Source organism: Melanerpes formicivorus, unplaced genomic scaffold (genome assembly GCF_026170545.1).
Source record: "Melanerpes formicivorus ecotype bairdi unplaced genomic scaffold, bMelFor1.0.p_v2 SCAF_3, whole genome shotgun sequence".
NCBI lineage: Eukaryota > Metazoa > Chordata > Aves > Piciformes > Picidae > Melanerpes > Melanerpes formicivorus.
The window spans coordinates 15844674-16980504 of NW_027142355.1; the positions used below are offsets into that span (position 1 = coordinate 15844674).

General features: G+C 39.0%; 4 protein-coding genes and 2 long non-coding RNA genes across 16 annotated transcripts; 3 read left to right on the forward strand and 3 right to left on the reverse strand.

The window, feature by feature from the left end:
* Positions 1 to 4259: 4259 nt before the first annotated feature.
* SEMA3C (semaphorin 3C) lies at positions 4260 to 132226 on the reverse strand. Of its 3 annotated transcripts, XM_068167685.1 has the most exons (19): positions 132122 to 132226; positions 131834 to 131927; positions 128596 to 128736; positions 59094 to 59254; positions 55792 to 55854; positions 53794 to 53913; positions 49451 to 49541; positions 45630 to 45749; positions 45012 to 45154; positions 42974 to 43088; positions 42388 to 42457; positions 39231 to 39375; positions 33186 to 33408; positions 22847 to 22935; positions 20052 to 20093; positions 18691 to 18848; positions 15591 to 15658; positions 11292 to 11422; positions 4260 to 8117 (listed from the first exon to the last, which is right to left on the reverse strand). In XM_068167685.1, exons 3-19 carry the CDS (start codon positions 128696 to 128698, stop codon positions 7704 to 7706), a joined length of 2256 nt encoding a protein of 751 aa, XP_068023786.1. In that variant the 5' UTR covers positions 128699 to 128736; positions 131834 to 131927; positions 132122 to 132226; the 3' UTR covers positions 4260 to 7703. The 3 variants fall into 3 exon arrangements, with proteins under 3 accessions (XP_068023786.1, XP_068023794.1, XP_068023776.1); XM_068167693.1 differs by lacking the exon at positions 131834 to 131927; XM_068167675.1 differs by having other exon boundaries at positions 131834 to 132226.
* Positions 91998 to 98164, forward strand: LOC137454315 (uncharacterized). The gene is made up of 3 exons (XR_010990583.1): positions 91998 to 92041; positions 92253 to 92345; positions 98102 to 98164. It is a non-coding gene; the product is annotated as an uncharacterized lncRNA (long non-coding RNA).
* Positions 132227 to 467554: 335328 nt separating the features above from the next.
* HGF (hepatocyte growth factor) lies at positions 467555 to 534145 on the reverse strand. Its single transcript, XM_068167782.1, is given in 19 exon segments — positions 467555 to 471613; positions 474508 to 474653; positions 476732 to 476838; positions 477568 to 477714; positions 478298 to 478372; positions 481498 to 481594; positions 482056 to 482094; positions 485536 to 485675; positions 487726 to 487828; positions 489278 to 489405; positions 491308 to 491482; positions 500615 to 500733; positions 505017 to 505137; positions 507135 to 507277; positions 512014 to 512128; positions 512724 to 512836; positions 518710 to 518735; positions 518737 to 518876; positions 533905 to 534145. Coding segments are annotated over 19 exon segments (2181 nt in total). The 5' UTR covers positions 533981 to 534145; the 3' UTR covers positions 467555 to 471442.
* Positions 533851 to 581542, forward strand: LOC137456398 (uncharacterized). 3 transcript variants are annotated; one of them, XR_010991025.1, is made up of 4 exons: positions 533851 to 534159; positions 536663 to 536717; positions 569204 to 569277; positions 580929 to 581542. It is a non-coding gene; the product is annotated as an uncharacterized lncRNA (long non-coding RNA). The 3 variants fall into 3 exon arrangements; XR_010991026.1 differs by lacking the exon at positions 569204 to 569277; XR_010991027.1 differs by lacking the exons at positions 569204 to 569277; positions 580929 to 581542 and adding an exon at positions 550513 to 551297.
* An 11511-nt stretch (positions 581543 to 593053) lies between these two features.
* Positions 593054 to 965477, reverse strand: CACNA2D1 (calcium voltage-gated channel auxiliary subunit alpha2delta 1). Of its 7 annotated transcripts, XM_068167771.1 has the most exons (41): positions 964860 to 964941; positions 915374 to 915462; positions 911251 to 911332; positions 891292 to 891408; positions 790382 to 790441; positions 776965 to 777009; positions 760009 to 760138; positions 723882 to 724013; positions 708349 to 708418; positions 707527 to 707577; positions 706340 to 706439; positions 691087 to 691245; positions 688278 to 688382; positions 657479 to 657557; positions 652942 to 652991; positions 651292 to 651381; positions 648256 to 648324; positions 646975 to 647049; positions 645763 to 645837; positions 641957 to 642013; positions 637691 to 637762; positions 636357 to 636428; positions 630998 to 631059; positions 624633 to 624709; positions 622692 to 622752; positions 620799 to 620896; positions 620228 to 620312; positions 619985 to 620047; positions 618955 to 619058; positions 617611 to 617697; positions 617109 to 617176; positions 616236 to 616274; positions 614969 to 615040; positions 613934 to 614086; positions 613794 to 613846; positions 610513 to 610568; positions 610238 to 610367; positions 608614 to 608726; positions 605552 to 605634; positions 604193 to 604281; positions 593054 to 596680 (listed from the first exon to the last, which is right to left on the reverse strand). In XM_068167771.1, exons 3-41 carry the CDS (start codon positions 911308 to 911310, stop codon positions 596644 to 596646), a joined length of 3198 nt encoding a protein of 1065 aa, XP_068023872.1. In that variant the 5' UTR covers positions 911311 to 911332; positions 915374 to 915462; positions 964860 to 964941; the 3' UTR covers positions 593054 to 596643. The 7 variants fall into 7 exon arrangements, with proteins under 7 accessions (XP_068023872.1, XP_068023835.1, XP_068023819.1 ...); XM_068167734.1 differs by lacking the exon at positions 915374 to 915462 and having other exon boundaries at positions 637691 to 637747; positions 964860 to 965477; XM_068167718.1 differs by lacking the exon at positions 915374 to 915462 and having other exon boundaries at positions 964860 to 965477.
* Positions 664516 to 666763, forward strand: LOC137456353 (uncharacterized). The gene has a single exon (XM_068167705.1). It carries the CDS (start codon positions 665279 to 665281, stop codon positions 666749 to 666751), a length of 1473 nt encoding a protein of 490 aa, XP_068023806.1. The 5' UTR covers positions 664516 to 665278; the 3' UTR covers positions 666752 to 666763.
* Positions 965478 to 1135831: the final 170354 nt, after the last annotated feature.

Sequence of the window (1135831 nt, forward strand, 5' to 3'; positions counted from 1 at the left end):
ATAATAGTCTAGAGATATAGTTTTTCCCCCTCTCCATCCTTTATCTCAGGTTTCCCAAAATAAAATCTTTAAGCTAGCATATTGTCAGGCATGAAATAAATAATAGTCCTCCAGATGAGCATATTGATGAAAAAAACCCAGAGTAAAATATTACCCAAATGTCTTTTGAAAGTGAACATTTACATTCACCTACGTGTTCTGGTTCAGTTGTTTGTTCTTAAGCCCAAAGGATGCAAACATCTTGGAGGTACTTAATTATATTTTATCTGTTAACTGACACTATGAAGCAGACTAATTTGAGGCAATAATGTGCATCAGCTTTTGACGATGATGAAAGGTAATGCATTTTAGGGTATTGAAGTGAACAGGGTTTGTGGCTAAAATAGCAAAACTAAAGTAACACCCCTAGGACTACTAGCCCTGGTTCAGCTGAGGAAGGGAATGGGAATAAAGAGTAGTCAATACAGAAAAAGAGGAATAGAACCCTAGAGGAAGATTAGAATAGAATAGAATAGAATAGAATAGAATAGAATAGAATAGAATAGAATAGAATAGAATAGAATAGAATAGAATAGAATAGACCAGGTTGGAAAAGACTTTAGAGATCATCAACTCCAACCTATCACCCAACACCATCTAATCAACTAAACCTTGGCACCAAGTGCCTCATTCAGTCTTCTCTTAAACACCTCCAGAGATGAGCTTTTGAAAGAGGAAATGGTTGATTTTTTTACCATAAAATAAGAAGGTCTTAAAAGCTCTTGGAAAGACCCAACTTAATCCTTGGTGTGAGCAGTAAAAGGACATCAGTCATGGATGGTATGGGAAAATTGGACCTCCAAGGCTGTAAGAACCATATTTTTCCATCATATAAGTCAATTTTCACAGTATACACAAAAAGGCCATGACATGCTGCATTGCTCTGTTTTATTCTGGGTTCACTTCCTCATTCTCTGTAATTTTGAATCAAGACTTAAAAATATTGTAGGTGGGGGGTCTTTCTTTTTATTTTTTTTCTTTTTCAAATCAGTTGCTGAAATGAGCTGGATGAATGGCACAGATAATACCATATGCTCAGGTTTTATTAGAGAAAAGGTCTGCAAGGATGCCTTGTACATCATGTCCTAAGATCATAGAATCACAGAATCCTAGAATGGCTTAGGATGGAAGAGACTTTAGAGATCATCTACTCCAACCTCCCCACCATGGACAGGGATGCCTCTCTCAACTAGACTTGGCTGCTCAAAGCCTCCTCCAACCTGGCCTTGCAAACATAAGGCCTATGTCTCTTGGAGACCTTTGAAAAGGTAACAGAGAGAGCAGATACCACAAAGAGCCAAGGAACAGAGCTGTGACCCTAAGGTTAAATAATTGTGTTTTTCTTGTTCCCTGTGCTACATGTTGCTGTACAAACTGCTCAGCTAGAAAGCAGTGTTTCTAATTGACTCTCATTGCCCTTGGACAACAACAAAGGCCATTTTTTAACTTGCTTTTTCTAAAATCCTTCAAAAAATGTTGAGGGCTTTTAAAAAAAGTTGGGTATTTTTAAATCCTTTGACCTAAACTGCCTTGAATATGGAGATCAGCAAACATTCGGGTTTGTTTATGAAGCTGGCATTCAAATCAGCAGTAATGAAACTGATCCAGTGCTAAGAATACATGAATGCAGTTTTCTTTGTGAGGCTATGTACAGAATCCAACAATGAGTCCTGGGATACAGGAGAGTCTATCACAGTAAAGTAATTATTTGTTGACTGCTGAGCCAGCTGTGTTGAATTTTTATCTTGGTGTGTTCAGAATGCCAAATCATCTTTAAGTCTCAGTCTTTAGTTTAAATTAGACACGTTAAATAAGAGCACATTGTGCCGGTGTCGTGATGTATAAGGAAATTCTTGTTGAGATAGTGCAGAAGGTAAATTACAAATGGGAGTGATTAGAAGAGAAAGCTTTTGTTGACCAATTACTTGTCTTTCAAAATGCTCTCAGAGATAGTAACTGCTCTAGCCATGAGCTATTGATGTTTTGGGACTGTGAGATATGATTCTGCTCATCCTAAAACAGAAAAAGGGCATACATTAATGTGAAAGGAAACTAACTGATCAGCAAATACTGATGGAAAGAAAAGCTCCTCTGTGTGCAGATAGTTGTATGTATCCATCTGGAACCCAATGGTGAGTATGTATCTGTAGTTTTACTTGTGCTTATATCACATGAAGTCACTTCTCCCTGGAACACCTTGGGGTGCAACAGAAGGGCTTAGCAAGTCAGCTGTAGTGTGAGGAATAAAGGAATATTGGTCTCCTGAGACTTAGTCTATTGATTTAGTAAAAAGCCACAGTGCCTTAACCTGCTTTTATGGTCTTCTCCTCAGAATTACAGCTGTGACTTAATTCTGGAGGCAACAATTAATTCCAGAGGCAACAGATTATCTTGTAGCACTGGCAGATTCCCTGTTGCTAGTGGTGTCTCCTGTGCAGGCAACATTTTTCAGCAGTGCCCTCTGGGCTTCTGTGGCTGTATAGAAAAGGCTGCACTTCACACTGTTCTGTCCCATAAGGGTCCTGCATGGGTGCATGTGTTGCAACAGATTGTTTGTGAAAGTTTTGCATCCTGCTTTTTCATATGAAGGGAGACCTTAAAAAGGTCCTGTAACCAGAAGAGAGAATTTCCAACAAACATTTGAAAGACAAAGGAGAAAACTCATACCTTTAGGATCATCACATCTGACATCTGGTAAAGTCCTGCAGCTTGTTTTGCCGCTGCTTGGAGCTGAGGAGTCAAAGCAATAAGTGTTGAACCATGCTGCAACTCTGCAGGAAAGGGAAAAAAAGAAGGGGAAGAGTGTCAGCAAAAGACAAAGGAGTAGGGTATAATGACAAGAGATCAGATCTAGGAAAGATTTTTCAGACTGTAAAATTCTGTGAATCCTTAGCTTTCTTGGAGACTAATTCAAACATTTCTTACAGCACGTGGGAGTGCACAAAACCTGTCTTGAGTGCTGAGCAGGTAACTATCTGGTATCAGCACATTAAGAACTAGCCAGTATGGAAATCCTGAAGTAATCTTATCCATTCACACCTCATAAAGTCCTGACGGAACCTGTCTATTTGGTAAACCAAAATCTGTGTTCAGTGATCCAGAACTGTGTTGTGAAGGTCAGCATTTGTGACAACGCATTTTTAATTATTAGCCCCAAGAACTGAGCGGGCCCCATGCACTCTTGTTAAAACCATCTGGACAAACAGACAGTAAATAGAACAGTAATAACACTGCTCAGCAGCTGTTTGAATGATAGATGCAGGAAGAAGCAGCATACTGTAGGTGTCAGGCAGGTTCTTTCACTCCAAATAGAAGCCAGGAAATGGGAGAGAGCTGAGGCTCCCCGCAATGCAGCCACAGCCCCACCAGCCCACCTCCCCTGCAGCGCCGTGTAGAGAATGCCTGAGTTCCGACTGGCAGATAAAGCTAAACCATACAGCTTGTTTCAGCAGCAGGATTTCACAGAATGCCTTGGTTTTTTTTTTCCTTTTTGTATGTTGTATTCCCCCTCCCCCCCAATGATATAAAAGCAGAAAATATCATAAATAATAGGATCATATAATCATAGACTCATAGAATCACAGAATGGCATAGGTTGGAAGTGAGATCAGAGATCAGTTTAAACCTGCTCTCCCTCAACTTCAAACCATTCCCCCTTGTCCTGTTGCTGGACACCCTGATGAAAAGTCCCTCTGCAGACTTCCTGTAATATCCCTTCAGGTATTGGAAAGCAGCTCTAAGGTCCCCTCTGAAGTCTTCTCTTCTCCAGGCTGCACAGATCTCTCAGCCTATCCTCACAGCAGAGGTGTTCCAGCCCTTGGATCATCTTTACAGCTCTCTTTGGACTCACCCCGATAGCTATGTGTCCTTATGATGGGAACACCAGAGCTGGATTCACTTTCCTTATTCAGTCTGACACTTCTGACTGATGTTATGCTTTGGATTGCAAGCAATTAGTATTTTTTGTTTGTTTGCTTTTTAGTGCATAAATGCTAATCTGCTTCTATGCAAGGTCTTCATACAGGCTAATTTCTGAAAGAATTCAGCTGTGATTATTCACGCAGTCCTGGAAATCTCTGTGCTTGAGTGTTCAGTGCAAAGCAGGGCTCAGAAGCAATCAGCTGCAATAGCTGATGCTCCAAGTATTTTTACATTTAAAAAAGAAAACAAGCTTTTTATTCTTAACACACACCTATAAAGGGGAAAACAACAAATTTCTAAGTTGTTGCAACACTTTATTTTTCAGGCAAATAGTATTTTAGATATTCAATTAAATAGACCTATGTTAAACTACATTTTGTTCTTTCTTACACACTAAATAATGCATATTCACTGTAATGACAGTTTCATCATGCTAGGAACTTTTACACAGACCTACACTTTTAAAAACAAGATTTTTTTTCTTAATAAAACACTTGTATCTACAGTAACAATTGCAAAGAAGACATAGATTAGGATTGCAGCAATCTTTACAAACTACACAAAATAAAGTAGCCAAAAAAATATAACGGGACACAGTGAAGTTCTTAACAGAGAACATATCTTTACATTTGGTGAAGTTATGCCTGTAAGTCATTTTGCTTTTGGATTTTTTTAAGGAAAAAAAAATATATATACATTATTTAGTATTTTTTAAAATAGGAAGTATTAAATAGCACAAACAATATTACAGTCTTAAGTTTTGGTGTTATCTATAGTAGAGGGGCTACTTCAAACAAAAATGGCAGTTTGTCTATTCTGTACATTTAGGGCCTAACTCTCAGCTGGTATAAACCACAGTAGCTACACGAACAGCAAGGAAATGACATTGGTTTATCCCAGCTGAGCATCTGGCTCCTGACTACTCTATACACAGGGGAAGGCTGCTAAAGCATGGAAGCCTGAACTTGTTACGCACTGACAGAAGCTCATTAGATATATGGTGAAGTTTTCATGCAGCAGGAAAAATGTTAGTTTAAGTCTAATCCCTTAAACAGTTACACCATAATAATGGTATAGGAAGCAGCTTTAAAAACATTGTTTTATAATTGTATGAAACTGTGAGCTATGCTGATTGTTTGAATGGAATCCCTTATTGCCAATATTCTATCAGAAAACAGTGTAACTGTAATGTCTGAGGCCTAACGAAGGCCTGTTAAAATATCACTGTACCTAACCACTTAAGGGGTAAATTGTACCCTTAAATACCTACTAATCACTATATTCCATCTGGAAGAAATTATGATCCTCACAATAGACATTAATACCACACAAACTCTGCTGGGGAAATAGGAAAAGCATGGCAGCTTACAGAGTATATGCACTAATGTCATTCCAGGAGGTAGTTCTATTCTGTGGCACTCCATTTTTTGGTTTGTTGCTTATGCACATAGAAGTCAGTCATCCTCAAAAGGAAAAAAAATAGTTTGCTGCACTCAAAGACATCTGGGAAGAAGAAACCAACAATCAAACCTTTCATTTTCCCTTATCTGTGTAATTTCTTATATTTTATTTTATTTTGGTTTTATTTTACTTTATTTTTATTTGTCAGCTCTTTGGCCAGACTCAAGCTCACTGAAATCAGATAGAAAGTTTCCTGATAATTTTTTCCCCCCACCTGGATCTAGGCTTTGATTAAGGAAAGCACTTAACTAGATGGCAATATATGAGCAGGTAGACATTGCCATCCCCTTTGAAGGGAACAGGAAGCACACAAATTGAATTTGAAGAGCTTCCGCCAGTGTGGGACTTAGTGTTTAAATGGCTTGATCAACCAGGACCTATTTGCCAGTTATTCTGCATCAGCTGATGACAAAGTGAGACATCTGATATCAGGTACATACCAGAACTGCCTCCATTGTACTAGATCTCAACTCACACATGCACAAAGCCAGAGGTGTTCTCCCAAGTGCAGAGCTACTCCCATAGTACTCTGATACAATTAGAGCCCCCAAAATGCTCAAAGAGTTTCAACAAAGACCCACTAAAATGCTTTAAAGGGTTTCAAAATACAGCAGTTACTGGCTGGAACTAACAACTTTTAAAAAAAATATTTTTTCTTACCTTCTCTGGGTTCAGAACTATTTTCACTTCATTTTATTCCCACAGTAATTTACCTTTTTTTTTTTTTCCCTTTTCCTTCAGTTTAGAATAGCTCACTTTTGAGCTGTTCTCAACTGAAATAGCTCTATTTTGAGCTATTCATTTTGTATACTATCATAAAATATCATGGAATAAATCACAACTTTTCTAGGATACTCATACATTATTAATCCCTGTTATGTATCTCATTTGAACACTCTCATATAGCAAAATGAGGAAGTTTGTTCCTATTTTTTGACATTAGCGTTACTCAAACTAAACAAACTGAACCAAACTAAAAATTGTTAGTTTTTCCCAGCATGGCTTGATACACTTTTACCTAGTTTTCAACTAACCACCTTTCATCAGACCTGATGGTTGCATCTTAAATAAAAATAGTTCTGTTTAAACATTCCTCTGAAGCTTGTGTTTTGACACAAACCCATTTTTAAGTTTTGGTTTTCCCTCATTCTTTTTTTCTTTTCTTTTCCTGATCTTCTTTTCGACAGAAAACTGAAAATAAGAGGAACCGTGAAAACAGCATTGAAAAGAATAAAGGGTACAAAGACTGGAAAATGGAAAAGGTTTAATTTAAAAATCTTTGCAGCTTTGAGAAACTAGTTGTAACAACAACGTTTTAAAACTTTCAAAGACAATCGTGACTTGTCGCCACACTGCAAACCAGCTTCAATTTAGCCATGAGACAGATTCAAGATAATCTCTGTTTTTCAGTGTTGAGTAAACAGCATACTGCATGCCCACATTCTGTCCTTTGAAAAAAAACAGAATTCCTTGGAAAACAGCCTAATACCTAAGCCACTTAGGTGTTTTTCAAAATCATGTCTATAACATTCTCAGGTTAGCTTTGTGCCACTTAAAGAGCTTTGTAGTCTTAATAGGACACCTTATTTTAATAATAATCAATCTGAGCAGAGACATTTTAAGTTACATTCCAGAACTCATTAATTTAATACAATTCATACTATGCACAATAGTCAGTGTTTTCTCAGATAAAGCATAATTTTGTTTTTCTCCTACTCATTCCTTCATTTGACCTCTGAATGAATGAAACATTTCTACTGCACTTTACTTTCTTCCTGTCGGCATGAATTCAACATGAGTTGAACAGTGAGTGAAAGATACTAACCCAGGATTGAGCAATAAACAAGAAGAAACTCCTTCTTAAATGCTGTGCAAGGACATCTTAGCACCATTTTGAGCATGCTTCTTAACCCAGATTCTTTCACCATCAGTCTGGTTGTTACAGTTCCAGAGTTGCAAGATGATGCACTGCTGTTGTTAAAAAATTCTGTTTAGCTCTAATTAAACTCTGAGATATTAAAGATGAATCTGGTTTAAGATGAATACTCAGTTCTGCTTCTAGGACAGAGTCCTGCTTAGTGTCAGTAAGCATCTAGGAAAGAAAATTCTCTGAATTATTTTCTTTAGTTAAGTTACACTGCATTTTATTGGGAGATGGATCTTTCTGAGGCTTCTTGGATTTTCATTTAATTCTTTTATCAGATTTGCTCAAATTTGTTCTCAATAGACAAATATAAGCCCCCTACAGTGAGGACAAAGATATCTATTACTACAAAATAAAGTTAAGATCCAGGTAATTGATTCCTTCTATTTCTACTTTTCCTGCTATTTATAAGGGCCTTTAGTTTGCTGTAGTCCCCTCTCATCTTCTGGGATTCCTCCCTCTGCTGACCTTGCAGTCTACTGTCTTTGCAGTACTGGTTAATCATCTGCATTTCTGAGTGGCTGAAAGCTCCCACAAAGTCCTTTGGGTGGAACTGCAATGCTCGCACCGAGCTGGCCCAGGTCCAAGGCGACCACTTGTCAGTCATGAAGGCCACAGTCTCTGAATCCAACACTTTAAAATTGATCTTTGCTAATGTTTGCTTGAAGTTGTTCTCTGTTGCGATGCAGTGGTAAAGCCCTCGATCAGTATCTTGGACAGAGCGAATGAGGAGTCCTTGCTCAGTAGCTATCATCCTCTCATTCAGCTTGACCTAAAGGGAAAAAAAGGCAGAAGGAATTGTTTTGGGAAAGTTATGGACAGTACTGGACCTCCTAGTAAGTCTCACTTCAAACTCCTCTTTCTTCCTTAAATGGTTTCTTAAGTTGCTATATTTTGCCCCAGAGAACACTGTTATTGCTACTTCAATGTATTACACTTTGAGGTAGGAACCGTCACTAAAGAAAATGACTTCAATATTTGTATTTGTTATGCTACAACAGATTTATCAGGACAAAAATGCAAATCTGGAGACTATATGAAAGAAGAATTTTCATAATGTTCAAATAACAGAGCTGAGGAAATGAACTTTTATTTGCCAGGGTTATATCACCAAGAATGTCTTTTCCAGCACCAGAGATTGCTGTTGAGACTTGATGGAAGAAAGGTACAAAACTGGAGGCTGATCTGACATTGAACACAAAGTGGCTTCTAGTTTAACATTTTGAATTTGAGAAGGTTCTTGGAGCTAGTTTCTGAAGAACTATACCTACACTGCAGAGTCTATAGGCTGTCTAAAAGCTTTCATTGCAGTGGCCTCTGATGGAACTTGGCTTCCAAGAAACTACAGACCAGTGAGGCCCACCTCTATCCCTGGAAAAATGATGGAGTGACTCATTCCGATGGTCATCTCTAGACACTGAAGAAAAGAAGATGATCAGGAGTAGTCAGCATGGATTTACCAAGGGGAAATCATGCTTGACTAATCTATGATGTTGTAACTGAATGGGCAGATGGAGGGAGACCAGTGGATGTAGTCTACCTTGACCTTAGGAAGGCTTTTGACACTGTCTCCCATAACATCCTTGTGACTAAGCTTAGGAATTGTGGGATAGAAAAACAGACAGTGAGATGGATTAGGAACTGGGTGCACAACAGAGTGCAAAGAGTGGTGATCAACGGTGCCAAGTCCAAATGGAGAGCTGTAATTAGTGGAGTCCCCCAGGGATCAGTGCTGGGTCCAGTCCTGTTCAACATCTTCATCAATGACATTGATGAGGGGACAGAGTGCCTGCTCAGCAAGTTTGCTGATGATACCCAACTGGGAGACTTGGCTGATACACCTGAAGGCTGTGCAGCTATTCAGTGAGACTTGGACAGACAGAAGAGCTGGGCAGAGAGGAACCTAATGAGGTTCAACAAGCATAAGTGCAGACTCCTGCATCTGGGAAACAATAATAAACTGCACCAATACAGGTTAGGAAGTGATGTGCTAGAGAGCAGCCCTGTGGAGAAGGACCTGGGAGTCGGGGTGGACAAAAAATTATCCATGGAACAGTAATGTGCCCTTATGGCCAAGAAGGCCAATGGGATCCTGGGGCGCATCAGGAGTGGTGTGTCCAGCAGATTGAGGGAGGTTCTCCCTCCTGTCTACTCTGCCTGGTGATACCTCACCTGGAATATTGTGTCCAGTTTTGGGATCCCCAGTTCAAAAGAGACAAGGATCTGCTGGGGAGTCGAATGCAGAGCTATCAGGATGATGAAGGGACTGGAGCAAGTGCCCTGTGAGGAGAGGCTGAGAGCCCTTGGGCTGCTTAGTCTGGAGAAGACTGAGAGGGGATTTAATAAATGTTTATAAATATCTGAGGGCTGGGTGTCAAGAGAGAGGGCACAGGCTCTTTTCAGTTGCAGCCTGTGACAGGACAAGGGGCAAGGATATAAACTACAGCACAGAAGGTTCCACCTCAATATGAGGAGGAACTTCTTCACTGTGAGGGTGACAGAGCACTGGAACAGGCTGCCCAAAGAGGTTGTGGAGTCTCCTTCTCTGGAGACCTTCAAGACCCATCTGGATGTGTTCCTGTGTGACCTGTGCTAGATTCTGCTCTGGTGGTCCTGCTCTGGCAGAAGGGTTGGACTTGATGATCTTCAAAGGTCCCTTCCAACCCCTAACGTCCTATGATCCTACATTTTTCTATCCTATTTCCTGTTTCTGACTTTAGACTCTGGACAGTCCCTGGAGATGGTCACACCTGCTGAAGGAAGCAAGTTACCATGACTTGTTATCCCCTGATTATAAATGACTGTGCATGTGCCCCCTTGCATGTTAGCTGTGAAGTAAAAATTGTCAAGTTTTTCCATCCAGAAATCCCAGTGCTGGCATGTTTATGAACAATTTTTCCATTTTGCCACTGCTCTTTGCATTACACTCAGTCCTCTTGGGAATTAATTTATTTATTACACTGCCCTGTTACTGTAAACTATTGTTGGCATCGTGGCGGTAAGATTTCAGGAAATCTGAGAGATTGATATGTAATTAACCCTGAGATTGATATGTAATTAACCCTTTGATTGCTACAGTTTGCTGTTATTTAAGACTGCATTGATTCTAAAAGAGTTTTGGAATTTAAGAACAAAAAAGCAAGGTGTTCTGCAAAGCAAAAGGTTAAAAGGAGACTGGGACTGTCAGGAGACATCTTGAGTCTCTGAGGAGTAAGGGAAAAAAAATCAGCATGACTTAGTGAAAGGATTGTAAGTCCTCTGTGATTTTGGAAAATGGCCTGATCTGAGAATAATGTTTTTCAGTATTTATAATCCGTCAGTAGGCACCACATCATGTAATAGTTCCTTTCAAGATACATTCCTTTTTGTTCAGATAGTAACTACCTTCAATTTCAAATGGATTTCTTCCACTTTTATATGACTTAAAGAAGGCACATTCCCCATAAGCAACCATACTGTATAATACAGCGCTGAAACTGAAAGTCTTAGAGAGCGCAGTAATGGAAAAGGTGATTGCACCGTAGTGGGGAAATGCTTTTGTTGATATGTGTTCTTAGCCCAAGCTACTTTCTTGCTAAGCAAAGCTTTCACATTTCTCCGACTTTTGCCTTCTATCTCCTCAGTAGCACAGGTGGTCTACTGCCTGATGACTTCTTCCTGAACTTTAGACAGGTTATTGCTTTTATGGCTGTTTCCTCAGATCAATAAGAAGTCATGGGTGCTACAAACCTTCAGTTTGCAATTAGTAAGACAGAGAGGAAAAATTCATTAATTAGTTCCCTGCCTTTAGGATGTGACAGGAATTGTCTGATAGCTGTTCTGGTCTAACAGAAATCTCTAGGGCTGAGGGGCAAAGTTCCAGCTACACTAAAGAGTTTGATGAAACTTAGGAGTGGGTGAGATGCTGACTGAGGTCCTTTTCAGAGCTACTACTCACACTACTTACCTCTTTCCTCCTGTCATTGTCTTTCTGTAGCAGCCATTTAATGGAAGCCTGAGGAGATTTGGGTGTACATTCAAGAAAGGTAGTGTTGTTTTTTATTCCATACTGAACTATTTCTGCAGCGTTTCTGTATGCTAGAACAGAAAAGAAAACCAGGTCAGGCTACTGGGAATGGTGATTTAATACAGAAATCAAGAAACTGCAACACAGATAAAATGATCAGATGATGCTGATACTGGCCAGTAATTTAGGGCAAAGAAATGAAATGTGAAGTACAACTAGTTCCAAATACTAGTGTTTTCAATCCAGCATGGTCTGTGGTGAGAAAGTAGGATACCTGTAGGCTGGTAAGCTCTGATGCTGGCATTGTTCCATGAAATGATCTCATTCTCTACTACTACAAAAACGCCTGTCTAGAACTATCCAAAAGAGAATGAAGCATTTAATGCATTTCTTCACGCTTCACCACTTACAACTTGGAGCAATATTGTTATTTGACTCAAATTCCAGCAGCACACCTCAAAGGAAGGCTCCATCCTAGCTACGTGCAGTATCCCAGGGAGGCGAGAGAGGGCAGACTGGGCGCCCACTCCTCTCTTGCAAAGCAAGGAAAGGACTTGGCTTTGAATCTGACGTGCAAAGAATATGTACACATGCCAGCAATAGAGAGCAGCAGAGATTTATAGCACTCCAGTAACACCTGTGCAAGTGCTGAGAATATGTCATCACTCAGACTTGTGCTCCTTTATAGTCTTGATAGATCAACAACTGGCACATACCACTAGGAAATTCTAGTTAATCATTACTTAGCACAAACGATAGTAATTGTCCTGAAAACAGCACACTTCCAGATTTAAAAGCTTGCATCATATATATAATATGATTTCTTATTTTTGCAAAGGGGCAATAGATAACAGATAACATCAGAAATGTAAATACCTAGAGGTCTACACCTCCAAAATTTGACTGATTTTGCACAGTCCTAGGACTGGTTTTCCTCAGACTCTACTTTATCTCCCATTCTTTTCAGCTTCTTTCATCAACTGATATGTGAAATTGGAATCTGTTCTAGAAATGAAGGAGACACTGCTTGGTTCTAGCACTTCAAAGCTTCTGGCACAGTTATGAAATCATACAAAAATCAGCTGTAACCCTTTAAAATGATATTGTGGAAATATTTTGCATTAAAAGTCTATAAGCCAGCAAAAGAGCTTATCTCTGTGCTGACCTACATATAGCTGTGGAGCAGTGAAAATCTGACCTGTAACACATTATTATTTTTATGCATACTGGATTTAAGTGTACGACAAAAAGGCGTTTTTGTCTAACCGATCAATAGATATCTAACTTCTTACCTACTCCATAATACTACTACTTAAATATGACAAGAAAAAGATTGAGAGAATGCAAATGCCATAAGGGCTAACAGAAGCATAACAATATTAAACAGAATGTTTGAAAAGTGATCATTTGAGACCCTTAATTCTTGATGATCTATTTACAAAATGTACTATGACAAAAACGTTGAGTTTATGCATGCTGAGAACTCTAAGGCATGCAGCCTATCATGTTTAAAGACTTTGCTTCAAGATTATGGAACCCTATGAACTTGGAAGATTCCTTGCTCTTGCCTAACTATGTTCCTTTGTCCTTAAGGCAGGTTTAATTTTTTCCTCCACAGACAGTAGTTTTGCTATAAATGGCTTTAATTATATTTTGAAAGTCTAAGCTGCTGTTTCTTTTAATCTTTTTCCTTTCATTTTCTTTTCTTTTTTTTCCCCACTGAGGAAACAACTACGCTATATCCCATTGCTGCACCAAAACACCCTTTATAAAGTTGCAAAAACACATAAACCTATAAATACATCCACATTAAAAACCAAACCAAACCAGGTTGGAAAATAAGAAACCTGTTTCACAAGATTGTCAAGGTTTAAACATCCGTTTTCTCTCATCCCAGAAAGCAGACAGTTGACATTCCCACATATTGCACATCAACAGAGGAGACACCCACCCACCCACCCTTGGGACAGAGAATTGGTGGGTGGTCACAGCACATGCCTGCAAGGTAGGACATGCAGCTCAAGTTACTGCATGTTTCAGAGCCTAAACTTTAACATGGATTTCTCAGAGATGGTGCTAACTGTAATGGTGGGGTCATCTTTCATAACTACCTGTTCAAGCTATTCAAGCTTCATACAAATGACCTAACATTGAGTCATGAGATTTGGATTGGCATCTAGAACAGGATTAGTCACATTTGGGCTGAGGGGTCTACACCCCACTGATTTGATGAAGGAAATTCTTCTGAGACCCATCAGAGACCATTTCAGTAGAATTATTATTAATAGGACATTTAATTTGTTCTTTATTATAAAAAATCAATAAAAAAATTTAAAACCAGGCCTCTCACTTGTTTCCAGATGATAAAGATGAGAATGCACTTCAAAATGAAGGCTCAGAAATGAGGGTGAAAAAGAAGCATAATTCTCCAAGAGATTCTTGGTTTGAAGTCATACATTGCCACAGCCTGGCTCAAAAATGCATGGGGTTAAAGAGAATTAAGCTTCCTTTACGCATGTGTCAAGCCTTACTATGTCTTTAGTGCTGGGGGATGATCTGTTGAGCAGCTCTGTGGAAAAGGGCCTAGGAGTCCTGGTGGACAACAGGACAACCATGAGCCAGCAATGGGTACTTGTGGCCAAGAAGGCCAATGGCATCCTGAGGTGTATTAGAAGGTCAAGAAAGGTTCTCCTCCCCCTCTACTCTGCCCTGGTGAGGCCACATCTGGAATATTGTGTCCAGTTCTGGCCACCTTGGTTCAAGAAGGACCTCAGGGAACTGCTTGAAAGAGTTCGGTGCAGAGCCACAAAGACACTAGAGGGAGTGGAAGATCTCCCTTCCGAGGCTGAGTGAGCTGCATCTCTTTGGCTTGGAGAAGAGAAGACTGAGGGGTAACCTCATGTCTGTTTATAAAGATGTGAAAGGTAGTCTAGGGAGGATGGAGCCAGGCTCTGCTCAGTAATGTCCAATAATAAGACAAGGGGCAATGTGTGCAAGCTGGAGCACAGGAGGTTCTACATGAACATAAGGGAAAACTTTTTCACTGTGAGGGTGCTGAAGCCCTGGAGCAGTCTGCCCAGAGAGGTTGTGGAGTCGCCTTCTCTGGAGACTTTCAGAACCCACCAGGATGCATTCCTGTGTGACCTGCTCTAGGTGATCCTGCTCTGTCAGGGGGGTTGGACTGGATGATCTTTTGAGGTCCCTTTCAACCATTAACATTCTGTGATTCTCTGATATTTGACTGGTGTCTATAAATTGGGAGAACATGGTAGGTGGGAAGGCAGAACGCTGGCTCCCCTGTCAGCCATACCAGGCTGACTAAACACTTGCACAGATGGAAACCAGGGTCTCCATAAAGAGATTTGAAATGGCTTGGATTTCAGTGTAAGGGGAGAAAGAAATAATTGTAACTCAAAAGACAGGTTGGGATGAAAGATGTGCTCCAAAACACAATATGGCTTGAAATACTCAGAATAATTCAGAGTTCCAAGATTTGTATAAAGAGGAATTAATAAATGGCTGAAGGGATTTAGAACAGCCCTCAAATTAACTGCATCTGTTTCCAGTAACAGTGTCAGCTTCCCATTTCATGTATGCTGGACTATGGATTTCATGGTTCACCATTCAAGCGTATATATTTTGTTTTTATACAACAAGGAGACAGGTGCTGTTATTTGAAGAGCTGTTCTAATTTCAGTTTGACCTAAACTCAAGAAGAGAGGGCTCCAGGGAGACATTACTGTGGCCTTTGAAAAGGGCCTTCAAGAAAGGCAGGAGTTTACAAGGGCTTGTTGTTACAGGATGAGAGGGAATGGACTGAAGCTTGGGGAGGGCCGGTTTAGACTGGAGATTAGGAAGAAATTCTTTACAGTGAAGGTGCTGAGATACTGCAACAGGTTGCCCAGGGAGGCTGTGGATGCCTCCTCCCTGGAAGTGTTCAAGACCAGGTTGGATGAGGCCTTGAGGAACCTGGTCAAGTGGAAGGTATCCCTGCGTGTGGTAGGGGGATTGAACTAGATGATCTTTAAGGTCCCTTCCAACACAAACCATTATATATATATATATATGTATGTCTCATGTAATTGCAAGGAAAGATGCTAAAATAAAATCAAAACACAACTGAGGCTTTGAAAACATATTTTACCAGTAAACCACACAGACAATGTGAGTTATGATGAATCACAAGAAGGAAAGCCATGTGTTCTTTATATAGCACAAGGATCTTTAAAATTATAGTACCTTTCAGGTTGAAACCTCGGCACTGAGTCAGAGGGTTTCCATGTCTCACGTCTTGCCTACGACTCCTCCTGAAATATTTAGCAAAACCAAAATGTTATTCCAAGATAGATACACAGAAAGAAACAATTTTATTTATTTTTTTCAAAGTAGATCAGCTCTTAGGGACAGTTCATGACCTACTGTGAGTATGCAAGCTTGCAAGAGTGAAGATATTATTAAAGTGAACAATCAATTTGCTGATGTTTGGAAGGTAAAGCAATCATGCAGTAGAGACATAGAGATAGGGAAGTCAGAGGTGATACATGAAATAGTCATAGATTCACTGCTGCAAGACCTAACATTCAAAGCACAGCTGGAACTCTTCATGAAGACAAGCACCTAAGAATGAGATCCATCAGAGTCACAGTGCTCATACCTAACGCACTAATATAAAACTATGATACAGGGCATGTTCCCTCCTTGATTTTGGCAGGGCATCTTGGTAGCAGGATGGTATTTGTATAGAATGATGGATAGCTAAGATTCAGTTCTGTCTTCTGTTGGAGGGTATGTGACTATTTCCAAAAGGTTCTCAAACTTGCCATGTCTCAGAAAAAATCAAAATTAACTTTGTTATATTATTTTGGTGATAGATGCAAAATTATGATTCCGTAGAAGAAGAGATAGGGATCTTACTGGGTTTGGGAATAGTGGGATTTTAGTCTTCCTTAGCTAGGAGGTCATAGCTCACAGAATTCAGTGCGTAAAAATCTGGTACCCAAACTTTTTATTATTAAGATATACTGTTTTCTGAATATTCTGTAACTTAGTTCACTATTTACCAAGTTCAACTGAATAAAAACACCCACCCTCCAAAAAAACCCCACAAACCCAAAACAACAAAAAAAAAAAGGTGATAGATGTGCTGCAAATGGATGCTGCTGGAAACAGCAATGTTCTGAACTTTATTTGCAAGATTAGAACCCTTAGAAAGCCCCTGGAGGTCCAATACCTCTGAGTGAAGGGTGATGCCTCTATGGCTACATTACATTATACCAGATGCACAAACTTGAAGAGACAGTTTATCACCTCGTGTCACCTGATCCTTCACTGCATTGTTTTAAAAAGAGACATCTGCAAGGTGATGTTTCAAAGGAGTAATTTCTGACATTCCAAGTATATTTGTGATGTTTACCACAAAAATAGTTCATCTTATGCCTTGGGATCTTAACCCTGGTAAACTATTTGAGTGAGTCAAAGGAGACAACAAGGAATTTCTGAATGAATTTCAGGATTCCTATGCTACTGTGAGCTGCTGCACACTGTCAGAAGTGGCATACTGCTTGCCTGAGGATATAAACTTACAGTTTGATATTTATTTAAAAAAGGCTGAGAAGGTGCTGTTCATAAAATAAAGATAATACTGCCAGGTGTTTTGAGGTAAATCAATGTTGGATGAGGAACTACAGTAATTCATGGGAGACCAAAGTGTCAAAAGAAGCAAGTAAGTGAATGTGTCCAGCAGATACTACTGTTGAGACTGGGATTTTGCTCTAATTATCAATGTTTTCCCCTTCATAATCTCTCTTGCTAGATAAATGGACAGCTCATTTCCTTCACATATGAAAGCCAGATTTCTTTCCATACAGCTTTAGGTGTTTATTTTGGTTTGATATAAAATTGCAGTCAAAATGTCAACATGAAAGAAAGCACCAGTGGAAATAAGCTTGGGTGTCTACAATGAAGATGGAAACAAATCCACTGGATACTGCACAGACTGGATACGTTGGCAGCTAGGTTAGTGTAGGAGTTAGATGACCTAAGACTTAGGGATTTTTCTTTTCTTTCCTCCCATCTTCTTCTGACCTTTGTTCCATGGAAGAAAACAATCAGTTTGTAGACTGGAAGCTGAATATGCTGAATGAAAATATTAAAAACCTCAGGCACTTTACCAATTGCTACATAGCCAGGATGGGTTTTACCTTTTAATCTCAAATAAGGAATGTGTCAAGAAATCTTTATGATAACAAAAGTAACTGTCTTTAGTCCCAGGAGATGACATTGTTATTGGCTGGCTGGGCCACTGCAGCAGAGCCAAACTTTACCTGTTTCTATCTACTGTCTCCTTCCACGCCCAGGAAGGTGGTGGAGTCACCATTCCTGGAGGCGACTCCACTACCTGGAGGTGTTTAAAAAACATGTAGACATGGCACCTCAAGACATGGTTTGATGGCTTTGGTGGTGTTGGGTTAGGTTAATGGTTGGACTTGATGATCTTTGGTTGTTTCCAACCGAAACAACTCTATGATTCTATGAAGGTAAAGGAGTAAAGCCCATTAACTGCACCTGGTATTCTGCATCTCAGGTGCAGATAGGGAACACAGTGGCACATAGTGCGTAAAGCCCTGATATATATCTGGAAGTTTTTTCTCCTCTGTAGTAACAGCTCATTGCATGTGATGTGAAACCTTAGTAATACGAGAGTTCTGCAGCCTCCTGCTATTAAATATTTCCCTTGGGAGGAGGAAAGAGGCTCCTGTTTTGCATAAGAATTATGAGATGGAGTTTCAACTCTGTTGTAAATTAAAGAGAAATTGCTTTTCCTGTCTACTTTAATAAATCTCAGGTCAAAACCCCCAAATCTGCAGGCATTACATGGAAATCGCATTTGCCTAAAATTTCCCTAGAAATAACTCTTCTCACTTAGCTGCAAATGAGGAACAAAAAATATAAATGACTTTATTCCTCAGACAGCCTGAGAGATACTTTGCTGTATTTAGCGCTATCATAGTTACATTCATAGTAACCGACTGAATTTAAACAAACCTAACAAATGATTCACTGATTTTATGTGCATGAGGCAGAGGGATTAATATTTATGATTATCAAGGGGGTGGTTTGTGTTTTTTTTCCAGTCCATTACTTTAAATATGAAAAGGCAAGCTCTCTGCTTACAGCAGACAGTCCTAGGTGATGAACAATGCCAAGCACAACAGAGAGTGAGGAATTATTTGTGCATGTTCCTGAAAGGAAAGACACCCCACATAACAACACCCCAGGCTACAAAACAGAACAGAAGCCTTTCCTTGTAGACTTCACTGGGATGCTTCATACTGCTCACCTTTTCCCTGTGGGGTAAAACCTGGAACAGGAGTTACCATCCCAGGCACAGTATGGATCTCGGGCCAGGCAGCAGTCAGCGCAGGCGGTCCCATAGATGTGGCAGCGATGCAAGGATACCTGAGTGACTCCTTCATCTGAGCTCACATACAACTGTTGCTGTAGAAGGAAACAGAAATATTTGTTTTAGATGTGGAAGAGCTTCACCCAAGAATCAGCTAACACACCTAAAAACCTTTCAATTAATTTTGGAATTAACTCAAGACCAAGAAGGGAGATATTAATATGTATAAAGCCAAGACAAACAGAAATCGCCCAGGTGAACAGTCCTATTATATTTCCACCTTCCTGATAGTAAACACAGAGAAACACCAGGGAATGTTAATGTTTTCTGGACATTGAGCGTCATTGTTCTGTTCTGAGGCAGACAGCCTGAGTTAATATTGCTCAGATTTGGGAACTTTGTTCTTATTCAGTGAGGATTATTGGCTCAAGCCTTTGAACTGCATATAGTCACTTTCATAAACATTAAGTAGAGTTCCTAGTTGAATTCTTCAGTGCATAGATTTCCAAGACATAAAACCTAGAGATTGCATTCAGGCTTAGGGCCAGATTCTGACGGCCTTATATACCTGGAAAAGTAAGCCAAAGGAACTTTCCTAAATAAATGATAGCTTTTGTAGAAGAAATTCAAAGTGAATAGGTCATCACCAAAATCTTGGCCAAAATTATTGTTTTACTTAGAAACAATTAATAAATTGATAAATTCTTAAAACAGGAATTAATATTGAATAAACCTATGAGACTCCCATGATCCTTTGGTCATAATACAAACACACAAAAAAATTAGACTGAATTCAATCTAGTGAATCATGTTTGCTTGTAAGTAGTTTTGTAAAATATTGTGCAATGTGTTGCTTGTAAAATAATGGAATACATAATTTTAATTTAAGTGTTTAATATTTCAGCAGAAATCCTCTTGGTCACCATGGATCCAACAGCCCTGATACTGCCTTGTTGGATTGATCAGACTTCCAAGTTGCATTTAGGACTTAGAGGAAAAAAGGGAGAGTTCAAATCTCCTCTTTTCCTACTTGTTCGTATTTAATTGTCAAACAAGCCATCAAAAATTTGACACTTTCAGTGAATTAGAAATGATACATTATGAACAGAAATTGTTTTATCTCAGAGGCTCTGGGGCATATAAGTTGCTCATGAAAATTTCAGTCAACTTCTCTATATGCATTATGGAAAATCTCCTGCTATATATAATGCACTGCACAACAGTTAGTATTTTAACCCCTTTAATTCAATTTGCTTCTCAGTTAATAAGCACAAAGTAAGCATTTCACTTTTCTTTACCTTTTTAGATGAAATCTTCATTGTTGTTATAGGAGAATTACTCTGAAAGACAAAATTCCAAACCACTTTTACATGGGCTTTCTTCTTAATACTGACCCAATATTAGAATTTAAAAATCAATAAAACTGAAGAATTATCTAAGAAAATGAACTTTTCATATTTTGGAAAGGCATCACTCATTTCTATTCATTTTTTACCTTTTTTTTTCAGAATTGAACAAAAGACGTACATACAATTAGTGTCTCACAGAATGTATTGGCTGCAGTCAACCACATTATTATTACTCTTGTGCATCTACAAGTTTCTCTACACTTCTAATTAACCTGCATCTCTGCTACCTCAGCAACAGGGAAGCAATGTGTTTTGAAGACATTACCCTTACTTTGTAATATGAAGCAACGTCTGTTACTTGATCATGATGATGAGAGAGGTGATTCTGTCACCTAGCTCTGGTAAGACTTCACCTGGAGTACTGCATCCAGCTCTAGAGCCCTCAACACAGGAAGGACAAAGAATTGATGGAGTGGGTTCACAGGAGGGCTACAATGATGACTGGGGGTCTGGAACACCTGTGCTATGAGACCAGCTGAGGGAGCTAGGGTTGTTCAGCCTGGAGACAGGAAGGCTCTGGGGAGACCTAAGCAGCCTTCCAGTACCTGAAGCTGGTCTACAAGAAGGCTGCAGAGGGACTGTTTACAAAGGGCTGTAGCAATAGGATGAAGGACAATGGTTTGAAATTAGAGAAGATGAGATTGAGATTGGATGTTAAGAACAACTTTGTTACCATGAAGATGGTGGAACACTGGAATGGGTTACCCAGGGAGGTAGATAAGGTCCCATCCCTGGAGATATTCAAGATGAGGCTGGACAAGGCTCTGAGAAACCCGCTCTAGTGGAGCATGCCCCTGCTGACTGCAGAGGGGTTGGACTAGATGAACCTTGGAGGTCCCTTCCAACCCAAACCATTCTAGGATTCTATGACAAGGAAAAGAAATCACAGACTAGATCATATATACTTGCCACATGATCTGGATAAGACTATGTGATATTACTTTACACATTGAGTGCACAGAATTTGGTTACCATCCAATTTGAGTCTAGATTATGAATGACTAGAATGCTAGAAGTGGAATGTATGTTATTAAATGTTTCTTTCCCAGAAACAGTACAGAATACTACAGTATGGCATCACTGCAGCCTATTACTGTCTGTGTCCAAACCGAACACCGAAGTGCTGGAAAAGGAATTATCACTTCCGTTGCTTTCAGCAAGTGAAGCAATTCATTACTCTCATCCAAACAAATGATAAAATTTATGGTAATAAAAATGTTCAGTATGTTTACAGATTTAGCATTTGCTCAGTCACAAAGGAAAGGCATAGTGGGGGGCTAGGATTAATTGCAGTGGATTACGTGAACAGCAGAGGAGTCAGGACTAGGAAATCTGGCTGCAGATCATGTGATCTGGCAAAGGTTTGAAAGAGTTTCAAGCTGCTGTAGCATTTCATGAACTGTCTGGAGAGTCAGGGTCAAATGCAGGGTCTAATGACACATTCTCCTTTTCTCATGTATACTCTGGAAGGAAATCAGTGTTTTGTTTACTCTTGATATTGACTAACACAGAGCTAGTGACCTCATCCCCACTCTCCTGGAGAGACTCACCCATATACTGCCATGATGCTCACACAGATTGCAATGACGGAGGATATGATATCATCATTTTTAGAGTTCAGGATTTAAAAGTTTCTGCATGGAGCCCCAGAAACTAAGTTTAGGGTGACAATTCCTCTGAATTAACCTATCATATGTCTGGACTAATGTACATTTAAGTAAATGGAGTTTGTAATACTTCACCCTTGAGTGAAGGGTACTCTTTAGATAATATTACTCACATGTATATTTTTAAAAGGGAAGTCTTCAACAAAATGCTAGGAAGACTAATTATGCCTTTATGAGGATTAGCATAGAGTGTATTCTCCTTCATAAAGAAACTGTTGATGCTGCCTGTCTAGATAAAAAAAGCTTTAATTTTCCTTTTTGCATCCTATCAGCGAAAGAAAGAAAAGTCCATGACAAAATCCTTAACTATGTTTATAGATGAATACTACCGTTTGCCACAAGACCACCTGTTTTAAAGAACAGCCCATTGTTGAGGGCTGAGGGGCAGGCCAGGCCTCAAACGGTCACACCCATTGAAAAATTTGAAAGGGATTGTTCAACGTGAGGGCAAACATTTTCTTTAGGTTATCACAAGCTGCTACATGCCAGAGTGATTGACAGAGGCTATTCCCTTATTTCTCGCTGTAGTTGTTTGTGTTTCTTTTCAGCTTATGTTGTGTTAAGCTTGTAGTTTTCCTCGACTCCAGAGGCATGTGGCTTTGAAGAACTGGAGTTAAGCAAAAATAACACCAGTTTTCTTCTATTCTGCAGCTCAGAATCAGGAAGATTATCAGACAAACAAAGAAGTAGAAAAATCTTAGATTACATCTGTAAACAGCGACAGTCTCAATACGTGATGCCATGCCAAAGGATAAAGTTGCCTTCTGGCAGCCACACATGACCTCATAAAAATGAAATTATCAAAATCCTCCAGCCAGTACAACAACATAATAACTTAAATACAGGTGAATAAAAGGACTTAAGCTACTTACAGCCTTCATAACAATGGATATTTTATATTCCTCTTTGGGTGGGTATCAAGCTGACAGCATGCACATTTACTCGATCTTTTATCGAGTCACAGTTGCCCTTGCCAAACATATACATTGGAAAATCAAAAGTAGGAGCAAGCCAAACCTGAAAAACCTCCAGTTCTTCTAAAATGAGTTCTCCACTTGCAGAGAAGTTGGTGGGTAAAACAACAACTTTTTGCACTGTTCCTTGATCTGGAAAAAACGAGAAAAAGTGAGACTGTGTGACAGACAGAAAGAAAAAATGAATCATTATCAATTATGAAAAGAAACCAAAATAGATAAAAAATAGAAATGTTCAGTAATTTATAGGGTTTGGGGTCAGGAAAAAAACATGAGATGATTCCTTATATTGGAATACTATATTTGGTATTATATATGAGCATGAAAAAGTCATGGTAGTATTTGAATTACTACCATTACTGTTACCATTCTACTCCAAAAAAGGATTAATCAAAACCAGTCTCTTCTGTACAAGTTGCTATACAGACAGAGGCAGTATCTGTCCCAACAATCTAAAAGTTGTAACACAGCAATATATAAAAGGGAGCTACAAACGGTAAACCTTCTGAAGAATTACTCTATACAAAGTAAAACAAAAGCATAAAATGAAAGTCTGAGTAGAATAAATGTATTTGTTCAGTATTGATTCTCAGGAATAAGATCACATGGTATAGATTCTCTTTGGCCCTCGGAAGTTTCATGACCAATATAGACTCGTCTGATTAGTAAAACATTAATATAGTACAATACAGGTAAGTATCTGCATGAATTTTGATTAATTTGTGACTGAGAAAAGGAAATCTCAGCTTCCTGTTTGGCAATTTATGATGTAGGCAATGTAAACTGAAAAAGAGCAATTTTGCTTCTGTTTTTAAGGTCAATGACTAAATTCCATAGCTGGAGCTGCAGGGCAAGTTAGTTAGAGTAAATAATTTACATCTTATTTCCCTGGAGGAAGCTTGCATATAACAATATATTTTATTTTAAAAAGTAAAGCCAGAATATTGATATGTAATGACCTGACCACACACAGAGAGCACATCGGAGTATTTTATCACTTGGGGGTGGGAGGGTGGGGGGGGGGGGGAGGGAAAAGAGAAATGGAAACCTGAGAAGACATAAAAATGTGTAGCTATCAACTGTACATGTTCAGGGCACGTTAGGTATGAATTTTTCATGAGAATTTTCTTTGGAGAACATTTATTCTCATTATGCAATGGCACAGTAAACCAGTTCCTTCTGAAGAAACTTTGCTGAAACTAAATCTTGTGATAGCACAGCTGTGGTCTAGACTGGGTGCCAGTTTAAGCAAAGCTATGAGAACCTGAGAAAGATTTACTAACTTCCAGGACTCAACTGAATCTTTAAACTCCTGCAGATGCATCTCTTGTTGGAGGTAAGAAGCATATGCATGTACATGTGTATTTTTGCTCTTACTAAAGGAATAATCCACTCCCCAAAACACTCAAATTAAGTCCAGTCTACTTCTGCCTCGTTGCACCTTTTATCAATGTCCTCTCTCTAATATTAAACTATACCATATAAACTACAGTGCAAGAAGGAGTTGCAGCTTTTAGTAGGTTTTTCATCTGCATGCAGTGTCAACCCTGACAAAGGGGGCACTAAGCACGTTGACAGTGACCTTGCCTACAAAGGAATGTGAGGCTGCTGAGCCTCTGAAGAACCGGTTTATTTCAATGATCCATTAGCACATGCCATATAGTTAAAATTCCTAAATTGTCTTCAGTCCTCAAGTATTGCCCCAAACTGAAATCAGAACTGGAGGGGAGATTTTATCCTGAACATTGGCACAGAAAATACTGATAAAGCCTGACGCCAAGTCCTTGTGTCCAAGTAACCTTTCCTGTTTGAAAAGTAGGTTCCTATCTACCTTTTTGTCACACCCCAGCAAAACACACAGAGTTAAGAGCTGTTTATCTTGGTTTTCATTCCCTTTGACTCAGTATATTACCACTCAGTATTGTACCACGAGGGACAGATCCTTGCAGAAAGGAATATTCCATTGTTTTAAAGAAAACAACACAATATATAAAATAAATACTCAGGCAAAGAAGGTAAAATAAGCTCTTCATTAAATAAAGTCAGTTAAAGCAAGGGGTTCTAATAGTCTGTATGTATTTTATATATATATGTATATATACATGTGTAGAGATATATATATGTATATACATGTGTGTATATATATATGTATATATATATATATATATATATATATATATGTACAGACTTCCAACAATACATGGCTTACAAGCTGTAGTTCTCCACTACTTTTAAAAATAGTTTTTCCACTCTTGCAAGGCTTTTCCTTAATAGGTGAAAAACAAGTACTTGTGCCCAAACCCACTTCTTATTCCTTTAATTACCGTACTGATTTCTCTACTGAAAGTGTTAATAGCTGACAAATCAAGTCACTTACATGTATCATATCAGAAAGCCTATGGAACATCTGAGTTTTGTTGAAACTTGTATTTGTTTATCTCCTTTAATGGCAAGGCAACAAACTAAACTCTTGGATAAGAAGGGAGGGTGAAAAAGCATGCAGCTGTTTTCTGTTGTATTTCACAACAGATTATCTTTTGTATTGTAAGCCAGGCATAAGAGATCACCAAACAAGTATAAGACAAGATGTTTCATCTTTGGGCCAACATATGAAATCTGTAAAAATCATAAAAGTGAACAGGATGGTTTCCTTTGCTCTTTACTTGTAACTTCCAGCAATCTGCTTGAAAACAGTTCCAAACTGTTGTATTTCAAATAGTCTTAAAAAAAATAATAAAAAAGCTAGTATGCTCCAGAATATCAATTCACCACTAGAATGCATGAAGAGGCAGATTTATGCTCACCACTTCCCTGACTTTTCACCAGGAGCTGTCTGCAGCCTCACATCAGCCCAGTAGTCTGTGAGTCAAGGGCAAACAGGCAAACAAGAAAGGATCTCTCTCAAGCTGATGGCAAGAGGACAAGAGTGACTCATAGTGTTTTTTTATGTCAAACTTGCTTGAGCAACTGCACATCTCCCAGCTTTAACATGGAAGACAATGTTACTGAGATCGTGTTTGCTCTCAGAGGACTGAGAAACAGGGAACAGTAAGGGAGGAAAGTACAGTATCTTGTAGTCTAAAAAATGGTGTAGAGAATATGCACAGTGGGAAATAAATGGAAGAGGAAGGCAGTCCAATAAATAGTCCAAGGAGGGAATAAGAAGAGCAAATGAATAAAAATAAGAATAAGAAAGAATAAGAGTAAGAATAAGAGTAAGATTAAGAATAGGAACAAGACTAAGAAAAAGGATAAGAAAATAATTATTCCTTGGAAAGTAGGGCATAATTCTGGGCTGGTATTAATACTGAACGAATTCCTAGTCTGCTTGACTACAGGCAATGGAAAAGGCAAATTTTAATGAACAGCAATGAAAAATACACAGATGTTTGTCTGAATCTGCAGGTCTGATGTTAAGCCTTGTTCTCTAAATTTTGACTAGCTTTTCTTTCCTCAGCTGTAAGTGAGCACTGCAGTTGCCAGTACAGTGAGCCTCAAAGAATCAGGACTACCCCTGAGCCACATCATGTGTACATGCAGAACAACAAATAAAACCCTTGACTTTCCCATATCATAAAAAAATTGACCTCAGTGGACACTGCTTCTCTGATAGGAGTTTCAGAGAGGCTTTCTGCAGTAATTCTCCTCCCTGTTTGACATTGCTAGAGAGCTCTGAAAACTTTTCTCCATGTTGTATCTGTCAGCCTAATGGCAACTTATCTGAGTGGAACAAATAACATTGGAAAGGAATACCAAAGCAAGAGTTTGCAGAATGCTTAAAATCTCTCTGTTAGAGAAAATGTTGAGGCTCAGCAGAAAACCTGGGATGGTGGCAGGTTAGCAGTCAGGGCTGACAGCCAGGTTCCCCTGTTGCTTGCTGTCCTTAGGTGTCTGTTGTCAGTCAGAGCTCCCAGCACAGCCATCTAGCATCGCTGTGCTTTAGTTCACTCATCTGTTAAATGCATGGAATTCTGCCCCCCCCCATTAATAATATTGTAGATACAAATTTCTAATGAGTTCACACTTGAGGGCAAAACTTTCACATAGCTCCATCTCAGTCAAAAAATTTGGGACACTGTGAGCTTGTTTGAACGGTAACTGAACAGGGGAACTGAAACAGGTGGAGAAACACTCCATAAGCTTACATATCTTCTTAAAAACCTGTGAAAAATTATTGAATGAGTTGGTCAATTAAAGGTTGTCAATGTCCCAGGTACAACAACTAGAGGAAGAAGGAAACTCTGCCTACCAATTGTGCAACATTATTTTTCCTAGCTCAGGGTCATGAAGTTACAGCCAGCAAATCTTGGGAGCCAGGCTTGATCTTCAGAGAATATTGTCTTTCTCTGTTAGAATCTGTAGCTCATGACATGATTTTGGCTATTGCATTACTGGAGGCTACTGTAGTCAGCAAGGGTTACTTTTCCAAAAAGGCACCCATCATGTAACACCCTGAAAATGACTATTGCAAACGTATGCTCTGAAAGCACTTCCTGCATAGGGACTTTGGAAGCAATTGTTGAATCAGAGAAGATAGTAAGGAATACCAAGTAACCTCATGCCACATCCGATACATGAGGCCCACATTAATCACCTGAATGAGCCACATTGAAGCCTGAAGAGCTTTTACACAACAGTAACTTAGATCTCTTTCCACAAAAACATACCCTGTCTTGATAGCAAGGAACCGAAAAAAAGTTCTATTGGTGCCCATGGGTCTTTAATGTAGCCAAGTCTGACCCAGACATTTGATATCTTCATAACACTGGCAATAAAATGCATGATCTTTTGTTGTGCAATCTGTGTGCAATTTGATCTAAGGCTTTTATATGTAAGCCATAGGTGGCATGCTTAAAAAATAAATATTAATCTCAGTAAAATGTTCTCATACTGTTTTACTGCTGTTCTTAAAACCCAGCTGGAAAACAATTTACCAAAGGATAAACAGCAAATATTGAAAGCTCAGCTTCTTTAGATATAACTGTGATGAGTAAATGAACTCCGGTAGAATCTAGGATGGCTCAGGAGTCCTGGCCAGTCACAGAGACAGGATAATCAAAGCCAAAATCTAACCCTAAATTCCTGAGCCAAACACATTATCACTCACTGCATAAGGAAACAGTATGTTCAGCTTTGCCTTTGTGAAATATGCAAATGAGTGATTACATTCTATCCACGTAAAATATCCCTTTAGTTTCTGTTTTGGAAGACAAGACATATAGTATTCTTGAAGCTCTGCTCTCTACTTTTAAAGACTTCTCTTTACTCTAAATCTGGTAATTTCATAGGAGGGGTGATGGATGGATTTTATAAAGTTTTTTAAGTACTTTGGGACTCTTCATGTTTAAAAGCAGAGGGAAAACATGAGATCATTACAATTTCAAAAGTGGGGGGATTGCTGCAAGAATAATGTCTGTCTCTGGGATTAATTTTATCTATGTAGATGAATGAAGGAGAATACCAACATATTAACTCTGAGCATAGACCAGTCCCTGTGAGATCAGCACTTTTGTCCGGGGATGCAAAAGAAACACTACTTTTAGTTCACATTGATGTGAAAAAATGACACTGCTGCCTATACCCTCCCATGCCATGGCTACATGATTAAAACCACTGGGGTTCTTGGAACTTTCTATTTCTGTTATTCTTCACTTGCATTCAGGAGCTGATTTATTACTGAAACTGTAGAGGAGGAAGAGAAAAAAAGCTAAACATTTTGTGTGCTCTGCATCTGGCAAGACATAAAACACTCCAATTTCAAGCATGAGACAGGTCACTGACAGTGACAGACATGGCTGGCAACATCTCAGTTCAGCAGCAGTAACTCATCATCTGAGCTGACTGTAATTGTCACCAGGTGACAAGTCACGTTGCCTCTGGCTGTGGGGCTCCAGGCTCCCAAGGAAATTATCACATGAAATTCTCCTATACAATGTGGTTTTTGCATTTGCTGGGATGAACTGACACCAAAGCAAATCCCTTCTGCATTCCTTTTGACAGTTAATATCTCTATCAAACTTTCCTGAGTCTCACAGAAAACAGAGGATAAAGAAAATAAGCTTCTCCTCTTAGTGGCTGAAACCCGATCGTTTTAGTTAAAAGGGCTGCGAAATGCAGTAACTTTGCACAAATTTATTCTGAGGAAAACCTTGGAAGCTATTAATGCCCTCTACCCTGCTCAGGAAGAGTAATGTCTCCCCTCCAACTAACCAGAAAGCAATTAATATAAAGTATCAAAAGCTGTAGTTTGTGTGTTTGATTCATAATGGATCCTCTGCTGATACACAGAAGAGGATATACAAACCTTGAGAACAAGCTGAGGTATGCTAATGTTTTTAATGAATTGCAGGTGCATGTGTGAGGCCACACCGATCACTTAAAAAGTCACAAATCAAAGTATAAAATGAAATTACCTGCATCTCTCTTTTTCAGAATTACTAAAATGCTAAATATCAATATTGGTATTTCATGCACATTTCATTGGCCAGTACATCTGTAGTATCAACTATCTCTGCTCCTTTAACAATTCTATATTTGTTGGAAACTTTTATGTGTCTTCCACTAATCTTTAGTAGAATTTTCCTCCAATTAACTTTATCTTTTACAAAGAACTCTTGTAGAGTTGTACAACAGTAGTAGGGGCAACACCTATTAACAGTTCTGCTGATTTTACAGTAATGTACAAAGACTTCCTACTTCTGTAGGAAAGGAGGAAAATAACCCTAAAAGGTCCCAAAGTCATGAAGTTTAGTTGTATTAATTAAACTAAGAAGAAAATGTGGTTACATGCTAGGGAGGAGAGGAGGTAAAAAACACCATCTCAAAAGGAAAGCCCTGTCCTAATTAGCTTAACTTGGGAGTTTCCAATGACTCTGCAAATATGATCAAAGAGATCTTCAAGAAGCCTTGAAACTAATTTTTCAACTGCCAACCAAGAAAACAAAAATACCCAGATCAAAACATGATTGCATTCCCAATGTAATTGTATTTATTATTCTATTTAAAATCATAATATTTAATGCAATTGCAGAGCTGCTTCTGCCTTGATTATGCCTTAAAGTATACTAAGCATTCCCTGTACAGTAGATGGTGACATGGTAAAGGTTTGACAGAAGAACATGAGTGAAGTGTTTCTGTTTTCTTATTTACTTTCATTGAACCACAGAAGTCTGTGGGCTGGAAGAGCCCTCTAGAAGTCATCTGGTCCAGTCCTCCACTGGACCAATGAAACCAGCTTGCTTAAGGCTGTGCTGGGCTGGATTTTAAATCCTTTGACTCTCTGAGGATGGAGAATTCACAACCTCTCTGGGCCTTTTCCCAATGTTTGATCACACTGATGGTGGAAAACCTTTTCCTTTATACTTAACTGCAATGTCCCGCACCGCAACTTGTGTCCAATACTTCTCACTCTAACTCCAAGCATCTTGAGAAGAGTCCAGATTTTTTTTTTTTTTTTCCTGTTAGGTAGTTGTACCTCCCATTAGATAGTTGTCAACTGCAGTAAGGTCCCTTCTTAGGTTTCTCTCAATAAACTCAGTTCTCTCAGACTCCTCTCATACGTTACACGATGCAATCTCTCCACTGATTCTGTTCCATTAGGTTGATGTTTTCTTGGTACTGGGAAGCAAACAACTGGGCATGGTACTTCTAACAGGAGCAGAAGACAGGGTAAGAATCCTTTTCAGCAACCCGATCACTGGAAACACATCTATTAGTACAGTACAGAGTGCAGTCTCCTTTGGCACAAGGGCACTCTTGTTTATTTTGATAGTTTGGGATGGTTTTCTACGAAGAGTGAAGAGAGTTCCTTTTAATCCTGCCTGACGCTCCTGACAGACTCTTTAGCATGACCTTCCTAAATCTATTATAACAGGATGGTTATTCCTAGTCCCATGTAGTTTGTTGGCAGACATGGTTATTCTACAAGCAGAAAACAACCAGGACCCCAATAACATGTGAACCATGAATGCAAGCCATCTCTGTAATTATTTTCTGATGTTCAGAGATGTGTTTGTTCTCCTAGAGTTCTTTCCCTTTGTTCCACTTGAAACCATCTGTACTAAAAAGATTAACCTTTGTGCCTATCAGCGTATAATGCCCTGTTAAGCCAGTGGGAGTTTCAGATGTGAATGGATCCTAGGGTCTAGCCAGAGTTACTCTCTGCTTGTCTGCTTCCATCAGAGGAGCGTGATTCCTGTGTGAATATCTTAAAAACTCAAAAACGATCAGTATGAGAATCACTTGACCTGTTCCCTGCAGACTTCAGAAGCGTAACATTGCATTCTAATTTTATGCAGCTAAAACCAAAACGTACGTTATATTAGACAGAAATTATTTTAGAATACTTGGATCAAATTCTGTGTTTCCACTACTGCTAGGATTCCAACAATTTGCTTTTCTCTGCTATTTTTTTTTTTTTCTTTTCCCCTGGTGGGGTGTTATTTCTGCCTTTGAAACATCCTGTTCAGATTGTGTTTTTCTTCAGAAGTAGCTTATGCTGCACACATTAAATAATGATGTTAGAAGTATACAATATAAGACAAAAACAGATTTTAGTATTTTTCACTTCTTAGACAGCATCAAATTGTAATGTGGAATCACGCTGCAGACTCCATTCAAGAGAAGTATTACAATGGAGATCACCCCACCTTGAATACTGAATCGTGTTCTGGTGTCCCCATCATTAGAAGGACACAGAACTGTTGGAGTAAGTCCAGACGAGAGTCATGAACATGATCCTAGGGCTGAACACCTCTGCAATGATGATAGGCTAAGGGAGCTGGGGTTGTTCGGCCTAGAGAAGATTCTGGGGGGGACCTTAGAGCTGCCTTCCAATACCTGAGGGGATCCTACAAGAAGGCTGCAGAGAGACTTTTCATAAGGGTGTCTAGCAATAGGACAAAGGGGAATGGTTTGAAGCTGAGGGAGGGTAGATTTAGACTGGATGTTAGGAAGAAGTTCTTCAGTATGATGGTTGTGAGAGGCTGGAATAACTTGCCCAGGGAGGTTGTGGATGCATCCTTCCTGGGGGTAATCTACAAAGCCATTCTGTGATTCTACAATTCTGTGAAATACAGTATCACACAGTATCACAGTATCACCAAGGTTGGAAGAGACCTCAAAGATCATCGAGTCCAACCTGTCACCACAGACCTCATAACTAGACCATGGCACCAAGTGCCATATCCAATCCCCTCTTGAACACCTCCAGGGATTGTGACTCCATCACCTCCATGGGCAGCACATTCCAATGATGAATGACTCTCTCCGTGAAGAACTTTCTCCTCACCTCGAGCCTAAACTTTCCCTGGTGCAGCATGAGACTGTGTCCCCTTGTTCTGGTGCTGGTTGCCTGGGAGAAGAGACCAACCCCTTCCTGGCTACAACCACCTTTCAGGTAGTTATAGAGAGCAATGAGATCACCCCTGAGCCTCCTCTTCTCCAGGCTAAACAATCCCAGCTCCCTCAGCCTCTCCTCATAGGGTTTGTGCTCAAGGCCTCTCCCCAGCCTCGTTGCCCTTCTCTGGACACATTCAAGTGTCTTGATGTCACTCCTAAACTGAGGGGCCCAGAACTGGACACAGTACTCAAGGTGTGGCCTAACCAGTGCAGAGTACAGGGGCACAATGACTTCCCTGCTCCTGCTGGCCACACTATTCCTAATGCAGGCCAGGATGCCACTGGCCTTCTTGGCCACCTGGGCACACTGCTGGCTCATATTTAGGCAGCTGTCAACCAGCACACCCAGGTCCCTCTCTGGCAGCTCTCCAGCCACTCCAACCCCAGCCTGTAGCTCTACATGGGGTTGCTGTGGCCAAAGTGCAGCACCCAGCACTTGGACTTGTTGAATGCCATCCCATTGGACTCTGCCCATCTGTCCAGTTGGTCGCGGTCCCTCTGCAGAGCCTTTCTACCCTCTAACTGACCAACATCTGCTCCTAACTTGGTGTCATCTGCAAATTTGCTGATGACTGTCTCAATCCCCTCATCCAGATCATCAATGAAGATATAAAAGAGGATGTGGCCCAGCACTGATCCCTGGGGCATGCCACTGGTGAGTGGCCGCCAGCTGGATGTGGCACCATTCACCATCTCTCTCTGGGCTCGGCCCTCCAGCCATTTCCTAACCCAGCACATACACTGGTGTTGATTTCTGCCTCAACATTCATATCAATACATTGTCTCTTGCACATCATTAACATGGATAGTCAACATAAAAATGCACAGAAAGGAAAAAGAAATTTATGGATTTCTATAGACATTTTTGTACATAGTGAATATGTTTAAACAAATATTTCTAAAAGGTGTAAGTTGCACAAATAGGACTTGATTACAAATTATAAAACAATAGAGGAAAATGAGTGGTGTTAGGTTTTTCTTACCTGTTCCAAGAAACAAGACGTGGTATCTCCCATCAGCAGCATTCACTCGATCCACTGCAATCTTTGTATACTTATAGTCGGCTCCTATCCGGATGATTAATGGCCTCTTGTGTATTGGGTAAATGGGATTAAACATCAAAGGGTGATTCCTGATGAAGGTCACAACATCATCTGGAAACTCTTTGGTTGTCCGCATATTAGGTGTGAAGGCTCCTCCTGGACACTGCAAGAAATATGCACAGTAATTCTTAGAAGTACTTATCTTTCAGAGTTTTCATCTCCAAGTCATTTACAAATATTGACAGAGAGTTGACAAAGTAAGTCCCCAAAAGAGCACTTCAGACTTTGACTAGAAGTTATTACATTCCAGTAAGGGGAATTAAGTGCTTGAACAGCTATGCTTTGAACTCTCATTGATTCCAATAAAGCAAACACAAACAGATTTTTTCACTTTTGAAACCTTGCTTGATGGCAAAGATCCATGCTTCTGGACCTATTTCCACTTTCTTTATGCTTCCAAACTGTCTACCAAAGAAAAAGAAATAATATATATCCAAGCAACTGGTATGGGAAGATATGAAACTTGCAGCTTGTTGGTTCTAGAATTAGTGCAAAGGTAAAAAATAAAATCTGATAATTAACTGTAATTTTATCAGTCTCTTTCTAGACATTACACTAATTATGAGATGGTGAAAGGACCTGTGACTCATCTTCATTTGAAAAAGCAACAGTATGTGGCTGATGAAGGGGTCCCATGAGAATTCAGTTGTATCTTAGCAGACTGACTAGCCACAGCATCTTGTGTATATTTCCCCCTATGCCTGAGAAATAACAGAGGTCCATGAATACTCTGGATGCTTCTTTAAATGTAATAAAGAATCATTGAAATAGTCAGCCGTCAGGCATTCTGGACCTCCTGGGGAAATAAAAGTGACCTTAGAAAAATCTAGTTGTACTGAGAGTGAAACTAATGGAAGACCTCAGAAGAAATCAAGAGCTATGTCAGTAACTGGTACAACGCTCTGTACCTATCTTATTTTAAAAGGTGCTTTTTTAGCTACTTTTAACTAATTTCTTGTTGCTGCTCCTGAGCTTTCACTTTCTCTCTTACCAGATTTCTAAGCCATGAAAGTCTTCCTGGAGTACTGGAGCTATTCAGAAATATTTCAACACATTTTTTTCCAGCTGGAAAATGTTGAATTGTCCAATATGAAGCCTTTCATGGAAACATGTTTTTTTTTAATGAGGACTGTTCTTATGTCTGGGATGGAATTTCTGATCAAAACCACAGACAAAAATATCTAGGAGCGTAGGGAGAGATTTACCTCACCTGCCTTCTACTGTCTCAAAGTCAGGTGTTTATTCTTAGTTAGCCATCTAGGTTTCCCCTGTAGCCTGTAATTTAGATGAGATGACCTGCTTTTAGTTGACTAAAATTACATCAAATGTGTCATACTCTGACAGCAGAGGGAACTTGCTGGGGACATTATGAGTCATGTGTCCAACCTACGTAATGTGAGTAAATGTTAAAATCTGGGTCTTCACCTCCCAGGGGATTCCTCTAACCACCTGGCAGGACTACCCACGCTACCCCTTCTGCTAAAAGCTGTTCCATCTTGTTCACCTAATAAAGAATTCATCAGGCAATACCAGGAATCAGCTAGAGATGGGACTGCAGTCTCATCCCAGGCTTTAGAATAATTTTCTGGTTCAATTAAAATTTAATTATTTATAGAAAGTAGAACAACTCTGGTAGAAATTCTTCAAATGAAACTACTCTGGCACCAGTTACCTTCAGGAAGAACTGGAACTGAGCTTAGATATGGGTCTTCCTCATCTGACATCCCTGACAATTGATTGTTCTAGTCTCTTATTTTTCCTGAGGGTTTTGGGTTGTCTCTCATTAGAAATGTCACTACATGCTAGCCCTCTAAGATTGTTCATAAAATTGAATTTTTATTTGCTCTGCTCCTCCTCTCTCTGGCACTTCCATCCACATCTTTCCAGGAAATGTATGGAGCTATCTAGCACATTAGCAACAAATGCTGAAAAAAAGGATCTGTGTTCATAAATGCGTGGGTTATTAGCAAGACTCTTCTACTTGGCAGAGATTTGCCAGATCCTGGGTCCTCTCCAGAGGAGTTCTGTTTCATGAACAGATCAAATCAAACCTTCTGTCCTGCACAGCTCAGTTAAAAAGAAGATTCTCTCTGGTACTTTCTGCTCTTCCTTTCTGGACTCGGAGATCATAAGACCTTTGTCTGTGACTTCCTGCAAAAATGTCTGCTCACCCCAGAATGACCAAAACCCACAGGTTATATCGCCATTCTGAGCAAAGCCTTAACAAACCTCTTTAATCGAGTAAATCTTTTGCAATTGCCCACATAAAGCAATGACAAGTAGAAGATGTTACTGAAGAATCCTGAAAGCTCTACTTTTCCTGGAGAGATTGAATGTGAATAGAATAGAAAAGAATTAACCAGGTTGGAAGAGACCTTCAAGACCATCACGTCCAACCTATCAACCAATCCAACCCACCTAAACAACTAAACCATGGCACCAAGCACCCTGTCAAGTCTCCTCCTGAACACCTTCAATGATGGTGACTCCACCACCTCCCCAGGCAGCCCATTCCAATGGGCAATCACTCTCTCTGTATAGAACTTCTTCCTAACATCCAACCTAAACCTCCCCTGGCGCAACCTAAGACTGTGTCCTCTTGTTCTGGTATTGGCTGCCTGGGAGAAGAGACCAACATCCGCCTGTCTACAACCTCCCTTCAGGTAGTTGTAGAAAGCAGTAAGGTCACCCCTGAGTCTCCTCCTCTCCAGGCTAAGCAACCCCAGCTCCCTCAGTCTCTCCTCATAGGGCTTGTGTTCCAAACCCCTCACCAACTTTGTTTCTCTTCTCTGGACTCGTTCCAGCAAGTCAACATCCTTCCTAAACTGAGGGGCCCAGAACTGCACACAGTACTCGAGGTGCAGCCTAACCAGTGCAGTGTACATGTGTAGCCTTCACACCTCATTTAAGTACTTGGCTACACAGTACTTATGTTCATAGTTGATCACCATGCAATTAGATTGCAACATATTCGCCTGCAGGTACAAAAGCTCTTTCTGCAAATTCTGAAAAATGGAATCTATCCTCAAATATCTCTGAATTTAGTAGGAAACTGCCAATTTTGTACGTTATTTTCCTGTATTTCTTTTTCATAAGTTAGTATTACTTGTGGAAAAATAAGAAACCATTGGTATTTAGTGAAAACGCTGCAGAGCTGATTATAGACAAACAAACACATTGCTTTATTTAACCCTACTGAAGCTACAGCTAAACCTTTTTATTGTTTACCCAATCTACTGTGGCACAATCAATTTATATTTCTGTCCAGTGATTTAGTATGAATATCTCTTTAGGAAACATGTTAAAAGTCATCCTATCCTAGTCCAGCCAAACAAACTTAGAAAATACACCTTTAAGTTACTGTGTTGTGGATGAATTGGAAGGAAACACAGAAAAGTCAGCAATCAGAAAACCAGCAATGTTCACCGTAAAAGTGATCACTGTGTGAGCTATGATCTAAGAATTTATCTGCAAATTTAGAGCTCAGTGGCACACCTAAAAAAATATAGGCAACTTCTGTTGTCAAGTTGTATCAAAATCTAATTTCTTTTTTCTCTTTCCATTGTGCTGCCCAATTTCTTTAGGCCCCTCTGGAATACCTTGTAAGCCTCCGAGAGGCCGACCAAGAATAACAAACCAGAGGTTGAGGAAATACATACAAATAAAATATTCTGAAGCCGCAAGAAACTCTGAAATGTGACTAATCACAGGAGCCTGAAACTGCATGATTAAAAGGGCCATTTCTTTTCATTTTTGTTAAAGTTTAAGCTTAAAGTCTCAGTGAACTCATGAGATTAGCACTGTATTAACTAACTGCATACAAAGCTTAATACTAGCATTAGAATAGAATAGAATAAACCAGGTTGGAAGAGACCTTCAAGATCATCACGTCCAACCTATCACCCAACACCACCCAATCAACTAACCCATGTAACCAAGCACCCTGTCAAGTCTCCTCCTGAACACCTCCAGTGACGGCGACTCCACCACCTCCCCGGGCAGCCCATTCCAGTGGGCAATCACTCTCTCCGTGTAAAACTTCTTCCTGACCTCCAGCCTGAACTTCCCCTGGCGCAGCCTGAGACTGTGTCCTCTTGTTCTGGTGCTGGCTGCCTGGGAGAAGAGACCAACCTCTGCCTGTTTACAACCCCCCTTCAGGTAGTTGTAGAGAGCAATAAGGTCACCCCTGAGTCTCCTCCTCTCCAGGCTAAGCAGCCCCAGCTCCCTCAGTCTCTCCTCGTAGGGCTTGTGTTCCAAGCCCCTCACTAACTTCGTTGCCCTTCTCTGGACTCGCTCCAGCAAGTCAACATCCTTCCTAAACTGAGGGGCCCAGAACTGGACACAGTACTCGAGGTGTGGCCTAACCAGTGCAGTGTACAGGGGCAGAATGACCTCCCTGCTCCTGCTGGCCACACTGTTCTTAATGCAGGCCAGGATGCCATTGGCCCTCCTGGCCGTCTGGGCACACTGCAGGCTCATGTTCATCCTACCATCAACCAGCACCCCCAGGTCCCTCTCTGCCTGGCTGCTCTCCAGCCACTCTGACCCCAGCCTGTAGCACTGCATGGGGTTGTTGTGGCCAATGTGCACAACCCGGCACTTGGATGCGTTAAATCTCATGCCGTTGGACTCTGCCCATCTGTCCAGCCTGTCGAGGTCTCTCTGCAAAGCCTCTCTACCCTCTAGCAGATCAACTCCTGTCCCCAGCTTGGTGTCATCAGCAAATTTACTGATGATAGACTCAATGCCCTCATCCAGATCATCAATAAAGATGTTAGACCTTAGTGGAATAGCAAGTATTGATTAGATAATTCTAGGGGTATGGGAACATAAAGTTCTAAATTTTATAGCCATTAAGTAACTGCACTAAAATGTCATGAAGAATTGTGTGAACAGGGAGAGCTCTTCCATGTATCTGAGCATTAATGTATGAGAGAAAAAGAGAAACACCAATGTGAATGGAATGTTTTACGGTTCTTGCAGTGAGTTGCAAAATTAAAATGAAATTTCAGTTCCTGTGATAAATGGAAAAGAAACAAAGTTTTAATCTAAAATGTAATTGTAACTGCATAATTGACAGATGATTTATGATTCTGAGCATATTTATTTAATTTTGATGTGTAAGAGATTTTAGAATGACTTCATAGGGGCCAACAAAAGTTGCTGTCTTTGTATGTTTATTTATTTTACTATCTTTTGCAACAAACCTACACACAAAATGTAAATGTACATGTAAACAAGACGAGTGTCATCTAATTAAATAATTCTTCCCGCCTTTTCAGCAGAAAGCAAGAGTCATTAAGATTTTGGTTGACTTCTAGTTCTTTCTGGATTTTCAGATACTAAGTGATTTGTATGGTAAGCTGAGAAGCAAATCACAGAATCACAGAATGGCCTAGGTTGAAACAGACCTCAGAAATCATCTATTCCAACGTCCCCACCATGGGTGGGGTTGCCTCTCAACTAGACTTGCCTGATCAAGGCCTCATCCAACCTGACCTTGAACACCCCCCAGGGAGGAGGCATCCACAACCTCGCTGGGCAGCCTATTCCAGAGCCTCATCACCTTTGTACTGAAGAAATTCTTCTTCAGACCCAGTCTAAACCTACTCTCCCTCAGCTTCAAACCATTCCCCTTTGTTCTACGCTAGACAATCTTCCTCTTCTTGCAAGTTCCTCTGCAGCCTTCCTGTAGGATCCCCTCAGGTACTGGAAGGCAGCTCTAAGGTCCCCCCCAGAGTCTTCTCTTCTCCAGGCTGAACAATCCCAGCTCCCTCAGTCTATCCTCATAGCAGAATAAAATTGTTCTAACTGTAACTAAGTGTCATGGTCACATACAGTCCTTTCTTAGCATAAATAACATTTATTTATGTACTAAACAAAGGCAAGTAATTGGCAAGCCTGCATAAACATCTTTGTACTTACAGTGCCAGGTCGTGGGTATGGAATTCTTCCCTGATATGGAATCAGCTGGTGGTTTGGGCCCTCCTTGTGAGCAAATGGCCCATTGAACACAGTCTGGATGTCAGACAGATGATACACACACACAGCTGAGCCTTTAAATATGGAGCTGGAATACAGTAGGGAAAAGTTAGTATTGCAGTCTATCAAAATTTGGTATAGCTTTTCCCTTAGTTTACATGATCCAGTGATAAAGGAGACCTGTAAAATAATATATTTTAAAACTTCCATAGCATGGATTTAACACATTTTTAAATCAGCTAATCTAGCTTCCTACCATAGTCCATTACTTCTTAAGACTTAGTATCTTTTTGAACAGTGAACTGAAACAAGAGGGTGGAAAGTTCTTATTGGTTGAATAAGAAAATTTCCTGATGCTGAATCAAAAAGAAATATAATCTGTTTCCTGTTAAATCAATGGCAAAGATATTGCTGACTTCAGTGAAGCAAGGGTTTTATAAACTTTGTACTGTGAAGCCCATCACAGGCTTCCATAACCCCCTACCAGTATATTAACCACAAGACTTCCATAAGCCTCCCAAAATACATGGCTAAAACATTAATCAAAACATCCAGTGCAATTACAGTTGGTTAGACCATTACTGCCAGCTGCCAGCTTTTCTAAGCAAAATGGAGACCAGTTGTGGCTGGAAAGGAAATACTCCTATACAGTCCTCAAATCCACCCACAAAAGAGATCTTCCAAAGACCTTTTAAAGAGGGTTGAAATTTGGTGTTTTCTGAGGGGAACTGGGGATGACCTCTGAGAAGGGCATGTTTTTTTTTGACTGCTCTGGGTTCAGCAATAGTCCCAGGTGTTTTTAAACAGCACAAACCCTCAACGGCCTCCATCACCCCATGATGATGAAGGGCACTAGGAGAATAATTTCCAGAATGATGCCAAGGCTGACTGTAGTGATTTTTTTTCTCTCATTGCATATAAGGTTTGAGATATTAATCTTAAAAAAGTGGAAAGTCTCAAATCTACCTGATGTTAACTGTAGGATGAAGATAATCAAAGTAACTATCTGTTTTCAGTTGAAGAAGAAGAAATATAATGTAGGGAAAAAAAGGCCTGAAAACATTATACACAGTGTCTAAAGAAGGAATGTGCAATCCACATTGCTCTCGGCTATATACGGACTAGTAGGAGGAATCTTTTTGATGGTTTATGGTATTTGTTGAAATCTTAGTAGGTATTAATAGGTTTTAGAGAAATGTATTTAGTCTATCCAGATGTTTTATGTTAGACCGCAGCAAAGTATGCCACTAAAATGTTTTATTTCAATATTACTTTGCTTCTCTCTGCATGGTTTAGATAAAAATACTACTAGTTATTTGCTGAGGTGTTTGTCTCTTGCTACTGTTATGAATTGGAGACGAAGATACAGGAACTGTTAAGGACTAAACATCCTTATGATTGCTGTATTTAACTAGGTAACACATTCAATCTATAGTTGAACAAGGAGAAAGAAAGCATAGATCCTGTAGTTTGTGATAACAGAAATACATGAGAGTAAAAACTTGAGAGAGATAACCCAGCTTGAGAGCCAGGAAAAAGTGGTTTTCTCTTTGTTGTCACCTTATATGGTCCTGTGATCCAAACCTCATTTCCACTGCAAGAATACCAAGAGAATTAGGTAAAAGTGTTTCCAGTTTAGGCATGTTGCATCCACAGCCTCATCACAAGTGTGGTTTTACTGCTAAACCTCAGCATTTGCTCTTTTTGTGCAATATGAATCATAAAAAGTAGACAGCATCAGATGTTTACAAGTTTAGGGATTTTTTTTTCCATTTAAATATAATAAAATCACATTTTCCTGGCTCATCCACAAATTGAGAAAGCAGATTCTTAGATCCACAGAAAAAAAACCACACAAAACAACCAAGAGAAAAGTGCATCAGGGGAAAAAAAAGGCAAGGATTTTTTTCACTAGAAACTGCCATTAAAGGAATTATTACTAGTAAGTAAGAAAACATACTATGTTGATAAAATAAATTAATTTAAAAAAAAAAGCTGAAAACCTCTTAGCAAGTAATAACAGCTAAGTAACACAGGATAGCATGGCAGGAATCAATAAATCACCACTGTGTGGTGAGGCCAAGAGAAAAAGGTGCTGGTAAGACCTCACCTGGAGTACTGCATCCAGCTCTGGAGCCCTCAACACAGGAAGGACACAGATGTGATGGAGCAGGTCCAGAGGAGGACCACAAAAATTATCAGGGAGCTGGAACACCTCTGCTACAAGTACAGGCTGTGGTAGCGAGGGTTCTTCAGCCTGGAGAAGGCTCTGGGGAGACCTAATAGCAGCCTTAAAGTACCTGAAGGGGCCTAGAAGAAGGCTGCAGAGGGACTGTTTCCAAAGGCCTGTAGTGGTATCATGAGGGGCAATGTTTTAAGATGAGAGAAAAGAAGATTTAGATTGGATGTTAAGAACAAGTTATTTACCATGAGGATGGTGAAACACTGGAAACCAAACCATTCTATAACTCTGTGGCAGAATGTGTTGGTCCAATTGTCAGTCTATCTCAGTAGACTGCATAGTAAGACATATCTCATACTTCCACTGTCCTTGGGTGCTCACTGAATGCTTTCTAAACTAGACAGTAAATGAATGCTACTGATTGATAACAGAGAGCTTAAGGCTGCAAGGGGTGATCAAATGCCAGCTTGTCTTTCATAGCCAGCTGAAGCTGACATGGGTAATTTGCCATCTGTGCAATTATCTGCCAGCTGAGAGACTGAAAATGACTTGTATGAATTCATGTAAGATTTCCCAGTTTGATCCTTCAGGGTGCTGGATGTCCTTCAGGAGGTGTTAAGCACTCTCAGATGCCACATGTGTTCACTATATTGAAGTCATTTAGTTTTTTGCTTCTGAATGGTAACAAGTGACCCTCTGCAGAAATGTTTTCCCAGTGCCAGCTGACAGTATGCAAGAGAGTAGTTTGCTCCAAGAGGCACAGCTCTAACATGGATATCAACAGGAATGTTACTGTTACTCCTGATTGCAAATGATGGCCAGAGTAAAAACATAAAAAAGCACAGAACAGCCTTGACCCAAACCATCAGTTTTAGTTTCCTACAGAAAGGTTCAGTTATTTTTCAAATTTCCATTTACCTTGATGTTGTAAAAATTCCATACACAAGCGTTGTTCTGGGGTTATCTGTCTCCAAAAGAAACACATCCTCTGTAAGAAAGAAGACAAACATTTTTATATTAATAACAACTTGATTTTCTAATTTAACTTTTTACCCTTATGAAAAGCTCCTCTCCAGCCTTCCTGTAGGATCCCCTCAGTTATTGGAAGGCAGTTCTAAGGTTCCCCTGGAGTCTTCTCTTCCCCAGGCTGAACCACCCCAGCTCCCTCAGCCTATCCTCATAGCAGAAGTGTTCCAGCCCTTGGATCATTTTTGTGGCCTTCCTCTGGATTTGCTCCAAGAGCTCTGTGCCCACTTAGCTATTCTCTTACAAATATTAATTCTTTATGTATATAATTCCTTTACATAGTCAAAATTCATTATCCAGAGGAATCTATGAAGAATTCTTTTTCCTGTGCAAGTGGAATTTTGTTATGAATTCCTACAGGACTAACATTTCATTGTCTTGACTAAGGAGCTGGATGAACATCAATAATTAAATATGCACGGGATGCAATATTTAGATGAAACTTTTCAGGGTTTTTTAAAATTTTTTTTTGACATACCTAATTCATCAAAGTATGTCTCTGTTCCATCTTCATCCATTACTGAGCACACGAGTCTGGCTTTCAAGAATGTTGTCCACTTGTTCACGAGACTACGCTGTCCACCTGTGTCATTCTGGAAAGGAATATTATTTTCAGGAAAAAAAATTACAATACAGATTAAGTTTTTTACTGCACTCTCCCACATTTTCCTCAGGTTGATTTGACTCGTTCTCTAGACAATTACAATGGTATAGACCTAAACACTGCACAGGAAAAAGAACAACTAGTTTTCTGTGCAGAATTTCTGTGCTGGGCTAGCAGACTTGGGAGGCTCAGGCTGTTGATTTTGTGCAGAAGCAGTGTGCGTGGGTATGATGCCAAAGAACTGTGCAGGTCTATATCACTCACTGGCACCTAGTGGGAAGAAGTCCATTCTATCTCTAAAAGGTATGATAGTCCTGGAGGGAGATGTTTCTTCTAGTCCTGACAGCAGTATAGCTGCATACGGCCCAGTAAACCATGCTAGCCCATGAGGTAGATGCTGTCAACTAAATTCAGAATTAATGTCTAGCTTGGGACAAGCTGATTTTGCACTGTTGAGAGTCCTGCTAGCTTAGCCCAGGGCTGGCTTGGTCACAGCTAGCTCAATGGTCTTTCCATTTCTCTCCTTTTCAAGGGGGAAATCTGTAACTGCTAAACCAGATAGCACAGCACAGAGGAGATACCTCCTGTCTCATTCTGATGAAGAACACTTTAGATAAGAGCAGTATCTTCCAAATTACATCATGTAATATCACCCAAAGAAAGGGAAAAAGGAAATGTAGAAGCTAGGCAAGTGTGATTTTGATGAAATACTGTACCAGTTTCACTGGTGCTCCTGATGGTGATCTGACCAGTGATCCATAAGGGAGCATTAGGGGAGTCTGTCTTGGCATGATTGTACTATGTTTGGCCAGTCTCAAAGGTGTTGAGGTATGGATATGATGGTGTAAAAGCCTACAAAAATGACTGACTCAGATTTATTTTCATTGGCTTTGGGACTCTGTCACAGACTTCAGTGTAAGTCTAAACAGGCCTTTCACGAATTGTATGGGCTTCATTAACACAGTAACGATAACAAACACAGCTATAACAGTGTGAAATGCCTTCTTGCAAAACACCCAAGGCAGCCTTTGGGCACCCATCATATTGCCGGAGAAGGAAATTAACAGAATACCAAACAATGCCCTCATACCCATGTACAACAACATCACAATTCCAAAGAAATGCTATCAAGGTAACAAATTAAAGATAATAAAAACAAAAATGCCCCAAATTATCTTCCTGAGCCTTTCTAGAAGAAGGAATGAAGTAACTGTGCATTGATGAATTTACTCTTATTAAAAAAAAAAATTCATTTCACCAAAGATATTAATAACTGCTTCAATCAGTTTTCATCTATAGTTGATTACAGACTTGAAAAAGGAAACAGAGACAGTGAAGAGCACTGTGATCATAAATTAATTACTGCATAGGAGTAGTCCCAAAGCCTGATTTTAATTTTACTGTGCACATTTTAAAAGTTAGGCTCACACATACATCAATGCAAGAACTCAGAAAGCACAGATAATGGAAAAAAAACAGTATCTGAAAATCAAATTCACCTGTTTAAATGTTTGGCTCTGATATTTTCAAGAAAGTGTGTTTGTGGGTGTTTGTGTGAAAGACTTCACTGTCTTATAATTCAGTTTTGCTAACCAAGGCGTGTAACTCATTATTTTCAAAGGACAGCACATTTGGCAATTCAGCACTGGTAACTTTTTGACTCAGTTGGAGAAATACAGTGAAAGACTGAGTCTCTCTAGTTATGTATCAGTATATGTATAGCCAGATAGACATCACATGTTCAGACTCTAGTTGTGTGTTAAGTAAAACCTTCTTAGTTACGAATGTGGAATCTGAAACAGGAAATTTGTTTCCAATATGAATCAAAGGTTTTTCAATCATTTAGTCTTTTAGCTTCTCATGTCACACTAGCAGCTTGTCTCAACAACCTGGCAAACAAAATAGTTCTTACTGGGCATATTCTTGCAATCATTGAATGAATTTGCTTTGTGCTGCCGCTGTTGTCTGTGAGTCTCTCTTTGAAGAAGAAGTAGATTTTGGCATCATTTGGGTCAGTACCATCTGGGATAACATGAGCATCCACAAAAATAGGCTCTGAAATGAAACAGTATACAAAAGAAATTAAAACCAAAAGATGAATCACTACAAATACTTAATGATTTGACAATTGCTGACTGCTTCAAGGAAATGCTATATAAAGCATATAGAGGTACTGCTGTGGCAGGTTAAGCTTTATGCTGATATACTCCAGATATCACGAGGTAAAGGGCTTCTTGCTGGCAGCCTGAAGTTTCCATGTCCTTGCATTTTATCCCACAGCTTATTTTCAGCAAAGTGATGCAAGTAAAGCAGTAGCATTAGGCAATGCAAAGAAGTCCAGTGGAGAAATCTATGAGACTGGCTTACACAGTGAATTATTTACAATTTGTATTTACACACATTACTTTGTGGTTCAACATCACAAATTCAGAGAAAAGGTCTTCAAAAGACAAGCTTTTCATTTAAAACAAAACAAAGAAGAATTTCTGTGAAATCCATTAGAAGTTCTGTTAAAACAAAGACATCTCACCACTCAACCACTTGGAATTGTGCTGGTCAGTTCTCACTGCATTCCTCCTGGTCAGACTCCGAAAAATGGCCGCATCTGTCCCCATGAAGTCAATATACATGCCTGAAAAAAGCTCTTCATCTGCAGAGAATTGAAATGGAGAGAGAAAACCAATTGTATGGTTATGGCTTTTGGGAAATCTCTATTTACTGATCTATTTTTACTTTAAGCTTGTCAGCTCTTTCTTCACACAGGAGTCTATACAGATTAATATTGGGTCACGGGAATGAGGTTTCCCTGTGATTTACAAAGACACAACCTAGAATGCACAAGAGTCATTAGATTTTTCTTGAACACTTCAGGGAACTGCACAATTAAAAGTAACAACAGAACAGCATATGTGGTGAACCTGTCTTTGATAAGAAGTTCAGTTGCTCAACTTTCACTGCTAAGGATCACTGAAAACTCAGCCTAGTGTTATCAAAAAGAATCACATTCCATTTTTTAAAGTACACTCTTCAAAAAGCATTTTTGTTATGGGAGTAGACAAAATGACTGGGCTGAACTTATTGCTAGTGTCGACTGGCATAACATCAATTGCAGTCAATGGAACATTGCCATTTTTTACCAGCAGTATTGTCAAGGCTGCTCCAGGCAGCCTCAAGCTGACTTCAGTATTGCAGAGACCAGACAATCATATTATTCAACTTTAACAGAGCAATATGGAGCAACAATTGCCCCCTTTTTTGTACTTGGGTCTAAGGATAGGGTCTTGGACCAAATTAGGCATGCAACTCTTACATTAACAGAACTATGGACTTCTGTGCAGGCCTGAAAACTCAGTCCATCAGCTAGGTTGTCTATATGTGTTTGTGTGAGCTTGTGCACGTGCATAAATACACACATATATAATTATAATTACACATACTATCATTTTCTACTCCATGAATAACAAGCAATTTTGACTGACTAATGACAATGAAACCCCAGAGTAGAAAACAGTAGCTAAAATAAACTCTAACTCTCAGAGTGGGAGTGGTGACCAAATACATTCCAGTACAGCTGGGCCATTTTATTGGTGTTTTTGTCTGAATTTCTGGACTACCCAGAGAGTGTGGTCAAGCTGGCAAGAGCCACAAGTTCAGAAGCACTTGAGGCTATTGTATGCTCTATGTGTGCATCAATATGGAAGAATATTGGCTCATGAGAGAATTAAAACTCTGGAGATTTTGTCCTGCTGCTATTTAGAGCTCTAAACGAAACCCTGTACAGCGGCCAGCAGCAACTCTTCTGATCTCATCAATCCCAGCAATGACAAGATTCATACACAGGAGATTTAAACAACGCTTTCACTGCATGCGTGTGAAGCATTTGCTGCCTGAGTATGCACTGACAGAATAATGTTAGGTATCTGTTGATTTATAACTGACTTTGTATATTTGCCTCATTGCCTCAATCCATCAGAGCTTTATTCATGTTATGAGATCAATTGGCTGAAGGAGATGAGGCTTATGGTTCTCACTAAACATTATGTACTGTCCTATGCATATACATATATGGACACAATATAACAATAGGACTACCAGACGTAATTTTAATCTTCTTATATATCAGTACCATTAGGTATGTTTTAAGCATTCTTAGTGTCTGCTTGCTAATCATGTATCAGATTATACCTGTCAGCTCCGGTTCCTTTTAGTTAAGATTTAAGCCCTGTACAGCACTTGATCTACATAGCACTAGTTCCCATTACTTCTCTTTTCACTGGGGGGAATTACTGAATTGATGAGGTATGTCTGCTTTTATAAGTATCTCAGAATCTTGGCAGGGAGAAACACATGCATCCTGCACATTAGTTATGTCAAGCTTCTTCAAAGTACATTTTTCATTGCTTTGATGCAAAAGTGTCTTTGTACAAAGGCAAATTGTACCAAGTTTGAACTTTTTTTTATAGCATCACTTCCCTCTGAAGCATGAATCAGTTTTCCTGCTGTATTCCAGGCTGGTGATGCCCAAAATTGTCAAGAAATTGCATCTATATTTAAAAATGCTTCCTTTGTTGTGGAAGAATTAGCCAGTCTGGAAGTATTTCCCATCTTCTGAAGTGAGGGGAAAGAATTCCTCCTGCAGAAGAATGCTCAAAGGAGAGTCCAATACATGGGCTCAGTCTTCTCATTACAACTCAAGCTTACAAAGTCATTCAAGCTTCATATTTTTTAACTGATTGGACTTTGTAGTAGCAGAGAGAAAGTAAAAACATCATGTGTGGGGCTCTTGAAAAAGAATGTGATATTTGTGGAATAATTTAAACTTTGCAGATGAATTACATCATTAATGGTCAAACACTAGGGAAAGTCTCCTTGTCACATAACTGAAATTCAGGAAGAGAACATAAAAATCTTCTAAGATGAACAAAACTGCCACAGATCTTTTCTAGAAAAAAAAATCAGCTTACTGTATGAATTTCAGAAACAATTTGCTTTACTGGTGTTTCATAAAATCCAGAAGGAACAAGGAAAAGAAATTTTATTTTTAGTGACAGTTGATTCACTTATTCATACCAGAACAGTAATGAGTAACAGTGGATTAATCCATCACTGACTCTGAAAAAACATTTTCTTTACACAGTGGGTGTCTGCAAACACTGACCATGGATCACTGATGAGATAAAGATGACAGTGCAGCCAAGGTTCAGACCAGAAGCTAGGTTCCATTTACCTATCTTCTAAAAGTGCTTTAGCATATATATCTCTGAATGAAATTGTCCTTTTGTACTAAATAGATTTGATATAAAGAATAAAATAATACTAATAAAAAAAAGCTATCTTTATTTTGGACAGGCCATGGAGGACAGACTATATGACACTCCCAATAAGCTCCATTCAAGCTTCCAGGGAAGCAAATTTATTTCAGTGGAATACAAATAGGAGAAACACCAGACATTGTTCCTCTGCAAACTCTCAGTGAAATATGCAGTACCTTCATGCACTAAGTTTTGTGTGCTAAGAAAGCATGAAAAATCTCTGCAACGGCTCTTCCGTTCATACACAAAAAATATAGCAAGGAGTAGGCACGTGTTGAAAAATCCAGGCTTTGTCACTTGAAGTGTGCACAAAGTCTGGTTACATTAAGTATATATAACACATCTCCTAGTTTTAAAATACAGTAATAAAAATGTTTTACTGATGACTTTGGTTGCACAAAGTGTATGGCCCTTTTGAGTTTTAAGTCAGTCGTGCAATAGGCATTTGAGCAATTTTTGTATGGGTTATATCCCACAGCCACCAATTCATGAGAATATTTGATGTGTGTCAGTTGTATCATTTTCTGGCCTTTCAAACTGAAGAAAACTGCAAAACTGGTTGGGTCCAAAGCCAACTGAAGAATCAAAAGCCTTCCACTGGCTGGTAAGCTCTACAGCAGAGATGACAATAAAAATGAAATTCAAAGCAACCAAAGTTTTCAGGCTTTCTTTCCCTAGATACTCTGAGATTTTACAAATGATTAAATGAGACACAAGTGCTGTCTAGGATGAACAAGGTCAGAAATTGTTCAAACATAAAATGCGAGACATAGTAATGTAAAGTTCAAACAAATCCTGGGAAAAATGTGTAAGCTGGAAAAAGGACAATCTTTTATTTTCTGTATCTCTCCCTTCTGACATCTTATGTCTGTGTTTCATTTTTACACCCATTTTTAGCTTCATGTAAACCTTGAAATGAGGATAGACCAAATCCTTGTGCTCATCAGCCTTGTAGGATGAATTCTGCATCCAGCTCATTTCAGGCTATGAGCTCAGGATATGAGTTTATAGCTAAATAACTTGAAGTATCTTTACTTACTGATCATAACAGACACGGTGTTCACGTTAGGGTTGAAAGAACAACGTCCCTTTCCTGATTCACACTTGGAGTCAATCTTGAAGACTTGTTCCTGCAACGTAGATTCATGTGTCACTTCTCAGTTCAAAACCCATCAGATGTAAAGCAATTTTTATGCTTGGCTGTTTCTACCATTAACAATGCTCAACTCTGCCGTGCGCTTTTGCTGTACTATCTGCAGCTTAACTTTATTCTTCAGAAAGTCAATGTCTTTTCAGTTGACTTTTTCATTCGTACCCAGTTATTTTCAAGATTCATGTTATGAATCCAAGACACTGAAACAAAGAGTTCTTTGCAGCTCAGATATACTTTGGAGAGGTTGACTGACCTCTGCAATAACATCTGTGGAGACTACTTTCCTGTTTTAAAGTTATTTATCATTTATTTGCTGACTACATGGTGATACACTAGTCTAAGACATTACAATAAATCTACTAGAACAAGAATACATATTAAATAAAACTCTTTTATGACAATGTCATTTGGTGATAGTATAAATTACTAGATTTTTACTGAGCTGTTAGATCTCCAAAATTCCCTAAGTCACTTCTTTTCCCCCCAGTATCATCTTTAGAATTATGTGTAGAGCTCCAATTCCATAGTGATAGATGAAATCAGTATCTCTTGCATAGCCTGACAAAAATTAAAATAAAGGTCTCTGTGGTATCTAAGCTACTCAATTAAGGACAGCAAATCTTTATAGTCCTTTTAACAATCAATATAAATCACAGGACAATGGGGATGCCACAGAGATCACTCAGCACCTGCTTGGTGGCAGGAAACTGGAGACTCCACCAACCTGAAACACTCAACTACAGCAGGAATGGTTCATATCCATTATCCCCCATTTCTTTCCTCCCTCTTCTGTTTTGCCTAATTTATCTGTTTATCTATTGTTTCAGCAAGAAGCTCTCTAAAGAAATATGAAGTTTCTAATATGATTGTCTTCAGGTTTTAAAAAGTCATTTTACTTCTAGATTAATATGCAGCTTGATGTTAATCCATATTTTCTACATTATTATACCACTACTTACCAAATCAAAATGCCCATTACTGCACTATTAAACTAGTTCCTAGAGCTACACTTGATTTTCATATATATTAAATCTACTCTTTAGTCTGTAATTAAATCACACAGTGATTACACTTCCTTCTATTTGCATTTACTTTGACATTAAAATATATTTGGGTGACTAAGAGAATCATTACTAAAGACCAAAGTATGATGTGTGCCAAGCAAGAAAATTAATTATATTTTTAACCTCTGTTTCAGGGAAAAGGGCAACATTCTGCCTCACCAGTGAAACTGACTTGGTTTTGTGAGGTTATGTGGAATTCTGGAGACAAAAGAGCAAAACAGGCCCAGTTCTTATAATTGTTGGATATGACTCTTGCTGCCAGGCTTTATAGCTTCTAGACAAAAACAGATGTGCTTTCTAAAGTTATCTATTTTGCACATACAAAAGAAGTCTTCTGTGCACAGAAAAAAAAATGTACTAAATTAAAGGTGGAATCATAAAAGCAGAGGAAAAAAACAGAATTCTCACTAGTCCCATCAGGACTGTATCATTCTTCATTCTGATCTATTAATTAGTCATGCAGTGATGTATGCAATGAGTTCAGAAGGAAATGCTTGGTTGTAGACTGTTATGCTATTGTTGGCCTGTACAGTAATGGCTTTGAGTGTGAGATGCCTATAGTCAAGGGTCTGACAGACTCCAGACGTCTGAAACAGAGTTTATTTAATCAATTGATCATAGGCATGCAGCTAGACAGACAAGCTAAGTAAAGCCAGTTCTGCTCCTCCAAAACATGTATATTTATTTTTTACTTAAGAAATTTAACATCTTGCATCATCTGGAGGTGTCATTTCCTGCCCTCCCCCTCTTCTTCCCAATATCATTTACAAAACCTCTAAAATAATGAGATTCAGAACTCTCTGGATTACAATGCTACTACTTAGGCTGATAAAAAAAAAAAAGCATTAATTAGAGACAAATTAGATCCCTTTCCTCTTTTTAAATAGTTTGTCAACAAATAAGATGATGCTGAGTAAAGCTGACCTTTGTTTCAAAAGCCATCAAAATAAGTTAATGCAGACTCCATTAACCAAAAGGATTTATTTACTTACTAGTTTCTGCTTGCTTGTACTTTTAAATGAAGGCCTATAAACCTACTTATTTACCAAAAGTCACTGAGATCATCCCATGCAAACCTACCTGGAGAAACAATGATGTATCACCTCCCTGGCAATCTTTGCAGTAGTCTTGGGTCTTGGCCAGAATTCCCATCCCACTCTCAATGAAATCAGTGATGAATTTCCCAGTGTCTTACCGAGGAGCAAGCCCAGCTTTTAAAGCTGCCCTCACATGGCAAAACTCCAGGTAGCACTCTCTGATCTTCCTTCCCAATACATCTGATTCCACATTGTACAGGAAAATATACTGCACACCCCTGTGCCTGCAGACATGAATCTGACCCAAAAGCTACAGAGGTGCTGGGGTCTTGCTTAAGTGCTTTTCCTTTTCCTTCTGGTTGCTTAATTTACTACCTATTGCATTTGCACATAAACAAACATTACACTTTCAAATCAGCAAACTTGGACAACATACTTATGAAACATCTGGTACTTTGTAGATTGGAAATATACAAATGAAACTGAATATATAAAAACTGGAGAGATATCTGGAGACAAGGTTCATACCCTGGAAGATCTCACAGTGTTGAGAAAACTTACTGACTTCATCCCAACAGACTCAAATTGTGCAGTATATGAAAGTTACCTGTACTGCAATTGCATTAAGCAGGTATTAAACGAAAGTCCAGCAAACCTTCAAGTATCTGAGTAGTATGCCCACTGAAGGCATTCTCCCAGGAATCAGTGACACATGGAAGTTATAAAATGTGGACCACATATTTTATGTTTTATCTAACTGGATATTTCCTTTCAAGTATTTCTTGGCACTTTTTTTTTTCACCAGACAACACTGAACAAAAAGTAGCCCCTCAGTTTAGGAAGGATGTTGACTTGCTGGAACGAGTCCAGAGAAGGGCAGCGAAGTTGGTGAGGGGTTGGGAACACAAGCCCTATGAGGAGAGACTGAGGGAGCTGGGGTTGCTTAGCCTGGAGAGGAGGAGACTCAGGGGTGACCTTATTGCTCTCTACAACTACCTGAAGGGAGGTTGTAGACAGGTGGATGTTGGTCTCTTCTCCCAGGCAGCCAATACCAGAACAAGAGGACACAGTCTTAGGTTGCACCAGGGGAGGTTTAGGTTGGATGTTAGGAAGAAGTTCTATACAGAGAGAGTGATTGCCCATTGGAATGGGCTGCCTGGGGAGGTGGTGGAGTCACCATCATCGAAGGTGTTCAGGAGGAAACTTGATGGGGTGCTTGGTGCCATGGTTTAGTTGTTTAGGTGGGTTGGATTGGTTGATGGGTTGGATGCGATGATCTTGAAGGTCTCTTCCAACCTGCTCTGGTCTGGTCTGGTCTGGTCTGGTCTATTCTATTCTATTCTATTCTATTCTATTCTGTTCTGTTCTGTTCTGTTCTGTTCTGTTCTGTTCTGTTCTTAGCCCAGGATCTCATACAACTGGAATTTTGGACAGTCATCATATTTGAGGCATAGCTTTTGATCATTGCTTTGCTTCTAGCTGGTAATAGAATCATGGAATCACAGAATCACAGAGTGTTAGGGGTTGGAAGGGACCTTGAAAGATCATTCAGTCCAACCCCCCTGCCAGAGAAGTATCACCTAGAGCAGGTCACACAGGAACCCATTCAGGCAGGTTCTGAAAGTCTCCAGCAAAGGAGACTCCACAACCTCTCTGGGCAGCATGTTCCAGTGCTCTGTCAGCCTCACACTGAAAAGGCTTTTCCTTCTGTTCATGTAGAACCTTGTATGCTGCACCTTGAACACATTGCCCCTTGTCCTATCATTATCCAGCATTGAGAAGAGCCTGGCTCCATTTTCCCAACACTTGCCCTTTACATCTTCATAAACATGAATGACATCACCCTTCAGACTCCTCTTCTCTAAGCTAAAGAAACCCAGATCCCTCAGCCTTTCCTCTTACGGGAGATGTTCCACTCCTTTCATCATCTCTGTGGCTTTGCACTGGACTCTTTCAGGCAGTTCCCAGAATAGGTCAGAAAACTATGGATCATTCCTTTTTCTCTATTTAACATGGGTCAAGAAACTCACAAGGATCCCCACATTTTTAATTTTCAAAATTTTGAGTTTTGCATAACACTAGGAAGATGCACCACAAAAATAAGTGGATAAAATGAAAGGAGACTTACCTCAGACCTGCGTCCTCTGTTGACATAGACGCACACAGGGCTGAAGGCACCACTGCCACAGACGTACAGATGTGTGCGATTGTATGACTGTATTACTCGCACAAAATTTCCACAGCCATGCTGCAGTGAATACAGAAAAAAAACTCATTTCACGTTGGCAAACATTATTTTAGAAGTTGGGAACTCTAGGGAATAGACATGGTTTACAATCTCAACAGTACAATGAAAGCAGCTACTGAGTTTAATAGTCTTAGGGTTTGAATAGCTGCAGACTTCTCTTTTCATTCTGTTTTGTGTAGTCTGGGATCTGGGCATGGATAGGGCACTATAGAGGAGTTATAAGGAAGTGCATGTGACATTTCTGTTTCTTCATAGCAATCTAGTTTTCATACACAGGCTCCTCTGTACCTTGTATGGGAAGAAGCAGGGCTTCTGCAGAAAATAAGAAGTAATCGTACAAAGTTTCCTTCAGGATACCTCCAAACCAGTCTCTTCTCCCCCCTAATTCGTTCATCACAGAATCACAGAATTCCTCCATTTGGAAAAGCCCTCCTTGATCAGAAAGCTCAACTGGTGATCTACCACCACCATAGCCATTAAACCATGTCCTGAAGGTGAAGATAAATCAAAAGCAAAGTAAGCCCAAACCTCAGATCTCAATATTTGCATAAGCAATATTTTTCCCAAAACTTTAAAACTCTGAACAACGCAAAGGAAGTTTGCAGCTAATTGTTTCTTCATATTGAAGATCAACAGTAACATCTTCAAATCAATATGAAAATTACACTGGAATGTTAAGAACCATACAATTTAACACCATCATATTTACATACATCTCTGCTCTCTTGCTCTTTCCCTTTTTGACTACAATCAAGTGTTAATGCATTTCAGGTTGAAAACTGATTTTTTTTTTTCTGAGTATTATTTTCTTACTGAGATGCCGGAATCACCTTCATATTCATTCATCCAAACCTTCACCAAAGAATTGCATGTATTGCATGTATTCTGTGAGCACAGGATTGGAACCTGTGTTGTCTGTCAACAGTTTAGCAGAGCGTACAGCTTATTTATATTTAAAGGCAATCACATTTTTGGTTCAGCAGGAGCTGGCACCCTGCTACAATATCTGAAAAGCATTGTAGGTATCTCAAAGTTTATAAATGGAGTTTCTTTACAAGGAAAATTGGATAGCCTAACTTATATATGCCAGAGTAGAAACTGATCTTTTCTAGAAGACTTCTAGATAAAGGATTTCATGCTGAGAAATCTCATAATGAAAGGATGAGGACAGGGAAACAATTAGCAATACTGGTACATGGCAGCTGCTACTCTGCTTCAGTATCATGCCATGCACTTTGCACAGGGTCTATGGCAAGAACAAAGGTGGTTTTAGATGAATGGCTGGTTTCTTTAGGGACAACCTTCTAAGGTAACCATCTGACACAAACTTCATGCCTATTCTCTGATGATTTCCAGACAAGACAAGCTGGCTCAATACCAGCATTCTCTGATTTTAATCCTGTCTGGCAGGAAAATAATTTTATGATCTCTGAGTCTTTGCCTATCTCCCTAAAGTTGAACTCTGTTTTTCAGATATGTAGCTGGGCGTTGTTTTGTGGGAGTAATGGAAAGAGATATTGGGGTGTCCCCATCTCAAGCAGCTGCTCAGCAGGCTCTTCAGCATCATCCCTAGGACATATCTAGAAAAGTACTATTAATGAATTTGGCCCATGACAAGAAAAAAATGCAGGGCAGTAGACAGTGCATATGTTTTTCCATCTGTCAAAGTTTGAAGGTGTATTCTGTTTACACAGGGTTTTTTTCCCCTTTTTTTTTATAATTAACAAATTCACTTTATACTTTGGCCTGCAGAACAGTTAAAAAGCAGAAAACTCACTTTTTTCATTTTGTTTTTGGCTGCACTCAAGGTACTCTCACTTTATTGCCAAATATGTAATTTGCGTGTATGTGGGGATGTGCATGTGGCTTATAACTTACTGTAGGATCTTTGCCAGCCATTTTGCACTCTTCGACCTTGTTTGCTGATGCTGGCCAGAAAATCTGCAAGAAAAGAAGTATCTTTTAAAAAACATACTTATTAGGTAATTTAAACAAAGTATTTCATTTCCTAACTTATACCAATAAGCTAATACTTTGATATCTTTTACACCTTGATTATAAGTAAAAAGTGATTTCCATTGATAAATGAAAGCAACTTTCTGTCTAAGCATGCAGTAAATGAAAGGCCCAAGTCTTTGGCTGACATGAATTATTTTTAATAAATATTTTTAAAATAAGTTAATTTATTTACACTTCTTTCTTCTAAGTGATATTGTCAACATCACTGTTCAAACTACGTACATCTTTCATTTTTAGCTTCTACCAAATTTCTAGAAATTATTCACACCAGAAACCAGCAAACCAAACTATTGAAAGAAGGGTCCTCATAAAAAAAAATAAGAAATGCTTTAATACCAACAGTTTAGACTATCTTATGATAAAGCACTTAAAATGTTAAGATTTCAAACTGGTTTCTGAATTTCTTTCTAGGATACCTTTCACCAAAGACAGCTTTCCAACAAGCACCTCAATGTCTTTTTATCTGATCTATACTCAAACTTTAAAGTTCTTGGCCTACTTCCATTCCTTATTTTGATTTTGAAATAGGAAAGACATCCATTAAAAATGTCTCCCTAGAAATTTAGTAGGTGACAGAGCCTGATAAAATTTAGCCTCAAGATAGCATAAATAATAGCATTAAAAGCACTCTGTGTATTTATACATATATATATACATATATATGTGTATATACATGCAGGGATTTAGGTATATATACACACACACATATACACACACATGTATATATATGCAGAGATTTAGGTATATATGTATACATATACAGGATTTCTATAGAGGCATAAGATTACCAAAGTGAATCTGCTATAAAAACAAAGAAAAGAACATAGGGAATTACAGAGACTAATTCTTAGCCTAATAGTGGGTGGTCCATATTTTCTGTGATCACACACAATAATGGGTGCTTTTGTTTGTTGTTGATTTTGATTAAGTCTCATTTTTCCAGGCCTAAACAGACTGTTGAAATGCCTCAGAAATTTATAATACAGAATATGTGTAATGCAATAGAGGCCTTCCTATCTAACCAAACTCTGCACAGAATTAAAGCCAACCTGCTAAGGGAATGTGTGATTGGTAAGTCTGAAGGACAGGATGACATCTAGAGGGACCTGGACAGGCTGGAGAGGTGGACTGAGGTGAATCTCATGAGATTTAATAAGGCAAAGTGTAAGGTCCTGCACCAAGGTCAGGGCAATCATATATATCAATATAGGTTGGGGGATGATGGAATTGAGAGCAACCTTGCAAAAAAGGACTTGGGGGTACTGAAAATGAGCCAATGTACTTGCAACCCAGAATGCCAATGACATCCTGAGCTGCATCTAAAGTGTGGCCTGGAGATAGAGAGAGGTGATTCTGCCACTCTGCTTTGGTGAGACCTCACCTGGAGTACTGTGTCTCGCTCTGGAGTCCTCAGTACATCAAGGACATTGACCTGATGGAGCGGGTCCAGAGGAGGGCCACAAAACTGATAAGAGGTCTGGCACACCTCTGCTACAAGGACAGGCTGAGGGAGCGAGGGTTGTTCAGCCTGGAGAAGAGGAGGCTCCGGGGAGACATAAGAGTGGCCTTCCAGTACCTAAAAGAGGCTACAAGAATGCTGCAGAAGTACTGTTTCCAAAGGCTCATAGCGATAGGATGAGGGGCAATAGTTTGAAATTAGAGAAGAATAGACTTAGGTTGGATATTAGGAGCAAGTTCTTTACCATGAGGGTGCAACACTGGACCAGGTTGCCCAAGGAGGTAGTTGAGGCCCCACCCCTGGAGATATTCAAGGTGAGGCTGGACAGGGCTTTGTGCAACCTATCTAATGGACGATGTCCCTGCTGATTGCAGGGTCATTGGACTAGATGGCATTTGGAGGTCCCTTCCAACCAAAACCATTCTATGACTATGATTGTGCCATGTTAAAGTACATCAGTTCCCAAACAAGGCTGCTCGTGAGATGGGAATTAGCAAAAAGTCACACAAGCTATTTCAGATCAAAGAAGACAGCTTCATTTCAGAGGAAGATTTCTGTATCATTAGGAGGAGGAAGGATGTGTTGACACTGTTCCATGAAAGGCATTTAATTTAAATGTGTAAGTTAGACTTAGCCTCCCTTGACTCCCTGCACAATCAATTCAGGTAGACAGGCATGTCCAGAGGGTGATTCAGAGCAAAGCCTAATTTAACTGCACTTAATCACCCTTCAGTGGAGCCTCTCTCTCCCTGACACATTAAAAGCCTTGCCTCTTAAGGAAGGCATTTAACTTTGCTGCTGCAAGCTGGATATCTCTGCCCCTTAATGCTCCTGAGGTACAGTAATAAAGCCCATAGATTAAAGGCTTGGATGAATTTGGTAGAACAAGGCCTTTATTGTATACTTTAAAGCAGTGTTATAGCTGTGATAATCTAAAGATAGGCAAGGCTAAGTCCTTAGAGGGGTAATAACAGCCTGGCTACTGGGCACTCAAGTACTCCTGTAGGCCACCTATTTTAAAAGCAGAGAAGCTGGATTTGAACTCACTCTGCAAATAAGAGAGGAATCCATGAAACTGTGTGTTTTCATATACCAGCTGCCTACTACAGTTTTGAGGAGATGGGATACCGAGTTCTTAAAACATGACATCTTTATACAGGTCATAATTTCCCCCAAAACCCCCAAATGACGTGTTTCAGCTGTCAAACTAAAAAGCAAGGACTGACACAGACATAACAAAAGATTGGAAAATAGTTTGATGATTAGATATCAGAATAGAAAACAAAAATAAATATAGTCAAAGGTTAAAGCAACTCTGTCCCTATGGGTTTTTTGCATGTGGGTGGAAAATGAAAATGAAGAATACTTCATTACAAGCTTCTTTTAAAAAGGTCTCTCTGACTTATCTTAAGTCATGGAGAGGAGCAGAGACCACCAACTTATACACATTTTCCATGTAACGTGAACACATGCTGAATGCTGCTTCAAAATGAATAAACAGACCAGTTTTTAAAGTGCTTGAGGGGCAGCCATGCTGACAGGTTGTTCATCTTGCATTACACATAAACAAGGACCAATAATTCAGTGAGGTGCAGGACTGGAATTTTGCCTGCTGCAAAATAACAAAATACATTTTTTTTTCTTAAAAAGGAAGGCATGTAGCAAAGCAACTTTGGGTTCTCAAAAAAACTCTTGAACTTACACTGAGAGGGTCTTGACTTATATTATTAATATTCAAAGACAGAATATGATCTTTGCTGCCCACATAGATCCGATCCTGATCTTCATCCATTAACAATATCCGGTAATCCAGGGGACTGTGGGATATTCTGTGATACTCAGAGGTCTTAGTTTCTTGCAGCTCTGAAACAGTAAAGACACAAAGTTAGTAAAGCAGTTCAGTTGCCTTTCACACTTCACTACTCCATTTCTTTCTAAATAAAGGCACCTTTGGTTAATGGTTGAGTTAAAACAGATTTCCCTTTCCCACTTTGAATGTAATGCTTTTGTACATTAAACAGCTAGACATATCTCATAAAAATCAAGCATTGCTGTTATTCATTCATCCAATTAATTCTTATTTTAATGGCTATGATTATTTACAGCTTTGGCTCTTAAGGAAGACTATATATTAAATTAATCAATATGTTCGATGCATTTTGAAGTTTATGACAGCAGAAAATCCACAAGATCAATACAACTACATAAAACAGTTTACTTTCTTCTCCTAATGGGGGGTCTTTACTAAGAATAGGTTTTTATCATTTTCAAGATCAATTTTTTTGTTTTTCAGTTCTTCATTATGATGCATAACTTACTAAAAAAAAGAAAAGAATGTCTTCACTGAAGGCTAAGCGTGCCCATTTTGTTTATGGGATTCGGGCCAATTTATCAGAACTGTAGAATTAGCTCTATTTTTCCATTAAAAACTTCACTGAATGAAGTGAAGTCAGAAACATCCTTTGATCTCATTAATGAAGGACGCACAAGCTTCTGCAATGTAAGTATTACTTGCTGACCTTGAGAAAGATCAGCCTTCCTGTCTTTGCTTGGCCACTATGTTTTGGCCACCACTCAGATTATTTTTCTTTTCAGTAATACCAGAAAGGGTATTTCTGAAGAGCTGAGGATGGAAAAATAAAACTTTAATAATCAATTTGTCCGTATTCAAATATTTAACATGTAATTATGCTTTCTAACCTCATGAGCATTATTATTGGTTTGTGTTCCCTGTGACTTTAAAGGGTGGAAAATACACAGTACATACGAAAATGAAGTCCTATTACAATGTTTATTCTAAAATCTAAGAACTGACTCCAGATCCCTTTTGCAAACTGCAGGCCACAGTTGCTGAAGCCTAGTTGTTGCTAAAAGTAAAGTTTTGCTCCTTAATTCCCTACAGAAAACAATAGATATTTTACCCCAAATTAGTAACCTAAATTTTATAGATTATGAGATTTACATGAGCTACTGATATTTTGGAAAACAAAACTCCCAGAAAAATAAAATATCTGGGTATGTGCTCTGCTATGTGTGCCTCAAGAATGTACTACAATATATATAGTGTAAAGCATAATTTTTTTCTCTGACAATTGCTTGGAGACCAGTTCTTGGGAAGCTGTAGACAATATGTAGGAAAACGCTGCAGTCTTGGGACTTTGACATTTCTAGCAGAGATTTAACAACTGAAAGTATGCTTATCAGGATATAATTTGCACTGATAAATACATATAATTCCACTTTTTTATCATGATTGTTGAACAGTTTCACAGATAAATTATTTTCAGTTGCTCAAAGGTATCATGTTTTGATTGATTTAGATGTGTGACTGCTTTCAGGAGCTAAGAGTTGTCTCCATGTATTTGCTTATGGCACTATTAAAAAAAAAAAAAAACCACAACAGTATTTCTATTTTGCATGTCCCTCAACAAAAGACAGATATACAGTCAAGATTTACATTCTCTGCCTAAAATCTTACACTGAAATGGTACTCATTGTTCAGCCTAGAGAAGAAAAGAGAAGATTCTGGGGGGACCTTAGAGCTGCCTTCCAATACTTGAAGGCATCCAACAGGAGGGCTGCAGAGGGACTTTTCCTAAGAGTGTCTAGCAATAGGACAAGGGGGAATGGTTTGAAGTTAAGGGAGAGTAGGTTTAGACTAGATCTTAGGAAGAAGTTCTTCAGTACAAGGGTGGTGAGACTCTGGAATAGGCTGCCCAGGGAGGTTGTGGATGCCTCCTCCCTGGTGGTGTTCGAGGCCAGGTTGGAAGAGGCCTTCAGCAACTGAGCCTAGTTGAGGGGTGTCCCTGTCCATGGCAGGGTGGTTGGAATAGATGATCCCTGAGGTCCCTTCCAGCCCAAGCTATTCTACGATTCTACAATATATGAAAATTATCCACATCACTTTCAGAAGTCTTTCTTCAGTGCTTGAAAAAAAATCTTCTCTGTAAGATTTTAACCAGACTTTTCAAAAGCATCTGGGAGACTAACCATCATAATGCCATTAAATGCAGCCCCTTTGCCTGTTCTAAATTTTTCACATTATTCTCTCAGAAGAAGCCTGAGAAGCTAGTTCTCATCCCTTTCTCTGGTGGCCTTATTAACTTTACTGTAATATTTGGCAGCTGTGAGGTGAAACTGAACCATCTCACAAATATGTATTTGATATACTAGAAATCACTTCTAAAATGGGAGATGCATCATATTCCCACACAGCACTGGATAAATGTGAGCACAACGATTGTACAATATAATGTCCCTCCTTATTACTTCAGTGACTGATGAAGATTGGCAATGAATAAACCATGATTGGCATAAAAGATGGTTGAGACTGTGATAATTGTTTTTAAGCAGGATGCAAACCTATCTACAGACATTTGATTTCCACAATTTTAATTTATTAAAATCCATCATTTTCCTGGACTTTTAACCTCTTTGCAACGGTATGATTCTTTCCAATGCACCTCAAGGGTAATCTGTCTCCATCATGCTGCTGCTGAGACGAATGACTTATGACATGTCACTAGACTACAAAAACTCAACACCATTCATAAAAGGAAGGAAAGTCTGGAAACAAATGCTCTCATACCGATTTATAATTTTTTTTTCTTTCAGTGCTGAAGCTTCCAGTTTGTTAGCATCCAAGGGCTACTCAAGAAAGTGGGGAGGGAATTATGTAAGTGATCAACTTTTCCTTTAACAAAATTTACCATACAGGCACCAAAGAAAAATTGGTTTTGAAAAGATTTAAACCTGTTGACATTTGGAAAAAATGCCCTAAACCTGCAAAGATGCTGTAAGGTCTTCCACACCCCTTCTCATCTCCAAAAGTTTTGGTAAAAAGTGATGTAAACATTTCTTGATGATGGAAATAAATAATTAAATAAATTATGCAAACGTTTACTGTCATGGTTCAACCCCAGCCAGCAATTAAGAACCACACAGACACTCCCTCCAGCAGTTTGGGAAGAGAATGAAGAAAAAAAAAAAAAAAAAAAAAAAAAAAAGAGGTAAAACTCTTAGGCTGAGATAAAGATAGTTAAACAGACAGAAAAAGAAGAGAAAAAAAAATAATAGAATACACATAACAAGTGATGCACAATACAATTGCTCACTATCTGCTGACCAGTGCCTGAACCACAGTGCCTTCCAGCTAGCTCCCCCAAGTTTATCTACTGAGCATGATGCCGTAGGGAACACCCCTTTGGCTTGTTTGGCTCAGCCGTTCTAGTTGTGTGCCCTCCCAGCTCTTTGTGCACCCCAGCCTCCTCAGTGACAGGGCAGTGCAAAGTCCTTGATTTCATACAGACACTACTTAGCAACAAGTAAAATATCTGTGTTATCAATATTATTCTCATGCTAAACCTCACACAACACTGGACCAGCTACTAGGAAGAAAATTAACTTTATTCCAGCAGAAACCAGGACAGCTTTAAAACAAATTCTATTCCATGCTTTCGGAATTTGTTAACCCTCAAGGCATTAACATTCTTTAACATTCAAGGCAGTAAACCCTGCATGAAGAATAATACTGTAGACAGTTCTCTGTGAATAGTAATAATTTTGCTTGAAAATAAAAAAAAAAGATGGGAATACATTCCATATGCAAATTACTGTCATCCTTAATGACACAAGAGAAACCTCCACCTTATTTTCACCAGTCAGCGAATTTAGGTTTGGCTTCTCTTAAGGATAAAGCCAATATCAACTTGATCCCTAGTGTTAGAAATCTGATCTTAGAGAGGACAGGTTATATGGCTCTTGTCCCTTTTAATGAAAACTGAAAGCTTCAGTAAACTCTCTCCCCAGAACTATTGCTATTATTGAAGTACACATTTTGGAGAACCTAATGCCTGGGAGTTTTGTCTGTACACTGTGAACAGCTTATTGACAGTAAAGCAGTTTAACACTTCCTCTTTAATTATCCTTCTAATACTCCACAAAAAAGTTAATGCAAGTATTATTTTTAAAAGTTGTGTTCTGGCAGACGAAATGGCAAAATATTTGTGTAGTATCTATTACTACCATCACAAAAGTCTTCGGAACACTCAAAACTCATTGTGTTAGCCAGAACAAAACAAATTACAAATATCACAGACTGGAATTTCAGGAAGGTGGAGATACTTCACACAGTCTGTTATATCCAAATCGTCCAGCCTGCTTAGGGATACATTAGCAAGATGCACTCAACAGGTAGTCCTCTGAAAGTCCTCTTCAACTACTCTGCAACAAACTTTCATCACTCCTTAATTTGAATTCCCTGTTGTCACAATGCTGAAAACACAGCCACACTTTCCTGATGTATGGAATATAATAAACCCTAACGTGTAAAATAAGGTCCTAATGTAACTAACTTCCTCAGTAGGACACCTACTAATATAGATGTTTGATACGTTACTGAAACTAACTATTTTTAGCAGGGCCTTCCTAAAATGACACTGCGACCTATTCATAGACATGCATAACCTCATTGCTAAGAAGTCTGATAGAATAAAGAGATACCTATACCTTGCAGAGTTTGGTAAGCTACAGCAATGGTATGCAAGCATCCCCAGCCCCAGTTCAAAGCACTGACTTTATCCACTGGTAAGATGTGGATAAACTATGATACATCAAAGTGTGCCTGCAGTTGCCTCTGCACTTTACATCTCTGGATTTCCAGGCTAGCAGTGCTTTTTTGAGCTCCGCCAGGCTTTTAATTTAGGATTCCCTGTGGTAGAGTGCAAGAAATAATATGTTTTCCTCTTCTTTCCTGCTGGCATAAAGATCGAGTCTCCCAAGGTTGTTTATGAGGAAGTTCAGAGCAGAAGAGATTTGGTATATGTGCCTCAAAACAAGAATCACACACGGGTTTGGAATGTCTCTAGAGAAGGAGACTCCACAGCCCCTTCAGGCAGCCTGTTCCAAGGTTCTGTCACCCTCACAGTGGAAAATTTTTTTTCTGTGCTCATTTGGAAACTCCTCTGCTCCAGCTTGCACCTGTTGCCCCTTGCCCTGTCATTGGACATCACTAAGAAGAACCTGGCTACATCGCCCCAAGCAACCTCTGCTGCCCAGCATGAATTTGATTTAATCTTAGTGATTTGGAAGTCAGGAATACAATGGTGGTTTTTTTTTATTCCCTCACAGGACATGGGGTACACAAACAAGAGGCCTTGTGTACATCTAGCAGTAGGCTTGACAGCATTAGCTTCTAGTTAGACTGTAAGACTCTCAAGCATCTGTAAACCCTCAGCATATGCCAACAAATATGCCAGCTCATGCCAAATGTGAAATTGCAATGTGAAATCTCACCTTCTAGGAACAGGAATAAACCCAGTGTTCGTTTCTTTTTTAACCCTAGAAATAAATACTTAAGTAGAATGATGTTTTTGCTTAGAGTATCAGATGGAATCTTTTGATTCATAGGTCATTTCTGAATAGGTGAAAAAAAGCAATTTGCACATATAATTTCAGAGAGAGTCTGTACAAAACTTTGCTAGCCTTGAAAAGAATGGTAACGTATTTTTGAAATGTGAGTGGACTCAGAAGTATCTGGAAAGTTAAGAAAAATAAATTGAAAAAAAAACAAAAAGAAAAAGCTACAGCCAAAAGAAAAGCTTTGGTTTATTTTAGTTAAATTATCTTGCTTTATATTTTGTATAGACAAACTTCTCTGTTTTGCACCTTATAAGTACAAAGAAGGGGTAATGTCTAGTTAAAAGACACTGGATTTGATAAAAACATTATAATCTGAACTATTGTTTTCATGGCCTTATTTCTTATTTTTTAACAGCAATGACATGGAAAACGCTGAATGTGTTATTTTTATAGTTTACACATTACCTATAGAAATAGCATGCTATTTATAACATTTGTTTTCAGCTATGTGAGGACACAATATGAATGCTTGTTTAATTTTCTGTATATTTCCTTGCAAAACTTCAGAATGAATCACCTTTGCACTGTCAATATTCCTTTTCTTTGAAGAAACTTGTATTGATTCTTTCTTCTTAAGGGGGCAAGATAAGAGAGTTGTTATTTTGCCATTTCTCATGCAGTGTTCAAACTAAAACCCAACCCTCAGCCAGCTCTCAAGTGAAGCTGATTATAAATGGGTACACAGTCATTTGGCCAAAGAGCCATAAGCTGCCAGATGTGCTACCAGCCGGTCCCTTGTGTGCCTTAACCACACGGGACACAAAATGCTCAGGTGGACCTTTGACCTTTTCTTTATCTCTTTATCTCTTCTTCATGCATCAGAAGGCTTTGCAGATTTTTTAAAATGCTGTTAGAAAGAAATCTGGGGTTTCATATAAGCAGATAATAGGTTTATAAGGACTGGAAATCACAGATGTGCACACTTCCTAGCTTCTGAATCTGTCTGAAAGGGGTTTAATTATATTTTTATTATGAGGGGGAAAAAAAAAAGTGAGAAGGGAGAAAATAGATTTACAAGTGCTCATAAAATCACAGGCTAACTAATTAACAAGATCACTTGGAGGATGGAGAGGAAGGGAGTTCAGTTCAGTGCAGGCTGAAACAGGAGCCCTCTTTGCCCAGAGCTAAAATGTCTAATTTGCTAGAAGCAAACGTAATTGCTGTATTTGAAATGAGAGTAAATAACATGGAAATGGTAACGATATCTAAATATGATCTGGTTTAAACACACACCTTTAATGCTTGTTGGGTAAATGAGTTGAAAAGGGAATTTAAACATTACTGGATTGAGATAGTGCAGTCTTTTACAAACAGAAGTAAGAGCATCAAGGTGAAGTCTTTGGAAAATCAGGTCCAGAGGTAACTCTAGCATGTTTAAAGAACAATCTGTCACCTTGAGCAAGTCAACATACACATTAGGAGCAGTAAAACACTCAATAGCTCTTTGTGAAGGGGACCGTGTGTTGATAGGACATACCAGTTACTAGCTGACCTAAAGCAGAGTGTTCACATATGTCAGTAGATCAGTCTGATTTTTTTTTTTTTTAACAATTCATAAGACACACAAGTCCTAAAATCCTGATAAATCATAGAATGAAAAAAAACAACATCACAATGGAGCATTAAGTGGCTTTTGAAAAGTTGTGCTGGAAGGGGAATCACTCATTACAGACTACCTTAGTAGAACTATAAAAAATCAGCACAGAATTTTACATCTTTGAAGAAGGAAGAGGGAGGAGCATATCCACCAAGATGTGGGCAGCTGCCAGTTTTATGCAGAAGGAAAACACATGACAAAACAAACTCACTTTCTTGTGTGTGGCAAAATGTATTAATATGGCTTTGTGGCCACCTTCATCAACCCAATGTACCCCATAAGTCTAAGCACATTTTTACTCAAGCAGACCCTACTAAAATGACTTGTTATGATGAAATCACACCACATTCCACACTAGAAAATTCACTCCAAAATAAAGAGGAAAATGTATGTCAACTTTTTCCAACGTGCAGTTGCCAAATATTCCAGTATTGAGATTCCTTCATTGAGAATTATGCAAGACCACCCACATCTTTCAGCCAGTCAGTCTCACTACACTGGAGACACTTCGAGGCAGAATTTTCTGATTGTTTCTTCCCTTACCTCTCTGTGAACCTGGAAGTCCGTACAAAGTGGGCTTTATTTTTAGCAAGTAGTGAGCTGTTACAATTTTACTAGTCATCAGTTTTGTCCTTTCATATAATTGCAGTTTGTGGGGTTGATTTCAGAAAATGTCACAAATATTGTCACTCTACAGAACTTTCTGGAAGTTCTGGAATAGTTTCCAGAATATAATAAATTTTCAATAATAATGAAGTTTCCAAGTACTACTGTGTACATTTCTGCCTGTTATTAACCTGGCCAGGCTTTATTCTCATTTTTAGTCTGAAAACCAGAGACAACTTTGGCAAGCATAGGCAGCCATAAAGACAGACCATCTGAGTTTAAAATAACTGCAGCTGAGTTAGCCACCCTACATGGGGCCAATGTTCTCCATGTCTTGTATCTATAGAGCTTGCATTGTGCAGACAGCCTTCCAAGAGTTGTAAACTGTAAACTTCAAAGTGCACACAGGTTTGTTTGTTTGTTTCAAGAGTTTACCCTTTTGTTTCTTTTCAAAAGACATGGAGAGAGTCCTCACCACGCTGCCTAAGGTGGTACAAGCTCAATCTGGCTCAGGTGCACACAGTGGCTTTGTGATTGGAACTTGAGGCCTTTTTTTGTTTTTCAGATGCAGGAAACAGAAGCTTTTGGTTGTCAAGTATGGCGCTGTTTTTGAGACAGAGCAATAAAAAAAGCCACACCCATGGAGAATTCAGACAAAATCCACATTATTTTATTTCTGGGGGCAGTGTATCTTTTACTTATTATCTCTTGTGTTTTCTGTTGTTTTTTGTTTTTTTTCCCCCCGCTAGTTGACCAGTGTGGTGGGTTGAAGTTTCCCCCCAACATTAACTTTGCCAGACCAACTCAGTTAGAAGCAAATGAAGCTGTATTTACAAGTGAAATCTATACTCTACAATGGAATGCAATGAATATGTACAAAATACACAGTATTTACAGATATTTACAATTAATAAACAGCACAGGGACCCCCCCATGGCCAAGGACCAGGGGAAGCTACTAGCTTTTCCCTCCCTGCCTCCCCCTTACTCCCTGTACAAAAGGCACATGAGAAAGGAGCAGAGAAGTTAGACTTAGCCAAGGCCAAGCAGAGCATGTTATCTCTCCCAAGCAAAGCAAAACAGACAGGGATCAGATGAGAAGTGAAAAAGGAAGAACTGTTATGGTACAACTCGTCTTATTCTAGATATTTACCCAATGAATTTGTTTAGAATAATCTTTTGTTTTCCTTTTCACAACCAATAGTGATTATTTATATTTTTTCTACTTTTCTGCTCAAAATCTGTAAATAAATTTTAAAGGCATAGCCTAAAACTACCACAACCAGCAATCACATTATTGGAGGAATGGCTGTGCTTCCTCCTCAGTCACATAGAGAAATGTTCTACACAGCTATCAGACTAACTGGCCAGATGAAGCCTTGACTGAATGTAGACATCAAAAGTCTTTATCCAGATTTAAAGAAAGATATGAAAAATTGAAGAAAGCTAATTATTGCAATAGTCTGAAAAATAAAATAAACCTGAAGACAGTGCTATTCTCCAAGTCAGAAATGGACAACAATGTGCGACTTGTGAGCTGTTCTTCCAATTCATTCATCTTCATCCCATTTGCCACTAGTGGATTGACCTCTGGGATGAGAACTGAGTAAACTTCCCATTAGTTTTGCATCATATTTAGGCTGTTATTTCTGTAATATAAGGCTCAGATTTGAGAATTTGACTATTTGACTCTCCAAAAAATATTGTCAGATGATGTCAGCTGAGACATTTTTGAATACCGGGGAGAGAAAGAGAGTGGAACAGGGAGAGTGCAAGTAAGCTTGAGTGAAAGGCAGGTTGTTTTACTGCTAGAATTTTTTGCTCTGTAAGTCTACCTTTGTGTTTCAGTGTAGAAGTGTACTTTGGTGGTTTAGTGGACTAGCCTACAGACAGTGACAATGTAATTCACCCTTTGAAAATTTACAGAGGCACCGGTTTCCCAAATGTGCCATTTGAGGGGTCAACATTTTCACTGTGTTATGATCGTTATTAATAAAAAAAAATCCCACGGAAATTATCAATAAAATCTATTTATTGGTTTGAAATATTTGGTTGTGAAACAGCTATCTCACCAGCAGGAACATGTAACAATTTAAACAATATTAACAAAAATCCAGAAACAACAAACAGCAATTTAAACTGTAAAGAAAAAAGAGAACATTGGCAACATGCTGGAGACTGCCCACAAGGCGGATTGGGGGGAACTTCAGAATTCTCTAGGGCAACAGACCTTTAACAGATGCTTATAAAAATCAGATTTTGTAATTACTCACTGATTGTGGTACCACGTGGCATGCGTGGGGATTTAAACAGAACCAAAATGGCGCTGACCACGTGAAAGCTGCAGGAACACAGTTTCACTTTCTATTGGTGTCTGCAGCTTGTTGCTGTAGCACATACAGGGTTTATCTCCGAAGACTTTGTAGAAAAGAGGTTGCTGCCGAGGCTTGCAGGGCTTGTTGGCTTTGCCTGTTTGGAGAGGTTCTTCAGCTGCACTGTTTGCAGTGGTGCTTGTTGCTTCTCCCAATAAAACAAAACTGTCCAGGGGACTCTCAGCTCCTCCTGGGGTTCATCTCTTGACCCCGCGTGATGCCTCTGTCTGCTCCTGGGTTTTACAACGCCACACAGTGAGGGGTCTTGCAGTCTGGGTAAACTGAAGCACAGCTCAGATTCCACATAAGGCTTGTGACTTCTCACAGAGTTTGGACAATTGCAAGGCAAGGCACTGGCTTTTTGGGCTGGTATTTATAGATTTCCTGAGACAATGATGGCCAGTCACAACAAAGAATAAGAGATAAAAACTTGACACTGTAACCTCTAGAATGAGTTTTCTCCACACTTGGCCAAAGGCACACACACCTGGCCCACTTGGACCCCAGGACACATTCAGACAAGCCTAGGCAATGTGGGCAATTTCCTGAAAAACCAGACCTGCTGGCTCCTGCCCCATTGTCTGGTTCAGAGCATATTTGAGGCTTTTGTCCCTTCAGGACACACTGACATGCCAACAATTGTGCCTTTGAACTGTAGTGAAGAACTATCAAATGTTGCTAAATAATCAACACCCTAAAAAATGAAAGTATGATAGTAATCTTTTATTTTCTGACCAAAAAAAGCTTTTCACATCAACTCACATTCACCACATTTGTTTTTCTCTCCAAACATATTGCCACTAGACTGCAGAATTACTCTTGTTACCAGAGCTGATAGAAAGTAATTGAGAAAACACAGCTGAAATATTTCATTATCGTTTCTGTACCAAAGTAAGAACTCACTCCACTATGGTGAAACCCTTTTCATTATCTTCCTTTCTTTCATTCAGAGGGCAATATCCCCAGAGATTCAGCCAGTCTTTTAATATCTATGATTGGCATCACTATCTTTGCTGCAGTAATCCTTGCCTTTATTGATGTTAGCAACTTTACCTGCAGTTTTAACCATCCCAATTTATCTACATTTCTCCTTAAAATATATTGATCCTGTCTTCAGCAGTCACTTCTCACCCATACTCTATAAAAAAGGCAATTTAGCACGCACAGCTACAGTTTCATTATTATTATTATAATTTTAATCAAGTTAGGATTAGCTATAAGGCAACATCAAGCATAAAAAGATCAAGCTAAATCCCAAGTGCTTAGCTTTTATTCATTCTTTGGTAAAATCGGAAGGCAGTTATTACACATTCAAAAGAGTCGCATCAATAAATTCATTTCAATGGACTATTGAGTTAAAGGGTGGTACTTTTACATTTAGACAATTCTGACTACAGAGTGATGCTCACAAAGGAAGCTAAATTGCCTACAGCAAAAAATACGGTATGTGGGATGCTGGGTATCTCACCAAACTGGGTAAACTACTGCTTCCTTTTCAAGTGTATGTCCATGTTTTGTAGTTGTATCAGTATGTGAGTATGCATATACCTGGTATCTATACATTATCTTCTATAAATCAGGTAATCATCTCTATATACTAAATCCAGAAAGCTAGTAAGTTCTGCTTTACATCTGGGAAGGATAAAAGAAACACTTATTCTTGCTCCACTACATGAGAAAACAGAGCAGCTGGAGGTCAACAAATGGCATTCCCCCTTCAGTGAACCTTCAGTGAACCCCTAGTCCAACATGATGCCAGAAGGGTCATTGTATTGGAGATAACAAACTTTACCAAAAGAGACAGCCACACTCAGATTCCACAGCTCTACCATAACTGTATTTATCCAAATGCTGTCTTGATTTTGCTATTTCTAGAACAGAAATATTAGAATAGTAAATATTTCTCCACAACATTCTTTGTTGTTCTGTACGGTTAAATTACCCCTTGTAGCCTAATTTGCTCTTTTTGATTAAATTTGATTTTGCATCCAAGAGGTCACAGAACCTTATGCATTGACAGGAAGCAAACTGCTTTCTGGGTGTGGGTGTTTGGGATGACTTCTGAACCCAAAGGAATTTTGGTTTATAAGAAAAGCAAAGTTCAAACCTATCCTTAAATGCTTTCTTGATTTCCACCCGTCCCACCCCCCTTTGAAATACATTTTTCTGGCATATTAAATGCATTCACTTCCATCAGAGAAATGGCCAAGTATGTTCATGAGATGGCACATTTAGATTTTTTAAAATTTCTTTCTTTTCCTCTCAAAGGCTGAGAATGCCACTCACTACTTGCTTCACTAGGCACAGGGTCTGGCTGTGTCCCCCAGGGGACTTCAAAAGTTGTATGCAACTGGGAATTATTGTTTTCATCATCAATGTTCACTTTTCATGTTGCTGAGCACCTAGGATTGTTATAAATACTTCCAATATTAAATTACATAATACTTAGGGTTGTTTTTCAACTTCAAAATCAAAATACTTCCAACCATATATGCAGTGAAAATTACTTCCTTTAATCTTACTTTATTTCTGTATGGGTTTGGAAGCTGGAAGGAGATCTGTCAATGGTAGGTGTCATGTATGAGATGTGTCTGTTCCTGCTGCTGGCTCAGTGGGAGTAAGAGTGCTGTGCTCCATCCCTGCTGGGAGATGTGTAGCATGCTTGCTGTTTAAACACACAGAATGTAACCGTATTTCACTCTTTTTTTCACACTACGAAGACTAACACAAAGAGTGAATTTAGGAACACATTCCAGAGCTGCATGCTACCATCAATCTTCAAGTGATCACCAGCTGGTATTTGGGTGCACAATAAAAGGCATGTTTAGTGGGCTGAGCATAGCCTGGTGGATTAGAGTCCACTCAGCTCTAAATCCTGTTCTGCTGGTATTTTGCTTTTTGACTTACAAATTTGTCACACAAATTATCTGAGTTACGTATGTAAAGTGGAGGTAACAGCTTGGTATTTATTTGACTGGGTTGTTTTGGAGTTGCACTTGGTAATGTACAGAAAAGCCTTTAAAATGAAACTAAAATAGCTGGAGGGAGTTATTTCAAGTGTGTTTCATATGGAAAAGGAGAGATTGTTTGTTTGTTTATTTGACGTCCAGACTCCTCAGACATAATAAGCTCATCAAAATTCTGGTTTGGATTTAAGAGATAACTTTTATGCTTTTCTGTTTAGATTTCCTCTGAAAGGGAAGCCATTTAAATAAATAAACCTTCTGCAGTCACTCATTCTGTGTTTAAACTAGCCGTGCCATATTTATTTGGCAGGATGACTATTTAGTTCTTGGCCATAGGAAGGAAAAAAAATAATTATGAGAATTTCCCCTCTTGCAAGCCCAGAGATATTAAAAAATGTAGATAAAACCTCCTCATTTATATTTAACTCTCAGTTATGGAACATCTCATGGTTACAAAACAATCACTTTAGATAATGTCAGGCTCTAACAGAAGTGGGATGTTTGGATGTGCTGAACATCAGCAAGAAGAAAAAGGAAGATAATCATTGCTTCCAGGTGAATGAAAAGTCAAGAGAATAGCATACTCTGACAAAGCACCTTACTGGTTCAGCATAGAAAAATCAGGTTGAAGGAGGAAGGACTCAAACAGCAACCCAAAACTGGAGGGTATTTTGATTCCTGACAGATTTAAATTGGCATACTGCAGGTATGGGATAGCAAGTGATAGTGAACAACATGGGACAGAAATCAGCTACAGCCAACCACTTATCTCTCAAGCAAACGACTAATTGCAGCATAGGATCACAGAAGTACCCTCAGTATATAACTCTCTGTCCTTAATCCTGAAACAGCATAAAAATTGCACTAACTTTAAAAGCAAAACTCCTAGTTGGGTCCTTTGTGTATGCAGTACATTAATGCTTTTGGAAGCACAAGTAAAATAGCATGGCTGTTATTTAAACCCTAATGTATAAACATCTAGAACAAAGAAGATTTGTTTCATAATCAGAACAGGGAACTCTTAAGTCAGAACTCCTGGGTACTTGCTCTCTGACCTTGAACAAATCTTTCCCCTACCTTTATGTCAGTTTAACCATCTGCTATATGTTTATAACAAAACTTACCTGTCTTTCAGAATTATGATCAAGTTCAGCTAATGTATGTTGGTGAAAAAAGTAAATGAATGGTATTTTTTTTCTATTCAAGATGTTATTTTAATTCATGCTCCTGCTAATCATTTAAGCTCTTTTCATAATACATTTAAGCTACTCATAGTACACACACTTCAGTGTTTCTGTGTCATATAAAGTAATGCTTCTTAATACACAATCTATTTCAGCTCCATTAAGTAGATAATGTCATGAATTCTATTGTAGTAGAAAGGAACTCTCTGCCAAATGGTGTGGTAGAGTAAATAGAGACAGTTCTGAATAGCTTTTAATCAGAACTGGTTTACTAAGGGCACGTTAACTTCACTAGATTTGCCCACGAGAAGGAATGCCAAAAAGTGACCTTTAGAACTCTTAACCTGAATGTAAAATATTTTTAACAGGTTTAAGTCCTTTAGTTGGTATTTATTTAGTAAGGCTTTCAATAGTAAATGACATATTTCAACCAGTTCCTTTAAATAGCCTCACCTTCACAGCATTTCATGGTATCCCTCAAGTATTTATCAATTACAAAAATACTAAAGCAACTCCCATAATTTTTAAGGTTTTAAAACTGATCTCTTATAGCTGCTCCTCATCCTTGGCTCTGTTTACTACTCAGTGTTGGGTCATAGGGTGGTTTACTTGCACTGGAAGTTCCCTGAAGCAGTGGTCTCTTGCATCAGATACATATTGAGTGTAGAATAAATTATTTCAACTTATATATTTTTTGTTGCAATCTATAGTGAAGTCTGAATTACTCACTGAAGTCACTACAATCTAGAGATGTTGCACATCTTTCTCATTTGTGCTACAAAATTTACAAAATCTGCTTTTTCTATGGGAGTATCATTAGCTTGAGAATTACACTTTACATGACCCTGGGTCTATTGATCTGATTTTCCACCACATTTCTTCAAATGTTCCACTCTCAACATCAACAAAATCAACAGAGAACCACTAGCATAAAATACTGTTAAAGCATTAGGTATCAATTTTTAGCCCTCCAAACAGGTTCTAATTTTATTAAATTTACCAGTTGGTTGAACATAAGATTTCCAAAAATCCTTGAAATATGAGTTCAGAGTGAGAAATTTCCTAGAAGTTCAGATGCTCAGGCTCTGCTCCTGGTACTAAGCTAAAGTGCAGGTAATCACTCTTAGAAATCTGATTCTCAGCTTTGCAATATCTATCAAACTTCTGCTACAGCAATGCAAAGATAGAACTGAGAACAAAAGTATATAGCTACTGTCAGTAATACATCAGGCATTACCCTTTTGCCTTTTTTTTTATGGCTACCATTTGGTGAAAGTTGCTAAAGCCATATAGCCGTGCGCCCAGGTGGCCAGGATGGCCAATAGCATCCTGGCCTGCATTAGGAATAGTGTGGCCAGCAGGAGCAGGGAAGTCATTGTGCCCCTGTACTCTGCATTGGTTAGGCCACACCTTGAGTACTGTGTCCAGTTCCGGGCCCCTCAGTTTAAGAAGGACGTTGAGACACTTGAACGTGTACAGAGAAGGGCAACAAGGCTGGTGAGAGGCCTTGAGCACAAGCCCTATGAGGAGAGGCTGAGGGAGCTGGGATTGTTTAGCCTGGAGAAGAGGAGGCTCAGGGGTGACCTCATTGCCCTCTACAACTACCTGAAAGGTGGTTGTAGCCAGGAAGAGGTTGGTCTCCTCTCCCAGGCAACCAGCACCAGAACAAGGGGACACAGTCTCAAGCTGTGCCAGGGGAAGTTTAGGCTCAAGGTGAGGAGAAAGTTCTTCATGGAGAGAGTCATTAGTCATTGGAATGGGCTGCCCATGGAGGTGGTGGAGTCACCGTCCCTGGAGGTGTTCAAGAGGATATTGGACACGGCACTTGGTGCCATGGTCTAGTCATGAGGTCTGTGGTGACAGGTTGGACTTGATGATCCTCGAGGTCTCTTCCAAACTTAGTGATACTGTGATACTACTATAGTGCTCATCCAGGAATACATGCGGAGAAATGTCTTGGTAGACATCTTCTTTGTCAACCCAGTGGAAAGAGAAGCATTTTTCTGTGCATGCACAGTAGTACAGATTTAGTTTATGAAAATTTCTGATAATGAGCTAAACTGGGTTTTCCTGAATAATAATATTCTGATCGAAGGCTCTTACTTCCAAAGGTCCTGCACCTAGATCAGGGCAGTCCTAGATAACAATACAGGCTGCGGGATGATTAGATTGAGAGCAGCCTTGCAGAAAAGGACTTGGGGGTGCTGGTGGATGAGAAGCTGGACATGAGCCAACATCTCTACTTGAAACCCAGAAGGCCAATGGCATTCGGGGCTGAATTGTAAGGGGCTGCATTCTGGGCTAGCGGGTCGAGAGAAGGAATTCTGCCAGTTTACTCTGCTCTGGTGAGACCTCGTCTGAAGTACTGCATCCAGCTGTGGAGCCCTCAACACAAGAAGGACATGGACATGATGGAGACTCGAGGAGAGGAGACTGGAGGAGACTCGAGGAGAGGAGAGGAGACTCGAGGAGAGGAGACTCGAGGAGATGAGAGGAGACTCGAGGAGACTCGAGGAGACTCGAGAGCCACAAAAATGATCAGGGGGCTGGAACACCTCTGCTACAGGGACAGGCTGAGGAAGCTGGGGTTGTTCAGCCTGCAGAAGAGTAGGGTTCTTACAATAGTGTTGTTCCAATACCTGAAGGATATCTACAAGAAGGCTGCAGAAGGACTGTTTCCAAAGGCCTGCAGTGATAGAACAAGACAGTGATTTGAAACTAGAGAAGAATATATTTAGATCGCATATTAGGAATAAGTTCTTTACCATATGGGTGCTGGAACACTGCAACAGCCTACCCATGAAGGTAATTGAGGCTCCCTCCCTGGAGATATTCAAGATCAGGCTCAACAATGCTCTGAGCAACATGCTCTAGTGGAGGATGTCCCTGCTGACTGCAGGGTGGTTGGATTAGATGGCCTTTGGAGGTCCCTTCCAACCAAAACCATTCTTTAATTCTATGAAATACCAGGACAAAAAAGCAGGCTGACACAGATTTGTCACTGCCTGTCGGATGACCTGCCCCTTTATTGTGTCAAATCAGTGTATGGTAGTCCAGAAATAGAACAACACAGAACAAATGATTAATGAATTATAACTTGCAAGATAAAGTACACAAAAATAAGTTCATCCATCAGTGTTCCTCATACCAAGAGTGAAATGGTAACAAATCCTACACTGACAGAAAATACATCAGGATTAAAATATGACAAAACAATGGGGGCAGTGTATTTGAAGGCTGAAGAAAAGGAAACCTTAACAATCAGTGACTATTTTGGGGAGAAACGTTCTCCTGAAGGAAGAAGAGATAAAGTCAGAATTTTCAAGTGTTTTGTGAAATGAAGGATGGTGACACAAGAACCTAACTAGTCCACACTGACTTAATTTTCTCTTTTGTCATTGATTTCAACTTTCTTCTGCAGGTTCTTGTTTGGGTGTTTTTTTTTTTTGTTTGTTTGTTTGTTTGTTTTGTTTAGTTTCGGTTTCTTTTTGTTTTGGTCTGGTTTTCTCTATTGATTAGAAGTGTGCATGATTAACTCAGACTAGATAGCTAATATTTAGATGGCAACATTAGAAGTAAGTGAATTTCCTTATTACAATAAAAATACAACTTTGGCTCACCTGGTACCACATCAGAGAGGTGTAACAGTGACAGTAAAATAATAAATCTGAAGCCAGTTAGCTAATGGTTTTGTTTGTTTGTTTCCATAGTTGACATTGGCCTATTGAAATAAAAGGGATCTAATTCTCTTTTAATATATTGAAGTGTAATTGCATCAAAAATCTCCAAGCAGGACAAAATCCACAGAGACAGGAGTGAAATAAAGTGACTTATTGGATTTATCACCTCAAAAAACAAGTGACACATGAGAAGAAGGAAGGGAAAGCATTAGAATATCTGCAATTTGAATAAATTTACACTAATTTCCTGATAACACTAAATGCCACCCAATATGCACCCCGTTCCTCACACACTAAGCCAATGCAAACCAAACATCCTGAAAATACTATTTATAGAAGCAATCAAAATGTGACTTTTCAGAGATGCAAAAAAAATAATTTAAAAAGTCATGTGAGTACATGTCTGCAAACTGTCAGGCTGCACGTTACTGATATTTAGTTGCCACTAGCAGAAAGCATTTTGCAGATCATATAATTAATGCAGTTTTTCTCCTCCAGTTTTGTTTTCTTTTCTCCAGCTCCTTAACAAGGCAAAGGTCTATGCTTTCAGTTGGCATGAGCATGTGTATCAACTGAGATAACAGACCATGTGAAAGTGTGAACTATGGTACACTTCCAAACATTGATTAACGTTTATTTTTGTTTCAATTACAAAATGCAGTTGCTAAAATACATTTTTTGTGCTGTGCCTTGGCCTCCAAATTACTCATAGTCTGCAAAATTCTGCTTCAAGGGGCTAATATTAAAAATCCACTGAGTTGTTTAGATATGATATTTTAAAATCTTTGACACAGCTATTTATAACCATTGTATTAATTTAATTAAAATAAGGTCTCTTAATAACATTAATTAATAGAGGTAGTGTGGGGATGTGTGCCTAACAAGCTGTTTGAACTGTTTTTTCTGCTGTGATGATACTGTTACTCAGGAGACATTAGTACTTGGCTAGATTTAATTGAACAAAGGAATCTATGTCAATAACCATGGGAGAAACATTCTAATCAGAAAGTATTAAACATGCTTGCTTCTGTACTAAAAATAAATAAATAAATATACAAGAGACATAAAGTAACTGCTGATGATTAAGTTATGAGGATATAAAAAACGTGCATTACCATTATGGAATAGCCAAAATATGAAAATATTCACAGAACCTCCTCTCTTTTGCTGCATGTCAAGGTAAAAAGCACTTAATTATTGCGGCTGTGTATGTCAGAATACCATGCTGCAATGAGGGATATGTTATTTCTGATGCCATTTCATCACACGGCAGACAATGTTCTAAAACCTTTTGTCTGACTATCAGTTCATTAAGCCGACACATTTTTGCCTACATCTTGCCTCTAAAATTATAGTGAGCAGCTGCTGACAACCAATTGACTTGGCTTTTAACTGGCATTACCCAAGCTTCTCTTACTGAAACCCCACACATTTTTGGTGACAAGGACCTATTAAATTAACTTGAGTTCTGCTACTGGCCAGCTGAAAACTGGGGTGAATCATTTCAATTTTTCTATTTCTCCATCTGGCTTTGTTCTATCTTGCTTATTTAGATTGTAAACTCCTCAAGATGGGGCCACAGACAGCTTCTGAACCTCTGTGTAGATGGGCAGGGACAGAATATTACATAATTTCAGTTTATTGCAATATCAATAAACCCAAATTTTATAGTGGCTTATAAACATTGGAAGTGGATTCATACGAATGCCCATTCGATTTTTTATTACTTTTTCAACCGTGCTTTTTGGCTGAAAGATTTTCAGCTCCTAATTTACATTTTTAACAGCTTCAGAGCAATATTTGTATTGGAAACTTTCTCTCAGGTTTCCTTCTGTCTGCTTCACTTTGTTGGGAGATCCAGGATAAATACATTATCATTGCTATTGAGTCACTCAACCACATTTAACAACTCAAACTAAAGCCAAAGCAACTGTGGCCACTAGGAGTATGAAAAAATCTAAGCATCATCTTCTGGAGCAAATAATCAGGCAGAAAACACACAGTAAAGTGATATAGAACTATTGCCTTCGAATATTAAACAAGACAGGTCAGTAGAGGGTCAAAAATACTTTGTATGGCAGCACAAACCACTCACCACTTTTGCAATCAAAGGGATTCACAAGATTGCACTGAAAGATTGGTGCCTGTATTTGCAATAGGAGGAGGCTAAAAGATTGAAATGAAACAGGAACATTTAAGGAATTCTAACAGGGTACAAGAACGAAAATATGGGGAGAATTTAATTTGCTACAGTTCTGATATGGTTTGCTCCAGTAAAATATTAAGCCCTTTGACTTTAGTGAAAACACTCAAATTCTGCTAGGACTTTTCAAGAATGCAAGCTAAGGATCTTTTGAGCTCTGTAGAAACAGTTTTTAATTTTAGGTAAAAAAGAAAGCAAAGAAAGACAATCGCATATGAGCTAAAGGAAAGAAAATAATCAAAATAAAGGAAAATATTTTGTTAGTTATTACAAATGGGAATAGTGGAATCAGTGTTTTAAAATACACAGCTGTATCTTACTGAAATATATGAAGCTAAATTTTAGCTGGAATTTGTAAATAAACACAGAGCTGCCACAATCAGTATTGATGTCCCAGCAGAGGAAATAATCAACAGGAAATTAGAGGGTAATGTGAAGAAAACAAAAAGAGGATAAAATAGTATTCTAGCAATAAGATTGCAAAGGCAATTGAAAATTGGCTTGCACACTGTTTTCTTCTTCCTGAATTTAAGAACAGCAATTTTCAAAAGTCCTTCTAGGTTAAGGAAACAAAGATGGATAATGGAAGGATACTCTTCAAACACCCAAGATGCTAATATATCTATCTGATAATTCACTGTCAGACAGAATTAATTTACTTCAGATTCAAAGCAAAATTGCAACTCTTAGTGCAACACAAGCGTAAGGCAATCTGCTAAAACCAGTTGCACTTTTGTAAATAAGTCAACCAAGAGAAATCAGAAATATAACGAATGAACGTGATCTGCCATAAGGCATTCAAGCCAGTAACTGGGAAGAGTACTTACTGTAAAGCCCACTTTTATGTCCTGTAAGATCAAGTGTGGCATCTTGGCCTCTCCTTGAGCAAAAGGAAATAGGCTATACGCTGCAGTGCCAGGATTTCTTCTCAGATCATCATTGCAGCTTGCTTCCTCTGAAGCCTTTACAATGTCCTTGGAGGGACCAAATACTCTGGCTGCATACTTGCATGGGTAGCAAATAAAGAGCACATACTTCAGGACAAATATGCAGAACCCCATACTTTAAACAGCCATTTATTGCTTAACTAAAAGTAACAATGGTTGGAAACACAATCTCTTTGTTTCTTCTCATGGGTTCAAATTAAGCTGTGCAGTGACCAGGACATTTCATGAGATTCAGTCCAAAAAGATGCAAATTTTACTGTCCTAAGAGGACAGATCAGTCCTGTCAAACCTGTCAGAAGGAAGTTGGCTTTTTTAAAGCCCACACTAATACACTTCACTCCCAGAATCCTACATTACAGAAAATTGATCTAAGACATCACTCAGCCCATCTGCCTCTCCTATCTCCTAAACATGCTCCCCTTGTGTTTTAATGGTATATATTTCACTTGGTTCACAATTACTAATAATAATATTTGAGGAGTAAGGGAAAGCTTGATGTGGGCCAAAAGAAGTATATTTTCTCTTGTAAGCTTAAAGAAGAAAACTCACCTAAACACAGATATTTCAGACAGAACTAAGCATGCAATCTAGCAACCCAGCTTTTAGGTAAGGGCAGCCTCCAAGTACAGCACATGATATGGCAAAGTCTTGTTACTTTTACGTCTTGTCACTGACATAGAAGTCCACTGACGGGCTCTTAAATTTTGTGACTTGTTTTTCATGTGATATTTGTTAGTTCTACTATACTTAATGTGCTGAATGTATATGAAGCTGTTTGTTATTTCTGTTTCCTATTAGCATTAAAATGCTATTACAACACATAAACTCATCACCACCCTGAAAACAAAAACGACAGGGGAAAATAGGAACAAAAGATAACTCTGATGAATATCCAGAAAGAAACAAAGTTCTAAAGTTTCCTAAAAAAAAGATGTATTTTGGTCATGTATGTATGTCTTGGCAAGTTGTCCCAAATATAAAATGTAAGGGCTTTGGCCCAGAAAGTAGAATAATTTTTGGAACAGCCACAGACATATCCACTAGCAGAGATGTGCTTCAAAGAAAATTCAGAGAATGAAGAAGCATGTATCTTTGCCCCAGTGTGCTCACAAGTAAGCAGCAGGATACACTGGTCTCCAGTTAACCCTGCCATCCTCTTTCACATCATCAAAGAAAGGTACAAATTTTCATTACTCTCATAAATACCACTGCCTCATGGAATATTACACAGGTCAAAAGTTCAGAGGAGTAATTTTTTTACAAACAAACACACTTGGCAGAGAAAGAGAAGGAGAAATCTGAATAGCAAGACAAATTCAATCATTTTTGCCAAACATTGGCCTACACCGATAGGAATGAGAGGAAGTGTGACTAAATCTGACTCAAGACTATTTCTGCTAAAGGAGATGAGGAGATGAAGATTTAAGGAAACAAAGTTACTGTTACTGCAAAGATCATACAGCCACCCTGGAAAAGAGCAAATTATTTTTGTTTTATAATGAAAACAAAATAGATGACTCAATCTCTGTGAAATAAAGCAGTAAAACTTTCCTTATTCCTCCAGTCACTAAGATTCAAATAAATTAGGCAACGTCTTCCTTAAAATCGTACTGTAAACATTAATTTCCACTATTCTTCTATGGTCCAAACAGAAGAGCTGAACTCACATGGGAAATGTGGTAGCACCTCTGGTTTGTTCAAAAGTGGTTTGATATTTCCTGAAGTTCTGTAATTTTCAGAGCTCATTTTCCAGAATCTTTTCTCTGACACAAACTGAAACATGATTTTAGACACAGAGTCAATTAGCAACGCTGAGTCTTAGACAGGGCTTGATCCAAGCCCATTAGAGACCTCCCAAGTTTCTGTGCCTGAACACTTCAGGCTCCACACATAGGGTCATGTGAATGGTTACATCCCCCACATCAGGGCACTTGCAGAGGACAGGCAGGCCATGCTGGCCAAGGGCTGAAGCCAAGGACTTTTGCAAGGGAGCGTGCTTTCCAGAATGTGTTCCTGAGCCCTTCCTGGTATGCAGTACCCATGTGTGTCTCTGATCCACAATTTCATTTTCCTGCAGCAGTACAGTCCTGGCAAACACATTGTTCCAGAAGCAGAAGAAAGCCATGATGGGGAAGGAACTGATGTGTGGGTTACCGTATGAATTAATCTTCTGTATAAAGCATGATTTATCAGGTATAGTATTAGTGTCAGTCAAAAAACTTTACAGATAAAATAAAAATGCAATAGAAAAATTTGTTTTCATAAATTCATAGAATGGTTTGGGTTGGAAGAGACTGTAAACACCACCTAGTTCCATTATATAATTCCTGCCATGGGCAGGGACACCTTCCCCTATACCAGGTTGCTCAAGGCCTCATCCAGCCTGGCCCTGAACACCTCGAGAGAGGGGACATTCATGACTTCCTTGGGCAACCTGTTTCAGTGTCTCACCACCCTCACTGTAGAGAATTTCTTCCTAAATTCCAGTCTAAATCTGCCCTCCTCAAGCTTCAATCCATTCCCTCTCATCCTACCATTACAAGCCTTTGTAAAAAGTCCCTCCCTGGATTTCTTGCCAAGCCTACATTTGTACTTGGGACAGCCTCAATGCAGGTGTAGAACCTATTGAAAAAGTCTGGGAGACAGCGAGTCAATGTATGCTTTGTCAAACAAGGTGACCCTAATGCTAGGCAGAAGTCTGAGAAAGGACTCAGTACAGATGGAATGTAAGTCAGCCTTCAGACTTCTTGTGTTTATCAGCAGCAAACTAAATCGGCTTTATTGAGGCTCTCCCCATTGGTTTAACTGACTAAGCAGTAAAAACAGGCCACATAATAATGAGAGTGTAGATAATGTCTCCCAGCACAAATGTTTTGAAGCTTCACTTGTTGCCTAATGCTGCATAAGGAAATCATAAATACTAGTTAGAAATATATAGGTCTTTATTGACTCGTAAGACATTTGTATCTGTTACAGGTAAGGATTAAGATGTATATAGCTAGACCTGCAGACTAAATAATAGTAGGTTTAATTAATTTGCTAAAGCCAGCTTTCTAAGTACAACAATCCTATTCATCCAAGCTGACTGAATACCAATAATTACCTAACGGTAAACCTAGCTATGAGACAAAGCAAGTATTCAGATAGCAAAAGTTACATGTAGCAATTAGTTAATACAGTAAAGCTAATAAAGTAAGTGTTTGTAGAGAAAAAAAGTGATAGAAAATGGTATCTAAAAAATAATAGGTATGATACAATTATTGCATTTCATAGTTATGGAATGGCTTAGGTTGGAAGGGATCTCAGAGATCATCTACTCCAACCACCCTGCCTTGGGCCAGGACACCTCTCAACTAGATTCAGCTGCTTGAGGCCTCATCTAACTTGGCTTTGAATACCCCCAGGGATGAGGCATCCACAACCTCCCTGGACAAGCATGTTGGCTATCAAAATGATTTCCTCCTCCTTTCAGGGAAGCACACTGCCTCACACATGGTATCCAGGAAGAGCTCTGATCCTGCTTGCTACATACATCCAGGAAAAAAGGAATGAAACTGACTTGCTTAATTTTTAGAGGTTTGCATCTTCAGAAGGAATGGCCTACTTGTCCAGACTGAAGCACCTTTCTGTGAGCAAATTAGCTGCTTCAGCATGAAATTCAGTATTCTTTCTTTTGAACTTCACTTAGAAAAAGAATAGGATATGAATTATTCATATGAATGCTCTTCATTTATGCTTAGTAGGTTACATAAGGAAATCTGATGGAAGGCAAGAAATTGGACCGTAGTCTTAAGAAAAAAAAGCTTGGTGCTAATTTCTTACATGCCATTTTGAGTATTAGATTTACAAGTTTAGTTCATGTATACAAAGTGCCTTAAAAATAATAACTAACATTTATGTTGCAGCAGGTAATAAAAGAATAACATGCAGTAACACTGCCTCAAGAATCCCAAACCACTTTTAATTAAGTCTTAAAATATAACCCAGAAAACAGCATACACAGTATAGAGAACACATCTCTACACAACCAGCTCCAGGTTATAGGGAAGAGCTGTTTCACACCATGTAGCAAAGAGCACTCAAGCTTGCGGGTAAGAATAAAAGTGAGTGCTGAAGCCAGACAAAGATGCAAGTAGTAGGTTGAACATGAAAGTCAGATGTTTATACTTTACACAGCTATATAAGGTCTCGCATTCTGAGTCTTCAGACTCTAGTAATTTGAATTCTATTTATCATCTCACCTGAAGGATAGCACCTCCAATAGCACAAAGCCATCCAAATTTATTTTGCCTTTAGGATGAATTTAGGACATGATAGCTCCTGAATCAGCAGCCAAATTCCTGCGGCAGCTGGGTGTGCCATGGTGCACATCCATCTCCAATTAACTCCACAGCCTCAAGAGCTGGCAAAATCCTTGTGAAAAGCAGATAGGTGCAAAATGTAGGTGGAACAGTGTCCCAATCTATCTGTAATGCACATTAATTTGCTAAGCATGAAAAACTACACTGTGCACTATTTACAGTTACAACCCTAACAAAGCCATGATTTGACATTGAAGACAGAGTTCGGTGGTTTTTGACTATCTGCATGGAAAGTTGTCAGTAATGCTAGTTTATACTTCATGTCATCCTTTGCCTATCCAGATCTAGATACATAAAGATACCCAGAATAGAAAACCTTGGCTAGTGCTCTCAGCAGTACTTGCCAAGGCTGAAAATAAGCATTACAGTGATAAATCTTCATAATGAACACTAATTATCTGGTGAAATATGTAGGAAAACATGTATGATACAAATAAGCAAAAGGAACTTGTTTGCTTCATTGGCTTTAATCCCCAGAAAGGAAACTACATATGAAAACAAAAATGCTTTCCATGTCATTGGATCAATTCTAACATGCTAATACTCTGGACACTCAAAATTTTCCTCATGTGTTCTTTTCTACTGCTTAGATTTGTAAGAGGTACATCTAGCCCAAAGTGTATATTTATATGCTGACAGTGCAGCAGATTATCAGTAAACACAACTTTGGGAAAAATAAATGGTAAAACCTGGACACATGGACACAGATTTCTGTCTTTGGCATGTTTTGTAACCATTAACAAATATCTGCTGCTTCTCACAGTCAAAATAAAAGTGGAATCCTCAGAAAGTCAGAGGCTTGGATATTTGAAAAGGGTTTTTATGCCTTTTAAATGTCATAGATCAATAGAAGAAAGCCCAATCATCATCCTTGATAAATGTCATGTCCTTGAAAACCTTTTCAAACCATCTTTTGGAAACAATGATGACAGAGAAGTAGCACATTTGTGAATAAAAATTCACTGCTTGAGAATTTGAACCAAAATAGCATGTTAAGCCTTCATAGCTACTAAGCACAGAGAACCCACAATAATCTTGGGAATATTTTTGTTTTCTCTGTGTCAAAAAAAAAAAAAGGAGAAAAAGAAAAAAGACAAGCAACAAACAGAAACTCCACAAACAAGCTAAGAAGTCTATTGTACACTTGACTGCACTGCGAATCTGTTCTGTATTTGTGTGCTAACTTCTTTAAAACTTAACCAACATTGAGGAATGCTGAATGATTTAATGGTCATGTGGGTTTCTTCTGTATAGAACTGGCCACAGCAGTGTTGCCTGGCATAAAATCAAGTATAATATGCTCCTATAGAAATAGGGAATGTAATCATCACCTGCCAGTCCTCACTGACAGTCACAATACTTGTTAATTAGATACATAGAAAAGGTCAAGGAAGGAGGCATTGGAAATGAGGTTCCTGTGGTGAGGTCCTACATGGAACTCGGTTTGACCAAAACAACTTACATCTGGACAAAATTATCACTTATATTGCAGATTCTTTGAACTCTGAGATAGTGACCAAAGTGGCTTGGATGCAGATATATGTATATTTGTATATATAAACACAGCCACACACGACTCAGAAAGGCTGCCAACCGAGTTTTCTGTAGGCCCAGTCCTAAGACATGTGAGAATCTGTGTCACACCTGTTAATGTTACACTTGGTACTCCAACACCAGGCAGAAAAAAACAAAGGCAGCACATAACACGATTAAGTGGAAGATGGATACGTGGAAAAAAAAAAAGAAAAGGAAAAAAGGACACTCATCTCCAAGGGCACATTAGGCGGTGAAGAGAATTGAGCTTTCAGATGTAAAACACATGGCTAAGGCTTGTAATTTACAATACAAGAGTCTAAAAATGTAAAGAATCTCATTATACCAGCCAGGTTAAACATTTAGATTCCACCATGGAAAATTATTCTGTTGCGAGCTTTCTTCAAAGCTTTGACTTCTGTTAACTCTTCTATCCTCATCTTGTCTTGGAATTGTCAGGACTGCATACATCAAGTGAAAGAAAAGATTTAAGTATATTCTCAAAGCTGTTTTCCACTATTCATTCTCCCACTGCTCCCATTTGCTAGTTGAGAAGGCCTAGAACTTCAATTAAATGCTAAATATAAAAGACTATGTCTTCAGTATAGGTGGAATAAAGCCAGAACAATGTAACATTGCTGCAAAACTGGCATCACTTCATAGTAACTCTATATAACTTTCTAAATCTAAAATTTAGGTTTGCAACCAGCAAAAGACTCACTGTTAAAATGCTTGAACACATTTGTTGCTCCCATAAAAGTGTGCAAAGGAAGGACATATGTGACATGTGCTCAGATTTCTTGTTTTTGTACCCTTTCTTCAAAATATTCTTGCAAAATATGCCACCACCAGCATGATGCCAAGTGCCTTAAGAGTCACACTGGGCTTACTTCACAGGACTACAATGATCCTATCATGGTGGCATTGACATGCAGCCATGTCCAAACAGCTGCTAAGGAGATGACAGGATACCATCTGTCAGGAAAAACCATGCCCAGCTGCTGTCTAATCTGAAGCTTACTTTGCTGACATAATGCAGATGGCCAAAAAAAAAAAAAAAAAAAAGCTTCTTTACCAGGTTAGTTAACCAAGTAACAAAATTTCAATGTTATAATAACAAAAGCCATTGTACAGCTCTAAGGAGGCCAGAAGAAAATGGTGTTCACACCATGGCACAGCAGAAGGCAGTACAACCCACCAGACAGGAGATGAAAGATAACAAGATAGTAAAAGACCTGACAGTCTTTGCTGTAAGGCTGCTAACACTCTCTGCCAGGATAATTTCTTCTGGGCAGACAAATTATATTTGTCCTCTAAGTTCACAGAATCACAGAATGCTATAGTTTGGAAGGGAAGTCCATCCCCCCTGCCAGAGAAGAATCACCGAGAGCAGGTCACACAGGAACACATCCAGGTGGGTTTTGACTGCCTCCAGTGAAGAAGACTCCACAATCTCTCTGGGCAGCCTGTTCCAATGCTCTGTCACCCTCCTCCTCTAAGGATACCCCATAACACAGCAGCATATCAAGGACCTCTGAGCAAGAAAAAAACAACAGTGGTCTCTCTATCCAGGTAGCTGTCAGCAGGCACCTCTAGTTTTGGCCCACCACATGAGAGAAAAACATCTCACACAAAAAATTAAGAGAAAACATTCCCATAGGCATTTTCATCACTCAGGTGAGCATGAAAAGGGGTTTGGGTTTCTGGAAATCATCTTTCTCCCTCTATCAAATGGAATTTAATTTTATTCATTGCATTGCCTATTAAGGAAATTGATAGCACATCTAAGGACCTCTATAAGCACAGTTAACTGACATTTGCAAGACCACTGCTTTTCTTTGCAATACTTCCAAGAAAAAAAATATGTTTGCTGTAAGTACAAAGATGCTAAAGTATCTCTTTCAAGATGTTTATGGCTTTACACTACTATGAACTTGTTTTCTTTTTGATTCACATTGCATGCCTGCTGATTGCTGCAATGTGAGAAGCGTGAGAGGAATTTCCCATCTAAAAAGGTTTAGCAATACAACTCACTTTCAGTAAAATTTGTCTCATCAGGCCATAATTGCTTCTGAGAGCCGCACCCTCTTTTATTTTCAGTAAAAAAAGATAATGTCATTCCATATTCCAAGCATATAGTGTACTACATTTCACAAATATGTACGGCCCTGTAGGCTCTGCCAAAATTCATAGAATAAAAAAGGAAGCAATACCAAATGTGGAAAAGGAACTCTGTTTTAATCGTGTACTTAGTTTACAATTAGCAAATGCAGTAATTCCATTTAAGGTTACAAACTGAAGATGCAGAACGCATAAGGAAGAGTGCAGCTAGTAAAAAAGCTGGACGAGTAATGTCTTCTTATCATGCTTTTTTCATTTTTTATAAAAAGAGGTTCAAAATGAAAAGGAATGCAAGGACAGCATCAAAATAGTTGATTAACAATAAGTAACTATGCTCTCTCTACCTGCTGTTTTGGTAGGATTATATGAAATACTAAGTAAATAAACTGCAAATTGTCCCTCTCTTCCAATACACTCTGCATAGCTATTGTGCATGAGTGTACAAAAATTTACATCATTAGTGACTCTAAAGTGAAGGTTTATGAGCTGGAATTTCCTTTAGATATTTATGTAAAGCATAATTATATACACCTTACGATGAAAGCAAACAATGGAAATGAAGTCTTGATTATGAACTCTCTGTGGACTATGCTGACTCAGAATTTGCATTACCAAATCCTTGTGGAAGTGATTTAGACTGAGTCCAAGGATATACACTAAAAATGCTGTTTTGTTCTGTCTGACATGCCTATAGTTACCATAATACCTGTCCAATCTGTGTCTTTATTGTTATAGTATATCTGTGATGTAGCATCTATACTGATCCACTGCTGGGGAATTACTTACAATACTAATGTGTAAGCTGTTACTGGAAAGTTGTTAGGCAGTAGGGAGGTGAACTTCCATCTGCAGGTGGCATTGCAGCTGCTTGTCCAACTTTCTGACAAAACATATCCAGGCAAAATTTGCAGAAAAGTACTTTTGCTTCTTTAAACACCAAAACCTTCATTGGGGTATGAAGCATTTAGAGAATAGAGATGGTGATGTATTGCACTTGTGGCTGTGTCTAAAGAGTAATAATGTAGGCTCCCTTGAACGTGGATAATTGAGATGTCTAATCTCTGCTTCAGTTTACCTATTGGATAATGTCCCCTGCAACGCTCTTGATGCTTCTTTCTCTAAAAAACATTATTAGTATGCCAATTACTGTTATTGCTGCTACCCATTCAAGATTTTGAGTCAGCAGAACAGATCAGAATATCTTATAACCAACCATTGCAATGAAATTCTTTACATACTTTGATAATATCTGCTGGCTAAATCTTTGTAATACATTGGTTCACCATTCTTTATAGAAACTAGAAAACTTTCAGCTACTAGGGAGAAAAATCTATTTTATCTTTTCCAAAACAGTGGTTTCCTTCAGAAGTTAAATACAAAAAAGTAAAATATACAATAAAATTTCCACTATGTTTTTCATAAAAGTTAGAACTATTGCTTCATTCATATAGTAAATGCATGCTGCTAGTGCTTCTAGTCTCAGTGAAGGCTCCCCTTTCTTTTCTGACACTGCTGTACTAACAAGAAAATCTCCTGTAAGTGAGAAACCACACCACCCACCCAGCATTCGGGACAGCAAAGTCCAGACAGTACTCGTTGTTGTCTCCACAATATCCCAAACACAGGAGTGAAAAGCTGCCAGTAGCCAGCTTTTTTTTTCCCTCCTTCTTTCTTCCCCCCCGCCCCCCCTGTGTTTTAGAAAGCAGCAGCAGCTCCAAGAACAACTCTCTGGCAGGGTGCTGTACATGCTAACTTGGGAACTAATGTCTGATTCTAATCCAAACCAGCAGGCTGTGAAGAAACTATAGTCTCTCAAGTGCAGCAAGCATTTCTCCTCCCACACCAATCTACTGGGACACTGCGTCATCAAAGATTTTATTGTCTCAGCAGGTGGGGGTTATGTACCTCACAGATACTAATGTTTTCAATTACAAGTCAAACATGATGCACTGTTTTGTAAAGGGATAATTTTCTGTTAAATGGTATGAGAAGCATCCTGAGTTACAGAGCTATATCAAGTCATTTAGACAGCAGAGGGGTCAGCATAGCAGAGGCACATCTACAGTCACAGGTATATGTTAGGAAGATTTCCTCCTATAGCTATAGAGCAGAACAGTTATGCACACAAGTGTTAAAAACATAACTGATACAAACCCATCATAATTAAAACAATTATGAATCCTTAAGGCCATTGCTGCCCTACTGTAAACTGGCTTCAAACACTTGCACAAACACTTGCACAACCAGAGGATCAGCTCTGTGTCAGCACATGCCTGTTGTATCATCTCCTTCCACATTCTGCATTGCTGCCAAGTAATTTTCCTTTCTAAATTTATGCTGACTTTTAAATAATATGTACACAGCACATAGTATTCATACATAGACTTTGTATATAAACTTTTGTGCATTATCTCTGCATCATAGAAGACCTCTCCTAACCTATCTCTACGAGTGCAGTATGCACAATGTCGTTACACTTTGATGCTTATGCTGGTTTTCAAAGATAACCCATCTCGAAGTGCAGGGACTGTACCCTCTTCCATTTCCAGCGCAACAACCAGTTCTGATATAACATAGGAATCTTTAATTATTGATAGAGAAACATGTTTTCCTGAAGCATAGGAGAGGAATGAGATACCTAAAATGATGCTGCTTAAACAGCTGAGCATTCTCAATAGGAAAGCTCCTGGGTTACATAGCTTCTCCCATTCCCTCCATGAGTAACTTCAGTTTAGCATCTACATTTGGAATTGCAAACCTAGATCAGAGCTTCTCTGTATTTCAGTGCTTTTTAGGAGTGACTCTCAGTTCTAGTGATGCATCCCAGAACCAAACTGCATGAAAGACTCATAACATCATCAGAACTTAGGTGTTTAGAGTAGCTATAGCAGTTTCAGACAGATAAATATGCTCCTCCTAGTCCTCTAATATTTAATCATGGAAATATTAAGTGATTTTACAGCTGGAATTCCACCAGAATGCAGATAACTGTGTACATCCAGCGCAGTAAGTATTCATCATTCCTTGTGGGAGTAGCTGATAAAAAATGGTTAGGGGCAAGTGGATTTGGCATACATGAGGGAAAGACTGACCTTCACAAAAATGTGATTGATGGGAGAAAAAAATATGCACTTGGAGCTTACGCTGGGTATGCTTCCCCTTTCTGCAGACCCAGCAGTGTTTTTAAGTCACTAATGTTTTAACCAGATATCGCATATTTGCCTTACACTTCTCTAGCCAAACCCATCTCATTATTATTAGTTCCCTGTGGCCTTTATTATTCTTTATCAGCATAATGAATCACATCAATGTAACAAGGCAAATTCACACAGCTTCCAGTTCTGCTGCACTTACCTCACATGTGGCTGCATGGAGGGGTCAGTCTTAAGTAAAACTCTTTTGTTGAACCCCAGATAGAAGTAAAACCCAACTACAAACCATCAAAAGACTGTGACCGTTTGGGGCTGTGCCTTTAAGGAGAGGGACATTGTGACTGAATGTTTTATAAACAAAGGACAGGTCTAAACTAATTTCATTGGTGGATTGGTAGAAAGCAACTTTAAACTCTGAGTTCAGCGGAGACTAGTCTCGGTCTTGCGCTTTCTTCCCCTGTTTTCGCAGCTTGCAGCTTCTGGGCTTCCGGCCAGACTGACTTTGGACAGGTAAGGCCTCTACTAACATATTCTGCTTTAATTAACGATTGTTCTTTTTCTCTCTTTCTAACCCTCTCTGGGGAAAAAGCGAAGAGAAGGGGGGTACAGGGGGGGAACCCTCCTCCAATTAGGGGGAGGGGAGTTTCGTTCCTGTGTTACTTTGCTGTATATTTCTGTGTATATATTGTAAATACTGTAAATTGTGTATATATTCTCTCAGGCATTATTTGCAGATGTGAAGAACTCACATTGAAGCAGCTGGCACATACCTGACTAAATTCTATGCCTTTTCAAGACAAATCCACTGAACCAAGTAATTACTTTTTTTGTTGTATATTCATATATTTGATGCAAATGTGTAGTCAAATTTCACAAAAGGTAAATATTACAGTTATAGCCTGTTCTAGAAACTGGTGGTGTAGTAACACTGCTTACAGTGATTACAGACTTCATGTACAAGTGTTGTAGTACAAATTAGTTATTCTCCTGGATTTCATTGTTCATGATTTGTTTTTTTCAGGACCTAGTACGTGGAGGGAAACACTTTTGTTTGTATGTATAAGACAACACCAATAGCAGAAGTTTTCTGGTTGTAATTCTAGCTAAACAGCAATTGCAATAATTAAATTTAATCTTAAAAGGGATGAGTAACACAAACTTAAGGTATTTCTCCTTGCATTTCAGAGGTGGAAAATGTGATCAATCCACTTAATTTATTAATTATTTCAGAAAAGAGCATATTCACTATGAAGTAAAATAATGTTACTTATTCATTTGGAGAATAAAGAAAATACACTAGGTAGGATTAAAAATCTGATAATCTTACTAATTTCAGGAAGGATTGTGGAATCCACAGGACATTCTGCGCTTTAGCTTAACCCAGCACACAAAAATCCCATTTTTTCCTTTAGCACACTGCTTTTCAACCTTTTAGCAGTTGGTCTTTAAATATGCTGCCCTCTCTACCTCTCTTGCCTTGTGTCACTGCATCTTTATTCATCCTCAAAGCCCAGCTGCTGCAGCTGCACAAGCCTCTGCTTTCTTCGTTCTCCCTTGGGGTGCTGTGCCTGCTGCAGTCATACTTGAAGCCTTTCCCTAATACGTCCAGAGAGGTTACAAGCCTGGACTCTGCTCCACACTATACCTCATTTTCAATACTGACGGTGGACTGGCTCCCTTTAGAACCATTTGTGCAGGAGTTCAATACTCATGCTCATTTAATATTAATGATCAAAGCCACTCAAGAAACAGAGGGCAGCTATTAAAGGTAAGCAAACACTTAAGATCAAAGAATGCTCAAATGCACAAATCAAATTACAGACCCATGAAATCAATGGAATTCCTATGGCAAAATTCATTGGTGGCAACAATGGAGCTATATTTCAATTTGTATTTTCCCTATGTGGCATATGCGGTATATTCCTGTAGCTCAAGTTGTATTTTATTTGGGTGTACTACACTGCTTTGTTTAAATTTCTGAATTACTCAGAGTTAGGGTAAGAACATGGTAAGCCCTAGAGGGATTCCAGAAATGTTAGTAAATATCTTCAGTACATGAAACTCAACTTGGTGCAGTATGATGCAGATAACAAACAAACAAGTTAAAAACAGGAGGAAAAAAAGTATCAAAGCTGAATGAAAACTGTGGGAAATACCAGGCTTATAATATTATGCACCACTACACAAATGATAGTATCACTCACACATGGCAGTCATCCCAGACCTGTACCAGGAAATACACAATTTTGCAAAAGTAACTGAAATGGGAATTTTGGAGCCATCTTTATCTCATTAAAAACTTCTGTCTTATTTTCACTGAAGCTGGTGGCAGAATATTGTCTGATTTTAATGGATGTCAAATAGTAAGTTTAGATTCCCCCTTTTTCATTTTGAAAAAATATCCATATTAAAGTCAAAGATTATGACCACTAGGACAAGGATGGGATGACATCCAGAGGGACCCAGAGAGGTGGGCTGAAGAGAATTTCATGAGGCTCAATAAGACAAAATGTAAGATGCTGCACCTAGGTCAGGGCAATCCTAGATATCAATCCAGGCTGGGGTGATGAAATTGTGAGCAGCCCTGCAGAAAAGGACTTGGGGGTGCTGGGAGATGAGAAGCTTGACACTGTGCCAACTGTGCACATCCCAGAAGGTCAATGGCATCCTGGGCTGCATCAAAAGCTGCGTGGCCAGCAAATGGGGAGAGATGATTCTGACGCTTTGCTCTGGTGAGACCTCACTTGGAACATTGGGTCCAGCTCTGGAACCCTCAGCTCAGGAAGGACATTGATGGAGTTGGGTCCAGAGGAAGACAATGAAAATAATCAAGGGGCTGGAACACCTCTGCTATGAGGACAGGCTGAGGGAGCTGGGGTTCTTCAGCCTAGAGAAGAGAAAGCTCCAGGCAGACCTAACAGCAGCCTTCCAGTACCTGAAGGAGACCTACAAGGCTGTTTCCAAAGGCTTGTAGTGATAGGATGAGGGACAATGTTTTGAAATGAGAGAAGCAGAGATTTAGATTGGATGTTAGGAGTGAGTTGTGCACCATGAGGGTGCTGGAAGAGGTTCTCCAGAGAGGTAGTTGAGGCCCTATCCCTGAAGATATTCAAGATGAAGCTCAACAAGGCTCTGAGCAACCTGACCTAGTAGAGGATGTCGCTTGTGACTGCAGGGTGGTTAGACTAGATGATCTTTATTGGTTCCTTCCACACCAAAGCATTCTATAATTCTATGACTTTTGGAGGATAAATTTTCTTTGTAGGCTTCTCACTGTAGGCTGCTCACTTCTAGGCATTTGACTTTTTAGTAAGCAGGAATATATTGGTAGTATTAATTTCTGATAGATGGAAAATATAAAGATCATCAGCATCAAACACCATGTCCTCCTACACAACTATTGGAGAAATATCAGTTTTCATTAAAAAAAATAAAGGTTATGGATTGCTGCCAATTACTTGACTAATTTATGTTTCATCAAAGACAAGAAATGCCTGTTTTATTATTAGAGCACTTACATGGAAGCTAATGCAATGTACCAAATCAAAATGGAGAAGCAGACTTGAAAAGAATCACCCTGTTCCTGTACCATCCTGCTAAGCTGAAGAAGGATCAATAAATGTAGATAGGGTTACAATGGGGTTTTTTTTCTGATAAATGTGCAGTTCTCTGTGGACCATCATGCCCATTCTTCCAAAACAGTTAACTCTGTACAGCTGTAATTTCTCCTATGAATCCCTTCTACAAATTGAGTCAGTAGCTCCCTGCCTTGTCCTCCATGGATGTGGAGAAAAACTGATAACCTCCATGGCTGTAACTATTTTGAAAACTCTTATCAAGTTGCCTTTTCACACACAAGGACTCTTCTCCTTTCTAGACTAAACAAAACCAGTTATTTCAAGATTTCCTTGCAGGTCCTATCTTTTATACCTCTTATCAGCCTTGTTTCTGTCCTCTGAATTCCCTTTACTTTCCCTACATCTTTGCTAAGTGCACTGACCAAAACTGCACTCACGAGTGTGCAGTAGAATAATTGCCTTCTGCGCCTCAAACTGACATTTCCATGAATTTATCTGACACCCTTAACGCTATTACTTTTTCTGTTTGCAAGGTTGTACACCTAACTCCAGTTCTGTGCTGCTGCTGCCCAGTTTTCTTTCATTCTTCAACTGACCATTTAATTTCTTCTCCCTAATTGAATCTACAGACTTTGCAGTTCTCATTATTAAATTTCATCATTTTTCAACCCAGTGAGGTTATTTTGAGCTCTGACCTTACCCTCCAAAAATCATGAAAATCCTCTCAGCTTGGTGTCATGTTCAAATGTGGAAATTCTATTCCACCCTCCAGGCTGCTGCTGAAAATGTGTAATAGAAATAGATTCCAGACAGATACTTCGCAATCACACTAGAGAAGTCGTTCCAGTTTGACAGCAAAATACTACTCTTAAATTATTTTCCACCCACTAAACATGTATTACTCTAACCTTTAATTTCATAGTTTACTTTAATTAATTTGAAATGGCACAATATTAAGTCAAGCTGTAAGACACACATTTTCTCACATCCATGAAGCTGACACTGTCAAAGAAGGAATTTGGTGCAGAATAAAATCCACTTTTGTCCTTATAAATCTATGGGGTTTTAATCTATTCACCTCCCCATTTTCCCAATAAATTTAACCCAACTGCTACAGACTTTGATTAATTTGGAAGACTTTTGGGTCAGCATTATTGACAGCTCTCTACTTTTTTGAACCTTTTGTTTACACCCCTGTAAAAGGTGCACCATGCTCTTATCCGCTTGGACATTACCATCTTCCAGGGACACTTGACTCACTAATGCTGCACTTCACAAGAAAGAAAAAGAGGCAATTAAAAATGAAGACACAAGTGATTGTGCTGTGATAACAGAAGCCTGGCACTGTTTGGGTTGGTGCTAGGTAGCACTTTCTCAAACAAACACTGAGATTTGGTGCAGTATGCTAGGCATGATTCCCAGCAAATACTTTGGATGCATATGCCCTGTTTTGGAGACAAAAATAATTTTTAGTGGAGACCTGGGTTGTTTCATGACCCATGGAATCAGCACCCAGGAAAGTTCCTAGAAAGCTGTATTTGCAGGAACAAACACAGCCTTAGAACTTACACTTTCTTTAAATTTGTCTAAGATAAATCTAATCAGGCTCTCACATTTGAAAATATCTTGTTTGTATAAATATCCTTTATCTTGTTCTTCTTGTATCACGAAACAGTTTTTGTTTCTTTCTCCAAGTTAAACTATTAAACTTGCAACCACACTATGTTTATTAGCTCTTTTCAGACACAGAATCATAAAATCATAGAATGGTTTAGGTTGGATAGGACCTCAGAGATTGTCTACTCCAAACTCTCTGCAGGCAGGGATGCCTCTCAACTAGATTCAGTTGCGGAACACCCCCAGGGAGTAGGCATCCACAACCTCCCTGGGCAGCCTATTCCAGAGTCTCGCCAGCCCCATACTGAAGAACTTCTTCCTAAGATTCACTCTAGACTTATTCTCCCTCATCTTCAAACCATTCCCCTTCATCCTATTGCTAGACACCCTTATGAAAAGGCCCTCTCCAGCCTTTCTGTAGGATCCCTTTGTGTATTGGAAGGCAGATCTAAGGTCCTCCTGAAGCCTTTTCTTCTCCAGGCTGAACAACCCCAGCTCCCTCAGCCTATCCTTGTAGTAGAGCACATGCTCCAGCCCTTGGATCATCTTTGTGGCCCTCCTCTTGATTCACTCCAGCAGCTGTGTCCTTCTTAGGATGGGGACAGCAATGCTGCTCAGTGTCACGTTTGAGTGACTTTAGAAACATTAACCAAACTACAATTATAACACATCTATTAACTTACAGATAGAGAATTGAATTTAGGAGCTATTGAAGTGCGCAATTACAGATACAAAGATCCATTTCTCTGCAGACTTTCACATCGCACACTATATGTCGAATTCTCAGCTGCGTATTATCAAGCCTCAACTTTAAATAGTCACTTCTGTGGTTACAGAGGACCCTCATTCCTGCTGAAAACATTTTGTGACTAGATGAAAGCACTGATTAACTTATCTAGCATTATCAGTGAAAACTGTGGACAAGAAGAGGACTCAATTCCCTCAGAAATACTGAGTTGAAAATTTTCTCTTCTACTTTGTACCTTCTGAAAATAAGTAACATATCCACAGCCAGCACTTGTATCTCAGGCCCTGATTGATTCCTAAGTTGGAGACAGCCTATGAAAAAATGGCATGATAATTTCACAATAAACGATCACAAAGCAGCTGAGTTAAATTTAGGTTGACTGTTTTCTAGTCTTTCAGTGACTGACTTGGTTCTTCAGTAATGCTTTCTTCACATGGGTGAGTTTTGTGATGAGTCTAATTCTCACTCATGCTCACTCATCAGTTCTATTTCCAGGCTGATGTGAAGGGGGAGCTCTGTGAATAGCTGACCTAGTATATGAAAAGGCTTCACATTACATAAGCTCTTATGATTCCTAATCTTCGATAACACAGTTTGTAATTATTTTTTTTTCACTTTATATCCAAGCAGGGATTGTATCGGAAAATGCCAAAAGGCTCCCTCTGAGACGAGATTCTCCACAGCAACATGTAAGTCATGGGAATCTTTTAACTGACTTCATGGGACAGTGGCTTAGATTTTAAAAAGATGCCAACAGCTGGCATTTCTCTGTATTTCACAGGGCTTCAAATTACTGTTCAGACAACAGGCAACACACTGATGTGTACACCGAATGGTGACAATATAAGCCTGCTAGGGTGACGTGTGTACCGTAAAATCATAGAATTATTAAGGCTGGAAAAGACCTTTAAGATCATTGAATTTGTCCATAACCCAACTACCATGACCACTAAACTATATCCTGAAGCACCACATCTACAGCTTTTTGAATACCACCAGGAATGGTGACTCCTCTGCCTCCCTGGGCAGCCTGTTCCAACCTCTCACCACTCTCTCACTGAATAAGTTTTTCCTAATGTCCAATCTGAACCTTCCCTGTCACAGTTTAAACTCATTTCCTCTCATCCTATTGCTAGTTACTTGGGAAAAGAGACCAACACCAGCCTCACTCTGGCCTCCTCTGTCTTAGTTGTAGAGAGCAACAAGGTCTCCCCTCAGCTTTCTCTCCTCCAGACTAAACAATCCCAGCTCTCTCAAGCATTCCTCGTATAACATCCTCCTAACCTCTCACCAGCCTTGTTCTTCTTTGGACATGCTCCAGGACGTCAATGTCTTTCCTGACACTGTATCTAGTTCTTGACCTATTCATACATTGCAAGAGAGATTCCACGGCTCAGAGCTGAGGTAACAAACCCTTTGAAGTAGGCTATAAACACACATCATGCACAAATAACCTGTTGGGTTTGTTTCTTGCTAGAGGAGATTTTCAGTGTATTTATAATGTCCTTTGATGCTCCCTGTAAATTTGCAAACATGAGGCCACAAGTCCTTTCGATGAAACTCCAGTTTTAACTATAAAGAAAACAAGCCGCTGGAAGAGTTTGAGATAAAGAGTAACACGTACATCACCAACACACTGGTCACTTAAATTTTAAAAGCTCAGTAAGGCAAGTTTGGCTCCACAAGGGAAAAAGGTTGTTTAAATAGCTCTTTTAAACTGGTTATTTAAATTAAAAACACTATGTCTGAACTGGAGATTAAGATATACACTGGTTACCTGTTTCAGCCCTTCTTAAACAAACCCCCAGAAGCCATGAACATTAGAATCATACAGACACAATTAAGAATGACATCCCGCTCTCCTGCATGCAATTTCACTCATTTCTAGAGCTGAACTCAAGCAAAATATAATGTGCAGACCTCAAGTATTCAGACATGCTATTTTATCCTAAACAATAGAAAAGGGCTGGAAAGATTCTCAAAAGTATTTTGTATTGGATGGAAGAAAGTCTAGAGAGGCATCTTATCTTGAAAAGTTATTGATGGAAATCATAGAATGGCTTAGGCTGGAAGGGATCTTACAGAATCATCTATTCCAACCTCCCTGTCATGGATAGGGACACCTCTTAACTAGACTCAGTTGCTCAAGGCTTCATCCACCTGGCCTTGAACACCCCCACGGAGGAGGCATCCACAGCCTCCCTGGGCAACCTGTTCCAGAGTCTCACCACCTTTGTACTGAAGAACCATCTTAAACTATATTCTTTTATGCCATCTGATAAGGTAATGCCAGTCTTTACTCTTACACATATGAGACCATCTTGCAGATTAAAAAGCATGGACTAGGGTGCACTGAATTTATTCCTTAGTCGCATCTCCAACATAGCAACTATGGACAGCCTGCTCATCAATGAACAAATTACCATTTTGATTAGCTTTTATAAACATTCATCTTTTGCTACCCCAAACATTTGAATGAGGCTGGGTGACCCTTTCATCTAAATGAGTTGCTGTTGCACAGTGTACCATTAGCTTATATAAACCTGCTCCTGTAAGCATCCATTACCATAGCCTGCTAGTGACATATTGATTTTCAAGCTGGAACTACTTCCCTTGAGACTAGAGAGCATATGGCTGTTTGTTAGACCTGCTGGGGTAAAACATGTTGATGGCTAAGAGGGAAAAGATGGAAGAAGTAGGTGTGAGTCTTTGTGATCTTTCTTGTTTAATTATTACAATTCTTAAAATAATAGTAATTCAGTATTAGCAACTGCCTTTTTTGTTTTAGACAAAATGAGTGTTAAAGTAGGTGTTTCACTGTGTTTATTACACAGAGAGAAATGAATAAGCACTGGGGTTACAATCGATAGTGATATCAAGTTAAAACTGTAAGATTTGGAGAGAAAACAGTCTTGAAAGGCAGCAGCAGAGAGCATTGTTATGGAGGTGACTGAGATCATAATGAAACACCTGTTGTACAGAGCCTGCCCAGATAGTCACGTAAGCTGCAAGAATTCTGTGAAATGCTTAATGGGCTTTATTTTAGAACATAACGAAAGGTCGTTTAGCTCACACTAAAGGTTTGCAGAGTGTCTACCCCAAAATAACTATAGAGGCATAAAATAATGGAAATTATTTTTCAAATGAGATGCCATTTTCCCCCCCCAAAATGCCTCCTCACATGTAACAGATCAGTATATGGTGTATCTGAAAGTCTATGTTTAGTATGACAACAAGTCAGATTTACTGAAATATTTTTAGGCGGGACACGTAAAATAAATTATATCAAGTGACAAAGTTAAACATTGCAAATAAATTTCTATTGAGGCATTCAGAAAAGCTGTGTCAAACTGTTTCAGCCTCTCAACTTCTGATTGATGAGACAATTCCTTCCCTGAACACACTTTGCTATGTGCTGAACAGTAAGTAGTGTCCTATTCATGGCAGACACCCAAAATATATAAAGAAAAACCAAACCAAACCAAAACACCAACTTAAAAGAATTCAGTAAATGCTCAGGAAACAATATTTACTAATTGCCTAAAGGCAAAGGTTTCAGCATTCAAGCTGTCAATCATGCATGGGCTCCATGGATACAACTGCAGTCTTGTCTACCTAGTGAAAACAGTGCTGACTACAGGGTTCAAAGCAACTTTAAAATCCGTACACAGAGAAAAAAGAAAACATAAAGCTATCAAACAGAAAATGTGAAGGGACTGTTCCTGTATAGTACATGTCTATGGAATAGGTTGTAGTCTGTAGTGGTTAAAGTCCCAGTTCAGCAGATCACATGACAAGAACATTACGAATTTATTAAATAATTCTAGTTTAGCAATGACTAAAGACCGTTAATCATTACTGTAAGGTGACCCCTGAAATGAATGGGAGTTTACATATGACCACTGTAGTGAAGTGTTTCTTTTTTGTCCCTCATTGTACATTTTCAGCACAGAAGATTCTCACAATGAACTGCTTTGCTTCCACACTCAACTTTTCTTCAGGAAATAGCCTAGCAGCAGCCTTGACCAATTGCAATCCAGTATGGCCCCACTAATTTTTATGCTGAAAGCCCTATTTATCCAAAGACTGCTCTAAATGTTTTTACCTATCTGTTCCAGAAAAAACACTAGCTATAAAATATAATTAGATAGATTGGATGTGCTTATGTGTGGGTGAAAAGATTACAAATCAATATTCCAAGATTTTTTTAGAAGTTCTGCTTGAGACAGAGTTCATTACAAGTGTCCAGCACTTGCAGAAGCAAAACATTGCATTATATTGCTTTAGTGATTCAATGATTTGCGAGAACCTCAAAAAAGTACTTTTGTGCCATTCCAAAAGTGGATACAGAAAAGTGAAGGCAGTGAAAGCAGTACCCAGTACTGGGTAGTGGGCACAAAGGTGGGAGGCAGTGCAGGAACAGATACAATGAAAGAGCAGCACATATTGAGCCCTTAAGAGATGCCAAAATTCATGGGAGGAGAGGTAAAAAACTGTTGTATGTTGTTCCCTACAACTCTTTTCCCCCATAAATCACTTCAAATCACACCTGTAATACCAAATCATAAGACAATTACATTTCTGCACTGTTACATGAATGCTAAATCACCTGAGAAGCAAATGGGAAATACTTAGGAGCATTACAGAAAGAAAAGCCACAGGAAATTTTTGTTTGTCTTGAATATGATTTAATGGCTATCCAGTTTTCCCTTCCTCAAAAGCCAGTAAGTGTCCCACTGATGTTAACTAAATTAGACGCTTTGGGACCAGCCAATGCTTTTCATGACTTCTTTTTCTATAAATAAATAAATAAATAGATAGATAGATAATTTCCCACTTTCTTCAGCTCAATACTTTCCTAGCAGCTCTGCTCATTCTGAAATGGAGTCTATTTCTGCCATCCTTTTGCCATCATTCCCCCTCTTCCTTTCCAGTTTCCCTCTCTTGTCCCTGCTACTGAGCAGAGCTTGCCACTAGGGCACACTCACCAGCAGTGCTAAAACTGGTTCAGCCCACATTATTCCTGGGGCCCACAGCATAAGGAGGGCATCAAACCAGAGGAGAGCCACAAAGATGATCAGAGGGCTGGAAAACTTCCCCTATGGAGACAGGCTGAGAGAGTTAGGTTTTTTCAGCCTGGAGTGGACAAGGGTCTGGGAAGACCTTAGAGCAGCCTTCCAGTACCTGAAGGGGGCTACAAGAAAGCCAGGAAGGGACTCTTTACAAGGGCTTGTAGTGATAGGATGAGAGGAAATGGATTGAAACTTGAGGAGGGCAGATTTGGACTGGAGATTAGGAAGAAATTCTTTACAGTGAGGGTGGTGAGACACTGCAACAGGTTGCTCAGGGAGGTCATGAATGTCCCCTCCCAGGAGGTATTCAAGACCAGGTTGGATGAGGCCTTGAGCAACTTGGTCTAGTGGAAGATGTCCCTGCCCATGACAAGGGTATTGGAACTAGATGATCTTTAAGGTCCCTTCCAACCTAAACTAGTCTATGAATCTATGAATCTAATATATTACAAGTTTCTAATCCCTGGGGAAAAAAAAATCTTAAAATCCTTTATTAGGAGATATTAGGCAACTGAAACAAACAAATGCGCAGCTGTAAGCTTGAGCCAATTAAATTCAGTTTAGCACTGTCAAACTAGATTTTACTAACAGTCAGACCAGCATGTTAGGAAGCAAGCACTCAAGTGCCTCCTGAACTTTTCCTAAATGCTTCTGGCGCATCTTCAGCTCTGAAGTTCAGAGAGTTCCAAAAATACACTGCATGAGACACAGCTGCCCACTAGCAATGGCATCTCCAGCCAGACTGGCTGCTCTGCACTGTGCTATGGACACGGAGGGAATGGCTGTGACCCCATGCCAGCTCGCAGGGCAGCTCTGCCATCTGGGCAAGAAGTCAAAAGAGCTCAGTCCTGGCATGGGCAGTGGCACCGCTGGGAGTCCTGCCGTGTTGCAGCAGCTGGTGGAAGTTGAGATGCTCTCATGGGGACACAGAGAGTGGGCAGGGACAGTCAGATTTACCCAGGCATTCACCTCCCCAGTAAGATCTAATTCCCTGTTCAGACCCCACTATGTACAATGTGTGAGAAGCAGGGTATCAAACCAGCCCTGGGAAGACGGATTGTTACGGTTGCTGTAGCATTATTACACAAAACTGTATTTAATTTTGAAAAGTAATAATGGAGAGAAGCAGAAGAGAAAATGACTGAAAATGTAACTGAATATTAGAAGGATTGATTTCTCCCGTCTTATTTCTAGGTCTTATGTTTAATCTACATTGTAAAGTGATATCAGAATCTTCTTGTCCTCCAAGCCTTACAGATCTTGATGCCATTTCTGTAGCTTACCAGTGGCTCTCCCACATAGTGCAGTTTTAATCAGGTCAGGAATCTCTATGTTCTCATCCAGCTTTTTGGATTTAAAAAACAAACAAACAAAAAAGTAGGTAACAAAAAACTGCTTTAAAACCTAAGGATGAATCTTAACAATTGAAAGGAAAAGATAAGCATTTTGGATCATATTTTGTACTTGTTCTAATGTTTCTTCCAAAATTTTTCATACCTTCAAGGAAATGATAAAACTAATGGGCTCAAAATTATATTAATTTACACTACTTAGAGAACAGCAGCTTCAAATTAATTACCACCATTAACTAAACACCATTTTCTATTGCATACCTAAACACTTCTGCACTTTAAAGCTTCCTGCTGCATGGCACACTTTAAACATAAAGGAAGCAAACAAACAAACCAGTAATTCTTCTTATTTTGCATATACTTTGTAACTTATTTTACAATCCTTTAAAGACTATGCAAGTTAAAACCATCTTTATGTACCTTATACACCTAAAATGGAAAAAAGAATACAAACAAATAACCAATGATGTAAGTCTAATTTATTTTGCTAATTTGATTCAACTGCATCCTATTTTGAAAGATACATTTGCTAGAAAAATAAAATATTAGGCAGTAGAGAAAAGATAAGCTTCTCCTGAACATCATGGTTAATCCTTCTTGGTTTTTATTCTTTAACAAGAGCCCATTAACTCTTCCCAAGCACTTGTTTCTCTCTACCTCTTTTAACTCCAGCTCAAGGAACTGCAGATGCAATTAACAGCACGACTGAGGTACCCAGAGCAAGTATGCAGATGATACCAAGCTGAGTGGTGAGGATAAGACTGAAAGATGGGATAGGCGCCATCCAGATGGTCTTGGATAGACTGGGGAGGCGGGCTGAGGAAAATCTCATGAGGCTCAATAAGGCAAAATGTAAGGTCCTGCACCAAGGTCAGGGCAATCCTAGATATCAATACAGGCTGGGGGATGATGGAATTGAGAGCAGCCCCACAGAAAAGGACTTGGGGCTGCTGAACATGAGCCAACAGTGTGTGATTGCAACACAGAAGGCAAATAGCATTCTGGGCTGCATCAAAAGAAGTGTGACCAGCAGATAGAGAGAGGTGATTCTGCCACTCTGCTTTGGCGAGACCTCACCTGGAGTGTTGCATCCAGTTCTGGAGCCCTCAACACAGGAAGGACATAGACCTGATGGAGAGGGTCCAGAGGAGGGCCATGAAAATGATCAGAGGGTCTAGAAAGCCTTGTAGCAACGAGGACAGGCTGAAGGAGGTGGGCTTGTTCAGCATGGAGACCTAAGCAGCCTCCTAATACCTGAAGCTGGCCTGCAAGAAGGCTGCAGAGGAGCTGTGTACAAAGGCCTGTAGTGATAGAATAAGGGCAAAGGTTTGAAATTAGAGGAGATTTAGACTGGATGTTAGGAAAAAGTTTTTCGCTATGAGGGTGGTGGACCACTGCAACAGGCTGCCCAGGGAGGTAGTTGAGGCCCCATCCCTGGAGATACTCAAAGTGAGGCTCAACAAGGCTCTGAGCAACCTGATCTATTGGAGGATGCCCCTGTTGACTGCAGGGTTGTTGGACTAGATGACCTTTGGAAGTCCCTTCCAACCCAAAGCATTCTATGATTTTCTTAAGAAATTCCTCAATGGTGCAACCTTTTTGTTTGTTTGTTTGTTTGACAGTAAACAACAGACATAAGGACGTGATTTTCATGCATACTGCACAACAGCTGTAAAGACTCTACTTGTGAACTACAGTTTCAACTTTCCATCACTATCTTTTCAGGTCACGCAGGAAGGATGAGTAAATGTAGAGGCTGTTTTTCTGTGGAATATACTTTGATGCTGTAAGAGAGGCTAAGGAAGCATTGGGTTTCTAAGTTGTGTAATAATGAGTTCTGGCACTGGTTTCAATTATCTAAGTGAAAAATACTACAGCAAGCCTGGGGCTCACACCAAACTTTAGACCTAAATATCCTTGTTCATTAAGCACAAGGCTGTTCAGAGTACAAGTCAGGTGTGGTTTAACAAGTGGAAAGACTGCTCTATTGCTCTAAAAGGGGCACAAAAATAATGCTCACACAACTGGAATGGGTAGCGATGAAAAGTTTAAATGGAAGGGCTATTCACAAACTACAATGCTGCAGTTACATAGTGGTGAGCATAGCAAAGCATATAAGATACACAGTCTAGGCTTAACACACAAGTCACTAAGCCAAAGCAGATGCACAAAACCTTCCACCAAATCAGACCAAAACCCCAATACTCCTTTTCTCCCCCTAGCTGGGGTTTTCCATAAGCCTCAGGGCTCTTTCTTCCCCCGCCATTGCTAGGCTGGTTTCAGGCTGGCCAGGCCTAAAATGCCCCCCTTTGTTTCTCTCCTGAGGTCCATCAAAGCCATACTATACACCCCATGCCTAGGCCATAACTACACAGTAAAAATACCAGAAGATAAGAGAGATGCCTCCCATGGGAGCAGAAAGAGAAGAGAGAAAATAACTTTGCAGCCAGATTTATGGGGATGCAGGATTTATGGGAAGAAATACAAAGATTACACCTTCTGGTACACCTGCTAGACAGTCTGTATCTTCTGCAGATCTGCTCTTTGTGGTCCTCTTAAAGGCACCTAGGCTCAAACAGCCACACAATCTAAAGGGCTAAGTAAAAAACCCTTCTTTTGAAGGAAGCCCTTAGCAGAATGGATGTACCCATACACAAGACATATACAGTAAAAGGGTTCAGAGTTGGCATCAAGTTGCTGTTATGAACAAATCTGATGTAATCTGGTTTCACTGCAATATTCCACCTCTGGCTACAATACTGATCAGCCATGGAATGAGAAACATGTAATTGGTTCCTACATCACAAAATCCACTGGATCTGGATCTCTCTGTTTCTTGTCTGCAGACACCAGCCACAGGAGACTGCCTTTGACACTAAAAGCAGAGTCTCTAAGTGCTGTGGGGAGAAGCAGGGAGACATACCTGAGATGAAAGTTGCCTAACACTCCACTGCTGCCTGCTCTTACAAGCAACCCAACTTAGTATGGGTTTCCCTCATTACATCTGCCAAAGTAATCCTGTCTCAGACGTCTACAAGGAAATTCCTTGAGTGACTTTCAGGTGCATGACTTCAGGTGTCATTTCCCTTTGTAGGTAAAACCTAGGATTTCCATCTCCAGCCAAACTGAATGGCAAAATCTAGGATGAATTAGTCTGAAAACCTCTAGATCAACCTAACCTCTAATTTACACTTCTGTCTTACTGCAGAGGTGGTCTTTAGAGTGCAAGAATAGACATGTGCCTGAATACATTAAAGAGCTGAGAGTGCAGCCCTAAGCATTTGTACAGCTGGTGAGTCAATGGCAAAATGATAAGCTTCAGGAAACAGTGGGCACATAAGCATGTAAATAGAGCTGTCGAAAGTCTTGGCTCCATTACTCCACTATTACAGTGTCAATGATGACAGGTTAGTGTGCCTATGGACTTGGCTCACTGGATTTTTATTATTTCAAATCTAATATCTTAAACATAATTAGGAAGATGATGCATATTCACCAGCTTCAGGAGAGTTAGCTTGGATTTGCACACATTAAATTACCATAAGAACAACCGAAGCATATGCACCTGCAAGAAATAAATTTAAAATGTATTGAATTATGCTTAGCATTACTTTGAACCCTACCTGGAGGGATCCCATACAGAACTGCCCTTTACCACTTTGAGATTATCCATGGAATAATGAACTCTCTTGCTAAGATCCGCAGTATGAATAATATGGAAAAAAACTGGCAAGAGTTTGGAACGCTGTTAGTATTCAAGAAACTGAAGAGACGAAATTATGAAGGAAGATCAAGAAAACATGAACAAAGAAACAAATCAAAGCACTTCCAGTGAGGCCAAGAAATGATTGTAAAGCCACGTAACAGTTCTGTGTGAGTGCTCTGTGCTCAGATGGGATAGGACTAAGATAGTGCACAAAAGTATAATTCACTCTTACAAAGAATTACAAAATAGAAAACAAAGGCTCAGAGTTAGAAAATAATTCTTCCTCAAGTAACGACTCAGAAAAAATATTTCCATGCTTAGGACATTCATTACCGAATAAGAGAAAACACTACAAAAATGTGCTGTAGCAAACACTTGTTCACAAAAATGCGGTGGATTAGACTTCTAATATTTATGATTTCCAAGATTTCTACATTTCTAAGACATGCCTTTTCATTGGGACTGGATTTAATTATTGATTTGGTCTATTTCTTAGAGACAGAGGATGCACAATGACATTTAGTCCTTGCATGTATATTTGAGCACGAGAAGACAAAGTGATAGAAAAGTGTGTGCACTTATTATGATAAAAGAGCTATTTAAGTACCTTTCTTACCTGAAGCAAAAATTATCTTGACTAGGTATCTATCCTGTTGCTTGAGGGAACAAGACATAAAAGCCCCGTGTAAAAAGCAAAGTTAATGAAACAGAGCCAAATTCTCTGCTGGCATAATTTCATTAGAGGTAAATGCAGCTGCCCCCACATACATAGCTGAGAAGGCTACTTGAATGATGAGGAGAAAAGAGGGAGTCAGACTAAATGTGTGGTTTCAAGTAGTGTTTTTCACTGTCAGCACAAATTGTAATTGCAACACAGAGCAATTTTGATTAATTATACACTTTGGACTTAGTTTGTAAGTATTCACTGTGCTTCATTTCCCAGTTCTTAAATGAGTATCCTCAGGATTGTTCTAATAGATGCATTGACTACACAAAGCATACCTTATAGCGAAGAATGCACTCTTGTCACCCTGATTCTTTTCCCCCTCTTTCACTTCTAATGATTTATAAAACTAACTTCATAGTCTCCATCATTTTATAGTTGCTATCACTGCTGTAATTCCCTTCAAGTCATAAAGTAAATTGTTTTTGCAAAGCACCAAACAACAATTTAATTAACCGTATCAAATTTTTAATGGAGATAGTCATCAGGGCTTAAATCCATTCCAGAACACAGGCATCTCTGTATGCCTATATCCAGCATTTGGGGATCACTAGCATTTAGAAATGACAGATTTGTTCACTCTTAACACCAAGAACTCATAACCTCCGAGCACAGAAATATTTTCTAGTAATATACACAAATTTAATTCAGTTTTGGCATTTATGAACCAGCCTAAACCCGGGTCAAAGTGTTAGCAACCTTCCAAAATAAGATGTTTCCCAAGACCCAACCTTAGAGATAGAACACAGCAACAAATAAATGAGGAGTAATCTGAGCAGAAAATAGTCAAAGAGAACACTTTGGGTGCAGGAGGCTAATATTGCACTTCAGAAGGCTACAGCTATCATTTGGTGGATGTGAAGAATGGAACAGTGGCTGGCACAGCTGTGGTCTTCCACTATTCCAATGGCTGCTTCTAAGGGACAATCTCTCTCCATGAGCTACCAGTTACTACAAAATAAAGTTGGAATTATGAGAACAAGAAACTGCAGCTAGGACACCAGATTAGATCTGTGTATTGTCTTTTATGCTTTTCAGTCCAGTTCATTCTGCATAATTGCTTGCACTTAGTGGCCAAGCTTAAAGAAAGAAGTGAAAAGTTCACTTCTTTGATTACCTTACTCTTAAGATAGTCTTCTATTTACAAAAGATATTTAAGAAATATGGGTTGTAATTGGAACTGCTGCCTCTTTGCTTCCAAATAAAGATGGGAACTAAAACATTTCTTTTTCTCTCTTTATTACACATAACACTGAAAAAAAAAAGTAATCTCTGCCCAGTTCTTTGAATATAAGCTATTCAAATATTTCTCTCCAGGCAGTGACTTACTTTTTGTGTGCACTTCAGGGTGATGGACCAAAATAAGGCAACTAAATACAAAGATTTGTGTCCTACTCCTGTCCTCAAAGATTCTCCCTTAGCTACTTCCAGGTATTGTTTAAAGAAGCATGATGGCTTTGACAGTGGATTTTTTTTGTTTGATACAGTTTCTTCAGCTCTGCATTTGAGGGGCCTAATGCTCTTATGGGCTCAAGACCAAGCACAGACACCTAACACAAGCTTTGAATTCCACTCCAGAAGACAATCACTAAATTTTTACCAGTCATTTCAGCACATTATTCCTTTGCTATATTAACCTTCACCTTGTAAAATATTGTTTGTGTGCAGTCACTACCTAGTGTGTTGTGCATTTCAGCATATGACATACAGCATTATTACCTGGTAAATTGTCTGCTGAAGCTCTAGCAATATATATTAATATACATACTACCAATATATATATACCAATATGTATTAATATATTAATAAAGGACCTTTGTACAAGACTGCAACTGTGTGTCAGCTATTATACAGTTTGCTAGTGGAGTGAAAACAATTTAAGTTCTCTAATCAGTCCATCATTTACCACAGGTATCTACCATTCAACTGCAATGATCCATCCTTTATCCTAGAGCTAGCAAAGCCAAGGAAAGAGTCTAACTGAGGATGCTTAGGTGAGAATTCAATGTTGCTAGAGAACGCTAATTCAATTTATCCAGATGTAAAATGCACTCATTCTTGTTGCTTTTTAAGCTGAGCTACTAATGCATTTACCTAAGAATACTTTGAACACATATTTTTGCTCCCATTCTTGTTTCTTGCTCTAAGGTAAATACTTTATAGGCATATTTTTATGCATTTAATGAGAGATATGTGAGCTTCCACTGGATGCTTAAGTGCATTAAAAAAGCCATGGTATGTGTCTACCACTCATATGGTATGTAAACCAGACTGTGAAAAGTGACTGTATTCCTACCCAGTGGATAAAGGCACAAAGAAGTATGGGAATCTTGGCCTAGTCTTTATTGTTTGCTTTAGTAAAACAAACCCTAATTCTTTATTTGGTAAATTATGGTATGCTACAGTTTGAGCTTTCCTTAAGCTTTACTCTCATAATGAAGTTTAATCTGCCTCTGGCTTGAAGCAAAAGAGCATTGTGTGCTTCCTGTGTAGGCAATGGGAATGCGGTTTTGCAGAAAAGGAAGTCTTCTGAATGTTGGGGACTAAAAATCAATGGAAAATGGAAGGCAGCCTACTGCCCTTGTTTTTCCAGCTGTCAAATTTTACTCTAATAAAGTAAATAGTATTTCTTTACAACCCCATTAATTTTTCCTAAACAATCTGACAATACCATTCACTGTTCTGTGAATGCAATATCCATAATTTATGCCATTCTGTAAGAAATACTCTCAACACGTGTGGAAAAAGGAGCCTTTCAGCAACATGTTCAGAGGCCCAAACATCTCTTCTACTTTATTTTACTTTTAAACTTGGACAGGGCGGCTAGACACAGAAGGGAGCAAATGTGAGTCAAACTGGAAGAGACAGTAACAGTTAAAGATTGTCAAGGCAAAGCACATTTTAGTCTGGCAAAATACTACCCAGTCTCTTAAAGAGCTTAGGAATAAGTAACAATAGATTTTATGGAACGAGAAGGACATTAAAGAGATCAGCTCTATAAAATCCTTCTATAATTATACCACTTGAAAGGCAGCCAAACTGGGCATGGGGGGAAGGGTGTAGAAAGCACAAATACCTTCTTTGCTGCATGATACAATCTATGGTTTCATAGAGGATCTTCATCTATACTACTTGTGTCTACACAGTGGATCATCAGCTTTCAGATCCATAGTTTTGTACTGTGTGAAAAAGTCTCAAATGTGTTGCATTGTTTAAGACTCATGAGGAGTCAAGGTCAGAGTAGGAAAAAAACCCTTTGCAGCTATAGAAATATGAATTTGCATTTGTAGAGAATACAGTTATCTCCCCAGTACTTATAGGCTCCTCAAAACTCAGGTATTTGCAGGTCTCAGAGCCACTAATAAATTTCATTTTACCAACACCCCTGTGAACAGAGGCAGTATGAGCACAAATGGCCACATGTATACTATCAGTATTAAAAAGCCTATAAACATCTCTAAGTATCTCATGTTTCTTAGGAAGCATTGAAATTGCTTTCATTAAAGACACTCTGTAGCTGAGCAGTTTGGGGTTTGGGTTTTTTGTTTGTTTATTTGGTTGGTTGGTTTGGTTTTACTATTTAATTTTGTTTTGTATTCTGAACAGTCTGCATTGGATTTTGACTCTACATAATCAAACTCGAACTGGTAAGGCTGGCATTTGGCTTTTTATTTTTCACTTCTAAAAATTTGAGATACTGGGAGAAAGGATCCTACTCTCAGTCTGTTTCTGAAGAATCTTATTATCATAATGGAAAAGAAGCAGCTTTAATCAGTTAAGTATGAGACATATTTAATTGACTGCAGGAGAGACTATAATGAATTACTGCTTGCCATCCACCTCCACTCCCACTGATTAACACAAGCATTACCACTCTCTGCTGAAAGAGTATTTTGCTTTTGATGCAAAATTCTCTATTAGAAAAATTAAATGTCCCCAGATATGAAAATATTAATGAACTGTATGAGACAGGACAATGATAGAAAAAGTCTCTTTCTTTAACCTTCACCCAAACTTATAAATTATTGATTTCTTTTTGTAGTAGTTGCTTGACATGTCTCATTTCAGTTGCTGCCAGTTGTCATAAGATGGCTTAGTACACAAAAATCTGAAATTCTGCTTCCACCAGACAAACCTCAACAGAAAATTTGGGTGCAGTGGCATAGGGTAGTAGCTAAAGAGAAAAGGCAAAACCAAATCTGCAAAGCAGCTCTGTCTCTATAAATAATACAAAGTAGTAATTAGTGGCAGGGGCAGTGAAGAAGGGACAGCAGCAAACATTCACCCTTTTCATCATTGCCAAGGGAGCAGCCAGGCCTGTCCTGACACGTTTAAGTGCTTCCCTGTTAATGCACCCCCACTTCCATGGGCTTTGAAACCTCTGAGCTGGATAAAATCTTCATGTTGAAGAAAAATTTGTAAAAAACACTGAAACTTACTCGATTTTTTGTTTGTTTTCATTCTAACTTTCATTAGAAAACTGAATACTGTCCTACAGTGGACCCCTTTGAAATTTAAATGTATCTGTTTGCAGTGCATGGAAACATAGATATGAATAAGGGTATTTTGTAAAAGTTGTGTGCCATAAGGCTGTGTAACACGAAGTTCTGTAACATCAACCTTACTTTAATTCCTGTGTAACATCCATAAAATTGAACTTGGAATGAAAGCTCGAAGAAACAGCTTTTCCATGCCCTTTTTCCTCCCTAAGAGCTTCCTTTGGTTTTGATATTCTGTTTCTGAGGGCTCTTTCTATGAAAAACGCCTTGGTTATTCCAGAGGCAGTTTTCAGCTGTTGTGACTCTAACTTAACAGTGCATATATATATATATTTATAACAAACACAAATCCTAATAAAAAAACACCACAATCTTCCAAGACTTATTCCTGTATTCTGCATCACTGCTGCATGTTGCTATCTAGCCAAAACTTCACACAGAGACTATGTCCTCATTCCTGTTGGGTGTGATATATACGTGGAAGGAAAAAGTCTTAATCTTGTTAAACCATTTGCATTAATTGTGGTCTACAAGCAGAGCAGCACTAAATCTGTTATTCCTTTTACCTTGCTTTCAGACTCTTTTTTTCACATACAGGAGGAGACAAGGCAGAGAAGGTGTGGCAGCTGGGCAAACAGAGGCAGCATATTTTGCTGTGAACTGTGACCCTCAAACGCTAAGCAATATTTGTGGAAAAGAAAGATTGCTTTATCCAAGAACAACCTTGTTGGTACTTTCTATCAATAAAGAAATCATCAAAGGATTTTTTCTCCTAGCCTAACTTGGAAAGAAAATAGTTTTATTTGTTCTTCAAAACCAGTCTTCATCTAGTCTAGTCTTTTTGATCACTGGCATTTATTAGAGTAGATAGCAGCTGCTGAGAGCCTTCAACCACAGAGCATTTGAAGGCTGATGGAAGTATCAAACTAGTATTTTCAGTGCCTCTGGGATCTGAACCCATGTCCTCAGGATTAAGGCAGATCAAGTGAAAATTAATACCTCCTTACAGACAAAATCCACCTATCCTTTATTATGTAGAAAACCAATTTGTCTGCACAAAGTAGAGTCTAAAGAAGTGAATTCAGATATCTTGCATTTTATTGTTTATATACAAAATATTTTGCTCCTATTTTGGTGCTACCCAAATGACAATACTTCCCCCATGACACAAATTAATGCCCAAACTGCTTATATGAATTATGAGCAGGAATCAAAAGGCATCCTCAGAAAGTTATAGAGAAACCTCTCTAAAAATGGCTGGCAGGTGAATTTCTTATGATACCATGATTCATAGATTCACAGAATGGTTTGGGTTGGAAGGGGCCTTAAAGATCATCTAGTTGCTACCCCCTGCCATGGGCAGGGACACTTTCTCCTAGACCAGGTCACTCAAGGCCACATCAAGCCCAGCTTTCAGCACCTCCAGGGAGGGAGCATTAGCAACCTCCCTGGGCAACCTGTTTCAGTGTCTCACCACTCACACTGACAAGAATTTCGTCCTAATCTCCAGTCTAAATCTACCCTCCTCAAGCTTCAGCAGAATAAAGGAGATCATGTACAGAAGACAGAGGTAGCATCATCTGATATTGCTTTCATATAATTTCAAGTAATTCTGTATATCTAGGATTTCTGCTATTCCATTATATTTTACTGTGCAGCTACAGACAGATCCATGTTTGGGGTTTGTTTCTCATTTTTCCCTTCACATCAGGTAAATCTATTGTATTAAACTGTAAGAAAACAATCTATATAACATGCAAGGTTTCAAACTTGAGAACCCACACTTTAGGCACAATAATTTGCAGTAGGCAGTTAAAAAATTCCTGGTGTTGAGTGTTTATAGCTTTCATTGTGGACACAGGCTGCCAGGTCATTCGGGTCAGATTTCTGACCTTTTTGAGAAAGGCTGACTTTCTTCTCCAGAGCTGCTTTAGTAGATAAGGTGTGCTGAAAACACTTCCAAGACAGTTATCAATGTCTTAATTCTTACACCTGCTGATTACTGAAGAAAATTGGAAGACCACAGTCACACAAGTTGGAAAGGACATCTAAAGGTTATGTTGGCCCAAATCATGTTCAAAAACAGGGCTAGGTACTGTAGTGAGATGTGTTTCCACAGGATCTCATCTAGCGGAATTCTGAATACCTGGAGTGATGGAGAGTCTACTACCTCCCTGTACAACCTGTTTCAATGTTTCTGTATGTTCATAGTGACCAAAAAAAAAAAAAAAAATTATTTTGCTAAAACTTGGGACTTTTGCCTTTTGTCCTATCACTGTGCACTTCCAAGAAGAGTCTGGCTCTGCTCTCTCCATACTCTCCTCATCAGACAGTTGAAGACAGCCATGAGATGTCCCTTAGTCTTCTCCAGGCTGATGAAACTTAGTGGTCTCAGCTTCTTTTTGCTTGCAATGTGCTCCAGAACCCATACAGCTTAGTGGCCTCTCACTGGGCTTCTTCCACCTTGCCAGCACCTCATGGTGGGAGAGCCCAAAACTAGAGACAGCAGTCTCTTTCCCTAGTTTCTCCCATCCACAAACCAAAAAAAAAAGCCACATTGGCATGACTGCAGAATATGTTAACACATAAATAATGTAGCAACCCAGAACCACGCTCAATTACTGTGTAGAAAATTAGCATTTTGCCTCCTAACTGAGGCTAAGGAGCATACACACATGTACTTTCTCCAGCATGAGAAGATCTGGTATCAAACATGAAGTCAGTTTCAAAGCAGCTGGAGAGTATACCCAGAGCAGACACTGCAGTTGAATGTTCTCATACATGTGAGCTGGGATGGAGCAACTTCATGCCAACTCTTTGTGGCTGTGAATAATGCCCACAAGAACCTTTCCCCTTTTGGTGACTGCTACATCCCTCTTTCACTCTCCACAATGGAACAGTTGATTTCTTGAAAGGCCTTTTCAGAGAAAAAAATATCCCACAATCTGCTACTTCTCCCTCACACATTTCCACATAGGACTCATACCTACGTACCTACTTTGAGCAAAAGTCCTCTTCAGCTGCTCAGCAAATAGGTTGGGGCTATCATAGGCACAGAGCAGGAAAAATAAGCAAAGAAAACTGTCAACAGTGAGTGGCCACCTTGTTTATTCAGAGTGCTGCAGTTTATTGATGTTACACAAAATCTGAAGTTAGATGTTGGATGTTTTCTTTTGCATCCAATCTGATCTGAAAGGGAGTTTTCTCCAGCTGGCTAGGGAAGCTTTCAACAGCGCTAAGCAAACCATAAACCCTTCTCAAAGCTATTGTCTCCTCAACTGTAGAAAGGGAAGAACCTTAAAGCAAAGGTTCTTCACAGTCACAATGTAGAGTGAAAAGAAAAATCTCAGCTGCTTGCCTCTTGCATACTCAGAGAAGAACTGATGCTGCCTCAAATCCAGTATTCAACACCTTCCTCCAATACCATTATTAATACCAATGCCAAAAAAACAGTATCAATGCCAACAAATACCACACGCCCTAGAAGCACAACAACAACAACAATAATAATCACTGTAATCATCATAATAGAGAGAGATCTCATCACTCTCCAGAAGTGTTGGATGTGTCTAGAGTGCTCTAGAGGGAAAGTTCTTTGGCAATGACACCCTGACAACCTGGAATTAAATGTACCTTTTTTAAAATTGCAAATGGAAGCTAAGTCATCATTTGTGGCAGATTTCTGTAGCTGCAAACAAAAGTTACTCAAGAAAGGTTGGGGGGTTTTGTTCATTTGTTTGAATAATTAATTCTATTGGATCACCACCCCCAAAACACATCTCTGTAAATCACCACAGTAGGTATGAAACGTGCATCAGTATTGATTCAGCTGGCACAAACTTCCTCTATAAAAGCCTCTTCAGAGCTCCAGCATCAGGGTGGTCTGCTCTCCCCATCTGCTGGGGAGATGCTGGATCCCTGTGCTTGCCCCTCTCGCCCAGTGCCTGCTTTCACTGAAGTGGACACAGCAGCAGCTTTAACTAGTCCAGTCATATATATATATATATATATATATATATATATATATATACAACAAATGCAGCATGACTTGAGTTCTTTCACTTCTGAAAGCACCATGCTTCTGTTTCATGAAGTGACTGCTCATTTTCAGGGTGCTGAGGCAGGAGGTAAAATTCATCATCTAAGGAAAAACAAGCAAAGATTTTCCCATCTCTAGAAGGAAAAGATGGGACCCGGTAAAATCTTGTTGTTTGTCGGACTTGGCTGGTGGGCCAAAACAGTCTTTGTAATCATAAGTCTTCTCCTCAATTTCTGAACAGTTAGTGTAGGTAGTGACCACAACTTAAAGTTTCAAATTATTTTTGCAATTTTAGGCAGTTTTGCGACTTTAGGAATGGACTTTTTCAGCTCCCTGTGTGAGGACACGTTACCTGAGATCAGGAGTTGTAACAAATGCACAATGAAATAAAAAACAAACCCAAAACAAGTCACATTTGATTCTTTTCTTACTCAACTTTTGAAAATTGTTTCAAAAAGCCTCATGTTTGCAAGTATCCTAAAACCCCCAAGGTTTCTACAGGACGAAATGAGTGCCTGACATTCTTCTCATTTTTAAAGGGACTTATCAAAGCTATAAAGATGGAAAATTTTTAAATCAGAGGTAATGGTTTTACAGGCATATTAATTTTCAGATTTTATAGCCATGTATGCACAGCTTTATTTCCCCCGGCACAAACCACAATAAAACACCTCGTGAGGGTTTTAAATGTTTTTATCTTTGCTGAAGGTTTTTCTGCTTTAGGGGAAAACAACAAAACAAAACAAAACTAAACTAAACTGATGGTGCATTACTCTCAACGGTGGCAGGAAATGGGTTTTTAGCTGAATCAGCTTAAAAAATTCCAGCTGCATTCACATTGAAGTCTAAGCCTAGGATCAACTCTCCATGCCAACTAAATCCTTTTCAGACCTTAAAAAGTAAATTTTTGAAAAGATGCCAAGACTGTCCTTGAAAATAACATCTTAATTGGTTGATATTAAAAGCCTAGAAAGTGCCATTCTCAAGATGTGAGTGCTCTCATTTTTGTACTCTAATTTGATATCACACCTCGCAAGAGTACTCGACGGAGACCCTCTCAGAACGCTGCACTGACAGGCATGCAGGTTGATTATTTCAGACAAGAAGGAATTTCTAAGAACTGCAGAAACCTATTGTGCTAGGAACTGTCCTGTGTTGTTGGAATGCACTGGGAAGGTCAAAGATATGTGTGACACTGTTTACCTCCATAAAACCAGCATGTTCTGCTTCCCATATGGCTATGGCTCAGGAGAGGATAAGGTAACTCTGCTCTTGCCTTCTAAGATCAGTGAATCTTTTCAAGGAGTTTCTGTAACAGTTTCAGGTTTATAGAATCCTAGATTGGCTTAGGTTGGAAGGGACCTTAGAGATCATCTATTCCAACCTCCCTGCCATAGGCAGGGATGCCTTTCAGCCAGACTTGGCTGAAAGGCATCATCAACTTGGCCTTGAGCAACCCCAAGGAGGAGACATCCACAACCTCCCTGGGAAGTCTATTGCAGTCTTGCCACCCTTGTACTTCTTCCTAAGATCCAGATCTAAACCTCCTCTCCCTCAGCTTCAAATGATTCCTCTTTAACTCTCTCCAGCCTTCCGGTAGGATACTTTTGGGGATTGGAAGGGAGCTCTGTGGTCCCCCTCAGAGTCTTCTCTTCTCTAGGCTGAACAACCCCAGCTCCCTCAGCCTATCCTCATAGCAGAGGTATTCCAACCTTTGACCCTTCTCTGGACTTGCTCCAATAATTCTATGTTCCTCTTATGATGGGGATCCCAGAACTTGACACAGTATTTGAGGTGGGGGCTCAGAAGAGCAGAATAAAGGGGCAGAATCACCTCTCCTGACCTGCTGGCCACACTCCTCTTGATGCAGCCTAGGGTATGACTCACACTCAGAATAACGTTTGTGATCAGGCAGAAGTTGTGGGTGCACATATAGATGTATATGATACAGTGTTTTGAATACTTGTCTTTTTGCACTAAAAATCAACTACTGTATGATTATCACAGAAATACAGAATGTTAGGGGTTGGAAGGGACCTCAAAAGATTGAGTCCAACTCCCCTGCCAGAGAAAGATCAGCTAGAGCAGGTCACACAGGAACACATCCAGGCAGATTTAGAAAGTCTCCAGAGACTTCCACAACCTTTCTGGCAGTATGTTCCTGTGCTCTGTCATCCTCACAGTGAAAAAGTTTCTCCTTATGTTCAGTATCTTTCTCTCTTTGTTTCCTGTTACACTATTGATTTTTGTGTGCATATATACCATGATATTTATCTTTTTATGCTGTTCAAATCTTTGCATTCTTGGTCTGTTACATGGGAAGGAAAGAAAATCAACCTCATCATTCCCAGCCATTGAACTGAAGGAGCAACCAGACACTTGCCTCACATATTTCCATTATCCCTGTAAATCTAACTCTGCAGCTCCTTAAAGCTGGGAGCCTGAGAGATATAGCCTGACTTGTACAAATGTTAAAAGCAGTCAAATATTTGCTCAATTTAATTGATTCCAAGCTGACAGGGACTGATTTATTCTGCATAACTCAAAGCTTCCAGAAGTAAATGTACTTTTCATTAAGAATGGTAAAGGGAAGTGGTATTAAACAAATTAAAATTCAAAGAAACAACAACAAATTATCATAAAAACAGGTGACTAAGAAAGCCTCTTAGTCTCAGGCAAGGATTTACAAGACCTTTTTATTCACTTCTATTTGCAAAGCAATGTAAGAAGTATGAAATTACAAAGGAAATACAAAAAGGAGACAGAAGTTGACAGTTGAAATAGAATTGTGTCACACATTCACCATGTAACTACAAAGAAGAGTCCTTTTCCTTCATTTCAGAATGCCAGTCTGAACCTCTTAATGGTGGAAAATTATTCCTTTAGGTAATGTGGCTTAAGTTTAATTTGGGGGGGTTGGTTGTCTTTTTTAAAAGATAAGATTAACTGCCAAGATTTCTATTTTTCTTCTTCTTTTTTTTTTTTTTTAATTATTATTAATCAACTTGGCAATCCAGGGTGACTGCAATGTGTCTTCATCTCCACTCCAGAAGCTAATTTTGTTGAGGCAATAATTTATCCCAAAACAGTGAGCAAGATTAAGCAGAATAGTTCAAAAGTCTTAGTATTCACCCCAAACTATCTCTAAATGTTGTATTTCACAATAGCTTGTTTGCATTTGAAATTGGTATTAGAAGAAAAACCTTCTCATAAAAGTAGTTGTGTCTTATATGAAGCCTTTACTTAAAGACCTAAATGGAAATAACAAACCCCAAGCCATCCTTCCTGCCCCAGGATTAGCAACACCATTAAAAATGTTGTATCACACTCCTGGGATGGTCACCCAGTTTATAATTGATTAGATTAAGAGCTCACCCCTGAAAGGTGCTCACACAGATCAGGCTTATGATGATTTGCTGGCATTCAGAGAGCAGATATGATATTTGCTTTATTTCCCTAACAGCACAGAGTTATAGAATCATAGAAAGGTTTTGGTTGGAAAGGACATTTATAGATTCACAGATTGCACTGGGTTGGAAGGGACCCTCCGAGTGGGTCTTGTCCAACACCCTTGCACACAGTAGGGACATCTCCAACTAGATCAGACTACCCAGGGCCACATCAGATCTGATCTTGAATGTCTCCAGGAATGGGGTCTCAACCACATATCTGGGAAATGTGTTCCAGTATTTCACCACTCACTATGAAAAACTTCTTCCTAATGTCCAACCTAGGTCTACCCTGCTCACCAGGGCAGAGTAGAGGTGGAGGAGAATCTCCATAGACCTCCTGGATACACCTTTCTTAAAGCACCCCAGAATACTATTGGCCCTCTTGGCCACAAGGGCACATTGTTGTCCCATGGAGAACTTGCTGTACACGACAACTCCAAGGTCTTTCTCCTTGGAGTCCCTTTCCAGCAGGAGAACCCCTAGTTGGTGCTGCTGCCTGGTATTATTATTTTTCCTGACACTCTAACTCTGCCATTGGATGAGCAGGGCAAAACACAGCCTTCTTTTAACCTAGTATCTGTTGCAGCCACTGCTGTCTGAATGGTAGATGAGATGGCACACTGTGTCCCCACAACGAAGACCTTTCATTGAGAAAGGGTGTCCAGTCTTTTTAATAAGGAGTGTTATTGAGGACACTGAAAAGTCAGCACCATAAAGGAAAAACTACATGTTGAGGAAATAGCGAGTTCAAATGATGGGTAAGGTCTTGGTCTCTGTATTTATTCCTAGCAGGACCTCAGTCAACGCACTTCAATAAAATGAGTAATTATTGTGCGTCATGTCTCTAATTACATCTGATACACAAAAAGGCTTGTGCAGCACAACATATCAAAGCACACTGTGAACTCATCCAGTATGGAAATGGCTCACAGAGGAACTCTTGTTACCGGTTCTTGAAAAGTCCCAAACAAGATAGAGTGTAAGAAATATTTCTGCCATTTTTTCTCTCATCACATTTTTTAAACATAAAAGAAGATGTGTTGTAAAATAATGGCAATTTAACTGCCTGTGTAGGGAGTACAGCATTTGCCTTGCACAGGCAACACAAGAGAGAATTGTAATGAGACAGCAGTGGAATTGGCCAAGATAAGCTGCTTTCTCCTGTGACAAGTAGAGTGCTGAGATGTGTTGAATCTATCAAAATGTTCAGAGTTTGATTTCTTCCATCTGAAAAAAAAAAAAAGAAAAGAAAACAAACCCACCACAAAAACAACCAACACAAAACATGTCCAGAAAGATCATGGAGCAGATCCTCTTGGAGGCACTGCTGGCTCAGAAGAACAGTGAAGAGGTGATTCGGAACGGTCAGCATGGCATCACCATGGGCAAATCCTGCCTGACCAACCTGGTGGCCTTCTATGAGCAGGTGACAAAATTAACAGATGAGGGGCGAGCAACTGATGTCATTTACCTGGACTTGAGCAAAGCCTTCGACACTGTCCCGCACCACATCCTGGTCTCCAAACTGGTGACACATGGGTTTGATGGGTGGACCACTAGATGGATAAAGAACTGGCTTGATGGCCTCACCCAAAGAGTGGCTGTCAATGGGTCCATGTCCCAGTGGAGGCCAGTGACAAGCGGAGTCCCTCAGGGATCAGTCCTGGGACCTGTCCTGTTCAACATCTTTGTGGGTGACATGGACAGTGGCATTGAGTGCACCCTCAGCAAGTTTGCTGATGACACCAAGCTGGGTGGTGCAGCAGACACGCTGGAGGGAAGGGAGGCCATCCAGAGGGACCTTGACAGGCTGGAGAGGTGGGCACAAGCCAACCTCATGAGGTTCAACAAAAGCAAGTGCAGGGTCCTGCATCTGGGTTGAGGCAATCCCAGGCACAAATCCAGGCTGGGCAGTGACTGGCTGGAAAGCAGCATTGAGGAGAGAGACTTGGGGGTGCTGGTGGACAAAAAGCTCAACATGAGCTCTCAGTGTGCACTTGCAGCCCGCAAAGCCAATCAGATCCTTGGCTGCATCAGGAAAAGTGTGGCCAGCAGGTCAAGGGAGGTGATTCTCCCCCTCTACTCAGCTCTGGTGAGACCCCACCTGGAGTACTGCATCCACTTCTGGAGCCCCTATTACAAGAGGGATATGGACGTGCTGGAACGTGTCCAGAGAAGGGCCACGAGGATGAGCAGAGGGCTGGAGCGCCTCTCCTGTGAGGACAGGCTGAAGGAGTTGGGGCTGTTCAGTCTGGAGAAGAGAAGACTTTGAGGTGACCTAATTGTGGCCTTCCAGTATCTGAAGGGGGCCTACAGGAAGGCTGGGGAAGGACTTCTCAGGATTTCAGGTAGTGATAGGACTAGGGGGAATGGAATGAAGCTGGAGGTGGGGAGATACAGGCTGGATGTAAGGAGGATGTTCTTCACCATGAGAGTGGTGAAGCCCTGGAATGGGTTGTCCAGGAAGGTGGTTGAGGCCCCATCCCTGGAGGTGTGTAAGACCAGGCTGGATGAGGCTCTGGGCAGCCTGATCTAGTGAGAGGTGTCCCTGCCCATGGCAGGGGGGTTGGAACTAGATGATCCTTGTGGCCCCTTCCAACCCTGACTGATACTATGATGTTCAGATATAGGTCAAACTGACTGATTTGGGGAATAGAAAGAGATTAAAAGGAGGAAGAATCTTAGATAGCAGATCTACTTCTTATCGTGCAAGAGACAACCAAAATTCCCAAGCTTCGTAAAATTTGGATGAGTTCATCCAGAAGGAGGATTAAATTTATAAGATTTTCTCCTAAATTTGAGAACTCATAATTAACTACCTTGAAGACCACGTACTTATTTGTGCTTTCCTATGGGGATAGCTCTTGTAGTAACTTCAGAGAACAAAGAACTAGACCAAACATCACCTGTGACTTCAGCTTAATTGCTTGATTGTTTTTATGACTGAAGTCACAGCACATGGCAGAATCTATCTTTAAATAGTGAAACAACTGAAGCTGTCAATATGACCAGATGCAAGAATTCTTAGTTGACAGTATTCCATAGTGAGCTTTTAGATCTCCAGCTTGAGACAACTGAAAGGGAAACATTTTCATGACTGGTGTTCAAGACTATAAATGAGTATTATTTAAGATCCCTGAATTTGTGAAAGCCACAAATCAGTTTGGAGAAAATTTTACTGAGTTTTCTGAAATTTATGCAAATATAGAAATGCTCAAGATGATGTTTGTATAAGTTATCCATATAAAGAAAAATAAACCCACAGTTTTGTTCTTAAAAAATAAAATAAGCTTTACCTCTACTTAATAGTGTAAGTAGCTTTCATTTCATGGACATCACCAAAGAACCAATCAACTATTTGAATATAAGCTATTGCCTACTAGACTGTCATCAACACAAAGGCCCCCAAATAATAAATGAACTTTTTATTAACTGTGGTAACATTAACATTACAATGAGGGATTGTTTCAAAACAACTTGTATTGCTGTGGCTCAAGAGCTCAAATAAAATGGTTCTGTCTCTTTATTTTTCCTTGAGGGTAACCACAGGGGTTGCATTAAATCTTTTCAAATATGTTGACAGTTGAATAAGTGCTGCTGTTGCTCTGGTGATATTTTATGCTTTTTAATTGTCATTAAGAAGCTGACCGATATTTTCTTAAAAGTACTTTACATGTTCTAGTAACTTTGTGACAAAAAGAACAAAACTGTCTTAAAATTAGCCTTGATCTATTTCTCATGGAATTTTAACTGGAGACTAAGGGAGAATCCATATGGGAAATTTCATGGCAACCTAAAATGTCTGGTCAAGCAGGTATGTTTCTAAGTGAGTTGCAAAACCATCACTTGGTTGTGTGTCTCCATAATAATTCAAAGCCCAAAGAAGCCTTGTTCAAGTGTATTTTAAAACATAATTACTTGACTTGTATTGACTGGTTCAGAACCTGATGCTCAAATGGTACGGCCCAACATTTTAGGGTTGTGATAAAAACCAAAATATTAGCTATGAGTTGGAATTGAAGTCCAATACTACCCTGGAGTCTAATAACTCCTTGCTTATTTTGGTAATAGTCTTGCTGGCTTAAGGAAGGTTTTGCCCCTGTGAAGACTGAAGGAAACTGCTCCTGATTATCTCTTCAAGAATGTGCAATTAGAAGAAAGAATGTATGCAGCTTGAGAAACAGCAGGCACTACCTTTGATAGTTCATAAACAGATAAGGTAAGCCTTATGCCATGGGGAGAAAAAACATGGTGCTTTAAGTTATGATAGGTGATTAAAGTAGGTTAAGGAAGATCTATTCTGAGGACAAGGAGTCAGAAGTAGTATGAAAAGGCAGAATAGTATACTAATAGTGCAGGAAGATGTATCAGGTCCCTTGTTTCCCCTCACTCTTGCATATTCTGTGGTGACACAGCAGATGATTCCCCAACACTACTGCAGCTTCTGCACCACAGACTTCACATCTTTGCCGTTTCAGAATCAGAGAAATCTGGAGCCATTTCTTTGAACTGCAGTGGCTCTGAAAACAGATGTTGTACAACTCTTGATGGTTTGAGTCAGCACAATTGACCAGAGCAGTTAGGTCATGACAAATCACTCCAAGCAAACAGGAGCTATTTCCCTAAGTATGCGCAGGCCTAATGCCATGCAAAAGCCTACCTGTGCAAAACACACAGTTCAGCTCCAGCCTGACCTTCTATTTAATCTGAGTAAATGGCTACACAAGGTGCAGAGACTGGATGGGGCACTTGGCGTCATGGTTTAGTTGATTAGATGGTGTTGGGTGATAGGTTGGACTCTATGATCTCAAAGGTCTTTTCCAACCTGGTTAATTCTATTCTAAGCAATAGAAATCAGGCCTTAGGATTCTGTATGGCACACTCAGGGTACAGACAGCTCTAAGTTCTGCACTCAGATCAGACACACATTTAGCAATCTCAGCTAACTCCTGAAGTACATTTTAATTAGACAAGGGGCCAGGCTTTTGATTTCAAAAATAGAAATAAGGGTTGCAGCCCTTTATCCATTGAAGTTAATTGCAAAATCCCTATTATCAGGCTCTTGAGGTATTACCCAGGCTTACTTTTTAATTACATTTGATTCTTAATGAAGTAGATAGAAAAAAGAAAAGCAAGCCACGATTCAAATGATTCTCATTTTTATCTTTCCCAATGAACAACAGAATAGGTCAAGGTACTTTCTGGATTTTCCCATGAGAACTGCTGCAATGTGAATAAACTAATTGACTTGATTCTGAAGGAGCAGGTTAGCTTTGAAAAGCATCACTCATTTTCTCCTTATTCTATACATTCTATCTCGAAAACATATGCAATATAATTATAGACACCAAGCCAAATCCAATTCAGAACTTGGAAAATATCATCTAAGCATCCTCAGCGTGAATAACTTGTCTTTATTGTCTAACGTCATTTAAAACATAATGAATCCCAATTATAGTTTATTTTCAAATTATGTACTTTTAAAGAGTGACAATTCTCCAGACAACTTCTCAGAGCATGGAAACAATAAGCAATGAGGCAGCTGACGCAGGAACAGTATGCTTTGATACTTGGGTAAAGAACAATACTGTGCTTCACCTTTTTATCTTACATCATTGTTCACAGAAATAAATGAAGATTCAGAGACCAGAAGTTCATACTATAGATGGCAGGCCATTACCTTTTTATACACAACAACCTGCAAACTCTTTTCACCAGGCTTAAAAATAAAATTACTGGGTTTATATTATACCCTCTCCCCCCCCCAAAATATTTTAAAAAAAGAAAAATCAGCCTTTTATTTCAGACATTATTTGTTAGATTATAAAACACAATTATTTTCTTACTTTTGTGACTTTGATAGACTAGTTAAAAAGCAAGAGTTTTAAAACGTAGGGATTTGGGGTTTTGAAATGTTAAATGTTGAGGTAAGTAGGCCACACCTTGAGTCCTGTGTCCAGTTCTGGGCCCCTCGGTTTAAGAAAGACATCGAGACACTTGAACGTGTCCAGAGAAGGGCAACAAGGCTGGGGAGAGGCCTTGAGCACAAGCCCTATGAGGAGAGGCTGAGGGAGCTGGGATTGTTTAGCCTGGAGAAGAGGAGGCTCAGGGGTGACCTCATTGCCCTCTACAACTACCTGAGGGGTGGCTGTGGCCAGGAAGGGGTTGGTCTCTTCTCCCAGGCAACCAGCACCAGAACAAGGGGACACAGTCTCAAGCTGCGCCAGGGGAAGTTTAGGCTCAAGGTGAGGAGAAAGTTCTTCACCGAGAGAGTCCTTGGTCATTGGAATGGGCTGCCCAGGGGGGTGGTAGAGTCACCATCCCTCAAGGTGTTCAAGAGGAGATTGGATGTGGCACTTGGTGCCATGGTCTAGTCATGAGGTCTGTGGTGGCAGGTTGGACTCAATGATACTCGAGGTCTCTTCCAACCTTTGCGATACTGTGAAGTATTGAAGAAACTGACATGCCCATTTTTTTCAGATAATCAGATAGCATTTCAAGCCTCTAGTGACACTTTCCCCTAACCTTCACTGAGGTTAGAGATCCACTCAAAACATTACTTTAAAAATCCAGGAGAGGAAATACGGTATGTGCCAACTGTACATGATAGTGCAGAAGTGAGCTGCAATGGAAGCATCCAAAAAGGTTACAGCCAGGAAAAGTGAAGCTGTGTCCCCAGGGCTGGTATGGGGTGGCAGAGATCTTGGGATCCAAGAACCTTATCACATGAAGGTTGTCTCTGACAAAGCTGTCAATCTTTTTAAAGGAAAGAGGGATGACTTCCTTTCAGAGAGGGACAGAAAAACAAAGGTTTAATTTCACCCAGTCATTACTTCTTCTAAATGTTTCGGTCTGGTGGTTTTTGTCCTATGCATAGCTCTGTGCTTCAAACTTGCAGGATACCCATGATGAGCCAAGGAATGAAATACATTCACAAGTCTGAATACCGCAAAATCTCAACATTTCCTACATCATGCTCATACCGGAGATCAGAGGAAGCCAAGACTACTTTCAAGGCCATCACAAACACAATGTGGAAATGTTGATCAGCCTGTTCTACATGACTGTGACAAACCTGCAGGTTTAACACTCCAAACCACAGCAAAACTTGATTCTGTGTTGAGCTGTGCTGAATCAGTACCACCTACCTTAAGCCAACATCATTTAAGCAAGGACAAGAAATTCCTACCTACTACTTCATTTACTAGCTCCATCTTGGAATGCAATTTCTCCTATTGCTTTTACTGGAATCATGCCAATTTACGCCTATTAAGTATGGCACTCATAAGTGTAGGGCCTTAGAGTCTACACCATACAATATCTTACAATTGTTCATTCCACTGGTTTCCATTTGTGGAAGGCCCAACTTGGCAGGTCTCCTTCCAGATGTCCCTCAGGCTCAAGAGTACATAGTTTGGATCATTGTGGTGTAATAGCAGTTTGAGATACTTGCTACCTATGATTATTTTTGAAGTGATTCTTTAAAGACTCTTCAGAGCACATAGAAAATTCCCACGGCAGGACACGGGTGCACTTGTGAACCATATACACCAAAAAGCAAAAGTCCCTATAATTAGTGACAGAAAATTTCTGCTCAGGTTTAACAGAAACTGTAAGCCTGAAGAACATTCTGAAGTGTTGATTAAAATCAGCATTAAGACAGGGATTAATACCAGAAGAATAAAGCTACCTTACTATTAATGCAATTTAAGCAGTAGGATATTGCACATCACTTCAGAACTAAAAGCCCCTTTCTTTTGAAAATAATAGTTTTGACTGCTTGTTTATAGAATGCAGGCATCAGTGATTGCTATATGCTATGTACACCCAACACAGTGCACAAGGAATGATTTTTGTCAAAGCACTTGGTCTTGGATAATCATCTTGTTAAATCTTCAAGCAGTCTGATTTGCAAAGTGTCTTGCTTGGGCATCAAATGAAAGATACTCTAATAATTGATAACTCCCACTGCATGTCACATGCTATCATCTTTCCCAAACAGAATTAAGGATAAAAAAAATAAAAATTATTATGACTTACTAACAAATAAAGATTTAAAAATAAAGAGAAGGTATTCATAATTATGTACCTATTGGTATAGCAGCAATGAACTTCAGGTATGAAACAAATCTAGGCTGACAGACACCTCAGCAACACAAACCAAATAACAATGGAAGCAGACCAAAAAGCAGATTTCTACTCAATTATTGACTTTAAGAAGAAGAACAAAATGTTCAATCATAACATTTACTTAAGAATGTTTATCTTTTTTCTTACCATTGAATGTCAGGAACACCCTTGCTTGAGGCTGGGAAGACCCTTTTACACTGCTAAAGTAAATAAATATCCCAATCCACACGTGCAGTGCAAGAAATGCCATCTCTTCAGATTTGCAACTTAATATCCACGATGCAAAACCTGAAAGACAGAGATATCACATTACTGTTGTTTTACAATTTTGTGGAGCAAAACCAACACTCCAGAAAGATCTGTGTTAGAAAGCTTTTCCAGATGAAGTCATAATATAATGGGAATGAGGTACAGCACTTCTATTTTCTCTTTGAACACTTGAAAATGTTTTTTCTCCACTGGTCTTCTGTGCTGGCACAGAAGGAGCTCTCTCCCTCTTAGAACGAGCCAACAGAGCCCAGGTTTTGGCTAAGGCAGACTACAGCAATAGATTCAGTTTATTTAAATAAGGACAATTCCACCTGCTGGAGAAATAATTAAACTAAATGTCAAGGCAGAGCAAAGCAAGGACAGGAGATAAAGTTTCACAAATAAAAATCTTGCTGATATTTTTAGATGTGGCTCCTTACTTTATATCATATTTAATTTCACCCTCATGCTTAGTTTGTTGGGTTTTTTGGGGTGTTGGTTTGTTTTACCTTTTTGCGGCAGGGGGAGGGGGGGCAGCAAGAAGGACTAGGGTTGTTGGTTAGTTGGTTTTTTTACTTTAAACATTTGAAATCAAAGGTGCTTAGAAATGAGCTTTAAGATTTGTTGAGTTCTCTAATAGCCCTCTAGATCTTCTTTTAAGATGAAATCCTTATTAATGTACATAGTCATTTCAAAACCATTGAAACCAAAAGTATTCCAACATGTCTGAAACTGTTAGTCAACATTAGGGTTTTGGGTTAGCTCCCTTCAAGATACTTACCTGCTCTTGTAGACTTCTGCAGAACACTAAGAATACCCACTGTTGCATAATGCACATTACACTTGGTATTTCTGCTACTCCACCTGCATTTCTGCTGAATCTATGTTCATTTTACAGAGTACAGCTGCTGAGATGACTGAGCTCCTCAGACAATCAAAAAACACCACAAAACAAGTCTGGATCTTTTCTAAGCTCAGGAAGGGATTGAGCTCAGGGAGTTAGTGGCTCTTTCCCATTAATTCCAATGGGCTTTGAATAAGACTCACAATTCAGCAGACATCAGAAGCTGTGCATTCCATACCTATAGTGCTCCTAAACTGCATCTCTCCAAAACCAGTTATGTCCAAATTCAATTTCATGTAGAAATACTTTGTTCTTCAGCTCAGCTACAAAACTGAGGATAAAACACATCCTCACTTTTTCGGCCCATTTTACTTCCCTGCTGATATTTATTCTTTTTCTTTCTGGCATCAACAGCCCTTCTACTACACATCACTTATTGGCCAGTCAGGTGATGTATTTGATTCTGCGGTAAATGGAAGCACTTTGGAGTGCTAGAACATAGCATTCAAAAATATACATTTGTTTCATGATGAGTTTTGTTGCTTGAGCAATCATCTTAAACTTCTGTAGCTCAGCTCTGCTCTATCACCACAGTCCCTCCAGTGAAAAGCCAGTATTCCTACATTCTTCTTCATTTGGTCCTTTTGAGATTCACACCTGTCCTAAAAGAACCAGGTGTAACCACCACACTGTGGCAGGAACCAGCTGTGAGGCAGGGATGACTTCAGGTCAGTACCAATTTAGGCTGGATTCACATCACTGACTTAATGGTAGAAGCCCTTTATCTCATTACTACCTCTGTCATTCCCTGTCCACTCACTGTAAATTGCTTTGAAAGACTTCTTTCTGCATGAGAACTTCATACTAAGTCAGAGGTGGGATGAAGAGCACCTGAGTAAGCACACAACTTGTAGCCCACACTCTAAACTCTCCTTCAAAACTTGCTCTAAAGTACTGATAAATACATGAAGATCAAGTAATGCTACAACACTGCTAATTGACAAAAACACCAGCTACAGATCTGGCTTACAGGAGAAATGTATCTATTCTGGCCAAGTTCCAAATTATCTCTAAGGGTCTGTTAACTAATAAAATGATAGTTCCAGACATTTTGCCAAGAATAATTTTTAAACAGGCTGTATAAACTCTAGTATTAATGGTGCTTTGTGGGCTTTAAATTTAAAACCTTGTGACCAGCCCATGGGATAGACTTTAACTTGCCCCTCTTCTGAGAGAGAGATGCTGTTAAATCCTGATAAAATGTCCCTAGCTGGCCAAAACAAATAGCAAATTATATAGAACATGTGACTTAACATATGCAGTGGGATTAATATTTTACAGTAGTAGCACTATGCTTTCTTTGCAAGAGATAAAAAGTCAGAGGAACAAGTGTGTGGCTTTCTTTCTTTAAATGATACTGAAGGAAATAATAATAATGAAACCTCTTTCTTTCCCTCCCACTCTCATGCCTCCTGCCAATTCTAGTGCAATCGGCTACAGAAGTGAAACATTGCTACATTTCATTGTTCAAGTGTAGATCTTAACTGTTAACAGAAAAGTGACAGGCAAATACAAGATTCAAATCCTGAGCTGCATGGTTCCTATCCAGCTGTTAGACACATAAATAATAAACACACGTGGTGCCAAATAGGTACCTCAGGGTGTCTGATATGCAAGTTACCTAATAGAAATAGGTTTAATCTCAGAGATCTACATACCTGGTAACTGAATAGAAACTCACTGCAGGTTTGACTCTTGGTTTGGGCTATAACCCAGTTCTCAATTTATCTCAATAAGTCATGATACTATATTCAGCATACCCAGTGCACATGATCTCTGGTGACAACTCACAGACCTAAACCCTTGCAAGTACTTTTAAAGAATCTTTTAGGACAGACAAAAGGCAAATTCTAATTACACATCTGCTCTTATACCCTATTCTAACTGTAAACAAACTGGCAAACCACTAAGAAGGTGAAATGCTGGAGTTTTTCTGCCACTACGGTTGCCTTCAGCATGCTGTATTGCTTTTAGAAAGTATTAATACAGCTTTGTTATGAAGTGCTGCACAGGTGTCATCCACCACAGGCTGCGTCCTACACTTAAATCCTGTAAGAAAAGCCATTCAGCAGAAGAAAGGAAAGAGAACGAGGAAGAAAACCCCGCCAAAGACAGACTATGCCAATCTGGAAAATATTGCTTTAAACTGTCTGCGAACAGCAGGAAAATTCAACTATCAAACACATTTCACATCTATGACAGCAAAGAAAGAGAACTTTAAATTTTGCTTACCCAGCTATCGTAGGAACCAATGATACAGATTTTTATCTGGTTTCTATCAGTTTATGGACTCCGCTTCTGCTACCAGAACAGTTTAATTCCAAATCTGACTCATTGTAGGGGAGAAAATAAAAAAAACAAAAAAAAAAAACCCAAAACAAACAAACAAAAAAAAAAAAATAAGAAAAGTGTCTCTCTTCCCAGTGGTTGCAACGTATTCCCGGCTCCTTCGAAAAATAATCCTTATAGCTGGGCTCCTAAGGCACCAGGAGCGCTTTTCCCCAGCCCTCAATTACGCACCTAGGAGTGAATGGAAAGTGGCCGGGCGGTGACGGTGCGGGCTTTGGTTTCCAGTTACAGGCGCTGCCCTGCCCTCGCCGCGCTAGCGAGGCGAGGCACCGCGGCCTCCGGTGCATCATTAGCTGAGCAAATAGGGGCTGGAGCTCATAAATAATGACGAGACCACACCCCGCTGAGCGCGCCGGCGGCCGCGCGGCTCGGCCCGGCCCGCCCCAGGCAACGTGGGGCCGCCGGCTCAGCTCGGTACCGCGGAGGCAGCGCAGGGCGCGCTTCGCGGCGCGGATTAGGTGGGCACAATGCAATCAAAGACTTTTAAGAGGAGAAGCCCTCCCCCCCGGCTTGATTCTGAAGGGACTTCAGCGGCTGGCAGTCTCCGACCCCTATCCGCGCAGTTTGCGCGCACTTGGGGCTAGCAGGAGTCGAGAGGGAAACTGTCTAGGGAAGTTTCTGCTCCTCCGTGGGGGCCGTCCCGAGGCTCTGCGTGCGCCCCGACGGCAGCACCAGGGGATGTCTGCGCGGTCTCTATGCCGGCACCACTGGCCAAGCCTGAGAGGGAGGCAGCCGTGCCGGACAGTGACTGGGGCCCCCCGGGGAAAGCAGCCGCGCAGGAAGCCGGTCTCTGGGGTGGGGGCAGGTCCGGGAAGAGCCGAGACCCCGAGGAGCAGTGGCGAGTAGAAGGGTTTCGAGGGAGGCCAGTAGATGTCACTCTGAAGAGGGGGAAAGAGAGTGTTGTGGTGGGAAGGAAATCAGGTCACAACCAGCCCCAGTCAGAGAGGATCTTCTTTCTTTTTTTCTTTTTCGTTTTCCCTCTTACCACCACACCCCACCCCCCCACCCCGCTATTCTTCCCTTTCCCACTCGGTCTCGAATTTCCTCGATTAGAAATTTTAAAAGAAAATGCGCGAAGAAGAGTAAGAAAGGCGAGTTAGAGCAACAGTTGGATTTGTAGTTTTCTGTTTGCCCCAGGGCTTTTACTAGAAACTTTCAGAAACTTCTGCAGTTAGGAGACTGAGATTTACATTTTCTCCATCTCGATTTTTTTCCCTCAAGATACTGAGGAATGGCAGTGGGACCACTGCAAAAATTTTACCCAAGATATCAAGAAGGTGCGAAGTGCAGCACAGATCTGTTAAAGTGACTGGAATTTTCCAAACAGTATTTAGGGTTTGGGTTAGGTTTTACCAAGTTGCCTTGCCAGCATACTGATGCTACTCAGACCTGCTGGGTGCAAATTCCTTTTTAATCAAGACTTCCACATTTGTTGAGAGTGGTGGTAGAGGTTGCACAGCACAGCACCATTGCAGCAGTACTCAAGGGAGCATCTCTCATGATACACTTGCAGCCATGTCTCACCGGCAGAAATATGTTAACAAGTAAACAAGTACCCACAACGAATCAGTGTACATGCTCAAGTTACAGCTTTGGTTCCAGCTATTACACACTTTGGCCATACTAACCAAAGCAGTCAATAGTACTAAGGTATTATAGCCAGAAAGCAGGGAGTAGGCTAACTACACTGCCCTCACTAAACAAACTTTGTCTGTACATGTAGATGTCTTTATGGCCTGAAAAACTTTCAAAGACAGTTTTTTCCCTATGCTATAGTGCCAGCCTAGCAAAGTTACTACTTTCTTCAAGAAAAAAAAAATAAATCTGGTTAAAATGCAGTTATGATCCCACAGAACACAAAAGCATGGGATGCTCCATTCCTCTGAAACAAAATGTCTGATCTCATTGATACCAGCTTCCAAGTAATGCCAGATAATAAATGGAACCAGAATTTCTAAAAGCTTGGCCCACTTCATATCTTCTCTTGAGGATGAATTAGCTGATGCTGTCCAATGAACTGCACTCTCCAGATCATGTACCCTTACAAATATTGATGCTCTTCCAGTATTCCCCCTTAACACAAATAAATTGCATAGAAATGTGTGAACATTTGCTGCCCTAGAGAGCTGTTAAACTAAGCCATCAGCAAGCTTGTTCTCTCTGGGCAGGCAGTGTGGCTGTGAACATGATGCTGCTCATCCTTGAAATATAGTGTGTTCAAATGCCTCAGTCCTGACAGCAACACCCTGGCAAAAGAAATCACTTGTCTGCTTTGGAAAATCCCTGCAACTAAGTGCAATCAGAGATCACCACACCAAGCAACAGAAGTGAATCAGCTAAATCAGTATTCTCCCTCTTGCTGTGGTCTGTGCAGGGTGATTCAGTGGAGAATGCACAGAAAGCCACAAAGCAAATACAAAATAACTTTTCTTTCAGAAGATTTTTAGATGTGTCATTGGTAGCAATACCACTTAAAGAAAAAGGACAATGTTATCATGAAATACCAACACTAAAAATGTAATTATTCTAACTGTTCTCAAAGATTGTTGCCTTAATAACTAACTAAAAAGGAGGAATGATGATTCTTCTTAAAATTCAGAATAATAATCTCTTAGGTAAGATCAGAAATATATGCTCCTAATATAACTTTAGAAAAAGATGACTAAAACAATATACTCAAGCATGAATCAACATCAGCATTAGACAAAGACACTTGTGTTTGTCCATGCTTTTTGTATCAATGGATGCTGGGGAGCCACCTGGCTATCTGCATTTCTTTTTCACATGTGCTAGATACATCAGAGATAAAAAGGTAAAGTGGAACACTGAGGAAAATTATGGGGCTTTCCAACACTCCCTCAAGGACTTTGGGTTTATAAAACAGTACATGAACTACAAAGAGACAAATGCGAAACTTTAATCTGTGAGATACTATCACATTCATATATCTGATAGGCAAAGCAACAGTATGCTAATTATAAAATAAAAATAAAAAACCACACACATAAACACACAAAACCCAACAAAAACCCCAACTCAACAAAAAAAAACTCAAACTGAAAAAGAGTAAGTATGCTGTATTGATTTATTTGTATTTAACATGTGCGTATGTGCAGGTCAGAGCATGATAATTAACTTTAAAAAGCAGTTTGAACTTCACAGCTGGACTGAGTGAAATAGTTAAGTTTGCTTTAGATGTTTTGTAATAGCGTGTATTAGCTTCAAGCAAAACTTGTGGAATGGAAATTACATCTCCAAACTATGAGGTGGGGTTTCAGTATTTACTGGCATGAATCAGCCCTGTGAGTGAAAAGAAAAGTATGCAAGACACTTGCTTTCCAGGCTGTGGATTTTACAGGCTAAAATGGGGATGAGGACAAATAAGTTGGACTCTACTTTGCAGCTGATTTTTAATAACTCCTCTATTACACAATGTGCACAAGGTTTTATACAATGTGCTTCCAGTTCAGATTTGGTGAGTGTGAGATACATAATGACGTGCAGTTACTCCAGGTTGTATCACTTGGGTCAGTATAGAGTCAGACCCTCACTCTCAGTTTCAGAGTCCAAGCAGTTCTGAGTCTTTCAGTGTGACTGGAGAAGGCAAAATCTCACGAACAAAACAAACAGATGCTGAATTTGTTGTATCTGTGTGTGGTGTCTGCTTTTTACCCAAACAAATCATCCTAATGGATCCTGGCCTAGCTTTAGACCTAAACAATAACTGAAACCAGGAACCAGAAAGGCAAGACTGGATTTGAATGTTTACTTAACAGTTTGGTTTGGAGGTTTTGTTTGTTTGTTTGTTTTGTTTCTCCTCACTTAGATTTTAAGCTCCTGAAAAAATGAACAGATTGTAGGAAGCAATAGGACCCAAAGGACACAGGATTAAGAGAGAGAAGGCAGAAAGAAGAAACCAAGATAGATGATGATGGCAGAGGACAAAGAAAAGCCCCCCCCCCCCCCCCCCCCCCCCATGCCTGAGACACATTTCGATGGATAAAGACAGTACTGTGGAAGAGAATTTAACTGGATTTGCAACAACTAGCCATTAAGAAGATCAACGGATTCAATATCGGTTTCTGCTATGAACAGAAGCACAGACTTACAATCTATACAGGATCAAATGCTAGCTGTTATAAAGGAAAATGTAGTAAAAACATGATAAAGTGACCATCAAATGTAATCCATTCCTTCCTTTAAAAATCAAAGGAGCTGTGTATACACTAAGTGTTCATACTTAAAATGAGAAGAGAAAATGGTATTAACTTCTCATTCCTCTGTCCTCATTTTTTAGTGTCAAATCACCCTATAGGAATGAAAGGTCATCAGGTAGTCCAATTAGTTCATCTTTGTTTATTTTCTTTCTTACAGTTACAAGACCAGTGGAAAGTGTAAAATATATCAGCAGTTTATTGTGTGAAAGCCATTATGTGTTCATTTTGAAGGTGTGCTAGTATGAATAGTAGTTTGGTGGGGTTTTTTTCCCCACAGAAACTAGTCCAAAGATTGAAGAGACAGTCAAGATAAAGCTACTGGTCATACTGTATGATCAGAGGAGGTAGCATCAGGTCCTTGAACATAGTGTGCCCTAGCTGGTAAATGAGCTTATTCAGGTGGATCATGAAGACTGAGACATTATCACCAAGGTCAAAGCCTTATAAAACTGTTGGCATGTAACTAACAGTGAGTTGTCAAACTGAATTAATAAGTTTGCTTTTTACTGCTTACAAGTTCTGTGAAAGTCCATTTGCAGAAAAGTCCATTTCTTTTCACAGCTTAAGAAAAATTAGGTGCTTAGGAACATGATCAGTATAACTTACAATAATGAAGCACTATTACCTGTCTGGGAACAGAAGAAAACATTGTGCTCTTAGTTTGTTAGAACTCCAATTGTCTCCACTCAAATAGATTCAGCTCTGAATGGTGTCCCTGGAAGTCAGTGAGCCAGTTCTTCATAGTGACCTCTGTCATTGTATGGACTGTGATTTCTGTAAGGTCATCATCAAATAAGTACTTCTGTGTCTGTACAAAGGATGTAAGCTGATTCCTGGTATGCTACCAGGCATTCATGCCTTCTCTTTTCAGTGAGGCAACCACGTCATTGCAGTGTCTAGGAGAAGACGTGTTTTGGTCAGATTTTTCACCTTTTAGCCACTATGACTAAAGGAGGTCAGTGATATAACCAGAGTCACTGTGCTTGCACAAGGCTGTGTTTGAATTTTTAATGAATTAAGTCATCAGTATTTTGCAAGTTGATTAGTAAGAATATGCATTAGGAAGACTTGAACAAAGAGGGATGGGTTGTTGATGCACCAAGGATGGCTTCAGTCCAAGAAAGCTATAAATACAAGAAAGCACAAGTGCAAAACCTGTAGAACAATGTGTAATCTGTGTGTTGGAAGTATTTGTGATGAAGATTCTGGAATCTGTTTGTGATGAAGATTCTGGAATCTGTTTGTGATGAAGGTTCTGGAATCATGGAATAATTTCAGTTGGAAAAGACTTTCAGGATCATTGAGTCCAACCATCAGGTCTTATGGTGCAAGGAGCTCTACAGTCAGTGAAGTTTAGAAAAAGAGAGGTTATTTTTTCCCTTTCATCTTATTAGGTTTGTAAAACAAGTAGAAGCCTGAAACTACCCACCTCCGATCTGATCCCAGATAATATGATAGTGTATTCCTATTTCCTACCATCCATCATCTCCAGATGAAGAGTAGTAACTGCATACCTTTTAGTCTTCTATTTATTTTGTTCTCTGTAAGTACAGACAAAGCTTTACTGATGGTATTTGTCAGCTAATTGATCACTGCATATTATTTGCATTCTGCAAGCTGTTACTTTAGAAGTGGAGCAGAAGGACCATTCTCTGGACCATTCTTTCCCATTCTGTGTATGCCTTGTTCTTACCTTCATCTTTAGATACCCTTTTGGCCACTGTTCCTATTACTTTCCCTAATTAAGTTTTTCCAGTGCAAAATTAAATAAAGATTTGTGTCTCTAGATGAAAGAAGAACAAAACTAATGAAAAATATGATAATTTAAATAATTCATGCCAAATGGAGCATTGACTGAAACAATCTGAGTAATGCCCACTGTTCCCTGGGTCTGTGTACACGGACCAGAGGACCCTAAGGAACAGAACATGCTCCAGAGGTGTCCTCTCTCCTACTCATCAAGCCTTATACTTTTGCCTTACATCCTAGCTGGGGATTTAAACTGTATCTCTCAAGTGACCCACTATGACCATTCTTACTTTTTCTTTAGGAACCTGAAGTAGCAGTGGCAATTTTAATGTAAATCTAAAGTACACTCTAATTTCCCCAAGGTGGAAAACATTGAGATGCTATAGACTTCAAGTCCTAAATCTTACCATAATATTATATCAATAGTAAGGAAGACATTTTTGCTTCCAGCAAAGTGTTCTTTCCCATTTCTTAAAGAGGCTGGTGTTGTCTGCTATGAACTGTGGTATGTCTCCGGAATCAGCATGAAACAGATGGTGGTGTACTGATGTTTTAGCTGCAGTACTGATCAGTTTAGTGCTTTGTTATAGAGCTACCACCGCATTCCTCTAAGATCCTAAAGAAGATAAAATGGAAGCTCTGGTCTTTATTGTGTTATGTTCCTGTGAACTCTTTTCTTCCTTTGTGAAAGTATTCATATGATGCCCCCAAATGCTTGTCATTCACAGGGACAGGAGCCCTATTTTTCTTTTCTCAATCTCAGTGCAACAGATATTTTAAAAGGCTCTTAAAAACACAGTATTTTAAGTTATCCTGTTTCAGTCAAAGCCCTTCTTAAAAGCCGCCCCATTGTATTCATCATGTTGCATAAAAGGCATGAGCAAACACTTGTCCTGGATAGTGAAAGCCCATGAGGTGAATGTGTTTCAGTGGGTTTTTTGGGGGGGTTGTTTTGTTTGGGGTTTTTTTGTACCTTTTGGGCCTTAGGACAATCTGGATTTGGGCTTATTTAAAATACTATTAAGTCATCAACTTAAAATTGAATTGTACTAGTTAAAAAGAAAGACTGAGAAGCAGTCATAGACTGATGTCCCTATCTATTTGCCATTATAGATTTAAAATTTGCTTTATGCTTATTATTTTAAGATTTGTCTACTCAGAATTAGCACAGGCTTCATGGAAACACCTAGTGCATGACAAATACAGCATCACATATTCTGACATTGTGAATTAAGCCTCAGTATTTTCTATCATACTGACAAGTTTGCTTCTTTAACTTGCTTCTTGGCTCCTTACTGAAAGAACCACAATTTAAAATGAGTCTGCATTGAATTTCTTCTTGAACAACATAAACATTCCATTAAATATTTATATATATTTATATATTTTTGAATCTGACTCTCTCCAGAACATCTGCTAATTGAATTTTTATTTGAATATGTTAGCAGCAGTTTGTTTTAAGCCAAAAAGGCAAATAAATTGTATAGTTTGGACAGCAGCCAGAACACAGTATCTTCTCCACAATTACACCTTTATAACTTAAAATAATTTTATTCATTGTCAATTATTTAGTCAATGAGAAGGAAGAAACGATAAAAGAAAAACACAGAATAGATACAAAATGTTCCTTGAGAACTTAGTTATTTGTTATTTTGCTATTGCTAACATTTAAAACACTTGTTCTGTTTCATACAAATTTGTCTTACTGTACTTCCAAAGTGTTGTGAAATTGGAGATAAACATTTCCAGTAGTTTCACCACAGTCCTGCCTGTTTATTCCTTATAGTTTACTTATATTACAAACACTTCCAAAAATCACTTAAATCCTTTGTTTTCAATATCAATAAATATATGCAGAATATAAGCTTGTTTTATACACACTCATTTTTAATTTGGTGATTGGCAAGGTATACTCATCACAATGTTCTAAAAATGAGTTCCTTATCCTGATTGTTTAAAAAGATATTCTAAACTGAGTTTTCTTCTCAAATATCACAAAAATGGAGAAGCGCAAAGAAATTAAAAAAGTGAGTATAGCTCATTCTGACTGAAATGCCATGCACAGCATGTTTTTCTTTCTCTTTTTTTTTATTCTAGGACAAGTTTTTCTTTTTTTTTTTTTTTCCTTTTTTTTTTTTTTTTTTTTTTCTTTTTTTCTTTTTTTCTTTTTTTCTTTTCTTTTTTTCTGAACATAAGCTCATAGATCTCAGAGATCATCTATTCCCACCTCCCTGCCATGGACAGGGACACCCCTCAGCCAGACTCGGTGGCTCAAGGCCTCATCCAACTTGGCCTTGAATACCCCAAGGGAGGAGGCATCCACAACCTCCCTGGGCAACCTATTCCAGAGTCTCACCAACCTCATACTGAAGAATTTCTTCCTAAGATTCACTCTAGACCTATTCTCACTCATCTTCAAACCATTCCACTGTATCTTATTGCTAGACGCCCTTATGAAAAGTTTCTCTCCAGCCTTCCCTTCAAGTATTGGAAAGCAGATCTAAGGTCCTACTGAAGCCTTCTCCAGGATAAAAAACCCCAACTCCCTTAGCCTATCTTAGCAGAGGTGCTCCAGCCCTTGGATCATCTTTGTGAGCCTCCTCTGGACTTGCCCCAGCACCTCTGCCTTTTTTATGATGGGCACATCAGATCTGGATGCAGTGTTCAAGTGATCTTAGACTGGATAAATTTTGAAGATTCTCTGAATTTTGCCATAAGAGGGCATTATTCATGCGCTTAGGACAGAAAATATTCTCAGCTCTTTTTTCCATTGGCATGTAATAGGAAAGCTGAGAGATATGGATAGAATTTGTTATTTGCAGAAATTTGTACTCCAGTAGCTGAATTTGATCATTTTGTCATCTGAGTAGTTTTATGAAGGATTATTAATTAGTATTAAAAGAACTCTGCAGGGTAAAGATTTATGGTATTTGAATTTTAACCCACTTCATCACTGCATGGACATTACATTAAGACTTGAAAAGCCAGTGCTGCAGGTGGCACAAAAAAAAATAATTGTGATTCTGGTGAAGCCAGTTAGTCCAGTGAATTATGAACTGACAGATGGCTTATGGTAACACCTGCATATCTTTATAACAACTAGATGCATTCCCCAAGGCAGTGATACTTCAGGTATCTGTACTGGAATCCTTTCCATGATAAATGAAAATTACATTCATTAAATTCTGCATCTGTAAGCTCAGATTTTTCACTTTCTTTCTGCTTTAGGAAGAATGCCAGGACTTTTTGCTAAATTCATCAGATAACAAATATTCAAAATTATGGACTGCAGCCAACTTAAATTAAAATGTACAGACTGGTGTCCGTATTTGGAACAGGTTGAAATCAGATAGCTCCATGGCTGGGGCCATTGGGAAGTGCTGTGTTTGCTTTACTTGTGGGTGCTGGTGGACAGCAGTATGCCCAGGTGGCCAAGAAGGCCTACTGGTACTCCTGTGTTCAGCCCTGATAAGGCCACAACTTGAGTACTGGGTTCAGTTCTGGATGCCACAGTATAGGAAATACGTTTAAGTCCTGGAGCATGTCCAGAGTAGAGCAACAAGGCTGGGGAGGGGTTAGCAGGGCATGGCATAGGAGAAGTAGGTGAGGGAGCTTGGGTTGTTTAGTCTGGTGGGGAGAAGGCTAAGGGGAGATCTTTTTGCACTCTACAGCTGCCTGAAAGGAGGTTGGAGTAAGGCTGGTGTTGGTCTCTTCTCCCAAGTAACCAGCAACAGAATGAGAGGAAATGAGTTTAAGTAGTGCCAGGGGAGGTTTAGATTGATCATTAGGAAAAACTTTTTTACTGAGGAGTGGTGAAACATTGGAACAGGCTGCCCAGGGCAGTGGTGGGGTCACCAACCCTGGAGGTGTTCAAGAAGCCATAGATGTGGTGCTTCAGGATATAGTTTAGTGGTCAAGCTATTTAGATTATGGTTGGACTTGATGATCTTAAGGGTCTTTTCCAGCCTTAGTGATTCTAAGATCTTATGATTCTATGGCTTGTGGAGCAGCTTGAATGGATTCACATATATGCCTGAACAAACTCATAAGATTTTTATTTGTCAATGATATCAGCTAATGTTCTTCCAAAACTTTTCCTTGTTTTCTGTAATTGTTTTTGGTCTTTGTTGTTACTGCTGTGATTATAATTATTACCTACATACTTGGAGAACTGAGGTAATAGATGGCAAATGGAAGCTTGCAGCTACATGTAAATAATTGGAAAATTACAGCCACTAGCAGAGAATTATAGTGATGACTGTTAGCCCTTTTAGATGCAGTGAATTCATATAGCTCCTTGAAAGGCAAGCACTTCAAGAGCATCTAACACATCCCTAAGACTTAGCTGGAGAAGGGTGTGTAATTGAGTCTGTATGTATCTGTGGGGAAGGAACCTTCTGCCAGGCAATTTTCTCCTTTAGGCTTAGGTTATCTTTTAACAATAGTAAGAATAAGGCAGTGTATTTCCTCTGTTGTTTTAGTTCCCTCATTAGCTCAAGCATTATGCATCATGGAAACACATATTAGATACACATTTCAAGATTTTCAGTACTTTTCCAGTACCTTTAAACACATAACTGCTTCATGAAATGTTATTTTAGGCAATTTGTTACAACTATTTGTAATACAGACAGGCTACTCATTGGCTTCCAAAGGCCATCAAATAAACATTCCTTTGGTCTCTTGTGGTATCTACTGAAGGAAAGCTACAGCCTTCTACATGCTTTTAGTCATGTGTCCCATTCTCCTATTTCATAGAATCATGGAATGACTTAAGTTGGAAGGGACCTCAGAGATCATCTATTCCAACCACCATGAACAGGGACACCTCTCAACTAGACTTGGCTGCTCAAGGCCTCTTCCAGCCTGGCCTTGAACAACCCCAGGGAGGAGGCATCCACAGCCTCCCTGGGCAACCTATTCCAGAGTCCCACTGCCCTCATACTGAAGAACTTCTTCCTAAGATCCAGTCTAAACCTACTCTCCCTCAGCTTCAAATCTGTGGTGGGTTGAAATTCCATACCCCACACCCCCAACATTAACTTTGTCAGACTAACTCAGTTGGAAGCAAAGGGAAGCTGTATTTACAAGCAAAACTACAATCTACAATGGAATGCAATGAATATGTACAAAATATACAGTATTTATAATATTTACAATTAACAAACAACAAAAAAATACCTCTGGTCAGAGACTAGGGAAACTGTCCCTGTGTCCCCCCACCCCCCGTCCGAAAAGGGAGAAAGAAGCAGAGAGAAAGTAGCAGTTAGAATTAACCAAAATAATGCAGCCAGAGTCAGCAAAAGCAGATTAATCTCTCCCAAGCAAAGTGAGCAGAGAAGCCCCAGAAGAAGAAAGATTGTTTTGGTACAGCCAGTCTTATAGCAGATATTTCTCCAATGAAATTGTTTAGAATTATCTTTAGTTTTCCTTTTTGCACCCAATAGTGATTTATTTATATGTTTCTACTTTTCTGCTCAAAATCTGTAACGAAATTGGACTCGATGATCCTCGAGGTCCTTTCCAACCTAAGTGATACTGTGATACTGTGAAATTTTAAAAGCGTAGCCTAAAACTACCACAAAACCATTCCCCCTTGTCCTGTTGTTAGACACCCTTAGGAAAGTCCCTCTCCAGCCTTCCTGTAGGATCCCTTCAGGTATGAGAACACAGCTTTAAGGTCCCATTGGAGTCTTCTTTTTTCTAGGCTGAACAACCCCAGCTCCCTCAGCCTATGCTCATAGCAGAGGTATTCCAGCCCTTGGATCATCTTTGTGGGCCTCCTCTGGACAATAGTTTTATTCAGGTTAGGCTTGTTCAAAAAACAAATGGGAAAGTATTTTCTGTCCAGTGATGTAGGTTTGAATTAAAAGCAAGCAAGCAAAGAAAGAAACTTACCTCCTCCCCAGCTAAAACCTGATATAAATGCAGAATTTATAACACTCTTCTGTGATCAGTGTGTGTCACAGCCTCACTTTCATTCTCATGTGCCTTGACTTTACCTCCTACAGAAAAGGAGGAGATTCCCTGGCCATATTCCTTCTCTAGCTTCTCTCTTTGAATATGAATCTTTTCATAAGGTGAAGGTTTCTTAAGGTGATCTTCACCTAATACTATATTGCTTCTAGATGAATTCTTAAAACTAATCCATTGTGACACAAAGCAAACACTGAAGAGCTACTAAGAAGCCTTCGACAAAATCCAGTAATGCTGGAATATAGCTGTGTGATGTTGCACAAATCTGCTTTGTTGGAGATAGTGGCACAGATTTGCTGTATTTATATTATATATCCTTTCAAATCCAGAGAAGGCATGAAGTTAGCAGCCTTTCTAAATTTGAGAGAAGTCACTGGAGAGAAAAGAATATTTACCAAGAGTGTTTTCTGCCATACTTCAAATTTTGAGCATTTAGAAAAAAATCTGATGTAAAAAAACCCCCAAACCCAAAATGAACCAAAACCAAAACCAAACCCAAACCAAACAACAACAACAAAATCCACAAAACAAAACAAAACAAAAAACCACACACAACAACAAAAAACCCCCACCCTACCTTTTAAAGTGCAAAATAAATTTGCAAGTCACCTCAAACAGCCTCAGGACTGACTCCTGCTTATCTTCATGTCTGGGTAATGACTGGTTAAAATACTTTTGAATAATGAGGACATTATCAAAAATCAAGTCTATTCACAAAAGGTGCATGAAAAGAAAATGGAGCTCTAGTTCTTGAATACATTTTCTATTCTGAATAGTTTGTCAGACTCTATTTACATCTGAGAGAAGACGTTGATTTCCTACTTGGTTTTAAAATACTCATTCACTTTGTAAATATTTAAAGATGCTAATTTTCTTTTCCTATCATAGAAGTTTATTTTAAAGAATTTCTTTTAAATCTTTTTAAAGTATCTTTGTTGGTGAAGGTGTATTTTGGCCCTCACTGCTGACTGGATCACACCTTGTTTGGTGGTTTACACAGGTGCAGGATGATGTAAATTGCAATCCAAAGACAATGATTTAATTTTTCATTTTATTTTTTATGTACCCTTTTCACAATTGCAGTAAGTGAGAAACAAGTGATTTCCATATAAGGGGCTAGTACATGGCACAGGAACATGGAATTTGTATAAAGAGAGAGGTGATTCTGCTCCTTTACTCTGCTCTTGTGAGAACCCACCTGAAATACTGTGTCAAGTTATGGTGTTCCCATCTTAAGAAGGACACAGAGCTGTTGGAGTGAGTCCAGAGGAGGGCCACAAAGATGATCCAGGGGCTGCAAGCCCCTCTGCTGTGAGGATAGGCTGAGGGAGCTGGGGCTGTTCAGCCTGGAGACGACCTTAGCGCTACCTGAAGGGATCCTACAGAAAGACTGCGGAGGGACTCTTCATAATGGTGTCTAGCAATAGGACAAGATTGGAATAGGATGCCCCAGGAGGTTGTGGATGCCTTCTCCCTGGGGATGTTCAAGGACAGATTAGATGAGGCCTTGAGCAGCTGAGTCTAGTTGAGAGGTATCTGTGCCCATGGTAGTCAGGTTGGAGTAGATGATCTCTGAGATCCCTTCCAACCTAAGCAGTTCTGTGATTCCATGATTCTATGATCAGGTGCTTTCAATAAGCAGATACATTGCCTGCACACAGTCTAAACAAAAGTAATTTTTATATAGTATGATGGAAACAAACAAAAACTCCTTTTCACTATTCTTTTTCACTATTAGTGAAAAATAAACTGCAAATAATAGCAAGGAATTAAGAGTAAAAAGTTCATGTTCTGTGAAAAGATCACAAGCATAACTTCTGGTTATAATTGTAAGTCATAGTATCATAGTATCTAAAGTCCTAAAGAAGTTGGAAATAAAGTATGCTTTACTAGCATTTACAGATCAAAAAAGCACATCAAGATAAAATGCCCCATAAAGCTTCTATTTTTTAATCTTTAGTATCAAAAGAAATTCAAATCCTTTAGTATTTAAAAATATACAGAGAATGTCAGGCACTAAAATATTTCATTCTATAAATACCTTTTAATGTCCCTGTTTTTTTCAGTGTACGCTTTCTTTAGGAATTTCTCTCTGAGGATGAAGGAAAGTATCTCATGCCATCAAGTCTTGTGTGGTAGGTCAGGTAACTTGTATTCTATAGCAAGTAACTGAGAGTGCTTTCTTGTTCTTTGTACATGCCTAAACTGTAGATTTTGGCAAAGCTTTATGGAAAAATTAGGCTATCATCTCTTGGGGAGGTGGAAAATGCTTAAATAAAGAAATTATACTATATATTATATAATGGTAAAATACAGAATGCATTATATGACCCTAGACATAGAGGAGTGCATGGGTTTAATTGTAAATTATATTCATGTCAGTGCAGTCTTACTCACCTGCAGTCACTGAAACCAGCTCCTGTTGACACTTTTGTCACCTGAATAACTAATTGAACTAATCCACAGAATAACTTACGTTTGCAGAGATTTCATCTCAAAGTGAGATCACACTGCTTCTTTTCCTGTCAGGTCTTAAATATCTCCAAGGACTGATGTTTTTGCCACCTATCTGGGCAGCTTGCTCCTGTTTGTAGAAACTCTTATAGTATAAGAATTTTTCCTCCAAAATGGAGTTTCTGCATGTCAGGTTTGGCCCATCTTTTTCTTGGTTGTCCTCTGTTCCTTCATGGTGATCCTACAAAGGGAATCTGTCTGTGTCTCTGTGACTCCCTTTTATGTAGCCAAGACTGCTATTTGACTCCCCTTTGTCTGTTCTGGTCTCTAGTTGTGTTTGCTTTTCCTTGCTTTTAAGCTAAGAGATGAATGTCAAACTTCAGCTATTTCTGAGCATGGGCTAGTGGCCATGAGGCAAAACTAGGGCCAAGGTGTGGGGGCTGGAGAAAACAAGGTTTTTTCTTCCATACACAAACATCAAGAGACATTATCTACATCCATGACTAAGTGGGCATGGAGGAGGAAAGTGCCATCACCGTTGCCCAGGCTGTGAACAAAAGGACAGATGCAGCAGAGTTAAACTTCCAGAGATTCAGTTTTAAATGGAAAATTTAAGAATCAGTGTTGGTTTCAAGAATCATTTGTACCGGATGAAACTGCCTCAGCACATCCTTGATCTGAGCAATGATATATATTTGAATTGATAATTGAGGGCTGTAATTTAGAGCATAGGAGTATGTATGAGTAGTCTGTGAAGGAGTTCCTCACTGGCAATCTGACCAACTTTGTGTAAGGGAAGTGACCTGATGAATATATACCATATGTTTAGATTGTGTTAGTGGAAGCAATCCTCAGTGGCTTCAGAGAAGCTGTCTTTGTTTACACCAGCTAGGAGCTAGCCTTGTGCGTATAATTTGCAGCTGAATAAATGCAGATGTTAGCATTATACAAAACTTACAGAGTTTCAGGTTACTTTTGTTAAACAAGGCATCTAGCCCACAAGCTTGGATTTGGCATCATTGCATTGCAGTGCTGTCTGAGTAGAGACATAAGTTTGGAAGTGAACGTGGCATTTTTGATCCTTTGGAAGAAGCCCCAAATGTTCATATATCCTAACTGTACAATAAGTCTTCCAAGGCAAAGAAAATAAGGAAATGACAAGGATGATAGATGAGTCTGAAACAGTGAAATAAGACAGGATAATGTGCACACCTGAAACTTCTCACCTTGCATACCTGCCCTTAAATACCCATGAATAACTGATATCTTAAGAATGCTCTGGTTTACCAAAGACAAATGCAGTTTTCTTCATAGATTCATAGAATGGTTTAGGTTGGTTGTGTTCAGTGTGTTTACACCCACTGCAGAAAAAATGGCTTCCTGCAGATGTTTACCTCATCTGATGAAAGATGCTATGATAAAATTGTGATTTGTGATGATTAACTCCAACAATCTCACTCCCAGTGGCAGGGCTCGATTAACGTAAGTACTGCCTAACAAGAAAAGAATTGTTAAGGACCAGTCTCTAGTTACTTAACAGCATTGGCAAGATTTTAAAACCCATGAGAGCATGCTAATTAGGTATGAAAGAAATAGTTTTTGCGATGATATATATTATTTCATTAGGATAATATGCAGTGTGTTAAAGTTTGCTGACCTTTTCAGCAGTGTTTGCAATCAAATCTCCTTGAATAAACAACAAATGAATTATACTGCTGACAACAATCTAACCAGGCAAATGTCTTTTTGTGCAAACTGACATGTACAAAATTTGCTATACTGTGGCACCCACGAATGGTTTTCCTATTTCCATGCAAAGGAAAGTTGGGTACTTGGCATAAAAAGCTATTGATGTATGTCTGATTGTTTGCCAGCTTGAATGACTGATAGATCAGGATCCCAAAGCTCATTGTAACTTCAGGAGAAAGCAGGTGAAGATGCACCCTGTATCTTTACTATCACATATATGCTTATCTGTATAGTATATTGGTTGAAAACTCTATGACTCATTCTCTGCTGTTTAATTACTGCTTCTCATGTCTGTTTATCAGGAATATCTGTATAAGCAATCACTTCACTCATAAAGCTCTTAAAGAATTGGAATACAGATTTGTTTCAATATATTATAGAATGAAAACTGGTCTTGGCCTTATGAGCCTGCATAAAGAGATTTCAGTTCAGAGAAATTCTAAGGCCTGTATCCTATAGAGGGTTAAAGTAACTTGGAAGGGTGAATCCTCCAGGACCTTTTTTTTTTTTATCCATGAACATACTGATCTAAAAGTTTATTGTGGAGAAAATAATTATTTGACAACACAAGAGACCTTACCATTGGTATTTTTATATGTCCAGGCAAAAAAAAAAAAATAATCTGTCTTAAACAGTCAACAGATTTTCTTGCAACATTATGTGCTTCTCTTCCCACTTTCTCCATTTCCTGTAAGGTTTGCACAACCATTTACCCACTGGAATAAATTCACTGGGTTGGCAAGATTCACTAATGAAGATAAAGACATCCAGATCTGCAAAATATTTCAGGGTTTCTTTCTCTACTTTTCCTTCTAATAGGAATTCACTTCTAGCCTGAGTTACAGGATTACAGACAGATCTGAATGCCAAGCAGGGACATGCTGTATTCATTTGTGTTTTAGGATAATTGCACTGTCTTTGACTTTGATTGCCTTGACTATAGCTTCCTGCTCTGGTAGCCAGCACACCATACAATTGCTCTAACTCACTCTCTTTGATCTTCTGCTCAAACTACACCTTATTCTGGCTTTCCATCTAAAGCTAACTATCCAGCCTGCAATCCTTGCTCTTTCTTACACTACTTTGAAAGCAGCCACCCCTAATTTAAATGCTGGCTTTAACAAGGAACATGCCAATTGCTCTTTACAGCTATTTTAGTTTTACAGTACTCTGAATATTTTCCTCCTTTGGGAAAAAAAAAGTCTATTTTGCCTCTTCACATTTCATATTCTCAGGATTATATTCTCTGTACCTGAATAAAAGTCTCTACACTATGTATTAGAATAGTTACACAATTACTTGTAAAAGTAGGAAGCATGTCACTAATATCCCTTTAAGTGGTCAGGTATCCATCCCAGGTTCTTTTAAAACCAAAGTGAATCAACAGGACCCAATGAGGAGTGATAACATTGAATACACTATGCATGGGAACAGGATTCCCTGCCAAAAGCTCTTCTTGGGGATTTGGGGGGACTATATTAAGAGGACCTAGAAGCAGAGTAATGAAATATTCTGATGGTTTAGGTCTTATCTCCATTCTCTTTTACAGCAAAAGGAAGAATTTACCCTTTCTCCTTAATTCTAATAAATATAAGAAAGAACAAGTCCAATGTTTCTTAGAAAAACAACTCATAAAATTATGCTTCCGTTATCTAAAAGAACTAACGTGGGTATGAAATGGGAGAGGCTGGCACTGTGGCTCTAGTTTGGTACAGTGAAGTGCTGAATTCAGGTGTAGTGTTTCAGTGGTGGGTTAGAAAGTTTCTGGAATAAGCACATTTTTTTAAACTAGCAAAGAAACCAAACTTTGCAGCATATAGGAAGCCAGTGACTATTAAAGTGGTTCTGCAACACCCAGAAAATTAATCATATCAAAACATGCCTTGCCTTGTTAATGCAGTAGCGTGGCTGTTTTATACAGTGTTTTGGCACAAAAGCAGTAACTTGAAATCTTGAGATCGAATTCCTAAACCTCTGTCCCAATTTTTGACTGAGCTTTTTCTTTCAACAACAACCGAAGTGCTGAGAGTGCTGCTGTTTTCCTCAGGTGTCTCAAGACAAAGGGGTAGAAATTATCTCTTGGGACTTGTAATAGAATATACAGCTAAAGCAGATGTGAATGTGGATGCCACGTAACTATACAAATGTGTCATAGAAACATGCCATTTGCCAGCTATTATTTATAGGGAAGTCTAATGCTGCCTTATTCTTTTCATAGTGCCACATCTGAATATAGTCAGGCATAATTATTCCAGTATCAGAGTTTCTCTAGCTGATAACTTTGTCAGTTGAATGTCTCTCTCTCTCATCACTGAAACATGACAGCTAAATTCAACAATGAAAGCTATAACTATATAGTCACATAGTTATTACCATAATTACTTAACACATCACTACTTTGAGCAAGCCTCACAGGTTTAGAATACACTGAACTAGTTCTATAATTCTTTTAATCTCACTGATACAATAGTTCTGTGGAAACAAAGGCTCAGATTCTGTTAGTTGGCTTGAAAACAAAGCAAGCATGAGGAATTGTTAGGAAAACAATAGAGATGCAAAACAAATCATAATTAAGCTAGTGTATGGTTACTTGTTTCATAATCTTTGTACTTCACTATCTTAAAAGAAAGAAACATGATCAATAAGGTCAAAAGAAGATATAGAGCAGCCTTCATGCAAGCCACAGCTGATTAGAATGGATCTCCTCAGCCTACGAAAGAGAAAGTTTTGGAGTATGGTAAAGGTCTGCAAAATAATGAGTGCCATAGGGAAGGTAGGTAGGCACCTATTAATGTTTTTAATGTTTTTTTTTCCCAGTTTTTTTTTTTCCATTCATCAGATAGTTCACTTCTACTATCATCTAGGAGTAGAGAATGTCAAAACAAAAAAAAGAAAAGTGATTCCTTATGCAACAGGTTTTATGATTGTGGACTTCATTGTCAAAAGATATTTTGTTTGCAAAGCATTTCTATGGGTTAACAGACAGATTTCATGTGCATAGAAATTAAACTGAAAAGTAGATGGAGCCAAACAGAATATTATGGGTGAAATATACATTCTTGCTCTTAAGCTCTTTTTCTTTCTGTGTCTGTGGGTGGACATTTTGGGAGACATTACTGAGCTAGAAGGACTCTCAAAACAGTGTGGTTGGGTTTAGATGTGATGAAAATATCACAGTATCACAGTATCGCCAAGGTTGGAAGAGACCTCGAGGATCATCGAGTCCAACCTTTCACCACAGGCCCATGACTAGATCATGGCACCAAGTGCCACATCCACTCTGCTCTTGAACACCTCCAGGGATGGTGACTCCACCACCTCCCTGGGCAGCCCATTCCAATGGGCAATCACTCTTTCTGTGAAGAACTTCTTCCTAACATCCAGCCTAAACCTCCCCTGGCACAGCTCAAGACTGTGTCCTCTTGTTCCGCTGCTAGTTGCCTGGGAGAAGAGACCAACCCCCACCTGGCTACAGCCTCCCTTCAGTTAGTTGTAGATGGCAATAAGGTCTCCCCTGAGCCTCCTCTTCTCCAGGCTAAACAATCCCAGCTCCCTCAGCCTCTCCTCATAGGCCTTTTGCTCAAAGCCTCTCACCAGCCTTGTTGCCCTTCTCTGGACACGTTCAAGTGTCTCAATGTCCTTCTTAAACTGAGGGGCCCAGAACTGGACACAGTACTCAAGGTGCAGCCTAACCAATGCAGAGTACAGGGGCACAATGACTTCCCTGCTCCTGCTGGCCACACTATTCCTAATACAGACCAGGATGCCATTGGCCTTCTTGGCCACCTGGGCACACTGCTGGCTCATGTATAGGCGGCTGTCAATCAGCACACCCAGGTCCCTCTCCGTTTGGCAGCTCTCCAGCCACTCTGACCCCAGCCTGTAGCTCTACATGGGGTTGCTGTGGCCAAAGTGCAGCACCTGGCACTTGGACTTGTTGAATGACATCCCGTTGGACTCCGCCCATCTGCCTAGTTGGTCTGTCGAGGTCCCTCTGCAGAGCCCTTCCACCCTCTAACTGACTAACATCTGCTGCTAACTTGGTGTCATCTGCAAATTTGCTGATGACTGACTCAACCCCCTCATCCAGATCATCAATGAAGACGTTAAAGAGGATGTGGCCCAGCACTGATCCCTGGGGGACACCACTGGTGACTGGCCACCAGCTGGATGTGGCACCATTCACCATCACTCTCTGGGCTCGGCCCTCCAGCCAGTTCCTAACCCAGCACAGAGTGTTGCAGTCCAAGCCACAAGCTGACAGCTTGGCCAGGAGTTTGCTGTGGGGGACGGTGTCAAAGGCCTTGCTGAAGTCCAGGTAGACCACATCCACAGACCTCCCCATGTCCACCAGACGGGTCACCTGATCACAGAAGGAGATCAGGTTGGAGAGGCAGGACCTGCCCCTCCTAAATCCATGTTGGCTGGACCTGAGCCCTTGGCCATTCTTCAGGTGCGCAGTTATTGCTGCCAGGATAATCTGCTCCATCACTTTCCCTGGCACTGAGGTCAGGCTGACAGGCCTGTAGTTTCCAGGTTCCTCCATCTGACCCTTCTTATGGATGGGGACCACACTGGCCAGTTTCCAGTCATCTGGGACCTCACCAGTGAGCCAGGACTGGAGGAAAATGATGGAGAGTGGCTTGGCCAGCTCATCTGCCAGCTCTCTCAGCACCCTAGGATGGATCCTATCCAGTCCCATGGACTTGTGAGTGTCCAAGTGGCTCAGCAGGTCCTGAACTAATTCCTCATGGATTTCCGGGGCATTACGCAAAACACGTGTTTTAGAAGTACTTACCTGCAGTGATGCTGCCATCAAAGAATGTGGATTTCCTAGCAGTCTGGAATTTAGAGAAAAAGAGAAGTCGCAAATTTGAGATAACATTTTGTGTTTAAATATATATGACTAGAAGTTTTCCATGTGAAAAGTCTGTATCAAGATCACTTTTCTTGCACTTCATTTTGTTGCCTTAAGAAGATGAACTTAATGCAGAAGTCTAACATAACATGCCTGGGGATACTGACTCATACATCTGACAGGCATACAGGAGCTCTGAAAATGAGGAATAAGAAGTAAGACTTCTTCAAGCTTGTAATTAAATTGATCTTACTCTCCACGAGTAGTTTTATGATGATCCATAAAGCAGAATGAGACATAAAGACGATCATTTGCCATTATTAAGTACCTCATAATTTATTTAAGGTCTGATATTGAGAAGTGAAAACACTCCTGCAGCATCTGCAGACTTGCAAAACTGCAGTGCTTAGCACTTACCTAAATTGGTGATTAACCAGAACAGAGATGTTAGCCCTATGGTCCTTGGCAAATTCCGACTAAGTACTGTTTATGGTGGTTTCTATATTTTCCCTCTAGTTTTATATGGATATAATATTTTTCAAGCTTCCTCCCAAAAAAGTAGTGTGCTGACTAAGTCCAAGTGATTCATGTTTCATTCCCTATATATGGATGTATTCCAATAAAGCAGAAATGCTGAGCATGATTGCAGTACTGCAGAACAGCTCTACTAGATAACTATCAAGTTGAATGTTCTGGCTTTATATAAGGGGTCCATATATAAAGTAATTTTTTTCTCATGTATCTAATATATAGACAGATAAAGAGACTCCACTGAATGGCTTAAAATCATAGCCTGTGGCAATGGATATTGTGGATTTGGAGTATAGAAAAAGTTTTTCAATACAGGCCATAAAAATTATTCATGAGCTTTTCATGAGGGAATCATACAATCATAGAATGGCTTAGGCTGGAAGGGACCTCAGAGGCCATCTACTCCAACCTCCCCACCATGGGCCAGGACACTTCTCAACTAGATTCAGCTGCTTAAGGCCTCATCCAGCCTGGCCTTGAACACCCCCAGCCTGGCCAACCCATTGCAGAGTCTCATCACCCTTGTACTTAAGGACTTCTTCCTGAGATCCAACTGAACCCACTCCCCTCAGTTTCAAACCATTCCCCCTTGTCCCATCACTAGACACCCTTACAAAAGTCCCTCTCCAGCCTACTTGTAGGACCTCTTGAGGTATTGGAAGGCAGCTCTAGGGTCCCCTCAGAGTCTTCTCTTCTCCAGGGTGAACAACCCCAGCTCTTTCAGCTTATTTTCATAGTAGAAGTGTTCCAACCATTGGATCATCTTTGTGGCCCTCTTCTGGACTATTGACACAAAGAGCACTTAGGAATGAGGAGGAATCCTCACAGTATAATAAAGGTCACTTACTGAACTTTCCTATAATTCAAGGAGAAATGACTATTTTCTTTTCCCTGTATGTATTGGCAGTGTTTTTTCTATATGCTTCTAAAAAAGACGTATAAAATTTGCTGGTATGTCTCCTATACTGGCAGCTCTCAGCACCTTGGACATAGTACAGTCAGCAAGTTTAGTAGGGTGATGTCACTTACTCCTGATGAAGTCTGGGTGTCATTTTTAGAGCCTTTGTAATCTGTCTGCACCATGGACACAGATATGTATTTTGCATGACATCTTGATCCCTTAGAAAGCTCTTCTGGATGAAACACTGACATGCTACAGTAAAACATTAAGAAATGGCTGCAGTTATTGAAAAAACAAAAAAGTACTCCTCTTCAGAAACCATCCCTGGAATCTATTGACTGCCAAAATAAGATCTAAGATCGTTCAGGCCAAAATCTCTCTGCTTGCCTAGATAGAGTTCTAATCACTGCATCAAAGACAGAGGGATGGATTTTGGCTGCTGCAGAAGAGGGCCTAGCCCATGGGGGCTGCCAGAGCAGCCCAGCAGCTCTTCCCTGGCTGACTCAGCACGTTTCCATGGTAGTTTGGGCTCTAGCTAGGGGAATGCTTGGGGGAGATCAAAAAGGAATGGTTTTACATTACCCTCTCACTGCACTTGCTGTGACTAACTGAAATTCCTCACTTCTGCCTGTTGGCAGCAAGCATTGATACAGATTTGAACTGTCAAGCTTGAAAGAGTTCTCTGTACCAGGCAGCTCTTAGGGGGAAAAAGGAAAGACTAGACTAGACTAGACTAGACTAGAATAGACTAGACTAGAATAGAATAGAAAAGAATTAACCAGGTTGGAAAAGACCTTCAAGATCATTGAGTCCAACCTATCACTCAACACTATCTAACCAACTAACCCCTGGCACCAAGCACCCCATCCAGTCTCTTCCTCCAGTGAGGGTGACTCCACCACCTCCCTGGCAGCCCATTCCAATGGGCAATCACTCTTTCTGTGAAGAACTTCCTAACATCCAGCCTAAACCTCCCCTGGCACAGCTCAAGACTGTGTCCTCTCGTTCCGCTGCTGGTTGCCTGGGAGAAGAGACCAACCCCCACCTGGCTACAACCTCCCTTCAGTTAGTTGTAGATGGCAATAAGGTCTCCCCTGAGCCTCCTCTTCTCCAGGCTAAGCAACCCCAGCCCCCTCAGCCTCCCCTCATAGGGCTTGTGCTCCAAACCCCTCACCAACTTTGTTGCCCTTCTCTGGACTCGTTCCAGCAAGTCAACATCCTTCCTAAACTGAGGGGCCCAGAACTGGACACAGTACTCAAGGTGTGGCCTAACCAGTGCTGAGTACAGGGGCAGAATGACCTCCCTGCTCCTTTTGGCCACACTGTTCCTGATGCAGACCAGGATGCCATTGGCCTTCTTGGCCACCTGGGCACACTGTTGGCTCATGTTCAGCCTACTGTCAACCAGTCCCCCTAGGTCCCTTTCTGCCTGGCTGCTCTCCAGCTACTCTGACCCCAGCCTGTAGGTCTTCATGGGCTTGTTGTGGCCAATGTGTAGAACCTGGCATTTGGATGTGTTAAATCTCATGCCTTTGGTCTCTGCCCATCTGTCCAGCCTGTCAAGGTCTCTCTGCAGAGCCTCTCTACCCTCCAGCAGATCAACACCTGCCCCTAGCTTGGTGTCGTCTGCGAATCTACTGATGATGGACTCAATCCCCTCATCCAGATCATCAATAAAGATAATGAACAGGATGGGGCCCAGCACTGATCCCTGGGGCACACCACTCGTGACTGGCTGCCAGCTGGATGTGGCACCATTCACCACTACTCTCTGGGCTTGGCCCTCCAGCCGGTTCCTTACCCAGCACAGAGTGCTGCTGTCCAAGCCATGGGCTGACAGCTTGGCCAGGAGTTTGCTGTCAAAGGCCTTGCTGAAGTCCAGGTAGACTGCATCCACAGCCTTCCCCACATCCACTAGGCGGTCACCTGATCACTGAAGGAGATCAGGTTGGTGAGGTAGGACCTGCCCTTCCTAAATCGATGTTGTCTGGGCCTGATTCCTTGGTGTGGTGGTCACTTGGCCATCCTGTAAGTGCTGTGTGATTGCACTCAAGATAACCTGTTCCATAATCTTGCCTGGCACTGAGGTCAGGCTGACAGGTCTGTAATTCCGTGGCTCATCCAAACGGCCCTTCTTGTGGATGGACATCACGTTGGCCAGCTTCCAGTCATCTGGGACCTCTTCAGTGAGTCAGGACTGGTGAAAAATGATGGAGAGCGGCTTGGCCAGCTCATCTGTCAGCTCTCTCAGCACCCTAGGATGAATCCCATCCAGTCCCATGGACTTGTGGGGATCCAAGCAGCTAAGGAGGTCTCTAACTACTTCCTACTGGATTACAGGGGAACTATACTGCTCCCTGACTCCATCTGCCATCTCAGGAGGCCAGCTGTCTGGAAGACAACCTATCTTGCCATTAAAACTTGAGGCAAAGTAGGTATACCTCTGCCTTACCTCATCTTTGTTACTATATTCCCCTCCATGTCCACTAAGGAGTGGAGGTTGGCCTTGCCCCTCCTCTTGCCATTAATATATCTGTATAAGGACTTTTTGTTGTCCTTCACAGCAGAGGCCAGTCTAAGCTCTAAATGGGCTTTTGCCTCTCTAATTTTTTTTCCTACATGACCTAGCAACATCCTTAAACATGGGTTGCCTCACCTTCCTTCCAAAGATGATACACCCCCTTTTTTTCCCTTAATTCACCCAGAAGTTCCTTGCCCATCCAAGCTGGCCATCTGCCCCGGCGGCTCATCTTCCGGCTCATTGGCACAGCCTGTCCCTGCGCCTTCCAGAGTTCTTCCTTGAAGTAGGTCCAGCCCTCCTTGACGTCTTTGTTTTTAAGGACTGTTTCCCAAGGTACCTTCTGAGTTAGTTCCTTGAGTAACCTGAAGTCTGCTCTCTGGAAGTCCAGAGTGGAGGTTTTGTTGCTGCCCCTCTTAGCTTGAGTGCATGTTAAAAACTCAATTATTTCATGGTTACTGGACCCCAGACAGCCTCCAACCACCACATCTCCCAGCAGCCCTTCTCTGTTTGTAAAAAGAAGGTTGAGCAAAGCTTTACCCCTGGTAGGCTCACACAGCAGCTGGGATAAGAAGCTAGCCTCCATACACTCTAAGAACCTTGTAGACTGCCTCCTTTCTGCTGTGTTAAGTTCCAAGAAGTTATCAGGCAGTTTAAAATCACCCATAAGAACAAGGTCTGGTGATCTTGAGACAGCCTTTAGCTGCCTATAGAATAATTCATCAATTTCTTCATCCTGGATGGGTGGTCTATAATAGACTCCAAGCAGGATGTCAGCCTTGTTGGTCATCCCTCTAATTTTCACCCGTAGGCACTCAACCTGATCATCCTTGATCTCTAGTTCCATGGCATCTAGAGTAAAAGCTATAATTTTTCATAGCCTATTCCTATCTATCTGGTAGAGAGGCATAAGACTACAAAATGTTTTATCATACGTCTGTATGTCTGAGCATGTGAATTCTCAAACACATTTGACAGCAAGCTGTGGATAGCCAAACCCCTGTTTGTGCTTGGTGGCTGTGGTTGGTTCTGTGGGGCAAATCACAATCGTACCTTGAAACATAAAAGCTATCAATAGTTCTTGTGCTTGATTTTGCTAAGGGCTTAATTTTCACTGAATCCTTTCCTGTCCCAGAAATATATTAATAACTCTAGTGAACCCTCACCTAGATAACCTGTGTTTATCTCTCATAGATGGAGAACAAAAGGTTCTCTTTTATGCTATACTTCTGAGCATTTTGTGGCTGTGAGGGTAATTTGATTGCTTTGAGTTGATATGAATAAACTGTGTAATACTTGATATTATTTTGTTGATGTTATGTTTTTTGTTGATGTTATATTTTTATGTTCTTAGGTCTTTGAGATGGTAATTTCAGTATCATTCAGGCAAGTGACTTGCATTTCTGCCTTGATATAAGTAAAATGTTTTTTTTATATCATTTGACATGGCTGTTATCCTCATTAACATTTACAGGTGTACCTGAGCACATACTGTGAAAGCATTAGGGTGTACACGTGTAAGCAAAGTAAAATTATAAAGGTAACAGAAGGAGAGAAATACTTCTGTAGAATATTTTTGAGTATTGGTAATGCACAAAAGATGAAGAGCACATAGTAAACATGCATGGCATTAGCTGAGTTTGGGGATGAGGGAGGGAGAAATAGCTGGAAACTTTAATTTGTCAACAATTAAGACCTTAATTCAAAATAAAATTGAATTTTTAAGTAAAAATTGTAATTAAAAATCAAATCAAGTATCTGAAGCATTCATACCTGCTCAAGTTAAAAAGAGTATTGATCTGTTTGCAACGTGTTCTGAATTGTATTCTCCCTGTGACAGCATATTTATTTGTAGCCAGTAATACAGTTTCCAAGGTAAAGGAGTGAGATTTTTGAACTCTCTTAGCTAGATGGTATTTTCATGAAGGTTGCTGGTTTTGTCTCCCCTCGTGTCCTAGTACAATAATTGCATTTGTTTAACCGAGACACGGAACTTCAAAAGCTCACATGTCAAACAAAGTGTGAATGGTGCCATGACCTTGTTAACCCCCTTGAGTTGATGCCTGTTATTACCAGCTCTGCTTATGCTTAAGGGAAACTGCTGCTACTTTCCCTCTGCAAATAGTTGTTACATCTTGGGTCAAGCCAGTTGTTCAAGGTCCAAATAATGAGGAAGCCTGATTTTATGGTATGAGTCACTGAGTTTATGATGTAAGTGGCGCCTCTTTGTTTGGCCTGGGAATTTTGAAGAGTAAAGGAATGTACACATAACCAAACTCTGTATCCAGTAAACACTTGGGATGCTGTCTGTGACACATATAGGAAAGACCAGTGACATCTATCCTGCAACTTTCCACTGACAATCCTAACTGGAAAAATGCCATGCTGTTCCTTCTAATAATAGTATACAGGATTACAATAGGTTTCTGTTCCTGTGTTGTACTTTGTCATGTAGCTGGGTCAGGCCAATCCCAGGCACAAATGCAGGCTGGGTGCAGTGACTTGAGGTTAGCTCTGAAGCAGGAGACTTGAGGGGGTTGATTGATGAGAAGCTCATCATGAACCAGCAGTGCACTCATGCAGCTCAGAAGGCAAATCATATGCTGTGCTGTATCAAGAGGAGTGTGGCCAGCAGGGCAAGAGGGGGATTCTGCCCCTTTACTCTGCTCTTGTGTGACCCCCCCTTAAATACTGCATCCAGTTCTTTAGTCCCCAGTATAAGGAGAAAAGAGAGCTGTTGTGAGTCCAGAGGAGGGCCACAAAGATGATCCAAGGGCTGGTACTCTTCTACTATGAGGATAAGCTGAAGGAGCTGGGGTTGATCAGACTGGAGAAGAGAAGACTTCAGGATGACCTTAAAGCTGCATTCCAGTACCTGAGGGGATCATACAGGAAGGATGGAGAAGGACTTTTCATAAGGGTGTTTAGAGATAGGACAAGGGGAAATGGTTTGAAGTTGAGAGAGAGCAGGTTTAGACTGGATCTGAGGAAGAAGTACTTCAATAAAAGGGTGATGAGACTCTGGAATAGGCTACCCAAGGAGGTCGTGGATGTCTCCCTCCTGGGGTGTTCAAAGCCAGGTTGGATGAGGCCTTGAGCAGCCAAGTCTAGTTGAGAGGTGTCCCTGCCCATGGCAGGGAGGTTGGAGTAGAGATCTCTAACATCTCTTCCAACCTAAGCCATTCTATGTTTCTAAGTTTAATATTAATAGTAATACTGATATTAATATCAATCACAAGTGCTTCAGTAAGACAATATTTCATTTTTTAAATTTTATTTTGGTTCTGGTATGTAGTACATCAGTGTGCATCTAAATCATCAATGTGAAAATCTTAGTGTCATTACAAATTTTTGAATTTCTAACATTTTTTTTTTTGTATTTATGCTGTTTCCTTTTTTTTCTGAGTGAGGTAGAAATTGTGATAAGAACTGTAATCCTTTATCAGCTGTGATGTTCTGAGTTTGGATTGATGATTTAGCTGGAAGTTAGATTTTCCAAAGCTGCGTGGACACACAGAGCTGCTACCAAGTCACTTAATGGGATTTTCAGCCATATTCAGACCTACCCTGGTTTCACTGGGAGACAGGACCCTCCTCCTAGGCATATGTAGGCTACCAAACATTGATTTGTTTCTGCATATCCCTGCCAGTATTGTGTTATAAACCTGGACTTTGATCCTTAACTACTCTAAGTATTTAATCCTATTATGTTTATACACTATTGCACAAGGAGTCTGGATCAAATCTCTTTCTTGGGAACCTATTAATTAATTTATTCTTAACATTTCTGTATTATTCTTTCATGTCCATTTTCCTGGGTCATTAGTGAATACTGAGTTGGCTAAAAGTCTAGGGCAAATCACATCTTCTTTCTGAGTCTTAATTGCCTTTTTGTCTCACCCTTTCCAGAGACGTGATAAGTGAGAGTGATAAGAGTGGTGCCCTGGGCCCTTCCCAGCAGAGGAAGACCAAAAGCTAATATACTGAGTTACCTTAACCTCATCAAGGAATAGGCAGTAGAGATCCTCAGGGCATTTTTCGGAAGACCAAATGAAAAAATGTTCTGGCATTTGAGGAATTGTACATACATCACCAGATCTGTGTAGATGACTCTCCACCTCTCTGCTCGTACACCACTCCACATACTTCACACCAGTATATCCACCTGTGAGCAGACTACAAAACACAGAATGAAAGAGAGGGATGGACTTGTCCCCACAGTTTTGATAGCTGAGGATGTACTTGGAAACTCTTTGAATGCTTCTTCTCCCACAGAGGTATGCTGTGCTTCCCAGTATCTATGACTGATTCCCAGTATCTATGGTCTGTGTAAATGCCATTCTTGTGGTAGAGGACTTCTCTTTTAATTTGCCCTTGTAGTTGTGCTCCTGCAGCCATACCAATTGCACTAATCAAAGCTAATCCCTAATCTTTGCAATTGCTGATTCATTATATGTAAATATATGCTAAGTCTACAAAGTTTGTTTGAATTACTGTGCCGCCTCCCTCATGGAAGATAATTGTAGGGTTAAGGGTATGGAAACGGTACTGGTATGGAATTCTCTTACTGTATAGCAGCTGACAAGACAACAGAGGTTATTCTGGCTCTTTTGACAGATCCAGCTGTGAGCAGCCAGTTTAGAATCACTCAGCAGTCATCTGGGCACATTTTCTTTCTCATGGCTGTATCATTGAAATCATAAGAGCTGGAATGTGGTGTTTCTGTCACACATATAGTGTGTACTAACCGTTACTAGGCTGCTTTGAGCTACTTAGTGGCACCAATGCACCACAGAAAGGAAAACTTCTGATTGAAATAAACTGTACATCATGTCATCAGTCTTTGTGTGGTATTATGCAATTGGAGGGAGGAACAGGAATAACAAAACATCACTGAAGTGTCTATAATACACACTGAGAGAAAGCATAAACCCTTATGGTTGAATACAAAAAAATATTTTTCAAGACTTTTCTTTTGGAATTGGTAGGTCTTCTTTTAATTTCATTCCTGGCTGTTTTTTGCATTTTAGCAGTAGTGTACATACTCTCCAACACTCTTCTGCTCACAGTATTTATATCAATGTGATTCATCAGAGATACGCTAATTTTCTTTAGCTTTAAGACAAAGTACAAGTTGGCCTAATTTCCAAGAAAAAGCATTAGTCGAAGCATCATTTATGTTAGCATATAAAATTGTTGTCAGAATCTGCTGTAGAGGACAGCTAATGTAAAAATACGAAAGTGTCCGAGAAAAGAATCCTGATTATGCAGAGTTCATTGTAGAAAACACAGTAGTTGTTCTCCAACTAGGCAACCTGTAACAGTTCAATGGAGGAGCTGAATCTAAATAATTCCAGACTTACTGAGTAACTTGGAATGGTGTTGTCTTTTTTTGTGTTGTTTAGAAAACTATTGCCAAGTCAGAAGTCTGGAGCTTATTATAATTGTGTGTATGATATATACAATAAAAAATAGTTGACTGAAATTTTAACCCAAAGCAAGAAGCAAAAACTGCCTTGATGATCACAGACATAACAAAAAGCAAGAGGCAACACTTCATGCAACCAGTGTCTTTCAAAATGACTTTTTAGATTTGTTGTTACCCTTTTACACAAGATTGTGAGTTGCTAATTAATTTTTCCTTAAGTAATTGTCTCTAGAAACAGATGCTGTTCTAGGAAAGAAGTCTTTCATACATGCTCTATGCCTTCAATGGTTATTTAAGCTTTTTCTTCCAGGAGTGATAAAAGAGAAATAGTGTTGATTACACAATTTATAAAGCCTAGAATGGTTTGGGTTGGAAAGGACCTCCAAAGGTCATCCAGTCAACCCAACTGCAATCAGCAGGTTCATCCTCCACTAGATCAAGTTGCTCAGAGCCTTGTTGAGACTGACCTTGAATATCTCCAGGAATGGGGCATCAGCTACCTCCATGGGAAACCTGTCCCAGTGTTCCACCACCCTCATGGTATAGAACTTATTCCTAATATCTAAGCTAAATCTCACAAAGTCACAGAAACATTTAGGTTGGAAAAGACCCTCAGGACCACCAAGTCCAACCGATAACTCTACTCTGCAAAGTTCACCCCCTAAACCATATCCCCAAGCACCACATCCAAATGACCTTTAAAGACATCCAGGGCTGGTGACTCAACCACCTTTCTGGGCAGCACATTCCAATGTCTGACCACTCTTTCTGTGAACATTTTTTCCTAATATCAAGTCTAAACTTACCTAGTCACAGCTTGCGGCCATTCCATCTTGTTCTATCACTAATTACCCGTGAGAAGAGACCAGCACTGGCCTCTCTACAATGTCCCTTCAGGTAGTTGGAGAGAGAGTTGAGGTCTTTCCTCAGCTTCCTCTTTTCAAACCAAATCTCCCCTAATTTTAAGCCACTGCCCATCATCCTATCACTACAGTTTTTTTGAAACAGTCCCTCTGCAGCCTTCTTGTCGGCCCCTTCAGGTACTGGAAGGCTGCTAGTAGGTCTCCCTGGAGACTTTTAGTGTTGTAAAATAACATATACCTAGACACCTCTGCTATGAAGACAGGCTGAGGGAGCTAGGGTTCTTCAGCCTGGAGAACAGAAGACTCTGGGGATATCTAATAGCAGCCCTCCAGTATCTAAAGGGCTCCAAGAAGGCTGCAGAGGGACATTTTCCAAAGGCCTGTAGTGATAGGATGAGGGGCAATGCTTTGCAATGTGAGAAGAGTAGATTTAGATTGGATGTTAGGAACAGGTTCTTCAGCATGAGAGTGGTGGAACACTGGCACAGGTTGCCCATGTTAGTTGAGCCCCCTTACCTGGACATATTCAAGATGAGGCTGAACAGGGTTCTGGGCAACCCGATCTAGTGGAGGATGTCCCTGCTGAGTTTCAGGGATTTGGACTAGAAGACCTTTGGATGCCCCTTCTAGCCCAATCCATTCTACGATAAGAAGTTTGTTTTAATCTTTCCAGTTACAGAAGCCATGTAAAGTAAACCTTGTTTCTCATACATATACTATGCATCTCAACTGAATCCAAGAGAGTTACTATGCCACTAGAAAAGCACGTGGTTCTTACCATGGATTTGGCTTTTTTTATTCTGGAGGGGATTACTATCTCTGTGTACTAATATTATGAAATGCTAAATATGGAATCAGAGTGAAACATTAAGATTTGCTCCTTATCATGGCTACTGTTCTAGTAGTTCTGTCTCCCTGCATAATGATTTTTGAACTGCAAAGATATATGACAAAGTTATACATGCTTTGATAAACATTAGGTTCTTCTGGTAATATTTTGTCCTTTGAAAATTGATCTTAGTAAACTTTCTATGCAAAGCTAGCGTAGCTTTTACATGATCCAAGCAAGAATGAATTAGTATATGATTCTTACAATATTTTGTTTGTCTTTCTCTTGGTGTTATCAATGTTTGTTTTGATTTTGTTTTGTTTCTTTCTTGTTTTGGTTTTGGTTTTTTGTTTAATTGTTTTCCTACTAATTTAGTTTAAATTGGATGGAAAATTAAAAGCTGAAACCAAGCAACTGACCTGAAAAAAAAATAATCTAAAATATGTTTATTATAAATTCTTCCATTACAATGAATAAAAATGAATTCACCAAGATAAGACAGACAAAGCTACATTGATATCACATTTTCCTTCCTACCTGAAAGAAATAAAGTTGTATTGTTCATGCAGGAGAAATAAATATGAACCAAATACACATGCACATTGCCTTGCTTTTCTTTTCCCCTCCTGCCAAGTATTCTCTTTTTCACAGCTGGCTGACCTAACAGAGGCTCAAAGGCTAGTGTAAGAATCGTACGCTGAAGGATTAACTGTGCCATTTAGTACTGACTCTCTGCATGGGGAAATGCAGTTCCATACCTCTCTGAAAGGCAAACTTCTTGCACAACTCTCTACATATTGTGTCATCAAACAAGCCAAGCCAGAGCTGGTTTTGGGTGTTTTGGTTTGGTTTGGCTTTTTTTCCTCCAGAATATTCAGCTTCGTTTCCTTTTTTAGGCAGTGAATGTGTAGGAAGTGGGGCAAGCTTTTAGCCTGAGCCACTCCCTTCCTCTTTTAGGCCATGCAGCTGTGTGTTTGGTTTTATGAACACGTGCAGATAGACTTGAACTTGTTTTGTCTGTACTCCAGGGTAGGTGGATGTGAGCCAGCTATCATCTGTCAGTGAGCTGGCTGTGTTAGCATAATGCTGTACCAAACCTGCTGAGCTCTGCTGATACTCTGCTGTTATCTCTGAGGTGCAATGAAACACTCATGAATCTTCATAGTTTAAGAAATTGGATGAGGGTTGGGTCTCTCCTGAAAAAAATCTCCATAGGATGTATATGGGTGTTCTTCCAATCTGTGTCTACATTTTTATCCCACTGTTGCACAAAGGAAAAAAAAAAAAGAGAAAGAAAGAAATAAAGAAATTAAGTGAAGCTTCCTATACATACTTTCCCCCCCCCCTTGCTATTTAAAAATCAAGGAGTAGGGTGTCCAGCTAGCCCTAGAATGGCTATAAAAGACATTACAGACTATTTGTGTTTCCATTTAACCAATGGAAATTTGTCCATGTTTGATTTCATTTGATATTGGTTTTGCCTTTAACTGATCATAACTTAGAACAGACAAATTTAATTAGGCTCCTTCAGCTTATTCAGAGTGTCAATAGCTGTGCTTCAGGTGGGTGTATACACTGTGTTCTCTGGTGCTGTAATCAAGCCGCCTTCTGAGATTAATAAATCTATAAAGGATCGCTGTCAGACAAAAGCACCCTGTTAGAACGGGAAACTGACTGTAGCATAATTATATCAATAGCACCTATGAGTGCCAGAGAATAGTCAGATTACATCTTCTTCAAAGACATATGAGGAGTGATATGAGGAAGAATGTGAATTTGTATAAGATTTGTGAAGTTGCATATTAATTTTGTGTTACAAAAAAGAAAAGCAGCAAAAATGTGCATCATCTATATATCATCCTAAATAAAGTTGAAAGAATGACCTGTCTTGATCCACAGTACCCAGCAAAACCAAAGTAATTCCCCCCAAAGTGATGATTTGGGGCAGGAAAATTATCTAAGTCTGTAAGGCTTTAAGTTAATTTTCCTCCTTTATTCTGAAGAGAACACATTCAAGGGCTGCTCCAGTTGCAGTTGAAAATGCACCAGATTTGGCTCCCTTTATGCTACATAGTGTTTCCATACTGTCCAGCAAGCCTCCATCCCCACATGCTTCCATCAAGACAACTCTAATGTCATTTCACAAACTGTTCACTGAAAAAACCACATGTATAGTAACTATGTATTGAGAGAACAGAAGGAACATATGGGGCCAGAAAGATGAGTGTCTCTCCAGTGCTGTATAATGTGGTTTCATCAGTGTGCTTTAAGGAAAGTATGAGCATGTTCACAAAGCAGTCTGCTTCATGTGGCTTGGGGAGTAATAGACTGCTGCCTGACAGAAGCATTTGGCACAGTTAAGTGCAGCAGTAATATACTTAAGATGGCATTGTAAATAACACATTTAATTCAGATTATTCCATTCTAGCTACCTGTATTTAGAAAGGAAACTTTAAAGTTTAGAAGAACTGAATCTCTGAAATTTCATTTGGCCCAGCCAAAAATTGATGTACTGTGAAATACAGATCTCAAGGGAAGATTTGGATCATAGGATCATGGGATGTTAGGGCTTGGAAGGGACCCTTGAAGATCATCAAGTCCAACACCCCTGCCAGAGCAGGACCATGGAATCCAGCACAGATTGCACAGAGATGCATCCAGATTGGTCCTGAAAGTCTCCAGAGGAGACTCCACAACCTCTCTGGGCAGCCTGCTCCAGTACTCTGTGACCCTCACAGTGAAGACGTTCCTCTTCATGTTGAGGTGGAACTTCCTGTGCTGTAGTTTATATCCATTATCTCTTGTCCTATCACAGGGTACAACGGAGCAGAGCCTGTCCACTCCCTCTTGACACCCAGCCTTCAGATATGTATAAACATTTATTAAATCCCCTCTCAGTCTTCTCCTCTCCACATTAAAAAGCCCCAGGGCTCTCAGCCTCTCCTCGTAGGGCATATGCTCTAGTCCCTTAATCATCCTGGTGTTGTCTTCTGGGATTCAGGGAGAAAATTTACTTTTGCAGAACTTTTGTTGTTGTTGTTTGTTTGTTTGTTAAATCTTGTTATCCTGTTCTGAAAAGCACAGATTTTCCCAACAAGCAAAATTATAATTATGGAAAGATTTCATTGTAATAGCCACCATTGTGCTTTACTATATGAAGTATTGATGCGTTTGTTCTTTTTGCACAGAGGCAAAGCAAACCATGAAATGCAGTTGTGCATTATGAAAGATTTATGGAAAATAAAGTTACTTTAAAATCCCCTTCTTTCACCACCACCACCACTTCCCCTTTCCCACCATATCTGTCCCTTTTCCACCCCATCTACTCCATTTCCCCCCTTTTTCCCCTCAAATCCCAGGGCACCTGGGCTCTGTTGGAGTCTCCTCCCACCCCAGCTGTGGCCACTTTACCATCCCCACCTGCTCCCCTTTTTAATCCCCCCCAGAAAAGGAAGAAGCTTCAAGCTGAGCCCATCTGGGCTGAGGGATCTTCCTCTCATCACTGGTGAGTCCCCATGGTGTGCACCAGGTGATGGTGGTGGTGATGACAACAAAGGCCGGGGGGCCTCGTGGCCCCCCGGTTAGGTAGGAAGAGACTTGATGGACCCTTCCATATCACCCATGGGTGCTGGCTGGGCCTTCTTATTGGGGCTGAGCTCCTATGTGTGCTCTCTTGGCTGGTGAGGGTCTTGCCCCTAGCTCTGGGTTGGCTGCAAAAGTGGTGTTGGTGGAGTAGGAGCTGTTTAATCATAGGGTTGGAAGGACCCTCAAGGATCATCTACTTCCAACCCCCCTGTGCCATAGGCAGGACCACCTCACACTAACTCAGGCTGCTCAGAGACACATCCAGCCTGGCCTTAAAAATTTCCAGGGATGAGGCTTCTACCATCTCCCTGGGCAGCCTGTGCCAGTGTCTCACCACCCTCATGGTGAAGAACTTCTTCCTCTCATCCAATCTGCATCTACCCATTTCTACTTTTTTTTCCATTTCCCGTAGTCCTATCATTACCTGACACCCTAAAAAGTCCCTCACCAGCTTTCTTGTAGGTCCCTTTATGATACTGGAAGGCCACAATTAGGTTTCCTCAGAGCCTTCTCTTCTCCAGACTGAATAGCCCCAAATCCCTCAGTCTGTCCTGAGGTGCTCCAGTCCTCTAATCATCCTCATGGCCCTTCTCTGGACATGTTCCAGCATGTTCAGACCCTTCCTGTAATAGGGGCTCCAGAACTGGATACAGTACTTTAGGTGGGGTCTCATCAGAGCAGAGTAGAGGGGGAAAATCACCTCCCTCGACCTGCTGGTTGTGCAGCTCTTGATGCAGCCTAGGATGTGATTGATTTTCTGGGCTGCAAGTGCACACTGGTGGCTTATGTTGAGCTTCTCATCCACCAGCACCCCAAGGTCCTTTTCTTCAGGGCTGCTCTCAAGCCAGTCACTGCCCAGCCTATATCGGCGCTTGCATTTGCGCTGACCCAGATGCAGGACCTTGCATTTGGTCTTGTTGAAGCTCATGAGGTTGTCACGGGCCCACCTCTCCAGCCTGTCAAGGTCTCTCTGGATGGAATCCCTTCCCTCCAGTGGGTCTGCTATACCACACAGCTTAGTGTCGTCAGCAAACTTGCATCAGATCTCAAGCATCTGCCTAAGAAGTAGCACATTTCAGCAACTGAATGTCAAACAAAAGCTGGAAACAGTATGTAGAAGTGTGAACACACATCTGTGGATCTGTAAATACTTTATTCCTTGAAAAATGTGGTTCCATTATTCCCAAAGCTATTCAGACCGCGAGTTTACTAAACTCTTTTTTCTTCTGGCAAACGCTGTGGACAGGTTTGTCAGAGGAGTGATAGAGACACTGTTCTGCATGCTCTCTCTTTTATAGTCTGGACAAGTCATTCATCTGCAACTCCTAGGTACCTCCACTTTACTAAAGAAATTTGAACAGGGATTTTCAGTCTTGCAGAACAATCCCTTATCCTTTATGCTTCTGACTTTCTTGAGGTGCTTCACTGGGCAGATTGTTCCAGGGCTCTGTCACCCTCACAGTGAAAAAGTTTTTCCTTATGTTCACTTGGAACCTCCTGAACTCCAGGTTGTACCCATTGTCCCATCACTGGACATTACTGAGTAGAGCTTGGCTCTGTCCTCCTTAAACTGCCCTTCACCTGTTTATAAACATGAATGAGATCACCCCTCAGACTCCTCCAAGCTACAGAAACCCAGCTTCCTCAGCCTTTCCTCAGAAGGGTGATGCTCCACTGCCTTCAGCATGTTTGTGACTCTGTGCTGGACTCTTTCAAGCAGTTCCTTAAGGCCCTTCTTGAACTGAGGGGGGCAGAACTGGAAAAATATTCCAGGTAAAGCCTCACCAGGGCAGAATAGAGGAGCAGGAGAACCTCTCTCAACCTACTAACCACACCCCAGCAGGCCATTGGCCTTCTTGGCCACAAGGGCACATTGCTGGCTCATGTTCATCCTGTAGTAAAGATCCAAGTGAAATATTTATTTCAGCCCAAGCTTCCCCTCCCTCCCCTCTTTTTATACAAATAATGCTGTTTCAGACTTAATTTAAAGGAGGGAGAGGACTAGCTTGTCAGTTAACTGACAGAAGAAAGCAGGAATTGCTCAATCCATTCGAAGGGAAAGATGTTATTGAGAGAGAGTGGGAGTATTAATGTTGCTCTGTTTAGATTTAAACTACCTAAAACTTGGGGTGGTTGATTTTGAAACTTGCTCACAGTCTGCTGAAACTTACTGATACTTTTTTTTTTTCTTCATAACATTTGCTAGCTATGGTTCAACTGAAATACATTAAGAAACCACACTGGAGAGCTATGGGTGATGTCCTCACTTCACTGAAATCAGTGGAATATCTTGGAGATCAAGTTTCATCTGATAAAGAAGGAATATTCAAAGTGAAGCTGATTTAAACTATACTGCTGTGCTGGAAATTGCTCTGCAGCCCAAAATATGTATAAACAATGTGGAGATTTTAGAGCTATCACTGTTAGCAGGCTCAGTCTTGCTATAGTGACACAGAAGCCAATACAGATGGTATAAGTCATGCAGGTAGTCTGAATGGGATTCACTTTAAGCTCAAGGCCCTGCATCTGGGATGGCCCAATCCCAGGCACAAATCTAGGCTAGGTGCAAAGTGGCTTGAGAGTAGCTCTGAAGAAAGAGACTTGGGGGTATTGATTACTGAGAAGCTCACCATGATCTGGCAGTGCTGTTTTCCCAGTTATTTTCTTATGGAACTTTCAATGGTGGAAAGAAAGAAAATTATCTCTTTGAAAGGAAATTGAGAACATTACAAGCTTTTATGAATTTTCATTGGTTTGGAAACAGAGAAGAAGGAATGGTGTTTGAATGGACCGTTAATTGTTTGGGTTTTCCCCAGTATCATTAGAAATGACAAAGCTGTAAATATTCATTAATTTTAACACATGGGAGATTGCAAGAAAATTATTTTATTTCTGACAACAAAAAATCAGAACTAAATGAATTTTAAAATACTCAATCTGGTGAGAGGCCTTGAGCACAAGCTCTATGAGGAGAGGCTGAGGGAGCTGGGATTGTTTAGCCTGGAGAGGAGGAGGCTCAGGGGTGACCTCATTGCCCACCTCATTGCTCTCTACAACTACCTGAAAGGTGGTTGCAGCCAGGAAGGGGTTGGTCTCTTCTCCCAGGCAACCAGCACCAGAACAAGGGGACACAGTCTCAAGCTGCGCCAGGGGAGGTTTAGACTTGAGGTGAGGAGAAAGTTCTTCACCAAGCGAGTTGTTCGTCATTGGAATGTGCTGCCCAGGGAGGTGGTGGAGTCACTGTCCCTCGAGGGGTTCAGGAGGGGATTGGACGTGGCACTTGGTGCCATGGTCTAGTCATGAGGTCTGTGTTGATAGGTTGGACTCGATGATCCTCGAGGTCATTCCAACCTTAGTTATACTGTGATACTGTGTCATTTGAGTGACCAAATAATAACTGAATATAATTTGAAGTTATTACACTTCTATTACTCTGTTCATTATGCTGTTGGATTTCCTGTGACTATTTTTCACTTTCACTTCTCTGAAGGTGTTTATTTTGTTTGAAACTTGTAAAGTAAGAACAAGTAAGCTTCCTTTGCATGGATTCCCATGCTGTTCAAGTTCAGATACAAATTTTAAATCCATACTTTATGAAGTTCTATATTAGAGGACTCTGAAATATTTTTTTTTTTTTTTTGCTTGCTATTAAAAAAATTAAAGAATATATCTGTGAGGTTGTCTCCTGAAAACCCTAACAGGTGATGAGCAATATTACAAAACTATGTAGTAGAGGGAATCCAGGCTAGGCTGTCTCTCATACTCCACTCCTGGGGCTTCCTAAATCTTTGAAGCAATTAAGGTTAGGAATACCATTTGTAGCCTGTGTATCTACAATCTGTGGGACTGTTTTGTGCTAAATGTTCAAGTGTTGGAATAAAAAAATAGAACATTGAAACCTAAGTTCCAGATTTCAGTTTCTTTGTTCTGATCCTATATCTGCTTTATTCAAAGAGTTCCAGAACCAAAACCTAACTTTCCATTCCCCCCTTAACTATAGGAATCCATTTGAATGGATAATCTAATTTCCCTGTTCTGACTAAAAGCTATAGTAGATCATTATTCTCAATTTAAATTCAAATACAGAGAAGTTTGTATGTAAAACCAAAATGAACCTGAACTCTATTTTTTTCATCTGAATCTCAATTCCAAATTCTTAGATTTTTGTCTTCCAATAAAATTAATGAAAGACATGAAAACATGTTAAAGGAGAAGAGTATTCATGCTGAGCTGAATGTGAAAGCAGTTGGGAAAACTATAGGCTCAATGCCAGATGGAAGACCTTCCAAATTCTGTCTGAGCAACTAGAATGTGAGAGAAATAAGTTGTTTCCAGACCTCAAAAGTGTGCTTATGAACTAGGGTTTAAGAAGGTGAAGAACAGTAAAAAATATCTATTGCTTCAGGAACAAAGTGATCATTTTACACTACACATTCTTTGTTCAGTGGTCCATACAATACTACAAAAGCTGCCTCTACACTTGGCAGTGAAGGGTGAGGCAAACGCAAGTTCTGCTTTTTGCTCAAAGGAAAGGAAACAATAGAGGCATTAGGAAAAAAATAATTCCTCCATATATCCAAATGCTAGGACGTGAAAAAATAAATATTGGTACAGCCCAAGAAAAGTAATAGGGTTTCCATCCTTGGCAGTTGCATATGAAAAGCCTGTTTGAAGCTCTGCTCAGTCATGACCTCAGGCTGGAGGTCCCCATCACTGGAACAGACTACAAGGGTTGAATGTTTTCAAGATTGTATGAGATGTTTCATCTAAACAGCAGCTCTCTTCTTGGTGCCTGTTGTATGGACATGGCACACATGGTTTTGCAGCCAGAGTGCCCTTTGGCAGAATAATGCAAATCCCAGCCACAGTAGATTATTGGAAACCATACCATACAGATGCATTTTTGTGATGTTTCATTTTCTACTTGAGAAAAAAAACTGGAATACCAATACAAAAGATACATTTCATGTGTTCTCCCTCTGTAGAAAAGTGTCAACATAGCATTCATAGATTCTGTGAGTGTCAGAGGAAATACTTTCCACAACAGCAGAGCTTTGAAATTCTAAGAAGTAGAAAAACATTTTGTTCACACAGCTGGAGTATGGACAATGTTGTCTTTAGCCTCCTCCTAAGGTAATGGACATGCATAGTATGTCTGTAACAACATAAGGGAGAAATAAGATGTTGCAAATATTGCTTAAATGGTTTTGTACTGTGAGGTGATTAAATTTTAAATTTTGAATGATTTGGTGGAGGTTCTGTGTCTCATTCACACTGCACATCTATAAGTACTGAGTTGGGTCAGTAGGGATAAGTTAAGCTTTGGAAAAGGGAATTTAAATAAATTTAAAAGTGAAATTACTCAGTTCTGTAGGAGTGTGCTTAGAAAACAATATTCCATCTCCAGCCTGTGGTTTGACTTGTTTGTCAAATCTTCAATGACATTCTGAATTCAAGCCACACATTGGTGTTAGTAAACAGATTAATTTGTCTGTAATGTGTGCTAAGGGAAGAAGGACAATTGCTCCAGGCCTTTGCTTTGTCCTCTGCAGAAAAGGTTCTCCTGTTCAACCACATAGTACTTATAGCTTGAATATAGGTTACATATATATACTTAGATATAGAAGTTTACAGTCAGCGTGGTGAGACACTGGAACAGGTTGCCCAGGGAAGTTGTGAATGCCCCCTCACTGGAACTGTTCAAGGCCAGGTGGATGGTGTCCCTGCCCATGTCAGGGATGTTGGAACTACATGATCTTAAAGGTCCCATCCAAACCATTCTATGGTATTGTTTTACACAACAGTATTTGCACTTTTCTGCATAAGCAAATATGTATGTATTTTAAAATAGTTTCAAATATGTGTGTGTATACCCATATATGGAATCATCAAATCTTTTCAGCTGGAAAAGGCCTTTAAGATCATCAAGTCCAACCAGTATCCAACTCTACCAAGTCTGGTGCTAAACCATGTCTTTTAGTACCACATTTATGTATCTTTAAACACCTCCAGGGGTGAGGATTGAACCACCTCCCTGGCAGTCTATTCCAGTGTTTGATAACCCTCTCAGTGAAGAATTTTCTTCTAATATGGAATCTAAACCTTCTCTGGTGCAACTCAAGGCCATTTCCTGTTGTCCTATCACTTACTACTAGAAAGAAATGACCAACACCCACTTCACTGAAACTTCTTTTCAGGCAGTTGTAGAGAGCAGTGAGATCTCCCTTCAGTCTCCTTTTCTCCAGACTAAAGAACTCCAGCTGCCTCAGCTGCTCCTTGTAAGACCTGTTCTCCAGACCCTTCACCAGCTTCACTGCCCTTCTGTGGACCACCTTCTGGTGATATATCCTACACATGGGAATGGGCTGAAATCACAGCCACTAACATCTGTGGGCTTTGTTGGCTTGGGTTGGAAAGGACTTTAAAGATCACCTAATTCCAACCCCTCTGCCATGCGCAGGGTCACAGTTACATAACTGTGCTGTCTGCATCATGGTGACTTCTTTCAGGAAAAAACAAAGACAAAGAAAATATTGCAGAAAAGGTGCTGTGCATCACTTTGTTTTAGGAGCTCATAATTCCCCAGAATGATAAGTGACATTTCTCAGCCATGGTGCAAAATGAAGCAAAACAACCCAGGCTGATATGACTATTTAAGTATCTGATTCCTTCCATTGTTTGGGGGCTTATTCAGGTGTCTCCTTTTCTTTTTTTTCCACTTGAATCCTAAGGATGGCAAAAGAAAAATGTCAGAGAAGAGCTTTTATTTCTGGGAAAGCATACTTATTTTCCCCATATCTTAATACATTCAGTTTTTTAAAAGGGACTGCAGGTGCTGCTCAACCCTGTTCTCTTCAAAGGCTGGACTTAATCCAGGTCAAAATTTTGGCTCTATGGAGTCAGAGAGAAAATTCCCACTGACCGCTGAGGTCAGGAAGGGCAACATTACATATTTGTCACTATGCTGTCTTCCCTACTGTCCAAACAAAATAAGTAAAAAATGATTCTGACTCAGATTTACAGATGTAGACTTTTCAAGCCCCAAAGTAATTGAATGATATTTGAGACATGGTCCTTAAGTGACTGCAGCATGTTTGGGATATAGTTAAGTTACAGGGTGTGTACAACAGGGAAAAACACTGCATAGATAAAGAATTGTTTACCCTGAAAATTCTAGGCAACAACCACCACTTTTACAGTTATATGTGAGTGATACAGGATATCCCAGAATTTATAAGATGAAAATAAAACAATAGCAAGATGGCATGTAAATATGTATTACAAACATGCACCTATAAATTGTAAGGATTTTTTTTTCTCATTTATTTGGATCGATTTTTTTACCCTGGATTAGATGGGGTTGTTTAGCCTGGAGAAAAGAAGGCTCTGGGGAGACCTAACAGCACCCCTCCAGTTCCTGAAAGGGGCCTACAAGAAGGCTGCAGAGGGACATTTTCCAAAGGCCTGTAGTGATAAAATGAGGGGCAATGGTTTGAAATGTGAGAAGAGTAGATTTAGATTGGATGTTAGGAACAAGTTCTTTAGCATGAGAGCGGTGGAACACCGGCAGAGGTTGCCCATGCTAGCTGAGGCCCCATACCTGGACATATTCAAGATGAGGCTGAACAAGGTTCTGATCTAGTGGAGGATGTCCCTGCTGAGTTTCGAGGGTTTGGACTAGATGACCTTTGGAGGTCCCTTCTAACCCAAACCATTCTATGATTCTGTGATTCTATGATCCACTCTGTGATTTAGCAGGCAGTTTTCTGACCAGGTGAATTTGAAATGGTCACAAAAGACAGCTGATTTGCCATTAGTTTTAGTATTTGTATTCTACTTCATGTTAGTGAGTGATGGTTTTCATCTACTTGGAATTTTGGTCACATGAGACAACAGAGTTTTGGAAAGAAACATTTCCACAACCAAAAATCTTAATCCGAGCCATTGAAAGGATAGGATTATATTAAATAGCCCTTAAGGCACTTCTGTAGAAGTTTGGAGTCAGACTATCACCTTAGAAAAAAATGCAGGTTTTTCTGCATAGACAAAATGTATAGCAGATTTCTGAAATAACAAATAAGATAGAAAAAGTAAAAATCAAACTTATTAGAGGATTTGCTACAAGAAATCTAGATGGGCATTAGACCAGAGCAATTTGTGCATGGTCATCAGAATGCAAAGCCATTATGCAACTGTAATTAAACGAAGAAGAATTTTGCCCACAGACTTGTTGTTTACCAGTCCAAACAGAGATTTAAGAAAGTATAGACTTGTCTTTATTCTAATTTGTAGTTTTGAAATAAATCAAGAAGTACTCTGTTTAGATTAGTTTTTACTGAATGCCCCTGTTTACTTGATCTAAGTGCTGCTCAAGAAATAGAAGAAGACATAGACCAGACATTCTATAATTTAAACAGTCTGATAACAGAAAATATGTTGTATGCTAAAGGGAAGTGTCTGTTGATTTTGCTGTACTTTTCATTCATTTACTAATTTAAATAGATTTTAAGCCACCTGCATAAATTTGAGCATATTTGACTAAGAATTGGCTGAAGACCAGAATAACATCACAAGCAGCTCAAGAGAGGGAAAGTTCTGTTACAGAGCTAGAATTAAGATGAACTTCAGGAGAGAAAATGAACCCACAAAGACCTGCAGATTAAGAAAAATAAAGTGCATGACACATGAGCTGTTTAGTCAGGAATTATTCAGAAGTGTCATGTTGAATTAAAGTACAAGGACAGGCTGGATGAGGCCTTGAGTCTAGCTGAGAGGTGTCCCTGCTCATGGTGGGGAGGTTGGAGTAGATGATCTTCAAAGTCCCTTCCAACCTAAGCTATTCTGGGATTCTATGATAAGGCATAGGGTGCAAATACAGGTATCTACAAGTTAGCTAGGTTGCCATCTTGAAGAGTGTTAGTGTGGCTCCCATATGAGACAAAATCCTGAATGAAACACACAGACTGGTCACTGCATGAAGAAATGAATATGGCCCAAAACTTGCATTTAGCACGAAGTTGCATCTGCATTCTTGCTTCATCTCTGGAAGATCACAGAACAAGGTTTCTCCATCTGCTCAGCACACAGGGGTGCAAGTCCTCTGACAGTTTGTATGGTAAAGAAAATGTTTAGAACAGACATCATCCTACCTGCTGAAAGTGAAAGACCAAAACAAACCCAAAGCCAGACAGCCTTCAAGAAAGTGTGACTCTCTATTTGGCATTTAAAATGCAGGACCTGATATTTTAACTTGGTACAAAATTTTCATAGTTGTAGTACTGACCTGATCATGGCTGTGATCCCAGATGTTGGGACTGCAGCTTGGAAGGAGATGTGCATTCCACCCGCACCCTGCAATAGCACAAACATTAGCAGAGGGACTGTGTTTTTCCAAGGTTAATGCCGCACCATGGGAATACAATCTGTTTCCCATCTGCCTCTCCAACCTCTTCTACCTCCACCAGAGAATCATGGAGTAGTTTCATCAGTAGGCATGTGAAGTATGATTCCTTCCCTGAATCACAGAGTTATTAGGGCATTCTATTGAGAGATCTGGGTTTGAATCCCTAGAAGCAGGCTAAAATATTATTACAGTCCTTTTTTCATCCAAGTCCTGGGGTTGAGAATGAAAAGTAACATCAAAGAAATATAATTTCCTTCCTGTACTTAGCAAAACTTCTGGTAATATGATGGGTGCACGCTGCTTATACAGCTCTTGGTTTGACCTTGTTGTCAGTGTGGAAGATATATGATCATTGTAGTAAATTTTGTTGTCTGCCACTCAAAATTATGTATTTTAAGTATGATGGGGGAGGAAGTTGTCTCTTGGGAATTACTTCTTTTCAGAATGGATTGTGTAGGAAATAGTTTTACTCAGTGTTGTTGCAGATTAGAAGACAATCCTTTCTTATTCTCCCACTACACAACACTCTCCAGTCAATTTCCACCCCACTGCCCTGACCTTTTCATTTTTTAAAGGTCTTTCTGCTTGTACTGAACTCCTTGTGTTAATACTCTCCCTGTTGCAGCACACTGGTGGAACGTACAGTCCTGTCCCAGATACAAATGTCTGGCACAGTGTTCTTAGCTTGGAATCTGCTGTTTATGACTTTCTGCAACAGCATAACAGTGCCCTGTGATTAAATACATTCAGATTTCTCTCTGTCCTGCTTTATTTTGTTGACCAAATAGATGACATTTAAATTCATCTACTTGGAACCTCACCCAAATGAAACATCACTATTTTGTTTTAAGTTGTGGCCCTGGGAAGGTGCCAATAAACTCCTAAGAAAATAAAGCTACAACGAGATAGAAATAATAGGTGAGACTCTTTCTACATGTAAAATGGAGGTGGAATCTAAGAGAAGTAAAACACTGGGCTATTGTGGGGTCTGTGTGCTGGAAAAGAACTTTCATTTTTTTACCAATAAAGTGGAACAAAATTATTCTTAAAAGTTGTGTGAAATTGGTCATCCTGAAGGTAATTTGCTGTAAAATTTGATTTAAATCAGCTTAGTGCTATCCACAGACTGGCTAATATTTCCAAATAGCTTTTTTGTAACAAAAGGAGAGAAGGAAGAAAGTGAAAGGAAGGGGAGGGAAAGGAAGAAAATTTGATTTGCAAAGTTAGACTTCAGAATGTATTCCTAAATTTGGCTGCAAGTATTTACAGAGATAATAGTTTCCATTTTCTGAGGAGTGTCTCAATTCACCAAGTCACAGAGTACAGAGCAGTGGAGTTGATAATTTTTGCCTTTTTTTTTTAATTGAATATTAAAATACTCAGCAGAACACAGAAATATGTAACATGATTTTGTTACCTGATGGTGGTTTGGATGCTGCTATAGTGCATAGGAATCTGGCTTCCTTTCTTTGGTTTAGGAAGTATGAGTGCTTGTACAAAGTATAACTGTAGCAAAGGAAAACATGTTAAATCAGTGAAAATTCTCCTGAAAAAACAAAACTGTTCCAGGAGAGGTTACTCTAGGACAATCGTGAACTGACCGTTCTTCAGCTACGTAATGCGCAGTACCACCCATAGAACGCACTGCCTCCTAAATAAGCTCCAGCTGCTATCTCTTTTACACTTACAAAAACTTTGTAAGGACAAAGTCTGACAAAATCAGGTAAAAAATCTTCTTCTGTCATTTTTGTGCTAGTTTCAGGCCAAGTTTTAGTTTATTTGGATGGAGTTCATTTGACTGGGCTCATAAGGTGAATCTTTCACCAACTGTTTGCTAAACTATTTGAGATTCAGCATAAAGAGGCAATAGCACAAGCACCATCTGTCAGAGCAAGACTGCAAACCAGGACATCTAGGCTCACTTTTTAAAGATTTATGGTTTCCAGACATTAGTCCTTAAAAATATTCCAAGGTGAGCATCCAAAAGTTTAGTTGTCATTCTTCTGAAAGACCTGTAGGGGTTTCTGGTTCCAAACTCCATCTGAATGCTGTCAATTGAAAAACCTGGTCATTTGCTAATTCTGCAATGAATATTATTGAAGTAGGCCTAGTTTATGGCATCACAGCTGCACAGAAGGCAGGGGCAGTTCAGTAGGGAAAGGACCTGTGACAGTTTCTCTCAAAGTCAATTGATTAGGGAAAGGAGAAATTACACAGACAGTAATGACAATTAGTTTTTCTTATATCCAAATAGTAAAATGTTTAGTAAAATAGAAGCAGGGAGGTAAGAGGCATGTGGGAGGAGGGATGGAAAGAGGGAAGGATGGGAGGAAGGAACTATAAATGAGAAGTATTTTTATATATAACTACTCAATTTTCTCCTTGTTTAAAATGTTTTAAAAGGCAAAGGCATTTTCAGTGAAACTATTATCTTCCACTAGGAAAACATTTAATGGCTATAACAGCTATAATGTAATACACCCTGTAGCAAGCAAAATATGCACTTGAAATGGACACTGGGCAGTAAGTGCAGCCTGACTCAGTTCAGCAGGGAATGTCTATAAGAGCTAAGGTCAAAACTCTTCCATGACTTTACAACAGGTTATCACTATCTTCAAGAGCAAGTCCACTTGCCTACTTGTGACCTGGAATAAGCTGATACAATCTGCTCTGTAAATGAAAGGATGTGAAACAGCTACATGATGGTAGCACTCTGATCTCTGGTCTGACCCAAGTCCATCAAAGCAAGGGCCAAGGAGCCACTCAAGCCAAAATCTGAGGTGAAGAGAGCATTGTGTGTGGCTGCCTCTGATTTCCTAAGCAAGGACATAGTGATATTTGGAATTAATGTTGAGGGAGTCTTTGCTGTGGCTCACATTTTTGCTTCTATGGCACCTTAATGACTGCTGTAATGCTTCTAGGCCCACCAATGCATGTTTTTTTTTTCAAAAAAAAAAACCTGCATAATATTAATTTTTTAAAAAAAAAAAAAAGGTAATAAAAACAAAGAAATTATGAAAGGTGGATTTTGGACTATAATTTTTAAATTCTTTATGTTGACTTTGTTAAAAGATGTCACAGTTTTGTCCATATAAGCATTTAAAATTCAACTATTTCATATTACTGTTTTACATTACTGGAAGTCAATGTTATTGTAAAATGAATTCTCAATGCATCAAAGCCCAAAAATTTTGGGAACAGATAGTTTCATCAGTATTCTTTTGGTTTCCTACTTCATTAATTTATTTATTTTTCTATGATCACTGCATTTTCTTGGAAGAATGAAAATGCTTAGTTAGAATTTTTTTTCAGCACTCATCAGTATGTCTCCCAGATCCCTAAGCATGCATCCCTAAGCAACCTACCTGAAGGGAGGTTGTAGACAGGCGGATGATGGTCTCTTCTCCCAGGCAGCCAGTACCAGAACAAGAGGACACAGTCTCAGGCTGCGCCAGGGGAGGTTCAGGTTGGATGTTAAGAAGAAGTTCTATACAGAAAGAGTGATTGCCCATTGGAATGGGCTGCCCAAGGAGGTGGTGGAGTCGCCGTCATTGGAGGTGTTCAGGAGGAGACTTGATGGGGTACTTGGTGCCATGGGTTAGCTGTTTGGGTGGGTTGGATTGGTTGATGGGTTGGACGCAATGATCTTGAAGGTCTCTTCCAACCTGGTTTGGTTTATTCTAAAAAAATTCTATTCATTAGAAACAGATTAGATATACAATACAACCACAGTGAATAGTAAAAGTAATGACAATTTTCATTGTTAATATTTTTGTTGTTTACTGGCTAGGAAAAAAAACATTTATTCAAATAAATGATCAAAACATAAATTAATTCCATTAGCTAGTATTGTACCCCAAACCCCGGATTGTCACTGAGGAAAAGGGATTCAAGAAAGCTCTATCTCATAGTCCTGGAAAAGAGATTTATTTGTTTCCCTGTAATGGCCATCTCAGTGGAGTGAACCAGTCTAAATGATGACAGTTTTATCACAGCATCAGTGTGGCTTTAAGGAAAAAAGTTAATAAGGAGTAGTCATTCCAGTTAACTTTGCTTGGGAAGTGGGCCAGTGCCAGCTGCATGAGGTTCAACAAGTCAAAGTATAAGGTCCTGCCTCTGGGCTGGCCAATCCCAGGCACAAATCCAGGCTGGTGCAGCGTGGGTCCAGAAGAAAGCGTGGCTCTGAAGAAAGAGACTTCGGGCTGTTGATTGAGGAGGAACTCACTGTGAACTGGTAGTGCCCTCATGCAGCCCAGAAGGCAGCTTTGTGCTGGGCTGCATCAAGTGGAATCTGGCCAGCCAGGCAAGAGAGCTGATTCTACCCCTTTGCTCTTGTGAGACTCCACCTCAAATGCTGCATCCAGTTCTGGTGTCCCCATAATAAGAACAACACAGAACTGTTGGAGTGAGCCCAGAGGAGGGCCACAAAGATTACTGAAGGGTTGGAACACCGCTGCTAAAAGGATAGGCTGAGGGAGCTGGGATTGTTCAGCCTAGTGAAGAGAGGAGTCCAGGGGGGACCTTAAAGCTGCTTTCCCATACCTGAAGGGATCCTGCAGGAAGGTTGGAGAGGGACTTTTCATAAGGATGCCTAGTGACATGACAAGGAGAAATGGTTTGAAACTGAGGGAAAGTAGGGTTAGACTGCATCTTATGAAGAAGTTCTTCAGTGTGAGGGTGGTGAGACTCCAGAATAGGTTGCCCAGGGAGGTTGTGAATTCTTCCCACTGCAGGTGTTCATGGCCAGGGTAGAGGAGGCCTTAAGAAGTGTGAGGTGTCCCTTCTCATGGCAGGGAGGTTGGAGTAGATGATCTCTGAGGTCCCTTCCCCTACAATTCTATGAAATTTTCTTAACTTCTTTCTACAGAGAAACCTTGAAGAATGATCCTGCAGTAAGATTCAAACAGACTGACCCATTTCATACTTATGAATTTAACCAACATCACGACTTTCAGTTGTAAAAATATCGTGTTCCTCTTCTCAGATCGTTATATTAGCCCATTAACACGAAATACAACAACATCAATGGCAAATAATCTTCTGAAATACTTTTATTAATCAAAATACTTTAAATTTTATTACTGCAGTTCCCCACTTTTCACAATCAGGAAAAATGGAAAGATTGTTGAAGAAATTAAATTGGATAAGTCATCCTAATGTAATGGGTTGTTTCAAAAGAACTGAGGCACCATGAAAAATATCTGGAGTGATCTTAAACATAGAATTGTTGTTTTCCTTGCCACATCAAAATATGAGCATACAAAAAAGCAAACTACTTAAGAGAGAAATAGAGCTTCCTTCTTTTTTTGCACTTGAAAATGCAAAAAAACCCAAATTATCACAGGCATTAGTGTCTTTGTTTTGTCTTCAGCTATAATTTTATTAGTTCACTGTGATTTTATTATATGTATCTTTTTTTTGCATATAGAAAGCTCTTTATCTCAGAGTTTCTTCTGGGTGTTTTGTAATTGCCTAATTTGAGAGGTCTGTGGTTAAGGTGATTGTTGATTCTTGCTCCTTGACTGGCTGAGCTCTGATTTAGTCAGAAAATAGATAAAGGCTATTATTTTTCCTCCCAATGGTGGATATCTAGTTCAATATTGATTTTTTAGAGATGAGTAAATGCCATAGAATAATATTTTTTTGCAGAGAGGATTCAAGGAGCTCTAGAAATGGTATTTAGGCGAATGATCTCTGAGTGGCATTTCCCCTGAGGTGTGGGTAGGTCCAGGAAATAATTTGCTTTCCTGATAGTAAGACTTTGGACATTTTCCCAGGTAGTGGAACTATTTCATATGATACATTTGTATGCCAATATAATCAAATTTTGATGTATTAACCTACATTGGGAAAAAAAAAATGTTTTAAAGTTCCACTCCTAAGCTTGCAGTTAAAATTAATGTCATTCTCCTTTCTGCTATGGCATAGAGAATTGTATCTGTGGGATGATATTTTTGTTGCAAAAGTATTTGAAAATATCATTTATTCTAAATTCACTAATAAGAACTAAACAGTGTAATTTCTAATTTAATCTTCTGAAAGAAACTGAAACCAAATGCATCTCTAATACAATATTTTCCTTACTTACATTGGAAGCAGCTTTAGGTGGATGAGGTTTGCCAGTGATTTATGTATGAGAAAGTGACATCTCCCTGCCTGTTATAGTAAACAATAAATACAAAGGTGGAGATTAATAAAAACTTTATAAATATACGGATGTAACAGACTCATTAGTCATTATCTACTTCTGTGTAGTCAGTTTTCCTGGAGGAGGGGAAAAATAAAGGAGAAAAAATTCATCTGCTTGCACAGAATTGATAAATACAGCATTTATTGCATAAGCACATACTCAATTACCTCCTGACCTGGGTAGACTGCTAGTCATAAATCACATATTTAGTTCCTGGTTTTGTCTTCTTCCTGAATTATAGGTTAACAAATCATGATTTTGGCCTGTGGACTGTATGCTATCTGCTTTCATTGTTGCCTCAGTCCTCTTTCTCTGAGCTGCTTAGCAGTCCATGTTTCACTCTCTCATGTTCTTTTCTTCCTCTTCTTTTTTTTTTTTTTGTTTTTCGTTCTTTTTGTTCTTCAGAATGTCTCAAAAAAAAAAGCAAATTCTCTTTTAAAAACATTTACATACATAATCTTAATGAATTTTGGATCAGCATGTGAAAAATAAAGGATGCAGCTAAATCACTTTATGTGGCTCCTTAATCTTCAGACCTTAGATAGATTGAGTGAAGAAAGGACGATAAAGACATGCAGACAATGCACTGGAAGGGACCTTGAAAGGTCATCCACTCCACCCCCCCTGCCAGGGCAGGATCACCTAGAGCAAGTTACACAGGAAAACACCTAGGAGGTTCTGAATGTCTCCAGTGAAGGAGACTCCACAAGTTCTCTGGGCAGCTTGTTCCAGGTCTCTGTCACCCTCACACTGAAAAAGTTTTTCATTATGTTCACATAGAACCTCCTCTGCTCCAGCTTACACCCATTGTCCCTTGTCCTGTCTCTGGACATCACTGAGCAGAGCCTGTCTCTGTCCTTCTGACACTGCCCTTCACATCTCTATAAACATGAATGAGGTCACCCCTCAGGGTCCGCTTCTCCAGGCTAAAGAGACCCAGCTCCCTCAGCCTTTCCTCTGTCCTCAGCATCTTTGTGGTTTGGCCGTGGCTAGAGGCAGGTTGAACTTGGAGATAGGGGAGCTTCTCAAAGCTTCTTCCAGGAGCATCACCAGTAGTCCCCTCCTCGGGCTACCAAAACCCTGCCACACACAAATCCAGCATACCTCCAGCTCTGGCAAGAAGGAAAGAGAAAAAAGCAAGCACTGAGCTTAGCCAGACACATGGGCAGCATGATCTCAGCTGCTCATTACAGAATCCAACACCTTCTCTTGATTGTTTTGTCAAGCCACAAAATTGAATGTTAATGCTATGAGGATTAAAGCAAAATCCTCTGGGATGCTAGTACCTTGTTACTGATGCTGGTGAGAAACATTGAGCCAAGACTCAGTTAAAAATTTATGTTACTTCTGTCAGTGGAAGCAATAATGAAATCATCTTTACTGGATTTTCATTGAGGGAAGTACTTGAATTTTGTTTCTTTTCCTGCAAATGCTAATGGTAACAAAATGTCACAACACAACTGCCAAGTGTGTATCTATATGAAGCCAGCAGGAAGTGAGCTCAGAATTAAACTGCAATGTTAGTTTTATGAAAGTATTCCGCCCAACTGGTGCAGAAGACAGCAAAACATTCATGTCAAGAGCTGTGTAAGACTTATAGGAAAATAAGGAAATGTTCTGGATTAATGTTTCCCCTGAATGGATAAAAAAGAAGCATTCCACTTCAGAGACCTACCCTTTTGAGATATTGAGTATATATATATGATCTTTTCTGCTATATATAAGTACAGTAAAAATAGAATGGACTCATTTGCTTTAACTTATTGGCTTTGCCTCCAGAAGACAATTAGGCAGGTTTCAAGATGATGGCTGCTCTTTGCCTGGGAAGCAAACAAGCCTTTCAATGTTTCCAATTCTGTTAGATTCATCTTTATATATTTCTTTTGTGGGTTGTTATGTCTAATTTATTTTATTTCATCCAAGATAAAAGAATAGAGATAAAGAGTTTATATTTGGAAGCAGAATTTACGGGGAGCAAATACTGCAAGGAATAAAGCCAGTAAAAATTTTAATTAGCCAACTAAAACTAAAGGGATTTCTTCTTTCTGGGTACAAAAGACCTGAGAAAAAAATCTGTTTCACTGAAACACAAGTATTAGTAATATTAAAATAGTAACAGTCAAGCATTATTACTGAATACTTGCTTATAGAGAAAAAATGGGGAGAGGAGGGGAGACTTGAGGAGAGGAGAGGAGACTCGAGGAGAGGAGACTCGAGGAGACTCGAGGAGACTCGAGGAGAGGGGAGGGGAGGGGAGGGGACTTCAGGGGGACCTTGGAGTTGTTTTTCAAGGGATCCTATAGGAAGGCTGGAGTGGGACTTTTCATAAGGGTGTCTAGCAATAGTACAAGGGAATGGTTTGAAGCTGAGGGAGTGTAGATTCAGACTGGATCTTAGGAAGAAGTTCTTCAATATGAGGGTGGTGAGACTCTGGAATAGGTTGCCCAGGGAGGTTGTGGATGCCTCTTCCCTGGGCATGCTCAAGGCCAGGTTGGATGAGGTCTTGGGCAGCCAAGTCTAGTTGAAACGCATCCCTGCCCATGGCAGGGATTTTGGAGTAGATGATCTTTGAGATCACTTTCAATCTAAGCCATTCTATGAAGGTAGAAAGAAGAGCACAGAAGTCGTCAAAGCAGCACTCAGTGAAAGAAAAGTATTGTTTGGGTTCCCCAGTGTCACAGGAAATACCCTTAAAAACTGTGAAATGGGTGTAGCTGGTCAGGGAAGTAGATATAAACTCAGTTCTGGTTGTTCTCTTTAAAAAGTAACTTTGCATTGTGCAGGTAACACAGTAGAAAGTACTCTGCCAGAAAACGATGCCTCAACCTTAATAATATTGCACAGAATTTTGCAAAGAACCTTCCTGAGAAGTGCAGGACAGAAAGTTATATTTGTTTTAACTCAGTGGAAACATTCCAGATTCATATGACAATAAGCTGGAACATAATTTTGGCCAGAGATTCTCAGAAACTCTAAGAAAGAAAATAGTCACTTTTAATGGAAATAAAGAAACAATGTTTGTGTCCTACTGTAAGTAAATAAACAGGGATGAATTAGTACCCCAAGAAGGTACCTATTAGTACCATCCCACACAGGGACCATAAGGACTGCACAGATAATTCTCCACAACCTTTTTCTATAACACCAGCTTTTCTTGGGTGAGCTAATGGAGCAGCTGTGCATGCACAAAAGGCAAAAAAATATGGATTGAAAAAAAAAAAACAACCAAGAAACCAAAACACCCTGTCAAGACTCCAACACACTTTACAGTCAACCGAGCCTGGAGAGCCATGAGATGGTGAGCCAGCACATTACAGGAGATAGGGAAGATTCAATGACAGGGAAGGAATATGAAAACTTGAAAATAGACTTGGCACTGTGTAAATAGCTGAAATTGATGACCAGATGATGGATGGGTAACATAAAGTGTCAACAAACAGAGAAAATTATTTCCCTGAGGAGCAGGCCTTTTGGAGTAAACCATGAGGATATTTGCTGTAACCTACTTTTGCATGTGATTCTGCAATTAATCTTTTCATCTAGAAGTATCTGCACAAAATTGTGAGGCCTTCTCACGCAAGTGTAGGGCATTCTATCTAGATTTTATAGAACTATCTTGGGATTTTTATTCTCCTGATGCTCACACCACATTAACACCTAAATTTTGCTTATGCAGAGGTGAACAAAGAACATCTTGCAGATATCAGCTTCTGTATCTTAGAATTTATGTATTCTTATGACTGAAACCCACAGCCTACAGATTGAAAACATCTTAAAAAAAAAAAAAGGGTTGTTGTCTTATTTCTGTGGACTGTCTAACCAGAGGAGGACAGGACAGTCTAGGCTTTGTGAATCCAAGAAGGTATTTTTCTTTAGTCTACTACTGCAGCTGGTTTTGTTGTTTTGTGGTTTGTTGGATTTTTTTTTGCAGTAAACCTTTTAGACATGCTGATCCATGGCCTTATAATTTGGGCATCATGACTTTTCTAATCTGACTGTAAAGATGCTGATGAGACACGTTTGTGAATGCAAACAGTATTAGGCTTTTCTTTGAATGAGCAGATAATTAAAACTATAATGTTCTTTCTTGTCTGCATAACAAAGCCATTATTGATCGCTTTATCTATTTCCTGTTATTATCTTTTTTTTTCCTTCAGTGTAAACAAAATAAAAAATTAAACATAATTATTGTCTACAGAGCAGATAAGGTTTGCTTGTTATGAGGAGCATTTCCAGACACCATTTCTAGATCCTACCCTAAGTGTTGAGCAATGCTTAGTTGCTGATATGAAAAAAAAAAAATAAAAATCCATGCATTAATGTAGCAGTTCTGACATATACAAACAGACATAATTTGCTGCATGAGTCTGGAAAAAAAGAATCAGATTAAGAGATATTTGGATCCCAGGTTTCCAGCTTAAACTTTTATCGCCCCTTGAGAGAGGGAGAGGTCATTACTCAGAAGCAGCGCTTGTAACATGAAGTTTTGTGCCACAGGCTTTTGCTTAATATGCAGTCATGAGGAAAAAATTCAGTTTTCCTGGCTTTCTTCAAATTACTACACAGAGCAGCAGGTGCTGCATGTAACATGCATAAAATCAATCATATGGCAGAATCCAAGCAGCAGATTGCAGACTTGAGGAACACAGTGATCAGGACCCATTACTCTCCATTTGTCAGCCACTGTAGAAGTGCATAAAGGTTTCCAGCACTGATTTTTTAACTTCAACATTTTCAACAGCCAGAACATCATGCTGTCCCTTATGATAGTTCTAATGGCCAAGGTGCTGGGTAGCAGGTTTGTGGTCTCTCTTCTTGGCTTGTGTAGTCTCAGCCATGCTGACTAAGATGCTGGTTACCAGCCTCACAGTACTATGTGCAGTGATTGAAGCTTTGGCATGATCTGTCCCCATACAGACAGCCTACCCTGCTTATTTATTTTGCAATCTATTCACTAATGGATCTTTTTCTAATCAAGATTTATGAAAAGCTTGTGGACAATGATCAACCCTTTCAAGAAAAGTGGGCTATAGATACATACTTATTCCTCGTGTTTCTACTGACTCTGATGTGGTCACTAGTATCAGTTTGAACCAAATTATTTCTCCACAAGGTTGTTGTTTTACTTTCCAAGTCTCTGGGGAAATTAAAGTTCAGAGTCTTGAAGAAGTGGGTTATTAATGTAATTCTTTAAGCAGTAAAAGGTAATTCAGAAACATGCTGGACATCACATGGACTCTATAGAAAGCATAAAGGTCAAGCTGTTGCTTACAAAAGACATCTTTTCATAATAGTCTCTCTTCATCAGCAAAGCAAGTTTTGAACAGTTCTTTATTCAGACTGAAGTTATTTTTACCTTGGATCATTTAAGTAATTCAAATTGCAGCACAGCCATGCAAACAGTTGGATTGGTTGGACCAACTGGGAGGGTGTGATATGAAAATGGGACCAAGCATGTGGAGGTGAGAGAGTGGTTTATATTGATTTTTTCTCCAAGGAAATCATGAAACTATAAGCAGAGATTATTATGTGTATCTCTGTGTATCTAAAATGAGAAAGACAAACAGACATGTTCCAGCTAAGTCCACAAGAGCTTCATCAGTTTCTTCAAAGAAAGTCCCTGGTTCCCAAACTGTAAAGCAGTTACAGTCCAGGCTTTATGGAAATTACATCCACACCAGATGATTTTGTTACAAGGCTGTCCTGCATCTCACATTTACATAATACAACTCCCACACAGAGAGGTGCTTGTTGCCTTATGATCAATACTTAGATGGACAAATATTCAGAGACAATAGTATCACAACATCACAGTATAACTAAGGTTGGAAGAGACCTCGAGGATCATCAAGTCCAATCTATCAACACAGACCTCATGACTAGACCATGGCACCAAGTGCCACGTCCAGTCTCCTCTTGAACACATCCAGGGACAGTGACTCCACTACCTCCCTGGGCAGCCCATTCCAATGACGAATGAATCGCTCGGTGAAGAACTTTCTCCTCACCTCGAGTCTAAACCTCCCCTGGTGCAGCTTGAGACTGTGTCCCCTTGTTCTGGTGCTGGTTGACTGGGAGAAGAGACCAACCCCCACCTGGCTACAACTACCTTTCAGGTAGTTGTAGAGGGCAATGATGTCACCCCGAACCTCCTCTTCTCCAGGCTAAACAATCCCAGCTCCCTCAGCCTCTCCTCATAGGGCTTGTGCTCAAGGCCTCTCACCAGCCTTGTTGCCCTTCTCTGGACACGTTCAAGCATCTCAATGTCCTTCTTAAACTGAGGGGCCCAGAACTGGACACAGGACTCAAGGTGCAGCCTAACCAATGCAGAGTACAGGGGCACAATGACCTCCCTGCTCCTGCTGGCCACACTATTCCTAATGCAGGCCAGAATGCCATTGGCCTTCTTGGCCACCTGGGCACACTGCTGGCTCATGTTCAGGTGGCTGTCGATCCGTACCCCCAGATCCCTCTCTGTTTGGGAGCTCTCCAGCCACTCTGACCCCAGCCTGTAGCTCTGCATGGGGTTGCCGTGGCCAAAGTGCAGCACCCGGCACTTGGACTTGTTAAATGCCATCCCATTGGACTCTGCCCATCTGTCCAATCGGTCGAGGTCCCTCTGCAGAGCCTTTCTACCCTCTAACTGACTAACATCTGCTCCTTACTTGGTGTCATCTGCAAATTTGCTGATGACTGTCTCAACCCCCGCATCCAGATCATCAATGAAGATGTTAAAGTGCATGTGGCCCAGCACTGATCCCTGGGGGGAATAGTAGCTAACACTGCAATAGTTTAAAATTGTGCTAAAAAATTTGACGGTGGTATTCTATGGTGTTCTTTGCACATCAGATACTCAGCAGAGTACAGACTTCTACATCATCTGCAGGTCTGTGAACCAAGTTTCCAAGAATTTTCTTGAAGAATGGAAACAATAAAAGGAAAATTGGAACAGAATACAAAAGTAGATGAGGAAATAGGAACTTGTGTGACATACACAGGAAAAAAAAGATGTGACAAAAGATATTTTTCACTTGGATGATATAAGAATCATCATAGAATCATAGAATGGTTTGGATGGGACCTCCAGAGGTCATCTAGTCCATCCTGCAGTGAGCAAGGACAACTGTTTACATGGAGACTCTGTAGCACAAGTGGGGTTCTTCCTGGATGAAGCATATTATACCACTTCAGTTCACCTGTTACTCTAACTTGTAATTTCTGCTGTGGACACAAGTCCTGTGCTTCAGAGTCATGTAAACAAATCAAGTGATTAGGGCAGAAGGCACAGAGCACTACAATGTGCCTCCCAGAACTATATCAGCTTGTCCCAAAAGAGCTGTAAAAGAATTTCAAGATAATAGACTGAAATAAGAGGGGGGGAAGCTCAATTAAGCTTTTTCACTTTGCAATGCAAAGTACTTAAACTTCTATTCAGGCCACTAAGTAATAACTACAAATTCATCTTCTACTAGCTTTAAGAATACAAGAGAACAGTAAGCAGAACCTCTGGATATCTGGCAAAGGAGATGTGAGAGAAATATAATAATAACAACAACAAAAAAAGAAACAGATCATTTTATAGTGTTAATGATGTGCAGCTATGAAATCCATGGTTGAATCACCAGAACTACAACATAATTTTCCTGCTTAACCCCTTGTGAAATATTTAAAAATGTTTTACCAATACAAATGCAAGGCAGCTCTAAGACCCCCTAGAGCCTTCTCTTCTCCAGGATTAATAACCCCAGCTCCCTCAGCCTGTCCTTATAGCAGAGGTGTTCCAGTCCTTGGATTATCTTTGTGACCCTCCTCTGACTTCCTCCAATAGCTTTGTGTTCTGCTTATGCTGGGGACACCAGAACTGGACACAGTATTTGAGGTTGAGTCTCCCAAGAGCAGAATAAAGGGGCAGAATCACCTCTCCTGACCTGCTGGCCACATTCCTCTTGATGCAGCTCAGGAAAATAACTTGGTGGCAGTGGTGGTGCAGAAGCAAAATTGATCGGAGACAATAGTGCCATGTCATTGAGCAGCCTTTTCACCATGACAATGCTTCAATCACTGATTGTGGTGCAGGACAATCCTAGTGCATTACACACACAAATGTAATCCAGAATGTGTGTAAAACAAACTAGCTAGAACTGCTTTGGCTGGCATATTGTGCTTTTAACTGGCTGTGTGAGAATAGATGCTCTTGAGTCCAGCACACAGCCCCCTGATTAATCCTTCAAAATGTTTTGAACAAATCTGAACCAGAAGAATGAGTTTATACTGGATCAGAGCTTTGTGGCGTGTGCCTGCAGAGTTCTGGATCTGATAGAAATTCTCAAAGCCACATTTTGTGTCCTGCTGAACCATAGCCCAGATAAACATGAAAATAATTTTTGTTCCATAGTATCAGATACTGCCATGATGAATGATATACAAATGGGAAATATGTGGTTTCTGTAATACAGACACATAGAATTTTCCTTTAAAATAAGGTTGAATTATTACACAAGAGAAATGGACTCTTTTTCTTATTATTTTTCTCTTTCTGTGACTGAAGAATAATGCTGACCTCATGCTTGTTATCTCACACCCTGTGCTTATGTTAATTCAGGGACTTTGTATCTCTTCTTCACAAACAAAATTCCAGAGGGCTGCAGTACTTTCTCTCCTTGTTCCTTTCCTTGACCCTGAACAATGGTCGTAGGAAAAGAAACTATTCAGAAAGCAAACCAAGTCTGAGTCCTTACTCAGCAGCAAGATGCTACTCATACTGCTCTACTAGTAGCAGACTATTAGGAACAAGTAGAAACTTCAATCCTTCCTCCAGCTCTCACTCTTCTGAGTGAAAATAAATGGAGTTTCAATCTAAACTAATTCAATCTAATAATGTATTTTTACAGTCATATTATACAACTGATAGCAGAAAACTCAACGATTTTTTTTCCCCTTTGATTTTTTTTTCCTCTTTGAGAAACACTTCACCATGATGAGGCTTGCAAGTCTTTCAAAAGGGGAACACATTGGTAAGATAAATTACGTATGAGACAAACATGGAATGACACATAATAAAAGCATTAAATCTGTTAGTTTTATGCTAAATTAATTGTGTTTTAGTGGCAACTCAGAACCTCAGTCCACCAAGATAGGTTGATGAATACTGAGAGACAAATGAAGATCTTTGTGGTAAAGAAGTAGTGGTAGTGCTTCAGTTAAACAATGTCTGGTTTCTTACCACCAGTGCAAGAAGGCACAGATTTATTCCTCAAATCTTTTCCTTTTAATGTTCAGTTAACTGGATTCAGAAATTCAGTGGGGGCCTGATCTAGTTCCACTGTAGTCAGTAGAAAAGACTCTGGCTGGGATTTGGATCAAGTCCTTATTAACATTACAGGGTGGGGTTAACAATGTAAAAAGCTATCATTTCCAGATCTGACTATCTAAGACCAGATGTGCAAGGCAGGAAACCATATGATTAGTTTCAAACAATAAATAAAAAAGGAGTTGCCCTTCTTTAGAAGCATTTTCCACTTGTGGAGATTTTATAGCCATGACAACATATTGCAGGATTCAGTATTAAGTCATTGAGTAGCTGAGCCTCTATGCAGTGAAGCCTACTGAATCTTTAGGGAATCAGGATTAGCTGAAAGAACAACTGTAAGAGATCCCTTCATGTCTAGCTAAAGTCAACAGAAGTTTTAATACTTAACTTTCTTCTGGTTTTCATTTTCTGCATTTTGAATTACTTATTTGAATTTCCTACTGCAAGATCCTTTAAAATGTTGTAGTGTGTTTTCATAGAATAAAAGTAGGCATTGTCTGGAACAAGACATTCTCTTGAAACCAGCTTTGCCTTGATTTTATTTTTCTCCTTCATTCTCTTTCTTTTCTTCCTTCCCTCTTCTTTCTCTTCGCCTCTTCCTTCTTCATCGCCCTCCTTCCCAGCCTCCCTTCTTCTGCATCTTAAATGTAAAAAAATATAACCAAAAATGCCCAAAAGACGAAAACCTTCCCTCCCCCCCCCCGCCATCTCACCATACACCAAAGCCAAGTGGTCTGCATATGATAGTCTTATATGTTGCAGCAATGGTGGATACTGAAATTACCACGTTGTGGGTCTCCTTTCTTTTACACCCTGTGTAATATGTTTCCTGTCTAAAATGGTTTGGGAATACTGTAATTCTGATTTGCAGTCTTGGTCGGTTTTGGTGTGGTGGGAGGTTTATCTTGGGTGTTTAGTTTGTTGGGTTTTTTTTTGGGGGGAGGGGGATGTGGGGGTGGTTTCAATCTCTTTTGTATTTTTTTCCACTGAGACAAGTGTTTAAAGGAACTGGAAGGCAAATCTGCAAATTTTTAACTTCATGTATGCTTCACGTGTATGGAGGGAAATGGTGACTTTGTGACTTTTGAGGTCATATACCATTGCAAAAGGTCCAATCACATGTGCAGCAGAGGGTGTTATGAGGTTGCTCATAACTTCATCAGCCCCTAGAACCTAATAAAAGACTTGGGCAGCACTTTCAGGATAAAGGGCCCTGTGCTAACACATTTTTAAGACTGAAAGTTTTCACAACTGTGAGTAATTGGATTAGTGTCTAGGAGAAGCCGTCATGGAGAAGGTGCCTAAACAGGGGCTGAAGGTAGGCATACTTAAAACTCTAAATTTGTCAGTCACTACTTTCCCATTTATTATTGCTGTAGAAGAATGTAAGGATTTATATATTAGCACAAAAGTGCCCATTGTCCTGTATTCATTTCTCTGTCAAGGAGGAAATAACCTGCCCCTGCAATGCAAACCTCCCCTGCTGCTCAAAGACCAGTTAGACAGAACAGAACAGAACACAACTGTTACAAATCCCAGAGCAGATGTTGTGAAAACTTCTCTCTCCCTTGACACTAGTATCATATTTATTACTATAATTAAAAGATCTACAGACTGTGGCAATAGTAAGTGAAGGATAAGGTTAGATGTTATTTTTTTCTCTTCAAAGAAGAACATATTATGACTTTCCAAATAAGAATATTTGCCAATTGTGACATAAGGTAAGTTTGCAAAGAAAGAGAAGTAACAACGTTCCTGAATAATGTATGGAACTAATACTGTACAGAAGACAGAAGATGGACTTCTAGCTGTGGTTTAAAACTACTACACAATCTGTATGCATGGGGGGAATTGAGTCTTTGAGTTGATGAAGGTCAGCCTGTTTCAGCTGAGGTCATTCTGATTAGTTTGGGCAGCTACCGAGCCAGCTGGTAAACAGATGCTTACTTATAAGTTGATAGTTTAGGGAATAAAAAAATTATAAAAAATATCCCAAATGCTTTGATTGTGGCTGATGCAAGAAATCTGACAAATACAGCCTTGAATTTTCTTTATTTTCCTGCCTGAAATTTGTAGGCAGCAAAAAATGTAATATTATCCTTAACACTAAGTAAGTTGACAACATACAAAAAACATGAACTGAAAATGTGCAAAAGATTTATCTGATCTATACCACCCTACCATGGCTACTGTTGTCATTTTTGTGGGTCTTTGCAAGAACCCTGTGGCAAAAGTGCCCTTTTTGGTTTATGTTGCTGAAATTCCTCAAGGCACCAAACAGGTCCTGGGAGTAACACCAGATAAACATAACACCTTCCTACCAGGTGTTATGTTTATCTGACTATGAAGTAGACACACACACAATTTTTGCAGGCAAATCACAATGCCTGCTGTAAAAGCTGCTTTTGCACTTCTGGGAAGATGGAGTCAGTCTCAACATTTAGTTCAGAAGGTGCTTAACTCCATGCAGAAAATTCTGTTTCAGGAACATGAAGAAGCTGTAAATGTCTGGATTTTCCCTAGAGAGAGATGAGCGCCAATACCTGTTCTTCCTAATTCCCTTTCCCCTTCATTTGTTTGAGGTTGAGGGGGAAGTTGAGCAGGGAGGTTGAGGAGATTGTTTTATTTTGTTCTTTTTTTCATAGATCTTATTCATGCTTGACCATAATTAGATTGTCTCAGAGAATTTACAGTTCTTAACAGTTGTGAGCCATTAGCTGTTAAGTAAACATAGCCACAGATACACTGAGCTGGATTCTCCTGTTACTTCCTGTATTCCCACTTTCTCCACTCACCTAATGGCACATTACTGATTTACACCAGCGCAAATAAGAACCATCTGTTAGCTTCACAGACACACACTGGTGGTTTCTCTTGTTAAATGATACCTTTATGAATTGTCATTTCTGTAGGCATCTGGTCCCTGAGTAATGAAAGCAGTGAGTGCAGTGGCAGGTCAGAAGATGGAGTCTGTACAAGTACCACAGGAGACCAAAATCAGTTGCTGGTAGAGGTTTCAGATCTATCCAAGTTTGCAGTGATCTGGGGTGCTGCAGTTGCTCACTTTTAAGCTTATCTGAAGATAACAAAGGTGAATATTAATGCTGTATTTCATTCATTTCAGTCACAAATGCCACCATGAAGTAGAAAATGTTGAGTTTTTTCAGCATGTTGCTGGTAAGAGATGCATCCAGTAACTTATAGATGCTGCCAGCACATATAAGCCAGTGTGCATCACAATTTTGTTTTTAATTTTGGCATGTGCATATGCCAATTAGGGAATAATAAATATAAGCATATAATGTACACTGATATATATGCCTGGGTTAAGCACAAGTTAAAAGCTAAAAGAAAAGTGAAAGCCTAATTCATATCATCACCTTTGAAACCACAATACAGAACAAAATTTAACTGCCTGTTCATCTGTCAGCAGATATTTTTATGCTGCAGATAATTTAAGGAATTTTGTCACAGAAATAGGAAGCATGTTGTAACAGGACCTAGACATTACTTCACAGCATTGCTAACCTGGATATGAGGTGGTGGGAAAACTGCAATTATCTCATAAAATATAGACACCTGTAGTAAGAGAAACTTTTCCTAAAACTTAACTTTAACAAGTACAGAGAATGGAGGAGAAGCAGTTAACAGAAATGCTATAAACTATGGAGAAATTCATTGCAACTGAGGAATGACTGGAAATTGAAAGCACTCACTTAGGCTTTAGTCAGCAGATGTCCTGCCATTTGGATCAGCAGTGTTTCATGCTCTCAGATCAAAATCACATGAGGGCTTTTGGGAAGCCGAACTTTCAGACTGTTTCCCCTTGTGATCTGTCAGAAGTTTTCCATTAAGAAATACCGCCCTGGATTGGATCTTGTTAAGATCACAATTCTGATCTCAGCCCTTCTCTCTCTCTAATAAATGATATTTCACAAGGATTTCTTCACTACTGATTGTCTGTTATTTTCTTCCTCCAGATAATTTTTTATCCTAAGTGCACTATATTTTTCTTCCTGTTTTTCCAAATCAGATTTTAAAGGTCTTCCCTAGAGAATTCACCGTTTTCCAGAAGCAGAATGAGATTTAGCTTCAAGGAAACATTTTTCCCTCCACACTCCAGCCCCAAACCTGTGGGATTTTAATTTACCAGGAGTTATGCTTCCAAATACCTGCTGTCAGCCTCTGGATATGCCCTCAGTGAGTGCTGATTTGAAGTCTCTGCACAATTTCCCCTTCAAAGCTGCAGATAATGCTTGGGACTGTGTGGACCAGGGACATGCTGACATCACTCCTAAAGCAGTGCCTCCCTGTTCAGCTGATTGTGCAATCACTAGAGAACTGATGCAGTTCTGACTGTTTTTATTACAGCTCAGGCCTGATATGTGTCTTTCACAGGTATCTACTTTCCCAGGAAAAAAACAAAAGGCCATATATTTGGCAACATTTGTAATTTGACTCTTCATGTGATGCATACAGCTGGGAACCTAACACACAGAGCAGCTGAATAGAGAACCTGACTTTGGCACAGTCTTTGCTGTAGGAACCTACATCCCCATTTTACTTCCTGACCTTGTTCATCTCATCTGTATGGCTGGGAGACAGACCAAGAACATACGTAACCCTTGAGTTTGTGAGTGACAGAAAAGAGATTAACCCAAAAGTCCCTGTGACTTGACCTGTGCGATTGGGTCCAGGTGCTCTGGATTTAGGGATTCTAACTGGTTTTTAAATACTCTTTTTCCTTGATAGTAACTGTATCCTTTTGGGTACACTCTGCTGTGCAAGGAATGGTTTCTGAGCACATCCTAAAGCAGGGGCAAAGGTTTTTTCCATTCTTCTGCATTGCTAGTCTTCTTCACACAGACCTACCACAATATGACCTACACTGTGTAATCATACATTGAGAAGACGACAAACATAACACAGCTCAGCTTTGTGGTTCACCACCTACATGGCAACACTGAATCATCATGCCAAAGCAAACCCTGGTCTCAACCCCTGGTTTAGTATGATGCATGAGTTTTATCTAAGTGGGTCTAAAATTGATGTGCTGAGATATGCAGTGCCTAAATTAAAGTATTCATTTGAAGCTTGGGATGATGTATAGTTTTAGGACAGTAAAATAACAGAGACTTGATGAGATCAAAGCAACCACCTAAACCAGTGGTGGTTAGTTTGCTTCTGTTGATGCATTTTAGAATTCTTGGTATCTGAAAGCTTTTTAGATATGCCAGAACCCTTAGCCTGAATAGGAAAATTTACCTATCTCCTCAGCTGCAATGCAATCTTGTTCTGTTTTACATTACATTTATTATTAAAAATATCTTCTGCTTTATATTATTTTCATATGCCATTTATGAAGGGTTAACAACTGATTAATATCTGTGATACAATGCAAGCAACATATTGTAAAAAGGTTAAGAGCACATCTGCAGAAGATACAGAAAGTTATATTGTAGTTATTGGTCTTCTTGATGTTGTAGCAACAAACTGTGGCATTTATTAAATTAACATAGCATGGAAAGTGGACAAAGACCATAGAAACTCGTGCAGTTTCAAGACCGGTGCTTGAACTTTCCTATCATCTCTCCTCAGTCAGTGCAGCCTGATTTAACTTTTTCAGTGGGCCTATCCCACAATTTTCTGCCTGTTTTGTAGATGTTTGCTGGGGTAATCCCTGTGCTCTAGCATGCAGGGGCTATAAAGGGAATATGTTAGGCTAAATGTCTCTTGGGTCATATTCACATATAATGCCACTGAATATGAGTGTGTTTCAGATTAAGATCAGCTGCTACATAAGGTTTCCAGAGCCTGACTTCTGTGAGACGGAGGGGGCTCAGCTGCAGGCAGTACGTGGTCCAAATACAGATGCCTGCTCAACTTCCTTTCATGTTAGAAGGACCTCAGAGATGAAAGTCCTGGAAAACAGCTTATTCATTTTTTAACTAACAGTTTAGTACCAGGTCAAAGTATGGCCCTCTCAGCATCTATGTTGAGAAGGAAAGCACAGAAATAGTTCGTTCCTTCTTCAACTATGAGCCCATTGAATGTATAAGGAAAAAGGACCTATTCATGCCCTGTAACTTGAAAGGAGATTAATTTCTTAGGGTAGAATATATCAGAAAGGAAACTAGTTAAAATGAGACCCAGATATTCCAATAAGGAAATAATTAATTGAAGATTTTAGACGAGCTGATGGTTTACAAATCTGGCCTAAATTATAACATGTGGCATATGTCAACCAATAAGAAAAAAAAAAACAACCCTCTTTCTATCATCATAGCTGATATATATTGTCCTCAATTGCCTACAAAGTACTGATATAAATCGACTGTGTACAGAAGGCGGGACATACAGGTTTTTTGCATTGTCACAGAATTTTTGTACTTTATAGACACAGTAGAGCTCTACAATGAAATGTAAATAGAGCTATAAACATCAGCATAGTCTTTGATAAGGAAAATGTGGTCCACTGAAGGCCCTGCAGCTTTCAGAACTTCCCCCAAGCCTTGCTATCCTCAGGATAAGATAAACTTTAGTCATAAATATAAAATTATAGATGCAATAGATATATAACACTTCTAATCAAAGCACAGTATTAAAAAGTCTGTTTTCAAGAAGGAAAATAGATGTACAGGAAAATGTAAGAACCCTTTTTAATAGAATCATAGAATCATTAAAGGTGGAAAAGACATCTAAGATTATTGAATCAAACCATAACCCAACTACCGTGACCACTAAAGCATATTCTGAAGCACCACATCTACAGCTTCTTGAACACCTGCAGAGATGCTACCCCACCACTTCACTGTGCAGCCTCTTCCAAGTTTTCACTACTCTCTCAGTAAAGAAGTTTTTCCTGATATCCAATCAAAACGTCCCCTGGCACAACTTAAACCTATTTCCTCTCATCCTATTGATAGTTACATGGGAGAAGAGATCATATAATATTTGTAATTCTTATTTTGCATTTGTGTGTTTTTTTCCATCAAATTCTGACTGCTTCTGAATTTTCACCTGTTAGTAAATAGTAATGAAACACTAAAAGACACAAACCAACCTTTCTGCTCAGTTGGATAGAGTCTATAGCTTTGATTCTCAAACTGTTTGGCTGTTAAGACTACATGCAATTTCTGAATGAGTAACATAATACTTCAGGACCAGCGTTCCTTGTGTATCTTTCTCTCACTGTCCCTCCCTGGTTGCAATAAGGCTTTGTAAAGAGTTGGTTCAGGCTGCCTTGGATGATCTGAGCCACTTATAAAAAGACAAGTGTTCAAGCTGTGTGGCCAAGAACAAAGGTATAACATGTAGAATATTAAGGATTATTCACTTAATTTTATGTGTGTGGTCCTGCATATTTTTTGATCTTTGTTTACATCTTAGAGAATAGTTTTTTTCCGGTTACATAGAATATGATGTATAGTGACATTTTTCTATTTAATCAAGTTTTTGCTTTCAGCCATAAAGTCTTCACTACTGAAGTTTTGGGATAGCTGAATGAGTGTTTCTAATGAAAGGACCATAGAGTTTAAAATATTTGAGGGGAATTATTTGTGGTAAACATTTGTGCATTTATATGAGGACTTGTAGCTGATGCTGATTACCCCAAGGGAAGATTTTGGTGAAGTTTCATCCAGGAAAGTCCATATGTTTCACTACTAGCAGAAGGAATAAAATGACATATTTCATCTGTTTTAGTTAAATAAGCATCCTTACATCACTTTTAATCTAAATTATTTTGTTTCATTTTACATATATAGTTTCCCATGCAAAAAGTGACTCCATAAGTTCTTCATTGAAGCATTATTCATGGGGAAGGAAAAGAACAGCGGAATTCCATCTGCCTTACTTCTATCTCTCTCTATGTGTACATGTTTCTCTCTGTCCTTATATTTTCAAGCCTTTTGCCAGATAGTTTCCACCCAAAAAGGTGGTGGTGGTATTTGGATTGGGTTACTTTTGCCTTGATTTTGTATTGAGTCAGTTCCCAATATGGCTGGCTTATTTGTGGTTGTTTCTGCTCTTCCTCCTGTGGACAAGTTGCCATTCATTTCCAGATAGGACTTGTCTACCCTTATTACCTCATTTTTTGTCACTTCGTTAATGCTATAGGGAATATAAATATATTTTGTTATAGAATAATTGTCTCATTCATAGAATCATAGAATGGTTTGGGTTGGAAGGGACTGTAAAAATCATCTAGTTCCAAATGTCCCCACCATGGGCAAGGACACCTTCCACTAGACCAGATTGTCCAATGTCAAGGTGTGCTGGGTTGCACCATCCTGGGGTTGGGTTGCAAGAGCCCTGCCTCCCCCAGGGTACAAAAGAAACCTGATCCAGGTGGCTGTGGTTTCTCCCTCCTGGGAGCAGGGGTCCCCTGGGCCTGTCCCCTTCCTGTCCAGCAAGACTATAAAGGGGAGGGTGTGGCAGCCATGTTCTCTCTTTGTTCCTGCCTCACCCGTTTGAAAGGACCAACAGCTGCTGCTGGCCTCCTGTTTCTGCCACGTGGTGGGGCCTGATCTCCCTGTCGCACCCACACTTCTCTAAAGGACTGAAATCCACGTACATTGAGGGAGAGACAAGGCCATCCAAATTTGGTTTTGCATATTCTCCTATTCATCCTTAATCCTTACCCTTGTAAATCTACCCTGTTAATGCTATATATATATTGTGTTAAAAAATTTACTTCTCCTACTTCCAAACCAACTCCAGATTATTTTTTTCTGGTAGATTAAACTCCAGTTAAGGCTAAAACCATCATAAAAGGTTTCCTTACAAAACTCTTTACACAATGTCAGGTTGTTTTCACATGTCATCTTCACTTCAGCTTAGTCTTACTCTTTCAGGGAAAGACTTCATTGTCTATATTTGTCAGATACCTCCAGTTCCCATTGAGTGGCATGTGTCCACCACCTTCACATTATCAGCTCCTAAAAGAGTCTTTAAAGGTTGCAATTTTCCTTATAGTCTTCTTTCTCAGTTGTCTACTCATATTATGTCCTGTGCCAAAAAAAATTCTTATCTGCTTCAGGTATACTCCTGGCAAGCCATAATGCTTTTCTGCACCAAACTGATTGAAAGTAAAATGTCGTGCATATGGTCTTGTAGCACACAAAACTGAGGCCAAATCTCTCAAGATGAGGAAGAGCTGCAGGGTATCCTTATTGCAGACTAGTGTAATGAACACAGAATGTTCTTATTTTGGCACCAGCCTTGCAACTACCCTGGAGATATCTGCTCCTTGCCTATGCTTTTAATGGCACCTCCCTAGGAGTCTTCTGCCTTGAAGTTCATTACAGGATCATGGCTTGCTTAAAGCCTTGTAGTGAAAGACAGACTGGGAACTTAAAGACCTTAGCAACAAGGTTCCACACTTTTTAGGACTGAAAATGCGTTTAAAACAGACCATATGTGTTCCCAAATGTAAAAATGAGTGAGAAATAATAGCTCATTTGATTCTTTACACAGTTGTTAATCTTTAATTGAGACTAGTGATTTGTTCTAATTAAGAAGCTGTAAAAATTTCAATATTTGTTAGGCCACAATGATTTTCTCTATTTGACAGGATAACTTAGAATTATTAAATAATTTCCAAATGAAATAATCACAAGAGGAAGGAAAGAGTGTTAGGTTTTGGTTTCTGTTTGTTTGTTTCTGAAAGAAAAATTGAAATGAAGTATGGCATTATCCTAACCCTATTCTAGTACAACTGTTTCATTTTTCAAACTTCCATTCTTCCTCCCACTCCTGGTTTAAAATACAGTGTGAAAGAAATAGAAATTAAAACAAAATGGGGAAGGAAATGTTGCTCTGAGTATTCTGTGCGAACATAAGAGCAAAGTGCAAGACTGTTTATCTATTTGTTTATTTCAAGCTATTTAGAAATATGTTCTGCCAAGCCCCTGAGTGCACATGCAGAAGATTTTTTTATAAATCTTGGGGGTTAAAGCCAATTCTATATTCTGCAGAGAAAATAAACCTGTTGTGAAAGACCTTACATGAACAACCACTGTGCAATATCTGTCCTCAGGTGTGTATATGGCTTCCAGGGTAATCAGCAGAGGGAACATGTGCATCCATTCTTTTATCTCACCATAGAAATTTACAAATCATCAGGATTAAAGATCAAAGTCAAAAACCTAGCAAAACCCCCTGGACACTGTCTGGGTCAAACTAGGATATTGTCTAGTTTGAGGTTTGACCCTTGAAAAGTTAATATTGCCTTCATTTGTATATAGAGGTGAATTATGTGTATATACAAGGGTGTAATGTGAAACGATATCTCTCACATCTATTTCTTGCACATACCCATCCAAAGTTATTCTTTGTCACATTTCTCTGGCCTTACAATTTCTCCTCAAGTAATGGTCATAAAAAGATGGGAAGAAAAAGAACCTCAACTACATCTCAAAAAACTCACCAACAAAATGGAGCTGTAATTTCCTGTTAACACAGTTTAGAGCAGGTATGATACAGAAAGTTTATTTCTCTAAGGCAAAATAAGCACACATGCCACCTTTAGTGCAGTGCAACATGTGCATTACTGAGTTACTGGTTTGATTGTTGTGTGCTGACCTAACTTCTTTGAACATCATTCTGAAAGACTGTGTGTCTGCTCACAGTGGCAAAAGTTTAGACTGGTAGATTTAATATATCTCTTGAGGCCATTTAATTTCTTTCTGTTTTAATCTTGAATAGTATTTTTACACGTAAATTAATATGGGTCTTTTGTAAGGCAGGTGGTTTCCTGAATAGGCCTTCTCATTTTTAAATATTGGAAAAGAAATAAAACTCTCATGGTCTCCAGACAAATGAGACTTAGAGGTTGTAATTCTTTGACTTCCAAGTTGACCTTTCATTACTGCTGAGTTGCTGTCATCCATGCAAGACTTGACAGAAGAAAAACGGGCTTAGATTTCAGAGACATTAACCACTATAGTCTGTGGTCCACACTCTTCAGTGCATTACTGAGAAGTAATCCTGGCTTGCAGCCACACATGGTATTATGTATATCCTAAAATAAAAGTCATTAAATATTTAAATGAACAAGACATAGAAGAGGAAAAAGGGGAAATAAATGAGCAGCAGCTAACAGAATCTGAACTTGGCAACTATGTCCCTTCACAAACTGCATAAATGTATGTTTCTGTCTCTTAAAAAGGGCTTTATTAGAAAACAAATATCAAAATAATGAAATGGACTGAAGAAAATTGTTGTGTACACTTAGAAAGTAAAAAAAAACCCAACCAAGCGAAGAAAAACCCAAACCAAAATCAAAATCACCAAAACATTAATCACCTGGGCTATGGTTAAACCAGAGATGTTCTGTAGAGATTTCCCATACATTAATTTCCTGTTCTTCTTGGGTGTGATCTGTCTCAGTTTTTCATGACTGTCAGATCTTAACTCCAACAGGATGTCTCATTCTTCACTGAGCACTGACTGAAATGTTTCAAAATTAAGTAAAAAGCTTATTGGGTTTCAGGTCTCAGAAGAAATTAGAATTTTCCTTTATTCTGGAAATCCCATGATATATGATTGCATCACAGGCATAGGTGTGATTCTAGGCCTCTATGTTCTCATTCTCCAGTCCTTACTGACCCAAACTCAAAGGACACACACGCACAAAAAACAAACCAAACCAACCAACAAAAACCAAACACACACCCCTACAAAAAAGAAAAAAAACAGCAGCTAAAGAGGAGAAGATTGATTTCTGGGTTTTGTTGTTGTTGTTGTGGTTTGTTTGGATTTTTTTTTGTTGGCCTAAATGCTCTACAAAGATGAAACTCAACTAAAAATCTAAATTTCACCCTAACCTTTGGGAGATCTGTGTATAGCTCTGAAAACCTTGACGTTTGAGAAATAAGGCTTAAATTTGAATTTCTTATTTTGAACATGCATCTAATCTGAAGTCTTCATATGACTTTTTCCTCAGATGTCTGGATCAAGAGTATTCATTCCCATTCAACTTCAACAATAAAATAATTTCTTTGTTCTGCATTTTTACTGAATGAAGCTCAGGATCAAAAAGTCTACTTTTCTGAAGAATTAAATAGCCTCTTAAAGAACATGGGGACAATTTTGGAGATTCTAGTTATTGATTGGAAGAGCTGAAGCCACCCACCACTGAATACAAAACTGGTGTGAGTTCATACTGCTGCTTCAAATTTGTTCAAAATATTTTGATAGGTTAATTTTGTCCTGGCAGACTCAGGATTAGATCAAGTATCATCTGTTCTCCTGCAGCTTCACAAATGTAGCCCAAGCACCATATGGTGTGCTCTGGCACAGCACATGTGCCACAACTGAAACACATGCTCACACCAAACCTGGGTCATATTTCTGTTGCTATTTAGTACATAGATCAAGTATCAGTGATGATGGAATCACTAATTATTTGCCATGGCTTTAAAAGAAATACCCCATGATTAGTACCAAGCATTGATCTCAATGCTGGGAGATGCTAGGAGTTTAGCCCTCCCATCTAATATAACCAGGCTTGTCAGCTGTGCTGCTGAGGTGTAGAGGATGCTGGGTTAGGGATGGCTTGGCTAAAGCACAGCTCAGCTGTGGTCACAACTACACATCTGCTACCATGAAAAGCATACCCATTTTCTGGGTCTTTAGTTAAGCAAAATCTTTCAGTTGCAAGGCTATTATTTGCACAGATGCATGCGAACACACAGGGGACACTGGTATTTCCTTAGACTTTCTAAGCAATGCCCATTTAATCTTTAATTACAAAAAATCTGTATTTAGAAAATGCTTTCAGTGCAAACTTTGCTCTAAAAATTTATTTTGGTCCTATGTGAGTGGAATTCATTAAATGTTAAATAAAATGCTCATAGTATTAAGATAAATGGTGTTATCAGTTCCAATTCCACATATACAAAAAAGTATATTTTTCTGGCAGCAGTTTCATTGAGTTCATGAAAGAAGAGTAAACAAGATAAACAACGTTGAGATTCCTATAATAGACTAGAATTTTTCAATACTTTATTTCTACTATGGTATTAAGAAAAAAAAAAAACTCCAACAACTAACTAACCAAATAAACCCCCAAAATCAAACACTTAGAGTTTTATTTAAAACTTTTTTTCCATGGTAAAAAAAGGATTTTTAATTTATTTTTTGTTAAATTTTTTTAACAAAGAAAAAGAGTGGGGGAAAATGAATTTAAAATGTGTTACAACATTCTGTTTCCCGAAAACCAAATGTTTTGTTTCATTTTCCAGTTTTTAGAAGCATCTTGGCTTTCTAAGAAACTAAAAGGAAATTCACAAATAGGGATGTTTCATTGGATCTGTTTTTAAAATATCAAAACATCAATTTATTTCTTAACAAGATGAATCTGTGTTTTCAAAGCAATTCTGCAATGCAGAGTGTGCATTTTTTTCCCTACAAAGGTCTAATGTATCCAACTTTAATCTGTTCACACCTGCGTAAAATGAGTGTAAGCAGATGTATAGTGCTTCTGTTATAATGTGGTATGGCTTCCACTCACAGGGGACATTCTGGCTCCAGTAATGTCAAAGAGGGTTTCTTAAATTCATTTCTTCACACCTAATTCATGTTTCATTGTTAAGAACCACTGATTTTACACTAGTGTAAATGTTGCTACTCTTACTGGCAGATTTGCCAGATCACTTACATTAAATATGCTTAGTATTGCAATGATTCAGACTTTTTACTTTATCAAGGGCCAAAATAATGGTTCATGCCCTAGATATTTCCTGTCTAGACTACTATATTGGTTCCTTGGACAGATTTCTTGCTTTTTCCATTGTTTTCAAAGTGAAGTGTGCAAAATTCTGTAGCTTGTTTCATACTTTTCGATACTCTCAAGAAAATGATGGTCCTGGTTTTTTGGCTTGTAATATTAGAAAATTATACCCTTGGTGAGAAATCAATCCTTTATATTGGAGCTGTGATTACAGGAGAAAGCAGGAACTTATTCTATGGTTTTAATCTACAACAGAATCCCCTTTAGATAAATGCAATTTTATCATTGTGGCCTCTGAAGTATCCAATTTATTGCACTATAATGAAAGATGTTAAGACCCTGCATTCAGCAACTCAATAGAGACAGTAATAGGTCAAATATTCATGTGGATTACATTAACTATTTCATTCACCATTTCATTCTGGACACATTAATATTATCTGTCCTATCTAAATTAACCATACAATCTCCACCAGCATCTTCAGGTAATTATTTATCTCAATTGTCTTAGACACCTGTCAAGTGCCTTTTTAAGATGCCTGTTTCAATGTGCTGGGGTCCCTCTGAACCTAAATAATACTGTACCAGATACTCAACTTTTGGACAGCTAAATCCAAGTAGAAGACTGCATGCTCTCTTTTCTGCTGGATACCTTGCAATTTGTCAAGGATGTATGTCTAAAAAATTGTGGTGACTGTCCATGGAATGTTAAATATGGATGTTTTTAGAGTTGCTGAACAGATTATTAATGATTCTTAATCCATTATCTGTTACTTTTCATTGTGGTTTTAGCTTTATAAAATTTATTATGACATTCAATAATTCCAGCCCAACTTTCGTTTTATCATCTTGCTCTCTAACATTTCACTGAATGGTCAGTCAGAATCAGCATAGAATCATAGAATCTCAGAATAATTTGGTTTGGAGCAGACCTCCAAAAGTCATCTAGTCCAACTCCCTTGCAGTCATCACTGACATCCTCTGTTAGATGAGATTGCCCAGAGCCTTGTCAAGCCTCATTGAGCCTCACCTTGAATTTCTCCAGGGATGAGGCCCCAACTACCTCCATGGGCAACCTATTCCAGTGTTTCCCTTGCCCCTAGTCCTATTACTGCAGGCCGTTGGAAACAGTCCCTCTGCAGCCTTCTTGTGAGCCCCCTTCAGGTACTTGAATTTTCCTTGTTTGTTTTTCCTATAACAGTGACTTATGCCATGTATGTCTTCATCATGCACAATTTTGCTGTCTTTCAACTGAATGTTCTTCAATAAATTGTGACCCAATTGTTACTCACTGACACCATGTTGTGTTTTCACTTGTACTTGGGGCATAGGCAGCTTCACTGCCTGTGTGATGCTATAACCTCAGATTTCAACTGAGTGACTTTGTTATTCTATAATCATGAATTTTGTTTTACTGAGTTTTGCATTTAACATGTTTTTGTACAGAGAATGCTATTCATGGATGTTTCCCAACCAGCACTGCAACAAAGCTCAAGTGTTCTGTTGATCTTGTTGTCAATGGTCTTTAACAAAGGTTTTTGTAAGCTTTCCAATAAAAATGCAACAGAAGCAGACAGGGAGAGGTTAGGCAAACAGTGCTGCATTATACATAGCCACATATAACACTGTGCTCAGGAAAGGCTAAAGAAATATAATTGCTCAAAGGAACATGTTATGGGGAAAATCAGTAATAAACATAAGTTAATGTTTCAGAATCACCTTGAATTTGAAGAAATTATGAGGACCAACACCATGCCTAGTCTGGAAGATTTTGTCTTGCTACAAAACTTCTCAGTTTTCAATGTTATGTGACTCAAATACTGCATAAAACACTTCAAGTTGCTTTTAACCAATCTCAGGTTTTAACTTTTAATCCTAAATATTTGCAAACAACAGAAAACACATTGGGTGGTATTTAAACTGAGGGAGAGTAGGTTTAGGCTGGATCTTAGCAAGATGTTCTTCAGTATGAGTGTGGTAGGACTCTGGAATAGGCTGTCGAGGGAAGTTGTGGATACCTCCTCCCTGAGGGTGTTCAAGGCCATGTTGGATGAGGCTTTGAGCATCTGACTCTACTTGAGAGGCAGCTCCCTACCCATGGTGGGGAGCTTGGGTTAGATGGTCATTAAGGTCCCTTGCAGCCTAAGCCAGTCTATGATTCTATAATCGAGTGAGGTGTAGGTTATGCATGTTTTATTATTCCATGTTGTTGAAAGGAAAGAATTGTGGCCATTTTATGCTATTCCAGCAGAGAATGTATAGTCATGAGGTCTTGGGTGACAGGTTGGATTTGGTGATCTTTGAAGTCTTTTCCAGCCTTATTGATTCTATGATTCTAAGACTATGTTGTCTAAAACTCAGTGTCATTTTGTGTCTTCTATTCCAATCTTCTTTCACAGAGTATTTATTTACCAAATCTGGAAATACAAGCAAAAATTCTCCATGTTCTTTTTCCTGTGAAGATATTCTAGGCAGCCAGCCAATTTCTCCTTCTCTGTATTAGGATATATGAGGATGTACATGGGCCTGTTTGTCATCTTATAAGCTGATGCATGTTTCCTTAGAGAACACAACTGGGCAGGGCTAGAGTAGCCTCCATACTATGCTAACAGAAAAGCAGATGGCCCTGAGCAGCTCCTGACTGATCCCACCCTCTTTTAGACACCTTGATGCTCAGGTTAAAAAATGAGCAAATATTTTTAATTTAGTATGAAAGAGTTGTTCGTTCTTTGTACCATTCACTAATGTACAAACATCAGATATTTCATCAGCTACTGAATTTTGCACAGGGAAAATACAAAAATGCTTCTTTCTTTTTCTTCCCCCCCCCCCCTCAGTTACATTATTTTGGGCTTTATTGTAAATCCATGAGATACTGAATCTTTTAGCATGGACACAAATGTCAATGTTACATGTGGAAGCAAGTAAGACGTTGTTTTCACTAATGCTCCTGTTCTGTTAAAGATTTTCCTTTTTCTCAAAGAGAGGCATCAAAAGTTAAAACCTGAGCTACCAGAAAATTCAGATTTTCTCCAGTGGGCTCATCACAAGCTAGTGGAATTTGAATATGTACTGGATTTGCCTCTCCGCTCTACTTTGTCTTTGAACTTGGGATGTCAGTTGGTGAAAAACTCACCATTAGCTGGCAGTGGTTGCTGGCAGCCCAGAACGCAGCCATGTGCTGGGCTGCATCAAAAAGTGAGAGCAGCAGGACAGGGAGGGGATTCTGCCCATTTACTCTGCTCTTGTGAACATCACATGGAGAACTGTGTCCAGTTCTGTGTCCCCAGCGTAAGAGAACTGAACTGCTGCAGTGGGTCCAGAGAGGCCATGAAGATGATCAGAGGCCTGAAGCACCCCTGCTATGGGGACAGGTTGCAGGAGTTGTGGCTATTCAACTCCATGTAAAAGAGGTTCTGGGGAGACCTTAAAGTGGCCTCCCAGTACCTGTAATGGGCCTACAAGGAATCTGGGAAGGGACTATTTACAAGGGCTTGTCGTGACAGGACAAGAGAGAATGGATTGAAGCTTGAGGAGGGCAGATTTATACTGGAGATTAGGAAGAAATTCTTTATAGTAAGGGTAGTGAGACAGTGGAATAAGTTGCCCAGGGAGGTCATTAATGTCTCCTCCTCCCTGGAGGTGTTCAAGGCTGGGCTGGATGAGACATTCGGTGGCCTGGTCTAGTGGAAAATGTCCCTGCTGATGGTGGGGGGTGTAGGGTGGAACTAGGTGATCTTGGAGCTCCTATCCAACCTAAACTGTGTCCAGTTCTGGGCCCCTCAGTTTAAGAAGGACATCGAAACACTTGAACATGTCCAGAGAAGGGCAACAAGGCTGGTGAGAGCCCTTGAGCACAAGCCCTATGAGGAGAGGCTGAGGGAGCTGGGATTGTTTAGCCTGGAGAAGAGGAGGCTCAGGGGTGACCTCATTGCCCTCTACAACTACCTGAAAGGTGGTTGTAGCCAGGAAGGGGTTGGCCTCTTCTCCCAGGCAACCAGCACCAGAACAAGGGGACACAGTCTCAAGCTGCACCAGGGGAGGTTTAGACTCGAGGTGAGGAGGAAGTTCTTCACCGAGCAAGTCGTTTGTCATTGGAACGGGTTGCCCGGGGAGGTGGTTGAGTCATCGTCCCTGGAGGCGTTCAAGAGGAGATTGGACGTGGCACTTGGTGCCATGGTCTAGTCATGGGGTCTGTGTTGATGGGTTGGACTCGATGATCCTCGAGGTCCTTTCCAACCTAAATTATACTGTGATACTGTGATACTGTAAACCATTCTATGAACCTATGAATCCCAGATTTGCCATAGTCATAACACCTATAAAGGGCAGTTGTTTATCAAAGATTGCTCTTCAGTTCAAGTTTTGGTTTTCCAGCACTGGCTTGCACGCATTACTAATATGTGCTATATATATATTTCCACTGTAATATAAAATTTCAAATACATTTTTATCATTCCATCCCTTCACCCTCTCTCATTATAGAAGATCCTATAGCATTGCTTCTCTCAGCTGCTCTGCTTTTTTAGCTCTCTTGCAGATCTAAATACAAGCAATTGCTACAAGTATATTGATGTGCCTAATTTTAAACATGTGAGGGAAAAATCACTAAATCTGATTCAGAAATTAATGCCTTTAGAAGTTGCAAGAGCACAATTTGCCATCAGTTAGTGGAAGTGTAATTGTACTGCCTACAAAAGAAGCTACGAGATCTTATGCTTTTGCTAAAACCATTACTGAACTTCCAAAATAAGCCACTGCAAAAGAGGAGGCTTTGGTTCTGCTGTGCAGTGTTGATTTTTTTTTCCAGTCTAGACATTGTCTAATGCAATGGAGAGATCTAAAAATTATCAACATAGTGGGTTTTAATTTCAATGCTTATGAAATGAAATGATTTCATGAAAGAATGAAAGCAGAAGTCATGCTTTCAGCAGACATATGGAAATATAAGTGTTTGTCTGTGACACACACTTATCCCTAGGCTAGCATCAGTCTTCTGTCAGAATGCTGCATGACATCAGTGTGCAGTACAAACAGAATCAGAAGGGCCTTGTGGGCTTCAGGTTCACAGCGCACACTGTGCTGGTGTTGAAGGGAAAAAAGGGTGGTCAGAAACTCTTTTAGCAACAGATGTACACATGTACTCTTCCTTTGAGATGGGAAAGGGGCAGAAGGAGGCAGAGGATATCAGAAGGATTGGGGCAATAATGGCTTTTCCTTTCCTCTTTATCTGAAATTCTGGGCAACTACCTAATTTACACAAAGACCGAACTTTAGGCATGTCCTCTTGATGTCAGTAAAATTGAATACTTTCTCTAGTGAATTTTGTTGCTGTTCCGTTTTAAGGAGTCTAACATAATCCGCAACAGGATTACATCTTGAGAAAAAGCCGATATTCTGAAAAAAACACTTTCCACAGCTAAGAAATTTGAAATGACAGCTTGTCTGATTACTTCATCCTTGTCTTCTCCCCTAAAACCTCACAAAACCCCCAGACTTTAAACTCAGTCAAGACTCTCTCCATGGTCCCCTAATTTAACATGATGTCATCACAGACTCAGAAAGGATCTCTCGACTTGACCTGATCCATTCAAATTGCTTCCCCAGGCCGAACTGAATGGTCCCTGGGTGAATGTCTGGAGGGAAGTCTCACAGTCATGTATGATTTATATGTTTTAGCTAACAAACTCCAAAAAGCCACTCTCTTGGTGGAGCTTAGGGAAGTCTGCACAAAGTGAAGCACTGGAGAAGAGAGAACAAGAAGATCTCTGAGGGCATACAAATAAGATTTACATACATACTGCATTCCTTTATTTCATATTCTATATTGATCACAATATAAATGAAAAATAAGCATGCTTATTCCACATGAAACTATGAACTCATTCAGATGTTTCAAGATCTACACAGAAAAATGCTACACGGAGTGGAAAAATGCACTTTGTAAATATGTAATTCTGCACGTTTCTGTACAATGTACATTCATTTTCTAGGCATTTCTTATTATGTAAAAATGAATTAAAATAGGTATCTTGGGAAAAAGAGACACTGAAAAGAAAGTGAATAGAAAGCAGCAGCATCAGGGAGGGGGAGCTGAAGGAGAGAGAAAAACTACTATTCTGAGCAGGACTGAAATGCATGCTCCAAGCACAAAAATATCACAAGATTCTATGGTTAAACTCTCTCTTTGTCTCAACCTCCTGGGCTTTTCATTTGTGATACTTTCTCTCCCAGTCTGGGGTGGGGTCTTGCTTTAACCGGGACATTGGATTACTTTGCTGGTAGCTATGTTTAATTCTGATTGTTTTGTTTTCTTTTGTTTTGTTTTTTAAGGTAGTCCTGCTGAGAAGACTCTGTATGACATAAACTAGATAATCAGGTTTTATCATCACATAAAATGTATTTTCAACACCCATGACCTTTTTAGCTGCAGATTTGAGCCTAAAGGTGATCAAAACAGGGACAGGACTACTGGACTAGTTGTTTTGCACCTTTCGTACAGTTGCAGTCTTACATTTAGCATGATACAGACTGCAGAATCTCTCTGTAAGTTCTGTATCAAACTCATATGTACTTTGCTGAACCGAAGTACATCTTTTGGAATACCATCCAGTCTGAAATTAATTTTTAAAATGATAAAAACAATAGGTATAGAATCATAGAATAAGAAATATAAAGGAATATGACCCTGACTCTTTGCCTCATACATGAAAATAAAGTAAGTTACACAGTTTTGTTTCAAAACGCTGTTCAGTGAGCTGATCACACGGTGTGAGTTGTAACTCATGGATGAGGCAAGGAAAGTATCAAGGTAGCTGTCTGGGAGTCCAGGTTGCTGATATTTCTTTTCTTATTCACATAATACAATGGTTTATACTCCAGAGATAATAGCTACAAGTCAGGTCCACCCCACAGCTTTCATAGCTGTTTCCTGACATTTAACATTAGCACAGTGCATCCAGTAACTACATGATCACAAAAAAAAAAAAAAAAAAACCAGACAAATATCCAGATTCTTGTAGAAGAGGTACAATTGCCATCCTTAAAAATAAAAAGCTAGCTCTCATCAGACTCTAATTTTGGGTTTAGATACAGCTTTATGTTGCCAGTTGTGACCGTTTGAGGCTGTCCCCTTAAGAAAGGGAATATGGTGGACGGATGTTTGTAAATGAAAAAGACGGATCTAAACTAATTTCATTGGTAGATTGGGAGGAAGCACCTTCTGAACTGGGAATGCAACAGAGTTTATTGGGAATTCCTGCACTTTTCCAGTCAGTCTATCTCCCCTCCTTCGGCAGCAGCAGCTCGCTGTTTCTGGGCTTTCGGCCAAGGCTTGACCTTGAAACTGATAAACTGCAAGGCCTGTATTAACTGCTTTCCAATTAACACATAACTGCTTCTAACTTTTTTCCTCTTTTCTCTCTTTTCTAACCCGCTCTGGGGAAAGGGGGAGAAAGGGGGGAGCAGAGGTGGGGAACCCCCTCAGCAGAGGGGGGAACTCTCATTTCTGTGCTACTTTGTTGTATATTTCTGTATATACTGTAAATATTGTAAACTTTGTGTATATTGCCCTGCGTTTCCCTGCTTTGTAAATATACAGCACCCATTGCTTTGCTAATTCAGCTGTGAGTTTTTTTTTCCTTTCCCTTCAATTTTCTTTCCCGTTACTTTACAGGGGAGAGGGAGGAGGCTTTTTGGCCTTACCCTTCCAACCCTACGACACCAGTATATTTATTATAAAATGTACCCAAAAAGCACATTTTATAACTGCTAAAAAGGACATTGATAGTATTGTGTCTTGTAGTGTTTTGCATCCAGAAAATTAACATAAAGTTGAAAAAGAAGAGCACAAATGTAATGGAAGAGTGCAAATGCAATGGCTTGTTAGCATCAAATTACTGAGTCTGTTTTTTCCTATATATTCCGTATACTTCTGAAGAGGTAATGTGGGGTAAGGCACCCCACACTATTTTTCATTTAAAAAAGACTTGCATGAACATATTTATCTTTCATATCTCATTCTAAAAAGCAAATATGGTAGTATTTTGAAAGAGTAAGGAACAAATTCTGGTATATAATTAATATTTGTGGTGCTTTTATTAAAATGGAATAAATGAGAAATATATTTCCAATAGATTTGAATTTTTTTTTTTCATTCCTCCTCTACTTTTCTCTTACTGTTAGAGACAGGAACAAAATGACTGCAAAATAGAATGATGCAAGCCCAAGACATTTAAATTATACTAAAAAATGATAGAGAGTTTTCAAGCAAGACCTTATATGTCCGCCCTTTTTGAACTTATCATAACACTAGTCAAGTTCTGGTGTCTGATCTGTTGTTTGCTGTCCTGTTTTTTTTATGTAATTGGACTGTCTAGATTGTTAGGAAAGGAAAATGAAGAAAGCCATCCAAGACTTTGAAACTTTATGGGGTTTGAGTCAATTAATTGCTTTTTTATGTTCCTTGCTGCTACATTGTTTGTTTATCAGAGAGCAAAAATTATAATATTGGCTAATGGATTAGAATACAATTAAACCAAAAAGCACATGACATTCATAAACAAGCAATGAATAAAGTTTATGCATGGAAAACAGACTTTGAATTTGCAATGTGAAATTTGTCATGAGTAAATACCAACGGTGACAGCTGAAGACTTTGTTTCTGTCATGTTATTAAAAGAAAGTTGTTAGAAAACTACAGAAGTCTAAAATCTTCAGTCATTCAAATGCAGACATTTCTTGGGGAGATATGAGTCTGAAACTTCCAAGGTAAAAACAACTTTCAATAGATTTTTTTGCATAAAAAAAAAAAAATATTATCATCTTCATCTTGTTTTCTTCAGTTTCCACTGGTGGTCAGGTATATATAAATTTCAACAATTATATATAAATTTCAATTAATGTAAGACAGACAGTGGTCCACCATAGAAACACAGAATAGTAGAATGGTTTAGGTTGGATGGGACCTCCAAAGGTTATCTAGACCAAACCCTCTGCAGTCAGCAAGGACATCCTCCACTAGAGCAGGTTGCTAAGAGCCTTTTCCAACCCAACCTTGAATATCTCCAGGGATGGGGCCTCAACTACATCCCTGGGCAACCTGTTCCAGTGTTCCACCACCCTCATGCTGAAGAACTTGTTCCTAATGTCCAATCTAAATCTCCTCTTCTCTAATTTCCATCTCCCCTCATCCCTCTGCAGCCTTCTTGTAGGTCCCCATTAGGTACTGGAAAAGAACTGTTGGGTCTCCCCAGAACCTTCTTTTCTCCAGGCTGAACAACCCCAGCTCCCTCAACCTGTCCTTATAGCAGAGATGGTCCAGCCCCTCATCATTTTTGTGGCCCTCCTCTGGACCCACTCCATCAGGTCCATGTCCTTCCTGTGTTGAGGGCTGCGGAGATGGATGCAGTACTTCAGGTGATGTCATACCAGAGCAAAGTAGTAGAATCGCCTCTTTCCATCTGCTGGCCATGCTGCTTTTGATGCAGCCTAGGATGTCATTTGCCATCTTATTTTTTCTTAATTTAATATTTAATTTTACATTTCCATTTACAAAGCTATATATCTGAACTCAGAGACATATTGAATATGAAATGTCTGATGAGTCTGCTACACCATATTTTGCATAATTTTCTGATCAACCAAACCCAATATATTCATAGAGCAATAATGAACATTTTCATTGGCATAAATCCACTTTATTCTGTTCAGTGACAGGTCCACCTTTTCCAGTATCTTATGTTTATCAGTTCTGCTATTATTGTTCATGGAGAGAATCAAAGTAGAGTGAAAGCATATGCTGACATTTCAGCTGGCCATGGAGCCTCTGACAGCCACTGATTTGATCACTTTCTCCTGTTTGATTTGCCTCAGAATCTTTGTTCCTTTGTGGATTTGTCTAATACCTCCCAGAATCCAGCTATATATTTGAACTTCACAATATCTCAAGGAAAATAATTCCCTGATTTGTTTATCTGTCTTGTTAAAAGTACCTTTTAAAAGGATACTGTGACCTCTGATAATTTTAATGCTATCATCTTCTGTCATGATTTCAGGAAAAGGGAATAAATTGTTCTGGGTCAATATATGGTTACTTTAATAAGCATAAAGCTGAATTCCATGTGTAAAATCCAATTAAAATGAGCTACTTTTATCATGATAAAGAGTCTGCAAGCAGGGCTTTTTTTGTTTGTTTTTAATCAACTAACAAGTATTCAACTGCCTATGATTCTATGACTTAAAGTTTAGGCAGCAGTTTGAAAGAACTTTGTCTTCAGCTGAAAAGGAAAAAAAAAGAAGTCATCTGACTGAAATAATTCTCTGTTACAGAAGAAGCTGTTGTAACCAGCTGCTAGGATCATTACAGCCCAGAGTGTATCCACCACCCATGAATATTTTAAATACACTGAAGAGTTTTCATTTTCATTTCCTTTAGTCCTTGAGGCATTTCATATATTTGAAGATGCCATAATAAATCATGATCAAATTATCTACAATTTGCTTTAAATAAATTATATAGTTGTAGTAAATTTGTAGTAAAAAGAAATCTGCAGCCCTAGGATCACATTTTTTTAATGTAAAGTTTTCTTCTTTTCCCTACACTCCTGTGTCTTAATGATAGAAGTATATCACATTTTCCCTCATAAATTCTTTGGAGCATTTACAATTTTCTGTCTTCCAATAAACAATTGCAGTTCCTCATGAAGGAAAGGACTACACTTAAAATGGGCTAAATTACCACCAAGGAAGATTTGTCTGATAAATGCAACTGTTTTACTCTGCTCATGATTTTCCCTCAAACAGTTCTTTTAAACACAATTGACACAAAGATACAAATACTGATTCCACGAAGGTTTATTTGTGAAAGTTTTATTACTTGCAGCCTGACTTAGCATCTTTTATTTTCCTTTAAGCTCCATCTGCATTTGAAAATAAAATAGTTTAGGGTTCACTCTTTGATCCTCAAGCACCAAATGTCTATATGTCCATATCAATAAACTCTTCCTCTGCTAGACAGAGCACCCTTTGACATGTAGTCTGTTGAGAGAATCCTTATTGTCAGCGCTATCTGGGAGGATAATAGTGGGCACAAGCCAAAAACATGCCACAGGGCATGCCCACAAGTACACAGCATCACCTGCCAGTGTTAGTACTTCCTAGAGTCCTGTTCCGTTTCCTTTATTAGTGTAAATAAAATGCTCAAATAATTAATGACATAAAAAGGAATTATACAATTCAGAGCTGAAGTGCCATTTTCAAATTATTTATTTCATAGAATCCTAGAACCCTAGCATGGCTTAGGTTGGGAGGGATCTTAGGGATTATCTACTCAATCCATCCTGCCATTGGCAGGGCTGACTCCCAACTAGAGTCAGTTGCTCAAAGCCTCATCCAACCGAGCCTTCAACACCCCTAGGTAGGAGGCATCCACAACCTCCTTGTGCAACCTATTCCAGGGTCCAAACACTGTTGTACTGAAGAACTTCTTCCTAAGATCCAGTCTAAATCTACTCTCCCTCATCTTCAAACCATTTCCCCTTGTCCTATTGCTAGACAACCTTATGAAAAGTCCCTCTCCAGCCTTTCTGTAAGCTCCCTTCAGGTACTGGAAGGCAGCTATAAGGACCCACTGGAGTCTCCTCTTTTCCAAACTGAACAACCACAACTCCCTCAGCCTACCCTTATAGCAGAGGTGTTCCAGCCCTTGGATCATCTTTGTGGCCCTCCTCTGGACTTGCCCCAACAGTTCTGTGTCCTTCTCTTGATGGCAACACCAGAACTGGACACAGTATTCAAGGTGGAGTCTCACAAGAGCAGAGTAAAGGGGGGCTCTGCTAGCCACGCTCCTCCTGATGCAGCCTAAGACATGATTTGTCTTCTGGGCTGTAGGAGCATGCTGCTGGCTTGTGGTGACCTTCTCATCAATCAATACACCCCAGTCTCCTTCTTCAGAGCTACTTTCAACCTAACTCTACACAGTTAATTTTGTGGCTTGACATCAGCAAAGGATTAGTCAAGCAACACTGTATTGCTTATTATCCTCCTTGACAAGCCTCTTTTTTTTTTCTCCCCTAAAAAAAAAAAGGTAGGAGTCAGTGACCTCTTCGATTCTCCCTTCGCTGAAACAGAAGCATTTCAAAATCTTTTACCTTGCCCTATTAAAATAAAAATATCTGATGTTAGTTACACATACGAATTTACCTCTTGTCACAGGAATTATAAATCTGTAATAACAACCCCAATTTTTTTTTTCCATATATTAAAAGGGAGAAAAAGCTCTTTGTGAAAAATATTCCTGAATAGTATGTGAAAGGACAAGCAACAATGATAGTTTACAGCTTCTCAAGATCTGAAGGTTTCTTGACTATATTTTAGTTTATATATCCAAATGTCACTCTTTATGCAAAGTTCAGGGTAGTATGAATCAAAATGGAAGCTCTTTAAGTTTTCTGTACATAGTTTTGCCCATTGATGCACATATTAATGTACTGAGTAGTTTTAAATAAAAATAGTTCTATCATCAGTGGAAATGCATAGCCACACATTAACCAAACTGGATGTTTTCTGTTTCCCAGAACTCTGATGTGATGCATTATTTTTTCCTATATCTGAGGGGCACCAACGTGCACAAGGCCAGAGCTAGTTTTCAGCAAGAGGGAAGCTCTTTATGTTTACCTCTAAGGAGGATCTGAAAAGGCACTTGCTGTTACTGCAGGTTCATGGTAGTACAGTGTAAGCAGGAGACAGCAGCTTTCAAGAAGAAAAGGAGCCTGTTGGGGCCTGGCTAACATCAAGTTTCATGATAACATTAATTGCGATGCAGACAAATAAGAGAAAACATCAAAGGCAAGATTCACTGTACAAAGAAAATTACCTAAATTTAAATGTCTATGTATAAATATTTGCATACTAATTAAGGCATCTCAAGTCTCATTAGAGATAGTGAGGATATCCACAGGGATGACTCAGTTGCTACCACACAGATTAATACTGCTAACAAAGATGCTACAAGCCTGTCTTCTTGTGCCTGTCCTACAGCTGCTACTTCAAAGAGGCAAGGACAGCTGTAGGGCTCCTGTGTGCACCTCCTGTACCGCTATAGTGGATGTTGAGAATGAGAAAAAATGTCACTGGCTGCCAGTGTCCAGGCCAACCAGTCAAATCTCTTGTCAGTATAGTCATTCAGATCTGCATCTGCAAGTCAGATGCAGCATTGTTTCTGGATGAAAAGATTGTTTCTCTAGCTCCCGTGTTCGGCAGACTTAGGGTCAGCTATAGCATCAAATTCACATGTAAATAAATAGACTTTAAGTGTCTGAACCTGGACCTGAACCTGATCCTGAAGATCTTTTTCATGAGTCTACACACAGATATCTTCTGGTGTTTGAAATGCCTTAGTGAGCTTGGGAAACCTTTTTGGGGACAGCAAAATTCAACTGTGATATCACAGGGCATCTTATATGTGAGCAATGACCTGAACCTCAAATTTCTGGAACTTAAGGAAGGTTTAGAAGAAGCTGTATGCTATACCAAATCTTTGGCAGGCCAGGGTATCTCTCTCTTCTTCCCGTGGCAATGTATTTTTCTCCCTGGACCCAGTGTATCCTGCCATTTCTGCAGGATTTGCAGAATTCCTCATGACCCAGACATGTCTCTCACCCTGTTTTGCCTTAGCCTCTCTCAGACCCCGAACAAGCTCCTTTAAAATGAGTTTCAGATGAATTTTCTGTATGGATATGGTACAACTTCAGCAATGGATGGTCAGCTACATTACTATAATCATATTTCAAGACTTCTTCACATCCTTGATTTACAGGGACGCATTATCCTTTACCTTTTTTATTTCAACCCTAAAGAAATATATGAAATGGCAGTATCTGCAAAGTTTAATGAGATAATACACTTCCAGACCGTGCTGAGATTTTGATATGAAATTCTGCACTGAAAATTATTGATCTATTTTCTTTAAAGAAAAGAGAAAGAAAAGGAATTAAAATGCTACACAGATTTCAGCCTTCAGTGTGAGTTTGAGAAGACAATTTTTCTAAACCACATGCTCCTCTGTTGTACAACAGTCTAAGTTTCCCCCCAAAATGTTCATAAATTAAGTTGTGTTTTGTAGAAAGTTAAGAAAGTTGGTGTTATAGACCAACTGTGTATGAGGAATGAAAACCCCCTTGTCCAAATTTAGACTAGGGGAGATTACTTAGCCTTGGCAAATGAGTACTCTAGAAATAGAAACAGGATTTCCAAATCCAAACCATGAAAGGAAGGTTTGAGATGACTACTGTAATCTATTTTTCATATGAAACCACAGTAATAAGAAGCCTTATCATGACAATAATCCTTGAATAAAATGGTAAAAAAAAAGAAAAAAAACAACAGAGAAAAAAATAAATCACCCATTGTAATTCCTCATGCTAGTGCTTGTTATAGTTTATAAAATATTCAGTGGCAGCAAATCCCTTTTATCAGGCCACTTGACCTCCTGTGTTGAATTATAAATGTTGTTAAAAGTGACTTTCTAAGAGGTGATTGAGGAAAAAGCTCTGCACTAGGAAAAATATAATATTCTGCATACTTTAAAAGGCTGTATAGCTACTATTCAAATTCAAATAAGGAAAGTAATTTCTTTTCAGAAGCAAACCTTGGACAACCTGTAAGTTTGAGAGCAATGAAAGAATTGTATGGAATATGACAGCGATTTCCAACTGCCAAATGAAAAATCATGGTATGCAGTAAAAAGCTGTATTGCAGGCATTAGCTGTATTATTAGGAAGAAACCATTGATTCAAGTTTTACCTGCCCTCTGAAACATGAATATGACTTTGCTTTCTGTTCTAATCTTTAAAAATGTCCTTTCAGAGAAGCTGCTGGTTTCTGCATTGCAATACTTTATCTAGAAATAAAGTATGAAAAAGTTTAAAATATTAAATACATGAGACACTGAAGCAAAAATCTGTTTGACTTTTAAGATCTCTTCTACATTTACAGTACAAAGAAAACATTCCAGTGAGTTAATGCTCCATTCTCCAGCTTTCTAATCTGCAGTTTTGCTGAAGCTAGATCAAATACTGTTTTGATATGGAAACTAAAATAAGTGTTAGTGAGATCTGTACTTCATGAATAACATGTTATAAATGAGTTGCAGTGCCTTTTCCAACTGGTAATTTAAAGGCAATTCACACAATGCAGTGTGTATTCTATGCTATGAAAAAAAAAAATGGATAAAGACAGATGCAACAGCTGTGGCATTTTATGCATGTCTAGATTGTTAGGATTCTTTAGAATAGTCCTCAACAAACTAGTATTGCTGCTGCCATAATCCTTACATGACAATCCCTAGTACTGAAAGCCAGGCCACATTCTTTGGTTTCTTTTTAAAGCTATTGGATAAAATCTTGGCCCCAAGAAAGTCAAGTTAAAATACAAAATTACCCTGCACTTGAAATAGGCCAAAGTTTCCCTCATGAGTGAAAAATTAGTTCAGTTTTACTTGATATCCACATTTGATTATTTGATTATTTTGATTTTTTTTATCTGCACAAATTAAAGTGTACTGTGTATTTTATCAAACTAACGCATCCATTCTCTTAGGTAATTTAGAGATTATTTGTTTTTATATAACATTGCAGGAAGAAAAAGCTTATTAATTTGTATTATTCTTTATATGTGTGCACTCACATGATGGCAGTGTTTCTTGCATTTTGTACTACTCTCATTTCATAGTGAGAGTAAAACAAACAAACAAAAAATTATTTAAAGCATAACAGAGAGAGATTTTGTAGGTAAAAAAATTCTACATTTTTGTAGATTCTGGTAAGTTTATAACCTCGCATTCGAGTTATATGCATGAGCTAATAGCTGGCACAAAACCAAAATGACTGTATCAAGTTCTAAGTATTTCTCAATACTTTAAATTACACATGGAGAAGTTAGTTAAACTGAGGACTGGATGCTTCAGATGTTTATTCATTGAGTATAAGTATTTTTTTGTGAATCATTCCAAGTTAGTAACAATGACCAAAAAGGTAATAATCCCTAATGGCTCTTTAGGAGTTCTTCAGTCCCCACTGTAGTTTACACTTTCACTTTGCAAAACTGCAATGGGTATCCAGGCAATTGCTACTAAGGCTGGTTGTGCCATCAGAAAGGTCAAGGAGGAAGCAATTATTGAAGGTGCTAAACTATAATTTACAGTTGCAAAATATTTCATGGAAGTTTGCCCTTTAAACAGCAAGAAAAATTAAAATCTTTTCTTCAGAGTGCAATTTAATTTTGAGAGGTTTTTCATTCATGTTTGGAAGCAACAACAAATATAGTAAGGATTTATCCTCTGATAACAAAATACTTCTTAGAAGAAAATTATTATTGGCTGCTGCATCTAAACATGTTCTCCCTCATTCCTCTGGGTGCTGAGCATGTACCTAATTAATTGAGCATTTTTACACATACTGAGGTTTCAGAGAATAGGCAGACACACTTAAAACAAGTGTCTTGCTCTTCTTTCACAAGTGTTTACAGGTAAGTATTTAGATTTTTTTCCCAAAGTCATCTCTGGTCACAGATGTCATAAAATAGTAGAGTGATTTGAGTTAGAAAGGACTTAGAAAGGTCATCTAGTCCAACCCCTCTGCAGTCAACAGGAACATCCTCCCCTACATCAGGTTGCTTAGAGCCTTGTCCAGCAGGTCCTTGAATATCTCCAGGGATGGGGCCTCAACTACATCCCTGGGAAACCTGTTCCAATATTCTACCACCCTCATTTCAAACTGTCGCCCCTTGTTTTATCACTACAGGCCTTCAGAAACTGTCCCTCTACATCCTTCTTTTAGGCTCTCTTCATGTACAGGAAGGCCATTACTGAACCTCCCTGGAGCCTTCTCCAGGCTGAACACCCCCAGATCCCTCAGCCTGTCCTCATAGAAGAGGTGTTCCAGGCCCCTGATAATTTTGTGTTCCATCAGGTCCATATCCTTCCTGTGTTGAGGGCTCCAGAGCTGGATGAAATACTTCAGATGAGGTCTCACCAGAGCAGAATAAAGTGACAGAATCACCTGTCTTGATCTGCTGGCCATGCTTCTTTCGATGCAGCCTAGGATGTGATTTCCCTTCTGGGCTGCAAGTGCACGTTGTTGGTTCATGTCCAGCTTCTCATCCACCAGCACCCCAAAGTAATTTTCTGCAGGGGTGCTCTCAATTTCATCATCCACTAGCCTGTACTGATATTTAGGATTGCCCTGACCTAGATGTCAGTGAGGTATTCACTGGAATGAGTCAATTTGGAGCCTAGTTTTACATTTTGTTTACCCATACTTAGGACCAAATATATTGAATGAGGAAAAATGCATCAGTGTAGAATATTTAGTGCCTTAGAGTACTTAGTGAAGCAAAATGCAAACTGCAGAGAAATGACAGGTATTCTTTCCAAGAATATTGATTTATGCTTGAAAGTCAGTTACCTATCTATGGTCTTGCTCAGTTATTAATTTCAACAGCATTTATTTACCTGGAGTAGCATTTAAAGTCCAAAATAATTTACTAAGTTCTCTCATATACATAAACTATCATAACAAATGTCTAGGTCTGACAGAAATAGCCTGATAGACTGTAACATGCTCATCTCAACTCTCATTATAGAACTGCAGAGTTGTAACATCTAAAATTTTTACCCAAATTAATTTTATATAATGTATTTAGCTATGGTAGGCAGAAAAAATATGTGCTTTTTGCCCAGAGAAAATGTGCTCAATGAACAGTACAGCCATAAATAGCATCTTGCAATTGCTCGTATAGGGGCATCTATTTTGTTGCAAAAAAAGCACAACAAAAAATGTGACTCGTGGCTAAATGAACACATTCAGGAAAAGAAAAAGCATTTAAGTGTTTGATGGTATCCTGGGTTGTTGGTTTTTTTTTCTAATTCAGTCTTTGGTCTGCCAAAAATACTAGAGATAGCAATGGAATTTGGACCACATTCTGGTTATAGCTATTGGGACAAATCTGAGCTGAATTCATTTGAGTTCACAGGATATAAATACCCCTCATTTTAGTGGGTTCTTTTCCGGCCTAATCTCCCTAGAAAATCAAGAAAGAAAAAAAAATAAGGAATTTTTTTTTTTCTTTGGTAACAAAATTCATAACCATTTAGTACAGGAGTATCACTAGTATGACTACTTGGATTGGAACTTGACTGGAAAGACTCTAATGGACAGGTCAGTGGAAAAGGAAAGAGGGCAGATGAAGAGCCATTTTTGGAAACAAAATTAGAAATTTTGAAAGATACCTACACTAGCTGAAATGAAATTTCACCACTCAAATAAATTGCTGGGGTTTTTTTCTGTTTGTTTGGTGTTTTTTTTGTTTGTTTAAATCCTTAATGCACAATCCAAACAGCAGAATGTTTCCCTCTATGAAAGGGAAAAATAATATTCCAATTTGACATCTTTCCAGTATTTGAGTTTTCTTACATTTGTTTGAGTCTCAGAAGTTGTTCTCCTGCTCTTTTTGACTCCTATGTAGAGGCACAGCAGAGTACATAGCAGTGTATGAAATGAGTGTCACAGAGAAATCCTTGGAAAAGGGCACAGGACACTGGTACATGAGTCACCAAGTAATCCATTTCAGTGCATTTAGTACCTCATTAAAATAAGGAACATGTTTAAAATTAGGGGCAGACAGCTCTGTTTCCTTATAATTCTTTCAGCTGATTTCCTGACCTGAAGGTAGAAATTCCACTGAGTTCCCTTGGAAAGAAACAGCTCTTTCCATTTCCAGGATAGAGGGAAAAATAAGCTTTGTGATTACACTGGTAAATGAGAACTGTCTGTGGTCAGGACAACTTGCATTTGAATCCATACTTAATCCAGGAGTAAATTTGCAGGAATTTTTGTTTGATTGCTTCTCATTTTTTAACTCTTTTTCAGTCTCTTCCAAGTAGCAACATCAGACTGAGTGACTGCAGAAGACAAATGCTTTCATTAGTACCTATCATTGTACTGGAGAATCACAGCTCTTCCTTACCAATAAGAAAAGCACATGAAAGAAAAAAAAAATCCTTCCTTTTAATGGCTTAAAGTTGTTCCTGATGTTTCAATGATCTTACAAATTCACTTGCCACAGAATTTTGAGTGTTGTGGTGGTAGGTAGCACTGTGAGAGCCCTGAGGTTAAGGTGGTTTAGTACAGTTTTCACTGCTGTAGTAAGTCAAAGTACATACAAATGTTTATGGACTGGCAAAATACTTAGGAATAAAACCAAGGGTGTGCAGGAGGCAGGCAGCCATACTATAAACCTAACTGTACCTTTGCGCTGTCACGTGTCACACTTTCTTCTCTTGGTATACTTGGCAAAATGCCATTTCTTTCTCACTTTCTATTGTATGTAGTGCTCTAAACATAGCAATCTATTCCAAGGCTATACTGATAAATCATATTTGCTGGCATACCACTATAACAATGTTAACAGAAAATTGGGGTTGCTCAAGCATTTTAGTGATATGGTGATGTAGTATCAAAGTTCTTGAAGACAGCTTTCTTATCTGTTGTGCTCCCAGGAATGGGGAGAGAAACATTTTTTTCAATAAGAGATTATTATGGTAGTGTGGCTGATCATGCACAATAATTGATCACTGTGAGAAGGTGGATCAAAGACATAACATTATGCTATGGAAGGGTTTCTATGCGTAGCTGAACAGAAGTTAATTATCCATTTATCACAGACCTCGTCTTACATGTGCCATATAATTTCATGCATTATTTACATCTTCTAGACTGATGATCAAACCATTGAAGCTGTTGATTTTCAATTTGTATCATTTAAAAATATGATAATAATGACTATTTCATAACTATGTGAACAAAGACTAATCTGTTTGTTTGTTTATTTGGGATTTGAAAGAAACAGAAATTTGATTGATATCATATGGTCTCAACCTTTCGCATGAGAAGGATTTGTTTTAACAAATATTCAGCTGTATTTTTTGGCTGTTGAGATACATTTGATATGCACAGAATACCAAAATAAAAGCAAATAATGTAGACTCTTACAAAACATATTCAGGGGAGTCTTCTGTGATGAAATTGCTTTAGAAAAAGAGCCACCACAAAACACAAAATTTTGTTGAATAGATTGTAAATATATATTCTGTGAATCAATACATTTTGGCACTTTGAGAAGTGTCTGAAGTTCAGAAAAAAATAAAGACCCTATATAGAAGTATACTACTGGTTCTGCATCTCTCTCTCTCTCTTTTTTTTTTTTCTCCTTTCATTTGTTCATTTCACATGCTGTGGTTGAACAAAATCCTTAAATTAAGTGCTTAGGCACTTTGAGAATCTTATGATAGGCAATTTTCTGTACAGGAAACAAGCTGTTGATGTCTTCAGTAAAGCATAAAATTATATAATATATGATTTGTTTTGTTGTTTAACCCATTTGCACTTTGTGGAACTGGAATAATTTGAGCCACTCAACACATTGTGGTTGAATTTGAAGGTGAACCAGAGTTCTGTGTTTGAATTCCTTTGGCTTTTGTAAGGTATTAGTCTCCCATCTTTAGCTAGTGTTAATGATAGAAGTAGCACATGTTTGGAAAGTGGCACAGTTCTGATCAGCCAGAGTTTTAGGAGAGGGTCTTGCTTCACTTAGGGAGGATTGCTAGATGATAATCCCAAATGGATAAAGACAGTTTTCTGAAGCCATTAATCAAGCATCATGAACATAAACAAGGTGGATTATCCAACTTCTTGTCTTCAGGCATTCCCCACTCAGAAACAAAACTACTTCAGATTTAATTTTATGGCAGCTAGTTTCCCCCACTTAGGTTCTTACCATCTTCACCAAGAACTCTGACCTGAAAGTTGGACATTGCACTGCTTACTCCTAGCTGTTGAATTTTTTCTTAAGTGTAACACCTACCACATGCAGTGTCCTTAAACTCCCAAGAATAATGGGCTACATTTCAGGCTTGATCTCATGCAGCAGTGTAATTTGTGTGGCACTGAAGCAAAGATGTGCTTATGGAACAGGGAATACAGAGTATTTTCTCCAGAACTCATCAGCCACTAGACACATTTCAACCCTAAGGAACAGTTTGTTGAGTGGGCAGCACTTGCCTGATTGCACATACCTAGCACAAAAAACATCCCCACAGATTGATACTCTCTTTTCCTTTACATATTTAATTCTTTTTAGGCCTTCTCCATTGACAGTACACCATATGGCAAGGAAAAGCATAGTCCCCAAACTGCTAAAATGCTTCTTGATATTGTCTAGACTTTCCTTTGCTCATTTTCATGAGTAATAAGAATGCAATTTGGTTTTAAACAAATGATCATGCACTACACTATGAAAAGAAAATGAGGCAGGTGAGGAGCATAAAATGCCACTTGTTCAAGATTTTGTTATATATCATTGACATTAATTGGACCCAAAAGTCAGGTAAATGTGAGGAATATATTCCATAAGTAGCCATGGTCTTGTTAATTGGTAAGGGTTCTTTTTAATTTCAGATTCATTATTATTTTTAAAATAAAGTGGTCAGAATTATGCTTCCCCCCGCCACTGAGCCAAAAATTCTTTTTCAAGCAGTGGCCATTGTTCTTGGATCACAGCTGTGAACATGATCTTATATTCTTTTAAGACTTTACCCTGAATGGAAACAAAATCAAGTTCCAGAAACTGAAACATCATGGAAAATAGTCTAGGTGATAATAACCATGAATATGAAATTATATGATTGTAATGGGTTGGGGCAGACCCCCCCTCCCCACCACGTGTAGAAATAACGACTCAGACAAATAGATTGCAAAAAGTGATGGAAAGTTTAAATAGAACAGTGAGTGCGTGCAGAGAGCTAGAAACACAGTGACAAGAGGAAACCCCAAAGCAGACCCAGAGAGATCCCATCCCCACCTGAGGGTGCACCCAAACCCCCAGGGCTCCTCCTTCCCCCCCCCCCCCACTGCTAGGCTAGTCTCAGCTGGCCAGATCTGAGACTGCCCATCCCCCTGTGGCCTTGGGCCTAACCAGGCCCATGGCCGGGAGGTCTCTCCCCCAGTTACCGGGTGGCGAGGAGGAAGGAAAGAGGAAGTGCCAGACCCTGCCGTAAAACTTATAGTGGTGCAAGGGATCATGGTAGGAAATAACCTAATTTCCTGTGTCCACCCACTGGGCTGGACTTCTGGACACAGGAAACACCCCTGTAGCAGAGGACACCCAGCCCAAACTACGACAATGATCCGGTGAACAGTTGCATCACAGTGAAGACAATGTAATTTCCACTTTCAGTATTTTTCAGTATCACTAAGGTTGGAAGAGACCTCAAAGATCATCGAGTCCAACCTGTCACCACAGACCTCGTGACTAGAGTATCTATTCTGTTTTATCATACAATCAGCTTGCTAGAACAACAATGGAAAACGGAACTTGGCTCAGTGTGTTGGTGACAAAATCACACTGTAAAGAATCTGGACAAGCTGTCTTCTTTGATCTTTTCTTCTTGGCCCACTGCATCTGGCATTCTTTTCCTTCTTCAGTTCTTCTTTCCATAACTCATATAGGGACCTTCACTCAACTCCTGCTTACTTATTTCTTGGTGACTTTGCTAACAACTAGCTTTGCCATAAAAGAGAGAGTGGCAATCTTATTTGCTCCACAACTACCTGAAGGGAGGTTGTAGCCAGGTGGGGGTTGGTCTCTTCTCCCAGGAAACAAGCACCAGAACAAGACGACCCAATCTCAAGCTGCACCAGGGGAGGTTTAGGGTGGATGTTAGGAAGAAATTCTTCATAGAAAGAGTGATTGGCCATTGGAATGCACTGCCCAGAGAGGTGGTGGAGTCACTATCACTGGAGGTGTTTAAGAAGGGACTGGATGGGGCACTTGGTGTCATGGTTTAATTGATTAGATGGTGGACTTGATGATCTTGAAGGTCTTTTCCAACCTGGTCCTATTCTATTCTATTCTATTCTATTCTATTCTATTCTATTCTATTCTATTCTATTCTATTCCATTCCATTCCATTCCATTCCATTCCATTCCATTCCATTCCATTCCATTTATCATAGACATTCCTCTTTTTAAACGGATATTTAGAAATTGGATTGTGCTTTAGTTCAAAGAATATAATGAAAAGTAACACATAGTCTCAGATCATGTTTTTATAGTATGAGACTGGGATTAAATGTTGCAGTCTGTTGGAAGAAGACCTGAGACTGAACTATACTGAGAGCTGTATCCAGATTTTGTCAAAATCATTATTCCATGATTGATTTTTATCATTATCTTTAAAAATTCGTATTTGGAGGCAAATATTTTTTCTAAAGTAAGTTATCATAAAGCAAACCTGAAATAATTTTCTTTAACTAGCTTTGATACAACTTTGAGGATAACCCTTCCTTGAAACCAAGTACTCTGCTGAGACATGCACATTTCACAGAATCACAAAATTGTCAGGGTTGGAAGGGACACCAAGGATCACCTAGTTCCAACTCCCCTGCCCTGGAAGGAGCAACTTCCACTAGATCAGGTTGCCCAGAGCCGCATCCAGCCTGGCCTTAAAAACATCCAGGGATGGGGCTTCCACCACCTCCCTGGGCAACCTGTTCCTGTGTCTCACCACCCTTATGGTTAAGAACTTCTTTCTAATGTCTTTTCTGAATCCACCCTGATCCATTCCCCCTAGTCCTATCACTACCCAACACCCTAAAAAGTCCCTTACCAGCTTTCTTGTAGGCCCCCTTCACATATTGGAAGGCCACAATAAAAATTTCCATTTAGCATCACTTCCCTTTAGTGAAATGCTGTTTCTTCAGTAGGTGACCCAGAAGACAGAGTTCACTTTCTCTAGCTAATGAAAATACTCAGACAGGGAAAATAACAGTTCATGTATGCTCACCCAGTGTTTGAAATGCGATGAAGTTGGTAACACAAACCCTCAAACTTCCATCAAACAAGGTAAGGTAATAAGTACACAACTGTGTTTACACTAAATGGCTGAAAAAACATAATTCTTTTTATAGTTCTCATGGCTTCAAATCTACCAAAAGTAAACATCAGATCTATCTTGAGTAGGTTAATTTAGCTATTTCCCTATAAAAAGGGAGCGAGTAGATCCTCCTTTAATGTTTGCAGAATTTGAGAACATATAACAGAATTCCCTCTTGTCTAACAACTAAACTCCACAATTTCTCCAGGTTCTTCAAGATTTTTTAATAGACTTTTTCTAGTCACATGTTGAATGTGCTCATTGAATTTGAAGTATTGACCTATTCACCCTTGGACATTTTAGGTGTTAGAAAAGTTCTGTAGGCCAAACTTATAAAAGGATCTGAAGTAGAATAACAGTTAAATTCTCTTGGAAACAAGACTTTGCTGAAGATATTGAGCAAGAGCTGTTGAAATTTTCCTTTCCATTGTATGTCAAAAATTGAAAGCAATAGGAAAAATAATAGAGAAATGTCTGGTTTTCATTATTTGTTTGTGGACAAGGAAGGGCTACAAAGGCTGGAGCGTTTGTCTTCCTTCTTTTCCTGTATTTGCATGAATAATTAAAAGTATCACACAGTATCACAGTATCGCTAAGGTTGGAAGAGACCTCGAGGATCTTCGAGTCCAACCTGTCACCACAGACCTCATGACTACATCATGGCACCAAGTGCCACGTCCAATCTCCTCTTTACATTATATTGATTGGCAATAAGTTAACCTAAATTTCACAAGTCAAGTCTGTTTTACTTATGACAGTTACTGGTGGGTGATTTCACTCTCTTCATTTTGACTCATAAGTTTTCTCTTGTTCGTGTTCTCTTCACCAATTCACTGAGGGGGTGGGTTGAGCAAGTGGCTGTGTGGACGCTCAGCTTCTTGCTGAGGCCAACTCACCACAGTTTTTAAGTTATTTAGTTTATTTAATAATTTGGAATCAATTTCCCATCTTAGTTTCTATCAACCAGATCATTCTATTGTATCATACAGAAGCTTTCTGACTGGGCATGAGGACCAAAAGGTTACTGCTAGATCATACCAAAACTGTTTTAAACTTTACCAGTCTTGACTTTGACCTCTGATCTTTTTTGTTTGTTTTCAGGACGTGGTTTAATATGATAAAATAAACACTTACCATTAGTTTTTATTCCTCTGTAGAAGGCTGGGGAAGGACTTCTCAAGATCTCAGGTAGTGATAGGACTAGGGGGAATGGAATGAAGCTAGAGGTGGGGAGATTCAGGCTAGATGTGAGGAGGAGGTTCTTCACCATGAGAGTGGTGAGACCCTGGAATGGGTTGTCCAGGGAGGTGGTCGAGGCCCCATCCCTGGGGTTGTTTAAGAGCAGGCTGGATGAGGCTCTGTCCAGCCTGATCTAGTGTGGGGTGTCCCTGCCCATGGCAGGGGGGTTGGAACTAGATGATCCTTGTGGTCCCTTCCAACCCTGAATGAAACTATGAAACTATGAATGTTTCACTGAACTTTCTGAACTCTCATGTATAGCATTCTTTGCTCACTCTACTGTCCTCTGGGAGATGATTCATGAAGTTCTGCCTGGAGTCCCTCCTCTCAGTTCTGTCCACCTTGCTTGCAGTGGTAACTCCAGACTGTTTGTGCATGCTTGTTTTAGAGAATTTAAAAACCTACACACTCAAATCTTTGAATATCTTTGCTCAGTTTATATACCTTACTGGCTTCCTACCTTATTACACCTTTAAATCTTAACTGATTTTGGCTTTTTAATCTTTCCTTTACATTTAAGCTTGAATTACACCTACCTTAGCAGTATGCACATGACTGCTTGTAAGCTTTCATAAGTCAAAATCAGTTTAGTTTGTACATAATGTTTGTTTTTATGCAAGCTTATGGAGAAAAATATGTAACAAGAGATTTAGTTGTTGAAATCTCAACAGCAAAATTAAGGAATAGCAAGGAATATTATAGCTGTAACAACTCATTTTATGCATTGAAGCCTCCTGTCATGTCACTTCGATGTGGTACAATAATTAACTAATAGTGAGGAACGTTTCAATAGCAGATCATATTATCAGTCAGATTACTAGACTCTCTCTCTAAAATCTACTTAAGCATTGTTATTCAAATTCAGTTATCCAAATATCCTAGCCAACTCTGTGTTGCTTTATGTGTTTTTTTGTTTGTTTGTTTTTTCATTTTTTTTTATATTTCTATCAATTTATACTCATGAAGAAGGAAATTATATAAAAAGATTGGAAAACAAGTTCAAAGTTTGGGAGGTGTATTTCCTCACTATGTGAAACAACAGTTGTAATATATATTAAAGTAAGATGGAATTGATCAACTACTCTTTCCTGATAAAGTGACAAAGTTTCACTTCTAGGCATCATTCTTTATTTTATCCAAGAAGTGATACTAGTTGGTAAAGAGCAACAAACTTTCATTTTGTTTGGTTTTATGTGACCAGTTGAACCTCAATTTTTTATGAAGATCAGATGTACCTTTCCACCCAGTTGTGGATGGTAATGAGTTTAGACAGTCTGATTTTTTTTAATATCTGCCAACAGTGTAGATTAGTGTAGTACTGAACAGCAAGCAGGATAATTGTGTCATAGTCTGTATTAAGTATATGAAGATAGATATTTATAAATATATATATAAATAAATACATATATACACACACATATATACACATGCATATATATATAAACCTACAGTAGAATTAATGAAAGATACTGAATATCTTAAACAGAATTTCTAGCCTTGTGAAAAGTATAATTTGATTAATTGATCTAAATTATCAATATTTAATGTAGGAACCATTGTCCTGCTTGCATTTTCTAATCCATTTTAAAACATCCTTGTCACATGAAAATAAGCAGTACACTACATCTGCAAAAAATAAGGTTGAATCAGCCACAGCCTGAGTATGTTCAATATGGAGCTTGGCAGTAATATATATGAAAATCCAGTGGCTGATTTTAAACAAGTATTCATTGAAATTTAACAGGTACATTTTTCTTCAAAAGTATCATCAAAATTCTGTAAAGCATACATGTCTTCAACAAACATTTGAAATGCAATTATTCTACAAGTTAGTTATCTTTAACAGCGGTTGCTGCATAGTTCATACAGATTAAAGAAAATAGCTAGTATAAGACATGGACCTGATGGAGCTGGTCCAGAGGAGAACCAGGAAAATGATCAGGGGGCTGGAACACCTCTCCTACAAGGACAGACTGAGGGAGCTGGGGTTGTTCAGCCTGGAGAAAAGAAGGCTCCAGGGAGACCTAATTGCAGCCTTCCAGTATTTGACAGGGGGCCTACAACAAGACTGCAGAGATACTGTTTCCAAAGGCCTGCAGAGATAGGACGAGGGACAATGGTTTGAAATGAAAAATGCGTAGATTTAAATTGCATGTTAGGAACAAGTTCATGCCCATGAGGGGTGATGAAACACTGGAACAGGTTGCCCAGGGAGGGCACCTCTGGAGATACTCAAGGTGAGGCTTGACAATACTCTGAGCAACCTGCTCTAGTGGAGGATGTCTCTGCTGATGTAGGGTATTGAACTAGGTAGCCTTTAGGTCCCTTCCAACCCAAAACATTCCATGATTCTGTGATTCCATAAACAGATTTGCAAGTATCAGTGGTTATGAAGTAGATATGTGTACTATATATATACGTAATACTATATATATATATAATTCCTCCATGTGTGTGTATATATATATAGAGAGAGAGACAGAGAGTATTTCCTCCATGGTTTCATGTTTTGCTATATATATGTACATATATATATAAAAGAAAGGATATGTATATATTTCCTTTCTTATACATGTATAAATTTAGACCATGGAATGTTTAAATAATTTTAAGCATATACTTTTAAGATAAAATGCCTATATTAATTTACCATTAAAATCCAGATTTAATTCACTTTTAAGGCATCATATCTTTAATAAATATTTCATATCAATATGGATATATTCGAATCACAGGGTAAAACAATTCCCTTGCAGAAGTTTATCAATAAACTATAGACATTTTAAGTTAAATGAACGAAAATACCTTCTTTTGTCCATAGTTTCAATGTTACTTGATATGAAACTTTATTGCTACAATAGCCTCACTTTTAGTGACATTGCATGTAATGAGGTGCAACCACAGTGCCTCAGAAGTCTAGATGAACTATGATGGCTGAGATAAAATTATTTCCCTGAAGTGAACCCCAATCATAAAGCCTGCAGACATACCAGTATCTTCTTACTTATCTCAAATTCTCAGCAGGACCTACACTTGGGTTTATCTGGCTCTATAGTTTCAGTCTGGCATGAAACATGCAGAGAGAACCAGAAAGAATGTAAGAGCTGAATGTGATCTGACTGGAGCAAGTTTAGAAGACAGTTATTGCCAGCACCCAGTTAAAAAAAAAAAATAAAAAGGGAGAGAGAGGGGAAAAAAAGACACTAAAAGACACTAATGACTGAAATCTCCTGTAGAGAAGGGTCTACACAAGAGATAAATCAATTCAAGAACCAGGAGAATGTTACTGAAGAACTGATGTTCAGTACCAAGACAGGAAGAAGGTCAAGGGTGAGAAAAAAACCCCAAACAAACAAAAATACTCATGCACAGGAAAAAAGAATTCTTTCCTTTACCCCACATTGAATCCAAACCTTGTTTCTTTTCATTTTAAATTCCTGCCATTGCATAATTGCATGGGAAAAATTTAGAGAAAGAAACAACTTAATATGAGACTACTTCATCCTTTTAACAACCTGGAGTTGTCTTGCTAAGAAAATGCTTATTAGACCAAGTAAGTTTGTAAGGATATAACACAGAGATCTTAAACAGCCAACCCCTCCCACAGCCTATCACATTTGCCATTAATGAGAACCTTTAAAATCACTACAAAAATACACCAGTTTAATAGGCTTTGTTCTGAGCTTTGGGTCAGGGACAACTGAATGCATTAGCTGCTCTGCAGGATCCACAGAATGCTTATACTTTAGGAGATTTATACTAAAATGGTAAAGGCATGGCTTTAAGAGGTAATCTCTTTAAATATGAACTCATGTAATACCAGTGGTGTGTTCTCTTGCTTTCAAATTGATAGCGGAACTTTACAATACAATGCTACATAGTGTAACCAGTGCTTGACTTTATAGAGAGCTGTCTGGAAATGGGAAAAGACCATCTGTACTTCATGATTCTCTAAATGTATTGTGTTTGCAAAAAAACTGTGATATTCCATAGAACCATAGAATGGTTTGGGTTGTAAAGAATCTCCAAAGGTCATCTACTCTAAGCCCCTTGTGGTCAGCTGGGACATGCTCCATTAGATCCTGCTGCTCAAAGCCTTGTTGAGCCTCATCCTAAACAACTCTAAGGATAGGGCCACAACTACCTACCTTGCCAACCTGTTCCAGTGTTCCACCACCCTCATGTCATGAACTTGTTCCTAACACCCAATCTAAGTCTCTTCTTCTTTAATTTTAAATCATTGCCCCTCATCCTATCACTGCAGGCTCTTGAAACAGTCCCTCTGTAGCCTTCTTGTAGACCCCTTTCAGGTAATTGAAAGCCTATTAGGAGTCCCTGCAGCCTTCTCTTCTCTAGGCTGAACAACCTCACACGACTCAAGACTCACAAGACTCACACGACTGGAGCGCTGCAATTGACGGTTACAAGCTCTTCAGGAGAGACAGGCGAGGAAGAAGGGGTGGAGGGGTGGCCCTTTACATCAGGAAGGCACTAGATGCCATTGAGATGGAGGCTAGGGATGATCGGGTTGAATGCTTGTGGATAAGAATTAGAGGGAAGACCAGCAGGGCAGACACCCTGGTTGGAGTCTGTTATAGACCACCCAACCAGGAGGAAGATGTTGACGAAGCATTCTATAGGCAGCTTAGGGCTGTCTCAAGATCTCTGGACCTTGTTCTCGTGGGTGACTTCAACCTGCCTGACATCTGCTGGGAACTCAACACGGCAGAGAGGAGACAGTCTAGAAGGTTTTTAGAATGCATGGAGGACAGCTTCTTATCCCAGGTGCTGCGAGAGCCTACCAGGGGCAAGGCTATGCTTGACCTCCTCTTCACCAACAGGGAAGGACTGGTGGGTGATGTGGTGGTTGGAGGGTGTTTGGGGTCCAGTGACCACGAGATAATTGAATTCTCGGTTTTTGGTCAAGCCAAGAGGGGCGGCAAGAAGACCTCCACTCTGGACTTCCGGAGGGCAGACTTTGGGTTACTCAAGGAACTAATTCAGAGGGTTCCTTGGGATAAAGTCCTTAAAAACAAAGGGGTCCAGGAGAGCTGGACCTACTTCAATGAAGAATTGTTGAAGGCTCAGGGACAGGCTGTGCCAATGTGCCAGAAGATGAGCCGCCGGGGGCAGACGGCCAGCCTGGATGGTTCATGAACTTTTAATGGAACTGAGGGAAAAAAAGAGGGTGTATCACCTTTGGAAGCGAGGGGAGGCAACCCACAGAATGTTTAAGGATGTTGCTAGGTCTTGTAGGAAGAGAATTAGGGAGGCAAAAGCACACTTGGAACTTAAACTGGCCTCTACTGTGAAGGACAACAAAAAGTCCTTCTATAAATACATTAATAGTAAGAGGAAGGGGAAGGAAAACCTCCACTCCTTGGTGGATACGGAGGGGAACATTGTAACCAAGGATAAGGAAAAGGCAGAGATACTTAACACCTTCTTTGCCTCAATTTTTACTAGAAGGGCAGAACGTCTTCCTGACAGCTGGTCTGCAGAGCTAGCAGAAGGAGCCAGGGAGCTGCACAGTTTCCCTATGTTCCATGAGGCGGTGGTTGGAACTCTCCTTAGCAGCTTGGATCCCCACAAGTCCATGGGACCAGATGGGATTCATCCTAGGGTGCTGAGAGAGCTGGCAGATGAGCTGGCCAAGCCACTCTCCATAATTTTCCAGCAGTCCTGGCTCACTGGCGAGGTCCCAGAGGACTGGAAGCTGGCCAACGTGGTGCCCATCCATAAGAAGGGCCGGTTGGATGAGCCAGGGAATTACAGGCCTGTCAGCCTGACCTCAGTGCCAGGCAAGATCATGGAACAGGTCATCCTGAGTTCAATAACACAACACTTACAGGATGGCCAAGGGATCAGGCCTAGCCAGCATGGATTTAGGAAGGGCAGGTCCTGCCTGACCAACCTGATCTCCTTCTATGATCAGGTGACCCGCCTGGTGGATGTGGGGAGGCCTGTTGATGTAGTCTACCTGGACCTCAGCAAGGCCTTTGACACCGTCCCCCATAGCAAACTGCTGGCCAAGCTGTCAGCCCATGGCTTGGACGGGAGCACACTGCGATGGGTTAGGAACTGGCTGGAGGGCTGAGCCCAGAGAGTGGTGGTGAATGGTGCCACATCCAGCTGGCAACCAGTCACTAGTGGTGTGCCCCAAGGATCAGTGCTGGGCCCTGTGCTCTTTAACATCTTTATTGATGATCTGGATGAGGGCATTGAGTCCATCATCAGTAAATTTGCTGACGACACCAAGCTGGGGGCAAGAGTTGATCTGCTGGAGGGTAGAGAGGCTCTGCAGAGAGACCTCGACAGGCTGGACAGATGGGCAGAGTCCAACGGCATGAGATTTAACATATCCAAATGCCGGGTTCTGCACATTGGCCACAACAACCCCATGCAGTGCTACAGGCTGGGGTCAGAGTGGCTAGAGAGCAGCCAGGCAGAGAGGGACCTGGGGGTGCTGGTTGATGGTAGGCTTAACATGAGCCTGCAGTGTGCCCAGGCAGCCAAGAGGGCCAATGGCATCCTGGCCTGCATCAAGAACAGTGTGGCCAGCAGGAGCAGGGAGGTCATTCTGCCCCTGTACACTGCACTGGTTAGGCCACACCTCGAGTACTGTGTCCAGTTCTGGGCCCCTCAGTTTAGGAAGGATGTTGACTTGCTGGAACGAGTCCAGAGAAGAGCAACAAAGTTGGTGAGGGGTTTGGAACACAAGCCCTATGAGGAGAGGCTGAGGGAGCTGGGGCTGCTTAGCCTGGAGAAGAGGAGACTTAGGGGTGACCTTATCACTCTCTACAACTACCTGAAGGGAGGTTGTAGACAGGCTGATGATGGTCTCTTCTCCCAGGCACCCAGTACCAGAACAAGAGGACACAGTCTCAAGCTGCGCCAGGGGAGGTTCAGGTTGGATGTTAGGAAGAAGTTCTATCCAGAAAGAGTGATTGCGCTATGGAATGGGTTGCCCGGGGAGGTGGTGGAGTCGCCGTCATTGAAGGTGTTCAGAAGGAGACTTGATGGGGTGCTTGGTGCCATGGGTTAGCTGTTTGGGTGGGTTGGATTGGTTGATGGGTTGGACACGATGATCTTGAAGGTCTCTTCCAACCTGGTTTGGTTTATTCTAATAAAGGTTATTCTAATAAAGGTTTATTCTAACCCCGGCTCCCTCAGCTTGCCCTTGTAGCAGAGGTATTCCTGCTCCATCAGGTCCACGCTGTTCCTGTGCCGAGGGCTCCAGAGCTGGGCGCAGTACTGCAGATGAGGTCTCAGCAGAGCAGAGCTAAGTGGCAGAATCACCTCTCTTGACCTGCTGGCTACAATTATTTTAATGCTGTCCAGTATTCCAGTGGCTGCGTTCTGGACTGCAAGTGCACATTGATGGCTCATGTCCACATCTTCTCGTCCACCAGCACCGTTTACTCCCTTTCTGCAGGGCTCCTGTCAATTTTGACATCCCCCAAGCTGTATTTATACCTAGAAGTCTTCCGACATAGGTTCCATATCCACTCCAGAATTGCCTCTGTGAGTTTCCTTACTATCAGCCTTTTAAATTTCTTTCAGATTAATCATGAAATTAAAGAGGTATGCCGCATACCTCTCCTAAGGAATTCTCTCAAGTCTTTCTACACAGCCAAAGTAATTGCATCTTAACGAGTTACCACTCATTAGCTATGTAGTGAGAGCTGACTGTGCAAGTTCTTCACTCATCTGAGGTTTGAAATAAGGTGTATTTAATCTAAATTATGCTCATTAGTATCTCAAGTTAATGTGTTTTAATTTGCAATTCGCAAAGCCTATAAGCATAAACAGTCAATATGTGGGATTATACTACAAAGATTCACTGTGCCCAGCATCAAAACGTTTTGTAAAAAGCCCAGAATTGCATGCACAAAAAGGCTAGAAAGGATTCCTTTATAAAGTTCATATAAATTGGTCTTTATTGAATAAGAATGCAAAATGTGACCATGGTTTATTTATCCAAGGTTCTGTAAAACTGCCTTCTACAATTTTAGTTATGTCCTTCCCAGAGAACAAAACCAATAGGACATAAAGGACATTTTATTGTGTTTCATAGTAATACATTTTCCTTGAAATGACTAAACAGTGATAAACACATCAATTTCAGTAAAATAAAATGTTTGCATGCCTGAAGTTTGGCACGATCCTTACAACAACAAAACAATAGAAAGATAGAGAAATATAGAGGCTGATAACCTCAACTTTCAAGAAGTTGTTGTTTTGATTGTGATTAAATTAATGAGGCGGGAACTATAAAATTATAGAGAAGTTAAATAAGTTTTGAATGTTGAAAGCAAGGAAATAGAAAACAAAAATCTGCAAGTTAGTCCAGAATGGAAGCTGATACATTCAGATCGTAGTCCTATGTTACCAATACAAGAGAACATTCAGTTCCAGAGAGACTGCATCCCTCAGATGGGATGAAGATGGGGCCTTGTGGCCATCAGTTTATGATCCTCTTGAACTGTGCTTTGACATACACCACCTAACTCCCTCCCTCATCTGCTCTTGGTTTGCCATATCCAGTTGTGAGTGGGCCATTCGGCCTTAGCACAGCAGAGATTGCAATAAATTGCCTAGGTAGTCTGAAATAAGTGGAGAAAATCAGTGGAGATTGACAAGAAGAGTAGCAAGAATAAGAGCTTGACTCAGGTAAAAATCAAAAGAATTGAGAATTTTTTAGACCAGAGTAGCAAATGAAACAACCATCTGTAATTCCCTATGCCTATTTTAGCAGGGTAAATAAAATCTTAATTTATATCAAGGAAGGACTGTACTGTATCTTAATTAAACCCCTTTTCTAGTAGAGAGATAGATAAGCAAAGAAGTACATTCTCTAGGGAGCTACAGAATCCCTGCAGTTTAAGAAGTTAAAACAGTGGGGATGGTCTGGATCAGACCTCAGGAAAGAGAGAGATGACTTTGCTTTACTTCTAGGAGTTTACGTCAGTGCAATTTGTTTTACTAAATTCTGTGGAAGTAGATTTTCCTGAAGCTGGCATAAATGAGAAAAATAGTTATAGGTTTGTTTATGGTTATTGAGTTGATATTTGCATAAGAATAGACGGAAGAGATCATATATATCAATATGTGCTATATTCTGTTTTCTCCCATTTCACCTTGTCAAATAATACAATCCCTTAAGAAAACAAATGAAATTTACATTTCTGACTCCAACATATGCAAAAGAATTGTTCATCATTTACATAGAAGAGTCCCTAATACAATTTTTTAAACTCTCGTAGATGATGTGTTTATCACCCAAATTCATTTTAGCTTGCATATCTATAAATTCATATGGTTTGATGTTTATATCAGAATGACAAAGTCCCTGGAAAAAAGCAAAGTGTTAGGCATTGTTTAATTCTTGTAGGGAATTGAGAGCATGATAAATTCCATTCCTATGTGTCTGTTTTAACAACTGTTAATAATGTGGATAAAAATGTAGTAACTTTGGGAATCTGGAAAAATGGAAAGGAGAAAGGAAGAAAGAAAAGCAAAACAGATATTTCTCAAAATACTATAGCAGGTGCTTTTATTCAAACATGGGAATATTTACATTCCCTTCAAAGAAATCAATCTGCTCTCAAACTGAAGCATGCGCTTTGGTCGACCCTAGGTCTGTGGTACAGTCTGTTCAACTGACTTAAAATAAAACATATTTAAAAAAGTATTATGACATGAAAGTTCTTAAACCCTAGCATTTTTCTGTATCAACATTCTTTCTTAAGCAAGATTTAGTGGCAGTAGTATGAAATCACTCTTCAGTTGCAGCAAACATATAAAGGCATCACTTCTAAGGAGAAATAATGGTTAATTCATCTTAGATCTGGGATTTTTGGTCAGACTAACTAAATCAGACTAATCTGAATATTCATAGCATAGAGATAGATAAATATTCTTGTAAAAACAGGTTCTGACACTATAAACCTGTGATTTTGTTCCACTTCAATTTGACTAGTTTACTCTGCCTTGCCACCTCAGCTATCCTATCCATCAGATATCATCAGATATAGGATCGCCTTTACTGGTAGATTCTTTGGCTCATCCCATTCCTCTGGTCACTTCAATTTTCCCCTTCCACACTTGTCCTTTCTGCTTTCCTTATCTTCTCATTTTCTTGTTCCTGGCTTTAATTCTGTGTTGTGTGATATGGAATGAAGAATATCATATTTCTTGATTCTTCAAGGCCTTGAGCGTCTGAGTGAGGCCTTGAGCAGACAAGTCTAGTTGTGAGGTGACCCTGCCTGTGGCAGGGAGGTTGGAGTAGATGATCTCTAAGGTCCCTTTCAACCTAAGCCATTCTAGAGTTCTATGCTGATCCTTTCTTATTTTTCTAGACCATAGCAGGTGCCTCAGTGCCTCCTTATTATCCTCTAGACCTCAGTGCATTCACATTATTCTCTACAACCTCATGAGCTGAGTCTGGCATCTGTTCTGTTTAGCATTACTGTGCTTACGATTATACTTGTGACAGCTCAATTGGCCTTAAAGGACACTTGGATTTTGTAGAAAATTTCACTATGGAATGATAGCACTCATAGGTCACTCAGAATGTGATGTGTTTATGATCTATAAGATGTTAATAAAAATATTTGTGATAATATTCTACTTCTTGTGTCACTAGGATTCCAGATATTTATTTTTCTTGAGGGCAGTATTTGATCTAAGAGTCTGCATATTGAAACAATCAGAAAATGTTTCTTTTAAAATTTAATATACCTGTATATAATAATTTGCAGTTGAAAATGGAAGTGACAAAAATGAGCTTTTAGTTTAAATGGCTATAGAAAAATGAATCATGTTTTGTTTCTGCTCAAGGTCATATTCTGCTCTCAGTTTTATACTTCCCTGCATAGAAAAGTTTAAACTGGAGGCAGAAATTGAAAGCTTGAATGTATTCCCAGCAGACTTAGTTTGACAGTCCTTAATACTTGTGCTAATGTATAACTCAGAAATTAAAGCAGCTCTCATGGTTTTCAGGACTGACACTAAGAAAACTTTCTCTGCAGCTCCTGAAAGACGATAAATGCTGAACCTCATAATGTAGATTTTACAGAGCTGTTTTCTGAGTAGAAACATACTGCGGGTTTGCATTTATAGCAGGGCAGGGATCGTTTTATTTGTCAGTAGTTTACTTGCCAGCAATCCAGCAAGGCAGCTAAACCATTCATGAATAGAAAACAAAATAAAACAAAACACAAGCAAACAAACAAACCAACCCCAAACCAAACTGACCAACCGAAAACCCATAAACAAAAAACTCAACCCCCAAAAATTTGGATGGACAGTCTTGTGGGTTTTTTTGTTTGGTTGGTTTGATTTGGGTTTTTTTCAATCAAGAGGGGAAAAAAAAACATTATCGTTTCTTCAATAAGAACTCTAGTTCTGTTGTATTGAAGCAATATGGCACTTAGCTATGATTCTAGAAGTGCATATTCTTTCTTTAATTTTAAGAAAGTCATAAAATTATAGAATGGCTTAGGCTGGAAGTGACCTTAAAGATTGTCTGCTCCAACATACACACCATGGGTAGGGATGCCTCTCAACTAGACTTGGCTGTTTAAGGCCTCATCCAACCTGGCCTTGAACACCCCCAGGTAGGAGGCATTCCATGAGTACATCAGAACAAGAACTATTTGCTTTAGGATTATTCTGACCATCATGTGGTCTCTCAAGCCTTTCCATGAGTAGGGACAGCAAAGAGTAAATAGAGAGAGAACAAATGGTGATGAGTGTCAATTTTGAGAAGTTATTTGCAGCATTTTCATTTGGACATTCCTGTAGTCCAGCAGTTTTGCATTGCTATTACATGCATCCATGCTTCCAGATCTCCAGATGGAGCTGCCTCTCCTCCACCTGTTGCCATGGAGTTCTGCTTGGTTTATTCTATTGTTTGCGAAAGGGAAATCAGGCCCAGGGGTTCTTAAAATCTTCAAGAGATTTCTAACACATAGGAAAGTGTTTTCTTACCTCTGTGTGGAAATAGCTCCTATTTTGAATGAAAGTAAAACACATTGCCAGCAAGTAAATATATTTTTTGGCAAGTCTGAATAAGACAGTCCAAACAAGTATTGCTCACAAACCATCTAAATTCCAAACTTGTAAGGTTCAAGTATGTTTCAAATAACAGAAGCCATTACTTCCATTATGATCCTCTATATATATATATATATGTATATATAAAATTAGAGAGAAAGAGGCAAAAATGACAAATCATATTAGTTTTCTTATGACTGAGAATCTCAGTACATCTGAGTGGTTTTTTTTCTCAACCTATAATTCAGAAGCTAAAAAAGAAGCTTCAGCTGTTTAAGATGACCATGCCCATTACATTCAGTCTCCAAAAATGATCTGCTGTTATTTCTGAAGGTATTCTTCTAGACAAGCCTGGTTCCTGATTTGGACTCTATTTTTTTCTGACTAGATTAATTTGGGGCAAGCATCCTCATCTCCTTCCAGCCTACACAACAGCCTTTTTTTCCACAACTGCTATAGACTAAGTTAATATCTTTATATTGGAAATTAGGTCTTCTATTCACTTACACTCCTGTGACCTTTACAGTATAACCTGTATGTACACTATCTTATTCACCTCTTTGCGTATGTTAGAACTTTTTTGAAATTGTGTATTTATTTTCATTTTTAAATGGGTTTTATTTTCTTCATGTTTTCTAAAATAAGTTTTCTGAGCCCAGCATGTGGGGCAGGCCAAGGCAGCAATGTAATGGTAGGAGGCCTTGTTATTTTTTCCTGTGGGATTTCTCATCTAATTTATAATGATTGCCAAAGAATGTTTATTTTACAACTGCAGACGATGAAACCATCAGGAATAAAGGTATAACATTAACCATGAAGACCTGTCAAAAATGTACCTAGGATAAAATGCTACAAATTAAATTCTAACTCCTTTTTCATGCAGTTGCAAGCATTTTTTTTCCTCAAAGGCTGGCATACTATGTCAAATGGCTACACAAACTGGAAAAACCTGTAGGCCACAGCCTGATCAAGGGGATTTGAATCAGAGTTTTCTTCTAAATATGTGACATTTGGCTTAAAGGAAGCTGTACAGCAAAAGGGAAAAAATTGTAAGTTTTGAAGCTAAGCCAGATCTGTTCAGAAAATGGTCTTTGGTACCATCAGCCAGCATTAGCAAAGGATTGTGTAGTTATGTAATAAGCCAAGTAATACCTGATGGCCAGAAACTTGAGAGGGCTGAATGCAAAGAACTAAGGAAAAGTCATAGGTGCAATTTGCCTAGAAACTGTGAGTTCAGGCATTAAAACATAGGTTAAAGAATGAGCTTTGTTTTGTTTAAATCCTGTTCAGAGAGCTGTGACACTATCATGTGCTTTCTATTTTGTCATAGAAGATGGAAACCTAGCATCCAAAACTGTATTATGCAACAAAATAAAGTATTATTCTCATTTGTTTGTTTTTGTTGTTGTTTTGTTGGGTTTTGTTTTGGTTCTTAGTTCTTTTTGGTTGGTTGGTTGGGTCTTTTGGTCTTTTTTTTTTTTTTTTGTTGCTATAGATGGTTGTTTGTTTTAATAAAGAAAAAGGGTATTTCTTGGGTTCCTCTTTATCAACTAAAAATAAGGAAACTGTTTTTAACAATGAGGTAAATTTCCCAATAATATTCCATGGTTTTGAAAGTTTTCCATCACTTTCAGATCCAGAATTAAAACTGGATGTCTTTCTAACAGATAGCTCAGACTGCACTTATACATCAAGTACAAAATTATTAGCTAGGTTTTTTACAGACTTGACCTGAAGCCACCCCCTGCCTTCAAACTCCATGAATCTTTTAAACATATCTGTATTTATATTGGGATGTAGAATGTGTATGGGTTTATGCACAGAAAAGGTAACTGGATGATGCATATGTTAGGCTTTCTCTCTAAAACTCTTCACCATGGGTATGTAAATGACAATAATTGTGGGGTTTTGGGTGTGGGTGTTTGTTAGGTGTGGGTTGGTTTTTTTTTTTGGTCTTTTTTTTTTAACTTGGAATCATAGCTGACCAGAAGGTTGTCTAATTAAAAATATAGGAACCAATTAAAGTTTTAGCTGTTTAGCACAGTAGTTTATACATAACTCTGGAGGTGGGGGGTGGTAGGGGGAAAGACATCATTGCTGGATGGAATATGTCTTAGGCATGACAGTTAGCTCCCATTTCTTGTCAAGAAAGGTGACTTCTGTCATTTACAGTCTTGTAATAGGAAGTTTCATTGCTGGTTCTGGAAAACTGAGCATTAGTAAATCTGCTGTAGCTACTAAACATAACCTTGTTCCACTAAGTTCTGTGGTCAATTACACATGTATTTAGACACAATCATTGCTCAAATGGTCAACAATGACCCCTCACCACCCAGAACACTGCAATTTGCAGTGTTTAGTTTTTGAAGGTAGGTGCAAATCTTTCATAGAATAGTTTTGGTTGGAAGGGACCTCCAAAGGTCATCTACTCCAATCCTCCTGCAATGAGCAGGGACATCCTCAACAAGACCAAGTTGCTCAGAGCCTTGTCAAGCCTCACATTGAGTATCTCCAAGGATGGGGCCTCAGGTGCCACCTTGGGCAAACTGTTGCAGTGTTCCACCACCCTCATGGTGAAGAACTTGTTCCTAACATCCAATCCAAATCTTCTCTAAATTTCAAAATATTGCCCCTCATCCTATCCATACAGGCCTTTAGAGACAGTCCCTCTGCAGCCTTCTTGTAAGCCTCCTTCAGGTACTGGAAGGCTGCTATTAGGTCTTCCCATAGCCTTCTCTTCTGCAGGTTGAAAACATATCTTCACATACATCAGTCTCCATTCAATTAGAATGGGATTCTCTTTTATCAATTAGGCAATGGTAATGTGTGGCTCTCACAAGGCCAAAATCAGAGAACCTATAAATCAGCAGCACTTCAAAATGCAAGAATATTTTGATTTGCTGGGTCTACAGTAAGACTTATAGTCTTTGCTGTCATAGACTGTAACAGGGTAATATTCAATTACATTGTATGATAGGTATATGCATGCGTAGAAACATAGACCAAAATTCAGACAGGTGTACTAGGAAATACTTCTTCACAGAGAGGGTGGTCAACCATTTGAATGGTCTGCCCAGGGCAGTGGTGGAGTCACTGTCCCTGGAGGTATTTAAGCAGCTTGTGGGCCTGGCACTTAGGCACATGGTTTCATATAACCCTCAGCGCTTGGCTGAAGATTGAACTGGATGATCTTTGATGTCCCTTCCAACTGGATGTTTTCTGCTGGTTAGTGATCACAGAGTTCAGCTCAAGTAATTGGTTTCAATCCGTTAACTTTAAAAAAGTCACTCCATAAGTAGAACTGAGGGAAAAATCTGTTTTACTGACTGCTATTTTTCAAGTCTTTGTGAGTTATATAAAATGCTGAAGTTAAGTCATGAATTCCCAACTGTAGGCCAGTCCAGAATGTGTAAAAGATTGGCACAAACTACCTGCCATGTTTTACAAATATTTCCAGTATGATGCTGAAAGTAGAGCATAAAAAGCATAACCAATGTGAGACAGTGCACATCCATCTCACATATAGATATTTTGCTGAATGTACTTACCACACTTTAAAAACATCCCTCAATAGGAACTGCAATAAAATTCTGTACATATAAATACATAAAGTATTTTAAGGCCCCACTGCATGATCTGCTTTACCTCTTTTCATTCGAAGCATATCTGTAGTAAGCATATCCTTACTGGGCTGCTGAATACAGGTAAGCCCTAATGGTCCCCTGACCATTAGGAACATGGAGAAGCAGGGCTTGCACAGCAGGTTTTTAAACGGCCAGCAACATGGTTTAGCATTGAAGATCAATAACCAGTAATCATCAAAACATGCCAGCTTTTCCCTGAGAAAGTAGGCACGTAGCTGTATTTTCAGTTATGAAGCTTATATGAGTGCATGGAATAATATCTCCATATGTTCTCCCTCATCTAGATCAGTATGAATTCCAGGAGAAATTCCAAGAAATCTGGAAACTGTATAGGGCCACTGTAAACCAAGGAGTTTAGATGCCAAGAAGCTACAATCTTGTCCAGATCCATACCACACCCCACATATGGGTTGTGTCTAAATACTACAATGTAGGCCTAAATATCCTTAAGGAGTTGCATATGTCCTTTGGAACAGACCATTCTATTATCTCCTATGAAATTATTGTACAGAGGTCTCCTTATTCTCATCTGGTATAGACTACTTCATCAAGCACTATCAAGATACCTCTGGAGGAAAGCAGTTCACAGTGGAATTGATGCAGAAAGGGCTACTAGCTTGAATTGGAGAGCTGATTCTATCAGCTAAACCTGAAATAGTTTATTCACTTTCTGAAATCAAAAGTTCAGTGAAGAAATTATTTTTGAAAGGACTAAGAGCATAAGTCAGTAAAACCTGACCAGGTTTTATAGACAGGGTCTATATGTAAGAAGAAAGCATCCAGGGAACTTTCTTGAGACAGTTAATGATAACTTAATTTGTTACTGAAGATTGATATTATTTTATACACACCATTAGATGATATTATCAATAAGATCAGTATTGAGAGCCTACATTCCCAGTTTCTATCTACTCAAATATAACCTTATACCATTGTTTCCTTTTTAAGGACCACCACAATTACTTTACATAGGCTGGCATATAATATTTTTAATCTGTCTGTTTAATTGGAGATGAATCTCACAGCTCAACTCCATCAATGTCAGCATTTTTTAAGTGATAATTCTTTCTTTCACTCTATAGAAATGTTTAGTTTGGAAAAGATCATTGAGTTCAACTATTAACATAACACTGCCAATTACACAGCTAAACCATGTCTCTCAGCACCACATCAATATGTCTTTTAAATACCTCCAGGGATGGTGACACAACCACTTCCCTGGGCAGCCTGTTCCAGTGTTTGACAGCCCTTCCAGTGAATAATTTTTTCCTAATCTCCAATCAGGAACAACTTGAGGCCATTTCCTCTTGTCCTATTGTTTTTTACTGTGGAGAAGAGATTGGCTACTACCTTGCTACCATCTCCTTTCAAGTAGCTGTAGAGAGCAGTAAGATCTCCCCTGAGTCTCCTTTTCTCCACACTAAGCAACCCAAATTCCCTCACCAATTTCTTCTAAAGCCTGCTCTCTAGATCCTCTACCAGCTTCATTGTCCTTCTTTGGATACACCCCAACACCTTCTTCGGATACACCCCAACACCTTCTTCGATCTTGTCCTGTTTCAACAGAAAGACAAATAATTGCTTGCTTTCCAACTTAAAAGAATGAAATGCTCTGTGTGACAGCAGAAGAGCTGCTGTTCTCTATTTATTAAGTGCAAAAATCTTAGGATATCTCCAGAATCTGACCATTTATATCACATTCTAAAGTGATTTTGTTGATTGCTATTTTTATATCTCAGATGTTTCCACGTGTTTCATGTCAAGTGTATCAGTGTCCCTTTTGACACTGAAAATATATACTATTAGTAAGAAAAAGCTTAAAACTGTTTATAACATCAAGATCCCAGGCTGTTGTAAATCAAAATAACTGCAATTGTTTCAGTGGAAAATCTTGTATGGCAAGATTGTTGTAGCTTGAACATTTGGGCCAGTGCCCAAATGCATGAGGTTCAACAAGTCCAAGTGCAGGGTCCTGCATCTGGGTCGAGCCAGTCCCAGGCACAAATCAAGGCTGGGTGCAAAGTGGGTTGGGAGCAGCTCTGAAGAAAGAGACTTGGGGATATTGATTGATGAGAAGCTCACCATGAGCCAACAGTGCACTCATGCAGCGCAGAAGGCAAATGGTGTGCTGGGCCGCGCCAAGACAAGTGAGCGTGGTAAGACTCTGGAAAAGGTTGCCCAGGGAAGTTGTGGATGCTTCCTCCCTCGGGGTGTTCAAGGCCAGTTTGGATGAGGCCTTGAGCAGCTGAGTCGAGTTGAGAGGCATCCCTGCCCTTGGCAGGGAGGTTGGAATAAATGATCTCTGAGGGCCCGTCCAACCTAAGAAGTTCTATGAATAGAAATTTCTTTCAGTTCTGCATCTTTATTAGTAATCTAACTAAGCTTATTTGAAACAAACAAAAATTATGGATTCAGTTTCTATAAAGATGTGGCATGCAAACAAAAAGCATGGAAGTGTTTCCATATTTTCCAAAAATGTGTTATTTCATGCAAAAACTAAAATGTCTTGGTAATTGTTTTATAGAACTGGATGATTTTATGACAAATTCATGCAACTCTTTGAACCTTTTACTTTTGATAATGTCTAAAATGTGTTTTATAGTCCATTTTATATGGAAAAAATCAATTATGGTATGTGAGCACGTAAAAGGTAGTCTAATATTTTATTTCTGACTGTAGATCTTTACTTAAAAACTGGGAAGTAATCCATTTATATTTATCTTAGTCAACAAATGGTGGAATTGCATACAAATGTTCAACTTTATAGAAAGTCACGCCTCATAAAAACTCCTGGGGCCTGTACAGTGCTGACTTATAATCCATGCAAACTCATTGGGTTCAAGTGCCCATGGACTTTTAAAAACTCTTTGCTTACCATGATGAGGCACGTACACTGAGATTGTACTGACAATGAGGTTTTAAACCTGTGTTGAATTAGGGAGAATCTAAATGTTTTGCATTACAGATCACACTTGAATCCTATTAATAGGCACTATAGAATCAGATGTATTTTTAGATTAAATCATTTTGGCACAGATTTTGTCAGAGTGAACAACTCATTTCATCTGAAATTAATTCCTAATGTAATGTGAACAAGGGTAAGGAAAAGCTGAGGCAGATTAGAATAGATGAAATGCTGCTGTGGTGTGGCTGCTTATAACTGAATAGAATGCTCTGAGTTGGAAAGGACTTCCAAAGGTCATCTAGCATGGAACTGGTAGAAAATACATTCTTTAAGCTTCCCTGACACTCATTCTGCCCAAAACTATAGGCAAATTATTTTACAACTCAACATATATAAAATAATTTTATGTAGCAAGGAATGGAAGATTTTGTGGTTAAAAAAAAAAAATCTACTTGAAGGGCTATATAATTCTTAGGGGGATACATAGAGAAATTAGATAGGATGATTATTGACAGTAATAATAATAAAAAGCAAAACACTGATGAGAATTGTAATCATAGAATCATAGGATGTTAGGGGTTGGAAGGGACTTCAGGAGATCATTGACTCCAACCTCCCTGCCAGAGCAGGACCATAGAATCTAGCACAGTTTGCACAGGAATATATCTAGATGGGTCTTGAAAGTCTCCAGAGACTTTCTCTGGGCAGCCTGTTCCAGTGCTCTGTGACCCTCACAGTGAAGATGTTCCTCCTCATGTTGAGGTGGGACCTCCTGTGCTGTAGTTTATATCCATTGCCCCTTGTCCTGTCACAGGGTGCAACGGAGAAGAGTCTGTCCCCTACATCTTGACACCCAGCCCCAGGTCTCTCAGCCTCTCCTCATAGGGCACATTCTCCAGTCTCTCAATCATCCTGGTAGCTCTCTATTGGACTCTCTCCAGCAGATCCCTGTCCTTTTTGAACTGGGGAGCCCAAAACTGGACACAATATTCACAGAATCACAGAATCACCAAGGTTGGAAGAGACCTCAAAGATCATGAAGTCCAACCTGTCACATCTCACTAGGGCAGAGCAGAGGGGGAGGAGAACTTCCCTCAATCTGCTGCACACACTTTTCTTAATTCACCCCAGGATCATTTGGTCTTCTTGGCCACAAGGGTACATTGCTGACCCATGGATAACTTGTTATGATAATCATGTGCATCATAGTGCAAATTTAAACAAAACTGGAGACAGACATAGTCAGTACTATTGCCTGTAATACTGCAAATTCCTCTGAAGTTTGTAAATATGGTACACATCCTGGCATACTTTTTTGTTCTTATCCTTTCTGTTTCTCTTGTGAGGATTGCTTTCTGCTACAGAAAAATGGGAATTACTCAGGAACAAATTTGTCAATGGAAAATAACCTATTTTGAAACAGAAATCAGGTTACATGTTAAGTAGAAATGTGCCAATCTTCAAATAATACAGAGGAAAGTCCAACAGGTGCCATGACTCCAAACCTTTTGATGTTTCTCACCCACACAAATGGTACAGACAGAGAAACCAGCTGCAAATATGTTTACTGAAACACAGTACTAGAGGGAGTACTAAATACCAGGCAGCTATCAAGGATACCAAAGAGGGATTTTGATCATCTTTGTAGAGTAATTGCAAAACACACGTTAAATCAACATATGGTTTGAACAGAGGCTGGGATTAAGAAAATACTTTAAAAGCACAGAAAAGAGAAGAAATACAACTTCAAAACTTTTTACAGAGAAAGAAAAAGAAACGTGCCAGCAAGAAGAAACAAAGAAATAAAATGTGAAATTACTGGGTCCAGAAGTAGATTGCATAGTCCTGGAAACTACAACAGTGAATGGAGAGATTTTGTTCATATTTGTTTATAAAACTTCACTGCAGATATGGGAGTAGGAAAATTTCTTCATGTGTAAAATAGAACAATGTGGAACTTTTTTATATTCGGTTATTCAGTCATTCATTTAAGGAAAATGAAAATTACCCCAAACTATGCTTTGTTATGGAAAGTTCACGTTCAGACTTTACTGCTGCTATCTGTTCAGGAGGTGGGACCTATAATAGTAAATGTAAAATTTAATCCTAAGAAAGCATTTTTATTTTCTAAATATGATTGTAATGATACCCACTTGTTGTAAATGGAATTAATTAGTGACACTGGAAAGATAGATTGAACTAAATAATAATCACAAAGTAAGCCAACTTGGAGTGCATTTCCACAGGTCAACTGGTCCCAACCCACTTCTGCCCCTCCAAGCAGTATCAGCTTTAAAGCTGGATCCATATACATCTTCAAAGTTAGATCAGGTTGCTCAGGGTCCTGTACAAATGAGTTTTGAATTATTTTATAATTACATCAATTTTCATAGCTACAACCTGTTACTCTATTTGAGCAGCCTCATTGTGACATTTTCCTAATATATAGTCAAAATTTCTCTTACTGCAGCTTGTGCCTATTTCTCCTTGTTGTCTGAAGTAAAAAATATCCAGGATACTTTTTCTCTGTCAAAACAACAACAACAAACTCCAGCCAACAACCAACCACCATCACCAAAAAAACACAAGCAAACAACAAACCAGCAACCAAAAAACTAACAAAAAAAACCCCTAGTTTGCTTTTAACTGGAGCTTTCTTTTAACTGGAACTTTTCAAACTGGTGTTTGGAGTCTGGTTAAGATTCTGTTTATAGGGAGATGAATGGCAGAAGGAATGGAGGCAAGCAATCCCAGATAGTTTTATAATTAAAAATATTCTAGTAGTAAACCACTGATCATCCTAATTAGTCAGCAGTTCAAATTTGTTAATCTTCAAAATATTCATACACTTCCAACTATTATTACAAATAATTGCCATTTACTTCAGTAGAAGAGTTCAGCTTTTCTCTGAAGAACAAAACAACAGAAAAAAAAATCATCTTCAATTATGGGGAATCCCATAGAAAATATTCCCTAACAAAAAGCTGTATTTCTACCAAGAAACAGTGCAAATCTGTTGAGTGAAGAATTTTAGCTACTCTTGTTAGCATCACTGTTATTGTACATCCTTTGACTATAGACTGGAGAGGTTGTCTGAGCAGAATCTCCCGAGGTTCAATGAGGTGAAGTGCAAGGTCCCATACATAGATTAGGGCAATCCTAGGCATCCATCCAGGATGGGGGATGATGAAATTGAGAGCAGCCCTGAAGAACAGTACTTGGGGGTGCTGGTGGATGAGAAGCTGGGCATGAGCTAAGTGTATGCTTGCAGCCCAGAAGGCCAATGGCATCCTAGGCTCCACCAAATGAAGTGTGGCCAGCAGGTTGAGAGAAGTGATTCTGCCACTCTGCTTGGCTGTAGTGAGACCTCACCTCAAGTACTGTGTCCAGCTCTGGAGCCGTCAACACAGGAAGGACATGGACCTGATGGAGAGGGTCCAGAGGAGGGACATGAAAATGATCTGAGGGCTGGAACATTTCTGCTACGAGGACAAGCTGAGAGAGCTGGTGTTGTTCAGGCTGTACAAGGGGAGGCCATGAGGAGAACAAATAGCAGCCTTCCACTACCTAAAGAGGACCTTCAAGAAGAGAGTGTTTCCAAAGGCCTGCAGTGATAGAAGGAGGAACAATAGTTTGAAATTAGAGAAAAGGAGATTTAGATTGGATGCTGGGAAGAAGTTCTTGACCATGAGGGTGGTGGGACAGTGGATCAGGTGGTTCAGGGACTTGGTTGTGGCCCCATCCTTGGAGATAATCAAGGTCAGGCTGGACAGGGCTCTGAGCAACCTGATCTAGTGGAGGATGTCCCTGCTTACTGCAGGGGGGTTGGATTAGATGACCTTTGGACGTCTCTTCCAGACCAAACCATTCTATGATTCTACATATATGTTGAACTGTACAGGAACCTAAGATCATTTCTTGCTAGCAGTTAATTCTTTTGTAATGTTACTGTGTTTAATTGCTATTACCCCTTAGTCATTCTCTTTAGATGTTTGGGGATATTGTTGTAGTATGCAGCATGTGAAATATTTTGGATCAGATATTATTTACAGTTAGAATGGTCAGAAAATCCAGATGTTCCTAAGCAACAAAAATGAATGTAGTTAGTTATCTCCTCCTTTCGCTGTTGTAATTGAGAAACGATTCAACTAATACAGATGTGTCTATGCCTTAATTCCATATGTGTCACAGACAGTAAGGCTGTGGTGGTCAATAAATTATTGCATATTAATCTCCAGAGCCTTTGATGTTAAAGTTATTCTGATACTCTGTTAAAACACACATTTGTTCTCAATCCTCAGAGTAAATGCAAAGAATTTAAATAAGTATTTTTCAAACATTCATGACTGGGGATTTTTTTTCCTCCTGTTAGTTATGCTTCTTCAGAAGTGTTGATTATAGGAAAATATTACAAAAAAATGAGATGGAGAAGCTATTAATTTTAGTCTAAAGTCATAGCAAAAGAGAGAAACAAAATTGTTATAAGACCTTGAAGATTTGAAATACAGTCTTTTTGATGCTCCTTTTTACTTGAGAATGTACAGAGATAGTCCATTGTTATTTTTATAATCTCTAATTCTAATGTCCCCAAGCATCATAGGGACCTGAACAGGCTGGAGAGGTGGACTGAGGAGAATCTCATGAGCTTCAACAAGGCAAAGTGTATGTGGTGGGTTAACACCCTTTTCTGAAAACAGCAAAACAAAGCAGGGTGGAGGGCTTACGGGTACTTTACTCTCCCTGCAGGGTGTTTTCCCCTGGGAAGCTGAGTCTGTTCCATTCCCCCCTCCCTGCCCAGCTAGGGTATAAAAAGCAGGACATCGTAGCTGTTGGCTCCCCTTTTGGCTCCTGCCTCTGCTGGATGAGAGCTACTGCAGCTGCCCTCCTGCTCCTCAGCCACATGGTCAGGCCTGATCCTTCTCCCTGCTGCCTCCACACCTCCTCAAAAAAAGACTGGTTTTGTATTATTCTTTTTTGCCCCCCTCCCATCCATCCTTCTTCCTTGCCCTTGTGAACCTTTCCTGTTATTGTTATATATATATATTGTTTAAAGGAAATTTTTCACCTCTCTACTTCCAAGCCAACTCCAGATTATTGTTTAGTGGATTTGCTCCTTACCCTTTTTTTCCCCTCTCTGTTTGGAGGGAGGGAGGGTGTGGGGGGGAGATTCTCAACCTTTCCATCTGGGCCTTTAACTCCCAGTTAAGGCTAAAACCACTACAGTGTAACATCCTTCACCTAGATCAGGGCAATCCCAGATATCAGCCCAGGATGGGGGATGATGAAATTGAGAGCAGCTCTGCAGAAAAGGACTTGGGGGTGCTGGTGGATGAGAAGTTGGACATGAGCCAACAGTGTGTGCTTGCAGCCCAGAAGATCAATGGCCAGTGGCATCCTAATTTGCAGGAAGCATTTAAGCAAGTAGGGTGAAATGCTGCAGCTCCTTACTATGCTGGTCTGCTCATTCCTCCTCCTTTCACAAGAAATCCTCTGTTTCATAGGAACTGTCCTACATTTCCCACGTGTTGAAGTTCTAACATTGCAAATTCTTTCTGATCAGGCTTCTGAAAGGTGGATAAGGTCCTTCATCTTAAGACTCCTGTCAGTAGGTTTGTCACATAACTACGGCATAAGGCTATCCAAAAACCCTGAGTGAGAATATGAAATTTGTAACTGTATCTTCCCTTGTCTCCTCTTCTGTAGCCCATGTTCAAGAGCTGTGTCCAAGTGTTGCCATTTCACCCATCAAGTAAGGCGCTAAGGAGTACAGTAAGAAGTACATAACACAGATGGTGGGAGCGTGGTCTTAATGCTTCTGACAATGCCTTAGTGGTGTACAAAGAACAAATCTGACCAGTAATAGGCTTGATTGGGAGGTCAACAGAGTTTTAACAGAGTTTTCTGATTTCCCCCCCCCGCCCCAATAAACAGTGACATAACTTTGGTCCAAAGAGCTGTCTCCTTAGATTTATGATATGACCTCAAACATGTGTTTTTCCAGTAACAAACTGTTCCAGCAGTAAATAAAATGCTATTGTAAGACAGGAACAAAAATCATTTTAGGCAGAGATGTTTATATAAAGTAACCTTCAACTGCCAGAGAAACGATCTGTGGTATACTTAGGGTACTGCAGTGTTTGATCTCTTGCTTGAGAAATAATTTCTTGTAGCACCTTGTTTGTACCAAGAAGTAAACTTTCCTAGTTTGTTGTGCTAAGAAAATGGCTTCATCTCAGTAAATTGAGCATTACCGTGTTTTGATTTTATGGCTTTAGAACAGCCTGGAAAGTCATAGAGCAAAAGGAGGCCTTCCAACTGCCCAACTTCAAATTAGACTTCTAAATCCTTCTCAGAGACTGCTGCACACCAAAATTAATTTTATAGAATACCTTGTTATAGAACCAAGAAAATCTCTAAGATATGATAATGTTAAATCATAAGGACATCAATAAACAAATGATATTCTGGCCAGAGGAAAGCAATCTTGTATTTCTACTGCTATTGTTCAGCTTTTACATCACTGCACTTCTTATTTTTTTCCTTATCTGTAAAACAGAGATAATGAGACATAATTTGTGGTCCATTAAACAAAACTAACTCTATTTCAATGTTACTGAAAGAAATCAAAGGTGCTTTTTAGCTGAGCCTTTATTCATCATATGTCTTTGCCACCCAAAGGCACATATAATCAAGAATAAAATGTTGAGGTTACTAGAATCTGATCTTAAACCCACTAATATATTTTTCTGGGCTTCCATTAACTTAAACAATGCAAAATTAATCTCTGAAGAAGATCATCAGCAAATAACACCAGTATGTTTTTATTGTGTTTTCTCTCTCGTATGATAAATACAGTAAAACAAACCAAAATCTACTTCTCTGACAAGTTGACCATCCATCCTTTTGTCCAAACATCTAGGAAATCATGCTCCATTGCCTTACTCTGGTAAGTGATGTATATGACTTACAAATAACACCAAGAATGAGGTTTTCCTTTGAGTTCTGTGCTTGATTTATCTCATGCTTTATAAGGGGAAAAAAAAAGAAAAGAAAAGAAAAAAAAAGGAATTAGATTGCCAGTGTTTGTACATTTTGATAAATGTTAGTTTCTGTGTGTAATGTTGCTATTTTAAAGGCAATAGTAGTTTTGTTTTGTTTTCCTCTCTCATTTCTTCTTTTTAAATTAGCTTTGTCATAAATCCAGAACTTTAATGGAGAGGAAGTAGTGAGGCAGAAAGAATGCACTTATTGCTTGTGATTTTGTATTCTTTATCTTCCTGAGAATATTGCCACTCTTCTAGATTTTTATGAACTACTTTCATGGTGATGGTTTTCAGAAGCATTGCCTTTTGCTGTAGTATTGTTACATTACAGCATCCATTAGGACAAGGCATAATATATTATGATACTGGGATTTTATAGCCAGCAAGATATCAAATCATAGAATGGTTTGGGTTGGAAGGTCTAGTCTGACTCCACTGCACTGAGCAGGGACATCCTTTACTACATTAGGTTGCTCAGAGCCTTGTTCATCCTGACTTTGAGTATCTTCAGGAATGGGGCTTCAAGTACCTCTCTGGGCAGGCTGTTGCAGTGTTCCATCATGTTCACACTAAAGAAATTGTTCCTAATATGATTGGTAATTTTTTTATGTTGGCACACTATGGATCAGACTTGCTCTAGTAGTATTTCCATGAGTTCATAAAAGTGAGTGGGAAATGGAAGATTTTTGAAATTTGTGCATTTGCCTTTCCCTAGGTTTCTATTCAGCCATGATTCGTTTTAAGCCTTGACTTACAACTCAAACTCAGCCTTAATTTTTGTGGAGTAACTTTAAGTAATTTTTGCTCAATTACACTTTTTTTTTAATTGAGTCCTCATTAAATGAGACATCTCTCAAACTCTGAATCAGACTACATTAGAGAGAGATGATTGAACCAGCATTATATCATAGAAAAGTACGAGACAAGCAGAATCAATATCTTGAATCATCCAAGCGTGATCTCAAACTGTAGCAAAATGGTAGGCTTCTGGGCCCTTTCTGTACTAAACACTTCAAGTAATTTCCATTAAACAAATGGATATTTATTATCAGTTTGGTTTCTTTTGCAGCTCTTGCAGCTGTAATCTTCCCTTGACAAAACAAGGATACTGAAACCATAGATCTCCCTTTGTTTACCTGCCCTGCTATAAAATACAAAGTGGCGCCATCTGATCCATTGCTTTACTTACAGCAGCTCAAATATTAAGATTTCCACAGAGATTCTAAGTGTTTATACCAAGTGTGACCCAAGTCAGCCTTGTAGAGTTGAATCTGTGTGGTCTGCAGTCTTTTAGGACAGAAAGCAGTCTTTTCCTATCTGTTCAAATGAAAAGGAATGTAACCTTTCATGTAACCATTACGATTACACACATGTCTTATTACAATAATGAAACAGAATATTATTAGAATAGAATTAGAATATGTCTTATTACAATAATGAAATAGGAGAATTGATTCCTTAAAACATTTCTATTCCTCAAAATTTAGCTTTCAATGAATTTATAAAACAATTTTCTTTGTTGTACGTAGCCTCATCAGGACATTTTCTAATACACCTTGATTTCCCATTACCCACTAAGCACAGAAGAGTTTTGTCGTAGTAATTCCTGCTCACAAAAATGTTCCTATTTTGTACAAGAAGCAGTGACTCAATTGATATGTACAGATATTACAGTATGCATTTAGGGTGTGACCTGAAAAGTTTCTGTTGATCCTTTAACAAGCCCAGAAATATAGCATATTTATTGTATTACTTTGGCTTAATTTGAGGATAAGTAAATCTGGGGTTATTAGTATCTCTGGAAGAGTCAATATCAGCCTTACAGTCATCTGACAACACCACTTGGATATGTGACTGAATTGTCAGCCTAACATATTGGTAAATTTTAGCTGCAAATGTCACTCAGAAAATTGAATACAATAAATTATCTGAACAATATTGAATATATTTTATGATCTAGGGTAAAAAAAAATCTATTATACTTGAAGGAAGGTTGATAAACATGAAAGTAAACAAAAAAAAGTTCTATATTTACCTTTTGTAAGCTGGTTTTGGTACATTGTTTTGAAATCCAAGATGGATTTATGTATTTAGTTATTTGTGTCAAGCTGCATTTTTTTGATAGAAATTAAAGTTTGGCTTCCATATTTAGTCATTAAAAAGTGTATTTAGAATAGTTTGCTTATCTTTACTCAGAAAAGATACTGGAATTAAAAAAAAAATAAAAATAAAGAGAGATGCATTCAACAAAGTGACATTCTCAAAAATTTGTATATTGCCAGGATAAACTCAGAGGTACTTGACTTGGAAGTCTAGTTCTGGTCTTTCTGTTCCATTTGCTATGTCCTCTAAGCTTATTCTGAGCCACTCTCCATCATTTTCCTCCAGTCCTGGCTCACAGGTGAGGTCCCAGATGACTGGAAACTGGCCAACGTGGTCCCCATCCACAAGAAGGGTCGGATGGAGGAACCTGGAAACTACAGGCCAGTCAGCCTGACCTCAGTGCCAGGGAAAGTGATGGAGCAGATTATCCTGGCGGCAATAACTGCGCACCTGAAGGATGGCCAAGGGCTCAGGTCCAGCCAACATGGATTCAGGAAGGGCAGATCCTGCCTCTCCAACCTGATCTCTTTCTATGATCAGGTGACCCGCCTGGTGGATGTGGGGAGGCCTGTGGATGTGGTCTACCTAGACTTCAGCAAGGCCTTTGACACCGTCCCCCACAGCAAACTGCTGACTAAGCTGTCAGCCCATGGATTGGACCATTACACTCTGTGCTGGGTTAGGAACTGGCTGGAGGGCCGGGCCCAGAGAGTGGTCGTGAACGGTGCCACATCCAGCTGGAGGCCAGTCACCAGTGGTGTCCCCCAGGGATCAGTGCTGGGCCCTGTCCTCTTCAACATATTCGTTGATGATCTGGATGAAGGGGTAGAGTCAGTCATCAGCAAGTTTGCAGATGACACAAAGTTAAGGGCAGATGTTAGTCAGTTAGAGGGTAGAAAGGCTCTGCAGAGGGACCTCGACCGACTGGTCAGATGGGCAGAGTCCAATGGGATGGCTTTCAACAAGTCCAAGTGCTGAGTGCTGCACTTTGGCTACGGCAATCCCATGCAGAGCTATAGGCTGGGGTCGGAGTGGCTGGAGAGCTCCCAAACAGAGAGGGACCTGGGTGTGCTGATTGACAGCCACCTGAATATGAGCCAGCAGTGTGCCCAGGTGGCCAGGAGGGCCAATAGCATACTGGCCTGCATTAGGAATAGTGTGGCCAGCAGGAGCAGGGAGGTCATTGTGCCCCTGTACTCTGCTTTGGTTAGGCCGCACCTTGAGTACTGTGTCCAGTTCTGGGCTCCTCAGTTTAAGAAGGACATTGAAACACTTGAGCGTGTCCAGAGAAGGGCAACAAGGCTGGTGAGAGGCCTTGAACACAAGCCCTATGAGGAGAGGCTGAGGGAGCTGGGATTGTTTAGCCTGGAGAAGAGGAGGCTTAGGGGTGACCTCATTGCCCTCTACAACTACCTGAAAGGTGGTTGTAGCCAGGAGGGGGTTGGCCTCTTCTCCCAGGCAACCAGCACCAGAACAAGGGGACACAGTCTCAAGCTGCGCAAGGGGAGGTTCAGACTCGAGGTGAGGAGGAAATTCTTCACCGAGCAAGTCATTCGGCATTGAATAAACCTTTATTAGAATAAACCTTTATTAGAATAAACCAAACCAGGTTGGAAGAGACCTTCAAGATCATCGTGTCCAACCCATCAACCAATCCAACCCACCCAAACAGCTAACCCATGGCACCAAGCACCCCATCAAGTCTCCTTCTGAACACCCTCAACGACGGTGACTCCACCACCTCCCCGGGCAACCCATTCCAATGGGCAATCACTCTTTCTGTATAGAACTTCTTCCTCACATCCAACCTGAACCTCCCCTGGCGCAGCCTGAGACTGTGTCCTCTTGTTCTGGTACTGGGTGCCTGGGAGAAGAGACCATCATCCACCTGTCTACAACCTCCCTTCAGGTAGTTGTAGAGAGTGATAAGGTCACCCCTGAGTCTCCTCTTCTCCAGGCTAAGCAGCCCCAGCTCCCTCAGCCTCTCCTCATAGGGCTTGTGTTCCAAACCCCTCACCAACTTTGTTGCTCTTCTCTGGACTCGTTCCAGCAAGTCAACATCCTTCCTAAACTGAGGGGCCCAGAACTGGACACAGTACTCGAGGTGTGGCCTAACCAGTGCAGTGTACAGGGGCAGAATGACCTCCCTGCTCCTGCTGGCCACACTGTTCTTGATGCAGGCCAGGATGCCATTGGCCTTCTTGGCTGCCTGGGCACACTGCAGGCTCATGTTAAGCCTACCATCAACCAGCACCCCCAGGTCCCTCTCTGCCTGGCTGCTCTCTAGCCACTCTGACCCCAGCCTGTAGCACTGCATGGGGTTGTTGTGGCCAATGTGCAGAACCCGGCATTTGGATGTGTTAAATCTCATGCCGTTGGATTCTGCCCATCTGTCCAGCCTGTCCAGGTCTCTCTGCAGAGCCTCTCTACCCTCCAGCAGATCAACTCTTGCCCCCAACTTGGTGTCGTCAGCAAATTTACTGATGATGGACTCAATGCCCTCATCCAGATCATCAATAAAGATTTTAAAGAGTACAGGGCCCAGCACTGATCCTTGGGGCACACCACTAGTGACTGGCTGCCAGCTGGATGTGGCACCATTCACCACCACTCTCTGGGCTCGGCCCTCCAGCCAGTTCCTAACCCATCGCAGTGTGCTCCCATCCAAGCCATGGGCTGACAGCTTGGCCAGCAGTTTGCTATGGGGGACGGTGTCAAAGGCCTTGCTGAGGTCCAGGTAGACTACATCAACAGGCCTCCCCACATCCACCAGGTGGGTCACCTGATCATAGAAGGAGATCAGGTTGGTCAGGCAGGACCTGCCCTTCCTAAATCCATGCTGGCTAGGCCTGATCCCTTGGCCATCCTGTAAGGGTTGTGTTATTGAACTCAGGATGACCTGTTCCATGATCTTGCCTGGCACTGAGGTCAGGCTGACAGGCCGGTAATTCCCTGGCTCATCCAACCGGCCCTTCTTATGGATGGGCACCACGTTGGCCAGCTTCCAGTCCTCTGGGACCTTGCCAGTGAGCCAGGACTGCTGGAAAATTATGGAGAGCAGCTTGGCCAGCACCTCTGCCAGCTCTCTCAGCACCCTAGGATGAATCCCATCTGGTCCCATGGACTTGTGGGGATCCAAGCTGCTAAGGAGAGTTCCAACCACCGCCTCATGGAACATAGGGAAACTGTGCAGCTCCCTGGCTCCTTCTGCTAGCTCTGCAGGCCAGCTGTCAGGAAGACGTTCTGCCCTTCTAGTAAAAATTGAGGCAAAGAAGGTGTTAAGTATCTCTGCCTTTTCCTTATCCTTGGTTACAATGTTCCCCTCCGTATCCACCAAGGAGTGGAGGTTTTCCTTCCCCTTCCTCTTACTATTAATGTACTTATAGAAGGACTTTTTGTTGTCCTTCACAGTAGAGGCCAGTTTAAGCTCCAAGTGTGCTTTTGCCTCCCTAATTCTCTTCCTACAAGACCTAGCAACATCCTTAAACATTCTGTGGGTTGCCTCCCCTCGCTTCCAAAGGTGATACACCCTCTTTTTTTCCCTCAGTTCCATTAAAAGTTCATGAACCATCCAGGCTGGCCGTCTGCCCCGGCGGCTCATCTTCTGGCACATTGGCACAGCCTGTCCCTGAGCCTTCAACAATTCTTCATTGAAGTAGGTCCAGCTCTCCTGGACCCCTTTGTTTTTAAGGGCTTTATCCCAAGGAACCCTCTGAATTAGTTCCTTGAGTAACCCAAAGTCTGCCCTCCGGAAGTCCAGAGTGGAGGTCTTCTTGCCACCCCTCTTGGAACCGGTTGCCCAGGGAGGTGGTTGAGTCATCGACCCTGGAGGCGTTCAAGGGAAGATTGGACGTGGCACTTGGTGCCATGGTCTAGTCATGGGGTCTGTGTTGATAGGTTGGACTCGATGATCCTCGAAGTCCTTTCCAACCTAAGTGATACTGTGATACTGTGATATTTCTCTTCATTTGCTGCAAACCAGTACATAGGAAGCAACACATGCCTTTCCCCAGCTACATAAATCCTGGTGTGACCCACGTGAGAACCATTTGTAGCTATTTGTCAGTTAGGTTGCAGAAAGGGAGTAGGAGCAGTTGTGCTGAGCTGGATGATTAATCTGAATTTTCAGATACCCTGTCACTGATTCACATGGAAATCACAACTCACAAAGCTCTGCACTAACTAGGAAGATGTAAGAATATTGTATATACAAAACCCCAAACTAAAGCAAGACAAAAACAAATCCAACAAAAGCCACAGAGAGATCTATCCAGTAATTACTATTATTATGTGTGGAAAATAATTAATTGCTGCCCTGTTGCACAAGCTATGGGTACTTTGGTTCTCTACAACTTTTAATCTTGATTTATTATTTAGCTTTCATGTTCAAGCACTTAGAGAGGGAGGACAGAGTGAAACAGATGGTTACTGAGCTTTTAATAAGCAAGATTCAAACACAGGAACCTGCTTCATAAATGGGATAATGGCAGGTGGCAAAGGAAATATAACACTGACAAATTTGAAGTAATTTCCATCAAAAGGAAGAATCATCATCATAGCTACTCAAAACAATGAACTAGAAGAAGATTCTGAGTTTCTGTTACAGAATCAGATTAATTTACTCAAAGGCAAAATTATACAAGAGAAATATTAAAAAGACATCTTACCATACATCTTCTGCTTTGTGTCATTTTATACTGATACAAAAAGTCAGTGATCTTGGTTAAACAAAACCCTGATGCATAGAAGTGAGAATGCATATTTTTTTCTGTCCTAAATCAGCATTTTAATTAGAAAAAAATAAAGAAAGGAAAAGCAAAAGTCTTTAAATTTAGGTCTTGTTTCTTCAAAGGACATTCAGGGCAAAATATTTTAATATTTTGCTAAATTCAGGTGCAGTCAAAATATAGGAACTAAAGTCTCAGAGACCACTGAAAATATTAGCCAGCTTCCCCCTCTGATCACACATTAACCTGAACAAGCAGGTATGGAATTTCTGTCAAGCTTCTGGATTATTTGCAGATGAAGCACAAGCCCGAATTCCTCAGAGGTTTCACTAAGGTCTGATACAAGGCTATGCAACACAGAAAACACTTGATTAATAATAGTTAAAAATGAAGTTATTGGTGCTCTGAATCACAGAAGAGTGTGCAAACAGGGGATATTGGAAGGTTGTCTTGGGATGCTGTTCACCTTTTACACCAAAGGCGAGGTCAAATACGGGTTTCCTAGGACCAGGGCAATACAAAGAGGAATCAAGACTTTTTCAGCTTCCTGGAAGAAGATAGGCAAAAAAGGCATCAGCCATTCTTTCTTGTGAATCACTCCAGTCCATGAGAATAGCCTAGGCGTGTGACCACAGAGTATGTGGAAAACCCTGGGGATAAAATGCCTTTTAATTTCTTTAAGAAATGGAAGAACACCCTGGGCTTTCACTCAGTCTGTGTGCAATTCTATAAGCAGTTCAGAATGGGCTGGAATGGACTTCTGACATCACCTCAGCTACAAAGATAAACTAGTACTGTCCTCCACCACCACATTATAATGGGAAAGCTGGCCTATATCTCTGAGGAAAGTTAGGAGATAATTATTTATAGTTCTTCATAGAAAGTATTATTTTATATCAAAGTCTGACTTGGTATCTTCTTTATCTTCTTCATTGCTAGTTGTTTACTTTTGATAAATTACATTTCAAATTCACATCATAAGTGGCCCTCTGGGAACAAAACAGTTACATTTATTTAAAAGAAATGCTGAATGAACTGTTCCATTGCACTGCATTTCTGTCATGGCTAGGCCATCTGATTACTCGATTCTGAACGTTATACCATAGGTACCTATCTCTAGATTCCACTCAGAGCAGCATTATAACAGTTTGTAATGGGTTGGGGCAAGCCCCCCCCTCCCCACCACGCGCAGAAATAATGACTCAAACAAACGGATTGCAAAGGTGATGGAAAGTTTAAATAGAACAGTGAGTGCGTGCAGGAAAAAAAAACTAGAAATACAGTGACGAGAGAGAGAGACCCAAAAACAGACCCAGAGAAAATCCCATCCCCACCTGGGGGTGCACCCAAACCCCCAGGGCTCCTCCTTCCCCCCCCCCACTGCTAGGCTAGTCTCAGCTGGCCAGATCTGAGACTGCCCATCCCCCCGTGGCCTTGGGCCTAACCAGGCCCATGGCCGGGAGATCTCCACCCCAGTTACCCGGTGGCGAGGAGGAAGGAAAGAGGAAGTGCCAGACCCCGCCGCGAAACTTATAGTGGTGCAAGGGATCATGGTAGGAAATAACCTAATTTCCTGTGTCCACCCACTGGGCTGGACTTCTGGACACAGGAAGCATCCCTGTAGCAGAGGGCACCCAGCCCAAACTACGACACAGTTTCAAGTTGTTTATTTTCTCACCAATGCCATCATCATCATTTTTTTGAGCAAAACAATCCTTACCTGTTAAAGGTGCTATGTGGCAAGATCCTTAGTATTCACTGAACTGTAACTGAGCAATTCCACTGCTGTGGATGCTGACTGAATTTGCTACCCTGAGAATAAAGCACTAAATTTTCACACTTGTTTTCTCCAGGTAATTTTGATCCTGTCTAGTTTGGAGGGTTTGGGTTTTTTTTTTCTCCCTTAAATTTGAAGCTTTTATACAGATTTTTTTTTTCTTCCCTATTGTCATTAAACATGCTCTTTTAAGATAGCTTAATAATTTTCTGGGTGTATAATTAACAAGTTGCATAGCAGTTATTATGCATAATCAGTAAGATGAGGTATGCATCCTGTAGGATTCTGCAGGACACCTCTGCTTGTTGCTTTAGCAAATTTTCTGGCCCCATAGCATTGCCCATCTAGAAGGTAATTTAAGAAATTGTTATGGAGAAGGTCTTGCAAGGATAACATGGTAACTAGTGCAGCAGGTGAAGTGCAGTCTAATTTATCTTGCACTAGATGTAATGATCTCATACATGCAACAACAACAAAAAGGTGATGAAATAATCTTTATCAGATGCAATAAAAGATGATATTGAAGGCACATACTTAACAATGAGCTTGAATTAGGCCAAGGGATGGAAGAGCAGTGACGACCAAAGAAGATAGCAAAGGAAGGAAACTGATGCAATAATCCCAACATTTGTTACAAGTAGAAGAACGATAAAAGCAAGAGAGAAGAAGATTAACTTTGTTGGAGACAGAAGCAATCTTCAGCAGGAAGTAGGAGTGAGTGTGCTCAGGGCCTGGAGAATAAACCTTATGAGGAGCTGGGGCTGTTTAGTTTGGAAAAGAGGAGGCTGAACTACCTGAAAGGACATTGGACAGAGATTGGTGCTGGTTTCTTCTCCCATATAATTAGTGATAGAACCAGAGGGAAAGGCCTCAAGCTACAACAGGTTGAGTTTAGACTGGACATTAGAAAAAAAAAAATTCACATTAAGAGTGGTCAGGCATTGGAATGTGCTGCCCAGGGATGTGGTTGAGTCATGAACCCTGGATGTGTTTAAAGTCATTTGGATGTAGATATGGTTTAGGGGGTGAACTTTGTAGAGTAGGGTTATTGGTTGGACTTGGTGATCCTGATGGTCTTTTCCAACCTGAATGTTTCTGTGATTCTGTGATTCTGTGATATCCAGTATTTGGAGACTGTGATAAAGGAATAATCACTCAATGCTGGGTTATATGGTGAGGAGATGTCTATCTGTAAAATGAGAATGCACTTCTCCTGTGTTGGGTGCAGCTAGCTTCCAGCTCCACTTCAGATGCCATGGCCATGTTTGCAGGGCATCATAGAGTACAGGTAATTTCTAGCTTGGCAGCATAACACAGCTTCAGTTGGGAAATACCTTCTACTCATTGGTTCATTCTCTCCTAGTCATTTTAATCTGGCTGTAGTTAATTATTATTTGTTTTCTGTAAATGATGATAAGTAAATAGAATTATTCCTTTGTCTGTCACCTATCATCTAATGAAACCAGCAATTTTATACTGCACTACTTGTATTCAGGCTGCTGATGCAAATGTAACCAAGGAAGTCAGAGCCTGATCTTAATTCTTTTTCATTTTATTGCTATGTTATTTGTCTGGGGTCATCACTGGTAAGAAATGTATATATAACACACATTCATATTGGCAGATAGGCCATCTTTAATAAAAAATGATGGCCAAACTGTATAGAATTCGTCTTCTTTTACATTCTCAGTGTCAGCATTCTTGTAAGGGCTGATTTCCAAACAATGGATGCTTAGGCTTATACTGCTATCAGGTTTCTTTTGAAATATTTCCTTACAGGAAATCAAACTGTATTCAAAATTAGTCATATACTTATAAAAATATCTATTAAGATAACACATGCATTTTGTTTTATTGCAAAAATGTGATGCATTCCTCACCCTCCCTTCCCCCCCCCCCAAAAAAAAAAAAAAAGAATCAAAAAATGACCAATTATATGGCAAAGTTCTGCACAAAATTTCACAGTTTTATTTTGTTATACCTCCTTCAAAATTGAAGGTTTATGGTAGAAATAGTGACATCCTAAAGTAGTCATAAAAAAAAATCACTGAAGATTTAATGAAATATCTCCTTTATTACACAGAATACTTTTTAATGTGATTGGAGATTATGGTGTCATCATTGTCACTTATCTAAGATTACTATTGCCTTCTTCCTTCAGTTCTTCTGAACTTGAGCTCTGCTTGCCCCACTACATTTCAGTAGAGTTTTATTTCTAATAACTTCTCTTCTGTTGAACTGCTTAAGGATATCAGTGTACTGTAGCAGCACGCTATAATGTGTTGCATAATAGGAATAGCAAAGCTGCTTGAATAAATTGCTGGAAGTTTGACATATTCAATCTCAGGCTTTTTGTAAATCCATAAAGATAAGAATCTTTTCATTAGTTCTCTAACAATCTATTCCTCTGAATTATGAATACTGAAGAATAAATCTCTGCAAGCCTAATGTACTTTATCTGAAGCATTTAAGATCGATTCCCTTTAGTTATTCAATTTTCATCATGAACTCAGATATACTCGAGAGGCCTTAATTTTTAAGAGACTAAATTGAATAATATTTAACCATTCTTAACTTCTATGACTCTGTAGAATGAATCAATATTACAAAGTACATGGCAATTACCTAACAGTTGTAGTATTTCCTAGAATTGAAAAAAAGGAAATTGGTGCTATCAATCACATTTGCAAGAGTGGAAAAATATTTTATAGGTATGTGACAATTCTCAGCATTACTGCAAAGGTAGATCAAGAACACTATGGGAAGCTCTGAGGATTGGGAAAAATTAATGCATAATGTTGAATGTTCCACTGGACTTCTGATTTTAAAGTAATTTTTGACCTGTAAAGTAATTTTTGACCTGTCTTGTTCAACATGTTTGTGGGTGATATGGACAGTGGCATTCAGTGTACCCTCAGCAAATTTGCTGATGACACCAAGCTGTGTGGTGCAGCAGACACGCTGGAGGGAAGGGAGGCCATCCAGAGGGACCTTGACAGGCTGGAGAGGTGGCCACAAGCCAACCTCACGAGGTTCAACAAGACCAAGTGAAGGGTCCTGCATCTGGGTCGAGGCAATCCCAGGCACAAATCCAGGCTGGGCAGTGACTGGCTGGAAAGCAGCCCTGAGGAGAGAGACTTGGGGGTGCTGGTGGACAAAAAGCCCAACATGAGCTCTCAGTGTGCACTTGCAGCCCGCAAAGCCAATCAGATCCTGGGCTGCATCAGGAGAAGTGTGGCCAGCAGGTCGAGGGAGGTGATTCTCCCCCTCTACTCAGCCCTGGTGAGACCCCACCTGGAGTACTGTGTCCAGTTCTGGAGCCCCTATTACAAGAGGGATGTGGAGGTGCTGGAACGTGTCCAGAGAAGGGCCACGAGGATGATCAGAGGGCTGGAGCACCTCTCCTATGAGGACAGACTGAGGGAGTTGGGGCTGTTCAGTCTGGAGAAGAGAAGGCTTCGAGGTGACCTAATTGTCGCCTTCCAGTATCTGAAGGGGGCCTACAGGAAGGCTGGGGAGGGACTTCTCAGGATCTCAGGTAGTGATAGGACTAGGGGGAATGGAATGAAGCTGGAGGTGGGGAGATTCAGGCTGGATGTGAGAAGGAAGTTCTTCATCATGAAAGTGGTGAAGCCCTGGAATGTGTTGTCCAGGGAGGTGGTCGAGGCCCCGTCCCTGGAGGTGTTTAAGACCAGGCTGGTTGAGGCTCTGGCCAGCCTGATGTACTGTGGGGTGTCCCTGCCCATGGCAGGGGGGTTGGAACTAGATGATCCTTGTGGTCCCTTCCAACCCTGACTGATACTATGATACGATACTATCATACTAATCAGAACAGAATTTTAAGTTACTCTATCACTGAATCATAGACAGTTTTCACAGGAAGGGATCCCAAGTGGTCGTCTCCTTCAAACCATCTTTTCATTATATTAAACAGTTATTTCAAAAGTTGCACTCAAGTGTTATCCTTTAGGCTGCCATGTATCTTTGATAAAATTGTGGCTGTGGCTCAGCTTAGCAATTGTGCAACAAAAAGCTGCTAGAACGTGCAAAACTATTAACAGAGAGTAATGAAGAAGCAAATCTACTGCTTCAGAAAGCTAAAAAATTATCCCTCCAGACATTTTCTCTGCTATCTTGTAAAATCTTTAAATGAACAGGCTGATTATCATGCTTTGAATTGATGTTATCAGCCTAGTTATTGTTTCCTAGCTGTCATACTGATGGGGAAAATAGTTGCTCTATTGCTGCACTTTCTGTGTTAGAATTTACACCCTGGTGATCTCCCTGAGACACAGAACTAGTGACAGGCTAATCTTTGGTAATAACTTTTGTTTTCCATTAGCAGAGCAGTTTCATGGATATCCCAAATTGTTTTAAATCTTGGTTCAGTTTATGGCAGCTGTAGATGGATTATAGATGAATTCTGCATTGTCTTTTGCAGTGGATGTCACTCCAGGACAAAAATTGCATCCAGAAAGGTTCATGGATTTCAGAGGAAACCAACATAGTTTCTTGTACTAGGTGGAGTTGTTTTTCTGGCTGAATAGAGTGTCCAAAGCACTGAGTTCTTCCATATTATTCTGACTTTAAGACTGTTGTGTCCTCTAAATGCAATTAGTTAACGTGACACATTTATCAAAGCTCTCTCAATCATAAGTTTACGCCAGAAGGATAATATTAAGAGTTTTTTGTGTTTTGTTTTTTTTTGTATGTGTCAACTTCTCTTAAACAAACAAAAATTGAATTTGATTCATGTACTATAAATCCCCACTGGGTTATGCCGTTTTCATGACTAATTTCTCTCACTAACCACAGCTTTACTGCCTGTGACCTTACAACAGCAAGCAAGCTGTAAGAAAACATGGGCTTGTGATGGTTATGCCTTTGCTCATGTTCCAGGTCCCCTGTGGCTTGCTAACCCTCTACACAAATACTACTTCAGTTGCCTCCAGGCCAACTGCTGTTGTTGAATTGCAAGTGGTCATGAAAGTAACAAGTCTCCACTGGACACTGCAGATTAAAAATAAAAGAAGAATTCATAAAAGAATTCTAATTTACATTATAGATACTTCTTGATTTCACTGTGTGAAGCAGAAATCTCTAAAGGAAAAAAAAAGTATCTTATTTTCAGTCTGTTGTAATTTCATATGCAGTCTTTACTGCAAATAATATGCCTTTGTTATTATACATATATATATATATATAATGACAAGTAATAGATGACAAGACAGACCTTATTAAAAACAACTTGTATTTCACAAGCAGTTAACACTTAATCAAATTGAAAATTTCTAAATATGTATTCACATTCAATTAGGAGTGCTTTTGCTGATGCCTCACACTGGAAATTATTAACTATATTGTCAAAACTTGTAGGCCTATCCAATCGCTCAAGTTATTTACCCTCCTTTAAAAATGTCGGGTTACCATTCAGACACAAACAATAACATATTTGATAGGGTTCTTTCTAAATGTAAGTTTGGCTTCCTTATCCTGAGTATTTACAGAAGTGCAACTCATAACTTTCTACTAAGCCAGAAGCATCTGATATGAAAGGGGCAGGTATGGGGGAATTGTTGAAGAATGAAAGAGTGCTCCTTTGAAATATCTTCTGCTGATACATATGCATACATGTGTGTACATATACATTTGTACCATACCTAATCTGTGTCCAGCTGTACTCCATAGAATGGAATAAGTATTGTGAACACATCATTTGTCATACTCATCAAGCTAAATATTTCTTAGACTGGTGTGTTTCTAGAAATATCTAAATGATGAGAAAGTAGCATGAGCAATTTAGTACTTGAAACCTTTAGGAACTGATCCTGCATCTGTGACCTACAATGGTGTTGGGGCATGACATACTATGATTCAGTTATTAACACCAAGTTGAGCATCTTTTACAATTAAAAAAAATCTCACTGTACTGATTGCAAGGAGATGTTAGACTTGGCTTATGGACAGGTTTTTAATTGGGTGATTTGTATCTGTTTGGGTAATTCAAAAGGCATAATATTCTTTGCTTTTTTTAATATATGCAGGCTCATTAAAGAAGATGTTTCTTGACTTTTCTCCTGAACTGTAATGTGTAGTATTGCTGGGAAGAACTAGAAATTTTCCTCCAAATTCCCATAATATATTAAAAGCAGACATATTTAGACTCAGTTTACAAGGAAGAACTTTGATGTCATTCAAAATCCTACTTTTACATAGTCCAGAAACTTATACATTAATTCTGTAAGGACATCCTATGAAGACAGGCTGAGGGAGCTGGGGTTGTTCAGCCTGGTGAAGACAAGGGGCCAGAGAGAATTAATAGCAGTCTTCCAGTACCTGAAGGGGACCTGATCTGGACATGTTCCAGCAAGTCGTCTTTCCTAAACTGAGCGGCCCAGAACTGGACACAGTACTCAAGGCGTGGCAAGGCTCAAGCTTGACAAGGCTCTGCAGAATCTAATCTAGTTGAGGATGTCCCTGCTGGCTGCAGCACAGTTGGACTAGGTGACCTTTGAAAGTCCTTTGATGCTTTGAAGGCAGTTTATAGTTAAAAATAAAACTCAGATTTAGGTGAACTTTTTCAGGTGTCCAGAATAATTATTTCATCTCAGCTGGGTTAATCTGGGCAAAAAAAGTATTCAGTATGGATCTGTGTTCTGTCTGCTGGCTGTAAGCATTCAAGATGCTTTTATCTCTTTTGGAATGTTTTCTGAGTTTAAAGTTCTCAGTAAGGAGATTTCAGTAGAATACTGAATCTGTTTAAGCTTGCTTAAAAAAATCCCAGCACCTCAGCCCACATGGTAACGATTCTTGATTGTCCTTTTTATAATTTTGAGTACCTGAATCAGTCCTCTATACCCTGACCTTTCCTTCATAATTCAGCTGTACTCTGAGGTCTTTTATGAAGCGTGAACAGAGGTATCTCTTTCCAGATCAGCTGAAAAGGAAGTTATCAACATTTGCATCCTGGAATTTGAAAGAATGTTTGGCATTTTGAGAAGTTGGAAAGGTACAGCTCCTGCCCATATCTCTAGGTAAATTCTGTGTTTCAAGTGTGAAAATGCCTACATCTTCTTTTCAATATTGCTAATGCTGGGCCATTGTTGAGAAGTCCATATTGTAGTGGACAAAGAACAAGCAGAGAAAAGACTAATTTTATGGCTCAGTGAAATGGGTTACCCCATTGGGAGGAAGAGACTCTAAGTCCTTTTTCCTGCTCCAAGAACCCAGTCAGTCAAAGAATTAATAATTGGAGCCACGCCTAAGACTTGTCCCACACCTAAGACTTGGTTTTCCTTCTGTCAGGGGTAAACAGAAACATGTTAAAATATTAGCCCTTAGGTACTACTTGAAGTAGAAAGTGTGCCCTTCATGTTTGTGACACTGCCATCCAGTGTAAGTCTCAACACAGATGGAAACTAGAGGTTCTGAATCTTTCTGTTTCTAATTTTCTGAGAAGTGTCAGATTTAAGTCTTTCCTCAGTCATCACAGCATATGCTACAAAAGTAATGTATGTCACACTTTACCAGTTAATGCATATGTAGGAATCCTGTTGGAATCCTGTCTACACATCCTGGATGCAAATCACCTTGTGATTGTATCATGAGCTGAGATGTGCCCCAACAAAGGATAAAGATTGCTCACCAGACTGCAGCTGCCCTGGAAACAATGGGCAGATACCACTGCTATCAATACTCTTTGGAATAGGCATAAGATAAGATCATCTCCACCCATCAGGTACCCCAACAAGGGAGGATGGTGAGACAATGGATTCACCACCTGGCCCATGATGTGTATTATGTGTGTGGGCAGGTAAATGGAGAAGGAGGAGGCAGAGGACCTCTGCTTTCTCCTGAGCCCTGTACAAACACAAAGAATACACAGGAAGATCTCCTGGGGGACAATACCTGGACACATACCTAAGGACTAAAAACTGTATAAAAAGGATCAAGCTATACTGGTAGGAGAGAAGAAAGAAGACTACGCCGCATGCTGGAAACATCACAGGGCAACACAAAAGAATTTGGACTCTGCAAACTCTTTCTCTCTCCACCTCTGACTGACAGTAATATAATCCCTTTCCTGCTCTCTCCCTCTTTTCCCATTTCTATTTTTTCCCTATATCTCTCCCTCCTTCTATTCCATCCACTTTATTCTGCTAATAAATAGCCTTGCTGTTGATAGTTTGGCCTCATTTATGTCTCTAATTTCATAACATGGGAATATTCAAAAGAACAGAGTGTCTTTCCTTCTCTGGACCGAGATAGTATATTTAAAAAAATATACATTGTTAATGAGAATCCTATAGCTTAACTTTGCATACTTATATCCAAAATGAAAGACTTACTTGTGATACGTTTGGTTGTGCAATACAAATGACTGGTGACTGAAAGGAAAGGTCAAGTTTAAATCAGGAAATATTTCTCTATTCATCAGCCCATGATGAATAAGTGAAGCAATTATTAAGATTTTTAGCTAACCAGCAAAATGTTAATTGTGTCACTCAGACACTGAGTGACTTGTTACAAGCATCTGTATTGAATTAGAGAACCATATTGAGTTTGAAAACTATGAATATTATGTGTTGCTGTCCAGGCCAATGAAATATTACACTTTTCCATTTCAAACAAACAATATTTTGTTAAATTTCACTGCAGGAAACCATTCTTTAATCACTTGTCAAGAAGGGACTTACTAATGTTTGAGTACTGATCTTAGATGCAGCTGCAGTTTTAACTTTTGTAGTCCATTTTTGTTGATGAGACAATGTACATAGTATATGTGTAATTGACAAAGCTAGTGAGATTATAAAATAGCTATGGCTAAAAGCATTGCTCTTTAATATCTTTATCAATGATCTGGATGAGAGGACTGAGTGCACCCTCAGTAAGTTTACTGATGACACCAAGCTGAGTGGCTGTGTTTATCTGCCAGAGGGCAGGGAAGCTTTACAACAGGATCTGGACAGGTTATAACATTGGGCCAAAGCAAATTGTATAAAGTTAAATAAGGCCAAAATTCCAGGTCCTCCATCTAGGTCACAAAAACCCCATGGTAAGGTACAGTATTGATTGACAGTCAAGTGAACATGAGTCAGCAGCATGCCTAGGTGGTCAAAAAATGGCATCCTGGCTTGTATAAGTAACACTGTGTCCAGAAGGAACAGGGAGGGGATCATCCCCCTGTACTTAGCACTGGAGAGGCCATACCTTCAGCATTGTGTTCAGTTTTGGGCCCATCACCCAAGATGGAGATGGGTTGTTCAGTCTGGGTTGGACTGGATGATCTTTGAGGTCTCTTCCAACTAGATGTATTGTGAGTGTGGTAATTCCCTAATTTCATTATTCTGCTAGATGTGGCACTTGCCAATATGGTTTAGTGGTGAACTGGGAAGAGTGGGGTTAGTGGATGGACCTGGTGATCTCAAGAGTCTTTTCCGACCAGAATGATTCTATGATTATCTAATACCTATACTGCTATGTCTAATAACTCTGATGTTCTAATATCTCTTTATGGCACAACATACCATACTGTCATTCAAAAGGATACAATTTTATTTCTGTAGACTCCTGCTTAATGTGAGTGATGATTAAAAAGCAAACAGAGTGTAAAGTTACTTTAGGTGGACAAAGGCCAAGACTACAGAGAGAAGTCTATTGTCTCTACATAAGATGATAGATCTATACCAACAGAAGTCATTCAGGGTCACCCACAAGAACAAATAGGGGAGACTAATTCAGAGGACAGTACAAGTATGGTCAAGTATATGGTAAACTGCTTTGAGGAATGCCATTTAATAGTCATCTTTTTAAATCCTTAAAAGCTAAGTCAAAAATATGTGAAAATGAAAGCAAATTACTGAGACAAGTACTTATGCTAATCTATAACCACAAAAATAAAACATGGTGACAAATTAAGCCAGATAACTCTTTCTGTTTATGGCAATTACAAGTGTAAATTAACATTTTGGAGTGGATTTATTCTGCTTTTTGTCTGGACTGGTAATTCTTATGCTTCATTTTTCTGAGCAATAATTAAAAATTTACAGTCATCACTTGTAGCTTCTTCTTCTGGAAGATCCAAAAATATTACATTTTGGAAATGTACTAAATTATGTGTGTTCCAGGAAATTGATTTTCAGTTTACTATAGTAGAGAAAAGCTTTTCTGATGAGTAGCAGTGTAGGATGCACTCAGATATAAAGCTGGTGTCTGGAATATCCAGAAACCTAAAAAAAAGTAATATATTCTGTTCCTAGGGAGCTAGCTTTTTCCATTTAAATCTCCTAGCTTAATGCCCACAGAGCAGCATACAATACCCAATTCTCATGCATATCTAATGCCATTTTGCAGTCTTCTTTGATGAGGCAACTGCTAAGACAGCTGGATCCTTTCCCCTTCCTATGATAATACCTCACTCACACTTTGGGGCTGTCAAATCTTTGCAGATAGGAGACCAAATTTAAGCTGCTCTGCTCCTGTTAACCAGCGCTTATCACTCTTCTCACTGCTCCTAACACCAGGGCCTGCCCTGACCAGCTATTTTAGCTTTGTTAACAGGTTTTGGTCCTTCAGTTCTTAGCAAAACTGTGTTCAACACTCTAGGACTAATGCAGTAACCTTCAACTTATGAAACTGTGCTGTTTTTATGCTGTCTTTGCTGTTCTCTATCTGCAGACATCTCTAAAACAGTTATCTGCATTCTGTATTGTTCTGAGGTTTTGTTTATTTGTTTGGTTTTGCTGTTTGTTCTTTTTTTCCATAACAATGCTAGAAACTACTGCTCAGTTTATTTTGGCCACCACCCAGGCACACTCTGCAGAGTTAGAAGATTTAAACCCCTATATTTTATTACAGTGTAAAAAAGTTCTCTATTCTGTGATGTGACCATTCTGATAACAATTCTCTCCCACAATACAACAGTATCTGTAAAATAAACATGTTGCAAGCCTCCACATTTATCCCCTTGTGTGCCTCTCAGATTTTGAATATTAGATTTATTTCAGAATTTTACTTATCTATATACATGATTACTGAGTTTCTGTCAACGCGTGTATGCATTAGGAAAATGGCACAATATCTGTGACTTGACCAAGGAAATGTTTTGAAATAATTCTTTACCATCTTATACTGCTCCAATAATTGTTATTAGTTTCACTGCTATCAACAAGAATCGGGATGAATAACCAGGTATTTCTGGCTTACAGTCCCAGAGTCAGATGTTATAAGAAAATTACGCTTATAAATATATAAAATTAAATATAGAATTGTAGAATGGTTTGGGTTTGAAGAGGCCTCCAAAGATCTTTTAGTCCAACCCTTTTGCAGTGAGCAGTGACATGCTCAACTAGATCAGGTTACTCAGAGCCTTGTTGAGCCTCACCTTGAATATCTCCAGAGATGGGGCCTCAGCTACCTCACTGGGCAACCTGTTCCAGTGTTCTACCACCTTCATTGCATGGTTTAGTTGGTTGGGTGGTGTTGGATGACAGGTTGGACATGATGATCTTGAAGGTCTCTTACAACCAGGTCTGGTCTGGTCTGGTCTGGTCTGGTCTATTCTATTCTATTCTATTCTATTCTATTCTATTCTATTCTATTCTATTCTATTCTATTCTATTCTATTCTATTCTATTCTATTCTATTCTATTCTATTCTATTCTATTCTATATTGTTCCTAACATCCAATCTAAATCTTGTCATCTCTCATTTCAAACCGTTGTCCCTCATCCTATCACTACAAACCTTTGAAAACAGTCCCTCTGCAGTCTTCTCGTGGGCTCCCTGCAGGTACTGGAGGGCTGCTGTGAGGTCTGCCCAGAGTCTTTTTTCCAAGCTGAACAACCCCAGATCCCTCATCCAGCCCCCTGATCATTATTCTGTCACCACCAGCTCCATGTCCTTTCTGTATTGAGGGCTCCAGAGCTGGAAGCATCACTCAACATGAGGTTACACCAGAGCAGGGTAATGTGGCAGAATTACCTCTCAATATATTTGTATTCACTGGGCAGTGAATATTGCATTCACATTTCTTTTAGAAACATATGTTCATTAGATCAGCATAGCTATTCTGTTTCTCCACTCTGATCTGGTTTAATTTTCACGTCCTGCTAGCCAAACTTGGAAATATAACCCCATAAAAGTTTAGAAACAAACTTCAAAGGAAAAAGAAGACTGCTCAAAGTGAGTTTTAAAATGTTACAAGCATCTGGACTTTGAGATTATGGAAACAGGTGGGTAATTTATTAGCATTTTTTCAGAATGGGCAGCACCCATAGCCTACAGGGGATAATATACCTCAGTTCCTATGGGAAATACACTGTAGCCTGTTACCATCCCCAAGATGTAAAGATAACCCTTTGTATCAAAGAAAAGGTTTGGTTTACACATTTACAAAATCCCTCTTGAAAATTGATCTAGCCACACATGGGCCTGATCCAGCATCAGTAGAAATCAATAGGAAGACTCTCACTGGTTTCTGCAAGCTCCGTACTTGAATATGCAGACATACATCTTTTCACAAGGCAAACCAGTGGTATAATGAATGGGTGGAATGTTAATAATGCACTTGAAATCACAGCATGAGGCTGAATATTAAATACTCTTTAGATACGCTGAACTACTTAATGTCACACTCCCAGCAAAATCCTGAAATGCTTCACCATAATGACTTATTTTTTCCTCTATGTTCCTTCCATTTATTTTTTTATTCATTTATTTTTTTGCAGAGAGCACTTTTTGGTTTGTGTTCAAGCACTTTCCTATTTGAAAGAGAACTATGTTAAACTACCTCATAAATAAATTGAAACGTAGGAACACCCAGTGGTATTTTGAGTCCTTGTTTGTTATTAGGGTGCTATATATTTGTAGAATTTTTTATTTTACCCAATTACAATATTGTGAGAGGCATATATGAGACATATCATGTCAGTAGGTAAGCCAGGTATAAAAGTCTAACAGTATCTTCCTGCTTATCTGGAGTAAATTACAGGACAGTAAGACTGAATACTGTACTTTATCACTCTTGAAATTTGAATCTCTGGCAGTGTATTTCATATTGTCTCCAGAGCATTTGTGGACAAATGTGAATGCAGGCTGGAATGCATGGTTTATAGATTACTCTAAGCAAGCCATTTCACATGGCAAAATGGCAAGATACAAAATGAAGCCAACAAAAATATATTCAATATTGCCATCAATGAACAAAATAAATTGTTTTAAAATGCTATGTTTAAATAAATGGAAAAGGGTAAGTGGAATAATCACGTGTCTGAGAGGCATTGACACTGAATGCACGTGGTACTGTAAGAGAAGGGGAAGAATTCAAAGCTGAGGGCACCTGGATCAATGCTGAGTAAAAACAGTTGAAGGAAATCCTCTAATTGTGTTCTCGAAAAGGAGTGAATGAGGTCCTTTTATGACCCAAAGACACAGGATCATAGGATGTTAGGGGTTGGAAGGGACCCTTTAAGGTCACCAGGTCCAACCCCCCTGCCAGAGCAGTACCTCTCACAGGAACACATCCAGATGGGTCTTGAAAGTCTCCAGAGAAGGAGACTCCACAACCTCTCTGGGGAGCCTGTTCCAGTGCTCTGTGAGCCTCATAGTGAAGAAGTTTCTCCTCATGTTGAGTTGGAACCTCCTGTGCTGTAGTTTATACTCATTACCCCTTGTCCTATCACAGGGTGCAATGGAGAAGAGCCTGTCCCTTCTCTCTTCACACCCAGCCCTCAGATATTTATAAACATTTATTAAATCCCCTCTCAATCTTCTCTTCACCAGACTAAAAAGCCCCAGGGCTCTCAGCCTCATAGGGCACATGCTCCAGTCCCTCAATCATCCTGGTATCTCTCCATTGGACTCTCTCCAGCAAATCCTTGTCCCTCTTGAACTGGGGAACCCCAAACTGGACACAATATTCCAGGTGAGGTCTCACCAGGGTGGAGTAGAGGAGGAGGAAGACATGCTCTATACAGTAACAGAATCAATATTCAGGAATGACCTTTACCTTGTTGAAGTGCAAAAAAAGTTCTTACATCTCACAGAGGCAAGTGACACTAGTTTATTTCACAGTTTATTTGATGTTTCAAATTAAGGTAATTTAAATATTGTGACTGAGTCCATTGTCAAATTTACATGAAAACAGAATGTAGGGGCTCTAATCTCTAAGTTTTAGACCAGATTATTGAATTGGATCACCAGGTCAGACCTTAATTACTGATTTTTTTTTTGCTGACTTTCACAGCAGGACTAGAGTTCATTGTTTTCTGAACAGCAAATATTTCCCCATCCATTCTTCCATGTAGCTAACTATTTTAACACAAGAGGTCCCTCTTTTTGCCTCTCTACATGGAAGGAAAAGCCTATCCACCCAGGTGTTCACTTAATGACAAGCTGAGTTCCAAGGTATATTTTTCAGAGTCACACAATGTGTATGAGGGGTCAGAAGAGAGCAGCTATGTGCTTCAGCTTGCTTCTCAGAAGGCTGTTCAGCTGTCTCCCTGCATAATGTATTCACTGAGACAGCTGAACAAAGTATTTCGGAAACATGTGGGAGCAACATATGCATAGTTACAGGTCACTTGGTTACTCACCCTCTGGAATGCCTTGTAATTCCTGCACGTGGGTTCATGTCTTGGAGACAAGTCCATAGCAGCTTGTGCCATGGGAAATCAACTGATCGGCAAGGATTCAGCTATGCCTTAATTCAATATTTAATGATTTGATAGGGAAGTGAGTAAATATGGTGGAAAAATTTATCAAAGAACTGGACACAAAGTGTAACATGAGAGGAATGAATAACTTTGGTCTCTGAGTTGTACTTCTGGAAAAGAAACTCTACATGTAAACCCTCTTTGCTTTCTTTTTTAGCACTGAAATTTTATTTGCATTGGAAATTCTTAATTGTATTTCATTCAACTGGTATTTTGGAAAACATTATAGTCACCAAAAATTGCTGCAATTCTACTTAAAAAAAATATTATCTTTCTTTTCTGGCCAAATGGCATGAGTACAGCTTTTGTTTGTTCATAGAATCATGAAATGGCTTAGGTTGGAAGAGACCTTAGAGATCATTTACTCCAACTTCTACGCCATGGACAGGGACGCCTCTCAACTAGACTGGGCTGCTGGAGACCTCATCTAACACCTTGAATCCTTGAACAACTCAGGGAGGAGGCATCCACAACCTCCCTGGACAACCTGTTCTAAAGTCTTGCCACCCTTGTACTGAAGAACTTCTTCCTAAGATTCAGTCTAAACCTGTTTTACCTTAGTTTCAAACCATTCCCCATTGTCCTATTGCTAGACAACCTTATGAAAATTCCTTCTCCAGACTTCTTTTCTTAAATCGTGCCTCTAATTTTATTTTCACAATTTATTACCCACCATATAAGAGTGATACCCTTTAATGGTGTGGTGCCCATTGTTTAACAACTATTAGCAACAGAATGAGCTGTTTAGAGTGAAATGAATACCAGATATTTTGTCTTATTCATGTACTTTATTCTGTCTTATTTCAGGAATTCTCTGAAATAGATTGAGAAATTATATGAAATAGTATTCCAATTGCACATAAAAAATGCTTGGAGGATCTGCACACTTTTTTTTTAACAATACATATGCACATTAATTATTTTATTTAATGTAATTTCAGAAATACTGAACTATGACTTTGAAAAGGAAAAGAGGATGTTAGTGTAAGAAAAATGAGACATCATAAATGAGCATAATAAGTTTAGTATAAGCTTTCTTTAACTAAGATGAAGAAAGCAAAATATTTATTATGTTATTTTCTAACAGATTTTGTATTGTATTTCCATTTATTGACACATCTTGCAGTTTTTTCCCAGACATTTTTCCCAGGGTTTGTCTGGTCTATGTCTGTACTAAGTAAGCTGCAAAATCCTTTCTCCTCAGAGAGTAGTTAATTTACAGTAATTGCTTTTGCTTGGCTTCTCATTTCATCCCTTTTTTGTTTCTTGTCTCTGACAGTTCTTTATCCTGCATTCAGCTGTGGTACAATACTGTGCCTTTCTAGCCTTTCAAGAGTTTTTCAATATATTTCTGTTAGTGTACTGTAAGATTCCTTACTAAAATTATCAGCAGCCTGTCTTAATACACAATATAGACTCAAAATTCTTCCCAGCTCTGTAACTGTTTACCCATATGTTTTCATTTATATGCGAAAGTAGTCACAATATTCTTCATAAACCAAATTAAACACATGAATACTTGAAATATTAGAACCTTGGTCAGAATTCCTGATGTCAAGCAAAGTTGGATTAAGTTTTTATCCTTGCAAAGAAGCAGGATTCCTTAACATCTAATTTGGCTGAAACAGATTAAAAAGAAAAAAATAAGACAAAGAATAATCAAAGAGGACTGAACACACTAAGGTAATATCTCCACAGAGATATTACACAGAGTGTATTTTGGGCATTATGACCTTATGCATAAGCTCATAAAATAGATATCTACAAAAGTCTAAGAGGACATGAGACCTTTTTATTTTGATGCCTGTAAATTGAGTCTCTCTCTCTTCTTCTCTGCTCTCCGACAAAGCAACAGTGCTCCCTGACCTCTCTGGTCTCTTTTTCAGTCTACTGATAATGCAAGTCCTATTGGTTGCTAATGTAATACCATAGAACACTGAGAACATTGTATTATCTAGTGACAAATAGGATGAGTGCAATAACTTTTTAATGGCTAAACACACATGCAAACAGCAGGTTCCCTGGTCTTCAGTAATTATTTTTCACAGCTAGATCCAGATCCTGACTCCTTTTTTCCAAGCTACCACCTCACAGAATGAGTGATTTTCAGTAGTTCATTCAGCCTTAGGAAATTTAGAAAACAAAGTGGGCTTGAAATTTTTCTGTAGCTGGCATTAGGCAGTTGTCAGTGATATGTTTATTTTCCCCTTTCAGAAAAAATCCTTTAAAAATAAAAAAATGTAATCTCTGATTTACAAATAGGATGGAAAAGCTAAGAGAATTAAAGGAGCAGCTAAACCAGTGTTCAAATGATGAGCTAGTTAAATTTACTTAGAACTAGGACATCTAATTGGGAACATTTTCATTAGCAACAAATCAAGGCTGGATCAGTACATTCTCCCTTTAAAGTCAGAAATTCTGTACTGTATCCAAGTTTCACATCTTTAGTGCTAATCCACTGTAGAGAATAATAAGGCCATAAACATTCTTGAAATGAGGAGTCTAATAATTGAATTTTTCTTTTTCCTTCCCATGAATTCTGGAGCATTGTCTTCACCATCTATTTAAAATGTCTACTTACATAATAGAGAAGTATTCCTGCTTCTTTTTCCTTTTCTTAATTAGCTTTTTTGGTTTTGTTGGTTTTGGGTTTGTCATTTTGCTTATCGTATACATTTAGAATCCATATCCCAAACACACACATACGTGACCTTGATTTCTGAGTGTAAATTAAGAAATCTGCAATCAATTGTAAGAACCAGCACTATTTTCTGAGACTGCTATGGCTTCCAGTCAAATGAATTCCATACCCAGTTAAAAATGCATCTTCTTTTAATATAAGTTCAAAGATGCTATCACTCTGCCAAGAGGGAAAATTCACCCAAAATAAACAAAAGCAACAAACCAGCAGCAACAAAAAGAAAAAAGAAAAATGCTAACATGAAAAAAAAGAATAAAAAGAGCTGTCTGCTCGAATGGGCTACAGAAATTGTCTCCAGTTGTACAATGATTTAACAAGAGATTGTAAAGGAGCAATGAGCTCAAATTTTATGTGACCATCAGTTTATCAATAGATGACTCATTTCTCTTCGTATCAGGCCAAATCAGAAGTCCATGAAAACAAATGGAAAACTTCCTCTAAGCTCAGTTTGCATTGGATCAGCTCCTATGCCAACATAATTAAAGAGAGAAAAGATATCTAAAACCTAACAGACAATAATTTCTTTGTTAAACTTCATTCAAGATATCCCCACAATGTATTTACCTCCTTTTTAATAAAGTTTAGGTGCCTATTTTGATGGAAAGTCATGAAATTCCTTCTAAGATAAATGTTAATTATTAGTTAGCAGAGACCTTACCTGCCAATGTCTGCACAGTAGCTGAAATATTTGCAGTATGTTTCAATTACAAGACAAGGTGGACTTTAAATTGTTCACATTATCTTTTATTTAACTTCCCTAAGCATACTAAGAAAGTTTTGTTGAATTTTTTGAGCATGTACGTCGTTACTATAAATTTCTCCCTCCAGAATTCTGAAAAATGAGTAAAGATATCTGGTGATACCACTAAAATCTGTATTGTCCTAACCCATAAATTACATGTAAGAAAGGCAGTAGAAATTAAAAGAGACATGGTGAAGTGTTAAATTCATGGCCTTGTTAGCCTTGAATCTGGGAAACATTTATTCTAATAAATGGGATTTTTATGTCTTATTTCTTGTCAGCAGTGAGCAGAGAGTGTTCCCATAAAACTCAAAAGTTATTTGGGTTTCCTGAAAACATTAAAGCATTTGAATTTAAACTTCAGTTAGCGTGTGCATGATGGATTAGTCACACAACTGTTAGAAACAATAAGTGTTGTGAATTTATTCCATTGAACGTGGTGCAGGAGCACAAATGCCCTTTGAAGATGAAATACCACATGTTTGGCTTGCTTTTTCTTTTAAAAAATCCAACATGTGGAGAGAAATGAAATAGTGAAAAACTTCAATGGATTTTGTAATATGGACAGTGGACTGCAGTGTTCCCTCCATCACCATGCTAGCTCCTAGAAGACACCAGATTCATGTACCAGATACAGTACATGACTATACAGAATCACAGAATTATTCAGGTTAGAAAAGACCCTTGAGATCATCAGGTCCAACCAAGTTCACCACTAAGCCATGACTTTTAAACACATCCAGGGATGGTGACTCCACCACCCCCCCTGGGCAGTCTGTTCCAATGCCTAACCACTCCTTCAGTGAAAAATTTTTTCCTAATTGTGGTGGTTTGAAGGGCTGATCCTTCCTTCCCTCCCACCACTGGCAGGAAATAAAAATGAGACTCAGACAAACGTATTGCAGAATTGGTGGAAAGTTTAAATAGTTAATATTTTACAGAGAACCACAAACATAGTGACAGAAGAGATCCCAAAGCATACCCAGAAGCATCTCAACACTTCCCTCTCCCCACCTGAGGGTACACCCAAAACCCCCAGGGCTCTTTCTTCCCTCCCTCCACTGTTAGGCTAATCTCAGTTGGCCAGATCTACAGTTGCCCTTCCCCCTTCTCCTCCCAGCTTTAAGCCTAGCTACGCCCAAGAGGCCTCGAGATGACTCCCCCTCCATTACCAGATCGGGACCATCTCTATAGGAGCGGTGGGGGAAGAAAGAGGAAGTGCAGGACTTTTGCAGGTGGTTTTTGTAGGAAGCAGGACATTATGGGATGAAATATGCAGCTTCCTGTGTCCATCCACTGGGTTGGGTCCTTGGGACACCAGAGGTGTGTCTTATGTGGCAGCAGCAGGGGGCCAGCCACCACACTAATGTCCAGTTTAAACTTCCACTGATGCAGCTTGAAGCTGTTCCCTCTTGTTGTATCACTAATTACCTGTGAGAAAAGACCAGCATCTACCTCTATTGTTCTTTCAGGTGACTGTAGAAGGTGATACGGTCTCCTCTCAGCCTTCTCTGCCTCAAATTAAACAGTCCCTGTTCTCTCAAGCTGCTCTTCATCAGACTGGTTCTCTAGGTCCTTCACCAGCTTAGTTGCTCTTCATTTGACAACAGATAGCCTTTTAAGTCATTATGATATTGGTGTATGCAAAGTTGTGGAGGAATAAGACCATTCTAGAGAAAATTAAGACCGCATTATTAGCTATCACACTGTGGCAGTCAAGAGCAGATAGTAGTTCTCCCTTGTAGGCACAAAGCTTAACTGCACAACCATAAAATGTATACTTGAAAGATGATCAATCTGTGTAGCTTCACGCTTAACATCTCTTGGAAGACTGAAGAGGGTGTTTTCCCTGATAATTTACCTAACTGTGGACTGTCTTATAGTAGCCCATTCTTAAACCTACATTCTTTAGTTTTGATAGAAAGCAAGATAATGAGATTCTCATACAGAATCCACAATGAGTTCTATCATCATTACCATACATATCGGCATCTTACATGTGTTTCTGGGTAAATCTAGTTCTTATAAATGAAAGAAAAGAGAAGAATTTGGTGGTGAAATGACAGGAATAGGGTTATCTCTGTCAACTAACTAATCCCAGATCTCCTTTCACCATACTCTTCTGCACTGATTTATGAGCACTGTGTAGAGCTCATGCCAAACAAAGTTACAGTAACACAGTGAACTCCCCAGAGGTAGCACTGTTGAACCCTGCAGACCTTCGCAAGAACTGTTTTCTAAGGTCTGTACAATTTGTGTCATACTGAATACATCTGGGATAGATATAGACCAAGTTTATTTCCAGCAGAGCTGTCCAACTGTTCAACACTTATTGACAATCATTCTTATCCCTGAGATAACTGTGATCTATTCATCATTTCCTAACATATAGAGATCCATGAAAGGGATTATGATTCTGTGACAATTAAGATAAAAATAAACAAAAGGAAAACCCTCAAAGTGGAGGTTGAACTGAGAATGTAAACTGGAAAACTGTTTATAAGTAACCTTTAAGGGCCGTTCCCTATTTTCCATGAGTGTAATATATTGAAAGTATCATTAACTTCAATAAAATGAAAAAGTCAGGATGACATTGATGTGTTACATTCTTTGCAAACTAAGAAGGATGAAATCTGTTTGCTGCCCTCCCTGAGAGCAGATGGCAGCACAGAAAACCACAGAAGTTCAAAGAAGAGAATCAGCTGTACTTGATATAAGGCTATATACTGTCCTTTGAATGCAGAACAATACCACAAATTCTTGCATTTTCAAGACCTTTCTTTACTCCTTCTGAAGTGTTCCTTACCTCAGACAGTGAGCAGTTTGTACAATTTAATCCATGGGGTGCAATTTCTTTATCTTGTGGTGTTTCCTTGTGTTCTTGCTTAACTTATTAACGGACAGAGAAGAAAATGAACATGGCAAACATTGTCATCACTGATGTGTACAACTAAAGCAGAAATAGATACAGTTGGTATGTGGGAAAGAATTAGAAGGAGGTGGTATATTTTCTTGTATCTCAATAACTACACACAGTATCACAGTATCACCAAGGTTGAAAGAGACCTCAAAGATCATCAAGTCCAACCTGTCACCACAGACCTCATGACTAGACCATGGCACCAAGTGCCACATCCAATCTCCTCTTGAACACCTCCAGGGAGGGTGACTCCACCACCTCCCTGGGCAGCCCACTCCAATGACAAATGACTCTCTCAGTGAAGAACTTTCTCCTCACCTCGAGCCTAAACCTCCCCTGGTGCAGCTTGAGACTGTGTCCTCTTGATCTGGTGCTGGTTGCTAGAGGGATGAGACCAACCCCTTCCTGGCTACAGCCACCCTTCAGGTAGTTGTAGAGAGCAATGAGGTCTTCCCTTAGCCTCCTCCTCTTCAGGCTAAACAATTCATCCAGCTAGTAATCCAGTCCTAAATTGATAATTCAGAGCTCTGAAACAGTTCATGTGCTTGAGTTAATGCTGACTTGGTATTTTGGTTTAAGTTGTATTGTGTTGTGATGATTTTATTTTATTTAGAAATTCTTCCACAAAAAATTCAGCCTTCAGAAAGATGTGGAAAGGTGGTATTTGAGCTTAGTAAAGTAGCATATAAAGGGAGATGTCTAAGCACTAGATATTTCAGTTCAAGTTTTGATTAAATTCAGTCCACAAGTAGAGCAACTCCCTGAGAAGGTATTGAGCGTGTGGAAAAGAGTGTTGCCTGGCATGCACTTTTCCATCTCTTTCCCTGTGGCAGGTGTGAATGTAACTAAAAATGGCTTACACTTGAAATAAACCCAGACTTCATATCTACGAATTTTCTTTCACTGTAAAAAGCAGCCTATGAGACCTCCAAGTACTTAGTGCAACTCAGCAGAAAGGAAAAACTATTAGGACATTGCTATCTAAAGAGTAATAAAAGAAAGCAATCTCACGTAGTGCAACAGCTTTAAAACGTTGACTTTGAACATGTTCTTGCTTGACTCACATTGACTGCTTTCCTTGTCTTTGGAAAAGAGTTAGTAATCCTTACATAGGACTCCTTCAAGCCTCGCCAGTCCTCTCATCTGTTTTTCTGCGTCTGCTTTTATCTGTGCCAGGGACATTTTTTTCACTTTCCAACTCAGATTACGGACAGTTTTTCACACTAATCTACCCTAATACACACAGTACTCAACTACCAGTGTCCTTTTCATCCTTCATTATTCTGCAAGTCCACAATAAAGGGAAAAGATAAATTCTGTTTTCCTCGAAAACTTGTTATCAATAGAATTATGGTGTGTGAAATTCTGTCAGCAAATGTCTGAGGTCTGTGAGCACCACTGTGTTCTGAATTGTTTTTTGATTTGAATCGTTTCATGGTGAAAAATATGAATGGGTACTGCATACTTTAAGGAGGAATAAGTAGGAAGGCTTCAGTGTTAAAACCAGTATGAAGAAGCAGCTTTTAAAAAAAGGAAGCTAGAAGTGTAAACAAAGCAACAGTGCTGGGGCACTTTTATTCACTTTTTTTTTTTTTTTGCCATAAAATATTTTCCTTCATGTAAGCTAAGAGTCAATGCTTTGCCTTCCATAAATACAAATATAGAGTAAAGGTATTTTCTGAGTCTCTCTCTCACATTTGAAGGTTGTCTTATGTTACCGAGTTAGAAAAGCTTGAGCTGTGAATCTGAGAAACAATGAAAGACTGGAGAGTATAAGATGAACAATGTCTAGAGTTAAATAATTTTGATGGGAAGTTCCTGAAAAGCTGTCAGGTTTTAATTAAAATTAAGATACATATATCAAGGCTATTTTAGAGATACCAGTGTTCATTCAGAGTTTTGTCTGTTCTTTCTGGTATTAGTACATGGTTTCAAAGGCTATTAATTTTGAGTACATCCGTTTATTTTGTCCATAAAGCTTTCAGAGACTTTTACATCATTCCAGCACAATATACATCATTTTAATACCTACTGAACATGATATTTTAATGTGTTAACATAACTATCTTCGTATCCAGAATTTGTCATAAATCTTTGATTCTTTTGTAGTCTGTAAAGCTTGTGTTAATTAATTATTAAAAGCCTTAATTTGATTTACAGAAAAGAGATGTGTGGAGCTATGAGCAGATGATTTCTAAGGGTAGTGTGGTCAGCGATAGCTCTTGCACCATGTGTTGCTCCTTTCTGCTATATTTTATTTAGTTGAATATAAAAGTGGGCTTGTCTGCTAATTTCAATCTGAAATATTGCATTTGCAGAGGGACCTTGACAGGCTGGACAGATGGGCAGAGTCCAGCAGCATGAGATCTAACACATCCAAGTGCTGGGTTCTACACGTTGGCCACAACAACCCCATGCAGTACTACAGTCTGGAGTCAGAGTGGCTGGAGAGTGGCCAGGTAGAAAGGGACCTGGGGGTGCTGGTTGACAGTAGGCTGAACATGAGCCTGCAGTGTGCCCAGGCATCCAAGAGGGCCAATGGCATCCTGGTCTGTATCAGGAACAGTGTGGCCAGCAGGAGCTGGGAAGTCATTCTCCCCCTGTACACCACACTAGCTAGGCCACACCTTGAGTACTGTGTCCAGTTCTGGGCCCCTCAGTTTAGGAAAGATGTTGACTTGCTGGAATGTGTTCAGAGAAGGGCAACAAAGCTGGGGAGGGGTTTGCAGCACAAGCCCAAGGAGAAGAGGCTGAGGGAGCTGGGACTGCTTAACCTGGAGAGGAGGAGGCTCAAGGGAGAACTTATTGCTATCTACAACTCCTGAAGGGTAGTTGGTTTCTTCTTCCAGGCAACCAGCACCAGAGCAAGAGGACACAGTCTCAAGCTGCACCAGGGGAGGTTTAGGCTGGATGTTAGGAAGAAATTCTTCAAAGAGAGAGTGATTGCCCATTGGAATGGGCTGCCCAGGGAGGTGGTGGAGTCGCCATCACTGTGGGTATTTAGGAGGAGACTGGATGGGGTGCTTGGTGCCATGGTTTAGTTGATTAGATGGTGTTGTATGATGGGTTGGACATGATGATCTCAAAGGTCTCTTCCAACCTGGTCTGGTCTAGTCTAGTCTAGTTTAGTCTAGTCTATTCTCTATTATTTCCAGCATTACATAAGGATTCACATTTTTACTTGTCAATTACACTGATTTTCCAAATGAAAAATACTACTCTGAATAGATAAGCTGTTAAATGTCTTTTGAAAATATTTTGTAACTAGAAAAAGCATTTATAAAATGAAGTATTTCCTTTTAGAACTGTTAAATTGAATGTGCATTTCTTGTGTACTTCAAACTCATATTACAAATAGAATTGTTCCTTTATATTAGTGAGATATTGAAAAATGAATCTATGCATTTTAGTGATGGAAAAAAGCCCAGAGAAATAGTTATGTTCACTTTCTTGGAAAATAGCATAGTAAATAAAACTTCATTTATGTTTTCTGCACAATATCCTTGAGATTAATTTATGTGCTGTGCAATTGCCTCAATAACAAAGAAATGAAAAGACTTTGATGTGCTGAAAGACACCTGCCTGGGCTTCCTACCCATCTGATATGAGCATGATCTGATAGACAATTGTGTTATATGAAGCTACTACAAATTCTTTAGTGGAAAGAAAAGAAAGGCAGAATAAAATAGCCCAAATTCCAGAAAATCATAGAATCATTTAGGCTGGGAAAGACCTTTAAGATCATTGAGTTCAACCACTAACCTTAGACTTCTAAGTCTACCAGTAAAACATGTCCCTAAGCTCCATGACTTTTTATTAATCTCCATGGGTGATGATTCAGCTACTTCCCTGGATAACGTGATCCAATGCTTGATAACCCTTTGTGCTGGTTTTGGCTGTAACAGAGTTAATTTTCTTCAGAGTAACTAGTATGGGCTATGCTTGGATTTGTGATGAAAAACAGAGCTGATAATTCAGGATTATTTTAGCTATTAATGAACAGTGTTTGCACAGTCAAAGCCTTTTCTGCTTCTCACACCTCTCTGCCAGGAAGGAGGCTGGGGAAGCTAGGAGGAGACACATCTGGAACAGCTGACCCCAACTGATGAAACAGGTATTCCATATCATATGATTCAAGCTCAGCAGATGAAGAAGAAAATGGGGGACATTCAGAGCTATTGCATTTGTCTTCTCAAGTAACCATTATCTGATGGAGCCCTGTGTTGTGGCTTAAACCTATCGAGAAGCCAAACACCACACTTACCTTTCCCTACCTTGGTGAACAAGGGAGGGAATTGGAGCAGTAAAGACAAGGAGCCTTGTAGGCTGAGATAAAAATAATTTAATAATTGGAATAAGATTTTTTAAAAAATATAAATTTAAAAAAAATATATATAAATACAAAGTAATGTGCAATGCAGTTTCTCAACACTCACTGTCCTGTTCCTGGCTAACAATCCCAGAACAGAAAATCTCAGAGTTTCAATTCCAGAAGAGAGAAAGCCAGCTTCCCTTTAAACCCTCATCTTTATACTGAGAATATGTTTGCAAAATATGGACTATTCCATTGGCCAGTTTGGGTCCCTTTCTCTGGCTATGCACCCTTCCAGCTTCTGCATGCTAGCAAGTTGTGGGAAGATGAAAGGTCCTTCATTTCTTAGCAACAACTAAAAACATTAGTATATAGTCAACATTCTTCCCATACTCAAGCCAAAACACAGCATTATTTGTGGTACTAAGAAGAAAATAATTATCTCTATTAGAGATGAGAATGAGTCAATAAGCTTCCCTGGAGATAGATGAACACCTGCCTATCAGTGGGGATGGATTGTTGTTTTGCTTGGCTTTTTGCTTTTCCTGTTAACTTGTCTTTACCTCAACCCATGAGTTTTCTCACTATTACTCTTTTCATTATCTCCCCCATCCCACCAATGAGGGGAAAGACAATGAAAATGCGTGGTGGGGTTAAACCAAAACACTGTTTCAGTGAAGAATTTTTTCCTAGTAAACAATCTAAACCTTCAGTGGTACAACTTCAGGCCATTTCCTCTTATCCTATCTAGAATCTCTTTTCAGGTAGTTGTAAAGAGTGACAAAGTGTCTCCTGAACTTTCTTTTCTCCAGACAAAACAATCCCACTTCTCTGTCACTCCTTGTAAGACTTGTTCTCTAAACCATTCACTGGCTCTGTTGCCCTTCTTTGGACAGACTCCAGCACATTATGTCCTTCTTGTGGTTTAATTTCAATCTTATTATGTTGTTATAGCTATTAAAAACTCAGAGGAACATGTATTAGAGATTATGTTAATATCCCTTGTGGAGAATTTCAAGCAGAACTACTTCCCGTCCATTCTTTATGTGGTAAAAATTATGATTTATGAGCCCCTAGATTTTTATTTTTCTGTTTTTAAACTCATATTCCCATGCATCCTTGAAAATCAGTATGAATTTCATTAACTACACTACTACAAAGAGACATCCTTTCAAACAGTTGTGGTGATTTAAAACTTAACAGCAAAGAAAGAACAACTCATTAGACACAGATTGAAATTAGAGAGCAAAGATGACAGAGAGTGAGAAATGAAAGCCCCTGAGCTAATACACAGCTGATAACAGTTAGTAGTTCTGGAGCTAGTAATGAAAATATGAACCCAAAAGATTTTTCCTATGTATTAAATTACAGCTGAAATCAGAAGACTTTCATTTAGTGTAGCATGATTATTTTAACCTCAAATAGAGCTCAGCTATGAGCTGCTCTTTTTAAAAAATGCAGATGGCCTGAACCTCAGGGTGGGAGCATGAGTTGTGCAGAAAGACATGGACTGGCAAGCAGGAAGAGAGACAGAAGAAATGTAATATCCAGCATTTTGACTGAGAATATTAACATCTATAATCATGGAGCTAAATTTGAACATCCTTAAGAGTAAGAGCAGGAGGATATTGATGCAGAAAAATGGGAGAAAGAATTTGCTGCCCGTTATTTTTAATCAAAGCTTTGAAATTTCGAAGTGGATATATAAATATATCCTATCTTGGGCTGATTTAGCCTGCACCTCATGGGAGTCCACTTTGTATCATGAACCAGGACCCTCAGACCTACAGATTCTGTGATTTTGGAAACCTTTTTCACAGTTATCACAAGAATCATCTGACCAAAGGTGAGCATCTTCTAAGTGTGATATCCCATATCAATTCTAGGGTGACAATTATTGCTACTGTTGACAATAATTAAGTAAATTAACCATCCCCTGAAAGTGCTGGTTTCTATTCAACATCTCTAGAAAGCCACAACTAAGGTCAATTCTTAATATTCAGTTGACATCTCAGGTAAAGTCAGAAAACGAGTATCATTTTAAATGTTATTTTAAGTTATTTCTTTCACAAAAATTAACTGCTACTGGTTTGTTAATATGAAAAATGCTATACAAGGATATATACATCATCCAAGTCATTAAATAGGAAAAAATAATGCATGTATATTTTTCTAACATGTCTTTAGACAGATTTTTTCTTAATTTCCTGAAATTATTCCCCCTCTTACCACACAAGCTTCAGGATTTTTCTGTCTTAGGTTGATTCCTTGTCCTGAAAACACTTGCAATTTACAATTTATAAGCAAGAAAAACAAACAAAAGCAATAAACTAAGAAACTACAACTACAATAAAAGAAGAGCAGGTAAGCAAATGACTACAACAACAAAAACAAAAACCAAAACCCCCAAAGAACCCAAAAAAACACTAAAAAAACAAGCAACTCAAAATGCATAGAAATTAACTCTTCTTGTTAAACACAGAAAGTAATTTCCCTGAATTAATTGAAGGTCTTGCTGCAAAAATGCAGAAATGAAGGTCTAGAAATGTGTTGGGCCACTTATTTTGTTAATCCAAAATGGCTTTCTGGAGCTGGTAGGTTCTTAGTTGTTTATCTAAGGTTCTAATATACTTGGCATGGCTACAACTTTGGCATGTCATGGGCAGATTATTGAAATCATTTTAGGTAGTCATAACACTTCAGATAGTAAAATTTGGATTCCTAGTGCCTCTCAAGCACCAAAGCAGACAAAGAACCTGTGTTGCACTGAGTATTTAAATTCTGCATAAATCTGCTGCTCAGCAACAGTCTACCCAAATACTCTGTTTGAGAATCCTAATTAGGGCACTTCCAGTCTAAAGGAGCTATCAGAAATTTCAGATCTGAATCCTGGACCACCCTATACTTAACACTTCTTCAGAGAGTATCTAAGGGAGTCTAAAGAAATCATTCCTCCTGTTGAAGCACATACTTCTAATTCAGCAAGATGGCTGGCAAGCGGATCATCACTTCATGTCTACAACTTGTTAGCATTCTCCAGATATTTGGTTCCTAGAATTGCATAAAATACAGAAACAGCATTTTGAATTGGGACAGAATCCATCCTTTCCTCTCTCAAAACCTCCAAAACCATGGATATTGAGCTAACTAACAAGAGAACTGCTGAATGTCCTTATGGTAACCATTTTTATAGCTTCTTCTCTTTGAGAAATGTCAACTTTAACTATGAATCTCCTCAAACTGAGAGTATTATGATTCTTTGTTCTCCCATTTCCTGGTTATGTGCTCCAAACTGAAGACTACTATATACGTAAACATGTCACCTCTGTCTTTGTCAAAGAACAAAGCAAGCACACTCTATTATTTGCCTCACATTTACTAAGGACATTGATAGTGTCTCCCATAACACCATCAAGCCAAGACAAGCTCGCAAAGTATCATCAGATAAGTGGACAGTTAGGTGGATCAAAAACTAGGTGAATGACTGGTTCTAGTGGATTATGATCCTTTTGTGCCCAGAAATGCAGAAAGTCCTTTTTGAGGCTGGCCTCTGAGATTAATACTGGACCAAATTGTACTGAACGTTTTCATTAATGAAAGATGGGTTTCAACTTTTCTCAGTAGTGTCCAGTGACAGGACAAGAGTCAACAGACACATATTATAATGTGTGAAATCCCATCTGAAGATGAGAAAGCACTTTCATTTTTTTAAAGGCAATCAATCACTGAAGCAGTGTGCCTAAAGTATGTGTTGATTCTCCATCCCTGGAGATACTAAAAACTCAGCTGGACATGGTCCTGGAAAAGTGGCTTTATCTGACCTTGCTTGAAAAGGGGTATTGGATTAGATTGCCTCAAGAGGTCCCTTTCAGCCTGGACCAGTCTTTAAACTGAGGTCTAATCTTTTGAATACATTAATTTACATTAATAGAAAAACTTCACATTATGGAACACATTTTATTTTCATCTCTCATAGCTACTGTATCTTAACTTTTCCCATTGACTTGAGTTGTTTAGTGACTGCAGTGAAACTTCCCGCAACTGCGGCAAACTCAAAATAAACAGGAAAATCTGAGTCCCCTGTAGGTGTATATACAAACCTATCTATGTACACACTCACAGGAAAAATAAATTGAAAACTAATTCTGAATGAAGACACCTCTAATTCAACATCAATCCATCCACCTCTGATTTTTTTTCTCAGAGTATGAGTCCTTCAGTGTTAACTCTTTCCTTCCTAAAACAGCTTGTTAACACATTTATTTAAAAATCTCCAACAAGGTGCAACCATTTTCTAGATTTTGTTTTTTTCTTTTCTTGTTATTTTTTTCCTACTTTCTGGCTGGTATAAATAGTGCTTTTCTTCAGTCATCTGCAACTCAGTTATATTTATAATCAGATAGGACTGATACTCAAAAGATATCTGGACATATTCCTGGGTAACCTAATATAAGTGACCCCCCTTGAACAAAGGGAATGATAGCTATGACCCCCAGAAGTCCCTTCAAACCTCAACTATTCTGTGATTCTGTAATTTTCAGATTCTGTGAATCTGTGTCTGACATAATTAATACTTCCTGTTCTACAGTTTACTGCCTTGTTATAATTTCCCAAATTCTGCTTGGAATGAAGGAAAAATATTCACTGTGCTACGTGAAAACAATCTAAATCTTCATGTGGTATGAATTTTCCTAATCATAATAAGGCAAATATATTATTACACCATGGAAAAGCCAATTTTAAAGAACGAACTTGACCATCCACTAATGCTGAGGAAATAAAGGAATTAAACAGTGGCTTTTACAGAAAACAAATTAAGGGTTCACCATTCTGTCAAGAAGAGAGAATGAAAAGGCGAACATGGCTATGGGAGTTGGTGAAAAGAACAGTGGTTGGCCTAAAGAACAATGAGAGTAGATATATATGTCACTGAAGAGATAAAGATGGGACAAGCATCTTGGGAGTTACAGCAGCTGGCTCTGTGAATGGTCATAAAATAAATCCTTCTGTTTCAGCTCTCTTGAAGAACACAAACTCAAACTGTCTTGAGACTTGAAATACAGTAAGATTTTCCTAATTTAGCTTTTATTATGATGGTTTACAGAGCTCTTAGTTTGGCTATTGCTTTAGTTTTACTCTATATTGTGTCACTCCTACATAAAGAAACTCCATAATAATAATAATAACATTATATATTGTCAATATCTCAGTTGAATCAAGGACTCATTTTGTGTGTAGAAATATTTGGAAAAGAAGTCAGCTTTGGGTGACTGGAGAGGGTGACTGGAACTCAGCTAATAGCAATGCTTACTGGGAGTGGAAAAAATGTTGTCAGTTTGATAGGAAATTGAGAAATGAAGGACATTTTTTCCACAGTTCTGAGCAGTGACTTTTGGTGTAATCATGACCATGTGTCTTGCATGTCCTACTTTGTCATCACCAAAGATGATTTCAGCACACCATATGGCTGCAATTAATTGGAAGCATTGTCACTGACCCCAACTAAAAGCTTCAATCCAGGGTACTAAAGATTTAGGAGGGCATGGGATATTGCAACAAGGAGTCATGCTTCTTTATAGAATTGTAGAAAGGCTCAGGTTGGAAGGGACCTCAGAGATCATCTACTCCAACCTCCCTGCCACAGGCAGAGGCACCTCTCAAGTCTGTTCAAGGCCTCATCCAACCTGGCCTTCACAGTATCACAGTATCGCTAAGGTTGGAAGAGACTTCGAGGATCATCGAGTCCAACCTGTCACCACAGACCTCATGACTAGACCATGGCACCAAGTGCCACATCCAATCTCCTCTTGAACGCCTCCAGGGATGGTGACTCCACCACCTCCCCAGGCAGCCCATTCCAATGACCAATGACTCTCTCGGTGAAGAACTTTCTCCTCACCTCGAGCCTAAACTTCCCCTGGTGCAGCTTGAGACTGTTTCCCCCCTATGTCAACACTCCCAGGGAGGAGGCATCCACAACCTTCCTGGGCAGCCTATTCCAGAGTCTCACCTCCCTTGTACTGAAGAACTTCTTCCTAAGATCCAGTCTAACTGTACTTTCTGTCCACTTAAAATGTCTAAATCAATTATCTATTATAATTGTTAGGTTATTTTTTTTTTATAATATAAAAAGTACAAAAATCTTGCACTCATTATTTATTTAATGCATGTTCACAATTGTATTTTCACCTGACTCAGAATATTTTCCCCTGTCTATCAGATTTTTGTGGGAGAGTATTAAGGCATTCATGCCATTGATTCAGTCAGAGATTCTAGACAAGCCAGGTCCATTATGAGCTTTTCATATGACCTTACTGGACATAAATCTTCCCCTAGTAATTCCTAAAGTCAAACCCCTTTCAGCCATGGCAATCAATTCACCTTAACATTTACCGCCCACTGATGTTTATAATCACGCCTGTGAAACATTTTATGGTGACTTTTGCAAAAAGAACCCTTCTTACATTCTATTTTTTTTTCAATGGTTTTAGAAAAATACCTTGCTTCCTGATAACTGTTGAAAAATATAAAATTTAAAATAAAAATTCAGCTCAGAATCTTTTGCTATGTGAAGCTGAGCATGGCATTTGCAGGAACCCTTATATATAAAAAAAGCTGTCAATAAGTGGAACAACTATTCCAATGCTGTTGCAAGTATTCGCATGAAAATAATGCTTAATTTGGTGGTGATCTTTAAAAGAGAGCACTGATCTTTGGCAGAAACTAGAGAATGTTTTGGCTCTAACATTCTCAATTGAGTGCTAAATCACCCCTGCATTAAAATAATTGTGTCCTGCTTTCACATAAAACATATTTTATAAAATTATATGAGAATGCAAACACAGATACATAATTAATCTTTTCTGGCTGTACTTTATGCCTTATAATACATTAGAGTGGTATTCTTGTAATCACCACACCTCTGGTTTTGCTTTTTGGTCCACAAAAAATGTATATGTGGAGACAGGATGTGTGAAACTGTAACAAACTGAACTTAGAAGTTTGTTCTGAGCTAATCACACTTCATCCTCTTAGAAAACTGCCCTAGGAGACTTGTCAGGTAAGAGTGCATTAGGAAAGATTAAATCTTTACATATTTTACTGAGTTCTACACGGCAGAATTCCTACAGCTTGTCTTGATTTGATAGGAAAAATCATAGGAATTACATCTGTAAAAATGGGCCTCTATAAACTAAAAGCTACTCAAGAACTATTTGACATCTAGATAATTTTGATTACCAATGCAATGCCTTAAAAGTACCTCTACTTTCAATTAGGACTGTTTTGGGGTGAATTGGACCACACTGATCCCTTTATTTACAGGATTCTGCAAAAACCCCAAAGTATGTTTTGAAAATAAACCACATAATCACAGGAATGTTAAAGTAGACCACAGAATCACAGAATGTTAGGGGTTGGAAGGGACCTCAAAAGATCATCTGGTCCAACCCACTTGTCAGAGCAGGATCACCTAGAGCAGGTCACACATGAGCACATTCAGGCAGGCTTTGAAGGTCTCCAGTGAAGGAATCCTAGATGTGGTCCTACCTGTATTTCAAGGACTATCACCAACTATACTACTGCAGGTCTGCCATGGCTTTGCATGTTCACATCTTTGAAATTTCCAATAATTCCCAGCACCCCTGGGTGACTTCTTCCCAGTGCAAAGTTCCAGATGTCCAATCTGAATCTCCCAAGTTGCAGTCTGAGAGCCTATGCTATTACTGAGAAAAAATTGGTTCCATCATATAACATACTTTTAATTGGCCACTACGTTTCTTCTTAACCAGACTAAACAAGCACATTTCCCTCAGCTTCATGTTATAGGTCATGTGCTGTTGGCTCTCAGCATCTTTGTAGTGCTACATTGGACTGCCTCCAGTTTCTCGACACCCTTCTGTATTAGGGAGGCCCTAGACTAGGCACCATACTCCTATATCTGAAACACATCTGGGAAAGACAGGCTGCTTGTGGCAGAATATTAATTATCTTCTTCCCTTTTTGGTGTGAACATGATAGGACAGTCTAAGCCAATTTGTCCATCACATGGCACTCCTCACCTCCCAAAATAAAACAAAATTTGCCATGTATTCTGTAACACTAAGTCCATTGTTAACACATAATTAAAGATAATATCTTTTTTAAGGTAACCAGGTAATATATATGCAAGAAAACACCATGAAAATTAAAAGCTTTCAAGCAAATTTGTGACATTGTAGCATGCTGAACCAATAATTCACCAAGCTTTCTCAGTGTCAGTTTGACAAATGGAATTTCTACCCTTACAGAAACAGGATTCAGTTGTAGTTTTGACTTACTAAAGTCTAGCAATAATGTGTTTTGATCTGTGTGCATGATACCTTTAAATACACTTCATGTTTCAAAAGGAGTTTAAAAGCATATCTACTCCCATGTCTTCTCCTACCAATGCCAAAGAGAAGAACCTCCTTCCATTTCACAGGACAGAGTAGAAAACGAACTTGTTTGAACCTTCCCTGTTTTTATTGTTTCCAACTTGAAAAATGCCTTAAGAGATTGAGTATATGTCATAGTCCAAACTACTATAATGGTAGACAGATGGAGATCTTTTAAATGAAAAATAGCCAGAGAAACAAGAAAAAATTCTAGGTTCCATAGTATGTGAGCAAAGAACCTCACCCATTTCTGGAGTACTGTGTCCAGTTCTGATTTCCCTAGGATAAGGAGGACATCAAACTGCTGGCGTGGGCCCAGAGGAGGGCCATGAAGATGATAAGAGGGCTGGAGAGCCTCCCCTATGGGAACAGTCTGAGAGAGTTAGTTCTGTTCAGTGTGGAGAACAGAAGGCTCTGGGAAGACCTTAGAGCAGTTTTCCAGTACCCAAAGGGGACCTGCAAGAAAGCCAGGAAGGTTGAAGAGGGTGGTCTTCAAGGTGCCTTCCGACCTAAACCATATACCCACATTTCACATATATATCCATACTTCTGTCACTTCTTAAATAACAGGTGACAAGAAAAATAAGATATCATATTTAACACATTGACACTACATGCAATTTCAGACAGTGAGATAAGATAGGATGGTGAGTAGGCCTAATTGTTGGTATTTAAGCTATTATTCATAACATCTCCTTTCTGTCATATGGGGGGAAAAGTCAACATAGTTAAGATATTTCTCATATATATGCCAGCCTACACTTCTGTACTGTAAATGAGCTATCTTCCCAATACCTGTATCTTTTAATTTTGTGGTGGATTACACTAATCAATGTCAGCTGCAAAGAGAAACATTATTTTCATTTCTTTGGAACAAACTGAAAATAAACTTTCGGCTGTGTGTCATGGAATAAATTAAAACTCTTGTACTTCAGGTTACACTGTAAATGTGATCCATCAATCATATCCTCTGTATTTTGAGGGCCTCTTTTCCATCGTATTCCTTGGTGAACTTTCCTTTTGTTCAAAAGATAATATAGCAAAGTAGCACTGTAGAGATCATTTTACATGTCTCTTTTATTTTATATTCTTACAACAGATTGCAATAAAAATATATTACAAATCTAAACCAAACAAGCCTAGTTTAAGTATGTTCAACATTACAGTTGGGTTGATTAGGCATCAGAATTTTAAGAACACAAGACACGGTTTGTATAAACCACTAATGCCAGGTACAGCAAACTTTCAGTATTCAGAGTTCACATATTTATGTCCAAGACTTATTTGGTCTGAGTGCCTTTTTAAAACATAGAATATTCATTATAACAATCACCTTACACTCTATTTTTTACCTAATTTCCAAATCCTTGGTTTCAGCAACTTATTTGGCTCATCTCCATTTTTTTCTACCAAGGCTTGTGTTCCAGTAACCTGCTTTTAAGGGAATGGAAACAAACAAACAAACACACAAAAAAGTGGTAGACAGTCTGAGGGAGCTGGGGTTGTTATGCTGGAGAAGAGAAGGCTCTGGGGAGACATAATAGAAATACTGCACTATTAATACTCTTCTTGTTTATGCATAGCGCTCAGTCATATTAATGCTACAGTTCTCAAGACAAAGTTATCTCAAAAAGTAAATTGAGGGGCTACACTTGAAAACACTCAAACCCACATACCATTCCATTTTCTTTATTGTAAGGAGGCAGTTTATAGTCTGGAAAATCCTGCCGACTTTTGTTTGTTCCTCATGCAATCAGGATGTGGACTAAGGCAGCTGCAATATGCTCTTTCTTAACATAGTTGACTTCTCCAGACCTTCCCCTAAGAAACTTTCAAAAGCAAATACAAACCTGACTTGGTTCCACATAGTGTAAACCTCAAGTCTATTGTCAAGTTATTTTTGATATTCAGTCTGGAGTTTTACTTTCTTTATTTTTACCTCATTAAATTTTATTATGTAATGGAAAGCCAAATTTCTCCTGGGCAGCTTTTTTTTTTTCCTAGGGGGAAGGCTACTGAGCCCATTCAAGATACTGATGAGAAAGAGAGTAATTTCTCCACTTAAATTCTCTTACTTGTATTTTCACAATTAACTTTCCACTTTTGGTGCTTTCCTGCTGCTCTGCAATTATATAATTTTCCTTTCTTATTCCTCCTTCAAGTTACAGAGAAAATGCATATGTACTAGTTTAAGACTTAGTTGAATAAACCCACATATATCCCCCATGACTGTGTTCTTCCTCCTAGGCCTTGTGACTAATTTGAACTCATTTGAGTCAACAGACAACTTCCAGCACTGAAAGACTGGGGTCATAAATATATTTATCAGGCAGCACACATAGCTCTTAAAAACATTTATTGTAAAGCTGAAGTGTATAAAACACTGCAGTCAATAATCTCTTAAAGTCACCCAAAAAGTTTAGTGTTTAAGTAAGAGAACACCTCTAGAGCAAATGAAACCACTGTAAGATGTTTATCAAATACCATGGGCAATAACATTTTAAAAGCCCATTGAAGTCATTATTGCCTTTAAAAACAGTTCCCTAATGGAAAGTACTTAGAAAAACCATTTCCCTGCAGAAGTCCAACTATTACTATCCTGTGCCTCAGCAATGTTGCACTTGGGATCTTGTTATGGCTAAAAGGGGACCATACCTTCTATGCGAAGCCAAGAATGTACTGTTAGACAAATTTAAAGTTTTGACTATACAACTGAAATGCAACATAGATTATTATTATTCCAGATACATTGATGCTCATACAGTCTAAACATAAAGCAAATCTCATTAACAATACATTTGGAAAGTTGTTATTCAGATAAGCATTCTACTATAAACATTTTTTTAATCTCTATTGTTAGGCTCTGCTTGTCACTGCTCTTGGAAGCCTATGATTAACAGTTCAGTTTAGGGTGAATTACAGGCATTCATAGTCTCCTTCAAGTCTTTACTAAGAAAGCATGAGGTTAATGATGGGAGTTAATTCCTCTATTTTGCACAAGGAGCACAATCATGGAATCACTGAATGGTGTATATTGGAACAGTCCTTAGAGATCATCTACTCCACCCCACCCACCATGGGCAGGGAGACCTCACAACTAGACTCAGCTGCTCAAGGCCTCATCAAACCTGGTTTTGAACATCCCCAGGGAAGAGGTATCTACGACCACCCTGGGAAATCTATTCGAGTCTTACCATACTCGTACTGAATAACATCTTCCTAAGACCCAGTCTAACCCTACTCCCTGAGCTTCAAACCATTCCCCCTTGTACCACTGCTAGACACTCTTATGAAAAGTTCCTCTCCAGCCTTACTGCAGGCTTCCTTCAGGTATTGGAAGGCAGCTCTAAGGTCCCCCTGTAGTCTTCTCCAGGCTAAACAACCCCAGCTCTTTTAGCCTATCCTCATAGCATAGCATGTTCTTCCTGTCATAGTGTTGCCATTTCTGTTTTCTAACATGCTTTTCACCCCATTCTTTTGTAAGTTTGAATACACTGGATATTTGTTGCTTGTGCTTTCCCCACCCCACTCCCAAATCCAGTTTTGTCCAGCTCCCAAGTTTACCTTTCAGTAACTGATTACTGAGGAGCTATCAATAGCCCTCAGACTTAATGGTATCATATGCTGCCCAGAACTACAAGGCCTTTGCTGCCCAAATCTGTTCTCCTTTAAGCTTCTTAGTTACACTACAGAAGTAATTAACTCTTGTATAGCATAACTCCTTGCCATTCCAATCTGTATCATTGACAATAGGCACTGCACCAGATAACTGTAAAACAAAGAAAAATTAAGTAACAATCACCCAGTCCTTAATCAGTTGCTCTTAAAGCTAAATAAACCAGACCAAATCAAGCCAATTCCAAACCCAGCATTTCTGATGGCCTCAGGCCTTAGCTTTATCTGGAGCTGGTGGCTTGTTTTGATGGCAATTAAGAACTTGCTGGCCAACAGGATTACAGCAGACAAAAGTATATACTGACTATATCAAACAAGAATTATTTTCTGGCATAGACACCACAAATCTTAATCTGCACTTAAATGTGAACAGATAAACTATCTCACTAGTTCAAAGGTCTTGGCCCATAACATTGAGCAACTGTATAACAATGTGCCAAACATTAATGCACATCACTTCCAGGTCTGCTCAACTCCTGACCATCTGGATAAGGGAGCTTGAGTAACATCCCTGAGACCCATAGATTGGCAATGGAGAGACTTTATATCATGACAAAATGCTAAATACTGGGTGTAGTCATAAAATTACATTGAAGATGAAATATAGCCTGTGGTGATACGTGATGTTATGCATTCAGGGAGGTCAGCCAATCTTGTAGGACCCCTTACAAGAAACCTTAGAGTGTTCTGTAGTCACCCAGTTTATATATTGAATTTACAGATATACTTCACTAAATAAAAAGAGGCAATCATTGAATTGCAGAATCACAGAATGTTAGGGGTTGGAAGTAACCAGAGGGATAAAAGTATTCAAGCAAGATTACTTGTAAACTGATATTTATACCAAGGTGTTGGAAGAAACCACTATTAAAACGAGTATATCAACCAGTTTCATCACGTGACACATATAAAACCTCTTGAATTACTTTATTTGCTTTTAGTGCAGATCTTTGAAGTAATTAATCCATCATAAAACAGACATGATGCATTTTACTTACTAGTGCAGAAACCACAATGTTCAGTGTGTGTGTTATTGCAGCAGAGGCATTTATGTTTATTTTCTTTTTTTCCTTTCCCTTTTGAAAAATAAAACGTAGAAAGTAAAAGGAAAACCAAAATTACACTATTTTTTTCAAGAAGAATACATAGAGTTTGCATGCATTTTTTTAACTGGAATTTCTGAGGAAAAGATTTGCAAATTGCAATGCTTATACCCATTTAAACTAAGTGTAAGGCCTAAATATAAGACTTTTACTTATAAAGAATTATTTGCTATCATGAACGTTTGTAGTTTGTGCCTTTGCAGTGGCATGAACTCTTCTAAATTTCATCCCTGAAGAAGGACTAGAAAGAAAAATTGTTTCCTTAAATAGGATTTCAACTTTGAACTGTGTGGAAGTATTCAGATGACCCAAAATCTGCAGGTACTTAAATATTGCAACATGTTGAGGATATCTCTTTAGGTGAAATAACAACTCATTTCCTAAAGGCTATGCAATAACCATCTCACAGTACTGTTTCAGAGCTGTATTTAAGGCTTCTGCTTAAAGAGAGGAAATCACAGCTTCCTCTTGGGTAGGATCCTGCTGATGTGAGGATACAGATTCAAAGTTCATGATTCAGTTCCTTCTAGCCTAGTTACTTCTTGCCTCCTCTAAAAGCATCTGGAGAATAGTATCTCATCTTCCCACTGGAGTCTGCAATCAGAGGCAGGAAAACAGACTCAGAGCCTCATTAAATTAGGCTTCTCTTATGGCACTGGAAGTTGTTGCTCTAAATTGAAATGGTCGGTTTGTCAGCTGCCAGAACTGGAAATAATCTTACCGCAGAATATATCCACTGATTTGCATGCACTATGGAGCCTACTTTCAGATTTTCTTGTCCCAAAGGTGTTTTAGCTGTTTGGGGTTTTCACAAAAAAAACAAGAGTCAAAGCCTAATTTGTGTTTCTTTTGGCTCCTGCTGGAATAATCATAATGGACTAGTGACATTTTTTGCCAAAACATATGCTACGATATCCAGTCCAAATCTTATTCTTATATAGGTGACAAAATAAGAGAGCTGCTCTTCTTAGGAGTCATGCTGATGGAGCTACTACCAGCTGCTTTGCTTGTTCTAAGATTTGTGAATGCCCTCATATAATTCATGAGAATAAAGTTAAGGTATATGAAGGGCCAGCAAAGGCATGCATTTAAGAGGTACAGGCAACTAAGAAGGCAAAATTATATCAAAGGCTAAATGCAGGTGAAAGTGAGGAGCTCACATAAGAATTATGAACTTGTACCAATATGTACATCTCTGTACAGGATATCTTGTTTGAGTGATGGCAGTGGTCTCAAAACTCTCTCTTCTGGAAGTGAATAATGACGACAAACTTCAGCTACACAATACACTTAGAATAATGATAATTTTTTTTTTCCAGGTCAGAGTTAGTTATATAAAGACTTAAAAAAAAAAGAAAAGACCACTGGTGTGTTTGTGTGTTCTCTGTTTTATATATATATGTGTGTATATATATATATATATATATATATATCTGCAGATAAATTCACACAAAACCATACAAAATAAATTTGCACTGTTCCTCTAGCCCAGTAAGGTATGAGAGAGCACAAAACCAGAGAGAGTACATACAACACTTCCCTCCAGCACTCTTTAATAAAGTGTTGGGTACCTTCTGTGCCAGAAGTGATGACTCCAAACTGGCAAAGCTTTTGAGGGATTTATCTTCCATGAATTTATGCAAATCTACCTTGAAGCTATATAATCTTCTAACATTCACAGAACTCTGCAGCAAACTCCAGTATTTAAATTTATGTCAGATGGATAAACATCTCTACGGTTAAATATCTCTCTTCTGTATATTGAACCTAAGACCCTGTTGCCCACTACACTTTGAATGCATAGTTGCACTTCTCCTATTCATGTTTAATTGTATTTTCCCCTCCCAGTTTTTTGCAGTATTTTCTGCAAATCTTCACTGTTAATTTTCACTTTAAGTGCCCCGAACATCTATAAACTTTGTCAGCTTTCCATACATCCTCCATTCCAAATCATTTTGTTGAACAGCACTGGCTTTTTAATACATCTCTGAAGAATTTCATTCATTATCTACTGTTAAGTGAAAAATGATCACTCTTTTTCTATCTTTTACCTATTTCATTACCAATGTGAAGACCTTGTGTCCTGTCTCACTAATGGGAACTAGGGGTCAAATGTATGGAAATCCTAAATTAGGAAATCCCAGTGTTTATATTTCCCATGCAATCTCAATGTGACACAGCCTTACATGCAATCACATACTTAGGTTTCTCAAAGTTGTCGCATTTTTAGTCATCACACTGAATCAATTTTTTTGGAAAATCAGTCAGAGCTCTGTTATGGTGCTGCATCCCAACTTTACTTCCTGCAGATGTGAAAGACGAGTAGTGAAGAATAGAGGTTAACTGCAGGGAAGCAAAGTCTAGCTGAACTTTGCCTGAGAACCTGGTGTCTGCATTTGTCTCACAGATATCAATGTTAGAATCCTCCTTCGGTGACATTTGTCTCAGATGTCACTGGTTGTGTATTCTTTACATATATTTTTTCTGTTTATCTTTAATTTTCTGCTATGAATATTTCAGGTGCATACAGTGTATATTGAGCAGAGAGGGGTTGTTTCCAAAGGCCTGCAGTGATAGGATGAGGGGCAATGGTTTGAAATGAGAGAAGAGGAGATTTAGATTGGCTGTTAGGAACAAGTTCATGACCATAAGGGTGCTGGAACACTGGAACAGGTTGCCTGGGGAGGTAGTTGAGGCTTTATCTCTGGAGCTCTTCAAGGTGAGGCTCAACAAGGCTCTGAGCATCCTGCTCTTGTGGACAATGTCCCTGGTAATGGCAGGGGCACGGACTAGATGACCTTTGGAAATCCCTCACAACCCAAATCATTCTATGATTCCATGATTGCATAGACACCTCAATATATTAATTCAATTTAGTGTGTTCATCAGCTTCAAGCTTTCTGACCTTCTCTCACTTCTCTCAGCCACCAACCTCAACAAGAATGTAGTGAAAATCTGAAAATAAGTGCGAAGAATTCAGATGCCATAGTGAGGAATGCCATGACAAAGCACATACTGAATGTGAAAGTTTATTGCAACTCCTACATTTTGGGCAGCATGGTAAACATTACACATTGTGTATACAATGTTTATTAACTTCTCTGTAAGTGAACACTCCCCATTCTCTGCCCAAAGAGGGGAATGGACTAAATAACACAAGATCATGTAATTAAAAATGACGTGGTAATAAATGCATGTAGGCCAAACAGAATGAAATAACAAGTCGAATTGTAATATTTCCAAATATTTGTGTTTTAAAATATAACCTTTAAAAAAATATTCACTTAACTAATTAACTAGATTAATTATAAATGATTATTAATATTTTTCATACAATTTCCTGGAGTCAACAAACACCAAGCAGCCCACGTTTGTCAATCATGTAAGCAAATTTAATTGTCAAAAGTCTCATTTAGGTATTCACACTGTTTCTTCTTGGGGATTTTCCACCAAAATAATATTGACAAAAAATACCAGTGAGTTAAATCTGACCCTTCCCAAGAAGACATAATGATGTTGAGGATATCTTTTCTCAGGAAAGTCTTCCTTGTGCCAAGAGTAATTTGTCAAAACAAATACCAGAGTGAGATAATAAAGGAAGAAGTGAAGGAGGGAGATGCTGAGGATAAGGAATTGCCAGTAATCTATTGGTGCAGTGAGTAAGGATTTAGGAAGTTTTTCTGACATCTTGCAGACCAAGGACTTGAATCATCATATGATTTGGGGCTTTTCTTGGCTGAATTTAGTATAGTTTATGTTGGTGACTACTGTCTTATTTGTCATAAATACTTTCATATTCCCAGAGGGATGGAGACAAAAGAAGCAAATATTTACTCTATGTTTATAGCTGTAGACATGTGATAGAGGTACTCAGCAGGACTGTGGAAAATGAGATTCAGGACTGAATGGGGAATCCTGATTCAATGCCATTAAAAAAAGTTGTTTTCTCTTCATTTCTCAGTGCAGGAATAAAATTGTGTGAACCCTAATCTATTGCCTGGTGGCCAGCCTATTCACCTGACTTATGGGTGCCTCATAGTCAAGTTTTTCACATATGTCCTCCAGAGTGGAGATGCAAACAATTGACTCCTGGTGTTTCTGTTTCCTCTGCCTATTCTAGTGTTCATAGGATGTTAGGGGTTGGAAGGGACCTTCGAAAATCATCCTGCCAGAGCAGGACAATGGAATCTAGCACAGGTTACACAGTGTGGTAGTTTTAGGCTCTGCCTTTAAAATTTGTTACAGATTTTGAGCAGAAAAGTAGAAAAATATAAATAAATCACTATTTGGTGTAAAAAGGAAAACTAAAGATATTTCTAAACAATTTCATTGGAGAAAATAACCTGCTTCTGGCTGAGCTTGGCTGCATTACTTTGGTTAAGTCTAACCACTGCTTTCTCTTTGCTGCTTTCTCCTTTTGGACTGGGGTTGGGGAATGGCTTGCCTGGTCTTTTTGACCAGGGAAGTTTTCCTGTTGTTTGTTAATTGCAAATATCTGTAAAATATTGTAAATGCTGTACATTTTGTACATATTCATTGCATTCCATTGTAGATTGTAGTTTTGCTTGTAAATGCAGCTTCCATTTGCTTCCAATTGAGTTAGTTTGGCAAAGTTAATGTTGGGGGGGGGGTGTGTGTGTGCGAATTTCAACCCACTACATTACACACAGGAATACATCCAGATGAGTCTTGAAAATCTTCAGAGAAGGAGACTACACAACCTCTCTGGGGAGCCTGTTCCAGTGCTCTGTGAGCCTCATAGTGAAGAAGTTCCTCCTCATGTTGAGGTGGAACCTCCTGTGCTGTAGTTTATATCCATTACCCCTTGTCCTATCACAGGGTGCAACTGAAAAGAGCCTGTTCTCTGCCTCTTGACACTCAACTCTCAGATATTTATAAACATTTATTAAACTCCCTCTCAATCCTCTCTTCTCCAGACTAAAAAGCCCCAGGGCTCTCAGCCTTTCCTCACAGGGCACATGCTTCAGTCCCTTAATCATCCTGGTAGCTCTCGATTGGACTCTCTCCAGCAGATCCTTGTCCCTCTTGAACTGGGGAACCCAACACTGGACACAATATTCCAGGTGAGGTCTCACCAGGGTGGAGTAGAGGGGGAGAAGAACCTCCTTTGATCTGCTGCATACACTCCTCTTAATGAACCCCAGGATCTCATTGGCCCTCTTGGCCACAAGGGCACATTGCTGTCCCATGGATAACTTATCCACCTGGACTCCCAGGTCCTTCTCCTCAGGACTGCTCTCCAGCAAATGATCTCCTAGCCTGTACTGCTGCAGTTTATTATTCCTTCCCAGGTGCAGGACTCTGCACTTATCCTTGTTGAATCTCATTGGTTTCCTCTCTGCCCAGCTCTCCAGTCTGTCCAAGTCTCACTGAATGGCTGCACAGTCTTCAGGTGTATCAGCCAAGCCTCCCAGTTTGGTATCATCAGCAAACTTGCTGAGCAGACAATCTGTCCCCTCATCAACGTCCTTGATGAAGACGTTGAACAGGACCAGACCCAGCATGGTTCACCAGGGGACTCCACTAATTACAGCTCTCCAGCTGGACTTGGCATCATTGATCATCTTTCTTTGTATTCTATTATGTAACCAGTTCCTAATCCATCTCACTGTCTGTTCTTATATCCCACACTTCCTGAGCTTAGTCACAAGGATGTTATGGGACACAGTGCCAAAAACCTTGCTAAGGTCAAGGTAGACTATATCCACTGGTCTCCCTGCATCTACCCATTCAGTTGCAACATCATAGAATGCTATCGGATTAGTCAAGCATGATTTCCCCTTGGTAAATCCATGATGACTGCTCCTGATCATCTTCTTTTCTTTCAAGTGCCTAGAGATGACTTCCAGAATGAGTCACTCCATCATTTTTCCAGGGATGGAGGTGGGGTTCACTGGTCTGTAGTTTCCTGGAACCTCTTGCCCTTTTTGAAAGCTGGAGTTACATTGGCTTTCCTCCAGTCCTCGGGCACCTCTTCTGTCTGACAGCATTTTGCACAAATGATGGAGAGTGGCAGAGTGACAACATCAGCTAGCTCTCTCAACACACTTGGGTACATGTCATCAAGCCCCAGGGACTTTGAATATTCAGTTTATGTAACTGATCCCTAACCCAGTCTTCAATGACTAGTGGAAGGTCCTTCCTCCTCCAGTCTTCTCCTTCATCCAGGATCTGGACTTCATTGGGGAGTTCAGTCTTAAAACCAAAGACTGAAGCAAAGAAGGCATTCAGCTACTCTGCCTTCTCTACATTCTCAGTTATCAGGACTGCCTCCTCATTCAGCAGTGGTGCCACACCTTCCCTATTCTCTCTTTTCCTACTGATATATTCAAAGAAGCCCTTCTTGTTCTCTTTTACTGCCTTTGCCAGTAATAGTTCCAAGAGGGCTTTGGTTTGCCTTGTTGTCTTCCTATATGCCCTAGCAACTACTCCATAGTTTCCCCTTCTTCCATGAACTGTAAATATCTTTCTTCCATTAGAATTCCTTCAGAAGTTCCTTGTTCATCCATGCAGGTCTCATGGCACACCTACCCCATTTTTTCCTCAAGGGAACTAGTTTTTACTTTGTAAAATTTTATAGGTTCATTTGTAAATTATGAAGGATTTGGGATTTTTTCATTTAAATTTGTGTCCAGACATATTTTCCCACCTGGTTCTTGTGGAGTCATATTTTAATATTTCACATTGTTTTACTTAATGCCCTGATTTGACAATGATATTTATGAGAGCTTGAAAAAGAGGCGGAAGGAAACCTTTTTGGTAAGAGAAATTACATGGCGTGCTTCCTTTGTATGTAACACATGGAGAAAAAAAAAACTTCCTTTTGGTCTTGTGTTAGTCTAGATAAGTCTATCCACAGAGGCTCTATCGTAGCTAGCTGTAAAATCAGATATGAAAGCATAGACTCTAGTGCAGACATCATAAACCTACCAGAGATTTTAGACATGCTCTATGTTAAGCTTGTATTGAGCTTCATGTTGTCATAGTTTCACTGTTACTATAAGCGCAAAAAATATAGTTGAGATCTTTCAAGCTACACTTACGAAAATGACCTGGAAGAGAAACTCTGGATTTGTAGAGGAAAATGTGGGGAAAAAAAAATAAATTAAAATAACAACAAAGTGTTACAAATATACTAAACTATAAGAAGAGAAAAGATAGAATGAAATAAGTGGAAAGGAGAGGTGAAAGAGAAGGAGATGATATGCAAAGATACTTGGTAAGTTATGTAGAGCTGAAGGCAGAACAGCATGAAAAGTATCTACAGGGGATCAGAACATAACTTTCCTTTAGGTTTTAATAGTAATCAATAAAATCTTCTAGGAAGGAGTAAATCTGTCAGAACTCAGGAAGAATGAAGGAGAAAGATATGGATTCTAAGGCTGGATATGTCTCTGAGACAGAGAAGATTTGGAATTACTGGAACTACCAAAGAACAGACTGAAAGTTAATATTAAATGTTTCACTATTCATAGCCATCCTAGCCTGTGCTTCACTGAATTTTCTTGTTGCTACAGTAAGCTAAAACAACTTCTATCTCTCTGACATACAAAGGTTGAAGAAGTAGAAAAGAAGAGCTGTACAGCACACCAACTTTGAACATTAGCATAACGCAGTTACAAGCCCAAAGATAAATTAATAGTTACTGTCAGGTTTCAGGGAGAATAATGATGTTTATGTACAGAAGATAAGGGAAATAAAAATGAGAATGTGAAAATGAAAACAACACTTTAGCAGCAACAAAATCTAAAGCAGTAGAATACACTCAGACTGGGAAGCCAGAATAAACTTATTCCAGAAACCTAAAACAATTGGCATATAAAATCACTGATGCACTAGCAAGGAGTGTTTAATGAAACAGTCATATCAGAAATTACAATAATATAATCATAGAATGTCTTAGGTTGGATGGGACCTTAGAGATCACCTACTCCAACCTCCCTGCCACTGCCAGGGACACCTTTCAACTAGACTTGGCTGCTCAAGGCCTCAATAATGTCTAGCAGTGAAAGAGAAAAAAAAAATTAAAAGATCAGTTTTGATGTATTTTTCAGTTGCATGCAGAATTACAATGAAGGGAATAATTAAATACATGGAACAATAGTAAATGAAGTAAACTTCTGTGCTTCCAAAAGGCAGAACTTCAGAGATCTTTGAAAAGGCAGTTTCCTTAATAAGGAAATCTATTTCCAATCCAAAGAAATGTTGCAGCTTTTGTCTCTCCATTCTTTGGTAATGTTTAACCAGTGTTTGCATGTAGCTTCATTCTTTAATGTTATATTCCTGCTTGCCACTTTTACTGAACTATTTAAGTTACAAGCAGGATATTCAAGCTGTTTCACAGTATCACACAGTATCACTTAGGTTGGAAAGGACCTCGAGGATCATCGAGTCCAACCTGACACCGCAGACCCCATGACTAGACCATGGCACCAAGTGCCACGTCCAATCTCCCCTTGAACGCCTCCAGGGTCGATGACTCAACCACCTCCCTGGGCAACCCATTCCAATGCCGAATGACTCGCTCGGTGAAGAACTTCCTCCTCACCTCGAGTCGAGTCTGTTTGCTCCTAAGGACAAGACCATTATGTGTCAGAGGCAAAATACCTTAAATAATTCTGGTGTCTCTGTTTCTAGACTTCTACAAAATACAGTACTTTCCCATTCAGATTTGTGTTCAAACTGTGTTTTGATTCTTACAGTAATCAAAACATTTCTTCTATCCGTGGTTTTGAGTGACTTTCATATATAGAGATTTGGTTTAGAATAGAATAGAATAGAATAGAATAGAATAAACCAGGTTGGAAGAGACCTTCAAGATCATCACTTCCAACCTATCACCCAACACCACCCAATCAACTAACCCATGTAACCAAGCACCCTGTCAAGTCTCCTCCTGAACACCTCCAGTGACGGCGACTCCACCACCTCCCCGGGCAGCCCATTCCGATGGGCAATCACTCTCTCCATGTAAAACTTCCTCCTGACCTCCAGCCTGAACTTCCCCTGGCGCAGCCTGAGACTGTGTCCTCTTGTTCTGGTGCTGGCTCCCTGGGAGAAGAGACCAACCTCTGCCTGTTTACAACCCCCCTTCAGGTAGTTGTAGAGAGCAATAAGGTCACCCCTGAGTCTCCTCCTCTCCAGGCTAAGCAGCCCCAGCTCCCTCAGTCTCTCCTCATAGGGCTTGTGTTCCAAGCCCCTCACTAACTTCGTTGCCCTTCTCTGGACACATTCCAGCACCTCAACATCATTCCTAAACTGAGGGGCCCAGAACTGGACACAGTACTCGAGGTGTGGCCTAACCAGTGCAGTGTACAGGGGCAGAATGACCTCCCTGCTCCTGCTGGCCACACTGTTCTTGATGCAGGCCAGGATGCCATTGGCCTTCTTGGCTGCCTGGGCACACTGCAGGCTCATGTTCATCCTACCATCAACCAGCACCCCCAGGTCCCTCTCTGCCTGGCTGCTCTCCAGCCACTCTGACCCCAGCCTGTAGCACTGCATGGGGTTGTTGTGGCCAATGTGCAGAACCCGGCACTTGGATGTGTTAAATCTCATGCCGTTGGACTCTGCCCATCTGTCCAGCCTGTCGAGGTCTCTCTGCAGTGCCTCTCAACCCTCTAGCAGATCAACTCCTGTCCCCAGCTTGGTGTCATCATTGGTTTACACCTTAGTGCTGAAAGAATGAAGTAAAGATACAGGAAGACCATGAATACTAATGTGTTTGAACTAGTATTTGGAATGATTAAAATCAGCATGAGCTTCTTCACTCTGTTTTAACATGGTCAAATTGTAAAAACAATCATGACCATAATCATGATTACAAAGTGCTGGTAGACAAGATTACATCTGTAATGATTAGCATGGACCTTCAAATAATGAGCATTGCATGATTTATCTTTTAAGCCAAGAGGGGCATTTTATACTTTCCAGGATGGCAATGTGATATATTTCAATTGTTCTCAATCTTAATGAAGCTGTAACCATAAATAATAGGTAGATGTCAGGGTGAGACACTAGATTTAATAATCCTAATTACTTTTACAAGTCCTACAAAATTACTTTAATCTTAAGAACAAAGACAATTAAAAGTTATTTATAGAGGAATGTTTATAACCACATCATCAGTAGGTGCTTTTATACATGCTAGTATAGTTTTATTATGTTGCTTCTCCCTCATTTTCATCAAAGTTTTGCTAGATTTTACTTTGAAAAGAAATAAACACGACAAACATTGCTAATAAATGTAAAATTGAGTAAAAAGCTAATAAGTCAGAAAATGAAAAGTTAATGATACATTCACAATGTAAGTTCCAATTAGCCATTGTATGCTTATAACATCTGTCAGAAAAAAATTGCCTTTGGGTACACCTGAAAAAAACAACCAACAAACAACAAAAAACCCCAACGAAGACCAGAAGTTCTTCAGTACAAGCATGGTGGGATTCTGGAATAGGTTACCCAGGTAGGTTATGGTTGTCTGCTCCCTGAGTGTGTTCAAGGCCAGGTAGGATGAGGGCTTGAGCGTCTGCATCTGATTGAGAGGTATTCCTGCCCATCATGGGGAGGTTGGAGTAGGTGATTTCAAAAGTGCCTTCTGACCTAAGCTTGTCTATGTTTCTATGATATACCTTCTCTAACTCACAGCAGTGCTTCCTATCTTCAGAATCATGACTTATGATAGAGTCATGCAGAAAATAGGACTCAATGAAACAATGTCTAGTGCCATTATGGAACATCTCTATTTGTATTATTGGTGAAGATGATGTTTTGCAAATATTCTCTGTCAAGTTCAGGTTGTGGTGAAGGATGGTGCATCCTAAAGACTAAATTATTCTAGGATGGTTGCATGGAGGATATATAATTTCACTGATGATATTTTTCTCATGTTTTTAATAGTTATATAATAATATAGTAACAGAAACAGATGTTTTTGAGTAAGAGGCGTCAAGGAAAATATATTTGCTACTATTTGGAGGAATGCTTCATAAACCATGAAGAATAAAGTGTTTCCAAATCAAAATATTGAAAAAGGAGCTTTTGTACAACCCCAAGATAATTCAAATAGTCCCAATAAAACAAGAAGGAAAGGATGGAAGAGATTTTATTTGAATTAGTGTTCTGATGGGTTAAGAAATGTAACAGAAGGTGACGTTATGAAATTCTATCAGAAAACAAAGGTTGTTAGCCAAAATGAGAGTTCATCTTGTAAAACTAAGGTCCAAAAATACCAGTGGTCAATATTGTACTGCCAGCATTTAATTTAATTTAAATACAAAGGAAAACAAATCAAAACAACATATCTAAACAGCTTAAAAATGCTTGCATTGCCACAGCCCTCAAAAATTCTGTATCTACTTGTTTTGCCATTTTATTTTACAGTGATTTTTTTTTTAATACCCACCTCTTATTTACAAACTTTTGAAAATAAAGACGTTAGGTCTACTTCTTCAATTATGAATCAGAGCTTACAGAAGTTACCAAAATGAAGCTTTAATTTTGATGGAATAACAAAATAATGTTCTCATAGTACAGACAAGATTTAGGATGATAGCAAAATCATTTATTAATATTTTTTCCTTCAAGCAAACAGAATGTTGTTCAACAGAATGTTGTTCAGCAGAAAAGTTCCAAATGGTTTTAAAGTTCAGTTGTCTGAAACAAATTTTAAAACATTCACAGGATGATCCCATTATAAATAAATTGTCTGTATGATATATATTTCTTCAGATTAAGCAATTTTCTTCTGAGTCATAAAGCAGATTATAATTTCTCTGGAGACTCTTCCCTCTTCAGGAATTGCCATAAACTCCATGACATAATTTCACTGCCTTGTTGGTCTGTGGTTATCAATCATCCACTTCATCTAGATTGGTTTTATGCATACAGATTAATAAAACATGAGCAAATACAGCCAAATACCTGCATACACTACTAAATAACTTAAGACAGCTACTCTTCTGTGTACTTTTCTTGAAAAAGAAGTTTTCAGTATGTCTAAGAGAAGTGCCTGATGTCAAAACTACACATTCCTCCTACTCAAAATGTCTGAGGTATCTGTGTCAGTGCTAGTCATAATGCACTGCTTCTGTAATCAACACACAGGAAATACAAACCTCAGAAGGTGAATCATCTGACCTGCAATGACATTCATAGGTTCAGAGAATAGTTTGGACTGGAAAGGACCTTAAAAATCACCTACTTCAACACCCCTTCTGCCATGGGCAGGGACTTCTCCCCTTAGACCAGGTACTTCTCCCATTAGACCAGGTTACTCAAGGGCTCATCCAGCCTGTCCTTGAACACCTACAGGGCGGGGGTATTCATGACCTCCATGGGCAACTTGCTCCAGCATCTCACCACCCTCACTGGAATTTCTTCCTAATATCGAGTCTAAATCTCCCTCTTGCAGCTGAAAGCCATTACCCCTCATCCTATCATTAGAAACTCTTGTAAAAAGTCCCTTCCCAGATTTCTTGTAGGCCCCCTTCAGATACTGGAAGGCCACTCTAAGGTCTCCCCACAGCCTTCGCTTCTCCAGGATACAGATGAAATGAGTAGCTTTCTGGAAGGGCACATTTTTACTGTTAACTAAAATAAAACCCAAAACACACTGCAGGAAACAGCTGAAATCCAGCAGTTGAATTAATTTGGAATATAGTGCAGATGTTTGTAGTACTGTTGTACCCTGCAGTGAAGGAAAGTTGTTCCTGACTGCAACTCTGTCTTAGATATCTTCATTCTCCTCTAAACACTTCTGCTCATACCAGTAAATTATTTATACAAGTTAAGGAATGAAAAACAAGGGGAGAACTCCTGTGCCTCTGAGGAGTTTTTCAGAAGCAGAAGTTGGTCTTCAACAATTAGAAAAGAGGGAGTGATTCTGTGATTACAGAACAGCATTGTACTGAGCCCAAAGATTTTCTGCACATCTGAACTACAATTTCATTTTAGACTGGGGAAGTCTTAGAAAACCATAGTTTTCATAGGTAAAAGGAAATATATGCCTTGAATATTGACTTCTCTGTCCTGCATAGGTGATGTAGGTCTTTGCTTAGTACGCAAATTAATTGTAGTGGAAAACTAAGTTTTTTCCCTCCCTATTTTTGTGCTTTTCTTTTTCAATTGTTATTATTTTCCTTTCCTTTTTTTTTTTTTTTTTTTTTTTTTTTAAACAGAATGTTGTCCATTTTCAAAGCTCATTGTTCTGTCTAAACTATACCCTTTTAGTAAAACACGTGACTACTCCATAAGAAAACATAAGTCCTGATTTTGTATTTTCTTTCCCTCCATATTAGGGTTGTCATAATAAGTTCATCCCTGTGAACCTGCTTAGCTATCAAGAGTTTCAATGCCAGTCTCAAATGCACTCTTTTCATAACCCACATTAATCTCAGCAGCAGTGCCAAAGTAATGCTTTTATTTGAACATTTTCACTTTCCCACCCTATCCTTACACAGTCTATATATCTCACAGCCTGCATTTGATCTGAATAAATGAAATGGAGTGCTGAGTGTTCTTACTGGGATGGGATGTCTCAGATTCATTCCACATGGTGCTGTTTGCTTTTTCGTTTTTTTCTTTTTCCCCCCCTGTTTGCTATTGCGAACCTTTTGAAGTTTACAAGCCAAGTTCTCTCATTTATACAAGTGCAATCCCCTTAACTCAAATACCTGTAAGCTAGGATAAGACTTGGACCTGTTCCTACCATTTGCTTAAAGTTGTAGTCTCTTTTCTAGATGGGTATCTTAGCTGCTGCCTTTATTATCCTGTTTCTTTTAATTTCAGCTCTGACAATCTGCAGGATAAGCATTTATCATAACATGCCATAGATTCTGGAGTTTCTTTAATAAAAGTAGCTCAGTGTGTGCCTGCCACAAAGTTGAGGGTCTGCATATTGCCTATTCAAAATAAAGCAGCCTCCTGTCCACACTTCATTTTAAGTAGAGATTGATGAATATGGAATTAAAGGCTAGCCATAGGCTTCCTACAATGGCCTGCTAAATTAAGAAAAATATCCAAACTAATTCTCCTTCTTCTTCTTTCTTCTTTGCTGTTTTTGTTTGTTTGGTTGGTTGTTTTTTTTTTTTGGGGGGGGTTCATTAGTTGGTTTGGGGGTTTTTGTTTGGTTGGGGGTTTTTTTGGTTGGTTTGGTTTTTTAAGACATTTTTTAATGTTCTTGTTCTGGATGTTCAAATGGTTGACAGGATCATATCTATTTCTACTCAGAAAAACAGCTTAATGAAAAAAACCCACAAAAACTAACCATGAGTGTTTATGATAATGAATCTAGAAAACAGATATATTCATGGTATAGGAAAAAAGGCATCCCTTCAGAAATCCCACATTTTTTCCAGCATTGTAACATGCTTGTGAATGCCCCCTCCCTGGGAGTGTTCAAGGCCAGTCTGGATAGGGTTTTGAGCAGCCTGATTTGGCAGAAAATATCCCTGCTCATGAGAGGGAGGCTGGAACTAGATGGTCTTCAAGGTCCTTTGCAACCCAAACAATTCTGTGATCCTATGATTTTTAAAGAGCAAGCTTCAGCTTAGACATTGCTTCCAAGCCATCAAGCATGGAGTTTTAAAAACTGTAAAAATGCATTTTATCACCTGTCAAATCCTTTATCTCCATGGCTCTTCATGTAATCATGAACATTTTGAATCCCTTGAAGATAGGCAATATTGCAAGTTCTCCTCAAAATTTTGTCTAACTTTGACTCAGGCCTGAACCCTGAGTTAATTAATAGCTACAACTATTTTCATGTTTGTAATCACCTCTTTGAAGAGACAAAATTCCCACAGATTTTATAAAGATAGTTGTTCATTTTTGAATCTCATTGTTTATCCTGACTTAGGAAAGCAACCTGGTTTTAATCAGAGTTGAATTAAAATTATTAGTCTCAATTGGAGGCAAATGTTCTTCATTCAATAACATTTCTTTTGAAGTATCAGCATCTGCCTGTGTAAAGGCTAAGGAAAGAATAAAAACAATATTTAATGAAGCAAGCACCACTCAGGCGATCCATAAAGTCTCCAGTTGGGAAAGCTGATGGCAAAGCTAGTACTGCCAGTTCTGTGCCTGCAGTAGACAAGGTACAGGTGCTAATATAGTCAGTAATTATTTTTGTAAATAGATATGACTGAGGAGAGGGGCATGACATTGTTGAAAAAGTGAGAAACATCTCCTTAAGTAACCACTACAATAGATAATATTTTACAATAGAGAACATAGGATCTAATAAACTTTGCATTCTGTCAATATCCTTTTTACCTCTTATCCTAACAGAAGTTGAGACTAAATCAGTGATGTTCTCCCCATCCTATATTCTTGAAGTTTGACATTATTGTCAGATCTCCCCTACTCTTCCAGCAGCTGAAAGCCTGGATTCAGTAACAAAACAACTTGGGTTTTCAGCACAGACATATCTGGAAAAAAAATCAAAAAATCAGAAGGAGCTGTAAGAAGCCAGACCTGCATAAAATGTAGAAAGTAAATTTTGGCTTTGGAAGCTTTCCTTACTTACTCTTTTGGATTTATTTATTTTTTTTTAAGTTATTTGTTTTGTTTTGTTCTTAATATATATTTACCAATTAGCCCTCGAGCTCTTTTTTCTGACAAGGAAAAGAATATTTATTTCCCTCTTCTAGATTCTTACTCTTCTGGGAAGTATCTTAAGAAAAAAAAAGAAAAATAAAAATAAAAAAGGAGAGAAGAAGAATAGTTTCTTATCTTCCCATTAACATCTCCTGGTTTTCCTACATTTTGTGATTTTCCAGCTACTAAACTTTGGTTTACAGATATCCAAGCACAGCCTACCTGTTCGATGCATGTTTGTTTTTTCAGCCAGGGTCTTTAGGAGAACGTGAGAATTGGGTTACTGGATGAAACACTCCCTCTGCTGTCAAAGGAGAGTATCAATAGCGTCAGGTTTCTTTGTAGTGCTCCAAACATCAGCAGAGATAGACGATATCCCCATCCATTAAATGTATTTCTCACTGTACTGGCTGGGCACATGGTATACAAGGACAAGGTCTCAACTCTTACCTTTAATCTGGATAAAACTCAATATCTGCATCTGAACATTTCCTCTGGAGAATTCAATTCTATTAAAAGAGATTAAAAAAAAAACCTGGCCAAGTTCTTACACCGTAAGTCCTACAAGTAATGTGTTTCAAATATCTGTAGGCCACCAGCAGCTGTCTGAGAGCCCTCTGAAGCAGGACATGTTGTGGTGGGTTTTTTTTGTTGGTTTTGTTGTTGGTGGTTTTGTTTGTTTGTTTGTTTTTTACTTTGGTGGCTTTGCACTGGACCAGCCACTTTTAATTTCTGTTATTTGTTTTCAACAAACATTCCAAACAAATCAGAGATTGTATGTCCTGAGAATAAAGTGAAAGTAAAAAATGGGATAATACCTGAACATATGAAATTACTTTTGATGGCAGGAAGCAGGAGAGTTGCCCTTCAATTTAACAGGTCTAGGATATCATCAGGGTACTCTAGAAGAATAATGATGTTCTTTTGCTTCCTGAAATTGTGCATGTCTTTGATTCTGCAGAAGTGTACTTTTGTACATTGTGCTGAAACTCAGTTAGCATTGGCTCTGTTCTGCAGAAATGTGATCAGTAATGGTCATGTACCAGATGCCACATGTATTTGCTCTGATAATGTTCAGAAATTCTTTTATTCACCTTTTGAGAGCTGTTGCATTGCAAGTATTTGTTCACGAGACTATTTCTAGTGTGTGAAAATGTAGCAAACACTCATGCAAACAGGTATGTGTGTGAATATTTGAACAGATTTTTTGGAACTCATTCTGGAGTTAAGGGTACAAATGAGAGAGAACCTTAAATAAAAAAAAAAGCTTTAATAACAAAAACCCAAAGAAGTGTAAAGTCAAAAAAGCTGTGGAGATTCCCCAACCCAATGCTTCCTTATAATGTTGCTATACTGGGAAGAACTCTAATCCCAATTTTTATTATTTCAATTCCTTCATCAAAATCACAACTTGTCATTCTGCTAACAGAAAAGGTCTTTTAAAATATTATTGACTCAAATTAGGATACTTAATCAACAGAAGAATTTATTTATTTGGTAAAACAGGACCATGAAGGAAAGAAATCACCCCAGAAGAAACCCAAACTCACTATCACGGGGCTTCAGGTAATATTTTCTCTATACTGAGTCCAGAAATTCTGATTTACATTTTTACATTTTAGACAATTCTAGGATAAAATCCATAATTAATCTTGACAGCAGAATGCTCCACTGCTTCACTCCCAGCAAGCTGTCCTAATAGACCAGACTAGACTAGACTAGAATAAGAATAGAATAAACTAGGTTGGAAGAGACCTTTGAGATCATCGTGTCCAGCCCACCATACAACACCATCTAACCCAACTAAACTGTGCAACCAAGCACCCTATCAAGTCTCCTTCTAAACACCTCCAGTGATGGCGACTCCACCACCTCCCTGGGCAGCCCATTTCAATGGGCAATCACTCTCTGTATGAAGAATTTCCTCCTAACATCGTGTGCAAAGCTCCCCTGGCACAGCTCAATACTGTGTCCTCTTCTTCTGTTGCTGGTTGCAGAGAGCAATAAGGTCTCCTCTAAGCCTCCTCTTCTCCAGGCTAAACAACCCCAGCTCCCTCAGCCTCTCCTCATAGGGCTTGTGCTCCAAACCCCTCACCAGCTTTGTTGCCCTTCTCTGGACACATTCCAGCACCTCAACATCATTCCTAAACTGAGAGGCCCAGAACTGGACACAGTACTCGAGGTGTGGCCTAACCAATGCTGAGCACAGGGGCAGAATGGCATCCCTGCACCTGCTGGCCACACTGTTCCTGATGCAGACCAGAATGCCATTGGCCTTCTTGGCCACCTGGGCACACTGCAGGCTCATGTTCAGCCTACTGTCAACCAGTACCCCCAAGTGCCTTTCTGCCTGGCTGCTCTCCAGCCACTCTGACCCCAGCCTGTAGCACTGCATGGGGTTGTTGTGGCCAATGTATAGAACCTGGCACTTAGATGTATTAAATCCCATGCCGTTGGACTCTGCACATCTGTCCAGCCTGTCAAGATCCCTCTGCAGAGGTCTCCTACCCTCTAGCAGATCAACACCTGCCCCCAGCTTGGTGTCATCTGCAAACGTACTGATGTTGGACTCAATACCCTCATCCAGATCATAAATAAAGATAATGAAAAGGATGGGGCCCAGTACCAATCCCTGGGGGACAGCACTCGTGACTGGCTGCCAGCTGAATGTGGCACCATTCACCACCACTCTCTGGGCTTGGCCCTCCAGCCACTTCCTAACCCAGCACAGAGGGTTCCATAATCTTGCCTGGCACTCAGGTCAGGCTGACAGGTCTGTAATTCCCTGTCTCATCCAACCAGCCCTTCTTGTGGATGGGCATCATGTTGGCTAGCTTCCAGTCATCTGTGACCTCTCTAGTGAGCCAGGACTGTTAAAAAATGATGGAGAGTGGCTTGGCCAACTCATCCACCTAAATTCAGACATCTTCCAGTACCTGAAGAGAGCCTACAAGAAGGCTATAGAGGAACTGTTTCCAAAGGCCTGAAGCGATAGGATGAGGGGCAATGGTTTGCAATTAGAGAAGAGATTTAGATTGGACGTTAGGAACATGTGCTTTACCATGAGGGTGCTGAAACATTGGAACAGGTTGTCCAGGGAGGTAGCTGAGGCCCCGTCCCTGGAGATATACGAGGTCAAGCTCAACAAGGCTCTGAGCATCCTGATCTAGTGGAAGATGCCCCTGCTGACTGCAGAGGGGTTGGAGTCAATGACCTTTGGAGCTCCCTTCCAACCCAAATCATTCTATGATTCTATGCTCTTAATCATTCTCTTGTTTTGTATATGTGATTTGGTGTTGGTGCAAGGCTGCAGTATCCTTTTCAATGCTTGTACTTGGTAATCTGGTGATTATAACATTTTTTCTATATGAACAAATAGTATTGAAAACTTAAGACATTTAAGATAGACTTAAATTCAGGTCTTTTAATTCTGAGGAAGTGTTCTAGCCACAAAAATGCCATCACTGCAAGCATGCAGCAGAGTCAATGAGTTATGCTCCTAATATGACTAGGAATACTGTGCTCCTATCAAGGGTTCTGTTACGGATGTGGCACTTAGGTCATTGAAGATACTATTGAATATATTCATAAACACTGCTGTAAGTTGCTGAGGAATCCCTTCTGAAATCTACGGACTTACTGATCAGTCAAAGAGATTAGATAAGTTTTCCCTAAACTGCCTTCTCATACATCAGTGTCTAAATTCACTCAGTTTCTGCTTCTCTGGAAGGTTGAATAATTCCATAAAAGGCAAGGCATAATATTGCTAGATCCTTTTAAATGCAGATAAAGCCTCATTCATCAGGCAAATCTCCCATAAAACCATAGCACTGAAGTGCTTAGTCTATTTGGCAAATATGTCTGGAAAATGGAAACAGTCTACAACCAAAATAATCAATCTAGCTGCTCTGCAGCAGGGACCAGGTATTATGAGGTCTACAGCTCCAGAGCTCATTAGTTTTCAGTATTTTTCCTTGGAACAAGGTGAGCCACACACTGCACCTGAGTTTTAGCTCCTGATCCTGCTGATGAACTCCCCTGTTACAAACAAGCCACCCCTAACTGACCTGTTGATGTCAGAGCTTTCAAATTCTGGAGAAGCCAGAGTTCCAGTGTACATAGTTGGGTTGTCCTCTTGGGAGGAGCCAGATCTCAGAAATTTTTGCTACTCTATGAGACTTGACATTTCAAGCTCCAGTGAGCCAAAGGACAATTTCACAGAGCAGCCACTCATTTCATTATTTAACTCTTATTTTTGTGAGTTTCTCCAACAGTTACTGTTCAAATATCTGCTTCAATGAACACCTTTTGGAAGAGGCTATGTGTCAGCTTTCACTTCTGGGAAATATGACAATAATCATACAGTATATTCAAGTCCTTCAAGGAGTATACTTTAGCTATTAATCACTGATACATTAAAATAATAAATCAAACAGGAGAGACTTGCATAAGTCAACAAAAGATTTGTGTCTATTAGAGTAAAGTCACAGGCCAGAAAAGCAGTGAATTAAATTGGTCAAAGAGTAAGCTGCACTTTTCATGGTTATGTGCAATTACATGCAGATTTCTTTTCTTTGAAAGAATTTGACAGGAGAAAATTTAAACTAAAAGTTTCTGGTACACCAATAAATCTTGCTTTGCATGACTCATATCTCTGTCTCTTGTCCAAAAGAGAAGCCAGATATTTTATCTATGTTTTTATATATGGATAGAATTATAAAGCCTCACTCAAAAGAAAACCAGAGGGAAAAATAGCAAATCTTATAATATTCTTTGAAGGAAAATTCTCTGTTGATATTCTGTTTCCAATGCATAAGGCATTCCAATATCATTCGTGAGAAAATTCATACACAAAGAAATTATATTGCAGTCTAACCATTAACTTTTTAGTCTATCAAGCTTTTAACTTTTAACCACACAACAATGTCTTTGTCATTTAGGAATATACACTATTGATTATAAGATCCTGACAGTATAACCAGAGGGGTTGAGAGGGAATCTTTTTGTTTGTTCCTTTGTCTGTAATACTTCTTGAATATCTCACTCTAAATATTATTCATTGTCTCTTTCTCAGGTTCCTTTCCTCACCTGAAACTGTGATGCCCTCATTTGTGTAGAGATAATTCCATAAAAACTACACAAAAATTTCACTTCTTAAAAATCATTCAGCATACAGATAAAAGGAAATGAAGAAAGGCTGAGAGACCTGAGGCTGTTTACTCTTGAGAAGGGTAAGAGGCAATCTTATCAACATCTGTAACTATTTGAGGGGTGGCTGTCAAGATGAAGGTGCCTGGCTTTTTTTGGTGGTGCCCATCCAAAAGACAAGGAACAACAGGTACAAGCTAAAACACAGAAGGTTCCACCTCAACACAAGCAGACACTTTATGGTGAGAGTGATGGAGCACTGGAACAGAATGCCAGAAGTTGTGGAGTCTCCTTCTCTGAAGACTTTCAAAACCCACCTAGACATGTTCCTGTGTAGCCTGCCCTAGGTGATCCTGCTCTAGCAGAGGGGTTGGATTAGATGTTCTCTGGAGGTCCCTTCCAACCCCTAACATTCTGTGATTCTGTGAAACAAAGCTGAGATTTGGAGCAAAAGTTGAAATCTTATTCATCAAGTAAATTTATCATGAGATAGTCATATCATACATGATTAAAAAAAAAAAAGAAAAGGAGAATAATTCATAATCTGTAGGGAATTTTAGAAATCTCTGTAGAAATTGATCATTATAGCTACTGTTGGTAATTGTATGGCTCCTAATCCAGGTTGTCTAGATTCGCCCTTAGAGGCATTTGTGTCTCTTCACTGATTACACAGACAGCGTTGGACCCTGACTTAGATATCTTCAGTTGCAAATAACTATTAGGGTAGTGGTGCACATAGAGAAGTAAAAAATATTTTTTTTAAATAACTTGAATGTAAATTTCAGGATTAAAAGTTGTTCACTATATTTGTTACAAGCAACATTTATCTATAAATTTTGTGTGGATGAAATGTCATGTGATACACCAACTGAGCTGCTAGGGACTGGATTCTTCTGTAGTGCATCTCTGGTTTTAATCTTCTCTGGAACTTAGAGCCTAGTGTTCTGGGGCTTTTGTTTGTTTTCTGGGCTTTTTTCATGTTGTTTTGTTTGTTTGTTTGGGGTGATGGTGTTTTTATTTAATTTAACCGTTTAACATAATTCCTAGCTTTAAAACATAGACCTCAACTCATTACGAAGGATGAATAGTAATCAAGTGAGAAAGCTGAAGAAAAGGTAATATACTTGTGGCTACATCAATTCTAGCAGATAATATGAGACTAAATTTTCCCAGTCTAGGTCACTTGCCTGTTCTTTGCTCCTGTTTATTTAGATAACTCTATTGTCTTTATACCTACATCATTTTAACCTACCTCCTTTTTAAAGATCATGTGCAAATCCAAAAACTTCATGAGGTCAGAGCAGTAAGAAAGCCTGTGCTCTCTCTCAGGGTTTGGCAGCTCGGCACTGCTTGCAAGGGTCTGGAGGTCCAAAACTAGATGACCACATTTTTACTGAGTCTAGAAAGTCCCAGAGAAGCTAAAGATGTGATTTTTACTTAGCCCCAGAAAGCCAGCACCTGCATCTGCTCTTTTGGACTCAAGTTTGTGTGCTGTGGAAAGATCCAGACGGAAAGCATTACTAATCTTTTGTGAGCAACATACTATCAACTACATGTACAGTTTAAAGCTAATAATGCAAGAGTAAGAAAAAAAGTAAAATGATGAGTTAATGAAGATTGAAAGTTTCTCCTCAGAGCACACAAGTCCAGGTTTACCTAGGCCATGAGCTACCTCAGTAGCTGTATAAGGCTCAGGACCATCCACCATCAGTTTTAACCTCTATCAGTGTGATGTGAGCAATGTCATCAGTGCTTCCAGGCAGGACTGTTAGATCAACAGGAGCTAGCACATGTGCAAGTTTTCAACAGGCTCCATCCCCAAGCACAGCGTTACCATTCCCCAACAATTCGGCAATTGCACTGCACAGGGGAACCCCTCAGGTGTGCTGGCTCAGCCAGAACTGAAGATCTGCAGACAGATTTCTTTCTTGCCGCTTGCAAATTTGCTTTACAGATTTACTCACTCAGGTAACTTTGAAGGCAAAGCGCTGTTTACCCCTAAGCAAACAGCACATGAGGCCAGTTATTAGATTGCATATCTTTAGTAATGGGCATGTTACACAAAAATATCTTGCTTTGAAGTTCAGTGTCCTGTCTCCCCATCTGTGTGGCATAAAGAGGGGAATCAGCATCACTGCCACCAGGAGAGCTCAGCAGTCTTTAGCTTTTCCCCCCTAACATATGTTTATTCTGTTATGAATTAATCGTTATTAGAACTGTAGAGAAATTACTGATTGGAATGTATTGATGAAAAGAAAAAATTTAAATGTAAATTTTCTATTCAGGTACTTTATTAAAACCTTAGAAAAGGTCCAGATAGGAGTGAGGAATAGCCTCTGACATCAGAAACACGGTATAGAACTCTGTGATGCAATACTACCACCTGCTTTTAATTTGTGTTAAATTGGAAAGTTTTAAACAGAAATAAGGAAACTATAAATAAATTGCTGCCTGAACTTCTACCTCATGCGCTTGACTCAAATATGTATTTTATTCTCTTTATTTTATTATAACTTCTCTAGGAATTTCATAATTTATTACATTTTTGCATGCATTTGCCATCTTTTTCTTACTAATTAAGATATTTTTTCATATTTTAAATGACAGACTCAGCAATTACAGTAGTAGATCACCATAGCTGGTTTGCTGTCTCCATATATTTTAACCTAATATTGAAGATAAAATTCAATGTATGTTGTGTTATAACTGGTCAGGTTTTAGACCCCTCAGTACAAGAAAGACATACATGTGCTGGAACACGTCCAGAGAAGGGCACCAAAGTTGGTGAGGGGTCTAGAGAATAGGTCTTATGAGAAGTGGATGAAAGAATTGGGGTTGTTTAGTTTGGAGAAGAGAAGGCTGAGGGAGACATTATTGCTCTCTATAGTTCACTGAAAGAAGGTTGGAGTGAGGTAGACGTTGGAGTGATGCAGGGGTTGGTCTCTTCTCCCTAGTATTAGGTGATAGAAGGAAAGAAAATGTCCTGAATTTGTGCTGGGGGAGGTTTAGGTTGGAAATTAGGAAAAATGTCTTTACTGAAAGAGTGTCCTAGCATTGCAACAGGTTGCCCAGGGAAGTGGTGGAGTCACCACCCCTGGAGGTGTTCAAGAAATGTGTGGACATGGCACATGGGGACATGGTTTAATGGCCATGTGGTGTTGGATTGATAGACTCATTGATCATAGACCTCTTTTCCAGCCAATACAATTCTATAATTCTGTTCCTGTGCTTGAGGAGTGACAGCAGCACACAACCCTAAGAATATTTCCAGTATTTCTGATGAATGTGTTCCTTCTGTTCTTACATAGTTCAAAATGTTTCCCACAGGCTTAATCCAGATCTCACTGAAGTCAGAAAGGGTACTTCAATAAGTTCTGGTGCAGGTAAACTCTTTCACCTTCTGGGAGAGCTAATTCAAAGCCTGTTCTGAGCCATACACATTTTAGACAATGCAATTTATTGATACCTAAAACTGTGGAGATGCTGGATGCTTGCTGGCACCTCTCTATCCATTGTATGTGAAACTTAGCAAGACCTGTCAATTCAGGGTTTCGCTAATACACACATTCCTGCACATACAGGTCTGTGTGGTGAAACAAAAGTGAATGTAAGATTATCCTGTGCTTCTATGTATGTTTTCCAAGGAGCTTTTTCATTTTGTTTTGTTTTTCTTCGTCTGAACTCTGCTTTGATGCCAGGCAATAATATCATCTAACTGAGGGCTAAAGACCAAACAATACAAGCACACTGTGCATGAAGGTAATTGTCTTTGCTTCCCAGAGATAAACCATATGAAAGAAATTACAGTTTTGCCCTATTATTCATGGGGCTCATCCAAAGTCCATTAAAATCAGTGGGGAACTTTCATATTAGTAAGTGTTTCAAAGCAGATTTTAGTAGATTTGTGAGAAAAGGTATTTTCAAAGGTATCAGAGAAGAAATTTAAGGCAAGGATTGAAAAAATAAAACAACTAAGTAACTAATGTGTGAATTAACCATCATCAGCAGAACCACAGTAGCTGATATCATGCACAGTCTTAATTTATTATTAATTCACAAGAAAATATTGCTTTAATTCTTTTTTTTAGCTATCATCCCTCAATGGCTTTGAAAAATCATTTATCACCAACACTTCATCTAGGGTTTCACCTCACCTACTCTACATTCTGAGAGACTGAAATTAAAGCTGAATTGTATTCTGTGCTACCAGGACAGGCTTTTTTCACAGTTTCTCCCATTACAGCTGCTGTACTTTGAAATGTTGCAATGTTCACTGGAAAGAGAAACTGAAGAGAATTTATGCTAAATTGACTGAAGCTCTGTCTAGCCCATTAAACCTGTGGTGGTTGTGCATAAGACAGAAATGACAGCTTCAACAAGAAGATCAAACAATGAAACAAGAGCCTAGATATATTCTGGATATTTCTGAGCATAAAGTTTTGGTATCTGACGTGTTTTGCTATCAGAAATCTCTATCAGCCTGACTTCTATATAAAAGCTTAGCAAAGTAACATTGTGAGCATTAGTTTAACCTAATTAAAGTCCTTCTTGTGAAGCTAACCCTGAATGCTTGAGGTTTAACCCACTGGGATTTGCAGGATTGCAACAGAAATGATTCAGTTCAAGAAGGACAGAGAACTGGCGAAAGAGTCCAGTGCAGAGCTGCAGAGATGTTTAAGGGAATGGAACACCTCCTTTATGAGGAAAGGCTGAGAGAGCTGAGTCTCTTTAGCTTGGAGAAGAGACTGAGGGGTGACCTTATTCATGTTTATGAAGATGTGAATGGCAGTGTCAGGAGGATGGGGCCAGGCTCTGTTCAGTGATGTCCAGTGAGTGGTGGTGAATGATGCCACATCCAGCTGGCAGCCAGTCACTAGTGGTGTACCCCAGGGATCAGTGCTGGGCCCCATCCTATTCAATATCTTTACTGATGATCTGGATGAGTGGATTGAGTCCATCATCAGTAAATTCACAGATGACAACAAGCTGGGAGCAAGTGTTGAGGGTAGGAGAGATCTGCAGGGGGATCTTGACAGGCTGGACAGATGGGAAGAGTCCAATGGCGTGAGATTTAACACATATGAGTGCACATTGTCCATAATGCAATGCTACAGGCTGGGGTGAGAGTGGCTGGAGAGCAGCCAGGCAGGAAGGGACCTAGGGTCATTGGTCAATGGTAGACTGAACAGGAGCCAGCAGTGTGCCCAGGTGGCCAAGAAGGACAATGGTATCCTGGCCTGTATCAGGAACAGTGTGGCCAACAGGAGCAGGGAAGTCATTCTGCCCCTGTACTCAGCACTGGTTAGGCCACATCTTGAGTACTGTGTCCAGTTCTGGGCCCCTCAGTTTAGGAAAGATGTTGACTTGCTGGAATGTGGCTCAGGGGAGACCTTATTGCCATCTACAACTACCTGAAGTGAGGTTGTAGCCAGGTGGGGTTGCTTTCTTCTCCCAGGCAACCAGAACAAGAGGATGCAGTCTCAAGCTTTGCCAGGGGAGGTTTAGGCTGGATGTTAGGAAGAAGTTCTTCACAGAAAGAGTGATTGGCCATTTGAATGGGCTGCCCAGGCAGGTGGTGGAGTCACCATCACTGGAGGTGTTTATGAAGAGACTGTATGGGGTGCTTGTTGCCATATTTTATTTGATTAGATGATGTTGGGTGATGGGTTGGACTTGATCTTGAAGATCTTTCCCAACCTGGTCTGTTCTATTCTATTCTAGTCTATTCTATTCTACAGGAGATGTGAGGAATGCCATGGAGTCACAGGTCAAGCTTTAATGGCTAGCAGAGCCCAGAGTGGGATTCCTGTGATTCCTCCTTTGTGATGATTTTGGCTGATAAAAATGCAGGGAGTGGGCTCACAGAGATCCTAAGAAAGGTTTTTGCAGTTACAGCTTAAATTCAGTAGAAAGAGTTTGAAATTGATGTGCACTAAACAGAGAAAGCAAGATATGGACAAATCAGAGCACAAAAAAGTCCCGCAGCATCTGTGGAAGCCTTGCATTATATACAAACAGCAACAGAGGAAACAGGTGAAAGCTAGAGCAGAGCATAGGAGGTTCCGCATGAACATAAGGTAAAACTTTTTCTCTGAGGATGACAGAGACCTGAAACAGGCTTCTCAGAGAGGCAATGTAGTCATCTTCTCTGGAGACCTTCAAAATCTTCCTGGATGTGCTCCTGTGTGACCTACTCTAGGTGATCCTGCTCTGGCTAGGGGCTTGGACTTGATGATCTTTGAAGGTCCCTTCTAGCCCCTAACATTCTGTGATTCTGTAATTGGTAATAGTGTTGATTTGTGCACTTCAATGCCAAATCAATTTTAAACAAATTACAATCTAATCATTGCTCTAAGTGCTTTTCTTCTAAAATAGCATGCTCCAATGTCCAATGTAACAGTGAAGCTGTTGCTAGTAGGATTTTGCAGCTCGGAAAGGATGCTGAGCTGAAACTTACGGTACCAAGTTGTTTGCTAGTTTCCTCTTTGTATTAGCCTTGTGTGTATGTGAAAGCAACACCATACCACAATTATTGGATGTTCCTGTTCAGAAAATAGCAGGGTCTGGGACAACAGAGGCGCTGCTATTCAGAAACTAAACATATTGGCCAGACTGAGTTGTTTGAAAATTATGCAGCACTTCATCTTGACAGTGTGCCTTGGCTTAGCCAGAAGCTACATTTTGTGATTAGTATATTCAGACATTTTCTTTTTATTGTATTCAGAATCCAACTGTTCTGCAGATCTGAAAAACAGAACAAAGAGAAAAATATGCTTTTAAAACCCATCTGACAGCTGCAATTAAATCAATCTCCCGCTCTATTGCAGATATTTGTAACATCAAGTAATTTAACAAACACCTTTCATCCATAATAGCTCAAGGCATATTTGCTTTAAAAGCACTTAAGTAGAAAATACCAGCATTCTTCCTCCACTAAGAGCCTTTTATAAAGAATGAATTTACAGCTATAGAGGCTAATAAGGCTGAATAATCACTGATTTACAATTTTAAACATGGATCATAAACTTCTCTGGGGACTATGCCTAGGTAAGGGCAAATCTCCTATTTCTTGTGGGAAATAATTTATGAATGGCAAAGAAATTATTATGGTGTGTTAAATTCCAAATAAAGGACACAGAAGTACTGGCTTCCATTTCTGTTGTGCATATTCCTATTATTTCTGTGAAATAGAAACCCATGCTTGGGTTCCATCCTTGACAAAATATCTACCCTCAAAACCCTATTCTGCCATGGAGGTCATAAAGAGCTGAAATCTAGATGGATATATTCAACAGAGAAAACTCTTCATGGGATATGGCTTTGAAATAATTTAAATTAAACAGAATCATGTTTCCTGATACAGCACTGGTTAGGCCGCACCTTGAGTACTGTGTCCAGTCCTGGGCCCCTCAGTTTAGGAAAGATTTTGACTTGCTGGAATGTGTCCAGAGAAGGGCAACAAGGCTGGGGAGAGGCCTTGAACACAAGCCCTGTGAGGAGAGGCTGAGGGAGCTGGGATTGTTTAGCCTGGAGAAGAGGAGGTTCAGGGGTGACCTCATTGCCCTCTACAACTACCTGAGGGGTGGTTGTAGCCAGGAAGGGGTTGGTCTCTTCTCCCAAGCAACCAGCACCAGAACAAGGGGACACAGTCTCAGACTGCACCAGGGGAGGTTTAGACTCGAGGTGAGGAGAAAGTTCTTCATGGAGAGAGTTGTTAGCAATTGGAATGGGCTGCCCAGGGAGGTGGTGGAGTCACCATCCCTGGAGGTGTTCAAGAGCAGAGTGGACGTGGCACTTGGTGCCATGATCTAGTCATGAGGTCTGTGGTGACAGGTTGGACTCGATGATCCTCGAGGTCTCTTCCAACCTTAGTGATACTGTGAAACTGTGATACTGTTAAGGTCTGATGATCTTGAGACAGCCTCCAGTTGCTTATAGAATATTTCATCTGCCTCCTCATCCTGGTTCGGTGGTCTATAACAGACTCCAAAGAGGATGTCAGATTTGTTAGGTCTCCCTCTGATTTTAACCCACAGACACTCAATCCTTTCATCTGTGACCTCAGGTTCTGTGATATCAAGAGATTCCCTAATATACAGGGCCACCCCTCCTCCTCTTCTCCCGTGCCTGTCTCTCCTAAAGAGCTTGTAACCCCCCAGTGCAGCACTACAATTGTGTGAATTGTCCCACCATGTTTCTGTAATGGCAATTATATCATAGTGTTCCTGGTGGACCAAGATTTGCAATTCCTCTTGTTTGTTAACCATACTGTGTGCATTGGTGTACATGCATTTCATCTGGGCTGCTGATTTCTTAATTAACCCTAATTTATGTTCCTCTCCTCTCCAGAGAGAATGCTTTCCTCACCCACCCCCTTCAGACCTAGTTCATTTGCTTTTATCTAAAGTGGCTTATAACTGAACAGACCAATGTTTGTTCTTTTTCAACAGGAAAAAAAAAGTATAAAAAGGAAGGTTGACTGAAAATGCCACTAAAAATTAGTTTAGTTTACCACTTTTATCCAAACCAAACAGCTTGAGCCTATTGTACATAAAAGCCTAGTCTTAGGCCTGCCCTTACATGAAACAGGGCGTTTCTAAATGCATTAACTTTTTTTCATGTGGGACAGGAAAGCTATTTCTATCCAGCTAAGGATGAATCAAGGGAACGTAATATAACTATTATGTGTGACAATATGATTATACAGATTGTCTGCAGATGTGAATCAGAAGAACTCTAATGAATTCAGCAGGGTTCTGCTGATGTACATTAGCTGGGGATCTCAATTTGCAATGTTTTTGGATGAAAGGTAGAAACAATTGGTCCCTTTTTTTTTTCTTTTCTTTTGAGATCCCAAAATACTTTCTGAAAACTCAAGTCCATGGGTTCTGATTAAATTTTTGTTTAGAATGTCAAACTACTTAGCCCAGGAGTAGTATCCAAAATAACTTCAGAGTAGTGTTGAAATCGTTAGAGACCAAGCCACTGATGAAGGCAATGCTAACTTTTCAGGTGATAGTATAGAATCATAGAACCATAGGATGGCTTGGTTGGAAAGGGCCTTAGATATCATCTATTCTAACCTCCCCACCATGAGCAGGGATACCTCTTAGCTAGACTCAGCTGCTCAAGGCTTCATCCAACCTGGCCTTGAACACACCCAGGGAGGAGGCATCCACAAGCTCCCTGGGCAACCTATTCCAGAGTCTCACTATCCTCATAATGTCATACTCATACTGGGGTACTGCTCGATGGTAGGATGAACATGAGCCAGCAGTGTGCCCAGGATCCAAGAGGGCCAATGGCATCCTGGCCTGCATCAAGAACAGTGTGGCCAGCAGGAGCAGGGAGGTCATTCTGCCCCTGTACACTGCACTGGTTAGGCCACACCTCGAGTACTGTGTCCAGTTCTGGGCCCCTCAGTTTAGGAAGGATGTTGACTTGCTGGAGCGAGTCCAGAGAAGGGCAACAAAGTTGGTGAGCGGTTTGGAGCACAAGCCCTATGAGGAGAGACTGAGGGAGCTGGGGTTGTTTAGCCTGGAGAGGAGGAGACTCAGGGGTGACCTTATTGCTCTCTACAACTACCTGAAGGGAAGTTGTAGACAGGCGGATGTTGGTCTCTTCTTCCAGGCAGCCAGCACCAGAACAAGAGGACACAGTCTCAGGCTGTGCCAGGGGAGGTTTAGGTTGGATTTTAGGAAGATATTCTATACAGAGAGAGTGATTGCACTATGGAATGGGCTGCCTGTGCAGGTGGTGGAGTCACCATCATTGGAGGAGTTCAGGAGGAGACTTGATGGGGTGCTTGGTGCCATGATTTAGATGTTTAGGTGGGTTGGATTGGTTGATGGGTTGGACATGATGGTCTTGAAGGTCTCTTCCGACCTGTTTTTTTTTTTTTTTTAATTATTATTATTATTATTATTATTATTATTATTATTATTATACTACAGAAGAACTTCTTCCTTATACCCAGTATAAACCTAATCTCCCTCAGCTTCAAGCCATTCCTCCTTGTGCTATTGCTAGACACCCTTATGAAAAGTCCCTATCCAGCCTTTCTGTAGGATATTTTCAGGTATTGGAAGGCAGTTCTAAGATCCCCCCAGAGCCTTATCTTCTCCAGGCTGAAAAGCCCCAGCTCCTTTGGTCTATCCTTATAGCAGAGGTGTTCCAGCCCTTGGATCATCTTTGTGGCCTTCCTCTGGAATCACTCCAACAGCTCTGTGCCCTTATGATAGGGCCACCAGAACTGGATGCAGTATTTGAGTCAGGGTCTCACCAGAGCAGTGCAACGGGGAAAACTGCATCTCAACCTGCTGTAAAAACAGACTGAAAAAAAGAGCTAGGTTGAAGCAAATCCAGTTGTTTCCATGTGAGAAGATTTCAGATCACTGTAAGTGAATCTTTTAGTGATTTACTGATAACAAATCTGTGGACATTGTCAACAACCACTTATCAGTTTCATAGATCTCAGGAATGTTTATAATACAGACTGCCATGTTTGTAAGGTTTTTGTCTTACAAAAGTGATGAAGTCATCGAATGAGAAATGAGGAATTTGACCTACCTGAGGTAGTTTTTATTGTAGAATTAGACTTTCCATTGCAATTCTTTCTAGTTAGAAAACATGCTCCACACAGTCTGAAATGTTCTGGTTGTGAGGAATCTCATCTTTACAATCACAGAATCACAGAAAACATCAAGTTGGAAGAGACCTCAAAGATCATCCAGTCCAGCCTTCAACTCAGTTTAAGGCCAATCCTAAACCATGTTCATAAATCCCAGGTCCACCCACTGCTTAAATACCTCCAGGGATGGTGTCTCCATCACTGCCCTGAGCAGACCATTCCAGTGTTTGATAATCCTCTCTGTGAGGAAATATTTCCTAGCATCCAGCCTGAACCTCCCCTGATGCAGCTTAAAAACATGTCCTCTAGTCCTATTGCTTGACACCAAAGAGAAGAGGCTGACCCCTCCTCACTCTCCACAGCTAATCTTCAGGTAGTTGTAGAGAGTGATGAGGTGTCTCTTCAGCCTCCTCTTATCCAGATTGAACAACCCCAGCTCACTCATACACTCCGTGTATGTCATGTGCTCCAGGCTCTTCACAAGCCTGGTTGCCCTTCTCTGGACATGCTCCAGAACCTCAGTGTCCTTTCTGTAGTGAGAGACCAGAACTGAACACAGTACTCAAGGTGTGGCCTCACCAGTGTTGAGTACAGTGGGATGATCACCTCCCTATTCCTGCTGGCCACTGTGTTTCTAATACAAGCCAGAATGCCATTGGCTTTCTTGGTCACTGGGGCACACTGCTGACTTATATTTCATTGACTGTCAACCAATACCCCCAGGTCCCTCTTCAAGTTGCAGCTTTCCAACATCCCCAAGTCTGTCGCTTACAATGGGGTTGTTGTGATCCAGGTGGAGAACCTGGCACTTGGCCTTGTTAAGCTTCATAGAGTTAGCTTTGACCCATAGGTCTAATCTGTCCAGGTCCTGCTGAAAAGCCTCCCTGCCTTCTAGTAGATTGACACAGTCATCCAGCTTGGTGTCATCTGCAAGTTTACTGAGAGTGCTCTCAATCCCTCATGCAGGTCATTGATAAAGATATTAAAGAGAACAGAACCCAGTAGTAAACCCTGCAGGACACCACTAGTAACTGTGCACCAGCTGGACTTAACTCCATTCATCACCACTCTTTGGGCCTGGGCATCCAGACAGTTTTTAATCAAATGTAGTTTTTAATCAAGTGCAATTATCCAAGCCTTGTGCCCTGAGTTTCTGAAGGAGAATGCTGTGGGAGACAGTGTCAAAGGGTTTACTAAAGTCTAGGTAGACAATGTCCGTGGCACTTCCCAAACTTAGCAAACATGTTTCATGTTTTCCATATTGTATCTTACGTGATACTATGAATTCAAAACCAGGCCTTTAGTTTTCATGACTGCACATTGCTTTCTGTATGTGGAGTCACTGGACATCAATTTAAATTTTGCTTCAATGAGAGGGATTTTGACATCAGTCTTTATTTAGAAGAAATAGAAGTAGATAGTGAAATTTCAAGAAGCTGTGCATCGAAAGTAGTCACAGTTCTACAGGACCTGTTATTCTGATTTCTCTAAACCTCTGAAAGAGCAAAGTGGGAGCAGCTGTTTTGGGGGAAAATATTTATCCCACTTGTACCTTCTCCTGTCATGCTAAGCAATGCTTGTGAAACTGGTATCAATTAGGGTGCATCTGTCTTCATATTGTCAAGCAGTCTCTAAAGGAGAAATATTTTCAGCCATATGAATGTGGCAGAAATATTGTCAGTAAACAATGTATAGGTACAAAGACTCTTTTCTGATTTTTCTGCCTTTTAGAGCTATGGAAAACTTTGGAGAGAGAAAAGTGATTCTCTTCACCACTAGTAAAACCTCTTAAAAACATATAAAAAATGTAACATTTCATGGAATTTCTGTCTTCTCCTAAAGATTTCTGTAGAAGTATTACTTTGGTTTTGTAACTCTGCCTGTTCTAACAAAGACCTATCTGTGTTAACTTCACCAACAAAAATATGTTATCTGCAAAACCTGCATGCCTTTATTTCCGTCACTTACACAGTTCTCTCTTTATATGATTTGTTTTGTTTTATTTTTTTTTCTTAGAAACAATGAGATCCAAATTCTGTATGGATGAAGTATTGAATCTTTCTAGAAGCAGATGCTGCATGTGTGCTGACTTTGTGAATTATTTGGTACAAGGCTCTTAAAGAGACTTGCTTCCTTGCCTGCAAACATTATGGTGCTTAATAAAATTGTTTTTATAGACCATCAGATGTGTTTGTGCTTGCCATTGGGCTGTGCTGCATTACATTTGAAAGACCTGAATAAAACAGAGAGCAAACTAGAATTGGTGTTAAATTCTTAAAGTAAGAATATCTACACTCAAGATAATGTAAATACAAAGAGGACACTGCACTACCATGTCAGAGAGCATCGGTTTACTCACTGTGATTTAGAGATTTTTAGCACTGTGAGGCCAAATTCTATGTAGAGATGAATTGATACTATGGAATTCCGAGGAGTTCCACCTGCTGTTGTCAGCACACAAGTTATTTACGCTCAGTTGGTAGCACATAAGACCCTTAATGGGAAGGTCATGAGTTCAAGCCTGCAGTGGGCAGCAGTGTCCTCCCTACTCCAGTCATGAGGTCTGTGGTGACAGGTTGGACTTGATGATCTTTGAGGTCCCTTCCAACCTTAGGAATACTGAATTTGTCTTTATACTGAATTTGTCTTTATTTCTTAATTAGAAAATACAGTATCTTAAAGAAGTACAGAAATAGAGTTTCTTATGCCTTCTACTACAAAAATATTCTGCCACAGTACCATATAGACTTCTCCATTGACAATCTCTTGTATTGAAAGTGCCTGATACCAGAAGATGACAGGAAAAAATGTTTCTTAAGGTCTGTCTAAAAACAACTTCATATTTCAATCATTCTCTCATGGCTCTGTTGCAGATTTGAAACAGATTTATTGAAAGTGGTTTTTGGTGTTTTCAGAGATGGAACAATGCACTTCAGGAAGGAGAGAAGTTATGAGTAGTGTTTCACTCGCTTAAGTGATGCTTAAGTCTAAGTTATGTATTCTGTACATGCTTTGTTTCTATGGAGAGAAAAAGAAAACATCAAAAAGGGCATCCCTCTGACCTGACATGTTTGTCTTGGGCTCTGAAATATCCATTTGTCTCTATAGAATAGAATAGAACAGAATTAATAAGGTTGGAAGAGACCTTTGAGATCATTGAGTTCAACCTATCATCCAACACCATCTAATCAACTAAACCATAGCACCAAGCACCCCATCCAGTCTCTTCCTAAACACCTCCAGTAATGGTGACTCCACCACCTGCCTGGGCAGCCCATTCCAATGGCCAATCACTCTTTCTATGAAGAACTTCATTGCTAAAATCCAGCCTATACCTCCCCTGGTGCAGCTTGGACTGTGTCCTCTTGTTCTGATGCTGGTTGCCTGAGAGGAGAGACCAACCCCCACCTAGCTACAACCTCACTTCACGTAGTTGTAGATGGCAATAAGGTCTCCCCTGAGCCTTCTCCTCTCCAGGCTAAACAACCCCAGCTCCCTCAGTCTCTCCTCATAGGGCTTGTGCTCCAAACCCCTCACCACCTTTGTTGCCCTTCTCTGGACACGTTTCAGCAAGTCAACATCCTTCCTAAACTGAGGGGCCCAGAACTGGACACAGTACTTGAGGTGTGACCTAACCAGTGCTGAGTACAGGGGCAGAATGACCTCCCTGCTCCTGCTGGCCACACTGTTCCTGATGCAGACCAGGATGTCACTGGACTTCTTGGCCACCTGGGCACACTGCAGGCTCATGTTCAGCCTACTATCAACCAGCACTGCCAGGTCCCTTTCTGCTTGGGTGCTCTCCAGCCACTCTGACCCCAGCCTGTAGCACTGCATGGGGTTGTTGTGGCCAATGTATAGAACCTGGCACTTGGATGTGTTAAATCTCATGCCATTGGACTCTGCCCATCTGTCCAGCCTGTCAAGATCCCTCTGCAGAGCTCTCCTACCATCAACACTTGCTTCCAGCTTGTTGTCATCTGCAAACTTACTGATGTTTGACTCAATACCCTCATCCAGATCAACAGTAAAGATATTGAACAGGATGGGGCCCAGCACTGATCCTTGGGGTACACCACTCATGACTGGCTGCCAGCTGGATGTGGCACCATTCACCACCACTCTCTGGGCTTGGCCCTCCAGCCAGTTCCTAACCCAGCACAGAGTGCTTCTGTTCAAGCCATGGGCTGACAGCTTGGCCAGGAGTTTGCTGTGGGGAAGGATATCAAAGGCCTTGCTGAAGTCCAGATAGACTACATCCACAGCCTTCCCCACATCCACCAGGTGGGTCACCTGATCATAGAGGGATGGTCAGGCAGGACCTGCCCTTCCTAAATCGATGTTGGCTGGGCCTGATTCCTTGGCCATCCTGTAAGTGCTGTGTGATTGCCCTCAAGATGACCTCTTTGATAATCATGCCTGACACTCAGGTCAGGATGACAGGTCTGTAATTCCCTGGCTCATCTAACCAGCCCTTCTTGTGGGTGGGCATCATGTTGGTCAGCTTTCAGTCATCTGGGACCTATCCAGTGAGCCAGGACTGTTGCAAAATGATGGAGAGCAGCTTGGCCAGCTCATCTGCCAGCTCTCTCAGCACCCTAGGATGGATCCCATCTGGTTCCATGGACTTGTGGGGATCCAAGCAGCTAAGGAGGTCAATATAGAATATGAAAGAAGCAACTTAAGCTTTGGCTTAGTTCAGCTATAGGCATTCAGAACAAGATGAGATAAGTCCCAGTTATTTAAGTTGCTGAGATGACTTGGAGCTGTTGGAGGGAGTCCAGAGGAGGGCGGCAAAGATGATCCAAGGGCTGGAACATCTCTGCTATGAAAATACGCTGAGGGAGTTGGGGTTGTTCATCCTAGAGGAGAGAAGACTCTGGAGGGACCATAGAGCTACCTTGTAATGCCTGAAGGGATCCTACAGGAAGGCTGGGAAAGGACTTCTCATAAAGGTGTCTACCAACAGGACAAGGGGGAATGGCTTGAAGCTGAGGAAGAGTAGGTTTAGACTGGATCTTGGGAAGTTGTTCCTCAGTACAAGGGTGGTGAGACCCTGGAATAGGTTGCCCAGGGAGGTTGTGGATGCCTCCTCCCTGGGTGTGTTCAAGACCAGGTTGGATGAAGCCTTGAGCAGCTGAGTCTAGCTGAGAGGTTTCCCAGTCCATGGCAGGAAGGTTGGCATAGATGATGTCTAAGGTCCCTTTCAACCTAAGCCATTCTATGTGTGTTGGATTGAATAACTTTGCCAGACTGAGTTAGCAGCAAATTAAACTGTATTTACAAGCAAAAATCTACACTCTACAATGGAATACAATGAATATGTACAAAATATACAGTATTTATAATATTATACAGATATTTACAATTAGAAAACAACTCGAAAACCCCCCTGGTCAAGAGACCAAGGAAGCCATTCTACTGCCCCCTGCCCCATCCCAAGGGAGAAAGGAGAGGAGAGAGAAGCAGTGGGTTAGACTTAGCTAAGGCCAGTCAAAGAACGCAGATTATTTCTCCCAAGCAAAGCAAAACCATCAGAGAAGAGAAGAGAAGAGAAGAGAAGAAGAAGAGAAGAGAAGAGAAGAGAAGAGAAGAGAAGAGAAGAGAAGAGAAGGAAGAGAAGAGAAGAGAAGAGAAGAGAAGAGAAGAGAAGAGAAGAGGAAGAGAAGAGAAGAGAAGAGAGAGAGAGAAGAGAAGAGAAGAGAAGAGAAGAGAAGAGAAGAGGAAGAGAGAGGAAGAGAAGAGAAGAGAAGAGAAAGAGAAGAGAAGGAAGAGAAGAGAGAAGAGAAGAGAAAGAGAGATGAAGAGAAGAAGAGAAGAGAAGAGAAGAGAAGAGAAGAAGAGAAGAAGAGAGGAGAAGAGAAAGAGAAGAGAGAAAGAGAAGACGAAGAGAAGAGAAGAGAAGAGTAAGAGAAGAGAAGAGAGAAGAGAGAAGAGAAAGAAGAGAAGGAAGAGAAGAGAAGAGAAGAGAAGAGAAGAGAAGAGAAGAGAAGAGAAGAGAAGAGAAGAGAAGAGAAGAGAAGAGAAGAGAGAGAAGAGAGAGAAGAGAAGAGGAGAATTCTTATGGTTCAGCTCCTCTTATTGTAGATGTTTACCCAATGGATTTTTCTACTTTTCTGCTCAAAATGTGTAACTAAATTTTAAAGGCATAGCCTAAAACCACCACACTATGATTCTGTGATTCTATGGAGTTATTTTTTTTACTTGCCTCTTGGTTAATAGTGATTCTTGCAGACATTAAACAAACATCTCTGATATCATTGTTCTTCTTTTATCATCTTCTTTTATCATGCAAAACTGCTTTTGAAATTGGTGCAGTTTGTTTCTAGCAGAGGTGTACAGGCACTCCAGAAGTGGCAGTGTGTCTGGTGGATCCTACAAACTGCTAGGAGGCAAATACAAGGCCCAATGTGCTCTTAGTTTTAGGGAATTCAACATGCTGATGGAGTGTAAAATTAAATTCAGTGCTTCTAAATACTTTGATATTGTCCCTTGCATGGAACTCAATAAATCACCTCCATTCTCCCATAACTGCAGTGGAGAAACAAAAATATTAGTATTGATTTTTTCAATGTATCTTTTTTTAACCTTACAAGGTTGTTTTGGCAATTTTGCTAATTCTTATGGTACACTTGAAAATGGATTATTATAGAAAAGGGTTAAATAGAACCCAAATATAAACTCGGTTATGGCTCATAATAGCTTAACTGAGAAAAGCATTTCTTACTTTTTCTTCTCTTTATCCAATTCCTGCAGTATTTCATTCTTGTACTTGGAGTTAAAGCTTTGACGAACACAACTGCCTATGATTTATTAAGATGTTTTATGATAGGCAGTTGATAAACTCTTTTTAAAAAAAAAATATTATTATTAGAAGGCCAGCTAGAGTGTTTATACTTTGAAATAGTCAAAGCCTCTGCCTTTTGAAAAAGAGTAATTATGTGCAAAGAGGTTTTAGAAAAAGGTGTGGCATGAAAAAAAAATGTTTTCATACTACTAAATTTTCCCAAGTAGAGGAGATTGATATTTTAGTTACCTCATTTCAAAGGTACTACAAGGTTTCCTGAGCAGCCTGGCATATTCCTAATAATTACTGTAAAACTTCAAGGAAATCACCCATTCCAGTTTGCTTAGGTAAAGATTTTTTGAGCTGCCTTTCAACAGTGGACTCCATTCATGGTGCGCTTCATTCTAACAGAGTTTCCACTGTCTGCTAGAGTGGGGTAGTTTGAGTAAGCTTTATGAAGCACAGCATATGGAATTACACGTGTGATTTGTAACAATCAGTGCATAAATTATACACACTTTAGCAAAGACCTTTATCCTCAGTCAGAAAATGAAATCTGTGTTTTCAACAAGGTTATATTTTCAACTGGAGCAGTTTTCTCCATATAAACAATGTTGCAAAATATTCTCTGAGGTTTGTTGTACATCTGTCTTGCAGTCCAAGAGGTTTTTATAGTATTCATGTCCAAAAATTGTAAAAATTAAGCACCCCTCTATTTACTATTATTTGCAAATCAGCTACTGTAGGTGTCTAGCAGACACACAAAAAAGTGTAAAAGAAAACAAAAAACAAACAGGGGAAAACCCACAAACAAACAAAAACCTGAACAACCAACCAACCAAAGGAAAGTGGTGCTTATGAGTTTTAACTCCTGGAAGTAAAAAAGGCTTAGTTTTCAAAAGTAATGGAAACTACATGAGAATGAAAGATTAGAATCAGAGGTGGATCAGTTAATTCATCAGATGGGAAGACTTATGTTTTGCTTTCATTAGTAACAAACAAACTCTTATTTTAAATCAAGAAATAAGATTTTTAATACAAGACATTGAGAATTATCTCACCTTTTAAGGTGAGATAGCATTCATAGTGTGCAAAGTAAACCACATAAGTACTTTAAGTCAGGTATGAATGGTACTGCGTTTTACAGAGAAAAACACTGTATAAAATATCTAAAATTTCTGGTTATTCTGTTTTTAAGAGAAAGTTATAATCAGTACATATAAATAAAAGGACATGGACTTGATGGGGCAGGTCCCAAGGAGGGCCACAAAAATGATCAGGGGGTTGGAACACTTCTGCTACAAGGACAGGCTGTTCAGTTTGGAAAAAGGGGGCTCTGAGGAGATCTAATAGAGGCCTTCCAGTACCTGAAGGCAGCTTACAAGAAGGATGTAGAGGGACTGTTTCCAAAGACCTGCATCAATGAGGTGTAATGGTTTGAAATTAGAGAAGAGGAGATTTAGGTTTGATGTTAAGAACAAATTATATACCATGAAGGTAGTGAACACTGGAACAGGCTGCCCAGGGAGGTAGTGAAGGCTCCATCCCTGGAGATGTTAATGGTCAGGCTTAGTTATTAATATTTTAATAATTAATTTAAAATTAATTTTCATAAATCATAATTAATAACATATCCATCACATTATAAGAATGAAAAGGTTGACATCCTCAAATGTATACTGCTTTTATATGTTACTTAATTTAACAAAGATTTTCCAGGGATTTCAAACTAGGCCAGCCTTACATATTTTAAAGAGCACACATGCATTGCTAAGGACACTGTTTCATGCCCTGTACTTCTAAGTGCTGTGGGAAGAGTGGCTTCTGCTAGGTTTGTAAGGTGACGATTGATGGGAAATTCCCCTTCTCAACTGTGAAATAATTCATTCTTTTCACAAAGTTTCCTGAGGTTCAGAAAACTAGGATGAGAACTAAGAATGAGTTATAAACATTAAATTTTGTTTGCTTGGTTTGCTGAAAATTCCAATTTTAATGGACTTGATGAATGCAGAAACATGCTAGAGCTTCCTAAGACTAGAAGCTGAAAACACTGAAACAAATCACCATCACCACTGGTAGTGTGTGGATACTCCATTCTTTTAATTTCCTTGTACAGTTAAGCCAGAGTTCAGCTCAAGCAGTTAATGTTACTGTAAACTGGGGATAGTTAGAACTTTAAGACATTAAAAATAAGGGCATGTGGCTTTTAGAAAAACTAGATACTTTATTGTTAATTCTCTTTAATATTTTATGAAAGATTTTAAGCTGACTCTCAGATTTAAGATTTCTTACAGATATCAGATTGCAGGCACAGTGGAAAGCAAAACAATTATTGGGTGCTATACATTAAGAAGAATTCAAATGGCAACTGTTAACAATCTGTAACACCAGAGTAGTTGTGGATTTTTCTCTGTGTTATAAAAGACCCTCAAAGTTACCATAAAGCTTCATTCACTTTCAGTGTGATAGGTTACACATGTGATGGTTTATTTTACAAGCAAAATCTGCATGTGAGCTGTGAAGTGCCTGAATGCTTGGATTACAACATGGAAAAATAAACAACTGCAATTAAGAGATCAAGCATTCCAATATTGCTCCTATTATATCATGTGACTTTATTTTACTAAAAGCACTTCAGACAAATATCCTGCCAAATGAAGAACTTTAATCTCTTCTGAGATGATTGATGAAATGAGGATATTCAAGTCCAAAAAAATGGCATTAAGATGTTGACTACAGAAAGTGTTTCCTGGGAAAACTTTCCTTAGTCTTTTGTAAGCTTTAAATAGAAGTGTAACTGTTTAAATCAACTGTCTAGTTTAATTATTTCATTTTCAAAAGGAAATAAAAAGGCTTTCATAGGCCTCTTAATCTGAATATGCATTGTATGCATGCAGTATTAGCCTGGGAGCTGTTACAGGCTAAAATAGGTCCATTTATAAAGTTTTTGTAGGTTTTGAAAGCACCTATGAAATTAGGGACTGTAGAGATAGCATTCCTCCTAAGTTTATACTTTATTGTGCAATGATTGTGAATTTTATGCAGATCTTGTTAGAGATGTTATTTTCAACACCAAAAATGTTTATTGATTACACCATGAAACAATATTGTGTAGTGGTATTGCAAAGAAGTCTACAAAAGGTGCTTCCTAATGTTTGGTTTGTAAATCTAACTCTGAATGCAGATACCAGATGACAACTTAAATGGTGAGATTCTGGAATAGGTTGCCCAGGAAGGCTGTGGATGCCTTCTCCCTGGGGGTGTTCAAGGCCAGGTTAGATAAGGCCTTGAGTAGGCAAGTCTAGTTGAGAGGCTTCCCTGCCCATGCCGGGGGGGTGGAGTAGATGATCTCTAAGGCCCATTATAACCTAAGCCATTCTACAATTCAATGATAATAAAAGTCTGCAGCAGTGGAACAACAGAAATCTATCAGTGATGTATTCAAGAATATATTTTCATCAGTTATTAACCCTTAACCTCCTTTTCTAAGAGAATTCATTTTGGCAACTCCTTTGTGAATTTTAAGTTTTGGAACATTATATTTTCATAGATGAAACAGATTATTCTACTTTGTATTGACGTGTTTAAAAAAATGATATTGCACAATTTAATATTTTTTTTTCATACAACCCAACTAGGCTCTGTAATTATTCTTCTAAGTGATTGTTGGTTTACCTCAAAAGGGCTTTATTTTATGCATTTTATTATTATTAAACAATGAATGGAACAGCAAACTTTAGTGAAAAAATAAATTTGGTATGTTGCACTAAATGCACCTCTTTGAGCAAAGCAACCCACTGAGATGTGGGAATGCATAAAAATTAGGGAGAATAAATGAGAAAGAATACTCTGTATAGAAAAGGAACAGAATTCTATGCTGTTCTTTCCCTGTTTTGCTATCTACTTGGCAAGGTGAAATTATCTGTCTTTCCCTAAAAGTTATGTTCAGAGTGACTGGATGCAGACCAACAGAGAACCTTTACTACCTCCACACCCAAAACCCCCATGCAAAAGCTTGACATTGCTTTTGAGGGAATAGTGCTGCCTACTGACCTATCTTCCACTTCTGTAGCACTTGAGAGTTACTGTAAATGCAGATTGAATGCAACCTTGTGAACTCAAAATTTGTCTTCTGCTTGATCTTTGAACATTACCCTTATGTTCCCAACCAGGACGTTTTAATTTTTTCTTATATTTTTTTTTCCCCCCCTACCAGCTCAAAAATGAAATGCTACCCTTGTCTACTAATGAGTCTGTGTACAGATGTGAGGTTCAGAGAAGTGCATGCAACTCTCCTATGAGGATAGGCTGAGGGAGCGGGAATCATTCTACCTAGAAAAGTTATAATTTGCTTCTACACTTTCCACAGTATTTTATGGATGAAGAAGGCCAGCAAGAAAAGACTCCTTCATAAGATCTGCTTTTGACAGTAATGAATGAAAATCAGAACTCAGAACAAAGTACAGTGCTCAAAACTTCTTCCTGCCTATGTATTTCTTCCTGTCATTTTGCATCTTTCCTCCAGTTTCCTTGTTAGACAGAACACCACCAAGATACTTCACTTTACCTACTAAGTTAATTTTCTTCCTGAACTCAACAGCATTAGGAAAAGGTTATGATTTTTTTAAAAGAACAGAACAGAATAGAATAGAGAAGAATAGAAAACTGCTTTTCCTCACACATAAGTTAAAACTCAGTATCACTGTTTAACTGAGTGAGGATTAAAACTTTTCTGTCAGAATTTTTAGAAAGGACAACCTAGAAAGTCTTGTCTAAGGGGAGAAAAACAGTAAAACCTGAGTGATGACAATGCTAGTAGGAGCACTGCCCATCTACCCTCACTTGACATTGGAGAAAGGAGTATATTATATGCCAAAATTAAGCAGATTTTATTACAGGCTTTACAAAAAAACCCCGACCAACCAAAACAAAACAAAACCAACACCAACACCAAACACCAACCAACCCCCCCCATCATGAATATTCATTCCCATTAGATATTGAAGACTCTAACATCAGTTTATTGACACTGGTGGCCTGGCAAGAAAACAGTACTCTCCTACAATTCATTCCCAGAAGTGTATTCTTGTGAAGTTGTCATTTTGGGATAGTTTAGATAAGCTACAGCTTATAAAATTTCTCATACTTATCAAAAGTTCTTAAAACTACAATGATAGTATTTACAGTTTGGAATTAAGAGAAAACCCATGGAAAATCTATAAAGCTTCTGGGTTTTATCATAGTGTATTTAGGCTGATTTAAGTCAGGTTTTTCCACAGCTCTAGTTGTGACCAACCATATGGGTATATGGGTAGTCTATTCAGAAGAGTCACTTTCTTCTTACTTGTACAGCAGAAAATGAAAAATAACAACCTAAATCTAGAATTTCTGAAGTTATGTTGGTGGTATTTTGTGAAACACAATACAAGTTTTGTATTGCCATTGCGATTGCATGAGTAGAAATCTGGGTTCAAATGGATACGCTTGCACGCCTTATTCAATTTCAGGTTTTGAAATGATTGTCTTGTATCATCTGTTTCTAAGCTTTTTTTTCCCCTTCTTCAAAATTTTCACATCCTCTGCAATAAGACCAAAGGAGCATTAAACAGTTGCAGGAAATTTACTGGAAATTCATAGAAGAACTAACAAAACTCTAGAAATTCAGCGCAGAAGACCTGGAAAGCTGCCATTATGTGATTCATTTATCCATCTTTACACTATACATCTTCAGCTCTACCTAGTGTAAAAAATCATGGTACCTTTAAATTGGGATTAGCTCTAGATATACTGAAGTCACAGTTGCGGCAATTTCTGTCCACTAAGAATTAGTTCAACATGAACATTTTTTCAGGGTATTAAATGAGTTATGTTTTTCAATGTGATAGCAAAGAGGAAATTTAATTGGACAGAAATTTCTTTTCTTCCGCCATGCTCTTAACTCTCACTCACAGCCAGTGTTGCTTCATGCCAGAGAAGTGTTCTTTTTCTGACATATGGCATGATCCACCTCCTACTGGAGCCTGTTGGATTCAATGGGAGTTAGGTCACATTTTTAAAATGGGGTCTGAACAAACGATGAAGAGTATGGTCAGCTCTTTATGAACAGTTTCCATTGTAGTCTGGCACTTCTGAGCTTACACCTCTCCCCCCTATCTTCTCTGAGAATTCAATGGCAAGTTGACCATCTGTCTATAAAAGAGAAAGCTTTGATATGTATCAACCACTCAGCTCTTACTCAGCTTGAAACATTCTGCACAGACACTTGAAATGCTCTTGGAAAACCTACCATGACAGTTTTATGAATGGAGTCCATTGTCATTTTAAACTTTGAAACAGAATTTATGGACTATACTTAATGTTTAAAAGAGAGTCAGCTGGTGCAGGTATCTTAGAAAATCTCTATGGTTCATGAACAGCAAGCTCCAAAGTGAGCAAAGTGAGTTAAAAAAAAAAAAAAAGAAGAAGAAACCAAGCCAATATAAACTACAAATGACACCCTTTTAAGTCATCAAAATATAAACATTCAGTTAAGACAACAACAAAACAAAACAAAAAAAATCAGAAATAATCTCATATTACTTATTTCTAGAGTTACTTTCCAAGTTTGTCCTTTGCTCACATTTTCAAGGGAGTTTAAAGAACTAGAAGTTTCTTTTTTCCTGAGTATAATTACCATGTAACAAGCATTGCCTTGTCCTGACAGTCAAAAAGAATCTGGGAATGAAGGAAGATATCTGTCTTCACAGCTGAGCTGGAAATTTGTAGACTCTGGCACAATTCGTAGGTAGGGTTTGCTTTGGATATTTAGGCTTATTAACCTCATCCACCAAAAAATGTAATTGTCCAAACAAATCTCTTTTTTTTTTTTTTTTAATTTAATGGTGTTTTGAAGCTTTTTTAAATCTTAACTATGTCTTTCTCTGCCTTTTTTAGTTATTCAGTCGGAGAGTCTTTTGACTACAGATTTTTCAATGCACACTTTCCTCACTTCACTATTCTCCTTCTGAAAATTATCAGTTTTAATATGTGAAAATGTGAGTGAATAAAGTTGAATAGCAGCCTTACCTTCAAAGTAGTGATCTATACAGAGCATTCTGGATTTTAAAATCCAAGAAGCTTGTAGAACTACCCTTCAATTGCAAAGATCAATGTTCAAATTTCAGTCTGAGGACAAGCTTTACTATTTATACCTGCTCCTTTTTTCCTATATATTTCCCATCCTAGAAAAGAGGCTTTCAGACCCATAACATGATGTTTGATCCCTGTGCAAAGTTTACCTTACTAAACTCATGGTTGGTTTGTTTGTTTGACTGTCTGTTTGTTTTTAACTCAGATCCATCTTGTGGCTTAAACAAGTGTATATCTTTCTGAAGATGCCACTGTATGGATAAAGATCATCTTTAACTCAATGACAAATAAGAAATAAGGGTGCATTTATTTTTTTTTTTCCATTTTAGAGGTTGATGTCAAAGTTTGAAAGAGAATGTGAGTACAGGTTTTGAATGTAAAGGAAGTTAAGGTAAGCTTCTCACCATGGTTAGTTAATTTATTAGCTTTTCTGTATTTATCTGGCCACTGGACAAGCTAGGGAGTGCTCAAAAGAAAACAAAATAATCTGGCTTCAGTAATTCATTCATCCTGAGATCTGAAAACAGACTCATGATTTAAGTAACAAGAAGAAACACATGAATCTTTGAAAGGTCCAGTTCAGTCAAATGTACAGTACAGTTTCTGGAGAGAACATTGTGGTTTTCGTGGCTTCTGAGCTGGTCACATCGTGAAATTGAATTGGACACAAAAGCAGAACAGTTCTTGATGAGGTAACTCGCGATTCATAAGCATTTAACTGCGGGAAAATATTCTTAAATTTCTGTGTGCTACCTTCCTATCAGATCAGTTTTACCTTCTAAGAATATTAGATGCAGCAAGGGAACAAGATCAATTAAACTTGAATAATTTTTCTTCTTAAAAAAAAATATTTGCACATGAAAATAACTTTATTATATCATTTCTAAAGTTATTCAAGCCAGGAAATAATTATCAGAAATGTAAATGATTACCCTCTTTATTTGGTTTTCTGTAATAAAATTATGCTGGCTCTTCACTACTCTTCTTTGTGGTAGAGTAACATTTTTCAACGATACTCAATAACTCTTTTAATCATCAGGAATATAATTTGACACTATAATCGCTCTGCATTAAACAACTAAAAGTGTTTGTGTATTTATTGATTGTTGTAAGTGATGAGGCCACATACAAAGTGAAAGCAGACTAAGGACAGATTATAGGAGAAAAAAAAAAAAAAGAAAGAAAAAAGAAAAATAACATCTAACCCTATCCATTATACTTGCCATGTGGTTTGGGCTGAACTATGCACAATGTGACTTTGTCTCATAAACTAAGCTTGACTTAAGCTGGCAAATTCTGTAACCCTGAATATGAATAGACTGGTGGCACCAATCCAGTTTCAAGTATTTCCATTCATATCCTTAGGCAAATGTGTGTCTGGTAATCTTAAACCTTCTTAGTACATTCCCCACAATTCCTGGTTTCAGCTAACCTGAAAACAGCCTCTAAGACTTTAACTTGGAGATGTGTTCATTAATCAGCGCAACCACCAGTAATCAGAATGCTTCAGAGAGATCAGCAACAGACACACCTGAGGTGATAATTCAAAATAAAGTTTTAAAAATGTTGAAGTACTACATTGTAGGTCAGGAATACATATCAAAATAAACCAAATATGTGCTTTCATCTTGCCACTTACCATGTGGTGACACTTCATCTTTCTATCTCCCAAAAGCCTTTTGGCTTTATTTTCCTTTCCAAGGAATGAAGATAAATTGACCATTACAGGTTTCTAAGAAATCTAAGAAACCTGCAATCATGGCTCAAGATAATGCTTCAAATAAACTATTTTTATTTCATACTGTGCTCTGAAAAAAAGAAAGAAAGAAAGAAAGAAAGAAAGAAAGAAAGAAAGAAAGAAAGAAAGAAAGAAAGAAAGAAAGAATGAAAGAAAGAAAGAGAGAGAAAGAAAGAGAAAGAAAATGTTTGTGGGGTGTGTGTGAATTTATGGGTACTTTTCAAAAGTCTAAGTAAGACCCTTATGGAAAAGGAAGGGGGTTTGGTCTGGTTTTCTTTGAGTATTTAATTGGGATTTTTAACTTCTTTGGAAATAGATGTAAACCCTGTAAGTGTTATGAAAAAATATTTATATATATATATATATATATATATATATATTTGACCTGAGTCCTTACTAACACTGGTTGAAAACAGCAAAATAAGCTTTGAATCTCTTTGTCTTTAATAGCGTTATTTATTCTGATTTTAATTTCATTAACTACTTCTTTGCTGCTTGACCTTCTGATGTTTTACTTCAAACTGTCAGGAAGGGGTCATCTCTGTATACACCCAAATTCATTAGATCTTGAATTTTTTTTTCTCAGGAGTTCTCTTACCTTAGATCAAAAAGACTCATTTCAATAAATGGACTATTGAAATCAAGCAAGAAATTTCCAACCAGTTAATAGCCTGGTGCACGTGGAGTTCTCTAAATCATCCCGTTAAAGGGAAGACCCTGAAAACTCAAGAGATAGTAATAGCTAAATTTTAAACAGATACACTGACACGAATAAATGATGGCTCTTCTGAGGCTCAAGAGAGACCAAAGCAAGTTTATTTTCCCTCCTAAGCATTTTTTCTAACCCAAAAGGCATTTTCATGATTCCCATGTTTCCCAACTGTTTAGATATATAGTTACTGAACATTTGGTACCTGATGGCTTCTATCTTATCCATACAAGGCTAAGTTCTGCTCTGTATTGCCCTCTGTAACTGTGAGAAGAATTTGGTCTATGGTATTAATCGAGTTGTTTACAATGTTACTTCAACTCTTTTTCCAGACTCTTACTTTGATTTTAGCTAGCAAGCAAGCCCATACTGATGCATACTGTACTTGAAAGAACAGGAATGAAAATATTTTCCATGATGCAGTGTACCATAGTGAAGATAAAATTCATGGGGAAGATGGTGAAAGAAATACACGGGACATAATTGGGGTGGGGTGAGGAACAGGGGCAGGGAAAGTGATATTTTTTTTTCCCTTCCAGTAGTTTCAGGTCTCAGTCTCAGACCAAAGATATAAAATTTCTGAGAAAATGACATAGTCTCTCATTGTTTGTCTCTCATAATAATCAAAGCCTGCTTCCTCAGTGAAGGACATTTATCACTGTATCAACGACTCTGTATAAAACTGTGTCTGTCTACAAAGTCTTTCTTTTAACTTGTGAAGTTTTCCATCCTTCTCTGCAATTTTGGTACTTGAAAGATAAATGAGCCACAAACCAAACAAACACACAAACAAAACAAAACAAAACAAAACACCCAGTCAAACTTTATTTTATTTTATTAAAAACAAAAGAGAGAAAAAATCATTTCAGGAGATCCAAAGATTGTAAAGGTCTTTGTAAATTTTTTTTATTTACTACATAATTAATGCTAATCCTTCTATTTTTGTGTCACATGGATACCCTGCAGCACCACTTCAAGCCAACAAAATCCTTTATACACCTCAGAAAGCATTCTGAGAAAATTTCACTCTCAAATCAATAGTTAGATTTACAGAAGTGCATGAGACAACCCATTTGAGGAATTGCATGAATTTTCCAGTCTCATAATTTACCTTGTGAAAAGAAATCTTTTCCTTTCTCTTCCTGGAGCACAGTTATACTGACTTTCACACAGTTATGGATCACAACAATTAGTTGGGTTTTTTTTTTTTTTTTTTTTTTTCTTTAATCTAAGTAAATATAGCACATGGCAGGCAGTAATTAACTGTAATTAAATCTTCTCCTTCACTAAGGCCTTGTTTTCTGACTGTTCCCAATCTTTCCTTCAATGTTTGGTTTTGGTTTACTTCTAACCATTCCAGTCTTACATTTGCTCCCCAGATTCCTCTCTGCATATATCACTGATAGAAGGGGAAAGAAAATCACCTAGTGCCTGGGAAGCCTGAGACAGTTTTTCCCTCCTCACAAAACGGTCAGAGACAATAACGTCCCCCATACAGGAGTTCTGGTAAGCAGAGGCTTATTTCTAAATTGACAATAGAATCACAGAATGGTTCGGGTTGGAAGCGACCTCTACAGGACATCTAGTCCACTCCCCTACAATCAGCAGGGATCTTCCCCACTAGATTAGGTTACTCAGAGCCTTGTTGAGTCTGACCTTGAATCTCCAGGGATGGGGCCTCAACTACCTCCTTGGGCAACCTGTACCAGAGTTCCACCACCCTCACGGTGCCCAGCTTACTCCTAACACCCAATCTAAATCTCCTCTAATTTCAAACCATTGTCCCTTGTCCTATCACTGCAGGCTTTTGTAAACAGTCCCTCTGCAGCCTTCTCATAGACCCCCCTTCAGGTACTGGAAGGCTGCTATTAGATTTCTCTGGAGCCTTCTCCTCTGAATTTTGATGTATTTCCTCCAGAATACTGGGTCTCTTTGAGCTCCTGCCTGCTAGTGCCAACACTGCAAACGTGCAGCCAAAAAGGCAATGAAATTCTTTTTGGTGCCTGGATTCACTTTATCTGTTCTAACATTAACATATACATTGTGTCTGCAGATTCAATTTTTAAAAAAATAATAATAAAAATGCTGGTCTAGTATTCATAGTATGGACAGGATGGTATTACAGATTTGAGTATTCTTTATTCTTATCTATCAGCCACTTTGAGACCATAAAGTCCCTAAAACTATGTTTGGAATAAAAACATATAAAGCTCTAAATGGAAAGATATAGAATAGAATAGAATAGAATAGAATAGAATAGAATAGAATAGAATAGAATAGAATAGAATAGAATAGAATAGACCAGGTTGGAAGAGACCTTCAAGATTGTTGTGTCCAACACATCATCCAACACCACCTAATCAACTAAACCATGCAACCAAGCCCCCTGTCAAGTCTCCTCCTAAACACCTCCAGTGATGGTGACTCCACCACCTCCCCAGGCAGCACATTCCAATGGGCAATGACACAAAATAGGGTGCTAAGAGAGGATAAGATTTTACAGTTATTTTAGGTCCCTAGAAAAATCATTTGTTGAGAGAAAATGTGGAGAAATGAGGGAGAAAGATAGTGACTCTTTCTAAACACATCACAATAAAATATTTTAGGAACTCCCTTTGATCATGCTAGGTTACAAGGTTTATCCCAGATAAGATTTTCAAAATTTATGCCTTCATCCAGAAGTCAGAGATTGTTCAAACAGAAATTATTTAAATTTTCTTCATTGAGAAAAATGCATTCATTTTAAAATGTCACATAAAATAACATCTGGAGGACATAATGATTGAAGTGAAACCTGAATGCACTTCTAAAACAATATGTGAACATAATTTTTTTGTTCAGTATATTCAATAATAGACTAATCAGGCTATACACACACATGAACTTCTATAAAAATCTATATATTTAGCCACTTATGCCATAAAACACATCTTAAATGTATATACAAGTCTCTAATGAATTTAAAAGTTAACTTCAAGCTGAATTATATCACCATAAAGCTTGAGGTCAATTGGAAATCTCCAGTACCAACTTAGCTAGGGAAATCAGTTCCTTTCCCAATCTCCTCTACGTTTCAGCAATGATCAGGAAAAATGGCATAGTATCTACAAGACTGCAGATGCAATCTAAATGAATATAAGACCCCATTCTTGAAGCAATTCCTATAACTTTTGTCACTTTTAGTAGCACTTGTTAAGCTCTCTGACTGCCAGAATATTTTAGCATTAGTACTGGCAATTACTTTGAATCTGTCAGAAATATATGTAACAGCTTACCCAAAGCTTTGTAAACATAGAGATTTCCTTAACCCTGGATTAATTTTCACCTGAAAACTCAACTGTATTCATAGGTCTCATAATTTTTACTTTATCTGTTTGATTTTACATAATCTAAAGTGCAGTTTAAAGCCAGCAAATAATAAATATATAGAAGAACTTATATTTGGTGTAAAAATTAGCATCCACGTGTTCTGCAATTACAGAGGACTGCACAAATATGATGAGAAGTACCTCCTCTGAAAATACTACAACAGTAGACTTGTAGTGATTTGAGATTCCTTGAATGTGAAGAGGACAGTGGTTAGGTGCACATCAGTCTGTTCTTGGGGAAAAAAAACAAATGAGCAACACAGCTCCAGCAGGAGAATTAAGGAAATTCAAGGAGGTGGTGTTGCTTTTAATCTCTTAATTCAGTGCTGTCCTAGAGAAATTATAGTTTGATGCTTTGTTTAAGTTTGAAACTATTTTTCAGCCCCTGTTTTCAGTACTTACTTCTGAAGTGATCTTAACAAGCAGACATGAGATGGATAAGAACGTCTCAGTAACTGAAAGTCCCAGTGCTTGGAAGTGCACTAGAAGAAGGTGGTGTTTGTCATGTTTTTTTTTTCTGTCATGTATAGATACATGGACACACACAAGAACTGTTGCTTTTGCCTAATTCTTGTTAATAAACTGATAAGGGGAAAGAAGAAAGGTGAAATGTCTCATAAACTGTCATTCAATAGTCCTTGGTGAGTGCCCCTTTTTTCATAGAAAATCTATGTGCTCCTGACAATTCAAACATCACAGACCACAGATGCATTTTGTGTCTTTCGCATTCACACAAACTACAAGATATCTTTATCCCAGATATCCCTGGGTCTACATCCAGGTGTCACTAATAGATCCTCAGTAACTTTCACTTGCAACTGTTTCCCTTCCTTTGAATACAGGCTCTGTTACTCTCCTGCTTAACAATGCAGTTATCACAAAGGACACTTGAATCAGGTTTTGGCCTACAGGAAGTTGTTTATGCCCAGAATCACATTTTATATGTTTATCCTTATTTCCTCAGACTTACTCTTTCTGAAGTTTCTCTCATTCTTGTTTATTCCTCAGGCTGAATGCATTCTGTTACGGTGATGTTACAGTGAACACCTCAGAGTGATAGATGTGGATGTAGTATGGAAATCAGTACCTTAGATGGATCCAAGAGCCTGTGTTTTGGGAGAGTCGTAGAATCATTCAGGTTGGAAAAGACCATTGAGATCATCAGGTCCAACCATTAACCCTACTCTGCCATCTTCATTGGCCCTTTTATACACAAGGACACATTGTGGTCCTGTGGACAACTTGCTGTCCACTAGACTCCAAAGTCTTTCTCCATGGAGCTTCTTTCCAGCAGGGTGACCCCTAGTTTGTACTGGTGCCTGATGCTGTTCTTCCCCAGATGCAGGACTTTGCACTTGTCCTTGTTGAACCTAATGATGTTTGCCTTTGCTCAGCTCTCCTGATAAAGAATTATCCTAGTGTTTGAGTCTTCCAAGATCATGCACACTGTTCTATGAGAGAGAAAAGTTAGATTTCACAGCTGTCACTGCTCACTCCAATTCTGCAGCACATTATTGATGCACCAAAATGTGTTTAATGTGTTAACCTGCAGGATCAGACAGGAAACACAGTTAGGGTGCGAAGTTGGGACTATTCCCTGGATGTTTTGCATACATAGTCTTTTTTTTTTTTTTCTTTCTTTCTCCATAAAGAAAGCCTAGCTAACTCTAAAGTATTTGATTTTTACATTTAGCTGCACTTGAGGCCAAAGGGAAGTTTGTAAGACAGGTTTATTGACTGTCTAGAGTACTTTATATTTCAGTTTCTCTTGTCACCTACCCAAGTAATCACATGTGTTTTCAGCTTAGTTCCATTTTTTTTCAGCTAGACCAATGTCTGGGTTTTTATTTCAGAATGTCTGGGCTCTGGCTGAGAGGATTCAGAGCTCCACAGAGCATTCCCTGTTTCCATACAGAGCACATACAGAGCACATGCTTCAGACATCTGGCAAGAGCCAGAACTGTTCTCTGTCATGCTGCACATTTGTTACTCTCCTAAAGCATAAAAGGATGTTCTAATAGCCTTCCTTATCTAAATGTCAAACTAGCTTTCTTCAAGCCACACCACTGACTTGTATTTCTGAAGATATTGTGTCAGTACCTAGATAGTGGTACCATAAGATATTATTCATTAAGTCTCCTGGTTTTAACTGCCAGTTTCCACAAAAGATGGTTCTTCCATACCAGGTTAGGTACAAGTTCAGAGACATGACACCTAGGTGTACATTCCCATGGAATGGAAGCTCAAACAGCTGCTTGAACTTTTTATATGTGCTTTTTGCTGAGGGTGTTCTTGTGGAGTTTATGATTTGTCGTAGCTTTGAAGTTATCTTCCTTTTTTGCTTTCTCATTAAGTTTTGTATTGATGCTCTACTCAGTAAATTTTGATGAGCAGGTTATTTAAGACTGTTCCGCTGAAGCCTGAAACAAGAAAATTAATGTGGGCAGGTACATAGTAGAAAAAGTAAGGAAGAAAGCTTCTTTTGGGGCCAGAACTGTGTGATGAGATATCATAGGTAAAGTTGTTTTGGAAAGACTGTATAAGTTTTAGAAATGTGGCCCTTAATGTCCGTGGAATATTTCTGGTTTGTTTTTTCTCTGGCAACCATAGTGCTGATATCATAGAACCATAGAATCATAGAATGGCCTAGGTTGGGAGGGACTTTAGAGGGCACCTTCTCCAACCTTCCTGCCGTGGGCAGGGACACCTCTCAACTAGATTTGGCTGCTCAAGGCCTCATCCAACCTGGCCATTACCACTCACAGAGAGGAGGCATACGCAACCTTGAGAACAAGTATGGTGAAAAGCAATTGTAAGAATAGTATTAGGAGAAGATAAAATATGTGGGTAAAGAGTACTCTTGTTTTTCTGATAAATCGAACTATCACTGGTTCATACTAACACAGTTGTAGCTTTTGGTCTTTCACTGTTAGTCTTGAGTTTGATACCATGACTGTGCAAAGCAATTCCTCACTTCTATGGTGGATATAAAGACACATCTGCCATAAAGATCTGGGGTTTGAGTCAGAGCATTGCTTTGTGACTAACCACTAAGAATAGAGCAATGGTCCTTTTTGAAGTTTCCTGTAGACTGCACTTCTATAACTTCTACTTCTTTTTTTTTTGCCTTTTATTTTTTTTCCTTTGAGAGAGATAAGAAAATTCTTCACAGGTTTGTGGGACCAGATTGGAGTATGTCAGACTCTAAAACTTCCTTTAGTTTGTGTTAAATATATGTTTTTTTCCTTGTTCTTACTTTGTTAGTTTTGGAAGTAAGAAGCACTCCTGTGCACTATGCCAGCTTGTTGGCAGATACTGAACTAATTAGGTCAACTACTTCTACATAGTGTTAGGATGAAAAACACCAATCTAAGCTTTCAGCTCTTTCCCTCACCCCTAAATAGAAAACAATAGTGCTTTGTAAACTCTGAAAGCTGAGAGTTAGACTGCTTCTGAAGGAGAACTGGTGGAAATGGCCAGACGACAGCTTGCCTAGCAGCAAAAAAGCCAATGCAAATAACTTCAGACCATACTGCATGGCAGAGTCAGTGATGTCTGCGAGTCTGGCAATTGAAAGTTGCTACAATAGTTTCAGGTTTCTTCCAGGTCACCAGCTAAAAGATTCTTAGAGCCACACCAGCCTGAATAAAGGAAAATAAATTGAGCAACCGTGTTGTACCCAAACTAAGAGCCAAGCTGAGCCATCCTTCCCTGCTGTACTTGGTGCAGCATAAACACAGATTGATTAGGACCATCCATATCTGTACTTTCTCAAACTTAATTTTTAAAAGTGTGTTTGGACCCATACAGAGGGAATAATGACAAATATTCACACCCAAGAGAGAGGGTGGATTATATTGCTATTTTTATAACTGTCATTATTCATGTTTACTTGAAAACAGACCCAGCCAAGGCCTCTTGCATTAAATTACCTTTTCATATACTCTCTGGGCTAAGTAGTTAGAGAGGTGAATGACTTCAAAGAACTTTGTCCCAAAACTGTATGGAAGAAAAGGCAAACAGATGTTAGAGGGCATATGCTCTGCTCTGGTAGGAACTCACCTGGAATAGCACGTCCAGCTCTGGAGTCCTCAACACAGGAAGGACAGAGCGGGTCCAGAGGAGGGCCACAAAAATGATCAGGGGGCTGGAACACTTCTGCTACTAGAACAGTCTGAGGGAGCTGGGGTTGTTCAGCCTGGAGAAGGGAAGGCTCCAGGGAGACCTAATAGCAGCCTTCCAGTACCTGAAGGGGGCCTACAAGAAGGCTGCAGAGTGACTGCTTCCAAAGGCCTACAGTGATAAGATGAGGAGCAATGGTTTGAAATTAGAGGAGAGGAGATTTAGATTGGGTGTGAGGAACAGGTTCTTTACCATGAGGGTGGTGGAACACTGGAACAGTTTGCCCAGGGAGGTGGTTGAGGCCCCATCTCTGATGATATTCAAGGTGAGTCTTGACAAGGCTCTGAGCAACCTGCTCTAGTGGAGGATGTCCCTGCTGACTGCAGGGTGGTTGGACTAGATGACCTTTGGCGGTTCCTTCCAACCCAAACCATTCTATGATTCTATGATCAAGGGAGCTTTTGATTCTGCTATCAGAAGCAGCATTAATTTAAATAGTATGTATATGTCTATGAAATTATACAAATTGTAAATAGGTATATATTTACCTATGAAAAGCAACAGAATTAGAACTCTGACACTTGGTAATAGAAAGAAATATCTAAGCTAAAATAAAGTAGATTACCTACTGTCTAATAGTAAAAGACTTCTGTTTATAGTCACCTGTAGTGGTGACAAACATTTCCCTCATTCCCTGTGATTTTACACCATAATATCTGGGCATGATCAAATGCAGAAGTGACCACTAGAGCTAAAAAGAGTCTCCAGGACCCCAGTCGTTGCTTTAAATATACCTGGGACTGCAGAATCTTAAGAGTAAAAATTGCCAGTGGATTCATATGGCTTCAGTCTACATGACGTGTTCAGATGTTTCATAATAACTCTCAAGTGATTTGAGAGCATTTTGGACGAAGAAGTTGTTCATTTCTAAAGTATGCACTACCACATCAGCTTGCCTTCATTTTAAGGCCCTGAACCACCACACTCCAGTACTGGATTCATGTATGAAATCTGCTGATAAAGAGCAACAACTTTGTTGCTGTTTCTTAGTGCCATGTCATGCAAAAAGACTTGGTCCATGAGTCAGTATTCAGTTCATAAATTAAAATATCTTTCATAGAACCATAGAATGGCTTAGGTTGGAAGGGACCTTAGAGTTCATCAGCTCCCAATTTCCCTGCCACAGAGAGGGTAACCTCTCAGCCAGACTCAGCTGTTCAAGGACTCATTTCATAGAATCGTAGAATCAATAAGGTTGGAAAAGATCTCAGAGATCATCAAGTCCAACCTATCATGAAACACCTCATGACTAACTAAACCGTGGCTTCAAGTGCCGCGTCCAATCCCTTTTTGAACACCTCCAGGCATGGTGACTCCACCACCTCCCTGGGCAGCACATTCTAATGGCAAATAACTCTTTCTGTGAAGAACTTTCTCCTCACCTTGAGCCTAAACTTCCCCTGGCACAGCTTGAGACTGTGTCCTCTTGTTCTGATGCTGGTTGCCAGGGAGTAGAGACCAATGTCCACCTGGCTACAACCTCCCTTCAGGTAGTTGTAGAGGGCAATAAGGTCTCCCCTGAGCCTCCTCTTCTCCAGGCTAAACAATCCCAGCTCCCTCAGCCTCTCCTCACAGGGCTGTGCTCAAGGACTCTCACCAGCCTCATTGCCCTTCTCTGGACATGTTCAAGTGTCTCGATGTCCTTCTTAAACTGAGGGGCCCAGAACTGGACACAGGACTCAAGGTGTGGCCTAACCAGTGCTGAGTGCAGGAGCACAATGACTTCCCTGCTCCTGATGGCCACTCTATTTCTGATGCAGACCAGACCAGGCCATTGGCCTTTTTGTCCACCTGGGCACACTGCTGGCTCATGTTAAGCATGCTGTCAACCAGTACCCCTAGGTCCCTTTCTGCCTGGCTGCTCTCCATCCACTCTGTCCCCAGCCTGTAGCGCTGCATGGGGTTGTTGTGACCAAAGTGCAGGACCCAACTTGGCCTTGAGAATCCTCTGGAAGCAGGCACCCACAACCTCCCTGGGAAACCTGTTTCAGAGTCTCAACACCCTTGCACAGAAGAACTTCTTCTCAAGATCCAGTCTAAACCTACTCTCCCTCAGCTTCAAACCATCCCCCCTTGTCCTGTTGCTCGAGACCCTTAGGAAGAGTCCCTCTGCAGCCTTCATGTAGGATCCCTTCAGGTCCCCCTTCACTTTCTTCTCTAGGCTGAACAAACCCAGCTCCCTCAGCCTGTCCTCATATCAGAGGTGTTCCAGCCCTTGGATCATCTTTGTGGCCCTGTAACTGTATTTCTAATATAGTTGTGCTGGTCACATGCTGTACTGTCCTCCTTATCTTGTTTATTGATCTAATAGCTGTGCCTCTGTGATGCTGGTAAAGACTTTGGTGCATGAGGAATGTAGCTGGATTATGTACTTCTAGATCCAAGCAGTCGTGGGTAAAATAGTTATTAACACCATTGGCCCAATTGTACAGAAAGTAATAAGACAACACTAGAAAAACTAATTGTTAGAATTTATTGTAGTAAGATCTGTAAGATTTATCTCTGTGGACTACTGCACTATGAGCATTGTGTTGTCACTGTCATCTTAATACATTTTCCTGGTGTGTCTGTAAAATACATGGTCTGTGACTCTGATATTTACATACTACTGATAGTTAGACACCTAATAAGTCAAGTGGAGATGAGATAAGCACCAAGAGACTATCAGTGGCTGTACATGGCTTAGACTTGTATTGAAGTCTATGAAACTTCTTTAGTTTACACTCACTAAGGATCTAGCAGACAGTCTGAAAAAAAAAAAACCAAGAGCTTCATGCTGGCTCCTCTACAAGTTTAGCAGTTCAGAGTCTGGCAGTGGATTAATAATGTGACTCATGGATATGACAGTCGCTGTGACCTTGTTATAGTCAGAACCAGACTGGAATGTGAGAACTGTAAATCATAAATGCTGAAAATGCTTAAAATCTTGTTAACCCAATGATAGAAAAAGCTTAATGGTGTGACATCTCCCCAGTTTCTTTTATCAGGTTTATAAGATTTAAAGGAAAAGTTCAGGATACAAGGAAACTGGTGATGAAATTAAGATTTTGGGTTTTTTTTTGTTTGTTTGGTTGGATTTTTTGCTATGTGTAGTCAATAATTTAAAGTGCACATTGTTAATAAATCTTATTCAGACCTCCATAGTTTCATATATTAAAATTCACAAGGTTTAAGAACTGTTCTACCTAGAGGGACCATAAAATACATTCTTTTTTTTTTTCACATTAAAAATTGAATAAATCTGCAAGCTGGATTTTATCCACTTCCCATCCCCCCCCCCCCCTTTTAAAATTTCCATTATATTTTATTTTTTAGAATCTCTGCATGCTTTAATTTTTATGAGAACTTACAGTCCATTGATACATGGAGTCCCCTTCCAGCAATGATGTTCTGTAAGAGGAAAATAATGTTTTATAGTGACTTCTTTTGTATGGCTAAATATCCTGTATAAATCACCCTAGCTGTGCTTGCTTCAAGCTAGATGTTTCTGCCCTGTCCAAGACCCATCTGAGAGCAGACTTACTCAGACAAACTTTCTTAAGAACAGAACTTCATCGTTTTCTTTCAGATATAGGGGGGAAGGATCATCAGTTTGCAGCAATATTTGAAACTGTTCTTTCTTCTAAACCATTAGTCAGACCAGTTAAGTCACTGTCGAGTACAACATTGTCTAAATGTTTGCTGCCTTTCTGGACATGTGGAGAACATGAACTACTAGCAGAACAAGGGCTAAGATATCCCTCAAGCAACTGCAAAAGCTCTTTAGAAATAAGATTGCTTGATTCTGTCGATAACATAAATTTATCCCTGCTTTGAAGAAATAAATCATATTTCTATTTCAACAATCAGTAAGAGGCTTGAGGAGGTGAAGGAGGAATAAAATCTTCCTGTATTTCAGGGTGAAGAGACACAAAACTGATATCTCTTGAAGATAACTGTGGAAGTAATTAGTTATCATATTTGGACATAAAAGATCTTCATGGGGAAAGAGGGCTCAAGGCACAGGTCCTCTTAGAACAAAAGATTCTGTTATTTCTGAAATTCAGTGACTTGCAAATCCTCTGGTATTTGAGCTAGATAAAAATAAGGCACATCTCAATATATTGCATGTAAAAGAATTAGAATCAGCACTAATTATTTATATGCTACATCCCAGACAAAATACCTTCAGGATTATTGGAGAAACACTGATTAGAGGATAGATACTCAGTTATCAAAATATAATTTTAGTTTTAAGCTGTAACTTAACTAAACATTTTCTTTATATTAACCTACCATTTAGAAGCACTAAGTTTAATTCATTTTGGATAAATATAGGTTTGGCTGATGAATTCTACATTTGTCTAGGCAACTCAAAACATAAAAAATATTTTTAATTCCAAAGGAAAAGAAGAGGGAGGTGGAAGGTGTATATTTGCTAGGTAATGTGTTAAAGTTTACAAAGCATCTGTCTGTAGCAGGTTTGTTTACAGCCAGTGTTACAAAGCTTCTCCAAATAAGTGAAAGTCCATCCTGAAGTTCTGCTTGGTACAGGGGAGACACAGCAGAATGTGACTGAATTTCTGTTTGACTTTCTAATCCAGAAGAAATGAATGTTTCCAAAACAGTTTATCCTCAGAAATTGCAGGTGACCAAACTAACTTTATGGTGTGGAATATCTCTTTTGTCAGTTCAGGTCAACTGTAGTGGCCATGCTCTCTCCCAGCTTCTTGTGCACCTGCTTGCTGGTAGAGCACAGCAAACTAAGAAATCCCTAACTTAGGAAAAACACTACTTAGCACCAACTAAACCAACAGTGTTTACCAACATTATTCTCACTCTAAATCCAAAACACAATAATGCACCAGCTACCAGAGGGAAAATTATCTCTATCTCAGACAAAACCAGGCCATGAACTTAAGTAAACCTGAAAACGGCAGTAGATTTTTATTTTTTAAATAATCTTTGATAGTCTAGGAACACAAGGACTTTGACAATCTTTATTCAAGTCCTTATAGACACTAACATCTAAAAGAAAGTTCCATTTACTTGAGTAAGGTGTAGGAAATTAATGCACTCTGAAATAGACCTTGATTACTTTCTTCTGTGAGAAAGAGAATCTAACCTATAGCTGATTGATACCAAGAGAGGCTGCAAGAGTTTATGGAGTTGAGTTTCATGTTTATGTTTGAAGAGTTGTGATTCTCTCACCACAGTAATCGGTCTTGCTTTAGTGTTGACAAGTAGCATCATCTTGACTGTCACCAAAGCTGTTGCACAGTTCTCAAGCCTGGGAAGAGAAAGGACTGATGTTTTAAAATATATACAGTAATCATTTCTATGGGAAGGTTAATGGTCTCTTCATTTGTTTTCACAAAGTAAATACCAAGTTTCTTCAATTTCCAGTCTGCTCACTCAATCACATTCTAGCTAAAACACTGCAAAATTAGTTGCATGTGAGTGAAGTTACCTCTAGGGGATTAAATGCTCAAAACAGATGTATAGGATCTCCCCAGCTTGACTTGCTGTTGCTGTTCTGCATCAAAATGCTGCCAAGAGCAGCTAGCTGAGGTTGCCCTTTGTACAGGACACTCAGCTTTCAACCTTCAGACCTTGTGGATGTTAGAAGAATGACAGGAGACAGACAGTCTGAGGGGAAACCCTACTGGTTTATCATCCTTCCGCAGATACCCAGCTGATCCCAGAACTGTATTGCACTGTTCAATTTTCTCAAGGCTCAAATTTTAACTCAGGCCATGCCTTCAGTGGGATTTAAGCAAATGGTCACAATTTATAAGCTAAACTACAGAGAAGGCAATGCCACAGACCTGTAACATTTGAGAATTAGGTAAAATATTTTACATCTCCTTCTTTGCCAGCCTTTGTCCTTCCCTAACCCTTCATTAGCAAACAGGGGCACACTATAAAACCTCTGTGCTATAGTCAAGTCTTTGATGAGCATTGGGAGGTGGAAGAGGGAACTGGAAAAACAGGCCTTCTTTCTTAATGTAATATTTCACTTAGTATAGAGCTGAACACAATTTTACAGCTTTTATCTCTCTTTGGAAAGAAAATTAAAAGGAAAAATCCTATTTTTTGTAAGCTTTTAAAAAAATGAATTAAAGATTCTCAAAGCCTTGTTCCATAATTTAACTGTTGTGTTCCTAGATTTATCTTTACCCATAGTAATATGCCAAATATATCAATTTGCTAGAATTATTTGGGATGCCAGAATACACTCATATAAGAACAGTTAACTGAGATTCATGCAAAGAAAGTTTAGAAGATTTCTTTTATTCATGTGTAGGTTTTTGGTTTGTTTAATTTGTTTTCTTTAATCTCAGTCTTTAATCTCTAATCTCAGCCTTTCTTCACACTGCTTGTCAATAAAAGTCCAAAGTGATTTTGAAAACATCCTAAATAGGATTGATTTGATTTCTCACCTTACCTTTAGTTTAATTAATAGTGATCATGAGTGCACTAAAGATTTAAGACCTGTCTATAAAAAACTATTTGGCTGCTACCTTAACAATTTTAAACTAATCTTCTTCAAAATAAAGCCTCAAGTTTATCCCATTAGTTTCAGCTGAATGCTTCAGTGATACAAATCTTTATATATAATTATGATTTATATTGTTCCAACCTTAACATTCTGTGATTCTTTTTATATGATTAATACTTCTGAGTTTGAATATGGCTCACTTTCAGCCAGTCAGATAGTATTCATTCAGTTCCATCACACAGGAAGAAGCAGTGTAGTGCTTAGTTGATGGTTGGAGTTAAACCATGACACAAGGACATGCAGTGTCATATGTAGTGTACGTAGTTCAACTTTATTGATATGGGAAAAGAAATAAACTTCAGAACACAGTGATAAGACAACTACCTAGTCTCATGTATTTCTTTATTTTAAAGATACTGCAAGAGAAGCATAGCAAACCAGGCCATCAAACTTTTTGGAGACTCAGGCTTTTCTGTCCAGTATGTTTTTAACTTTTCCATGTAATTCCTCTCATATAATAAAATAAAAATAGTAACAATGGTTTTAAAGAGAGTTTATACTGATGAAAGACTGCCTATTAAGGGGGTTTACTGCTCTGCGGCAGTAGTCTTTTTTCTATCTTTAGCTTCATGGAGAAAACTAACCAGATTTTTTTTTTTTTTCCAGGATAAACTGAATCCTTTTTGAATGTGCAACAGATTTTATTACAGATTTCATTCTGTTGAGGACTAGGGCTGTAGAGGAAGTTCAGCAGGCGCTAATTATACCTTGTATATTTTATTCTTAAGAAAACTATTTGATACTAAAATAAGGAGGAGTTAATATATACACATCTTGGCAATTCTGGGAGTTCATAACTAGCTAAGTTTCCTGAAAGTCTTAAGAGCAGGAAGCTCCTGTTGTTCACCCAAAAGTATATTGCATAAAACCACTGAAAATTGCAAGATGAAATTGTATGACTCAGGCTATTCAGGCATTCAGACTAGATGAGCGCACTCTTCTGTTTCTGACTTCAAATTTACACATTTGAGACAAATATGTCTTTTCACAGGCACAGATACAACTATACTCACCCTTCAAAATCTTGAAATACACCAGAGGAAAAGAACCAGTACATTTGGTACAATTTCTTCTCCATCTTTATAAGGATGGCTGTTCAATAGATGTGTTTACACAGACATGAATATTAAAGCAGGTTGTTGATGTATACTGAAAGTTTAAAATTGAAGATGTGTTCAGAGTCACGAAACTAGTTTTCAACAACAATGTGGCTGTGGAAGTGTGATGTAACACCCACACTAGTGAGCACTTCCAGTCATGAAGGAGGGACATTTTAGCTATAGTGCTAGGGCTAATCTGGGTTTTTCCCTGTTCAAGGGAAGTCCTGGATGACAGTCAATCCAGTGCCTGCTGCAGGGAGCACACACGCACTGAGAAGCATAGAGATCCCTCCACCTCTGAGGCATTTGGAATGAAAACTGTGGTTAGTTTTTACAGTGTAACAGTGACATGGAAGAAAAGTATGCTTAATCACCTGCTGGATATGATCACTAGTGCAGACATCAGTGTAACCGACAATCTTAACAGTCCATTTGTGGAAAGTGCCTGGAGAAATATCACCATGCATGTCCAAACCCTACATTATTAAGCACTGTTTTTAAGAAAGATTCTTAAGTTACCCTGGCTTAGAGGTCACATTATGACAGTAGTTGGAATTACTTAAGAGTTTGGTGAAGGAAAACACCTGCAGTGGATCTTCTGTAGAAGCTTTGAGTGTATGAAACTGTTCTTATTTGAAAAAAGAAATTATGAACAATGTAAATCTTAAGTATCATATATGCCCATAGCAAAATGTGCCATGTTCTTACCCTAAACTTTCCCTGTAAATCTTATGAATATGATAAAAGAAGTGATACAAGCTAAACTGCCCAGAAAAGGAGGAAACTCATGACAGCTGGGCTCATCCAAATGCCTTGCATCTTCTACAGGCTGCACTGAGAATCTAAGAGCCTGGAGGAGGACTTGCTAGAAAATAACTCATGACTGTGGTGAAATGACTGTTATGTGAAATTAGAGAGTAATTGGTAACTTCTGATGCATTCAACAAGGAAGTACTAAGTACAATAAGATAACATTACCTTTACCATGTATATAATTAAAAAGATTATTATTAGAATACTATGTGACATTCAAGTACTAATGTATTATAAAATATATTAATAAATCAAAAAGGATCTCTTCAAATACTATTTATGTAATTCATTGCACAGCTAATTTTCCAAACTAAACAGATTTTTTTGTTTCCTGTTCATGAATTTTCAGGCTTGTAAATGTTTCCTTTCTTTTGTTTCAAAACAAATATTACTTCTTTTTTTTTGTTCTCTCTTTATAGGATCACAGGTGTATATTGTCTCTGCATTAGCTCAGAATGCAGAAAACCCAGAATACCCAAAGTCAGGTCTCTGCAGAGGGTATGCAACCACTGAAAATGAACCAGAGAAAGTGACAAAGAGCTCTGTGTATGAGATAGAATGTTCAACATGTGTTCTTGCCAAATGTTGAAGCTACCCTGGACCAAGTTAACAGAATACACCAATGAGAATAATTGTTCATTTGTTGATTTAGAAGAACAGGAGAAAAATTCCATGGATATATTAGTCTGGGCTGTGCAAAAGGGTTCAAATCCCCCTGCATGCCATAGGCCACACTCAGCAAAGCTAGCTCCACCTTTTTCATTATATCTTTCATGTTTTCCTGTACAACTTATCCTGAAAGATATTTTAAAGATATTATATAAAAAAAAAAAAATTCTAACTTCTAACTTTATGATTTTCTACAAGCTTCCATTTTCTTGTAAAAATCTATTGAAATCCCTGCAGACCCCTACTCTCCAGTACATGAAACATAGAAGCTTTCTTGTTTTCTGTAATTAAGAAAAGTTTAAATGCAACTGTGTTAGCAGAGTGTCAGTCACAGACATCTTCTGCTCTCTGTTAAACACAGATATATTTCCCATCTTGGGAAGTAAATATACAATTGTGCCTGTTCTAATCTCAGCAGCTCACCTGCTTTGACAATTTTAGGGCACATCATGTGCAGCCACACAACTAGCAAGAATTCGGAGAAGGAGGGCAAGTGCTAGCCTCATCTTGTGAGGCAGTCTCTTGTTTCACCTTGTATGAACCTGTATTAAAAGCAAAACCAGACATAAAATCTTCTATGTTGGGGTTTTATCTCCCTCTACTTCTGTAATACAAAGGATAGATCCTGTTTGGGAAGTGGGGGAATGTGTTAATTATCATAGAATCATAGAATGGCTCAGGTTGGAAGTGACCTAAAAGATCATCTTCTCCAACCTCCTCACAGTGGGCAGACACAACTCTCAACTAGATTAGGCTGCTCAAGGTCTTATCCAACTTAGAATAGAATAAACCAGGTTGGAAGAGACCTTCAAGATCATCATATCCAACCCATTATCCAACACCACCTAATCAACTAAACCATGCAACCAAGCACCCTATCAAGCCTCCTCCTAAGCACCTCCAATGATGGTGACTCCACCACCTCCCCAGGCAGCCCATACCAATGGGCAATCACTCTCTCTATGAAGAATTTCTTCCTAACATCCAGTCAACTTGGTCTTGAACACCCCTGTGGAGGAGACATCCACAGCCTCCCTGGGCAACCTATTCCAGCATCCCACCACCCTTGTACTGAAGAACTTCTTCCTCATCTTCAAACCATTATCCTATTGCTAAACACCCTCTAGCAGTCTTCCTGTAGGAACCTTTCAGGTATTGAAAGACTGCTCTAAAGTCCCCACAGAGTTTTCTTCAGGCTGAACAACCCCAACTCCCTCAGCCTGTCCTCATAGCAGAAGTGTTCCTGCCCTTGCTCCAATAGCTCTGTGTCCCTCTTATGCAGGGGACACCAGAATTGGATGCAGTATTTGAGGCAGAGTCTCACAAGAGCAGAGTAAAGGGGCAGAATCACCTCTCTTGCCCTGCTGGCCACACTCCTCTTGATGCAGTCTAGGATATTCTAGGTAGGTCTTCATAGTGGTTTTTTATTTACTTATCTTTTGATATTCTTATCTTTTACATTTGCTTACTGCATGATTGGAACTGATTTTCTCCGGGTGGAAAATATTTCAAATAACCTACGACTCACAGCATATTTCTGAAATGAAGAGGAGGATGCAGTGACTTTTGCAGCTCTTTGGAAACAAATATATAGGGATGTGGCCTTTGAGGCTTTTTTTCCCCCAGATGTTCTATTGGTTTAGTTTGGTTTGATTTGGGATTGGTTAGTTCTAATTTTTATCTCAACATTTATTGTACCCAGCATGAGACAAACTCAATGATAAGAAAAGAGGTTACATTTTTTCTGTCTGTCCAGATAATTTACTGGACATTGTATGGTATGAAAACCTACTTTGTACACTCAGGAATTATAACACGATTTTAGTGCAGTCATAGGAAGAATCACTATTAAATTGTTTATTGCTGCTGGCTTAATATAAGATTCTAAGCAATCCCATCTGATTTCCTTGTCAACTGCATTATTTTGGCCAATTTATAAAGTTTCCATCTTATTATCTACTCACAGGAGATATTTGTAGGCCTGCTTAAAGTTCATATTGAATGGAATGTGTTCAGTGTCTTTGGGAAAAGAAAAACAAAACAAAATAAACAACCTATAAAACAAAAGCTTTAAAATTCCCAAATTGTCTCTACTGTTGAAAGGTGGTGTAATATTCTGCTGAAGGGTAGTAAAACCTGATTTCTGAAAAAAAAACCAAACCAAAACAAAAAAAAAAAAAAAAATCAACCAACCACCACAAAGAAAACAAACACCACCACCACAAAACAACAACAACAAAACAAATAAGCAAACAAACAAAACTCAGTTTTTTTTTTAGCTGAAAACTGTTCTCCTGCCTGGAGCCATCTAAGTTTTCACAAATGAATCATAATTCATGTCAGCATTTTTTTGGATTATATAAAACATGAGTTATTGAGTGGAGTTTTTGATAAACTTATTTTTTCTGTATGACTTTGGTGGGTTTGTAAGAGGAAATTTGCATTTATTTGAAGTATAGTTCTTATAAACATGAAGGATAATTATTAGACCTCCATCCACAAACATACTATGAAGACAAACCTCATGAAGTTCAATCAGGACAAGTGCAGAGTCCTGCATCTGGGGAGGAACAGCACCAGGCACCAGTACAGACTAGGGGTCATCCTGATGGAAAGCAGCTCCGTGGAGTAAGAACTTGGAGTCCTAGTGGACTGCAAGTTCTCCATGGGACAGCAATGGGCCCTTGTGGCCAGGAGAGCCAATGACATCCTGGGGTGCAGTAAGAAAAGTGTGGCCGGCAGGTTTAGGGAGGTTCTCTTGCCCCTCTGCTCTGCCCTGCTGAGACCACACATGGAATAATGTGTCTAGTTTTGGGCTTCCCAGTTCAAGAAAGACAGGGATCTTCTGCAGAGTCCAACAGAGGGCTAAGAGGATGATGAAGGGACTTGAACATCACTGCTATGAAGGACTGAGAGACATGAGGCTATTTAGTCTTGAGAAGAGAAGGCTGAGAGGGGATTTTATCAACATATATAAATATCTGAGGAGTAGGTGTCAAGATGAAAATGCCAGGCTCTTTTCAGTGGTGCCCATAGATGGGACAAAGAACAGGGGTAACCTGGAGCACAGGAAGTTTCACTTCAACATGAGGAGACACTCCTTATGGTGGGGGTGACAGGGCACTGGAACCAGAGGTTGTGGAGTCTCCTTCTCTGGAGACTTTCAAAACCTACCTGGATACATTCCTGTGTGACCTGCCCTAGGTGATCCTGCTTTTGGCAGGGCAGTTAGACAGGATAATATCTGGAGGTCCCTTCCAACCCCTAACATTCTGTGATTCTGTGACTCCGTGATTCTGTGACTCCATGATTCTGTGATCTGAAAACCTTGTCTGATCTGTTGAACCAAACTGCATCTTAAAATTTGACATCAGTAGGAATTTCTCTTGGAAGTAATGCAACTTTCTGAATATCTGGATAGTTGTTGAAAAAGGCCAATGCAGACCAGAAAGTGACCTTTACTGAACATTTACTTAAAAATAAATGGTGACTGAAAATCTTCCTTACACTCCTGACTGATCTTTCAGCACTGTAAATCCAAGTACAAGGGAAGGACCAGCACAGGAGCAGAACGTTATGGAATTAACAGTAACAAAATAAGTAATTTTCTTAGCACACTATATTTGACAGAAATAATGGAATCTACTTTCATACCTTTCTGCATTACAGTTATTATCAGGATTTCATTACTTAGTAATGAAATCATATACTGCTATAAGGTCAAAGCTCTGTACTAAAAGCCCCTCAAGTAACCTTAGAGTTAAAATATACTCAGATTCCTAGGTTTCAAGCCCAAATATGTTATACTTTCGATTTAGCAGGATGGTACAAATGAAATATGAATAGGATTAGTAATTTTCTTTTGTGATTGCAGAGTAAAATAGATTATGAATTCAAGCTAAAATTTGAGTAACACCTTGTGCCATGTATCCCGTCTAATTTTTCATCTTCTTTTTCCTTTTTAAGTAGAATCAGTTATTTCTTACAACCTTTGCGTGTCCACCTGTCTCTTTTCCTCTCTGTGACTGTTTGAGGCTGTGCCTTTAAGAAAGGGACACTATGGCTGAATGTTTTATAAACAAAAGACAGGTCTAAACGGATTTCATTGGTGGATTGGTAGAGTGCAGCTTTAAGTTTTGAGTATGACTGATACTTTCCTCCGTTCACTTTCCCTCCTCCCTTTTTGCAGCTTGTGGCTTCTAGGCTCTCTGCCAGACTGACCTTGGACTGATAAGCGTGAGACCTGCAAACCGACTAACATTTTGCTCTAACTTATAACTGCTTTTAATTAACAACTGCTCCTTTTCTCTCTTTCTAACCCTCTCTGGGGAAAAAGGGGAGAGAAGGGGGTACAGGGGGGAACCCTCCTCCAGCAGGGGGAGGGGAATTTCGTTCCTGTATTACTTTGCTGTATATTTCTGTGTATATATTGTAAATACTGTAGATTGTGTATATATACCCTGCATACCCTAAACCTGCTTGTAAATACAGCGCTCCTTTGCTCATCCAGCTGTGGTTAGCTGTGGTCAATTTTTTCCTTCACTTTGTGGGGGGAGAAGTCTGGGCCTTTATCCCAAACCCACGACAACTCTCCCTTTTTCCAGTCCTTTTTGTTCTGTTTGGATTGTCCTGTTTTCTCAAGCAAACGGATGTGCCTGTAGCACTCAGCTCCCTGTACACCTGGATTCAGGGTGGGTTGTTTGTGTGTTTGTTTTTCAAGGAAGCTCAGGATGACTGGTTGAGATGTAAATCTCTGTGCTGCTGGCATCTCTACAACAGATAAGCTCTATATGCAATGCCTCAACTCCACAGTTCTTTTTGAATGTGTGTGGCCGGTTGACGTTGCCCCCTTAAGAAAGGGAACATGGTGGACGGAAGTTGGTAAACGGAAGGAATAGTCTAAACTAATTTCATTGGACGAGTGGGAGGAAGCACCTTCTGAAGTGGGAGTGAAGTGGACATTTCCAGCACTTCTCAGTCAGTCTTGCTTCCGCCTTTCTACGGTGCGGCTGCTCTCTGTCCCTGTGCTGGGCTTTCTGCCAAGGCTCCGGCCTTGAGAGAAAAACTGATAAGGCCTGTATTAACTCCTTTCCAATTAACACAAAACTGCTTTTAACTTCTTTCTTTCGCTCTCTCTCTCTTCTAACCTAATCTGGGGAAAGGGGGGAAAGAGGGGAAAGAGGAGGTGGGGAACCCCCCTCTCTGCCGAGAGGGGTTCACTCTCATTTCTGTGTTACTCTGTTGTATATCTTTGTATATATTGTAGATATTGTAAATTTGTAAATATCTCCCTGCAAACCCTACATCGCTTTGTAAATATAGCTCCACTGCTTTGCTAATTCAGCTTGCGAGTTTTTTTTCCTTTCCCTTCAATTTTTTTTTCCCTTTTACTTTACAAAGGGGGAAGGGAGGAGGCTTCTCGGCCTTACCTTCCATCCCACCACATTTTTTTTATTGGCGTACCCAACGTGCGGCAGATAATTAGTTTAATTTATTATTTGATTGATTTAGTGTTTTCTAGCTGAATTAGCAAACATGAAGGTATTGTGGTTTGTGGAGCGATTATTCTTTTCAATTTTTGGGGCTCTGATTTACAGGTATTGTTTGGGTTTGATTTTGGATTACCTGGGTAAATATTTGGTGCGGACAATTTATATGTGGGTTATGTATAGAGTTAAACTATGGTATGGAAAATGTATTAATTTGTTATGGCCAGTGAGATACAGGAATGTTACCTCCACCACTCTCCCAATTGAGATAAAGGGTTTTAAGATTCCGCCTGAGGAGACAGTAACTTTAGGTGATGCCTGGGATCCAAAGGTGATTTATCTCATGTCTATAATTCTGCTGCTGGTGATAATTATCGTGTATCTCCTGATTTCTTTACGGCGAGAAAGAAAGGTGTCCAGAGCTTGTTTTGTTATTAAAACTAGATCAAAAAGAAAACGCCGTGGCTCTAGGTCAGTCCCAGAGTCATCTAGTGACGAGGACTGTGGAGAACCCATGTCAGTCAAAAAGAAGGCTAAAAAGTTAATTGGTAAGGCAGCTCTAAATGACTTTGCTGATTCTGGCAAGCAGCCAAGGGCATCGGCTGGTATCAACATGGCACCTACTCCTTCTCCCACTCCTTCTCCTTCTTCTTCTTCTCCGTCGGCCAGTAATGGAGCAACGTCACTTCCACCCACTCCCTCGGTGGGACCGGAAGTCACTGCCCCAGCAGCTGATTTATCTCAGGACCTGTCAGCTTCCATTAAGGTGGCTGTAAATTCAAACACAGCTCCAGTTAAGGTGGCTCCTTTAAAGACTAGAGCTGGAAAGGCCAAAGATGGAGAAGAAGAGGAGGAGACTGATCCTGGTGAGGGGCCCTCTACTCTAAAGGGGGAAGGGAGGAGGCTTCTCGGCCTTACCTTCCATCCCACCACAATGTGTGTGGCCTTAATCCTGACCTTAAACACTTAAAGGGCTAAAACAAATCTTCAGAAAGCAGAAAGCTACATTGAGTCAAATAAAGGGCAGGTGTTCCTTCATTGATAAAAAATCCTATCTTCCACTCTGCTTATGTAAACCCAGTTCCTATTAATAAAAGAAATATGTAAAACGTGTTTGGACCGTGTATCATGCTTCCATGTCAGACTCTCAGAGAGCAGAAACCAGTGTACCTTCTGTGGATCTCTAATGTTTTATAGAGGTTAAAGATATGGTTTGCTGCTTTAACACCAAAAAAACAGATAATTTTATATAAACAAATTTACATAATAGGATGCGACTTTGTATATTTGATCTGAAGCAACTTAACAAGCTGACCAAAGAAAATAATTTCAAATACCATGACTTGCAAATCTCAGTTGTTGGGGCTATTTAAAGAAAAAAATAAGATAGATGATGTGTTAGATTAAGCTGAGCTAAGAAAATAGACTCATAGCCAAAATTACAGACAAAGACTAATATCTGTGCAAGGAAACATACTGAAAACAAACCAACATTGACCTCTGGTAATGCGGCAGCTGGGCTATACATGAGTGCAACTTCAGAACTGTTCATTTTAGGATTTTTTTGGTGTATTTTCTTTTAGAGCCTGTTTTTTTTTGAACCCTTCCTGATAAATCAAGACTTGGGTGAGTTTTCTGCTATTTTCTTTTCTTTCTCTAAGGAAATGTTTCAGACCAATCTACTGAGAAATAAAAAGAAAGTTGCTATATAAATTTTCAAAATAAATTTATGCTATGGACCAAAATGCTGAAATCGTGAATTGGCACATTTCTCTGGATTCCTGTCTCACATTGTGTCCAACCTGACACTCCGGAATACCAGAGCGGAGGTTTTTTCGCTGCCCCTCTTAGCTTGACTATATATTGAAAACTCAATTATTTCATGGTCACAGGACCCCAGGCAGCCTCCAACCACCACATCACTAAATGATTTCTGCCTTTATTCAGTAAGCATTTAGTTGTTCACCACATGGTTTTAAGTCTTACTTGATATTTGTCATGCAAGTTTTTATCAGGATGTGTTTCATTGATCAATGGCAACCATGTTTTTTCAGACTGTCAAAGACTCACTCATAAGTATGCACACAGCTGTTCCATAACACTGGCCCATCTCAAGAGATTGCAGTCAATACCTCTTTGAGATATTAAAAAGAAAACAAATTTTAAAAATCCCAAATATAGTATTATATTCTTAAAGAAAGAATTTGTTATGTGGTTAAAGCATCTCACCTGAGCAGTGAAGATATGAAGAAAGTCATTAGAGTGTTTTGGAGACTATTCCACTTCAGTAATTAATACTTTACACAGAATTACGACATAGCAGCCAGAAAGAATCCTGAATTATCAGACTTTAAAAATCTTAGATGCGCAGCACTGAGCCAACACTACGTACTCTGCACTTAGCCAGAGTGCATGAGGAACTGCTGGGTGTATAATCATGCTCTAGATGATAATTACCATTTGCACAAGTTATGTTTAACCATCTTCTACATTTTGTTAACTTCTTCAGTGTGGTGATAAAATTCACCCTTTTTTGGTTACAGCTCTTACAGCTAGTATAAAACAACAGCAACAACAAAATCTTGCTAGCTCACTTGAAAGAGTTTTAGAGAGGCCTAAGCTCTGCAGCATCCTGTTCATGCTGAGCAAATGCATTGTCTTGCTGTCAACAGTTTCATAACTTGATTTTAAAATAGTTCTGTTAAAACATTTTAAATGTCATTTTGCCTTTTCTCTCTCCTTTATTCTTCAACTTCATAGATTATAAAGCATCTATTAGCTGAGATCATGGGCTTTAATTACCTGTCTCACCTATCTGTGTGAGCTTTGAGATACTGACTCCTTAATCACCTGTTCCATGATAGCTCTTACATTTTGTTTTATTGCCTGAAGTGGGTGTCTGAACATATTACAGACTGACATAAACAAGCATATTTTCCTAGGCATAGGCTTAAATACAAAATACTCTACTTCACATTCTTCCTATTTGTACAGGAAATTTGGAAACTGATGTCTGAAATGCATTTACTCAGTTATGAACTTGCAAAGCCATGAATGGTACTTACTGTTTTAAATGTGCCCTTTTTACATTCAGAGATTTATAATTTTTAATTATAGTTTTATATTGACATTGTATTAGAATAGAAATGTGGGTTTATTCAGCCTGGAGAAGAGAAGGCTCTAAGGAGACTTCCAGTACCTAAAGGTTACCCAGGGAGGTAGTTGATGTCTCATCCCTGGAGATATTCAAGGTGAGGCTCTATAAGGCTCTGAGCAACCTGATCTCATGGAGGATGTCCCTGCTGAATGCAGCAGGGTTGGACCAGATGACCTTTGGAGGTCCCTTCCAATCCAAACCGCTCTATTATTTTACAAGGCTGTTAAAATCTTGTTCATTTTCTCCTACTTTTCATCCCACTCTCAGAAATGAGTCAAATAAAACCTAATTTAATAGGAAATAACCCTTAAGGCTCTCATTCTCAGAAACTCCCACTCCATTTCATACTCAAATAATTTTTCAAATGATGTTTGTTTGTAGGGCTTTTTATAGTGATCTGCAGGTCTTTTATACGCCAAATGTTTAAAAAAGTATGTCTTAGACATAACACTGAGAATCCCATTATTTTCAAATTTTTAATCAAATGCATTGAATCGTCATCTCATTTCATTAGTTACACTATGTATATTGCAACAAAATCAGCAGATGTGGCTAGACTTCTAACTCTCAATTTCTCCTCTGAGAAATTAAAATTCTAAAAGCTGGTTAATTTTTCACATTCCTGAAATCCCTCATTTGACATAGAGCATGTGTATTTATCTGAATATATGGAAAATCAGACTTTGGATTACCTTTGTGGCCCTCTCCTCTGGAATCACTCCAGCAGCTCTGTGTCCTATGGCAGGGAGGCTGGAACTAGATGATCTTGAAGGTACCTTCCAACACAAACCATCCTATGAATCCATGAATTGAAGCTCTTTAGTGCCCCCAATTCTACTATAAAAATCAGGACAACTTTGTAAAATATACATTGAAGTTATGTTATGACATTCATGTCTAGTAAAGGGAGTTTGATCAATTAATACGAAAACTACTAGAGTAGCTCCATTAATCAGATTTTGTTTCTTCTACAGATCTGAATCTAAGCAGTTGAGCAAGTGCAAGTTTGTGAAATGTTTATTATGTTATCCTTTTAACCTTGTGAACTGTATATCTTATGCAGAATTGCATCAATTACTCTTTTCCAGGCAACACTTAGTGCAGATACTTTTCATTCCTGAGAAATTTCTTGAACAAAAATAAAGTGAGATAAAATCATTGATATGTGGGGAAAAAAATCTACACAAAAGGATTTTTACTAATTTTTCTGTTTCCTTGGGGATGTTAACTTAGTACCATCCTGTAGCAGGGTCAGGTAGCCTACCTCAGCACAGCACCTAAGTTTTCTTTTGATACCCCAAGATCAGAGGACAGTGCAGCTCCACATTTCAGCCTAGCTCAACAGTACTTGCAGAGTGGGTTAGAAGGCAATTACAACTACAGGCAGAGCAACACTGAGCTAGATCAAACATTTGTATTATAGCTAGCTGTAGACACATGACCTGGACACCTGGTACCTGGAGTAGATTGTCATTAATGTCCCTTCCAACTTAAGCCATTTTATGATTCTGTGATTAACCATTCATCATACTGCAAAAAAGATTAAGAAATTCAGAAGATTTTTACAACATGTACAAGTAACAGAATTATGAACAATGCTTTCTTTTCTTAAATGTGTATACTTTGTTGTATTCCTTTTTCTTTTCTGGTAGTCCCAAACACCCCAGTTGTCCCAATGAGCCTTATCATAGAATCATTTTAAGATTCTTGAGTTCAACTGTTAAACTAGCACAGCCACATCCACCACTAAACCATGCCACAAAGCACAACATCTACACCTCTCGTAAGTATCTCCAGGGATGGTGACATAATCATTTCCCTGGGAAATGTCCTCCAATGCTTAAGAACCCTTTGGGTGAACAAATTTTCCTCAGATTTACTTTAACCTCCCCTGATGTAACGCAAGGCAAATTCCTCTTGTGCTCTCACTTATTACCTGGGAGAGTAGACCAACACCCACCTTGCCACAGTCTCTTTTTGGGTAACGATAGAGAGCAATAAGATCTCACTGGAGGCTCCTTTTCTTTAAACTAAACAGTCCCTGTTCCCTTGGCTGTGCCTGATAAGACCTGTTCTCTAGACCCGTTACCAGCTTTGTTGCTCTACTTTGGGCATGCTCCAGTACCTCAATAGAATAGAATAGAATAAACCAGGTTGGAAGAGACCTTCAAGATCATCACGTCCAACCTATCACCCAACACCACCCAATCAACTAACCCATGTAACCAAGCACCCTGTCAAGTCTCCTCCTGAACACCTCCAGTGACGGCAACTCCACCACCTCCCCAGGCAGCCCATTCCAATGGGCAATCACTCTCTCCATGTAAAACTTCCTCCTGACCTCCAGCCTGAACTTCCCCTGGCGCAGCCTGAGACTGTGTCCTCTTGTTCTGGTGCTGGCTGCCTGGGAGAAGAGACCAACCTCTGCCTGTTTACAACCTCCCTTCAGGTAGTTGTAGAGAGCAATAAGGTCACCCCTGAGTCTCCTCCTCTCCAGGCTAAGCAGCCCCAGCTCCCTCAGTCTCTCCTCATAGGGCTTGTGTTCCAAGCCCCTCACTAACTTCGTTGCCCTTCTCTGGACTCGTTCCAGCAAGTCAACATCCTTCCTAAACTGAGGGGCCCAGAACTGGACACAGTACTCAAGGTGTGGCCTAACCAGTGCAGTGTACAGGGGCAGAATGACCTCCCTGCTCCTGCTGGCCACACTGTTCTTAATGCAGGCAAGGATGCCATTGGCCCTCTTGGCTGCCTGGGCACACTGCAGGCTCATGTTCATCCTACCATCAACCAGCAACCCCAGGTCCCTCTCTGCCTGGCTGCTCTCCAGCCACTCTGACCCCAGCCTGTAGCACTGCATGGGGTTGTTGTGGCCAATGTGCAGAACCTGGCACTTGGATGTGTTAAATCTCATGCCGTTGGACTCTGCCCATCTGTCCAGCCTGTCGAGGTCTCTCTGCAAAGCCTCTCCAACCCTCTAGCAGATCAACTCCTGTCCCCAGCTTGGTGTCATCAGCAAATTTACTGATGATAGACTCAATGCCCTCATCCAGATCATCAATAAAGATGTTAAAGAGGATGGGGCCCAGCACTGATCCCTGGGGGACTCCGCTACTGACTGGCTGCCAGCTGGATGTGACACCATTCACCACCACTCTCTGGGTTCGGCCATCCAGCCAGTTCCTAACCCAGCCCAGAGTGCTGCTGTCCAAGCCATGGGCTGACAGCTTGGCCAGGAGTTTGCTATGGGGGATGGTGTCAAAGGCCTTGCTGAGGTCCAGGTAAACTACATCCACAGGCCTCCCCACATCCACCAGGCGGGTCACCTGATCATAGAAGGAGATCAGGTTGGTCAGGCAGGACCTGCCCTTCCTAAATCCATGTTGGCTGAGCCTGATCCCTTGGCCATCCTCTAAGTGTTGTGTTATTGCACTCAGGATGACCTGTTCCATGATCTTGCCTGGCACTGAGGTCAGGCTGACAGGCCTGTAATTCCCTGGCTCATCCAACCGGCCCTTCTTATGGATGGGCACCATGTTGGCCAGCTTCCAGTCCTCTGGGACCTCGCCAGTGAGCCAGGACTGCTGAAAAATGATGGAGAGCGGCTTGGCCAGCTCCTCTGACAGCTCCCTCAGCACCCTAGGATGGATCCCATCTGGTCCCATGGACTTGTGGGGATCCAGGCGGCTGAGCAGATCACCAACTACCCCATTTTGGAACAGTGGAAAACTATGCTGCTCCCTGGCTCCTTCTGCCAGCTCTGCAGGCCAGCTGTCTGGAAGACATTCTGTCCTGCTAGTAAAAATTGAGGCAAAGAAGGTGTTAAGTATCTCTGCCTTTTCCTCATCCCTTATCACAACGTTCCCCTCCGTGTCCACCAAGGAGTGGAGGTTGTCTCTGCCCTTCCTCTTACTATTAATGTATTTATAGAAGGACTTTTTGTTGTCCTTCACAGCAGAGGCCAGACTAAGCTCCAAATGCGCTTTTGCCTCCCTAATTTTCTTCCTGCAAGACCTAGCAACATCCTTAAATTTTTCACGGGTTGCCTCCCCTTTCTTCCAAAGGTGATACACCCTCTTTTTTTCCCTTAGTTCCATTAAAAGTTCTTTAACCATCCAGGCTGGCCGTCTGCCCCGGCGGCTCATCTTCCGGCACATTGGCACAGCCTGTCCCTGAGCCTTCAACAGTTCTTCCTTGAAGTAGGACCAGCTCTCCTGGACCCCTTTGTTTTTAAGGGCTTTATCCCAAGGAACCCTCTGAATTAGTTCCTTGAGTAGCCTGAAGTCCGCCCTCCGGAAGTCCAGAGTGGAGGTCTTCTTGCTACCCTTCTTAGCTTGACCAAATAATGAGAATTCAATTATCTCGTGGTCACTGGCCCCTAAGCACCCTCCAACCACCACATCACCCACCAGTCCTTCCCTGTTGGTGAAGAGGAGGTCAAGCATAGCCTTGCCCCTGGTAGGCTCTCGCAGCACCTGGGATAAGAAGCTGTCCTCCATGCATTCTAAGAACCTCCTAGATTGCCACTTCTCTGCTATGTTAAGATCCCAGCAGATATCAGGCAAGTTGAAGTCACCCATGAGAACAAGGTCAGGCGATCTTGAGACAGCCTTAAGCTGCCTATAGAATGACTCATCAACATCCTCCTCCTGGTTGGGTGGTCTATAACAGGCTCCAACCAGGATGTCAGCCCTGTTGGCCTTCCCTCTAATTCTTATCCACAGGCACTCAACCCGATCGTCCCTAATCTCCGTCTCAATGGCACCTAGTGCCTCCCTGACGTACAGGGCCATCCCTCCACCCCTTCTTCCTTGCCTGTCTCTCCTGAAGAGCCTGTAGCCATCAATTGCAGCACTCCAGTCATGTGAGTCATCCCACCACGTCTCTGTGATGGCAACTACATCATAACTTTCCTGCTGCAGCAAGGCTTCCAGCTCCTCTTGTTTGTTGCCCATGCTTCGTGCATTAGTGTACATGCACTTCAGCTGGGCTGTTGGTTTCACCTCTGGCTCTGGCTTATCACCCCCAGACCCCAGCCTGGGGGGACTGGTTTCAACCCCTTCCCCCTTCGAAACTAGTTTAAAGCCCTGTCTATGAGACCTGCCAATTCCCTCCCCAGAATCTTTTTCCCTTTGAGGGATAGGCCATTCTCATACACTCTGATCTTACCCCTCCTCTGGGACAGATGTGCTCCATCTGTTGCCAGCTGGCCTGGTGCAGCAGAAAGTTTTTCAAGATCAAAAAACCCAAAATTCTTTTGCCTGCACCAGCCTCTAAGCCACTTGTTGACTTCAGCTGCTGACCTGTTCCTTATGGTATTCCCACCTGCAACTAAGGGTATAGACGAAAAAATTATTTGTGCCCCTGATCCCTCAACCAGATCTCCCAGGGCCCTGAAGTCATCTTTGATAGCCCTGGGAGTTCTGGTTGCAACATCATCATTCCCTAACTGCATAACTATCAAGGGATAATAGTCAGAGGGCTGCACCATACCAGGCAGTCTTCTGGTAACATCTCCAACCATGGCTCCTGGTAGGGAACAAACCTCCCTGTGAGTAGGGTCTGGCCGACATATGGGGCCCTCTGTTCCCCTCAGGAGGGAATCACCAATAACAATTACCCTCCTCTTTTTTTTAAGGGAGCAAGTCCTGATGCCGGGGGAAGGCTGTTTAAGCCTAGGCTGTTTCACCTTAGGTCGTTTCACCTTAGGCTGTTTTGCCACAGGGAAAACCCCAGATGGCGTGCCCTCTGATATCAGAATCACCTCTCCCTCAACCTCCAATGCCCCGTACTTGTTTTCCAAGGGCAGTGGGGGGGGGGGTGAGGGGGGGCAAGGAGGTTTAACCTTGCATCTTTTGATAGGAACCTGCATCCATTCCCCTCTTCTTTTTGGATAACTGGCCTCTGCTGGGGGGGCCTGCAGAGCCTGGTTACTCAGGTTCGTCACCCTTCTGCAATTGCATACATCTCTAAATCTAGCAACCTTATCCTTCAGTCCAGCCACCAGGCTAAGCAGACAGTCAATCTGCTCACACCTAAAGCAGGAGCCGTCCCCTCTACCCTGCATCTCAAGTGCCAGGTTCCAGCATTGTCTGCAGCTAGATGCCTGGACACCTACCTCTTTCCTGCCATGAGGGGCCCAAAACTGAACACAATATTCAAGTTGTGGCCTCACCAGTGCGGCCTCACCAGCAGTGTGATATCTCAACCTGGTCTCTGTAACTTGGTTTGTGGAAATAGGGTGCCATAAACAAAGTAACAGGGAATGGTCAGAAAATACACAATTTTCCAAGCAACAACAGCAAAAAGTCTTTGAAAACAAGTTTAGAAAAGCTGACGCTTTCTCCTTTTCCTGCCTTTGCAAGCCCAGTGCCTCTCCACCTTGAACAGCTCTGTCATCCTGACTGTTGTGGTGTACAAAGGAATGACTGCTTTGTGGTGCAATATGGGGAACAGCCTGACTCAGACACATGATGTAAGGCACTGGAGGGCATTTACCGATCTTTTTGGTTTGTCTTGTTTTCAGGCAAAGGCTTTTCAACTGTCAGGTGTTCTGTCTTTCCAACAAAAATAAACGAAGGCACTTTAAAAAAAAATGTCATAAAGAAAAGCCAATATCCTGTTGGAAAATAGCTGTACTGGAAAATAACCAGCAAGAACCTTGTGCAGTTTTATTCCAAGGCTAGTTGTTTCCCTTCAAACACAATCCACTTTTAGAGAGCCACAATCTGCAGTTGTTCAATGTAAGTGAAGGGGAGAACTTGCTTGCTACAACTACCTGAAAGGAGGTTGTAGTGATGTGGATTTTGGCCTCTTCTCTCTGGTATCATGTGATAGAATGAGAAGAAATGGCCTCAAGCTTCTCCATGGGAGTTTTAGGGCGGGTGTTAGGAAAAATGATTTTACTGACAAAGTCATTGGAGAGGCTGCCCAGGGAGGTGATGGAGTCACTGTCCCTGGAGATCTTCAAAAACCCTGTAGACATGGCACTTCAGGACATGGTTTAATGGCCACAGTGGTGTTAGATCAACATTTCAACTCATGATCCTAGAGGTCTTTGATTCTGTGATACTCTTTTTAGGGTTTTGTGATAAAGTTTAATTTTAAGATATAGAGATGTGAAAAGTGAGATACTTTTGGTGTTGGATTTATTCAATACAGAATATTCTTTAGTGATCAATATGTTGGATAATACACCATCTGTATCCCAATAGTTTTATCATTAGGGGTGTGCTACATAGATATTTTTAAAATAAAAACTAAACAGTAATATAATGGCTGAAATATTTGTAACTTCAAAAATTCATGTATTTATAGAATGGTTTGTGCTAGAAGGGACCTTTAAGATCATCTAGTCTGCCTGCCATAGGAAACAGAACTACTGGAGTGATTCCAGAGGAGAGGGCCACAAAGATGATCCAAGGACTGGAGCACCACTGCTATGAGGATAGGCTGAGGGTCCTGGGGGTTGTTTAGTCCAGAGAAGAGAAGACTTGGGGGAGGGACCTTAGAGCTGCCTTTCAATGCCTGAAAGGATTCCACAAGAAGGCTGGAGAAAGAATTTTCATAAGAGTGTCAAGCAATAGGACAAGGGCAACCCCATGCAGAGCTACAGGCTGGGGTCAGAGGGGCTGGAGAGCTCCCAAACAGAGAGGGACCTGGAGGTGCTGACTGACAGCCACCTAAACATGAGCCAGCAGTGTGCCCAGGTGGCCAAGAGGGCCAATGGCATCCTGGCCTGCATTAGGAATAGTGTGGCCAGCAGGAGCAGGGAAGTCATTCTGCCCCTGTATTGGCTAGGCCACACCTTGAGTACTGTATCCAGTTCTGGGCCCTTCAGCTTAGGAAGGACATTGAGACACTTAAATGTGTCCAGAGAAGGGCAACAAGGCTGGAGAGAGGCCTTGAGCACAAGCCCTGTGAGGAGAGGCTGAGGGAGCTGGGATTGTTTAGCCTGGAGAAGAGGAGGCTCAGGGGTGACCTCATTGCCCTCTACAACTACCTGAAGGGTGGTTGTAGCCAGGAAATGGTTGGTCTCTTCTCTCTAGCAACCAGCACCAGAACAAGAGGACACAGTGTGAAGCTGCACCAGGGGAAGTTTAGACTCGAGGTGAGGAGAAAGTTCTTCACTGAGAGAGTAATTTGTCATTAGAATGGGCTGCCCAGGGAGGTGGTAGAATCACCATCCCTGGAGGTGTTCAAGAGGAGATTGGACATGGCACTTGGTGCCATGGTCTAGTCATGAGGTCTGTGGTGACAGGTTGGACTCGATGATCTTTGAGGTCTCTTCCAACCTTGGTGATACGGTGATACTGTGATACTGTGAAGGGGGAATGGTTTGAAGCTGAGGGAGAGTAGATTTAGACTGGATCTTAGGAAGAAGTTCTTCAGTATGAGGGTGGTGAGATCTGGAACACGCTGCTCAGGGATGCTGTGAATGCTGCTTCCCTGGAGGTGGTGAAAGCCAAGTTGAAAGAGGCCTTGAGCATCTGAGTCTAGTTGAGGGGTGTCCCTGCCCACAGTGGGGAGCTGACTAAGTCTCTTCCAATCTAAGGCATTCTGTGAGACACATATGCCCATAATATGCACACTCAGTGGTGGTGTTGATATTTTTACATCTGCGTTTTTGAATTTCAGAGTGTCTGAAACTGAATTTATTTGTCCCCTTCACAAAATTAACTTCTAGGCTATGTAAAAAATCTGCATCACATGTGCAGTTTCTTCCTGCAGCTTCTTGAGATAAAAAAGAGGAGAGAGATTAATTGATTCCTAGTTCACTGGTGTCATCTGGTGGCCACATGGAAAACCAGCTTTTTCGTGATTTTTTTTGTGTGCACCTTGAGCTGGTTGACAGAGGCCTGCTGGCTTACATGGCCTGAGCAATTCACAGCTTGTTTTGCCCTGCTCTTTGTGTTGTTTCTCTCCATTCGTGCTGATTATTCACCTCTTCAGTTTCCCCCCCAAAAGCACAGAAGTCTAGAGGAGTCTGGGATTCACTTGCTGCAATTTGTGAGCTCCCATGGGTAAGGGGGGGACTTGTTTTGAGGTCTGTGGGACTCATCCCACAATCAAGATGTCCTTTGCTTGTCTCCGAGCTTCACTTAAGGATGATGCAAGAAAACTAAAACCACTGGGAACAACTGAGATTTAAGCTACAGATTTCAAATATGGTCTAGATATAACTTTTGACATCTTCACTGTTTATTCTTTCCCCATAATCACTCCTACTGCTTGACTGCTCTTTGTTGTCTCCTGTGAATGGGTAAGTTCAGAAATGAACATTATTAAGATATAAAGATAGCTGAAAGCTAGAACATGCCTCTGACATATGCTCTTACTGGAGGAAGTGGAGGCACTGATGGATAAAAGTCAAGCTCCTCTTTCACTCTATTCTTGAGAGAGCCAAGAATAATGGGTCATTCTTATTCATGGGAATGCAAGATACAAAGTAAAGTAGAGCCAGCCAGCAGCCTGGGAGGCTGTCTAGGCTCATAAACTGTATAAAGAGTTAGAGATGTTCAGTGGGTTACTCAAGTGTGTTTAACATAACAGATCATATCTTGAATTTCTGAATTTCAGTGACACTGATGAAGATGGTAAAATTCATAAAGTACATCATATTCATCATAAATTATTGAAGGCTGTAAAAAAAATGACAGCTATTCCTATTTTTTTTTTCCACATAGAGAAAAGTAACACCCAGAGTGGACACCCATTGCTATTTTCCCCACACAAATTGTGTTTGGTGGATAATAACCAGACTTTTATAACCTTCTAAGAATTGCATTCCATCCTTCAGGGAATACCAGTGCCATTAATATGTGCTTGTAAATCTTTTCCCTTTTGTCAGTTAAATGATGTGCTAATAGATATCTGCACTGTAAAGATTCAAAATGCATCTGGAACATGATTTAACAAATTGTAAGCCTTTATTGTTTAATGCTTCTTTAAAGGAAGAGATGTGTAATACCTTCATCAAACATACTAACTGTGAAACCCTAGAAGTTCAGAAGTTTATTTTGTCCCAGACAAGATGAGAAGACAAAATCCTAGGATTTTTCATAAACATTAGTATTTTAAAATGTTTCATTTTCTATGATAAGTGAAATAAGGGCATCAAAAGGGATCATTTAATTGTCATTAGAACACTTAGATGAATCCATAAAGGACACTGATATCACAGTTACTAATTTTACTGAGCCAACATTCAGAGTGCTGATTCTTTATAAAAGTTATGTCAAGCCTTTAAGAATTATTATTGAACACCTGTGTACTAGATGCTCCGTCTTCAGCAGTAAGTGTGCAATGCTATTAATATTTGATAATGTAACAATTTGATGCAAACATTTTAAAACAAATGAAAAACTGTCTTTTTTACCTTTTCTCTCTGTACCTGTTCAATGTCTGCTCATTGCATCACTTAGAAAGAACAATGCCTGACTCCCTTCAGAGACCCATCTCACTGAAGAGCTCCTCTAGCCTATATAACCACAACATCTTAGAAAGAAAACATGAAATCCTTAAGACTTGCAATACACCTGCAAAGTGGGATTATTATTGTTGCTATTTTATACATGGGCAACTAAAGCAGAGGTGATCTGACATTCCCAAAGCAGGGACTAACCCAAAACATTCCCTAGCTAACACCTCAACCACTGACATATACTGAAAATTTAATAAATAAATCCCCCACTGGTACTAAAGTGATCCAGGCTGAGCTGTATGATTTTTGAAGGCAAAGGGAGTGCTGGCACAGATCATGTTCACATGTGGGTGAATGATGTCGTGGTCTAATACATCACCAGACCTTGAAGATCATCTAGTTCAAATTCCCCAACCATGGACAGGGACACCTTTCACTAGACCAGGTTTCTCAAGGCCTCATCCAACCTGGCCTTGAACATCTCCAAGGAGGGGGCATCCATGATCTCCCTCAGTAACCAGTTCCAGTGTCTTACCACCCTTGCTGTAAAGACTTTCTTCCTAATCTCCCATGTAAATCTGCCTTTCTCAAGCTTCAATCCATTCCCTCTCATCCTACCACTACAAACCCTTGTACAAAGTCCCTTCCTGGCTTTCTTCCAGGCCCCCCGTCAGGTACTGAGAGGCTGCTCTAAGGTCTTCTCAGAGCCTTCTTTTCTCCAGGCTGAGCAGCCCCAACTGTCTCAGACTGTCCCCATAGGGGAGATTCCCCAGCCCTCTGATCATCTTTGTGGCCCTCCTCTAGACCCACAGCAGCAGCTGCTCCCCTCTTATGTTGGGGGCACTACAACTGGATGCAGTACTCCAGGTAGGGTCTCACAAGAGCACAGCAGAGGGGCAGAATCACCTCTGTCATCCTGCTGGTCACTTCTTTTGATGCACCTTTTGGGCTGCAAGTGCACATTGCCAGCTCATGCTGAGTTTTTCATCAACTGACATCCCCAAGTTGATCTCCTAATGAGGGTTTTGTTTTCATAACTGGTGTGACAATTGTAAGAATGAAGGTACATTAATACAAGCATGTTCTAGATAATCATCTTACCGTAGATCATGCAGCAGTTGTCATAATATGATCATGGAAAATCCCTTTTTGGTGTTTTTGAAAAACTAGTTTTGTTAAGCCAAGTGTCCTGGACAAATGCCACATCTGGGGCTGTAATAAGAGAATACTTCTGTTGATGCTAAACAAGCGATTCCAAGTATGAATTTTCATTTCATTATGTTCATAAACATTGCATGTTCAATTAATCCAAATGTCAAGTAGTAGAGCTTCTTCTTAATTAGATTCAGCATCTTAGAAATCATCTTAAGTTTATAATGAACAAAATTTACAGAATTTCTGTTCTAGAACATATGTTCCCCTTATATGTTCCAGGACAAATTCTGTCTTGCTGAAAAGATAGAATGCGACATGATTTAGAGAGTTAAACCATACAAAATAACAACAGTAGAAATTATGCACTGCAAAATGAAAAACTAAATGAACAAATCTCAGTGAAATGACAATTCAAGCTTTTGAAAAGAGATTAAAAAAACAAAAAGTTGATTGAACTTGCCTTTCTTAGGAAACTGTGCAGCTCATCTGCTGAAAATATTCAACCTGCTTCTAATTCTCCATTTTGCTCAAATTAAATAAATGGTATTCTTTCTATTTGATCCAAAATGTATTTCAGCTGCTGAAATGAGGGTCCTTTACAGCAAAGCTGTCTTAACCTGGAAAGATTTCATGCTACACAAGTAAATTATAAATGAGCCTTAAAATGTAAAGAATTGTAATCTGAAGCACAGTTTAAAGGGTGTAAAGAAAAACTGCCTTCTGAAGGAGAGATGTTTTCTGACATAAAAGCTTAAATCTTAATATTTTGGTGTTTTGCTGTTCAGAAAAACAAACTGTAATGGGCTTTGAAAGTAGGAGCACATAGTCTATAAATGGTGAAGAAATGTAGGAAAAAAAAAAGTGTTTGGATCTTAAATACTTCAAACTCTATTTCCTTCTCTTTCCAGAAGATGGTAGTGTAGCATGCTGTTAAAGACTCTTTCAGAACCTATCCAGTATTCCAGTGTGCAAGTGCTAAAACTAGAAAGATATTGAGAAGAAAACAATTGAAAAAGTTGACCTTTGAGTGTTTAAAATGTAGGGGGGGTCATTTTAGTCCACTCTTTTAATGTTTCAATGTAGATGTCATATTCATTAACATGAAAATATTATTGAATTGGTGGATTACTGAAATATTTAATAATATTTAATATTTCATCAGGAACTGAAATCATAGAATGGCTCAGTTTGGAAGGGATCTCAGAGATCATCTACTCCAACCTCCCCACCATGGGCAGGGATGCCTCTCAACTAGACTTAGCTCCTCAAGGCCTCCTCCAACCTGGCCTTGAACACTCGAAGGGAGGAGGCATCCACAGCCTCCCTGGGCAACATGTTCCAGAGTCTCACCACCATTGAACTGAAGAACTCCTTCCTAAAATTGAGTCTAAACCTACTCTCGTTGAGCTTGAAACTGTTCCCCCTTTTCCCGCTGCTAGACGCCTTTATGAAAACTGCCTCTGGAGCCTTCCTGTGGGATCCCTTCAAGTATTAGAAGACAGACGTAAGGCTCCCCACAGACACTTCTCTAGGATGAACAACCTCAGCTGCCTCAGCCTATCCTCATATCAGGAGTGTTCCAGCCCTTTCATTATTTTGTAAAAGGTAGTAGAATATGCTTTTTATTCTGAAGATTATTTTTATGTTCTCAAAAATACATTTGAGTAACTATGTAATCCTTTGTCGTGCAGAAAGAAAGCACAAGAGGTCTACAGGTTTCAGAACCTGCCACATGAATACTAGTCCTATTCTGAAAAGCATTAGTATAGTGTAAAGCAGAGAAAAGGTCGGCAATTACTATTTAAATAAACAAATAGGATATAAAATCAATGTTGTTATGTCAAATGTATTATGAATACAGAATTAAATTTGTGGCCATATAATCAGAGAATCATAGATTAGGTTGGAAGGCACCTCTGGAGACTGAGTCTAACCCTCCAGCTAAAGCACAATCACCTAGGGCAGGCAATAATGTCAGTGTCAGAAGCTGTAATATTCTTCATAAAGAAATATTTGATTGATTTACTGAACTTAAATTCTAAAGTATCTTCATTGTAAATTTTATCCCATTTCTTGCCCAGAGGAATTTAGACTTGTTTTGGGAAAAGTACTAAACAACCCCCCCACAAAAATCCTACCAGAATAGCTTCTGATATTAATTCCAAATAGCACTCTTTCAGTATCTGTAAATTTGATTGAACTATCCATCTACTGAATCAAGTGAGTCAAATTTAATTAAAATATATCAACTAGAATATCATGTAGTGTGACAGAGAAATGGAGGTTTTTTTGATTCCTCTATAGTTTTCACCCATAGCTCATCATTCAACGTTGAACTATCTAGACTATAAATAAAAACCAAGGAGTTGTGTTTTCAATTTCTAAATGTATGGGTTTATCTTAACTTTCTACATTATAAAGAGAGTCAAATAATGTTCATTAATTTTTTCCTTGAAGATGTGCAAGCACTCTAATTAAGTCTACTTTCTGTAATGGTCACATTAAGTGATCTCTTCCTGGAAAATTCATCTCTCTTAAATGATTTTCTCAGCCACAGGAATAATTTTATTTTTCTATATTTTTGTTTATGTTCTATAAGCCTTTAAAAAAGATGAACATGAAAACATAGAAGTTGCACTCCTGCAACGTATACAGAAATAAAACACTTCTCTCTTCACTCCTGTTGATTATTCCTCCTTAAATAAATTCAGAAATGGATCATCTTTTACGTAGCAGTCATCTGCATTACAGTGATTTTGTTCTTTCCTCCCTGGTACTTCCTTAAAGAGACAAGGATACAGTAACAGTTGGTATCAGACACTTTATTTTTAGGTGTGGAGCTTTGTATCTAGCAGTTTGCAAGGCATTTTGTTGAATGGATGTTGCCAAGAAAGCTGCATCCCTGGATACAGCTATTCCATCTTCTGTTTCCCACCATTCTGCCAATTTCATGTCATCTGTGAACTTTTATTAATTACATATAATTTCAGAAAATTTGTGAGAGTGTGGAATAGTTGTCCAACTGTCTTTCCATCTGAAACTCCATTAGAAATTTATGTTTCTGTAGGTGGCAGCACTTTGACAACTTCTCTCTGTACTCTGACAAATAGTTCATAAATCATTTTGTGTGCTTTTATGCAATCTTTCTGCAAATGTTTTGACAACAATGCTATAAATACACACATAAAACAGTTGCAAGGGTTATAATCTTATTAAATCTTAGTCTCCAAACCCAAAAAGAATGATATCCAGTCCTGGAAAAGGGTCCACAAAATATTGATCCACAGACCTTGGCATACTAAGCCACTTGAGTCAGAATAATGAAATCATAGAATTGCAGAATCACAGAATCTATCAGGTTGGAAAAGACCTCAGAAATCATCAATTCCAACCTATTAGCTAACACCTAACACCACCTGACAACTAAACCGTGGCTCCAAGTGTCATATCCAATCTTTTTTTGACTCCACCACCTCCCTGGGCAGCACATTCTAACGGCCAATTACTCTTTCTGTGAAGAACTTTCTCCTCACCTTGAGCCTAAACTTCCCCTGGTGCAGCTTGAGACTGTGTCCTCTTGTTCCAGTGCTGGTTGCCTGGGAGAAGAGACCAACCCCCACCTGGCTACAACCTCTTTTCAGGTAGTTGTAGAGAGCAATAGCGTCTCCCCTGAGCCTCCTCTTCTCCAGGCTGAAAAACCCCAGCTCCCTCAACCTCTCCTCATAGGGCTTGTGGTCAAGGCCTCTCACCAGCCTTGTTGCCCTTCTCTGGACTCATTCAAGTATCTCTATGTCCTTCTTAAACTGAGGAGCCCAGAACTAGGCACAGAACTCAAAGTGTGGCCTAACCAGTGCTGAGTATAGGGGAAGAGTGACTTCCCTAGTCCTGCTGGCCGCACTATTCCTGATACAGGCCAGGATGCCATTGGCCTTTTTGTCCACCTGGGCACACTGCTGGCTCATGTTCAGACTACTGTCAACCAGTACCCTGAGGTTCCTTTCTGCCTGGCTGCTCTCCAACCACTCCAACCCCAGCCTGCAGTGCTGCATGGGGTTGTTGTCGCCAAAGTGCAATACCCAGCACTTAGACATGTTAAATACCATCATGTTGGACTCCACCCATCTGTCCAGCCTGTCAAGGTCCCTCTGCAGAGCCCTTGTACCCTCTAACAGATCAACTCCTGCTCCCAACTTGGTGTCATCTGCAAACTTACTAATGGTAGACTCTATCTCTTCATCAAGATCATCAATAAAGATATTGAACAGGAAGGGGCCCAACCCCTCAGGTGGCTCAGTTGGTAGCTCATCAGACCCTTAATGGGAAGGTCGTGAGTTCAAGCCTGCAGTGGGCAGTAGTGTCCTCCCTACTCTAGTCATGAGGTCTGTGGTGACAGGTTGGACTCAATGATCTTTGAGGTCTCTTCCAACCTTAGGAATACTGAAATCTTCAAGGTCCCTTCCAACCTAAACCAGTGTGTACTGAAATCTACTGAACACTGATCCCTGGTATTAGGTTGGAAGGGACCTCAGAGATAATCTACTCCAACCTCCCTGCCATGGGCAGGTACACCTCTTAACCAGACTTGGCTGCTCAAGGTCTCATCCAGCCTGGACTTGAACATCCACAGGGAGGAGGCATCCACAGCCTTCCTGGGCAACCTATTCTTTAGTCCCACTATCCTTTCAGCTGCCTATATTAACAAAGCATTAGAAGTAGATTAAAAAATTGCAGTTATGATTCTCTTCAAAAAAGAAAAAAATCTCACATTTAGGCTTGTCAGTTTTTGCCAATAATTATAGAATGGTTTGGATTAGAAAGGACCTTTAAAGTCCATCTAGTCCAACCTGCCTGCAGTGAGCAGGGACATCTTCAATTAGATCAGGTTTCTGAGAGACCCATCCAACCTTATCTGGAATGTTCCCAGGGACAGGGCTTTTACCACCTGTCTGGGCAACCTGTGCCAGTGTTTCATCACCCTCATTGTAGAAGCTTGCCACACTGCACAAGCTAAGGAGGAATCTTTCTCCTTCCATTCAAAACCCATAAAAAAAGAACCCATCCATCTCTCTAACCAAAGCTTCTTCATTGCAACATGCAAACATGCAGCAATGTTTGTTTAGAGTGACCCTGTGCATCAGCACAATTTGATTATCAGCATTTTTTCAGCTATGTCTTAACTTTTACGTTATTTCTAATGTAAAGTCCCCCAACTAAATTGCCTCTGGATGTTGCAAAATATATATGCAAATTAATCCTGGCCACTAACAGATCTTCTACATCCTTAGTGGAGACAGTGAAGGCTTTAATCCCTTCTTTTTAAAATGTTTTCTCCCTTTAAATGTGGTTTATCTGGAAAGCACTACATTTGCCTATTATGTACATCACCCTACTTTACAAATACTCAACAGAAATAGTTATAGAAGATAAGTATGATCACTGTCATCTTCATTCAGTAGAAGACCATGGTTAAACTTCTATTTGAAATCCTTTAAAAATCATTTTCATTTGATATGTACCTGATCTTTCTTTCTTTCTCTTTCTCTCTCTCTCTCTTTCTTTCTTTCTTTCTTTCTTTCTTTCTTTCTTTCTTTCTTTCTTTCTTTCTTTCTTTCTTTCTTTCTTTCTTTCTTTCTTTCTTTCTTTCTTTCTTTCTTTCTTTCTTTCTTTCTTTCTTTCTTTCTTTCTTTCTTTCTTTCTTTCTTTCTTTCTTTCTTTCTTTCTTTCTTTCTTTCTTTCTTTCTTTCTTTCTTTCTTTCTTTCTTTCTTTCTTTCTTTCTTTCTTTCTTTCTTTCTTTCTTTCTTTCTTTCTTTCTTTCTTTCTTTCTTTCTTTCTTTCTTTCTTTCTTTCTTTCTTTCTTTCTTTCTCTCTTTCTTTCTTTCTTTCTTTTTCTTCCTTCCTTCCTCCCTCCTTCTCCCTTTCTTCCTTTCTTTCTCTCTCTTTTTCACAGCATCAGAGAATCACAAGTCCAGCCTATGACCTAATACCATGACATTAACTAAGCCATGGCACCAAGTGCCACAGCCAATCTTTTCTTAAAGACCTCCAGTGATGGTGACTCCACTACCTCCCATGGCAGTCCATTCCAGTGCCTTTCTCTCTCTTTCTCTTTCTCTCCCTCTTTCTTAATTTAATCAGAAATTAGTAATGTATCCGTGGATTAGAGATGAATGAAGGAATGAATTAGCAATGTCTTAAACACATACTGGGAATGTCTGTAACTCTATAGTATGTGTGAGAAAGACAGATTTATTTCAATACTGTGTCTCTGAACAATGAAACTAAAGGATTTAGATAGTTGTCATCTATTGTGTCTTGTCTGCAAGTGTCCTGACACTCCAAGTTCCTTATGGCTGTGGCTTCTTAATTTGATTTCCTGGCTTAGCATCTTAATTACTTAACTGGCTATCACATTTGGGGTTATATTATTTTTAGAAATTTGGACAGGTCATAACAAAGTTGAATGCACCTTGGGAATAACCAGACATAGATACTATGCAATAAAGGAGAAACTTTAGAATCCTGTTTATAAGGAATTTGGCCTGATCCAGTTCTGCTGGAAATGTCACTGTACAAAAAAATCACTCAGGTAGACTTGAAAGAAATCATGCACACGCAGCTATTAATCACTAAACCTTGATGGTGCCCAAACTTTGCACCAGCTGATTTCCAGATTTTCTAGGCACCAGTATCTCCTTTTATGGGGATTGCTTTGGGATGAACTGTTAATGGACAAGCTGGAAAAATTATCATCAAAAGTCCTCAAGTGAGCAGGTCCAACAGTCAGAGCAGGTAAAAATGAAGGGGACAGAATTCCCTAATTTTTTCCATAATTTCCTAAGATATTAGCAGTCCTTCAAAACTCCTCAAAACTCCCCGAGCATCAGAATATTAATCTTCTTTCTTATTAGAATATTTGAAAAACAAAAGATGTTAAGAAAATGTGTAGATGTGGCACTTAGGGACATGGTCTAGTGATCATGGAGATACTGGGTAGAAGGTTGGACTTGATAATCTTAAAGGGCTTTTCCAACCTTAGTGATTCTATGATTTAAGAAAGCATAGTCAAACTATTGTGAGGTCAGAGACAGACTATGATGTGCAATATGTGCTCACAAGATTAAATCCAAATTAGTATATTTCACTTTCTGATCTCTTCTCAAATCTTGAACAGAATGGGTTGGGCACTCACAAAAGAGGTACTAAGCACACCTTATTTTGAATCCATTTTCATATAGTCACTGAACAATATGGGAGAAGTCTGAATACAATTCAGAGGAAAATCGTGCACTGAATGTAGCACCTAGAGCAGCAACAGGGATGTTGGTGATAATAGCAGACTTCTTGGAATCAAATGCAGTAGTTCTTGGAATCAAATGTACTAACACAGTTTTCCTTGCACAATAGTTTTGTTTCCACCTAATTCAGCAGTCACTTCAATCAGTGTCTATATGTGTAATATAATGCTGAGAGAATCCTCTCTTGAACGTGTAAATCACCTAGTGAGGCAATGATTTTATTAAGAACTGAGAATTGTCTCAGCAAAGATAAGATCAATGTGAATGATGCCCCAGATGTGTCAGCTCTGCCCTGAGACAGCACACCTGGCAGTCACATATGCATTGTAATATGACTAGGGTGTGGGCCAGGTGGAACTGCAATGAATGAACCAGGAACAGTATAAAAGTCCTGAGCTATACCAGCTTATGGGGATGGGACAGGGATGACATCACTAGACTGGAGGCAGCAGCACAGGACATACCACCACCACCAAAGAAGGACCATGGGGTGGTAACTATCTTTCCTGCTCTCTCTCCATTCTCTTTCTCTGTTTGGTTTGCTCCATTCTCTCTTTTTGTAATAAATAGTCTCGTCTTGATATATGACCTTGTTTGTGTCTTAATTTCCCTTACAGGAATGTTCAAAAAGACCGCATCTCCTTCCCCATCTTCGTTTTGAGACACACGCTTTCTTCAAAATGCATCCTGCTAGAAAGCCTGGTTTGTTGCCAGACAAGGAGTGTGAAACAGTTATTTGTGTTGTCTGGAAACAATGAGGTTGTAGACTAAGGGGAAAACCCCAGAAGATTAAATGCCAAGTTTTTCAGTTTAATCATGCTTAGTGTCTAAGCTTATGGGATTTACTGCACACATAGTATCTTAACATTCAAATTTTGGTTTTCTCTTTAAAATTTTCCAGAGTAATAGAGACCTGCTTTATCAGTAATGAATGTGTTGCTATTCTTTCTCATAATAGAATAAGTGAAGTGATTATGAAAACCTTTACCCAAACATTGAAAATGAAGAAAATAGCTCTAATTTGTGCAACATGCATTATTTTGTATGTCAGACTACAAACAGGAGGCTCATAACTCACATCTTATTAAAAACAAAACAAGCAAATAAAAAGACCCACACCAACAAAGCTAGCACTAGTACAAGCTCAACTAGATTTTCTTCCTCCACCTTTCCAGTATCCACTTAATTCCTTGGATAAACAAATACCTACAAAACTCACAAACATGCATGATTACACAAGTCATTATCAGCCTACTATCGTTTGACATGACAAGTGAATAATAATCTATTGTTACTATATAATTAGAATTCCACTCACAAAAGAAAGCAGATACATATGGATCAGGTTAGATAGACTTTCATACATGTAATGATAGATTTCTAATCTCAATGATTTCACACAGGAAAAAAAAAAAAAAAACAGAGGTCAGTATGAACAAATGCATCTGTCTGAAGATGGACTTCTGATATCAGAAAACTTGTTGAGTAATGCCCACGAATAGATATTGATAAATTGAGGGGGTTTTATAACATGAGGGGCAATGGCTTGAAACTGGCGAAGAGGAGATTTAGATGGGATATTAAGAAAAAGTTCTTTACCATGAGGGTGGTGGAACACTGGTACAGCTTGCCCAGGGAGGTGATTGAGGTCCCATCCTTGTTGGTCTTCAAGGTGAGGCTGGACAAGGCTCTGAGCAACCTCATCTAGTGGAGGATGTCCCTGCTCAGTGCTTGGACAGTGGAGTAGATGACCTCTGGAGGTCCCTTTCTACCCAAACAATTCTATGATTCTATACATGATTGCATGAATAACACTTTGCTAGTCATGTTCTCCATTTGAGTTGGGAAAACTCAAATGCAACATGCTCCATCATTCTCATGGTACCTATGAGAAGCATGACAGAGATCTTTTCTTTAGTTGTACTTTCTTGAAATTCATCTCACAACTTCTTTGCTTTTATGCCCTCTCTATCCTTATTTCATGTACAGTTTCACAGACAAGTAGCTGAACTAAAATAAAAATTAAATCTTTTCAAACTTTACTTTGGGAAAGTGGCTATGAGACCTTCAGTATCACTGCTTGGGACTCACTGCAGAAGTAGCTATAACTAAATTTGTGTTTTGATATTTACCACCAAAGTTCTCCTTTATACGTCTGCTCCTAGACATGTTACTTATAAATTCCTACAGCTCAGATCCTTGCTTATTTGGGAGGTTTTTAAAAAATTGGCTATCTCTACACAATTTAAGTACTCTTCTATCAATGATAATCAGTCATGTGAAGCATAAACAATTTTCCACTTTAGGTTAACCTGGTGTCAGCATGTTGCATTGGCTGGAACATTACTTATGTTTGCCTTCCCTAATGTTAAATAACCAGTACTTCCAACAGGTTGTGGGATAATCTGTACAGACACCCACACACTCACCTCTTCTGTTTTGCTCATGATCAACATTCCAGAGAGCATTTCATTGGTAAGTGGAAAGCTTTTTTTTTGTCTTTCCCTATTTTAAAATAAAAAATGCACGTTCCTTCTTGGAAGGCTGCAACATTTCACTTGTCTCAATGGACTCCTGGCAGACTGCTTCAATGTCATTTTTGTGTTTAACGTGATTTCATGTGCATGATTGGGATGAGACTTTAAATAATTAGAGACTAAAGAATCTCTCAGTAATGGGGGGGGGTATATTATGTAGTTCTCTTTTACAGCAATTATGTTTTCATATCTTAGTCTGCATTAAAAAAATGCTTCCATCATCAAGATACCTGTTGAGTTTTGAGTCTTCTGTGTGGCAAGTTGATTGAATAAATCATAGAAGTGAACTACACTTATAAGAAGGCTTTCCCTACTGTAAGTTCATAAGTTGTCTACAAGCTTGATAACCAACATGGAAACTCTTAATGATACTATAGAGACATGGGGTTCAATTGCATTTTTATTGCACCACTACAGATAGTCATGGATAGACCTATGAAGCCAAACAATGATATTTACTCAAACACATTAAAATGTAGCCTTAGTTTGTTAAAGCAAGCCATTATTTCTGAGATAAACTTGACTGAAAATCAGACTAAAATGGAAAAAGAAAAAAACAAAAAAAGAAAAAGCTACATTTATTTCTAGTACTGACCTGTACTTGGTTAATTTTCAGCCACTGAGCTTTATTTGCATGTACATTTATAGTACTTTACCTACTTCAAGCCTGGTAATGGCACTGCTATACTATAGAAGTTTATAAAACGGCTTTAGTGTTAACAAATATTCATCTCAAATTCTTAAATCATGTCCATTAAATTAAATCAAATAAGAAACTGAGAAATGAAAACTTTATTAAAAACATGCATGTCTCCTAAACATGAAAAGCCTAATGGAATCTGTGTAGCTACTCAAAACCGTAATAACACTATTGGAAGATGAAAATGCAAACCTTGTTTGAAAGGTAGTTATTGACTAAAAGATGTTATAAAAATCTGAGGCCTTAAGCAGAAAGAGAGGACAAAATAAATTATGATTCCACATGCCTCAGTTAAATATTGTTAACAAAAGTTCAGTGTGTGCATTGAAATGGTGCTCTGCTATGAAATTTCAAGTTGAAATTTAAAATCATGTTAAACTTCTGCTGTAAAGTTTTTGCTGAAGAGTAAAGAGCTGACCACTCAATGTAGAGATTGCAAACATAGCTGTTATGTCTTGTAGACAACCAGAAGCCCAGCAGTAGGAAGTGCAACAGATTGTTTTACTGACATCTAGGACTTGACAGAATTTGGTTTAAATTTTATTAGTTGTTTATGAATTCAGCTTTGTTATAAGCAGCAACCAAGTAACCCTATTCACAGATCACAAAATCTTTATTTCACAAATTTCATTTTGCTGTGCACATGAGAGGGAAGTAAACATCTGGAATTCCCCAAACTAAAGTAAGCATTTATGATAATCAACCATAACTCATCAAGTAAAGAAGAGTATGAAATAAATTCTAGTCTTCATTCTGCCCTCTCTGCTATTTTTAAAGAGTATACTTTTACTTGGACTAGGCAGATCAGAGACTTCTAGCAAGAGATGCAAGTTCGGAATACATAAATATCTTGAGATAGAGGACCTTACTAGTCCCATTAGCAGCTCCACTGACAGACACTTAAATCATTCTTAATGATTTCTATAAATACACATGGGCACTGCTATACAGTCACATAGGCAGCCGCATGTTTTGCTCCACTGCACCTTTTTTGGAGTTGTTTGTTTGTTTTTTTTTACTGGCAAGCTGCAAATATCATTGTGCAACCATAAGGTTATTGTTATTAATATTTTTATCTTTTTTTAATGTGACAAGAGAGAGGAGAGGTTCAGAGAGGAGAGGTTTGGAGAGGAGGGGAGGGGCTGGAGAGCTCCCAAACAGAGAGGGACCTGGGTGTGCTGATCGACAGCCACCTGAATATGAGCCAGCAGTGTGCCCAGGTGGCCAGGAGGGCCAATAGCATCCTGGCCTGCATTAGGAATAGTGTGGCCAGCAGGAGCAGGGAGGTCATTGTGCCCCTGTACTCTGCTCTGGTTAGGCCGCACCTTGAGTACGGTGTCCAGTTCTGGGCCCCTCAGTTTAAGAAGGACATCGAAACGCTTGAGTGTGTCCAGAGAAGGGCAACAAGGCTGGTGAGAGGCCTTGAACACAAGCCCTATGAGGAGAGGCTGAGGGAGCTGGGATTGTTTAGCCTGGAGAAGAGGAGGCTCAGGGGTGACCTCATTGCCCTCTACAACTACCTGAAAGGTGGTTGTAGCCAGGAGGGGGTTGGCCTCTTCTCCCAGGCAACCAGCACCAGAACAAGGGGACACAGTCTCAAGCTGCGCCAGGGGAGGTTCAGACTTGAGGTGAGGAGGAAGTTCAGGAGGAAGTTCTTCACCGAGCGAGTCATTCGGCATTGGAACAGGTTGCCCAGGGAGGTGGTTGAGTCATCGACCCTGGAGGCGTTCAAGGGGAGATTGGACGTGGCACTTGGTGCCATGGTCTAGTCATGGGGTCTGTGTTGATAGGTTGGACTCGATGATCCCCGAGGTCCTTTCCAACCTAAGTGATACTGTGATACTGTGAATCAATTAAAAGATTGTAATTGACAGGAATTCTTTGGGTAGTCAGCGTGCCTTTGATGAGATTGTTTATAATGGCTTTGATGATGTCAGGCCAACAGTTGTACTTGATGAACTTGGAGGCCTTTTACAACTGAAACAGTTCTGTGATTCTATAGAACCCACGCTCTGAATATTAAACTTGAGCATAAAAGCTATAGAAAACATTTAATACTTGGCATTTACCATGCCCTTTTACTTTCTGTTCTCAGATTTGGCAGGGAGGTCACACCAAGATGGCTTATCTTCTTTCTAAGTAACTTAAGATAACTCCTGTGTCCAACTTGTTTTCTGCTTCTAGGCAGTTTCATGTTCAGAACTTCACTTGGTTTTGGACAATCTCAGAAATACATTGTTCTTGGTAGTTTTTCATTCCAGGGGCAGGGGTTTTACGTAACTTAAGCCTCTCAGTATAGATCTCTAAAGAAATTTGTCTCTATCAATCTGTGAACTCTCTCTCCTTTGAAGTTTAGGTTGACAGCAGGTTCAAAGCATTCTCAGAGTGTTAGGATGGGTGGTTTAAGTCCATAGCTTGATGATTTATTAAATATGGATCTGGAGAGGAGACAGAGAACAGAGGAGCTAGGAATAGCCATGAGCTTCTTTTTCTGGCAGCAAAATTATTAAAAGATTTCATTCTTATTGTATCATTGCTCACTTTAGGCAAATGGGAAATGGGACAGAAAAGGAAGGAGATGTACTGACAGATTAAATGTTTGTATGAGCAAAGAGTTGCTTTCTGGCCTAAATTGTTAAAGCACCTCAGTACTTACAGGATAGAAGTCTCAGAGCCTCCACATGGAGCCAGTAATTACCAACGCATTTTATATACTGGTTTTGTTGGAACTAATCTAGATACAAGGCAGACAAGCACCCAAAAACAAACACTGAACAAACATGTTTGCTTTAAAATATTAAAAAAAAAAAAATAATACAGAATGTGCTTGGACATTTTATATAAAAAAGTATTCTCAATTTATATTAAATATAAACATTATATAAAGGTGCAGCAGAAAAAATTCACTTCAAAACTCAGTATATGGCCAAAAAGGTTTTCTTTTATAGAATTAAACCAAAAAGAAAAAGTTAAAAGTCTTGACTATTTAAGCACAATGTATAGTTTAATTTATTGCACATAAAATAAATTGGCATTTTCATCTGATCCTATGGGGTCATGTTTTAATTTATAAGCCATAGTTACAATTATTTGTATTAAAACAACAACAAACCAACCAACCAAACAAACAATAACAACAAAACCCAGAACAATTGTACATGACCAGTACTGAATCGTATGAAATCAGAAAAAAAAAAAATTAGGGCTGGAAGGGATGCCTGTTTCTTATTTAGTCCAGGCCACACCTCGCTATTCAGAGTAGGACTAATTTCTGAATTGTACAACCTGTCACAGTGTGACCATTTGAGGCTGTGCCTTTAAGAAAGGGCCAGTGCTGGGACACTCTGGCTGAATATTTTGTAAACAAAGACAGGTCTAAACGAATTTCATTGGTAGATTGGTAGAACGCAGCTTTAAGTTCTAGTGCAGTTGGAATTTTTCTCAGTTCCTCTCTGTTCCGCCTTTCCAGCTTGCCTGCTTCTGGGCAACTTGCCGGAGTTCTGACCTTGGATAAAATAAGCATTAATCCTGCACGTGCTTGGAGGCCTACTAAAACCTTTCTCCCTTAATAACTGCCTTTTCTCTCTCTAACCCTTTTTGGGAAAAAAGGGAGGTAGGGGGAGAGAAGAGGGGTACAGGGGGGGAACCCTCCTCTGTCCGGAGGAGGGAATTTTGTTCCTGTATTTTTCTTTGCTGTATATTTCTGTATATATATTGTAAATACTGTATATATTGTGTATATATAACCTGCATTTTCACATTGCTTGTAAATATAACATCCCTTTTGCCTTTCTGACTGAGTTAGCTGTGGTTTGCTTTCCTCTTTGTGGGGGAGAGAGCTGTGTACTTTGGTTGGGTTGGGTTAGGATTTTTTGGTTGTTGGTTGGTTGTTTTTTTGTTTTAGTTGGGATTAAGTGTAGTCTGAGCAGCCAATAATTTCCTGCACTCCCTTGCTTGTCTTTCTGACCCTAAACATTGCATTTTCTTTTTCTGAGACTGTAATTTTTGAAATCAAGTCATCTACATCATTGAGCTATGAGCCCATATGGTTCTCTCCTTGCAGCTGATGCTAAGATATTCTGTTGGCTCTAATATCCTTCACCAGTTCAAAATCAAGCAATAGCAAGGTTTGGTCTTCCCAAACCCACCCCTGTGTGCCTGTGTGATTCTTCTACATTCCTTCTAGGCAGATGCTTGCTGTTTCTGTCCTGTCTGCATATTCTTTTTGTATTTCCTCAGCTAAGATGGCACTGACCCCTGAGAGACTCCACTAGATACAAGCCTCGAACCAGACTCCGTCCTATTGATCTCTGACCTTCTTCGACCAGTTCCCATCCACCTCACTATGCAGTCATCCAGATTAAACTGCCTCACTGTCAAATGCTTTACTGAAATCAAGATAAATCACATCCACCACTCTACCATCGTCTATCCACCCTGTTATGTCCTCATAAAAGGCTACCAGGTTGGTCAAACATGACTTCCCCTTGGTAAAACCATGTTGACTACTCCTAATGACGCTCTTGTCCATGATATGCCTAAAGACAACCATTGCCTTTCTGGGGGTGGAGGTGAGGCTGACAAGTCTGTAGTTACCTGGTTCCTCCTTCTTACCCATTTTGAAGATCGGAGTGATGTTTGCCTTCTTCCAGTCCCCAGGGACCTCTCCGGTCCATCATGACTTACCAAAGATGGTGCAGAGTGGTCTGGCAATGACCTGACATGTTCTGCACAATAAATGTTTTGGTCTACAGTATAATCTCATATCACTGCAGCCGTGGTTTTCACACACAGTCCTTCATTTCAACAAAATAATAATGGCTTGCAGAAATTTTCACTTATAAATGTAAGAATCAGATTGTATGTGATCCACCTTCATACATGAGAAAAAATTCCATTGGCTTTCCCTGTTATGTTGCTCTCTCTGTAGATATAAATTTGGGGTTGTTCCTTGTACAAACATGGAAATATAGAACCTGAAGGGATCATATTTATACTTATCAGGTCTAACTGCAATTTTACATGACACTAATTTTGCTTCTGTAGTTTTAGTATTATTTTCCACCTAATAATTTACTCCAGAATGTTGATTGTGATGACAGCAAAAGCAACCTTCTGTCTAATGGGATCAGGTTTAATATCAATACTCAGATCTGCTTCTTTAGCTGTAAAACAATACTGAGGTTTAGTTTCGCTGTTCAGTGCAATTGAAATCTTCATAAAAATTAAGAAATAACCAACTATATATTTTTTACTGAGTCAGCTTGTGAATAAATTACAAAGCAGTATAAAAAAACTCTAACTTAACTAACAACTTCAAAATATAACTTTAAATAACTTAGTTTCACAGATTTTTAAACCATAATTTATTATTATAATTAGATACATGATGGAAAGAAACAAATTTTTTTCCATTTATTATTTATTTCAGTTCACCTTATCAAGTTAAACTGTACAGATTGTTAAGGATGGATACAGTCTGTATCTGGCTTTTGTATAAAATGCAAGGTTGTTTCCTAAACAGCCCCCAGAAGTAGTGTACTTCAGCTTACTGACCTGACCAGTACTGGTGTCCAAATGTCACCCTCCAACACAGAGAATCTTTGCAGCTATCCTCAAAAAGATGTTTGTATAAGCACTGTGTCTCAGGTTGAGGCAGATCCTCCCTTGCATCCCACTGGGGCAGAAAAATGAGACTCAGACAAATGGACTGCATAAGTGATGGAAAGTTTAAATGGAAAAGCAGTGAATGTTTTATGGAGAGCTACAAGCACAGTGACAAAAGAGATCCCAAAGTATACAGAGTCCCTTATAGCATACCTAGAAAACTTCCCAGCACTTCCCTTCTCCCTACCTGAGGGTACATCCAAAACCCGCAGGGCTCTTTCTTTCCCCCCTCCATGGTTAGGCTAATCTCAGCTGGCCAGATCTGAGATTGCCCTTCCTCCTTCTTCTCCTGGCATTAGGCCTAGCCAGGCTCAAGAGACCTTGAGGTAACTGCCCTTCCATTACCAGACAGGGAGCATCTCCCACAGGAGCAGCAAGGAAAGAAAGAGGAAATGTAAGACCTTGCTGATAGATTTATAGGGAGCAGGACATTATGAGAATTAAATACGCTGCTTCTTGTGTCCACCCACCAGGCTGGACACCTGGGGCACCAAAGGTGCACCCCGTGTGGCAGCAGCACAGACACCCAGCCCAAAGTGCCACAGCACTGGTAGTCTGTTCATTAGTACAGATCTCTTCCACACTAACTGTACCAGTGGAAAAACATGTCAATTTGTTATTATCATCATGCTTGTACATATTGGGAGACAACACAATCCGAAAACCAAAGAAGCCAGACAAGCATAGGTATCTGGGTGATTAAATATCTAAATTAGCCTTTACAACTTCTCAGCGGTCATGAAAAGAGAGCAGTTATCTATCTCCTGCCTGGTTTGCTCTCAGGTATACCTTTATATATTTCTCTGAACATAACACATCTCCTGCGCTGACAGTGGCAAAGAGAACTACCCTGTGCAGCATGAACCTGTGGCACTCCCCAGGGAGAAATCCTGCATGACGGCTGGGGAGCCTGTTCAGCCTCAGCCCAATGCTAAGAGCAGCAGTGCTTTCTCTGACACACTATTTGAAGGAGACTGATGTTCTTAGAGATTTGGCAGTTCAACCTTAACACTTTAACCTCTCAGTCTGCATTCCTCATCAAAAAGGACCCTGAAGTGCCCTATATTCTCCAATAATTGCATGGTGTCCTGATCTGTTTAGCTGGTTTGAATCAAAGCAATCCCCACATGGAAATACTGTATGTTACACTAATGGATTATTTTCTTGCAATTATACATACAAGTATATGCCCAGCATTAATAATCTGTAAATATATCAGCAATTTACATGTGTACTAGCAGGCAATTAGTGTTGGGATATTGCAAAAATACATAAATAATTTTATTGATTCCTGATGTTTAGCTTTTATATTATTATTTCAAGTGTTTGTCTTTTATATTACTATTTACAGTGATTGCCTCAATTCTTGAGAACTGTCTTCTTTTAGAGCTTAGGGGAGTGTGTGTATGCAAATAATCCTTTTATACCTAAGATATTTTTATGAGCTAGAAGGGCTCACAGTGTACTATTCCTGGACATATGCCTACGCAAAAGTCTAAAAGATGATGAACTAGTGACTTGATCCAAAGACTATTGAGTCAAAGAAGGTGATTGCACAAATGTAACATTGTTTTAGATTGTATACAAGAATATTATGCTTAATTATTGAGCTATCCTTTCATCCTGCTTTCCTACCAACACAAAGACTTTGGGATTTCTGAAGCTCTAAGTCAACTACTGTCACTGATGAATTTTGTAAAATAAGTGAATCTAGTTCACTAGTATAATTGAAATCACTCCACTTGGCTTCAGCAGTATTTGCAGTTTCAGCTAAGCTGCACAATCAGTTTTCCCCCTTAAATTAACTGAGTTAAAGATATTTATGATAACTAAAAACTTTTCCTTGCTATCAGTAGGTACAGGTCCTCTGTGAATAGATTGTATGTACCTATATAGGAGGAAATGAATTTTCTACTTTACTAACAGGCTTTAAGAAAAAAATGTTTGGTCAAGTTAACCAAGAGGATCTGGCATAAAATATCAAGTCTCAGGCTGCACCAGGGGAGGTTTAGGCTGGAGGTTAGGAGGAAGTTTTACACAGAGAGAGTGATTGCCCATTGGAATGGGCTGCCCGAGAAGGTAGTGGAGTCACCATCACTGGAGGTGTTCAGGAGGACACTTGATGGGGTGCTTGGTTGCATGGTTTAGTTGGTTGGGTGGTGTTGGATGATAGGTTGGACACGATGGTCTTGAAGGTCTCTTCCAACCTGGTCTGGTCTATTCTATTCTATTCTATTCTATTCTATTCTATTCTATTCTATTCTATTCTATTCTATCAAAGGTTTTGGGTTATTTTTATTTTTGGAGGAGGACTGGGATTTTGTTTTGGTTTTGTACGAAGTGTTATTTTCTGCAGTAAGAAACCTGAACTATTTTGCTAATCATTTTGAGCATGTATATTACTCATCTATAAGGTAGCACAGTTTATACCTTCTAATTATTTCCAGTGTTTATCAATGACATCTTTGTGATAGGAACCTTCCATCAATTATATCAATCATCAGTGTGTAATAAAACTTGTCTATATAAAAATGTCAGGATTATAATTTAAATATTTAGACTCTATCTTTACTGAAAATGTTTATTCAAACATACTTTTGTATGTGTGTTCAGTCTGGAGGAGAGAAGGCTTGGAGACCTAACAGAGGCCGGAGAGTACCTAAAGAGGGCCTATAAAAAGGCTTCAGAGGAACTGCTTCCAAAGGCCTGCAGTGATAGGGTGAGGGGCAATGGTTTGAAAATAGAGAAGAGATTTAGATTGGATGTTAAGAACAAGTGTTTTGGCAGGAGGATGCTCGAACACTGGAACAGATTGCCCAGTGAGGCCCCATCCCTGGTCAAGGTCAGGCTCACTAAGGCTTTGCACAACCTGATCTAGTGGAGAGTATCCCTGCTGACTGCAAGGCAGTTGGACTAGATGACCTTTGGAGGTCCATTCCAACCCAAACCATTCTATGATTTCAGATCTGCAGTGAAGAGCATGCCCTCGCTCGCTCATATTTGCAGACCAGAGCTAACCAGTAAATACACAGCCAAACACTAGTGCAATGAAAACATAGAAGCAAAACAACTGAAACATGGTTATTTACACTGTCTCACACTGTCTTATTTTTGTTTTACATGCTTTGCACCTTCTAGATGTGTTTCTTTATGAACACAGGAAAAAAAAAAACAACAGAAAAAAAATGACAAAAATGGTTGAAAGTTCTGGAAGTGGATGTGCCTCTCAAAAAGAATCCTCATGGAATAATTTTAAATCAGCTGTTCTTGGTACTTTACAAAGCTCTTAAAGAAGCACATCCAAATCCATTCTATGACTCTATGACTCTATATTGATATCCATAATTATTATTATTATATAGAACAGGTTAATAAAAAAATCTGCAAGATTAGTACTATTTTATTCCCTCTCTACCACAGTTGCAGAAATACATTTGGTATTAATACTAATACATTTCATTTAATGCATAATTTGGAGTCAGTGAAGAAGTTATGGACATTTAGGAAGTGATCACTTTGTAATTCCATATGTTTAATATTAAAATAAAGTGCCTCACACTGGTAGTCTGGTAGATGTCACTTCACAGTGAATTAAAATTGCTTTAGACCTCAAGAATCAAAGAGGAATTCAAAATTATTCTGCTCTATCGTCACTCTCACGGATATAATTAAGGGTCTGTCAGCACTTTCATTATATAAAGGCATTTTAAAGAAGTTTATTAGTTACTATGGCATTTTGCTTAAAGCTGGAAATGGGCTGTGAGTTTCCTTCCTGGGAATGAATTTTTGTTTCTTATGAATGTAATTGTAATCATTTTATTTTCCCGTTTCCCATCCATGAGAAATGAGTTAAAGAACATTGTCTAGTTTTTATGTTCTTCCCACACAAACAAAATATTTTTTTGTACTTTAATTCAGCACCTTGCAGATAATTAAGCTCCATCAGGGTATAAGAAAACAAAACAGATGCAGGGCACAGGGTAGATCACCAGCCTACAGGTGTGTATCGCTTAATACACATCCCTGATATGTTTTTTGTCCACCTGAACCAGAGCTTTCTCAATATTCAGAGGCCCTTTGGGGAATACCATGAGCTAAGAGCATGTAGTTGTGCAGTTTTGGAGATGTGAAGGATCTAAATAGATGGAAGTAGATGAATCTGTTTTATTTGTCAGTATAGACCAAGGCTTAGAATACTTTGCAGACACAGACTGTACTAAGACTGTTCCCAATCCAGAATTGTGCTCATCATATTAGCTGGTACACAGTGGTCTAAGACCATTTTGAGATACCAATTTTGTTTAAACTTAATTCTGCATTTAAAAAATAATATCCATGAGGAGTTCAAATAGCAGAATAAAATTCTCAGCTATTAATACCAGTATTTATCAAAAATTCATTATTATTTAGGCAGAGCTTCAAGAAAATCAAAGGATGACATTATGACAGAATTATTTAAAGAAGGACAGTTCACAGATATGCTGCTTAATTGACTGTTTTGAGCTTTCGAGGTCGGAGGCAAGATGAATGTATGCGCAGTCACTGCCAAGGAATTCCTTGAAAGGAAAGTGGTTGTTCATTCCCAAGAGAAATCATGAGATTGCTGAAGAGGTTAAAGGAGCTCAGCATGTCCCTCAACCTTTCAGACAAATCTTTTCCAGGATATGGAGTATTTCCAGCACTTCTCTCATCACCTTGAACAGCATCCCAAGTGGAGTCACAAGTTGTTCTTCACAAATGAAAGATAAGCAGTACAGACTTCATTTATGTATGAGCAAGTGTCATCATAAATCAGGATATATGACTGAAACACTTTGATTTCCTTAGCACTCAGAGTAATTTTTTAATTATAAATCTCACAAAGAATTACATCTCTGGTGAGAAGAATACTGTAGCCTGATCCAACTTTACCCTGCATAAGAAGGTAAATAGGAATTCTTTAAGATGAACTGGTCTGGGAATGTCAACACCATATGTTTAAAAAGGCATCCAGAAAGCTATTAATAGTAGGAGATTGGTCTGACTTACAATCATTTCAGCAGCAGTGTGATACAATTTCTGGAGACTCTGCTTGGAAATTAATAATTAAAAATAATATATTGCAGCCAGTTTACCTAAGACAGAAGAATAGTATCTGCCTGCACTGAGAATGAATATCTGTAAATAAATTCAATGGCTGTAGAAAGAAGAGGCTCAGTCATAGAAGTATCATTGTTGTTACCTGAAAAAAATAAGGACAATGATTGGGCCATGCCCCTTCTGGGGGATAGACACTTGCTTATAAAATTGGGGGCAACATAACAAAAACACCCACAAACAAACAAAAATGCAAGCAAAGAAAACACGTGACTAAGGATGACTTGAAACAGAGCCCTTTCCATAGATTCTTTACACTTAAGGCATATTGCGGGTATGAAATCTGAGAACAGATCAATAAGAGTCAGACTGACAGCAAGGTAGGATTACCTTTCAGAAAGATCATGGCAAGCTGGATCTTTCAGCTTGATGACCTGGAGAAGCAAACATCAGCACTCAGAAGGGAAATTCTCCTCACAAATTGCTCTTGATGTTTTTGACTCCACTCTTTGGAAGATAAAAGTGTTGAGGGTTGTAGCATAAGAGAAGAGGATGCTCAGGGGAGACCTTATTGCTCTCTACAACTACCTGAAAGGAGGTTGTAGGCAGGTGGGGTTTGGTCTCTTCTCCCAGGCAACCAGCAACGGAACAAGAGGACACAGTCTCAAGCTGCACTAGGGAAAGTTAGGCTCAAGGTGAGGAGGGAGTTCTTCACAGAGAGAGTAATTGGAATGTGCTGCCCAGGGAGGTGGTGGAGTCACCATCCCTGGAGGTATTCAGAAAAGGATTGGATGTGGCACTTGAAGCCATGTTTTAGTTAGTCATGAGGCATTAGGTAATAAGTTGGACTAGATGATCTCTGAGGTCTTTTCCAACTTTATTGATTCTATGATTCTATAAAATCCCAGCCAGCTTATATTGTGATCAATAAAGTGAAGCTTACTGACTAATGAATCATATATATATAACCACTGAGTTTATTATGAATCTACTGGTTTCATGATGGGCTTTTAGGAAATATTGAAGGTACTATAGGGTGCCATAAGTCCACTGCAACTGTACCAGAAAAGCAGTAGACACATTAAAATGTTATTCTGATTCTCACAAAAGTTGTTGTGAATCTCAGAAAGGTTGTTCTGAATCTTACTTTTTATTACTTTGCCAGTTCTGCTGTTCTAAGAATGTTAAACAGTACTTCAATAATTAATTTTATAATGCAGCTTAGAGATAATAAACTTTCATGTTCCTGGAAAGATGTAACATATAAAAGATCTCAGTAAAATGACAAGGCATGTTTTGACTCACAATTCCCCTGTGATGCAGAGACTGGACAGTGTTTTCCTTTTAAGTCTATATAAACTGATCCTAGGTATGGTAGTATGAATACTACTATCTTAAATAAAATGAAACTTCAGCTTAAGTTTCAGAATGCTGTATTCCAAAATTAATGATCTGTAGTGCATATTCTTTCTTTAAATAAACACATCAAACTATTTTAAAAGTAATATCCCTTTATAGCTGTTAATAATCAATGAGCATCTTCTCCAGTCCTTATCCAGTGTAATGCTGTTTTCTTATTTTCAGGCCAATGGGCTGATTGGCAAGCAAACCTCACAGCTGCAAGGCCTGCTGACTTCAGCTTAAACTCTGAGTCTTCAGCTCTCCTAAAAAATCAGGTCAGACAGCTGAGGTCAGAGTCTGGACTGCTATCAGTTCCCTACCTTCCTAGTCTGGCCTGTGTTAAAGGAAAAAACTCAGACCAGCTGACTGAAGAAATCTGACTTTAAAGCCTATAGATTTTTTTAAAATTATGTTTGTTGTGTTTTTTTAAAAAATAACAAACCCAAAACCCAAAACAAATGCAAGGACTCAGCTTATTATTTTTTCAAGGTGTATGCAAGCATAAATACAAACAACATTTGGCCTTAATATGCTGATTGACATTCTCTAGGTTCCCGTAAATGATATTGATGCAAGAGGTCATACTGAGGTTGTTATTATCAAGCACAACTGGTCAGAATTGTTTTGCCAAAAGACCTTTGAGTTAAGGAAGATTTTTTTCATTTGTGCTGAAAACTTTTAATTGTCATGAAATTTTCTGTGGATTTTTTTCTTCTGAAAAATGAAAAAAGTGATTTCACTTGGAAAATGGAAAATTTAGTGTTCTTTTTTCCATTTCTTATATTAGCTCATTTGACTAGTCAGACACGAGTACAGGGACAACAATTTTTTAAAAGTGTAAACATGAGAAATTTCTCATAATTTGTAGATGCATCCAAAAGCAAACCCTTTGGATTCTTTACTGAAGAAGTTTTCAGGGAGGAAATCTAATCTTTTTTTCAGGAAATGTAAACTTTCTGAGAAGTAGAATTTATAAATTTCAGCTGTTCTGCTCAGGGTTCAAAACTCTTCCCAGCTCATGGGATAAATGGTAAAATCAGTAACCATGCAGTCTTCTGCCACTGCCTGATTTCTTGGTTCTGTTTATCCCTGCTTTCATCCAACACACAGTATCACTGCAGTATTTTATTAGTTTTAGTAGTTTGAAACACACCCCTTTAAAATCAGATACAATCTTACATCATGAAACAAAGGAGATGCTTGTTGAGGGCAAAGTATTATGTTGAAAAGAGTGGATTTAAAGTGATCAATGAAAACAACGTTGAGATTATTTTTCTGTTAGGCACTAGGAAACCAGGCTTTCTCATTTTATTTCCACTCTTAAACTCCACAAGCATGATTAAGATCTAAAATGTCACCTTTAATATTCTTTTACTTTGTTATTAGTGATTAATTGTGAATAAGTATTCAATATTCCTGGCCTATGAAGAAGTGATAGATTGGACTTGATTGAATTGTTTCCTGTCGATTCGATCTTGTTGCCTGTCCCATGCCTGCCCATCTGACCTGTTTTATTTACTCCAGAGGTTAGTCATATTACGGTTTGCAGCAGTGCTATGTATATCACTGGCCAGCACATTTGAATTAATTATGCTTTCCTGAAGAAGAAATGGAACAAGAAATTAGGCCAGTTATTCACTGTTAACCAACTGAAACACATTTACACTAGGGGTCCCAAATGTTCCCTGGGCCTCTGTTTAAAATTAATCCATCAGAAAATCACATGAAGGAAGCTCAAGACCCCCCTCCAATTATATAAAATCATGTCATTAAATGAGACAAATGCTGGCACTGCAACTCACCAGGCGATAATTCAACCCATATGCTTTGGGACTGTTCCTACATCCTTTTGTCCTAGCCAGAATTTATGCAAGATTTTTTGTTTCCTATAAAATAAAATTGTATTATAAGATAATAATACAATTTTAAGTCTGACTGATTCTAAATAGAAGCTGTGTATATATATATATATAAACTTTAGCTCAGCTGAACATATAATGACTTCCTGGAGACTAATATACAAATGGAGATCCAAAAATCGTATGAATGAAGCACAAGCATGGAAGTTCAGCCACCATGGAATTAGTGTGAAATATTGTTTCATAACAAAAACATCAAGATAGATTCCAAGAAATACACGACATTATTCTGAAAATACACTATTAAAAACTTTCAATGTATGCCTTCATCCTATTCTCATAACCAACTTTCTTGTATATCTGCACTTCTCTCTTCCATTTCTCCATGCTACCTCGTCATTATTTCCTGCTTTTTAATCATCTTCCCATATTTCTCCTCTGTTTTGTCATCTCAGATTGTTTCCCTTTTTTTTTTGTTTTGCCAAGTTCTGCATATCTTCCTTTGAAGTCTCTGTGTGAAAGAAAAGGATAAACCAAGTTAAGACTTAATATCAATTGGATTTTTCTAAAATGATGTTGCTATGCACAATGCAGACTGCAAAAAATCTGTATAGCAGCTTTTCACACTCTGGCCCATTCCAAAAAGAGTATTGATTGCATTAATAGGTTGATTTGTATATGACTTAATGAAACTGTGTTATTTTGGTATGTGGAATAAAAATACAAAAAGAAAGGACTAAAGTTTGGGGGTTATTTGAACACTAATGGAAATAAAAAAGAAAAAAAAATATTCTTGAGTGCAGTCATGGCCACTGACATTATTCCATTGGCCATTTACTATGTGGTTAAACAAACTTCAATGCAGTAATCCCAAAAGAATAAGGCAGGAAGTATTCACCTACACCAGGGGAAAAAAATAAAAATCATTATTTACAGGTTTGATTTGTGTTGTGATTGTGCCAGAGAACATGATTTTAAAAGTTTATATGGGGATCTTTTTGGTTATTGTTTTGTCTGTAACAGCAACTTCCCATCTGGAAATGCTAAAAGAGCCTAAAAGATACAGGATTTATATGCAGAAACAATAAGCCCCTCTTCAAACTTTCTTCTGTCTGAGCTATGCTTTTGTATGCAAGCTGCTCTTCTCAACTGTCGTTTGGTTTTAATTTTTTTAATTAGTCATCACCATGAGACTCAATTATTTAATTCTGTGAACACTTCTGTGCATTAATGAGTGTTTCAATTGATTAAAGCATAGGCCTCCTTACAGGAAATTCAGACTGAGATACTTTGCTTCATTTTTCTGAGCAGACTGGGAATTTTAAAGAACTCTGATTTAAGAAAAATTAAAATATGGCACTACCAAAGCAAGTTTCTGTCTTAGGCTATTCAGCTTTTCTAGGAGTATGACTTTCTTATCAATGTTGTACAACCAAGAATGACAACAGACTTGATAAAAGCTTGGTTCCAAAATATGATGCATTAGTCCAGAAGCTTGTTGCCTAAAGGGAGAAGTTTCCTCATTTATTGATTTGGATCTCATCTCAAGATACTCAGTCCTTCATTTGCTGACAGTTTCCAAGTGTTTTCATCCTTCTTGCCAGCAAATTTCTTGAAGCTGTACCCAGAACAGGCTTTCTCTGCTGCCTTTACAAAGCATTAAGTGATGGTTAGTCTCCTCTATCTCTGATCAATTACTTCCTTCCTGGTTGACATACATGTATAAAAGTCAGTGACAGAGGAGACAGAAACTGGAATCAAAGTAAGTAATTGATACATATTCATAGTAACTTCCACAGGAAAACCCCAAAAGTACACTGACTGAACTAAGAGTATGAAAAGCAAGGGCTGGAGACTTTACAGAAGTGGCAAGAGAAGTGGAGGAGAAAGTTTATACTAGTGGATGTTTGGAGGATGAAAGGGTACAGACTGTCTAAATGATGGTTTGCTGACTAATAGATGCATTTGCAGAGTGCCCAGAAATCATCAGACAGAACAGAGAACACCTTTAACTGGAGATTTGCAGGAATTAATTTTGATTATTTTTTTACCCCTCCCCACACTATGACTCATATCCAAGAGAAAAGGTTGGGTCTGAATTTTGCAGGGTATTGGCTCTACAACAAATGTTCCTGATCTTGGTTATCAAAGTGTGTTATGACAGAGTTTTCTATGCATGCATGCTGGGATTAAAATTGCCCATTAGCTGGTGCTGCTATGATAACTTGTAAGTTACCAATTGCTTTAAAGAGAATAAACTGATGACCCAAATACACCAGATCTCAGTCAGAAAAAAAAAACCAAACCACACCTTAGCCCCTATCAGATGACCACCTTCCTTCACACAGTTTCAGGTAAGGTGTATGTTATTAACAAGTTAAGAAAATCCCCTGTATAGCTGTTTTCCCCAGGTAGATCACTAAAGGAAAAAACAGCTGAATACTTAAGTTGTGTTAGTTAAACTACTATTGAAATATGTGGTTACCAGGGCAATTGATGTGTTAGAGGAACTCACACAAAGTAGAATAGCAAAGTCATATGATAAATTATATATCTTTTCTGTAAATATTTACAGTTTTCCGCTGTCCTCTAAGCAGCTGTAAAGCACTCGGGGAAAGCATTCTCAGCTGTGCCTCAGGCGACACATGACAAGACATACTCAGGTGATGATCATACCTACAGGAAGATGAATATCAATTAGCTAGTCAGCAAAAGCTCCCTTAATGGTTAATTAGAAGAATTAAAGTAACGAAATTATTGAATAGAATAATCAAAAACTGTTATACACCTCAGAGTTGCCTATTTCACTTTCTTGAGTATAAATAAGGCTTATTTAGCTCAAAACTAAACACTGAAACATTTAAAATACAATTGAATGTTTCCTTACATTTTCTTCTCTGTGTCTATCTTTTTGCAGGATCTAAGAGTACTGCATTCCACATAATATTTTGGGTAATTTCATATTTGCAACAGTGAGGAGCTTCTAATATACAATAAATAATCACCCCGGTGTACTTCAGTTTTTGACAGAATCCATTCAAAGGTAGGATTAAATGTCTCATGACCCTAAACCTCAGTGAAATCAAGTGAAAGTCTCCTAAGTTTGTGCATGAGAATTGTGTTTAATTTTTTTTCCCTAGGCTGCAATTTTCCAAAGAATCTCTCCTCAATTTCAGTTTTAAGGAATTTGTAATGAAAATACATGATAGTGTATAGTTTTGTACTGAGAACATGCCTGTATAAATATCAAGTTCAATTACATGTTAACAGCTTAGCTACAAGGTAAATTTCATACATGAAAATGGGCTGTGGAAATTATTAGAGAAAAATCTTTCTGAAGACTTACCACTGCTATTGTTGAATTCTCTTCCCTTCTCCAAAGGACTTTTATTACACAATATATCTTAAACCAAAATTTGTCTTTAAAATCAATAATAAGAAGTATGAAGAGTTTAACAAAGAAAGCATCTTTTTGGAATAAACATTGTTTACAGATAATTTTCTTGTCTTTATGGTCAGTTTCATAATCCAGAACTGGTTCAGAGTTTTATAAATCATTCACTATCTGGATCCGCTAAAAAGAATACAGTTGTTTTAGCTAAAGAATGCAACAGAGAAAAATTAAAAACAAAATAATAAAACAGACAACATGATTTTTTTCTCCTTACGCCTTTTTAACAAGTTCTCTTGAAAATAACATACTGTGAGCTAATGCTGATCATATGAGGACAGATCACGTAAACAAAGCCTATCTAGTGATCTAGTTCCAAACTTAAGGAGGACAGAGAATCCCATTAAATTTTCTTTTTTATGCTCCCAAATCATTTTTATAATGTAACATTTATTTTTGGTAATGCTCAGAACTATAAATCATTTTACTTTACAACCCTTGAGTCTTAGGATTTATGAATACAGAAGAAAATCTGTTTCCTATTTGTATGCTCTACTGTTTGGAATTAGATGCTAGAAGAAGAAAATCTTTCATTACACAAATGTGATGGAGAAAAATATATGAAAGTGTCCTTGCTTAGGTATGACCAGTCAGCCTCATTGAGCAGATCTGGTGTGTTATGTTACTTGCAATGTAACAATAAATAAAGTTCTTGGCTCACAAGAACAGGAATTCTATTACAATATATATGGGCCATATACTTCTTTCTGTTTCTGGTTTGTGACCATATTTCACTGTAAGACTTAAAGGTTGTGAGGATCAAGTGCTCCCAATTTAACATAAATTTATACCACCTTTATTCCCAGGGAGTTCCTAGTCTGGGTACTACTTGCCTTAGGGTGTAAATTCCTTTCTTTGACTCAGATCAAAATTCTATTATGCACCTAAGTTACTGTTTTCCAATAAAAAATACTCTGCATTTGTCAAAGATTTCTCTTCTTTAGCAGAAGTAATAGAAAAATATTATTAACAGAAAAAATTCTCAACTTCTTATAGTTGAATGTGAAGGACCCTGTTGCTTTTTAAACACAGCAGAGACACATATTAAATATACATGGCTTTTTTGCATCAGTACACAAAAAATAAGCTCAAATAATATTTTTTTTTTTATTATTTTCTTCCTAATACACTTTTAAAAAAAAAGAAAAAAAAAGAAGAAAATGTGTCTAATTTATACAGACTGACAGAAATAGGATTCTGTAGTGTTATTGAAAATCAATATGCTTCTACAATCACTGTACTTATTTATATATATATGATCTTTCACATGGGGAAGATTTACACTTGTGAAAAAGAAGGATGCCAAACAATATCAAAAGTCTAATAGGTAACTGTTTAACATAGTACTGTGAAAAAAAAGTCTCTGAAGGCAGTGACACATGCAAGAAAATGTGTTGCTTTATTTTACAGTCTCTTTTTCTGTGGGAATTAATAGAAAAAAATCAAATGTGGTTTCTTGAGATTACTTTCAATAATGTTTTAAAAGTATGCTTTTAGAATCATAGAATCAATAAGGTTGGAAAAGACCTCAAAGATCATCAAGTCCAACCTGTCACCCAGGACCTCATGACTAACTAAACCATGGCACTAAATGTCACATCCAATCCCCTCTTGAACACCTCCAGGGACGGTGACTCCACCACCTCCCTGGACAGCCCATTCCAATGGCTAACAATTCTTTCTGGGAAGAACTTTCTTCTGATCTCGAACCTAAATTTCCCCTGGCACAGCTTGAGGCTGTGCTGGTTACCTGGGAGAAGAGACCAACCTTCTTCTGGCTACAACTGCCCTTCAGGTAGTTTTAGACAGTTGTAGACATAGACATTGAATCATAGAATGGTTTGGATTGGAAGGGACCTCCAATGGTCATCTAGTCCAACTGCCCTGCAGTCAGCAGGGACATCCTCCACTAGATCAGGTTGCTCAGAGCCTTGGCAAGACTGACATTGAATGTCTCTAGGCATGGGGCTTCAACTACCTGTCTGGGCAACCTGTTGCAGTGTTCCACCACCCTCATGGAAAAGAACTTGCTCCTAACATCCAATTGAAATCTTCTCTAATTTCAAATCATTGTCTCTCATCCAATCACTGAAGGCCTTTGTAAACAGTCCCTCTGCAGCCTTCTTGTACTTCAGGTACTGGAAGGCCACATTAGGTCTCCCTAGAACCTTCTCTTCTCCAGGCTGAACAATCCCAGGTCCCTCAGCCTGTCCTCATAACAGAGGTGTTCCAGCCCCCTGATAATTTTTGTGGCCCTCCTCTGAACCCATTCTGTCAGGTCCATATTCTTGTGTTGAGGGCTCCAGAGATGGATGCGGTACTTCAGGTGAACTCTTACCACAACATCTCAACCATTTTGCTGCAATGAGCCAAGGCAATTTCACAAGAGCACTGTGAGCTTCACAACTCAGCCCTGGATTGCCTAGGTTAGGAGGAGAAACATTAGGAACATATTGCACCAAAAAAGAAAAATCTCCTGTATCAGCAGCATTTTCCTCACTTTAAGGTTTAAAGAGGCCTAATACCAGCTAGGAATGCTAGCAGGATTTCCAAGGTCTGAATCCTACAATGACTTTTGTACAGAGTCTCACATACCTAGAGAAGTCCTAATGAAATCAGGCTTGCATTCAATCAGTCCAGTTACCACTAAATTCCAATTGCAGTATCTTAGCAGAAAAGACTAATTAAAATAATTGACATTTTTCAGTCATCCACATACATAATTAGCCAAAAATCCATTCTCACTTTAGCTCCAGCAACATATGTGCGTCATTGTGTTCCATGCTGAGTGAATACCCTGGTACTTACATCTAAATGAAATGTCTGCTCAATAATCCATCTGTTCAAATGGCTCTCAAGTTCAGTTTGACAGACCTAACCAGCTACATCCCTTCTCTGTATTCCACAAGGATTTAGAAGGACTTCTGTTTATCTTTGGCTTTTCTCAGGGAAAAGGCTGAAAAAGGGCATGTTTAGACTGCATAATGTGCACTACCCAGAAGTCTTGACATCCAGAAGTCTTTTCTGGAGAATGCTCATATCACATCTGGTAAGCAATTTTCAGATAGGAGTCTCCATCTAATTATTCTCAATGAGAAATCAGGACAAAATATGCAGCTCTGTTGATTACGTAGGACAATATTTTTTCTTCACCATGTTTTATAATCTATTTCAACAGCTTCTTCAGGATATGGATCTCTTGCAAGAACTGTATAGACAACTACTGAAATAGCATACATTTCAGAAATCAATAGTGACATGCTTAGGCCATAAAATAAAAAAAAAAATTATCGTGGCTGAACAAATTTTGCCTAATTTTGTAAAAGGTCTAATTTTATTTACGCATAAATATGTATTGCATTGAAGTTGTCAGCACCGGCTATCTATAGTTCTTAGGCAAAAGTTAGCACACTAGTTGATTTCATTGACATTAATTAAAGAAAAAACACACTGAACTGAATTAACTCTGAGAATAATTAACAAAATTAGACACAAAATCCTAGTTAAATATCATTGTCTAACAAAGGCTACATGTGATTTGAAAGTGGCAGTTAAAAGTTAGTGTTGTACTGATTTGTATTTGCTCTTGATATGAAGCCTTTCATTGGAGTAATTTTTCCTTTATGCTTCTCAGAACACAAAATCAAGAGCAGAAGACAAGTCGAGAGCTAATATGGATCTCCTAAATGCCTGTTGTAAATTTAGAAATGGTTCTTTGCTTACCCTCTTTGGGGTAGATTAAAGTGCATTCACTCTGAACAACTATTCAAGACTCATCCCATGCCTAATATTAATCATACTTCTCCATTAGCTAAAAATTGATATGGAAAATTTTCCTGTTGCCTACCATGATGAACAACTCTGTTCTAGAGTTTCTCTGTGAGTTACCATGTCTCAGTAACCTTTTTTGTTGTCCTAGACTACATTCTGTAGCTCAGAGGTTACTGTGTGCCTAGACACTTGCCAGGCTATGTTTTTGGGCTACTGGGTCAGATGCTACTTAATGTAAGGCATTTATTCTTTTAGTTCTAGTAAATAAACTTTCTGACTGCCTAGATAAATAGATAAATATATTCACAGTAGTGCAAAACTTAGCTGAAGGTGTACATAAGTGTTATATTTACCAAAGAGCTTTTTTATTGTGCAACAGAAACAGAAAGAGGCTATTGTAAGGGTTTGCATAGCATACTTTCTTTTTTTTTTTTTTTGCACCCTAGAAAGATTCTCCAAGCCAAATCTAAATTGGCTGCTACAGAAGGTTGGCTTAATACCTAAAAAGAGAGGCCAAGGCACTTGTTCAAACAGATCCAGTATCCCTGGCTCTTAGCATATCTAGCACAAAGGAGATACAACCAGGCCATGTTTTGAAAAGCATCTGTGAAGTGAGGAGTTATGCAAAAGGCATGTATTCTGACTCTCATTTTGGCAGGGGTGATTTCCAGATCCCCAATTCTTTTAAACTCCACCTAAATAGATTCAAGCTACTTGAAAATTGTGTGTCTAGACCTAATTTTTCTCAGGAATCTAGCTGAACGCTCATGATGAAACACAGGAGTAGTCATAGTAATATTACCTGTCTTGTAAATGCTCTAGGGTCTGCTTTCTGCTTGCCATACTAATACACAGTCTTATACTGGCTCTGTCATTTCAACTTTACTGTCTGCAACGCAAGATTTATGATAGGCAATGTTTTATAACTTTTATCTTCCTCAAACACACTTGTAGTTGTGTCACACCATTCTTCTACCAAATAAACTTTGAAGTTCAGTGCTAACTTGCCTGCTTGCATAGAAAAAAACTGGTTTTCATTCACATTGTTGAGAAATATGATTAGTGGGTAGAAGGTAATAGAGAAATTTCCAATGTCTCTTAATTCTGGAGGCATGGGATAGTGTTGGGGCTTCTCAGGACTGCCAAACAGGCTGAAGAAATGTAATCTTACTTGTACAGGTGGTTTTGGGGTGTGGATTAGTTTCTCTGTTTTCTTGTTTGTTTTGTATTTTGCTCACTTTTTCAAGAAAAGAACATGAACGTGATGTCTTTGAAATATGCAACTGATGCTACTATGATGGCAGCAGTGTTAACCTTTTGAGATGTGTGAGAATGACAACGTATTTTTTATATATATACATATATATATATAAATAAAAGTAAAATATCTGTTTAGTTTGGCTTATGGAAAAATTAGTTTCAGAATATGGCTTGTAAAAAGAACATGTGAAATGTAGAAATCAAAGAATTAGCAGCAATAGCCTAGTTTAAATCCACCAGAACTGCTGAGACTAAAAATAAAATTTATCAATAATGCTTGTATGGAAAGAGACAGTTCAAGCCTTGATAATGAAGATAGCAGGTCCTTGTGTTGCACAGCCCAGTGTGACAATTAAGGTTCCTTCACAGTAGAGGCATTTCCAGGTAGTCTAGAATCTGCATAGCTAATTTATATAATTTCCAGGCTCAAAGATGAATGTTCATCGAAGGTTCTAGTTAGGGAGTGTTTTGTGCTGGGAATAGCCAGAGGATATCTTCCATTAACATATTTTTGCAAATATTTGTGAGCATGAAGTACAAACATCCTCACATTATTGCTGCCAATGTTCTTTCTAGTTAAATCGTTGTTAGCAGTAGCAGTAAAGTATTAAAACAGGTGAGGAGCTAAAACCAGTATTATTATTCTTGCTATGATATCCAAATTATTTTGGTACTGATATCCTAAGCTGAAATTTACTGTATCAAAGTATTGAAGAATTCTTAGAATTAAAGAAATCCCACATTTAAAGTTAAGAATGTGCTGATAAAATAGTAATTTCATCCTTTAACCAATATCAAGAACATATTTAATCAAAGCATCTAAAAACTGAAGTATTAGAGAAGCTGGAAAAAAACAAGCATCATTTATTTTGAAAATAGAAAGACACTGAAGTAAAATAATATCTTAGCTGGCAGTTTTCAGAACAAAGTGAATATGTGAGAGATGATGTAAGAAGCCCGAGTAGCTGGACTTAAAAAAATATAGAATAAAGAGAAGCTTATAACAATGCTTTAGAAACAGGAAAAGACATCTGGGCTTCAAAGAATCATGCTGAAGAAAGAAGACAAATTTCAAATCTGTTCAAAAGTGGTGACATTTCAACAAGTTTCTAGGGTGGTTCCTCAGCTGTAGCTCCTCCTCATATTGTCTTAGTTTTGCTTATTTTCAACCGCAATAAACACCTGCCAAAATCAAACTGGAATCTATTTTGGACACAAAATATACGTCTATCAACTGAGTTAGAAGAACAAAACACACAGAAGATGCTTTTAAATTTTCAAGAACCGTGGTACTTTGGATTCTGGCCATATGAAATACTGCTCTTTTTCAAATGCATGAGAGCATTTACTGGTATTAAAGAGCTCTGGGAATTGTCACTGTCACAGAGGAGATTAGTGTCTTGGGTTCTTCTCATGGTATTTTCAACTTCTGAACCAGCCTGTGACTAAATTTTTATAATGAAAAACGTTTGCAGTACTAATGCTGACCTCATTTGTCTCTTAAATTCTAACTGAACTTTAACCTTATTAATCTAAAAGTTCTACCATAGAAACAAAAATTTGATCATTTATATATAGAAATGGAAAATATTGGACTTGCTAGTGTCCAAGTAAAACATTCTCTGTGGAACAGAAAATGAACAGGTGATAACACTACTTGCATCCCTCTCTTTTCCTTTTAATTGTGATAGATTCATTGCAGCAGATTACTTTTCACTTGCATTCACAGAATGCAAAGGAGCAGTCTCCCAGAAACAAGTCTTATAAGAAGAGGCTGAGGGACCTGTGGTGGTTTGGTTTGTAATAAGGAGGCAGAGGGGAGAACTAAATGCTCTCTATAACTACCTGAAAGGAGATTGTGATGAGGTGGGGGTCAGTGCCTTCCCCCGAGTAACTAGCATTGGGATGTGAGTAAATGACCTCAAATTTCACCAGGGGCGGATTAGATTGGATGTTGGAAAAAATTCTTTCCTGAAAGAATGGTCGGGCATTGGAACAAGCTGCCAGAGAGCTGGTGGAGTCACCATCTCTCCTGAAGGGACAAAAGCCTCAAAAATGCTCTGAACCAGACAGTGGGGCAGGATCCTGGAGGTCTGGTTTTTCAGGAGATTGCCCACCTTGCCCAGGCTTGTCTGAACATGCCCTGGGGTCCAAGTGGGCCAGGTGTGTGTGCTTTTGACCATGTTTGGAGAAATCTGATTCTGTAGCTTAAGGTATCAGGTTTTTAATCTCTTAATCTTTGTTGGAATTGGCCATCATTGTTTTGTGAAATCTATAAATACTAGCCCAAAGAGTGAGTACCTTGCCTTGCCTCCAAGGTCTGAGAGAAGCCAAGTCTTCCTTGCCTTGCAGTTTGGAATGTGAGTTTACTCAGAAAGACTGCAAGACCCCTCGCTGTGAACGTTGTAAAGCCCAGGAGCAGACAGATGTGTTCTGCCAGGCCATGAGACAAACCCCAGGAGGAGTTGAGACCCCAGGACAGTTTTGTTTTATTGGAAGAAGCAACAAGAACCACCGTGAAGACTGCAGCTGAAGAACCCCTCCAAAACAGGCAAAGCTATAAAGCTGACAAGTCCTGCAAGCCTCAGCAGCAACCTCTTTCTACAAAGCTTTCAGCTATAAAGCTTTTGGAGATAAACCCTGTCTGTGATACAGCAACAAGCTGCAGAAGCCAACAGAAAGTGAAACTGTGCTCCTGCAGCTTTCACGTGGTCAGCGCCATTTTGGTTCTGTTTCAATCCCCACACGTGCCGCGTGGTACCATGATCTGTGGATTATAAACGTTGCAAGTGAACATACTGGACTAAAGTGATTTGCAGTGAGTAACCTATGAAAATTGATTTTTATAAGTATCTGTTAAAAGGTCTGTTGCCCTAGAGAATTCTAGAGTTGGGTTGCCCCCCGCCTTGTGGGCAAAGCCGGCATGTTGCCAATGTTCTTCTCTTTTTTTCTTTACAGCTTAAATTACTGTTTGCTGCTTCTGGATTTGCATTCATATTGTTTAAATTGTAACATTTTCCTGCTGGTGAGGTTCCACAACCAAATATTTTGAACCAGTAAATAGGTTTTATTAATATTATCTATGGGATTTTTAAGATTAATAATGTTATTAATATTTTTATTAATAATTCCCACCTTTTTAATATTAATAACCACTATACAATCATAACACCATCCCAGGAAGTGTTAAATAAAACCTTGTAGACACAGCATTTCAGGACACAGTGTAGTGGGCATGGTGGTATTGGCTTATGGTTTGGACTCAATGATCTTGGAGGTCATTTCCATCCTTAACAATTTTATGATATTTAAGAAATTTTTATTTATTCTAAAGAAATAGATTACTGTGACCATCTGTAAAATGAGGTGGGATTGAATATTAAATAATTCCCTATTCTGCATGCTTTCAATATCTTAGTCATCATTTTCAACAAGTGATTCTGAGTATATCACATGTTCATTCTGCAGTACAATATCTGAAGGGGACCTGCAGGAAGGCTGGGGAAGGACTATTTAGAAGGGCTTCTAATGATAGGATGAGAAGCCATGGTTTGAAACTGGAGCAGAATAGATTTAGTTTGGATGCAAGGAAGAAGTTCTTTACAATGAGAGTGGTGAAATACTGGAACAAGTTGTCCAGGGATGTGGTTGAGATCCCATGCCTGGAGTTATTCCAGATCAAGCTTGATGTGGCCGTGAGTCTCTCTGATCTAGGCGGAGGTGTCCCTGCTGACTGCAGGAGGGTTGAAGAGGATGACCTTTGGGAGTTTCTTCCAACCTAATGCAATCTGTGACTGTGAATCTGCAAAACTCCAATTTGCCCTCTATTTCTATAATGCTTCAAAAAGAGTGGGTAACTAATACTTTCCACAGAGCAATTCTTTTTCAACCGTAACACAAGATGGAAAGAAAAATTACTCCCTAATATAATTTATCTGTCATAATCTTCTGTATCATCTTCTGTAGTGAAAACTCTTTAGATTGAGTGAAAAACTGAACAATTCTGATTAACATCTAAACTGAAACCTGATTTGATTTGGTTTGGTTTTCAAATATTTTTCATATATACTGCAGTAAAATACACTGACACAGCTGTGTCTGTCTCTAGCTTCAAGTTCCTCTAAAGCTTTGTTTTGAAAAATGGTGCAGAAGTTCAGTCCAAAAGCAAAGTATTTTTTAAAATTGTAGTGTTTATTATAAACTTCTGCAATGAAAATTAATCAATATATTTGGAAAACTGATTAAGACTAAACTCTAAGATTTTCCTATTTTTTTCAAAATGACAATTTTAATTATTGCTTTAGTATCTGACAAATTTTGATTAATATTAATCAATCTCAATATATGTTTATTTTAAATTAAATTAGTATTTAAGGCAATCCAGATTTTCCCTCATTGTCTTTACTGTAAATGGACAGAAGTCTTAATTTCCATTCAGTTTAGCTGTAATTGATGTTCATTGATCAGATTCTGTCCCAAACAGTTTTAATAAAAAAATTATAATACTTATAATGATAATAATGATGATGATGACAAAACAACAACAACAAAATAATAATAATAATAATAATAATAATAATAATAATAATAATAATAATAATAATAATAATAATAAAAAAATTATATGGATTTTCCATTTACACATGGAAAATCATATGGATTAATTCACTCTATACACTAATATGAACAATTCAAAGCTGCCTTAAATTAAATCAGTATGTCAGAAAAATAATGAATCCATCTCAATTTCTTAGAGATCTGTTCCAATTCTGTTGTCAGTGCATGAATGTATATTTCACTATAACATGTGCCAGTAAATTGACAGCCTCTTCTGAGCATTCTCCAAGGCAAGACAAAATCTGGTTGCTCATAAAGTCTGATTTTTCTCCTGTATGGGGAATAGGTCTCCCTCGATTAAGATTGAGATGCATTAGCAAAAAATGAGTGAGATATTTTAAGACTTCAGTGGTGCATTACTGCTTCATTAAGGTTAGAGACATTGCAGAATTGCCCCGATACCAAAACTAACAACCAGATTTTCACTTCTATATCTGACTTCAGCAGCACTCTCTTGCCCAATATTTGTACTCCAGGGGAAAGCTAAGTATACTAGCTCCTAAATGTTAGTATGATATTGTCCTGTGACTGACTGACTTAAAGCGTGCCAGGTGGGATGCTCAGCTAAGAACATTCCCAGAGTCCTGTCCTAGGAGAGTCCCTGAGTAATTTCTTGAATGACCACGATGCATGTCTCTGACATCAGGCAGGCAGAATTTTTTTTCTCTCAGAAAGCTCTTGTCATTCATATTTCACCGGTTACAGAGAAAAGGGTTTTAAGGGAAAAAAAATACATCAGCATTCACATGATCCTTCAGTAAATTTAGGATCAGTTACTTGGTGGATTTTCAGTAAACCAGAAAATGTGTATTGTGAAATGCTTTCTTTTCCCATGGAGAAAACACCTTTTCTTTCGAATTCTTAGTTCATAACTTTTTACAGAATCAAAGAAACATTCAGGTTGGAAAAGACCCTCAGGATCACTAAGTCCAACCAATAACCCTACTCTACAAAGTTCTCCCCCTAAACCATATCCCCAAGAACCACATGCAAATGACCCTTAAACACATCCAGGGTTGGTGACTCAACCACCTCCCTGGGCAGCATGTTCCAATGCCTGACCACTCTTTTTGTGAAAAATTTTTTTCATAATGTTCAGTCTAAACCTATCCTGTTGTAGCTTGAGGCCATTCCCGCTGGTTCTGTCACTAATTACCTGGGAGCAGAGACCAGCACCAGCCTCTCCACAATGTCCTTTCTGGTAGTTGTAGAGGGCAATGAGGTCTCTCCCCTCAGCCTTCTCTTTTCCAAACTAAACAGCCCCAGCTCCTTCAGTTGCTCTTCATAAGATTTATTTGCCAGGCCCTTCACCAGCTTTGTTGCCCTCCTCTGCACTCGCTCCAGTACCTCCATATCTCTCTTATATTGAGATGCCCAACACTGGTGAGGTGTGGCCTCACCAGAGCTGAGTACAAGGGTACCTTCACTTCCCTACTCCTGATGAGCACAGCATTTCTAATACAGTCCAGGATGCCATTGTATTGCCTCATCATTCTCAATCTGCATAACCAACAGTGGGTCTGATAACCACACCAGATTGGAGAGTCACTTAGAAATGTCCCTAAACCATGCCCCAGGCAGGCATCAGTTTCACAACTGAATATCTTATTTGTAATTATAGAATCATAAAATGCTAGAGGTTGGAAGGGAGCTCCAGAGATTGAGTCCAACTCCTCTGCAAAGCTAATAATGGCACTAGCACCTGAAAATAAAAATTAAAAAATTAAAATAAACAAACTTAGATAATTTGCATGCTTTCTTTGAGCTCTGAAACATGTTTTCACATGCATGCCAGATACCTTGGAGGTTCATGTTTATAAACCAAAATTAAACAAAATAAGGCAGAAGTCCACTGCATTAAGCACCAGAATAATTTTGAGGCACAGATGGGAGGTAAATGGTCCCTTTTATCTCACTGAAAGATTTATGTCTTTGTTTTTTGAACTGAACATGAACAGCAGTCTATCTTAATTATTTCAGATAAAATTTTAATTATAAAATGCCACGTTAAGTCTATCCTGGAACTCCACATTTTAAGAAAGTAAAAGTTCAGGAAGTATGTTGGGACTTGTAGGACTATGGCTTGTTGGAAGGACTTTTGTCTATTTTTGTTGTCAATTCTGTACAAACTTCTAGAAAGTTTCTTTTATTGAACTACATTGTATTGGAATAGGAGCATGCTCTATTTTATCATGCCTGTGGAATGCCTTTTGTGAAAAGGAAATATTTTGGAAGCTACAGCTATGGAATGAACACAGATTCCAAATCTGACTCTATCCAGTGGAGATGCTAATCAAAAATGTAATTAAATGATTGAGTAGAAACAAATCGGGAACCCACTCAAGTCAGTGCTGAATTCTTGCAAGCTGCCAGCAGTTTGGTAAGAATTTTCTTGACAATAGCAACAGGAGCACAAGTTCAGTAGTTCTGTGACAATAGGTTTGGTCTTGATGAGATTCAGAGAGTCAGTGGCACATACAAGATCAGCTGTAATCTTTAAAACCAAGATGAAAAAAAGAGACTGGATCAAGTGAGAACCCTTCTAAAGGCAGAGGAAGATAACAACCCCCTTGTAGCAAAACAACTGAATTATTCTTCACTGTTAGATGTCCTTCCATCTAGCACTGAGTCTCCTAGCTGAACATCTTAGGCACTGACTCCTATTCAACAGACCAAACAGCTGCATCAGTTTAAGGCATAAACCCTTCATCTTTCTGCTTTGTTTTCCTTCCAGAAGTTATGCAATGGGACTGGAATAATTGAAGAAACTATTTGTGCCTCATTACAGATTAACTAGAGCAACTTCACCTCTTCTAGCTTCAGAGGTGCAAACACATTTATTCTGTGACCTGTTTTCAGGTTGTCCAGTAAAGTGGTACGGTAAAAACTATCTTCAACCAACACAGCCAGATCACCATTTTAGTCCTGTTCTTTTTAGTGAGTCTTATTGTTAATCCATTTTTTTTTTTAACATTCCATTTTTCTGTCCTGTTTCTCTTGGTACATAAGATGTCAGTCTTGATTACAATTTTCACCAGAAAGATTCTGACAGCACAACTCATGAGACAGGAAATTTCCAATACAGTTTATGAAGAGCTATTAATTCTGATGCAACAATCACAAAATTCATGAAGACTCACTTAGTCTGTATATCCTGGCAAAATCATTAGGCACTTTGTGACAACCAGGGACAAATTTATGATGCTCATATCCTCTATTTTTGACTCTCATTCGGCTACCAAGATGTTAACTTCCAAAAGTGAATGACTGCTTAACCAATCTCAATAGTGAAGAGATACACCAGGAATTTGCAGAGGAGAAAGGAAAAGAAGGAAAAAAGAAAAACCCGAGGCTGGCAAGCTGTTGTCTCTAAGTATTAAGTTGTTTTTTTTCATTCTCAGGATATCTATACTTTCATAAACAATGTTAATGGTATAGTCAGAGCCCTAGATCTAAAACACTCAGACAAAATGAAACCCATTGAGCCAGGTCCTAACCAATGTTTCAGCAGCTTATGCTGGCTCAAGATGTAATATATCCTTCAGAAGTTTTTAAGCATAATTTAGATTTTTTTTGTTTAAACATGTATAGATTTTCTACATTCAAAGTGAAGCTAAACTAGCCTACTAATACCAGAAGAGCAGGGAAAACAAACCCAAAAAACACAACAAAAAACAAGTGTTACAAACCTGCTCCAGTGTGAGACACTCAGAACAACCAAATGTGAATTTACATGTTCTGCTGCTTCCTTTGTATGAAATTGCTTAGAAACAGAACACAGTTGAGACAAATACTTCAGTAAACTCCATGAAATGACCCAAAGCCAAACACTTTTTTTTTTTTTTTTTCCCTTTTTTGCAAAGGGGCTGCAAATACTTAGGTCATGTTACAGCTGATAGCAGTTTGTTTTGTTTGCCTTCCATAGCTGCAGATGACAGAGATCCAAAACCCATTGACTTGAATAGCCTTTGGATTGACTGTGGGGAAAGGATTTCCACTGTAGATAGGAATGCTAGAAACATAATCATTTAAGGGTCTAGTTTCAGAAGAAAATATTCCAGCCTCTCTCTGTCCTGCACATGCACATATTTGTTTAGGATCAAATTCTCTCTCCTTTGTTCATGTTAGAAAAGTATAAAATCCCTGAAGCCATTCAAAGAGCAGGGTGCAATCCAATGTGAATAAACTTTGAAATACTTGCCTAAAGGTGGGAGTTTTGACTTCAGGCCTTGTTGAAAAGCTGTCAGGCACACCCTCAAATGAGGCCAGCAGATTTCAATGTGTTTTTATGTGCAACATTGTCATTTGAAAACTCACTTGTATTAAAATTATGTGAAGTTGCAAAGTCAGGTAGTACATGCCCAGTGGGTGGCAAAAGTGGAATTGCCCTTTATTCTCCAGCTCCAAACAGTCTAGCCCCAGGCTGGCTGTGCTTTTCCAGGACTATAATTCACAGATGCAGAGTGACTGGTCCAGACAGCACTCACCAACACATGCGTGTCTCAGACTTCCTTGGAACAACTGAAAACAGGAACAATTCAGTTACCAAGGGAAGACAACTGAGAAAGAGCAGCCAAGTAGCTCACTGCTATCAATCATTTAATTTCAACTTTCAAAAGAGAAGAAATAATTTAAGAAAGTCACAGGTGCATGAGAGGAGAGGAGAGGAGGAGAATCACAAGAGGGGAAAGAAGAAGAAAGAAAAAGGAAAGGGAGTTCTGATGGAATCAGTGAATCTCTTATTTTTTTCCCTGTGAACAAAAGTTCAGACATATCATGAACAACTGAAGATCTGAACAGATAACTAAAGTATCCCAAGAAGACAAACAAGGACTTTCAGTTTCTTTATTTTTTCCCTCCTGTGATAATCAAAGCATGTAATAGTTATGAGATTCATTCAATTCACACATTTCTTTGTTAACCAGATAGTAATGTATCCAGATAGTACACAAATTCACCTGGAGCAAGAAAAAGGAAAGAAATTCAGTGTTTTTTACAAACACAAAAATGCGATTTCAATCTGGACAACACAAATGCAGTTTCTAGAGTTACCTTAGGTAACTGAAGACACTGAAAGTGACTAAATTCCTTACAAGGTGACCTGGTACACCCATTAGGACTTGCTGAAGATTCTAGAGATTTAGCAGGTATTGACTGTCACTGACCCACTGGATTAATATTGACTAGCCACATCTATTTCTGACAGCTTATTGATGCCCTTTTGATTCACTTAAGGATTGATGGAAGACAAATATTATATGTGCTATGTTTCACTCAATGCTTTAAAATATCTGTTCCCTAAAAGAGCTGCAGATATAAAGAATGTTGATTTAATGTACATGAGCTGAGTTATTAGTGTATGTGATACATGACAGTCACTAGTGCAGATAGGCAGAGGAAACAAGAGGCTGAAATTCACTTCAGAAACACACCTAGATTTAAATGTTAACATGAGGTGAGACAAAGATTTACTCATTGGAATCTGGATATCTATGTGAGATGAGATCCATGCATTTCACAGGGAAGCAGTGCCTTTGGATATATTCTGGGATAGACCACCTTGCCTCCAGCTGCCAGGAGGATGGGTATGTCCCAGTCACATCTGCCAGCTCTATGCATCTAAATGAGTTACAGCATTAGGTGTCCATATTTAGTCAATAGAACCTTGCCCCAAATAGCTGTTTACTTTGAACATATTTCTTTCAGAATGAACTGAATAGTAGTCTCTGACTACATTGTATAAGAACTCTACTCTCCATTCAGTTACCCTTATGTTGTGGTGTTTAGTGCCATTTGAGACACCTTCAGGCATCATATGTGGACTCCAGGCGGGGGAATGGTATTAAGATGAGGGAGAGTAGATTCAGACCAGAATTTAGGAAGAAGCTCTTCAGTACAAGAGGGGTGAGACTCTGGAACAGGTTGCTCAGCGACATTGTGGATGCCTCCTCCCGGGGGGTGTTCAAGGCCAGGTCGGATGAGGCCTTGGGAAGACATCTCTGCCCATGGCAGGGAGGTTGGAATAGATGATCTCTGAGGGTCCTTTCAACCTAAGCCATTCTATGATTTAAGATGATTTTTAAAATCCCCTTGTATTCTCATTCTACATGTCATTTTGCAAAATAGAACACTCTTTGAAACCAAAGTTTCCTGATTAAAAGCCAAAGTATCTGTTGCATCCTGCTGATATTTTATATTGCAAAGATACATGTTTTCAGTGCTATAAGCTACATGTGAATTAGACATCTGCCTAGTATTATAACATCAGGATAAAAACCTATTAGAGCATCATTTTGTGAAGTTGCGAGACTCATCCTGTCTCTGAGGATTTTCACATATTAGACTGATGCAATACGTGTTCTTAACCAAGTATAAATATGTATATTCATTGTTTATAGACTGTGTACACTAAGAAAGGCCATGTCTGATCCACAGCTGTGAAACTAATCATGTTTTATGTACAGGGGATTTCAGGAAGACTTGTATCTCAGTACTCTGACTCCTCCTTATGTTCTTTTTCTTCATTGATAAAGCTTTAAAACAAGGCAGTACAACTAGCAAATTAAATATACTATTATGTAACAGGTTCAAAGAACAGAATATTAAAAGTACAAGTAAGAAAAGGAGCACAATTTCTTAAAACATATATTGAAATGTAAACATAAAACCTTCAAAACACAAGTCAGCTTAATGTTTTAACTACTTGGTATAAAACAAACATTTACCCCCTATACACTATTCCGTCATCACCCTCCTCAGATGCAGACAGCAATGCACAACAATGGAATGCTGACTGCCTGAGTGTGCAGGTGACAGGAGAGCAGATGGAAAAAGATGAGTGGCTACTGTTCAAAGTGTGAATCCAGATTAGTTTGTGAACAGCTTCTACGCATCATAATATCAGTAAAAGCTTTTTGCTGATTCATAACCTAAATTACCTTCTACAGAGCTGTGCTGCTTTGAACATGAGGCAGAAAAAACAAAGGGGTTGAAAGCTGCCTTTCATTTACAATTAGGGGAAGAAAAACTCAGGGTTCGGAACATGATGACAATTTCTTAGTAAAATAGCTATATCTTTCAAATGTGGAACAGATTTTGCTTTCAGATATGTTGTGTGGGATTATTTAAAAGGAGTAAATAATCAACAATGAAATTCATTGTCAATGCCTTATACTGCCATAGAAAATGCAATGACACAGGACCTATGGGACTGACATTCCTCTGGAACAGAAGCTATGGACCTGGCAGGATCTCCATAGAACTTGACAGGACACTAGACAATGGAGACAACTGAGTCCTGCACATAGATTCATTTTTTTAATCCAAGATATCTGGAAAGACCTCTCCTGATGTGAAATTGTTGGATGTCAGAATCCCCAGGAACTGCAAAATATGTTCTTTCTTCACTCTTCCTTTTTTACCCTTACACTCCAGAAAGACTTGTTCAGAGGTACTCTGGGTCAGGGGCTGTGCTTCAACAACAATCCATATGAGACAGTAGAATTGTATCAGGAGCTTCAGTCTGCATTGCTCAATCAGCAGCTTGACCTGGACTTCCTAAAAATGGCCAATGGACGGAGTCAGATGTCTCAGAAAAATAATTCTGGAACCTTGTGAAAGATCCAGAATAAAAAATTGTGTGTTAATTTTCTGTTTTAACACTATTTTACAGGAAGATGTAGATTCCTAATTGTAAAGCAATGAAGTGGAAAAGATCACAGAATCACAGAAACATTTGTTGGAAAAGACCCTCAGGATCACTAAGTCCAACCAATAACCCTATTCTAAATGGTTCACCCCTAAACCATATGCCCAAGCACCACATCCAAATGACTTTAAACACATCCAGGGTTGATGACTCAACCACCTCCCTGGACAGCACATTCCAATGTCTGACCACTCTTTTGGGAAAATTTTTTCCAAGGTCCAGTCAAAACCTACCCTGTAGCAGCTTGAGGCCATTCCCTCTGGTTCTATCTCTAATTACCTGGGAGAAGAGACCAGCACCAGCCTCTCTCCAACATCCTTTCAGGTAGTTGCAGAGTGTGGTGTGGTCTCCCCTCAGGCTCCTCTTTTTCCAACTAAACAGCCCCACCTCTGTCAGTTGTTCTTCATAAGATTTATACTCCAGGCCCTTCACCAACTTTGTTGCCCAGATCTCCAAAATAAAAGTAAATAATAAACTTAAAAGATTAAATTTATGGAACTCTTTGTTCTTCCCAAAGGCATAGGCCCACACAGGGAACACGAGATCATTAAAGTTAGTATTTGTCCCTTCCATCTAGCTATACTAATTTTAGGACTTCACTGCTTCAGACTTTAGAAGCCAATTCATACTGAAATCCTGATGTGCCATGCAAAATTAAAGATGGAAAATGTTTAGTTTTTTTCTTATAACAATTAGGAAGCTGGAATCATCCTGTTTCAATTACAAAGCAACTTCCCCTCACTCTGTTTTTTTATGTTTAATGTTTTTTCCCCCTTATAAAACGTAAAGGATTGTTTACTATATAAAAAACTTTTGTCATTTCTTGACAAAAAAAGTTTTTTCCAGCCTAAATGATTGTATGATTCTGTGATATTTCCTGTCTACCATGTGTCCAATATTATTCACTTTCCTAGTTCAAATAATACCTCTGAGTCAAAAGCAGCTTTTGCATAAAACAGGATTTGATTAAGGTTCATTCTGAAGAAGATATTTAGAGAAAATGAATAATGTGCTGAGAAGTGTTAGTCTAAAGTCACAGGATAGGAAAAGTGGTTTATAGCAGTCATCTTCATAATAAAAGTATATATTTAATTTTATTTAATAAAAGGTATAAGAGCTATTCAGAACTGAATTATGTTCCCTGTTACACTGGAAATATCCCTACAAACTGAAGAACTCCCTCCCCCCGCCTGCTGCTGCCCATGCCAAGATTTCATTGCATGCTTTTGACACCATTATGTGCCAATGGATATACAAGACATTATGTCACACATTTCTTGCAACTGCTGTAAAAGTTTGTATCCTGAGAGTGCCATTTCTTGGGCTCAAAAAAGGTGTAAGTCTACTTAGAGTGATGACTTCTCCTGAAAATGCCATGGGCATCCATTCAGAAGGACAGCTGCAAAGAAGTTACGCTCTTTTCTTGATGTCTGTCTTGGTGCCAGATCATAGGCTAGAAAACTGGATTCAAAGTTCCTTAAAAATGAACCCTGCTAGATATTTTCCTCTTTCAAGGAGAGGGCTCCAGCTACCAAACCCTTAAGATGTTCTCTACTCTTCCTAGTAGAGCTTTTGAAATAGATTCTGTCTGGAATTGGAGCAAAGTAACTTATTTTTCCTGATGTGTGAGCACACTGTTCACCTGAGAAAAGCTTTTATTCACACTGGTGTTTTTTCTAACATGATTCTTCCTTGCTTAACAAGCATAAACAGCCCTGGAGAAGGAACTAAGATTTGCAGTCCTTGGCTGATGTGGGAAATCTTGTTTCTTTCTTCATATTCAATAACTTATTGAAATTTTCCCTGAAAAATAGAAGATAAGATGTTGATGCTCTTAGTAGCAGGAAAAAACACTCAACTAACATTACCTATGTCCTGAAACAATGTTTCAACTGTTGTTTTGTTAATCACTCTCTTAATTTTGGACTCATAGAATCATTTAGGTTGGAAAAGACCCCTAAGATCATCAGTTGCAGTCATTAATGTTTGTCTTGATCTGTTTTGAAAAGAACAGTTCAAGGAGTTTTCAAATCTCAAATACAGTGAAACATATGAGCATTTGTAATAAAAAAACCTTAATTTTCTTCAAATAGGAGATTAACAGATGTCCAGCTCCGGCACATTCTGCATACTGCTTACAGGTGTCAAGGAAATTTGTTTAAAAACACTGTCGCAAAGACTTGGAGTAAACTTTAAGACCTTAAAAGATCCCTGGAAATTCATCACAGAAGAATAACACTGGGTATTAGAAATAGAATGGCGTTCTTCAAGAAGGGGAAAGTACTTTCTAGAATAAGAAGTGGGATTAAGCATAAACTCTGGCCAGTCTAGAATAATGATAGTCCAAAAATCACTTTGTTAAATAAGGAATAAAGGAATAAAAACTATAAATCAAACTTCTTTAAGCATATCAATAACAGGAAGCATGCCAGTCTGTCTTGAAGGTTAATAGTTGTTATATAAGGTAAAAAAATTATTTCTTCAGTAATATGTAGCCATTGCAGAAATAAGTGAATTATTTGCGTTGGTGTGCACTATAGAGGAATGTAGGCGAGCTCTGACACTGAGCTTTTCCTTATGGCAGACAAATCCAAGGAAATAACTCAAACTGAAATGTGCTTTAGAACAGGTTTAGAGTTCTGATGATTTTTCTATCATTGATAACATGAAGAAAGAAAAATAATTTTTCCTTGAAAGTTCAAAATAGGATTATATTTGAGATTGTCAGAATTGCTCAAATCAGCTTGAGTGCTGAAAGACTGAAAGTGTGTTTTCTAAGAATCTGTGAGAAGATACCCAGAAAACTACATAATGGTGATTCTCTTTGTCTTGAACCAGGTAATTGAGCTGCATGATGAACTACAAGGAAAAAAAAGTATTATATAACAAGCAATATTCAGCACAAGTTTTACTGGGAGAAATCCTGCTTCACCACAGACTGGCTGAAAGAAACAAGAATTACAGGTGAGCTACCTAATACATTTTATCTGGATTTTGAAAGAACTTTCAAAAAGTTTCTTATCAAAGTCCTTAGCCTAAGAGGAAAGGACACTGAACAGATCAGTGGTCAATTAAAAGCTGGGAAACAAATAATGAGGATAAATATTGTGAAATGTTACTATTGGTAACCTATGAAGATCTGCATTTTAATGCACATGGTTAAACATACATGTCCTGGGATGAAGAGGAACAGAAAAAACTCGTTTGATACACATATTTTCAAGGCAGTCATGCCAGAAATTGACTTCAGAGAGCTGAAGATAGTCTGATACAGGGTGATTAGATATTAAAAGGTCAGATAAAAAACAAGTATTGATAAATGCAAAATAGTTAAAAGAAAGTCTAGTTACTCATATGTCATAAGGGATTTTAAATAAACTTCTTTCAATGAAGAAAGGCATCTTTGGATCAGTCATTTTTCTGGAATTGCCAGTTCAATGACATCAATAATTGGAGGAAAATAGAATGCTAGTAAAGCATAAGAAAGCTCGCACCACTGTAGAAATCTGTGGCAAACACAGGCTGTCTATCCTATGTAATGTACTCCTCACTGTGCCTCTCTTGAAGTGCATATAATAAAACTTGTAAAGGTATGGAGAGCTGTGACAAGGATGATGAGAGGTAAGGAATGCTTTCCATATGAGCAGTTTTTAAATAGACTAGAACTTTTCTCAGAAAAAAAAAAAAAAAAAAAAAAAGAAAAAAAGAAGAAGGAACTGAGGGTGGTTTTATAGGTTGTAAAATCGTGAATAGGCTGGATAAGGTTACTAGGGAATAATCATTCTCTGTATGTTATAACACAAGGGTGAGAAGTACCAGTAGAATTATCAGGTTGTAGATTTAAAGGAAATAAAAGGAGCATTTTTCCACACAACACCTCATTATATTGTGGAACTCACTGATACAGATCACTTCCATTGCCAGAAGAGTAAATGGATTCAGAAACATATTAAATAAATTCAGAACTGGAAGATTCATCAAAATTAATAAACCTGGTAATGTGGTGCAATCTTCAGTTTGAGAAAGCTCCATCAAGAAATGTCTGGAAGCTGCATGTCTGTGCAGTTACCAAAGATTTTGATGACCGCTATCCATGATATGGTATCAGTACAGATGAGTTTCCAATCTGATTAAAAACAGATGTTTTTATATTCTTAACTTTTGTCACAGTTTCCAGTGATTTCCTATTACCCTGAGCCCAGTTCCTGAGGTACATTACCCCTTTGCTCAGTCTTTATTGACTATCTTAATATGACCATATTTGGACCTATGTGTTGCACATTCACATTCTCCTGCATCTTCCACCCTTGCATTATACCCATGGAAAGAAAACAACATTCTTTTTAGGTCAAATCAGCCCAACCAGGATGATGCTTCTTTCTCTGGAATTATCTATCTTGTCCTTGACCACCTATGTTTTTAAATTAGACAGTTGAAATAATTTTGGATAATTCAGCTTGCTCTATTTCAATAATATGAATAAAATACTGAAAATTATTTGTTTATTCCTTTCCTTGTCATGTCTGTACACAGATCATTTCACAAAAGTTGTTTGATGTGACCATCTGAGAAACAGAAATGACCAAATAGTAATAGTAAACACATATGACTATAATCCTAGAATTATGGAATCACAGAATCATTTCAGTTGGAAAAGACCTATAACGTCGTAGAGTCCAGCCATTATCTAACTCTACTAAGCCTAGTGTTCCACCATGTCCCTTAGCACCATATCTATGCATCTTTTGAACATCTCTGGGGATGGTGATTCAGCTCTTCCTTTCCTCAATCAGATCAACAGTCACTCCCAGCTGGGTCTCATCTGCTAACTTACTGAGGGTGCATTCAGTCCTCATGTCCAGATCATTCATAAAGATACTAAACAGAATTGGCCCCAATACAGAGCCAATACTGTATAGAATTTCAGGAAGGCATATGCTTCTCTCCATATATGGGTAAAAAGGATCAGCCAAATAGAGATTCCCTCTGCATTGTAATATCTTCTAGATCATTGGTAGAATTCTGAGGAGGACTCTGCTAATTCTAACTCAGATTCATTGGAGAAATGGTGAACAACTGATTGATGTTTTAGAAAATGTTAATTTTCTTCACTAAGAGACATATTTATATCATGATATTGCTATACAGAAACACAAGAAGCATCAGCTTTTGAAGAATGTGCTTCCATACCTGCTTCATAGTCAAGTCTAGCCTCATTTGAATTAACTCAATAATACATTAAGTCACTCATAGACTTTGAATATTCACATCAATTTAACAATTTAGACAAGTTTAAGTTCCAGGCCTTACAAGTCCCTTTTAGGTCCCTGAAGCCAGTTCCTAAATCTGTCACCCATAAGCCAGGCAGTATCTCAAATTACTTACTATCTGGCTATAGTTTCAAACTTTGCTTAAAAAAAGTTTATTTACAGGAAAACATACTGATTTTCATAGGTCCTTTACAATAAGCCTTTAACAGGGTTTTCTAGATACTTCAAAACAGATTAAAATTACCTATCTTTGAAAATGTTAGTATAGTTTGGGGGCTTTTTTTGTTTGTTGGTTTGGTTGGTTGTTTTTTTTTTTTTTTTTTTTTCATTTTGTTTGTTTTGTTGTGCTGTGGTTTTTATTCCTGCAGGAGAGCATGAGACATTTTGTTTCTACTAAACCCAAGTTTAAAAACACATATATACTTTGATAGTAGCCTGCCTGTCTTACTGCAGGGATGCTACTACTTTGTGTTTCAGAGACTTGGAGACTGAGAAAAGGTGTTCCTTTTCAGTACTCAAATTTCATCAGACTGCTGGGTTTTTCCCATCACAAGGGAAATCCCACTCAAGGGAGAAGATATATATGAGTACAACTTGCAGTTACTTTGAGATGACAAATGCCATGATGAAACAGAAGAAATTTCCCATTAAAATAAACCACATGTCAGATTTCAGCTCAGATTCAGTCAGCTCTCAACTAAGGAAATATGCCTTAGCTGTAGATCATGAAGTAAATTCATATCTGCTTTGCTCAAAGTGGCCCATAGAGAAACAAACAGAAATATGAGCTAGCACAATGAGAATAAACGGAAATACCATCTCATACTTTGACCAGCGTACCCCTGAAAGAGAAAGATGCACACAAGTCTTTGCCTTAGGCAGTACTTAATTACATTCTATAACAATAAGCTGTGCAATAGAAGGCCAAACATAATCAGTGAATGCTCAGGATATTCTGTGTTGATGGCTATAAAACCTATGAAGAGCTGAAGCTCACCACGAGGTTCAGCGAAATACAATTAATTTATGTTGCTGCAGCTAAATAGATTTCTCAGAATCTCTATTTAGCCAATTAAAAATAATTTTTAAAAATTAAAAAAAAAATGTGGAAAATAAAGGAATTCTGGAAATAGGGAAGAGAAAATAATAGAAAATTCCCCTGTTACAAGTGATTAGCTTTCTTCATCCTTTAATTAGGCAGACCAGGGACATAAACAACATGCTTAGCATTTAGTTTAGTCCACTCAAATTGACTTCATTCCCACAAAAAGCAATTCTGAAGTGCTTAGGATCTTTCTGAAGATTTTTTTTTTCCCCGTGAGTATTACACTATTAAAATAAATTCAGAATTGTGTACATTAACAAGCTTTCTTTGGGCAAAATCTCATGTCTACCAGGAAGAAAAAATCTGGGTAGACGCACTATTACTGTTTCTAACTCCCCTATCTTTCTTTCACTGCCCCTTAATCATATTCTATTCTCAATTTCATAAAACCTAATTCTGTCTTGACTCAGATATTCAACAAAATCTGATTATTACATTCAGGCCATCCTGCTTTAGCATAATTCCTTAGATATACTCGGGAAAATAAAGTATTCCAGAAAATACAGGTGAACTAACTTTACTGATGTGAGAAATTGAAGTTTTGAATGGCTGAAAGGGTTTCAGGACTGATATTTGAAATGTTCTGGCTGTAAGGTACATCTTTTGCTTCTTGGATAAAAAGTTGATTAATATTTTTCTAAAATATTAATTTAATTCAGTTCAGGGCCCTGTAATGAGCAAATGGCCTTAGTAGGTCATCAAATGTTCTTTTCTCAGTTGAAGCTGTTGAACAGCTCCTAGGGAGTTCTATAAATGGAACAATCAGATCCACAAGATTCATTGCAAAGAAATAGCAATGGGTTGCTGGAAAGATTTTTATCCATAATGGAGGTAACAGCAATTCTCTTACTTACAGTCTTCTTTTGCAAAAATGCAAAACCAACCAACCAAAACAATCCATTCCATACATATTTTTATTTCACTCTAAAACTAAATAGATAAAATAATTTCTGATGAAATTGACCTTAAGGAAATATCAGACAAAGTAAAATGACTACTGGATATTTAAGGGATATACTTCAATACTCACTGACCTAGCTGCAAAGCTGTAACTGGCCATTTCTGTCATGTTCTTGACATCACAATTCCTTGAAAAATCCTTTTGGCAACAGTTTTGCTATTTTCTATTTTTTTTTGCAACTAAAAAATACCGATACAAACATCTGGATTTTACGTATTAGTGTTAGTTATGTATTAGTATATATTGTTTCTATTAGTACTTTTAGCTTAATCATAAAAAAGACGAAATGTGGCTAGCAACTAGTATAGTGCTAATATAATATGGTTAGCACAGTGTGACTGGAAATTAATCACATACCACTAAGAATAAATGATTCATGACTTTGTGAAGAAGCACTGAAATTTAATGTATTTGTAAATATAATGAGCACTGATAATTGCAAGTAAAACCAGAAGTATATAGAAGTTAACATGAATAATTTAAAAAATAAAATACTGCCTTTTCACTGAACAATTCAGCTGAGCCTAGGCTATATCAAAAACTTGGAGGCATCATCATTACAATTATATATGGAGCTGTATGATTTCACCTTTTTTGGTATTATATTTCAAAAACTCTTTGTTGAAAGAAATGGCGTGATGGAGACAGAAGTGATGAATGCACTGAAAAATTGCTTCCTGTCATAAATGACTTTATAAACCTACTGGGAAATTTTTTTCATGTCTACATCTGGTAGATGGTGACTAATGCAGGATAATCAAATTAGAAATCATTCAGCCAGTAGGGACTAGTGACCACACGAAGGTCCAGTGACTAAAGCAAGATTAGAAGTTGATATGTGTAAATCACAACTGATCCTAATCAGAAGCAGATGCCTGATTTCAGACAGGTCTTCATGGACAGGATGTCAAAAAAGATTACAAATAATTGAGTAGATGAAGACAATGAAATGCAGGCTGCATTATAGTACAAACAACTGACAGAATTCTGTACAAGTATGCAGATCTTTAATAAAGCTTATAGAGAATATGTGAAACAAAAGCAAAATTACTTTCTTCCTGATGATTATGTAATTTAAACAAATAATATTTAGCATGCACATCATGTGTAAATGAATAGTGAAAATGTGGAATAGTTGATTAAATCAGACATATAAGATAATGTTCCCATTCTCTGATTTTCTGTGGGTTAGAATCAAGCATTTGTCATTAATTTATAGACTAAAAATACACTTTTGAGGATTATGTGGTTTTATATTCACCCTAAACCAATTCCAAACTGTACATTTGCATTTCAAAATGTTCCTAACAGTGAATATCAGTTTAAATCATAGAATAACTGCGTAATACATTTGTCATGGCATTTAATATCTCGGTGTCTTTGTTTTCTTCTGAAGATTTTGCTGCAGTTTCATCAAATCTTTCTATAATTCCTGATCTGTATTTTATAGGTCATACATAGATTGGGTTTCAGTGCATAATAAAGAATTTAGGAGATAAGTAATGGGACAGAATAACTTTTTTCAATTCTAATAATGTTCACAACTTATTTTCATAGTTCAAAGGTATTGAATATAGATCTAGGTTATATCGATACTTCAAAGAAATATTAAACATATAAAAACTGATCCTACTACTGCATTATTCATAGATATAGAGAACTAAATATCATTAATTTTATGTTGCATGACACAGGTTTGAATTTATTCAGAACATAGAGGATATTCTAAACTGTGTCTGGATGGATATGTTTTGCCATAGAAGGGTTCCTAGAGCAAGTAGAATGCAATAATGCACACTGTTAACTAAGGATAATATGTAATTGATAATAAGAGGAACAATGAGCATTGAGAAAAGGAGTTTGACATTCAGGTAACCCAGAGATTTTACCAAATTGCTTGTGAAAATACAGGATATAGGTAAATTTTACTAAATGAGATATTTTTGTTGTTCTTCTTTCATTCTTTTCAACTTTTGATTAGGTGATTTTCAGACTCCATTTTTTTGCCAGCTTTTCAGCTTGATTCACTACATTTTACTCACACTTTTTGATTGGCCAGCTAAGCCTCACATGGCTCTATCTCCTGCCTGGATGACCATTTAGCATACCAATAGTATTTGCTGGTATTTAATCATAATTCTGTGCATTAATATTCCTGTGAGTTAGTATTTAAAGGAACACATATACAAACACTACACTGACGTAAACGTTATTCTAAGCCAGTGAACAATTTAAACAAAGTTATGAGTTGGAGAATATCAGTAAAAATGTGAGTCAGAGACTTTCCTGGAAACGAGAAGGGTGGGAAAGGATTGAGTGTACAATAAAGTTGCACCTTTACTTTTCCTTGCTTGATGTTGTAGAGACATTGGTGCTGGCCTGTTCTCACAGGTAATTAGTGACAGAACAAGAGGGAATGGCCTCAAGCTGTGACTGGATAGGTTTAGGCTTAACGTTAGGAAAAGGTTTTTGCCAAAAGAGTGGCCAGTCATTGGAATGTGCTGCCCAGGGAGGTGATTGAGTCACCAACCCTGGATGTGTTTAAAGGGCATTTAGATGTGGTGTTTGGAGATATGGTTCAGGGGCTAACTTTGTAAAATAGGGACAATGATTGGACTTGATGATCTCAAGGGTCTTTTCCAATCTGAATGATTCTGTGATTCTGTGAAAAGGGCCATTAAAAATAAATCAGGCAGATTTTTTTCCACCAATGCCTTTTAGCTAAATCTTTATTGGGTTTAATGGCAAGATTTTCAATATGAGTTTGGGCTTAGCATAAAAGATCATTTCCATTATCACATTTATAATATGCAGGTAAATATCACAGAATCACCAAGGTCGGAAGAGACCTCAAAGATCCTCAAGTCCAACCTGTCCACAGACCTCATGTCTAAACCATGGCACCAAGTGTCACGTCCAATCCCCTCTTGAACACCTCCAGGGATGGTGACTCCACCACCTCCCTGGGCAGCCCACTCCAATTGCTAACGACTCTCTCAGTGAAGAATTTTCTCCTCACATTGAGCCTGAACTTCCCCTGGTGCAGCTTGAGACTGCATCCTCTTGTTCTGGTGCTGGTTGCCTGGGAGAAGAAACCAACCCCACCTGGCTGTAACCTCCCTTCAGGTAGTTGTAGACAGCAACAAGGTCTCCCCTGAGCCTCCTCATCTCCAGGCTAAACAATCCCAGCTCCCTCAGCCTCTCCTCGTAGAGCTTGTGCTCAAGGCCTCTCACCAGCCTCGTTGCCCTTCTCTGGACACATTCAAGTGTCTCAATATCCTTAAACTGAGGTGCCCAGAACTGGACACAGGACTCAAGGTGTGGCCTAACCAGTGCTGAGTACAGGGGCACAATGACTTCCCTGCTCCGGCTGGCCACACTATTCTTAATGCAGGCCAGGATGCCATTGGCCTTCTTGGCCACCTGGGCACACTGCTGGCTCATGTTCAGCTGGCTGTGAATCAGCACTCCCAGGTCCCTCTCTGTTTGGGAGCTCTCCAGCCACTCCGACCCCATCCTGTAGCTCTGCATGGGGTTGCCGTGGCCAAAGTGCAGCACCCAGCACTAGGATTTATTAAATGTCATCTTGTTGGGCTCTGACCATCTGTCCAGTCGGTCATTGTGCAACAGTTCTGTACTACTGAAAAAAAAATATGTTAGCAACAGCAGGGTTAAACTGCTGGTTGTTGTTAAAGCACATATAAGTCATGTATACTAAACATAGTGACATAGTGTCACTAATCCAGGAATGAAATCATGCTCCAGTGCAGAAAATAGGAACTTTGACTTCCTCAGTCATATGCAATAGTTTCCTAAAGATCAAGATAAATGTTTGTGCTCATAATGTTTGTACAATGACTGATAAATTAAGAAGGAAAAAAATAAAAAAAGAAAAAGGAATTTGCGTGAGTATATAAATTATCTATTTAGAGGGATAAATTCATGACTCAAAACACATGTGTAATTCACATATAAGTCCTTTTCAGCTCCTGAATGCAAACACTTAGAAGCAGGAGAAATTAGCAAAAGCAGAAAATATATTGCACATATTCAACAGACAGGATTTTAGAGCATGAAGAAAACTCCACTCTTTTGTTAATCCTTTGAATTAACAACATATGTTGTTTACTTAATTTTGCATCTTGTTAAAAAGAAAAAAAAAAAAAAAAAGAAAAGTTAAGTTGGCTTCAGCAAATAATGAGCAGATGAATTTTGAAGAAAGACGACTGTGTGGCTAGAATTACGAATACCAGACAGTAATGCCATTATACTGTGGGCTTAAGGTTTTTCCACAGCAAAATAATAGCCTGCCAGGCACAAAACAAATTAGCTGATGATGGACCTTCCTTCCACAACTGACCTTTATCCAAGACAGCCCATTTAACTGATGAGGAATCCTCCTCTGGTGTAGTAATATGGGTGTAGGTGTTGGATCACCCCAAAGGCACTACAAGCACAGCTTCCAGGCCAAGATGTTACCAGGCAAAGATGTTTATTATGTTACACAGCAAAGTTATATACTCTTTTAGAAAGCATAGGTGTCACGTCTTAATTGGTTATTTTCTATTGGCATGTGTGTAATTAAGCCATACAGTAGGCTAAAATAGCAAAACAATATGTCAACACATCCAACCAAATTCTGCCAAGTCTTTCTCCTCAGTTACAAGATGCCTGGAGAAGAGGAGGCTCAGAGGAGACCTTATAGCTCTCTACAACTACTTGAAGGGAGGTTGCAGCCATGTGGGGGTTGGTCTCTTCTCCCAGACAACCACCAACAGAACAAGAGGACACAGTCTCAAGCTGCACCAGGGGAGGTTTAGGCTGGATGTTAGGAAGAAATTCTTTGCAGAAAGAGTGATTTGCCATTGGAATGGGCTGCCCAGGGAGGTGGTGTAGTCACCATCACTGACGGTGTTTAAGAAGAGACTAGATTGGGCGATTGGTGCCATAGTTTAATTAATAAGATGGTGTTGGGTGATAGGTTGGACTTGATGATCTCAAAAGTCTATTCTATTCTATTCTATTCTGTTCTATTCTATTCTATTCTATATGCTTACATTCTTTTCTAAGTCAAAGATTAAACATGGCTTTCTCTAACTCAAGCATGGGCAAATCTTCCCCTGCATTTCCCTCTTTTTTTCTCTCAATTTCTGATAAGGTGTGCATTCCTAACTCAAGGGCAAAACATAGCTGCTTCAAAGGTATCCAAAAGCAGCCCTTCTCCTACACTCTGGTACTACTATGATAATATGAAAGCATTGTGGAGCTGATAAGCTGAAAAGAGTAATTGAAGTTTCTGACCTTTCTCAGAAGTGCCTTTGACATCAGCTAGATGAGAATGTGAGGATTCAGCCATTTGAGGAGCCCCTAAAATGTCTCAAATAACTTCCTTAGTCATAACAGGCACTTTGGCCTCACTCACAAAATAAACTAGCATGTAAATTCAACTCCTACTTATAATTGTTAGTGGTTTGGAATCATCTCACTTATCTTTAACCAGCTTAAATATAGAAGTCTAAACCAAACTAGTCATTTTCCAAAATCCCCACATAAACTCCTAAGTAGAAAGGTTTCAGTCTGTGAATTTTCCTCACAAAGTCCTTATAACTCTGCTCTAAGGCATGTGCTCATTTTAAGTAAAATATCAGTTATCTTAGGAGTTATCTCATATTTACTCCTTTTGGACTCACAAAACAGTTTTCCAGCCTTTGATATCTGTTGACCAGTAAGTTCTGAGTACATGCAAAACCTCACAGAGATAAAGGAGGACAAAGTGTTGCCCTTCCTGTCTGCAAACTTTTCTCAATTTGATTTCTCAGATGATGGAGTACTCAGCCTCTTATTCCACTGTCAGATGGTACTGCTTGAATGCACTTCCTTCACATTACATTAGGACTAACAAGTAGTAAATATGATAAATGGTAACATCTTTGGAGATGTAGAGAAGAAATTCTCTACACTTTTTTCTCTCAGATTTTCTCTCTTTTTCATTTCTTTACTGAAGTTGGTCTAATTTTCACAACATTAAGACTAAGCTAAGAAAAGGGTGAGAATCTTTCATCCTGAAGGCTGTGGAACAAGTGTGAAAATATATCTAAAATGTAATGCAAGTCTAATTAACTTCAAGGCTGGTGCAGGTAGACCACAACAGTCAAAACTTGGGAAGAAGCAGATTTTGGTCTAGAATTACCTGAAGAAGGCCAGATGAACATCAAACACAAGATTTTAGGTGGAAAGCAACATAAATTAGAAAATAATATCTACTTTCTCAACATATGGGCCTTCATTCAGTTTGCTTTATTTTGCTAGGAAATCAGTGGTTTTATTATTCATTTTTGATCCACTGGCCTTGAGAGTTCTGATGCTGTCCGTTAGATGCTGCACCTTAATGCCTGTGTACAACTAAATTATATACACAAACCCAAACAGCTTAAACCTGTCAAAAATCCTTCTAGAAAATGGGCTGTCCATACAGAGAAGGCAGATAGAAGAAGCTTTCAACTCTATTGAGGTAATTTGTCGTGACTAATGGGAATAATTTTTCATAAGGACATAGCTGAAAAACACCTCTGGACAGACTCAGTCTAAAAGGTAGTTTAGAATAAATGAATAGTTGTTATTCTAAATAATCCTTTAGAAAATGCACATTTTTCTTTTCTGATGTACAGTTGTCATCTGCAAGCATTCTCTGTTCTGAAGTTTTGTCATCCTTTGAGGCCTCAGAAGTTGGCTGTTACTGGGGGACAGATAAGAATGTTGATTGTGCTCTAGACTGATAGGACATGACAAATTTTGCTTTGATCTGCCTTGGGGCACAGGAGATTTCAATTCTTGTCTTAAAAGGATTCAGTGCAAGAGTCTTGATGTGAAATAAATTGGAATAATTACAGTAAGTGTCTAATTATACATGACATGAAATAAACCTCATTTTCAATACAGTTCAGGAAAATCTAATGAGGTCTGATGTTTGCACCTATTTCCTGGCTCCAAATCAGGTTAATGTTCTCATGAAATCAGATTGGCTCTGTCAGGATCAGAATATCTGGAATTGTAAGTCATAAAAAAAAATTTAAAAATCATCCTATTTTTTTTATACAGTATTTTAATTCATATTTATATTAGAAGTAACAGGTTTGTCTGCCTTTTCTCTCTTTTCTACCACTCATACTTTCATCTATATTTTCTAAAACTGGATTTGTCTCTCAGCAATCTTGATATGTGAAAATGTCTCGCTGGCAAATAGAGAACCAAATAAATAATTTGGTTGAGTTACAGGAAGTATAAAATCCAGAAAGTTCAGTTTTACTCAATAGTATGAGTTAGTGCACCTGCACTCATTATTTGCACCTAAGTAACAGTAATTGTTATCAACCAGCATCAACTTTCTGATGAGGAGAGTCAAAAGAAGTAGTTCTCCCTCTCCCACATAAACATCAGAATACTATCTACAGCTGGAAATACAGAACAAACAGAAGCAGATTAAATTCTAATGACATAAATCCCATATCAGTTGGTACTTAGATCTCTAGAATGTATCACCTCCAAAACAGCAGCTCTGTTTTCCAGGACAACCTAATTCTACATTTGTAGACTGCCCCTTTTCACTGCCTTAAAGCTCACCCCTCATGCTCATCACAAGTACTTCTTCTGATGAGATGATGGATAGACTTTTAGATACTGGCCAAAGCTCTGCTGAAATCCAGTTTTATGGGCAACCACACCAGAAATCTGTCCAAATATCCTGGACAAACCCTGAAAGGGTTATGTTGTCATACATGAAGCCCGTTGTAATAGAGCACAAATACCTCTGTGTAGATTTGGAAATTTTCACAAGATCATTGACTGGTCCAGGTCATAGAATTACAGACTGTTAGGGTTGGAAGGCACCTCCAGAGATCAAGTTCAACCACCTTGCCAAAACAGGATCACCTCAGGCATGTCACACAGGAATGCATCCAGGAGGGTTTGGAAAGTTTCCAGAGAAGGAGACTCCACAACCCCTCTGGGCAGCCTGTTGCAGTGCTCCAGCACCCTGACCATGAAGAAGTGTCTCCACATGTTGATGTGGAACCTCCTGTGTTCTAACTTGTGCCTGTTGCTCCTTGTCCCATCACTGGGTACCACCAAAAAGAGCCTAGCACCTTCATCTTGACATCCACCCCTCATGTATTTATGGACATTGATATGTTTCCCTCTCAGCATTCTCTTCTCTGGACTAAACAGACCCAGGTCTCTCTCTTCACAGCAGAGATGTTCAAGTTCCCAAATAATCCTTGAGGCTCTCCATTGGAGTCTCTCCAGCAGATCCCTGTCTTTTTTGAATTGGCATCAATGCCTGTATCATGATTGAGGCCAGCAGACCATGGCTTCAGGGAGAGAAAAACTCTATAGGGATATTGGATTATATCCTACAATGAGCATAACATCCTGCAGCTTTGAAATCATCTTTAATGTGCAGATTTGGAGGTTTCCACTTCTGCAGAGTGAAAATTAGTAGGGTGCATCCCAAGTGAATGAAGGAGATGAACATTTCCTGTTATTTCACTTGTTCTCAGTGGAAAAGGAGACTCAGCTGTGCATATACAGGCCACAGAGCAGGCAATTGAATTCAACAGCCTGGAAATCTATCTCAGAAACACTTACTTCTTTTCAAAACTGTTCAAGGGATTAGAAAAGCTATGTTAGAGAAGCTAAGATACCCATTCTTTCCCATTCTGGTGCCAGGCACTTTTAACTGGAAATGAACCAGTGATTAAACTGAATATACTAGGCACCATCGTATTACAGTATTAAACAGGAAATCCTGGATAAAAGGAACCTGAGTCTTTGGTTCACACGACAAGCTCAAGGTCCTTGGAAGGAAAATTTGTAACTATGGATCAATCTGCCAAGTTCCAGCATAAACCATGGCCAGAATATTCATATGAAGATGGGAAAATCTGCCTAGAAATCAACCATGCAAGTCTGATTATGATAAAATAGAAAGAAAAGGGTAAAAGTAGCCTTGGCTTTCCACAGGCTATGAATTCCTCTTTCTCCATTAAAAGAAATAACCTCTTTAGGATTCAGTTTGGGAGTGTGATGAAGACTCAAGCTTCATCTGGGCATTGATGCTGTCACAGAAATTAATCAGAAGTAAAATTGTGCTTCTTCACTCTTGAATAGTTGCGGTGACCATTTAGTAGATGTGTGCAGATAAACTGCGGGGAGATTATTTTATAATAACAAAACTCCTCTCCTTTGCCAGCCGAATATTCCACAGCAGATCCTCAGCCCTGTCTTACGGACAATAGTGAACACAGAAATCCCAGAACGGAACTGAAATTGCATTGCCATTACAAAATATTAGGGTAGGCTGAATTTTGTACGTGTCCAAACTGATTTTCAAGGGAAAATCTGCTGTAATCCATGCAAAGTTGATTGAGGTTTGCATGCAGAAGTTGGGTTTGCAGAGAAAACACAGGAAAATCAAGCAGAAATTAGACTCTTGCAGTCAGAAGGGAGGTTTTTAATTGATGTAAATTGTTTGCCCCTCATAAATCAGGTGGATTGTTGCCCCTATTTGTCAAGCAAAGCTTTGGTCTTGTAGGTTTGGTTATTTGTATTTCCAGAATGGTTTGGGAAAGTAGAGATACAGTGTGTATGAGATAGACTTTTTCAGAGACATCAGGGAAATAATTCATAAGTACAGGAGGCTTAATTTTTGACTGTTCACACAGCTTTTTAACCTGCTGAACAGTGTTTTATAAACAAAGTGAACATGCTGAAGTCTTACTACAAATTGAATTAGTATCTTTCCCTGATTGTCATATTAACTAAAACACAGACTTAAATTCATACCAGAAAACTTCATAGAAACTTGGCAGAAACATAGTACAGAACCCAGAGGGAGTCAGAATCATTGTCTTATGTAATACAATAAAATAGACTGGTAATGATTCAGACACAAGTCTGCGCTGTCTATGTAATTTCAATATATTTAAGAGCAAAGAAGCAAAACAAAACCAAGAAGGAGACAGAATAGTACTTCTCAGTCAGGGCAATTTTACTATTTCAGACATCACATGGGAATAACAGATCTGTAGACAACAACATTTCATAACAGTGAGTGCAAGCTCACTCCTGTGTTGTTGGAACTGAGCTACAGTTTTGTGAACACAGTGATCACCATGGATCATTTCTTCCAAATGACTACTGTGTGTTAGCCAAACAAGATTTCTTTAAATGCTTCATGTTTTACAGCACTTGGTGATTTGTGCGTGTGAGTGTCCATGTGTATAACTTAGATTTTTTACAATAGTCTCATCCCAAGAAAAAAACCTCATTAAACACTATCCCAGCCACTACAGAACATCTTGCAAATGAATGGGTATTGTTCCTTTTTGACTAACAGCTGCTTTTAGTTTTAGTTTACTGTAGCTAAAAGCTCTGACAATCCAGATAGTTTTTGCTATCAAGGTTTATCTCAACCTGCTAAAGTCTAGATAAGGAATTGCCAGTTTTCCTGCTTCAAAGGAGACCAGAGTAATTGGGACTATAAACTCTCCCATTCATCATTAAAATGCACATTTTTATAGTACCACAGAAAGCATCTGTATCTTTACTAAGACAAGGCATGCATTAGACAGATTTAAACTGAGACTGCTCAATAGAGCAGATCACTTGTCTGACATTTACAGATGTTAATGTGCACACACTCATTTCAGGAAAGGAAAAAAATACCACATGCTTAATCAGAAGATTATTTTACTGAGTGAGGTCCTCATTCTGCGCAGTTCTTTGCTTTAGTGAAGCCAAGGGCCCTTAGCCCTTCACCAGTCATTCAATATATTCCATGTTAAGGCCCTGTAACTTTTTTTCAGTGCAGTTTCTCTCACTTATGCCTTGGCATAAAGGCAGTTTTGTGCAGCTATATCTAAGACCGAAGCAATCTGACAGCATTTCATTTCCATAGTCCATTAATAGGAAGTGGAATCTACCTAGCAACCATGGTTTTTATAAGATGAACATATTTCTTTATGGCCAGTTTGATGGAATCTTCACTTCCTTTTTGATAACTTGCAAATTCTTCAAGGCTACCATTATCATCAGAATATATAAACAATTAGATTCTGCTCTCTAAAGTAAGACTTTGACAGAGAAGGAATAAAATAAAAACAAAACAAAAATGGCGTTCCTTTCTCCTACGCTAAATAATTCTAAAATGACTTGCTGGTTGTTTCTAATGGAATATTGTAGACAAGGTTGCATGATAAGATGCTCATCAGTTTTCCTAGTAAACAGTATTTTAGTATTAGCAGAAAAGAGGATTTTGGTTAGCAAATCACTGACAGTAAGATGTAAAGCACTTTTCACATATCTAGAGGTTTCTGATAAGTTGGGTTTTTTCCATTCAAATGCTGTCTCTGTATATCCTACAAATGATGGGGTTTGCAGGGTGTATGAGCAGACTCCCATAAGCAAATCACTTGTTATATGAGAATGAATGAAGAAGAACGATCTTCAGAGGTATTTTGAAGATTTTATATACATATGTTTAGATGGGCTTCCTAAGGAAACAGGGTCACAGAATGGTTGAGGTTGGAAGGGACCCTTGGAGGTCATCTTGACCAGCTCCCTCCCTCAAAGTAGAATCATCAACAGCTGATTACCCAGGTCTATTTCCAGGCAACTTTTAAATATCTGCAAGGATAAAGACTCCATGACACCTTTGTACAACTGCCAGCCTGCTCCAGTGCTCAAGCACCCTCACAGTAGCACAGAATCACAGAATTAACCAGGTTGGAAATGACCTTCAAGATCATCAAGTCCAACCTATCACCCAACACCATCTAATCAACTAAACCATGGTACTAAGTACCTCATCCAGTGTTACTTTAAACACTTCCAGGGACACCGACTCCACCACCTCCCTGGGCAGCCCATTCCAATGGCCAATCACTCTTTCTGTGAAGAATTTCTTCCTAACATCCAGCCTAAACTGTAAAATTGTTTTAGAATCATAGAATTGTTGGGGTTGGAAAGGACTTCAGGGATCATCCAGTTCCAACCCCCCACTATGGGCAGGGACACCTCACATTACATCAAGTTGCTGAGAGCCACATCCAGCCTGGCCTTAAAAACTCCCAGGGATGGGGCTTCCACCACCTCCCTGGACAACTTGTTCCAGTGTCTCAGCAACCTCATGGGGAAGAACTTCTTCCTAACATCCCATCTGAATCTACTACCCATTTCTTTTTTTTTTTTTTTCCATTCTCCGTAGTCATATCATTACCTGACACCCTAAAACTCCCTCACCTGCTCCATATTCCCCCTTTTTCCCCTCAAACCTCAGAGCACCTGGGCTCTCTTGGAGTCTCCTCCTACCCCAGGTGTGGCCACTTGGCCCTCCCCACCCACTTCCCTTTTTATTCCCCTCCAGGAACGGCAGAAGCCCTAAGCTGAGCCCATTTGGGCTTGAGGGATCCTCCTCTCATCACTGGTGAGTGCCCATGGTGCACACTGGGTGATGGTGGTGGTGACAACAAAGGCCGGGGGGCCTGGTGGCCCCCCGGTTAGGTAGGAACAAACTTGATGACCATTCCGATGTTATACACGGGTGCTAACTGGGCTTACTTCCTGGGGCTGAGCTCCTCTGTGTGGTACCTTGACTGGTGAGGGTCTTCCCCCCAGCTCTGGGATGAGTGCAAATTGGTGGTGGTGGAGCAGGAGCTGTTTAGTCAGATGATATTATGCTAATTATGCTATTTTTACCTGGAGGCCCCTTGAATCTGCTCTTATCATTCAATAAATCTTTGCTTTTGTGTCTCATTTAAAGACCATTTCTTCCCCCTCACTGCTCCTTTTCAGAAATAAGGAAGGAAAAAGCAATAAAGCGTATCTGGAAAATGCATTCACTTATCAATCAATCAATTCTGAGCAGGAAGCCTTCAGGAAGAGGGGCAGGTTGGAAGGTGAGAATCACTTCTTATGAATCACAAGGCAAATTTCCAAAAGGACAGAAAAAGACTGCATCTTCTCCATTGTGATTATGTTTCATGGTGGTAAATGCAGAGGAAAAAGTTCAAGCTCACTTGGAAGTCTGTCACACTTTTCTACAGAAAGAATCAGTGAGAAAAGGACATTGTAACAAGAGAATACCCATTCTTCATTCAGAATTAACCAGGTTGGAAAAGACCTTTGAAATAGAGTCCAATCTATCACCCAACACCATCTAAGCAACTAAACGATGGCACTAAGTGCCTCATTCAGTCTTATTTTAAGCATTTCCAGGGACAGTGACTCTACCACCTCTCTGGGCAGCCCATTCCAATGACTGATCACTTTCTCTCTAAAGAATTTCTTAGTATCATAGTATCACTCAGGGTTGGAAGGGACCACAAGGATCATCCAGTTCCAACCCCCCTGCCATGGGCAGGGACACCCCCCCACTAGATCAGGCTGGCCAGAGCCTCATCCAGCCTGCTCTTAAACACCCCCAGGGATGGGGCCTCAACCACCTCCCTGGACAACCCATTCCAGGGTTTCACCACTCTCATGGTGAAGTACCTCCTCCTCACATCTAGCCTGAATCTCCCCACCTCCGGCTTCATTCCATTCTCCCTAGTCCTATCACTACCTGAGATCCTGAGAAGTCCTTCCCCAGCCTTCCTGTAGGGCCCCTTCAGATACTGGAAGAGCCTTCTCTTCTGCAGACTGAACAGCCCCAACTCCTTCAGTCTGCCCTCATAGGAGAGGTGCTCCAGCCCTCTGATCATCCTTGTGGCCCTTCTCTGGACACCTTCCAACACCTCCAGATCCCTCTTGTAATAGGGGCTCCGGAACTGGAGGCAGTACTCCAGATGGGGTCTCACCAGAGCTGAGTAGAGGGGGAGTATCACCTCCCTTGACCTGCTGGCCACACTTCTCTTGATGCAGCCCAGGATGTGGTTGGCTTTCCAGGCTGCAAGTGCACACTGAGAGCTCATGTCAAGCTTTTTGTCCACCAGCACCCCCAAGTCTCTCTCCTCAGGGTTGCTTTCCAGCCAGTCCCTGCCCAGCCTGGATTTGTGCCTGGGATTGCCTCGACCCAGATGTAGGACCCTGCACTTGCTCTTGTTGATGCTATTGCGGTTGGCTTGTGGCCACCTCTCCAGCCTGTCAAGGTCCCTCTGGATGGCCTCCCTTCCCTCCAGCGTGTCTGCTGCACCACACAGCTTGGTGTCATCAGCAAACTTGCTGAGGGTGCACTCCATGTCACCCACAAAGATGTTGAACAAGACAGGTCCCAGGACTGATCCCTGAGGGACTCCGCTTGTCACTGGCCTCCACTGGGACATGGAGCCATTGACAGCCACTCTTTGGGTGCAGCCATCAAGCCAGTTCCTTATCCATCTAGTGGTCCAGTAATATTTTAAAAATTGTATTCAAATTGTCACTTCCTGTAATTTAGTTTATGCTTATTGTGTCTTGTCCTGTCACTGGATACAACTGAAAAGAGCCTGCTCCCATCCTCTTTACACTCTCCCATAAGGTCTTGATAATTAGAGGATCATAGAATGCACTGGAGTGAAAGGGACCTCTAGAGGTCATGTAGCCCAACACATACCCCACCCCCCCCAGTAAGACACCCCTTCACAAGGCTGAAGAGTCCCACCTTCCCCAGACATTCCAAGACCTTCAAAATGTTTGTGACCCTGCAGCACAGACAGCTATTAGACAGCTTTGCTGTGATGGTGCATTGCTGGTTCATGGTCAGATCCCTGCTGTCCAGGTGCCCACTGGCCCATCCTTCTCCAACCGCTTTTGAATCTTCTGAATAACTTCACTTTCAAAGAAGGGTAGAAATCCACAAAACAATTACATTTTGGCACACACAGAACCCTGGACATCTCACAATACTGCTCCTTGTGGTTTGGTGAGGCAGATTTTGTGTTACCACATTGGAAGATATTTAAGGGAGATACAATCACAGGAAATCAAACTTCCTTATTTCTTGTTAACAAAGCAACATCTTGTTTGTTGTAATTGCACAAGCTATGGGCCACACTTGACACATTGCTCAAGTCTGCAATCAAATAATGTATGAAAATATACCTTAAAATCAGCAGACTGCTGGGGGGGTTAAATGATATAATAAGGAAACTATTCTTAAAATATTCTGCAATGAATATTAATCCTTACACTAAATCATCTTAATGAACCCAAAATAAAACTTCATTTGTATGCTATAGAAATCTGACAGCCTTTTATAAAACTTGCTGCGTACTTCTCTTTATGTATTACTTTAGAAGTCCTTCTAGAGAGCTATCTGATTAACTTTGTCTTTAAATATGTTTTGCTATCTTCGTAGACAGGAATCTGTTTTATCTGGTTTTCTTACTTGTATCTTGAACAGTATTTTGTGCCTTGACTGGTTTATTTTCTAACCTCTAAATATGTAATTTATTGACATCCTGAGACCGAGCTTTATAACAATCTTTGATGCTCAAACCTGAGCCTTAAAGAAATCATTGGTTTTGAAAGATCATCTAAAAAGAGAGACCTTTTTATTGTTTTTCAATTACTTTATACATGTACAAGGCCCTACATGTGTCTGCCACTTCATACATGGAAGAGTTTGCAGAACAGTTTGGGGTGTTCAAGGAAACTAAAAAATGTTAGTGCTGAATTTCCTCTTCTCAAAAAGCTATTGCATGGTGGAACTGAATGAATTTTAAAGCTCATTTTAAGATCTGGCAATATGAACAACACTGGCATATAATTTTCAGCAAGATAAAATATGCATGTGGAAAAAGAAAGATACTTGCAGTTTAATCCATTTAGCAATCTGTCTCCAATTTTAATGCTGTATTTGTCATTTTATTGCTCACGAAATGTCATTTATATGAAACTGTCACTATGATATTGGAGAGGAACAGCTTGTGTTAAACTGTGTCACTTCTTTGCCAACTTTCAGTGTTAGTTGCACTCTACCTCTTTAGAATTTCCCTTGTACTTTCCATTCAGCTTGGATATATTAACCATGTACTAAACTTTTGTACACAGCTGCTGTGCAAACCATGTAAATTTCTTCTTGGGGTGGATGCAGCAACTATAATGTTTAGTTAATTCAACAATATGGAAATTATTCTGAAAATCGTTGTGTAAAAATAGCCTGATGTGAAATGAAAATTCTGCATGACCCTCACTATCTATCATCATTTGAAAATGTTGAATAGGTGTCATAGTCACTTTCAAAGACAGCAAATTAAACATAAATAAAAAGCAGTGATAATACATTTCTTTTTCACTTAAAGATGCTTAAAATCATTGTCTTCATGCCTGCTAATCACTGAGCTAGGGGAAAAGAAGGTGTGAATGAGGCAGTGACATCAGTAACCCTAAGTGTTTGTGACTGTGTGCTAGTTTGATAGTGTAGTGAAAAAGAGATGGCACAGCTGAGTCTTAAATCTGTCCAGTGTAGGGGAATCCACTACTTTTCTTCGGAGATGATTCCAATGTCTGACTGTCCTCATTGTGAAAACACTTTGCAATAAGAACAGGCTGATCCTGGGATAGGCTCAGGGCAGGTGGAGATGGTGTCCTATAGCCTCACTGGGCATGATTGATGGACTGGGGGCTGGAATGGTGTCCTGGGCTGTGAGCAGGGCAGGGGGAGCCCTTGAGATGGGCAAAGACATTAGGGCCCCTGAATGCACTCAGGGTCTGGACAGACAAAGACAAAGTGACTCTTGGCAAACCAGAGACAAGAACAATGGTAATAAAGAACTGCTACAAACATTGATTTTAGCAGACTAATTAAGAACTTCTTCCTGTAGGGAGAAGCACATCTTCATGGTCTTCCATATGAATCCCCTCTTGGCATCAACATTAATCCACAAATCTTCATGCTAATCTCAAAGCAGTTGTAGAGCTGTGGAATTGAGCTTTGCTAAATGACATAGCATTATTTCTTGAATATAATTCAATTGGTTCAATCAAATAATTCATCTAACTTAGGTGTTTATAATATTTTTTTCAAGTGTACCATTCAAGTCTTTTTTGATCTCCAGAACTCCTTCTGAGGATGGATCAGAGTTTTATTTATAGAAAAAAAGCTTGTAAAGCAAAGATTTGGTGCTTTTGTACATATACATGCATACTTTTAGTCTATAATGTAATCATAAAGGGGGGTTGACCCTGCCACATGAATGTTTTGGGCTTCATTTTGATCTTAGATGAAGCACATATCAGAAACAAGTTATTATCGTTGTAAGTATATCTCTGTACTCTATCAAATAACTGTCAGGCCTGGTATACAATCTGTCATTTGTAATTCTGAATCCTAAGAGATGTGTCTAGACAAGTAATAGAGATGCTGCAAAGATATACATTCTAAATTCAGCTCCAGAGCACAGGCCATTTATAGGTGCTCCCCATAGACTCTGAATGCCATTAAAATACAGCTGTATTAAAATGTTCCATGCATTACCTTTCAGCTACACCAAGACATAAAATAAGGCATCTAATAAGACTCTGAAGACTGAACCACAGCACCACATCTTATTTTCACGGGGGTTACACAAACTGTGGTCAAAGCAGAAATAATTTTGAACATATATAGTTGCAGTTGTTGAACCTTTGAATGTCATTTTAAGATGTTGTTTTAAAAAGAGAATGAAAGGGAGCCATTAACATTTTTAATATCAGTTTTGGAAGTCTTTTTTATGTTTATGGTGTTCCTGGCTTAGGTACTGTATAAACAACTCCCATCCTCAACTGGAATCCTTACACACATTCAGCTGAAGTCACAATGCTTTATAAATTCACTGGATTATTACTGTCTTCAAAGGAAGGCACTTGTCAATGGGACTTAAGTTTATGCTTGAAGTTAAACATATGTTTAATTATGGTTCCAAATGAGGACCTAAGTGGTTTCTTACAGCATAATCTATTCATGTTTATATTATGTTGCTAAGTATGTCAGAAGTGGCAGTCTATCTGCGCTGGCTAAATTCCTATAGGTACATTAAATACATAGGAGCAATGTCATAAAATCTATGTACGAGTTTATGTCTCAGCACTTTGAACATTATGACAGAACTTGAAAAGCATAAAACCCCACAGCATGATGATAGCATATACAAATTTATCTCTTGCTACAAGTGTGATGGTTCCTGATGCAGAATTTTTCTGTTGGACAAAACTTATCTGGTTCAGCTATCTTGCAAACTATAAACTGACTGCTTTCTCCCATGCAACATCTCTAAACACAGTTATGTTAAGATTCCCATCAAAGATAAACTGTTAGCAAAAGCATCCACTTTTGATTCTTACCCTCTTCCAGTTATGAAAATGTTATCTATCTAGAAGTCTCTAGGAAATGCATCCCTTTTTAAAATTTCATATTATATTTTTATGGTTTGACAAATGGCACTGCATCTGCACAGACAGAAGACTTAATCAAATTAAATACCTTTGACAATATTTGACAACTGCATGGCAGTACACAACTTGTCTAAATATAGCAGTTGAGGAAATCCATGTCAGTTCTGTATGATCAGATCAATGCAGCAAAGATAAAATCCACTGCTGAGCCTGACCTTGGAATATTTCAGATTATTTTAATTCTTCACATCATCAGGTAACTGTTTCTTGTACAGACCCTAACTATAGAGGTCATATTTAGTATCATGAGTAGTAGTTTCCATCTATTACAATAAATCCTAGGTAAGGTGACAGAATCCCCTGTAATCAGATCCATTCTAGTTCATGTTATTTCTCTCAATGCAATAAAAATTAATTTTGGAGGGAAAATCAAGCCTAGTGATTTACATGTCTAAATGGACTGTCCATTTTTGCAGCTGCAGTTCTGTGCTAGATTACAGGACATGCAATCTCTGTTGTGCAAAACATAATTCATGAAGAGATAGTTCTGAGTTATGTGAAGTATAAGACAATATCCTTTAATGTTGTAAAGGGGAAATGTTAGTTAAAGATCTTTTTAGTTTCTATACTCTACAAATTATTTTCTTTTCCTAAGAGCTGATATTTTATTTGTTTTGAATGTAAGACAAAACATTAGGAAAGGCCTGGAGCGAAGTATAGCACACAAGTGACTAGTAACAGTCTAATCTCCCTCTAGTATTGGAGGAAAATATGTTTTGGTTTCTTTCTTCTTAGTCAAGTAAACAGATAAATATATTTCCCCTGGCTTCCATTACAGCAAGTTGGCAGTTACAGAAGAATCCTTTCAGTTTTGATTTCCTGTCAGCTTTGTTAACAAATGACCACAGAGCACAGTATTCTCTTGGTGTGGTTTTTATAGACTCCGTGCCTTAAAAGGAGTGTTACTGAATAAAAATGCTGTATGTTCTCACTTGGATGGCTTTGTTTGCTTGCTGTATGTAGTTCATTTCCCCTTTTAATTAATGTGTGAAATTGGTAAAGTGATATGAAGGATTGGCCTCAAAGATAACTTTTTTTTTTTTTTTAAAATATATATTATTTTCCCATCACCTTCTAACCTGGAGTCAAAGGACTGATTAAATTCAGATGCAGACACAAACTGGTTCAGATCATTTTTTTTCAATCTGCCCATAGCAGACAGGAAAAAACAAGCCAAACAAACCAGCTCAATGTGCAATGGGCTGAGCTCAGGGATGTCAGTAGCATGCTGATTGTTTCCAGCAGAGCTTGTTGAAATTTCTCCCTTGAAGATCTTCTCATAGGTCAATCTTCCAAGGAAAGAGACCTAACAACAGGGGTCCTGAGCTGTGATCAGAAGCTGTGTGGCTCCTAATCTCCTTAGTAGCCACTCATATGAGCTGGACCTAAAATTATTGCCATGCTCTTTCACACCTGAAATTCCCTGAGGGTACCCCCTGATATTTTAATTTGTCTCTACAGGACTTCTCTATTTCAAGCCAGACATCCATTCACCACTTATGTGAAAGCAGTAGCTCATCTTGAAGAGCAATCAAAACCTACTGTATGAGCAAAAGTCTTTTCTGCAAGTTTTTCTCTTTTCCAGAGTGAGTTTTCTTTTTCTGCTCTCACACATCACAGAACTATGTCCTTACAGGCATGGTCTCTGAAGAAAGTAAGACAAATATTGTAGAAATACCACTCCACTCAGGGCCTTGGCTACATTTTCCTCTTCAACACATGTATGCCTAAGTAGCCCTTTGCTTTGTACTCTGCAAAAAGAATATGTCCTGCAGTGAAGTGCTCAGTGTTGTTGCTGTATCTGCAGAGGGACATAGATAGAAGTGTAAGGGAGGTGGAGGAGGAAAGAGAGACAAAGTGACTTCATCACTTCCACCCTTTCAGAAAAGGTAATGAGGAAAGCACTTCCCAAACAGAGAAACTGAAGTGTCTTCAGGAAGCCAAGAAGACCAAGAATACTGCCAAGAAGAGTTAAGAGAAGAACATTCCAAAAAGCTGTCCTTAGCAGACCATAAATCTTACCCAGCAGACAGTTCAAAGGCATCACTTGCATCAGCCCTACTCTTCCTTGTTTATTTTCTTCCTGTCAGCATTAAAGTAGAATAATAATGTACTAAATAAACAAACAAGACAAACAAGAAAATAAGCAAGAGAATCCAGTAGACAAGAAAAGAATTTGAGTCCTTGTCTGTCAGTGGTGTTGAGGAGTTTCTTGGACCACACTGTGTTGAAGCTTGTGCAGACACTGCTGCCTCACCATGTCTTATCCAAGAAAGAAATTCACAAACTCTTCTTAAGTGTCTGAAATAACTACTCAGAGGAATATGGGAAATGCAAGACTATATTAAAAAATTTAAAAGGGAAGCACACTCGAAAGAAGTGAGATGTCTTCTTGTGAGGTTCATCTGCCCAAACTTGCATCAGCTTCACAGATTCCTTTCTGCTTTTAGTTAGATGTTTCTTAAAAGTAAGGAGTATTTTATACTCCTGAAGAATTTTTCAGGGAGATAGGAGTAAAAGTCCATCCTCCCCCACTTGGACTGGAAACTCTGCTGACAATTTTTAAAGGGAATGCACAATTCATACCCAAATAGACAGGGAAATACCTCTTTGGAGGAAACCACTGAGAGTGCCTGGGAGCCTAGGGAGGTAAGCAAGCATGCTGGAGGGAAAACAAACGAATTTCATCTAGAAACAAGCCTGGTCTCTGTCAAACATACCAATAAAACTGACATGTTCCTGCAGACTTAGTTGGTAAGATCTGATGTCATGATGGGAAAAAGTACTGATAAGAGAATTTAGTAGTGATAACACAAAGGCCAACTAAAGAAAACGGAAAACCTTTTTTTTCTTTCTTTCCCCCCCTGGCATGTGTATAAATCAGACAGGAAGGTAAGGCCAAATAAAACACTTCAGTAGAAAGTTAAAGCAATTCATGCTTAGGTATCAGTGCTAGGGAGTTACATTAACTAAAAACTTGTTAACACTAAGTGGCATCAGATGGGATTAAAGAACACCATGCATACAAAAACAGTTTAGTGGCTCTGCTAAGATAAAACAAGAAGTCAGTCTAGAAAGCCCATCTAGACTTTTAGAAGAAGCTCCTGTGAAAATTAAGCCCAGAAAGAGCTCCAGTAAGGAAGCAGGTTTCCACAGGAAAAACACTGCTTTTAAGACAGCTTTCACATTAAGGCCAGCCTTAACATTAAAGTGGAATAAAAGGGAAAAACAAACAAAACAAACCCCAAAACTCACCAACTTCCAGAAGTGTCTCCAAATGCCTGCACACCATTTCAATTAGCAGTACAGATGCAAATGGCTGATACCAATTTCCTAGAGGGTTTGAACATCTTAAGAGCTAAGCCTGAGCTTTTTTAATTCTAAACTTTTGAGGCCTTCACATGTAGGCTACAGTTCTGCTGAAGGGTTCAAAGTAGTATACAGCTGGCCGATCTACTTGTTTGCTTCCAGGACAATAAACACCAATGCCAGAGCTTCTACGCTGCTCCAGGCAGAACAAATCCACGTATATATGCACACATGAACACACACAGATGCAGACATATGTCAGCATGGTATTATGGCAGAACGGATTGAACTGGTTTGTGTGGACAAAGGAGCTGAGGCACGTAAAACATTTTCCCACAGTTCAGGCTTACATTACAAAAGTTTGCCATCACAAATCTGCAAATTCAGGGCATGAAGAATTCCTGCTCCTGGCCATCACCACTGAGTTTCCCCTCATTATTCTTCATTATTAGTCAAAACGAGACAAGTGCTCCTTGTAGGAAGACCTCTCTTCTTGGGTTGTCCTCTTCCTATAGTAAGGCACTTCAGTGCCTTACTTCAGAGTCCACCTCTGAGAGACAGGGAAAATCCAGGTCATTTCTTTTTTTTTTTTTTCCTCCTGAAGCATCTATATAGACCAAGATGTTGTGAATTATTCATCTGGATACCATTGTGAAGGCATCTGTGTGACTTTATGTGGGAGTGATGTGCATTTGTTTGTGTGTCCAAGTGTAATTTTGTGCTTTAGTGCTCAGTCACATTGAGCCTCTGGCTCTGTATAGAGGCTTTGTATAGAGGGCTGTGAAGAGCTTCCCCAGGGACAGCCAAGCCTTGCTGATGTGGGAAGTGTAGAAGCCAGTTGGTTCACTAGTCTATGCCTTTCCCTGTGGTAATGTACTTGATGGCAAGGTATGAATATCAGTGTGGATAGTTGAAGGCTGGTATCTGAACATTTCAGGACTGTAATGGATTTTTCACCTCCTAAAGATATTCCTAAAGGCATAATCTGAATACTTTCCACAGGGAAAAAATAAAAGTTTATGTAGGGATTTTGCCAACAAAAACCTAGATTTCAAAGAATTATAGGATCAGGCAATAACTGGGACTCAACTGCCTCATGAGGATACACAGCCATGAGAAACAGAGTCTTAATGTGAAGCTTCCACAATTTACACTGCTGTGAATAGCAAATTCTTCAAGCTTTCATTTAATTAAAAATAATTAAAACAAAAGCAAAACCCAAACACAAAACAAGAGAAGAAACAATGTGATGGCAGTTTTGTAACAGCTATTTGAAGTTACAGAACTGTTAAACACAAGGCTGAACAGCAGATGGCATATTTACAACCAAGACAGGAGACAATTGTTGACATGGTTGATGTCAATGTATATTTTGCTCAGTCTGTGAATCATGCTGACACTAATCCTCAATGAAAGAAAGCTAACTGGAAAATATTCAGTTAGTATAATCTGAACTAAAATAAATACTGTAAACTCATATTACTCAAGATAAAACTTCTCTCAAGTGAAGAAAAGAACTATAGCTTTGTTTGTTTTATACTAGCCTCACCTAATCCAATATGTGCCTCTAAAGCTATATTTCCTGCTGTATTTTAATCAATTGCTATAAATTGCACTCTCATGTATATGTATGTATATATATATATATAGGGGGGTTTAAATTTCTTTTTTCTTTTTCCTAGTAGAAGTTCAGAATACCACTAGGTTCAACGGACACAACTTGAGATATGTCAAGCAGATGTCAACATCTCATGAGCTCTGAAGTGGAATGGGGTTTTGCTCTAGTGAAGAGTTCTGCCCTAAGGAGTATATTATTATGTGCATGAAAATATACATTAATAACAACTGCTTGGTTTTAAAATTATTCTTTTATTTAAAAACATTTTAATAGTAAGCAAATCAACCAATCCTTATAATCAAGTAGACTCTAACTGAGGACAAATACAGGCTGCCTGCAGAGTGGTTTGAGAGCAGCTCAGAAGAAAGAGACATGTGGTGATGAGAAACTCACCATGAGTTAGCCCTGTGCTCATGCAGCCCAAAAAGCAAATCATGTCCTGGGCTGCATCAAGAGGAGTGTAGCCAGCAGGGCAAGAGAGGTGATTTACTCTGCTCTTCTGAGACCCCACCTCAAATACTGCATCCAGTTCTGGTATCCCCAGTATAAGAAGGACACAGAACTGTTAGAGTGAGCCCAGAGGAGAGCCACAAAGATAATCCAAGGACTGGGGTACATCTGCTATAAGGATAAGCTAAGGGAGCTGGGGTTGTTCAGCTTAGATGAGTGAAGAGTCTGAGGGAACCTTAGAGCTGCCTTCCAGTACCTGAAGGGATCCTACATGAGAACTGCGCAGGGACTTTTTGTAAGGGTGTCTAGAGATAAGACAAGGGGTATAGTTTGAAGGTCAGGAAAAGTAGGTGTGAAGTGAAACATACCATTTTCTCTGCAGTCCCAAGTGGAGATGCATATCCTAAGTGCTTGACTAAGCATCTCAGATGGTCTCATTGTAAAATCCATAGGGTTCAAAAGGAGGATTTAGGACCTACCTATTAGCACTACATGGAGTTTGGACAATGAGTTCAATGCAAGCAGGATCCCAGGTCCTCAGAGAAGCAGGACTTGCACTACATCTTCTGTGATCATACGGAGAAGCCATTGCACCTTCTTATGTGTTCTGAACCAAGGTGAAAGAGCTTCAGTAAAGTTAAAGCTATTGAGCTATTCTGTTGCAGTTTTTGAGACCATATATTCTATGCTGTAAAAACTGAGACAAGAAAAGAGAATTATAAGTCATTTGAGGGCTTACATTGGTATTAACCATTTTATGGTTTGCCTTCTTTTCCTTGCAGCTGTTTTCTTTCCTATTTATTGCATGTGGGCTTTACCAGAACATAGCTGTCCAGAAGGCTTTTGAAGGCAAATACACAACTGAACTCTAATAAACATCTATTGTGTTTACATGAATTTTAATAAATAGGAAAGAGCAGAAAGCAAGTACTGAGCATGGACATGCGTTTTTATAATTTATCATCTGCAGGTTATAGTCTGGCAATGATAAAAGATAAAACCATGACAGAATATAATAATAATAACACAATATTCCTTCACAGATCTTTTTGTGTGTGTGTTTGTGTGCAAATTACTGTACAAGTAGTTACATCTCATGGCTCCCAGGAGGTAGCAGGTCACCTGAACATCTTCATCACTTTGGTTGTAAAACTATAGCAAGCTATGGTTTTGACATATGGACTATTTCTAGATTTTTATAGTTTTGAAATTATTCCTGTATGGTTGAAGTTAGTGGCAAGCTTCCCATTGATTTCAGGAATTCCTGATAAAATCTCCTGATTGTATAAATCAATTAGAAAGTCTCCTTTTTGAACTGCAAGTGAAATAAAAGTAATGTTTACCATGGAAAATACAGAACCTGGGTTCAAATGCTCTGTTATCTAGCTGGAGTTGCTGGCAAATGCATGTTTATCACCCAGTGTCACAAAAAATGCTTAGAACTTTGACATTTTGAATGGATAATGAAAAAGAAGTAATGAACTTACTGCACCTTATTTAAGCTCACAGAACCAGGATGCTATGATGCTGTAGGAGGCTAACAACGGTCAGCTGGACAGAGAAATTAATTGGGTGGGGCTAGTAAGCATGTTGCTTCTTTCCTTTATGGTAGCTATTGCTGCTGGCTGGTTTTGACATTAAGTGCAGCAACTGTACCAAGGTTTGTGCAAGATATTCATCACCTCTGCATTTTTATTTTTTTTTTGTACCATCAGTAGTAGCAGATACAGTGATGGGAGGAGCCCTTTCCTGAAGTGCATTGTATATTAAAAAAATGACTCAAAATTCCAAGCCTCTCATTCGGAAATTGTGAAGAACTAGGAAGCACTGATCAATACTCATGTTTAGGTTAAGCACATCCTTTCCACTGCAAATATAATCTCTCCAAAACATGCTTAGGCTTTTCTTAGTGCAGAATTCCATCTCTCAGAAGACTCAGTGGGGTCACAGCATGGATTCAGTTGTTTCTCTCTGTTTATGTGTAATTCTGCTATTGAACACATGAAGCTCTTTAAAGTTCTCCTTACTCTTTACATTAAAATATCTCACTGACATTGGAACTGGAAGCCTAGCAGTGGGTTTCCAAACATTCTTCTTTAAATAAGAAATATAATGCTAATTAAGTTGCAGTTTTTTTTATAAAATACTTTATTAAGAATAATAAGAGTAAACAAGGTTACAAAAATACCAACTTTATTAACTAGCAATGCCATTAATTACAGAGGATTTGTAATACAAGTCATAACCACAGTGTTCCCTTTTCATTAGGCATTCAGCTAGCTGTATTCCATGGGAGCATTATTTTTCCCACTTAAATATGAAAAAATACTCTTATCATACACTGAATTCTACAGGCAGGTCCCTGAAGTTAGACCCTATGTAAGGAAAGACCACACATAAATGCCCAAGAGTATGTTTAAAAAGGAACACTGTAAAATTTTAGGGTGAAAAGCCATGTTAGTTCCTGCCAGCAGCCCCAACATTCATAAAACATTAATACACCAGTGCATGTGCGGGAGGAAGAAAATAATCGATAAGGAAACAAGGCTAAACAACCAATCCAACAGATTTCATACAGGTTTGGGGGTCGGCTAGTTTTCAGCCAGCCTTCCAGAAGAGTGGTGATACAGTCTCACCTCCTATTGAAGCTGCTGCAGAGATGAGTATCTGTGTGCTTTTCAATGTACAAGGATGCATGCAGTTCAGTGCATGGCCATAGGAAAAGCACTGAGCAACTTTCAGCCCCCACTCTTTTGACAATCACATTCACTGATTTCAAGGGACATTTTGCCTGAGTAGACTTTGACCCTCAGAGATATATTTGGACCCTTGTCTGAAATGCACTAACTCAAGTGAGTAGCTCTGTCAAGTACATTGGCATTACTTGCATCAAGAGTTTGCAGAGTGCCTTGGAGAGTTTTAAACTAGAAAAGAAGATTTCAGCAATAGCAGCAAAAATCTATACCAGTACATTCTCAATGACAGATATGGTTTCTCTGAGGGTCATGAGATTTATGAGAGAAAAACAGATAGGGAAAAGGCTTCTTTAAGGAAAAAAGAAAGAAGCGTCAGCCAGTTCTAACACCCAAAGAAAAGCAGTAATTAAATCAAACTAACTTCAGTGGCACAAAACCTGCCCTTTGGTTTTAATTCCAAAATTTGTATCCAGTTATTACAGTTTTTAGAGACCAAGGATGGGTCACAGCAAGGAAAATGAAGATGAAATTCAATGGACTTTAAGAATGCCTTTAGATAAGTTCTGTACTCTTTAATTCTAACAGGAATAAAGTACAGACTCCACTGAAGTTAGTAAGAGGCTCTCCAGCAATTTAGATGGGCACTATATCAAGTTCTCTCATTATTACAGAGATAGGAATATTAGAACAGTGGAAAAAATACCTGTAAGAGTGTCCTTTCTTAAGAGAATCCTGTAGTTATAACAGTTGCCTGGTACGGTACCATTGGTACCAACAAGAAATATTCACAGGAATAAATGAAGTACAAGTTCATTACCTCATATCATTACTTTTCTCTTCTCTTGCTCATCAGTCTCACGTGCTCTCCATACTGAGACAGAGAGAGCAAGAGCACCTGATAAGCAAGTGCATATGAATATGTTATGTTCTGGAGCATCAACTCTGCACAATTTATTTTACTGAGGCACTGTCCAGAACAAACAGGTAAAAATTCTTATACGTTGTCTAACAAAACCCAGTATTTTTATCATTTTTTATATATATATATATATGCACATGTGTGTGTTTGTGTGTGTGTGTATAAAAAAAATCACAGTCTTCTGCACAGCAGAAGCTTATATCTCAAATGTTTTAGGATTTGATTGTTTTAGATAGACATAACAAAATGCCTGCAAATATAGTACAGTGAGCACATAGCAATTCTTAAAATACAAAGTGTGAACATGGAATTATATATTTTATCCACATTCTGCTTGTGAGTGAAAAAAAAAAATAAAAATAACCTCACTGGAATTTTTCAAAAGTGTCTCTTCAAAAGTTAATCCTTTCGATAAGATATGGTCAGTATATACTTGGTAAGAATACAACCTTCACATACATGGCAATAATTAACTGTAAATACAACAGGCTAAATCCTGCCCTCTTTTGGCCTGGTAAGTAAGAGAGTCCAAAAGAAGCATAAAGCCTTCAGAGGCAGCCAGAACAGATTGAGACAGACTATTTGTGTAGCATTCACAACCTTGGATACACTGTACAGAGAAGTCACATTTTGTCCAAAGAACCTATTTATATCAGGAGGAATTTCAGAAGCTCAGCTTGCTGAAAGGCTTCTTCCTATGTGCCAGTAGAATCTGCTGGATGCTTGACACAAATCTCAGCAAGCCAAGCCACTTAAGCATGGGACAAAATTCATCCCAGTTCACCAGAAGAGGTAAGCATATTTGAGTCCTCACTGAAGTCAAAGTGCACTGCTGGATAAAATAATTTGGTGAGTCAACATGAGGGCTGCCTCCCAAGACAGCTCCCCTGAAGTGGTTACTTTCTGCCAGGCAGAATTCAACCCTGCGTCTCCCGAACCTACACCACAGTGTCAGCTTAGTGGCTATAGAGTTGGAAATGATACACAGGCCACACAATTGGCTACTGGAAACATTTACAATTACATAGTCACAAGTCAAGTAACAGTGCAGTTACTTGTGCAATTACATGTACAGCAGTAAAACTAATAATTGGATATAAGATGCATCAATTTTCCAGATATTACATGGTAATAGGTGCCACCTATAATGACCTATTTGTATAATACTTTCAGCCATATAACTAGATGCCTACAAGAGAAGAGTGATTTTTCACAGATGCTGATTATCTGTTCCTTTTCCATGTCAACATAAAGGAAAATGATGACTCTACATACAGGCAGGAAAAAAAGTTATAATACTATTGGTGATGTTTTGCATACAAAATCATATCAATCACTGCTATCATTTTATCACCCTGAAAGGAATAATACAAAGGGTATCATTTTGTCCAAATCGAGGTTATGTTTTATTAAAGCTCTTAAGTCTCTGACAGACTACTGACGTATGTATTTTTTTTCCCAGTATTAAATCTCTCAGCCAGGTGCCAGAATCAATTATACTTTTTCCTGCTGTAAGTATGGAGTAACTTTCATGAAATAAATAGAATCAACCGAATTTTTAACACTTGTCTTTTGAGAAAGATTTGGGCATACTTGATTGAAATTTCTTTCAATGGCCCAAGTCTGCCAGTAGCTATTTAGGATTAATTTTTCAAACTGTATGAAAGCCTCTCTTTAGTGTTGTAAATTCACAGTTATTGCTGTGAGTAACTTTAAACAAATTGCTAAAAAAACCCACTGCTCATCATCCAAGAGGAGTTTTGATATATCTTAAGGGACTACTTGCACACTGAAGGAATCAAGTGCAGCACTAGAGTCCATAAGCACAGTCTAGAAGGAAATGATAGAGGCTTCTATGTGAACTCTGCTTATGGCAGAGTCCATCAAAATTAAAAAAGATTAATTTCTAAAGAGATTAATTTTTACTGATATATTGAAATATGATCTCTTATGCTGTCATTGACAGATGTATGTATCTCTCAGTAGGTCTTTTGTCATAGATGAAGAGAAATATATGGCTCATAGAAAGAATCAGATGTGTTAAATAAAACTATAATTTGTTTCACCTTCCAAGATAATCTGCAGAGCAGCAAAAAAGAGGTCATTTGATCTATTTCTACAAAACCATATATCGTCCAGTAATAATTTCTCCGCAAAATTGTTTACCCATTCAAGTATCTTCAGGAGATATGTCATCATAGTTGCATATGCTGTAAGTCACTCCAATATTTATAAAACAACACTGAGAGACAAAAACACCAAAAACACCCATAAATATTAAGAGAAGCTCAACAAACTTGACTATCAAGTAGTTGTAAAAAAAATTTTTGATCTTTACATTACACATTAATTTCACGACGTCCCAAGTCTTTCTTTGAATAGAAGTTGCTGAGTTTTTCAAGACTTTCTATAGGTCATCATAATCTTATGTATCCACCGGGAATAATATGATACCCGGACAAAAATCCCAGGACGATTTCGAATGGCACATCCACGGCCAGGAACAATGACACCAACCACTATCTTCAGTCTGTTCTGTTCACAAACCAAGGGACCACCATAATCTCGCTAGGAAAAAAAATAAACATAAAGAATGTCACTTAGAATCAAAGAATGGTTTGGGTTGGAAGGGACCGCCCAAAATCGTCTAGGCCAACCCCCTCTGCAGTAAGCAGGGGCATCCTCAACTAGATCAGGTTGCTCAGAACCTTGTTGAGCCACACCTTGAGTATCTCCAGGGATGAGGCCTCAAGTACCTCTCTGGGCTACTGTGTTCCAGTGTTCCACTACCCTCAAGTTAAAGAACATGCTTCTAACATCCAATATAAATCTCCTCTTCTCTAGTTTGAAACCACTGCCCCTTATCCTATCACTACAGGCCATTGTAAACAGTCTTGTTTCATCCTTCTTGTAGGCCCCATATCAACTACGGGAAGGCAGCTATTAGGTCTCCCCAGAGCCTTCTCTTCTCCAGGCTGAACAGCCTCGGCTCCCTCAGCCTGTTCTTGTAGGAGAGGTGTTCCAGTCCCCTGATCGTTTTTGCAGCCCTCCTCTGGACCTGTTCCATCAGGACCATTAGGGAAAACAAATGCTCTAGCCTTCTGAATAATGCTAAACCACAGTACATTTTGTGATCTTTCTTCTTCTCTCATAATTTATCAGCTCTGTTGTGTGGTGACGTCATTGTGTTTTGCATGCAAGGCTTTATTAGAATAATAAACCTTTATTAGAATAAACCAAACCAGGTTGGAAGAGACCTTCAAGATCATCGTGTCCAACCCATCAACCAATCCAACCCACCCAAACAGCTAACCCATGGCACCAAGTACCCCACCAAGTCTCCTCCTGAACACCTTCAATGACGGCGACTCCACCACCTCCCCGGGCAGCCCATTCCATAGCGCAATCACTCTTTCTGTATAGAACTTCTTCCTAACATCCAACCTGAACCTCCCCTGGCGCAGCCTGAGACTGTGTCCTCTTGTTCTGGTACTGGCTGTCTGGGAGAAGAGACCATCATCCGCCTGTCTACAACCTCCCTTCAGGTAGTTGTAGAGAGTGATAAGGTCACCCCTGAGTCTCCTCTTCTCCAGGCTGAGCAACCCCAGCTCCCTCAGCCTCTCCTCATAGGGCTTGTGTTCCAAACCCCTCACCAACTTTGTTGCTCTTCTCTGGACTCGTTACAGCAAGTCAACATCCTTCCTAAACTGAGGGGCCCAGAACTGGACACAGTACTCGAGGTGCAGCCTAACAAGTGCAGTGTACAGGGGCAGAATGACCTCCCTGCTCCTGCTGGCCACACAGTTCTTGATGCAGGCCAGGATGCCATTGGCCCTCTTGGCTGCCTGGGCACACTGCAGGCTCATGTTCAGCCTACCATCGACCAGTACCCCCAGGTCCCTCTCTGCCTGGCTGCTCTCCAGCCACTCTGACCCCAGCCTGTAGCACTGCATGGGGTTGTTGTGGCCAATGTGCAGAACCTGGCACTTGGATGTGTTAAATCTCATGCCGTTGGATTCTGCTCATCTGTCCAGCCTGTCGAGGTTCCTCTGCAGAGCCTCTCTACCCTCTAGCAGATCAACTCTTGCACCCAGCTTGGTGTCGTCAGCAAATTTACTGATGATGGACTCAATGCCCTCATCCAGATCATCAATAAAGATGTTAAAGAGCACAGGGCCCAGCACTGATCCTTGGGGCACACCACTAGTGACTGGCTGCCAGCTGGATGTGGCACCATTCACCACCACTCTCTGGGCTCGGCCATCCAGCCAGATCCTAACCCCTTGCAGTGTGCTCCCGTCCAAGCCATCGGCTGACAGCTTGGCCAGCAGTTTGCTATGGGGGACGGTGTCAAAGGCCTTGCTGAGGTCCAGGTAGACTACATCAACAGGCCTCCCCACATCCACCAGGCGGGTCACCTGATCATAGAAGGAGATCAGGTTGGTCAGGCAGGACCTGCCCTTCCTAAATCCATGCTGGCTAGGCCTGATCCCTTGGCCATCCTGTAAGTGCTGTGTTATTGCACTCAGGATGACTTGTTCCATGATCTTGCCTGGCACTGAGGTCAGGCTGACAGGCCTATAATTCCCTGGCTCATCCAACTGGCCCTTCTTATGGATGGGCACCACGTTGGCCAGCTTCCAGTCCTCTGGGACCTCACCAGTGAGCCAGGACTGCTGGAAAATTATGGAGAGTGTCTTGGCCAGCTCGTCTGCCAGCTCTCTCAGCACCCTAGGATGAATCCCATCTGGTCCCATGGACTTGTGGGGATCCAAGCTGCTAAGGAGAGTTCCAACCATCTCCTCATGGAACATAGGGAAACTGTGCAGCTCCCTGGCTCCTTCTGCCAGCTCTGCAGGCCAGCTGTCAGGAAGACGTTCTGCCCTTCTAGTAAAAATTGAGGCAAGTAGTTAGATTTACTCCAGTCTTGGCTGTCTACTCAACCAAAAGATACACACAGGCCACTTTAGCCCTTATGAAACAGAACACAAATTTGTTGCAATCTAATGAAGCATTTATCCATATTAATATATTTAGAATCCACGTAAAGCCTTGTACATCCTTTACCAGCGTGTTGGCATGGTGAGAGAGAAGCAAAAGAATCTCTCCCTGCTCTGTGGCAGAATACAGATCACTAGAAACATAAATTTTTTCCAATGCAAAAGATTTTTTTTTTTCTGTGTACAAGTTTAGTGCACACAAAACAGTTATGCTGATGGCTCCTAAGAATGAGGGTAAGGGTGATGAGACACTGAAACAGGTTGCCCAGGGAAGTTGTGGATGCCCCCTCCCTGGAAGTGTTCAAGGCGAGGTTGTATGAGGCCTTGAGCAATCTGGTCTAGTGGAAGGTGTCCCTGATCATGGCAGGGGGGATTGGAACTAGATGATCTTCAAGGTCCCTTCCAACCTAAAGCATTCTATGAATCTATGGATAAGAATGTATTAGGAAATGCAATATTTACCTCACAAGGCCCAGCACCAATGGTTTCAGCCACAGCACAGATTTCTGACTCGTTCACAGTGATCTTCCCTTTGAGATATTGGTTGCATTTCTCATTTCCCAAAATTAGCAGGTTTGCTACTCGGAGCAGGCCATCGTAATTGACTACTAGAATTAAAAGGAGAAAGAAAGCTTTATTCGGTTTTATGGGAAAAAAAAATAATTGAATATGCAATGTGGATAAGATCATGCTACTTTAGTTAGTGCATTCTCTCCAGTACTCATAGTTTTGACTATCCTTCCTGTCTTTTGCGTTTCTTATGCTTGCTAGAAATAAGCTTTGCAAGAAATTTGTTTGGTGTCCATGTCTCTTCAGTTTTCTGAGAACATCTAGTAAAATTTTTCAGATTAGAAGAAAGGGCTAAGCAATCAAATTTACACTACAATTCACCACAAGCTTGTCGCAAGAAATCAGAAGTGAGCCTGAGAATGTTTTCACTCCTATCAGTGGAGTGAGGATTTTGTTCCCTGCCTTTGCCTTAACTATGAGTTAACATGTAACATGCCTGACACAGTCTAGGGAAGACATGTGGCTTGAAAAATAATGTAGCAGAGTAGAGTTTTTCTCATTCTGCGCTGGGTCGGCTACACTGAATGACTTTGCGCCTGCAAGGGCAGAGCCGCAGCCTTGTGCAATCTCCATTCATCAGTGTGAAGGTCAGGAAGCAGGCGTCCTGTGGAGATTGCTCTTGCTCTACATGTCAAAAGACAAGCCTGTACAAGCTGTGAAGATAAATAAAAAGCCTGGACCTGCCTGTTCTTTGCACAGCCATCAAAAGAAAATGCCAAGCTTGCCCTTTACTGACTTACTATTCTGCTTTATTTTTTAAAAAAATGACTGCAACAGTTCTCCCTTCCCTGACCAGGATGCCGTGAGGATTATAGTAAATAGTGCATCAAATATAGTACAAAGTCTCTGGATGACAGATGTTATGTGTTTACTCTATTACATAACTCCACAACATTGCAAATTCCTTATCAGTTCTCTTAAGCTAAGCTCTCCTGTGATGCTGCACTGTGTTCCAGCCTGATTTCCCTGTCCCCTAGACAGCCATTCCCATCAAAGAGTGGCTAATGTGGCCATTCTGGGAACATCAAAGGCTGTCATCTGGGAGAGGGCTGGTACAGATTGCTTGCCACCCACAAAGAAATGCAGTATGATGGTTACAAAGAGGAGAGACTTAGAATTGCAGGATAGTTTTTCCTCTGATTCCAGGACAGCCTGGGTATGTTGCTGCTGCTAACTTGGGGTCTGTGGCAAAATGACGGTTGAGCACAGTAATTATTGGAGTACTTATTGTCAACTGGCAGCTATTAACTTTATTATCAACACATAATTAGCCAGATATAGTATTTACCAGACTAAATAAACGTCTGTTCTCCCACATATTTGTATTTACTTCACACTAAAACTGTGTTTAATAAACATTAGTAAGGTTGCAATGTCAAGTACCCAAAAGTTAGGAAATGCCAGACTTGGGCACTGTTTTTATGTATGTTAATTATCTCTCTGCTCATATGACTCTCGATTAGTTTTTCCAGTGCCCCTGTACTCAGCACTGGTGAGGGCATGCCTTGAGTACTGTTTTCACTCCAAGAAAAACATTGAGGTGCTGGGACAGGTCCAGGGAAGCTGGTGGAAGTTCTGGACAACAGTTATTAAGACAAACAGTCTGGAGAAAATGAAGCTGTGAGAGGAGACCTTATTGCTCTCTACAACTACCATAAAGGAGGTTGTTAGTGAATTGGATGTAGATCTCTTCTCCCTAGTAACAAGTGATAGGCTGAGAGGAATCTTGCGCCAGCAGGATATAGATTGGATGCAAGAAACTTCTGAACTGAAAAGAACAGGCTCCCCAGGGGGGCGGTTGAATCACCATACCCAGAGGTGTTTAAAAAGACTCTTAGATGTGTTGCTAAGGTTGTGGTGTAGCACCACATTTGGTAGTTAGATAACAGTTGGACTTGATGTTCTTTAAGGTGTTTTCCAGCCAAAACGATTCTATGATTCTGCACTTAGACAAAATGCTCAACGATCTTAAAAACTGGGAGGGGGGGAAGAAACTCCATTTTACAACAAGTGTTGGGACACTGTGGCATCAGGCAATACCAGCAGCCTCACCTATAGCAACAAGAGGAAGTAAGTTGTCAACGTATTCATTTAGTTTTTAAAAATAGTTTCTTACATCCAGTGTATCCCCATCCATAAACACTGCAACTGGTCTTCTCTGGAATGGTACACCCAGAAATGGGCAATCGGATTATTTCTACAAAATTTGTCAATATGGCAGGTCTGAAAAGAGAAAACAAACAGTAGGTAGTTACTTAGCTTTCTAAAATCATCTTCAAAGTGATGTTAAATCTGTTATAGACCACACCATTTAAAAACTGTGCCAATTCTTTCCCATGTTTGAAGAATATGATGGATTCTTTGTCTAGTTCTGGAGTCTCATAGTAAGGAGGACACAGAGCTGCTGGAGTGAGTCCAGAGGAAGGCCATCAAGATGATCCAAGAGCTAGGACACCTGTGTTGTGAGGACCGGTTGAGGCAGATGGGGCTGTTCAGCTAATGTGGAGGAAGTTTGAAAGCTCATATATACACAAGGATCTAAGTTACATTCTGATGCTTATTCTATAAATTGAAACCACAGACTGGTACATGTTTTAAAAAACCCCAAGCCAACAGAAAAACAAACAAAACACCAAAATCAAGAAAACACACAAACACAAAAAAAGGAACACAAACCAACAAACTAAAGCAACCAACCAACCAAAAAAATAAGCGCCCAAAACCTCCTAATAAACCTAAACTTGGTTATCAAGAAGAGAAAAAATAGGCATGATTTTTCAGAGGTAACCTCTATTTTCTGCATGTATCAAGTAAAATTTCCCATCATTGGAAGATTATGCAGACATCATCTGCAGTCTCAAAGACAGCAAAGAACTGAATTTGTAAGTCTCATTTAGGAGGAATCTTATTCATCAGTTGAAAATCCTGGAATCTGCAAGAACAGTTACTAACCTGCTAAGTTTCAGTAAAACCAAATCTGACCCTGTGGGGCCATATACCAACTGTGAGATGTTCAGGACTTGTCTGTGCTTCTCCTCTCCTTTTCCTTTGATATTATGGACTCCAAGCCAGGCTTTATAGTCTTTCAAATCTTTGTACCTAAATGAGGCAAAGCTGGTTAGGATTTTACTGTGTATAATAAAATCACTCAAAAATCTCTGCTTAATATGATTCTGCTAGAAGATGTTAAATAGTACTCTTCACCAGAAAGGGGCTTATGCTGCCAACTCCTATTCCAAAATCAGCCTGCTCAGATCTAAGTTTTTGGTCTGAAGCCATTGCATAATTTTATCTTTAACTGTTACTAAAATCTAATTTTTATTTCCTAATACTTCCCAAACATTTGGATCCTTAGACAGTATGAATCTTTGAACTTTTTGAGATTTGCCCAAGTTTCCTACTTTATTCTGTTCAGTTAAGCAAAAACGTGATTATTTTCGTAAAGAGGCCAACCATTACACTTGGAAAATATATTTATACTTCTATGTAAAATAACCAGAGCTCTTTTATATTAACAACAATAACAACAGAAAATACCAAGGTCCCACAGGACTCTTATATCAGAAAAGCATTCTTAGAGACAAACAGGTGGGAATACTGCTGCATTTAACTTGAAATGATGTGCTGATAAGTTCTGGAAAATAGTTGGATTTCAATACTGCAAAACTGCAGACTACTGTACCGAGAAGGGAAACATTGCCTTGCTGTCAGAACCCACTCTTCCTTTATCAAAGTGCCTCCACAGATATGTTTATTCCTGGGAAGAAAAAAAGAACAATACATTTTAAAAGGTTAAAAAACAAACAAAAAACTAGTAATAGTATAGTTTTCTACACAGTCAAAGAGTTTAGAGAGCACTTTTTCTCCCCACATCTTTTTTTCTGGTGAAAGGTGGATGAGTGACAGCCTGCAAAACTATGTCTCTGTCCTTTTCCTCTGCATTTTCAACACTTAAAGTAATATGACTTTGCAAAAAATTGCTCAAATGTGTAAAACCAGGAGAAAAGATAAATTCAGTGACTGATCATTTGTTGGTTTCAAAGCTGAATTTATAATGATACCTTATTTATTTATTTTTACTAAAAAAAAAAATAAAAGAAAAAAAGAAAAAGACACACTAATTATTTACAATAGGATCTGGACTGAAACCCTTCAAGCAAGTCCCCAAACTGCCACCAGATGTAAATGACATTTGGTCATTATTCATGTAGGCATTATTCAAAGCATTGACCTCAAGGTGGAAAGTTCCTATTTGATTGCAAACCCTGTGAGATTTCTGTCCCCACATACTTCAGTTGGAAACAATCTGCAATGTATGGCATCCTACATGTGATTACAGAAAACCTGCAACATAATATATCAAGTAAAATTAAGGCAATTAAGCATGACAGTCCTTTCAAAATTAAAGACAACTGTGGAATGTAGATTAATTAGTTTCCTTCTTTGTGCCCCCAAAATCACATTTATCTTCTGCAGCTCTTTGGAAAGTGAATCAGAATTGTCAGCAATTTGGGGAAAGCTTAAAAATCTCACAATTTATAAATTCAAATCACACAAATGTTCGAAGCTTTGCAGAGAACTTCTGGAAGGAGCCCAGACTCTATATGGAGTCCAAAGGCATCAGAAAAACACAGATGCTTGCCATTTTACTCTTAATAGTATTTTGGTTGAGAAACAAAATATCTGATCCAAAAGGCTGGATTCTTTTTTAAAATATGGATTCTGCCCAGTTTTATTGTAAAAATGCCACCATCAAGAGTATAATGTGTTCTTCCATGTTGTGTTTTCATCACTAATTAGCAAAAGGGTTTTATAAGTTTACATCATCTGCTTTAGAAGATTGACTAGCACATATAGGAAGCTTAAACTTCTTATTTTCATGGGAGACAAACCTAGAGCTGATTCCATGAAATACAAGAAATTAATCTCAATATACTTAAATATACCTGATAAGAGATTCTCGATTAGATATATAAGGAGATGTATTATTAGTTAATTTAGTATGTTGAGGCTGTTCAGCCTGGAGAAGAGAAGGCTCCATGGACACCTTCGAGCAGCTGTTCAGTACCTACAGAAGAGCTGGGAAGGGCCTTTTTACAAGGTCTTATAGTGACAGGATGAGAGGCAATGGTTTTGGCTTGGAAGAGGGGAGATTAAGATTCAAGAGTAGGGAGAAAGTTGTTACAGTAAGGGTGGTGAGACACTGGAACACATTGCCCAAGGAGGTCGTGGATGTCCCTTCCCTGGAGATGTTCAAGGCCAGGTTGCATGAGGCCTTGAGCAACCTGGTCTAGTGGAAAGTTTCCCTGCCCTTAGCAGGGTGTTGGAACTAGATGATCTTGAAGGTCCCTTCCAACCCAAACCATTCTATGGATCTATGAATCTCTAAACATTTAGAGGTGGACATTGGCCTTCACCATTCTCTTTACCTTTTAGATGTGTAGTTAGTTTTTTTGCAGAATGTCATGAAGTCATTAAGAATTTGTTTTCAGACAACATTCTATTTGCTTCCTTGGTAACAATACAAAATAAAACTACATATTTATGCCCACACGTAACACTTAAAAATATAATTTGCTGCAGCAGTATTCCAGGAATCTCTTTTTTCATAAAGGAGTCTCCAATTATTTAAACACTCATCTACTTACTGGAACTTTGTTTCATAGCACAAAATCTATGTTGAACTACCTTAATATTAGCTATCTAAATTTTAGGCATGTAGATGTAACTTGTCATACCTGTCTAAAAGTTCCTCACACATGAAGACTGCTTTAAAAACAGTGCAGAAATAAACTTTTCCAGAGGAAATTTTCCACCTATCTCACTATTTATGCTGTCTAATTAACTCTAGGAATAGAGTGATGTTGATCTAGAAATATATTTCTGGACCATCTGCTGGACTTCCAGAAAGTTCTAGGTCTGACTGTATCTCATAATATGCAAAGATTGCCAAGGATTGGAAGGAACCCCAGAATTTATCTGGTGATGAAGCAAGGTGGAAAATAAGTTTATCTTTTCCTTACTCCAATTTATCATTTAATACCTATCTTATAACAAGGTTTTATAAGAGGTGATGAACCATAATCCAATAGAATTGAGCTGTACTTCAGTCTGCAGTAGAAGACAAAATCTTTTTTAAAACTTTCTTTTTTTTGTTTTTCATAATAAAAGATATAGGGCTGATGCATGACATTTATCTCCTGTTATACATTAATGATTTACACTTCCAGACGATGAGTTGTGGGCCAGCCAAATCAAAGTAGGAAACAGTAATTCCATATTCTGTCTTTTTCACAGTAGTAAGCAAAGTGATGATCAGCCATAATGTAAGACACATTTCCAGCTGTACAAGCTACAGTCTTGTTTAACACAATGGAAAAGTTTTCTGTATAGATAGTACTTTAATATATTCATTTAATATTATATTAATATTTAATACATGCATTTTAATTATATGCAGTGCTATGAGCAGAAAACTAAATTTGACACAGGTATAAATCCTGAATCCAATTCTTCATGATTAAATCTATTACTGTTAAAGTGAAAATATTGATACTATTCTGAATTTATATGTAATGATCTGTAAAACAAACAGTTACATTTTGGATCCTATGCTAATGCAATTAAAAGATCTGCAGTAGCTAATGGAAAGAGCAGAGCACTATGAATGCTTTACAAGCTCATGTGTGTAAGCTAGGGATAAGAATTATTCACTGATAGAATGAATACTATGGAATCACCTGATGTTTCAGGAATGCTGATTTTCTGCTTTTACAGAATTTAAGTGCAGTCTAAAAGTATTCTTATCAAGGTTGTCATTCTTTGCAGTTCCAAAGCAAATATTCTAGTAGACATTGTCCTTCTAATCAAAGTGATAGTTACCTGTATGTCAAACTAACCACCCATCCTTCATTAGTTTGTGTTGGGATTCCATTTACCACTCTCAAATGTTTTGTTGAGGCACAAGGAATGACAGTATCTGAAAGCAGGTCCAGAGATCACATTTTACTAAAAACAGCGGTAGGAAACCTGTACAGTTGCACATAAGGACCACAAGAAGGTCAATATTTATTATTGATCAAATTTTCCTGTGTTAATGAAATACATTTCTAGAGCATCAAAACTACTTCAGTGAAGCTGGGTCAGCCTTTATATAAATACTCATAGGGAGTATAAAATGCGTGTAGCTAAGGAAGTTATCAGAGATTTACATAATTATAAAGCAAAGATTGAAAATAATTCTCACATCTCACCACTGGCAAGACAGCAAAGTACAAAGAGATAAAGAAGTATAATAAAGCTGTTCCACATTTTCCTCTTGTAAAAGCAATTTTTACCAACTTTTAGGGCTTTTTTTATCTTTAATGGTCTTTCTCTTGTTTCCCAGTTGGAAAGAAATGACTGGTCTTAAAGGATACAATACATGCACTGCAGACTTACCATCCAAGCTGGTTGTAGTAGGAGTTGTATCACCTTCACCTAGACAGACACAAAAGACAACCACAAAACAAAGTTTAAACACAACTGAAAAATTAATAGAGTTACAACTAAACAGCAAATGGCATATTGTTAATTTTAGTAGTCCACAAAGTTTTAACTTCAATGATTTCTTCAATACTCTGCAAAAGCACAATTTGGAAAGGTCTCACGAGAACACCAGATTTTGTTCCAAGAGAATGAAATAAGAATTAACAGGAGTTCCAAGTATTTTTCTTCTTGGCTGAATCCTGATTACATCAGGCTATCTATCCTGTTCAATTTACATGTTTCATTCAAACCTGAATGAAGTGCTGACAAATTAAGTTGTGACTTTTCTATAAGCTTTCAGGAAGTACATAAGTCAGGTGATTAAATCCAAATCAGACTTGATGAAAATTTTTCATTTTCTTAAAAATCTCTGAAACTTCAAATGTCCTTTTATGTTGCTATCAGCAAAAAATTATCCTCATAAAAATTTGTTCCCCAAAATCTGGTTTGGTTCTTCCATTGAGACTACAGCAGTTACGACAAGGTTGCTTCAGCTTGATTCTAAATTTTTGCCTTCAGTTACATCTGCACAGTGACATAGCATTAGGAGCTGGAGGCATAGGTGCAGCTACTGAAAATACGCACAGATTTTCGTTATTAAGAAAATAAATTCATATACATGAAAAGGCATAGACATATACATAGTTTTAAATGTTCATGTATATATACCTATGCATATGTGTGTGTATGCATGTACACGTATAAATATATCATAGAATCACAGAACAGTAGAGTTTGGAAGGGACCTCTGGAGATTATCTAGTCCAATTCCCCTGCCAAAGCAGGATCACCTAGAGCAGGCCACACAGGAATGCGTCCAAATTGCAGGCTTTGAAAGTCTCCAGAGAAAGAGACTTCACAACCTCTCTGCACAGCCTGTTCCAGTGCTCCATCACCATCAAAGTAAAGAATTTTTTCCTCATGTTGAGGTGGATCTTCCTATATCCCAGTTTGTACCCCTTGCCCCTTAGGCCGCACCTGGAGTCCTGTGTCCAGTTCTGGGCTCCTCAGTTTAGGAAGGATGTTGACTTGCTAGAACGAGTCCAGAGAAGGGCAACAAAGTTTGCCTAGGGTTTGGAACACAAGCCCTATGAGGAGAGGCTGAGGGAGCTGGGGTTGCTTAGCCTGGAGAAGAGGAGGCTCAGGGGTGACCTTATTGCTCTCTACAACTACCTGAAGGGAGGTTGTAGACAGGCGGATGTTGGTCTCTTTTCCCAGGCAGCCAGTACCAGAACAAGAGGACACAGTCTCAGGCTGTGCCAGGGGAGGTTTACGTTGGATGTTAGGAAGAAGGTCTATACAGAGAGAGTGATTGCCCATTGGAATGGGCTGCATGGGGAGGTGGTGGAGTCACCATCATTGGAGGTGTTCAGGAGGAGACTTGATGGGGTGCTTGGTGTCATGGTTTAGTTGTTTAGGTGGGTTGGACTGGTTGATGGGTTGGACGCGATGATCTTGAAGGCCTCTTCCAACCTGGTCTGGTATATTCTATTCTATTCTATTCTATTCTATTCTATTCTATTCTATTCTATTCTATTCTATTCTATTCTATTCTATTCCTATTGCAGGGCACCACTGAAAAAAGATTGGCACCTTCATCTTGACACCAACCCCTCAGATATTTATAAACAAGATCCTCACTCAGTCTTGTCTAGGCTAAAGAGACCCGGATGGTTCAGGTTTTCCTCATAAGACAGATGTTCCATTCCCTTAATCATCCTTGTAGCCTTCCATTGGACCCTCTCTACTGTTTCCCTGTCTCTGTTGAACTGGGAAGCCCAGAACTGGACATAATACTCCACATATGGTTTCATGAGGGCAGAGTAGAGGGGGAGGAGAACCTCCCTCAGCCTGCTGGCCATACTTTTCTTAATTCACCCCAGGATACCATTGACCTTCTTGGTCCCAAGGGCACATTGCAGTCTCATGGAAAACTTATTTTCCACTAAGACTCCAAGGTCCTTCTCCATGGAGCTGCTTTCCAGCAGAGGTCAGCCCCTCACCTCTACTTGTGCATGGTGTTGGTCCTCGCCAGGTGCAGGACTCTACACTTACACTTTATAAATATATATACATATTATTATATTATGTATATTATAATAGATATTGTGATGTGATGTGATATTTATTGTATTGTATTGTACTGTATCATAATGCAGTTTGAAGAAACCAGTTGAAGGTAGCAAGTAAGTATGCTTTGGTACTGCCAGAATTGTTTGTGTAATGGTTAAGCTGGTTAGCACTACCTGAGTGAACTGCTGATAGTGTAATACAAGTTACAACTGAAATCAAGACATATTCCACGTCCGTACTTTGCTTCTAAAAATCATAATCCTCACCCTTGCCTTATATCCTACAAATGCTTGCTCAGAGTATTTCCATTGATCCAGATAATGAACTCAGAGCAAATAAAATTTGTATTTCTTCAGCTGTTGTGCTTTATCTACATTGACAAAAATAACCTTTAGCACAGTTTGTTTACTTTTCACATAGATGCCAAAATATCACCTGAGACTTCACATATCACCTCATGAAAATGTTGCACTTCAGACTATAAGAAAATACAGCAGATTCGCTGCTAGGAATGAATGTAACATTATGCTTAAGCTCTTGAGATGACAGACATGCACTCAAAAGCCTGATGTTCTGTTTAAATGTTCTCCCAGGAGATACAGCACAATGGCTTAGAATTAAGAACTGAAGTGAAAAATGTTGAACATAAATGTGAATTGCATATTTTTAAGCATAAATCTCTCTTTTTCTACTTAACATCAAGTTGCTACTGAACTCCCCAGAATCTTTCTATCTGTTTATTTAATCTATTTAGATTTTTAACATGCAGCTTTGGAAGGGTGATGTTCCTATTTCTTGCCAAGAGTTAAATCATTCCATAAATATCTGAAAGCAGAATTTTATCTATATGGCACATACACACATGAGAGTACATATAGTGAGTTTTCCTAACTTTATAAACAAATACAAGTCACACAATGAGACGAAGAAGCTTGTAGAACAGAAGATAACTGTCCCTGGGTGTCTCGAGGCCACAGCCAGCATTCTGACCACCAGACAATTCTTTGTCTCCGTCCAGCCCTCAGTCAATAGCTAGATCTGTTGGAAAATGTTTGACCATCTGTAATAGCCCTTTTATGCTCCTACTGCATAAACAAGCCTTGAAATCTCCAAGCTGATCAAGGAAAAAGACCCCTCGTTCATGTATTGCACAAGCAGCTTCTGTCTGTTCCTTCTGAAGTCATGCACAACTGATTCTTGATTGAATTACACATATTCTGCTGCCACAAGTGGCAACAGAAAGGTAAGCACACGTATGAGACACCATGGCTTCACTGGGACTCCACAGCTGACAATGCCTGAGGCATACCAAGTACTCACATCGAGAAATAGGACAGTAATCCCAGGGAACGAGAGGATCATCTGTGTAACACCAGGGACCATGAAAATCATCATCTGGGTTGCGGCAATAGTTTTTCTTCAGTTTACTAACATCTGGTTCTCTGAATATTTGTATATGCCTAAAGGGAAAAAAATAAAAAAAAAAAATCAAAGTGCTGAAAAGCTTTATACTATAGCCCAAATTTTCAGAGGTTAAATGTTTCTTTGCCCCACATTGTAATATTAGCTGATTGAGAAGCCTACAGGTCAGAGTTTAGGGCTGGTTAAAATCAAAAGGAAGATGAGACCCAAATATTTGCTGGATCTGGGTCCAAGTTTCCTCTGGTTGGCATTTTTAAGCACTGTATCTGCTGGACAGCTGGGACATTTTCTTGCACTTGAGCTAAAATCCCTGGACACCCTCCAGAGTTACACTAACTAGAAGAGTGTCCATGTTCCCCTCAGCAAATCTGTAGGCTTCTCTGGTAACACAGGTATCTTCTCCCTGAAGATTAACAGCAGAATGGAGGACTGAATCTGCTAAAAAAGCTGAAACTTAGGCAAAGGAGACAAAAACACTGAACAGCAGGTAAGGAAAAGGATGAATGGAAAACATTAATGAGACACTTCAAAGGTGAAATTTTGGGGTGAAAATCTGAAGCAGAGAACACTGTTCATTTCTGTCTTGTTTAAAAGAATACAGGTTTCCTAAGTTACACCTGCACTGCTTTTTCAGTTCATAAACAACTATGCACGCTGCTTCTAGAACACCCATAACCAGACTGAGAATCATAACACCCTAAAGAAGTTGCCAGATGGAACATTTGTGGTAGTAAAGAAGAAAGTCTGATCTGTGCTCAAGATTATATGAATGCAATTGTGTCAAGCATCCAGTAGGTTCAAGCTGTTTCATTCACAGCTAAATCAACACTTATCAGACATTCAGATGTCATGATCTTGAACCTCTGCCTCCCTTACATGGACAGCACAGTGGAATATGCATGCTATCTCTGACCCTGTGTAGGGAAAAATACTGTTGGAAGGGATCTCCAAAGGTCGTTTAGACTAATCCTCCTGCAGTCAGCAGGCACATCCTCCACTAGATCAAGTTGCTCAGAGCCTTGTTGAGCCTGACCTTGAATATCTCCAGGCATGGGTCTTCAACTACCTCCCTGGCCAACCTGTTCCATAAAGCCCACTTGGTGATTCCAGATCATGTTACAGAAATCTGCCTTTTGCAATACAGCTTCCCCAAAGGCTTACCTTCTGATATACACATTTTCACCTGACTGACCATCAACAGAAGCTAAATTCCAGAGGGGAATGGCTGATACGTTAGGCATTATGGCTGTGATCATGAGCACTACCTCGACAACCAGTACCAAAGGTAATATAGACATAATCATATCAACTTCAGGAACTAAAAGAAAACAAAGGGAAAACTGTTTCTAGGCTACTAAACGTAGCAAAATTTTTGATGAATCTTTATTTTTATGCAGTACCTGTAAGTCATCACTCATGTCACTCCTGAGATTTATTAATCAGTTGTTCTGAACCAGCAGAGACAACATTGAGGAACTTGACAACTCACAACTTCTTTTGTACTTACCACTGACTCATTCTTACTTTAACAAATAAATGGTATTTCTACTGCCTGAATATGAAGCCAAAATAATAATAAATAATAGAAATCAACAGAAGTCACACTGGTAACATTTGTTGTTAGTGTTATTAGATCATAGACTTAAGATTCAGTTTCAGGCTGTTAAGAGACCTTAGGTGGTTTCAAGGGCAACCTTCTGCTTGAAGCACCATGAGCTATGAGATCAGATTCATGAGAGAACAATTGCTGACTTCATTTCTGCTATCATTTCATAGAACAAAACTTTCAAGAACAAACATGGGGTAAATCAGGCCAGTAAACTAAGCACTAAGAAACATCCCAAAGCCTGCAATTAGTGGTTAGCCTGAAGAAAAACATGTTGTGTAATATATTTAAACACCCAGGAAAAAAAAAAAAAAAAAAAAAAAAAAAAAAAAAAAAAGAAAGAAAGAAAAAATAACAGATATTAAAATCTCCGGGGCATAAGAGACTATTTTAGAATTGCTGCAGCAGAAAGAGATGCCATCTGGAGGCAGTATTTATTCAGGACTCACTCAACCATCTCTTTCTCTTTTGTGTAAACACACCTACGTAAGTCTTCAATATTCTTGTCCCATGTAGAGCAAGTCAGCCCAAATCTCGTTTTGGATAAATTCCCCATGTAACTCTTGCCATTGCCACGATAACAATCTGGGGTGGGGGGAAGGGAAGCAAAGAAAAGAAAAAACAGAGGGTTATTGTGCAACATTGAAAACTCTTCCTCTTTATCAGTAATCCAAACAAATAAAACTTATATTCAGCAAACACTATACAATATAAATCAGACAACTGAATAAATCAAATCAGAAATAAAATAGAAGAAAGTTTTAAAATATAGTTATGTAATCTCTTGCTTGAGGCTTCCATTCTCAACACAGTAGCATTTACAATGTTTTCTTACTTAGATAAAGTGGGAAAATCATTTCCATAAATAGGCAGTGTATGGTTAATTTAGAAGGGACACAGAGAATATTCTAAAAGTTGTCTGGAGCTGCTTGATACAAAACAAAGCAAAATTGCCCCCTTATTGCTCCCTTCTCAAAACCCAGACACTTTTAGCCTATATGAACTAACTTACCTTTGTGCAGATTCTGGATGCTGGCAGCAGTCTATAATTCTAGACTTAAATTATACTTTGGCAAAATCAAAAAACCAACATGACTTTCATTTTAATGTAATTCAAAATCTTGCCTGTTCACTCCAGCAGAAGTCATGTTTCATTCATAAGCTTTTATCACAAATCTTCTTGAGACCTCCTTTTGTATGAAGCATTTAATTTCATATTCATCAGTATTTTTACTTTTTGATAATTGATACTTTACAGAAAAATGCAGAATGAAAGTCATAGTTTAATCCTTTCTCTGATACAACTCTTCCAACTGCAACAGTTTCAAATTTTAAAGGACAAAATGGCTAAAATTTAAAGATGGAGTCCTTAATGCAGTCCTGTGTTGGGTCATTTGTCTCTTTTCCTGTTATGATTGACCTCAATTATAAGGATGTAATAATAGGGTAATACCAAGTCCTCATGAGAAAAATGTTTTCCTGAAGAGTCAGTTTGGATTTTACAGGCAGAGTCAGCAACCCGGACTTTACAGGCAGAAGCACCAACCTGAAACTAAGAGGCTATAATAGAAAGTTCCATGCGTTTTTTACAGCTTAACTCCTTTTAGACAAGGAGGTATAAAGGGAAAAAAAAAATAATATTTCAGCGGTCTCATATACAATTACAAAAAGACTGTGAATCAAAGGACTAATCTCAGCTCTGGAGAAAGATATTTCCAACCAAGAAAGGTAAGACAATGGAGCACATCTCCAGCTAATATAAAATGGCAGACACAAATCAACTTGTCTGAAAATCAGATCCAATTGCAAATCTTTGATGCAGGTTCCCCTGCTGGAATTGAAACTGAGAAATTCATCTCATTTACACCATAATGAATTTCAAGTATGCTAATAAAGGCAAAGAGGAACTACACAGGTGTAATCCAGATGTTTTGAGACAAACTTCTCCAGTTTTCCAGCCTGCCAGACTGCTTACCTACATTGGAACAGTACAGCACTCACTTAAAATCATGTTATCACCCTCCCCTCTGTTACCTTGTTCATTTGACACGTCACATTTAGGAATCTGGGAGCAATAACCAATACGGATGTTTGGGTCAGTGGTAAAACACCAGGGTGATTCAGATCCATCTGGATTTCGGCAGTAGTTCTCCCTCAAATCTCTATAAAAATAAATATGTTAGCTCACAGCAGTGATAACTTAAAAGCACTGATGCGTTCTTTTGCTTTTCATTACGAATTAGCAATAATACAGGCTTCATAAAGTCAGTATTTTACTGACCAGTGTCAAGTGCAAGGATATGAGGAGCCAGTAAGAATACAGTGTCCAGAAAAATAGAGAAATTGCAATGAGAATATGATTATGGGATTAATTTTGAGTGGACCTGTGTTTTGACTGGCTATAAGATTTCATTTGAAGGTTAACAATATTGTCAATATAGCTTATTTTTAATCAGGATTCTCAATTGAAATTTGCATGCAAGCTGACATTTGATACACTTGCAATCCATTACAAGTGCTTTTTAAATACAAACATTACCCAAGTGCTTAAAATTCCCTACACTTTAAATGATTCTGCTGAGTTTAGAGAAACATAGTCCTATAGACTGTCAGCAAATCATTTCAGAAACTGAATCTTGGAATATAAAAGAAATGCATGCTGAAATTTTATACAGCTGTTACCTTTAAAGTAGAAGCTAGTCACAAGGGAATGTCTTTAAATGTCTCTCACAGCTTGCGTGAAATCACCTAACCTCTTAAATGTAAGTTTTATTCTTCCATCTCCTGACAGTTGTTGCCATGTTCTGTGCATCTCCATTTTTTACTGTACTTTTCTGTCTGCAGCACTTACTGATAATAGAATATAGAAAGAATGGGCCTAATACTGTAATTTTTACTCATGTGAGCTTTGAACAGTAGTTCTATTGATTTTACTCAAGCTATTTGCTTGAGCAGCCACCATGCTCTGAAACATGGGCTGAATAAGCATCCCTAATATTGTCAGCTCCTCTGAACAAGTAGGAAAATAGTCAGCACTGCAGGAGAGCCTGCAGCAGGATTACACAGGTACTGCACAAACCGATTTAAGTGGTGGTTTGTCTAAGAAAAACCTGTGCAATCGGGTGCAAGCACTACATTCAAGCTGCTCCTGAGATGGACACAGGAAGCTCAGCGTCAGTCCTATTTTCTGTTACTCTGATAACTTTCAGGTTTTTAGTAGATGTGTTACAATGAATGGTATTGGATCAATAAACTGTTTAACAGTAGTGAAGGGAAAAAGATCACAAACCTAACTGTTTTGCTCAAACAAGTTATTGTCAGAATGACAATACAAACTCGAACTGGAATCTTTTCTTTACTTTGAAAGATCCAGACTGTTAATTTCCAGGTCAAGCCCAGACTGATATTTAGACAATAAAGATTTTTAATACAAATGAGGCTTTGGGTCCATGATGGTCAATTAGGTTTCCTCTATGCTGAGTGAAAAAAGGGACTGAAAGAGTATGACTAAAGTAACTGGCTCAGATAAGATTATTCACATCCTGGGAGTTTATATACTGTACAGAAATGTTAGATGACCCATGGCCCTTCAGGCAAAAGCACTCTGATTCATGCAAATACATTTTGTAATCAGACAGAAAAAAGATTAAAATTATGAAAGAGAAAAAAAAAAAAAAGAAATTTCAAGTATCACAAATATCAAGTGTTGCAAGAAGATTACACTTAGGTCACATTTAGGACATATTAAGTTTAAGTCCTTAACCAAATGGCAAACAAGCACTTACCGCCTTGAAACAAAAACAGTGGTAATGTACGAGCACTGTTAGGATCCGAGTCCCAATCTGGTGAATACATGCTTGATGAAAAAGTTTATAAAAACCCTTACAGTTTTATGCAGATTCATCTAGAACTAGTATTTTGAGATCTGAAGAACTTTTTCCCCCTCTATATTCAAATAGTTTTCAGTGAATGAATCAGATTGCAGCAGACACAGAGGTCCTTTGGTGGCATGAATTTCTAAACATTTGAAAACTAAGCTCTTTTCGCACTGCAGTAATACTCACTTGCACTTGAAGTTCTCAGGAGTGATGTTGTGCTGGTGAGGAAACTGTGAGTCCCACCTCTGGCACTGAATTCCACTCCATATGGTGTTGACTATGCCACGGTAACTCTCACCCTGTCCCTGAACGCACGTTGATGTCACAGCTGTTGCCTCTGTGGTATTCACAATGCTTTCATCTGCAGACCCGGAGAAGAAATGCTGTTTCATTTTCTTAAGACTGAGTCTAGCTCAGGATGTCAGGTTTGAAGTCTGCATTGCAGTTCAAATCATGGTAATTGGAGCTCTTTGGTGAAATTACCAATCTCTTGTCTTTTACAGAGTAACTTTCTCTATACATCCACATCCATGAAATCAAAATAGATGTTAGACCTTATGCTACTTTATCCACTTGCAAGCAATGAATTTGCCACACTTAAGAGCTTTTCTTTAGTGAGGCACCTGGCCTACGATATATCACTGAAGGTCAGGAGATATTCTTGGTTACTATTTGCTATTTAGCAAATATTTTCTCATTTGTTTAGTTTTACAAAATGGAGAGATGACCCATGTGCACTCTGTTAAACATGTTCATACCTGTCTGCAGAATTAAAATCCAGTTGGTTTTCTCCAAAGAATTCCCAAAATATCAAATCACAAAGGGAAAAAAAAGCAGATAAAATAAAATTTAAAAAATAAATGGAAAAGAGAAAAAGAAAGAGAGGGAAGTTCTATTATAATGTAATGTGCTAAATCCTCCTTGAAGTTTATCTTTTTATGCCTCATATAGTTGGGTGGATTGGGGGGGGGGGGGGGGAGGGAAGTGAAAGGAGAAAAAGCCCAGCTCTTGGAAATCAAAGATCATTATTCTCTATGGAGAGACAAATGTTTTAAAGACTAACAAATTCATCGGGCTCAAGATCTTTTACAGATGTTGATATACTCTGCATTCGCCCTGGTGTGGGCCGTCTTGAACTAAATTCAGAACAACAGTGGTTTTTGAAATGACTCATTCACATAACTTGAAAGTCCCTTTTTATTTCTTACGCAATTTCCATAATTGCAAATTAATGGCACAGATATTGCATCAGATATATAAAAAGTAGTACAAAACTAAAAAGCAACATTTCTACAATGTCCCAAAAAGCTCCCAACATAATCTTTTTGTAAGTAGCTGTCCATCGTTTGGCAATTGTTATTGTTCACAAGACTAATTTTATTAATTGCTTTCAAAGTATTATCTGCCAGCATTAAATATGTTAATAAAGTTGTATACTTAGTTTTCTTCAAATAGTCCAGTGACTAAAATAATATTTGTGTGTTACCCATAATGCACCTCATTCCTGGTAACTTGAGCCAGTGCTGTGAACTTGCAGAGAGTATGGATCTTAAGGAAACCAAATGTCATAACAGATGGGTCTGGCTGATTTGCTGTCTAATCTTCTATGTTAAAGATCACTTCTCTGTCAGATGAAAACATCAAATTGTGTACTTGAATTGTACATTTATCTATGCTGGAGAAAATTTCCCTTTTTCTCTTCATCTGGTTAATGTTTTTCATCGGTATTCTGTGGTCAAATTAATTCACTGTCCTTCTTTCCCAAGGCATTTTGTCTTCAAAGGTTGTCCTCTTACAGTACAGTTGTGAGCTCCAACTTCCTTCCAAAGTCCTTCAGCAGCAAGTATCATAAGCAGCCTTCGACAAGCTGACAAATACACCCTTTCTAGTGGATTCATCAATCAGGCTTGCAGCTAGTAACTATATCAGGTTTCTCATAGCTCTCTTCAGTCTGACCTTGAATATCTCCAGGGATGGGGCCTCAACTGCCTCCCTGGGCAGCATGTTCAAGTGTTCCACCACCCTTTTGGTAAAGAACTTCTTCCTAGCATCCTAAATCCTCACTATGTAGGCAAATATTTTAATTTCATATTAGAACTACCTTTTCATTGTTGCTGTTGATCAGTTTTTATACTATTAAAGAAAGAATAGACAAAATATAATCTTATAAAAGACCTTGATCAGCCAAGTCTAGTTAAGAGGAATCCCTGCCCATGCTGGGGAGGTTGCAGTAGATGATCTCTAAGGTCACATCCAATCTAAGCCATTCTATGACATTATTTGTGACTTAATAATTAAATATCACCTTTTATTTCTGCATTAAGCATTATTATTAGCAGAAGAATTTAGTAATTATCTAGCAGAATTTTACTACTTTTGAGATTTGTTGTAATTTTTAATTTTTTTCTTCCTTTAATTCTGACGACTTAAATTAACCATGTAAGGCAGACAGCTACTTAAGGATTTCCTGCTGGTATTTCCACCTTCACATGTTCACTGTGAAGTCCCTTACCAAACTATGGTAATTCAAAGGTTTCCTTTTTCCACAAAATCCTCCCTGTTTAGATATTACAAAATCCATAACTTTATTAATATGGGCCAGCTCATGCATTCATAGATGCTTAAGAGATGAAACGTTCTCCAGAACTTCATGTGCAAAGCCACAGATAATCTTTGTTCTGGTTCTCACAGTAATGTCAGCATGAGGGAATCAGCAGGGGCCTTGAGTCATTCTACAGCTGAAGTAACCAGTTAGAGTACTATTTCTGGCTTTACAGAAGAAAATACTTCTAAAATTTTAGGTCAGTGGTGAAAATCCTGCTGACTTACAAGAAGGTAGAGATTTTGATGGAGTATTCATGTTCTTTCATGGTAATGGTATCTATGCATTTTTTTGAAGATAACAGTTGAAAAAGAAAATAGTCCTAAGTTCCTTCATCATGAAAATTCCTTCTTTTGCTTATATTGTTGCAGTATCTTTCTACTGTGTCAGTCATCAAAGGAAAACATGATTTGCAGCAAAGGATTGTAATAAAGGTAGATCTTAAAAGAGATAAGATACTTAATCCACTAAAGAAAACCTTCTAAAGACAAAGTCTGCATTAAATATGGTCCATGCAATTCATTCTACAAATGTCAGTAAGAAACTTGAGTGACATTATGGTGAGAAGCTGCTCATCCTAAGTTACATTCCTTCAAGGTATCCCTGCCTGAGGCATTACCATCTACAGTCCTGGGCAGTATGATAGTGTCAGCTCTTTGCTTTCCATGTGGCTCCTTCAATGTACTATCTCACAGTTCATGAAACATAGGAAAAAACACAGCCCACTGATTTCTAGTGTTTTGGGTTTTTTTCAGTAAAAAAAAAGATAAATATGAGAAGGTAAAGAAATAAATCAGACTCAAGCTCTGGAATCACAGTACTGAAGAACTTAACACCCACAAGCTGTATGCATACAATTAATTTGTCCTTGACCACAGATAGATCTTTCAAGGTTGTTCCAGTATCTACAGCTAGGCTTTAAAACAAAGCATTTTTTAGCTTTAATTAATTTAAAAATAAAAAATAAATTAAAAAATAAGTGGATTTCTGCAGGTTCAAAGCTCTTAAATCTCACCTTCAAAACTCATAGAAATGATGAAAAGGCTCTGAGAAGGATCCTTTTTGAGGAAATGTAAATTAAACCATTGCATACACAATGAATGCTGGATCTTTGCTATAGCATCTGTATGAAAGAAGGTGGAAGGTAACACTTTGACAGCTACATCAGTGGGTTTTTTTCAATGCCTCTCTTTCTACAAACATCTTTACCTTACAAAAATATTAACCTTGAACTGAGAGGTATTTTTATTTGTTTACACGTTATAATTCAAGAAATAATTCTTAAATTAGAAATTCACATTCAAGTGGGCAGTTGAATTCTCTGCTTCTAAAGAATTAATTTAGTATTGGTAATCCTTTGTCTTCGCAAAGGTTGCGTTGCAGACACAGCGAAACAGCTAATTTCACACTTAGATTCTCAGTTTTGTTTTTTCATTGCTTGTTCTTTCCCATCAAACTCAGAACCTTACTGAATTCCCTCAGGGCTTTTTGGGCTACAGTCACTTCTGCGTATTGCCTATGAGTGCTGACATTGAAGCCTAAGTTCATGATCAAATCAGGTGAGTATATTGGAAATCAGGTGGGTAGCAACCAAACACTGTCCTTATAATAACAATTCCATATAGCTCTGCAACTTTCAAATGAATGACATTTGAATTAAACCCCCCCAAAACACTAGCTTCATTCATTTCTGGGCCTCAATGATAGCCCTATTCCCCCTCCCCCCCCAACAAGTACAGCTATAATTTTTCTTTTCTTTTTTTAAAAAGAAAAGCTCCCCATTCCTGTCTTCCCTGTTGCCCATGCCCTCATTCAGGCTGAAGTAACAATCATTTTCTTTTTCATATTTGCTCTCACTGCTTACATTTCTTCATTTCATCCTACACTTCTTTATTGCTGTGGTAGTTGTCCTTTTATCCTCTCTTCTAACTAAAAATTGTCTCAAGCCAAAACCACAGACACATATGTGAGCAACTTCAAACCAGTCCTGGGGTCCCTGAAGTCTTAATCCAGATCCAATTTTTGCAGCTTGAGCCATCTCTAATCCTTAATTGCTCCTGTCATCTCTTTCTCACAGCCCTGGCTGTAAGCCACAATGTTTTATTCTGCCTTCTGTGCTTGGAAATAAAGTTATGATGCCCTCCTGTCTCTTCAGTCTTGAAAACATATTTTTTTTCTGAATTCTTCCTTCCATTGACTCTTTTGCTGAAAATTTTGTATATGAGCTGTTGTCAGCATTTTGGCTAAATAGCATACTAGCACTCATGACATGTAGCAAAAGCCACAAGCAGCAGGCTGCCTTGTGGTCACTCTCCCAAAGAGAGGACACCTACGTTTTTGTATATGGTCCAAGGACTTGGATTTGCAAAGCACTTTTTCTAATTAGTATTTCTTGTAAAATATATAAACACTACTCAGCATACAAATTAAAAACCTGTGTGACAATCCAAACCACAAAGCTATAAAGACCTATAACTCGCCATGGTCTCTTTTTAGTGTAGTGAGATTGCACACAGCCACAGCTTCAGAAAATGGAGCAGCCGCTACAACCCAGAACAGTCTGGTGTTTTGGGCTCCCTGCTAGGAGGTGGGAAAACAGTTTTCCTATGTGCCTCAAGAAGGACAGAAAACTGAAAACAGGGCTTTGATATTCTGTGTTGGTATTCTGGTACCAGAGCTGATGATACAACAGTAACAGCAGCAACAAATTATTTTACTGGATTATAAAGTACTGAGCAGCACTGCGTCTCATGTAGAGAGAAATGCTGCATGTCTGTGTTAAATGCCTTTTGGAATGATCTGCTGGACTGATTCCTTTCAAGATCCCTACTTTTGTATTCTTCCTCACATAGATTGTTTTAGTAACTTCTAAAGAGCTACATTTTTCTGCTCCAGAAAGACAGTTTTGCTTGTGAAATTTCCATTGGTCTTAAGGTGCTTTCTAATTGAAGAAGAAAGAACTAATTTCTAGTTAAGGTAGCCATATTTTGCTTAGAAATGAGTAAAAAATCTTAAGCACCACGTTAAAGTCATAATATTGTGGGTTAAAAAGAAAATGTTTGATGATTATCTTTTCTTCAGGAGTCTAATTGCAACTTAGGTAGATGAAAGTGATTTCCTACCCAAGTATTTTATAAAGTTTTGGCCAGACTCTAGATACTGAATGTTTCATAGACTGTAACTTTACGTGACCAGCAAAACCAGATGTGAATCCTCAGAACACTGACACATCAGCTCAGGAAATGCCAAAGGATAAAGGTTTATAAAAGTTGCATTTGTGAAAAAGTCAGCTGTAACTTCAGAATTTTTTTTTTTCATAACAAAAACATTTCCACCAGAGGAAACAAACACATCTACATATGATTCATGGATTATGTAATAATTAGAGTAATGTAGGAAAGACAGTCTAGATTAAAAAAAAACACCCAAACCAAATGAAACCCACAAACCAAAAATCTAATCCAGCAACCCCTAACAATGAACTCACTAAAAAATTTGAAAGACAATTCAGTTATGGAGCTAAGCAAGACCTGTGTTCCCAATGGGGAAAGACTGAACTTTCCTCATTATCAAAGATAATCAATAGCTGTAGATGCAATTACATTAATTAGTACTGCAGTTCACAGGCCTGGCTTTCAACATGGCTGTGACTTAATGGGAGCCTGACAGAAAACAAGCAGTGAACCTAAAAGGTTTCGTCTGTCTCTATAGCACCTGATTACTAACTTTGCTCAAAGTAGCAAAGCAACCTCACATTTTTACTGGAGAATAATTTTCCTAATTTTAGCTACTTTACACTGGATTTTCAATGATATATGGTAGTGCAGAATAAGTTCAATTGCTCTCCATCATGAAGTATATTAAGAGCAATTCTTACTCGACCTGTGTTTTTCAAAACATTGACTAATTGTTCAGACATGACTGTCACTGCAAGAAATTACACTGGCCAGATCCAAGAACAAGGAAGGAGAGAATATTCTTGACTGTTGGTGGTGGAAGCAGAAAGCATGGCATAATTTAGTTTGGTACGAATTCCAAGGGAAGATGGAGAATTCCATGTATCCCCTTTTAGGTAGCAACTGCTCATGAGCATGCCAGCCTCTCTTCTCTCTCCTCTGCCCAGAACTTATGTTAACATTATAGGAAGATAAACAGGATTACGTTATGGAAACAGTTTGGTTTTTTTTCTAAGATCCACTACTGTCTCTACGTTATCTGGATTTTAGCTATCCCAGTAATAGTTTATCTTCATGTATATAACAAAACTAACCAAATACAGAGAACCTTGAAACTTAAGCAGTCATTAAAAATCAGTCTTTTAATGCTTATCATATTGTTCATTTCTCCTTTTGTGAATTTTCACATAAATCTAGTTCCAGGTGAGCTTTATTATTCTTTTTAATTGAATCTCTTCACTTCTATCCTCCTCCCAAGAGAACCAAATGAATTTTACAATGACAGAAGCCTGCTGAAGTGACACTTGCAGCTAGATGAAAAGCAGAGTGTCTGGTTTCAAGGATTATTTTTTTTAACACTTAATTTTGGTCAAATTTGAAGCAGGAGAACAAAGAAAATTATAGTTTCCAAAACTGCACATCTAAGAGGAACTGACTTTCGCATGAGCTAACACGACACTGAGTTTCACTGAGTAGTTTTAGAAGCTTTCCTCCATCTCTCCTTCACAGAAAATTAAAAAATATTGCTGTCCCTTTTCTGCCTGTATTCATGGGAACTCTGCCACAGGGTTATGACACATGAAGGGTTTGAGTGCACTTTCAGCAAACTTGCAGATGATACCAAGCTGAGCGGTATGGTTGATAAGTCTGAAGGATGGAACGGTTGCCATCCAGGAGAACCTGGACAGGCTGGAGAGGTGGGATAAGGAGAATCTTATGAGGTTCAATAAGGCAAAGTGCAAGGTCCTGCACCTAGGTCAGGGCAATCTTAGATATCTGCAAAGGCTAGGGGATTATGAGATTGAGAGCAGTCCTGCAGAAAAGGGCTTGGGGTTGTTGGTGGATGAAATGCTGGACACAAGTCAACAGTGTGCACTTGCATTCTAGGCTGCCTCAAATGAAGCATGGCCAGGACATGATAATAAGTGATTCTGCCGCTTCACTCTGGTGAGACCTCACCTGAAGTATTGTGTCCAGCTCTAAAGCCCTCAACACAGGAAGGATGTGGACCTGATGGAGCAGGTTCAGATGAGGGCCACAAAAATGATCAAGGGGCTGGAAGACCTATGTTGTGAGGACAGGCTGAGGGAGCTGGGCTTGTTCAGCCTGGAGAAGAAAAGACTCTTGGGAGACCTGATAGAGGCCTTCCAATACATGAAGAGGGCCTACAAAGAGGCTGTAGTTATAGGATGAGGGGCAATGTTTTGAAATTAGAGAAGAGCAGATTTAGATTGGATGTTAGGAGCAAGGTCTTTACCGTGAGGGTGGTGGAACACTGGAACAGGTTACCCAGAGAGGTAGTTGAGGCTCCATCCCTGGAGATATCCAAGGCCAGGTTTGACAAGGCTCTGAGCAACCTGATCCAGTGAAGGATGTCCCTGCTGACTGCAGGGGGTTGTCCTGTCCTAACATGATCTTTGGACATCCCTCCCAACCCAAGCCATTCTGTGATTCTACAATTCTATGAAGCTAACAGGGTTCTAGAGCATAGATTCAGTTAATGTTATGCCTTGTTTTCAGAAATTGCCTTTATTCTTAAAATGTTAGGAAAAAAGTATTTTCAGGGCAAATAAAAGAAAAATCTGCCTAGGTATTATGAGACTGCTTTTAGCAGCATGCTTTTACATGGATTATTTCACATGTTGTCAGTTCACGAAAGACAAAAAATTGGACTCCAAATCTGGCAATGAGAAGCATGGGAGTTAAGAAGAGGAGACTATTACCTGTAAAGCCCATAAGCTGTGAATGTGGTAAGGAATTTTAGGGATGCAAATCTCAGTTTCTTAATTAAAATATGTCTCAAGAAAACTTACTTCTACCATCTGCCTCAGCCTCAACATTACCATTAAAGTGTAGAAAAAATACTTTATCCAAGTGTTCCAGGAACATCCAATAGTTTTACCTTCCTTGTGGGCCCTGTACTTCTCGTTTAACACATCTAATTATCAGTAGGACAGATCTGTCAGAGCTACCACCAAAGTTAGAAGGATCTGGACTTTGAAGGTAAAACATGCTGCTGAATGTTCTAAAAAACTAAAGTGTCTCAAAGTGGGCATCCAATATCTGTATACCTTAATGTTAACTTTGGTTCATTTCTCTGTCTGTAAAGTGAGGGTAAGGAAAGCCACCATCTTGTAGCTGACAGATGAGAAGAAATTAATTGCCTGTGGAGTGCTTTGATATGGGTGTGATGAATATCATAGAGAAACCCAGGAGGAAATTAATAATTCGGTCTTCAGCACAAGTCTGAATATTTTGCAGGAGCAAAGGCCTAGAACCAGACAAGGTGCAAGAGGAAAACAAAGCAAAGAACATTTGCTGACACAGAGCACTGCCTAGGGAAGATGATGTGCCTAGATCTGCTCCCAAATTGTAATACAGATGCCTGGCATGGCTCGATTAATACTGTTCATAAGATCTTCATGACGATGTTGCCTTGCTTATTTAGTTCTTTATTTTCTTATGGTTTAATGCAATTTCCTGTACATATGATAAACATATATTCCAGTGCTAAGTAAGCATATATTCTGGTGCTAAGTAGCACACAACTCTTTCACTTCCTGTCCAGATTATAATATGATTATCTTTGAAAGCTGTTTTAAAGTCGGTGAAGTGCAATGAATGAAGTAGCTGTGGTGGTCCTATATTCCTTGAACTATCTGTGTGCAGATTTTTTGGAAAGGAAGAGGAAGTAATAAATTTTGCTTAAACTCACCACACGTTTTAATTGCACAGAATTCCCAGGGGGTGTTAGGGTCAAGAGTGTAGCACCAGGGTCTCAGTTTGCCATCGGGATTGCGGCAGTAATTATCATCAAAGCCCTTGTCAGGATATCTGCAAACCACAACAAGAAATGTGTCAAGGAAGTCTTCCTGGCAACATTACACAAGCTTGTACAAGGTACTTAAAGGACAGTCTTCAGCAAAGGCAAACAAGAGCCAGTTACCATTAACCTTGGGTCTGATCCTGTGAGATGGATGATGTCTTTTAACACTATTAGAAAGTTCATAACATAAAATCTCCCTCCAAATATGCAGCAGATTTGGACCTACACTGAGGGGATTCCCTGCTGTGCTAATGCACAGGATACCGGATGGGGTAACTCCACTAATTGGTAAATTCTTGCTCTTGTGTCTGTCAACTGATGACCAAACGCTAAAGCCACACGGGTTTTTAAAACAGCCCAATTAAAAGTGGATTATATAAACACTGCCTGGCATGCTGGACTCATTAAGAAAACAGGTTCTTCAGAGCAACAGCCGTGAGTTCAAACTGGAAGCTGTTTTGAATAGTTATGTTACTAATGATAGCTCCATTTTTGCAATAGAGCTTATTCTAGGTCATGACCTCATTTCAAGCATTAGGGTGAAAAAAAAGAGAAAAATAAGGAATTAACTTCCATCTCACTTTATCTCATTAAGATTTGGAACTATTGTGCCATTTAATTGTTTCCATATTCCTACAGCCATCATCGAACAATCAGGCAGATATTCAAGATAAGGAGAGGGTTTGTGGTTTTTTGTGGGTTTTTTTTTTGTTTTGGGGTGGGGTTTTTTTGGGTGTTGTTTTTTTTTTTGTAGACATGTTCTATATTATCATCTATAAATGTAAAGAGAAGGAGATAAATGGATACGTTTTTTCCCCCTCCAGTGAATACAAATTGTCTTGGTTTTCCATTTTTATTGAAATGTGTTTGTAAAAGAAACATGAAAAGTCTATAAGAGAACAATAAAGTTAACTACCTGGGAACCTGAATCCATTTACAATGGCAAGCAGATGTGTTTCATACAAGCAGAGGAAAATGTGATTTACAAGTCTGTGCTATAGCTAGGATGTTTTTTCTGTCAAATGATTATCCTAATTTTGACTCATACATTTGCAACTTGATCTGCCATACCATGGAAAATATCAGGTTCCTTCATTTCTAAAAGGGGGAGGGACAGGGACAGGATTTAAGTAGAATTTGGGGAGGGGGGTAAGACCAAAAAAATCCCCAAAACCCAAACCCCAGCCAACCAAAAAAAACAACCCAAACCCCCACCCAAACTAAAACAGCCAAGAATTAGTCTCAAAAAAAAAAAGATAATTTAAGTGCAGACAAGCATGTGAGACTGTCAGATCTAGCAGCAGTATGCTGCTTTCTGCCAGGTAGAATACAAACTGTCCAAAGATTTCACAAAAGAGCAATTAATGATCTAATAATATAGCAAAAATTGACATAGATTTCAACACTTGGTAAGTAGAGTGATGTTGGCAGCACATGCTCCATGTCACGTACCAATGGGAATTCCATGGTACTATCCAGGAACAGAAGAATTATAAGGTATCTGCAGTCATAGCCCTCAAAATCCATTTCAAACACTTGCAGATGTAAAGAATCCACTCTCTAGAAGACACATTTCTTTCATAACACTGAATGCTCTGTTCACCCTAATACTATTTATGTTCCCACAGTATATAAAAAGTGTGTCATTTACTAACTAAAACTTAAGTAGAGATGTAACAGTTCTCCCAGGATTAAGCTTTGAGTGTCTTTTGGGATGGAGTAGTGTCCATGAACTGTACTGCTCCATCTGTTCTATCTGTGTTGCCTTTGCTAGAGCAACAATAGACTTCTCAGTCACCAGTTCTTCCCACAAAATTCAGGCATTCTTTTGGTGTTCTTCATTTCCATTAAGCAAGACTTCCTCAGTTCCTGTAGAAAAGGCCAACTAATACCTTTAATACACAAATATTACTGATAAGATAAACAATAAGGCTTCAAACTGTTCCACAGAATTCAAAAGGGAGATTGTGGAAGATGCATTAAGAATTCATCCCTTTGTTCTGTGCACTTCTCCTTCCTCACTACACTTGGGCACAGACCTCTTGCTTAGCTCCAGCAAAGAGCCTGATGTTTCCAAGATCTTTCAAAACCCTATGCATTTCTTTTTTTGCAACTTCCCCCCCAAACTTAAACTGCCATAGCTGTAGTTCACTGCCCAGACAGAAAGGAAGCATACAAAAATAGTAACAAGAGCATTTTAATAAAGGATACCTGCAGTTAGTCAAGTCTTATATAATATTTCAATATAACATTCCTCCATGTAGTATGCACCTTTTTTTTCACAGCTTGCTCAATTTTGAGCAGAAAATATGAGCAGAAAAGGATAAAACTTCTTTACGCTTCTCCTATGCTATGCCTAAGCTATCATCCTCAATGCTTTTACCTCCATACTGATGCATAATCCTGCCTGTGAGGAGTACACAAGAGAAGTGGAGCTTCAGAATAGAATTCTGCATCCACTAAGAACTAAACACAGCTCATTTGGAAGCTCTTTAGGGCAATGACTGTTACTCTTCTGAAAGCACAAGCTTATCAGTTCAAACTGGATGGGTCACTTTTTGGCAAAATGTATTTTTATTGTAGGCTGAAATTCTCAAGGAGACACTTTCTAAAGAAAATCCCTTAAGGAGGAAGGCAATAGTCCAAGACACTGCAATGAGGCTGAAAAGTCATTTTGCAAACAATTCAAAATTAATCTTAATTATTGTTTGTACCAAAGAGTTTTACAAATGTTTAACTCCCAAGGAACAAAATTTATTCTAGAATGCACAGCAAGTGCATGGCAAAACTCAGAAACAGATTATCTTCAGCCCCAGTCTGCTAATACAAAATATTTATTGCACCAGAACTGTGGGAGAGCCTGCTATTATTCATGAAACAGGTCATCAGAGCCAAGAGGAAAAAGAGGTTATATCACATAAACTCCAAAAATGCAGATCCAATTTTGCTGAATAATTAGGTTTTCTAAAATACACCCATGCCCATATAGCTGGGTATATTTTATTTAGCAGAATAGTTCAACACATATTGATACTTTCAGGGGAAGGTTTCAATCAAACCAGGGCTGTTGATTCTTGTAGCCTTCCTCTAGCAGTTTAAGTTTATTCAATAAACTTTATAAATGGAGTTAATAAACAATTCAGAGTAAAAGTAAAGTGAAACTTTAGTCTATCTTAAGAGAAACATAAAGGCCCTCCTGTGTGGCCTAAGCCCCACATAAAATCCTTCCAAAAGGGTGTAGTATAGATGACCCTGTGGTTGGGCGAATTTTACTCTCTAGGACAAATCCTTGTCTTGTTATTTCTGACTCATCTTTTGGCAGTGTGTATCTATTTAAAAAAAAAAAAATATATTACAAAAAGGTCCAAAATATCTGCTTATGCACAAAATACTAAATAGAACGATGAAATCTTTTCAGAGTTGGAAAATATCCATGTAGTAGGTACATATCTTTGTCAAACTAATTAGTTACTTAAACCTGACTATAACAGAAGAGCATCTATAGCTTAAAATTTGTTCACTATTTTAAAAAAGTAGCATACTCTGACCAGATAATGTTGTGAGTTTGTATTCACTAATTTTGCTAAGAGCTCTACCAAAACTCCATTACTTTCAATCACTATTTACTTTGTGATGACTTTAAGGTATTTTAAGCTGACTGAAGCTAAATCCCAACATATATAGAAATATTCAGAGGTTAATTTTTTACTGTCACAGAATCACAGAATATATCTAGTTGGAAGAGGCCTTAAACATCTTCCAGTCAAACCTTTGACCAAGTACAGAAGGGTCAACACTAATCCTTAACCACCAGGTCTACACGCTGCTTAAACACCTCCAGGGACGGTGACACCACTACTGCCCTGGGCAGACCATTCCAATGTTTGTGAACCCTTTCAGTAGAGAAATATTTCCTAACATCCAGCCTAAACCCCCCTTGGTGCAGCTTGTAACCACTTCCTCTAGTCCTTGCCATCAAGGTGAAGAGACTGGCCCCCTCCTCGCTCCAACATCCCTTCAGGTAGTTGTAGAGAGTCAATGAAGATAGGGAAGAAATTTTGATCAATTAATGCATTACATCACTGTGCTATATAGCCATGTAATGTAGCCATGACTGTACATAACAGCCTCTAGTCCCCATCTTGCATCTCCGTTGTAATTGTAGCCAGCTACAACCGGTGAACTCTATAAATTTCAATTCAGCTAATGATGATTTTGCCCAACTGGTTCAAGAACGTGTGAAATTGAGATTACAACCACATGGATTTGCTTGTGGGGTAGAAGAGATTACCTCTCTGGGCGAAATTTGTGCTTGTGTGGTCTCTGAAGATCCCAGCGCTGACACTCCTTGCCTGACTCAGTGTGATCCATTGGCCCTCTGTAGCTCTCTCCATTGCAGGTCATGCATTCAACTAGGGGGGGGGAAAAAAAAAGTACCAGTCATTTATTATTCTGATGACTCACAGCACACACACACACACAAATTAAATTATATCCCTGCTGTTATAAATTCAAGCCAACCTAGAGAGGTATATAAAAGTGCTATCTTTTAGTGATGTTGGTATGGGAAATGCCCTTTGGGATAGAATTGCATCTCTTTCTTAAATCTAATCCAGATGCTTAAATTTGTTCTCACTTAACAGGACACTTATGGTTTTCAAGCAGGTAGGTGTGAGCTGCTAGAGACATACATGTTCCTAGCAGATTTTTAACCTTACCTATGGTTAGCAGCAGAGAGACACAGATGCCTAAAGAAGTATTTCTTAGAGGTGATATTCTCTAATTAAGCAACATTTGTTGTTCCAAATCACTCTATGTCATATTATAGTAACATCTCATCCAGAATAATGGCTGAAATTTCACACAGTACAGTCTGTCTCTTTAAATTCTCAGCACTTTCAGCCACATATGATACTGTTTCTTTTCCATACTAATTCTTTTTGGCAGCTTAAACCATGATATATTTTCAGCCCTGTTTTGGGAAAGTAGGGGGTGGAGGGAGAGTGGGTAGAAACTACCAAGGGGATTTAAAATCACTGTTTAAAAAAAAATGTGCTTCATAATGTAGAATAAGAAGTCTTAAAGTATAAAATAAATTCACCATAATTAACTATAGATGTATTTCTCAAGTGTCCTCTAATTAGAGCAATAGTAGGAAGGATCACTTAGTAAATACTGATTTATGCAATTAGAGTCTTCAGTCAAAACATCCGATACCAAAGGCTTTATCCTGCAGTGAGCTCCAGGTCTTACCCACTTGAAGTTCACTTCAATTGATCTTTAAATGTTAGCTTTTAATAGACTTTCAAGCTCCTTGTAAATAATTCTCTTCCTCCATCTCCTCCTCCCTCCTCCCTTCCTCTCCCTTTTCTTCCCCTTTCACTACATAACCATTGTACGTAACATATTATCAGGGAAATTGAAGGCACCATGTTTCAAGAATTTTTAAGAGTTGATTGACTGGAATTAAATTGGCTAATTAGCAAGATATAAGAGATTCATTTGGAGGTTAACTGAACTTAGAAGTCAACAAATGCAAGGGTGTCAGTGAAGTGTCTTCCAAATTCTATGACTTGAAAGTCAAATGGCATTAGATTTATAAAAAGTTTTATTTATTTACCATAGTCATTTGAAAACCAAAATGCTTTCTTTGAGCTTTTGAGGTGTTTTCATCAAAAGGAAGTTAATTTTATGGTGGAATGGTACTGGCTGATTTTATCACATAGTAATACTGAAATTATTCACAGACTAGACAAGAGGGAAAAAAAAGGGCCAGACTTGTGCAATCAGCACAACTTCATTTTTTCCAGCTCCTCCATGACCTGGACAAAAAGCTGCTAAGCCTGAAATCTTGTTCACATCTTCCAGAGTGCTGTAAGATAACAAGACCTGTCTTGATCTCACTTATAACAAACAGTCTGGAGAAGAGAAAACAGAGAGGGGATTTAATAAATGTTTATAAATGTCTGAGAGCTGAGTGTCAAGACGGAGGGGACAGGCTCTGCTCAGTTGCACCCTGTGATAGGACAGGGGGTAATGGATTTAAACTACAGCACAGGAGGTTCCACCTCAACAGGAGGAGGAACTTCTTCACTGTGACGGTCACAGAGCACTGGAGCAGGCTCCCCAGAGGGGCTATGGAGTCTCCCTCTCTGGAGACTTTCAAGACCCATCTGGATGTGTTTCTGTGTGACCTGTGCTGGATTCTATGGTCCTGAGGTCCCTTCCAACCCCAAATATCCTGTGATCTTGTGAATTGGTTTTCTTGATACATGGGCTATTCTTGCTAAGGAATTACCTACTCTTTCCCCAAAGTTCATCAGCAAATATCCCTGAAACTATTGGAAGTTCTGAGCACCTGCTGCCAGCACAGAAAAGACAACTTCACACGTGAGTTGTTCTGTGTTACCTTGTGAGCAGAGGGGAATATCACAGACTTCATGACGTATCTCTGGACTGGTGGTAAAACACCAGGGCCCTCCTTCTTCCCCTCGGGGGTTTCGGCAGTAGTTTTCTCGCAGGTCTTTACCCCGATAGCTCGAAGGCAAAAAGCTAGTTTTAAAATGACAATCATTACAGTATAAGAGCATGCAAACCTTGGTGTTAATCATACTATTTTTCTTCACAAACAGTTAGAAACAAACACATGTCTGCTTTCTTCTCCCTCCACCCTGGCTAAACAAATGCACACACCCAAATTATCTCTCCATTCACAAATACACATTTTCAGTAAGGATTACTCAATCAATGGCCTAAATCTGGGACAATCTGTCTAGCCCATAGCTTGCTCTGGCAAGTTTCACTCCAGTCCCTTGGGTGTCCAGAGCCAGAGGCAGCCCTCACTGAGCTGTCCTTCACAAACTCTGACTACTCACACAATAACTGAAGGCTCTTGGTCAAGGTAGAAAAATGGATTGGGTGCACAAGGAGAAAATTCATTGGCTTCTTAGCCGGGTCAGACTTGCCTTTCCTATACATGTGCGCATAGAAGAGGCCCAGCTGGGCTTAGTGTGCACCTAGTGCATTAAACCCACAAGCAGAGAAATCTCTGCCTATCCCTGGTCACACAGCAGCAAGAACCAAGCATCAGGACTATGTGAATGTGACCAAACTGCGCAGCACGCCATGGTGAGAGGCTTCCACTCTCTTAAACCATGGTCTACTTTGCATTTCAACTTCAGAAGTTTACCTAGATCCCACTTAGCTATCTTGCTTCAGTTAATGTTCTGCCCCAAGTCCCACTGTTGTCACCCTAGGGTCTGCTACTTACAGACCTGCTCATTACTGCTGTTGTAGAAAACAGGTCATTTAACAGCAACCTAGCTGACCTTAAACTGCGCTCTCTCTTTTATTATAATTTCTACCTTTTTCTGTAAATCACTATTAAGTAACAATACCCTGTAGGATTTTTTCCTTAGATTAGGGATTGTCAGTCCAATGCCAAACACTTTGTTTTTCTGTAGTGATTTATAGAAATGTGAGCTACTAGTCTTTTTTTTTTTTTCTTTTACCTGACAGACATTTTCAGTACAAGACTTTGCTGCTGATACTTAGTCCATCAAATATAAACTCCCCAGGGTCAAGGTTTTGTGTTCTTAACTATCTGTAAAACTGTGTGCTTACCCCTAGAGAAACCCACACGTACACATTAATACAGAGAGATATATGTCTGTCTCTCTATATATTTATACATAAAAGTAATAGGAGTGATTTTCCCCCACAAACTAGGGAATAGCTAATCCCATAGTAGCTGTTTCTGTTAAATACCGCTGCAAGAGCTCATGACCACACTCAGGCTGAACATTGAAAGCAAAACGTAGCAGCATTTCACTGCTAGTTTCATTGCAGTGGTGCTTAAAGACTAGCTAAATCTCTAAATATAATAAAATAAAAATCACATCAAATATTGTTGTAAATGAATACCAGGGCAAAATGCGTAGGAGGTCACACAAAACTTGCAATTTGCCTCAATAAAGTTAGTTTTGGAGCTTTCTAAGGTGTGTTCCGTTCTTTTAATTGAAGTATATGTAAATTCTAGTGGAAACATCCCCATGAAAGTACATGTTTTAGTCTGAAAATTCCTAATATTTTAATTGGGGAATTGAGTTTTTTTTTGTTTTGTTTTGTTTTGTTTTTTTTTTTTTCTGTTGTGTTTTGGCTGGTTGGTTTGTTTTAGTGGGGGTTATTTTCTTCACCAAGGGAATCTAAAGATATCTGTATTCTAGAAAAAAAGAAAAAGGCTCAAAATTTCATGTAATTTCTTTTAGAAGATTGTAGACACTTCCAGCTTAGAAAACTAAACAAAGCCTTTGGGACAGTATTTGTACACAGATGTTGATTTAATTTATATACAAATGCAGAAGAGAAATGCATGCTTTCTACTGTCCTTGGCAAATTCTATGTTACAAATGAATAAATTTAGACATTTTAAAAAAGAGAGAGACAGAAAGAGGGAGAAATAAAAATAAATTTTCACGTGGCATTTTAATAATATTTTACTCAAGTTAGTGAATCTTTGAACTAACTGAAGTGGAAAATACCTCTGTTAATTACATCATGCTTCTAGTCAATGTAATGTGGAGGCACTACTTCAAAGTGTTTTTCTTATTTTTGGTGCTTGAAGAGAATTTTTTTCATCCCTATAAAATTGTTCCTATTGTTGTTCCTCTGTAGTCTTGTAATAAAAACCTTTCCATTTCTGTGTGTAGCTAAAGACAGCCCTGGGCAAAATTTTCTGTTGGGACCTTGCAACCTGTGTATATCTTAAAGTAGTTTGTCAGTGCATATTACAATATTTAATTTAATTTTCCTCCTGGAAAATCTTTCTTCTTAGAAATCACAGGCATTAAAAATATAGGGAAAAGGCATTTCAAATTATGCCATATATGCAGCCTTTAAAAAAACCCTATAAATTCTAAATGATTATCACTAAAACCTCAAGCTGTGTCAGATATAAGAATGGTTTCAACAGGTATTAAAGCAGCATTCTTGAGAGAGGAAAGATTGAGATGCCCTAAAGAGCCATCCATAAATGAAGAAAGAGACACCCCTTAAACTGTCTGCTGATTTAGTTCAAACATTGATAAAAGGAAAAAAAAACAAAAACAAAAATTCAGAAACTGAATCCAGTAAGAGTAATGGTAGAAACAGGTTCAACCACAGCAAAAGTTATGAGAACTAACAAAAAGCCTGTGAATTACGCATCTTTTCTATGACCGTTTCTCTCTGAACCCTTTTTGCACTGCTGTTATGCACTTGGATAAAAAAACTAGTAAGAGTAAAAAAAAAAAAAAGGAAAAGAAAAAGGTAATCCTGTAATCTACACTAGAATGGAGATAAAAATAATAGAAACCTGGTTTCAGCTGGGAGTCTCCAGGTTCTGCCAGAATACAAATAAATAGAAATAAAATTGGTTAAATCCAAGCACAAGTTTGAAGTCTGAAGTTATTTCAATTCTGTCTAGAAGGATAATGAAAAATTAGTTAAGTACATTTCTCCTTTGAATATGAAAAAGGGAATTTATTTTCCAATGGGACTTTGTGATAATCAGATGTTGAGAAAAACTGACCTAAAAATCTAAGCCTTTCATACTAATAAGTTCCAAACACACCACTACTGTCTGCTTCTTCCCATCTCCCTCATGTCTGATGATGAAATCATATTTTCTGATGTTGAAAAACAAAATTAGCATGCAGCCACCTCATTTATCCAGTGACCTTTTAAAAACTAAACTTATTGCACAAGGCAGGAGAAAAGTCATTCTCATAAAATCCAGCATACAAGAGCAGCTGTCCAAATGTATTAGATAAAACTGTGTATGCTGTATATTAAAATGCAATTTAGTGATAATATAAACTATGCAAACATTTTTCTGCCATTAATTATGTAAAGCCATATGCATATTTTATAGAATAAATGCTCATTCTTACTTAGTCTGTAATTATTGAGGATTCTTTCACTTCTAAAACATGAAGATTGCATACTTCAAGGTGTTGAGTCTCAAGAGGTTATTGCTGTGGGAGCTGGTGGTATTTATCATATGTTCACAATTAAGAATGAGTAGAGCTTCACACTGAAAATCAGACACACTACCATCTATATTACAAGCAGCCAAGTCCAGCCAAGTTCAAGCCTGAGGCTCATTTTTATAACACATCATAAGAGCAGAGAATCCAAGTATCCTTTGCATTTTAGTGTTGTTCCAAGACATCATATTGCACACTGGATAGATTTGGTCAAGACATGATCAGCACTACACAGCCCAGTTCCTCAGTAGCTATCTCCAGATCGGCTGCTGCTAAACCAAGTGTTGATTCTGGGACTCTGGAGGAAAGGTCAGCAATGTGGCTAGGAAGCTTATGGTTAGAGAACATTTGATTTTGGCTCTTAAGGGTTTACTATCCAAATGGCTAAAATCAATACAAAGAGATTCAAAGATAAATGGCACAAAGAGTAAACCAGTACTTGTGATTGAATCTGTTTTTACCATTGCTCTTACTGGCTTCAATTCTTGGCTTTTTCCTTAGCCAGTATAGTTGTAACTAAGACTACTCTCAAGGTTTAGGTAGGACCTCAGTTCCTCACTATATCAGGTCTTAAACTGAAAAGTTAAGTTTCACAGCAGTTGCATGTCTTTAGTAATTGCTTGTATGATCTGATGGAAAGGATTTCAGTATCTATTCAGTCTTTGCCACATATTTGTTTCCTGGTCTAAGTGCTTTATAGAGTTTAACATAGTCTACAAATAATAGAGAATTAATAGTAACTATGCAAAAGATAGTAACAACAATTAGATACTGATCAAATAGGTAGGCTAATATCCCTTGCTTCATAATAGTGGGGATTTTTAATTACCCATTTCCTGGGAGCTGACTACAAAAAAGTGATAAACATCCGGACTCCAAGCTGAAATTGTGCAGATGTTTTTTTCTGCCAGTAGCTAAGAGATCAAAAGGATATAAAAAGAAAACGAAGAAGAAGAACAACAACAAAAACAACCCACCACCAAAGCAACAAAAAAACCAAAACCTGACAAAGGAAAGAAAGGGATCCAGACACACAGGCTGGCATTAAGAAAGACCATTTTGGAGAAACTCTAAGAAGGTAAGGATTTTCTGGGGTCTGGAGAGAGGCATCTCTTTGGGGAAAAGCGAGAATGCACTGAAGAGATTTGTTTGTCTAAGGTCAGTGTTCTCATAAATTCTTTGTCTGCTAATAAGTCAAAGTAGTTTGACTTTATGGAAGCTGTCTGGGCACTATTCCCATTGTCTCTGCTCCTGAACTCTTACCTGTGCTCATGGGGGATCATTGAATTCCAGGCTTGACACTGGATACCACTTTTAGTAACAGATATGGTTCCTTTGTAGTCTGCTCCTTTTCCAATGATACAATTCCTGACGTAGTCTATTGAAAGACAAAAGATTAAAATTAGAGGTTTGGTTAATGTAATTAGAGCTCATGATCAGTTTTCACAAAAAAAATCTATGTATTTTTTTCATAACCTTTAATTAAATAATTATTCAAAACACTCTTTAATTGTCCACATACACTCTTGTCTCTTTTTTTTCCCCCAAAATATGGATTGTTAACACCTTAAAGAAATCTACTGAAAATGTTTCTACAATATCTGATTGATCAGAGGTCTGAGGACTTAAGTCCCCATTCTCATTAATGAGGTGAATAAAAGCAATATTAATCAGTAGCAGTAACTCATACAGCTGATCTTTTAACCAGCAAACTAAAGTAACAATTCAGTTTAGTGCGTATGATGGCAAGCAAATATGCAGGTTGGAAAACAGAGCAAGAACAAGTATGTAGGCGAGCTTGCATGGCAGTCAACCCAGGGTATTTGTAAATAAAACCGTTAGATACAGCTTTCAGAATGCTTAAAACCATCCCATACCCAGGATGCTCTTACAGCCAGAAAGTCACTGACTGACCTCAGCTTTTTTTTGCCCTCCATAACTGGAAAAACAAAATCAGTAAATAAATCAGTTACCCTTCTTTTCATACAGATCAAACGCATGGTCTTGCTTCTTTCTCACACCATTTGTCAAGCTGTTGAAGGATAACCAATGGCACCGTTTTGTAACTCTGTCATAAGCAAAGGCCCTGCAAAGAAAATCTGGATGAGAAAAAAATCTCTGTGTGGTTTATAATAATGACACATGGCCTGCCAAGGAGCATGCAATGACATCAGATTTATTTTTACTGGGAAAGTCAGAGAAACAGTCCAAATTACTTTTTAAACCCACAACTGTGCTGACAAGAACAAAGAAACAAAGAAATTAAATTGATGTGGCCATTACATTAAATACAAGCTTGGTTGTTCACACTAATCTAAGAGTTCCCTTGTCATTAAAGATCTTTGTTTTAAAAGTGAGATAAATGTGACTGAGACAGCATTTGTGTCCCCAGTTGTGCTGCTTTCTGGGAAAAAAAAATAAAAAAAGAAAAATGAAAACAGAAGACGACTTCTTTGCAGTGCTTACAGTATGCCTCTGAAATACTTAGTACCTCACACTGATAGCTTGAGGAAGATTTGAAGTCAAGGAGTCTGTTTCTTGCCTGGAACAACAGAGCTGTCTAAAAACAAGATTATTTTTCTTAATACCTAAACTGTGATAATGTAACTACAACTTGTCCTTGCTTTGCTTTTGTTTTCTTTCTTTCTCTTATTTTTTAATCGCTTTCAAGGATAGACTACAACATATGCTGAACTGAGTGGATTTTTGTGGGACAAAAAAGAGAAACAAAAATCAGATGAGTAAAAATAATTCCAATATTTTAAACGAAATCAATAGATCTTTTTCTTCTTTCTTTTGAAAGAAAAATCTTTCAGCATAGGTAAAATATTTTAAAGTATGTTAAAAACATAATTGAGGGAGGGAAATGGTTATTTCAATAAGAAAAAAACAAACAAACAACAAACCACAACTACAAAAACCACAACCCCCCCAAAAAAAATAAAAACTTTTTTCCCCTCTTAATTTCTCATTAGAAACAAATAACAAATCACTGACATGGTCCTATTGTCTCTAGCCTATCATGAAGTCTACACTTTACAGAATCACAGAATGTTAGGGGCTGGAGGAGACCTCTAGAGATCATTGAGTCCAAACCCCTGCCAAAGCAGGATCATCTGGAGCAGGTCGCACAGGAACACATCTAGGTGGGTTTTGAAATTTTCCAGAGAAGGAGACTTTCGTCTCATAAAGAAATGTCTTTCAGTGTTGAGGTTAAAACTGTGATCCACTTTGTCCCCACTGTTCCTTTTCTTATCACTGGACACCACCACAAAGAGCCTGACACCTTCACCTTGACACCCACCCCTCAGATATTTATGGACATTGATAAGATCTCTTCTCAACCTTCTCCTCTCAAGACAAAACAGCCCCAAGTCTCTCAATCTTTCTTCACAGGAGAAATGTTCAAGTCCTGCAATCATCCTCATAGCTCTCCATTGGACTTTCTTCAGCAGAGCCCTGTCTGCAGATCTCTTGAATTGGGGAGCCCAAAACTGGTCACAGTATTCCAGGTGTGGTCTCAGCAGAGCAGAACAAAGGAGGACAAGAACCTCCATAGACCTGCTGGATACACTTTTCTTAATGTACCCAGGATGCAACTGGCTCTCTTGGCCACAAAGACACATTCCCGTTCTATGGATAACTTCCTGTCTACTATGACTCCAAGTTTCTCTGTGGAGCTGCTTTCCAGCAGGATGACCCCTACTCTGTACTGGTACCTGATATTTTTCCTCCCCAGATGCAGGACTCTGTATTGTCTTTCTGTTAGTAATCTCAATCCTTCTAATGCATTTTATTCTGACCTGAGTATGCATTTTAACACTACTTGATATTATCCAATACACACAGATTTCCTACACTTCATCCATACATTTTCTAAACTTCATCCTTGCCATATTCCTGAGCTCTGCATCCCTCAACTCAAAGTTCTTCCATCTTCATTTAATTCATCATACAAGTTTTTCTGTGTGAAGTCTTCCTGGCTTCAGTTAAAAATATTACAAGGTCCTACCCAACCTCCCCACTCTTCTCTCTTTCAAACATCCTCTTCATTATCGTCTCCATCACCAAACAGATTTTTCATCCAACTGCTCGCTCTACTCTGTTGACTCCAAATGTTTCCAACCTGCTAACCTTCATCCTTCTGCCCTTGCTCAGCCTTCTGTTCTCTCCTGGCTGATTCTCAAATATGAGCGTATCCAAGTGCCTCTATCTCCATCTCCATAAAAATATCCTTGACCTTTTATGCCTTTCCAATTACATTCTTTTTCCCCTCCTCCCTCCTAAAGTGAGAATGCAGGATGCACTGTTTACAAACATTTCTTTCAGTTTTTGCTTTTCAGTTGCCTTTTGGTTTCTTTCCAGTTTGGCTTCAGCCACTTCTGCACAAAAAAAGTTTATAACAATCTTTTCTTGGACACAAATCTGGAGGGTTTTTACACTTCCAAAGTCAACATATTAAAGTAAATTCTTGGACTGTCTTCTACTGATACTGCCGATCACAACAATTTCTGGTGTCACCATTTGTACTGAGATAGTAGATTTTCTGATCAGATACTGAAACCCTGTGGTCTGTATTAGAATCCTCTTCTGTGCAACTACAAAAACACTGCAGAAATTAAGCATATGGCAGAGGATAAGACAGGAATGGCTTTGCAGTTAAGGAAGTGACATGCCTGCAAAAATCATTTGTATAGCAAATAAAAGAGTAAGTATATTACTTTTTTCTCATCCGTAAGAAATGTAGTGGGGAAAGCTGCAAGCATGACTGAAGGAAAACAGTGGGAGTAATGGACTGCAAACGATGGTGAAACAAGGGACTGAGAACAGCTTAGCAGCAGGTTAACAAAGCTGATAGAGGAGGCAGGAAAGAGAATTATTTTGAGTGATTTAGAGTTAATAACAGTTATTAAGTCAAAAAGGCAAGGTTAGAGTGTCTAAGCAGGATGGGGATTTTAGAAATAGTGTCATGAAGAAGAAAGAAGTCAAGGTGAAAATCTAAGTCAGTTGGAAATTACCAAGATCTATGCAAGCATGACAGCAAGAGAAAAGAAAACACTCTGAGAAGTGACATATATTAGCTCCAATAAAAAGGTGTTACAGTTAAAACCAGCAAGGATTAATGATTATCAAATAGAATACTAAAAGTTTACTTGCAAGCAATACAGAAACTTATAAGCAAATTGAAGTTGTCTTTTTTTTTCCCTTCCAGGAAATAATGAGTTGCAGATCCTTTGTAAGTTTGCGGTACATGCAAGATGCCACTTTACCACTTTCTAGCAGAATAGAAACCTAACTCTCTGCCTGTGTACCTCACAGGGCACAAGTCCAGATGTTGCACCTTCCAGCACCATTGTCCCAATTAGATTAAAAAGCATTTCTATTTTTTTTTTTTATCTTAATACTTAAATAAATCGAGTTTCCATCCAGAAAATTAAACATCAGCCTTGTGACCCAAGGGATGGAAGACAACTGCATGGATGTGGAGTATTAGAATCAAGACACAAAAATGTCAATAAAAAAAAAGAAAAATCCAAGTTTGTATTTCAAGTACTTAAAATGACATTTATGTTAACTTCTCTCCTTATTTTAGAATACTCCCACATTAGACAGTAAACTAATTGGTTTTAATTTATGCTAGCAACAAATTTTACCTTGTAGTAACCATATGGTGGTATCAAGTTAAAGACTGGGGACCCTAGGAATAAAAGGGAAGCTTTGGTAATAACTGATTCCTTTAAGAGGGAACACGTGTCAAATATGTGTTTACAGTAATATCAAAGAACTGTGCATATTACAATAGGACTCATCTGGGGCCAGATGGGAATTCACAAAAATGTTCCCAGATATAGAACAGCCCTCCTGCTCTGCTCCATAGTGTTAGCACAGGCAAGACCTAACAACCTACATTTCTGCTACTAGTGCTCCTTTGATTAAGAAAAATATTGTTAGGGAAAACTGGGAATTCAGAGCATGTGTTGTCAGATTTGTAATTCTTTTTCATCTTCAGTGCAAAATAATTACATGACTGATTGCAATTATACTATCTGTGAGTAGGACTCTTCCTAGCTCTGTTCTCAAAGTCCCTCATGGCTCCTCTGTGTTGCTTTACTGACTGATTAGGCAGGGAGAATTTGCCCCTTAATGAATGCAAGAGACACTGTCCCAGTAGAAAAAAATTCTTCACAAATGAGGAAGTTATAAAAATTCAGAGAGATTGTAGATCATTGGTCATGTAAAATAGAATCAATAAATAAATTAACTTACTTCTTATTTTCAGCACACAAAAAATACAGCAGCTACAACTAGCTTGAGACAATTTTCCTAAGCAGCTGTTGAAATAGAGGATTGTTTTTTGCTTGACATAATTCAGAACTTTTTAATACCGTGAAATGTAATTTTATACAACTCCATGCTGCTGACCCTCAGAACTCAAGGATCTATTGCTGTATTGAATACAACCTGATCCACTTGGCAATGATATCTGTGGAAGTTCTGCCAATAGGAAAAGGAGTAGCTTGTACCATGTGAAAAATATTAGTGTCTGGAAAATATTTTCTCACAGAACTAAGTAAACTCTGCTCATTGTTTACATATATAAATAATCAAAGTACAAAACAATAAAAATTAAACATTATAACACTGGAATTAAAGGCTTAAACAAGGATTAAATTATAGTCAAGGACCTTTTCTGCCAAGGAAGAGCTTTTGTTATCATATTTGGTCCTAGCTTCCATTTGTAGCAGTTGTCAAAACATTTTTATGTGCCGACATCAGGCTCATATTTAGCCCAGTACTCACCAGTACAGAAGTCATCCATTCTCTCCAAAATCCTCCTGCATTCATGTCCTCTCATTTATTGCTAAAGGTCTAGACTAAGAGAGGCCAGGGGGATAATTTAAGTCTAATACATGGGAAGAATAACAGTGATTTGTTCCAAAAAATAGTAGAGAGTATGTATATGGCAGACAAGCAATTAGCTGTATGATGTGTTTCTAAGAGACAGCAGATGCTGAAGAATAGCTATCATACACTTGTAGTGATTGTGCAGCCCAGAAGTTTTGATTCCATTGTATCAGCTTCATAGTACTTGTCAGTGAACTTCAGCAGTGCGTGTATCTGTTCTCCATGTGTGATGTTCCCATTGACTTCAACAGGAATAATGTGCAAAGAATGGAGAAAGAATATGGTCTGAAGTGGTGCTGAAATACTGCAGCTGTGATGTGTGACAATAACCATTTTATAAGAGACATAAAAATCTTAGAAATGTTCACTGAACACTACAGTGCAGTCATCCACATCTTAAGAAGTCCATTTTTTCAGCTGTTATGGAAAAAAATACAGATTGGACAAGCTAAGAAAAAACAGCTCAGATAAAGCTTCAGAAAAGACTTCAAGACACCCATTGCACAGGTAGAACAAGATCTTGGAAATCAAAGAGCACAGTCTTTAGGATGCCTTCTGTACAAACTACCACTGTGCACATTTGCAAGGAGATCTTCAGTAAAAGGGTTGTTTTAAAGCTTTCATTAGGAAAAAATAAGGCAAGGCAAGGCAAGGCAAGGCAAGGCAAAGAAAAGAAAAGAAAAGAAAAGAAAAGAAAAGGAAAGGAAAGGAAAGAAAGGAAAGGAAAGGAAAGGAAAGGAAAGGAAAGGAAAGGAAAGGAAAGGAAAGGAAAGGAAGGAAAGGAAAGGAAAGGAAAGGAAAGGAAAGGAAGGAAAGGAAAGGAAAGGAAAGGAAAGGAAAGGAAAGGAAAGGAAAGGAAAGGAAAGGAAAGGAAAGGAAAGGAAAGGAAAGGAAAGGAAAGGAAAGGAAAGGAAAGGAAAGGAAAGGAAAGGAAAGGAAAGGAAAGGAAAGGAAAGGAAAGGAAAGGAAAGGAAAGGAAAGGAAAAGGAAAGGAAAGAAAAGAAAAGAAAAGAAAAGAAAAGAAAAGAAAAGAAAGAAAGATATATAACTTACTTGCAAGTAAATGAAAGGCCTTTGTTTCCTGCTGCATCTCTTGGCACATTGCTCAGTGGTATTTAGCAGCTTGGTTTTTACTTCCAGTGTTTTATTTACTTTAATAAGCATCAACTCTCCTGTTTTTTTGAAATCATGAAGAGGATTTCTCCTTCTTCCTTTACCATCTAAGAAAGGGGAGAAAAAAAAGAAAAAATAAAAAAAAAAACCAAACCACAACACTGTAAAGTAGAGCACTGAGATTTTATATGTCATTAGATGCGAATTAGAAATTGTAAGAACACTGATATGTAAAAGCATAGAGAAATTAACAAGAAATAAGGTACAAGCAGATACTTGAGAATATTTTATTATTTTGGATAGCAATCTTCATTCTTAAAACAGGAATGGTAGGAAATATAGCAAAATTAATTTCAAATCAAGACTTGAATGCTAGAATGCTAGAAAAGTGAAAGGAAATTGCCAACCTTTGTAACTTTTCTTTTTTTTCCACAACTCAAATTGGCTGAGATCTATATAAACATTTTCCTGAAAAACTCAAGTGAAAAACAAAAAAAAAAAAAAAAAAAAAAAGAAAAGTGGAACAGAGGTCTGCTTTGGATGGACAAATTGTGCATACAATCAGAAAGAAAAGGATATAAATGTTATAGAGAATCACAATCTGACTGTGATAAACTGTCCATAAAACAGCAAACTTTCTACCACAATTTGCAAAAAGAAGTGGAACCTGGAAGTAACACAGAATAACTGTTTCTCCACCTTTATGCTACACTGAAGACTTAGTGTGAGTGTAGTGTCCAGTTTAGATGTGATTTAATTAGAATTGTTAGCCTACAGAAAAGATGAGGGGAGGCAGAGGACCATGGCACAGAAACAGCCTGCACTGCTGCAGATTTCTGGAAAAAAGGAGCACACTGATCAGTTTTCCACATCTCTGTTGAAAGGCCCAGAGGAAAGACTGTAAAATGAGGCATAGAAGATTTGCTAGAGATGTTTGACAAAAGCACAAGAGGAAAATCTTTGATTTCTGCAGGAGAAACACACAATTTTGTAAATATGTATGTAATTTTAATATTTTTTTTCCATAGAAACCAGTTTGACAACATAGAGTGCTCCATTGTCAACGAGGGCAGAAGAGCATCTCTAGAGAGTGATTCTGAGGGATGGATAACTTAGGAAGGACAAATTGCCCTTTGGATCTGTTTCTTCTGTTTCACTCACTGATTCCAGATAAACATTTTGGATTAGATGGCTAATCCAGGTAAGGTTAGGTGAATGAATCCCTCCTTAATTTACAAAGTAGGTAATAGTGTTTTTCATAACTTCTTTCCGTATAACTGTTTTCACAGCTGTCTTTTTGTTTTTCTCTAGAGAATCTGCAACAATGACACAAGATGAATGCTCAGGAGCAATTTATTAAATTTAGCCAGAGTTTTTCAAATCTATGAAACCTCAGGAAAATGTTGTTTTACTCTGAACAGAGAATTCCTCATGCAAGTGCAGTGTGCTTAAGTCAGTTAACTTTTGCTTGGTGCACTCTGTGCAGAAGCTCAGAATAACTCTGTAAATTGAGATAGTTGAGACTCTGAAGGAGTTACTGACAACTCCACATATTGGAAAGCCAAAGGGGGCTTGAAGAGTGTTCATTTTGCAGAACTTCCATCCTGATCATTAAGCAAGCTCACATTTTTTTACTGGATTCAAGTAAATCACACTTCTGGTGAGTTATCCTTAAGAAACCTAAAAATACACCAAACACATTCAAATGAGATTTCATCAAGCTTCAGCCTTAAAAAAAAGATATTAAGAAGAAAACCTCAAAGAAGTAGAATCTCACTGCTGCATGGTCCCTATAAAAGAATCGTAACTTCATCCTACTCTCCATCTTTTTGAACTGCTGGTGAGCTATGCTATCGCCTTACACTTAATAGATCACAATTTTTGTTGCAACTATGAACATTTTCGGAATAAACCATAACACAACCTCCAAATCCAGGTTATTATTATATGAAGAATCTTTTGAGGAAATGATCAGATGCTAACCATTTTAGCACTGTGTTAGGCACTCTGTTATCTTCAGCATTTTCAGTCTTATAGTTGTTCAGTGAACATGCACACTAAATGAATCATAGAATCATAGAATGGTTTGGGTTGGAAGGGATCTCCATACGTCACCCAGTCCAAATCTCTCTGCAATGAACAGGGACATTGTCCACTAGAGAAGGCTGCTCACAGACTTGCCGACCTTGGCCTTGAATATCTCCAGGGATGAGATCATTATGTTTAGGGAAATGCTATGAAGACACTTTCACCTTAACTGTCAAAACCCTATTATAGAAAACCATTGTGTCTACGCTTATTTATTTTTTGCTGTACCTGTGATAGAGTCAAAGTGCTATGAAAAGGATTGCATTTGCCCTTTAGGGCAGCCACAGTAAAACAAGACTTCTATTAAGCTTTTGTGGTAAATTTCTCAATCTGTTATCTTACAAGGCATACTTGTTAGTCCCATACTGTCTTATCCAAGACTTTGATGTCAAAAGGAAATAGTAATTTGCACAGATATATCAAAGTATTCTCTTTCAGTTCCTGGTGATAACATTTACCATCTACCAATGAGTGTTGTTATCTTAATTCTCAGTGATAACAGTTTCTTAAACTCACAAGATAACATGCAAGAATATGATTTTTAAAAAATCAAGAAATTCTGTTCTGCCTGAAAAATATGGTTCATAGTTCTGTCTTTTCCCCCCCTCCCCCCCCCTTCTTTTTCTAGTGGTTGTCCAAAGAGGATTATGGGTTTGATTCTGCATTTAGCAATTCATAACAGTCTGATTTACTTTAGCTTTCAAACAACAACATTCTATGACTTGCCTATAATCCAAAAGGCAAAAAGCCAAACGCATCTGTGGTGGGACTGTTAGAACCATTAGAGTAACTCAAAACATTTACTTTTACAAATCTAACACATTAATAAAAATAATTGAGGCTTTTAACTTCAAATTAGGTGTCTTTGTTATTAAAATCTTAAGTCAAATAGTGGCCCAGAATTATTCTACATTAAAGGTTATCATGAAATATGCTTTAACTAATGGTCCTAATTTCTAATTGCCATTCATTTCTGTTTCCTAAACTCTGATTAACCAGAATGTTGGGGGGTTTTCGTATGTGTAGCATATCTGATGTTTCTTCTAGATGAAGATCATATTGCTAAGGAAGTCTGACATTCCACCTAAACTTGAAAATAATAGCAGCTGACTCAATCATGTAAGAATCTAGTCAAGTATGAATAAACATTTTTTTCTTCAACAGAAACAATCACTAACTAAAAATATTTCTTCAGTCAACTTCAAGACATTCCTCACAAAGGCGAGAGTGGTTCCACTTTCTGTTTCATAAAATGATAGCAACCTTGTCTGAACAGAAAAAAGAAGAGCTCAGCCAGTGTCCAAGGAAATGGGAACTACCACAACGGCTCTAGCAGGATGTAGCATTAGACAAGCACTCCACAATCTCATTTGGGATTTCCACAGTCTCTCTCCTGGAGCTTTACTATTTTCACAAAATAAATACTTACTGAAGAAAAAAGTTCTTCACAGTTAAAGTCATCTACCAGGGAGCTACAGAAACTCAACTGTGGGTTCCTTTAGTACATTTTTTATATGAGGTCTCTGTATAATTTTCTCAGATATGAAGCATTCACTGAGACTGCTCAAATTATCAGTCTCTAGCAGCGAGATTTTCAGCAACACCTTTTCTCAGAGAAGTTCCTGTCCATACTAAATTAGTAATCAGAGAGAGTGTAAATTGCAATGCTACTGCATTTTGGTGAGAAAATTCACTAGGAGGTTGTAATACCTGTATTCTAGAACATAGTTAACTGCAAATGTAATTATATTTATACAAAATAGAATCAGTAAAACACTAAATACTGAGAGTAATGGATGCCACAGTATTCAGTATCAGAAAGGGTGACATCTTCTCAATTAACATGAGAAATAAGATTGATTCAGTAAAAATGTTTACATTCAGATCTCACCTGTTCTCCAGATAATTTATAATCATTGGGCTAAAGGGAAAATGGCACCAAAGTAATTTTTTTTTTTTTTTTTCTGGCCTGTGCCCTGCATCAAAAAGGGCTTTGGGCTCCCCAGTACCACATCACTTAATCCTGAAACTACCTGATAATGTTCTACATCTCAATTAAAAATTAACACCTTGCAGAAAACAATAGGTCTGATATCAAACTATACTCAAGAAATGAGTCAAGATAATTCAGTTCAGTTGTAGTTTCAGGCCAATGAGAGTTCAAATACCTAAGCAAATCCAGTTCCAGATCCTCATTTTTTAGTTTGACCACAGAAAGAATTTGGGTTTGCATTAACTTTTAGTAGTAGAAAACTAATACAGCCAACATGCCATTGTTTTGGTAATGAAAAAATAGCATACAGGATGTCAACAGGCCTAGAGATCACCTTTGTCCTTTATAATGAGATCAGAACATTATTTTTGCATTGTCTACAGCAAAACTGTGCAATGAAATTATCTGACTTTATTTACCTCATTAGTAATCCCTTTCTCCTTCCTCCAACAGTCCATTTTTTTCTGATACAGATGTGTATTTATGCTTCAGAGTTACTGTCTTACAAAGTACAAGTGGAGCATTCTGACTGTCTCCCCTAGAAAAATATGCTTTTATGGACTTGTGTTAAAGCCTACAAAACTGTTGTTAAACAGGAGTTATAATGTATTCATCATGTCAGCTTCCAAGGCCTCCAAGTTTCACTGTAGTGCATGGAATAGCTAATCCTTTCTGAAAGTAATACATAGTTAAGTCTTGTGGTGTGTGAAGCCTCATTCCTTTTGTCTCATTCAAATTTTGCATCCCACTTTCTTTTACAGAACAAAGATACAAAAATTCAACACCAAATTTTCCAAAAGAGAAGAAAAGTATGTTTAAATTAAAGGTTTAATATTTAAATCAAGTGTTTTATTCCCTTATTCTATTTGTTTACACTTGCCAAACTTCAGAATTGGACTACTCAAAAGCATTTTTTTCTACCTTCAGTTACTAATGTAAATTGGATACAGATCTTCATAATGTGAATTAAAATAAAGACCTTTTATAATTTTCAGTTTTCAAAAAAAAAAAAAAACAAAAAGCATGGACATTCACATAACAGCACCACTGTTCATTCTGTTTGACAGATGTCTGAGTTAAACTAAATCTTTGGGATTATTAAAAAAAAAAAAAAAAGAAATAAAGAAATTAAAGATGCCTAAATCCCTCAAGATGGTAGATGATGTCAGAGAACTGCAGGAATCAACTGCAGTCCTTCTAAACAGAGCAACGAAATACAAAAAAAGATGTCAATGGGATGAAAAAAAGAGGGAATTTCTCCACACTGTGTAGGAGGATCAGAGAAGCTGAAGATTCAAATATATTCCAGAGAAGAAAAACGGTCATGTAGATTGACACAAGTATTTCAGAAATATGAAACAGGCATAATTCCTTTCTTTAGCATTAATCAAAATTTTAGATGTCTGTTTAGTATTTTGCATCATGTTTTAAATGAAGTTACTTGACCTTGAGGACTTAAGAGATGGACTAATTAGAGATTGAATTGCTTGTTTTACAATTGATAACCAGGTAGGGATGTCAAAATGAGGTTAGCTATTAATTTTGCAAACAATCATCACTGCAAGGCAGAGTAAACTGGATTTCCCAATGAAGTAGGAAAACCAAAAGAAACCAAAACAAAACAATCTGTAATTCATATGACTTAAAACTTGGAAAGAAGGGTGTGAAAAATCAGAAATTTATCATCATATGAAAGAATTTCAAGAAAAATGAAAAAAAAAATTAAAAATCTTCAACCTTATAAACATTCAACAGATTGAGAGAGGTGATTCTGCCACTTTGCAATGCTTTGGTGAGACCTCACCTGGAGTACTGCCTCCAGCTATGGACCCCTCAACACGGGAAGGACACGGATCTGATGGAGCAGATCCAGAGGAGTGCCACAAAAATGATCAGAGAGCTGAAACACCTCTGCTACAAGGACAGGCTGATGGAGATGGGCTTGTTCAGCCTGGAGAAGAGAAAGTTCCATGAGACCTAATAGCAGCCTTCCAGTACCTGAAGGGGGCCTAAAAGAAGGCTGCAGAGAGACTGTTTACAAAGGCCTTCAGTGATAGGATGAGGGGCAATGGTTTGAAATTAGAGTAGAAGAGATTTAGATTGGATGTCAGGAACAAGTTCTTTAGCATAGAATCACAGAATTGTTAGGGTTGGAAGGGTCTTCAGGGATCATCTAGTTTCAAACCCCCCTCACATTAGATCAAGTTGCCCAGAGCCACATCCAGCCTGGCCTTAAAAACCTCCAGGTATGAGGCTTCCACCACCACCCTGGGCAACCTGTGCCAGTGTCTCACCACCCTCATGGGGAAGAACTTCTTCCTAACATCCAATCTGAGCCTACCCATTTCTATTTTTGTTCCATTCTCCCTAGTCCTATTATCACCTGACACCCTGAAAAGTCCCTCACTAGCTGTCTTTCGCCCCCTTCAGATACTGGAAGGCCACAATATGGTCTTCTCAGAGCCTTCTCTTCTCCAGACTGAATAGCCCTCATAGGAGGGCTGTCCTCATATGAGAGGTGATACAGCCTTCTCTGGACATGCTCAAATATATCCAGATATTTCCTGCAATAGGGGCTCCAGAACTGGAGGCAGTACTCCAGGTGGGGTCTCACTAGAGCAGAGTAGAGGGGGAGAACCACCTTCCTCAACCTGCTGGCTGTGCTTCTCTTGATGCAGCCCAGGATCTGATTGGCTTTCTGGGCGACAAATGCACACTGGTGGCTCACGTTGAGCTTTTCATCCACCAGCACCCTTAGGTCCTCTTCTTCAGGGCTCCTCTCAAACCAGTTGTTCCCCAGACTGTATTGGTGCATGGGATTTCCTGACCCAGCTGCAGAACCTTATACTTGGTCTTGTTGAACCTCATGAGGTTGTCATGGGCCCACCTCTCCAGCTTGTTGAGGTCCCTCTGGATGCCATCCCTTCCCTCCAGCATGTCTGCTGTACCACATAACTTGGTGTCGTCAGCAAACCTACTGAGGGTGCATTCAATGCCACTGTCCATGTTGCCAGCAAAGATGTTGAACAAGACTGGTCCAAGTACTGATCCCTGAGGGACCCCACTTGTCACTGGCTTGCACCTGGACATGGACCCATTGACCGCCACCCTTTGGGTGCGGCTGTCAAGCCAGTTCTGGTTGCCCATGGTAGTTGGACTTGATACCAGGATGTATTCAATATGAGGCTGAACAAGTCTCTGAGCAACCTGATCTAGTGGAAGATGTCCCTGCTGAAGGCAGGGAAGTTGGACTAGGTGACCTTGGAGGTCCCTTTCAACCCAAATCATTTTATGATTCTATGAAAGTACAGTTCAACACAACAAACATAGCAAACATATTATCAGGGAACATCATACAAGCCAAAAACTGCATGGTAACTCCCAAGGAAATGCATTCATAAGTATGTTTCTGAATGTAAAAAGAAGAAACAAACTTCAGATCTCAATAAAATATACAAAGCAAATATCTGTGGAACCATGGATTATCACAGTGTCAAACAATACTTTTTGGGAAAAGGTATCAAAGCTGAATGCTTATCTCAGTATAAATTGTGATAATTTATTATGAAAATAAAAAGTAAGGCATGTTTAATTAAATGCATAAAATTGCATTTGGTAAAGCTTATGTAAGAGAAAAATCAGTAAGTAGGGTTTGAAACAAAACAACAGTTCCCAGCATACTTGTGATGAAAAACAGCATGTAAATGCAAAGAGGTGTTTAACTTGTCTGGAAAACATGGTTCGAGGAATAATTTAAATTCAGTGATGTATTTTCAAGACAATGCTTTTCAAAGGAAATAAAACATCAAGACTAAATTCATATTCATGTAGGCCCCACTTTGACAGCATAAATATACTGGGTTTGCTAAGGAAAAAAATAATCAAAACACAAAGCCAAAACTTGACCAGATGGTGAAAGTAGATGTTACTAAGTGGTTTCAGACACCACATGCTTAAGTTAACAGTACGGTCACAGTAATAAAAGAAAATATGTTAAAGGTTAACATGATACTAAAATCATTAATAGGCTCATCAAAGTATTGTTATCTATGAGAACAGTTAGAAAGTACCTTTTAAACGAAGAAATTCAAGACAATTTTCTCTCTTAAAGCAATTCTTAGCAGAGTCACTTTGACAAAAAGAAATAATGCTGAGCATTTTAATTTCCTTTTAACTTACTTTCATTTACTTTGACTCCTTATGCCTGTTTCAGTATCAGAAATGTCCAGATTCTTGGCTATAATGAAAATCTTTTCCGAAGAAGAAAAGCAAGAAAGGCCAACTTAGTGAGAAACTGAAACAATTCTAAAATGTGCCTGCGAAAATAACTTTCTAAATTTAATAGGCTTAGATGCCAGATTAAGTTTATTGTGGTTATTTATGTAAGACAATAATTTGGTGTGAAAGAAGTTGACCAAACATACTCCTAAAAACTGCAGTCAGCTGTATAGATGGAAATTCACCAAAATAAAACCATCTGTCCAAGGAAGCAACTCTAACTTGTCACAATTAAACAGTTTCTCAGAAAGGTATCTGAAGGATGATATGATTACTTCTGGAATTTATTTTCTTAGCAAAAGAGTCATCATGGGGCAAAAGAAAAAAATCTACAGTTTGAAATATACATGTGTAACTTAGAGATAATTTTTTCCTTATTTTTACATTGGCTTTCACTTTAGTTGTTGAGCAGTTTCAGGAAATCAAGAATATATTTCTTTTTGGCTTTACATTGAATATTACCACTCTCTTTCACACACACACCTTATTAGCAGCTTCAAATATTGCCATGTACTTGGAACTCAACTTTGTGTTTATGCTAAATCCTGCCTTTGTAACCCTCTCCTGTTGTCAGCATGAAAGCTCAAGAAACGAAGGATAATGCTAATAACTGATAGTATATTCTAAAATTGCATGGTAGATGCAAGAGGACAGCTCTTTTTCTTCCAAGAGAAGGTTATCTGCTTAGCAGGATGCTGAGACTCATTGACAGAAACAAATGTTCTGCAGTTCATACTCTGACTTGCTGTAAGTATTTAACCTCTGGTTAAATTACTGAGAGGATTTTCCCTTCTAAGATTTGTCTTCTTATGGATTTTGCACAAGAATTAGATCCTCACCATTTCACATTGCATTTCACAATCACAACAAGCATTTGTTGTCTCCATCAAGAAACCCAGTACCTTGTACACTTTGCAATAGGGGCCTCAGTCACCACTGAGGATGTTAAGTAAGGAGAAGGGGGTAAAGTGAAAACCCAAGCAGTCAGGGCAAGGATTTCAGCAAAACAGAGTGACAGACTGCTGAGGGCAAATAAACTGCCCTTGGGAGGAGTGAAGTAAGCCTTGGTGCATGTTGTGTGCATAAAAGTAGTGCTACTGGCCAAGACTGAGAAGTGTAGGAAGAGCTGGAGCTGAGTGGAGACAGAGGGAGCAGCCAGTCTCTGGCTGGGCCAGCACTCCTGAGGACTGCCAGGCATGGCTGGGTTCATCAGAGAGGACATGGGTGGAGGCCTACAAGCCATGGAAAACTCTTGCAGCTAGATTTTGCCAACACATCTGACTAATCTGGAGCATGTTCCCAGCTCTGCTTTGCTGCAGTGATGCTTTCCATGTAGGTACTAACCACATCAGGAGAAGCTCTGCTATCCTCTAAGGGCACTGACAAAAATACCTACAAAAAAAAAAAAAAAAAAAGGTAACAGCAAGAAGGTCCTCAAATGTTTCTAGTTCTTTGTAGTTGCCATATTTCCCCACTACAAGGTAAAAACACTGCACATATCATGCCATTTCTCCTACTATTCATGCTTCCCAAGCAAGCGTGGTGATCAATCCTTTCTCACCTCTATGCTGCCTTCTAGCCTCTGTCCTTCAATCCCACCTCAATGCTGACAGGGAGAAAGTGAAATTCCTATACTCATCCAGTACAAGTAATTGCAAAATGTTCATGGCAACTCTCTCCTCCCCACATCAAGCTTTTACCCATCAAGAGGCCCAGTTATCATGCTTTCAAATCTCCTTGGAAAAGTTTGAAATGCTTAAGTGGCAAACTAATGTTCAGCATAAAGATCCAAAGGGGAGATATTATGCTCTCCAAGGGAGACTGCACATTTCCCTTCCAACTCTAGCCTCAGCTGAAGTATTACAATAATGACAGATGAGCTCCTCCAATAAGAAGCTTTCCTTTCCTTGACTTCAGCACAGAATTTTTCCAGTTTTATGCAACGTTATAATCTCATGTCTTTCAACTCTATATTCTGCTGCTATGTTGCTTATGAAAATGGCATTAATAGAAAATCTGTTAAGCAGGGTAAGTGCTGCATTACATGTGAGAGCAAAACAAGCAGCCCCTGGCACTGAGCACCAAAAGGATTCCATTAAACAGAAGGAATACAGTCTTCCAACTGGCAGAGTACCATTTCGCTTTGTTGACAGTATATAGTATAATGATTATCTACAGCTGGGATGGAGAAGTATAAATCATATTAAATTTTTTAACTATACTGAGCTATGCAGACCACAGGAATACACAACATTCATGCATTGATTATGGCTATGGGATTTTATTATATATATTTATATTTTTTTTAAGCAATAGAAATTTATAGGAACTGTGCTGCACGACATCCTGGTCTCCAAGCTGTTGCAGTAAGGATCCGATAGATGGACCATTCAGTGGATAAAGAACTGGCTTGACAGCCACACCCAAAAGGTGGCGGTCAATGGGTCCATGTCCAGGTGCAAGCCAGTGACAAGTGGGGTCCCTCAGGGATCAGTACTAGGAACAGTCTTGTTCAACATCTTTGCTGGCAACATGGACAGTGGCATTGAGTGCACCCTCAGCAGGTTTGCTGACAATACCAAGTTATGTGGTACAGCAGACATGCTGGAGGGAAGGGATGGCACCCAGAGGGATCTCAACAAGCTGGAGAGGTGGGCCCATGGCAACCTCATGAGGTTTAACAAGACCAAGTATAAGGTTCTGCAGCTAGGTCGGGGCAATCCCATGCACCAATACAGTCTGGGGAACAACTGGTTTGAGAGGAGCCCTGAAGAAGAGGACCTAAGGGTGCTGGTGGATGAAAAGCTCAACGTGAGCCACCAGTGTGCATTTGTCACCCAGAAAGCAAATCAGATCCTGGGCTGCATCAAGAGAAGCACAGCCAGCAGGTTGAGGAAGGTGGTTCTCCCCCTCTACTCTGCTCTAGTGAGACCCCACCTGGAGTACTGCCTCCAGTTCTGGAGCCCCTATTGCAGGAAATACCTGGATATGCTGGAGCATGTCCAGAGAAGGGGCACAAGGATGATTAGAGGGCTGTATCACCTCTCATATGAGGACAGACTGAGAGACTTGGGGCTATTCAGTCTGGAGAAGAGAAGGCTCTGAGAAGACCATATTGTGGCCTTCCAGTATCTGAAGGGGGCCTACAAGACAGCTGGTGAAGGACTTTTCAGAGTGTCAGGTGATGATAGGACTAGGGAGAATGGAACAAAAATAGAAATGGGTAGGCTCAGATTGGATGTTAGGAAGAAGTTCTTCCCCATGAGGGTGGTGAGACACTGGCATGGGTTGCCCAGGGAGGTGGTGGAAGCCCCACCCCTGGAGGTTTTTAAGGCCAGGTTTGATGTGGCTCTGGGCAACTTGATCTAGTGTGAGGTATCCCAGACCATTTCAAGGGGGTTGGAAGTAGATGATCCTTGAGGTCCCTTCCAATCCTAATTATTCTATTCTATTCTATTCTATTCTATTCTATTCTATTCTATTCTATTCTATTCTATTCTAATTAATTGGCAATAGCTTCAGATCATCCAGCCTACAGCAAGTCCTGAGACATTGAATAAACTCACTTGGCCAACAGTACCTTCACAGAAAAAAAATACCTTTAATTTAAATAACTCTCTAGTATTCACTCTTCTGCCCTATATCAATCTATTTTTTTTGCTTTGATTAAAAAGAAAGTTTTAGTTTCACTAGATTATCATTATTAAAAAGATATTGTCTAAAAATACTGAATAATATCTGAACAAGGAAGAGAACTCTCTGATAAAGTTATTAGTTACAGATTAATTTCTTGGTGCAAGTGACAGACTTAGAAGATATTGATACTGACTAGGCAAACAGCCTATAGGAACCTGCATATTTATCTTTCACCAATCACCATCTTATCTTGTATATATTAAAAAGTAACTCAGAAAATGATAGTGTGGACAGCTTGCTGTCATTAAAATTTCTTAGTGTTTTCTTCACCCTCCTTTTACCTTACCCATTAACACAATCTAAATGTATAAGTCAGCAACCTCAGTAACACAGGACATTGTCTTCACACAGACCTTAGGTTATGAGGTTCTAAACTTAAAAGTCCTGTTCACAGAAGAAATAACATTCATCATTTGGTGCATTTAAAATCAGCTTTGACAAAACAGTAATAGAAGTATAGCCACTTATTAGAAAAATACATTTCCCCCCCTATTTTTAAATGTTGTTTTCATCACGTAGATTGTTTTTATGTATAAAAATAAATACGTAGATAAATATTAATCTTTCTTAAAAACATCCTGTTTAAAAAATGTCAACATCCCATACAAAGATATCATGTATGTTGAGAAAGAAAACAAATATTTTCAGAAAGGAATGGCAGAACTTTCCCTTGCCTACTCTGTGAAAGCCCATAAACTTTTGTTGTAGCTCACGTGTTTTAAAAACACAAGGTAAGCACATTGGCAATGTGTGGTAAAAGTTGTCTTACTTACCCATATGGCAAACAATAGGATTTATTAATTTTAAGGGGGTAGAGGGAGGAAAGTTAAGGAAGAGAGAGTTGCCAAGAAACTGTCATTATGAAAGTTGGCCAGAAAACAAGTTCTACTCTGTGAAAAATTCTGAAGTTTTGGAAATCTAATTTTCCTCCACATCAAGATGAACCATCCACTCCCATTGGTTATGTTACAACCCTATCCATCAGCCTGCTGATACTGGCAGTATGGAGGCTGTCACTCAATCTCTCCTGTTGGAATATTAGCTAGATGAAATATTCATTGAGCTTGGGTAAACTACAGGCCAGTGCTGGGAGCCAACAGTGAGGGAGAGCAAGGACTTTCATTCCCCAAAAATGTCCTAAATATCAAGAAAGTAACCATGACTTAGCTTCTTATGAACTTGGATATAAACTAATTTCTGTATCTTTAGCGGATGGAATAAAGTTGGGGGGGATTTATTCTGCTTGGTTTTGGAGGGTTTTGTTTGTTTCCCCAAACTAGTCCATCAATTGACAGGTTTCTGCCACAAATGAGGGTTTCTCAGCAGCAGACACCACAAGCTAATGTGAATGTCTCCTGCAGCAAATTGCTCTTGCATTTGATTTGGGGCAACCACAACAAAGAAAGGTTTTGTTTAAAAGGAATTATTTTTGTGAAAAGTTTTGATAGGCCAACATTTTCCAGAGAAGAAAAAAATCCAGAGAAAATTCCTAACCAGCTCTAGTCTACACTTTCCAGAGAGATGTCATGCCCATACAACAGAAATTGCAATGTGCATGGAAAAGGAGTTCAGAAAGTGTAGTAGCATAATGGCTGTAGCTCTGTGTCACCTGCTAAGAATGCCCACAAAGGCAATATCATAACTGAGCAGACAAGCACAGGAACTCTGGTGAGATGATCAGCATCCTACAGAAACACACTCAGGGTGGGGGAAAAATGACAGGTTTTACTACATGTGCTGCTGCCAGTCTTATTTGTGTTTGGTTTTTTGCTTTGTTGTTTGTTTGTTTTTTTTTGTTTTTTTTTGGGGGGGGGGAGAGGGGATGTTTGCATTTTGGTTTGTTTTTCTTTACTTGTCTACTCAGACAAAAAAAATTTCCACTTTAAAATCTTATTTAGATTTTTTTTTTTTTAAACTAGAAAACATAGTCATGTCTTGTAAGCTATCAATATCACTTGCCATACACATTGCCTGATGCCCTCATCCTTTGCCCCAGGATGCTGCACGTGCCTGCTCTTACTCTGTGTGCCCCTGGCATATTTTTCCCTCAGTTGTGGCTGTCTTTTGTTTCTGTCTGTGCAAAGGTCTGACCCTCACAATGTTGCCGGAAGGAAGGAAGGAGAGGTTTGTAGAAAGCTTTGCAAACTTTTTTTTTTTTTTTTTTTTTATTCTTGGCCTTAAACGTCCCCCAAGAGGGCCAATAGAATCAGAGTTCACTCTTCAGATATCCAGTCCAAGGGGGACACTTCAGGAAAGAAATTCAGCTTAAGAGCTTCCAGCACATGATTACTTATTGTTTGTTCCTACCCACCCCGGCCCCCCTCCAATCTCCCGGATTGCATTGGGAACGTCTAATGAAATTACAAATATTTCAGTCTGGAAACAGCACGTTCATGCTGCTGAACTTCAGCAGCACATTCACCTTCAGCAACGTACTATCTTGTGTTTGGGTATTCCTTGTCAACTTCTGTTATTTAACATGAACTCTTCCACTTGGAAATGGGGGATACATGTTCGTATCCTGATAACATCCAGGAGCACCTATGGGCAACGATGAGATTTCCATCTCCAGCTCTCAGTGTCTCCAGGACTCCCCGTCCTGAGCAAGCCCCGAGTTCACCTTCACCAGGGGAGGAGGTGACAGGAGGCAGCGACCTCTCCGCAAACCACCAAAAAGTGCCGTGTTTTCCCGCAGACCGCGTACACCCCGCCGCAGGCAGAGCGCGGCTCGTCCCGACCCGCCGCGCTGCCCCCGCAAGCTGCGCACCGCAGCCCTCCCCGGGCGCAGCAGGCGCCTGGGCGGCCACCGGCGCACCTCAACCCCCGCCCGGCTGCTGGCTGCCGTGCGAGGTGCCTGACCCGCCGAGCAGGTAGGAGATGACAGGCGCTGGAAGGCGCCAGGGTCTCCCCGCCTGCTCCACCTGCGCGGGGGGGTGGGGGGGGGTGGGGGAGAAGGGGTGGGGGGTGCTGCCGGTGCACCGCCCCGAGCACCCACCCTCGCCACGGCATAGCGAAGGAGAGGGAAAATGATGCAGCTTTGAAGTGGAGGGGGTCGCTAGCGAAGTGATAGAAAAACTAACCTGCCACAGGGATGGTGATGGGAAGCAGCAGCAGCTGATGGAGCAGCAAGGCTGGCAGGAGTTGGGTGACCCACATGGTGTTGACGGCTCCCCCGGCGGCTGGCGGGGAGGAGAAGAGGAGACGGCTCCTCGGAAGGACCCAGTGCACAACCGGTCACTAGAGGAGGCAGAGTGAGCCGAGCTGCTTTTTATTGCGATGATCTAAGTTTGTTGTGTGATTAACTGGAAAAATCTGGGTCCCAACTCCCTCTTACGGTAAGAAACTGTTTAACAACATCCCCTCTCTGTGTCTTCTCCTCCCCTCCCCAGGATCTGCCTCCCCTCCCGCCCCACAGCCAGCCCAAGGATAGGGCTCACCGCCTCATCCCTCCCTCCATCCTTCCCCCCCTCTCTCCTTCCCCCTGCCTCCTTCTCTCTATCCCTTGGAGGCTCAAGAGGTATAGCCCATCTCAGCCAAGCCCCTCAGCTCTCACCCTGGGGCTGGTGTCTGCTGCTGTGAAGAGCCGTGGAGCTTCTCCCCAGCGCTTCCTGGCTATGTAGACACCTTTGCCCTCTCTCCTGCAGCCAGAACAAACTTATCCCTCCCTGCAAACATCTCCCTTCACAAGCTCCCCTTTTCTCCACCTGCCCCTGAGTACCACCCCCAGACAGCATCCTTGTCCATAGCCCTTTCAGCAGGACTCTCCCATCTTCTGGCAAGGGGAAAGGCAAGACCAACTTCCCAGTAAGAAAACACCTTGCCTCCAACCTGCTCCTGGCTGACTCTGGACACTAGCTTGGCCTTTTCATCACCCCCTTTGGCCATCTGACAAATGCCACTTCCCCAAAATTGTGGCAACTCTGGGGAATTTAAAGGTCAAGTATCAGCTGGTTGGCATCATTCCTGAGAGATGAACTTCAGTCTAAAGTGAGGCCTGACCTTCCCTCTGTTACAGACAAAGTGGTTGTAATCCTTCTGTTGCACTTCATTTTAACTTCATGAAAGCAATGAGATGGTTTTTAGTTTAAAGTCATGAGACTGTCCTTTGTGACACATAAGTGTTCAAAAAGAAACACTTCAGGAAAAGTTCTGCCTGATTTTAAACTATTCCTTTCTCCCATGCACTCATCTACCATCTATGCCACAAATATGTGACAACACAGGAAAATGTTTCCTTCCATTTTCCACAAATAAATCAGAGACCTGCATGTGGTCCCATGCCATGTGAGTCAGAAAACAGATCTCCTCCATCCCAGACTCCTTTGCCTAGTCTTACTCTCCATACTGCTGATAAACACCTATGAGTAGAACAGTTTTTCTTAAAAATTAGTTGTTTCCCACCCAATGTATACCTAGTGGCAAACCACAAAATTTCAGTTTGGGAACTACTGCCCTGGTAAGTGAAAGAAAGGGGAAAGAAAGGGATTGAGAGAGTCTGTGAAGAAAATATTTTGTACTTTGGACAATACAGGGGGAAAAAGTTTGTGTGAGGAAAAAAAAATAAAATACACCAAACCCAAACAACTATCTGAAATCTGCAGATGAAAATAATTTCTGGCTTGTTTTACTTTGTCTTGTATTGTTTTGGTTTTTCTGTCGTTGTTTTTCTCCAAAGAATATAAGTTAATGTACAGGGGTTCCTTAGAGATGCACAACCTGCGAAAAGAGGCCAATGACCTTGTGTGAAACCCTTGTCCACTGTAACTGACGGAACATTAATATCTCACTTGGTGTTTGTTTTCTGTTTTTCTTCCTATGCTTAAAGATAGACAAAAATATAAACAATAAAGGAACAAAAATAAACAGCACCATGCTGAATCCAAAATAGTGACATTGTGTTAACCAGAGGTATTTGACTTGTGGTCCCTGAATGTGATGAGTGACCTTTGTGTAAAGTACAAAATCCATTACCATATCCCAAACCATTGAAGTCAAGCAGATTTTTGTGCCACTGCCTTCCCTGAGGGGAGCATTTGGCCTTTAGTCAGAATTCTTCTGAATTTTAGGAAGACTTCTGTTGTGTCTCTTGAGGACTATGTTGCTTCTTAATGGAGAAATTTTACTATATGTATTTCTATTATTGATACATACTTCTGTAATCATTCATGATGTATTTGCAGTTCTGCTTGAGATATCAAGTCATGGGCATAAGCTTCCTTGGTGGCATATGTTATGCTGGGCAGGTGCCACTCCATAGTCCTTGTTCTTCATTTGTCCAATTTTAGGAACCTGCAGGAGGACACTTTCATCTTTTACGTGAGCCTTGCATATCTACCCATAGTGGACACTGGAACACACAGAGTGGAAGGACAGGGACAGAACAGGGATTAGAAGGAGAAAGATTCTATAGAGGCTATATTCAGATATTCTAGTTTAAGGCAGTCAAAACAAAGGTTTGCATCTGGATCTGGGAAATGCAGCATAATTGTCTTCTTGCCCCATGTACTTTACAACTGAAGCATTTATTTTCCACCAAATTTTACCTTGAAATGTACTTCAATACAAAGGAAACCTGAAAACATCACATTTTGTTTGTAAGTTCTCAGAAAGCATTTCATGTTAAAATTCAGCCTACACATAGAAAAACGAAAGATCTAATAATCATGACAATCAAAACGTTGTAGGGTTTGTGCAAGAATATGCTGCTATGTTTTCTGACCTTTTGAGGGCATGTTTTCTGATCTGTAAATCTGTTTCTCTTTTTATGTTTTTTGGGATTAACTGAGGGTAGGGGTTTTGAGCTTTCTTTTCATTTTTTCCTTCTATTTTTTCTGGCAGCTGTACAAACCTGTGCTGATAACCTGACTTTCAAATCAGTGTAGCCCTGTATTAGGTAAGTAGCATAACATTTCTGTAAAATGTATGTTAAAAGAAAAAAGTTACTGCAAACTTTACCAAGGATATATTTGCTCTGGACTGCTTACATGGGTAAAATAGTGTGAAAAACCTTATTTTGATTGGAAAACTAAGCAGACATGACCAAATACATAGAAGTTGCTATATTTATATTCCCTTTTCTGACCGTAACCACAGCTGGAACATTTTTTCAGATGTAAGTTACTATTCAGAAATGCTAGATACTCACAGTTCTGGTTGGGAGTGTTCCCCCACACAAAGTAATATTGTCACAATTAGCCTTAATGAAAGCTTTTCTAGATGAATGTGGTGGGTTGAAGTTTCCCCTCCAACATTAACTTTGCCCGACCAACTCAGTTAGAAGCAAATGAAGCTGTATTTACAAGCAAGAACTACACTCTCTAATGGAATGCAGGAATGGAAGGCTGGGATCAGAGTGGCTGGAGAACTCCCAAACAGAGAGGGACCAGGGGGTACTGATTGACAGTTGCCTAAACATGAGCCAGCAGTGTGCCCAGGTGGCCAAGAAGGCCAACGGCATCCTGGCCTGCATTAGGAATAGTGTGGCCAGCAGGAGCAGGGAAGTCATTGTGCCCCTGTACTCTGCATTGATTAGGCCACACCTCGAGTACTGTGTCCAGTTCTGGGCCCCTCAGTTTAACAGGGACATTGAGACACTTGAACATGTCCAGAGAAGGGCAACAAGGCTGGTGAGATGCCTTGAACACAAGCCCTATGAGGAGAGGCTGAGGGGGCTGGGATTGTTTAGCCTGGAGAAGAGGAGGCTCAGGAGTGACCTCATTGCTCTCCACAACTATCTGAAAGGTGGTTGTAGCCAGGAAGGGGTTGGTTTCTTCTCCCAGGCAACCAGCACCAGAACAAGGGGACACAGTCTCAAGCTGCACCAGGGGAAGTTTAGGCTGGTAGTGAGGACAAAGCTCTTCACCGAGAGAGTCGTTCGTCATTGGAATGGGCTGCCCAGGGAGGTGGTGGAGTCACTGTCCCTGGAGGTGTTCAAGAGGGGATTGGACGTGGCACTTGGTGCCATGGTCTAGTCATGAGATCTGTGGTGACAGGTTGGACTCAATGATCTTCAAGGTCTCTTCCAAGCTTGGTGATACTGTGAATATGTACAAAATATACAATATTAACAATATTATACAGATATTTACAATTAATAAACAGCACAAGGACCCCCCAGGCCAAGCACCAGGGGAAGCTACTAGGTTCTCCCTCCCTTATCCCCCTTACCCCCCTGTACAAAAGGCATAAGAGAAAGAGCAGAGAAGTTAGACTTAGCCAAAAGTCAGCCAATAAGCAGATTATCTCTCCCAAGTGAAGCACAACAGCCAGAGATCAGAAGAGAAGAGGAAAAGAAAGAATTGTTATGGGTTAGGGTTAGCTCCTCTTATTCTAGACATTTACCCAATGAATTTGTTTAGAATAATCTTTTGTTTTCCTTTTTACACCCAATAGTGTTTTGTTTATATTTTTCTACTTTTCTGCTCAAAATCTGTAACTAAATTTTAAAGGCATGGCCTAAAACCACCACAATGAACCAACATCTATTATATAAATTACCTCATGTTCAGAAGAAATCTTTTTACTTCTTGGTTTATCTTCTACAGGTATCACTCTGTCAAGATCTTATATTGTCTAATAATAATAATAATACTATAAGCAATTGCATTTAGAAATTATTGTTCAATACTGAGCTGGTACATAAATGAGAAAAAAAAAAAAAAAAAGTCCTAGCCTGCCTAAGAAGTTTAAACCAAGCAATTGTGATTCACATTTCAAGTAGGATTTTTTTTTAAACACACTGATTTTAAGAGCAGAAAGGGAGCAGTCTGAGCTAGGGACTGTGGGATTCAAGGCTGCTGGGAAAGGCCGAGTTTAAACAGAGCTACAGCATATGCTGTTTCAATACTTGCTGAGGCACCTCAGCTAGAAGCCCAGATGGACACAAAGCACTCCCGAGCTTAATGCCCAAGCCTCCTTTATGCAGAAAGAAGTTAAATAGCACAGGAAGGCTAAAAGGAAGAGGGGGAAGAAAGGGGATAACAAGATCCAAGCACAAGGATTAATGTCTAGTTGAAAGCAGAAGCTCAGAAACTCCCCTGAGTCCACTGTTTTAGATTCAGCCAAAAGGATTTTGCATGTCATCGTACTAAATGCTGCAGATCTGAACTGCTAGTCCCAGAGAGCAAATTCACCACACCGGTCAAGTGTTTAGAAGCCCCATGCAGTGAAGCAGGAGAGTGTGGTATCTGAAACTGGGTTCCTTGTTGATTAGCCACCAGGGAAAACCAAGGATGAATACAAGAGCCACACTTCCTTCTGCAGTGTAGGCACTGACTTACAATCCTGAGTCAGTCACATCTGCAAACACGGCATTTGCAGGTATAATTCTGTATGTATTTAATAATCTAAACTGTCTAGCTTTACAAAGCTTCTTATTCCTTCAACCCATGTCAGAGCTTATAAATAAAAGTCAGGAGCTGTTACCTGGCTTTGTAGGCACAAGATGTGGTATGATTTGGTTTGAAGCTATACAGTTTCACTCTATCCCAAAATGGGCTTATGCAAGCAGCTTCACACCTTGATGAACACTTTCAAGGCACAAGCATGAAAAATAACACACGGCATATGAAAATACATAACTGTCTAGATTAGAGAAGGATCCAGGGAGACCTAATAGACATCTTCTAGTACCTGAAAGGAGCCTACAAGAAGGCTGCAGAGGGTCTGTTTCCAAAGGCCTACAGTGGTAGGGTGAGGGACAATGATTCAGAATGAGAGGAGATTAGATTGGATGTGAGGAACAAATTCTGCTCCTTGAGGGTAGTGGAACTCTGACAGAAGGTTGTCCAGGGAGGTAGTTGATGCCCCATCCCTGGAGATATTCAAGGCCAGGCTCAACAAGGCTCTAAGTAACTTGATCTAGTGGAGTATGTCCCTGCTTACTGCAAGGGGGTTGGACTAGATGACCTTTGGAGGTCCCTTCCAACCCAAACCATTACATGATTCTATGATAGTTTTATACACAAATGCATGGTGCTGGATAAATCAAAATATGGTGTTGAAGTTGCTGAGATTAAAAAGGAACATGAGGTCCAAAGTGACTTGTTTATGCTGGTTTCACCCATTGTAATTTATGCATATTTATAATATTTAAACATATAATTCACAACTTTCACCACACCTAGCCCCCCAAGTGCTTAGGTCTAGGTTTTTAAACCTTAGTCAGGTAATCCAGCATCCATCCCTTCAGTCAGTTAATACTGTAAAACCTTTGCGGTTTTCCTATGTAAGACATATTGTAACTGCTTTTTACATATATGTCATATGCTAACTAGATGAGTAAGTTTTGGTATGGATGCTATTGAAGCCATTCGTGGCGGGGTACCCAATGACATCTGATGATAATACAGCCCTTCAAGATCACTTTGCAAATTAGTCTTTCAAATACTTTGGGAAAAAGAATAATAAAAGAAAAATGCAAACATCTATATAAACCACTTTGCCATTAGTAGGAAATATCTGATCAAATTTTGTCTGATCAAAACTTAGATATTTCCACACCTAAATGCTTTGTATTTACACGGAGGACCCAAAATATCCCTCACTCTACTTGGGAGAATTGTTCCTTGTATGTACTCAGAATTTAGATTTGACTGAGGACATTTACATTTGTTTGTTTCTTTTTCTAATAATCTGCAGTGCCAAGAAAGTCTAGAAAGCATCATTGGCAGTACTGGTAAACACATTCTAAGATAATATGTCTGTATTATTTAGGACCTAATTTGATCTGCAAAACTGTTATAGAAGATTTTATTTTATTTTATTTTATTTTATTTTATTTTATTTTATTTTATTTTATTTTATTTTATGTGTGCAAGAATGGAAGAAAAAAAATGAACCTCTCTTTGACCATAGTTTAGTAAATCAAGTTGTGGTGCTGGCCACTGGAAAACAAAAACAAAATAAAACAAATCAGAAGCTGTCTCCATTTGATATGAAGCCAGAGCCCTTGAAACGCGAAGTTTTCATGCCATAGTTACTGAGTTACTTCTCTGAGGACAGTTCCTCTCTGTAGTATATAACCAGTCAAGTATGCATCAATTTGTGCTTCTTTATAAGTATTCCATGTTTAGCAAATAAAGAAGTGGTTTATTTTCATGCTTATTAGAAGATATCTTCTTTAGGAAAAAGTAGTCTGAACATCAAAGATTTGGACAAATTAATCTGTGGTTACCACCCAGTCTTCAGATCTCCTTTTCTTCCAGCTGTCAATCTTTTTTCATTCAGAAAGCATTAATCCCTTTGCATATTTAGATTAACTACAAAGATTATTCTGAAAATCTACATGTGTGTGTATATATTTTATGTATTTATATATATATATATATTTAAGTGCATTTAATCTCTTTTATTGTTGAAAATTTTGAAAATGATCTTGAAGGTCTCTTCCAACCTGGTTTACTCTATTCTATTCTAAAATATCAACCCAAAGTGTTCAGCAGCTAAGGAAATCTCCAAATCAGATCGATTTTAAAACCACCTGCATTTTAAAGCAGTTTAATGATTTTTAGGGCCTGAGCTAAAGTTTATATATATGTGGTTTTGGCAATACAGTCATGCTTACTCTAAAACTTTTATATGTACAGATAATTCACCCTTCCCACTGCATTCTTTAAGTCAGTGGAAACCAAGAGTGTACTTAAGAAAAACCACTGAACATATCTGGCTGGATATTTTTCAATTAACTGGCTAAATTCTAACACTGAAAGCAGTTTTTCTAAGATGTACTTATGTGTTAAATTCCAAGCTGGAGAACAATTTTCTTATTTTCTAGAGCACCCATTATTTCTTTTTTTTTTCTCTTTTCAGTAATTGCTTCTATTTTAAAGACAAAATACACTTCTTAAGGCTTTCAAATTACCATTTTAATCTATAAAAATTTAATATCTAAAATTATAATTTTTGTTTATACATTAAAATAAATAATAATGTGCAAAAAAAGATATAAATAATTTGAATAAACAAAAAAGGGTTTCCAGGGGAAAATTATTATTATTAATAATAATAATAATAATAATAATAATAATAATAATAATAACAACAATAATAAAAATAATGCAGAGATGTTGATGCAGAACAAGGCACTGTTTTGTTTAACTTCAATGTGTGCTTTTAGGTTGGGAACGATTTAAAACAGGTTTTCTGTATGAGGTATTTACTCTAAAAATGTTATTAATATCTTTCAGAACAGTAGACATTTTAAAATGTAGTTTCATTATGTTTAGAGTAACATTGTGAATTGAGTTCAGTAGTTTGAAAATCCAAAGACAAAAGATTAGCCCTTTGAATTCCAGAGAATGAAGACTTCCAGAACTTGCTTGTCAAGAGTAAATTCTCTAGGATTTCCTATCAAAGAAGAGAATTTCTGCCTCGGGTTCTGTGAAAGATTTTAGAAAGAAATCTAAATTAAGGATAGGTGGTTTCCTAGCTCTCTCAGACATGGGAGCTCAGAGAAAACACAAGCAAAAGAAAAGAATTCACAATTCATGACTATAAAGCATTGACTTTTCTTGGCTTAAGAATTGTAACCCCAGAGACAGAAAGCTTTGCAAGACATCAGAAAAGATGTTATCAGAGGAGGAATTTCAGCCTGACTTCTTGTCAAGAGCAAGCTTTAGGTACTTTATTTGAAACATTCTTGTTTGAGATATGAACTTTCTAATGCAGCTACTGGAAAACAATCAAGTAGGGAAAAGGAGTATGTGGCTACAGAATCCAGACAGGAACTCTCCAAGGAAGACTAGGAGAGGCAGTTATATTTCTCTGCTGTTTCCATTCTTTACATACTAAAGAGAAACCTTTCTCCGTAAAGTTTTCTCCTTTCAATATCTTACCATAGGTGGTGCAATGCTGGTACTGAAGTGACACTGGTAACAGTGTGATAGCTCGTCATTTGTCATGCCAATAAGCATATCCACTTAGATACTCACAAGTCCACAAGTCCATGGGACCAGATGGGATCCATCCTAGGGTACTGAGAGAGCTGGCAGATGAGCTGGCCAAGCTGCTCTCCATCATTTACCACCAGTCCTAGATCACCAAAGAGGTCCCAGGTGACTGGAAACTGGCCAATGTGATGCCCATCCACAAGAAGGGCCGGATGGAGGATCCTGCAAACTACAGGCTTGTCAGCCTGACCTCAGTGCCAGGCAAGATTATGGAGTAGATCATCTTGGGGGCAATCACAGCACACCTGCAGGACGGCCAAGGGATCAGGCCCAGCCAACATTGATTTAGGAAGGACAGGTCCTGCCTGACCAACCTGATCTCCTTCTGTGATCAGGTGACCAGCCTGGTGGATGTGGGGAAGGCTGTGGATGTACTCTATCTGGATTCCTTCTCCCATAGCAAACTCCTGGACAAACTGTCAGCACGTGGCTTGGACAGCAGCACTCTGCGCTGGGTTAGGAACTGGCTGGAGGGCCGAGCCCAGAGGGTGGTGGTGAATGGTGCCACATCCAGCTGGCAGCCAGTCACTAGTGGTATGCCCCAGGGATCAGTTCTGGGCCCAATCCTATTCAATATCTTTATTGATGATGTAGATGAGGGGATTGAGTCCACCATTTGTATGTTTGCAGATGACACCAAGTTGGGGGCAAGTGTTGATCTGTTAGAAGGTAGAAGGGCTCTGCAGAGGGGCCTTGACAGGCTGGACAGATGGGCAGAGTCCAATGTGATGGCATTTAACAAGTCCAATGTGATGGCATTTAACAAGTCCAAGTGCTGGGTGCTGCACTTTGGCCACAGCAACTCCATGCAGTGCTACAGGCTGGAGTCAGAGTGGCTGGAGAGCAGACAGACAGAAAGGGACCTGGGGATACTGGTTGATAGTAGGCTGAACAGGAGCCAGCAGTGTGCCCAGGTGGCCAAGAAGGCCAATGGCATCCTGGCCTGCATCAGAAATAGTGTGGCCAGCAGGATCAGGGAAGTCATTGTGCCCCTGTACTCTGCATTGGTTAGGCCACACCTTGAGTACTGTGTCCAGTTCTGGGCCCCTTAGTTTAAGAAGGACATCGAGACTCTTGAATGTTTCCAGAGAAAGGCAAGGATGCTGGTGAGAGGCCTTGAGCACAAGCCCTGTGAGGAGAGGCTGAGGGAGCTGGGATTGTTTAGCCTGGAGAAGAGGAGGCTCAGGGGAGACCTTATTGCTCTCTACAACTACCTGGAGGGAGGTTGTAGCCAGGTGGGGGTTGGTCTCTTCTCCCTGGCAATTACCAACAGAACAAGAGGACACAGTCTCAAGCTGCACCAGGGGAAGTTTAGGCTCGAGGTGAGGAGAAAGTTCTTCACGGAGAGAGTCATTTGTCATTGGAATGGGCTGCCTAGGAAGGTGGTGGAGTCACCATCCCTGGAGGTGTTCAAGAGGGGATTGGATGTGGCACTTGGTGCCATGGTTTAGTCATGAGATATTGGGTGATAGGTTGGACTTGATGATCTCTGGAGTCTTTTCCAATCTTGTTGATTCTACGATTCTATGATCATTTATTGTCGCTAGACAAAACAATGTGATTTCACTTCATATATTAAAGAGCAATGGCAACAAACTATCTTTATTTTCACCTGAGATTATTTAATTCTTATCTCCTTCAGTTATGGAAGCAATTAAGATAAACCACTGAGGATCCGCATTAAGTACCCACAGGAAACATAGTGCTGTGTCACTCAGCTTGAAATGAACAACATCCAAACTACATTTTTTATAGTTTCTCCAGAAAAAAATAATAAATTAAAACTGTGGTATTTTTTTTTTTACCCAGATTAAAACAGCAAACACACTATCTTTGATTAATAGCTATTTTATGGCAAAGATGTTTGACATAGCCCCATTGAAAGGACTGGTATAAAAATCTGACTCTGCTTCTGGAAATAATCTTCCAGTTTCAACAGGACCCATAATTAACCAAAATTTTTAATGCTCTATATCACATTTTTAAAATCTTTGAGCACTAATTACTCTGGTAAACCACTTACACGCTTCATTGCCAGTAGCAGACATTGTGTACGGAATTTAACATTTTCTTTCTTCTTTTTCTCTTTTACTCTCTCTCTCCATTAACCTCTCTTTTTAAATTTCTTTTTGCCTTTCTTTTTTTATTTCCTTCTATTTTTTTTCCTGTCTTCCAGGAGTTTTATTAAACCCCCAAATCTAGCAACTGTGATTCCTGCCAGCAAGCATTTTAGGTGGCATACTGAGATATGGTATGATTGTGTTGTCTGCTTTCCTGACTTTGTAGATATCAGAAGGACTGCTGAAACATGAACTTAAAATAGAACCAGAAAATAGGTTTCTTCAAAGTGCAGTAGATTTTAAAAGAAACATTTTAAGGAGGTAAAACAATAACAGCACAAAATGTTCTGTCACTTCTGTATATCCATCTAGTACAGGCAAAGTACTGGCACAATAGCCAGCATCCTATTAAATTTTTATTTCCAAGGATCTCCTGTTACAGGGAAGCTAAAAGACAGAGTTTAATAGCAGAGAACAGCTTTTATACCAGTCACAAAGATCACATCTGAAGCTGTTACAGTTGGGAGCAGGGATTACAGAGGGACGAATCAGGAATATGCTCCCCAGTTTGTATATTGTGTAAGCTCTGCAGGATCCTGCAGACCAAAAAGCAATAACTGGTGTAACTCCAGAGTTGTCTAAATTTTGCTTATAGCCATTCTGTCTTTCATTTAGAACCTTAGCTTCAGAAAAGCATATAAAAGTCTCCTTAACATACTAATGCTCATGAATGTTCATTACATTATGCTTGTAGGTTTGCCCAAAAACTATAAACTAGCTGTTGATTTGTGTGACACATTTAAAGAGATAGTAAAACATACTCACAAATTTAAATCTTTGGTTATTTCTCATTTCATAGAATCACAGAATAGCTTAAGTTAGAAGAGACCTTGGAGATCATCTACTCCAACCTTCCTGCCATGGGCAGGAATGCCTCTCAACTAGATTCAGCTGCTCAAGGCCTCATCCAAACTGGCCTTGAATACCCCCAGGGAGAGGCATCCACAATGTCACTAGACAACTTAGTCCAGAGTCTCAACATCCTGTACTGAAGAGCTTGCCGAGATCCACTCTAGACCTACTCTCCCTCAGTTTCAAACCATTCACCCTTGTCCCTTAGGAAATGTCCCTCTCCAGCTTTCCTGTAAGATCCCTTCAGGTATTGAAAGGCAGCTCTAAAGTCCCCTGGGGTTTTCTCTTCTCTAGGCTGAACAACCCCAGCTTCTTCAGCTTATCTTCACAGCAGAGGTGGTCCTGCCCTTTGATCACCTTTGTGGCCCTCCTCTGGACTTGCTCCAACAGCTCCGTGTCCTTTTTCTTTCTATAGGACCTGTAGACAAGTATTCAAAATAAATTATTGAGTCTATTATTGTTTATTTATTTGTTTAAATAATTTTAAACATAGAAAAAGTAATTGTGAGGACTTTTGACTCCAAAATAACTTATTAACTATTGATCAAATGATCAGAATTATGTGGAAAACCGATTTAATTTTATCATCAGCCAAAACACAACAAAAATTCATTAAACACAAATCTCAGCTTTTAAAAATCAAGTCTGAATGTATAGTTGGCTTTTGCGATGTCATTCAATGAAGACAGAAAAGTACACACTCAAGCTGAGAATTTTAGGTCATCTGGGCAGCAAAACTTCCAGTGAAGTAGAAACCACAGGGTTATGAGTATTCAATCAAACATGTCTATAACTGCAACAGGAAGGAAAAGTGTTTTTCAGTGGTGCATCACCCTGTTTAAGCCAAGACTGATCACATACTAGATGAACAATGAGTCAATGACACAACCTTCTTTGTGAGAAAAATCTTTGCAAACAAGAAGGCTGTGGAGCAGTAATTACAGCTAAGGGAAAAAGCAGGTTGTTTATTCATTATTTTAAACTAGTTAATAGAGCACATATGTTATATTTTAAATAAAAGGAACACTGTGTTATATCCAAATTTAATATGTCCAAGAGAAAAAGTGTAGTTACAATAGGTTGTAAAAAAACTTTTCCACTTAGCATGTCTAAATAATAAATGCAGATGTACCATCTGTGTTTGGAGTGGAAGGTTGCCTACCCACAAGTCCACTTTAAAAGGCATTTTTATGTACACACCAGGGAAACAAAAGTGAAAATAAGGAGCGTAAAATAACTTTCAGATATATTCTAGAGTCCAGGAAATCTGCAAATACATTACAAGAAGGAAGGCAGATCATTGATAGTTGCACTTCCATCATAAATAGATGGGAAAAGAAATTTCTGCTTGCATCATACTGTGTTTCTGCTGTGTTACACCCTGTATTTCCTACATATTTCAATCTTGTAGTCCTCCGTTCTTAACAAAGGAAGCCCACATTCCTGAGAACACATGCCTCCTCCTGAGAACACAGCTGTTTGTCTCTGTGCTGCCTTCAACTACCTGGCACATCCCACAGCAACCAGCTAATAATATGTTTGCCATGTTTGTTGTGTTGACCTGTCCTTTCATAGAATCGTATATTGGTTTGGGTTGGAGGGAAACTCCAAAGGTCATCTAGTCCAACCTCCCTTCAATGAGCATGGACATCCTCCACTAGATCAGGTTGCTCAGAGCCTTGTTGAACCTGCCCTTGAATATCTCCAGGGATGGGGTCTCAACTACCTCCCTGGGCAACCTCTTCCAGTGTTCCACTAACCTCATGGTAAGGAACTCGTTCCTAAGATCCAATCTAAATCTCCTCTCGTTTCAAACCGTTGCTCTTCATCCTATCACTCAGGCCTTTGTAAACAGCTTTGTCTGTAGCTTTCTTGTGCGCCCCGTTCAGGTACTGGAAGGCCTCTATTAGGTCTTCCCAGATACTTCTTTTCTCCAGTATTTCTTTGTAGCATCCTTAGATATAGGCATTTTGGGACACAATTGATATGACTGGGTAGAATAAAATTTCAGAGCAGCTTTCAGGTTGCCCTCAAAGTACCCTGAAAGTATTTACTTCCTTTCAGTAGGATGCCTACTATATTGACTTGTCTTCAACATAATTACATTCAGATTAAATTTGTTCATTTATTTAGATTACAGAAAGGTAATGGAGTTAACTGATGCACGCAAGGAAAAAAATGCTAAGAATTAAAGAATTACATTCAATGAGGCAAAACTGAAACAGAAGGAAAGGTCCATTCTGTAAGTCTATTTTAAAGGATTTCTGAAATTACAAAACAATCAGAACTTCTTGATAGATGTCAGAATTTAAATGACATTTCCCAGTTTGAAGAAGTTTCTAGATATTTTTGAATTAAATCAGAATGATTGTGTAATGGAAATAATTCTAAAATACAATAGAATTAATTTAGAATTAAAAATCTTAATTGCTGCAATCCTATGTTTTTTTTAACTACTCTTCCCCAAAATGCCAGTTTTTGATATTTCAGCAAAACCAGGAAGAAAGTAGAAAAGTGGGGGTAAAAAAATAAAAATCTTGTGATAATGAAAAGTAATTTTCCTTGTCTAGTTATGTTTCTCGTTAGATAAGGCATGAGCTGAGAGCTCAGGAGGTTGATGAAACCAGCATTCTGGTCATAACAGCACACCAAAGGTATAAATGGATCCACAATTATAACTTAGCTAATTTTGATGTATTTGTTATCTCCCTAATGTTCTGTGATTTGTGTAGGAATCCATATGGGAACATATGAACGTGATATGTAAATCTTGATATGCATTATGCCCATGAATAAAATTCTTAATCTCACTCACTTTAGTTACTGGTTGCAGCAATTCTTACCCATAATATCCAGAAGGTGCTGTGAGGCTCTGTTCATTCATTAAAACCATGAAATCTGCTTTGTATGATCAGTGCTAGATTCTGCAACTAAAAAAGATATGTACTCATAGGTTTATATCTCATAGAGGGAAATAATATTTATTCTTTATATTTGCATAATCCTATTTAACAGACTTAAACCATAATTAAGTAATTGGGAGCTTTGTCAGCATTTTGTCAGAGCAAGTACAGGGGAGGGCCACAAAGATGATCCTAGGACTGGAGCACCTCTGCTATGAGGATAGGCTGAGGGAGCTGGGGCTGCTCACCCTGGAGAAGACTTCAGGGGTTGGACTAGATGAACTTTGGATGTCCCTTCCAACCCAGACCATTCTATGATTCTATGATAATAGACCTGCCTTCTGATAACTGAAGGAATCTTACAGGAAGGATGGAGAGGGACTTTTCCTAAGGGTATCAAGCAATTGGACAAGGGGGAATGGTTTGAAGCTGAGGGAGAGTAGGTTTAGAACTTCTTCTTAGGAAGAAGTTCTTCAGTACAAGGGTGTTAAGACTCTGGAATAGCTTGCCCAGGGAAGTTGTGGATGCCTCCTCCCTGCGGCTGTTCAAGGCCCGAGTGGATGAGGCCTTGAGCATCCAAGTCTAGCTGGGAGGCATCCCTGGCAGGGAGGTTGGAGTAGATGATCTTCAATGACCCTTCCAACCTAAACCATTTTGTGATTAAAGTTTCTTGCACTAATATTGTAACTGTCAGTCTTTGACATTTATTCCTTAATTAAATAATTTGTTTTATTAATAGTAGTCAAATATTTAGGAGACCAAGGATATAAAATGTTTCTTACTTCCCTGGAGTCAGAATTTCATGCAGAATATTTTATTTAGCTTATTTTTTCAGATTATTTTAAGTTTGAGGTTTAGGGCTTTTTGTTTTGTTTTAAGTTTTCTCCAGGAGAAGAAACCTTTAGGAAAAATGAAAGAAGAAAAATTAAAAAAAAAAAAAAAAAGCAAGGAAAACTGGGATTATAAATAAACAGTTCTTATCTGAAACACCCTCAGCAGACAGCAACCTCCTCCCTTCATTAAACATTCAAATATATGATTGTCCATGAAAATCAGATAGGCATGAGGAGATTATTCCAGTTGCCAATGGGGTTTTGAACCATATGGCAAACAGATACTGCTCGTATGATCAAATTTCTGAGAAGCTGATTTGTTAAATCCAAACAGAGGAGCTTGCAGTCAAAAGTGTATTTACATCATAGCACCTTCCAGTTTTTATTTGTTATTATCACCACTGATAATGTAGTTTCTTATGATATGCTGTTTCTTTATTTGACAGTAACCTACAAAGTGGGAGATAACAAATACACAAAATACAGGATCTGAGTGGTCACTGTTGCTGAAATATGAAGTAAATGAAACTTAATTTCTTGTAATCATAGCAAGTTACCACAAATATTATTTCAGGCATGTGTGATAATCCTGGGCTTGCACAATGGGCCATTCCAAAAAAGATTTCTTTTGGTTTTGTCATATTACCTCTGCCACACATCATACCCTGCTAGGGTAAAGCCTGTCAATTGATTTTATTGCACACAGTTGCAAAGGCTGTTAAAATCCCACCTTTAAGAACTTAGACCATATATATATGTGAGGTGAGGTTCATGCTGTTTCACTGCCTGCAACTTTTTATTTTACTTGAAATCCTAAATTGCTTTCTCATTCTACAGAAATGTTTGCAAATTTCCCAAAGAGCACTTCCTTTCCACAGGAGAGGCATGTCATGTTTCTTACCATCCACTCATGAAGGAGAGTGATAATTTGTGGGGATAATTTGTGCTGCCCAAATAATGCAACACTTGCTTCTTCAGTGCAATAGCATTCATTCCACGACAGATACAGATCATATTCCTTTCTTCCCTCAGCTCCTGGTTTGCAGCCAATAACACCTAGGGAACTGGATCAGAACATCTGTCCAGCCTTTCTCCCTAACATGAATTACAAGGGATCAACATTGTTTCTAAAGAACAAAAAAAAAGAAAATAAAATAATCTAGTTTTCCTCTTCAAATAATCTACCTTACATTATATTTTCATATCAAAACACAATAACGAATGACAACACAAAGGACATAATGCTCTTCAAAGAAGTGATCTACACAATGAAGAAATAAGAGAGTCCCTTTAGCACAACCCAAGCCCACCTATTTCAATATAAAGAAAAAGTGTTTGAAGAAAGAACATCAGACTTCATCACTACAGGAACTTAGAGAAAGTCTGTGTTCTTAAAGTTATTAAGAAGTCATATCTGAATATCTTTCAAGACAAGAATTATGAAAAAAAAAATAAATATGTAAACTGTTCCAATAAAGAAATCTTCACCTTATGACTGTTTTGCTGGAAAGACTTCAAAATTTTATTGCCCTGATGCTTAGAAATGCTTAGATTGTTAGCGTTTTGTTTTCATGCTAAGGGTACTCAGGGATAAATTTCTTGTGCTTGAAATGTAGCCTAGCTTAAATACTTTTCTGTCTTCCTTTATTGAGATGCATTACCAGGGAAAAATATTATAATTCTGTCTTTCTCCAGGACAAATGGACTGAGCTCTTTCAAGCAGTGTTCACAGAGCCCAAATTTAGTTACCTTTCTCTACTTCTGCATTTGTGAATGATGAACTATAGGATATTCCTCTGTTACGAGATCCACATGTAAGCCTGGGCAGATTGTACTGTTGAATTTCATTCTATTCCTAGCATTTAAGTCATAATTCTTCCAATAATAATATTTGTATTTAATCTTCTTGATGTTAACAGTTCTGCTAACCCTATCTCAGGGCAAGATTCAGCCACACAGCAGCCTCCCCTCTGCTAAGCTTCAGTTTACAGAAGAAAGATATTCAGATACCTGGACCAGATAGGGGCTGTGATGTGTTCTAGGTAGGTCATCAAAGCAAAGTGAAGAGCTGGGACTTTTGTTCGTTATGCAGTATAATTTGACATCTAGTCTAAATACATCTAACATGTTGCCTAAAACTCCTGTCATGCTACCATTAACAAGCTCCACAGAAACTTGTTTACCTTTTAATTCTGTAGCCACTAGTAGAAATACTAAATGACATTAGCTCCCAAGAACTGCATTGTCTCTAACCTGATAGTTCATAGAATGGTTTGGGTTGGAAGGGACCTTAAAGACCATCGATTTCCAGCCCCTGCCAAGGGAAGAGACACCTTCCACTAGACCAGGTTGCTCAAGGACCCATCCAAGCTGGCCCTGAACAACTCCAGGAAGGAAGGCATCCACAACCTCCCTGGGCAACCTTCTACAGTGTCTCACCACCCCCACTGTTAAGAATTTTTTTCCTAATATCCAGTCTAAATCTACCCTCCCCAAGCTTCAGTCTGTGCCTTGTCCTATTAAAACAAACCTTCAGGTGGTTCTCAGAGCCTCCTCCTGTGTTAGCTGATTGAACCATGGTGGAAGAGCCCAGGGGTGGCACTGCCTGATGCCCATGTTCTTCACCCTCCAGCTGTTTGGGCAAGGATCAGTTCAGGTTGATGATGGGGTCTAGGCGTGCATTCAAAACTGCCTTCATCACAATCTATTGTTATCTTGCTTTCACAGATTTATAATTGATTTTGTAGTCATAAAATTTATGGTTTCCTATGTGATATAACATTAAATGTGCTTTGGATATACACACTGCCTAGAAAACAGTGATATCAAAAGGCTCCTGTCGGCATGGCATGATTAATTTTGATAAACTCATTGTGTATTATGTCATTTTCTGTTTATTGTGAAATCTTCAATTACACTTTCCTCCAGGTGTTTCACATTACAAAGGTTAAACAATTGTTCTGCAGATCTCATTGCCTGTAGATAAAATTTCTGCATAGTATATCTTCTAGCTACAAAAAACACTTCAGCTTGGTAATTTTTTTATTAGTTCTTATTGCATCTCATAAGTCAGTTTTTATAAAGGTCTGAGATGATTCTTACCAGCCCTTCCAAATTCAGTTTTTATCTGCACAACACATGAATACAGGCACGGTTGAAAGACCTTTAACTTGTCAGTGCCAAGATGGGAATTTTCAGACACCAATCTAGATCTATGGGTTTGAATTGTTGTTTATAGAGGCTTTTATCCATTGATTTTAAAGGAGAGTAGGAAAACCAGGCTTCTGATTGCTTTGCTTAAGTGCTTAACACTAGGGAAGCTCTGCTAGGACCCTGAGGGCAGTTAAGGGCCCTAGTGTCCGTGATTGCACCTGAGGTTCCCACTGCCCTACCTACATACCAGGACCCCATTCTAGTCCCAGGGGCAGTAGTGCCTGCACTAGAAAGGCCATAGAATACTGTCTTGAACCCTGCCACAGCCCTGCCCCGTTCAGCTGGACCCAGCCCATGTTGTCTCAACCTGTCCTCAACCCATCCCTGTTTTCACAGCTGGCCATCCTAGACTGACTTTGACCCTAGTTCTCCTCATTGGCTTGGATCCTGACCCCCACCTGAAGGCCAAAGTGCTGTGCCAGCCTTGGCCTGTCACTGTCCACAAGCAAGTGCCCAAAGCCAGGGGCTGGGACTGCTTCTGCTACCCATTGTCTTGCCCTGCCCTGGTTGTGAGGAAGAGACCCTGGTTAGCAGACCCAGTCCTACTGCCCTGGAGAGCCCCTGACACCCTCATCCTCTGGCTCAGGGAGCCACCAGCCCTGACAGACCTTACTTCTGGGGTTTACTTCTATTGTAGAGGTAGAACTTCTAAAATTCAATCTATCTTCTCGTTGCAGTAGTTACTCTGTTGAATGTTTGGGTTTGCTGCCACCTTACATTGTCTTTTATCTCTACCCTTCATTGAACAGAAGTCAGACTTCCACATTTTAGACATTATCAGAAAAGTCTTTTGCTGACTTGTTTTATTTTCCTTTGTAAAGTCAAACTCAGCTTAACTTTTAAAAATTGTCACTTTGTACTTGCACTTTCTGACCTTTAAAGTATATCTTCCTTTAATGACCAGCCCTTTCTCCCGTTCCAGATAGGTTCCCTGTTTACTTCTAATATTCTTTTTTTATGAGATCTTTGTTTATCTAGTTAGGCCTTTAAAAAGCTTTCTTAAAAGTTTTTTTTTCTCTCTGAATGAGATGCAATTCCCAGATAATTTTTGTATGTTTGACTTAGATATTTTCCACTCTCTCCACTGAAGCTTTTAAAGCTATTTATTCCAGCTAACTTTGTTAATTAATTTTCTTAATTGTTAAAGTTTGTAAATTGGAAACAAAAAAAAAACCAAACAAACCCTTAGCTCCTGATCCATCTTGCTGAAGTCATTTAGAGGGGAATGAGCCCAGGATGGTAATACTTTCCCATTTGCACAATGTATTGCAAAGTGATTTATACTAGTCCAGTCAAAATGCAAGCACTTCTGTTGATATTGAGTTTAATTGGGCACAGTAATGACTAAAGGCTTTTAAAGGTCACTGCATCCAGATGTTCAGCTATTAGTCACCATCACCCAACAAACTTTCTACGGTAAATAAAGATAAAGAAACACTGCATCCTTCAACAAAATTAGTGTGTGAGACTTGCAAGATTATATTCTGTTTTCTGGTCAGCTATGTTCAGTTCCCCAGAATACAAAACCATGATACTTAAAATAAATACCACTGAAAATAAATTTTACCCTATAAGGAAGAACTATTCTTTTCTTTATTCAGGGAAGCAGACTTTACTTTCAGAGGTAATGCAATTACACATTGAAACTTGCAGTCTTTATAACAGCTCTGATATTTTGCCCATTGAGTAGTAAGAGTCTTTTTGCATACTACAATTTTTATAACCTCTTCCTTCGTTTAAAGCAACTCATAACAGCTACTTCAGTTCATTTTAGGAATTAACATTGAAAATTATCCTTTTTCTGAAGTTTCCCAAAAAATCATCCTGTTGGAATCAAGGTTATGTTCATTATTCTTGGTTTAATAACTAATTTCTATATTTTTAATTATTTTTTTTACATAAGTTGAATAAAGTTTCCATAAGTTTACATAAAGTTTACATAAGTTGAATAAAGTTCCATAAAGCAGGTTTTATAAACTGACTCACTTTGATAATATTTCAAACTGTTACACAGTATTTTCATATGTTAAGGTAAAATAATTTTTCTTTTTTTTACTACTCACTTCCTAAAGATGCACACAGAACTTCTAGATTTCTGCAACAACGTTTTGATACTTTTGTTTATCAAATTAAAACTTACAGGGTTTCTATTATGCATACCACGGGAAATTCTTACACTGAAGAAGAAAGCAATGCTATTGAATCTTCTTTCCAATCCATCTTTACCATGTTTCATTCAAAAGGCTGTGCTCCTATTTATCAGCACTCTGTTTTTCCAGTGAGATAAACAGCATTTTAAAAAAGATATATTGCCAGACTTTACAGTACAATTCATTTGCTGGAGTGATAAATCTAGAGCTAAACCAGAATACAGTCTCATTTAATCTGAGAGCATTGTCACAATTTATGTAATGGGCTGCTCTAAAGGTTAACAAGAAAACATCCTATCTCTTTTTCAAATGTCAGCCAAATATTTTATAGATTTCTTTCCATCCCTTCTTGTAACCCCTTTAGTTAAACAAGTACAGCTGTCTGAGAAATCAGATTTAAGGCCTTTCAATATTCCCTTGATCTGAGAACAGATGCCTCAGGAGCATTTCCAGGCTAAAGGTAAAGAGGACCAGTGCAGCATATTTTCTAAACACTTCTAGACACAGAATTGACAGGTAGGTAGGTAAGGATGCACTCTATGAAGAGACTTTTAAAATCCTGCTTACAGTGTTCAGAAGCAGATCCTGCTAAAATATGTTGGACCAGTGGTGTCTTCTCTTTTTTTTTCTTTTTCTTTTTCTTTTTTTTTTTTTTTTAAAGCATCTAGCAGAATTTTTGTTAGTTAAAAATACCATAAACAGTTAGTTTAACAGGATTACTCCAGTTTCACTTTGATATTGAATGGCAATAAGTGTACTTTACAAAAGAAATATTTGAGAATCTGGAGAGCTTACATTAAAAAATGACCTCTAGGCACACAGCAAGGGAAAAGTCTTTTCCATGCTCTGGTTATTTTACCTTTGCTAGATGTTAAAGGCAAATTTTCCAAAATGTGCTCTGGATGTGATGATTGGAGGTTCTCTGTCTTCTGCTCCTCTGCAAACGATACCCTTCAGCCAGAGACAACTTCACCAACCTATCTGAAAACAACCAGCCACCAAAATATGGGAGCACAAATTTTCTTGTGCATGATTCCCATAAAGGTATCTGTACTCTAAGCAGGCTGCTTGGCTCAGGCAATGAATCACTTGAGTAGGAAATAACTTCTCTAACTCTGCAGCTGCTCATGTTGATGCACCAAGTGAAATTAAAAAACTGTAATGTGAGCACTGCTGACACCACCTTATCCTACAGACAAAGCAGTTAAAAGTGTTAAACTATAGTGCTGCCATTGGCATCTGCAAAAATAAATGGAGCCTAGTTTACTAGACATTGTCATCAGTTTCTCATTTGTGCTGTAAAATTAGCAACTCCAACATTGTTGGGAACAAGGGGGAGAAAAACACTGTAGTTTAAAGTTTTCTGAGATTTAAAAATGTTTGTGTTGGGGTTTGTTTTTTATTTTTTTTCAAACACTTGGTCTTTTACTACATTAGCTTAAGCATTGTGAAACATCCCATCCACCCTTGTAATTAAGCTACTGTTTATTTGTTTTTATGGAGTTTAAATTAAAACCATGATTTTTCCTACCTAAAGGGAAGCCAGGGTTGAGCAAACATCAAGAAAATCATAAAAGAGAAACTTCTGTATGATGTTGCTTGTTTTTTTCCTATAAAACATAAAGGGTGAAATCCTAGCCTATTGAAGTCATTGGGAGATTTGTAATTGACTTTGAAGGGCCAAGATTTCACCCTTAAGAAACAAGGCTAAATTTTCCAAAAGCAGACTGATTTGGAGCTGCTTGTATGTGCCTAGTTGATGCTTTGACTGTGCTGAGCTTTAATGCTCTAGAACTCAGTTGCTGATGCTCAGCACTTCTAAAATAGGCTCACTTGTCTTAATTTGGATACTTAAATCATCAGGAATTAAAATCTGCTTTTGGAAATTTTTAGCCTACTTCTGTAAAAAGGGTTTTAAAATAAATAAAAATTTACTGTGCATATCAAAAACTTTGTTATTGCTATTAAAATAAACTGTATGGAATAAAAAGCAGAAGTGAAAACTGGCAAGAGATATGATCATCAAAATAGCAGGGTTTTAGTGTTGCCCTGGTTTTTGTAACCCTACTTCACTGGACATTTTGAAAAAGGGAAAAAGAACTGGTGCCATACTTCCATCAGACTCTATTAGGAGATAAGAAAACTCTGAAACTACAGAAAACAGAAGTGACATATTTACAGCACTTGCAAAGGAGAGGTAGACAAATTGGATTTGTTTAAAGGGCACATTTAAATTTAGATTGGCAGTTTCATGTGGCTTAAACAATTTCCTCATCACAAAACGTAGTTTTTCTTCCTGAACTCATGTGTTTACTATGCTGCTATAAATTGTTAGCAATAGAAACCTATAAGGAGAATCATATGCAACTTGGAATAAAAAATCCTTAGACAGGGCAAGCTGAATTTTCAAAAGTGTTACAGGAAAGGTACAAAATTATCTCTGCTTTGCTGTCTCCAGCAGGTGTTACAAAGTTTTCCTCATGCTCTCTCCTTTGTTGCAGCCCCAGGGCACAGCAGAGGAGAAAACAGGAGAACAGGGTCATCATACAACTGATTTCTTACTGAAGGATGGATCTGAATTAAAAAAGTCTCCATGCTGGTGGAGGCAGAAGAGGTTCAAAGCTATTCTAGCATGCCTTTCTTCCAGTGGAAGAAAAGAAAGAGTATTTGGGAAACCAGAAGTAGCCAAAGTGGCTCTTTGTAATACTGCATTTCATCAAATAGCTGCAAAGAAATTAGAAACACCAATGAAGATGTTGCACACTTAATCCAATATCCAACTCCTTTATTTTTGCAACATCCAAAAGAAGGCAAGGACCTTACATAGATTACAATAGGTGAGGCCGGGGTAGTTATCATAGACTGGTTTGAGTTGGAAAGAACATGAAAGATTATCTAGTTCCAAACCCCCCATGCCATGGGCAGGGTCATCTTCCACTAGACCTGGTTGCTCAAGTCCCTTTCCAGCCTGGCCTTGAACACCTCCAGGGAGGGAACATCCTCTGCTTCTGTGGGCAACCTGTTCCAGTGTCTCACAACCCTCACTGTAAAGAATTTCTTTCTGATATCCACTCTAAACCTGCCCTGCTCAAGCTTTAACCCATTCTCTCTTATCCTATCACTACAAGCCCTTGTAAAAAGTCCCTCCCCAGCTTTCTTGTAAGCCCCCTTAAGGTACCAGAAGACCACTACAAGGTTTCCCCATATATGCTGTATATCTATTCCACTTAATTTTACATATACACACACACACACATATATATATATATATATGTTATGGTAGGGCCAAACGAGCCCCAGCACAAACTCAGACAAACCTTGATGTGTTTAGACATGGTCCCCTTCTGCCCCTCTCCTTCCTGCAGAAATTGGGGTAACTCAGGAAGAGGAACAAAAGAGAGTCCCCAACATGTCTGGGTAAACAAGTCTGCTTCTGGGATAAGAGCACATGTACTGTCCATCACTCCCTGACCAGACCTATTTTTTTGCCTTTTATGGCCACAGCCTGGCAGAACCCTTTTTCATTCAGTGACTATTTGCTGGCTTCAGTTGCCCTATTGGCCCAATTGAATCTCAGGCAAGATTTATACACAGGCCAATTTCTAGTTGCCTTTGCCTTGCCTTGCTTGAATCTGCTTTGCCTTGTACCTGCCTTGCTTGAAGCTGCCTCAAGATGCCTCATCTCGAGTTGCCTCATCTTGAGTTGCCCAGTCCAGAGTCTGGGATAAAAGCTACAAGCTAGAGATGCCACAAGCCTTGGAGCCGGAGCCAAGCCTACTTCCCCTTGCAACTAGAATTTTGCTGTGCCTCAGTTTACCCAGGACAAAGCAAGTGCCCCCTGTGAGAAGCATCATAAATTGTCCACCGTCCTGCTGGAGCCAGACCAGCCCCAAGACTGCGTGGCCTTTCTTTCCGGCAACCTGCCATGCCTGGCGCACGAGAGCGCTCCAAAAAGCCTCAACAGCTAATACACAACAGCAGCACTCCCTGCTTGGGTGGAACCAGCTGTGAGCAATTAATTAATTGCCTCTTTGGCTTAACTGTACTTATTGAGTCTCTCCCCACACTGTGGTTGAGTGCCATTTTGCTCCTGTGGATACTCTCTGTCGCTGTTATTCCTACTGGTTTGCTTAAAATTGTTTAAAATTGTTATATTTGCCTAAATACTGTACATTCCCTTTGCAAATATATATATTCTAACTATACATCAAAAATATTTGATATGTTTTGGCAATTTTTTAAATATTAATAAAAAGTTATTGATATGTTTATTAATATCCATATTTGACATATCTTAAGTATTCAAATAATTCCATATATATATATATATACATACACACACACATATATACATACACACGCTCCTCTTAACACTTTAAATATAGATTACTAGATTCTACAGCCATAGAAAAGCAAAAATTAGTGTAGATAGTATTACCCTTGCTTCCTTCCCAATAATCTTCCCAACTCAGAAACAAACAAACAAACAACAACAAAAACACAAAAGAAAATTAAGAAACACACTTAAATTTGTCAGCACTTTAGCAAATAGAACTGCTGACATTGCCCACAGACCTTTACCCCAACATGTATTCTACATCCCAAAAGCAAAGAAGGTGTATTTCTGGTAAATAAAATGGGATTAAATGATGGCATGTGAGAGACAATATTTCTAATACGCAAACTATATGTGCTGGTGACAGCCTGACTCAATGGTGGATTCTTCTAATGTATTATCTAAGTAGACCAAAAGTTTTGTTCTGGGGAAAAAATAAAATATGTAAATACACCTTTCTTTTGTAAAACACAGGTAAGTAGTTTCAAAATCATGTCAGCTATGATATTTGCTGTTCAGATCTTCTTGGCTTAATGGAACATCCAATCATAACCTCTTGGGTGTTATTTCCTACCTCTTGGAGTTCCAAAATGGTTAGTGCAAATGACATCTTGATAGAATGAAAATTCATATACATACAATTTTTTCCCAGTTTTAAAAAATTTCCACATCTTGTGCCTTTCTAATGAGGGAAAAAAAGGTCAGCTCAAGCAATAGCTGAGGTTTAAAAGTTTCAACACGACATGGAAATAGTTGACACTGTACTGCAATGTACAGTCTTGCTCCAGATAAAACCAGATCCATGATTTGAAAATTGCCTGATGGGCACTCCTAGGACAGAGGTTCTCTTTATTAACTTGTTTAGAAATTTATTCTTTTTCCATTTCATTTTACACAATTTTATAGATATTCATGCAGAATAAAATGGAACTGGGAGATAATAAATGATTGTGTTTTCAGCAAACTTTGTAAGCAAAGGAACAAAATCATTAATGTTAAGTCTGTCTTTATTCATCACTAAGAGTTACATTTCCTTAATACATAAAATGTGAACATGATTACAATCAAAACCTATTCAATAATGTCCATTTTGCCCTTAGCTTACTACTATCTAACACCTATTGTGTACAGATGCAAGTTGAGAGAAGTGATTTTTCCTTTTTACTCTGATCTTGTAAGACCCCACCTTGAATACTGCATCCACTCCTGGTGTCCTTAGCATAAAGACATGGAGCTGTTTTAGTGAGTCCAGAGGAGGCCACAAAGATGATCTAAGGGCTGGAGCACTTCTTCCATGAGGAGAGGCTGAGGGAGCTGAGGTTTTTCAGCCTGGAGAAGACTTAGAGCTGCCTTCCAATACCTGAAGGGATCCTACAGGAAGGCTAGAGAGAGTCTTCCATAGGGGTGTCTAGCAATAGGACAAGGGGGTATGGTTTGAAGCTGAGGGAGAGTAAGTTTAGACTGCATGTTCAGAAGAAATTCTTTGTTAAGAGGGTGGTATGACTCTGGAACAGGTTGCCTAGGGAAATTGTGGATACTTGCTCCTTGGGGGTGTTCAAGGCCAGACTGGATGAGGCCTTGAGCAACTGAGTCTAGTTGAGAGGCATCCCTGCCCATGGCAGGGATTTTGAAGTAGATGATCTCTAAGGTCCCATCCAACCCAAGGCATTCTATGACTAAAACTCATATTCTTAAAAGTAAATTCTAACTTATTTCCCCCTGACAATATATATACTTTTTTTTTTTCTTTTGTTTGTCTTTTAATGTAATATTATTTTAGAGGAAAAACATTCCAAAAAGAGATAGCAATAATGAATACTGAAAAAATATTTTTTAATCTGTAATACAGAAAGATGTAGACCTTATGTATAATCTGAAAAATCTGTAAAGTCAACTCGAAGGAAGATAGAGCATGTACTTAAGAGAGTTTATTCTGTAGAATCATTAAAAATGTCTGCAGATGGAAATTAAACCAAACTAGACCTAACCACATTACACACATTGACATATTGGTGTCAAAAAGACCAAAATTTCTACAATAAATTGTCTGTATTTCTTGAAAACCATGATGAGAATGAAAGTAGAGCAAGAATAAAAAAATACACAAGTAACAAAATAATCTGCACAATCATCAGAAACTTTAAAGGCAAAAATGTTCTAAGAGAGGAATTTTAATGAATAAAAATATGAACTTGCAAGGCAATTGTCAAAGCATTTTGTTTCATTTTATTTAAATATATATGGTCTATATTTTACTTATACTTTACCTACATGATCTATATTTTACACATAAATTTGTAACACTACATTTTACTATAGCATTTTCAAAAGCGCAAGAGGAAAATGGGTAATAATGTTCAAATAACACTGACTTTTCCCTTGATTCCTTTGAAAATTCATATGAAAATATGCAGTCTGCTGCCCTCATTAGCCTGCTAATTAGACATGTTGAAGACAGACAGGAATGCTAAGTTGCACTTGTTTTCCAGAAAGGTATGAGAAGCTGACATATTTGTGACTACTTTTGCATTACCACATAGTGTTTTTCCAACTCAGTTATCACACTGATTTGCCAAACAAAAAAGGGTGTCAGCAGTTCTTGTCCCAGAAAGAGATGTGATGTTATGGTTATGTTTTTGAACAGCTTTATCATAAAATCCAAATGAGTGGACCAAATTATTTTCTCTATTATACTGTAGAATATTTAACCAAGGAAAAGAGTTAATTTGATAAAGTATTTGCAAGCATCTCAGCTTTACAAATTAATATATTCACATGTTAAATCTTAATGACAACCAGAATGATTTTGGGAGAGAATAGTATAGAAGCCTAGAATGTCTTGGGTTGGAAGGAACCTCAGAGATCATCTTCTCCAGCCTCCCTGCTAGAGGTGCCTCTCAACAAGACTCAGCTGCTCAAGGCCTCATCCAACCTGGTCTTGAACACCCCTGGGGAGGAGGCATCCAAAATCTCCCTGGACAACCTATTCCAGAGTTTCAACACCCTTGTACTGAGGAGCTTCTCCCTAAAATCCAGTCTAAGCCTACTCTCCCTCAGCTTAAAATAATTTCTCCTTGTCCTATTGCTAGGCACACTTAGGAAAAATCCCACTCCAGTCTTCCTGTAGGACCCATTCTAAGGCATTCCCAAATGGATAGATGAAGTGGCACTAAAATTTGCATCAACATTCTGCAAGAGTGGAGGAAATCACAATTAAGCTTTTTTCCATTGCTGAAGTTGAGTAAAGATGGAAAATTAATTGTTCTGGAGACAGACTGAGCAGAGTTTTACTGATACCTTATTCCTATATTTATAAATATGTGGATGGGCAGGTCATGCTGAGGCCATTCTTTATATCATTAACCACATTAAACATTGCATTATTAAAAGGTAAAATAAAGTAATTCATCATGTCAAGAGTCATTGAATGGGAATATTGCATTCTTTTCTTTGGTCTTTCTTTGCAGTTTTAGTTTAGTTTTAAATTCAAGTTATAGCGTCAGATAAACAACATTAACCCAACCAATTCATCAGTATAGTAAAACAAAATTTAAACCAAGAATTCTTACTATGGACATGGTCTGCAAATCTATGTCTGTTAAAAAATAAATTAAAAAAAAACCAAACCAGCAAAATCACAACCTAGGACTATATTCACAGTTAGAGTTACTTCAAAATAATGGTGCCTTGTACACTTAAGAGCATGACTTCACTAAATGTAAGAAAAGAGGCCTTCTTTTGTGCAGTGAGTTCAAAAAGAAGTCTACAAATAATTTTAATGAGTAGAGTTATTGGGCAGAAATTCTGAACAGAATAGGAATTTGTATTTGCTGTGAAAGCCAACTGTTCTGATGAAACATTATATTCTAAACTGTCAGTAAATTTCCAGTTTAGAATGTTATTCAACTCAAAAATTCATCTTAGGCAATATACTTGCCTAAAGACATCTCTATATCCTATGGTTTGATATAAAATTAGCCACAGTGGTGGGCTGCAATAGCTGAGACAATGCGGCCTGTGAGCGGTTTGTTCTTTCTTGGTAGGTGATGTTCTCCCAGTTTGGCATCAGTCTTCACTCTGCTAGAAAAGCCATGGTAGTGATCTGTGCAAAACTGAAGTTGTGTTTTAATTGTTCTGTTTATCTTTCTCTTTTCAGTGACTATGCCACTTCTTTGTTGTAAGAACAAAAAGACTAGCAGAAATCATAAAACCAGAAAGAGAACAAATAAAAAGGCACACATTACAAAAAAAAAACAAAACAAAAAAAAAACCAAAATCCAAACTGCCAGAGAAATGAAAGTAGTAGGATTCAATAGGATTCAGGGTGCCCTTTAATTTTCCCTAGGACACAGTATCTCCCAAATCATCTCTCTGAGGGACACAGCCGATGTCAGATGAGAATGTTCAGTCACTCTTTTTTTTTAATTTACTTTCTTTTTTTTTTTTTTTGAGAAACAACAATTAAAAAGGGTCAAACGTCTCATTTTTAAATTTGGAAAGTACTACAGAGCAGATCCAAACAAAGCAATAAAGAGATAGAACACATCATCAGTCCAAGCAGGGGCTTCATACAAAGAGAAATTGAAAAATGGACCAAAGGAAAAGGAGTGCCTCGGTGTTCTAATTTCCCTTGGTGGCATTTTTCTCTCATTTTTAATACAAACTGTGAGACTGAATGGTATTAGAAATGTTTTATAAATCAGATATTATAAAAATATTTGCTTAAAGAATATGAGAAGTTCCATCAAAACTTAGGTACCTCTTTGAATAATGTGGCTAACTCAAGGAAGTCAGGCCCCGAAGTCTCAAGGAATGCTGGGCTGAACTTCCATCATTGTGAGACAGAAGCCCACTTCAATATTATGTCTTACACAGAACTCAAAGCCAAACAGTACTGTTCCGGAAACAGCAAAAAATACAGAGTGAGTGACCAGGCCTGTTTTAAAAACGTTTTTACTCAATGTATTTGTGACAGAAAGTAGGCAGAGATTGTACAGCTGCCAGTAACAACACACCAAGAACAGAAACTGGCTTTGTGAGCACCAGTTTAATGCTATGTTAACTGCCTTGTTTTGCTTTTGTTAAGCTGCTACACACTAGATGCTGCAAACTTACTCTCACATAGTGACACCACTGAACTCCAAATACAAGACTCCATATGTTAACTACAAGTGCCCACTTGTATCACTTGGCCCTTATGCCATGTTCCACCTGTTCATATAAATTTTGGTTCTATTAAAAAAAAAAAAATCCTCCAACAACAATCTGAGTATGAAGTGAAACAAATGCTCCATGTACTCCTTTACTAATAATTTTCCTGTGCAGAACAATTAACAATTAGTACAGATGCTTGTTGAAGATTAAAATTGCTCACCTCTGGGTTCTTTTCTGTGTATCTCTCAAAATTAAAATTCCTGTTTCTGTGTCCTGGCATGGAGCACATAGAGCATCAGTATTTTTAAATGAGTTGCCATTAAAAGAAATCCTGTCAAGGATTTTAAAATCCAAAGGAACAAGTATTTGAAATCTGTTAGGCCTAGGAGAGCCCTTCCACATGACATTATTAAAAGTAACCAGGTTCAGAGACATGTTTAAAGTTAGATGAGGTCAAAACTACCTATTAGACCTTGACTTGTAAGATGAAACATCAGAAAAAAATCAAAAAGGTCAGTTTTCACTCTGCTCTTTTCACTCTTTTAAAGGATGATTGGAATAACTCAGGTTTCTCCTTCAGGGAAACTTGTTAATTTCTTCCTCAGTAGACATCTTTCTGGCCATTCAGTTCTATTTCTGGCTTTCTGTCAAAGACTAAAAGGGAAAGAAGGTTTCCTTTTCTGTGCATCAGTTTGCATCTTTTTCATTCTCTCATTTTTCCTTGCCTAGAGTGTTCTTTTCATTTTTAGTGTGTCTTTAAGAGCTTTACATCTGCCATGGTTTCTTTTCCATCTGCTCAACCAACTGCCTTATTCTTCCTTCCTCCTCATTCTGTTGTTTTTTCCTTTGTCCCACCCCTGAGTGACTATTCTTGGTTTTCCTCCTTATTATATTAATTCCTTTACTTTTCATTTACTTTCCAGAACAAACAAATTAAGGTGATTTTGCACAAGAAAACAGGGACATATTTCAGTGAATTGGAGAGGAACATACAATTCCCTGAAAACCATCCAGCAGACTGAAGGAAAAATCAAAGCCCGTACTTAAACCACATGGAGATTTGGATTATCTCTTTTTAACAAAGACAGAGCAACCAGAAAGGACAGAGGAATGCTTATAGCTTTCAACCACTGACCTGTTGGTGGCATTATTCTGTAAAAAGATCTTAGTTCAAGGTCTGTTTAAAAATGTGAAAATTGCTGTTCTCTAACTAATTTAGGAGTCTCATGCTTATCATTACTTGTAAATTTACAGCTGTTCCATCTATCAACAACTTGCTAATAGGCAGTTGTGCAACTCTCAGGAGTCTGCCATAAGAAATAAGAGGAGTAGGTAGCTGCTACAGCTGGAATCCCATTCCACCTCAGGATCTTCTTAACAACATTCTCAGATGTGTAAGCAATCCATTAGCAACCCGAGGGAATTACTACAAACATAAAAAGCTGCCATCATGGAATGAGACAAGCCTTTCACATTGTGATGAGAAACTGCTGAAACAGAATCCCTGCACACCAAATCAGTAGTTCACAGGTCAGGAGAAGAAAAATTGCAAACAAATATCAAAGAAAATGATGAAAAGCCACTGAAGTTTGATGAAGATCTGCTCTCCTCTATAAGAACTCTTATAGGATCTGTCTTATCTATCTTGTCTTCTAAATCTTAGAGTTCATATGTCTTCTTAATTGTTACTTTTACTTCATTCAATCCAGCACACAAGGCATGGTAGCTTCCCTCTGACTCTTTTTCTGGCTTGGCTGAAAGCCTGATCTTCCTGTTGTCCTGCATTTAGTCATTTCCCTTCTTCTTGGTAGCCAGTTTCTCTCAGGCCCTCATGATTGTTCTTCACTGCTCATTTCTTTATCTGCTCTGTCAGCAACCTTACTGGCAGCTCTGTTTCCTCATTATCAGCCATTACATCAGGACTCCCTCTTTTCCATGTTTATTTCCTTATTTGTTTTGTATGCCATGCCTAGAGAAAATACTTAGAATTTATACTTCTATGCTTCAGAGCTTTTAGAGTTAAAATCTCACTCATTGTATCCTGATTTAGCACAGCTTTTCTGTTAAGTCCAGTATGATCAAAGCAAGTTGTCTACATGCTTCATAGAACCACAGAATGGTTTGGGTTGGAAAGGACCATAAAGACCTTCTAATTCCGAGTCCTGCCATGGGCAAGGACATCTTTCACTAGATCAGGTTGTTCAAAGCTCCATCCAACCTGACCTTGAACATTCCCAGGTATGGTGCAGTCACAATTTTTAAGTATAACTTATTCCAGTGCCTTGCTACCCTCCTGCTAAGGAACCTCTTCCTTAGATCTTATTTAAGTATCTGTCCTCTTTCAACATAAAGGCTTTCAGTTTACTTCTCTTAATAATCACAGCTAACCATGTTCTTGTATTGTTTGATCGCTACATAGCTGTAGCTTAAAATAACTGAAGACCTTTTTCCAAATACACCATGATCCATGCTGGAGCAAATTCAACCCTTTCTTTCTCCACAGTACTCTGACCCATTCTCCTCCTATCACTAAAAGCATTTGAATGCAGATCTTCTAGGTTAAATAAGCCTCCCAAACTTTCTTCAACATCTACTTACCAGTCTATACATCACACAGTTGTTGACATTGCCAGCCTGTCTTTCAAAGTATATGTTCTTTGTTGATTTCATATCAGTCTTTATATGTGTTCACCACTGTTCACTGTCCCCATCCTTGTTCCTAGAGTTCATAGATATATGTTGGGCAAATCAGACTACCTGCTTTCACCCAAAACACTGGTAAAATTCTCATCTACATAGAAAATGAAAATATAAATACATAAAAAGAATGCAACATGTGAAGGGAAAATAAAAAAAAAAAAGAAAAAAAGAGGAAAATCCAGGATTATTTTAATCAGTTCTTCTGATGGGTGGTTTTATGATCTCATTGTCATGCTTTTCCTTTCGCCGTGTGAGTTTCTGACATGTGACACATTAGTGTATATGACATATTCTTTGTATAAGTTTTTGTGAGAATCTTAGCAAATTCCTGGCCACACAACACATAATGTAGTCAGGTTTTGTGGATTTAACAAGAAAATACTTTTGTTCCCCCTAAAGTCTCAAGTGAAATTTGAGAACTAAGTGGTAGAATCACTGGCTGAGGATGGACCTCTGTTGTGTAGTGGGGATTATTTCACAGATCCATATTAAACCATCATAAATTTTTATGCACAATCCCTATAGGAAGAAGAGGGGGGGAAGGGAAAAAGAGAGGAAAAAAAAAAGAAATACACCCCCACCCCCACCCCCCCTCACCCCCCAGTCTCTTTTTAAAAGACATAGACACAGTCAGATCATATCACTTGATCTTGTCTGGTTGTTATTCTGGATGTCTGCTATACCCAAGACTGCACTTTCACTTCCTAAACATTCTTCTAGGGACAGAATGCTGTTGATGACTCAACATTACCTTCAGAAACTACATCTATTGTTCTCTGAAGACTTCAGTTCCTGTTCTCCTTCTTTAAGTTAGCTATTTGCAAGACAGAGACCTGGGGGCATTTCTTCTGGAGAAGAGAAGGCTGAAAGAGAGTCTTATCAGTGTCTATAAATATCTGAGGGATGGATGTCAAGAAGAAGGTGCCAGGCTCTTTCTGGTGGTGCCCCTGATGGGACAAGTAACAACAGGTACAAGCTAGAGCACAGGAGGTTCCACCTCAACATGAGGAAACACTTCCTTATGGTGAGGGTGACAGAGCACTGGAACAGGCTACTCAGAGAGGTTGTGGAGTCTCCTTCTCTGACAACTTTCAAAACCTGCCTAGATGCATTCCTGAGTAGCATGCCCTAGGTTATCCTGCTTTGACAGGGGGCTCAGAGTTGATCTTTTAAGGTCCCTTCTAACCCTTAACATTCTGTGATTCTGTGACTGTGTTTAACTGATCATCTTACTATCAATGTTAGCAAGTACTGCCTTTTAGGCATGAAGAGTAAACACCTCCATAAAGTTCTAGTGTCTAGACTGTTTAAAGTTCCATTGTTGTACATGAATTCATTTGTTTTGTGCTCTTTTATTTATGGAGTGCAGAGGCTGTTTTACCATTCAGTAAGAATACAAGGTGTTTGTCTCTTCCTGGGGGGTGTCCTAGGCCACATTGGATGAGACCTTGAGAAGCTGAGTCTAGTTGAGAGGCATCCCTGCCCATGGCAGGGAGTTTGGAGTAGATGATCTCTGAGGTCCCTTCCAACATAAGCTATTCTATGATTCTGTGAATGTGTTAAGAAATTTAGGTATAACTAATTTGACTAAATGTTGATTACCTCTAAACTGGCTTTCAAGTCCTGTGTTGCAGTCAGTTGAATGAAGCAGTTGTGTCAGAGTCATTATTCATTTTGGCATAAGTTGGGTATTTAAAGAAGACCAGAGAAATGTGCCCATCATCCTGTATTTAGACATACAGCATGGATCACGTATTTCAAATGTTGATAGCCACACTATACACAAAGAATATCTGTTGATTAAAATCTTAACCCTTCTATTGCATTGTGGCCAAAGTTATATAAATACCTGACACTTCTTCCAAGATCTTATTTTCTGAATAAAGATCTTTTAAAAAAACCACAACCAACCTACCAAACAAACAAACAAAATCCCCAAAAAAACAACATATGACTGATCAAGCAAAAGAAAGTCAACTATGGTTTAGCTTCTCTTTGTCCAAAACTCACTTAGTAATTATGAGAGAAAATGTAACCAAACTGTGCAGGAATGTCCAAATGCCACTAACAAGTAGCCACAGGACAACCCTGCTGAATCAGAGGACTGAGATAGAGATAGATGTTCCTATTTTTCCCTTTCTTTCACAAAAATTGTCATTCTGCTTTACAGCCTAGTATCATTACCGACTGGGATCACAGAAATACATGCTATCCAGGAGGACTTTTCTTTCTTCTCTCCCATCTGTAAGTAATTGCCAAAAATGAATTCCCAATAGTAATTTAAGGATGAATCATTAAATGATTCTGTCATTTGCTGTTGAGTTCTAGTCTATATGTTTGCCCAAAACCCAGGTTAGCTATGAGTCAGGGTGGGTGGAAAAATAAATAATTTGTAGAAGACAATAGAACACATTCCTGTGGTAGGTCTTAGTGGAATTATGTCCAATCTTCTTAGAAAGCCAGTATAGAGTGAAGTATAAGGCAGATTTTCTCTATCAATGATCATGGAAAGTTCACCTATTGTAGGCTCCAAAAGCTGACAACAACCATTAAAAAAAAAAAAAAAATCTAAAGGTAATTTGCCACTGCACATAACTAAATCTCTTATCTTTTAATCCCCAAAATACCTACATAATCTGATTTTCCTTCCATCTCTACATTCACCTTGACATCACATATACTGGTGATTTAATGTAGACTTAGTTTGAGTTGAAAATGCAGTAAATCATGGTCCTGCTCTGAAATTGCTCAATAAAGCATGTCTGTACCACAGACATAGGGGATTTTTAAAAGAATTTGAAAGGCACTTCTTTTCTGCTGTGTTTTATTTTATTCAGTTTACCAGAGTAGTGGAGTTAATGATGTCTTCCTGAAATATGGAACAGATAGAGATAGACTGCTCATGTCATGCCAGCTGGCCAAAAAAATAAATAAGAGATTCAGTTGTGAAAGTAAGCAGCCTAATTTACCTCCTGTGGTTATAGGAAAACACTGATCAGTATCTGTCTACAGGAATCACAGAGTGTGGTTGGAAGGGACCTCAAAAGATCGTCTAGTTCCACCTCACCATGTCATGTGTGGATGAAACCTGCCACGTGTGTCTCTTGGCTGATTTTGGGGTGCATATTTCATATTAATAGTATCATACTCATCTTGAAGAGGGATGCAAATACATAGGGAATCAGCCTCCTGGGGCAGCCTTGCCTTCTGGAGCAACAAAAGAATACTGTTATAAGGTCTGAAATATACTAATCTGACCTACAAATAAATAAGGCTAGATGACAAGATGGCATTTCCCAGTCTTAAGTAACAAGATTTGATGAAAGCAGTGGCTCAGTTGGTAGCGCATAAGACACTTAATGGGAAGATTGTGAGTTCAAGCCTGCAGTGGGCAGTAGTGTCCTCCCTATTCTAGTCATGAGGTCTGTGGTGACAGGTTGGACTCGATCTTTGAGGTCCCTTCAAACCTTAGGAATACTGAATATTGTCATAAATCAACTGTACTGGGCTGCATTTGCTACTGGTGATAGTGACTAGAGCAGACAAAACAAATATCCCAAGGTTTGAGAACATTCTTAAATTCAAAATACTTGTCATCACAGACAGATTCTTCAAGTTATAAATGGCATCTGAAGAATTAAAATTGCCTCCATGATTTTTCAAATATAGATATTTCAAACTTAAGCTTGAGTTTTTCACTTTCAACCATTTTCACAGTCATTATTATTTCGTTACCTGGAATGTCATTTATACATAGAAAACTTGCTTCCTTAAGGTCTTCCTAGAAGCTAAACCCCTGCAAATAACTAAGAAAAATGTAACTTTATTTCCTAAAGTTTCTTTTTCAAATAAAAAATTCTGGAGGGATGTTTGAGAATACAGAACCAAAAGAGAATAAATTCTCATTTAACTGATAATAGCAGTAGCTGCTAGAAGTTGTACTTTCAAGGTATGTTTTATAGAATGATGCAAACTGAAACCTGCAGATTTAAATCCTGGCCAGAAACCTTATGGGATAATATTAACTACTTAGAGAAATCAAATAGCTGCAGCTGCAGTTTACTTTCTGAAAAATATTGAAACATATCAAAGCCTACTCTACTCTACCTCTTTATGCCCCAGCTTTCACGTGACCACTGATTTTAAAATGTCACTTTCTACAGTAACTGGCAATTCCCCACCAGTGCCCATCAGAACTGTATTTGGTCCTAAAAAAGACACTCATGATAAAAAGATAACTAAGCTTAGCTAGTTTGAATTTCATAGCATCATACAATGGCTTAAGTTAGAAGGAACCTTAGAGATCCTCTATTCTAACCTCCCCGCCATGGTCATGGAAACCTCTCAACTAGGCTCAGCTGCTCAAGGCCTCATCCAGCTTGGCCTTGGACAACCCCAGGGAGGAGGCATCCACACTCTTCCTGAGCAACCCATTCCAGAGTCCTACCACCCTCTTAATGAGGAATTTCTTCCAAACATTCATTCCAAACCTACTTACTCTCCCTCAGCTTCAAGTTATACCCCCTTGTCATATTGCTAGACACTCCTATGGAAGTCTCTCTCTAGCCTTCCTGTAGGATCCCTTCAGATATTGGCAGGCAGCTCTAAGGTTCCCCCAGGACATTCTTTTCTCCAGGCTGAACAGCCTCAGTTCCCTCAGCCTGTCCTCATAGCAGAGGTGCTCCAGCCCTTGGATCATCTTTATGGCCCTCCTCTGGACTCACTAAAACAGCTCCATGTCCTTATGCTGAGGACACCAGCAGTGGATGCAGTATTCAAGGTGGGGTCTCACAAGAGCAGAGTGAAAGGACAGAATCTCTTCTCTTGACCTGGCTCACATTATAACTATTGTGCAGCTTTTCAATTCATGATTTCATACCATTGTGTAGCATGAAGAAAAGCAAGCAAATTGCACTCCATTAGGCTGAGTTATCATACAGATTAAAGCAGTAAGGAAATTCACCGGAAACACTTTTTGTGTGTGCTTGTATCATTGACGTCAATTCAGGAGTTCTGTGTATCTCAAGAACAGATGTCAGTTTTCAAATGTTTTGTATTATAAATAAATTGGCTTTTGACCTGAGTAATGAGAATGTTGTACTTTGGCTGTAAATACAATTCTTATGGTTAAACAACAGTAAACTTCCAGTTCTGAGATATGTTGACTTACAGAAACATAACTAAAAGAAAGAAAAAAGAAAGAAAATAAATGAAAAATGAAAGAAGAAAGACATATAAAAGTTATTATGGGGATACACAGTACAAAATACACATTGCTGAGAATTAGAGAAAAGAGGTTTGAATAATTAATTTTAATCAATGTAGTAAGATATGAATAAAGATATGATGAGAAATAATTAACGAAATCTTAGTGATTTCTCAGTTTACTTTATATTTATTAGTCTTTGGAATCTGATCAGTAAAATATAAAATAAAATCTACTAAACTCCAAAACTTCAAACTCAAAATTAAGTGATCCAGTCTATAAATATTGTTCTGAGACAAAACTCCATCTTTGTGTTGAGAGCTGAGGCAAACATTACTCTGCTGTCACTTATTCAGGATAGCTCTTTTTCACAGATTTGAAAGTATTTATTTGTCATAGAAAGTTGCAGTTAGCACAGCAGAAGGAACTGGGATTAGTTCAGTCAGAGACTCAGGACAAAGTCCAGTGCAGCCTGCCCTAGGTGCTCCTGCTTTGTCAGGGGACTTGCACTTGATGATCTTTGGAGGTCCCTTCCAACCCCTAACATTCTGTGATTCTGTGTGAAATATGTACATCCAATGTTCTAGATTTCCAAGGCAAAATCTGGATTTAAGTGAACAGCAAAGTCCCAAACTGATATAAACCAATCCACCATTTATTCAGTGCCCAAATGTGAGTGGGTTTAAAATTGACCTAACTTCAGACCTGCCATCTCAAAACCGAGTGATAATTAAAAAGTAGTGCCACAAAATGATTTTTTAAGTTGTGACACTAACACCTCACTACCAACTTGCAGTCTTCCAAAAATTGACCCATTTATTATGGGTTTATTTTTGTTGTGCAACCTTCTAGGGTAGAATATCTGCTCTTGGTTTTGATGATGCTGATGACAAAATTGTCTCCTTAGTTAATTTTCCTTGTATTCATCATACCACTGAATATTTTTGTGGATGGAAACAAAGCACAGTGAGTGAATTTGCACCCTCCTGCTGAGGTATTGCTTTTCCACAGTAGGGTTGGTTTTTGCAAAACATTTGTCCTGGAAGATGATGAATATGTTGGCTTTGGGTGCTTTGATGTCCTGTCTTTTGCTGTCTGCAATGACTTCACAAGGGACTATCAGAAAATGGACTAAATATCTGTTGAGAAAAGAAGACAATCTTAAAGCCATTACCTATTTAGAGGAAACATTCTAATTAGTAGAGCTATTACAAAGATTTCACTAAAAAAATAATTTATTTGAATATATAAAATTAAAATAATTAAAAACAAATAAATCAATCAAAAAATATTAACCAAAAAGATATATCCATGGACCAATTCCTATCATACCCTATCCTAGTCTATTCCCTGTGTGTGTTTCACTTCCTATTACAAATCCATTGTAAAAAAGACTGAAAATCTGAAAACAGATAAATCACAATATAAAAATTACTTCAAGAATAGGGAAAACTTTGTGTACCTGCCTAAAATATAAAGTTGATTTTTTTCAGTTAAATAAGAACTCTCTCTTTAGACCAATAATGCATTTTAAAAATTAGGTTTGGATGTTTGGTTTTTCTTCTTCAAAAATGTTGTTTAAGACCAGTTCTCAAATATCTTTCCATTACAGATTTAAGCCAAGGCTTCAGTGGTGGCTATTCAGAAAAGTGAAAGTTGGCTCAGAAAAATCTGCATTGGAGCAGGATTTGAGATATTTCTGTTTCTTTCTTGCCCTGGAGAAAATTAACTTCTCTTAATTCAATTTAAAAGCTTCAATTCCAATTCTGGAAGGAAAGTAAAGAAGCAGAGATTCCTAATCCAAGTAGTTACTGATAGGGGTGATAGCTTGGGAATTCCAACAGTCCTACATAATACTACGAATTGCTAAGAGCATCTAATTTTTGAGACTGGATATCTCAGTTCAAATTCTAAATTCAAAGTCACCACAATTAATTCTGGAGGAGGTGAAAATACTTAGGTGCTTGAGGGCCCAGATTAATACCAAAATATCCAGAACACCTTATATTCCACCTTTATTATGTTCAATGCCAGAGCCACTCATTGGCAGGTCAACACTTGAAGGAGGCACAGAGATTTCACTTACCCTGTCCCCTGCACAGGCAACAAGCATTTTAAAGTCCATTGCAAATTCAGGCCCTATAAGAGAAGCAACCTTACTACAAAACTGTTTGTCAAAAGTATTAATGAAATGCTGTGTAGGGTTTTGCTGCCTGAAAAATTTAGCTTGGCAAATGTTGGGTGTCTCTGTATCATGCTTCACCACACAGTGTGAACTTCCCTACACCCTCTATCTGCTTTATGCATGAGTACCCCCCTCTTATGGACCAGAATGATTTATAAACTATGAAGTGTTTGTCGGTAGCTCAATTAGTGGTACACTGTAACTGAACTGATAGAAAATGAGAGAGAATTCAGTGTTCTTTTGTTTGGAAATTTTTGGTTGATTTTTGAAACTCTACAGCCTAATCTTTACAGTCTCTTATTAAAATTACTAGGAAAGCTTAAGGTGAAAAAAACATTAGAGATCTAAGCTTGGAGTGCCATCTGGACCTACTTCAGGAAAAACATTATCTTATTTATGTAGGGAAAAAAAAAATAATGACAATGCATAATATATATTAACCCTTGGAAAATCTCTTTGTTGAGTATATGGAACTGACATTGATTAAAACAGAAATCCCATATGTGTTTTCATCCTGTCCTAAATTATTCAAGTCCTGGCAAGACAGTACTTCATGCACATCCAAAAATAAATAAATCTTTGACAGACCAATCACTTTTCCAATGCTGTATTTTGAAGAAGGAAAAGAGAAATTGTATGTCCATCTACAAAAATTAGGAAAATTAATTTATTGTTGGTTGGTTGGGACATTTGTTCTTTTTTCAAAAACAGAAGGATTTTCCTTGTTTTCATAAATTCCAAGCCTTTTTAAAAGTAGGAACCACAGAGGGCTATACTATTTACTGTTTTAACTTTCCTGCCTGGACTACTGTTACAGAATTCAATAATTCACATTTTTAAGCACCCACTCACTTCCACTGAAAAAGGTTAAAGATGCTTAACAGGCAGACATTATGCAGTCCTAAAGCTATTCACCATAAAGCTGGACTAAAGGTTACACTTCTTTGTGTAACATGCACAAGTGCTGACCTATACTTCCCCAGTAGCTGTCCTCTCACTTTCACTTGTACAATGTATGTCTTGGGTTTTTCTCATTACTTCAACTCTGTGTCATTCTCAACACTTCATTTCTTCAAGGTGTTTTAAATTATATTAATGAGCCAATAGTATAACATGACAAATTCCTAGTAATCACTGTAACATTTCATAGCTCCAGATAGGATTTGGATTCCACTTGTGTTAAGAAAATAATCATCTGCCTGGACAACCCTCAGTCTAATAGATAGACCAGGGCGAGAGTAGAACTACAACTGTATGAGTGTGTACCATCTCAGGTAGTAGACAAAAGTAGGCATTGGTATGATGAATATCATCTCATCCTAAAAGGACACATCTAAACATAAGGTAGGAAGTGTTTAAATGCATTGTTTTGATCCATCACACACAGAAAACCAAGTGTTGAGCTCAACAGCAGACATCTAAGACACAAGAAGTCAGGCAATATGGACCACATCTGGTACTTTTATATTATGAGACCACTCATATTTTATTTTTGCTTTTCTATAAAAGGGGGAAAAAAAAAGTGTTCTCATTTTAAAGATGAGAAATTGCAGAGGCAAAGAAAACAACCCAAGGAAAAAAAAAAAAAACAAGGATAGTATTCTAACTTCTTTGTAGACATCAAACTACTTGAATGAGATCCAGAACTCTGAGCAATGGAATGGCGGCACCTCAGAAAAGAGTCAAAGCATCTACATGGCATTGGGGCCTTTTCCAGAAATTAGACATCTCTTCTCCTTTCTTGTGTAAAATTAGCAAGGACCACTGTGCTTGAAATATCTTGAGGGCTAGATAGGTTCCCACTGCCTCAGTTCTCCATACAAGGCTCAAACTCTCCTATTTTCTTGCACTTTGCTTGGAAAGTGTTAAATTTGTAATGGTGTAGCTCTTCATTCATGCCCCCAGTATTTTGCAGGCATTCAGAGATCTCTTGCACAAAATCTCCACAGCAGTAAAATATCTGCCCTTTAACAACAGGTCCTTTCAAAGAAAAATAAATCCATACAAAGTGCACATCATCTCCATTCACCTTCACATTCCCTGTCTCCACAGTTCCCTGATAACAACACAGTCTTGTTCTGCCTCGTGAAGCTACTGCATTTTTGCTATTTTCAATCACTTTTGTTTGTTTGTTTGTTAGGTAAAGGTGATGTCTTTAGGCCATAGTCTATTGAGGACATGACATCTAATTAAAGCTTTTAATTACACAAGTTATGGAATTGCAGAATACCCTGTTATGACTGATTTCACAGAGCAGAAGTATTATCACCAGTAAGATCTTCATCTTCTGTTGTTTAATATAAGCAGCAGTTTGTAATAGAAATTGATAGCAGGAGAAAAAGAAGTAAAATCTCCAAATACTTCACTCTCTTGATGTGCCAAATTGTTCTGACATAGCTTCCGTCAAGTTGCTGGTGAGAAGGCTCTGCAAAATATCACAGAGAACTCCTAATCTGGATAGTTTGACACTGAGTAGTGCTTGACTTCAGGGATGCTCATATTAATACAGGATAATAATTCAACTTCAGGAAAGGGGATGGAAATTGGTATTATGAGAGTGATCAAGCCTCCTGGACATGAATTATTCTGATCCTGAGGGATCCTTGATCTTGTTCCCTTCCATGGATAGCTCTCCTTCCTGTTCTCTTGCTTTACTATAGGATTCTCACAGTTTTGGTGTTCCAAAGAAAGGTTATCACCAAGAAACTGATCACTGGCATTGGTACATAAATATTCTTCAAAGTTAATATTTTTCTCATGTATTTAGAGGAGCAGAGAATCACCCTGCAAAAGGTGATAATGACTTTTCTTTTTTCTTCCTCTTTTGTTTTGGTTTTGTGTTTATTTTAGAAAAGAAACCCTCAACTTTATGCAATACATTATTTGAAAAGCATGAATCTCCCAAGGCAACAATATTCTCAGTGCTTTATACAACTTTCTTTTACAGTCGTGCAAGTCCTCTACTCCGACCAGCTTTGGACTGTGTATACAACTATGGAATATGGGCCTCTGAGTGAAAAAAACAAAAAACAGCTGTAGGCAACTTTCAGCCATGTGCAGTCCTAACGACCAAATTTTCAGGATTCTGAAAGTTTTCATTTTCTTAACTTTTAATGAAGTCATTAATTTAAAGAATTAACATGAAAAAGAATTTTTTTTCCAAGGGGTATTCAATTTTGGAAGAGTCTCTAGAGCAAATGTCTTTCTTAAAAATGTAATTAAAAATTCAATAGAGACTTGCATGGCTCCTGGCAGAGAAATTGGCTTGAGAGCTAAGCTCTATTCATGGCTCAAATCAAACCTCAGCCTTTCTAACTTTCAGAAAACTTTGGCTAAGTTTTTATTATGTGCCTCAGTTTTGCCAAAGATGTAGATAGCTACATACATTTAAAGAAAGATATTTTTCCAAGGCAACAGAAACCCAAAGCCCTGTATCATGGTTAAAAATCACAAATTTTACCTTGCTGTATTTCTTCTGTTTACAGGATAAATAATTAACATTAGCAGCGGCTGTAACTGGACTGTGTATATCTCAGCACTGCTTTATTGAATCTGCATTTAAAAAGCCTACAGTCAAAATGTATTTATAATATATATATACTAATGCAATCAAGTTATCCTTTTAGTTTTCTTTTTTGCCATCAGAAATCTACATACATAGGGAAACCAATGGCCTAACACTAAAGCAGTTGAGTTGGGTTTGGGGTTTTGTTTTTGTTTTTTTCTCCAGAGATTATAAGACATTTCAATGCCTTTTATAACCTGGTAATCTAAATGGAAAACACAAAAGGCTACTAAGTGGTTTCTTCAAATCAAATTATTGTAAGAGTACTAACTCCTGATACTGCTAACCGTGGACTTCAACAGAACTGTATTTAGACCAAAAAGGGTACTCTTCCTGTTAAATAGGATCATTGCCAGGTAATCTGAGGTGATTCTTCTGCTTTGCTGTTGTGAGATCCCACCTCAAATACTGCATCCATTTCTGGTGTACCCATCATAAGAAGGGCACAGAGGGTTTGAGTCATAGAAAGGCTTAGGTTGGAAGGGACCTTAAAGATCATGTACTCCAAAATCCCCACCATGGGCAGGGATGTCTCTCAATTAGACTTGGATGCTCAAGGCCTCATCCAATCCAGCCTTGAACACCCTCAGGGAGAAGACATCCATAACCTTGCTGGGCAACCTGTTCCAGAGTCTCACCATCCTCATACTGAAGAGCTTCTTTTAAGATCCATTCTAAACCTGCTCTGCCTCGGCTTCAAATCATTCCCCCTTGTCCTATTGCTAGACACCCTTAGGAAAACTCCCTCTTCAGCCTTCCTGTAGGGAAGGCAGCCCTAAGGTCACCCCAGAGTCTTTATTTCTCTATGCTGAACAACCCCAACTCCCTCAGCCTATCCTCACAGCAGAGGTGCTCCAGCCTGTGGATCATCTTTGGGCCCTTTTCTGTGGACTCATTCAACAGTTGAAACAAACCTCTCTATCTGCTCAAGCTCCTGTAGGCAGAATATGACACATTTGTACAGCTCCTGCCTGCAAGTGGGATAGTTATTCCATCTCTGCACTGTGTGAATGAGTGTGAATGCTGCTCATCCATGTTATCTACCCCTGTGCTTCCCAGGGTGAACTGCTTTGACTGAAACACGGAGGCTGGGTGGCTTCTAATCAGGATTCTTAGCAAATGAAAACAGCACTCACACCTCTAGAATCATAATGCATGTATCAATTTGTAGGTTAAGTATGTGGCTTTATCCATTTATATTAAAGAAAGTATTTAATATAATCTTACATACACAGCTCTCAAACTCAGGCTGCAGTTTGCTTGAAGCCGACAGCCCATCAGTATGGTTATATACAACACTCTGGACACATACAAGTATTTATTCCTTCCATACACATCTGAAGTGACTGAACTTAACCTTTTTTGTTCATAAATACCTGGGGGATGTCAATAGACTTAGTTCATGCCACAATGTTTTACTATTATCTCCCAGTTTTTCATATTAAGTCTTTTAGGCAGACTCTAATTTCAGCCTCAGGCTCAAACAGTGCTTTCAGGAAGATTTCTGTGAGTGTAGTTCACAGATGTTGTGCATATTGTCAACACAAAGATAAAGTGGGAGGCATCGTGCCTCCCATCAGTTAAATGGAAGTAGGCAAGCCCTGTGGGTAGGGAGTTCATTGTCTCAGCACTGAGTGTGAAACTGGAGAGAAGCTACACTCCTATGAAAAATGTGAGAAAATAAAAAAAGGGACAATTAGGCATGTGGAAATACTAACAAATTCTCAGAAAGATGCATTTTATCCTGGATGAGTTGTGAATATGAACTAAGAGTGTGACCCATACGTTTTAAAGCCAGTGAATTATAATCTTTTGTGTCAGTAATCTGCATTACATAGGTTGCCCTTGTGCATCATAATCATGTATATTCACATGGCTGGGTTTGGATCGGACAAGATTTTGATGTTTTCTTCCCTTCCCTGATTACAGTTAGAGCTGGGATCAAAGCTGTGAAGCACAGAGTTAAATCTAATGTACCCTGCACCAAGGCAGCTTTGCAGTTAGTATTTGCAGCTGGATCCATCCACCAGACTCATTTCTAAATTAGTTGTAACATCAAAAGGTTACTAGAGAGTAGTCCCACATTAGTAATTTGGCTGATGCTACACACTTAGCTTTACCCATGGAGTTCCACTGTGGAGGTGTATCTTCAGCCAAGGCCATAGCCTGTGCTGAGCCATAGAGAGCAGCTTGAGGAAAATTGTCTTTAATCTAAGACAATATGTTTTTATTATTTATTTTACTGTGTAAGCTTTTTGCCATTGAATTCCTACTTCCCATTAACCACAATTAAAAGGGCAAAATGTTTGTGGTTGTGAGTGCCAGACTAACTGCTTCTGACCTATTGCAGTCCTGTGGTGATTTGGATTATATTAGAAGAATGCTGAAGTGACTGAGACCTCATCTGCTACTCTACACAGAAGGCATTTTGGTTACAGATGAGATGTAACCCTCAGGAAGAATTTCCCTTCTTTCTAATCTGCATAAAGCAGTCCTGACATATCCCCCACAGCAAGCAGCCCTGTAAAAACTGTAATTACAAAAGCTGTTTGCATGAAACTGCAGAAGTTATTGACATTATGGACATGAGCAGCATCTAACAAACATCAACTTGCTGTTGGGAATGGCTCATGAGAGCTCAGCTGCTCACAAATTTCATACCCATCATTTCTAAAACCTCCACTAGTACTTTCCACCACTAGGGCATCTGGATATACTGTTATAGTTGGGAAAAGATAGTAATGATGTCATAAACCTGTCAGCATTGATATGAACCAGGAAGATAAAGATAAATTGAAAAGAGAGGGAAAAAATATTCAATTTTGCACAAATTATGTAATTAGTGCTATATTGAAAAAAGCATTCAAAAGTACTAAGCTACTGCAAACATAATAAATACTTTTTGATATGTACCTATGTGGGCTTTTTTCTCCTGTCAGTAGGAGAACTTCTTAGACCAGGACTTGAAGAGAAAGTAAAGGTCTCCACTACACAACACTTCCCGAAGCAATCTGGAAGGAATAAGGTCTTAACCAAGAAAGGCAGAAGTCACAGGCAAGTGAAGGTATCAACAAGTCCCCAGGAGACGTGTTGCTTTTATCAGGACTATCATCTAATAGCTTACCAGTAACTGCGCTTCTGAAAAGATGCCCAGGTATTTTAGAATCATAGCTCTGTTACCACAGTCCTTTGTTGGCTTAAACAACATAATATCATGTTTGGTCTTTCTTTGTTTGGGGGGTTTTGTTTGTTGTTTGGTTAGGGTTGGGGTTTTTTTTTGTTTGGTTGGTTGGTTTTTTTTGAGGGCTTGAACTTTCTTTTGGCGTTTAGATTTCACAGAGAATGTCACTCTAGCATGTTGTTGAAGCAATGAGAAGCAAAGCCCATCTTGATCTTTAGTGATTTCTGCAGAAGGAAGTTCCCATGGTGACTATGAACATTTTGACTCAGCTATTTCACCACAAACAGAATCATCAGCAAACTGATGTTTAAAACACTGCTGCGATATTTAGTGCCACTTTTTATTTATCTTGCATTTACAATGTAATGGAATAGCTACCAAAGAAATTATGAAATGCAGGTACCTAAACTTGGAGCAGTATTCTTGGAAGTGTAGAAAATAAATAAAAGTTTCATTTTCTATTATTTCAGTGCATGAACTTTCAAGAAGAGGGAATGCCCTGACCTTAAATCCAACTTCAATATCCCATGTGCAAGAATATGCATTCCTCAAACAGAAAGAAGCGAATAATGCACTTTAAAGCTATTTCTGTGTTTAGCGCAAGAATTCTTGTTTAGATAATTCAACAAGTCCCATAAGCTTTCCAGTGATGTCAGCAGGGCATCTCACATGAGATGTTCATGTGCCCTAAGTCTGCAAGATACTGAACTCATTTTTTATTTATATATTGTTATGACATCCTTGTTCCTGTCTCATATTTGTATCCTCCTTGCACTTTCAACAAAGCCTCTGTCCACTTTACATTATGATTTTGCATAGAAGGAAGATGGGCATTGAGTTTCAACACAGACTAAAGGAAGGGAAATCTGGCATTGATCCATTTTTATAGGTCTCACAGTACAAAAATGTAAGTCACTAATAGAATAAAAAAAAAAGTCACATGTGATTCTCATTGCCCCACATTCATCTTTCTAGCACTGATTGCAAATGCTACTCTGTGGGTATGAAATACACTTATTTATTTATTTGCTACAAAAAGTGTTCTGAGAAACTTCATGAATCACCAAACACTTAAAGCTTCTTCTGATTGCTGGGGCATACGATTTTTTTTTTTGTGACAGACAACACTTATATTAACAAACACAGCTGTTTAGAAAACCATAAAATATGCAGGTGCAAGAATGACCAAAAAAAAGGAAGAAAGGAAAAAAAAAATAAAAAGAAAAAAGAAAAGAATCCCCTGCCCCTTCTTCTGGGACAACTTTGCCAAGTTTTGTATTTTTCTACCAGGATTCTTTCAATATTCCTCAATTTTAAAAACCTGCACCTGGGGCATGAGGAGCTCAGGTTTCTTTTTAGTTTAAAACTTTTCTTCACAGAAAAAAAAAAAAAGATAGGAAGAAATATGACTTTAAAAGCTATGAAACAAACTGAGCAAAACAGTCTCAAATTTACCTGGGGCTTTTTTTTTTTTTTTAAATGAAAATCTTTTTGCATTTATCGAAATACTTTAACTGTCATTTAATGTGGGAATGAAATTAGTCTGTTACAAACACCAAAGCTCACAGCTTTTCATCACACTTTTAGTTATTTCAGTTTCCCATGAAGGTCTGACGTGGCATGACATGTCACATAAATCCTGAGATGTCATAGTGAGTCAAATAGTTTTCTGATTATTTTTCAGTTTCTTGAAATAACTTCAAAAATTCCCATAGAGAACAGTTTTTCTTTTCTTTTATTTTCTTTTTTTTTCCTATGAGAAAATTGCAATAGCATATTTTGAGATCATAAGTATCATTCTTAAAAATAGTATATTTCATGCTGATTTGTTGTGGGTTTTTTTAAAGCATGAGTAGATGTAACCCCCCAAAAAAATAAAAGACAAAATTAGCAGTGGTATCTCAAGCATAAAGTAGCTTTCTAGAGGAGCACAATATTACTTCAACTGTAGGCATCAATGTGATAGCTGTTAAAGTCTTTTTTTTCAGTGAGAGTATTTAAACACATCCTTGCCTTTATGCATGTGTAACATTCGCCCCAGCAATAGAGCGAAACAAGTGCTAAATTTAAAGCAAGTGTTTCAGTTCTATGGTTTTCAGAAAACTGACTGTAACAATTGTTTCATGGAGCAACCAGATGGCACTGCTAGAAACCTCAGAAAGGTTTTGCATCAATAACATTTCCACTTTCAGAACAAATGTTTCTTGAAATTCCACAACCTGTTATTAGTAATACAAAAGTGGTAAAGAGCATTGTACGCTTATTCTTCCTCTATCAGTCACCATTACTGAATCAAAAGGACAATCAGTTGTTAATCAGCTCAACACAATGCTATCATCCCCAGCAGTATAATAAAAAGACAAGAATTCTTCAGTTTTGGCCTGCTGGGGAGAGAAAAAAAATAAAAAAATAAGAATATGAAGAACCCCACATATTTTTCTTCTAATATCCATAATTTATAACTGTACAAACTTTAATTCATGATTTACTAATTGAAATGTATACAAAATATTACATTCAGCAAACATTCCTTCTTCTCAAGCTCTGACATGTTTCCTAAGATTAGGTCAACATCAGTGGAACTCAAGATGAAAGATAAATCACCTTTAAAAATATTAATCATGAATCATAAGAAAATATGAGACAAAATATCAGTGAAGTCACTTAAAAAATATTCAGATGATTTTATATTCTGTTTCCCAACAGCTGCATCTGGTTCTATTTCATATAAATGCAAGTTGGACATCTATAACCTCTGGGTTCATAACAGATGTTGTCGTGAAGTTGAACATTTTTACATAAGCAAAAAGCTAAACAAATTAATTTCAGCTCACACAATGTTTCCAAAAGGCAATTGCCTGGCACTGCCAAATATTGTATTACTGTATGCAAAACTATATCCAGACACTCTAGACATGTTTGTCAAATTTTATTATTTGTGGGTTTAATTATGAATTTAATCTGACCAATGGTGAGTAATGCCATCAAGTACAGAGAATGAGGGCAGCTCTGCTGTGTGTTTGTGCGAGGAAATATTTGAAAGTTGCCTGTAGATGCTACAAGCAGCACTGCTGTAGCTGCACTGCTGAGCACTGGGGTTGAAGCCTGCCAGCAGTCTGCGTGGGCTAGGAAGGTGTCAGATATGTGGGTGGCAAAGAACAATCATCACTGTCCCAAATGATGAGATGTGAGCAATACGGATACCAACTTCTCTGGGTATCAATGTGAACTAGAGTCTCCACTTGCAGATTGCACTCTATGCATCCCAGGGAGGCTGTGAATGCCTACTCCCTGGGGGTGTTCAAGGCCAGATTGGATGAGGCCTTGAGAGACAGGGAGGTTGGAGTAGATGATCTCTTCCAACCTAAGCAATTCTATGAATCAGTCTGGTATCTCATACCTTTATATTCTCATATGACTTTAAGTTTTCTGTTCCCATTAGCTTAGAGAAAGAGCAACTATCTTTTCTAGGCTGGTTAAGATTCCCCACAAGACTGGTTACTTTCCTTTCTAAAATATGTCTGCTTTTTAGAAGCAGCTAAACCGTCAATCTCCTCTTCCACTTTCTGCTCTGAGAAGAAAATGTTTGACAGTTTGAAAATCTAGACCCTTCCTTAAGTTCTTTATGGCACATAAAAGTGTGAGGAAAAAACCAAAACAGTACAGGGCAATTTAATGTTTTCAGCTTTAGATTAAAAATCCTTTAAGTTTTAAATGGAAAGTTCATGTATTACAAGCAACATAGTAGCAATAAATTGAGTATCCAGTTACAATTTAATTTGAAATTGAAATTGGCTATTTGGCTCAGCGTCTGTGAATTTAATTTTACCAAGAATCGAAGCTAAGTATGTCTGATAACCTGTAAAGGTGCAGCTGTTAAATATCCCATAGTTTTTATAAAAGATTCTGAAGCTGTTGAAGAAAGCTTATGTCCAGTACAGCACTTCAAAACGAAGTAGCCTCTACACCCAGTTTTGGGCTCCCCAATTCAGGAAGCTACAGCATTGTATTGCCAGTCTCACTGGCAGGAAGAGCCCGCCGTGTCATCAAGAGGACTGGACCCCCGAGGGTAAGATCCCCTCGTTGCCAGGGAAGGGGACTTAGCTAAGTCTGGCAGCCCAAACGTCTGCCTCAGCCTTAAGCAGCAGACTGACGAGCCACAACCATGTTTACCAGCTCGCATAAAGCTGGACCAGTGCACAGCCACATGCCTGCGTGACTCTGCCGTTGCGGGAGAGAAGAGGAGCCGCCACTTCACCTCTCCCTGCCCTGTGAACCCCAGGGAAACCCAGAGCACCGTCCTTGCCTGTGCTCCACGGCCGCTCCTTCAAGCCAAGCAAAGGGGAAGCTGCCGCTCTGCGCAGCCGCGCTTCTTCCCCAGGGCAGTCCTCATCAGCCCCGAAGGTCATTATTGCAGGGCTGACCCTGTCCAGGGACCAGCCCTACCGGCCCTGATGGGTCGACCCCGCAGGACCGCTCCCTGCCGTTCGGAGGGAGCCGCCTGAGTCCTGCGAAGGGAGCCTGCTTGCCGGCTAGCCTACATTCTGCCCCCTCTCCACCGCCGCAGGAGGGAGAAGGTTGCCCTCACTGTCGCTGTCTGCACCAGCCCAGGAGCCAGCCCCGGCGACAGCACCCTGCTGCAGCCTAGCACTTAACCTTGCTACAAACAAAGGGCACAGTGTACCTTCCACGTGCTCTCCACTAACATTCAGTTCAAAGCACCCGCGCCTAGCATCATAAGGTTTCCGCTTCATGTCTCTGCCACATTGTAGTATTCTGTATGCTTTCTGTCCCGTCAAGTCGCCACCTGGTGGACAAGCGGCAGAATTGCACCCCTCATTATATGAATAGAAATTAAATCTGTAAATATTCCATTGGGTCCAAATTTTAAATACTAAACCACTTATGGGATGTATTTCACAATAGTGCACTAGAATCTGTATATAAAATAGTGATTCATCAGTTATCAATAATTTCAATAATAAAATTAATATTTATATACTTCCTATTTCATGTTAATAAATTAATAACCTCTTCATCACAGCTGCTCAGAGAGGTTGTGGAGTCTCCTTCTCAGGAAACTTTCAAAACCTGCCTGGATGCGTTCCTTTGTGGCCTGCTCTAAGTGGTCCTCCTTTGCTAGAGGGCCTGGACTCAATGATCTCTGGAGGTCCCTTCCAGCCCATAACATTCTGTGATTCTGTGATCACATCCATATCATAAACTTTGGAAAAAACCCTATGCAGCAGAAAGACACTAATGTGAAGCAATTAAAAATATTGTGTTTCCTGATGACAATTCACTTAATCATGAGTATTTTTTGTTCATATTGAAAGACTTTATATTTTAGGTGTTTTGTTTGTTTGCTTGTTTAGTTGCATTTAGAGGGGAAAAAGATTAATCCAAACTATTCCATCACAGTCATCTGGACTCTTTTCAGAACTTGATTCTGGGATCCACTGGACTGTGTAAATCAATTGAACTGCAGGCAAAAGTCTCAGCTATGGTAAAGGCAGCCCAGGGTCTTAGTTACAGCAGCTGAGCTATAAAATATAGCATTCCACACTATTCTGTAGTTTTTAAATGGCTATTTCAGGTATTAAAAAAAAAAACAAAAACCAACAACCAAGCCCTCCAGTAACAGAATATCCATTACATTGGACAACTTCTGGAAACAATAAAGGTGCCTATCTGTGCACTGCCCAGGATAGGTTTTCATTCAGAAGAAGGCCAGTTTCTGTTTAAGACACTTCACTCAACTCCACATTCTATAAAATCAAGTATCACACTATAGGCTCTCCTTCACGCTCTGCAAAAGAGGCCTTACATACAGGTTGCCTTAATGCACAACTTTATTCATGTCATCTGCCACAGAAAAGCACAGCATGGCTGTTTGACCTTGTGAAAGCAAAGCATAAAGATAAGTTGTCAGAAGCCCATGCGTAGTATCTAAAAGGCATAAAAATATTTGAGCCCATATGCATATGTCCCAAAAAATGCTTGATATATCAAAACTTTAGTTTAACTTTTACATTCCCCAAGAGGTGTGGAAGTGATTGAAAGCATTTCTCTCTGACTTAGTCGCATCTTTTATCAGTGAAATTTTAGGCATCTAAAACCTCAGATATGACGTACCTTGTCCCCTGCTCCTGGTAGAGGGAGACAGAGAGATAGCCAGACCAATTCGTTTCATTTAGATCTACAACTCTTCTTACCACTCCTGGGGAATCACAGAATGTTAAGGGTTGGCAGGGACCTCCAGAAATCATTAAGTCCAATGCCCCTACCAAAACAGGATCACCTGGGACAAGTCACACAGGAACACATCCAGACAGGTTTTGAAACTCTCTGGAGAAGGAGACCACCACAATCCCTGGGTCTCTGTCTTTTTTCATGGGGGGGATGTTCATGAATCACCAGGCAGCACTGGAATTGTCTAGCAATTGCCTTAGCCTGACTGATATACCCCAGAGCGGGCAACAGGCACTGCTGTGGTGCCAGCTGTGTCATCTTTGCAAGCTGTTATAACTACAAATCACTCTTCTATCTGCTTTCTTCTTGGTGAGATTACTTTCATATTTCTGCTTACACAGCCAGCCGTGTTCAAGAAAACTTTCTTAACTGGACAAAGCAATGTCCAGCTGGTCCTCGAAACAAGCAATCTGTCACCACTGTTCTTCCATGGTACTGCCCCAGCTACAGAATTATGCAAAACTGGATGAAACCACAATTTTTGGTTGAACTGCTGAGCAACACATTTTCCAAGCAATGACATAATCTCCTACAACCAAAGCTGAGGTTCAATCCTACTTCTTTTACTAAGTGCTTAGCACAATTGCTTCCTGAAAAATAAGAATGTGTTTTAAAGTTTGACACTGTGTCACATGTGAGATTGGAATTGCACATATATATATATATACACATATATATACACAAATTCAGCCTTCCAGAACTCTCCATATATTCAGGTTCTACCTACTTTTCCATCTCTACTTCTGCCATAATGAACTGATAACAATTTCTTGGGGAGGTGGGGGGTTGGGGAAGGAAAAGAAAACAAAAAAGGTTGTTTGCTTGTCTGCTCATTCTAGATCTTTCTTCAACAGCCTGATTGCAAGACCATTCAAGGTAGCCATCTAGCTTGTAGGCTAGATTTCATTGCTGACTCTCTTTGTAAGTGCTCATATTCCCTTTCTCACAGATATCTTCAGACTAAAGACAGATTAGAAACAGATTTTACACTTTTGAGACAAGTATTTTAAGTGGAAGCACACAATGCAAAAGATGAGTAACATCCCCTTCACCATTGCCACTACCTCCCCTCCACTTTGGAAGGAATTCAGTGTTGTCCCAGACCATGCTCCAACGACAGCCACCAAAACAAGCTTTTCTCAGGACCTGGAGTGTGGCATCTCTTTTGCTGTGTTTTCCTAACAATGGCTGCTGAAGCAGACCTAAGGCTGTATCATTCTCTGTTAGCTAAGACTCTAAATTTCACATCTGTCTTCCCTTAAGTGGAATTTACTGAGCCCAGTCTTTGATCCTAAGAACTAGCCTGATCCAGCAAAACAGAAAAGTCAAGTTTTAAAACAATATATCTCTGCTGCTTGGTCTGTCTTTTCCTGAATCTAGAATCCTCATACTTCAGGTTCAGTTGGCTGTGTATGCAACTGCAACCACAACCAAATCCCCAGTGGCTGGTCATCTGAATAGTCTCCTTCCTCCAATGATTATATTGCATGATTTCCACTGATAAACCTAGGAGCACAGACAACCAGTGAATCCCACAGTACTCACCTAGTGAATCCCACTATGTATTATTTCACTCCAGGTTCTCAAATTTTTTATGCATTGTATTTCACATAGTGGAATTCCCCAAAGATGTCAAAAGGAAATCCTGCCTTCATATGGAGTCTTTAACCCTTTATGCAGACTATAGGACAGGAGAATGCTCCTTATTTCCAAGCTATATGAAATCAGGTATTTTAGTATTTTTCCAGACAGAGCTGAACCACAATAGCTTGCAGTTTGCTCTTAGAGGTAACTGACTAAACCTTATCGATAGTGGACTTCCAAAACAACCAATAAGAATACATGCTAACCACACATACCAAAACACAGTACTGTTAGTCAGTGTACGAAGCACATGAATTACCCTTTCCATCCTGTGTGCGTGTATTACAATGCTCCAAAATGTTATTTTTAAATACTCAAGCCACAGAATCCAGGCTGAAATCATGAGTCTGAGTTAAAGCAATGAAAGTTAAAATGGAAATTCTGAGATAGCTTCCATTTCCACATGTTTTGTTTTGTTTGTGAAACAACTAATTTAATGACTGAAAAAATAATTGAAAGAACTTCTTGAAAAGGAAGAGTGAACACCACTGAAGTTAAATATTTCATATTTCCTTTCCTAAAACAGCTGTCAGAAACTAGCCTGTAAAAAAACCCAAGTATGAAAAAAATGGATAAAGTAGTAGATGCAGCTTTTACTTAATGTTATAATTCCTCTCTTCAGGAAAACATACAACTACAAGAGGTGGCAGAAAATTCTCTTTTAAGAATCCAGCTTCTGATCATTAAGGCAGATGGTCAATGCATGGGCTGGACCAGTGTCTTGTATGGCAAGATCCTAAACTCTTTTCCATTTCAGTGTGAACTCCTGACTAATTGCAGACAGATACAGTTACATGAGACAAATCATAAACATCTTTACCATCTCCCCAAACAAAACACTTACTACCAGGTTGAAATATCTGCTCTACAAAACATGGGATGTACATTGGATATCTAGTCAACAAAATGCTTGTTTGAGCCAAAGAATAAGAGGTCCAGACCCCAAAGTAACGGAGGTGTGGGTGTTCAATAAAAAAGGGAAACTTTAATTTAAGATTTCTGGCCTTCTGAACAAAGTTTCAAAAGGAACAGCTGGCTTCTGAGAATGTAACATTCTCAATCAGGAAAAGAGATCAGTAAATATAATAGAAAACATTAAAAGACATCTGATTAGAATTCAGGTAAAATAATTTTCCTGGAAATGTCTCATATCGGTTCCCTTCTTCCCATATAGACTTTGTGGGGGAAAAAAAGCTCCTAATATTATAGTGGAAAGCAAGACATCATTCTTAATGGTCTTCTACTACCTGAAGGGGGCTTACAAGAAGGCTGCAGAGGGTCTGTTTCCAAAGGCCTGTTGTGATAGGATGAGGATCAATGATTTGAAATTAGAGGAGATTTAGATTGGCTGTTAGGAGCAAGTTCTTTATTGTGAGGGTGGTGGAACACTGGAACAGGTTGCCCAGGGAGGTAGTTGAGGACCCATCCCCATAGTTGAATACCCATGGAAGTATTCAAACTCAGGCTCGACAAGGCTTTGAGAAACCTGTTCTGGTGGAGGATGTCCCTACTGACTGCAGGGGGGCTAGACTAGATGACCTATGGAGGTCCTTTCCAACCCAAACCATTCTATGACGGTATGATACTATGAACACCTTTTGCAACAGGCAGAGAAAATGTTGTACTATTTAAGGTGTACATTTTATTTAGCTGAGCTGGACGTGTCACTGGATGTGACAGTGACTTGCTTTATAACATCAATATTATATAATTTTCACTGATGGTTAGCAGCAATGGAGCTGCATTGGACAAGGTGAAGTCATCTCTCAAAACAATATAGTATGACAGGCCAATTGTGTTCTGGCTTGATTTGTACCAGAGACTTGTAGGGAATACCTCACCGCAGTGACGCTATTCCCAAACTGAAGTGATGAAGCTGGACGTTCCAAAAGTGGGGGAAGAATCCCTGTATTTTCCAAGAATGTCTTCTCCTGATACTCAATGACTAGTGTGGCTTAATATAGAGTTTAAATTAAATATGTATCAGGAAGAGATTTTTGGGTGGTTATTTCTACATCTCAGTGGCAGTGAGGAAACAGAAAACATGATACAATGAGTTCAGCATGTGGAGGTAATCATGCAGTTAGGTGGCCATGTTTAATCTAGTTGAGGCCTGTAATCTCTGGATGTTGATGCACAAGGCCTTGAGGCACTTCTACATGGGCGATCTGTTACTTTGTAGCTTTAGAATCTGCATTTCATTTCTTACTCTCCTATCTGACTCCTTGGGGATTTAGTAAAATACAGTAGTAATTTACTATTGCCATTCTCCCTGAGCTTTGACACATACACAGTCAAGCATTAAAATCAAGCTTCTAAAGCAGCTACCACTGACAGCCATCTGCCCTGCCCTCCTGACAGAGATTGCCAGTGTGACCACAGTAAGCCTGAAAACTCAGTGAAGCAACTCCTGGACATTTCAAGTCTGTTTATTCAAGTACACAGATCCGCTCTGAATTTAATGCTTTGCTGAGAGAACGGCAGCAGTACAGAAGCTGATCCATAAATCACACAGCAATCTTTGTCAGAGGTGGAGCAACAACTAGGGCTGTACCCATCTGAGCCATCTGATTTTATTCTGCCTCACCGTGTGAATGAACTCTTGGACTTCATCGATGTTTACAAGTTAGTAAACGAGAATCCTTCCAAAAGCAAATGTTTCAGAACAACAGGGCTACTTCAGATGTTTTGCAGACTGTTATTTTGCTGTGTGCCTTACAGACACAGTTTTTGTTAGCTACAATTTTTTTTTTTAGTTTTTTTCACTTTTACAACATCTTCACTGCCCCAAATGAAGCAGAAACAGGGCTTGCTGCACATCCTTCTTTGAACCTCAACAAGAACTGTTAAGTCACTGTCTCCATATCAGAAAATCTCTTTTTTAGACCCTTGGGTGCAAACTCAGAAGTATTATAAAGCAAATGATGTGGGGTTTTATTTACATGTTTTTATTATACAGAACAAATAATCAAACTGGCTGTTGATTTTAAATGATAAACTTTTATTCTGAATATACTGTTTTTGCACAAGAATTAACACAACAGTTCTAGGATTATAAAGGTTTTTATAACATTATTGTACAAATTTTTACAAAAAAATTATTTTTCCAGGCTCGTCGAGTTCCACAAAAGTGTCAAGAGAACACAAGAAAAGGGAGAAAGACCTGCTCGCTGTGTGAGAGCAACCAAGTCTTCTTTTGCAGAAATGCACACTGAGCATTTAGATAAAAATATCCCAGAAAGCATGATCCAGACATTCCATACAACACAAGAAGAGAAGACAGCTTTGTCAGATCACAATCGCAATTTCATGGCATCTGAACAAGACAGTATCCCTTTAGCCTCAGTGAAGTTATTTCTTCAAGATGATGTTTTTCTTTTAAACCATAAACAGGACAGATGCAAGTAGCTGGGAAGAGGGTGAGGTTAACTTTTCAAAACTCTTGAATTGTTTGCAGACACTTTGTTTTAATCTTTTTACAGTAGTGTACAATGAGTATTAACAATATTAACATTGTGGTATGCAAAAAAAAGAAAACCACCCAAACCAGCACATATCTGGCCTTTCTTAAAGGCTTAGATGTCTGATGAGGCTAGGCAACATTTTACCCTAAGAAAGGAGTTATTATGATTTCACCTTCAGTCACCCTTCCAAAAACACGTTAGTGTCTTGCAGTGCCTTGCAGTCATTGAAATGCTTCTTAATAACCAGCGTCCTAGAATCTGAATTTTTAGGACCAGTAGAACTGAGGTTGTGCTTTGAAATTAAGACATACTAAGAACATTTTCTGAGCTTAAGTGCTAATGGGAACAAAAGGTCTTAATGTCTTTTCATTGATACTGAAAAACTCTCATCCACAGCAAGTAACACTTGGGTTGCAAAGGTCACTTAAAAGGGATACTGCCTATTTGAACCCAGTAAGGCCAGTTTTGAAGTTAGTAAAAGGAATATCATAAGAAAACTTACAAATGGCAGCAATACTGTTGGTTGTTTTTTTGTTTTGGTTTTTTTTTTTTTTTTTTTTCAAGTTAAGCAGTAAAGCCTCAAGCATTAGAAACATGAAAAATATCTGACTATAGTCTTAAAGGTACAGGACCTAAAAATCTTGTCAATTAAACCTGCTATGTCATGTTAAAAACCTGTTACAAATATGGACCACGGTCAGTGTCTTGGCAGTAATGCTGGTTGTTTAAATGAAAAGATAGAAAGAAACCTTTCATGTTAAGTCCTCAGATAATGTTTTGCACAGTACCATGCTGTAACAGCTTTAATGGTGGTTGTCAGGCATACAATAGACTGCATGATTTCTGTATAAACTGAAATAATCCCAACAGTTCCCTTAGTGGTATTTAAGGGATCTGAGCAAATATCATTAGAGCTTTTTATCTGGCTTTAAAACACAAACCCCTTTTTACAACATATTGTAATTTGAAAATGTCTCCATTTAAAGCCTAGGATCAAGTTTCTTCTCTCACAGACAAAAGAAGATGACTACTATGCATTATGTGAGAGTAAGGGTACTATTCTGCATGAGAACATGTATTTATTCATACAAGTTGTTTCTAACAGATTGATATTCACATTCTGGATAGCTGAAGTTCACGTTCCATTTTCTACTTGTTTTGTAATTTGCAGATATCTAAGTAATACATACTTAAAAACGTTGACCATCACTTGGAGGTAATCAAAATATATATTTTTTTCTTAAAAAAAGAAGTCAATATTTAATTTTCTTTTCCTTTTTGAAAGTATTATAGGGAAGCCCTCTGGGAGGGGCAGATCCTGAGTTTTCTTCCAGATGGGTTTAATGGCTGAAAGTCTAAGTGCTCATATAGAAATAAGTTCAGGCCATATAGAGGGGCAGAGAAGTACAGAGGACATTTGCCTCTTTGGATAACTGAAGAAGGCTAATGTGCTTGCATGGCATGGGCTTCTCCTTTTGTATTTGAGCACTCCAAGGGAAGTGGGATGGTTGTTTTCTGCAGCAGCATGGCATTGGGCCATCTTTTTTTCTGCCTACAGACTCTAATCAACAGTTTATTAAGTAATTCAATATATGGCCTAGCAGCATAAGCAAATTGTTCCAAAATGTGAAATAATGGAACTTTTCCATGAAGGGTTTCTTTTTGGAAGCTACATGAAAGCTATAAGATAACTTAGTATATTGATAATCTTTGATGAAATTTAAAGAGCAAAATGCAAACTAATATATATTTTACTTAATCTTAGAGTAAACTCTATGAATGTACTGAATATTGGTCTAATCCTACAAAACTTGTTCCTTCCTTACACTTCAATTGACCATGTTTGGGAAAATGACAGGATCCAGTCTCAGCATTAGAAAGAGTCAAATTTATTTTTCATCAGGTGGTAACTGGTTATAGGGAAAGAGAAGTACAAAATCATGATTGGAAGGAAGAGCTCTAATTCTCCACCCTTATTACCAAAATTAGCTCACCTTCCTTGAGGAGGACCTGAAGTCATCCAACACACTTAACTGTACTTTAACCCTGTGACTCTACCAGAGATATTTTTTCAAAAAGCTAAATCTGATCAGGGTTTATTTTTATCACTCACTGTATTCCCAAACATGAGGAAAAATACGTATCTGGAGCCAAGGTACATGAGCAAAACAACAAACCAGCCATGAGTACAACAACAGCAGACATCTGATCTTTCAAGCCATGCCATGGCTTTGAGTAGCTACTTCAGTTCTCATAGTATATTAATACATGCCCAATTATTTCTATAAGCTTTTGGCATGATCAAAATTGTATCAATCCATTGCCAGCATATACATACCAATGCTTTGCATTTTCGTATTTATTTTTTAAGAGCTAATATATTGTGCCATGTTAATTAATATTTGCATACTGCGGTCATTAGCAGAATTGTACAATACCAGCAGAGTTGCACATTCATTGGTTTAGCTGTCTCGCAAGACTGTTTAGTTCTGAAAACTAGAAAAGAAAAAGCGCAAATCATATTTTTGCATCAACACTATGCTACACTGTCATACTGGAATTTACTGCACCAATATGTATCATCACCAGTGAGGCTGTATAAAAACAACTTCTAAAATTAGTATTCACAATCAAGTATCAGTGTGCATACATAGAGATTCAAGGCTCCCCATTTGTTTAGGCTATTTCTAATCTCAGCAGCCAGGACTTTTTTTTTTTTCTCTTAAATACGCTATTTTCAATAATAAATAGCAACAGCATAAGTTTGAATGTCAAGGGTGTTTTTTATATGAAGGAAACAAAGGGGGAACCTAATATCAACCTTAGAGAACATATATTTCCAAAAATAAATGTATTAAATCTGATTTTTATATACTTAAAATAGCTGTACACAGGTTTTCTTGTGAGATCACTATTCTGTAAAAAATCCAACTCAATCCTTTTCTCCGATAGCGAAACTTACCCTATTTTCTCAGCGTTTTCATTGCACAGTATATTCAGAGCTCTTTTTTTTATAATAAAATTTAATGTGATTTGATTGCAGCACATTTGCAAAGTTCAGTTTCACACACAATAAAAGAATCACTCGGTTACCTTTTCAATGGACTATACTCTACCATCAAAGAAAACAAACTGAAAAACAATAGCATAGCATCATCATCATGCAAAATACCCTTGGAAACCAACGTTCAAATATCACAAAGACATTTTTTATTCACAAGTGCTTTTGTTTGAGCCTTTGAAGGAGTCTACTAGTTTTCTATGTAACTGCATTGTGAAAACAATGTGACGATTACTTTGAAATTAACATTTTTCTGAAGGCTGAAACCAAGTTTAAGATGAGAATAACTTTTGAGTTAAACTCTCAAGCACCTTTATATATCTAAAAATAGAAGTTTCCTTCTTCCCTTCCTCTCCTTTCTTCCCCTTCTTCCTTTCCTTCCTTCCTCTCTTTCCTCTCCTCTTTCCTCTCCTCCCCTCTTTCCTCCATTTCAATCATACTAAATTTCTGATGGAGACTTGCCAATATTTTAATTTTACTCAACTCATTTGGACAAAGCTGATGTTCACAGCAGCCATCATGGTGCTAGTAACATCAACCAGAGAGGGCATTTTCTTTTTTCTTTCTTTTGTTTTTCCTCTTTCTTTTTTTTTTTAATGTTCACTTAAAAGATACCCAAAGCTTAAAACAAATAAAAATCATATCGATACAATATTGTCAGGGGAGCCCTTTTACATGAAGTCATCAAGATTACAACAATAAACAAAAATAAATTAAAAAACCAAAATCTTAGATTCCCCAGTGGAGCACGTACAGAATTCTGTTTGGATGGCATAGGTGATGCAGCATTCACAAACGTTTAAGGATCCAACACTCCAACATGCAGCCACCATGGGTGCCTTTATGAGTCTCACAACGAGTGATAACCAGACACGAGCACTGCTGCTCTGCTCTGACCCTTCTGAAAATTAAACTGAGGCTATCGTTTTGGCCGGGTCTTGGTTAAGTTATGCAGGTTTTGGTTTAGCAAGGTCATAACTGGCAGTGTCTGCTGCCAGATAGCAGCCAAAGCAGGACCAACTGGATTCCTACCATAGACCACAGTGATGGAGTCAGACCAGAGACACCACCACAGTCAGCCGAATCTTCCTGTTAACAAAAAAAGAAGAAATCATTTAACATTAATTACAGCTACATTTCCTAAGAAGTAACCTACATTTTAGTCTTCAACATTTTGAACTACCTTTGAACCATCCTTTTTTTTTGGTCTTATGTAGGTTATTTTTCCTAAAACAACTGCAAATAATTCCTGGAAGTTCGTCCGATTTTCGAACCAAAGAGTGACATTACAGCATTAACTTTATTAATTAATAAAGGATTGAATATTTACAAAGCTTACTGCAATCACTTATGAACTAATAGGATACTTACATAATAAACCAAGAAATGCTATGGGACTTACTGAGGGGGGCCCAGTAATAAATATCTATATTCTTTAAAATTACATCAGTGTGGAGATTTTGAGTGTCATTTTATTATGAGGAAAGATGAAAGAACAGGTAATGTTTCAAGACCAGAAAACAAATACCAGAATGTGTTTGTGTCCATTTCATCACCATGATAGCACAGTAAAATAAATATGAAAATATATGATCAATGAGAACGTGAATCCTTTCTGCTTCAATCCTTTCTGGTTCAAGAACCATAATTTCTATTGTCTTTGTGTGCATGTTTGATGAGAAGACATCTTTTAGTTTGAGGGCTTGCTCTGAGCTGCACCGCTCTGACAAACCAAACTATTCATTGTGCTGGACAGCCATCATGCATCTTTTCCTCATTCCTCTTTACCCCTTAATTGCTGTTATTTGATCCCGGTTTGCCTATAATGCAGAGTATCTTTCACATTATAGACCTATTCATTAGTCTAGCTGAAATACATTTGATACCTGTTCTGTAGTCTGTAACATCTTTACACCTTCTTTTGTCTCAGGACTGATAAAAGCTATATTTAACTCCTACATCACCAGGACAAAGTGCCAGCCATCCCTTGTGCTGTTCTGACCACTGGGTCTGAGATTCATTGCTTCTACACAGGTGGTAACATTAAGATGAGAGAATGAAGATAAAACATCAATGAACCATCCCATAATAATAAGAACAGAAATCTGGTGGAAGGAGAATAATCAGTAGGACAGAGCATTGTCAGGCTACCAACTTTATAAGACTGGAAATGGAGGATATATAGCTGAAGGCTGGTGTGTACAAAGTGTAACAGTATAAATACATTACAGGAAAAGGAAAGTGTTAGGGAATTTCAATGGGTATGAAATTCCAGTCTAATAATAAAAATGCAATACTGGGATTGCACTGCTGCCCACCTTACCAGAGTGACAGTGTCAGCCAGGAAATGTTATGTGAGATTGGAGAAGCCAAATGGAAACTAGGCTGATGCCTTATTAAAAAGAGATACAGAGATCACATTTTTGTATATGTTAACTGACTGTGTATTAGAGCACAGTCTTTGAATCTTTAGTGGTACATGGGGTCCTCTTAAAAATTATTAGTAGGGCTCTGCTCTGCATAGCACTAGTACAACTCCAGTAACTCTGCAGACCACAATGCAACAGGATTTATCATTGTGTGTGAGATCAGTCCAAACAAATTCAAAACAAAATATATCAATTTCAAGAAAGGAAACTGTGTAGAAACTATCAAAACAATTAAAAAGACCCAAACAACAAAATTATGAAAACAGGGAAGAAATCAAAACCTTAAGAAATAAACAAAAAGAAGCATCTCAAAAAGCAAGTTCCTCACAAGGATCCAGAAGAATAATTAGAAATGTTGCATTAGATAGCCAGTTAAAATAAATATCAAATTAGAACAATCAAACATCTACTCCCCACCACCATCCTCCCACAAAAAAAACCCAAGCCCAGCATAACCCACAAAACACCAATCCTGCCCTCTACTCCCTGCCAAGAAAAACACAGTGAAACCCAAAACCCCAAGGAAATACCCCTGCATGAACCAGTAGGAAAATGAAGTACACTGTCATAAGGAAAAGGTCAATTTTTGAGAAATCAAATTTACTCAAATGGGCAAGAACTGGAAAGCACATAAAAATGGCAGATCAGATATACACAGGAAACTAAGAGGGCTGATAAAGAATTTTAGATGACCTTCCTGCAAAATACACTGAAAATGATAGTAGAAAGGTTTGAGTAAATCAAAAGCAAGAAGATAAATATGGACTTAGGACAACTGCTTAAGCAGAGAGATGAGAGGAATCAAAATCAGTTTGGAATAAATACGCTGAAAATCAGATAAAGTAGACATATTAGCCTCAATAAATTATATCATTTGCCAACAGCCTCCTTTAGAAACTTGAATATATAGAAAAAGAGAAGATGAAACTAACAAAAACTAGCATTCAAATTTTTCAGAAAAAAAAAAAAAAGGTAGGAAAAATATATGCATTCTGTGCTAAAACAAATAGCTCACATCAGTGTCCTTTATCAGCAGTAGCCATTTCCAGACACACCTCTGTGTTCTGTTAGCTATGCAATTCAGTTCTATAATTTTGCCTTAGACTCTTTCTTTTTTCCTTCCAGTTGATTGCACTCTACCAAGTTCAAAATTCCTAAGGTTTCTGGTTCACAAGTAAATCATAAGTGAACTCTCTTGAACCAGATTTGTAGTCTGATGCTAATATTTGAAGATGCACTGAACTTTCTAGTTTATTTAGTTTGGCACCGTCACATTTTGCATCTGCATTTTGTCTGTCATGTAGCCTTATTTCTATTCAAACCACCTAAAAATAGCCCTGTGGTTTCTTCCTCACAATCATCAGAGATGGAATTATCAGTAAAGACTTCTCTTATGGGTTCAATGAACAGTACTCAGTGTTACCTCTTGGTATTCAAAAGGTGCAAGGTCCTGCACTTAGGTTGGGGCAATCCTATACATCGATCCAAGCTGTGGGATGATGAGATTGAGAGCAGCTCTGCAGAAAAGGACTTGGGGGTGTTGGTGGATGAGAAGATGGACATAAGCCAATGGTGTGTGCTTACAGCCCAGATGGCAAATGGCATCTGGGGCTGCATCAAAAGAAGCATGGCCAGCAAGTCAAGAGAGATGATTCTGCCACTTTATTCTGCTCTGGTGAGACCTCACCTGAAGTACTGCATCCAGCTCTGGAGCCCTCAACAAAGGAAGTACATGGACTTGATGGAGCAGGTGCAGAGGAGGGCCATGAAAATGATCAGAGGGCTGGAACACCTCTGCTATGTGGACAGGCTGAGGGAGCTGGGGTTGTTCAGCCTGGAGAAGACCTAAAAGTTCAGCTCTGGGGAGACCTAATAGTAGTCTTCCAGTACCTGAAGGGAGCCTACAAGAAGACTGCAGAGGGACTACTTCCAAAGGCTTGTAGTGATAGGACAAGGGGCAGTAGTTTTAAATTAGAGGAGATTTAGATTGGATGTTAGGAACAAGCTCTTTACCATGAGGGTGGGGGAACACTGAAATGGATTGCCCAGGGAGGTATTTGAGACCCCATCCCTGGATATCTTCAAGGTCAGGCTTGACAAGGTCAAGTGACCTGATCTAGTGAAGGATGTTCCTGCTGACTGCAGGGGGGCTGGACTAGATGACCTTCGGATCCAGGTCCACTCCAATCTAAACCATTCTATGACTCTATAATTCTATGAAATAGTCTGAAAGTACAGCACAAGGTTTAAAATTTCACAATAGAGGGAAGATGTCTGGAGGGCAATTAAGAAATACATCGATGGCCTTAAACAAAACTGTTTATATGGAGAAGAGAAAATATCATTATGATCAAAATGACATCCAGTGTGACTACAGAGTAGATAGGCCTTCACATACAGAACTACACAGTACTCAGCTTTTACGTCACCCCTTCATTGGAACAAACATTTGGTAAACCACATGCATTAATTAATCCTCCCACTATATGTGCATGAAAAAAATACTATGTTCTGTTGCCCGTTTCTATTTATTTTTTGAGATTCTTTTTAAGCTACATAACTTTATGGGCACTGCTTTTACTTTCAACAGTTATACTATATAATATTCCTAGTGGATTGGAAAAAATCTAATTTAACATGTTTTACTTTCTTCCTAAGGGTACACAAAGCAGTTTTTAAAGGACTGACAACTACACAACATTGAAGAATTATCTTGGAAGCCTCCTGCAAGAGAAGCATCTTCCTATTATGAATGACAGAACTAAACTATACTAGAGAAAAATATACAAGCTTTATATGAATATTTCAAGGTTGGTGAGATTTTAACCTCACATTGATCAAAGTCACTTTGAATTTCTGAGGTTTGTAGACCAATTTACAGTGGTAATCCAGCAGTTCTGCCAAGAAGAATTTCTAAATATTCATTCTGGAATCAGTTACTCTCTTGAGTCCTAAGCCAAGACAAAAATAGCAGTGGTAAAAAAAAAGGTACAGTAAATCCTATCTAAATTAATTTTTCTTCCCCAGCATTGCACTTTGTAATTCTCTTTGTGCTTTAACTGTTGTTGAACCAAGAAATGCTACCCAAAACAAAAACAAAACCAACCAACCAACCACCACCACCACCAACAACAAAGTTTGATTACATGCTAATTTCATCTGTAAAAATTAAGAAAAGAAACACATCAATTTTATGGAAATTAGTGGAAGCATATTGAGCAAAATACCAATTTGGAATGGTTATCAAAACACTTCCCCTATTGCTGACCTTTAAGAAAACTTGTCAAATTTTTCCTGTAAATATTATTTTGAGATTTCTTATAATATTTCTTATAGCAAACAACATAGAAATATTTTATCTTAACTTTACATCTGGCAGTGCAATTATACACTGATCTATTTTTAAGCAGTTTGACTAAGTTCTCCAGCTGATGATATTAGTCATTACTACATTAGTTATACAGAAAGCCTGAATAAACCATAGATCAGTTGGGGATGCCACCTCTTTGTTGTCCTCAAAATAATATTCTGCATTCTCTGCTTGAAGAGAGAAAGAATTGGAAATGGAACTGGAAGTAGCCCTCTTTAGCCAGTTTCACTGAATCAGAAGTGCATCAGAAATTTCTTGCACTAATAAGTCATATGTCAAATTTCCTTGCATGCCTAAGCTAGAGAAGCATCAAATCCCAAGGTCATCTTCGTCATGTCATGCCTTACTATGATTAACTCCAGAGGTGGTTATTTTACACCATCACACAGTGAAAATTATCCAGCACTTGCAGTATGGAAATGAATGGCTTTACAAACCCATATATTCATTGTTAGAATCAAACCCACAGATTTATTGCTATATATGAACATTTCCTTGAAGGCAATGCCATTTCAAATTTTTTAAGGAGACTTATGGAAATATACACAGATGTATGCATATGCATGTCTAAGTCTATAAACATTCTTGTTACTCCTTTACAAGTACACTCTGACTATATAATGTACTAAAATTTGGTCTTGAAATCTTGTATCAGAACCCATTGTGCTGCACTGACTATAAAAGAGACAAATCAAGCTTCTGATCTTGCCTTTAATATCGACTGGCTCCTACAAAGTTGTGCTTGTTGTAAGCATGTATTTTGAATTCATCATATGGCATGGAGAACACCTTTGCTTTCACTCAGGAGTCATTTCAAGTTCCAGTGTGTGGTCTTCCATAAGTTTTGTATTACCCTCCTTTGTCTGGACTACCACACAAAGATGTCAAAGCTACCCACGCAGAGAACAGGGATACAACCCATCTCATCAAGATTTATACAGTGGTCTGGGCTGCAAGTCACCCTCAAATCTCCCTCTGATATCACTGCAAGCTGATGGAAATAGGAGGTTTCCAGAAAGAGCTGAATGCTTGTAGAGTTCTTGTCTTCAATGTCAGATATAACAAACAAAGCCAGCATGCCCATGCAAAGTGAAACCAAGCCTTGTGATGAAGACTATTTTTGGTATACTCGATGAAAAAAAACCTCAAACAGCTGCTGTTATTCAACCTAATCAGCTGGTTCCTATCTGTGTTGACTTCAGTGATTTTAATAAAACGGCACAGAGTAATGCCCACTGAGACCTGATTTCCAAAATCACAAAGTTATTAGAAACAGGATGGATGAACAAAATTACTTCTCTAAGTTTCTGCAGTCAAAAGTCCATCAACTAAAACTATATTTTGTGGGTTTCCCAATATTTTCATCTGCCTTCTTGATCAGAAAGACCATTTTTTGATGTAAAGAATTCAGCTCAAGGTGGTTCTCTGCTGCTTTCTGTATCTTGAATAATGGCTTTTTAACTAAAATAAGGTTACTTACAAAATAAATTCCATGAGCAATAAACACAAGATGTTAATCTTCTAGATTTTAATGTGAAATACCACTGACTTGGGGGAAGGGACTTTCAACCTTCCTTTCAGCCTTCCTTCTAATCTTCCAATTCCTGTGTAAGTTCCTATGTTTGCTAGAAATTAGATCACTTAAATACAGGATGGGTAATTTTTAAATTACTCAAATACAGCTGTTAAACAGAACTATTAACCTTTTCTCATTGTTATTTGAGTGATATCAATTGAACTATTTTTTTTTTTTAAGTATAAAGAGAATAGAAATTATTGAGAGGATAACTATTGCAATTTTCAATATTTTACTACACTATGAAAAATTCTCTCCTTTTCTGTCTGCCTCTCAGTTGGCTTTACTTCGATAGCTATGTGAGTATCTCCCTCTAGTGGTTTTCTTAGTAATAATATTGACAAGAAACCCAGTGTACAAAGTCATTAATTTTATGCCTCTTAGTCCAGGAATACTAGCAGAGAAGTACACACTTTCACACCAGTAAATGCATCACAGCCTAAAAAACTAAGCCTTTCATTATAAAGCTACATCAAGATGCAGGACTTCATGTATCTATGTACTTCATTGGAAGAAAAAAAAAAAAAAAGGCAAATTCTGCTATTATTAGTAATTAATTTTTAAGTGGAAAAAAATAAAAAAGTTAAAATATGATTGTTCATAGTTTAACCACATTGATGCACACTATTATCACAATTAACATTTATGTTAATTGGAATGCAGTGAAACTTGATGATCTTTGAGGTCTCTTCCAACCTTGATGATACAGTGATACTGTGATACTGTGCAAACTACTTACTCTTCTCAACTGCAACACCTGCTCTCACCCAGAACACTCATATTTGCTATCTCTAAGTCCAGCTTTATTTTCACAGGTCTTGCAGCCTTTGTTAGGCACTTTGTACATTTGTTTGTCTCTGTGCAGAAAACTTCCTTCTTCTATTTCATCTTAACAGGGACAAGGGAAAAATGTTTTGAAAGGGATGACTTTGATTCAGTTGGTACACGTGTAATCTCTAAGAGCCAACCACATAAACCCAACAGGTTCCTGTGTCTTTGCATTTGCTAGGTGAGAGGCTCTCATGTTCTGTAACTGTGATTTATAAGGCTCCAGACAGAGTTTTTTCATATTTAATTTTCCTCAATATTGCCATAGTAATTTGCTCCAGATTGCTGCTTTTGGGACTCGCTTGATTCTGTTTTGTTTTCTATGCTTAGTAAGTAAAAAAAGTCTGCTATTTTTTTTAAGCCAAGAACAAAACAAAAAATTAGAGAAAGTAACTGACCATCCACACCACATGAAAACTTGCAGAAAAATGAAGATAGGAGCAGACGTCATGGCAGAGGCACGACTCGTTGTGCATATAGGCTGATCCTATTAATAACAGGCAAAGTAGCAAGTAGAGGAAAGGAAAGAAAACACAGAAAAAAAGACATACAAGATGAGATATCATGCAGATTGCTGGCAGTTAGCAGAGTTAATGTGAAAGCATCCACCCAAGAGCAAGAGACTCACAGCAACTTTTGCAAATAAGCTTAACCAAAACAATTTGCTCTTACAAAACACATGACTTACACACTGATTAGCACATCAAGCTAGTGAGCAAGACTTGTACTTTCACACACAATCACATCAGGAGGAACTGGAATATTTACACTAGCCAAACAGGTTTGGGATGGTTTTTTAACTTTGTTTAACTGTTGCTGGCCAGTAAAACAATTTCCTTTTCAAAATGAAATTTAGTTACTAGAAAGATGCATGAATACCAACTGTCTGGATTTTTATAATGCTCCTGACAAGTTAGTGTCTCATTAGAGAAAAGCAGAGAACATAATGGAATAAAACTTGGTATACAGCAGTTCTAGCCAACTGTACTAGTTTTGGACAATCATTTGCAGAAATTGGATGACATATTGAAAATGCATTTCATTAGGGCAGGTACTTCCCTGTTCAGTACTTTTCGTCTTGGAATTTATTCTGAACAATTTGAATTCAGCATATTCACTTTCATACAGAATTTTGAAAAGTAATTCAGGTAGTATATTAAAAAATATGGCACAGTTATATTTTTTTCTCTTTCAGAACTGTAATGTATACAATATAGGGAGTACTAAATAGTATAGCTTTGCTGACTGCAACGAAACAGTGCAGTTTTATACCCATTAAGAACATGACCTAAGGGTAACATGCATTTTCAGAATTTCTAAGAGGAACAACATCCTAAACCAGATATAATATTTTGGATAATTTAATTAATTACTTGCAATTTTGATTAATTTTTATAGTTCATTAATTAATATCTGGAAACACTACTACAAAAATAGTAAACCAGCTATAGAATTTCATAGTACCATTTCAGACTGTCAGTTTTATGCTCACTGATTTATTCATTTTCTTTAGTTGGAATCATGTGTGAAAGTGCAATGATTATAGGAAAGGCAGATAAGAAAGCAGCTGTTATTTTTATGTTAATCATGAGATACTTGAAATAGAGTGGCTATGATCTAGAGTGAACAGTATGTTTAATGATACATAGGTTACCAGGCATCAAAGCTATAGTTAAACGTAGTTGTCAGTGCTCTTCTAAATCAGCTCTACAATTGATTTTAAAGATAGTCCTAAAGTCTTACAAGTTCAATTTTACCTGTTTGGCTTCATCAAAACAGACATCAGGACCCTTTCTGTATCTAGGCTGTTTAACCATTTCACAGGGATTTGGTCCTTCATCTGTTTCTCTGGTTAAGGAGTTTGACTGGTTTTTATGCACCATACATTATCAGAATAAGCATTCTAGGTTTATTTTTGTAGGAAAATAGATATTTTATGCTAACTCAGATGGTACTGAAACACACATCAATAGTTACAGTGCCTTTTTTAAATTAAACCAATCTAACCAAACCCTCCACATAAATCATAATCAAATACTCTTATTTTTTAACCATTGCTTTAATCAAGTAAATAAACATCCCACGTGATGCTTTAGAACCAGCACTTATACAGCAAATCAAAGTAAAAGCTGAAGTTTAAAAAAATATCTTCTGTATTGCTTTTATTAGTATTGCACAAATATTAAAGAAAATATTTGGTATAGTAGTAAACTTTCAATGGTGCTGAATGGTTATAGGGTATGTCACCACCAAGTTATTCTGCTAAAATGAAGATACACAGTAAAAACAAGAAAGCCTGCTTGGAATAGTGATACTAAACACAGGATGAAAATTGCAGTGAAGGCCTGTAAGAGCTGCTAGTTTTCATTGTGTACACCTATACTGCTCCAAATATCACAAGTGAGATCATCCTGCTGCAGGATTTGATAATAAATGATGGAAAACTTAATCAGATCTCGTTAGTTTATCAGTGTGGAGACAGAGAAAATGCTGTCTGGGCTAACAGCAGAGCAGAAGGATACAAATGGGAGCAGTGAGATGCTTTTAGCTAACTGTAAACATGAGGCAACGCTTTAGCTTACAGCTCTGAATTCTCTGATTGCTGATATTTATACTTCACATTTGTGACAGGCTAACAAAGGACATGAGTCATTGCAGCATACTTGAAAGACACTTGGTAAACTGTAAAACCATCTTCTGTTGAACCTGCTTATAGTAACACTCAGTGTGTTGTTTCATTTATTTCACTGATGGCAGCACACACATTAAAGCTATGCTAGACTGTTTTTAAATAATTGAGCACAAAAACTTTGTCTTAGTAGCTCTAACTTAGACTTGAAGCATTCCTATTCATGCACTTCTACAGAGTGCTGCAGCAGCTTCACTGTAATGACTGAAGGAGCCCAATAGAAGTCAAGAGGAAGGAGAACCTACATCTGTCTTTATTCAGATGTTATCAGACTCACCTCCTCTTTCTTCTGCCAGGGCCCAGCTGAGAGGGAAGCCAGAATGTAGAAATATTCCAAAAGGCCATGTGCACAAGCAAAGCTGTACCAGCCAGGAGGAAGCAGAGTCTAATAATAACCATCTGAATAGCACCCAAAGGTCATTTTGGCTGCTTGTGCGACATGCTACATCTGCATTTCACAATGTCCCTTAGTTATAGGAAAGAGGGAATGGCTTAGTGCTGCATAGTTGGAACACAAATAAAATAGTTCATTGTAAGCCCATCCATACGCTCTGGCTACCATTTTAGGTCATTTACAACTTTCTAGAAGATTTAGGCCCCTTGGAGAAATTCAAGTGATGTGTCCATTTCCCACCAAACATGTGTCATTTTCTGTAGTGACTCCATAAATTGCCACAGTCTCTATAAATTCAGGCAGTGGCAACAGTTAATCAAACTACCATGTACTGGAGCCAATTAGAATATTGGGCTGTGTTTACATAGTCTTGTGATGGCACAGGTATTGCTTCCACCCCAATGCTACTTCCTCCTCAGCCCAAGCATAGAGGAAGTTCCAGTTTTATTAATGTAGTAATGTACACATTGCTTGTGCCAAAGAAACAGTCATCTCTACCATCATCTGATTTTCTTTCAGGGATGGGAGAGGCTGTCCTAACCGACTTCCTGATGTGAACAAAGATATTACTAATTGCTTTCCACATTCTGTGGTAAGAATTCAAATTAAGATTTTATTTATTCTCCAGCATGTTTATTCTCAAGTCTCTACAGCTGCCCTAGAATATGTGTATGTTGGTTTTATGTATTTACACCATTGTCAGTTACAGGTATCTATTGGAGTGAACAGGCTAAAGATAGAGATTGACATGAAGGTGCTTGTAAATTACAACCACTTTTCACATGCTTTTTATTTTAATGTATACATTGCAAGGACTCTGCTTAGTATGTATGTAACCTGTGACTCCAGCCAGCCCTGAAGAAAATCTATGCTAGCAGATTTATAAACTCTAATCTTTGATGGTCAAAGCAGTTTCCACAAGAAGTAGTCAGTTCTCGTTGTCACTGAGCACACACTGCAGTGTTTCCATCACCTTACCTCAGTGTTGTAATCATCTGTGCAGCATCCTAACCTTTCATAACCAAACACTCTTACTTTAGTGTTGGCCTATTTGATATTTCTTTAGACTGACATGCCTTTGTCATTCTAAAGGCTAACCAAACCCAGAACTCTGAGGCTCCTCTTGTCTGTCCTGTGCTCCAGATGCTAACCACCTTGGTGGCCCATCACTGGATTTCCTCTAGTATGTCATTGTGGCGCTGAGGAGCCATGAACATAGCATTTCAGACATAGTCTCATTGGTGCGGAAGAGATGGAATAGATCAGTTCTTCCAACCTGCTGACTACACTCTTAGTACCATACCTCAGGATGTGACTGTCCATCTTCACTGCATAGCATAGTGCCAACTGATGTTCAACTTCTTGTCCATCCTGATTCTCAAGTCATTTCTTCAAGGCTGTTTCTAGTCACTCTGTTCCCAGCCTGCCCAGCTGCATGTCATTATTCTGTCTTGGATCCAAGACTTTGCATCTGCCTTTTGGAGACTTCATTAGTTTTACGTGAGCCCATTTCTGTTTAAATCCTCACAAATAGCATCTTTCCTCTCTACCACAAGACTGCTGCCTCAGATTATTTGTGCTATCATCCACAAATATTTGCTGCTTCAAGTACTCCAGTGGTAATCATGCTACTAGTACATACATAAACAGGCCATTTTTTTTTCACTATATATTCCTGTGTATCATAGCCAAAAATCAATCCACACTACCACATAATGTGCTTTTTTAAAGGATACCCGGCTTCTCTGCTTGCATCAGTGGCTTTGGGTCACAGGAGCGGCACAGCAGTTGGCTGTCACTAATAATGAATACTAGATTGGTGTTTGAAATCTTCTCTGCATGATAAAGTCTGTAAAAAAGCCAAGAAAAACCTATGTTTAAATGAAGGAAAGAAATCCATATTAAAGAAGGACACACAGTACTGGAATAAGAGTAATCCAACTTCACAGATTCACTCTGCATGATACTGTTTATCTTTCCCATTAAAGAACAGCAAGAAACATTTATAACAATTTTTGTAATCTTTTTGACATTGCTATGGCTCTCCCTTTCAACTAGACTTATTAGAGGAAAAAATAGAAAAGAGCATAATATGACTTTAATCGACTTAATAGCCAGTTCTGTACTGCTACAGTAGCTGTAGTGAGAAATAAAATCAGTTCGGCATCAATTCTTCCCCTGAGAACACTGAGAAAAACCCCAACTACAATACAAACAAGCAAACAAAACCCCAACACATAAACTTGTCTGTGAAAAGAGAAAGAGGCTTAGAGTATGCATGTTGTGTACTGGATGTGTATCTGTTGTATTTTTATGTACATGTAATTACACAAAAGGCCTTTAAGTTAGCAGGGTCATTTTTGACTTGGAAATAATTGAATGTGTGGTAGTTTAAGGTTATGTCTGTAAAAGTTAGCTGCAGATTTCAAGCAGAAAAATGGAGAAATATAAACAATTCACAGATGGGTATAAAAAGGAAAACAAAAGATTATTCTAAACGAATTTCATTGGCCAGATGTGTGAGATGTACCCTAGCAATCTCTCACATTCCTTTCCTTCATCTTTGGCTGCTCTGCTCGGCTGGGGAGAATCTTACTGCTGCAAGCTGACCTTGCAGATAAGACTAACATTTCTTCTAATGGCTCCTTTTCTTTCTTCTATTATAGGGGGAAGGGGAAAAAGTGTTTTATTTTGGGGGGGAGTGGGGCAGCTTTCCCTGGTTGTTTTGACCAGGGGGGTTTCCGTGCTGTTTTCTGACTATAAATACCTGTATGATACTGTAAATACTGCATATTTGTACATACTCATTGCATTCCATTGTAGAGTGTAATTTTGCTTTGTAAATACAGATCCCACTTACTTCCTGACTAAGTGAGTCATGGTTTAGTTAATGTAGTGGGAAATTCCAAACCACCACAGAATAGTATCATAGAATCAGAGAATGGTTTGGGTTGGAAGGGACCTCCAAAGGTCATCTAGTCCAACCCCCCTGCAGTCAGCAGGGACATCCTCCATTAGAACAGGTTTCTTAGAACCCTATCAAGCCTCACCTGGAATATCTCCACCGATGGGGTCTCAGTTACCTTCCTGGGCAACCTGTTCCAGCATTCCATTACCTTCATGTTAAAAAAATTGTTCCTAACATCCAATCTAATCTCCTCTTCTCTAATTTCAAACCATTATTCTAATTAAAATGAATTCTAAACAAAGAGCTCAATTTATCATTTTACTGCCTATATATTCACTAACATAAGTTTGGTGTAATTAATTCAAAAGATACATTTTGTTGTTATAATAGTGTCATTATCTTTTGTGAAATAAGTGAATATACCACAGTTATCTATATTGAAGAAATGTTACCTGGAACAGTTTATACAGTCTACAATCCCGCCAAAGGATTTATCATCGTTTTCAAAGAAGTACTGAGTTTGCTCAGTGATACAGCTTGTTTTAGGCAGGGCGGCACCAAAATCATCTTCTTCCATATCAGCTGACAGAAAAAAAAAGAACATAAATAACTCAACAATGGTATTTTAAAGTCACAGATGCAATGAGGACAACCAAATATGGGCCCCAGCCTAGATTCTTACCTTCTACTTCACTCAAAGTTACTTTTTAACATTCTGTTGACTTACCTGCTTCAAGGAATCGTGGAAATGTCAAGCTCAAAAACAGCTGCTGTAAGATAGACCTGAACACAGAAAGACAATAGGTATTTGTTGAAGGCTCTTTGTCTTCTTTGTATTTTAATGGATCTTAAAAAACTACTCAAACACTAGTTATTAAGAAAATCATCACAGTTTATGATGCTTTTGACAGCTAGTAAAGCTGTATTTATTTAAACTTAACAGTTTGATTCTGGTTTTCTTTTCAATATTTCTCCCAGGTCTTCTTTCACACTACTCTTTATTCTGCTGTTGAGATTTGCTATCATTTGTGCCCATAACTCAGATAATAGAAATGTTATTGTACCATCCATGTCTTCCTCATACACCTCTGTGGGAGCTGGAAGAAGCACATTTGTGCTTCTCTAATACTAAAACCAACCAGAACTCCATTTGAACACAAATGCTTCTGAACTTTGTATTGATTAAGGTTCCTTAAATTGCTGAGAAGGAGACGACCACTGGAATATTACAACTATATTATAAAGATCATTACTGTAGCAGTTGACGTTCAAAATCATGTCTGTTTCTGCTCGTAAGGGCATATATCTTTCTCCTAGACTCTGCCAAAATGCTTAGGCTTAAAGAGCCCCATTTATTTTATTGTTTTTTTCTTCACTCAGGATAGTATTTTTCCTATTTTATTTACTAGAAGCAAGTACCAGCTTGCCTTATATACAGTTCATTTCTTCTCTACCAACGTACAAAAATAGGAACTACAACACTTATATTCCTTAACTCTGTTTGGAACTACACCAGTTATATTCCTTGACTCTGTTTCTGCTTGAACCTTCCTAAGCTGTAGTTTCCTGCTGTCATGCTTTAGATTTGGTTCTACTTACAAATATGACATGATTGCTCCTCAGATCATTCTATTCTAACAGCTGTTCTGAAGACAGGAATGACTGTACAGTTTAATTCATCTTGGAAGTTTTTCCCCATTTCTCCTTATTCAGCGTGATCCATGTATGAAGAGACTGAATCTGCCTGCCACCTTGCCACTGGAGGCATTGTTTTAAGGACCTCTGGCTACACAGCCACAGCCTTGTAACTTAAATCATCAGCTAGACAGCACATCAGCTATCATGGATGAGAAGAGACTTGATGCCATTCAACAGTTATGCAATTTGCTAACAGAAGAGAGGCATTATTTGTAAGGGCTTACCACAGAACTTACAGGGAACTGAGTGAAAGAAAAGGAGTCTGGGAAAACTGTAAAGTCTTCTGAGTTAAAAGAGCATGAAGGAGGAATGCTACATACTCTCCTGACTAAATGCTAACGTACCCCATGTAATTTTTTTCTAAATTACCACTCACACCTTCAACCCTCACTGATGCCTGAAACAGAATAGTTTTCCTTAACAACCTGGTTTCTCTTATTTCCCTGCATTTGCTTTTGCTTTTGCCAGGTGCCTCACTGAATCTATTTTTGGTTATCCCTCAGCTTGCCTAATGGACTTCTCTGTCTGCTTCTGACCTAGATTCTATAGAAAGTACTTTCATGTGGTGCTTTCAAGCTAAACATCACACAAACTAAACTTCAGGTCTAAATTGAGTCCAGACCATGAAGTCTGATTTGAACACTGATAAACTAAAGTTTCTCTGTTTGAGAGGAACTCAAGTTTCTTTTCTGGATTTTTGCCCATCTCCAGTTTTTGAAGTTTGCTCTTCTCCAAGAAAACTGAGAGTTTTGCTGCTGTTAACAAAATGTAACCAACAGTAAAAGCCAACATACAATACTCATTGTAGTATCCATGAGAAAATTACTAGATGTTTGTTCAGCTGCTATATATTTTAACTCTTACCTTCATAAAGTAGGTAATTTATTCCAGTTTGATAATTATTACAGAAAAGTAAGCACCATGAAACTCTAGGAAATAGAACAGTTTCCAAGGGTGCGGTTTACACAAATGAAAAAGTATCTAAATTCCAATTACTCATCCCAGTGTGGTGCTGGAGGAAGTAGCTGATAGGGGTGTCTACCTACATGACTATTAAATAGGTAAAATTATATCTGTGACTCTTGTTAATAAAACACAAACCAAAATCAAAATCAAAGAAGATCAATCCCAAAACTCCACAACAGTTCAAATATGGTAACTTTTCCCCTCAGCTACAGGAAATGCTAAGAAAATGACTGTAGAATTATCTAAAACCTTTTTATTATATATTTATTGCCTTAAAGTAGTTCAAAGAACCAGCTAATTATCATTAGAACCTGTAACTCAATTGTTCCTGCTCATTGCTGGGGAAGTTGGACTAGATGACCTTTCAAAAGCCCTTCCTTTCATCCCGAAGTATTCTGTAATTTTGACATTCCATGATTCATGTGTTTTCATAAAATGCTTCAATGAAAAGCAAAAAATTATTGTAAGACTTCTTGCTAGAAAAATGAAAGGGCAATACGCTGAAATAGGGAACCAAGTGATCAGTAATTCTGAATGGCATAATTTCATCTGAGTCTTCACATCTGTCAATCAGACTTAGGCTATTAGTCACAGAATCACAGAATGTTAGGGGTTGGAAGGGACCTTGACAAATTATCCAGTCCAATCCCCCTGCCTGAGCAGGATCACCTAGAGTAGGTCATACAGAAACGTATCCAGGCAGGGTTTGAATGTCTCCAGAGAAGGAGACTCCATAAGCTCTCTGGGTATCCTGATCCAGAGCTCTGTCATCCTCAGTGAAAAAATTTTTCCTTCTGTTCACATGGAACCTCCTCTGCTCCAGCTTGCACCCAATGGCTCTTGTCCTATCACCGGACGTCACTGAACAAAACTTGGCTTCATCCTCCCAACACTGCCTTTCACATCTTTGTAAACTTGAATGAGGTCACCCCTCAGGCTCCTCTTCTCCAAGATAAAGAGACTCAGTTCCCTCAGCCTTTCCTCATAAGGCAGATGTTCCACTCCCTTCATCAACTTTGTGGCTCTGTGCTGGACTCATTCAAGCAGTTCCCTGAGGTCCTTCTTGAACTGAGGGGCCCAGAACTGGACACAATACCAACTCTGCTTCCTGAAGCTGCTTTTGTAGAGCCAGAACACACAATCACAAAACTTGGCAAAAGTAGTTTTGAATTCAGCTGTTGAAAGAACACTGAATTTTCCAAAGAGTTTGAATTTTCACCATGAGAAACAGCAGAAACAAAGAGTTCAGAGTGACTTTATGGAAGGAAAAAAAATTACTAACAGTTTAAACTCAATGACTAATTCTAGTTTGGACATACAGATTTCCTACACACTTGTACTTACCAGGCAGCTGCCGAAGCCCACCATCCTAGATGCAAAATATCTGTTATTGTAGGCTGAGAAAATAAACAACAGAGATCACGTTATTTATATAAACACGTGCAGACTTTTAAGGGAATATCACCACACACGGGACTACAAACCACATAAGCAGAACGAAGTCCAGCTCCTTGCTTTGGTTCTTCTTCAGGATCACAGACGGATTGATAGTCATACGACTTGTTAAAGGCATACAGGGACATGTTAATCAGGTTTCGCATCAGGCCAGGATCAATTTCACCAAAGAATCTTCCAATCTGATGAAGGAGAATATACAGAGGTAAGTTAAAGTACTTCATGTATTTTCACATTAAAAAAAACTAATAAATCTGACTGTTTCCCCACACACACTATTTTTCCCTTTACATAACACATCCAGTTGTGCTGCTTATGTATCTGTTTGTTTGTTTGACTATTTACCAAAAGAGAGTCGGATAGTTCCAGATAGGTGTTAATTGTTAAATGTATCCATCAATAATCATAGAATCAAATGACCATTGAGTCTAGCCCCTCCTGGCAGAGTAGGGTCACCTAGAGTAGGTCACAGAGGAATGCATCCACATGGGTTTTGAATGTCTCCAGAGAAGAAGACTCCACAACCTCTCTGGGCAGCCTGCTTCTGTGCTATGTCACACAGAAAAAGTTTTACCTTATGTTCATGTGGAACCTTCCATGCTCCAGCTTACATCTGTTGACCCTTGTCCTATCATTGGACATCACTGAGGAGAGCCTGGCTCCATCCTCACAATACTGTCCTTACACATCTTTATAAACATGAATGAGGTCACACCTCAGTCTCCTCCGAGCTGAAGAGACCCAGCCTATTCTTAGAAGGGAGATGTTCCCCTCCCTTCATTGTCCTCTTTAGGGAACAGCAAGAGGAATGTGAGAAAGAAGCTTTGTGGATGCCATTCTACCTGCCACCACCACTGGCAGCCTATCAGATTAAGGCACTAAGAATGAAACCTGCATCTTGAAACATAAATAAGACTGTGTAAAGTACTAACAAAATAAGTGGAATTTCTGATAGGGCAAAATTTTTTTATTTGGAAATGTTACTCTCAGGGTAAGCTGAGAGTAATATGTTGTTTTTTTCTCTTAAAACTTATTCCTGTTGTGTTTAAAGTTTTCACATGTACCTGTTGTGTATATTCATCTCGATTTGACATCAAAAGAAATCCACCATCGTCAAGGATAACACAGTCCACATGCTATTGTAAGAAAGTAAGAAAGTAAATATATTTTGCAGCAAGGATTTGTCATGAGAACAATCTGCAAGAAACTTTTTTATCCAGCACTTCAGAACTATTTTCAAATCAGACTAAACCACAACCCTATAGCCCAGGGCAAATACTAAGTTGTAAGTAGCATTATCAATCTTCTAAAAGTCTGTACACATCAAAAGATCACTTGTGCCTTAATTTCATACAAGTTGTTCTGTAAATTATTTTTTGCTCAATACTTTGTGAGTTTTAAGAGTGCTATATCCTTATTAAATCTGATTACAACTGAATTCTAGCTCATAGTAAGCGGCTACAACTTCTGGTGTGAATCAGCCATGCTTAAAGGCCTCTTCCATTTGCAGCTTTTACTGGTAAAAATTCCAAGGGCCGGCTCCCAGCTTGCTTGTCATGATTATTGCCACTCAGAAAGAATTGTAGTGGGTTTCTCCCAGGTGTCAGGTGCAGGACTGGGAAGCCTACTGGTTCCCTGTGTTTTGTACTTTGTAAAAGATCCTTGTAGTCAGAGATTGCAGAGATAGCAGTGAGGCCAAATTGATAACCTCCCAGAGCACTCTTTTTGCTGTAACTCTTGCATTGAATCATGTTCACATTCCACAAAAGAACTCACAGAAAACCTGAGCAGAAAAAGCTTTTAAGCACATGGCAGAATATGATACTATGATGGCCCCTGAAGCTGTGCTCCCTTGAGTAACAGCAGAGCTACAGGATCCCAAATCCTGAATGGGCTGTGAGCAGGGATGATGACTGTTGAAGGGCACATCACATAGTCTGGTGTTTTTCAGTTTGCATTTACCCTTGTCTAAGGTACATCTAATGGACTTTCTCTCAGATTTCATTTTAAATTATTACCTTCCAGCAGGATTTTCCTCTTGTTATGAAAATTGCTGTTACATTTTTCTCACATTTTTCTTCGCATCATTCTCTATTGCTCTTGCTCTACTTTTTTTCTTCACCATAGCTCTCATAACCTCATTGCAGTGATTCTTGCAACTACTTCACCTGAGTTTTATCCCCCCCTTACTCTCCTAATTTTAGTCTGTCAAGAGCCAAATTTTATGTAAAATTAAAACTCAAATAATTAAGATAGAATTGTTGCAGATAAATCTAGAAAGAATGAGTGAATTTTCATCATCTGGCATTCATAAACTCAACATATTCTTACCATACTGTTCCTCTCACAGCCACAGATTTCACTGTTGCACTAAAAAACCAGAAAGACAGTAATATTCACAAAGATGCTTCCAAAAAAACTGTATCTTGCAGTGACATTAATCAATCAAGAAAAGAAAAAGTTACTTGATTTTCAATTCCTGTATATTATGTTCCTTTTGAGTGAGTATCCTTTCTCACAAATATCTCCATGAACAGCTTGCATTCCATAATTACCAATACCACAATCTCTATCTGCTGTCTTTAATGAGGTCTCTGCTGCATCTCTTTTGTAACGTATACTCAATATATTAGAAAGAAGTAGTTTGGAGAACTTGTCAGAATGTCAGTGTTGTGAGTAGAAAGCAAAAGAGAAAGAAATTCTACATTTCCTTGTGTTTGGGGTATAGAAAGAAAGCCTAAAAATATGCTGCCAAATAACTTTTTAACCAAAAGTCTCAAATCATGAGAATCTCACATGATAAAGGAAGCACATCCCACCATCTCCAGTCAGCTTTTATGTTTTTTTATAGCTGTGATGTTGGTTGAAATATAAAACTTTTACTGTTCGCTATTAATAGATTCACCAGTTCTTTTGCAGACTTTATTCACTGCTACAGCATAATCCGAGAAAGGAGCCTACTGATTGGAATATGTAATTTTTCTTTGTCATTATTTATGTTCTATAATTATGAAAGTAAGACAAGCACAAAATGCAGTCTATTTCCACATAGATTTTTTGTGTGCATTTGGGTCATTTAAATACCACAGTTACTTGGCAACTATGTATCGGTGTGACTGACACAAAAAGCTATTAGACCTAATTGCATCTGAAACTTTGAGAAATGCAAATAAAGTTCAAATAAAGACTTGGTCAATTGCTTACCAGGCTCTTGATTGTGGTTTTTGTGAAATTTTCCATCCAGCTGGTTGCATCAATCTTTATTCCAACAACTAACAAAAATACATTAAAGTCTTTTATAATAAAACGAATTGTAAAAAGATAACTGTATAATCATAAAAAATCCCAAACAAACCAAACAATCCCAACCCTCCAGAAAACAAAAAACCAAAGAAAAACCCAACAAACCCAAACAGGGAAATATTATAGTAGTATCTAAGTTATTAAACTGGAAAAGGATAAAATATGAGTTTTGCTCAGTTGCCTGACCACCAACATCCTTTGTAAGACTGAAAAATTAATCATTCTTACTCAAACACAATCAGATCATTGGTTTGATTTCTACCGGCAGGATTAAAACAGCTTTGCATTAAAGAATGTTATATAAAATTAAGTTCCTTTGCAGGCTCAGTTAAATTTCTAATTCACAGTTGAGTAACAAACAACTAACTAATGTGTTTAGAGTTTCAGCACAATTCTATCTTACCTGCTGGCTTCAGAAGCTTCCCATTAATTGTTATTTCCACAGCCTTGCTTACCATAATTCCTGTTTCATAGCTATTGGCACCACTTTCTGAGAATATGGAAGGAGGAAGGAAAAAAAAAATCAGTTTTATATAAAAACCTATTCCTCTGAAACTAAAAGTAATGATTGTTCAAATACCCAGAATGACTAAAAAAAAATATCCTGATTAAAAAAACCACTGAGCCACTTACATTATGCATTTATCACCTGTCATTGTTCACATCACTAACACCTCTTGCATTTGTTTGTTACATGGTTTCACTGTCTCATAAGGTTATCATAGTCTTTTTTGGGGGGGAGGGTATCTTTTTTTTTTTTTTTTTTCCTGTGAACAGAGCTATGAATAGCTTTACACATGTGAGCAGCTCTGTTAAAACCAGGATCAGTGCCAAAGATTTTATCCTGCTGTCATCTGTATATTTTTCAATGCAGGGTACACTGACACCACTCACTAACCAACAATTACTTCTCTGACAGAGCTCAGCCTGTTTTCAACACTGTTTAGTATGAAAAACCAAGTCAAAAGTACATTCCCCGGAGCTCTTTGAGGAACAACAGAGGCTTCGGGGAATTTAATTAATTACCTTGTTAATATTTTATTGAGAAAAGATGCAATAAATAAGTATGAAATAACAGCAATAAAAGATACCATATGTTTGAGAGGGGAATATGTCAGTTGTGGTAGCATCTGCTTTTAGATGAGCTTGGCAAGGTTAATGCTGCTCTCATCAGTAATGAGCACCTAATATTGTGCATATAAAGGTTTAAAATATCGCTGTATTTCAGACAAACTTTTTTTGGTGAATAACAGCATTTGACATAGAATTCAAAGGCATGGTTTAAATTAAACAGCAGTGCAGTGGACAGAATTGTGGACTCTCGACCTTGGGTAGGTTTGGTGCTGAGGAGGTATACAGAACTCAGCTCAAATATGGCTATTTTTAGGTAGCATTATTGTCCCTGAGTGCAATTTTCTTTCATTTACTTTTAAAATAATTCTGCCAAAGCACATCTGTACAACAGTGTTTCAGTGTAAAAAGTGAACACCAGTAATCTGCGTCCTTTCAGTCTTGTTAATTCTGAGGATACAAGGAGACCAAAATCAACGACAAGTTATGATGTCCCTTGTTTAGTGCTCTCCCAGTTACCTTTTCCTTAATAATGGGAAAAAAACCCAAGATTTTTTTCCTAAATTTTGTCCTACTTGCATCTTTTGTGAATTACCTCAACTGGTATGGGAAACTTCCACAAGTACACTTATATTGAACTAGCTAGCTCTGACATTCCACACCTGTGATGACTTACTGTTGTAATATGGCGCTGTGAAAATATAGTTGTCGTTATCTAAACTCCGTTTGTAGAAGCTGACTTCATAAGTTTCAGCATTTTCCAACCAATCTTCTCCTGCCCTAATAAAAAAAAAAAAAAAAAAAGATCAAAAAGAGATAGTTAGAGTCACATTAAGGCTGTGCTTCAGGGTTTTGGGGGTTTATTTATGTTTTTCATGGGTTTTATTATTAATTTGAAACTAATGTGAGATTAATTTATATAGTCTTCAGACTTTGTCAGTTTTCACTGGTTAACTGCCAGGTGTAATTATTAAAAAAAGCCCCTTTGGAATAATAAAAAAACCCCACAGTATTCTTGGAAAAACACAGATCTTGTCTCACCATTTTTAGATATGTTGAGACAAATACGACTGTAACAGTGCTTGCTACAAGAAAATAAACAAATCTTTCTAGCACATGGTATCTCTTCAGAAATTATTCCAAAAATTTTATATCACTCATAACATCAAAACACAAAAGGAACTGATTTGGGGAGGAAAATTCATTGTAACTTTCCCATTTTGGGGGAAACACAGAAAAACCTAAGATAAAAGTCTGATCTGCCATTTACTGGTATGGTGGCCTCATTGTTCTCAGTCACAGATAGAGATGTCTAGTTTATTATATGATCACTTTCTCATGCTCTTTTTGCCCTCTGGTAATGATATATTCAAGTCCCTGAACTATTTGATCTGCCCTTAGAAGTATTTGCAACCAGCCTGACGAACAATTGAGCTCTTAGGAGCAATTGGGGATTACCATGGCCCCAGTACTACTACAAGGGTACTGCTTTTGCTGTTACTATAAAATGAGTAGAAACTTGGAATACAAGGGCCTGCTACGGAAATAATGCTACAGATCAGACACACTTCGAATCAAAGCAAAACAAGACATTCCATGCATTTCATCGTTATCAGGAACAATTAGACTGGAGGAAAAGTTGGTTCTCATTCAATAAATCCATTATTTAACATTTAAGTTTCAAAATGACCAGATTATACTGTTACCTTTTGGGGAATACTCTAGTAATTCCACCATCTGTAACAACGAATTGTGCAACAACACCATCACTGTGAACAAAAAATAAGATTTAAAATGAAAACTGACTGCAACTCATAAATTCCCATGTCAAGACTATCTAAATATCTAAATACCTATCCTGTGTAAATATTAACTGTATATCTGAATATGCACACACACACATATAGTATTTTATTACCAAAGTTTGAAATGCATAAAAATATACTTACAGAGACAGTTTACTCCAATAATTTTGGGCAAGTTCATTTGTAAATCCTGCATCCAGCAAAACTCTAATGACCATATCAGTATTACCTATCAAAAGAGTGTAGAGATTTATCTGAAATCATGACATGGAGTTGCGTTAAATGACTAAAATGAAATTCTGATTTAAAATGATACAGCCACAAAATTGTGCTTTTTTTAGTGGACATACTAACTCTAAATTGTAGTATCATAGTGGTATCAGTCAGGGTTGGAAGGGACTACAAGGATCATCTAGTTCCAACCCCCCTGCCATGGGCAGGGACACCCCACACTAGATCAGGCTGGCCAGAGCCTCATCCAGCCTGGTCTTAAACAGCTCCAGGGACAGGGCCTCAACCAGCAGTTATTTGCTGCTAGGACAGAATGCTAAGAGGAATTGTGAAAAATCTCTACCTTGGGCAGAAAATCCCAACATAATGAAGACAAAAAGCAAAAGCACATGATTTTGGCATAAAATTTGTGATTCTGACTGTTTCTTATTTATAAATAATTTCCAAAGGGAAAAAAAAAAAGTAAAGTGAGAAGGATACTTACACGATGGACTGCTTGGAGTGTTTCTGTCGATAAATTCATAGAAATTTAACAGAAATTCAGTGTTGTTTTCTGATTTTTTTACATCATTACAGTATTCTCTGGAAAACAAAACAAAACAAAAGAACAAACAAAATCCATCAGTTTTCTCAGATTTCTCTCCTTTGTTAATGAAGGACATAAATATGGCTTAGCAGTTTTAAAGTCCAGGCAGAACTGTGTTACTATAATGATGTGGCTGGCACTACTACACAAACTGACTACCATGGCCAATATTGAATTTTGACTATATTGAATATTTCAGGCATGTACAGGAAATAAAGTGTTCAAGCATCTGCCTAAATCTGAATTACAGGAAAATTCCTATACGGCATAGATTCCCAGAAAAATCGCTCAGAAATAGTGCAGGCTTTGAAATGAGAAGATCATAGAGTCTGTAAACTAAACAAGAAAATACCCAGTGAATTTAGATTACTCCTGGCTTTAATTGTAATGGAAAGTACATATACTGCTGACTAAAACACAGCCACTTCATGTTCAACTAAGGCTGGATTTACTTCAGGTCCTATACTCTGAAAATCCTTAAAGACAATTTTAAAAGGGTACATACCAAATGAGCATATAAACACATTTTGTTTTGACATATGCAAAATAGATAAACATTAAGCTGCTGTCCTTTACATAATGTAATAAAATAAAGGAATAGATCACTGGGCAAGTCACTGAATGCAAGCAAGCACAATAAAAGCCACTGGGCATTTGGAAGAAAACTATTAGATGGTGAGTGGCATTAAATAACTTTAATTAAAAGGCAGAAAGGATTCAGTACTATAAAAGGGAGCCCGTTTTTTAAAATGAGCTTTTTATATTAAATTAATTTTATGAACAAAAGAAGTCTGTTAAGTATTTCATATCAATAGGGTATCTTATTACCATTTACTTTGCCATGATCCTTGATGACTAGAGACAGAATTTGCCTTGCTGTACCAACATTCACATTTAAACAGAGCTGCTGTGTATCAAACAGGCTTTGTTCATGTAGATCAAGCCAACAGCTAGGAACTTGCTGGTAACTGCTAATTGGTACAACTGATTATCAATAACTTTGGACCTTCAGAAAAATTCAATTAAACTGTTAAGTTGAGAATACATTCAAAGACAGAAATCTGTGTTTTGCATATGAATCAATCTATTAATTGAAATAAAGCCATTAATGAAAATTTAAAAGGATGCAGTAATTTATAAAATAAGTAGGAAACACAACAATCCATAACTGATTGTGATGGCATAGCATTTCATTTTAAAGCATTATTATTAGAAATTAATTTTTAAGAACTATTTAACACACCATGTTGTCCTTGCAAACATGCATTTACAAGGGCAATGATGACTACAAAATTTCACATTGAAAAAAAAAGGGAATTAATGAACTTACTTGATCAGTTTTCAATTACTCCATTATTTTTTATGTTCAGTGAATAAAAAATTAATTTATCCTTAAGTGACAGAGAGCTTTATCTTGAAGTTGGAAAATTACTTGAGGTTAGTATTAGGGTATCTATTTTACAAATGAGAAGCTAAAGAACAAAGTTGTAAAATCTTACAAGTCAGGATCATGAGAAATGGAAAGACGTGTAAGATTTCCATGAAAATATTAATATCAGATTTTGGAGCTTTCCTTGATTAATATAAACATACACATAAACATATTTACACCTGAGCAAGAAGACCGATCTTCTAAAATATGAACATCAATTAATAACTTCTAATTTACTTAATATTCATTTTACCAACATGAAACTTCATTAGTCAAGTCAGTATTTTGCAAATGCCATTAATCTTATCAATTGCCTATATTTTACTGAGATAATACTTATTAATGGGAAATTAACCAACCTTGGTGCTATAAATGTATAGCCAGTTTCATCGAAATGCTCAAGCTTCAGTGTCTCTGAATCTACAAAGGTGAAGAGCAAACACCAAATAAGCGAATGGCTTTTTAACCATCATTTTTCTTCTCAGAATTTTTGAATAGCTTTTGCATGCATCTATGAATTCAGAAAGAAATGTTTATTCTGAGACACTTTCCTACTAATATACTGTATACTTCTCAGTATTTCCCAGTACAAGAGAAATTACTTATTATATAAAACACATACTTAGCAATAAGGAATCTATAACTTACTTAGAGAAGATATTTCATTAGCATGAACACATAAAAATATAGGAGATGTCTTCATTAGAATTACAATTTGACACAAAGAAATATTTGAGAAACCGTGTTGTTAGAAGATTTAGGAAAATGTTTCTGCTATTTTCTGAAACAAAAGTTTAATAGCCTCATCCATGGAAACATCAGTTCCAATGCCACTAAAAATACTGGCTTTAAAAGCTGGTGTCATTGATAGGACCAGACAAAGGATTAGAGATTAGCAACATAGTGAAATGTGCATGAAAACAGAAAAACATTTTACACCCTTTTATTTTTTCATTTTTGTTCCTTTCTATTGCAATGGTACCCAATGAACATGGGAAAAAAACCTGAGATGAGGAATACAGAGGAGCATATCCAGTAGGAATAGAAATATAAGTGAAAAGTATCAACTGCAGTAAACAGAAGGAAATTGAGCAACAAGAATATACTTGCCCTTTTTGATTGTCACTATCCATCAGAAAGAGAAAGCAGGGAAACAGAAAAAAACAGGGTAAAGCAAAAGGGGTCACAAACCAATATTTTATTCAAACAGCCCCTTGAATAAAAATATTGTGCATAGATAGATCAAAGGTTCATTTTACATACAACTATAGGCTGGAAAAAAAGACAAACATCTTTGAAGACTGAAGAGCACATCCTTCTCAATTAATTCTCAAGTACCTTCTATATACTGTGGCTATTTCAAGGGTCTGTTTTGCAAGTTGTATGGATGTAAGTGCAAAACCAGATGATGTAATTGATCACGAGAATCATATTCACTCACTGAAACTTTAATTTTAAACTACTTACTGTCTGACAAAATTACAAAATAAATCACTGATTATTATTCTACTTCATATGCAAGAGATGATTGCAGAGAACAGTGATATAGTGCTAACCAACTGTTTTGCTAAACTGTGTTTGTCAGAGAGATTCAGAGTGATTTCAATTTAACTGCCTATTTGTTCAAGTTTATTGTAACACTTGAATAAAGTTAAAAGGATGTGATGGATTCTATTTTGTCTACTATCTAGACTGCAGTTAAGCTACATCTTATAAATAAAAAGCATTTGAATACTCACAAGTATCATTTCCACTTATCTCTACAGAATCTGTAAATGGCTTGAAATTAGTCTAATCCAAAAATACATTACAACCATCCTCTAAAACTACTTGTAAAATGCAAAACAAAAATTTAGCTGCAAGCGCTTTCAGATTCATCTATCGCTACAGGCAGCAAAGGGAATTTGATAAATATTGCACTGTAACTACTGTAAAAATTACCCCCAAAATGCTTTACTATTACAGTCTGTATCACAGCATTTAGCTAATAGAATGAAAAAAAAAATAGTATCCAGACCCTTAAAATGACAGCAACAGAGGATACACAAAGCAATGATTCTACAGGCACAGAGCAAGGGGGAAGGGATAATCAGTGGAACTGGGGAACCTGCACATATTCTATCTTTATAGAATATTTCTTGTACCTTGGGTGGTACAATGAGTTGGAATCATTGCTGTAGATTTTGGGTACATCATGATAACATCAGTGAATTTCACACAATTTATGAATTTTAAACACTGCTTTTTTAAAAGTGATCCTGAGACACAGGACAAAACCAGGGAACTTTCACAGTACTTACATCTGGCTTGTGTTATTGGTTCATCAATTTTGGCTTTAATATAATAAAAGCTGTATGATGGTAACACCAATGCCAAACTGCAATAGAAATTAGAGAAATAAAGCAATTAGACTATTTGGAGCAGTTTTCCAATTTCAGCTTCTATGTGTTTTGCAAGCAATTAACAGGTTAGGAACTTGGATCATCATAAGACATGACAACTATGTACTGAAATACCATCCTTACACTCTCTGAAACCTGCTTTCGCAAGTAGGTTCATGCTGGTCCTGAAGTTTTCTGTGTTCATTCTTATTTACACTTTTAAGCATAAATGCAATTTTTAATCGGTAAGCAAGGAATCTTCAAATAATTGTAAATAATAAAATATATTATTTCTTATATCTATCTTGTAGTCACATAGCATCCCAAAGTAACACATGTAAAAATGATCACTGATTGCCTTAAGTACCATGTACTGATCTTCATGCATCATATGACAGAGTCTCCTTTTACTAATAAAACAGCTAGAGGTATTGATTAGGAAGGGTATCTGTCAAACTTTAATTCACATTATATTCACGATACAAAATGTTGCAGCTGCTGTTCTGAGGGCAGCTGCTGGACATGTGTAGAGTGCATGTGTAGAGTAGCTGACCAATTCCTTAGCTGCATAGTGCAAAACAGTAACATTCCATGTGAGCAAAGAACAACATCCTCACATTGGCACCCTTTGATTGGAACACACTGCAGAAGCCACCTCCTGGATGTGCTGGCACCTCTTATGGGGAAAAGATTCTAGCTTATGTATGTGGTTGGATTTTAATGGTCAAGGGATTTATAATGAAGAGAATAAAAACCAGCCACACTGAGCAATAGACACTTCAGTTAGGCATCTTCAGTTACGGCTGCTAGGGACTTCTGCTTCTGTTAGTTCACTACCTTGTCTGGCAAGGGCTTTAGTGTGGGGATACTGCAAGGGATATGCTCAGGACTTCCATTAACTGCTTCGTCTGTTAAGGGATTCCAGGACTTCTGCTGTTAAGTGGGACTCTAAGACTCCGTAATGTTGGGGATTCTACAACGCAGCAATAAAGGACTTGTGGGGAGGGTTTCTGGTATTCTCTGCCCTCTGCATTTCTGGAATCTCATTGATATATGGCAACAGGGTTTGTGCCTTCATCCACCACCCAATGGTGCCCATATTGGGAATATAAAGAAAACAACAGCAAAATATTTTCTTCAAGTCTTCAGTCACCACTAAAAATCTCTGAACATCATTGTGTAATAATATTTTCAGAGTTACAAAGCATTTGCAATGTATTTTCTTTGAGATTATGTTATTTTCTCTTAAAAATACATAGGGCTTTGCAGGTAAGTTCAATGCACATGAGAAGAGCTCAGTTCTAGAAAGGTATATAAAGAACAAGAGGTGTGAGGTATCATCATCTCCCACGTCACATTCTTAATTTCTGCACTTGGATTTCATCACTATATAACTGCAAAGGTTTCTAATGGATAGCTGCAGAAATTAACATTTCAAATGTTGTACAATTGAGCCATAAAAGTGATGACCTTCAATGATACATTTGCCATTTAAACATAATGCAAGTGAGATTAGTAGAAGGCTATCACTAAATATTCAGCAATTCTCCTCTAGGGAAATCAGTAGCAGTATACCTGTCATTAGCAGTTACTGCTAGCAGAAATTGCTAATTAAAATTTATAATTTCATGTTTAATAGGTTTTATGTAATGTGAGTCCATGGATTTATTGCTGTATCTCATGCCAGGGAGCTCAGAAAGACTTAAGAAGTCAAATAAATTAAATGCAATTTTTTTTGTAACTGATTGCTTGATGGCAAAATCTGATAAAAGTTTCTTTTCTTGCAGAGTATTAAGACAGAGAAAGTTCAACAGCAAAATGTCATGCTGAATAACAGATCCTACATTTGCATTCTCTTGTTAAAAGTTATTTTTTTAGTTGTACATACAAATGTACTCTACTCAGCCCTGGTGAGACCCCACCTGGAGTACTGCCTCCAGTTCTGGAGCCCCTATTACAAGAGGGATATGGAGGTGCTGGAACGTGTCCAGAGAAGGGCCACGAGGATGATCAGAGGGCTGGAGCACCTCTCCTATGAGGACAGACTGAAGGAGTTGGGGCTGTTCAGTCTGCAGAAGCGAAGGCTCCAAGGTGACCTAATTGTGGCCTTCTGGTATCTGAAGGGGGCCTACAGGAAGGGTGGGGAGGGACTTCTCAGGATCTTAGGTAGTGATAGGACTAGGGGGAATGGAATGAAGCTGGAGGTGGGGAGATTCAGGCTGGATGTGAGGAGGAGGTTCTTCACCATGAGAGTGGTGAAGCCCTGGAATGGGTTGTCCAGGGAGGTGGTCGAGGCCCCATCCCTGGAGGTGTTTAAGAGCAGGCTGGATGAGGCTCTGTCCAGCCTGATCTAGTGTGGGGTGTCCCTGCCCATGGCAGGGGGGTTGGACCTAGATGATCCTTGTGGTCCTTTTCAACCCTGACTGATGCTATGATACTATGAATTAATGTTTGCATTCTCGTTGGTTGTACATCTGTGCAAAGGATAACAGAAAATGGGAGTGAGCTTGGTTGAGGACTAGTGTAATTCATTACGATAAAAGTAGTGTTTTGGTAAAAAAATTGACTCAGTATTTTTCCATCTAGTTTTGATCTCCAGTATTTTAGCTTTTCTGGCACTTGGTAAACCTTAATTTGTTTTGGATAATAGCAAGTTTCTAAATTCCTTCTAATATTACAAAGCCCTGTGGTTAAATGAGGTTGAAATAATATACACACCACAGCTGCATTCAAGGTGGGATGTGTTCTTACCCATTACTTCATTTGTTCCTGCTGTCATTCATCAAATAATTTTTAGAACAATGGGTTCAAGCTTGAACATAGATTTCAACTCAAAATGAGGAGAAACATTTTTACAGTGAGGATGATGGAGCACTGGAACAGGCTGCCCAGAGAGGTTGTGGAGTCTCCTTCTCTGGACATACTCAAAACCTGTTCAGAGGCATCCCTGTACAGACTACCCTAAGTGATCCTGCTTTGTCAGGGGGGTTGGACCCAACGATCTCTCGAGGTCCCTTCCAACCTCTAATGTACTGTGATGCTGTGATACTCTGATACATACAAAGAAGAATCAGTGCAACTTAGTTAAAACACCTCAAAAACAGATACAGATTTCAGAGATAACTGGTAGCATGATTCTTGCCCCTAACAACTGAAATGAAGGTAGAGAAAGTCATCATATAAGTAATCATATAAGTAAGTCTGTGTTGATAGGTTGGACTCGATGATCCTCGAGGTCTCTTCCAACCTTGGTTATACTGTGATACTGTGATACTGTGATAATGATGTTAACTAAAAAATATTTGCAAAAACATGCCACATTTTTATTTAGACTAAAATATAGCATTTTCCTTCTTAACATGCATTTTAAAACAAGAACACAGTGACAAAGCAAAGAAAAAAGAGTGAGGAGAAATCTAAGAGAAAGTATACAATTAAAGGTCAAAGTATATTACAATACAGGAAAACAAAGCACCAATCATAAAAAAAGTATGTGTTTTTCTTGCATACAGAATTACACTTGTGATAAATCTCAACAGATGGATGAAAGATTTTGGTTCTAGTCCTTGCATAGAGCAAACAATTCTGAGCTCTAAATCTGTAAAGGAATCCAGAAAATCCTGCAGGCCTGGACACCAGACAATATGTTTTGGACTTAGAACAGAAACTGTAATGCTAAAAATATCTTTAAAATAAAACAGGTAAGTAACTACACTAAAGAAGGTGAGGCAGGTCCAGAGGAGGGTCATGAAAATGATCAGGGGCTGGAACGCCTGTGCTACAAGAAAAGGTTGAGGGAGCTGGGGTTGTTCAGCCTGGAGAATAAAAGGCTCCAGGGGGACCTAATAGCAGCCTTCCAGTACCTGAAGGGAGAAGAGGAGAGGAGAGGAGAGGAGAGGAGAGGAGAGGAGAGGAGAGGAGAGGAGAGGAGAGGAGAGGAGAGGAGAGGAGAGGAGAGGAGAGGAGAGGAGAGGAGAGGAGAGGAGAGGAGAGGAGAGGAGAGGAGAGGAGAGGAGAGGAGAGGAGAGGAGAGGAGAGGAGAGGAGAGGAGAGGAGAGGAGAGGAGAGGAGAGGAGAGGAGAGGAGAGGAGAGGAGAGGAGAGGAGAGGAGAGGAGAGGAGAGGAGAGGAGAGGAGAGGAGAGGAGAGGAGAGGAGAGGAGAGGAGAGGAGAGGAGAGGAGCGGAGAGGAGAGGAGCGGAGAGGAGCGGAGCGGAGAGGAGAGGAGAGGAGAGGAGAGGAGAGGAGAGGAGAGGAGAGGAGAGGAGAGGAGAGGTTGGAAAAGACCTTTGAGATCATTGAGTCCAACCTACCATCCAACACTGTCTAATCAACTAAACCATGGCACCAAGCACCCCATCCAGTCTCTTGTTAAACACCTCCAGTGAAGGTGACTCAACTACCTCCCCAGGCAGCCCATTCCAATGGGCAATCACTCTTTCTATGAAGAACTTCTTCCTAACATCCAACCAAAACCTCCCCTGTTGCAGCTTGAGACTATGTCCTCTTGTTCTGGTGCTGGTTGCCTGGGAGAAGAGACCAGCCTCCACCTAGCTACAACCTCCCTTCAGGTAGTTGTAGAGAGCAATAAGGTCTCCCCTGACCTCCTCTTCTCCAGAATACGCAACCCCAGCTCCATCAGACTCTCCTCATAGGGCTTGTGTTCCAAACCCCTCACCAACTTTGTTGCCCTTCTCTGGACACATTCCAGCAAGTCAACATCCTTCCTAAACTGAGGGGCCCAGAACTGGACACAGTCCTCGAAGTGTGGCCTAACCAGTGCTGAGTATAGGGCCACAATGACCTCCTTGCTCCTGCTGGCCCCACTGTTCCTGATACACCTGGGCACACTGCTGGCTCATGTTCAGCCTACTATCAATCAGTACTCCCAGGTCCCTCTCTGCCTGGCCGCTCTCCAGCCACTCTGACCCCAGCCTGTAGCTCTGCATGGAGTTGTTGTGGCCAGTGTGCAGAACCCAGCACTTGGATGTGTTGAATCTCATGCCGTTGGGCTCTGCCCATCTGCCCAGCCTGTCAAGGTCCCTCTGCAGAGCTCTCCAACCCTCTAACAGATCAACACCTGCCCCCAACTTGGTGTCATCCACAAATTTACTGATGATGGACTCAATCCCCTTGTCCAGGTCACCAATAAAGATATTGAACAGGATGGGGCCCAGCACTGATCCCTGGGGGACACCACTCGTGACTGACTGCCAGGTGCATGTCGCACCCTTCATCACCACTCTCTGGGCTTGGCCCTCCAGCCAGTTCTTAACCTAATGCAGAGCACTGCTGTCCAAGCCATGGGCTGACAGCTTGGCCAGGAGTTTGCTGTGGGGGACGGTGTCAAAGGCCTTGCTGAAGTCCAGGCAGACTACATCCACAGCCTTCCCCACATCCACTAGGTGGTCACCTGATCATAGAAGGCGATCAGGTTGGTCAGGCAGGACCTGCCCTTCCCAAATCCATGCTGGCTGGACCCTCATCCCCTCATCCCTTGGCCATCCTGTAAGTGCTGTATGATTGCACTCAAGATGACCTGTTCCATAATCTTGCCTGGCACTGAGGTCAGGCTGACAGGTCTGTAATTCCCTGGCTCCTCCTTCTGGCCTTTCTTGTGGATGGGCATCACGTTGGCCAGCTTCCAGTCATCTGGGACCTCTCCAGTGAGCCAGGACTGTTGAAAAATGATGGAGAGTGGCTTGGCCAGCTCATCTGACAGCTCTCTCAGCACCCTAGGATGGATCCCATCCAATCCCATGGATTTGTGGGGATCCAAGTGGCTGATCAGGTCTCTAACTACTTCCTCCTGGATTACAGGGAAACTATACTGCTCCCCAACTCCATCTGCCAGCTCAGGAGGCCAGTTGTCTGGAAGACAACCTAACCTGCTATAAAAAATTGAGGCAAAGAAGGTGTTAGGGAGCCTATGGAAAGGCTGCAGAGGGACTTTTCATAGAGGTGTCTAGCAATAGGACTGTTTCCAAAGGCCTCCAGTGACAGGACAAGGGAAAAGGGTTTGAAGTTAGAGGAGATTTAGATTGGATGTTAGGAGTAAGTTCTTTAGCATGAGGGTGGTGGAACATTGAACCAGGTGGCCCAGGGAGGTCATTGAGGCCCCATCACTGGAGATATTCAAGGTCAAGCTCAGCAAGGCTCTGTGCAACTGATCTAGGGAAGGATATCCCTCCTCAGTGCAGGTTGTTTGGACTAGGTGACCCTTGGAGCTCCCTTCCAACCTAAACCATTCTATGATTCTGTAAGTCAGAGAACAGAAATCAGTTACCTGTAATCAGTGCCATTCACAGCAGTCCATGTATATGTTCTGTTCCCTTTATCAATGTATCTCTACAAAGAGATTGATGAAAAAATAAATTATTCTCTGAGGTTTCCATAAGCATGACCTTTTCTTGCAAAATACTTTTAAGTCAAGTTTGTTAAAAGAATGAGCTGAGCTTCCACTCCTTCACTTAAACATGTTCCAAACACAATATGCAGAAGAATCACCTATGTATTTTCTATTGAATATTAAAGATACGTAAATTACATAAAAACAAACATAACCTATCATTTTCCCTTTTAAATTGATTAGCCAGGGCTATGCAACAGTTTTTCTATATGAATTTGACAAAAGGCTTTATCCCCTTTTTGCACATTTTGCAGTTAAAATGTGAAAAGAAAAATCCTCAGTAATAAAAAGACTTTGCAGGTAATTCTAACAACAGAACCACCCAGGATTTGTCCTTCCGAGTCACAGCACCACTGGCTAAATGTGTTTTGAGTCATACCTACAGGCACAGCCAGGCAATTCTGACTGCATAGGCACTCAGAGCTAAACTTACATGTGTTTCTAATCTTATTAGAAGGGCCTTGAATTTGGGAAAAATTTAACATGGAAGTGAATGTTTATTTTTAAATAACTGAATACATTAGGATAAGATTTACCGTTCATTTTCTTTTTGTATGACTAATAATGGGATAGGCACAGTCTCACAGTTCCCCCTAGACTTAATAATTAATGAACCTGGCTGACATCATTTTACTCTTTTTTCCACTTTGAAAACTGCAGTTTAATTCCAGCTGCAATATATTATTATTATTTTATAATCAGAGATTTGTAAGTATGCCAGCAAGGAAGTCTGTGCAGCTGTTGCATTGCAATATTACAATCATTGGTGAGAAGTGCCACAGGTATATATTTACACTAAGTGTGAAAAATCTCTATTGTTATGAAAAAGAGGTGTTTTGTTCTTTGGTTTTTTTTGCATTTATAATTAGAGCACTTCTCATTTGGATGCTGTTTTTCAGAACAGCATGACAGTATAAATAATTTAATAGTGAAAAAGAAAAAAATATTCAAAGAGACAATTAAGGAGAAAGAAAAAAAATACATGTATCAGTGCTTAAAACCCTAATATATTTTATATTTAAGGTAAAATGTGGATGAAGAGATTCCCATCCAAGTCTGTTTATATTCAATAATATGCTTATACTATCATTTGCAGTATTGGCAGTTCTTCCAAATCAGGTGCAGTGACATGGGCCGCACACTTCTGTGTGCTGGCAAAGTGGAGGGGAAGGAAAAGAAAAACTGAGCTTGTTTAAATCCTGTGAACATGCTTGAAAGCAAATTGACTGAAACCTCTCTTTCAAGACAACCAGCAGATCATACCTTCTCATACATCAGCTCCCATTTACCTTTGCCTACTTCATTATTGAGCGGTCTGAGATAATTTCATGCTCAGGTGGTCACTGCCAAAGAACCTACTACATGTTACTGCAGTTTTTGTGACTCTTCAGTTTTCACCTTCCACCCTTCACTGCCCACCCAGCTGCCTCAATGTGGCAATGCTTTTGTTCCTATGGCATCTTCTGTTAGCTGGAAAGCGCCTTAGGCCTAGGGAGACTCCAGCACACCCCACCCACACTTGCCACAAACCCAGTCTCTATGCTGTAGTATGAGGTCATCTCCCAAGACAGTGCTAGGGCCAGCTGCAATACAAAAGGAAAGCAATGCATGCTTAAACCAAAGAGCAAAACAAAAAGGACATAAATTTTAAGCCTCGAGACTGCAACTGCCAGTTCAGAGCAACTGACCACATCAACCCTTTTGTAAGAAAATATAAGAAGCTATCAAGTCCTAAGTGGTGCATGGCTCATGCATGGCTTATGGTCTAAAGAAGTTTTGTTCTGGTCCTAGCAGCCTGGAGCTGGGAGAGCATAATGGCTTCAAGTAGTCATCATTGTCAACCATCTCTAGCTGCTCCGTCTCACAGAAAGGTCTGAGTAGACAAAGAAATCTTAAACCATGATGCAGGGAAGGTAAGGGGAAAAATAATTTCACTGGGCAGTTAAAACATCTAAGATCAAAAGACTTGGGATATTCTATCCCAATAATAGACTGGAATCTGGCACCCCCAATGCCCAATGCTGTAGTTGACTCCAACATTTGCCAGCGTAAATTTTTTACTTCCCTCTTAAGGCAAACAGATGCAGGACCAGCTACTTCAGGTCTTTTTTACCAAATCCAGAAAAATGAATGCACAGCCTAAGATCTCTTCAATAACTTTTCCATGAATGCAATTTCTTGTATAACTCCAGTGGTCCTATTGTATTTTTATCACCTTCTAGTTCTCCCTCTTCTAACTGCCTGCTCAGAGCCCTTTTCACCTGTAGGCTTGGAAAGGCACTCCTTAAAACAAGTTTGAAAATGTCCCAGTGAGTTCCTCCCTTCAGGAGCAGCTTATCCTCAGCATAGATGCCAGAAAGATCTTGGACTCTCCCACAGTGGGTCAGGAATTATTCCGTCTCCCTTCAGAACAGGGGAACAGGCTGGTGGCTTTGTAAACAGGATGGGCTCCTGACATTGGTGAGGTAGCAGAGGTGGCTTGCCCTACCTGGCCAGCATGGCCCTATTCATTCACAATCCTTCAACAGTGGCAACACAAAAAGGCACATCTTTTGCCACACAGCAAGATTTCCCCATAGACTGTAAAGCAGCATTATAAAACCTTACTTAAAAGGGATGAGATGAAGGCTGCATTGTGAGAATGCACAGACAAGAGTCCTGACAGAAGGAAGAAGGACTGTTGGTCTCTGCTTTAGAAGAAGATGAGGAGAAGTGAAAGGTAGCATGAAGTCAGATACAGAGGAATGTAGGCAGTTTAGTGAGATACGGGACTCCATGGGTTCAAAGACCATAACTTATGGGCTTATTTTGCACCTGGACAATGTGTGAGGTCTGAGTTAAATTGACTTTCTTCACAGAGAGAAAGTAGGAAAGTATTACTCTGCTGACTACATGATTACATGATTATAATTAACATCATCTTTTATCTAAGATGATTTACAGCTCTATTTGTCTGCCCCATTGAAGCTGAGGTTCCCTACCCAAGAATAGAGTCTACAAGGTTCTACCCTTTCTGAATAAGTTATTACAAGGAAGATGGAGCCCAACACTGAGTGAAATTACAGAGACTTTGCAGTATAACAAAATACTATGACAATCTTTCTGCAACAAAGTCACAATCTTGTTAGAAGGGATTTGAATAAATACACAGATATTAATCTGTCTCCTCACAGGTGGACATGTGCAAGTCAAGTCACTAATCTCTTCAACAGCACCCATACCACAGGAATAAAAAAATGCCTCTGATGGATTAAGATCTTAAGCATGGCTTCCTGTCCTCATTCACACTCTTTTTAAATAACATTATTGGAAGCCAGCATGCTTTGTTAGATTCAGTGTGCATACTAAGGGACTGAGGAATGGTCATAAGATGTCCAGCTCTAGAGTCCTCAGTACTGGAAATACATGGACCTATTGGAGTGGGTCTAGAGGAAGGCCAAAAAAGATCAGAGGGATGGAACACCTTCCCTGTGAGGAAAGGCTGAGAGACTTAGGGTTGCTCAGTCTGGAGAAGGGAAGGCTCTGGGGAGACTTTATTACAGCCCTTCAATACATAAAGGAGGCTTATAAGAAAGATGGGGACAAACTTCTCATTAGGTAATGGTTTTAACCTGAGGGTAGATTTAGACTAGATATAAAAAAGAAATTTTTTATAATGAGAGTGATAATAAGGGTCATTTCCCAGAGACATGGTAGACGCCCCAAGCCTGGAAACACTCAGGGTCAGGTTGGATGGAACACTGAGCAACCTGATCTCACTGAAGATGTCCCTGCTCATTGAAGGAGGGCGCACCAGATGAATTTTCATGGTCCCTTCCAACACAAGCTGTTCTATAATTTGATGATTCTACATATGTTCCCAAAGGTCTTTTGTGGAACCAAGTGACCATGAGCTTCATATTGTGAAATCACAGGATGGATGAAGGTTTGAGACATGTTTCAGAAAAAATCAGCTCCATTCTCAGTTTCATCTTGCAAGGGTAGTGTCCATTGCCACTGATTTTCACACACACACAGAAGCTTCTGCCATGTTTTTTTCTGTATCAACATGAGATTAATTATACAGAAATCTTCCCTCAACACAAAATTCAGGTGAGAGAACTATTCAGTACTGAGCATTACTTTGTGTAATCTGGCCAAAATTTAAAGCAGAGTTAAAAGTTGCTACCATCTATTACAAATCGAATGGAATATAAACAAGGAATGTGCTGATTTTAATAGAACAAAAATCTTTTAAACCCTGAGGCCTGATTTCCTGTCAATTTAACTTGATTAGATTCTGTAGCTTATATGTTGTGAGAAGGAACCTCTTCACTGCACCATTCTGCCATTTAAGTACAAACAGCAGAGCTATTTTTGAGATGTCAATGTTACAGGACATAAGCAGGAGAGGGCAGCTAATATTACACGTGAAAAAATAACTACAGGGTCTCAAGTCATTCTGCTGAATAGTGTTATGGTGTAGTGTTTGCTTGATGTTATAAGTGCTTCATATTCTTCTGATAAGTCATTAAATTGTTCTGTTTTTTTTTTTTTTCAAGCTGTGTTACATTCCAAGTAAAAGCTTTACAAAGCTGTTGTAGAATTGTAACTGTGAGAACTGCACCTTTGGCACACCAGTCATAATTTATTCCTGTTGAGATCTCCAAGAAATAGAGCATACATGTAAAGATCCATACCATACCACATTTCCTATTGCTAGGAAATGTGCCTTATTAGAAATAAAAATCTTTAGTAGGAATTAGCATTTTGGGCAATAAAATAAAGAACACAACAGGCTGTTCAGAAAGCACAAGTGCAGAATATAAGATGAATTTGCTTATCCCAGATAGTTTTATTTATGGCATACAAATGCCATTTTTTTCTCATTATTTTCTTCCCATTCAACCACAACATAAACTACCAAACCCATGCCCACACGTCTCTGCAAGCAAACTAAGTACTTTGTTTGGGTATTCATGCACAGAAGTAGGCTGGGTCCATTTCTTGGTCAACAGAATGTAAGACCTCATCAACAACTGACTGATTAATGATGCATCAAAGAAACCAAGAAACAAAACAATTCTTCTTTTCATAAGGACATAATTTCTTTCACTATAAGCCAGTAAAGCTAGCAGTCTAGAGGGGAAAAAATGATACAAACTGACATTACAAAATGAAAATCTTTTCATCATTTAATTTTTTTTACAGGTTTTGTTTGTTCCTGTAAATGTAATTGCCTGTATTCCTTTCTTACCTCATCTTGGGACTTGACCAGCGTTTCAAATGTTTTTTCTCCACTTTCTCCATCTATCATTTTTTTCCGAATCTATTGTCAAGGAAGAATAAGTAAAAACAAGCAAACAAAAAAACTAGCACTGCATGCAGCAAGAACAATCTTTTCAGTGATTCAAAAGACTTCACAGGAACACAGAAAATAGTGATGCATATGAAAGACATGGCCCTTAAAACGAAGTGAAGTTTACAGTTTTCAGATTTTTACAACTAGAAGTTGCTTTATCCAAATACCTACTGAATCAACAGTTAGGAACAACACTTCTGGTATACTTTACATAGCAAGACCACCCCCCATGTTGCTAAGGGCAATAGCAAGACTATGAATTCAGTGTGGATGAGGAGTTTTGTCCAGCATTTCTTGTGCTTTGCAGTAAGATCCTGGTAGCAGTAGTGAGTCACAAAACCTTTTGTTGTTTTTTTTACAGTCTGAGAGCAATTTCTCTCTGAAGCAGGCATTTCAGAGAAACTTAAGGCAGAATTTAACAGATACCAAGAAATGCTGATTAGTGTCATTTTGAACAAACAATTTAAAACAAAGTGGAAAAAATATGATAGAAGATGATAAAATGTTCAAAACTCCTCTGTTTTATTTCACAAACTAATAATGCATTTTTAAAAAAATCCACTATTTCAATTTATTAAAAAATGAGTAATAAAATATATACTGGGGAATTAAATTTGGTGCTGATAATGCCAAGGTCGCGGGTTCGATCCCCCTATGGGCCAACACCGAACGTTATTGAGTCACTCTCTGTTTTGGATGTGGCACTTGGTGCCATGGTTTAGAAGTCATGAGGTCCTGGGTGACAGGTTACACTTGATGATCTTTGAGGTCTTTTCCAACCTTATTGATTCTATGATTCTATGATGTGTTGTCAATACTAAGCTTTTTTAGTTCTCTCACCACAGCAGTCAACTCACCTTAGTAAGAGACAGAGAAATACTTTTAAAACAGTTCAGGTAATATATGAATATCCTAATAAAAACTGTTCTGCTCTAAAAAACATTACAAGCTTCATCCCCAGGAATTGCTACTTTACAAAGAAAAAATAAAACAAAATAGCAATCATACTGTCTCAAAATCAGAGGAATATAATACATTATTCTTGACGATGAGTAATACCAGGTCTCATAACTTTGTCTCTCTTTATAACATCATTATCTTGACAAATTTTAAATTGAAATTTATGGTGAAATATTTTCCCATTCAAAATCTAGACCATTTATTGTTTTTCAGTTATTACACAATGAAATACAAGCAGCAACAGGTACCAAGAAACTAGGCAATCTCACCTCAACTTTAATATCATTTTCCAGTTCAGCATCTAGAAAATCCAGCGTGACAGGCTCCTGGGATTTAGGATTCTGGAGTAGAAGATAGTTAATGATCAAATAATAAAGACGGAGTGCTATAATGTACAAATCATTCTAATCCCTTCATTTCAAAGTAAACTGCTTAACTGGGCTTACTTACCTATCTATTTTAATCTCTTACAGTATGATGAATTACTAGTGGCCTTACCTCATTCATTTTACTTCATTAGAGAGGTTACTTGGGGAAGTGAAAATCAAATTAACACTAATGGCCAGTGTCAATCTACAGTCTGTTGTCTGTTATCATGCTGGGAAGCTGCTTTTCCTACTGCTGGGATATCACAGATTATAAGGGTGGGAGAAGACATATCAGAGGAGGCTTCAGATATGAATTCCCAAGAAGGGAATCAGAAATCTTGGACAGTTTTCCAATTGACCAGTAACATGGGGACACTGAACTCTTTTGCAGTTTTGCCAAAAGCAGGCTGCAGACTTGCTGTGACAAGGTGGGAAAGGACTTCAGTACAAGATTTGAAGAGGTAGTAATTACAGTAAATTGCTTGTTTGTTATAAAAAATAATCTCTTGTGACCAGCATTACAGGATTTCTCTGAACACCTAGCAGTTGCAACATCAGTAACTTTCTCAAGTCAAGAGACAGAGACCTATAGCACAGAAACTCTGTGACAGCAGCTTCAAGACCTAAGGAATGGACCTGATGTTGACTCTTGACTGTGGAGCACAGAGAAGTTTGGCTATCTGCATCTGTAGTAAACCTATCCCATAGGAGAATGGGAAAGCCATTGTAGCTCTGCCAAACTAGCTCAGATCACTCTCCAGCCTCTGCTCCTGGATAAGTTGCAGCCTCCATCTACTTAGACAGAGGAATCCATTTATTTTGAGCAAGTTTGGCTAAGCCTCAGTGACTTTGTATTTTATGGTATAAAAACCCTTAATCCTCCTCACTCAGTACCTATTTAATATACCCCCTCAATAAAGGATTTTTAGAAAAACTTGTACGGTGATATGTTATGTAACCATTTAAATCTGATCATTTATAATAGCAAATTTTAAAAGTACAGGTTCTTTATTATTTTTAATTGATAATAATTTGCTTGCTGTAATAGGACAGTGAATTTGAAAGAAGAAAACCAGATGGTACAATACCAGGCTGGATGAGGCTCTGGCCAGCCTGATCTAGTGTGGGGTGTCCCTGCCCATGGCAGGGGGGTTGGAACTAGATGATCCTTGTGGTCCCTTCCAACCCTGACTGATACTATGATACATGAAAGGCTCACAAGGCCTAGTTTTCTCAGTAAGTGACTGCTGTTTCTTATACAATTAGCAACAAAAAATTTTCATGACTTGATACTATTGTTGAATAGTATAGTTTTAGTTGTTTATTTATTTTTAATTGATAATAATTTCCTTTGTGTAACAGGACAGTTCATACATGAAAGGATCCCAAAGCCTAGTTATCTCAGTAGCTGAGCACTATTCTTTCACAAAGAACAACACAACAATTGTCATTGTCTGATACTATTGTTTCAAGACTAGTGTAATTTATGATAGTGATATATTTAGTGGATTTCAGCTAAACTAAGTTGTCTCCAGGGTAGACTAAGGTCCCTTCTTTCAAAATGATAGCTGTATTCTTCCTAACACTGACAGTTACATGTCAGATGCACTTGTGACTACTCTATCAAAGAGTGTGTGTTTCATCCATCCTGGACAGCTGGTAAAAGATCCCTTCACGAAATAGTGTAGAACAATAAGATCTTAACAGTAGCCCTTATTTTCAAGACTGTAATATATAATAGTGTTAGGAAACAAAAGATCATTCCTTCATATTCTTGAGGAACTGATGTATGTATTTCTGAGCATATGGAATCATTCCTGTTTCTAGCAAGTAAGACTTATTATCTGCTAAGAATGACGTTAATAAATTTCTTCTCAGAACGAGAATACGGAAATATTGCAGGTATTTCTTTTAAATGTCTACTGATATATGCATGTTCTTATTTGTGTAGGATAGATAAAACTATCAAGTTTAATACAGTAGCATTAACATATGCTCCCTGCCAACTTTAAACAATTCAATTACTGTTATGCAGTTGTTTCCCCCCACCACCAACAAATCCACACTCTCAAAATAAATAACAAAAGTCTAAAATGCAAAAATAAATCTGAAAAAAATGTATTTTCTTACATGCAATGGATAATGAATAGCATGGTCAAACCCAAACAGCATGCATGAAGCCATTGGCATGGCAGAGGAGGCATTTATGAAGTTCGCATTCCATTTCAACACACAAAGGAACAGAGAAGAAACAAAATGGTAAAAAAAAAAGAAAAAAAATGCCATCACATCAAATCAAGACCAAGATTCACTTCAAATGATAACCCAGGCTAGACATAGCTAAGGAGTCCCAACGACAAAATAGTCAATTTTAAGAGTCCATTACAGTACAAGTATATATTAACTGTTCTTGTTCTTTTTAAGACTCATATCACCACACATTCTTTAAAAGGTATTTAATGATCACTTTTAACAGATGAAGAAACTAAACATGTGTAGATACATTATATAATATGTCTGAGGCACAAAGAAAGGTATTATGAATTAGAACAGAAAATTCCTAGCCTCATACTTTCAATGGAAGATTATTTTCCCACTGCCATTTTCCCCCCAATAATGTGTTTTTAACAGTATTTGGGCTCCATATTTTTTTTTTCTTCCAAGGTTGCCATTTAGTGGGGTTTATTCCAAGCTGTGAAGAAACAAACTTACTATTCAGTTTGCTCTTCTCTTTATCCAGTCATGCACACAGCATGACTAGAATAAGCATAACACCACCACATTCACCAGCACAACTTAATAAAAAAAAAGGAGAAGTAAATCACTAGCAATGAAGCATGCAAATAAACGGTGCAATCTATTTTCAGTATGGCAAATAAAGGCAAAGATCTAATATTTCAATGACAAATCAAAAAGGAAACAAAGAAAGAAAGAACTGGCACAGCAACATGAAATAATGTTTGTTAAAAGATCTTGTGTTTTGGGAGGTCGGTATTCTCACAAACTCTACAGAAGGTATTCTCTGCTGACTTTCAGGAGTCTACTTCCTAGTCATACCTGCCAGTACTAACAAAGTCACATTTTGTTAGGTTTTTAAAATAGGTTGGTGGTAAGATAGTAGCCAAATCCAGGACCCCAGAGGAGGACCCAGGAAGATCCATAATGGATGGGAGCCCAGAGCTTTTCTAGACCTCATCTCGCTAGGCAGGCAGCACCACCAGGCAAACCCAGCAACAGCCAAATCATACCATAGCATGCTGAGGAGCCAGGGGTGCTCAGAAAATTGAGATTTTTTATATGTTCCAGAGCTATTTTCTGCAGTGCACAAACAAAATATCTTGTTCTTCTACATGTGGTATAAAGGCAGCACTTGACACTCAGTAAAATCACTGACTTTAATTAGATTAGGATTTTATACCATGTTTTACTGGCGTTGTTATGCAAGACACCAGTTTTACATTATATATTCTAATATGTGTAAGAAATCAGCATGGTATACTGTACCTAATCTAGTTATTTTGCTAGTGATATCGTTACTCTATTTCTTCAAGGATTTTTAAGTTTTCGTTTAATGTTTTCTGCCCAGGCATCGCATTATATAAATGTTGCTAATTTCCTTGTATAGGTTGACAGCAGTTAAGTCTCTGGAGCTGGATGTGTTACACCAATAAACTGATGAAAATAGCAGATAAAACATATGCCCTACTCTGACTTCCCTAGGATGAAAATTGAACAGCTAATTCAAACTCTGTAGTGTTAGACAGCATACACTGTACAATAAAGCTTGGCAATCAAGCCACAAGAAAGATCTTTTCTAGACACTGGGTTTATGCAAGTAAAATCAACACAAGTAGTCTCTCTTATTTTTTATTTCTTTTTTCAGTCTTCAAATTAATTTCAAAATCTGAAGAATAAATTTTGCAGCACAGATCTAATTAGCACCTATTAGTAAAGCACTACAATTCAATGGAATGCCCTTCACCACAGACAATAACATATTTTCTATTATTTAAACAAGGAAGGATGCAAGCTTCATGCTTTGGAAGCTGTTTGTCAAAATAAACAGTTCTCTAGTTAGATTTTTCCTAGTAAGCAGGGCAGAAGCTTTCTATTTGTACTTTCAAGTCTATGCAATCTAATGCACTAATCACCTCCATCCAAAGTTACCTGTACATTTGGTCTCCTTTTTCTCAGTTTAACTTTTGGTATGCCCACACCAATTTGCTGAAGTAATAAAAAAGCAGTAATTTATATTTTTACACTATTAGTAAACAGCCTACTTAAAGAATGGAAATCTTCTCTCAATGTCTATACTCTCCAGTACACATTTACTGGAAGCACAGACTATCCCTCATTCTACTCAAGAGATCTGAGCTCTCTGTCAGACTTACAAAGAGGTTTTGTCTAGGGAAACAAAAACCAGGCATATGTTAAAGAATGTAAACTAAGGGAACAGAGAGGTCTGTTTAAAATATAGTATAATAAAAGTTTAACTTTTTTATTTACTTTATATCTACTCTCAAAAACATCTCTTATATTTCTTTCAAAACCATAAAACAACAGACCAAATACTGGAAGGCAACTAGAGTTTTGGAACTACCACAGAATGGATTTTGCTCGCAACCGTAACAAAAATTAAGAAAAGGATGCTAATCCTTAGAAGAGATTCAGAAGTTGAACTATTTACCATTTTCAACTCTTCTCCAGTTAAGACTAATCTTGTTAAAGCATGCTTAATGCATTTCAGTGACTACGTACATTGGATGACTCTCATGTTCTCTCCAAGACAATGGGAAAAATACATGCACATATGCAGATACACACAAAGAAAACTGGCAGTAAAACATAAAATTAAGTACTTGTTTAAAAATGTAACATAACTAACTGCAGAAACTTGAAAAATAGCATTTTAAGCATATTTAACTATATTAAACAGAAAGAATTAAGGCTGCCAATGTAGTTTTCATGTGCAGATAAGACCATGATGGGAAAATCCTTAATGATTTTTGCATGCTTTTGAACCTGCCTTTTGTTAAATTTTCTCACTTATGCAAACAACTTCACAAATTCTGTATTTAATGGCGTTTCTTTTGTGAGATGATACTGCAAGATAATTTCTCAAAATATTGTGTTGAACCAGCTGTGATTTGAGGTTACAGATATTCAGAAGGAAAGCAGAAGACATTCAGAAGAAGGAACCATTGGAAATTTAATACACCCTCACCTCTTCAAAAGTAAAGATGTAGTGATGTTTTAGATTACATCTATTGAAAAATTGCTGGCAAAGAGGGTTAAGATGTTGTTTGTTAGTAAGTTAAAGCTTTCAGGAGGTTCAGCTAAAATTAATATGACATGTTAAATAAAGTCCAGGATTTCCAAATAGATCCAACTTTGTAGTGTACCTTTGTTTTAAAACGTAGTTCTTGTATCAGTCTGAATAGCATGCACCACCCCAACCAAACTGGGAGTGAAAAAGTCTAGTCTGTGTAACTGTTAATAACAACAACAATCATAATAATAATGTATATGCTTAATATTACCATTTGACATTCTACAACATATAACACACCATTGACTTTTTAGCCATACTCTAAACCAAACATTTTAGCAATATGTGAAAACATCTCTGGACTTTTAGATCCTTTTAAGTAGAAAGCTACACAGAGAAACCATGACAATTAGTATCCTAATAATCTCAAGCCTGCCAAGATTTAGTTGGGTGGAGTTGTTTCTCACTCTCTAACAAAGTTTCTTTATTCTCCGACATCACAAGTTTACACTGCAGTGTGAGATGAACAGAATCCATATCCATGAGTTTCTCACAAGAATGGTCCTAAAGCAAGAACACTACATTGCTTACTTTTATACTCCTCTGTTAACAAAAAGAAAATTTAATTTGTATATAAGGGGAAAGGTAAAGATACCACTTGTTATCATCTGAATTCCTAATCACATCTAATGAAATTATTTGGTCAGTAATGTTGCATATATTTGTTGAATAATTCAACAAGAAAATAAGCAAATCAAAGCTTTCAGTTTTTAACACATGAAAACTTAATGCATATAGACAGAAACTGAAATCCTATCTTATGAAGACTGTATTACAACCTTCTTTTCCTTTTTTCTTTCCTTTTCTTTTTAAAAGGGTTATCTCAAAATACATCAAAAGGAATAATTTATATTCTATTCAATAATTATGATCATTATTTTTCTCTTCTTCAAAAGATTTTTTTTTCCTTTCTTCTTTTGTTACACAGTTTGCAAAAGATTTTAAACATATTCATTACTTCACCAGAAAATTAATTCAAATATTCACAATGCAGGCCTCCACCAGCTTAAGAATTCAATGAATCGCTAAAATATGTAGATGAATTCTCTATTTCTCTTTCTGCCTTTGACAGTTAAAAATAGTGAAACGGTTAAATAAGGGGTCTGCTATCCCTCTTGTAGCTATGATAGAACTTCATGGTGAAGAAACAAGAGAGGACAGCTACAGAGTCAAGTAGCAGTTGCTACTATCTGCCACAGGAATATGACTGGGAGGGGAAAAAAGTGATGGATATGCATGCAATGTACAAAGCCCCAGTATTTCCATGTCTAAATTTAAGTAGCATGTCTAAATTCTGCTGACTGCTAAAATATAACTTAGAAGAAGGATGCCACTAAGCTTTATTTACATATGTATTGACTAGCATTTATCTTGGCCACACACTGCTCAAATAATTTTTAATACTGTCAAAACCAAACTACAGGGATATTTGTTTGGTCTTTAATATTTCTAGTGATGTCCAGAGAAGGGCAGCAAAGCTGATGAGGGGTCTGGAGCACAAGCCCTATGAGGAGAGGCTGAGGGAGCTGGGGCTGTTTAGCCTGAAGTGGAGGCAGCTCAGGGGAGACCTTATTGCTGTCTACAACTATCTGAAGGGAGGTTGTAGTCAGGTCTTTTCTCCCAGGCAACCAGCAACAGAACAAGAGGATACAGTCTCGAGCTGTTCAAGGGGAAGTTTAGGCTTGATCTTAGAAAAAAGTTCTTCACAGCAAGAGTGATTGCCGATTGGAATGGGCTGTCCAGGGAGGTACTGGGGTCAATGCCCCTGGAGGTGTTTAAGAAAAGACTGGATGAGGCACTTAGTACCATGGTCTAGTTGATTAGATAGGGTTGAGTGATCAGTTGGACTTGATGTGGTGTCTTGGAGATCTCTTCCAACCTCACAATTATGACTGGGGGGCTGGAGCACCTCTACTATAAGGACAGGCTGAGTGAGATGGAGTTGTTCAGCCCAGAGCCGGGCAGACAGCATAGAGGCCTTCCAGTACCTGAAGGGGGCCTACAAGAAGGCTGCAGAGTGACTGTTTCCAAAAGCCTGCAGCTATAGGACGAGGGTCAGTGGCTTGAAATTAGAAAAGAGAAGATTTAGATTGGATGTTAGGAACAAGTTCTTTGCCATGAGGGTGATGGAGCTCTGGTACACAGCAAATAAACAAATGCAAAACTACAAGTTAAAATACATTGTGTTCACCCCTGATTTCTGTGGGTTTGCAATTATGAATGTTTCAATTTCTGAAATAAGGAAGCATGGCAAAATAAGCATGCGCACTAGTAAACTCCTTTTTGTGGTAAAAGCATCTTGTAACATAGTATATATTTTTTTGTCACATTGATATTACAGCTACCACTAAATGTTTCAGTATTAATATGTATATTAAAACATCTATTTCACACATATAGTGTGCATGTAAAATATTTACTTATATTTATTACATAAATATTTATTTTACGGATAACCAAGTTCACTATCAGCCAATGCTAGCCTTTGCACTAAGACAGATCCAGATGAAGCCATACATTCAGCACAAATTTTCCTGACACACCCACAACTGTGACTTCTTTACCAGTACTCTGACATTCTGAGTAGATGTTATTTTCTGTTATTTCTGATTATTATGACGTTATTTCTGAGGGGGTTTCATACCTTTGGTTGGAGATTTGGGTGAAGTAGCACATACCCATTGGGATCAATTGCAAAATAGTATCCATTTGGACAAAGCTGAAAGAAAGAAATGAAGTTTATCATTATGGAGCGATAAGTAATGAAGAAAGATTAATTAACTATTTTAAAGCAATGGTCCTATTGAAGAAAATACATTGGCTCAGGCATTATGAAATATGAGATATACTCTTCTAAAATCATAAACATGCATAATTTAGGCTGGTGGGATATATCAAGGTCATCTGCAACAACCTTTCACTGAAAGATGAGCTAAATTCAGAATAAGATCCAACTTCAATATTGGACTAGGTTTCAAAGGGTCTTTGACTATCTCTATCCGTGATTCTGCAGCCAATTTAGGCAACCTGCTACAGTGTTTAACCACCCTGCTAATTATCTTTTTTTCTCTAATTTTCAGTTGGAATTTCCAATACCACAATTATGTCATCTACCTCTTGTCATTCGCTATAAACTTTCAAGAAATGTTGAAGTTCATCTCTCTATAATGCCCATTAGGTTCTTTCTTCAATACGAACAAATAATCTCTGTCAACTTTACGTGTAATCTAACCTGTAATCTAACCTCTTGGCCTACCTAGGGTCTCTGTATATAGCATGCCCAGATCTTTAGCTTATTTCTTATACTGAATATATCAGATTTAGACACAGTATGCCTGATGCAGGTGTTCAGTGTATAGTTGGCCTTCTTTACTGCAAGGTCACTCTGCTAATCTGTGTTCAGCTTCTCCTCCCCCATGGCCCTCAGGCCTGCTCCTGCCTTTTTAACCAGTCTGTCCTAGACTTTACTGTGGCATGGGAAGATTTTGTTGTAGTTGCAGGATTTTGCTTTTGCCTTCAGTTAAATTCATGATGTTCCTTTGCTTTCTCAGCTGTTGTTTTCCACAGTACTAGTAATTTTCTTAGAAATGCCCCAGCTAGATGTCTCTATATATAAATCAATCATACTGGGTAGGGTACAGACAGACATGTGTATTAAAGAACTTTCCTACATGGCTGGGGAGAAAATAATCAGAAAATCTATCAGAAAATCTACAACAATGGAAAAGAATATAGAAAAAGAAGCCTGCTGGTATTTTCATTCAAATCCAGTCATTGCTGTATGACTTCTGGATGAGTATGCACAAAAACTGTACATATATGACACATAGAAAAACCACCAATGCAAGCAACTTACTGTAAATCGTGGTGTCAGTTTTTTTATGTCCTCCAAAGAGACATCAACCCCCATGACTCCAAGAATCAGCTGATTCTGTTAAGATTCAAAAATGTTAGAATAGGTTTGACGTATTTACAACGCAGAATAACGGTGACAGTCAGGGAACTTGGATTTGACAGACATTATTGGAGAGGCTGCCTATTTACTTAGGTACCTATTCTAAATATTTTAAATATTTACTGTGTCCAGTTCTGGGCCCCTCAGTTTAGGAAAGATGTTGACTTGCTGGAACGTGTCCAGAGAAGGGCAACAAAGCTGATGAGGGGTTTGGAGCACAAGCCCTATGAGGAGAGGCTGAAGGAGCTGGGGTTGCTTAGCCTGGAAAAGAGGAGGTCAGGGGAGACCTTCTTGCTGTCTACAACTATCTGAAGGAAGGTTGTAGCCAGGTGGGGGTTGGTCTCTTCTCCCAGGCAACCAGCACCAGAACAAGAGGACATAGTCTCAAGCTGCACCAGGGGAGGTTTAGGCTGGATGTTAGGAAGAAGTTCTTCATAGAAAGAGTAATTACCCATTGGAATGGGCTGCCTGGGGAGGTGGTGGAATCACCATCACTAGAGGTGTTTAGGAAGAGACTGGATGGGGTGCTTGGTGCCATGGTTTAGTTGATTAGATAGTGTTGGATGGTAGGTTGGACTCAATGATCTCAAAGATCTCTTCCAACCTGATTAATTCTATTCTATTCTATGCTATGCTATGCTATGCTATGCTATGCTATTCTAATATTGTCCAAGTGATTCAAAATAACATTCAATAGATACATAAATTAGTATACAAAAAGGACATTGTTTATGAAAATTAATATGGATGTTTTCCTGGATGAATCAACAATAAATATAAGAATAAAAAGCATAAAGTGATGCATTAATATTGCCAGCAGATACTAAATTCCTAGCACCAATATAGAGCTACTGTTGCATGATTATGTTGGACAACTGATAAGTAAGGCTTTAAAAGAATTAACATATTTTCAATATAGTGTTATGCTGAATAAAAAAGAGAAAAACAAACAAACAAACAAAAACACCAAAGAAAGAAACTCCACACAAAAACTGCACCCACAACCAAAAACCAGTAACTACATTAGAATTTCACAATATGAGAGTATCACCAAGGTTGGTAGAGATCTTGAAATCAGAGACCCATTTGCAGAATCACAAAATGGTTTAGGTTGGAAGGGACCTTAAAGATCATTTAGTGCCAACCTCTGTGCCATGGGAAAAGACAAAAGTAAGAGCTTACTATTTTGCCATTTTGTTCCTTTGTTAGGTTGAAGACAGGTAGAGTTCCTGTAATCACAAGGCCCAGCTCCTAGGAAATAACCATAGACAGAGGGGAGAAAACCACTTTTTAGTTCAATAGCAAATGCTGCAGCAATTACTGCAACTAAACAGTACATTAAAGTACCGACTTTTAGTTTGGAAACAAACCAACCAACCAACCAACCAACAACAAAAAATACTTCTATTTAACGATGTTATAAAAAGTTAAAACTGCTTTTGTTTTGGTGTCCATCTGATAATGAACTATAAATTATTTTTTAAAGAGATGGTATGCAACAACTTAGGATATAATACAATCCCCTAAATATTATGCAAACAAGCTTAGACCTACAGTACCCACCACATTAAAAACTCCAGATAGCAATGACTGAAAAAAACCCAACCAATGAACCAACCAACCAACCAAAAAAAAAAACAAAACCCCAGAAAACAAACAAACAAACAAAAAAGATAAAAGTAAGAAAGCAAAATCAAAGTTGAGATGGCAGGCAAAAAATACATACAGGAAATATCAACAGAAAATTCCTACTACTTTTAGCAACCCTTTTCACTGGCTTGCAATTCTACAAAATCACAGTCTCTTGTTGAATTGAGGCAAAGCATCTGCACTTATTTGGGAAAATGTAAGACATTTGATTTCCCTTTCTTAACAGTCACAACTCATATTTAAAATAGGATCCTGAAAACCATACTTTTAGACAGCCAGTAAATTTTGGGTTCCATTCTAATTTGCCCATAGGAAGATTTTTAACTTTTTTTTTTCTTTTTTAATGTTTGGGATAGATTTCAACTTTTGGTCACCTTACTGGTACTTCCTCTTTCCATGTATTCTGCTGAGGCACCATAGCACTTTGTTTCCTTAAAATATAAGCTAAAATACTATATTAATCCACTCTGATGAAATCTGTTCTCCATTTGCCCAGTCCAATAGCACCTTTTTGAATTTTAAATCATCCTTCACAAACTGAAGTTTGTGTACGTAATGAAAAGTGATGAGATCAAGTTTAGTAGCATTACAAGCAAGGTGAAGAGAAATGGAGTTTTTTGGAAAAGTAAAAAATGGAGATGAATCAGAAAGAAAGAATAGGATATTTTTTAGAAGCATAGAAGAGATACATAATGAAACAGGAGGGTTATGTATGGGGAAAAACACTCTCTCTTCCCCCAAAAATGTACAGTTAGAGAGGACAATAATTGTAAATAAATTAAGACTAACTGGTAAACCTAAAAGTATCTGAAAACTGGGATTATCTTGCAGAAAGTGAAGCCAGAGCAAGAATCTAACAGAACCTGGAAGAACATGGAGAACAGGGCAGGAAAAGAGTGAATCACCAGAAACACATCAAATTATTAAAGACAGTCATGAAAGACAGCCTCAAATGGAAGTACCTCTTCAGGATTTCATAACCTGAACTTTAGCTCAATCCAGACACTGCCTCATGTAATAAACTTTGCATTATTTTAGCCTTAGGTCAAAAACAGCTGCTGGACAGGAAGATAAAAGGACAGGAAAGAATTCAGTGAGGCACAAGTAGGAAAAGAATAAGCCCTAGAGAAGGCAGCTGCTTTTTGGAACTGAAGATAAAGAATTAGTGTGACAAGTTAGTCCCAGTCCCTGCTAAAACTAACAACCAAAAGCTGCAGAATGAGTTAGATACACTTGTGCTTTCATGCTCCCATCTCTGGTAAGTTCTCAAATTTTGGCCTTTACTTGAACAGTTTACTTGGGTTAGGAAAATAAGTATACACACACAGAGATATGTAAATATCTAATTATATATAGACAGACTCATATATATCACACATGAACAGAGAAAAGCTTGAAGGAATGACTTAAGGAGCCCACTGAAAATACAAAGTAACACTACAGAAGCTTGCAGGTATCACTTGTTTTACCTCATTGAACAGATCACTTTCTATCCCTGAGTACAAATTTAGCTTTGGCTTTACAACACGATATGCACAGTGCATAGGAACTTTTGACATAACATCCCACGTTTCCAGTAAGTAAATCTACAGTAATCAAGAAAACACAGTTAATGAACTTCTGGCCATTGAAATTCCAAAGAAAAATGAGTTCCTCTGTGTCACATGATGTGTTGATAAAAAATTTACAGTAATGCTGACTGACAGGAAGAAGTGGATTTTGACATGACATTAGATGATCCTGTGAACTTGGGTAAACGCATGATTCCAGATGACCATTTTGCAGTAATTTTTGTCTACTTAGAGTTACTCAGAAAAAGGTTATCTAGAGTAACAGATTTGATTGCTGCTAATATGTTGCATTTTGTAGTTTCCCGAATATGTTTGGTTTACAAGACTGAAGTGATAAATCTAGCAGTAAGGAAAGCACTTGATGTATCTTTTTCTATTTCTCTATTACTTACACTGTCCATTTAAAGAAATCATTACCTTGAGCAAGCCGGTAATTACAGCAACATGATAATTTAAAGATCCAAGTTCAGAATTTGTAAAAATTCCAAGTGACATTGACAGGTTTCATTCTGCCTGAAATACAGTCAGGGAAAAACACCCAACCAACCACCAACCAAAAAACCAAAAACCACAAACCCAACAGCAACCAAAAAACCCCCACCAAACACATCAAACAAACAAACAAAAAAACCAAACAAACTTCCTCACTTGTAACATAAGACATAACCTTTAGCACAGCACAGATGCAACACTACAAAACTATCTTCTTCTTTGTCCTTTTGTTTACTTGAGGACAGCAATGACCTACACTTAAAGATCTGTGTGGAAGATTTTTAATGTTTTTTCTCTCTGTTACAGGTCAGGACACTTAGGAGGATACAAGCATTAGAAATTGCTGTATGGAAAATTGCTTTGTTGAAGTGTGTAGATGTTGTAAATGTAAAATATTATGTTTGGAGCAATAGGAAACTGAGTCCTCAATACTGTGAAAAATGGATCCCTATAGTTAATAATTTGATAAGATTCTTTCTTTGCTAAAGATAAATACAAACCATACCAGAGCATCCAGATAGACATTTGTCCATTGAACTTGTTTGGCTTTTTCTCCTGCTAAAACCATTGGTCTTCCCAAAACATCCAGATATTCCTGCCAAAAAGTGTAATAAACTCATCAGAAACCACAAAATCCAGAAACAGCTTTTAAAAAACTTAAATAAATAAATAAATAAAAATTTACAGTATCAGAAGAAAATACATAGTAAAAAATCACCACTAATGCAGGAGTAGTATTTATTTAATTGTCTAAAATTATACTACCAAGAATTCAGTCTTCACTTTGCAGTATTTACTGTTGAGGCAATTTCTGCATTTCAGTTTTGGTCACATGGACCTTAGTCACCCATAACGAGTGCTCTCTATCTGTGAAGTGGGAATTTGAGCTATTTTTGATCCAAAATGAATTGCTAATGACATAACAAAATTACAAGCAGATCACAGAACCTTCAGTCCTGAAGAGAGAATGGGAGATAGAGGGTGAGTAGTGCAACAGCTGGGTGCAACAACTTGCATAACTTCTATTGAAACAAAAAGATTCAGGGTTTTAACATCTTTCAGTTCAAGAGTATAGCTAAAGCTGGTGGTCATATGAGATATCAGATTGCTGGTCTGATTTGGGAGCAGATGCCATCATACTTGTTTCAATCTTCAACCTTTTCAATTTGTCTGACCATATTACGGCTAAATCTTGCCAGATACTATCTGGAAGAGTTTAGCAGAATCAAAGGACTTCTCCTCAAGCCAAAGGAAGGACTCACTGCCAAAAAATGTCATGCCTGGTTTTGGAAGGACAAAGAACTGCTATGATATTTCTCTACTTTTCTGAACACACAAATACATGGATTTTCAGGCAACCTATTGTAACATCTCTTCATCTACACTGTAAGTTCAGATGGCATCATGTAATGCCAAGGTCCTGTGCCCTTAACTATCTACATGCTTGTTCGCTATAATGCTACTGAATCCTTTTGGAAGGAAAAAAGTCTTGTTTCTCCCAGACTGGATGGATTAATCCAGGAATCTCTCCTAGAATTTGGATTGTATCAGGTCACTGTTTCTGCCCAGCTGAGTTCAGATATTGCAGCAGGGCTATATATCTATCCACAGCCTTCCCCACATAATATGATCACTTAGGATCATGCTACAAGGCAGGAGACAGATTATGAATGCTTTGACATGTCATAAAAATTGCTGGCTTTACAGAACTTGATTAAAAAAACACTTCTCTGTCTCCAGATCACAGTGACCATGAAACTGAGACCAAAACACAGTCCATGTGCAGAGCTCTGCAGGATACAGATCCCTTCAAATGTGATGTTATGTGCACATGGGCAGCCTGCTTCAGAGGATGCTAGCATTACCGGTGTGCATGAAACATGCTTTTGGCCAGCTAGCCAGGGAAACAGGGATCACATTGTTAATTGGCTCACTACAACTAACACAAATAAGAAAAAAAATGAGAACACTTTACCAGAATACCCCCTCATACATAAAAGAAAGCCTTCTTTTTTTTTTTTTTTGTTTGCTGTTCTTAATGTATAGTATTTAAAAATCTAATTAATGCAAACAGACATAAAATACAACAGATTTAGGAGCATTAATTACTCCACTTTGTATTAAAACTGTATGTGGATCTGGCCAACACACTTACCTGGGTATTTATTCTTATGGCTCCAATGGATGGAATTTCATAATAATAACCTGAAATTTGGAATAAAAATAACATCAACTCACTATCATGTATTGCTAGTATCTTAGTCTTCAGGAATTTTATTTAGCTTGAAATTGCTAATTTATTTTTCATAGAAATTATCAGGCATAAGTGGAATGCTGTTTCAGTAGGTGCCACCACAATGAATGGCCACATATTATGTGCTACCATGCCACACAGGCTAAGCTTGTTACTCATAAACAGTGAGAGTACATAATGTGTATTTCTATCTGTTGCTTTAAAGATGAGACAATGAACTGAATTTGTACTCCTGAAATCCCAGTTACTCTAATGTGCAAGGATTTTTAATGGCTATTTTAATATACTGTGACAGGATCATAATTATATGCTGAATGCATATAGGAATACAAATATAGCTATGGTCTGCCACAACAGTGAAGTTCAGAGCATAAAAATATAGGGCACCCTGGAAATGATGAGAAAAATGAATAGATATTTCTAACTAAACATCAGAAATATCTTTATTCAGCATTGATTCTTTTATGTATTTGTTTGAATTAAAAATATTACTCATATGCATCAATAAGACTGAAGACAGACACTGATATCTCATTTCAAGTCAAGTAAGTTGTAAGTCAAACTGGAGGACGGAAAAGAGTTCTGAGTTAGCGTTTAGTTTGACATTAGCAATGTGTGACTTGATAATAAACTAAAACTTGCAATTAAGGAAAAAAAATTAAAGAAAAGTTTGCTTCTTTGGATGTACAAACACAAAATCCCATCAATTTTGCACAGAGGATTACGGTCATTTTGCCTCAATAATTAGATGACATAGGTGGTTATGCTTTAAGCCAGCCGGTTGCCATTTGTTTTAGACAATGGAGTGTACATGGATGTAGTATTCTGAGATACAAAGATGTCAATCAAAAAAGCCCTGCTCAGAAAATAAAAGCATTTGTGGTGGGTTTTTTTTCTGTAATAATCTGACAATACAATCTGCTATCCATGAAGCTGCAGCATCTCCTATTTAATTAGCCAGCATACCAAGGAATTTGTGAGGTTATGCTACATGAGAAATATGATATTTATACAAGCTAAGTTTTTTCTACATTCATTTTTTTTTCTCTAACAATATCTTTCTCTTTCTCTTATCTTTATATTGATAATCATATCTTAATCTCATTCCCTAGCAGCCTTAATTTTTAAGATCTTTTGAAATCTATCTCACCTCTCATCAGTTTGTCAAGTACTTTCATATTTACAGTCGGGTCTGGAAATTTCTCTATTTACAATATTAAACAAAGTAATAATTTCTCTGTTTCCTATTTAACTCTTATTTCTTGTACCACAGTTATATTATAAAGCATTTGAGACACCTCTTTCTCAATGTCTTATAAAATGTTTCTGACTGAATTTTTATACAGAAATTTTACTTTCATCTTTTTTTAGTGTTTTTCCTAGGTAAAGAAATCAGGATACAAATAAGAAATATAAGGTTATCTTAGATGCTAAAAAAATCACATCAAGAATAATTTTGATATTTTCTGGTCCCTTGTAAACTCTGGAGAAAAACAGAAAGCAATCTAGCCAGCCAACCAACTGGAGAAAAAAAAAAGAACAAAAAAGAAATAAAATCCCTTTAGTCCAGACCCCTTAATGAAAATTAGCTTTGCTTAATTTATCTGTCATCAGTTCCATCTTTTCATAGATGGCTATTACAATCAGAATTCTCAAAACTCAACCATCATATCTTATTTTATACTATTATGATAGTAAAAAGTGTCAAATAACTAGAAATAAATATGCAGTGGGTTTGTTTCTGTTGGCTGGTTGGTTGGTTTGTTTGCCTTTTTTTCATACACACAGTAATTCGTTAAATAACTTTTTGGAACTTTTATTAGAATCATAGAATTGTTTCAGTTGGAAAACGCCTCTAAGGTCATTGAGTCCAATCATCAGCTGATTCAACTGATGTGGATCATTTTAAGGGAAAATCAGGCTTCACCAGCAGTTGCATTTTCAAATGATATTTTATGCAGATTTTGAACTTCTCAATGAAAAAAAGAGCAAAACAAAAAAGGAGTTCCTTCAACTACAAAGGAAGCTGTGGCAAGTGCAAGGCTGTTAAACACATGTTGGCATGCTAAGGAGAAGCTTTAGGCCTCCTGGTCTGACATATTAATACAGACCCCTAAGCCTGATGACACAGATTATCCAATTATTGGACTAGAGGTAAATAGATGAGCAGAGATACTATGGACTAAAGTCAGATCGGAAGACTCATTCCAAAGTCTTATGAAAAAGTGTCACTCTAAATGCAGCTACTGATGACAACCACAATCCTTCTGTGCCTGTCCCTGCAATGGATGACAACCTTGAGTCTTCATCACCCAAGAGCTCTCACAGCTGGCAGGAGCTACTTGCCCTATCACAAAAGCAGTAAAACATAGGGTCTTGCTTTTCAGGCAATCCATCAATCTTCCTGTGAACTTTTTTCACTGTATAAATAATGCAATTTATTAAAATTTCATCAGGCAAAATAACTAGAGAACAGTAACTTCATCTTCTTTGTTCCAAGATTTAACATTTAAACAAAGAATGCATAACAAGTACCCAGCTACATGTAAAATTCAACATGAAGGTGCAATACATATCATCCAAGTTGAGAAAGACCTACTACAAGTGCATTCTTTAGAAACCATATTTGAAAGTGCCAAAGAGGAAGTGAAGTATGCCTTGGAAAATGATAAGGAGATAATACAGGTATTGAGCAGATCTGAGAATCATAAAATCATAGAAGGTATTGCACTGGAAGGGACCATCTAGACCAATGGCCCTGCAGTAAGCAGGGACATCCCCAACTAGATCAGGTTGCTCAGAGCCCCATCTAGCCTGACCTTGAATATATCCACCACCTCCCTGGACAATCTGTTCCAGTGTTCCACTACCCTCACAGAAAATAAGTCGTTCCTAATGCCCAAGCCAAATCTACCCTGCTCTAGATTAAAACCACTGAATAACATGGCAAGATTTCAAGTCTTTTCTCTCCTGAGCAGATAGGCTGCTTTCCCTCCTAAAAAGCACCATTATTTTAGAGACTATGTAGATAACTGAAAAACTGTTTTTTTTCAGGAGAATTTACATAATGCAAGTAAGGAAATCACTACACACTCCCACTCCAAGAGAAAGGCAGATATTTCACTCACTGAGGATATCTGTGTATCTAATGATAGATTTGGGAAAGGTAAATGCAAGTTCTGCCTCTATTTTCACAAACACTTTAACACAAACACTTGGTGTGCCTGACTGACACACAGAATCACAGCATGCTAGGGGTTGGAAGAGACTTCAAAAGATCATTGAGTTCAACCCCATGCCAGAGCAGGATCACCTAGGGCAGGTCATGCAGAAACACATTCAGGTGGGTTTTGAATGTCTCTAGAGAAGGAGACTCCACAGCCTCTCTGGGCAGCCTGTTCCAGTGCTCTGACACCTATATAAATATCTGAGGTTTGGGTGTCAAGAGGGAGGGCACAGGCTCTGCTCAGTTACACCCTGTGATAGGACAAGGAACAATGGATATAAACTACAGTACAGTAGCTTCTGCCTCAACATGAGGAGGAACTTCTTCACTGTGAGGGTCACAGAGCACTGGAATGGGCTCCTCAGAGAAGTTATGGAGTCTCCTTCTCTGGAGACTTTCAAAACACGTCTGGATGCATTCCTGTACAACCTGTGCTAGACTCTATGTTCCTGCTCTGGCATGGGGGGGTTGGGTCCCTTCCAACCCCAAACATCCTGTGATCCTGTGATCCTTCACAGTAAAAAAAACTTTTTCCTTATGTTTATGTGGAACCTTCTGTGTTCCAGCTTGAACCCATAGCCCTTTGTCCTGTCATTGGACATCACTAAGCAGAGCCTGGCTCCATCCTCCTGACACTGCCCTTCACATCATTACAAAAATGAACGAGGTCATCCCTCAGGCTCCCCTTCTCCAGGCTAAAGAGACCCAGCTACCTCAGACTTTCCTCATGAGGAAGATGTTTCACTCAAAGAAACTATGCAACTCTTGTAACTCAGTCATGCTGTCAGATGCACTCAATAACCCATCATATTGACTATGAAACTAGTTTATGAAAGTAAAGGTCCTTTATGAGCTACACGCACACCTGTTTGCTTAAGAACTATGTGCTTCCACCAAGTCAGCCAAGAAGTAAAGACCCAAACAATGCTTGCATGTATTTCCCTTCCACCAAAAGTGGTTTATCCATTTATGCCTTTCAAATGCACCATTTTTAACAGCCCTTCTCCTTCTGGAAGCATTTTTCTATACATACAAACCAAATGTTGCTACAGTTAAAATACAGAAACACCATGTTACCACAGGCTTGTAAGGTTTAGTTTTTAAACTTAAAAATCAGTCTGAAAACCAATAATCTGTAATTTTTAGACAATAGTGAAAATATTACCTACCCAAATATCTATCAAAGCATAGTTTAAAAGGAAAACACTGTACCTTTATTTTCACAGGCCATCCACTGTATGGGTCCTTTGTCATAATTATGTTGACCAACAGAAAATGTGAACACACGTACCTAGCAAAATTAAAACCAAATGCATATTACTTAATGATACCTGCACTCTGCATATATATGAACAGGAAAATAACTCTGTGAAATTTGCCTCTTTATCACCATAATAGATACACTATTATTACAATACTAGATTCATACAATCACAGAATGGTGTAGGTTGGAAGGGATTTTAAAGATCATCTATTCCAATCCCCCTTCAATGGGGGGTTGCTCAAGGCCCCAACCAACCTGGCTGTGAACACCTCTAGTGAGGGGACATTCACAACCTCCCTGGGCAACCTGTTCCAATCTCTCACCACCCTCACTGTAAAGAATTTCTTCCTAATATCCAGTCTAAATTTGCCTTCCTCCAGATTCAATCCATTCGCTCTCATCCTATCACTACAAGCCCTTGCAAAAGTCCCTTCCTGACTTTCTTATAGGCCCCCTTCATGTATTTTCATGGACCTCCTCTGGACACACTCCAGCAGCTCCATGTCCCTCTGATGCTGGCAGCACCAGAACTGAACACAGGACTCCAGGTATGGTCTCACAATAGCAGAATCACCTTCCTTGTCCTGCTGGTCACATTGCTTTTGATGCAGCCCAGGACACAGCAGCCTTCTGAATTACAAATGCTCATTGGCAGTTCAAGTTGACTTTTCCATCAACTGACATCTCCCAAGTCCTTATGCTTTAGACTGCTCTCAAGCCACTCTTTCTCTAGCCTATATTTGTTCTTAGAATTTCCAGATTTAGGTGTAAGACCTTGCACTTGGCCTTGTTGAGCTTCATGAGGTTGGCTTGGCCCCATCTCTCAAGCCTCTCCATAAAGTAGAACTCAAGAATATTCTTTCATGCACTTTTCATAGTTTAAAGCTTTTACACTGGTTGCACCCATCAAGCATTTTAAATTTATTTTTTTTTTAGACCCTAATGTTGCAATTATAACTCTTCAGGTTTTGTTAAACTAGTTGACATAATCTCCTATTATTATTAGATGCTTACCAATTAATTAAAATGAACACATGCATGGTGGTAGAATTCACAGCAATGAAAACCATGATTTTTTTTTAGGATATAAAATAATTTCATGAAAAAAAACCCAACCAAAAACAAAACCCCAAATCAACAAACCACCACAATAAATTTTCAGATACTACAGAAAAGATTCTCAGAATTTCAGTCTTTTTCATGTAAACCCACTTAAATTAGTTCAGCCAAGTTCCACAGAAGGGATAAGTTCCTGAGATTTCACTTTAAGCCGTATTTTATAAGTACAATTCCATTTTGTTTAGGCTATACGCCAATCTATCTCTTCACATGACGGGAATTATGGCTTCAGAAGAATTCCAGAATTCACCAAATTCTATCCATGTTTTGGTCTGAAAAGAGGTTTTGCAGCTGAAATTATTTTCTATTCAAATTGTCTGATCCAAATAAGAAAAGACTGAAACAAAACCTGGTGGAATCCTACAAATCACAAAGAAAAATTACTTATCTTATGTTTCAGCTTCTGGTTGACTATTTTGTTCAAAAGCTAAGCATTTTTGTTAGAGGTGGGAAAAATATTTTCCAAAGAGTTTAACAGCTGTTCACTATTATTATGTCCCTCTGAAGGAATGTCCAAGGACTAGACTGCCTTTCCTTTTTTCAGGCATCTCTTTTTTTCTCTGCAACTTTAACTTTTCCTCTTTACAAATAACAACATGAGATCAAGACCTCTGGAACTTGATGACTATGTTTAAAATGAAGACATAATAGAAACATAGAATCATAGAACTGTTGAAGTTGGAAGAGACCTCTGAGTTCAAGGGCACCTTACAACCTCCCTCTTGTTGCTTGCCCCTCCCAGACTCTTTTGTAAGTCTACAACTCTGTTATTTTTTTATACCACATTGTAAATTCAAGTTACATTTGCCATCCCCTGCTTTCTCTTGGTCTCTTTTACATTTTCTGATGGACCTTTTTGTTTCTATTTAATTACCATCTATTTTTTTTCCAAGCTGAATATCACAATGTTATTTTCTTTCGGTATTTCTCAACTCACAAGGTCCCTGCCTACCATACTCCTCGGTTGTTTGAACTCACCACTGCTCCCAGTTCAGTGTCCACGAAACACTTGATTCAGATTGCCATCATCTCAAATACTTATGGTGCAATTAGAAAAAAAACAAACACTGAAGGCCACTAGTTAGATAGCTGAGTGACCTGATGTCTCTTTTGTGGTAGAAGTAACTAATTAACTTCAGACAGAGCCATGTGGGTTTGCTTATGTGTGTATAAAACATGAGCCAATTAGACTGGACTGTCTAGTATTTGATCTCAAATATAAAAATAAAACACTGCATTGGATTCAAGTTGTGAAATGCTATGTAATTTAGGGAAAAGGAGCAGCATGTTAAATCTGCAACTAATCTGTAAAGAATTTAGAATTTAAATTATTGACAACAAGCAGAGGACAATATATCTGATTTAGTGTTCCTTGGATAATTAACAGAGATAAAGAACTGCAATGAAAATTGGAGCTTTTAATTGTTACTCGGTTTGGCAAGAGGGTGGAACATTCAAAAGAGTTTTCTTTTTCCTATTGCCTCATCTGGAATTGAGTAGAATGACAGACCAGCTGGAAAAATGAGTCAGCAAGTCAAATTAAACAATCCAATTTTAGCTAGAAAACATGCTCTGTGATAATATTTTCTGCAACAGGACCCAGAGTGAGCTACAGGACTGAGATGTGTCTGTCTATATCTCTTCCTTATGGACATCTCTCCAAAGAAGACAAAAGACTTAACAAGACACATTTAATTACTTTTAATAGGAAATTTATGACTGAGAACACTAGGAGTAACTAGATCAGACACAATGACTATGAGCACCTCTCCCTTTGCCTGTTCTTTCTTTTAAGTCTGGTTTCAACCAGCTAAGTGGATTCCTGAACTGAAGCAAACTGCCAAGTACTCTTTGATCCCAAGTTGTTTTCCATAACCACTGAGGCCTGCTTGTCTCTTTGTGCTTCTCTGCAGCCTCGTAGGTTCTGCGTACACTACAGGTTTGTGGGTCTTTTTGCTATGCTCTTTCTATCCATCACCCACATCAGTGGATGCACACTCCTGCTCCCCAGGCTGTTTCTCAAGTAAAGTGCCACTTCCTGATTTTCAAAGGTAGGTTCATCTAGAAAACTCATACCATTAGAATGGAGAAGAGACAGGCCTGCTCTACCAGGTCAGTCAGATACAGCATTGAAACTGTTCAGAAATGCTGGATGAGGCTCTGTCCAGCCTGATCTAGTGTGGGGTGTCCCTGCCCATGGCAGGGGGGTTGGAACTAGATGATCCTTGTGGTCCCTTCCAACCCTGAATGAAACTATGAAACTATGAAATAGAAAAGCCCTAGTTTCTACCAGGGAAGGTTCAAGTCCAGAGCTCTGTTAGTTTTATCAGAAATATATAATGGGTATCTAATTCTCTGTTTTTCTCACTGAAACTAACCTTGAGGAGAAAACAACAAAACTTTTCTTCTTCGTATTATTTATTTACCATACATAGTAAAACAATATACTTATTAACAAACAAAACAAGTGTAACATTATCATAAGGACAGTCATAAGTAGCACAGGCTGCCCAGAAAGGTTGTAAAGTCTAACTCCTTTGAGGTTTTAAAGAACAGACTAGAAAAAGCCCTGAGCAACCTGTCTTGATCTTACTCCTGACACTGGACGAGAGACTTTTGGAGGTCCCTTCAAACCTGACTTATCCTAGGATCCTATGAAGGACATCAAAGGAAAACAAGCAAAAAACCAACTTTTAATCAGAGGAAATGGTAGACAAGAAATAATGCCACAGATAATACAGGGGAAAGTACTATACTGAAGAAAATACAACTGCCTAATTATGTAATTAATTTTTATTTTCTATTTCTCTGCGTCAGAAAAAGCTCATTAAACCCAAGGTGAATAGAAGGGTTCCAACTGCTACAGAGAATGAAGAGCTACCCATGGAAAGACTGCTCTTTCTACAGATCTCAGCTGATTTTTACCTATCATCTTCATTAATTTTTTTATTGGAGAAAATTAAAATTAGATTACACTCTTCCTTTGGGTTTACTATGCTTTGAGTATTAAAGATAATTAACAGCTTGAGTGAAGTTAATTCAAAGTGGTAACTATGCACAAAATCAACTTGCTGTTTAGACCACTACATATTGAGAGGGAATGTGTAGGCCTACAGGAATCTGAGAAACTGCAACCACTGTGCACGCAGTTCAGAGGGGATGAACATGCCCAGTTTTTGACAGATAAATGATTTGCCTTGAATTTTGTGCTGCTGCAACTAGAGAGGGCATCTCTTAATTTCTCTTTAGGATGAGATTACCTGAATTTTGGAGATATATATGTCTCTTTGTCAGCTGTCAAGAGACATATGTGACTGATTTATTCAGCTAGGTGTAGGCAGTAAGAATCCCACTAGGACTGCAGGTGTGCATCTTTCTTTATCATGTAGATAAAGTGACTGAGTGATTTTATCACATCATGCAGCTACAATTTTCATGATGACAGTAAGATTTTAGAATATTTTATTCGAGCCTCTATAAAGCAGCTAAATAGCTACAGAATCACAGAATGTTAGGGTTGGAAGAGACCTTGGAAGATCATCTAGTCCAGCCCTTCTGCCACAGCAGGATGACCTAGAGTAGGTCACACAGGAACACATCCAGGTGGGTTTTGAATTTCTCCAGAGAAGGAAACTCCACAACCTCTTGGGAAGCCTCACAGTGAAAAAGTTTTTCCTTATGTTCACATGGAACCTCTTACGCTCCAGCTTGCACCCATTGCCCCTTGTCCTATCATTTGACATCACTGAGAAGTGCCTGGCTCCATCCTTCCAACATCACCCTTCACATCTTTATAAACACAAATGAGGTCACCCTGCAGTCCCCTCTTCTTCAAGATAAAGAGACCCAGCTCAGCCTTTCCTCATAAGGAAGATGTTCCACATATTTGTTCGCAGATAATCCCTTCTACCATAGACAAAAAGAAGATGTGGTAAAGAAGAATAAATAATTCCGTAAATCCAGCATTACCCAGGAAACTATTTTTCCCACTAATGTGTTTATAGATTATCAGATATGATGAAAAATAACTTGTGGTTTATATTTAATCAGTACAATTCTAAAATAAGAGGAAAATAAAATCATTAAAGTGCTTTTCTATATTCCATTAGGCACTGCATCTTCTAAATCTCTTGTAAGTGCAGCCTTTAAACCACTTAATCATTTTGATACTTTTCTGCTGCAGGTCAGGGAAATGTTATGTTGTTATCAAGCTGCCACAGTTAAAACTCAGAATGCAATTTTTTCCTTACTCCCTTATATCTGTGGGCAGAAATCTGACAATGATTTTTAATTTTCCTAACTAACCAAGGCCAAAAAGCATTTATGACCACTTTGAACTGAGAACAGAACCTCAGAGAACAATCTGAAAACCACATATATTATTTAGGAAACCACCTAGGCTTAGCCAATAAGAAATGCCAAATACAAAGTTTCACCCAATTCTAGTCCATCATCTGTCATTCTGAACTGCTAGGACGTCCAGGGATGTAGTCCTTAACAATTTGGGTTAGAACTATAAAAGTAAAGCTTTTTTGTTTGTTTGGTTGGTTTTGTTGTTGTTCTTTGTTTGGGGTTTTGGTTTGGGGGGGAGGGGGGAGGCAGGGGAGGTGGGAGTGTTTGTTTATTTTGGTGGGTTTTTGTTTGTTTGTTTGTGGTTTTGTTTGTTTCTTTGTTTGTCTTCCTAGGAAGAATAAAGAGAAAAGAAATAGAATTATGTGTTTAACAGCAGGGGTAAGACTCCCAATTCCGTGCTAGAGGAAAATTTTGGTATTCCTTAGGGTATCTTTATGCAGCAAATAAAATGGGACATAACCCATTTTCTTTCTCAGGCCATGAGGGCAAGTGGCACAGCATGGCTCACAATAGTATGGCAAAAACATGTTGCCAGCCTCCCTCCCTGTGTGTTCCATCCCCTGTCCTGTATTGGCTGATTTCATTATAAAGTCTTTTGGGTATAGGCCCTGGCTCATGCAGGCTGGACATCTGTGGAAGACGAGAAGTTTGTCTCTCTTAATGTAAATCAACAAAGATAAACTGATAGCAGAGCCACTGGAAAGAATCCTGTCTACCACATCGGACTAATCCTGTCTACCAATCCTGGATGCAAATCAGCTTGTGATTGCATCATGATAACGTCGGACTACAACAATGGACCTAACGACCCAGCCATCTTGGACAGGGTGGTTCCCGCCCATCAAGTACCTTGGGCAGGGTGACAACAATGGACCTAACGACCCAGCCATCACGCTTTTTGGACAGGGCGGTTCCCGCCCATCAAGTACCTTGGGCAGGGTGATACGATGGTTTCCACCACCTGTGTAAAGGAATGTGGGAAGACTTGTCTGAATGGAGGGGGGGGGACGGAGGCCCCCCTCGCCTCCATCCAAAAATCTTGCCCACATACACAGCGATACACAGAAAGATTTCCGGGGGAACAGATACCTGGATTATTTCCTTGCCTCTGGAATACCTGACATACCAACACCTGCCTGAGGACTAAAAAACTGTATAAAAGACCTGAGTGACACTGTCAAGGAAGAAGAGAGAAGACGGCACCATAACATCACGGGGCAACGCAACGCATCTTGGACTCTCACCACCCCTGACCGTTAGTAATATAATCTCTTTCTGACTTTCTCCTTCTAATTCCTTCCCTCCTCTCTCCCTCTCTCTCTCTCTCTCTCTCTCTCCATTTTCTCCCTTTCCCTTCTTATGTCCACTTTATCTAATAAATAGTCTAGCTGTTGATACTTTGGCCTCGTTTGTGCCTTTAATTTCACAACACGGGAATATTTAAAAGAACTGTGTCTCCGGACCGAGACATCTAATGTCTCCGGACCATGACATTTAATGGCGTAGTCGGCAGGATTCCCGTGCAGTGAAAAGTATCACAGCAAAATTACTGCATTTCTGAGAACCCCGAAATGTGTGTGTGTGCCTGAGACGTACTTTTAGTACGAAGCGAGAGTGGAGTCCAGATTCGCGTTTCCACTCGCCCGCGAGGGAAGTGGCCGGAGAAGGACGAAGCGAAATTTTCAGAGAGACTGTGTGGGAGTTCTCAAAAGCTTTAAATGTGTGTGCTTTCTCGGGGAAGATTATCCGGGGTACAACTGTTGGTTTTATAGTGTGACCTCCTCGAGAATCCTCTGTACCCTGCTTTAAATTTGTGTGTGCATTCCCGGGGAAGATTATCTGGGGTACAACTGTTGACTTTATAGTGTGACCTCCCCGAGAATTCTCAGTACCCTCTTTTAGGAAACCCAGTGTTGGTGATATTTGTAAAGTGTGGCTTTCCCGAGAAGCCCAGTATTGCAGCAAAAGTTAAGAAACTTCTGCCGGTGTGTGTTCGCTCAGGGAAACAGAGTAACTCTTCCCTAAGAATCACAAGGTTGTTATCCTAGTGTAACAAAAAAAAAAATTTGAGGTACAAAAGCTAAGAAGCTTTTGCAAGTGTGGGTTCACTCAGGGAAATAGTGTGACTTCCTTGAGAAGCCCAAGTTGTTGTTGTTTTTTCTTGTGTGTGACCTCTCCTGGGAAATCTATTGTGCATTTTTTCCTGGAGAAGATTTTGCTGGTACAAACAGTGTTTTTATCTGAATCCGCTGTGAAACTTAGTGCCCCATTAAGAAATGCTTTGTGAAACAAAAGAGATGGCCCGGTGTGAGAGGCTTTTTAACCTTTTAGAAATTCACGGGGCCCGCCCATCTATACAAGGTCTTGATTGGGCTTATGAAAACTGGAATAATTTCCAGAGTGTGGCTGATCGTATTTTGGCTCTGCAAAAGGAAGCCAAGGCAAAAACCGGAAAAGGGAAAGCTTTTATTTGTGCAGTGTTAGGCGCCTGTTTAGCAGCTGCAGTGAGAGAGAAAGATGAATGGCATGAACAGGAAAATATAACTATTTCCTCTTTGCAGGACTTAGTTTCGTCACTACAAAGCCATGTTGCCACTTTGAAAGACGTAGTGGCAGATCTTAAAATTCAATTGGAAAAGGAGAGGAGGCAAAATTCGTATTTGGACTCAAAAGAGGGTGTGAATTACTTGGAGCCTGCCCCCATATATCCTCGGGCAGAATTGACAGCGGCTAAGGAAGCTGCTGCGCATATCAGACCTCTCATTAAAACTGAAGTTTTATATGAGGATGGGGAGGTTACCCCCACTATCACAACCAAAGAAACACCTTTCTCCTCAACTGAATTGGCCAAAATTCGTAAAGAATTTGCACGCTCTGCTGGGGAATCTGAGGTGGAATATGTCTGGCGAGTTTCAAAAACTGGAGGTGATCAGATTCTGTTAACAGAAGCTGAAGCCATGGGCTATTGGGGTGATAATGTTTTTCTAACTACAAAAAACAGAAGTGGACCCTGGAGTCTTACGCAAAGAGCTGCCTATTGGGCAGGGGGGTTTGATCCAAAAGAGAGGGGTGAACCCCTAATTCTGCGGGGAGGGATGAATCAGATAATGGAGAATGTGCAAAAGGCTGCATGCCTGCAGATGATATATGAAAGGGAACTAAAACATCATTTTGAATCCCCTCTTTCTCTCCTGGTAGACGCAAACAGAATGACTGCCCTGGTTAGGGGCCTCCCCGACTCGCTTAAAATAAGAGGCATCCAGCTCCAAAAAGAAATAGCTGATACCCCAATTTCCTCCAGGATGCAGGCTGCTCTAAGACATAATTTAGCACACGGAGGCAGCCAGCCTGACTTGAAACCATGGACGTGGGAGGAGGTCGGAAGGGAGTTATTAGACTATGCCAGGCAATATAGTATCCCTGAAGAAATTAAAAAAACTGACCCTAGGGGCTTGAGGCATGTAAAACTGAACCACTTGCCCTCAAGTCCCCAGGGGTTTAACCGTGCCCCCAGCCGGCTTGGAACAGGGGGCAGGGAACACACAAATACCCGGCAATATTGGTGGAACTTAGGTCTAAAGAAAAATATCCCCAAAGAAGTGATAGATGGGCTAAACACAAAACAATTAGAAGTGATTGTGAAGAACTGGCCTGAGCCCAATCAGAAAATTGAGCCCACTGCACCCCCCTTAATAGACCTGTCTGAGGAGAATAAAGGCATGCCTTCTTTTCAGCCTCAGGGAAACTGAAGTCTTCACCCCCCAATGGTGGGCGGAGGGGTGAAGGGTGGATGTATATTCGTCAGCTCACCGAAAATGGCCAGGGCGATTTACTAATCACTGGCATTGTAGGACCAAAACAAATTCCTATTACATTTTTAGTAGACACCGGGGCTCAGATCTCAGCTATTAAAACGAAGGATGCTACTGATTGTGGAGTGGTGCCCTCCAAACAAAAATTGCTGGTAGCAGACGCCCTGGGTCAAACCCATGCACAGGCATTAGCAACCATCCGGTTACGCTTGCCGGGGGAAGATAAGGACACTAAGGTGTCAATGGTCGTAGGGGAGTTTCCAACTAACCTCCTAGGGCTTGACGTTTTAAAAGGGAAAACCTGGTCAGACAACAAAGGGCGAAAATGGTCTTTTGGGTCTCCCATAATGAGCATTCGGCTGCTGAAAGCCGTACCTCTCCTACCTCACTCAAAGCTGACAAATGTTAAACCTTATCCTATACCTCTGGGAGCTAAAGAAGGAATAGTGCCTGTACTGGAGGACTTAAAAAAACAGGGCATTGTGGTTCCCACCCACTCTGCTTTCAATTCCCCAGTTTGGCCTGTACGAAAGCCTAATGGGACATGGAGGCTGACCATTGATTACCGCAGGCTTAATGCCAATACTGAACCACTAACAGCTGCAGTGCCAAATATTGCTGAACTCATAGCTACAATACAGGAGAAAGCACACTCGATTATGGGTACAGTGGATGTGAAAGATATGTTTTTTATGGTCCCGCTGCAACCTGAGGACCAAAACCGCTTTGCTTTTACATGGGGTGGTCAACAATTCACATTCACACGTCTCCCACAGGGATTTAAGCACTCACCCACTTTTGCCCACCATGCGCTGGCACAGGAACTGGAAAAGGTCCAACTAGAGCCAGGGGTCAGTGTTTACCAATATATTGATGACATTCTGGTAGCAGGAGAAGATATTGAAGGGGTACGAGTAACCCAGGATAATATAATTTCACATCTAGAAAATTTGGGGCTGAGAATACCACCTGAGAAAGTACAGACGCCCTCAAGTGAAGTGAAGTTTTTGGGAATCTGGTGGAAGGGGGGAATGACCTGTATTCCACCAGACACCCTTTCCTCCCTGGACCAGATCAAAATGCCAGAATCCAAAAAGGATTTGCAACATGCACTAGGATTACTTGTGTTTTGGAGGAAACATATTCCTGATTTTTCAATTATTGCAAGACCCCTATATGATTTGTTACGCAAAGGCGTTCAGTGGCAGTGGGAAGAGCCCCACGAAGAAGCATTACAGCTGCTAATATTTGAAGCCACTGCCCACCAAGCTCTTGGTCCTATTCACCCTACTGACCCTGTGCACATTGAATGGGGATTTGCTAAGTCTGGCTTATCAGTACACTTATGGCAAAAGGGTCCAGAAGCCCCTGTCAGACCAATTTCATTTTACAGTCGTAGTTTTAAGGATGCAGAAAAAAGATACACGGTGTGGGAAAAGGGTTTGTTTGTGGTTAGTTTAGCCCTGCGGGAAGCTGAGAAGACCATTAAACAGCAACAAATAGTGCTTAGAGGCCCATTCAAAGTAATTAAGACAATTCTGGCAGGAACACCACCACCTGAAGGGGTGGCCCAAAGAGCCTCTGTGAGGAAATGGTATGCCCAGATAGAGCACTACTGTGACATCTTTTCAGTATCTGAGGGAACCACCAAAATGTTGACCTTCCAGGAGGAAATGGGTCCAGACTGGGAGGCTAACAAACCGTCCTCCGTAATACAAATAGCACCTACATTCTCTGGACAGATACTGAATGCATGGTTCACAGATGCCTCCTCTAAGCGGGAAGGGAAGACCTGGAAGTACAGATCTGTGGCACTCAGTGTGGATACCAATGAACAGATAATTACTGAAGGGGAAGGTAGTGCTCAAGTGGGGGAGTTGATTGCAGTCTGGAGTGTTTTTCAGCATGAGGCTGAATCTACTTCTCCTGTCCACATCTATACTGACTCCTATGCTGTATTTAAGGGCTGTACTGAATGGATACTCTTCTGGGAGGAGAATGACTGGGAAGTTAATAGAATACCTGTATGGCAGAAGGAGAAATGGCAAGATATTCTGGCCATTGCTAAAAAGGGAAAATTCGCAGTGGGATGGGTGGCCTCCCACCAAGAGGATGGTTCCTCTGCTAGCCAATGGAATGGCAGAGCAGATGAACTAGCCAGATTGGCTCCCCTGCAAAACACCCAAATAACAGAAAATTGGGAACGGTTGCTAGAATGGCTGCATGTGAAAAGAAAACACTCTGGAATAAAAGATCTGTATTGTGAGGCCCAAGCAAGGGGTTGGCCAGTTAGCAGAGAAGAGTGCAAGACTTGTGTCTCTGCTTGTGACCAATGCCGCACCCGTTTGGAAAGACACCCTCTGGAAAATGACCCCCTGCACCTAAGAGAGGGGAAAGGGCTGTGGGAAGCTTGGCAAGTGGACTATATTGGCCCTTTCCGAAAATCAGAAGGGAAGCAATATGTGTTGGTCGGGGTAGAAATAGTGTCAGGATTGGTCTCGGCTGAGGCATTTGCCAGAGCAACTGGGGAAAACACAGTAAAGGCACTGAAGGGGTGGTTTGGTACATTCCCTAAACCACAGTCCATCCAATCAGACAATGGTTCCCACTTCACTGCCAAAACAGTTCAAGAGTGGGCAACCCAGGAAGGAATTACTTGGGTATATCATACCCCCTATTACCCACAAGCAAATGGAATCGTGGAACGAACCAACGGTCTGTTAAAACGCTTTCTTAAACCTCATATGCCAGGATGGGCTGAGCGGCTAAGGGAAGCATTGACCAGTGTTAATTGCCGTTGGGGGGTAAACGGATGCCCAAAAATTACAGCCTTTTGCCCCAAAGCCCCAGAAATCATACCAACCATACTTGAGCATTCCAAATCTCCCTCATACTCTCCAGGCCAACCAGTTTTGGTTGAACTCCCCACTGTGGGAACAATACCCCTGGTACTCGAAACTCCAATTAATAAATATACCTGGAGGGCAAAAGATGCTCATGGAAAAGAATTCAAGATTAATACAAGGTGGATTATTCCATCTTTCTAATAATAACTATCTACCGGTTCCCTAAAATGGACCGAGTCCGTTTTTTTTTTTTTTTTCCTTCTAGGTGAAAGACCCGAGGTCTGCCTTAGAGAACCTGTGGAGCTGTTGATCATCTGCATTGATCATCTGCATGACCTTCTGGGAAACTGCTTTATCCATGTGATATTCCCTATGATATGAACAAGATGTTTGTCTTTCTATTTTGGTGTACCCTTGGAGCATTAACCCTTGATATTTCTGCATCTGCCCCCTCAGACCCTAATGAGGGGTTTCTTGTAACCAATCTATTCATGCAGCTGGCAGAAGAAGTGTCCTCTGTGTACAACCTTACGAACTGTTGGGTGTGTGGTGGGCCGCAGGGATTCGAAGCATGGCCTTGGGTTTCGACTCCAGTAGCTCCCAAATGGCTTGTAAGCTCCCTTAGTGAAGTGGACAAAAACACCTTTTGGACTGAAGAAGATACAGCCCCATGGCCAGTCCAGTATCCAGGCCAAGGAATCTATTGTCTAAACCGCACACAACCTGGTGGTGTTTTTGTAGGTAGAAGTACATGTCAATGGACATTTACATATCGTAATCTGAGATTACAAAACCAAAAGAAAAGACCCAGTTTTAGGCACACATCTGGGTGGATGTGGGTTAATAAAACTGGGGGAGTTAAGGACTTTGAGGGGTTTTGGTCAAGAGAAAATGTGTCTCGTATATATGATTTCAGAGAAAGATTTGGTCCACTCCTCTACCAATCGTGTGAGTGGAAAAATGATTCGGGTGCTTGGTATTGTACAATGGTGGGTCATGCTCACCCTGAGGGGAGATGGAACCATGTCCTTTTCCCTAATCCATTGGGCATGACAAATTCTACATATTTCCAGATGCCTACAACCCCCACAGGCCTGTTTGAAAATGGAACTACTGCACTGAAAGGCCATTATTGGATATGCGGGCACCGGGCCTATAAAAAATTACCACGGAATTGGACCGGGATATGCTATGTTGGACTAATCCACCCATTGTTTTTCTTACTCCCAGGTGGAGAAGGAAATGCCCTGGGGATCAAAGTATATGATAACCTGGGAAAAAGGAAGAGGTCCATCTCCACTCACTTGACCAGGGGTAGTGGTCAACAATGGGGAAAGGGTGAATGGACCCCCCAAAGGATTATTGAATATTATGGTCCTGCCACCTGGAACCCCTACGAAAGGATTAGTGGTGCTCGAGAACCAATCTATAACTTAAACCGTATCATAAGGCTGCAAGCCCTCTTAGAAGTAATCAGCAATGAGACAGCTCATGCCCTAGATTTATTAGCAGATCAAGCTACACAGATGTGAACAGCCATTCTACAACATAGGATGGTTCTCGATTATTTGTTAGCAGAAGAAGGAGGGGTCTGTGGGAAATTAAATGATTCTAACTGCTGTCTACAAATTGATGACAATGGAAAAGTAGTAAAGAAAATATCATCTGGACTGAGGAAGCTAACACATGTCCCTGTCCAAACTTGGGAGGGATGGGATATGAGCTGGCTCTCCTGGCTCCCAGGAGGACCGTGGATGAAACAATTGTTGTATTATTTGTTATGTGTTTTGGCCTTGTTACTCCTTTTACCCTGTATTATTCCCTGTTTTATACATTTGATTCAACATGTAGTATCTAATATGCAATTTGTGACTAATGACGATGTAAAACAGATTCGTGCCATTAGGCGATCAAAATGTATTGTAAAAATTGTTTAAAAATCCTTTCCTTTCCTTTCTTTTCTTTCTCTATGTCCACTTTCTCACTGTTATCTTTGATTGACGGGGTGGTGTGGAAGACGAGAAGTTTGTCTCTCTTAATGTAAATCAACAAAGATAAACTGATAGCAGAGCCACTGGAAAGAATCCTGTCTACCACATCGGACTAATCCTGTCTACCAATCCTGGATGCAAATCAGCTTGTGATTGCATCATGATAACGTCGGACTACAACAATGGACCTAACGACCCAGCCATCTTGGACAGGGTGGTTCCCGCCCATCAAGTACCTTGGGCAGGGTGACAACAATGGACCTAACGACCCAGCCATCACGCTTTTTGGACAGGGCGGTTCCCGCCCATCAAGTACCTTGGGCAGGGTGATACGATGGTTTCCACCACCTGTGTAAAGGAATGTGGGAAGACTTGTCTGAATGGAGGGGGGGGGACGGAGGCCCCCCTCGCCTCCATCCAAAAATCTTGCCCACATACACAGCGATACACAGAAAGATTTCCGGGGGAACAGATACCTGGATTATTTCCTTGCCTCTGGAATACCTGACATACCAACACCTGCCTGAGGACTAAAAAACTGTATAAAAGACCTGAGTGACACTGTCAAGGAAGAAGAGAGAAGACGGCACCATAACATCACGGGGCAACGCAACGCATCTTGGACTCTCACCACCCCTGACCGTTAGTAATATAATCTCTTTCTGACTTTCTCCTTCTAATTCCTTCCCTCCTCTCTCCCTCTCTCTCTCTCTCTCTCTCTCTCCATTTTCTCCCTTTCCCTTCTTATGTCCACTTTATCTAATAAATAGTCTAGCTGTTGATACTTTGGCCTCGTTTGTGCCTTTAATTTCACAACACGGGAATATTTAAAAGAACTGTGTCTCCGGACCGAGACATCTAATGTCTCCGGACCATGACAACATCTTTGAATTTGTAGACAGGAAGAAAGTATGAATGCATTTCATAAAACATAGAATCATAGAATGGCTTAGGTTAGAAGGGACCTTAGAGATCATCTACTTCAACCTCACCACCACAGCCAGGGACACCTGTCAACTAGATTCAGCTTCTCAAGGTCTCATCCAACCTGGCCTTGAACACCCGCAGGGAGAAGGCATCCACAACCTTGCTGGGCAACCTGTTCCAGAGTTTCACCACCCTCTTGATGAAGAACTTCTACCTAAGATCCACTGTAAACCTACTCTCCCTCAGCTTCAAACCATTCCCCCTTGTCCTAGACACCCTTAGGAAAAGTCCCTCTGCAGTCTTCCTGTAGGACCCCTGCAGGTATTGGAAGGCAGGGCCAAGGTCCCCCCGAAGTCTTCTCTTCTCCAGGCTGAACAATCCCAGCTCCCTCAGCCTATCCTCAGAGCAGAGGTGTTCCAGCCCGTGATCATTTTTGTGGTCCTCAAGTGTTTGTGGCCTACTCAAGTGCTTCTATATTTGACCCTCTATGCTTTGATTCATCATGACATTTAACTATGCAAGTAATCCCCTTGATATCAATGGAAAAATGCTCTAATTGAAGCCTGTGTTTAAAGACTAATAAAGCAGGTCTATTGAACTGCTTTTCTAGACATTTATTCTCAGTTAATTATTTCTCCCAGAGTTTCCATGTATAGTTGTAGTCTATTATTAATATCTTTCTTTCACTCCAATTCAACCTCAAACTTCAAGCTGTAACACTAACTTATGAATTCATCATCTAATTATAGTCTGTGTAATTATAGACTAATAAAGGAAAGAAATAATGACACTCTAAAAATTAGCTCACATTACAAAGTAATGTTAATCCTTTTATCTTAAAATAAAAAGATAAATTATGGGGTTTTTTTACGTATTAGGATATTTTTGGAGACTCTCATTTACTTTGGACATTATTCTACACTGATAGAAGATATATATACACATATATATAATATATTTTTACTAGATGTATTTCTACTGGGCCCCAAAACCATCTAATGGTCTTAATATATTTCAAAAACAGAACCGAGAACACCGATGTGTGGTGGAGTTATATGCAATTTCTCTGTAAAACAACTAACAATTGAGGATTATAACATATGCATACAATGAAACTCACATCTTCACTCTGAAATCTTTAAATTTAAAGGCATTAACTCCTGAAATCTCTTTTGAGAATACAGTATTTTAAAAATAAAAACAAGAAAAAAAAGGTTTTCATCCTGCTTTTTTGATTGTTTGTTTTCTCACAAAGAAAACACATCTGCATGAAACTGGGGTTATTTTCTGGTGCAGAGGTTGAAATCATTATGGTTAACATGGTTAATATATTGAAAAATTTCTGAATTAACACTCTCACAGAATTATAAAATTACTAATTACGTTACACTCTTCTACATCTCCTCAGTGCCACCTTGTGGAGCTACAGCAGCTCACTGTACTTACTGAAGTATGTATGAAGTTATAAATATGCCGATACCTGCTAATCTCTCTCTGTGAAATTGAATTAGATAGATGGACTGCTAATTATACGATCCTTTAAATCTTTACCTAGTTTATATTTAATCTTAGACAAGCCAAATGTATCACAGAAGCACAAGCAGGATAAGTCTATTCACTGTGCTTACAATAACTTACTGTAGGTATATGATATAATGATGATGAGACTATGTGCTCTGTCTCCACAAATACAGGGAAGTCTTTCAACATTTTCTAGCTGTAGGTATAAATCAGTTCTGTTTTATTAGCTTTTTACATTAACCTCAAGAATAGCAGTAAGAAAGAGAAAGATGTGCTTTCAAAAACACTGGTAGGACTTCCCAGTGATGTGCTTGAATTTTAGAGTCAATCTGGCTGTGTCAACCCTACCAAAAATTTGGCCTTGGACCACTCTTCAGCCATAATAGCAACTGTGACAACAGAGCCCATATACATGCATAGAACTTAAAATGTTGCTTCTTACGTTTTGTTTCCTTTCCTTGCTGCCCCAGGAGCAGTTCCAGCACCTACTGTGGGAGTGTGCCAGGTTTAGCTAATAGTTAAAACCTATAAATGATTGCAGAACATTGTCCAAGTCCATGCCTTGACCCCATGTAATTCACTAATATAAATGGTACCTTTAAATTAAATGGTACATGTAAATTAATATGATGCCTCCAATAGAGTGCAGTGCAGTTGCTGACTGTTCAGCTCAATCTGCTGAAAGGAAAAGATGGATTTTATCTGGAAAATCCCCAAAGAGCAGGCAAATTCACTTCTGTGATGAAGGTTTGTGGCTGCATCTCTGTCTCAATGGATGATGATAGACTGGTTGCTTCTCCTGTTCCATTACAAGTGCTTTCTTCGCCAAAACACCCCACTTCAGCAAGAATTCAATTTGGATCGGATGATTTTCTAGTCACTCATCCTGTCTCCCAGATGAAGAAATGACACTGTCAATTGTTTAATAATTCCGCCATTGAATGTTTCACTTTGACTACCTAGGTGCTATTTGTTCAGCCGATCTGTTTCCTTCCTCGGTTTCACAAAATAAACTTTGCAAAGATTCTTTGTTGAAAAGGAAAACATTTAAATCCCTCCTTTCCCTAAACTACTTCTTCCTAACTACTTCTCCCTCATCATTTAGCATTCCTGAGATTTCCTTGTCCATTTTGTGGCCTATATCAGGAACCAGACAAAGGACTTGTCAAAGAAGTTCTCTCTGTATTCTTGATTAAAACCATTTTAGGCATTTATTTGATATTGAAAACAACATTTGGAGGCAGCTGAGCAGCTGGAAAGGAAAAGATTAATTAGATAGACATTTACTGTTCATATTGTGAAACTAGGCCTTTTAAAATTATTTATTTATTTTCTGTTTGCCTTATAAACCCTGGAAAAGAAATGCCACAAATACTAGCTAAGGTCCCATTGAAACATTCCATTGACTATTTCCAACATTAATTTTAGTCAGGTACTCTGGCATTTATTTTCTCCATGCAAATAGTCTTTTTTTGAAAATCATAGAACCACAGAATGTTTGGGGTTGGAAAGGAATTCCAAAGGTCTTCAAGTCCAACCCCCTTCCTATGAGAAGGGACATCTTCCAATAGATCAGTTTGCTCAGAGCCTTGGTGAGCCTCTTGAATATCTCCAGGGATGGGGCCTCAACTACCTCCCTGGGCAGCTCACTTCAGTGTTCCACCACCCTCATGTTAAAGAACTTGTTCCTATCATCCAATCTAAATATCCTCTTTTCTAATTTCAAACCATTGCCCCACATCCTATCCCTGCAGCCTTCTGTAGACAGTTCCTCTGCAGCCTTCTTGTAGGCCCTCTTTCAGGTACTAGAAGGCCTCTATTACGTCTTCCTGCATCCTTCTTTTCTCCATGCTGAACACCCTCAAGCATGTCCTCACAGTAGAGGTGTTCCAGCCATCTGACCATTTTCATGGCCCTCCTCAGAACCTGCTCCATCAGGTCTATGTCCTTCCTGTCTTGAGGGCTCCAGAGCTGGACACAGTACTCAGGTGATGTTGTCTTATCAGAGTATTATAGTATTATAACACAATGTATTATCTCTCTCCTTAGCATATTTACTCCCCCTATTATTTTGTCCCATAACTCCAGTGCTTGCACAGCTTGCTAAGCACTGGAATTAAGCAGTTGCAAAGAGGTATAATAGCAAAGGGATAAGGACGTGGGGGAAATGATTGAACAATCAGAAACCCTCAATTTCAGTAGAACACATTTCCTTTCTGGGATTATCAGTTATACAAAATTGACATCTAATTCTACAATCTTCTCAAGGGTATGAAAATTCCAAATGAGAATGATTTAGTAAGTCAACCAGATGAAGTGATTTTTGCATTTGCTCACCTGCTGTGTGCCTTTAGATCATCTTAGAGGAGGGAGATTCATGACTGAAAATGCTTCACATTCATTTCCTTTTCCTTTTTTATTGGGAAAAATATTAATAACTACTGCCTAATAACGGGAACTCAATATTGCCATACATCAGTGTGCTCAGAGCAACCTGACCTTGCCTCTTGTTGCAAGTGGAATGTTCCATTATGACACAAGCAGGCACTGATGATGCCTGCTGTCAGCACCTAGCAAACATCCTGGCATGGCTGAAAGACTAAGTCTGATACAGAATCATGTAACAGAGAACGTCCTTCACAGCTAACAATTAATGCAATCACTGTGCACGCCCACTCATGGTACTTCTTGATATACTGCATCTGAAATCTCAGGACTGTTTGTGAGAAACATTGCACGCACACAGATTTAGAGATACCACCTATCCTATACATGATTTAATAATAATAAAATGAATCATGACAAAATTCAGTTCTATACCCCCCCAAATAAAAAACAAAAAAAAAGAAACAAGACAAACACAAAACTGCGTGGTGCATGTGATAAGTCTGAAGGACAGGATGCCATCCAGAGGGACCTGGACAGGCTGAAAAGGTAGGCTGAGGGGAATCTCATGAGGTTCCGTAAGGCAAAGTGCAAGGTCCTGCACCTAGAGCAGGACAATCCTAGATATCAATACAGGCTGAAGGATGATGAAATTGAGAGTAGCCCTGTAGAAAAAGACTTGGGGGTGCTGGTGCATGAGAAGCTGAACACCAGCCAAGAGTGTGTACTTGTGGCCCAGGCCAATAGTGTCCTGGGCTGCATCAATAGCAGCATAGCCGCCAGGACAAGACAGGTGATTCTGCCACTTTGCTCTGGGGAGACCTCACCTGGAGTACTGCATCTAGCTCTGGAGTCAAAACTGGACCCAGTACTGATCCCTGGGAAACACAACTGGACACAGGCTTTCAAGTGGCCTCGGCACAACTCTCCGTACAACTCTGTTGTTGAGCCAGATTCCCAATCCATCTCATGGTCCAATCATCTAATCCACTTTTATTGAGTTTGCCTAAGAGGGTGTTACAGGAGATAGCATCAAGTGCCTTGCTGAAGTCAGGACAGAAAACATCAACTGCTGTCTATTCACCTATCCATTTTGAAAGTTAAATTCTGTCCTGTATAGTGCAAAATATTAAAGAATGTGACTGTGACTTCCTGAAGATGTGACAGAGCAGGTTTCAGCCTTTTCTTTAAAATGCATTAGGATTTTGAATACAAATCACTTTCAAAGTAGTGGCAGGGGTATTTTCTGTTTCTCACCAGAATACTCATCTCTCACTTGGAAGATTATTTTTCTTGCTTTTTTTCAAAACTGATATTTTTTTTCCAAAATGCTATACAAAAAGACCTTCTTAATTACATACAATAATTCTTGCTTTTGAAATTCTCCCTCAAACAGTGCTCTTCCATCTCAGGTACCAATGATCTCTGAAGAACATAAGCCTTCCTTACAATATCTGTAGCAGTCTGGACTACTTTACACGTTTACAGGGTTTTTACTTGCTGAAATGATGTTTACAGTCCACCTACCCTTTCACTTTCTCATTTCCCTTTTCATATCCCTTCCCTCTATTATGCTTCTTCAGTATATGACCACATAGTTCTTGTTATCTGAATGGACTGTAGCTCTGTTGCTTGAAATATGAATTTCCTTCTTAACCTGTCATCTGTTTAGGCTGCTGCATGCATACCTCTTGTACCACTGTCTGTTTGTTTCAGCCTATTCTCTTGCCTAATACAGAAATTCTGTAATGCTCTCCTTTGAGCCCCAGTGCAAAGTTTCCCACATATTTTCATCTGATTTTTCCACTAGTGCATCAGCAAATCTTTCTATTCAAAGATGTCCCATGCCATCTGAAACAATTTTATCCACTAATGCTTTAATGTTCAGCTAACACTCATCTACCAGCTGGCTGAATAAACATTGAGAGACTAATATTTTGACCATATTTTAAAATAACTTCCTAATACTTAAATATTTTTAAAAATACATTTAGTTGTACCAGTTTAATTACATTAGTTGCTGCTGAACCTAGATATACATGTCTATGAGGCCAGATGGGTTACACCCAAGCATACTGAAGGAGCTGGCAGATGTGCCTACTAAGCCACTCTTCACAACTAATCAGCAGTCCTGGCTAGTGGAGAGGTCCCAATAGACTGGAGATTAGCAAATGTGAGCCTATCTACAAGAAGGGCCAAAAGGAGGACCCAGGGAACTACAGACCTGTCCGGCTGACTGTGGTGTCAGGGAAGATCACAGAACAAATCATTCTGAGTGCCATAACACACCACATACAGGATAGTCAGGCAATCAGGCCTAGTCAGTATGGGTTCATGAAGGGCAGGCCCTGCTTAACAAACCTTATCTACTTTTATGACAATGTGACTCGGTGGATGAGGGAAAGGCTGTGGATGTTTGTTGCAGGTTAAAGCCTAAGTGTCCTACCACAGAGATAAAAGTCCTCCAGTGGTAGAGTCCAAGGGGCTGGATAGTCCATCCCAGAGGGTGGACACAGGAAATTGTAATTTGTTATTCCATCCTGTAATCCTGCAGTTCCTATATAGGCATGCTCACAGCCTGTTCTGTCTCTTTCTCCCTCCCCTCTGCTCCTGCCACGTGTGGCTGCTATTATCTCTTTGGTTTGTGGGGGAGTGCAGCCTTCTGCAGCCTTTTTGGCAAGCTATTTTCTTACTGTGCAGGTCAGCCCAGTGTGGGGGACTTGTGTATATATTCCTTTTTCCCTGAATGCTTTGTATGCTTTTGTCTATTTTTGGAAATAGTATTTCTATTTAACCTCCAATTCTGTGTAAGTGTTTTTATTTTTACTCCTTTGGGGTGAAATACTTTCTGTGCAGAGGTGTTTTCCAGCTCAAACCAAGACAATGTTGTCTGTCTGGACTTTGACACTGTTTCCCACAGGATCCTTGTGAAAAAAAGCTGGCTGTCCTAGGCCTGGATGGGCACACACTACTGGATCAAACACTGGCTGCATGGCCAGGCCCAGACAGTGGTGGCGAATGGAGTTAAACCCAGTTGGAAGTCAGTCATAAATAGTATTCCCCAGGGCTCAGTGCTTAGTATCTGTATCAGGCAACCAGTACCAGAACAAGAGGACACAGTCTCAGGCTGTGCCAGGGGAGGTTTAGGTTGGATGTTAGGAAGAAGTTCTATACAGAGAGAGTGATTGCCCATTGGAATGGGCTGTCCGGGGAGGTGGTGGAGTCACCATCACTGGAGGTGTTGAGGAGGAGACTTGATGGGGTGCTTGGTGCCATGGTTTAGTTGTTTAGGTAGGTTGGATTGGTTGGTGGGTTGGACGCGATGATCTTGAAGGTCTCTTCCAACCTGGTTCATTCTATGTATATAAATGTATATATAAATAATCTTAACAACAAGAAGATTGAGTGCACCCTCAGCAAGTCTACAGACAACACCAAGTCAGATGGGAGTGATGATCTGCTGGAGGATAGAAAAGGACAGGCTGGATTGATGGGCTGCGGGTAATCATACAGGCTTCAAGAAGGCCATGTATTGTAACCCCTGCACTTGGGTCACAGCAACCTCATGTAGCACTACAAGCTTGGTTCAGAATGCCTGGAAAGCTGCTCAGCAGAAAGGGACCTGAGAGTGTTGATCAACAGCCAGCTGAACACAAGCCATCAGTGTGCTCAGGTGACCAAGGCCAACATCACCCTGGCCTGCATCACAAATAGTATGGCCAGCAGGACTAGAGTGGTGATTGTCCTACTCGGCACTGGTGAGGCCACACCTTGAGTACAGTGTTCACTTTTTGGGTGCAGCAGTATAGGAGAGATATCGAGGTGCTGGAGCATGTCTGGAGAAGGGCAATGAAGCTGGTGAAGGGTCTTAAGAATATGTCTGATGAGAAGTAGCTGAGGGAGCTGGGGTTGTTTAGTCTAATGAACAGGAGGATGAGAGACCTTATAAGTCTCTACAAGAACCTCAAGAGAGGTTGTAGAGAGGTGTGTGTTGGTCTGTTTTCACAAGTCACAACTGATAAGACAGAAAGAAATGGCATCAAGATACACCAGGAGAGATTTACATTGGACATTAGGAAAAAACTTCTATACCAAAAGGGCTTGGTTTGCCTTATAAAAAGTCAGGGAAAGTTCTTTAAACAGGTGCTTAAATAGAAACAAATACAAAAGGACCTTTTGGAATTGGATACTTTAAAGAATAGGTGACATAAAAATTAGCAGGCATGGCCTAGATATTAAATTGCTCATTACAGAAAGCTTCAACCCTTCAGTTGTGGATTTCAAGGAGAATACAATCAACTCAAAAGTTTCATCCCTTCAGTTGTTGAATTCTAGGATAATACAATAAACTCACAACTCACTGAAATGCCAAATTCCTGAGTGAATGCACAGTTAATGCATGGGGAGACTGAGATAGGGCAAATCTTCTCATGCCTAATTTCAACCAGTTATGCCATATGTAGTATTGTCATTCTATGAATAAGTAAAATGCAGTGTGACTCTCTTGCCTTCATTCTGAAACAAACAAAATTTGCTTTCTATAGTAAGTGACAGTGTGTCTTTGTTGCCTTAATTAAGCATTTTATACTATGTGCAGCATCAACCTATATGTGATAGCCTGAATCAATCACTATTAATGAGGTGGTTTGGAACTGAAGATCAACAAAACTGAAAGTATCAGATAACACCGTCCATGCCAAATTTGAAAGAGACAAGCTGCCACTTGAGTTTTATATAACAGATATGCATAATTCTAATATGACTGATAAGATTCCTTTTCAACAAAGCTACATTAAAACTTTCATTAGCCTTCTGCAGTTCTCAGCACCACCACATGGATTTTTATCTTGCAGAATAGAAAAAAATACCATGTGATAACCCAGACAGAGTCATGCTCATAATGAACCAACCGCTTAAAGAGAAACTCAGTACCAGGACATGTATGTGTGTGCAGACACACACATGGAAAAGTTCTGCATGAAAAGCCTTTTCCTAAAATAAACCCTACTCCACCCTGCTACACCTCTTGAGTCTGCAGCAATCTTGCCCAGTTAACTTGTGTACATATAGAGAACAGCATTGGGGATGTGATGGTTGAATGGAAAGTAGGTGAAAAGGGGAGAAGTATGGATGTGACTTAATGAAACCTTTAAGAAAAACCTTAGAGGTGATGTTGTATAAAGAGGTCAGTGACAGTGATGGAAAGACTGTGGCAGACTGCTGTAATTATAGAATCATAGAATGGTTTGGGTTAGAAGGGACCTCCAAAGGTTGTCTAGTCTGTTCCTGAGCAGGAACATCCTCCACTAGGTCAGGTTGCTCAGAGCCTTGGTGAGCCTGACCTTGAATGTCTTCTTGACATTCTTGAATGTCAACTACCTCCCTGGGCAGTCAGTTCCAGTGTTCCACCACCCTCATGTTAAAAAACTTGTTCCTAACATCCCGTCTAAATCTTCTCTTTTCTAATTTCAAGCCTTCCCCCAGCCTGTATTCATATCTAGGATTGCTCCAACCTAGGTGCAGGACCTTATACTTTGCCTTATTGAACCTCATGACATTCTCAGCCCACCTCTCCAGCCTGTCCAGGTCCCTCTAGATGCCATCTCACCCTTCAGACTTATTGACTCCACCAGTCAGCTTGGTATCACCTGCAAATTTGCTAAGGGTGCCGCAATCTCACTGTTGATAACACTGATGAAGATATTGAACAGCACTGGTCCCAGTACAGACCTTTATGAACACAGTAGTGGTATGTCAGCTTAGGAAGCAACTGCTAAAAGCACAATATATAGATGTTTTTGAAAAAGATCATCTTAAAAATCACTGTACTCTGATTCTTAGTGGGGGCATAGGGCTTCACACACCATCAGGTAACTGTGGTTCAAAATGTAGGTTTGTGGGGGGATATGTGTGTTCAATATACTGAAAAATTGTAAAAATGATGATTTTGCATGGATTTATACACTTCTGACTTTATATAGCTTAATATTGTGCAACTTGATTATTAACAAAACACATTTGGATAATGAGTGTCACAGGAGAAAGACCACTGATATGGAGTATTTAAACTAATTAATACAGTGTCATAAATTTATGTTAGGAACTCAGGAGCTGGGACAGTGGATATGTTGCAAGTCTTTCACTAATAATTGGAGTTAAGAAAGAGATTAAAAAAAAGATAATTTGCCTTAAGAATAAAGTATTCCTTCTTTTAAACTCTTTATTAATACAGATTACACTTTTACTTGGAAAGAAAAAGGAATGGGTTGTGGGAATTTTAAGTACTGACCCATGTTTCACCCAGCATATTTTAGCTTTACCACTTGTGCATGTTACAGTACAGACATTAAAATCAACAGCTGGAACACAACATACTCTCAAGACAGAATTGATTAGGGAAGGAGACAGTCAAACCAGCTAGCTTGAGATTTCTTCTACATGGGATTTCCTGTATCATCACTCCAGGAAAATTCACAACAAAATGAGTATGAGTAGGAATGAAAAACATCTTAGTGTCAGGCAGTCTAAAGATCACAGAAGGCTAACACAGAGAAAGCCAGAGAATAATCTACAACCCAGAAAGCTCAAAAAAATAGCATACATTTTATCTATCAAACTATGCCACGTGCCACTCAGACACAAACCAGAACATTGCTCAGTTCAACACTTAATTACTTTATGTTATATCTTGTGTCTCAAGTCTGTCACATGTTCAGATATGTGGGGTACATATAGACAGCTGTTAAGCTCCATCTGAAGTGATGTTATTGTTGAGAAAGATGATGCTTCTATTTTCAGCTCCATATGTACCATACAAAGTTACAGTCATTCAGACTCATATCCAATGAGAATCCCATGGCTGCCCCAAGTGGAAATATTGTGGACTGTTGCAATGGTCATTTGTAGTCAGGATTGACACTTTCATCTTTGTTTGGAATGATTCGTACACTACTGCTTAGATGAACATTTAGGAACAGGTTCTTTACTTATGAACAAGTTCTTTAGCATGAGGGTAGTGGAACACTGGAACAGGTTACCCAGGGAGGTAATTGCGGCCCCATTACTGGAGATATTGAAGGTAAGGCTCAACAAGGCTCTGGGCAACTTGATCTAGTTGAGGGTGCCCCTGCTAACTGAAGAGGGGTTTGGACTAGATGACCTTTGGAGGTCCGTTCCAATCCAATCCAATCTATTCTATGATTCTATGATTTTTTTTCCCTTCTTTTTAGTGTTACTGACTTGCAATTGTGCAATAATAGATTGAAATAAATCGGGGGAAAAATTGGTTCCCTCCTTCAGTAACAGCAGCAGGAAGTATTCTTGGTTTAGAAGAAAATTTTGCAAGCACCATCTCATTTCAGGTTATCATTCCACTGACATGCTGGATGTGTCTCATTTGCAATGAGCCACTGCCAGTTGTAAGCTTCCCCAGGGAGTTACAACCTTCTCCCATAGGACCTCCACGACTGTAGCAGTTCTGTGCCCACTGCATACAGATATTTTTAATGGAATTTAGTTGTTGGAAAAATTCTTTGCATGCCATTTTTTCTGAAATTATATTTTCAGAACAAAAATAATGCACAAAATGAGGTTACATTAATCACAGAATCGTAGTATGGCTTATGTTGGAAGCAACCTTAGAGATCATCTACTTCAACCTCACCACCATGGGCTGGAATGCCTTTCAACTACAGTCGATTCTCAAGGTCTGATCCAACCTGACCTTTAACAGCCCCTAGGGAGGAGGCATCCACAACCTCCCTAGGCAACCTATTCCAGAGTCTCACCTCTCTCTTACTGAAGAACTTCTCCCTCAGATCCAGTCTAAACTTACTCTCTTTCAGTGTAAACCCTCCTTGTCCTATTTCTAGACACTCTTATGAGAAGTCCCTCTTCAGCCTCAGCATGACAGATAATTCTGTGGGAATGAGACATGAGACCCAGCTTCTGGTTCTAATCTTATTTGAGGGGTCAGATCAACCCACCTGACCCACTCCAAACAACTGGAAGTGCATGACGTAAGTTTAAGGTCTTTTTCCTACTCACATGAATTGAGCAATCTCTTAAAACACACATTTCAGTGTGCACAATTTGCCCCAAAGATCTGTAGTTAGATTTCTATTTTCAATCTGAATTTAAAATTCTCAGGATGGAGAGCGCCTACTGGGCCTACATTTCACATAAACTTACATTGCTATCTTCAGTGAAGCCATCTGTAGCACAAATGCAAATAAAATGAAAAATTACCACCCCCATTCCTGAAATTTAGCATGCATGTGGTATTTCACACATCTAATGTGAGTGCCCCAAATGTCACTGTTAAGGTAAACATGCCAGTTCTGAAATATCAAGCACAGCACGTAGTTACAAACTGTGACAATAAAAACTCCATGCAAAGGTGAAACACAACTGTGATTTTCCCCTTCAAACAGATTAAAACTAGAAACTTTCCTCCTCAAAACTGTTACATAAGTTTTATAATAACTCTAATATTCATACTGCAAATTATTTGTCAAGATTGATTTTTTTTAATTATAGCATTATGCTATTTCAAAAAATATTAACCCCCTAACTTAATAGACAGATGCTAGATTTGAGGTTGGTCTTTTAGTTTATTTTATTCTTTTGCTTCTTAACTTGAAGACTGCACGAAGAGCACTGCAAAGAAGCGTACTAAGCGGTGTCATCTGATGCGTCAAAACTTACTGAAGCTTCTTTCATGCCACAGAATCACAAAGTAACTAACATGAAGAGTAAAACACTTTTACAGTTGGAGCAAGTTTATGTCAGGAAGATGAAATCAAGGACTAACAGATTGATTGAATGCTCTTTTATTCGTACGAGAGAATTAAAAAAAAACCAACAAGTTTAGAACACAGCACTTCTAGGTTGGGCCAATCTTAGATACCAGTGCAGGCTGCAGGGTAATAATACTGACAGCAGCCCTGCAGAAAAGGATTTGGGGATGCTAGCGGATGGAAAGCTGGACATGAGCCACCAGTGCGCTCTTGCAGCCCAGAAGGCCAATGGTATCTGGGGCTGCATCAAAAGAAGCACGGCCAGCAGGTCAAGAGAGATGATTCTTCCACTTTGCTCAGCTCTGGTGAGAATACACTTGGAGTATCGAGTCCAGCTCTGGAGCCCTCAACAAAGGAAGGAAATTCGTCCTGCTAGAGCAGGTCCAGAGGAGGGCCACAAAAATGATCAGAGGGCTGGAACACCTCTGTTATGGGGACAGGCTGAGGGAGCTGGGGTTGTTTGGCCTGGTGAAAAGATCATGGAGACCTAATAGAGGCTTTCCAATACCTGAAAGGGGCCCATAAGAAGGCTGCAGAGGAACTGTTTCCAAAGGTCTGCAATGGTAAGACAAGTGTCAGTGGTTTGAAATGAGAGAAGAGGAGATTTAGATTGGATGTTAGGAACAAGTTCTTTACCATGAGGGTGGTGGAACAGTGGAACAGATTGCCCAGGGAGGTAGTTGAGGCTGTGTCCCTGGAGACATTCAAGGTGAGGCTCACCAAAGCTCTGAGCAACCCTATCCAGTGGAGGATGTCCCTTCTCAGTGCAGATGGGTTGGACTAGATGACCTCTGAAGGTTCTTTCCAACATAAATCATCCTATGATTCTATGCCTAAGATGCAAAGTGACTATGATGTAAGACACTAAAGATTCATGCTTTTTATGCGGCATGAAAAAGATAAAGCAAAATTTTCCAAATCAATGGAGAGCAGACAAGAGAAGACATCAGCTGATACATATTTCAGTATGGTAAAACTTGGAAAATTGGTCTTATATTCAGTGGGTTATTTGTGAAATAATTTATAATTTGCATAAAATAAAGACAGTAAAATTTCAATCTGTAAACTTTAAAGATCTCATCAGTTAATATATGAAAGCATCCTACTATGCAGCTGAGAAGATAACACTATGTTTGTGGTCATGATTTAAACAAAAAGAAACTATATGTGATTTTTTTCATGTTATGTCTGTCAATTTTGTTATTATGTTCTGTTGAATTAAGATTAAATTACACAGAGAGGGAACAACAAGAGAACTCACATGTCATCATTCTGCAATCAACTGCAGTCATAGTAAAGAGAGCATATTTTGTATCAGTCTTATTTTAAAAAATATTAGAATGTTATGAAAGATTGTCAAGGGAATCTCATTATGATACCTAAAAATGAATTTAGTGGTTTAATCTCATCAGAAGTTTCTCAACCATGAATTTCCCTTCAACACCCCAAGGAGTGTTACTGATGGAAAACCAGAAGGAGAAAGCAAATGGTTCTTAAAATTATATGTGTAAAAACTTTGGTACTATTTCTTGTATTTCCAATGTCACCTTGGAGAAAAATAGTAAGGAGTAGCACCTAGCAACCCACTACTTTATTAGACAAGTCAGAAAACCTAAGTGCTTACTAGGATTTGAACTTGTAGGTAAACAGAACTTAACCAAGTGTAAGAAATTTGCTTTGCATTGTGTCTGCACAGCATTTACATGCATAAGAAAATATACTTAAATAATTAGAAAGCAATACAGTGACCACTATCACCATCATACCTTTCTGGATATAAGAACACCCCCCCCCCCCCCCAATTACTAGAAGGAACAAGAAAGTGAGAGTATATTGAATCATTGAATCATAGAATGGCTTACACTGGAAGGGACCTTAAAGATCATCTACTCCAATCTCCATGCCATGGGCAAGGATGCCTCTCAAGTACACCGAGCTGCTCAAGGCCTGGACAAGAGATTCAAGCTGCAACTCAATAGATTTAGACTGGATATTGGGGGGGGGAATCACAGGAAGAGTGGCTAGGCATTGGAATGGGCTGCCCAGGAAGGTGGCTGAATCACAATCCTGGATGTGTTTAGAGGTCATTTGGATGTGGTGCTTGGGGATACGGTTTAGGGGTGAACCTTGTAGAGTAGGGTTAGTTGGTTGGACTTGCTGATCCTGAGGGTCTTTTCCAACCTGAACGTTTCTGTGATTCTGTGATCCAGCTTTTGTTCCAAATTGATTAATCTATGTATGGTGATTTGCACTGGAATGTAGTAGGAGACAATTTTAAAAGCTAATTTATTTCACATACACACATACTCATGCATTTGTACATCTCTAAGTATCCAAAAGCCAGACCAGAAGTTTGATTAGATTCAAAAATTCAGATCAAACCCAGCACAGGCAGTAATCCAATCTCATCTGAACAACACAATTCATCCAGTGATTCTCATGTCAAGCCCCTAATTCTGGTTGAACCACAGATCAAATTTCATCAATAGAAAGCCATCCCACTCCTAGCTAAGACATTCAAATGTATAATTAGCCTTACTGGGAAAAGCATGTGGGTTTGCTCCAGTACAAATCTATTCAGACTCTAACCTTGAGATGTGTTTTGGCCTTTGCTTGATGAACAAGACACAAAAAATTATTCACACTGAGGTGATACACAGATACCTCACATCACTTAACTCCTGTATTTCCACTCAATAATGCAGTAATTACACTAACAACAGATAAATCAATAAAAAGTTTCATTCTTTCTGGCATTATGGCTTACCTCTGTACCACTTGACACCAATAGGTCACAAGTTGAAAACATTAAATTTATTTTATAGGCTTTTCAAGGAAATGTAACAGATTGAGAAAGCTTTAAGTGCCTTATGGTTCAATATTAATACATAAAAATACCTTTTACACATAACAAAAATTCTTTCTTTTCCATATTTAAATATTCCTCTTTTTGCTGTTGCATTTTGTGCAGTAAAACCTTTCACATATCACTTACTTTTTTGTCTTCATTATATTTATGAAAAATTTCTTGTGCTCTTTCTTCACCACCATCAGTAAACAACATAATAATCTTATTGCAGTTAGCTCTGGAGACACTATGCTGCAGGAGATAAAAACAGAAGCTATTTTAATTTCAGGTTATAAGGAATAACAGATGTTATATTTGATGGCTTTAATATCAGCATCCTGACTCCTTTAACACAGTAGTGGTAGTACTTCCAGAATCTCTTGGATTTCATTCAATACCCCTTTCAGAATGAAAAATAGAATACAAAATACAAAATACAAGAAAACAAATCAAGTAAGATACATAAAATAAAACAAAATAAGATACAATAGATAAAAATTAAACAAAATAAACCAAAATCCCTGTATTAGCATAAGTAATTATTCCTCTGAGATAATTTGTATTAATAGATCAATATTAACTGTAAACCAAATAAAAAATCAGCTACTCAAATTAATAAAAGATGATTTCAAGACATTACTGTTTTTTTTTGCCAAACCATAGTTAATATGTTATGGGGGAAGATAAACTCCTGTATTACTGAAGCAATATAACAATACATAATGCAAAAATAGTGGATAAAACCCTATTGAATTAGTATGTTGAAAAAAGTGTCTATCTCCATCTAGTGACACATCAGACAGCGTCTTGTTCATGGCAGAAGTGAAATATTACTTTGGTATTCAGGAAAATTGTTTGAAATGACTGTCACCCAGAAAGAGCCCCCATAAAATGACTATGAAAATTTAAGGTGTTAAAAAATACTCCATTTCCATGGACCTTAAAGAAATCAGACTGTTTGAATTAATAAATATACAACTGGAAATTAACTCCTAAGCATAGACTTTTAAATTAATATTTAAACCTGCATTACATAATTGTATTGTATTTTCTTGTCACCCAAGTCCATCACTAACTCTATCACCAGCCCTTTGCTCTTCCAGTCAGATGAATTTGCCAGTATCCAAAGTCAATGACTGTATGTCTAGTGCAATCTCCTTATATCCCTTGATATGCATCTCTACAGTGTCCTGCCATAATTTACAGGCTTGCAAAGATTATGTGATACTAATCACAGCTCTGTCTCCAGTTATGAGAGAGAATGTCTCACTGTGAGAGAGATCTCCAATTATTTTGAAGCATTTTTTTTTTAAGTCTTAACAGACAAGCCCACTCTGATGACTGCCCTGTATTTAGATCTTCTTAGTACTGCCTGTAGACAGAGCATACATCTAGTGCTGCACCAAATGTAACACATAAGGTTAATTAGATATAAATACTATGAGGAGAAAGCTGTGTTTAGTAAAATTTCTTATATCTTCCTGCCTCTACATGGGATGGATATTAAAAAAGAGCAAACACATTTCAGCCTGGTCTGAAGAATTCCAGCTTTTAGAATCCTTATGCCGCTTTAAATAACCATCACCAGAGGGCACCTAATCATTTTCCCACCAAACTTGCTCTGATGAGAACATAATCTTGAAAACTGTGTTTTCTTTTACTCCCTCAAAATTTAGCAAGAATATTTTTAACCATTTCTAGACCAAAAGGTGTGTATACAATGGGAGGGAAGTGTACTGTAGTCCAGAACCTGGCAGATTAGGAGAAAAAAAAATTTTTTGCACTGAGAGGCATCACTGATTTATTAAAAAAAAAAATAGTAAGAAAAAGAATGCACTTCACATTTTTTTAAGATAGATCCTTACTGCTATAAATTTGTATAGCCCAAAATTACACTTAAGTGAAGATTCAAGACACAGTCTTTATGAAGGTAAATATGTAATATTTGAGGGTTTTAACAGCTACACAAATTATTAACAATTGCTAATAAAACCTCAAAATGTCTGGAAAATATTAATACTCTGAAAGACTGAGTTTGGGTGCAAATTAGAAAGCACAGTACAATTCTAACATGGAAATAATTTACATATTTCAGGAAATTATTCTTTTTACATGTTAGATTACTCATAGAATCATAGAATGGTTTGTTTGGAAGAGACTTCCAGAAGTCATCTAGTCCAACCTCCCTGCAGTCAGCAGGGATATCCTCCACTGGATCAGGTTGCTCGGAGCCTTGTCAAGCCTGACCATGAAGATCTCCAGACCTGGGGCTTCAACCATCTCCCCACGCAACCTGTTCCTGTGTTCCACCATACTCATGGTAAAGAACACGTTCCTAACATCCAGGGTAAATCTACTCGTCTCTAATTTCAACCCAATGCCCCTCATCCTATCACTGCAGGCCCTTGGAAACAGTTCCTCTGCAGCCTTCCTGGAGGCTCCCTTCAGGTACTGGAAGGCCACTGTTAGGTCTCATGTGCCAAATATTCTTAACAAAGTCATTTACTCCCTTTAGTCCTGGTAAAGCTATGATCAACTATTTTTGGACCTGTAATAAATATTAAATTACAGGTTAACTAAAGATTTCTAGGAGATAGTGTGGTAAAATTGAAATAATTAAACTGTAACATAGAGCCTTTCATTTTAAAATTGCCTGAAAATCAAGTATACTCCAGCTTCCTGACAACTGAGAATGTCATGTTAAATGAAAATCTGGGTAAATGACTGAAGTAAAAACAGTATAGCACATTGAAAAACAAATATATTCTCTAATCTTAGCAACTTGCTGAGGGATGTGCAACAATAAACCACAACATATTGTTGGGATAAATTTACTTGCTAAATAAAGTTTTGTGCTTCTACCTCTTAGTTACACAATAGAGGGGCGTGCAGGGGCCATGTGAATGTTCAAGTTCTCCTTCACTTCATATGAGAGAGAGATTACTTTCATACTTACATTTAGAAGCTGTTCAAAAGCATAACTAAAGCCTTTTTTGTAATCCGTAATTCCTTTAGCAGAGATTTTATAGACAGCTTCTTTCAGTTTCTTCTTGTTCCGTACATTAGCTTGGACGAGATGATTAAAGCAACTGACATTTTGAGCATTATTGTTAAACTGTAAAATAAATAGAAATAGTATTAAAGACAGTCAATAGAATTAGAGACACTGAACTTTCTAGGTACTGTAGTAATAAAGACTAATAGTTTCTTGATCATGTCACAACTGGATTTTCATTTGTGCTGCATTGAGAATGCCCACCAGTGTCTGCAGATTTCAAACCTAGGCAATTAATATATTTTAAAATAAGGTGTCACAAGGAGATAACTGTTTCCAAAACCATGTGAAAACACATGAACAAGTGTTTGAGCTTTGAAAAATGCAATGTTGTGCTCGACCATGTCCTCCACAGAAGAGTCAGTTGTACGTAATAACATGACAAAGCTTCCTTTTTTATCTTTATGATAGTCTATTTATCAGGCCTTTAATATCCTTAATGCCACAACTGCAAATACAGTATTGTATAGCTAAGTGATTTACATTAACAAAAGTATGAAAGGGTGAGATAATGAAGGTTAAAAATATTTTCTGGTTCTCCCAGTGTCACAATGCAAACTTCACCTTTAAAATTTACTAACAAGTGGAAATAGTTACATATATGCAGATTTTCACCTTGAATATTCCTTTAAAGTATGCCACATTTCACAGAAAATAATATTTTGCTAGGACCAACCCTCCACTGTGATTAAAATGTATGACTTCCAGCTGAACCCTAACATTTCCATTCTGTCATCTTTTATAGAACTTCTTTCTCTAGACTCAAAACAAATTATGGTAATCCATTTTTTCCATTTCCCCCCAGTATCATGTGATGATTTTTTATTTACAGTAAAATGATCACACAACTGTAATCAATTCACTTGGAAGCAAAACAATGACACACTCAGTGATGCTTCTTAGAGAAGTTTCTTTCACAAGTAACCAATAAATCACCCAGTGATTATTAGGTACATTAAACATGTGGGAGTGAAAATAGTATTGTGCTGAGGAATTATTTCAGCTTGCCTTGACCTAATTTTGTAGCTATGATGGGAGACTTAATGATATATTTTCCAAAAGACAAGATCTGAAAATTAATTCTACTTAGGAGATGTGATAAAAAACAGATCTTAGAGTTGGAAAGTAGAAGGAAATCATTATCTGTTAGGTACTTCTGCTCTACAAAAGCCAATTTCAACTGAAAAAGTAGAATGAAAACACTGTTCTGCTTCATCAGTGACATTGTATGTAAATTATTTGATGAGCTAATATAAAACTAACCATAAGTTCCAACTTGTGGTCCATGCATGCCCTATTTTGAGCTATAGCAAACAACATTTTTTGGTGTTCAAGTGAAAACTTCTCTCTGAAATGCCACTAACTTTAAGCTGCAAATCTAAATTGCTTGCTAGCAGTCTTGCAAATGTATCAGGATAATTATTGCTTATGAACATCAGTTATCTAGCATATGGATTGGTGATTACAGATAAAATAATGACATTTAAAAGATGACAAGAATACAGCCTGTTTGAGTAGTTAACAAGCAAATTGTGCTATACCTAACTATGAGGGCCACAAAATGCACCTCTCATACACGGGCAGACTGAGGGAGCTGGGGTTGTTCAGCCTGGAGATTTAGATTGGGTTCTAGGAAAAAAGTTCTTTACCCCAAGGATGGTGGAACATTGAAACAGGTTGCCCAGGGAGTTAGTTGAGGCCACATCCCTGGTGATATTCAAGGTGAGGCTTGACAAACCTCTGAGCAACCTGATCTAGTGAAGGATGTCCCTGCCCACCGCAGGAGGGCTGGACTAGGTGGCCTTTGGAGGTCCCTTTAACCCCAAACCATTCTATGATTTTATGTCTATAATGTTGCACATTAAGATACCAAAACTGCAATAAGCCTTTAACAATACTGGCCACATTGCCTGTCTCCTAGGTACCATAACAATGCTATTTAAGTCCGGAAGATTTCTTTAAAGCTAAGAATAATTGTTCTTAATAATATACTCCATCACTTGATATTTAACTGTAAGAAAGAACATGAAAAATTTCAAAAGCCAGTTGCCATTTCAGAAAGTCTATAGTCCTACAAAATGAAATCCTATCAAACCTGTAAAATTAAAGTAACTACAGTTCATATTTTACTGAATAAAACACTCTCAAACTATCTATATGAATTATGTCTGTTGGTTATTTATCAGACTGGCATTTTCCCCTAACTATTCCAGTATAGTTATGTATGTCACAAAAAAGCCATTATGGCAAAACCCAAAAAAACCCAGAATTTGTGTATGATGCTGTGCCTCTATGAGTCACTTACCAAACAGCTGATGATACTTGGAGACAATTGATTTGTTAAGATCTAAAGCCACCCTATGTCACCAAGCCACTATGTCACCATCAGCAGCAGCTTCTAGTTCTTCAGCTCTATAAAAAGCTTATTCCTTACCTAAGCTACAATAAAAGGGGCTTGCAGGAAAACACTTGGAAATCATTGAAAACAGGAATATGTTTGTTTTTTATTTTAAAGTACCATGAAGTATATAATTAATTTTGCTTATAGTGAGGTATAGGCTCTATATGTATTTTTTCTAGATTATTTGTTACTACCCAATTTATTTATATAACTTTGCAGTGCTTGCTGTTGGGGTCTCCCAGAATGATTCTCAGGTCTGAGAAAAACACAGAATCATAGAATGCATTGGGTTGGAAGGGACCTTTAAAGATTATCTAGTCCAACATCCCTACTCAAGCACAAAGAGTGCTAGAGAACTTAATCCAGTTTATCATGAACCACTCCTACAATCTTTGGCCATATATAGAACATCTCAATAACTTGAAAAATGAGTTAATCAATTATGTTTAACATGAAACTCTGAACTGCATGAATCTTGTCATTTTGGAGAAGGTCAGAACCAGAAATACTAATCTCACCGTTTTACAATGGCTTTGTCTTTGTTTTCCTGTTCAGAGAAATACCAACTTGCAAACCCAGTGGAATTGTACAGAAATTCAGTGAAATATCTAAATGCTAGAGACCTTTCCTCCCCCTTGGGTAGTTCCACTGAGCTGTGGGCTCCTTGAGACACAGGCAACTCTGCAAGCAACAGTGCCTCAAGATTTTACCAGATGGAGAAAATAACAGGTTGTCATTCTGAAAACATTTTCTGATTCCAGAATAGTTATTTCAGTATTGTTAAAAGACTCCTCTTTTCCAGTCTCAACCATTCTTTAAAATTATTAAATCTACCCCAACACCAGAATATTATATGATATAAGGGAAGTGAAGCAGATGTTGATTTGTTTCCTGTATCTCTTTCCACTCTAAGCACTGTGTGGATATGATGGCAAAACAAAAAATTAATTATAAGAGACCCTACAGGCAGATGTTTTTGTTAAGAGGGCAGTATAAGACAAAAGCAGAATGTGTGCGTGATTTTTTAAAAAAAGGTCCAAAATGAAAAAAGAAAAGATCAATATTCAGAAATTTTATTCAGTTCAATATATTACCTGCTGAATAGACACAAACTGTCTTGTTTATTGAGAACTTTTTGTTTGATAAATCTATGTTTTGCAGGTACCAGACAACCTCTCCCCAGCTGACAAGCTAAAGAAATAACATACAGCATCATATAAATCCAGGAATATCTACACTTCAGCATCACAGATATTTTCCAGCATTACTGAGTGTCTGAGACTCTTTGTCAAGAGCCCATTTTATTCTCATTTTATTGGTGAGAAAAGTGAAGCAACAGGGAAGAAAACAATAATTCTGAGGCAAAAACATGGCCAGGGGCTTTAATCTCAGTTCTCCACTACTAGAGCGCTAGAATGTGCTTTTTCCTTTCCTTTGTGCAACAAACTCCAAGTCTGCAACTCTGCCCTTTAACTTGATATTAGCTATTTTACTATATGTCATTTAAACCACAAGGTCAAATATGGCACAAATTCTTAAAGAATTATCACTTCTTCAAAATGCACACACAGCTAATATGATTCATTCTGAAGACTTCAAGAGAAAAATCTCCAATTTCACAGGCAGTGTAGAAATTGATGAATGTTTCAAATTCTCTTCCCTATATCCATCCATCCATCCTTCTCTATATATCCAAATATATCTCCATCTCCTGAGAGGTATAAAGGTTATAAATCCAAAATCCAATGTCAATCATTCTTTTGGCAAGTGTAGGAGCCTATTTAAATGCAAATAAAACATTTCAATTCATTCTGCTTCTTTTTATGAAAGGAAGCCCAAAGCATTGCCTTAGAATTCACATTATGTGTAGTGATGGCAAAACAAGAAGGCAACAAAACCAGCAGCGTAAGAAGAAATGTTATAAAGAATTAAAGTGTAATATCTTGGGATTTATCTTAATTTATCTTGATCAGAAAATGCTTATCGCTATTTCTGGCAGTCAACAGTTTGGTTGTTAGTTGTTTGGGTTTTTTTTCCTGCTGTATTTGCTGTCTTTGCAATTATGTGTATAGCTATTAATTTTATATAAGAGTGTGTTAAATTGCTTTTATGACATGATCAGGAGAGTAAGCTTTAGTCCCCATTTATCAGATGCTATCTGGACAAAGCACTAATCCACTGAGGAAAGCCTACACTATCCAAAAGGATACAAAAGGAAAAGAAATTGAGGAAATCAGCTCTAGCTCTGTGACTGAATTTGAAACCAAACCAAACCTACCCACCAAACAAAACCACAAAATCTTTTGTAAATTACCTCATTAATATACAACAACATAAACAAATTAAACTCCATTAATCAATGAAACCCCACCTCGAATGCTGCATCGAGTCCATCATAAGAGGGACACAGACGTGCTGGAGCAAGTCCAGAGGAGTGTCACAAATATGATCCAAGGGGTGGAGCACGTCTGCTGTGATGATAGACTGAGGTACCCCAGCGAATACTCTATGGGGACATTAGAGCTGCCTTCCAGTACATGGAGGGATCCGACAGGAAGGCTGGAGAGGGAATTTTCCTAAGGGTGTCTAGCAATAGGGTAAGGAGGAATGATTCCATAAAAGTTTAAAAAATCAATTAGCGAAACCTCAAAAAACTTTTTCAAGTTTTAGTCACTAGGTGGCACTACAACAAAACAAGTTAAACGTCTTAAAAATGTTAACGCGAAATGGGAAATTTCACACTTCTGGTAGAGGTCATTGGCACCTTCTGTGAGTTGTGTATGTTTCTCATTTCAATTAAACCAATAAAATATTCCTGTGTGCCAAATGTGTGAAAAAGATGGAGTTTTAAAACCTAAACTTCCTCTTTAAAAATTAAGGTCTTCATGACACCTGACATCCCAGCTCCAGGAGGATTTTTGTTTTGTTTGTTTCCATGAAAAGGATGCATATTACTAAAAGAAGCATCTCAATTTCTAACAGCTTTAATAACCATATTTACAACACTCACAATGGAAACCCTGTAAAATGACCTCCAACCTAAATGACTTCCTGCATCTTCAAAGTTGCCAAACAGCAAATTTAGGCAAAACCTCACATTTTGTCAACAGCTTTACCTGCTGCTGCCTGCCTATTCTTCACTTCAAAATATGTAGTTGTAAACATTCAGAAATTACCATCTTTTATAGAAAAACAAATAAATTTGAACAAAGTAGGAATTCCTGTACTGAAATTTACCACAGATTAAAAATTCCCAACATTTGAAATGTCAACATTATGAAAGCTGAGTAAATAAATCAGAAACATCACTTGGGGAATACTGAAAATTGAGAAAAATGTAGTCAGCTTGCTGAAGATCTAATCAGATGCTACTGATGCTGACTTTCAATCTGCTGAGGTTTGTTGCTATGCTACTTCTACCTCATGGCTAAATCAGCTTGGTGACCCAGTTGTATCTATATGTATTAAATGAGCAATATTGAAACAGACCTGATTTCATCAGGCTTTCGTCTTGTAGCTAAATCCAGCTTTGTGGGGTTTTTTGGTTTTGGTGGTTTTTTTCCCCCCTACTGCTTTATGCTTGGTAATAGGATTTTAGGGTTAATCCCAAGAATAAGTGAATCTTGAATAAGCCCAGTTAGAATCTGTATTTCAGCAATGAGAAGACTTTATAAATATTTATCAGAATGCATTTAGGGAATAGTAAGAAAGCAATTTGCAAAGTTTTATTCCCATGTAGATCTCAGTACACAGAGGCAGTTCAAGCAATAAAGGTTTGTAACTTGACGTGACAAAAAATAATATATGGTGTTAAAGTTCAGCATTCATATCTTGTTACAAAATAACTGTTTTCTCCTGTCATTGGTCTCTTCTTCCAGGCATCCACCAACAGGACAAGAGGACACAGTCTCAACCTGCACCAGGGGAGGTTTAGGCTGGATGTTAGGAAGAAATTCTTCACAGAAAGAGTGATTTGCCATTGGAATGGGCTGGCTAGGGAGGTGGTGGAGTCACCATCACTAGAAGTGTTTAGGAAGAGACTGGATGAGGCACGTGGTGCTATGATTTAGTTGATTAGATGGTGATGGATGATGGGTTGGACTTGATGATCTCGAAGGTCTTTTCCAACCTGGTTAATTCTATTCTATGACCTGCATACAGATAGTCTTCAGAAATACAGTACAACTCTCAAACACTGTAAAGAAAATCTAAACCATTGATTCTAGTACTCAGAAGGACCACACCTGCATTTCTTAAATTGAATTGCAAGTATGGGATAACATAAAATTGGAATTATGTGACAATTTACATTGTTAGTATGTCCTGAAATTTAAAATGTATCAGATTTCATTGTGAAAGCTATCTATGTGTGCTACAGGCAAGAGCATTCAATCATAATAAAATTGTTAGATCACAAAAATATCTGCTGAAAAAAAGTACTGTAGCATAATATGTGATAAAAATTTGGAAATAGAACAAATACTGGGACAAAATCTTCTCTCAGTTAGCTTTGTTAGCCTTTCTAACCAATATGATTATCTGCATATAAATCAATGCAAAGCTCTCACCAAGTACAAGAGGATTAATGTTCAGAACATGAAGTGTGATGCTGCTTTGTGAATCTCAGCACTGTAACAAAGAACATCAGCTAATTGTGAAAGATGAATTAGCTTAGCAAGCTGAAGTCATTTATGGTCACTTCATGATGCTGTGGCTAAGTTAGCATGCATTAATTAGTTGAAATCATGTTGTTTCTAATTTTTAATGAAAATTTCAGTACTGTAAAATTTAGCATCACCCTGAGTAAACTGGCTGATCCAAACTACCACTCTACTGCAGTGCTCTAGTCCTGCAGTCCACATTGTATGGCACTGGTACCCAAAGTAACCAAAAGAGACTTTGTAGAAAATTCTTTTGCAATTTTTGTTTTTGTTATTATTATTATCATCATTATTAGCATTAGCATTATTAGCATTATTAGCACTATTATTATTATTTTCACTTGACTTCACTTGCTTAAAACACAAAACAACCATGATCAAAAAGATGAATAGAATAGAATAGAATAGAATAGAATAGAATAGAATAGAATAGAATAGAATAGAATAGAAGTAAAATAGAGTAGAGTAGAGTAGAGTAGAGTAGAGTAGAGTAGAGTAGAGTAGAGTAGAGTAGAGTAGAGTAGAATTAACCAGATTCTCAAACTGGAAGGCACCCGTGGGGATCATCAAGTCCAACTGCCTACTCCTTGTAGAACTACCTAAAACTAAACTGTATAACCTAGAGTGTCATCCAGGCACTCCTTTAAATCTGACAGGCATGGTGCCATGATTACTTTTCTAGGGAGTCTGCTCCAGCAACTGACCATCCTCATGGTGAAGAAGCTCTTCCTAAGGTCCAGACTGAACTTTCCCTGACATAGCTTCATCCTGTTTTCTCATGTCCTATTGCTGGTCCAGCAGAGATAAAGGTTTGAGCATTAAACCCTTACCTATACATTCACTTGTATGTGTGAGGTTTCTGTTCAGGACATCAAGAACAAGACTTGCAGTTAATGGACAAAATTACAAGTAAGACATTTTAGCATCAGGCCATATAAATGGGATTGCAGAGAGCTACAACATCACCTCCATATTCCTATGGCTTGACTTAAATGTGCCTGTCTCCCTTGCAGTATAGGGCTGCTGATGGTGCTTGGACTTCCTGAGCAGCAAGGAGGCTGCAGTAGCACATTGCTGATGTGTGAGATGCTGCTGCTAAGGCAAAGAAGTGTCAGACAGGAGGGAAAGGTGTGAGTCTTGAAAGCATTAAGATTTGAGAAGTTGATGAGTACTTCATTCATGGTTTGCCCAAGTAATCCTTTAGATTCACACCACACTAACATCTTGCCACATGTGTCTTAAAATTTTCACATACCAAACAAATGACTTTTACATAAATTACATTTAAAAAGTGGGACCAAATCTTATGGACAGCCTGCATTTTCTTTCTCTTTTTTTTTTTTTCTTTTCATGAACAGTGAGTCATTGAGGTCAGCTCAGCCCAGCCTCTTCCAAACTGGTAAGGTATGAGTTCATTGTCTGAAAGACCATTCACCCACCACAGATTTTTAATTATACTGCTAGAATGTCCCATAATAACTGTCACCTAGCTGGGAAGGTGACCTAGAAATGCTCTTTGGCCCAACAACTGACATGCCATTAAAACTACAGGATGGATGCTATGTTTAATGAAGCCTGCACTTTACTGAAAAATAAGAAACTGGAAATAGACAACATCTCTATTAACCTTTGGAACCATGAGATAAAGCTATCACCTCATTTTATATACTGCAAAACTCCTAATTTTAAATACTAATAATATACTAGAGGGCTAGGATTTATTCTGGAGATCACGGAAGCCCATGCCATGTGCTGTTATGAGTCTGACGTCCTGACATCTGACATTTGACAACTATAAGAGGAGACAATAAAAATCTGTATTGATGCCCAAAGCAATCCCTCAGAGTGGGAATGGAGGTGACATTTCTAGTCATCTGGAATTGTCAGCTATACTCTACAGTAATGAATGTACAGTTTCCAGCAATATCCCTGCTCCTGACATCCTTATGTAGAATTTCAGCTTCTAATTTCCATTCCCTTCGGCTATTCAGACACTCAACTACTCTATTCCCTAGAATTAACACTTTGAGACAGATGCAAAATGAAACAGATCTTGTTTAAAAATTTGTCCTATTCCTTTTCCAAGTATTTCTGTTTCTTTTTGTTTCATGTATTTTGAATATTTTTCTTCCACAGCAAATACAAACAGTAAAAATAAGCTATGTTAAAGCAAACAGCAACACAGACAAAAAAAAAGAAAATGCCTGGTCAGAAATCCAGCTTCTTGAATGACTCACTCAGGACTTTAAGAACCAGGGTTTCTCTCACCCTTTCAAGAACACTTTCAGTCCTCACAGAAGACACTTAAAATCTTTTTCTGTAAAATCTGACTAAAACACTTTTGCATTAAATTAGTGGTATGATTCACATTTATGCAACATAATTCAGCCAGAACAAAGGAGACACACAGTCAAAATCTGAGTTCAACAACTCATCATTTGATTCCCAGGAGTGAAAGTGAACCATCAATCCATACACTATTTAGATGGGAAGTTGTCTTTAGCCATGTCACTGAAGCTGTACAAGTATTTCTAATTCATCAAGTCAGATGAAGACTACAAGAAGATTGCAAGAATTTGACTCCTAGTGGTTCTCCATTTTTTTTTTCTTCATACAAAGTTTTCTTTCCTGAGGATCAGAGTCCCGCTGAAGTCAATTTACTTCATTTCAAAAAAGTCAGCTAATGAAACATCCTCTGTACCCTAATCTTTCAACTCCAGCCTCAGCTGAAATACATTCCCATAGGATCATTGACTCCTTTCTTGATTTTCTCTTTAGATGGGTTAAAAAATGAAACTGTAATTCTGCAGACAGACAAACATTTTATCACATTGTTTATACTACTGCATTACTACTCTCATTTACCCATTAAAACCCCCAATTCTTCCTAACTTCTAAAGAATTGGTGGGTTTCCATAGTTCCCAAATTTTCTCCATTGTTATTGCAGAATACTCATCTGCATTGCATTTGCTAAACATATCCTCAAGATCTATTTCCCATACATGTATTTCCAAAGCTACACAGCCTATCTCTACCTGTACTTTTTATCAATGCTGAAATTGAATACTAGATTTTGTTTGTAACTTCTTTGAGCTTTGTTTAACCGAGCACCTACAGTGCCTGCTAAACAGGCCTGCATGAGAATAAATACAACAAATTCACTTGGTCCCTGAATGGGGAAGGTACAAGATAATGACCTTCTACTAAGGAATGTTAATTATTTTCCATTAGGAATCATTCCTGTGAAGATAAATTTCTCTTTAGCTGTCATCTTTCCCCATTTTCTTGAAATTGATTTAAGAAAAACTGTAAGGTCATGATACAATTAGATAGATTGTAAAGAGAATCATGAAGACCAATCCTCAGCAAAACACTTACCTTTATCTCACTTTTCACTGACTGGAAAAAAAAAAAATTACCTCCTTGGAAAAGAAATAAGAGACATTTGTTTAGTGCCTCACAGAGCTCTGATGCCTAGGAGACCGTATGCCTCATTTGAGCTCCTGTGATTCACCACCTGAAATGTTCCAGGATTAAATCAGTAACAAAGATGTTTCTGCAGACCTATGGTGGGAGCCTGATTGTCTGTCTTTAATTTACATAATAATGGAAAAGGTGGTAGATGTCTTTGGAATTTCTCCTTAATAATGTCCATTATGGAGAATAAGAAAGTAAGGACTGAAGTACATTAGCAAACCTGCCTGTAAGCCCCTTCTCACTGGAGACTCCATTTCCTCTAGATCAACCAACAGAACTAGTTCAGTAGCAGTATCTCACACTGACATGATCATGCTTGATTTCTTCTTCAACAGGTCACTTTTATCCCCAAAAATAATTTAATAGGCTAGATGCACAACTTTTCCTTTGAAATCAATTCATCCAGAAATCTGCATCCCTCTAATTTTACTTGAGGTGCAGGGCTGAGCAAAAGCAGGAGATGACTTTTTAGTTTTCCCAGGCCATGGGTCTATCACCTGTTATATGCTCGTAACAGTAGGTCTCCATCTCCTAAACAGTAAATACTGGTTTAGATTTTTACAAAGGCCAAGTAATTTAAAACAGCTCTGCAGCTCCTGACCTTTGGCATGTCTGTTGCTGTAAGGCAGGTTTTTCCTTTGTGTGGTTTTTTGCACCTCTATAGATTTGCAGTTGAAATGTGTTTCTCCTGCGAGCTGCAGCTTACTCACAATCATAAACAAATTGCACTCTCTGTGTCAACATTTGAAACCAAGTCGCTAAATCATAACGTGCTGGGATTGAATTGCTGCCCCTATCATCTACCACTTACTGCTATCAAAGCGTATAACCAGATTAGTGGGAAAACAGCTGTATTACTCACACATTTAAGCTATATCAAACAGCAGGTTCTCTTTCAACAACAAAGCACAGCACTTCAGATAAGAAAAATACAAATCTCAGAGGAAATTTTGACATATTAACCCCTGGCAATATTTACATGACTTAATATTTCATTCAGCCTTTTTACACTGGAAATAAATGAAAGAACTATATTCAATCATGAGAATTAATGTATTTTAATACAACTACTTTTAAGATTTTTATTCCATATTATTTCTCCATACACCAGGCAAGGTTAATTAAACCATCCTGTCACTTTATAGAAGTGACACAACCTTAAATCCATGTGTCTCAGTTGTGGGCATGAATCATCACATAGATGGGTTTTGTGGGACAACACCTTGTCAGTAAAGTAGAAGCAAAATAGCTCTCTAGTTCACACAGAACCACATTACTAAATACTCTGATTAAAGCTAAGCTATAAACCAACTGTTGATTTCTTAGCCAAAAGATTCAGTGGAGCAAGAAAAATTGTGGCTAATTTCCAGTTACTGCTGGGTTTTCATATATCCATCCGCTAATGTTGTATTAATTGAAAATTTTCACCTAGCTTTCTGAACTTATAATTAGCCAATGATGCCTAATAACAGGATGCCTCAAGACAAAACATCCTTAAGGAATAACATAAAATCTATTGAATAAATCTACATTTCTTTCACATAAACAGAATACTTGAGTTGAATAAACATTACACAAACAGGTTGAAAAAGTTGAATATTTAGGTGCTCCAGGGTGATAAAAATTCTATGTCCAGCACTTAAGCAGTTATGCTGGGTAATCCCTGATATCAATCCAGGCTGGAGGATGATGAAATTGAGAGCAGCCCTGCAGTAAATAACTTGGGTGTGCAAGTGCGTGAGAAGCTGGACATGAGAAGCTGGGCACTTGCGGCCCAGCAGGCCAATAGCATCCTGGACTGCATCAAAAGAAGCATAGCCAGCAGATGGAGAGAGTCAATTCTGTCTCTTTGCTCTGGTGAGACCTCACCAGAAGTAATGCATCCAGCTCTGGAGCCCTCAACACAAGAAAAGACATGGACCTGATGGAGTGAGCCCTGAGAAAGAAGACAAAAGTATTCAGGGGACTGGAATACCTCCCATCTGAGGACAGGCAGAAGGAGCTACGACTTTCTACAACTGCCTGAAAGGATGTTGGAGCCAGAAGGGGGATAGCCTCTTCTCCTTGATGAAAAACAGGAGGACTAGAAGAAATGGTTACAAGCTGAAGCAGAGGAGTTTTAGGATGGATACTAGGAAATATTTCTTCACTGAAAGGGTTCTTAAACATTGGAACAGTCCACCTAGGGCAGTAATGGTGTTATCCCTGGGGCTGTTCAAGTGGTGTGTGGACCTGGCACTCAGAGACATGGTTTAGTGTTGACTCTTCAGTGCTGGATCAAGGATTAGACTGGATGATCTTTGGGGTGTTTTCCAACCAGATACCTTCTGTGATTCTGTGAGCTGGGGTTGTTCAGCCTGGAGAAGAGAAGGCTCCAGGGGGACCTAATAGCAGCCAGTGTTGGAAGAGGGCCTACAAGAAGGTTGCAGAGGGACTGTTTCCAAAGTCCTGCAGTGATAGGATGAGGGTCAATGCTTTGAAATTAAAGAGGAGATTTAGATTGGATATTAGGAACAAGTTATTTAACATGAGGATGGTGGAACACTGGAATAGGTTGCCTAGGGAGGTAGTTGAGGCCCTATCCCTGAAGATATTCAAAGGTGAGACTTGTCAATGTTATGAGCAACCTGATCTAGTGGAAGATATCCCTCCTCACTATGATTCTATGTGTAAATAAAGAGGTAGTTGGGGTCCAGATTTTCCAATGGTGAAAGCTCCACAGGTCCATTGAACACATTAATCAATCCCCAGCAGTTTAAAATTACTCTTTTTTTATTTTTTTTTTAAACCAGTGAACCTAACAGCAAAATTTCAGCTCCCTAATAGCATTACAGAAAAGCTTAATTCCTTTAGTAATAATAATAATAAAACTCTTTAGTTTGTTGGGATTTTTTTATTGCAATTTAGACTAAAGAAAATGGAATAATCCACTATTAAAAACTTCAACACAGGAAATGCCACTGAAACGAAAAGCTTCTCTAGACCTTGGAGAAAGGTCTACATGGACTGACAATCAGATGATGAAGCAATAAGCACTATTCAAAGAAATTTCTGATAGTGGTATTTCAGGACTTTCTCCCTACAAGATGGCTACAACATATCTGCAGAAGCTGAAAATCATCTCTAAAATCATTCCAGTTACTCACCATGCAGGCTGTCTCTTCTCATTACGACTATGTCAATATTCCAATCCTAAATCCTTAGAATAAAAGCTCTACAATTTAACAGCCTAATGAAAACCTAAAAACTCTTGCCCAAGGATAGAGCATGACATCCTAGGTATCAGCCTGAAAAATGAAAGTTGCCCATACTATCTTCCACCTCACCAAAACTATTTTGCCTTCAGCTTTTTTGAAAACCAGGAATTTGCAGTTTCAATTCCATGCAAGTATTAGAAAGACTAAAATGGCATTTAAAAAAAAAAAAATCCTCATAACTATTTAGAGAACTATTAAAACCCAGTTTTATGTCTGGTAGTCAAGCATGATGTGTAGTGTTTACAGTTAGTACTAAAATTTCAGTTTATGTTCTCAGAAAGTCAGCATCACTTTCATCTGAAAAGCCTTACAACACTATGTTCCTCCCCAGATCCCTGTGACCTGCATATGCTGCCTCTCTACACATTAATTATCTGCATTTTTCAAGTTCCTTCATGAAGTTGCTCCTGTATTATATTATTTAATATGGGGGAAAATTGCTATGCTACCTGTCAAGTTGCTAACTGAAACTTCTCAGCAGCACCTCTCATCAGGTAGATGTATGGCTGTACATCTTCTGTCACTATCCATTAATTAGCATGAGCAACTCAAATATCTGCTGTGTGGAAGAAGGAACTTCTCCTTGCTCTGTCACAATATAAAACCCAGGAACCACCGATTATTTCAAGAGAATTTGCATGTTCCAGTCAGATAGATGGTATCTTACACAGACCAGAGCAATATATTGGAAAGTAGTGAGGTAAAACAGTGAGTGTGGATGTCGTATGTAAGAGGTAAAATCAGGCCCTGATATAATATGTAATGGGTTAAATCAGGGCCTCTTTTTTTGTGTTTTGTTTTGTTTTTTCCTAAGTGAGAGGAGATCTTATTAATGTTTATAAATATTTGAACGCAGGGTGTCAAGAAGGGGCCAGGCATTTTCTACTGGTGCCCTGTGACAGGACAAGGGACAATGGACACAAACTCAGGAAATTCCACCTCAAGATGAGAAAAAAATTCTTTACTGTGAGTGTAATGCACTGGAGCAGCTTGCTCAGAGAGGTTGTGAAGTCTCCACTTCCTTCTCTAAAGACTGAAGACTCAGCTGGATGCTTTCCTAAGTGACCCTGCTTTGTCAAAGGAGGTTGGACTTGATGATCTCTAGGTGTTCCTTCCAACCACTACCATTCTATGACTCTATAAAGTAAAATGTGGCTACACAAAAATGTGTTTAAATGACTTTTGTCCTTCACTGAAATGTAAAGAACAAGAAAACCATGAGACATATGAGGGATTTTGTGATATATTTTAAGTCTCTTGTCAGCGAGACAATCAGGTATCTCATATCTGGCATTTAAAATAGTTTGCTTATGGCTTTGTTGACAATGTAATTTTTGGGTTAGAAAGTGATACTCACTGAAACTACATTCACGAAGTCATCATCAGACAAGGTTTCCAACATCTCAATGACCGAGGTGCGGATTAGCTTCAACGTCAAGCCACTGACACTCCCACTCCTAACAGAAATCCACAAGAAAAAAAACAGTTGAATTTAAGAAATTTCATTATAAAAATGCAAAGAAAATGCAAATTACTCACCACAACTCTCACCAACATTCACATTAAAATTGGCAATAATTCTCCTGAATTCTCCAGCTCATCAATAGTGTTACTACAGTATTATAATAAAATATTAAATCCAAACCCACCACTCAAATTCTGCATCCAGTGGCACAGATGAGGTGATAATGCTACATTATCACCTAATTTTTCCTTTCAGGAAATCCATTTTCCTTCAAGAAGTCTGAGGGAGTTTACCACCTTTAACCATTAACTCAGCATTTTCAACTCCTACACACAGATTTACACCTTTAGATTATCAATCAACAGCAAGTTTGATTCAAGGCAAAACCTAAGCTGAAGAAATAACAAAAGCTAATAAAACTCACTGCTGATAAAAAAGCACATCAGTATGTCTAAAAGCATTAAATGCAAATTCTCTTACTGATAATTTTTTTCAGCATAAAGCAATCTGTTCAACATACTGGGTTCAGTGCTTCCTTCAATCCCTTCCTTGGGTAATGCTGAACATTAGCTGAACAAAGGAAGCCTTGCCAAGGTAGAGATTTTTTGGGGGTGTTTTTGTTATTGTTTTAATTTCTATGAATATTTTATGGTAGTCAAACTTGGCAATTTTTAAATATGTATGGTAAAACATGCAAAGTCTTATGCTTCAGGCTTAAATCATGATCAATCTATTGTAATGGGATTAGTAATTTGGGTGGGTTTTTTGTTTTACAACACATTTTGACATGCACATGAGAAACTTTCAGTTGATTACTTCAGTAATTAAGAAGATAAAAGCAGAATAATATTTAAGAAATTTAAAAAACACTTCTCTGTCCCCACTTTAAATATTTTTTAGGTTTGGGCTTTCTAGAATGACTTTTTCCTGTTTATTTATTTTGTCTTTACCAAGATATTTGATCCTTGCATATAAGGACTTTTCAATCCTCTCTCCATCTTCCAGCATACAGAGATTTGTTCAATGTCTCTAAAAACTTTTGTCCCTCTAATGTCAATAGCCAGACATTAAACACTTACGCATCAACTAAAATCAGCATGTCTTTGGGAGATGCAGCTCCTTGGATATACCTGAAATAAAGAACGCGCACAAATGACACAAATACGCAAACACTTTTGTTATGTGTGATGGAAAATATTGCAATCTCTAAGCTGAATCTGATTGAATTAACAAAATCTTCTTGTAGTTAGTAAAAGACCATGTGTCATTATTTTCTCATTTGCTGTGTCAGAATTCTAAGTCAAGACTAAACCACATTAGAAAAAGAAGCAGGATATACTGATAAAAAATCACTAATTTCACATGTTGATAAATGAAAAACATGAATGCTACTTCAGAGCTAAACATCTGGATGACAGACGAATTATTACACCAGCCCAACTTTGGGAAAAATGCTTCACCCTTCACCTTTGAAAGAATATTGTCAACTAGTAAGAATATGAGCTCCAATTTCAGTATGCCTTGAAAGGTACACAGAAAAAAAAGATGAGAACCAGGCCCACTGTTCTCTTGCCAGTTACCAGTGTGTCTAAAGCACTGATGTACATTGGTACTTTGGCATATAATCAAAGTTTTTAATTGCCTCATAGCTATTTGCTAGTTATCCTTCTACAACAAGGTCCATGTAATGCAATGGTACAACACATTACAGGGGATATTGCATACTGAGTATTGTGATCAGCAAATTATTTATTCAGCACAAATGCTGATTATTTACTAATTTTTTAAAATATAAATATCTAAAAATAAGATTTATTAGACAGAAAATCAGAAATATTTGTCTTTAGAAATCTATCTAGAAAGCAAGTGACGTATACATCAGTGCTTTAAAGAAAGCTTACCACGGTCTTCTGCGAACATCGTACAGATCTATTTTGTTTGGAGTTCTACTTTTATCTACCCATGGGGAAGCTAAAAATGAAAAAGTATAAATTATAAAAATTATCTTAAGTATTTTAAATGCAGCAATATAATAAATCAATATCAACATTTGGTATGGATATAAAATGCCTATATTTGAAAAATCTGGTTTTCCAATACCTGTATACTCCTATATATATGGGCATAGAATATAACACAATTAATCTACACCTAGATTTAAGTGTGGCCAGCAGGTCAAGAGAGGTGATTCTGCCACTTTGTTCACCTCACCTAGACTACTGTATCCAGCTCTGTACCCCTTAACACAGAAGGACATTGACCTGATGGAACAGGTCCAGAGGAGGGCCATGAGAACGATCAAGGGGCTGGAATACCTCTGCTATAAGGACAGGCTGAGGGAGCTGGGGTTGTTCAGCCTGGAGAACAGGAGGCTCAGGGGAGACCTTATTGCTTTTTACAGCTATCTGAAGGGTGGCTGTAGCCAGGTAGGGGATGGTCTCTTCTTCCAGGCAACCAGTGACAGAACAAGACGACACAGACTCAAGCTGCACCAGGGGAAGCTTAGGGTCAAGGTGAGGAGAAAGTTCTTCACAGAAAGAGTGATTGGCCACTGGAATGTGCTGCCCAGGGAGGTGGTGGAGTCACCATCCCTGCAGGTATTCAAAAAAGGATTTGACGTGGCACTTGACGCCATGGTTTAGTTAGTCATGAGAGGCTAGATATTAGGTAATAGGTTGGACTTGATGATCTCTGAGGTCTTTTCCAACTTTGTCAATTCTATGATTCTATGATTAGAGGAGATTTATGTTGGATATTAGGAACAAGTTCTTTACCATGAGGGTGGTGGAAAACTGGAACAGGTTGCCCAGAGAGGTAGCTGAGCCCTCATCCCTGAAGACATTCAAGATGAGGCTCACCAAGGCTCTGAGCAACCTGATCTAGTGGAAGATGTCCCTGCTCAGTTCAGGGGGCTTGGACTAGATGAGCTTTGGAGGTTCCTTCCAACCCAAACCATTCTATGATTCTGCAATAGATAAAGACCTTAAAAGGCCAAGTTGTGTGGAAGATATAGGTACTGACTGTAATTGACTACTAGCTTCAATGGAACCAGAAGTTAAAACATAGTGCTTTAGAATATGAAATAACTTGTTTGCTTGTTTTATTTTTTACAAGTGCTTAATTTGAAAATTAATTGAAAGTTAATTAATGTATATGATAATACTGCATTAATCCAAAGCTCTTACATGCATCTAGAAATCATATACTGCTTCAAGAGAGCTTTACCTAAAAATGCAAATCAGAACATGAAAGCATGGCATATTCTGTAAGTAAAATAAGATGAAAATATCCATGTTTCTGTAAAGAAAATTAAAAGATTAATAACCTTTTTCAAGCATTTAATCTAAGCTTCACCATAATTTTCAGCAAAGGCAGGAATGTTTTCCTTAGTGAAAAACAAAATGAGACTTTCAAAACCTTTTGACAGCTTAATGAGCACACATAAAAATGTGAAACATTACACAAAATGAAATAATGTTCTGCAATTTGCTTTCTCACTGTTTGCCAATGGCACTGGGTGAGATATTTCTTGATGTTAATCATTTTTCTGTCTAGGAAATCAAGAAAGATATAGGCAGCTCCAGGATTCTTCCTGAAAAATATTAATCTAAGACAAATGGGAAGAATTATTTCTTCTTTACCCATGAATATAAAAGCCACTGGCTTTGACTAACTGCTCATTCTTTATTTTACTAAATGAACCCTTTCCTAAGTGAACATAACCTGACTTGGCACAACAGTTACTAGAACTTTTAAACCAAGCATAACCCACAAGACATTTACCACCCACAGAAAACACTACATGTTATTACAAATCAGAAGAACTTCTAAATCTATTCCAGTATTTTCTGTGGTTTCAGACTAGACCACCAGACAGGTCCTTTGAGAGCTGAAGGGACAGGAGGCTTTGAAATTTTCAGAAATTAAAAAACACAACTTTTGAGACTAGTATCCCAAAGCCTGTAGTGATAGGACAAGGAGCAATGGTTTGAAATTAGGGATTAGGAGATTTAGATTGGAGACTAAGAGTAAATTCTTTAGCATGGGGGTGCTGGAACTCTGGAATAGGTTGCCCTGTGAGATGGTTGAGGCCCCATCACTGGAGACACTCAAAGTGAGGCTTGACAAGGGTCTGAGCAATCTGATCAGGGTGTCTATGCTCACCATAGAGGTGGGTTTGACTAGATGACCTTTGCAGCTCCCTTCCAACCCAAACTATCCTATGATTCCATGATAATAAGGTAATTTCAGGAAATTGTCTTATATCTTATTGGCAAAGGCCATTATATGGTCTAAAAGGAAAGCAAAATGAAGCGCACACACAAAAAAATGATTACACATTTTTCTAAAAACAAACAAACAAACAAAAACCTAACAAAACAAAACAATCTAAACAAATCAAAAAGCCCAAGTTGAAGATCAAGGACTTTAAGTTTTATTTATAGAACCTATTGTATAAAATGGGCATTTTTTTTCAGATGCTTTGGAACCTGGTTCACCTAATGTCTTGAAGAAGTCTGACTCATTATTTTTGTTGTATACTAATGTTGCTGAACTATGTCAGCACTACACAGCTCTCTGGCATACATTAGGTTTCAATAATGTTCTCCTTTGATGATTTTCTTGTCTGGCATATAGGTAGATTTGATATTTTATAAATTATTCATTAGATTTGATAACCCTCTCACTTCTGTTGTTTGCATTATGGAGATACAGGCCTGGCTATATCTCAAGCAAGAGTAAGGAATACTTTTCTGTTCTTTCTGCACATGTAGAGTAGAAATTCTGTTTTGTTGATTACATGCAAAATCAATTAATGCAGGAGAGGTTGTCAAAGAGTAAAGCCTACATGAAAGTATTGCTCAGGAAAAAGAGACCCTGGCTACATGTGCTTATATTTAATTCATTAGATGATTCCAGAGGCATAGGTGAGTGTCACGTGGGAGGCCTTTTTTGGAGAGTTCTGCCAAATGAGACCTCATTTACATCTCCTCCACTCTATGGTGAGGTATGAGTGTGCAAGGCACAGATGACTTATTAACAGTGTTACATCCCTGTAACACATTATGGAAAGTGTATAGTAAGACACAAATGCCATCTTCTATCATCTTCAATTAAACTTCATTACCTTTTCATTTCAGAGCTTTTCTGGGCAGTCAAGCTCAATGTAGCATCTACTGGGTTAGGCAAACAAGTATTTGTTAAAGCTGATAAAAAGCAGTTTCATAAACTATTTTGTCTCTCTTTCACTACTTCACTCTAGCTGCTACTAGCTGGTGCCTTTTCTCAGCTCTGCTGACCTTGGCTGCATTCCTTGTTGTGGCTAAGTACTAGAAAGCTACACTAACTCCTTTCTCCTCTTCTCCTTCAAAATAATAAACAGCTGTAACTTTAATAACCTCTAACATTAATTACCATAAAGTGATTTGCACCACTACACTTAAAGTTCAGGATATTTCTATCATAATGATGCCTTGGATTAATAACCAATTAGTACTAGCCCTCTCAAAATAGAGACTGTGTTTGAGCTACCATAGAAGTTCAGACGAGACTGAATGCAGCCATCTCTTAACTATTTTACTCAGACTATGACTTGAAATTGCCAGAAGCTCAAATTATCTTCAGGTAAAATCTATTTAACACAGACAGCTCTGTGCAATGTCCTCTAACTCTGATAGCACCATCACTGCACAGAAAAGAGAGGATAAGCATCTCTCAGAGGGGCTTTTTCAGAATGCATTACCTATGTGGTTCATGGCAATACTGCACTCACTTTCACTGCAGATCAGTTCAGCAATCAATCTTATATGGGAACAGTCCATATGCAAACAAATCCATTGCTTTATTAGTCCCAACATGCCAAAAGAAATGAAAGTGATTTGAAGGTGTAACACATAGTGCAGTCTGCAGCTTCAAGTGACCTCTCCAATGGCTGTGTGTTATCTCTGGGCAAAAATATTTCTCCTTCCACATATAAAACTTGAATTTCATCCTCAATAAATATGTTGCTTGCATAGATTTCACCTGGACGATCCCTGCAAAGGGTGCTGGAGTATCAAAGCTTGAAGAGAAGAGGTACAGAAGCTCCGAGATTTTTTTGGTTGTTTTTGTTGTTGTTTTTCTCCTGTAAAAGCATGCTCTGGATATTTTAATTTGTATCATAAAAACACACAGATGGTACAAACTTCAGCATTACGGTATGGTGGCCTTCCAGCTGCAATTTCAGTAACTCGCTAGAAATTGCATATTATCTACTGGAGAGAATCCAACCAGGATGGCTGCAGACTTGAACATCTCTCCTATGAGGAAAGACTGGGTGTCAAGATGAAGGCGCCAGGCTCTTTTTGGTGGTGCCTAGTGATGGGACAAGGAACAGGCACAAGCTAGAACACAGGAGGTTCCATCTCAACATGAGGAGACACTTCATGGTGAGGGTGCTGGAGCACTGCAACAAGCTGCCCAGAGAGGTTGTGGAGTCTCCTTCTCTGGACACTTTCCAAACCTGCCTGAATGTGTTCCTGTGCTGCCTGCCCTAGGTGATCCTGCTCTGGCAGAGGGGTTGGACTTGATGATCTCTGGAGGTCCCTTCCAATCCCTACCATTCTGTGATTCTGTGATACTCTTATAACTGGGTGGATCTGCTTGTGTAAGTACAACACTCAGTACGTTGTTTTAGAAAAACAAGCCACAATAAAACACATAGTAAGATTTTCCATATCATGGGTATGTTAGATCCAAATCATGTCAGCACAGGTCCCTTCCCCAAGATTTCACACACACAACCCCCCCAAAAAAAATTAAAGGAACAATCCTCAAAGAGGCTTATTTCCATGAAAAACTAGAACTAGGCTACCCAACCTCCACACTAATTGCACTAACTGATAATTTATAAGCTGCATTACTAAGAAAGTGTTTGGTGGCTTGTGTTTTTTGTTTGTTTGGTTGGTTGGTTTTTTTGCTTTCTTTTGTTTTTATCTTAAACTTTAAATGCTCTTTTAAACGTTAAGTTGTTAATAGGAACTGGCAGATATAAAATATAAAACCTTCTGCAAAAGAAAAAGTTAAGTTCTCAGGTTTTCAAGGCTTTTGATTCATTTTGTATGGATTTTTTAGGCTTTCTAGTCTTAGCATCTGCTTCGGTAATGACTTTCTTTGGAGAGTTCAATATCATAGCTACAACACTATTGCTGGCCATTAATGGCTACACAAGAGCAGCTGTGCACAGCAAGTTCTTCATTTGAAGGGAGACCATTTTATTTTATTAGAAATTGATTTTTAAAGCTCTTCCATTATTAAAATATCTAAGCAGGGAATACTCTAGTGGTTGAGTGAGACCTGCTTCACCGACATCTGGAAATAGGTTCAAGATGAAGGGGAAGAGATAATACTAAATCTTCTCTATCCAGGATTTTAATTCAAGAATTTTAAGACTTTATGGATAAAAACATTTTTCTGGATAATGAGTGCTGCAGAATTGTCTTTTCTTTATGTGTGAATTTCTGCTCTGAGCACCTTGCAAGCTCTAATTACATAGGAATATCCTAGTACAATACTAGCATAAGAGACGTAAAGAGATTTTTCTGCAATTAATTATAAGTTCCTGTCACACAATGCTTACTTATTAAAGTAAAGCCAAATACAAGGCAGAGCTACAGTAGAAAAGGGAAAGAATGTAATGGATCTCATGTCTGTACTCTTCAACACGGGTACTACAAGGTTTCTAAGATTAAACCACCTGCTGATGTGTAAATATGAGTTAATGAATATAATAACATACTAAATATTTATTTTATTAAAAAAAAACAAAAAGGTGTTACATGTATTCCTGGCTTTAATTCCTAACCTTCAAAGGATCACTGAAGAAGTCATCTCACCATACCTGTTTCTTTTATTTGCAAAACAAGGACAGTGACATTTTTCATTAAACTAGAAGGTGTTCTTGGGTTTCAGACGAAGCTGTGTGGTACATATATGCCTTGCAGTATAGCATAAAATAGTCTTATCAGGGGTGTTGGAGAACATGAAGCCTCCTAGAACAGAGTTGAGCACTCTTGTAATACACAACAAAGTAGTGTCCAGTGCTATGCATTGGGAAGGGCTGAGTACTGAGTTCAGTTTTGGGCACCTCAATACAAGGGGGACATTGAGGCGCTGGAGTGGGTGTGAAGAAGAGCAACTAAGCTGGTGAAGGGCCTAGAGAATAAGTCTGATGAGGTGTGGTGAAGAGGCTATTAAATTTATGAATATGAAATATGAATTATGAAAAATATTATTTTATTAATTATCAAACTATTAATAACCGATGAATCACCAACTTATATACATGTTCTAGTGCACGTTCGTGAAATACATTCCACAACTGGCTTAGTGTTATGATTATAACGTAATTGAACTATCTATAAACCCTTTCTGTATTTATGTAACGAAGGGTGCAGTTCTGCCGCTTGGCCACTAGATGGAGACTCGGCGGGACGCGGGCGGCTTCTGGCTATATACAGCAATATTATAATCTTTCTATGCGTCAGCGCTTACTCTGCTAGACGCGGATACTTTGAACTGAGTGCTAGTGGGTGGAAAGCACGTGGACAATATTCAATCCCCTTCAGACAACAGGGATCGGTCCTGGACAGGGTCGGTCCGTGGGGTCGGCCCTCTAAAGTCGGCTCGCACGGCAGGGCGGGACGACGGTGGCCGGTAGGTGGGCTCGAACGACGGAAGCAGGCGAAGCTACGGGGGTCGGCCCAACCACGGCGGTTCTCGGGGCTGATGCAAACAGCCTCAGGGGGAGAATGCGGCTGCGTTAGGCGGCGGATTCTCTTTACCGAGGTTAAAGGAGCAGCGGGACTCTCGTAGTGGTCCCGGGTCCGGTGCAATACAAGCACGAACAACGCTCTGGTTTTCCCTGGAATTCACAGGGCTCAGAGCGGCACTCGGCGGCTCTGAGAGAGCGACACTCGGTATTGATCAAGTCCCTTCTCCCCGGCAACTGGGCAGATCTTACCCGCGGGGGTTGGTCCAGTCCTCCGGTGGCACGATGGGCTCTTCCGATCGGCACGACTGGTTGTAGCAACGCTGAGCTCCTCAGGCTCAGTGAAGGTCCTCCCTCTGGGCTTCTTCAACAATGCAGAGGCTTCCAGTATGCGTGCATGTATAACAGAAGCTAACAATAAGCTCAATGGCAAAGGCTGCAGCTCGAGAGTTACTCTCTCGAGCAAGCACAGAGACAAAGTAAATGAGGGGGCAACGTGTTCACCAACTGGGGTGATACTTATAGATTCCTCGAGGCTGGGCTTGACCAATGGGCACTCTCATAAGCAACTGGCTTCAGCCTATAGAAAGCGTGAAGCTAGAATTATGCCCATACTTGGTGTAAGCACAAGCACTGCATGCGCTGGGTGCGTGCAAGCCTGGCTAATGCCTTGGCTTTTGTCTCCCTCCTAGAGGGAGGGGGAACTTGCCCACATGCTGGGACAAGATTCAGTATCGGGGCATAATGTGCCTTCACCACATTACCACCCCCTTGCCCATGGGCATGTATAAGCCTCGAGTATGGATTACCCTTAACAAGGTTTATCCCATATAGGTTAAACTATATCATACCTGTTTGGTAGATTACACTTTCAAACATAGTGACTTACAATACCTTAGCACTATATGAACAGTATACAAACTTTAAACTGTACTCTTAACAGAGCGAGCTGTCTTAGCAGTGTGGAACAAACGTTTGCTCCGAAACCAATATTGGTACTCTCAATTATCTCCCACCACCCCCTTGACTGAGTGATGGGGTTTGATTCCCATATGACACTGGAGCTATCAAAGTGTCTATGGAGTTTGTCAATTTCCCACCCCCTTGATAGGATGGGCTCTGTCACTATGACAGGACTTCCTCAGTATTGAGATGAGGAATAATCTCTTTCCACTGCTTCTTTTATCAATTTAGTGAGTACCGTTTTCGCTACTTTCTGTCTCATCCTTGGTTCCAAGCCAAATACAACTTCCTCGGGACATTCCATTTTGAGGAGTACCCAACACCATGGATCTAGTGAGTCAGGTGAATCTCGTGAATTAGAGCATTCCCCGTCACTCTGCATGTTTTCTTTCCCTCTACTGGGGTTGCAGGAACCTCGTGAGCGTTGTTTTCCAGTGCAGTATTTATGTCTGCCTGGGTTGGTGGAAGAGGATGCTTGAAAGCGTTGTTCTTCCCTTCTCTGGCCATGCGGTATCACTTTACGGCTGGCAGTGTATACCTTTTGCCGGTGTCCCTCCTTGCTGGGTCTGTGGTCCTTTCTGGAACTCTCCCTTTCGGAGGTCTTTTCCTGGAGCTTAGCTTTCAGGATGCTGCGGGGTTCAGCCTTATTGGCTTCTATAGCAACTTGGCTCTTCCACAGTTTGCGGTGATGCTGTGGGCTAGACTCACATCCAGAATCTGAGTCTGATGTGGTGCTCTGTGTGTCTCTGGGATCGCAGTAAGCTCTCTTGCTGGGATGCTGTGCAAGCTGTTGTCGACTCAGCTTGGCTACCTTATTGCAGGAGCTTCTGTTTCCCTGGTTATCCCTTGGTCTGCCATGCTGTGGGAAACTCGGTCCGCTGCTGGCTTTGGAGTCATCTCGTGATGCTAAGTTGAATCTCACCTTCTTCTTGGGGATTCGTTGCTGGTTGAAGCTGGTGGCTTCATTGTTATCATCCGGTGATGTGGAGCCTGGCTTGGCTTGCTGCACTGGTGCTGTAGCTGCTGACCTGTCTGGTGTGGGTGAGCTAACATTGCTCATGCACTGATGCTGAGCAGCTGCTGAATCAAAATCAGCTAGCTTCTGCCTGTCAGCTGGAACAGACAGAATAGGAGAGCCTGGCTCTCGTGTGTCATGTGCCCTGGCTACTTCATAGGTAGCATGTGATTGCCATTGAGACTTGAAAACAGACATGGTCTCTTTTATGTGCAGCTCAAATAAATCATGAAGTCTCTGGCTTTGTGCCTCTGACTTCGCCAGTTCCCTTTCCAATTGGGAAACCTTTTTGTCAAAGAATTTAATTTCCTCCTGCATCTGTATAATACAAGATGCCATCAGGACAGCGTGTTCGCTGCTGGGTTCGCTTAGCTTTGCGAAAATGCCATCTATATTTTTACAATTTAATTTTGCCCATTCCAAGTCTGGGGCTGTAATTTTGTATCCCAAGTTATGGAAATATTTCACAGCTGTGCACCCTGCTCGCTGCGCCATATTGTGGTGAAGAGGCTATTAAATTTATGAATATGAAATATGAATTATGAAAAATATTATTTTATTAATTATCAAACTATTAATAACCGATGAATCACCAACTTATATACATGTTCTAGTGCACGTTCGTGAAATACATTCCACAACTGGCTTAGTGTTATGATTATAACGTAATTGAACTATCTATAAACCCTTTCTGTATTTATGTAACGAAGGGTGCAGTTCTGCCGCTTGGCCACTAGATGGAGACTCGGCGGGACGCGGGCGGCTTCTGGCTATATACAGCAATATTATAATCTTTCTATGCGTCAGCGCTTACTCTGCTAGACGCGGATACTTTGAACTGAGTGCTAGTGGGTGGAAAGCACGTGGACAATATTCAATCCCCTTCAGACAACAGGGATCGGTCCTGGACAGGGTCGGTCCGTGGGGTCGGCCCTCTAAAGTCGGCTCGCACGGCAGGGCGGGACGACGGTGGCCGGTAGGTGGGCTCGAACGACGGAAGCAGGCGAAGCTACGGGGGTCGGCCCAACCACGGCGGTTCTCGGGGCTGATGCAAACAGCCTCAGGGGGAGAATGCGGCTGCGTTAGGCGGCGGATTCTCTTTACCGAGGTTAAAGGAGCAGCGGGACTCTCGTAGTGGTCCCGGGTCCGGTGCAATACAAGCACGAACAACGCTCTGGTTTTCCCTGGAATTCACAGGGCTCAGAGCGGCACTCGGCGGCTCTGAGAGAGCGACACTCGGTATTGATCAAGTCCCTTCTCCCCGGCAACTGGGCAGATCTTACCCGCGGGGGTTGGTCCAGTCCTCCGGTGGCACGATGGGCTCTTCCGATCGGCACGACTGGTTGTAGCAACGCTGAGCTCCTCAGGCTCAGTGAAGGTCCTCCCTCTGGGCTTCTTCAACAATGCAGAGGCTTCCAGTATGCGTGCATGTATAACAGAAGCTAACAATAAGCTCAATGGCAAAGGCTGCAGCTCGAGAGTTACTCTCTCGAGCAAGCACAGAGACAAAGTAAATGAGGGGGCAACGTGTTCACCAACTGGGGTGATACTTATAGATTCCTCGAGGCTGGGCTTGACCAATGGGCACTCTCATAAGCAACTGGCTTCAGCCTATAGAAAGCGTGAAGCTAGAATTATGCCCATACTTGGTGTAAGCACAAGCACTGCATGCGCTGGGTGCGTGCAAGCCTGGCTAATGCCTTGGCTTTTGTCTCCCTCCTAGAGGGAGGGGGAACTTGCCCACATGCTGGGACAAGATTCAGTATCGGGGCATAATGTGCCTTCACCACATGAGGGAACTGGGACAGTTTGGTGTAAGGAAGAGGAGGCTGAGGAGAAACCTTGTTGTGCTCTACAACTACCTTAAAGGACAATAGGGAGAGGTAGGTGCTGGTCTCTTCTCACAGGCAATTAGTTAATCAATGATAGAACAAGAGGGAACAGCATCAAGCTACAACAGAGGAGGTTTAGGCTAGTCACAGGAAACATTTTTTGACTGAAAGAGTGGTCAAGCATTGGAGCTGGCTGCCCAGGAAGGTAGTTGAGTCACCATCCCTGGATGGCATGTCATGCTGAGAAAGTTTCACATTTAATTTCCCACAGGCCCTTGTATCTCCAAACGAAAAGGGAGGATCTGAAGTACCTGGGAACAGGATAGCATTTCTCTTTCAGTTTTATTATGAATCACCTCAACATTTTGCACCGTGTGGCACATTCCTACCTTCAGCATACTGCAAACTAAATACTGTCATACTAAGTTCAGCATCCCATCAAAAGAGATGGTGAATCTATTCTTGCATCATCATGTTAGTTACTGCTATGAAAAACCCAATACCTGGAACCTGAAACTATCCATATTACCCTTTCCAGTCTTACCTTTTGTGGCACCTACCACACCTTTGACAGTATTTAGTACAGCTCCCTGAGAGAGCTGAGTTGCTGCACTTGATAAAACATGTTCTTTATGAACATTCATCTAAATCAAGAGTTTTCATCTAAGTAATCCTTTGCAGTCAAACTTTCTTAAGAGTATTTATGGCCTTAACTAGAAAGCCTCCTATATCATATTTAATTACAGATTAATGTCTACTGTCTGCAGTTAAAAAAACAAAAATAAAAAAACAAATAAAAAGGGATCCTCTACTAAGGATCTCAGCCTTACCGGAAAAAAAAAAAAAGTAAGCAAAGAGAAAAGTGGTATTTGACCAAAGGCACAAAAAACAAAGTGGTTTTTAAATTTGTTAAATTAACAATTGCTCCAGTGAAAATAATATGCTTCCCATTGCAGTATTTTAATGAAACATTGATTAACAATTCTAATCCTCATTACCTCTATAATTATGAAGGATTCAAAGTTAAAAGAGGAACTAAGTTGGCTTATACCTATACTTCCAAGTAGCCTGCCAAAAATTTGGTATAAGATTGGTGTTTGAGAGAGCTGCTTTCTAAAATCTAGCAGTAAAATTAGCTGGGTAGATGGCTCACAAAATGCAAGTAACTTGCTATCTGTCAAACCATATTAAGCTACTTTAATTAAATTATTTTTCTGTGTAACAGATTTGTCCCCTGGTCTCTGGTTAATTATAAATTAAATCTTCGGTCTGATCTATATTAAAGTATCTTTCTGTCTACATGGAGTAAACAAAACATGTCCAGAGGGAATGGATTCAAGATTTAAAAAATAATTAAAAAGAAGTTTAATTTTTCAACCTCCTGCCACTACACAAACATCTCTTTGAAAATAGTATTACAAAAAGACTCCAAGACTAGACGCACATTAGAGGTTCTGCTTGAGCAGAAGGGTTGATCCGGGTGGCTTCCAGAGATTCCTTCCAACCGCAATAATTTTGTGCTTCTGTCATTACTGACACTAATTTTTTCCTCTTAAAAAGGCATCAGATATTCTGCATTAGACAGACCACATCTAGTGAATGAGATATATCCTGCCAGAATATTAATTTCATTCATTTCATTCACTGCCATGTGTCTCAACCTAGCTTATAGTCAGAAGGAAGCTGTCTTGTCCTCTCAATAGAGACAAGGGAACACAGATGTACCAAAGAGGCAGACAAAGCACAGCTGAAAATTATATAAAATTATATGTGGTGATAAACAAAAGTACAACAATACAAAAAAAAAATAATAGAATATATGTAGGAAACAGTGGGATGTGTGTAACAGAAAAATAATGTTATATGTCACACATACCTTCCACTCATAGGACTGCTCATAGAAAGATCTCTTCATGCTGCTGGTTACTATGGTGACAAGGACAGCCTTAAAGTCTGCTTAGTACAGAAGTGATGTACCATCTAGCCCATTACTCAAGATAGTGGGATACTATCTGATAAAAACATTCATTCAAAAAACCTGTGACTGAAGACACCCTCTACAGCTTAGAGACACCAAAGACGGATTTTTTCTAAGGGAGGAAAGACTGAGTAGATATATTTCACATCATAATGATCAGACTTATCCATGCATTTTAATTTTGGGTTTTGATGATTCCAAAGTCTTTCACATATATCATCACTATGAAGTTCATGACTTTGATGCAGGCTTACCTAAGGCAAATATAATGAAGCAGTATTTTACATGTGAAAAGCATCCATTCTAGTATATGAAACGTGATTTCATTTTTGGAAAATTTGTGTCAGCAAACCAAGACAGAGAGTTTACAAAAGAGAAAGGTGGACAACCTTCAACAAGACTAAAACCCAAAATCTAAAAATCCAAATCTAAACCTGATTTGGGCTGCAGATGGAAAGAAGAGGGAAGGAGAAGACACACAGAACAATGCAGATACAACTTAAAGGTCTGTCAAGACTGCTCCAGGTCGCTGTGCATGTGTATAGAATTGGAGAATTACCTGGGAATTTATGAAGTTAAGTTCTGACAGGACTGTCCAGCTAGTAAAGACTTAAGGCACTTGGCTATGGAACAAGCAAGAGGTGTGACGATCTGAGTGTTATACTACACTGTAATTGATGTTTACATGGAATATAGAGAAGGAATATAACCACCTGCAAAGTAGGGAAAACAAACAGCTCCTATTTTACAGAGGTGCTCTGAGGGGGGAAGAAAAAAAAAAAAGATTCTGAAGTTTCTGTGTTGTGCTGGCAAAAAGTGGTCCAGACAGGTTAGCAAGATATAAGAATATATATTTCATATGAGATTTCAATATGAGATAATCTTATACTTGAAATTAATTTTCTAGACATTGGCACAGAGATGCATTTGAGACACACTTCTTTGTCAGCACTTGGAAAATATCCCTATACAGTAAGCAGTGACAAATGGTGATTCCAAACACAGCACTACTATATCCCAGAAGCATTGAAATAGAAGACTTGGATATAAAACAAATATGAAATTAGCTTTTTCAATATTGTTTTTACTGCAACAGCTAACTGTATTTATTTCATGAGCATCTTTCATGACAAAACAAACAGTGCTATGAAATATTCTTCCTGTAAAGTAGCCTAAGGCAGTTTCTCTGCCTCTACTAGCAATTGTGCTAACGATAGAGTAACAGCTTTAGAATAATCCCCTTCACCTTCAGAAACACAAGCAATCCCATATAAACAGAAAAAAAGGCTTTCAATGTTGTAAGTAAGAGACAAGACACTGCACACAACTGTCTTGTGGCACTGATAACAGCAGCAGCAGCACAGGCGGTCTGCCCTGCCATAAAACAAGCCTTTCCATTAGCCTGTGCACATCAACAATCAAATTAAGGCTATAGAAAGGGCTACATTCAGTAAAATATACATCTGTTTAAATTAATTAGTGTGATCCAGTAATGGGACTCTTTGACAGCTGGAACAGATGCTGGTTGAGATAATCAAGTTGCATTCATTGAACTTAGCTTTAAGAGCAAAGATAATAATTGCCAGATATTGTATCATAGTATTAGTCAGGGTTAGAAGGGACCACAAGGATCATCTAGTTCCAACCCCCCTGCCACGGGCAGGGACACCCCACACTACATCAGTCTGGCCAGAGCCTCATCCAGCCTACTCTTAAACACCCCCAGGGATGGGGCCTCCACCACCTCCCTGGACAACCCACTCCAGTGCTTCACCACTCTCATGGTGAAGAACTTCCTCCTCACATCCAGCCTGAATCTCCCCACCTCCAGCTTCATTCCATTCCCCCTAGTCCTATCACTACCTGATATCCTAAGAAGTCCCTCCCCAGCCTTCCTGTAGGGCCCCTTCAGATACTGGAAGGCTACAATTAGGTCACCTCGGAGCCTTCTCTTCTCCAGACTGAACAGCCCCAATTCGTTCAGTCTGTCCTCATAGGAGAGGTGCTCCAGCCCTCTGATCATCCTTGTGGCCCTTCTCTGGACACCTTCCAGATCCCTCTTGTAATAGGGGCTCCAGAACTGGATGCAGTACTCCAGGTGGGGTCTCACTAGAGCTGAGTAGAGGGGGAGGATCACCTCCCTTGACCTGCTGGCCACACTTCTGATGCAGCCCAGGATCTGACCAGCTTTCCAGGCTGCAAGTGCACATTGAGAGCTCATGTTGAGCTTCTCGTCCACCAGCACCCCCAAGTCTCTCTCCTCAGGGCTGCTTTCCAGCCAGTCCCTGCCCAGCCTGGATTTGCGCCTGGGATTGCCTCGACCCAGATGCAGGTCTTGTTGAACCTCATGAGGTTGGCTTGTGGCCACCTCTCCAGCCTGTCAAGGTCCCTCTGGATGGCCTCCCTTCCCTCCAGCATGTCTGCTGCACCACACAGCTTGGTGTCATCAGCAAACTTGCTGAGGCTGCACTCAATGCCACTGTCCATGTCACCCACAAAGATGTAGAATTGTGGATTCTACAGGACACAAAAACAGCACAGTGCAATCATATTCTTACTTACTTTAACTATAATGATATCTGTATAGTCACTGAGTCACTATTTTAAAAACTACACATGTAAAAACACCGCACTGGCAAATATTCAAAAACCAAAATTTAACTCTTAATCTTTTCAAAGGACATCTTCTTTTGTCCTTCTTACTATAAAAATATTAATTCTGTATTTCACTCCAGTTTCTTCCCCCTCATATGAGCTTTCTGCCATCATTTTCACAATTTTGGGGTTAATTCTGAAAGCATATCTGTCAGAAAGTAATTTTTATGCTGCTTTATAGCTGTAAATATCTTTTAAGGCCATATGTGGCATAAAACAGTTCTTTAGGAGACTTCACTCACCTGGGTAATACCTAGCGAGGCCAGTTGCACTACCAAAAACCTGCCATAATAAAGTGGGGTCTTCTTCTCTGTTCCGCTTGAACACATCATCCAAGGCTGCAGTCCAGTTGAGTTCATTTAACACAATTGTTGCTATAAAAGACATAAAATAATTGGTATTAAAAATTTACATCCTAACATAAGCAGCAATGACTACAAAAAGGCAACTGAACTACTACAGAAAGTCATAACATTTCATTTAACTAATTCACAAAGTGGACTTAAAGAACCACACTCTTCATTCTTACAGCACAATACAATACAACATAATACAATTAACCAGGTTGGAAGAGACTTTTGAGATCATTCTTGCTTCATTCTCCATGCTCCCTTCTTCCCACTACATTATGTCTATGCAATGACTGCATAGCCAAAATTTCCTACAAATACTTTCTTTTTCTGTGATGTCAATCTAGCTGCAATTTCCAGTTAAAGAAAAAATAAATGCCACCTTGTAAAGTTGATGTTTACTAATTACAACATGCTACAATAATAACCAACTAGAATGATATCAACAAAAGTAGGTCTATATCCTTTAGAAAGTTAGCAAAAATGTCCCTTTCCAATTCTGCCACTTTGCTTTGGTAAGACCTCATCTGGAGTACTGTATCCAGTTCTGGAGCCTTCAACACAGGAAGGACATGGACTTGATAGAGTGAGTCAAGAGGAGAGCCACAAAAATTATCAGGGAGCTGGAACACCTCTGCTACGAGGACAGGCTAAGGCAGCTGGGGCTGTTCAGCCTAGAGAAGAGAAGGCTCTGGGGAGACCTAATAGTGGCCTTCTAGTACCTGAAGAGGGCTACAAGATGGCTGAAGAGAGACTGTTTCTGAAAGCCTGTAGTGAAAAGATGAGGGTCAGTGGTTTGAAATTACAGAAGAGGAGATTTAGTCTGGATGTTCAGGAACAAATTCTTTACCATGAAGGTGCACATGGGAAAGGAAATTCAATTTCTCTTGGAAATGAGCAAGTCAGGCTGAAATAAAACCAGTTCACATTTAAGGCACCTGAGTAGCATCACAGTACAACATTTGGTAAGTAGGTCTAAGTTCCTGTCCTCTGCTATCATGGAAAAAAAAATAAGAACAGATTGAAAGTTAACATTTGACAGCCCATTTCCACAGTGAGGTTGTTAACAGGTGCTAGAGAAATGAAATCACAACATTAAATTTTATAGCCTTGTTTGTAAAGGTTAAGGAGAAAATTGCTAGACCATGTGTTCTGCAGAAAGGTTTGTCTGGTTTTCTTTTCAAGGTAATTTTAAGAGAATATTGCTCTCACAAAAATAGTAGATTACATTTTCAGCTCTTGAGATTCCCTGTAACCAGTAAGCTTGTACTATATACCTGTCTCTTTACAAGAATACAAATACACACACACACACACACACAGAGTTATATATGTATTAAACATGAAAAATAAATTATCATGGCACCATGAAAAATAAATTATCATTTTAGAATGGTTACTGTTCAATTATCTGGGTTAGATCCTGTTGGACCTGCTGGGTAATTAAGCATTACGTACAGACTTTCTAAATTTCTAAATTTTGCTTTGCTTCACACCTTACTCCATGAAACCATTAGAAACTCTGTCATTTACTTCAATAAGAATATTTTTCTCACTGTAATTTTTTTTCCTGTTACCATTTCTATATCTGATGTAAAGAGTACTTGCCCAGTGGAAGCCTATGCCAATGGCTCCTGGCAGCATTCAGAGCACAAGGGAGACAAAAAAGCATTCAGATTTCTGAGTCCCCTATGAATTCCCAAGTCTCATAACAATATAAAACAATGCATTTCTTTGGCCTTGTGACCTGAGTTAAAAATGCTGCAGCTTCTGTCTCCAAACCCATCAGAGACTTTACCACCCTGGTCAGAGCACTGATACTCCTAGTCAGAGAAGTATTTAATCAGGAAAATAATATTTTATTGCTAATCGTGTTCATAAATGCTTTTCTAAATTAGTGACTGTGCACCTCCTGAAAAACATCCTCATCACATATGAAATGTGATACACATTTCTAAAGAAAGGTTTTCCTTCAGACTGTAAGCTATGAATAAGTAAGTAATGAATAAACTATCTTGAAGACAAACTGACTATACATGTACAAGTGCTGTGTGCAAAGAATGCCTATGTGACATCACTCTCTAAGAACAATATATATATGAATTGATATTTTTACATACACCTCTGCAGGTACACAGTCATATATAAAAGTATATATTTAAAATACATGCATATACTTAGAAAGGAGAAACTAAGGAGATCATCTACAAATAGTAAATTAACTAAGTATTGAAATACTGAATGGAACTGATAATTTCAGCCTTTTATTAGACTTGCTGAGATTAGGCTATAAAGCAAGAAATAGTGCTCACTAGATCATATTTATAGAGAAGTTATAGTTAAAGTCAATAGATCTTATTTGTGTCCCGCTTTCCTTTTCCTCCTCCTCTATAATTTTCTCCCAAAGACAAATACAACACCCTAAAAAAATCCAAGAACCTTCAGCAAGGGAAATAAAAAAACTCCAAACAACCCCCTGCCAAACCAACTAAAAACCTAAACCAAAACAACTCCACACATAAAGCTGGAATTAAAAAAAAAAACCTACATGGAATTCAAGATCAGCAATGAGAACAGAACATCCTGACAGAAGCAAAACAATCTGGGAAAAGGCTGCTAACAGCATGTAAGATCTCTTCTGAGATGCTGAAAAACATATCTTTCTGCACTCCAGAAATTCATAGCTAAGTGCCTGAGTCTCATTTCAGAAATAAACTTTAATACCACACGTGAGGTTACACATCTATCACCTTACCTTTAATTCACTTTCTCACCATGACAACAATTTGTTCTTGGAACAGACACACAGCCTTTATGTGTTGAGACTGATGAGAAAAGAGCTTATTGGACAGTCAGGAGCAATCTTCTATTTGTAATTCAGACACTGATTCAGGATGTTTTGGCTGCTTCATTTTTATTTTATTTTTTTGTTTAATTTTATCTGCAAGTATACTTGAAATAGAAAGTGCCCACATTTGTGTGAACTAAGCCAGTAACTAATAAAGAAGAAAAAAGATGATGGGAAATTTTGCTTTAATAATTTATTTTTGCAAGTGTTTTTCCACAGCTTATATTACTCTTTTGCTTCTGCTAAAGAATACACCCTAGTCTTTGAAAGGCAAACTAAATCAGTTGCTTTTTGTTTTCTTTGTGTTTTCTGTTTACTACAGTACCTCTGGTAACTGGCAATTTCAAACCAACACCTCTAGATCCAGGTTTAAAGCTTAGAGCAACCAAAGAAAAGCAAGCAAAAAATGTCCATAAGCAGCAATAATACTATTCTTCAAATGGCTCATACTGAAATATCATGATTTTCAATTTGCAAATAAAAATCAATGCAGTTTTGCCATCACTAGTTCATAGTAGAGACCATGCCACCTGTTGGAACAAGCTAATCTGACAGACATGGATTTATACTGCCTTCATGAATACAGTGAGAACTATTCTTGTGTTGTTTTGTTATCAAGAAAATGCACTATATTAAAATAAAAAGTCGAGATGTTATAGCTACATCTGTTGAGATGCTGTACATCTTAAACCTTTCCCTTTGAGTTAACTTCTGTACAGGAAAAAGCATTTGAATGATAACTGGCAGAAAATCGAGTTGGCAAAAACTCCAATAAACTTATTTCCAATTCTTCTAAAAAGAAATCTTTGATGATTACTGCATCAAAGTACTTCAGCTACTACCTTTCACATGATATAGGCAAGATGGGAAAAAATAATATCATCATACAATTTGAAACGTCATTCTTTCTGGCTAATTCTACTGAACTCCATCCATTTTTTCCTTTTCCCCGCTACTCCTTATGACACAAGGTTTAGGGGCCTTTACAAGGAATGACTTCAATTTCCTTCTGCTAATGCAATCAATAAAAAATAGAGAACACTACCGTGCTCTCTTTAGAAGAGCTGGAACACAGTTATGATTTATTCAATGTATAGGCCCTGGCCTGCATACAACACAGAGTACAACTTCATTTGAAAAGCCTGGGAGCTATTTACTATATCTGAAAATATGTGAGCTGCTGCTCCCTGATGTGGCAGCTACACGTACGCTGGGGAGAACAGAAGGGAGCTCTTCAGCAACTCATTAATCTTCTTTCACTGTGTGGAATATATTACACTTCCATATCCTCTTTAATGAAGTTGACTCACTGATTTCTTTAAAGATAACAATGACTAATTATTGTTATGAATGAAATGGATACTTACAATCAAATATTACACTATTTAAATGCATACACAGAGGGACAATACATTTCAAGTGCATATTCTTTGTCTGTGTGTGCAGACGCAGAGGCTTCCATCTGTAGCTGTGCTAGTCAGATATTACAGGTACTCTACTGAGGGTATAAATTGGTCTTTTCAACACTACATTCCTTCCATCTTACATTAAATCACTGTCATTGGAAAGTCGCACTATTTCATTTTACATTGGACTAACTAGGAAGAGTCTTTTTGATTATAAAGTAATTTTAGTTAGCTATTAGTACTGGCTTATATAGATGTGTGTATACTTCCACACACACACATTCTTTTCTCCATAATTCCCAAATACAGTCATTCAAAGAACTATCCTGTTAATAACTTCAACCCTTCAGATTCAGATGAATGTTACAAGCCATCTAATTCTCTCACACAAATTTCAGCATGAGCAAGAGGCCAAGGCAACAGAAGGATTATAGTGACTCCAAACTGTACACTGTCTCCAAGGTAACTGGTCCTCAGAGTGGAATCAGAAATCTGAATTTAGATACTTAGCCTTTACACAGAAAACTTCAGGAAAGTGTCCAACACAAAACAGTTACACAAAATCCTCCTAATTTCACAGATGATTAGAAACTACTTACAAGTGAGTACTGGAAAATTCTGAGAGCTAGGGAAGCTGGGGAGTGTTCTACCCAACCTCTCTGCAGAAGTTAAGTAAATAAACCTGAGCACGTTGTGAGATACCTACACGGACTTCAGCATGTATCTACAAACTGCATGATTTAAATATAGTTTGCATGCATAGTCCAAGGTGTTAATCAAATTTATCACATTTTTATTAATCAAATATATTACATTAGTTGAAAACATTTTATTAACTTGTATTTAGCTTGAAAACACCCCATCCATCAGCTGGTTTGAAACTGTTCTATGTATTCATTTATTTAACTATGTATTTTGAAAGGTAAAGAATTACAAATGGGAAAAAAAATATCACGAACGGAATAGATTCTGTTCATTTTTATCAAAACAAGTATTTATGCAAAGGAAATGCATCCTTTCCATTGAAAGCACAGGGGAAAAGAAAACATAAGTCTTAAATTTTAACACACAATAACTGTTAAATAGTGGCTTTTCCAGCTGGATAGGTCATTACTGTAAGTGATGTTCTGCTGGATCTTGCACACATAAATCAGTTACAAAATCTTGCTTTGAAAGTAGCATTTGTATTTGGAACAGTTATTGGATAATCGGAACTATTTGGGTAATGTGCATTTTGTGGTGCATAAAAAGCATTAAAATACAATTTTTAGCATATCTAACAATAATGAGATAATTTCAAAATCTATGATTGCTGAAAGAAAATTTACAGAGTAGAAATTCTGCACTCTTAATTAAAAGCATAAATCATTAAATGTTGTGTGCTTCTTTCCTTGAATGAACCTCTCCACTCCCCATTAGATATTTGACATTATGTCCCAGATGCTTCTACCAATAATTCTCAGAAGTCACTGGATTCTAGAGTAGTATTGTGCCTATGTCAAATCAAGTACATTAATTGGCAATGCCATACCCTATATGCTGACTGTTTTAGCCGCCACATGCTGATAGCTAGATGAGCATAGTAAAAGCTCATTAAAAGAAGAAACACCCAGGAGAAAGAAATAAGAATAAAAATGTCAAGAAGAGAAGATGGAATTAAGCTTCTAAGCCCAACTAAAAAGAGTTAATACAAAGCAGAGTCATAGACTCTTCAATATACAGTCATAATTTTTTAACAAGTTATTTATTGCTTTAAAACATAAAAGACATCCATATTTTACATTGCAACCAATTGCACATCACAGTATTTGTGGATGTTACAAGCTGGGTATGAATGTTGTTTTCTGCCTTGTTCCCTCCAGTATCAAAATACGACAGCACATATTCTAGAATAGAATGATACCCTCTGTAAGTAACCACATAGCACCATAGGATTTTTCTCACAAGAGAGTTAGAATTTTAAAAACATGACAGATTCTGTTGATTAGAGTGATTCCAGAGGACTTTCAGATTTTGTAGAGCTATGCACAGTGCTAAAACCTAAGTACAATGGAAAACAGAATGAACTTATTAATATAATTACAGCAGCACCTGACATTTTGCTATTTATTTGTTTTCACATGTGACTTCCAAGTAAGACCTCTAATTGGAACTGATTCCTTCTTTAAAGAAACCCAACAGATTAAGTGTTATTTTTAAATGAATGTGTTGTATTTTTATGGAAATAGCAATGATTCAATATCACTGAAACACCCACTTAAAAAGTAATGATGACTACATTACACAGATTAACTCTGGTTTTCCTCTTCTATGCTCTAAGATTTGTGTTGCTGTTTGTGTTGGTGTTTGGGTTTTTTTTTGTTAGCATTTCAAAGGATATCATAGTGACACCCAAATTAAACTAGCTATAGAGATATGCTTCATCTTTAATGAAGACTTTTCTCCATTGAAAAAAATAAAATAAAATTAGGTGCGAACAAAAACAATCTGGAAATGCTATTCTGGGATAATTTCTTAAACTTCAATAAGTTTTCAGTCACTAGAGCATTTTAAAAGTTCAGTAAATCCTAAATGGTAGCTGAGTTAAGTGAGAAGAAAAGCAACTTAAAACAGACCAATTAATGCAAAACTGTTTTAGCTCCTACCTCCTGCTTTCTGCAACTTTTCAACTATTTTAGCAATTCTCATTAAAATTTCTATTAGTCGTAGTCTCAAAAATTAATTTGGAAATGGATACCACTCAATGTTCATTTTATGTAGATCACCTATCAATAATTATTTACAATCTTTCTTACAACATGTATATTAGCCATCAACAGTAATTCCTTTTATTCTCTCTCCAGCCATGGTAAATTGGAAAGCACAAAGATCTCTAGCAATAGTAGAGATGTACTAATACAAGAAAATAAAGATTGGTTGATACATAATGTCATAATCTGTGTTTGTTTTGACTGTTATGCCAAAAAGATTAATTGTATGTGGACAAAGTGCTGAAAATGGCCACCAATATACCTGGTAAAGAACAGAAAATCTGTCTTTCGGAAGGAGAGAGTCTGAATAATACAAGCTAGAAAAAGTGATACAGAGTCATAAAACAAATACAGTCCTAAAAAGGGTATGGAATCATAGAATGGTTTGGCTTGGAAGGGACCTCCAAAGGTCATCTAGTCCAAGCCCCCTGCAGTAAACTAGGATATTCTCCACTAGAGCAGAGCCACAAGGCTCAGAGCCTTGGCAAGCCATGCCCTGAATCCAGGGATGGGACCTCAACTAATAACTTGGGCAACCTATAGGCATATAAAGTACTTCAGAAAAAAAACAGAACAGGCAATTAGGAGATGTCTTTTAGGGTAGAAAGACTTAGAATGGCCTTTGCTAGGAGACACAAGCCAAGGAACCCAGATCTCTTCAGCTGGAGCTCAATCAGCTGATCAAAGGAATGACACAGGCTATCTAGATTAAGAATTGGATTTGTCAAGCAAAGTGATTCCCTATTCCAATGTATCAACCAGTGTCACAAACAAAGAAAAGGCCCATTTAGAAGCTGAATTGTAGCAACCACAAAACTTCAGTTTTGTACAGACAAGGCCAATGGCATCATGGCCTGCATCAAGAACAGTGTGGCCAGCCGGAGAAGGGAGGTCATTCTGCCCCTGTACGCTGCACTGGTTAGGCCACACCTTGAGTACTGTGTCCAGTTGTGGGCCCCTCAGTTTAGGAAAGATGTTGACTTGCTGGAACATGTCCAGAGAAAGGCAACAAAGTTGGTGAGGGATTTGGAACACAAGCCCTAGGAGGAGAGGCTGAGGGAGCTGGGGTTGCTTAGCCTGGAGAGGAGGAGACTCAGGGGACCTGAAGGGAGGTTGTAGACAGGCGGATGTTGGTCTCTTTTCCCAGGCAGCCAGTACCAGAACAAGAGGACACAGTCTCAGGCTGCACCAGGGGAGGTTTAGGCTGGATGTTAGGAAGAAGTTCTATACAGAGAGAGTGATTGCCCATTGGAATGGACTGCCCAATGAGGTGGTGGAGTCACCATCATTGGCGGTATTCAGGAGGAGACTTGATGGGGTGCTTGGTTGCATGGTTTAGTCGTTTAGGTGGGTTGGATTGGTTGATGGGTTGGACGTGATGATCTTGAAGGTCTCTTCCAACCTGGTCTATTCTTTCTATTCTATTCTATTCTATTCTATTCTATTCTATTCTATTCTATTCTATTCTATTCTATTCTATTCTATTCTATTCTTTCCTGGTAAAAGCTCTTTTCCTGCTCATTTTTAATTCATGAATATTAAATGTTTGCAAATAAAATCTGGATAATTTGTTGCTACATTGATATATATATATCTACATAATAACATACATATGTATGTTCCATATATATTTTAAAATATAATTTAAATATATATATATTTAATAATAATTATATCTTGTAAAAAATATCTATTTATTAAATAGATTATCTATGGAGAATGTACATCTATATCATAGACAACATTTTTTTCTGAGGTTTAGGGCATTTTAATACATATTAAAATAATAAAGTGGATTTGGCTAATGGATTCTAATGTAATCCCCATATAAATGAAATATTAATGAATAGCAGTCTGGTTTAATCTACCTAAATGTATTTCGGCAACAGAAATTCAAGACACATCAAGTGTGAGGGGAATAAAATGCACAAGTAGATACGTGAGCAAAATGATGATGAGGCAAGGTCTGCTTCATCACCTGAGCTTGTACAGATGGAACAGTTCCTGCTCCTTGTCAATATTCTATATTATGGATGAGTTTTGTAGACTGAAAATGATGAAGTTATCACAACCTTCCTTTTTGCTGTTTTTGGTGGTGGTGGTTGTGGCCAAAGGTTGTGACAAAGAAGAAGAGGTCCTCTCTTTCCAACTTACACAACACCTGTCTCATGTGAAACTGCTTCACGCTTTCTCAAAACCAGAACATAAAACTAAAACAGAAATTGTCATTCTCTATCTTGGTATCATCACAAGTATTATACCTCAACTGTTAATTAAGCTTGGTTTGGTGTTTTTTCAAGGTTATATGGAGGCAATATAAATAAAATTTATCTTTTAAACAGTAATGGCTATAGGGTACTAGAAAGGTGAAAGTTCAAATCTTTATGCCTGCACAAACAGATGTTTTCCTTCTCTCTCAAGACACTGATATTTCTTGCTGTAAACAAAGCCTTCAGTGGTACCTTTACGAGGGGAAAAATATTTTTGTTTCATCTATAGTACTCAGTCAATGAGGAACAACATAGACTCCTGTTCCTGTTCTTCCAAGATGCTATGCTGAATTCCACTCTTGGGAGTGAATCCTGGTCTCCCTGCAGTTAATGACTAAATTTCCATTCTGCACAGGGAATTGATTTCATCCTTCATCTTCAGAAAGCTTTAACTCCGCAGCGTTCAGCTGCTTTCTCTGAATGTAGTATTTTGTCAGTCACAATAAGCAGATCACGGAATTAGGAGCCAAGACTTATTACTTTAGATACTTTATGCAAATGAAAGAGAGAGAAAAAAATCACCCTTGCAAATCACTTCATAAGATTCTAAATGCCTTTGAAATAATAAAAGAATCAAAAGGATCTTTGGGAATGCAAAAATATTAAGCTGCTTTGTAGGTTTTTTTGTCTGCTTTTTAGATCATGAGTACTTTCTTAGGATTCATCTACATTTTCTTTATTAACTGTTTTATTCACTTGGTATAGCAGTTCTTGATTCTATAATGTACAAACAGAAATATTTTTATAGTTATGTGCTTGCTGAAGATCACCTTGTCTTTAAAATTACTTTGTGATTATGTAAAAGCATACCAGGTCCCTTCCAATACAAACTATTCTATGATTCTAGTTTTACACCATTTCCACGTAGTTCAGGCGATCTTAAGGTTTAAAACACAAGTAGCACTCACATCACTAAACATCAGCATCATATTTCTGAGCTAAAAATTAGGCGAAATATAGAGATGCAGTTGATACACATAATCATATATTACTGATACTTTGCATAAAAATAACTTTTTTTAAAATTCAGGATTAAACTCTCAGAAGTATTCCTGTACTCCAATGAGCCTGAGAAGCTTTAACTGCCCGAGATCAATATTAATTTTAGAAAGAACTGATTCATAGTTTAGTTCTAGAATGTGTGAATTCGAATACAAGAATTTTAAAATAATCATGATAGTTACATGTGTAAAATATATTTCAGTGTTTTTTTTAAAAATGCTTGAATGTCAAAAACCATACACAGAAAAAAAACTGCACTGATTTGCAGAAGAAAACTGCTCTGTGATCCAGTATTAACTTAGGATTCACAGAGGCAAAAAAATACTACATTTGAATATAAACCACCTAATGTTTTTTGCAATAATTTTAGAGTTCATATGCAATTATGTAAATATATGACTACATATGTACACACATGCACACCTACACTTCTAATATATATATACACATATAACATGTATATGTAAAAGTGGTGAATAATCAGTCTAATCTATGGCTAAGACAAAAAATACAGTTCTCAGACAGGAGTAAGAAGAAGTTGAGATGAACCCTCAGGGTGCATATTACTTCAGTCCTACTCTAGGCTTCCACTAGCTATTTCAGCAATTTATATTTTGCTCATGATCCTGCTTTATCTGCTTAGAGCTGTCAGTGTTTATACCCAGCAAGATGCTCTTAGGTTAAAATAAAATTTAAAAAAAGAAAAAAGATGTCAACTAGAATGTTTGTTTTGTCTCTGAAAAAATAAACAAACCAACCAACCAACCAACCCAAAACAATAAAATAATGAAAAAAAAATATTGCAGGGCTTACCATTAAATTTTTAATAATTTTCTGGGTATGAAACCTGGAATTAACTCACCATTTATTCCAGTGACTGTTTTCACTGATTTAATTAGCATTACATTACCCTAAATATTCCAAATAATGTACTCTTCAGCAGGATTTCTGAGTAAAAACTGAATCAGCAAATGCATCAGCAACATAAAGATACATATTTACTGGTGAAAGCAGTCTCACTGATATGAATGCATACTTGTATGCTAAGCAGAGGTTTTTTTCCCTCTAATGTAGATAGTAAAACCGAATAGCAATAATATCAGCCACTAAATCAGCATGTATTACATTGTCAGACTTCAATTACTGTTTTTTAGCTCTGCTTTCATGCAGGAAGTCTGGATTGCTCTTTAAACAACTGTGTAATGACAATGGTCACCAGCCTCACTGTTCAGTTCAGTGACTTCAAGATGTTCTCAAGCTCTGAAATTAAACACTCAAGTAGTATATCTGTCTTTGGAACGTTTAACTATGTGAATGCAGAATAAACGCTAATGGATCACTCGTGAAAGATCATAAATTAAACAACTTACCTGAGCAAGTAGCAAAAAAAATCTTAGTGCTATTAGAATTCTGATCTTAAAAGACAAAAGATTAATTTAGCTCAGTAACAATGAGCCCCTCAGAGAAGGCTCAACAGTGCTTACTGTATTTCAACTTCTTTCCCTTTCCCATAGCTCTGTCTGCATATACTGATGACATTTAAAGTATTTTTCAGTAGTCAGTGCTAGTGTCAGGAAGTCCAACCAACCTTCAGAGAGGAAAGCTTAAAGCCAGTGCCATAAAGCAAAACTGATCAACATCTGAAAAAAGCTGTCTCATAATATCTGTCGCTCCAAAAATCCCCAAAACAATCCCTCTCCAAGCATACACAGCCATACCATTTTTTGCTAAGAGGAAATTTCTGGAGCATACTTACAAATATCTCTGGAGGGGGAAATATGGGGGTAGAGGAAATACAAACTTGTAGTAGGTAAGATTGCTTTGTATCTTTAATAATACAAAATATCTAAAATTTCTTAAACTCTACCGAAACACAAGGCCTAGAAATCTTTCTCATGTTTGTGATTCCCTGTTCAGTGCTATCAAACAGTGTATTCTTGCAAGACATGAGACTGAATTATTTATACATGAAGCAACTGAGAGAACTGTCTAGGAGAGATATTTAACTGTAAAGCTGTGTCCCAGTACTTGGTGATACTCAAACCCCATATGGACAGGGATCTAAGAAACGTGCTCTGGTAGACTCTGCCACACATACACAGAGGTCATCTTGTAAAGTTTAATCCAGAACTCCTTGAACTCAGTGGCTGGAGCTCTCTGCAGTAACACACACACACACAAAAAGGGCAAGCCACTGAAAATAGACAATGTAGAGAGTATGAATTTGGATCTACCCCTTACAAAGATGCAAGTAATATCTTTTAAAAGCTGTACCAATATACTTTCTTTATTCCCTAGCACCTTGTTTTGATTCACAATAATTTACAAAGAATGTTGAAGAGAAGAGCAAGCAAAACAACTAAACATGATTTTGGAGTGATCAAACAACAGCTTATCTCAATAATCAACTTAAATCAATAAAAAACATAATAATTATAGAAGGAACTACACTAAAGTAATATTAAGCCTTATATTTATATTTTATATATATTCTCAAACACCCTGATCTTTTTCATGTAATGATCTGCATTTCCCCATTGCAAACATTTTCATATTAACCTTACTCTTGCGAGAATCATGTTTCGTTGGTTTTGGGTTTTTTTTTGTCAGCCTGCATTGCATTTGTTGTTGTATCAATCACAAGCAAGAAGCCATCTTTCGCTTGTCAAATTCCATTCCTTCCTTTTTTAGATTCATCTTATTCAGGCAAAGAGCTTTCACTTCTCTTGTCAGCTTCTATTGAATTTTTTTGTATTGATCTTTCAAAGTAACAGCTTTCAACTTCCTTACAATTTTCTTAGGGATCATGTTCATTTTTATATTGAAGACATCATTTTGACACTCCAATGCCTTTCTCCACATTAGAGAATTTCTATTGTAGAAAACATTTGAAAATCTTGATTTCAACATGGTCGTTAACTGCTCAGAAAGACAATCCCAGACCCCAGTGATGACTTTAGTCAATGTCTTTACAGTTTTAAATTCACAGCACTCTTGGATGATACCCTTCTATCTTTACACTAAACATTGCCCATTATTCCAAAATATCCCACTGATTTTTGATGAGTAGAAATAACCTAAACTTTTCTCACACACACACAAAGACACACGTCTGTTTTATAGTACAAGTAGGCCAACTGACATATTTTGTTTATTTATGAAGCTCTTGTTACGAAAATCTTTAGAAAAGCAAAACTTTCCATCATGGTCAGGAATTATTTCTCCAGAAACAATGAACTAATAAACAACTACTACTTAATTTCTGTGATTTCATCTCCACACAACTTCACTCCTATTAAGCTCAGGGAAACACTTTCCTCTTGTGACCTGAACATGCTGATTACCATTAGCTCACAAACCTGACCATTACAATAGTCTGTTTTGCACACACATTATCACAACTCCACTTCAGGATAAAACAGACAAAAATGTGCCCTGACTAGAAGTGCATCCTCATTATCAACACAGGCTGGGGGATGAGGGGATAGGAAGTAGCCCTGCAGAAAAGGACTTGGGAGTTCTGGAGAATGAGAAACTGGACATGAGCTAACAGTGTGCCCTTGCAGCACAGAAGTTCAATGACATCCTGGGGTTTATGAGAAGCAGCACATCCAGCAGGTCAAGAGAGGTGATTCTGCCACTTTACTCTGCTCTCATGAGACCTCACCTGGAGTACTGCATTCAGCTCTGGAGCCCTCAACACAGGAAGGACATAGCCCTGATGGAACAAGTACAGAGGAGGGACATAAAAATGATCAAGGGGCTGGAACACCAATGCTATGAGGATAAGGGTTAGGTTCTAAATCCTGTACTTGCACAGAAATTGCAGAAGCAGAACTATTACATAGCATAAAAATGAAGCCACTAGAGTGACCATTCTTTCACAGTAAAATAATAAATTTGTTAAAACTAGGAAAAAACAAACAAACAAACAAAGTTTAAAAAAAAAACTAAATGGGATGTAAGAACAACATTTTTGAATAATCAAGACTTGGCCTAATGGAATCTAAAGAGGATGCTCTTCTGCTTTTTAGGTTTCTTTTTTTTTTAAAGGGTAAGGATACACATCTCTTTTTATTCCAAATGGAACATCATTAGCTTTTTTGAAAGTGCATTTCACTGATCTGACATTAGTAAGAACTATGTATGGCTGATCTGATTTATCTGTAATGAAACCTGAATACATTGATTTCTATACTAAACCCAGCAGCACAAGGCTACCTGGCCTAATTTTCCATTTACTTAAAGTGAACAAGGTATGTTATTTATTACACTATGGTTGTCATTACTGCTGCATATGCATTAAAGAGTAAAAGGCAATTTCAGTTCTTTGATAATGTTAAATTGCTGTTGTTCCAGTTACTGTCAGTAATTTTCTTTCCTCATAAACACACTGTGTACATCACTGTAGAGAAAATAAAACAAGGCATCGCCTCTTGAAACATCTGCATACATTCACAGTGGAGAGTGTAAGAGAAATTATAAGCATTTCAACCACTGAAAATGAAAAACTAAATTATTTTCTTCCAAAACTTATTTCTGATAGAAGTTGCATATGCAGATCTCCTACACACATATGTGTGTAGAAGGTAGAGTTCCTGGCTGAGGAACTCCAAAGATTGCAAATGTCAGTGAAAACAGCAACTAACATCAGGCTGGAATCAGAGGGTGTGATTGAAGGGAGGAAGGAACAACGAGACTGGACATAAAACTGCTTGTACCACAGAAGCTAAATCAAAGAAATGAGAGATGGGTAATCTGTGGGAAAACTGCAGCACCAAGACACAGACCAGCTAGTGAAAAAACAACAGTATAAATTTGCTGTCTTCAAAGATACAAAGGAAAACCAAGCAGTGGCAAATGATGGAGACTGGAGAGAAATGGGCAGCTAATTGAAAAGGAATGGATGACACTGTAATTCCTCAAAGACCACCTAAGGTAGCATTTCTCTCACTATCTGAGAAAGAGATATCAGGATGAGATATATATCTACTTGAAACAATAGGAGACAGGTGACCAGAAAAACCATACTTGCACCAATAAACATCTTTAGAAAACAGTACTAAGGATAATAGGCTTATTATAGGTAAAGTTCCAGAAATCAGTCAAGTATCCTGCCCTCTGGGAACTAAAATATACAAAGCCAGAGATGAAACCAATGACAGAAAGACAGGGGTTACTGATTGTTTTTCATGATGGAATAAATAATTCAGTTTGAACTTCCTTCACATGGATCAGAAGCAGGTGTGCCTTGAGTAATCCTCAGGAAATATTTTTTCTTGTGCACAAAGAAAAAAGCCTAAAACCCAGAATCATCACAATTTAGAGACATCTGGCCACAAGAAGCACAAAAATTATAGATATAGATATAGATGATATATAGTTATATAGATATAGATATATAGATATAGATATGACTAAAGCTCCCAAGAGTTTCCAAAGAACCAGTGAAGAAAGAAAAATCAGTTTGCACAAGTTTTTATTCTAAAAGGAAACAGAGGTGAGACACTTCTATGACCATTTCACTTAATGCAAAAAGCACTGAGAAGCAAATGAGGTAAGTGCAGCAATATTAAAACAAAACATCTCAGAGTACCGAACAGAACAGTGCAGTCAGCACATCAGTTAGAACCATGGCATCATTCAGACTGGAAAAGACCCTCAGGTCCAACCACTAACCCTAGTCTACCAAGTTCACCACTAAACCATATCACTAAGCCCCAAATCTAAATAACCTTTAAACACATCCAGGGCAGCCTATTCCACTGCTTCACCACTCTTTCAGTGAAAAAAAGTTTCCTAATGTTCAGCCTAAACCTCTCCTGATGCAGCTTGAGGCCATTCCCTCTTGTTCTATCACTAATTACCTGTGAGAAGAGACCAGAATCTACCTATCTCTATTGTCCTAGTACTACAGGGAGATAAGATCTCCCCTCAGCCTCCTCTTCCTCAAACAAAACAGTCCCTGTTCCCTTCTCTTTCTCTAACTAAACAGCCCCAGTTGTGTCATACCCACAACAATTTTGTGCTGGCTAAATGGCAGGGAAATGTTGAAGTGTGTGTCCTAAATATAGTATTTTGGACAAATCCTGGAAGAAGTTTGGGTCTCTGTAGAAGATATAGAATTGAATACAGAGAGGATAAAACATAATTAAAATTATGACTGTAACAGAAGAATGTAAAGTTATAATCTATTAGCACTGTATTTTTGGTGAAAAATATTAAAATCATGTCATGACATTTTATTTTTGTAATCTGCTGAACAAAATTATTGTCAGATAATAAGGTTAAGAAATAATAATTTTAAAAAGCCTCAAAAAAAAATTACTGGTGTCTGTTAAAGACACTTAGTTTCACCTTTTAATATGGAGAGTGAAAAAAAAAGAAACAGGGCATGTTGAAAAACTCACTATCATGGAACATACATCATTCCCCACTCCTCAAAGAAAATGCAACTAGTGAAAATATTAAGATATTTTCAATCAAAATATAGACTTCTTTGTGAAATGCTCATTACAAAAACGGAGATGTGATTTTAAGTTTATGTGACTGATTATTTAGTCACCACTAGCAGACACTGTATCACCTGCTAAACTTGAAAAAGCTACCAAAAAAAAGAAGACAGTGTCTCCTAACTCCTCCACATGAGCTCTGAATAAATGCTCTTTTCAGTTTTGAAATAATGAGATAGAATAGTTTCAGTTGAAAGGGACCTACACTGATCACCTAGTCCAATTGCTTGACCAGTTCAGGGCTAACCAAAAGTTAAAGCTTGTTATTCACGTTATTCAGCTGTTATTCAGCCACCCTGCTAGAAAGCCTGTTGCAGTGTTTGACCACCTTCTCTGTAAAGAAATGCAGTCTGAAATTCCCCCGAACAATGCTCATGAGTCCCATACTGTATCTCAGGAAAAAAAACAAACCAAACCAAACAACAAAACGACAAAACAAACTAGCAAACAAAAAACAATGAAAGAGCTCAGCACCTCCCTCTCCACTTCCTCAACTTAGGAAGCTGTAGAGAACAGAACAGAATGTAACAATGTTTTTGAGGAAAATGATCAGGGAATAATTCATTTTATGTTAAAATCTCTGGGAAACAAAAAGAACCTAAGAGGAGCAACCAGATCTAGTGGAAGATGTCCCTGCTGAGTGCAGGAGGGGTTGGACTAGATGATCTTTACAGGTCCCTTGCAAGCCAAACCATTCTATGATTCTACAAATTGAAAACTTAAAGACTAGACAGGAAACAGCTTAATCAGCTGTTAAGCTGAATCATCTTAACAGAAAACCATTAATACTGTTTATTATTTTTATTTCAAAAGAGGAAAAAGGAGATAAAGGTGCCATACTCTCCATAGATAAATCTCAAGAATGAGGCTACAGGTCAGGGTGGAGCAGATCAGTGAGAAGAAATATGTCTTAGAAGACATTGGAAGAAAGTTGGCATGGTGTTTCTTTCACCTGCTTTGCTTTTCTATTTCTTTCTGACTCATTAAAGAAGCTCAACCAACCAAAGTAACAGAAAGGTTAAGAGGTATAAAATATATTTCAGATAATGAAAAATTAATTCCATAAAAATTCTTTCAGCTTGGGAGAGGAAGCCTTAAAATCTCTTGGCAGTACATTAAAGAAGGCTATAAAATAACTGGTGTTTTAGAAGAAGTAAACATTCAACATACTGCCCTTTTTCAGTACAAAAATTAGGAGAAATCAGCAAATTGGGGGGGGGGGGGGGGGGCAGGGAAGGGAAGAGAGAGAGATACTCTTTTTGCACAGTACAAATCTTTTGTCACACCATGCTGAAGAGACTGAGCAAATTTGGCTTCAAAAATCTACTGGCACAGGAATAAAAAAAGATCTCCTGAGGAATATGAAATACAAAGGAATTGAGCCTGATCAGGAAGCCCCTCAGCTACAAATTTCAGCACACCAGTATTAAAGTTATACGTTTGTCCTACTTTGAACTCTTTCCAGGAAGTCTTCCAGTAGCTACTATTATTAAAGGATTTTAAAATAACTTGTCAGGATTTTTGTTTCACAAATGTACTGCTAGTGTAGGAAAAAAATGCACTCAACCTCTCATGCATCTATTCCTGTGACACACTTCCACACTGACATCGATACCCTACTTAGTTTACTGCAGGTGGAAAGTAACTGGAAAGTACTTTATGACCCACATCTGGCAACACCAAAGCGGTAGATGATTTGTAAGATGTGGGCTTTTGAACTGAACATCTACTACAACCCTTGGCGAGATCAGCATGGGTGACAGAACTACAGCTGCAGGAAACTGAACTTCATTGTGCACACTGTCCCTTGCAGCACTGTGCAAAGCACAGAAATTATTGCTACATACATCTGCAACTTTTATAGAAGCTTTAAGTATCTGTTTTTTAAAACAAGAAATATAATCTATTAGCTGAGAAAGAGCTATAATAAATTATCACATTTTAAATATTAAAATCCTTTAATCTTCAGAAATTATTGCATGCTTCTATGTTCCTAGACATATTTTTGAAATAGCAAGGAATGGCTCTCTCAGTTTATAACTTCACTCATAGCAGCAATAAGCAATTACACTGAATTACCAAGTGATCAATAATAATGTCCTAATAGCAATAAAAATACTATATTGACTGTGATTTGAAAATAACAGGAAGAAATGTATTGGTATAAAGTGGTTGCAGTACAAACCTACTTAAACCGTAGCTTCAGATGAGACTTTTCTGTAGTGCAGTTAAGTGGTTTATGAACCATCCCAGGAACAATTATGCTAAATGGGCAGTGAATTATGTTGCCCTCAGTAAATTTCAAGCAGGTTCTCTCATTTTTAAATTGTTGAAAAACACATCTCATCCAAGTGGAATATACAAAATGGCTAATACATTCTTACTAAAAAATTCCTCTTTTTTGGTACAGCAATATTGTGATTTGGTCCAGTAACTTTGCCTGAGCAAAATCATACCCCAGAGCAAGAATCAAATGTCTTCACTGTGGCCCCAGTTATTCATAGTAAGACAACCCAAAATAAGGCAAACTGTAAGGTCTTCCACATAGGTCAGGGTAATCCCCAACATCAAAGAAAGGCTGGGGAATGATGAAATTAAGAGCAGTCCTGCAGAAAAGGAATTGCGGGTACTGCTGGATGAGAAACTGGGCATAAGTAAACAGCGTGCACTTGCAGGCCAGAAGGCCAATGACATCCTGGAATGCATCAGAAGAAGCACAGCTAGCAGGTCAAGAGTGGTGATTCTGCCACAATGCTCTGGTGAGACCTCCCCTGGAGTACTGCATCCAGCTCTGGAGACCTCGTCACAGGAAGCACATGGACCTGATGGAGTGAATCCAGAGAAGGGACACGAAAATGATAGGGGGCTGGAACACCTCTGCTATGTGGACAGACTGAGGGAGTTGGGGTTGTTCAGTCTGATTCTACATAAAAATGGTAGTACTACTACTGGATACACCTGAATTGTGAGGTTTTGGGTTGGGGAAGAGGATCTGGTTTCGGAATTAATAAATTCTCACAATGTAAAATGTTATTTTTTTCATTCTTATTTTTTAAGTACTTATTTGATTTTTCAGAAGGTTGTGGGGGTTTTGTTTGCTTGTTTGTGTGGGGGTTTTGTGGTGGTGGGGTTTTGTTGTTTTGTTTTTTTTTTTTTTTTAATCAATATGTAACACTTTCTACATTACAATTTTTTTAGGTCTTTCCCCAGTTGTGGCTCTTACAGTCATTTTATAATGAACATGTTCTGGATTTTGTTTGCTGTTGTTGGGCTTTTGGCATAATCACCCTAAACATCATCTCTAGAGGCCTGAAAATGAAGTCGTTGAGACCAATCATCCTCTCCTATTTATGTGAGGCATTTATATTCTCATTCCGTTTCTGGCAACGGGGCTATGATACAAACTGTTTTGATCAAAATTGAGCTTGGTTTTTTTTTTTTTAATCTGCTGAAATGACATAATTCAAAAGCAACCTCTTCTTTCCTCTTGAGAAAATAAATATCCCTACTCCTAAGGAGTACTCCATAGAAATTGGCCCTTTCAAAACCATGATTCTAACAACCAGTAACCAATAATAGCCTGAAATTGAATTAATGTGCACCATGTAATCATCTGGGAGGAAATAGTCTATGGCACTGGAAAACTGAATAGTCTCGCTAATACATAAACAGAGCTTTTAAATATGGTATTCCAAATCACTCTCAGAATAAAAAAATACACGTTTGAGGGATTTAGGAAAAGAGCTATCAGCGTAAACTTGAATTTTCTCTTTATGATGAAGTGATCCACAAGAGCATACACAATTTATTACCACACTAGGGTAAGAGGGAGGTAAAATGGCAGCCTACTGAAATCACTGCTTCATGATGGCAGATTTAAAGCTGCCCTGGAACAAGGTGTAACTTTTTCTAAAATATGAATATTGCTGGAGGGAACTTCTAACTCTGCTGCCTGAGAAAAATTGTTCAAGTTTGGTTTTAATATTTAATGAGTTCTCTATGATATTTCAAAAGAACAACTAGAAAGAGACCATTATAGAAGTACTCTCTTTTATGGATGACATGAAAGGGGTATGGATAGTTAAATTAACAGTTAATCAGGACTTCTGAGAGAATCTAATGCATTTATCATTGACTTTACAAACATGTTCTTGCAAATCAAGGAGATTTCTTTTCTCTTAGAAAGTAGAATTTTAGTCCCCTTTTTTCATCCATCAAAGCAGAAGGTTCATGCTTGTCAAGAACCCCTATACCATGCAAAGAGAAGCTAGCACTCGATCCTTTTATCCTGCAAGGAATTTTCCTATTTTGTCCATTTGTTTTGATGTAATTTAAACAATATTTTATGGCAGATAAATTAATAAAAACAAAACAAAAAAAAACACCAAACATTTGTTCCTAGGTAAAATCTACAACTGTTATTTGGAGGAAAGCAGAAGTGACAACATAGAAGTTGTGCTGCAAGTGACTTAGGCCTTAACAGATTTTATAAATTAGCTAAAAGCAAATTTTTGCCTCTTCTTGTGTCTTTCTTAGGAAGCTGTATGAGGCATTAACATCTAAGACAACTATCTAAGATCAAAAGAGTTTTTGTCAGGCCAAGTCTCAAAAAAAATCACTAGAAGAGAAAACCTTCAGAGCGTGCCACATGGTGAAAACAAACAGGCTTACGATACTTCAAATCCCATTACTAATTTACAAAGCAGAGTCAAATCCATATTCCTCAAGTGCATTTGAAGAATGCTTCCTGATGCATTTGCTAAGTGACTGGGAGTCTGTTAGTGTGCTTTTTACTTTGAAAGATGCATTTTCCTCACATATTTTTGTGGGTGAACAAAGCTTCTGATGGTGCTAGGAACAAATTCCCCCTTAAAAAGAGAGAAGGCAAGCTCTGTTTTGAAATAAAAGACTGAGCCATATATATAAAAGAAGTAATGCCTTGCATTTGTCCAATTAATTGAAATGCTACACAAAAGTATAAAATAATTAACATATAAAATTGCATATAACTTCATTTCCTATAAACCTGAATAAATTCATGTAAACTAGCTCTTTAAAATGAGCACCAACAAGTCTGACTTGCACACTAGATAGAATTCCAATTTTCTGATTATCATTAATTTATGTACTTCCACAGAAGTTCATGGTGTTTCAACAAAAGCTGTTATTAAAATATATTTAAGAACTGGTACCAGGTAATGATCAGAATTAAACAAAAAAAAATGTAAAAGTGAAATGGCTGCAATAAAATTCTAAGGTACAGCATAGAAGGTAAATATCTCAGAATATTTTATTTAGAAAATATATTTTCTCTCTAGAAGATCTATTGATAGATATATTGGAAAGAGAGTCTTTCATTAGACTATTTCCCATAAAACATTCTGCACTACAGAAAGTCTCTCTGCTGTTGTTATACAAAGTGATTCTTCAGGGTTTCAGAGCTGTGTTAACTTAAAGAGATCTATGTGTACTTTGAGTAGGTAAAAAAGTGTGCCTCCAGTTTTTCAAGATTACATAAATTTACAAGCTAACAAAATCATGTTCTCTTTTACATCCAGAAGTTACACTGGTTTAGGAATTTAAGCAAACACACAAAAAAAAACCCCAAACAAAACCAAAACCAAAACTTTTTTCTCTAATTACCAGCATACACAAGTTAGATATTTATAGAATGCACAACATGTCTTTATTATCTTTGGTTTATTTTCTCTGCTTCCGTTACTATCACAATCCCATTACTGTACCTTCTAGCCTTCTGTTTGGCTGATGGTGCTGTTAAGTTTCAGTATGCTGCTGCTGAACCAAATTTGCAAAGAATCTTTCAGAGATCACAGAAAAAAAACTTATATGAACTAAAGAAATTTCTTGCTGGATTGTATGTGAACAATATACATTATGTTATGTTATGTTATGTTATGTTATGTTATGTTATGTTATGTTATGTTATGTTATGTTATGTTATGTTATGTTATGTTATGTTATGTTATGTTATGTTATAGAATCACGGAATGGCTTGGGTTGAAAGGGACATCTAAAGGTCATCTAGTCAAACCTTCTTGTAGTCAGCAGGGACATCCTCCACTAGATCAGGTTGCTCAGAGCCTTGTTGAGCCTGACTTTGAATATCTTCAGGGATGAGGCCTCAACTACCTCCCCAAGCAACCTGTTCCAGTGTTTCATCACTCTCATGACAAAGACCTTGTTCCTAACATCCAATCTAAATCTTCTCTTCTCTAATTTCAAACCACTGCCCCTCATCCTATCACTCCAGGCCTTTGTAAACAGTCCTTCTGCAGCCTTCTTGTAGGCCCCCTTCAGCTATTGGAAGTCTGCTGTTATGTTGCATGCAAGCAATATATGCTATATTACTTTTCCTATATTCCTTAGATGTTTAAATCCATTTGCTACAAATGTATGTGCACTTATGTAGCATGTATTCTACCACACTTCAATGTTGTTTCGAAGAACTTAAGACACTCCTGGAAGTTAACAGTCTCTGAGGAAAAGCCCTACAAGCTTCATATCCTCCACCTTTCTCAGCTTCTACATAACAGGATCACTTTATAGGGAAAGAACAGCAGAAAATACTTTTCAGTATTACAAAATTATTTCAGCATGTCTAAAATGAAGCAACAGAATTTCCCTATAATGAACAACAAAACTCTTGTTAAAGCAACCAACAAATCACGTGTACTGGAAAATCATAAAGAAACATCTGTTTTCTTAATATTTCTAGAGTGTGCAAGTTCCCTGCTTGTCAAAAATAATAACAAATAATCAAAAAAGAAGAAAGAAGCACACCTCTCAACAATAATGATCATGATTTTGTATTTCCTCTACGTGTTGTCCATATTTTGGATAACAAGCCTGTTGGAGCCAAACAGCTTTTATCTATGTGAAGCTGCTGGAATGTATAAGTCATTCTGAACACAGCAGGCTGCATCAAAGAAGGGGAAATGCTATCTTATATCTCAGTAATTTGTAGCAATAAAAAGCTGTTAATAAATCAATGTCTCATCTGGAAAATAAATGTTTCAGTTTCACCTTGCACTTAAGCTACTGGCAAGACACTGACTTTCTATTAGATTGGCATGGTGTCAGCCAGCCATGTACAGCAAACACTGCCTAAAAGACTAAACACTGAGTTCTGGGCTTATACTCACAAACCCCCAAAAATCAAACAAAACAAAACAAAGTCAGCCTGGTAATCTAGAGATAATTCAATATTCAATTTGTTTGAGACAATCCAGACACCTGAATTCCCAAAATTCTTACCCAAGTAATTAATTCCTGTATTACAAATATTTAATCTAAGAACAGATGCCACCTGAATGTAGGGCAGATTTTCCTGAGTTATGTCCCATTGGGTTTTGATTATCTCCAAGGACAGAGACTCCACAACCCTCTGGGGAACCTGTACCAATGTTTGAGCACACTCATAACAAAGGTGGTTTATTTTTTCTGGAGTTGAGATAAATTCAATGTGTTTTAGTTATGTCCATTGCCTCTTGCCCTGTCACTAGGCCCTACTGAAGAGGGTCTGTATTGTTCTCAGTTCCCTCCCACACGACATTTCTATGCATGGACAACATTCCCTTGAGCCCTCTCATCTCCAGGCTGAAGTACCCAACCTCCCTCAGCCACTCCTTAACTGAAATACACTTAAGATCCTTGCTAATCTTCATGGTTCTTCTTTGGACTCACTCCAATAAGTCCATATCTTTCTTGTACTGTGAAGCCCAGAACTAGACACAGTACTCAAGGTGTGGCCTCACCAGTGCTGAGAACCCCTAAGCAGCCTTCAACATATACTGGTGCCTGGGTTATGCCTCACCAGATGCAAAATTTTGCATTTCCGCTTTTTTAACTCCATGAGGTTCCTGTCAGGCCATTTTTCCAGCTGGTTGATGTCCCTCTGAATGGTGCCACAACTCTCTGACATATCTCTTCCTAGGGAATTCCTGACTGTGGGAGAAAGTAACCCACTCACAATATCACCAATTCATAGAATCATAGAATCAATAAGGTTGGAAAAGACCTCAAGGATCATCAAGTCCAACCTGTCACCCAAGACCTCATGACTACTAAACCATGGCACCAAGTGCCACTTCCAATCCCCTCTTGAACACTTCCAAGGATGGTGACCCCACCACCTCCCTGGGCAGCACATTCCAATGGCTAACAACTCTCTATGTGGAGAACTTTCTCCTCACCTCGAGCCTAAACTTTCCCTGGCACAGCTTGAGACTGTGTACCTCTTGTTCTGGTGCTGGTTGCCTGGGAGAAGAGACCAACCCCCTTCTGGCTACAACCTCTTTTCCGGTAGTTGTAGACAGCAATAGGGTCTCCCCTGAGCCTTCTCTTCTCCAGGCTAAACAATCCCAGCTCCCTCAGCCTCTCCTTATAGGGCTTGTAGTCAAGGCCTCTCACCAGCCTTGTTGCCCTTCTCTGAACACATTCAAGAGTTTCAATGTCCTTCTTAAACTGAGGGGCCCAGAACTGGACACAGTACTCAAGGTGTGGCCTAACCAGTGCGGAGTACAGGGGCACAATGACTTCCCTGTTCCTGCTGGCCACACTATTGTTGATGCAGGCCAAGATGCGATTGGCCTTCTTGGCCACCTGGGCACACTGTTGGCTCATGTTTAGGTGGCTGTCAATCAACACCTCCAGGTCCCTTTCTGTTTGACAGCTCTCCAGCCACTCCAACCCCAGCCTGCAGCGCTGCATGGGGTTGTTGTGGCCAAAGTGCAGGTCCTGTGCAGTAATAACTAACTGCCACACCCGACTTGAGAAATATTCCTGGGGAACTCTTCCCTGATTACCCAGTGGAATTCAGTACATTGTGGCTTTTGGACATGTAAACAATTTTTCTGTAGATCTACCTGAGCTTGTGGCTTGCTATCTATTGACTGTTGTAATGCTCTTCACACAAATGCATGTTTAATATTTTAAAGATATAAAGAAGATATCTGGATAAAAGAAAATCAAATTCTGTGGCCCACACAGTCACTTGCAACATTCACCTTTTCCGTATTTTTGAATCTTAGCCTTCTTACTCAAGAAGGTACATCAATAACAACTTTTGCAGAAAAATATTCTTGAAATGATACTTAACCTACTTTTGACATTGAAATGTTCCATATTAATTGCAAATAAAGATTCTACAGGGAATCAAAACACTTTGTATGAAAGTATATTTTGCACATTGAAATCTTCATTCTAGACAGAAAAAAGCTAAACACCATCCAAAATCCTATCCCTCTTAGACAATGAACCAACAAAATATAGATTTGTTTCTACTTATATCCTACACTTAGGTTTCTGCAATAATTACTGTGTAAGAGAATTTAAGATCCTAATTCTAGCTATTCTTTAAATAACATTTTCCTTTTTCACACCCTTCTTAAAATAAGACCCAAAAGATGATTGAGTGCTGCAGTTTGACTTGGCAGATTCTTCACACTTGTCAGTCAGCACCAACACTGAGGCACATATGGAGAGTGGGTAAGAGGGAAGAATGCATTATGGTTGATGAAATTATAAATAACCACAAACAGGCAATTTTGGGTACAACTTAATTAACTTTAAAGAATTTATTTTTTTAAGTTATCTGAAAAAAAAAAAAAAAAAAAAAAAAAAAAAGGCAGCAAAATGTATTCCAGCAAAAACAAGAGGTCCATTAAAATTTATAACCTAACTTTGTCCACTAGCAAACACATTTGCTCAAGTATGGGAGCTAAAACTTTTTCTTCATCAGGCATTATATATTTTTTTCTTTGAGGGAAAAAAAATCTTATCATTTCAGAAAAAGAAAATAGGGGTAAAATCAAGTCAATAATCATCTGCATTTGTTGGCCTGACAATAAATGTTGCACCTACCTAGCCTATAAATCCAAACATGGTCTTCACGTTGCATTTTGGTTTTTCAAAGCATATCCTGGTTAGGAAATGTAAACTTGTCATGCTGGCAAGAAGTGCAGGAAAGTAAATTTAAAGTTAATAAAGAAATAACATCACTGACAGCTCTCAGATGATATTTTTTAACTACAGAGCAGGTCCCTTCCAACCCTGACTGATACTATGATACTATGATCCTATGATCTTTCCATAAAACATCATTTATTCCCTGACTATGCTATTATGTATCTGCTGTGAGAATAGGCTGAGGGACCTGGGGTTGTTCAGCCTAGAGAAGACAAGAGAAAACTCTGGGGGGACCTTAGACCTATCTTCCAATACCTAAAGGGATCCTTTGGGAAGGCTGGAGAGGGACTTTTCATAAGGGTGTCTAGTAATAGAACAAGGGGGAATGGTTTGAAGCTGAGCAAGGGTAGGTTTAGACTGGGTCTTTGAAAGAAGTTCTTCAGTACAAGGGCGGTGAAACTCTGGAATAGGCTTCTGAGGGAGGTTGTGGTGCCTCCTCCCTGGGGTGTCCAAGGCTAGGTTGGATGAGGCCTTGAGTATCTGAGTCTATCTGAGAGGTGTCCCTGCCCATGGTGGGGAGGTTGGAGTAGATGATCTCTAAGGTCTCTTCCAACCTAAGCCATTCTATGACTCTGTAATCATTGGTATCAAGACTGTTGATGACAGAATATTGTGCTATTTACATCTCAACAAGTGATTGTCTCTTTTTCTGAGAAATAAGAACACAATGGACTTCCTAGGCATTTATTTCAGTATTACACTCTGAGACGTATTAGTCACAGGGCCAACTGCACTGTGTCTCCTGGCCCTGACTCATCACTAAGTTGTTTCTACATTATATTTGTGTAATATCCAGATAGAAATTTTTTTAAAGCACCTTTATGCAGTGAAGCAGAAATTAAAAACATCAAACTCAGAGCCAAAGGTAGAAGTTCTCATTTGGAGCCCTGGCAAATGAGCAACAAAACTGACAGTATTTAATACTCAGCATGTTGTCTCAGGAATTGAGAACTTCTATTTGGATTCAGTTAAATGACATGGAAACAACATAGAAAATACAGATTGGGTATGTCCAGGCTGTGTGGAAGCATCAATCAGATGCATAACAAACTTCATACCTCGAATGTGTTGGTTTTTGGGTTTTGCTTTTTTGTTTGTTTTTTTTTTCCCCTTTTTCTACAATACAAATGTAAACCAGCAGCCCAAATAATCAAAGCCTCCTTACTTCCTGAAGAAAAATTACTAGGAAATACTAAATTAACACCTTCTGGCATCCCCCCAGTTAGGTGGTTCCCATACGGTGTCCTTTCCTCATCCCCCTGTGCCACTGGTGGAGGTGGAGGCAGAGAAAATTGGGAGTAAAGCTGAGCCTGGGAAGAAGGGAGGGATAGGGGGAAGGCATTTTTAACATTTGGTTTTATTTCTCATTAGCCTATTCTGATTCAAAATGGTAGTAAATTAAATTAATCTCCCAAGTGTTTTGTCTGTGACAGTAACTTGTGAGTGATCTCTCCCTGTTCTTACATCAATCCACAAGCCTTTCATTGTATTTTCTCTCCTGTCCAGTTAAGGAAGGGAGTGATAGAGTGGCTTTCATGCACACCTGGCATACAGCCAGGGTCAACCACCACACATAAGAACCATGGGAATAGAAATAATTTCCAAACATCTGTTACTGGCACAGTGTTGCTACAAAAATCTGTTTTCATCCTGCTGGGTATATGCAAAGTAGAAGATACCAACTGAGACTACAATCTCTTTGGGTGTTCATGTAGCCAACGAGCACTAATTCAGGTATCCCTGGAAACTAGTTCATATGGTACATCACCATTTGAATTGAAGGACTCTGAAGATGTAGGTGCTTTTTAACAGCCCCAGTCTTTAATTCTTCTTCCTCTTTGTTGAGCTCTATGTGTCTTTTGTTGTTGTCATTGTTTCATTTGTTTGTCTGGCTGTTTGTTTTACAGTTTTTTTTCTTTTGTTTTGGGCTTTTTGTTGTTGTAGCTTCTAATTTGTTTTGAGCCATTCTGTCAGGCTGTTTTGGAAGATTTTATTAAATTCCTTCCTTCAGCTCATCATGCTGAGCTATCCAAGTGTACTTTCAATTTTCAGCTGCCAGCTAAGAAGGCCAAGGCGCTGATATTCCCCCCTCCTCTTCTCACTCTTTCGCCTGTGGTCAGCAACTTTTTGTTTTGTTTTGTTTTCCCTCCTCACATTGCGAAGTAAGGTGCTGACCTAAACGGGCTTGAGAGCTTTCAAAAGCTACTGGAAATAAATGGATAGCAAAACCACACAGACTTTCACAGGAACAGGCCAAAAGTTTTAAAACTGAACATATCTTCCCATTAAATACACCTAGAGAATGAACAGTTATACAGAGGATTGTTTTAAAGGGTGGTGTGTCTAAATTTATACAAAAGACTCATTTAAACACCTTGCAAGCTGAATCATCATAGAATGGCTTAGGTTGGAAGGAACCTTAGAGATATATACTCCCACCTCCCTGCCATGGGCAGGGATGCCTCTCAACTAGACTCAGCTGCTCAAAGTCTCTCCAACATGGTCCTGAACACCCCCAGGAAGGAGACATCTACAACCTCCCTGGGAAACCTATTCCAGAATCTCACAACCCTTGTACTGAAGAACTTCTTCCTAGGATCCAGGCTAAACCTACTTTCCCTCAGCTTCTAACCATTCCCCCTTGTCCTATTGCTGGATGCCCTTATGAAAAGTTCCTTTCCAGCCTTCCTGTAGGATCCTGTCAGGTATTGGAAGGCAGCTCTAAGGTCCCCCCTAAGTTTTCTCTCCTCTGGGCTGAATGACCCCAGCTCCTGCAGCCCATCCTCCTAGCAGAGGTGTTCAGCCCTTGGGTCATTTACATGGCCCTCTTCTGGACTTGCTCCGACAGTTCTGTGTCCTTCTTATGATGGGGACACCAGAACTGAATGGAGTATTCAAGGTGGGGTCTCACATGAGCAAACAGTAAAGGGACAAAATCACTTCTTTTGCCCTACTGGCCACCCTCCTCTTTATGCACCCTAGGATACAATTTGCTTTCTGGGCTGAAAGTTGCATTGTGTGGCCTTTTTCAGTAGAGTTAACTAATATTATCATGTTGATTAACAGAAAAGTTCAGGTCTCATTTTAAAAAGATACTTAGGTTAATTGTTGTACTGGTTGAAAAAAATGTGCTTTGATGTGTAAGATATCTGCAGGCAGAGGTGACACTAACTAAACGCGCAGGTAACGAACAGTCTTGTTTAAGATCGGATCCCTGTTAAGAAACAGATACTTGAAGCATGAGTGCACTGGAACACATACATAGCTTATTCCATTTCATTTAACTAACTCAGAACTCGGTGTAAATCCATATAAACATACCCACTGGATAATGTTCAGAGTTGTTTTTCCATTACATATTTTCACTGCAAATTAATCCAAGGAGACGAAACTGATGAATATTTGTGAAGAAAAGGAATGAAGGAATATTGCAATTTAAAAAAAATCAATTAAAAATTCAAAGGTTTATATGCTGTAACATAACTAACTATTAAGAAAGTCCAAAAGATGAGCCAAGAAGGCAGAGAGGACTGCAGGGGGAGATGACACAGTAAAGAAGGCTGCAAGATACCTGTTATCTTCAGCAGAAATATGACAAAGCTATTTATTTATGAAACACTACCCAAGAGGGATATGAAACATTGCAAGAGATGCTCTTAGAGAAAATACAGAAGTACTAATGGCAGAGACTGGAAGAAGGAACTGCCCATTGTGAGTGAAGATCAGGTTCAGTGGAGCAGTTCTCCTATGGGAATAGACTAACCACATAGGGAGAATTCGACAGACAAGAGTCAGTCACTCTCTCAAGATCTTTGTCAGAATTTTCTTCTTTTTTCCATTAATAAAGATCTACTGATAGTCTGTGTTCTGCTTTTCAGTCTGTAGTGTAAAATTCAAATGTCACTGTTAGCTGGTTTTACCAGAAGAACATGGCCTTATAGAACAGCCAAGTTTCCCCTCTTTGTATAAGAAGATTCAATATTAATTGTTATGCTAAGCTGCGCATAAGACAGAAAACATTGCAGAAGGAATGGAAAGGGTTCTGAGGAGCAGCCGTAATCATTTGGCCTCCACAAGAGATTTTGGCAGTATGCACAGCTTCAACATTACCCAGGCAGCCTAACAGATGCTACAATCTCAGGGCCTGCTATAATATGGAAGATAATTCTGAATACACATCACATTTCACAGTCAAGAAATCTGCAGAGAGAGGTAGCCACAGTGAACAATAATCAACAATCAATTTCCTAGGAAATTATTTTTCACTTATTTTATTATAAACTATGCAAATTAACATTACACACTTGGGGCATGGCGGGGGTGGGCAGAGGGGAAGAAGTAGTAATACAACAGTGTTTGGGCAACTTTCTGCTTCAAACTGAGTTTTTAGAATCAAAGAACTTTGGAGATAAGTCTTCCAAGTCTCTTCATTGTATGGTTTTCCATTTTCTTGAAGACAGAACTAGAATAGAATAGAATAGAATAGAATAGAATAGAATAGAATAGAATAGAATAGAATAGAATAGAATAGAATAGAATAGAATAGAATAGAATAGAATAGCTACACTCACTGCAGTTCTAGGTTTTTTGGTTGTTGCTTGTCTGTGGATTTTTTTTTCTTTAAGTATCTCTTTAGATACCTCATATTTGTTCAACAAAGGTAAGGTGGGATGAAAGATATCAGCCAGAAGGCAAATTTCTGAAGCTAATAAATGAGAACCTAGAACATTAGGAGACAGAATTATCTGAGTATTTCGCTACTGAAGTATACAGACAGTAACCATGAAGTTTGATAATTTAAGAGAGAAATCATGTTAAGCTTGGTCTCAGGCAAAAATGCTAGACTGTGGGTCCAATAACAGTAATGTAATCTCAGCAGGAAAATATACCTTCTCATGGTGGAGGATACTGTTCAAGTTGCTTGGCCTTCTGAATTCGGACAGAACCAAGCTTTTTCATCAAGTTAGAAAAGCTGTTTCTTTTTTGCTGCTTATTTAAAAGGATTTTCATTCAGAGAGTATTAGTAAGCTACTTGGGGAGGCAGGGGGAATCATAATTATCAGATCACAAAAAGCAACACAGGCCCTAGAGTTCTTTGCATAAGCTTCTGCCTCAGTATTTTCCTTCCAGGTTTAATATCAAACGAAGCAGGCAGTATTTAGGGACTTAGCTGCAACTAACATTGACTTTGTACTTACCCCAAGCCATAATGTTGGTATTTAAAAGAGAATGATACTGAAATTCATTTTAGGGTCCATTAGAAGAAACAGTAGTCTTTTATGCCACCTGCATGAGACATACATGATCTAATCCAACTCCGCTTTCAAATTTAAAGGCTGTGAACACACACACACACAGCCAGAGCAGATTTTTCAACCTCAGAGGTAGTAACATTGCACTATTCATTTGATTAGCTTCAGTTTCTCACCTATAATCAAAGTATCTCAACAGCAGGGAAGGACTTGAGGGTGCTAATGGATGAGAAGCTGGACATGAGCCAGCAGTGTGCACTTGCAGCCCAGAAGGCCAGTGACATCCTGGGCTGCATCAAAAGAAGCATGGCCAGCAGATGGAGCGAGGTGATTCTGCCACTTTATTCTGCTGTGGTGAGACCTCACCTGGAGCACTGTGTCGAACTCTGGAGCCCTCAAAACAGGAAGGACGTGGACCTGATGGAGCAGGTGCAGAGGAGGGCCATGAAAACGGCCAGGGGGCTGGAACACCTCTGCTACGAGGACAGGCTGGGGGAGCTGGGGTCATTCAGTCCTTGTCCATGTGCTTTGCCTAACATCTTTCCTAAAACTGTATCAACAGTATAGACTTAACATCTAGGGCAACCCTTGAAGCAGATGGCACATTATGCATCTCAGATAGCGAGGGCAATGTGTGCTGGTATCCACTAGGCCGATTAGCATCACTTGCTTTGTGCCAAGGATTTCCTCTTGTTTCTGGCCTGGAGTTCCCATGTTCTGCTTAGGGATAAGCAGGGTACAATTTTAATGGGGATTTAGAAATAAGACTTCTGTTATTACTAATAGGAGATGCATGACTAATTCCCAGTGCATGTGGTAGAAAGAGGACCTGAGGGTCTGTTCTGCTTTCAGTAGCAGACTGATTTTATTTCAAAACTTAAATAGGACTCTTGGAAAATAACAAATTGAAAGCCTGATATGGGTCTGTTGTATTGGGATTGTCCCCTTATGCAGTGGGACTATAATCCTCAGAAACAGGCAGATACATTAACCTCCTAGACTTTTCCCTGTCTCTACTTAGACTTTAGCATCCAATACAGAGAAAAACAACATTAACTTATATAATATTTCTTTCTGCAAGCATGCAAGCCGCAAAGTAACAACCTAGACGCAGTGAATGGATATTTTGTAATGTATTACATATTTCCACGGTGAAATAAAAGGAATTAATTCACAAGAAGCTCATCACTGTATTTCAAAATAAGCAAAAATCACTACATATGTAGGAGGCCAAAGAATATTGTTTTATAGCACTTAGTTTGTCAGATTTAAACAGGTGGTACACCACTAAAAAATTACTGGCTAAACCAGTTTCTCAGTTTCAACAGGCTTGTAGAGGATGGATTCACACATTCAGAATTTCATATGAGAAACTAAATATGTGATTAATAGTTTTCAAATAATAAATAATAATTGTAACAAAGATGCAACCCAAATAGGGAAGAAAAGATGTCATGTATATATATTGTACAAGCATTGGCAATTCTTAAACTGTCAGCTTCACACAGAGGGGGAAAAAACTTAACATGACAAAGTGTGATCCAAGTGAAAACACAGATTTAGGAATGTGCCTGGCTGTAACTGTAATCATCCTTCTCCCCTAAAGACCACAAACTGCTACAGTAAGAGGCAACAGAAGAGTGAAAACTAATCTCAAGGAAGAGTAGACAAGTCAAATACCTAGTCAGTGAAACTTCTCTGAGATCCAAAGAGCAATTCTTTGTTTCATTTGGCATTCTACCAAGCATACACAATAAAGGAGGAAAAAATGAATTCTGCTTCAGGAAAAAAAAAATAGAAATGGCTCCAATGCAATAAAAGTTGTAAACTGTCTTATCCACTGTTTCACAGAGATACTTGTAAGAGCTATTTTCTAAATATTCACTGGCAGGCTGTGGTGTAGGTGAAGAATTGCAGATGGACTGCAAACTATTTTCAAACTGTATAGCTGCTTCTCACTATAGAGTGGGCACTGATACCTCTAGCAAGATATGACAGGCTTGCCCATGTGAACAGAAGAAAAATGACTGCAGTGTTTAAGATACACTATCAGTCTTTCTAGGGTTTTTAAGAAAGCTTGTGGATAGGATTTCTTGCAAGAACTTTAGCTCCGGAAATCTGTTGGTGAATGACTACATTCCAACTGATCACTGTGTTTTGGATGACATGTTGACTTTGTTACTGTAAGATAAAACTTGCTGACAATGTTGTGCTTATTGATACAAAATCTGAAATTGTTAGGTATTGTCAAGCTGTTATTCTGGAAAATAATATCTGTAACCACCCAGCTATTTAGCAAGAGGATTTTGCTGATGCAGAATTACAGTCTTTCCAGTAATTTCCTATGTTTCCCCATCGCTGGTAATCCATATGACAGACAAACCTAAAGGATTATGAATTTCTCATGAACCATTGAAGTTGCTCATGTAGTTACCTTTCTCAAAAAAATGTACATTTCTGTCTGTTATTATTATTTTATCAGACACTAAAGTTGTATCTTTCCTATGGAAGTTATATCTTGTCTTCATAGGTAAGTTAAAGGGCTGTACAGAAACATTAACTAGCATGTATTTTTAAGGGACATAAGTGCCTTTAGAAAGACCATCTAAAATGTAAATTCAACACCTGCATTTACTTTACATACAATTATGAGGACAGTCTTCTATCAAAGTTTGCAGGGTGTTTACAAATATCCTAATAAAGGAAGGCAAGTTTTTGTAACATTTTAAGAGCAAAGTATGGATTCTCTTGAAACAAAAGCAAAGGAAATGGCCTGTCTCTTCCCTGTAATCCTGCAATTAAGGCGCACTTTACCACTGACTAAAGCCAGAATCCAAGAATTATCGTCTAGGTTTATCAGTCAAATGCATCATATAACAACAGGAGCTACTATGATTCTTTCCCCCATCATACTGACATATCCATTTTCATCTCCATGCCATATAAGCTGCCTGAACTGTGGCCATGAATTTTAAAGATCTTAGGTCACATTAGGGTCTCTTTCTTCTTGCTAAGATAATGAAAGAAGAGGAAGACTGAACACTTGAAATTAGGGTCCTAAATTAAAAACAAAGAAATGAAAATACCTTATTTAATATATCTTTCTCCTCTTAAAAAATATAAAGCTATTCTGAATATTGAAATGCTGTTTTGTTGTGGTTGGTTTGTCTCGTTTGGGCTTTTTTTGTTATTGTTGTTAATTGGATAGTGATTTTTATTTTTTTTTTCCTTATCTGGTATCCTGGGATGCATCAACAAGGGTGTGTCCAGCAGGTCTAGGGAAATTCTTCTACCTCTCTACTCTGCTCTGGTGAGACCACACCTGGAATGCTGTGTCTAGTTTTGGGCTCCCCAGGTCAGGAAAGACAGACAAGTGCTGGAGGCAGTCCAACAGAGAGCCACAATTAGGATTAGGGGACTTGAGCATCTCCCCTGTGAAGAGGGACTGAGATCCCTGGGGCTGTCTTGAGAAGACTGAGAGGGGATCTCACCAATGTGTATAAATATCTGAGTGGTGGGCGTCAAGTGGATGGGGCCAAGCTCTTTTTGGTGGTGCACAGTAATAAGACAAGGAACAATGTGTTCAAACTCGAACATAGAAGATTTCACCTCAACATGAGGAGAAACTTCTTTACAGTGAGGGCAATGGAGCCCTGGAACAGGCTGTCCAGGGAGGTTGTGGAGTCTCCTTCTCTGGAGACATTCAAAACCCACCTGGAAGCATTCCTGTGCAGACTACCCTAAGTAATCCTGCTTTGGCAAGGTGCTTGGAGCCAATGATCTCTTGAGGTCCCTTACAACCTCTAATAAGCTGTGATACTGTGATTATGAACACGGAAAATGGAAGTTATTTTCATCTCGGAAGACACTAATACCTGTACTAAAAACAGAGATTAAAATTTTGTTTGGAGATTGTTTGTTTATAAGAATGGGACACAAATAAGAAGATTAGCATGAAAATAATAGAACTACTTTGTTCGTATATTACTTACAGCCTTCATAAATATCTGTTGGTATGTGGACTGCTGCATGCTGGTAAGATGTCTGCCGTCGGAAAACAGGATCTTCTTCAAACACAGGCCTGATTCTCTGGCTGCCAGATTCTGTGTCGTTTTTTTCAGGCTTGTTAAAGAAAAGACATGTAAAGGGCAACATGTTACAAAGCTTGGTAAAAAAAATACATTCACATTTGCCTCTTCTTACATAAAAGACTCAGCCTAACAGCTTACACATCTAAATTTCATAAGTGCCTAGAAGTTTTACAAAGCAAAGCAGATTCATTTTCTTTTATTATTTGTAATTAATTGTCCTGAATCTTAAATACAAATCTCTAGATCATATAGTTGTATTGCTTAAGCTGACTGGCCCTGGGTGTACCTGGTGGGTGGTGCAGGAGGGTGGAGAAATCTGTTGTGTTACTGCAAAGTGATCTCGCTTTGGGGGAGAAGATAGTAAATTATATGTGCTGCATGATGATAATTCTTAATGAGCATGAAATAGATGGTGTAGAATAATGGGTGAAGAGTGTATTATTTTAAGCTGACTGGCCTCACTAGAAGGGACAGGGCTACCCCTCACCGCCCACAGTGACACAGCGACAGCTAGATCATCTATTCTGCATCATGCTGATATTGCGCTCACTGCATGACAGGAAGGGGTAAATCACAAATCTTTAAATTATACTACTAGTACACATTTCATAAATAGACTTTTTGAGAAGCAGTGGTGCACACCCAGACAAAGAAAGGAAATGAAACCTTCTTAGAACTTCTGGTTGAAACAGATTTTGTTGATTAGTTTATTTTAATTATAAACATCAATGAAATTTCATGTACCCTCTTACATACAAATGCCTGGGTGGAAAGGTTCCCAAATAATCAGGTTCTCATAATCATCTACCTGCCTTGGATTCCCACCCTCCTTCATATGTCCGCACCCCAGCTTCTTGATTTCTTCCAGTTCACTTAGTCATTTGGGCAAATATTTTAAAACATTTGAAAAGCAGAGAATATTTCTCACTCAGTTACAAAAATTGCACGAGGTATGGAAATCAAGGAGGTAGATAAGACCAAAGGGAAGGTGATACTGTCTTTACATGGCTCAGCTGAAACTGTAACAGGAGGCCCCATGGCATGAGTACGCTGCCACTTAAATCAGTAATTAATCAATTATGTTACCAAATGATTAGCCAGGCTGGCTACTCTTTTTACACTTGCACTATGTCTGATCCCCTGTCACAGAAGGCAGAAAGTAAGCTTGTTCAGCTCCATGTATCCTTAGCTGCTTCTTCACAGGGTTACAGATAAATCTTATTCTAAGCATAGATTCAAATGCTGCCTGAAGTAAGCAGCAGTTTCTGATGGATTTCAGAGGTGGTTTCCCTTGGAAACACAAAGGATAGAACTCATCTAATCAGTGACATCCACAACAACATAGCAGTGTTGACCTCATCACTCCAGGCTGCCTTCATAGTCAGTGAAGAGAAATGGGCATTTTCAGAGTGCAATTCATCTCATCTTAATTAGATACCTATTCTCCCATGACATCAATCATGCTTTAGAATTGCCTCCTGTTTTCCACTGACTATAAAAGTAGCCTTAGGGCAAGTTGCCTAGATGCAGAAGTCTGCAACACAGCTGTCTAGAATTAGGTGAGATGAATCCCACAATACGAGTGTATTATACTTATGGAAGAAAAGGAGGTGGGTACTAATTTTGACTACTTTTATGAAGCATAACTGCTGTATATTTTGCGAAGTAAGTTATAGTCCTTACTTTGTGCTTCACTCTGTTGGATGAGACAGAAGGAAAAGCATAACTTAATACTCAAATAGGACGATATTTTATCTTTAAGGAAAACTCTTACCAGGTAAAGTCCAGGTATATCATGGCATTAAATAATATAAATTGATAATGTGTAAATTACTTAAAACCACTATCTTCCTAAGAACATGACCTTAGCCCACATATTGTCTTTAATTTCACGTGTGTGGTATTATTTTCACTTACAATTTTTGTGGACACAGCAACCTCAGTTACAGAGGTTCCCAGAAGAACTCTGAATATCACAGAATCACATGATGTCAGGGGTTGGAAGGGACCTCTAGAGATAATCCAGTCTGACACCCCTGCTAAAGCAGAATGATCTAGGGCTGGCTGCATGGGATCACACCCAGGCAGGTTTTGAAAATCTCCAGAGAAGACAACTCCACAACCTCTCTGGGCAGCCTGTTCCAGGGCTCTGTTGCCCTCACCACAAAGAAGTGGCTTGTCACATTGAGGTGTAATCTCCTGTTTTTCAGCTTATATCCATTCTTTGTCCTATCACTGGGCACCACTGAAAAGAGACCATCACCTTCATCTTGCCCCCCATCCCTCAGACATAAGACAATAATGTTTTAGTTTTGGAATGTGTCATTCTCTAAAATCTACCAGAAGGTTAAACTGTGTATTGAGTATGGCTGATATTGAGCTAACTTTCCTCAAAGCAGCCCTCATAGTGCTGTGCTTTGTGTTGGTAGCTAGAAAGGTGTTGATAACACAACAGTGCTTTGGCTACTGCTGCAGTGCAGGCACAGCATCAAGGCTCTCTCTCCAAAATACCTCCCAAAGGCCAGTAGAGGTGGGCAGGAGTCTGGGGTCAACCAAGAAAGCAGATCCAAGCTGACCAATGAGATATTCCATACCACATGATGTCATGCTCAGCAATACAAGCTAATAGAAAGGAAGAGGAGACAAAGGCCTGCATTATTAAGGCATTTGTCTTCTGGAGCAACCATTATATCCTAAGGCCCTACTTCCCATGAAATAGCTTGACATCACCTGTTGATGGGACAAAGAATAAGTTTTTTCCTTTCCTTTACATGCATAGCCTTTGCTTTTCTTTATTTCAACTGCCTTTATCTAGACCCTCAAGTCCTCTGTTTAACATATTTCCTCTCCCCTGTGCTGCTGTGAAAGAAGACAGGAGGTTTATGTACTTGGAAGCAAGTCAAGGTCAACCCTCTACAAACTATTATAACCTATTTTGAAATGTACAAACTGGAGCCAGAATCAGTAACAGTTTATGCATTCTATGACTCCAAACAACACAGAGATCCTTTCAGACAATGTCATCTGTCTCAATCTTCAGATTTTTGGTGCAATATATATTTTTTTCTCCCTCCCTGCAGAACTAGAATGCTATACATTAAGCAAACTATGAAGTTCTTTTCACACATTATCTTTTGACTTCCTGCAGTTCAATGTAACGAGTTTATCTAGTTCTCTAAATGCAATTTCAATAACCATGTGAGAAAATTTGTCTCCTATCTGAAAGATGCTTGATTTTAAAAAACCCTAACACTCCAATTACTGAAATTAATACCAATGACTGCAAATTCTCAATCTTTTCACAGTCTGCTTCATACACACACAAAAAAGGATCATCAAGACACATTATTACAATAAAACACCAGAATTAACAGGTGTCTAAAGTTCTCTTCCAACTAGATTTACACACTAAATATTTTGGAATGAGAGGGGATGATAAAAGAGAAAGATGGTAAACCACAAGGTCCGTCCTATCAGGTCTTGCACAGAAGTTTCCATACCATAGTATATTTACTTTTCCTGAAGCATTTGAACACAGAATCATCTTTCTTCTGCTTTGTATTTAAATTTCAGTCCAAGTAATAGATACTAGCTTTCAGTCTCTTCTATTACTCATGTGCTATGGAAGAAGTCTGTTTCCAGAATTTGATTAAACTTTGTTGAAACTGAAAGAGCTTAAATAATCCACGTGAATGCCTTAAACTTTCAAACGTAATGTCTGCTTACCATGTTTCTAACAGCATACATACAGAGGCTCCCCCAAAAAGCCTGTGATAAAATTCCACTCTGTTATTCTTTCTACCATTATACCATGATAGCAAAACAAGAACATGAATCTAAAACCTCAATTTAAGTGATACAGAACAGTGGATGTCCCAGAACTACATAAAGTAATGTAGAAGCTTTCGTATCCTTATTGTTGACTTTTATTGAGAATATTTTGTGATATACAGCTCTAATATTGAATCTGCCCCTAAAAAAAAGAGACACCAAATGACAAAACCCTGTAAAAGCTTTGCCATTTTCTTCAGGGGGGATTAATTTTACTACTAAATCTAAAGGTGTCTGAGCTAATCTGCACACAACAGAAAATTATTAGAAGAATTACAGGTAAATTAGTGTTGTACTCACTCGGGCCACTACCTCCTAACCAGTCAAGACTAATGCTGGGCCAGGCTTCACACACCCAATGTTTATAGTGGATCCTTCTATACAAACTTAACATAATTTTGATTTGGTTTGTCAAAATTATTATTTTAAAGTAATCTTTGTCTTAATTAGGAAAGAGAAGGAAAGATTAAAAAGGAAAACCTTAATGATATTAATTGTTTAGGTTGGTATATCTATTAAAAGCCTGACAGATTATGCTGTTGGTTGGTATAGTTTCAGTACAGAGTTAATCACTTTTTTTTTTTTTCAAGAAAGCAGCAAAACACATTTTGAAGGAAAGTAATACAGCAAGTGAATATAATTAAAATCCAACACTGACCAATTTTTCTCTCGAGTCAGAAGCTGAAATGTAATCAATACTGGCACAGGAAAATCCCACAGGAGATACTGTCCAAAGATTAATTTTCTCTGTATTCAAACCTGGCCTTCACTTATTGAATTACATTGTTACCTACCACTGACAGTCAGCAAAACATCTTAACTCATTTCTCTGCAATGAATCTCCAGACCTATTTCTCCCTCCCTCATGAGACAAACTCACTCCATTTCTCTTTTTGTCTCACATTTGTGCCATTTTACAGTCAGTTTGTTGTTTATTCCTTTTAAACTAGAGTGTATTTTTCACATCTCTATTGCTCACCATCAAAATAAAGGTCAATTGATGACAAAAATTCAGGTAAAGTGGATTCTTCTGTAGCTGTTCTTTGTGGTCTTGGCTAACCCAATTTTGGCATGATCTAAAATAAAAAGGAGGTTTACATTCTGATTTTTTTAAGTCCAATACAGCTGCCAATTTCACTTTCCATCATCACAGCCAGAGGGAGACCAGTGGATTTTATTTCTTTACTAACTTCAGTTGTTTTGTGAAGGCAAACTCTTTTCAGGATCAGTGTAGAAGTGGGTCAGAGCATCAGAACATATTTTGTATCAGAAAAAAGAATATTTTTTTTCTTTTTCTTTTTTCAAATTCCTGAACTATTATCCAGCAAGAAGTAAGGACACCTGTCTGCTTTCATACTCATGTAAACCAGAAAGGAAATGATTACTGCTTTTCACCCTAGTATCCCTGGATTCTGTTTTGCATAACATTTCACTGTTCCTATGGTTTTAGCAAGACCAAAATTCTATCATTCCATTTATTCATAGAATCACAGACTGATTTGGGTTGGAAGGAACCTGCGAAAGGTCATTTAGTTAAAACTCCCTCTAGTGAGAAGGGACATCCTCCACTAGATAAGGTTACTCAGAGCCTTGTAGAGACTCACTCTGAGTATTTCCATGCATGGGGCCTCAACTAAATCTCTGGGCAACCTGTCCCAGTGTTCCACCACCCACACAGCAAAGAATTTATCCTAACAATCAATCTAAATCTCTTTTTCTCTAATTTAAAACCATTTTCCCTCATCCTATCACTACAGGCCTTTGGAAACAGTCCCTCCACAGCCTTCTTGTAGGCTCACTTTAGGTACTGCGATGTCACCATTAGGTCACCTTCTCTCTTCCAAAAGTTTTATGTTTTCATCTACAGGTTTCCAGGTTTGTTTTTTTAACTGAAATTTTGAACTGTAAAATTTTGAACAGCTGAGTCTCACTGCCCATGTTTGTTTTGGTGTTCTGTTCTGCTCTGTACAAAGATACGGTTTTATATAAAAAATGTCCACAGAATTTTTGCTGCACTCAGGTCCTTACTCAAAATAAGGTATGCTGTTCTGTTGTGTTTCCTTAACTCTTCCTGAGGAGAGTAATTCAGCAGAACTATGTGCACAGCTCCTTCAACGCTGCTGATGACCCCATTAAAATTTACAACTAGACCTCAGAGGGAGAGTAAAATAAGATGTTGCTTGAAGCACATGGCTCAGCAATATGCCTGCAGCAAGCAAAGGATGGGAACAGGTCTTATAAAGACAAGATAGAGGGAAGTCAATTTTGAAGAGGCAGATTTTCTAATAGCCACAGCACTTTCACTGCATTTTAGATAATGTCATGAGTGAAGTGAATAGAATAGAATAGAATAGAATAGAATAGAATAGAATAGAATAGAATAGAATAGAATAGAATAGAATAGAATAGAATAGAGGCAAAGAATAAACTTTATTATTAGAATAAACCAAACCAGGTTGGAAGAGACCTTCAAGATCATCGTGTCCAACCCATCAACCAATCCAACCCACCCAAACAGCTAACCCATGGCAAATAGAATAGAACAGAATAGAATGGAATAGAATAGAATAGAATAGAATAGAATAGAATAGAATAGAATAGAATAGAATAGATCAGACCAGGTTGGAAGAGACCTTCAAGATCATCGTGTCCAACCCATCAACCAATCCAACCCACCCAAACAGCTAACCCATGGCAAATAGAATAGAACAGAATAGAATGGAATAGAATAGAATAGAATAGAATAGAATAGAATAGAATAGAATAGAATAGAATAGAATAGAATAGATCAGACCAGGTTGGAAGAGACCTTCAAGATCATCGCATCCAACCCATCAACCAATCCAACCCACCTAATCAATTAAACCATGGCACCAAGCACCCCATCAAGTCTCCTCCTCAACACCTCCAGTGATGGTGACTCCACCATCTCCCCGGACAGCCCATTCCAATGGGCAATCACTCTCTCTGTATAGAACTTCTTCCTAACATCCAGCCTAAACCTCCCCTGGCGCAGCCTGAGACTGTGTCCTATTGTTCTGGTGCTGGCTGCCTGGGAGAAGAGACCAACCTCCACCTGTCTACAACCACCCTTCAGCATGGGCTTCTGATAACTGTTTCTATTATCTTTTTGATAGATGTGATTTTCCAGCTGTGGAAACATTGCCAAGTGCAAGTAAGTGGTTGTGACAACTGTAAACGGTTTACTTCACTTTTGTTTGTGTGGCAGTGGGGGACTGCAGCCTTCATTCAGTGACACTAAGATTTTAAGTTATGTTCTTCTCTCAACTCTGAGAGACATAACTCAATGAAAGGGTTACAAAAACACTACGAAAATAGTTGGCTCAGAACTTCAATATTCTTATGTTATCTGATTAGACAACAAAAGGATGTCAAACATAATAATATATACAAAATCATATAAACAAACACAAGAATGTATATACATATATATGTATGTAGGGTCAGGGTATCTTCAAATACAGGGAAACAGTTTTCCAGTTGCAACTGTTAGTGTGTCATGCCCAAGGGCCAGTTTTATAGAATCATTATTGTTGAAAAAGACTTTTAAGAAAGAGTCCAGTTGAAACCCAGCTACCATGACTACTAAACTATACCCTGAAGCAGGACATCTACAGCTTCTTGAACTCCTCCACGGATGGTGATTCCATCACCTGCCTGGGCAGCCTCACCACTCTCCGAAATGAAGCTTTTCCTAACATCCAATCTAAACATCCCCTGGTACAATTCAAACCATTTCCTCTCATCCTATTGCTGGTTACTTGGGAGAAGAGACCAACAGCAGCCTTACTCCGACCTCCTTTCAGGCAGTTGTAGAGAGCAATAACATCTGTCCTTAGCCTTCTCTTTTCCAGACTAAACAACCCCAGTTCTTTCAGCTGCTCCTGCTCATTGCTCTTTCCTGGGCACCCTCTCAGTATCTTTCCTATCTTATGCCATACCAGAAATGAGTACTGGGGCACCATCACTGTCCTACTCCTGCTGGACACACCAGTTTTGATACAGGCAAGGATGCTCTTGACCTTCTTGGCCCACTGATGGCTCAGTGCTTTTGGTGTTCCCATATGCTTGTAAATAAGTAATTTTGGTACCACATGCAAGTATGAAAATTAATTAAATTAATGGAACAGTGCAAACTCTCTTCTGTTGAAAATAATTTCTATACATCTACTTGCAGAATCATCACTGTCTAATGTATGACTACATGACTACATTAGGTTTTTTATGGATGGTTCAACAGCATTCCTATTGAACTTCACAGTTCACAGTTCCAGATCAGAACTTTTAGGTACTCACAAAATTATTATCTATCTCCAACACAATGTTTTTGTTTTTGGTTTTTTTTGTTTGTATCCCATACTATTTAGAATTTTCACTGCATCATGACTTTGGTTTCATGAATAAATGAATCCTTCACGTAATAAGGACTTGAAAGTCTGGGAACGGACACTTCAATAGGGCCTGTAGTGACATGGCAAGATGTAATGGTTTTAAAAGGGTAGATTTAGACTAAATAAAAGGAAGACATTTTTTACAATGAGGGTGATGAAACACTGGAACAGATTGCCCAGAGAGCTGGTAAATTCCCATTCCCTGGAAACATTCAAAGACAGGCTGGATGGGGCATAGCCTTCTTTAAATCATTGATCATTCACATCTCCTTAACATACTCAAAATATGTGTATTAAAATAAAAGTAATAAAATAAAAACCCATCCTTGACAAAAGTCTTGGTCATATATTCGGTCATCTACAATTTCAGAACCAAAATGTACTCCAGATTTTTTTTTGTGCATCAGCCAATTACATTTCAAAGTAGGAACTCCTCTACTCTTATTGGAATAAATTACACTGCCTACCTTTCACCACCCCCACATCTGATTAAAGATCATATCCCTGGAGAACAAGAACTGTTAAATCTTCTTAATGCTTCACTGGGAATTAGTTATAATACCAACTGAATGTGAACATTTAATTAATTTGATTTTCCCATCTCATGGAGTTGTCTTTGCCATGCTTTGCTAAGCCATCAACTGATCCTGTTTCACAGTTCATTCTTATATTTGGTCATACTACTTAGGTCCAGATTTTGTACATCCTGTAGCATACTGATTAGTTACTGCTCTTTCTTCTTAATTTCTACTATCTTCTGTGTCAATTAAAATATTTTTAACAAGTATAGCCCTGATTTGAGAAGGAGGCTGGACAACAGGAACTCCAGGAGCCCTCCTAAGCTCATTTTATTCTGTTATTCTCTGAGATAATACTAATTGGGCTCAAAACACTATACAAACATCACTCACTAATTCATGCTCACATAAATATAATGCAGCTCATAATTAATCAAATGCCAAGTGTATCCAGGCAGATAAAAGCAGTAGGTAACACAAAACCATGCACTGACCTCTGGGTTACATATTGACCTTAGACTTTCCCTGTAGACTAAATACCACATACATAATTTAAGTAAAATGCCATAACAATATATAAGACCATTTATGTTTTTCTCTAAAAGCTTTTATATGGTAAAATACTAAAAATGCTGTCAAATTTCAATAGCATTGACAGAGACTGAGAAAAAGATGAAGAAACAGATCAGACTTTGAAAGAACAAAAAAAAAAAACCCACAACAACAACAACTACAAATAAACAAACAAACAAACAAAAAAACCCACACCAAAACCCCCACTAACAAGCCACAACCCCAAACCAAACAAACAAAATAAAACACCAAAAAGGGGGGGGAAAAATACTTTTAAAGTATGAGCTGATGAGTTCAAAAGTATGATTACCCAATGGATGAAAAGTTATTTGTAGTACACAGCACAAATAAGCTGCAGGAGTAGGTTTACTCCACATTTTCAAATACCAACACTAAACATGTGAAAGACTTTCAAGACACAAGAAAAAAGCAGCTGCACAGATGGCCTCTCACAGCCATGTGGGCAAGCAATGTTTCTGAATCTACACTCCAGATTGTTTCCTATTCAGCTCTACTGAAAATATGACCCAGGTGCATAACTGCAGACTAAATAACCTTGCATAAAATGAGAGGGTTCCGTTCTGAAGCTCTGATGCTTTGCCATAGTTATGGCAAGTACTGGAGACCAAAGTTGTTAATGAAGTAACACTGGAAACAACAGAACCATTTTTATATTCAGCAATTTTGCTGTTCAGATCAGTCTCTTCTAAGCGACCATGCCTTCTGAAACTAACAGCAGAGTTTTGCAAGCAGTGTCAGCTTCTCGAAGTGATAACACTTGAAGTTTATAGTTATTACTAAAGGTTGATACATAGAAACACTCTTGCTTGTACTTGCTGCTATAGAAACCAAGGTCACTGCTTTATCTGGCATACCACAATGAAGTGCAGTAAGTGAAAGGGCCTTAAGAACGTGCATGAAAAAGAGAGGACAGGCTGGGTGACCCAATTCTAACCAACACAGTTGGAGGAGACTGATGGGTGACCTCATTCATATTTATAAAGATGTGAAGAGCAAGTATCAGAAGACAGAGCCAGACTCTTCTCAGTGATATCCAAGGATACGACAAGTGGCAACAGGTGCAAACTGGAGCAGAGGAGGTTCCACATTAACATAAGTAAAAACTTTTTCACTGTGAGGATGACAAAACACTGGAACAGGCTGCCCGGAGAGGTTGTGGAGTTTCCTTCGCTGGAGACATTCAAACCTTGCCTGGATGTGTTCCTGTGTTACCTACTCTAGGTGATTCCTACTCTGGCAGCGGGGGTTGGACTAAATGATCCCTTCCAGCTCCTAACATTTTGTGATTCTATTACAAATTCAGGTGTTGGAGTTGGTTTATTTACCAATAAACAATTACACTAGAGTCACTGCAATTGTTATCACTCATACATTCGATACTAGTAGGGGATATACTGAAGGAAGAAATAGTCCATTAAACTGCTGAATCACTAGCTTTAGTTGTTGATCTTTGATTTGAAATAAATTCAGCCTGCATGGGGGAGACCAAGCACTGCTCTTTTGTGCAAATTTGCCTTCGAGGTAGGATTCTCTGCATTAAGAACATCCTCATCTGTTTTAGGATGTTGCAACTACAGTTATCACTCTTGCCATTATTATTTCATAACTCTGTTTCACAGGTAGGAGATAGCTTTGGGGCAGTCATATATTTCATCTTCATGTATTTTTCATTGTAGCCTCGAACATATATTCATTTGGGAGAAGTCTTGCTCAAATTTGAATAAATAATATAAACCTGACATCTAGGTTTTTAACTGGAAACCTTAAAAAATAGTAATAAAAAAAGCAAGAATCCCTGCTGCCTGTGGCAATAGATCATTTTAATTTCAATAGAAAGGGAAAGGAATATCTTTTCTCCCTATGGGCTGGACTCAAGCTTACCTATAATAGAAAGACCTGACATGTTTCACACTGATACTTGGCAAAAGGCAAACATTCCTCAGAGAACAAAAAGTCTTGATACTTGCAGACAATGTCAGTCATGCCCTCGTTATCAATTCTGGTAGTCACATTCAAAAGAATGGCTTCCAAATCACACTGTTAGAAATGATAACTTTGGATTCCAGACATGAAAGAGCAAAGTGCACAGCATAAACACTGGAGTATGCATTTGAACTCAATCTTTGGAGGTCCCTTCAAACCCCTAACATTCTGTGATTCTTTGCAATTTTCCTAAAAGAGTTGAAAGTCAAGGGACTATGAAATGGCTAAAATTAAGGGCTCTGGGCAACCTCATCTAGTTGGGGATGCCCCCACTTACTGCAGAGTGGGTTGGACTAGACAATCTTTGGAGGTACCCTCCAGCCCAGCCCATTCTAGGATTCTGTGAAGAAGAGTAAGTCCTTTGGAGAGGAACCTGGACAAGTTGGAGAGGTGGGATGAGAAGAATCTCATAAGGTGCTATAACACAAAGTGTAAGGTCCTGTACCTAGGTTGGGGCAATCCTAGATACCAATACAGGCTGGGAGATGATAGGAGGTTGGACTTTGGAGGTCCCTTCCAACCCAGAGCATTCTATGATTCAATGATGAGATTGAGCGCACCTCTGCAGGAAAGGACCTGGGGTTACTGGTGGATGAGAAGCTGGACATGAGCCAACAGTGTGTACTTGCAGCCAGGAAGGCTAATGGTATCCTGGGCTGCATCAAAAGCAGCAGGGCCAGCATGACAAGAGAGGTGATTCTGCCACTCTGCTCTGCTCTGGTGAGACCTCACGTGGAGTATTGTGTCCAGTGCTGCAGCCCTCAACGCAGGAAGGACATGGACCTGATGGAGCAGGTCCAGAGGAGGGCCACAAAAAATGATCAGTGGGGCTGGAACACTTCTGCTGTGAGGATAGGTAGAGGGCTGGGGTTGTTCAGCCTGGAGAAGGCTCTGGGGAGACCTAATAGTAGCTTTCCCGTACCTGAAGGGGGCCTACAAGAAGGTTGCAGAGGGACTGTGTCCAAAGGCCTGCAGTGATAGGATGACCATTACTGTGATGGAACACTGGAACATGTTGCCTGGGAGGTAACTGAGTCCCCTTCCCTGGAGATATTCAAGGTGAGACTCAACAAGGCTCTGAGCAACCTGATCTAGTGAAGTATGTCCTTGCTCACTGCAGAGAGGGAGATGGACTAGATGACATTTGGAAAGGATGGAATGAGAACAGGTTTATAGCTTACTCATATTTCCCAGTGAAGATTACTGAGATTTAAAAAAAAAAAAAAAACAACTTACAGAAGAGCAGGCAAAAAATTATTGCACTCAATTTCTATGCTCTCCATCCAATGCATTACAGCTTATACACTCAGAATTGTGGTATGTTAAAAACCCAACCTTAAATTCACACCTGAACACCCTTTCATAATTTTACAAGAGCTTTTCAGTTGCTCTAGACTAGGAAAAGTCATTATTTTAAAATAACCCTTGAGTGCATAGTGGAAAGCTGGACTGCCTGAACACACAGAAACAGAAAAAATACATTTATAAAGAAGATCTGAAGTCACTAGAAATAAAATAGAGACCAGTACAAAACAGAGATCTGAACAGTGAAGCAAAGATTATTATCAACAGAACGCCACACAAAGGACAATAAGAGAAAATGGGAAAAGCAATATTAAAGCTCAGAGAAAAGGGCATCTTAATGTGGTACTGCTCAGCTGTCCAATAAAAGCTCTACAGCATTTGTCCAAATGTGACACAAGCAGTCGAAACCTGCAAATTAAAGTGCACGACACAGACTTCAATATATCAAACTGAAAGGGTTCAAGGGAATAGGACAGTGAATGAAAATCTCAGAGACCTGTATTAAATCACAAGTTTGGCCATTATTTTCCTATGAGATATGAAAAATGAGAATATAATACCTTCTACTTTGTTGTAAGGGTAAAACTCATTAATTATCATGAAGTGCTCACACATTACATACAGCTCTGTGGGCAAAATAAGCAAGTAGAATCTAAATGGCGTTACAAAGAAAAAAATACAAAAGGTGTGTTACAGATTGATGGACTATATGATTACAAATTGATTGTTTTATCTGAGAGACAAAAATCCAAAGGCCAAAGAATGACTGGATTTTATGTAGCTTTTTGTTGTCTGGGGTTTTTTTAAAGTCCAAGAAAATACAGTCATGAGATTCAAAAAAGCCCTTCAGGACAGCTATTGATAAAAGACAATACACAGCATAAACAGGAAGAAAGAAGACAAACTATACTACAGTGTATTAATATAGAGAGGAAAAAAAACAAACAACTAAACCAAACACCAAACCAACCAAACAAAAAACACACCAAAGAATTTAAGTTGAAGGGTTGCTTTTCTGATAAAGCTATAATTTGCAAAGGAGATGTGGGGACAAGTGAAAACCAACAAGAAGACCTGGGAGATTAATTTCTTCTATATTTTTTTTAACATCTAAAAAAAGATCTGGAAGAGTCCATTATAGAAACATGGTCAAAAGAGAGAAACACACCTCTAGATGTGGGTTCAGAGTGGGCTGAGAGTAGCTCTGACGAAAGAGGCTTGGTTTGACTGATTGATGAGAAGCAGTGCCATCATGAAGCCCATTGTGCTGTGCTGCATCAAGAGGAGCGTGGCCAGCAGGACAAGAGGTGATTCTGCCCCTTTACTCTGCTCTTGTGAGACGCCACCTTGAATACTACATCTGTTCTGGTGTCCCCAATATAAGAAGGACACAGAGCTGTTGGAGTGAGTCCAGAGCAGGTCCACAAAGATAGCTGCAACATCTCTGCTATGAGAATAGGCTGAGGGAGCTGGGGTTGTTCTCATCCCAGAGAAGACTCTGGGTGGACCTTAAAGCTGTCTTCCGTTACCCAAAGGGATCCTACAGGAAGGCTGGAGAAGGACTTTTCATAAGGGTGTCTAGCACCAGGACAAGGGGGAATGGTTTGAAGCAACTTCCTTTCAGGTAGTTATAGAGAGTACTAAGAAGTTCCTTTAGCCTTCTCTTCTCCAGAAGCCCTATGAGGAGAGGCTGAGGGAGCTGGGGTTGCTTAGCCTGGAGAAGAGGAGGCTCAGTGGAGACCTTATTGCTGTCTGCAACTACCTGAAGGGAGGTTGTAGCCAGGTGGGGTTTGGTCTCTTCTCCCAGGCAGCCACCAACAGAACAAGAAGACACAGTCTCAAGCTGTGCCAGGGGAGGTTTAGGCTGGATGTTAGGAAGAAATTCTTCACAGAAAGAGTGATTGGCCATTGGAATAGGCTGCCCGGGGACGTGGTGGAGTCACCATCACTCGAGGTGTTTAAGAAGAGACTGGATAGGGCACTTAGTGCCACGGTTTAGTTGATTAGATGGTGTTGGATGATAGGCTGGTCTTGATGATCTCAAAGGTCTTTTCCAACCTGGTCTGGTCTATTCTGTTCTGTTCTGTTCTGTTCTGTTCTGTTCTATTCTATTCTATTCTATTCTATTCTATTCTATTCTATTCTATTCTAAGCTTAAGGGAAAAAGGTCACCATCTGCCTTCCAGCACCTAAGGGGAACCTACAGAAAGGCTGGAGAGGGACTTTTCATACAAAATTCTAGTGATAGGACAAGAGGGAATGGTTTATGAGCTGAGGGAGAGGGGTTTAGACTGGAGCTTAGGAAGAAGTTCTTTGGTACAAGGGTGGTGAGACTCTGGAACAGGTTGCCCAGGGAGGTTGTGGATGCCTCCTCCCTGGGGGTGTTCAAGACCAGGTTGGATGAGGCCTTGAGCAGCAGAGTCTAGTTGAGAGGTGTCCCTGCCCATGGAAGGGAGGCTGGGGTAGATGATCTCTACGGTCCCTTCCAACCTAAGCCATTCTATGGTTCTATGATTCCTCCTGTGCCATGTCCTCCAAATCCCTCACCAGTCTCATTGCTCTTCCCTGGACATGTTCCAGGACCTCAATATCTTTCCTGTAATGTGGCACCCAGAACTGAACATATCATTCAAACTGTGGACACATCATGGCCAAGTACAGGGGCATCATCATTGTCCTACTTCTGCTAGACACAGTTACAATGTTACCTGTTTCTTGAAAGATTGGTCCTCACTCACATGAAACTATTCTTAACTCAACAATTAAGGTGATTATAAATCTAATTCAAAGAGTTCAAAAAGTCATAAAAAGAAATAAAACTGAAACAGAAATCAAAATGGAAATTTTGATGTTTTGGGTTTTTTTTTCCATTTTTGGGGGATTTTTGGTGATTTTGGGGGGGGTGTTGTTGGCTTTTTGTCTGTGTTTTTTGGTTGGTTGGTTTGTTGGTGTGTTTGTTTGTTTGTTTTTTGTCTCCTGGGAATAAAGAGGCAAGTCAAAATAAATGATAATATATTCAGGCACATAATTTCCTTTTCTGCCTTGGTAACAGATTTGGATTTACATTGTAGAAGCAGTCAACTCAAGACCTTTCTCAATATTATGTTTATTCTTTGTAAATCTATTTCCAGTAGTGATTAGAACATGCCATGCTATTGAATTTAATGAGAAGAGAACCTTTCAAATTTAGTTTACTTCTAATGCATTTTACTTAAAGTATGCAAATATTAAAACTCAAGACAGTAGAGCCTCCTTGTATATGAATTCCAGTACTCGTAACTCTATACAAGCATATAAAATAGTTCTGCTTGACATGATCTATGTATCTTCCTTAATAGCCTTACAGCACAAGCATCAATTACAGCAGTGAAGCCATCAATATCTAAAGAATACTTGATTAAAAAGTGCAAATGAAGCATGCTGGCAATTCTAACTAATACTTTTACATCAATTTTTCTATGGTTTTATAAATTAAATCTATAATGAATACAAGCAGTTGTATTATCTCAAGTAAAGGTGAGGACAACTTGTCTTCTCCCCCAAAAGCATTGATTTCTGATAGTTAAACCCAGACAGGAAACTTAAGCCACTTCAACTGAGAGTTTTAGCACACATAGGAACTGAAATATGCATTTTGTCTAAAACTTAGGGCTGCATTTTCAGTTTCCCCAAAGATTATTGCAGTCACATGACAGATCACAAAGTGGATACAAACAGATGTTCAGTAACATTTTACATCTGTGTTCTCCTCATGTGTATATACATATATATATAAAAAAATCTTACTAAGAAAAAAACAAACAAGCAAAAAAAAAACAACCCAGGATTAATATGAGTTTAGAATTCAGGGCCAGAAAATGTTTCCTTCAGAGACATATAAATTATTTACATTTATAATTTTGATTCTCTAGTCCTATAACTATGGTTTTATTACATTTCAAAAAGTGAATGATACTTCTGTAAGGATCTTTCTTCTCCCAGGACATTCCCTACCTCAACAGTAACTCAGACTCTGTGAGGGAAGACAGACTTTGAGAGTTAGAACGTAAAATATTATTGGGATCTTGAGGAAACATTTCAAGGCATTTCTAAGTTTCTTAGTTTCTTTCTCCTGCAAAGCATTTCAATGCTAGTCTTAGAGTTTCATTAAGATTTTCAAGTTTTTAGTTCTCTGAAATTAAAGGTAATGTAACAAGAAGAAATGTAGTACTTACATCGTTCTGGTCATCTTTTGCATTGTAATAGATGATATCATTATTCTGTGAGAGAAAGAAAAGTGTGTTAGTTTGCAAGAATAAAGTGTACTAGTAATAATTTGTAACTAAACGCATTTTTCAAATAAATCCACATTTCTTCATGCATTCTTTTCAAAATATGACAAAATCAGACCTTTTCTTGCTCTCTAGTCCTCCCATTTAACTTCATTCATTAAACAACTATGTTGTGGTAAGCTACAAAAGTCACTCAAAAAGACAACTAGAAAAGTACAGACAACATTGGACAAAATCCAGAGCTCAAAAAAACCTTTCTAAGCTGTTTCTTTTACAGACATAGGACTCTCATTATGCAATGAGGTAAGTTATGGACCGTGACATCTATCAGGCAACAGATACAATGGTGCAGGGGCATTGCTAAGTGGGTTAAGTCTTTGTTACATGCGTGTTTCTTGTTTTATTCACTTCCTGTGGTGAAAATAAAACCTAGGAAAATACCTCAGAGGAGTGTCTGGCTTTTGTAGCACAGAGTGGATCCTGGCAGCTCTGTGGAAACAACTGTTCCATGTAATTCAAGTAAGCAATGAAGGAGAAGATTACTAGTTTCCATTACAAATCAGACAGAAGCTCCATTCACTGTAACATCCACAACAGTTTGACAATTGGTGTATTTCCTACAGAAAGCAGTTTTGTTTTCTTCTGAAATATTTCTGAATCGTTCAAAAGCCTTAAAAATTCAGGTTCACGATAGAAGCTTTCCACTACATAGAATTGTTGCAATGTGCTCTATATTTTTTGAATGAAAATAAGCAAGTATGTGCATTTCTGGATGAAGCAGACACATCTATGTACATACCATCTTTTAAGTCCCTTTAATTTTTCAATAAGTGAAGAAATTCTATTTCTTTATGTCAAGCAACTTGTTTAAAATAGCACTGCTATCTACTGCTGGACTAAAATGTACTTTTTAAAATCACCTTTTAAAGAATTGGATTTCATAAACACAATACATGATAAAACCCCATATTAGACATTTTGTTAAGCTATTCATGTATTGTAGATCTTTACTCTGTCAGGAGATATTACCTATATAATACATAAAATAACACTGACATTGGTCATATCTCACTATTCTTAATATAAAAAACATGAGATACAGGGCTACAACATACTTAATGCTGTACAGCTCACCAATTAGATGCACGGATCAGTTAGATCTTTAGAGGACAATTTGTCATAATTTAACCACTTCTTGCTGACAAGAACAAAATTCTTTGCTGTTGGTTCTCAAGCAAGTAGTTTAGTTATTTATTAACTTCCTGACATTTGAATCTTCCCACTGTAGCATGGTTGTCCACCAGCTAATGCTGCACATTTAGTCAGGAAGCCTAAGACAGAATGCAAATGTTCTAGGTATTTTTCGTTCTTTTCCCAGTAATGCTATGACAGGTGGGACAAAGATTCACTGTTACTTCTGTTCATGAACAAAGGGATTTAGTAAGACAAGTCTGAAGCTGAATTTATGGAAGAATAACTAAGATGTAAGAAATCAAGAGCAAATGAAACCATATGACAAGTAACATCTGATTGTGACTATTCAGTTTAAAAATGGAACAGATACAACTTTGGAAAACATTTTAAAATCAGATGAATCCCCCACACTTGGAAAGATTAGAATAGCTTAAATGCCTATAAATGCTACAAAAATACTTTATTAAATGCTGGCAAATCCATCTGCTTCAATTTTAAAATAATTTTCCTGTTTCCCCTAGGATAAAAACGTGCATCTAAAGAAGTTCACTATAATACCTTTCAGGGTAATTCAGACTTAAATCCAGCCTAATAAATCCTATGGCAAATAAGCCAGATAGTTTTAGTTTAATCCTTCATTGGGTCTGACATGCAGTTTAAGGTACAATTAGAGTCTTCAACAAAGAAAGCTAAATATGACCTACAGCAAATATAAAATAACATCTATTTGTAAAGAGAATTCCTTTAGGGAATAAAAGTCTGGAACTAGGAGGGGAGGGGAGGAAAAGAAAGGATGTAAACTACTACAACCTCTTTTATTATATCTCTGAAATTTTACATAAGGGAAATGGCACATGTAAAATAAGGGGATTACCAGGTAATAACAATTTTTCCTCCTTTCCATATCCATGAGCAGAAATATTGATTCAGCTCCTGGCTTTACAGTGAATACAAAGTCAAGCACTATATTGAATTAGTTGTAGTTATTGTGCGTGAATATAGGCTGTACGAAATGGGTTAGAAAATGCATTTAAAACAGAACCAGAGGATGTTAGGGCTTGGAAGGGACCTTGAAAGATCATCCAGATCAAATCCGCTGCACACCTAGGACAGGTCACACAGGAACACATCCAGATGGGTTTCTGAATGTATCCAGAGAAGGAGATTCCACAACCACTATGAGCAGCCAGTTCCAGGGCTCCAGCACTCTCACGGTGAAAAAGTTTTTCCTTATGTTCACATGGAAACTCCTCTGCTCCAGCTTGCACCTGTTGCCCCTTGTCCTATCACTGGACATCACCAAGCAGAGGCTGGCTTCACCCTCCCCACACTGCCCTTGCATCTTTATAAACATGAACAAGGTGACACCTCAGCCTCCTCTTCTCCAAGCTAAAGAGACGCAGCTCCCTCAGCCTTTCCTTACATGGGAGATGTTCCATTCCCTTCAGCATCTTTGCAGCTCTGTGCTGGACTCTTGGTTAGGCAGTTTTCCCCAAAAACATACTTTGATTAAAATACTTTCTCAGAATATTAAATTTCATACAATAATTAACACCTGTCAAGTTTGCACTATAACTTCTGATAAGCCTTTCTCATTGAATCTGTGTAAAAGGGCTTTTCTCAAGATTCAACTGAGACTAGTAATTGGAATAAAAAGATGAAGGTGATGAGTACAGCAGAATTAGAGGTGCTGCATACGCTTTGTGATAGAATACATTTTTTTTTAAAAGGTGAGAAAGATAAACTTATTCACCATTCATTTAGAGGTTATTCCTTTACTGAAATTGTCCTTCTGGAAAGGGTCACTTGTCCATTCACAGTTGCCTCAGAGCAATAAATAAATTGAGTAATTTATTAATCACCTGCATACTAGACAGGGTGACAAAAATATACAACCCTCATATAAGCATATCATTTGTCAGATAAGAGTGACGTACAGGCACAGATTTAATATAAGTATAAGGCCAGATTGAAAGATTCAGTGCTGACAGTGGATAGAATTTAGGCATCTGAATTGAAAACTGAAGCTCATTTAAGTCTAAACTTGAAAGAATCTAAAACTCTGGAGTACGTGAGTTGCTAACATTAATATTCTCTAGGTACCTTACTAATCTTATTTCTAGAAAGACTTTTGAGGAACCTCAGACTTCACATATGACAAGTTGGACTTTACTTCACAGCTTTACAGAGACAGAACCCAAAACCTGAAGCCTTTCAACCCTGTAAATTCCCATCATTGAGTATATAATTCTCTCAACTATGTAACAATTGATATCAGCTAAATAGATCAATGAAGTCACAATTAAAATGGAAATTAAATGGACACTTGTTCTGCTTTGACCACCTCTTCCCTCTCCTTTTCTCATGACCACATTAATAGTATTGTTATAGGGCTATTTAGAAAAGCCATTGTGAACTTTCTTCTGAAGCCTGAATTATGTGTGAAAGCATGCCACATAAGAAATCCAACATTTGCTTCCTAACTTTGAATGAGGATGGATTTTGTGCAATACATTTTCTGCAGCTGAAACTCAGAAACTTATACACTGGAAAAAATCATACTTGATTTTTTTTTCTCGTGAAGAAACACAGTAAGATACTGTGTATTCTAAAAATGAAAATCCTATTGAAATGTGTGTCCTACATAGAGTCCAGTCATGAGGTAAGCTATTTTACAAGATTACAGTATTTTTGAAGGCTTAAGGAAGGCACAATATGAAAACACTTGTAACTTGAAACTTTGAGGGTGGTTTGGTGTTGGTTTGTTGTGAGTGGTGGTTGGTTGGTTTGTTTGTTTGTTTTTCAGAAGAAAACAACCCCCTGCAGTCAGCAGGGACATCCTCTGCAAGATCAGGTTGCTCAGATCCTTGTCAAACCTGACCTCTGAACATGTAACTGTAACTACCTCCCTGGGCAACCTATTCCAGTGTTCCAGCACTATCATGTTCAAGAACTTGTTCCTAACATCATTCAATCTAAATCTCCTCTTCTTTAATTTCAAACCATTGCCCCTCATCCTATCACTGCAGGCCTTTGGAAACAGTCCCTCTGCGGCCCTCTTGTAGGCCCCCTTCAGGTACTAGGAGACCTCTATTAGGTCTCCCTGGATCATTCAGTCTGGCAAAAAACTTTTGCTGGAATTCTTCTTTCACTTTTTTAGGTGGAAAAAAGATAACATACAAAGCTTAAAAAGCTCTATCAGGAGAAAACACCAAAATATTGTGCAAGCACAGAAAAAACAAAATCAATGGAGCCAAGTTCCTTTGTTCTGCTGTTCCCATATGTAACTCTCAGAAATGCAAAACTAAAGCTCCTCTCTTGAGAAATGGTAATGCCCAACGGACTAAGAAGAGAATCCTACCTCAATTAATTATTCATCAGGGATTATTCATCCATTGTTAAAAGCAGAGATCTATTCAGGATTAGCATAGTCATATTTATTCTTCATATCTTCATGACAGTTACAAGGCACAGTGCTCCAGTGCAGTATAATTTGGCACTGCCAAATGGGAAAATGAAAATAGAATGATAATGTTTTCCATAAACACATAAATTACAAGCAGTCATAGAGCTGGCCTAGAGCTTTCAAAACTTGCTATATCCTAATGTTGCTTCAAGTTTGGGCATTTATTTACATAGTTCTGGTTTGCTCAGTGGCTCACGTCTGCTCACTGCACAAAAGAACAAGAGAAAAGTAAATAAATGTTTAATAACCCACATTCCTGGTCAAATCAGGTAGAATTTTTTTTTATGTCTATGATATATCAGCATCATGCATAATCAGCATATTGTTAATTTTGAAGAGTCTCTCTGCTCTGTTATACAGACCTCTTGCTTTGTGGCAAGTCTACAGAGATATCTGCCACTTCTTGAATCACACATCAGCATTTTCAGGCCATAAAAAGCTAGTTTCACCTTTTGATTACATTCTAATGAGAATTAGACTGTACTCAGGGAATGGGAAGATAAGAATTCACAAGGCCGTTAAGCCAAATGCACCTCTTAATAATAAGATTGTCTAGCATTCCTGGAATATTTAAAAACTGATGCAAAATTGAATCCATAATAAAATTTCTATTTCAACTGCAAAAGTACAAACATCAGACATTTTTCTTTTCAACTACTGAACAAGTTATTGTTCTTGGAACATCACTTCTTGGTAGTAAAACTTAAATTAAAAAATCATAGAATGGATTCAGTTGGAAGGGACCTCAGAGATCATCAACTACAACCTCCCCCACAATGGGCAGGGACATCTCTCAACTAGACTCAGGTGTTCAATGTCTCATCCATCCTGGCCTTGAACACCCCCAGGGAGGAGGCATCCACAATCTCCCTGGGCAACCTATTTCAGAGTATCACCATCCTTGTTCCAAATTTCTTCCTAAGAACCAGTCTGAACCTATTCTCCCTCAGCTTCAAATCATGACCCCTTGGTTCTATCACTAGACACCCTTGTAAGAAGTCTGTTTCCAGCCTTCCTGTAAGATACCTTTTTCTTAAGTCATTAGACTGTTGGTTTTTGTTGTTGTTGCTTGGGTTTTGTTGGTAGTTCTTTTGTTCGGTTTTTCTGTGGGTTTGGTTTTGTTATTTTCTGGTGTTGGTGTTTTGGTTTTTTTTGAGGGGATGGGATTCTTGTTGTTTCTTTGATGGTATTTCATGACATCTGAGTTCTATAGACTTAAATATGTAAAGCTTTCAGTTTCCGTGTTAGCTCCTTTTTCTCTTTTCAAGGTGATGATCTGTGTCAAAAGAAAGCTGATTTTTCATGTAGTGTCTTACAGGAATCCTGTGTCAAAAGAACAGGATAAGCTATCAAGGCCTCCAAAAATCCCAGCAACTGATCTCAGAATTTCAGAAAGGCTCTATATTTCATGTGAAATATTAACTGTAGTGCAAACCCTTATATTTCTATATCCAAATATTTGACGCTGTTCACAGCAAACACTCAAAACCATCTTAGGTCTAATTTGAGTCTCCAAAATGTGGCTATTATGAATGGCATTTCTTTTCTGAAGTAAGAATTAAAATTTTGTAATAGTCTCTGAATTTCACAGTATCACAGTATAACTTAGGTTGGAAAGGACCTCGAGGATCATTGAGTCCAACCTATCAACACAGACCCCATGACTAGACCATGGCACCACGTGCCATGTCCAGTCTCCTCTTGAACGCCTCCAGGGACGGTGACTCAACCACCTCCCTGGGCAGCACATTCCAATGACGAACGACTCACTCACTCGGTGAAGAACTTTCTCCTCACCTCGAGTCTAAACCTCCCCTGGTGCAGCTTGAGACTGTGTCCCCTTGTTCTGGTTTCACAATCTTACAGAAGTCTGCCTCCATTAGGAAAAGCTATAGTTGAATGTTATGGGCTCAGTCCATTGATTAACTTTTTGCACATATCAGAGTGAAAAGGGGAATTTAAATTACAAAAAAAACCAAAACAAAACAAAAAAAAAATTTCTTCTCTTATTAGTAATTTAAACTCAGCAGAATTAATCAGGTTAATACTCCATTTTCCAAAACATTGGAACATTTCCTAATGTCAATGTATTAAAGGGTCAGGTTAACATGGCAATTGGAGAATAAGTTTGCCTAGACTTTTGCATGGAAATAGAGGAAACCAGTTATATCATAGTTATAGTGGCAAGAACAAATCAAGGAGAAAGATGGTGAAAATATTTGGTTTACAGACAAAATAAAAAGCATCTTTTAACTCCATTTCTAATTGACTTCACTGATTCACTAAGAGTAGTAAAGCACTGTGAAGAATTACTTAGCATAGATTTGTATCAGCAGCTGCATTTGAAGGTGAAAGGTAAAACCAAAAAGCCGGTTAGCTTCACCTGTGTTACAAATTCCATGAACTCTTTGAAAACATGTAGGCTGCAAAAAGCTTTCCTATTGTAAAGATCCTCTAAGGTGTTAATAAATTGAGTACAATAGCACCTCTTGCTTTTAATGAGATTTTTTGCTTTCAGAAAGTACATTAAAGACTTATTAAAAATGAAGGTGATAATGCACATGTATGGAGTCTTAATAATGAGAAATCACACCTTTCTTTTTTTCTTTCCCAGCTCTTTCTCTCCACCCCTTTTTCAGAAGCTGCATGGTTTTTAAATTACTTGCCTTGTCAATAAGGAAAGAAAAAGTATTAGATGTCTGCTAATATATTTGATTTTTCAGACAGAACTCTTGAAAGATTCTGCAATGATTGAAGATGTTTTTTCACTTTACTCTGAAAGCTTATTTGGCATGTTCCCTATCAGGGAAGTACTTCACTGCCTGAATGAGATCCTTGCAATAATTTAGATTGTAAGACTGCACTCCTTCACTCAAAGCATCTAAAGAGATGATAAATAACAACAACAACAATAATTAAGAACAAAAGATCATAGAATCATAGAATGGCTTAAGGTTGGAAGGGACCTTAGAGATCATCTACTCCAGCATCCCCACCAGTCTTATATTGGGGCTATACCTATACATGCTTATATAATGGAACAAATGCAGAGCAGAATTCTCCTATGGCAACCCAGATTTTTGAGGAAGCCAGTGATTTCTAAACTCAGAACTCACCTGAGAGTCTAGGAAGCTATAAAACTCCAGGCAAGAAGCAAGCAGCATTACCCTTATTTTTGTTTATTTTTAATGATCTGCCTCCAAGACATATTTCTCAGATCTCACTAGTGCTTCCTAGAAACCTGTAAACCAGAGGGCATCACTGAGAATTTATGAAAATAAGAATTGTAAGATTAGGGGCAGAATGCTGGATATGGACATGTAGGCAGTGGAATCCTCTTTCCAGAATGGAATATCAGGCACATTCTGTACTCATCTGGTGAAGCCCATGGCATGTGTCTCCAAACAGGTTTCAGCATGGGCATGTTCACAATAAATTTCTACATTAAGAATCTCTTCTTCATAATTATGGAGATCCTAGGAAAGTAAGGTGAGAGTGCTTTGAATGCTGTAACTGCATTTTGAGAATGCACTATTGAAAAATAGTGTAAGTGATTTGACAAGCATTAAATAAACACCACAACAACCCCCAAACCCACACAATTTCAGTAAATGTGATTCATTGTTTTTGCCTCTGCATCTCACTGTCCTATCACTTCTAGCACACACACAGATCCCTGTTGGCTGAGTAGATATATGTCAAAGTGTAAAAAATTCACTGACAGAAAAAAAGGAAAAGTTCCATTCAGTGAGACATAGAACGGATTAGGTCAGAAGGGACTTTACATATCACCTGCTCCATCCTCCATGCCACAGGCAGGGACACCTTTCAACTACAGTCAGGGTCAAGGCCTCATCCAACCTGGCCAACACAGTACATTTTAAATTAAATTATAGACAACTGAAAGCTATACATCACAGAACGGAGACAGACACCACCTGCCAAAGACTAAAATATTACCCTCCCTAAAACCTTTACCATCTACATGTCAATTTAAAACCAGCCATTCAGCTTATTTTTTTTTCTCCCAAATCACACAGGTTTTAGAAGTGTGAAGCCTTACCCAAAATGATTCAGTCAATCGAAGACTTATTTCACTAGGTTTTGGATCAGAGCATTGTATGAAGATAAAGACAGCTATTACACTTTGCTCGTGTTTTGTGCTGTTAAAACTTCCACAACATGAGCTTACTGGGAAAAGATCACCCTTCTGCTCTGTGCCTGGAGGGACCAGCTTCCTGTATTCCAGGTCTGGAGCCAAATCTAAACAGTTTCATTTCCCACAGACACTCTTTGCACCCAAGAGGACTCTCAGGGGTGCAAGTCATTATTAAGAGAGCTCTATCCTCTCTCTGATAATCTGAGAGAAATAAATATTCTAGTTTGTTTTCTTCACAGTTTTTTCCTTTTTGAAAGAAAAAGTGTATTCACTGAGCTGACTCTTTGAAATGAAGCAGAGGCTTTTAAGATGCAATGTTTTAGCATTGTTGTAACATCCACAATAAATGACAAACAATCCTGAAAATCTTGAATCTGCAACACAAATCAAGAACAGAGAGATGCCTACTACTGCTCTGCCTGGGTCACCTCTGGGATCAACTCTTGTCATCTGAGACCTGTTTTATCTCAGTTAACTTTTTTTATCTTCCATTTCTTTGCCAAGTAATATTTCACTTCTGTTTTACGCAGCTAACATCTGTACTAAAACCAAGCAACACAACCACACAAAACCCCAAACAATTCAAAAGTAGCTTTCACATGACTTTTTCTTTAAATTTAAGGCCAGTAAACATCAGTCTACACATCAACATCACAATGAATGCAGTATCAGAAATACTAGGACAACAAAAATCAGCATTTATGCAGATGCTTAAAAGATAAGGATATTGAAAGGATTTTTCATGTGGCATTTTAAAGTGATACTTCCTAAAAGTCTGAGTCTCAGTCTGTATGTAAATAAGTGGATGCTAATAGTCCATCCATAAAACCTCTCCTTTTTAAAACACAAATGAGATATGCCTTATGTTTATACATATGTAAGTACAATTAATATTTCAACCCAGATGGAAACAAAATTGCTTTAGTTAACCAACCATTGCAAGGCAATCAAATGCAGTACCAAATGTAATTGTAGAAGATCTATTTGGGGAATAACAGCAATTACTTCATAAAGAATTCTCCTCTCCTCCTTCCAATTCACGTACAATTTTTTTCATGAACCTCCATAGAAGAAAAATAATTGGACCATCACAAGTGTCAAAACTACCCTCCTTTCACTCCCCTACATACCAGAAAATTCAAACTGACAAGGCTGTTTCATTTAGAAATACTGGGTTATACCTATGATTCATAACTGCATTAATCTAAAACCTTTTACATAGGTCTCATTTCTCCAGCTGTACATGCAGCTAGGGAATTGGGCGATATCAACGGGGTTAGAACTGGCACTTTGGCACATTCCTAGCAGCGCTGAATAGACCTTGGTATTATGACCAGCACCCTATATGCCCTTCCTCTTTTGGATTTGTTCCAGTGAAGTCAGCCCATACATATTTCCATAGAAGGAATGTTTGTGCTATTTTCTCCTTAAAACTTCACTGCCTATTATAAGGCTCCAATCTGATTGCCAAGGACATTGCTGATTGCAAGCTTATTAGAAGCAGAAACAGATTGCCCCAACAAGGTTCTTTCTACAATGCTTCATGTACAATGCTGGTAGAAGAGCTTTCATCACCAAAACCCAAGTTCTGGACAGACCATTTATAATGCTATCAGAAGCACTTAAAGAACCGTCATCCACAGAAAGGTTTATGGTATATCTTTATATTTTCCGTCACAGTCATTAGAAGAATGAATCTTCCAGTGAAAATTTAGTCTATCAGAAAGATCTGTGTGCAAACTAATTTGAGCAGGCATTTTCTGAAAAGTGGACCAGAAGAGAAGAAAGATTACTCAAGGGGAAAAAAAAAAAACCAAACAAAACCAAAACCCCAAATTAAATTATAAAGAGACTTAATACATTTATTTGAAATTTAATTGCATAACCTAATGTCAAGGTTATTATACAGTGCACACTGTTTTCATCCAAATTCAAAACAGTAAAGCCCAAGCTCCATTTGCAGTTACTTTGTTAGAAGTCTAACTGCATTTTGGTTTAATTTTTATTTTTTATGATCATAGTCTTTGCCTCAACCACAACATTAATATAAAAATCACATTTAAAAATTATTTTGAGATCTCTCCTTGACAGTGAATGCTGATAAGACCCGAAGCCTCTGTGGTCTGACTGAGTTCTGTAAGGAAAGGGAAAAAAGAAAACCAGAAGCTGAGATGATGCTGTGGTTGTGGTGCCAGCGTGTACTCTAAGATGGAAAATGATTAAAAAGAGCATCTGACTGTATTTACACTGTTCTGCACTGAGTTCATCAAACCTCCAGGCTTTGTTTTCTCAAAACAGAGACAGATTATAGAAGAAAAGGTCACTGTAGCACCCTCATTATTGCATCTCTAGAATACGCATTCTGTGATTCACCTTGTGGTAGAAGGTGTGGTTGTGCAGAGAGCTCACTTGAAAGCATTCAGACTGTGTTTAGAACCTCTTTGCACTCCTAAAAGTCAAACTCTAATCTGAATTATTTGGCCTGATCTTATAGTGTTTTTTGTTTGTTTGTTTTCAGATCCCCAAGTGTCTTAGGAACACTGGACCAGACAGGGTATTATAGAAAACCATTGACCTGTAACTGGGTGCCACTACAACTCCACTGGATGCACAGAGTCTATGTTTGTATCAGCATCACATAAAAGCACCATCTGTTTTTGTGCCTGAAGGAACATGTAACGAAGGTAATAAATGACTTTGACACTTAGCAGGGAAATGTATCACAGCATCATAGTACATTAGGGGTTGGAAGGGACCTCAAGAGATCCCCTGCCAAGAGAGGATCACCTATGGTAGTCTGCACAGGGATGCATCCAGGCGAATTTTGAATGTGTTCAGAGAAGGCGACTCCACCACCCCTCTGAGCAGCTTGCTCCAGTGCTCTGTCACCCTCACTGTAAAAAAGTTTCTCCTTGTGCTGAGGTGAAACCTTCTATGTTCAACTTTGTACCCATTGTTTCTTATTATTGCACCCCACTGAAAAGAGCTTAGCTCCCTCCACTTGACATCCACCCCTCAAATATTTATACACATTGATGAGATCCCCTCTCAGTCTTCTCAGCAGCCTCAATGTAGCCTACAATTAACAGGCTTATAAAAATGCAGCACAAAATTAATATGGCTTGATTGAGCTGTAATAAAGAATTAAACTTTTATGTCTTACAATCACCTCATTTGTTTTTCAGTAAAGTCTGAAATTACTGAAAAGGATACTTAAGTGTTTGATCAGGTTAGGGCCTCTTTCAGTGCTAGTAGAACAATGATGAGAAGAGGTGCATTTATTAACATAAGGAAGGAAAAGGTTTCTAAAAAACAGAAGTCTGTGACTCTCCTTATAGATAGTCATGTAGATAACCAAATCCTTCTGTATTAAGCTTTTAATAATAATAATAATAATAATAATAATAATAATAATAATAATAATAATAATAATAATAATAATAAACAACAACCAGGTTGGAAGAGACCTTCAAGATCATCATGTCCAACCTATCAACCAATCCAACCCACCTAAACAACTAAACCATGGCACCAAGCACCCCATTAAGTCTCCTCCTGAACACCTCCAATAATGGTGACTCTACCACCTCCCCAGGCTTCCCCCCCCCCCCCCACTACATAAGCAAAAACCAAATTGCAGGAAGCTTTTCTATGATTGTGTGTTTCATTGCTTGGAGTATCATACTTCAGCTGATAGCAACCATCACTCTGATGTGTCCTCTGTAATCATTCCTCATATTTAAAAATGAATAGCTGTCTGTACATCAGAGAGATACACCCCTGGGATTGTTAAGCTCCCTATAATCTTCTAAAGTAAAAATCATAAAATCACAGAATAACTTAGGTCATCGACTCCAACCTCCCTGCCATGCACAAGGATGCTTCTCAACTAGACTCAGATACTCAAGGTCTCATCCAACGTGTCCTTGAACACCCCAAGGAGTAGGCATCCACAACCTCCCTTGGCAGCCTATTCCAGTCTCACTGCCCTTGTACTGCAGAACTTCTTCCTAAGATCCAGTCTGAACTTACTCTTCCTCAGCTTCAGACCATTCCCCATGTCCTGTTGCTAGACACCCTTATAAAAAGTCCCTCTCCAGCTTTCCTGTAGCATCCCTTTAGGTACTGGAAGGCAGGTCTAAGGTCCTCTTGGAGTCTTCTCTTTAGGCTGAACAATGCCAGCTCCTTCAAATTGTTCTCATAGCACAGATGTTCCAGCCCTTGGAACATATTTTTGGCCCTCCTCTAGACTTGCTCCAACAGTTCTAGGTCCTTATTAGGATGGAGACACCAGAACTGGACACAGTATTCAAGGTGGGGGTCACATCAGAGAAGAGTAAAAGGGCAGAATCACTCAGAAAGTCCACTTCATTCTCTAGAAACCCAGACTGAGACTCTGTTTTCTGAATACAGTAAAATGCCCATTCATATCCAATGTCTCCTTTTGTGGTGATTATATAAACAACATTTTGTAAGAACATCATTAACACTTCAAAGAGTAAAAATTGGAGAATGTTAGATGGAGAAAAACTGAAACTTACCCCAAACTCATCCCTCCACTGATGTGATGCCTGATACTTCTCTGCTTCTTTAGCAAGGCGCTGTAGACCAAACAGAGGGTAAAGGTTTTAGTCTTTACTGATTATTCACATAGCAATTTCTTCATATACATCCTCTGTCTACATAATTTTTTCTATATCCAAACTTTTTTGTTACCTACTTCAAAACTAGGTATATTTGAATAAAGATGTACCAACTCACTTAAAAAATGCTGTTTTCTGTATTACTCACTCAAGTACCACAATCATACATTGGCAAACTTAACCCTCATTCCAATGCCATTTAAGAATTTCTAGTTGTGTTCAAACTCCATCAATATCCTTCTGAAAATATTTTCTCTTGCACACACCACCTTGCCTTACATCATAGAATGTTTTGGGTTTGAAGGGACCTCCAAAAGCCATCCAGTCCAACCCCCTGAAGTCAACAGCATCATCCTCCACTAGATCAGGTTGCTCAGAGCCTTGTCAAGGCTCACCTTGAATACCTCCAGGGATGGGGCCTCCACTACCTCCCTGGGCAACCTGTTCAGGTGTTCCACCACCATCATGACAAAGATCCTCCTAACATCCAATCTAAATCTCCTCTTCTCTAATATCAAACCATCGCCCCTCATCCCATCACTAGAGGCCTTTGAAAACAGTCCCTCTTCAGTCTTCTTGTAGGCTCCCTTCAGGGCCTATCACTACAATCTCTGTACAGAGAAAAAGAATTCTGAGATTACAGCAATGAAACCCAAAGTGCTATACAGCAGCACAGAAGCTAAGAAATCATGACCTGGAAGAGAGGGCTTTAAAAGCTAACCAAATGCTGAAGCAACTATTCCCATGCTTTTGGAGGATGCTTGACAGGTGTAGGATTGTGCTGAGAGATCAAAAAGGGGTGATGTCAGTTTTAGCCAGTGTGATTGACACAGCAGCTGATGTCAAATGTAAAGTGCTGAAGACCACTGTGAGTAAACAAGAATTTGTTTAATAAATGTTTCTAGATGAATCAACTATTTCTAACTTTTTTATTATTATTTTTATTTACTTTTTTGATGAATGAGAACTGCTCTCTCCCTGGATATTTTCTAAATATTGTGAAAGATGCAATGTTTTCAGGACTTTTCAGAACACTGACCTCAGCAATAACAGAAAATTATCCTTTGAAAGACAGCAACTGGCCACAAATAAGTATTTTTTTTAATTAAACTTTGAAGGAAGTCAACAGTCTAGTTCCAGCAGATTTCCTAGTCTTTTAAAGATAGTGGCTACCTTAAAAGCAAAGCATGCATTGGGAATGACAGATAAGATGGAAATGTTATTTATTCCATCAGCCTGTGAATGTTTCTTTAACTTTTAAAGGGCTTACAAAATACTACATACATGGAAAAAGAAAAGCAGACCAACAACTAAAAACCCAAAGCCAGGCTGCCTGTCAATCTTAAACTGTCCATTTTCAAAGGTCTTGTCCCCAGGTTCCAATACATGTTAGTAGTTCTGAAAGACACCCTTTGATGCAGCACAGACTGCAAGAATGAGACCTGAAGAATCTTTATCTGATCTGCAAAGATAAGCTCCCTAGAAAGTTTATTCATCTTTCAGCCTTCATTTTTTTGTACACGTCGTATCTTTATTTCCTCCTAGCTAGGACAGAACTCTGTCTGCTAATGGCCCAATTACAGCAGTAGTCAGTACAATGAAATAATTTTTTCCCTCTTTTCTTATGCTCCTCATTCTCCTTTAGCTTGAAAATAATACTTAACTACCCCTTGACATTATATTATAAAATGTGTAAGCTTGGAATTATTAGACACCAGTAGCCTAACTAAGCTTTCTAATATAGCAAATCCATGGATATTTTAGGTTATTTTAATGAGATAAATACCCAGGGGGGAGATATCAATATCAAGTTTAAACAGAAAAATGTAAAATTCAGTGAACTTCAAACCCTGATTTTAAAATATCATACAGGTATTTACAATCAGGAAAACCAGCACGCAAAGCCCCCTGGTTAAAATGACCAGGAAAAACTGCCCCATTCCCCCCCAAATCCCTTTTTTTCTTCCCCTTATAATAGAAGAAAGAAAGGAAAGGGAACTGTTAGAAGGAATGTTAGTCTTACCTGCTAGGTCAATGATAAGATTCTACCAGTCAAGCAGAGCAGAAGCAGCAGCCAGAGAAGGAAAAACAGAATGAAGTGGGATGTGTGAGATTGCGAGGGGTACATCTCACACATCTGGCTAATGAAATTCATTTAGAATAATATTTTGTTTTCCTTTTTACACCCAACTGTGAATTGTTTACATTTCTCCATTCTTCTGCTCCAACTCTGCAGCTAACTTTTAAAGGCATAGCCTAAAACTGCCAAAATAGGTGGTGATTTTCAGTGGGGTATCTTGTTCCATCTGTTCTGTGATTATTTATTTTTTTTAAGGAAAGAATCAGAGATTGTAAATACCTGTATGATATTGTAAATACTGTATATTTGTACATATTCATTGCATTCCATTGTAGAGTGTAGTTTTTGCTTTGTAAATACTGCTTCCATTTGCTTCTGCCTGAGTGAGCCGAGTGGTGGTAAATTCCAAACCACTTCACCAAGGAATACATAAATAAATAAGCTCAAACGAATACATTTACAGCTCTGGAGAAGTAGTAGAGCTGGAGAGAAGATGCTTGGGGGACCATAGAGCTGCTTTCCAATACCTGAACAGATCCTATAGGAAGGCTGGAGAGGGACTTTTCATAAGGGTGTCTAGCAATAGGACAAGGGGGAATGGTTTGAAGCTGAGGGAGGGTAGGTTTAGATGGAATCTTAGGAAGAAGTTCTGCAGGACAAGGGTGCTGAAACTCTGGAATGTGTTGCCCAGTGACTTTGTGGATGCCCCCTTCTTGGGTGTGTTCAAGGCCAGGCTGGGTGAGGGCTTGAGCATCCAAGTCTAGTTGAGAGACATTCCTGCCCATGGTGGGCAGTTTGGAGTAGATGATCTCTAAGGTCCTCTCCAACCTAAGGCATTCTTTGATATGCACCTGGGTAAGTGCACAGTATATGGAACTTGCAGGAGGAATACTGCCAATTATCATTCAGAAGTTGTCTGAAAACTTACTGGTTCCTACCTCAGACTGGTATGTAATGTTCATAATTGGGTGTAGATGAAAGAAACTCTTACATGAGCAGTCAAGGGAATGAATTAATTGCAGGTGCAAAAACACTGCTAGTGATCACCTGCCTGAGTATTGGAGAAGAGGATAAATCAAATACAGATGCAATAAAAAACAGCTGGGAGCATTGAGTCCAGTTCACAACATATGAGATAGAGTTTTGTATGAACTATCCAATGCATTTAATATGCTGCAGTATGAGTGTACAAAAACATTCTGCCAATTATTATTACAAAGCAACAAAGAATGTTCTCTGCCCTCTCATGAGGGCACTTTGTCAAATTCTACACTTTCCAAATTTATGGGGAAAGTGAGAGACGATGGAGATTCAATTCCTGAGTTTAAGCATATTTCTAGGATGCAGGGAATCAGGAGGTTTGAGAAGCTTGATACTGTGAAAAATGTTTCAGTAGACATGAGTGTAAGATAAAAAGAACTGTAGATGGGGGCATGAAGAAAAATGATCAGAAAAGTAAACAAATAATTCTGTCAGGTGGATGTTGACACCCAACAGTGAAATTTTGCTAGAGTGGTGTATAGAAACAGCAAAAGACCAATTCTTTTAACGTATAATTTATCCTCTGATTTGCAGAGGTTTCAGACGCTTAGAGCTTATTACATTTTCACTGTAATAATAGTTTCATTCAGGGTTGGAAGGGACCACAAGGATCATCTAGTTCCAACCCCCCTGCCATGGGCAGGGACACCCCACACTAGATCAGCCTGGACAGAGCCTCATCCAGCCTGCTCTTAAACACCCCCAGGGACGGGGCCTCGACCACCTCCCTGGACAACCCATTCCAGGGTTTCACCACTCTCATGGTGAAGAACCTCCTCCTCACATCCAGCCTGAATCTCCCCACCTCCAGCTTCATTCCATTCCCCCTAGTCCTATCACTACCTGAGATCCTGAGAAGTCCTTCCCCTGCCTTCCTGTAGGTCCCCTTCAGATACTGGAAGGCGACAATTAGGTCACCTCGGAGCCTTCTCTTCTGCAGACTGAACAGCCCCAACTCCTTCAGTCTCTCCTCATAGGAGAGGTGCTCCAGCCCTCTGATCATCCTCGTGGCCCTTCTCTGGACACGTTCCAGCACCTCCACATCCCTCTTGTAATAGGGGCTCCAGAACTGGACACAGTACTCCAGGTGGGGTCTCACCAGGGCTGAGTAGAGGGGGAGGATCACCTCCCTCGACCTGCTAGCCACACTTCTCCTGATGCAGCCCAGGATCTGATTGGCTTTGCGGGCTGCAAGTGCACACTGAGAGCTCATGTTGAGCTTTTTGTCCACCAGCACCCCCAAGTCTCTCTCCTCAGGGCTATCCTCCAGCCAGTCACTGCCCAGCCTGTATTTGTGCCTGGGATTGCCTCGACCCAGATGCAGGACCCTGCACTTGCTCTTATTGAACTTCATGAGGTTGGCCTGTGCCCACCTCTCCAGCCTGTCAAGGTCCCTCTGGATGGCCTCCCTTCCCTCCAGCGTGTCTGCTGCACCACACAGCTTGGTGTCATCAGCAAACTTGCTGAGGGTGCACTCATAATTCAGACGCCTTAAATGCAAGTCACATTAGTGTTATAATTTTAAACAAGCTCAAAGCGAAGGACACATGCTGAAGTTATTAGACTGAGATTGCCAAGTGCCCCAACAAATCACAGCTTTCACAATGCCACCATCTCCAGTTCATTGCCTGCCTTAGGAAACTTCGAAGCTTCACAGCTGAGCTAGCAGCTTCACAGGCACAATTAGAAACTGACACGTATTGAGTAGGCACGCTTTGTTACCCTGCTTTTTCAGCTGTAGAGTATGTGTAGTTCTTAGGAACCCAGGGAAAAATCAGGACTGTATAAATTGATTATAGGAATATCCAAATTAACTTTCTCCAAAACAAGGGTTCTAAAATGTCAAAAATATAACTTTCCTCTAACTTGAATAAAAAGAGTAAAAAGGCAAAACCAAAACAAGCACAAAACATAACTCTTAAATGCTTAACATTTCTATGTCTGAAGTTCCATTAAAATCTGATGAGGATTCAAATGAGGACATAACTGTAATAGACACAAAACTGCCTTATTAAGACAAAAATCAGAAGAGGAATAGATCAAGTAAATAAATCAGTACTGAAGGACACGGATAGCTTAGGTTAGAAGAGGCCTCAGAGATCATCTACTCCAACCTCCCCACCATGGGCAGGGACACCTCTCAACCAGACTTGGCTGTTCAAGACCTCATCCAACCTGGCTTTGAACACACCCAAGAAGGAAGCATCCACAGCCTCACTGGGCAACCCATTCCAGAGTTCCATCATTCTTGTACTGCAGATCCTATCTACACTTACTCCCCCTCAGCTTCAAACCATTACCCCTTGTCCTATTGCTAGACACTCTTAGGAAAAGTCGCTCTCCAGCCTTCCTGTAGGCTCCCTTCAGGTACTGAAGGCAGATCAAAGGTCTCCCCAGAGTCTTCTCACAGCTGAACAATGCCAGCTCCCTCAGCCTATCCTAACAGCTTTAACATATAAAGTAAAGCAGAACAGTGAAATGATTTAACCAAAGTCACACAAAACATTAGTATCAGGTACCAGGAACTTTTATGTCTGTAAGATTTATTATCTGAATTAATCCATTGCATTTTTCTGGTTTTCTTTCAGATATTTTCCTCCTTTTTTATGATTCTATACATGAACTATAATTATGCCAAAAATGTGTTTAATTGGCTGTCGTAGCAAGTAATGCACATATTGCAATCAATATTCAAGTTATTATTTCCTTCCAATTTTTAATACCCCACCCCAAAAAAAAAAGGAAAAAAAGGCAGGAAGAAAGAAAGAAAGAAAGGCAGGCAGGAAGGAAGGCAGGCAGGAAGGAAGGCAGGCAGGAAGGCAGGAAGGCAGGAAAGAAGGAAGGAAGGAAGGAAAGAAGGAAAGAAAGAAAGAAAGAAGGAAGGAAAGAAAGAAAGAAAGAAAGAAAGAAAGAAAGAAAGAAAGAAAGAAAGAAAGAAAGAAAGAAAGAAAGAAAGAAAGAAAGAAAGAAAGAAAGAAAGAAAGAAAGAAAGAAAGAAAGAAAGAAAGAAAGAAAGAAAGAAAGAAAGAAAGAAAGAAAGAAAGAAAGAAAGAGAAAGAAAGAAAGAGAGAGAGAGAAAGAAAGAAAGAAAGAAAGGAAAAGATATATTTTTCTAGTGTTATTCCTCACAGGTGACATCTGAGTACTACAAGCACTTAGGGTTTATCCATGGTAACTTTCACCAGAAGGTGTTTAATTAGGATGTCTCACACTTTTCTACGTATGAAAATCTAATTGCCACCTTCTACCTCAAAGAACACAATCAAGAAGCACTATTCTGTCTCAAAAATGCCTAAGCATCTTCCTCATGTCACTTCCACATCTGGTGTTACTTAAGTTTATTTTGTTTTGCAATCTTGTATATTTCCTTTCTGTAAAGGAAATATATTGAACCCTAACACCAAATTTAGCACGCTCCAGAAGGTGTGTTTTCTTTCATTCCAGCTAGAACTACTTACTGAAGGTCAACATCAGAATCAAAATATGAACAGCAAAAAGAATTACAAGAAAAACAAAATAAAAACAAATAAATAAGAAAAAATTAAGTTGATAGACATGTCAAGACCGTCACAGTACATAATAGTCCTTCTTACAATAACTCTTGTCAATGTTCTCAGAAAGCAAACATGTTTCAATTTGCAATATATTTAATTTGCTAATAGTACTTAAAAATGTTTATTTTTCAAAGATGGTGTTTCTATGTACCTGTGACAATGGCAATGAAATATTTTTCTTTCTTATTGTCAAACAATCAAGCTATCAGATTTGTTTTAAACTGAATCCACAACATTGTACCAAAATCTGCACAGTCAGAAGTAGCCTATTAATCAGATTTTAGGGTTGTTTTATTATTATTATTAGTAGTAGTAGTAATAGTAGTAGTAGTAGTAGTATTGTGGGTTTTGTCCTTGTTTTGTTGTTGTCCTTTTGATTTGGTTTTGTTTTATATTTATGGAAATAGCACTGATAAGATGACACCATGAATCATAAACAAATTAAGTTACTTGTACAAAACCTAGGCAGAGAGTCTGGAGAAGGAGAGAAGGTAACTGAGAAGCTGCAGTAAAAGATAGCCACTTGCCTCTAGAGATCCAGGTAACTTCCAGAGATCAGTGGGATTTATGAGAACTGTACTGCATCTATACACAACTTAATTGTAGTTCAAATATATTTTTCCCAAAAATGTAGCCTAAGCAGAATCTCCATGGTTTCAATCAGGGATGTAAACAAGCCCTGCTACCTTAAAACAGATGAGAGAAGCCGAGCTTCACTGTCCACCAGCTTCAGGCTGCACCATGGTAAGTGTAGGCTAGACATCAGCATTTTTTTTTTCACTGAAAGAGTGGTCAGGCACTCGAATAGGCTGCCCAGGGAGGTGGTCAAGTCACCATCCCTGGATGTGTTTAAAGGTTGTTTAGATGTGGCACTTAGTGATATGGTTTAGTCATGAACTTGGCAGAGTAGCATTAATGGTTGGACCTGATGATCTCACAGGTCTTTTCCAACATGAATGTTTCTGTGATTCTAGAATTCTATGACCTATGAGGCAAAAAAAGGACCCAGAAAGTTATTCCCTACAGAACTATTCCTCTGTCTGTATAATCATGATAAAAATTAATTGGCTTGCCACACTGTCTCCTCATTTCCCTGACACAAAGTAGCTCAATTTAATGCCAGAAAATAAAGATCAGATTCTCAAGTACCATACTTCTACTGACCTTAAATACAAAATAATGTGTTAGTGTTTTAGGGGCAATTGCACATCATCTAAAAACTTACTATAACAGACAGGATTATCTAAAAATTTCAGTAAAATCTCCTCTATGCTACTCTAAGTTCCTAAGTCAACTATGATTTCATATTCTGCATTTAAAACTCTACCAACCCTATGCATATAAGAATCTAATGTTTGTCACAAAGACTCAATGAACCACGTGTGTATGCAATGCTGTTCTATCTCATATAATATATAGACGCTAACAGAGCTGGGTTTGAGAGCTTAACAGCTCTCCAAAGTACTCAGATTTGGTACTTAAACAGCTTGATGAAATCTAGTATTATGGTTCCCTTGTAAACAAGCAAGTACATTTATGCATATTAGAAATACTCTTACTAGTGTGTGCTAACCAAACTGCTCTATGATGTAAAATCCCCCATTATTTGTCACTACAGCATGTGTGCTCTGTCTCATTATCAGTCAGGGGACCCATTTCTGGGCAGGCATACAGAAATCACTGCAGAGTTGGAATGTAGTAATACAAAGCAAACTTTTTATGCAGATGAAGCTTTTGCATACCAGAATAGAATAGGAATCCCTGAAGAATAAGTGTTCAAACATGGTATTAGAGCACATTGTGAAGTGTAGCTTAGCTAATAGCACGGACTGAGCTGAATTGATTTTCTTCAGTTATTTAAATCTCATTTTATATGCCCTATTTAATTCCCTATCAATTTAAATTGATATGAAATATAAAACAACCTCTAAATAATTTAGTGTGAGAAAACCATACAAGCTAATTAAAAGCTAAAACTCAAAACCTAAATATATTATACACATCTCTTTTTTTTGAAGACCTTTTTTTTTTCTTTTCTGTTTTGAATCTGTCTTTTGTTTCAGAAAGACAATGAGGATTTTTTTGTAGTTTGGGTTTTTTTTTTTTCCCCAGAGTAAAAAGTGCTTACAAAGAAGCCTTTAGGTTCCAGTTGTTTTGATTCCATGCTATTTATAAGGGTTTGTGGGATTTTTTTTAATGCTGTTGAAATTATAATCAGGTGAATAGAACCTAAATGTCACGTTCTTAACCATGCAATGTAAAATTTCATAGTTACAAATTAAAAGAAGTTCCATCATGATTATTAACTGCTCTCTTTAATTATAACCTGAGCACTTAAATGCCACCTTACAGCATATTTCCCAGAGCAGAGTTTGTTGGTGGATGTCATTGGGAAGGATGGAGGAGGCAGCAGAAAGAAAGTGCATTAATGAGTAGCAGCACATTCCATGAGCATATAGATCCTTGTGCCTCAGACATGTAGAAACCAATAATTAAAAATAAAACATAATCTCCTGTAATTCATAAATTGCACTACTCTACACTTCAGTTCTGTGTCAAATAACTCTTACAAGAGATACTTGCCCATTAAGAGCTGAAACTCTTCTTGGTGCTCAACAATTTTCAGGTAAAGATCTTCCTGAGAACATAATCAATCTGTGTAAAATCTAATTAACATTTTCCATTTATCTCTATTACCTAGTTTCAAAATTGTAAGAATTATCAAAAAACCCCAAACATTTCTGATCTTCTCTCACCCTGACTGAAACCGGAAGCCACTTATCATTTTATTTTGTCTTTTTCTTGCAATTTTAAGGGGTTTATCCCTTACAAGACCTATTTTCAAACACAAATTAGGGCACCTACCTTCACATTCTCCATCAGTGCCATGTGTAGAGTTCTATAACTATTCAATACACAATTTCAAAACTTTTTTTTTTTTTCCTTTTTTCCCACTCTTCAAATTTTCTTTCAGAAATCCATTAATGAAAATATAATTTTGAAATATGAGAAATAACTCAGTCAATTTTATTTCTGTTAAAATAAAACTGCTATCATTATTTTCCAGAAATAAAGGAGTGTTTAAGAAATTTTATTGCAGAAATCACTATTCTCACTTAGCTTCTTTAATAGTAAGAGCAGCCTGGAGACAAAGCTCTTCCTGAACCTATTACCATCTATTATCCAAACTGTTCCCTGACTCTTTCTCTTACACATAAATTGCTACCTGCAACCGTGTAACCTATATAGCCAAATCATATAGAGCCTGGCAACACTCTGACCTTATATTGTCAGCTTGAACCTTAGATCTTAAATGCAAGAAGGGACACCTACTTTTAAAATTTATTATTATTTTATTTAGAGAAGACTTTCTTTGTAGCTTAATTAAAGCAATGTCTGACAGTTCAGAAGATGACAATGTGCTGCTCTTGCAAGGTCTGACAGCATCCTCATTTAAAATGTGATAACAATTTATGCGGGGAATAGAGAAATGTGACATTAATCCTTAGCCCCCAGCTTTACAGAACTCAGACCTTAATAGTCTTATCCTTATTTCCACTGATTTATTTAATAGAAATATGTGACTGTCAGCAGAGTATTTTGATATACTTTAAAAGAATGCTTGTAATGAGCTTTAAAACTCTTAGCAAACACCAAGACAACAGCTTTCATATAGTAACCTACTGTATTTTAGACCTATTTTAGGGACTTTGTACACATTTACAATGAAATCTCAACACAGGACTAATTCAACTATAATCCAAGTGGGTCAGGAATTTTTCAGTATCTCTTGTGGGGGCGGTTGTGTTGTTTGGTTGGGTTTTGTTTGGTTTGGCTTGGGTTTGGTTTGTTTTTTGGTTTGTTGGGTTTTGTTTCTTTAAATTTAAACCCAGCCATTTTTCTGAATGATGAACTTTGCCTAATTTCATGGCATTCAAGGAGCCTCTATAGGAACCTGGTTGCTAGTATTTCTATTGTATTGTGACACGACATTGGAGATTGGGCATGGCACTTGGTGCCATGGTCTAGTCATGAGGTCTGTGGTGACAGGTTGGACTTGATGATCCTCGAGGTCTCTTCCAACCTTAGTTATACTGTGATACTGTGGCTGTGACTCACAACTGTCTCTTAGAAACTGGGGGATGAGAAAAATCCTTAGTAAAAAGACATCAGGTACAAAGCAACATTTTAATTCTGATGCACAGAATGCCAAAATAACAACAAAAAACACATAGAAAAAAAAAGATAAACAAATAATAAAAAAACCCCACAACCAAAAAAAACAACCCAACAAAAATCTTACAATAACAAAAAAGCAAACAAAAACCAGGCAAGAAAGTAAAAGATAATATTTTTTTTAAAAGATAAAGTTAAAAGAAGAGAAAGCAAGTATTCATTTAATATTAATTTCTCTGCAAGTAAAACTTTTCCTCCAAATCAAATAAAATAATAAGTCAGACTATCGACCTTAAAACCTCAGTTTTACATCTTAAAACCTGTTGAAAGCTGGTTTGTGTCTTGGACAGGTTAAGCAATGTAATGTATTTCACATGGATTTTTGTATCATACTCTGCACTGTAATGCAGTTAAAAGCAGCAGTTTCTTCCCTCTGGCACTCACTACAGAAATAAATATGAACTTCCATTCATGAAATGAGAAAAGACACTTCTCACCAGTTTCCATACAAGGAACAGACATGTCTAAAATTTTAGTGCTTTCAGGTGTGTCTAAGAGTACCCTAAGAATACATTCTGGCACAAATAATGTCATTTACTTCCAACTGACTGAAGAAGCCATTCTATGGAATACATTTTTTTTTAATGTTCTTTTCTCCTCCAGCTATCCAACACACCACAACACTGACACCAAAAAAAAAATAAACAGGAAAACAAGGGGGGGAAAAACACCAAAACAAAAACCAGAAAATAGGAGGTTTTGATTTACATAGAATCATGGAATCATAGAATGGGTTGGGAGAGAAGGGACCTACAAAGGTCATCTGGTCCAAACCCCCTGCAGTCAGCAGGGACATCCTCCACTAGATCAGGTTTCTCAGAGGGATGGGGCCTCAACTACCTCCCTGGGTAACCTGTTCCAGTGTTCCACCAACCTTATTGTCATGGACTTCCTCCTCAGAGTAGTTTCATGTTTCGTCTTTCCCCTGGTTTTCCACGTTCTGTGGTTTTCTAGACTAAGTTTGTGTTTGTTTTGATCTTGTGAGCTGCTGAGGGATGACTCCTGGAACTCCAGCAAGCACAAAGAACACCGTTACGCTTTTGAGAAAAAATAACTCTGGAGTTTCTGCCACCCCCACAACCCAGAGATTCACAGGAACAGTCCTGTGGTTCCTTGTCAAGTCTCAAGAGTCAATCTCAAGTGCTAAAACAGCTGGTAAACTCCAGTGAAGTGCAAAAGGTGGCAATATCACTGGGACTGTAGTTCATCACACTGCTAATACTACCTGGCACTGTACAGACATGGTGAATGAGGTCTCAGTTCTGCTTGTTTCAGTCCCTTCCACACGAAAATAATTGATTGGTAGCAAGTTGTCAGCTTGCTACACATTGCAATTTTGGCCAGTCCTAAGCTGTCAGCACAAAAAAGGTAAGAGTCTATCTTCCCTACTCTTATATGCTCTTACTCCTTTCTTAAGTAGCTTGATTATCTGCTTAATCTAGTGGCTGAACTGAAGGAAGATGTTGCTAGACTTAGGACTGTAAGGGAATGTGAAAGGGAGTTAGATTTGAGGAACCAGGATTTGCAGACTCCCCTAGGAGAGAGAGCTGATCCAAGAAGCAGCAGGGAATGGATACAGGCCCCTGTTAGGAGATGCAAGGTAAAACCCTCACAGCTCCCCTCACCTTCCCAGCTGCCCTTGCAAAACAACTATGGGGCACTGGAAGTTGAGGGTGAGGTAAATGAGAAGACAGAAGACACACCATCTGAGGTGTTGACTAAAGCCAAACAGCCTGCACACCGCATCAGGACTTGTTCCCTCAAAAAAAAGAAGGTAATTGTTTTTGGTGATTCCCTCCTGAGGGGAACAGAGGGCCCCATATGTTGGCCAGATCCTTCCCACAGGGAAGTCTGCTGCCTCCCTGGGGCCCAGGTCAGAGGTGTTACCAGAAGACTGACAAGTCTGGTACAGTCCTCTGATTACTCTCTCTCTTGATAGTTATGAAGTTAGGGAGTGATGATGCTGAAACCAGAGGTCCAAAGGCAATCCAAAAGGACTTCAAGGCTCTGGGAAAACTGATTGAGGGGTCAGGGGCACAGGTAATTTTTCATCAATACCCTTAGTTGCAGGAAGGAATACTGAAAGGAACAGGAATCCAGCTGTAATTATCTGGTGCCACCAACATTATTTTTGGTTTTTTGATTTTGGGGAACTTTCTCTGGCACCAGGTCAGCTAGCAACAGATGGAGTACATCTGTCCCAGAGGGGGAGAAAGATCCTAGCACATGAGTATCACAGTATCACAGTATAACTAAGGTTGGAAGAGACCTCGAGGATCATTGAGTCCAACCTATAAACACAGACCCCATGACTAGACCACGGCACCAAGTGCCACGTCCAATCTCCTCTTGAACGCCTCCAGGGACGATGACTCCACCACCTCCCCGGGCAGCCCATTCCAATGACGAACGACTCGCTCGGTGAAGAACTTCCTCCTCACCTCGAGTCTAAACCTCCCCTGGCACAGCTTGAGACTGTGTCCCCTCGTTCTGGTGCTGGCTGCCTGGGAGAAGAGACCAACCCCCTCCCAGCTGCAACCACCTTTCAGGTAGTTGTAGAGGGCAATGAGGTCTCACCTGAGCCTTCTCTTCTCCAGGCTAAACAATCCCAGTTCCCTCAGCCTCTCCTCACAGGGCTTGTGTTCAAGGCCTCTCACCAGCCTTGTTGCCCTTCACCAGCCTTGTTGCCCTTAAATGAGAATTACTGAGAATGAAATTGTTGCCCTTAAATGAGAATGGCCTATCCCCCAGAGCGAAAAAGATTCTGGGAAGGGAGTTGGCAGGTCTCATTGACAGGGCTTTAAACTGGATTTGAAGGTGGAAGGGGCTGAAACCAGTCCCCCCAGACAGGAGTCTGGGGGTGGTAAGCTGGAGCTGGGGTGAAACCAGCAGCCCAGCTGAACTGCATGCACACTAATGCATGCAGCATGGGTAACAAACAAGAGGAGCTGGAAGCCTTGTTACGGCAGGAAAGTTGTGATGTAGTTGCCATCACAGAAATGTGGTGGGATGATTCACATGACTGGAGCACTGCAGTCGATGGCTAGAGGCTCTTCAGGAGAGACAGGTGAGGGAGAAGAGGTGGAGGCGTGGCCCTGTACATCAGGGAGGCTCTAGGCACTGTGGAACTAGAGATCAAGGATGATCAGGTTGAGTGCCTCTGGGTGAGAATTAGAGGGAAGGCCAACAGGGCTGACATCCTGGTTGGAGTCTGTTATAGACCACCCAACCAGGATGAAGAGCTTGATGAGTTATTGTATAGGCAGCCAGAGGCTGTCTCAAGATCACCAGACCTTGTTCTCATGGGCGACTTTAACCTGACTGATATCTGCTGGGAACTTAACACAGCAGAGAGGAGGCAGTCTAGGAGGTTCTTAGAGCGTATGGAGGATAGCTTCTTATCCCAGGTGCTGCATGAGCTTACCAGGGGTAAGGCTTTGCTTGACCTTCTTTTTACCAATAGAGAAGGGCTGGTGGGAGATGTGGTGGTTGGAGGCTGTCTGGGGTCCAGTGACCATGAAATAATTGGGTTTTCAATAGGCAGTCAAGCTAAGAGGAGCAGCAACAAAACCTCCACTCTGGACTTCCAGAGGACAGACTCTAGGTTACTCAAGGAGCTAACTCAGAAGATACCTTGGGAAACAGCCCTTAAAAACAAAGGGGTCCAGGAAGGCTGGACCTACTTATAGAAAGAATTCTTGAAGGCGCAGGGACAGGCTGTGCCAATGTGCTGGAAGATGAGCTGTTGGGGCAGATGGCCAGCCTGGGTGGTCAAAGAACTTCTGGGTGAATTAAGGCAAAAAAAGAGGGTGTATCATCTTTGGAAGGAAGGATAGGTAACCCATGAAATGCTTAAGGATGTTGCTAGGTCATGTAGGAAAAAAAATTAGAGAGGCAAAAGCCCATTTAGAGCTTAGACTGGCCTCTGCTGTGAAGGACAACAAGAAATGCTTTCGTAAATATATTAATGGCAAAAGGAGGGGCAAGGACAACCTTCACTCCTTAGTGAACATGGAGAGGAATATTGTAACTAAAGATGAGGGAAAGGCAGAGGTACTTAACACCTTCTTTGCCTCAATTTTTAATATCAAGACAGGTTGTCTTCCTGACAACTGGCCTCTTGAGCTGTCAGATGGAGTCAGGGAACAGTGTGTTTCCCCTGTGATCCAGGAGGAAGCAGTTAGAGACCTGCTTAGCTGCTTGGATCCCCACAAGTCCATGGGGCTGGATGGGATCCATCCTAGGGTGCTGAGAGAGCTGGCAGATGAGCAGGGAAGTCATTCTGCCCCTGTTCTCAGTACTATTTAGGCCACATCTTGAGTCCTGTGTCCAGTTCTGGGCCCCTCATTTCAGGAAAGATGTTGAGTTGCTGGAATGTGTCCAGAGAAGGGCAACAAAGCTGATGAGGGGTTTGGAGCACAAGCCCTAAGAGGACAGTCTGAGGGAGCTGGGGTTGTTTAGCCTGGAGAGGAGGTGGCTCAGGGGAGACCTTATTGCTCTCTACAACAACCTGAAGGGAGGTTGCAGCCAGGCGGGGGCTGGTCTCTTCTCCCAGACAACCTGTGACAGAATAAGAGGACACAGTCTCAAGCTGTGCCAGGGGAGGCTTAGGCTGGACGTTAGGAAGTTCTTCATGGAAAGAATGATTTGCCATTGGAATGGGCTGCCCAAGGTCGTGGTGCAGTCACCATCACTGGAGGTGTTTAGGAAGAGACTGGATGAGACACTTAGTGCCATGGTTTAGTTGATTAGCTAGTGTTGGATAGTCTTTTCCAATCTGGTTAATTCTGTATTTATTTATTCTCTATTCACCCCTGTGTTGCTTGAAGGACACTAAAGATTAGCCTTGCCTTAAATGCCAGACAGCACACAGACATGTGTGGCTGTCACTGGAAATACACAGTCAATGCTACTGGGCTTTTGTGGTGTTGTTGTTCCAAAGTTCTTTTTTCTTAATATGCATGGATGGAGAAAGGGGTCAGATTTAATGCGAGATTAAATTACAAGAAATTCACCATAATTGATTTCGTAATTAAATATTTTGTTTGTCAGAAAATCAGCTAAAGATACAAATCATAATGAATCTCCATGCCCTGCTGTATACAATGATGAAAATGAGAGATGGAACCTGCTCAACAGTGCTGAAGGCATGCTGTCTTGTTTCTTTTCAGTCAGTAAAAGCTGTCCAAAATCCAGATCCTCTGATCTGCTTCATTTAGCATAGGGGCTTGTTGATTCTTTATCACAGAGTCCTGTCAGACTGGGATTAAGTTGTCCTAAAATTCCCAAGAGGTTAATCCACCATAACACAATATAGTGTGTAAACAATGGACACCCACAAAAGGCTCAGCTGTCATGAATGATAGGTGAATTGAGGTCGCAGGCTTGATGTCAAGACATCGGACAATGCATAGCCAGGCTGTCAGTCATGCCGCTAAAAAGGAGAAAGCAGATGAGTATGAAATAGCAAACAAACAGATTGGCTTTTGTTTCCTTGTTCTTAACAGCTCAAAGGAAAGAGATGCTGCAGCTAATGAACACACCCACACTGTGTGCCAGTGCACTTCTTCCTTATTACAGCTCTGAGTCAAAGAGAAATATTCCGTACAAGTTTCAGTTATAGTTTAATAAGTCCAAGTGTGGCAATTTTCTTCTGCAACCAATAACATGATTTATTTCCACCCTTATCCACTCCCAGCACACTTATAAGAACTAGGTTTCAGCTCCAGCTTATTTCCGCAGAGATGGGAGTATTATTTTTAACTTTTCAGTAACTCACAATACACAATCAAGGGTATAAAGATTTTATCACTGGAACAGGTTGCTCAGGGAGGTGGCTGAGGCCCCATCCCTAGAGATATTCAAGGTGAGGCTCACCAAGGCTCTGATCAACCTGATACAGTGGAGGATGGCCCTGTTGACTTTAGGGGGACTGGACTACGCAACTTTTGGAGGTCCTTTCCAACTCAAACCATTCTGTGATTCTTCTTTACTTACCCAGACAGCACTTCAACTGAGCACAAGTGTCCACCTAAAAGTGAGTGGAATAGCTCACTACAGTGAATTTAGGTATCTGTAATTGAGGCCAGATCATTTCAAATATCAATAATAATTATAGATACAAACCTAGAGACATGAGAGTGCAGCCCTCTGGGAGAACACATTGTGATTACTTAAGTGTCATTGATATTCCATATATAGATCCCTAGTTTTGTTCCTGAAAAAGATTAGTATCAGTTGACAAGAATTTCTGCTCTGGAGCTAGAACGAATAAGAATCCTAATGGTGAATATGGATTTCTTAAAGTTATAACCCCAGAGCAGAAATAAAATACTTTTGGCTTCTTTCGTGATTTTTCTGCATTTGGAGAGATTTGAGTCTTCTGACAGTTTGACTTTGATTCCATATTTTCTGCTTTGTGAGTCTAAAAGGTAATATTGATCTGTGCCTTCAAAATTTACTTTCACTAACACCATTTTTTTTTGTCATTAAGCTGAGATCATTTGTCACTTTCTTTCACTACAATGAGTCATCTTCTGAACATTTCCTTTGTTGTTTGTAAAGTCTGAAACAACTATTGATTTATTGTCAATGTATCACATCTTCACTCATAATGGAATCTATAGACTTTATCCTTCCTTCTTTTCTCTAATTGCCACCTATGGAATTACAAACAGACACACTATCTTGTGCTAACGTATGAAAGGCAAAGGGCTGTTGTGATAGTAATATTTATTTATTTTCTTACTCCTGTCTTTGTGCATATTTGATTCTGCCACTTTGCTCTGGTAAGACCTCACCTGGAGCATCGAGCTCCAGAGCTCTCAACACAAGAAAAACAAGGACCTGATGGAGTGGATCCGAAGAGGGCCACAAAAATGATCAAGGTGCTGGAACACCTCTGCTACAAGGACAGGCTGAGGGAGCTGGGGTTGTTCAGCCCAGAAAGCAGAATGCTCCAGGTAGAAGAGAAAGGCTCATGGGAGACCTAATAGCAACTTCCCTGTACCCACAGGGGGGGCCACAAGAAGGCTACAAAGGGACTGTTTACAAAGGCCTGCAGTGACAGTATGAGTGACAATGGTTTGAAATTAGAGATTTAGATTGGATGTTAGGAATGAGGTGTTGGAACACCTGAACAGGTTGACCAGGGAGGTAGTTGAGGCTCCTTGCCTGGAGATACTCAAGGTCAGGCTTGACAAGGCTCTGAGCAACCTGATCTAGTGGAGAATGTTTCTGCTGACTGGAGGGGCAATGGACTAGATGATCTTTGGAGGTCCCTTCCAACCCAAACCATTCCATGGTGCTATGATTCCGTGATGGAAATTGGTTCCCATTCAGGAGTTAAAAGAATTTCTTCTGAAGATGCTATTTAGTTTGTTTGAATATAACATTTTTATGAAAAGCAGAGTCAAATTCCAGACCAATTTCAGGAATCATAAAATAATTTGTTTGAAGGGATCTCTGATGGTCAGCTGTTCTAGTGCCCACTCAAAGCAGGGTCAGCTTCAAAGTTAGATCATATGGCTGAGGGTTACACCTGGTTGATTTTTGATTCATCACCAGGGTGGAGATACCAAAGCATGTCTTGGCAACCTGTCCCAGTGTTGACTGTCCTTCTTAAAACATTTTTCCACATATATCTAATCCCAGTTTCTTGTGGTGTAGATTTTATCTATTGCCTTGTACCTTTTCTCTGTGAAAAAAATTTCAATAGTATACTGAAAATGAAAGAAACTGAATATCACTAAACACAATTTGTTTAAAAAATCCTATTAAGTAGTAAGCCTCAAGCTTACTACTTAAGCTTGCCACTTTCTGTATAAATAGCTTCTATCATGCCTGTCCCAAGGAAAGTGATGACTTTTCATAATTTAATTTCAAAATTACAATAAATAGTCTCCACGTAGTTTGGATACACAATTATCCACACACTACACACCACAGGGAAACAGTCACTATAGCATTAAGAAACTTACACAGATTTTAACAAGCTGATTTCTTTACATTACTAAAATATCAAGCAATAAAAATATTTGTATTGCCCTTATGTACATGACGGACTTTTTTGTGTCAGATTAGTTAGAACTTAGTGTCCACAAAACGTAGTGGCAAAAAACTTAAATAATCTTGCCTGATCCATTTTTTCTGTGTAAGAGAACAGATGCATTTTTTGGTTCTTATCATCTCTCATAACCTACTCTTACCTGTGGCCCACAGTTTACATCTTACCTATAATTTTGAAGATTAGGTAGCCTGAAAAATGTTTTCTGGGAGAATGAATAATATTATAATGTTAAGATAGAGGGATTCAACAGTTCAGTTGCCCAGCCCACATGAGCATTGCAAGTATTTTTCTCTCAAGTCATAAGAGAATTGGCAGCAGAGCAGTAAAAGAGGCAAATGCTTTTAAAGGCAACTTACTCCATAGCTAATCATGACAAAATTCACATTCTAAATCATTATATTAAAATGTATTGTAAGAAGAAAAAGCCCTCTACCAAATAAATGAAGAAATTAGAAATTCCAATCCATATCTCATACTGTGAGAACAAGAACTCAACTGATGCATATTTTATGAATACAGACAAAAAAAAAGAAAAAAGTACAGACTGTTTTCCATATTCATGAAAAGCATTGCTGAAAATATTCATCACATTCATCTTCAGGAAAATGTAAATTCTCCTTAGTTCTTTACAGGACAGTTTATTCATCTACTTTGTCTTATCTGAGCAATCCAGCCTTTTTTCCTCTTCATCTTACTATATTAGGCTATTTCACCTTTCCAGTCTCTCTGGAGTGATTCAAAACATCTAATGACAGTAAACTGATCGTAAGTAAGTTTTACCTAATAATTGACCTCCATGGTACAGTTACCCTTTTTTTTTTTTTTACTTTGCCTTGGGACTCCTAGCTGCCCAGCACATTTAATTATTGCCTCTAATCGGTGCTTAACTATTAATGGTAAAGGATTTGACACTTTAAAGGGAAAGTGACTGAAGAAATGACTGCCTTTAACATGTTAGTTCTCATAGCCACATAGAGCACATTCACACTTCAGCTAGCAAGCGGCCATTATTGGCATGTGGAGAGCTAAATGCATCACTCTGAGGGGCCAAATCCTACCTTCTGAATGCTGCTTGCAGGCTAAACTGATATGGTTGCTTCTCAATGCAATGCCATGCCATGCCACTTAAATGCATGAGGTGAACCATTCCTGGTGATCTGCTACCTGTGGATTTAAAGTCCTTCTTCTTTTGAGACATCACCCATGCTAAGAAATAACTGCCAAGGAATGATGTTACATTGGAGAACTGTCTGCTTTTAGGGACACCTGCCCATTTTATTATCATATGCAGGCCTTCTAAGAATTTAGGTTTTTTAATATTCTCTCACTCACAGTGTAAATCAGCTACAAACTGATGGTTAGAAAACTCTCTCACCATATGAATATCCCATAACTCAATGGCCTCACTTAGGACTGGCAGCTTCTGTGTTATGGTTCAGACATGTCTTAGCCTGACACTCAAAAGATCCCCACTACAGCTCCTGTATTAGGATAAATGGCCCAATTCATCATAGTAAACACATACTTCTTTCCTTGATTGACAATGCAATGTTGTGTATGGTGCAAACACCATTCTCCTTTCCTTTAAGAGCTAAACACATTGTCAGCGCAATCTTGCTTCCATCAGACTGTTTGCTTAGCCCAAAATTCTTGGTATTTTCCTTTGCTGCTTTATTTTCATATGCCTCTAATATGTAGCACTGCTGCTGAAGCTGCTAGTCAGAGTCCTAATTAATTGTGTTTCTCCGTTTCTCACTCGATCCACAGTAATGACATGCAAAATGGAAATACCAGTGCATCACCCAGAGCTCTTGTAACCCAATCACCAGCCTGTCAGATGTAGAAGTGTGCTGCTCCTGTTCAATCTATTAATTTCTAAGTCCCCTAAATGAGCCTCGTTGGCACAGTGAGCTGCCACCCACCAAACAACAATCTTTAAAGACAAACATGTCTTGATTCAAAGCAGACCTGGAGAAGACTCTTGGCACCTGTGTATACTGCTGTATTCACAAACATTTTTATTCATGACACTCTCAAATGATGTAAATTAACTGATGCTGAAATGCATCAGTTTACCCTTTCTAAATCTTCACAAGCACTTTATAGGAGAAATATATCAGTTCTGCACTAAGATTACTATTTGCACTAGTAATTATGTCAATTAACTGCACTACTAGTGCTTCAGATAATGGAAGCTATTGCCCTTTTGAACCTCAGAATAAGGTAACAAGTCAACCTGACTCCTGTAAAACACTGTGTTAAAAATCTTCCTATTAGGAATCAAAGCAAAAGAGATTACATAAAACAACATTTGGTTACTGAAAATATTTCCATTCTAAATTATAATGTAGTCAAAAAAGACCCAGTTGCATGGAACTCTTGAGTTTCCTGTAACTATTTGTAACCCAAAAAAACCCAACACACCACCACTAACCAACTCACAAAACCAAAAGAAAACAGAATAATCTACCAGAAAGGGAGAAAAACAAAAGATAAATTAGTTAGTTACCAACTGTGAATGTTTGCAACAAATTCCACTCAAGAAAAGATCAGTTCAATTACAACAGCTCTGCTACATTGGCAGTTGAAGGAGCTGGGGTTGTTCAGTATGGAAAACAGAAGGCTCCGGGGAAACCTAAGAGTGGCCTTCCAATACCTGAAAGGGGCCTACAAGAAGGCTGCAGAGGGACCGTTTACAAAGGGCTGTAGTGATAGGATGAGCAGCAATCATTTGAAATGAAAGAAGAAGAGATTTAGACTGGATGTTAGGAACAAGCTCTTTGCCATGAGGGTGGTGGGACACTGGAACAAGTTGCCCAGGGAGGTAGTTGAGGCTCCTTCTCTGGAGGTATTCAAGGTCAGGCTCAACAAGGATCTGACCAACCTGATCTAGTGGAGGATGTCCCTGCTGAGTGTAGGGGAATTGGACTAGATAACCTTTGGGGGCCCCTTCCAACCCAAATCATTCTATGATTCTAACTGTATAAGCTTCTATAATATTGATAATTCAAATAGCATTGTTTACTCTTTCCCTTCCTCAAGTTTTAGTCACAGAATAAAATTCAAGTCCATCTGATAGAGTGTTGTGAACATATAATAGTACTCAAATGTAGCAATAAAATGCCTTCATCTGCCATTTAGGTACTAATCTGTGTTTTAACATAGTTAAAAATAGTTTATAGGGTTTTTGTTTGTCATGGGTTTTTTGTCATGTTTTTTGTTTGCCATGGTCTGTTCTTATTGCAATTGTTTATAAAGATCTTATTTGAATGTCAGGAAAAAAATGTTTCAAGAGGATATAACAAGTGGATAGCTAATTTATTCAAAACAGGAAATAAAATATTATATGAATGAGCAAGTACTATGTGGACACTGCATTTATCCTCTTCTCAATCTTCTTTACAATGTACATATACACAACAAATATGTCAGGAAATGAGTTACCCTCACAGTGCCTCAATCACAGCAGTTTCTCCAGGCTTCTCCATACAAATCAGAAATCAATACATACTACAGAAACTGACCTACTTCCATTTATTATATTCTTCCAAGTATTCAGATGAATCAAGCTCAGTTTTAAACCTAATTCTAACCTAGTTACTCTGCTAGAACTTGTTGATGCCGTAAGTTTTGGCAGCAAATGGCAAACCCCACTAGAAACAGACATTAGACTCAGTAATAAATCAGTGTCTTCACACTGGTATTGTAAACCCACCACAGTAAAAAACATCTGCATAACACTTTCAGAGTCTTCCAATATGGCCCCAAGTTATCTGGAACAAGTAGTGATACTACTTGTTTTTAACAGCAAGGCAGGAGGAGTTCAGGACAAGTGGCCTCCTGAACTGGGCGATGGGGTCAGGGAGCAGTGTAATGCCCTGGAAATCCATGAGGAATTAGTTCGGGACCTGCTGAGCCACTTGGACACTCACAAGTCCATGGGACCGTATGGGATCCATCCTAGGGTGCTGAGTGAGCTGGCAGAAGAGCTGGCCAAGCTGCTCTCCATCATTTTCCTCCAGTCCTGGCTCACCGGTCAGGTCCAGATAACTGTTAGTCAGAGGGTAGAAAGGCTCTGCAGAGGGACCTTGACCAACTAGACAGATGGGCAGAATCCAGTGGAATGGCATTTAACAAGTCCAAGTGCCGGGTGCTGCACTTTGGCCACGGCAACCCCATGCAGAGCTACAGGCTGGGGTCAGAGTGGCTGGAGAGCTGCCAAACAGAGAGGGACCTGGAGGTGTTGATTGACAGCCACCTAAACATGAGCCAGCAGTGTGCCCAGGTGGCCAAGAAGGCCAATGGCATCCTGGCCTGCATTAGGAATAGTGTGGCCAGCAGGAGCAGGGAGGTCATTGTGCCCCTGTACTCTGCATTGGTTAGGCCACACCTTGAGTACTGTGTCCAGTTCTGGGCCCCTCAGTTTAAGAAGGACATTGAGACACTTGAACGTGTCCAGAGAAGGGCAACGAGGCTGGTGAGAGGCCTTGAGCACAAGCCCTATGAGGAGAGGCTGAGGGAGCTGGGATTGTTTAGCCTGGAGAAGAGGAGGCTCAGGGGAGACCTCATTGCCCTCTACAACTACCTGAAAGGTGGTTGTAGCCAGGAAGGGGTTGGTCTCTCCTCCCAGGCAACCAGCACCAGAACAAGGGGACACAGTCTCAAGCTGCGCCAGGGGAAGTTTAGGCTCGAGGTGAGGAGAAAGTTCTTCACTGAGCGAGTCATTCGTCATTGGAATGGGCTGCCCGAGGAGGTGGTGGAGTCACCATCCCTCGAGGTGTTCAAGAGCAGAGTGGACGTGGCACTTGGTGCCATGGTCTAGTCATGGGGTCTGTGATGACAGGTTGGACTCAATGATCCTCGAGGTCTCTTCCAACCTTGGTGATACTGTGATACTAACTCACACAACTGAGGTGGACCACATTCTGCCAGTTGAGCCTGGGGTTGTTAGCTTTTACAGTAAGAATGCTTTCTCTCAGTAGCAGGGAATGTAACAGAACCAATTATCCTTCTAATTCAGAAAATAAATAAAATGGATTGGATGAGGAGGGAGGAGACTAAAAGTCAATTTCCTTAGCCTTAGCAATACTCTGAATTCCAACACAGAGCAGTCTGAGCAGTACCAGTTCCCTATGGCTTGAATGCAGTGATGGTGTGGGACACTGACACAGTCTGATAACCTCTGAATTTTAGTCTGAAGCTCCCTTGCCAAATTCTTCACTACTTAGGGCTTTTTTGCTTTTTTTCTTTTTTTTTCCTTTTAACCCATCCCTATCCAGCAGTTTATGCTTCTGACTCTGCAGCTGGAATCAAGAGGGTTTAAGCACACACTTCAGCATTGCTTCCTGGGAGGCAAGTCTTGAAATCAGGACAAGGTACAATACAGCTCTATATTGTCAGTTCTTTTGGAAAGGAGGGATATGTTATTTCTGTGTTTACAGAGCCCATAGCACATGCTGGACCTTCAATCCCCTGGATATTCAACAGTGAAACTTTAAAATCATAAAGAACAAGTCCAGCTGTCCATTGACTGTGTGATATAGTCTAATGTCTTATTTTATTCCCATTACTGCATACAGCATTTTGTTATAACCATAATGGTTCAATCCACTCTTATGTTGCTAACATCTTGTCTGGCTCTACCATATTCCCACTGGCACTCTTGCCACTTTCTGTTTCCTTGAGCTAAGGACATTATTTTCTTCTGGATTTAGAAATTGCTGTCAGTGTAATGAGCTACTTGCACTGCATGTGCTTAACATTGTAATCCTGGTAAATCAGTGCTGCATCTTGCACATCTCAAGGAAAAAAATTTAAAAACAACCAAAAAGGGAAAAAAATCACATCACAGTCTCCCGTTACGAGGTATCAAGACAAACCAGCACAGCTGATTTGTGTCTAAAGAATGTTCCATCCATCCTTAGTGATTTTCTATTCACAGCAGGTACCATGTATTACACAGCCAGTGTGAAGCATCTGTCGATACCTTAGGCTGCAATGAGGAGGCTGCAGTTTACTGGTGAGCCCTAGCTGGAAGGGTTCTCTAGGGAAGCTCAGATATTACAGGCTCATGTTAAAAACGTTCCTGGAACAAAGACATTTTTGCTTGGCTGCAATATTAAAAAGTGATGCCTGGCCAGTAATTAAAGATGCTGCCAGATAACACAAAATGTGTTCGGCTAGTTAATGTATGCAGATGTCACTACAGAGAGTGATCTCATAAACAAAACAGGAAATAAAACACTAGCACAACATATTAACCTTTATGGGTTAAGCAGCCTGTGAGCAATGAAAGGGATGGGATGGTTGTGTGTTGCCCCCCTTTTTTTTTCTTTTGTTTTAAACCAAGTAACAAAAATATCTTAATACTTTTGTCAAACATGATGGACCTGTGTGTGTCATTATGGTTTCTTACCTCTAATTGTTCCATGGCCACTGTATACCAGCTATTATCCTCATTTCTGCATTTGAGGATGGCAGATTCTTTTTGTGAAACAGTGCCGGGTGCTGTACACAAAGAGTGCTATTAGCATTTTAATCAGGTGCCACATAATGCAAACAATACCGGTAACACAGACAACCAGCCCTGCCTTTGCACAACACACCTGCCAGGATATTCCTTGCTTAGTAAGGCTCTTAAAAAAAATAATGTTTTGTTTTGTTTTGTTTTGTTCTATTGTTGGTTGGTTGGGTTTGGGTTTGTTTGTTTGGTTTTTAATCAATGTAAAAATATTAACACTGCATCTTGACAGGCAGCCAATGTTTTGTAATGTCTGAATGAATCACTGAAAAGCAGAGTGATCTTTAGTGCTGCAACTAGAACAAACTGGTTAATATGCAGTAGGGTATGAAGGAACTTTTGTTTTCTTAGAGATAAATCCAGGATCTGACATCTTAAAGAGTGCAGATTAATACCTGCCACAATTACAAGCTGGGAAGTGTACTAATGTTGCTGCATCTCTAGTAATAATAGGGCTCTTTGAAACTTTGCTACAAAATACTTGCCTTCCACATCCTTCAGCTACTAATTCTTTAGGTTAATTACAGATTGTATCTATGAATATTCTGTAAACAGTCATTTGAAATAAATAATAAGGCTGATGCAAATCATTGCTAGGTGCTTTTTGAGAAGACAGATTTTTGAACCAATGTATCATTACCGTCTGCCTTGTCAACTTTTACTTCATGCATTATTTACCTGCTAAACTATGGTGACAGTGGTGGAGCAATAACGCTCTGTTTTGAACCTCCAGCTGACAACTATGCAAAATAGGTTGAATGCCAAAGAATATGAAATATTCATGCTTTCACCTTTTTTGTTTGTTTGTTTGTTTGTTTGTTTGAAACTGACAACATCCTAATGCAGAGGTAACTTTAAAGGCTTGGCATTTCGGTCATTTATTTACCTCTTCCACTTGAAATATCAAAGCATTTTGAAAAAGCAATATAGGTCATTATTTTGCCCATGGCAGGGGGAGTTGGAACCAGATGATCTTTAAGGTCCCCCCCAACCCAAACCATTCTATGATTCTGATTCTGTGAGACTCTATGATTCTGTGACTGTATGTACTGATTTATTCATGAGGAGTAGGAGTTTCATTGGTTTTAGTATCTACCTTATCAGTCATGTCTTACAGCATACTGAGCAATCAAAACCTGGCTTTCCTCAGACTTTGTCAGCATTGTCCCAGGTACTCATCAAATATGTTCACCCTTTCTCCCTGCTATGCTTTTATGTGAAATTGTGTCAGAGACAGCCTCAGCAAAACAGCAGAGGATGACAGATGTCTATGAAGTTGCATATCATAGAATCACAGAATGTTAGGGGTTGGAAGTGACCTTGAGAGATCATCCAGTCCAAACCCCCTGCTAGAGCAGGGTCTCCTAAAGCAGGTCACACAGGAATTCATCCAGGCATTTCTTATTTCTTATTACCCTACTCCAATTTGATTGGTAATGAATTAATTTCCCCTAAGCTGAGTTTATTTTGCCCATGATGGCAATTGGTGGGTGATCTCCTCTATCAGTATCTCAACCCACAAATGTTTCCTTACATTTTCTCTCTCCTGTTCAACTGCGGAGGGACAGCTTTGATAGCAAAATAATTTGAGGTAAAAAAATTTAATTAATAATTGCTCATATTGCAAATAAATTACCAGCAGCTATACAACATATTTTTTTCACAGAAAATATGACTTGGCCAATTAAGAGGCACAAGGAGCATTAACTGACTTAAGCTGTCATTTACAAAGCTAGTTAGTTCTCCTACCTGCCTCTTTCCATACTATGCACACAGCAAAACATGTCCCTTTGCACACATTTAGTAAGTTTAACAGTCATTCGGAGGTGCTTGTTTTCAACATGTTTAAGAATACAAATAGATATTCCATATTTGAAATTAATAATTCAGTAACCATACTCACAAATAAATTGTGTTTGCTTAGCTTCTATGAATCACAACTTTAAGTAGACAGAAAGCTAGTGCTTATTAAACATATTTCAGGAAATTATACAAAGCCAAAGAGCAACCAAAGTTAGGCAATTTAATACAAAAAACAGATTTTTCACATAAACATAACCAGGAACAATAAAACAGTCAGCTAGTAAACAACAGGCTGCACCTTGCAGGAAGCGCCTCTGCCTTTCTCTATACAGACATAAAAAACTAAGCAAAGCACGCAAAAATTGGGAAAAAACAGAACTAAGGCTATCCATTTAATGTGACTTTGTCCATATTGGGACCATGCACGCTCTATAATTACATGGTCATAGTTTCAAAAGTATCTTACCAGACCAAGCAGAGAAAATTAGTAGAACTAATCCTTTATTTCAGTTTCAGTGTTTAATATATTGGTTTGTACCATACTGACCACCATTCAGACTGGTTTTGCATGTAGCATTCTCTTGTACATCTGATACAGTAAAATTCCAAAAATTCCCTTATTCTTCAGTAATATAGAATTAAATTATTGGGGGGAAATTCATATGGATGGATGGATGGATAGATAGATAGATAGATAGATAGATAGAGAGAGAGAGAGAGAGAGAGAGAGAGAGACGGAGAGAGAGAGAGATTCAGCCTGGAGAAGAGAAAGCTCCAGGGAGACCTAGTAGCAGCTTTCCAGTACTTGAAGGGCTCCTCTACAAGAAGGCTGCAGTGGGACTGTTTACAAGGGGATGTAGTGATTGGAGGAAGGATAAAGGCTTGAAATTAGATGGTATTTACACTGGATGTTAGGAACAAGTTAATTAGCATGAGGGTGCTAGACACTGGAAAGGCTGCCAAGGGAGGCAGTTAAGGCCACATCCCTGGAAATATTCAAGATGAGGCTCAAGAAGACTCTGAGCAAACTGATCTAGTGGAGGATGTCCCTGCTCCCTGCATGGGGGTTGGACTAGATGACCTTCAGAGGTCCCTTCCAACCCAAAACATTCTATAATTCCATAGATAGATGTTATAATTTTTAGTATAGACTTATTCTTTATTAGAGAGAATCAATTTTTAGTTCAACTGATTTTTTCCCTACACTATTCACTGAGAGAGACACAGAAAATCACAAGGGTCACCCCGAACTGAGAAGCTATACACTTCTGCTGTAGATTGCTGTAGCTGAACTAACAAAGGAAAACAAGCAATAGCCGTTATCTGATCATTCATTTCTGGAAGCTTCTGTCTGTCTCACTGAAGCCCTACCAGCTGTAAACTGTGACTTCAGCCTAGATTGAACCAAGATTGCATCACATCTTTTATATAGCCTTAATTTCTTTGACTCTGACTTTTCATTTGTTCTTGGAGATACTGATACTGAAGAGCAAAAGTAAATGGTTTTGAATGAAGTAAATATAGTATGGGTACTCGTACATACAAATACATCATGAAAGATAATAAAATAAGGCCTTTATTACTGCACTAATTTCAAACCGTGTCATTTCGTAGCATTGCCCTTGGACTTAATGTTCTGATGCATTATTTAAGCAATGAGGTTTCCTTAGTAACTCTAAAAGTTATTAATACATGATCTGATTATTTAAATATTTCAAGTTTCAAAATACAATCATCCACCACATCTCATCATATCACAATCAGAAGAGCAACTGGTAGTAAAAATAGGGAAAACCAAATTTGAGTCCAAAGCTTTGTTCATTTTTTTAATTGCTAGTAACTGTCAATCTCTTTGCAGAAGTTCTCCAGGTAACAGTGAATAGTAAATATTTTTTTCAATATAATAGGGAATAATAATTCATTTAAAAAAAAAAAAAAAAAAAAAAAAAAAGCACAGGGAAAAAAAAAAAAAAAAGACACCAAAACCCAACCCAAACCAAACCACCAAAAAACAAAACAAACCAACCAACCAAACAAGAAACACAGAAAACATAATTGCAATTTTTATTACAATGGCAAATTTATTCATTCATTTATTCCAGACAAAAGTAAAGCCATTATCCTTGATTACTCCAGGTTAAATCCTACATAGGACTATCTCTTCTTGCCAACCTTTCCATTATGGCAGTGTCACACAGCAAATTCCACAGGATGATGCATCAAACTCTCACAGCAATAACTTCTGATTTGCCTGTGAGCATCTACCAGCCCTTTCTCACATGCCACAACTGACACCAAAATCTCCTGTGTTCAATACTCTGTTGAATTCTACATTTCCATATTTTTCATACAAGCTAGCACAGGATAAGGGACACAGGAGTAGAAAAGACAGGGGATTCATGCAGATGGTTTGACAGACAAATATTTTAATTAGTCTGCTACTCAAATTCAGACCTTGGCAATGCAAAGGAGAAAAATTATGAACGTGAAATTAAGCTAGATAGTGTGCAAATACGACAGGAACATGTGGCAACAGTTTATGATGCACAAAATACTAAATTGAGATACTAGGGAAGGAAATTAGCCAAGATAATTAATGACATTGTTCCAGAACTCAAGAAGCATGGAAATTAAGTGGCTTTGAGCATAAACCTCATTTACCCACTATGCAGCCTTCTCATGCATGTTTTTCTTTTTCATATATAGTGATCTTCACTGGCAGCACACCAGCTTTGAAAAAAGGAAACAGAACTGCTGCTTTAAGAGCAAGGTTTATGATAAAATTATTTGTTTGGATAATCAGTAACACTGAACAATAGCAAAAATGGATATGCCCTGTTGGTAAGGAGGATGTTTTATTCTACAGGCTAGTTCCATGTATTACTTTAATTTTATAAATATCTAGGTAGCAAACCTTACGGTGGAGGAATTGGTTAAGAGGTAAGAAAGCTATGCTTTTCTTCTTCTATTTTCTTTTTATGTCTTAAAAATAACACTACCATGAATGATCTATCTACAGGAGAAGACAAGAGTAGAACAGCTGGTTCACTTGTTTCACAGCCTGCCCTTGATAAAATACTAGTAAGGGTGATAATGTTCAGCCTTTAGGCCATGTGACCAAATGAGGAAGACTAAGTATCTGTACCTCCACACTCAACAGCACTGCACCTCTGCTTCTGTAATTTTACTGTCCAATTTACCCTGATTTTTCCATCGATATAAAAATGTCCAGACAATCTGTTTTCACTAAAGTGTAAATGAGTGACTTGAGTCTCTGTTCAGATTCTCATCTCAACTGTGGAGCAGCTGCTGTAAAGAAACTCTGATGAATAATTAGATTTGGAGTTTTGTTTATTTAACTTTCATGGGCTTAAAGGACAAAGGGAGGCCTTAAAGCTGGCTTCTCATCCAAAAAGAACCAGAGCAAGATTAAAATTTCCCCTGTACTAAACAAGCAGCTAGAAACTGGAGATCTCCAGGATGTGGCTAGCAATGTATTTTATGAATTGATAATCCTTCTTTTAAAGAAGAATAGTGATTCTACTTTGGACTCAGTATTATTTCAGTATTCCTCTATAAAGGCACCATGAAATGCTCTAGATTTGGTACTTGTGTTAAGAGATACTGTGAGAGTCTAATAAGTTTGCCTCTCTCTGTGTGAGTCAACAAAGATAAAGTGATAGCAGAGCCACTGGAATGAAGGTGGAAAGAATCCTGTCCACCAATCCTGGATGCAAATCAGCTTGTGATTGCATCGTGATAACACGGGACTACAACAATAGGACCCAAGGATCCAGCCATCACACCTTTAGGGCAAGATAATATCCACCTGTTTCCTGAGCTTTGTCTGGATGGAGATGGGGTAGACGGAGATTCCACCCCCTCCAGCCAGGATCTTGCCCAAACACACAGATTTCCTGCCACTGGAATTCCTGAGGGACAATATTTGAATACATACCTAAGGACTAAAAATTGTATAAAAGACTGGAGCAACTACTGGTTTGTAGAGAGAAACAGAGGAGAAAAACGGGGAGAAAAACGGAGATGAAGGAAAATACAGGAGACGGGCCAGGCCGCTGAGAAGAGAAAGCTGGGACGATGCTGCTCCGGAGAAAAGAAGCTGCCCGGAGGACCACAGCTCCAGCCAAATCCTCAGCACCCCTTCTCTACAGACCCAGGCTGCCCAGAGGAGCCTCAGCACCGTTCCTGTATCAACCCAACATCTCCCCAGAGGACCACAGCTGTTCTCCAGCAAAAGCCTCACCACGGTGTCTCTACAAACCCAACATCTCCTGCAGCACCTTTCCTCCACAGACTTTAACTGTCTTGGGGGGGATGAGGGGTGTGGTAATATAATTCCTTTCCTCTTCTATCTCTCGTCCTTCTCTCCCTCTCTCTTTTCTCCCTCCCTTCTTATGTCCACTTTATAATTCCTTTCCTCTTCTATCTCTCGTCCCTCTCTCTCTCTTTTCTCCCTTCCTTTCTTATGTCCACTTTATTTATCTAATAAATAGTCTGGCTGTTGATACTTTGGCCTCGTTTGTGTCTCTAATTTCACAACACGGGAATATTTAAAAGAACTGTGTCTCCGGACCGAGACATCTAACGTCTCCGGACCTTGACAGATACTTAATGTTATTATGCTTTTAATAACACTGGCTTCAATAAATGCACAGCGTTGCCATGCTTCATTTTCCTGAGGCATCTCTTTAACAACAGAAATGCACCATTAGAAGAATTAAAACACCAAATTCTGCCTGTCACCCTTATCACACCATGTAAGTTCCTGGTGCTTCAGTTTGCCCACTAAAAGGAAAGCTTGGGAACTCATGTTTATGAAGATATTTGGGATAATTAGTATATGACCAAAAAAAAAAAAAAAAAACCCCCACAAAAGAAACCACCCCAAAATCTTTAATTATTTCATGTTAATTGAGTTGCATAAAGGCTGGTCTTGGGGTTTTTTATACCTTGTGGGTTGTTTTTTTTTCTTTCTCCCTCTCTCTCTCTCTTTTTTTTTTTTTCTTAGCTTAATGTTGACCAGAGTTAAATTTCATTTATCATAGAGACATGGACTGTTTTGGCTTGGAAGGGACCTTTAAAGGTCATCTAGTCTAACCCCTCTGAAGGGACATCTTCAACTAGAGCAGGTTGCTCAGACCCAAAACCCCTGACATGGAACGGTTCTAGGGATGAAGGACCTACCACCTCTGTGTCCAGAGTCTCACCACCCCCAGTGTCAGAAACTTGCTCTTTGTATGTATTCTACATCTCCCTTTTAGTTTCAAAACATCACTCTTTGCCCTGTCACAACAGGCCCTACTAAAAAGTTTATCCCTAGCATCTGGATCAGCCCCTGAACATATGGAGTTCAACTAAGGAATATCTGACAGTTTATCATTACATGAACTAGGGTGTTTTGGTTTTTTTTTTTAAAAAGTTCTGTTGCTCTTACCATGATGATGAAGTGTAGAATTCTGTCTAAAATTGGGTTTGTTTTTTTTGAGTGGTTTAGTACCGTTGAATTATGCAGTTTAAAAATACATATATTTGCTTGCCAACATTCCTTACCAAATGAAATGAATCTCATGACAAATGAGGATAGCTGTGACAATAGCCTCAATTTAGAGGCAGAATCAACACTGCAGATACATAAAGACTCGTGCAGATGTATTAAGCCTCATGAAACAGGCTTTATAAAAGCTTAATCAGACACTCATAAAATATTATGCAAACAGAACCAGGAACAAGTTGATATTGTGGCTTAGGAAGTAAGTACCCATTATATACAAAATTTCCTGTCACCACAGGATTTTTATTCAGCTGTGATAAAACAAAACACACTACTTATGACAATTAAAATTGAAAATAGACATTTAAGTTTCAAAAAAATCTAACATTTCTTGTCCACACATTGTCTCCAAGATATTTTTTTTTCTATTTCTTTTTTATCCCATTTTGAAATGTTGGTCTGTACCTAATTTGTTACTAAACTTTTGCAGGCATTTGATGCTCTTCACCAGCTGTCCTAACACGACATATACCGCGCTCATTCTGTTTATGACAAGGGTATATGGGTAAGAAATTTAGCTAGCATTAATTCTACTTCTCATAGATTAAAATATGCTTTAACTACTTTTAATTAGTATTTCCACTCTTGAGTATTTTAGTATTTCTTAACAAATCTGAGAGAGTAATTTTAGCTGACCAGAAAGAATTTAAATTTAGATCTTCCTCAATATGATCAAGTGATGTACGTTAATAAAACACTGGAAGCACAAATCCAGTAAACAAGATATGCTCATAGAGAGAGGAAAATGCCTATTAACTCTAAAAGACTGTACCAATTAAAATAATTTTCCCACCCTCCTTGACAATGATGCAAAGCTTAGAATTGAAGTCATTAAAGGTTCCTTAGGTGCTCTGTAATGCTCTCACAGTGACTTTTTGCTGACAGTAACAGCTTCTTATTTTCACTGTAAACACCTTTTTTGCTTCTGAGGAGCAGATGAGCATATTGCATGCAACACATCCAACTCCTCCTGAGTATTACGGTCAGCCTTAGACTACAACATCAGCAGCAGCACCACAGCAGGGAGAGAATACCAAACTCACAGCTAGGCTCGTGAGGAATGCTTGGGGATATCAACATTCTGTAACTGTTTCTCTAGCGTTAATCCATCCCATCTGAAAAATGGAAGGTAACCTTAGCACATAGCAACATGAGCTTGAGGCATGTATTGTGGTCATCATGAGTACCTCAGCTTAACCAGGGACACTGTTAGCACACATATGTGCTATGTCTTTTAGCACTGGTTCTACTGTTCAGGTTCAGTGCACCCTTTGGAAAGATTGTGATACAATAAGGATTAAACAGGGAAAATACCATATTAGAAATATTGATAAAGCTGTAGTAAACTGCTAAGAAAACAATAGATTTCTTACAGTTTTGGTCTCTACATCCAGCTGTGTCCTGAAGCATAATACAGAATAACTGTGGTGAAGCTTCACTCTTCCCATGATTGTGAGGTACATGCTTTAACTGTAGCTTTCATCCCCACTGAACCAAAACCTGCAGTTAATCTACAGAATAGCTGTAGAAATTCTGCATCACTACTTTCACTTCCAGTTGACTTCCATACAAAATGTATGCCTTTTTTTTTTTTTTTGAGGTCTCTCACTTGTGTACTTTCAGAGTTAATAATTACTACTAATGTTATCCAAACACATTAAAACAGAGGACCATCACTTCAAAATAGATTAAGAATGTTGAAGTGTCAGTTATAACTCAGTCCATGAACTAGTAGGTCATGCCGAGTGAGATGTTAGCTTGTTTAATAAGTTTCATTTTCATATCTTCCTAGATAATCTCCCAAATATAATTATAATAGATATTTGCCATAGAATCATTGAATGGTTTGGGTTAGAAGGGACCTCCGAAGGTCATCTAGTCTAATCTCTCCTGCAATCAGCAGGGACATCCTCCACTAGATCAGGTTGCTCAGAGCCACATCAAGCCTCACTTTTGAATATCTCCAGGCACAGGGTCTCAACTACCTCCTTGGGCAATTTGTTTTAGTGTTCCACCAACCTCATGGTAAATAACTTGTTCCTGATATCCAGTCTAAATCTATTCTCTAATTACAAACCACTGCTCCTCATCCTATCACTGCAGGCCTGTGGATGCAGTCCCTCTGCAGCCTTCTGGTAGGCCCCCTTTAGGTACTGGAAGGCTGCTATTACGCCTCCCCCGTGCCTCCTCTTCTCCAGGCTGAACAACCACAGCTCTCTCAGCTTGTCCTCGTAGCAGAGGTGTTACAACCCCCTGCTCATTCTTGTGGCCCTCCTCTGGACCTGCTCCATGAGGTCCATGTCCTTTCTGTGTTGAGGACTCCAGAGCTGCAAGTAGTTAATCATTGAAACATGTTTGTTTTAATATGGATTGCACAACTCATGCTATAATTGAATGCTGAAGTGCTTTACAATATCTCTTACAGACAAAATGTATAGACTTAATAAAGACACTCAAGCCTGGTTTCAAACTATAAGCTGGACATCATACGATACTTCAAAGAGCTTTAGCAACAGCACTGTGCTTATGAACAGAAACAAAGGGAAGTCCAACATAACAATTGTATGGTGTCATATTACAGAAGATTAATTTTAGGAATGCTGTTATAAAATTGAATTTAGTGTCTATCTTCACCAGTCTGGAAAAGACCACTGCTTAAAGACATGATAGCAGCCTATAAAAACATAATTGGCACAGAGGATGACGAGAGATTGTTTGCCCTGTGGCTCTTCCAATACAGGTTTAAGGGAGGATAGTTGAAACAAAGAGAAGGAAGTGCTTCTTCATGACCATTAAACCTTCCTCAAGCACAAAAGTCCACCTCCCAAAAAATCAAGACAAAGCAAATTCCATATTTGATGTGTCTAGCTAGGGCATTTCTGTCTTACATGGAGAACAAAATTTCTGGGAAGCTCCTTCTCATGCAGGAATTAGTTGTATCTTCTGTGCATCCAGGTGTGGAGCAGGCAAAATAAACACACTGACAGCAAAATTAGACTTGTATCATGTCTCCTTGCCTCATTTCTAGGGACATACTGATGAGCAGACTATAAACATGATGTCATATAAAAATAAATATATTCAATAAATATCAACATTTCACAACCAGCAGACTCATGAATCTCAAAAAGGATGTAGTACTGAAGACGGAAGATTCAATGGCCTAAGGCTACATTGTAGCAATGTTCCCAGAGGAACATCCATTGGCCTTCAGCATGGTGACAGCTCAAACTGCCTGTCTTCAACAGCTACCTCTTCTGTGGTGAGCCAAGTGAATGGTTATTTCAGAATGGCACCAAAGTCCTCCACCACCCTAAAGTCATAGCAGTGCACGGTGGGAAGGAAATGTAAATACACATACAAGACAATGATTAGTATTTCAGCTAGCCTACCTGCGCTTTCCATTAATGCTCAACATTCTGTGGTCTCTGGATAATGTTCGGTTAGCTCCTCGTTTAGGATTCCTATTTAGTTGTGGTTTAAGGCTCTCTGCCAAGACTCATCTTGGTTATATACACTATTTCTCACCAGCAGAAGGTTTGTCGTGGTCTATAAGATCTATCAGTACGCTATTGAAGATATTTTACATCTTCCTGAAGAGAAACTCGCCTCAAACCACAACATGTCTCCATTAATTAACAGGGATTTCAGAAACTTTAACTGTCTGTTTGCTTTTGTAAATCATGAGACTAGCTAACAGACAACAGATGTTGATTTTATCCTTCTTGCCATTTGTCACTTTGCATATTATTTCTTTATAAGACCAATCATTGATTCATCAGCAGAATACTGTGCCCAGTTTTTCACGTTAAATTTATGTGCTAGCAATGCTAAAAATATCTCAAGTACAAAGTAAAATCTGTTTATATTATTTGGACGATTTCCTATCCAAACCATGTGATTCTAGACATTATTAATGAGGTGTTTCTGAATCATCTCATTAAAACATAACAACTTTCACTCCTAGCTCTGCACCAGTTTACCAGGGAAAAAAAAATCAATCCACAATTTATTTCTGGGACACACTGAGGCCTTGGTTTTCAACTTAGCTGAGAATTTAGGTTGTGAGTTGAGACAGGATTCATAATGAAGGCCAACACCTCCTATTATATAAACCAGGAAAGCAGTGATTTCCAGACCCAAAAAGTAACTTCATAGCCAGATCTTACACATATTGAAATGAATGTGAATCATATAGATGAAATTCAGAGTTTCAAATGTCCTGGTAATTTATTAAATGGCAGCAATTGTTTTGGGATGGATGCCCAGCACATTGTTAATACCCCTATTCTTCAGAAGCAAGGATATAATATGCTTAGTATTATCCTGTCCTTATTTTCAAGTTTCAAGCAAATAAAAAAAAATAAAATTAGAGTCTCTCCAGAGTTTCTTCTTATAGCTTTTTACTCCGTAATATACTTCTGGACCAAAACACTGTTTTCAGAAACTTCTTTCCTAGAAGCTCTTACCTTGAAATACATATCTGTATGTAAAGAATAAAATCAAAGCACAGAGGAAGAAATGATTCTCACTCAGGAGGGCAAAACTAGACTAAGAGTCGTCTCTCACCAGCAGAGAGACATGACCTCAAACTGGAGTAACTCTCAACCCGGCTGTCTCACAGTGTTACCATGTGTCAATCTTTTCAGGGTCAGTGACTGGTGATAACATCCTAAGAATTCTCTAGTTCCCTAACTGTCTCTGACACTTATGAATAAATATCTCCTTGTCTAACCTTGCCATGTTTATCAAGTAGGTAAGCTGCAGGAGGATTAGAAGCTCTGAACCCTCGATTTTGAACATAAAAAGAAAACATATCATCTAAGTACAGTTCATTAATGAGATGACCAGTGAGCTGTAATCAAGATTTGATCCTTGCAATATGACCACACTAACTGATTTCTCTAATAATCTCTTATTAACCAATCTCAGGAATCCATCTTCAAACTTCATCTTTCAAATATATCACTTCCAGCACAAAGGTTGACCTGAGAATTATTTTCTTTTTTCTCCTCTGATATCATCCTCTCCTAGTTCTTCCATTGCTTTGAGCTCTATTACAGCAAGTTTTGCAGAACCTTGTCATTTTCTGCAGGATTCTTATGGCAGTTTTGCAGGGCTTAGACTAGTCTTCTTTTCTTTTGGTTATCTCCCTCTACATTTTGTCTCCAGGTTACATTATCCATAGCTGCAAGTTAAAGCACCAGCTACTGTTGTTCATGATTCACAGACTTGTGTTTGTCACACATCTGTCACTTGTCCAAATTCTTATTTTTTCTATGGGTGATTGACAACCAGCTCAATTCCAGTGGCTAAAATGTGACTCGAACTTCCTTCTTCCAAGCAAAAAAAAGAAAGACTCCCCAAACCCTGATAAAAGCCAGGCACTGAGACAGCGCCCCACTGTTCCCAATGACACTGGCTTATGCACCTCTTGCACATCATCTGCTATCATTTATCTTTAGCAACTGGGGCACACATCTTCATTTTCACTGTTTGTAGAGCTCTGAAATCAGCAGAGTCTGCGATGCCACTGCACTTAGCAATCGACAGCCAAGGCATATTTGGCCTATAGCCTTCTTGGCAAAGGCCAGCTGGGCCACGAGCACGCACAGCGACTCACACCTCGAGCTCTTGCAGCGATCCCCACTTACTTATGTCTTCTAGGAATAAAGTTGTACATTTTCACACCAAACCTTGTACAAATGGCTGGCTTACGATGGGTACGAACAAAGCGAGCGCTGCCCAGAGCCCGGACACACAAGCAGCGGGCTTTTGGAAAGGACTTTCTAAGGAGGCTGGCATAGCTTTGGGCAGAGCGGCCGGAGCGGCGGAAGCGCACGGCCGGGAATGCAGCACTGTGCTGAGCCGGGAGCGCCGAGCCGAGAGCGCCGTGCCGAGAGCGCCGTGCCGGGAGCGTAGGGTCGGGTCACGCTAGGAATGCGGGCCCGAGGCTAGACCGGAAGCGCCAGTCGACCGCCTCATGCACTCCGACAGCGCCACCTACCGGCCCCGCCTCCAAGGGCCGGGCTGCGCCTCTTTAAAGCGCCGAGCGGTGCCGGTGCCGATGGGGTGGGGAGTAGGGACCTCCTGCAGTCCGAGCTCATCGGCTCCCCAGACCTCAACCCCCCGAAACGGGCCAGAAAGAACCCCCAAAACACCACCATAATAATAGCAGTAGTAGCAATCGTTTACTGATACTGTAAAAATAATTTTATAATGTTTTATTAAGAGTTATTAAAATAATAATTAAAATCATAACAAAAGACCAATCTAGAAGCAGCCCAGCAGAACTGACTATCTGTGGTCACTCTACCCCACACCCGATGCCTTTCCTGGATCAAATGCTTGCCCCTGAGTCCAGGAGTGCCCGGGCTGCCCTCTACTGCTGTCTGCCCTACTCATAAATTCTTTTCCTGTTCCCCCAAACCGAAATTTCTCGCTTTGGCAGTGTTTAAAGGTCAAATCACGCTCCTGGGGCCGGATATATCCATAGCACAGGACTTTAGCAAAAGCTGTGGCCAAAGACCCTATTTCTCTGTTGCTTTAGCCAGCAGAGGGCCAGCGGGCTCCTCTCAGCGAAATGGTCAGGCAGCTTCACACTGGGAAGAGAGTCTTCACTCTGACGGAAGTCAGAAGCAGGCAAAGAGTGATCCACTCGGCTAGAAAAATCTCTAATAAATAGATAAATAACAAAATACTAATTGTAACATTAGCAAATTATCAAGCATATATACAGTCAAACTGTAAGTAGTCAAATCCAGCCCAATAGTTGCTATGTCTTTGATTTTAAATATTACTATCTACTGTCATACGATTGATGCTCACCAATGTGCTCTAATTGAAAAATGGTCATTGGAAATTGCTCAGATAAATAGTGTCAGAACTTTCTGCTCAGAATAATTCATCTATAATCTTGGAAAACAAAATGTAATTTTCAATTTTATACATTAAGTTATAATTTATTATGTGAATGATAGCATGAATGACAACATAATCTAGGATTATTCTTTTTGTTTAAAAAGATTGCAATCCTGAGGTATCCATTCCATTAAGCAGCAACAGCAACAATTTCAAAATCCTAAGATAATTTAATAATTCTTGTTTTTTTCTTTCTTCTCTAGGAGGCATTATTACTACCAGAGTCTCAGTGCAGATTTTATTTAAAATCAGTTTTTAGGCAAGCACTCCAATATTTATGCCTGATTTCTCTGGAAAAAGAAAATTATTTCTGCACTATGAATGTGCAGCAGTAGCACTTCTCTATGTTTATCGCTCTCACAAGAAGAATATACCAGTGACAGAGTACAACTTAACCACTCATCCCTTTCAGTACTCGGTGGTAATTGCAGCATTTATTTTAGCACTTAAATCTCAACACCAACTACATCACCCAAAATCAAAAGTCTCATCGGGATTTAAAATCATAACAGCAATTCTAAGCATCATTAATGTATATAATATATTATACTCTTACTGTTCAGACTGATGTGGCCCTGGGCAGCCTGATCTAGTCAGAAGTGTCCCTGCTGACCTTTGAGAGGGTCTTTTCCAGCCAGAACTTGGCTGAAGTGCTGTCCCCAATATAGTCTAGGAAAGCTCATTGCACTAAGCACTTAACAAGACAGTGACATCAGAAAAGGACAGCCCCTTCTGCTTGCTTCTGCTATGAAGAAGAGTTGGAATGATGTAGAATCACTAAGGCTGGAAAAGACCTTTAAGATTATCAAGTCCAACCATAACCCAACTACCATGACCATTAAGACATGCACTGGAGCACCAGATATGCAGATTCTTGAACACCTAAAGGGATGGCAACTCCACTACCTCCCTGGGCAGCCTGTTACAATGCCTCACCACTCTCTCAGTAAAGTGTTTCTAATGTCCAATCTAAACCTCCCCTGCCACAACTCGAACCGATTTCCTCTCATCCTATTGCTGGTTACTTGAGAGAAGAGAACACCACCAGCCTCACCCCTCCTTTCAGATAATGGTAGAGAGCAGTAAGATCTTCTTTTAGCCTCCTCCAGATTAAACAACCCCAGATCTATGATTCTTGTGCTTTAATTCACTGTGTCAGGTGCGCCACTAGTACATATTACCATCTCTCCATTCCATGCAATTGTATTTGCTTAATTTAAGTGGAAATTTGGCCCTGGATGTGTTTAGAAGGATGGGGTTGAGTGGTTACCTTCCTAATTCACTTTTTAAGCCAAAATTGTGTGCAGCACTACTTCAATGAGCACAATGCCAGAGCACATCCCAACATTAGGATCAATTTCATATATACATACCTATATTACCTCTTTTACTAAAGGACTAAAAGTTATTGGCCCTCTTAAGCTGTGGCGTCAGAAAAAAACCAAATGCAACACCTCTATTGTCTAACACAAATCACTTTGAATGCACAAATGTGAGCTATAAATGCCTTAAATTACACTGCTATCAGAATTTGGGAAATAACACATTAGCAAATTGCATTACTAACTAGCAGATTATGTTAGCATTTGTTTTACGCTTTGGCAGTGACAAAGGCTAAGAGATCAAAAACTGTACCTTTAGCCCAGACAGCAACTTTGCGTACCACCAGGTACATTTTAAATATTTGCTGAGTTTTCATTTGCAGTATGCAAAAATTTGTGCAAACAAGTTCTTTACCGTGAGGGTGCTGGAACACTGGAACACATTACCCAGGTTGAGACCCCATCCCTGGAGATATTCAAGGCTCTGAGCAACCTGATCTAGTGGAGGACGTCCCTGCTGACTGCAGGGAGGCTGGAGTAGACGACCTTTGGAGGTCCCTTCCAACCCAAACCATTCTATGATTCTATGATCCTAAAAATACTTTATTATTGCTGTGATGTTATAAAACATAAAAGTACAGTAAGTTTAATGGATATAAAATACTTAAGAATTTAAATCAAGCAATATTTCTTTTTTATCATGAGAACATTTTAAAAACAAAACTAGATGTTAATTGTATGCTAAAACTTCTCTTAATTAATAACTGATAACACGTATAAAAAGGCACTTCATAACAACCGACAGTACAGCAGCCAAAATTAGCTGATTGTGTGGCTTTGAACAGCAGTGAGGCTGCTCCACTGATCTAAATCTGAATGCTGAACTGCTGAACCCATTTTCTAGGATAAATTTAGCTGTTCTTTCGTGTTCCACTTTTCCTTGGTACTTGGATCAGCTATGCAGTGTATAATTATACCAGTGCAGTTAGACAGCACTTTCCATCTGAGTATCTCAAAATGCTTTTCAGACTTAATTACTTTGGACTTGGAAATCCTTTATGACGTAGATACTATAAGTTGAATTTCATAAAGGAGGAAATGGAGTCACAGAAGAGGGGAGTACCCAGGAATAGACTGAAATGAAGCCTTCCTCTCCTAAAATCTAGGTTGTGTTGCCACTTTGCTTCTGGAGATATATGAAGTCAAGATGCTCTTCAAGTTTACCGGCTGGACTTACTAGGAAATATCTTACTCTTGACTATATCAAGCAGCCTGACACCTACCTTGGGCATAAACCCAAGTCAAATCCAGGCACTAAATAATTCCTCATTATCTTTGCAAGTACTTTGACCCTTATCCATTCCCATGCCTAACATGTACTTAAAAGCCCAGGCCTGAAAAGACGTGCAGTGGTATCCTTCTCACTCTTTCTAAACACACAACATATCTTATACTAGGAGTTAAGCACCTATACAGAACATGAGACCAAGCTCCATTTTTATCTCAGCATGAGAGAAAACTCACATATCGCACCTCTGTGGAGAGTGTCCTATTATTTTATATGAAAGACACCTTTCCTTTTCAAGCTATTTTTAGCAGAAAATAGACAAAATGAAATAAAACCTGGAAAACTCCCTTCAGCAGTAGTTCTTGGCTGTAGATACCAGATTAGATACTTAAATAGTAAAAAGATTTAGACATACCTATATTCTCAAAATATTTTATCAGGTAAATGAACTTCATATACTTGACAGACTGTGAGATCTTACCTGTTTTCCCTTGTCATCTGACTACCTCTGAGGCTTGAACAGAAGGGACAATAAACCCCACATTCTCATTTTTGCACACAGTGTTTTATCACATTCTTCACCCAGAAGGACTTCTAAAATGCAGCATAAACTTCAGAACCAGAGGATCCCTCTCTGCTCAGCCCTAACTGCTGAGAACAGCACCTGTCACCATTTTAGTACATTGGCTTATCAGGAGGACTGAAAATTGCATCCCTGAAACCTGAAGCTTTAGCACCAGATGTCAGGACCAGAAAGATAGTTTTCGTTTCATATTTGTTTTCCTGTGCTGTGAGACTTTCACTCAGGGGCCATGACTTAAATGCAGAATATATCACAGAATCATAGAATCTTGGAATGGCTTAGGTTGAAAGGGACCTCAGAGATCATCTACTCCAACCGCTCCACCATGGGCAGCGATGCCTCTCAACTAGCGTTGGCTGCTCAAGGTCTCATCCAACATGGCCTTGAACACCCCTAGGGAGGAGGAGTCCAAAGCCTCCCTGGGCAACCCAGTCCAGAATCTCATCACCCTTGTACTGAAGAACTTCTTCCTACTCTCCTACTCTCCCTCCCCCCTTGTCCTATTGCTAGATAGCCATATGAAAAGTCCCTCTGCAGCCTTCCTGTAGGATCCTTTAAGGTATTGGAAGTCCACTCTTAGGTGTCCCCAGAGTCTTCTCTTCTCTAGGTTGCACAACCCCAGCTCCCTTGGCCTATCCTCGAAGCAGAGGTGTTCCAGCCCTGGGATCTCTGTGGGCCCTCTCTGGACCGTGCCCAAGCTAAGAGAAGAACTGAAAACAGTAACAACTATTAATACTACATGCTGCTTGTGTTGACAATCCAGCTGAAGGGAAGGGCTTATTAGCTGTAATACAGGATCACGAAAAGAAATGGCACCTGCATAGTAATGTGCTGTATTAAATGATAAATCAGTCATGCAGAAAGAGAGCAGAGAGGTAAAATGCTTATTAGCACTTCCTAGACATCTTTTCCTTATCTAGGTCATTGTAAAGTACTCTCTACTTCTTTACCTGACAAAAATCAATTTTCTTCATCATGTCTAGTAACATACAATAAAGTTAAATAGTTAACTAATTGTTAACATCTGAGTTTATGTGTACCTACATAGTTCTGCAGTGTTACTTAGAAAGGGATCAGTGCTGGGCCCCATGCTCTTTAACATCTTTATTGATGATCTGGATGAGGGCATTGAGCCCATCACAAGTAAATTTGCAGACGACACCAAGCTGGGGGCAGGAGTCGATCTGCTGGAGGGTAGAGAGGCTCTGCAGAGAGACCTTGACAGGCTGGACAGATGGGCAGAATCCAATGTCATGAGATTTAACACATCCAAGTGCCGGGTTCTGCACATTGGCCACAACAACCCCATGCAGTGCTAAAGGCTGGGGTCAGAGTGGCTGGAGAGTAGCCAGGTGGAGAGGGACCTGGTGGTACTGGTCAATGGTAGGCTGAACATGAGCCTGCAGTGTGCCCAGGCAGCCAGGAGGGCCAATGGCATCCTGGCCTGCATCAAGAACAGTGTGGCCAGCAGGAGCAGGGAGGTCACTTTGCCCCTGTACACTGCACTGGTTAGGCTGCACCTCGAGTACTGTGTCCAGTTCTGGGCCCCTCAGTTTAGGAAGGATGTTGACTTGCTGGAACATGTCCAGAGAAGGGCAACAAAGTTGGTGAGGGGCTTGGAACACAAGCCCTATGAGGAGAGACTGAGGGAGCTGGGATTGCTTAGTCTGGAGAAGAGAAGGCTGAGGGGTGACCTTATTGCTGTCTACAACTACCTGAAGGGGGGTTGTAGACAGGCGGATGATGGTCTCTTCTCCCAGGCAGCCAGTACCAGAACAAGAGGACACAGTCTCAGGCTGCACCAGGAGAGGTTCAGGTTGGATGTTAAGAAGAAGTTCTATACAGAAAGAGTGACTGCCCATTGGAATGGGTTGCCCAATGAGGTGGTGGAGTGGCCATCGTTGGAGGTGTTCAGGAGGAGACTTGATGGGGTGCTTGGTGCCATGGGTTAGTTGTTTAGGTGGGATGGATTGGTTGATGGGTTGGACGCGATGATCTTGAAGGTCTCTTCCAACCTGGTTTGTTTTATTCTAAATAAATAAAGTTTATTCTAAACAAATTACATGCAATATAAGGAAAATTAATCCAGAATACACCCTTGTTGTCACCCTGAACACCATTTGGCTCTTTATCTTGCATTTTGCAAACCGTATGGGCTGTCACCAACACAGAATTCGCAGAGGTCATAGGACTGGAAGTGTTGAGCAGCATAGAATAATAGAATTGCAGGGGGAAGGTCTCCATGGGAATTGCTAAATACTAAATCTTCCTCCTTCATGCAACAAAGGCTTACTTGTTTATAGGATCAATTGCATGTTCTCAGGCAAGCCTGGAGAGCTATTTCCTCTAATTCACACTTCTGGTTAAGATTCAGAGGTAGCTCACATGTCTCGACAGAAGAGAAAGCTACTGATTCCTCAAAGATGTTTTTAAAGGATGTGAAAAGAAAGTCAACTTAGAGGCCTAAAATACATAGCCATAGTTCGAGATCCGGCTTTCTCTATGCTCCAGCTCTTTGTCCTGGAAGATGAGCCATTGCGGTAGAAGGACAGCCTGGTTTGGCAATGAGCTTCTGGGTGAATTAAGGGAAAAAAAGACAGTCTATCCTCTTTGGAAGGAAAGTGAGGCAACCCATGAAGTGTTTAAGGATGTTGCTAGGTCATGTAGGAAAAAAATTAGAGAGGCAAAATCCCATTTAGAGCTTAGTCTGGCTAATGCTGTGAAGGACAATAAAAAATGCTTTCATAAATATATTAATGGCAAAAGGAGGAGGGGCAAGGACAAACCCCACTCCTTAGTGGACATGGAGGGGAATATAGTAACTAAAGATGAAGAAAAGGCAGAGGTACTTAACACCTTCTTTGCCTCATTTTTTAATAGCAGGATATTTTGTCTGCAGGACAACTGGCCTCCTGAGCTGGCAGATGGAGTCAGGGAGCAGTATAGCACCCCTGTGATCCAGGAGGAAGTAGTTAGAGATCTGTTCAGCCACTTTGATCCTCACAAGTCCATTGGACCAGATGGGATCCATCCTAAGGTACTGAGAAAGCTGGCAGATGAGCTGGCTAAGCCACTCTCCATCATTTTTCAATAGTCCTGGTGCACTGGAGAGGTCCCAGAAGACTGGAAGCTGGCCAACATGATGCCCATCCACAAGAAGGGCCAGAAGGATGAGCCAGGGAATTATAGGCCTGTCAGCCTGACCTCAGTGCCAGGCAAGATTATGGAACAGGTCATCTTGAGTGCAATCACACAGCACTTACAGGATGGCCAAGGGATCAGGCCCAGCCAGCATGGATTTAGGAAGGGCACATCCTGCCTGACCAACCTGATCTCCTTCTATGATCAGGTGACCACCTGGTGTATGTGGGGAAGGTTGTGGATGTAGTCTATCTGGACTTCAGCAAGGCCTTTGACACTGTCCCCCACAGAAAACTCCTGGCCAAGTTGTCAGCCCGTGGCTTGGACAGCAGCACTCTATGCTATGTTAGGCACTGGCTGGAGGGCCAAGCCCAGAGAGTGGTGGTGAATGGTCCCACATCCAGCTGGCAGCCAGTCACTAGTGGTGTCCCCCAGGGATCAGTGCTGGGCCCCATCCTGTTCAATATCTTTATTGATGATCTGGACGAGGGGATAGTGTCCATCATCAGTAAATTTGCGGATGACACCAAGCTGGGGGCAGGTGTTGATCTGCTAAAGGGCAGGAGAGTTCTATAGAGGGACCTTGACAGGCTGGACAGATGGGCAGAGTCCAACAGTATGAGATTTAACACATCCAAGTGCTGGGTTCTGCACACTGGCCACAACAGCCCCATGCAGTGCTACAGGCTGGGGTCAGAGTACCTGGAGAGTAGCCAGGCAGAAAGGGACCTGGGGGGTACTGATTGATAGTAGGCTGAACATGAGCCTGCAGTGTACCCAGGTGGACAAGAAGGCCAATGGCATCCTGGCCTGTATCAGCAATAGTATGGCCAGCAGGAGCAGGGAAGTCATTCTGCCCCTGTACTGAGCACTGGTTAGGCCACACCTTGAGGATTGTCCAGTTCTGGGCCCCTCAGTTTAGGAAAGATGTTGAGTTGCTGCAATGTGTCCATAGAAGGGCAACAAAGCTGGTGAGGGGTTTGGAGCACAAGTCTTATGAGAAGAGTCTGATGGAGCTGGGGTTGCTTAGCCTGGAGAAGAGGAGGCTCAGAGGAGACCTGCTTGCTCTCTACAAGTACCTGAAGGGAGATTGTAGCCAGGTGGGGGGTTTGTCTCTTCTCCCAGGCAACCACCAATAGGACAAGAGGACACAGTCTCAAGTTGTGCCAGGGGAGGTTTAGACTGGATGTTAAGAAGAAATTCTTCACAGAAAGAGTGATTGGCCATTGGAATGTGCTGCCCAGGGAGGTGATGGAGGCACCATAACTGGAGGTGTTTAGGAAGAGACTGGATGGGGCCATGGTTTGGTTGATTAGATAGTGTTGGATAATAGGTTGGACTCGATGATCTCAACGGTCTCTTCCAACCTGGTTAATTCTATTCCTATTCTATTCTATTCTATTCTATTCTATTCTATTCTATTCTATTCTATTCTATTCTATTCTATTCTATTCTATTCTATTCTATTCTAACAAGTGTGGATAGTTAGCTATCTATCATTTAGGCTTCTGGATTGGAATTTAAATGCTTGAATATAACAGCATCACAGGAATATAGGTAGAGGTATAAGAAAATTGTGTATAGTGATAGATGTCTTTAATTTAGTAGAGCTCAGCTTAATCTTTGATTTCTGTTATGTGTGCATGCATAAAATATTCCTCCCTTATACAAGTTATTGTCAGTGACAATTATTAATCTCATTACTGGTTTTCTTAGTGTTAGGATTGAGAAGCACTGGGAGATACATGGAATTTTTAAGATGCATGTGGAGTGCAAGAGAAACTATGTAATGTATTTGGAAAGACACTTGAGGAAAGAGTGCGACACATTGCTGCTCCTCTTTCAAGAATAACTAGAAGTGCAAATTGGTACTTGTTCATTTCCTTGACCCTGTTTCTTTCCCCAACTATGAATTCTACCATAGAAGCATTTGCGTTGCTCTAAAATGCATACTTTAATAGTGAAGAGCATAATTAAAATACCATACATGTTAATTCTTTTGGCATCCCAGTGTCATACATTTGAGGCTAAGGTATAACGTGCTACAAGCATAGCTCATGGATCAAATGCTGTTAACAGTGGTCTGTGCAAATTGGTCCCTTACAACCTAGGCCATTCTATGACTCTGTGTTTCAGGACAAGGTTGGTCCTCAAGGCCAGACTGGGTGTGGCTTTGAGCAACCTGATCTAGTGGAAGGTGTCCTTGCCTATGGCAGAGGAGTTGGAACTAGACGATCTTTAAAGTTCTTTCCAACCCAAAATTCATTAACATTCTATGACCAATGAATATTATCTAGAAAAAGGATTTGAAGTACATACTGCTATATCTCATATTGTTCACACACTAAGGATGCTTGTGAGTGCAAAAAGTACAATAATACAGTGGTAGAAACAAAAACAGTCTGAATACTGTGTGAAAGCTAGAACAGAAATAGCTACAGAGACCACAGTGGAAGGCAACTGATAGCAGATGTTTTGCACAACTCTGCCCACAGACTCTGCGAAACAAGATGCAAGACTCAAGGGGATTTAGAGAGCACTGAACATCCTTCAAGCCTGCCCAATTAGACCAATCTGCAAGGACTCCGTAACACAGTGTCTCATTTTTTAAAGGAGCAAACAGAACCTCAGGTAGTATAAATTACTCTTGTCACTTCAATTCCACCACCTATTTAATGCAATTTATTCTATTTGCCTTAGTGAGCAAAGCAGAAATTGACCCTGGAATAGGTATTATGCTGTATTTGTAGATTAAAACCTCTAATTCTCATGAAAGAATTGTGCCTGCAATGCATAACTCTTTTTGACTCTGATCTAGCTTAGACAGCCTGCAATACCTGGTGTTTTTTTTTTTATTGTAATAGAACTAATCACTATGAAAACCTTAACTTTCTAAGCAACCCTCAGGGAGATAACAGATTTTTCCTGTCCTAAGTAATTTTGTTAAATACACTGTTACATTAGCAGCATTTTTACAATTAATACTTGGGGTTTCTATTTAGAAATGGAGTAAATGGAAATTTCCATTTCAGAGAAGTCATGTCGGTATAAAATTAATTAATTGATCCTGAAACAGTCTTACATACTATGAAGATTCCATAAGGTGATTTGTTTGCAATATTTTTTTTTTGCTGCTAATTTATTGTTGATGTATAGGCTCAACAAACTTTGCATAGCAGTATTTTTCTCCATGTGCCTACACTCACCATCACTATCACTTCACAGCAGGTATATGGACTACAGCCTGAGTATTTTAAAGAGTTCATTGTCATGTTAGATTTCACTTCAGAGTTAACCTAAAGTAGTTTCTGTGCTGAAATGCTTTGTGCATCTGCAGTTATGGCTAGGCACATGCATTTAGAAATGCTGATAATCAGGCACCGTGTACAAAGCAAAGGAAAAGCACTTTGCACAGACTAGTAGTATTTATAGTAATCCTTCTCACTACTCTACTACAGAATTTGAAGCCAGAAAGGACCACTTGAAGTGGAGTAAAGTATTGTAAAGAGTTGGAGGGGAAGAAATTATGAGAAGAGAGGGGCACACACCTTGATGACAAGGTGCATGGTCATCACTATCTCTTTAGCATGAAGGTGGTGGAACACTGGAACAGGTTGCTCAGAGAGGTAGTTGAGGCCCCAACCCTAGAGCAGCCTGATCTAGTGGAGGATGTCCCAGCTTACTGCAGGGGGGTTGGATTAAATGACCTTTTGAGGTCTCTTCCAACCCAAACCATTCTATGATTCTGTGATTTCTGGATGACTGGTAACTTGGTATCAGGTATACCAAGTCATTTTTTGTCTCCTTTTATGAATCATACAAATATATTAGTGTTCTTCCAGCCTTCTACAATCTCTATATTACTTAAAGATAAATTCAAAATAAGTATCACTGGACCACATGTTTTCCCAACTTAGACTTCGGGTTCCTTAAAACATGTATGATACTGTTCAAGGTATTTATGCTTTATATTGTTATTTATATCTTTAGTGAATTCATTAATTACAGTTTTATTACTTTTCTATCAGAGCTTCCTATTGTTGTTTCCTTCTTTGAAATTTACAGCATCTATCTTGATTGATTAATGCTGATAGTTTAATTTCTGTTGCCAGTGTTAAAGCTTAGTCAGTGAGCATCTGAAAACTCAGTAATTGTGTGTCTAGAAGGAAATCAGGCAAGAAAAAAATTAATCCATTGCCTAAGGCACCTTTGGCAACAGAAACACACATGAAGGCTATGGCAGGTGGGACAAAGTAGGCACAAAATATGCATTCTCTAACCCTGTACACAGGGCTTTTATTTGTGAAAATTTGGAGCATGCAATGTGAAGGGATTCTTCTGATCAGCAGGTTAGAGTCTCTCAGGATGCTAATCCAAGATGCAGCTCCAAAATTCTGCCTGACATCTCTTACAGCCTGGCTATTATTGCTGAGTGTTAGCTGTGCACCTTGTTCTCTCCCACATCTACAGTACCAGATTTTTCAGGCCTTCTGTATGAGTATTGTACTCTTAATTACAATGTTTGATTTGTATCTTTCACCAGTTAATTTTCTTCTATGTTATAAAGAAACAAAAAACTGCAAACGCAGCCCTCCTATGTCTTGTATTCTGGAATTCAAAATGGAAGGATCCCTCTGACAGGAAACAAGCTTTTTTGTCAGCTCTTTATATTGCAGTATCATCTGGAGATCCCCAAACTTTTTCAGTCTAAACTGGAACAAACACATGGCAAATGACACTGCCTACAGTGAAGAGCTTACTGTCTCAAAATGGATGGAAAAAATGTAATTATACCATCATTCAGTAGAATAAAGTGATTACATCAATTGGCTTATGAAGAACAAGATGTCTGGCAGAAAAGCAACTTAAAGCTGATCTCCAGTGGTCTTTTCCAAAAGGCTGGTATTCTTCTACCCAGATTCTTTAGTCCTATGATTATTTCCAGTATTGTGTTGAACTTAACTTCTTTTGAATGAGAACAATGGACCAATTACGGTATCTCAGAAATGATCCTTCCCTCTGCTGGTAGCACACATTGCTGAGGCTCAGTGGTGGACTGCCTTTATAAATAAAAGTCTCCAGAATTGCTATTACTAACACAGCAATTACATCTTAGGGAGGCTGCAAAACAATGTCATAGACTTTGAAGATCATATGATGGCAAAAAATAAAGTAATTTTATTTTTAAAAGCTAGAAGATGGTGAGTAATGGCTGCTGTTCTGCTGTTTTGATTTGCCAATTTATTCCAGCTATCTGAAGCAGGAATTTTATATTTAACTTACATCAATCCTTCCTAGATATAGTCACCATTGAAAACTTAACAAGAACATTAATTAAACTGAAACAAGCAGACATTAAAAAGACTAACTAAATACAATGCCACAGCTGATGAGGCCATCACCAAACAAAAGATATTAATGAAGAAATATTTCTTGCAAAAATATCCATTATCCTGAAACTGCTCTGAGAAAAAATGAAATACTGATGGTTTTCTTCTGAAGCATTTATTACTAACTTCAACATGATTAAAGAAAAAAGGAAAGTATTTTTCTGCTTCTTTCCAATAAAAATACTTCAGGCAAAACAGTCTTTTGACACATCTAGTACTCTGAGATAATTACCTCATTCAGGCTAAAATGTAGTAAAGTCACAGATTCAAAATGTTAGAATATTTTAAAATACAGCACTGACGTGCTAAATACAAATAGACTTTGAGTCCTCATATTGAAAAAAATATAAATCACATCATCATTAATATTCTGGATCCTCTGAACATATCTCTTTACAGATAAGGCACTTCTGCTGTCCTCTCTTGTAGGGAAGTGTGAGCAGATCCATACCCTGACAGCAGCAGCAGCCCATGAGAGCTCATTGGTGATGTCAAACAGCATCCTTAATACACCAACAGGTAAGTCAGAATTATAGCATTTGCGTATCTCACAGTGGTTTGGGAAATTACTTCCCAGATGAAAAGATTGTACTTCCAAGATATTTTTCTTATGATCAGGTTGAGACTTTACTGTTGTGATTCCATTTCCCTGGCTCCAGCAACACCACACAGTGTTACCCTAAATACTCATCTGCTGTTTTCACACATAGAATCATAGGAGCATAGAATGTTTTGGGTCAGCTTTGCACACAACTCACTTCAGTTCACACTGTGTTCCAAAGACTTTTTCATAGACTCATAGAATGGTTTTGGTTGAAGTGACCTCCAAAGGTCATCCAGTCCAACTCCCCTGCAGTGAGCAGGGACTAGATCAGGTTGCTCTAGGGATGGGGGCCTCAAATACCTCCCTGAGCAACTTGTTGCAGTGCTCCACCACCCTCACACTAAAGAACTTGTTCCTAGCATCCAATTAAATCTTCTCTTCTCTAATTTCAAACCAATGCACCTCATCCTATCACTTCAGGCCTTTGGAAACAGTCCCTCCTTCTTGTGGGTCCCCTTCAGGTACTATAAGGCCACTATTAGGTCTCCCCCAGAGCCTGCTCTTCATGTGCACTGCAATATTCCCCCACATTGTAACTCCTCCCTGAAAATGTTTTAGCTCTGATACTCTGTATAGATTTTTTAAAATTTCTTCTCTGAAATCAACCCCTTCTCACTTAACATAGGTCCCTTTGTAGTTATTCCTTTGATTTATGTCCAATCTCTATTTATCACATTCAGAAGTTTACATAATGTGTATCCTTGTGTATCAGTGGTATGATGCTACTAATGAAGTATTACTATTGTTATTATTAAGATCTTTGTCAGCATGACCTGGATTTCTTCCTATACTATAATTCAAAATATTAATCATTACATTTATCAACCTATATTTGGCTGAACTGAATTTCTTCTTTTTGTCTTTTTTTTTTTTTAATATATATATATATATATATATATATATAAATATTTATTTATATATTGGTTTTGTTCTGTCAAGCTTCTTCCTGCCCCTCTGTGGTTTTGTGCCTTCAGTGGTATTTGAAACCAACCTTTGTATCGCATGCAAATTTAATGAACATGCCGACTGCCTCCTTAGAGATCATTAATGATGATGTTAATTCAAGCCAGACTCAAAATCTCCCCCATGCTACTTCATTAGACAAGTTGTCACAGTTTAACATACCTGGCCAAATTTACTCTTGTTGTAAATAAAGGATAATTTCAATTAATTTTAAAAATCTGAGCCAAGGTGTGCAAGCAATGACTCTGGCTTGTTGCCTTTCACCACCAGCCTTTGTCTGCCGGCAGATACTCATTTTACAGTGGTGTGAAAATGTGTAAAGCCAGATGTAATTAATTTTGCAACTATGGCTTCATGCCACGGTATCAAATATATCACTAAACAAAGTGCACTGCTTTTGCTGCTGTTAGTCTCACAGGACACTTTATAGTCCAAAGGGATGATTGCAGCCCAAATAGCAGAAAAATAAGATCCCTACTTGGGAGGTGCATAAGTGTTTCATAATAGAACTTGGTACTCATTGGAAAGCTGCCATGGGATTCTTTTGCTGTCATTCTTTACTTTACAGGTTTGGCTAATACTGCTATACATGTGGCATGAGAGTTCCAAGGTCAGGCCCACCTAAAGAGCCCCAAACTCACCTATCTGCCTGGATGTGCCCTAAACAGCTAAAAGCTGCTCACTCACAGAGAAGGATGAGAATGAATATACACCATCCTTTTCTTTCAAGCTTTTTCAGTTTGTGGAAAACAAATTTAATTTATGTTGAACCTAAGAAAGGAGTGAAGTGTGAACAGGATCCTGAAGCATAATAAACAGGGGGCTGAACTGAGGGGTAAAAGACCTTCTTGCTTTGTACATAATGTACAAACATCCACTTAGTATACAATACAATCATGTCTCACACAAACTTGAACCAACATCTCATTATGCAGAGTGCAACATTTTCATATCTTCTCTTCAACAGCAGCCTAAAGAGGATATCCATGGAATAATGTCAAATAAGGCAAGCCAGCAATTATACTTTTCCAGGGTTCAGATATTTGCATCCAAGCATAGCTTAAGCCCCATGTGGAGCTTTCCTATTTAAAAGCCTTGCTGGGTTTTGGTTTGTTAATTGGCTCATCATTCTTGACTGCCACATCAAGGCATTTGTGAAGACCTGCAGCCATGAGTTCCAGCCTAGGTCTATGGTGGGTCCTGCCTGCTTTCTCCAATTCAGCCTGGTATCTGATGGGTTCAGGTGATGCCTCTTACCTCCCCTAGTGGATCTGCTCTTAGCACATTGACATGGTTTGCAGAGATGACAGCTATATGTGGCCCCTCAAGCAAGCAGTTGGAAGGGATCTGCTGCCTTGGAATTCTCATGTATTAAAATGATCAAGAGAGGTCCAAAATGTAGTGGAGGAAGATTCCAACATATTGTAAAACAAAACTATGACTTCATCCAATTATCGGTGTAGTATGAAAACAATGCATTGTACAGATTAAACAGCTGTTGAGTTTTGAAATGCCTTAAAACTATCAGTCTTTAAAAGTATTTATGTGATTTATAATCTTTCTCCTCACCTCTGCCCACATACTGCTTTTCACTGTTTCTATGATTGTAAAAGATGTTCCTAGGCCATACAGCAAAGATTAGTAGTGTCCACAGAATAAAAGATACTAAAATCGTCCTCTGTTTTGATTTTCCTTCCTTCAAGAAAAGCATTTTTTCCATTGCCAACATAGTATTGCACAAAGTGTCCAAACAAAAATAAATAGAGCTTTCACAGAATCTAAAGATAATTTTTTTCTTCATTTTGTTGATAACAAGGAAAAGCATTACTCAGTATGAAATTAAATACAGGTTAGATTTGCAGTTAGAAGAATCAGCTGAAATTCTGGGCATTTACTGTATCTCAGTTTCAATTAAAAGAGGCGAAGTTCTAAACTGCAGAGAGTTTCACTAACCGCCAATTAAACAGTTCTGCCAGAAGGAAAGGAAAATGAGGAATGAAATGTAAAACATTGCCTCTACCCATTGTTATAAACAACTAAAGGGTATCTAAGTGCAAAGCTACTGTCCAACCCATTTGTAATTATTTTGTGTCTTCTTTTGCTAAATACATAAAGAAATAGAAATTTGGGTAGAGGGAACATAAACAAACAGTCCTTCTGCAGCCTTCCTGTAGGCCCCCTTCAGGTACTGGAAGGCCACTTGTTAGGCCTCCCTGAAGCCTCTTCTCTAATCTAAACAGCCCCAACTCCCTCAGCCCATCCTTATAGGAGAGGCTCTGAAACACATTAGAGGTTCTGAAACGTTCTTTGATTTTCATCCACGGAAAATTTTAAAGGTTCAGAAAATGTGAATGAAATATATCTTCATTTCTTAGCAACTCCAACAAGGATATGGGCCATAGACACAACAAAATGCATATTCCATAGAGTTAGATGACAGTAGACCTTATATTTTCTCCCTTTCCTCCTCCAGGAAAAAATATTATCTGTATTTTGCTGTTCCTTTGATGCATACTCCAAAATCAAGCTGTCATCTTATTTGTGTAAGATCATGTATCAACAGAAATGATAGAATCACACACCCTACAGAATTTACAATGTAAATTGATGTATGTGTATTGCAGAAGATACAAAGGGCAGCCAAAAAACTGTTGAGTGCTGAAAAACCAATCTCTGTTTAGGTTTACTTTATTGTAAGCTTTTTTTTTTTTTTTTTTTTTTTTTTAATGTCATGTCATTTTTATGTTCACCCATTCCACAACAAATAAAAATAGCACAAATTTTCTTTTTCCTTTTTTTTTCTTTACAAATAATAAAATCTTTCCTGATTTATGGTTCAGCTTTCATGTGTTTTTGTGTGCTAACTAAATCAGTTTGCCTCTACTCAGCAATAAAGATAAACCAGTGTAAGAGAGAAGAGAGTGTTTGGTTGGGTTTGTTTGTTTGTTTTTTGTTTGGTTTGGGTTTTGTTTTGGAAGATTTTATTTCTATACATTTGTTATACCCTTACATAAAACTCCTGGATGAAACCTAGCCCATCCATGATTCAGTCTCTGCTTCACTCTAGTTTCTGGACTATTAGGATATGACAGGAGATCTGGTCTACCAGAGGTTATTCCACAGTCAAACAAAATTGGATGGGCAACCAATGATCTCTTGAAGGAAATCCCCTCTACATAATATAATTTGCTTGATACACTGGCTTCACTGTCATCTTCAGAGCTGAACACTTTGCCTGTATGAATTGTGCTTTTCTACACTGAGTTTGCCTCCCTGCTCATTTAGCTTGCTCAGGAATCTTTACAAGGACATAGGACAGCAGAGGAGCAAATCCACACATTCCATGATGGTACCATCCTGTTGGCTGTGCTGCACCCCAAAATAAAGGCATTTTCTATTCCTGCTCCTGTGAATTATAACAGGTGCAGGCATACATTCACGAGACAAGGACCCCAGCCAAGGCAGGCAAACAAGAGCCCATTGTTAACCTAAGAATGATGTTAAACACCCAGGTAAAAATTAAATGCTTAGTGAAAAGGAATAGCATGTTGCCCTACTCTTTTCATTCTGGAAAATCAGAAAGGCTTTAAAAACTACTACAGAGGAAAATCTGAAAACCAAACATAAGAAAACAGATGCCACCACAAAATTAATGCTCCACAGGCAAATACTTAGAAGTCCGAAAGTGCAAACTTAAGACTCAAAGTGTCACTTTACAACCACCTCCAGTGAAATGCATTTGATGAATAATACATTTTCACTCAACACATAACTAGCTGTTGGCACTCATTACATAAAACTAACTTTGAACTAAATCCTTGGCATAATTCCAGAAGGTATCGGGCATCCCTGTGGAGGTACTGCCATGGCCCTATTCAGCAGAAATACCCCATTAACCCATCCTAGGAGGCAGGAAAATATTTTTATTCTTTCAGGTGATGAAATCCAAACACAGAACACACTAAGTGGTTTTCTGCAACTCAAAAGGATAACTCTGGAAGATGCCTTACAAAATGTACAGAAAGGAATCTGAAAGCACCTCACCATTTAGTTTTGTCTCTTAACCCCACCATGAGCAAATTATACCAACAGTTTTGTGAAATGACCTTTCTTTTTATCCAGCTATTAATCCTTTGCAGTAAAAGTGGGAAGACCACTCAATGATCTCCCTTGTGGTGAACACTTCTCATAGATAGATGGTGCTGCAAGGTGGACAAGCGACACAGAGGAAGGTCACAGAGACTTGGCTATTCCACCATCTGATAGGAAATGCACCTCATAAAGAGACACAAAGCCAAGGCATAACTTTCCCCATTGCCTCATATTTATGATTGTGGTAAGTAACTGGCAAGAAGCCATCACAGATATCCACAATCATCCAGGACCTAAGAACTGTTTCCAAAGGCCTGTAGAAAAGATAGGATGAAGGGCAATGGTTTGAAATTAGAGAAGAGTAGATTTACATTAGATCCTAGGAAAAATTTCTTTACCATAAGTGTGCTGGGACATTGCAACAGGTTGCCCAGGGAGGAAGTTGATGCTCCATCCCTGGAGATATTCAAGGTGAGGCTCAACAAGGCTCTGAGCAACCTCAGTGCAGGAGGGTCGTACTAGATGACCCTTGGAAGTGTCCTCCAACCCAAACCTTTCTATCATTCTGTGGTTTTAAGAATACTCAGGGATGATTTTACTTCCATTTTGTCACTTAGGATGGGTCAGTAAAGATAAATCAGGCCAAAAGGAAGACGAAAACAAAGCAACAACTTATGTGGCCCAAAGCAAGACTGGTTTCCATGTCACACTCAAACATAACATTCACATGGTTCATAAGCTATTTTGTTTCACTACATTTGGTGTCTCATTTCTAGAGCTACAACTGAGAAAATATGCAGCTGAACTAGAGAACACACGAGGTTCCCAGAAAGGTTTGGCACACAAGGCAGCACACTGGCACCAAGCCGACAGCAGACTATGTTTAACAACTAGTGATATACATTACCATAGCCTTGACACTAAAAACATGGATCTAGTGCCAGTCATTCTGCTGCCATTTAAATTCATATATGTCTTGGGATGGTTTCCATCCATGCTGGCAGCCAAAATGCAGTGAATAAGGAGGCTCCGCTTTGTAGATAAATAAAAGCAAATGCACCTAAATGGAGTTGAGAGATTGTAGGAATGATTTTAAAATACAAGAGTACAACACAGAATTGTTGCCATTATCCATCATGAGAACAAGAATTTATGAATTACATGCTATTTTCTAGACCAGAAAAACAGGTGAAAGTACCATAGATGCTCAAGTTCTTCAGTTTAGACATCAGTAAAATAACAGAGTGCTCATGCTTAGTATTCAGTTAGTGCATTTTTATTTGTAAAGGCCTAAACTCCCTACAAAAAAAATATTCTGAGCCTGACGCATTGGGCAATGGAGTAGCTTGTTTCTTCTCACATGGAAAACAAGCACAGAACTAGGAGAGATGGCAAATGACGTTGTAGGCTATATCCCACAATGTGAAAGAGTAATACAATTCGCATTGCTGAGGTTCTCTCTAGGACTTGTAGCACCACATCCTATGAGGCAGCACTAAGCACTTCCTACCTAATATCTACTCACTAGAGAGTCAGAAAAATAATCCAAATTGTATGGCAGAATTGGCCCCAAGGAGGCACCTTTATCATTTTTATATAAAACTAGAACAATGTAAGCATTAGGCTTATGCATGGGAATTGTGAAGATATTAAATACCATGGAGATGGTGAGCTATTAAACATGGAGATACTAAGTACTTTAAATGGATACGAGTGACCCCAAAAGATGACTGTAGTACTGACCTGGTGTTAACACTAAATGACATATAAATAGAAGAAGCTCCAGTCGGTATTTTTTAGCATTGCACTCTAAAGAGGTTATTCACAGAATAACAGAGACGTCTAAAGTGATAGATCTTGCGCAGGTATCTCGTTGTCAATGGAGTTCTTCAACTTTCTTTTTGAAAATAAGGTTGTTTTAATGCTGATGCGTGTAGGACACCCAAAATGCAGAAATACTCCAAAGCACAAGTCTTTGTCTAAGATGTTGATTATCTAGCAATGGCAACAGCTTGTGAATACTCATGGAACATATCACTCATGAAAACAGGCTGGTATACTTACTACCTGGGCAGGAAGTGACCTTTTAGGACTTCACTGTGGCAATTATTCATTAATATAACAGAATATTAATTACCATGGAAGCATTCACTGTAAACCATGAGCACACAAGTGAAGGCAATCAGAAATTATTTCAGTTGTGCATACTAAGCAGGAATTGAAACAATTTCTATGAATGCAATGATGTATCTATCTGTGTTCACAGAATCACAGAATCACTGTCCAAAATAATACTGCCTCTCAGCTAGTGTGGGCTTAAATGTGTTGGCATTTCTTTCTGTACATTTATGCACTTCTGACAATAGAGCAACAAAAGTGAATCTGAAACGAGTAGTAGAGAGGTTCAGGTTGTATCAGTCATGGCTTAATGAAGAATGTAAAGGCTGATAAAAAGGTAACAGTGGGTTTCCATACCTTCTGTTCAGCCTACACATGCATATGGAGCGATACTTCAATGTTTAAAGAAAAATAAATTAAACCGGGACTACAAGCTAAGAAAAATAAAGGAAACTTGGAGTACAAGTACTGAAGCAATACATTAATTGAATTAATGTATCTTCACACTCCATTTTTATTCTGACTCTAAATAGTGAGCTAGCAAGTGTCCTGCTCACTTCTTTCCATAGGGGATGGATTGCTGTTATTTACCAGAATGATCAAACTGAGTATGTGGAATCCCAATACAACACAGAAAGTGCCTTATGTAAAGGACCCTTTACACAGTTCTGCCCTATGCTTTTTATAAGCATATTTGTGATGATTGTTATATTAATGACCCTTCTTTCAATAGGTTCAGAACATGAAAATGTACTCCAAAACAATTAACATATATGTAAAGCTGTTTACTCTAGAAATTAGGAGAAAAAACATTTATTTATGTTCCCTTTCCATCCCTTTACCCCACACCCAAACCAGTAAATGTATGACTAATGCCACAAGAACCTCTAATAATATGTAAGGCCTGATAGCTTTGCTAATTCAGATGATCTGAATTCACCAGGAATCATGGCAAAACTCCATCATTTCTCACACTCTAAAAGGCATCTTTGAAAGGACCCAGCACCCAAACTGCACCTGAAAGTAAACGAGAAGCTAGCATTAAAGAGGGTGTTTCAATGCCATGCGTATTTCTCACACTTATTCTTTCCATAATTTTTATGACGACAAAAATAGATGGGCAAGTTAAGCCTTAAATTTCGTTTGTCTTGAATCTCATTTATTAGAGGGATAGACCTTATCTACTTAGGTATGTCCTTAGTATCACAATAGGATATAAATAAAGGCATTCTACATTATTTTTAGACAGATTTCTCATAATATTAGTAGAATACTGTATGTTTTAATGCTATTAAATGAGCTCCCACTGATTTTAAATTTTATTAGGCTCATAAACTCCTCCAGTTGGCAGAGAAATTACATTTTCATATTTCCAAAGCAGCATAATGAGTCATGACCTATTCTTTCTATTTTTCTCCTCAGATTACCCTTCTGTTGGTTAATTCTCCACATATTTTCAATTTCCCCCCAACACTCAGATGGGTATTTGAACACACACAGAGGTAATATCATAAAGCATTTGGGATGCTTTATCTAGCCTTCCTTGCAGTCACCACCAGCAAAAGCAGCAGAAGAAAAGGCAGTTTCATATCATATGTCTCCTGTCTTTGATTAATGTACAAGTCGTCCATTTTAATGACTCTTATAAATAATTCAATTTCTAATTATGCTATAAGCCCTCTAACCTGCAGAAAAATAGAGAATGGTAAAAAAGTAGGGAAAAGGGAGGGGATCAAACAATGCCTGCAGCAACTGAGCTACTCTTACTAAGCTATTCTGCCCCTATGAGATGTACATCCTTCCTAAATCTGAAGTGTTTCTCTAATAAACATGAAAGGATTACATAGAAAGTTGGAATTAAAGACAATAATTCTGGAATCTGCTGCTTCTCCACCCTGTTTCCCCATTCCAGAAAGTAGACACATGGGCGAGATGTGCTCCTACTCTGGGTCAGTTGATCATGCTGACCTCCCTCCCCTGCAGTGGGACCAGCTCTATGTCTTTGCACATTGCCCTGATCACAATGGAAGGGAGCAAACCAGTCACAGAATAAGCTCTGGTTTTCATTTTTTCCTTCTCTTTTAACTTCTTCATGAGGCTAGGAAATCCAGCATTGAGCACTCTATTTTTCAGTGCTTGAAGAGGTGAGATACGAAAGCTCCCTCTGCCCTCCTCCAGGGAACATTCATGTTCCTCTATGCATAGCTGAGCCAGAGCTTTAAGAAGAAACCTAGCTTCTAACAGCATAGAAGTTCTGCAGCTCCCCTTGCACACAGGTCTCATTTTTCTACTGCAGAAAACATTGCTGCTAAATCAACTGCCAGCTACAGCCACCTTTTCCCCCCTTTTCTACTTTAATCAAAATGCGTCTAACATGCGAAAAGCTGGTCAAGGTACAAGTGACAGCACACAGGCAACTGAATGATCTCCTCCTACCTACAACTATATTTTAATTGCAAGGAGGTCTCTCAATACACAGCAAAGCATCTGCTCATTAGCACTATAGCACTGTTTCTCCTACTGACACTTCCTACCACTACTCCTCTCCCATTTTTAACAACCATTCCTAAAGCACTTGCAAATTGCAGAATCTGTGACCTGTGGGGTTGGGTTTATATTGTGCTAATTATTAATGCATTGCTTTCTAAAAGTTTCTTACAAAAGTAATGAGCAATCCAAACTCAAAATCCCTGACATTTATTTTGAATGGCATCTATTTGATTTGATTTGATTCATTCCCAAACCAAAATTCTGTATTCTGTATTCTCTAATTTTAGAATTTTGGCTACCGTCTATGTTAAAGGATATCAGGGTTATAAATGGCACAGCTGGGTTTTTCAGAGGCACAGAAAAAAAGACTCCAAAGTATTCATTGCTTACAGCCTTCCAGTACCTGAAGGGGGCCTAAAAGAAGACTGGAGAGGGACTGTTTCGAAAGGTCTGTAGTTATAGGATGAGAGGCAATGGCTTGAAATTAGAGAGGAGTAGATTTAGAGTGGATGTTAGGAACAAGTTCTTTACCATGAGGGTGGTGGAGCACTGGAACAGGCAGGTAGTTAGGGCCCCATCCAAAACAAATAAAATTAAATTAAAACTCCCAAAACAACAAAACCCCAAACAAACAAAACCATAAATAACAAAATCCACCAAAACCACCCACCCACTCTTGCAAGAGACCATAATATTTCTTTTCGTGTAAATATATATGTTTGAGAGAACTACTTTATTTTATTTTTAAAAAAACATGCACACAAAGTCTCTTGGATTTTGTGATGTGGTTCAGTGTGTCAGTTCTGGAAGTTCACTGCAAACATCAATCCTTTATTGTTGTCAAGTAAATATAAACTTTGCCCTGTGGAAGCCCTTGGTACAAAGCTCAATGGCTAAGCTAAAAGGTAAATACTGGATGGCTCTAAGATTACACTTCCTGATCAACTTCTTCTCAGCTCATTACTTAAAACACGAGAAAGCTAAAGACTGTTGTATAGATTGAAGTTGTATCAAGATAGTTAACTCAATGTGTGTCCCTTTGTGTATGTGAGCTTTCATAGCAAGCTTCAGATCTGGCACTTGAATTTGATTTTCCACATGGGTCTGGGTTACCCAGGGCCATCTGTTCAGAAAACACCAGCTTTAAATGGCTAAAGCTTAACTTTTCAGATGATGAAGGAGAGTGCAATACCCTGTAGGCATATATGAATCAAGTCTTCTCTTACCAAAGGGAAAAAAAATAATAAAAAAAAAAACCTGTTCACTTTTGAAGCTTAGGTGAAACCAAAATCAAAAAGAGACAGATTGAGAGATTGTTTACAAACAGTAAGGAAACATGGCTCCAGGTGACTTTTAAAGTGAGTACATTACACTTAACTTTCATCCAAAGAGAACTGAAATAGGAATTACTAATATGGCTTTTATTTGATTTTTTTGAATTATTATTATTTATTTGGGGGAGTACTTTAAGGCAATAAATGCTATAAAATGTAAGCCTAGCAAAGAGTATATTCCTTCTACCAGTGAGAACACATGGCTTCCTGGTGATAATCTATTCAACCTCCCAGCAGTGAGTGTGTATCAACTACACAGTCACACTGAGAACCAGAGCAAGCCCAGGAATCACATGCCACAAAATCACTTGGCTACTGGGAAAGCTCTGCATGGAGGCTTCCTGGTTTACAAGAACTAAAGGGTAGAAACATAACTAAAATCTTATCTTGTAGTCAGTTCAATTTCTGCAAACAATTTAAAATATATAAATATTTGTCTAGAATATTTACCTCAGAAAGATAATTATTTTGCTAATAAACATCTTGGGAAAAAGGAAATATAAAATATATCAAAAAGAGAAAGAGCAGAAAAAATCAGGTTAATTTAAAATTAGTTACTTTTTAATGTAAAATAAACAAAATAGAAAATAAAAATATTGAAAATCCTCTGTAATTGCTTATTTGATTTTTTTGGCCCTTTTGAAAAGATAGTGGCCCCAGAAGCAGACAACAACACAGCCACAAAAAAAACAAAAAGATCAGAAATTTCATTCCCCATTCAATAATGAATATTATATCTGAAGTGACAAGTTGATTATGACAGCAACACACAATAAAATGCTCAAGAATTAATTATGTTAATACATAAGAAGGTAGTTCTAGAATAAAGCGGAAGTCTTTCTGAGCTGTGAGCCTCAGAGAGAGAGGATTCTTATCCAGAGCTGATGTTCCCACAGACCTCACACTTTAGAGCGCTTTGGATTCTGCAAAGATTGTTCACAGGTTCCTGACCATGAAATCCAGAAAGTTCCAGTGCAGGTTGTCAGAATGGTCTTCATTGTTAAAGGAATGTCTGAGAAATCCTGGGTAAGTAAATTCTGGTTTTAAGTGAACACATGAGCTGAAGAAAAATATGCAGAATTATGTGTACTCACTAAAAAACTGTTATAGTCTATCAGGAGCATAAACCCTACAACTTTCCATGTACCTAAGCCACAAATATACATTTGAAAGTGTAAACACTTCTAAAAGAGGCAAACAAATTGACTCCATCTGAAATCCACAGTCACATGCACCATCCCTGGAAGTTTTTAAGGCCAGGCTGGCTGTGGCTCTGAGCAACCTGATCTAGTGTGAGGTGTCCCTGCCCATGACAAGAGGGGTGGAACTAGATAATTTTTGAGGTCACTTTCAACCCTGACAATTCTGTGATTCTGTGATCTTGTGACTCCTGGGCCATCAGATTAAGAGCCCTTCTGACAAGTTCATCAAGCATCATCGCTCAGAAGAAAAATGTGCTTCTTTTTCCTCCATTATCTAATTGGTGTCTAAACAGCTCAGACTACAAATTAGAAGACCTGAGCAACAGCACACAGCTGCCTGCCTTTCTTAGGATGGTCTTCATGTTTTTTGACATTTCAGATATTGTACAGTGACCAGAAGCCTCATAAAACAGTCTCCAGCTTTCTGCTCACAGCCATTTTCACCAGGCAGAGCAGCCAATTTCCTCACAACAATAACCCAGTAACATTAACTGCCCCAGCAAACAAATCCTTCTTCTGCTGTCTCTTGCATCGGGCACACCTCAAATGCTGGCTACAGCACCACGCAGGACACAGACCTGACATACAGAGCACTGATTGCCCTTACCATGTTACTCACTGGAAAAGAATATATCTCGCAGATTTGACATGAACAGATCCCTGAGTTTATCTGCAGGATTAAAGGTTGTGGTGTATACTCGAATGGGGAAAAAAAAAAATGGGGGAAAAAGGTTCTTTTAGAGATTTCTGTAAGAGTTACCATGCTTTCCCTCGCCTCAATTCTTTCAGTAAGCTAAGATTTTACAGGACCTTATTTTCATGAGTTCACATAATCCCCATTAAGAGTGGGAAATGATAAATCTACATATTCTAGGAAAATATGGAAGCCATACCAAAAAATGCCAAGTTTGAAAATTATTTCACTGGATCTATTTCCTGTAAAAATCTCTAGTAATCACATTTTAATTAAATGTAACACCTAATTCAGTTTCTTCATTTCTCATTCACTTTAATTCAACTCCAGAAGCTCTAGCTTGAATCTCGTATTTATTCTTTCTGCATAATTCTGCAGCATAGCCTGCAGCTGGGACATATTGAGAAGACACCCTAGGCCTCTGGTTGTGAAATTTGTTTGAGCAATGTTAAGGGAGACCCTAAAGCTTCTCTTATGAGCTGGGCTGGGACCACACCATTGTAAGGGTCCCATTTAGACACAAAACCTGTGAGTTTTGTCCTTTAAGGATGAAATAAAATGTAAAATTTATTCTTATTTACTGTTAGGGAGAAATGTCAAATTCAATTCTGTACTCAAAGAAAAAGGGATTATTGGGCTTGGTTTACAAATTAGAGTTTATGAAATACTACTATATTCTGTTTTGAAAGCTGTATTTGCTTCTGCTGCAGTCTAACTCTCAAATGCAACTGATATAAAGGCTTTTGAGTTAGGTGCAAAATAAAAGCTTCACTGCTAACTCAATACTTAATGATCTTGTTCATGAATAATTTTTTGTAAAGCTGAAGTCAAAGCAATTGTATTTTGTTATTAAGTTCCAAGCTACATATTAACCGCGACACCCTGAGAATGAGCACAGGGCATTCTCTCACCTTTGTGATTCAAAAGTGGGTTTGCATTCTTACACAGAACAAAGTGCTGTATCAATAATTCAAATAACAAAGTCTGCTAGGTATTAACTTACAACTGTAGGAATAAACAAGCACTGAAGCTTAGTAAAATTGATTGATATTGCATTAGAAAGAGCATCTCATTCTACTGTGTTACTGTGTCTTTATTTTAAATGTCAAGTAATATTACTGCACTCAACAAGGTCATAGAAATGTAGTGGTTCCAAAGTATAAAGCTTCTCTTCTCTGCGGAAGGCTGTCAGATCAGAACTATGTGGGATCACAGACCCATACTGAAACAAGAATAATTCTGTTCCTATCCAACTCTCTATGAGAGCAATAATAATAATAAAAAATATTAAAAAAATCATTGGCTTTGTCCTAATGTGCTCTCTAGCATGAGTAGCCTTGCATAGCAGCAAAGTCCCTTAATGCCTGAGGAACACTACATACTGAATGACTCAACTTTATTAAAGGAGTTAAAAAGCATTATACAATCCACAACACAGCTAGCTCAGAAACAGTCAAGGACTAAAATTTTTGTTAATTACAAGAAAAAACAGGGACTGTTAACAATAAAAATACATTTTTTATGGAAGCACAGAAGAGAGGTTTTCTGAGATAAAGGGTAAGTACTGAAATCAAAAGTGGAGAATCATTTGGATACAGGGAAAGAGAAGTTACTACTTGCCTTGTCTGCTTTTTCAGGCACAGGGAAAGAAGGCAGGATGTCTTTTTGCCAAGGTTATTGTAGAATCATAGAATGGTTTGGGTTGGAAAGAACCTCTGAAGGTCACTTAGTCCAACCCCCCTCTGCAGCAAGCAGGGGCATCCTACAAGAGATCAGGTTGCCCAGGGGTGGGGCCCCAACCACATCCCCAGGCAACCTGTTCCAGTGTTCCACTATCCTCATGGTAAAGAACTTGTTCCTAACATCCAATATAAAACTCCTGTTCTCTAGTTTGAATCCATTGCCCTTCATCCTGTCACTACAGGCCTTTGTAAACAGTCTCTCTCCATCACTCTTGTAGGCCCCCTCCAGGTACTGGAACACTGCTATTAGGTCTACACAGAGCTTCCTCTTTTCCAGGCTGAACAACCCCAGCAACCTCAGCCTATCTTCATAGCAGAGGTGCTCCAGCCCCTTGATTATTTTTGTGGCCCTCTTCCGGACCTGCTCCATCAGGTCCATGTCCTTCCTATATTGAAGGCTCCAGACCTGCACACAGTACTCCAGGTGAGGTCTCACCAGCACAGAGTAAAGTGTCAGAATCACCTCTCTGGATCTGCTGGCAATGCATCTTTTGATACAGCTTAGGATGTGATTGGCCTTCTGGGCTGCAAGCACACACTGTCTGCTCAAGTCCAGCTTCTTGTCCATCAGCACCTCCAAGTCCTTTTCCAGAGGGCTGCTTTCTATCACCTCATCCCCCAGTCTATATTGATAGTGAGGATTGTTCTGACCCAGGTGCAGAATGCTGCACTTGCTCTTGTTGAACTTCACGAGGTTTACATGGACCCTACTCTCCAGCTTGTTGCTCTTTGGCTCAGTGATATAACAAAGAATTATAAGTGAAAGACAATAAATGGAGGCAAAACAATCTGTATTTGTCTTCTCGATGGATTCCCATGTATGTATTGAAATGCAACCTAAGGCATGCCCTTTAGAGGTATTTATTTACATCAATATTTTGACAAAAAACAATTGTTACTGAACAAGATTTTTGCAGTGCTTTATGCTAATAACATCTTGATCATCTGTGAAAATGAAGCAGATGCTAACTTGGAAACTGTCCTTAATATCAATTGAAAAATAATAAAACATATGGTTACAAGCTCCTTAGGAGGGAGAGAAAAAAATAGTCTATTCCTTGCTCTTCTTGTTAGTGGTTGGAAGAGGAGATTTCTGTTTCCCATCTCTCCTAACTTCTCTTCAAAACTTCTTTGGAATTTATTTCCCTTCTCCATAGGGATTTTGAACTTTTCCCTTCCTATAAATAAAAAAATCAGAGTGAAATAAAGAAGTAGAATTGTATTTTATTGCTGGGCAGGAAAGAGAGGGACTGCTGGGCTGAAAGGGAGCAATCAATGGCTTGCCACCTAACTGGTGGCTGGTAACAAGCAGACCACATGAGGGGTCAATGGAGCAGCCAATGATGTTCAATATCATCGACAACCTGGGTGATGAGACAGCATACATCCTCAGCATATTTAAAGGTGAAACTAAATTAGGCAGAGTGAGTGACATGCAGAATGCCAGACGTTCAAGCCAAAGACACTTTGAGAAACTAGCAAATTGAATCAAAAGGAACATTGTCCAGATTAGCAAGGAGAAGGTCAAATGTCTGCACCTAGGATGGGATAATCCTGTGCAGCAGCACCACAGGAACTTCACAGTTACAAGCACCCTGCAGAACAGGACTTAGGGCAGATGATACACCACAAATGAACCAACACTTGATTCTCATTGAAGAGAAGGCAGATTGCCTATCAGCTGTCCCAGGAGAAAAGTAACCAGCAGATCAAACAAAGTTTTTATTCTCATTTGATCAGCAATGGTGAACCTGCATCTGAAACAGTGTCCACCTGCACTGTTTTCAATTCAACAGGGACACTGAGAAATTAAAGTTCTAAGGAGGATTACCAGAATGATCACACACCCAGAGCATATGAGCCAGAAGGAAAGAGTGAGGACTTTTAGTCTACTAAAGAAGAGGCTAAAGAGTGACCTAGTAGAAGTCTACAATTCTTTGTTATAATGGTAGGCAATATGAGGACTGCTGACCACACATTGTAGCTTGAGAAGTTCAAGTTATACATTAGGGGGAAGAAGCTCACTAAGAGTAGTGCAGCTTTGAATCAGGTCACTGGGAAGCTATTGCATCTCCATCCTTGGAGGTTTTCAAGACGTGGCTGTGTAAGGCTGTAGCTGGCCTGGTTGTAGTGTTGGCAAGTCTTGCTTTGAGTAGGAGCTTGGATTAGATGACCTCTAGAGGTCCCTTCATACTAATTTTTCTGAGATTTGACAGTAACTGTCACAAACTGCAACATAGATGTGCTTGGCATATGGCAGACAAATTTAATCTATAAATTATTCAGCCTCAGGAAGAAGTGCCAATAAGGTCTGTATTTCAAAGCATCATTTAAAGAAACATGCAGTGTTCTCAGACTTGAACTGCCATATGGGACCTGCAGAGAGAAAAAGTAGGACTAAAGGGGCAAGGATACCAAGGGAGAAGAGATTCAGGCTTTGTGGGTAGAAAATATGGAAACCTCTATGACAAGAAATCATGGAACAGAAGCCTAAGGAAGAAAAAGAAGAAGAAGAAAAAAAGAAAAAAAAAAAAAACATAAGAAAAGAAGCTAGACAGAATATTTGGAACTGCTGACAGAAGCAGATGGAGGAAAACCTCTGAGGGTTCCTCCTGATTGTGAGCACTCACAGCAGGATTATCACTGTAAAAGAGAAAGGCAGGATTTTCTATGCTTGAGAATATAATAAGGCAGGTTAAGGGGAGAGAATATTGAAAAAAAAAAATTGGTTTTAAGCTGAGGGAGAATAGTTTTAGACTGGATCTTAGGAAGAAGTTCTTCAGTATGAGGGTGGTGAGACTCTGAAATAGATTGCCCAGGGAGGTTGTAGATGGTTTCTCCATGGGGGTGTTCAAGGTCAGGTTGGATGAGACTTTGAGCAGCTCAGCCTCGTTGAGAGGCATCCCTGCCCATGGTGGGGAGGTTGGAATAGATGACCTCTGAAGTCCCTTCCAACCTAAGCCATTCTGTGATTCTGATTGACATGACAAAACAGTAGCTCCTTAGTGTGATTCTATTTAACACGATTTTTACAGTGTATGCTTCAAGATGCAGTAAGGTTTGCAGAAACTCTGCATCACTTTTTATTTTGCTTGTTGCAGAGCCTGAAGTCACATAGCAAGCTGACAAACTTAAGCTTCTCAAATTGCTTTTGACAGACAAGATTTGAGAACTGCTGAGAAATTTACCGCAAAATGTCCCCCAAAGTGCCTCTACTATTCTCAGAGGCACAGTGCCATGAGCTAATGTTCTCTAGAGGTCTTTAACAATATGGTGCTGGAGACCTCTTTCTCCTTTCATTTTTTTCATTCTTTTGTTGTGTTGAAGTAAAACTTAGAAGTTTGGCTTTTATTTTTCTTTTGGTTGAATTCCTTCAAGCCTCATAGGAATTCCAGTAGCAGAGCGTTATATCTGCAATCTTGTTTTCATCATCTTTTCTATTTCCTGTGTTGAGCTGATGTTACAGTCTAAAATTTATAGAAGCCACAGAAGAGGCAAGAATTGCAAAGGCCTGAATTAACATAGAATCATAGTATGGCAGAGTTTGGAAGGGACCTCTGGAGATCATCAAGTCAAATTCCCCTGCCAAAACTGGATCATCTAGGGCAGGTCACGCAGGAATGCAACCAGAGTTGTCTTGAAGGTCTCCAGATAAAGAGACTCCACAACCATTCTGGGCAGCCTGGGTCAGTGCTCTGTCATCCTCATAGCAAAGAAGTTTCCCCTCATGTTGAAGTGGAACTTCCTGTGTTGCACTTTGTGTCCATTGCCCCTTGTCCTGTAACTTGGCACTACTGAAAAGAGCCTGGCCCCATCTCCTTAACCCCACCATTTAGCTGTTGTGATCTGTCATGGCTGTTTAGGCTGGGCGTCTCCAAAAAAGAAGCCACAAAGTTGAGACCTCCAGTGTCTAGAGTGTTCAGTCCAGTGGGTGGACACAGGAAATGGTGTATTTCTACCCATAAATCCTGCACCCTTATAAATCTGGCTGCAAAGTTATTGTCTCACTGTTTCTTCCCTCTCTGCTCCCGTGGGAGATGCACGGTCTCTTATCTGGTAACAATGGGGGAGTGTCAGATGCCAGAGTAACTTTTTCTTCTTGCGCAGTCTTGGCCTGTTCAGGCCTAATATCAGGGTAGAAAGGGGGAGGTGGTGGGGGTGGGGAGCAGTTCATGCCTGGCCAACCTGAAACCAGCCTAGCAATGTGGGGGCAGAAAGAGCCCAGGACTTTTTGGTGAACTCCAGGTGGGAAGAAAGGAAGCATTGGGGTTTTGGTCTGGTGTAAAGGAACTTGTGTGTTAAGTTTAGACTGTGGATTTTCTTTGAACTTTATATGCTTTGCTATGCTCACCACTATGCTTTGTAGTTTTGTAATATATGAATTGCTTTTCCATTTAAACTTTCCATCACTATCCAATCCTTTTGTGTCAGCGTTATTCTTTTGCGCCTTTTGGAGCAATAGAGCAATCAGTCCTGCTCTAAACTAGGAAACATGTGTCCAGTGATTTTCAATTTATTGTAATTGTTTAATTCTGAAAGGTTTTTCAGTGTCCCCACATGTCCTGGAGCAGTAATTTGGTGCCTATTCCTTTTGTTGGACAACAAGCTTAGGTTAGTACTAGATTTCAATTTGAAGTTTCTCCCTTAACTCCAAATTCATAAATGTTAAACTTTTTGCTAATTTAAGAACTCATTTAACCTTGATATTTCAGCCCTGAACAACAGTTGCATGCAATCATATCCTTACTCCAAATTTTAAAACCTGAGTCACACCCCATGCAAAAGAGCTGCTCTTGTGAGCTGCATGCATCCAAACGTGACTCAGGAGCACGTGTTCCTATAATTTTGGCTCCAATCCAAAAGTAAATCTACAGCAACAGATCCTAATGCTGGAAGAAGGATCAGATTTGAATTCAACCAAAAATATTCTAAGGTAATTAGATTCAAGGCTCAGGTTGAACTGACATTAGATATGGCTCTAAAATGGCATTTACTCTTTTCTGAATACAAATGTATCACTGCCAATTCCAACCAATTAAAACTGTCTGCCTCTAAACACTGCCCTTTCTCTCCCCTCCTCTCCTTTCAACTTTCTTATGTCAAGTTGATCTAACGTCTTCTCAGCTGAAAAACCTTGCTAAACAATTTAAGATTAGGGTAAAATATTTTTTTTTTATTGTCCATTCTTCTTTTCGTGGTACGTGCTACTGTGTATTTATTCATAGACAGGAAATATTACAAAATAAAAAGATAAGCAAAGGCTTCAAAGCGCAAACATGATTACGTAGCACCAAGGCTTTTTCAGAAGAAGATATCAAGGTTCAGACAAAGTACCTCAAAAAGGTACAGCTTCAAACTCAGACAAAGTGAGTGGCTGAACATTTGAGAAGCTTGACAAAACAAACTTTCCAGAGAAGAACTAAGGGTAAGTAATTTCATTGCCAATGCCATTGCTTCAGAAGATTAAATAAATAAATCAGGGACCATTTTATTGTTTCTTTGGTTGGTTGGCTGGGTTTTGGGTTTGTTTCTGAATTTTAAAATAGGTTGGAAGAGACATTAAGAGATAATCTACTCCAACCTCCTCACCATGGGCAGGGATACCTCTCAACTAGACTCAGATGTTCAAGGCCTCATCCACCATGGCCTTGAACACCCCCAGGGAGGAGGCATCCACAGACTCCCTGGGTAACCCATTCCAGAGTCTCACCACCTTCATACTGAAGAACTTTGTCCTAAGATCCAGTCTAAACCTACTCTCCCTCAGCTTCAAACCATCCCCCCTTGTTCTATTGCTAGACACCCTTAGGAAAAGTCCCTCTCTAGCTTTTCTGTAGGATCCCTTCAGGTATTGGAAGGCAGCTCTAAGGTACCCCTGCAGTCTTCTCTTCTCTAGGGTGAACAACCCCAGTTCCCTCAGTCTGTCCTCACAGCGAAGGTGATCCAGCCCTTGGATTATGTTTATTGCCCTCCTCTGGACTCACTTCAACATCTCTGTATCCTTCTTATGATGGGGACACCAGAACTGGATGCAGCATTTGAGGTAGGGTGTCAGCAGAGCAGAGTGAAGGGGCAGAATCCCTTTCTTGCCCTTTTGACCACACTCTTGATGATGCAGCCCAGGACACAATTTGCCTTCTGGGCTGCATGAGGACGCTGCCTGCTCATGGTGAGCTTCTCAGCAATCAACACCCCCAATCCTCTTTCTTCAGAGCTGCTCTCAACCCACTCTGCACCCAGCCTGGATTTGTGCCTGGGAGTGGCCAGACACAGATGCAGAACCTTTCACCTGGACTTGAACCTCATGCAGTTTTCCTCAGCTCACTCCTGAAGTCTGTCAAGATCCTTCTAGATTTCATCAGTTATTTATTCCCCTTTGTCATAGTTCCCTATGTCTGGTACAGAAGAAAGAAAGGCATTGGCACCAATAGCACATTATTATCTCATTTTGGGGTTGTTCTAATGCAGGTTGGCACAACAGGGAACTTTATCTTGCTAAGAGATGGCAAAGATAACGTTTCTTCCACACATAAAACCTATCACTGCTCCCTGCCTGAAGAGAGTCCATGAAAATTGACAAGTTGTCAAAGTAATCAGATTGCTGTGATTTTGTTGCTATCTGATGCATCTTCCTAAAGGGAACTTCTCATCTGTCTCTCCAGAAGCAAAAAGTCTTTCACTAGCAATCATACCAGAAATGTGCAACCAAATCATTTTGGCAGATCCTTTCAATTCCATTTCCCACCTTTTTTTTCTTTTTTCTTTTTTTTTTTTTTTTTTTTAATTTCATTGTCCCTCTTGCATTCTGGCATATTCTTTTGATTCCATTTCCCACCATTTTTTCCTTTCATTGACCCTCCTGCATTTTGACAAAATGCTAATCATTCACTTTCAAATTCTCTGTTTGTGTACTTGCAATTTCTACTGATTTATTCCTTTTTAATATTATATTCCTGTGTGCTTTCTGAAAGCAAACAGAGCTGATAAATGGTTGATAAATATTAATCTGTAGACAAATACTCAACCCTAAAGACAATTTTGTAGAATGAAAGCTATGCATTTGGAGCTTGACAGTTTCATTTTCCACATTTGTGGCAACATATTTTCAACCCTACTCTGTGCTCTCCACTCCCAGACTGTAACAAATACTGAAAACATAGAACGATGTTTCCTCTTAAATTGAAAAATGAATTGTCTGCAGCTTTTTTGATTTGAGGATCCAGTTCCTAATGAGATAATAACAATTGGAGGATGACTTTCATGCAACCTTAAAAGTAGTAAGTTCTATGTACATAAACTATAATTTTCCCTGAAAATTATAGCTGGCTGGAAAGTAGCCCTGAAGAGAAAGACTTGGGGGTGCTGGTGGACAAAAAGCTCAACATGAGCTCTCAGTGTGCACTTGCAGCCCGCAAAGCCAATCAGATCCTGGGCTGCATCAGGAGAAGTGTGGCTAGCAGGTCGAGGGAGGTGATCCTCCCCCTCTACTCAGCCCTGGTGAGACCCCACCTGGAGTACTGTGTCCAGTTCTGGAGCCCCTATTACAAGAGGGATGTGGAGGTGCTGGAACGTGTCCAGAGAAGGGCCACGAGGATGATCAGAGGGCTGGAGCACCTCTCCTATGACGACAGACTGAAGGAGTTGGGGCTGTACAGTCTGCAGAAGAGAAGGCTCCGAGGAGACCTAATTGTCGCCTTCCAGTATCTGAAGGGGGCCTACAGGAAGGCTGGGGAAGGACTTCTCAGGATCTCAGGTAGTGATAGGACTAGGGGGAATGGAATGAAGCTGGAGGTGGGGAGATTCAGGCTGGATGTGAGGAGGAGGTTCTTCACCATGAGAGTGGTGAAACCCTGGAATGGGTTGTCCAGGGAGGTGGTCGAGGCCCCGTCCCTGGGGGTGTTTAAGAGCAGGCTGGATGAGGCTCTGTCCAGCCTGATCTAGTGTGGGGTGTCCCTGCCCATGGCAGGGGGGTTGGAACTAGATGATCCTTGTGGTCCCTTCCAACCCTGAATGAAACTATGAAACTATGAAATTTATAGGTCAAGTCAGGAAACATCCATTTTAATTTCATTTGAACATAGACTGATATTCATCAGCTGAAGATGTGGCTCGTAACTATATCCCTGTAGAGTGGGATCATGCTGAGCAATAAAAAATAGTGATAGAACAAGAGGGAATGGCCTCAGGCTGCACCAGAGGAGGTTTAGGCTAGACATTAGGAAAAAGTTTTCACTGGAAGAGTGGTCAAGCATTGGAACAGGCTGCTCAAGGAGGTGGCTGAACCACCATCCTTAAAAGTCATTCAGATATGACGCTTAACACCAAGATTCAGAGGTGAACTTGGTAGAGTAGGGTTAATGGTTGGACCTGATGATCTCAAGTATCCTTTCCAACATGAATGACTCTATGATTCCATGAAATCAAGCTTTAATAAAAGCATGTACTCAGACACAAACACTGCACACTGTTCTAGTCACCAAACATCTCTCAATGGCAATGGCAATTAAGAAGCAAAGTGAAATCATACTATGTTAATTAAACTTGAGAATTTACAATGTACTCTAAAAAGAGACTTATACCTCTCAGAGTGGCTTTCTGAGAGAGCAGTGGACAATAATACTTTTGAATATTTCCTAGAGCACCTCTGAGTCAACAAATCCCCTTTTCATCAGAGTTCTTTGGAATGCAAAGATCTCCCCAACAAAAGAAGGATTTGGCACAGTCTGCCTGTTGTTCAGCATTTCCTTCTCAACTCTATTGCTCTTCTGGAAAGGCTCAAACAGCTGGTCACATCAGGAGAAAACACATTTCCCCTATCAAGTTTCTGTCTAGTTCTATCATTCCTACATGGAGCGGCAGCATTATCACAGGAAGGGGCCCTTCTGCAGAGAACTCATGGCCTGTGTGTGCTTTTTGTGCTTTTCCCAATGAGACAAGTACCATCTACCAGGATTAGCTCTGCCATTTTCATTGAGAACCTGTAATTATCTTCCACAGGCAATACTTCACTGTTTAATTGATGAAAGGCCAAAGCCTCTCAATGGCACAAAGTGACATATTACAGACAGCTTGGGGAGTATCTCATCATGGCTGAATCACAGACAGTACTGCAGTTTAATGCCCTTCTGCAGGCATTTCACTTATTTAATCAGTTCTACTCTATTCACTCTTTTAACATGCAGCTCAATGTCCAAGGCAAGTCTGATTATTTTCTCATAACGTTGTAGGAACCCGTGATGCTCTGGACCCATTGGACTACTGTTATGATCAGCAATGGGAACTGTAGATGAGAGGTGAAGTCTGTAGAGGATGATTAATATTTATCAGAATCATCTTTATTAATAGACAATTCAAATACTAATTCCAGGAGGATACAACAGAACATTTTCTGTTTCGTGAGGAGAAATACATTGCATCAAGCTTATGTGCATCCCTGTGAAAACAAACAAACAAAAAAGTTCTAAAATACACTAAAATACAGCTGCTTCCTTCAGCAGAAAATATTTTGAACCTTACAACCATATCACAGAATCACAGGACTATTGTTGTTGGAAGATACCTTTGAGATCATCAAGTCCACCTCACAACCTCCCTTCAGTTGCTTGCCCCTCCCAGATTCCCAACATCCTCCCATTGCTACCACCAAGCTCCAGGGCTGGACCACTGAGCCAAGAACATCCTCTCCAGCACATTTGATCTTCTTTCTTGGGGCAGGGGGAAGAGAAAGCAACATGAGAGTCCCTGCTCCCAAATCTTTGCAGCACGTTGGGAGGAAGATGGCCATCTACCTTCAGCCAAGCTGCTGTTGCTTGATTTGTGCTGCTTTTCCTACTTTTCTCCTTTGTGTTGTCAAAAAAAAAAACCAAAACATCCATCCCACAGCTGGAGGCATAAGGAGGAACATGAGAAAAAATTTGGGGTTTGCAGGAATTTCTGGATGAGCCTGGCAGTGCCACCTGTGAAAACCACTACTGGAAGTGGGAAGGGAAGGAAATGAAAAAAGAGGGGGAGAATAGAACAAGAGGAGGTAAAAGATTTTATTGTTGTTGTTCTGTTTTTATTCAGAAATACAGGAATTATTTAAATAATAAGCACAGTCCAATTTCCTAGAGTGGAATTTGTTTCTGTTGTCTACTTTGAGTTAATGTAGTGTCCCAGTCTTCTAAACTGTGCCCTGGGATCTCTAACGACTGTATGAAAAGGCTTCATTTTTATGATGAAAGTAATGAAACACTGGGAGAGGTTAACCAGAGAGGTGGTAGATGCCCCATTCCTGGAAGCATTCAAAGTCAAGTTGGATGGGTTTGTGAGCAACCTGATATAGTGGAAGATGACCCTGATTACTGCAGGGCAGGGTTGGACTAGATGATCTTTGAAGGTCCCTTCCAATCCAAATTATTCTACAATTCTATTATAAAGTGAGGTTTGACATAAAAATATTGCTTTCAGTAACTGGAATTTCTTCATGTGACATCTAATTTGACTACAAACAAGGACCAAAGCAGTACGATATGTTTAGAAGATACAACATGCTTAACATTGCACTACTTAAACAAATCAGACATTTATTTTTTTTTATCAGTGTTACTTTGTCAAGACCTGGACTCCAACATCAGTGGCATCAGACCTAGTAGAGTAAAACATAATAATAAGCAATTGCATTAAACAAAAAAAGGCAAGAAAAGTTTCCACAGTCCTAAACAAATCATTCTGGGCCTGATATTCATCTATGTCCTCATAAACCTGCTTGAGGGGTCCTAGTACAAAATGATTCTTTGACTTGCTGGCTCATCTGTGCTATTCCTATAACATCCCCTGTGCGTACACAGAGCAAATAAGCAGAAACTGGAGTTGGTTCCTGAAGATTTGGGTTATCATAGTGCCCCATCAATACTTCGCCCCTCTTTCTGGGTAGTGAAGGGAATGGATAAAAGAAGTTGACAAACAGGGAAGGTGAGATTTATCTGACTAAGGGGATATACCTGAGGCAGTCCAGACTTTCTCTCATCTACAGGTTGGTATCTAAACTGGAACAAATGAATCATGCTCTAGAAAAGGTTGATTCTCTGCACTGTTTTGTAAAGTTTCTGTAGAATGAAGTGTGACCAATTTTATCTAATCATTAGGAAAAGAATCAAGGACAAACCCCACTGAATGGACTTTAAACCACCATTAAAACAGGATATAGAGGACATGTTCATATACACTAAATATCTTTACTGTTCAAAGGAACAAATCATATCTAGTTATGGAAGTTCCACTGACTTCTGAGCCAAACTAGCTCAGTGTAACATGTGAAGTAATGTCCTCTATCACAGAAAACCAAAACAAATACTCAAGGAAAATTTGACATAAGCCTCAGTGGAGTTTTCACTGCCAACTTCTGGTGGCTTGTGTCTCCATAATATTGTTAATGTATTTCTGTCTCTTTAGATTTTAAATTTCCTGATAGATGTTTAACTTTACCTCTGAATCAAGCCAGACTTTTTGTTTCCATGAATTCAGATAAAAAGCAAATGCAAGAAATGAGGCAGAGTAATTACTTTTCCCTACGATAAGGTCTCACTTGAGGGGCCAATATGCCCACTGTTATGAAATACCAAATCACAGTAACATTTATCTGGAGGAACTGATGCTGTACAGCATCAGGCATTGCTTCAGAAATCAGTAAGAGACTATGATGTTTCATATTTTATTGCTTTTTCTACTAGTGACTTTCTCATCTCTGAAGGAGTTGCTAGCTTTTAGTAAATCACAAAATCCAGATAAGCCAATACAGGATTTTAGTCTCTGTTACGACAGACTTCTTATAAGCTTGGTAGAGAGGTGTTTATCAAGGTCCTGCCTAGTAGATGGCAAATCAGGCTTCCAGTTCTTGTCAGTCCTTACCTCTTCAAAATCTGCTTCCTTTTTATTGAAAGAAAGAGCTTGCTGGGTGTCTTGATGTCTGTTGTTAAAGGTGTCAAAACTAATTAATGTGCTAAAGGCTCACTTACTGATAAAGCTAATGAGATTTACTGTTCTACCAATTAAGTGCCATGCCACTTACTTTGTCTCTTTTAGTGACAGATTTAGGTTTGGGTCTCTATTTGGAATATATTCAGTTTTATTTGTTGTTTAATCTTATCAAATTATCATGAACTAAATAAAAAATCCACAGCCTACAGGGTGTAAAATGGAGTTTCTTCCTCAGTTTCAAAGTGAAAAATGCCCATACAGAGAATATCTACTCCATGCCAGCAGAAAACACATAATTTCCTGATCCTTCCATCCTCCACAGTGAAGACTCGATCATGGGGTGACAGGGATAGGGGTAATGGCTTCAAACTGGAAGAAGCTGTATTGGAATTAAATATTAGGAGGAAATTCTACCCAATGAGGGTGGTAAGGCACTGGAACAGGTTGCCCAGAGAAGTTGTGAAGGCTCCAAGTCTTGAAGTGTTCAAAGGCAGGATGGCTGGGACCTTGAGCAAACCAGTCTGGCAGGAGGCATCCCTGCCCATGGCAGAGGATTGGGACTAGATAATCTTTAAGGTCCCTAACCAAGTCCTTTTCCCTACAACACAGAAATTACTTTGTAGTTTGTTCTCACTCATCTCAAGCCTGTATCTGTAAGATTTATGGACACAGCACTGACTCTACTTTCTTTCAAAGCTCAAGATCCCAAACTTCATCATAAAATCTTTATACCTGTAATGAAAAGTTAATAAAGAAGCATTTACTGATCAATTATAAAAGAGAACACGAGGATCAAGAGAATATGACCATGGACCAGATAATCAATTTCTACTATGTTTTCTTATTTTCCTTTCATCTTTTTGGATTGATCTTGCCTATTTCAAGTCTCAGCTTGCTCTCCTTGCAAGCCAATTAACTGTTGCTTCAACCTGAATCCACCTCTGCTGTTTGTCTCCTTCTGTAGTTTCTTCTTTTTTTTCTCTTTTGTGCATGTTCTCTCCCTTTATGGCAGTTTGCAGACCCCCGAGACAAATTTTAATTATATTTAAATTGACATTGATGTATAAACCCACTGTTGTGTAAGGATCAGGTATTCTGTCATTATGCCACAGCATTCTCCATTTACTAAGCTCTGATGTTAACAAAATAAATTCCTTGTGTGGCTTTTCCTTTTGTGAAAAAGACACTAGGTCAAATTCCTCTATAGAACAAAAGGACACAGCATGATATTTTTCTGTAATTTCTTAAATTATCATCTTACTGTTTCAGTTGTCTGAATGCACTTCATTCTTTTAATGATACTGCAGCTCCTTGACTCCCGTGAACAGAAGGTAAACAAATTACCTGAAGGTCTCCAGTGTTGTTGCAAACGCCTGTTTTGTTTTGTGGGTTCTTTTCACACAACCCAGATCTTTCCTTCAATTAAGCAACATTCAAGGTTTTTACTTCTATATAAAATTGTGGAAAGTAAACAAGAATTGCTGCAGTGAAAACAACTCTGTTTTATTTTATTTTTTTAATCAATTCATGGCTTGTGGTATTAGTGGCTTTGAGAAACCACGGAAACCATTCAAAGTCATTTTCACTGGATTGAAAAGTATTGTTCTTCCTCCATAATACCTCGTTTCACAAGCTCATACTAGACACAGAATAAAAAAATATCCCATGTCCACCTTTAGGGGGACATGATATTTCTTCTCTCTAGTCCCTAAAAATAAAGAGAAACATCCAAATGACAATATTAATTTTATTTCCCCCATATCCTCTCTATAAAGTTATTTTTAGAAATCTGAAAAGCACAAATTATGTAGGATAGAAATACAGTCCTCAGGCTGGAAAATATCCATTTGTGTTATCAGAGTCACCAAAGGCATCAGAAAAGCTCCAACAAGACAGAGGAGGAGGAGGAGAAGAAAAACTAAAGGAAACACAGAAAGGAAAAAGTCAACTAGAAATATTTCCCTCACTCTGGTTTTGAACATGGGAATCAGCCCTACTTCCTCTCCCTTTAAAGAAGAATGACTTGATGTCCTTTAGACTCATTTGGGGCAATGAGCATCTACAGTGTCACAGCACAGCAGTTCAGCTCGAAGGGAAGCACAGGAAGATAGCAATCACAGCCTGGCTAACAGGGAGAAGGGCAAAAACATCAAAATGTCAGCTAATTTGCAACTCATTTGCTACTTATTAATCCTGTCATTTACAGACTGGTTTGTTTTTTCTTTTTCAAACAAATACCACCTTCATCTGAGGACATTCACAATTAGCATGGATATATTTCTTTTGGCTTCCAGAACATGGCCTCAGGATCAATTCCTCAGGGTCTGATGTGCAAATCAATTAGTATATGGTGGTTCAGCCTTCTCCCATATCCTTTGTATCTGCCATAGCTAGATGGCCCATGGCTTGTTTAAAAAGCTTCATTTGCCACTGGCTAAATTCTTATCATGCAAACAGATCCAGACAGAATTTAGTTTTTCTTGTTTTGCTAGTCTTAAATATAATTTGGTTACTCCTGTGGCTTCGCCATGGATGTTTTCAATACTTCCAATTCTGAATCTCTGCTGAACATCCTTGCTTGTGTTTGTGTGCACATTTTTGTTTTCTATGTGTTTGTTGCCTTTTCAGACCAAAACATCTGTTTGATATGTTTCTCTGGACTGTCCACATGGTGAAACAGGTCAGAATCAGAGAGGAAATCAAAATCCTCAGCAGGAGCCAACCCTGCCACTCAAATGACAACACATGCCACAGATAGTACCAGTGGTTTACAATACATCCAATAGCTCCATTTACTTAATTAACATGCAATTGAAAATTGCTTCAAATTCTTCATATTTCTGATAATAAAATCTCTATGCTTCAGGGCCAGTCTGCTTACTAGGAGGCCATTTTGGTCGAATCTACAAGTTTTCTGGTTCTGAAGGTAAGCATCTTGTGATATACACAAAATCATATGAAGAACTTAGATATCTGCCAACCGAAAATAAGGACCTTAGGAGTCTAATTTTCTTATGTGCTTTAAAAATCCTCTTCTGTAACTTCTTGCATATCTAATTGCTCCCATGTTGGTAAATTGGTTTTGGTCCTTCTTTTTGCCTCTGCAAGTGAACCCTCTTACAGGAAGACTCTCTGAAAACAATGTGCAGGAGATTTCACTAAAAAACCCAAACAAATCACAATTCTATGAAATCAGCCTCCTCATTCTTCATCATTCTTCAACACTCTGGCAGTTTAAAGGGAAGATGACCAGATTTGAGCAACCTTTTTTAGTCTCCTAAATTCTCCTCAAATGGTTAATCTCATATAAATAAATAAAAAATAAAGCAAAAAAAAAAAAAATCCAAGGTAGTGCGAGGATCTCATCATGAAGGTACCTTGAGATCTACACAAGTAGCACATTCATGTTGAGCCAACAACAGATGAAAACCTGATCCATTGTTGTTAGTCTCTTGACTAACAGGAAGAACATGAGAGAATGCTTCCTTTGCTTCTGCCAGTTACAAAACTGATATCCAAGGGACAGGATTTTACATCTTTGATAGAGTAGAAAACATAATTCAGGAAAACCTACTGAGCCTAAGAAGGTTAAATAGCTATAAATGATACTGAGTACCTATCAAGATACCAATGAAATCTAATTCTGTGTTTTGCAGGTCAGATAAAAGCCTGATATTTCTATCTGGCCTATTTTTAAAGTTTGTCAGTTTGGGAAATCTATCAGGTATATGAAAGAATTAATATTTATACTTGAATATATCACAGTTTGCGCTTTTCAAAGAGAATAAAGGCTTCCATGTGGTACAAAGGAGTTGCAGACGCTTCTGTCATTATAAAAAAACTACAAATCCACAAGGCAGATGAGCAAGGAGCAGGAACAAAGGAGGCCTACATTCCTAGCTTAGATGAGGCAACTTTTTAATAAAGCTTAATCTAAGAAAAATAAGTCACCCCCCATAGATTTATGGAGTCATAGAATGGTTTAGGTTAGAACAGACCTTGAAGATCATCTAGTTCCAAGCCCCCTGCCATGGGCAGGGACACTTTCCACTAGACCAGGTTGCTCAAGGCTTCATCCAAATTGGCTTTGAACATCTCCAGGCAGCAGTATCCATGATCTCTCTGGTCAATCTGAGGTGTTTCCCCACCCTTACTGAAAAAAAACAACTTCTTAATCTCCAGTCTAAATCTGCCCTTCTGAAGCTTAAATCCATTACCTCTTATCATATAACTAGAAGTCCTTGCAAAAAGTCCCCTCTTTGTAGGCACCCTTCAGGTACTGGAAGGCTGCTCTAAGGTCTCCCTGAAGCCTTCTCTTCTCCATGCTAAATAGCCCAAACTCACTCAGCCTGGTCCCCATAAGGGAGGTGCTCCAGCCCTCTGATGGTCTTCATGGAGGGCTTCATGGCCCTCCATTGGACCCACTCCAGCATCAACATATTCTTCTGATGCTGAGAGCACCAGAACTGGATGCAGTACTCTAGGTGGAGTCTCACGAGATCAGAGTAGTGGGGTAAAATCACCTCTCTCAACCTGATGGTCCCACTTCTTTAGATAGCACCCTGTGTTGTTTTCTTTTTGTAAATACTTGTATAATATTGTATATACTGTATCTTTTGTATACATTCATTGCATTTCATTATTGCTTGTAAAATACAGCTCCGTTTGCTTCCCCAGCTGGGCTCAGCCAAGTTTTTGTTGATGTCGGTGGGTTAAACCATCACATTATGTTCCTTTTCTTTCCTTTTTCATTTTGTATTCAGCATTTAATAGACAGCATAAACAAAGTGACCTCAAAGACAGCTTTTCAGAAGTGCTGTAAAATGGAACCTGTTACTGGCACATCTTGTGTCAGGGATTTATACATTCTTGCAGGCAGCTCTAAAAGTTAAGGCAGAAGCAATATATAGATGAGATGCAGTTCACTTGGCCTCCCTGACACAGCAGTGGTTCATGGGATGCACAAGTACTGCTGCAGTTGGCATATCAGTTTTCATTTTAAACATGTGTGAAAAATGAAAAGTAGCTGTCATATTCCTATCTTTGTCAGGTTATCAGAGTCCCCTGCCTTTAATATACTGTGGGCTGCTGTGAAGTATTTCCTCACAAAACTGCTCATGGGGCTAAGAAAGCAGCTACAGACACTTTCTAAGCAATTGCCAAGCCCTTGCCTATGGAACCACAAATATTTCTTGGTGGCTTTTACTGTAGTGCTCCATATTTGTCACAGCTGTTACAACTGCAGATAAAAACGTTGCATAGAAAAATATCAGAGCCTAGATATTTATTCCATTATTATAAACAGTAGACATTGCAAAAGCTCTCACTGCAGATCAAAAAAAAGTTTGGTTTCAATGCTTTCTAAACTTTTTATTTCTGTGTTCATCTTTTTAAGACAGAAGTATTTTCCCCTGCATTACATTTCACAGAATCACAGACCAACTACCCTTCCAAAGCAGGATCACCTGGGGCAGATCATACAGGAATGCATCCAGGTGGGTTTTAAAGACTCCAGAGAAGGAGACCCACAATCTCTCTGGGCAGCCTGCTCCAGTGCTCCATCACCCTCACCATAAGGAAGTGTCTCCTTGTGTTGAGGTGGAACTCCCTGTGCCCTAGCTTGTACCCATTGTTCCTTGTCCTATCACTGGGCACCACTGAAAAGAGCCTGACACCTTCATCTCAACACCTACCCCTCAGATATTTATAGATATTTATAAGATTCCCTCTCAGCCTTCTCTTCTCCAGACTGAACAGGCCCAAGTCTCTGTGTTTTTTCACAGGAGAGGTATTAAAGTCCCACAATCATTCTAATACCTCTTAATAGTCCATGGGCAACAGGAGATGCAGTTGTAGTTTCAGCTGAAACCATAATGAAGACTTCTTAATAAAAGTTTTTTTCGTTTAAACAGCAGAACTAAGCATTTTACTAATAATTCAAGAGACTACATAGAGGATAACTAAATTCAGAGAAAAAAAACAAGGGGAGAAATATCAAGCACAGTATTGTGCTGTGATGTGGCTAAGAGCAGTGAAGCACTAAGTTAATGTTTCTCTTACAGCAACTCATGCAAGTCTCTAAAACTCAAACCTATTCTAAAGAATGTGAGGTATTTTTTATATATATATACACACATATGCACACAATTCTGAACCACTACTGTAGTTTCAGTCCAGACAATCTGACAAGACTAAAGTAGCACTAATTCACAGAATTATAGGATGGCTTAGGTTGGAAGGGACCTTACAGATCATCTGCTTCAAACTCATCACCATGGACAGGCACACCTCTCAACTAGACTCGCCTGCTCAAGGCCTCACCCAACCTGGCTTTGAACACCCCCCATGGAGGAGGCATCCACAACTTCCCTGAACAACCTATTCCAAAGTCTCACCATCTTCACACTGAAGAACTTCTTACTAAAATCCAGTCTAACCGTACTCTCCCTCAGTTTCAAACCACTCCCCCTCGTCCTATTGCTAGACACTCTTATGAAAAGCCCATCTCCAGCCCTCCTACAGGATCCCTTCAGGTACTGGAAGGCAGCTCTAAAGTCCCCCTGCAGTTTTTTTCTTTTCTAGGATGATGGAAAAGCAAAATCCTCAACACTAAGACCAATGGAGTCTACTACATGAAGAGTCATCACAGCAGATTAAATTTCATTAACTAGACCTAAGACCTAAACAAGGTGAATAGGCACCAAGAATTCCTAAGCTTGAAATACAAAAACTGCTGCTAAACATGCACTGTTAGAAATATTGTACTCATTTCAAATAACATTTCAGAAGGAAGATAGTGGAAGTTCTAAGAGTAGTATAAACCAGATGATGTCAGCATTTCTTTGCATTAGGAAAATATCATTCTATTAAATGCTTCCGTGATGTTTATTATAGCACTATTACAATATTTCAATTCCAAGTCATACTAGGAAAAAGCTGTCACTAATACTATTACATGTTTAATACTAAATCCATAGCTAATTCTGCACAAAATCTGGAATGTACAGCCTACAGCCAGAAGCTTTGCACACAGTACGGCAATGATTATCTATGCAAATATGTATCTTATGTAAAAAGAAGAATCTGGGGGATGTTAGAGCTGCCTTACAATACCTGAAGAGATCCTGCAGGAAGGCTGGAGAGGGACTTTTCATAAGTCTAGCAATAGGACAAAGGAAATGGTTTGAAGCTGAGGGAGCGTAGGTTTAGACTGGATTTTAGTAAGATGTTCACAGTATGAAGGTGGTGAGACTCTGGAATAGGATTCCCAGGGAGGTTGTGGATGCCTCCTGCCTGGGGGGTGTTCAAGGCCAAGTTGGATGAGTCTAGTTGAGAAACATCCCTGTCCATGGTGGAAAGGTTGGAGTAAATAATTTCTAAGGTCCCTTCCAATCAAAGCCATTCTATGCTTCTATGATTCTATTGCATATACAGAACCCCCTTTTATGAAGCATAAGAACAGTTAAAAGCATAACATGCTTAATTAAAAGGTTAAAACTGTGAAATCATAGAGTTAATGCACCTTCTAATAGTATCTATGCTCCACATTCACAGGTACAATGACACGATTATAGTTATGCTACACCACAGTTTGTAACATTAATTTTGCCTCATTGTCATCTCATTAAGTCACCTCTTTAGCATGTTCTTATTAAATACAAACTATGGCAAGCAACAAAACTTTAGAAAATAACCTAAAAATAGGTACATATCAAAACTTAAGACCTGAGATCATAGTACACAGGCTGCAAAGAAAATATTCCCCAAAATCAGAAGGCTTAGAAAATTATCATTGAGGATAAAAATTACATCATTTGGATTTCTACTTCTGATGAAAGAAAAATACAATCTAAATGAAAACTTTTCAGATCATAGCCTTACATTTGAAGTTACTACAGTGTGCTTTCATTACATCACACATATATAATATTTTCAACATACATAATATTTTCAAAGTTTTAGTTTACATAAGAAGACAGGACCACATTTAGATATGTTACAATCTTTTTATAAGCAGTTGAAGCCCATGAAATATATAACGAGATGAAATGCTCTTCCTGGAACTGTAAAATTCTATGGACTAGTCATTTTACTTTCATTCTCCTCCATTGTTTATGAAAAGCATGTCCTTATGATGCACTTTAGGTATTCCTTCTCCTGGCATACAGCTATTACAGTATGTACAGGCTCTGAGGAAGGAAACAAGAGGATAGTGCTGGGGAAAGGATGAAAGGACCCCTTTGTTGACCCACTGGGAGGTCTGGCATGTCATTAATGCTATGGAGAAGAGAATATGACTTGGAAATGCTGAGGAGACTGCATGGTTGTCACACTGTGTCACTAAATATTTGAAATCTATCCAATTGTCTATGCTTGAAATCTATCTGAAAACATACACCTTTGGGATTTCAATTCAGTCTGCTTTTATCACCTTGGGAACATGTAAACATGCTTCTCTAGCATCTTCTGTTCATGGACATTCATTTTATTTAAGACCTGGTTAAACATAAATACATCCTGACGTCTCCAGAAAACATGTAAACCCTAAAACAAAAATAAAATAAAAAAGGGGAAAAAAAGCCAGCACAAACATCAAGGGGAACTGCTCACTGCCTGCTCAGCAACAAGAGTGTTTCAGCCACCCACTCCTGCACCATCCGCCCAAACACATCTAGCAAAAACAAAATTATTGCTCCACGGTGCTCTGACTCAGACAAGGTACTTGGGGAATAGTCACTGAATTTAGCAGCAGAGGCTGTCTGTTTAGTACTTTACACTGCACTGAGCATTAGTGAGTCAGTGCTGCTGTAACACAAACCAACTTGGAGACAGCATAAAGAGTAAAGAAGAAACTTGGCCATAGTCAGTGTGCAAGCAAAGACTGAAGCTGAAGGGTTATATAAGGTATTTTGGTATAAGAGAAAAAGACCTGAAGCATCTTCATGATCTTTTGGACTTTGGTAAGTGTTCTCTGCTAGCTCCTTGTGTGTGTGTATGGGGTGCAGAAATCCCCCTTCACAGTGAAGGTGCAGGCTGCTGAGATATTTGAAATATATATATATGTGTGTGTGTGTATGTGGGTATATGTATATATATGTGTATATATATATATATACAGGCATATTTGAGGAACTACTCTTGAAAAATAACAATTGAATTCTTTGGGTTTTTTTTAACCACATGTAAAGAAATACACATTCCTCCTTAGCAATGTCAAAGCTGGATGTAATGACAATGTTAATGGAGGAATCTAGACAGAAACACCATTTTTCCACTCTCATACAACCTGCTGTGGCACTGCAGTGACCATGTAATCCCGGACAGGAATTCAGCTCCCTTTACTCTTCATGCTGCCTGCCCAAATAGTAAGTCCACCCCTGCACAGAAATATTTTCCCTCAGGGATCAGTGCTGAACCCCATCCTGTTTAATAACTTCATTGATGATCTGGATGACGGGGTTGAGCCAGTCATCAGTAAATTTGCGGATGACACCAAGTTGGGAGCAGATGTTGATCAGTTAGAGGGTAGAAGGGCTCTCCAGAAGGTTCTTGACTGGCTGGACAGATGGGCAGAGTCCAACATGATGGCATTCAACAAGTCCAAGTGGCAGGTGCTGCACTTTGGTCACAACAATGCCATCCAGCGCTACTGGGGTTGGAGTGGCTGGAGAGCTGCCAAACAGAAAGGGATCTGGGGGTACTGATTGACAGCCACCTAAACATGAGCCAGCAGTGTGCCCAGGTGGCCAAGAAGGCCAATGGCATCCTGGCCTGAATCAGGAACAGTGTGGCCAGCAGCAGCAGGGAGGTCATTCTGCCCCTGTACTCAGTATTGGTTAGGCCGCACCTTGAGTACTGTGTCCAGTTCTGGGCCCCTCAGTTTAAGAAGGATATTGAGACTCTTGAACGTGTCCAGCAAAGGGCAATGAGGCTGGTGAGAGGCCTCGAGTACAAGCCTTATGAGGAGAGGCTGAGGGAGCTGGGATTGTTTAGCCTGGAGAAGAGGAGGCTCAGTGGAGACCTTATTGCCCTCTACAACTACCTGAAGGGAGGGTGTAGCCAGAAGGGGGTTGGTCCCTTCTCCCAGGCAACGAGCACCAGAACAAGAGGACACAGCCTCAAGCTGCGCCAGGGGAAGTTTAGACTCAAGGTGAGGAGAAAGTTCTTCACAGAGAGAGTTGTTAGCCATTGGAATGTGCTGCCCAAGGAGGTGGTGGAGTCACCATCCCTGGAAGTGTTCAAGAGGGGACTGGACGTGGCACTTGGTGCCACAGTCTAGTGGTCATGAGGTCTTGGGTGACAGGTTGGACTTGATATCTTTGAGGTCTTTTCCAACCTTACTGATTCTATGATTCTATGATTCTAATTCAACAGGGTGCAAATCAACAGCTTCCTGTCTTTGCTGTGGATTTCAGAATTCGTGGAGTCACAAGAATGCAGTACAGGCCTGGATTCAAGGAGAAGTACAAACTCTCTTGGTTTGTTTTGTTCTAGTATTTAAAGGGGAAAAAATCTAATTACTACATGACTTATTTTAACAGCAGATGAAAGTAGCAATGTATGAACAATTAGATTTTCCATAATTATACCTGTCATATTTGTGTAGAACAGAAGTTATTGCCTAGGGGCAGTTGTAATTACAATCAAATGGTGGGTTGTTGAAGTTTTAATAAGAAATGGAGAATTGAAAATACATTAAATCCCCAAACAATTTCATACTAAAAGTAATCTTTGTCTCAGGGTACACTGAACCTTGAGTTGGGCAGAACTTCTCTTGTTGTTATAAAATGATAAAATTGAAGTAGGTTAATTATATTACTTTTAAATGACCATAGGTTAGGCTGTTGTAAACTCAAACAATGCATTTCTTTCATCTGAAAAGGCATCAATTTGATGCTGAGAAAAAAAATAAACAAACAAACAAACAACCCACACCAATGAAATACAAATAAAACCCAAGTGAATAAACCAAGCAACCATCCAAAGCCCCACTTGGAATTCAAACTGATTTCTTATGGAAGGGACAGTACCCAGGGGCTGGAACTGGGACCAGTGCTGTTTAAGATCTTTGTTAGTAGCATGGACAGTGGGATTGAGGTACCCTCAACAAGTCTGTGGATGACAACAAGCTGTGTGACCTGGCTGACATGCTGGAAGGAAGGGATCCATCCAGAGGAACTTGGACAGCCTTGAGAGGTGGGCCTAAGCCGACCTCACAAAGTTCAACAAGGACAAATGCAAGGTTCTACACCTGGGTCAGGGCAATCTCAAGCACAAACCCAGACAGGGCGAGGACTCGCCCAAGAGCAGTCTCAAAGAGAAGGACTTGGGGTGTCAGTTGATGAAAAACTCAACATGAGCCAGTAATGGTCTTGTGCTTAACACACATCTGTCCTCCACCCATCCTCCATGCCCACATGTCAAAGGTGGAATTTGGTCCTATCTGACTCCATGTTTCTGTTCCACTAGGAGAGTCAAGTATGTTAAAATCAGGTGTACTCTACAGAGCTTCAGTCTTTGGAGCTATTGCAGTAGTAGGCTTTTTTCCTCTCAATACTAGGAGCAGACATGTGAACATCTTTGTGGAGAGGCCACTGGGGACCACTTCCAGCTCCACAGGAGTTCATAAATCAAATCCAAATATATACTTAATCTAAGGCTTTTAATTTGTACCTGCTAAGCATCTGCATACAAGGGAATGAAAAATGTTCCTGGACAGCCCTTGGACTTTGAAGAAACCATGTCTTCATCACAGCAACACATCATAAAATGTATCATAACTTGTTTCTTGGAGCTTCCCCATCAGAGGGAATTTATTTCACCAAAAGGATTAACATAAAAAAAGCCACATGAAATACCTCAGCCTCTACTGATTAATACAGATTTTTGCAAGGGAAGCTTGCATTTTTTTATCAGCAAATCTAGAGCTGGATCACAGAGAGCTGGAAATTGCAATTTAGCCCTTCAGAAAATAGTGTAAAGCAGCTTATTATACTGCTTTCCTTCAGTACATCCTTCTTTCTGAACTTTCCCATGGAAACTTATGGTGCAGGGAAATCACAGGGTTGCTCGGGTATTCTGCCATTTGTACTAACAAGTACATCACAGGTCAGTGTTGCAAAGAAAGCTGAGAGGAGCTTCCTTAAGGAAAGGTTTAACATAGAATTTCCACTAGAAAGCCTGAAAGGTGTGATAAAGGTGGTAGGTGGATGCTTTAAACTGATAAAGGAGAAAAACCTATGAAAGATGCCAAGTGAACATGCTACTTGAATCTGCTTCATATTTTTATGAAGATAGACATTCAGTATTTCTCCTCCACTAGTTCTATAGAAAGCTGTTTCCAAGGTTTCAAGCCTTGCTGATCTGATTCTTTTAAAGCTTATTTGGAAGGAGCCCCAGATTTACCTGCGCTCTTTCCCAAGGGTCCCAATTAGCTGCATGTCTGAAATACTGGCACAAAGCTGAGCTGCTGCCACAGAGCTTGAGAAGAAACTCCAACATTCCAGGAAACAAACTGTAGCACTTCTGAACCCATCCTTTTCTACAATTCTAGTCTAGTTAAGGATAATGCAGCAGTATCATAAGCATTATGGCAATGCTATTGATGACTGGTAGGAAGACTGAAAGACTATTCAGCTACTTACTGTTCAAGTGCAATTTATGAAATTACATGACCAACTTGAGGTCATCCCTCAGTTTTCTCTTCTCTAAGCTAAAGAGACCCAGCTTCCTAAGCCTTTCCTCATAAGGGAGATGTTCCACTCCCTTCAGCATCTTTGTGGCTCTGCGCTGGGCTCTTTGAAGCAATTCCCTGAGTTCCTTCCTGAACTGAGGGGCCCAGAACTGGACACAGCATTCCAGATGCAACTTCAGCAGTTCCACTGATGTTGAAAATTAGTCTGATGTGTGTACAAATTTCATCAGTCAAAACTCATTTTTAAATTGAATGGTACTCTGATTCTGCAGTAACCATTTATTGCATTTAGCTCAATATCACTAAAAATTTGACCAAGAAAAAGGGAGGAAAAAAATATGGAGAAAACACAAAGTTTCACTGTAGCACAGTATTTAAATTTCTCATTAGGGAAAAACAAAACAAAACAAAAAAACAACCAACCAAACAAAACCCCCTACAACTCCTCCAAAGTAAAAAATGTTTGAAACAAGTATTTTGGATTTGGATAATATTTATTTATTATTATTATCATAGTTATTATTATTTACAGTATTTTGTCTGGCTGTTTGTGATTTATTGTTGATTTTTCTTCTTGAGAAGGGCTTATCTGAAAACCTACCACTACACATGCAGCATCTGAGCATTTTGTCATGATCTTCTGATCCCAAGCCTGCCATAGACTTATGTCTGAACTCAGAAAAGAAATTAAGGAAATTGTGTGCTGAAAGACACCCTATTCCATTCTATTCTGTTCCATTCTCTTCCCAGTCACGTTACAGAAGAGGATCTGGAACATGATTCAGGCACAGAAGACATGGTAGAAGAACATCTCCCTGCCTTAACTGAGCTTTTCCTCTTCCGAAGAGTTATAATAAAATGATTCATAGGAAACAAGTAGCTTGCTTGAAAATAGTAGCTTGCTTTCCTTGGAAATATTCAGGGTCAGGCTCAAGAAGGCACGTAACAATCTGATCTAGTGCAGAACATCCCTGATGACTGAAGGGGGGTTGGACTAGATGACCTTTGGAGGTCCCTTCCAACCCAAACCGTTCTATGATTCCATGATTCTATGAAAATATTCCACTGAGGCAAATGCTGACATCTTGCATAGTCAGGTCATAATGCTCTTAAAGAAAAGATACTGGAAGACAAGATTATATTCAGAAAAGAGTCCTAAAGTTATCCAAGAAAAAAAGGCTTCACAAAGGCAGAGTCTAGACTCAGAGAGTTGTGTGCATTACACAATTATTGTGCAACGTTTTATGGATAATTTTTGTGTGCAACTTTGAACCACTGAAAACACCACTTACATTTGTTTCTTCTCAGTCATGTTTTCAGCAAGTAAATGGAGTTTTCACTTCACAAAGGACTTTAAAGTGTAAAATTCCATTTTGTTATGGTTGAAAATGTAAACTTAGTGACTGAAGGAAAGCTTAGGAGTCTTGAGAGGTCTGGCTAAACAGCATTAGAGTATGAAACTTGCAATGCTAAAGAACTCCTATATTCTTCTTCAGTCTGTTTAGATAGACAACCTTCCATTAAACCAGACAAATTGGGAGGAAATTAAACTCTTAGCATGAAATACTGTGATTTTGAAAAATGAATGTTTTACCACAGAAAATCATTCTTCTGTAAAATTTCCAGCTAGCCACAGCACAAAACAGTCTTACACCAATAAATGCATCACCATGTTTCTTGGGGCAGATGATCTGAATGGAAGTCAGCAGACCAAGAAATAAGCAAGAAAATAGTTCTCTTCACCTATCAGGCAGAAACACATAAAAAAAATATATACATATCTGGAGGAGAAGCTGCCTGGGGGTAAGCCTCAGCTAAGAAGGGTAGCAATGCCCCAGAGACTAAAACTGGGACAAAGAAAAGACATATATGAGGTTTTGGGCTGCATTATTTTCTTTCAAAATCTGAGTATTTGAAGCTGCAAAAGTAACTTTATAACTACAGGAAACAGAAAGAGTTATTTGGAGCAAGAGCCCATCTTTCACAGCTGCTACAACAACCTCCCCAGCTCAGGGTAATGCCTGCTGTAATGAGGCTATGCACCTGCAGAACATCTTTCACAAATGAAATTTCAGTATCCTTAACCTTAGACAAAGAAACCTGCTTGTAACAAATAAGAAGAATCCTCTACAGGGATTCAACAACACAACCTCTGCAAAATTAGGCATGGCCATTTCTTTTGTAAGGGGATTTGCTCAATTGAATACATAAAGGGAACTGAATGGGAAAGAATTGCTACAGCTACTGATGCTCCTTATTTTTTTCCACAGCAAAAGTGAGAGCAACACAGAAGCTATTCTATCAATCTATCACTATGTTAGAAGGACAGAGATTCAGCAGGTGTCTCTCTAATCCAGCGTACCAGATGCCATTCCAGCACTATATACAGTTCAGGGCTACAAAAAGCAAAATGATGACTCATGGCTATCTATGAGGATATGTGAAGTGGGAGGGACCACCCTTTCTAGCTGTCAACAATAATACAAGATCTGCAGAAGGCAAATCAAGTAAACTGTGGAAAGAAAAGCCCCAGAAACAGCCAGTATTTATAAGAAATTTCATTGCAAACCTTCTGATTTATTTTCCCAGACTTTTATGGTGCCTTGCAAGGAATGTGAGTTATGTGAATCTATTCTGTGAGGCATAATGTTGCATCTAGATAACGATTAATAAAACAAGACTTAAGGCATGACAAATAAAAACAAATTCAAACATCTGACATGTGGACAAATTCACAAATATTTGACTTCTCAAGCATCAAGTCTCACTAGCTGTCACTCCAAGACACATCTGCTTCAGCAACTACAACTGGCTTTCAAAATAGGCTACACTTACATCTGCAGATTTCAGAAAGCTCATATAGGCAGTGTAGTCTAAAAAACATTATTATATGGAAACTTTTTTGCTAGTGTACAAATTTCAGGTTCAGGTATTTTTTGAAAACAGTGCAGTATCAGGAAACTTTTTTGCTAGTGTACAAATTTCAGGTTCAGGTATTTTTACCAGCCATGTAGGCTTCCTCATGTTAGCCATCAGACATGAAACTATTTTGGTAAACCACTCAGTACACAGTCTATTGTCAGCTTCCTTATGATGGCCCGCTTCTCATGTACCAACTGAAAAATAATTCTAACAAGGTGCAGGTAAGTGTTGCTTGTTGGAAGACAAACCACAATTCAAACTGTTTTCCTTCTCTGAATATCTCCAGCTTCACCACCAGGACCAGACAGGTCATTCTCCCTCTCTACTCAGCTCTAGTGAGACCCCACTTCAAGTACTACACCCAGTTCTGGTGCCTCCACCATAAGAGAATGTTGATGCTGTAGTGGGTCCAGAGGAGGGCCATGAAGAAGATCAGAAGGCTGGAGGATTCCCCTCTGGGGACAGGCTGAGAGAGTTGGGGCTGTTCAGTATGGAGAAAGCTCCAGGGAGACCTTAGAGCAGCCTTCCAGTACCTGAAGGGTGCCTACAAGAAATCTGGGAAGGGACTTTTCATAAGGGCTTGTAGTGATCTGATGAGAGGTAATGGACTGAAGCTTTAGGAGGGCAGATTTAGACTGGAGATTAAGAAGACATTCTTTACAGTGAAGGTGGGGAGACATTGAAACATGTTGCCCAGGGAGGTCATGAATGCCCATCCTTGGACATGTTCAAGGCCAGGCTGGATGAAGCCTTGAACAACCTGGTCTAGTGGAAGGTGTCCCTGCCCATGGCAGAGGGCTTGGAACTAGGTGATCTTCAAGGTCCCTTCCAACCTAAACCATTCTATGAATCTAGAACTTGAGCCCTTTTCAATACAAGTATCTAACACTGCCTGTAACTGGCAAATGGGTCAAAAGGGTAGAAAACCAAAAACAAAGAGAAAATAGCAAGTTTACCAAGACATGAGTGATGCTTCTTTTTATACTGAAATCAGTTTTGAAATCAGTTCTCAACAAAGATTATGGTTTTTAAATTATCTAGGAAAGAGAGGAAAGGCAAACAGTTTTTACCTTAATTAATCTTCTGATGCTACCACAACTCAACAGCAAAGCAGATACCTCTACCTGTGTCTGTTGATTCTATGGGATACCACAGCTATGCATAAGGAATTAATAAGAAACATCAGGTACCTCCATCAGCTCAAGATGTAGTTCATCAGTGTCTTCTCATGATACTGTTTACTGTTTGCAGAATAACAAGTGGAGTCAGAACCACAGTCTGCCCCCAACTTTCAAAGGACCTAAACTACATCTCTGGGCAATGACCTAATTTTTAGGCAAAGACTGTCCCTCATACCCTGAGGATAATTACAAGTGGATTTAACATACTTAAAGGACAATTGTTATTGTCAAAATGTTGTTTCTTACACAGTTTTTTACACATTACACTAGTGATTGGAAAACTTTAGCCTTGTGATTAGGGATTTAAATGGAAAGGAAGATAATCACAGATCTTCCTCCATGGTAAAATGTTTTATCTATTTACTCTTTAGATTAGATAATAAATGGGAAAATGTCTATTTCCAGTATACTGGAATATGATTTAGATGCCATTTCAACCCACCTGTGCAAGTGTTTCCAGATCCAGAGGCATATTCAAATGTATTCACAGATATTTTCAGCTCATAGGCCTGCCCCAAGTTCTTATGGAGCCACTATCTCTAAGCCTAGATTACCAAACAGAATTGAGGGACTCTACTATTAGGTGTGTTTACTTAGGTTCTTTGGAATTTCTAGTTCAGCTCAGGAGACCAGAGGCTGAATTGCAACAGCTTCCTAGAGATGCAACCCAATGAAAGTTCTGCTAAATGAGTGGGCAACTCAAATTTATCTGTAGAGTATTTTTAAAGAGTGAAAAGATATCTTGCTAGTACAGGCAATTTCAAATTAGCAGACTAGAAGGCAGGTCTCCCAGAATGTTTTCAAGAATGTTAGGCTGGTTTTAGACATCCAAACAAAACTTAATCTAGAGTTTTGGACCCCTTCCAAAAACCAGTACTATCAAGCACACCTTCAAATTTTATTTTAGCTTTATATGTCTTTTGGGCTACAGAAAAAATCCCAACCCTATTTAAAGTGCACAGCATCTCTGCCCAGAAATCTCAAAGTATAACACATGTTTATTTAAGCTTCTCAGTTGTATTGTGAGACACTGAAGCCTTATTTCAGGCAGACAGGGAAATACTAAGAGATCTGGACACACTTGCACAGCTGTGTTGAAATTGCATCTAAACTAGCAGATAAATATTCTGAGTGCCTCATTCACTGACACAGTTGTGCACCTTGGATATTTCCTAAAAGCATGTAGATGGAACCTGTCTCCTAGCACACAATCTGTGCCTCAGTTTCCATGGAAACTACCACACCTCAATCTTCAGAAGAAACCAAGGCATAAAGGCTAGAGTGAAGAAATGATGTCTCTGGTTGAAATATCTGAAGAAATCTAGACAACAAGGTGTAAATCTGCATTTAACTCGTTTTTGTCTGCATGCTACCCAAGAAGCCAAAGGCTTACCTTAAACGTCCTTAACATAACAGTTTTAATAACTAAAAGCAAATACAAATGACCTCATAATAAAACAAAGAAATATGAATGTCTCTCATAATCCAGTGAAGAGTTTTGTAGTGGACACTGAGTGATTGTTTTACTCTCAGTGTTTGCCTTAGAATATGAGCAGAAAGTTAAAAAGCGTTTATCTGTAAATACACTGTGAGCATACACCATAGTGTTCACAATAAGGTTCTGACATCAAGGCTTTCAGCTTTCAGAAGGACATACTTCATTGTGGAAAAGAAGATTTGGAGGGGAACATGTGTACATCTTAATTTTGGATCAGACAAGTAGGATTCATGTCAAAGCATCATACAACTAAGTAGCCAGCAGCTAACAGTTCCATTCAACTCCACACCTGATTTCAGAGAAAATGTGACTCAGCATAGTTAAGAAGATTTCAATTTCAGATAAATAATACAGCTTCACTACATAAGGTGTACAAAATACCAGCATAAAGATAGCCTTTGATAAAAGAAGAGAAATACATATGGAAGTTGAAGAAATTCTCTTAGGAAGTAGCAGTTCAGATAGAGCAGATGAGTGACTGTGTGTAAAAACAATCTAGAGAAAGGTTTAAAATAAGAAGTCATTGAAAGCTCTGACATAAATCTCAGATAACTACAAATGCAAACGTCAGCATAAATATCCAAGTCATTAGGAGTTCTTCAGGTCAGGTGATAGCACAAATTGAAACTAACATGAAGTGATCCAAAATTAATAACATGTAGAGAATGGGTCAGCAAAGAGATCTGACTAGGTCTCAGATTAATAAAAAGGGTAACTTCTCCCTTAAATAATGTTTTTCAGGGGGTTTTGGCTTTGGGAATTTCATGGGTTTTGTTTTTGTTTGTTTGTTAGTTGTTATTGTTGTTTTGGGAGGTTGTTTGGTTTGTTTGTTTTGAAAGAACAAACCCTTGGGTGAATGAATATACATTAGAAATACATTTTTTAAATAAGCAGTGACAGAATGCTCCAGAAAAGCTAACATTTCTAATGATTGAGAAAAATTCCTGAATCAGAAATCATAAGTTGAATCAAACAATGAAAATCATATTAAAAAAGCTTAAGACAGTTTTCCTGTTTTGAGATGTTATACTCCTTTTTAATGCACTGGCTTTGGCTGTGGCATTTGATACAAAAGGAAAAGTAAGTTTTCTCAGGAACCATCTATGACCAATCACCTCCAGAAAGCTGCTCTGGAGACAATTTTGAGAACTTTTTATTTCTAAAATATATGGAGATTTATTTTTTTTTTTTAAGGATAAAAACAAACTAGGATATATAGAGAGAAAGGAAATAATACCATATAAAATTAGGACATAAAAAGTGCCAAAAGTTCACAGGAAGCTTTGGCAAGGTAAACATCTAAAACCTGACAACCTCAGACCTTCAGAAACTGGAGTAGAAGACTATTCAATAGGTTATTTCAATCACTTGACCATGGCACTTGGTGCCATGGTCTAGTCATGAGGTCTGTGGTGACAGATTGGACTCGATGATCTTTGAGGTCTCTTCCAACCTTAGGGATACTGTGATACTGTGATACTTTGCTGGAAAAAATATAATGGGATCTTATGTAGGTATTGTAATCATGTAATTGATGCTTGTAAATTCTGGTGATTTCTGGGTATTAAAGAAAAATTTAGAGATGTTCCAGCTGAAGAGAAGCAATGTTGATGAGTATTTAAATGACAGCAAATTAGATTCAGTTTTGTGAAATATGAGGGGGAGCTAAGATTTCTACCTGCTTGGGGATGAATTTCTATCTGCATGAAGTGTCAAGATTGATGGAGATGTTATGCAGAAGTCTAGTTGACATATACCAAAATGATGGCATGCAGATAAAAATAGTAAGTATTACACATTCACCGCAGCATTGCACATTGGGGTTGCAGTAATGGCAGCCCCAATCATTAAAGACATAACAACTCAAATACTGCAAAATAACAAAATTGATTTTAAAGTCATAAGTTTTTAGCCACTAATACATCTGGAGAACTTTTTATTTGTCTTAAAGATGCATTCAAAATTATGGGAAGTTCTGAAGGCTGCAAGACTTTTATTTTTTCCTTTTGTCAAAAAAAAAAAAAAAAAAAAAAAAAAAAAAAGAGCAGCAACAGACAAAACCAAACCAAACTAAACAAATTAAAAATAAAAATGTAAATAAATAAATAAATAATAAAACTCCACACACACACAAAATAAAACCACCACAAGCCAAACAACTGGATTATTGATGGAAAATGTAATTATCTTTCACATCAGGGAACTGCATCATAGTACCCTTTCAAAAAAATGACCACAAGCTTGCCTAAAATGAGACAGGGAAATTTCCACATAAACAGGGAAACTATTCTGGCATCTGTTCTAAAGTAGACATGAGATACTTATTTAATTTTCTTTACAGTTTAAGACTGAATCACCACAGACACACACAAATCTCTCCTGCTATGAACAAAAGGCAGGCAAAATGGGTACCTTTCATGGTACCTATGCATGGTCAATGGACTAAGTAAAATCTCATCACCTACAACAAGGGTAATCCTCAGGATTACATACAGCAGCAGTTTCACTCTCAGACTGATTCTTCAGCTGCACAAAACTGTACTGATAAGAGGAATACTTGATTGGGACCTGCCTGCCCCAACTTTACACACCTACAGTATAGATGGATGTTCTTCCGATAGAAAGAAGTACTTCTATGTTGTAGTTCATCCCATTTTAAAGTCTTACTCAGCTCAGGTCAATCCTGACTGAGAAGCGCCTGTTTTATTGCACTGAACAAAAAGTAGCTTAGGACAACCAGCTGAGTAGAAGTCTACAGTGAGGTGAACTAATCCCTTTTTTTTCTCTCTTTCACTTTAAACTTTCACATTCAAACTCATCTGCAAGTCTATATGGATATGTAATTGCTCAGGGAATCCCAGTCTGCTCTTCCACCCTTTAAGCCTATATTAATAGCTCTACTCTGTATGAAGCATGTTTATAAATTCATCTGGATCCCCCCCCCCCGCCATGCATGTTTGGTCAGTATCTTCTGAAAAACACCCTAAACTCTCATACAAGTCAGAGTGATGTGGGGAGGAATCATAAAAAGGCAATTGCCAAAGTTTAGCATCTTAAGGAATAGCAGAGAAATGGACTGCTGGCAAAACCACCTTAAAGAAACAGCTACTCTTCATTTCAAGCATGAAAAATCATGAGGATGCAATGCAACATGGCCTTCAGACTCAGAGTTTAGCATTAAATTTGCTGATACAAAACACAATTGCCATACAGACTAAATTAGTAAAGCAGAAATAGAATACGTAGGGAAATTAATTTTGATTCACACATGGCTACATTTGTTGAAGGGGAAGAATGAGTTACTACCATCAAGAAAGACTGAGCAGCTAAAAAGATGAAGAGACCAAATTATCAACGGATGTAGTTAGCAATGATACTAAAGTGAACATCCTGGCTTGAGAGATACCATTATTTTAAAATCACATTTTATAAAAGCTCTACTTCTTAATTCCACAAGATACTAACTGTAGAGTACAGTGATCTTCAAGTCATAAACATTTGTGTGTGTCACTTTGAGGAACATTTTCCAATCTATTTATAACTTGATTTGTTACTTGGACCTGTTTCCTAATCTGTCCATCAATATCATAACCACCTGCCCTATGCCAAAAAACTAATGAGTTCACTTTTGACCATGAAGTTATAAACCATCTTTCTTCATCTCAAGTCCTGTATGCATCATGCTGACACTGCCTCTAAGTGTACAGGCTGTATATATAACCATAAAAGCACATTTCAATATAAAATAAGATTTTTGTCTTAATGCTAAATAGAAAATCTAACCCATTAGTACTCACCACCAAGGCTTTAGACCTGTTACTCAGAAGTTTTTCAATGTCTCTGGCTGCAATCTCCACTAGCTGACGAGGGTTGTTGGCTTCTACAGTATACAAAGCTTGGTTTTTCTTGTAAATCTGCAAGAGGGAAAATGGAAACATATAAAAATGGTGAAAGATATTAAAAATATATAACATGATTTCACAAAACAGGCACTGAGGTGTCCTCAGTTCTGGAGAACTGGAGTGCTTCAGAATGTCACCTGTTAGGAAAACCAAAACACGCCTTGTGAAAGAAATACTTAGTCTTTTTGTCTGAGATATAGAAGATGCCACTACAAGTCAATAATAAGTCTTCAAATCTGACTGTTTCTAGTGCTGGCCTATTCAAAGATCAAGGAATATGGCTTTCATAGACCGCTGAGAGAAATGGCCATTCTGTAACATCACTGAGGCAGAAATCAAATAGTAGTTGTTGAATTCATTCTGCCTTGAATGATGAACAACAAACATACCACATGAAGCAAATCATTTAAGCTACAGTGATCTAAACAGTTAGTCCCTTGTCTATTTATTATTATAGTGTTAGTGTTTATGAGGAAAGAAGAGTAAGAGGACAAGAAAACAAAGAAGAGGAAGAGGGAAAAAAGGAATAGAACAACAAAGGAAATAGGGAAAAAATTAAAGAGGTAAAAAAGATGGAAGAAAGAAGGAAAATAAACATAATCATCTTTCTCCTCTATCATGAATAAAGGTTAGCTCTGGTAAACACTATTAACCATTTCCAGAGCAGACAACATATGTAAAGGAGATGATTCGTTAAACAAGGCCAATACCATGAAATGCACACAACCACAAGAGGTGAAGAAATAAAACCAACAAAAAATCCATTTACCCATCTCTGTCCTACTACAAAAAAAGGAAAAAAAAAAAGAAAGAAAAAAAAAAACAAAACAACATTGAAGGGAGCGGGCAGGGGAGATGGAGAGGAAGAGGGAGGAGAAGAGGGAGAGGGAGAGGGAAAAAAGTGGATGGTTTATGGCTAGATGGGCAAACGGGAGAAACTAATTTATGCAACCAACAGATGGCCTGAGTTTACTCAAGTACTCTGCTTCTGTGCAATGCTGCCTGGTGGGGCCTGTGCTGTCTCCCAGGGAGTAATTCCAGGCACAGGCAGGAACAGATCCAGTGCTAATGCACTGGCTGCCATCCAGCATAAGAACTGGGAAACTACAGACCAGACTGAGTCTACCAGCCCTGCCAGGTTTCTTGGGTTAAAGCTGTGGAGACCTTGAAGAAACTCAGAAAAATATGTCTCTGGTGCTTGTAGGGGATGGGTATTTATCACAAATAGATTTCTGACAGCTACAGTTGTAGCTGTAAATTTTTCTCGGACATATCTCATAAGCTGTCATAGGTTTTCATCACTTGTGAATTTTGCAACACATTTGTTGGACTTTGTGTTTTGTATTTGGTTTTAGTTTTGTTTTTTCCTTTCAGAAGTAGTCTTTTCTTTCCATCACTAAGTAAGTCAGATTATGGTCTGGATATTTTTGAGGCATTCACTTTGCAAAATTGCCACACAAAGTTTCTCAAGTATAACCAAAACTATCTTTATTTTTAATTTTTTTTCGAGGACAGATGTTAATAGGAGAAAAGCTTTATAGGCCAACTACTAATCGACAAAACTGGAAATAAAGACCTTTTATGTTGCAACTCATCACTACAGAATTTTTTTACATTTTTTTCCCTGAAACATATTAAATTTGCAGAATAAGATATGGGATTCAGTTAAATTTACTGTAGTGACCAGAAAAGCCGTACAGTCTTATAGGCAAAATAAGAGTCAAAATCAGTTTTGCAGATTAAGGTCAAGAAGGGAAATTTCAGAGGAGCATCTAAATTGGGCATGGCCATGACATGCAAAGGGCAGTGATCAACGGCACAATGGCCAGATGGAGATGGGTCACAAGTGATGTCCCTCAGGGGTCTACATTGGGACCAGTGCTGTTCAATATCTTCGTCAAGGATATTAACAGTGAGACTGAGATACCCTCAGCAAGTCTGTAGATGATACCAAGCTGAGTGGTGGAGGTGATAAGACTGAAGGATGGGATGGGTGACATCCAGAAGGACCTGTACAGGCAGGAGAGGTGGGCTGAGGAGACTCTCTTTAGGTTCAATAAGGCAAAGTGCAAGATCCTCCACCTAGGTCAGGGCGATCCGCAACATCAGTACATTCAGTATTCAGTATTCCTAAGGTTGGAAGGGACCTCAAAGATCATCGAGTCCAACCTGTCACCACAGACCTCATGACTACGGTAGGGAGGACACTACTGCCCACTGCAGACTTTGAACTCACGACCTTCCCATTAAGGATCTGATGCACTAAAAACTGAGCCACCTGAGGGGTCAATGCAGGGTGATGATGAAATTGAGAGCAGCCCTGCAGAAAAGGCCTTGGGGGTGCTGGTGGATGACAAGCTGGACATAAGCAAGTGTGCACTTGCATCCCAGAAGGGCAGTGGTATCCTTGGCTGCATCAAAAGAAGCGTTGCCAGCAGATGGAGAGAAGTGATTCTGACACTTTGTTCTGGTGAGACCTCACCTGGAGTATTGCATCCAGGTCTGGGGTCCTCAACACAAAAAGGACATGGACCTGATGGAGTGGGTCCAGAGGAGGGCCATGAAAATGATCAGGGAGCTGGAGCACCTCTTCCATGAGGAAGGCTGAGGGAACTGGGGTTGTTCAGCCCAGAGAAGAGAAGGCTTCGAGCAGACCTAATAGCAACTTTCCAGTACCTGAAGGGGGCCTGCAAGAAGGCTGCAGAGGGATTGTTTCCAAAGGCCTGCAGTGATAGGATGAGGGGCAATGGTTTGAAATGAGACAAGAGGAGATTTGAATTGGATGTCAGAAACAAGTTCTTTACCATGAAGATGGTGGAACACTGGAGCAGGTTGCCCAGAGTGGTAGTTGAGGCCCCATGCTTGGAGATACTCAGTCAGGCTGGACAGGGCTCTGAGCAGCCTGATCTAGTGGAGGATGTCCCTGATGACAGTACAGGGGTTGGACTAGATGACCTTTGGAGGTTCCTTCCAACCCAAATTATTCTATGATTCTGTGATGACAGGGAGGACTTGGAGAATGCATTGACCAGGTAGTGATGATTCCCTGACATCTTTAAATACTTAGTGAAATGCAGTTTATAATAGGCTGTGATCTAATTGCCTCAGCAGAAGTTAAGGTGAGTCATCCACACAGCCATAGCTTTGCACCCCACCAGCCAGAATCCCAATACGTATGATTTATTGGACTTAATCTTTCAATTTAGAGCAAAGTTATAGTAAGCTATAAAGGTGAGGCATTGAGAATCTGGATGGAAAATTTGGACTTTCATATCTGCATTTACAACTTTCTTCCAGTGAACATATGATCCTTATAAACCCCAATTTGAAGGCAATCCATTTTTTCACACACCACAGTCCTATAGAGTAGTTATTCCTGTACCTCCGAATTCAAATGGTTTGAAAGCTGAAGATTATCACAGAATAGTTTGGTGGGTATGTTTGCAGAGAAAAAAATACATGTTTTTGTTTTTCTTCTCCAACTATCAGAATAGTTCAAAATTTGATTCATTGAACAAGGAGATTAGAATTACAACAGGCAGAAATCCCACTCATACTTCAACCTAAAATCCTTATAACAGGCATTGTGGGTCCTACCACCAAGAAAGCCTGAGATTGGAAAAGAAATTCAGAACAATCTCCTCAAAACCCAAAATTCCACTTCAGAGTAGAGTCAGGGACTTTCTCATCCTCATTCTCTTTACCCCATGGCAGGGCTTGGAACATCTATCTCCCCTGCTTCTAACACCAGTGGAAGATTTATCCCACAAGCTCCTAAACAAAAGTCACCAGAAAGAACCTGGAACATTACATCCTTTATTTTCCTGAAGTGTGAGACCTGTCTCAGTTACCAAGAACTAGCATAAGAAGTATTCACTAAATATTTGAGAGAAGTGTACATAATTTATTTGGTGCCTGCTCCCCTTTTCTTTAATTTTCAGCCGTAGCACTGCAGCAGTTCAACACAACACACGAGGAAATGATACGCGCTTCAGGGTTTAGCACCCTGTGACAAACCCTTCCTTCCTCAAGCCTCCTACCTAGCAGTCAAACACAATTAACTGAAGCTCATCTCAAGTAGTCATAAAGGGTCTTATCAGCAAAGGGGGAGCTCATTTGTATTTCAAAATGCAATTTGGCAGGCTGCATGGCTTGTTATGAAGAGCTCATTTAAATAAATTTTATTAAATTGTTTTTACCAAGTGAGTGCTGGTTTCTGTTGGCTTCTATGACCATAATAGTGTTTAGTGCTTTAACTACTAATGTTTTGCTAAAAGCTTTCCAAAATTTCATAAAAAAACCCTACCACTTTTCACAGAATAAAGCCTCATTGCATGACTAAGTACAATCTGGAAGGTCACAGCACAACAAATACTTTGATTTTTCTTGGAAGCCAATAGCCATGAAATTCTTTATTCAGGCAAGAATGTATTAAAATTGCTTTCTAAATGCTGAATACTTATTCTGCTATAGCGATATTCAAGGTCTTCAGGGAAAGAACATAATGAGGAGATTCACATTAGGATGAAACAACACAAGAAAGACAATAGTTGAATGTGGTGAACATTAGGAAAAAAGCCACCTCCTCATCAAAACATGCCCCTCTCCACTCAGCTTTCAAGGACATATTTATAAATATTGCAAAAAGAGATATTCTGCTTGTTTTTCATAACACTCTTGAGGGAAAGTCAAACATTTCTTCACAAATTGAGAGAGAATGAAAGATACACTTTCATTGAATACCTTTTGTTACATTTTAATGCTCTTGCATCATCTCTGTGGCCCTCCCCTTGGACCGAGTCCAGAAGAGGTCCACAAAGATGATCCCAAGGCTGGAACACTTCTGCTAATAAAGGCAGGATAAGGCAGCTGGGATTGTTCAGCCTGGAGAAGAGAAGACAATGGGGGGGACCTTACAGCTGCCTTTCAATACCTGAAGAAGCCCTCCAGGAAGGCCAGAGAGGGACTTTTCATAAAGGTGTCTAGCAATATGACAAAGGGGAACTGTTTGAAGTTGAGGGAAAGTAGATTTAGACTGGATCTTAGGAAGAAGTTCAGTACAAGGGTGGTGAGACTCTGGAATAGGTTACCCAGGGAGGTTGTGGATGCCTCCTCCCTGGGGGTGTTCAAAGCCGGGTTAGAGGAGTCTTTCAGCAGTCAAGTCTAGTTGAGAGGTGTCCCTGTCCATGGTGGGGAGGTTGGAGTAGATGATCTGTAAGGTCCCTTCCTACCTCAGCCATTCCATGATTGTGGCAGGCACTGGAGCCCACTGTAACATTGAAATTGTATTTTAATGGCCCTGATGCTTTACTACATTCTGAGAAAGTTCCTGAGAGTAATAAATTATCTGTGTTTTGGATCTATGGTCTTGGCACTATTTGCACAGACTCCACAGACAAAAAGGAAAATAGTTTGTGTTGAATTATTCTAAACTATAATAGAATTAATTTGCCTTTTGGTTGGTTGGTTGGTTGGTTGGTTGGTTGGTTGGTTAGTTGTTTGGTTGGTTGTTTCAAAACTGTCAGTCTTTCACATTATGAAAAATCTGTCTTTTCTTCTGGTAGTGGTAACGTGGTTGAGGGCCCAAACATGCAACATGAGACGTCAATCTCAATTCCACAGACATAGAAGTCACATGAAACAAGATCTTCGGAAGTTCAAATGCAGAATTTCAAAAGTTAACCAAAACCGCTGTATCTTTTCCTACCTTGAAATATGCTTTGGAATAGATTCTCAAAGTCCCACCCAGAATGCTGGTAATGGGGGCTGTCAGCAGTCTCAGACATGACAAGCAATCAACCAAGTCAAGATCACAGCTTTTGGTACCACTTGACACCAAAGTTGGTACTCGGCAATGTGTAATTCTCTGATAAAATCAGTGTGGATTAAAGAGTGATGCTTGCTCTTTGCAAACAGGGATTTATGTAGCTTTGAGATTTCTAAATCTAAGGCTGAGCAAGCACCTGTGGTGGTTTTAGGATATGCCTTTAAAATTTAGTTACAGATTTTGAGCAGAAAAGTAGAAAAATCTAAATAAATCACTATTGGGTATAAAAAGGAAAACAAAAGATTATTCTAAACAAATTCACCAGATAAATATCTAGAATAAGATGGCGTGTACCTAAACAATTCTTTTTATCTTTTCTGATCTCTGTTTTTTTGCTTCACTCGGGAGAGATTAACCTGCTTGTCAGCTGGCCTTGGCTGAAATTGTTTAGTTAAGTCTAACCCACTGCTTTCTCTCTGCTTCTCTCTCTCTTGTGGGACGGGGGGGGGGGGGGGGGGGGGGGGCAGTGGAATGGCTTCCTTGGTCTCCGACCAGGGGAATTTTTCTGTTGTTTGCTAATTGCGAATATCTGTATAATATTGTAAATACTGTATATTCTGTACACATTCATTTCATTCCATTGTAGAGTGTAGTTTTTGCTTGTGAATACAGGTTCATTTGCTTATAACTGAGTTGTTCCATCAAAACTAATGCGGGGGGGGGGGGGGGAACTTCAACCCACTACAGCACTCAAGTTACCTTAATAGTAATTGAAAGGAGCAAGCAGTTCCAGAGGTTTATTCATTGTGATACAGAGCATTTCCATATGCTCTTTATGTAGACAAATTATTGACTAAAATAAAATCCTGGCCTAATAAATTATATTAGAATATTAAATTTAAAAGATAGCTAATGGGATAACTTAGGAGCTTTTCTAATTTATACATATACTCAATTGGCCAGGGATGTTGTTGAACTCTGAGCTCATTCATTGCTCTTCATTCTCCCTCTCTCCACCCAAAAGACATGATACAGATTGACCCTCAAAAAAACAGTATTTCATCCTGTGAAGAATTTAGCTAAAAAAAAAAAAATAATAATAAAGTTTATTTCTTCCTGAAGTTTTGAGTAATGTTGACATTTTCAAAACAAGTATTTTTATGAAAAGCTATTGTTTCATCCTCAATATTCAACATTTTACAGAAATTGCAGCTTCAGTTTTAATAACTTTGTTTAACTTACAAAATGTCAACTAATAGCACCCATACATTCACTAATTATAGGGATTTTTATTTAATTCATGCCACAAAGTTCCAGATCATGATGTCATTAATATGAGAAAAGTGGAGAGGGGAGCTGACATCCAAACATATGAAAAGATCTTGGGAACAGGAAGAGCCAGAAAATAGAATAGAATAGAATAGAATAGAATAGAATAGAATAGAATAGAATAGAATAGAATAGAATAGACCAAGTTGGAAGAGACCTTCAAGATCATCGCGTCCAACCCTTCAACCAATCCAACCCACACAAACAACTAACCCATGGCACCAAGCACCCCATCAAGTCTCCTCCTGAAAACCTCCAATGATGGCGACTCCACCACCTCATTGGGCAGCCCATTCCAATGGGCAATCACTCTCTCTGTATAGAACTTCATATAAATAATCACTTCAATCCATGTGAGTGATTATTATTGATAACTTTTCCTCACTGTAGATATTTTCCTTTAATTTTCAGTAGCCATAAACAACTATATAACTTACCCAGAGGCAGAAATTCTATCTTCTTATTACCATTACCTATTTCCACTGTTATACTAATACTTTCTATTTCTAATACATGCCAGGGGATTGTTTTTCCTCACAAGGCATTTCTCTTCTTTGAATCACAAGTGATCCATTGTAGAACACATTGAAAAATGCTCCTTTCCAAGGAGCATTCTGTATGTTCACAGAAATCAGCCTGAGAATTTTAAATATGTCTTACTCTCTGCTACACAGAATGTATAAATAAGATTACAGCTGCTCCCTAGCAACTCGCAGATGCCTTCATTCTTGAAATTCATGGCAACAACACAAAGGAAAAAAACACCCCAGTAGTTTACTGTAGCTGTTGCTTTTCAAAATCCCTTGCCTCATCAGTGACTGCTGTAGAGGTCCAGGATTACAAGTGATAGGACAGCTGACATGTTTTAAACCCTACCACACTGTAGTCAGGATGTGCACATTAGGAAAAGATCATCAGAGCTATTTCATTCTTCAGCAATACATTCAGGCTGAATTCTGCAAGATTCTGGGAATGCTTCTGTCTCAGTTAACATCAGAGAGAAAGTAGTGCCAGAGTAAATTGGCTCACTCAGGTGCCTACTCAAAGGAAAGCAGTTAATCAGGGATACTTTGCAGGATGGAATCACCAGACACTTTTGACTGTTGATAATTAACAAAGCAGTCTAGAGAACTTGAAAATTAAGAAGCAATTTTGATAATTGTGATTTTGTATTCAAACCTTCAGACAACATAAAACCAGCTTTGTACCTCTGCTATTGTACAAACATCAAAAACAGACCTAAAAATACTCCTTTGTTAAGAAAAATGTATTTTAAGGATTTCAGTTATGCTTTACAGTGATAGCAATAAAGTACTAAGTAACAGGACTAAATAATTAATTGGTTCCACAGCAGTTTAACTCAGGCTTTTAGCTGAGACAGGATGAGAACTCAAAAAATCCCAATTTATGATGAGAACGACAAGTGAATCTTACTTGTAATAGACGAAGAATAATGTGAAGAAAGTGGTTCACATTTCTTCTGCTTTTCTGGCATATTTTGAGGTGGGCACTCATGTAATTTTTCAAACTCCCTTGTTTTAAGGAAATTTTATCCAGCCTTAACAGCTCTCAATGCCTACTGACTATCCCCAAAAATAATTTTAACTCACAGAGAACTAGCAGATTCTTTCTGGTGTTTTGCTAACCACAGGATTTGGAGACTAGTTGGCTATAAAGTTCAGGTTTCTGTTGGGTTTTGGGGAGTGTGGTTTTTTTTAAAGAAAATCTTTAATTTGCATTCAGCTTTTATGAAAAATAATCTGGGGACAAAAAATAAACCCAACAACAAAACAAAAAAAAATCAATAGGTCAGATTGTGTTAGTCTTAAAGCAAATGGAAAGTTAAAAAATAACCAAGACCAGTGCTTTACTCAAAGATTATCCAGATCACCAAACAGTAATTAAAACTATGGTAACATTAGTCCATCCCTTCCCTTGAGTCTGAGTAGGATTTGTTAATGCAGCCACCTGTTCTTTGTGATTTAGAGCTGATTTTGTTTGCTGGAAGAAGGAACACTTCAAAATGCCAGATTATTGCTCAGGGAGCAAAGAGAAAGTAGCATCTGGGGTTGTACTAGATAATCTCTGGAGGTCCCTTCCAATCCCTATCTTCTTGTGATCCTGTGATCTGCACATAATAAATGAGGGTCCCCATGTTTTGACACTCTCTTAATTTCCATTTGGATTACCAACACAGAATTGCAGATGTCCCTTCAAATTTCGCAGACTACATCTTTTTTTGCTAACATCTTGACATTGGTTAGCAATGCATAAACTCAACAGAATTTATTTTGGAGGATTCTACTTCTAAATCCTGCAACTTTGGTATTTGGTTATACATAGAACAAATCAGTGGCAGTGACATACTACATATGGGGCATACCTGTATAAATACTGCATGTGAAAAAACCCTTATTACTGTATTTTGGGAATCTCTAACCAATCAACCCCACCTCACACATTATTTTAATTCTAGTAAATGGACTCTGACTTCTCAATAAGTATCTGAAATGCCCACAATTCACTGTACCCCTTCATAATTCCATTCTAAAAGTAATCTTGTTCTCACTTCCCTTCACCACACACCCCTCCTTACCTTGTGTAAAGACACAAATATAAATTGCACTTTTACAGCAAAGTTTAGCTGTAGACCAACCAGAACCACCCATAAAAATGCCTGGACTCAGGGAAGTTTCAGCAAATATAAATCTGGTAACTCAATGAGTATACAGGAAATGCTTCAACATCTTCAAAACATCAATTTTGTTTAAATTTTCATAACAAGAGGACACTAAAATGGAGCTGTAATTTTTTTATATGGGTAAAAAAAGTATTATCTTTCCTATTTTACATGAACAAAAAAAAGTAATTTAGTTTTTTGTTCCATTGAGGACAACAAAAAGAGACAAAAAGAGAAAAAGAAAGGACTCAATAATTTTCTGACTTTTGCAGTCGGTCATTGTGAACTATATTGGGTAGCACAATTTATTGGATCAATATAAAAATTTCTTTAATTCCCACATTCAACTCATTTATGCATTTGTTTTCCATGCTTAGAGCTCTGGACAGTACACCCAGGACACACAGTGAACAGCTTTACAGTTATGCAAGTTGCGCCTACAAGCATTATTAAGAAGGATGGAGACTGCAGACCACTATATTCATACAAAATCAGATGTGTCTTAAAATTCAGGGTTAAAATAGTGACAAACTCATCAGAATTTATAATAATCAGAATATTTAAAAAAAATATATTTAGATTTACAAAGTCCAGAGACAAGACCTCCAGAGAAATCTAACCCAAATGAATTTATTTGGGTTATTATTTTTAAAAGCAAACCATCTTTTAAAAAAAAAAAATCTAGATCACTTATTTCTTCTTTCTATTTTTCTTAATCATAAACCTCTCCATTTCTTCAACATTAACAAGGGGAATGTATTATGTTCTGGAATGTGGCCATATATTCCCTAGGTCCATCTGGCAGTTTATCATAGAATAGTATGAGATACAAAACTCTTTGCCTTTGGCTAAAGCATATTCAGACTAAATTCTACTGATAGATACAGGATTCTTAAAATAATAAATCTGGTAAAAATAAATGAAAATTTCAGTTCTGTGAATGAACTTGGGCTTGTTTGTTTTTTTTTTTTCTTCAATAAATAATACCAAATTTATATAGAACCTTTGCTAATGTATCCCATTAACTTTATGATTTTTAAGAATAAGCCACCTAAATACCATAGAGATCAACAAGAAAATAAATGTTTACTCCTAACTTGCTTGTCAAGCCACCTTTTGAAGCAGGAATTTCAGATCCCCTATAACAGAGGAGAAAAACCATCCAGATAAAAAATATATATTAAGTTCAAGAAAGCTAGTAAACTCTCCCCTTACACAGACCTTGATATAGTTAAAATGAATGCAAGCTACATATGACAGCTTCTATAGGTAGTAAGTTAGCAGCATGCCTCTGTCTGTAGAGCTTCTAGAATACAGTACTAATTTAGGTAAAATCTGTAAGGAATCCAACAGAAAATTATGCCTAGTTTATAATCCCTACTGGCAGAAAGGTTTCCTGAACATCCCTGCCCCAGGGCAGTTGAAGTCAGAGACCAGTCTCTCTTACAAGTCACTCATCTGAGTTAAACTCTAGAGACTGATCCAAGACCTCAAAAGCTAAAAGCACGGACTGGCAATCTGCTGCCAATCTCAGTGCTTCAGCAGACTCACACCATCTGTGCATTAGGCACACAGACCTCATACTGAGCAATGGATGAAATGTGCTCGTGCAGAACCTCAGCTGAATGTTAGAAAAGAAAGGTCTAATTATTATAAAACAGCAGTCAAGAGATAAATAAATAAAAATCTAATAGTCATTGGTGGACTCATCCTGTGCACAGAACTCATTGCCACATCTCTCTTTCATTTTTGAGGAAGAAATGGTATTTCTGCCTCAGTATGAACATCATTTTATAGGCCAACTCAGTCTCTGTGAGTTCACCCTACAGCTCTTGGGACTTTAATAACAGTATGCCTTATGAACATCATGCTTGGATTGTTTTTTCAGCCATATATCCAAAAGGAAACAGATTCAGAGTAGATTTCTTTGGAAATGCCTCTCTGCTGTTACGTTCAATTATGGCACTGCTTGGAACACAATGGTATCTTTCTGCTATAACAGCCATAGTGAAGCTCTAGTGTGTTTGTCACATCAAAGCTCTTAACACAGACCCACATTTTTAACACAGTGTTCATGTAAAAGAGAATTCTCTTCAACCGGTGAACAGACAAGCATTGCTACAAGGCATGCTCTCTAGTCTGAGGCCTGAGTACTGCAGGGTTCCCTCCTTACTCTCTCCTGTCCCTAGAGGTGTTTTAAGAGCTGGAAATCAGAAGCATACTTGTCATTTATTAGATTAAAAGAGCTGTCAATTAGCTTGGTCATGGGTCTTTGCCTGAAAGATCTATGTAAAAATGGAAGCTGTGCATACTTCCATCAAAACTGGACTACATATTTACTTAAGTTCTGTAGTTCAGGAGGCTCTCTATTTTCTGTGCAAGCTGAGGCAACTGTAGGTAGCATGTGATGTGAATTCAAACTATTTACTACGACAAAATGCCTAGTGATAAATGAAGTTAGTGAGATTTGATACAGGCAGCTTTGTAATACCTGATAAAACAGAGTTCATGAGTAGGACAAAGTTACATGAACCTTTTTAAGTTGAAAGAACAACTACATGACTGCTGATTTTCTTTTTATTTAAAAACACAATACTTAAAACATTAAAGGGCATATAGAAAGCTCTTTCATAGAATCATAGTATCAGTCAGGGTTGGAAGGCACCACAAGGATCATCTAGTTCCAACCCCCCTGCCATGGGCAGGGACCCCCCCACACTAGACCAGGCTGGACAGAGCCTCATCCAGCCTGGTCTTAAACACCTCCAGGGATGGGGCCTCAACCACCTCCCTGGACAACCCATTCCAGGGCTTCACCACTCTCATGGTGAAGAACCTCCTCCTCGCATCCAGCCTGAATCTCCCCACCTCCAGCTTCATTCCATTCCCCCTAGTCCTATCACTACCTGACATCCTGAGAAGTCCTTCCCCAGCCTTCCTGTAGGCCCCCTTCAGATACTGGAAGGCCACAATTAGGTCACCTCGGAGCCTTCTCTTCTCCAGACTGAACAGCCCCAACTCTTTCAGTCTGTCCTTATAGGAGAGTTGCTCCAGCCCTCTGATCATCCTCATGGCCCTTCTCTGGACACGTTCCAGCATGTCCTTATCCCTCTTGTAATAGGGGCTCCAGAACTGGACGCAGTTCTCCAGGTGGGGTCTCACCAGAGCTGAGTAGAGGGGGAGAATCACCTCCCTTGACCTGCTGGTCACACTTCTCTTGATGCAGCCCAGGATCTGATTGGCTTTCCGGGCTGCAAGTGCACACTGAGAATTCATGTTGACCCCCAAGTTTCTCTCCTCTGGGCTCTTTCCAGCCAGTCACTGCCCAGCCTGGATTTGTGCCTGGGATTGCCTCGACCCAGATGCAGGACCCTGCACTTGGTCTTGTGGAACTTCATGAGGTTGGCTTGTGCCCACCTCTCCAGCCTGTCAAGGTCCCTCTGGACGACCTCCCTTCCCTCCAGCGTGTCTGCTGCACCACACAGCTTGGTGTCATCAGCAAACTTGCTGAGGGTGCACTCAATGCCACTGTCCATGTCACCCACAAAGATGCTGAACAAGACAGGTCCCAGGACTGATCCCTGAGGGACTCTGCTTGTCACTGGCCTCCACTGGGACACAGACCCATTGACAGCCACTCTTTGGGTGAGGCCATCAAGCCAGTTCTTTATCCATCTCGTGGTCCACCCATCAAACCCATGTGTCACCAGTTTGGAGACCAGGATATGGCGCAGGACAGTGTCGAAGGCTTTGCTCAGGTCCAGGTAAACGGCATCAGTTGCTCGCCCCTCATCTATTAATATTGTCACCTGCTCATAGAAGGCCACCAGGTTGGTCAGGCAGGATTTGCCCTTGGTGAAGCCATGCTGGCTGTACCAAATCACCTCTTCATTATTCTTCTGGGTCAGTAGTGCCTCCAGGAGGGTGCCTCCAGGAGGATCTGCTCCATGATCTTTCCGGGCACAGAGGTGAGACTGACTGGCCTGTAGTTCCCTGGCTCTTCCTTCTTAACCTTTTTGAAAATGGGAGTAGTGTTTCCCCTTTTCCAGTCTGTGGGGACTTCCCCAGACTGCCATGACTTTTGGAATACAATAGAGAGGGATTTAGCAACCTCATCTGCCAGTTCTCTCAGTACCCGTGGGTGTATCCCGTCGGGTCCCATGGACTTGAACACTTTCAGGTTCTTCAGGTGATGACGAACCTGATTTTCACTTACAATGGGCAGTTCTTCCTCCCCGTCCCTACCATTATCTTCCATGACTCCAGGAATGTGGCTGGAGGCCCTTGCAGTGAAGACTGAGGTAAAGAAGTCATTGAGAACCTCAGCCTTTTCCACATCACTTGTGACCATTTTACCTGTTTCCTTTCTGAGGAATTCTGTTTCCTTTGTTGAGAGACAGTTAAAGAAACATATTGGACATCTGGTATCTCCTTACAAATAGTTTCCTGTCCATCCTGTCTTCCTGTTAGAATAGAATAGAATAGAATATAGAGTAGAATAGAATAAACCAGGTTGGAAGAGACCTTCAAGATCATCGCGTCCAACCTATCACCCAACACCACCTAATCAACTAACCCATGTAACCAAGCACCCTGTCAAGTCTCCTCCTGAACACCTCCAGTGACGGCGACTCCACCACCTCCCCGGGCAGTCCATTCCAATGGGCAATCACTCTCTCTGTGTAAAACTTCCTCCTGACCTCCAGCCTGAACTTCCCCTGGCACAGCCTGAGACTGTAAGTTTTCAAGTTTAAAGGTAAGTTTTCAAGTTTAAAGGTGTTGTGTATGCAACACTTTCTTATAAACACTACCTTAGCTCTTTCAGGGAAAAAAAATCTTTTAAATCACAGGAAGCACCAAATTATGTCCTTTTCATCTGGACAACTACAGAAGATTCAGCTATAAACTCTGTTTCTTGTGTAAAAATGTTTGTGTTTTGTTGGGTTTTTTGTTTGTTTGTTTTAAAGTACTTTTTACCTGTTTAAATTGTAAATTAAATGTTGTAAATTGTAAATTAAATGTTGCTTAGCAAAAGTAAATCATCATGATCCACAGAAGTCAGTGGAGGTCTGCCAGTTTTCAACCAGCTGAGTATTTTGGCATCTTGAGTCCTGACTTCCTACCTTGTTGAAGCAATCTTTGCATTACTGTAATAAGGATATCACATTCGTATTAAATCCAAGTTGGAATTCTCCCAGATCCTGCCTAAACTCCCAGTAATGTCCAAAAAAGCAGTATTTAAAAATGTACTTGAAGACTATTTTCGGAAGACTGTTTTGATACCATTCCCAGATAGTATAAATAAGACTTGAAGGACACAAGGAGGAACACTGCTTTAAACACCACTAGTCTTACTGATCACAGAACTTATATTTAGATGTTACTAGTATTTGTGTTGATTCATACCACCAAAGCACACACAACTAATTCAGAGGAAAACTGATCTGGGATTAAAGCTCTAATTAGAAAAATGAAAACTCTAGCTGAGGTGCTTGGTTGGACCAGGATTCTATTTGCATAACAGATATCAAATAGTGTGTAAAGATGCATCTATAAATTAAAGATCCTATTTCTTCTGTGCACCACAATAAACTCAGCTCTCACTTGCCTCTCCTTGTCTTACAAATACCCATTTTTAGTTTTTCCTTCTACTCCAGTTACAGTGGTTTGCTCGGTTAAGGCACATAGAGCATCCAAGCTTTCTTTCAGTATTTTGCTTACTACAGTCATTATATTGCTGTCATTATTGCTACTAATAGATTTATTTTACAGTTTACATAGGTACTGATCTCAACAGGTCTGCTCTTGCACTAACAAATCCCTCACTTAAGTTTAAAGGTTGTTTAGCTTTAAATTTCTTTATTCCTTTGGAAGTACATATTACACCAGTTTTGCATTCTCCCTGGTCAAAAGCACTCCCATTCTAAAATGTAATTGAGACTTTGGGCAGTGCTCCAGTGCATCTCCATGATAACCAGAATAAAATATTTCACAGTTCAACCACAGAATCATAGAATGGCTTACGTTGGAAGGGACCTTACAGATCATCTACTCTAACTTCCCCTCCACGGGCAGGGACACCTCTGAATTAGACTTGGCTGCTCAAGCTCTCATCCAGCCTGTTCTTGAAGACTCATACGGAGGAGGCATCCACAACCTCCCAGGACAACTTATTGCAGAGTCTCACTACTCTTGTACTGTTGAACTTCTTCTTAAGATCCAGTCTAAACCTACTCTCCCTTGGCTTGTCACTAGACACCCTTACGAAAAGTCCCTCTCTAGTCTTCCTATAGGATCTCTTCAGTTATTAGAAGGCATCTGTAAGGTCCTCAAAGAGTCTTCTCTTCTCCACACTGAACAACCCCGTAGTATTATTTCCTGCAGCATGAAGACCCATAGATATCTAATGCACATATGAATACATATAACACTGATAAACCCTAAGATATCTTGAATAAGTTATGGGCAAACCACGAACTTGCATGGTACAGCAGCTGATTGAAGAAACCCTGTTTTTGATGAAGCAATTCACTTCAGCTGAGAATGTAGTAATTCTGCTATCCTTGCCCCTTTAGAGACGTTAATAGAAGACTCAATAGTATAATGCAGACACAGGTTGTAGGCACTCTTTTCCCTGAGTCCAGGAAGAAATTGACCAGGCTGTGAAATAGTTATCATGTGTTACACATCCTCGCTATGTTCTTTCACCTCATCACTTAGCCAAATTAAAATTAGAAGGAAAGCCATTTCTTCTACCAGAGAATCTATGTGACCAAAGTACAGCTTTGCAACACTACACACTCTGGTACTGCAGCTGTTTTCAGAAAGCATTTTCTAATATTTTACAATAGGAGCACTCTGACCCTACTGTTTGTGTTATCATTCTGATTTTGGAGGGAGAAGGGGCAGAAAAAGAACCAAAACAACTGTATATATTTTTTGAAGTTTCCAAAAACATGAAGACTACAGATTTGGGCTAAATAATTCTAGAGTTAGAAGATGCAATAAGTCAGAATCAAAACTGAAAATTCAGTCCAACTGTGAAGTAGTTTTAAAGCTTAAGAAATTGAAATTCTGTGAATAAATGTGACAGGCATGCAAGCATGATATTTTTAATGGCTTATAGTCTTCACTTTTCCAAGATTGTGGTCCCATTTCAGAAGAAATCTGACCAAGCTTTAAAGCATAAAAAAAGGATATAATTAAAAAATGGGAAAGCAAAAATAGTTTGTAAACCAGAGGACAGCGGAAAAAATTTCACGGCCTATACCTCACAGGGCTTTACATTCTGTCTTACAGGCAAGGGAGCTAATTAAAACCTTGCAGCTAGAGAAAGGCATCATACAATTAAGGTCAAACAAATGGCTTTGATATAGAGGGGATATTTTGCAAGAAAACATCCCCCTTTCATGCTTTTAATCCTAGGATTACAAGCACATATTGATCACCTTGTAGTTACCCTCTGAGATAATTTATTTGCTTGAAGAGTGCAATATTTTTTTCTTTCAAAAAGAAACTCACCTACAGCATTCGCAGACTAATGGCTTTTTCTCAGTGTGAATGCCACTGTACTATACTTTAAGCATAGCTGGTAGCACGACATATTATTATGTTTGCCCAGCAGTTCTCAGGATAAAACTGTTTTAGCAGCTTGTAAAGTTTGCTGAATGTTAACAACATAAACCAAAATTTTTCTTAGCATTAAAAAAAAAACAACCAACCAACAAACAAAAAGGAATGACAGCATCTATCTCTTGGCTTTTCTTCATCTATTTCACTATGTCATCTTTCCATGTAAACGCCAGGCAAATGGTTGAGAAATTAACTCATCATTTAGCTCAAGTTAGAAATTCTCTCTAACTCCTTGCCCTGTGTAATACCCTATATCACTTCCACTCTAGATAAAAAATCAACATGTGTTTTCAAAGATACACTTTTTATTTCTATATGTTTAATGAATTTTAGCTTGAAAAACACATGCAGGTCACTGCAAGACTTTATCAGCTAAATTCCTGAGAACTTATACACAGGTGTCTTCCAACCTGGACAGCACCACTCATGGAGAATGCCACATCCCCTCTGCAGGTAAAGCTCATACTTCTTGTGGTCTCTCAGGTGACCTCTACACCACTGTGATCAAATTCAGAACAAAGGGCAAAAGACTGGCATGTCAAAGTAGGAGCACTGTGGTTTGGGCCCAGTCAGCAGCCAAGCCCAATACAGCCACCCACACAACTGCCACCTCATTCCCCAGTGGTATGGGAAGGAAAATCAGGAGAAAAAGGCAAAACCCCAGGGGTTGAGATAAGGAGGATTTAGCAGAAGAAAAACAATCACAAAGAACGATAATAGTAATGAAATAATATATAAAGGGAGTGATATAAAATGCAGCACTGATCACCATAGTCTGGCCTTTCCTTTCCTCTCCTGTCCTGTCTGCCAGATCCTGTCCCCACACCACAGTCACCTGCTCAAAGCACCCATGCTTGCCCAGCCAGCCATTCCCTTAAACAGCAGGCATGAGATTATGGTATATCAAATACCACACTGACTGCTTCAGATGTCTGTCTTGGCTGTGGCTGCTCCCAGCTTTTCATGAAGGGGAAAGCCAAAACCTGGGCAGAGACATGATTTGCAAGCCTTGGTCTCTATCAATAGATATGTTTGAAATCCACCTCCAAAAACTCCCATTAGTGTTCCACACTGGATAGATCTCACTGCTCCTCGGAAAACTCAAGTGATAGACATTTGTGTGTTATTGAGATCTTAAATTGGAAAACCATGTGAGTATCAATTTGATTTTTTGTATTAGGATTTAAAGATTTATTTTGCAGTTTGCTTGGAGGTTTCCAAGTTTAAAAAGTGCATTAAAAGCATCCGCCTTACACTATGTTGCAATACAAAGCATCTGAATACTAAGAAAGGCTGGAACTAAAGCAATCTCTGCAATCTTTATTCATGTTCCTCCTGTACATGCAGCGATGCAGCCCTGCTTTCTATAGGACAATGGTGATCTCATCTACTCATCTAGCATCTTATATTCATTAAAGATAAAATGTCCTTCTGGAACAGGATTCTCATGAGCCATATGGATGTCTGGGTAAAAACAAATTAAGATCAAAGGAATACATTCATATACAGTGACAAAGCTGAGAAACTTCACAATTTATTTTTCTGTGTGTTTCTGAAACACAGCTATTATTTATTTCATGGATTGTTTGGGGGTATTATGACTTCTGAAACCCAAATCTCACATTCAGCTCCCCAGCACCAAGTGCTTTTATTGGCTGACCAGACAAGTTATTTTCCTGATGTAATAGCAACCTTTCCCTTCATTATTGAGTTCTATACCAACCCACGGATACATCAGTTTACAGCAGGAGCCATGGGACTTGTTAGGGGGAGAGAATTGCATGATCAAGTGGTTGCATACTGGATCACAATGTTTTCACACCAAGTTGCAGAGGAAGCATAACCCTGATATGTTCTGAATTGTGATTTCATTCTTCTGCAAGTTCCAATGTCTTTTTGCCTATTATGAATGGAATATAGTAAAAAAAAATAAAATCTTAATAGCAAAAGAATTTTTAATTTTCCCCTAAAACACACTTTGAGTTAAACTGGAAGATGATTAAAAGTAGTTTTCATTCTCACGTACATTTCATCTAACAAAATTATTTTTCATTTCAGTAAATATGTGTCAGAAAAACACTTGTGTTAGCAAGTCTCCCTTGCTAACAGAGAGCAGACTTTTCCACTGCTGTGAATGGTTGCTTCCTGGATACCATGTTTGACAAACAAATAACATAAAAGTACTTGCTTCAGGTGGAAATGTTGCACCAATGAGAAGCTTTATATTGAATACTGCAAAGCTGATTAAATATTAGCAAGCACTGCAGCCTTAAGACAGTGAATCGATGGATGTCTGTGTTAGTCATTTCTCTCTCATTAAGCAATGCAGAGTTTAATTCCCAAAAATCTTTTTACTATTTTGGGATGAAATGTCTGTGATGCTCAGATGATGCATACCATTCACTTAATTTTCTAGTTACTGCAGCCTAAGGTGTGTCTTACTCACCTCAGCAAGCTTTTCCACTCCACTTGCAGTTCGTGCTAATGTTACGAGATCTTCTTGCATCTTATCTACCCATGACTTTATCCTACAGAAACCGAAAAGAAAAGAGAGACATCCAATAAGATCACCAGTAAATTGAACTTGCGTACAATAATGTAGATCAAGAAAGGGACAAAACATCAGACATGTTGATAAAATTGAATACAAAATGTAGAGGACTTGCCTTTGCTGAAAAATAATACGCTTAGAATGGATTAAACTATTTGAACTACACCTCCATAGTATTTTGTTTGGGTTTTCTTTTCATTGGCTCAGATATAAGCCACTTGCTTATTCCTTTATTTTTCATTTGCTGGAGCTTGCCTGGTGCTCTCCAGGACAGCCTTCGCTGTCAGCTACAGCCTTTTTTCCACAGATGCCAGGGTCTGTTTCCAAATGCAATACAACCTAACTTAGACTACAGGAACAGAGCTGGGATGTTGCCTGCCCTACAAGAAGAAATCATGTTTCTACCTCAAGATACCAAAATAATGCTACCATCTTCAATTTTTTAATACTTTCAACTTTTGTGTGTGAAAGAATGAGGTATATGAAAGGTGTGAAAGAGAAACACGCTACCCAAAAGTGTTTTCGAAAGCATAAAATAAATAATTCAACACACTGAGGTTTTTTGGTTTTTTTTTCATTTTTATGATTAAGTTCAGTTATAAAACTTCTGAGTGTCATTTCTAAGAGAACTCAATAGAAAAAATCAGGGAGGATTGATTTTTAAATTGGCTTTTTCAGTTCCTACTGTTTTGCATTTTTACTGTATATACTACTCTTTGCTCTAAAAGGAAACTGGAGTGGAGAGAACACAGATTAGTTAGGGAAAAGTTACTCTTAAAAACATGAATTACTTATTACTGCTATTACATATCAATGAAATAATTTTCCTTTTAACTTGCAAGAATATTCTTGCTTTTTCAGTAGATACTTCTTATGTATTGTCTCCTACATTTCCTCTAGTGTAGTCCTATGACTATTTTGATTCCCAGTTCAGGTTCTCCAGCATGATTCATTTTGAGGCAGCTTACAGCAGACAGTATCAGTTTCTAAACAGGAATACAAAGAAGTCCACCTTCATTCCAACCTAACAGCAATTTTCCACCCCAACTATAACTATACTAATTATTCTTCCAGTACTTGCTGTATATTTACCTAAAAAGGTGATTGTTTTGCATACTCATTTTAGCCAATAAGACCCTCTGTAGTGGAAACTGCCCTTTTCTGACTTGCTTGTGTAATAGCAAGGACAGCAGTGTCCAACATAACCATAGACTCATAAAATCATAGAATGATTTGAGTTGGAAGAGAACACCAAAAGTCATCTAATCCAAACCCCCTGCAGTCAGCAGAGACATCCTCCACTAGATCAGGTTGCTCAGAGCCTTATTGAGCCTCACCTTTGAATACCTCCAGGCATGGGGTCTCAACTACCTCCCTGGGCATCCTGTTCCAGTGTTCCAACATACTTATGGCAAAGAACCTGTTTCTAACATCTAATCTAAATCTTGTCTTCCCTAATTTCAAAGCATCACTAGAGGACTTTGGAAATAGTCCCTCTGAAGTCTTCTTGTAGGTATTAGAAGGGCACTATTTGGTCTCCCCAGAGCCTTCTCTAGGCTGCACAACCCCAGCTCCTTCAGCTTGTCCTTATAGCAGAGGTGTTCCAGCCTCTGATCTGACCCGCTCCGTTAGGCCCATGTCCTTCCTGTGTTTTGAGGACTCCAGAGCTGGATGCAATACTCCGGGTAAGGTCTCACCAGAGCAAAGTGGTAGCATCACTTCTCTCAATCTGCTGGCCATGACAAAAAATAACTTCAGAAGGGCTTTTCTAGATCACTATCAAAAGTACTAATGATAAAATGGGATTCTAGAACGCTGAGGAAGCTCAGTGGAATTTTTCTTGCCTTAAGATTTTAAATAACACCATTAATATTACTTATAAAGCCTAATGTCACTATTTCCACACCTCAACAATTCCATCTCGCCACCTGATGGAAGTGTGTATTTGAGAGCTATCACACTCCTCATCGATGGTTTTTCAGAAATTGCACAATGATACTGTAAAACTTTCATGGGAAAATTTGGAAGAATGTTTGACATAAAACTCCCCCCCCACCCCCCACCCCCACCCCCCCCCAGCTTAAGGCATCATATTATCTCATTGTATATCTCACTGTGCATCTTTTAAGAAATTAAATAAGCCTTTAAGCACTGAAATGCTTGTCTGGTGCTCCTTTTACCTGAAGCCTGTAGGGCAATAGCTGTTTGACAGCTGCTCATGGTCAGAGTTTATTCAGCAATTGGAAAGCTGTCACAGCAAACATGAGCTCCCATGACTTAAAGAAGCAGCGGTCAATTTTTTCAGCAAAGGGCACCAACAGAAAGCTTGTACAAAAGGTTAGTTTGTTCCTATCGTTATTAGTTTGACAGGAACATTGCAATGGATGTTCCACTGAAAGGTGATTACATTTTGCAGTACAATTGATTTTAACCCTCTTCTCCCACACAGAAGTTTTTCCCCTATAAAGCAAAGGCTATACAAAAGGAGTGTGCAGCGCCATGCAACAGTAGCTTCTAAGTGATCTGAATGATGAAGGGGACTGTCTGATTAAAGACAGCCAGACACGGGTCATTTCGTCCTGCTGCTTTTGCCTGCACTGTGACCACTGATGAAGAGAACAGCCAGAATGCTACAGAGCCATCTATCCACATTACACTGTTAGCCAAACAGTTATTTTGACAGCACAGCAAGCATGTGTGGATTTTTGTGTTTTGTTTTGTTGTTTTTATTTTTCTTTTATTGTTTATATTTTTTTTAAGCAAGACAATTATATTTCCTGAAGTCAGAGGATTTTCATAGGTATGTCCCTAGTCACATTCCAAGTAGAATGTAATATAGCAGGTGCTAGACTAAGAAATCTTTCCTTTCACATAATTGAAACCTATTTTGTTAGGTTAATGTTATGGATACCAAACTACATCACAGTATCATAGTACATTAGAGGTTGGGAGGGACCTCCAGAGATCATCAGGTCCAACCACCCCCCAGCAAAGCAGGATCACGTAGGGTAGTCCACATAGGAATGCCTCCAGACAGGTTTGGAATGTGACCAGAGAAGGAGAACCCAGAACCTCCCTGGACAGCCTGTTCTACTGCTCCATCACCTTCACTGTAAAGAAGTTTCTCCTCATGTTGAGGTGGAACTTCCTGTGTTCTAGCTTGTACCTGTTCTTTGTCTTATTACTGTGCACCACCAAAAAAAGCTTGGCTCCCTCCATTTGACACCCACCCCTCAGATATTTATAGACATTGATGAGATGCCCTCTCAGTCTTCTCAAGACTAAACATCCCCGGATCTCTCAGTCTCTCTTCATAGGGGATGTGCTCAAGTCTCCTAATCATCCTTGTGTCTCTCTGTTGGATTCTGTCCAGCAGGTTCCTGTCTTTCTAGAACTGGGGAGCCTAGAACTGGACACAGTATTGCAGCTCTCACCAGGGCAGAGTAGAAGTGGAGAAGAACCTCCCTAGACCTGTTGGACACACTTTTCTTGATGTACTTGCAGAACAGAGTACGGTTCAATTACAAGGGTTAAAAAAACACAAGATATTTAGATGTAGGACAGCCTGGCTATTACCTTTTTCCTGCTGAAACTGATGGGTTTTTTTTTCTGCTGACTTCAAGGAAAACAGATTCATATAATTACATGACATAGCTTTGTGGGCCACTCACACTAATTCGAGGTCTTATGCTTGGATAATGTCTTACGAGCTAAAGAGGTGGGTGTAGAACTCAACTACCAATTGAAGTTATTTTGGAGATCCACATCCACCTCTCCTCAGTTAAGCTTACATTTTGCTCATATTTCTAAATACATCTTGAGCATGAAAATAGCAACTGAAGTAATGAAAGCTGTAAGTTGCAAAAGGAGGGGAAATGTTTTTCAAAATAGGTCAATATTTCTTAGGTTATCAAAAGGGAAAAAGATATATAACAGATCATCCCTAATTCAATAGAAAACTGGTGTTAGACAAATAAGGATAAATGAGATTAGACTCAGAAGGAGTGAGAGAGCAAACCTTGTGATGTTTCTTCAAGCTAACCCCACTCTTATTTCTTGCTGAGAAAAACCTTCACTTCCAGGATCAGATGCTTTTTAGAAGATTTGCTGTCAATGAAGGAGAGGGGAAAGGCTATAAAATTATCATAAAAGCAGGATTCTCAGCCATTCTTTGTCTCTCTTAGGCAACACTAAAAGGGCAAACAGAAACTGTTATTGTAATTTATAGACGGCAACTAAAATAATTAAATAAATTACAAGAGAATTACTAACCATCTACACAGAAGTTGCCCATGTTGCTGCATTTATACCACCTACTGCAAAACTACTGGGTTTTAATGTCACTATAAATTTTGATGACCTATTAAGCTGACAGTACTTGTATTTCATGTATGTGGGCAGATGGATAGAGAGAAGGAGTAATAAAGGCAGGTTTTGTGAAATACTGACTAAATGGTCATAATATGCTAACATCCCACTGATTCTACATCAGGGAAAGGAAAGGGTTACATATGAAGAGACTGATGCAAAGATCAGTAAAATCCCATGGTTATCAGATCAAGTTCTCGAATCTGCTCTACTAACCACTCTTTTCGAGGAAAACCTCTATACTACAACTAAATGAGGAAACAGGAACCCAGTCATTGATGCAGGTGACCCCCAAACTATTTTGGCCAGCAGCTCAGGAGATAAGAGTTCAACCACTGACTTCAGGACAAATTCAGCACCAAGTCAATGATCTTGGCAAGTGAAGGTTAGATTTGTCAGACCCCAATAACTGCCTGTGTCCTTACAAATGGTTTCTTTCTTAATATTGAGTCGCAATGGCATGTTCGAGGATGGAAACAGTTAACTGGGTGGTAGCATGAGCTGCTCAGCATTTGCCTCAATCTCTAGAAAAGCAAAAAATTTCTCCAGCCACACTCAGAACTTCTAGGCCCTAAGAACTCCTTCACCTCAACATCTCTTTTGTAGCCCTGGAACAGCTTGAATGGCCATTTTGCTATCACCATCCAACAACACCTTGGTTAAAGATCTCTGTCAGAAGACTTCAAAGATGCACCTGGGCACCCTGATTCAGAGACTGGACCTTGTCACTGCTACTCACTCCCACTGAAATATCCTCTCCTCATATTTCAGTTCAGTTCTTTATTTATGATCACTTTCCATGCTAACAAATGTGTGGTAGAATCTCCAAGAAATCCAGCTGTTAAAAAGGAGTGACCAAGTAATTCCTTTAAATATGGTGTTCACTTTCAAAAGCCAGGATCAGCACACAGTTATATATTTTATAAATCTTTTCAGTACAAACCAAGTTGCTAAAAGGTGTTTAACCACACATGTTCATAATTACAGCATCTGCTTCACAAATATTGCCTCTCAGTTTGACAAAAGTTTTCATTTGTAGTCTGAAGCTTCCTAGCAAATAACATGAAAAATATTCTCTAATGGAAATTACTGTTGTACAAAGTATCAGTTAATAATTTAAGATCAATCTTTAATATAATCCTGACATGGAATCAGCTGCAAAATTACTATAAGCTGTAAAAAGAACAACTTAAGAGTTACTATGTTTAATTACCAAAGATTATAGAGCTAAACCAGTTTAACAGAGAAGACATTACACATTTTCAGCTCAAATGACTGTCAGAAATTCTCAGATGTGTTTCATTAAAGCTTTTTACAATCAGATATACATCCAGTACCATGTATTCATTAGTACTGAAAAAAACAATCAAACCTTCAAAATCTAGTTAGCAGTTTTGTGGCTGAGAAAAAGAAATTAAAAAACCAAAATCCCTAATTTATTTCTAATCTGTACTAGATGAAATGTAATTAATTTTGTTTTAAATTGTGGTGGGCTATCACATGGCATAGCATATAGCATATAGATATCAAGGAGGAGCAGCCATTGGAGAGATCTGTATGTGTTTGGCGCCACTGGAATTCCCCCAGAACTGCATGTAAGATATCTGTCCTCTCTGCTTCAGCTCTGTTAAATGATATCTAAAGAGTGTCCAAGGCAATCTGGACTGCATTCATTATTCTAGTACAGATACTCCACTAAGGAGACTGAAACTGATCCCATCTCCCATAACATCCTTGTAGGTAACCTCAAGAAGAGTGGGTTAGATGATTGGACTATGAGGTGGACTGCAAACAGGCTCAACAACAGTGTTCAGAGAACTGTGATCACACAGAGTCCAGCTGGAAGCCTGTGGCCAGTAGTGTTCCACAGGGATTAGTACTGGGTCCAATTTTGTTCAATATTTTCATCAGTTACCTAGATGAGGGTATTTAGTGGACCCTCAGCAAGTTTGCTGATGACACAAAACTGGGAGGAGTGGCTGACACCCCATAACGCTGTGCTGCCATCCAGTGAAATCTGCACAGGCTGGAGAGCTGGGCAAAGACAAAGCTCAATAAGGACAAGTGCAGAGTCCTGTATCTGGGGAGGAGTAACACCAGGTACCAGTACAGACTAGGGGTCATTCTGCTGGAAAGAAGATCCATAGAGAAAGAACTTGGGAATCCTAGTGGGCAGTAAGTTATCCATGGGACAGCAATGTGTCCTTGTGGACAGTAGGGCCAACAGCATCCTAGGCTGCATTAAGGAAAATGTGTCCAGCAGGTCTAGGGAGGTTCTCCTGACTCTCTGCTCTGCTCTGCTTAGACAGCACCTGGAATACTGTGTCTGGTTTTGGGCTCCCCAGTTCAAGAGAAACAGGGATCTGCTGGAGAGAGTCCAATGGAGAGCCACAAGGATGACTGAACATCTCTGCTATGAAGAAAGACACAGAGACCTGGGGCTGTTTAGTCTTGAGAAGAGAAGGCTGAGAGGGCATCTTATAAGTATCTATAAATATCTGAGGGGTGGGTGTCAAGAGGAAGGTGCCAGGCTCTTTTCAGTGGTGCCCAGTGACAGGACAAGGAACAACGGGTACAAGCTAGAACACAGGAAGTTCCACATCAACATGAGGACACACTTCCTTATGGTGAGGGTGATGGAGCACTGGAGCAGGATGCCCAGAGGGGTTGTGGAATCTCCTTGTTTGGAGGCTTTCAAATCCCACCTGGATGTGTTCCTTTGCAGCCTGCCCCAGGTGATTCTGCTTTGGGTTTGGGGTTGGATTAGATGATGTTTCAGGGTCCCTTATCACAGGCAGAATATTTCTTACAACTCCATATGAAATTATTATTATAGAAAAATAAAAATATTTATAATGGCCATTTACTATCAAACTAATTTTTAAAATATTCTATAATCATTTATGCATTGAAAAAAAGCAACAACAGTTCGCAAAAAATGTGTAGAGCTTTTTTTAACACAACTATGAACTGTTTGCTACCAAGCATCAAACTTTACAACCTTTTTTCAAATGCAATTTTCTGTGAGGTTGATCCCTCTTGTTTAATAATGACAAGGATTCATAAATAAAACATCTATTATATCAGATGGCAGAATGCCTCCTTCTGATAAACACATGTAATCTAAGAAAACAAAATAATTTAAAAATACATGACCTCAACTGTCTTCCATCAATGTAATGCTACTCTTCTTCTAATTCACATTTTTCAAGATTATATACCTTAATAATTTTTGTTGTATAGTGTACTTCAGAGAATATTAATTGAAAGCTGCACATCCAAATTAATCAGCTGTTTCATTTGCAAATCTATTCTTCCTTTCAGAACCTGACTTCCAATGAGCAAAGCTGTCACCTCTCTAAAACACCCCTGCTGTGGCATGTGTAGTAATACCATTTATAGTGATGAAGAAAAATATATTTGGAAAGACCTAAATAAACTCCGTCTTCTAAAAGATAGGCACTATCTGTATTCAGTGCTGCCATTTAAAACAAAAAGTCACATATCAAAACAAAAGATGGAAAAGATGCAAAAGATGCAAAAGATGCAAAGCAGAGATTGCTGTACAAGCAAAAGATTAACACAGAATATTAGGTTTCTGCAGAAATTAACATCACATTAGCATAGCCATGCCGTCTTTAAATTCTTTCAATTTCACAAAGTCGTGATGAATTACATTGAGTTTTCGCTAAAGGCACAGCTGGCATGTTGTGGTTCCTGGGTTGCAAATGCATATTAATGGCTATTTGAAAAGGATAGCAGTACAGGAGAAAATACTCAATGCATTCTTTTCTTCCTGTTCAAGAGGTTATCAGTAAATAGTCAATGCATTCTTTTCCTTCTGTTCAGAAGGTTATCAGTCTGTTCCCACACACACTGCAGTTTTCTGTCTTGAAAGCGGATTTGAAAACTGTCCATTCAATATGAGGTCCAAATCCGTGAACTCTTTGAATGTTAGCAAGCCTTGAGGAAGCCAGGACTCCTGATCACAGAATCAGGACAGTGTCTGCACATGTTGGTGCAGGTGAACCTTAGATATATTAAAATTATGACTAAGTTTCTCCAGGGTGTTAGCCAGATCAGCTGCACATCAGAAGTGCAATAAATGCAATTAATCTGCAAAGAACCAGAAGCTACCAAAATCTTATTTCAATCTTCCACTTTATGAAATTAACCTTTTGAAATGGCTAGTGTCAGGATTCACAGGCTGGTTCAGTTATGAACTAGCTTTGCAGATTTTACACCACATTTGTAATCCTCCAATAGTAATACATAGTATTTTTCCTAAACCTGCAGAAACTGGAGCTACATGTCACTATTAGAGTGATACTTGAGTGTCAGTTTCAGTCCTTGAAAGAAAAAAGAACTCTTACAGATAGTTCACGAATTACTTACATAAATCCTAGAAAAATAAGAGTACAGCCTCATGACATTCAGGCTTCACTTTCCAAAGTCTGTTTGATGAGACTGCAAGTGTTTCGATTCAGAAAGCTCAGGCACAGAAATGGTTTCCAACTGTGCATGCAGGGCCAAAGGGCTGTAAGGGTCAGTTCACAGTAAAACTGAACAAGAATGACATTAAATGTAATGCAGCTTTAAAACAATGTCTTCTCAAAGAGGCTTCACTCTCCTTTCTCAGGCTAGGGTAAATGCTCCCAAGGTCGGGAGGCCACAATGCTTGTCAGTGCATTCAATGCACATTAAAAAGACAGGCTATTAAGGAAAAGGCTCTGACATTTACTTGGGAGTCAACCCTCCCCCGCTTGCACTTGTCCCCTTCCCCAATTTCAACACATTCCCTAATTAAGCATCAATACAATGTAATAGAATTGATGGAGTAGTCATTACCAGGAATTACCCATTCTCCTATCAAATCAGAGTGTACAGAAAGGGCTGTGTTTGAAATGGGTGAACTTAATTGCCTGATGGTCCCCAAGGGGGATGTACAAATAGATCAAGACATCACACATGCACAACTGATCTCAGCTCTGACACAAGCTTTTTGTCACTCCTTCATCCATCTTTGCTTACTAGGGTTAGAATAGAATAGAAGTTAATGGTGGCTGGAGTCTACCCCAGACAATTTAGTAAATAAAAGCATTGCTTGTGTTTCAAATGAACCATACCGGAACACAGGATTTAGTGACATTTTGATTAAAGGTCCATACATAGCAAAGACTTTTTATGAGGCAGCTGCTTAAAGGACAATCTATTTGAGTAAAAATAGAGCAGTGTAGCTGGTATCCCTTGGCAATTTACTGTGAAACATTTGGTTGCCTCACAACGATCTGATTCACAATCATTGCACTTGCATGGCTGGTTGATTAAATCAGTATCTCTAGCAGTCATTACAGTGAACAATGAAAAAAAAAAGTCAATTGCTGAAGTAATGCCTCTGTGTTATGAAAAACAGATAAATCACAAGAGTGCATTCCATTTTCTTTTCCAGCACCTCCTTCTCTGTTTCAATTTCCCAGTATAAACTATTGGGGGTTTAAGTTACAGGTCATGAATAGTATTTCATTATGAAAAGTATTAATTCAAATCAGTAATGATAGGTGTATTGAAGGGAGTGCACTACCAGCAGTTTAATATAAACAGTTGAAGACTCACTGATATTGATCTAGGAAAGGATTGATTTACTTTAAAATAAAAACAAATAAAAAGACAGAAAGAGAGAGAGAAAGAAGTATATTCAAACAGCAACAACTATGGTAATTTGAATCTGGATGGGTGTTAGTCGAAGAGAGCAAGAGTTGACAATGAGAGAAAATGGGACTGAAGGGACAGCTCTTACACTGAAAACAGATGAACTATAAGATTGAATTGCTTCATTAAAATAAATCTCTGTGAATGAGAGCATTTCAACTTTTTAAAAAACTTAATTTCATTTCTAATATGCTGCCCTAGGCAGTGGTCAATTGCTCAGTGAAAAGCCTGTCAATACCATTAGGGTAGAAAGACTGAGGAGCCTTTTAAAGTAGGTGCAGTTTCTGCCTTCCTCGTTATTGTCATGACTGTAACACAATTTTGCTGTGAAAACATACCAGATTCCAAGGATACATTGAATGCCTTGACAGCTCTGAATATGTAACATTTCCCAGATGCAAGGGAAGGCAAAAACTTTGGTACAGCTGTGTTCTCATGTTCACCATAAAGAGAGTTCTGAAACAGTAGAACCATGCTTTTGCCAGACAGTCATTCACTAAGTGTCATGGTCTGTACTATTTTCTTCACAAGCATATTTTTCATACTTTTGTTCCTTATTTTCATCTGCATCTGACATGTTAGGCTAGTAGTTTCCATATCAAGGTTTTTTCTTGCCTGTTCCACCACCTACATGTTAAAACAAACTGAACAGCATGGTAAAGTGTGTGCCACCTGCTTATTTCAAAATACTCACACAGATGTATTTTCAATTAATTAGCAGTACCTATGCAAGTCAAATATGTACAAGTCAACACGTGCAAGTCAAATAAAACTGCTTGCAACAAGTGCTAACCCATTAACCAAATATTGTCAAAGAATTTGGTTAGACTGCACAGAACAAAGGTAAAAATCTTTTCCAGATAAAAACTGATTTGTCACACTATGACTACGAAGCGAGTTTTAAAGCCTATCTCATTGCCCATCTCTAACATCCTAGTGACTGATTAATGCTTCAAAGTTGCATTAGAAGCTCCTGGATTTTTTTTTCTCTGTGGATTACAGAAGTTACATTAGATGAATATAGCAGATGGGATCCAAACAGGGCCAGATTCTTAAGTGTGCTTTGAATGTTCATAACCTGATCAACATCCTTTGAGGCACCTCCATGTGTCTTGAAGCTTCACTGAGTTGAGTTTTTGTGAATACATAGTTTTGTTTCCCTTCCTAAATCATCTTCACTAATCTCTTGGTTATTTTAGAGGCTGTTTAAGGAGTGAATTCAGAAATCATTACTCAGGACTCAAGGTGGAGAGTGTGGTTTGAAATTAATTTATGCTTAAATGTAATATTCAGAATAATTTTATTTTGCATTGGCTTTTCTGGGCCATTTCAGAAAGCTTACAATGGCCCTTTAAGTGCTAGCCTAGCTTCAGGAGGGGGTAAAGGTAACAGATTTTGTTGTCTGACAGTTAGGCAGCAGTAATAGACAGGTGCTTTATGGGCAGACATTCAAAGTATGTTTATCTGGCACTAATGATGAGTGGTTTGTTTGACTCATACACCTTTAGTGTTCTGTTACATGATTAACTCTGTAGATAGAGACTATATCCTTACTGCAACATTACAGAGTATTTAGTGCTTGGGAGAGCAAATGGAATCTGTGAAGGCTTTCCTAGAAGAAGGCTGAGGCATTTTTCAGTGCCTAAAGGATCTGTGTACTTGATCTCCATTACCTTAATGACAACCAGAGGGGTATTTTTGTCATCTGCTTTAGGTTCTCTAGATTTTCTAAAATGCCTCTTTGGAATTTTCTGCCTATGTGGGGAAGACAAGTGCTTAAGTTGGCTTCATCTAAGGACTGCATCATGGGGTGCATTGTCCAGGAGCTTTCACAAGTGTCTAAACCTCCACAATTCTTTTTTGAAAAACAAAACAAAACAAAAAAAAAACACATTTGTTCACTAAATTGTCAGTGTGCCTCTCTACAAAAACCCCTCTTGAATTCAAGTGAGAGTTTGAGAACGGGTCACAGTTACAACCACCTAATCCCTGTGAGTATAGGAGAAGGTAAACAAAGATAGACATCTGACCACCCACCATTTGTAAATTAGCATGTGCTTTTTTCTACTAGCAATCATGATTGCTGAAGGCTATCTGGAAAGCATTTTGAGACCAGCTGATGTCTAAAAGGCCTTTAGCACACAACAAAGTAGCACAATCAAAATTTGATCCATTTCTACTCCTCCCTAAGCACGCTGCAGAAACACAATTTCTTTTCATTTAAAATAGGAGAGTGCAGTGCTACGTGAGTTCTGTTGCCTGGAGTACAACCAATGAAACTTTAGATAAGAAGGATGAGATAGCTTTCAGTGTTACAAAGGTAATGGACCACTAAATGAAAGTTTAGAATTGGTGTTTAATATTTAATCAACTTAATACTTTGATTTATGTAGGCTACTACAAGGGAAAGAAGAGTACTTCTAGTGAACAGCATTTGGGGAGAAAAATGTTGACATTTCTACTCAAGTTAAACTCCTAATTGTGTATGAATCTTTGATAGTTCTGTTTCTGTGAATAAATTACTTTCACAATGCAAAAAACAAAGTCAGACATTTCTAAGCTGTGGTTTATGATAAGCTGTCATCATAAAACACTAGCTTCTCCTCAATTACAATGCAAAAACAGCACTATCATCAGACACTGAGAGAGGCATTAATGCACACCCAATACAGGTCAGTTATGTTTTTTCACTGTGTAGAAATTCTTTGAGACAACTAAAACCAGTTATTAATAAAATCAAAGAAAATGAAGGAGAAACGATATCTGATTTATGCACAAAAGTAATTAAATTCTTAAGAATGGTGTCATTTGCATGACTACATCTTAAGTATGAAGTGTTGGCTGAGATGAAAGGTCTACGTATTATAAACTTGAATATCAAAATACAAGCACTTCCTCCACACACTCTCTCTTTTTATAGTATACAACATAATGAGATATTGAAAATGTGAATCAACATGTACTTCAAAAGTGTCTGGTGACCATTGACTTTCATTTACAACCAAGGTATTGGCAGCTCAGTTACCATGCTCTTGATAACTGCTAAATAGAAAATAATCACTAACATGCTCTGGACTATTAAACTGCAAAACCTGTTGCTATTCACTGTCATGATAAGGTCGCAGTATTCTTTCTTCTCCACTTCTGATGGCACACTTTGAAATTGTCCCATGCTCTACCTAAAATCATATATCCTTTAGCAAGTGTATATTTGCACTGACTTTTGACTTCTGATTTTTGCCATTTACTTTCAAATGCCAGTCCAAAAAGTGTGTCAGCACAAGAAGAGTCACATCGTCATTCACACAGTTCATTGGTATTAACTTTGGGGAGGGAACATGGGAAGACTGATTTTGTTCACAGAAGAAAAGGGGAAGTGACCTATGAAATGGGAAGCTAACCTTTTACTTGTTATCAGTCCTCGAGACTAGTGAAAGGGACCACCCTCTTTGTTATGCTTATTGGCCTTTTGTCAACACTACATGCTGCAAACTGGTATTTCCTGAAAGGCTAAATGAAGTACAAGTGACCTGCCAAATCATAAAGGAAATCATGACAGAACCATGAAAAGAAACATCATCCTTTGGGGCAAGAAAATTTTGGGCAAGAAAATGTGAGGAAAATTACTTCAGTTCTACAAACCTCTAACCTCTCTAATATTCAGAGAGAAGAAGCAAGCAAAACCATCCAGAGCAGTTGTATTTCTCCACATCCACTCAAATTCTCTGCACTCACCTAATGCAATAAGTATCTCATTCTTCATTACTTTTCACTGCTTTTATGATGAAAGAATGACACAGCAATATAGAAACCAAGTCCTGGTACGTTTCCATGGTGAAAAACTGACTTCTTGAACACCTCCAGGGATGGTAATTCTACCACCTCCCTGGGCAGCCTTTTCTAATACCTCACCACTCTCTTAATAAAGAAGCTTTTCCTAATGTCCAATCTAAACCTCCCACACCACAACTCAAACCTGTTTCCTCTCATCCTATCGCTGGTTACTTAAACGAAGAGAGCAACACCAGCTTTATTCCAACCTCCTTTCAGGTAGTTGTAGAAGTACTCCAGGCCAGAGAATCTCCTGGACTGTTCACAACTGATTTTCCTAGAGCTGTGTCTACTGACATCTCCTCTTGGGAAAATATGATTTGGCTTGCATGGCCATAAAATATAATACTGGATTTCTCACACAGGGGTTGTTTTTTGTTTTGGTTTTTTTTGTTGTTGCTGTTGTTTTATTCAGGGCATCATGCTAGCAAATCTAGCAATTGGCAAAGCTCTGATGTTTGTTGTCTTGTAGCTTGAATCCAAATAATCCAAATTATGGCTTGTATTTTACACACATTTACCAACTTCCGCATGTATTAGCTCATGCATTCTTCCAGTACTTCTCATTTTCTATCATATACATACCATCTAGTTCATTGTTTTAGCCATATGCTGAAGACACTTCCAAGCTCCAGTTACTAGGAAACAGCATGTGGTTTATTTGTGATGTGCATTCTCAAAGGCCTGTTTAGATACACATCTTCTGCGCTACAGGTTTCTGCAGAATTCTGTTAGTCCTTTGATAGTCACTTCAGTGAAACTGAACAGCCTACTTGGATAGTTAAGTGTTTAATGGCTTAATCAGCCATACACTAAAGCTTCCATGACTTAAGGGACAGGCATACAGTACATTTAGTATTTTTTAGACTAATGTAACACTGTTTTAGCCTTAAGCAAAAAGAGAAAAAAGGATACCAGAACAGGTTCCTTTCAGCCAAATTCTATGAAGTCTGTAAAACTCTTACTGAAAGTAATTTCAGTGTGTAAGGAATTGAATAATATGAATCTTTTCACTGGACTCAATGAAGCCTATCTAAAAAGAAACAAAAAAAAGAATAGGTCTTTCAAGAAGCATTTTTTATTAAAAAATAATTTTGAAAAGGTTGAATTTACATGTTGCATGAAGAGGCCAACCATTTTCATTCTCCCTATAAATTTTTTTTACACATAGTGAAAGGATGAATAAAAATAAAATAAAATAAAAAAAAAAAAAGAAACAAAACAAAATTAAAAAATCTAGTACAGAAGAAACCAAAGGGGGCTGGAATACCTCTCTTATGAGGACAGGCTGATGAAGTTGGGCTTGTTCAGTCTGGAGAAGAGAAGGCTCCAGGGACACCTAATAGTGGCCTTCAAGTGTCTGAAAAGGGCCTAGAAGAAAGCTGGAGGGGGCTGTTTACAAAGGCCTGCAGTGACAGGATGAGAAGCAATGATTTGAAGTTAGGGGACATTTAGATTGGATGATAGGAACAGGTTCTTTACCATGAGGGTGGTGAACACTGGGACAGGTTGCCCAGGATGGTGGTTGAGACTCCAAGACTGGAGATATTCAAAGTGGGGCTCAACAAAGCACTGAGCAACCTGACCTAGTGGAGGATGTACCTGCTGACTGCAAGGCAGTTGGACTAGATGATCTTTAGAGGTCCCTTCCAACCCAAACCATTCTGTGTTTCTATGAAACACAACGCTGTTGCTGAAAGAAGACATAATTTCTGTATTGTGGGTAGTTCATTTTTTTTCCACAGAGCTGTGTTCCGAAAAGATGCTGGGCAGCTATAAAATATTTTCACTGACTGTCCACATTTATTGGTTACCGACTCTCTTAATGACCCAATTACTTTCATGACTCTCTACAATCAATTACTTTAAGTTAAAAGCCATTCTGAATCATGACACAAACACATTAAAATTGCATCACTTAATAAGGAAGCAGCTTGAGGAACATACCTACGATGTTCCAGATGTTCCATATGGTCTTTGGATGTTAGCACTAACAGCAGAATTCCTGGCACCAGAATGAATGCTTTACAGCATGGAGTAATGGTATCTGTAAATATGAAGCATGACATGCTGGAAGCATCTGAACAACAGTAATTGCAGCTTCTACTTGAAAGTCTTTTGGGGAATTTGATGAGCTGCATCTTCAGTACCACAATGAAAAATTGATACTTTAAGAATGGACAGGGGAATCAAATGATAAAGTAATGGAGGGGGGAAAAAAAAGACTTCAGGGAATTTGCTTTTTTCCTTCTTTATTGTAGGCCTGCTCCTCTACAAACAGTGTCTGCTACAAAATGATAAATCTCTTTAATTCCTAACAATTTCAAGGAAATAAAAAGTAGAGGGATGGAGGTAGGAAAGGCTATGAAAACTTTTAGGTTTTGTTTTCTGTTTTGGTTGTGTTTAGCAAGTTTCTTGCATTAATATTTGTACTCCCCTTTTTAACAGACATGAGAATTTCCAACATTATTCTTTTTTTATTTTTCTTTAACTGAGACCACAGTGCAATAGTTTGCAATATGAAGATTTGATTTTTATGCTCATTTTATCCCTTTCTCACTCATTTTCATAATTATGATGTCCACAGCAATCATTCCATCAAATCATAAATAAATAAAAATATATTCAACTATAGGTAAGAAACGTTAGTTTCAAGTGCCAGAATTGCTGTGTAGTTATGAGGTACTCAAGACAGTTGGGGATGAGGGCACATTGCCTACATTATCAATACATCAAGTACTAAGAAAATCATTTTACAACTCGTATTCTTATTACCAATCTAAAAGGGAAAGCTCATTTATGTATGTATTTATATAAATGGTTTTTATTCTTTTTATTAGTTCTTTTTGTTTGTATGTGTGGAAAATAAGTCATTCTTAGATTCCTCCCTTTTCTCAATATCCTTCTTGAACTGACAGGACTAAGAGGAGTGCTGTACTCCAGGTGCAGCCTCATCACTGCTGAGAAATGTGCAAGAGTAATGGAGCTTACAGTACAAGTGGGATACAAGGTGAGTTTCAAACCAGCTCCCAGAGTTCCAGCTGTGACGCAGCTGGGCATGAAGTATGTGGGCCACAAACTCCCTGAGCAGGCCAGGAATTCCTGTGCAGATGAGACCACAGACTGGTCTGAGACAAAGGACTTACTTTAGCCATGGTGAATTAGCAAAGTCACTAAGTGGTGCAGGAGCTTTACAAGTGAGAATTTTGGGTAGTTATGAAGATTCCTCCAGGGAATTCCTGCTCTAACTGGACTGATTTGGACCCTTCACTGCATTAATCGAAATCCTTTGGGATGCAACTGGCTAGACACTCTCCTAGGTGGTTTCTGCTGCAGGATTAACTCAAATGTACACTAATAAGTTATTTTTAAATATATGGCGGAAAATAATCCAGTATGTCAAAGTATGGTCATGTAGGACAGCCTCTCATACAAAAGTAAGACAAGTAGGGGATAGTTTATAGTGATGGATAACATTTGAACTTAAGTGATTATCCAGTGCCTACTGGATATAAGATCTCAGAAGAGCCGTGCTCATTACAAAATGACAAAATACTTCTAAAAGTTGCTTTTTCCAGAGGTGTTTTAAATGTAATGCAATGATATACAGACAAGTAATAAATCTTTGAATTGTAACTTTCGCAATTAAAAAAAAAACAAGTAAGAAACATTATTTTCACAGCAGTTTTAAACAGATCACCTACTTCTTTAAACATGTGCATGTGTATATGTAAATATCTGCCTAGAAACACGAAAACAATATTACACTAAAGTCTTCTGCAGTGATCCATGAACACATCAAATAATTAACTCCAAATATGCAGTAATGAAAAAATGTAGCATTTAAAGAGCTCAAATTCATAGTCATTCTGGAAATAGTTTAGAAATAAATAATAGTAGTTAATGGATAGCTTTGCTATTTCTCACTCTAACTACTATTAATAGACAGTTCTGCACCATCAGGGTAGTGGAACACTGGAACAGGGAGGTAGTTGAGACTCCATGCCTGCAGATATTAAAATGTGAGGCTCATCAAGGTTCTAAGCAACCTGATCTAGTGGAGGATGTCCCTGCTGACTACAAGGGGGCTGGACTAGATGACCTTTGGAGGTCCCTTCCAACCCAAACAATTCTATGAGTCTATGCCTGCTAGTGTGGCAGGCATTAGAGACCTGCAATGCAGACTGAAGAATAGATTTTTGCTGCTGTTTCAATCTGCATTCTTACATCGATAGAGATTATTCTGATTAGAAACAGTGTCATCTTGGAGCACAGTTTGAGCTGTGATATAGCAACTTAAATAAGAAAAGGGAAGAGTTGTAATACACTCTAAAAGGACCAGCTGCATGAAGATGTTCAAGCACACATAAAATTTCCTATGCTATGGCAATCTCTAACACACCATTATCAATGTAAGAATGTATCAATGTAAGAAATTAGAGTAGTGCTCTAAAAATCTAGAATGCATTCCCCTTGTATTATAGATAATAAAGCTTTGTGAGGTCAGAAAGAACCTAACCCCTATAATTTCTCATGATTTACTTATTTTTCCTCCTGAAAAGGACATTCCACAGCCAGAAGGGTCCTTTAAACCCATGTGGGTGCTTTAAGCATTATCAACATCTCCCACAACTCATAGTGAAGAGAACCCATAGCTAATTTTCATGTGAAAAATTTAAGAGTATAAACTTAATCTCCATGTCAGCAACGTACTGACAAAAAGACTGACACTTTACAAGATTATTAAACTCAGATAATGAAGCAGATAAGGTGTGGTACAGGAAGGCTGGCTACTTATATGAATGGGATTGAGTATTACACAGAGTTTTGAGATAATCTGAAGAAATAAATGGGAGGGAAGCTTGGGGAAGAAGGACTGGATGAACATGACCATATTGATAAAAAGCAGCTTACTAAGTTGGAAGGATGTTGGTCTGGGGTTGTACAACATGCTACACAAGTGCTAAATTTTACTATAATTAATTATTTCTTCTGCAACACATACAGGAAGCCATAGACCACATTAGCCAGCTACAAACACAGGGGAAACAAAGATCGGTTTTGGAACAACAAATCGTCAGTAAAAGTATGATATTCTCGGAAAATTCTGTGTTCTGTGCTTACTTCCATCTGGCTGGAGAAGTATCATTTCCACCCTAAAACCTGTGTTATCATTGCATTATGGCCAGTCTGTTACAGCCTGCCTCCCCACATGGCCTATTAGCCAGCACAGCCCTGTTGCTGGTACGGCTATGTGCACCCTGGCTGTAGATAGCTTAGTGTCCAAGAAACATGAGCTTCTGTTTGCCCACATATATAGTCACACCCTAAGGACTTGTTAAATCATATGCAAAACTCTCTTATTTCTATCACTTCAGAAACAAAATGGAATTGCCATGTGATGTGCAATCCATACTGACAGACCATACCCTTGCAGGTGAATACCTGAATGACTCCTGCAACATAATTGTCTCACATCATCTCACCCTCACTGAAGAGGATTTTGGACATCTAACAAGACAAAAAGAATCAGACTAACAGACAGTAGTAATGAGGTAGATGTGAAGCAGTTAGCGCTAATGCTTGTGAAGTGTTAGCTAAGAGCAAGGTTTAACTTTCAATCTTACAGCTTTTATAACTCTTACAAAGCATTATCAATATTGAAAAGAAGTACCTGGTTTACTGAGATTATTTTATCCATTCTGATATTAAACAGAAACACAGCAGGTTTTTTTGCTGTTAGTACACTAGAGTATAAAGAATAAAAAAATAAACTATCCTGCCAGAAACCTGCACCTCAAAGCACCACAACCACTCTATTAATAAATTACTTCTCTGGAATCTCACCATATGTCACTTGGACTGTACCTGTTGATATTTAGGCTTCAGGCAGAGCAGAAAAAATGTAGAAAATCTTGATGCTGCAGCAGAGGTGTAAAATTTTTTTTAAGATCTTATTAAAGAAGTGACCTTCAAGCAAATTGCCTCACACATTGGCTCACCTTCATGCAGTGTGGTGTTCAACTCTTGGAAAGCCAGAACCCTGAGACTGACATACTACTGAGTGAGGAATGATGAAACTTCAAGAATATAATGATTTTTTTTTCTTTCTCTCTTGAACCTATGCCAATGTTTAATCTGTCACAGGAGAATAAGTGTGAACATCACACTCTATTAATTCAGTTTTGCCTTTCTGGCATCAGTTTTAAAGGTGGTGTAATTCAACCAGTTCAGAAACCTGCCGCTTCTTTATAGGTGAAGAGGCATCACAACTCTCCAACAATGGCCTATCAATATCTCACAGCCTGTGGACTGAGAAATCATTTTTAGAGAAAAAGGGACTTTTGGATTACGACACTGTTCAATCCTCAGTCTGTTTATAGCAGGAATTGTGCTATGCCTTCAGGCTCTAGTGGGATCCATTCCAGTATAGGACTGATAGAGTTAATGCAGATCTCCCAATAAGAGCTGTTGCTGGGTGGAATCAAGTAGGGATTTAGCATAAAGACTTTTGTGGTTCCCAGGGAGCGTATATCTCTAAGTGACATAATCATAACCTTCCGGCCTCAGCGCATTCAGAATAGCAACATGGTCTCTACTGCACACAGAAAATTGCTCTAAACTTTTCTGTTTCAAATGGCAATTTTTCTACAAGTAACAAATCAGTTTGCTTGGGAAAATACTACAAAAATTCATTAGCACATTCTAAAAAACATGCTTTATCTGGACATCAATTTCTTGCAACTCCTTGCACAGACACATTTACAACAGTAAGTTTAGTTTAAAAATTAATTCCAAGACCTTCATATATAAATAACAGAATCACAGAAATGTTCAGGTTGGAAAAGACCCTTGGGATGGAAAAGACCCTTGGGATCACCAAGTCCAACACATAACCCTACTCTACAAGGTTCACCCCTAAACCATATCCACAAGCACCACATCCAAATAACCTTTAAACACATCCATGGCTGGTGACTCAATCACCTCCCTGGGAAGTACATTCCAATACCTGACCACTCTTTCCATTAAATTTTTTTCCTAATTTCCAGTCTAAACCTACCCAGTCGCAGCTTGAGGCCATTCCTTCTGGTTCTATCACATGGGAGATAAGACCAACACCAGCCTCTCCACAATGTCCTCTCAGGTAGTTGTAGAGAGCAAAGGTCTCCCCTCAGCCTCTTCTTTTTCAAACGAAAAAGCCCCAGATCCTTGAGTCGCAACATTTATTCATTAAAGATCATGAAGAATTATGAAAAAATAGAATGTCTGGGTTTAAATAATATTGGGGGTGTGGGAAACAAAAAACCAACAACTGCTGTTTTAAAGTCTTAGACTTTCTCCAAAAAAATTCTTCTAATTTAATTCTAGCTTCTTTTATTTATTTTCCCCAGTGATGGTCTATGAGATGCAATGTAAAGTAAAATATACCAGTTTCAAGACTAGTTTAATAATTTTGAGAATTTTTACCAAAATGACCTTTTTCTTTTCACATTTTTAAACCACTTTCAAATGTCATCTTGAACTGACAATTTCATTTTGGGTGTTTTTTTTCTGGGGGGGAGGGGATGTATGGGTTGGGTTTTGATGATTTGTAGGGGGCTTATTTTTCATTGTTTGTTTTCTGTGTGTTTGGGGGGTTTTGTTTGCTTAGGTTTTTTTGTTGGTTTGGAGTTGTTTTGCTAAGGAAAGAAACCTGAAAAGCTAATTGAGAAGGGATGCTTGGAGAGACCTAGACAGCTATGGAAATTCTTAATAAAATTCATTGGACAACAAGGTAATCTACTATTACATGACAGTTTAAATACTGTGCCTTTTGCTGCGAAAATTAGTAATTTCATTATATTATCAGAAAATAAAAGACATACTGCTTCTGTTTATTTAAACTCTGCAATTCCACATCATGACATGGAATCTATTAATTTTTGTGCATGGAAAAGTTTCAGTCTTTACTGTGATTTCTAATTCCCATAATTAACTTTTTTTTCTTTTTTTCTCCCTTAGGAAATCTAACACATAAAGCTTTGTGTCTTATACATTTAATGCATCTCTTCTACAAAGGCCTGTGCATAGTCACACATTCACAAGCTAGGTCTTTCTGAATCCCAGGACACTTCAAATATCTATCATCCTATCATCTTTCTGAAAAGGACTTCTGTAAGCTCCTGTAAGACTGAGGGATAGATAAAAGAAAATCTGCTAATAAAATACAGACAGAAATAAAAGAAAGGATAAATAGAGGCATTGTACTACTCTGCCTCCAACAGCATGAATCACAATAAGGAAAGATTATTGGCCTCTTCTTTCAGCCTCTTCAACACAAGACTGGCCTGAAAAAAACACACTCTGATTTAAAGAGGATGAATGGAAATAAAATGCCTACTCCACGTGGCTAATCACTGCTCTCTTCATCCTTTGAGTATGTGTTCTTATTGAATTCTGTCCTTCAGCTGGTCAGGAAATTTTCTAAGGATAAGTAGTCCCAGAGATGGAGCAGAGGTCTGACTATAGAAATCATTGTGTGAGGTCTCACTTTAACCAGAAGGTCAAAATTGGTGATAACACTGATCTGTAATCTACCATGACCATACTACCCACTGCAAGGTTTTAAGAGCCTGATGGTACACGTATTTTAAGTTTTTTATCAGGAAAGAAGAAAAGTAAGGTCAAACGATTATGAACCCCAGGACATACATCTCCCACACATAGTCTACTTTGCACATTTCACCAGAACACCATAAATATCATGACTTAATTTCATCCACCCTCCAAGAAAGCTATTATAGGGTAGATTCATATTGGATGTTAGGAACAAGTTCTTTACCATGAGGGTGCTGGAACACTTGAACAGGTTCCCCAAGGAGGTAGTTGAGGCCCATCCCTGAAGATATTCAAGGTCAGGCTAGACAAGGCTTTGAGCAACCCGATCTAGGGGAGGATGTCCCCGCTTAGTGCAAAGGGGTTGGACTAGATGACCTTTGGAGATTTCTTCCAATCCAAAACATGTTATGATTCTATTATTCTATATGATCAAGACTTTAACAAGTGTTAGATTATTCTGCACAGGTATGCAAGGCATGGCAAAGTAAGACTGATTTTCCAAATTTGGTGAATGGTTACTTTTACAAAAATTTAATCTCATATATAGAAGCACAGGGCTGCTTTGGAAAAGATACAGATACTCATATAAATATTTCTTTCCATTTGAGAGAATTTTTCTTTTCTTAGTTTCTGAGAGTGTTTCCTATAATTTGTCTATTCTCTGCCTCATAGTAGTTGCCACTTTTTTGCTTCTCAATCACTCTTCTCCCAAACCATTCTTATGTATTCTTTTATCGTCTCCCTTCAAAGTGATTTTATTTTTTCTTAATGAATTAACAATAAGAACATTGCACAGATCTTCTACACTTTCTAAGACATTGTGCAGCAAGGTCAAATTTGTCCACTGGCTATTTATGAATGCTTACGTTACCTCAGTAGTGTTGGATGCTGTCAGACTTTTATTATGCATCCTCTTATCACAGGATCACGGGATGTCAGGAGTTGGAAGGGACCCAAAGAGATCATCAAGTCCACCTCCCTTGCCAGAGCAGGACCATAAAATCTAGCTCAGGTCACAGAGGAATGCATCCAGACAGGCCTTGAAAGTCTCCAGAGAAGGAGACTCCACAACTTCTCTGGGGAACCTGTTCCAGTGCTCTGTGACACTTACAGTAAAGAAGTTCCCCCTTGTATTGAGGTGGAACCTCCTGTGCTGCAGCTTACATCCATTGCTCCTTGTCCTATCACAGGGAGCAAGTGAGAAAAGCCTGTCCCCTCCCTCATGACACCAAGCCCTCAGATATTTATAAAAATTTATTAAATCCCCTCTAAGTCTTCTCCAGACTAAAAAGCCCCAGGTCCCTCAGCCTCTCTTCATAAGGCACATGCTCCAGTCCCCTAATCACTCTCGTTGCCCTCCACTGGACAGCCTCTCCAGCAGATCCCTGTCCCTCTTAAACTGGGGAGCCCAAAACTGAATGCAGTACTCAAGATGAGGTCTCACCAGGGCAGAGTAGAGGGGAAGGAGAACCTCCCTTGATCTGCTGGACAGACTTATCTTAGTACACCCCGGGATCCCACAAGTTATCCATGGACACACTCCTCAATACACCCCAGGATCCTACAAGTTACCCATGGGACAGCCATGTGCCCTGGTGGCTTTCTTGGCCAAGAAGGCCACCAGGGCACATGGCTGTCCCATGGATAACTTGTTATCCACCAGGACTCACAGGTCCCTGTCCACAGGGCTGCTCTCCTGCAGATCACCTCCCAGCCTGTACTGGTGCAGTTTATTATTCCTCCCCAGATGTAGGACTCTGCACTTCTCCTTGTTGAACCTCATTTGCTTCCTCTCTGGCCATCTCTCCAGTCTGTCCAAGTCTCATTGGATGGCTGCACAGCCTTCAGCTGTATCAGCCAAGCTTCCCAGTTTGGTGTCACCAGCAAACTTGCTGAGCAGACACTCTGTTCCCTCATCAGTGTCATTGATGATGATGTTCAACAGCACCAGTCCCAGCACTGATCCCTGGGGGAATCCACTAGTTACAGCTCTCCAGCTGGACTTGTCACCATTGATCACCACTCTTTGGATTCTGTCTTCTAGTCAGTTCCTAATTGTCTGCTCTTCCATCCCACACTTCCTGAGCTTGCTCACTAGGATGTCATGGGAGACAGTGTCAAAAGCCTTGTTAAGGTCAAGGTAGACCACATCCACATCCAATTTCCTCTTCAATTTTCTTTTGCTAAAAATGACTAGAATTAACAAAAAATATTGTTTAACAGTATTTTGGGTTCCATAATGCCATCTAAAGCTTTCTGTAATAATTCCTGACATTATTTCCACATTTTTCCAGAACAGTGTAATTGCTTGGTATCTTCCTAGGTCAGCTTCCATTCTACTTTTTTCCCTTTTTCCTTTCAAATAGTAAATAGTATCATAGTATCAGTCAGGGTTGGAAGGGACCACAAGGATCACCTAGTTCCAACCCCCCTGCCATGGGCAGGGACGCCCCACACTAGATCAGGCTGGCCAGCACCTCATCCAGCCTGGTCAGCACCTCATCCAGCCTGGTCTTAAACACCTCCAGTGACGGGGCCTCAACTACTTCTTCTGATACATCAAGCTGTGTGGTGTGTCTGACATACAGGAGAGAAGGGATACCATCCAGAGGGACTTTGACAGGATGTAGAGGTGGTCCCATGCCAAGCTCATGAGGGTTAAGAAGACCAAGTACAGGGTCCTGCATCTGGCTTGGGGCAATCCCAGGCACCGATATAGCCTGGGCAATGACTAATTTGAGAGCAGCCCTGAAGAAAAGGACCTGGGGGTGCTGGTGGATGAGAAGTTCAACATGAGCCCCCAGTGTGCACTTGCAGCCAATCATATCCTGGGCTGCATCAAGAAAAGTGTGGCCAGATGGTCGAGAGTGGTGATTCTCGCTCTCCACACTCCTCTTGTGAGACCCCACCTGGAGTACTGCATCCAGTTCTGGAGCCTCTATTACAAGAAAGACACAGATATGCTGGAACATGTCCAGAGAATGGTCACGAGGATGATCAAGGTGCTGGAGCTCCTCTCCTATGAGGACAGGCTAAGACAACTGGGGTTGTTCAGTTTGGATAAGAGAAGGCTCCAAAAGGAGACCCTATTGTGGCCTTCCAGTATCTGATGGGAGCCTACAAGAAAGCTGGTGAGAAAACTCTTTAGGGTGTTGGGTAGTGATAGGACTAGGGGGTGTGAATCCAAGCTAGAGGAGGGGAGATTTAGATTAGATGTTAGGAAGTTCTTCACCATGAGGGGGGTGAGACACTAGAACACGCTGCCCAGGGTAGTAGTGGAAACCCCATCCCTGGAAGTTTTTAAGTCCAGTCTGGATGTGGCACTGGGCAACCTAATTTAGTGGAAAGTGTCCTTGCCTATGGTCACAGGTTGGAACTAGATGATCCTTTGGGCGCCTTCCAACCCTGCCAATTCTGTGATTCTGTATGATTCTGTGATTTACAGTAGATAATTTTCACAGACTCAGAGGCTGTCCCTTTAGAGCTCTAAAATGTATGCTGTCCAGACCTGCACATTTACAGACTGTGTAAGTCTAACTAACCAATGCTTTGTTATGCTTCCCTGGGGATATGCAAATGTGACAGTTTGACAACTGCTTGGGGATTATGAAGTTCAAATGTTCTGAGGATGGGAACATGCATTTTGGCTGATGAAAACTGAGCAGTCATCTTTTCCATTAACCCACTGTCTTAAAGATATACCTCACAACACTAAAATCTAAAGAATTGGAATTTGCATTTATTTTTGCAGGATTCAATTTGAAAAAAGTCTTTTTTTATGTTTCACTGCTGTAGGCCCTGTACTCTCCTGTTCCTTTTTTATCCAATTTTACCATTATTTGACATTTTCTAACTACAGAATCTGAATCCTTTTGTATGCCTCCACTGCTGTCATAATGCGCTGTGCTCTGTTCCCTTTCCTTACTTCCTCCCTTTTTCTTCTATTTTTTCCTCTGTACAGTCTTTTAGGGACACTCAGCTTTCAGACATGTGCAACTGTAAGCTCTACCACTGACTACTAAAATCCATGTGATAATGTGCCCCTGAGGATACATTTACAAATCCGGGGGGGGGGGGGGGGGAAGAAAAACAAAACAAAAAACCAACCCCAAACCACAAAAAACCCACCACACCACAAACCCACACCTGAACAAAACCAAGTTGCTTTCATGGTTCAGTCATTCCAGAAACACGATCATTATAATAATCTATACCACAGCAGCGTATTCTTGAGTTCTGTACTACAAAAAATCTGAACGCTACTGTGTAATAGTTAAGTCTTCAATTACTCTACTCAGATTGAGGTAGGATTTTAGTCTGACAAAACTTCTGCTGCATTTTTTTTCATGGGATTTTAGTTCCAAGAGAATTTTTCTCTATGTAAATTAATCACTAGATGCAGGCAAATTGGATGAGTTGCTGTCTTCATAGTTTGACACTAATCTCATTATATCCACTATAAATTTTAAAGAAAATCAGTCTCTACATTCTCTTGACTGAACTTTGTAGCCATATATAAGTCTTGATCCATGAGAGACTGTCATGAATTTAGCAGAAATAGCACATTCCAAGAAGAATTGCCAGGACCACTGCATGCCTGAGGAAGATGACAAGGTGAGAGTGAATAAATCCCAGACCAGGTACCAGAACACGAGTTTTATGATCAACTGTCTTCCAGTATAAATGGAGCTGAGTGCTTCTTCTTGCTTTTATTTATCTGTGGAGAAAAGGTGCTTAATCTTTCCAGTTGCTGAAAGACAAGGAGGTTTCAAAGCAAATGTGGTAGCTTCTACAGGAATCTCTATGTTCAGTCACACCTGAATCACACTGTTCCTGCTAGAACAAGTAATTTTACTTGCTACAAAGGAAATCTTGTATCATACAAATACTCTTTGTGGAGAATCTTTATTAATGTTGGTTATAATGGAGTTAGAGAGGACAGATATTTGTATATATACAGATACTAGTCCATGAAAGGTATTTACTACTAATTTAGAATCTCAGTGCATTATGATCTTAAATTAATTCGTCATCGCTATATTGTAAAATGTGATAAGCCTTTGCACATTCTTGCAAAGAGACTCAGGGAAATAAAGTGTCAGTCTAAGGCTCCAGAGGAAGTACTTGGTTCTTGGATCTCTACAGATTTAGGCTGTTGCCTTTACCTCTTCCTTGCAGACAGAGAGGAGAAATGTGTCCTGACAACACAAAGAATGCATTTGGGTTTTGTCATGATGCCTAATATAAGAGCTAGATGAGGCAGCAGCCCAGAAACTCAACTTTACCTCACATACTAGTTCAGGAATGAATCATATCTGCCATCTCCCTTTATTAGCTAAATTGTACTGCAAATGTGCTCAGGATACAGCAAAGGTTCATCCCATATCACACCTCCACTGGTTTACATCTCTTGTGCAGGAGATAGGAGTAGCACAGAAGAGACAGCTTACTGGAGCAGCAGAATCACAGCCTGGCTGGGTGGAGTTAGATCACATCTACAAGAGATGACAGAGCACATTAATAAGAAGGAAAAAGAAAGGGAGAGACAGCTAGTGACATCCTCCAGCAAGTGTTTTGGAATGCCTCCAGCCATCCTTCAAAGGTGGCCATGTACATGTCAGATGCTCAGCACTTACTTCCCACAGCTATACTAGGATCACTCTCCAGCAACACTAATATTTTCACCAAAGTCCAAGACTGACACTCTGCTCTCAAAAGTCTCAAGAATTACAGTGGAACAGGGAAGCCCTAGAATTAATACCTTTATCAAGGCCAGGAAGCACAGATAGGAAGGTCTAACTGAGGAAGCTAGCTCAAGCGTAGTCCATACTGTCGCTCTCCGGTGTGCATTTCAGTCCCCCCAGTCGTCAGGCTGATACTTTGACAAGCCGTAAATGCCTGCTGACGAGAACCATTAAAAATGTGGTGACTGTTTGTAAAGTGCGATGTTTTGGCACGTTGCCCTAAGCCACACTGCATCAACATTGCTCCAGAAGACATCTTCTGTGAGGCTCTTGCTGGAACTAGGAATAGAAGAATCTCTGACATTGCTTTAAAAAGCTAAATGTGCAACACCAAAAGCTAACACATAAATTGCAGTGAACACAAAGCTGTGCTGTCTTGACACCCTTTTTCAGCTGTCCTTTGAGCTACACAGTTCTGGATTGCATGGGCTGCAGTCCCTTAACTGGGAGAAATACCATTAACTATCTATTGTCTCCTGAAACATAATAATGGAGAGTGCAAGTTTAAGTGAGAGAAAATGTTCAGTCATCATGAAAGATGTTAAATACTCATAAATGCGGATGAATGAGCTTGGATACACAGCACAGACAGTGATTGGACAAATACTTCTGAATCTTCTCAGAAGTAACCCTAATGTTACTGTGTGATTAGTGCTAAGAAACTGATTTGGGGGGGGGGGGGGAGGGGGGGGGAGGCATATAAATAGGGAATATAAGGAAGTTATTTATATTTTTGTCCTTTGGTTCACAGAAATTCTAGAAATCTGGATTGCAGTCCTTAATTAAGCAACCCAAGATTAGTTTGAGCACATATGATTCAAATAATCTTAAAAATAACTATTTAAAAAGACTAATTACAAAACTGGGAGAATCAAGCTGTTACACTGCCAGGTGGGAACACTCTTTAGCCAGTGAGCCTTTCATTCTCCCCATCCCATTCCTATGCTTACTTAATCCCCACTACAAGGTAAGCAAACAAGCATAGGTGTTTGGACAAGTCAAGGTGGAATCTCTCAGTCTAAGCACTGACATATGTAGTCCTTAAGAGGATCATGCTACTTGAGGATTTGCCAATAAGGGAATTAGAAAGGAACTTCTGGAACTAGAAATGCGATGGCTGCACTCAGGGAACCATGCAAGCAGGGTGATAGATATAAAGGTTATCAGTGGTTTAAGGTGTATGTCTAAGCAAGACAAAAGAATACTTTCAACTGGGGTTCTCAATTTTCTTTCAGTCATGGAAGCAACACCTATGAAGTTGATACACAGACACTTCAGTTCTGCAATTCTGTCTATAGCTGATGGGTTTATAGCTTCCCTGGTGTTGACCTGGTGTTGAGGGTTAGGGTTAGGATAAACTTCAGTTTAACATCATATACTGCATGCGCTAGTTTCATCAGGACATGAGCAAGCAGGTGTCTGTTACAACTGATATCTATATTTCTAGGAAAGTCTTCCTTGCAAAATAGACAAGGTAGTACTTCCTGGAAAGTTTTTCTGGGGAAATGTAGCATAGTTTATGCTGCATTACAGATTTTATGGCCTGTGCAAATGTAGATTCACAGGAGAAAGTTACGAACCTACACCAGACCTGCCATGTCATTTGCTTTCCATAGCACTGATATCTTCTACCATGAGAGAGCTGTTGGATCAGTACTGGCTTTCCAACACTTGGATGGCAGAATGGTAGCCACTCTTAGCCAAAGTAAGGAATACCTGGCTAGATCTTGCCCTCTGAGAATTGTTTGGTGACAAATGCTGTACAGATGCACACTCTGGCAATGTTTCGAAATTAGAGGAGATTTAGATTGGATGTTAGGAACAAGTTCATTGCCATAAGGGTGGTGGAACACTGGAACAGGTTGCCCAGGGAGGTAGTTGAAGCCCCATCTCTGGAGATATTCAAGGTCAGGCTCTACAGGGCTCTGAGGAACCCGATCTAGTGGAGGATGTCCCTGCTCACTGCAGTGGGACTAGATTTAGATGACCTTTGGAGGTCTCTTCCAACCCAAACCATGCTGATTCTATGATTCTGTATACACACAGTTGTTTGTTGCTTTCTTTTAACAGATATTATAATTTTAATTTGTAGAACCTGTTTTCCTGAAGTACCAACTCTTCATTTTCTTAATAAAGTTAGATGAGTTTTAGCCTGTGTTGTACTTTTAGAGTGGACAGAAGCTCTTTTACCCCTCCCCAAAGGAGTAAAAGAAAACCGCTTACAGAGGTTTGGAAAGAATTGGAAATTTAACTGGAAGTACTATTCACAACTATATACAACAGTACAAAATCATACAAAATACATAAATTCATAATTAGTTTTGGCCCAGTTCTCTCCAACGTGGGCTTTACCAAGACCTCCTTAGGCCAACATTGTCCAAAACCTCACCCCCAACCAGGCCTCAATGACAAACCACAATACCCCAAAACAGGCTGACAACTGCTCCCCCTCCTCCCCAAACGCAGCAGGCCAAAAGGCTTCAAGGCCTCCCTCCCCTTCCAGGCCACACTGCACAGCAAGAAATTAGCTTGCCAGCTCAAAGCCCTACTCCCCTGCAAACCAGAGATAGGAGCCACTACAATGCCTGGAGAGAAAAGGGGCAGAAGAGACAATTATGCCCATTTATATAGGGGATCAGATGCAGGATTTCAGGAAAGAAAAAACAAAAATATTACATGTTCCACTGTCCACTTCCTGGGATATCTAGTTCCTCTGGAGGACTGTACACTCTGGTTAAGACATCTAGCCTTAAATCCACAACAGCCTGCAACGGACAAAACTTTGCTGAGATTGCTGCAAGAGCAACAGCTATAGAAAGAACAAAAAGATGTAACAGGGTAAGTTTCTTCCACTGAAGAATGATTTTCATTACATCTAAAGTATTTTCAATCTTCAACACAGAGAAAAAAATAGAAATATGGTATTTTTTTTTTTCATGAAGGGAAAGAGGAGACATATGTCTGACCCACAGGTTCTGAGATCCTGTAAATCCTAAGCCAGAAATGACAGAAAAGATGATACTATGTAATTGCCACAGTGTAGGTTTGCACTCAGACATGAGGATCACAGCTCTTCCTTTACTCCTTAAAACAGACATCCTGCCCATCTGTTTTCTGAACCTTTTATTTTGACAGCACTGAATTTGGCCTCTTCCATGTAACTGATGGCATAAAGAATTGTATTTCACAGGTTACAAACCCAAAACACCACTGCATTAAGAGTATGGTAATAATGCCTCATAAGTGGATTTTTTTCACAATCATCTTTAAAATTAGTGTCTGGAATTCAAAAATGAGGACATATATTACTTTCACTCAAACAAGTAAAACACTTTCTATTCCCCATAAGGCCTGAAATTGCTTCAATGTGAATACTAGTAACGTAAGTACTACTAAATGAGAATAAAGAAAATCTTTTAAAACCTATATTGCCTTCTGATAAACAATACTTACTTTGCTTAAGAGACTACCTTACAGCTTGAGAGGATAATTCTTGTGTATCACATAAAATACAAGATCTCCATTATTTATATAACTAGCTGTTAGTCACAAATCTGTTTTGAAAACAGTGAAGGGCTCCTTCTCTCTGTGGGAAAATCATAACTGACTGTGCTTTTTTTTTTTTCCCCTCAAGATTTATGCTTCCTATCTATAACTCTGGTATTTGAAAACACACAATGTTTGTGCATCATCCAATCTGACTGCTTTTGCCAGGCTCTAATGATGAGCACAGAGAGGGAAGAGGAAACCTACCTCAACCATGTAATCTGTGCACACAAAAGTGATTATCACTCCAGAAACTACTTCAGCATAAAAAAAAATATTAACTCTCCTTAAGGAGTTCCTCCTCTTTTTATTGGGAGAAGCTTATATTTGTACTACTATCAATGGTGCAAACTCCTCCTATCTAAAGCCGTGGATTCACAGTGTTTCTTTTTGTTCCACATTATTTGCACTTCAAGCAGGGTATTTGCAAGCATGCAATATGACCATTTGGTCTATTTTTGCTAACAGTCTTAGTCACTGTGCTCACAAAGTACCCTGAGATGCTCTTAGTAACCTCCTTAAAGCCTTAATCCAGTTATAGGCAGTATTTCTCATCCCAAACTTCATCCCAGTAAATAGATAGATAGATGGATAGAAAGATCAAAAGATGAACAGATAGGGAGGCAGATAGAAAAGGTTTTAATTAGGAAGGTAGTTTCCCAGTTCTCACAATCTAAATGTTTTTGCTTGTTTGTTTAATTATTTTTTGATAGGAACAGTTTTAGTATGAACTGTCCTGAAGAAACATTGGAGTTTTGCTTCATGTAACTTTATGATGTAACACACAGTAATGGAAATATTGGTAATACCAATATGGACCTAATTTAATGCCTGTGGAGGTTGATGGGAAAATCACCTGACTCAATCTTTTATTCTGTTTAGAAACTGTATCTAGAGTATGAAAACATAAAGGTGAAAGTCGAGAACACAAATTCTGTCCTGGATAAAGCGTATAGAAGAACCCTGTAGACATACAGCCACACCACTACTGTATGAGAACAGACTACTACCTCCTCCATCTAATAAATATCAGGCTGGTAAAATAAATTCAGCATAGAAGTTCTCCACATTGTATTCAGCAAATGGTAAGCCAAAGGCAGACAGAATCTAGTCAGGTTTCCAGCCAACTAGAAAAAATAAAGTGTTACAGTGAAAAATGAATTTGGAGGCCTGAACAGAGAATAAACTTCCAATTATTACATGCACAGGCATTTTTGAACAAGCTGTTCTGTCACCCAACCTGGTGGCTCATACCTCCGCAGATTTATTTTTACCTTCCATAGTCACCACTGGTTGAAGCTAAAGCTTTGCTCAGGTAGCTGCATTATCAGCTTACGGCAATTCTGGTTTGCTACTTTGATAAGTGGCAGTCAGATCCCCATATACTCAAGATCACAACCAAAACTATGTGGCTTCAGTGGGTTCAAGATCTGATCTGTGAAATGTAAAGGAACTTCCTGAACTGTATTAGAAGGGGTGTGATTAGTAGGTCATGAGAGGTTCTCCTGCTCCTCTACTCTGACCTGGTAAGGCTGCATCTGGAATATTGTGTCTAGTTCTGGGCCCTTCAGTTCAAGAAGGACCTCAGGTAACTGCTTGAGAGAGTCCAGCACAGAGCCACAAAGATGCTGAAAGCAGTGAAACATCTCCCTTACAAGGAAAGGCTGAGGGAGATGGGTCTCTAGCTTGGAGAAGCAGAGACGGAAGGGTGACTTCATTCGTGTTTATAAAGATATGAAGGGCAGTGTCAGGAGATCGAAGCGAGGCTCTTCTCAGTAATGTCCAATGATAGCACAAGGGGCAACAGATGCAAACTGGAGCAGAGGAGGTTCCATGTCAACATATGTCAAAAAAATCTATGAATATTACTGGAAACTGGTAACATGGGAGAGAAAGAATTTGAGATGCCTGCCTACAGAGTAATACAAAATGTGTAATCTGCCTCTAATATAATGATGCAGTTCTTTTTATTTGTTTAGAAAATAAAATTAAAAAAATAATCCCCCACAATCTAGTGAGAACTGTTTGCAATAGTAGAAAAATTGACATACTCAATTTGGCCAACTAATTTTAAGCAGTTGTAACTGTTCTGACCTCAAAAAGAACATGAATAAATGTACATTACGAAAAATATTATTCTGGGTTAAAAATATTTTTACTGAGGACTATAAACACTCAGTACCAGGACAAATGTAATTTTCACCAAGTGACTAATTTCTGTGTATAGCAAAGTCAACCCCAGGTACTCAGTACACTTACAGTTAAGTCTCGTCTCCTGAGGAAAAAATCATAGGAAAGGATACAGTTATTTATGTCTGAAAGTGTGTTCCTTCATCTAAAAACTGGAGATTGTCTTTATATCTACCATCATTTTTTTCCCTAACAAGATATGGCACCATTAACTAAACTGCTGAAGTCTGGGAGATCTTCAAAAAACAGTTTTCTCTGTTTTCCATCACAAGGGCCATTTCTGACAACTACCACTTCTGAGACATGCATGCTTGTGGTATTCTTCATGCTCTGCGATAACCTGGTTTGTTAATAACTTTAAAGAAAGCTCGTAATTGAATAAATTAATAAATATTGTAAAGAAACACCCTTCAGGAGCCTAGTTGGTTAAGAGAAATGCTAAATCAGTGCTTGCTGATTGTTGAAGCCAACTGACGGGTGGCTTCTATATTTAGGATCCTCCTTACACCTGTCAAGAGACACAGAGAGACAGACAGTGAAAAAGAAAGTATGTGCACCAGAGCAAGCAATCCAGAGACCCATCTCTTGTAGCAGGGAGCTAAAAATAAAAGCAACAAAGAGCAATAAAGAAAACAGAGCAAAATCTTATTATTTATATTACCCAGCTGTTCTGTGACATGCTGTCAGTGAGCGCTTTGAACAAGGTATGGACCTCATTAGTTATCAGTGACTCCAGCTTCCCGCTGGAGGCCACAGCAACACTCAGAGCTGGATGCAGTCCAACTGTGTCAAGCCTATGCTCCTCAGGTGGATACTTTTCTCTGTCACTCCACAATGGAAAGCCCAAGGTCTTTGTGGCAACACAATCAATCCAAAGTGAATTCCAGTGAATACTCCTTCCCATGGTTAGAAATGTCACTGGAAATGGGCTTTAGCTTTGACTGGCACCTGTCTGAATCCAGGCTGCTCACTGTTTGCTATTCTGACAGCACTTCTTTCTATACTGATGATTTGTAGATGCATACATGAATATAATAAAATTAAAATCATGTCAATTGCTTTAAAGAACACTGTGCAACACATTAATAAAACTACACAGTTGCAAAGGCTCCAGATCCACATTTTTGTTTTAAATAGAGCACTACATTTCAAGTCGAAAGGCACACAGCTGTAACAGAAGCTTGCTTTCCACACATGCATGCTGTCTTCCTTCCACCTTAGGTGCACCACTCCTTTAGCAATTTCAATCTCCCAGTAAGCAGAAATATGTGAGTTTATACAGATTAGGGATAAATAAATAACACTGCTGTTGAAACAGGAAAAAACATGCTCTTTGAATTTGTGCACACACCCATTTTTAAATGCTACATTGCCATTCCTAAACAAAGAAACTGAATTTCATTCTACCTTCCGTGAGTCATATAATAATAAGCCAAGTAACCTTTTAAACAATATCTGATTCACCACCAGATTCCCTGAGTTCTTTTTTTGGAAAAGAAAACCAAATGGCCTTTAACTATTCTCCAATGTTCAATAAATTGTATTTATTATTGGCCAAGATTAATTTATGTTTGTGTAACTACTACCTTTTTGGAAAGCAAACAAAAAAGCCTTTTTTTCATGATCAATAATATATTTATTTGTTAAAATTCAATGATGTGCACGTTTGGGTGAGAAAAAAATGCTCAATCATCATGAACAATGTTAAATACTCATACACGTAGATGTTTCAGCTTGGACACACAGCACAGACAGCAAGTGTATCTTCTCAGAACTGACCCTAACTATTTGCCTTCTAATTTTAACCACTAGTAGGTAGTTACACTCATTACATCTGTGGAATCTACAGAACTAATGTTACTGTAGATACTTAATTATACAGAGGCATGAGCAAATGAATATAAAACACATAGAAAGTAGTGAACTTACATTCAGCTCAATAGAGAACTAAATCCATATGGATGAAATTTGTGCGTGACCAACACAACCATGCACTAGATGCATGTACATTAAAATAGCAGAAGTAATTTCAACCCGTATAGGGCAAAATTACTAATTTACTCACATCAACATTTACATTCTACATCCATGCATTTCCCCCATAGTTTACAAAAGAGAGGATTATGTGATTCAATACTTGCTAAAAATCAGATCCAAAGCAAGTTGTTATACCTGGATGGGCGCAGAATGGTAATGACACGCACAGTGAAGACCAACCAGCTAAGACAAAGATAACCATGTAATATTCCTACAGTCACACAGCAGCTTATAAAAGGATTTTATAAATTTAAGTTTGAAGTATAGGCTACATTTTTTTTAAAGCTTAGTGTTTTTTTTTTGGATATCATGAAGATTAATAAATATTCAATCATTTGTAATATTGCAGTTACAGAATATCTTACTAGTTATTATCACTTATAATAATGGCTAAATATAAGGTAGCTGCATAGTATCAATAATAATTCCAGCACACAGAAATAAGGCAAAGCATCTATCAACAGTTAAAACACATCTCACACCACTCACATCAAAATCAGCGCAACCCCAGTGCACTCACACAAAGGATGCCAGGCTGAACAGTTCAAAATTCACTGAAGCTGTGATATGAGACATTTAAGTCTCTTCAATAGGAAGGATGTTGACTTGCTGGAGCGTGTCCAGAGAAGGGGAACAAAGTTGGTGAGGGGTTTGGAACACAAGCCCTATGAGGAGAGACTGAGGAAGCTGGGGTTGCTTAGCCTGGAGAAGAGGAGACTCAGGGGTGACCTTATTGCTCTCTAGAACTACCTTAAGGGGGGTTGTATACAGGCAGAGGTTGGTCTCTTCTCCCAGGCAACCAGTACCAGAACAAGAGGACATAGTCTCAGGCTGCAACAGGGGAGGTTTAGGATGGAAGTTAGAAGTTTTACACAGAGAGAGTGATTGCCCATTGGAATGGGCTGCCCAAGGAGGTAGTGGAGTCACCATCGCTGGAGGAGGAGTTCAGGAGAAGACTTGACAGGGTGCTTGGTTGCATGGTTTAGTTGATTAGGTGGTGTTGGATGATAGGCTGGACACGATGATCTTGAAGGTCTCTTCCAACCTGGTTTATTCTATTCTATTCTATTCTATTCTATTCTATTCTATTCTATTCTATTCTATTCTATTCTATTCTATTCTATTCTATTCTATTCTATTCTATTCTATTCTGTCTGAAGACAGAATGGGACCATATTAGATGTGTTGTAATAAATTAATGCATCTAGCTCCTATAACTAGCTGTGCCCAGTGCTACATATACTTGGCTTACTATTTGCAGCACAACTGGCTGGTCTAGAAATACACAGAATCATAGAACTGTTAAGGCTGGAAAAGGCCTTAAAGACCATTGAGTCCAACTGTAACTGAACTACCATGGCCACTAAACTAGATCCTAAAGCACCACATATACATGATTCTTGAACTCAGCCATGCAAAAACATTTCCAGGATAATAATGAGACATTTGCAAAGTTTTACGAAGTCCTAAAGGGTGACAACATAGATTTATGCCAGACTATGAGCCTTATACCAAGTATTAGGTAAACTACTGTTGTGTCTCATGTATGACTAATGGTTTCACCTATGACAAAGGTTACACAACTCCATTGGGTATTAAACCATCTAAGCATTTAACTTCTTGTCAGCATTACATGTATCTCTGTCCTTCATTGGTAACAGTAATGAACGCATAGAAGAAAAATCTACAGAAAGTGATATGGCTGTCTTAATTCATGTTAGAGGTGCACACATAATACTACCCATGCTGTTATCTGCTCCTCTACAAGTAATATCAGAGAAAACCTTCAGGAGAAAAAACTATATTGCTTAATCATTACTAGGAATGTTGTTGCCATGCCAAACTTTCTGTCTAAGGTTCTCTGTCTCATAAGCTTCTGTCACACAGAATCCATGATAATATTTGGATTATTTCTTCATTGGAGCTTCCAAGTACTATGCTAGTAAGAACACAGACATATATATGCCACAAGCACTGATGCTATTTGAGGTCTGTATGGAGGAATACTCAGTCACCTGGTCTGAGATACTACATCATTCATATATATTAAATTGAATTGTGCACAAAAATTGAACCATATAATAAATTTTATCCATAAATGCATCAGAGATATGATAACTGTTGCAACAGATTACTTTCTGCATACAATTTCTTTTTGAAGTGTTTTTTCCATCATACAAAAACCATGGAAGACAGATCATTTCCATGCAACTTCAGCATTATTTTATCCCATAGTACACTAACAGAAAAGGTCAAATTCGATTTAATTAAAAGATGTGACCTAAGACAAAAGTGAACATTAGTCATCACCACAGATTAGTCAGGGTTGGAAGGCACCCAAAGGATCATCTAGTTCCAACCCCTCTACCATGGGCAAGAACACTTTCCCCTGGATCACATTGCCCTGAGCCACCTCCCTGGGCAACCTGTTCTAGTGTCTCACCACCCTTATGGTGAAGAACTTCTACCTAATGTCTAATCTAAATCTACCCTCCTCTTGCTGGGATTCATTCCCCCTAGTCCTATCACTACCCAACACCCTAAAAAGTCCCTCATCAGCTTTCTTGTAGGCCCCCATCAGCTATTGGAAGGTCACAATAAGGTATCGCAGTATCACAGTATCACTAAGGTTGGAAGAGACCTCAAAGATCATCGAGTCCAACCTGTCACCACAGACCTCATGACTAGACCATGGCACCAAGTGCCACGTCCAATCCCCTCTTGAACACCTCCAGGGATGGTGATTCTATCACCTCCCTGGGCAGCACATTCCAATGACTAATGACTCTCTCAGTGAAGAACTTTAGAATAGGTCTCCTTAGAGCCTTCGCTTATCCAAACTGAACAACCCCAACTGTCTAAGCCTGTCCTCACAGAAGAGGAGCTTCAGCACTCTGATCGTCCTTGTGGCCCTTCTCTGGAAGTGTTCCAGCACGTCCACATCTTTCTTGTAGTAGGGACCCCAGACTTGGATACAGTACTCCAGGTGGGGTCTCACAAGAGTGGTTCAGAGGGGGAAAATCACCTCCCTTGACCACACTTCTCTTGATGCAGCCCAGGATGTGACCAGCTTTCTGGGCTCCAAGTATACAACTGGTGGCTCATATTGAGCTTCTACCTGTCGGCACTTCCAAGTCCTTTTCTTCAGGGCTGCTCTCAAGCCAGTCACTTATTCTTGGGATATTTTTTCCCTCTTTTAATAATACAACAGTTGGCGAAAAAATGGTTAAGCAACAGAAAAAGTACTGTCCAGTTCCCAAGTAATACAGCAGGGGTTTTTACTTCCAGATTTCTCTTACCAATTTAGAAGCCTATGAGTTCAGAAGCACCATAAAAGCTTCAGAGAATGAATCCACAAACTACCTAGTTGTATTACCAAGGCATTGTGTATATTTAATCCAAAATTTCCCTACTTTAATTTGTAGATTAAAGGACCAGCAGATAGACCAAAATTATCTTTACCATAATTCTTTACCATAATTCTAACAGCAGTTTATATTCAGACTTTTATTTTGTTCCAACAGGTTACAGCAAAAATCAGCACTCACAGAGCATTTTGAAAGCATTGTCCAAACAATTTTCTATGCCCTTTTGAAGAATCCACTGATGAAAGAGAAAAGTGGATAAGAACAGAAAAACAAAGCCTAGAACTCCTGGGGTTTGTTTTCTTTGTTTGTTTTGGTTGGTTGGTTTGGTCTTTTTATGGGGTTTTTTGGTTGGTTGGTTGTTGGTTTTTACATAAATAGCTTGGAAAAATTAAACCAGAGCTAATTTACAACTTGAAAAACATGTATGTTTTGAGATACATAGAACAAGCATTTCTTCTAAAAAAAATAAGTGTAGCAATAATGAGGGATTAAATTTGTATGGACAAAAAGTGATGAATTATTTCACTTGAGAGAAAAATCAGGTGGCCAATAAAGTGCTGGTTTTAGAGCTCCTGAGAATTTTTTTACTGTACCATTTCAGACTCCCAGAGAACACAAACAATGTAATATACCAATACTTCACTGCAAATAGCCCCTATTTTTTGCATTGATTTTGTTTAGATAGACATTGAGTGGTAAAAAGATTGTGTAATTGCTCTATTCGGAAAATAGCATTAGCAGCCAAGAAAACCTTCATTAGTTCATTATCCAATTTTCCCAGGTGAAAGAAATGTCATATGGAGTGTGTGTGTCTCTGTCAAATCACATAGTGACAAACCACAAACTGCAATCTATCTAAATTACTGTGGAATTAGAACCTCCATTCCACAATAACAAAACTGTGTGCCTCACACAGAGTACATTTTCCTGTCATATATTTCTTTAAGGATTTTGGACTAATACACATCTAGAATAATGCAAGTTAAAAAAAAAAAAAAAAAAAGTTTATTTTATTGATTTGCAGATATTATAAAGATGGTTCAGTGTAGGTAATGAATCACAGAATGGTTTGAGTTGGAAGGGACCTCCTAAAGTCACCTTCCACTAGTTCAGGTTGCTCAGAGCCTTGTGTCAAGCCTCACCTTGAATATCATCTCCAGGCATGTGGCCTCAACCACCTCCCTGGGCAACATGTTCCAGTATTCCAGCACCTTCATGGTGAAGAACTTGTTCCTAACATCCCACTTAAATCTATTCTTCTCTAATTTTAAACCATTGCCCCATATCCCACCACTACAAGCCTTTGGAAACAGTCCCTGTGCAACCTTCTTTTAGGCCCCCTTCAGGTACTGGTCTGCTTGGAGCCCTCTCTTCTCTAGGCTGAACAACCCCAGCTCCCTCAGCATGACCTCATAGCAGAGGTGTTCTAGCCTCCTGATCACTCCTCCGGACACACTCCATCAGGTCCATATCCCTCCTGTGTTGAGGGCTCCAGAGCTGGACACAGTACTCCAGGTGAGGTCTCACCAGAGCAAAGTGGCAGAATCACCTCTCTTGACCTGCTGGCCACTCTGCTTTTGTTGCAGTCCAGGATCCCATCAACCTTTTGGGCTGCTAAGGCACAGTGATGGCTCATGTCCAGGTTCTCATCCACCACCCCCTCCAGGTCCTTTTCTGCAGGGTTGCTTTCAATTTCATCACCCCCACTCTGTTTTGATATTGAGGATTGCCCTTAGGTCTTCAGTGCTGGAGAAAAGATATGTCCTTTGCAGCTTTACCAATGGTATCTACACAATCTATCAGTCATGTTACTCTTACATGGGAGTTGCATCTTGAATAATTAGCTGTAGAAAGTAACTCTCGTTAAGTCAAAAATATAAAAGCTGTAAATTCAAACAACCAAAATAAGTATTCATCCACATTTTAATAAATAAGCACAGGAAAGCATAATTCTGCTTTTGTGTATGTATTTCATATCCTCCAATAAATGTTTTTGCAGGAGAAAAAAAACTGTTTTTTATTTCATAACTGAAGATGGGATTTTAATGAATATGCATAAGGAAAACAATTTAAGACCATAAGGAAATTTCAGTATCTTGCATTCCTTACTTTTTAAGTTTTTAGGTAGGTAAGTAGGTTAAATTACTTGGAACAGGTTTTTTTTTTTTTTTTAAGACTGATCAGCACTTTATTATGGAATCATAGAATTGTTAGGGTTCAAAGGGACATCAAGGATCATCTAGTTCCAACCCCCCTGCCACTGGCAGGGACACCTCACACTAGATCAGGTTGCCCAGAGCCACATCCAGCCTGGCCTTAAAAACCTCCAGGGATGAGGCTTCTACCACCTCCCTGGGCAAACTGTTAGAGTCTCACACCACCCTCATGGGGAAGAATTTCTTCCTAACATCCAATCTGAATCTACACATTTCTATTTTTTTTTTCCATTCCCCCTAGTCCTATCATTACCTGACACCCTAGAAGTCCCTCACCCACCCCCTTTTCCCCCTTTTTCCCAGAGCACCTGGGCTCTGTTAGAGTCTCCTCCCACCCCAGGTGTGGCCACTTGGCTCTCCCCACCCACTCCTCTTTCTAATCCCCCCAAGGAAAAGCAAAAGCCCCAAAGTGAGCCCATGTGGGCTGAGGGATCCTCCTCTCATCACTGGTGAATCCCCATTTTATGAATAAATGGACTTCATCTTACTAGAATAGAATTAACCAGGTTGGAAAAGACCTTTGAGATCATCCAGTCCAACCTGTCGTCCAACACCATCTAATTAACTAAACCATGGCACCAAGTGCCCCATCCAGACTCTTCCTAAACACCTTCAGTGATGGTGACTCTACCACCTTCCTGAGCTCCCCATTCCAATCGCCAATCATTCTTTCTATGAAGAACTTCTTCCTAACATCCAGCCTAAACCTCCTCCCCTTGTGCAGATTGAGAGTGTGTCCTCTTGTTCTGGTGCTGGTTGACTGGGAGAAAAGATCAACCCCCACCTGGCTACAACCTCCTTTCAGGTAGTTGTAGACAGCAATTTATGAAAGGAAAAATCACTATCAGCAAAATATTTGTTATGGTCATTTGTTAATTGCATCTCTCACTATCTGTGCAAGGAAGCAATGGGTACTTTTAATCCTGATGTTGCAGACTGGAGGATATGCTAGGAACATTTGTATAGAAGCTGAGTAAAAATACCAGCCAAGTGCTGGCAATGCAAAGCAGCTATCACATCAGTACTTCACCTCATGTCCCCATAAATAACCCCTTTCAGAGTAAATTCAGCTTCCCCCCCCCCCCCCCCCCAAAAAAAAGTTTGTCTGTCAATTTCTTGCTGATTTTAAACATAATTACTTGAATAATCAAGATTTCATACCAGAAGATGAACAAATTATTTGGCCGTACATAATGAGGGGTTAAAATAAATTACTTCTATCATTTGTACCACTACAAACTGCACTGTTAAACTCTAGAATTAATAGCTTAAGGAAAAACAAACAAAAAAAATCAAAAGAAAAAAACCACCACAAAAAAGTAAATCTGGGAAAGCTCCTTCCAGTTACAGTTAACCTGACCATTATTAATACATGTTGCAGGATTTTGAAAAGGAAAGTATTTCTTCATTACAACACCATACATATATAAAACTGTGTTTGCTCCTAATCTAGGGGAACATTTTTCAATGCCTTCTAGCACATTAAGAAGTTCTTCTACATGGACACTTGCTCAGTGGGGCACAGACAATGAAGTGGTGTCAGACCTTATAATTTAAAAGGAAGACAAATGACCACATCTGATATCACGCATGGTTTCTTTGTGGCATCATACCATTCACCTCTGCATAGCCTAATAAAATCATGTATTACATTTTATTTCCTATAATTTTTACAATCAGGCCTTGACAGTGATGACTCACTCTCTTGCAATGAAACCGGTGTGTGTTTAATCAGAAATTATTTTATGTGGATTCATCCTTGCACTCAGGATTTAAATGATACAGTAGTGATACTCATTTTACTCAAATTACACTGGTGCAAAGGAGGATGAAATTGGGTACTAATCATTTCCAAAGACATTTACAGCATATCCCAAGACATACTCTTAGTCATGCAACAAACCAATTAATCCTTCATGCATTTCTAATGGGTCAAAAGTGTCTGCAAGGATCAGATTCTGCTTTCATTTACCACAAAGCTTTTCCCAATGCATACAGTACACTGAAACCTCCTTCAGACATGTTGCTGCATAGGCTAGTGATCTGCTCCCAGTTCATATATCTACCAAAATATATTTACAACAGGTAAGAGTCTAATCCAAAAAGATGCTAAAGCAAGAAACCACAACAAAATTGGTAAGAAACACACTGCTGTTGTCACTGCTTGTGGCAAGCCAAAATAATTGCAATGAAATCTGTTACTCCTTGAAATCTTAACAGCCTTCGTGATTATCAGGTAATTAGTGATTGCTAATGATCTTAGGGATGTTACTAGACCATAAACAGAAAAAAGTTGATGTTGGACCACCTGACTAGCACTAATTATGTACCTTTATGACCATCTTTCTTACCAAAGCAGGACACCTTGCAATATGCAACATTTAGTCAAGTGAGATAATTGGGGTATCATTCCCATTTTAGAAATGGCAACAGAAGGAATAAAACCAGAAGTAGCCAGTGCTGCAAAAGAAGTGAGTAGCAGATCAGGTTCATTAACTCAAGTGTCATGAGCAGTTAGCTAGTATTTTAACCCACCTATTGCCTGTGTTTTAATTACAAAGTAAAAATTTCACATTACAGATTTCATATAAACTGGGCATCTCCAGCTCCAAATGACTTCAACGAGATCAACGATTTGCAGTGTGGCAAAGGAGTGCAGCTCAGAGGCTGTGCTGGCATGAGTCAGATATGCTGGCTTCTTTTCATGATACTGTCTGCAGATTTTTGCTGACTCCTGTTAGTTTCTAAAAATGCTTTTAAGCTTATGTTTTACAATCTGTGTACATCCAAGAAGTACAGATCATGTGGATTAACTTCTTCTAACTCCCCAGATCTCAAGTTACCAAAAGAAGCAGCTCTACAATGGTACCTTTTCTACAAAGATTCTATTACAAAAATATCCTTTGAGAACCAGGCTAAACAGAGGTATTACCCATCCAGGAAAGGTCTGGTCATGCAAGTTTCTGAGATATTGTAGGAATATGGCAAACACACATTTTCATAAACAAGGCTTAACAGCTTAACAACACTTTTCAACTGCAGAGAGATCTCGAGGCATTAGCTAACAAATTAATCTTGACAATCAACCCTTGCCTGACTACATGGTAAGATACTGCAGTTTCCTACTTTTGTGAGATAAATTAGTGTGCAAAACTAGGGGACAAAACTTAAGAAAGGGAAGGCAGATAAAGGAAGGCAAATGATAAAGAGAGACATAATGATAAAGAGCTCAACCAAGACACGCACAATTTACTATGTACATCATAAAAACCAAAATCAGAATATTTTGTATTAAAGTAAACAAAACAGCCTATTGCCTCTTTTTGATGTTTTTCTTTACTAAATTGGTGCTACTGAATTTGAGAGGAAAGTCTCAGATCAAGAAATACTCACTGCATTAGGAAAAACACACAAGGTAACCACCCTAACAAAGGATAACTTTCCAAAGAAGGTGACGGTGTAAGAAAGTTCATTGATTCACTCAATTTCCATCTTCTCTCATCCCACATTCCTATATGTATGTCTCTCCACTTTAACCTGTGTCTGGTAAAAAAATGTCTAACGGACTTGTTACATGTCCATGTAAAAAGAATAAAATTACATGAGGTTAACAGTAAATAGGCATATTCAATCATATCTGTAGGAATTATTCTAAATGCTTACTGAAAAATAGTATACTGTGTATTATAATTTATTCTAATTCCCACTGCTAAAAGAAGTTGGTCATTTACAGAAAAAAAAAGCAGCATCTGCATTAACATCTGCATGAGAAACCACCACACCTCTGGATTAAATTCACAAAACAGAGTACCAATGTATGTTATAGGGAAGACCATTCCCCAAGTGCCTGTATGTATTTAGGATCCACAAGATCTCTATGAAATAGACCATTTAAATCCGTATTGGGGGGAAATATTTATTGTGAAGGTTCATTCAGCTTAGAAAACAAATTATTTTCCCCACTAGTCTACATCAGAATATCATAAATCAAAACATGCTTTATAATGTACTGTTGAACTCATCCCTCAATAATTTGACAAATCTAATGGAATATTTGATCTGTGTACATGGGAGTAAGGTGGAAGAGTCAGAGAAGGAATGGCAAAAATCCTAGTTTTGTCAGACTTCTAGTCATCTCTTCTTCATTACTTTCCTCCTTCCTGTGGTATCACTAAACATGATTCTTACAGCTCAGGCTGCAAAATGTTTCACTTAATAATCTCTGACAGAACAGCCCCCATGACTCAGTTTCCTCCTGTGGAAAAGGTTTGAATTTCTAATAAAGAGTCAGCATAAGCCTGGTGTGGCAAATTCCACAGTCCTGAAATGAAGAAAACTTTCTTTGTACTGGTTTAAGACTGCCCTAGTGCAGAAAGAAAAATGCAGCATTGTATTAAAAGTGACAACTAAGAAAAATGGCATCTCTTGATATAGGCCTTAGTCCTGCCCCCCTGACCCAGAGAACTTTCGTAACTTTATGCCTACTTGCAAAAAGATCTAGTCCATGCTTAGCAAAATAAAATTTCAAAAATAAATGAATAAATAAATGAAAACCCCAAACAAAACAAAGACAGTAGAGAGAGGAAGAGATTATGGGCATATGGACAACATTTTAAGATTTTGGACTAGCCTAGTGAGGAGCTGCACAGATGAAAGAGAAACACCTGAATTATAAAATTGTTTGGATGAACCAAGTCTAGCTTTTCTCTTTTAAATAAAAATTACCATAATTTACCATCTGACTGCTACAAAAACTAAACTATAGACTCAGCAACTTCTTTATGTTCTTATTTACTTCACTAATCAGGTCAAAAATAAAGCTGAATTTATTATAATGGAAAAAAATTGAGAGTCTTTGCTTGTAGACTTCAATTAGAATTTCATATGTATGAGAGCTTAGAAAAAGACCACTAATCCAATATACACTTCCATGTAAAAGACAATGATTACTGTGCAAAAAAAAACCAAAACCAAGATAAATTGTTCATAGCACACATAAAATTACTCTCTTCTTTCTGCATTCCTGGCTGAACATTCATGGTTCTGGAGAAAAAGAGGGCATTTTAAAAATGAAGACTGCTTAAATCACTATGTAGAAAATCTGTTACAAAGTCAGATTATAGTTCTTGTCCTGACTAGCTCCCAAACAAGAAGGAGAATGTATTTTTAAAAGTGGGTGAAAAAACACAACACTTTTTACAATGGTAAGCAATATTCGAACTTCACATTCATAGTGTCTGGGTATTTCAGGCCTGCCTCAAAATAAAAATAAAAAATATAAAAAAGTCTGATTTTGAATTACTGTAATTAACTGAAAAAGCTTGCTGATTTGTTGATGCTAAATAATGTCAATCTTTTTCATAAACTTGTTAGAATCTTTGCAAATAATTATACAAGGAAGAGAAATTCAGCTCTTTATAATCATTTTGCTGTTGGTTCACAGAGAAAGGTGGTGTAAGGAAGGACATGGACAAAAAACATCAGTCATTTCCCTAATATCATTAGTGTAACATTACCAAATGGTGAGCCATGTTCTTGTCACAGTGTGCTTGTGAAAGAGGGAGTATATTTTACATTTCACCCTGAAAACTTGAGTCTCAGAGGAAGGAAGGTGTGAAACACAGAGTTTGCTCAGATGCAGAGTAGGTCAAAAAATAATTTGGAAAGCACTGGAGAAGGAAAATACAAATCCCTCTCGGGCTGAATAGCCGTAGGCACATGCCATTAATTTTCAGCTATTAAAAAGTGCTGTGGCATATTTTGAAAATCTTCACTCTTACAGTGATTTTTTTTTTTCCCTGAGACTATCAACGGGACTTCTTAATTTCATGGCATAAGCAGCATAGTCTGGCCCTAAATTGAGAAGATCCAACCCCATGAACAACACTGAAGTATAAATGCAGTTGAGAGTGGTATCACCATCAGTGTTACTATTTGCTGCACCTTAAATGGGAACCACTCCTGCATCGCTACTATATGCACTACATGGTACTGTTTGACATGAAAATCATACTCTGCAAACAATACTGATTTTAGTTCTCTTTTAGTGTTGGAAACCAAGAGGAAAGGAAAATCACAACAATCCTTAATAGCAATGTCCAATCTGCTGTAACAAACTATGACACAATCAGACTCTTGATCTGATCCTACAGAGCAGAGTATTGCCCAATATATGACAAAAGGTGAGTGGGATCAAGCTATATGATAGATACAAGAGAAATAACTCAAAGCTGTAATCTCAATCACTTAAGTATTCATTGATACCTGTTTTGCAGCAGCTGTAGGTGGAATAAAAAGCTGATGCAAGAATGGGCTAAGAGAGATCTAAGATGCAATGCACAGGCACTGCACAGGGGTAGAGGCAGAAATGCAGCTTTTCTTTTGCATTTCTTAGGTTCTATGAATTATCAAGGTGCTAGATATGTTTTACCAGGACACAGAGAATACTGAGCTGTCATTTCTTCCATCAAGAAGTTTGACTCAGCATTTACATAAGACATCAAGCATTACATCTGGCTTTACCATATTATAATTGTGATCCAGCAATTTTATTCCAGTGTTGTGTTCTGGTAAATCTGTTATTAAAAAGTAGGTATCTTAACAAGGCACTAGAAAACAACATTTTCTGCAGTCCATAGACAGCTTTTGTCAACAAAGTCTTTATTAACATTCTAAATACAACATGCATTCCATGCATACAGGGATCAGGAGCTCATGTATAGCAGCAAAGAAGCACAAAACAGTCTGGGGCCCAATTCTGCTTCTATTGTGTGGTCAACGGCATAAAGAATGAGTCATTTTTCTCTTAAACTACTAAAATGCTCCCGAAGTGGAACTGCTGTCTCACAGAGGTTTAAGGCAAACATAGGTCTAGAAGATAATACCACCTTGGGTAAGGATTCTTGCAGAAGGGAAGAAAGAATAAAGGCATAAGCATGTCAGATCACAGTTAATCAGTGGGCAACTATAGTCTAGCTTGTTTCCTTGTCACGAAAGATTAAAGTAATAATGATTTGTCCATGCTTCCATCAATCTAAAATGCTCTGCTAGACAAATATTTTTAAGATCTGTACAACAGGCTTTCTATTTAACAATGAATACATTTCAGACTAATGGGCTGCCAAGCTCCAGTTCTCTTTCTAGCAGCCGAATTCTTGGATAAAATCATTTTGCAGGGTATGAGCAATGCAGTTCTGAAAATAGCATCACTGCAAAATGAAAGATGGCAAGAATCTCTACAATGCTGATTTATTTCAATGAAATTTTGTCTTAAGATGAGTATCTATTTGGATGTTTTCAGCCGAAGTAATAAAACAGAAATATGTGATTTTTTTTTTTTAATTTTGAGGTCTCAGCATAAACTTCTAAGAGACAAACAAACAAACAAATCTACATCATAAAATATTTAGAAGAGAAAAATGCTTTGTGTATCCAAATAATTTGCATTTATCAGAGCCAAAGGTAAAAGGACAATCATAAAAAGAAACCAACACTAATCAACAAGCTGTTTTACACTTATCTTTAAGGATGGAGAGGGACTTTAAATTATCTGTCAGTTTATACATCTTGAGTAATGTTCAGCATTGAGACATGTGCTGCTGAGAAAACACTAAGAGGTGATACTGCACTTCCCTGATTGTAAGTAGATTACATATTTTGACTTGCTTTCAAATTCACTGATGTGAAGATGCACTTCAGCAGAATATATTATATACTTTTTTCATAATAATGAAGATTTTAAAATAAATTGGAAAACAATTTTCAGATGAGAAGGAGACTGATCTTAAGCAGTCCATTAATGCAGTTGTCTTTTCTAATTAACATCAACAATAAAATTGGCACAGATTTTATGGTAAAAATGAGATTATAGTATGAGAGGTGTCAAAAACCCCTCACTCAGACAGTAGAAACAGATGAAAAGAACACATCATAAATAAACATTCTCTGCAAGACCTACACTTGTTAGATCTATGTGCAGGAACCAAAAATACGAATGTCCCAGTTGTGCAAGCCTTAATTCATATGACTCATACAGACTTCCCTGAGTTGTCCTAATGACACCAAAACAGTAATGATGAATCATGTGAATAAAAAATAGGAATATGCAACTCTTTTTCTAAATATCTCCTGTCAGTATGCATATATATGTGTTCACATGTATATTATTTTTATCCTCTGTATATTATTTTTACACTCAGGTGTATTTATGTAAGTATCAGATTGTCTTGAATATAACATAATAATTAATCTCTACACACAGAACAGGAGACTGTGGAGAAATAAAAGGATGAGATAAAGGAAAGAGAGAAAATGAGTGGGGGAGGAAAATGAGAGTAAATACAGTAAGTGCAGACATTAAGCTATATCAAGAATGACATAACTATAGAAACAGTACCATTGATGTCAAAAGGCTTCATCCGTATGTTTATCAACATTTAGATATCTGTTTTGTTGATTTTTTTAAACTATGTATAAACAGGTTTATCTTCAGAAAGCAGTCACACCTTACTTTCACTAAAAATATCAGCACTGCTATATTTAAGAATTACAGCATTTTTAAACTCACAACTCTGTTTTCATGAAGTATAAGTAAAAGAACAGAGAGTTCTGTGCTACCTTTATCAGAAAAAGTACAAGTTATATTTACTTAATAGTATTTCTTTTCTTAAGTCTGTATACATGCAGACGATAAATAAATATACATGGCTACAACGAAAGAAGTGGTTTGCGGACTGTGATAGCAATATTGTGGTAATAGTGACAGGAGTATAATATATAACAATACTGTCATATATGTGCAGAATACCTGCTGTGCTGCATGTATAATTGAAGTATTTGGAGTTGCTGTCAAAAGTAAGAGCATGATGAACAGTACCAATATAAAACAGATCCTTAATAGATCATACAATGAAAATTATACATTTTAATTAAATCTAATATGTATCAATCAGTAGCTAAGCCCTATTAGCTAAACATCAAGAAATAATTACTGTTGTACTTAAATAGTTCATAAAAGTCTTCAGTATTTGCAGTGAAATATTCCAACACAACAACAAATGTGATTGTACCACCTATTCAGATTTTCAATGAAAAATTGTCTGTTTCATACAGCGCAAATTTTTCACTGGGAATTTTTTATACATTGCATGATAAATATTTCGAAGCCTTTGTGCCTTGCCAGAGAAGCAGAATTAGTCAAATGATTGAGATTCTATCAAACAGGTATTGCTTAAACCTTCAATATTTTTTGCTAAAAATGTTTCATACTTGTATGACTATGGTATTGGTGATAAGGACTTCTGAATGTTTTAGTAAAAGTACATGTAAAAATATTTACTGATGCAGAATAAACAAATGATTGAAGGAAAAATGATTGTACAATAATGAGCTGTCAATGAAATACTGAACTATAGAGCCTTGAACATGCACATTTTTCACACAACAGCTGAGTAATACTCCTTCCTCAGACCAACTATTTAACACAAAAAGACTGAAAATAATAGGGAGAAGGCAGGTAGCTAAAAACATGAAATCAGCAAATCTTCAGTTCTTCAATTATTAATATCCTTTTCTTCCTTTCTTCTTCTCTTTCCCTCCCCTCCCCCCCATTTCTAATACTCTCAAGATACAAAATCTTTCACGTTAAGGGCATTTGTTTCACTCCTCTTTGGTCTTTCCCATTTGTAAGCTATAATAAGAAACAAAACACCGTTAAGTCTTTAAAAATAATCCAGAATTTGTTTTCTCTTTCACCTGTTACATCGTTACTTTTTTTTGCAAAGCAGCTCTGCCTGCATCAACCTGTTGTGCTGTTTTCTAAATTAACTCAGCCTTATTTGCACTTCGGTTCAATTTCAAAGGGGAAATACTACTCTGAAAGATGGACAGGTGCTATAGATTGTTTCTATTATATTTCAGTGGAATAATAATGAGTAAAAAGAAAGCAAGCACATTGTGTAGAATATGGAAAGGCTGTTGACTAACATTCTGAATTACTTAATCATATGTATAGTTATATATAAAGCTCTATTTAAAGTGATAATATGTAATATGATTTGCTGTTGTCAATTTATATTCTTACGACTGGCAGTAAAGGTAAACTCCAAGGAGAATTAGCAAAGTAGTTTTAAATCAGTATCACCTAATGTTACATGAAAAAGTGATCCAGACTTCTATTTGAAAAGACACAATATTCTTCTCATACAGTACTCTTTTAATTTCACTAGGTTCAATATTCTAGAAAAAACTGTGTAGAAGATAAACTGCCAATAGTTGTGTATGATAACCTTATCAACTCAATTAGAAGCAGTGAATATGGCAGCTCAAAACCAAGAACTAACTTTGACAGCCCTGGCTTTGTATTTTGTCAATCCTATATGGTACATCTTTATAAACTGCAACACGAGGATATTTTGAAAGATAAATTTCCTTTCAATGAAAGTCTATATTTATCCCATTTAGAAGACATTAAGTGGTTAATTTACACTTATCTTTGTATTCCTTTCTTACATTTAACAGTGCGAGCATCCTTTTGAGTCTTTCATAATGGAACCGATACTTGGAACTCAATCCAATTATAACAACCTACCAGCATTACTAATTGGGGAAAATGCATTGCTGGCAATTGCTGTAAACTCATCCTTCTGTGCAGGATGAACGAGGCAATAAATTCTACACCGCCTTAAACAATAGGGAAGACTACCATTAGCACTGTTTTCCTTATGTAAAATGCATTAAAGTAAGTCATCCACTTAAAAGTTACTTAGTGGTAGCTTTAACCCAGATTCGGGGGCTAAAGAAAGTGCTTTTAAAAAAATGTTATATATACACATATGTATAAACAAACAAAAAAAATAAGATGAGGAGGAGAAAGAGACAGGAAGAAAACACGGTCATTAGTTCGTATCGTTTTGTTGTGAGGTTGTTTGGCTGGTTGTTGGGGTTTTTTTTCAATCTGTAGGCGAATATCTTATATGATGTTTTGTGTTATCTTTCATTATGTCATCTCTGCACTGTTCTTGGCAACACTTTCATGCTAACAAGTATGCAGTGCTTTAAATATTTTTCTACCTTACGGCCATGCAAAACATAAAGCTCCTTGCACGGAGAGCATCCACCATCTCTCCTAAAGGTGCTTTTTGTGAAGTAACGAATTGCAAGGCCAACGCTGAGGAAAACAGTGCCTCAGTTGGGTTGCTTTAAGCATGCTACAAGCCCTCTGGGGTGGCACAACGCGTGCGCACACACAACACCCCACCAACATCCACGGGCAGAAAACAAACCCTGCAACTGTCAAAATATTCATGGTGTGCACTGGAACACAGCCAGGTAGGAGTGAGCCGAAGCATAGGCTCTAAACTCAAAGCAGTGGTCGCCTGTCTGTTTCACACACCTGCCGCAGAAAGGCGAGAATATATGCCTTTTCCTTGAATTTTCATAAAATTGCGAAAGTTTTTTTTTTTGTTTGTTTTAAATAGCGTTAAAATTCCAGCCAGGCTGAAATAAGCTCTGTGGGAGGAGGGGGCGGGCTCTGTGTAACTCGAAACTTTCCTCTGAGCACGGCTGAAGTGCCAGGGGTATATTTAGAACTGGGATATGCTCTGGAGCGGGGCTCTGAGGCAAAACCTTTACCTCAAAAGTACCTCTGCCTGCTGTGACCGGGGCACGCTCCCCTCCTCCCAGTCACCACCCTGGAGAGGGCCTCTGCTACCGTCACTCTTTCCCAAGCAAAGGCAGACGAAATTCTGCAATTTTACCTCACCACCACTTTCCGCCCAGACTTACTTTATTTCCCTTTGTATTTTGGTCGGCACCGCGCTCTGCCAGGAACAGAGATGCAGCTGTGTCCCGGTCCTGCCCCCCGCCCCGGACCGCCGGACCCAGCGGGCACTTACGTGGTGGCAGAAGGAAAAGGTCCTTCGGAGGAGTGGTTCATCACCAGGGACTGGAAAAGTGTCAGGCTAAAGACTAGCAGCCAGCCAGCAGCCATCTTCCTGATCGACGATCGATCCCCTTCCCCAAGTCGGCGAGACGGCAATAATAATAAATTCAATTATTGTGTGTATGGTGGTCGAGGGGGGAGGGGGGGGCTCTTGTTTTTTAAAGCCTCCTTCGCTCTCCCCAACCCGCCCCCTCGCAGGAGGCGCAGCCCAGAGATGTGCGGAGAAGAGGGAGCGCGGCCGAGGGTGGGAAGGAGGAGGAGAAACGATGGAGATCTGTGGGTGGAGAGGGGGAAGAGGAGAAATAGAAAGAGAGAGACTCTACTCTCTGCTACTCAGCAGCAGCTCCAGCTTCATCTGATCCGCCGCCATCAGGGCTACTTTTGTAACAGATCTCCGCTCACTCTCTGTGTGTGTCCTTCCCTGATTTATTCCTCTGATTGCAGAGCAGAAAAAGGAGGAGGAGGGAGGCAGGCGGGGTGGGGACTCCTGAAGCGAGAAGAAAAAAAGAAAGCGAGAGAGTTGGAGACGGCGAGATCGCTGCCGGCTCCTGCCTTCTCTGCCGGCAGCGGAGGAAAGTCGGGGCGGGGAGCGGGGGTGGGTGCCGGGCCCTGTGGCGGCCGCGCTCCTTACAAGGCAGCTGTGGAACTCCTCGGGCCGGGCCGGGCCACCCCCGGCGCCGCGGGAGCCGCGCGCGTGCCCTGCACCGCCCGGCGTGGGGCTGCGTGCCGCACCTCCCGCCCAGCCGCACCGACGCTATTTTTAAAACCTCTTCGTGCTGTATTTTAAGTTCTCCCCTCCTCCCTTTAAGCAGCAGCCGCTCTCAGCCCGTGTGCCACCAGTCGAGGCTGCATTTATATATGTATTTAGGTGCGTGCACGTACAGGTTGCTTTTACCGCTTCTGGCCGTAGAAGCGCACCTCAGCGCGGAGAGCTGCCCAGCGAAGAAGCGCGGCCGCCCCCGCCCTTCGCAGGGTCCCGTCCCCGGCTGGTCCTCGAAGGAGTTCTGAGAAGCTGGCTCCTGGGAGCACGGTTATGAGTCCCCAGGCTGCATCCCCGCTCCAAACGGAGCTCTAACCTAGATATTAATATCCGATTTCTTTGAGAATTCAGAGGACAGGTTCCCTCTCCCGTGTTTTATTTTACTGATATTCACGTATACCAGTCTCTGTGGCAACTATACGTTCTCCATACAAATGGAGAAAGTAATCCAGGGAAATATTTCTTAGCTTTTTCACCAAAGCAGTTAAAAGTTCAGTGACAGTTTTTATTTTCTCTTCAATCCGTGGAGTGTTATTTTTGTTTATTTACTTTTATATATTTTAATGTAAATATAATTTAATTAAATATAATAAGGTAATTCAATTTATATAGTTATATATTTAATTACCCCAACAAGTGAAAATGACAGAGTAGACCCAGTGTTCATGTTGTTTCCACATCCTTTGTATTTAAGGGTTATATCATCCTAGATGTATAAATTCCCCACAATTTCTATAAACTAGAAAAGTGCTCGTCTCTATTTTAAAGATGGCAAAAGGACCAAAACTGAGGCACACAAATGAAGAATTGAGTGGCTCCAAGCCAGTGCAATGTTTCAGTTGCAAACTGTAAATCATTCAGTCACTCACCTACATTGTTTCTGGATTGGAGCTGGCGCGTTAGAGCTGGTGGGAAGAACTCCCAGTTGTCTTCACCTATCCACCTACCTCTAGGTACTTAGGATTCAAAGTTTGGATGCAAGTCTGAAATAGCAATTTCTAAAATTATATGCCTATGCCTGCAGACTTAAACAGACTGAAGAGTTTCTACAGCCCAGTTTTTGTATGTCTCCATAAGGTTCATGGTTTTGCCACAGCAAGTGGCAACTGTTCATCTGAGCACCCGCACTTTCATACAGGGATGTAAAGGCAATGATAGCTTTTGCTGCAAGGTACAACAGGTAACTGCACAGTCATGGGCATGTGACACAGAGGTCCTGCTTCATCAAAATGAGACCCAGGATGAAGACAAAAACATTGGGGAGTAAAGGCTTGGAGAAATGCACAAGGGGAAGAGACTGGAAATGCAGAGTAGCTCAAATTGCTCCAATTTACTTCTTAGAGTGTAATGTAAGACATCTGGTCACTTTTAGGCCCTACACTGTTTTAGGGCAGCATTAGCCAGTATCACAAGGATATCAAGTCAATTATAAACAGGAATGTTCCCAGAAAAAATACTGTTTCTGCTTTTTGATAGGACTCTGAAGATTGGCGTGACTTCATGCCTAAATTCTGCTGGGATCTACAAGCTACGTATTCTGTTAGCTGTGCCCCAGAACATGTGCAGCCTCACATTGGGCAACAGTGATGGATTAACACTACAGAAACCCCCTTCAGAATAAAGGGTGGAAACACATCACCTGGCTCCCTCTCTACCTGAAGGATCCAGCATTTGCTCATGTCATCTCTGCTCAACAGGAAAATTCTTATGTTCAATTCCCAGCTGCACTTTGCCCACCGATTCCTCACCAAGACATGGGCACTGAGCTGAGTAAGTGGTGCTCTTCCACTAAAACGGGCAAGATGGTGTGCTCATTGGTCAGGGCAAGAGAGAGTACAAATGACTGTGCATATCCACATGGGAGATGGTTTCAGCAGGTGAGAATAAGCAAAGCCACTCTCCCTTAGATCTACAGGTTCAATATAAATACAGAAAACACAGAAAGATCAAAGAATGACAATACAAAACAAATAGAAAAATGCAGGTTTATGCAGGAATATGTCTTTCATCACTGGCATAATTTTATGTAAGCCTACATTTTTGATACTGCATCTATGATTTGTAAAGCTCCTTAGAGCAATAATTATTGCTACTGAAAATTCCAGCAGCAATAATACGTGGCCAGCAATGCAATGGTGCAATGAATGGGTGGGTTGGCACCCTACCTAGTACAGTAACATCTAGATAGTGACTGTTTCATCAGTGTTAATACACAGTAACAATAAATGAAATGTGGTAAAGGTGCTAGAGAAAATACCTCTATGTTTTAATATAGCAGTATTTGAAACATCAAATCTACCATGCTATTTACAACTGTATAACAAGACTCTCTGTAAGGCAATCCTACAGTAAATGCCACCTTAAGAGCAAGTAAATGCTTGTGGAGTTCAATGAAACTCAGAGATGAAGTAGAAAAGTTGGCTATATGCCAGATCCAGCACACAGGTTAGCTGAAAACAAGCTGGTTGTGGTACTGAGAAGCAGCCAGGAAAACAGAAAATGGAGCACAGCAAGGGCTATGTTTCTGGCCTTTGTGGGAAGACTTAGATCTGTGGTATACAACTCAGATTCAGCCTGCAAATTTTGCAGGATTTACAAGAAAACTTGGATGGGAGCCTAGTTTTGAGAAAAGCTGCACTCAAATAACAGTTTTTCTTCAAAATTAAGTGAGACTTGAAGCTGGGTTTTGAATCTTTGCCATTTTTTGGATCGCAAACTTAGGAAGCCATTGTCACTCTGAAGAATGGGGAAGAAAAGAATGCAGTAGTTACTCTAGGAACAATGTGCTATTTAATAATTACTCACCCTTTTGTTTCACCTAATTATTTATAGCTTGGAAATGCATTTAGATGCCACATGTTTGATAAAGATGCACAATGTTTAGAAATGTTGACCTCATCCTACAAATGTACATGGATATGAGTAATTGTGCTAAAATGAGTTCCCACTAGCTTTGACAGGAAAGTGTGATTGACTGATAATATGAGCAGAATTAATTTTCATTATATTTCTTCATCCTCCCATAATCCAGAAAATAAAAAAAATTAAAAAAGAAGTTCAAATGTAGTTCACAATGAAAATTTGAAAAGTAATTAAAATGGCCTGATCATCTTAAATGATCAATTCCTTTCCATCTGATGATTATTATATTTCCCTACACGGTCATATTTCAAACAGTATTTTTAAGGGGTGATTTGTAATTCACAGTGATATTGCACTGCAGATATTCTTTTAGTTTATCTAAAGATCTATTACAGATGACAAGTCTTAGTTTTTAAGCACTTAAATATAGACTTGAATGACAAACCACAAAAGTAAATCTTTCTTCATTCTTATTTCACCTCATTCTAAATTTATTGCTTATCTGACCAGATTCCTTTCTATGAAGGAGTGCAGGAAGAAGAGGGACAGATATAATGAGAAGGATCTTACAAAAAGTTTGCTTTGCATCTACTTGGTGGACTTGACAGGCGTAAGTGTTTTCTGGTTTTATTATTGTATGATTCTGCTGAAATTATTTCATTTCTTTCAATTGGCCATGGTTGTCTGTACATCAGAAATAAAAATTCCTATTACAAAAATACAAAATTTATTTTGCATCAAAGGCTTCGCCTCAGTGAAGTATTTCAGTAATAAGTAATAATTTATAATCAAGCCTTTCTCTTTAATTTAAATTTCTGGATATATTATTTACATTTTCATATTTTATTTATGCTGTCACAAATCCATTGTAGGAGACAAAGACCTGGGCCTACTATATCTTTACCATTTGTCTTTAAAATCCCCTGGATATTAAGTTAGAATCAGATTCAAAATTGCATTAATCTATTTTTATGCTTGCATTCAAACTCACTCTTCAGTAACCAGCATTGTCATAAAGGTTTTTGAAGAACAGTGGCATTTGAAGATCATGATGTACAGTGGTTGTAGCACCTCTATGAAGAGACAGCACACAGTGTCTTTGGTTGTTGTTGTTTTGTGATAGTCAAAAAAATGTTAATAGCTGTAATTCTCACTGTCCCTAATCTGTGATATGCTGAGTGTACTTCACCTCTGTGGCTGGGATGACAAGTGCTTTGCTAGATGGAACTTCAGATATAATTCAGTTCAACCAAAATGTGCTTGCTGGAATACTGTAAAAACTGTGACAAGGTCTTTTTCAGTGTCACAAGGATACCAAAACACCATTTTTTTCCTGATGTGTAGTATCTTCTTTATGTCTGTGTACTATGAAGGACAGGATGGGGTAATCTTACTGAATAATTCTCCTTCTGTTTGCTTGTAGAGGACTTACGAGGGAGTACAGGCAGCCTGATCTCGATTTCTAATTTCAGAGGAAAAAAACTCTCATTGAAATTTGCACCAGATGGAAATGCAAGATCTAGCCTATTGCAAATGAGTTGAATTGTTTCACATGTTTGAATTGGATATAATTTCATATTGTAAAAACTTCACGAGCTTAATCCAGCAGCAAGGTAGTCAACATTGTTTTGTTCTCACCCTCATTTTTATTCACATTTCAGGAAGCACGCTGAACCTAGAAGAAAATGTTCCCTATCTGATATAATTGTTTAATTTTTTTCTTGTTATTTTCAGATTTGAGAAAAACATTCATCCTGATTCTAGTTAGGAGAGCAGGGATGTATGAATTATGACACTGTGTGGGGGTTTTTTAGTGTTTGAGTGTTTGTTGACACTACTGTTAAACCAAATAATAATTTAAGGATAGGCTTATACTGAAACTCGCAGCTCATCATAATAAATATTTTTTTGGTGAGTATCAAAGGCAACTATCTTAAAACAAAGTGCCAGACTTGTCAAACTTCATCCAATTAGGAAGGAAGCATAATACAAAGTTTATTCAGTTGTCACTGATCCTGATACATCTACCCAGGACACTGTAGCATTATGTGGAGATAGAAAATTCTGTGTCCATTCTGTGAGGATGATTTTGGAAGGAAAATGAACTTTTTATCTTTTTTTTGGGTTTGTTTTTTTTTTTTTAATCAAGAATTACTGTATTATATTTCATAGTTGTGGCAGTTTAGGCTGGTTGCCTCCTCTTACTGCCACATGAGCTACACCTCCGGTGTCCAGCTGGTCCAACCCAGTAGGTGGAAACAGGAAGCTGCGTATTTCATAACCATAATATCCTGCACCCTATAAATACATCTGCAAAGTCATTATCTTCCTCTTTGTTCCCTCTCTGCTCTCATGGGAGATGCTCCCTATCAGGTAACAGTGGGGGAGTATCTCGAGGCCTCTTAGGCCTGGCTAGGCCTAATGCCAGGAGGAGAAGGGGGGGGGGGGGCGGGGCAGTCTCAGACCTGGCCAGTTGAGACCAGCCTAGTGGGGGGTGGGGGAAGAAAGAGCCCTGAGGGTTTTGGCTATACCTTTGGAAGGGTTGGGAGATTTTGGGTATACTGTAAGGGACTCTGTACGCTTTGGGATTCTTTTGTCACTGTGATTGTAGTTTCTGTAAAAGCCTTGCTGCTTTCAATCACTTTAACAATCCATTTGTGTGAGTGTCATTCTTTTGCCCCTTTCAGGGGCAAGAGAGGATCTGCCTGGCCTCCAACCAGGAAAACAATGTAGAAGTGCTTGTTGAAATCTCATATTGATGTTGTAACACTATTCACAGAAACCGTAAATGTCACTAATCTTGCTGGATGAAACCCTTAGTTATAAATGTTAAATCATGGCATACTCTGAGCTTGTAAAGAAATATAACTTCTAAGAACAGTCTTACACAAATAACATATATATTTTGTATAAGGATGGATTAAGTGACACAATATTTTACTACAATCTTGTCTATCTTCTACTCATCCCTAATCTATTTTAACTGAGTTTATTCCACCCCTTCTATTGACTAAGCAGATACAGTTCTTTCTTGAACAACAACAATATATCAGAAAATTTAACCCTGTGAGATTCATTCTTACACCATTAGAAGCTTTTATAAATGTATGAATGCTACTGTCCTGAAATCTATCACCTTGCACATTGTCCCACTGGAAGGAGAGGACAGCTGCTGTCAGAGGTGGCAGGCAGAATGCCTCCATCTAACCTGATTAACCATGTGGTTATGAAAGCCATACTCAGAACTTATTCCTGAGATTTTAACTAGCAATATTCCTGCAAAAGAATGAATGCTGTCATGCTGTCCAGCCACCAAGGTTGCTTTTGGAAGTTTAACAGGGTGAGCTAAAACCTTAACAGGAAAGTTCAATCTGACTCCCTCCCTTTTGGAAAATAGATATTACTGCTTTCATTCTGCATTTGGAGAGATATATTTCCGGGCTACTTAAAGCAAAGTTTCTTTGTCTTATCCAGTAAGTAAGTGCTATGCTTTTGGTTACATGACTCATTTCAGTGACTTCTACTCTCAGCCTATGAGCACCCAAATGCTGGTATCTTTGGGCAAGGCACTGTAAATGAACTGCCTCCAAGAATCTTTCACAGAGTGGTATTTCCATTCAGTGCTGGATCACCAACCTTATGATACTTTTAAGTGTTTTGAAATTAGAGAAGAGGAGATTTAGATTGGATATTGGGAACCAGTTCTTTACTATGAGGGTGCTGAAACTCTGGAACAGCTTGCCCATGGAGGTAGATGGGGCCCCATCCCTAGACATATTTAAGGTGAGGCTCAACAGGGCTCTGGGCAACCTGATCTAGTGGAGGGTGTCCCTGCTCACTGTAGGGGGGTTAGATTTGATGACTTTTGGAAACTCCTTCCAACTCAAACCATTTCTGTTTAGGAACACAAGACCCACTTCTTGTGCACAGTGCGAGGGCAAGATACACTCCTGTGTAACGTACCTCAATCTGATAACACACTTATACAGATTTCATGCCATATTTCTGAATGAGAGAAGCTAGTGGAACAGATGGTAGACTTTATGTCAAGTACCCTTAAAAAGATAAAATAATATAAAAAAAATTATAACATTGCTTCTCCATTAAAGAATAAGAGTAAATAGGTTCATAGCATCATAGTATCACTCAGGGTTGGAAGGGACCACAAGGATCATCTAGTTCCAACCCCCCTGCCATGGGCAGGGACACCTTTCATCTCTTTCATGATTTTGTAATAATCTTTAATTGACAGATTTTTTTTTTTTTTTAAATTAAAATCTATTTAGCTTTTAAAGTAAAAAGTCAAAAGGTAAAAGCATCTGCAGGTAAATTTGCATATTTGATCAACCCCAATCTCTAATCAAAATGAGGGAATGGATTGAAAAGCTGCATTTCAAGCTTCTGCTATCATTTTAGCAGGGATTTTTTTTACATTGTCTGAATGAGTAAGGTAAAATTTGTACATATGCCCATAATATCTATATGGGTCATTTTTTTCCCAGACTTATACTCCATAAAACTATGTAATAATTATACAATTTAATCATATGATTTAATAATAATTTCAGAAGCCATAGTATTTAAGTGTGTTAATGTGGAGCCTCCTTGTTTTAATTGTCTCAGCACAGTCTGCAGTTCCATGCAAAGCAGAAAAGGGCAGCTCTGTACAATCCACTCCAAATACTGGGATTAATTATATTGTAGACTTCATCATGCACTTGCAGATGTTATTAATTACTGCCACTCCCAGTTATTAAGCTGTTTCCACAGTAACTATGAGAATTTAAAGAAGTTGTGAAAGAAAGCAAGTTGAGTGGTTGTTTTTGTGTTGTTGGTATTTTTGTAGTAAAAAGAGGAACAAATGCAATCTGACTATATATATATATATATATGTGTGTGTGTGTGTGTGTGTGTGTAAATGAAAATCCCCAAAGACTAAGCAATGCAAGATAAACAAAAAGTAATGACATAAAGGAACATGGACATTTCAGAAAGTACTAAGGTACTTAAATAATAAATTACTTAAATCAGTGATCTGCTCTCACTTTATCCTTCTAAGTTTAATCATCGTTTGCACTTTTTGGTACTATCTAAAAAATTCAGTGATGTTGGAGTGTATGCAGTGCAAGTGCATGTGTAGCTATGTCTGTCTCCAGCATCACATGCGTACTAGCTATAAGTATACTACCAGAGGTGCTGATGTAGAATGAAAAGATTTAAAAACACTTATTTCTATTGCTTGAAAAGATGAAGACGTGATCATAAATCATGATCTGGATGAGGCGATTGAGACAGTCATCAGCAAATTTGCAGATGACACCAAGTTAGGAGCAGATGTTAGTCAGTTAGAGGGTAGAAGGGCTCTGCAGAGGGACCTTGACCGACTGGACAGATGGGCAGAGTCCAATATGATGGCATTCAACAAATCCAAGTGCCGGGTGCTACACTTTGGCGACTCTGACCCCATGAAGAGCTACAGGCTGGGGTCAGAGTGGCTGGAGAGCTGCCAAACAGAGAGGGACCTGGGGGTGCTGACTGACAGCCACCTAAACATGAGCTAGCAGTGTGCCCAGGTGGCCAAGAAGGCCAATGGCATCCTGGCCTGCATTAGGAATAGTGTGGCCAGCAGGAACAGGGAAGTCATTGTGCCCCTGTACTCTGCATTGGTTAGGCCACACCTTGAGTACTGTGTCCAGTTCTGGGCCCCTCAGTTTAGGAAGGACATCAAGACACTTGAATGTGTCCAGAGAAGGACAACAAGGCTGGTGAGAGGCCTTGAGCACAAGCCCTGTGAGGAGAGGCTGAGGGAGCTGGGATTGTTTAGCCTGGAGAAGAGGAGGCTCAGGGGAGACCTCATTGCTCTCTACAACTACCTGGAAGGTGGTTGTAGCCAGGGAAGGGGTTGGTCTCTTCTCTCTAGCAACCAGCACCAGAACAAGAGGGACACAGTGTCAAGCTGCACCAGGGGAAGTTTAGGCTTGAGGTGAGGAGAAAATTCTTCACTGAGAGAGTCATTCGTCATTGGAATGGGCTGCCCAGGGAGGTGGTGAAGTCACTGTCCGTGGAGGTGTTCAAGAGGAGATTGGACGTGGCACTTGGTGCCATGGTCTAGTCATGAGGTCTGTGGTGAAAGGTTGGACTTGATGACCTTTGAGGTCTTTTCCAACCTTGGTGATACTGTGATGCTGTGATAAATTTGATATCTTCTGTGAATTACAATTAACTCTGACTATTTCTCCTGCAACTGAAATAAAGCTTTTTACATCCACTGCCCAGTATATTACAAGAAGAATATCAAAGTGTATCAGCCTAACATACTGAGTACCTGCTATTAACTTTGAATAATTTCTAAATTCTGGGTGTGAACAATGCTTGCTGGTGGGAAAGAAGTGTTCTGAAAGCATCTAAGTAGAATATCCTGGTAACTGGAGGTACAACTAGTTTAATACTTTCATATAAGACAATAAAGTGATAATCATCCTGGGTTAACACAATCCACTCTCACAAGCCCCTCTATCTCTGCACAGACAGGAGGGAAACTGACACCAAAAAAATCCCCTGGGTTGAAGTAAAGAGTTGAGATAAAGAGTTTTACTGCAAATTACACAATGAACAATTTCCATAGCCTATTTGCAGGAAAGTACAGCAAAAAGCAGAAGCTGCAGCAGAAGCCAGCAATAAAATGGTTCCTCCCACCCAAGCACCCAGCCAACCCAGTGGAAGAGACTAACACCCCAAACTTGGAAACTGGAAGCAGCAGCAGGAAGCCTCCCACGTCACAATCTGAATTTCGAGCCCCATTATACTTTGCTCCAGCCAGCACTTTCATTTTGAAGCCAGCATGACAAATTCAACTCCACCCATGACATTCCCCAACCCTTATTCTATACCATCTGTGTCAAGCCCAGCAGCAATTGACATAACACAACACACATCATATATCAGTCACTGTCCATTCTCACTCCAAATGAGATTGCTTTGCACTGCATGGAAGGCTGCTTACTGCAAATGCTCTGGAGCTCCACCTTGTTCCAATACGGTCTGTATCTGTCTATGACCAGACCAAATGGTGGGGCTATCCTTCCACCCCTGGGGCAGTAAATTCCAGTAACTCCTTCCAGTAACTCCTTCCACCCCTCCAAGTGAAAGCAAAGTGAGAGCTTGCATTCCGGTGGGTGCTCTGCTTCCAATGATCCAGGTGTGGAGATCTCCCTGTCACATGAGAAATACAGGTGGGTTCCAACCTTCATAGTTTGATAGCATCAAAGTACACTGTGTGCCTGTATCTACTATAGCTTTATAGTCTTGTGGGTTCAAATTGCCAAACTACTGGATCTGTACAGTCAAATAAATGCAGTCATCCCTCTCCTCTGTCTGGTTGGAGGCAGGGCTCCTCTAATTCTGACTGGAATCCCTTGCATTTTGTGAAGATGTAATTACTGATAAATTACAAATTAGTGCAACTTGAAACTACTGTGGGACAACCCCACCCCCCCAACTTTTATATTTAAAGATGATATGATGAAATAAAATATCTTTTTTTAAATAACCAATTGTTGCTAAAGAGAATTAAGACTCATTGAGGAAGCAGAGAAAAAATGGTTATTGACAAAATTTGTATTTACTTGAAAAAAGAAACAGCCTTCACTTTGGGAAATTACTATCACTCTGTAAGTAAATGTGGCAATCATTTATCATGCTTGAACTCTCAAAATGTCATATTAAAATTGATGATGAATTTCCATCAATAGATGTGATAGAAAAAGACAGACTTTAAACATCCAGTTTTCCATGCCTCAAGTACAGGAAGCCTTTCCCCCACTTTGAAATGAAGAAGACTGACTAAAATATATTCTTGATTTTATTGTCAAGGAAAGCCCATTGTCAAATCCCACATGCACCAATCTGTTCTCTGGAAGTCAAAAGTAACCTTTTGAAGCATCTGAGCATTTGTCTGGTGCACTGATGGAATCCTGGTTTCAGTTAAAGTAGGTCTAAAGTGCTGTCCAGTGCTGACTCTTCAGAACAGTTCATAGCACCTCAACTGCTGCTTCTATGTATTCATAGTCTACTATTCAAAATTGTATCAAAACATCTAACTTATTAAATGGTAAGTAATCATAATTCAAAGCATAATGAAATAATTAAACGTGTAAAAATAGAATCTGGAGAAAAAAAAATAAAAGGGCTCTTATTGTTTAAGAGGATAAATCTGGACTGAGAGTTTTCCTTTTATAACACAGATCAAGGGTTTTCCAGTGAGCTGGGAAATTCCTGTAGGACCTAAGCATGATCTGCCTCCTACACAACACTTTGCAATGGAAATCCTCTTCGAGAAGGAAAAGTTCCTCTCCATAAAAGGCTACTGCTATTTTCACATATGTCACCTTGGACTGAATGTCCAAATGCACTATTCTTGAGGCCAGCTAGGCCACTTTGTTGTGGTGGGTCAACCCTGGCTGGAAGCCAGATGCCCACCAAAGCAGCTTTATCCCTCTCCTGCTCATCTGGACAGGGGAGAGAAAAGTAACGAAAGACTCATTAATCAAAATAAGGACAAAGAGATCACTCACCAATATCAATCAGCTTAGCAACTTCATCCAACAGTTCCCTCTGAACCTACAAGTGGATTCACAAATCCACAGGCCCTGTCAGGAGCCTCCTCCCTCCAGGCTTCCCACAGGGTTACAGCCTCCTTCAGGCATACTCTCCTGCTCCAACATGAGGTCGCCAGTAGACTGCAGGTGTATAGCTGCTTCATCATTAACCTCCAAGAGCTGCAAGCTCCAGGCTCTGGTGCCAGGAGCACCTCCTCACCTTCTTTTTTCACTGATCTTGATATCTGCAGCATTATTTCTTTCATGTATTCTCACTCCTCTGTCCAGTTGCCATTGCAAAGGGTGTTTTTCTGCATTTTAAATGTATTAAATAACAGAGGCACTGACACTGATGGGCTCAGCCTTGCTCAAAACAGGTCTGTCTTGGAGCCAGCTGTCATTGACTGTGTCAGACAGGTGAAATTTCTAGTGCTTTTCTCACAGAAGCCACCCCCAACACCAAAACCTCATCAATCTTGTATGATGTCCTACATCATGAAATCATCTTACCACTTCCCTAGAGATTGCCTGAGACTAGACTGAGGTACTTGCTTAGAAAAAGCAGCAGCAGTGCTAGATGGGATCACTGTTCATTATTCCCTGGAAATAGAGTTCTTTTGTTTCTTTTTGACCTTGGAAACAACTTCTGCCCTTGTCTAGCCTTTTCTTCTGGCCAGTCTCCCAAGGTCTGCTTTCTAGGTGAGAAAAGAGATGAGACAGAGAACATTTTGAAAACATGAAAAAGTCTTGGGAAAACATTGCAAGGAGGACTTAACCTTGAGAGTACATGGGTAAAGGAGGCAGAAAACCTAATACAGGGTCAGAAAAATGAAAGGAGAAGGATTAATTAAAATGTATTAAAAGAGTTTTGAAGATGAAAACAAAGTATAAGTGCTAAGTATTTTTCTTTGCAGCAGAAGCTCTGTTGAAAATCAATGGGACAAGCATGGCTTTTATTTGAGAGTCAATTTGCATATTAATATTGTGATAGAATTATGCAATCATATGTAAGATAGATTCTGTAAGTAAAGCCTGTGACCAAACTTTTCAGCTTTTCCCCCACATTTATTCAAAATAAAACTGGCAGAATGTCACACTGTAGGCTTGTCCTTGATTTGTTTCCAGTAGAACATTAATTGATGTGTTCCCATGTTTTGATATGTGATTTACAAGCTCTATAACTTGAAGGGTGATTATAGTCAGGCTAGCAATCTGGATGCCAAGCCTCATTTCAGTGAACTGTTTGAATATTTCACTCTAGAAATCATGTCTTTCTAAATGTGTGGGAGATATTAAGAAGTAGCAATCAACAGTACAGTTTTCTGTTGATGTAGAAGGAGGGAGTATTTTGGAATAACTAGTACATCTGCTTGGTAGCTATTTTTTTTCCCTAGCTGGAAAAGTTTCCAACCCAAACAAAACAAACAAACCTGCAAAAAAACAGCAACACAAAATACTCAGAAATTTAGGAGTCTTCACGAAGAACATTCTGTATGAATAAAAAAAATGAATTAATGAATTAAAAAAAATCTGGTGGGCTTTTTTTTTTTTCTCCTCTCTCTTTCAAAGCAAACAAGAGGAGTGCAAGGAGAATATGTACAACCAGTTAGAAAAATAAGAACAAACCAATTTTCTTCCCCTGGTACTTAAAAAATGGCTTTGCAAAACTCTTGGCAACTCAGAATTTTTTTAATTATAGTTTCATTGCAATACTATCTTCAGGGGCTCAACTGTGACCCCTAAATTCCAAAGCTATAATGGGAACCACGAAAAATCCAAGACTATTATTGTAATACCCTGTGTTGCTGTAATATCCTCTATCCATTTTGTGTTTCATGTAGCTCCCTAAATTATTTCATTTGGTGAAAGATGCTTAACAGGAAAAAAAAAAAGGGGGCATTTTTTTTTCTAACTCTGTTGGTAAAGTAGTTGTAGAGAGTTTGTGTTGAAGAGAAAGAACTGTGATTGTAAGTTTATTCAATTGATGGCTAATTCCAGTGTAGCAGCTTTGCAGGTTAATATCCTGGATTTATAGATCATTTCAGCCCAAACATAAAAATCAGCCAGAAGCTGGTATTAGGATTGAGCAGTTGAGTACTAGAAGATGGGTAAGGCACATCACTATTTCTTTACAGAGTGTAAATTGATTGGTATTTGCCACAAAACTGTGGAAGCAACCAGCAGCAGTAAATTGATAATAGCAAAATATATAATGTATTTAAAACACAAATTCTAGTTCATGATTTCATATATTGAGCCTTTTGCCTGAAAATTGTAGCCATAAGTTTTTTGCTTTATGCACCTTCTAGGGGCACACCATTAACCACTTTTTACCAATGGATTATGTTGTCATTTCATGGAGATCTTCTGCAGTGCAATCCTATGTTCATCATCTCAAGATTAGTTACAGAGTCACTGTATGAATGCTGTTTTACCAATGCCTTTTGCAACTTCTGATGTGCAGTGGAGATGTCAAGTCTATTATTTTTATAAAAAACTCATGTATTTGTTTCTCATCACAGTCCCTGACTGATTTTTCAATGGGGCATTTAATGATGTGAAGAGTACTTGCTCTTATTTTATATATGTATGTAGTTTTATCCACAAGCTTTTGCACTAGGAAGCTGAACACACTTTACTTGTGGTTATAATGTGAGAAGCACAGCTTTGGGGTTCTCAGTCCTAAAGGCAACATGAAACCTTTGTGTAGAAAAAAATTGGCTTATCAGCAAATCAAAAAGCTTATGAGAATTCAAATAAGGAAAAACAAACAGGAAGTAGCAGTGTACTTGTGGTAAGAAGAGTGGGGTAATTCAAGAGAGGTCAGATTTGGGAGACAGGACTGATAGGGACTTTTGATGAAGGAGGAAAATTGAGACTGAAGAATTTGTAGGAGAGATAGGACCATATTTTTTTCCTGATATTTCTAGTAAGTGTATTGCTAGGTCTAAGAAATCAAGTTCACATATTCATAGATTCATAGAATGGTTTAGGGACATTAAAGATCATCTATTTCCAACCCTTCTGCCAGAGGCAGGGACACCTTGCTCTGTGGCTTGGAGCTTGCTGCCAGTTGGAGATAATAGAATTAATTTATTGCTGATGCTTCTGTATGAAATGATGATGCTAAGAGTTAGCATAATATGCTCAGAAAATCCTGTGTTCCTGAGGTAAAAAAGGCTTAAAATAAAAAAAGAATTAAAACAAGTACCTCAACTTTCACTGCTTTTGTAAAGAGGAACAGCAGGGGCATTATACAATGAGGTTAAGGGAAAAGGTGACATAGCTATGGTTCTGTCATAGTTTTGCTATAGCCTTTAAGACAAACCAAACCCCCCTTTCTTTCATGTTTCTGACCTCAGAAAAGCTTTTGAAGATAATTAAAGACATGGGAAAGAAAAAAGTAAAAAAAAGGGGAAAAAAAAAGAAAGAAAAAAAAAGGAAAAAAAATTAAAGAAAAAAAAAAGAAGAAAAAAAAAAAGGAAAAAAAAAAAGGTGATAAGATACAACGTGAGTTTACCAAAGACTTACTTGATCAAGCTGGATTAAGCTGATATTTTCCTTTGATTATCTATACAAGGGAAATTAAATGCATTTAATCTACTTGTACTTTTACAAAGCATTGGATACAATTCCGCAAGGAAAATTATTAGTTAAATAGAGAAGTCAGGGATTAGTACAAGAATTTTTAAATGGGTAAAGGACAGACTTAAAAGAGTGAAAAGTGAAATGTGGAGGTAAAATGTTGGACGGACAGTTATCTTGAATTTTAGAGACATTTCATCTAATATTTTCATTAGTAATCTTGGCTCATGATATGTGATTGTTCTGTTAAAAATTAATGATTACACAAAAGAATTAACATTATGAGGAAAAGTCAAGCATCATAGAGGGTGAAAAAGATAAATGATGATGACACTAATAGAATTTGAAGAAAATCAAGTCTTTAGGGGCTAATATGAAGAAAATATTTCCTGGACATATTAGCTGATTACAGGATAACTATGATCCAATAATGTTATGTAGACATAAAGGAATTAAATATAAGCTTATAATCTGTTCTTTATGAAATGCTGGAATTTGGAGTGAATGTGAAAAAACTGCAAGTTTTACACCTGTTGGTTACATTGTCATGCAGATATAGTCTGTCAGACCCCATCCTGACTGAGGAATACAGTTCCTGCCATCCACGATAAGCAAATAAATTCAAACTGGAGCAAGGGCTAACAAGTGTTCCTGGGATTAAATATACTTGTTTTTTACAAGATGGGTGAAGACAAAGAGTATGACCACTCTCTGAAAATATAAAAACAGACATACGAGAGAGAAGACATATTTTAGCTAATGGATAATGCCAAGGATAAAAGGGCACACTATGGGTAGAGGTGAAGAAAAAAATCAAGACCATCAGAGCTGTGAGAGTCCATGAGGGCAAAATGGTGTGTTTCCAGGTCATGAAAAAGATGCAGTAATGCAGCTGTCCCTTTGCCCAGACTAGTTTCTCTTTTCATTTTTATTTCCCCTATGGGTACATATAACCCCATGCAGTGCTACAGACTGGGGGATGAGTGGCTGGAGAGCAGCCTGGCAGAGAGGGACCTGGGAGTGCTGGTTGACAACCAGCTGAACATGAGCCAGCAGTGTGCCTAGGTGGCACGGGGGGGCAATGGCATCTTGGCTTGTATCAGGAATAGTGTGGCCAGCAGGACTTGGGATGTAATTCTGCCCCTGTACTCAGCACTGGTGAGGCAGTGTGCAGTTCTGGTCCAGAGGAGAGAGATGAGGCTGGTGAGGGGGCTGGAGGGAAAGTCATATGAGTAAAGGCTGGCTCATGTTTCTCTTTTAATAGAGAGGTCATATTTGTTGTTCTCTGCCTGCCCTCTAGGTTTTGTGTTTATGCCTTTTTTTTTTTTTTTTTCTGTTAGTTCACCCTTTTAGTGTTTTCCTCTGCTTCCTCATACGTCTTTCTCTTTTTTTTCCCTGTATTATATTAGATTGTTAATTTTCCTTTCATCTTTTAATTTTCCTTTGTTCTTTTTTTTAGCAAACATTTTCACCAAAGCAGATGAAATATAATTTCCTGCTCAATATTGTAAAAAAAACCCAACTCTGTTGCAGAATTCTATGTTATTAACATATAGCTGCCTGAAAATTTACAAACATAGGGCTGGAACCAGTAGGCAGAATGCTTTCTTGGACTGATACGAGCATATATTGCTTTAATTTCTTTTTTCTCTATTGTTCCTATTATCTAATTGTATCGGTGATTCACCATTCAGTTTAGTTGCCCACCAGGAATGCCCCAAGACCTTTCTACTTTTGGTATGTCAGTCCATATGCAGCCAACAAAACCCCTTAGATCAAACACAGAGAAACCAAACCTTTGTTTACTCTGAATATTTGCTGATACTTGTTTAAGAGCAAACAGACAAAAGTTTTTGTCCACCACCTTCTCGAAGAGATATATTTCATGAGTACAGAAAAGCTGAGGAAATAAGAGTACGATTCTTAACAAAACAAAATGCTCTCCAACATTCAGTACCAGAACAAGAAGACACAGTCTCAGGCTGTGCCAGGGGAGGTTTAGGTTGGATGTTAGGAAGAAGTTCTATACAGAGAAAGTGATTGCCCATTGGAATGGGCTGCCTGGGGAGGTGTTGGAGTCACCGTCATTGGAGGTTTTCAGGAGGAGACTTGATGGGGTGCTTGGTGCCATGGGTTAGTTGTTTAGATAGGTTGGATTGGTTGATGGGTTGGACGTGATGATCTTGAAGGTCTCTTCCACCTGGTCTATTCTATTCTATTCTATTCTATTCTATTCTATTCTATTCTATTCTATTCTATTCTATTCTATTCTATTCTATTCTTTAGTCCACCTCTCCTTATTTCCTCTGGAAAACTGTTTAAACAATTTGACTTTGAAATAGATAAATTAGCATTAATACTATTTTTGGGCCAGACAGTTGTTTGGTGCTCTTGAATGCTAAGTCAGCTCCCAGGTTTATATAAGCAGAAGTTGCTAAGATTTAACAATGAGAGTCTGACTGAAATGAGAATGTTCAATTCAGTAATATTAGACACAATCTCTGTCTCATTTAAAAACTAATAGGTGAATTTATGCAAACCCAGATAAGGATGACCAGTCCTCTTTGCTTCAGAAGGATTAGACAGTCAGAGAGAAATTACATGCTTACTCTGGACGCATCATGAATTATAAACTCCAAATAACTCACCCCCTGTCAGAGCAAGTCTCCCCACAGGATAGCAATGAGGACTTGGATCTTTCCCTTCAGAACAAGTTTTTATGTGTGGTTTTGTTTCAGGTAAGCATGAAATCACAATCCTTCCAAATGTTCCACATAAACAAGATGGTAAATTAGAACCAGCTAAAGAGTGTTCTAATTTCACATGTGAAATGTTAGCACTGATGTAAAACACTGCTGTAAAATGCAGATGCAATATAGAAGTAGTTATCACAATCAGATCGAATTTGTTAAGTGTTTGGGAATTTTTGATGAAAACTAAAAATGAAGAATTAGATTTCTGAATATGTGCAACATTTAATTGCAATACTCCATGCTCTCTTTTTACAACAGCTGAAACAGAATTCAACTGATTTAACACAAAACCTACAGAACTACAAAATTAACTAAAATATTTGTATTTAAATGGTGCAATAAAAACAGCTTAATATGACCACATACCTTGGGCATTTTTCAGTCTGACCTCATCTAATTGTTTCTCTGTCAGTCATTGAACCTCCCAAATCCATTATTCATTGAGCTCTTTCCCTTTTTCCATCCTAGTGATGTGTTATAATTAGGAATGAGGCTACTTCTAGCCTTTTGAGGGTGAAAGAACAAGCTCATTAAACTCAAGATCCCAAGTCAAAGGAAGAAAAAATGAGCAGGGGAAAAAAAAAAGAAAAAGCACCAAACAAACAAAAAGTTCCTACCCAAACTAAAACAAAACACAGAAGAACTTTAAATTACTATCATGTATCAAAAAACTTTTACTATGGGGTTTTATTCCAATAAGATCTGGTTTATTGTTTAGGCTGTAACTTCTATTTTTTCCTTATTCATAGAAAGGATTCAAATCAGGGTACTTACAAAAAAAAAAAAAAAAAAGACTGACATCTGTGCATTGGCCTCACTGCATCTGCTGGTGAGTTTACAGGCAGTGGGGAAGCCCATCAAGGGGTGAATGGGAGAGCTGCCCTGTGCATCATCAATTCACCGCTGCTCCTACCCTTCATGTCCCATCATCCAGCATGTGGTCTTATTAATTGTTTGCTCATTTTGCAGGAACCAAGTAGAAAGTTAAAAAGATACATTTGTTTCTTGCCAAATTCAAGACCCAAGGAAGAATGTAGACCAGGAATGATTGAAATATAATCTGTAATTACATAACATCAGTGCCACAAAGGTGGGTGAATTGGCAATACTCTTTCTTGTTACTTTCTCTTGTGATAAAATCTGTAAAGAAATAATTATGGATATGTATTGTTGTGCTGGGTTGAGGCAGCCCCCTTCCCCACCACTGGCAACAACAAACACTCAGACAAACTGATTGCAAAAGTGATAGAAAGTTTAAATAGAAAGCAGTGAACATTTACAGATAACCAAAAGCGCAGTGAAAAAGAAAGATCCCAAAACAGACCCATGAAGATCCCATCCCCACCTGAGGGTACACCCAAAACCCTCAGGGCTCCTTCTTCTCCCCCCACTGCTAGGCTAGTCTCAGCTGGCCAGGTCTGAGACTGCCCATCCCCCCATGGCCTTGGGCCTAGCCAGGCCCAAAGCCAGGAGGTATCTCCCCCAGTTACCGACTGATGGATAGAGGAAGAAAAGAGAAAGTGCTAGACTCTGCACTGCATCTTATAGTGGTGCAAAGAATTGTGGTAGGAAATACTACATAATTTCCTGTGTCCACCCCTCTGGGCTGGACTTCTGGACACAGGAAGTAAACATTGCAGGGGGGCACCCAGCTCAAACTGCACCAATTGTCTCATAAACAACAGACATTTTATTTTATGTCAATCTCATACAGTATCATTTTTGGACCTTATTTTATAGGTCCAAATATATATATATGTGTGTGTGTATATATAATATGCTATTATGTTATTATATATATAAAATATGCTATTATATTATTGTATATATATATTCCAGAAATGCAGAGAGCAGAGAATCTCAGAAGTCCTCCTAGAAATCCTTTATTGCTGCATTGTAGAATCTCCAGCATTACAGTCTTAGAGTCCCACTTACCAAAGAAGTCCCAGAAGCCTTAAACAGATGAAGCAGCTAACAGAAATTGCGGGCATATCCCTAGCAGCATCCCTACACCTAAGCACTAGCCAGAAGTAGCTAACCAACAGAAGCAGAAGTCCCTAGCAGCCCTAAATGAAGTCCCTAACCAAAGATCCTTGAGAAGCCCTAGCTGAAATGCCTATTGCTCAGAGTGGCTGTTTTTTATACTCTTTGTTATCAATCCCTTAACCAGTAAAATCCAACCACATATATAAGCTAAAATCTTTTTCCAATAGGAGGTGCCAGCATGTCAAGGAGGTGTTCCAATCAAAGGGTGACAACGTGAGGATGTCGTTCTTGGCACACATGGAATGTTATTTTTGTGCTCTACACAGCGTGCTAAGGAATTGGTCAGCTAAGGAATCACACATTCTGCATGCATCCAGCAGCTGCCCTCTAAACAGCTGCTGCAACAGTAATCATAGGGGAATACAATGCTATGATAACAGTCTCTCCTCAAACTTCTTTACTTCTGTCTTGCGCTGAGTCCTGCTGTCTCTTTACCCCACTTACTCACTTGGGTTTACTGAAGCAAGGTAGACTGTAGTGTTGTGTTTGGTGTGTTCCTTCACTTTCAGTACCTCCCAAGACAAAGAAGTGTGAGCACCATCCTCAGAAATACCCACCATGGTTCCCATGGCTGATCTCACTGCTGCTCTTCTTGGTGTGCCTTGCCCTTGCTATTGCTCTCCTTGGTGAGTATGTGCAAGCTGGTTGTAGCAGAGAGGTCTGGGGGAAGTGCTGGGAGTAAAGCAGAGAAATCAGAGCCCACAGTGCCATATCTTGTTAACCAGGAGGCAACTTTTACTCAAGAAGGATTTTGTCATAAGGAAAGATGTAAGCACCAATATTTTGGCTCAGAAAACCTGAAGGTGGAACATTGGAAAGATATGTTTAGGAGCAGACTATTTGCTGGCTGCTTAAACATTGGGGATTTAAGGGTACAGTTGTGACATGACACAAAGTTCTCTCTTGTAGAATAGAATAGAATAGAATAGAATAGAATAGAATAGAATAGAATAGAATAGAATAGAATAGAATAGAATAGAATAGAATAGAATAGAATAGACCAGTTTGGAAGAGACCTTCAAGATAATTGCATCCAATCTATCACCCAACACCACCCAACCAACTAAACCATGCAACCAAGCACTCTGTCAAGTCTCCTCCTGAACACCTCCAGCGATGGCAACTCCACCACTTCCCCGGGCAGTCCATTCCAATGGGCAATCACTCTCTCTGTAAAAGTTCCTCCTGACCTCCAGCCTGAACCTCCCCTGGCGCAGCCTGAGACTATGTCCTCTTGTTCTGATACTGGCTGCCTGGGAGAAGACACCAACCTCTGCCTGTATACAACCTCCCTTCAGGTAGTTGTAGAGAGCAATAAGGTCACCCCTGAGCCTCCTCTTCTCCAGGCTAAGCAATCCCAGCTCCCTCAGTCTCTCCTCATAGGGCTTGTGTTCCAAGCCCCTCACCAACTTCTCTGGACACGTTCCAGCAAGTCAACATCCTTCCTAAACTGAGGGGCCCAGAACTGGACACAGTACTTGAGGTGCGGCCTAACCAGTGCAGTGTACAGGGGCAAAGTGACCTCCCTGCTCCTGCTGGCCACACTGTTTCTGATGCAGGGCAGGATGCCATTGGCCCTCTTGGCTGCCTGGGCACACTGCAGGCTCATGTTCAGCCTACCATCAACCAGCACCCCCAGGTCCCTCTCTGCCTGGCCGCTCTCCAGCCACTCTGACCCCAGCCTGTAGCACTGCATGGGGTTGTTGTGGCCAATGTGCAGAACCCAGCACTTGGATGTGTTCAATCTCATGCCATTGGACTCTGCCCATCTGTCCAGCCTGTTGAGGTCCCTCTGCAGAGCCTCTCAACCCTCCAGCAGATCAACTCCTGCCCCCAGCTTGGTGTCGTCTGCAAATTTACTTGTGATGGGCTCAATGCCCTCATCCAGATCATCAATAAAGATGTTAAAGAGCATAGGGCCCAGCACTGATCCCTGGGGGACTCCACTAGTGACTGGCCACCAGCTGGATGTGGCACCATTCACCACCACTCTCTGGGCTTGGCCCTTCAGCCAATTCCTAACCCATCGCAATGTGCTCCCGTCCAAGCCATGGGCTGACAGCTTGGCCAGCAGTTTGCTGTGGTGGACGGTGTCAAAGGCCTTGCTGAGGTCCAGGTAGACTACATCCACAGGCCTCTCCACATCCACCAGGCGGGTCACCTGATCATAGAAGGAGATCAGGTTGGTCAGGCAGGACCTACCCTTCCTAAATCCATGCTGGCTGGGCCTGATCCCTTGGCCATCCTTTAAGTGCTGTGTGATTGCACTCAGGATGACCTGTTCCATGATCTTGCCTGGTACTGAGGTCAGGCTGACAGGCCTATAATCCCCTGGCGCATCCAACCAGCCCTTCTTGTGGATGGGCACCATGTTGGCCAGCTTCCAGTCTTCTGGGACCTCTCCATTGAGCCAGGACTGTTGAAAAATGATGGAGAGCAGCTTGGCCAGCTCATCTGCCAGCTCTCTCAGCACCCTAGGATGGATCCCATCTGGTCCCATGGACTTTTGGGGATCCAAGCTGCTGAGGAGAGTTCCAACCACCTCCTCATGGAACATAGGGAAACTGTGCAGCTCCCTGGCTCCTTCTGCCAGCTCTGCAGGCCAGCTGTCTGGAAGACGTTCTGTCCTACTAGAGGCAAAGAAGGTGTTAAGTAACTCTGCCTTTTCCTCATCCTTTGTTACAGCGTTCCCCTCTGTGTCCACCAAGGAGTGGAGCTTGTCCTTTCCCTTCCTCTTGCTATTAATGCATTTATAGAAGGACTTTTTGTAGTTTGGGCTGGGTGCCCTCTGCTACAGGGGTGTTTCCTGTGTCCAGAAGTCCAGCCCAGTGGGTGGACACAGGAAATTAGGTTATTTCCTACCATGATCCCTTGCACCACTATAGATTTTACGGCGGGGTCTAGCACTTTCTCTTTCCTTCCTCTCTGCCACCTGGTAACTGGGGGAGAGATCTCCCAGCCATGGGCCTGGCTAGGCCCAAGGCCACGGGGGGATGGGCAGTCTCAGATCTGGCCAGCTGAGACTAGCCTAGCAGTGGAGGGGGGAAGGAGAAGCCCTGGGGGTTTTGGGTGCACCCTCAGGTGGAGATGGGATTTCTCTGGGTCTGTTTTGGGGTTTCTTCTTGTCACTGTGTTTCTAATTCCCTGCATGCACTCACTGTTCTCTATTTTAAACTTTCCATCACTTTTGCAATCTGTTTGTCTGAGTTGTTATTTTCTGCGCGTGGTGGGGAGGGGGTCTGCCCCAACCCATTACAGGACTTTTTGTTGTCCTTCACAGCAGAGGCCAGTCTAAGCTCCAAATGTGTTTTTGCCACCCTAATTTTCTTCCTACAAGACCTAGCAACATCCTTAAACTTTTCATGGGTTGCCTCACCTTTCTTCCAAAGATGATACACCCTCTTTTTTTCCCTTAGTTCTTTTAGAAGTTCATTGTCCATCCAGGCTGGATGTCTGCCCCGGCGGCTCATCTTCCGGCACATTGGCACAGCCTGTTCCTGCACCTTCAACAGTTCTTCCTTGAAGTAGGCTCAGCTCTAGTGGACCCCTTTGTTTTTAAGGGCTTTATCCCAAGGAACCCTCTGAATTAGTTCTTTGAGTAGCCTGAAGTCCGCCCTCCGGAAGTCCAGAGTGGAGGTCTTCTTGCTACCCCTCTTAGCTTGTAGGCCCAGCCAAACCATGTGTTTTGGCCAACTGGTATGTGGAAGCCAGGACAGCCACAGCATTATGCTAGATGGGTCTGTTATATCCATCCTCTGTCTTAGAATAATGGTAAAGGTTGGGTGAAATGGGGACTTTGGAGGTCTCTAGTCACCCTACTTGAAGCATGATGATCTTCAGCACTTGAGGGTAGTTTGGGCTTTCTGTAAGGTCCTGGGCTTTTCTGCCCTGACTTTGTATATAGAATCTTAGAATGGCAGGGGTTGGAAGGGACCTCCAAGCCACTGCCAAAGCAGGTTCACCTTGGAGAGGCCACACAGGAACATGTCCAGGTGGGTTTTGAAAGTCTCTAGAGAGAGAGGCTTCACAACCTCTCTGAGCAGCATGTTCCAGCTCTCCATTACCTTCATCGTAAAGAAGTTTTTCATCATGTTGAAGTGAAATTTTCTGTCTTGCAATTTGTGCCTCTTGTCCCTGGTCCTGCCACAGGGCACCACTAAAACAAGACTGGTTCCTTCTTCTTGACAGCCACCCTTCAGATATTTGTTTTGGTTACTAGAGTGACTGCACTTATTCCCAAACACAAAACACAGTCTGATGTAAGAGTTCAGCAGAGTCAAGCTGGACACAGTTCAGCCATGGGAAATTGTTTGCCCATGTAGGATTTGGTCCAAGAATATCAGAGAAATGCAACTAGTGTAAAATCCCAGACATAAAACCTAAAGAAATGCAAGCCCCAGTCAGGAACCCAGTCAAATGTTAGATTTAGTGAATTTTTATGGCTACTTCCATCAGTACCTGTAGCTTTTGCTAACTGGTTTCCTGTTCAAACATTGATTGTTTTAGGAAAAAAATACTGTTAGAAATTTGTTAATGCTGTGACTTAGGGGAACCTGATCTGATGACAATACCCTTTCCAGAGGATGCAACTAAGTTATCACTGCGGTATTTTCTAGCTTGTTTGCTCAATTTTAGTTGAGTTTCCTGGTAGGAACAAATATATGGCAACTTTATATTGGTTGTAGTAGTGGTAAAAATAAAGTTTGACAGGAAAGGGAGGATAACCTCTACTCATTGTATTTGTACATTGATAAGTGGATTTCAGATTATTTTAACTGGAATTTAAGCAGGTTTGGTTTTTTTCCCCCTTTTTTTTATCTCTTCAGCAGAAGAGACAGTCTTCAGAGAGAGAGTGTCATTCAGAGGAAAATGATAAGTCACTACTGTCTTCCTATAGGAGAGTTAACCTCTCCATTGCCAGAAAGAGCATATCCTCCTGTGAGGGTCTAATAAGTTTGTCTCTCTCTATGTGAGTCAACAAAGATAAAAGTGATAGCAGAGCCACTGGAAAGAAGGTGGAAAGAATCCTGTCCACCAATCCTGGATGCAAATCAGCTTGTGATTGCATCGTGATAACACGGGACTACAACAATGGACCCAAGGACCCAGCCATCACACCTTTAGGGCAAGATAATCACCACCTGTTTCCTGAGCTTTGTCTGGATGGAGACAGGGTAGACGGAGATTCCCCCCTCCTCCAGCCAGGGTCTTGCCCAAACACACAGATTTCCTGCCACTGGAATTCCTGAGGGACAATATTTGACTACATACCTAAGGACTAAAAAACTGTATAAAAGACTTGAGCAACTACTGGTTTGTAGAGAGAAACACAGGAGAGAAACAGAGGAGAGAAACAGAGGAGAAAAACGGGGAGAAAAATGGAGATGACGGAAAACACAGGAGACGGGCCAGGCCGCTGAGAAGCCGGGACAATGCTGCTCCGGAGAACAGAAGCTGCCCGGAGGACCACAGCTCCAGCCAAATCCTCAGCACCGTTCCTGTATCAACCCAACATCTCCCCAGAGGACCACAGCTGTTCTCCAGCAAAAGCCTCACCACGGTGTCTCTACAAACCCAACATCTCCTGCAGCACCTTTCCTCCACAGACTTTAACTGTCCTGTGGGGGGGATGAGGGGTGTAGTAATATAATTCCTTTCCTCTTCTCTCTCTCTTCTATCTCTTGTCTCTCCCACTTTCTCTATTTTCTCCCTCTCCCTTTTTTATTTATCTAATAAATAGTCTAGCTGTTGATACTTTGGCCTCGTTTGTGCCATTAATTTCACAACACGGGAATATTTAAAAGAACTGTGTCTCCGGACCGAGGCAGTTAATGTCTCCGGACCGTGACACCTCCTGATGTGAATAACATCTAAAGTGATGACATATTAGTCTGAGTCAAAAACTTGAGGATTAGGTCTGGACAGTTCATTCATTGTCCAGTGAATATATCCTGGGTGGAGATAAAATAAATGGTGAACAAATAGTTTCTATATGAGATCTTCCATACAGTATATCTAATATGTACAAGCTTTTCTGTCACTGTGGGGATATCATGAACAAAGTTTACTCTAAGGTATGTATATGCTGTAGAATTATAAGTAAGAGTGATGGGAAGACGGAGAAGCACAATGCAGACTGAATTAAGGTTTCAGAAGTAACTTTTGAATGTTTGATTCTGTAACCTTTGTGGCCCTAATAATGTCATTTTAATGCATACTATGATTTATTTGTTTAATGCATCAGAATAGCTATGTTTGGAATGAACTCCATAACCTGCATGAAGGAAGTAACTCAATAGGTCCTGACCCAGTGTGGTCTGTTGTGATCACCCCATGTAAAGTCATATGCATCACCCTTAGCCCTGAGAGCTGATGACAGGGTGCAGGGAAATTCTGTCCTCTGTTTCATGAAAGCCTAATTGCTCACTTTGTCATGTTGATCTTGTAACATGTCTCCTGCTTCTACTGCTTCTCAGTAATTTTCTGCATATAAATACCCTCTGTGCACTCTCACCATTCACACTGTGTCATGGAGAAAGTACTGCACAGGCTATTTCTGTTAGATTTCACTAGGGAATGTCATTTCTCCCTGGAGCTGCTTCCATCAGTTTCATGCTATTTCCATCTCCAAAGAAACAGTTCTAAGCGGAATGCTTTCTACTGATATCAATCCTTTCCCCTCCTCCCCTTCAGATCTGGCAGTCATAGTTGACCTTGTTCCAAATTAAAATTCAGGAGTGTTAGTATCCAAAGTGTTTGATATATTCTAATGCTTCAGGATCCTTTCACTGTAACATCACTCTATACTTGAGCCATGCACTGCCCAGATCTTGATTTCCCACAGATTCAATGTGTCCAGAATCCTGAAGCAATGCACTTGTGTTAGGGCAGCTCTGTCAGTTATAATATCAGTCTGCAGCACGCTATTATGACTTTATGTTTTCAGATGTCCTGAGTGAATATAGCAATGGTTTAACAAAGTGCCTATACCTCTGCAGTCCTGTGGGCCATTTGCTTGGATACAAAGATGGGAGGGGTTATTTAAGGGTGAAAAGGAGGACAACACATTGACCTTCTCCATGCCTTGGTTGGTCCTGAACTTGATGAGAAGAGCCACAACTCTAGTTTGGATTTAAAGAGCAGCATTTAACTTTTGTAATTTCCTCTACTTCACGTTGAAGGCTGTTTTGCTTAATTAGAAAAGTGCACCCAAATTATGTCCACATCATGGGCATCATATGTTACCCTCACTTGCCCAATAGGAAAGAGAAACATCATTAAATATAAAGTCTCTTCACAAATGTTCTCCTGTCAGCAGTTATTTCATGCAATGTTACTTTCCTCCCTATTTACCTAATTGTTTGGTGGTGTTATTTATACTGCTTCTGTGTTGATTTATCCATATGTTCACTTACCTCAGATTTAATGATAATGATCTTTGGTGCTATATGCACTTCTCTGTGTTAATTATGGCTGAGATTCAGGTGCTTCATTTTCAAAAATAAAAAGATAATTACGTTATAATTTTTATCACTCAAAAATTATTTTGTGAAAGGAGAAAAAAGAATGCTTCATTTGAAAAGAATAATGTTTTAAATAGCATGGAACTACAGAAAAAATAAGAAGAGTGAAAAAAATATAAATCTGTCAAGCATTCTTAATTTCTAAATCTTTTCTTGCATATTTCTCACTGCTAAATGTAACTGTCATGTAATTTCAGAGGATATTTGAACAGACAGGTTCCAGAACCTATGACAGAAATCAAACTTCTAGGCAAATCTCTGTATACTTAATGCTGAAAGGTAACTTCACTCCTCAACGACACCTAATGCTGTAAGTCCTGTAAGTCATTTGCTATGTTACACTAATGTTTTAGGAATTGTAATTCAGCTGTCTGATACAATGGTGAAACTGGGTTTTGTGGGATGTAAATTCATAACCGCTGATCTTCATGGGTGTTTGTATTCTGCATTTGCACCATTTTGCAGGATATAGTGCCAAAAATGAAGATTTTGGCTCTAGAGGAAAGGATGCTCTTAATTCATTAAATCACTTTTGAGAGACAGAGGAAAGCTTTCGGCCAGTGTTTGTTTTCATAATCCCATAAATCCTGTCCTTTAGCAGAACAACATATCAGAGATGAAAGCTATAGAAAGCCACTTGTTTCCTGACTTTCCTGTGGAAAGAACGAGGAAATTTAATTTTGGCTGGTCAAACATTTCTGAAGAATTTGATTTGTATTGGTTAATTTGTCTCCTTTTGATATTACCTGGGAATTTTTAATGCTCTGCAGCAGTCATCAGAGCTGCAGTATCCTTGATGAGTGTCTTTCCTTCACTGACCTAAGCATTAAACCCTCTGTCTTTTGTATACCAGACTGCAGGCTGCATCAGAATACATATATTAGTATCCTGACGTTGAAAACTGTACCCTCAGAACAGAGAAGAATCAAAGCTGCAAGGATTAATCAAGCAACTGAAACACCTGTCCCTGTTTTGTCTACAGAGGAAGTTTAGAAAAGAAATAGTCTACTAATCAAATCCCATATTTAATCACAAAGTGGTTTGGATAAATTAGTTTTGATCCACCAGCTAAGCTGAAAAATATTGGGAAATATTTTGATTTCACCTAACTGAAATATAACAGCTTATTTTTTAAAATAAAAGACTGTGAAGGAAACATTTAAAAGTTTACCAATAAAATACTTAACTTCAGCTTTATGTTTATTTAAGTGTATAAAATTAATCTTGAAAAGGGAATGTTATTACAAATGGTTTGATTTTGCACATGTTGAAAACAAAATATTTTAAAAATTAGAACTTTAAATTTAAGCATACATGTATTAGTATCGTGATGTTGAAAATTGTACCCTCAAAACAGAGAAGAATCAAAGTTGCAAAGATTCATTAAGCAGCTGAAATACCTGCCCCTGTTTCATCTACAGAGGAAATATTTTGAAGAAAATATTTTAAAATTAGAAATTTAAATTTGCATCTCAGCACTGAAGACATTCATAAGTTCAGTGCAGATACCTACCCATATATGGCCTATCCAAAGATGTAATATTTGAGGATGCTATATTAACTAATATTTGTTTTATTCAGATCTACCTATAGCATAAATTTTATAGTGACTGAAAACTATAAATATAAATACCTCTAAAAATGTGTCAATAACCTGCAGCAATTACTTTAGGGGAATAAAATACTGAATTTCTTTTTAACCTTTAAATAAAAAAACCTCACATCTTTAATATTTTTACTTCTAAGGATAATATGGGCATCCGTTATTTCACTCATGGCCTGTGATCCTCTTGTTTGTGCTTTTACATAATTACTACAGCTGACTATAAGAATGACTCAGAAGACTTCTGAGCATAATATGACTACACCTGTGTAAGTGGTTATCCAAATGTTTAAGTGTTCAAAATCAGTATGCTTAACCTTTTGTATCTTGCCATTTCTATCTTATCTACTTGTAAGAGTGGGAAACACTGACTTATCTGTGAGATGAAAGAATGCAACTTCAGAGCCCAGACAACTTGTATCTCTGAAAAAGGCAAGGAACCTCAGTGCCTTTGTTGTTGAGCTCACTGACATCAATCCTAACCCAGCTTTTGTCAGAAGAGCATTTCTCATCAGTATTCGAGAAAATGCTGTGTGTACTGTGTGTTTTACCACACACAAATCTGAGAGACTGCAAGATGGTAGTGTTTCAATGTGGGGTTGGACCTGAGGTCTTCCCTCATTGAAAAACATGCATATCCAAGCCTTTTCCAAGACTCAAAGGAAAGTAATTTTCATAAACATCTGGAGTTTCTGAGGCTGGAAGTTCTAGTATTTGCAGAATTGTTTGCAATTATGCTTTTTGAACAAACTTCTTGCGAATCTTTTCTTCCATAGAACCCCATGACAATTTTCCTTCATAGAACCTACAGGAGAGTTTCCCAGTCCCCTTGTCCTCCCAGACAGGGATTTGGGAGTAAAGGACTCTTACTCATGTATGGATACATGAAAGTTCCTAAACCAAGTATCAATGTGAATAATATTTTACAGATATTTTAAACCAAGAGTAACGTATCTTTACTTTCCTGATGTTGCCATCATTTGTCCTTTTTTAGTTTGTTTTTTTTTTCTTTTTTTTTTTCTGCTTTTCGTTAACTAATTTGGAGAGGTGTTAAAAGCTTTGTAGAAAAGAAGCATATGTCATGCCACTTGGATATTAATGATGAATTTCCTCCAGAATCTAATATAACAACTACACTTTTAGCACTTCATTACTTGAACGAATAACAAGCTTGCCCTTCAGCCATCATGGCTCTTACATGCTTAAAACACATATGTTGATAGATATCTCAGAATAGACTAGACTAGACTAGAATAAGCCACATAGAATAGAATATCCACAACAAGAAAAAATATTTGATCAAAGAAGTGGGTGGTATCTCATTCACTGAGGCGTTACAGGCACACAATCAACAGGGCATGGAGGAAGAAGGTAATTTTTATTTTCTAAATTATCTTGTTAATTTCTATGTGAATCAGACATTCACTAGCATTTAAATACACTTTGATATTTAAGACAATCCCCTATTTCTATGAGATTTTGACACAGTTTCACTGAATATATTTTTATAACCTGAATGACCTTGTCTTCACAGAGTCCTAGAACTGTCTGGCTACAGAACAGAGAGGGCTTATTAAATCAGGCAACTGAATTAACTTATTTTTAAATCCCCACTATAAGAACACAAATACAATGTAGACAGTGTAAAACATCATTTAAAATTTACATTTTTTAAAGGATAAAAGCTTTTTTCTCTCTCTCTACTTCTTTTTTTTTTTTTAAGCCTTAATAAAATGAGCTGAGGTGATGAATCTATTCTCCATAAATGAGAGCTACCTAGTACTTGCCTCCAAGACCACTATTAGGATTTATTTGTTTCCTGAGGTTCAAATACAGCCTCCCTTGCTCAAGTGTGGAGCTGTGCATGCCAGTTTAGGATTTTCTATCATCCCTATTAGTTTTCTGTGAAGCAGCTGTTACCTCTTCCTGAGCAGCAAGCAGGTTGCCAGACAGCCTGAGGGGCTAACCATCTGACAGCCATATTTTGTTCTCAGTCAGCCCATGACTCACGTTTTCAGGGGAATACAGTGCTAAGTAGGTTTTGCCTTCTTTTGTGCGCATGACAGATGCAATTTCACTTTTTACTGCAGCTGGACAACCAGTATGTTTGCATTTCTATTTTTTGAACAATGCCCTCAAAAATATTTATCTACATTGTTTCATTTATTGGTAAAATATGCTTATGAAACATTACACAAATAATATTACTCTTTGGAACCTTCAAATGAAATAATTTATTTACAGCCAATTTAATTCAGGAATGAATGTGAAGGAGCTTCTTAGTGAAGGCTTTGAGTGGAATGCCTCATGATAAGACCCTCCCAGCAGGGGAAAAGTGTAAGCTATTATTTGTATTCTAATTGTGCCTATGTGCGACAAACTGAATGTCTTGGGCACTGTGTGTATGCTGTGAGTTACTTGTTCTCTAGAGCAGCTTACAACAGTGGCAAGAAAAGCATGGTGGGAAGCAGAGTGGAAGAGTGAAGGGATGTGCTAACGGGCAGTTAGCAAAGCCAAGTATAACCACTGGGCATTTAATTCTCTTGCCTCATGTTAACTGCCTGGAAATTTTTTTCTCTTGTAGCAACGAAGAACAGAAATTTAAATCCCTGACAATCCTGAAGACAAGGTGATTGGAATCTGCAGAGAAACCACCTCTTTACTCTTAGAATTGTAAAGACTTTTTTTTTCACTCACAGTTTTGGGCAAACTCCTCAATTCTTTTTGATACTTCAGACTGATCTCTCGTCCTCTCTCTCTTCCTCTCTCTCTTTCTTTCCTTTCTTTTAAAAATGATGCTAATTAGGAAACATAAAGAACACTTAATAATGACTGCTCTTTTAATAGAAATTCATATGTACAGGTCCACCTTGCTTCTGAGTGTCTCTCACTGTTCAAGAGGAGATTGGACGTGGCACTTGGTGCCATGGTCTAGTCATGGGGTCTGTGTTGATAGGTTGGACTCGATGATCCTCGAGGTCCTTTCCAACCTAAGTTATACTGTGATACTGTGATACTGTGATACTGTGATTGGGCATATTCAGAGTGTCAGTGAACTTCAAGTGGTTCTGTACTGTGTCCAGTTCTGGGCCCCTCAATTTAAGAAGGACATTGAGACACTTGAACATGTCCAGAGAAGGGCAACAAGGCTGGTGAGAGGTCTCAAGCACCAGTCCTGTGAGGAGAGGCTGAGGGAGCTGATGTTGTTTAGCTTGGAGAAGAGGAGGCTCAGGGGAGACCTTATTGCTCTCTACAACTAGCTGAAGGGTGGTTGTAGCCAGGTGGGGTTTGGCCTCTTCTCCTGGGCAATCAGCACCAGAACAAGAGGTCACAGTCGCAAGCTGCACCAGGGGAAGTTTAGAGTCAAGGTGAGGAGAAAGCTCTTCACAGAAAGTGTAATTTGCCATTGAAATGTGCTGCCCAGGGAGGTGGGGGAGTCTCTGTACCTGGAGGTGTTCAAAAAAAGATTGAATGTGGCACTTGAAGCCATGGTTTATTTAGTCATGAGGTGTTGGGTAATAGGTTGGACTTGATGATCTCTGAAGTGAGCATTGTCAAAACAGATATTTAGAAAACAAACACTTCCTGTTTCATCACCTTCCTTAAGATGCCCATTTTCAGCCCTTTTTTAAAAATTATGTTTAATACATATATTTAAAAATATTGAATGTCTTTTTCTTTACCTGCTCAGCTGGTAAAGATTAAGTAAGCAGACAATGATTTATGGACCATAAATTTATAACATTGGTTATAGCCTTGTGTATAGCAACAGAGTTTTAAAAGACTAATGCTTTGCCTTTTGCATGAAAATCTGTAGTTCTTGGGATGCTCTGATCAAAATCTTAACTTCTTTTTTTCAGTTCATCCAAAACATAACCTTGCACCAATGCTGGATAACTCTTGTTTGGATTCTCTAGAAAATATTTTATGGTCAGTGTTCAACAAACTCAGTCCAGTAGCTGCACAAACTATTTTGTTTGTATAGACCTATCTATGCCTGCAGGATGGGATATGCAAAGAGACTACTGGTAGTCTCTGCTTAGGGAAAGAGGATTAAATAGTCCTCTACTGGGACTAAGAGAAACAAGCTTCCCTATTAACAAGCTCAAAGAGCTGATAAACCCAAAACATAGCTATGTGCTATTAGTTAACAATTGCGTTTCACTGACCACAAGTTGTGTATTCAAAGACAATGGAGAGGTCCATTAATTGTAGTACATTCATCCCCAGATACCTGAATCTCCAGAAGAGCTCCTGTAAAGAGCATTGAAACAAACTCTTTAAAATTGGAGGGAGTGTGGGGTGGTGGTGGCCTTGAAAATTAATGTTTTAAAGAGTGAAATATAAACCAAAGTATAAACAGCAGTACAAGTGACCCCAGAATCAAAGGTTTGAGCCCAAATTCCTTGGATACTTCAATGTTGTTCACCATAACCTATTGATGTGCTCTCAGTGTCAGAAGTTTGCTTACAGTGCTGTGTCTAGAAACGAAGCAAGCTGAAGATTCTTTGCCAATCTTTGCCACAAATAGATTACATTAAAAAGAAAAAAAAATCAAAATAAAACAAAAAAGCAAAAAAATCCCAACCTTTGATGTTCACTCTTCAGGTTTTCTTTCCTGATTTTTGTTTCTCCCACTCCTTCTTTCAAACGATAAGAGATGTGAATTTGCTAGGGCAAAATCACACACGCACATAAAAATCAAACAAAAGACAAAGAGTGAAACTCAGGATATAACCTCATTTAAGTTTTCTTTGTTTGGTTGGTGGGTTGGGTTTTTTCTTGGATGGTTTGTTCTGTTTAGATTTCTTTTTTTTTTTTTTTCTATTTAATGTCATATGCTGTCATAATGCAGCATATCCGGGGTAAAGGAGCCCAAGAAATTTGGTCAATTTTATAATGCCACTTCCTCTGAGCCCAAGCTAGGTGTGTTCCCTTGAGTAAAAAATTGGGTAGATGTGTCAGGAGACCCGCATGGATTAGCAAGGAGCTCCTGAAGAAAATCTCATGGAAGAAAGATACAGTTCACAGGAGAAGGGACTTGTTGTTTGGGAGAACAATAAAGTAGTTGCCAGGGCATGTAGGAAGGCATCAAGGAAAGCCAAAGCCCTCTTGGAACTAAAATTGACAAAGGAGGTTAAAAAGAACAAGGGATTCTTCAAATATATCAGTAGGAAAAAGAAGAATAGGGAAAGTGTGGACCCACTGCTGAATGAGGAGGCAGCCCTGATAATTGATGATTAAGGGACTGGAGCACGTACCCTGTGGGGAGAGGCTGAGACCTGGGGCTTTTTAGACTGAAGAAGAGAAGACTGAGAGGGTATTTAATGAATGTTTATAAGTATCTGAGGGCTTGGTGTCAAGAGGGAGGGGACAGGCTCTTTTCAGTTGCAGCCTGCGATAGGACAAGGAGCAATGGATACAAACTACAGCACAGGAGGTTCCACCTCAACATGAGGAACTTCTTCTCTGTGAAGGTCACAGAGCACTGTAATGGGCTCCCCAGAGAGGTTGTGGAGTCTCCTTCTCTGGAGACTTTCAAGACCCGTCTAGATGCATTCCTGTGAGACTTGTGCTAGATTCTGTGGTCCTGCTCTCGCAGGGTGGTTGGACTCGATGATCTCTGGAGGTCACTTCCAACACCTAACATCCTGTGATCCGAGAAGATCCAAGAAGTCCAATTTTTTTCATCTTGAGCACTTGGTTCATGATGTAATGATAACACTGGCAGTCTGTAACATATGATACTGAGAGAATGCTTTATACTTTCCTAGCAGCCTCTGTTATTAAACTCTTCCTAACATTTACAGTAGTTCAGCTGCTGTAAGAAAATGAATGAGTTTTGTAATGCCTTAGAAATGAATAAAAATGAAAACTGAGAAAGACAAAAGCAGCAGCTGTGAGCTGTGGTCTCTGGGTTTCAGGGAACTCCCCAGAGCATGACATGTAGACATGCCAGAAAACGCTCTTGTTCTCCTGGAGAGTTGATGTGTAGTCTGATTGGAAAACAGCCATGCAGGGAACCAAGCTAAGATGCAACTTGTTATGCTGTTGTGTGTCCAACCAATGCAGTGTATAAACAACTTGTGACTGAACAGCAAGGTTTTGCTTGGGAACATTCTGTAGCTGTGAAGAAGTATTCAATGCACGTCCTAGCAGCCACTTAATTGTATTTGCCTGTCATTTGTGTAAGTCGCCTCCCTCAACTCCCCATAGTAATCAGAAGAAAGAAATTCTAAGATGCAGAGGAAGACTTTCAATAATCTTCATCCATGTAGTTATAAAGAGGCTTTATTACGCTAATAGATGAGGCTAAAAATCTGCCACCTGGCAGGACCATATTACTTTCACTGCTCAGCAAAATGTTTAACACTGTAAACTGAGTGAACAGCACATTAATGAGAAAAAAGATGCAAATGTCCTTACAGCTCAAGTGGCAGCAACTGTGGGTTAGTGCCTTTTTCCCTGTAGGATAGGAACCATCTGAATATATACATTGGCATGTAAATACATTCATGACATTATTATAATTATATTCCATGACTGTTTGTCTGGAAGTGCTGAACACAGTATTTTAAATACTCATTAAAGAGACGATATGACAGCTGTACCTCTTGCTTGGTAGTTAGAGCACTCTTCTTGCTCTGGGAAACCTTGGTTTGAGCAAAGTAGACAGACAATTGTAATGAAAGTCTGAGACCAGGTTCCCTACACTCCCTTCATCAGGCTGCGCAGCAGAGCAAAGCAGGTCTCTTTGAAGTACTCTGAAGTATAAAATACAAAAATATTCCCTCATGAAGAGCAAAAGAGAATGACCCTATGACTTTGTCATTGACTATAAATATGACAAAAATATTTTCTGGAGTTCCATTCCCCTTGCCAATTTATATTGCTGCAGCTGGAACTGTCCACCCTGCTCTGAACATCCGCACAATTACACGGCGGCTGTGAATTTCAGACAAATGAGCTAAATCTGAATTTCCTAACTCCTGTCCTTTTCAATAAAATAGCATGCTTCATTACCATCTCTTATATTACTCTTAAAAAATACTCATAACAAAACTTCTTAAATTTATTCAAAGGAAACTGGACAAAACTGAGTTTGTCAGTTTGTAGGGGTTTTTGTTTGTTTGTTCCTTCCTGTTGAGAAGATTGCTCTTTGTTCCTCTCCATCCCTCCTAAACTTCAGTTCAGGCTGAACTTAAGCTTGTCTTGCTTGTCTTAGTCAAATGAGATTTGGAGAAAAGCAAAGTGTTTATCTGTTTTCCGTGACTGGTCTTGAATCTCATATTCTAAAACAATGTAGTGGAGAGTGCTGGAAATTTACAATGACAATAGGAATCAATAGAATCAAGTGAATGACTGCCACAATCCCCAGCAGTGCAAGCAATTTCAGCTTGACAGGAGCAAATCTGAAATGATTGTTGTTGTGAGTCAGAAGTGAGGGTACTGTGAAGTCACTGGCTAATGTGTGCAGAAATCACAAATTCCTATTCATGAGACCTGGCTGTCCAAGGGGACTTGATCTTTGCTTTTTATATTTGTAACAATAAATATTTGAAATTACCCATTTATCTTTTCACTTCACTATGTAATGCTGCTTTGTGTGTCTTGTGTTTAGTTCTTTGGTTTCCTCAATTGTACTCAAGAGGGCTGCATGGATATAGACAGATTTTATAAAAACCCAAAGTAGTTAATATATAAAAAATTAATGTAATCTGTCTTCTCACATTGCATCACATGCTAGAACATATACAGAATTTTGTACAAATCTGATTAGACTCAAAATCTGAGCCCAAATCAGACTGTTTCTGGGAGAAGAATGTTTGCTAGGAAGTACTTGGGAAGAGTAGAGAGGCAGAAACACAGACAACAAACTCCCAAGCCATGATTACTGAACTGTGTGGTCATTCTCCCCAGGACACAGTAAAGTATTTAATGCAAAACAAAACAGCCTCAAATGGGGGATCAAACACAGAAGAATACACCCAATGTGATGGTGCTGAATTATTTTTAGAAGAGATGTTTCAGTCTTCTTCCTGAAGGAATAGATTGATTTAGGAACATTTGTGTTAGGTAAGCATATAAGGGGTATCATGATTGCACTCTTCCAATTACCACACTGCACTAGACTTTACAGTTATTTTCTGTTTTTCTCTTCTCTGGAAGTAACTCATCTATAGCCCCGGATCTAAAAGGTGAAGAAAAGAAAGTGCTTTCACTTCATCCTAGACAGCTTGGCCTAGGCACAGTTTCTCCTGTGCATGCAGAAAGCTCCACTTTCACACATACATGGCTTTTATTGCAATACTGTTTCTCTAGTAATACTATTTCTGTGCCAAAGTACAGGCTTCTTTAGGCAATATCACACTGAAATAATACCTGTCCTTGATAAAATGCTCTTCTCACAGGCTGTTATTAATGGACTGTTATGAGAAGTAACTTGTTATAAAGTCATGGTGGATCATGGATAGAAGAAGACAAACCTCTTTTGGATCAGAAGGAATATTTTATTTTGGGTAATCAGGCAGAGTTTCAGTTGTTATTTTCAGCCTGTGTAGAGCATGTATATACACCAAAAAGAGTCCTCAAAATATTGATTTATTTTTTCAACCTAAGTACATATGGTATTGAGGTTGAAGGAATCTGAGACACGAAGGAATCTGAGACAAAATTCCAAGAAGTAAACTGTAAAGCAGAGAAGCTCAGACTGTAGAAATCCAAACTAAAAAAAGTTCTATGATTAATGGATATGACCAGCCGTTCAAAATCTGCAATGTGTGTTTATTAATTTTAAACAGAGAAAAATTAAAACATTTCATTAAATACAGAGGATTGGCTGTGATTCTGACCAAGCTTGCATCTAGGCCATATCTCTGATATCTCTGGAAGCATCTGCTCCTAGGTACTTACATGACTCTCCTGTCATCACAGTCTGTGTGTACCCTGCAAACACTAATGAGCACTTAAATTGTTCTCCCTAAGTGATAGGGTCTCTGAACAGTTCACAGCATTTTTGTCACTGCCTTCATCCTGATGTCATTTATTGGTTAAAAGTTTTTGAACCTGTATTTTTAATTTTTTTAAAAAAAAAATAATCTACACCAATCCCCAACCTTGAGTTCTTATTCAAGACTTTAATTAATATGGGATTCGAAATACAATGTCTACTCTAGTCTCCTCACAGACTGACCTCACAAAATGCTAAATCAGAAGTGAACTCATTAGCATTCAGAACCACCACAGATGAACAAAGAAAGAACATTAGGGAAAATAAAGGGAAAGATATTAAAAGAGGAGCACTGTGGGGAGAATATGGAAGAAAATAATTTCTTAAGTGGACTGAATAGAAGGATTAGGTGAAGGAGGCCACTCTGTATCAGAACATCTTTGCGATGATCTGCCATTAGGCAGACAGAACAAGACTGCCTGTAAAAAGTTTTCCTTTCAGTTTGAATGAAAGAATTCATTTAGAAGTGTCTTTTAAAAGGACAAAAAGCATACACACAATGTACATGTAGCTAATGCTATAATCTTAATGGACACACAATGAGCTGTCAGGGCTTTCTTCAGCATAGCATTGCCAAAGTTTTGAATCTGTTTTATTTTTTCCCTAATGTGTTTTCTTCTTTTTTCCTTAACTAAACAGCCTCACAGCCTTTTGCTTCACTGACTTGTTATAACAGTACCCATCATTAAAATAGTTTGGTAGCTCTACTTAATATAACATCTGTGATTTTCTTAGGAATGTCTAGGAACACAGAAGGAGCCTTGATTTTGGTTACTTGCCTGGGAGAGAAGAGTGTGAGAAGTGAATTGACAAAATTAATATGTTGTAATGGTATGAAATGAGTAATTTAATTAGTGATTAATGACTGACTTATGTTGTTTGGCCAAGAGAACATTGCAGGAGTATATTGTATACAAAGTATTCTACTCCAGCTAAATTAAGGATTGGAGTAATTTTAAAAATAAACCATCTTAGTTGGTAAGATATTCATCAAGGAGATGACAGGAAGCCTGAATTCCAGATTCCTACTCTCTGCATTGTTTTTTACTTTTACCCAATGACTGCCTAATATAAAATGCATAAAAAGTGCTGGGAACAGTTAGCAGAGTTCAGATCTCTCCTGATGACCTAAGGGTTACATTAGGCCATGTGTACAGAGTGTTGTTTTTTATCTCTTTTTTTTTTTTTTTTTTTTCCCTATGAATTTTACTGTCTTTATTAGTCTGTGTGTCAAATTTCAGCAGGAGGGGTGGAAGGTGCCATACTGAAGCCATATGGTACTTAAGATTTTTTGGGGATGCAAATAGCATGCATTTGAATCTCTTCAGCTGAAGAGAGACAGGAGTTGGAGGCACTAATGTCTAATATCTAACTTAGATTGTTGGCATCACAGGATAATCTTTTTCTGATTTGAATGAAAATGGTGCTGGCTTCATAATTTGTATTTCCTTTTAATTGCAACAATTGTCATAAATCGAACGAATATGCTGGACCCGTGCCTGTCAGTCTATTATGTCCTAGTTTTGAGCCATGAGCTGCCCAGGGCAAAAGGACAGAAAAGATATTTTACTCCTTCCCAAGGAGTAAATAAAAATGCTCCACACTGGCTTGGAAGTTTAAACGGAAATTCTATTTACAAATATGTACAAAAGGTATTCAGGTTAAAAGGAATACATTTACAAATTAGGCTCAGTTCTTCATCCAGGCCTACCAGGCAAAAAGACCTTCCAGAGCCTTCCAGAAACTTCCACTCCACTCAGCTTCAGCAGGCCCAGGAGTAAGCCAGAATGACCCCCCACTAGACCCAGGCCAACTGCAGGCTTCAACAGGCAGGCCCGGTAGCATAGGTGAAAATTCGCTGCCTGCCAAGGCCAGAAGAAAGTCATCTCCTCAACAAACCATAAGATAACAGGATGTGCATCCTGAGCAGACAGAAAAGAGAGATTTGACTATACACTCCCTTAAATAGGGAAACACAGGCAAATGGAATAGACAACAGATTACAATATGCTGGTATGAGCTGCCCATCCCCCTGGGACTCTCTAGCCTCTGAAGGACTCTTTTTTTGGTTATACCAATTAACTCTTGATTTCCCTTAACCTACAACCGTTGGAAAGTAACATGACCTGTCTCCATATGGCAAAATTCTCTTCTCCTCCTAGATTATGGCAATTTCATCAATGCTACTTTGTAGAAACACTACAGAGGTTATTCCACTGATAGCACTGTGCCTCAGCAATGGGCAGTTTTAGCAATGAGATACTATGGCTTGTTGCATACTTGTGGTTTGCTGCTATTGCTTTTATAGTAAAGATGAGCCATTTTGTGTGCATGGTGATCATCCAGGATCTGACCCTTGAGAGAACTGAAAGGCTATTTCACCCATAATTTAGCTACGTGGATTTAGATTTGACCCACTTGCCTAGCTGTTCACAGCATGGATATGGTTGTGTGCAGAAGATAAACATGAAGATAGTAATGAAATGATTGAGTCAAATTAAAGCAGTCAGTTTAGTCTTTTTGTACATCAGGAAGTCAATGAGTACTAGGTATTCTGTTTTTTCCCAGGTGGGAATTTGGGCTTAGATAGTTAATTTGATGCAAATTTTATTTATGTGCTTAAGGTCTTCTTCATGTGTGGCCTCTGGATGAATAGATTTCCAGAACTGTGTTCTCTAGGTAACTCTGGCTTAGCATAGATGAGTTATCTCTCCTTGTTGGAAAATTATTAATACAATGTTTGCTAAGAAAACATAAGTAATTGTTGTGCAGAGGAAAAACAAAGGAAATAATGGTTGAAAACTAAGTGAAATAAAGAAAGATATCCCTGAAATTAAGTAGTGTGGCTATTTTTTTTTCTTTATAACATTTCTTTAGAAACTTCTCTAATATTTTATAAAAGTAAATTAAGAAGGATTTAAGATGGACTTGGATATCTATAAATTTAAAATTGTTTGGTAAAAATGAGCCTCTAAGGGTGGATGCCTTCTATAGTCCCAGAAGAACACCCTCAAGCTACCATTTGCAGTTTCTCTCTTGGGGCCAATTATGTAAAGGGCATCTACTCTGTGTTTCAGAGGCTACAATTATCAGTTGTCAAGCTTGCTCACATGTTCAAAGGAAGCTCTGCACATGTGTTTGTGTTAATTTTCAGCTCTCATGAGCACATTAATTCAAAGAAGAACTAACTGAGTCACTATTAAAGTTATATGCCCTCAGCCTTCTTGTACAGCAGATTGGCTTTGCAATTCTATAACAGGCATTGTAAGCCTCCTCAGTGAACAAAGTATATGATATACATCAATAATTTTCTGTGGTAGTCTGACAGACTCAAAAATTATATAAGAAAAAGGATTGAGAGAAAAAGACACAACAGAGGTCTGTACTGATTTGGTCTCCTCAGAGTGAATATAGCTGTCATCATCTCTCCTGTAGAAAAGCATTAAAACAGCTGGCTGGCAATTATTTCTCAGGATCTTATTTATAGTGAAAGCCGATTTGCTTTCTAAAACACTGGCGTTTTTTTAAAATAGCATTTTGTTTCAATTATGTATTAGCTTTTGAAAAATCATAGGAAAGTGCCATAACTGCTAATTAGAAAGCAATTAAAAAGACATTAATGAAACTCTTACACTGTTCTTTTATGTGGAGAATTGATTATTTATTTTTTTCCTAAGCAGGCAAAGTCCTGAGAAAGGTTCATTAGCTGGCCTCTAATCTGCACAATCCTGAGCAGAATGTACATACCATTTATTCAGTTACACTGAGTGGTATTTACTTACTTAGGGAAAAAGCTTCATGTTAAATATAGTTATTATATGAACTACAACGGTAATGTTTTTCATGCAAATGAAAGTTAAACTTTGGTAGAGATTGTCAGTTTGTTTCATAAATTCACTATCATTTAGTAAATTCTTTATAATTACACCTTTTTTTTTTTTTTGTCTTCAAAATAATAAGTAGATACATCTTTAAAATGTGTCCTTATATTCCATTTCAGTAAGCCAAAATTTTGGTGAAGAGCATATTGCTTCCCAAAGCTGTACAGAATAGGAACCTACGTGAGCATAGAATCATTAGGGTTGGAAGGGACCTCAATGATCATCTAGTTCCAACCGCGCTGCCATGGGCAGGGACACATCACACTGGATCAGGTTGCTCAGAACCACATCCAGCCTGGCTTTAAAATCCTCCAGTGATGGGGCTTCTACCACCTCCCTGGGCAGCCTGTTCCAGAGTCTCACCACCCTCATGGGGAAGAACTTCTTCCTAATATCCAATCTGAATCTACCCATTTCTATATTTTTCCATTCTCCCTAGTCCTATCATTACTACATCATGACACCCTAAAAGTCCCTCACCAGCTTTCTTGTAGCCCCCCTTAAGATACTTGAAGGCCACAACAAGGTCTCCTTGGAGCCTTCTCTTTTCCAGATTGAACAGCCTCAATTCCCTCAGTGTATCCTCATAGGAGAGATGCTCCAGCCCTCTAATCATCATCAAAGTATAATGTTGCTTTCAGTCCTTTGCTTTTCCAAACAAGTCACAAATAGCCTGGTGAGTGACAATGTACAGCTAACAGATTTGGAGTATATTGTGACAAATGCAGTTGTAAGTCCACAGCTGGCTTAGTGGGTCAAACCTCAGATGCTGTAAATTATCACAGCAGTGTATGGAATTAAACTAAATTTTACCAGCTAAGATACTGTCTCTGGTTTTTTAACTTCATTTATGGTTATGCTGTGATTATTTTTCATCATAGACACAAATAACTCAGATGTGCTACAGAGATTTATGATTAGTAATCAGAACTTGCATCACATTTTTGCTCACTGTGACAAACCTGAAAATTAATGCTGTTTTGGAGGATTTGGTACTTGTCTTTTGGGCCTCAGCCAGGAGTAAAGGATACCACAACACAGTAGCCTCTGGTATCAATGAAAAAGATTTTTGTTGATCTTCACTCCTAGAGACATACCTGTTTTGCAAAGAAGGGATTAAAGGGAATGTGAAGCTTTATAGAACTGGGGCCTGGAGGAAACAGTTCAGGATTTCAAGGCAAGATGAGGAACAAACAAGGAATCAGATTGCCAGAGGAATGTGCTTCTGGTACCCTCATGGACGGGTCAGGAGTTTGCTGTGGTTCCCTGTGTCTTAATTCAACCAGGATGAGCTTTTATTCCCAAATGGCATGGTCACATGCCACATGCAGTGCCTTACCAACACCTGCAGGAACATGACCAATATGGATGGAGTGATGCTGGTCCTCTTCTGCTGATCAGAGTGGGAGTCTACACATATATGAAGACAATAAGGAGCCCTCAGTAACTGGCCTTAGAGACAGTCTATGAAGCAGCTGTCACCAGATTCCTGGCCCTTGATGACTGCAGCCCCATTCCAACTGCTGGGATGCAAACCACTTCTCATTACACACACAAACAGGCCTATATGGCAACAGGTCCAGACCTGTGGTTGCCCTAGCTGCCATCTTGCAGACCCCCTGATTACCCCAGTATTCAGAGTCTAAGCTCCCCAATAACTGTCTCCCAGAACTCTTATTCTGCTCACCAGGTGTGACCAGACATGAGGATAGGCCAAACAGCCTTACAGACCATCAACCTATTTATTTTTAGCCAGTCTCCTTATCTTCTTTCTGCTCTGTTTTCTTATGCTTGTTCCCCTTTCATCTGCCTCAACCTCTACTTTTTCTTCCCTTTGATTCTTTCCCTAAACATCCCATAAAAAGTCTGGTATATTCCCACAATCTCCCTAAAATATAATATAAATTTTACACAATCCCCAAACACCCTTGCCTTGTTTCCCATATGGAGTCCTATATACCTATAGAAAATAAATTTCTTGATTAAGCAAGTTACTCTAGTAAGGGGTTCTTCATTTGAACCACTCTGTTTTCACACCAAGGATGATAGTCTGAATGTTCTTCCCTGAATAGCTTGCAGAGTAGTTTTGCACCCAGTTCCATGTGCCCAGTTTGCACTGGCACTGTGTCAAACTTCTGGGTTTACAGTGATCAACATCTAATCATATAGCTTAGCACTGAACAGTCTGTTCCTCCCAGGCTTAGGTGGGCACTGAAGGACTGTATCTACATGCCAGGAAAATTAAACAGTAGAAGAAAGAAAGTGGCATATAGGATTATCTTTTCTTCTTCCTTTAACCTTTTTATGGTTTGGACTTTTTTGTTTTGGACATTTTAACTTTACAGAGATCCATAGATTTACAGACTTTTATACCAGTGTCATAGACATATGCAGACATACCCATGAAGAAATGAATATGGTATAGAATAAAGACAGCTGAGATAACTTCTAAACATCTTGCTTCAGCTCTAGCAGATGTCTAAATGCTTTAGACAGCTTCTTGTAAAGCCTTGCCCTGTGCAGCATTACATCTTAAATTGTGGTGTAGGAAATATCTGTCTTCCACAAAACTTGAATTATCTGTGTTTCTATTTGAAGTCACTGTAGAACACATTTGCTTCTTTCTTTTATTTTTTTTCCTTTTTTTTTTTTTTTTTAAAGCTTCATCAAATGATGCCTGAACAATTCCAAACTCAGCACAGATCAAGGGAAGCCGCATGGCTAAAAATATTACAAGTCTTGAAAACACATGCATTTGACTCTGCAAGGTGTGACTTCAAAGTCCATCTGGTGAATGAACACCATTCATAAGGTTACTGAACTCTGTTAGCTCTATTTCTCACTATTAACTGAAAGTAAAAGGTGCACAAAATGAAGCTACTAAGAAATAAGGCTTAATGGCTTTAAAGTTTCACCCCTTGTGGTAGGTTACGATTTGTGTTGCAGAGATAAATGGGTAAGATTTTCTGCAGTGACAGCTGCAGATTTTGCTATGACTATCGATTTTTGCTCTGCCAACCTTATTTCTAATGGTTTGGTTTCTTTAAGAGATAATGTGGTAACAGCATTGTGTTCTGCCATTATTTTCTTTTCTATTAGTATCGTCTCCATGCAGAAGTAAAGTTGCCCTCACTTTTGTGGTTTGATCAGCACAGCTGCCATTCTTTATCATGAGGGTGGTGGAATACTGGAGCAGGTTGCCTGGGGAGGTGACTGAGGCCCCAAATCTGGAGATTGTGAAGGTGAGGCTGGACAAAACTCTGAGCAACCTGATCTTGTGGAGGATGTCCCTGCTCAGTGCCGAGGGCTTGGACTAGAAAGCCTTTGGAAGTTCCTTCCAACTCAAACCATTCTATGATTCTAATGATGAAACACAGGAACTGAATATGAGGAGTATATACAGCATTACAGTGAAAGCATTGTGGTCAACAGCATGGGAAATTTGAATCATCAAAATATACCTTCATGATAATTAGGGAAAAGAAACCGAACCAGATATTTTAAATATTTATTTGTCAGACTGGGATAACAGACTTGTAGATGTACCTTCCAACCCAAACCATTCTATGAGTCTATGATTCTATGAAGATGTGTGCTATTAGCTATGTCCATCAGATGTTTGGATCTGTCTTCTAATATCAGCTAATGGCCAGATAGTACCATTGGCCACTAAGCAGAGTTGTCTATTGATTTCACTAGACTGTCTACTGGAAAATCAATAAGATAATGTGGCCCAGATTTCACTGCAAAAGGTCTCCAGCCCATTTGATTTAGAATATTACTGACCATGTAGAACAAACTACACATCAGGGGTTTTTGTATGCCTTCTTATTGTAAACTAACTAAATGTGAAAGCCATTAGCATTCAAGTATGGAAAATAATATAAGACACAGAGGGGATATAATTTGCTTTCTCCTGATTTTGTTGTCAGTTACACTAGTGTAACATGGGTATAAAATAACACTGTTCTGGTCTGTTTTTTTCTTTTCATTGTCACTACTATAAATGACTTGGAGGTGTGTAGGCCAAGGGTTAACTGAGAAATTCTATTTGAGGTTTCATGCTATTTCTGTGCTAGTTTTATAAAGGAAATAGCATTCTGTAATAATTCCTGCTGTGTCATTCCTGTTACTCTTTAGTAGAGGTGATACCAAAGATCAGCTCCAAATACTTTTGTTTATATGATCTTGACATAATTCAACACCTGAAGAGGAATTATGGTCCAACATTGAGAGCATTTGCCCCCTCATTTCTGTAGCCAAAATGCAAATTGTGCAATGCCACTAAAGCTGTAAAAAGCACTATCCCACTGAAAGTGCTAGACTGCATTTGTTTGGGCTGGTGTTTTGAGAGATGGGAGGTTGAACCCTGGAAGTTTTGTGACATCTTTATGGGCCATGTGTACCAATTATCCAAAGATCTCACCATGCTTAAATGTCACTGCACAGCCAAGCATCATTTCAGCAGTCTGAGCTTCACTTTCCATATCTGTGAAATGGAATTAATAAGATTTTTCTATCTCACAGGAGTACCATGAGGAGATGCATTTAATATGTAAGTTACCCATATACCAAGAAAATAAGGATATTTGAAATCCTTGGAATATTTAATTAAGTTAATTAGTTATGATAATTTGATACATCACTTTAATTCAACATAAAATACAGAAAGTCTTGAAACTTTCCCACACAGATTTTAGTCTGGTTCTATTATGTAATGAGACACCTAATTGCATTCTTGTCTTGTATTTTGTTGATGAATAAATGACTCCTCATTGTGTTTTCAGGGTCTGCCAACAATAATTATTTTTTTATAGACTACCTTAGCTTTTACAATGCAGAGTTGAGCTCTGTCTCATAATTTTTGTGGGTGGTTTTTATTTTGGTGTTTGCGGTTTTGTTTTGTTTTGTTTTTCAATACTAAAAATAACGCTATTATCTTGCACTTAGATGATGTTATGCCAATGTAGGGTAGGAATCAACTAATAGCATTTTTTTCTTTGCATCCCAATGATATAAGGCAAAATTTGTTGGACTGAAGTTTTACAGGCAAAGTCTGCCACACAGACTTTTGAATTGCTGAAAAATAAATAATAGATCTAGAATGTGGTTTACCTCCTTCAGGCTGTGCTTTCCTCTCTCCCAGGCAGAAAGGACAAACGGGTATAAGAGACTGAAGCAGGCAGGAAGATTCCTTGTTATACGGTCTGTGTAGCACAGGAATACTACAGACCTAACAGCCTGCTAGGAATAAAAACTGTGGAGTCATTCCTGTTTCAGGCATGCTTAAGCATTGACTTATTTGTTTTGTTTGACCCTAACTTCTCATTGATTTTTTTTTTTCTTACCAGAAACAGTTGGCAGAGCAGAGAAGTCAAATAGAGTCTTCCAAGAGCTTATGAGAAAAGTAAAGATAAACAGAGGCAGGGAGAAAACAATAAAATCCTAGAGAGGAAGTGAAATGAGGTGATGACAGAAGGAAAGAGGTGTTTGGAGTAGAAAGATTGGTGCTGGAAATTGTATATACACCTCCCTTTTCATTAGGATGTTCAGGCTCAGTGGGATTATTTCTTATTGTGCTCAACAGAACAATAAAAGACAACTGTTTGACCAATGCAACCTGGGTAATCTGCTGACTATGTCTCCTATGGTCCTTATACAGAGAATTCCAATAATTTCAGAAACTTGTCCTTTGTTTTCACTCAAAAAGCAGTGAAGAGCAACTCACCACTGAAGACACTGTCACAACACATGGTGAATTTTGTTCATGGCAGTAGGTAAATACCAAAGGTGGTGCACAGTTCTACACTTTGATGCTGCTAATTAGTCACCCAGTTATTTAAAAATCAGCCTCTAGCAAAATATTTAAAATGCCTGTATCAATGTTGGAGATTTCTTCAGACAATGAATAAGTAAACTTAGTCATGAATAAGTCAGCTTAGCCCGAGGCTGAAAAGAGAAACATTTTCCTAATTTTATAGTCGCTACTGGATAACTTTGTACACTCCTGAGTAAGATTGGTGATGTTTCCTTTTGGGCAGCCATATTTTAATCATCTCATCAGACTTCTATGTAAGAACAGGTGTCCATAAAGACCTGCTAATGGCCTGTCCTACCTGTCTTCTCAGTATGCTTCTGAAATTACTGGACATTCTTCACTTTGTAGACATTAAGGTAGGTGAGGTCAGGAGTGTGTATCATCTAGGAGGATCTGTTCCATGCCTGGGAGTACTGTGTGCAGGTCTGGAGCCCTCAATGTAGGAAGGACATGGACCTGATAGAGAGGGTCCAAAGGAGGGCCACAAAAATGATCAGGGAGTTGAACCACATCTGCTACAAGGACAGGCTGAGGGAACTGGGGTTGTTCAACCTGGAGAAGAGGAGGCTCCAGGGACACCTAAGAGCAGCCTTCCAGTACCTCAAGGGCACCTACAGGGAGGATGGGGAGAGACTTTTTCCAAAGACCTGTGGTGACAAGAAGATGGGCAAATGGCTTCAAAGTAGAGAGGGGCAGATTTAGATCAGATATCAGGAAGTTGTTCTTCACTATGAGGGTGGTGGAACACTGGCACAGGTTGTCCAGGTGGTTTGAGGCCCCTTCCCTGGAGATATTCAAGGTAAGAATCATTGTGGCCCTGGACAGCCTAGTCTAGTTGGGGATGTCCCTGCTGACTGCAGGGACGTCAGACTAGATGAGCTTTGGAGGTCCCTTCCGGCCTGAACCATTCTATGTTTCTATGATCATTCTAAGTAGAACATTGGCTAAAGATCTCTACAGAAAGAATCTACAAAATGCCTTTCAAATGGTAAACTTTGCAATTTTTTTCCCCAATTCCTTAACTATTTTAAGGTTCCTCATGAGACATTGTACCATTTTCCCAGTGGTGAAGGCAATGGGAGGCATCACTGAATTGCTCTCAGAAACATCAATGTATTTGGCATAACCTGGAAGAAAAAAGTCAAAATGCAAATAAGAAAATTTCCATTCAAATCAGGTGTGTTGGGAATTAGTCCATATGAATGAAATTATTATTTTCTCTCAATAATAGGTGAAATTTCTTCATTGTAGGGACCACTAACTATCAAAAATATTCATCTGTATTTGTTAGTATTTGTTGAATAAGGTTGAGAAAGTGAATGACAGCCAGAAAAGCTCTGCATGTAAATATGTGTGACATTTATAGTGATTGGCTCAATTATATTTAATTTTATTAGTTTTCAGCTCATTTTTTCTGCTGTTTTTTTAAGATCTCTATGTCCCTCTACCCTTCCTGAAATAAAGGCATGTTTGGCATAAAACATAAATCTATTTCTTATTTTATTATGAGCTAAATCCATAGAGGCAGATTCATATTTTTTAATTTTAAGTAGTGACAAAATCAAGCTTCTGAACTTAGACCTTTCTTTTAACACAATGTCTCAGTTAAATGAGATCATAAGTGACCTCAGAAGTGATATTTCTTCCAGTTAAAAAGTCAAGTTATTGTAACAGATGTCCTCTTTGTCTCCTTATGGAAGGTCAACAAACTCACAGCACTGGATTGAATACCCAAGAGTGTATCCACCTGGAACCTGTATAGAATCATAAAATCATAGAATTGTTAGGGTTGAATGGGACCTCAAGGATCACCTAGTTCAACCCCCCCTGCCATGGGCAGGGACACCTTGCCTCACCTCAGGTTGCTCAGAGCCACATCCAGCCTGGCTTTAAAAACCTCCAGGGGTGGGGCTTCTACCACCTCCCTGGGCAACCTGTTCCAGTGTCTCACCACTCTCATGGGGAAGAACTTCCTAACATCCAATCTGAATCTATCCATTTCTATTTTTTTCCATTCTCCCTAGTCCTATCATTACCTAACACATTAAGAAGTCCCTCACCAGCTGCTTTCTTGTAGCCCCCTTCAGATACTGGAAGGTCTCCTCAGAGCCTTCTCTTCTCCAGACTGAATAGCCCAAACTCCCTCAGTATGTCCTCACAGGAGAGGTGCTCCAGCCCTCTGGTCATCCTCATGGCCCTTCTCTGGACGTGTTCCAGCACGTCCAGATCCTGCCTGTAATAGGGGCTCCAGAACTGGACACAGTACTCCAGGTGGGGTCTCACCAGAGTGGAGTAGAGGGGGAGAATCACCTCCCTTGACCTGCTGGCTGTGCTTCTCTTGATGCAGCCCAGGATGTGATTACCTTTCTGGGCTGCAAGTGCACACTGGTGGCTCATGTTGAGCTTCTCATCCACCAGCACCCCCAAGGCCTTTTCTTCAGGACTGTATGGGTACAGTGTTGGAAATACTCTGTATGTCTCTTTTTTACCTTTCACCAGGTCAGTATAGGAGAAAGCTGCACCCTTACAGATGGATTATTTTCGTTACTGTCAAAGCTATTTGCAAATGCATTCTTAAATTAGGCATTCTGTAGGGAAGGTCCTTTCCTTGTCTAGCATAAAGCTGCTCGCTTTGCTGCTGTCCTTTTGATTTAGAGAGAAAAATCCCATGTCTGATGTACAACTTTGATTTCCTACTAATTAAAATTCCAGTGTGGGAGCTCATCACTCCTCCTGCAATCCACCCTGCTGAGGTTCAAGGCTGCCTTTAGAACATTTCCATCCCCTTATGTGTTAAGACTGAAGAGAAGTCCTTGTTGCTGTTTGCCTAGTTCCCCCAAATTTACTAAATTCTTTCTGAATCTACAAGCAGGTGAGCTACTTTAAAGCATGAACCACAACTAAACAGAATACATATTTGTACTGGCTGGTTAATGAGTCAGTCTATCACCTTTATATGCAAAATGAGTGGTCTAATTTTTCTGCCTTTCAAGTCTCTATTTTTTGTCTTTCAAAAGGACAATGCCGTAGGAACTTCTAGCACTACAAAGATCAATAGCAAATTTCCACTTATGTGTTAGTTTTGGAGAAGTGAACCATAACAGTTAGGTTTCCTACAGCCTTATTGTCACTGAAGTGAAATCACTCCCCATCCAAGTCATAGGAACTTTTCCACTGACAAAGACACTCACCAGTACTGCACAGACATAACAGACATAACAACAAAGGTCAGTAAAATCTTTCTACAAAATTGTCTGGGGGGCTTGAAAAAAGGACTTTTTTTTTTTTTTTTTTTTTTTTTTTTTTTTTAATGTAAAAAGAGAGTCCTAGAAACTGACTATTTTGCAAGATCTAAAATTCATCTTTTCTTCCGGTATACTACCCCAAAAGCTCTTGGCAATTTCACTTTCACATTTCAGGCCAAAACTAAAATTGATGTTAGCTTAGAAATGGGCTGCCAAAGAGTATTTCCCTCTTCCTCCCTCCTTTTCTGCCTCCTCAGGGTGACTATCAGCAAGCCAGAAAGGTTTTAGGCCAAACATAAGGCCAAACTATTTGACTCACACATTTTCTTTACAGAACTGAATACTAAGGAAGCATGGACATGCGGTGCTTAGCCAGAAGTATCCTAATTATATACTTATTTTCAATTTTCTATAAACAAATAATAGGTATTTTTTAAAAGCCATCTATCCAAGTTCCTTCCATGTCTTCAAAACATTAGTCTAGTAGAAAATAATAAGAAAAAACCCCTATGGCACTACTATTTGAATCATAATCTCCTGGTTGGAAAAGACCTTAAGTCCAACTATAACCTAACATCTCCCTGCACACAACTTTCAGATCATGTCCCTGAGCTCTTCATCCAAATATCAGACAGAAATAGATACATAATCCAGATCAACCTCTGGTTACTTGGCTGGTGTCATTATGAGGGGTTTGGCTTTTATGATAATCAGACTTTCTATGAGGACCACAATATGCTAGGAAGGGATGGAATTCACCTGTCTAAAAGAGGCAGGGGAATCTTTGGCAGTAAGCTGGCCAGTCTGGTGAGCTGGGCTTTTAATTGAAGGATTTGGGGGGAGGGATCCAAAATGGCAATGTTCAATCCACCATCACCACTACAACCAATTGTGGAATTAACCAGGCCAGCCAGAGTAGTGTAAAATGCAGCTGTCTCCCTAACTGAGAAACAAAGAACCAATCACCTAAAGTATATGTATACTGACTTGGTGAGTCCGGGAAATAAACAAGAGGAACTGAAGCCCTGTTCCCAGTCAGGAGGTTATGATATCATAGGAATAAGTAAAACTTGGTGCAACTCATACAACTGTAAAGCCAGTATAAATGTCTACAGGCTGTTTTGTAAAGATAGGCAGGATAGCAGAGATGGAGTTGCATTCTATGTTGAAGAGAACCTTGAAAGTATTGAACAAACAGTGGAAACCCTATTGAATGCCTCTGGTTCAAAATCAGAATGGCTGTCTCCCAGGGAGACCTTACACAAGCAGCTGTTACTGATCCCCAAACCAAGATGACACAACCAATGAGGCAATACATGAGTCACTTAAGCAAGCTTCAGGTCAACAGAACCTGGTTCTTATGGGAGACTTTAACTACCCAGACATTTACTGGGAAAACAACTCAGCAGTTCATCTGTCATTCATCAAATTTCTGGAATGCATAGAGGACTCTTTCCTCATACAAAAAAGTTAGGTGTGCTAGCCAGGAATGAGGCACTGCTGGACTTGCTGCTCACTAACCAAGAAAGCCTGCTTTGTGATACCTCGTCTGGTGGTAGCACCAGCTGCAGCAATCACAATATTGTGGAATTTTGGTTAGTTACAAAACAAAGGGTTTAGATTTTAGAAGTGCAGACTTCAGTGTGCTCAGGTCTCAGTTGGAAGAGTTCCTGTGGGAAGCTTCCATGCAGGATATAGGAGCTAGGGAGTGCTGGGAGGTTTTCAAGAGCACTCTCCTCACCACACAAAACTGGTTCATCTGCCCTAAAAGCAAGGCAGAACAAGAGACCCCCTTGGCTTAACTCTGAGCTTCTGGGTCTGCTCAGAACCAAAGGGGACATGTGACAGAGATGGAAAAGTGGAATGCTACCTGTTGCAGATCACAAGGGCATTACCACAACCTCTTCCTAGAGAAACAGACACATTGTGACGTAGATAAGTGGTCTCTGCGTTGTGTGGGGAACTGGCTGACAGGCCATGCCCAGAGGGTAGTAGTAAATGCTTCTTTCTCAACCTGGCAGCTGCTCAAAAGTGAGGTCCCCCAGGGACTGATATTGGGCCCAATGTTGTTTGATGTCTACATCTTCTGGATGTTGGGATCAAAAGCACCCTGATGAAGTTTGCAGGCAACATCGAAATGAGTGGGGAGGTTGCCACTCCAGAAAATCTGGACAGGCTGAATGAGTGGGCTAGCAAGATCCTTACAAAGTTCAATGGGGCCAGATGTAGGGTCTTGCAACTGGGAATACATAACCCAGGAGCACAGCTCAGATTGGGATCCACCTGGTTAGAGGCCAGCCCTGTGGAAAGGGACCTGGGGATCTTTGCTACAGCGGCAGAGAAGGCCAACAGAATGCTGGGTTGCATCAGCACAGGCATTAGCAGAAGGAATAAAGTTGTTGTCCCACTCTACTCAGCACTTGTCAGGCAATACCTGGAGCAGTTTTGGTCCCTGCTGACAAAAAAAAGATGCAGACAGACTGGAAAGGTTCAGAGAAGGGCCATGAGACTGGTTAGAGGACTTGGAAGCCCTGATGTATGAGGAAAGGCTGAAAGAACTTGACTTGTTCAACATTAAGAGAAGGCTTAGGGGAGACATTATTACCACATACTGGTACATACAGGGTGGCTACCAGGAGGATGGAGACTCCATTTTTATGAAGGTAATGGGTACAAGTTACTGCTGAGGAGATTCCAACTGGAATATGGAAGAAAATTTTTCACAATGGAAACAGTTAGACATTAGAATCATCTCCCAAAAGTAATGTATTCCCCTCCACTGGTCAGTTTCATGACTCAGCTTGACAGGGTATTGGGCCATCTTGTTTAAACCACACTATCACCTAGAAAAGTTGGACAAGGTGATCCTTGGTTCTTCCAACTTGGTCTTCTGTGATTCTGTGTGATTGGAAGTTCACCTTTAAAGAAAACACTCATTTAGGAGTGTTGCCTGTGTTGAACATAAGCTTTTCTTCACAGTGTGAAGCAGCTACATCACCACATCTCAAGGAGGCAAATAAAAGCAGTGAAGTTTGTTAATCACTCATTTTCTCCAGTGTATCAGCACTGAGACATTTAGCACAGTCACTTCTCTTATTTTGACACGTTTGAGAAAATTCACAGCATCTAATTGGCTTTCAAACACCCACTTCTACCTATGTGGTTTGTTGATCTGTCATTAGTACACACAGGATGTAAAAGGAAACATGTAGCATAGGAGTATTGACTGGCTCAAGAGCTGCTAAAAGGTTTCATGTTGCACTTTAAGTGCCTTTTTTTGTCTTTGTTTTTTTTATATTTTGCAGTTACAGACTAGAAAATAAATCTTAGCGTCTTTAGCTTAGCAGCCATAGATATCACCCTATTGAAATGCCATGGTCTGATAATATTTTCTCCTGTGTTATTGGGAGGGGAAGGGGGGATCTTCAACTTCTCTTTGATGCAGCAAGGTTGTTGGATGCCTGTATGGGTCCAGGGAGACACAAAGCATTGTCTTCTGATTATGATACAGAATTAGAGCAATAATTCCAGAAATTTGGGGTGAATTGTAAATATTTCTATTTTGTGTGCAGACTGGATTTGAATTTCTTTCTGTTGTGAACCCTAAGAGGAGTTTCTGTGAAAGGTCTAGGTTTTCAAGTATGTGTAGAAAACTCTTTCAGTGCTGATGCTGTCAAACTTAGCAGAAAACACAAAAGCAATGGACATGTTTTTGTCACAAAATTCTCTTGGGGACCAAATTTGATGCTGCTTGTGAGAAGATTGGATGTGATTAGAGCTCACTTATTTTAGTTATCAAGTGCTATAAAAAGGGGAATGCAACATTCTGGCTGGGGTTAATTTAGACATCATCAATTCTTAACAAAACATTACACAATTCCTAGTTCTACAATTAACATCTAGACACTGTGGCTACTTCAGTAAAAAGTCCCATAAAATATCTTCTTGAGACACTATAACAAAGAGAAGTAAATTATTGCCTACTACTGTAAAGTTTAAAATCTTGTGTTTGATATAGGAGGCACAAAGAGGCACAACCCACCTCTAGAGGTTACTAAACCTTCCTGTTCCATGTGTCTTACTAGAGACTACCAATGTATATAAAATTACCTCACTTTTTTTATATTTGTATAAAAACCTTTGAATAAAAACAATGATAAATAAATTGTAACTGTCACCAATGCTAAGACATCACTCAAATTTAAGTAAAAATAATGTAAATTAAATAATAAAGTAAAAAATACAGCAATGTAATCAAGATCAAATTACCTAATTAATAATTTACCTTTAGTAACTGCAATGGTACATTAGTAAAAATAATTTCTACCAAAAATAATCTTTATGAGTGCTGAAAAGGATTATCTTAATTTGGTTATAAACCAAACAAAATGACTTTTCTGAAGTTAATTAGGCATTTTACCTAAATGTTTTGAATTCTATTACTGAAGCTGTAATCTTAATGACTAAATTGCAGCTTAGAGACATTTATGAGCCTTCTTTTTTCAGTTTTCATTTTTACACAGCCTCTATTCCCCTGCTTCCATGAACCAAGGCATATGTTTCACTGGACACAAGTCTCAATAAATATCCAAATATACTTGTGTGCTATGAAAAGTTGTAGACTGTAATTTCACAGAATTTACCAGCTTGGAAAAGACCTACAAGATCATCAAGTCCAACCTATCACCCAATACCATCTAATCAACTAAACCATGGCACTAAATTCCTCATCCAGTGTTATTTTAAACACCTACAGGGATGGTGACTCCGCCACCTCCCTGGGCAGCCCATTCCAATGGCCAATCACTCTTTCTGTGAAGAATTTCTTCTTAACATCCAGCCTAAACTGCAAAATTGTTTTATAATCACAGAATTGTTAGGGTTGAAAGGGACATCAAGGATCAGCCAGTTCCAACCCCCCTGCCATAGGCAGAGACACCTCACACTAGATCAAGTTGCTCACAGCCACATCCAGCCTGGCCTTAAAACCCTCCAGGGATGAGGCTTCCACCACCTCCCTGGGCAACCTGTGCCAGTGTCTCACCACCCTCATGGGAAAGAATTTCTTCCTAACATCCAATCTGAATCTACCCACTTGTATTTTTTTTTTTTTCCCATTCCCCCTAGTCCCATCATTACCTGATACCCGTAAAGTCCCTGACTTGCCCTATTTTCTCCCTTTTCCCCCTCGAACCCAGAACACGTGGGCTCTATTGGAGTCTCCTCCCACTCCAGGTGTGGCCACTTGGCCCTCCCCACCCACTCCCCTATTTAATGCCTCCCACGAAGGATAGAAACCCCAAGCTGAGCCCGTCATGGGCTGGAGGATCCTCCTCTCATCTCTGGTGAGTGCCCATGGTGCACACTGGGTGATGGTGGTGGTGACAACAAAGGCCGGGGGGCCTGGTGGCCCCCCGGTTGTTAGGAACATAATTGATTGCTACTCTTAATACCATCCACGGGTGCTGGCTGGGCTTCCTTGCTGGGGCTGAGCTCCTCTGTGTGTTTAGCGAGACTTACACTAAATAATTCATTTTTAGTAGGTCTTTCATCATGATTTTAAAGCCCAGGCACAGGGCTGAAGATCCTCCTCTCTCCATCCAGGCTCATCCTCCCATTTCAGAGTCTGTGTACATCTCCCTAGATTGTCACTCAACCCTAATGCTAGCTGCCCAAAGCAAACTTGCTCCCAGCTCACAATCCTCTGCCCATGGTTGCAAACATGCAAGAGGGACTCATTCTCCCCACAGCCAGACACCCTTCAGAGTCATCCCACACCAGTAAATACCTCTGCCAGATCTCCTAGCTCACATCCTTCCCCAAAGCCTTTAGCTGCAATGGTGGGCAGGAGCCAGTCCCCCTGCCTTGTTTCACATGCTCACCTACTGCAAGCAAACTCACCTTTTATCCCCTTTTGCCATCTACCTCAGCTGGAGTGGTTCACTATGTCTAACTTGCTTGCCTGAAGGCCAGGGTGCCACCTTTCCATGTGTCCCCTGGTGATGTCCAAGCAATGAGCAGATAAAAGCTAAACACCAGCAACAAACCACCACCGCCAATGAAGTCTGTCTTTGCAATGGTCATAAAGAAAATTTAATTCAAAGGGCAAAGATACAAATGCAAACCCCAAAGGCACTCCAAGCAACCTGGAGCCATTTGCACAAGTCTGTTCCCAAAGCAGCCAGGCAGATGGAGCTCTGGTCTCCAGCTCTCTTCAAGCAGGGACATGGTGCAGGACCACATTTCTCCTCTGCATCACTCCATGACACTCCCCCTGCAATAGCCCAGGGAGTTCACATACCTAAAGAACTGACAACTTGGGGCAGTTGAGTGGCTTGGGGAGTGGGAGAGGGTTGCTGGATGAGTTCACCTTGACTCTGGGAGGAAAAAAAAATGCGCTTCCCCAGCTTCAGTGGCATCCCACCACTTGCACACACCCAGCCCAGGACTGCAAGGTTTCTCTCCAACATCTGCCCCTGCTCAGCCCAATCCAGTATCCTGGGGCTATAGCCCCTTGGGCAGACACAGAGAGCAGACAGACCACCATCAGGAGAGGATTTGGCTTAGAAGTAGAGGAGCAAATCTGGCTTGGAGCTGTTTTCAGCCACCCTGCAGTCTCTATGGTCCCTGTGGAGCAAGCCCTCAGCTTACCCTGACTGTTTCTCCAGGGAGGCATTTTGCTGGAGGAAGGACCAAAACCTCTTGCTCCTGGAGAGAGCAGGACAGGAATAAATGGGGTCCCTGCCCAGGGCCCTATCTGGAGCCTCTTGCCCTGGCCTCAGCACAGCAACATCTTCAGTAAGCAACCCCAGCCTGATTCTTTTTCTCACAAACACATCCATCAGCTCACTGAGCTCTCACATGGGGTGTGGAGCCTTTGGGAAAAGCAGGGATAGAATTCTGGAAACAATGTTAATCCAACAACTCACACACAGAGAATCACATAGAATCACCAAGGTTGGAAAAGACCTCAAAGATCTGATGATCCAATCTGACACCACAGACCCCATGACTAGACCATGGCACCAAGTGCCATGTCCAATCCCCTCCTGAACACCTCCAGGGATGGTGACTCCACCACCTCCCTGGGCAGCCCATTCCAATGGTGAATGACTCTCAATGGTGAAGAACTTTCTTCTCACCTCAAGCCTAAACTTCCCCTGGTGCAGCTTGACACTGTGTCCTCTTGTTCTGGTGCTGGTTGCTTGAGAGAAGGGACCAACCCCTTCCTGGCTACAACCACCCTTCAGGTAATTGTAGAGCACAATGAGGTCACCCCTGAGGCTCCTCTTCTCCAGGCTAAACAATCCCAGCTCCCTCACCCTCTCCTCATAGGGCTTGTGCTCAAGGCCTCTCAGCAGCTTTGTTGCCCTTCTCTGGACATGTTCAAGAGTCTCAATGTCCTTCTTAAACTGAGGGGCCCAGAACTGGACACAATACTCAAGGTGTGGCCTAACCAGTGCAGAGTACAGGGGCACAATGACTTCCCTGCTCCTGACGGCCACACTATTCTTGATGCAGGCCACTGGCCTTCTTGGCCACCTGGGCACACTGCTGGCTCAGGTTTAGGTGGCTTTCAATCATCACCCCCAGGTCCCTCTCTGTTTGGCAGCTCTCCAGCCACTCTGACCCCAGCCTGTAGTTCTGCATGGGGTTGCCATGGCCAAAGTGCAGCACCCGGCACTTAGATTTGTTGAATGCCATCCTGTTGGACTCTGCCCGTCTGTCCAGTCGGTCGAGGTCCCTCTGCAGAGCCTTTCTACCCTCTAACTGATCAACATCTGCTGCTAACTTGGTGTCATCTGCAAATATGCTGATGACTGACTCAATCCCCTCATCCAGATCATCAATGAAGATATTAAAGAGGATGGGGCCCAGCACTGATCCCTGGGGGACACCGCTAGTGACTAATGTCTTCTTGTGTTTTGATAAAACTGATGCAATTAGGGAGCACTTTTTTCACAATCTGTGCAGTTGCTCTTAAAGATGCAGTCAGAAACCAATATTCACAGCCATATTTTCACACCTTTAAGATGAAAAGTAGCTTTCACGGCATGGAAAAGACTGGTGATATTTCAGAATGAAAGCAAATAGTGTGATTATTTTTTTCATTGTCCATTGTGGATATTGGAGTTTTTAGGTTATAGATTGTTGGCTTACATAGAGGGAATCTTTATTTGTCTTCTTTGGCTTTATAGTTTACAGGCATTGATTTAATGACTTCATGATATCTTCTATGAGGAATAAAGTCCTCCAAATAACATTACTGTTGTGTTTATTGATTGAGTCAGCATTAGTGAGCAGTATTTTAAATAAGTTTTCTTAAAATTTACAAGGAATAAAAGAATATTAAAATATCAGGTTGTATGAGGTGATTTTTTGAGGATGCTCAAAATGATCCAATGCATGTACAAGATCTAAAGGTTAAATTTTCTCACTCGTCTATGGAAATGTAGAATAAACTAAACATAGCTAGATGGGGGAGGAGGAGTGGAACTTTATGACAACCAGCTATTCTACATTTACTCATTTGAAAAATAAAAATAGGTTTAACTTGCTGACAAATTTCTCCATCTTCTTTTTTATTTAAAAATAGGTTCAGATGCATTCTATAAAGCAAGCTTTTTTTTTTTACTTGTTTATATAACCACAAGCAACATTCTTGTAGTTATCCCTATTTATGTCAATAGAAAATAATTGTTTCTTGTTCTTGCCTCATCAATAAATAATCAGATGGCCAAACTACATACAGTAAAAGGCTTCCCTGTTTGGAGTCATAGACTTACTTTTTCCTCCTTATAAATAGCAACTTGTTGGGAATGCTTACATAAATCCATACATATTCCCATAATACACACATATTCCCATACATATTCCTACAATGAGCCAATGAATTTTTTATTAGAAGAGTGCACAACGCTTCTTTTAAAATCTATCTGCTATAGTAGGGGAGATAGGACTATAAAAAATTGTGAGAACACATCTGTAATATTAATTTTAGGTTTGTGAACTTCATGAAACTACAAAGAACAAGAGGTTGTGAGGATGCTATTCAAAATGAGATACAATTTTAGTTACATGTGGCTTAACTGAAAGTGTAGAATAGCAATGTATAGGAAAATGCGCTTTAAAAGACATATTAGTTCTGCCAGATGATCAAAATACAGACTTTTCACACATTGCCAGTGGCCAAATTGCCATAGCATACAGGGTGGTTGATGTCATGTATTACTTATGCTGAATTATGGGTGTGAAATAAAGAAAAGATTATTAGCAAATATCCAGCTAGCTGGGAGACACAAAATACATGTCTTGTCATATTGAGGGAGTCTAATGAGTTTATAGTTGGATAGGATAAAAATTATAATGAGAGGAGAATACAGAGTATGTAAATCTATGCAGCAATAAGAAAGATAATGACTGCTCTAACAGCACATGAGCTTATGCTATATATTGTCCATCTTCCATTGCAGAACATCTGCTGACAAATCAGTCTGGACTCAAGAGAACAAGCTCTCTTTTTCTAATATATTAGAGCTTGGAGTAGCTCTAGTTCATAGTATATGAACTATGTTCCCTTTATCAGAGATGCAGTCTTCCTATTTCAAAGCACATAAGTATAATCAAGTTACTGCAACAGAGTGAATTAAGATATCTCATTTCAGCTGTAGTAATTGACTGGCTGAGCACTTAGCCCACTACAAATGCGATGTTGGACACTGCCTTAAACAACTTTTGTGGCATTGAGAGTATGCTAGTGGTAACTGTAGGAAGATTAAAAGGTACTTCTCTGTAGGCTGTATGTCCATGCTATTATCTTTCCACATTGTTGGTGTTGCCATATATCATAAAGTTATCAAATCTTTATTATTTTCCCAGTAAATTTTAATTTTCTAGTTATGTTCTGCTGCATAAGGGGAAGTAGCAGAATTTAGCAGCAGCTTTTTAAGATAGCCTATTTTAAAGGATGAGGGAATGTTAACAAGCAAACTCTAGGTATTGCATGGCACACAAAATATGTTTCTGATTTAGTTAACTGCTTATATATCTGCTCGCTACAGAAGAGGAAGATGAGCAAAACCATCATCACTTAAGCTTCAAATGCCAAAAAAGCTGTAATGAAAAAAGTCTTGGCCACATGTTGTAGGTGGATAGAAGGATTGAGTAAGTATCTGAACTGAACAGAAAAGCTAAATGTCTTAGATTTCTGCCTGAAAAGGGAAATTAATCACCTTTCTGCCATTTAGAAAATGCAACTGAATTGTTCTGCATGGGTAATGCAAAATGATGATGGGAAGACAATCCTGATTTCATATAGAAATGATCCACACTAAGATAACTATTGCTACTCAGCAGCAAGTTTTTTGTTGCTGAGTAAGATTTCCACTGAAATGTCAGGTGGTACTCAGTAAGCATAACAAAGCAAATATTATGATTTATTAAGGAAGTAACAGAGAGCAAAGCAGGGATCACTGTTCCACTATATCAAGTCATGGGTTCATATATACCTTAGAAGATTCTATGCAGTCCCAAACCTTTCATCTCAAATGCATGAACCAGAAGTAGTGCAGGGAAAGGTGGCAAGAATCATTAAAGATCTATAACAACTTCCATTGGTTGGTGTTTTGTTTTGGTTTGTTTTCCCAACAAGAGGAAAGTATTACCCAGGGAAGGATTATGGATGGAGGTACAGAAGGCAAATGAGAGTAAATCTCATGCATTTTACGATCGCTAGTATTCTTCTGTACTTGATGGTCACACAGAGAATTTGCAATGTCCATACTTTTACTGTAAACCTAAGAAAGAAAATGTATAGCGACATATATCTATACATATGTGCAAATACATACACACACTTGTATATTACCTTTATTTAAGACATCATTCAAAACTCCCTTGTGTCACTAGGGGAAAAAAACAAAACAAACAAAAAAAACCCACCAAAAGCATACTTCTCTTTATATGTTTGGATACTCATGTATATTTGAAAATTAACACACAACAGACACTGGTGGAGAAGGAAATGTGAGAAAGTTCGGGAAAATGAGAAGGAAAAGGATAAAATCTTTTCAATAATAACAACTAGAAATAAGATGGTTCAGTGGCTCTTGATCTAATACTTCTGGACTCACTGGAAATAAAGAATTAGCAATCACGGACATGAGCTTTGTTCATACCCTCATCGATGTGCTGAGCCTGGAAATGGCATGATTTAATGAAACAAACTGCTCACCCTATGAGCTGATTACATGATGTGAATGCTTATTCTTATATTAACATAAAGAACCAAATATGAAAACAATAAAACCACATCTATTACAGAATCTTGTCTCTTGCAGCATGATTTTTTTTTCTCCTTTTGAATTTCTGTCTTGTATTTGAAATGTCACAGTTGCAGCACACATTTCCACACAGTAGTAGACAGCAATTCACTTCCAATACCAAAAGCATTAGGTTCATTAAATAATGAAAGAAAATGTATTATAGCTTCTTAAATAGTTAATAATATTTGATTATCAATCAAATATTCTGTATGAGAGTACAGTCTGCAAATTGGTGGAAACTCTGAATGGGATGACAGCTGCTTTGTGAACATAGGAGTACTGAGGTCAGGAGTCCATGATCTGTCCTCAGTAGTGATTCCCTTACATACTTCCCCCTCACATGAAAACAGCAGATAAGAAAAAAAAAAATATTAAAAGTTTTTTTTTTTTTTTTTTCCCCCATAATTCTACATTTTTAGAGTTAGGACCTTAAGCTACCATTTAAACTTTTCTCCTGGTTATTTTTAATTTGAGAAAAATCTGTGTTTTATACATGCAACAGCTCTACATAACATAAAGTCAAGAAGACAGCATATTTGTAAGCATTCACTGTGTAGAAAAGATAGTTCAGCTGGTTTAAAAATAGGCAGAAAAAGGCAAAGGCTGTTACAACATGTGTGGGTAGATTGTTAACATCATAGAAAAATCACTCCTCAATTTGATATGTTTATTGTCATGCCCTTTAGCTGATAAGTTCTCACGTGGCCTTGATGTTCTGAAAAGCACAACATTAATTATAAAAAGTACCCAAAAAATTAACAAAACCCCCAAACCCACAATGGAGCAAGCTCTCCCCAGAATCCTCATAAGAAAAAATAAAAAGGGATGGGAGAAAGAGGAGGTACATCTTTCATAGAACAAATCTCTTCTTCATTAGTGAACCAAGAAATGCATGCAAGCTTTCCTCTCTGTTGCTTAGAAATAAAGAGAAGTGGCATAAAGCTTTAGTTCTGTTACAGTCAATTTACAATAGCCTGTTTACAGAAGTTGAGGAACTGGCTCTTAATGTCGTTTAAGCACAATGACAGCCTATAAAATTTTCTGATTAATGAGTCACCAAGCTGTGGAACAAAAATTCATGCCTGACCCACTATGGCTACTACATTTATATTATAAAGAAGGTCATGGTAGTTTTCATGTTGTATATGGTACCTGGAGGATTTAATTAAAGGGGATTTAAAATTATGAATACCAAGGCTAGGCGGGTCATATTAGATAATCCACTTTTATTTTACAGTAATTGGTTACACAAGTTATTATTACATTATTTAGAACATCCTGATTCTCAGTGGAAGTTCTTGTGCATTTAATTAACCACAAGTATAAAATGACTTTAACAAACTGAAACCATTAAGCCCCCCTTTAATATTCTTTTCAAATGGAAATTGACAACAACGTTTTCATTCAAATTCTTAGAATTCTGTATTTTTTAAATGAAGTAAGGTAAATAATATGGGTTCAATTACTGTTTAATTACTAGTTTTAGGTGTTATATTTGGACTGTCATCTGAGGATTTAATAATTTTCACATGTTCTGACTTTATGGGCAACTTGACCTCCACTTTGCTAAAGTTTGCAGAATTAAAATTCTAATCACAGGAAATGCTTGCTATGATCCTTGTGGTCCCTTCCAACCCTGAGTGATACTATGATACTAAATATGTGAAAGACTGTGGTGATGATAAATTTTAAAGGACAGGAGAAGATCTGGTCTTTGCTCAGCTGAAAAACCAGAAGTCCTGCTTATTATTTTGTACCTCAATGTGATGGTCAAGCATGATGAAGTACTTGGTGACTTATGGATGAGGCCAATCTTTATTATTGCTTTTGTAAATTTCTTTTGGGATACTGTTTGTAGTGGTGAGAGAAGATTCAGTTCTCCCTCCCCCACAAAGAAAGAAACCGCAGCTAGGACTGTCCCTTTCTTAAAGGCACAGCCTAAAACGGTCACACTGTTGACTACAGTTTTCAATACTGCTCCAGAGAAATCAGGGTGCTCAGACTATAACATCAAGGCAGGTGTAATTCACAGAGAGTTAACTGAGAGTACAGGATAGGTCAGTGGAAACGCCATGGCAAGAGTTCCTGTCTCTGACAGTCTGTGATCCATGTTGATATAGACAGCTGATAGCAGTACCAGTAAAGAGCTTCTTTTCAAACATTCTTTTCACTAGTCACATTCTGCTTCAGCCTGTTTGGCTATGAAAAGAGATTTTATCAGGGTTATTACCAAGACCATGATACATGTGTTCACTGGCACATCATAAAGTGAAATACTAAACAGTGTATACTCACATGTTCTTTCTGGGTAAGTGTAAAATAGAAGGACAGTCAAATTTGCATTCATTAGGTACTATAAAAGACAGGTAATTATTTGTGTGTTTTTTTGGTTGGTTGTTCTATACAACTGAGAAAGTGAGGAGAATTTAGGGGAATCTCATGATGCTGACTGTTGCTGTGTCACAGTGCATTGAGAATAATGAATAGGACATTCACTTTGGAGTGAAGAACATTAGTTTTCTTACCTAGGAAACAGGGAAGCCAGCTGGAGAAGAGAAAATTGCTAGGCAGATTGTAGATATAAAGGCAAAGATAACATGCTGATAATAACCAGGGGAAATATGAAGATAATAACAGAGGACGATAACAGCCCAGCTGAGGAGAAGAGGGGGGTCTGGAAGATCAAGTGATCCCAAGCTGTGCACAGCTATCATGCAGAAGGAGGGTCACCTCTGCTCATCCAGAAAGGAGCTGGCTTTTTGTTCATGTGGCAGAATGTGTTAACTCCAGCCTTGTACTAAATAACATCAGGCTTTCCTTTCTTCAGCAGCATGTATTTCTTGACTTATTTCAATGTCTCTACATTGTTGTTACAGATGTACCATCATTTATCCCACAATGTCCTCCCTCCTCCTTCCCCTTTGTTGTGGGGCTCTGTGCGTTGTAGGCAACTGTCATGTCAGGTATAAGTGAACCTGTCAGATGCATGAGGGAAGATAGACAGATCACTTCTCACTGCTATGTTTATTCTGTTTTCCATCTTCTGCAGGCACGTTTGCTGTGAGATGCTTTCCAGAGTGATTCCCACCAAAGATCCCAGGATGAGCAAAGGTAGCTGAGGTAGCCATACTGCTACCCAGCACTGACAGAAGCCTTGGAAAATCTCCCTGCCTCCAGCAGCAAACCCTGGACTACCTTTCCCCCATAACACACTTACTTATCACAGCCTGTTTCAGCTCCTCATAGGTATCTGCCATACATCACCAGCAGGTGAGCAGCAAGGAAGAGGAGATGAGAATAGGGAGAAGGAGGAGGTCAGGTTTGGGGGAACAGCAAGGAAGAGCTCTCAGCAATGGCAAGATTGGGGGAAGCATTTTGTCCTTCCCTTGAAAGTAACTTGTTTTTAACAAGTGTTTTCTATTTTTCTAATTTTCCAGCTGTGGTGGCTACACAAACATTTTTTGTGTCTTTGCTTAGTAATTTAGAATAGTTTTGAAATGGAAAATTTCTGCCTTTTCTCTTTTCTTTCCCCGCCCCCCCCCCTTTCTGCTACTTCTTTATTTATTTTCCTTCTTGGTTTGGTTTTTTTTGTTTGTTTGTTTTTTTGTTTGTTAATTTTTGTTTTACATGACCTCATTAGGGCTGCTTTGGCAGGGAGGTTGGTCTCAATGACCTCTGGAGGTCCCTTCCAACCTCAAGTGTTCTGTCACTAGGATTTTCAGTAAGGATATTTTTTTTGGATAGGCTTAGATCAGTGTTCTGACTTGAAGTTGAGTGACTCACAACCTTTTGTGACTTATTAAAGCTTGTCTTTGGAAAGAAAATAAAACCCCCAATTTCTTAGAAATGTGATAAAAGTCATCAGGCATTATGTTGTATATTTATGAGGCGATTCATGCAATATTTTGAATCTCAGAACAGCAAGTGTATCATAGGATGCAGAAGGTAAAATAATTCAGCAAGTACTTTTATTAATTATTGTGCTAAAGCCTGGTATCAGAACAGTGTCTGCTTATGCATGCACTATAAAGCTCTGCTTTTGTCCGCAACTATTCTTTTATTATTATTATTAATTTCCTTTTTTTCTGCCCAAACAGTAAACCAGCCTCCTTCTCCCAGACCAAATTTGGAGAAAGCATACAAGTATGTTCCCAGATAAATTTTCCATTGTTGATTAATCACCAGTGGAGGTATAGGAAAGATAGTGAAGTGTGACTAGCTAGAGAAAGAGTTTCATTGCCGTGTTCTGGGTTTACTAGAAGTCTTGGGAAAATTCAGGTTATTGACTTTGTAATGTCAAATCTCTTCTCACACAAATTCTGACTGTCAGAAAGGATGATTAAGGAGTGCCAGGCTCTACTGAGAACTCCTGATGCACTGAGAAGGTTATCCGGAGCAGCAACAGCACAGGAATGGTCATAGAGCACACACACTAAATATTTTTTAAATGAACTCTTGCTTACCACTTTTCTTTCCCTTTCTAATAGCTTAACCACAGAGATTAAGGGTATGCAAGAATTTTCTGATTACTACAATAGATTCTTTATCTCAGGTAATGCAAGTACCTCATGTTTAATGCAGTTCTATCCACTGGTCTCCTTATCAACCCATGTTATTCTGGTTACAGAAATTCTGTCAGCACCATGCCTTTCTGTCATGTTAAGCTCTCTAATAGTGAGAGCTTACTTACTTGTGCTATATTAGATTCAGTGCTTTTACATCCAAGTCATTAGACACAACCATTATCCTTGTCTCCTTTTGTTTCTGTCTCAAGATTCATCTTCACCATGATACCCATGCTTAATGAGAGTGCTTAAGTAGACAGGCTGCAAGGGATTCATTTGTATCACTTGTCCACTTGTTTTATGGAATTAAAAAAATTAATAAATATTTAAAGATTCCAAATGAATGCTCAGCCATTGGTTTTTGCAATCTTGTGTTCCAATTAGTTGCCCCCAGGTTCAGCATCCTTTTTCCACATCAGTTTCTGCAAGCCCTGATATGTGTTGCTGTGGTCTCAGTTGTAATTTTGAGGCAAGGAATGCATTCTGTTTATCTTCACACAATAGTCAGCACAGTGAGGGCTCTGAACTAATTGGAACCTCTGGCTTCTACTTGCTATGTTGTATATGCATCCAGACAGTTTGGGGAGGCTAGTGAAGAAATTGTAATTTGCATTGTTGCTTATTTTTTTGCAGTTACTGCATATTTGTTTTATATTACTTTTATTAGCAGGGAAACAGAATACTCATTTCAGATTTAAGATGTGACAAGAAGGAGGAGAGCTCCATACAATGACATAGCTAGTTCAGATTTTGTTTAGAAAAGATGACATAAGAAACATTAGAATTTTATTTAGTAAAATCAACAAAAGGATTTCCTGGAAAATGGAAAAATGGATTTTCATTCTCTCTCTCTCTCCCTTTCTCCCTTTCTCTCCCTTTCTCCCTTTCTCTCCCTTTCTCCCTTTCTCTCCCTTTCTCTCTTTCTCTCCCTTTCTCTCATTCTCTTGTTTTCTTGCTTTCTCTCTTTCTATCCTTCTCTCTTTCTTTCTCTCTCTCTTTCTCTTTCTCTATTTCCTTCCTTCCTGCCTTCCTGCCCGCCCTCCTTCCTTCCTGCCTGCCTGCCTTCCTTCCTGCCTGCCTGCTTTCCTGCCTTCCTTCCTGCCTTGGAAATTATTCACAACCATAGCAATGTTTCCAGAAATTAGTAAAATCTATTGGTAAATGAAATCCCACTTCAGAAGTTGTGCCTTTCAGATACTAAAAAGAATCTGTCGTAGAACCATGAGTAGAGCTTTTTGCAAAGCATTTATTTGACATATAGTTACTCCCAAAAGAAAAGAGTATCCAAGAATGAGCTCTGAGTAAATGAGAGAATTTGGCGCATCGTAGAATGATTTCAAAGCTTTGCTGGCTCCAAGGGGGAGTTTTGCTTTTACAAACCTGTTTCCAGTGGTTTTTACTTACAATGGATTTGGAGAATTTGGAAATATATGAAAAGAATATATCAATGCAACAATACCTACAATGTAGAAGACATTTGTTTACAGGCAGTGGAAAAAGAACAAACAGGCTCTTGTTGCAGTTTTCTTAGAAATTTGCTCTGTTTTGTTTAATCTGGGTGTATCTACATGAGTATCTCCAGAAAACAATAAGAAATACTCCACTCAAACTCTGTCAATACAGAGTGATCTTGAAGTGTATTTTCAGATAAAACTGTTTCATGGTTTGTATCTGTTGTGTGGATGCAGGGTGCTCTGCCTAAGATATGTACATGATTGGGAGAGACAGGTCTGACAGCTCAGTTCCTAGTTCTGCAACTTCCAAGAGGAATAAGTCCATATTTTGCTCTTAGGTACCTTTCATTAAGTCAACCAAAGTAAACACTGCTTGGGAGCAGTGTGTTTCCAGCTCTTTGAAATAATAAATGGAAGAAACTGGTGGGGAAATTGTTTTTTGCTGGTATAACTGATTGATGGGAGTGATGCATGGTGGAGCCCCCCCATGCCGGAGCGGGTTTCTAATGAGGCAGCCAGGCCTGGAGCTGTGGCAGGTGTGCATGTGTAACCAAGCTGCCTGAGGATTTGTTTTTCTAGTGATGTAATGTACTCCCATGGCACTTCCAGCCTCTTCACTCCTCACAAGAGGCCTTTAGGAAGAATATGTGATACTCTCAGAGTGCAGCACAGACCCATGAAGGAAGAAAACAACAAATAGCCACAGAAAGACTGGGTGTTGCTGCTCCAAGATGTGGACAACTTTTCTCTGTATGAACATGAGGCACCAGTCCCAGGTAGTTCTGCTGCATAAAAATGTGCAGATTGAAAACCCTGGCCCAAAATGTTGAATGCCTTCAGTCCCCCATTGAGTTTCTTTCTTTAACAAATAGCACACTAACATGATGACCCATGGTGTCTTGCAGCATATTACTAGAAGTGAGCATCTAACTGGGACACATCACTCAGACTCTTCCAGTATGGGCATATTAGCTCCAGAACTAGGATACAGGCACTAAAGAAGTGTTGGCAGTGGACCCTGAAAGAGTGAGTCTGATAAGTAAAGGCAGTGGTGTGTTTCTGGGATTTTTGTTTTGTTTTGTTTTGTTAACTATCTCTTCACATAAAAATCTGCAAGCTATCCTGTAAGAAAGGAGATCAGTTTTCTTCACTTGAAGATTTCTGGATGTCGGAAGCACCGTAGAATGTTGTGGTTCTAAATCAGAATAAAAATTTATTTAGAATAAACCTTTATTTAGAATAAACCAAACCAGGTTGGAAGAGACCTTCAAGATCATTGTGTCCAACCCATCAACCAATCCAACCCACCCAAACAGCTAACCCATGGCACCAAGTACCCCATCAAGTCTCCTCCTGAACACCTCCAACGACAGCGACTCCACCACCTCCCTGGGCAAAATTCCTCCAAAAGGTTCTTGTAAGTGCCTGCTCTTCTCTGGAGAGAGCTTTGAAATAGAAAAAAATGCTGCCATTGCCACCTTAGTTCCCAGCTGCAGGGCCCAAAACTGCAGAAGTTAACATGTACGCTGCTGCAGTTGGACACCTACCTTCATCTAGACTTCTTACTGAGCAGATTTTTGAAATACCTTTTCCAGATGTTTAAATTGGTGAAAAGCTACATATTGAGGTGAGCAGTCACTCAAAATATGTACATTATAGTCCTGAATTTTTTGTGTGTGACCTGTGCTAGCTTCTGTGGTCCTGCTCTGGCAGGGGGGTTGGACTCGATGATCTTCAGAGGTCCCTTCCAATCCCTAACTTCCTGCGATAATCCTTTAATAAAGCCAGTTTAAATGGCAGTGCCACTGCAGTCTTGGTGAAACTGCTGGGGAATTCAAGGTCCAACATAGCATTTGAATATTGCAGTGCACCTCATATTGATGAAATTTGGATTCATGGAAAGAATACACAGAAACAGAGCTATCATATGGGATTTGCTTATGTTGAATCTAAGACTACAGTGGAGAGATCCCAAACAGCTGTGCTTGAGGCAGTCATATGTTCTTCCAGTATCTGATCATTGTGAACATGCCTATGACTTTTTTTTCTGAGTTACGAAATACATCTGCAATTATTTTTACAGCTATGGTGCTGAGAGAGTATAATACATGGGGGTTTTTTGGGTTGGTTTTTTTTTTTTACTTTCTTCCATTTGAATGGTCCTCAAGCAAATCAAAAAGTTTGGAAGAAGTAGCTAATTTCTGTCACCTAAAGATGAATCTCAAGCAGAGTATCCAGAAGAGCATCTATTCAATGTCCTGTCACACATAGTCTAACTTCCTGCAGGATTTCCTTTTGCAAAGATATTGTATTTGCAAAAGTATATATAAACAATATTAGCAATTTCAAAAATACATGGAGACATAAGCTTTTATTTGCAGATTAATTACTCACTACCAGCGTTAGTCGTACAATACTTGGCTAGCATTCTCAAGTGATTGAAGAATACAAGTTTAAGGAGAAAGGGTCTGTTTACTTCAGGGGAAGGAAGCAGACCTTGTAAAACATGTTTAAAAAGAAAGCTATTTTTATTAGATTAAATAACTAATATAAGAATATGCTATCAACCCACTAGCAATTATAAAGGCAGCAGACTGGTTCAGATGATGAACTCTAACATGTGGTCCTGGGATCTCTGCTTAGTAGCTACTTAATTTTAGAACGTGTGGACCTCTTATTTTCTCTCATTTTGATATGTTTCACATGAAAATGAGACTTATGTTTCACCTGCTAGGTGTCCTGCTAGAGGAGAAATCAGAAAAATTACATTTACTGGATATCTGTAATTGACAGTTTCCTTTATGCATGTTGTATCTACTCCTAAAATAAGTTTTCAAAAATATTTGGCTGTAACCATATCTGTCTTGAATTATCTCATTATAACCTGTATGCAAACGTGAGTTTGCAAATGCAATTTAAGAAATATACTTTTAATGGCATATGCTGATAATGTCATATGGCATTAATTTACTCCAGAAACATCTCAAGTCAAAAAGAATATGCAGATATTTTAATCCTAACTCATCCTTATTAAGTTGAATAATTTATTTGTTACAGCTGGGAGAAGAAAAGTAGATTGTTACATGATACCAAAAGAAGTTTTCTGCATGTCTGAAGCAAAGTGTTCACTTCTGCATGAAGTGCCTGCACACATCACTTACGATGCATGTTACTGAAGCATTGATGCATTTGTATGTCCCTGATTAGTTCTCCTTGTGCTGACCTAAAGTCTGATGAATTCAATATTCATTCTGACTTTGGACCCGATATTTTTTTCTTTTTGTTGTCTTTCTCTGCCCTTAAATTTTAAGAAGCACTGTACCCCTTTCTCACCAGTTTTCCCAGCTGAGCAGGTGCTGAAATGCTTGACTCATGTAACTGCTGTGTCCATTTTCCATGTATGAACACACTATCCAAAGCTTTGCCTAGCACGTGTCAAACACATTTGTCTCATCTAGTAGAATAATTAAATCACAAGAATTTTTTCTTGTATCAACTGCAGAATGGTGGTTTTTTTTTTTTTATTAACTAAATTCTTTGGTGAAAGGAAAAGGTTACAAACATATATATAAGTTCTTACAAACTAAAGAATGCAAGTATACCTTACTACTAAGAAATATTTTTATTTGATTTTTATTTAGGGGATAAAGCCTAAACTTCAGTTTTCCTTGAAGATACTTACTACATGTATAGGTTCAAATATTAATCAAATTCCTATTTCATTCAGTTCTTAACTTCAGCAAACAAAGATGGATAAATGTGTTTATGAAAGCGGGGTCAAACCATTAGGTTCTACAGTATTATGAGCTATGAGAATTTGAAAATATAGTAGCTAGATTCTGAAAATATTGAGGATATCATTGTGCATTTATCAAGCTGCATTTTTTCATATTCTTTAATAATGATTCCCATTATTATCTTGTTATCTGTGCATTTCCACTATCAAATGGAGTCTTTACTGATAAATAGGCATTCACAATTTTAACACATATTGCTGTCAGTAAAGAAACCTCAGAGCAGCATCTGCTTCCTCTAATATTTGAACTGCTTTATGTCAGTGGTCATTGCAGTATTCTGCTAGGTGAATTTGGGTTAAATTCTGACGTTTGGGAGAAAATATGTAAGGGTACCCCAAAAGGTTAAATGCAAATACTAACACTATCATATCAAGTCCATATTTCATTACAAGTTCTCCATTAGTTTCATTTTGCAAATGCTAGGTATAGAGGTATACAGAAGTCTGCAATTTGTAGGTGGCAGGGAGATTTTTACTTCAGTACCACTCAGCATGATGTTCATTATTTCCTACTGAAATTCAGATTGCTGTCATCAGTATTTTTTGGAGTGAAAGCTGCACTGCAACAGTGCAGAAACAAGAAGGAGGGGTGCAGTCATGGGAATCTGAAGCACCTAAAACTAGTGAGAAAACTTCCATTAATCACAAGCACCATTTGGATCTCCAGTATGTGCACTGGTGTGTGCATGTAATTTTAATTCAGTAAATTTTAATTCAAGTTAATAACTATTAGTTGATTTTTACATCTTTGAATACAGACAGGTGATTTTGCATTTTGGACATAGTCTTCAGTACATTCACTGTAGAGGCAGACTCCTATGTTTAGATTTTATTTTTCCATTCTTGTTTTAGAGTAGTGATATCGAGATCTAAGTGATATCAAGATCTATTTTTTCATCTTAGTTTAAGTGACTTGTCTATCAATGAGCTTTAGGAAAAGCAAAAACTCTGGATCCAAAGCCCAGGTTGGGGATACCCTGGCAGGATGGGTTCTTTTTTCTGTAGGGGAGACAGGCTGGTAAATTATTTATTCCCTCCAGCATATTTTATGCAGTTCCTGAAGTAGATGACTCAGTTTTCCATCTGCTTGGAGTCAGAGGTTTAATGTAGATAGGTTCTTCTTTGTTAAACAGTCTATGATCCTACCTATCCTTGCACAAGGGAAAAGCTGTGAGAGGGTCGTTGGAGTGTTTGCATCTGAGAGGCCCTAGGGGACTGGAATAGCATACATACAGGGCAGCTGGAAAGCTAGTTCTACATCTTGATGTGTCCACTTGAATGGAGCCCTAGAAAGCTTTGATGTTATAGAAACCAGGGAAAAGGATTATTTCCTAAACATTTAAGAACACCTAAATTCCTCAGCTGGTGGACTGGAGAATTAATAAGTTGTTTGGACATTGGTAGCATAGCCTTAATTTTTGCTCTGTGTTGCATAGCATGTGCTGTTTTCTAGGTGAAGTTGAAAGAACAGCCACTACAAAATATCCCTGAGCCCATAAACAAAAATAGGAGAAATAAAACTGTTTAACTGTCACATGGCAATTAAAAAACAAAATAGGAAGATAAAAGAAGCCTTTGGATACTATAAGTTTTCTCAGGAAAACCCTGAAATATTAAAAAAATTATGCATTGTATAATTTATTTTTCTTAAGAAAAATCGTATACCTCTGTTTTTCACAGCTATGGCAATGAAATTAAAATCTCTCACATTTTCATTTAAAAAGTGAGCTGGTCAAAATGTCTTGCATATTCTTTGCCCTTGTTTAATAAATAAATAAATAACTGATTCTGTTTGTAATAGAGTTTTATCTTTCTTTGCAACAGCCTGGCATTCTGGTTTCAATTTGACACTGTTTTGCATGGCTTTCTGGAACACACAGCTCATGAAACATAAAAATACTGAGTATGACTTGAAAATGATGTTAGGTTTATGCCTAACATGCATTTCAGAAAATGTTTTCCTGCCTTTTTGGTATATTGGGTTCTATCATTTATTTTACTGCTGGTCATGATAAGCAAACCTTTTGTTTTTAGATCAGAGAGACCTCCAAGATAATTTGAAGAGAACACGACCAGCTGAGAGAAGGGAGAGACGAGCCTTGTTGCCAACTCTTACAAAATATAACCTCACTTTACATTTTTTAAAAATATAAAAAGGGTACCAACTGGGGATGATTATTTGAGGATGTTGAACTTTCATCTTTATTAATACAGTTACTAATGCAGAATGACTGAAATTACTCTTTCTGAAAATGCTTTGTTTGGTTCATGAAATCCAGAAGTAGGGTTCTCTAACAATGCCCTAGGGCTACTTGGAATTGATAGTTGTGCCCCAAATGCATTAGTCTTAAAGAAAAATTGTTTCCATATATTTGTTACATACTTGGTGTAAATAAAGCACCTACTGAATAAATTGCAGCCACTATTATCCTAACATGAATAGGATTCTGTTAAAAAAAACACACCACCTGATCTCTGATAGATGGAGTCTCTGAAAAATATATTAAAGGGCACATCCAAAGTATGAAACATTCTCCTTCTCCATATCTGTGACAAAAGCAGACTGACAATTAAAGAACAAATTTAAAAAAGATTGTTTCATTAAAATAGAGATCAAAAGGGTTGTCAGAAGCTTCACTGCCGTGTTTACCAAAACTATATTTGGTCTGTTAGACAGAGGATGCCATGGGATGCCACACCACTGTAATTCTGTAACAGGCTAAACCCAGCTGGGAGCACCAGCCATAAGGAACAAAGAAGAAAGACAATTTAGTCTGTATACTCAGTCTAGAGATGAATCGATTATCTACTCAACGTACACAACACAGACACTTCTGAATCTAGGCATCTTGGCTGATATATTGAGCTAGAGTATTTAGGTACTTCTCACATCAGGGATCACCTAGACCATATGTTTATTTGCAGTCAGGCATTGTTTGGATGTCCAAGAGATATGGAAGCAAAATAGAATAGAAAATTTTCTGATTAATAGTGTGCTTAGAGAAATATGAAATCTTGTATGAAATATGAGTCTTAGAGCCTGATATCTTCTTTCAGTATCATCTCTTGTGAAAGGTGAAGAGGGCTGAGAAATAGAACAAGAAACATCTACTCCAAGGTAGAAATTACAAAGTGCAAACCCTATAAAGTCTGCTCAAGGTGGCATGCCAGAAATTAGCACAATAATATCATTTTTTGTCTCAAAGAGGTTAATGTGAGAACTGAGAGACTTCTCAGATTAAAAAGCAAATCATACTGCTAACAAGTTATACAATTCTGTGGGGTCAGCCAGTTGAATCTGCTAATGAGCATTCGATACCATGCTGACTTCATGCCAGCTTTATAACGAAAGTGCTGGCAGGATCAAAGGGTGATGGAGTTTGGAGGTCAGACTGTAACCTGGGATGCTTCCTGTTTCTGGGGTCATCTTCTGGCTTCTGTCCACTCTGCTGGCTTGGATGCTGTCCTTTTCCTCTTGCTGACTTGCATGCTGATTACTTTTGCTTGCTTGGCTGGTTTACTGTTTTGCACCATGTTGTACATTGTATTATTCCACCAGACTCCTCCTATCTCAACCCACAGGACTTACTGTGTCTTTCACTCACTTTCGATTGTGGGACTGAGCCTTGATAGAGCAGACATTCTTAAACCAGGAGAACAATGCATCATTTGGCAAGTATGAACTGGTGAAGAGACACTGGGAGTGGAAGTATGAGATCACACTCCCAGGGGTCAGTCCTTATAAAAAGAAATACGAGGTTAGAATGCGACATTTTCTTTATTCATATGTAAATATCCATGGATAGGCCAACATAATCTGAGTTCCTCCTTTTAACCTTCCTTATCCCAAACTATATGGTCCTGCTTTCACTGTCCATCCTGTCTGGGTACATTTTGGTTTACTTTGTTTTTGTTTCAAAGCCTACATTTTGGTTTTCAGAGAATCCATGGTCCTGAAAAGGAAATTAAAGAGTTGTTCTAGAAGGAATAACTGGAATTCAAAGAAGTTTTCTGAGAGATGATCCTGCTGTGAAATGATTGATACTATTTGAGTAGCAGTGGTGCCAATGAACTCCACATGACATTCCAGTGTACTTATACACATGTATCCACTTGATTATATGAATATGAACCCTCTCAAGATTCACTTTATTAGTGGTGTGACAACCATCATGCAAATACAAATATAGTCCAGCCAAGCTTGTGGTTGCCTGCATGACCAACATTCCTGTTGTTTACTTCTACATTTGTGTCTATGTGTGACCTGGCCACCTGAGGGGAAAAAAAAGAAACTGAGGGTAGGATATATTTGGTTGGTTGGAACTAGGAGCATTACACTTTGGAGTGCAATTTTTTTTTAATGAAAGGAGTCCAGAGTTCACTAAATACATTTGGTCAGATATGATCCATCACCCATGAATGTTTAATTAGTCTTGAGTTTAGCACAGGTGGCATCTCTGTCAGAGAAAAACATCTCTCTGATTAGACAAAGAAGGAAAAGAATAGTCTGGTTGCTTCCAATCTATTAAAAACTTTTGCTAAGTAAACAAGACTTGAAAGTATTATGATATTTATTTAAACCACATTCTTCATCTTCTTAATCCAACATCTTCTTCTGGTATTGTCACGCAGACCAAGGCTGTTAATGTCATGCAATCCTATAAGACACACAGAATGAGTATTGCATCTCATAATGCATAAAGCCGAGTTTACACAATGTCACAATTCTCACCTCACAAAACAGAATTACAGCTGCATCTTTGTAGTCAGCTTTGAACTTTGGATATTTATTGGGTATGGTACTGGCAAAACTGAGCAGAAAGATTCAGTGCTTAAAATTACTTATGCATGTTCAATATTAATTTGTTTAGCAGAGACAAAACAATCCACTTCAGTGGGTTTATTTTAGTTGCAATAGAGAATACTGTCCGATTAATCTCAGTGCACAGAACAGCAATGTAATTGACAGCTACATAATCAGTCTGAAGAGTGCTCACTGGAATGAGATCTGTATGGCTTCTCCACTCAGTATTTTGTTACTTTGCATCAGAGAGCCTGACATCAATATTTCACTTGAAGAGGAAAATAACAGAAACTCTTGTTGACAGTGTCCATCTGTGAGGCATAACACGGATTTATATTTTTAATTAAAGCAGAAAACCATAGTTTAGAAAGTCCAGTACTCACAAACACCTACATATATAGATGATGATGGGTTTTTGAGTAGCCCCTGCATTTTCAATCAATTCTAATATGGGTGAGCAACAGGTGTTTGTATTTTTGGAACTTGTCTGGGCATGAATATTGTGGTCGGTCTTCTATGTCTAGTTGTAGTAATTTAAGATAGTACTACTTGAATTTGCAAAGCAAAGCCATATTTACTATTTACTGCAATGTTGTTCATTTCCAATTAAAAAATAACTCAAATACTTCTAAAAAATTGCTTTGTTGGTAACTCAGACTAAGTCAGATGACTGAACTGAAAATGCACTAGCTCAGGCCATCAGCTTGGTTCAGAGATAGAACCAGTATTCTCAGGAAAGAGACAGTAAGAATGAATCTTTGGCAAAAACTTAAATCACTAGAACTGCATTAATAAAAACTCATTTAGATATTCATAGGACCACACCACACTTCAGCACTACTTTGTCTTCAGTAATGAAGATATCAGAGAAATCCACTGCTTAATTTAATCTTTTACTTAAAACATAGACACCAAAGACAAAAATCCAGTAACCCTTTTGCTACTCTACCATAAATGGAGAAGATCAAAATTTCCTAGGATAAGACTTAAGACTCAGAGTACACTATGCAGCTAGAAACACTGTCCAGCAATTGCACTGATTTTATGCCTAGATACTTGATCTAGTTGAATATGTCTCTGCTTATGGCAGAGACATCTATTTGGACTAGATGACCTTTAAAGATCTGTTCCAACCCAAATTATCCTATGATTTATCTTTCAGATTCTATGGGTATCATCTGCATGAAGCTGTGCTTTACAAAGAATGGAAAACAAAATCCTATCTCCCTCGAGAATTCAGGTACATTACTTAGGACATATCAGATAAATCCAGATGAGCCCGAAACAACCATTCACTGCTTTTACCCTGCTTTTAATTCACTCAGCTGAAATATATTAAATATGTGAGTTAAAGGGCATGAGGTATAAAGAGAATGAACAATGAGCATTCTCATTTACAGACATGTCTATCATTAAAAGAATAGATAGATTTTTCTTATATTCATAAAATGAGATCAGCATTGTAAACGACTCTACGCCAAACTACACAGGCTCTGTGAAGAGAATGATCTGGAAATCTGAGGAGATAATGAATAAGACTGTAAACATGAAAAAAACCACCAACCACACACACAAAAACCCAACCAAAAACCAACAACCCAAAACCAAAATCCCCACAAACCCCAGTGCTAATTCTTTTCTGAAAAAGAGGCACCTGTTCTAGGGAACAGTAGTGTCTTAACACGTCCCAAGATCTTTTAAAACACTACTGCTATTCACAATATCAGAATGCCATTGTTATATTTCTGACTTGACTACAACCCTTGTGTAATAGATTCACCCAATATTTATCCTTTCCTAGTGATTCAGTTTGATTCAGTTTTTGCTAAATATCATTCTTACCATTCTTTCACTCACACACTGGAGCATGCATTTTCACCTTGCAAAGAAATCAGGAATACTGACTTTACAATTAAACTGCATAGGATTCTCAAACTGTCATAAAGTGAAGTCCCAAACCCCATTTGGGATTCTTTTATGCAGACTGTTAAGAACCAATACGCTAGCATTGCCAGCTCCTTGGCTGGTACTGATATGTGAACTGCGATGGTTTTAACAGATCTCTGTCCCCTAAAGCCAGCTGAGGCCTTGTCACATACTTTCACAAATGCAGGACTATCAATTAGAGTTATGAGTGCTCAGCCCATTTACATAGGCTTTAAAACCTAGCTAGTTAATTTAGTTGCCTAAAGGTAGGGATATTTATTTTGGCTGAGTGATCTAGGGTTATAAAAAACAAGATTAAGTAAGATCATATTGCCCACACAGTGTTATGACCACACTGAGAAAAATATACTGCACTCAGCAACATCAGAGAGAATGTAAATTCCTGTGTGAATTGCTGTGTTTTATGGCATGACATCCAAGTAACTTACTACAGTGTTATAGCTTTGGCTTTGGTGATAAGCTGGTCCAATAAAGTTAATTCTGTAGACAAATATTAAGTAAAAACCATTGTTATAAATACATTAAGTGCTTTTCCCCTCTCCTTCTCCTGGAAAGTCTGTCCTTTGGCAAGCAGCTATGCACACTGTGCAATTCATCTGTCTGAAAGGACAGCTGATGTCACCTCCTGGCCAGCTGGCAAGGTGTTACTATGCACACAGACGCCAGTACATTCCTCTGAGAGGGAATAAATCAGACAACTGGCACCTGTGACACTGATGTCCCTTCAAACATCTCTCTGTTCATGTAATTTAAACTTTAGTGGAAGGACATAGTTAGCATCTCTCTCCTTTATTGCAACCCCTTACCTGAAAAACTTTCTTCTGAAAGCTGTGAAAATGGCACATTGAGGCAATTTGGTGGAAAGCAGGCTCTTCCCATAAGTAATCATCCGTAACTAGAAACTCCCTCTTGACAAAAAGGAGATAAATTACAAATTCATGGGGATTTACCTGATTGCACATGGGAGCAATATTAATAAACAGAGTTCATGCATATCATGTAGGCTGTAAAATATTTTCTTATTTTATTAAAGTATCTTTGAAGCAGTATCTACTTGAAAAAAACCCTTCCTTCCTTTGTTAATGTATAATTAATAACACAATGAGAAAAAGGGTTCTCAGTGCCAGTGGTCTGATACAAAATGCATTGTAATTCCATATTTTTTGACCTCTTTCAACTTCAATGGCCTCTGAAATGATGTATTAGACTTGAGTGAAATCATCCAAGTACACCTGTATCCCAGAGCCCTTCATATATTTCTAATACATAATAGCTAGAAGCTGGTAAAATGAAAGAGGGTGCCCAAGGCTTCTGAAGTTCAAACTAAGCCCAGTTTTTATTCCACTTATGTGCAAAATCTGAATAATTATCACGTACAGGTCAAAAAGATCTGTGCTGAATAAAAAAAAAAAAAAAAACAACACATGGGACTGCCTGACAAATTTAACCAAAGACTATCTTAAAATAAGAACTATCTGCCACCTTTTATACCAATGATTTAGTATTTTAGATGGCACAAAATTTAATATGGACAAAATATATGAATGGCTAGTTTAAATTTTTAAGGGATCATTTCTGCAGAGACATACACAATTTCCAGCATCTGAAATCTAAAGCAGTTACACACTTTTGGACAAAGTTCTAGCAGCTCCAGGGACTTTTCCCTGGAGTGATTTATGGTGTAAATGGTTGAACACATGGCATTGTATCTTCTGAACCCTGATATCCTGATGTTATGCTCCTTCTTCTCCTGTGCTTCTGCTCAGATGAGCTAATAGAAAATGCAAATACTCTTTAATTAATTCCAATCATTTCACATTTACTTTGGGCTATGAACATGCACAGGAACAGTTGTAAGATGTGTGTGGATGTGTATGTACTGTACTTTATTCTAAGGCTCTCACTACAAGAAGAGATTTCCCTGAAGGACCCTGGTTGAGGCAGGCCTCCTGTAGCACATGAAGGTTAGGGTTAGGATTAGGGTTAGGGTGGAGAAGCAGATATTCACCTGCAGTCCACAGAGGACCCTAAACTGAAGAAGATGGATGCCTAAAGAACACTGTGACACTGTGAGAAGCCCATGGTGGAGCAGGCTTCTGACAAGACCTGTGGACAGAGAGGACCCTACATTGTAGCTGGTTTGCTGGTAGAACTAGTGACCCTGCAGGGGGCCCATGCTGGAGGAGTCCATTCCTGGAGGACTGCACTCCATGGAGTTGACCAATGCTGGAACAGCTCATGAAGAACTGCAAGCCGTGGGAAGGATTTACACTGAAGAATTTTGTGGAGGACTATCTCCCATGGGAGGAACATTGGACAAAATAAGACAAGTGATTGTCAAGAGTCTATTTTCCCTTCGACTTCTAGGCTGCAGAGAGATGCAGTGTTCTTCCTCAGTGTCTTTAAGACAGGCTGATTTCAGGACCAAACACATATATCATGCTTGCAATGATCTTACAAACTGAGTCAAGAATAACCAGGACACATCTTCTGGAATGTACAAAACACACGGTTCCCAACATGCTGACATATTTCTTTACACAGAAAGGCAACTTACAAGTGTGCAACTCTATGATGGGCAAGGAGCTAGGAAAGAAAAGTCCAGAGGCTTGTCTTTTGAGGGCATGTACATGTAGCAACTGAGTTTTGACCATTTTTATTTTGTGATTTTCTTCTTTTTCTGCCTTTCTTACTGCTCAACATTTCCTGAGAACTAGAAGCAGCATGTAATTCATATAATTCTTGACTGTTTGCCTTCTGCCCACATGAGCTGTTACTGTGAAGCTGAACAGTCTTGCTAAATTCTTTTCTGAGCATTCTCAGCATAGCCGTGGAGAGGACCAGAAGATCTGGTCTTTCTATGTAGAACCTTAAAACTACTTTGTGTTTAGTTTATACTTGAGTCATACTGAAAATCATGAGTTAAAAACAACATTTCAATGAATAAACACTGGAATTTTAATATCTGAAAAAAAGATGGATGCTCCCAGCCAAAGTAAATTTCTGAATTACTGACAGAAAAGTGTCAGGGAATTTCAAGCTCTGCATTTGCTATATGAATACAGATTAATTGGTGCCTACAGGGCCTTCATGTAAACGCCCACTAATCTGTTAAAAAAGAAATATGAATGATCCTGCTCACTAATAGGAATTTCCTCAGGAACCTCAATGAAAGTTAGATTAGGCAATGAATGCTTAGAGGTTCTTCTGTTAAACAACAGCATGACTTCTTACTGTGGGAGGTAGCATTTTTCTACCAGTAATGCAGAGTCAGTGCTTTAGCTTTGATAAAGCTTTTCTTTTCCCAGCAAATATCAAAAGATAATGAGATTGTGTGAGGTTGGGTGTTTGGGGTTTTTGTTTGTTTGTTTGTGGGTTGTTTTGTTGGGGTTTTTTTTTGCCAGATTTTCAAATTACTATTTCTAGCCTCCTACTATGTGAAATGCTGGCAGATTTCACAAGGTCTTTGCATGATCCTTCAACACTAAAATCCTTCCTCAGGTCTTCAGATATTTATTTCCAAGTGCCTGTGTCAAAACTACACATCTTACACTGCCTCTGCTTTAACCATTCTGCTTTGACATTCTGAGCACGAGCAAGGTAAACTTCAAAAAGCTTGGCTTAAAGATCTCTGGATTGAAGGAATGTCTACTTTCACATTTGCAGCTAAGATGTTGTAATGTCATGGAAAAAAAGACCAGAACTATGATTCTGGGCTCTGATGATTTTTCCTTGGTTAAATAACGATTTCTGACACCATCTTCCACAGTGTCATTGTATTCAAGATAGGATGTTGTAGGTAAAAAATTGTTGGATATTTGAGCTCAGAGGATAGAAATCATTCTTTATCTGGTGGCTAGTACAAAGCAGAGTACTACAAGTGTCTAGCCTGAGAGAAATGGTGCTCAACATCTTTATTAGCAATTTGGAGAAGCCCATGGAGTGCACTCTCAGATAATCATAAACTGCAGGGGGTGAGGGTGTGCGGCAGTGCACCCAAAACTCTTTCCCCCTCCCTGCAAAGGTAGGATGGGGGGAAAAAGAGAGGCCGAGATGAATGGAGACAAAGGAGCGATACCTGCCTCTCACAGGCCTGTGGATTGTTGGATTTCACATGGGCCCGTCCCCCAGGTGCAGATCCTGTGCAGGGTCAAGTCTGGGCATGTTTTGGGCATGTTTGGGGATGTTTAAACAAGGAACTGATGGTTATTAGTTCTAGCCTTTGTCTAGTGACAATTCCAACAAAAATTATCCAGCTGTATAAAACAGGTGAGATGCAGAAAAGAGGTTCTTTGGGTTCTTGCCTACCACACACGGTGATTATAAGCAGCAGCAGTTGAGGAGGATTTTCTGATAGAAAGACACAAGAGGAGAATTCCCATAGTTGGCAAAATACATTGTAATTGATATATTCCTAAGGTCTCCAGGAACTTCCCACCTTTTGTTAGTAGGGGCAACATACTACTCTTGGATTTACTTTTTTCAAATACTGTTTCTCAAACAATTTGCAACCATTCCTATATTGTGAAGATGTTCACAACCAAATACTGAACCTTTATAATCTTTAATAACTTTTGTATATAATTGCATGGGAGGAAGAGCCAAATTAATAAATAATTATTAATGTCTCACCTTATCACCCTTTGTTTATAACAGGGGGTCATCAAAATCATGGTTGAGAACAGGGATGCCATTCAGAGGCAATGAACAAGTACCTAGGAAGGAAGAAATACTTGTAGTGATGCAGGCTAGAGACTGCTTGGGTAGATGTAGTGCAGTGGAAAAGACACTGAGACTCTTGAAAGCCAACTGCATGAGACATTAGTGTACCCTGGCTGCAGGGAAGACCAGGAGCACCTTGAGCTATGTGAAAAGAAGCATAGGATTAAATCAAGGAAAGTCAATGTTCTTCACTTGTTAGACCCAATCTAGATACTGCATCCAGTCCTGGCTCACCGGAGAGGTCCCAGATGACTGGAAACAGGCCAATGTGATGCCCATGCACAAGAAGGGCCAGATAGAGGAAACTGCAAACTACAGGCCTGTCAGCCCGACCTCAGTGCCAGGGAGGATGATGGAGCAGATCATCATGGGGGCAATTACAGCACACCTGCAGGATGGCCAAGGGATCAGGCCCAGCCAATATGGACCAGGACATAGATGAGAGGACCAGGTCATCTTGAGTGCAATCACACAGCACTTAGAGGATGGCCAAGGGTTCAGGCCTAGCCAGCATGGATTTAGGAAGGGCAGGTCCTGCCTGGCCAACCTGATCTCCTTCTATGATCAAGTGACCCACCTGGTGGATGTGGGGAAGCCTGTAGATGTAGTCTGTCACGACTCCTTCCCCCATAGCAAACCCCTGGCCAAGCTGTCAGCCCATGGCTTGGACAGCAGCACTCTGCGCTGGGTTAGTAACTGGCTGGAGGGTCAAGCTCAGAGAGTGATTGTGAATGGTGCCACAGCCAACTGGCATCCAGGCAGGGGCAAAGATGCACAGCCAATAATAATAATAATAATAATAATAATAATAATAATAATAATAATAATAATACAACCAGGTTGGAAGAGACCTTCAAGATCATTGCATCAAACCCATCAACCAATCCAACCCACCCAAACAAATGGCACCAAACACCCCATCAAGTCTCCTCCTGAAAACCTCAAATGATGGTGACTCCACCACCTCCCTGGGCAGCCCATTCCAATGGACAATCACTCTCTCTATAGAGAACTTCTTTCTGACATCCAACCTAAACCTCCCCTGGTGCAGCCTGAGACTGTGTCCTCTTGTTCTGGTACTGGTAGCCTGGGAGAAGAGACCAACATCCGCCTGTCTACAACCTCCCTTCAGGTAGCTGTAGAGAGCAATAAGGTCACCCCTGAGTCTCCTCCTCTCCAAGCTAAGCAACCCCAGCTCCCTCAGTCTCTCTTCATAGGGCTTGTGTTTCAAACCTCTCACCAACTTTGTTATCCTTCCTAAACTGAAGGGTCCAGAACTGGACACAGTACTCAAGGTGCAGCCTAACCAGTGCAGTGTTCAGGGGCAGAATGACCTCCCTGCTCCTGCTGGCCACACTGTTCCTGATGCAGGCCAGGATGCCATTGGCCCGCTTGGCTGCCTATGCACTCTGCAGGCTCATGTTCAGCCTACCATCAGCCAGTACCCCCAGGTCCCTCTCTACCTGGGTTGTTGTGGCCAATGTGCAGAACCTGGCACTTGGATGTGTTAAATCTCAGGCCGTTGGATTCTGCCCATCTGCCCAGCCTGTTGAGGTCCCTCTGCAAAGCTTCTCTACCCTCCAGCAGATCAACTCCTGCCCCCAGCTTGGTGTCATCAGCAAATTTACTGATGATGGGCTCAATGCCCTCATCCAGATCATCAATAAAGATGTTAAAGAGCACAGGGCCCAGCACTGATCCTTGGGGCACACCACTAGTGACTGGCCACCAGCTGGATGTGGCACCATTCACCACCACTCTCTGGGCTCGTCTTTCCAGCCAGTTCCTAACCTAACACAGTGTGCTCCCGTCCAAGCCATGGGCTGACAGCTTGGCCAGCAGTTTGCTGTGGCGGACGGTGTCAAAGGCCTTGCTGAGGTCCAGGTAGACTACATCCACAGGCCTCCCCACATCCACCAGGTGGGTCACCTGATCATAGAAGGAGATCAGGTTGGTCATGCAGGACCTACCCTTCCTAAATCCATGCTGCCTGGGCCTGATCCTTTGGCCATCTTGTAAGTGCTGTGTGATTGCACTTAAGATGACCTGTTCCATGATCTTGCCTGGCACTGAGGTCAGGCTGACAGGCCTATAATTGTTCCCTGACTCATCCAACCGGCCCTTTTTGTGGATGGGCACCACGTTGGCCAGCTTCCAGTCTTCTGGGACCTCTCCTATGGGCCAGGACTGATGAAAAATGATGGAGAGTGGCTTAGCCAGCTCACCTGCCAGCTCTCTCAGCACCCTAGGATGGATCCCATCCGGTCCCATGGACTTGTGGGGATCCAGGCGGCTGAGGAGACCTCCAACTATCTGCTCATGGAACATAGGGAAACTATGCAGCTCCCTGGCTCCTTCTGCCAGCTCTGCAGGCCAGCTAGTAAAAATCGAGGCAAAGAAGGTGTTAAGTATCTCTGCCTTTTCCTCATCCTTTGATACAATGTTTCCCTCCATGTCCACCAAGGAGTGGAGGTTGTCTTTGCCCTTCCTCTTGCTATTAATGTATTTATAGAAGGACTTTTTGTTGTCCTTCACAGCGGAGGCCAGTTTAAGCTCCAAATGTGCTTTTGCCTCCCTAATTTTCTTCCTGCATGATTTGGCAACATCCTTAAACATTCCGTGGGTTGCCTCACCTTTCTTCCAAAGATGATACACCCTCTTTTTTTCCCTTAGTTCTATTAAAAGTTCATTGTCCATCCAGGCTGGCCGTCTGCCCCGGCGGCTCATCTTCCGGCACATTGGCATAGCCTGTTCCTGCGCCTTCAACAGTTCTTCCTTGAAGAAGGTCCAGCTCTCCTGGACCCCTTAATTTTTAAGGGTCAGAGCCTCAGCTCAGAGCATCTCCCTAGACTCCACAGTCAGCAAATAGGTCCTCAACTTCCAAATGTACAGGAAATATTAGTTATGGATCCTTTTTCTAGTACAACCCTATTGATAATTCCAGTATGTGTAGAATAAATAGTAAAATGCTTGCTGACACTATTACTGTTAATATAGTGTAATACAAATTCAAATGCCATTATGTAAGATTAGTACTAACAGGTAATTGTGAGATGTTAATCTTGTCAACTACACTTCAAAAGTCTCCAAATGCCTAAGTGACTCATAAAACCACAAATGAATTAAGATAATCCTACCAGTGTATGAACAAAGACAACAGTTGGTACTTGTCCTGTTCTATTTTCCTGTCAAATTAATTTTAAAAAAATCTGCCTGCCTTTCTCTTGATACATTTACCAAGACATATCTACACAGAGCTTTCACTACCTGGATAGCTGTAATTTTTTTCCAGACTCAGTCTTTGTGGTGGCTTGCTGGTTGGATATATTTAGCCCTGAACAGAGACTCTAAAAGGTAAATAATGATGCTATCTGACTTTGAGAGAACAGACTGTTTAAGGTCAGTGATGAACAGAACATTAATCTCTGGATCTTATATCAGCTCAGATGTACTCATAAAAGTCCACAGACACAGATACCACTCAAATTAGCACTGAACAAAAGGAAGAGCTCACCTTTCTCCAGGTTTGGAACCTATGGAAATGGAACTGATCCTTGCCGCAATTTAGGGTAAGCATCTCTACACTGCATAGCTTCAGCTCCCACAAACACAAAGGAATTATGTCATAAGTGACATTGAAAGCTCTAAAGCATGATGATATTCTTCTTATTAATTACTTGTGATGCATTAGATTAGGGAAATTAAAATCCATTTGGAGGTTGTGCTGTGCTGAGGAATTCCTCTATGGGACAGTTTTGCTGGTGATAACTTTTCTTAATATCAGTTAAAAAAGAACCCCAAACAACAAAAAACAGCCAAAACCAACCAAACAAATAAAACACCATACAAAATAATCCACTCACTTTTCTAGAATACTTTACTCTCAAGGACCTTTCCTTCTAGAATTCTAAGGACATTAGTCTTCACCGTCATCCAGAGGTTAAAAGTTAAATTTAGCAAGCCTTTCCATTCAAGGTATAAAACCTTGTAGGGTGAACTGGGTCTTTAAGATATGCATATTCCAGGTCTAAAGAGCACTTTATTCCCCAGCTTCTCCTGCTCATATGACAGAAAACAGATGACTGGTTGGAGGTCTATTTATAAGAGTATGGTGATGTTTTGAGCAGCTTTCAAGGAATGGAGTTATTGGTAACAGTCTGTGGAGGTCCAATGCTGAGAGTAAAAGAGTAAATGAGTACAGCAGATGTTGAAGGCACTTGGGAAGAAATTTGAAGGAAAAAAAAAAAAAGACAGGAAATAGTCTTTAAAGATAGACTGAAGAAAAAACATTTGAAATCTAGTGGAGAAGGCCAGAATGTCAGCAGATATTGTAGCGTGTGAACAGGGCAGTTTTGGAGTTAAGCCAGGGTAACATCAGCAGAGTCAGCTTGGAGGCCTGTGGCCAGTGTTGTTTCCCAGGGATTAGTACTGGATCCAGTTTTGTTCAATATTTTTATTAACAACCTGGATGAGGGGATTGAGTCTACCCTCATCAAGTTTACCGATGATAAAAAACTGGGCGTGTTACCATCCAACGAGATCTGGACATGCTGGAGACCTGAGTGAAGGCAAACCTCTTGAAGTCCAGTAAGGACAAATGCAGGGTCCCACATCTGGGGAGGAATAACAAAGGGCAGCAGTACAGGTTAGGGGTTGCTCTGTTGGAACACAGCTCCATGGAGAAAGACAGAAAATTATCCATGGGACAGCAGTGTGTTCTTATGGCTAAGAGGGCCAATGATATCCTGGGATGCATCAAGAAAAGTGTGCCCAGCAGGTCTAGGGAGGTTCTTCTCACCCCCTACTCTGCCCTGGTGAGACTGTACCTGGAATACTGTGTCCAGTTTTGGGCTTCCCAGTTCAAGAGGGACAGGGATCTTCTGGAAAGAGTCCAATGGAGAGCCACAAGGATGATTAGAGGACTTAAACATCTCCTTTATGAAAAAAGACTGAGACACCTGGGGCTGTTTAGTCTTGAGGAGACTGAGAGGGGATAAGAAAGCAGTAGTAAAATGGGCTTGAATTATACTACAACACGTTAGGAGCAAAGTTGTAGAGTTATCTTCCTTTTTCCACATACATTTAACCAAATTGCAAATGGTAAACTACCTTCCACCACTGGTAGAATACATGATCCCCTACCCCCAGTATTTGATGTTTCTAAACTGATCAATGATTTTATCCATGTATCCAGCACACATTCATGGTTCAGTTTTATCAATATCATATATTCAGTTCATGTATTCAGTCAAATATTATGCCAGACTTGAATGTGCCCCATCTGCATGTGCAGTTGTGCAATGCCATCTCCACGACTGCTGAGAGTGAGACTACTGATTATGAGAATAGCTGCTCATTAGTGTTTTGTTGGCACACAGTCATCCTGTTACGATTAGCCCATGATCCCCTGACCACTGCAGTCACCCATGTAAATAATCCATTACCTACTTACAAGCAGCCAGCCAGACACATCAGACACATCATGGTTCGTTCTTGTTTTTTTTTTTTTTCATAATGAAAGTGCCCTACATCTAACTATTAGTTCAATTCTAATTAGATTATAGCTCACTTAGACAAGCTTCCTTTTTATTTTTTTTCAAACTTGCAGCTCATGTAAGACTGTAGACATAAGCTTTCACCTTCAGAGTGCATCCTGCCCTCAGCCTTATATCACCATTTTTGCCTGCAGCCAATTGTGAGTTGTAGACATGCTGACATATGTCATTCTATACGTCCTTCAAATATAGGATTTGGCAATTGCCTTCAACAGTAAGAGTTGTACCTTTGTGGGAACTTCTTAGATTTTTGCACTGTTTTTGCCAGATAAGGGAAATCTGACCTTTCTGTCTTGAGCAGGCGTTTAGCTTGCAGGCTGAAATTTTCTATTGAAAATAGAAGTGTTATCAGAAATAGAGCCATGAAAATAAAAATAGACAGTTGTGTTGAAATTTTTGGAGGAAAGAAAAGACTAAACTTTTCCTTAGAGCTATTGTCAGTTATTCAGCCTTCAGGTTAATTGCGGAGATGTTGTTTATTAAAGCTCATTAGAAACTTTGTATTATTGAACAAACTTGCAGTTCGTTGGTACCCTAAATTTTCTTTTTATCATTTTTTATTTTTTCATACATTTCAAATTACTTTGTGAAGAAAATCCTGTGCATAATCTCCATGCATTTGTTATCTAGCTCTCCTCCTACAGACATCGGATATTAAATCTCTTTCTTCTCTTTGTCCCAATATTTGACATTTACCATTGCAGCATTCATCTTTTAGAAGCTACATCTTTGTTGACTTTCCTTCTAGACCAAGTATTTATTGAACAGCCCTTACTGTACTTACATCTAATCCTGCTAACCTTTTCGACTACAGCAGCCAAATATTATTTTTCCAAAAGACTATTAACCAAACACCAATAAATAAGGACCTAGTGAGTTGCCTTTTTTCTTTTTTTTTTTTTTTACCCCTGCCATTGGTGATAGCCCTAAAAGTCCACTCTGCTGTGATTAAACCCCCTTTATAAGACATAAATGTGCAGCAGCTGGTCCTGATATCTCTGGGAAACTTGGCAAATTAGACCACCTCATATTTGATGAAGCTGCAATTGGGAAATGACAGATTTTGCTTGTGGTCTTCAAATCGTTTGCCTGAAATTAATGTTCTGCATCAAAGCCAATCCTATTTTTAACTTTTGATGAAAAGAGAAAAGGAAAAGATGAATTCTTGTTAGATAACAGAGTTACCTGGATAACCAACATACCTACAGCATTAAATATGATGCAGAAGCACTATAAACAATGCTTGTGTGTATACTGAAGTTTCTGCTGCCTGGAACATGGTGAGTGATGGGCTGTATCAAAAGCTTGATGAAATAGCAATATATCATACACATGATAAGAGCCAATAAATCATGTTATAGGGTGAGATGAATGAATCAAAATAAGACAATGTTAAATTACAGGAGAGAAGAACCATCTGTAAATTATTATTTGAAATTGTTAGCATAAATTTGAAATTTTGACATTAAAAAAAATAGCCAGGTATTTTTATTCCATACCTACTTCTACATATTTTCTAATACAATGCATTGTATTTTATATTTGGAATTTACTTTGTTTTATCTTAAATTCTGTCTTAAGTGCTGTAATTTGAATAACTTCATGTCAGTCATTTATATACATTATATATATCTGCTAAAGATCTATCCTAAATTTGGCCTGCAAAAAAAAAATCTCCACTTAAATTCTTTGCTGTATAGGACCTAAGTGAGAAACTGAATAAAGAATTTTGGGGCCTAGAAAACTTTGTCAAAAAATCAACACTGGCTTCCAATTATAGTTTTGAAAATCACAATAGTTGATTTAGTGACTATTTATCAGCATGTGTGCTGCGTAACACCTCTGCTATGAGGACAGACTGAGGGAAGTAGAGTTGTCGAGCTTAGAGAAGAGAAGACTCTGGGAGCCCAACAGCTGCATTCCAGTGCATGAAGGGTGCTATATAGGAAGGCTGGAGAGGGACTTTTCATAAGGGTGTGTCTAGCAACAGGACAAGGGGGAATGGTTTGAAGCTGAAGGAGAGTAGGTTTATACTGGATCTTAGGAAGAAGTTCTTCAGTATGAGAGAGTCTGGGACAGGTTGTCAGGGAGGTTGTGGATGTCTCCTCCATGGGGGTGTTCAAGGCCTGGTTGTATGAAGCCTTGAGCAGCCAAGTCTAGCTGAGAGGCATCCCTGCCCACGGCAGGGAGGTTGAAGTAAATGATCTCTGGGGTCCCTTCCAACCTGAGCTGTTCTATGATTCTATGTATCTAAAGGGTAAGTTAAGACATAATTACTATTTTACTTGGGAGCAATTTTATTCTGGCTACTCAAAATAAAACTTGGGACGTGAATGTGAACAATAACTTTTTGACACACAAAAGTAAAATTTAAACAGCCTGAAGCCATGGGATTAGAAATGTATTTTTAAAATTTGTTCCAACCACTGCTTGGTAGAAAGAGCAGGAACTGAATTCTCCTTGGGCACTTAACAAGAAATCACAAAAAGATCACTTTATTTTAACCTCATTACTTGACAAAATATCTAATGCTTTATAGAATATTGTCAATATCTCAATTTTAATGGGCATTTCTAAGCCTGTGAAGTAAAGGAAGTAATAAAAAAATAACCAGACTTTTGGTCCTAGTTTAAATGTCAGCTCAGTCACTAGAAGAATTCCCATTGACTGGAGTGGATTGGTTTACAAACTAATAAAGGAAACTTGCACAGGCTTAGCAAACAAAATTTTGCAACTAAAAGCATATGATTACCTTTACCCCCATCTGGCTCTCTGTGAGGACCAATGTTGCATACCCTGAAATGCATATGCCATTTGTTTCCTTGGAACATTCCCTGAAGTATCATATTGTGGCCCTTTAAAGTTATGTTATTCATTTCTTTTTAAAGAATCTGCTTTAAAACTGCATTTGTCTGTTTTGTTGTGTTCATGCAAGCATTCCCTTGTGAAGTGTATTTCACAGACAAGGACCGAAAAAATGGTAGAATAATGATGCTTTGTAAACACATTAAAAGTAACATATTGGTTTGCATTGCCTTTAGTATGATGTTTTCTCTAGCTCTCCCCATGGACCCCTTTTGCCATCCAACACAGAGTAACTCTGTTGCTTTTCCCCAACAGCAGAACACCTCTGAAGGTTTACTTTCTAAGAGAGGAATTAAAATGAGAGTTTCAATAAAAGTCCTAGCCACCAGAATTTTCCTAGAAGCATCGTTGTCTGAAGGTAAGTAGTTTGAATGGAGATTCTTCTTAGTGCTACACAAGACTCAATGTTTCATTCACCCACAGCTCTCTGGACTTTTTCATACATTTTGATATTTGCTGGAAGAGCAAATATTAGAAAGAATAAACAATCTTGTATTCTTTTAAATCCTGTAAGCAGGTGGTATTCTGATGAAGAGTGGTCAAGGAACGCACTAAGATGTTACACAGCTGTTATACCAACTAGAACATCAAGGTTTATTTTAGATTTCTTCCATAATTTGCAACTTTTAGTCCATTACAATATCGATTTTCTGAATAACTTGCTCATTCAATTCTCCTTTGGGACAGCAAGAGAGATAAATATTTCTCCCTTTGCTAAGATGTTCTATGTGCTGTTTCATGCTGTTGCATCAACTATTTGCCTTCTGCAGAAAGGCTGAGGAAAAGAGCTCAGGTGTATGTGTTAAGCAGCCAACTTGTCCAGATCACATTTCTGCAGAAATTAAAACTTGTGGCAAGGGAAATATGGAAGCAAACAAAGCTGTGAGATACTTACCTGTTGTCATTACTTTTGAAGTTGTGTTGGGTGTGTAGCACAGTCTATGTCACCCACAAAAATGTTGTATTTTCTTTATATTTGGCATTGGTGGCTCTCACTCCTAGAACTTCAAGTTCTTTTCTAATGTACCACTGAGTACACTTGCAAAGTGCCCTTGTCTCACAAACTTCACAGAAGGGTGATAGGATAGTGCTCTTTCCTTCACTGCAGGAAAGAGGAAATGCATCTCTGTGGCTAAATCTAAATTGGGGGGGCCCTGGAAGCAATTCTGTGCTATTATCAATTTTCCACCCTTTTCCCTTCTTCATGGTAATCTGGATATTTGAGCCAATAGGCAGCTGTGGAACATAATATGAGATGGGATGCAAGAACAGACTCTGGTGAGCCATTGTCATGCAAACTCACCACAGAAAGGAATTTTGCACTCTTATACTTACTTAGTTCCTGATCATAATTTTAACCACTAGTATTAACAAATTGGAAAACAAGCCAGATCCCCTTCAAAAGCGAGAAGGTGGCTATAGTTATAATGAGAAATCAATTTGAGATCTGGAACTGGCTGCAAATTCCAGTCTCTAACATATCTGATTTTTTTCCCTTGCATTTGAAAAACAGAAGTAGATTAGAATCTCTGAATCCTGTTTATCTATATGGTAGAACATTAGGAAGCTGTTGCCAGCTACTGTAGTTATCGATTTTACTGCTGTCATACCCCACCAGCATACCTCAGCCATCAACTTCTAGGAATTTCCATGATTCCACCAAAGATGCCAATCCCATTAGTACTTCTGTTCTGCACGCCATATAGTCCATTATAGAAATTAACTGAGAAACCTATTGAAAAAGCCACATAATACTGGTATCAGTATATGACTGCTAACAACCTAAGGACAACTTCCATCAGCACTGTAAAGTACTGTCTTTTTCTTGTCATCTCATCTCAGGCAAAAAATGCAAAAGCTATTAAAAACATAATCTAGGTCTGACTTCATAAAACCAAACAAGCCAAAGATCTCATGCACAATTATGCAATTAGGATTCTGTCTGGAACTGGCATTGTTCATTTCCGTAAGAGAATTAGACATTCATTACACTCCATTCTGCTAATATAATTCATCATATATATTTAAAAATGAAGTCATTTAACTACTATTGCCCATAAACCATACTTCTAATAAAAATGAAGCCATTTAACTACCATTGGCCATAAACCATGCTTCTAATTGTTCACTTCACTAATGCTCATTTGTCATCTAATTCTTTGATTTTTCTGCATTAGACTGAAACAAATACAAAATAAGATACCTTAGCCTGATGCCAAAGGATATTTAGCTTTGATCATTGTAATCCATCAAATGTCCTAGTGTGTCAAAATGGAATCTTCAATCTTCTTAACAATCATTATTGATTTGAAAATGATGGTATTTTGGGTAAGCCTCTGAGAAATATCATTCTTCTCTTGTGTAAATACGAGGAGTGACTAAATGCATGCATCCCTATTCTCACATAGCAAATGATATAAAGGCAGGAACAGACCAGACTGCAGCACACAATTAACCCAGGGCAGGCTGTAACATGGGAAGAAATAATGTTGCATGGAACACTTGCGCCCTGTTAGCAAAAAAAAAGCTGATAGAACCATTGCCTTAAATCAAATTTTAAGCATCCTGGCCAATTGCAAATCTGGTTGTGACGTGCAATAAATAGATAGGATGTAATAAATCTTCCTATTGTACTAGACATATCAAAATACAAATGTATGTGCGTACTATTATCTTATGGCTGAGTCTCGTGATACTTCATGTTTCATGCAGCAAGATTTTAAGCAAGCATATGCTAAATGGTTTAATAGAAGCTCAGGTGGTGATGAATAGCCCCCTTTTGCCAAAGAATATTCCACCAAGCTGGTGGTTACTGCCTTTGTTACTTCCGTCAGCAAAAGCACAGGAGAATGAGTGGACTTGCTGTCTATAGCTGGAGTTCATATCATGGGTTGCTTGTTTTATTTATATTTGCTGTGCAATTTTATTTTGAAAACGAAGAGACAATATTGATCAGTTTTATTTCATACTTCTCAGATAAAAGCTAAGTGCTTCTTGTTTGTTGCTCAGGAATCCAAATAAAGTCCCTTAAATCTCATTATTTACATGTGGCTGCCATTCTCCAGCAACTGACAGCTTGGGCCAAACTATAGCTATTTGTTGTAAAAACTGATTTGTATTGGAAATGTGACATGTTTTCTAATTTTGTAAGGTGATATAAACCCATGCAAATGCAAGTCATCAGGTGCTGGCATTGCAGATACAGTGTTAGGCATTGTTCTGAGGAGAATGGCAGATTTAAAATGAAGCTGAATTTGTATCCATAGAAGTTGATGTCATGCCATCATTACATACCTTTTCTCTTTAACTAACAAGGCACAATAGTAAAAGGTTAATTATAAGCAAGAAGTTGTTTTTATTGAAATTGTAGAATGCCCTCACTCAGAACACAGTCTCAACAGGATATAGCTGCCAATCAGCTGTTTCTCAGTAAGGCAGTTACCTTTGTTGGCTGAGGTAGTTTGGTTTGTGGCTTTGCCTCTCAGCAAAGCTCTGCTTTCTGAGAAACCATTAGCCAATTAAAGCAGTGTTCTGGCAAACATACTGGGCAGAAATCACAGCCATATATTAATTATGCAAATCTTTTAAATGTTGCATAATTACTATAAACCTCCTTTCATTTCAGGTTTCTTATCATCTGAGTATAACATTGACTTCATGGTTGTGTCAACACTGACCCCATACCTCCTCTGCTTCTCCACTGTCACAGATGTTAAATAGATTTTACTGGAAAGTGACTGGCGGAGCAATGTTAAGCACACTGTACCAGGTGAAGTGGGAATGCAGGAAGGGTATCAGAAAGGCTGTGTCCCATTTGAGGTGCCAGCAATGGTGAGAGGCAAAATTGCTGTGTAATCCTGGATATACTTTAGTAGAAAAGGGAAAAAACATAGCCAAATGCAAGTGGAACAAATTCAAGAAGCATTTGATTGATAAGAGTTTGAGCATGTGTAATGTTATTTTTATGATAAACATTCTGGCCAAATAGGCACTTATTGGTTTTCCTCTGAGGCTGTTTTTAAATGTTGTTGCTGGACTCTCTTTCATTTGCTTAAAACCTGTCAGTGGTTTTGCCAAAAAAGCAATACCAGTAAGTTACTCCTGTATCATAGCTGTCACAGTTATACATGAAGAGAGATTAATCAAATGTATATTCAAATGAACTCCATTGACTTTAAAGGCTTTTTTCTAGGATGGGATTTTACCGAGGCTTGGGAGTAGTGTCATGGTGAGAGGAAACTTGTCTGGAAACTTCTGAAGTTTAAATGGAAACACACTGGAGAAGGCGCTGGATGATTATGGCTTTAAAGGCAGTATCTGGGTGCCCCTCTGTGGGCTGTGGTGTTACTGCACCTCTGAGCCCTCTTGCAAGGTACCTGCGGGATTTCATTGCCTATGATTACTGGTATCTGGCTGATGTTTATACACTTTGTAAAAACATGTCATTTTGAAATTATGCTTTTGCTGCTTCAGAATCTCATTATGTAATATAAAGCCATCTAGCACAGTATTAAATTACAAGTCAGATTAATGTTACGAGTCACTTATTATCCACATTTGAGGCAAAACACTGCCATAAAAGTAGAAATATTGCTGTGAGTATGAGGAAGCAGGAGGACTTATCAGCAGATATAAGAGGAGTAGTCTTCCATCCAGAAAAAAAACCAACACAACAGAATCTTGGTGATACTCATACCAGAATGAGAGAAAGTAAAGATCAAAAAAAGGTGTAGCTAAATAATCTGTGCTTCTAAATAATTCTGAACTCTAATGCCTATGAAAGTTGTATTTATCACATAACCACAGAGTGGATGAGGTTGGAAAGGGCCTCTGGAGGTCATCTGGTCCAACCCTCCTAGGACTATTTGCACAGAACCATATCCAGTGAGGTCTGACTTTCTCAAAGAAGGGAGATTTCACAGTCTCTTTAGGGAGCCTGTGCTAGTGCTTGGTCACCCTTACAGTGAAAAAATATTTCCTGGTATTCAAATGACCCTGTTAGGCTTTGGGTTGTGCCCACTGCCTCTTATCCCATCTCTAGGAACCTAATAGCCTAGTTTCATCTTCTTTATACCCTTCCATGAGGTATTTGTGTACACTGATAATATCTCTCCTGAGCTTTCTCTTCTCCAAGGTCAGAAATCCTCACTCAACCTCTCTTTGTATGTCTGGTCCTCCAAGACCTTCACATCCGTATAGCTCTTCACTGGACTCACTCCAGCCCATATCTCTCCACATCCTTCCTGTACTAGGGAGTGCTGAACTGGACTCAGCATGCCATGTATGTCTTACCAGTGCTAAACACAGGAGAAGCATCATCTCTCTTAAACTGCCAATGTATTCTAGAGGCTGTTTGCCTTCTTTGCTGTCAAGGTGCTTTCCTGGCTCATGATCAACCCAGTGTCAAGGCGGAGCCCCAAGAACCTTTTCTATGAATCTGCATTCCAGCAGGTAGGACATGGGGCTACTCCTCCCAAACTGTGGAGCCTGACATTTCACTTTGCAAAAAGCCTGTTGATTAATTTCTCCAACTTGTTGAGATTTTTTGTGAGTGGGAGCACAAAGGACTAGTATTTCAACCACTGCTCTTCATTTTGTATTGTCTTCAAACTTGCTGAGGCTGCACTCCAGGACACTAATGAATATGCTGCACAGTATTGGCTTTAGTATCAACTCCTGAAGTATTCCACTAATGACTGACCTTTGGCTGGACTTCATGTTGCTGATCACAGCTCTCTTCACCCAGTAGTTTAGATAGTTTTCAATCCATCTTACTGTCTATTTATCTGGACTATACTTTATCAGTTTGTCTATGAGGATATTATGGGAGACAGTGTTGAAAGCCCTACTAAAATCAAGATAAACAATATCACTTGTCCTCCCCTTCTCCACTGGCTTAGTTATTTTCTTGTAGAAGGCTATCAGATTGGTGAGACATGATTTCCCTTTTGTTACTTCATGCTGACTACTCCTTCTTGTCCTTCTTATTTTTGGACTTGTTTGCTCCAGAAGGACTTGCTCCATCACTTTCCTGGAAACAAGATGAAGCTGAGTAGCCTTTTGTTCCCCAGATCTTTCTTGCCTGTTTTGAAGACAGCATTGACATTTGCTTTCTTGCTGACCCTCAATTGCCATGACCTTTTGTTGATTATTGAGAATAGCCTCTCAATGACATCAGCACACAGGTTTTTTTTTTCTTCAGGTTCTGTCTAGTCTGGCATATGCTGACCATTAAAAACCTGTGGAAAAGTACAATTACTTTATTCCACATAGAAAAGCACCCAGAAAGTGCTTTGGGAGATGGAGAAAAGAGGCTGTGGTTTTCAGAGAGAGAATCACAAGTTCCATCTCTGCCACTACAAAGTAATTCCTTGTGACAGTGTTGAAGCCTAGGGCTAATTGTGAAGAGAGTATACCCTTTTTTGGGTTTATTTCAGTAAAAATTCCAAGAAATCTCTGTACTTCATGGGAAAAATCAGGACCTGGACAGTAGATGTTGTATAGTGAAGTATCCATAAAACCACACTTCCCCCCATGGTTTGGATCCTCAACAGCATTCATGGGAGACAGTCTCCTTCAGTGAGTGATTGGTTGATGTGAAACTTGCAGATATGTAAGACTCACTGCCCCAGATGTCTGCTGATACAATACATACAATCATAGAATTGTTCATGTTGGAAAAGACCTTTATGGTCACCAAGTACACCTATTAATCTATCATTGCCAAGTCTGCCACTAAACTGTGTTCATAAACACCACATCTACACAGATCTCTACAGGATGGTGATTTCACTGTTTCACTGCCAGCCTGTCCCAATACATGACAACCCTTTTGACTCTTTCTTCCTTTCCCTCTTAATCATTTCCCCAAGTTGGTATTAGTAAGCTAGAGAATCTTGTTCCCATTCTGTACCTCTCTTTTATCTTTGCATTCTTCCCCCCACCCCCACTAAGTGACACATCTTCAACTACAGAAGTGTAGATAAAATTCCAGACTTGTCAGTTCCATTAGGAAGGAAGACACCTGGCACACAGGTCTGCTAAAACTATTTTCTGAAGCCTGCCTGCAACAAACAAGAATGAGTGGAAAGGGCATCCAGGAACTGGGGCCAGTGAAACTGTATCACAACTTTTTCATGGTGTTCTCTGGATACTGAAAGTAAACACCTAAAACAAACTTCTGTTGCCCCATGCCCATTTCCCAAGTCCTTTTTGTTCAATGTATGGACTGCTTTTATCACAGCTCCTGGCTCCAGGCTGTGTCCTTTGGCTGGCTAGTCCTTGGCCTTGCTCTGAGTGTCCCTCTGTTAGACCATCTCCATTGACTGTTTTCTTCCTTCTACCTAACTTTCCAAAGCAACAGCAGAAACCTTGCCTGGTTCCTCGAGATCTTTAGTAACAGTATTAACTTTTGATTTGGTACCCATTTTAAATGTCACTATAATAATAGCAGCAATAATAGCTTATTTTTAATGGAGACTATATTTAGGTGGACAGTGATGATTTTCCTGTAGTTCACGCTTGAGAGTGCAAATGAAATTTGCAAGTTTTCTGTGTATTGTTTAAAATTATTCCAAGTCTTGCTTATTTTCTTTTGCACTGAAACAGATACAGCAGAAAGAGAAAGAGTTTAAAGTCAACAAGTTCCTGTTGCATGAATCTCCAGTAGCATAGTTGTGTACTTAGCTTTATAGAGAGCACTGGCAATTAAATTAGACAAAGAAGTCCATCGTAAACCAGATTGTCCAAAAATCTTGTACATGTCCATGAGATAGAATATCTCAAGAGACAGCAGTATGTTTGCCTTCAGTACAGGATAAATCTTTGATCATAGTCACTGTAGTATAGCTTCAACATCTTTGAAAAATAAAAAGGAATTATTAACTCTTCACCCATGGTGGACTTGAACAAGCTAGAATGCAAGTCAATGAATTCTTGGAAAGATCAATATATCTATGCTCATCTTTATTTATCTATTTATAAATCTAGGATATTATTATCTGATCTATCAGGAATCCAAGTATTCCATATTGATAAAATTAATAAAAATTCATAGTAACATTCGGTTGTCCAGCCATAACTCTGTCTTCATACAGTGTGGCAAGGATTTTTAATTGCACAAAGTGTGCCAATGCTCAACAAGGACAAATGCAAGATCCTGCACTTGGATTGGAGCAACTCCAGTATCAATACAGGCTAGGGGATGGAGGGATTAAGAACAGCCCTTACAAGAAGGATTTGGGGGTAGGGATGGAGCTGAATATGAGATGGAAATTTGTGCTTGTAGCCCAGAAGGCCCCTTCTGTCCTGGGTTGCATCAAAAGAAGCACAGCCATCAGGTCAAAGGAGGTGATTCCTCTGGTGAGACCTCACTTGGAGTACTTTCATTACAAAAGGGCCTTTCAGTTCTTAAAGGGGGTCTTTAAGAAAGATGGGGACAGACTTGTTGTGACAGGACAAGGGCTAATACTTTTAAACTATGTACTTTTAGACTATATGCAAGGAAGACATTTTTTACAATCAGGGTGGTGAAACACTGACACAGCAGCAGCTTCCATTTGTTTCCAACTGAGGGAGCTGAGCTATTGTTAATGTGGTGATAAATTCCAAACCACTACAGTTGCCCAGAGACAAGGTGGATGTCAAATCCCTGGAAACATTGAAGGTCAGATTGGAAGGAGCTCTGAGCAACCTGATCTAGGTGAAGATGTCCCTTTTCCTTGCAGGGTGGTTGGATTAGATGGTCTTTGGAACTCCTTTCCAACCCAGATTTTTCTATGATTCCATAATTTTAGCATTTTCTCACATCCTTTTTCACACTAAGAAAATGTTGTATAGCAAAATTCTTTTTCTATTGCAGCTAGATTCTGAGGTAAAACTTCAGATGCAATTGAAACCATGCCTGGGTTTTTTATGCTAACATAGGTATTGCCTCATAGAAATGTTAGGTACAGTCTCTCAGGCAGAAAACCCTGCTCAGCCTAATGTAGTACAAACATTCGAACTCCTTCCTCAGCTGTCTCTGCAGGAGATCCAGACCTCTTAATTTACTACACTGTGATAGTTTAACCCATGAACATCAACAAAAACTCAGCTGAACCCAGTCAGAGAAGCGAATGAAGCTGTATTTTGCAAGCAATAATGCAATGCAATGAATATGTACAGAGTATACAGTATTTACAATATTATATGGGTATTTACAAAAGGAAAACAGCACAGAAATCCTCCTTGGGCAGGAGGATTCCACCTCACTCCCCCCAACCTTTTCCCCTCCCTTTTTTTCCTCTGGTTAATTAGAAGAAAAGAGAAAAGGAGAAAATGTTAGGGAAATTTCAGTTAGTTTAAAAGTGTTGTTAGTAAGTCAGTAATGCTTATCTCAAGTTTCACTGATAAGCGGTCTCTCTCTGTCCAGGACAGCAGCATGAATGCCAGCAGAAAAAGACAGAGTGTGACTGAGAGAAAAAAAGATGTGAGAGATGTTGCCATGGTACATCTCACATCTGACCAATGAAATTTGTTTAGAATAATCTTTGTTTTCCTTTTTACACCCAAGTGTAGGTTTGCTCCGAATTTTTATAAAGGCATGGCCTAAACTGTCACATACCCCTCTCCCTTGTTACATGAAGATCCAGTTTAATTAGCTTCTGAAAGCTCAGGAGACTGTGCAGAAATGTCTGGTATCTCCATCCTTCTGGAGGAAAACATATAGGTAATACTTACCAAGAGCTTGCTCAATGGTTCAGGGTGTGCCAATGTTGCATTGTCTTTACACATTTGTCCAGAAGCCAAATCACCACCCTGAAAGTGAAACCGTTCTATACACCAACAGGGACCAAGCTCAGACTGTAAAAAGAGGATCCAGCCATGGATTAATCTGAAAAAAGTACTCTCACACATGAAAAGGGAGATGCAAGGTTTCAAATCTGCCTTCCAGCAATGTATATTTTTTTATTAAAGCCTTGTCTGGTTTATTTATATCATTGCCCAGAGCAGGGACCAGAAGCCTCTCCAGTCCATTTGTTGCCAGGCCTTTCATGCTCTCTTTTTTGCATCTGCTCAGTTGTTGACCTTCAACAGGAGGAAAGAAGGTATTTTTACTCAGGGCACTGCATAGTGCATAGGGAATTCCACTCAGATGGAGATTGAAAGGGTCACTTCCTTGGACTGGCAAGAATCAAACGAGACCTAGATGACTCAAACCATGTATAAGAGTTGAGCAAACCTGTCACCCCATCAGATGAGGGTAATTGTAGCCTTGACTCTTTCTATCTCTTTGGACATCTCCAGGGAATTTTAGCAGAACAGAAACAACTGTCTATCTCACTAGGATTATATTAGATCTCCCACCTCCACAGAGCAGGAAATTTGGAACAGTTATAGTGACCGAGGTTAAATGAACTGAGGCTGCTGAGGCTGCAGGGAGGTTTAAGCAAAACAGAGGCCTACATGGTTATGCAAATTGAGATTGCTGTTTTACAACCCTCTAGGTCTAGTCCTCATTCTTCTGCCTCGTTTTGTGAAGTAGTGATGCATTTAGCACATTATTTATTGTTCTTTTTCCAAGACAAGACTCTTTTTTCCCTAGCATAACAACTAGTTTAACTTCGTTACTTCCCCCACCATCCCCTGCCCACTTTTTGCAGTGCGGGAAATAACAATTTTAACAATAATAATAAAGGACACAGTTTTTGAGGGTATACTGCTAGTCAAAATCTGCTCTTGTATATACTGATACTATTGAATCAGATGAAGGTGCAGTGGGGAATTGTGCCCGGCTCATATAAAAATTGGATGCAAACTCTACTTTGAAAATCTGCATAAAGGTTGGATTTGTTTTGGTTTAGTTTCTTTCCTCTTCAGTTTTGTGGTATTTTTAATGTGCTAATGCTAACAAATTCCCAAATGCTTAAAACTTAATAATCAGAATCTGAGTAGAAGGCTGAAGGACAATTGTAGCAGAGCTGTTTATCTGCTTGGATAGGATTCATTTCCTCAGTCCTTATTTGACACAAAAACAGATGTACTTCTGTCATTCCTCTGACCTCTGTGGCAAGATAAAGAGCTGGGTTGATACATTTATTGATCAGAGAAAGAACTGCTCCATGGGAAATAAGCTATAGATGCCTTGCTGTGAAATTGAAGATTTAACATCTGTTCCATGCAGATGGTAATTAATCTTGAATCTGTAATGCCCACAATTGGTTGGTTGACAACATTACTTTCTTAATCTGGGAGCACTGATAAACAAACGTATTGAATTGCTCTGTGAGTAACATTTTATGAATGTGCTATAATTGCATATGCAGCCCAGAAATCAGATATATTTCTCATCCACATTGCTAATTGTGTTTATTATTGTAAATGCTTCTTATGTTGCTTGGTATTCACTGACTGGTTAATTCTCCACTGTTGCAATCCCACACCCATGTAGGAATTGAAATGCAAGTATTTTAAGAACTATTAAATATTCTCCCAGTTCTCATTACCTGGAAGCTTGGTGAATACATATAAAGATAGCTTGAGTATTAATTTTATTTTATACTATCTTCAGTGTTCAAATCAATTCTATTTTCTGGACAATATATGGGGTATGAGATATCAATGGTTGTTTTTATAGCCCTTTCTGCCCTGATACATCTTTACTCATTGCCCTTCAGCATTGCAACTTTGCATTCTGAAACTGAATTTCTTATCCATATCTTCCTCCAAGGATTTGTTCAATGGATTCCTGCCTTCTTGGCAGGATCTAAGCACTTTCAAGTCTTAATTTCTCAGTTACTTTCATATATGTTTACTGTATCTACAACAGTTGTTAGGGCACACAATATTCAAGTTGCTGAAATTAAGCTGGTAGTCTGCAACAAACAAAATCTTCCATAATCAGGGATGTTTGCTGTAACTGGATCCCCAAAAACTACCCATAAAAGGGGAATTTTGAAAATATTGCCTGAACTTGGTTAGACTCAGAGGTTTCAAGACATAACTATCTGCTAAGAATTGCATGCTAGTTTAGGCATGTATTAATTAATGTGTGTATTTGGAATCCAAACTGGTAAATTGATGGTTCTTTCTCTGATGTTATGTCAGTAGCCTGGGGGAAACTGTATAGCTTCTGCTGAGTAAATGCTTAGCCATGACAGTACATTGTGACTTAAATCACAATCCTCAGTCTCTAGTATATTTTGCTTGACAGTGGAGTCTAAGGGGGAGAAAGAAAGGAGGAGCTTTCCCTTCTTCACTTTTGTAGGCAGTGATTCCCCTGCTGTTTTCTCCTCTGTACTGGAACTGTGAGGGCTTTATCTCATATCTCTTCCTGCACCACAAACAGCATCAAACCACAGTCCAACAACAATAATTAATTTCATCTTAGCCTCTCAAAGACACCAGCAGATGTCTGAAGCTTTTGATTTTCAGTCCTAAGTTAAAACCCTTTGAAGTCAGTGGAAAGTCTGCCATTTTCTTTAACTGGCTCTGAATCAAGCTTTTTGTCACTCACCCAAGAGGAGTTGGTTTAAACTGGCTGCTTGTTAATGTAAGAACTTGCATTTATTACAGCACTGTGAATGAAACTGTTCCCTGAAACGTTTGTTCTTTGTTTTCTTAAGGGAAAGTGTAGGTTCTAGAAGCTGGTGTAAATCTGGTCTGACATAGAATTTACTGTGCCTCCACATTTGTAGAATTTACTGTGCCTCCACATTTGTATTATTCTGACTTTAAAGGATAAGGTATTGATAGAAATTAGGAGATCATGGCTTTTGTTGTGAGCATTTCCAAGCATAAAGACTATACTTAGATAGTTTTGAAATAATCTGAATTGAGTCATCAAACTTTTGAGTGAATCTTGAAGCAAAGTTTGCCCTGGATTCTAATAACCTAGGACTTTTAAAATGTATGTTGCCTCTGTAGCAATCATCACTGTAAGTTTTCTAGACTGCATTAATTTTTATTTTTTTTTGTAGAGTAGACAAAGCATAAGCATGAACTCTGAAATTAAATCAGCTCCATAATGCAATGTTCTCTAGTCTTGTATTTCAAGTAGTGAAGAGCTTCTACAGGGTTTGTGGAAACATGTCATGTTACAACATAATTCTAGCAACACAAAATCTGGGAATCAAAATTCTAATAATTAAAAAACAGAGAAGGAAAAATATGGTAATACAACTAGTAAATCACTGTAGCATCAACAATTCCACAAAGATTTGTAGACCTATTCTTCAGCAAAGAAGCCAAAATTCCTAAACAGAATTCTGGTTCTACTATTTTCATGCAAAACAATTCCCATCTTTTGTTAAAATTTATTGTATGAAAATAAAAATGTTTTTCTTTCCCCAAATTACCTAAATATTCCTATTGAAAAGATCCACATACATAAATTTAAGAATAAATAAACCAAATAGCTTCATTTTTCATGGTTGTATCAGGCTACATTTTTAAATTGACTGTGTCTCAGCACTGCTGCCAATAAAACTCAATAACAAAACCATCTGCAGGGAGTCATCAAAAGAGGTATGAACATGGTCAAAATGAATTTGTTCTAGTATGAGCGCTAGTACATAAATAGTAGCTGCATCAAACTTCACAAAGTAAAATAATGCCTGAAGCTGCTGTTTTAGAAGATGGCTATTCAAATCTCTGTAAGGAAGCTAGTGTCTTGACTTAAAGGAAATTTACAACTCTGCAGTAGTTGTCCATGTGTAGGACTGCTAGTAAACCCATAGTAAAGTTGATGGGTTACTTTGCAATGAATGTTAATCACTTTTACACAGGTTAAGATTCACCCTGCACAAATAATAGAAAATATAGCATTTTTTGTAACCACAGTATCACTTGCTCATCACAATTTCACAGTATCACAGTATAACGAAGGTTGGAAGAGACCTCGAGGATCATCGAGTCCAACCTGTCACCACAGACCTTTGTTTGTGTCCATATTATATTAACCACTACACATATGAAAAAGGGCATTTAACTATGTAATTTTCATGCCTGATCATAACTGAATTGTCAGTACATATCCAGAGTATTATATTTGTTATCTTCAGAAGTCTAACTAACTGTTTGTCACTCTGGCTTTTTCTTACTGATATCTGTTGCCTATTGTAGCTAATTCAGAAGCAAGATATTTTGTGTAGGAAACTGGTGTGTGTGTGTGTGTTTATTTGTCTGTAAAAAGCTAAGAAACCATGGGAATAATGTATTTTGCTGTGGGTGACCTATGATGTGTCAGATGAATGTTAAAATTCTCAATAATATGCCAATGTTTAGGATCCTAGACCTGACAACTATGGTTTTAGTCTATAAATATCTGAGGGGTGGGTGTCAAGAGGAAGGTGCCAGGCTCTTTTTGCTGCCCAGTGATAGGACAAGGCACAATGAATATGAGCTAGAACACAGAAGATTCCACCTCAACACAGGGAGACACTTCTTTATGGTGAGGGTACTGAAGTACTGCAACGAACTGCCCAGAGAGGTTGTGGAGCCTCCGTCACTGGAGACTTTCAAAACCCACCTGGACACATTCCTAGATGACCCTGCTTTGTCAAGGGGTTTGGACTCAATGAACTCTGGAGGTTGCTTCCAACCCCTAACACCCTGTGATTCTGTGATTAATTTCCAGGAGCACTAATTTAGCACACAAACAGAGAAGTTGGACAAAGTTTAACTTCCTCCTCTCTGCTCAAATACAAATTATGGTGGCAGCTATGCAGACTGACCTAATTTTTCACTATGTGCAGAAGAACCTGATTCTTTCCCTAGAGAGAGCTGGCCTGTATTAATGAAAACAAACATTAACTTTCTTTTCTCTGGGCAAAACCGTATGCATAAGATACTACAGAAACAGCTAGCATGACTTACAGATACCAGAAGGAAGAATCAGTGGCATGCAGGAGAAAATACTTCAGAGTATTTGTTAAAGGATGTAGATAATCATGCTCCTTTGCCTAGTAGATTCTTGGTGCATACTTTCCAGTTTTAGAAAGCTGAAAAATTCTGAACTCTAGCTAAGCTGACATATTTGCCTGTGTGTAAACACTGGATTTAAATCCAGACTTGCCCATGAGAAAGACAGTGCACCCTGTAGACCACCTTCAGACACTATTTTCACCTCAGCTCTGGAGCACCACTGAACACTGCTTTGGCATTAATCCTGGTGGTCCTTCCAGAGTCTAGAAAAATAGAGACTGTCATCTGCTTCACCAACAGTTTCCAAGATAATGCTAACATTTTCACAGCATGGATCCTTTAAGTAAAACATCAAGGCAGAGTGGAGCACAGTAGTCTGACTATCTATGGCAAGGAGACTGTGGGGTAGTGGTGAGGCACAGTGCCTGGAGCCCAGCTATTTCATCTAGCAGAACATCACACATGATTATCATCTACCATGAGAGGATGACATCTGTGGAAACTGCAAAAAATGAAATTGATTTCTGAAAAATTGAAAAGGTGAGGTATGAGGAACACTTCCATATGATTTTTTTTTTCTTCTTTTTTTCCAAATACTATGTAAAAGGAGACCTAGAATTTATCTCTGCAGGAAATTTTTGGGTTATAAAGAAAGTAGCAGTACTCAAAGCATTAGAGTATGAATTTCTCCCTGCAGATAGAGCAAAAATAGCCATCATATCTACAATGCAAGCTCCACAGGCAAGGCCCTTAGTGAGGTTAAATGGGCATTATGCTAAGAGCAGGGTTCTTCAGTTTACAACAGCATGGATTACAATCTACAAGTTTCTCTAAATACTTTTTACTTCACTCATAACAGGAATGAACAGACACATATTATTTCCTATTTGTTCAGATTTTTCTTTCTAAATCTGAACTGTTCATGTCCACATTAACAGAAGTGTATGAAGTGATATATTTATTCCAGAGAACTGACCTTTCCATTTCCTTCGGGCTTGGTCTCATTGTATCATTGAGACTGGATTCTTCCTAGCATTTACTTGAATCAAGAGGAATCCATCTGCAGTGGTTCTGTTACCACTTTACAGTTCCATATAAAGCCCACACTCTCCTTCTCTGTGGTCCTTTATGTAGACAGTTTCTTCAGTGACAGCATCAGTCCTTTCACAGAAGAAAATAGCATAAACCAGCAGTAGCAAAGTCTAGAAGAGGAGTTAATATGTCATGAGTCAGGGAAGTATGAAATATAGGGACATTATCCTGTGCATTTAATTAGCATATATGGATACTTTCAGGTACCAGTAATATCCTAATTTTGTTTTTATCATCAATACAGACAGGTGCATGTCTGTGAAAGTCTGAGCTTAGGTTCCTCATAAGTACATTAATTGGATTCTAAGTAGCCTGAGTTTTGTATTTCTTCCACCTTATTTTTTTCTTTTTTTTTTAAGTCCATGAAGTCTGCAGCCAGTCTTAGTTATTTCATTTCACTAAACCCCTATGTGTTGGAATTTCCATTTGTTGCCAGTACTTTGTGTTTTCATTGTTTTCTTGGCTGCTTGCTTTCATGTATGTGCCTTATTTTACAACCCTTAAGGGAAAAAAATAAAATTGCTTGTGGATTATAAAGCTCTGGTCTTGTATTACACTATCATTACTGTAATGTATGGTTTGATATTATTCTTTCAAGATGAATCATGCATGTTGATTAAGGAAAACAAGACTTAGTTGAGGTTACTTAATCTCTAAGTGGGTGTTGATGAGAACTGACAAGAAACACTTTGAAAAGTCTTGTAAAAGCAGTATTTATGCAGTTTTCTATTGTGTTCTTCTCACACTGTGTTCAATCAATGATGCTTCATCCAGCAGTCCTCATTAAATATTGTTATAGAAAGGGAGGGAACTATGTTATGAAGAGTAATGGAACAATGTTGTTAAAGCCTTACAGAACTAACCTCACATCCAAAACACAATTGCTCTTTCTTGCAAAATGTCCTAAACCAGGCAGACCAATTGCCTACTTACTTCTTCCTACCACTAAAACTCCTTTTTCTCCTGCTTCAAACTTGAAAGAGTCATACTGATTTTACATGCTGAACTATATATTTCATATGCCGGGAGTGCCCAGAAACTGAACTTGCATGAGAAACAACATGCACTACCCTCCTCAGAAGGAAAGATGTGCTCTAAGGAGCGCTCTTTAAGTGCATCTTTCCACATATTCTTGATATTTCAGATGCTGATTTTCGAATGTTCTGCCCAAGGCAATACGTTAAAAAATTAAATCAGTATTACAATGTTTTGCATATTGAGATTGTTTTAGAAGATCAGATGGACATTAAGTGCTATACTGTAAATAGCTCAACTTTAAACCTGTGTCCATAAAGATAATAATATTAAATCACAATCCTTCAGCATATTTAGAAGGGCTATATAAGAATGCTCACAGTCATAGCAGTTCCACCTTGGTCAAAAAAAGGGTATTGAAATTAAATCTGAAGCTGGCCAGTGCATGGCCAATAATTCAAGAAAAGAACTGTGCAACACACATGAAGCTATTCGTGGCACAGTGCAACATAGGATTTGACCAGAAGCAATAAAAATGCTTGCTGGAAGCCATTCTGCATGACTAAAGGTTCTATGACATGACAGTCTGACATTACCAATATATCAGGAGCTCAGTGGAATTAAAGGACTTTGCCCTGGAAGAAGTGCTAGGCTGTACATTCGTGAAGTGTTTGGGTGTTTCAGGCAGTGTGAATAAAACAAACAAAAAAAAAAGCTTTATTGTTTTTCATTAATGAGCAGCTCACTGACAATGTTGAAGAATTCCACAATTTGTACTTAAAGAAAAAAGAAAATACTCCAAAAAGAAATCTATAAAAAATAGTGTCTATAAGTATTGATCAGACAGTAACCACTTTAAATGTGTAGTTTGTATCCAGAAAATTTCCAGAGGTACATGGGTCATTGTTTTGTCCACTTTTTAAGATAAATATATTTTTCATTAAGAAATATCTGATGAATACAACTAGATTTATAAGCAAAAGAGAATTCTCTTTTCCATGTTATAAAAAAGTGCAGTTGGAAGATTGGATAACTCAAGAAATGGCTGATTTTAATTCATCCTAGCACAGTGATGAGGAGTGATTATCACTTGATAACTATCAAATTTATGGAAAGAAAAATATTCAAAGGCTTTTTGAGTGCATGAATGTATTTCAATATTCATGCAAAATAACAATTCAGTGTTCTAGGTGTGGTCAAATCTGAGGCATAATTGTAGGTTAACCAAGGACACCCAATGGACATATATCATTGCTTTTATGATAATCCAAGCTAGTGAAATGGAGAGAAAAGTTGTAAGAGACTATGGGAAAAGCATTTGAACATGTCATCAAAACCAGTATACTGAAGAATTTCCAATTAAAGGTGACACCACACCAGAAATACTTGACCATAGTCAGGGTAATTAAATTTTACAGTTCCCACAGTCTGTACGTTTCTAATAACATAAATTTAAAGCAGATCGATAACCAAAGAAGAAACTCACAGTACTGTAAGAAGCTATTTTGGAAGTATGAAAAATGTCCCCTCCTTTTGGATATTTCCTCACAGTTCAGAAAATAAACATCTTAGCTCAGTACTTTATACTAGAAAGTGAAAAGGCTAAGAATTAAGTGAGGCTCTATTCTATAGGCCCTGAAAAATCAGCAAAATATTTCTTACTGAAGCATTTGGGTAAGAAAAGCAGATTTTATATGAGAACAAGATCTTAAATATTTTTCTTTCATGGGTGAGGTCAGTTATCATCTGTTTATGTCGGTATAGCACACAATAAAAAGGTAGACTTCTCATATAGAATAAGACCCTTGTCCTTCATAGTTTCAGTGTATATGCTGAGGACATTGCCTTTTTTTTTTCTTATATATGTAGATATTTTATTAAAGCTGGAATAGATAGAAGAGAGAGATCCAATGATTTTGTTTTTCTTAAAAAGCAAAAAGTCATCCTCAAGAAAGAGGTTTAAATGTAAAAAACCTTTTCAGACAAGTACTAGTAAAGGACAATCCACAGCTACTATTGAGCTGTAAAGGTTATGTTAAAAATTAAATATCCTGGATGGAGGTGAAATTAGAAAATTACTATACCAAATACAAACATAATTCTGGAACGTGGATTATATCAGGGGAAAAAGGAGGTTTGACAGAGGGGGTTGATGATACAGTGATTGGTGGTCACTAGAATAATCTTGGAGCTTATTAGAATGAAATTTGGCACATAGCTAAAGATGACCTATCTTGCTTTAGTGGCTGCAGTGGCTTCCTGCTAAGCGTAACAGTAGGAAGTAGCAAAGATGAAATAAGGTAATTTTCTGGATCTTAATCAGAGCACAGCATGATGATCAGAGAACTGGTATCTGAGTTCTTTTCCTTGAATAACCTAATTCCTTCTTTTTCTTTTCTTTTCTTTTTTTCTCCTGTCTAATTAAAAGTGTACCTCTGTCATAAGTTTGTGTCTTTGTTTTAGCCAACAGTGCACTATCCAGATCATTAGGACCTGTTCTCACTAATGCGGTAATACTTTAAGGATCAAACTATTTAATTTAATTTTCTTTTGAAAGCAATTATAACGAATATTATTGGTCCCTTGCCAATACAACATGGATTGGACTAGATGACCTTCAGAGGTCCCTTCCAATCTGGACCATTTTATGATTCTATGATAATATGAATTAAGAAATTAATCTTTTTAATAGGTAAGTTGCATTTCCCCTTTTCTGTGTATCTGACCAAACACAATTGGATTATTTTAAAGACATGCAATTACCTAGTGATTAAAAAAAAATAAATAAATAGGATTTTAGGACCAATATTGTCTCAGAATCAGCCTCTTTTCTTCTTTTTTATTATTGCTTTTTGATATAGATCTATTTCTGTGACTGATATTATACAGTGTTCAGTGTTGACCTGGTCCTGCATGTTCAGCGCAAGATAATGATGAGAAACCTACCATATAGTCTACTTGCTATCAGCTCATCAATTTTACCTTTAAAGGAAACACACTGTCTGTGTTTGAACAGCCCATTTTCTGTTCATTCAGCCAAAAGTAATTTTACAACATGCAGTGATGAAAAGATTAAGTCATTTGTCCTAGTTAGTGTGTGCTGCACTACATTCTAGGGGAGAAAAATTCTTGACAAGCAAAGCAACATGATTTCTTTAGCCAACTTATTGTGTGCATATATCAGAGAACCTAAACATGTCACAGAAGAAATATTCCTGCTTCTACAGACTTTTAGATCCACATTGGATTTTATGTAGACTAATTGCTTAGTGAAACTATTGGGTATGTCTGTAAGTGCAAATCTGATACTTTTCCTAAATACCCCTGTCTATTTAAATGACATATTCTTAGCTACCTCTTATTGATTGAAGAAATACTAGGCATGAAGATAACAAACCTGGCTGATAAAGCTGAGTTGTATGTATTATACCTGTAGTTAAAAAGCATTTCAGTCAAGATAGGAGTTAAAATCTGTGGCAATGCCAGCGACGAGCAGTGTGAGCAATCTGGCATTGCCACAAGAATCTATAAAAGCCAAGATGGGAGCTATTCTATTCACAGGGAGAAATAGGTGGAGTGATGAGGATGAGGCTGTACATCAGCTGAACGATTTCCAAGGCTGTGATTTCGAGTGCAAGCCACCTGCCTCATGAGGCACTTGGTATACCACCCTCTAAACTGTGCAGATATCAAAACTGCTTTTTGAGAATTGAAGCCATCCAAAGAAAGGAAGAATTAAGATTTTGAATTTTTTTAGGTGTGGAAGGAGCATGCCTCTCTCTTCTGCATTTTCTGAGTTACAAAGCTGTTGTCATGGAGCACTTGAGTTGTTAAAATAGAACTTAAATAGCTGTTTGGATTTTTGCTGTCCAGGATTACAAGAAGGAGAGTGTTAATGGGTGCTGTAGTGATGATATTTTAAAAACCCAAGTGTTCCTATAGATATTTATTTTTTCCTGCCATGTTTTTTAGGGTTTGGGGGAGTAGTGGTGCTTTTTGGGATTATTTGTAAAAAATGGTTGTTATTCTGTGGCCACTAATCTGAACTGTAACAAATATTGTTGTTTGTATGCACTAGTCAGGCTCCTTGATTTGCAGGGAAGCATGGATCTAAATATAACGGGGTTGGCATGCCTGCAGCTATTGAGACAACTTGCATGCAGATTCAGTGGCAGGGCTAAACTGATGCAGGGGTGGAAGTTCACAGGGCAGTCTGAGATTCTCAGCACAAGTCACTAAGGGATGCAGTGTATGCTCATGACATCTTCATTATGCAAGGGTGAACGTTTTTCAACTTCACTTCATAAATTGCTTCTATTGTCTGTCCGTGAAGCTTCTAACTGCATGAAGCTTTTGACAAGTATCTCTTAGGGGTCAGTGAGGATGACCAGCCAAAGGGTATATGATCAGTGTACACATCTCTTTCAGCTATGATTTTTCATCTTTTGTAAATGTTTATGCATGAAAGACCACATATAGACTTTAAATTGCTGCAACTCTCTCTCTCTGTGACTTTTGAAAATTAGCTTTAAAAACATGTTACCCAATAAAATATTATCAGGATATTGGAGATGTTCAGTTTCATAAGTAAAATATTGTTTTTAATAAACTGTATTTACTGCTAAGAGTCCTGTAAAAATTACCTGCAGATTTGTCTGCTTTCTACAGGATACATTAACGTTTATCACTTTGTGTGCACCCATTAAAATTTTATAGAATACAGAGTGCAAAAAGCTCTTTAAATCATTGCAAGATGTTGTCTAGCTATTTCATGTTGATACACTAAATATACTTTTAGTGAAGAATGAGCTCAACTCACAGCTGAATATTTCAGTTAAATTAGCAGATCTGTACAACACACTTCTCTGAGACAGCTAAAGTGATCAGTCTAATCACATTTTCCTTCAAATATGAGTAATAGAGATATGCAATAAATTATGTTAGCTGTAGCATGTTGGAGATGTTAACCTAGTAGCTGTTTGGTTTGTGATTGATAATGAACAAGTTTTAAAATAATGTAAATAACCAAAAATGGTGGAAAATGCATAGGAAAATTAGTAGTCTGCAGCTAAATCAAAGTGAGTTTTTTACTGCAAGCACTTATCTATCATAATGACAATTAAAAATCAAACAATTAATTAAAAGTAAAATAAACAATTTCCTGATAGTTCCATCCTGTTCAACTTTGAATCAAGCCATGGACTACCTGAAGAGAGGGTGTAGCCAGGTGGAGTTTGGTCTCTTCTCCCAGGCAACCACCAATAGAACAAGAGCACACAATCTCATGCTGCACCAGGAGAGGTTTAGGCTGGATGTTAGGAAGAAGTTCTTCGTAGAAAGAGTGATTTGCCATTGGAATGTGCTGCCCAGGGAGGTGGTGGAGTCACCATCAATGGAGGTGGATGAGACTGGATGAGGCACTTTGTGCCACGGTTTAGTTGATTAGATGGTGTTGGGTGATAGGTTGGACTTGATGATCTTGAAGGTCTTTTCCAACCTGGTCTATTCTATTCTATTCTATTCTATTCTATTCTATTCTATTCTATTCTATTCTATTCTATTCAGGATTTCTGAATATTTCACTAATTCCTAGTGCCCACTTTAGAGAGCATTTGATCTGATTTTTATGCTCTCCCTTTAGTTTGTTCAGGACTTGGGGTTGTGTAATTTGTAGCAACTAACTGTCCCAGATGAAGGATATGGTGATGAACAAAAAGACAAAGCCTGCTAACCACAGTATTTCTGATTCTTTCAATTCTTCCTTAAAATCCACTCATTCATTTATTACACTGTCCTCTCATGTGCTATATATTCTGGCTACACTACATAGATTGTTCTATATATCTGTCTTGGCACACCTACAATGCTACTACATACGGAAAGAAACTTAAGCTAAATACTCAAAAGAGACTTAGTCTTAGTTGTTCAGAACGGAAGTTTCCTGTGCATTTTTGGTCATATGAATTTAATGCTGAACTGTTAGGTACACCTTTCACAAGTATTTAGTGCTTAAACGGAGCTTTGTAGAAACTGTCCTGTGGGTGAGGAGGCAGGTTTGTCACTAAGAAAGCTGAGGAAGAGGATACTATCAAAGAACTGTGCCTCAAAATACCTAACTGAACTGGAGCAAATTCTTCCTTCTATGTAAGATTTGCAGATAAGGACCCTTTCTGACCTGAGGCAATGATATCAGATCAACCTGGATCACAAAATAAAATAAAAGTAAAAACAAAAACAAAACAAAAAACCCAAGCAAATACAAATGAAGGAATAAAACATTGGTAACATTTTTATCTGTCAAAGGATTGAATTCAGAGCTTTTATTTTACATCCATTTCAACTATTTTTCATACAACAAAATGAAATAGAGAGAATTCTATGAATAGAAAAAAAAATCACATTTCATGTGTATGTGGTGTAGGGAAGCCTACATTCCTTTCTTAGGTTAAAATGGTGCTTCAAGCTGTGATCTGTTACCAAAGAAAAAATGACGGTGTTATCTCCCCAAAACAGGGCAACGATGTACAATCTGTATTCTTCAGTAACAGGAAATTTTGCCATTGCAGGGTCACTGACACTTGATTTTTATTCATGTCAGAAACATGGGTATTAGTTTTTCTAAATGCAGGAGATGGCATATTTTCACACTGAAAATTTCTGTCTTTGCTTATGTTTTGTGTACTGCTTTAGTTTTGACTTATAAGTTCAAATAGCTCCTCTAAAAGAATCCCCTGTTTGAAATTCTGGCTGTGCCTAAACTAATAATTTTTAATTATTTTTTTTTAATTTGTGGTAAAAATACTTGAACAGCTCACTACCCCCACTCTGATGAGTGAAGCCTGTAATTTTCAGCAAAGGATCAAATACAATCCATAACCACATAAGAGAGGGTTTCTGATCCATACCTCAGAATCGGGTATGTGGACCATTTTCAGGCAGATGGCAGAAGCAGAGATGCAGAGCAGTTTCTGAAAAGCACAGCCTAATTTTAGACATAAACCTTCTAAATATTTAGTGTATTTAGTGCATATTTCAAGTTTTAACCTCAGTGGGTTTGGCTTTGGTTTGTTTGTTTTTGTTTTGTTTTGTTTTGTTTTTTAGATGAATGTTAATCAGAAAATTAACAGCAGGATATAAACTCCACTTGTCAGGTGGGTCACAACTAAATTATTGATTTGGTATCTTTCCCAGTGTAAAACAAAACAGGATCTTCTCTGAGGACAGCAGAGCACATCAGACATATTCATGAGGAACATCTTGTTTATTTGCATGATAATGGGAAATACTATTCATTATAATTAAGTTTCAAAATAAGAAGATGCTAAGAAATCAGCATGCAGTACATTTCCCCTGGGAATTCTGTAAGATGATGAATAATTACTCCCACAATTTTTCTTCCTCTCCTGAGATTTCTAATTCCTTTCTCTGAAATCAGAGGAGGGTTAGAAAAGACACATACCTCATTTTTCACTGCACTTTCCATCGAGATTATGATATTCATGGGCTTTTCCTCTCTGACTTCGTATATATTGCCCATTTTTTAACTGCAAATGTTCAACAAAAGGAATAAAATCTAATCTTATTTCAGTGTAAACCCAAAAGAAATGGTAAATGATATTACTATGGGACTTCAAAAGATATCTCAAAATAGAAAAAAGTCTTTATTGTTAATTTACTATGGAAGATGATATACCAAAACATACCTGGAAGTCAAAGAGCAGCATGGAAGAAAGAACCCTCTTGAAGGTCCTGAAGTTAATTATCCTTTCTAGACATTGCTAATGCAAGTATATTGATGTGAACAAGGCACTGGTTTAAGAACATGGAAATGCTGATATCAGAGAAATCTTAATTCCTCAGCTAATTCTAGCCTTTGGAATTCAAGAGAAGATATATCTAGTGCCCCTTATGTTCTGAATTAATGAGCATTAAGTACATGCTGATTAACATTCTTCACTGTACTATAACCAGAATAAGGAGGATTGACCCAGCAGGACACCAGGTGCCCACCAAAGCTATTCTATCCATCTGCCCCTCCTTTTTCACTGACCTTGGCGTCTGCAGGATTGTTTCTCTCACATTTTCTCAGTTCTTTCTTTGGCTGAAATTTTTGCAGCACTTTTTCCCCCTTCTTAAATATTTTGTAACAGAGGTGCTACCACCATTGTTGATTGGCTCAGCCTTGGCCACAGGCATGTCTGCTGGAGCTGCCTGGCATTGATTGTGTTAGACATGAGAGTGGTTTCTAGTAGCTTCTCGTAGAAGCTACCCTTGTAGCCCTTCTGTTACCAAAACTTGTGCACAAACCCAATACATAGCCAAAGGCCACACAATGAAGCTTTATCTCACTGCAGAATACCTAAATATTTTGAAGTTAAACTTCATGGAAGATCTTGAAAGCATACAAGCTTACTGATAAAGATCAAAATTCACGTGTTTCAACCATCACTGCTAATGTACTACTTACAGTTTTGTCAGAAACAATTTGTTTTCTTTTTGCATGTTGAAGTCAGACACATGAAGATGAAAGGAAGTAAATACTACATGCTCTATATCCTAACACAACCCAAGAGATGATTTCTTGAGTCCAAGATATTTGACAAATACTCTTGGTACAGGTCTGAGTTATATTGTGCCTGCTAACAAGCATTTGAGGTAGGAGAAGAGAGCAAAAAGGAAACCCCTATCAATATGATTCAATATGAATTAAGAACATATGGAAACCCCTGAAGTATTGGTCCATCAGCATAAGAAATACCAATGCTCATCCTTTTGAATACATTAATTTGCTCACAGTATCCAGTTTCCAAAGGTAGATATCAACGGACAAGTAAATCACTCAGATTAGTGCTTCCTCATGGTAGATACCTGGACTACAACAATGAAAACTTATATAGAAGTTAAGCCATAAAAATCTGTCCCCAGTATCGCTAATACACAAAAATCCCCAGCTGTGGAAAAATAAATAAATTCTCATTAGAGCACAAAGTCTTTCAAGCCTGTATCTCCTTTGATGGGGTTGATCATTAAACTGAATCCCACTAATTTATGAGGAAACAATTTTATCTTGAAATAAATTATTCTAACAGTGCTATAGCCCAGTATTAGGAATACTCTAATTAGAAAAATTGCCTTTGGGTGAGCTGCTCATTATTTTTGTAACATTTGGATAAAAAAGAATGTTTGAAATAGACTGCAATTTTTTTTCCCCCAACTGCTGTCTGTAAAGAAATAGCATCATAATATTATTCCAGCTCATATAAGAGTATGAGTGGTGAGTTTTTAATTCTTTTACCTATCAAAAAGAAGAGATTCAGTTTGCCCTGAAGAACTTCTTCACCCTGCTGTCAGTTGTTGAGTAACTACTTTTTTATTTTTATTTCTATCCATTCTGAAATGGCTTTTTCCTAGTTTGATGAACGTTCATTTTGTTATGGAGGTGAGACAAAGGTCTCACAATTTCAAAGAAGTGACTTTTCATCCCTGCCAGTCTGAAATCCACCTGGGAAATACACAAAAGAGCAACCTTAGCATTGAATGTGACAGCCTTGATAAGTTGTAGCTTGATAACTTATTTTTATTATGACAACTGAAAAAATAAAAAAAAAAGAAAGGAAGATAATGTATGAAAACTTCAACAATGCCATTGAGTCAGCTCCTTTGTATAAAAGATGTCAGCTAGATGATAGAAATATTTTTTAGTGATATGAATATCAGTCTATGTCAGGTATTTAAACATTTTTCCCAGTAGACTAAGAATGTTAATGTACTAGGGACTGTCATAGAATCTCAGCATAATTTAAGTTGGAAAAGACCTTTAAGATCATCAAGTCCAACTGTCAACCATGCTAATGTGGAAAGTATCAGCATCAAATACTAGGTTATATATGCTAATTGAAAAAATATTCATGTTTCAGTTTTTAAAATGTGCCAATGCAATTTTAGTTATTTCTCCTGTACAATATAAAATATGCAAAAAGATTACTTGGTTTTGTTGATATCCATTCTATATTGACAAGCGCCATCTTCTTTCTTTATATGCTGATCTCCATAAGGAAAATTCTTCTGGGACAAGGGTAAAGCACAGACTTAAGATAGCAGACCTCTAATTTTGATCGAAGGCTTCCCTACCTTGAATAGCTGTCTGATTTGGGTCTTGTAACAATTTCCAGCTATTTGCTGCTAGTTCCAGACTTGTGTTTGGGTTCACATAAGCAGACTTACCAGTGTCAGTCGTGTTAACACTAGGATACAGAGCACATTGCCCAGCTACCAAATCCAGGCACTACGATGTTCAGCACATCCATGCAGTTCACTGTTCAGCTGATTAACTGCAGGCACAGGAGGTAGGTATTTCTTTCATTCAGCTATGATAGTATTGGCTGCTCATTTGTCTGCTCTTCCCAGCAGCTCATCATGCCAACAGCCAGAAACAGAATTTCTGGCAAAACCCCTAGAGATGCAGCTGATCCAATTATTTAACCACCCAGCAAAAGTAACTCCTGGCAACAAACTGAGCTATTGTCTTTTTACCACCACTATTTTGCCAATATATATAATTTTGATACATATTCCTTATTACTAATTCCTTCAAGAGAATGCTAATTTTGCCTACTTCTTGTTCACACTTAGAGGGTTGGAATTAGAGAGTGGACTGATAGGTATTTTGTCCTCTGACCCTCTTCCATGTGTCATCATTGACAGCTGGGGGCTATTTGTGGGTTACTGCCCACACATCACAAGGCAAGTTAAGCTGTTGACTTCTGTAGCCCTTCTACTTTTCTGGCAGGAGATATTAAGGCTCTCTTAGAAAAATAAAAAATATCTTCCTTCTACACATAAACTTTTGACCAGTCCCTTTTGCTGATACCGGATTAAGAGACATAATGTTACATTAAAACACTTCAGAGGCAACACTTTCTGCTGTGTAATAACCTAATGAATTCCCAATTAAATCTAAATTTTCAGTGGTTTGTTTATCTTGGGCATGCCCAGAAGCCTACCAGAGCAGTTAATATCATAATTCCTAAAACAAACTTACATTATTTCATTTGTGTTGCGGCTCTCATATTTTTGAATACTTAATTGAGCCTATTATACGTCAACACTTTCCTTTTTTCACTTTCATCTCTTTTTCTCTCATTATATTTTTAACACTTCATTTGTCAACACTTTTTAATCACAAGGTGGGAACACAACAGGACACGAATATTTCTTAGCAGTAGTGTTGATACTGCCCCAAATTCTCTCAAACTCTCCTATTTCTTCAGTTTAACATTTTTAGAAGGCTGATTACCATTTTCAATTTTATACTACTGCAACTCATCCTCACTGGGAATATGTTTAAGATTTAAACAAGGCTCTTAAGACTTACATAGCTATATAACTTGCAACTCAAGCCCCATCCTTAGCTGTAGAATACGGTGCAAGGAGATGCTAGCTGGAAGTGCTACCTTTCTACTAAACGAGCAACAGCTGAAAACTAAGTCAGAAATCACACTCTATAATGGCTGCATCTTTTTGTTTGCAGACCTACATTGTTCAGGTTGATGTGGCATATTTTTCTCTATTTCATCAGCTAAATTTCTAGGCAAACCAGATTTTATTGGGTAGAAATGCCCTGAATTCATAAGAGATTAAATTTTTTCTTCATATGTAGAAAAGACCTCAGGAGATAAAAAAAAAAAAAAAAAAGAATCTGCTACATCTATGAATTTAACTGAGCAGCCTCAGATTTTTAAGCTTGATTAAACTACATGAATTTATATTTAACCACTAAACAAGCTGGTCTATTCTATTCTATCCTATCCTATCCTATCCTATCCTATCCTATCCTATCCTATCCTATCCTATCCTATCCTATTCTATTCTATTCTATTCTAACATGCTTTGAAGGCTTTTTGATGTTATTGCTGCCAATGAGAATACCTAACCATTCTCAGTAGAAATGGTGGTTGTAAGCGGTAAGTAATAGGGGAACCATCTCTAGGTCTGATGTTGTATCTTATGGAACAAAGTTGCATCAGCAGCTATCTAACATCAATTTATAGCTGATCTACCTTTGATTTCAGTAACTTGGTCCATTATGGCATGTATTTTTTAACACTCTCCTTTTGACACTAATTGTACTATTTAGTATTTCATGTAGCTGTCTATGAGTAATAGAGCAGAAAGATACATGAGATATGGTTTCAATTCTTCTCCTTTTTTTTCTTTTCTGCCTTGCCTTTCCTTGTGATTTCTTGTACCATGGCAAACAACTAATTTATGAGCAGACTCTGAGTCATGTCTGGCCTGCTGATTTATTACTGAACAGTACTAAATTGAGACTGTCTGTTTTGCATTTTCATCATTGGAAATGACAAGCAACTGCTGATTTTACATTACAGTTTCTGGTTTTCTGCAAATCACAGAATCACAGAATCAGCAAGTTTGGAAAAGACCTCAGAGATTGTCCAGTCCAACCTATCACCCAACACCTCATGACTAACTAAACCATGGCTTCTAGTGCCACGTCCAGTCTTTTTCTGAACACCTCCAGGGACGGTGACTCCACCACCTCCCTGGGCAGCACATTTGTGAGAGACTGAAAGTTTGTCTCTTCTGATGTGAGTCAACAAAGATAAAATCACTTGCTGCTTGCCCAGACAATAGCTGATATGTGTTGGGCAGAGCCACTGGAACGACTCTTGGAAGGTGCAAAGATAACATCATGATAACTGGACTGCAGCTGGCCTACAACAATGGACCAGGCCACCTTCAGGAATATGCATGAGACAAGATAATTTCCACCCATCAAGTACCCTGGAAAGTGAGGATGATGAGACAATGGAATGAGTGTGGGGGCATGTAGATAGAGAAGGAGGAGGTGGAGGCCTGCCCCCACCTCCGCCCCCCCCCCCCCATCCAGACCCCTGCCCAAACACACAGGAATGCACAGAAAGATTTCCTGGGGAACGATACCTGGATACTTACCTAAGGATGATTTCCTGGCCCCTGAATTCCTGAGGGACAATACTTGGACACATACCTAAGGACTAAAAACTGTATAAAAGACTTGAGCAACTACTGGCTTAGAAGAAGAAAAACGCAGAAGAAAAACAGAGATGAAGGAAAACACATAAGAAGGACCATGCCGCTGAGAAGGAAAAGCCCGGGACAATGCTGCTCCGGAGAAAAGAGGCCATGGAGCCTGGAAGAAGCAGTCTGAACCCTCTCTCCATGTCCTATGTTCCACCTGCTGCAACTCATGGAGCTGAAGAGGCTGCCCAGAGGACCACCTCTCTTCTCCAGCCAAAGCCTCAGCACCCTTTCTCTACAGACCCAGGCTGCCCAGAGGACCACATCTCTTCTCCAGCCAAAGCCTCAGCACCATTTGTCTACAACCCAACATCTCCTGCAGCACCTTTCCTCCACAGACTCAAACTGTCTTGGGGGGGTGAGGGGTGTGGTAATATAATTCCTTTCCTGTTCTCTCTCTCTCTATTCTCTCTCCCAATTCTCTCTCTCTCCCCTTCTGATCCATCCGCTTTGCTGATGCAATAAATAATCTAGCTGTTGATATTTTGGCCTCGTTTGTGCCTCTAATTTCACAACACAGGAATATTCAAAAAGAACTGAGTCTCTTTCCTTCTCTGGAACAAGACAACATTCCAATGTTCAACAACTCTTTCTGTGAAGAACTTTCTCCTCACCTTGAGCCTAAACTTCCCCTGGTGCAGCTTGAGGCTCTGTCCTCTTGTTCTGGTGCTGGTTGCCTGGGAGAAGAGACCAACCCCCAACTGGCTACAACCACCTTTCAGGCACTTGTAGGGAGCAATAAGGTCTCCCCTGAGCCTTCTCCAGGCTAAACAATCCCAGCTCCCTCAGCCTCTCCTCACTGGGCTTGTGCTCAAGGCCTCTCACCAGCCTTGTTGCCCTTCTCTGGACACGTTCAAGTGTCTCAATGTCCCTCTTAAACTGAGGGGCCCAGAACTGGACACAGTACTCAAGGTGCAGCCTCACCAGTGCTGAGTGCAGGAGCACAATAACTTTCCCGCTCCTGCTGGCCATACTATTTCTGATGCAGGCCAGGATGCCATTGGCCTTCTTGGCCACCCGGGCACATTGCTGGCTCATGTTCATCTGGATGTCAACCAATACCCCCAGATCCCTTTCTGCCTGGCTGCTCTGCAGATGCTCTAACCCCAGCCTGTAGCACTGCATGGGGTTGTTGTGACCAAAGTGCAGCACCCAGCACTTGGACTTGTTGAATGCCATCCTGTTGAACTCTGTCCATCTGTCCAGCCTGTCAAGATCCCTCTGCAGAGCCCTTCTACCCTCTTAACAGATCAACAGCTGCTCCCAACTTGGTGTCATCTGCAAACTTTCTAATGTTGGACTCAATCTCCTCATCTAGATCATCAATAAAGATTCTGAATAGGATTGGGCCCAACACTGATCCCTGGGGCACACCACTAGTGACTGGCTGCCAGCTGGATGTGGCACCATTCACCACCACCCTCTGGGCTCGGCCCTCCAGCCAGTTCCTAACCCAGTGCAGAGTGCTCCTGTCTAAGCCACAGGTTGACAGCTTCGTCAGGAGTTTGCTGTGGGGGAAGGAGTCCAGGTAGAGTACATCCACAGCCTTCCCCACATCCACCAGGCAGTCACCTGATCATAGAAGGTGATCAGGTTGGTCAGGCAGGACCTGCCCTTCCTAAATCCATGCTGGCTGGGCCTGATCCCTTGGCCATCCTTCAGGTGTGCTGTGATTGCCCCCAAGATGATCTACTCCATAGTCTTTCCTGGCACTGAGGTCATGCTGACAGCCCTGTAGTTTGCAGGTTCCTCCATCCGGCCCTTCTTGTGGATGGGCATCACACTGGCCAATTTCCAGTCATCTGGGACCTCTCCAGTGAGCCAGAACTGGTGGTAAATGATGGAGAACGGCTTGGCCAGCTCATCTGCCAGCTCTCTCAGCACCCTAGGAGGAATCCCATCCGGTCCCATGGACTTGTGAGTATCCAAGTGGCTCAGCAAGTCCCTAATCAGTTCCTCATGGATTTCAGGAGGATTATACTGCTCCCTGACCCCATCTACTGGTTCAGGAGGCCAGTTATCCTGAAGTCCTCCTGCCCTACTGTTGAAAATGCAGGCAAAGAAGGTATTTAGTACCTCAGCCTTTTCCTCATCTTTAGTTGCAATATTCCCCTCCAGGTCAAATAAAGAGTGCAGGTTCTTCTTGCCCCTCTTTTTAGCATTAATATATTTATAAAAATGCTCTTCATTGTCTTTCACAGAAGTGGCCAGTTTAAGTTCTAGCTGGGCTTTTGCCTCTAGTTTTTCTCCTACATGATCTAACAACATCATTCAGCATATCACTAGTTGCCTTCCCCCCTATCCAAAGGTGATACAGCCTCTTTTTTTCCTTTAATTCCTTCAAGAGCTGCTTGTTCATCCAGCCCAGTCACCTTCCCTGGTGGCTCATCTTTCAGCACATGGGCACAGCCTGTTCCTCTGCCTTCAAGAGCTTCTGTCTGAAGTAGGTCCAACTGTACACTGATGCACACAGTATGGGTAACATTGGAAGTCTTAGTTCACCAGGAAAACTGTGATGTAGTTGCCATTACAGAAACATGGTGGAATGATTCACACGACTAGAGTACTGCACTGGATGGTTACAAGCTCTTTAGGTGAGACAGGCAAGGAAGAAGAGGAGGAGGGGTGGCCCTGTATATTAAGGAATCTGTAGATGCCAAAGAACTATGAGATAAAAGGTAAAAGTAAAGATTCAAACTATTATAATTGTTAAGGGTCCTATCATGAAAATTTTTAGTAGTAGTCTATTGGTTAAGATATAGCTTAAGGAATTTAAATATGTCTGTAAAAAAAACAAAAACAAAAGGCATGTAAAACAGAGCTGGATAAATGAAGTTCTGTTGCTTATTTCACACTGGTTTGGCTTTTATTTTTCCTGTTACATTGAGTTTTCATGTATCAAGATTTAGATGAATTGTGCTATTCTTACTGCTTTGTAAATTTTTGTTACCCTTTTTGCCTTTTATTTGTGCACATGTACATTCATATGCAATTTTAATTGAAGGTAATATTCTGTAAAACAATAGCAGGCAGTTGAAAACAATTCACATAATGCAGTGTGGTGGGTTGAAATTACCACTCCTCAACTAATTTGGAGAACTATCCCATCACGCTCCCGCAAAAAATAAAATTACCAGACCAGCCTAGATTGGGATGGAAGCAAATGAAACTATTTAAAAGAAACCCAAAATCTAGACATACGAAATGCAATAAACATGTACAAAATATATAATAGTTACAATTTATGAATAACTCAAGGACCCCCCTGGACAAAACCAGGGGGGTTACCAATAGCTTCCCTCTCTCTGCCCCTTTTCCCCTTGCACAAGGGAAAAGAGAAGAGCAGAAAGTAGCTTGTTAATTACTCAGGCACAACAAGAATGCAGCCAAGGTCAGCAACAGTTAAGCAAAAGCCACCAGCTAGTACCAGGGAGAGTGAAGAAGAGCTGAGAAAGAGAACAGAATAGTTTATACAGCTAACTTTGTTAGTTATCAGACCAACTAGATTATTTAGACCTTATAATTATTTTTCATTTACATCCAACAGAAATTTACATTCTACCTCTTTCTACTCAAGATCCGTAGATAATTTTCTAGACATTAGCCTAAAACTACCAAATGCAGTCAAGAATGGCAAGCCCTTTTCCTAGTCTCAGAAACAGACATGCTACAGTTTCTATGTTGAGAGCAGTAAAACACCTTCATACACAAAAAAACAATTGTCATGTAAGAAAGGACTGTGTGTATAAACATCCTCTATATTGGCTATAATTCCAGTGCAGTCGTGGATCCATTCTGGGGAAGCATTAAACACATTAGAAGATGCAACATACTCTTCCTCACATTGATTTAGGAAAGCACTTCATATTTACTCAAACATTAGACCTCTAACTTAAGTGAGAATGTCTTTGTTGTGAGTTTCTACTTTGATTTGAGAGTAAGATACCATCTCTGGATGTCATAATGTACTACTGTGGCTCACAAGTCCAGTTTCTCTAGACTACGTAAGAGAGATGTGGAATTCACAAAGCCATCAAACAAACCATCTCAGCTTTCCTGGTCTTACTAGTGCTCTAGGCTCTACTTCCATTTTATTCATGTTTTTACATTAATAATGCATAAAAAATATATTAATCTGAGACATGGAATTTATAACTTAATGACTCATAAATATAGCCATTAAGTAGTATCCCCTTTGTTTCATGCATGGACAAACATTTGATCTATCAAAAAGTTGTGTGCACTAAAGACTAATCATACTTACACAGGATTTAGTAATACACAGGCATTAGAATTCAAAAAACTTATTTAAAGACCACTTCTTGGTCTCCGCTGTCATCTACTGTCCTGCCAACAACACAGCAGTCATGGTCCTTCTCCCTCTTATTGTTTGTTTCTTGTTTATCTACAAGATGTTGTTTCTACAGGCCCAGGTGAGTGAGAATCCATCCTGTTTTCAAGACTCGGCCTCTTTGAAATTTTAGACTGCAGCTGCAGTCTCATCTTCCTTCATTACCAAGCTCAAGGCTTCACCTTTATTTATGTCTTATGCTTAATCAAGACTACATTTATTTATGTCTGAACACTATATCTTAACTACTGGGAAAGTTTCTAACAGTAAGAAAGTCTACTTCCTTCAATCACAATAAAATTAATCCTCTCATTCCTCTCATTTTTATATTTTAGTAATCACTAGAGATATTTTCAGTTTCACTACCATAGGCTTAGACTGAATATTAGGGTGGATAAAAATTAAAACTGATTTCCCAGGGAAGTATGAGATCTCCATTCTTGGAACTGGACAAAGACAGCAGTTTTATCTGCCCTTGAAGTAAACTGCTATCAGCAAGTACTTGAAAGCCAAGGTAACACAGGAAAAGGAACAAAAGGGACAGGCCCATGTGTGTCTGGTAAACAACCCTGTATCTATGCTAAGAGCATGTGTTCTGGCCACAGTCTGGCAGAACCCCTTCTCATTGGGTAACTGTGTGCTGGTTTCATGCTCTATTGGCCCAATCGACCTCGGGCAATATTTTTATGCAGGCTGATTTCTAGTTGTCTGTGCCTTGTTTTGGATAAAGCTATGAGCATACACACCACAAGCTATGAGAGAAGCCACAAGTTCAGGAGTCAGAGCCAAGCCTGCTTCCCCTTGTGACCAGGATATTTCTGTGCCTCAGTTTCCCCAGGACAAAGCAAGCACCCATTACGATAGCATCATTAACAGCCCACCGTCCACTGAAGCCAGACCAGCCATTGAAGAGCACGTGGCATTCCTGCTGGCCACCTGCCACGCCTGGTGCATGAGTGCCCCAAAGCCTCTAATACCCTACTTGGGTACAAACAGTTGTGAGTAATTAATTTGTTGCCTCTTTGGCATAATGGCTCTTGTTGTCTCCCCCCACTGTGGTCAAGTGCTATTTCACCCTCGGGTTATTATCTTTCTGTTAGTTCCTCCCGGTTTGCATAAAATGGTTGAATTGTTATAGTTGCCCAAATACTGTACATTCCCACTGTAAATGTCTTCTAACTGTACATCGAACCTTTTGATAAATTTGGCTATTTTCATATTAATAAATGGTTATTAATATTTTTATTAATATTGCCATATTGTTTATAATTAAAGGAAATATTTTATTCCATTGACGCTCTGTTTCTTCTTCTCTAATGAAACCTCTTCTAATAGTCCAAGGAACGGGAATGCTACCAACCTGACCACTTTATTGACCTTGTCATTTTTAATAATTTTTTTCAAAACTTGCCAGGGAAGAAAGGATGTTCCAGAGTAGGAATGAACATCCTGTCAATCTAAACTGATAATTTACATGTTTACTGCATAATACCGTCCTGTAGTCTAACATGCCATCTGCACCCCCCTACCTCCAGCTGGGATTGTTGTCTTCTTTATGATTTTTTTCTTTTTTTAATGCCTCAGAAAACAGAAAAAAAAAATAATAGGTGAAATCTCCCTTTCATATTCTATTCCTTTATCTTCTCACTTTATAGAATTCTCAGGGGCTCCTTTATGCTAATGTTATTTTCACAACATTATTCGTCTTACCACAGTACCTTTGAAGTATGCTTAGCAAATTACATTTTTTTTATGTTGTTTTGTTAGGAATAATGCCAAATTCAGATTATTAGACTGAATATAGTTTAATACTCTACTAAGCACCAGTGTGAATATTTGCAATTTACTGTTAAAGTAGATAATAATTTTTCATATCAAGCTACACATTTTAGTGCCATTTTAGTAGTGAATTACTAAAGAAACAGGTGCATGTGATTTATGATATCATGCTTATGGATGTTCTTTTCCCAATGGGCCTTCATGATTTACATACATACAGAAGAGACTAGCCTCCAGATTATTTATTTTTTCCTAACAGAAAGGTCCCTCCATTACCATCCCTCAAGTCGTATGGGTTACTGAGTTGTTTAATGAGTAGGTAGACTATCCTCAGCCTTTGTTCTAAATTGAAATCAATACTACAATGCAGTTGCTGCTTTCTGTAAAGCTGCTTCTGCTCAACACTAATATTAAAGCAGTACTGAATCTTCATCAGTCATTTTTGCTATCTATGAGATGGCATACAAAAGACTATATGTTCATGATACCTTACCTCACATCAGAGTTACAAAGAGATACAGAAAACAGAGTCACTACAGGTTTGCCAAACTCAGCTATGCACAAGACATGGGAAAGTATTAGAAGAAATAAAAAAGGCAAAGTAATAATTGTTTCTTAGTCTGGTCACAAATGTATTACTTGATTTGGTACAATTGTATACAGTTTATAAATACAATAAAAAATAAAGGGAACTAGTCAAAACAGCTGCTCATGGTTATTTCAAGCAACTCTTCTGCTCAGGGTCAGCAGAACAGATTGAGACAGGTGGTTTGAAATACACCTGCCACTTGAGCTTTTTATAGAACATTAATACATTTGGAATCCGAACTGGCAACTTTATCAATATAAATTTTCTCTGCAATCATGTATTTTTCAAACTAATTTGTTTGTTTGTTTGTTTTGGGGTTTTTTGTTTTGTTTTGTTTTGCTTTTTTTATTAGTGAAAGAAGCAGTCATTTTCTACAGGAAGTCAGTAACCGTAAATCACTGGAGCTGCATATTAAGCACCAGTTCTTCCCACTTGCTCAGTCACCATATGGCACCACACACTGTGCTGAAAGATAATCACTTTATTGTTGGCTGGGTTTTTAATCAGATACATCTCACACTGTTTTGTTAAACACTGCCTTGAAAATAAACCAGCCTTACAATACATATTTGCCCTGGAAGAAAACATAAATAAGACCTAGCAAAACAGAGGAAGACTGGTCAAACCTGAAACCAGGATGTGAAGTGATGTGAAGTGATCAGGCACGAAAGAATCTAAATAATTTTTTGGAGTACCACAAATATGCACCAAGAGGAATTGAGTTGAGATCAGAGGAATCCACTGTTCAAGATATCTGTTTTCTAGCAGTAGTTTGCTGGCTGCATTCGCTTTGACAGATGCTGTGTTTCATGGGTATCAGATTGGAATCTCTACTACATCTAGCAGCTAATGGGCTGCTGTGATCCACCCACAATGGATGAGCGCACCAGCAGTGGTTTTACACAAATATTGGTTCTGCAATTCCTTCCTGCTTTTTCCCTCTGTACAGAAACTCTGGAGGAACATTGTCACTGGACACTTTTCCCATTGCTTTTGATTTTACAGTGTGCTCACCTCACTAGAAGCTCTCTGGCTACTTTGCATTCATTAGAGGGATTGTACTGGATTAATGTGGCAAGGTTTTGGTAAAGGGTGGGATAGAGGGGTAGATTCTGTGAGAAGATGCTACACACTTCCCTTGTGTCAGATAGAGTTAAGGCCGGCCAGCTCCAAGACAGCCCTGCCGCTGGTCAAGGTCAAGCTGATCAGCAATGGTGGCAGTACCTCTGGGATAACATTTAAAAAGGAGGGGAAATTCTGCAAAAAACTGCAGCTGAGGAAGTAACTGAGACTATGTGAGAGAAACAACTCTGCAGACACCACCGTTAGTGAAGAAGGAGGAGAAGAAAGTATTCCAGGCATCTGAGCAGAGACTCCCCTTCAACACATGTTGAAGACTATGGTGAGGTAGGTTGTCCCCCTGCAGCCCATGGAAGTTAATGACAGAGCAGATATGTACCTGCAGCCAATAAAGGGCCCCTTGCTGGAGCTGATGCCCAAAGAAGGCTGTTGCCCTGTGGGAAGCCGATGCTGGAGCAGGCTTCTGGCAGGACCTGTGGAGCTGCAGAGAATGAGTAACCCACACTGGACTAGGTTTGCTTGGCAGGACTTGTGACCCTGTGGTGGACCCACACTAGAACAATCTGTTCCTGAAGGACTGCATCCCATGGAAAGGACCTATGCTGAAGCAGTTTGTGAAGAACTGCAGCCTGTGCGAAGAACTCATGTTGAAGAAGTTTGTGAAGGACTGTCTCCCATGGCATGGGCCCCACCCTGGAGCAGGAGAAGACTGTGGAGTCCTCCCCCTGAGGAGGAAGGTGCATCAGGAAGACCATGTGGTGAACTTACCATAACCTTCGTTCTCCATCCCCTTGCCCTGCTCCGAAGGAAGTGATGAAATCCAGAATAAAGTGCAGGAAGAAGGGAGGAGTGTGGGAAGGGTGTACTGTCTCATCATCTTACTCCAGTTTCAGTGATAATAAATTTAATTTCATCAAGTTGAGGATCTCTGTCCTTATCTCAGCTCGCAAACCTTTCATTATATTTTCTGTCCTCTGTCCAGTTGAGTGGAGGAGTGACAGAGTGGCTTTGGAGGACAATATCCAGCTAGGGTCAACCTACCACAGTGAAAATGAGTATGTGAAATAAGCGGATAAAAACACCCATCCTACTTAAACCAAGGTTTCTTGGTTTAGGATAATGTTTCCTAGGAGAAGGAGATGAATATTCATGGCTGTAGAGAAAGACTGTATCAAGTGCAAATATACAAAGGGAATAACATGAGTTGAAAAGGAGAGAAATTAGAGGTTCTTTGTATTTATGATTTACATGAAATTACATACAATTAACAGAATGTTATGATTTTCTACTCAAATGCTGGCATTAACATTAGCTGTTCAACCTTCTCTATAGCCTTTTGCATATGAATTGTGATATTGAACCCCTTGGAAACTGTTGTAATCACCAGACAATATCCTTTCTCTCATTTCCTGTGCTCAGTATCAGATTACTCCTTGGGTGGTTTGAAGGTAGGGCAGTGATGAAGAGGAACAATTCCTGATGGAGAAATTTCTGAGTCTCCTGGCATGAGAGACCTTCAGTGTGGATACGGTGTACTGCAAATCTGCACAAGAAATATCTTCAGATATTCACCTTTAGAGAAAATCTCATGACATGTAAAACATTCCTGAGGAATGGAGAAATTATCTTCAAAACGAGTGTTTTGTTGCTTGTTGTGTTTGCTTTTTCTTTCCCAGACAGTGGATGTACTTGAACTCTCAAAGATTTTCATCTTTCTTGGTCTGAACACAACCAACATAATTTCTTACTTGCAAAAGGTCTGGACTGATTCTAAAAATAATAATAATGAAAAAAAAAAGGTGCTCCAAAATTTACTCTGGTTGATTCAAGGAATGAAAAAAAAATCAAAATTAATATTGAATGGTTAGCTAAGTTGTAAACAACTAAACCCAGTGCCTTTACAGCCTCTATATGCACATCTATATTGCATCATGATTAAATAGTGTTTTTGGAGAAACAATCATAGACATAGTGTTGAGAAATCCCAGGATATCAAAGAGAGAACACCAATACCATCTGCCTCTTGATTTCTTCTGACTTCTAACATGCTAAATAACTTAAGACTGGAACTCCTTATTTTTCTATTGTATGTATAGTGCTCAGTTTTAAGGCTTCTATTAATAAGTTTATTGATTCACTTACACTGTTTGCACTTTTATTCACATCTTCTGTTAGTACTTTATATCTCATGTGAATATCCTGATGTTCATCAACAATGCTTAAAAGCAGTAAATATGTCACCCAGATGACGATGAGGCAGGAAGATGACTGTCAGGTAATGCCTTTTCTTCTCTGTGCTTTTGCTTTTAAACCACATGCAGAACTATGGACCACAATCACACAAACATTTTCATTGCAAGATTCTAAAACACAAGATCTAGTGATTGTTTGTTGCAATGTTTATACATAAATAACAGTTCTAATCCCCTAAGTGTTCATGTTTTGGCTTTTGGGAGAAAAGTGTCTTCTTCTATATCTTCTACTTGTTTGCTTCACTACTGAACAACTTTGGTTTACTCTACAAATTCTTGGGATATATTTTAATGGCTAATCTGTAAGAAAAAAATAATGTCAGGACAAGGTCAAAGTTTACACATTAATATTGATATTATTCACAGTTTCAGCTCCTGTGTAAAGTGTTCTGGAATCCTTGTTTTCTTGTACCAGTCATGGAGCAGGGTTTATTATAGTTTCAGGAATAGCTCTGGTTGGTTTAAGAAATAAAATATGACAATTTTCCAGTTCTACTTCAACAAACTTCTTCAGCATTTGTTTGGCAGTTTTCTGTGGTCTTTCCAGTTCTCTCAGGATTGAAATGATCGGGAAAGAATTCCCAGTGTTGTTTTCCTTTATATTAATAAGAGTTTTCAGGTAAATAATTTTCCACTTGGTTTATTCCTAGTTCCCAGCCTGCAGCTAAACCATACACTGAATAAAAAAGAGGATAGTGCGCATGTGGGTGCATGTCACACAGACAATGCAAATACAGCTTTTAGGATCTGAATTTTTTATGCTCATACACAGAAGCTGTGGTGCACTGGTGGCTACAACACCTAGAGAATGGACGAAAAGGGCATTTTTAATTTGGCAAACAGAGAAACTGCCTTTAATGAATGAGTAGCACAGCTTAGAATTTAAGGAGTGTGAGAAATGTATGTAGTTAAGGAACGTAGGAGACGAGGAGAAGATAAATGCTCCTGAGCATGTGCATTTTCTCATAAATCCCAAGGTTCTGGCACTACTCATGGCATTAACCAAAATGGCTTGTGATTATGACAACATTTTCTATCATATCTAGATGTGCCTGTTTTTTATACAATGTTTGCCAAACTGGAGTTTCTGTGTAGAAATTTGATTAGTGATTTATTCAAGCAAATTCTATGTCAGTTGCCAGGAGATAGGAATAAAGTATTTGATATTGAGAAAGTTCTCTTGCCATCATTTGCATTTGAAGGAACTCTCAGGCAAACTGAACCTAACCTTTTGTGCTGGCAACAGCACCTGGCAGGGGGACATCCGGAGATACTCTGATCCATAACAAATGTTGAATCCATCCTATAGACGATAGACATTTATAGTTAGGTCTTAAGTTCTCTCCATTCCATACTCTGTATATGTTTGTACAAAATAGTTGTGAGAGAATACCCAATGAGAGTGATGTTCAGTTTCAGGTATCCACTGATGCATTACAAATTTTGATTAAAATTATCAGAGTAATGTAACTTCCTCATGCCAATTTGAACTTCACAGGGAAACTAGTAAACCAAGGCAACATAAACTGCTTCTTACTTTTTGAGATTATCCTTACATCTCAAAAGTGTACTTGTCTTTATGCTTCCATGTTTCCACTTGATCCTGTCAAATATTGCCTAAAACAACCTTAACATGAGCCTGAGCACTTTGCTTCAGTCTTGAATGCTGAAGATTTCACTAATGCAGATGAGGTTCTCACATATACACATAGCTCCCAGTGCAAAAACAGTTTTGGGTTGTTTTCATTGAAAAATGGAGCTCACAGCTCTTCTGGATCTTTAACTAACTGATATTTCTTTCTCCTTGAATCCATCTCAGCAGTTCCTTGTTTCCTTGAAATAATCAGTACTCTGTGGGTGGGGATTTAATGTTGGCAGTTAAGTATATACACTGTAAGCACAATTATGCCGCTCTGTAGCACAAAATTCCTCAGGAAGGCTGAGAGGAACAGTAGAGAGAATGTGATGGGATGAGAAATGTGCCAGGATGAGTGGGTCTTTCTGGTGTCTTAATCTGTCTATGGGCTTTGAAATTTTGATGGTCACCAGATTTTAGGGTTGTTTATGTAAGGGGTAGATTTCCCCAGGAAAAAAGGATGACATTTCACCCAAACTGTGAAGCACAAGTTATACCATTGCTCCTCATTGTCTATGATAGATTTGCATAGTCTTAGTCATATAGAGGTGAGTAATTATGTGAGTAATGCTGTTGACTTCTGCAAGTTTAATCAATGTGTGAGCAGGGGATTAACACTGTAGTGCAATACTGTGATGATGTTCTCCCTACATTTCTTTTTCTACTTCAGTACGTAATCTTAAAAATTGATTTGCTGGAGTAATTTCTCTTCCTCTTGCTTATTTTCTACAATATGTTAAAGTTGAAGTCTACAATTTCCATTAGATAACTAGCTCATCTGGGGTTATTTTCCTCTAGTGTAAAGGATGTGAAATGTTTTATGGTATGTTTAATGTTATGTTAGAAATGTGTCTCAGAGAGAATTTCCACCGAGTTGCTTTGTCATTAATCACGTTCTCATCACAGGAGAAGAAATCTACACCTGGCATCTTGGTTGTAACTGGTTTCCTTTCAACTCAACTGTTCACTGAATTCCGTCTTGAAAGACCTTCAAAACACCTAGTGAGAGTTTCTTTCCCTAAAAGTACACTCGAGATCACATGTAGTTAGCTGCAAATTCCCTCCTGTCGTTCATTTCTGGATGGTTAGTATAGTGCTTTCCTGACTTTGCTTGGTGTTATTTGATTTAGAGATACATTGTAGGAAAGACTTCATATTTCATTCCTTAGTCTGGTTCATGGGTTTTGCTTAGACCCTTAGTGTACATAGCACTAATTTGCTCTCCTTGTTGACATGAGCTTACCTCTTCTGAGTCCTGCTTCTGGCCCTTGTATCAGTGACCATAGCTACCTGTCAAATAGTTAATGCCCCTTTATTATATGCATATAGAGAGCAGTCAGTTCTGACAGATACAGGGTTTTCTGAAAGAAAATATGTACTTTTCCTATCTCCATGTGCCCCTCTTCCTAGCTATGGAGACTCTTTCCTCTTTTTCTCTTTTCTTTCCCAAGTGCTGCCTGCTTCTTGTCCTTCTGCAGTTAAATTCTCCTACAGAGAGAGGGAACTGAAGATTTCTGTGCTGAGTTAAGACTAAATATTTTCTCTTCAAGAGAAAATATGAGCTAAAATAAGAGAGATTGATTTGCTCAAGGTCACTTGTGACTCATGAACACAGCAGAAGTAGAAACTCAAACTCAGTTCTCCAGTGTCACCTTATTTTACAGAAATTTACCTTCAGAAAACTTGAATAGAATCCATTTCTCCCATATTAAGAATCTAAGAACTAGATGTTTAAATCTCAGCTTGTTAGTTGAAACTTTTTAAACCACCACTGAAGAGAACAATTTCTGGAGTGGATGACTTGTCTCACACAAAGAAATCATTTTAGATCAGGTTAATGACCTATCATTGAAAAGGAACATACTGTCTGATTAGGGAGCCATTGGTAAGCAGGCTAACTAGGGATGACTAACCTCTTGATCCCTGATGCTGCTCAGAAGAATTCAGTCCTAGGAGTGCAAAGCATATTTCAGATATAAATATAAGTTTTGTAAGGATTACTATATTAAAGGAAAGTGGCTGCACTCTTAAAATTTTATTTAGTACATTTAGGTTGACATACCACCATGTATAATGGTAAAAATCCTAAAGTTACTAACTAGAAAAATGAATAAAACATACAATGATATAAATATTTATAACTGATAGCACAAAGAAGACTGGTAGCAGCTAATTAACGCTCAGTGGTATGAAAAGGTCTCTGTGTTATCCCTGTTGGACAGCAGTCAATGCAGCTGGCTTCTAAGCCGACTAATGTAACATTCCTCATATGTCACATTGTTTACTACTTTCATGCTGGTTTATTACCTGCATGTGATATATATCCTTGGTGTATTAATTTTCAGTAAGTCTGATCTTTTCCTAGATGATATCTGTCCTGATAGGCATCAGTGGTGTTTTAAGGCAGATACATTGGAGCCAATCAAGCCATGCTAATGTAAACTCTTGAACACAGACTCAGTGGTTTCTTATTTGTTTTAAAGAATTATGTCTTCCCTTAAATGTTTGGGGGTTTTGTTTGTTTGGTGTTTTTATTTTTTTAAGAACTATGACAGTCTATGCAAATCTGAATTTACTTTTTTAATCATTCTGTGAATTCAAGTATTCAATGAAGGCAAACGCTCCTTAAAAATGTTATATTAACCATGAAAGTATTTTATTATTCCTTGTAAATTTGAGATAATAAAAGGAACACAGAATGTGCATGATATGGGGAGAAAAATTATACTAGATAATGGTGTTTTACACTGAAGCTATTGAATTTATCCAATTGTGAAATGGAGTTGATAAACATCTTAAAATTATTGTGATCAGTAAATTGCTTTGATTGACTCTGTGACATTTAAAGAGATAAAGACATCTGAAAGGGACAAGTAGGCTCCTTTCATTTGAATAATGCCTACTCCAGTAGGGTGCAAGGTAGTAAAAATAGGGCCAATATACATGTTTTAAAAAAGAGGAACTATAAGAAAGTATAAGTTAATTAACACCCTCTTTCCTATTATTAAATCTGTCCTTTGTCATTCTTTTTTATTTCTTTTCTTACTCCTTGGCATCTAAACTATTCTCACTCAACCTCCTACATTCATCATACGGCAGATCTGAGTAGGCTTAGGGAATTTAAAATATTCTTCTAAAGATTCTTGAAAGTGTTTTTATGGCCATTATGGAATAAAGTAATAAGGATTCAACTTGCTACAGATATGAGGATCTGAAAGCATCTCTTTTTGTATATTATGTACCGTTTCAAATATGGGTAATTTCTAAAGGACATCTTTCTAGGTAGGAAGGAATGTGTTGGCATCTATTTTATGCTCCATTTATTTTTTTCTGTACACTGATTTGTTCATTTAAGTGTCAGGTGTGGAACATCTTGCTGAACTACCAGAAAGTTCTGCCTCTGGAAAGTGTGATCTTCCCTGATATGGTTACTTATCTGAAGATGCGATTTATTTTAACAGACAGCTAATTGAGTGGAAGCCAGAAATGCGGAGTTTTTTCATAACTCTGCCACCAGTCAACTCTGTAGTCTTGATCATATTACCCTGAAATAAAAATAAAACTTTACATATGAATGAAATAGAATTGAGAAGATTATATTCCATGTAATCTTGTAAATGCTTACATTTTATGTTTAGTTTTCTACTTGTCTTCCATATCTTTAAGTAGAAAGCAGAGCTCTACTCTTCACCTGCTTAAATCTTAACAGTGTTCAAATCAATGTGGTAATGCTTAAGTATATCTAGAGTCATTTGCTTAGGGAACCATACCCAGAACAGGCAATGTCCTAGTGGTTAAACTAAGTTCAAAACAGGCAGAGTTGATTTGCCTCATCCTGAAATAGGAGGAAATCGACATTTTTCTTAGTATTGAAACTTTGGTTATAACACAGGTATAATGGGGCTAGGGGAGATTTTGATAGCTGTTTCAACACTTGAATCTTTTTAGTGTAACCCTACATTTTCTGTAGCATCAGTCCTTCATTTTATGCATGTATGATCTGTACCCAAATGTACTGAAACTCAAATTTGACTTTCAAGTCCCTACATAAGGTTGGTAGAATGGATTTTTTTTTTTAATTAATTGAATTAAAGGATTCTTCACATATTTTAATCTAGTATTTTTCCTATAGGTTTTTCCTCACTTGTGTTTTTATAACATGACTTTATTCATCTCAACTCTTTGTAAATTCAAAAAGAATTATTGTGGGAAGTTTGTTAAATTCACAAGATAGTACATTTCTTAATATATGGATTTTACCTTCTGTCTCCCAAAATACTTTATGAGAAATTGAATAGCATATTCTGAAATATCACTTTCCCAGTAGCATCATGCCCAGAACTGTCATCCTACACAGGCATTGCAATTTGGTGAAACATTAAGTGCAGCAGGCAGAAAAGGAGGCACTTCAATATAAATGTGGAAAGAAAGAGGTGGTCTTTTCACAACTGCTAGTTTAGGTAGGTAAAATGGAGAAGATGTAGGAAAGGAATCTGAGAACAGTGGATCTCACAGCCTTTAAACTGTACTCTGTGAAGGCTCCACCACTTCAAGAAGGAGGTGTATTGTACTCCTGCTCCTCATCACACTCCAAAGGACAGAACTATTTTCTGGAGTCATGAAGCATCCTGTCTATCACTTTCTGATGTGTTATAATGGCACCACTTTTTATTGCTGCCACAGCCCATGCATTTTCATGGGGTGTATGTACTCTACTTTTGTCCTGCCTTCCCTTGTAAGCTATGCTCCAATTAACTTTGTCTTATATTTGCTTTTGTACTTTGAAGTTTAACTGATTGCAAAAAGCAGAACACTGTTATAAGACTTTGAGAACATAAGAATTAGCATATTCTGTCAGACAACAGGTCCATCAAGCCCACCATCCTGTCTCAAGGATACCTGACTAAAGCCCAGGTAAACAACATTCACAGCCTTCCCCTCAGGGGCTGATGGGTCACATCCTTGCAGAAGGAGACCAGGTTCATCAAGCAGGAACAGCGCTTCATGAACCTATACTGTCTGGGACTTACCACCTGGTTGTACTGGGTGTGGTAATGGCCCTCTGCTCGATGACCTTCCCTGGCTCCAAAGTCAGAATGACAAGGCTGCAGTTCCACCAGAAAATACTGTGGAAAAAATGAAAAGGAAGATTTCTACCTCAGTCTTCCCTCTTGCACAGGTACTGTAGGGAGTATATAGAGACAAAGCTGGGAACACTGGCAAAGCCAATGAAGTTTAAGAGTAATTACGTGCAAGGCTGGAGGAAGAAAAGAAATATATATCTGGGAATGAACTATAAAGGAAAGACTGTTGTGAGCCATGTAGTGTGGATGATGTGAAAACAGGTGGAAGGAATGCTGCACACCAGTGAGATGGGATCTACTCTGGACAAAAATAAAGATAAATTCAAGACTATAGGGTTAATCGAGTAATAAATACTCCATTGTAGTTAATGTGACATTGTGGCTGAAGTTAAATTACTGCCTATTTGTATGTTTTTGTATGATTTTGAAAGTGGATTATAATTATTTTCTTTATATTATTGCAGTATTTACTGACTCACAACCAAAATCTGGCCCCATCCTCCTAAGTAACTTCAACTGTAGAAACTCCCTAAAATCCACCAAAGTTGTAATATGCATTTGGCTGAATCCCTTATTTGTTCAATGACTTTCAAGCACTGTTTTGCCTTTAATTCAAAGTTCAGTCTGCTTAGAAAGAGGTACTAATTAGTTAGAGTCATTGCAAGTTGGTGGAAAAAGCTGGGGTATGATGAACTGTTATATAGAGTTAACACCTGATGCTAGAAGCATTCTCAGTACTGGATGCTAGCTGCCCTGCCTTAAGGACACCTATTTAATAGTTGGAATTTTTAAATCCATTCAGCAATCCATATTTGTTGTTTTAGTTCCACACATATGTATTGAAGTGTCTATACAGGAACAGAAAAGAAAAAATTGAAAACGGTTCTTTGAGATGGACTTTTATGAAAGGACCATACTTGATGATTTTCTCTGTCGCCCTCTATGTGATGGTTTTGTATCTGGTGTAGCCATTAGAGAAAAAAAAAAAAAAAAAAAAAAGAAGAAGAAAGTTGACCTAATTTGAGATTGATTAGTTAATCACAGTAACTGTCAGAAGCAGATTTTTGGCTGCTACTAGTAGGATTTGCTGATGGGTTGCAGCTAGCTCATAACATCCCTCAATAATACAAGCCTGAGAAGAGAGGTGTGAGATGTGTGTGAGTTGTATGTGAATGTGGTGAACGTTTCACAGCTGAGGCATTCATAATCACCAAAACTTAAAATATTTCAAATTCATTGTAGAGATAACTGCTACTTAACAATCTTTTAAACTTGGCTAAAATCAGTCTCAACAAAAGATTAATATATATGATAATTTGATAATCCTTCATGGTATGGTATTCATCTAAAAAAACCCCAAAACTTATTTTTATAACAAAAAATAGCATCCAGCCATAGTAAACCCTGGAGGAACAATTCAATAAAAGAATACATATGCATCAGCAATTCATTGAATATTCTTGATTTCCCTTGATTCCCTTAGATTTTCTTTCAAGCTTTAAACTCCTAGGACCAAACTAATCCCTAATGTATACTGAGTTCCCTGCAGCAAATGGCGTTACATTGCAGGTGTATTTGAATCTGTGAACACTTTCAGAAGTGTTCTGTATTTAGTCATAATAAGTATATAGTTTATATGGAACTGCTGATGGAAACTTCCTCTTTAGGTCTCTAAAGAACAGTATTGTGTTCCACCTTAGAGGGAAATGCAGTAAAGTAGAAAGTGATGAATGAACCTGATTGGATATTCATTACCATGGGCAACTGATTCAGAAGTGGTTTGTTTTGTAATAAGCAACTATGCTTTGTGCCCTTTGTCCCCAAAGTACCTGAAAATAATTAGTATTGCTCTAGAAGACCAGGAACATAACTGAAGATGTCGCAGATATAAGGAGATTTACAGTAGTGGATGGTGGTGCTAGAAATGGTCTAGTATGGCAACACTAAACTCAGAGGAAGATCTTGAATATGAGAAATGACAGTTGCTGGATTTGAAATGCTTAATGATTATCATCCTACATGATGCTGGAGTCACAAGTACTGCAAAATCAACTTTTTAATTACTTCAGTTCACAAGTGCTTGTGTAAAGCTTGTATAATTTTCTGTTTTGGTGGATTGGTATTCTTAAGGCAAATGAATCTTTTTCTGCAAGCAATGTGCAAATGCAAATAATTCCCTCAATGAATTAACAGACCAAAACAAAAATAATATAAAAAAATCAAAATTATTGAGAAAACAACGATTTAGTTATTTTGGGACTGCAATTGTAGTACAGGCTATAGCTACTAAAATGGCCCCACAGAGGGAATGAAATCCTCACCATTAAAGCTTTTTTAATAAATCTGCACCTTGAAAAAATTTGGTTTACTGTACAAACTGATGCTCACAAGACTTCCTTCTTTCTCTCAGGAATGTATATCAGACTTTATCTATATATGTGTGTGTTTGTGTACACACAAGTATATATGTGTGTGTGTGTGTACACACAAGTCAAATAAGGGACTAATGCCACATTAATGCCCCCCAAAAAAAACAAAACCCAACCAACCAAACCAAAACAAAACCAAAAAACCAACCAAACCAAATCAAACAGACAAAAAACCCCCACAACAAAACCTTGTTGGGAGTATGAATTTATCTCCAAGGAATCCAAATCCAGGACACTGACAGGTGAGTTATGCTTTTAAAATAAAGGAAAAAGTAGCGAATAGCAAGCTGAAAACCTGAAATTGCACAGGTAATTTCTCTGACATGTAAGCCAGCTGGCACAGTCTCAGTCATTTCTGTAACCTGGCTCCCTAAAAAGGTGACCACATTGAAGCTACTTCATTGCTGCATGAGTCATTTATCCCGACAAACTCCTGAAGCATGCCAGAGCATATTGCTATAGAAAACTCTTCTGAAATATGCTCTGTGATTAGCCTAAAAACTTGAGGAAACATTTGTATCTTTTAAATTTAGTGTCTATATGCAGCAGTGGAGACTTTAATCTGTCAGTTTTGTAGCCACACACTGAAAATAACTCCAAAAATGACCCAGTCACCATTGTTCCCAGCAGAAACAAATGGAGGGTTCACTTTCTGTTCATTCCAGACCGTGACTATATATCAAGGATAAAGAAAAATGTAAGAGGTTGATTTTTGTATAAGGTTATATTACCTTATATAGGGTATATTATGTTATATTACCTTATATACATATGTTATATTGCCTTATATACATAACCTTCTGTAGAAGAGAAGACATCTCAAGGTGAGGAGAAAGTTCTTCACTGAGAGAGTCATTCACCATTGGAATGTGCTGCCCAGGGAGGTGGTGGAGTCACCATCCCTGGAGGTGTTCAAGAGGGGATTGGATGTGGCACTTGGTGCCATGGTTTAGTCATGAGGTCTGTGGTGACAGGTTGGACTTGATGATCTTTGAGGTCTCTTCCAACCTTGGTGATTCTGTGATTCTGTGTGATCCTGTGATCTTAGCAGTCAGTTAAGTACTTTTCATGGTGTCATTGATTCTGCATTTTTTGAGACTCCTAAGAGCCTCCCTCACATGCAGACCCCATACAAAAATCTAATACATATTTTAAATTATTTCTTCAAGGATAGTTTGCCTTAAATGTAGTAACTGTCTCTTTTTTCCTAACAGTTATGGTGATTACATATAATAGGCCATTGTCAGCTGCCTGGCAGTAATGTCACTAATATTGTTTGACTGGTTAGGGCAGCAACCACTTCTCACCTAAATGCTTAAACTTAAGAAAAAATTCTCTTTAGAACCCTCAGAAATAGCCCATTCACTCTCCATACACAACTTATTTCACATGATTACATGTAATCTAATCTTTAGAATCAGGTATTTAGGATGCCTAAATGAGATGAACTAGAGTTCCACAATTCCTTCCTTTGATTTTAGTATTATTTTAATGCAAATTTCAAGTTAAGATATTATGATCCATTAAAAACAAAACAGAACAGAGCTACAGAGAATTTAGGCCTGCTGTGTTTTTACTTTCAAAATAACTTACATTTAATACATATCTTATTATAGCTGTGAAACTTGTGTAGAGCAGTAATGAAACTGTCATGCTAAGCATCTAATGAGCTCTTTTGCTTTGTTGCTAACTGCCTTTTTGTTTGCATTATATTTCATAAGTGTACCTTATCTTCATAAACGTGATTGAATACAATAATAACTTTAAGGAAACTGCAGCAACTTCTTTGCTTTGTGAAAGATAATGTTTTAATGTCTTGCTATGTGTTAGATTTGTGCTGGATATGGCTGTTCATAAAATTTGAAGACTTTTGAAAATGAGGAAATATGTCACTACTTAAAAAGAAGAAAGATAAAGAGCTTAGAATGGTGCTGAATCATATAAATGTAATCTGACTTTGAAACGTAAAATTAAACAACTTAACTAAAACTCTAACCTTACTTTGTAAAAGTGGTAAAGAGACTAATCTTATGGATTTCATAAGAAACTGTAAGTCATTCTGCGCTTGTAAAGACAGGGAAATATTCATAGATTTCTTCACCTGCAAAAAAATCCATCAAGTAAATATGCTGATCTAGTTAAAAGTACTTGAGAACTTAATAATTACTTTCCTGCAACAAATAAGATTATAAGAGCTTGGGGTTTCCATAAACATGGTCATAGATATGGCTATTAGACCCAACTCCTTCAGCCTTTCCTCATTAGCATCTTTGTGGCTCTGCGCTGGACTCTTTCAAGCAGTTCTGTAAAGTCCTTCTTGAGCTGAAGGGCCCAGAACTAACACAATATTCCAGATGGAGGAGGACAACCTTTCTGTACTTCCAGCCATACCCCTTCTAATACACTCCAGGATGCCATTGGTCCTCTTGGTCACAAAGGCACGTTGTTGGCTCATGGTCATCCTATTGTCCAATGGAACTCCCAGGCCCTTTTCCCCATTTTCACTGCAAAAAGAGTGAGGAATTGTTCTCTTACATGGATCACTCCTAAGGTACTATTCCTCTAACATTTTGTTTCAAGTATCACACTCTTACTCTAAAGTGGCTGTATCTGCAGGACTTGCAATTTGTGGTCACCTAAATGGCCTGTTGACTGGCCTGTATGTATCTTTAGATACTCTAGGTAATAAATTAATGATGTTCCTTTAGTACACAATTGACCATTGTAACTGGAAGCTAGCTCTAAAAGCCTGGAGAAAGTCCTAATGAACTGAATGGAGTGGGTATTACGTGATTGCAATATAACAGAAGGCATGAAATGGTAATTTTTAGTAATGATGAAAGTTTGTAGTAAGTAATAGGCAAGCTAAACCAAACTTACGGTATCTTGAATTGATTGTTACCCTTTGTACAATGAAAACTAGAAAGTTTATAATAGCAGAAATCATTTTTGAGAGATTAGAAAACTTCATGGTAAAGCCTCATTGCACTCACTGGAACATAATCAGTGTTGACAACAAACACACACCATTATCACAAAATAACAGTGAGGTAGACAGATTTCAGTATACAAGATAAAGTAAATAAAATTGCTTTTAAGAGGCCAGAAGTAATAATACAGGCTAGAACTTTTATTAATAGCTCTATTCAGACACATTTGACATCTAGAGACAGAGGCAGACTTATTTCTTAATAAAGAAAATCTAGAGACTTCTCTTGAAAAGAGATTTTCAGCTTAGACAAAAGACACATCCTGTCAGGAAGAACTCACTTCTTTTCATAATATAAAAGCTAATATTTTTCTCTACTACGTTGGTAGGCTATTACTGAAAGAAAAAGAATGGTACCTAAAGGAAAAGCTGTGACACTAAATTTGTGATAGGTGCTTGATGAGATATCAAGTGAAGATTCCCAACAGTAGCACTACTGGCTGATGTAACAGTATTTTCAGAAAGTCTTAGGTTTCAAATGGCACCTAATCAGACTTTCAGAAACATCTCATGAAAGGTTGATAAGAAGCATTTATCAGCCCAGCAAGTAATGAAAATGCCAATAAACCCAGTTGAGGTTTTGCACTGAATTTATTCTTCAATAGAATTAAATTCTAAAATGATTTGAAAATAAGCAGATGTTTGCTATACTTCATATAATAACTTTCAAGACTCTGCCATGAAGTTGCAGAGAGAAGGCAAACATTTTTCTGTCATGCTTTTACCAGATCATTGTTACATTTGTCAAATTTGTTATTACTCTTGAGGTGGGGGCAGTTTTTTTGTGCTGTGTTACCTTAAAATAAGCCTCCAGTAAGATATATTTGGGGCTTCATCTGAAAGCTACCCAAACCCTCCATAACTTCCTTTTTTCAATGCCTGAACAGTTAAAAAAAAACAAATATCTGAATAGGTACTGAGTCTACATGTTAGTGACTGTTCTACAAAAGTGTTACAGCCACATTGAGAAGGCACACCCCAAAGGTAAATCAATAGTGTGTGCAATATTTAGGGTTGTGATTTCTGCTGGAATTTGTGCAGGAGTTGCGTCAACATAAACCCAGTGTCTGAATAGTATTTTTGTGTCTGTAATCCCTTTCTGTATGGGTCAATAGTAAAAGAAGAAAGAGAGAAATATCTGTTCTTGTCCTTACTGTTGACATAATGAAAAAACTCATGGGCATATTACTAAATTATTCAGTTTATTAGCTACAGTGAAGAGTCATGTCTAGCTTCTCATCTAAAACTGACCTTTTCTCTCACTGTCTGTTCCTCTTCCAATCAAGGAGTATCAATAATCTAGATCACCTACTGTAAATGAAGTCTCATACTAGAATTTACCTTCATGTGTATTATAGCCTTTTCATCCCTGAAAATGGCTTTCCATCACTAGATCAGGGAGTAACATTCCCAGATGTATCATGATGAAACCAGGAATAAGTCTCTGCACATCTGTTGTTTGTTTATATGAAGTCTATGTTAGCCAATATTTCCTCAGGGTTTTTCAACCAGTCTTTGTGTAGAAATTTCCAAGCTGTTTCCTCAAGGAAACTTTTGCTCAGTTCTGCCTCTAAAATGCTGGCCTGAACTTTTTATTTCAACCATTGTCATCATAGAATCTTCCCTGTAGACTGAGAATTAATATCACTGAAGCAAGATAGAATAGAATAGAATAGAATAGAATAGAATAGAATAGAATAGAATAGAATAGAATAGAATAGAATAGAATAGAATAGAATAGAATAGAATAGAATAGAATAGACCAGACCAGACCAGACCAGACCAGACCAGGTTGGAAGAGACCTTCAAGATCATCGTGTCCAACCTATCATCCAACACCACCCAACCAACTAAACCATGCAACCAAGCACCCTATCAAGTCTCCTCCTGAACACCTCCAGTGATGGTGACTCCACCACCTCCCTGGGCAGCCCATTCCAATGGGCAATCACTCTCAGAACATCTATATATAAGATATTAATGAATGACATTAGGATCACTATATATTTGACATTAAGATCACTATATATTCTTTCTCTGATGTAAATCTTGGGAGTTCTAAGATTCCAGGCTTTATGAAGTTAGTATTTTGTGCTTTGACCCCAGTCAGCAATAAAGCACCACACAACCAGTTGCTGTCCCCCTCCATCCCTTGTGAGATGGGGTAGAGAACTGGACAGAAAAAGTAAAACTTGTGGACTGAGATGAAGACAGTTTAATTGGACAGACAGAGAAAGGATGATGATGATGATATACAAAGTAAATTATGCATAATACAATAGATCACCACCTGCTGACAGTTGTCTAGCCAGTCCTTGAGCCATGGTGCCCTGTGACCAGCTCCCTGCCGTTTATATACTGCACATGATGTCATATGGTATGAAATTCCCTGCTGGCTCACTTGGGTCAAATGTGCTTTCTGTGTCTCCTTCCACCTCCCTGTACACTCCCAGCCTCCACTGACAGGGCAGTGTGAGATGCTGAAAAGTCCATGACAGCAAAAACACTGCTTAGAAATGACTATACAATCATTGTGTTTTCAACTTTATTCTCATCCTAAATCCAAAACATCACACTATTCAAATTACTAGGAAGAGAAAACACAACACACTATCAATATCAGGTCTGCAGTAGTGGGAATCTTAGTACTATAGAAGGCATTCTTAAAACAGGAATTGATAACCTGAATTGTGGTTTGACAAATTCCTTTCAAAATGCTTCACAGTATTCTCACAACTGTGCACCATAGACTAGGTAGTGTCATTGATCCCATCTCAGAGTTTACTGAGAAAGGCTCAGATTTCATTGTGTCTCTTAGCTATAAAACTTATCTCTAACTTGACTGATTGGAGTGTTAGTGGGCACATAGAATGTAGTGGCTTGTGATGACTAATGGTGATTAAGTAGAGCACTCAAACTCTGGGTACCAGCAACACAGTCATTATCTGAAGCACAGGCAGAGGAGCCAAGAACACTGCTCTGATGTTATACCAGCTTCTAAAAGCCCTGCCAGTGCCACAGCTGCTTGGTATTTTAGGTGGATAATTTTGCTGCTCTTATATGACTTTTCATTATTTGTGAAAAATATCACAGAGATTTGCTCCTTGTGTGATTTTATCACAGTTTGAGAGATAATAGGAACTGGACTTGGCTGTATCCCCAGGCTTACTGTGCTTGGAAAAGAACATGATTATGTATGAAAGGAGAAACACATAATCCAAGAGGAAATGGCAAAAAGGAAGGAGCACAAGAAATGCCCCCCATTAATGCTTTATCATAAATTATGTCTTGGTCAGCCTGATTGAAGAGAATTTTTTTTAAGAGATCTCAAAACTCTACAGACAAGAAGAAGATTAATCTTCATTTTTATCTCTACTTGTGTAAACTACAGTCCAGAAAGTTGATATTACTTTCCCAGAACATAATTAATATTGTTAACACAGAACATCATATTATGGTGACTTCTTCACTGAAGTCTGCTTTGGGGTTCAGCCCTTTCCCTTCTGGCTAAACTCTTAAGAATGAAATGGTTATGAAAATATCTTCTTCATCATTCCTCTAGCTTTCCAATTTTCCCATTTGGAAGAGAGATTTTTATTTTGTTCTTATTGTTATTTAACTTTTCATTCCTACCATTTACCAGGGTGGTTAGAACTTAGAATCTTCTAAAGTATTCTGAAACTGATCTCAATATCAATTATGGTCAAAGAATTGATAGGTGCATTTCTGTAACACCAGCCTTACAATCATCTTTCTGAACAAGGTATCTAGAACCCTTTGAGAGAATGGTCATTCTTATCTAATTTGCTGCAGTATGTTAACTGGATTTTATGTTAACTCCATTGTATGTTAACTGGATATACACAAGGACTTCTCAGCATTTTATTCTGCTACAGGCATAATGGGAAGTTATCAATTTCTATTACTGTCTTTAGCAATATCAACAATTCAGGCTCAAGGTGACAGGAAGCTTAGTAATTATTTCACTCACTGCTGTAGTTTGTCTTCTGGACAGAGCACAGGCATATTGAATAATGAGTACTGAGTGCCATCTAGTGTATATAATGTGGTGCATGGACAAAAACAGACAAGGAAAGTCTAAAGAATCTCATTATTATGGTTCCTAGGGAAAATGACTGTAGAAAAGATTGCTGTGTCTGAAATAGGAATAATTAAATCACATTGGTTCATCAAAAATTAAAATAAAGAACATATTTCAGACTAGAAGGAGAGATGTACAGACATAAAACTATTGGAGAGTTGTGTGTATTATTGCTACTGTAGGCTGAGCTCATTAAACACTCCAGGAGATCCTTGTATCCTTTCATTCCCTACATGATTTCAGTGTACCACCTTCTCATTCCACTTTATGTCTCAGAACAGTTAAGCCATTTAGAACATGTAATTTGCTAAATTACTTTGGTTATTTCCTTCTGGGAGAAAAGTAAATCTTAACTGAGACATTTGGCAGGGTTAAAAGCTATTATATTGCTCCAGCTCTTTAAATCTATGTAGACAATTATAATCCCACTAAGTACAAACTGACATCAATTGCCACAGTTTTGTTGGTCCCATGTTTCCATTACCAGTTTTCCAATTTTCACCAAAATCAGTAGAACCATTCCCACTGACATCTGGCAATATTTTTTGGGGAAATGATTGCACAATGGCTAGACAAGCAGAGCTCTTTCAGAAAAATGCTGCTAGTGTGAATATAAGTCCTTGCTTCACTTTGAGCTTCAGCCTGAAAAATTCAATTACATAAAGTTGATTAGCCTACTATCAAAGCATCTAAGGTGATAAATGTGGTAACTGGTATGGTTTAAAATGTTAAAAAAATCACAGAATCATAGAATGGTTATCTAGTCTAACCCCCCTATAGTAAGCAGGGATATACTTCACTAGCTCACGCTGCTCACGAGGCCCTGTTGAGCCTCACCTTGAATGTCTCAAGATGGGACTGCAACTACCTCCCTGGGCAACTTGTTGCAGCATTCCACCACTCTTGTGGTAAAGAACTTCTTTCTAACTCTCAATCTAAATCTACTCCTCTCTAATTTAAAAATATTGCCCCTCTCCCTATCACTTTCTTTCAAAAGTTGCTTAATCTGTATCTCTAAATGCTCCAAAATATTATTAAAAATTCTGTAACATTTTTGATGAAAGAAATTTTTGAGTGTCATTGTGTTAAAAGAAGAAAGTAATAGATTGTAATGGGTTGGGGCAAACACCCCCCCTCCCCCACGCGCAGAAATAACGACTCAGACAAACAGATTGTAAAAGTGATGGAAAGTTTAAATAGAAAAAAGAACAATTTAAAAACAAACAACAATGAAAGCTTTACAGAGAACCACAAGCACCATGACAAAAAGAGAGAAATCCCACAACATACCCAAGAACATTCCATCCCCACCTGGGGGTACACCCAACCCCCCCCAGGGCTCTGTCCTCCCCCCCCCCCACCCCAACCCAGCCTTGGGCCTGGGCAGACCCAAGGGAGGCAGCTCATGCCATTTTACCTAGGCAGCAGCTGGGGATGAAAAGAGGAAGTGAAGACCCCGCATAGACATTTTGTAGGGGAGCAGGGCATTATGGGAATGAAATACCTGGTCTCCTGTGACCACCCTCTGGGCTGGGCCCACCCCTTGGGACCTCCCAGGTGTGGTCTATGCAGTGGCATCCGGGCTAGCACCCAGCCTAAACCACCACATAGATCAAAGGGAAACTTCTGTAAACCAAGTAAGAAGGTCTTCAAGTGGATCAACAAAATATGAATCTTGTTCTTTTAGAAGAAAAAGAACCACTTGAGAGGATAAATGGCTCATGAAGTGCTTGTTAAGTACTGGAGACTAAATACAACTATATGGGTACAAAGGTATATATAGAGAAATAAAACTGCTACCTGCTGCTGTCAATAAAGAAACCAATTATCCATGAAGCTGCTGCTGTTTGTACACCTGAAGTGAAAAGCCTAGAAAGAACTACTGTGCCCAAATTTAGTGACTCTGGTCTACAACACTAATCACCTTACTGTGTAGGGAAGCTGGAGCAGAAAACAGGCATACGTCCACACATCCTAAAACCTGCTTTACGTTCTGAATACACTTAACCTAGTTACACAGAAAAAGATAACACAGATGACTGATGAGTTACTGCAGCAAAGTGTGTTAAAGGACAAATAAAAGAGGATTGCTCATTCTCTATCTCAGGAGGTGACAGACCTACTGCAGGTACCCAGTGGCACTGCCCAGGTGCAACAACCTTACTCAGGAAAGAAGAGCTAAAGCAAACCTTCTCCCCTTCTGCTGCTTCTACCCCCATTCCTTCAGGGTCTGTGACTGCTCTTTATATCTCCTTGTTATCTCCTTTGTTCTTTCATGCTATACAGGGTGTTTTGCATGCAGTGCATATATGTTCCTTATTGACTCTGCTGTGTCTAAGCCAGGTTTGGCCTGACTCTTAGGACTACATTGCATTAGAGAGCAATAATGTATGAGTTGTGATTTTTCCTGTTATTCAGAAACAAGTGGTACTGCCCTATGCTGTCAGTTCCTCTGATATTGACCTTGGTGTGGGGGTCTTGGCATAAATCAGGTGAAGGATTGAAAGCTGAAAAACAGGTACTATATTACAGTAATAGACCTCTTCATGATCATTAAAATAATAAATTTTCTTTTCCTTGAGATTGAAAAACTCCAACCACAGAGAAAGGCTACTTTCATGCATGAAAGAGATGCAAGAACAAGCTAAGAAACGCATTCAGGAGAAATCAAGCATGAATGTTATATACTAGACATTGTCATAATAGGCAATTTGTTACATGTTCGTGTATTTGAGGGACACCTTACTAGAAGGGGAATCATTTTAGAAGCAGACTTAGCAGCTAAATCAAAATCAAGATGTAACCAAGTAAGTTTGGAGTGGAAGATATTTACTGTGGAGACATCAAAATGCCAGCTGTGAAAGAGTCATGAACTCTTCAAGTCTCAGGGCAGATTCATGACTCAGTAAATACCATGTGCATTTCTCATACAAATAAAAGAGTGAGAACCCCTCATCTTGTGAGTCACAGCAGAACAATTAATAAACTCCATTGGTGAAAGCTTGGTTTCCATAGAGAGATGAAGCAATTCATCAAGATAGCTTTTGCTGACATTTACTAGTGACCAAAAGTGGGGGTCATACGCGAAATAATGTTACATCAGTGTAATTGGTTTAGCTGAGAAAATCAGGCAAACCTTTTGGCATCAAAGCCTTTCCTTAAGATAAGCTTCGCACATTTTAAGTCTAAGCAAAAACTGAAAACATTTGTTTAAGCTCTAGATAGGTATTGGTAACTGAGATTATTTAGTCCAGAGAAGAGGAGGCTGAAGGAAGACCTTATTGGTCTCTTCAACTATCTGAAGTGATAGGACAAGATGAAATAATCTCAAATTGTACCAGGGGAGGTTTAAACTGGATATTAGGAGAAACACTGGAATAGGCCTCCCAGGTAGGTGGTTGAATTCCCATCCCTGAAGGTGTTTAAAAGACACAGAGATGTGATGTTGAGGGACATGGTTTAGTGCCAGACTTGGTAGAATTAGATACTGGCTGGACTGGATGAACTTAAAGGTCTTTTCCAACCAAAATAATTCAAAATTCTATGATTCTGTAAGCTTTGTAAACCACATGCAAGCAGGCCATTTGTGTTTTAAGGTTGAAATACAGTGAATGGCACAAGAAAGGTGCAGAATGTGTGCAATTCACATGAGCCATTCTTATTTTGTTCAAAATGCTAGTATGAAGCACGGGTACCTCTACAGGAGGGGAGATTTTGGAATGGCCCCAAGCTGCCCAAAACTGTCATATTTTCTTAGGGTGTTTTATAGACCCAGATTAACCCTGAAATCGAGCATGCTGCTTTATGTATCATTCCAAAATATCTATCTGATGTTTCACTATATGTTCATAAAAGCCATCAGTATTTGAATCAATCTTCCATCTGCAGAAAAGTCTTCAAAGTTTCACCATTATATGAATAAAAAAATTCAACAGAACCACACTTAACTGAAAACAAACAAGCAAGCAAGACAAAATTATCCAAACAAATACTTAAGAAGCCTCCAAAACTGAAGCAGCCTTGGAGTTTAATACTTTACGAGTTGATTTTAGCTTCGTTTTACGTGTTTAAAGTTTCAAAATTCTGATAGTAGTTAAAAGGAAAAGCTTTACTTCCGCGCTGTTAAAACACAGCCATTTATTTTTCTGGAGATATGGCGCCATCTTGTGGCTGTATGAAGTATTTGAGCTACTACAGAACATCAAGAGAGGTAGGTCGTTCTTCTGATATTTCCATCTGCAGCTCATTTCAGTTACCAGGATTCCCAATTACTTTCCGTAGTTAATCAGGGCTGGGAGAGAAAGATATTGTGTAATTTTCCACAATAAATACCAGGAAAAGTGCTCTAAGGTCCTTTCTGGCAAAAAAATTGTTCATTGATTGTTCAATGATACAATTCTACCTACTTTCAGTAAGATATTTCTGAGATTATTTAACTAGTTAAAGTTCTGGAAAAAACATTACAAGTAAACGAAGAAACACATACATAGAGACAAAGGAACTTACGAGTTTTTGGTCTCTGACTGATGATTTCTTTGACACAGAATCTGGCAAATTTCCAAGGAAAATATGGGGTTCGGTTCGTTTTGGTTTGATGCTTTGTTTGTTTGGGTTTGTTGGTTTGGTTTTGGTTGTTTAAAACCCTATATAATCAATAACCAATCTTGGTAGAAGAGACAATATAAAATTATATCTCTTGTCTTCCTAATTTTTGTGATTTGTAGTATCCCTTATTTGCCCAGATAACTTGAATTTTGTGCAAGCTGAACTGAAAGAAGATATAGGGCAATTATATCAGTATATTTTAAAACAGCTCTTGATAGATGTAGTGACTTATGAGTGCAGCATGATAATCTTTCATCCAAGTGTTCAACTATAGATGTAGTAGCACTGACCTGAGATACTTAAGGCTTCTGACAGCATTTTTCATATTGACTCTGCGCATTTCCCCACAGACTGCATACTGCAAGGCTGTCTGCAACACCTCAAGCTTGTGAAAATGAGCATTATGGGCCAGCACAGGATCTCACAGTTACATTCAAGAAACTTGTGTACTGTTTAGATGTTATTTATGATAAGTTCATGCACCAAAATTCTTGGTCTAAAGAGTTTCTTGCTGCTATTTGATGAAAAAAACAAGTTTTGGATTTTTAGAGATCTTCTCACAGATTTTATTGCTTTCTAAAGCCAAGACTTCCTCTATGTTAGCATGCCTAAGAATATTTGTCAGGATGTGTTATTGTGTAATACTTCATTCAGGCAGAAATACAATTTGACATTTCTATTTATTTTTTTTTTCTTTACAACTCAGACTGATCAGATAGGAGGGCTTCTCCCCCTGAAGTCTACTAGAAGTTAAAAACTTGCTGTCTCTGTGTATCTAGTCTAAATATATGATGACCCAACCTGAAGACAATGCTGCAGTCGCTGCTGCCATCTGCTGCTCATTGTAAAATCAACATTTAAACATCAAAGAGATTACCCACCCGAAGCTCATAGTTAGAATTCCAGGTTTCACAAATCCTAATGAAACATGTAAAAATTGCAGCTTGAAACTGTTTTTTTCACTAAAATAAACAAACAAAAATGTACAAAGAATTATTTCACTGAGTCCTAGGCATCACTGTTAATAATATCTGAAATATGTGGAAACAAATAGGATTGTCTGCACAAAGCTCTTTTCCATTAAATGGTTGTTTAAGTTTATATTTAATTTATCATTTTAAGAAAGTTTCTCTTTCTTCTAAATTTATCACCATAAATATACCACCACCAGCTGTAGTCATATTGCCTTCATTTTCAACTGATGCCTTCTAAATAAAAGAGATAGTGTGTAGTTGTGGGAAATGCTCCAGATTTGGGTGTCACTTAGGTTTTCATCCTCAGAGAGTTTATTTACTCATTTTGTTCCTTTTTCTCACATCACTAGGCTGTTGCCTAGTCAGCATTCTTCATTTTATTTTGAAGTTTGAATCAAGGTGTTTTTTAAAACCATCTGAAATATGTCTGATACTGGAAATGAATCACAGACCCAAGACTATCATTAATATTATAATTCAGAACACCAGAGAATCTTGGCAATAATCAATATCTTTTCTGCAAATAAAACCAGACTTTTGAAATTGTTGTTATTGCTGTTCTGGTTAACACCAAATGAAAACAGCAACATCTGCACAAACCCTGAAGTTTCCAGACTCTCACTCATGTTTGCTGTCATTTATAAACATGTGAAAAGGTATATGCCTTAAAAAATATATGTTTACAACTACCGAAGTATTTTTCTTTTTAATTATCCTTGGAAGGGTAGCCACTTAACAGTGTGAATACACACAAATCAAACAGGAATGTTGATAGAGACTCAAGCAGATCACTTTTGCAAGTACCTTTCCTGAAAGCTGATAGTTCTAACATGTACATGAGTTCTGTTGGGCTGGTCTGTGGAGGGTATATTTAGTGAGCACTTTTTCCCTTAACATAGAATTATAGAATCATAGAATGGTTTGTATTGGAAAGGACTTCCAAAGGTCATCTATTTCAGCCCCCCTGCACTGAGCAGGGACATCCTCCACTAGATCAGGTTGCCCAGTGCCTTGGTGAGCCTCACCTAGAAGATCACCAGGGGACGTTTAGGCTAGATGTTAGGAAGAAGTTCTTCATAGAAAGAGTGATTGGCCATTGGAATGTTCCGCCCAGGGAGGTGGTGGAGTCACCATCACTGGAGGTGTTTAGGAAGAGACTGGATGCTTGGTGCCATGATTTAGTTGATTAGATAGTGTTGGGTGATAGGTTGGACTCGATGATCTCAAAAGTCTCTTCTAACTTGGTCTATTCTTTTCTAGTCTAGTCTAGTCTAGTCTAGTCTAGTCTAGTCTACCTGCCTGGGCAACCTGTTCCACTACCCTCATGCTAAAGAACTTGTTCCTAACATCCAACCTAAATCTCCTCTAATTTTAAACCAGTGTGCCTCATCCTATCACTACAGCCCTTTGTAAACAGTGCCTCTGCAGCCTTCTTGCAGGCCTCCTTCAGGTAGGTCTCCCTGGAGCCTTCTCTTCTGCAGGCTGAACCCCAGCTCCCTTGGCCTGTCCTCATAGCAGAGGTGTTCCAGACCCCTGATCATTTTTGTGGCCCTTCTCTGGACCTGCTCCATCAGGCCCAAGTCCTTTTTATGTTGAGGGCTCCAGAGCTGCATGTAGTACTTTTTGTTAGATCTTAACTTATCTACAACATAAATTCTAAAAGTCAGAGTTAACATTGTTTCTAGCAAACCAGATATTGTATTAGTAAACTTTAAAGAAGATGAGTTCCAATACCACTCTGGATTTTGATCAGTGTTGTGAATGTCATAGCATCTGCTGCCATGTGGGGTTTAAAATAACTGCTGTAGCTCATGTGCCTAGTTCTGATGGCTGGTGAGGAGGTGCATTATGGGCACTACACCTCTGAGTTAAGTTCACCAAGACACTTCAGCTGCTGTTATTTTCATCTGTCATGAATCATCAAACAGGAGTGTCTGGTGAACAATCTCCTCTATGTTAAACATCAAGCTGGACTCTGCAAATCTGTTAGAATCCCTGGTCCTATTAAAATTTTAGCTTTAAACAGTCAAAGTTTAAACAGGAATCACTGGGAAGGACCACTGTTATAAATATATGAAAATTAATATGGTAAATACGAATATTAATAAAAATATTAATATAGGTTCAGTGTATAGCCAGAATATATATTTACAGTGGGAATGTGCAGTATTTTGGCAATATTTAACAATTTTAACCGTTTTGAGCAAACTGGAAAAATAAGAGAATCCCTGGTGCAATATGGTGCTCGACCACACGGGGGAGACTTGACAAGAACCATAAATGCAGATGAGGCACTGAATTATTCACACCCAGATAGAGGGGGTGCTGCTGCTGCTGTATGTTACCCATTGAGGCTTCTGGGGGAGCGCTCATGTGCCCACCATGGCAAGAGGCTGGTGCTGGTTGCCAACAGGGAAGCCATGCAGTCTCAATAGCTGGTCTGGCTCCAGCAGGACGGTGCATGGTATGACGCATTTCTGAGAAGGGCTCTTGCATCTTACTGGGTAAACCGAGGCATGGCATGAATTCCAGTTGCAAGGCAAGTGAGGCCTGGCTTCTCAGGCTTGCAGTAAGTAGGGCTCATGATGTCTATCCTAAGACTTGGACAAGGCAACTCCAGTCAAGGCAAATCCAGGCAAGGTGAGGCAAATACAATTCAGCCTGTATTTATCACTTGCCCGAGATTCAATTGGGCCAGTAGGGCAACTGAAGCCAGCAAACATTTATCCAACGAAATGGGATTCTGCCAGGCTGTGACCATAAAAGGCAGAAACATAGGCTTGGTCTAGGCGAAGTATGGCCAGCACACCTGCTCTTAACCCAAAGGGAGACTTTGTTTATCAGACTTTTTGGTGCCTGTTCTTTTGTCCCTTTTCCTGTGTTACCTCAGACTCCTGCAGGAGAGAGCAGGGAGAGGGGGAGCATGTCTAGACATACCAGGACCTATCTGGGTTTGTGCTGGGCCCATTTGACCCTATTACCACAACCATTCTGGCAAGCCAAGTTTCAGCAAATTTTTCTTTAGGAATGAAGAGGAGCTTCTCAGACTCATATCATTGATTTCTGTGAAGCCTGAGCTGTCTCCAGCCCGTAGAAACATGCTTGACACCAGTGATTTCTACTACACACTTCAGATTAATTCCTAGTGGTTCTTGAATGCAAGTAATACCAACTCCTCTATCTTTCTTAGCCCACCATAGATGTCCAGTTAAGTACTTTAAATTTCTACATCTGAGAAAAATAAAGCATCTCCCTCCAGCCTTCAGCTTAATTCTTGAATTTTTGATATATGATAGCTAGTCTTTGGTTTTATAAAAAAAAAACCCTAACCCCCCCCCCCAAAAAAAAATAAAAAACACCCCAACCAACCAAACCAAACCAAACCAAAACAAAAACCTAGGGGTTTAATGTTTTGTTTTATTGCTTTTTAAAAAAAAAATAATAAAAAAAAATTTCATTTTATATCTCTTCATCTAGATCCACATAGAGCTTAACTAGTGTCTTGGATTCTCTATTGAGTGCTTGTAGATTTGTATCATAGTCATTAAAATGAAGATTATATTTTTGTTTAATTAGAAAATTTTCTGAATCCACTAGGGATTTGTAATTGCTGACTGGTTTTACCTCTAAAGCAAATGGGTCACTGGTACTGTCTGTATTTTTCTCTATAACCAGAGGCTTCAAAAGTGTAAGTGGAGTACGTCAGGGTCCTACAGCATGAATACAAATCTCATCTACTGTACTGCTGCTCACTGAAGTGATTCAGCTCTGAGAGCTGGTCAGAACCTTGCTGAGGCACAGCAGAAGGAACAAGGAATGTGTATCATCACATGGAAAATGTATCATGTAGCGTGAAAGCATAAAGGAGATAACAAGACGGTGTAAAGGGCAATCACAAACCCTGCAGAAACGGGGGCAGAAGTAGAAGGAGAACAGTATCACTCCAGGCTGTCTTCCCTGGAGAAAGATGCTGCATATGGGCAGGGCCACTGGGTATTTGTAGCAGGTCCTCCACCTCCTCAGGTAGAGAATGAGCACTCCTATTTGTCACTCACCACAATTTGCTGCTGCAACTCAGCAGTCATCTCTAATGTGTTATCTTTCCCTCTGCAACTGGCTTAAGCATATTCAGAATTTTAAAGCAGGTGTGTGGGCATGTGTGTGCGTGCATGTTTTCTGCTCCTACCTTCCCACACAGTAAGGTGACTGATAGCACATTGCTGAATCAGAACGCACTCAAATACATCACTTCTTAGAAGTCAGGTGGCACTGGTGAAAAAATGCTGCTGCTTAGTGTTTTTACTTGGTGCTGTTATAGCAGTAGAGTTTATAAGATGGGGGGAGGGGAAGCCAGTGAATTATTTTCACTTGCTGCATTATCATTCATCAGTGATATCAAATACATAGAACCGAAAGCATCAGTTTAAACCTTTCACCTTTTGATGCTTCTTCCTAAACATTAAATACATTTAAAATAAATAAATCATATGTTTTAAAAATACTTTTCCTTTCTTCTATTTGTAACGCACAAAAGGATTTGTCTATAAAAAGAATTTCAAGGGAACTTGGTGATACAATGAAACATTTAGATTGGATTTTAGTAACAGGTTCTTTACTACCAGGGCGGTGGAACACTGCAACTGGTGGCCCAACATGAGGTGGTTGGGGCCCTATCTGTGGAGATATTCAAGGTGAGGCTCAACAGGGCTCTGGGCAGCCTGATCTAGTTGAGGACACCCTTGCTTCCTGCAGAGGGTATTACACTAGATAGATTTGGAGGTCACTTCCAACCCAGACCATTCTTTGATTTTATGATTCTGTAATTCTACTATTCTATGATTTTTTCCTATGGCTATCAAAATTCAAAGCATTGTTACATTGATCCTTCATTTACACTACAATCAAATATTTAGTTTCCATTTCTCTCAGCTCTGTTTTTGACCTATATATTAACAACTACTTCATTATTTAACTGATTATATTATGTGATTAAAGTTTGTCTTTGAGATCTTATTATAACTGCTAATATTGCCTTTTGGAGTTTCTATGGCACATTTGATGGCATGTTATTTTACTGTGTCATGAAACATTTACTCTTTATGTTGATCACACCAAGATATAGAAACAAAGGCTAGTAATAGTAACAAATCTGATTTCAACCTCAATGACACTTTTGAGAAGACTGTCTGGGTCCAGAGACACAGTTCTTTTAAATATTCCCATGTTGTGAAATTAGAGGCACAAACGAGGCCAAAATATAAACAGTTAGACTATTTATTGCATAAATAAAGTGGACATAAGAAGGGGAGAGGGAGAAAATAGAGAGGGAGAGAGAGAAGAGGAAAGGAATTATATTACCACAACCCTCACCCCGCCAAGACAGTTTGAGTCTGTGGAGGAAAGGTGATGCAGGAGATGTTGGGTTGGTGCTGAGGCTCTGGCTGGAGAAGAGCTGTGGTCCTCTGGGGAGATGTTGGGTTGGTACAGGAATGGTGCTGAGGCTCTGGCTGGAGAAGAGCTGTGGTTCTCTGGGCAGCCTGGGTCTGTAGAGAAAGGGTGCTGAGGCTTTGGCTGGAGAAGAGCCTCTGGGCAGCCTCTTTTCTCCAGAGCAGCATTGTCCCAGGCTTTTCCTTCTCAGCGGCATGGTCCGTCTCCTGTGTTTTCCTTCATCTCTGTTTTTCTCCTGTGTTTTTCTTCTTTTAATCGTCCAGTCTGGGGGACACAGTCCCCCACATTGTTCTTCCACGTTTTTCTTCTCCAAGCCAGTAGTTGCTCTAGTCTTTTATACAGTTTTAGTCCTTAGGTATGTGTCCAAGTATTGTCCCTCAGAAATTCAGGGACCAGGAAATCATCCTTAGGTAAATGTCCAGGTATCGTTTCCCTGGAAATCTTTCTGTGCATTTCTGTGTGTTTGGATGGAGGGGGGGGGGCCTCCGCTTCCTCCATCCTCATTCAGACAAGCCCCCACACTCATTACACATCAGGAAAACAGGTGGTGAATCCATTGTGTCACCCTTCCCAGGGTACTTGATAGGTGGAGATTATCTTGTCTCATGCATATTCCCAAAGGTGGCCTCGGTCCATTGTTGTCAGGCCAGCTGTGGCCCAGTGAGCAATGTTATCTTTGCACCTTCCAAGAGTCGTTCCAGTGGCTCTGCCCAACACATATCAGCTATTGTCTGGGCAAGCAGCAAGTGATTTTATCTTTGTTGAGTCACACCAAGAGAGACAAACTTTTAGTCTCTCACAAAGACTCACAGTATCAAAACATAGTCTGTAAAACTATGTTGAACCTGAAGATTTTAGTAAGCATCATAGTAGGATCTTACTCCAAACACAAACTTTTACTCAAGAAAATCTTGCCTTATGGAAGTTTTAAGCATTTTTAAAATTATTATTACAACAAGCTTTTAATGAATTTAGGCTATTTTTTTTTTCTTAGCACATTGATATGAATGCACAGACTTATTTTTATGTTATTCTGTAAACTTGTATGAAAATGTTGATGCACAACCCCAGATACTGCTCTTCCATGTTTCTTGCACTCTCTAAGAAAAAGTCTGACCAATTCTGCAGTTAATTTCTTCTTGGAAACACTATTTCCAGAATTGTCAGTATTTGATCTTTTAAAAGTATTTTGTTCTAAAACTGCATTTGAAACCCAAAATTGTTTAAAGAAATTGTTTTTTTTGTTTATTTATATGTTTCTGGGCTTTGGGAGTGTGTGCTCTGCATGTTTTACGTCAAATCAGTGCACCACAAAATTTGAAATATACTAACAATAATTGAAAGTACATACTGTTGCTTATCAGAGAAATCCTGGCCCTTCAGCAAAATAACTAAAAAAGAGATTCATTTCAGGTAGATTTAGGTATTACCCCAAGGCTCTGAACAGCTCAGATGAGTGCAATTCTATGAATGGTAAGCAAACAAAGTCTAGAGCTCTAGATTGTTTTCCTAAAGCAACATCGTATACAACACATAGTATCAATTAGTCTGTCTGTGCAAAGGATTTCAGGCTATTCTTAGGATTTATTTTTATTAAAGCACATCACTCTTGTCTCCTTACCAGGAATTATCATTGCTCCTAAAGTTGCAGTACTTTCTTGGCTTGCAATTTTGCGATGATAGTTAAGAGTTACAAAGTGGAATTTCTCTTACCTAAATTTAAACGCCTACAATGCAGGCCTCTAAGGCTGTGTTTTTCTTCTATGCCTGAATGCAGAGTTTATCTAAGCTAAAGAGGTAGGAGGCATGGAATGATCTATGTGATAATTCTCTTTCTGTGTTATACACCAGAACTAGAAAGAAAAAAACTCTGTGGAGAAACAACACAGAAACTACCCATATCAACTGAAGACAGAACTGCATCCTTCTATCTATAGTACAATAATGAAGAGAAGAAAAATAATGCAAAATTCTACTGCGCCCTGAAGTCATGCTAGATGAGATGGAATACAGCCTGTGGTACTAACAAACTGAGGCTTAGCTTTCAAGTAGCTAATTTTTTTTTGGTTTTTTTCCCCCCTATCTTCTGAATGCCTAGACTGAAGCAAGAATGAGATGCCCCCCAGGTTATAAAAGCTTCTCCAAATCCTCAAAGCCATTGATGAAAATGAGCCTGTTATTACCATTGTCAATTAGAGCAGAGACTGCAAGGAGATCTGAGCAATTACTCAAGTGTGTTCAGCCCAAATCTGCTTCAAAGACAACATTCAAGCTTCAGGAACTTGCCATCAGCATGAATGCTTACTGCTCTTCAGTTGGAGTTTTCTTTCTGATCTCCTCTCTTTAGACTCAAAAAATTATTCCAGGTTTTATTAATCTGATCTTCATAAGGAAGCACTGAAGTGAGGTTGTGGCAACTTGAGACCTTTGCAAGGAGACTTATGGCTTTCCTGGGCCTCAGCAACTTCACCTGTGAAAGAAAAGAAACAGCAATTCCCTGCTTTCTGTACATTGCATGTATGAAAAAGTTTGCAAATTTTTATAATAATCTTTATTGTTCTTGTTCATTATGAAATTTAACTAGCTGAAAAGTAGGCAATTCTCACTAGGATGTAAATATTCCTTACCTTGCTTTCAAATAGCCTGTGTCATGAGCATAGCAAAGTTTAAATTTATCTGATTTTAATTCCTCTGTATTTTGAAATACCAGTCATGGAAAATCAAGTTTGAGTTAAATACGGAAATAATGATTGGATATGTGTGCCCAGTCCCCATTCTCTAACACTGCTATATCCACAATATTTGTTTTTCAGGAAAGAGTTTAAAATACATGTCTTCTTTCCTGTTTTGTATTTATTGCATTTCTTTCTTATATTCTTAATAGAAAATAATCAGTGTTTAATTCATTATTGGAGTAGGATGTTAAACCTTTTTGTGTTAAGAGTACTCTGTCATTTTCCAATGCTGAATCAGAGATTTTGGGGTCATTATAGCTCCTACTTGTGGAATTAGCAGGGAATGTTTCTACAAAATCATATTTGAATCCCTTAAATCCTCAGTTTAATAGAATTTTTCATGTCTGTATGGCGTATTATTATGTCTGTATTATCAGCCTGAATTATCAACCAAAACCAGTACTGTTTTTCATTCTTAAGCACTTGCACAGGCAATAGTGAGGGTTAAATAATATTGGCCTACATGACTCAGGCAGCAGATAGTCCTCATGATTGTGTGCTGCATCATTAATTTATATATTTCTGCCTTTTGACCAGAAAGCATAAAGACAATTGATAGATTAATAATTTTAAATTTGGAAAATATTTCTGTCGCAGCTGGCAAAGCAATGTAGCAAACAAGCTTTGCAGCTCTTTGATGTGAAATATTTATATTGTTCAAGAGTGAATTTCACACAAGAGCAGTGAAAGTGCACTGCTGCCAAACAAAGGATGCTGCTCACTTTCTTTGTGCAGAAGCACTTAGTCTGACAAGTACAAAACCCCCTGATGATTTATATATGTAAAATGTGATGTACATTCATGACTCTGACATCTGTGAAGTCAAAGGCACTGTCCTTCTCTTTGAGAATTAAAAAAAACCATGAAGTGATAATACAAGGATTTAATTTCTTGCTGGTACATTAATTCTGGAGTCATAGATAGTAGTTTAGTTTGGAAGAGACATCTATAGCTCATCTAGTAAAAGTCTCCACTCATGCTCAAAGAAGTTCAGATGTATCATGCTGCTCAAAGACTTGTTCAGACATTTTAAGTAGAAGTTTTAAATATTTCCAAGGACAGAGATCCCAAAAACCCTGTGGGCAGCCCATTCCAATGTTTGATTATCCCCACTATTTTGGCTTTGGTTTTGTTTGCTTGAAATAGATACTTAGAATTTTTTGTTTTGTAACATGTCCATTGACCTGATTGTGTTGGGAGTCATACACTGTCTTTTCAATAGAATAGAATAGAATAGAATAGACCAGACCAGGTTGGAAGAGACCTTCAAGATCATTGCGTACAACCTATCAACCAATCCAACCCACCTAAACAACTAAACCATGGCACCAAGCACCCCATCAAGTCTCCTCCTCAACACCTCCAATGATGGTGACGCCACCACCTCCACAGGCAGCCCATTCCAATGGGCAATCACTCTCTCTGTATAGAACTTCTTCTTAACATCCAACCTAAACCTCCCCTGGCACAGCCTGAGACTGTGTCCTCTTGTTCTGGTGCTGGCTGCCTGGGAGAAGAGACCAACATCCACCTGTCTACAACCTCCCTTCAGGTCCTTGCTCAAGTATATATGAAAGCAGGTCCAGAGGAGGGCCACAAACATGAATAGAGGGGTGGATCAATTTTCCTATGAGGAAAAGTTGAGAGACTTGGGAGGTTGTTCAGCCTGGAGAATAAAAGGCTACAGGGAGACCTTACTGCAGCCTTTCCATACTAAAAGGGGAAATATAAGAAAGACAAGGACAGACTTTTTCAATTGGGCCTGTAGCAATAGCGCAAGGGCTAATGGTTTTAAACTAAAAGAGAGTAGATTCAGATTCAGTATCAGGAATGTTTTTTACAGTAAGGCAGGTGAAATGCTGGCATGAGTTGCCTGGGGAGGTGATAAATGCCCCACCTCTGGAAACATTCAAGGTCAGATTGTATTGAACTCTGAGCAGCCTGATCTAACTTAAGATCTTCTGCTTACTGCAAGGTAAGAACACATAATCTTTAAAGATCCTTTCCAACCCAGATAATTCTTTGATTCTGTGGTTCAGTAATTCTATGTTATTGTTAAAAGTATGATGTTGAAGATATTTGCTGAAATGTTCTTGCTAGAGTCTGAGAACTTGGCCTCTCTGAGGAAGCAGAAGATTAAAGAATTCACAGAATTGTGGTGACCTGGACACTATTTTGCATGTGGGATAGCAGAGATATCTGATTGTTTTCGTTAACATTTCCAAAACATTCGGCCATAGTGCCCCAGTACTGTCCTTTTCTTAAAGGCACAGCCTCAAACGGTCACAGTACGCAGGGATTTATGGACAGGAAAAATGACTGGAGTCTTGTGTTCCTGGAGGCAATTTAACAATTTAAAAGTATAAATTCTTATGTCCAGACATGAAAATGTGTAGCACTAAATGCAAAACCAAAGTGTGTTGAGATGCTAAATGGGTAAAATCTATGAGAAGAGAGGGTATGAGAACAAAGTTCTGGAGGGAGAGTCCACTGAAAAATGTACAGAATCAGATGTCCATGATATTATAAGTGATATTATATATAAGTGATATTATATATTTTGATTTTTTAAAATTATTTAATTCAATTTTTATTGTATTTAAAAGAGTTTTTAAAAATTTTTATTGGTTTTGTTTGGGGTTTGGGTTTTGTTTTTCTTTTAAAAAGCCCTAGGAATAGCTATTTCAGCACTTCTAGTTATGTGGAATCAGTGTCCATGGCACGCAGCTGCGGTGCTGGACAGTGATGCACGGGGGCAGTGCAGCCCCTTGGTTGCCACAATTTTGAAGCGTGAAGCTCCCTCACACTGCAAATTGAGTAACTATTTGGTGTCTCACTTCAGTACCTGAGAACTGAGGAATCCATCCTCAGAGCCAGCATGCTAAGTGGAACCTCTGTGTAAATTTTTTCTTTTTAGTGACTTCTCTATGAGCTGTAATTTCAGCCTATATTTAAAAAATATTTCATGACATGCCCAATTCCCGGTTTCACATTGTATACCACTAATGGCAGCTAGCTTAAACCCTGCAGCAGCACTGTGAGACAATATTTCATGCATACTCTGCACTTTGCTGAGTGCTTTGTCTGAGTAAACATTTTTTTATTTTTTTTTTTTTTTGGTGTGTGTTAAACTGTGTTAATTATTTAAAAATAAGTATATTATTTAATCATTATTTCTGTGCATGAAGAGATTCTGGGATTTTCTTTCTGCAAACTAGTTTCCTGGCGCTAGATTCAGATAAATCTACAGCTTCCATGGCAGTTAATTCCAGACAGATTTCTGTTCCTTGAAGCTTTCATCACTTCAAAAATGCTTTCTAACCATTTCTAGAGGACAAGCATGCTGGGCAGGATCTTCCTTGTTAAAACGAGAAAAGGGTGCTGAGAAGTGGGGTGAAGAGCTGGTTGTAGCCATGAACTATTTTTTCAGAGAGGAACCCAAAGCACCTTGGCAAATACATCTTTGGGATCAAAGCAAGCATTGAGAACACTCGAGTTTGACTCCTCATGGATGCTTAGTAGAAGTCAGTCTGTGTCACTGCTATAGACATAGGCTAATGTGAAAAGGGGCAACCCTCTTCCTGGGGCGTTCTCAGAGTTTTCACTTGTTTCTTTAAGCAAAGGGCATGAACTAGATAAAAAAAAAATTCAGGCTATATGTTCTAGGTGCAAAACTCAAACATCAAGTTATCCTAGTTGGAGACTATGCATTTTTTATATATTGTAATATAATAAATGTAGATCTAGACATGGCTCAGAAATGCAAGTTCTATGGGGAAAATTTCATTAGTGTTCTATAAGTCAGGTACAATTCAATAATGTAAAAATGATTCCTGAGAGAAACTGATTTATTGCTTATAATAAGGGCTAAAGGTATTGTTCCTAGAAACCTTTCTGCTGGAGGAAAGAACCAGAAAATCCTTATAGGGTTTATTAGATGTTTCCTTATTTTGCTTTCATCAGGAATTTAAAAGGGTACAGACTTATGCTACCTTTTCAATTCATCTTTCCTTCATACTGGAGACATAAAAACCTGTACATTCCAAAGTCCTGGCTTATGCATATTTATGTGTGGTCTATATAGATTGCTGGCAATGAATCTATGTGATGATGTCAACAAGCTATCAAGTTCTGAGTTGTTTGAAGCAAAGTTTTGATGAACTAACCATTCCTTATTTCAAAATTAAATGAGGGACATCAGTGATACACTGGGAGAGCCGTAAAAATGCTTAGGGGGCTCAAACACCTCTCCTTCAATTGCAGGCTGAGAGAGCTGAGATTGTTCAGCCTGGAGAAGAGAAGGCTCCACCTGATAGTGGCCTCCCAGTACCTGAAGGGTGCAGAGGACTGTTTCCAAAGGCCTTCAGTGATAGGATGAGGGACAATGGTTTGAAATCAAGAAGATTTAGACTGGAAGTTAGGAATCAGTTCTTTACAATGAGGGTGGTGAAATGTTGGACCAAGGTGCCCATAGAGATAGTTCGCAGGATCACAGGATATTAGGGGTTGGAAGGGACCTCTGGAGATCTCCAACTCCAATTCCCCTGCCAGAACAGGACCATAGAATCTAGCACAGACAACACAGGAACTCATCCAGACAGGTCTTAAGAGTCTTCAGAGGAGACTCCACAATCTCTCTGGGGAGCTTGCTCCAGTGCTCTGGGACCCTCACAGTAATGAAGTTCTTCCTTATGTTGAGGTGGAACTTTCTGTATTGTAGTTTGTACACATTGTTGCTTGTCCTGTCACAGGGTGTGAGACAAAGCTGTCAGGGCACAAGTGAGAAGAGGCTGTCTCTTTGTTCTTGACATCTAGCCCTTATATATTTATATAAATTTATTAAATCCCCTCTCAGTCTTTTCATCTCCAGACTGAACAGCCCCAGGTCTATCAGTTTTTCTTCACAAAGCACATGCTCTAGTCCCTTAATCATCCTTGTAGCCCTCTGTTGGACTGTCTAGTAGATCCCTATCCTTCTGGAACTGGGGAGCCCAGAACTGGATGCAATATTCTAGGTGGAGACTTACTAGGGCAGTGTAGAGGTTGAGGATAACCTCCCTTGATCTGATGGACACGCTCTTAATATACGCCAGGATACCAATGGCCTTCTTGGCCACAAAGGCACATTGCTGTCCGACAGGTAACTTGTCCAACAGGACTCCCTGGTCCTTCTCCACAGGATTGCTCTGTAACAGATCACCTCCTAACCTGTACTGGTGCAGCTTATCATTACTTTCTGGGTGCAGGACTCTGCATTTATCTTTGTTGAACCTCATTAGGTTCCTCTCTGCCCAGCTCTCCAGTCAGTCCAAGACTTGCTGAATGGCCTCACAGTCTTCAGGTGTATCAGCCAAGCTTCCCGGTTTGGTATCATCAGCAAACTTGCTGAGCAGACACTTTGTCCCCTCATCAATGTCACTGATGAAAATGTTGAGCAGGACCAGACCCAGTACTGATCCCTGGGCAACTCCACTAGTTATAGGTCTCCAGCTGGACTTGGTAGCATTGATCATCATTCTTTGCACTCTATTGTGTAACCAGTTCCTAATCCATCTCACTGTCTGTTCTTCTATCCCACACTTTCTGAGCTTGCTCACAAGGATGTTATGAGAGAGAGTGCCAAAAGCCTTGCTAAAGTCAAGGTAGACTACATCCACCGGTCTCCCTGCATCTACCCATTCAGTTACAACATCATAGAATGCTATCAGATTAGTCAAGAATGATTTCCCCTTAGTAAATCCATGCTGACTGCTCCTGATCATCTTCTTTTCCAAATGCCTAGAGATGACCTCCAGAATGAACTGCTCCATCATTTTTCCAGGGATGGAGGTGAGGTTCATTGGTCTGTAGTTTCCTGTAATCTCTCTCTTGCCCTTTTTGAAGGCTGGAGTGACATTTGCTTTCGTCCACCTCTCCCGTCTGCCAGGATTTTGGCCAAATAAAGGAGAGCAGTAGAGCGACAATATCAGCCAGCTCTCTCAACACTTTTGGGTGCATCTAATCATGGCCCCTCCCCCTCCCTGGAAATATTCAAGGTGAGGCTCACCAAGGCTCTGAGCAACCTGATCCAGTGGAGGATATCCCTGCTCAGTGCAGAGGGGTTGGACTAGAAGACCCTTGGAGGTCCCTGCCAACTCTGACCATTCTATGATTCTAATGCTGAAACAGCAGCTGAATATGAGCAGTGTATACAGCATTACAATGACAGCATTGGGGTCAACAATATGGGAAATTTGAATCATCAAAATATACTTTCATGGTAATTGCAGAAAAGAAATCAAACCAGGTATTTTAAATGTTTATTTGTCAGACTGGGATAACAGCCTTTATACAGCACAATTTGCATAAGTTCTCAAGATACATCCTGTATACAATCACAAAACCATGACATGGGTTTATACATAAAGTGAAAACTGAGACAGATTTACAAGCATTTTTTAATACAATTCTCATACTGGTGTTTTGTTGTTTTGTTTTGTTTTGTTTTGTTTTTTTTTCAGTTTTTACAACTTTTAGAAGAAGTCTTCATTTTTTATTTTTTTTTTCCCTGATGAATCTGGAAGCAAAATTGAAACTAAAAGAAATTCAAACAAAAATTAATATCAACAAACCACCATCTATGCATGCAACATTCACTGTGGAAACATTACATTTCTCCAAGGACTAAACTTTTTTTTTTTGTGTGTGTGTGTTTTTTTTTTTTGTGGGATTTTTTGGTGTTTTTGCATTTTTTAAAACATTGGGTATGCTGCACACGTCGTCTGTAGCATGACAGAACACACGCTAGTCAGCCGTTGTTGAGCACCTGAGCACATCACTGAACATTTATAAGATACAATCAAATAAGGACACATTCACATGCTTGGATGTCAGATGGAGTCAATAATTTAAACTCAGTTTGGTTTACAAAAATGTATGCTTATTTACAGGGTAACAAATTAAGAAAACAGCTTTTGCTCAAATTCTCTATTTTGAGTTATGGATATCTATATATAACTTTTGAGCTCATCAATATATTTGCTTTTTTTTTTTTTTTTTTTAATTTTTCCCAAATAATAAAATGAAACATATAGAAAATATTAAAATGCTTCTTATGATTTAAAGAGAGAGTATCCGGTTTTATTTATTCCTTCTATTTTCCTTCTAAAGGCAACATGTATTCATAAATATCAACTGACCCCACATGCCAGGTATATCAAAAATTCATAGGGCATGTAGGACTAGGGTTTAAATATAATGTGGGTGGAAACTTAGACTAAATTTCCTCTCTGTTTCATTACCTTTATAAGTTACACTCACACTAATGCAAATCTTCTCTGTTATTCACATAGGTATGTACATATCTAGATATATACTCAAATAATGAAATCTGTGACATTCAGCATTGCAGCAATGAAAATAAAGTACTTAAAAATAGTGTCAGTTATGATTCAAATAATAATTTTTAAAAATACTATTAACATCTTTAGGATATCTCCATGAAACTAAATCCTAATTAAATATTATTTATTGGGCACACGCTAGCTTACAATATAATAGGTGTCTTCTTTTTCTTCATCATCATCCTCAAATTAATAATCAATATTAGCTGGTTACCAGCTACCATATCTCACAGCCTAACCATGTGAAAACCCAGCGCCCAGAAAAATAATTTGAATCTTTCCTAGGTCTTGATTTAAAGCCAGTTTAAGTCAAGAGATTGTTTGCTACTGACTTCATCTGGTTCGGGTTTGGGTTTTTTTTTTCCACCCAGGATACATGTAATGTGAAAATATGGGTATTATTAAAGAAGCAGCACTCATTGCCGCTGGATACTATCCCTTTAAAGTGTAATGATAAAGAACTAGCTTGACATTTACCATAGTAACTCTCATGTCTATTTTTAACCTGGAAAAAGAAAGGCTGTTTGCTACTCACTGTATGCATAATAATAATAATACTAATAATAATAATAATAATAATAATAATGGCAACGCTAGAAATCCCTGTCATTTGTAAACCTACACACTGTGCTTTTGCTCATTTTCAGCTTGTTTCCACTACACAAGACCTTGAACACAGAAGCAGCTTCAATCTCTGTTGATTCAGCAGATTTATGAATGAAAA

Coding starts and splice junctions, on each gene's coding strand:
- SEMA3C (XM_068167693.1), bottom strand. CDS start 128,698: ATGGCATTTCTTGCACTGCACGTGTGGATTGGGATATTTATTTACTTT. Junction 53,914..55,791: donor TGGCTGGCAAAGATCCTACA/GTAAGTTATAAG, acceptor TATTCACTGCAG/CATGGCTGTGGAAATTTTGT. Junction 15,659..18,690: donor TTTTACCCCACAGGGAAAAG/GTGAGCAGTATG, acceptor TAAATATTTCAG/GAGGAGTCGTAGGCAAGACG.
- LOC137456353 (XM_068167705.1), top strand. CDS start 665,279: ATGCTTTGTGAAACAAAAGAGATGGCCCGGTGTGAGAGGCTTTTTAAC.
- CACNA2D1 (XM_068167718.1), bottom strand. CDS start 964,954: ATGGCTGCTGGCTGGCTGCTAGTCTTTAGCCTGACACTTTTCCAGTCC. Junction 777,010..790,381: donor AGTGGAGGGATGAGTTTGGG/GTAAGTTTCAGT, acceptor TTTCTCTCACAG/AATAATGATATCATCTATTA. Junction 652,992..657,478: donor GATGGCCTGTGAAAATAAAG/GTACAGTGTTTT, acceptor TCCAAATTTCAG/GTTATTATTATGAAATTCCA.